General features: G+C 41.9%; 4 protein-coding genes, 3 long non-coding RNA genes and 1 pseudogene across 15 annotated transcripts; 4 read left to right on the forward strand and 4 right to left on the reverse strand.

Moving 5' to 3' along the window:
* Positions 1-5,842: 5,842 nt before the first annotated feature.
* LOC133363929 (uncharacterized) lies at positions 5,843-14,592 on the reverse strand. Its single transcript, XR_009757793.1, has 3 exons — positions 14,109-14,592; positions 7,136-7,206; positions 5,843-6,437 (listed from the first exon to the last, which is right to left on the reverse strand). It is a non-coding gene; the product is annotated as an uncharacterized LOC133363929 (long non-coding RNA).
* PACRGL (parkin coregulated like) lies at positions 14,113-23,969 on the forward strand. 2 transcript variants are annotated; one of them, XM_061583680.1, is made up of 9 exons: positions 14,113-14,379; positions 15,610-15,689; positions 15,814-15,971; positions 17,181-17,248; positions 18,966-19,056; positions 20,671-20,805; positions 21,657-21,764; positions 22,469-22,549; positions 23,167-23,969. In XM_061583680.1, the coding sequence occupies exons 2-9, from the start codon at positions 15,638-15,640 to the stop codon at positions 23,221-23,223; spliced, it is 750 nt and encodes a 249-aa protein (XP_061439664.1). In that variant the 5' UTR covers positions 14,113-14,379; positions 15,610-15,637; the 3' UTR covers positions 23,224-23,969. The 2 variants fall into 2 exon arrangements, with proteins under 2 accessions (XP_061439664.1, XP_061439665.1); XM_061583681.1 differs by lacking the exon at positions 14,113-14,379 and adding an exon at positions 14,386-14,546.
* A 14-nt stretch (positions 23,970-23,983) lies between these two features.
* Positions 23,984-699,997, reverse strand: KCNIP4 (potassium voltage-gated channel interacting protein 4). 4 transcript variants are annotated; one of them, XM_061583682.1, is made up of 8 exons: positions 699,770-699,997; positions 111,555-111,679; positions 68,510-68,579; positions 50,000-50,070; positions 30,904-31,011; positions 29,571-29,675; positions 29,318-29,380; positions 23,984-25,952 (listed from the first exon to the last, which is right to left on the reverse strand). In XM_061583682.1, the coding sequence occupies exons 1-8, from the start codon at positions 699,828-699,830 to the stop codon at positions 25,905-25,907; spliced, it is 651 nt and encodes a 216-aa protein (XP_061439666.1). In that variant the 5' UTR covers positions 699,831-699,997; the 3' UTR covers positions 23,984-25,904. The 4 variants fall into 4 exon arrangements, with proteins under 4 accessions (XP_061439666.1, XP_061439667.1, XP_061439668.1 ...); XM_061583683.1 differs by lacking the exon at positions 699,770-699,997 and adding an exon at positions 162,804-162,917; XM_061583684.1 differs by lacking the exon at positions 699,770-699,997 and adding an exon at positions 161,745-161,852.
* Positions 612,663-639,031, forward strand: LOC133364078 (uncharacterized). Of its 2 annotated transcripts, XR_009757827.1 has the most exons (4): positions 631,127-631,228; positions 634,239-634,293; positions 637,354-637,442; positions 638,623-639,031. It is a non-coding gene; the product is annotated as an uncharacterized LOC133364078 (long non-coding RNA). The 2 variants fall into 2 exon arrangements; XR_009757828.1 differs by lacking the exons at positions 631,127-631,228; positions 634,239-634,293 and adding an exon at positions 612,663-612,992.
* A 17,374-nt stretch (positions 699,998-717,371) lies between the features above and the next one.
* On the reverse strand, positions 717,372-728,673 carry LOC133364165 (uncharacterized). Its single transcript, XR_009757854.1, has 4 exons — positions 728,593-728,673; positions 719,649-719,784; positions 719,226-719,368; positions 717,372-717,805 (listed from the first exon to the last, which is right to left on the reverse strand). It is a non-coding gene; the product is annotated as an uncharacterized LOC133364165 (long non-coding RNA).
* LOC133364681 (5S ribosomal RNA) lies at positions 724,789-724,907 on the forward strand (annotated as a pseudogene).
* A 76,558-nt stretch (positions 728,674-805,231) lies between the features above and the next one.
* Positions 805,232-908,406, reverse strand: ADGRA3 (adhesion G protein-coupled receptor A3). 4 transcript variants are annotated; one of them, XM_061585417.1, is made up of 20 exons: positions 908,141-908,406; positions 906,885-906,981; positions 885,897-885,968; positions 875,885-875,956; positions 875,059-875,130; positions 873,676-873,747; positions 871,605-871,765; positions 869,888-870,101; positions 869,483-869,647; positions 854,484-854,685; positions 852,664-852,813; positions 850,171-850,332; positions 849,702-849,905; positions 847,899-848,112; positions 847,527-847,735; positions 845,600-845,715; positions 843,807-843,930; positions 840,833-840,978; positions 833,444-833,539; positions 831,749-833,327 (listed from the first exon to the last, which is right to left on the reverse strand). In XM_061585417.1, coding segments are annotated over exons 2-20 (3,699 nt in total). In that variant the 5' UTR covers positions 906,887-906,981; positions 908,141-908,406; the 3' UTR covers positions 831,749-832,081. The 4 variants fall into 4 exon arrangements, with proteins under 4 accessions (XP_061441403.1, XP_061441401.1, XP_061441400.1 ...); XM_061585418.1 differs by lacking the exons at positions 906,885-906,981; positions 908,141-908,406 and adding exons at positions 837,067-837,139; positions 899,243-899,736 and having other exon boundaries at positions 833,184-833,327; XM_061585416.1 differs by lacking the exons at positions 906,885-906,981; positions 908,141-908,406 and adding an exon at positions 899,243-899,735.
* A 75,663-nt stretch (positions 908,407-984,069) lies between these two features.
* LOC133364068 (cytosolic beta-glucosidase-like) lies at positions 984,070-1,056,685 on the forward strand. The gene is made up of 5 exons (XM_061584095.1): positions 984,070-984,199; positions 1,005,138-1,005,410; positions 1,016,753-1,017,558; positions 1,022,865-1,022,988; positions 1,056,362-1,056,685. Exons 1-5 carry the CDS (start codon positions 984,070-984,072, stop codon positions 1,056,565-1,056,567), a joined length of 1,539 nt encoding a protein of 512 aa, XP_061440079.1. The 3' UTR covers positions 1,056,568-1,056,685.
* The last annotated feature ends 96,748 nt before the right edge of the window (positions 1,056,686-1,153,433 follow it).

Here is a 1,153,433-nt window from a genome sequence, read left to right on the forward strand (position 1 = left end):
CTTAAAATACATTAAAAAATGTAAAAAAAAAATTAAGCTTTAAAAACATCTTTTAAAAAACGGTTAAAACATAATTTAAAAAAATATTAACAAGCAATTCTAACACAGATGCAGACTGGGATAGGTTTCAACTTAAAAGGCTTGTTGAAAGAGGAAAGTCTTCAAAAGGCACCAAAAAATAGCAGAGATGTAGACATATCTTGTAGATATGTGAAATTATACTGTTTAACACAATTATTTTGCCCAAATTGTCATAACACTTAGCATTAAAGTAGCACCCTTGAGTTGTCGAAGTTCTTCATGTATATTAACTCAGTAATCTTTACAACTACCTTGTAAACCTCTGCAGAGGGAAAAAGCACAATTTCAGCAAGTATATCCAATGCCAGCTGCTTTGCACTAATGGAGCAAGTCCCTTTGAAGGTACACTCCATTATTGAAAAGTGGTTTGTACTGAAATCACTTGCTAAAGCGAAGTGTTTTTTCTCTGTTTTAGCAAGTAGTTTCAGTGCAAATTGCCTTGTGCTAATGGAGCAAGGCTCTTTACAGGTGCGTTCCCACTACCAGTCAGCTGATTGGTGCTGGGAGCGTGCCTTCAAAGGAGGTCACTGTAACTGCTCATCAGCTGATCACCCATTATAGAGATCCCTTTTGAACATTGACAGTTGTCAATCATCCGATGTCATGCCCACCTGTCAAAGCTAGCCTGTGGAGGGTGCGGGACTGAAGGATCTAGCCCACCGGCCAGATCCATTTCCCCACCCTTGTTGTAAAGTTTGTCAGTATTGTTATTGTGGTTGAGTAATAGTAACGTCCCTAGTTCTTTCAAGCAGTGGCAACATTTGAATTGGAGACATCCTTCTGTAAAGCTTAGTTTCTTAGGTTATTATGCTAGAATACTTCTCTAAAACAACATGCACTAGAATGGTGATTTTGAAGCAGTTTGGAAAATAACCAGATTCCAGGCTTTCCCAGAGGTTCCATTTATCAGTTGCTGCTGCAGCATGGATGCTGCTTCCAAGTGGTTGAACCCCATGCACTTCTGATAGCACCTATAGGAAGTGATCATGTAGACTGGGTGACTGAGGTTACTTCCAAGGTGACATTAACAAGAGATGTAACCACATCAGTTGCCCAACCCATGCGACTGATTCCTACAGATGTTGCCTATGTTGGATCAAATCATGCAAATAGAGCTTCCATGATGCTGCAGTCATATATGAATAATTCCTGAATGTGCATCAGGGAATTAAAATGCAATTGAAATGGGTGTGTATGTAAAATTGAAATTGGTGTGTATTTAACCATTCTACATTAAAACACTAACATATTAAGGTCCTTGCCCACTTAAGCAATTCCACAAGAGCCATTTTATAACATGTTTGCTTAATGTAAAAGTTAAGTGGGGTATTTCCAAAGCACTCAGGGTGTTCCTACAATTAATTAATGTCTTATCTGCTTCTTATCTATTGTACTTTCTCACAATGTATCTGCAATATCTCTGACCTAGCATGACAGCAGTCTATATCAAAGGACTCAAGGAAAAAGGGATGGAGAGAGACCAGGGAACAAGTAAACCCAACTACCATTTCTTAATGTTGTATCAACTGAGATGGAAATAGCTGGACTGATGGAATAGCTGGACAGATGAGGAAGAAGAGCCAAAGGCAGCTGGTTTCTCAGCAGAGCTGATGGAATAGCCCTGCGCCTGATGAAATTGCTGCTGCTAAATTGACAGTCGAAGGAGAACAAAAGGCACCTGGCCTTTCAACAGCTGATGGAATAGCCCTGCTTTCCTTCTCTCTCAGCTTGCCTAACGAAATGGTATTTAACACTAGAGCATAAAACATCACCTTTCTTACAGGACCCTCAGCAGAAGGTGCTTTCCATATGAAGTTCTAGTAGCAAGCAAAAGAAAAAAATGAATGTGCGCTGTTGAGGTTCATGGTTATATGCATTTTACCCTCACTCCACTTTCATATTGCTTTTTGCTCTTCCCCCAGCTAATTTTCCAGCTCCTTTCTGTTGGAAGTGGGGCAAGAGCAACTCCTGTTTTGTTCTTTTGTTTATGTTTGTTTATTTTCTCTCCTGAAGAGACCCTCCCTGGACCCAGAAAATCTTAATAACTATAGGCCGTTAGCAAATGTTCCATTCCTGGGCAAGGTCCTGGAACGAGTGGTTGCAGGCCAGCTCCAGACACTCTTGCATGACACCGATTATCTGGATCCATTTCAGTCGGGTTTCAGGCCTGGTTTTGGCACAGAAACAGCCTTGGTTGCCCTGTATGATGACCTTTGTCGGGAGAGAGACAGGGGGAGTGTGGCTCTGCTGATTCTCCTTGATCTCTCAGCAGCTTTCGATACCATCGACCATGGTATCCTTCTGGGGAGACTGGATGAGTTGGAAGTGGGAGGTACTGCATGGCGGTGGTTCCGCTCCTACTTGGCAGGTCGCCTCCAGAAGATGGTGCTTGGGGAACATTGCTCAGCACCCTGGACTCTCCAGTATGGGGTTCCGCAGGGGTCAGTTCTGTCCCCCATGCTGTTCAACATCTACATGAAACGGTTGGGTGTGGTCATCCGGAGCATTGGAGTGCATTGCCATCAGCATGCTGATGACAAGCAGCTCTATTTCTCCTTTTCATCCTCTTCAGGTGAGGCTGTCAATGTGCTGAACTGGTGCCTGGCTACGACAATGGACTGGATGAGGGCTAATAAACTGAGGCTCAATCCAGACAAGACTGAGATGCTGTTAGTGGGTGGTTCTTCTGACCGGATGGTGGATGTCCAACCTGTCCTGGATGGGGTTGCACTCCCCCTGAAGGAGCAGGTTCGTAGTTTGGGGGTTCTCCTAGAATCATCTCTGTCACTTGAGGCTCAGGTAGCCTCAGTGGCACGGAGTGCCTTCTACCAACTTCGGTTGGTGGCCCAACTACATCCCTATCTGGACAGGGATAACCTGGCTTCAGTTGTCCATACTCTGGTAACCTCCAAATTAGATTACTGCAATGCACTCTACGTGGGGCTGCCTTTGAAGACGGTTCGGAAACTGCAGCTTGTGCAAAATGCAGCGGCCAGATTGGTAACAGGGACCAGACGGTCTGAACATATAAAACCGATTCTGGCCCGCTTGCATTGGCTGCCTGTATGTTTCCGAGGTTGATTCAAGGTGCTGGTTTTGACCTATAAAGCCTTACACGGCTTGGGACCACAATACCTGATGGAACACCTCTCCCGATACAAACCCACCCATACACTACGCTCAACATCTAAGGCCCTCCTCTGGGTGCCTACTCCAAGGGAAGCTGGGAGTCTGGCAACAAGGGAGAGGGCCTTCTCTGTGGTGGCCCCCAAATTATGGAATGATCTCCCTGACGTGGTGTGCCTGGTGCCAACACTGTTATCTTTTCGGCGCCAGGTCAAGACTTTCCTCTTCTCCCAGGCATTTTAGCATGTGTTTTATACTGTTTAAATTTTTAATTGTGTTTTAAATTGTTTTTATAAGATCTGTTTTAAATTGTATTTGTTTTAATGTTTTTAGTTACTGTAAATTGCCCAAAGAGCTTCGGCTATGGGGCGGTATACAAGTATAATAAAATAAATAAATAAATGTGTTCCAGAAGGGAGATAGAGTTAGGGTCCTCCAGATGGCTAGGCTTGACAACCTTTACCAGTGATGCTCTGACTGACTGACTTCCGTCATTAGACTGACATGCTTAGGGAAGCTTATCTGCCCCTCCTCCTTCCACCCTTTCCCTTCTCTTCTTCGACTGTCCAAGAGAGAGGAGACACCTTTGTTTCTGCTGTCTCCCTCCTGAGCCATGAGGGCAACTCCCAAACCTGGGTGTTGTGACTCCAACTTAGTTAGTTAGGTACGCCTTTCCTATCTACTATGTATTTCTATAAATAAAGTAGCTTTTCTTATTTTACTAAGTCTTAAGTCTCAGTGATCTCAATGTAGAGTAAAAGCCTGCTACTTAGGTAAATGCACACACTGGCACACACACATCTCAGACCGTTGCGATCTCTGCTAATATGTATACAAATTTACATAACACTTCCCTATGGTTGGTTTTCTTCCTCCACTCCTCCGCCTCCCTTCCTCTTCTCCCAATACCTCCATTTCATCTTCTCAACTTTTTTACCCCATTACCTATCCATAAACACGTGCCTTGTGTGCACAAAAATGGATAGTAAAATTTGCAAGGGAGGCTAAACTGAATATAGTTTGTGAAAATCCTACTGAAATAATGACAAGGTCAATCAACTTTCTGTTGTTTTAGTATACTAACTATGAAGAAATTAAAATGAATATTGGTTATCGAGTGTGGGGAGGAAAGAAATTCCTTAATTCATCTCCAGTATGGATGGGAAGATCTGTCAGTTTTGTTTCAATTTCTCATTTTTCTATCTTAAATTCATTTCTCCACATTTCTGAGCAATTTGTATTTTAAAAAATCATGAAAATTCTTCAGCATTTTTGGTGTGAATTTCTCCTACTAAACACATTTTTGAATGCGGACTTGACTTTGAGTGTCCTATTATAGGATAGAAGGGCGGGATAGAAATATTTTAAATAAATAATGTAGATATTTTTTGCAAGCAATTCCTCATAAAGCATGTTTATGTTGTTTTCACTAATATATTCATTTTATGCACATTTCCCCTTTGACACATACATTTGTAAACATTGTTAGGTGAGAGAACAGCATTGCAAAATTTGATTAAGTGTGAATTTCAAAGGATGGGTGTGTTTCGCTTCTGATACTGCTTCGTAAAGTGTGAATTTGATAAATTCTGCTTTGAATGCCAACTGAATCAAATTTCTCCCTTATCCCTAATCTCCACACAAAATGGAGGAATCCATGGCTATTTCAGTGTCCTTAACAGGGGCATCGCCTTCAAGTGTAGCCAATTCTACAGCAAGCTTTGGATTGTAGCTTTTGTCTCACAAGAGTGAAAGGCAGGCAGCTTGCAGGGGGAGGGGGTAGACTGAAATAGTATCAGGTAGCTTAGATGAAGGAGGGGGAGAATTGGAGAAAGGGGGATATGAGCATGTTTAGGCAAACATCCAAAATGGTAAAGGTTTCTGAATATCTTGGGATCCCATTCACTCTAAAGGCATTTGAACAAAAGAAGCATCACTGAATCTAGGAGTTCACACTTGACCTTTCTTTCAAAGTTGCGGGAGAGCTTGATTTTCATAAGGGCTCTTAAAAGCACCCCATGCATTGTCCTTCCTATCTCCCCCCCATGTATTCATTCTTGTTCATTAGACAAGGATGTGACAGTGCTTGAACCTGCCCATCGGATCAAGAGAAGACTACTGGAGCATATTTGCAGGTCTCCCAGTCCTCCCTTGAGACTTGCCAATATCCAATCTCTTAAAGGAACATTTTTGAAAGGAGTTGTATTTCCACCTTGTTTGAAATCCCCGGAGTGGCAATAATTAAAGACCTTGGCTGCTAATCAGAGTCCTTGGCTGCTTAGTTAACAAGAGTAGAAGTGTCACTTTTTTTTTTTAAGTAGTACATACACCAATTTTTTTCACTACATTTCCATTGAGGCAGATTAATGCAATACCAACTACACTGAACTCTCAACCACTTACAAAACTGTTTGTTGGTTAAGCACCTATTTTCATTTGAGTTAGTCAAGTGAGTATATTTAACTAGCTTTGAAAATTACCAAGCCTCCATATAGGTACATTTTTTGAAACATAAAGGAAATATATCATAGCTTACACTTTTTAATAAACACTACTGCTTGATCTTTAAAAAAAATCAACCTTTTTGGAAATTTTTAATTTTGTAATGTTTACATATTTTTTCTTTAATGGACCACAAAGAAGAACAAAATAAACAGCATAACACTGGAAGTGATAACAGAAGATAGAAAACAACTGCATTTTCATTCTATGTTACAGCTATAATTTAAAAGCAATATGGCATAAAGATTAATTAGGCTACAATGGGATACATCTTTATTCAACTTGCATTTGTACATATGGTTTATCATTCTCTCTCATTCTACAGTCCAGTGGTGAATCCTGACCAAAATAGAGATACTCAGGTCTCATCCATACTGTGGTTTAATGTAAATAGTAAGCTTCTTGTATTTTTATTAATTCTCTGTTGTCCATATGACGTTCTTTTCCAATCACTGCCTTCCCACACTTTTCCCTCCGTCATTTTTCTCATACCAGATAATATTCCAAAAAGAAGACAGAGAGGAATTACAACCCGTTGCTAAGGAGGGAGCCTGGTTGCTTTGCCCCACTGCTTCCTATGTGGATGGTTCTAAGTCCACCTCCTTCCATGCCTCCGATTTCTGTTGGGTTTCCATTGGTGTGCCTCATCCTGCCTCTCCCCCTTATCCCTCTGTTATCTGATCTGAGCCAAAACACGTGGAGATGAGCAGCAAGCAGTATCCCAGAGGCTGAAAAATAATAAGAAGGAGATGGGGGAGCAGCATCAGAAGAGGCAGATCCTCAGAAAGTGAATGGCATCAACCAAAATTATTAGTGAAAGGTTTCCAGAAGCTTTAAATGTGTGCTGTGGATCTGCTGATGTGGAGCTATCAGAGGCACAGCGGAGAGGGGAATGGGACTCCTCCTAGCTTCTCTCATCTCTTTTTTTTTCACAGATGTGTGTGATGGTGACCTCATTGCTGGGGGGGGGGGGGGAACGGCGTGTTTGAGAACAAGCCAACATACTTGAGGACTCACATATGCGCCCATGACATGGAAGGAGGGTTGGTGGGTGGAGAGGCAGGCAAACAGCAAAGGAGCAAAGTAAACAAAAAGGACAAGTATGGATGGGGGAAAAGTTTATTCCAAGTATGAAGGAAGTGCAAAGCAATTGGGTTTGGCCTACGAGGGGGTAATTCGAATAAGGTAAAATGTGGATTCTTAGCAATTTCACTTGACAGTATGGATGAGCCCTGAGATACAAGAGAGAAGCAGCATGCTCAGAAGAAACGTCAGGTTTGTAGAAGAACAAAACAGACATGGAGCAAAAATTTACACACACCCAAATGCCTAAAGATGGCTGACCATGCCCCATAGCCACAAAATGTTGAGTGACAGTTGGAAATGAAAAAAAAGAAAAGGGGAGGCGAAGGAGTGGAATACTTACCTTGAGCTATTTATAGTCTTCTGTCAAGGGGCGTGTCTGTCTTGCTGGAAGCCTGAGAAGTAGCACTCCTGCTAGAATGTAAAGATACACAACAACATTTTTGCTGTAGGTCTCACTTGTAAAGTCTGTTGCATATTTGTTTTCCCTGGAATGAGGAAGGCGAGGTCTGAACTTCTTGCTCCAACACAGTGCTTTTAAAGACAAGAGAGCCTGCCTACATTTCTCATCAGTTCCTGGTGTCCTCTGGGGGCACAGATGAGTGTCTAAGTTGCTTTGGGGGCTGGGTTCAACATTATTTAACAAGCTGTCCTTTGGGCTGTTTTGCCAGCCACCAGGATTTACCTGAATTAGTCTGTTCCCTTAACAATGAGAACTACACCTTGACATGAGAAAAGATTCTGCCACAAAGAAAGGGAATCCCAAAATGCTGAGAAAAAAAATATTTCTTGGGAAGGCCTAATGTGTTTCAGCCTCTAGCATATTGGGCCTTCGTCAGGGGATAAAATAGTCTGTAGAGATTTCTACTAGCAAAAATGCTTAAATTAAATGCTTTCTATGTGGTTCTTTGGAAGCTGACCACTTTTTGTCCCCAGTTCTCTGCAAATAGATTCTGGCTAGTTCAGTGAAGTGGATGGTGCTTACTCCATATTGTTGCAAGAGGCCACTACATAATGGCTTTTCATCATGCTGAAGCATGACCCAGGAACAGAACTAGGCTAAAGCTATGGAGGTGAAGGGACAAGGTTATCATGACTGAACATGTGATTCTCAGTGGCTGAAACCCGCTCCAGTGGTGTCCCTAAGTGCACCTCTTTACTTTCTCTAGTATCAGTGAATGGTTTTCATTCATTCCTATGTGCTGTGCTTGGGGACACACTGCAGGAAGGCAAAATGATATTGAATGTGGTAGTCACCACTGAAAAGGGATCACAACATAACATTCTTGAAATATACATGCCCTGTTTCTCTCACACACAACATCCATTATAATGAACATTTTATTTTGCTAGCAATAAAATAAAATATGCCACATGGCAGTGATGCAATAGTACTATAAGGTAAAGTACACCCTGTGTCTGTAATTAATGGATGCACAAATAAAATCTGAGGGAAAGCAACTGATTTGGGGAAAGATGTAGACTAATCGCCCCAGGTCAGCCTCTTCATATAAGTGAACTGACAGATCTCTAGGGTAACATAAAACCATTAAGTTGTTCTTTGATCTCACACCTCCTGTAGAACCTTTAAATCAATTAACCATGAAGCTACTCGGCTTCTCTTTACAGCACATAAAATTACTTTGGTGTGTCTGACACTTTTCTACATTATAGATCAAAGCTAGATGAATGCTGTAGATCCAAGCAAGGTATTTATGAGGTTTATTATTCCCCCGTCCACCACCCACAAACAAACTTGTTGCATACATTTGAATCCCAAGGGTGGACATTTTGATCCAGATTTAAATGAAAAGTTTGTGATATTTAATAGGAAACAAAATTGGTTTGTGGGAAACTGAAGGAGGCTACCATAATTGCATCAGGCTAAACAGTTTGAATATTAAGGATATTTTGTACAATATTACCCCACATATATGTGTTTTTTTTAAAAAAAAAACTAGATATTTCTGGATATAATCAGATCACTAAGTTCTTCTTCTTGTGGCTGCATATTGTGCAGAATTAGAAAAGCTTTGAGATTCAAGTCTATGGCGTTGGTGAGAGCCACATCACATTACATTTTCCTTCCATGTGAATGTACTCACACCAATAGGGACACAATAATTTCCCCATGAAACATGCATTCATAATTTTTGTGTTCAGCTTAGTTTGCTACTCTGTTAGGCCATCAATTTTTAAAAATATGACACAACACTTAATTTTAAAAAAATGTAGTTCAATACTTTCAGTTTACGTGCAAGAGAACAGAAATCATAGCTGCTATTTCAAATTTTAGTTGGGAAAGATTTAACAAGGTGCAAAGGGGTTTGGATAAGTTCTAGCTTAAATGTGCAAAACACTCATGCAATTTAATAGCAACTGTTCTGCTTATTTTCTGGCTATAAAATAACTTTCAATAGTCAACAGGACTTTATATGTCTTTGGTATGAATATCTTGTACTTGAGCCATTTATTTATTTAAAACAAATAGTTCAGCATGTAGGACTAGTGATCAGCAATACAGGTACCCCGATGATTCATTTGGATAGCACTACCTGCCTTTGCTTCTGTCTCATCAATTGTGTTTAAATAACATATATTACAAAAGGCATCTTTGAGGGTTCAGGATGTTCTCATCCAAAGATGACTTGGTAAAAGGCATCCCTCGAACTTCTTACTTGGGAAAGTGAGGGACATGAACAATACAAATTTATTTGGAGGAATATATAAGTTCTACCACTTTTTCCACACAAGGGACACACAGTTCTGTGCTATTTGCTGTTAATATTTTATGTGCTTTCTTTTTTTAGCTACGGCAGAATGTCCACCTGAGCTGCAATATTTTTTCCCCCATTGGGCAATTTATCTGTCATTTTCAATAAGTAAATAAATTTTTAAACTCCCTTTTCCTTTTGAAATTCACTAACCTGACAGTAGCAGTGGAACAATAATGATGGAGGAGGAGTGACACTGAACGGCATGGAGTAGGGAGAAGAAAATGTAAGGGAACAAGAGAGTGTATCAGCAACACCATCAAGTGGACAAAATATAAAACTGAATAAAAAACCCCTCTTATTCCCCTTATTTTTCTACTGTGTGTGCTAAACAGGTGGATCTAAGTGAATATGTTTGTGCACTGTTGGGGCTACACACCCAATTTTCCTCTAGATTTTTCTTTCACATTAACATCAGGTATATAATCACAGAAGGTATATAATCTAGAGAGAAGCACTAGATTCCATCGAGAGAGAAGCACTTTTCAAGTCCCTTTGTTTTAAATAACAGAGATTTAAACAAGTGTTATTAAAACAAGTGAGGCTTGAAAGTGCCTCTGTTTGGATGGATTCTACCCTTGACTCACAGTGTATTCCTGGAGGGAGGTTTCTGGTTTTGGGGTTCTTTAAAAAGTTGGTCCCCTCTATACAGAAAAGGCAGACTGCATGTCCTCAACAATGCTTTGCCCTTTTAACATCCTTTCTTTTTTGGGGGGGGGGATTGTTCTGGGATGATGATGTTACACAGTACATGCTCAAGCCACCAACCCTATGCAAGCTTCCCTACAGTGGTGGCTTGGGGGAGGGGAGATAAAATGGGCAACTGCCCGAAGCCCCACACTTGGGGGGGGGGGGAATCCTGTACAAAATGTAGCCTGGCTCTTTTATAGTCATTCTCAGTCAGCCTTGCCTTTTAACTCAGCAGCATTGCAGGTAAGGCAAGCAACTTCCTCCCTGTCAAAACACAGGCAGAGGGCCTTTCTCCCCTTAAGCCAAGCACACAAACATCAGTAGTACGCTTCTCCCTTGGCCAGGAGTTGTTCTTGCACCTTTTTCTCTGCACGTGCCCAGTTCAGTCAGGACATCAGGAGGAGACAGCAATCACTGTTTTAGTACAAGGGGGGGGAATGAAGAGATTCCCAGTTTTACAGGTATTGTTTACAATGAAAACTCAGCACAGTAGATAAAATGTTGTCCTTCAGCCTTTTCTGCTGGCTCTGAGGAGAAGGTGAGGAAGACGGGAGATGTGGCACTGGAGGAAGTTAAGTCAGTTGAACACACACACACACCCTGCCTCCCATGCAAACTTCCTTGCCCAAAGAACACTTCAAGCTGCAATCCTTATACACACTTGCCTGAGAGTGAATCCTATTGAACAGAGCAGGACTTCTGAGTAAATATTTAGAACGCACAGTTTTGCCTCTCTTTTCTTATGATTAGTGTGTGGAGCAGTGAGGTTTAGGGAAGGGCACGTAGCAAAATTTCTCTCCTACAATGTCTATTTACTGTTGTTGCAAGCACAGCACAGGTTGCCATAAGTTAACCCTCTTCTTTTTTCATCAAATCAAGAAGGCATCATGCCATTACCATTGTGGAGAAACAAAGATAAAACCAAGATGGCAGCAAAAGAATTAAATTAGGCAAGCAGTGAGGGGTTGCCTATCCTTTTGGATCAGTGTGCACATTTCAAATTTTGAAAGCTGTGGGTGCCAGCCACAAAATGGCTGCCATGGGAGTGTGGCATAACACAAAATTAAAGAGATTACAGTCATGTGGAAGCTTTTCCCATAATTGTATTATACAGCCACAAGATTGGCTGTATACTACAGCCAACATGGATTTTTCGCATTCCTCAATGTTAAATTGAAAACAACCCCATGCTATTCTGCTGCTTCCCATAAGCTAATTTCAAAATACAAAAGTTATAGTCCTGAACTCAGAAACGCTTGCTTAACAACCCTCTAAGTTTTCATGGCAATACACAAAACAGTCAGAGAGAATCGATAATTCAAAGTGTAAAACAAGAGAGAGAGAGAGAAACAGACCCCTTTTGGACTTTTTTCTTTAGTGTTCTCATAATTTGTTGAAATTAATTAAAAATCAGCCATGTTCACAGAGTACCTGTAATCCTATTACTGACCTTGCCCCGTATTCTGACCTTCATCTTCTACAGTTTAAAATTTTTAAAATTCATGGATGATTTTCATTAATTTAAGAAATTTAACATTGAAGTCTATTACAGATTTGGGCATGCTCAATAAGAACCGTCAGTGTACTAAAAGCCAGATTCACCGCTGTTTGGCTTGACTAATCAGGGGATCACATCCACACCAGACCTTTATTTCACTTTAGCCAGTCATGGCTTCCCCCAAAGAATCCTGGGAGTGTAGCTTGTGAAGGGTGCTTTGGGGAAAGCCATGACTGGCTAAAGTGAAATAAAGGTCTGGTGTGGATGTGGCCAGGAACAGCTTTGGTTTAAATTTGGGTGAGAGACTACATGTGCCTGCTGTAGAATAAAAAGGTGGGGAAACCCTGAAAAACAATGACATTGTTCACAATGTTTTCCTTGTGGAAAGAAAAGGGGCTTTCCCTCTGCCCAGTGCCTGCACACCCAATCTCCTCCCCTTCCTCTCTCTCTCTCCCCTCCACCTTTCTCCCTACCCCTACCCTTCTTCCCCTTCTCTTCCCCTCCCACTCCCTGCCCATCCCCCAGGTCAGTTTCACCTATCCTAAGCATAATTGTACAGGAGTAAATCTCACTGAACTCAAAAAGCATGCAAATGACCAAACCTCCCCTCCCTCCGATCCCCTCTCTTTTGCCCTTCCCTCCCCATCCCCTCTCCCCTCCTTCCCCATCCTCCTCCATAGTCAGTTTTACCTATTCTAAGCATGACTGCACAGGAGTACATCCCATTGAACTCAATAAGCATGCAAATTATCAGACCTGCCTTTCTCCTCCCCTCCCCTCTTGCCTCTCCTTCCTGTCCCCTCCTTCCCCTCTCCCCTCCCCTCATCCTTCCTCCCCTGCTCACTCCAATATCTCAGAGAGGAGGTCAGGTCTCCTGCTCCCATGGTTCATTCACTATAACTGCCCAATTTCCCTGCTTTTTAAATTTTGATAATAATATCTGTTAGCTCTAGGTATGTTCTTAAACCGCAAGGGCTTTTTTTGCCTATTAGATAATTTTCATACTAGAAAAGTCTTAACCTATTGAATTTCTGCTTGTCATACAGGTATTAAAACTGTTTTCCCCAATGCCAACCCTAAACCAAAGCTTAGGCTGCCATTCTGTACCCACCTATCTGGGAATAAACCCCATTAAACACAAACGCTTACTTCTGAGTAGACGTGCATGCCATCGTATTGCAAGAACATAAGAGCCTGCTGGATCAGGCCAACGGCCCCATCTAGCCCAGCGTCCTGTTCTCACAGTGAACCAGATGTCCATGGGAAGCCCGCAAGCAGGACCTGAGCACAAGAGCACCCTCCCCACCTGTGGTTTCCACGAACTGGTATGTGCCTGTATACTATCTCCTATTGTGGAGGAAGAGTGCAGCCTTCATTGCTAGAAGCCGTTGATAACCTTCGCAAAGATACTCTTTGCAATTTTTTTCAATTTTCCCTTTTGGGGGAGGGGGGATTCTTTAACATCCACCCACATTTATTATGCAGTAGTATTTGCAAAAAATAACTTCTAGGGACCACCTGCTAACAGACAAACCCAGTACAAGACAAAGGTATCTTTGCTGATGGGGTAAAAGGAAGGACAAACTATAGAAATTTCAAGGATGAGAAGACAAAACTGAAGCAGGAAAGTACACCAAACAGAAGGGGCAAAAACCTCACATCAATCACAGCTCTGACTTTACTCATTGATTAAAAACACTAACAGGCAAGAGTAGCCAGGGTGGTTCATTTAACAGAAATTGCTTAGAAGAGTATCTGCACACTCTGCATCATAAATTTTCATTCTAGAAGGTCTAGACTCAGGGCTTATCCAAACGGAGTAGGATAATCCACTGTTTCCTATTCCAGTTGTCAGCTGATAGTCCTCACTTTGCCTTCCCCCCCCCGTTTCCCATTGGAAAAAACACTTTTTTTGTGGCACAGCGAGATTCCCGATTTCAAACAGCAAATCCTGTTTTTGCCGGTATTGGAAGGAGCGGATTTAACCCGCGAAAATGCGTAACAGTGCGCGAAGTCATTTGGACTACCGAAAAATAATAAACACGCATAAAGCGCGCGTGTCACACATTTTGCGGTCCTCTGGATGAGCTCTCAGTCTAGACTAGTTCAGAGACAGGGGTGCCTGGGCAGCAATGAAGACATCTGCTGCTGATCCTGACATATTGTATGTTTTTGGGGGGTTATATGTGGTTGTTTTAGCTGTTTCTGTTTACATAAGAGCATCACATATGGAGGCAACAGCTTTTTATGACCCGTTGCTTCTTGTTTACGACTTATATCCACGTATTCACAGTAGACAGCCCTGCATTCAATCGCACTATGAAAACTATTAAAGAATTCGTCTTCTGCCTTACACAGCTATTATTATATAATAGAAAGTAAGGAAACAACGATACTGCGTGTTTGCACTCGAACCGGGAGGACAAGACAATTGCGAGCGTGCTCACGGCACACGCCTTCCTACGCCTTTTAGAAGAAGTTTGGCCTCGCCGCCGCCCGTAGCTTCCTTAGCAACAGACTGGACGCCGCGCCCTGCCGGGGAGCTCCGGCGTGCTCCTCCCCTCCTTCTGCGGAGACCAACCGGGAGGGTTTTGTTCGTGTTCGTCTCTTCCCGTGCAGGGATCGGTAAGGGAGGGCAGGGAAAGCGGTGGCGGGTCCCGGCGAGGAGCTTTTCAGCCTTAGCCGATCATAACCCTTCAGGCGCGGTGACCCTCCTCCGCCCAGGCGCAGGTTTTGCACGGACAAGCTGCGCTGGCATCAGCTTCCTCGTCACAAGACCCGCCCATCCTGGGGTAGCTTTGCGTGCTTTATTTCCCCCCCCACCCCTTTGTTAAAAATGCTTAGCTGTGCTGGAATTTGTCTATAGGGCACGTGAAAATAGACTGGGCCCCCATTCCCTGAGCATATGCAAAGTGTCTTTTCTCCCTCGCAGCTGCAGACCACCTTTTATCCTCTTTAAGATTAAAGGGGGAAAGAGGGCCGTATTTCCAAGCTGGGTTTAGCACTGGCAGTGCTTATGGGCACGCCAACCCAATCTCAAAATCTTTTGCTTGGTACCGAGCCCTGCTGAACTCAGTAAGGTTTATGTCCTTAAGAAGAGTTCCGCTGGATGAGACTAGGGTCCATATGCCCCAAGCATGCGATTTCCAACAGCGACCTGCCAGACGCTACAAGGAAACCCATAAGCAAGGTGCCAGCCTTATTCTTTCACCTTTGTATGGCCACCAGCAACTGGCATTCAGAGGTACACCTTTTAAAAAGAACCTCCATGTTTGGAGGTGGTCAGGTCCACCAATAGCAATTAACCATATGTTCCTTGAGTTTGCTTCACCCTTTTAAAAGGCATCTAAGCCTGTGGTCTTCTTTTGGCTGTCCTGAATCTCCTGGTCATCATTTTCATTGGGTGACCCTGAGTTAGTATAAGAAAAGAGGGAGACAAAAATATTTATTTCATGTAAATCAGAGCTTGGAATAGTTACTTTTTTGAACTACAACTCCCATCAGCCCCAGCCAGCATGGCCAATGGATTGGGCTGATGGGAGTTGTAGTTCAAAAAAGTAACTTTTCCAAGCTCTGATGTAAATATAAGTAGGACTGTAGCCCAGCAGTTAGACATGATGTACGGACGCTGCAAGAGCTGCCTTAGATCCTCTACTAATGATAGTTCCCTTTTGGTTAACCCCCTATGGATTCCTTCAAAAGTTCATAGATCCATGACACTCTAAAATACAGTGTAGCCCCATATGGTTTTCTTCTGTCTAATAACCCTTCTGTTCAAACACTCCCTTCAGAAGTTGTGCTACCGGGGTGGAAAAGCAGAGTGAAACCAGCCAGTATCTGTTTCCCTTTCCTCAGGTAACCGTACAGAGTGTCCCAAAAAGATATGCAGCAAACAAAGAAATGTGAAGAAACACATCTGAAAAATGGAGCAGGTGGTATGTGTCTTCACTGTTCCGTGATAGCTGAACTGTATTTTGTTTTATTCTTTTTCATTAAGTTACAATGCAAATGTTGTTGCTAATTTCATTTGTGGTGGCTTTTCTGGTTTTGGTATCCCAGGAAGTGGGGATAAAAGAATGTCTTCAGGCTCTCGAATAACTGAGAAGACTGTGTCACAGAAAAGAAAGCCATTATCCACTTCATCTGCTTCTCCAGATTCTGTAATTAAGCCACAGCCCAGGCCCAGTGACAGACTTAATCCCAAAACAATTGATCCGGTATGTACAGGTAGAACTTCTCGAGTCTGCATAACGGTGGGGTAGATCTTAGCCGATTTCTTCTACAGATTATGCATATGGTTTTTTGAAGTGCTGAGACAAAGGGAAAATCAGTTGATAAACACAATTTCTTTTTCACTGAAGTATTTAAGGGTATCAAGAATTTGGGGTGCAAATCTACAGCTATCTACTATCTAGAAAAGTGGTACCTGCAACAAAATGTTGTAGTGCGGCATGTTCCTGTTCAGGATTCCTGTCAGTGTCTTCTAGGATACTCCATTCCATTCCCATCCTTCAGCTTTCTGTTTACCTGCCCCCCCTCCCGCAACCATCAGTCACCCTTCTGTGTCCACTGAGCATGTTTACTCCTCATTGGCTAACTTGCCCATTGATTTCAGTGAGTCTGCTCTGACTCAGTCAAATATAACCCAAAGGCCTCTGAGTCTCCTGTGCATTCTTTTCCTAAGAAATTTTAGAAGTAGCTTTGCTGACAGATGTTTTGCGTAACTAAGTTTTGGAGTTCCTAGCAAAGTGCTCATTCTTGCACCTCTGAACTCCAGGGCATTCCAGAAAATATAGCCTTAATCTGGAACTCTGGCTTGGAATTCTCTTTTTTTGCACTCCCAAATTTTAATAGATTTTGCTACTAGTGGTAGTCATGATGGCATTTAGCTTACAGGATTGCCTTTAGTAAAATGTTACTTGTCTCACGTGACTAAGGTGAGTATTAAATGACAAGACTGGATAATGGCTATAGTTCCAAGTTCTGAGACTACACACTTGGTGGAAAAATGTTGAGAATTGTTTTGTTTAAAAATGAATGTAACGTACGCTCTTGGAAACACAGAAGAAGTATTAGATATGTCTTGTATTGCCTCATTCTTTACTTTTATCATTGTGCACTCAGAATGTTTAAAGTTGCCTTTTTACACTGTAATATATCTCATTGACTCCTTCTGTTCAAACTGTTGTAGGTATACTGTTGTGTAAAATATAACGTACAACAGTATGATCAAGTCATAGCAAAGTGTTTCAAGTCCCATTGATTTTGGTAGTAGGGATTTAAGAACATGCTAAATGAATGTTGAATTAAACAGAACTTGAAAGGCCTTATTTTTGACTGGGACATGCCCATGGTTTAAAAATAATTACATAACTGAACTAACCTGACACTCAACTGACTATTGTGCTTTTATCTTTTTACTCTAGTTTGGTGTTCAGTCAAGAGCGCCTTCTGCCTTTGCTGCCATTTACTCTAAAGGGGGCATTCCTTGCAGGTAACGGGGGTCAGAAGTGGGTGAGCAGAATGAATCTCATTAGGCAATAGGCTTTGCATCATTGTCAACATTCTGTAAGGACTTTTTTTGTTTACTCATGAAGTAAACAAATGTTCAGAAGGCCATATCAGATATTTTGCTTAAGACCACTAGTGGGACTCCATATACAAATGACACTAAGCTTGGTTTACACATGCATATCCATCACTGACAGCTGGACGTGTGACTGATCTTCATTCAAAAGCGTGGTTTGTGAGGTGAATGTTCTGCTTCTGCTCTTTGAATTGTGGCTGCTGATTTACACATCGATGCCAGCACTTGATGCTGTTGCCACTGCATGATGAAAATTCATGTGTGAACCTAACAGCCCTAGAGCATGAGCAGTTAACCTGTTGCCTTCCACGTTACTACAACTTTTATCATCGCTGACCATCAGCCACATGTCCGAGGCTAATGGGAGTAGGAATCAAGCAATATCTAGTGGGCCACAGGTTACCCACCCCTGCTGTAGAGGTCCTAACAGCTCTAGAGAGGCTCACTTGGCCTGCTTGCTATATGATAACGTAGACAAAGCATTTTCTTTATTTTTTTCTTTATACTTTAACCATGTTTGTTTATGCATTTTGGTTCTTTGAGAGTTTTTGCTGCTTTTTATTTCATTTTTGTTTTGCGTTTGTTATTGTCGGCCACCCTAGGAAAGACTGGAAATAGATATTTTTAAAAAATAAATATGTGCTACAAACCTCAAATTCCATTGCCAATAGCAGCAACATTTCTTTAAAGAGAGCTCTTTTATTCCTGGGCAAAGATGAATCTTGGATTATAGCTTCACCTGAGTGCTTCTAACCTACTAAGTGGATAAGAATCAAAGGGGAAAAAACAGGGGTGTCCAAAATAACAGAACTATAAGAACAGTTAAGTTTGACTAATTTATTTTTGTAGTGTTCTGCTATTTCATCTTTTTTTATTTATGGAAAAAACCCACAATTTTAAACTATTTATCACTGTAAGCATAATTCATATTACTTGGGATCCAGTCTGTGAAAGTCTTAACATTGTTTTAGTACATTGCTCCTATCCTGCTGTGGATCCCCCACCCCACCCCCAGTATAGGCAGCTAAGTCCAGTGCAAATTGGTCAGGCAGTTGTAGAACCACAACTAGTGCTTCATTGTTGCTACTTGGAAGTTTTTGTGATGTTGTGGATGAGAAAATTGAGTTGCTTAATTAGAGTTGTGTTAGGATTGGAATGGCAATGAATTTTCAAATGATCACACCTATTTTAATTCTTTGTCAATAAAGTAACAGTTTAATATGTAGGCAATAATTTATGATATTTTATATAGTAGTTCTTGTTTGCTAATAGATACTGTTAAAGATTAATGAATTTTGTAGCTCTCGGTCATAAAATGTCAGAACATGTCAAATTTATTGTTATTGACCTCTAATGGTTATTGGTAGAAACAGTAATCTCTCATAATTGTGTTAAAGTCTCTTTTTAAACAAATGTGGACAGATTAATTTTTTTAATAAGATAGCCTAAAAGTCTGTCCCAAATAGATAGTGCATTATACATACAAATATCATACAAAATGTACCTGAACTCATACAGGTTTCTTACTTTCGGAACAAACATTTTAGATATTTGGCATAAAATGGAAAGGGTAATTATCAATGCTATCTTGTCTTATTATTGATTCTTAACATTTTTGTTTCAGGTTAGTTCATGGCTCTGTAAAACACAAATTACAGTGGGACTGTCATCCGGAAACACTTCAGTTTGATCCTCTTCTTATAACTTTGGCTGAGGTGAACATTTTTCTCTCAAATGAGTAAAGCTGATACTACCATTTCATGTTACATGTTTTGATAATATGTGGTTTCTAAAGGTGTTGGTCATCCAGACACCAAATTCTCTGGCTGTTTTTATTCACAGTGGAATGGAAGGTTGGGACTAGCTAAAAAAGAAAGGAAGCACTTATGCTCTGCACAGATGCATATTGCATATCCCCCTTCCCTTATTTTGGTAGTGTCCCAAAAGAGCATTCTCCATCTTTGCTGCTGAGGATTGGATGTGCATATTGATCACACATTTTTCCTGTGAGGTTTACTCAATCCTGTTTTTAAATTGTACATGTTATCTTGATCAGATAATATTCTATTTGTAGTTCAAGTATTTGGATCTGCAATGCTGTATACTCCCCCAAAGAAACAGCCTGGTTAGTCAATGTTACGCAAAAATCTGAGTTTGCTTGTTGGTATCTGCTTTGTGCAGTAGCCCCTTCAAACTACATAACTAGCATGTTTGGTATATCTTTTGCACCTGCTAAGAGTGTTCCTGAAACAATAAGTGAATCTCATCAAGTATGAACGTTGAGCCTTGGCGGCGTGTCAGACTGAACATAACATTTTCACAGGCTTTCAGGCTTTCTATTTCTGATATGGGAGGAGAGGGAGCACTTTTGAACATTCTGAAATAATCCGATGTGCCACAACAGCAGGACACAGGAACTAGTTTCTGATTTGATGCAGTGGATAATTTGGCCCTTTGGTCTAGTTCTAGGAACTTCCTGAAGCTACAGGAACTGCTAAGCTGATGATTCTATTTCTCCAGGATATTGTGGGGCAAAATCTTTTTTTAGGGCTGGGGAGTGTAGGGAGCTTCTGGCAACCAGTTGTGCCCTTAACTCACAATGCCAGTGCAGGCTTGTGTATAAACAGAGCTCTGCCATGGAGTTCTCCCTGCCTAGTGGCAAGTAGGGTTGTGCTATTCTGTTTGTCACACAGGACACTGTTCTGTTTATTTATTTGTTGAAATATTTATAATCTGACTTTTATAAAATCTATCAAGCCAGTATACAACATACAAATCAAACATCAATACAACATCAGTAGATAACTGGCTAGTTAAAAAAGAAATTCCTATTGTGATGGCCTGTCTAAATAATACCATTTTCAGACGATACCTAAAAGAATGAAGGGAGGGCTCCTGCCAAACTTCTACTGGTAGAGAGTTCCACAGGGCAGGCCCACCACACTGAAGGCTCGGCCCCTGGTGGTCAAGCGAACCTCAGGAATGCAGGGAACCTCCAGTACCTGTTGCAGCACAAGCAGAATGCCTCGAAATGATACTCCTTATGTACTGTTCCTGAATAAATGTAGAAATGTATGTGTGGATAAAATGGAAGTCAAAAACTAAACACTGAGAAAATGAACTGTTTCCCTGGGTACCTTTGAATATGTAAGGCTTGCTTAAGAATGTTTTGTTTGATGGAGCCACAAGGTGGCACAAGTGTGTTTTGAATGCCTGTAATGAAACTGCTGAAGTATACTGTTGCTTGAGTGTTTTTTTTTTAATTATATTTTTCTTTGCATAGATGGGGGACAGCTACATATTAATACAATGTTGTACTCCTATGGCAGGGGTTAAGAGAGACAAGGCATCCATATACATTTGTATCCAAGGAGGGCTTTAAAGAATTGCTCTTGGTGGAAGGTGCAACTCAGAAAGCCATTCCAGTATTACCACGGCTAGTTCCAGTATTAAAAGCTGCTCTGGTATGTCTCTTCCGTTTATGAAACGTAAAATCATTGTATTGTATAATTTCAGGGATCAACAAATGTTAGGTTGCCTTGGTGGACCAAAATGTTGCTGTTTCCAGAACATTCCCCTACCCTGAGAGCAGGGTCTTGCCCCTGACCCTGTGCTGCATCTTGGAAACAGTGCAAGATTGGGGACAACCTCAGGTATCTCTGCTGTCATCCAGAACAAATCTAACATCTCCACTAGGGCTACTCCCTCCATTCTTTTCTTCCCGTATTGCTCAGAAAAGTCTGAAGGGTGCTTCTATGCACTATTAGCTTAGGAGCCTCCCCACAATCAGAAACCCTGCCTTCTCAAGTGAGATATAGGATCTACTTTTAATTGTGGACAAAAGACCCTGTAGAATCCTTCCCACTTGATGATTATTACTTTAATATTACAACTGTAATTACAAAGAGTGGTCTATTGATGGCTGTGATGGAATTCTTCAAAGTGATTGAAGATTGTAAACACTGAACGTTTGCGGTAGAAGTGTTTCTGCAGCCCAGCTGAATAGGTTTTAAGGTTAGGTGTTGGCTGCAATTCTAAAGTCATTACTGACGCTTAAGCCCAGTTGAACACAGTGGGACGTACTCCCCAGTGGGACTTACATAGGATTGTGATGGATATTTAAAAGTGTGTTTCACTGAATCCAGTAAATGCATATGCAACATTGATTTTAATATAACTTATTTCCACATAAAAAAGCAAGAGATTTCAAGTTAAACATTTTTCAATCTTAGCATGTTGGACCATAAAAATGAGCAGTGTGGTGCACACCAGGCTTGCTATTGGGTTAGTCAATTGCTTTCCCCCTTTTTAAAAGGCCCATTCAGATGGTGAAGTATTTGAAAGGGGACTGAATGCTTTGGTACAACTGAGTGCTGTTGTTGGCCCTTCGCTTAATGATCACCTGAAACATCTACTTTCAAGTGTGAGTACGATATTCATTAGCTGTGTTCTTGTGTTTCTTCTGGGTCCTCATAATCTGGATTACATGAGCCAATATATTAATAGCAGGTTGGCAGATGCACATTATTGAACACAACTTGTGGCTTACTGGTTAAAGATGGCTCTTTGGCCATCCTTTGTGGCCTGGGGGGTACGTGATAATTCCCTCCCCCCCCAATCACAGTTTTACAGGTCTGGGCAAGCAGCAAAAACATGTTTATCAAGCTATTGCTGGCAGGACTTGCATTCAGTTTCTTGAGTCACAAGTTTCAGAAGCCTGAACTTCAATAGATGTTACAGCCTCTCCAGTCCTCCAAATCTGTGAAATTAAGAATGCCGCTTATCAGGCAGTACAGTAAGGCCCCGTTAATATGGCGGGTTAGGGTCCAGGCCCCCGCCGTAAAGCGGAAATCGCCGTAAAGTGGAACCCGTTGACTATAATGGGCCGTGTCGCACAAAAATGTCGCAAAAGGCCGTAAAAGCGCAAAATCGGCTTTAAAATGGGGAATTTCCCTGAATTGAAAGCTGCGCATGAGCGGAACGCTGCAAAACGGAACGCCAGTAGGTGGGGCCCTACTGTATTATCAGGATGTATCATTCAGTCTGGTTGACAGTTCTGCACATAATTGACACTGCTGCTAAGATTTGAACAAGTAAACCCACACTTGTATTTTACTTTAACCTCAGCTTTCAAAGAGACAGATGATCAAAAAGTACAAAGAGCAAACTACAGATGCTTTACAAAAGCTGGAACAATATGGTGGGAAGGTAAGCTGAACTGAGCGGTCTGCTCCTGTAACAAACCTAGTTGTCAGTTTGTTTCTGCTGTTCGCACTGTCTAGTAGCATTAAGTGAAAGCCATCACATGCAGTCAAAATGGCAGATTTTGATGCTGCACATTCAAGTTATGATTTCATATTTCAATTCTCAATAGTTTGGGGAGCAACATGCTAAAATCATATGTATACTTAAAATCATGTTTAGCTTAGATGTGCTCTTGTTGCAGAGTAAACTTGGCAATATAAAAATGCCATCCTTGTTGATTGTTTGGTATTAATAACAGATAATATAGTCAAAAATGGGGGGTAGTCAACATGGTGTCCTCCAGATGTTGTGAACTAGAACTCTCATCACCTCCAGCCGGCACAGCCAATAGCCAGAGAAAGCAGTTTTAGTCCAAAACATCTGTGGGCCACCCCTGGTCTGAAGACTAGTTGATGAAGAAAAGAGAGAAAATAATTGTTTACATTCTAGAATATTTTGCATGATTTAATACTAGGTGTCCCTTGTCTTTTTTCTTTTGGAGGTAGGAAGGAGGAGGGATGCTTCCCATTACATGTTTATAGTTCTTGTTTACCATATTAAACTCTCATTTTTATCAACAGGAAAGCTTGACTGCCATAAAATCTAAAATACCAACTTATTGTTCAATTTCATCCTAAAGAGAGATGTGATGAAGAAACTCCTTGGAACTGTTCACTGTCACAACCTATGGAAAAGATAAGTGATCTCTCAGGGAAACAAGGGTCACTATTTTAAAATGAAGACACATGTTAACAGTGAGTGAATATGTGAAGTCGTGTAATTATGGAAAAGACCAAAAACAGCATTTGTTCCAGTACTTCCACCAGGAATTGGAAATAAGTTTTTCTAGTTTATTACATTACATAATGGGGTTACCCACTTTTGTAAAATATAACCTTAAAGGTAATATTAATACTTACTTGCTATGTTTTACATGTTTTTAAATTGAAGTATAGTTTGGTATGTTTAGCAGCTGTGATGAGTTAGACATTGAGGGCACAATCCAGCCATAAGTTAATCACCATTACAAGTTCTGCTGATTTTAGTGGGAGAGAGAGAGATGAGTATGGGCTAGAATCTCTCCCATCAAAATCAATACGATTTGAAGGTGCTTGGCTTGGATCGTGCCATGATTATTTATTTTTAAGCAAGAACTAACTCATAGGTAAGTCCATAGAGAAAATTATTTTTATACTGTCAGAGGAAAGCTTTCTTTGTCAAAGGCTTCTGGATAGGAAAATGTATAAAGTGACCTGTCTTCGTGCAAATTGTTAACATGCTACAATTGATTTCCATCTGCATTGATAACACAGAAATTTCAAGTATTAAAAGATAACTAAAATATTCTACATGTGCTTCAGGTATTAAACTTTTATTAAAGAAATGTGTTTTATGAATGTTGATTCCACATAAGGCCTTTTGAAAAACAGACAAGACATCCTGTACTTTTCATTTTATTATAAAAGTGCACATTTAATTTTCACAAACATACTACAGCAAATCTCAGGTGTACATGTATTGTACTACTCAGATTCCTACACTGGTGATAGCAGAGCAGCCTTCAACATGCCTCTCTTTTCCATCTCTACACCAGAATAGATGCCTGCTTTATTTTTGCAAGAGTTTGCAGCATTCTTGGTACTCCTGTAAGCTCTTCAGATCCTTTGTGCAGAAATGTCACAATTAAGGTTGGCCTATGTCTTGTACCAGTAACAGACATTTAAGAATAATTTGACTACGTTTGGGAAACAGAGTCTTTGTTGGCTACAGTCCATCAGTTATCTGTGTTTGGAAGATAAGGAGGAAAGTAGCAAGTGGGCCAGCTTATGCCTGTTGCTGCTCCATCCTGTTCATATCCAAAGGCTTATGGCTGGGGGTCAAAATTGTTCTTGCTGCTAAAGTGTGGCCTGCATGTTGGCTAAGCCACACATGACTGTCAGGTCCCTTAATCCCCACTTCCCATCCTTTTGTAAGCAGAGCTGTTCCTCTCTGGCCTTCATGCACAAAGGCAGTGGATCATGGCCATTAAAAAAAGGAAAAAAGCGGTTGCATCGCTTCTTCAAAAATCCACTATTATCATTGTTTTTAAAAACTGTTCTAATAAGCTTTATCCTGCTCCCCCACCCTCATACTTTGAGTATGCAACAGGGAAAAAATAATTGTTGAGAAAGCTGGTGCTAGACTGTCTAGCATTCAGCATGAAAACATACTGCTAGGTATCCTGGAGTGCTAGAAAGTAACAAGGGCATTCTCTCCTTTTTTCCTACTATTTTTTTGGCCAGACTTATACTTAGAAAGTAATATTTCAGTTCATTGTGGCACTTGCTTTATTTAAATAAAGAAGTCCTCATAGTAACCTCATTTATGTCCTTTATGTGGGGGCATAACAGTTTATGTAAAATTCTGTCTGAATTTTCAGTAAACTGGTAGTTTTGAGGATAGAAGATATTTGCCATAGGCAACTATTAAATCAATTGCTTCATTAACTTTTTACTATAAAAAGAACTTACTTTTATAAAATGAGTAGATCATGAATGGAAAAAAACTAGTTGTAGGTTCAAGATGCACAATCTTTCCCTTCATGGGCAGGTTCTCTATAAGACATAATATGGTGTGCATGTGCACACACATTTGACAAGTACCCAGTGTGTCAGACCATTATGGGGAACAGAGGACCTGTGTGTGGCTCTGTTATCCTTGCTCAGCCCCACTGTTCAGTCAAGTCAGGGTGGGCAGGCTTAATGTATGTGTTTCCCATTTCCAGTAATGATCTGGTTTGATGCCTGCATATGGGATGAGAGGAGAAACAAGACTCGGCAAAGCCCTGTAGAGATTCCACCCATGGAAGGACTGTGCCCAAACTGCACTGAGCTGTAATAACCTTTAATTGAGAATTGTGTATGATGGTGTTAATACACAAGGGAGTATAAAATGAAGTACTTTTAGATTTCATAATCTCATCTGATAGAAACAAGTAACAGAACTTGCCCTTTTCATCTCTCCTGGATCTCTTCTATGAAGGTTTGGATGCCAATAATTCAGTTTTCATACTATTGGTTTCTTTGGATTGTTCTCTGAATTAAATAAGGATTTTAAGAACAACTACAAGAGCATTGTTTGAGAGAACTATTTTACCTCAACTACTGGAAAAATACCATCTCGGTAGGAAGGCTTTAAGTAAATGAAACTTGTTTGCGTTATACACATCTGTGTAAAGCTGAGCAATCCTGTTTTAGGGTAAAAGTGACAACAGCTTTATGGATTTGTTGTTGCAGAATTGTTTAAATTGTCCATTAGTTGATGAAAGAACTGCATGGGGTTAAATCACATTTTCAAAGAGCTGCATGGAACGCATTATGTTTTCATCCTGTAAGAAAAATACATAATCTCATTATCTGAGAAAGAGACTGAAAATCTGAAAGTGAAAAGTCAGAAATATTTTTAAACAGTATTTCTCTCTTCAGGCTGAATAGTCACAACTTCTTTTATTTTTCTAAAGAATAGCCTAGAGTCATCAGTAACTAAAATTTAGTACTACAGGCTTGGTTCGAAAGAGTTATTTTAGGTATGCCTAAATCTGAGTGAGATTTTTGTGTTTTGCTAGTATATATCCCCATACTGTAATAGCAAATCTTGGAAGTCTGCTGATCACACAAGTCTGCTGTAAAGCCTAGCTTATATGTGATGCAAGCCACAGGCAAAGTTTTTATGCAACCACATGTTCTGTATATACCCCATATTAAAATGCTCTTACCATGTGCTTCAGCCCTGAAACCTGTATGGGCATTTAAATGCAATGGGGATGCCTTTCTACATGGGCAAAGGCTTTACATGTGGCCAAAGAAACTGAGCTGAAGGCTGCTGCTTATAAGCACTTTGGAGTAAGCCCTTTTGAAAACAATGGGGATTACTTTGGAGTAGACATGCATGGGGTTGTACAGTAAGTGACTTCGTATCTGTTACAAGAAACATGAGGCTAGGTTTTTAGGGTGAGCGATTGCCTACAGTCTTGGAAAAACTTAGCAGCTGGGACAGAAATGTTTTTAACATTGAGAAATCAAGAACAAGGACAAAAAAGCCTTACTACTAGTATTTTACAATACAAGCATTCTAATGTATTTTGGGGTAATAAATCTAATGATTGGTTTATTTCCAAACTGTATAACTTGCTTTTCAGCCAACTAGATTCCAAAGTAGCTCACCACAGGATATCTAGAAAGGGTCCCTACCCACCCAATACATAGGAAATAAATTTATATCACTGATTTACATTTTGGAAAAACAGAATATAGACATCCTTTGCAATAACACGTATGCAGTAAAGACATGCAACTTGATGAAAGGCACATACACTATATTAGGAAAGAGCAGCAGCAGAGTTATACAAAAGAGGCTTTTGTTTGCTCTTGCCTTATTTAAATTCCTCTTCCTTATTTTTGAGCATGTAGTAATAGATTAGTAGGGCTTAAATAAGGGTGTAACTACATAAGATGGCATCAAACGAGGTGTAGAGTGACATGTTTGAAGACACTGGCCTGCTAATAGTTCTAACAGTATCTGACGCTTACAGTCTATTGCAAATAATTTCTGGAGAAAGTTAAAGCTAACTTTGGCTATGCCATACAGTTCTAAAGCTATAAATAAAATATTTAACCCAATCACACTGTGTCTGCTTATCAAGGGCAGCTTACTGTATTTAGCAGAATCTGATATACATTCACTAAAGCAGCAACAGGTGCAGCAGTTCATAAGAACTGGCTTAGGAGTCTCAGCAGCTCAATCTTAGGATGGACGACAACTGTTCAGGCAGAAGAAACCAATGGGAAAACCATGGCCCTTGCTCCAAAGTGTGCAGGAAAAGGGGACGGGCAGGCAGGGCTACACCTTACTTTTAGCTTTCATTTTTAAAAGAAGCTTTTTCCTTCTGGAGATTGAGGGGAAATATGGAGGGAATATTCTGGCCAGTCAATCGGTTATAAGTATATCTGTTCTTACTTTACCGTGTTCTGTTCTCAGCCTATGAGTGCAAAGGTATTGGAGTGATTGACAAGCATGTGAGTCATACTTTTTCATTTTATTCCAAGTTAAATGTTCTTTTTTTTTTATTTTTTATTAAATTAGTTTAAATAAAAATATTGGCTAACTTGCATTTAGCTTTCTGCTGTTTTGCATTGACATGATTCCCATCCGAGTGCACCCCTAAAATGTCCCCCACCATGTATTTGGATGCGGAAGGGAAAGGAACAGTGTCCAAGTAACTGTTGGCCAAGCACTTTAGCATTATAGATCTGTGAGTCACTATTTGTTCCATTGCAACAAAGCTGAAGACTGACATGCTGGGCTTCAGAATCAGTTTATATAACCAGCGTACCGCTGATGAATGATGCAGGCATGTTTGTTCAAGGGTTTAAGAGCCAAACTATAGTTTACACACAGTTGTAACTTCCTTCTGCTTGTTTAAAATAAAAAAAACTCCCAGGGTTAAGCTACACTTAGGAACAGAGGATGGGCAAGTAGGGAGGTGCACAATCCTTTCACTACATGCTGTTTTTCTACACAAAATTACCTCCCCCAGACGGCACACCATCATGAAAATATACCTGAAAGGGAGGGATTTTGAGCAGTCAAACAGCTCTAGGGGAAAGTAACAAACCTTTCTCTGTGACTAGTGTTCTGCTCAAGACTACAGCTTGCCGTAGCTGCTTTTCATTTTAAAAAAAGCTATGAACAACTGCATATAACATGTACTGTGGCCCTTCAACGTACCTTATTTCCTCTGCAAAGTACTGCCTGGCCCCTGCATACATAGGAGAGTGCCTTCTATAGGTGTAACCCCCCCCCCTCCTCAACTGAGATCAAAGTATGCAGCCTTGTGCTGTGCTGTCTATATACTGATGAAATAAAAAGCAAAGAGGCAATTCTCAATGGTGGCCCCTGCTCTCTGGAAATCCTTAGAGAAGTCGCCTGGCAACCTTCTGCATATATTCCATTGATAGGTGAAGAGTTTTTTATATCAGAGGGCCTTCTCTGGGAACTGACTGTTCTTATTGAATATGCTGCTGCTCCAGTCTTTATATCATCTCCTTAAATTATATTGGTTTACTGGTTATTACTTTTATATGTTTTTACTATTTTCCCCTTACTTTCTTGGAAGGGAGCTTCACAGAAAAAGCAACTAATTAATTCTTGATGTTGAGTAACAATAGCCAATGTTGGTTTTCAAAACCTGCCGTTGTGTGATAGATAAACACTTACTGGATATTAGATTCTTATTGATTGTTACAGAGGGGAACTGGTTATGTTTAGCCAGGGGGAAGACAACACACGGGAGATATGACTGCATTCTTCAAATACCTGAAGGGCTGTAACATAGAATAGGATAAAGCTTTGTTACCTGCTGCCCCTAATGGGATTAAGTTACAGGAGGGTAGATATTTTGGTTGAACATAAGAAATTTCTTTACAGTAACAGGAATTCAACAATGGAACCAGTTACCTGGGGAGAGGGAGGGGGAGGGCTCTACTTCTGGATGGCCTGCTCTGGGCAGGGGATTGTTAGATAGTGTCCAAAGACCCCTCCAATTCTGTGATTCTGTGAACTAATGCGTGTTTTCTAAAATATAGGTGGAGTTGTGAAATGTACATGCAAAGTTTTAATACTGTAGCTTCATATAGCCTCGTGGTATGCAGTATCACTTAAGATCAATCGCAGTGAATGATGCCAGTTACTTACTTTTTGGCAGCTTTCAATGAATTCATCCATGGTAACTACACCATCCTTATTCTTGTCCATTTTCTGCCAAAGAAGAAATGCTTAAGTCATGTCAATCCTCTGTTAAGACTGCCTTTCATTTCTGTTTGAAACAAGGATTGTGGGTAGGTGGTAACAATGCCAACCAAAGAGTTACTCCTGTGCTTGCTGGCATTTTATATTTCTTTTAAAAATCACAGGTGTTTAGATTCAAATAATACTTGGTGAATGCTACCTGGAAAAATGTTTCCACATGTTGCCTTGGGGCATCCTCTTTGAGAACTGGGTAAGTGCATTTCCCCATCATATCATATATGGCTTTCATAATATCCAGCATTTCCTGTTGGTGGGGGGCAAGGATCAATGTTAAAGTGAGCAGGAAAATACATCCTGAAAGAGACACAACTAGGAAAAGATTTGCATTTACAAGACAGAAGCCCTGCTGACCTACCTAAAAGTGAAAAACCTCCAGAACTTAATGTGTAGATGTTTCTCCTATTATTAAAATATAACTTCTGAAGTTTGAATACATTCATTTTTAGTCATCAACATTTCATCAGCTACTGGATGTTTCTTCACTACCCCCCCCAGTGCTTTTTGCATTGGAAACAGAACCAATTTTCCTGTGGACATTTTGTCTCTGCATAAGGCTAATATTTACAGGTCTACAGAAGCATCTTACCTGTCCTATAACACACTTTTTTTCTCTCTCCCCATGTCTCACTTGTGTCTTTCAAAAGCAATATAGAAAATGGCCATCAGATGGAACCAGAACACTGATATAAACCTCACCCTGCCCCTCTTTCAAAAATCATGATAGCAAAACTTTCCCATTATTTGAGTGCTCAATTAATTGAGTTTAAAAGTAAAGAGAACAAGTCTTTTCACATAAAAGGGGTTTCTTAACATCAATTTGTGTTGGGGGGAAACACTACTAGAGAAAGTCAAGCAGATGGTAAGTACAAAAGCAATTAAAATTACATTTGGACAAATCAAGGGCATTTGCTCAGGTGTACATTATCATGTCTTCCCCTGTCATGATGGATTTTGTCTTCCCTATGTGGAGAGTTTTCTTTTTGAGGGAGCGTTCAAACCTGAAGCATGCACACTTAAATTCCACATGCAGACACAAGTGGAAGAACAACAGCACTTCTGCTGCTAGCATAAATCTGCTGGTATGTGCTTGTGTGTGTGAGAGAGAGAGAGAGAGAGAGGCAGGGGTTGGGAGTGACTGGCATGAATGGAGTGGATGGCTTGATTACAGAAGGAACCCATGCCGATTCTTGGAACAGCAGGATGTCAGAGTTGCCAGTGAAGTAGCATGAGATGGGAGAAGTGTACCACAAGATCTTTCACAATGGAATAGGGTGAGGGGGTGTTCCCAACATCCTGTATACAAGGGATCCTGGCATACATCATTTATTCAAACCATATGACAGAGCCACTTACAATAGCAAGAAGTCTTTAGTTAGTCCTGGAATTAATTTACAAAAGCTAATGCAACAGCCCTCTTACATGCCTTAATGACAAAACTTTTCAAATTACATTGAGTAAAATGATTTCCTTACGTCTTTAGTTATATAGCCATCCTTGTTTATATCATACAGATTAAAAGCCCAGTTGAGTTTTTCTTGCACCGTCCCACGGAGTAAAATTGAAAGGCCCATAATAAAATCCTGAAAGAAAGAATAATGATGATTTTTAAAAATATGTGCATGTGTGTGTGATCGATATATAAAATTTGATATCATAACCATACATACATACATATCTGGAGGAACAAAAAGAAAACAAGATTGTTCTCAAAACAGAATGGCAGTTTCTCTCCCCCCCCTTCCTTGCATGGTAGAGCCAAAACATGAAATGTTGATTGTCCAAAGTTAGGTATTTATGGCTAAACCCACCGACTTGCTTAATGGGACCAAAAGGTAGCTAACCATAGCAAGATCAAGATCATATTTAGTAAACCAAATGGAACTATAAAATACAACTTTGGTTGGATCATGTCCAAACCATTTTTTATATAAATAATTGACCTCCCATTTGTCACCGAACCAATAGAATTACTCCAGCCTAAGTGGATCAAGTATTTCAGCCACTGCAAACTAAAAAATGCCAAAGCAACTAAGGATGACACGCAGGACTGCCCTCTCTGACATTTAATGGGAAACTATTGTTTTTATGACACAGCATTCCTGTCTAAGCCAACATATTTTATAAATGTGTTCATGGCTGTGAGCCACCTAGAGATTATTTATATTGAAGGGTGGCCTAGAAGAGAATGGATAGAATAAATCTCTTGATTTTGTATCAGGCAGTAGTCTTATGCACTCGTGCATTAGCCTATGGGCAATAAACTCAATTAATTTAGTAATATAGACGTTTCATCCCAGGTGGGATAGAGAATTTAGAGCCTTATTACAGGGTTCAATTAAAGGGGGTGAACTGCTCTTTTGCAGAATAGGTAGGCATGTAAGAGCCTCCTTTGGTATTATCAGTGAGTACCCTTACAGTGATATAAAGATATACCCAGATTCATACTGTCCTCAAGAAGATTAGAGTTTAGAGAAAGGCCCACTGCTCTGGCCTGCACCATAGTTCAGTGGTAGAGCAATTGCTTTACATGCAGAAGGTCTTAGATTCAATCTTCAGCATCTCCAGGCAGGTCTGTGAATATTCCCTGATTGAAGCCCTGGAGAGTCACTGACAGCCGTGGTAGACAATACTGATACAAATAAACCAATGGTCTCTCAGTATAAGGCAGCTTCCTATGTTCACATGTTCACATGTAAGCCAATGGAAAGTTTGCATGGAGGGGGGATTTCCTGTTCTGACAACAATTAGAAAGAATCCCCTCCCCCAGTCCCCAGAATCTATCCCTGTCTATGACACATCACATAAGAGGGGTGAAACAATTTTTTTTTTTGGAAAAATGGAAACGTGCATTCAAAGGAACTCACCACAGATTCTACTTTGGGGCCAACTTGGGAGGGCAGCATAGCTCTTCCCCCTGCAAAATATCTACAAGACTGGCTCCTGGCTGATGCTCTAGGGGGAAGATGCTATCTGCAATAGTTCTGGAATGCCCTCCAAGAAACACGGAGCAGGAATTCATGGTAAGAAACTTCCTTTTTTGTCCTCTTGGATTCCTATTTTAGAGGAAATTTATATTCTAAATCACTGGCAAAACATAAGAACATAAGAATAGCCTGCTGAATCAGGCCAGTGGACCATCTAGTCCAGCATCCTGTTCTCACAGTGGCCAACCAGATGTCTGTGGGAAGTTTGCAAGCAGGACTTGAGTACAAGAGCACTCTGTATGGACAAATGAAATTCCAGAAGACACCAAGATGTACAACTGAGGAGGTTTAGTGTGACATGCCCCATTTCCCCATCCCATAATTCTTGTCTCATACCCCTGATTTATGGGGTGCTTACTGCTTTTGCAAGCTGCTTGCCTAGTACTGAATTCTGAAATGTTCTCTTTAAGAGCAGTACACACAAACTGCAGGCGGTCTGATGCTGTTTAGGAAGAAGCTTTTTCACTCTGCCTAACAACAAAGACTGAAAAAGGATGTTTAATTAGTCAAAACAAGCAGGAGAAAGAAGGCTTTCACACACTCGGAGACGGTGGGGGAAGGCTTCATTGCCGCATTCTCAGCTCTTGCGAGAATAACTCCAAGGTCACTGTGAGATAAACAAACATCAGAAGTGTGAGATTAAAGGTGCTTGCCCCTGGGAAAGATAACAATCTCACAGGTACAGGTGTCACCTGTGCCCCCTCCCAGAGGGTCTTTTTGGGTATAAATAAAGGACCCTTGATCTGGGCAGATCAACACCGGCTAGAAGCCTCGGCACCAGCCTACAGGGAACGAGCGGTGTGGTGTAAATCTAAACAGGACCATAAGGAATCTCTCTCTCTGCTGTCTTTGGGCTTCTGGCTGTGGAAAACAGAGAACGCAATATAAATTCTGTGCTCCTTAGTAGCTTTAAGTGCTAGCTTTTGCCTGCAAACCAACAGCTTTGCTTCAATAAAGGACTAAATTTTCTTTCTTCACAAGTGTGTTTCATGGTCATTCAGATCCTGAACTTTCTTGCCTCAGGGAAGGGAAGATCCTTTGGCAAAACACCCTCTCCCCTCCTGCAGCTTCCAGCAATCAGAAGCATGCTGCCTTTGGCTGTGGGGTCAGAGCATAGCCATCATGGCTAGTAGCCATTGAAATTCAAGAGTTTATCTCTGCATGCATGAAGAAGTACTTCATTTTGTATGTCCTGTATCTTCCATCATTCATTGGATGTTCACAAGTTCTAGTGTTATGAGAGAGGGAGAAAAAAATTTCCCCTTCTCTGCTTGCATTTTTAATAGTTCTTGGAGTGGGAGTGGGCCATGAATTTATTAAATGAAATGTACTAATAGGAACAAATACTAGTCTTAATCAAAGGAAGTATTGTTTTTCTTGGTAGTTCCCTACCATGCCACATAACAAACCACTTCAGAACAGAGGGGACTTTCAAAAGTTGTTTGTCAGCCTTGCTGTCATTTTAGATATGTCCCAAGCATCTTGACACCAAAGATCTCGACATTGCCTGGGAAAGTGCATGTGCGCACTCATGTCCTGCTTGTGTGCTTCCATAGGCTTCTGGTTGGCCACTGTGAGAACAAGAAACAGGACTAGATGGGTCTTTGGTCTGATCCAGCGGGGCTCTTCTTATGTAAAACAAAAGCTAAGGTAAACAAGGCAAGAAAGTTGTATTTTATGTTTGCTGACCTCACTATTAGTGAGAGATACTCTTGTGAGTAACATATATCAGCATGAGAACTCTGGAAAATGCCTTTCTCTTTGCCTGACCTCTAACCTAAACAAGTCAATTCAAGGCAAATCCTGATGTGACCTGCTAAAAGCCCTGACAGAGGAAGCTCCCTGCCAGAGGCATTGCCATCGCTGGTAGTCTCAGTAACACTCATTTGAATCAAGGATTAGAACCCTCTATCAGACATATGTCTACAAAATCTTCTTTTGCACACCACATTCCTTTGCATTCATCACCTATGGTATGCACACTTAGATTCTTCACTACTAGTCTAGATCCTTCTCACTCTTTGTTCTAGGTAACCCCTTCCCTCAGGTAAACAAGCCTATAACAGTTATTCAGTCTCTGTGCAATCTCTCCTACCCTAGATTGTTCCAATCCTAATCAGTTTGGCTCCTCTTCCCTTCCCTCTCTCCTTCCCCACAGTGGATAACAAGAGGCATCTTGTTATCAAACAGCCAAGATATTTGATCCACTATGAATTTGTAAGGAACCATCCGATAACCCCCAGAGTCCTGGGGTTGAGGACAGCCTCATGATTCTTACAACCCCGAGAAAAGCTTGAGCCTACTCCTTTAACCTTGGAATAGGTAATATTCATGCTCCCACTTTTCTGTTTTTCTCCCTCTCTCCCTTCAGCTGTTGTGCAGGTATCCGCACACACAATACTGATTCTCATCACATCAGAATAAGGAAACGATGATTACCAGGTTTGGAACAAGGCAGGGCCTTAAATCATGGTCTGAAGCTGTTTTAAGATTCTGGTTTGTTCCAAATCTGGTCACCATAATTTCTTAAAACAGGAAACTATGGTTAATTGAATCTGGTTCCTGAGGTAACAGGGCTAGAAACCTAGTAGTCTGGGAGTGTACAGAACCATAGCATTTGTTAATGCTAAGTGGGTGTGGATCTGCACATGCCTGAATGGGTGAACACTGAGTTCCAAGAAACCTGCTCTGCACTTAATAAAGAAAGAGTAGGCTAAAAATATTATACATGACCCATTCAATGTTACATACTCCTAACTCTCACCAATTTAACAGGAGAATTAGGAATGTGATTTAATCTCTCTCTCTGAAGGCAGTGGAGACAGTGGCCATCATTCTTGCTTGTGACTTGCCTATGCCCCTCCCAAATTACATACCAAGGTCCTGAACCAAGCCACACAAACTACATGTGTAGAGATGAAGAAACTGGCAGAATTATCATAATATTCCTTCTGTGGTCACTCAGTGCACCAAAACATTATCTTTAAATGCATGTATATATACTTTTTGCAGTTGACTCCCCTGCTCCTTTGTTGTAATTAATGACAATAATTTGTTGTGCATAGCCATTAACAACGATTTATGGACAAACAGATTGCAAAGGCCTCGTACATTCATACATGATATGTTATTCACCTATAGGCAAACAACCCTGCAGTTTAATAATGTACCTATAGCCAACAGATATTTCTATCACACTTTAAAAGGCAAGGAAATCGGGCAGCTACTCAGTGCCTCTGAGCATATGGTGAGCGGTGGCGACACTTGCAATCAGCCCGAATAACAGAAACCAGACATGTGCTGTGCTGATCTTGTTTTAGGAGGGAGGAAGCAACTATATTAAAACAGTTGATATCGTTCAGATAGTCACTTTAAATATGTTTGATTTACTTTGCAGTTTTAGTGAAGTTTCCTATAGTAAATCATTCTCTTTTGCTTCTGGTTCTGTGAATATGTGAAGTACAGCAACACTTTGCAACACTAAAAAAAAGCTCCAAAAACAATTGTGGAATAATGGCACTGACTGTTCTGCAGAATAGTTTCCAGTGGACATGAGGAGTGTCTCAGTTTGCACAAGATAAAACAGTGGGAGGTGAAATATATTCTAGCAAAATTCTAGGTGTGCTCTATGTTTTTAATTGACCATGCCCACCTTTCCTTAAGTGCAGTAGTTTAAGCATAGCAGGCTGAACACATGAATATTGGGCAGGCCAGATTTGTTTTTTTCCAACAGCTAGAGTCATTGCTTAAGTAGCAACATATTGTAAGCCATCTGATTTTGCATCAAACTGCAGTTTCAGATTCAACTATTAATGCATCCAAAATAGAAATAGAACATAACCTCCAATTTGAAACACAAAAGGCTGTCTTCACCACCATATGTCATTGACCGATAAAAAAGGCTTTCAAATTAATAAAAGTAAACATGACACAGATTTCTACAATGAATAATGAGAGAAATATACTTTTCTAGGTTAGATTCTCTGTAGAAACAGTAGTAACACAGAAAAGAAGCAAAGTAAGAAGAACACCAACAAACATATAAAAATATAATTCTCTGTCTTTGGAGATGGCAGGTGTTGCCACCTCTCACCATATCCTCAGAGGCACATGTTACCAAATTCTTCCAAGCTACACAGGAAGTGGATTGGACTGTGAAAGACCAGCCCAAATTGTGTTTGCATTTTGACAAACTTGTAGGGCAGTACAATATCCCAGAGAGGAGGTCAGGTCTCCTGCTCCCCTGATGCATTCACTATAGCTGCCCAATTTCCCTGCTTTTTCAAATTTGATAGAAATACCTGTGAACTATAGGTACATTCTTAAACCACAAGGTTTGTTGCCTATTAGTGAATTTCTCTGCTTTTTAAACCTAGAGGTAAGAAATGGGATCCTGTGCAAGTTTGCTGAGAATGGATTGATCATTTGCATGCTTATTGAGTTCAGTGGGATTTACTCTCCTGCAATCAACTTTAGGATAGGTGAAATTGCCCACTGGACGGGGAGGTGAGGAGGGGGATGGGAGTAAGAAGGAGGGGAAGGAGGAGGGCAGGTTTGATCATTTTCATGTTTATTGAGTTCAGTGGGATTTACTCCCATTTACTCATGCTTAGAATAGGTAAAACTGACCATGGGGAGGAAAGCCTGGAGTGGGCAGGGGAGGAGGAAGAAGGAAGGAGAGGAGGAAGGGAGAGGAGACGGGAAAGAGGGGAAAGGCAGGTCTGATCATTCACATGCTTATTGAGTTCAGTGGGATTTATTCCTGTGCAATCATGGCTAGGATATGTAAAACTGACCATGGGGGATGAGGAGGGGGAGGGGAGAGTAGAGGGAAGGAAGAAGGGGGGAAACGGGAGCAGGAGTGGGATGAGGGGATTGGAAGGGGAGGGGAAGGAGGGGGAAGGGGGGAAGGAGAGATGAAGAAGGAGGGAAGGCAAATGGGAGGTGATGGGAGGGAGGAGGAGGGGAGGGCAAGTTTGATCATTTGCATGCTTGTTGTGTTCAATTGGATTTACTCCCATGCAATCATGTCTGAAAATGAAATGGACTACTTTCAAGTCGATTCCGACTTCTGGCAACCCTATGAATAGGGTTTTCATGATAAACGGTATTCAGAGGTGGTTTACCATTGCCTTCCTCTGAGGCTGAGAGGCAGTGACTGGCCCAAGGTCACCCAGTGAGCTTCATGGCTGTGTGGGAATCTGAACCCTGGTCTCCTAGGTTATAGTCCTAGGATAGGTAAAACTGACCATGGGGGAGGGGGAGGGAGAGGGGAAAGGAGGGGATTGGAATCAGATGGGGAAGTGAAGGAAGGGGGAGGGAAGGGGCAAGAAGGAGGGGATAGGAGGAAAGAAGAGGGGAGGGCAGGTTTGATAATTTGCATGCTTTTCGAGTTCACCGGGATTTACTCCTGTGCAATCATGCTTAGGATAGGTGAAAGTGACCTGGGGGAGGCGTGGGGGGAGGAGGAGGACAGGAAGGGGAGGGGAGGAGATTGGATGGGTGGGCACTGGGCAGAGGGGAAGCCCCTTTCCAAAAGGAAAACATTGTGAACATTATCATTGCTTTTCAGCGTTTCCCCCACTTTATATTCTACAGCAGGCACATGTAGCCTCCCACCCAAATATAAACCAAAGCTGTCCCTGGCCACATCCATACCAGATTGTTATTTCACTTTAGCCAGTCATTGCTTCTCCCAAAGAATTCTGGGAAGTGTAGCTGGTGAAGGGTGCTGAGGGTTGCTAGGAAATGCCCTGTTCCCTTCACAGACCTTCAATCAGAGTGGCTGACTGTTAAACCACTCTGGCCACTGGAGCTGTGTCAGGGGAACAGGAGTCTCCCCTCAGTACACTTCACTAACTACCGTTCCCAGGATTCTTTGGGGGAAGCCATGACTGTCTCAAGTGAAATCAACATTTGGTGTGGGTGTGGCCCCCTGATTAGGCAAGCCCAGCAGCTGGGAGTATGGCTTTTAGAACACTGACAGTTGGTTCTTACTGAGCATGCCCAACATTATCATTGAGTTCAAGCCAAAATTCTTAAATGAATTAAATATCAGCCAAGTATTTTTTTTAACTTTTAAACTGCAGAAGATGAAGTTCAGAGTACGGGGCAAGGTCAGTAACAGGATTACAGATACTCTGTGAACATGGCTGATTTTTAATTAATTTCAACAGATTAGGAGAACTTTGACAGAAAAAAGTCCAGAAAGGATCTGGTTTTTCTCTCTCCCTTTCTACACTTTGAACTCTCGATTCTCTCTGACTGTCTTGTGTATCACCATGAAAATTTAGAGGGTTGTTAAGCAAGCATTTTTGTGTTCAGGACTATAAGATTTATAAGGTTTTGTTTTGAAATGAGCTTATGGGAAGCATCAGAATGGCATGGGGGTATTTTCAATTTAACATTGCGTAATGTGAAAAATCCATGCTGGCTTTAGTATACAGCCACCCTCATGGCTGCATAATAATGCAGCAACATCTTAAAGGAATCTACTCAGGACAATTTCACTGCTTTCATGTGGGTGTTCTGTTGTGATATGATGGGAAACAAAACATCTGAATCTGGTCATTCTCTGGCCTAGGTTGGCTCTCTAAAAAGGCTGCATCTGAAAATAGCTCTGCTGGTAAATATATTTGTTTTTCCTTCCTCCCTATCCAGATTCATACTCCATTCAGAAATCTCTTGCTCTTTATACAACATTGTTTACAAGCACCAAAATACCCTTTGAGCTATAAAAAAAGATGACAAACAACCCACTCCCTTAGATTTTGCTCCAGACATGAGAAGGGAAAGATATGCAAACTGGTACACAACAGATTAAGAGGATACGATGTGATGCACCAAAGGTACAAATGAAGGCTTCCTTCTCTCTGCTTGTCGGCAAGAAACAAAGCTTTCCTAAAGCTGTTTTGACATGAGAGTTGACAAACAAGCATCCAGGGATAGGACTGGGAACTGCCTGTAATCAAACAGGTCTTCCAGTAAAGACCTAACAATATTTTCCATAGAATTTTTATTATTATTATTATTATTATTATTGGCCAGTTGAAAAAATGTGCATGTGACACCTCAACACTGGAAAATGGAATAAAGTTAATCAAATAAATATCACTATTGTTTGCAATAGGGTTCACATAGTTTACTAGTTGTTCAGCACAATGGAATAGATTTACCCCTAGCAACACAGCAGATTTATGTCTGAACCTAAGAATCTTTATTTAGAGAAGGACAGTCCACTGATGTCAAAACAGCTTACATGTAGGTGACTGAACTTTGGATCACAACCTGAAAGGGTTTGTTGGCATATTGCCAGCAAAATGTTTACAATTCCAAGTCTAGTCATTTCTGGCAAAAAAAAATACTCCTGTCTTCAGGGGAGTAGGTAAATCAGAACTTGTAAAAAAGGTTGTATTTTCTTGGCTCGTGTTATACTATTACAATATTTTCATATTAAGTAAAATATTGATACAATTTAGAGTTTTTCCAGACATTTCAGTTTCTTTCTTGGAATAAGTGACAATGTTAAAACACACACATGCACACACACCTCTGTCACTGTAATATATTGAACTGTATTTAATATCAGCTTGCTATATTTTGTTTGTTACAATACAAGCCAATCTTGGATTCACATCAGCTGTGTCAGGTCAGTGAAAATCAATATGATTTCAATCGGTGCATTTAGGTTCTGTGGGAAACTGCTGCTACCTTGCTACAAGTGACCAAATGATATTATTTCTAAATGATGGGTCTGTCAACACATTCTCAGTTTATCAAAGATGTTCTATATAGCATGAGAGTGCACTAGCATGAAATTGTTTATAGTAATCTACTCAAGAGATTATCAGAGAATGAACAAGAGTGGTGGCAGAAAATATATGTGTTGAAGGTCCTAATAAATAATATTTAAATTAATAAATTCAATTTTAATAAATAATTTCTAGACTGTTTCCCAGCCAAGGATCCAGAAACAGTTTACAGAATATAATTCCAACATTCAAATGTTATAAAATCAAATATTAAAAGTTGCCAGGTGTCTGGTTTTCACCCGGAGACTTTGTTTTTTGGGGGGTCCTCTCTGGGTCTCCAGGTGAATCACCTTACTGTTTGGACTCTTAGCTTTCATTTAAAAACAAAAATTAAGTTTGTAGGTGGTCTTGTTTAAAAAAAATAGACCAAAATGCCGTCTGCCACCCCCACAATTTCTGTTAGTATTGGCTGCTGACCAAGAGAGGAGGAGGAGGAGCTCTGGTGAGGTAAGCAGCTCATCTGCATACTTTCTTTCCCACCAGGCTCGGTGGCGCTCTCTGCGAGGGAGAAGGGACTCGGGATTCCTGACCCTGTCGCTCATAGCCTTGGCTGAGAAGCTCTTGCCTGAGGATAGGGTGATGCTAATGGGCAACAGAAGGGCCCCTTGGGAGGGAAGGGGTCGTAACGGAGGCTCAGTGTCTGTAGCACCCCCCAACTCTCTAGCCTCTACGAGAGTTGGGATGTGAAGTTTTCCGGCGGCTGGGATCTTCCGGTTTTGGCTGCACAATTGCTGCCCTCCGGCGTCTTTCCCTCTCCTCCTCTGTCAATCACAGTCTAGCCCCCCCAATCTGCATGGGCTCCTCTCCCGAGACAGTAGGGATGCCAGGATTGGACACGGGGCAGCGGAGCAGCAACCTGACTCCATGAAGGCTCCATTCTTCGCTCCAACTTTCTTCCTTCTAAGCGGCTGTCTATCTGCAAACTCAGTTGAATCAAACCCCTCAGTGAGTAGGGGTGTGTGGAGCGCGCCAGTTCATCCAACACTTCTGGACTCAGTCCATTTCTGTAGAAGTACATCAAGGCTGGGTCATTGTACTCCGTCTCCTGAGACAAAACACAAAAAGCATTCGTGTATTGCCCTACAGACCCCCTTCCCTGTCTCAGGGTCCCTAACTGGCGGGCAACCATCTCCTTCCTCTGGGGGTCTCGGAACATGTCCCCCATCACATTGTTGAAGGCGTCAAACTGGTGCAATATCTGGTCATTGCGAATCAAATACGGGGTGGCCCATTTTGCCGCTTCCCCTTCCAATAAACTGATGATGAACGCCACCTTTGCGTCATCAGTTGGGAACTCAGCTCTGCGCACTTGAATGTACAACTCACATTGGGCTAAAAACGTGGCAAACTGTTCACTCTGGCCCCCGTATCACACGGGAAGCCCCACTGGAGACTTCACAGGGACTGCCGCCCTGGGAGGCACAGCCTGGACTTGAGCAGCCAAGGCATGGAGATTCTGGTTATCCACTTGCAAGGCTTGCGTTGCGGCTCTGAGGTTTTGATTCTCGGCTTGTAGGGCTTGCGTAGTCACTCGGAGGTTCTGGATCTCGGCATACAAAGCTTCCATGGTGATAGGTACTCCCCCTCTTGCTCCGTTCTGTCATGCGCCATGGGAACAGGTTCGAGTAGGGATGGTGGTTGAGTCAAACTGTCCCGTCCAGAGCTGAAAGAATGCGGCTGGAGTGTGTGTGCAAGTAAATCTCATTTTATTAGAGTAATGGATACATCAAAGGCATTGCGCTTCATAGGAAACCCTACGAGAACTCACTAGAGTCCCTAACTATACTCTAGACATGCTCTGCAGCGTGTGAAGGAAGTTGACTCAACGACCCCCCACTGGGAGCAGCAGGCTTATATAGGAAATGTTTTCGAACGTAATCTCTGACTCCTTCGTAATTTCTGCCTTTGCCCTGTCCGTTTCTCGCAGCCACGGGAACGAGGAGACAGGGGACGCGCATCCAACGGCTCATCTGAAGACACCTGCTCCCGAACAACGGGCTCGAGGTCAGGGGGCGGTGCCACACTGGAATCCTCCTGGGAACTGCTTGGTAAAGGAGGAGCTGGCACTGTCTCTGAAGCTTCCCCCCACAAGTCCTCTGCATCAACTGGGGGCGGTGTGCTTGGCTCCTCAGAAAGGGCGTTACTCGTGGGAACTGGCTGGAGAGCAGTCTGCCCCCCCGCACGATCCTGCTCAGACACAACAATCCCCAACTCTGCTTCTTCTGGCTGTGGAGGCGCCTGAAACTCATGCCTCCCCCCTTCCTGTCCCTTCTGAGTTGGCTGCAGCACAACATCTCTGTGCGGCTCTTACCCTCTGTGTCAAGTGTCATGCATCAAAATAAGACACACCTGATGGTCAAACACATGATAATGGCTGCCTCCATTAGAAATTGCTGCCAGAAGGAGCTGCATTGGTTTTATGGTAACACAAACCTGCCTTGTAGGGTTGTAATGTTTAATTTATTGATTGATTGATTGATTTATATTCTGCCCTTCCTCCCAGCAGGAGCCCAAGGTGGCAAATACTCTAGATCAGGATGGTTAGACTTCATGGTTAGACTAGATAAGGATCTAATACTCTAGATCAGGATGGTTAGACGTCAGGTTTTTGGTATTGATTTTTTAATTATTATTATTATTATTAAAAAAAAACACCCCAAATCCACCAACTAAAGCAAGCCACAAAATATATACACTTTGTTGTTGTTATGTGCCTCCAAGTTGACTACGACTTATGGCGACCCTATGAATCAGTGACCTCCAAGAGCATCTGTCATGAACCACCCTGTTCAGATCTTGTAAGGTCAGGTCTGTGGCTTCCTTTATGGAATCAATCCATCTCTTGTTTGGCCTTCCTCTTTTTCTACTTCCTTTTGTTTTTCCAAGCATTATTATCTTTCCTAATGAATCATGTCTTCTCATTATGTGTCCAAAGTATGATAACCACAGTTTCATCATTTTAGCTTCTAATGATAGTTCTGGTTTAATTTGTTCTAACACCTAATTATTTGTCTTTTTCACAGTCCGTGGTATCCACAAAGCTCTTCTCCAACACCACATTTTGAATGAGTTGATTTTTCTCTTATCAGCTTTTTTCACTGTCCAACTTTCACATACATACATAGAGAAAGGAAATACCATGGATTGAATGATCCTGACTTTAGTGTTCAGTGATACATCTTTGCATTTGAGGACCTTTTCTAGTTCTCTCACAGCTGCCCTACCCAGTCCTAGCCTTCTTCGGATTTCTTGACTATTGTCTCCATTTTGGTTAATGATTGTGCCAAGATATTGAGAATCCTTGACAAGTTCAATGTCCTCATTGTCAACTGTAAAGTTGCATAAATCTTCTGTTGTGATTACTTTAGTCTTTTTAACGTTCAGCTGTAGTCCTGCTTTTGTGCTTTCCTCTTTAACTTTCATCAGCATTCGTTTTAAATCATTACTGGTTTCTGCTAGTAGTATGGTATCGTCTGCATATCTTAAATTATTGATATTTCTCCCTCCAATTTTCACACCTCCTTCTTCTTGGTCCAATCCTGCTTTCCGTATGATATGTTCTGCGTATAGATTAAATAAAATACACCCCTGTCTCACACCCTTTCCGATGGGAATCGGTTTCTCCATATTCTGTCCTTACAGTAGCCTCTTGTGGAGAGTATAGGTTGCGCATCAGGACAATCAGATGCTGTGGCACCCCTATTTCTTTTAAAGCATTCCATAGTTTTTCATGATCTACACAGTCAAAGGCTTTGCTGTAGTCTATAAAGCACAGGATTATTTTCTTCTGAAATTCCTTGCTCCATTCCATTATCCAACGTATGTTTGCCATTTCCCTTTCTAAATCCAGCTTGGACGTCTGGCATTTCTCGCTCCATATATGGCAAGAGCATTTTATGTAGAATCTTGAGCATTACTTTACTTGCATCGGATATTAAGGCAATAGTTCGATAATTACTGCATTCCCTGGGATCCCCTTTCTTTGGAATTGGGATGTATATGGAACACTTCTAGTCTGTGGGCCATTGTTTAGTTTTCCATATTTCTTGACAGGTTTTTGTCAAAATTTGGACAGATTCAGTCTCAGTAGCTTGTAGCAACTCTATTGGTATCTCATTTGTTCCTGATTATTTGTTTCTTCCAAGTATTTTAAGAGCAGCTTTCACCTCGCATTCTAAAATTTCTGGTTCTTCATCATATGGTTCCTCTGTGAATGAACCTGTCATCCTGGCATCTCTTTTATAGAGTTCTTCAGTGTATTGCTTCCATCTTCCTTTTATTTCATCTCAGTCATTCAGTGTGTTCCCCTGTTGATTATTCAACATAATTCTTAGCCCAGGAATTTGTTTTGAGTTTCAAAATTGAACTGAGCTCACAGTATTTCCACACAAAAAACTACTCCTGATTACCCCCCATTTTCTTCTTTTCAGCAGTATAATGATGGGATGCTCATTTTCTTGTTTTCATTGTGAAATGGGAGTCTGAAATCCTCACTGATCATCTGTGAGTCATCCTGAGATACACCAATAAATTTTGATCTACTTTCTGCCCACCCTGCATTTAAAGTGCTATCCAAAAGCTAAACATTATGACACAGACCATAAAAAGATACTGATGATCACTTTTTGATACTGACCTACAAAAAATTCCACTGAAAAACCATAACAACCACAGCGCAGAGCTTTCCAAATACCAGGAAAGGCTTTCCAGGGGACAGAGTATGTTACAGTGGGAGCAGCAGGCTGGAAAGCCCAACTGATAAATAATTTCCCCCACATTTATACTTTGAGTGTAGTTTTGTGTATTAAAACGCATGATATCCTCAAGAAAGAATCAGGTGTATTATGCTGGAAGAATCGTTTCAGTTCATACTCTTTTAAGCAGCTTGTTTTTGTTGCAGCCCCCTTCTCAAAATATTTTCATATATAAATATTCAATATATTTAGGTCTGCACTTTCACAGATTTATCTACGAGTAAGTCCCTCTATAGAACTGTATAGACATGTATAGGATTGTTTCATGAAAGCCTACATCAAAAAACATACATACTCTAATAACAGGCAATGAAAAATACAATATTTTAATAGCTATAATTATGATAGTTACAGGCCGGTATTTTCTTTTAAATAGTTGGTGTTTTGATTTTAAAAACGTAAGAATCTGGGGGACTTCCGGGAAGGGTGACTTCGCTTGTGCCTGCTTTTGAGACGGGCTCCCGCCTCAAAAGAAGCTTATTCAGATATAAATCAGTCAGAACATTTTTTTTTTTGACTGATGAAATTTCTCCCGGGCAGGGAGAAACGTAGAGATCAACCTCAAAAGCCTGTTTTTGTTGGGAGGACTGGATTTCATTAATTTATGAGAAAAGGTCCAGCCAGCAATGCCGGACGGACTTCCGAACAAGCTCTATCTGATTAATGCGATACGTTTATCTTTTCTTCAAAGAGAAAACGGACTAACAGGCAAGCACCCTTCTTTCTATTATTTTTTTTACTTGGTTTAAATTGTTGCAGCAAAAAGAGATTTGTCAAATGAATCAGCTTTAAAGAACTTCTGGGTGAGCTATAACTCTTCTCTGTTATTCACGAAATTAACAGCTTATCTCTGTTTCTATTGCAAAAAGCTGTCCTGGAAGTGCATTCTAAAGATATAAACAGAAGAGGGATTTCTATTCCGAGGAACATTATATTGTCTGGGACTATTCTCTTTTTGGTCTATTTTATTTTGACGAATCTGCTTCTTCACGACGCCACTAACTGTTTTGATGCTGGGAACTAAATTTGTTTTGTGTTCTTGAACATAGAGAGATAAGGCAGGCTGCTCTGTTTATACTGTGATGTCATCAAGCCTGGAATATTAACCCAATTGTTGCTGAAATAAGAAGTGGTTCTTCTTTATTTTTGTTTTGTTTTGTTTTCGTGGTTTTAAAAATGGCAATCAAGAAAGTGGCTGAGAATCTGGAAGTAATTATGTTCCAGAAAATAATGGATGAGATTGAGATAATGAAACAAACCCTGCGACAGGGCAGTAAGGAGCTGAAAATTGAACTGAGCAAAATGACGCAGGAGCTTAAAGAAATAGGGGATCCTGTGAGAGAGGAGAATGAGATCAGAGATGAGAAAAGAAAAAATAAAGGGAAGATACAAGCCCTGGAGATTGGAACAAATGTGGAATTGGAGAAAGATCTGGAGTTTATGGATATTAGAAATAAAATCTACTGTTTGCAATTTAACGTTATCACTGAAGAAATTAATGAAGATATTAGAGATAAAGTTATCAATGGCTTGGATAATCTTCTGGACTGGAATGACGTGATGGAGCTTGATATAGAGAAAATCTATGGAATTAACTGCAGCCATGTGACAATGGAAAAACTCTCAAGAGATGAGCCAGTGCATTTTGTAAAAAAGAAGAACAGAGATATGACTTTACAACAATATTTCAGCAACTTATTCAGAATTGATGGCAAGAAAATATTTGGGATAGAGGAAATTCCCATCAGACTCTTATTATATGACTATGGCTATGACAGCAAGATTATTATGGAATACTGATAATGGAAGATTGGACACTGAAATTACTGGACTTAACAGGACTATTGAAGATGGAAGATGGAATTAATAGGGATAATGGAATAATGGCTATTGAAATTATTGGACCTAACAGATTTTGATGAGATGGATTAATCGATATGTTTATTTGGACTATGGTTATGACAATAAGATTATTATTATTATTAACGAGATGGATTAATCGACATGTTTATTAGGAGAAAAATTGATAGATATATTTCTTAAAGAATTGAAACCTCTCTTTGACTTTTTGTGGAAAGAATAAAGTAATGTTTATGAGATTTGATGATTAATTAAGATAACTACTGGAGGAAAGTGATTTTATAATATAATTTAAGAGACAGGATTGTTATATATTGTAGACCTATAACTGATTTGATCTGTGACAGATGGGAAGTCAACATTTTATTTTTTTTGTTTAATCATTTTTGTTTTGTTTTGTTTTTTGTCTTTGAATGTTTTATGATTTTATTTTGTATGTTTTATGAAAATTTGAATAAAAAATATTGTAAAAAAAAAAAACGTAAGAATCTGGAGGAAAAATGAAAAGAGTAAAACTACATTCCTGTTTCTGCCAAAACTCTTTCTATTAAATGTACCCCTTGACAGGAAACAGTTTCAGGAAGTGTAAGAGACCCAGCATGCCTTGCTTTGTTGCCAGTAAAAGGGAATTGCTTCAATGGCGCATTTAATAAGTGTCATTGAAGCCATTTTCTTTCCCTGGCAGCAAATGTGTATATAACGGAGATTGTACACTCGTTGAATGTTACATGTGAATAACTGTACGAGTGTACAGCCCAGCAACTTGTGTACCTAGGTACACAGACTGTACACTTGTTGAATGTTACATGTGAATAACTGTACGAGTGTACAGCCGAACTACTTCTGTACCCAAGTACATGGACTGTACACTTGATGAGTAACGTGTGAACAGGGGCATAGTAAGTGGTATTCAGCGGTGGTTTACCATTGCCTTTCTCTGAGGCTGACTGGCCCAAGGTCACCCAGTGAGCTTCATAGCTGTGTGGGGATTCAAACTGTGGTCTCCCAGGTCGTAGTCCAACACTAACCTGGGGGAGGAGCAGGGAGAGGAGGGGGAGGGGGAGGGGAGGAGATTGGGTGGGTTGGCACTGGGCAGAGGGGAAGTCCCTTTCCTTTTCAAAAGGAAAACACTGTGAACAGTGTCATTGCTTTTCAGGGTTTCCCCCACCTTTTTATTCTACAGCAGGCACATGTAGCCTCCCACCCAAATTTAAACCAAAGCTGTCCCTTGCCACATCCACACCAGGCCTTTATTTAGAAGATGAAGGTCAGAGTATGGGGCAAGGTCAGTAATAGGATTATAGGTACTCTGTGAATATGGTTGATTTTTAATGAATTTCAACAGATTATAAGAACTCAGAGAAAAAAGTCCAAAAGAGCTCTGGGGTTTTTTTCTCTCTTTTTAGACTTTGAACTCTCGATTCTCTCTGACTGTTTTGTGTATCACCATGAAAATTTACAGGGTTGTTAAGCAAGTGTTTCTGAGTTCAGGACTGTAAGTTTTGTAAGGTTTTATTTTGAAATGAGCTTATGGGAAGCATCAGAATTGCATGGGAGGTATTTTCAATTTAACATTGCGGAATGTAAAAAATCCAGGTTGGCTATAGTATGCAGCCACTCTCGTGGCTGTATAATGTATCTTCTTTGCTACCTGAAAGGCCAAAGAAAATCAGGAATTCCTGTGATTAAAAGAATCCTGAAATAAAGCAGAATTTTAATCCTAATTATTTCTACAAGTACTATTAAATCTAGCTTGCAGGTAAAGATATGATGCATTCCAGTTTAAGACATTTCTGATAATTTGTGTATCTATCTTTTTATAAATTTCACCTTATTAACTGTTATGGAAGCATCCTAACAATTTCAGTGTCCCTATGATCGATAAGTCAGTTAATGGCTGCTTTCAGAAGGAGCAGTAAACCATGGTTTAACACGATCTGAACAAATAAAGAGGGAATTACTCTGAACATGGGGTTCACATACTCCTCCCTCTGCTCCTCTTGCACTGTCAAGATAAGGACTTCAGCAGAGTTTTATTTCACTTTATACAAAATCTGGCTTGTTATGCACAAACCAGAGACCATAGGTTAAAATAAATTCTGGTTAATTTAACTAGACAGCTTCACAGCCAGTAGTTTGAAGTCATCTTGTTTAGAGACTGACCAGAGCTTATTTTACACCATGACCTCTGGTTTGTAAACCATGGTTTAGCAGTGAGGCACAAACACCTTTATACTAATTACAGCTTATATTTTGTAAATATAAATAGGTTCCCAGCTACCACACACACAGAAAAAGCCTCCCTCTTCAATTCTGACAGTTGTCAAAAGTCAGTGCAGGAGGAGCACCTACCAACACTCTTTCACTATGTCACAGGTATTGGTTTGCCCAAAGCATGCTATTGTGGCTACCACTTCAGATCTCCCTCCCACAATCCAAGGCTTACTGAATCATGTGAAGGAGTAATTCACACACTCTTGCATTCTGTTCCACACGTGGCTTCGATTTTTCTGTACTGGAAGTTGTAATGGAGATTTTGGATCATACATTTCCACCACTGTGCAGTAATATGTTCCATTTTCTTATTTTTCTAGTAATGAAGTATGTTGCATTATACACATGTTGATAATTTTCCTTCAGTTGTGAAACCATTTTGATACATCCACAAGTGAGAAGAATCAAATGTCTTTACAGAAGTATCTTTAGGCATTACCAATGTAATATTGCAAACACATGGAGAGGGGAGATTTGAAGCAGAGAACATGTGCAAGGACAGATCCTTTCTCAATCCCCTGCATCTCAACTCCAAATTGCCTCTTTTGAGCCACTTTTCCTTCATGTTTGCCATAGCTCTAAATTGCCTTGTCACAATGTAGGCAGTTGGTATACTAACAAATATGTAGTTAGTTGCTCATCTATAAAATGGGCATTATAAAATCATATTCACTGGCATCACGGTATTGTCGCATGGATTACTGAGATAATGTAATGAAAACTGAGGTATAGCCCTGTTGATTTTATTGAGAGAGTTCTGAATACATATTTAATGTTTTCATTGACATTAATGACACTTTAAACTTTGGCTGGATCAGGCTCTAACAAGCAAGTCATAGGTCTGGAACTTTGGGGACAAGAAGAGAAATACACATCAAGTCTTACCTCAAAACTCACACATCCGTTGTGATCTGTGTCAAATGCATTGAACAGAAAATGTGCATATGTTGTCGAATCTGCAATTTAAACAAGGTTGTTCCTTATTGACTGCTTTAATAAAGAAACTCATTTCAGCAATGTTTCATCAGTTTAATAAAGAAACTCATTTCACTCCCAACTAATTATTCTTTTCATTTTTGAAAATGAAGTAAATGCTATTGTTGTTGTTGTTGTTTATTACCCGCCCTTCACCCAAAGGTCCCAGGGAGGGTTACAACAATTTAAAAACATATAATTAAAAACAGTTAAAAAACACCCAAACAAAATCACAGAAAAAAGGGTGCATCCTAAAAATATACATCTCAGGTGTCGAACGCCAGGATAAAGAGGTGCATCTTCAGCATTCGCTGAAAGTTATACAGTGAAATTGCCAGACACGCTTCAGTGGGGGGGGGGAGTTCCACAGCTTAGAGGCTGCCACAGAGAATGCCCTCTCCTGGGCCGCCACCACCTCAAACTTCTGAAGGAGGTGGAAATACCAAAAGGGCCCCCTCTGCTGATCTCAATACCCATGAGGATCTGTAGGGAAGGAGGATGTCTTTCAGATATTTGGGACCTAAGTTGTTTAGGGCTTTAAACACTAACATGAGCACCTTGAACTGGGCCTGGAAACGAACTGGCAACCAATGCAGCTGTTTTAAAACAGGGGCTATATGTCCTAAAGGGAACTCCTGACACTAATCTGGCTGCTACAGTTTGGACCAGTTGAAGTTTCTGAATAGAGCGGCCCCATGTAGAGCGCATTGCAATAATCCAGTCTGGAAGCTACCAGAGCATGGAACACTGTGGCCAAGCCATCTCTGTCCAAAAGGGGCTGAAGCTGATGAACCAGACAGAGCTAGAAAAAGGCACTCCTAGCCAGTGAGGCCACCTGAACCTCCAGTCACAATGTTGGATCAAGGAGTGTCCCCAGGCTGTGGACCTGCTCCTTCAAGGAGAGAACAACCCTATCCAGAACAGGTCATCTTCCCACTTCCTGGACATAAGAACTCTGGATATATAATGCCCCTGGCTTTTCAGGATTCAGCCTTAATTTATTGGTCCATCACTGCCTCCAATCATTGGTTCAACACCTCAATTGCCTCTCCTGATTCACATGAAATAGAGAGTTAGAGCTGGGTGTCATCTGCATATTGCACCTCACTCCAAACCTTCTGATGACAACTCCCAGTGGCTTCATATAGATGTTAAATAGCATGGGGGACAAGATGGAACCCTGCAGAACAGCACAGGATAACTCCCATGGTGCCACACAGTAGCCTCCCCAAACTACATTTTGGAAGCAGCTCTGGAGGTATGAGCAGAACCACTGAAGCACAGTGTCCCCAACCCCAAACTCCTCAAGATGTTCCAGAAGGAGAACATGGTCAATAGTATCAAAAGCCACTGAGAGATCAAGGAGAATGAGCAGGGTCGCATTCCCCGTATTTCTCTCCTGACAAATATAATCAACCAGGGCGACCAAGGCAGTTTCAGTGCCATGGCCGGGCCAATGGAACGGATCCAAGCAATCAGTTTCTTCCAAGCATGCTTGAAGCTGGACTGCTACCACCTTCTCAACCAAAGTGGTGGACTGCCACCACCTTGCCCCAAAAGGGGATATTTGCCACTGGGTGATAGTTGTTTACACTTCTGGGTCCAGGGAAGTCTTTTTAAGGAGAGGATAGATCACTGCCTCTTTCAAGGCAGATGGCACCTCCCCCTCCTCCAGCGAAGCACTGATAACTCCCTGGACCTACCTAGCCAGGCCCCTACGGCTAGTTCTCAGCCACGTGATGGACCGCACTTCTTCAACCAGCTTGTCCACATCCTCAGGACACAATAATTGAAACTGATCCAATACAGGTGGAACAGACAGTGCTCTGGATGCCTCCATCAGACTTGCTCTAACTGTGGCATCCAACTCTGTCTGAATCTGATTGATTTTGTCCCTACAGTACCTTGCAAAGTTGTTACAGCAGGCCTCTGAGGGTATCAGAGCAATGCTCTCTTGGCCAGATGACAAAAGTCCATTCATCACTCAGAAAAGTTCTGCCAGCCAGCTACTGGCTGACACAATGATGGCAGAGAAGTAGGCTTTCTTCACAGCCACCACTGCCGCATGGTAGGCATAATAATACAGCCTTACCCATGTTCAGTCAGGTTAAGACCAAGATTTGTGTCACCTGTGCTCCAGCCGCCGAACCCTGTTTCATTGCAAGCAGACCACTGGAATACCAAGGTGACCTACATGCTCCACAGCAATGGCAGGGGCATTCAGGAGCTATTGTGTCGATGGCTCTACGCATCTCACCATTCCACAGTGAGACAAGAGCCTTGACAGGAGCAACAGCCATGCCAGTGACAATGGACTCACAGTGAATCCTCAGCCAACAAGGGTATGTTCAGCCAAATGTTTGGGGCCATTGATGTATTGGGACAGTCCCATGGTTGTCATGGAGGCCATGAAGTCCCAAGCTGGCCCATTTGAGACAGCCTCAGCATGGATATTGAAGTGTCTCAACACCACTGTGAAAAGATTCTCCAACACCACATCAGAGATTACCTCCGCCAGCTTGGTTAGGGAGGTTCTAGGGCAGCAGAGTGGATAGTACATTAACAACATCCCTGTTCTCTCTCTCTGGCACAACACCACAAACAGTCCCTCAATCCCAGACCCTGTGTGGATTGGTCTCCTGGTAAGGGAGATGGAATTTTTATGGATGATTAGAACTCCCCTCTCCGTGTCCCTCTGACCTGGAAAAGTACTGCACCAAGGACCCAGGTGGGCACAGCTGGGTTAGCACTGGACCACAGAGCTCTCCCATCCAACTCTCAGTTATCATGCCAAGTCTGCCCCCTCATCCACAATCAAACCATGAATGATAGATGTTTTATTTTGTGCAGACCTGGCATTTATCAACACCACCACAAGGCCAGGGAATCGGCTAGTCGTAATCAGAAAAATAGACCAAGTGGTATGAGGTGGACTTCAGCTATTCTTACTTAGATGAGCATTATTTCATATACGTTTCATATATGAGACCTAGGAAATGTTCTTCAACACAATGGGTGTTGTAGATTTAGAATACTACCCAGCAATTGTTTATGGAAAATTCTAATGTGTGCATGGTGTCCCCCTGCCTTACAAACACTTTTAATTCATTTGTTTCTATTTCCAAGGAAAAGACCCCATCTGCATGTGCAAAGAGGTGCATACACAGATCAAGTCCAACCACTGGAATGAATGGAACAGACCACACATGCAAAAATTCATGCATGCATTCAAGCACAGGTAAATCTCTAGACTGGGCTGTATGTCTACGGCTGTGGCATTAACTTTTTACGTATCAAGAAATGTGTATTCACAAGGGCACTACTTGTGAATTCAGTTTGGGAAGAAAGAGGTCAAGATTTAGGAATGCCCACCAGAGGCTTGCTTTTGGCTATGTTCAAGGTTAAAGTGCAATTAAGAAGTGTATTCCAAGAGAATTGATTGTGATTAGATAGCATATGTGTACAGTGAGCAATGTTATCAAGGCATACTTGTCACACTTCTTCCACTGTTCTTTAAAGATTCATTACATTTTATAACAACTGTAAAAGAACCACTGGTGATTTTAACCATCATCATCATAATCAACGGCGACAATCCAGTCAAAGTATAGCACTTTTAAGTCCCAATTATTTCAATAGATAATTTACTATAATTAACACTGAAACCAATGAGACTTTCAAAGTACTATGGTTCTGTTCGGTGGTTTCCCTAATAATAATATTAATAATACTGAATTGTAAGAGTTCAAAATGTTCAGAAATGCACTACATAAAAGAAATGATTCATTATGTTATGGAAGATATGACATGACAGGAAAGGAAAAGGGTTTAGAAGGGGGGAAAGATTCAACAAGGTCCAAATGTTCTACTTCCACACATCCAAAGTTAAACCACAACCCACCAACAGTTTATTTTAAGAACATATTTTTAATTCCTCATAAAACTATGCCTATGTCCTTAATACTGGTTTTTTTTCTCTTTTCTTTTCTGAGTTTACTATTTTATTTATTGTTGTTAGCTGCCTTGATGGTTCCATATTAGAAGAGAAACATTCACAATAAAATAAACTCATTCTGAATGAAAGGGTTTGTGACTTTACCTAGGACAGAAGCCCATTTCATTTTTACAATTCTCATTGAATACATGCTACTTGGCTAGAGTTATAGGTCCACCATGAGGAATAATTACATAAGTATTTTTAAGGCAAAGAATGACCTCTTCGCCTTCCCTTCCTAACACAGCAATCCAAGGAGAGAGAGGGGAGGAACACTATCTGAAGCAACCAAATCCCAAGTCTGCTGGACTCATGCCAACCAGGATGGAAGGTGGGGGCAGGCTGGCTGGAGGAAAAAGAAATATACTAGCTCCTGGGTGGGCATCATTTCCCTCCTCTCCTGGAGGCATTTGGGGTGAGTGGGAAGGCTTTGGATCTAGTGGGTCCAAACCTTCCCCTGATCCATCTGTGTAGCGCCCCTTTTTGCCATCTCCAATGGTGGAGCACCAGTGGCAGGGGGGCAATAGTGGTGGTCCCTTCCAAGGTGGCTGGGAGGGATTGGAGAGGGAGATCTGCAAGATCCTACAAATCAGGATCAGTATTAAGGGACAAATCCTATGGCTCCAAGGAGAATGTCCTAGGGAACAATGGATATTCTGTTTCCTGACTCCTAACTGAGCAGAGCAGAGCAGAGGGAGCTGTCTCAGCTGGTTCATAGGACAGGTGATATAAGCAAGCCAGCCTTCAGAGAGCGAGTGAACAGGGAGCGCAAATGGAAGTTTGACAAAGGAGTTCGACAGGAGGTCAAGGGGGAGGTCCCTAAATTTTTTTTAAAAAATAGTAATTCTTCTTGTGCGGCGCACTGCGTACCAGTGGGACTCTTAAGTTTACCCTGAGGTAGGACAGGACAAAGCACAGGCCACTCCAAAACTAGTACTTAGAAAGAAACAAAGGTAGAAGAGAGTATGAACGGGAAGGATACTCCAGTGGTTGTGACCTGCAAGGTGTGTGCCATGTTTGTTTTCTTGCCTGATAACAACATGGCATACATGTGCAAAAAGTGCAAGCTCGTGGCACTGTTGGAAGAAAAAGTGAGAGGCCTGGAATGGCAGGTGGCCACACTGAGGACTATAAGAGAAGATGAAGAGTCTTTAGACAGATCGCTGGAACAACAGCAGCAAAGAGAAGTGGAGGTGGAAGTAAAACAGCATGTGGTAGCAGAAGAGGAGACTGCTTTGGAGAGGAACAACGAAGTGGAGGAAACTCTGTGGGAAAGGGTGACAGGAGCAGAAGAGCTAGAAGACACCCATCACCAGTGGAACTATGGAACTGCTTTCAACCCCTTGGGGATGAGACTGGAGAACAGCCTGTGGTGGAAGAATTACAGGAGACCCTGTGCAACAATGAGCAAGAGGCTGAAGCTCAATCAAGCAGGGGCAATGAAACCACGTCCCACAACAAGAAGAGAACAGTACTAGTAGTGGGAGACTCCCTACTGCGTGGGATTGAAACCCAAGTATGCCGAGAAGATCCATGGATGTGCCAGGTATGCTGACTACCAGGAGGACGGATTAGATGTGATGGAAGGGTTGCCATCACTCATCAAGCACACCGACAGGAATCCCTTTCTCCTCATCCATGTCAGAACAAATGACACTGCCAAATGGAGCTATGAATAAATCACATCAGACTTTGAAGCTCTGGGAAGGAAACTCAAGGGCTTTGGGGCCCAGATAGTTTTTTCATCCATCCTTCCAGTACTTAGAAGGGGAGTAGAAAGGGAAAGAAAAATACTCCATGTGAATGAATGGCTATGAAGGTGGTGCCGACGTGAGAGATTTGGATTCTGGGACCACGGGCTATGCTTCCTAGAAGATGGGCTGCTAGCAAGTGATGGGTTGCATCTCACAAGGACTGGGAAGAATGTGTTTGGCCATGGCATGGAGTAGTTCATCAGGAGGGCTTTAAACTGAATCTTAAGGGGGAGGGAGATGTAAACTTGGTCCTAACGACTGATGAAGGCTTGTGCACAGTAATGGGAACAGAGAGATTGGCTCTAATAGGGCCCAGTAACAGGCCTCAGAAAAATGTAGTAAGGAAGCAAAGCCATAAATCACATGATCTTCAAGGTCTGTATATTAATGCACAGAACATAGGAAACAAGCAGGACAAACTTGAACTCTTAATACAGGAGGGTAATTACGACTTGATAGGTATAACTGAAACTTGGTGGGATGACTCCCATGACTGGAATACAGCAATTGAAGGATATAACTTGATCAAAAGGAACAGAAGGAATAAAAAGGGAGGTGGAGTTGTGCTATATGTTAAAAATATATATCCCTGCACAGAAATACAGGAAGATGAGCTTGGTAGCTCCACCGAGAGTATCTGGATTAAAATTAATGGGGCAATTAACAAAAGGAATGTGGTGCTTGGAGTCTACTACCGACCACCCAATCAAGGAGAAGATAAGAATGTAACTTTTGAAAAGCAAATTGCCAATGTTTCGAGAAGGCATGATGTAGTAGTAATAGGGGACTTCAGTTATCCCAATATCTCTTGGGAGACAAATTCTGCCAAACACAGCCCCTCCAAGAAATTTCTGACTTGTGTTGGAGATAACTTTCTCCTACAGAAAGTGGAGGAAGCAACCAGAGGATCAGCTATCCTGGACTTGATTCTAACCAACAGAGATGATTTGGTGGATGAAGTGGCAGTTACAGGAACTCTGGGGGAAAGTGACCACACCATACTTGAATTCTTGATTTTAACAGAAGCAAAAGCTGAGAGTAGCCATACGCGCACCCTGGACTTCAGGAAAGCTGATTTTAATAAACTCAGAACAATTGTAAGTACGGTTCCATGGCAAGCCACCCTAATGAGAAAAGGAGTCCAAGATGGGTGGGAGTTTCTAAAAAAGGAAATTCTAGAAGCTCAATGGCAAGCAATTCCAACAAGGAAAAAAGGGGGGAAACAGCAGAAGAAACCAATGTGGCTTCACAAAAAGCTTAAAGATGACCTGGAAACAAAAAAGGACACATACAGGAAGTGGAAAGAAGGCCAGGCCACAAAGGAAGAGTACAGGCAGGTATCACAGAATTGCAGGGATGGCGTCAGGAAAGCTAAAGCTCAGAATGAGCTGAGGTTAGCGAGAGATGCTAAAAGCAACAAAAAAAGCTTTCTTCAGGTACGTCCATAGTAAAAGACAGAGAACATAAATGGTGCCACAGCTACTCAATGAAGATGGCAAAATGATACCAGATGACAAAGAAAAGGCAGAAGTCCTCAATTCCTACTTTGGCTCCGTCTTCTCCCAAAAAAGGGTTTATGACCCTCCCGGGAAACATGAAGTGGAAGGGGCAGGATTGGAGCTTGAGACTGATAGACAAACAGTCAAGGAATACCTAATCACTTTGTATGAGTTCAAATCGGCAGGACCCGATAAACTGCATCCTAGAGTATTGAAGGAACTGGCTGAAGAACTCTCAGAACCGCTATCTATTATTTTTGCAAAATCATGGAGGACTGGTGAAGTGCCCGATGACTGGAGGAGAGCTAATGTTGTCCCTATCTTCAAAAAGGGCAAAAAGGAGGAACCCGGGAACTACAGATCAGTCAGCCTTACATCAAACCCTGGAAAAACTCTGGAACAAGCAATCAATCTGTAAGCACCTTGAAAACAATGCAGTGATTACTAGGAGCCAACATGGATTTATGAAGAACAAATCCTGCCAAACTAATCTTATCTCATTTTTTGATCGGGTAACCTCCCTTGTAGACAGTGGGAATGCTTTGGACATAATATATCTCAACTTCAACAAAGTTTTTGACAAAGTGCCCCATGTATTCTGATTAGCAAGCAACCAAGCTAAATGTGGACTGGATGGAACAACTATCAGGTGGATCAGTTGGCTCCAGAAGCGTACTCAAAGAGTGCTTATCAATGGTTCCTTCTCAAACTGGGGTACCACAGGGCTTGGCCCTGGGCCCAGTGCTCTTCAACATTTTTATTAACAACTTGGGTGAGGAGGTACAGAGCATGCTTATCAAATTTGCAGATGATACAAAATTGGGGGGCACAGCTAATACCGTGGAAGACAGAAACAATATTGTTTTTTGTGCTTTTTTCTTAAACAAAAACCTAATTGATTGATTTATTATCTTATGTTCATGTGAATTGTTCATCAGTACTGAGAACCCTAAATCCTGCAAGCGTCATAAGTTATTAAAAAGGTTGTGTGTTTTTTTCAAATGTAAAAAATAGGCTTTCATGTACATTGGCAAGCCAGAGACCTTGGCAGCAAAGTAGCTCCACATGTGAAGTATTTTAATATAAAATTAGTGTTTAACAGGCAACAGTAGAAATGGGAAGCTAAGATGTAAGGATAGTTTTAGATACACTTGTCATGTTTTCTTTTGGTGGGTACAACTTCCCATTGTCAGGTTGTGTTAGAGCTGGTGGTGGAATGGTCAGAAGCAAAAGCTGCCTCTTAGCATGGCAGCATTCTGGGCAGTGGCATTTGTGTTTTTTGGGTGCAAGTACCAGTTTTTAGGAATCAAAACAAAAACACTAGTTGCTAACCAAAAACTTTACTACTAAGTTGAATCTTTTTCAAATGATGCCATCTAAAATCTTTGGAGGGAATTGTTTGGGAGAGGGATTTCTTAACAGAAACATCACTACGAACCTGTCAGCTCACAGGCTGATTCCCTTTCCCTTTTTTTTTTTGCCTTCACTACCACCACCCATTTACTAAACTTGGAATGCTCCAATAGAATAGAGAAACAGAGCGGGGAATGGAATGAGGGAAGCAAGCAAATACAAATATCCCTTTGAATGTAGCAGGGTCTCATCAGAAGCCCCCCAGGGCTTCCAAAACATGTCCTCCACATTGTCTTTTTCTCTAACTGCCAATTCTATTTGTATCTGGAAGGGTTTTGCTTTCCACACCAATAAAATTAGTTGGACATGAGAATTTGTTGGATCCAGTCTGCCTCGTTCTTGGAGATGCCTCAGATTGCTGGACTGTACCCAGAAAATGGCTGCAGAAAATAGCTGCCATGTGGCTAAATGATATAGCTGACTTCCTACCGTAAAATCTAACGTGAAATGTTATTTTTGGTAAATAAAGAGACTGTGGTGTTATTGTAATATTATTAATATTATTTATTATTTTAATATTTTAATATTTCTATCTTTTAGTATTTTAGTATTTGTATTAATGTTGTAAAGATAGTTATATGTTTTATCTTTTCTGAATTTTTTTACTTTTGATTTGTATTCAATATGGGTTTTTATGTTAATTTTGTCTTTGTTGTATGTATAAACTGTTGTCTTGTTGATTAGGTGGTTTTAAAAATTGACTGTTTATATATTTATATTTGATGTACACCACCCAGAGAGCCTCGCTATGGGCGGTATAAAAATTAAATTAAATAAATAAATAAATAAATAATATTCATAGGGACCTTGATAGGCTGGAGCACTGGGCTGAAAACAACAGAATGAAATTCAACAGGGATAAATGCAAAGTTCTATACCTAGGAAAAAGAAACCAAATGCACAGTTATAAGATAGGGGAGACTTGGCTCAGCAATACGACATGTGAGAAGAATCTTGGAATTGTCATTGATCACAAACTGAACATGAGCCAACAGTGTGATGTGGGTGCAAAAAAGGCAAATGCTATATTAGGCTGCATTAACAGAAGTATAGCTTCCAAATCACGTGAAGTATTGGTTCCCCTCTATTCAGCACTGGTAAGGCCTCATCTTGAGTACTGCGTCCAGTTCTGGACACCACACTTTAAGAAGGATGCAGACAAACTGGAACAGGTTTAGAGAAGGGCAACGAGGATGATCAGGGGACTGGAAACAAAGCCCTATGAGGAGAGACTGAAAGAACCGGGCCTGGAGAAGAGAAGACTGAGGGGAGATATGATAGCACTCTTCAAGTACATGAAAAGTTGTCACATATTGGAGGGCTAGGATCTCTTCTTGATCGTCCCAGAGTGCAGGACATGGAATAATGGGCTCAAGTTGCAGGAAGCCAGATTTCAACTGGACATCAGGAAAAACTTCCTAACTGTTAGAGCCATACGACAATGGAACCAATTACCTAGAGAGGTAGTGGGTTCTCTGACACTGGAGACATTCAAGAGGCAGCTGGACAGCCATCTGTCGGGAATGCTTTGATTTGGATTCCTGTATTGAGCAGGGGGTTGGACTTGATGGCCTTATAGGCCCCTTCCAACTGTACTATTCTATGATTCTGTGATCCTCCTTGGAGTCATAGGATTGCTCCCTTAATGCTGATCCTGATTTGTAGGATCTTGTGTTTATTTCATTTTACTAGCAGGCTACTTGGCTTCATGTCTTGCATTTTCTTATTTATTGATATTTGGTGATTTCAAAATAAATACAAAAATTAGCAGTGTGTTGACTGCCACTGAAAAGAATAAAAAGTTTTAAACCACACTCTGCAAAAATCAATAAAGATTACCAGCTTTGCCACAGTTGACTTTTATAGTGACCTTTCATACATTTCAAGTAATTCTGTGGTTCCATAGCCTTTATTCAGTAGAACATCCAAGGCAGTCAAGGCAATTGTGATTAAACATTTTCAAGAAATTAGGTTTTCTCAGTTCAGAAAATGGCTCTTGTGCTCAGCCTTCTGGGTAAAGAGCTGACCTATGTGAAATACATTTCCCAAGTTTCTCTCATGAGTGGCTGTGAGAGATAATCCTTTCCACCTGTCTTATCTCTGGTAGGGCTGCACTTCAAGGTCATTATGGTGCCCTGCTAATTGGAATCACATACTTTAGTGGTGAGACTCGTATGTACACTCCAGGTCTGGAAAGTTCCAGCCAACTGTCCCTCTGGTCAAGGAATCTGCCTGCCTGTTGCCTTTTCTATAAAAAGTGGTTTGAGTTCTTTGTGTCCTGCCCCACATCTTGATTCCTGTCTTGGATGCTGACATCTGTGAAGATCCTATTGCTACTTGCTGGTAGGGGTCAAATGGTCTAAAATAGTAAGTTACCTTTGTTATTTTATTGTTCTCGTCTTCTAACTCCCCTTATATGCACTGTGGTATTTCTTAACATCTTTTTATCTGTATATTTTCACTGGTATGCGGGTTCTTATTTTATGCTGTCGTATTTTTAAAAAATTATTAATAAATCCACTTTTTATAATTTGGATTTATTGGATGAGAGTTTGGTCCGAAATCTAGTCTTACCTGTTTGGTTAAGTTCTGCTGAGTAACCCTAGAGGGTCTGAGGCTCAAGGGACAGAGAGTCTGCTTCTTAGCACGTTTTCCAGTGAATCTCAAAGGACATCTGGGTAACTGCTTGGGAATCTCCTAGCCCAAGATGGGGACACAAGGAATGGTACCAGCAGTACTACCTTGCAGGGTTGGCTTTATCCTGGGTATTTCTCACCAGCTACCCCAACAAGGACACTGACCCCTAGTCTGGGACCCATGGGCAAACATAAGTTGAAAGTTGAAGTCCTTACGCTTTTAATCAGAGCTACTTAACGTGATTTCCCTCCCACTTAGTCTGCAATGTGAGTACAGAGAGGGGTCAGTTGTTTTTTAACATGAAATAAGGCTTCTGTTTTGCACTCAGTGATCGTAACTATTATGACATATTAACATTCTGACAGGTGGCAGCAGGAAGGAATACAGAGCACTAACTTTGTAGAAACTTAGGTCACTCAGCTTCCAGGATTTGATTGCTTTATTTTCAGCTTAGTATTGGGATATTCCTAGTGGCTACACAATTAGCAGCCAGTCCAGCAGTTTCCATACAGAAGGCCTAATCAGATATTACTAGAAGAATGGGCATAGTTAACGTGAAGGAACTGGCCTTAGCTGTCCTGGACGATGCTTTTTAGGAAATGCTGTGTATAGCATGGGAATGAATGTTGATCGATTGACTGATTTTATTACGGTCAAAGACCAGTCCGTACAGAATTGTACAAGTGCAAAATAGAAAAAAAAAGTAAAATAATATAACTCTTGTACATAATAAAAGCAAGCGGACCACAATAAAATATTCCCCTGTAAAACATAAAAATATTAGAGAATGAAATTACAAAAACATTATTTAATCCTTACTCTCTGACACTCAATAGAAGCTGCAAGGAAGCTGGCCACTTTCATTGTGACCCGGGGGTTCTGGTCAGACAAGTACTCCAGATAGAATAAGTCAGATCTGCCGGGAGTTTTTGTTAGTATCAGAGTAATAAAAATAGCTCTAAAATTATGATAAAAAGAGCAATAGACTAACACATGGGCAATTGTCTCACCTCTCTTGAACCACAAGGGCACAAACGCTTTCAATATCTCTTATATCTGCCTTCCAGGAAAGCGGAAGGTAAAACATTGAACTTGGCTAACGTAAACACTTTCCTATATTTAGGGATAGTCAGTTTTATTAAATAATTTGAAGGTGCAAATGCTGCCATATTATCCCTAAAGTCTGGGTAAAGTATGGACAACCCTAAATGTTCTTGAAATTCAAAATCTCCAATGTGCTGCTTTATAACTGCTTTGGCTTTACTATATCCTAAAGCTAATATAGCATCGGGCGAAAAACCCAGCTTTTGTAATTTCAGTGTTAGTACCTTCCTCCATTTTGATTGGAAGATGTCAGTTAGCATAGTGGGGCTAAATCCACTGAACAAAACATCAACGTCAGCCAATAATTCATCTTGAGAATCCACACACGGGCCTCTGTAGAAATTTGCCCTGCCTCTAAACGGAGGATTGCATTAGGTACACAGCACGGGACTCCCAGGATAGCTCTCAGGAATTTAGTTTGAATTACTTCAAATGGAACAAATTTGCTATAAGCACATAACTGTGAGCCATATCACATCTGGGCTATGATTTTAGCTACAAACACCTGAATAGCTGAAGGTACATGTTGACCTCCTCTGGTAAAAAAGGAGAGGGATGCCTTTGCACTCCCCTGCGTATTCATAACTGCATTATTTATTTGAGCATTCCAGGAGCCTGATGAATGAAAGGTTACTCCCAAGTACCTATAGTATATAACCTGTTCAACTGAGTGTTCATTTATCTGCCATCTGTGCTTAATTCTCTTCTTGGTGAAAATCGGTACCTTGGTCTTAGTATGGTTGATAGGCAACAGTTTGTTTTTGCAATACGAGTCTAAGGCTCTTAAAAGATGCCTCAGCCCTACGCACGTCAAGGACAGAAGGACCGCATCATCTGCATAAAGCAGAATTGACATGGATTCAGATGCCAATTTAGGAGGATGAAGATTGGCATCTGTTACTTTTTTGACCAAGGAATTAATGTAGAAGTTAAACAGGGTAGGGGCCAAGATAATCCCTGTTTAACTCCACTGAAGGTTGGAATGGGATCAGACAGGTAGCCAACTAGGTCACATTTTACCTGCAGTTTTCATAGAGACTACGAATAGGTATTAGTAGTCACCTATCTATAGTGGAAGCCTCAAATTTTTTCCATAATCTATCCCTTGGGATCAAGTCAAAAGCCGACCTAAAATCTATAACGACTACATAAAAGTTTTCTCCAGGGGATGATGAATATTTTTCGTCCAAATGTTGAAGCGTGAGACCCTGGTCGACTGTAGAACACCCTGTCCTAAAGCCAGCCTGTTCATCTTCAAGCATGTTTTCCTGCACCATCCAATTTAGTAACCTCTCATGAAGATGACTGGCATAGAGCTTGCTGATGATACTCAGCAAACTGATTGGTCTATAGCTGGCAGGGTTTGATCTTTTCCCTTTATATATATATATATATATATTGGAATGATTATAGCCAGCCCCCAGTATTCTGGAATGTGTGCTAAAGGGCCAATACAAGTCAATAAAGTTCCTAACACTGGAGCCCAAACATTTGATTTCAACATTTCAGCAGAGATACAGTAGGGCCCCGCTTCCTGGCGCTCCGCTTCCCAGCATTCCGCTAATGCGGTGGCTTTCCTCCCCTCTTTTAAAGCGATTTTGCAGCTTTTGATGGCATTTTCGGATCATTTTCACGCAACGCGCCCCATTAAAGTCAATGGGGTTCCGCTTTACGGCGATTTCTGCTTTACGGCGGGGGTCCGGAACGGAACCCGCCGTATAAGCGGGGCCATACTGTATTATCAGCCTCTGAGGCTTTAATGCATGTCTGTACTTGTCTGTTTCGAAAGCCATAGGATTAATTGGCCCAAATCACCCGGTCTGGCTGATCACGTGACCTGGCTTGGGAGCAGTGTGTCTGCCATTGCCTTTGTGTGGAAAGTCGCATCCCAGTCTGGACAATTCATGACTTCCTGTGACCTGCTAGGGTGGGGCATATGATTGACATGGAGATATTTTATTAAAGAATAGCCATCCTGGAGTTTTGGAGCTGAAGGTGGGACACCTGAGATAACAAGCCTTTAGACCAAGGTGGACCTCAGTGTGATAAGGAAAAGCTTAGTGTAAACCTGGATAATAGGCAAAAACCAAGAGGAAAGGCTACTAGTAAGATTTCCTCAAGAGCCTGGCAAGTTTAGGGACTGCTTAGGCTAGGGCAACAAGTGGACTGTATTTCACCAGTTTTAATTTGTTTTTGCTCCAAAGAGATATTCTGGGTTTCCTGTAATTTTTTTCCGCATCACATGTAGTAGCTTTTTGGACATTGCAATTCTTTCTCTATAACTTTCACTTGGCTTAAACTCCACATTTTTTCTTTCTGTTTTAGTAAACTGTTTAATTGTTTTATAAACTTGGTGTGCTCTCTCTTTATTTTCACCACCCACACCTGAAGCCATTATGTCATGCTACCACCTGAGGCCTCAGAGAGAGCCCAGGGAAATTTTGAGGTTGTTTGAGAGGGGTGGTCTCCTTAAACTTTGTAATTTCTTATCCTAGTGGCGGTGAGAGCCTCAAACAGAGAGTGGGAGGGTGCAAAGAGAGGGGGAACATTAGGTACTGCTTCACTAGCACATTCTCTGTGGGAAACACACTGGTGAAGCAGACCCTTGCAGCAGGATTGAACCCTCTGCTCATTAGCGGGTGAGCAGAGTGATCAAATATGTTGGGTTCTGCTTTGCAAGTGCATTCCCTGTTAGGAACCTATCTTTCTTAAGTGGGAGTCCTCTGGAGCCTCAGTTGGATAACCATTCATAACAGTATCTTATGCATGTGTGAATTTAAGAGTTTATATGAGGTGGAGGACAGATTGTATGAAAATAATTGTAGCAGCGCTGAGGACAGGTTAATGGGTGGGCCCCATAGTGGAACCTTGTATGTGATTTTGGGAACATCATGCAACACCTGAAGGGATGCTCATAGCGGTTGTTATCTTATTTTCTAGTGAGACTCCTATGGCTTTCTGTAGAACAAGGAGCCCTCTCAGAAAAAAAGGAGTGGCACCTTAAACATTTACCTTGTTTCTAATGTTGGTGCGGGGTGGTTAAAGTGATTGTCCTGCTATAGCCAATGAGAAAAAAATAAATTTAGAACAAGAGTGTTATCATCTTACTCAGCTGACCTTAGCAGGATAGAAAACCTGAACCTGAAATCAAGAAGCTGTTTAACTACAGGTTTGATACTTTTTTTAAAAAAAAATCTCATTTTTGAATACTATTGCTGTGGGTTTAATCATGGAAGCTAACAAGCATAACTACTTTTTAACATTCAGCTAAAGTAAAAAATTAATCCGGAACCTTTGTTGTTGACAATTAAAGCTTTTAAAACAAGGAAGTCACACAAAATGACTTTAGTAGTTCTACAAACATCTGTTATTCTTTTTAGGAAGCTGCATTATATCAGTATTGTCAGCACTGACCAGCAGTGGCTCTGTGACTGGATTTCAGACATGGGACATTCCCAGAGTTACCTGGAGATGCTGGGGACTGAACCTGGAATCTTCAGTGTGGAAAGGAGATGCTCTACTACCACTGAGCTATGATCCTTCCTCCTTCTGCATTCTTCAGCATAAGAAACTAGCATTAATGGCACACTCAGTTGGGAAGTTCTGTTGAACAAGGCTGAAACTTAAGAGCACAAGATCTGAGAGGCTCCCATTCATTTCAACATGGCTTGCGAATGAGGAATTCCCACTGGATTGTTCTTAAACAATTATAAGTGAAAATATGATTATACCCTGGCCATGTAGCTCACAAAATATAAAAGGGAAAATAATGAGGTTGGTTGTAGCGAGAGAACAGAGGCGATGCTGTAAAAAAACTGTATGGAAAAAACTTTTGAGGAAAAAGAATAAGTTGGGTGATTACCCACACTATACTGAAATGTATAAGATCCAGAAATTACCACTGATAACCCCCCAGCTTTGTTGAAAGGGAAAAAAGCAACAGGCTTAGCAAAACAAAGGAAAACCCACAGAGATAATTGAGTAATCACAAATGTACATCATCTTTCAGCTCTGACCCACACAACAGCCTCTTACATTTCCCTCTGCACATGCTAATGTAAGGTCCTGTAGGAGGAAAATAACAGGGAACACATAAACCCATATAGAGCTTATCTACTGTGTTGCCAGTTCTCATGATCTGACTGCAAGTAGCAACAATTTTGCAGGGTTCCCCCACACCCCGCCCTTGAAGCTCATACTTGTATTCTCACAATTAATGAAAGAGTAATTCTTTATTTGTTAGAACACTTTGAACTGGCAAGATTAAGCTCTTCAGTGAGAGCCAAGGACTCTATTTCAGATTTCAGAGTTTAGGGTAGCAATGGGATTTCAGTAGAGGGAGCACAGCAAAGTTCTTAGGCCAACTCTTGGATGTATTCAAGATTAAACTGCAAGAATAAGAAGAAGAAAAAACTAAGAAAATTTTTTAAGAGCATTTGTAGTTAATTTCTTTTTCTACGCTCCATTGTATGTTTAGCAATGCTATCACTATACGTAAGTTATTCCTATATACACACACATGTGACAGATTCCAAGTGGCCTAGATGACTGCCCATCTCATATTTAGCCATTTAATAGGGAACCAAAATCTCCAGAAAGCCAGAGGGAAGCCATATAGGATTCAACAAGACCTAAGGGAACTCAGCTAAGGACATTTCTCATAGGCACTTCTGGGCTGAATAATGTTTTGACTCATTGGAAGCTGTATGACTAAATGTTGGAGTCTGGCTGTTCCACACTGTGGCCTCAGAAAGTGAACATTCAAATGCTGTAGATAAGAAACAGTTCCAATAAAGCGTTTTTCATTTGAGCCGACGGGGAGTGCTCGGCAGATCTGCCTGCCAGCCAGCTTTAATATTGCTAGATCGTCACCTTGCAGTGGTGAGTGGGCTTGCGTGTTCCAGTGAACCCTGTGAGCAATGTACTCCCAGCAGGGTCACCCATGGCGGTAAGGTCAAGGGAGAGGAACCAGGCAAAGAACGATCCAAGAAAGTCCTCAACGACAGAACAGGCAGAGGATAACAATGTGTACATTACAACAGCTGTGAAGGCGGATGAAGGCTGGAGCAGATAAAAGACGTCCAATCGTCGTGGTATCCATGCCATTGGATCAAAGCCTTTTTCTGTCAAGATTGTGTGTTGATCATCGTGCACTGATCTCCCCACATAAAACAAATTCACGCACAGCCGTCTTCCAACCAAATTATCTTGGAAGACAATCTTACTCGGTCACGAGTGATCACCAACCAATATTAAGATACTGCGACTTTGACAGAGAAATGAATGAATGAGTGATATAAGGACAGATTATTGATCACTTTTGAGTTTTTGATCCATCCTGCTTTCTTAATATCCAAGAAAAATGTATTTTATAATAAAAAGTTACAATAAGGAGATGGTCCTTCATTTAATTGTCTAAGGCAGGAGTGTGGAAATGGATTTGTCCCTGTCCACCTGTCAATCACCTGATATCACAATGACATCAGGTAACTTTTTGGTGCCACACTTGCAGAGTCCCTTTCAAGGCACTCAGCGAGAAAGCACTTTGAAAGGGGCCTAGCAAGATCTGACAATGAGCCCCTTTCAAAACAGGTTGCATAGGGCTTTGCAGGTGCCACCAATTAGCTGCTGCAAATTTACCAAAGCTTAAGCCTGAGTGCCCGACCAAACCATTGCAAGACCCTATTTGCTTGGGCTGGCTTTTGGGTCTCAAGTGAATTAGTAAACGGGGGGGGGGAATTCAGTGAATTTAATTATTGCTTTCGTTACGTGTCCAGAGCCTTTGGGTGGGGTGTCCTATAAATCTAAACAAATTGCAGATTGCGTGCTTTTATAAATACCTATTGCTAGTAGGTATATTCACTCTTTAATTAAAACCCTGAAGTACTTCTGTCCACCCATTAAGTAGTATAAAAGGCTTAATTAACAAGTACAACAACCTGTTTTGGCCAAATTTCAAAGGCAATTATGGCAATTGGTTGTGCATGCAAACAAAACTAATTATGTGCAGAGTACTCACCTCCCTGTGGGAAGAACTGAGAGTAAATCTCTTTGAAGTTCTCTTCATTAACAATCCCACTGGGACATTCCTAAGGAAAGTTGCAAAGAATGCATGTGAATGGCATGCCCATGTACAAACGGTATGAGACTGCAAAACCAAACAATGAGGCTGCCACCATTGCCAAATAGTGATTTAAAAAACTACATTTAAAAGTTCTTTCAAGCTACAGGGGCCAAAGCCTGTACAAACAGTATTTCTCCAGAAGACTGTGTACCAGGTCTCCCATCTCCTCCTAGGGTACCTCACTACAAGGTGAAACGTGAGCAATGTTTTAGTATGCCTGATTCTATGCGGCTTGCATTAGCAGAAGTACTAATGTCTGCAATGATCAGGGTGATTTTGATCTCCTGATTCAAAGGAGTACGGAAAGATAATTAGATGAGCAAAAGTGAGGCCGTTGGTATAACTACCCCAAATAATATCCTTCGTAACACTAACTGTCTTCACCTTTTGAGATCTCAGAGTGTAATTTGGCACTCACAGTCAGGACACCATTTTATGTTTCTAGTTTCAACCTTGATCGCTGCACCCATTTTCAAAGGGTGTACAGCATACTAAAATGTAATCTGTTCCTTAACAAGTGAGATTTTGGACCAAAGGTTGGTGAACATATTTAGGATGCAATTTTACATTTCAAGCTTGGAGTACAGCTTCACCACCACCACCACCACCACCACCTGTTTCCAAGGAGACCAAAAAATATGTAGAACACACTGTAAAGTAGTATCTCTTCCTTCGGCACTGAGTTTTGGAATATAATTTCCTATGAGGGTTCACAAAGCAATTACTTAACAATGAGTCTGAACATTTGCCATACCCATTTTCAAGGAGAGGTGGACACATTTGTATAGTATAATGAAAGGCCTCCAATACTTGTTCTAATTGCATTGTGTGTATAATTTATTTCAATCCAAGAGGATGAGCAAAGTGGTTTACTTAACATAGCAATATACAATCAAACCCATTTAAAACCCATTAAAAATCCACTTTAAATCAATCAACAACCAATAGGTAAATGCATGCCTTTTGCAAGGAGCAGCCAACATGGCACACCTCAGATATTGTGGGGTACCCACCCTATCATTAGGTAAACTGAGGCAATTACCTCAGGTGGCATATGTATGTGAATACAAATTGTCACCCCCCAGGATCCATCACTTGCCTCTGCTGGCCTGTCTAGCCCTGCCACTGCCTGGTGAGAGCCCCCCCCACTTCTTCCCTCCCTGCCTCACTTAGGACTCGTCCATACAACTGTATAATTTGCAGTGTTATTTCACTGTTGTCTATATGACATTGCAAACTAGTACGGATTTTCACATTCACAAACCCGCATTAGAAATACCACTGAAAAACCGATATGCTTTCCTGTATCAATAATCAATCACATTAACACCCATGCACTCAGATGCAATGCTGAAGACTTTCCTGCAATAGGCAGTCCATGGGCGTTCCTCCATCACATGCCAAGCCCCCTGTCTCCTTTCCATGCAATAGCACATCCACAAACCTGTCTGCGTGTGGGAATTAAAAAAAAAGATATACATTTTTCACTCTTCTAAAAAAAGCATGCAAAAAGCAAACAACTGTTATGGACTTAGGGGAGTGGCCAATGCTAAAGCAATTTAGACCAAAAAATGCTTGGATGCTTGATGGATGCTTGATAATCGGGTTTTCAAAATAATTTGACCACAGAGAAGGCATGTATGGATCCCGAGGCCACCAATCGAATACGCAAAATGCGGATTTTGCAGTTAGATATGGATGGGCCCTTAGAATGAAGGATTCTGGGTGGGTTAATTTTGGAAGCACCTAAAAATTACCGTATATTCCGGCGTATAAGACGACTTTTTAACCCAAAAAAATCCTCTCAAAAGTTGGGGGTCGTCTTATACGCCCAGTCGTCTTATACGCCGGAATATTTCTCCTGCTCGCAGCCTGGCCCGGCGTCCCCTCCCCTGAGGGGAATCCCCATTGCTCCTCCGTCCCCGCCATCTCCGCCTCCTCCAGCGCGGTGAAGGCGGCGCCCTGCGCGGCCTCCTCCACCTCCTCCTCCGTCGCAAAATGGCGGCCGGGGTGGGGAGCAGCAGCAGCAGCAGCCTCCCTGCGTCCTTCTCCTCTGTGGCGGCCTCGCCTGCGCCGCCTCCCGCCGCTGCTGCTGCTCCTCTGCCCGCGGCTGCTCAGGCAAGCGACAGGGCCGCGGCGGCTGCTCATCCTCGGGTGGCCAATGGCGGGCCCCTTTTGTTGCTCCTCCACTGACGCACAACCACCGGGCAGCGGCAGCAGCGGCAGCAGCAGCAGCAGCGGGAGGCGGCAGAGGCGGGAACCCGCTGCCGACAGCTGCCCCTGCGGCCTCCTCCTCGGTGCCCTCCGCCGCCGCCTCCGGCCCGCTGGCGCCGCGGGAGCCGGCCTGCAACTGGCAGGTGACAAAGCCGACGGTGCAGGAGCGCTTCGCCTTCCTCTTCAACAACGAGGTGCTCAGCGACGTCCACTTCTTGGTGGGCAAAGGCCGCGCCGGGGCGCAGCGCATCCACGCCCACAGGTCGGTGCGGGCTATGGGGTGAGGGGGCACTGGCCACGCAGGGAAGAAAGGGGAGAGGGACGCTGGCTTTTTAAACGGGGATCAGGGTCAAAAGTTGGGGGTCGTCTTATACGCCCAGTCGTCTTATACGCCGGAATATACGGTATGTTTAAAATTAGGGGGGAGTTTAAAGTTACAGAAACTTTATCCTCCCCCATTTTTAAAGACATTTTAACCACAGTAAACTGCAGTGGCAGCATGCATAGTTTCACAGCCACCCTGCCCAGAATTCTTCATTCTGAGGGAGGGCTTTGGTCCTTCCTAGAGCAAAGAAGGAGGGAGGAGATGGAAGAGAAGGGTCTCCCTGGTGCTGATGGCAGCAGCAGAGAAAGAAAGAAAGAAGGAAAGAAAGAAAGAAAGAAAGAAAGAAAGAAAGAAAGAAAGAAAGAAAGAAAGAAAGAAAGAAAGAAAGAAAGAAAGAAAGAAAGAAAGAAAAAGAAAGAAAGAAAGAAAGAAAGAAAGAAAGAAAGAAAGAAAGAAAGAAAGAAAGAAAGAAAGAAAATAAGCTGGGGATCAGGGGAGGCCTGCCATTGCCACAAAGATGAGGTGCGGTGGGGGAGGTGAAAGGGAGAGGGAGGGAATTAGCAGTCAGGTGAATTAGCAGTCAGGTGATGTAAACTCTTGCACCGGCCCTGCCCAGGCAGCATACTTAATGATCAGAGATGATGCCAGTTATAGTTAACATATATGGAGGGGATCATGTTGATTTCCCCTGCTTTATGAAATATCTGTTGTTTGCTTTTTAAATATTGCTTGGATTCAGAGTAGACTTTCCATTAATAGGCTGGTGATCCAGTGGAAGTTACTGCTCAAAGAAATAGAGAGGGAGGCAATTTTCACTGATTCTCTTCTCCCTGCAGCCTCCTGCATCATTTCCCGTGTAATTCCAGAGGATAGTTAAACTCTCCAGAACAGATTTCTCCCTTCCATGACAGCAGAATCTACCCACAGGGTCCAACCCCTATACAATATAAATGCATATTTTGTCATCCTTTTATCATTTCATTGTGTTGGTGCCATATGCATGGGGAAGCAGGATTAAAAGAATTTAGCAGGATCTAAAAATTTTAAAGCATGCGGGTAGTCAGAAAAGCAGACATTTGTACTCACATCATTGGAGCTCAATTCAGACATCAGACTTTTAGATCCTGCTAATTCTTCCAAGCTACATAGGAAGTGGATTGGACTGTGAAAGACCAACCCAAATTGTGCTTGCATTTTGACAAATTTGTAGGGCAGTACAATATCTCAGAGAGGAGGTCAGGTCTCCTGCTCCCCTGGTGCATTCACTATAGCTGCCCAATTTCCCTGCTTTTTAAAGTTTGATAGAAATATCTGTTGGCTATAGATACGTTCTTAAACTGCAAGGGTTTTTTTTGCCTGTTAGTGAATATATATTCATAATATCCCCTGCATGCGCAAGAATGTACATTATGTAAGATGAGGTAGGACCAATCATGATGGATTTTCTACAGTTTTCTCTATCTGTGCTTAATTCAATTACACTGCATGCCATATTGCAGTCCAATAAAAACCGTAAATTGATACAGTCAAAGAGAAGAGTATTTTAACCATAACATTACATATTTTATTCATTAAAAATTTATACCACACATCAACAACATCTCCATCTAGATTGATATTTCATTTATTTAGTCCCAGTGCTCTTCAACATTTTTATTAATCACTTGAATGAGAAGGTGAATGGAATGCTTATCAAATTTGCAAATGATTTGGAGGGATAGCTAATACCTTGGAACACAGAAACAAAATTAAAAGTGATCTTGAAAAGCTGGAGCATTGGGCTGAAAATAACAGAATGAAAGAGACTTAAAGAACTGGGCATGTTTAGAGAAGACTGGGGGAGATATGATAGCACTCTTCAAGTACTTGAAAGTTTGCCACACAGAGGGGGACCGGGATCTCTTCTCGATCATCCGAGAGTGCAGGACACAGAATAATGGGCTGAAGTTACAGAAAGCCAGATTTCAAATGAACATCAGTAAAAACTTCCTAACTGTTAGAGCAGTACGACAATGGAAGCAATGACCTCGGGAGGTGGTGGGCTCTCTAACCCTGAAGGCATTCAAGAGGCAGCTGGACAGCCAGCTGTCAGGCATGCTTTAAGTTGGATTCCTGCATTGAGCAGGGGGTTGGACTGGATGGCCTTATAGGTCCCTTCCAACTCTATAATTCTATGATTCTATTAGTCATCTAGCCCATTATCAAGGCCAGACCCGTTTAGTACTTCCACTGCCTTACCTGAATCTATTGTAAAGGAGAGGCGGAGGCTGGGGATCACAGCATTTTGGTGGCAAAACCAGCTCCAAAACCCTGGATAACCTCACTCTGTAGTTTCATGTAGGTATAAAAAGGCATGGAGGGGGGCAAAAGAGAACCCTGCAGAACAGCATAGCATAAATGCCAAGGAGCTGAGCAGTAGTCTCCCAACACCACCTTCTGGAATCAGCTGTCCAGATAAAAATGGGGCCACTTCACTGCAGTGCCTCAATCCTAGAAGTATACCACTGTCAATGACACTGAAAGCCGCTAAGAGGTCTAGGAGAACCAAGAGAATCATGCTCTCCCTCTCTTAGCACAGGTCATTCATCAGGGCAGTCTGTGTCACTCTTACTAGGGGAGTTTGTTGACCACCACACTTCCCACACTACCAAAAAATATGGCACCCTTGCCCTCATTACACAGCCCAAAGAGATTATTCCCTTTGGTGCCACGCCTTTGGGCTTGCTCCCACTAGAGCTGCTCCACTACAACCTGGACCTTAAGAACCCTGCTCCACAGAATACGGCTTTAAGGCTAAATGTCACTGCATGCAACAAGGTGAACCTCATTAGTTCTCTGAACCTCTGCTTTACACCACTGCTGATTAGTGGGCAAGCAGCATAGGAGAGGCTGAGAGAATACAAATGTTAAAAGAGTCTGTGCTCCCAGGTCTTGCAGATGCTTCTGTCACTTCTACTGTTGTTGCTGATAGGGAATGACTGCAGCAGTTGGTGCTTAGGGACGCAGTGCAAGCATTTTTCCTTGTGTGATTTAGCCAGACAACCTGGTACAAAAAAATATGAAGTCTGGCACCCGACACACCTCCCTGGGGAGGCATTTCTTATGTGGGTGTTACAACAGAGAAAGCCTAACCCTGGTTCTGGCTTCATAAAGTGTGTGTGCCCTAGCATTCTACAATCTTGAAACAATCAGAAAATGTGCATGATATCAGCATGGGATCCAGAGAATACTTTTTTTTCTTCTGAATCACACAGGCTACAGTAGGGCCCCACTCATATGGCAGGTTACGTTCCGGACCCCCGCTGAAAAGCAAAAACCGCTGAAAAGCGGTACATTGAATAGAATGGTGCACGACGCCCGAAAACCACCGAAAAAGCAGAACAAGTGCTGTATGAGTGGGGCTTTAATCTAATTGCATCTAATTGAGACCACCGCATTAGCAAAGCGCTGTAAAGCGAAGCGCCATAAAGCGGGACCCTACTGTAATTCTTTTTCAGATACCTGAAATTGGGCTAATTACGCTATCACTGCCCATGGAACACATATCCTCTGTCCCCCAGCTTTTAGTCAAACAGGTAGTTCAGGTTGTTTAGTACTTTAAAAACCTGCAAAACCTGTTCTGCAAGAGACCAGCAGGACAGAAAAAAATTAATGCATCACTGGCAGTAACAGGTTGCCGTCAAGGCTCTGGACGTTTTTGCTAAAGACTATCATTGTTCCATCAGACTTTCCATTACTCTGTTACCACCTCTGCAAGGCAAAAAAGGAATATAATGAATAGCACTTTCTGGAGTCTGACCAGTCTGCAAGATGGTCAGTACCTTTTCCCCTCCTCTGACTATTATTCAGCTGGGAAGGATTTCACAAAAGCATTGTCAAGCTGCAAGAGCCCTTGAAGCAATTCTCACGGCTCCATTTCACTCTCCTTTGTAATGCTCAATATTAAAGCTTTCATGTGTCTTAGATACGGATGCATCCTTTTCACATTTGAAAAATAGTTTGAGAATTTTCCTATTAAGGGTAGGCCAGAAACTCAAAGCAATATGTTTTCCTACCCATCAACAAACCAGACAACAGCATTTTCCAGTCTGACAGCTTACAGAGCGCAAGGGCTACAGAGGAAATCTGGCTCATGTCCATCCTACGCAACTTCACAAACTAAACAACACACCACAAATTCACTCCACAAAAACATTGCACTTCAGTGGAAGCTAGTGGCACCTAGACTTAGGTCAGGCAGGTGGAGCCTGTGAAGTCATCCTCCTCCTACCTTGCAAAAAAACACCTGTAAACACTTAAGCAGTACAGTTGTACAAATACATAGCAAAATGTATCTTACCTTGATACATCATTCATCAAGCATACATCGCTCACCAAGATAAAATTTATAGCAGCAACCCCAATGTCACACAATGAGTTTCATGGCTGAGTGGGGATTTGAATCCTGGTCTCTCAGGTCCCTAGTTCAACACTCTAACCATTACACTATGCTACACTAGCAAGTGACATGGTTGGGATTACATTAAATGGAACACTATAGGCTAGCAAGATGATCAAGGGCTGCAACTGGCTTAACCAGCTGATTCCCAATGCAAAACAAAGTTCCTAACAGTGAAGTTTAATCTTATGTATATCAATAATGAAAATAATGATCATTGTTATTGTTGCATGCACAGACCCTATGGCAGTGGTAGGCCTGGTCGAAGGGGAACTATTTCTGGGGTTGCCATTCCCCTACTGCTATGCTGGATCAAACCAAAGTCTAGCATTTTGTTTTCCGCAATGGAAATTAGATGAAGCCCACAAGCAGGGTTTGATGTCAATAATGCTTTTCTGTTGTTTGCCTCCTTCAGCATATTCAGAGGTAGACTGCCTCTAAACTGGTGAAGGAAAGGTATCTGCCAATTTATTGCTATATAGAACCTCCAGCTTCAGAGGCAGTTTACCTCTAAATATGATGAAGTTGGATGACATGGGGGGGCTGCTTGAAGGGTAAATTTTTCAACAACACCCCAACAATGCCAAGCAATGAACACACACACACACACACACACACACACACACACACACACACACACACACCCCTCTTTAAGCATCCTCCCCACTTGCATTTCAACAGACGCCTCCAGAATGCTCTCTTCTCCCCACCCAACAAAGCAATTGCCAATGAACAAACACACAGACCCCTACTCTCCCCCTCCTTCCCTTAGGGCCTCAACCCCCTGGCCTCAAGAAAGAGCCAAGAAGGAAAGAAGGCACTTCCGCAAATCAATACAAGCAAACAGCCTCTCCTCTCTCTCAAACCCCAACTTAGCCAAGGAGGAAAGATGTGGTGCTGCTACATAAATTCAGTAGCCACCATCTTCTCTCACCCACTACAATAAGAACACGGGATTACCTTCTCCTCATCCACGGAAAGCTGTCTCAAACAGTTCCTCTTTTTTCCTTATACACACAAAATAAGTAAAATCAATGGCTGCTGCCCCACCCAATATTTTTTAGCTTGGCTGCAAGTCTGTGTTGCATGCAGGTTCATAGCTTGGGGGTCCTTTTCGATCCATTCCTGTCTCTCGAGGCTCAGGTGGCCTCGGTGGCACGGAATGCGTTCTACCACCTTTGGTTGGTAGCCCAGCTACGTCTCTATCTGGAAAGCGACGACCTCGCTTCAGTTGTGCATGCTCTGGTAACCTCTAGATTGGATTACTGCAATGCACTCTACGTGGGGCTGCCTTTGAAGACAGTTTGGAAACTACAGCTAGTGCAAAACGCAGCAGCTAGACTGTTGACGAGGACCAGGCGGTCCGCGCATATTACACCTGTTCTGGCTCGTTGCTCGTTTCCGGGCCAAATTCAAAGTGCTAGTTTTGACTTATAAAGCCTTACACGGCGCGGGACCACAATACCTAGCGGAACACCTCTCCCGATATGAACCTACCCGGTCACTACGTTCAACATCAAAGGCCCTCCTCCGAGTTCCGACCCACAGAGAAGCTCGGAGGGTCGTTACAAGATCTAGGGCCTTTTCAGTGGTTGCCCCCGAATTATGGAACAGTCTCCCCAATGAGGTGCGCCTGGCGCCTACACTTTTATCCTTTCGGCGCCAGGTTAAAACCTTTTTATTCTCCCAGGCATTTTAATCTATCATTTTAATCTATTATTTTAATCTATTTTTAGCTTTTAATGTATACCAGCTTGTTTAATTTGCTTAATATGTATGCTTTTTCTGTTTCTTGTGATTCAATTGTATTTTATTCCCTGTTGTGCACCGCCCTGAGAGCCTTTTGGCTGTGGGCGGTATAGAAATCGAATAAAATAAAATAAATAAAATAAAAAGGAGTTATGCAGGGTGCAGACTGGGAAAGAACAGCCAACACCTAGAGGGAGAATGCATGGTCCTGAGTAGCGGGGGGGGGGACTTCAGAGGCCCGCCCGCATCACTTTTTATGTTGATATGGGAATGAGTCCATTAGCTACTAAGAGGAAAGAAGGAGGAGGGGGAATGAATTAGGGTTTTGTCTACCTCCCTGCCTAACTAGCCTTCTGTAACCATGCTTTTTTTAACAGTTTCTTCCAAGCTACACAGGAATTGGATTGACAGAGGGTAAGTGCATCTAAGCCTCTCAGTCAGTGGAATTGCGTTAATATTATTGTGTCAGAGAAAGGCTGGTCTATAGCTTTGGAGGTTTTGGGGGTTCAGAATCTGGGGAGGGCGCCACCCCACTTGCCCTGAGACCAGCCTACCTGTTCTACGTATGCCTGGTTAGGTCCTGGAGAGTGAAGACAGGTGAAATAGAAAAACAAGTGAAATTCAATGATGCTCTTCCACCTGCAGCACAGCTTTTGATCTATCAGTGGCATCTGCTAACATAAAAGAAGGGGAGGCTATTTTTGCTAATTCTCCCTTTCTATTGCAGCCTCTCCCCATGCCCCCATCTGTTACAAAGGGTTGGGGGACACTTCAGAATAATTTGAAAGGTGGCAGAGAGGGTAAGGGCTGCAGCAAGAAGGCAGAATTGGCAAAAAATAGCCTCTCCTGTTCTCCTGTGTTAGCAGGTATCCCCAGTAGATCAAAAACATTGGATTTCACCCAGAGTTCACACTGAATTCTTCAACCGGAAGGAGAATTCTGCTTCCTCCTGGCTTTGCAATTTAAATGATACTTACCAGAGAACTGAATGATGGCTCAGTCATGCAGTTGTACCCCTTCCCAATGCTTAAGGAGGGCTGTTTGCCTCCTTTTTGTTTTTTAAGGTGCTTTATGAATGTTCATGGCAATCTGTTCACCCACCACTTTAATTCTTGTTATTTTTTTAAAGTGTAATGGTGTTCGGGGGAGTGACATTGGGGTGGGTGCGGGTTGGACAGACAAATAAGTACAGTGCATAGCTGGCTTCTGCTTAAGAGACACAACACTCCATTTTTAAGAGCTGAAGCCTGGAAAGGAAAGGTGCCTTAGTTTGAATATAGCAAGGGTACTTTCAAAGGGGCATCAGTGTTCTAAAACCATTGTGTCTGTGTTCTCCTCCATGCACGTTCTTCAGAGTCAGACAAGTGACAGAACTTTTCTTTAAAAACTTCAGAAAACCTACATTTCTTAAGGAGCTAAATAGTGTGAATAACTTGTCAAAACATGTAATGTAAACAAGAAGCCCAAGTACATCACACTCTTTTGGGTGGATCTAGAGTTCTTGTTCTTTCAGTGCCTCCATCACTCCATCACTTCATCACTCCAGCAAGGGGTTCAATGATGCTCTTCTTAAGAACAGCAAGGGAGGCAGGAGCTGTAATTAAACTTAATGTGGCAGAACCAAGAGTTCCAACAGGGTTTACAAAATCTGCTGCTACAATCCCTTTGATAGTCACACAGAGCACACAAGGGTGTGGGGGAGAGAGAGAGAGATTGCACTTTCTGGTACTGCTTGATTCCGGAACGTTTCTTCACACTCACTCCCCATGCCAGAATTGTCTTCTTGTGCTTATTAGATAAATTACTTTTACTTTGGAAGCTTAATTGATGTTTCTCCTTTTCACCCAAGGTATCAGTGACTTATGTCCTTTAAAATGAATGGATAGATTCACAGCAAAGAGAGAACAGATGAGGTGTCCCTTTCAGAAACAGTTCCTATGCAGTTAACTAGGGGTGGATGTTTATGTTTTCTGTCTGTGTTCTGCAGTTTACAAGTTAAATTGTTTTTATAATGTGGATCGTTATGAATTCTCCATGTATAAAATACACTTACATATATTTCATAGTTATATGCATGCATTTATATGAACCTTGTGCCAGCAGCAGACAGTGTGGTTGGGGACCATGGCTCACCTGACCTGCAGTCTGCTGTGTCGCTGCTGCTTACTAGAAGGTAGAAGGGGAGAGACGAGATGGCAAGGAGATTTGCACAGTGTAAATGCACTGACAGGAGTGACGGATTGGCTCTGCTGGTTCATTTGCACTGTGCCAACCTCACTGGTGCCTGGCCTCTCTACCTCCCGGTAAGCAGCAGCTGCACAACCAATCTGAGGTCTGGTGAATGGTGGTGCCCCTCCATGCGGTCTGCTACTGTCTTGTGCTGTAACTAACATATTTTATACATACAAATATTCATCTTTTTTGCATCCTAGTCTCTTTATCTCACTTATTTTCCCCCTTCTACCTCCATTTTTGGCATAAATATTATCCTTTGAATAATTTTCTGTGCTTCCCACCTTTCCTTTTTCCTGGCCCACCAGTATGCTGGCTGGTATACCGTGGAGCTGAGAGTGATGAAGCAAGAGAGGAGGAGGCTTGAGTGCAGATGGAGACGAACTCCTGACGAATGCAATTATGCCTTGGTGAGTGCCTCTTCTAAGCAGTATATAGTAGCGGTGAGGGCAGCAAAAAAGAGATATTTTGCTGCCACAATTAAGGCATCTCTCTCCCGCCCAGCGGAGCTTTTTAAAATCGTACGAGGGCTTTTACATTCTGGCCCTCGGGACATTATAGATTCATCTGTAGCCCGCTGTGATGAGTTCACGAGGCACTTCCAGGATAAGATCGCATGCATTCGCCGGGACTTAGACTCCAATATTATGGCAGTGGAATCTAATGAAGCATCCAGAACACGGTCTTGTCCTTGTTTATTGGATGAGTTTCAGTCTGTACAGCTTGAGGATGTTGACAAGATCCTTGGACTGGTGCGGGCGACCACATCTGTTCTGGACCCTTGCCCCTCTTGGCTGATGAAAGCTGGCAGGACCGGAACCGCTGGCTGGGCCAAGGAGATAATAAACGCCTCTTTGAGAGAGGGAGTGGTCCCTGACTGCCTAAAAGAGGCGGTTGTGAGACCGCTCCTGAAGAAACCCTCTTTGGACCCAGATAACCTGAACAATTATAGACCTGTGGCGAATGTTCCGTTCCTGGGCAAGGTGCTGGAACAGGTGGTTGCCGGCCAGCTCCAGCGGCTCTTGGATGACACTGATTATCTTGATCCATTTCAATCCGGTTTTAGGCCCGGTTTTGGCACCGAAACAGCCTTGGTCGCCCTGTATGATGACCTTTGTCGGGAGAGGGACAGGGGGAGTGTGACTCTGTTGATTCTCCTTGATCTCTCAGCTGCTTTTGATACCATCGACCATGGTATCCTTCTGGGAAGACTCACGGAGTTGGGAGTTGGGGGTACTGCTTGGCAGTGGCTCTGCTCCTACTTGGTGGGTCGCCACCAGAAGGTAGTGCTTGGGGAACATTGCTCGATGCCCTGGACTCTCCAATGTGGAGTCCCGCAGGGATCGGTACTGTCCCCCATGCTTTTCAACATCTACATGAAGCCGCTGGGTGTGGTCATCAGGAGTTTTGGGGTGCATTGTCATCAGTACGCTGATGACACGCAGCTCTATTTCTCCTTTTCATCCTCTTCAGGTGAGGCTGTTAACGTGCTAAACCGTTGCCTGGCCGCGATAATGGACTGGATGGGAGCTAACAGACTGAAGCTCAATCCAGACAAGACCGAGACGCTGTTGGTGAGTGCCTTCTCTGCCCAGATGGAGGATGTTCATCCTGTTCTTGATGGGGTTACACTCCCCTTGAAGGAACAGGTGCGTAGCTTGGGGGTTCTTTTTGATCCTTCCTTGTCACTTGAGGCCCAGGTGGCCTCGGTGGCACGGAATGCTTTTTACCATCTTCGCTTGGTAGCCCAGCTACGTCCCTATCTGGACAGTGACGACCTCGCCTCAGTTGTTCATGCTCTGGTAACTTCTAGACTGGACTACTGCAATGCGCTCTACGTTGGGCTGCCCTTGAAGACTGTTCGGAAACTACAGCTAGTCCAGAATGCAGCGGCCAGACTGCTGACGTGGACCAGAAGGTCCGCTCATATAACACCTGTTCTGGCCCGTCTGCACTGGCTTCCTATTTGTTTCCGGGCTAGATTCAAAGTGCTGGTTTTGACCTATAAAGCCCTACACGGCATGGGACCGCAATACCTGGTGGAACGCCTCTCCCAATATGAACCTACCCGGACACTGCACTCAACATCTAAGGCCCTCCTCCGGGTGCCATCCCATCGAGAAGCTCGGAGGGTGGTGACTAGAACCAGGGCCTTTTCTGTGGTGGCCCCCGAACTGTGGAACAGCCTCCCTGATGAGGTGCGCCTGGCGCCGACGCTACTATCTTTTTGGCGCCAGGTGAAAACCTTTTTATACTCCCAGGCATTTTAAAGTGTGTTTTAATAGCATTTTCATCATTATTTGTATTTTGGATGTTGTTTGGTTCTTTTATTGTTTGTTTGTTTTGTTTTCTTGATTTATTGTATTTATTGTATTTATACACTGCTTGTTTTTTCTTTTTGTACACCGCCCAGAGAGCCTTCGGGCTTAGGGCGGTATATAAATTAAATTAAATAAATAAATAAAATAAATTTGTGTATGATTTTAACCAATCAATACCAGTACAACCAAAGAGCTGTAAATACACTTCCTTTGCATATCCACAACCAAGTATATTTTTGCTGTGCTAATTTGTTATGTTGTTTAACTGCAAAGATCAGAAGATTGCATCTTCTAATAGTAAGTAATCATGACGTTTTAAAACATTCTGTGCTTTGCAGATTTCTCAAGCTACACTTCACTTAGCTATGATTTAAAAGAATACATCAGAATATCTAAACCATGATCAATGAAGTGTCTTTAAAGCTGGATCTCAATCCATTCATTCATCCATGATTATACCCACTATCCATTCAAACAAACATGCATATACCGGTTCACCCATACATATACACATCCTTTCCCCTGCTCCTACTTGCTGCTCTTGCAAGCTCAAACAGAGCACCCATTTGCAGCATGGGCTGAGCAGCCCAAACTGCAGAGCAGACATTTATTTATTTTATTTATTTGGTTACATTTATATACCGCCCTTAGCAAATAGCTCTCAGGGCGGTAAACAGCATAGGCTAAAATACATACATGGCAATAATAAAATCACAAAAACATATATGACATAAAAACAAATACAGTTAAACAGAAAATAAAAATAAAGACTTAGTATACAAGATTAAAAAGCTAAAAAGATTAGAGGGATTAAAATGCCTGGGAGCATAAAAAGGTCTTTACCTGGCGCCGAAAAGATAATAGTGTAGGCGCCAGGCGTACCTCTTTGGGGAGGCTATTCCACAACTCGGGGGCCACCACAGAAAAGGCCCTAGATCTAGTAACCACCCTCTGGGCTTCACAATGAGTTGGTACCCGGAGGAGGGCCTTCGATGACGAACGAAGCGAACGGGTAGGTTCATAGTGGGAGAGGCGTTCCACCAGGTATTGCGGTCCCACACCATGTAAGGCTTTATAGTTATAACCAACACCTTGAATCTCGCCCGGAAGCAAATAGGTAGCCAGTGCAGGCGAGCCAGAACAGGAGTTATATGCGAAGACCGACTGGTCCTCGTCAATAATCTAGCTGCCGCATTCTGCACTAACTGAAGCTTCCGAACTGTCTTCAAGGGCAGCCCAATGTAGAGTGCATTACAGTAATCCAATCTCGAAGTTACCAGAGCATGGACAACTGAGGCGAGGTTGTCGCCGTCCAGATAGGGGCGTAGTTGGGCTACCAAACAGAGATGGTAAAACGCATTCCGTGCCACTGAGGCCACTTGAGCCTCAAGAGACAAGGAAGGGTCAAAAAGAACCCCCAGACTACGGACCTGTTCTTTCAGGGGGAGTGTAACCCCATCCAGAACAGGATGCACATCCACCATCTGAGCGGGGAAGGAGTTCACCAACAGCGTCTCAGTCTTGTCTGGATTGAGTCTCAGTTTATTAGCTCTCATCCTGTCCATTATCGCGGTCAGGCAACGGTTCAGCACATCAACAGACTCACCTGAAGAAGATGAAAAGGAGAAATAGAGTTGCGTGTCATCAGCATACTGATGACAACGCACTCCAAAACTCCTGATGACCGCACCCAGAGGCTGCATGTAAATGTTAAAAAGCATGGGGGACAAAACCGACCCCTGAGGGACTCCACAATGGAGAGTCCAGGGTGTTGAGTAATGTTCTCCAAGCACTACCTTCTGGCGACGATCCGCGAAGTAGGAGCGGAACCACTGCCAAGCAGTACCCCCAACTCCCAACTCCGCGAGTCTCCCCAGAAGGATACCATGGTCGATGGTATCAAACGCCGCTGAGAGATCAAGGAGAATCAACAAAGTCACACTCCCCCTGTCCCTCTCCCGACAAAGGTCATCATGCAGGGCGACCAAGGCTGTTTCAGTGCCAAAACCGGGCCTAAAACCAGATTGAAACGGATCCAGATAATCGGTTTCATCCAAGAGCACCTGGAGTTGGCTAGCAACCACCCGCTCCAAAACCTTGCCCAAAAAGGGGACATTCGCCACCGGTCTGTAGTTGTTCAAATTATCCAGGTCCAGGGAAGGTTTCTTTAATAGAGGTCTCACTATTGCCTCCTTGAGGCTACTTGGGACTACTCCCTCTCTCAAGGAGGCATTAACCACTTCCCTGGCCCAGCCGGTGGTTCCAGCCCTGCTAGCTTTCACTAGCCAAGATGGGCAAGGGTCCAGAACAGACGTGGTTGCCCGGACCATTCCAAGCACCTTGTCCACTTCCTCGAGCTGCACCAACTGAAACTCATCCAATAATAAAGAACAAGGCCGTGCTCCGGACAATTCACTGGATTCATCTGTCACAACATCAGAGTCTAAGTCCGTACGAATGCAAGCAATCTTGCTTTGAAAGTGCCCAGCAATTTCGTTGCAGTGGGCTTCAGATGTTTCTATAGTATCGGGCGGGCCAGAATGTAAAAGCCCCCCCACAACTTTAAAAAGCTCCGCTGGGCGGCATAAAGATGACCTAATAGAGGCAGTGAAGTAAAGTTTTTTTGCTGTCCTTACCGCTTTCATATACAACTTATTGGTGGCACTTACCAAAGCATGGTTACAATCGTTGGGAGTTCGCCTCCATCTGCACTTCAGCCTCCTCCTCTCTTGCTTCATCACTCTCAGCTCCGGGGTATACCACGGAGCTGTATGAGCTCTACATCGGAGGGGGCACGCAGGAGCGATCGTGTCAACAGCCCGAGTCATCTCCGTATTCCACAGTGCGACCAGGGCCTCGACAGGAGCACCAGTCTTATCAGCCGGAAAATCTCCCAGAGCCCTCTGAAAACCAAGAGGATCCATCAGACTGCGGGAGCGGACCAACCTAATAGGTCCTCCACCTTTGCAGAGGGGAAGAGCTACTGTAAGCCTAAATCTCAACAAGTGGTGATCTGTCCATGACAATGGGGTAGATGAAAAACATCCCACCTCCAGATCACCATCTCCGTGACCAGTGGTGAAGATCAAATCAAGAGTATGTCCCGACACATGCGTTGGGCCAGTAGAAAATTGAGACAGCCCCATTGTTGTCATGGAGGCAATGAAGTCCTGAGCTGCACCAGATAAGACAGCCTCGGCATGGACATTGAAATCCCCCAGTACCAAAAGTCTAGGGCATCTCAATAGTACCTCCGAGACCATCTCCGTCAGCTCAGCTAAGGAAGCTGTTGGGCAGCAAGGTGGATGGTACACCAACAGTATTCCTAGTCTGTCTCCCTGGCCCAATACAAGGTGGAGACACTCTAGACCAGTCGCCACCTGGACAGGATGCTTAGTGAGAGGAAAAGTACTCCTATAGACCACAGCAACTCCCCCTCCCCGGCCCTCAGATCTACCACAGTGCTGAACCGCATACCCAGGTGGGCAAAGCTGGGAAAGAGCAACTCCTCCCTGATCACCCACCCAGGTCTCGGTTATACACGCCAGGATGGCACCCTCGTCCAGAATTAAATCATGGACGAGGGAGGTTTTATTATATACCGACCTGGCATTCAAGAGCAGCACTTGGAGATCCGAGAGCTGGCTGATAGGACAACTGGCAATCCTGTGGGTAAGAGGAGAACCGGAACAAGGCACAGACACAACTTGTCTGGGACGAGTTCCCCTTACCTGGCCAGTTCTCCTCCTAACACCATACCTCCCATTACCTGTCACTACGTTAATTGGGGCCCCCGAAAGTCCCCCCATGAAGGATGTAATCCTTGCTCCCGGGCACATGACACACCACTGTTGCTGCCACCCAGCACAAAATGCAGTATGGGCACGTGAGTGGTCTTGTTGCTGTGGATTCTTGCTGGCCAGCTGGCTGAACCAAGAAGAGGCAAGTAGACAAGTGCACCATTGTCTTCACTGCATCTGTTGCTAGCACCACTACTGCCCCATGTAGACAGCACTGTCCCATGGATGGAACAGTATGCCTTTGTTCTTCTTTCTGTCCAGAGTCAAGCCCATGCCAGTGGTGGCAGGGGGCCCAGAAATCAGCAGCTGGCCCAAAGGTCTGCCAGTCTGGCCAAAGCATTCTGACCATAATCACCCAGATAATTACGGGCAACAGTAATAATCAAATCAAAATCCAAGAATCAAGAAATCAGATAATATATAAACATGTATGAACCATGTCTAAATTCTGTGCTTGTGGGAATAAAGCAAAAAGTGAGAAGTGAGGGAATTTACTGGGCCTTGTTTTTTAAAGCCCTCTCACCTCAAGGAAAATGACAGGAGTTGAGAAAATGAGTGTGTGGAAAAGAAGCCACAAGTATTTTTATTTTAGTTGCGTAATCAAGCCTCTAACACAGAACATTCTCAAAAGCCCTTCAGGGTGAGATCTTCTCATAATCTCCATCAAGAATAAACACCACACTATGCCATCATAGAGCAAGGCAACTTGTTTCATTTCTCATAATGTATGCCAGTCCTCAGGAGATCCCTGGAAGGCCAAATTTATTCACTTGTCAGCAAATGCCTAATAAGATCAGAACTTTGCAGCTACAATGAAGCTTTAGGCCTTCAGGCTGTTCTTCTGACCCAGACATAATTGCAGTCTTTGAGAGATGAACTATGAAAGCTGATCAATATTGTCTAAACCAGGCCTGAAAAGCTTGGTAACCCAGCAAGCTGAACCAAGCCTACCAGCCATGTATTGTGGCTTCTCATATGCTTCACAGTCCTGCCGCGAATCATGGGAGCAGAGGGCCCTCCCAGGGGCTCCTGTAGCCTCAGGGGCCCTCGGGCCAGTACCCCACCTGGCCGCCCCTTGGAACTGGCCCTGGGTGGAGCTACCAGAAAGAAGAGGGAATTACTGCCACTGACTGCCGTCTCCTCACACTACCACTGTTGATGACGCCCTTAGAACGAGAGGGCTTTTAGTGAAGCAAAAAGAAGCAAGGCTGCAAGGAAAGGCCGCTTTCCCCCTTCCTTCCTGGCAGCCAAGCTGCCTTTCTCGAGGGAGGACGTCACAAAAAATTGTGAGCTTATAAAGGGGGTCCCGTACTCATAAAGGTTGGGAACCACTGACATAGACGATAAAAATAGATACTGATAATCGCTTTTTGATACTGAGCGACAAACATTTGTACTGAAAAACCATAAAAACCACAGCCCAGAGCTTTCCTGTTTCCCAAATACCAGGAAAGGCTTTCCAGGGGACAGAGTATGTTACAGTGGGAGCAGTAGGCTGGAAAGCCCAATTGATAAATATTTTTCCCCACATTTATATTTTGAGTGTAGTTTTGTGTATTAAAACGCATGATATCCTCAAGAAAGAATCAGGTGTACCATGCTGGAAGAATAGTTTCAGTTCATACTCTTTTAAGCAGCTTGTTTTTGTTGCAGCCCCCTTCTCAAAATATTTTCATATATAAATATTCAATATATTTAGGTCTACACTTTCACAGATTTATCTATGAGTCCTATTGATCTCTATAGGACTGTATAGACATGCATAGGATTGTTCAATGAAAGCCTACATCAAAAACCATACATACTCTAATAACAGGCAATAAAAAATGCAATATTTTAATAACTATAATTATCATAGTTACAGGTTAGTATTTTCTTTTTAAAAGTTGGTGTTTTGATTTTAAAAACGTATGAATCTGGAGGAAAAATGAAAAGAGTAAAACTACATTCCTGTTTCTGCCAAAACTCTTTCTATTGAATGTACCCCTTGACAGGAAAGAGTTTCAGGAAGTATAACAGACCCAGCATGCCTTGCCTTGTTGCCAGTAAAAGGGAATTGCTTCAATGGCGCATTTAGTAAGTGTCATTGAAGCCATTTTCTTTCCCTGGCAGCAAATGTGTATATAACGGAGATTGTACACTCATTGCATGTTACATGTGAATAGCTGTATGAGTGTACAGCCCAGCTACTTGTGTACCCAGGTACACAGACTGTACACTCGTTGACTGTGACATGTGAACAGGGCCCTTTTTTCAGGGTACCGGTACATGTAGTGATTTTTCAAATCACCATGTGTAGACTTTTTCTCAAGAGCAGCTGTACCCAGGTACAGGGGGCTTCTACCTGGGTACAGAGTAACGTGTGAATACCCTCATTATTATGGATTAATGGCAAAGACTTAACCATCAGTGAGTCAAATGCTCGTAACCTCTGCCTCGACGATCTTCAGACCTCGGGTTCAATGATATTTTGGTTCACTCTAGGAATTGTTTGGACTGAGAAAGTGGGATGTGGCATATAATGTGTAAAGAGCTATATGGAGATTAACTGCAACCATTGTTCCTCCTATGATTCAGTGTGTGAGATTTATGTTTTGTGTATGTTTCAGACCTGTACTAGTTCTGTTTAAGAACTAGTTCTGTTTATAATCTATTTAATAAAGCAACCATTAAGCAGTTCTCTTGGAGTCTGCTGTGGTGCATGATGCACAGTAAACAGGAGGGTGTGCAACCACATGATTAATTAACATGACTAATTAAATCACATGACTAATTGTAACATTTTCTCATAGGGGAGTTGTTTCAGCCCCTTGATCATTTTGTTTGCCTTTTTTGGAACCATTTCTAGCTCCACAATATCTTTTTTGGAATGAGATGACCCGAGCTATACATCGTTTTCCTAGTATGGTTGTATCATAGATTATATAACAGCATTATGATATTGGCAATTTTATTTTCAATCCTTTTCATAATGATCCCTAATATGGAATTCACCTTGTCACAGCTGCTGCACATTGGCTCATCTTTTCTCCATTTTTCCCTAATAAATTTGTGAAAACAAACCTTACTTGTCATGATTTTGTTTTTGGTAAAAGATGTATGCTGTAAATAAACACTTAGAACAAAAATACAGTTTACATAGTCTTATTTTTGGTTTCTGCTACCTGAGCATGCCTAATTACTGTGCTAGTGTAACGAGTAAATTCAGGGAAGAAAACTCTTACGAATTTGGATTGTTTTAGCCCGGCGGGAATTTCTGGTGTTGGATTAAATGGGGGATTTTAAAAATAAATAAATACAATATTCATTTATTAATTAAAAACTTTGTATCCCACCTTTCAAGAATAATCCAGGAATAGTAGAGTAGTTCTACATGGAGGAAATGAAACAGAGCATTTAAATGAAAATTCCATCTTTTTCTGCTATTGTTCTTGTTGGTGACTGTGAAATTACCAAGCATATTCAGCAGTGAGGGAAATAGGGTGGAAGCGGGAGAGAGGAAAATCTTAACTCATTGAGGTTTAAACTTGTTTGGAATTTCCCTCACCAGGTAAAACTGAGTGTATACAACCCATTTTGCAAGATGTGTTATTACAACCAAAAGATTATGGCTACATCGGCTCAGTTTCTTGAGTATTCTGCTCTGCAAAGGTTTTGAGTTGTCTGCCACTAATTCAGTTGACCTTCATGCTGCGGCTTTGTACGCTACCTTGTAATGTGACTTGCACAGTCTGCCATGGATTCACTTGATCTATAGCCTGGGGTTTGGCCCAGTTCCTTGAGTGCTCTGCTTTTCCTGGGATTTTTGATCCCCTGGGTGCTCTTTGGACTAGAATCTACCGCCCATGGTATTACTGTTTCCCATCCGCAAAAGGAACAGTCCCAGAACATCTAATACATTTATTAATTCGTTCCAAATTTACCTGAGCGAGCAGAGGGAGCCAGCCAGCTCAGCACAGTGCAGCTTCTGCTTATGCCACTGCATTAGTTGCCTGCTATTCTTCTCTTTTGCCCTTGCAACCAAGCAGGTGAGGCACCCACTTGGGCTCACAGAACAGTGTGAAATGGGGAGGGGGGAGGCCCCCCAACTGGCATGTGGTGAAGCAGAGACGGCAAGTTTTAATTACTCCCATTGCCAGCACAATGTGTGTGCACAGTGCACTCCATTCCCCTGCCTGTTCCATGTACGTGTGTGTGTTCTACCTATATACATATTTTAAATAATAAAAGTAATGATGAAAAATTAAAATGGCTAGAAAAAATAGGTAGAGGAGATAACTGAGTGGGTGACAGAACTCTCAAAGCTGGCAGAGCCTGTTGTTTTCTGGATGGTTGGTTATCTTATCACTTAACCTTGCTAAAGGTTCCCTCGATACTGCAAGCCAATGTTGGACAATGTTTAAAACAAACAATGATGTTGCCCCCCCCATTTCATTATATGGAAGGGGGATATCTATCAGTGAAATAATGGCTGAACAAAGTAAGTTTTGTTTAATTATAGAAAATTGGAAATGGACTGTCTTCAAGTTGATTCTGACCTATAGTGACCCTGTGAATAGGGTTTTCATGGTAAGGGGTATTCAGAGGCGGTTTACCATTGCCTTCCTCAGAGGCTGAGAGGCAGTGATTGGCCCAAGGTCACCCAGTGAGCTTCATGGCTGTATGGGGATTCGAACCCTGGTCTCCCAGGTCATAGTCCAACACCTTAACCACTACACCACACTGGCTGTCTTTCATTATAGAGAAGCTCTCATACTAAAATGAGCCAATAAAAATCAGAATGATTTAATTCTCATATGGAATGCAGAAAGGGAAAACACATTAGCTTATCAGCAGTGGCTCCACTATGAAGCAGGGTGAGTTTGTCTGCCTAAAGTGACAGATTTTAGGGTACCATTAAAGGACTGCTGATTATTCAGTTTATAATTATATTTTTACCATGCGGAAGCATCATTTGGATTTTCTGCCTCAGTCACTAAATACCTTTGGTCTTTCTCTGGCAACAGTATAACTCTATATGTACTCCACAGTACATCTCTGAATTTACTCGTTATATAAAATTTACATATTTCCCCAGAGCAATTCCAAATGACAATATAAGATACTAGAATGTTCAAATTAAATATTTATTAGGGAGCAGAAGTTGTGGCATGCTGTTTTTATTTTATTGCATGTATATATTTAAAACTGGGTTCTTATATTTCTATTAATATATTAAAAATTCTTATTGGAAGTGTTCTCAAAATGATTTTCAAGTTCTTATTTATCGAAGTGTTAACTTACGATGCTGTGTATGTACCCACATGGTAAACTTGTCATCTGAATCATCATGCCAAGTATAAGGAGAATTTATTACTTTGTTGCTTCTGATTAGCAATAGAAAGATCCATTAATTTCAGTTCTTTCAGTTCCTCATTTTTCTAATCTTAAATTTTGTTCTCCACATTTCTGCAGCAATTTGCAATTTTTTTAAAAAAAATTGTCATGAAAATTCTTCAGCATTTTAGTGCAAATTCCCAGAGCTTGGAAAAGTTACTTTTTTGAACTACAGCTCCCATCAGCCAAATCCAGTGGCCATGCTGGCTGGGGCTGATGGGAGTTGTAGTTCAAAAAAGTAACTTTTCCAAGCTCTGCAAATTCCTCTTATTAAATACATTTTTGTATGCAGTCTTGACTAATGTGCACATTATATTTTCACATATTCATTTTTATGCACACTTCAGCCTAATATATGCATTTTTGTAAACATTGCTTGGTTGGAGAGCTGCATTGCAAAATTCAAAATAAGTGCAGATTTTGAAGGATGGCTGTGTTTCAGTTAGGGATGAGTGAGACTTTTGATCAGTTCACATTTCAAGCCAAATCTATCAAATTTGTACAAATTTCAACTAAAATGCAGTCATTCTTGGAAATTCGCACTTATTCAAATTTTGTGATAGTTTGCCAACCAAACATTGTTTACAAAAATGCATGCACTAGGGAAATGTGTGCATACAAATGAATATATGAGTGAAAACAACACAAAAATGCATTATATGACAAGAACTGGCTTGCAAAAATGTGTACATTAGTCAAAACTGTCTACAAAAATGTGTTTATTAGGAGAAATTCACGCTAAAATGCTGGGGGATTTTCATGAGGATTAAAAAAAATAAAATCACAAATTGCTGCAGAAGTGTGAACAACTGAATTTAAGATTGCGGAAAAAGGAGAGATCTGAAATCAACAGATCTTCCCACCCCTAGTTTCATTCTCATAGTGTTTCAGAAAGTGCAAATCTGATACATTCTGCTTTAAACGTGAATTGAATTTCTCCTCCATCCCTACTTCTGATCAAGTGCTGAATGTTATTATCATAACATAATATATTTCTATCATATAGGTATGAAAGAATATAAAAACTTTACCAAAAACGCGTTCTATGAGTTGTGACCAATATAATGCACAATAATAAGCAAATAATGTGGCTTCAAACGCTGCAATTTAGACATTACATAATATTGTCAAGTCAAATCAAATTTTATTACAGTCAACAGACCATTGAATCATCAGATAAAAATGGATAATATTATTACAACTTCATTTAAAAAAAATATAAATAGAATATATATAAATAAGTGAAATACTTTTTTTAAAAAATACAAAGGACCAAATAACATACAATCATTAATGGTCTAATACGAATAGCCAAGTTCAAGAATTTGCTCTGTAATTGACTTGTTAGTACCTTGAAGTAATATAATCATAAAAGAACTCATCCCAAAACCCAGGGACATGTTCTTGGGGGATTCAGCAGTTGCCAAAAGTCTAATCCTGCAAGGTTGTATGCTGGCACCACCCCTTATGTTCAACCAGCCTGGGCCCAGAGACTCCCAGATCTTAACTCAATGATCAAGGGGATGGAGCGACTCCCTTACGAGGAAAGGTTGCAGCATTTGGGGCTTTTTAGTTTAGAGAAAAGGCGGGTCAGAGGAGACATGATAGAAGTGTATAAAATTATGCATGGCATTGAGCAAGTGGATAGAGAAAAGTTCTTCTCCCTCTCTCATATTACTAGAACTCGTGGACATTCAAAGAAGCTGAATGTTGGAAGATTCAGGACAGACAAAAGGAAGTACTTCTTTACTCAGCACATAGTTAAACTATGGAATTTGCTCCCACAAGATGCAGTAATGGCCACCAGCTTGGATGGCTTTAAAAGAAGATTAGACCAATTCATGGAGGACAGGGCTATCAATGGCTACTAGCCGTGATGGCTGTGCTCTGCCACCCTAGTCAGAGGCAGCATGCTTCTGAAAACCAGTTGCCGGAAGCCTCAGGAGGGGAGAGTGTTCTTGCACTCGGGTCCTGCTTGCGGGCTTCCCCCAGGCACCTGGTTGGCCACTGTGAGAACAGGATGCTGGACTAGATGGGCCACTGGCCTGATCCAGCAGGCTCTTCTTATGTTCTTATGTCCCTAAGATTCTAGAGAAGCAAGAGCTAAAAACCAGAATCTCTACTTCCTGACCTGTAGGCTAGCAAAATTACTTAGTAGCAAGCAACTAAGCAGTCAGGAACTAAATTCAGTACCAAAACTTTACCCAAGAAGACACACTGAAGTAGATTTATTAAAAAATAATTTAAAATAGCGGCATAAAAGAGAACCAAACTTCAAATAAGAAATATATAATTAGAAAATACAGATAAGGAATACAGTTGGGAATTTCTTTTTATTTTATTTTATTTTTTTTTACAATAATTTTTATTCAAATTTTCATAAAACAAACAAAACAAAATCATAAAACATTCAAAAACAAAAAACAAAACAAAACAAAAATGATCTATCTGATTAATGCGATATGTTTATCTTTTCTTCAAAGAGAAAACGGACTAACAGGCAAGCACCCTTCTTTCTATTTTTTTTTTTACTTGGTTTAAATTGTTACAGCAAAAAGAGATTTGTCAAATGAATCAGCTTTAAAGAACTTCTGGGTGAGCTATAACTCTTCTCTGTTATTCACGAAATTAACAGCTTATCTCTGTTTCTATTGCAAAAAGCTGTCCTGGAAGTGCATTCTAAAGATATAAACAGAAGAGGGATTTCTATTCCGAGGAGAAAAAAATAAAAAATATGAACTTTGGAACATTATATTGTCTGGGACTATTCTCTTTTTGGTCTATTTTATTTTGACGAATCTGCTTCTTCACAACGCCACTAACTGTTTTGACGCTGGGAACTAAATTTGTTTTGTATTCTTGAACATAGAGAGATAAGGCAGGCTGCTCTGTTTATACTGTGATGTCATCAAGCCTGGAATATTAACCCAATTGTTGCTGAAATAAGAAGTGGTTCTTCTTTATTTTTGTTTTGTTTTGTTTTCGTGGTTTTAAAAATGGCAATCAAGAAAGTGGCTGAGAATCTGGAAGTAATTATGTTCCAGAAAATAATGGATGAGATTGAGATAACGAAACAAACCCTGCGACAGGGCAGTAAGGAGCTGAAAATGGAACTGAGCAAAATGACGCAGGAGCTTAAAGAAATAGGGGATCCTGTGAGAGAGGAGAATGAGATCAGAGATGAGAAAAGAAAAAATAAGATACAAGCCCTGGAGATTGGAACAAATGTGGAATTGGAAAAAGATCTGGAGTTTATGGATATTAGAAATAAAATCTACTGTTTGGAATTTAACGTTATCTTTGAAGAAATTAATGAAGATATTAGAGATAAGGTTATCAAATGGATTGGATAATTTTCTGGACTGGAATGACGTGATGGAGCTTGATATAGAGAAAATCTATGGAATTAACTGCAGCCATGTGACAATGGAAAAACTCTCAAGAGATGAGCCAGTGCATTTTGTAAAAAAGAAGAACAGAGATATGACTTTACAACAATATTTCAGCAACTTATTCAGAATTGATGGCAAGAAAATATTTGGGATAGAGGAAATTCCCATCAGACTCTTATTATATGACTATGGCTATGACAGCAAGATTATTATGGAATACTGATAATGGAAGATTGGACACTGAAATTACTGGACTTAACAGGACTATTGAAGATGGAAGATGGAATTAATATGGATAATGGAATAATGGCTATTGAAATTATTGGACCTAACAGATTTTGATGAGATGGATTAATCGATATGTTTATTTGGACTATGGTTATGACAATAAGATTATTATTATTATTATTAACGAGATGGATTAATCGACATGTTTATTTGGAGAAAAATTGATAGATATATTTCTTAAAGAATTGAAACCTCTCTTTGACTTTTTGTGGAAAGAATAAAGTAATGTTTATGAGATTTGATGATTAATTAAGATAACTACTGGAGGAAAGTGATTTTATAATATAATTTAAGAGACAGGATTGTTATATATTGTAGACCTATAACTGATCTGCGACAAATGAGAAGTCAACATTTTTGTTTGTTTGTTTAATCATTTTTACAGTTGGGAATTTCAAAGCAGAATAAAGTAACAAAGCTAACTTGTCCTAGCTCTAAATATACCATAAGAGCATTGACCCCATAAGACAAAGCAAACACCACAGCCAGCGGCGTCACTAGCTGGAGTGCGGGGTGTGTGTGTGGACCTCCCGCGCACGCCCTCCCAGGTGCATGGATGGGGTGGTTGGCCTTGCATGTGCACGTGTACGTGCACTCACCACGCTCCAGGCTGATGGTGGAAGGCCCGTCCCGGCTTCACCGCCAGCGAGCAGGTGCCTGCTTTCGGTCTCGCCTGCCTGCCTCCAAGGAGGAGTTGGCTGCTCCGACGCCGACCTGGAGCGCTTCTTGGCTCCTTTGCCAGGCAACGGCGCAGGGCGGGGCAGCTCTGGGTGTCACTCCCCTCATGGTGTCACCCGGGTGAGGTCTGCACCCTCCGCACCCCGGTAGTGATGCCCCTGACCACAGCAGAGATGTTCTGCAAAGTGTTGCAAAGATATCAAGACAAAAATGTGTGGGGCACCAATGCCCAGAAAGGGGCTAGCTTTATACTAAAAAGCATCACAATTATGGTGAATCTTACAAAACATTTGGAAGGCTCCTAGACCAGAAACTTCTGGTAACCTAGCGCACATGCATTCCCACAGCTGAAACACTTTCCCAATTGGCAGGCCTCATCTCTGACCTTGGAGCACAGCAAACAGAGATAACACAGGTATCTCTGCCATGAGATCGTTTCCCATTACTGAGAAACAGTGCCTTTTTTGTGATAGTACTCACCAGAATGGAGTACCATCATTTATTTATTTTTGCTGCCCATGGCAACCATTTTCTGCTGGCAGCCATGGTATTTTTATCAAGATATGAGTACCAACAGCTTTTTTTAAAAAAAAATATCCCTTTATCTTTTTTATTTTTTTATCCAAAATGCACTTCTGAGAAATAACTTTCATCCAAAATCTGAACAGGAAACAATTTGCTTGACAAATATCACACACGTATATTCTCAATTATCTAGGTGCTCTGACTAAATATATCTTTCAAACGCTAACTGTGACGCAACAGCAGAATACAAAGTATGGTTGCTCAAAACCTGAAATTCAAAAGATGAAGACTGTTCACAGCAGATGTATTTCAGAAATATGGCATGGGAATTTCAAGGGAAGTGAAAAATAACTTTTACATGATTAGTGAAAAGTCTCAGGTGGTTCACATATATTCCTATAGATATGATGAGTAGCCATGTTTATTGTCCACATATCATCCTCTTCATGTTTAATGCATGGGGATCAGTTTTTAACACATAAGTGTGGAACCCACGAAGCTTAATTCAACGCCTAGGCTGATGGGTGGTGGAGATGTAAGACAGAGGATGATTCAGGACCTCTCATCTGCATATCCAATGTTAAAATCAAACCCATCTTACACCTCTATGCTGCTTTATATGTAAAAAGGGCAAACACAAATGTGGTAGATACCCCTGCCTGAACTAACATTTTCCGGAACTTGAGACAACAGTGGTGACAAGAGAGGAGTGGAGAAATGTGCTCAGTTTGCATTTTAATATGAACCTACCTAATCTGCACTTCCCAAACCATAAGGGAACTAAAGCACAGCTGTGCTTCAAAATTTGCACTTCAACTAATTTTGTGATGCCCTTATTTAGTACAAAACTACATTATAGCAGGGGAAACTGATTGCAGTAATGTGTATATTAGGCAACTAAATATCCAATACTTATTTAGGGTTTTACAAACAATAAGGATGGCAAAGAGCTCCAAAAGGATCTCTCCAAACTGGATGAATAGGCAAATGAGATACAATATAAACAAGTGTAAAGTGATGCACATTAGGGCAAAAAACCCTAACTTCATATATACACTTATGGGATCTGAGCTGGCAGTGAGTGACTAGGAAAGGCATCAGGTTGTGGTGGTAACAACAACAACAAAAAAGAGTCTGGCAAAGAGATCAGGAAAGGGGAGCATGAGGAAATTTCACAGTGGGGATGGGCTGTCATGCTTACCATATTAACAAGACTTTTCTCCTACAACTCTTTTAACTCTGTGCACACTCAGAGTGGTGCAGGGCAATTTACACACACAGAATTACAGCTTGGAAACACTTCCTACCATTCACATATGGTCACATGCCATCACATGGTCACATAGGCATTCTAGGAATTGTTGCTGGGCTGTAAGGTGCCCCCTGCTATGAGAAATTTATCTGAGGTCCCACTCCTCCCTGAGAAAATTGCAGGTGGATTTTAGCACAACACTAACAGGAACAGACTGCTGGACTAAATGGGCCTTTGGTCTGAACCAACATAGTTTTTCTTATATTCTGATGTTGACATTATGCCTGATTTGGTCCTCAGTTTTGGGGCTAATAGAACAAATTAAAGAGAACAACTTCCGATAGTATGTTATCTGAGAAACAGATTAGCTGGGACTCTTAAAACGATTGTTATGACTGATTCTGGGGATGCACAATCTGTTCCTTTCCAGGCACATAGGTTTGCCTTGGGTGGTAAATTGTTCCAGTTAGAATTAAGAAAACCTTTTGAACATACAAAACTGGCTACAGCCAGTCACAGTATGCCACTGTTCACCCTTTGAATTATGAATATTTATGAGAAGCATTCCAAGTGTTCTTGTGACTGTAATTGTGCGAATGTTCTCAGTAGGCAGTGGTAGTTCTTGCACCTCTGCAATTGTAAAAAAATAAAATAAAAATAAATATTTGCAGAAGTGTGATCGGCTATCATTCTTTCAGCCTGAAAGAGTTGCACTGCCAACAAACCATAGATTTCCACTACACTTATAGTCTAAAACCCAACACAAAGTTATGCCTGCTTAAATCCAGTTAAATTGATAAGGCTAAAATAGACTTAACTCTCTGTTGGTTTGTGGCTACTGGCTACTTCTCCCAATTAGCATCATCATCATCATCGTCGTCATCATCATCATCATCATTATTATTATTAATAATAATAAGCATTTATTGCTCACCTTTCACCCAGAGGTCCCAGGGCAGGCTAAAACAACCTTAAAATACTGTGTTAAAAAAAGTTAAAAACAACCAGAATTACAAAATCATAAAATAGGGTGGGACCTAAAAATATACGCCTTAGGTGTCAAAGGCCAGGGTAAAGAGGTGCATCTTCAGCATTCGTCTGAAGCTGTACAGTGAGGTTGCCAGATGCACCTTGGTGGGAAGAGAGTTCCACAACTTAGAGGCTGCCACAGAGAATGTCCTTTCCCGACCCACCACCACCCCAAGCCTGTGAGAGCACTGGAACTACTGAAAAGGCCTCCTCTGCTGATCTCAATGCCCAAGAGAGTCTGTAGGGAAGGAGGTGGTCTTTCAGATAAATTGGCACACAAGCCATTTAGGGCTTTAAACACTAGTGTGAGCACTTTGAATTGAGCCCGGAAATGAACTCCTAGCCACTGAGGCCACCTGAGCCTCCAGTGACAATGTTGGATCCAGGAGTACCCCCAAGCTGTGGACCTGCTTCTTCTAAAGGAGTGCAACCCTGCCTAGAACAGTCCATCTCTCCACCTCCTAGACATGAGAACTCTGGACACATAACACATCTCTTTTCAGGATTTACCCTCAATTTATTGCCCTACATCCAAGTCCATCATCACCTCCAAACACTGGTCAAGCACCTCAACTGCTTCTCCTAATTCAGGTATAACAGAGAGACAGAGTCAGGTGTCATCTACACATTGATGACACCTCACTCCAAGTCTTCTGATGACTAATCCCAGCGGCTTCATATAGATGCTAAATAGTACGGGGCACAAGTTAAAACCCTGCAAAACCTCACAGGACAGCTCCCATGGTACTGAACAGTAGCATCCCATGCCAAACAGTAGCTTCCCATAACTACATTTTGGAAGCGGCCCTGGAGGTATAAGCAGAACCACTGAAGCACAGCATCCCCAATCCCTATGTCCTCCGCTCCAAAAGGATACTGTGGTCAACAGTATCAAAAGCTTCTGAGAGATGAAGGAGAACATACAGGGTCACACTCTCCGTATCTCTCTCCGGACAGATGTCATCAACCAGGGTGTCCAAGGCAGTTTCAGTGCCATGACCAGGACTAAAGCCAGACTGGTATGGATCCAAGTAATCATCATATTATTGAAAGATGGAATGAAATTATTAAAAAAGGCTGACAGAGCAATCCAAAAAGACTGAAAGAGAGTGAGCCATCTTTTGCTATGCCATCTTGGCGTTGATTTGTGGGGTATTTTCCCTTCTTTTGTTTCCTGTTTTGGCTTTTTTAAAAAAGGTTTCCCTCCTACTGGAATCAATAGCTGACATAATTTATCCCTTTTCCAGGGGTATGCCAGGGAAATGGGAGGTCTATGGATCCTGCAGACGCATAGTTTTTCCTGGCACATCCTTGATACACTCATACACCCACAATAATGTCTCCATTTTGTCCTGTCCAACATCACAGTTTCAGTACCAGAGGACCAGCAGCAGACCTTTCTGCAGCATCACAGAATAGACATAGGAGGCCAGATCTCTCTTTCCATTGGCAGGTCTCTCTTTCTGCTCGTAAAGAGGGAGAACTGATTATTTCTGTTGCCCTTGGGATGCCCTAGAATTGACGCCTTGGGTTGGGGAGCCTCTGGCCCATGGGCCAAACTTGGCCTGCAAGGCATGCTCCCAATAGCCCATCCCAATAGATGGGCAGTAGGGATGTGCCTTGCTCAAGGAGGGAGGGAACCATTTCTCCCTCCCCGCGCAGGTCCTTTTCATCTCTGACAGTGGAGGTGGAAAGGAGCAGCGCAGGAAGGCTTACAAAGCCAAGGGCTGGCAACACCCCATGCACTTTGGTTCCCAAGCTTGGGAAGACCATGCAAGGATTCTGACAAGTGGAATAACCCACCTGTCAATCATGTGATGTCCTAATGATATCATATGATTGTCAGATGGGTTGCCCCACCCACCTGACAAAGTTGGCTCATGGGGTAAGCCAAAAACGTTCACCACCCCTGACTTACAACTTTGCCTTCTGAAGTGTAGCCTGGCTGAAAATGCATGCCCTCAATCCAGCCATAGAGCTTAATATGCATTATTCATACTAGGAGATATTTATGTCAAAAGGTGCGAGGGCAAAGAAACATATTATTTCTTTATTAACTTTTAAACAATACTAATTTACTGTTGCTCATTCTGCCAGTGTCAACAGGTAAGATTTTTTCACTCTTAAACAGTGTAATATTTTTCCTTTCTTTTTTCTTAACATTGGATAAGATCTATCCAAACAACCTGATTTCATTAGTAAACAGTTAAAGCACATACTTGACTATCTTGCTGAAATCAATACATGAAACAGAGCTTACTCTGGCTGAATCACATCCAAATCAATTGTACTGTTACACACATTTCAAGAGCTCCAAAACACATATTGGTTTCTATTTCCTTGGAATGACGGTCACTGGAGACTGTGGTGTCTTTGTGTTAAATGGTTTTATTTACACACACACACACATACACACATGGCTGAGCATAAGATGGAAGGGTTCATAGCATGAACAGATCATGCTCCCCCATTAGTTTGTTGGGGGGGGTTCCCCCACAGTTATAGCTTTGATCAGGCCCAGTGCCAAAGGACAGCCAAGGGTTCCTGCAGCCCAGAGGAGCCCCTGAAGGGCCTGTCCTTAGGGTGGGAGAGTGATGCTCCTGTTCTGCGATCCATAGCAGCATCAGATCCTACAATCCTACACTGCAATGGATTGCAGAGAGGGAGTTCCCAGGCACCCCCATACAGGCAGCACAGGCTTCAATAAGCCTGCCTGCATGCCCCGCTTACCTCTCCTGTCAGGGTGAACACCATGCGCGCAGTATGCACATGCCTACCATCACCCAAGATGGAGGTGGGGGCCTCCCTAAGGGACGTACGTGGGGCACACAGGTGGGCTTATTAGCCCTGCACCGCCTATATCAGGAGGGGGTTGAGCTACAGTACTGCAGGCCTGGGGCAGGCTGGTGCCCAAGGGCCCAGTCATGCCTAGCGCCATCTCTGGCTTTGATTTCTGATCAGAGAACAAGTTGAGCCTCTCTCACTTCCCAGGTCTCAGCTCCAGAGGAGACTAGCTTAGACGAAGCCCTGGCCTATTGTTCTCCCCCTTCTTCTGGAGGCATCCCTAGCTAGTTGTTTCTATGGCAACATATCTGTACTTGACCAACTTTTTAGACAAGTAAAAGGATACTTAGCATGCTTAGAACAATCAACAAAAAGATGGATTTGACCATTTCAGCAGTTCCTTCCACTAGAGAATACCACCTTACAGATATAAGATTTTGTTTATATTTATATAAAGGACAGAGTTGATTCTGTTTATTGCTAGTGTGTTGCCAAAGTTTCTTGTGGCTGTTATGAGGATAGGGCTGTTTGTTGTTTTTTGTATGTTGAAAGAAATCTTAATTTTTATATGAATTTTCTTTTCTTTTCTTCCTATATTATGTTTTTAAACTTAAGTTGCTTGGAGACCTAAGAGGTCTCCAAGCAACTAATAAGATGATGGATGATTGCCATTGTTATTAAACTTTAATATAACAATAATAATTCCACAGGTTTCAAGGGGACCCAAAGACAGCATCCAAACCACCCCTTCAGTCCTATAACATACAGTTTCCCATTAAGAAGACTTAACAATACTCCATCTCCCAGTTAATATTTTTTGTTTTGTTAACCATCTAGTCTGTGGAGCAGTTCTGGAGAACATAAAAGCTTACACATTATTTTGTGACATTTTGGTTGGCCAAATAAAGGTATTTTCAAATGTGAGTTTTTGATTTTTTCTTGTGGGCCAATATGCCTGCTTTTGCTTTTTCCCCAGTTAAGTATTAGTTAGCAATTAGTTATTTTCACGATCAACTTTCCATTAGCTTTTATGAAATATGTTATAAAGGCAAAGCTACAAATTTATAACAGTTATGTACATAGATGAATCAACTACAAAATCTCCTAACTAGAAACAGGGAAACTCTAGTAGAAGTTCCAAAGCTGCCATATTTGACTTCTAGGTTTTCAGTGGGTTTGCCATAGCTCACTTACATTTTGAAATGGAATCTGCAAGAACATGTGTGTGTACCCACTGGCAAGAAGCCACATTATATTCCTCATGGAAAAGTAAATCTACTGGGAGTAGGGTTGCCAGGTCAGAAGCATCCCAAAACCTGAGATTTTAGGGGTGGGCCCAAGTGATGTCACGGGGCAGGCCGAGTGATGTCACGGGGCGGGCCAAATGATGTCATGGGGTGGGCCGAGTGATGTCACGGGGCGGGCTGAGTGATGTAATTAAGCATGATACATTAAGCATCAATCACAGTTGCTTGGAGCGTACAATTGGAATACAATATCTGATTGGAAATTAAGCTAGACATCTTAGCTAGAAGATGGAGCCTGGGTAGGGAACATTTAATCTAGCCTACTTGCTTTTGGCAAGAAGGGTTTAAGTGCCTTCAGGCCAGTCCAGTCACCAGAAGGTCACTGTAGGAAGAAAGGAGCTTAGTGTTGCGGAGATGTTAGATGGGAGCATTTGGGAGTAAAGATGGATGCCCTTGAAGGCTGTAATTCTAAACACACTTACTAAGGGACTAAGCCCCATAGAACTCAACAGGACTTACTTCTGAGTAGATATAGTTTGGATTGTGCTGTTGGTAAAGCTTGACTAAGGATCCTCTGCAAAGACATCCATCTCCAAGCAGGGTTGGCAACCCCCTGCCTGGAATGCCGTGCCCTTATCGTTTAATGTGGCTGCTCCAAAGTTCTTTACAGATTTGACCCTTCACTTCAGAAAGAGGTCTGAGAAATGAGTAAGAGTAAGAAGATTCTCTACCCTTTCTGTCTACATAGATGCCCTCATCCTTCCCCTGCGCCCAGCAGAAGCTCTGGGCCAGGCAGGACACAGTGGCATCTCATAGAGACACCCTCCCCTTTCATGGGGTGTATGATTTGTCCTGGCCCAGAGCAGATTTTGGGGTGGGCACCCCCAGGTACTTATTTTTTATGACATCATTATGTATTTATGATAATATCAGAAGCCTGATGATTTTGATTGCATAAATGTATTGTTGTTCTTGATGGGGAGAGTCCCCCGATCACAGTGATATATCATACAGGGTACCCCAACATATATTTTGGGGTTCAGAGACATGTTAAATTTGGTTTGAAGTTGCTGTAATTGTCAACTTTTCTTTTTTAGTGTTTTGAACTTTCAAGCAAATAAGGAACTGGGAACTAGGAACCAACTTCAGCGTTGTATCAGTTAAATAGATTAAACAGTTGCGGGGGGGGCGGCTGACGTTTAGGTGTATATCTCGGGAACCAGACCACCTAGAAACTTAATTTTTTTAAAATTGAAGCTGAGAGTCCGGAGATTAAGGGGTGCTAGCCGGAGAGGGCCCCCAAAAACCGGAGACTCCAGCTGAAAACCGGAGACCTGGTAACTCTAACTGGGAGTGTGCATTATGATTTGAAATTTAGCATCAGGAAGACAATGGATGGAATCATTTTCTACAGTTGCACTTTAGCTTGCACATCCAGTTGCTGCATTATTCACAGCTTTATAGTTCTGATGAAAAATGTGATAATAGTTCTGAACATATCTAGGATGTTTATGGATGAAAGCTGATAGTTTTCAATCTGCAAATCACAGATATTTACTGTATCCATAAGATAGGACAATGTGCTACAAAAAACTGGATCAAGGTTACAGTGAACATATTACTAAGAAAAGAATTGAGAGATTTAATTTGCTTGGAAGGGTCCTATTTAACAAGTTCTTAGGGAAGAGACTTGTGAGGAAATATAAATGCTGTTTTTTAAAGAAAAATTATCAATGGCCAAAAGAGAAAGAAAGGCTGCATGCCAAGTATATGCTTGATAGTCTGGGCAATTTACTGTGAAGTGCCACTTGTACAAGGCATGCCACAGAGCCATTGGTTTGAAAGGTTAATGACTGCAGCAATCACAGTTTCATTTTGTAGCAAATGGAGATGACAGGAAGCCAGCTACAAAATGGAGGTCTCCTACTGTGATGGCAGCTTGCCTATGATTTATCAGTAACGGTACTGAAGACTGGGAAGCTGGAAAATGCTGGAGGCAGCCTTGAAAGCATGGGGAGTTGAGGACCCTATTAAATCTATTTTCCAATTACAATGTTAAAACCTTTTTTAAATCCCCCAAATTACTCAAGCTTAACTCAAATCCAGTATCTCTCCTCTCAGTATCTATTTACTTATCAGGTACTTTGGCTCTCTTCAATTACTTTTTATTATTTTCCTTTTTAAAAAGTTTGTTCCTGCATTGTAAATTATAAGTTATTACCCTATACAAATCACACAGTCATTGCAACACGTCCATATCTCATCCACTACGTACACCTCAGTTCCATATTTTAAAATATGCATTTTTCTTTAAGCCCTCAATTGCTGATATCCAGAAATGGCTGTGGGTATGCTCAGATGAAAACCAAAGCATAGTTTGGCATATGTGAACAAGTCCTCTGCTTGCACCTTCCCTCCTCCCTATATGCTCTACTTTGACTTCTTCCCTGAGTTCTGCCAAAATTATACACGACAGGGGAGATCTGTGATTGAATTTGCCAGTGTCCTTTTATTTTCCTAAGAAAAGGGTGACTTGGATCATGGTTTCCCTTGTGCTGATTTCCTGATTAGGGATGGAGTCTGCTTGTTGGAACCAGTTGACCACATTCTGTTGAACTGGGAGGTGGTCCATTGTGTGTTCCTTTCATTTCTGCTATCTCTTGCTTTTACCATTTCATTAAAGCCAGTTTGGTTAGCAGAGCAAAGAGTATGCTGGTCAATTTCACACTAGCAAAGCAAAGAAACAAGCTAGTCAGTTTCATGTGAGCAAAGCAAAGAGCCTGCTTTGCTGCTTTCCTCCCACTCATCTTGGATAGAGGAAGCATGCTGGATCCGCTGTGAACCCAAGCACTCCATGGACCTTGGGCACACATTTCAGCAAAAGCCTGCAGAAAGCAGGTTCTTTCCCTCTTGCTTGGAGAGGCTTTGCCTGATGGATCTGCTGAGGATCCTCCCAATCACCTGTTGGGTGGGAGAGGCTTTGTCTGGTAGATTGGCTGCACCCTGAGGGATGTTTGTGTGATACGAGGAAGAGGAAGCCCGCTGGATCTGCAGCAGCTCCCACCCCCATCAGCTGTCAAACAGGAGAGGCTTTGCCTGCTGACTGGCTCACCACGGAGAAGCTCAGTGAGCAGACAATCCCTGCAGAAAGCAGTACAGCCTGCCCACTTGTCAAATTTGGCAATGCCCAGATGGCCTGCAATGGAGGGGAATGTGGCGTGAATAGGAAACAATGGATCACTGCTCAATGATTCCAATGATTCAATGATTCAATGATTCCAATGAAAATGCACATGTTTCTGGAACAAAGAAACAGTGGCTTTTAAGTGAGATAATGCTAACTTATTGCTTGACTATTTGATTTTTGTTTTGTAACAGTGACTTATGTAACCTTCTCCATGTTGTAAGCCACCTTGAGTATAGATTACTGTGGAAAGACGGCATATAAACCATGATGTTGGAGGTGATGGTGAGGAATGAGCCCAAAGAGGCAGGTTGCTCAGTTTCATGTTAGCAAAACAAAAACACAGGCTTGTCAATTTCACCTTAGCAAAGCAAAGAGGCAGGCTGCTCAGTTTTGTTAGTACAATTCTTGTGTTGGGAAAAGCAATGGAAGCTCACAGCATGCTGGATTTATCCGCAAAGATAGCAAATATGCAAAGTTCGGTTTTAGCAAAATTCTTTCCCTTCCCTATTCCTGCTATTCCTGATACAAAGTGATCCCCACTCCTGGAACTGTTATTAGTTACACAAAGGACACCACACAGACATCCACCGTTTGCAACCCTAGTTTGTGGGCTTGCCTGGTTTTGATGCAATGGAAAACTATAGTTTGCTGCTAAACTGGAAATGAGAATGGAAATCAGAGTGTATGTGGGGAGGGAGAGGACAGAATATATAAGCACAGGTATTTATTCACATGGTGCCAAATCACAGTGTGGTGTTACATCTGAACTAAGGCATTATACTGCACTAGACTGAAATTTGTCTCAAAACCGTGAACTTAGCTTCATAGCTAATAGGTAGCCAGTGCAATTCTTTCAGCAGCTGGGTGACATGTTGGCAATACCCTGCTCCAGTGATCAGTCTCGCTGCTGCATTTTGCACCAGCTGCATCTTCTGGACCAACCTCAAGGGTAACCTCACATACAGCGCATTACAGTAATCTAGCCTGGTGGTTACCAGGGTGGGGACTACAGTGGTCAGGCTATCCAGGTCCAGAAATGGCGGCAGCTGTCTTACCAGCCGAAGCTGGTAAAAGGTATTCCTAGCCAATGAGGTCACCTGGGCTTCTAGCAACAAACATGGATCCAGGAGCACCCCAGACTATGGACCTGCTCTTTCAGAAGGAGTACGACCCCATCCAAAGCAGGCAACTGACCAATTATCTGAACTTGGGAACCACCAACCCACAGCATCTCCGTCTTGCTAGGATTCAGACTCAGTTTACTGGCCTTCATCCAGCCCACCACTGAGTCCAGGCAGCGGTCCAGCACTTGCACGGCCTCTGCCGATTCAGATGTTACAGAGAAATAGAGCTGGGTATCATATGCATACTGCTGACACCTCGCCCCAAATCTCCTGACGACCACTCCCAAGGGCTTCATATATATGTTAAATAGCATGAGGAACAAGATGGTACCCTGCAGCACCCCACAGCACAACTGCCAGGGGGCCGAAAGACAAGCACCCAATGCTGTTCTCTGAAAATGACCCTGAAGATAGGATTGGAACCACTGTAAAACAGTGCCTCCAATACCCATCTCACCAAGTCGGCCCAGAAGGATACCATGGTCAACGGTATCAAAAGCCACTGAGAGATCAAGTAAGAATAACACGGTCATAGTCCCCCTGTCGTTCTCCCAATAAAGGTCATCCATCAGGGCAACCAAGACTGATTCAGTCCCATAACCAGGCCTGAAATTGAAGGACTTTTGTGTGTTTGTGGGGGGATTGTAGTTAGAACTGTACTTATTCATGTTCTTTTGAAGAAAATATTCCATGTTTCAGAACCTGGCATGTTTCCCTTCAGAGAAGGGGTTGAAAAGTGGAGAAATTGTGTGTGTGTGTGGGTATTGGACTCCAAGGGGAGACTGCTTAAAGGAATGTGAAGAGTGTGCTTTTGCTCTGTAAAATAGAAACTGTGGAGAGAGAGTGTGCTCGAAAGGAAATAACTGGGATTTTATTACAGAAGGTATGGGTGGGTGACTGAAAACAGAAAATGGGAATTCTGAGGGAAATATATAGGAATTTATGAAATGGAAAATGAGAAGTTTGGAGGGGATTTCTTGAGAGGAAGAGTGGGGATTTAAATGGGATTGGTGGTTCTCAGAGAAATAATGAGAAATCTCCAAGGGAAATATTATGTATTGTATTCTGGTTCTAAGTCACTTCAAGATTTCATTGTAAGAAGCAATTCATAAAATAAATACATACATAATGATAACCTTATGTTTACAGTTACTCAGAAGTAGGTTTCGCAGTGTTCAGTGGGGTGTATTTAGGATTGCAGCCTCAGTTACTTGCTCTGCTGTTCTTGTTTGTTTATGGGCTAGGCAGACACGGCTGGCTACAGTAATCTGACAGCATAAAGACTGGCTGCAGCTCATGGACAAGCAGGCCCTTTAGCAGCAAAAGCTGCTTCTCTGAGACATCCGGGCCCACACCCGGTAAAAAGCAGGGCTCTGCTGGCAACAGTTCACCACTTTATATGAATTAGTCATTATGCTCCTGTTGCTAACATCACCTCTCCTCTCCATCCTTGGCCAGTTGCTGTTACCAAGGTGGTCTGAAGTGTTCCAAAGCACAAGCAGAAAACCAATGACAGAAATGGGGTAGCACCACTAGTAGACCATACAAAAGAGGATGGGGAAAGAAAGTTCAAGCTAGAGTTTCTCAAGGGCACTTTTTAACAATACTTCTAACCAGGGTTTTTGTGTGTGTGTGACAGCATTTACACAGACGGCACCTCTTTTATGCTGCCCATGGTGGCCGTTTTGTGCTGTCACCCATGGAACTTTTATCAAGACATGAGTGCTTTTAGTAAAAAACACTGCTTCTAACACACCAGGGATACTGCAGTAACTCCTGACAGGGCCGGTTCTAAGGGGTGGCCAGGTTGGGCACTGGCCTGAGGGCCCTGCAGCTACAGAAGCCCCTGGGGGCCCCCTGAGGGGCCCTCAACTCCCCTTCTGTGATCCACGGCACGAGCCGTGCCACAGATCGCAAGACAAAACCTTCCAAGCCACCCACCATCCCCCCTGCTTCACCTACCTTACTCTGCTGTTCACCTACCTTTCTCTGCTGTATGCCATCAACCAAGATGGCGGCAGAGGCTTCAGTCCCTTACAGAAACCTCAGCCGCCATCTTGATTGATGGCAACCCTGCACGCGCAGTGCACGCAGCCGCAATGAACAGCAGAGAAAGGTAGGTGAAGCGGGGGGGATGGCGGGGGTGGCGGGTGGCTCGGATGGTCTTGTCTTGTGATCCATGGGATCGCAGAAGGGGAGTGGAGGGGCCCAGGGCAGGCTAGTGTCCAAGAGCCCCCGCATTCCTGGAGCTGGCCCTGACTCCTGAGGTGTCCCCTGCATGCACACATACTTTTTGCAGTTTACCGAACCTTGGGGCTTTCTGAAGTGCTTACAATGCTGCCCACATGCTTTGAAAATGGGATGACAAATGCCCCAGGCTGCATGCAGCCCCATTTTCAAAGGGTGCAGTAGGCAGGCTGCATTTTAAACAATTCAGAAAGCCCTGACTATGGATTTTATACTGCAAAAAAGAGGGCATGAAAAAAAAACTTGGAGCACGTCATTATTACCATGGGCAGAAGGGTACTAGATCATCATCATCATCATCATAATCAATAGCAATAACAATAATGTGGGATGTTGGGGTTCCCCTTCCCTTTTTTCCAAATGTCTGTGGTTGATGATATCACTGCCTAGTAGGCTGGTTAAAAAACGTTTTTTTTTTATAAGGCTGCATTAAACACATCTGCATTCCCTTAAATTCAGTGGAATATATTTTAAAAGGCACATAACATTCTCGTGATAAAAACTGAACTTAAAAGTGCTAAAATTTGATTGGCTCACACTTTTTGCTGGAATTTGATGATTTATACAGACGTTTTGCCATTTGTTCATCCTTATTCCTTCTGCAGAGTTGTGACATAGACTTGATATGAACTACAAGTAGAAAACATTTCCAAACATTCCAAGAGGCAAGTTTATTCCTGCTCAGATGTTTAATCATGTTTTTGGCAAAGATATAATTAGTGGTAGTTTTTTTTTCCTAAACTGACAAGATTAACTGCCATGGTATTTAAATAATTTTAATTGTCACAACTGCCTTTGCTGTAGTGAAATCATCATAAGATGACTGTTAGCTGTCATGTTCGGTGATAAGGTATTTTGGTGATGCCGCCACAATATTACAAAATCAAAACATGGATATTTTTTTTTGTGGGGAAGAGGGGAATCAATTCTCAGCATGTGGTAAGACTTGATCTTGTTGCATAGGGATGAAATCATAGATGCCCACAACACGGGAAACCCAGAGATCTACATCTCAAGATTCATCTCTAGGTTTCACAGGAAACCTAGAGATCTAAGTCTCATTTCAAATACAAAAATGAATCCGGCCTTCCTCACCTCTACAGCCCCTGGCCTTCTCTTCTCAGCCTCCTTCTGGATCACTCCTTCTTTTAAAGCCTCCTTTCCTACACCCCTTTGATCCCCTTGGCCTATTGCCTTCTCAGGCTTCCGCTTCCTCCATTTCTAGGCTTTCTTCTTCTTCTACCCCTCCTTTCCACAAGACATGAGCAGCTTAGCCAACAGCCATACCCTTTGCCCCCTCCCCCCTGGTCCATTGTGCCATTAGGGAAGCTCAGCCAATCAATGTGAGAGATTTCATCAGCACCGACACCATAAAATCACTAAGAATGTTACAATATTGATGAGGGGTTAAAGCAGCCTTTCCCAACCAGTGTGCCTCCAGATGTTGTTCGACCACAATTCCCATCTTTCCTGACCATTGGAAATGCTGGCTGAGGCTGATGGGAGTTGTGGTCCAACAACATCTGGAGGCACACTGGTAGGGAAAGGCTGGGTTAAAGGCATGTTGTGATTACTTTGCCATGAGATCTAGGGCTCGTTCACATGGCAATTTAATATGAGATCGAGGCTGGCTGCATTCCCTTTTAATTTGCAGTGATCACATAAAGTTTTTTGGAAAGGGAAGGCAAGCTGCTCAATTTCCCTTTAAATGTGAATCAAACCAATCCGCTGAAAATCTGAATAGTAAGGAAAAAAACGCCTCTGCTTCGCTGCGTCCCGCTCATGTAGTCCCTTATTCCGATGTTTCCTGCTGGGGATGGTGGTGGATCGTAACTTGCAGATACTCCCCTTTCTCCACCCACTAAACTCCCCATCAACTCAATTTCATTTCCGTCTGCTTAGCCAGCCACTTCCACCGCTCTAGCCTTCCTTTCTGCCCCTTCACTCCCCCCGTAACATTAACGCAGGTTTGTGAGTGTGCAAAAGGGCAACGTTAATGCCCTCCCCCCAAGTGCAAGCAAAATAAACGTCTGGGTTGTTTCAGGCTCGGAGCAAAAGGACACAACTTATAGTGCATGTGTGCATGCGCTCACACACACACACACACACACACAGAGACAGAGAGAGAGAGAGAGAGAGAGAGAGAGAGAGAGAGTAATGACTTCGGGAGAGCCCAGAGTGCATAACAACTAATAACTTTGACGGTCTATCTGTCAGGAGGAACCTCTCTATGGTTATCAGTGATCAGCTCACTGTTGAGGCTTACTTCTGAGTAAGTAAGGACCGGGTAGTCGCTTGAGGCTGCAGAAGGCACACACGGGCACACACGCTTCCACTAAAAATTGCATTTCATAAATACTTTGAAAAGGGGTGGTTCCCCCCACGCTCTTCCCACTTCAGTGTGCAATTGACAATGAAACCCCCCCCTCTCCTTCTCCATTGGCAATACTCCAGAGGGAGTAAACATGCAGATTTGGGGGCGGGGCCACAAGGAAACAGCGATACTGCCCTTTCCAGAGGAATGCCATGTGAATTGAAAAAAATGTATTGGAAGCTGGGGAGTGTAAACCTTGCAAAGCTATCTTGATGGCAAAAGGTGCGTATTTATTATGAAGTTAAGCTTCCGTGTGAACCAGCCCCTAGTGGCAGCAAGTTCATAAAAATTAGGAAATGGGCAAGATCTTCAAAGTGACTACTTCTGAAAAGATACAAAGTCCACAAAGACCACTTACATTTTTGAACCCTCTGTATAGAATTTGAAGCTCCTTCTTTGTGAATTTGCTCTGTGCTTCCAGCAGTTCAAGGGCTTCAGGTCGATGCCGCACAGTTGCCATTTCAATTTCATCTTCTACGCTGTCTGTGAGATCAAACAGAAAAAAAAGTCAGCAGAAAGCAACACATACATGGACATTGTACTCCAAAGCATAAAAAGGAAAAAATTAGGCAGGGGGGATTTGAGAGTTGACAAGGATCTCCTTGATGAGCTTGCTGTTTGTAAAGGTGATACTCAACAGTAAGCAGAGCTCCTTGTGACTATTTATCTGGGACACTGATAAAATGACATTCTACTGCTAGGAAGTATTGCAAAATACTATTGGTTATATAGCTACCCAATGTTTTTTCCATTCCTAATATTTATAATTCTTTAATCATTTTTTAAAATCCATTTCACAAAACCTAATCTTCTACAAATTCAGATGCATGGAACTTAGATTGTTTCATTCACAACTCTGGCATCCATCTCCCAAAGTGTAAATATAAACCTCATTGTCTGTTGTCCCTAGATTCAAGTTGAACAGATCCACCACATTTAATTATTCAATTAACCGTATTAATAAAAACCACTTTGATTTAAACTCATTTAATCATATTTGTGTTGGGCCTCCTCCAGACTGGTGTTTTTTGCAGGCATATTCAACAACGTGTTCTTGATACATTGATAGTGCACTAGTGGTGGATTTATCCTGCTTTATTAGTTGTTTTGTGATGCTTCCCCAATGCTACCACATTATTGTTGTCCAGAGGGGCTATTGTGCAACAAAAGAGGGGCAAAACGCTCCAGAATATGTGTGGTATGAAAAGTTATGGGATTTCAGCAGGAAGCTTCCGGATATGCACTGATAGGAAATGAAGCAGGACAACTGCCCCCCCCCCCAGCTTTTGCAGGCACTAATAGTATTGAAAGCAGGACCATATATGACTGCCGTGAAAGCTTCATGAGCATAAATAATCATGAATGTCCAATGAAAGGATGTCTGGAGGGGCCCCTAGTAAGAGTAACAGCCCTATATGTGTGTAGTCAGAAATCAGCCCTGCTGAGATCAGTGGAACTTAAAACTGTTACTAAACATGATGATGATGAACATTTATCATGTGCCTTTCACCCAAAGGCCCCAGGGTGGGTTAGAACAATTTTAAAATACAGCATTAAAACAATTAAAAACAACCTAAAATGACAAATGAGGGTGGATCCTAAAAATATGTGTCTCGGGTGTCAAAGGCCAGGGTACTAGGAATGAAATTCTGGATTCTAATGTTTACTAGACTCACTGGGATATGTGAGTTGACATGAATGGGACTGAGTTATAAATCAGCCAAAATCCTAGGAATGCCTCTCTCTCTCTCTCTCTCTCTCTCTCTCTCTCTCTCTCTCTCTCTCACACACACACACACACACACACACACACACACACATCACTTGATGACTGCAACATCAATAAATGTGCCACCACCAATGTATTACCACAATGACAACATTTATATCACATCACATCACTGCATGTGTGGACCAGCCCTAGCATACACCTCAGAGCTGAACTGAAAGCAATGTAAGAGAGTAGATGCAGAGTCATTCTGCAGTAAGGAAAACCTCATTAGAAAGCCTAATACCTCCGAGGATGAAAGAGACACAAAGGCAACTGGATCAAGCATGGCCAGCGCTTATGAACTCCTTAGAACTGGGCTTGGCATGTCACGAGCTTTACTGCGTATGGGAGAGTTGAAACCAGGGGTATAGTCGTCTGGGGTCTTGGGGGGTCTTAGATCTCTTACTTTTTTGGGAGCAGGGTCCCTCCAGCATCCTAGGAGCCAATCAGCATGAATGGGAGCATGTTAGCCACTGAGAAGAGTCTTCTAACATGCTTCTTCATCCTTTCCTGCTGATTGTAGCCAATCAAAATGAAAGGAGGTGAATCAGCTACTGAGAAGACTCTTTTTAGTAGCTAACACTCTCCCTATTCATGCTGATTGGCTCTTAGGAAGAAGGCATTAACAAGTATCTCATTCGCAACCCAGCAGCAAAAAGCAAAAGGGGAGTGGCTGTGACTATCATGAAGGGACCCTGCACTTCTAAATTTGCCACTACGCTACTGATTGAAACATCAGTACAGGCATTACTTTAGATCAGACTTTGCCAACCCATCACTTGAGGGCACCATGGCACCCATAAAGGCCTTTAGTGGTGGTCCCTGCAGAGTACCCAGAATCTGAGGGGTTTTTTTTCTTTTTTTAAAAAAAGTAAGTCTCTATCCCTCCTAGAAAGAAAGTTATGGAGCAAAATGTGCAGGTACTCTTCTAAGCAATTTCTGTAAAATGAGCCAACCTGGCTGCTCCAGCCTATCAGTGTTATTAGCCAATGAGTGAAGACAGAGCTGTGATCGATACATTTGTTGTTTGGACATTAGATAATAGGAATCCTGGAGTACTAAAGAGCTGCTGTTTCACCCTCCTTTTTAGTGCACTTTTCTTGCTTCTGTGTTTTCTTGCCTTGGAATCTCTGTAGTTTGCTCTTTTTTTCCCTCTAGCCACCACGATGCATTGTTACTGTGCTGGGTTCACCTGAGATCAGGTAGTGCCTAGAAATTATTTTCTGTAAATACTAGTACACAATAAGTGCAGGTGGATGTTAATTAATCCCCCTACCCCAAAAAAGGCAAGTGTGAAAACTTTGCAATGAGGTTTAGGCATGTAATCAGACACTCATTAAGAATACATTGTACAGTTAACTTACAGTACAATGGTATACATGTCTACTCAGAAGTATCTTTTTGTGAATGGCGCTTACTTCCAGGTAAGTGGTACAAGATGGAAACCTAGGTTTAGGGGTGACTTTGGGGGAAACAGGGTTCTTGTGCCTTTAACAGCTACATGGTAGGCAGAAATTCAACAAGACAAGCCTTTCCTGGTGTTGTTATATGCCCAAGTCGATTACGACTTATGGCGACCCTATGAATTAGCTACCTCCAGTAGCATCTGTTATAAACCACCCTGTTCAGATCTTGTAAGTTCAGGTCTGTGGCTTCCTTTATGGAATCAATCCATCTCTTGTTTGGCCTTCCTCTTTTTCTACTCCCTCCTGTTTTTCCCTGCATTATTGTCTTTCTAGTGAATCATGTCTTTTCATTATGTATCCAAAGTATGATAACCTCAGTTTCATCATTTTAGCTTCTAGAGATAGTTCTGGTTTAATCTGTTCTAACACCCAATTATTTGTCTTTTCTGCAGTCCGTGGTATGCGCAAAGCTGTCCTCCAACACCGCATTTCAAATTAGTTGATTTTTCTCTTATCCACTTTTTTCACTATCCAACTTTCACATCCATACATAGAGATCGGGAATACCATGGTCTGAATGATCCTGACTTTGGTGTTCAGTGATACATCTTTGCATTTGAGGACCTTTTCTAGTTCTCTCATAGCTGCCCTACCCAGTCCTAGCTTTCTTCTGATTTCTTGACTATTGTCTCCATTTTGGTTAATGACTGTGCCAAGGTATTTATAATCCTTGACAAGTTCAATGTCCTCACTGTCAAATTTAAAGTTACATAAATCTTCTGTCGTCATTACTTTAGTCTTCCTGACGTTCAGCTGTAGTCCTGTTTTTATGCTTTCTTTAACTTTCATCAGCATTCATTTCAAATCATTACTGGTTTCTGCTAGTAGTATGGTATTTTCTGCTTATCTTAAATTATTGGTATTTCTCCCTCTAATTTTCACACCTCCTTCATCTTGGTCCAGTCCTGCTTTCCGTATGATATGTTCTGCGTATAGATTAAATAAATAGGGTGATAAAATACACCTGTCTCACACCCTTTCCGACTGAGAACCCATTGGTTTCTCCATATTCTGTCCTTACAGTAGCCTCTTCTCCAGAGTATAGGTTGTGCATCAGGACAATGAGATACTGTGGCACCCCCATCTCTTTTAAAACATTCCATATTTTTTCATGATATACACAATCTAAGGCTTTGCTGCAATCTATAAAGCACAGGGTGATTTTCTTCTGAAATGTATTGGTCCGTTCCATTATCCAATGTATGTTTGTGATATGATCTTATTTATTTATTTATTTATTTTATTATTTGATTCATATCCCACCCTTCCTCCAAGCAGGAGCCCAGGGGTCCTGGTACCTCTTCCCTTTCTAAATCCAGCTTGGACATCTGGCACTTCTTGCTCCATATATGGTAAGAGCCTTGATGCAGAATCTTGAGCATTACTTTATTTGCATGGGATACTAAGGCAATAATTCAATAATTACTGCATTCTCTGGGATCCCCTTTCTTTGGAATTGGGATGTATATTGAATGCTTCCAGTCTGTGGGCCGTTGTTTTATTTTCCATATTTGTGGACAATTTTTTCAAAATTTGGACAGATTCAGTCTTAGTAGCTTGTAGCAACTCTATTGGTATGCCATCTGTTCCTGGTCATTTGTTTCTTCCAAGTATTTTAAGAGCAGCTTTCACCTCACATTCTAAAATTTCTGGTTCTTCAACATACGGTTCCCCCATGAATGTATTTGTCATCCTTGCATCGTTTCTATAGAGTTCTTCAGTGTATTGCTTCCATCTTCCTTTTATTTCATCTCAGTCAGTCAGTGTGCTCCCTGTTGATTATTCAGCATCCCTACTCTTGGTTTAAATTTCCCTTTAATTAATCCTAGGGCTCTTGTTCTATCTTTTTTGTTGTCCTCTTCTATTTCTATATAATAACTATTGTAATAGTTCTCTTTGTCTCTATGTACTAGTCACTATATTGTTGCATTTAGGGTTCTAACCATGTTTCTATCTTCTTTTGCTTTTGCTTTCCTTCTCTCTTTAACCATTTTAAGAGTATTGTCAATCATCCATTGAGGTCTTTCTCTTTTTTTAACTAGAGGTATTGCCTTTTTGCATTCTTCCCTGATCATGTCTGTGACTTCACTCCATAGTTCTTCTGGTTCTCTGTCAACTAAGTTTAAAGCCTCAAATTTGTTCTTTATTTGATCTTTATATTCTTCTGAGATGTTATTTTGGCATTATGATTGCTTTGTTCTTCTTCTTTAGCTTTACTCTGATTTTCAATTATTACCAGTTCATTATCTGTACTGCAGTCTGCTCCTGGTCTTGTTTTTGCAGAAAGTATGGAACTTCTCCATCTTCTCCTACCAATTATATATTTATTTATTTAATTTAATTTAATTTATATACCGCCCTAAGCCCGAAGGCTCTCTGGGCGGTGTACAAAAAGAAAAAACAAGCAGTGTATAAATACAATAAATACAATAAATCAAGAAAACAAAACAAACAAACAATAAAAGAACCAAACAACATCCAAAATACAAATAATGATGAAAATGCTATTAAAACACACTTTAAAATGCCTGGGAGTATAAAAAGGTTTTCACCTGGCGCCGAAAAGATAGTAGCGTCAGCGCCAGGCGCACCTCATCGAGCTAGCTGTTCCACAGTTCGGGGGCCACCACGGAAAAGGCCCTGGTTCTAGTCACCACCCTCCGAGCTTCTCGATGGGATGGCACTCGGAGGAGGGCCTTAGATGTTGAGCGCAGTGTCCGGGTAGGTTCATATTGGGAGAGGCGGTCCACCAGGTATTGCGGTCCCATGCCGTGTAGGGCTTTATAGGTCAAAACCAGCACTTTGAATCTAGCCCGGAAACAAACAGGAAGCCAGTGCAGACGGGCCAGAACAGGTGTTATATGAGCAGACCTACTGGTCCGCGTCAGCAATCTGGCCGCTGCATTCTGGACTAGTTGTAGTTTCTGAACAGTCTTCAAGGGCAGCCCAACGTAGAGCGCATTGCAGTAGTCCAGTCTAGAAGTTACCAGAGCATGAACGACTGAGGCGAGGTCGTCACTGTCCAGATAGGGACGTAGCTGGGCTACCAGGTGAAGATGGTAGAAAGCATTCCGTGCCACTGAGGCCACCTGGGCCTCAAGTGACAAGGAAGGATCAAAAAGAACCCCCAAGCTACGCACCTGTTCCTTCAAGGGGAGTGTAACCCCATCAAGAACAGGATGAACATCCTCCATCTGGGCAGAGAAGGCACTCACCAACAGCGTCTCGGTCTTGTCTGGATTGAGCCTCAGTCTGTTATAATCAATTTGATTCCTATATTGACCATTTGGTGATGTCCACGTGTACAGTCTTTTTGGTTGCTCAAAAAATGTGTTTGCCAGAAACAAACTATTGGCTTCACAGAATTCAATGTCTTTCTCCTGCTTCATTTTTATCTCCTAAGCCCCATTTTCCCACAATTCCTAGTTGACTCGATTATCAGCACATCTTGTTTTGGTGTGTGATCAATTTTCTCCTGTACTTCCGCATAAAATCTTTCCAATTCCTCTTCTTCTGCTTCTGCCATTGGAGCGTAGACTTGGATGATGGTTATGTTAATAGGTTTCCCATTAAATCTCATTGATATCACTTGCTCAGACCTGGCATTATAGCTCCTAATTGATTTTGCTACATTACTTCTCATTATTAAAGCAACCCTGTTTCTTCTTAATTTCTCATTACCTGCATAAAATGTTTTGTAGTTGCCTGATTGAAAATGTCCCATTCCCGTCCATTTCAATTCACTCACGCCAAGTATTATAATGTTGATACTTTCCATTTCCATTTCTTGCTTGACAATTTCTAACTTTCCCTGGTTCATGCTTCTCACATTCCATGTTCCTATTGTGTACGTCGTACAACTCCGGACTCTCCTTTTGCATCTGTGCACATCAGCCTCTGGGCTTCCTTTCGGCTGTGACCCAGCTGCGTCACAGCGCTACTTTGTCCTTTGTTCTTCCCCAGTAGCTGGGTGAGTGCCTTCTGACCTGGGGGTTTCATCATCCAGCACTATCTCGTATTGCATTTGGGATACTCTGTTCATAGGGTTTTCATGGTAAGAGGTATTCAGAGGTGGTTTACCATTGCCTTCCTCCAAGTCTGGATGCATCTTAGTCTTTAACAGGTGCATGGTAGGCAGAAATTCAACAAGTCAATCCTTTTCTAGTATGGAGATAATATTATAGGAAAAGCTTCACCCTGACTATTCTCTCTGTGTTATGCCATGCCCCCATGGCAGCCATTTTATGTTTGTCATGCCCCCCATGCCAGACATTTTGTGACTGGTGCTCCCAACACTCTCTCAAAATCTGAAATGTGCCCTCTGGTCCAAAAAGGTTGTAAGGTTTTCACCACTATTACTGAATCCTGTTTGTGCAATCTGAGCAGACAACCATAATGAACTGGCTCTGATCTAAAAAAAGACCATGATATAGCACAGGTGGAAGCAGCCAGGCAGGATCCCATGTTATTTGGGTTATTCAGTTGTATCCGATGTTAGTCATACTCAGAGTAGACTCATTGACATTAATGGCCATAGCTAAGATAGGTCCATTAATTTCAGTGGGTCTACTCAGAATCAATGCATCAAAAAGACGCAGGTCCGAGAAGGCTATGGGATATTGACTAGAGCTTTCTAGCTGATCTCCATTAGCAGGATCATGATGATAATATTTAGTGCCTACTGAACACTTTAAAAGAATCCATAAAAGCAAAAGGAACTGCATACAACTGCCTCTCTCCCACTGGAACCATCAGTACAGATAAAACATAAGTACTAAAGATCAACCATACCAAATACCTGGCTTTCATCCCGAACTGCAAGGTTAGGTTGATTTTTGGCCCTTAACCCCTGCAGGCCATCTACAGCCTAATTCTATGAACAATTAGTCAGAAGCCCCATTCAAGTATGCATGCACTCCTAAATATGCATAAAGTTGAGGGCAATGTTAAGAGTGTCCCTTGGAAGTAAAAAATAGTTGGAGAATCTATATGCTTTGGCAAAGTCCTTAAATGTGCTCCATACATTTTTTTCCACAGCTGCCTAACATGTAGATGCATGATTTTTCTCCTCCCCCCCCCCCGGCTTGCTTTTATCATGTAAAACAGGTGCAGAAGGCTTTATGTTCCACATGTTATTTCCTCTACCCCCCTCCCCTAGTCAAGCTGTTTCTCTCCCAACGAGGTAAAAGACAGACAAACCTGTACTTTTTATCTGTTCAGGGGAAAAAGAGTTTGGGGATATGCACAATTTTGAACTGATAAAGAGCTGGGTAAGAAAGGATTAAACAGAGCCTTTCTCTCCCTCCGAGCCAGTGTGGTGTAGTGGTTAGAGTATTGGACTATGACCTGGGAGACCAGGGTTTGAATCCCCACACAGCCATGAAGCTCACTGGGTGACCTTGGGCCAGTCACTGCCTCTCAGCCTCAGAGGAAGGCAATGGTAAACCCCCTCTGAATACCCTTACCATGAAAATCCTATTCATAGGGTCGCCATAAGTCGGAATCGACTTGAAGGCAGTCCATTTCGATTTTTTCTCTCCCTCCAGCTTGAAGCTGCTTTACATGATAAAAGAAAGTCCTGGGAAGAGGGAATCATAACATGGAATTCTGCCCTGAGCATGACATAAGGCAAGGAAACTGTCATATTTGTCAGGCACCAGGGCAGGTATGCCTTGAAGCCTTGTCTTGTCTGCTTGATCTGACATCTGACCTCCAATCCATCCATGACTACATCTTATGCCGTTGGCCACATAGATACAAACTGTGTCAGACTTGGAGCCTGCTGCATCCTGCAATAAATCTAAGCCCCAGACTAACAATGATGAACATTTTGGTGATTGTTTTAAAACTGATGAATTATCCTTGTATAGGTCAGAAATGATGTGCTCAAAGGCCTTCACATCACAAACATTGCCATCTTTTTTCTTTCTTTTCTTATGGTGTCTCTTTCTGATGCCAGTAATATATGTAAACACTACAAAAAAGCATTGATTCAGAGTACATTTTTAAAGAACTCAGGGACAAAAAAACCAATAAATATTTTACCTTATTTTAGGGTAAAAACGGATTCCTTTATAAAAAATGTAATTTGAGCCAAAACAGCAGCATAAAAACACAACGTAAACAAATTACTTGGTATCAAATGAAACAATAAGCCAGCATTTCAGTAGACTTTATGACTAGTTGTATCAAACCTATTCCCAATTAAAGTTGACATTGAATCAACTTACACTGTCAGTCCTGATCCAACTAAAGTCCCATTGAAAAAAACAGATATTAGTCATGAATAGCATATTACTCTTTCAATGATTTCAGTGGGATAAAGATCTAGTTCTCATAAACAGCTAATGAGATGGTAAACCGGTGTCAGGAGGACTCTTATCAATTCAGATTACTGGCTGGGGCTCATCCGGCAAAATATTAAGTGTCATTTGTTGCACACAGAAAACCGAGGCTGTTTTTAGTCTTTGTTATCAGTCTTTCTCCATAAGGTTAATAACAGCATGGGGGTAGGGTTTTCATGAAGATCACAGCCAGGGAGGGGACATTAACCCTTCCCTCCCCAGGTACGGTCCTGATGTAAACTCTGTGTGTGTGTGTGTGTGTGTGTGTGTGTGTGTCTGTCTGTCTGTCTGTCTGTCTGTCTGTCTGTCTATGAAGGGCTGAGGAGGAACCCTTGGCATGCTTTCTAAAAACACATTTAAAGCTTGCCGAGGGGGTCTGACTGAGTGGATCCAGGGTGTGATCAATGCATCATTGTAGGAGGGAGTGGTTCCAGCCTGTGATGTCCCTGTATATAGATATTACTGTAAATATGGTAAGTGCAGGGTTATTAAAGTATATATGGTAAGTGGACTGAGTGAGAGGGGGGAGTACATGGGATAGAATGCTGGAGAATGCTGTATGATGATTGGCTGAGCATTTGAGTGGCTGAAGGTATAAATGAGAGGATGACAGTTGAGAGAGGGTTGTTGTTTTGGGTTGTGAGGAGTTGAGGGAGTTGTGGGTTGGATTGCATTAGGCTGGTACTGAGGCAGATTATATATGACTAGAAACATAAAGAGTAACGCAATATATGAAACCATATGCTTGTTAAATATACCTTAAGTAATCTTGTTATATCCTGGTGTTTATATAAATAAATATTTTCTTGGTTTACCAAAAGCCTGATCCTTGGCTGGGGCCTTCACAAACCAGAAGGATGGGCAGGGTATTTACCAAGGTGGAGAAACTATCAAATGGTGGCAGCTGTGAAGAGATAGTGTTAACACAGCGTTACCCAACCTTTTTTGAGAGGGTTCTGGCGCAGCAATTGCAAGTATTCTTGGATGAAATAGATTATCTTGACCCATCCCAGTCTGGGTTCAGACCTGGTTATGGGACTGAATCAGCCTTGGTCACCCTGATGGATGACCTTTATTGGGAGAAGGACAGGGGGAGTGCGGCCCTGTTATTCTTACTTGATCTCTCCATGGTTTTTGATACCATTGACCATGGTATCCTTCTGGGCCAACTTGGTGAGATGGGTATTGGAGGCACTGTTTTACAGTGGTTCCGATCCTATCTCCAGAGAATTCTATTTCAGAGAATAGCATTGGGTGACTGTCTTTCGGCCCCCTGGCAATTGTGCTGTGGGGTGCCACTCCCCCATGCTGTTGGGAGCAGTCATCAGGAGCTTTGGGGCAAGGTGTCAGCAGTATGCTGATGATACCCAGCTCTATTTCTCCATAACATCTGAATCAGGAGAGGCCATGCAAACCCTGGACTGCTGCCTGGACTCGGTGGTGGGCTGGATGAGGGCCAATAAACTGAGTCTGAATCCTAGCAAGACGGAGATGCTGTGGGTTGGTGGTTCCCGAGTTCAGATAATTGGTCAGTTGCCTGCTTTGGATGGGGTCGTACTCCCTCTGAAAGAGCAGGTTCATAGTCTGGGGGTACTCCTGGATCCATCTTTGTCACTAGAGGCCCAGGTGACCTCCGTGGCTAGGAGTGCCTTTTACCAGCTTCGGCTGGTAAGACAGCTGCTGCCATTTCTGGACCAGGATAGCCTGACCACTGTAGTCCACACACTGTTAACCTCCAGGCTGGATTACTGTCATGCACTCTACGTGGGGCTGCCCTTGAGGTTGGTCTGGAAGTTGCAGCAAAATGCGGCGGCCATCTTATTTATTTATTTATTTGTTTGTTTATTCATTTATTTATTTATATACGGCCCCACAACGAAAGCTCTCTGGGTGGTTTACAGTTTATCAGGAGGTTTGTTCTGCACAATATAGGAAACGAACCTTTAGTGTGGTGGCACCTACCCTGTGGAATTCCCTCTCCTTTAATATTAGGCAGGCACCATCTCTGCTATCTTTTCGGAGCCTTTTGAAGACTTTCCTCTTTCAACAAGCCTTGTAAGTTGAGACCTATCCCAGTCTGTAAATGTGTTAGAATTGCTTTTTAATATGTTTTTAATATGTTTTAACCCTTTTTAAAAAGATGTTTTTAAAGCTTTTTAAAAAAAAATGTTTTTAATGTTTTGTTTTAATGTATTTTAAGGGCTGTTTTATGATGTTTTAAAGTGTTTTTAGCATTTCTGTTTGACTCCCTGGGCTCCTGCTGGGAGGAAGGGCGGGTTATAAATCAAATAATAAATAAATAAATAAATTTAACATCATGTGTACTATAGTTTGGCCCTACGTCTCTTAGTTCTGTGCCACATTTATGAAAATATCAACAATTCTACTATACTGTGACACACAAAACTCAAAATACTATGCTGAAGCTCTTTCTGTAGTCAGTAACTCCTGAAAGGCCACTTTTCTATGTGTGCTTTTATCCACTTTTATACTTGTTTCCCATTTTCACTGAAGATAAATTTATCTCAATCCAAAGTGATTGTTGAAGCTTGAAAAACAGGTGGGAGGTGAAAGACTTGTTTCTTGTGGCTACTTAAACACGGACAACTGAGGCTGCATTCTACAACTGATTTATTCCAGAACTAGCCTGCTAGTCTCGTGAACACTTAGGAGGCTACTTCATTACTGCTGTAGAAAAAAAGCGTTAGTCCTAATCAAATATATATGCATAAATAAGTCCCACACAAGTACATGGAACTTATTTCCAAAGAGAATGGCCACAATCAAGTTAGACAAGCTTAAGCCCACTGATTTCAGTGGCTGACAGCTGATCTACATATAAATAAAATGCACAATCACATAGTAAAAATGTTCCTGGGCTGTGCCATTTCAAATTGCAGGTGGGGGAATCAATGGTCTGAATATTGCCTCATATTTAAAATAAAATCTCTACTAGAGAGTGTGTCAGATAGAAGGTCCTAGCTTAGGAAACTAGCACATGGGGAAAATGGTTATGTACCAGGAGCTTATTGTATAGGAGAATCATCACTGACTTGTCACACAAAATGGTACACACCAGGAACAGGTTCACTACATGACATGTAGACTGGATCTAATTCTGTGCTGGATTGGGACTGAGGTCAAACTACACATAACATTTAATAGGTAGCCTGCAGCTATGCATGTGCTTTTTTTCTTACTCAAAAAGTAGGCACAGAAGGCACAATCTGGCCTGTGGTACATCTGGAAGACAAGTTTCATACTTCCCTTGTCAGTCAAGAGATACCCCCTTCCTAACCTCTCCCTACCTCATACAGTAGTCACTGCTTTTCTTAAAAGCCCCCACTAGTACCAATGGGACGTTTCTTACGATCACTGACTGCTATGTAGGGGGCATGTTTTGGGGCATGGCAGAACTAGGGAATGAAGGATTCAACCTATCCTCCCTATGAATTGTGTTACCAATTCAACCACTCCCCTGCAAGGTTACTTTTGAGTAAGAAAAGAACACATACAAAGATGCAGGCTGCATACTAAACATAATGTATAGGTTGAACCTAAGGAGTTAGGATTGGCATGTGAGTCATTTGTAGACAGCAATCTCAGAAAGCACATTAATATGCACTACTAAATTTAAATAATTATTGTGCACAGCACAGTGAATATTAAGATGTTTTAAATTAAAAATTAAAGGCTTTGTAGAATATGCACAATTCAAATATTTCTAATTTGCATTTGAAAATTAAATCTCCCTTTTCTTATTACAAAGAAAGGAGCAAGCACTGCTGTTCAATATTCAAGAGGTTCCTAAATTCTAATTGTCAAGTCATGATAAACAGCCTGTGAAAATTTCGTACAACCTGCCATGCAAGCTCAGTGTCACAGGTAATCCATTTTTTAACAGACAAGTTTATGCTCTACTAATTTGTAACTTAAAGTTAGTTGGAGAAGGAACTAATTCAAGAAAAAGGCTTCCAATCTGCATTCAGCAAAATGGCAACTGAGTCATGCAAATTCTGTTTCTCAGAAGAACTGAGTTCCAATTGATGCTGTACAAATCTAAGTTGCTCTCTTTCTTTTGAGGAACAGTTCCTAAAGTTTGAAGAAGCAGGATCAGTCTGTCTATAATGTTATTCTTCCAATGCTATAATAAAATGTGAACATTGTAGCCTATTTCTAACAGAATTACCATTTTAACAGCTATCCTCCTGAGAAAATGGGAGAAGAGCTAGGGTTGCCATATTCTAGTTCCACAAATCTGGGTAGGCTAATTTGCATATTATGCAATGATGTAAATTTATATTAATGGTTGCATTGTCCAGTTGTTTTGTTTTTGTGCCTAGTAATTATCACCAAAAACTGGGAATATGAGGAATCTTTTTTTTTTTAAACTTACATTTTCAGCCTTAAACGCCTAGACTTTAGTTTCCAGTACTATGGAATATTTATTTAATAAGACTATTTATATGCTGCCCTTCCACTGATAAAAACAAGAAAAATTCAGATAATAATTTTAGAAATACTGTAAGTTCTAGATCTAAATCCATTGTGCTATTGGTCCAACTTTGTAAATATTTCCCTGCTGATTTTGTTTTTTATAGTTATCTAATATCTGTTGTAGCTTACTAATTCTATATTGCAATACCGTGATGTTGGTCTGTACAGAAGACTAATATGAAATATCTCTCACTGACTTGTGAAACTTTACACTGAACATCTATGCTAAATGAGGCAGGCAGAATAGCCTTAATTGGGAACAATAACAGTATATTCCAGGACTATGGGAAATTCTGATCATATCCTCAGTATGAGGTATTGGAAAAAAATGAACAAAATCTATTTGAATTTCTCCATATTTAAAGTACATTTAAAAGTACATCTAAAGAGACAATCTGATCATATATTCCACTACAGTAATCAACACATTTATTCTGTTTCTCTAAAAAGATATATTTTGTCCCTCTACATTTAATATTTACTCCTCATCTTTTTGAAAATGGAAATGGACTGCCTTCAAGTCGATTCCGACTTATGGTGACCTTATGAATAGGATTTTCATGATAAGTGGTATTCAGAGGGGGTTTACCATTGCCTTCATCTGAGCCTGACAGGCAGTGACTGGCCCAAGGTCACCCAGTGAGCTTCATGGCTGTGTGGGGATTCGAACCCTGGTCTCCCAGGTCGTAGTCTAACACCATAACCACTATACCACACTGGCCCCCTCCTCATCTTTTTAGCTCTGTTTAAAAAAACCCTATAGGATAACACATGGGCAGAATGGCTATAATACGTGATCAGTGCAGTTCATAGCAGTGTATTACACAGGAGAACGTTATTATAAACTACGAATCAAAGTCTATGTAGAACATTGGTGTGATATTAGAGTTACCCAAGATAAAAGGTTTTAAATCTTTTACAGAAATTGTGAAAGGATTTTAGACTTGATATTGAAGACTAGACGAGAGATTAGCAGGACTGCCTCTATGACTTAAGTATGCTCTTACACTGGTCCATTGCATTGCCTGGGACTCAGGAGCCGCCATTCTCCCTCCCCCCCCGGGCCCGTGGCATGACTGCAGCTGCCCTTTGCTTGGTCAGGTTGCTATGGTGAGTCCAGGGTCTGGTGTTTCTTGTGGATGAGCCCAGTCATGCCACGGGCCCGGGGGGGGGGGAGACTGGCGGCTCCTGAGTTCCAGGCAATGCAAGGGACCAGTGTAAGAGCATACTTAAGTCACAGAGGCGGTCCACAAGAAACACCAGACCCTGGACTCACCATAGCAACCTGACCAAGCAAAGGGCAGCTGCGGCAACTACAAAAAATTACTCGCGGGCAGCTCGTGCGACCGCCAAAGCTCTAAAAGAAAAAGCAAGGGAGTAGGCTTATGAACTTTATGGATGGAGACTGATGTCACTCTAAAGCCCTGATCATCTCTATGGTGAAAACTCTAAATACTTTGCATTGAAAGTCTGGGGAAAACAGGCAGAAAACTGCCTCCGTGTTTTGCCTTCTATCTCTGGATCCACAAGGGCTAGAGACTAGCTTTTTAAAAAATGAAAGCTGGGCCAGCTAATGGACTAAGTGGGCACTGGGTGGCATGGATAGAATCCGGGTAAAACCTGGCTAACCGGGCAATATGCTAAGAAGAGCAAAACTGGATAATGGACAGCCCATTATTATTCATGTCTACTGCTGAAAATACCATTCTAACTGAACGCAAGAGAAGCCATTTGTCCCACATGCATGCTGTCTCTTTGGAGAGTTGTGAATGTAATTCTAAATTCTCTCTCCATCTTGTTTGCTTGTTAGAGGGACATATTGTAAAATGGATCTCCTAAAATCGACAGCTGAATCCATAATTTGAAAAAGGGCACTGTTATGAATTTAAAAAAATTAATCCCTCAGAACCCCATGGAATCCCCTCACTTCAGGCTTCACCTGGTGGGTTCCTATCACCTCAGGGAGATAAAAGCCCCTTTCATCACCAGGCTTCACCCACATTCCTTGCAGTGAGAGTGCTAACAAAGCAGAACCTGGGAGGATTGAACCCTAACCCCATCCATCAGCTGATGTCCCCTAGTGATGCCACCTGATGGACTGGTGGGAATGGTTTAAGAAAAATGGCCTCATGGGCCAACTTGGACCCCCCTGTTGCACTAAGATCAGCTCATAGGCCAGAGGTTTCCTACCCCTGGGTTACCAGTATGGCCCAGCTCTTTTTAACTCTTGTTCTGAAGCTTCTAGCCAAACCCTAATCCTTCCAAGTTTCTGTACCTTTTTCCATGTCCACCTCACACTTTCTCTCTCTTCCTGTCCTCTTCCTCTGTGTTCAAGCACACACAACAGCTGTAGTGCTCCAAGTTGATCCTTCCTCCCTTCCTCTATGATGCTTGCTGCCTGGCTTTTATGTTGCTGCGGTGCATCTAAGAGTGTCCCCCTGGTCTAGACTAGCTTTTGCCATGGCATTTTACTTCCAGCCCTCCTATCTCTGAATCCAAGCCATTAAATGAGGAGGCATAGCACCCATGAACAGGAGCATTCTATACTGCAACATTTTGTTGTAGACCCCACACGTTCTGCTCTAAAGTGGAATGGAAAAATGTGGAGCTGCCCTTGAAAGCCAACCCATCAATTTTAGTTTGTGCAGAATATCACTACTAAAATTCTGACCAAGCCCAAGTCCTGGGATCAGGAGACCTAATTATCATGACAGTGGGACTGGCTGCCAGTTGATTTCCACCGCCATGCAGTACCTCCCACTCCCAATTCAGCCAGTCTCCCCAGAAGGATACCATGGTCGATGGTATCGAGAGCTGCTGAGAGATCAAGGAGAATCAACAGAGTCACACTCCCCCTGTCTCTCTCCTGACTGAGGTCATCATACAGGGCGACCAAGGCTGTTTCTGTGCCAAAACCAGGCCTGAAACCCGACTGAAATGGATCCAGATAATCGGTCTCATCCAAGAGTGTCTGGAGCTGGTCTGCCACCACTCGTTCAAGGACCTTGCCCAGGAACATTTGCTACTGGCCTATAGTTATTAAGATTTTCTGGGTCCAGGGAGTGTCTCTTTAGGAGTTGTCTCACTACCGCCTCTTTCAGGCAGCCAGGGACCACCACCCTCTCCCAGAGCGGCATTAATCACTTCCCTGGCCCAGCCGGCTGTTCCGTCCCTGCTAGCTTTTATTAGCCAAGAATAGAGCTTGGAAAAGTTACTTTTTTGAACTACAACTCCTATCAGCCCCAGCTAGTATGGTCACTGGATTGGGCTGATGGAAGTTGTAGTTCAAAAAAGTAACTTTTCCAAGCTCTGGCCAAGAAGGGCAAGGATCCAGCACAGAAGTGGTTGCACGAACCTGTCCAAGCACCTTGTCGACGTCCTCAAGCTGCACCAACTGAAACTCATCCAAGAAATCGGGACAGGGCTGTGCTCTGGATACCCTGCTTGATTCACCTGCTATAACACTGGAGTCCAAGTCCTGGCGGATGTTAAAGATTTTATCCTGGAAGTGCCTCGAAGTTTTTGATTCTGTTGGTGTTTTAGTTATCATATGCTCTGCTCTGGCTTTCTCAATTCTTTTTCTTTCTTTTTTTGCTTTTGCTTTTGCATATGAATAGAAAATGATAATATATGTTTACTATCATTTTTGTTGGATTTCAATTGTTTTCAATATATTTTTATTGTTTCCATATATTTTGAGCTGCTTTGTGAAGGCCTGGGCCATGAAAAGTGGGACACAACTAGATGGAAAAATAATAATAAATGTCTCGACACTAGATGTCTATTTCTGTTCAAGCTCTCCATAGCAGCAGCACCCTCCCTCCAAAAAATAATACCAAATCTGGGAGCAGAGTAGATCATGCTCGCTGGGTCAGGTGGACAGAGATATTCCTTCTACAGTTCTTCCCACAGGCTTGTCTTGAAGATAAAGGATGAGAATTATGTTCTCATTACCTTGATCTCCTTGAAAGAAAGCCAGGATAAAAATGCTGTAAATAAAGGTGCTGGAGGCCCTAATTTGTAAAAAAGAAAAGAGGTCTCCACTCTATAAGGCTACTTGTTTTGAACAGCCTGAAATCATGAGACTGTTTAAAGAACATTCTGCGTAACAGAATATACCTTGAAATTAGATTCCCTGCCCTCCCCAATGCTCATATATTGCAACAATCCCTCTACATGACCGCATTGCAACCACTGAGACATTTAAACCTCCCACAGATCTATTGGGACTATGGTAACATGGCAGTTTCTTTTCCGCTTTACTTGTCAAGCCCTTCTATTTAATGTTTTGCGGCTTTACTCAAACAGTTTAGATTTTATTGCTGTAGTTGTCAAAAGGTACCAGTGTTGCTATACTTAACTGTGCCACTACAACCACACACATTATGGTGGCAACATTAATCGTCTGTGTTTAAGCAGTTGATCCCATAATGCTTAATTGGTGTGTCCCCAAACTAACAATCTTGAAGATTACTGTCCTAGAAGAACACAGCATGCAATACTCTCCTGTAGCTCTACTTTGCAGAGGAAGTTTGGTAGTGGGGTGCAGGCCTGGCACCAGCGGCTGCCCATGTTGGGCATTGGCTGAGGCCCTTGGTGCTGAGAAGGGCCCTTGCTGCTGGAGCTGGGTGGGTGTAGCTCCTGCTCTGCAATCCACACTAGCATGCGCCCCACAACCCAATTCTGATGTGGATCATGGAGCGGCAGCCACCTCACAAGCACCCCCACCCCTGCCACCAGCACAGGCTGGCCACGCAACATCCTGCAGTGCTGCATCAACACACTCTGAGTGCATGCTTGCCATCATCCAAGGTGGGGGGGCATCAACACCCCCAGCCATCTTGGGTGATGGTAGGCATGCATGCACAGTGCACTAATCCATGACGTGGCCAGGCCTATTTAAGCCCCCAGCGGCAATAGTGCCACTGCCAAGAGCCCCTGCAGTCTGTTGCCCGAAGACCCACTGCAGGCTGGTGCCAGCCTTGGTGGGGTGGGCAAGATGACTTTTGGGGAAGCTTATCCACCATTGCTGTTCTTCTAATTTGAGGAACCCTGACCAGTTTCCCAGGCTTCCCCAACACACAGCTTGAAAACCACTGCTCCAACAACCTGTCAGCTTCACAAAAAGTCATGGAGGCCCCTTACTGCAGCATCTTTCACGCTTATAAGAACATAGAGCACAGTGGTCCATCATTTCCAAATTTTGATATGGTATCTTCTCAAACACTCCAAGGTTGTAAAACAGAGATCCAACATGTGGCTACACCAGTACGATGTTGTCATTTTTAAATTGTTAGAAATTTCAGTTTTAAAATATACCTGGCAACACATGCAAACCTAAACCCGAAGTTTAGCAAATGGGAAAAGGAAAAAAAAAACTTGCTTTGAGTATCAGGAGATTTCGTTTTGGCAGATGAGCAGGGCAAGAGCTTCATAAGCCGCTCTTTAATGCTGTGTTTGGTACTGCTCTGAGTGTAGAGGAAACCTAGAAGATACATGATCAGGGCTGTTAAAATCTCTTAAGAACAAACGTGCATGCTGCACACCAAATATTTGCATATTGAGGGAGGGAGCACAGAGAGCAACCAGACAGACATTTCCAGCTGAGAAACATGGAGAAGGACAACAAAATATCTTCCTCTTTGCTTTTATTCCATACCCAGGAGGCATTTGTACAAATTCTCTCTTTTTAAAATGGTTCATCCCAGCACAATAAATAAGAAAATGCAAATACTGGCATTAACTCATCTCTGTGGAGAGCCAGATGTCTGGGCGTTTTTAAAAAAGATTAAGTGACAAAATATTGAGAGACACCTCTGTAATTGCTTTAATTGCCTTGTGATTCAAATATAAAACGAAAATCCACTTTGTTGTCCCCCATGATATTTTAAGCTCTGCTACTGAGTTCACATCAAACAATTTGCACATGTCATTCATGCAGGGACCGTGAATAACCAGCTGGTATTTTTGCCTTTCCTTGATATGCAACTATCCCGTTTTTTTCTGATTGTTTCATGATGACAATGATAATTCTGGATGATGGAGTTTTCATGTGCAGATTAGATTAAGTCTGAATATATATGTTTAGTTGTTAGAAAGATAAAATAACCATAATTGAAACATGAGAGATGAATAACATGAGAGAATGAGAAGGATGTTGGAATGGAGTGTTTGCGTGCATTTATGGGAGAAACCAGCTACTAGAGAAAGATACATGGGTTGCCAATGCAACAGCCACACCTGTGGATATACATATATCGGCAGTGGCCTTCCCTAATGCCCACAAAGTGCCTGTTCATCCTCCATCTTCTGAAATTAGGCTTGAAAAAAGCTTTCCAATGCAGTCAACATAATGTTTTTTTCAATGGCTATTGCAATGGGCCGTAGCTGGGGAGGGGAGAGTTAACTTCCACAATTAGCTTTGAAAAAAGCCTTCTATTGTAGCCAATGGAAGGCTTTCTTCAAGTGAAATGGTCAGGGGAGTGGTGCAGTGTGTGGAGTACCATCCTGTTGATTGCAGTGCCCAGGAAGATCACCAGGGATGGCGGTGCAGACTAATTGTTTGGGAGGGACAGTGAATGTGTGTGCATAAAGTAGAGATGCATGTTTGGGTGTGGTCATGTTGCATATGTGGTGCCTATGATGGTTTCTCCAGTTTGCAGATACGCCCAGAAAGCCCAAAAAGTTTGCAACATCTGCAGTATGATATGATAGCAGACAACTAAAATAACATTGTGTTTAACATAATGTTCACAAACTGTATTTTTTCATTTAATTTTCACCTCACAGTTTACATTTTTTTTCTTTACACATGTATGTACCTACCAACTGAGGATAACACTTCATGTGTCTGATGAAATGGACTCTAGTCCATGAAAACAATACACAGGGCACAAGATTGTTGTGTTAACTAAAAAATATACTCTCTTAGATGACTGTTCTAGGAATACCCTGGAAGCTTCCCTGTGTAGAAGTATAGACAGGTTCCCTGCATAGAAGTATATTTCTGAATTTATATCCTTTTGTTATATATTCAAATTTTATTTGATCTTGAAGGCCTGTGATCTCCTATTTTAGTATCATGAATATACTAGTCATACATTTATAATGGGTAGTGTGCCTGTCAAAAAAGGCTAACTGTATGCTCAGGGCCAGCCCCAGACATGCTGGAGGCCTTGGGCGCAAGCCTGCCCCAGGCCCCGGAGCTCCCCTTCTGTGATTCGTGGCAGGATTGCTGCAGCGGATCGCATGCCCCACCATTCCATTGCTTAACCTACCTTTCTCAGCTGTTCTGTGGTTGCACACACAGTGCCACTCTTAACAAAGATGGCGGTCAAGGTTTCCCTAAGGGGCTGAAGCCTCTGCCATCTTGGCTCATGGGAGGGATGCACACGCGCAGCACACATGCGTGCTATCAGCCAAGATGGCGGCAGAGGCTTCAGCCCTTTAGGGAAACCTCAGCCGCCATCTTTGTGAAGGCCAGCGCTGCGTGCACAACCGCAGAACAAGGTAGGTTAAGCAAGGGAATAGCAGAGTTCCGAAGCTCTCGCTGTGCGATCAGCGGCAGCGATCCTGCCGCGAATCACGGAAGGGGATCAGAGGGGCCCTGTAGCCCCAGGGGCCCTCGGCCAGTGCCCCACCTGGCCGCCCTTTGGAACCGGTCCTGTGTATGCTGAAGTTGAAGATTCTGTGAAACATGTAAGGACTGTTGCCCATGGAATAAACATTTATTTTATCTGAGGATACTGTGTGCTAAGAGATTACTGCAGCTGTTCTTGCAGAAGCTATTACACGAAGAAACCAAAAGTTTTCCTTACATCATGCACAACCAAAGGTTTACTTGGGAAAAGACAACACAAAACAGGACTATTCTCCTTAAACCAGCCTTTCAGATAGTGATGTTGCTAAAATCCATAATTACCTTCTTCAGAATACAAATCTGTCGTATCTTCTGGGATTAAGTTATCTGAACCAGCCAAGTTTATTTATGCCACCTGATAACTCCATCTGGATGCCTGCCTCTTGTGCCTGCCTTTTATAAGGCCCAGCCACTACATAATTGTAAGCTGCTCCAAGAGCCTTTTTGGATAAAGGGGTGGGTATAAATGCTTTAAATAAATCAAATAAAATGGGAATTGAGCATGTAATACACCCCAGAATCCCTTGCAAAATATAGGACTAGGCAGACAAGCTGGTGTAGAAAGGAATTCCTGAAGATAAATTCTGAAAACCAATAGTGTGTAACCAATTATTATAATTATATAACTGTTAAGGGCCTACTATGAAGGTACAATTAACATTGATGATATTATTTTTTGAAACTCTGATTACAAATGTGCATTTATATAATATGGGCAAGCCTATGCAGTGGATGATGCAGAAAGATTTATTATTTTGCAGTTTTTAATATTAATACTCTTTTTTTTTTAAAAAAAGCATTTATATGTAACCATTTTCTAGCCCTAGTTCAAAGAATTTGGCTGAGTAACAAAAACAAAAGAACCCCAGCAGAACAGAATAAAACCACATCATATTAAAAGTCTCTCACCCTCTGCTGACTTATTCCTAAATCTCAAATGTCAGTCCAAACAAGTAGCTCTTCAGGCTGAACTGCACATCACTTGTGATTAAATGTTGTCCTATCTTTTGTTACTGTTATTTATGAAAATACCAATAACTGGAAGGCTCAATCAGATTTGGGACGTATTTGGAAACAGCACGGGAAGAGGGGGCTTGATCCTTCCCTCCTGTGCCATGATCCTGATGAAAATCTCACCCAGAGATCTTCTTTTAAGTCACAAAAGGGAAATTCCCTCTGACATAAATGGAAGCTTCTCTCCCAGGTCTACTAGCAGCCTGATGCTCTGCTGCCTCAAAATGAGGTGAGGGTTCTCTGGATTTCACTGTACATATTATCCACCCTGATACCTCAGAGTGAAGTGAGGATCTTTCGAGTCCCCCTGCATACATCTTCTGCGGCACTGCTTTGAAATGAGGCTGTGTGCATGTGAGGTGAGCTAAAGCAGGACAGATGATGAAGACCCTGCAACTCTTTCCACAATCTACCTCCCCTGCCGCCTCAAAAGTGACAGTCCCTGTTACTGGGCAAGGCACACAAGCCTCCTCCCACTGCCCAGATCTTCCACCTTGCTGCCCCACGGTGCCAAGAGTGACTCTGCAGTCCTGCTGCCTCAGAGCAAAGAGGGCTCTCTCCTGTCTTCCAGCAAAGATCTTCTGCCCTGCTACCTCAGTGCAAGGTGAAATGTAAAGGTCTTCTGTCGTCCTATCTTGGAGTCAGGTGAGGGACTTTCTAGTCCTATGAATGACTGGTCAATTGGTCAGGCGTGGGGGAGACAACTGACATAGCCACTGTACTTTTTGCTACAATCCCTCTCTCCTACCTTTCATGCTGCCTCCAAAGAGACAGTGCTTGTTGTTGACCAGAAGCCAGAAGCCTCACCTGGACTGCACTGATCTGTCCTACAGCCCTGGAGCAAGGTGACAGGCTCTCTGATTCCATGGCTGGGTGGTGAGTAGTTGGTGAAGTCCCTGCCTCTTCAGCATCTCACCCATTTCACATTTTCTTATGTATTTCCCCCTCTCTTTATGCTCATTTGCCATTATATCCTTTTGAAGGGAATTAAATTGCACCCAGAGGAATTTTTCTTTTCTTTTTGCCACCAAGACCAAAGAAGACAAATGGTTTGTCTTTCTCTTGGCCTGGGTCTATTACTCACACATTGCACCGTCTATTAACACAGGGAAGTGCATCACTATCAAGTTCACTGGTCCTACAACAATTGGCTGGCAAATGTCAAGTTATCTTTGCAATTAGTTCACTCATCGGCATTTCTAACTGTGCTTAGGAAATGGATGGGGCCAACCCCCACATGCACAAATATATATGAAACAGACATAGAAAACTGTTGTAGCCTCTCTCACACACACAGTGCCAGCTCCATATGTGAAAAATATGGGGACAATAATTCTGATCTATCATACTGGGCTATTGTATTTGAAGAACTCTGAATACTCAAGATCCCAAATATTATTTTGGGTGGAACTAGACAGTTTTGAACAATGTGTGGCTTCTGCCCAAACTAGCATCCCTAGCTCTTCCTTTCTTCCTACAGTAATGTCTAGCAAACAAAATATGTGATGTGATCATATTCTGTCAAGAGTGTCTCATCCCTAAAACTGACAGCCAGCGAAATGGAGCAGGGGGAGGGAAGGGAAGGGATGCTTGCAATGCACTGATGTCACAGCATGGACTTTGTTTTACTAGATATTGCTAACCAAGAGGAGGAAACTGGTGGTTAGGGTGGCAGCCATGCATTCTCGTTTTTGTTTCATTCCAGCAGAAGCGAGACAGCAGAAAAGGGAGGGACTTTGGATGTTGGAGAGGGGACAAATTTAAAAGCAAGAGGAGTGCATTTAACTTGAGAGAATAATGAGTCAATCCAAGATCTTAGATATTCTATTTTCATACCTTCAGTTTAGAATAATTGTATAAACTGGTGGGCTTTTTTCATCTTTTAGTTTATTTCTATCAAGGATACTGTTGCATTCAAATCTTGAAGAGCAGAAGAAAAAGATGATGAATTATGAGACCATGAATTAATGAAGGTTGTAGTGGCTGGTTCTTTTATTCCAGGACAAAACTTATCTCTCTGTTACACACACAATTGGCTTCTTCTGCACCCTTTGTCCTCTCCCATTTCAGTTGTGCATGATTCATCCTTCCCATTTGTTTACTCAGTAAAAGAAACTGAGCAGACATCAGGCCCAATAATTTACAGTTCTTTTCTGTTTCTACGCTACTGCTTTGAATTATAGCACTTTCTAAAGTGCGTCTGCGGGAGAGTACCAGAAAAGTAGACAACTAATATTTCTTTGGAGATATTGTGCCTCCTATGAATCCATAAATATTATAAAATCTCTATTGATGATTGAAGCAGTGAGGGTGAAGATGAACTATTTTTTGATAGAAACATTTTTGTGTATGAAAATGGCCCAACACTTCACACATTATCAACGAGTTTCAAGTCTGAATTTTCTAGTTTGTAGAAGATTAGTTGATGTCTCTTTCTTCTACAGTGTTTTGAAATCTGAGAGCTTCCAAACTGTCACTATTTTGGGGTGGGATCCAATCACATACTGACAGACTGAGATAGGGCAATTATAGTCGATTGGAAGATCTTGCGCAACAAACCTGCTTCCCCAAAAGATTGGCCTTTGGGCGATAAGGAAAGTAAGGAGGAAATGCACTGCAAAGTGTGGGATAGCACTTGCTTTTACATGGCATTTAACCTACCTGCAAACCAGTGGAGGCTAGTCCATTTGGGCAACTGGGACACCATCCTACCAACCTCAGTCAGCATCCCTTCCTTGCCTTCTCACAAGTCCAGAGAGTGGCAATGGCTACCAACTTCCTCCTCAGTCTCGGTATTGCCCTTGTAGAACTCAGCAGGGCGGAGGAATATGGGGACAAAACTGGAATTAGTTGGCTCTGCCTATTGTTGACTCTGGCTCTACCTACTCTCTGCCTTCTGCCTCACCAGTTCCAATGGGTACCAGCCACAACTGCTGCAAGCAAATCAGGTTAAATGCTCAATAAACAGGTCGCCTGGAAGTGCCCTTAGCCTGAAAAGAGATTTTTGTCCAGCAAGAAAAAGGCAATATGAGAAGTCTTAATCCTGCCAGTGTATGAACTCGCCCCACTTTTGCCTGTGCTTAGGAGGTTTTCCAGTCTTTTGTAGTATTGCTTCCAAAACCTGCAAAGCCTGTTTGACTAGAGACAACAGTGAAACAAAAGTAATATGTGTGTACATCTTGAGAAGCAAAACCACTATTAAACCACATTTAACTCTATAAACTATTGCCAGCTCACATCTTTACTGTTTTAGTTGTATATGACAAGCATGCCCATAATCAGATAAATTGTCTTTCATTTGACTATTTGCAGTACAATAGTTATCAATCTTTTTTATAGATCAGGGACAGGCAGCTTTTTTTCTGTTGAGGGCTCCATTTCCGATGGTGGGTGAGGCTAAATTCAAAACGGGCAGGGCCAAAGGTGAATGGGGCTGCCCCCTTCCTCCACCTTTGTGCAATTCCTTTCTCCAGTTCCGCCCCCTTCCTTGTCACCCACTTGAAATTAGGCCAAAGGCTGCATGTTGCACAACCCTGCTGTAGATATTCATCGCTGCTTGCAGCAGAAGATTCTGCTGAGATTATTTACTTCAGATCCACTAAATGCCAACACAAATGGTCATCACTTCAGATCCACTAAATGCCAACATAAATCCTCAACACAAATATATTAATACCACAATACTAGGCACCTGAAAAATATCAGAGATACTACAGAGTACAGAGCAGAGAAATATACCAATGTCTTCAAGTTGTCAGTTCACAGAACACACACACAAAATTACCTAGCCTATCATGTAAATATGAAGATTAATTCAGATCTACAAGCTTTACTGAAAACTTGTTCAGTTGAAGACAAAGTTAAGAGACTGAGCAAACAGAGAACCTCAGAGTGGACCAAACTGCTACATATTCATCTTTTTCATACCGGTTACAATTTAGCCCTACTATCTTCTGTTTCAGCCGTGTCTCAGTCTTAGATATTTATTTATTGCATCTACATACCACCCCATAGCCGAAGCTCTCTGGGCGGTTTACAGTAACTAAAAACATTAAAACAAATATACAAATTTAAAAACACATATTTTAAAAACACAATTTAAAAATTTAAAACAATTTAAAACACATGTTAAAATGCCTGGGAGAAGAGGAAAGTCTTGACCTGGCACAGAAAAGATAACAGTGTTGGCGCTGGGTGCACCTCATCAGGGAGATCATTCCATAATTTGGGGGCCACCACTGAAAAGGCCCTCTCCCTTGTTGCCAGACTCCCAGCTTCCCTCGGAGGAGGCACCCGGAGGAGGGCCTTTGATCTTGAACGTAGTGTACGGGTGGGTTCGTATCGGGAGAGGCGTTCCATCAGGTATTGTGGTCCCAAGCCGTGTAAGGCTTTATAGGTCAAAACCAGCACCTTGAATCGAGCTCGGAAACATACAGGCAGCCAATGCAAGCGGGCCAGAATCGGTCTTATATGTTCGGACCGTCTGGTCCCTGTTACCAATCTGGCTGCTGCATTTTGCACAAGCTACAGTTTCCAAACCATCTTCAAAGGCAGCCCCATGTAAAGTGCATTGCAGTAATCTAATATAATTTGTTAAAGAGATTCATTTGAAACAGATTTTAATTTTTTTTTATGAGTAAATTATACTTTATTGCAAAATCTACAGACCATCGCAAACACACAGAATACAGGAATGGACACATAAGAAAAACAATTAGCAATTATAAATTAGCAATTATAAATACTCAGGAGCCCATCCCAGTCATGACCTTCCTAATCATCATGGCCTGATTTAAGTATTTAGCCACTGTCATGGTGATTGCTTCATCAGAGCCCTGAAGGAGAATTGTTAAAAGTGCGCTGGGAGTACGACCTGATATATTTGAAAGAAGAGGGATTAAAAGGTCATTTCTAACTCCCTCATAAAATTTACATTTAAAAAGAACGTGCAAAACCATTTCCACCTCATGTGTATCGCAGGGGCAGTACCTGAGCATTCTCGGGGTCTTATCGTACCTACCCTCCAATAATTTTGAGGGTAGGGCTGCAAAGCAAGCCAACGAGTAGGCCCGCCTATATTTGGGGACAGTAAGCCAGTGTAAGTATTGCGTCCCATCATTACTGGGGGATACGACCAGACCTACAGCCCGAGGAGAGCATGGACCTGAAGCTGCTATAGAAAGCTCTTGGTTGTCTATGTCCACTAGGCGACATTTCACCATTGTCTTGGCCACGCTAAGTTCCATTTTCAACAGTTCCGCTGGGGAAAGCCCTACCGAAACAATCTTTTCTAGGACCAGTTTCGGCCAGGAGGCATTAAAAGAGTCTTTCAGAGTCTGTTGCACATAGGTCTCTTGGGTGAGCACCGTAGCCAGTAATAGATGGTATGAAGCCAGGCTAGACAGTTTAAGGAGTTTAAACCAACTTCCAGCATAAGAGTAGCCTGAGAGACACATCTGGGGACGCCGAGGATAGATCTTAAAAAAGCATGTAGTGGTCCCTCTAAGTGTCCCTTAAAATATGGAATCCATATCGGAGGCCCGTACAACAACATAGGGATAATTTTGGCTTTCAGGATGCATATTGCTGCCTGAACAAAGTTCCCCCCTTTAAAAAAATAAAACCGAGTTAATGCTCCCAGGTTTTTTTCGGCCTTAGCTTTAATATAATTGGCTTAGGAGTTCCATTTGCCCGTCTCTTGGAACCAAATCCCCAGATATTTAAAAGAGTTCACCTGATCAATTTTGACGGAGCCAAGATGCCAGGGAACTCTGACTTTCCTTTTAGAAAACACGATGACTTTAGATTTTTTATGATTAATTGTTAAAAGGTTGTCTTTACAATACTCTGCAAAACCTGAAAGTAGTCTTTTTAGGCCCAGCTGGGTTTGGGATATGAGAACTGCATCGTCAGCATAAAGCAAAATATTGATTTTAGCGGTACCTAGTTTAGGTGGGTGCGATTGTATCCCTCGCAAGGCAGAGGGGAGGTCAGCCAAATATAAGTTGAATAGGGTGGGTGCTAAGACACACCCTTGCCTGACCCCTTGGGAGGAACATATATCTCGAGAGAGATGGCCACGATGATTACAGCGGACTTGACTCGTGGTGTTATAACAGAGAACTGATATCAAGAACAGAAGTCTCTTGTCAATAGATAAATGTTCTAGTTTGCTCCACAAGCGACCACGTGAAATAGAGTCAAAAGCTGACTTCAAATCTATAAAGGCAGCAAATAATTTGCCTCCACGGGGCATGGAGTATCTATACACCAGCTGAGCTAGGACCAAGCAGTGGTCAAGAGTAGAATGACCTGATTAAAATCCAATCTGCTCTTCACCAAGAATGTTATTGGAGCTAACCCACTGTTTCAGCTTGGAACCTAGATAGCTGGCATAGATCTTACCCACCACAGAGAGCAGACTGTTATAAACCTACAAAAACATCAACAAAGCAAACTTTGGTGGTGAGGAGGAAAGAGATACAGATTTGGGACTGATTCCACTTTCTATGCTCCCCCAGTCTGTGGAGGAAGAGGGCCAAACAGACATAAGCTGCAGTACTTCTCTTTAGTTAAATAACCAATTTAAATTGGGAACTTTGAAATCTTGTAACTTTATGAGGACATGATGATTCTTCATCATATCAGCAAATTCTTGTGCCTTTAACATAATAACATAACATTTTTTTAACATAATCAACCTGCCAAGAGGAGATATTTACAGTGCAAGCCTATGCACTATTACTCAGAGAAGTAAGCACCAGTGTATTCCATAGGATGTATTCCCAGGTAAGTGTGCACAGGATGGTAGCCCTCTCTTGGTAGCCTATACAATTTAGCCAGTCTTCATGGGAATTAGTTCTCCCTCTCACAGTATAGATTCTCCATGCTATTGGTAGGGGAAATTGTCTTGATTTTATGATGAATAGAATTTTTAGACTTCATAATAATAGAACACTGAAAATCCATTCACATTATATATAGATAATGCGTATGACTAGTGATTTCTGCAACACTCTTAGCTTTTCTTTTCTCTATTATCATCAGCGTAGCTATTGTGGGATTCATTCATTCATCATCTTCATTATCATTTTCATCAAAATTATGAATAAGAGCAAGCTGTTCTTCCTCCTCCTGACCAACCCAACTAGACTTTGAAAATTAGTTTTAACATTACAAAGATGTATCTGATGTAACAGCTGCATAACTCACCCAAATAACAAAGTAGTATCAGCTACCCTGAAGTTCTTCCTCTTCTGCCCACACCAAGAGTTCAGTCAAGGAAAAGAACTCCCCACCCCTCAGCAGATCCTCAGAAAATGAACATAATGGCCAAAGAAGCTATTTCTTTGGCTTCATGCTATCTAAGTAGCATGAGCCAACAGAATGTCCCATCCCCAAATTAACACCATTCAGGTAGACAGAATCCATCATATCAACTCCCCTACCACTGTATTGTAATTCCATGACTTTGATGTGGCATTGCTCCTGAGGGACACTATGGCAAGGATACTGAGGAGGGGCATCAGCTGCAGCATTATATTTGTGAAACAACTTACACCAAAGCCTCTAGGTGACTGACTATAGAAACTAATTTAAAACATCCAGTGTAAGCAAATACAAAGTGGGGAAAAAACACAACCCAACAGGCTAAAAACAAGTGAATCCCCTCAAATACAAGCACAATCGCCATCAAATTGGAAAGAAACTCAAACAGACAATGCAAAAAGAACTGGGGGCAGGATATAAATATTTCAAACAAATAAATAAATAAACAAATAAATAAATGGACTGGTGGTGAATTACCATAGAAGGCGAAGGGAAGGCTACCTGTACCTTATTTCTCGCTTCCACTCCTCTCATGGATTGGTTCCTCGTTGCTCATCTGCTGTGCCCACTGGCCTGTGTGTGTTGTTGTTACCAGATCGGTACATAAAAAGACCACTCTCATCCATGACTTGATTGTGGATGAACGTGCCACTTTGGTGTGTATTACCGAGACCTGGGTGGGTGAGCTTGGAGGAGTTGATCTAACCCAACTTTGCCCACCTGGATACTCGCTGCAGCACCAGCACAGGCTGCAGGGACGGAGGGGGGGGAGCAGCTGCTGTGGTCTACAGAACTTCCATCTCTGTCACCAGGAAACCATGCTGTCTTGGAGCTGGCTGTGAGGGCCTGCACCTGGTGTTGGGCCGAGGAGACAGCAAACTAGGGTTGCTGCTGGTGTACCGTCCACCCTGCTGCCCGGCAGCTTCTCTGACCGAGCTGGTGGAGGTCATCTCAGCTGTGGCGCTGGAGCAGCCCAGAACAATAGTGCTGGGTGATTTCAATGTCCATGCAGAGGCTGCTTCTAGTGTTCCGGCTCAGGACTTCATGGCCTCCATGACGACCGTGGGGCTCTCTCAAGTTGTTAGTGGCCCAACACAAAGGGCAGGGCACACCCTCGACTTGTTTTTTGCTCCAGATGAAGGAAGGGGTGGTCTGGAGATAGGGGGAGTGGATGTCACCCCATTGTCATGGTCAGATCACTTCCTGGTGAGGTTTAGACTTATGGCTGCAATCCTTCCCTGCAGGGGGGTGGACAGATTAAGATGGTCCGCCCCCGGAGACTAATGGAATCCACTGGATTCCTGAATGTCCTGAGGGAGTTCCCAGTAGATAGAGCAGGTGACCCTGTTGAAGCCCTTGTCACGCTGTGGAACAGCGAGGCAGGTCGACCTCTTGACACGGTTGCCCCTGAGCGCCCTCTCCGGCACTGTGGAGCCCGGCTTGCACCTTGGTACACCAGTGAGCTAAGGGCAATGAAACAGGCTGGATGATGGCTAGAGTGCAAGTGGCAAAAGACGTGCTGTGAGGCTGATCAGGCACGAGTAAAACATAATAACCATGCCTACTGTGTGGCGGTGAGGGTGGCGAAGAAGGCCCACCTCTCTGCCTCCATCGCATCCTCAAGTAGCCATCCGGTGGAGCTTTTCCGTATTGTCAGGGGTCTGTTGACATCAACTCCGGGAAATGGAGTCTTAGACCCTTCGGAGGCCCACTGTGAATTGTTTGCAAGGCACTTTGAGGGTAAAGTTGCTTGCCTCCATAGCAGTCTTGATGCCCCATCTACATATACTGTAGTTCCCAATGAGGTGTCCAGTACAACGTCTGCTGCAATTTCTTGGGAATGGTTTCAGTTGATGCGGCCTGATGACATGGACAAGGTGCTTGCGATGATGCAGCCAGCAATGCGTCTTCTCGACCCTTGCCCTTCTTGGCTTATTAAAGCTTGCTGAGGGGGTCTGACCGAGTGGATCCAGGGTTTGGTCAACGCATCATTGTGGGAGGGAGTGGTTCCAGCTGCCTTGAAAGAGGCAGTGATTTGACCGCTCCTGAAAAAGCCCACCCTGAACCCATTGGTTTGTGGCAACTACCGACCGGTTGCAAATACTCCCTTTTTAGGGAAGGTGATTGAGAGGGTTGTGGCGCAGCAACTGCAAGTACTCTTGGATGAAACAAATTATCCTGACCCAACCCAGTCTGGGTTCAGGCCTGGTTATGGGACTGATTCGGCCTTGGTCGCCCTGATGGATGACCTTTATTGGGAGAAGGACAGGGGGAGTTTTACCCTCTTATTCTTACTTGATCTCTCAGCGGCTTTTGATACCATTGACCATGATATCCTTCTGGGCCGACTTGGTGAGATGGGTACTGGAGGCACTGTTTTACAGTGGTTCCGATCCTATCTCCAGGATCGTTCTCAGAGAATAGCATTGGGTAACTGTCTTTCGGCCCCCTGGCAATTGTGCTGTGGGGTGCCGCAGGGTACCATCTTGTCCCCATGCTGTTTAACATCTATATGAAGCTTTTGGGAGCAGTCATCAGGAACTTTGGGGCGAGGTGTCAGCAGTATGCTGATGATACCCAGCTCTATTTCTCCATAACATCTGAATCAGGAGAGGCCGTTCAAGCCCTGGACTGCTGCCTGGACTCGGTGGTGGGCTGGATGAGGGCCAATGAACTGAGTCTGAATCCTAGCAAGATGGAGGCACTATGGGTTGGTGGTTCCCAAGTTCGGATAATTGGTCAGTTGCCTGCTTTGGACAGGGTCGTACTCCCTCTGAAAGAGCAGGTCCGTAGCCTGGGGGTGCTCCTGGATCCATCTCTGTCACTAGAGGCCCAGGTGACCTCATTGGCTAGGAGTGCCTTTTACCAACTTCGGCTGGTGAAATAGTTGCGGCTGCTTCTGGACTGGGATAGTCTGACCACTGTTGTCTACACACTAGTAACCTCCAGGCTGGATTACTGTAATGCGCTCTATGTGGGGCTGCCCTTGAGGTTGGTCTGAAAGCTGCAGCTGGTGCAAAATGCAGCGGCGAGATGGCTCACTGGAGTAGGTTATCGCCAGCATGTCACCCCGCTACTGAAAGAATTGCACTGGCTGCCCATTTGCTACCGGGCCAAGTTCAAGGTTCTAGTTTTGGTGTACAAAGCCCTATACAGCTCAGGACCAGGATACCTGAAAGACTATCTTATCCCTTACATACCCAGTCAATCACTGCACTCTGCAGGTGAGGGCCTCCTGCAGATACCATCTTATCAGGAGGTTCGTTCTGTACAATATAGGAAACAGACCTTTAGTGTGGCAGCACCTACCCTTTGGAATTCCCTCCCTTTGAATATTAGGCAGGCACCATCTCTGGTATCTTTCCGGCGCCTTTTGAAGACTTTTCTTTTTCAACAAGCCTTTTAAGTTGAGAGCTATCCCATTCTGTGTCTGAGTCAGAATTGCTTAATATGTTTTTTAATAATGTTTTTAACCCTTTTTGAAAAGTTTTTAAAATGTTTTTAATGCTGTTTTGTCTTAATGTATTTTAAGATTTGTTTTTATGATGTTTTAAAGTGTTTTTAGTGCCTTGTTTGCCACCCTGGGCTCCTGCTGGGAGAAAGGGCGGGATACAAATAAAATAAATAAATAAGTAAATAAATAATAAATAACTAAATAATTGAATACCTAGACCTGGGAGAAAAGAAAGGTTCTTGCGTAATGCCAAAATGATGTTAAAAGTGAATACCAGCCAAGCCTTTTCATGGAGACCATTCCATAAAGGCCCATCACTAAAAACAGCAACAACAAAACAAGGTTCTTGTTGATACCCTCTGTACTTAAACAGGAGGATGATCTCAAAGGATGATCTCCATGGATGACCTCAAGGCCTGTGTGGAGTCATATGAGAAGAGATGTTCCTACAAATACTGAGGCCTTAAACCACATGAGAGTTTATAGCATGGGTGGGGAACCTCTGGGCGTCCTGATGTTGCTGAAATACAACTTCCATCATCCCTGATCATTGACCATCTTCTTTGGGGTGATGGGAGTTGCCGTCCAAACTATGGTTGCCAATTCAGAAGCATCCCAAACCCTGAAATTTTAGGGGTGGGCCTGAGTGATGACATGGGGCGGGTCCAGGTGACATCATGGGGCAAATCCAAGTGATGTCATTAAGCATGATACATTAAGCATCAACCATAGTTGCTTGGTGCATACAATTCATGCAAAAACATTTATCAGATTGGAAATTAAGATAAAAATCTAAAAGATGGAGCCTGGGTAGGGAACATTTAGTCTAGCCAATTCACTTCTGGCAAAAAGGGTTCAAGTGCCCTCAGGCCAGGCCAGGCCAGTCACCAGGAGGCCACTGTAGGAAGAAAGGAGCCTAGTGTGGTGGAAATGTTAGATGGGAGCATTCAGGAGTCAAGATGGATGCCCCTGAAGAGCTGCAATTCTAAACACAGTTACTAAGGAACTAAGCCCCATAGAACTCAATAGGACTTACTTCTCAGTAGATATGGTTTGGATTGTTTTGTTGGTAAAGCTTGACTAGGGATCCTCTGCAAAGGTATCCATATCCAAGTAGGGTTGGCAACCCCCTGCCTGGAATGCCCTGCCCATCTTTTAACATCCAAATTTCTTTACAGATTTGACTCTTCACACGTCTGAGTAATGAGTAAGAAGATTCTCTACCCTTTTCTGTCTCCTCTGTGGGCTGCTATAAACTCACTTTATCAGCCAACCCAATTCCAGTGAATATAATTGACAGAGAGTAAGCACACTTGATTTGGTCTACCTTCATAGGCAGCAGCCTGGGAACAACAACAATTGCAGCCACGCTGCCCAGTATGTGAATTCTCTTTTACCACTATTGAACAAGAAACAAACATTTGTCAAAATGCAAACACAATTCAGGTTGGTCTTTCACAGTCGAAACCACTTCCTGTGTAGCCTGGAAGAATTTAGTAACATGTGCCTGTGAACATATGGTGAGTGGTGGCAACACCTGCAATCAGCCCAAATAATAGAAACAAGACATGTGCTGTGCTGATCTTGTTTTAGCAGGGCGGAAGCAACTTAAGACAGTTGATATAGTTCAGATTGTCACTTTAAGTATGTCTGATTTACTTTGCAATTTTGGTGAAATTTCCTGTAGGAAATCATTTTCTTTTGTTTCTGTGAATATGTGAAGTACAGCAACACTTCGCAAAATTTATACTAAATAATTGTGGAATAATTGCACTGACTATTCTGCAGAATAGTCTCCAGTGGACATCAGGAGTGTCTCAGTTTGCACAAGACCAAACAGTGGATAGTGAAATATATTCTAGCAAAATTCTAGGTGTGCTCTATGTTTTTAATTGACCATGTCCACCTTGCTTAAGTGGAGTGGTTTAAACATGGCAGGCTGAACACATGCATCTTGGGCAGGCTGAGTTTGTTTTTTTCCAACAGCTAGCGTCATTGCTTAAGTAGCAACATATTGTAATCAGTCTGATTTTACACCAAACTGCAGTTTCAGATTCAACTGTTAATGCACCCCAAATAGAAATAGAACATAACCTCCAATTTGAAACACAAAAGGCTGCCTTCATCATATAACATTGACCAATAAAAAGGAAAATAAATGAAAATAAATTTGACACAGGTTTCTAGGATGAATAATGAGGGAAATAAAATTTTCTATATTAGGTTCTTTGTAGCAACAATAGTAACACAGGAAAGAAGCAAAGTAAGAAGAACACCAACAAACATATAAAAATGTAATTCTTCATCTTTGGACATGGCAGGTGTTGCCACCACTCACCATATGCTCAGAGGCACATGTTACCAAATTCTTCCAAGCTACACAGGAAGTGGATTGGACTATGAAAGACAAACCCAAATTCTGTTTGAATTTTGACAAATTTGTAGGGCAGTACACTATGTCAGAGAGGAAGTCAGGTCTCCTGCTCCCCTGGTGCATTCACTATAGCTGCCCAGTTTCCCTGCTTTTAAAAGTTTGATAGAAATATACGTTGGCTATAGGTACGTTCTTAAACAGCAAGGTTTTTTGCTTATTAGTGAATAAGCTGTTTAGACTGTGAGTCTTTCATCACTTCCTTATTAGCCATCTGCCATAAAACAACAGATACAACGTCTTATGCAAGTCTTCTCAGTGGCTGAAAATGAAATCACTGTTCATGAAAAGCTTGAGCAAATAAAAAGGTCTTAAACTTGTTCCTGAAACTTAAAGAAGAAAGCACCAGGTAAACCTCTTTGGGGAAAGCATTCCATCAATGGAGCATCGATTCTGGAAAAACCTCTCCAGTCACTACCACTCATCTCAGATATTGATCATAATACCTGGGCAGATTAATATTCAAGAAGGTGATAAATTAGTAGTAGCAAGCATTCTGTAAAATATGTTTGCAGTCCAATATAAATAAAATGTAGTAAGTGATTTTGAAGTTCAACATTTCACGTACATACTGTCAGTAATCTTTACAACAGCCATACTCATAACTTTCACAGAGTTCTATTCCTATCATTTTTCCAAGTGGAGAAAAATGACACTGATTACTATTCCGAAATAGCAATTAAGCCTCCTTGTTTTAATATGTTAGAACATTATTTGCTTTGCTGAGCTTGAATTAATAAATTCCATGGATAAAGTAATCCACATTCTCTAATTAGAAAATGAGAGCCTGTTTGATTTGGAATGTTGTCCTGAGACGCTGCCACCATCAATCACAGTCAATGCAAAGTACATTCAATTTGGTTTCTGCTTGAAAGATCCTATGGGCAAAGGTATACAAATTGCTGCAAATGCATCTATCCAAACAGCTTCAAAGTGTCAATTGCAGTTTGTGTAGAATCAGCGTCAGTTCAGTTTTTTTATATATGATATGAAGAGTATTTTGTATCTCACTTTCACCTCTGATTTTTCATTATAATGGTAGAACGGAATCTGGGACTTGGATCCACCATTCTGCCACTGACAACTATCCAGCTCCAAGATAGTGGTGAAGCTGGAACTAGCCATAAGATAGGATATTATAACACATCCATATTTCCTAAATAACACATCTGTTAACAGTGTGGCTCTTCAGCGACAATTTCCTGGCATTTGGGAGCTTGAGTGAACATGGAAAGTCCTTAACACAACATGCAATACTGCAAGTTTTTTTGTTAATTGAATAATTACTATAGTTCTGGGATATAAACAAATTACCTTAGAAGGCACTGGGGCTTATTTCACTGATTGTAATTTAATCTTATTTATTAATTAAATTTATATCCCACCCTTCCAGAATACATCCAAGAGCAAACTTTCAGCCTTGCTGAGAATTTTGTTCCCTTCCACTTAAGTCTTTTTGCTTGCCCCTACTGAAATCTTGAAATGGCACTCCTGCATAAAAAACTAAATTTAAAAAGTGTTGACCCTTTCACCGTAACAGCAAGTTGAAAAATGAAGTATTTGGTGCAAAAGGTAGCAGCATCCTGACAGAGAAACTATAACAATAGGTCAAAGATCAAACCTGAAGTCATCCTTTTATCAACACCTCACCAAGAATTATTCACAGAGAGCAGTTGCTTCTATGAGGGCCACGGAATTAATTAGAAGTTATCATCCATAATGCAGTGGAAAGTTCCTGACTCAGGGACTTCAACAAATTGATTTCATATCACCCTGACTCCTGGCAGCTGTTTTCCATGACACATCCTTCTAAGAGGTTACATTAAGATGGCCTTAAATTACAGATGAGATTATGTGTAGTGGCAAAACAGACAGATCTATGGTGTCACATTTTATTACCTTGTCAGCTTTAATGAAAAGAACACTGTTCATTCACTTTTTGGAAACAAAAAAATATTCCAGATTAAAACAGGCATAGAAGACATCTCTCTGTTGAAATAAATACATAATTTAGTAGGCCTTGCAGGTAGACTAACAAATTCTCATGACTAAAGCTGTGCAGCTAAAGCCAATCTTAAATAGATTAAAGTAGAATGACAGAATCATAGATTTGAAGGGGACCTTGTAGCCCATCTAATTCAATCCCTTGCTTGATTCAAGAATCATTGATGAGCACTCAGTTTGACCCTGTTTCAGTAATAAACAATAACTGCAGGAACAGAATGCTGTGCTAGATAGGGCTTTAGAAAAGGATTGTGTTTTTACATTCTTAAAATCATCTCTTCGTAGGTGGAGGTGGGAGAAGGACACCTCTTCCCCTTCACCAGACACCTCTTTCCCCCCTCATCATATGATTGTTGCTGTCAAAACTATAAGTCCTAAACATGAAGTTTGGGCCAGCACAGAATATCCAGTCCCAAAGTAGAGTGCTCACAGGCAGCTGTTGTGTGCAAGATCTCTAAAATCTGATCTCAGTCTTCAAATACATAATACTGTCATGTCTCTCTGAACTGGCAAGAAAATACTGGCATTATGAGATCAGGAAAACATACCTTGTCAGAGCAGTAGATAGTAGTCCTTGAGGTGCAAAGCAGGACTTTGAAACAGATATTTCTGATCAATATTTCTCTCATCAGCCTTAGAACATTGTTTGAAAAAATACTTGGGTAAGGGAAAATGCAGACCTAATAGTGCAATCTTATACATCAGGAGTGGACAAGCTTTTTCAGTGTGAGGGCTGCATTCGTTTGTGGACAGGCTCTTGGGGGGCACATGCTGGTAGGGAGACACCAGAGGCAAAAAGTGGATGGAGCAATAGCTGTAGCCTGGGAAGAGGTGTGGCCTAGGCAAAGTCCCAAGGGCCAGATAGAGAGGCCTGGAGACCTACATTTGGCCCCCGGGCCTGAAGTTGCACACTCCTGCTATACATGTTTACTCTGACATAAATCTCACTGTGTTAAATGGGGCTACACCTTAGAAAATATGTTTAGTATTGCAACTTTGTTCATGCAAACAACAGGAGAAGGCTCTCCCCTCCATGCCTTTTTTGTGGGCTTCTCAGAAGCATCCGCCAAAAGGGTACCACTCTTACTATCAGCCCAACTGCACTTCCAGCTGAGCCGACTCTTTGCCAGCACTTTGTTGACCATCTTGGCTGACCCACTGGCCTTTAAGGGTGGTATTGTATAAACGTTGATGAAATAATTTACAAGAAGGGGAAAATGTGACTGAAATGAGATACAGTTCCAAGTTTTATGAAGATTAGGCATTATGAAGCATCACCCTGGAGTCATATGGCATTTGTATTTACAACCAAAATAATAAAAGAACAAGTGATTTCAAATGTCACAGCTGATATCTTTTGTGATGAATTAAAAGAGTAATATCAAAAGTTCACATTATATTTTACCTCACTCATAAAAATGTCACTGTTATGCTACTCCCAGTTGATTTGTTACTGCGGTCTTTTGGCATTCTCTGATCTTTTCTTACTAGTTGGCAGACATTGCAATAATCTGATGTAAACCATTAGCAATCTCTAGTTACCAATCACTATGAAATTGGCAAAGTGCTGTATGATTTTTAAATTCTTTATTTAAAAGTGGGTATAATTTTAATATTTATATCCTACTCTTATGCAGACAGGGATCAATTATGGATGGCAACCTGCTGAAGACTATGGTCCACAGGTGAAGGGTGCAATAACTTAGATGTGCAGGGCTGGTCCACCCATTAGCCACAATGAGACTATTGCCTCGGTTGGCAGAGTGGGAAGGGTAGCAAATCTGCACATCCTTTCCCAAGTCCCCCCCAACGTCTAATACACTAGGCAGGGCTGGTTCCAAAGGGCGGCCAGGTTGGGCACTGGCCCGAGGGCCCGCAGCTCTAGGAGCCCCTGGGGGGGCCCTGAGGGGCCCTCCGCTCCCCTTCCATGATCCCACGGATCGCAAGACAAGCTTCCGAGCCGCCCGCCATCCCCCGCTCTTCACCTACCTTTCTCTGCTGTTCGCGCAGGGTTGCCATCAATAAAAATAGCAGCCGAGGTTTCCGTAAGGAACTGAAGCCTCTTCCGCCATCTTGGTTGATGGCAGCAATGCGCACGCTGCATGCCATCAACCAAGATGGCAGCAAAGGCTTCAGTCTCTTACGGAAACCTTGGCCACCATTTTTATTGATGGCAACCCTGCGCAAACAGCAGAGAAAGGTAGGTGAAGCGCTGGGGATGGCGGGGGATGGCAGGCGGTTCAGAAGCTCATCTTGTGATCCGCGGGATCGCGGAAGGGAAGCAGAGGGGCCCAGGGCAGGCTGATGCCCAAGGGGCCCCGCATTCCTGGAGCCGGCCCTGACACTAGGGCCCCATCTACACTATACACTTAAAGCAGCTTGGCTTTCCCCAAAGTATCCTGGGAAATGTCATTTATTAAGGGTGCTGGAAGTTGTTAGGAGACCCCTATTTTCCTCATATGTTTTAACATAGAACTCCATTTTAACATAGAACATGTTGCTTCTTTATTCTTATTGCATTAATTTGCTATATTCTGTTATTTGCTATATTCTATTATACAACCATTCTTCCAGACTGAAGAGTGGGATATTAAATATTTCAAGCAAAATAAATATATCTAAACTGGAACAATGTTGTAATGTATTTTTAAAAAATAGTTTTATATTGTTTTAAATTTTTAAATTGTGTTTTAAATTGTTTTTAAAAATATGTGTTTTCAATTGTATTTGTTTAAATGTTTTTAGTTACTGTAAACTACCCAGAGAGCTTTGGCTATGGGGCGGTGTATAAGTACAATAAATAAATAAATAAATAAAATACAGCTACAGTTCTCAGAGCGGTTTAACAGTCAATCCTTCTGCCCAGGCAGCTGGGGCTGGTGGGTCTGTTAGTGGGGCAGTGAACCAGCTTTGGGTTTTAGTCCAATCTGTCTAAGGTGCTTTCAGCACCTTAGACAGTTACTTGGAAGTTTGGACTAAAACCTGGAGCACATTCACTGCCACACTGACATAAGACCCACCAGCCTCCACTGTTCCCAGAGAACCCTGAGAATTATAGCTCTGTGTAGCTTTTTCAGACAGCCCCCCTTCCCCCATTCCAGTTTGAGCTACTGAAGGCTAAAATGGGAGTGCAGGGACTGTCTGAAATCCATTTACAAACAGCAAAAGTGCTCTATGTAGCAACCATGTGCTTCTCCTGTAAATAAACATCAGCACAGGCAGGCCATGGAGGGGAGTGCAGAAACAGTCTCCTTTGTCCTGTCCTGCAACTGCCTACTTGCTTATTTAAAGGAGAAGCATGGTGCTGATACAAACTGCAAAGAGCACTTTTGCTGTTTGCAAAACTCAGGCAGCCTGCTTCTGTTGAGCCTCAGTCCAGAGGCTAAAACAGGAGTGCAGGGGCTGTCTGAAAGCCACTTACAAACAGCAAAATCACTCTTTGAAGAAGCCCCATGCTTCTCTTTCAAACAAACATCTGAGCAGGGCAGAGGCAGGTGCTCTTGCACTCAGTGCTCTTGCACTCGGGTCCTGCTTGCGGGCTTCCCCCAGGCACCTGGTTGGCCACTGTGAGAACAGGATGCTGGACTAGATGGGCCACTGGCCTGATCCAGCAGGCTCTTCTTATGTTCTTATGTGCTATTTAAGAAGAAGTGTAAGGCTGCTTCACACAGCACTTTTGCAAAGGTCTTTCAAACAGCACCCCCCATTTGAGCCTTCTGGAGGCTAAAACGGGGGTATGGGGGCTGTCTGAAAACCCTTTCCAAACAACAAAAGTGTTTTCAAGCCCTTGCAGGTTCCCAAGTGTCCAATAGCCAACTGGCTTATCTCATGCTTGAAATCCCATGTAAGGTATTTTGAGAGGTGGGCCACCTGTCAATCATGCCAAATGCCATGCCCACCTGTCAGATTTGACCTACAAGGCCAATCCTGATAAGGATCTGGCCTGTGAAATCAAAAGGTTCCTAACCCTGTTCTACAGTTCTGTACAGTAGCCTGTTTTAAAATAATTTTATCTAAATAAGTTACATTTCCCACGGTCTGTATACCCTCGGGACCTTCTCCTACCAAGGACTGAAGAGGGTGGCTCAGTGCCAAGCATCTTCACCAAAACTTTAACAAGCACTTCAAAAGCTTCTCAAACTTCAGAGGTAGACTCATATTCTGCCATTCATGCAGTGTGTAGAATGGGCTGGCCTGCTGAAGAATAAATGAGTATGGCAAAAAAACACAAAAGAGCTTTCATCAACCTCTTACAGGAGTGGGCATGGAGGGCTGCTCAAGCAGATATTTTTGGTGTGAGAATTAAGGTACTTTAAGTAGAGAAGAGTATCTCTGCTTTGATGATGATTTTGAATTATCACCCACCCTTCACAACAATTTGAAACCCAACATTTAAAGCCATTTAAAACCAACTACAATCACAAGAAGAAGGTGGGTTCTCAAAGTATACATTTCAAATGTCAAAGGTCAGGGTAAAGGGGTGCACTGTTAGAATATGATGAAAACTGTGTGATGGTGCCAGATGCATTCCTTTATGTGTGAAATGTTAGAGGAGGAGGAGGAGTAACAACAACAACAACAATTTATTAATTATTTCCGTAATATCCCAGACCACGATAAGGTCTCTGCTGAAAAGGGTTGTTGAAAGAGGAAGGTCTTCAGTAGGACCAAAAAATATAACAGAGATGGTGCCAGTCTAATATTTAAGGGGAAGGAATTTCAAAGGGGAGGTGCCACGACACCAAAGGTCCACTTCCTACATTGTGTGGAACAGACCTCCTGATAAGATAGTATCTGCAGGGGCCCCTCACTTGCAGAGCACAGTGATCAACTAGGTATATAAGGGGTAAGACTATATTTCAGATATCCTGGGCCAAGTTGTATTGACCTGTATACACCAAAACCAGCACAATGAATTTGGACTGCTGGCTAATGGGCAGTCAGTGCAATTATTTCAGCAGCAGGATACCATGTTGGCAATATTCTGCCTCAGTGAGCTGTCACGCTACCACATTTTGCACCAGCTGCACCTTGTGGACCAACTTCATGGGCAGCCCCACACACAGCACTTTATTGGTTTATTTATTATTTGATTTATATCCCACCCTTCCTCCCAGCAGGAGCCCAGGGCAGCATTACCATAATCCAGCCTGGAGGTTACCAGTGGATGAACAACAGTGGTCAGGTATCCCAGTCTAGAAATGGTCACCGCTGTCTTACCCGCCAAAGCTGGTAAAAGGCATTCCTAGTCACTGAGGTCACCTGGGCCTCTAGCGACAAAGATTTATTTATATTTTATTTATTTATTATTTGATTTATATCCTGCCCTTCCTCCCAGCAGGAGCCCAGGATCCAGAAGGATCCAGAAGCACCCTCAGACTATGAACCTGCTCTTTCAGAGGGAGTACGATTCCATACAAAACAGGCAATTGACCAATTATCTGGACTGGGGAACCACTTACCCACAGCACCTCCATCTTGCTAGGATTCAAAGTTAGTTTGTTGGCCCTCATCCAGCTCACCATCAAGTCCAGGCACTGGTCTAGCGCTTGCATGATCTCTCTTGATTCAGACGTTACAGAGAAACAGAGTCATGCATCATCAGTGTACTGCTGACATCTCACCCTAAATCTCCTGCTGACCACTCCCAATGACTTCATCTAGCTGTTAAACACCATGGGGGACAAGATGGTACCCTGTGGCACCCCACAGCCCAACTGCCAGGGGGCTGAAAGTCAGTCACCCAATGCTATTCTCTGAAACCGACCCCAGAGATAGGAATGCAACCACTGTAAAACAGTGCCTCTGACACCCATCTCACCAAGTCAGCTCAGAAGGATACCATGGTCAATGGTATCAAAAGCCACTGAGAGGGTCAAACTCCCCCTGTCCTTCTCCCGATAAAGGTCATCCATCAGGGCAACCAAGGCCAATACAGTCCTATAACCAGGCCTGAACCCAGATTGGAATTGGTCATGATAATCTGTGTCATCCAAAAGTACTTGCAATTGCTGCACTACGATCCTCTCTATCACCTTCCCTAAAAAAGGTGGTATTTGCGACCGGGCGAATTAGTTGTCACAAACCAATGGGTTCAGTATGTGCTTTTTCAGGAGTGGCTGGATCACCGCCTGTTTCAGGGTGGCTGAAACCATTCCCTCCCACAATGATGCATTGACCACATCCTGGATCCACTTGGTCATACCCCCTCAGCAAGCTTTACTAAGCCAATAGGGCACAAGGGTCAAGAGAACACTTTGCTGGCCGCATCGTCGCAAGCACCTTGTCCAAATCATCAGGCTGCATCAACTGAAACTGATCCCCAAAATTTGAAGCAGATGTTGCAGTGGACACCTTACTGAGGACTACAGTAGATGTGGGTTGCTATAGAGGTAAGCAACTTTACTCTTTAAGTGTCTTGCAAACAATTCACAGTGGGCTTCTAAAGAGTCTAAAGCTCCATTTCCTGGAGTTGATGTTAGCAGGCCCCAAACAATATGAAAAGCATCACTGGATGGCTACTCGAGGTTGTAATGGAGGCAGAGAAGTGGGACTTCTTCACCAGTCTTGCCACCACACAGTAGGCACCGTCATGTTGTTTCCTCGTGCCCAATCAGCCTCCCAACACATCTTTTGCCACTTGCACTGTAAGCCATTGTCCACTGTTTCATTGCCCTTAGCTCACTGGTGTACCAAGGTGCAGTCCAGGCTCCACAATGCCAAAGAGGTCACTCAGAAGCAACCGTATCAAAAGCCTGACACTTTTTATTGTTCCACAGAATGACAAGGTCTTCAACAGAGTCATCTGCTCTATCTACTGGAAACTCCCCCAGAGCATTCAGGAATCCAGTGGATTCCATTAGTCTCTGGGGGCGGACCTCCTTAATCTGTCTACCACCCCTGCAGAGGAGAATCAGAGCCAGAAGTCCAAACTTCACCAGGAAGTAGTCTGACCATGACCGTGGAGTAACATTCACCACCCCCTATCTCCAGACCACTCCTTCCTCCATCTGGACCAACAAAGCAAATAGAGGGTGTCCCTGCCCTATGTGTCGGACCACTGACAACTTGAGACAGCCACATGGTCATCATGGAGGCCATAAATCCCAAGCCGGAACACTAGAGGCAACCTCAGCATGGATACTGAATTCACGCAGAACTATCATTCTGAGCTCCTCCAACACCACAGCTGAGATGGCCACTGCCAGTTTGGTCAGAGAAACTGCTGGGCAGCTGTGTGGATAGTACACCAGCAGCAACTCTAGTTTACTATCTCCTTGGCCTGACACCAGGTGTAGGCCCTCACAGCCAGCTCCAAGACACAGTGGTTTCCTGGTGACAGAGATGGAAGTTCTGTGGACCACAACAACTCCTCCCCCCACACACATCCCTGAAGCCTGTACTGGTGTTGCAAAGAGTATCCAGGTGGGCAAAGCTGGGTCAGATCAACTCCTCCCAGCTCACCCACCCAGGTCTTGGTAATGCACACCAGATCGGCACCCTTATCCATGATCAAGTCATAGATGAGTATGGTGTTATTGTGTACCGATCTGGCATTAAACAACAGCACACACAGACCAGTGGACACAGCAGATGAGCAATCAGCAACCCATCCATGGGAGGAGTGGGAGCAAGGAACAAGGTGTAGATAGCCTTGCCCTCATCTTCCATAGTAGCCCATCACTTCCCCATGGGTATACCTCCGTCTACCCATGATCACTGAAATTGGGGCGGCATCTCTCATGTTCCCCCTTCTCAAGACTCCTTCTAAACACATTGTAATGAAAGTTCCCTTAATGATTAGTGAATATAACACCGCTAGAGTATTAATGTGAGATATGATTGACTCATAACTCTAGCTAGAACAAGGGTAGTGCAAGCTAACTTTGAGCTTTACTGACTGAAATAAGTCATTTGCCTTCCCATGACTATACCTCCCTCTAACCATGATAACTGAAATTGGGGTGGCATCACCCATGTCCCTTCTTCCCTCCTAAACGCATGATATAAACACCAACAAAACCTAACAGAACCAGTTATCCCTGTATGCCTGTGGCAGAATTGGGAACAGTATTACTAGGACTATGCCAGACCCTCCAAATATGTTTCACACAGGGCACATCTACTCCTGCCCCCCATCTCACATCCAGGAAGGGCCAGCCTTCTGCCAGTTGAACTCTGAAAGCATCTGGCAGCTTTCTCTCATCCAGTGCAGGAACACACATGCACCTTACACCCTCCCTACTACCAACTTCCTCCAGTTTTGTAAAAATAATAAAGAACAGAACGGATTAGCACCCTTGCACTTGGGATTCCCTAAGGGTCTCTCCAAGGAGCAATCCCCTTCTGTGGCAAACCCGTCGCAGCAGATCTGCCATCCATGGGCTGCCGGGCTTTTATGCCTCTTGACCCAGGCAGGATCTGATGCAAGAGACTGCAAGATTAAGTCAGAGCTTGGAAGTAACTAGTTACAAGTAACAAATTACTTGTAATTCATTACTTTTTTGAGTCACGAGTGGGTAATTCCTTTACATTTTGATTGTAATAGAACTAGGAGTGATTTTACTACTTTTGTGGAGTAATTGTAACGTTTCCAGAATTACTTTTGGGCATTACTTGGGGGGGAGCAGGGGAAGTCTTCTGCTCCTCTGATTTGTGGATGAAAATCATGTGCCTCAAACTGGGCTTCTGTACAGTGTCGCTCTTTCCTCATGCTCTGTGGATGGGTAGGAGGCGACGAAGGAGGAGGCAGAGAGTGAGACGGGGTGGAGTGGAGAAAACAAGTATTTTAAAAAACAGATAGTAGTGGTGAAGAATGGAGTGGAGGGAAAAAGGATCCAGAGGTCAAGAACATGGATAAAGGAGAAGGAGACAGCAGCCGAATGGAGATAAAGAACCGTGGAGGTGAAAGATGACAACATGTGTGTTTGTTTGTGTGTGTGTGTGTGTTTTGCACTTGGCACACAAAGTGGCCTCCACCACCGTCTCTGGCTACTGTGCTGCATTTGCAGTATTTTAACTTTTTTGCATCTCAGGGGATCCCTCCCCACCACCATTGCTATCGTATGAATTAAAATAATTATTCTACTACCTCTGTATGTGTTTGTTTATTTTTAATGTTGTTTTAGGCTACTCAGATGTGCAGCAGCCAAGGCCAGCACCTTGTAGGCGTTTTTTTCTAAGTAACTGGAATGTAATTGTAGTGATTACTTTGGAGGAAAAGTAAAGTAATCAGTTACTTTCAGAGCAATTGTAATTGTAACAGTAATTACTACTTTTTTGGGGCCATGTAACTGTAACTGTAATTTATTACTTTTTAAAAGTAATCTTCCAAGCTCTGGATTAAGTGCAGTCTCTCTCTGGATTCAGGGTCTGGCAAGGGGTCCCAGTCCTTTCAGCACTTACCAAGGTCATTTGTCTCAACAGACAGTGATAGACTGTGTAATGCTGGACAGCAACAGGGTTTTTGAAAATTTCCTCATCTGGGGAAAGGCCATAGCTCAGTGGCAGAAGGTCCCAGGTCCAATCCTCAACATTTCCAAGTAGGGCTGGGAATGCCCTGTCTGAAATCATGGAGAGCTGCTGCCAGTCAGTGTAGATAATGGTGAGCTAAAAGGAGCAGTGGCCTGACTCAGTATAAGGCAGCATCCTATGCAGGGGTATAGTTGTCCGGGGTCTCAGGGAGTCTTAGACACCTTACTTTTTTGGGAGCAGGGTCCCTATGTCTCTGTTGTCCTATCAGCAATCAGCATGAAAGGGGAACATGTTAGCCATTGAGAACAGTCTTATAACATGCTCCCTTGTCCTTTCCTGGTGATTGGAGCCAATCAGAGTGGAAGGAGGTGAGTCAGCCACTGAGAGGACTCTTTTCAGTAGCTAACACTCTCCCATTTTATGCTTATTGGCTCCTAGGGACATCTGTTGTTGTGGGAGAAGGCATTAAGAAGGATCTCATTCTCAACACAGCAGCAAAAAAGGGCTCCTGGCTTTGACTATCATGAAGGGACCCTGCACTTCTGAATTTGCCACTACACTACTGTTCCTATATTCCTAAACATGGCCTGACAATGGGACAATCCTATATCTTCACTTATGAGCAATTTTAAATAATGTCTGTGTCTAAGAAGCAGGATCATCACTCTCTCCATACCAGTGGACACTATGCTAAAGCATGTTTAGCATTATAATCCAGGCCTACTCTTTGCAAATAGGCACAAGATGAGGCAATGGAAAGCCAGATAATAGGTAAGCCATGGTTATTTGGCACGTTCTTCATTGCTCATTCTCCATTAAGATTGGATTGTATGAGGGGCTGCCATTGAAGTTAGTCTGGAAGCTGTAGCTAGAGCAGAATATCATCATCATCATGGTTTATTTGTATGCCACCTTTACATAGTAATTTATGCTCAAGGTGGCTCACAACAAGAAAGTTACATAATTCACTGTTACAAAACAAAATTCAAATAGTCAAACAATAAGTTTAAAAAATATTAAGAAACATACAATAAACTGAAACAATACCATTACAATTGATACTAAGGTCCAAATACAAAAATATAGTCCCCATAACAGCCAAATTATTGTCCCGCAGAATTAAACTTCGCCCCAAGCAGAAGTTCCTGAACAACACCCCACAGAATATTGTTCTTAGGCTGTTAGGTGGAACACCTAGATAGCATAATTCGACACTGACCCTCAGTTCTGCAGTGGAAGCCTGTGAGCCCAGTTCGAGGTAATGGTACTGATGTGCAAAACCTCCAATGGCTTAGGACCAAATACTTATATGAGCTCTTCCCCCCTCCCCCCAATGCCAGCCCATGCTCTGAAATTAGTAGAGGCTCTGCTTCTGATCCTGTCAACAGCTACAATCCATGGAGCAGTGGTTGGAGACAGGGCCTTCTTAGAGGTGGCACCCCCCAGGGAAGTCCCCCATACTGTTAACATTTAGGCACCAATTACAAACTTATTTGTTCACCTGGACATTTGCACCATAAACACCCTCTGGGATTCAACCATTCTGTTAGTGTGTGTATGTGTGAGTTAGGCATGGGTGAGAATTTCGATAGAGTTTGTATTTTAAGCAGAATTTATCAAATTCACACTTTCCAAATCAGTATGAGAATTGAAACACAGCCATCCTTAGAAATTCACATTTATTAGAATTTTGTGATGCAGTTTGCCAACTAAACAATATTTACAAAAACACATATATGAGGGGAAAGTGTGCCTAAAAATGAATATGAGTGAAAATAACATGCAAAAATGCATTAGAGATAATGATAAATCGCTTGCAAAAATGTGTTTATTAGGAAAAATTCACACTAACATGTTGGAGAATTTTGATGAGGATTTTTTTTAAAAAAAAATGCAAATTGCTGCAGAAATGGGGAGACCTGAATTTAAGATTGGAAAAATGAGAGACAGAGAACTGAAATTGACAGCTCTTTCCATCCCTAGGGTGTGTGAGTGTTGTAATGTTTAGATGTTTTAATTAATGATTGTGCAAATATGTTGTGCACCACCCTCGGCATCCTTAGAAGGAATAGTGATATACAAATGAAACAAATAATAATACAACAATTAAAGAAGAACTGAGGAACAAAAATATCCATTAAAATATGAATGAGACTATTGTGGTACAAATAGTAGGCAATCCTTCATTTTGTTGCACTAACAATAAAAAGAAAAAAAGATAAACTTTTAGCTCCAAATTGCTTTGTATTTCACTTAATGTCATACATGCTTATGTGAGCCAATATACACGTTTTCAGTTATTAATACTGTATTCCTTTGTGATTTAGAGAAAAATAAATACTTATTTCTTTGGATGTAGCAGATGAGAAAAGCAGTTCACTGGGATCACACTTGGACTTTTTCCATTTTATAATGTTTCTTCTCAGTGCTAAGAAAACCTAATTTCCTTACAGGATGTGTGTTATCATCCATCACGACCCTTTTGTGTTGGATGCTCACTAATGCTGTTCATAACAGCTTGCAGTGATAAGATTGCCATGTTGTGATGTCGCAATATTTAACAGATGGCTGGTGACTAATCAAACAATATCACGTGAGGAACAATATCACTGGTTTATTTTGGACTTTCAGTATCACCTACTTCGTTGTCCTATTCAGGATCCTAACGTATTCAGGATTTCAGCTCATTTCATTATATGACATCTCAGCAAATGACTCTGTTTAGGGCTGCGCTGTGGCTATAGTTGGTGGGCATTTATCTATCCCTAAACCTGTCCTGCCCCCTGCAGACCTGCCAAAGTCTGTCTTTCAGAAGTTTCAAAAGCCATTTTCTCTCGCTTTTGACAGTGATGGTTAAAATTCAGAAAGCTGGATTTTGAAATTGGATAGTATTCCAGAGTCCTGAATAGCTTTGTTTCTAATACCCCTTTCTCCCTCCGCCACCACCCCTTTCTCCCTCCGCCACCACCCCTTTCTCCCTCCGCCACCACCCCTTTCTCCCTCCGCCACCACCCCTTTCTCCCTCCGCCACCACCCCTTTCTCCCTCCGCCACCACCCCTTTCTCCCTCCGCCACCTTCCCCTTATTCACAAGTTACTCTGTACCCAGATAGAAGCCCCCTGTACCTGGGTTCAGCTGCTCTTGAGAAGGAGTCTATACATAGTGAGTTGAAAAATCACTGGTACCCTGAAGAAAGAGGTCTTTTGTTCACGTGGTGAATCACCCTGCATGCTGTCCAGGTGGAGCTAATCGTGAACAATTCCAAGCAGGAAAGAGGAATACGGCTAAAATGGATGCAAGGGCAAGAAAGAGGGAAAGGAGACCAGCCTAAAGCAGAGTTCTTGTGTGCAGGCAATGAATGAGCTTGAAGGAGAGGGGAAAAGCTCTGGAGGACTCACACCACATATTTTTTTAAAGTCTACTTAGAAGTAAGTCTTATTGAAATCAGTGGGGCTTATTCCTAGGTAAGTGGAGTTGAGTGCCTAAAAATGTAAGAGGTTCTGTCAGGGAAGCTAGAGTGAGGAATGGACTGTCTGAATTGTTAATTCTAAAAACAAAGTTTGTTTTGCAAACTTAAATGGAATTCAAGCCTCTTGTGATTTCAGGTAAGTGAAAATTGCTGTACTGAGAGAAGGCAAAAAGAGGCAGGGAAGCAGAAACCTAGTCAGGAGAGATAAGGGGGAAGGGGGGAGAGAGACAGCGTTTGAGGATTCACACTGTAATTCTAAAAAGTCTACTCAGAAGTAAGTCCTACTTCCTTCAATTGGGCTTACTCCCAGGTAAGGGGAGTTAGGATTGCCAAAAAAAGTGATCTCTGTCAGGGTAGCTAGAGATAGGCATGTCTAAATTGATAGTTGTTTTTTTAAAAAAAATCAAGCTTGGTTTCCATTTGCAGTGCAATCCTTACTATTCCTACTCCTGAATAAATCCCATTCAGTTCAGTGGGACTTACTCCCTGGTAAGAAGAATTAGGATTTCAGCTCCATAAAAAGAAACAGTTTGGAGGTGGTGGAGCAAGGGAGGGGAGAGAGTTTGTCTCTGGGTGCTTTCATACATGGGGCTAATACCGTTAAACGGATTAAAAAGGTAGCGCTTCATTCCGGATTTCAAAAATCCCTTTCACACTGCAGTACCTGTTATACCGGCATTTTGCACAACAGTCTTTCACACAGGCCTTCACCTACCGGTTTGAGGCCTGTTCTTTCGGTGCATGGGGGGGTTGAAGGAGGCGCAATTGTGATCAGCTGAGAGGCGGGCCAGCACAGCAGCAGAGGCTCTGGTTAAGCAGCAGCAGCATAGGCTGCTGTCCAGGAGCAGCTGGGATCGGCTGGGAGGCGCTGCGGTGGCAGTTGGTAAGGGCGGGAATGCACTGCATGCTGGGATGGCTGTCACGTGAGCAGCGGCAGCTAGCGCAAAACTCCCGCGATCTTCCGTGTCCCCGGCCTTGCTATCGGAATTTTTCAGGTATCATTTATTGCGGAATTTAGCGCTAAACTTCCACTACATTCCACTAGAATTCTGGAGCTACCCGTTATGTTGTGTGAAAGCTCAAATTTTATGCACAAATTAACAGGAAATAAATCGTCAGAATAACGGAATAAAGTGCAGTGTGAAAGCACCCACTGTTCCTGCTCACAGTACAACCCTAGTCATGTTTACTTAGAAGTCCCACTGAGCTCAATGGGACTTACTCCCAAGTAAGTGGGGCTGGGATAGGACGGCAGCATCACTTTGAGGGGAATGTAACTTTGGGTAATAGTTATCCCTTGTGTCTTAATAACATAATCCCAGGCAGGTTTACTCAAAAGTAACTTTCACTGTTCAATGGAGCGTACTCTCAAGTAACTGTGCGTAGGATTATAGCCTTAATTTTATTTAATGCCATATTTCCTTTACATCTCAACTTTCCTCCAAAGAGCTCAACGTGCATATGTAGTCCTGCACCTCCCCAATATATGCTCAGAATTCCCCTACAAGGTAGTTTAGGCTGAGAAGGTGACTAGCCCAAAAGTCACCTAGTGAGTTTCATGGCTGAATGAGGATTTGAACACAAGTCTCCCAGGCTCTAGCCCAGCAGTCTTATCACTACACCACACTGGCTTTTGCAAAACCTGGACACTGCAGTACTTCTAAAAATCACAATATAAATTACCCACTATACTTTTCTTCCTTGGTCTTTTAAAACCTATAGAAATCAATGGTAATGTAAATTCTTTTGTGTGCTTCATATTTCCTCCTAAAGGTCGAGAGAGAGAAATATAGCCAAGGACTCTTCCAATAGTTTGATGGCATATGTCACCAGTGACACATGAGGGGGGCAGAATGCACTGAGATGGCAAGGTTGGGGGTACTTCGGTGGAATGCAGCACTAGCCTGCAGGTGTGTGCCAACCTAGTGCAGGATGGTGGTGCCACTGGCCCTGAACTGGCAGGCACCTTGCCCCATCCCCATTCAGTGAGTGGCGGTGCTGCCATTACCAGGACAGCACTGCTGTTACAGAGTTGGGGATCTACCTTGTGTTTTACTAGAACCCCAAGAGCCACCAACTACAGCCAGCTCCAAAAGACTTGCATCTAGTATGAAAGAACATGGTGTCTCTGGTAAGTTGCTGAGCACAGGGTTATCAGAACTGAGATGAGCTGACAGTCTTTCCACACATAGGTCTATTCTTACTTCCCAGAAGTATTCTTAATTTCAGTTGTCAAATTTCCATATGGGTGTGTGTCCTTGTGTTACTATTGGTAAACTGGAAGCCAGAGGTGCTTGCCAATTGACTACAAATCTCCCAGGAATCTACCAATAGATTACAGTTTACCTTCTGGCCACCCCTGCACTAAATAATTTGTATGTGCACAGGCCTACCTTGCAGGGTTGTTGTAGCATGGTTCAAAGGACTGCTTGTAAGAATGAAACTACAACAACAGAGGTAAGACTCTTCAAAACACTGCCAAAGAAGACATTCTCAAAAAAGCAATGTAACCTTTCCACTGTGTACCCAGAAACAGAGAAGAAAAAATTGTGGATTTGCTCATCTCTGTGCAGCTCTCACCTTTTGCGTCAAGTATCATGCATCAAAATTAGACACACATCATGGTCAAACACATGATAATGGCTGCCTCCATTAGAAATTGCTGCCAGAAGTAGCTGCATCGGTTTTATGGTAACACAAACCTGCCTTGTAGAGTTGTAATACTCTAGATCAGGATGGTTAAATTTCAGGTTTTTGGTATTGATTTTTTTATAATTATTATTACAAAAACCCAAGATACACCAACCAGAGCAAGCCACAAAATATATACACTTAGAATTAAATTAGTTTTAGCCCAGGGATTTGTTTTGTGTTTCAGAACTGAATTGAGCTCACAGTATTTCCACACAAAAATCCACACCTGATTACCAACCCCTAGTTTTCTTCTTTTCAGCAGTATAATGGTGGGGTGGTCATTTTCTTGTTTTCATTGTGAAACAGGAGTCTGAAAAAATCCTCACTGATCTTCTGCGAGTCACCCTGAGATACACCAATACATTTTGATCTACTTTCTGCCCGCCCTGCATTTACAGTGCTATCCAAAAGCTAAAGATTATGACATAGATCATAAAGAGATACTGATGATCACTTTTTGATACTGAACTACAAACATTTCCACTGAAAAACCATAAAAACAACAGGTCAGAGCTTTCTTGTATCCCAAATTCCAGGGGACAGAGTATGTTACAGTGGGAGCAGCAGGCTGCAAATCCCGACTGATAAATAATTTTCCCCACATTTATATTTTGAGTGTAGTTCTGTGTATTAAAACACCTGATATCCTCAAAAAATAATAATGTGTACCGTGTTGGAAGAATCATTTCAGTTCACACTCTTTTAAGAAGCTTGTTTTTGTTGTAGCTCCTCCTCAAAATATTTCTATATATAAATATTCAATGTGTTTAGGTCCGCACTTACACAGATTTTATCTATGAGTAAGCCCTATTGATCTCTATAGGACATGTATAGGATTGTTCCATGAAAGCCTGCATCAAAAACCATAATACTGTTATGGGTTTTGGGGTTGAGATGGATAATTTCTATGATTCCCCTTCCAGCCTCTGATGTGGAATCCTATGCCTTGGGGTGAGAAACCCACTCTGCTGTTTAGATGAGTTTCTTTTGTTAATCTAATAGAGTGGCCAGGTGGGTTAATAGGCCTATCAGGTGCCTATCAGCTGGTGAATGGGCCAGAGAAATCCATCTGTCATTGAAACTCTTCAGGACAGCCCCCCTGTCCTGGAGCCGAGGAGAGGCTTATGTTTTGAGTTGTGTCGGAGAAAGGCTGAGAACTGGAGGCAGGCAGAGAGACTGGCTCTCTGCACCATGGCTTTGGGGTACCTCCTGTAACCCTGATGGAAAAGCTGGATATTGGACTGCTGATGCTTTGAACCCCTCCATCCTAAGCTCAGGTTGGAATGTGTAAATAAACAAACCATATTTCATAAAGACACCACAGTCTCCGCTGACCTTCTACCCAAGGAAACCAAACCCTGGGCAAGCGTAGGGCCCAATGGAAATCTCACCGCTCGGAGATAGGGGTGGTGCACAACAATACTTTAAGAATAACAGGCAATGAAAAATTCAATATTTTAATAGCTATAAGTATGATAGTTACAGAAGTTACTGTCTTCTTTTTAAAAGTTGGTGTTTTGGTTTTAAAAACTTAAGAATCTGCAGGAAAAATGAAAAGAGTACAACTACATTCCCATTTCTGCCAAAACTCTTTCTGTTGAATGTACATCTTGACAGGAAACCATTTCAGGAAGTATAACAGACCCAGCATGCCTTGCCTTGTTGCCAGTAAAAGGGAATTGCTTCAATGGCGCATTTAATAAGTGTTATTAAAATAGGGTTACCATCATTTTGTCATTTCAAAAAGAGTACATTTGGCTTCGATAAGTGAAAACTAAGAGTATGCTGTTGCACCATCTCAAAAAGAGTACATGTACTCTTCAAAGAGTACGGTTGGTAACCTTACATTGAAACCATTTTCTTTTCCTGGCAGTGAATGTGTATATGACAGAGATGTACTCTCATTGAATATTACATGTGAATAATTGTACAAGTGTAGAGCCCAACTACTTGTGTATCCAGGTACACAGACTGTATACTCGTTGAATGCAATGTGTGAGCAGGGCGCAGAGCTTGGAAAAGTTGCTTTTTTGAACTACAGCTCCCATCAGCCTAATCCAGTGGCCATGTTGCCTAGGGCTGATGGGAGTTGTAGTTCAAAAAAGTAACTTTTCCAAGCTCTGAGCAGGGCCCCTATCTCCTCTTACCTCCACATTCAGTCACTGCCTCCCTCCATGCTGATGCTCCTCCTCCACTCGCCCTCCGTCCTTCCCTTTCTGCATTTGTCCTTCTTTGTAGCAGCAGCATAGTCCAACCAAGCCTTGCTGATGCCATCATGACGGTATTTTCCACTACCTTTCAGGTAGGCAACCTGCAGCCCTCACTCTCATTGTGCAGTTCCCAGAATCTCCCCAATCCCCATCCCAATGAACATCACTGCCAGTGCTGGTCTGCTGATATGTGGGAAGAGTTGAGAGTGGGGGAACAGAGACTTGAGCTGCAAATAAAGTTAAACTTTATCTGAAGCCCCCCCCACTTCCCCCCACTGCTCAGTTGTTCTTGGTGACTGGTTGGTGTGTGTGTGACAGAGATGCTGTTGAAAGAGGAAGAGAGTGTTTTTCTTCCTTTGGCAGCTTATCCTTGAAATTTACCCTTCAAAAACAGCATAAGAAGAGCCTGCTGGATCAGGCCAACGACCCATCTAGTCCAGCATCTTGTTCTCACTGTGGCCAACCACATGCCTATGGGAAGTCTGCAAGCAGCACTCTGTCCTCCGGTGGTTTCCAGCAACTGGCATTCAGAAGCATGTTGCCTGCGACCATGGAGGCAGAGCATAGCTATCATGCCCAGTAGCCATTGATAGCCTTATCCTCCATGAATTTGTCTATTCCTCTATTAAAGCCATCCAGCTTGGTGGACATTTCTGCCTCCTGCGGGGGCAAATTCTTTAGGTTAACTATATGCTGTGTGAAGCAGTACTTTCTTTTGTCTGGTCTGAATTTTCCAACATCAACCAGCAACAGCTTTACTGGATGCCCATGAGTTCTTAAAAAACAGATCTCTTGCACATGCTCACTTCTCCAGTGCGGAAGGAGCTTTCAGCATCCACAGGTGACGGACAAAGCCTGAACTTTCACCTTCATGCTCAAATCTCTTTGCTTCCTTTTACAAATAGTGATTGCTGCAGCTGCCTTTTATATATAATATTTTGTTCCCGAGATTTTGTGATTGCCAGTCAGATTGATTAACTGTAGTTTATTCCTCCTATGTGCCCTAAGGCCAGAAACATCTAGAAGGCCAGTTTGGTGCTTCTCTGTATTTGCAAAGGAGTGAAACCATCTATCTTTTCAGACAGGGCAGCTTAAGAAATATCAATGAGTGCAGTTGTTTGCAGACAATAAAGAGAGAAGAGGGGGAGTAGAAAGGTGTTTTTTTTAAGTGGGGGAAGAGAACATTACAGTGATTACAAATTACATCAGTATATGCTATGTATAATTTAGCATTACTGTCAGCCACCTGGAAATTTCAGAATAAGCTAACTAAAAATTATAAAAATATAGCCTTTGACACAAATTTCTAAACCTAGAAACAGCAGTGAATGGATTTAATATTTTGTTGATGGACCACTCCTATTCTCCTCTTTTGCCACTGGCTTTCAGTGTCCCCTCAAAAGTAGCACCATATCAAAATGCCTCTGCAGATATGGACATCTTGGGCCCCCAATGTTAGTTTCTCAATTTTCTGTAACAAGTTTGTAGATGCAGAGGATGCACGCACATACTCGGTGAGAGTTTTTAATTCTTTAAGTATTTAGAGCTTCTTTTAAAAGTGAGACTCTCAAGAGTTCTGTGGCAGTATATGAACTAGCATAACTTGACTTTTTTTCAGAACGCCCTTAACTAGGGCATGTCATGCAAAAATGGTCTGACCATGGGGAAACGTGCCTATGCTGAATCATAATTCTCCAGAAGACCATGGGGCCATGGATGGGTATAATCCGCTGATGTCTGCATACCTGTGCCATTAATTAGCAAAATTATTAAGTATATGAATAAAATTATATCCCTAGAAAGGAGGCAAGTTCAGTTTTATAAAAGTTGGAGTTCAGGGGGAAGGCAAAGTAATTACACCACATCCTTTCCAAGGGACAAAATAATAACCTGACAACACCTTCAGCATACTCTGGACAATAGCATCCAGTTGGTAATTATCCAGAAGGCAAATAAATACAGACACTGCATATTTGTTAATTTGAATCACTGATGTTCAAAAACCCTGTCAACTTCATTGAATCTAATTGCTTATTAACATTTGTCTATTTACTTGTCAGATGTTCAAAGGGGGGAAAAGTCCACTAAAATAAGTTACATACTCTAAACTAGCAAATGTGTTGCCTGTCTTGTGTTCCAGGAAGAACAAAGTGTATGGCATTCAACAGATAATAATCTGCCAAGAGCTTTTCAGTCTTTTAAGTGGGTAACCAGTGTGTGAGAGAGAAAGTGGGGACAAACCCATTGGCTCTACCCAGTTTCCTCCTTGTTGTCAGCTTCATCCTCTACAGTGTGCTGGGAAGGTGAACTTCTGAAGCATGGTGCATTCTCTACTTGTGGGGGCTCTGCATACAGTTTAGAATCCTGGAAGATTAAGGTTCTAAATTGCACAAGAAGGCTCCCTGATGCAGAAGGTAGTCTTCCCAACATGTGAAAGGCAATAATGGGGATGTCATGGTGGGGCAGGACCAATGGCCTTATCCCCCACTCTCCCCTTCACACGACGGTAATCTGGGTGGTGATGGTGATGTTGGCGTTGCTTTAATGTGGCTTTTTTCATGCCTTGATGGAAACCTGTTCCCTACTCTATGGATCTCACCATGGGAGGAAGCTGTACCCTCAGTGGCACAGATGAATATAGGGGCACGCTTGTCACACCCCAATTTCGAAAGCAAGAGTGACTGCTTGGGCTCCCATCTCCGCCCCATTACTGAATGCTCTTCTTTTGCTAAGCGTTGTGTTCATGCACTCAGGAGCACTAGACCTGTCCTCCAGGGGGTGTTTATGTCATGGCCCCGTCAGAGGACTCCTCAGATGAGAACGACTCGGGAGTAACAGCAGCAGACCCAGGAGCAGCAGAAGACACGGAGGAGCCTCCTGAGAATCCAGCTCCTTCTGCCCCTCAGCTGCAGAGCACCCCAGGGACAGCAGAGGCCCTGCAGCCAGACACAGACAGTGAACAGGATACTCCCCCCTCACCTGTAGAACGTAGACAGCAGAAGGTCAGGCAGAAGAGAGGCAGGCCTGTCTGCTTAAGGCCCAAACACTGAGGGCTCACACCTGCTGTCCATCCTGCTCTTTATAAGGCACACCTTGGCTGCAGCTTGTTGCTGACTGCAACGTCAGGTGTGGCTTGTGTGTTCCTAGTTTCCTGGCACCCTCTTTCAGACTGACCCCTTGGCACTTGATCCCGGACCTCTACTGACCTCACTTCTGGACTCCTGACTCGGCAAGTACGCTTCGGACAAGCCTGGCCCTTATCAGCTCCCCTCCTCCTAGACCTGGCAGATTTATGACCAGACTGCCGGCTAAGGACTTTGCTTCCCTGCCAACCACCCAGGAATTTCCAGCCCCCCACCGGCCCTGCTGACGCAGTGTAGAGCTGACAGTTTATTCTTTTGGTTAGAATGAATGAATGATTTTTATTTCGGTCACAGACCAGCCATTATATCACTAAATCCAATACAAAGAATTGCATCGTACACAGAAGAGTGAAATACATACAGATTAGTATAAAAAACTGAATTTACAATTAAAAATATTTTAAAAAAACATATAGTGGCTAGAATAAAATATTTAACCAAGATCCATTACCATTTTCCTACACTTGATAGCTGCCGCACAAAATCTGGCTACATTGCTAGTGACCCATGGGATTTTATCCGCTAACATAAAGGAGGGATAATCAGATTCCGAAACCAGAGGGAATGCTTGTAAGATTGGGGTGATGAAAGCAAGGCGGATGTCCCTGTAAAAGGAACAATGTAAGAGGACATGTCCAATTGACTCCACCTCCCCGTTATCACATGGGCAGACTCGATCACCAAGGGGGATTGTGTTGTATCTTCCCTCCAGGAGAGCAGAAGGCAAGACATTGTGCCTGGCTAGGGTAAATGCCTTTCTATATTTTACAATAGTTAGATCTGCAAGTTAATTTGCCACTAGAAATACCCTTCGGGTCAGGCCTGGATTAGTGTATGCCGCCAGCAAACTCAGGTTAGTTTGAAGTTCAATGTCCTTTATCCGTTGGGAGATAAGCAGTTTGGCCTTAGTTAGCCCGAATTTAATAAGCGTCTCCAGAGACAAACCTAAGGCGTATATTTTCTTATACACCATCTGCTTCCATTTTGACTGGAAGGGATCTTCTAGTGTAAGAGGGGCTAGTCCCCCAGGGGTAAAGATCAGCTTTAGCCAATAATTGATACTGAGGGTCCACACCCGAGACTCTATCAGAGGAAGTCCGACCTCTAGACGGCAGGCCACATTAGGAATACAAGGGGGGAGCCCCAAAATGGCTCTAAGAAATTTGGCTTGTATAGCTTCCAGACACCCGGTTACTCTAGGCGCAAAATTGTGCTCCATATATCAGTTGTGCTATTATCTTGGCGCTGAATACCTGTAGCGCGGTGGGGATGTATTGTCCCCCTTTACTATAATAAAAGGAGAGCAATGCCTTTACACTCCTCTGTACATTCTCGGTAGCGTTGATACACTGAGGCTTCCAGGAACAAGAGGCATGGAAGACTACTCCCAAATATCTATACACTAGAGCCTGCTGGATTGGGTGATCATTTATTCGCCATTGATGTCTAACCTTTTTCTTTGTAAATATCACCACCTTCGTTTTATCATAGTTTATTTCCAGTCTTTCCTGGGTGCAGAAAGAGGCAAAGGCAGTTCAAACTGTGAGTGTGTGAAATGGCAGGGTGACAAGTTACATCCATACCCCATTCAGAGGTTTAACTTTAGGAGTGCCTGGAGAGGAAGCTAAACTCTGAAGATGGATAATTAGCAATTCATGCTAACAGCATTTTAACATGGCATTTCCCCAAGGCAAAAACATGAACAGTGATTTGCCAGAGACTATAACAGAAACTAAGGACTGCCACTGTAAATAGGCACTGTTGGAACATATGAGGAGGGATGACCTGATCTTTCCAGGGTCAGACCTTGAACAGTGAGCTGGTCAGTTTGAGGCATCTGACCAATCAAACTGTAGGTCAGAGAGGCACAGAATTTAAAATATTTTTTATCCTTTCAGCCTCAATTTCTTGGCCTAAGGAAATCTGTGCTTTCTCAGATAGATACACTTGTTCAGGGAACAGGTCTCCAGCTTCTAAAAAGTTTATAGTTCAAAGCTGATGGCTCTGGCATATTTCCTGGTTTGCCTTCTTCCAATCCCAATTACTAGGTTTAGCAGCTTTTCCCCATTAGAACTCAGATGCACAAACCAACCCATTTTCTCTCCTTTCCAGTAGTGTTAGGGCAGGACTTCAGGGCAGAAGTGTAGGGGCCCATCTTGCAAAATTAGCAGCAGGGACCCCAAACACTGCAGGGTTGGCTACCCAGCTCACAGAAGGAATATGATTTCCACCACCAACACCACACACAACTGTACTTTCAAGGAATTGCAGCCCTGATCCATGGGTTTGTGTCTCCTGGTGGTCAGGCAGCTGTTGCAACTGGGTACTCTGAGATTCGTTGATAAAAATGTTGTAGATCAACTAATGATTATGTTAAAGGTAGGTCACTTTCAATTATCAGAGGTTTCATAAATCATGGGTGATGCAGCCATGGATGAGTGCAATGACCTCATGCCTCACTCACCCCTCCTGTGATGTGCCAGTTGTGGTGCAGAGATCCTGGCTTGCATTAAGGCCAGAGTTCCATCACATCTGAACTGGGGAATCCTAGCTCAGCACTGATTAACAAACCAGGACAATAACCTAGGTTCCAGAGATACCCAGTTGGAATGTAACAAAGAACTCGAGGCTCTTTGAGGACAAAATCACCTGCCTCCATGTGAACATGCTGATACGGTGTCTGCTGAGATGTCTAATGCATCGTCCTCTCCAGTTTTGTGGAATCAGTTTGTTACTGATGCCTAAGAATGTGGAAGACTCTTGCAGCTGTACTACCTACTGCATGCTCTCTCATCCTATTCCCATCCTGGCTGGTACGTGGCCAGAGTGTGGTGAATGTTTTACTGCTTGATGGGGTGGTCTCTGTTGCCTTGAAGGAGACAGTTGACTTGCAGGGTGGCAGAGGGCAAGATTTTGTCCCCAATGCCATTTAATACCTATGTGAAACTACTGGGGGTGGTAATTAGGAGATTTGGGGCAAAGTGTCACCAATATGCTGATGATGCCTTGCTCTATTTCTCTGTAACATCTGAATCAGAAGAGGCCATGCATGTCCTAAACCAATACCAGGAGGCAGTCATGAGCTGGATGAAGGCTAATAAACTGTGACTGAAAAGACTGAAACCCTATGGATGGGTAGTTCCCAGATCTGGGAACTCGGTTGTGTACCAGCTCTGCATGGGGTTTCTCTCCCTCTGAAGGAGCAGGTTTGTAGTTGAGGGTGCTCCTAGATCCAGCACTGTCACTAGAGGCCCAGGTGACCTCTGTGGCTTGAAGCGCCCATTACCATCTTTGGTTGGTGCACCAACTACAATTGTTCCTGGCCAGGGACTGCCTTGCCACAGTTGTCTATACATTGCTAGCCTCACAATTAAATTACTGCAATGTGCTGTATATGAGGCTACCCTTGCACCTTTAATGCAAAATGCAGTTACTAGGATGCATAGTGCAACACAGCTTTACCCACCTTACATCAGTGTTAAAGCATCTGCACTGATTGGATTGGTACTGATGGCAACACAGAAGTGGATATTCTCAGTGATGGCACACACGCTCTGGAATGCCTTCCCTCAAGTAATCTGTGAAAACCTTATATGCTTACTCAGACTTCTTTGGATTCTGAGTGTTAATTATTTTGTTTTGTATATGGCTCACTTTTATTTGTGATATATAGTTTTGTTTTTATCTCATTTTTAGGAAATTGTGTTCCTAAAAATGTTCTTGCATTTTTTATGTAAACCACTTAGAGATTTTTATTACATTAAGTAGTATATTTTTTAAAAATAAATACAGTATTAATACAAGCCAAAGCCAGTCACAGTGTCAGAAGCGGCTGATAACTGCCTGAATGCTGTCAGCATATACCACCCTCTGTCTTTAGACAACTGCAGAGCATATCAATCTATAACGTATTTCTTTCTTTGTTTTCATCTCTTTCCATATAGGTTTTAGCATCTTACATACATTTGCTTTCTTCATGAGAAACTGCATGCTTGTGATTCTGAAATGTCTCCAGAGTTGTGGCATAACTAGATATTTTAGTTCTTAGATGACACTCCTTGCTCCGAGCATTCTTCTGTCAAAAATGCCATTGTCAATTAATATTATTTAAATTACTGAAAACAGAGAATGTAATCATTTCTGAAACTGAAAAATGCAAAAGCCCTGGACAAGTGGATTGGTCTAATGATATTCTGTCAGCTGGAGAGCAAACAATTGTTAACTTCTGCTGTTGCAAACTGAATGCACAAGGAGGAGCATACATTCCTACAAATACTTTACTTGCCAGAAAGTTGTGCCTTTAGGAAAGAACCAACAATTGTATCAGTTATCACTAACCTCCATACCAGCTTTCATATGCAACTGTTACCAAGGCTTGACTGATGGCTAAAGACCCCTGGGTGCTTTTTACTCGCATAGTAATTGTTTTAGAATTATTACAAAACACAGCTTGGAGGTGTTTGCTTTTTTTCTGAGGCATCCTTCCCAAGAGAGTGTTCAGTGAGCCCGTAGCTTTTCTTAGACACTGTCAATGTTATAAATGCATATTCTAAAACACAACTTCATTTAAAAGCACAATGCATTCACAATTCTGCTATTTGCTATTTCTCATGAGGCAAAACAAATACTTAATTTTAAAATACTGTGAACCCTGTACTAAGATGATCTTTTGTTCGTAAGTAATCCCAGGTTTGCCATCAAGTGTACAATTAATAAGGAATACAGCTATCCTGGCTCTGATTATTGTATCTATAGGATGCACGTATTTCCAAACATGCATGTCTCATTCACCCATTACACCTTTTAAATGTAAACAAATTTTAGCTGTACCCCTAAAATACCCAATATGTGAAGCAGCCCTGAGAACCATTTCATTCTTTGTAGTGTTAGGCACATTTGAAGAGTCTAGATTAGTGCTGTCAGTCAGTCAAGTCTTTATCTGCATTTAGCCATAGGCCACCACACATACAAAATAGACAATTAACCATAAAACTTAAAACATACAATCATGTCGAACTCATGGGCATTGTGGCTTTTACATAGTTTGCTCTTAGCTTTTTTGCGGCTAGTGCGAAATTTGCCACTGCAATTGTGACCTGATTATGGTTGTCAGCTAGGAGCGCAACCACCCAGTCACCACTAGGGAGCCCTCCTCTAGGGCTAATCAAGGGAGCTAAAAGTTTCTTTCTGGGGTTCCTACACAGGGGGCAGAAGAGCATGTAGTGAGCTAAGTCTTCTGGTACCTTACAGCCAAAGACACAGTGTCGCTCTTGTACTGGGATTCCTGCATATCTGCCTTCCAGAAAAGCTGTGGGCATTGTTTGAAATCTAAGTTCTGTGAACACTCTTTGCAAGGGGGCAGATGTCAGGGTGTCAAAGTAACATGGTTTGGCGTGGCTAAGTTTGAAAAGAGGAAACCAGGATGAGAAGGGAGCCGCAACAGTTGTTGCCCTGTCTTGGTTCGCATCATGATCGAAAACCTGGTTTCGAAGTTCAGTGGGGTTAAGGCCTGCAAGCTTGCTCAAAGTAAGGTTATAGATTTCTAGTGCTGGCTGGCCCCCTTGGGCCCATCCCCCACACCGCTGTTGTTCATGCCAGCAGAGCTTTGGGAGGGAGTTGTCATCCATCGCCAAGATCCTTCTCCAGTACCTTAGGTAAGCCAGATCTATTTTTGCTGCCAAGGATGGAAGGCCAAGTGGGCTGCTGGTGCACCTCACGGTAGCCCCAGAATCTGTCTCATAAATGTGTTTTGGAGGGCCTCAAGCCTAGGTTTAACTGGGCGGCCCCAGAGCTCTGATCCATATAGGATTTTTGGAAGAACTTTGGCCACAAAAAGTTTTAACATTGGATTAATCCAAATGCTGCCCCCCGCAGGTGAAAAAAAACCTCCTTAGTTGACCACATGCTCTGGCACCCAATAATTTAATCGCCTCCAGGTGTGATCTCCACGAGAGGTTATCGCTGAAGTTTAGGCCTAGATATTTAAAGGTTTGGACCTGTTCTAGTGGTTGTCCATTTAGACTCCAGTTTGATTTTGACTTCTTATACTTCCCACAAATCATTATTTTGGTTTTGGAATAATTTACACGCAAACACTGGTCTTTGCAGTATTCTTCCAAACGGCACAAAATCCTTTTTAAACCAATTTTATTTAAGGAGAGCAGGGTCAAATCGTCAGCATACAATGATGATGAAATTTTCCTGGTCCCCACTGATGGGGAAAAAAAGGTGGGAGGAATTGCAGGAATGATGTCATTTATATAAAAATTAAAAAGGAAGGGGGCCAGTATACACCCTTGTTTGACTCCTCTCTCAACTGGGATTGCTCGGGAGAGAGTTCCATTCCTCCCTAGTCGAACCCGCAAGAAGTTTGTCTGATGGAGAGACTGGATTAGCCACAATAACCTCTTATCGATACTAGATTGACCTAATTTATGCCACAGCAAGCCTCTGTCGATTAAGTCAAAGGCAGAAGTAAAGTCTACAAATGCCACGTAAAGGGACCTATTTGGCCCTGTTATGGTCTTATATATTAGATGATGAAGGACATAAGCGTGGTCTACAGTACTCCTGCCTTTCCTGAATCCGTCCTGTTCTTCAAAAATAATGGAGTGCTTGGAGTCCCATTCTAGCAATTTGTTTAGAAGGAAGTGCCCGTACATTTTAGATGTCACATCTAAAAGGCTGATAGGTCTGTAGTTGCGGGGGTCTGAGGGGTCGCCTTTCTTAAAGCTAGGCACCCCTATACTGGTATGCCAGCCTGTGGGGATGGCACCAGTAGAGTTTATTTGGGAAAAAAGTATAGCTAAGAGTGGACCCCACCAGGTGATTTCTGAAAGAAATAACTCTGGGGGCAGCATGTCCTCCCCTGGAGCTTTGCCAGCGCGGAGGGACATGATTAAGTTCCCAATATCTGCGGTGGTAACAGGGGGCCAGGATGGTAATAGGGACTCGTCCTCAAAAAGGGGTGACAATGATGGTGCTGTGCTCCCAAACATGGTGCAAAAATGCAAGACCCAGGTTTCTGTGAGAATGGAGGGGATTGGCACAAAATAATTCTGGGCAACCCCCCCCCGAATTAATCTCCAAAATTCAGGATCGTTTCCTTGGAGTAAAGCCAGACCCAAGGCCTACCAAGTTTTGGTGAAAAAAGCCTGCTTTTTCTCTTTAAGTAACTTTTTATATGCCCTTTTTAAAGAGAGCAGGTGGAGAATGGCTTCGTCAGAATTTGCTCGCCTTGAGATTCTGATTTGGGCATGTAGTTCTCTTTTCTTAATTCTACAGTCCCTATCAAACCATGAATTTGGGCCACTTGGGGCCATATCTGGGGCTGTTCAGGTCACTGACGATTTGAGGATATTAATGATGTCCTCATATATCCTGAGAATGGCCTCTGGGGTTTTGAAGGCCAACTGACGGAACTCTGACAATGGTCTCGACTCTAATAGCCTTTTTACTTCAAACCCGATTTCTGAGGACCACTTAAGACGCTTTGACCCATGCAAGCTGTCTAACATCAGGATAGTTGTGTGTAAATGGGAATGGTGACAGAAGCCCTGTAAAACAAGTCTCAAAGGAAGGTGATCGCTGTCTGATCTAGCTGCCACGGTAAGTTCTTTAACGAATGCAACTAGGGAGGGTGAGCCAAGGATATAATCTACTACACTAGCTCCCTTTCCGAAATAAAAGTATAATAACCTTTGGAAGAGTCCAAATAAGAGCCATTAAAGCAAGTTAGTTTCAATCTGACAATCAGGTGAAAAAAAGCATTTTTGTTTACAATCTTGACTCAGGAAACCCGCGGTAGGGTGACCATGGCGCTCGGTGGAGGCCAAAGATTATTTCCAATATGGGGGTAACTGGCACCCAGTCTGGCATTAAAATCACCACCGATAAACAAAAAATGGGAGGGGTAATCACATAGGAGCCTTTCCATATAGTTCTCAAAGTCCAACCAAATGGGCGTCGCCAGACTAGGATGAAGGGGAGGGAAATATACATTTACACATATAAAGTGGGGAAAGTCAGGGGGATGGATTATTAGAGCCATGCAAATATCAGGGGCCACGCCTGGTGGTTCGATGACGTGAACATCTAAGGTTGTGGCGATCAAAATTGCTAAGCCACCACTTCCCCGACCCTTGTTTGATATTCTCTTTGCTGGCTTCTCTCAGGCCTTGAAGCCCTGGAGCGAAAAGGAACTGTTGTCGAGAAGCCAGGTCTCTTGTAGACAAGCGATATCAATATATTGTAGAAAGGCAATAAGCTCTGGGTCAGCCAGCTTATTTTCCCAACCGGCTATATTCCATGAAAGAAAATTTGTATAGGGGCCCAGAGATTCGGAGCGTCTTCGGGAAATTTTTTTGGGGGGGCTAGGGGCGACTCGATGGGGTCAGCTGATTGAAAAGTTGTGTCCCTGGAATTATGACTCCGTCAGTTCGTGGGGTTTCCCAAGACCATGATTTGCTCTGTATCTGAATTCAAGATACTAACGTTTGAAAAAATTGGGCCTTCCTGGAGGACCAAGGTACAAAGTAAGGATATAGGCTTCCTGGGGGATCCCAGTTCCTCCGTGTCCAAGTAGCACATTTCTAGCCAAATGTGGCCTAAATGTCTGGCAGTAGCCAAGCTCCCCTCGCTTTGAGCTGCATTATAGGGAGGAGTAAAATGTATTTCAGCCATTACCTGGTGGGTAGTGCAACTTGGGAAAGGTAGGCTAGAGGGATTAGGCGGCATTTCAAGTTGTGGAAAGCGAGATCTACAGACTTGTTGGCAAGTGGCAGCCCTTCTTTGATGGGACAGGTATAATTCCCGGTTTACAAATTCCCCAGGAGCGTTTTAAGGCGGTCCAGTCTGGAAACGATTGCGCTTTGCTCATTCTTGGGTAAACCACAAAAGGATTCAATTAACTGGATTTCATCCGGTTCAAATGAATTGTCTAGGACAGCTGGTACTTGGGCTGGTGCATGAGTTTCACCTTCCAATGGACGAGTGGGGCAGGTGGTCGGGTCTGTGGGGAATGTATGGTATATCAAATTTCTAGAAGCAGAGGAGGCTGGGGCTCTCCTACGCATGGTTGGAACAGCGCCTAGGGGCCTAGGGATTGTGGTGGGGCCACATTCTTGAATAATCGTGTGATTGAAATCCTGATTCCCGCAGAAGCAGCCCTGTTGTCATAAACCACTCTGGTTTATGAACACTTGGGTTCTTGAAAGTGACGATAGCATGTGCGGTTCTATAATTATTAAAGAGGTAATCAATATGATTAATATGTGGTATGCGAATCTGGCCCGGGAGTATGGACTCCAGTAAATCCAAGAGATGAAATTTCTGATAATGTTGTGATTGCAGACCGGCCGGCTTTGGGTAGTTGATTAAGACCAGCTTGTTCTGGATCAAGACTAGGTTCCAGTGCACTTTGGTTGAGTGTCTCTGCACCTCCCCCTTGTGCGAATCGATGATGGAAGGGAAAGAATAGCCTTGAGGATGACGCAACACATGGTCTTGTGGCAAAGGAGGGCTGGATGCTTGTGGGAGTGGAATAAGGATGGTCACAGCCCTGGTCTCAATTGCTGCCTTTTTCTTTAGCGTCTCTTTAGAGGCCTCCACTTGTTGTGATTTGGAGGTCTGGCTGGAAAGGGAGTCAATTAATTTGAAAAGAGATTTGTAGTTCAATTTCTTATACCGGGGAAAACTTGGATTTTTGATGTTCTTGGTCTTTTTTGAAAATATCTTCCTTCGTCAGGAAGTGGTTTTGTGGTTAGATGGACCTTTCCGTGTCTGTGGGTACTGGAAGGACATTTTCACTGGAATGGGGTTCATGTTCTCTATGTTTAGGGTGGTGAGATCCACCTCCTTGCACCCGTTTCCTCTGGTTACCTTTCCCACAGCGTTCACCAGAGTGTTCAGCAGACTATTGGATTGGGTAAGGAAGGATTTAATTAATTCGAGTTCCTCGAGAAACAAGAAAATCCAGCCCACTAGCGCAGTATTATTTGCACTGGAGGAGGGGGAATCCAGAGTATTTTTGGGTGTTTCTTTATCCAAGTTGCTCCTTAAAGGTACAGAGTTTACTAATTCCAGGTCCTCTACATGTACACTCTCCTTGTGTTGTAAAGAGGCCAGATGAACTGCGGCCTCTAATTCTTTTGCTAAATAGATATCACTTTTGTGGTCTAAGGACCAATCGAGAGCAGGACCCAAGGGTGAGAGAGAGTCATGGAGCCCCTCGTGTGGTGGAACATCACTCGGCTTGGGCGGAAAGAATTGCGTGTTCTTTGCCTGACAGACGTTTAAAGGAGCCTCTTCTGTTTGAGGCGTTATGCCTAGTTCTTTATATCTCTTTCTTGTGAGGACCATGAGGATATTAAACTTGAAATCCTCTATTAAGGCTCAGTATGAAGTACAAACAGGAAAGGAGGAGTGAAACTATTTCAGGAACACAAAGTCTTTATCTTTAGTTGTCGGCCAGTTGCATTCCGGTCCGGTGGGATCGGTTTCAGCCTCTTCTTTCTGAGGAATCGGACAAGGTGCTCTCTACTGTGAAGCCAACCACCTGTCTGTTGGATCCTTGCCCTTCATGGCTCATTATGAGCTGTAAAGAAAGGCTGAGCGAAGGGATCAAGGCGGTGGTAAATGCATCCTTGGAAGGGGGTGCAATGCCATCAGCCCTCAAGGAAGCAGCAATAAAGCCCATCTTGAAAAAGTCTTCCTTGGATCCCCAAGAGTTAAATAACTTCCGCCCAGTCTCTAATTTACCATTCCTGAGCAAGGTGATTGAATGAGTGGTGGCCAAACAGTTACAGACACACTTGGATGAAACAGATTATCTAGATTGGGCTTCAGGACTGGACATGGAACTGAAACAGCCTTGGTCGCCCTGGTGGATGATATGAGGAGGGCATTGGATAGGGGAGAGTATACCTTCCTCGTCCTCCTAGATCTCTCAGAGGCTTTCGATACCGTCGACCACAGTATCCTTCTAGATCGCCTGGTGGGATTACGAATAGGGGGCACCGTTTTACGGTGGCTCCGTTCCTATCTCTCAGACAGGCACCAACGGGTGGCATTGGGGGATGAGGTTTCAGACCCTTGGCCTCTCAATTGTAGAGTGCCATAGGGTTCTATCCTCTCCCCCATGCTATTCAACATCTATGTAAAGCCGCTGGGGGCCATCATCAGGAGATTTGGGCTGCAGTGTCACCAATATGCGGATGACACTCAGCTCTATCTCTTATTTAAGTCCTCACCAGAGTTGGCTGTGAACACCATGTCCAAGTGCCTGGAATCCGTAAGTTAATGGATGGGAAGGAACAGGCTGAAACTAAACCCCGACAAGACAGAGGTGTTGCTTGTGGGAGACAGGAGAAAGTTGGGAAATATAGACCTGGTGCTTAATAGGGTAAGATTACCACTGAAAGACCAGGTCCGCAGCCTTGGGGTCATTCTTGACTCCCAACTGTCCATGGAGGCTCAGGTTTCGGCAGTGAGCCGGTCAGCGTGGTATCAACTACATCTGATATGGAGGCTGCAGCCCTACCTTCCTGTCCATCTGCTCCCACGGGTGATACATGCCCTGGTCTCATCCCGCTTAGACTACTGTAATGCGCTCTACGTGGGGTTGCCCTTGAAAACAGTCCGGAAATTACAGCTGATACAGAATGCGGCGGCACGTTTGATTAAGAACAGCCGTCACCGTGACCATATCACCCCAGTGTTAGTAGATCTACACTGGTTACCAGTTGTTTACCGGGCCCAATTCAAGGTGCTGGTGTTGACCTTTAAAGCCCTATACGGTTTCGGCCCAGTTTATCTGAAGGAGCGCCTCCAGCATCACCAATTATGCCGCCTGACAAGATCAGCCACACAAGACCTTCTCTCAATCCCACCAATTAAAACAGCTAGACTGGTGCGGACCAGAGAGAGGGCATTTTTGATTGTGGCCCCCACCCTCTGGAATTCCCTTCCTTTCGACCTTCGCCATGCCCCCTCCCTGATAAGTTTCCGCCGAGCCTTGAAGACCTGGCCTACGGGATCTCTGGGGTGGGTTAGTTTTTAATGTTGTTGATTAACTGGAAGAGTGGTGTTTAGTTTAATTATTGACTGTAGTTTTATTGGTTTTAGATTGTATTTTATTGTATCAATGTACGTCGCCTAGAGTAGCCGTTAATTTGCCCAGATAGGCGACTCATAAATTTTTTATTATTATTATTATTATCTTGGGCTGTGGGCGGTATATAAATAGAATAAAATAAATAAATAAATTATTACTGTATTAGAACTGTTTTTGAGATGTTTTGTTTTTAAGATGTTTTTAGTGTTTTGTCATATGTTGTTTGCTGCTCTGGACTCTGTCATGAACTTGCAATTTTGTTAACCTGGTTTTCTTGTAACATGGCTCAGATACAGGGAATTGTGGGAGTTACCTCTTGAGAGGAGACGGGCCTCTGTGAGAGGAAAAAATTAAGTTTCGTTTCCAGCTGCAAGTAATTGGGAGGCCTGAACAGAAACACCTGTTTATCTCTGCTATCTGCTGGCAGCCTGGCACTCAAGGCCATGTGGGCCTGAGAAGGTTGAGATCAGAGAGGGGGGCCTGCAAGGCACAAAAAAGTGAAGAAGCTTCGGGAATATGATTGCATCACAAAGCCCCCTGATTGGCTGATCCATCCTGAACTGTTGCTGGTTTTTTTCCTTAAGTATAGGGGATGAGACCCATAGCTTTTGGTTCCCCTGGGCGTTCTTTGGATGTTTCCTTGGATTCCATCTGGAAGGGTGGTTATCCATGTGGGGTTCCACTGCTTCTTACTATGCTGATGTCTCTCTGAGGACAGATGAGATTTACCAACAACTACCTCTTCAGTAAGTAGAACAGGCTAGTTAGTTTATTATTTTCTGTTGTGTTTTGAACTCTCTTATGTTATGTTGGGTGTGGTTTTGAGGAATTGTTTTGTTGCTATATATTAAATGTGCACTTATATTTTTTAATAAAGCTACTTCTTATTATCCTTGTGTATTCACTGAGTGAGACCAATTTGGTTCTGAATCCAGCACCTTGACCACTGACCATAACTACCAGAGAGAGAAAGAAGGGATTGTATTTTGGCTTTACCAGAGGCTTCTGGACAAGGAGTGCTTGTTTGGCTCTTGTCTTTAGGGATCCTTGGTTTACCTATATCTGGGCTCTGGGTTTCTCCTAACTCAAGAGTTGAACCAGTTGAAGGGATGGTGGCAGCCTATCTTCTACCTCGCAGGGTTGGTGTTGATTGCATAACCTTGGCAAGGGGGGTATTGGGTTCCAGATCAATTGCCCTAGGGTGGGGAATTGGGTCTGAAGCATGCACCTTGACAGCCTGAGGGGGCCAAGGGCATGACAGACTCCTTTTGACAGAAAGGATGGGATATAAATTTGATGATGATGATGACGATGATCACGTGCCTCCTGGTTCCACCTCCCAGCATTCATATGTTCCCTACGATGTCAGAAAGAGGAAGCCTACATGTATACAACTGCATGTAAATAGGCTATCCATGTTGTTGAAAATTCTGTGGAATTGAGATTCTCCCCCTGTGGAACATGCACAGTTACTCAAGGTCAGAAAAAGGGACAGCAGTCTGTCTGTCTATCTATCGTCTATCTATCTATCATCTATCAATCTAATCTAATCTAATCTAATCTAATCATTTGGATTTATATCCTGCCCTTCCTCCCTGTATGAGCCCAGGGTGGCAAACAAAAGCACTAAAAATACTCTCAAACATCATAAAAACAGGATTTAAAATATATTACAACAAAACATCCTTAAAAACAGATTACAACAAAACTTCTTTTAAAATATCTTAAAAAAAAAAAGCTTTAAAAACATCTTAGTTAAACCAATGATTTTTTTTCCTGGTACTACATTCTCTTTCCATTCCCCCATTTCAGTTCTATTTAAAATATTCTGATCATGTGTAAAAGCGTACAAAAGTTTATCTTGGTTACTGATTCAACCCCTTCTGTAAATTTGTTGTTATAAATTATGAGTTTGTTATATTTATAGCCTGTAGTCCTAATAAAAATTCAAATTTGTGTTTAGTTCACTGGATGTTGACTAAAAACAGGATTTTGTAAATGCTTCAGCAGGTAACAGGAGAAACTGGTAAATTATATTTTAGGAACTAATCATCTTGAGTATGTATAATGTTATATATTTTGCGGCTGATATCGAGGCTAGCTGACTGTTCACTCAATGAGAACTTTCAATATCAGTCCCAGTGATTGGCAGGCAGCATGAAGAGCCTTTGGGTTGGCCAGACCCGATATAAATGCTAGGAGCACCAAAGCAGTACTATTTACTGACAACACCTTGGGGTGCAGCCCAAACCCTTTCAGTTGCTTTGGAATCCTGGGCTGAAGAACCAACACTCCTGGGTTGTATTTGAGGTCCAAATGCCTATGGTTCCAGCCTAGCTTGACCCTGTTAGAATCAAGTTCACACACACACAATACACACACATGTAATGTATTCACCCGGAGCGGCCAGCCTTTTTTGCCCTGAGGAACACATTGGCCCTTGGTCAAAGAAAATTGTTTTATTTTATTGCCACTGCTGCCAACATTGGTGAGGTTTTCAGGGCCCAGCTCAGGGCCCCAAATGATGGTTAGCCACCCCTGGTATAATGGTGTAGTATATAAAATCATACACAAAATCTTTAATGTTCTCAGTTCACCAGATTTACTAAATGCTGTTGCTCCCACTTCTGAGCTCAAGCAAAGCCATTCCGGCCCCTGAGTTGATAATCAGCTTTGGTTCAGGCGAGAAGCAGGTCATCCCAACCAAATCCATTTTTAAGGAGTGAGTATTGCTCTTCTCCATATAGTTTAAACATTACACACAACTAAACAATTGCAACTGAGGGATGGATGAGGGCCAATAAACTGAAGCTGAATCCTGGTCAAATGGAGGCCCTGTGTGTGAATGGTTTGCTATTTGGGATATAGGTCAAGCAGATGCTATGGCACCCCATTTCTTACTTCATATTCAAATTCAGTGCTAAGCAGGATTGCCCCCTCTTTACATTGGCTGATGTGGATGCAGAGTGATCCTGCTTGGTCTGGGTGTGCTAGAAAGTTCTCTGCAGGGAGCTCTTTCACACACCTGAACTGAGCATTAAGCAGGATGATTATTATTATTATTATTTATTAAATTTATATACCGCCCGACTAGCAATAGCTCTCTGGGCGGTGAACATAAAATAGCATAAAAATACAATGAATAACAAAATAATACTAAAATACAATCAACAATCCAATACAATAAACATTTTTAAAAGTAAATCAGTGTAACTTAAAATGCTTCAGAGAATAGGAAGGTTTTGGCCTGGTGCCGGAAGGAGAGCAGAGTCGGCGCCAGGATCCAAGCAAGTGCTGTTTGAAGCAGTCTCTTCTCCCACCCTCCACCCCCGGGATCGATCTTTAAAGGGGTGGGGGAGACTGCTTCAATGAGTGCTGTAAAACAAGCACCTGTTTCTTCATTGCTTCATGATACATGTCTGGACGTAGGCAATGATTCTGGCAGAGACTACTCTGTCACACGGCAATTAAGAAAAAAACCAAATTTGCTTGCTTTGGAAAGCCCACCTTGTGCTGATCCTTTTTGGAGGTTGAAGGGATCAGGTGGGGTGGGCTTTCCAAACCTGCCTTGTATCACCCATTTCAGGATCTGATTGTGCAGCTTGTGAGGAGGGGCATGGGGCAGGTTTTGCAAGTGCAATAGATCTTGACAGATGGGGGCAACCCACCTGTTAATCATGTGGCATCATAGTGACATCATGTAATTGACAGGTGTATTATGGCACCCAGACATCAAGGTTGGCTTGTGGGGTAGGTTTCCCACCATTGCCATACAAAATATATGCAAACACTCAAGTATTTCGTCTTCATTTGAAAGTTGATTTATTTACTGAGCCAAATAGAAAGGTGTCTAGGCCTCAGTCAGCCTCATGTTCAGTCAACCATTTCAAAATTAAATGTCTTATACAGGCACAATTGATTTAAAACAGTTGTAACCCACCTTGGGACCTTAGGCTAAAGTGTGGGTTAACAATAACAATAATGATAGGAATAGCTATGGGTCCTTGTTGACCATGCACTTTGTAACAAGAACAGAGTTGCTGCTCTGTAATGTGTGAAATGGCCCTAAATTGTACCTCTCTGTTAAGGCCCTTTTAAAGATGTATCGACTTGTACAGGCAAACAGATGAGGGTACCCCCCCTCTTGAAACAAGACTTTTCTTGAGACAAAACTGGTTAAAGAGAGAAGGAAAGCAAAACGAGATAGAAACACAGTCAGAACCCTAAATGCAACAATACAGCGACTAGTACGGAGGGACAAAGAGAACTATTACAATACTTATTGTATAGAAATAGTTATTGTATAGAGTACAGCAAAGCCTTTGTCTGTACAGATCATGAAAAACTATGGAATGCTTTAAAAGAAATGGGGGTGCCACAGCATCTCATTGTCCTGATGTGCAACCTATACTCTGCACAAGAGGGTACTGTAAGGACAGAATATGGAGAAACCGACTGGTTCCCCATCGGAAAGGGTGTGAGACGGGGGTGTATTTTATTACCCTGTTTGTTTAATCTACACACAGAACATATCACACTGAAAGCAGGATTGGACTAAGATGAAGGAGGCGTGAAAATTGGAGGGAGAAATATCAATAATTTAAGATATGCAGACGATACCATACTCTTAGCAGAAACCAGTAATGATTTGAAATGAATGCTGATGAAAGTCAAAGAGGAAAGCACAAAAGCAGGACTACAGCTGAACGTCAAAAAGACTAAAGTAATGACAACAGATTTATGTAACTTTAAAGTTGACAATGAGGACATTGAACTTGTCAAGGATTATCAATACCTCGGCATAGTCATTAACCAAACTGGAGACAATAGTCAAGAAATCAGAAGAAGGCTAGGACTGGGGAGGGCAGCTGTGAGAGAACTAGAAAAGGTCCTCAAATGCAAAGATGTATCACTGAACACCAGGGCCGGATTATCCATTAGGTTTAGTAGGCTGAAGCCTAGGGGCCCGGAGCTCTTGGGGGCCCGAGCATAAGCTAAAAGAAATCATTGCGGGACAACAGCTTCCAAACCGCCCGTCATCCCCCCGCTTCACTTACCCTTTTCTCCACTGTTTTTAGCAGTTTGCCATAAATCAAGATGGCAGGTGAGGTTTCCTAAGGGGCTGAAGCCTCTGCCGCCATCTTGGTTGATGGCACGCATGCTTCAGCTCCTTAGGGAAACCTCGGCCGCCATCTTGGTTGATGGCAAACCTGCATGAAAAAAAAACAGAAAGGTAGGGAGAAGAGGGCCCCAAACACCAATCAGCCTAGGGGCCCTCCTCAGCTTAATCCGGCCCTGCTGAACACTAAAGTCAGGATCATTCAGACCATGGTATTCCTGATGTCTATGTAGGGATGTGAAAGTTGGACAGGAACTATTACTTATGCAGGAATAGTTGTATAATTTATGTAAAGTATCACTTTTACTTAAGTGAATTATCCAGTGTACAACTCATAGAATAATTGTACTGACTATTTAACAGCATTTAACATTCCTGAATTCATTCAAGTTGTTTTTTCTGTGCTGGAACGACCACTTATTAGTCAAATCTACATTATTTAAAATATGAAAATAAAGATTCCAGCAAAGTAGTACTTTCTGCCACAATACAATTGCTGATGGGATAAAAATAAGTTGTTTGTACAGCAGTTTTCCATACTTCACTCCTCCAAAAGGTGGGGAGATATGATTAGTCAGTTTTTGCAATTTAGTTAAAAGGGGAAAAAAGTGTTTATAAAGTGGACTCAGTTCAACAAACTTTCACAGCTAGATACAAGATCTTGGTAGATAACAAAAGATCCTTCGGATGTCCTTGAAACACAAATCCACCAATTTTGCTGCCAAAGTCCCCAGATTTAGCAGTCTGTGGAGAGGCGAGACACCTTGAAGTGTGACAACCATTGCTAATGTATGGAGCAATTAGTTCTGGGAGTCTGGAGATGGTGTGATTGAAAACATTTCAGAAATCTATACATTACGCTTAAGGCAGTGTGTATCACCCAACAGAGCAAGACAAAGCAAGCTGCAATTTGTCTTAACTCTATCCAAGTTCTTTTTATTTTAATCACAAAATTGCTAATTGACATTCAAGCTGTATTATGGCTTGAGAAAGAATATGCAGAAACACACTTGAAATTAGGGTTGCCAGGTCAGAAGCATCCCAAAACCTGAAATTTTAGGGGCAGGCCCGAGTGATATCACGGGGCAGGCCCAAGTGATGTCATTAAGCATGATACATTAAGCATCAATCACAGTTGCTTGGAGCGTACAATTAAAAAAATATCTGACTGGAAATTAAGCTAGATATCTTAGCTAAAAGATGGAGCCTGGGTAGGGAACGTTTAATCTAGCTTACTTGCTTTTGGCAAGAAGGGTTTAAGTGCCTTCAGGCCAGGCCAGTCACCGGAAGGCCACTGTAGGAAGAAAGGAGCCTAGTGTTGTGGAGATGTTAGATGGGAGCATTTGGGAGTAAAGATGGATGCCCCTGAAAGCTGCAATTCTAAACACACGTACTAAGGGACTAAGTCCCCATAAAACTCAACAGGACTTACTTCTCAGTAGATATAGTTTGGATTGTGCTGTTAGTAAAGCTTGACTAGGGATCCTCTGCAAAGACATCCATATCCAAGCAGGGTTGGCAACCCCCTGGCTGGAATGCCCTGCCCTTATCTTTTAATGTGGCTGCTCCAAACATCTTTACAGATTTGACCCTTCACTTCAGAAAGAGGTAAGAAGATTCTCTGCCCTTTCTGTCTGCATAGATGCCCTCATCCTTCCCCTGCGGCTAGCAGAAGCTCTGGGCCAGGTGGGACACAGTGGCATCTCATACAGGACACCCTCCCCTTTCATGGAGTTCTCAGTCACAGTGTTTGTGAGGCTTAATTGGGGTAGAGGAAATGCAACGGCAATCTAGCAAAACAGTTTTAACAGGGTAACCAACTACTTCCTCCAAGCTGTTTTGGTTTAGTAATAGCAATGTAAAATAAGCTGTTGGCATTTAAAGTGACAGTAATGTTAAAAAAGTGTATATCCATTTAAAGAGACCTATATTAAAGAAACCACACAAACTTATGCACAACATAAGCTTGTAATGAATCATTAATGAAATGGAAATGGACTGCCTTCAAGTTGATCCCGACTTATGGCTACCCTATGAATAGGGTTTTCATGGTAAGCGGTATCCAGAGGGGGTTTACCATTGCCTCCCTCTGAGCCTAGTCCTCCCCAGCTGGCTAGGGCCGGCTCAGGTTGCCACAGCTGCACAAGCCAGCCGCTTCCTGGTCTGCAACTGCCAGTTGGGGGGCAACTGGGCTCCTTGAGACTATGCAGCTTGCCCACGGCTGCACACGTGTCAGGGCAGGTAGCCCCTGAACACTCACTGTGGGGTATCTTTAGCTGGCCTTTTACATCCAGGAGACATGAGTGGGGATTTGAACTCACAGACTCTGGACTCCCAGCCAGGCTCTCCTCCCCACTGTGCTATACCAGCTGCCTTGAATCATTAATATATTTGCTAAATATGGTACCTATATCTGACTAGCTTTGTACCGTGCCTGTATCCCACAGTTACCAGGTTTATTGGTATGTTAGGGAGGATAAAGGGTATAAGTGATATTAAATAGTGGCAGTGGTACAGGTTTAGGAAAACCATTGGAATAGAAATTGGGATTTGTTAATAAAATAAGAAAATACCCCCCTTCCTCCACACACATATATAAAATTTTAAAAAGGGTTTAGTGATAAAGATCTAAATATAGAACTCCAGTGGTTAAGAATGCATGTTATCGGTATCCCAACTGATTTTTCTAGTTAAAAATAGCTTTCAGGTGAAATAGCTGCTCACAATAAAGGGAATAAGGCTCTTGGCATTCATTTAAAAATGTCAGGTATAATGGCTCAGTGCATATTAACTGAATTTAATATAATATTGCAGCAGAAGTTGTATGAGGGGGATTCTTAATCTACAGTTTGCTTTCAAAAGAGGAAATTTCCCAAATATGAGGAGATTGGTAAAAAGGAATTTGAAAGGCAAAGTCAAGAGGGTCAAATCAAAATGCTTGGGAGTTGTCTAAAAACACTGTATTAGAAGCTCAGCTGAAGTGTATACTGCAGATCAGGAAAGGTACTACCAGGGCCAAGAGGATGCCAGCGTGGTTAAGAAGCAGAGTAGCCAATCAGAATGAATTTACCTGATCCAGGCCCTTAAAGCAATTGTGTTTGTCTCCTCTCAGAACATGCACAAAGCAGGCTTGTAACAATGTAACAACACAAGGCCTCATGGCAATTATAGAGGACATATAGCATTTTTTTGAAAACACACACACATACATAGCATTTCTCCACACACCCAATTCTGACACTGATGGGAAGCATCACCTAAAAAGTAACTCTTTGAGAGTTACGTCATAGTAAGCAGTTGAAAATTAGGCTGTAAATCAGGTCTCCACAACTTTTGTTGCAGCAAACTAAAGCAGCCTACAAACATTCACCATATGCTTGATAATATATCCTGGGTGTGTGTGTGTAGCATTTGAGCATTCTGCAGCATGAAATATATGATTAGTGGGTTGGGTGTAGCTTGGTGGCTCACAAGCTGTGCAGGCCTGCTTTAAAACTTATTGTTCCAGTCATTGGTATTGTAGGCTTTCATTTAGTAGGCTATATTAAAACTAGGGACAGACAGATCCTCTTGAATTCTGTAGTCTGAACTTCTTTGGCAGATTCTAGAAGCAACTGGAATCTACCCAAATAATATGGAGTGGAATTTGGAGGTGCATTCTATCCCATCAATATATCAATTGGAGTAATAGGATTCTAGTATTCACCAAACTGGTTCCAGAGTCTGCCAAAAATCCAGATTTTATTCAGATTTCAGAATGGACTCTAGAGATATCTCAGTATGTGCAGAAAGTCCTGGAGATGGTCCCAGACTGTGATGAGCCTAATATTTTATGCTGTTTTCTGATTAGCAACAGAATAATCAGTTCCCAGATCTCATCAGAAGACCAGTGACCTGCACCTTCTGGAAACTGAATTTTGCCTGAGTTTGAGATTAGATGAAATTTTGCACCATTCCTAGCTGAAAGACGGATTTCACCTTTGAACAGTTTTGTCTTCCATCTGAAATTCTTCAAAGCCTATATAGTGGAACAAATTCCAAACCAATTACATTAGCAAAATGACCACACAACCATTTCACTTGGTTTTGTTCTACAGGGATATTGCTTCAAGGTGCTTAAAAGCCATGGATCTTAAATGATACAGCAAGTCAGAGAAAAAGCATATGATGTCACCTTATTTTTGTCCAATACCTAACAGAGAGTACAGACAAATATAATTCAGTAAGTATTGATAGACATTGTGCAAACTTTAACTTAGCTAATTAAGACACTTGGCCCTAGGGTTTAAGATTATATGAGGCATTTTAATAACAAATCCCACTAGCACTTTTTATTGATCTAAGACTCTCTGTAGTGTCTTTAGCTCTTCATTGTGCATTGCAAATAGCTACAGCATACTTTTCAAGGTTTTGTTTTGTGGCATAAGCATGGAGATAAAAAAGTTCCACAGCCACAAAAGAAGGATGCTCTGCACACATTTAGGTTTCAGCAAGGATAGCTAAGCAGGTCATGTAAAGCAAAGTCCAAGTAAAGGGCAGGTTCCAGTAAGGCACTCTCCAAGCAAATCAGGTAGCACCCTGGATAGTGTGAAGCTCAGACTGGAGTGGCACCTTGTTGTTGTTATGTGCCTTCAGGTCAACCACGACTTATGGTGACCCTATGAATAAGTGACCTCCAACAGCATCTGTCAGGAACCACCCTGTTCAGATCTTCTAAGTTCAGGTCTGTGGCTTAATTTATGGAATCAATCCATCTCTTCTTTGGCCGTCCTCTTTTTCTACTTCCTCCTATTTTTCCAAGCATTATTATCTTTTCTAATGAATCATGTCTTCTCATTATGTGTCCAAAGTATGATAACCTCAATTTCATCATTTTAGCTTCTAGTGATAGTTCTGGTTTAATTTGTTCTAATACCCAATTATTTGTCTTTTTCGCAGTCCATGGTATCCGCAAAGCTCTCCTCCAACACCACATTTCAAACGAATTGATTTTTCTCTTATCCGCTTTTTTCACTGTCCAGCTTTCACATCCATACATAGAGAAAGGAAATACCATGGTCTGAATGATCCTGACTTTAGTGTTCAGTGATACATCTTTGCATTTGAGGACCTTTTCTAGTTCTCTCACAGCTGCCCTCCGCAGTCCTAGCCTTCTTCTGATTTCTTGACTATTGTCTCCATTTTGGTTAATGACTGTGCCAAGGTATTGATAATCCTTCACAACTTCAATGTCCTCATTCTCAACTGTAAAGTTACATAAATCTTCTGTTGTCATTATTAGTCTATTTGCCGTTCAGCTGTAGTCCTGCTTTTGTGCTTTCCTCTTTAGCTTTCATCAGCATTCATTTCAAATCATTACTAGTTTCTGCTAGTAGTATGGTATCGTCTGCATATCTTACATTATTGATATTTCTCCCTCCAACTTTCACACCTACTTCATCTTGGTCCAATCCTGCTTTCTGTATGATATGTTCTGCATATAGATTAAATAAATAGGGTGTATTTCCAATGGGGAACCAATCGGTTTCTCCATATTCTGTGCTTACAGTAGCCTCTTGTCCAGAGTATTGGTTGCGCATCAGCACAATGAGATGCTGTGGCACCCCCATTGCTTTTAAAGCATTCCATAGTTTTTCATGATCTACACAGTCAAAGGCTTTGCTGTAATCTATAAAGCACAGGGTGATTTTCTTCTGAAATTCCTTGGTCCGTTCCATTATCCAACGTATGTTTGCAATATGATCTCAGGTGCCTCTTCCCTTTCTAAATTCAGCTTGGACGTCTGGCATTTCTCGCTCCATATATGGTAAGAGCCTTTGTTGTAGAATCTTGAGCATTACTTTACTTGCATGGGATATTAAGGCAATAGTTTGATAGTTACTGCATTCCCTGGGATCCCCTTTCTTTGGAATTGGGATGTATATAGAACACTTCCAGTCTGTGGGCCATTGTTTAGTTTTCCATATTTCTTGACAGATTTTAGTCAAAATTTGGACAGATTCAGTCTCAGTAGCTTGTAGCTACTCTACTGGTATGCCATCTATTCCTGGTGATTTGTTTCTTCCAAGTATTTTAAGAGCAGCTTTCACCTCACATTCTAAAATTTCTGGTTCTTCATCATACGGTTCCTCTGTGAATTAATCTGTCATCCTGGCATCTCTTTTATAGAGTTCTTCATTGTATTGCTTCCATCTTCCTTTTATTTCTTGTTGGTCAGTCAGTGTGTTCCCCTGTTGATTATTCAACATCCCTACTCTTGGTTTCCAGATGGAAGATGGTCACGATGAGGATTTGCTTGACGTGCCTTCCGCTTAGCTCATTTGTCCCTTTCGCCCTGTACTTGTGCTTCTTCAAAGTCCATAGCACCTTTGATAATGGCCGGCCTCCAGTTGGGACTATCATGGGCCAAGGCTTCCCAGTTCTTGATGCTGATGTTACATTTTGTTAGATTAGCTTTGAGAACATCTTTAAACGTCTTTTGCTGTCCACGGATATTCCGTTTTCCAGCCTTAAGTTGGGAGTAAAGTAGCTGCTTTGGAAAATGGTGATCAGGCATTCAAACAACATGGCTGGTCCAGTGAAGTTGATGTTGGAGGATCATTGTTTCAGCACTGGTGGTCAATACGCTGACATTAGTCCGCCTATCTTCCCAGGTAATTTGCAGAATTTTCTGGAGGCAGTGTTGGTGGAATCTTTCAAGAAGTTGGGAGTGGTGTTTATAGATGGTCTGTGTTTCACAGGCGTACAGTAAGGTCGGTAGTACAATGGCTTTGTAAATAAGCATTTTGGTCTCCCTGCGAATATTCCGATCCTCAAACACTCTACGCTTCATTCAGGAGAATGCGGCACTCGCAGAGCTCAGACAATGCTGAATTTCAGCGTTGATGTCAGCTTTTACAGAGAGATGGCTGCCAAGATAAGAAAAGTGATCGACATTCTCCAGCGTCGCACCATTAAGCTGGATTGATGGTGCTACAGAGGGATTGGTTCACACGTGTTGATGAAGTACTTTGGGTTTTTTGATGTTGAGCGAGAGGCCAAGCTTTTCATATGCTTCTGCAAAGACATTTAGGATAGTTTGAAGATCTTCCTCTGAATGTGCGGAGACTACATTATCATCGGCATATTGAAGTTCTATGACAGAGGTTGTAATTACCTTACTTTTTGCTTTCAGTCTACTGAGATTAAAAAGCTTTCCATCTGTTCAATATATGATTTCTAAACCAGTGGGAAGTTTCCCCTCAACAAGGTGTAGAATCATGGTGATGGAAATAGCAAATAAGGTCGGAGCAATGACACATCCCTGTTTGATGCTTGATCCCACTTTGAATGGATCACTTTGGGAGCCATTGTTATCCAAAATTGTTGCCGTCATGTTGTCATGGAGGAGTCGCAAAATATTCACAAATTTATCAGGACATCCAATCTTCAGAAGGATGGTCCAGAGAGCAGTTTGATTTACAGTATCAAAGGCCTTAGTCAGAACAATAAACGCCATATACAGAGGTCGGTTTTGCTCCCTGCATTTTTCTTGAAGCTGTTGTGCAGTGAAGATCATGTCCACTGTCCCCCTGGAAGGGCAGAAACCATTTTGGGATTCAGGGAGGATGTCTTCTGAGATAGGTAGGAGGCGATTTGTGAGGATCCTTGCAAGGATTTTACCTGCAGTAGCAAGAAGAGAGATGCCTCGGTAGTTCCCACAATCTGTTCTATCACCCTTCTTGAAAAGAGTGATAATTATGGCATCCCTAAAGTCTTCCGGGGTCTCCTCCCTCATCCAGATTTTTTCAATGAGCTTATGAAGTTGTTGTGTAAATTCAGGCCCACCTTCTTTAAAGACTTCAGCAGGAATCCCATCAGGTCCACTAGCTTTGTTATTCTTGATTTGATTAATGGCTTTACTGACTTCATATTGCAAGCTCATCTCTAATTTGTTGTTGTGGGATTTGCAAGAAGACCTCACCAGCCACATAAGAGTTACGATTAAGGAGGTCGTGGTAATACTCTTTCCAGTGCACTGTTTGTCCTTTAGAAGTTTGGTACCATCTATTGCACATAAGGGATTTGTACCATAGATGTTGGTCCATAGATGGCCTTTGTGGCATTGAAAAAGCCTGGTGCATCATGAGCATCTGCAAAATGCTGGATTTCTTGAGCTTTCTTTATCCAACAGGCGTTCTTAAGTTCTCTAGTTCTTCTTTGGACCTCAGCCTTTGCACTGGCTTAGATTTTTTTCTTTATTTCTCACACCACGTATTGTAATGTTGATACGTTCCATTTCTTGCTTGACAATTTCTAACTTTCTCTGGTTCATGCTTCTCACATTCCATGTTCCTATTGTGTGTGTCATACAACTCTGGACTCTCCTTTTGCATCTGTGTGCATCAGCCTCTGGGCTTCCATTCGGCTTTGACCCAGTGGTGTCATTAGTCACAGCGCTAGTCACACTTATCCTTTGTCCTTCCCCTGTAGCTGGGTGAGTGCCTTCTGACCTGAGGGTCTCATCTTCCAGCATGTTGTATTTTGGATACTCTGTTCATAGGGTTTTCGTGGTAAGAGGTATTCAGAGGTGGTTTACCATTGCCTTCCTCTGAGTCTGGATGCATCTTAGTCTGGTGTCTCAGCTTTGACAATTCCACCTTGGGTGCCCCTGCTAGGAGTCTAGCCTCTTGGTCTAGACTCTTGATGGCATTGCTCTCAGCTTCTTCAGTGCTCTCAAATCCCCTCACCACGTTAAGGTGTGCATCCTAGAGGGGGGGAGTGGCACCTGAGCAGGCTCAAATGTTGTATCATTGACAAGGAAACGCAGAGCCTTAAATGTAACTGCTGCCTAATCACTTAAAGGGGCTTGCCCTACTTCAATAGCAGTAGATTTGGATGGCACAGAGAAGATGATGGCTGTGCTAGGGCTTCTGGTCTAGATTATGAGGTTGGCCACACAATGTCCTGGGTTCCTCCTATGCTGGAGCTTCAGAAGAAGTGGGATATCTGGGGCCAGCTCCAAGGGCAAACCCCTCTCTTACTCCAATACTTACTCTGAATCCATGCCCTAGGGATGTTGGACCCCAGGCTATATAGAACACAGAACATAGTGTCCCTGTGGAAAAGTTCTTGAAGCAAAGTAGGCCTAATTAACAACATATTTGACATATTTTCAGCACACATTAGATTTCATTGCTCTTAACTTTTCCTAATCCCCAGACCCTCTACAGAAGACTTCCTTTGTAAAAACTGGCCTTCCTGAAGAGGTTTAGCAGCAAAGATGCAAGGTTTCCTCTCTCCTATTCTGCTGGAGCTTGCAGGGGAAGTGGTAGTGAACTCAGGGAAAGTCACATCAGTTAAAGTCTCTTCTGGAAGGTGACGTCAGATAAAGTCTCGGTAAGCAGGGTTGTGGCAGGCAAAAGAGAATGTAGTTGGCCTGGCAAGATATGTCCAGATTCAGCAGGCTTTATCAGGACCATGGAAACTTCCCACCCAATGAGCTCTGTTGGCTATTGCTCTTCCCCTACTGAATATAATTGAGGAATGACATCTCAGCAAAGAACTGAACCCTTACGAAGGCTGGCAAGACCTAGTCTGCAGGTGGCTCTGTCACTCTGGAGGAGCTGATGGTGCTGTTTAGAGGACCCTTGTCTGGTTCTGCAACCACTGGCCTCTATGAGGTAGAAGAGGAGAAGACCCTACTGAGGACTCATCCTTGGAGTCCAAGGAAGGTAGAAGGGTCAATGTTCCCAGGCTGGGAGAGCCTGCATCTTTCTCAGGGTGGCACAGGGGGCAAGGTTTGAGGATCATAATTCCTCTGCCCTGACTAGGGATGGGAGAGAAACTTGATTTGGTTTGCATTTCAAGCCAAATCCATCAAATTCACACTTTCTCAAACAATAGAAGAACCAAAACACAGCCAGCATTCGAAATTTGCACTTTTCCAATTTTGTGATGTCAATGAAAGAATGTTTTTAAAAATGCATATATTGGGGCAACGTGTGCCTAAAAATGATTAGTGAAAATATTTGTGAAAATAACATACAAAAATGAATTATATTAGGAGAAATTGCTTGCAAGCATGTGTACATTAGTCAAAACTGCATGCAAAAATGTGTGTGTGAGGAGAAATTTACACTAAAATGCTGGTGAATTTTCAGAGAATTTTAAAAAAACAAATCACAAAGTGCTGCAGAAATTCTGAGAACTGAATTGAAGATTGGGGAAAAAATGATAAACAGAGAGAACCGAAATCCTTTCATCCCTAGTCCTGACACTCACTTCTCTCCATGCTTGCATTTTGATGAGGTCAAGAGGCAAAACACCAGCAAAAGTTCTTGCCCCCTCCAATCAGTATTGTGTAAAAAGTATTGCCTAAACCTTTGTGTTAATCACTGGGGTAGAAAATGGTTGGAGAACCAATTCTTTCCTTTCTGCCTTCTCCACATGCCACTGTGGTTCCTCCTGACCTTGTTCCCTTCCTTTCCCTTTGATCTATCTTTCTTTTGTATTAAATTATATTTGTAAAAATTTGATAAACAAAGAATATACAGAATATAAAAGCCTAGTAAGATTCATAAAAAGAGAAGAGGAGGGCCATATTCATTCTTCTCTGTCTATTAGTGCCAAAGCCCTTGTGTTAGCAGATGGCAGAGTTTAAAGGTTGTACAACAAAGGAATCCAACATAATACTTGAGTTAGTGGAAGCTTGTTGTGCAACAGTTGATCCTTGTTGTATAACAGCTGATCCTTGCGCAATCTGTTGCACAACAATCTTTGGTAATGTACTTGTGATTTCCTTTGTACAACAACATTCCACCAATGCAACAAGTGACTTTAACTTAGCAGTACATTGGATACAACCCAGAGAATATACAGCAATCAGCTTAATGAAGAAAATGCACAGGTTATAAATATATTTATAATTGAAGAACATTTCAAATGTAGTCAATTTACAGAGAAACATAGGTTGCACTGTATGTCGTTCCCTGATCTACAAGGTATATATAATTGTTGTCATTACCACAATATCCTAAAAATCCACTCCAATACTGGTGTGAGAAATGGCATCTTCCAGGAATGAACAATCATATCTTAGCCACTGTCAAGTCAAATGGTTCATCACTACTTCAAAGGAATTTATGATAACTTGGTTGAGTCAGTTTAATAATAAATGAATTATGCCTAAAGGCATTTCATAGCCAATAATTCCATAGATGATAATATAAGGATAGCCTGCTGGATCAGGCCAATGGTTCATCTGCTCCAGCATCCTGTTATCACATTGGCCAACAAGTTTCCCATAGGAAACCCACAAGCAGTACCTGAGTGCAAAGAGCATGCTCCCCTCCTGCAGTTTCCAGCAACTTGTATTCAGAAGCACACTGCCCCTGCATATGGAGGCAGAACATAGCTATCATGGCTAGTAGCCACTGATAGCCTTATCCTCCATGAATTTGTCTAATTCTCTTTTAAATCTATTGAAGTTGGTGGCCATCATTGCCTCTTGTGGGAGCAAATTCCATAGTTTAACTATGCACAGTGTGAAGAAATACTTTCTTTTGTCTGCCCTGAATGTTCCAGCATTCAGCTTCATTGGATGTCCACAAGTTCTAGCGTTATGAGAGAGGGAGAAAAACTTTTATCACTTTGTCCATGTCATGCACCATTTTATGCACTTCTATCATGACACCTCTTACTCACCTCCTTTGCTAAACTAAAAAGCCCCAAATGCTGCAACATTTCCTAACAGGGGAGTCATTCCATCCCCTTGATCATTTTGGTTGCCCAATTCTGAAGCTTGCCCAACTCTAAAACATCCCTTTTTGAAATGAGGCAACCAGAACTGTACACAGTAATCCAAATGTGGCCACACCCTAGATTTATATATTACGATATCTGCAGTTTTATTTTCAGTATGTTTCATAATGATCCCTAGCATGGAATTTGTCTTTTTCACTGCTGCCACACACTGTTTGGTTTAGGTTTAAGTTTATTGCTCATGGCCCAAAGACCACCGCAAATACATATAAAAATACATCCAAACAATACAAATTCTGCCGAGTATATATAAAGTTAAAATTAGCTAAAACACAGATAAGTCATAAAGAAGAATACATACAAAATATAAACAATTTTAAACAGATAAAAGATGAGGCTATTTTAAAAGGTTTGCTCTTATTTTTGCCGCAGCAACAGCAAACTTAGCAACTTGACGCATAGTAAAAGTATCATTTCCCACTAATAAGAAACAAACTTGCTCAAGTAAGGGCCTATCCTTTATATAGTTGCTGATAGGGTATAAAAATTTAATCCGTGGCTCACTATAAAGGGGACAACTCAGTATATAATGGGAAATATCCTCCACTTCCCCTGAATTGCACAAGCAGCAACGGAGATGTAACGGAATGCATCTATATCTCCCATCCAGGAGCGCCGAAGGCATTGTCTGAAAACGCAGGGCGGTAAACGCAGTTCTTAGCCACGGCAGTTCTAGGGAAAAGAGGTAAGGCTCCAATAGAGAGTTAGTTTTATACATAGGAAACCAATATGAGAAAGAGGATTGGGAAGCAGCCACCAAGTCCCACCTTTTAGCGTGGGCAAATATTCTGTCTCTCAGTCGAGCCTTTGCACTAGCTGAGACATGAATTGGGGCTGATTCAATGCTAATCCCATAGAACGCTAAAATCCCTTTGGTCCTACTCAGCCAGTTATTTTCCCCTGAATTTCGAAGTTGTTCAAGAAAACATTTCTTTGGTAACCTAGAGTCATCCATAGCCACTAATCTTAACCAGTAAGAGGCAAGGGCCGCATGGGCCAATGCTTCTAAGGGCTGTAATCCAGTTTCCAGTCTCATAAAGACCGTCGGGGTCCCCTTTGGTAGGGCCAGGATCCTTCGCATAAAGGCGTTTTGAAGTTTCTCTAAAGATGGTTGTGATGCGTCCTTCCCTGGCTCTCCCTGTCAGGTTCCTACCTGCTCATGGTTACTGCCTGTCTCTAGGCACCACCAGGGACTCCACCAGTCCGGACCGCACTCTCTTATGGTTTACCTATCCGCTCTAGCACAGATCTCAACAGATCCCCCTGCTAGGCAACCACCAGTAACGTCCCAATACTAGTATTCCCAGAGACTCTGAATACTGGTATTGTTATTCTCTTCACCGCTGCCACCATTTGTTACAGTTCCCCTTCAGCCTTGGTCATTACCTTACCCTCCCTTCTGGTCTGTGAAACCCCAGCCAAGGATCAGGCCTTTGGTAAACCAAATTAAGTATTTATTAAAGATAACAAAGCTAACAAGATTAACAAGATTTCTTCTTAAGGCACATAAGCATATGGTTTTACTCAATACTAATCCGAACTCCACCTCCCTCCTGGCAAACAACTCTCTAAACCCCACCAAGCAATCCACTCAGTTCTCTTCTCCCCCCCGATTCCACTCTCACTCTTCCTTTTATACATTCAGCCATTTTAAACACTCAGCCAATCATCTCGCATTCTACTGCCCATTCACTCCCCCTCCTCTTTCACTCCACTTACCATGTATCTTCTAAAACAACAACACCATATATACATTAATATAGGAACATCACATTTCCCCCCCCTTAAACAACAGCAGAGTATTATTCCTGTTCCAGGATTTATACGTCGCGTTAACAATATAAGTCTCTATGGGGAAAATGTCTTTCTTTGTTCCTCTGTCTGGTCACGTCACTGCAGTCCCAGCCACTTGCCTGGAAAGTCCATCGGCCAGTACATTGTCCTTGCCTTTTATGAACTGGAAGTCCACTTGATAGTCCTGTAGGGCCCAGGACCACCTCTGCAGCATAGTGTTATGGTTTTTCATAGTCTGCAACCATAACAAGGCCCGATGATCCGTAGTCACTGTGAATCTTCGTCCCCACACGTATGGGTGCAACTTGTTCAGTCCCCACACGACCGCTAGGCACTCCTTCTGGACCGACGAATAGTTTTTCTCCCTCAGTGTCAGCTTGCGACTCAGGTACACCACTGGATGTCTGGTGCCTTCTCTCTCCTGTAGCAAGACAACTCCCAGCGCCAGGTCCGACGCATCTGTAGCCACGATGAATGGTTTCTTATAGTCTGGTGCTATTAATATGGGTCCTTGGCACAAGGCTTGCTTCAGTAGATCAAAAGCCTTCTGACATTCATCCGTCCATACCACACGCTCAGAACACTTCTTCTTTGTTAATTCATGCAAGGGGGTTGCTATTTCCCCAAAATTTCTCACAAACTTCCTATAAAATCCAGCCACACCCAGAAATGCCTTTCCTTGTTTTTTGGTTAAGGGGATCAGCCACGCTTGTATTGCCTCCACCTTGCTCCATAAGGGGGTGATTTTCCCACTCCCCACCTTATGTCCTAAATAGATTACTTCCTTTAGTCCAAACTGGCATTTCTTAGCTTTTATTGTGAGGCCTGCTTTTCTTAAGGCCTCCAATACTGTGGTCAGGTGCTGGACATGCTCAGGCACCGACTTGCTAAAATGGCCACGTCATCGATATAGGCCACTGCAAAATCTGACATGCCTCGCAACACAGTATTCATTAGCCTCTGAAATGAACTTGGTGAGTTCCTTAGTCCCATGGGTAAGGTCACAAACTCATATAACCCATCTGGTGTACTGAAGGCAGTTTTGGCTCTGGATTGCTTGTCTAGTTCCATTTGCCAAAATCCTTTACAGAGGTCTAACGTAGAGATAATGGTTGCTGCCCCCAATAACTGTAACATTGCATCTACCCTGGGCATAGGATACACATCTGGGACCGTGATTTTATTGATTAGCCGATAATCAATGCAAAACCTGGTCGTTCCATCTATTTTCGGAACCAGGACAATACTTGAGGCCCAGGGACTAATTCCAGCATCTCTTCCACCTCCTTTTTGATCTCACTCAGAACTTTCCCATTCACACGGTATGGCATAGATCTGATTGGGGCATGATCTCCAGTATCAATGGAATGTATACTGGTTCGGCCAGGTTTGTTGCTAAAGAGATTCCTATAGGTTTTCAAAACTCTCAGAATCTCTTCTTTTACTTCCTCCTTCACCTCCTCTGACCATTCCACTTGATCTACCCCTCCTTTGTCTTTGCTTTCCTGTACCAAATCTGGAAGTTCAGGCCCACTTCCCTCAGGGAATAAGGTAACTTGCAACACCTGTGCATCCCTGGTATGGTAAGGCTTCAACATATTTACATGAACCACTTTGCTTTTGTTTAATTGGTCTGTGGTAATTACATACATCACTGTGTCAAGCCTTTCTCTGATGGTATATGGTCCTTCCCAGTTAGCCTGTAATTTGTCATGTTTCCTGGGTATGAACGCCATAACCATATCTCCCACATCATACACACGTTCCCTGGCTGTTCTGTCATACCAGTAACGTTGCTTCTCCTGTGCTTGACTCAAATTCTTTTCCACCAACTCCATCATTGATGTTAATTTATTGCAGAATTCCAATACAAAATCTACTACAGATGTTTTGTACTCTCCCAGGGTTCCTTCCCATGAATTTTTTAATAGTTCCAAAGGTCCCCTCTCTTTTCTAGTGAACATGAGTTCAAAGGGTGAGAAGCCTGTTGACTCCTGAGGGACTTCTCTATATGCAAATAAGAAGCATCCCAAACGTTCATCCCAGTCTTGTGGGTTATCTTGAACATAGCTTCTGATCATGCCATTCAAAACTCCATTAAATCTGGTTCTGTATTTGCTAGGTACTATCAATTGCTTTACTGGTTCACATTCATCCTTTCTCTCAGCAGGCATCCACAGTCTATATAAAATCCCATTCTCACACACAACTTGATTCCTCAGTTTGTCAGTGAAAGGAATCTGTTGGGTCAGAGCTTGTTCCTTTATCTGCTTCAAACTTACATCTTTATGCAGCTCTTCCCAGAATTGCTCTGCTTCTTTCTTATCAGAGACCACTTGATACAGTTTGTCTCCTTCAGCAGGCCTGCTAGTGGTTGCTATGGTGACCTGAGGCTGGCTAACAGATTCCACCCTGTTTGTTTCAGCCCCCCTTAATATGGTTTCTTTTTCTCTGCCGATTTGCTGTCTGGTCACTACGTAGATCTTTCCTTGGGCGCCCATTACATCCCTTCCCAGTATTACTGGTTCTTGTTGCTGGGCATTAATGCCTACTTTATATCGGCCCTCTCGGCCTCTCCAAGTCATATCCACCAGGGCCACAAGCAAACTTTCTGGTTGACCCCTCACTCCTTGGATAGTCACAATTTCCTGAGGTAATATTACCTCAGATTTTATTAAATCTGGCCACAGTAATGTCTGAGCAGCACCAGTATCAAGCAATGCCCAATAATTTGCCCCTTGTACACTCACTTCCTCTCTCAGACTTGAATCAAGGTCTGTTACTTCTGTCCAGTTTATCTGGCAGAACTGAACCTTTTTCACTGTTTCTAAAGCCTTGGGCTCTGTTTTCACTGTCCTTGTCTGAGCAGGATTACTAATGGGGTTGGCAACCTCACATTGAGAACGTAGGTGCCCCGGTCTACCACATTTGTAGCATAATTTCTCCTCACTTTTAGGATACACAGATCCACTCTGGGGTGTCCTGTGCCCTTCAGATTTTACTGGAGGACTCACTCTCTGTGGTACCACATCCCTTCTGCCAGCATTATATGGTCTGGGTTTAAAATCTCTTGATGTTTTCCCCACCCAGCCAGTTCTGTTGGAGGCGAAGTGATCCGCCATCTCTGCGGCCTCCTGCACAGATGTAGGGGAATGGTCTTTGACCAGGAGCCTTATTTCTGGTGGTAACTGATGGTATAATTGATCCAATATCATGAGGTTTTTCACCTCCTCCACAGACTGAGCTTTGGCACTACTCATCCACTTTCTAAATATATCCATCAAGTTTGCTCCCAGTTCCACAAAAGACCTCCCTGTCTGTATCTGGCAGTTTCTGAAAAGCTTTCTAAAATGATCAGGCCCCAGTCTGAATCTTTTAAACACTGCTTCTTTGAATTCAGCATAGGTGACGGGCCTGTCTGAGGGGAAATATTGGTATACCTTAGCCAATTCCCCTTTAATCAGGTTTGATAAATACTGCATGTATTTATCTTCAGGTAGCCCCCACAACTGAGCTGCTTTTTCAAAGGTGCTGAGGTAAATTTGAGGATCTTGACCAGGCTCATAGACAGCAAAGTCCTTTGGAGTAATTTTTATTTTTGCTCCATCTCTGTCCTTTCTTGTTTCATCAGAATGAAACTTCTCTCTTTCAAATTTTAACTTTTCTACTTGTAATTCGGCATCCACTGCTCGTTGCTTCTCCCTCTCCTCAAACCCCATTCTCATTCTCTCAGTTTCCATCTTCAACTTCTCAGCTTCCATCCTCAATCTCTCAGCTTCCAACTCCCTCTGCTTGTCTTTTTCTTCCATTTCAAAGACCCTCTGCTTGTCTTTTTCCTCAGCCTCCCTCCTCAACTTCTCTCTCAAGTACTCTATATAAGCGGGATTGCTTAAATATCCTTCTGGGGTCTCTTCCCTGACAGGTTGTTTTTGCTGGGCAGTTGCAAATCCTATAAGTGCTACCCTCAATTCATCTACCCCTTTACCCTCGTGAGGTAAATTGAATGTTATGCACTTCTCCACCAGCTCCTCTCTTTTCATTTTTATGTATTCAGCCATGGTGTTTGAGTTCACTCACTCTTTGCCACACACTCTTTGCCAGTCACTCTCACAAGAAATCTTGTTTTGTTATTTCTGTTTGCCACACCACTGTTCTGGATTCTCTAGTATTCGTATCTGGATTCTCTGTCATTCGTATCCCACCGCTACTGACACCACATGTGATGCGTCCTTCCCTGGCTCTCCCTGTCAGTTTCCTACCTGCTCGTGGTTACTGCCTGTCTCTAGGCACCACCAGGGACTCCACCAGTCCGGACCGCACTCTCTTATGGTTTACCTATCCGCTCTAGCACAGATCTCAACAGATCCCCCTGCTAGGCAACCACCAGTAACGTCCCAATACTAGTATTCCCAGAGACTCTGAATACTGGTATTGTTATTCTCTTCACCGCTGCCACCATTTGTTACAGTTCCCCTTCAGCCTTGGTCATTACCTTACCCTCCCTTCTGGTCTGTGAAACCCCAGCCAAGGATCAGGCCTTTAGTAAACCAAATTAAGTATTTATTAAAGATAACAAAGCTAACAAGATTAACAAGATTTCTTCTTAAGGCACATAAGCATATGGTTTTACTCAATACTAATCCGAACTCCACCTCCCTCCTGGCAAACAACTCTCTAAACCCCACCAAGCAATCCACTCAGTTCTCTTCTCCCCCCCGATTCCACTCTCACTCTTCCTTTTATACATTCAGCCATTTTAAACACTCAGCCAATCATCTCGCATTCTACTGCCCATTCACTCCCCCTCCTCTTTCACTCCACTTACCATGTATCTTCTAAAACAACAACACTTACCATATATACATTAATATAGGAACATCACAATGGTATCTTCACGTAGCCCCAAATCTCAGCACCATAAAGTAACATAGGGATGAATTTCTTTTGGAAAACCTCAATCACGGGGGGAACTAACCTTCCGCCTTTAAATTGAAAAAAGCGGAAAAGTAGTTGCATGGAGTAAAGAGTCTTTAAGTTTGTTGCTGAAACATGGGGATTCTAGGAGAGGGAAGCGGTGAGGATAAGACCCAGATAACAGAATTGGCGTTGCTGTTGAATGGTCCTTCCGTTTAATTTCCAGGCATGTTGCTTGATCTTCTTACCAAAAACCACTACAACCGTTTTGGAGTAGTTGATGGAAAGCTGTTACTTCTGACAGAAGGAACCAAGGGTGCGCAGTAATCTCCTCATGACGACTAGGGTAGTAGAAATCAATGCTAAATCGCCGGCATAGAGGAGTACTGACAGCCTTACATCTAAGATTGAGGGCGGAAAAAAATCTGGTCCAGCCAGAACATCAACAATGCTATTTACATATAAATTAAAAAGCAATGGTGCCAAAAGACACCCCTGCCGTACACCTCTCCTTATAGGTACTGAATTGGAAAGGAACCCATGCACACCAACTCTAACTCTAAGGGACGTGTTATGATGGAATAACTGAAGCAAGCAAAGGAGACGGCGATCGATATTTGTAGAGGCCAGTTTTTGCCAGAGTCTCACCCTATCGATTAAATCGAATGCCGAAGAAAAGTCCACAAACATTACAAATAGCTGTCTTCTCTTATGGAGAGCATATTTCTGGACTAAATGAGCAAGAGTAAAACAATGGTCTAAAGTAGACTTGCCCTTCTCGAAACCCACTTGCTCCTCTGCAATGCTCTTGTTTTCACGGGCCCAATGCTGTAGTTTCCCTAGTAAATATCTAGCGTACAATTTTGCAGCGATATCAATAAGACTAATGGGTCTGTAGTTTTTGGGGTCAGCTTTGGTTCCCTTTTTACGAATCGGAATCACAATACTTTCCGTCCAGCCCTTAGGTATAGTGCCAAACTGATTTATAAAAGTAAATAGTTTAGTGAAAATAGGAGCCCACCAATCTGGGGCAGCTTTAAAAAGTTCGGCAGGGATCATATCCTGTCCCGGGGCTTTCTTAAGAGATAATGCATTAATCAACAAAGAGACTTCATGCGGACTCACAGGAGTCCATTCTTTACAAGCCCGCAAGGTCACTTCCACTGTCCTAAAAGGGGTTTCCAATAAAGGGGCCACTGCAAAAATATCCCTGAAATGTTGACACCACTGACACCATGGTTGTCTATTGTAGAATAGTCCCCTTTTAACCCTCGAGAAATCAGGGTCCAAAATTTAGTGGAGTTGTGATCAGCCAAAGAGTGGGTCAAATCCAACCATTGTTGGCGGGCAAAATTTGCTTTCTTTTTGCGCAACAGGTTTTTGTACGTCCTACGAAGAGAAATAAAACGACTAAAATTATCAGGAATCAACTTTTCTCAGGGATCTAATGGCACTAGCTAACAACCTTTTAAGTTGCGCACATTGACCATCAAACCAACCGTGCTCCTATCCAGCCTCCTATCCCAGCGTAACCTCCTGGGCCCAACTAGAGTGAGGTTTCCCGTATGGATGCCACTGGGAGTTTTCAAAGGGGTAGGGAGAGAAAGAAAAGTACATATGGGCATGTGGTCACTTTCAGATCTAGAGAGAACTGTGAAGTTCACAAAGGAACTACATAATGCTGGTGAAAGGAACGTAAAGTCAATAACACTCAGCCCTCTAGGGCCAAAAAAAGTATATGAATCAGCACCCATGTTTTTAGAAAAACCATTACAAATAAAAAAATGAAATTTAACAAGAAGAGCAAAAAGTGAACGTCCCAACGATGATATTACTGAATCACAGGAGAACCTTGGAGGGCAAAAAGACAGATCCTCTGAAGATAAGCCTAATTTCTCCCCAATAGCCAAATTATTTGCCCCCAATCGAGCATTGAAATCCCCGGTCATAAGTATATAGGGGTCACTCTCTATCTGAAAAATTTCACTAAGGATCGAGTCTAAATCTGACCAGAATGCCACAGCTTTTTGCTTGTTGTTTACAGGGGGGACATAGATGTTTATGAGGAATAGTTTAAAATTTGATGGCCATACCGTCTGAATAACCAAGATATTATTAATGGTTGAGGATGAAAACTGCGTAATAGATAAATTTAAATCAGAAGAGATCATTGTGACTAAGCCACCTAGTGGTCTGCCACCCTTAGGTGAGGGAGTTGCTGGACAGAAAAACGACTCATAACCTGGGAGGGAAGGACCTACATCAGTTGCCCAGGTTTCCTGGAGACATAATATCTGTGATTGAACACAGAAATCCCGAAAGGAAGCATCTGGCAACTTATTTGCCCAACCTGCAACATTCCATGAAGTAACAGTAACTGGGTGCGAGGTCGTTAGCAAACCAGAGCTAAGCTGTCAAGGGGAGACTTGATCTGTTGTGTCCTTCCAACTCAAAGAAAAATCATAGATTTCCGCGGGCTGTATAAGGAAATCGTCTTCACAGGATGGCTTACTAACATTTGAAATCGGGAATGAGGAGAGGGGAATCATTGGCATCGGGCAGCATTTCGAAGGAGAGGCTAGTTCTGAAGTTTCCAACCGTCTTAAATCAGTCCAGGAAGGATAAATGAGATTATCTAAGGGCTCACCCCTGGGTAGAGGTAAATTGCCTCGAATTGACTGATGGCTAGTTACGACATGGGAATCCTTAATAGGAGTCCTGATTCCAATAATTTGGTCGGAACACTCCTTATCAGAACTTATTTGATTTTCAAACGAGCAACCAAGCACCCTCTCAGAAATTGGACCTTGAAGTAAGGCCCCCGTGTCACATGTTAAGTTGGGAACCATCAGCGGAGGCGAGGGTGATACCGAAAGGGTCATCTAAGATATTAAACAGTCAGTAAGTAATTGTAATCTGGAGACAATCTCCTGTTGAGAAGAGAGGGAGAGAGATCCAAAACTTAGGAGAAGCTCCCTATCTTCATCTATAAAAAAGGAGTTATAATCCAACAGAGCGTTATCGCCATGACCATGCTGGGCCTTATCAATCTCTGGTGACTTAGACGGAGAAGTTGGAACAGGTTGAGATCGTTCTAATACGTTCCTTTGAGGAATGGAAATCACAGGTTGCATAGAAAACAAAGGAGGACTCTGGACTGCTGGAGCTAGCACCGACGATGAAGAAAACGTCTTAAGTTGCATCTTGGCCGAAGAAGAAGAAGAAACAGCTCTCAGAGCCATGTGAGATGAAATTACTGGAGATGGAGCTGAGTTGTTGTAAAAATGTCTTTGCAAGTAGATGCCCTTCGAGGCCAATAAGAATTTGTTAAAATTAAATATACGTACAACGTCCCGATCTTTTAAAGTAAGTAAAAGCCTTGAACACATGCATATCCGGAAGATGTTCAACATTTCAAATATCTGATTCCTTTAACTGACGAAGGGGTACCGCCTGAAGCAAAGAGTGGATTTGGTGCTTCCGATCGAGTAAAGAGCCTCTAATGTAAAAACCTGGACAGATCAGGAGGACAATTTTATTTCTGCTGTATTTTAGCTTCCAAGAATGGTTTTGCTTTTGTATAGTAACAATCGGAGTGGGTCCCCTAGGATGCGCCAATACTAGCTGGCACAATGTAGATGGAGGCTCTTTTGGATGGATAGAAACAGTAGGAGACCCCCCCGAGAGCAAATCCGTTTCTTGTTGTTTCGTTTGGTGATGGAGACAATCCTGTGGAAGGGGTTTTTTTCCTTGGGAACATGTCTCTTTTACTAGCAAATCCAGAGTTTTGAAAAGTTTAGAGATATTCATCTTCTGGCGCTTTGAGCGTTTATAGTTCTTGATGTTTTTAGGTTTCTTTCCTCTAAACACAGACTTCCGCTTGCAGGAACATTTACGAGATCTCGGCAAGAAGGGGAGGGACTTAATGGAAGTGGAAGAGGGAGAAATACGCCCTTCTTTCATTGGAACCCACAGTTCTTTAAATCCCTCCATCAGCGTGGTAAGCAGGCTGTTAGCCTCTTTTATAAAAACCTTAATACACGAGATTTCCTGCAGTGTAGATGACAGGAGGGACTCTAGCTGACTGCAGTTGCGACTACATTCTTCACCTCGGCAGCAGGACAAAGAGGACTGAGCAGCCTCCCTTTGCGAGGCATCAGCAAGCAGCAGCACTGTGAGTGAAGGTTCGTTTATAGTTAGAGTTTGAACCAAGCCACTAGAGGGCTCTCTGGGCTGAGGGAGGGCTTCTTCCAGTTCCTGGGCTAAAGACCTTAGGTCCTGTTGATCCAGTTCCCAGTCTAAGTTGCCTCTCAGATCTACAGACCAGTCCAAAGCCTCCTGCTCAGCTGGGAGGTAACTGTCTTCCCCAGTAGGATCATGCTCTTCCAGGTGAATTAAAGGGGACACAGCCTTTCTTTGATTCCTCCCTCCTCCATCCTTCCGAGAAAAAAAGGAGGTGATTTTAGGTTGGATAGAAGGAAGAGGATGGTTGTCTATATCTTTAGGTGGAGAAAGCCCTAGCTCCTTATACTTTCTCCTGGTAAGAACCATACTCAGCCGTTCATAGAGTTCATAAAGCTTATAAGTTGTTTGTAAAGAAAAACACTTACGAAATAGGGTATTTTCGTCGTCTCTTCTGTTGAAAAACTTTTCTCAGGGAGCCACAATTAAACAGTCAAAGGAGCTCCCTTTCATAATAAATTTGGCATTATCAGGTACAGAGAAAAGGGAGTAAGCCTTCCAAGGACAAACAAATGCCTTTACAAACTACAAACTCCAAGAGCTCCACGAACTCCAAAAAAAGAGGGAGCAGCAAAGGGCAGTCTTAAAAAACTAAATAGCAGCAATAAATTTAGATTAGAGGCTTAAACCAGCAAAATAAAAAGGAAGGGAAAAATAAAATGCTAAGCTCCCTGACTAAGCGTCCTTTGTCGGCGCCATCTTCCCTTCCTCTCCCCACACACTGTGTTGACATATTCAACCCCAGGTCTCATTCCTAATCAGTCACCACCAGTTCAGACCCCATGAGCATATATGTGAAATTAAGATATTTTGCTCCAATATGCGTAACTTTACACTTCTTTACACTGATTTGCATTTGCTATTTTACCGTCCATCCACTCAGTTTGGTGAGGTACTCTTTAACAACCCTGAACAATTTAGTATTGTCAAATCTACCACAAAACAATTTTCTAATTTTAAAAACCTTCCATAATAAATGTAAAAATTTCACAGTGAATTCCTCACATCCCCAAGAATTATAATTGCTCAAAGCATCAATCAACTTCACTTTAGAAGGGGTTCAGGAACAGTTACCAGGAGTGTGGTTCCATATGCATTTTACCATATGTAATAAGACAGAATTCTTCTCAATGACACCTAGGTTTTTATGAGTTTTTTTAATGCAGGTTTAAGTCATGTCACACATGCATGCACACATATTCATTTTGACAGGTCCATGAACAGTTTTACCACCACCTCCATAGTTTGTGTGAACTAGACCATAGTTTCCGAACCCCTGTTGCAAACAATTCCTTTTTTGTTCATTTATGCTGTTATAGAATAGTATATAAGCCAATAATTTTATCGACTATTCTTGTACTCTATAGCAGAATATATCATGCTAGAAATTCCTCATGCAAAAAAACACATACTGTATCTCCAACTTAGCTTGGTTCCTTACAAAGAAAAGAGAAAGCTGACACAACTGGCATGACACAATCCTCCCCCACTTTCTTCTGATTAGCAAGTATTAATTTTCAAGGAATTGTAAAACACTTGTGCTTTTCAAACCCACAAGGATTACAACCTTTGAAACAAATTCCGTAATTATGACATGCAATCATACATTTTCACCTCATGAATCCAGCTTCCCAACAAAGACACTTGATCAGCATCAGAACATGCAAAAATGACAGATACTAGTAGAAACATTGTCAGTGAAGTTCTTGTAGTTTTCTTTCCTACTATGATGTCTACAGCCCTGCTCATTAACTAAGAGGATTATCAACATGCTTTAACTTCTGTATAATCAGCCATACTGTAAACATGAAACATGTTTAATCACTGCTCCTTACAAACTTCTAGTATAAATCTAAAACAGAAATGGCCCTTTGAGACACTATTATAAATGTGAGATAATCTACATTTTAACAAAATGGCCTTTTCATCTTCAATATTTGCCTTTCTATTCTGTTTTACAATAACATACCAGAACCAAAGTAGCTTCAAAAAATAAAGTGTACCCCTTACTTTTCAGGTTTACGGGTTAAAACAGATTCCTACCATTTCATCAACTAACCCTTCGGCTACCAAACGGAGATAGCCTCACTGAGGAGGTAAACCTGAGTCACTTAAGACTTCCAGCAGTGCTTGCATGATTGATAGTTCCTTCACATAAAAGCACTCCCTTCCACACAGAAAACTAGATGTTATGTAGACAGTTTCTACGTTACTTATGTTGTCCCTGGAAGGCTAATTTTCAGTGTGCATTTAACCATGTGAGCCTCAATCTACAATCTATAACGACAGGACCAAGATAAACGGCTAAACCAATATGGCCAAATCAGAGGTTCGCCATCTCAATGGGAAACAAGTGGGACTCACACCACATGTCGCAGTGCATCCTCCCCCCTCATAGGAGTGTTCCCATCCAGAATTCGAGCCAGCCAGCCATGTCCTCTTCTAGGATACTATATTTGTAAGGGGCTCAAGCAGGGCAATTTATTCTCGCCCTCCTCTGGTTTTTCTTTTTCTTTTCCAACTGACACTCAGTCTTCCATGGCTCCTGTCCTGGATACCACTAAGCACATCAGTCCACACTAGTCTGGGTCCCCCCCCCTTTTTGTATTTATTCCTACCACAGAATTAATCCAAGCACGCTTATCTTTTTCTTTTGTTCTCAGTGACCCTTTTTGAGCTTCAATCATGTTGATACTCAACTACCTGGGTTCACTGTTAGAGGGGAGTGACAATGGCTAGGTCTAATCTACCAATTAAACCTTTGGTTTTTAAAAAGTTTTCTAGCTATAATTAATCTTTTCCAAACTGACTCATCTGCCATGAAGCCAGTGCATATTATAGTAGATTCTTGAGCATGTTCCAGATACATATTTGCTTTGACTGGAGTGCAGGTCAAGCCTATTTGGCTGCCTCACTGTCCTATTGAAAATGAACAGAGCAATCCTAAGCATGTCTGCTCAGACGTAAGTCCTACTGAAGTCAATGGGGCTTACTTCCAGGTAAGTGGGGTTGGGATTGCAGCCAAAGATCATATTCTAGAACAGCCTTTCCCAACCAGTGTGCCTCCAGATGTTGTTGGACCACAACTCCCATCAGCCTCAGCCAGCATTGCCAACGGTCAGGAAAGATGGGAGTTGTGGTCCAACAACATCTGGAGGCACACTGGTTGGGAAAGGCTGTTCTAGAACATACCAAACACTCCCCAGATACTGCACATTGCAGTAGAAGATCAGCAGCAGTGAGGAAGATGCCTTTCAGGGAAACTTGCTTATTCATTTATTAAAAAGCATTATATCTGACTCTTCTATTGTAAAAACAATTCTCAGTCTGTCTCACAACATTGCTAGTATTTTTGCTGAACTCTTCAGAAGCTTTCAAAAAACACCCAGAGTTCTCTCAAATGCAGTTTGAAAATCACTGAATTAAGAACACAACTACACAAGAAGCCCTGCTGGACCGGACCTAAGACCTATTCAGTCTAACATACTATTCAGATCGTGGCCAAGCAGATGCCTATGGGAAGCCTATACGGATATCAGTTCGGTAGCAATGTCATATACATGGACCCCAGTAGCTAGTATTCAGAAGCATACAGTCTCTCATACTGGAGGTTTAAAAAATATTAGGAATATCTTACAATAATGTGTGCTTGGAATCCAAGCTACTCTAGGTCTAGAAGTTAAACAAAACTTGCTTAACTGCTTGCACTACCAACAGGGATGGGGATCTGCAACCATATTTCATCTGGCCCTTTGGGTCTCTCCGGCACATCAGCTTTTCAATGGGAAGCAGCTGAGAGGGAAAAGGGCTTTGGTGTTGGGCAAAACATGTGACTGCAGCTCTTTCTTCTGCAAGAAAATCTGCTGCAAGAAGGTAAAAGCAGAGGGTAATCTCAGCTCAGCAGAGAGGTAGACTTGTAATCCTTGGAAACATGCAAAACGTTGTCCATGCATTTTGCAACTGCATGCATGTAATTTTTAAAAATGCATTTGCATTTTGAAATTTGAGGCTTTGAATAGCTGTAAGGCAGCGCTTGCCACACAGCTGTACATTGGGATTATTAACATTTTTCTGCTGGGGTTACTTTCTTTTTCTCTTTTTCACAGTTAGGACGGATAAAGGGTGTTGGAGAGCTTTTTTAAAAAAATACACTGTAAAAAGTATGTGGAAATTTTTTAACAAATGTAAGAATGAAATGTATACCACAATTTCCCAATGGGAAATAGTTTTGTGTGTGTGATTGTGTGTGGGATCTATCCTGCCCACTACTGGGATGTGACCCTGCCCCCTGGGGAAATACAGTTCTTGGCCCAAAAATGTTCCTCGCAACTATGCTACAATGTCCTCAACATCAACTATTCCACTGAACTACCATCTGGAAATCACTGATATGAATCTCCCTGGAAAACTTGAAAGCAGAGGAATTATTCTTTTCTAATGCAAACCACTGGAACTCTATCGACAAGGTAGCTGAAGGGAAGAGTACAGGATACAGTAATACATTTCATTCCCTGTCATCTTGAAATCCATTTATTAGTAGGCAACAGAGATTGATGCCCTAATTTATTAATTTAACTTTAACAGGGCAAAACCTGTGAAATTATCACGAGGCTCATTTTTCCATAGAAACTTACTATGGTGCAATATAGTGATATTTTTCTCAGATTAGTTTTCTGTCAAACACTCCAGCCTCCTGGTAACTATTCAATATGGAAAGGTTTGCTTTTAATGGGCTGTTGACTTGAGATGTATTCTTCCAGAACCCATATTATTTTAAAAAAAACTATTGATACTATTGAAGGGGTTTAGGACAGGTTCCTGACAACTTCAAAGGTTGTTGAAAGATCCCAAGAATCATATGAGTTGTCACTGGCCACCAATCCTTTTTTTTTTTTTTTAAGCCTGTTTTTAAGTGGAGAGTAGTTGTCATTTTTCTGGCACGGCACTTCTCCGTGGAGTTCAGATGGTGTCATAGTTATTCCATTTTCTCTTATGACTCTAAAAACTAGCTTGGGCTGAGTGATGTGCCTGGCCCAAGGTCACTCTATGAAGTCCATGGCTGAAGCCCATCCAGGCCCAAGTGCAACACTCCACTCAGTTCACCACACTACTACTCAACAATAAATAACTTTTATTAGCTAACCATGGGTTGTGACATCTGCCTCTTGGTGACATTTCCCCTCAAATTGTTCCAAAGCTTCACTATGGAAACTACATGGATTTGCTCCTTGAATGACATCATTAGAACTTAGGGTTTCCATCATTGGCTATTTGATTGCTGACTACAGTGTTAATTTGTAGTTGACACTGGAGTTTTCTCCATACTGTCTACATCATATTTCTATTTGCATGGTATATAGACAACTTGAATGATGACATTTTAATAAATAAACCACTACATGACAATTTTCACTGAATAAACTGTATTGAAAACACAGAAAGGACACAGAGCTTTTGCTTCTTAGACCCAGACAGCAGATGGATATAAGAATGGAGGTAGGAAAGGGTGTGTGGGTGTGTTTATGCATCCCCATGAGAGAAAATATGGCTGTGCACTGTGGTTAATATTTGTATTATTATGCATTTGGATGCATTATTTTACACAATAGATGTCAGGAGTTCACAGAAGCTCTAGTGATTTAATATGCTTATTGAGAATCCAACCCACTCTTATAAGAACTGTTCCTAAGCAGCTAATAAGCTGCTAAAAAAAACCCAAATCACACATCATATTGCTGTGTCCCAAACTATAATCTATAGTAAGTTTGTGCTTTATTTCCCCATTTTTGTAGACTATCCCAGAGTTTCCCCTTTTCTCTGTACTTGTATTTGTTCGGGGAGGGAGTGTTTGGTGGATTTATACCCCTTAATTCCATCCTCCACAGTGGCAGGCAGATCCTCCCATTGCATTCACTACTTAAGACACATAACCTGAGACACAGAGGCAATTGAGATAAAGGCTGCTTCTCCATACTGACTCAACCAGCAAGTGTATGGATAATGGGTTGATCAAGTGAGCATGTGCAGTTTTCTAAACTGCTGGATTTGTCATATGCAGCAGGCAGGTAGACTTGATTTTTGCAGGACAGCTGAGGTGTCCCTCATTGGCTAAGAACAATAGAAGGCAGAAACAGGTTGATTTCTCACAAAATGAGCAGGAAACTGACTCCACATTTTGCCTTGAATCTCTACATCCACAAGAAAAATATACTTGCTTTTTTTAAAAAAAAATGAAAGCTGGGAATCTGGGCCACCTAATGGGCTAAGTGGCCACTGGGCTAGAATCTAGGTAAAACCTGGCTAACTGGGCAATATGGCAACCCTAGCCATCACCCACAGGAAGTGGTACAGCCAACCCATGCTGGCAGTGGAGGGGGGGTTGCCTCTGACTGTGGCTCCCACTCCGTGATCCATACCAGCATTGGGTTGTGAGACACACACTCTGCAACCCAATGCTAATGTGGATCACAGAACAGGAGCTACATCCACCCAGACCCAGGGGCCCTTGGCCAGTGTCCAGACTGGCTGCCCACTGGCTCTGGGCATGGTGCTGAAGACTGCATAGCAGACATTTTCTCCCTGTGAAGTTGAAAGGTTGGTTAATGGCTTATGGTATTTACTCCCAAGTAAATCTGCATTAGAATACAGCCTTGCTCGGCCTGTTGCCTGGCACAGCCTCTATTCAGCCATTCAGAAAGGCTAAAAAGTATTTTTTGATGCATATCCTTCTTCAAATTGACTGGCAGGCATCTGCCCATCAAAGATCACTCTGCTTCATTTCTTCCCCAAGTGTATGTGTGTTTGTGTACACATATACACACACATGCACATATATACATACATGCACACAGACATGGGGGGTGCAACATTTCTCCCTCTTAAGACCAATAGGAATGGCTATTCCCCCTTAAGACCAATAAGAATGGAATAGCTGCCCTGTCTAATGATAGCACAGTTTGCCAGGTCTCTAGAATTCACTGCATTTTTATTTACTTATTTATTTTAAAAAAGAGGTGCCAGCATTCAAGTTTCCATCAAGTTCCAGCCTTTGTAATAGGAGGCTGTGTTTCCCCTCTCCCCAATGTGGTATGTGAGAATCAGTGTACTAAAGCCACTTCTCACATGATCAGACACTACTCTATTTAGATAAGATGATGGTCTAAATTCATAATATTGAAATCTTTTTTCTATCTGCGTTACAAGTTGTAGTGGTGTGTTCATTTCAAATTTTCTAATTGTTAGTACAGACAACCTCTAGGTCACAATATTTCTTTTAATTGATGCTTTGCAGGGTTCTATGTTATGTTTTATGCAGGATTTTTATACTGCTGCATTGAACATACAACAGAAACTGCATAATGAAGATACCACACATGCCTCAGTGGGGAGGGAATTCCAAAACTTGGGGCTACCACTGAGAATACTCTCTCCCGGGCTGCCACCCCCCACCCCCCACAACTTCTGCTCCAAAGACCTGTCCTGACAGCACCACTGTTTTCTTGCATTTAAAAAAGGTTTCATTATAGGAGCCCCCCCTTTCCTATGGATAGATTTTAATGTTACAGATCTGCTGTATTATTGTAACCCTAAATTTAACAGAAATAAGTATATTCACCAGAAAGGAAGCCATTCTCAAACCAATAATGATTAATATTTAGGTTAACTAGAATATGCATCTCTGCAACATTGTAAGAAAATTACATAGGATCAGATTTTTTTAGTTTCAATAAAACATAGACTAGCAACAAGATAATGCTCTTGTCACTGTTAGAAATTCACACTACTTGTAATTTACATATTGACTTAGCAAGTTTTTAAAAAAATGAAAGTAAGCCAGTTTCACTTCTGAACTGGTTATACACATTGCTATTAGTTAAAAAAAGCTACTATACAAAAGGAAATAAGGAAATAAGGACAGAACGATAATCAGAAACAATTCATTTCCTGTGCAATTTCTAATAAAATAAAATGCCAGGGAGAGAGTTTTAATTATTATAAAACAGATTTTTACAGTTTCCCATAGTACAGAGAAATAATAATAATAATTTTATTATTTCATTTATGAATTGCTTTTCGTGAGGCATCCTGATGTGACTTACAGCATATATTTATAACAATTACATATATAAAAACTAGAAATAAGTTAGAATTGTGTATACTTTAATTTTTAGGACCAAATTTAAAAAACAATTTACAGAGAAAATATTGTACATCATGAGTGCAAAAAGTAGCACCTAATAATTGATTAAAGAGTAATTAGAGCCTCCTACTGAATCCAATGGGAAGTTCCACTTAAAACACAATACCCCTTTAAACTGAAATCGTTTGAACATAATTGTAACCCAGTACAAATATATGCAAAGTATTATTTTTCACAGCAAAAATTCATATTGCGACCAATGCTTGGAAGTGGTTTACAATATTGATCTACACAGATTAATTCCTAAACCTGTAGTTCTCCTCCTGTGCTGAAATGAAAAAGCAGTAGAATGCATATAAAATGGTTTTTAGAAGCCAAGTGTTCACGAAGGAAAAGAATATTATCAGTACTGTGCAATCAGAAAAATGCCTACTTGAGAAAGAAATTATCTATATGCAGAGAGATATTTCCAGTTATGAACTTTTCTACTAGCTTTAAAGGCTTGTTGTGATTGATGGACATTGCTTTCAGGCTGATTCACTGCAACTGGCACACAGTAATATGTGTGCAAATGTAATAATGTAAAACCGCACCAATTAAATAGTGGATTTTTATTTTTTTAAAATACACCCACAGGTGAATAAATGGTAAGTTACTTAGCAAATGGTATTCACAGATTTTATACCCAAAACAGCTAATGTACTTACACAGTCTCTTTTAGAAGACCAGATACTCTCTACCTACAAATAGCACAAACCAGAGTAACCACTTTACCTTCTGAAAAATCAATCAGTCCGAGCAAATGCAGCAGCTTCAGAGACGCAAAAATAATTACAACAATACCCACTGTTTGCAGTCCCTCTGACTCCCATTCCAAAGTCAACATTCTTCGAGCAAGCAAATCATTCCAGTCAGCCACTGTGCAATCTGAAGGAAAAGTTAAGAGGATTTTACCAGTATTTTGCTCCACACATACACAAAGTTGCCCGTGTGGTGGGATAGGCTGAGGAAATTAAGTGACCACACAGCTGCAGGCAAAGGGTTAACTGAAGCCCCTCTTCTCATGCATCTTGATGCTTTTCGATTTCAGTGTTTCCTCTGATTTATATCCAGCAAGTGCTTTCACTTCAGAGCTGCTAGGAGGGCATTCATTTCAGAACTCAAGACTTTGTTGTGAAAAGCTCAAGGCTTTTCAGTTCAGAAAAAGCAACCCTCCCAGGGAAGTTGCACTAGAGGGCAGGCAGCAACCAGCACTGTTTGATCAAGTGCTGCCAACTCATGCTTTACAGTTCAGCACTAGCTGACAAGAACTCGGCTTTGGAGCTTCTCAAATGCCACATTAATCATAGCAATTCTTGTCTTTTTCATTAGCGGTTTATCAGAATAATTTGGCTGCTGGATTTTAGTACGTGTTAGCTGCAGGTGCATTGCTGCTTCTTCTTCCGACACAGTCCAAATTAGAATATATGATCTGATCATGCTCTTTTCTTACTGCAGAGAGGGCTGCTTCTTGACGGTCCCTTTCATACATCCTGCACATTACACCAGAGCAAACCTGTGCTTGCCCCCAGATCATCTACCATGGTGACCAAGGTGAAATCTGTCCCAAAATCATTCCAGATACCAGAATGGAAAGGATCTAAATAAATGGCAGCATTCAAGGAAATTTGAAACTGGTTCTTACCATGTGCTCATGTACATTTCTTTTAAAAAGGAAGATTAGAAACAAGGCAAAAGTTATTCAAATCAGAGAGTCAAGTGAAGATTCCCCTGCCCCCAGGAAGGATTTTACAGCAGTTTCCTTAAGAAATGTTGGACCCTTAGACGCTCTCCAAGAAGCGGTTACCACTTCTGACTTCAACTCAAACCCCCAATCCTGTTCTAGTAGATTTTATAAGCCTAGATGGACAGATAGTGAATCTCATATAGTGGATCTCACATCTCCAAGAATCTTATCCATATGCTCAAGTTGCACAAACTGAAAAATATTGCTACAGAATGATAGTGTCAACCAGTACTGGCTCTGAAATAACTATGGCATCCAATTCTGAGCAGATACAAATGATTTTATCTGCAAAGGGCTTTGCAAATTGCTCACAGTGGGCCTTTGAGAGGTTTAATCCATCCTCCCCATACCCAAAGATGTGACAAGCCTCTAACCTAGGGTTGCCAGATCAGAAGCATCCCAAACCTTGAGATTTCAGGGGCGGTACCTAGTGATGTCGCAGGGTGGGCCCTAGTCATGTCATTAAGCATGATATATTAAGTATCAACCACAGCTGCTTGGAGCATGCAACTAAAAATAACATTTCTCTAATTTGAAATTAAAATAGAAATCTTAGCTAAAAGATGATGTTCCCAGGTCCAGCTGAACTGATGGGATCATTCCTTCTGACTTGCTTAGGGAGCCTGGGTAGTGAACATTTAATCTAGATTACTTGGTTTAAGTGCCCTCAGGCCAGCCCAATCACCAGAAGGCCATTGTAGGAAGAAAGGAGCCTAGTGTTGTGGAAATGTTAGATAGGAGCACTCAGGAGTAAAGATGGATGCCCCTGAAGGCTGCAATTCTAAACACACTTACTAAGGGACTAAGCCCCATAGAACCCAATAGGACTTACTTCTGAATAGATATAGTTTGGATTGTGCTGTTGGTAAAGTTTGACTAGGAATCCTCTACAAAGATATTTATATCAAAGCAGGGTTGGCAACCCCCTGCCTAGAATGCCCTGTCTGCCTTTTAACATGGCTGCTCCAAACCTCTTTACAGATGTGACCCTTCACTCTATCCTTTTCTATCTACCTGTGGGCTGCTATAAACTCATTTTGACAGCCAACCCAATTCCAGTGAGTAATAATTGACAGAGAGACAACACACATGGTTTGGTCTACCTTCACAGGCAGCAGCTTGGGAACAACAGCAATTGTTGCACCCACACTTCCCAGTACGTGAATTCTCTTTTACCACTACTGGGCAAGAAACAAACCATCATGCAAACAACAAGGTGCATCATCAGTGGGTTTAAGAGGGTTGAGATGGGCGCATAGAACCACTGTTGTTGCTTCTATGGATGTAAGGGACAGGGAGTGAGGTTAAAGGTAAATGAAATGCAAACAGAAAAAGAAAAACAAAAGACAGTGATGATTTCCTAAATGCAATACCATACCAACCACAACAAGATTCCAATAAATAAGGCAGACAACTCAGTATCCTACCACCAGTCAGGATTCCTTACCAAAAGCCAAAACTAAAAAAATCCTGGCAACCAGTCAGCCAAGGTCACAAAAATCCCCATGCAGCACAACCTGACCCAAAGGCTGCAGTTAGTGCAGAATGCTGTGGCACGGTTGCTGACATGAGTCAGACCCTATCCGCACATAATATCTCTGCTCTGAAATCTGCACTGATTGCTGATTTGCTACCAGGCCAAGTCCAAGGTGTGCTTTCCATGTTACAGGTGCCACATAGTACTTGTTCTGCTGTTGTAAGAAATCAGTTCTTTAGTGTGGCAGCACCCATTCTTTGAAACTCCCTGCCTATTGACATTAGACAGATGCCTTCATTGTACTCTTTTTAGCACCCACTAATAACATTTTGGTTTAGGCAAACATACCCAGACATGTCGAAGCTATTATGTTTTTAATCTTTTTTTAACTCATTGTTGGTTTCATTATTTTGAATCCTTTTAAATACCTGTCTTTAACTTTTCTTGCCAATAATTTTATTGTTTTAATTGCTTCTGTAAACCACTTTGAGTGTTTTTACAATAAAGTAGTATATAAATGTTGTAAATAAAATACAGAAATAAATGTTGGCGTTACTGTGACCCTTTGGTCTTTTTCCATTTTTAGGAACAAAAGAATCTGCCTTACACCAACTCAGGCCATTTGGCACCATCTAGCTCAGCACTGATGACCTAGACTACAATGGCTCTCCAGGATTCCAGGCAATAGTCTTTTCCAGAGATTGAATTTTGGACCTTTTCATGCAAAGCATATGCCTTACCACTGAGCTATAGCCCTTCCCCTGTTTAAAAAAGTATCTTTTAAAATTGTTATTTTCAATTCACTAATAATGCACATCATACCTAGGGCAGACCCACACCATTAATTTAAAGCACATTCAACACACATTTGAACCACATGAAACCCACCACAGAATCATGGGAACTGTAGTTTGTTAATGATGCTGGGAAAGATAACTGTGAGGGGAAACTATACTTCCCACAATTCTTTAGGGGAAGTCATGCACTTTAAATGCAAGTTGGGTGCACTTTAAATGCATTGTGTGGATCTACTTCATAAACTTTGCCTGCATGTAAATTGTTTTAATTAATTATTTTTAAATGGAAATGAGCTACAAAGTTTACTGGTTGACTCATCATCTCTCAGCCTAATCTGCCCCCTCAGGATGAAAACAACAGAGGGGATCCATGACCATTCCAAGGAAGAAGAGCACACTTAAAATGTAGAGGAAATAATGTACAATCATAGTGTCAATCAGTTACTTATCGGGACGTAGTGTGAAAAAATATTTATATAAGCATGACTGTCAAAGACGTTTATTATTTACACAACCTGTAAAGATATTTATAGTACAATCCTATGCATGTTTACTCAGAAGCAAGTCCCAATGGCTTAATGGTTTAAATTTGTATATTTGTTTTTAATGTTCTTCATTGTTGTAAAGTGCCCAGAGAGCTTCAGCTATGGGGTGGTATATAAATGCAATAAATAAATACATAAATAAATAAATACATAAATAAATAAATAAATAAATAAATGTATTCAATGGGGCTAGCTCAAACAGGGAAGCATGCACAGAACTGCAACCTCAAGCGATAAGGAATTTCACTCACCCAACCCAAACTTCAGAATCATGCCACTTCAAGCTGTTTTGCAACTGCACTTTATACTTGTTTTATGGTTATTGGATTTTAAAGGGATTTATTTCTTCTTGTGAGCTGCCTTGGTTTCCAATCAGCAACCCCCACAGTGATATTGAAAAGACTCCATATACACACACACACTGGAGATGTAAAATACATACACCCCATATAATAGTTTATTGTTACAATCAATTGGTCATTGCAGAACATTTTTTAAAAAATCAGTATTAGTTTCCTACATAATAAAAGCAGTGACACCTAAGCAAACCTTGCCTAATTGCTTTAAAAAATAGGACTGGCAGGGGAAAGATTTACAACACAAACACAATCCTTTGCTATGTTCACTTAAAAGTCCAATTGATTTTCAGCACAATCCTAACCATGTCTACTCCTTCCATGTCATGCCCGTTCCATGATGAGTTTCCGCCAGGCCTTGAAGACCTGGCTCTTCAGGCAGGCTTTTGGGATTGGCTAGATTTTGTCTTCATTGTTTTTAGATTTTTAATGTCTAGGTATTGTATGCCTATTTTGAGTTGGCTGGACAGCCAGCCAGATGGGCGACTAATAAATTCAATAAATAAATAAATAAACAAACAAACAAATAAATACTCAAAAGTAAATCCTATTGAATTTAATTGGATTTACTCCCAGTATGTGGGATTAGCATTGGGGCTTTTCTCTCAGAAAAGCAAGCATAAGATTAAAGCTTTGTATTGGGATGATTTTCAACACACTGCCCTCCTCAACAGCTGCTTGGACAGGTGCTTGGACAGGTACATGCAACCACTTCTGTGTTAGATCCTTGCCCCTCTTGGCTAATAAAAGCTAGCAGGGATGGCACTGCCGGCTGGGCCAGGGAAGTGATCAATGCCTCACTAGGTGAGGGAGTGGTCCCGCACTGCCTTAAGGCGGTGGTGGTGAGACCACTTTTGAAGAAATCTTCCCTGGACCCAGATAATTTGAATAACTATAGGCAAATGTGCCATTCCTGGGCAGGGTTCTGGAGAGGGTGGTTGCATCCCAGCTCCAGGCACTCTTGGATGAGACCGATTATCTGGATCCATTTCAATTGGGTTTCAGGCCCGGTTTTGGTACGGAAACGGCCTTGGTCGCCCTGTATGATGACCTGTGTCGAGAGAAAGACAGAGGGAGTGTAACTCTGTTGATTCTCCTTGATCTCTCAGAGGCTTTTGATACCATCGACCATGGTATCCTTCTGGAAAGGCTTGTGGATTTGGGAGTTGGAGGTACTGCTTGGCAGTGGTTCCGCTCCTATCTGGCAGGTTGTCTCCAGAAAGTAGGGCTTGGGGAGCACTACTTGATACCCTGGGCGCTCCAATATGGAGCCCCGCAGGGATCAGTTCTGTCCCCCATGCTCTTTAACATCTATATGAAGCCACTGGGTACGGTCATCAGGAGTTTCGGAGTGCGTTCTCATCAGTATGCTGATGATACACAGCTCTACTTCTCCTTTTCATCTTCTTCAGGTGAGGCTGTCAAGGTCCTAAACCGATGCTTGGCCGCGATAATGGACTGGATGAGAGCGAACAAATTGAAGCTCAATCCAGACAAGACTGAGATGCTGTTAGTAAATGGATCCCCTGACCAGTTGGATGTTCGACCTGTTCTGGATGAGGTTACACTCCCCCTGAAGGAGCAGGTGCGCAGCTTGGGAGTCCTTTTGGACCCGTCCTTGTCACTTGAGGCGCAGGTGGCCTCGGTGGCATGGAGTGCTTTTTACCAACTTAGGCTGGTGGCCCAGCTGCGCCCGTATCTGGACAGGGAACATCTTGCTACAGTTGTCCATGCGCTGGTAACCTCGAGATTGGACTACTGCAACGCACTATACGTGGGGCTGCCCTTGAAGATGGTTTGGAAACTGCAGCTTGTGCAGAATGCAGCGGACAGATTAATAACTGGGACCAAGCGGTCGAAACATGTGACACCAATTCTGGCCGGCTTGCACCGGCTGCCTATACGTTTCCGGGCCCAATTCAAGGTGCTGGTTTTGACCTATAAAGCCTTACACGGCACGGGCCCACAATACCTGGTGGAACATCTCTCCCGATATGAACCTACCCGTGCACTACGCTCAACATCGAAGGCCCTCCTCCGGGTGCCTACTCAGAAAGACGCCTGGAAGGCGACTACAAGAAAGAGGGCCTTCTTGGTAGCGGCCCCCGAACTATGGAACACCCTTCCTGACAAGGTACGCCTGGCGCCTACTTTACTATCCTTTCGGCGCCAGGTGAAAACCTTCCTCTTTGCCCAGGCATTTTAATATTTTTAATATTTTTAACATTTTAGTATTTCAGTATTTGTATTTAATGTTGTATTTGTTAGTTATATGTTTTATTTGTTTGTTTAACTGTTGATTTGAGAATTAGATGGTTTTTAATATTGAAATGTAAAGACATATTTTTATTTTTTGTACACCGCCCTGACAGCTTTGCTATGGGCGGTATAAAAATTGAATTAAATAAGAATAAATAAATAAATAAATAGCCCAGGAAAATTTAAACTTGTTTAACGCCTCAAAATTAGAAAAGCATAACACTTTGTAATGACATTTAGATCTGCACACAAGAGAGAAAGAGACTTTTGCTACTGCTGAAAGCTATAAGCTTACTCATTTTATGAGATTTTCAGACAAGCAGAAAAAAACAACAGTTTTCTGGACTTGCAGTGGGTTTTAGCTATTGCCTGGAGGTCAACAAATCCCTTGTCAATCACAACCCTGACTTCACTTATTGGCTACAAACCTGAAAGGGCAGGCTTAGAGCAGCCAGCTATAAGCTAATTTAACAAAAGTTGTGTGGGTGGTAGCTGACATTTTGGTGTATATCTCGGGAGCCAGACCACCTTGAAACTTAATTTTTTTAAAAAAATGAAAGCTGAGAGTTCAGAGATTGACGTGACTCATCCAGAGAGGACCCCAAAAATCCAGAGTCTCTGGGCAAAAGCCAGAGACCTGGCAAACCTACTCTATCCACTCGGAACAGCCCTGGTGGACATCATTGAGCAGACACAATAGTGGCAGAAAAGTAAGACTTGTTTACTACTGTGGCCACCACAGATGAGGTCATAAACTGGACTGCAACCTATGTTTTATGTAACTGTGCTTTACTGTTATTCCAGTTACTTCATTGCTCTCACCACCACCCCTCAGTCAACAAAGGAAATGGATTGGCAATATGAGACAGGCAATGGCACCTAGAAGTGATGGTGTCAACAGCCCAGTCTATCTTGATATTCCAGAGATCCACCAGCAGTGGTGGATGGGGTTGCACTTCCCTTGAAGGAGCAGCTCCGCAGTTTGGGAGTCCTCCTGGATCCTGCCCTACTTCAGGTGGCTGCAGTAGCCAGGAGTGCTTTTGGCCAACTCAAACTGGTCTACCAGCTGCGTCCGTTCCCGGAGGCAGTTGACTTGGCCACAGTGACACATGCATTGGTGACATCGAGGCTTGATTACTGTAATGCACTCTATGTGGGGCTGCCTTTGAAAATGGTTTGGAAATTACAGTTGGTTCAAATGCAGCAGCCAGAATGTTAACTGGAGCACAGCACAGGGAACATATCACCCCTGTGCTTTATCAACTCCACTGGCTCCCAATTTGTTTCTGGGCCCAATTCAAAGTGCTGATTCTGACCTTTAAAGCCCTAAACGGCCTTGGACTAATGTATCTGAGGGACTGCTTATGTCCATATGTACCTGCCCGGGATTTAAAATCATCTGCCTCTGGTCTCCTCTGCATGCCTGGAGTGAAAGACATTAGACTGACAGGCACACTGGAGAGAGCTTTCTCAGCTATGGCCCCCAAGCTTTGGAACACCCTACCCCAAGAAGTCCACTGTGCTCCCTCTCTGATGGTGATATATATGTATATATGTATGTGTGTGTGTACGTGTGTGTATAGTATTTTATGTAATTTATGTATTTTAATTTATTTTAATGTTTTTGTGATTTTATTGTTTACAATTTTATTATGTACGTGTTTGATTTTATTTTTATAAGCCGCCCTGAGTGCCCTATTATAGGGTAGAACAGCAGGATAGAAATATTTTAAATAAATAAATAGTGCTAACTGTATTTTGCAGGAAAATCCAATAAACACATCAGGAAACTGTTTAGAAGTATAAGTCTCTGAGGCTTAGGACCCATTCTTAAAGGCTCTTCACCCCTCCTGAGATCAGAGGACTTTCCTAACCTAAACCTAACAACCATATTATGACTGTTTTGGTATAGATGTTTATTTATTCAAAATATGTTTATCCCTCCTTTCCATTAAAATGGTCAAGGTGGCTTTACAACATAAAAAAATGAGGCAGTGAATACGATTATTAACAAAGGACTTGTAATAAAACCTCATCTGCTCAGGCAGGTAGATTGTTCGGGAGAAAGATGGGTGATGTGCCAACAGAATCCCAGTTAGGCACAAATACTTAAAACTGTGTGACAGGGCATCTGGAAACGGAGATGGAATCCTGAGAGATGAGGGATACATCCCATTCCTTGTCCATTGAGCCTAGAGGGCTGCTGTATCAAGAAATTCATAGGTAAAGATAGCAGTGATTGACACTTGTACTTTCTGCCAACCAGATCTCAGTGATGCACATCAGATGAACTTTCGCGTCCAGAATCAAATCCTGGGTGAGTGATGCTCACCAATCTGGCATTCAACAGCAGTATTTCAAAACATGATGGATTCATGTCAACACAGCTCCCTAAGTTCCCAGGGCTGGGGTAAAGATCAGGAGAAACAGCACATAAATGTCTAAAATATGTACACCTATGACATTTAAAGTGCATATCTTAAAATGTAATGTATGAAGTTGCATCTTTAAGCACATCGTTATAATTCCTAAAATCTATCTCACAGAGAATTACAAAAATTGACACCCACACATTCACTAGCAAAATCTGACATGAACACAAATGATCTCATATTGTTGCAGTAATGTACATGTGGAATACTTTGAGTGTGGAACTTTTCTGTGCAAATTGGAGTGGGGAGAGGGAATAGGCTGCCCCTGGCTTTTCCATGTTTTTTGCACTTCTTTGGATTGTAGCCAAGATATGAAATTTGAAAAAGAAAAGTGTTCAGCAGAATGAATGTTAAGATTTTAGGGAGATATTTGTAAAGCAACATCTGCTTTGAATTCTCCCATTTCACCCAAGTCCACCAGTTCAATATTTATTATTATACATCTGTTCCTTGGTTTAAGATCTAAAAAACGTGGCAGATTGTTGCATTACTCATTAGTCTCAAGAGTAAGGAACGCACAGATCTGTTCATGTTTTCATATCTGTGTTCATTACAATGGATGATCTCAAGTCTATACCAGTCCAATTATGTCAAGTATATTATAGGAACATCTGGGTCCATTATCACTTTGCCCATGATAGAGCTCATGCAGAAATAAATGCTATCCAGATAAGACTCTCATGTTCCACTTCCTACAACATTTTAAGGTCCTCAATTGTCAAGATTAAAGGAGAATGAAGAATCGAGCACACATGGGAAATGTCCATTAGTGTTTGTGACTAAACTCCTTTGTCTACTGTGATATCGTGCTAAGGGAATTGCATATTGGGATTGGTAGTAAAATAAAGCTGGGAGATATAGAACAGGAAGTGGAGGAGTTTGAACGGGTGGAGCAGAACGTGGCTGGAATAAAGAGGATGAAGACTGATCTCTGGTGTCTCTCTTAAATTGTTTACAATACAACATCTACTTAACATTTTAATTTGTTTCAAGAGAATCCACAGAGATACTTTACTTACTCAGTGGAAGATCATATATTTTCCATATTAAGCTTCTATGCTCAGTCTGTGATTTCTTAGGTAGCAGGACCAAGAAAGGCCAGAGCCTTGGAGAATCAGTACTAATCAATCACTAATAACTGTTTTCTTGAACATAAGAAAAACAAAACTGAGCAAAAGACAGGCTCTTCACATAGTCTTTTGGTTTCATTTACATATAAATATGGCTTCAGTCTTCCTTTAAACTGCATAATCTTTCTCTTTGTTTATAATATCAGCAGGGGGTTTGCACAGAAACGTGTATTCAGTTTACATCCAAATGTAGAAATCATGGTTACAAGTGGGAATAATTTTCTTGATTTGTGAAGATTAAAACAAACATTTCCAAGAAGAATTAATGTTCTTGAATGCAACATATCTTGACTGCTCTTCTACTCCTTATAACATAGCATAGTGGCACCTGGTTGGCTACTGTGAGAACAGGATGCTGGACTAGATGGACTAGATGGGCCACTGGCCTGATCCAGCAGGCTCTTCTTATGTTCTTAAATGTCCAATATGTAAAATGATCACATTGATAACATTGTTCATCTCAACCAATTATTTTAGAGCAGAATAGTAGATAAAGGTATATATCCAAGAACCAAATAATTTATCAAAAAGTGCAGGTCTTTACCCCAGAGTTAAAATTTCAAATTTAAATAGACATTACCCCCGAGTCACATTACTCCTAACTAGATACTGAAGAGGGCAAGAGGACTGCAGAGCTTGTCCAAGGGCTCAGTTGACACACTAGCAATTTAAGAACATATATATAAAAAAGCCCTGCTAGTTCAAACCAAAGGATCTTCTAGTCCAGCATTATTTTCACACAATGGCCACCGAGATGTCTCTGGAAAACCCATAAGAAGGTTATGGGCACAACAACACTCTCCCATTCATGCTCTGACTGGTATTCAGAGGCATATATATAATACTGGAGGTAATTTTTAGGCATTATGACTTATAGCCATTGATAGCTATATCCTCCATAAATGTTTGGCTTCTTCTCTCCTTGAACTCTTTTTAATCCAGCTGGTCATTACAAGAACTCTAAGAACAAGTGTCCAAGTTTGCTTTTGCCTTCTTCCTCCCAATCCCTTTTTCTTTTTGTGTTGTGTCTCTTAGATTGTAAACTTAAGAGAAGAGGCTGTCTTATTATTGACATTGGTAAGCCACTCTTTTTTGTTTGTTTTGTTTTGCTGAAGAGTAAGGTAAAACACACTCTTTCAAATTGGTTTGTCCATTCAGGAGACATTTCATTTTTACAAATTTCATATCATATTATTGCAGGAATCTTTTTTTTAATGCTCAATAGTTGAATTTGCAATAATTCTGAACTGCATTCTGAATATTTAAAAACTACCATGAAGATAGGATGCACCTCCTTTCAGCTATTATTATTACTATTACTACTACTATTATTTTGTCTAAAGCACCAACAGGAGATCAATTCTGTCTGATTGTTAGGACTGAGGACAGTAGTAAGTCTTGAACTGCAGATCATGTGGCGATTTTGTCTGTGCTAAAAGGAAACTGCTGGCATACCAACCACAACAGAAAGAAAGTCAATTTACACCAATATGCCATTGTGGGTTGAATGGTTCTCCATGAGTCCTATAAATGTTCCCTGGTCAGGCTTTTTCGCCTGTATTCTACTCTCACTGCTCCTTTTTGCTAGAGATTGCTTTGCACCACCCCTGCCCTCATCTTAATAGAAATCAGATCTGACATGGACTTTAAATAATATATAAAAGGTCTATTAATATGTCTAGTAGAATGCAGCTAAAGTAAAGGACTCAATTTATCTCATTCTTGGAAACTAACATTCAGAACTATCACACACTCCAGCTAAAGACTTATTGGGCTCATCTGCACAGTGGTTTACTGTGTGTTTGGTGCTACTCACATCTCCTTTTAATTTGCATGGTTCACATGACATTACTGGCAAACAAAAGCATCTGTGGGGCCTGAATATGGGCTCGTGAAGGTAAGCCTCCTTGAGATCTATTGAAATGAGATATTCCCCTTGAGAATCTCTGAGAACCACAATCTGAGAGGCCAGTATGGCACTACCAACACAACTCCTATAAAATGATCACATGATAGTTGGCATATAGAGTTATTTAAAGGGCCTGTATATGATGGCCATAATTTATTTATTTACTTACTGATTTGATTTAATTTAATTTAATTTAAAAGCTTAGCAGCCCGAAAAGTGGAAATGATGTAAATGGGAGGAAAACTGAATGAAGCTAAAGCTATCACAATGTTTTCCCTCTGTAAATCTGTACTAACCCAATCCGCTGATAATAGGACAAGTTTAGAACAATATGGCTCCATTCCACTCTACACGTCTTTGCAGATAGTTTGCTTCAATGGTTTTTAGTGGGCGGGTGAATTGTCACTTTCAGCTACTCCCCTTTCTCCGCCCACTGACTCTCCCATGAATTCCATTTTGCTTCAGGTGGTTTATCAAGCAACTTCCGACTGCTCTGTCCTCCCACTTTCACAGTTTGCTGCAGCCCTCGCTTCTTTCCTCCCTTTCTCCCTGAGTAAACTTCCTTCACTTCTTGGAACTAGTGATGGGAATTATCATTGGATTTTATCATTCTTTCTCATATTCTCATATTTTGAAGTAACATCTCTCCATGCCTGGTTTCCGATTTCCCCCCTAAAAAAATCTAAAGTGGGTGTTTTTTTAAAAAAAGTCACTTCAAAAATATTAATTATTTTGAGTAAATATCAATACTGATATTTTATTTAAAATATTGCTATTATAGGGACTTCCGGGAAGGGTGACTTAGCCTGTGCCTGCTTTTGGGACGGGCTCCCGCCGCAAAAGAAGCTTATTCAGATATAAATCAGTCAAAACTTTTTTTTTTGACTGATGAAACTTCTCCCGGGCAGGGAGAAACGAAGAGATTAACCTCAAAGCCTATTTTTGCTGGGAGGACTAGATTTCATTGATTTATGAGACGAGGTCCAGCCGACAAAGGAGGACGGATTTTCAACAAGCTCTATCTGATAAAGCGATACGTTCATCTTTTCTTTAGAGAGAGAACGGACTAACAGGCAAGCACCCTTCTTTCTATATTTTTTTACTTGACTTAAACTGTTGCAGTAAAAGGAGATTTGCCAGATTGATCGGCTTTGGACATCTTTTCGGTGAGCTATAACTCTTCTCTGCTATGCACTAATTAACAGCTTATCTCTGTTTTTGTTGCAAAAAGCTGTCCTGGATTTGCATTCTAAAGATATACACAGAAGAGAGATTTCTATTCCTGATTTCTATTCTGAAGAATATTATATTGTCTGAGACTACTCTCTTTTTGGTTTATTTTATTTTGACGAATCTGTTTCCTGACGACGCCATTAATTGTTTCGATCCTGGGAACTACATTTTGTTTTCCTAAGCATAGTGAGATAAGGCTGGCTGCTCTGTTTATACTGTGATGTCATCAAGTTTGGAGTATTAACCCAATTGTTGCTGAAATAAGAAGTGGTTCTCTTATATTTTTCTTTTAAAATGGCAATCAAGAAAGTGGCTGAGAATCTGGAAGTAACTAGGTTTCAGAAAATAATGGATGAGATTGAGATAACGAAACGAACCCTGCGACAGGGTTGTAAGGAGCTGAAAATTGAATTGTGCAAAATGATCCAGGAGTTTAAAGAAATAGGGGTCCCTGTGAGAGAGGAGACCCTGGAGCCTGGAACAAACGTGGAACAGGAAAAAGATTTGGAATTTATGGATTTTAGAAATAAAATCTACTGTTTGGAATTCAATGTTATCTCTGAAGAAATTAATGAAGATATTAGAGATAATGTTATCAATGGCATGGACAATCTTCTGGACTGGAATGATGTGATGGAGTCTAATATAGAGAAAACTTATGGAATTAACTGCAGCCATGTGACAAGGGAAAAACTTTCAAGAGATGAGCCAGTACATTTTGTAAAAAAGAACAGAGATATGATTTTACTGCAGTATTCCAGCAACCTATTCAGAATGGATGGCAAGAAAATATTTGGGATAGAGGAAATTCCCATTAGACTCTTACTATATGACTATGGTTATGACAGCAAGATTATTACGGAATACTGATAATGGAAGATTGGACACTGAAATTACTGGAGTTAACAAGACTATTGAAGATGGAAGATGGAAGATGGAACTAATAGGGATAATAGAATAATGGCTATTGAAATTATTGAACCTAACAGATTCTGATGAGATGGATTAATCGAAATGTTTATTTTGACTATGGTTATGACAATAAGATTATTATAATTATTAATGAGATGGATTAATCGACATGCTTATCTGGAGAAAAATTGATAGATATATTTCTTAAAGAATTGAAACCTCTCTTTGACTTTTTGTGGAAAGAATAAAGTAATGTTTATGAGATTTGATGATTAAGTAAGATAACTACTGGAGGAAAGTGATTTTATAATATGATTTAAGAGACAGGATTGTTATACATTGTAGACCTATAACTGATTTGATCTGTGACAAATGGGAAGTTAATATTTCTATGGTTATGACAGCAAGATTATTACGGAATACTGATAATGGAAGATTGGACACTGAAATTACTGGACTTAACAAGACTATTGAAGATGGAAGATGGAAGATGGAACTAATAGGGATAATAGAATAATGGCTATTGAAATTATTGAACCTAACAGATTCTGATGAGATGGATTAATCGAAATGTTTATTTTGACTATGGTTATGACAATAAGATTATTATAATTATTAATGAGATGGATTAATCGACATGCTTTTCTGGAGAAAAATTGATAGATATATTTCTTAAAGAATTGAAACCTCTCTTTGACTTTTTGTGGAAAGAATAAAGTAATGTTTATGAGATTTGATGATTAAGTAAGATAACTACTGGAGGAAAGTGATTTTATAATATGATTTAAGAGACAGGATTGTTATACATTGTAGACCTATAACTGATTTGATCTGTGACAAATGGGAAGTCAATATTTTACTTTTTATTTTTTTTTTGTCTAACTATTTTTGATTTTGTTTTTTGTCTTTGAATGTTTTATGGTTTTGTTTTGTATGTTTTATGAAAATCTGAATAAAAATTATTGTAAAAAAAAAAAAAATATTGCTATTATATTTGTTTTTCCAGCGGGAAAAAAATAATTCAGAAAAAGCAAGGGGCAGTGGAGAAAGAAGGTACTCTTGCATCTTTTTTCCTTCAACCAATAAGCTGCAAAATCCACCTTTACTCAGCAGTGTGGCCACTAGTAGGAAAAAATGATAATATAGTGAAGGGAAAAGGAATTGGATTGTTAACAGCCATCAGGGGGCCACACTTATTGATAATGTAATCAGTACTTTTATCGATGTTTTTTCTATTACAGAGTTGAGAATAAGCATTGATACCAGTGGAGGATCATGAATAAATATATGCAATTCTCCACAAAGATAACAACAACAACAACAACAACAACATGATGATGATGATGATGATGATGGAAGACAACAGAAAATGATAAAATGATAATATAACAAAGGGAAAAGGGATGGTGGTGGTGGCAGTCGGTGATCCCATTTCTTATCAACTTCCAAAATACATTTGCTCCTCCTTAGTGCTACCTCTGCAGTCAAAGGCAGTATGACTCTGAATACCAGTTGCTGGGAATCACAAGTGGGTCAAATGCTGTTGCCCTCAGGTCCTGCTTTTGGGCTACCATAGGGATCTGGTTGGCCACTGTGAGAAGAGGATGCTGGACTAGTTGGGCCCTTGGCCTGATCCACTCCACTCCCACCCACTATTCTTTCCCCAAGCCCCCTGCTTCTCTAGGCTTCCTGCCTTCCTTCTTATCTTATCCTTTACTACCACAAAATCCCTTAGGGTAGGATACAGTATGTTTTGGCAACTAAGAAGTTTGAGTGCCTGAAATCACATGAAACATCTATGCCTACTTCTGTTTGAGATGACAGACTAGAGTCTGTGGAGAGCCACTTCAGATTGCAGCTAGGGATTCACATGATGCAATGTCCCTCCTTGTAGAAAACTAGATGTTAAGGAGAAAGTTTTAGCATGGATTTCTCCATGACATGCTAGTTTCTAAGTGCAAAGGTTTATGTATGTATGTATGTATTTACTTTGTATGGAGAACAATTCAATTATGTTATTCTCTACCAGCAGCCTAATGTGGTGCAGCCCATACACAGGTTCGCCATCTCAGTGAGAACTAGTCCTATATCACAGGAACATTCTAAGAGGGAAAAGAGTTATCACACCCTTCACCAAATAGATGGTATTTATCCATGTTATAGTGTCAGCCTCCAAGGCAAATCATGAACCCAGGGAGCCTTTTGGATAGCACATGGATAGAACATGCCCCCATAAAACTATTGCAAACTAGTAACATTTCATATTAAGTAAAGGCACCAGCAGATTAAGAAACTCACTTTGGTGAGTGCATATGCCTCTAACTAAGGATCAGGGCAGTTTTTTTCTACCTTCTTCAATATAATTTTAGAATTTGCAGGAGAAAAATACAGGGGAGGGCTTTAACAGAACAGTCAACAGACCTGATCAATTACTTAAAACTAAGAAAATAATAAAACCTCTGCCAAATAGTTCTCTGAATGAGACAGATATTTTACATCTAATACTCCAAGAGCCAATGCCAAAATATTTACCTCATAAGCTATAGCTAAAACGTCTATTTAAGACTAAAATCTTACACCCACTTACCTGGGAAGCAGCTCTACTGAACTCAGTTGAACTTACTTCTGAGTTGATATGTATAGGATTATGCTGTAAAATCTTACAAAAGTTGCAGAATCTCCAAAATTCCCATTCTTGTGAGGAACTGTGCGGGCATATAGGTGGTATGTGCCCCTAAATACTCCCTCTGAGATTGATGTAGCTGACAAACGTCTGACCCATTATGTAACTAAGGAATGAAAACAGAGTGTAATTTCTCCTATAATATCAGAAGAAACACATAAACTATCAAGAAACTTATTAAACAATTTGTGAATTTCTATAAAATTGTATCCAGTTTCATCCGATATTACAGGATTTTTTAAAAATGTAGGACTGTCTTTTCACCTTCGTGTAAGTGCCTGAATGCTACAATAAGAAAGGAAGATATACGGCAGCAGCATCAGCAGCATCAATAATTTAAGATGAATAAATTCCTGGGTCCAGATGGCTTCTTGGCAACATTTTATAGGTTATGTTTGGATTATCTAATATATCCTTGGTCTTGCCTTTTCAGTGAATATTTTTTTTAATAAAAAATGAAAGCCAGTTATATGGAATGAACCTGAAATTCTAATACACAAACCAAATAAAGACCATATATTGTGAAATTCACATAGATCCCTTCCTCTTTTAAATCAATTGTATAAAATATTCACAAAATTAAATAGAATGAAGAGTAAATATATCCACTGTGATCAACAGGATTAATTTAAAAAAGGCAACTAGTAAATACTGAAAGAAGGATTCTTTCAATATTAGTGAATGTAACTTACTAGATGATGATGTAGTCATGATATTCTTGGAGGCAGAAAAAGCATTTGACTATCTACAATGGGAATTATTTTTTATGATGCTGCTGTTGATTTTTTTTAAAGGAGTTATTATATGGTTTTATTTGCTGTCAACCTTTGTTTTAAATAATTCTTTTGATTTGATTTTACCTAATTTTAATTACTGTTATGAACTGCCTTGTGAAAAGCAGCCTAAAAGTACTATAATTGATAAATAAAATAAAACATAATATTTACATTGTATCAAAACAATATGGAAAAACTCTGTGGCAAAGCTGCAAATAAATTGGCTAAGCTCACAGATGTTTTGTCTCTATAGAGCAGCCTTCTCCAGGTTGGTGCCCTCCATATGTTTTGGATTACAACTCCCATCAGCCCTACCATATAGAGTCAATGGTCAGGCATTATCAGAGCTGGGCTGCAACCCTGTATCCACTAATCTAAGAATGAGCCCCACTGAACTCAAAAGGACTTAAATCTGAGTAGACCTGTATCAGAACTGTCAGACATGGAATATCAAGGAGGGAGGAGACTTTACAATATATATCCCAAGGTTTTTTTGCTATCCTGGATAAAATTTGTTAATATTTTTTTTAAAAAAAAACTTAATAAAGTTTATTCTTAATAAGCATCTTTATAAATATTGCCTGAGTGTGTGTTCACTCATAATACTAATCTGCCAGAGGTGATCCCTTTTCACCAGCTCTACTCAGCACAATACAAAACAAATACAATACTAGTATTTGAAAACATTGCAGTTACATTTAATTTTAACGTTATCATGGTTGTCCTGAAGGCGCTGAACAGGGATTTAATAATTTATTTGGTCATGTCAGGGGAGAATAACTGATAAAGATACTGGTAGATCCTCTGTCTGCACTCTCCACCTCCCAATATTTGAAATCCATTTTTTTACACTTTATTAATTGGTTCAAATATGTTCATTTTTTAAAAAAGAAAGTTACATTATACTTAATGTAAAAATACCATACAGTACAATCCCATGCATGTTTACTCAGATGTAAATCCCACTGTTTTAATCAACCATGCAAACTTTGGATGTATTCAGAAGTGCTCAGTTCACCAAGATCCCCAATTACTTAATAAACTATAATGAAAGGTTTAGATGTATTTTTAACTGAGGAACTCTATAATATTCTTAGAAGATCCTCCTCTGAGTTTGAAAGACTGACCACATGGGGAAGGGGCAACAGCAGGTTCATATATGTGATCCTGTCCCCCCCCCCCATTTAAAGGCTATTGTACTGTTGTACTTATTTTTTTAATGTAAACTAGAAATGAGAATATCTTACATATTTTGGGGAAGAGAATATTGTATGTAATTTGTCATCAAGCCCATCAGCAGCCTTTTGGTTAGACTATGGCTGCTTTCACAAATGGGGCTGATTGTGTTAGTTTAACAGATTAAAAAGGTAGTGCATCTGTCCCGATTTCTAAAATCCCTTTCACGTTGCAGTACCTGTTGCGTTAAGGAACAGCAGTTTTTTCAGCTGATATACCAGAATTTTGCGCAACTATCTTTCACACAGTTTGTTTTTGTCCCTCACCCATGCACACTGTTCCCCACTGTGTAGGAGGTGTAAGATCTCATCCCATTGCCATGCAAGCCTTTAGGATATGACTTTTAAAATTGTTTTAGTTGTATCAGGGGTGAGAATGGGAAATGCTGTTGCTATCTGTGCCAATGCTGGAATAACGGTACAATGTTCGTCAGGAAAAAAAACCCGCATGACTCAATGGCAGGAATGCACTGCATGCTGGGACGCCTGTCATGTGAGCGGCTGCAGTTAGCGAAAAACTCCTGGTTCGTAGCCTTGCTAATGGATTATTTCTGGTATCATTTATCACGGAAATTAGCGCTAAACTTCCACTACATTCCACTAGAATTCTGGAGCTAGCTTGTGCATCATGCCAAAGATCAACTATAATGTGCAAATTACCAGATAAGAAATTGTCAGAATAATGGAATAAAGTGTGGTGTGAAAGCAGCCTATATTGATAAAATCCAGTTCTGCTGGAAGAGTTGATTTGTACCTCACAGTGCACCTTTGTAAAAAAACAAATCCTTTGTACTCCTGTCTCACACACATTCCTATATTTGTGGGTCATGCTTGAGAAGAAAAGTTTTCTATTGTGCTGAGTAGAGCTGGAGAAAAGGGACCACCTCTGGCAAAGTTTGTTATGAAACAGGTAGAACAAATAAATATTGTATGTCTGATGTTCTCTCTCTCTTTCTCTCTCTAACAACAATCAAGGCTTTCAAACACAACTGTATGCAAAGGGGCTCTTCTTGGCATTTTCACTATAAACTTATTTATGTTTGTATTTCCATGAGTTGAAGCCTTGCATCCATGCTAGAAAATAGGGATACAAAATCCATTCTAGAACATGTTGAGTGTTGTATGGGGAGAATCATCAAGAGACCATTCAAAACAATGGACATAAAACAAGCATCTGCGTAGTTATGTGAAACAAAGCAATTCAATAAATACGTCCAAACTAAGGAGCAGGGCCAGCCTCAGGCATGCCAGGGCCTTTGGGCACCAGCCTGCCCTGGGCCCTGACACCCACACACATGCACGCCCCACCTACCTACCTAACTACCTACCAGGTGGGCAGAGGAGCAGGACATCAGGTGGGCGAGTGAATGGGGGGGGCAGGACGGCAGGCAAACAAGTGAGCGAGTGGGGGAGTGGATGAGCAAATGAGTGGGGGGAGAGGGTGAGTGAACAAACAGGTGGGGGAGGGTGAGTGGGTGGGGGGAGGGGGAGGGAGCAGGCAGGGGGGATGGCAGGTGGGCGAGCAAGCAAGTGGGGGTGGGGGGAGGGGAGCGAGTGGGGGGAGAAGGTGAGCAAGTGAGCAGGTGGGAGAGGGCAAGTGAGGGAGCAGGCGGGGCAGAGGGCGAGCAGGCAGGTGCAGGAGAGCAGGTGAGCAGGAGCAGGCAGGCCAGCAAGCGGGCGGACAGCTCCCTCCCTGCAATCCATGGCAGGGAGTCTGCCACAGAAGGGGAGTGCTACTCTCACACCATAACGAGGTGCCCTTCAGGGGGCCCTGTGGGCCACGGGGCCGTCGGCCAGTGTCCCACTTGGCCATTCTTTAGAGCCGGACCTGCTAAGGAGACTGTCCGAAGTCATAAGGTTATGTTGATAATCTTCCATGCATTTTGGTAAATGTTCAAAAGCATTTGTTCAGAAATCAATGAGTAAACCTGGACAACCACCTAGTAGTGCAACTCCATTATTTTGGACATTTGCAAATGTTCAGCATTCTCATGTAGATAGTGAACACATGTTGGACACTCACTATAACATGCATTTGATGGGATAAGATTCAGAAATGGCACTGACAGGTAAGTCTGAAGATTTTAAAAGGGTCAGAGAGAAATGTTTCTGATATCTATCAGTAAATCTCAAAATTATTTGAGTGCCTTCAGTGTCCAAATGCCATCCGCATTTCCATAATTTACCAGTAAAGGATTTTTTCCTCCCATTAATATAAATATCAAAAGCAAACCAAAAACCAACCAAACCTCATTTCATAAGTATTGCTGACATTTCCAACAGGACCTCTTAAAATCTTGGCACCCATTAACCATTCATTTCTTACACAAACAATTAACAGCAAACATTAATTCATTCATTCAAACATAACAGAAAAAGAAAAAAAAGAATACTTTCCTAATAGGTAAATTTAAGAGACGGTGAAATATAAAAGCTAGACTTGCAACTTTCAAGGCTTAAACTGAATCAAGGGTCACCAGAACTTACTCTCCAAATCCAGTCCCAGTCCCATGGTTAACTTTATGTGAATAAAATATTGAGTAGTTACTAACTTTGAGCATATGTGGAAGTGTTTTCCTTGTGCTGCAAGATGAGAGAAAAACTTCTTGCCCACAGTGTGTGATCTTCAGGCAGGTTTGAGCCTTGATGCCTGTCTACAAGGCAGGATATAACATTTTAAAATACAGTAAACTCTGTTATTATTCCGGAACCCATATCATTTTGCTTTTAATGTATCTGAAGTTACTTGCAACTGCATTAATTAGAGTGTCAAGTTGTTAATTGCAATTTTGGCTAAGAAAAGATTATTGTACTATGGTGAAGAGGGGTTTATGTTTGATACAGGTTTGCCAGGCTCAGGGCCTGAGAATGATTCTGTATCTTTAAGAGAAGAGAAAATTTAGCCAAGTGCAGGTTTTCTTGCAACAGTGTAATGGGAAAAACCGCAAGGTGAAATTCTCCCTCCCCGCTGCACAACTTTTAAAGATACAGAAGACCTCTTGGTTGCCAGGCCCGGCCTCCACGAGGTCTTCTGTATCTTTAAAAGTTGTGCAGGGGGAAGGGAGAATTTCACCTTGTGGTTTTTCCCATGACAGTGTTGCAAGAAAACCTGCACTTGACTGAATTTTCTCTTCTCTTCAAGTTACAGAATCATTCTCAGGCCCTGAGCCTGGCAACCCTAGTTTGATATGATGTTTCATTGTCAATTGTTGTTGTTATGACAACAAATGGGACCAGCAACAAAATGTTGCAGTGTATCCTCCTCGCCTCCTAGTAACAGTGTTCCTCTTTAGAGTGCCAGCCATCCAGCCAGGTTGTTCTCCAGGGTACTACCATAAGCTGTCACATGCTCAAGCTGGGCATTCCACTTCTTCTCCTCCCCAGTTTTCTATTTTCCATTCCACCATGATGTGGATCACACTCAGTCCTCATTGCACTTATTCTTGTTTTGTTTTGTTGCAGGAGGCTGTCTTCGCTTTTTTCATTTTAAAGAAAGGCTTTCTGTATTTCTGCAAACCTCCCAAACATGATGAATGTTGTAGCATGGTTTGAATCTGCCATGAACTAATTTGGTGGACTTTGGATCACTCTTTCTCAACATCAGTCTCGATATCTGCTATTTGGGGGATAAGACTTCTAACTTACCTCACACAATTGTTAAAAAATAGAACTACATAATGCATGCACAGTGCATAAGCACTGCAGCAATGTGAACTACTAGTACTGCTCTTGTTTCTCATTGGCTCCTTTTGTGTTGACACCATCTGAGTGTCCTATTAGGGAGAGTGATTTAAAGGGGGAAACAATATTGTCTAATGGATATTGCTGCAGATTAGGGCTAGACCAGCTGGTTCTTTTCCGAGTTCAGTTGATCACTGGGATTGCCAGGCCTAGACCTTAGAGCAGGGGTAGCAAACATCACAACAGCTTCAGTCAGCATCACCAGTGATCATTGACGATGGAGAGCACCATATTGGCTATCCCTGCATTAAAGGATTTGAGTATCTTTTATTTTATTTTAACACATTTTATTTCTTCTTTGCCATACAAATATCAGAACAGTATAAAACAATACATAACACAGAACAAAAGAAAGAAAGAAAGGAGCATTATTCACACGGTTGCATATAAAGAAGTAAAGCTTGTGTTAATTGCCCTTTTTTAGTAATTGTTCCCTTTTCCTTTGAGTTTTCCTATACAGACTTTTTAGAGTGGTCCATGTACACACACACACACACACACACACAACCCCATATGCAATAAAACTTAACCAAGATGCTCAAAATTTGTCTACTGCATTTCTTGAATTTTCTTTTTTTCTTTTTTAAAAATCAACTTATGTGTATAAATCAAAAACTTTGTAGCAATTTAAATGCCTGTCTGACATATAGCTTATACAATCAAAACATATAAACATAAACTAAAAAAGGGAGAATTGTTTTGAAAAAAGTTTCAAAATTATAATAATAAAAATAAGAAATCAATAAATAAAAAAGAGGTGGAGAAGAGAGTTACTGAGATTAATGTAAGCTTTAAAAAGCATAACATTTAATACATAGAACGCCATAGAGATCTAGAAATTTACTTTTGTTAGACAGATTTAGCACAATAAACTCCATAGACTACCAGAAGACATCCCTCCATAATGAGGCATGAGTTGACAGAAATCATGCTCTCCCACTGCTACATAGCTTATAAACATAAACCATTTAATATGAAAGTTGTCTTTTTTAGTTGGATCCCACCTCACCAATCTTTGTTGTGTTAACTTTTCCATTAAAAATTATGTTCCATAGCTGAGAGTACCATAACTCTATTAAATTGTAATCAATCTTTTTCCAATGTTGAGCAATTACAATTCTTGCTGCCACTAGTAAGGTTGCTATTAGATCCAGAGTGCAGTGATAGATTATCTGCATGGAAAATCGACAAAAGAGCCATAACAGGATCAGACTTGATGTTTTGTCCTGCAATCATCCCAATTTAATGGAACACTTTTTTCCCAAACTGCTTGAACAGTAGCACATTTCCACCACCTATGAACATAAATTCCAAGCTCTCCACAAATCCTCCAACACCTCTGTGTAGCAGTATTATTGATTCTATGCACAACTAATGGAGTTAAATACCACCTATGAATAATCTTATATGAGTTTTCTCAGTTTTGCTGATACTGAATGAAACAGAAATTTATCCCATATTTTTTTTCAATTTTTCAGAATCAATCTCCATACCAACATCTTCCTTCCATTGTTGTCGTAGGCTATCTAAAGTCCCAGTAGTTAGATCTAGAAATATTTTATATAAAGATGATAAAGAACCCTTATCAGTGAATGATGTTCCCACCAAATACTTCTCAAATGAAGTGAATGATTTCTGTCCCTGCTCTCCACAGAAGGTATTGTTATGAAGTGCTGAACCTGAAGAAACTGATACCAAGTACATTGATGTGGGTATAGTTTTTCCTGAATTTGTTTTATAGTAAGTGGAACTCAATTCATGAATAAGTCATGTAATGTGTAAAGCCCCTTTGCCTCCCAACAAGCAAAGTCTGAGAGCTTATTTTGATAATAAAATAATGGATGGTGAAGAAATGGAATAATAGGAGTCGGCTGAGTTATCAAATGCTTCCTCCACAACCTCCAGACAGACAACTCTGCTAATAAGAAGGGGTTACCTAGGAAATGAAGATATTTTTCCCTGTATGCCATAAAATGTAAACAGATTTTGATTCCCATCAGGCTGGACATTCCATAGACAACCATGAACAATTCATATCTTTCTGAATTACCGGCAGCAAATTTTTCAAGTGAGCAGCATCAGGATACAGTTTCAATTTCGTATTCCTACACCCCCCTGTGCTGCCCTCTTGTATGAAATAGATAAATGAAGTCTAGGCCTTTTCCCTTGATGAATGAACTTCAGTAACAAATTTTCCCAATTTCTTAATTTCTGGGTGGTGATGGCAATTGGGATTGTCCTAAAGAGAAACAATAGCTTTGGAAGAACCATCATTTCCACTGCTGCAACTCGCCCATCCATGAAAGAGGCAAGTGTTTCCAATCCAGCAACAATTTTCTTATCTACTTTATCAAAGGAGTGTAATTAAGCAATTCCGTTTTGCTTATTCTTTGAGGAATGAAAACCCCAAAACATTTGAGTGTAGAAACTCAAAGTTTTAATTGAGTTTTCTGTTGTAGAATTGCTTGTAATTTTGGAGACAAATTAAAACATAGCATTTCTGATTTATCAAAATTAATTTGTAAGCTAGCCAGAAATCCATATTCCTTTATAATTTCAATTAGCCTAGGAATAGCCTGCATAGGGTTTGTTACCAAAACTGCAACATCAGCTGTAAAGAGATTTAACAGATGCAATTTATCCTTTAAGCATAATCCCTTAATAACATTATTGGCCCTCAAAAATTGGGCTAATGGCTCCATTGCCAAAGCAAAGAGTAAAGGTGATAGTGGGCAACACTGTTTTGTACCTCTCCCAATTTCAAACATCTGAGAATCTGTTCCATTTACCTGAACACACCCTCTTGATTTGTGTATCTTTAAGAATTCAGTGGGACAGCAGAGTAGTCCATCCAACTGGATGTGCACCCCAGGAAAAAGATACCTTTGAATGTTAGGGTTTATTAGAACTTGTATGTGAAATTATCTTTATATACTAATCATTAGCCTGAAAATATTGCCCCCGCTGCCTCCCCCAGAAGACAGCAGCGACCGTGGGTCTTTTAATCTAAAGTAAGCTGAAGTCCTGTCAGATGTTTTGGCTCCAGCAAAGTTGTAAACCGATTTGGTTGGCCAAGATGAGGAACTACATTCCTCAGTTATCCTTGTCAAATACATGTAGGCAGTGATACAGGGACCCACTTTCAGCTCATCCCATTCAGCCTCTCCCCTGTCCACCCTTTAGCTGGAAATTTGCTAAATGACTTCTTCCTCACATGGCAACACTTGGCAAAACCAAAGAACTTCAGATCTACTGAGTCATTCCTGCTTCCCTAAAACTTTGTGGCATATCTCAATGCATGGATAGCCATGAGCTGGCTCCAACCCCCAAAGCAATATCATCTGGCAAAAATAAAAATATCTTTAGCTTACATGAAATAACAGTTTTTCACACTTTACATATCTCTTTTGGATTTTATATGTGATAGGTAAATGTGCATATTTTATATATTTATTTATTTATTACATTTATATACCGCCCCATAGCCGAAGCTCTCTGGGCGGTTTACAGCAATTAAAAACATTAAAAACAAATATACAAATTTTAGAACACAAAAACGATTTAAAAACACAATTTAATTTTTAAAAAAAACAATTTAAAAGCACATGCTTAAATGCCTAGGAGAAGAAGAAAGTCTTGACCTGGCGCTGAAAAGATAACAGTGTTGGCACCAGGCGCACCTCGTCTGGGAGATCATTCCATAATTTGGGGGCCACCATATATAATATAAATATATAACATATATTTTACACATATAGTCTTTTATGTATGTACACACAGACACTTATGCATGTTCAATATCTGAGAAGTCCTTCTTGCTAGATATTGCTGGAAAGCTACAATTCTCAAGGGATATTTGTGGCCTTGTATCCTGCAATGCAGCTTGCCAAGCAGAGGAAATGTGGGGACAGTGGGATGGGGAGGGGAGATGATGTTCGGTATTATAAAAAAAACACACACAGAAATAGGAACTAATTTGGTTGGTCCTATTTCTTAGCAGAGTTGTAAAAATACAAGCAGCGGAATGAGAATGTAAACCAGCCCCACCTTTCTCTATATAAATAACAACAGACACAATCCTTTAGGTAAAAGAAAAAGAATGTTTACTCACAACCTCATATGTTTAGAAGAACATAGGCTTTAGCTTGGAAGAAAGAAATGGTCTCAGTCCATCTTGGTGTTGGTAATGGATGCTCTTAGAGAGAGCATCATGCCATGCGGCCTATCTCAAAGGTAGGAAATCAGCAAGTAAGGGAGAATATCCAAAAATCCCCCAGGACAAAGGAGAAGGAAGTCAGGTAACTAAACCCCACCCATTAGGAAGTTACATCATGGTAAACAGGTACATGGGATATTCCCCAAATATCCCTTAAAGTAACCATGCAATATTAGCCTATTCCAACAGATGAGACATCCATCCATTCCCTTTTTCTGCAAGACCATCAGCTGCCAATAAGGTTGAAGAAGGAGCGAGGGGGTTTAGGGGATCAGTGGGGTGGGGAAGAGACTGGGTAGTTGGGTAGAAGAAGAGAGTTTGGAAACCCATGAGGGTGAAAGTGAATAGGTTCTGGAAGTAAGGTTTTTGGCTTATTTCTGAGACAGCCTGAGATAATATAGCCAGATACAAGCAAATGAAAACAGTTCCCTGATGAGAAAGAGCCACTTGACAGACTTTACAGCAGTTCCAGAGAATCCAGTTTAAAGAGGTCCACATGACTGGTGTTTCCACCTGCTGCAACTCATGCCACACCAAGCCATTGATGAAAAAAGGGGTTTTGTGAGGTGGATAAAATTCCTCAAGCCACATCATGAGCCACTGGACATAAATTGCTGACATGACAGTTGCCATACAGAGTGCTTTAAGGGGCCTGTATATGATAGTCATCATTTATTTACTTGTTAATTTAATTTAATTTAAAAACTTAGCAGCTGGAAAAGTGGAAATGATGGAAATGGGAAGAAAAGTGAATGAAGCTAATGCAATCAGTAAAGAAAAACACAAACAAGGAGAGGATCTCAGTAGGTGTTAGAAAACAGTTCATTTGAATGGGTCCACTTCATTTCAAGGGCAATTCTCCTCCCTTGGCCCCCAAAAAGTGTACTGTCTTCCAGGTTGACTAACTTGAAATATGGGCCCATTGAAGTGCTTTTTGGTGCTGTCTTCCATTTGTTTCCCTTGTCACTACTACAACCACGCCAGCCCACTTCTATTTTGTCCTGAATTACTACAACCCTGTAGGGAAGGACAGAACAAGAAATTGAATCGTCAAAGTTCACTAAAAGACCACCTTAAATGTGATATGCTTGCTTCTATGCCCTATATCATGATCACAGGTTTATCCTTTCTTCTCATCCTTGGCCCTAATGGGATTTGGTTGGTGTTATGACAATGAAAGGAAATGGAACTTAGAAAGACTGTATTTATATTGAGTAGCAAGTTTTGAGTTGCTGTACTTCTCAGTTTTAACCACAGCTTTGCCACTAACATCATCATCAGTTTATTGCAGGCAACCAAATACAGGTTTTAGCCAGATAAAACACTAATATATAGAGGCAGTATCTAAAACCTTTAACAGTGGTATCTAAAACTGTAACACAATTTATAACACACCATCCACTATATGTTACATTGTAAACTGCATGAGACATTAAGGAAGAAATACCTAGAGGAATTTCTAGCGGCAATTTCCTCCTCCTCTAGCGATATAGAGAAGATCAAATATTTGTTGACCAGCCCAGATAGATTTGTAACGGTCAGCACAGCCAAATTTTCAGTGAGAGCTGCTCAGATTAGACAAGCTTGCCTCGAGATCTGAGTTTTAGTTTTAAATGTTGTTATATGTGTTATAACGCTGGCTAAAACCTGTATTTGGTTGCCTGCAATAAACTGATGATGATGTCACTAATATATTTTCACAATTCTGAAACACTGCCAGGAAATTAAAAATGCTTTAGAAACATTTTGCCTCGAGAGCAGTTTATGTCTTTCCTGGAAGCTGCCGTCATGAACTTGACAATAAACATACATCTTTTCAAGGAAAGAGTGTGGAGACAATTCTGTATGGTCAGCACACTTCAAAATTCCCAATGAAACCTTCACCTACAAAGTGATTTCTGAATAGATGAAAAAGCAGCAGATCTGAGGGTGGTTCCAAATGTTATGAAAAGCACTGAGAAGAGAATGCATAACAACCTTATTGCATATCTGTCTCCTTGCTGATTTCAAGTAAAGCAGCTAGTATTTGGAAAAGGGAAAAATAATTCTTCTTATAATATGTTTTCATAATAAATGGGAAATTATTATTTATTTTAATCAACTGATTAGGCATCTATTAAATAAACTTATATGATTTATTATAATCTGTTACATTTATCGATCACTTTTCACAAAGTGTCTCAAACCAACTTACAAATCCATAAAATACAAAGGAGCTTGACAATAATTTAAAAACAAAATTCATAGAAAAAATACAATAGAACGCTATTCCTAAAAGTGCTCATCCAACAATAACTATAAAAAGGGTAAACCCTGTCCTGTCCCATTAAAAGATGATCATTAAAAAGCAGGCTAGAAATCATACCGCAGAGCAATCCAAAATGACCAAAGGCTGGGCAAACAGGTATGTCTTAGCCTGTGGCCTAAAAACTGTTCATGATGGTGCCGGGCATACTTCCCTGGGGACAGCATTCCACAAACAGGGAGCCACCATTGAAAATGACTCTTCTTGTGTTTTCACTCTCCACACCTCCCTTGGAGGTGGCACTCAGATAAGGCTTCTGAAGATAGTCACACAGTCTGGGTACGTTCATGTGGGGAGAGGCGGTTCATCTAGCTTTATAGGTCAAAACCAGAGATTTGAATTGAGCCTGGAAACTAATCATTAGCCAATGCAGTTGGGCAGAATTTACTTATTAATTACTTGTTTAAATCATTTTTACCCTACTCTTTAATCAAAAAGGCTCTTATAGCGGTTTACCAAAATTAGTAGTAGGACAGTCCCTGAACTTACAATCTAAAAAAAATGACAGACAAGAGAACGGATGGGGAGAGGTGAAGAAAAAGGCAAGCTCAGACACCAGTTCTCAGAGTTATATGTTTTAAAACAACCAACTGGGATGGAAACAATTCAGGTCACATGACAGAATGGCTGTGTGATGTCCCTGTATTTTAATATCTGTAAATATGGTAAGTGTGGGTTTATTAAGCGATATATGGTAAGTGACTGAGTGAGAGGGGGGAGTACATGGGCTAGAATGCTGAAGAATGCTGTATGATGATTGGCTGAGTGTTTGAATAGCTGATGGTATAAATGAGAGGATGACAGTGGAGTCGGGGAGAGTTGTTGAGGAGGTTGGTTGGTTGTGGAGTGTGGGTCGGTTGGTTGATGAGAGGGATTTTGGAGGAGTTGGTTGGCAGAGTTCTGAGGGAGGCTTGGATTGTATTTGGCTGATATTTAGGCAATATATATATGACCAGAAACATAAAGAGTGACACTATATGAAACCATACGCTTGTTAAACATACCTTACATAATCTTGTTATTTCCTGGTGTTTATAAATAAATATTCTATTGGTTTACCAAAAGCCTGATCCTTGGCTGGGGCTTTCACAGACCAGAAGGGTGGGCAGGGTATTTACCAAGGTGGAGAAACAGTATCAAATGGTGGCAGCGGTGAAGAGATAGTGTATCATCAAGTATCCAGGGCAACCCAGGGCTGTATGCTGTATTGGCACAAAGATACAGTGGGGTTATGGCCTGCAAGTGCACCCAGACACAAAGTAACAATAAGCCAGAAGGGAGACTAAGGCGAAGTCTCTAGCAGTCCAGGGAGTGACTGGTGGTGCTGCCTAGCAGTGGGATCTTGAGAGATCTGTGCTAGGGTGAGCTAAAGAAAAAACAAAAACTGTGTTTCTCCCTGGTGGGAGCCACGGGTGGGAGCCTGACAGGTGGTGCCAGGGGAGGAACATTACAGGCTGCTGCTAGGTGACAGCTGAGCGAAGGCCAAAGGTAGCTGGTCCCTTACCAGAGACAATGGAATAGCCTCTGTTTTGCAGCTTCATGGAATGCTGCCAACATTGTTAACATACCTCCAGCAGTAAGAATCAAAGAAGAACCAATCAGGGTGTGACAGCACCCTCCCAGTGACCTGTGGAGATCCAGTTACCACAGAGTGCACACCTCTGTCTGCCTACCCTCTTTCCTCTTAAGAACTTTCTACTGCCAAACAAGGATGGGGGGATTTTCCTGCTAGACGCCCTTTTTCAATCAACCTAAGAATCTTCCTTGGGTCTCCCTGAAGACTCTCAAGGCAGAGTAGTTTATGGCTTCTAGGCATGTTATGTTATGTTTTATTTTATTTATATGCCGCCTTTTGGTCCAAAAGACCCCCAAGGCGGCTCACAGAGAATACACACAAGTACAAAACACAAATAAGAACAATACCATTTTCAAAAATCTTGACAAAATCTTAATATTTCAAAACAACAACAAGAACTAAGAGCCAAATATGTTCATCTTCCTGGTAAAGAGCAGGAAGCCAGAAACAGCAGAGGTGAAGGGGCAAGGCAAGAGAAAAGTTTGCCTCTTGGTGGTCCCAGCATAGTCTCCCTCCTGCAACAGACTGCGGTCTAGGCTGGATTGCGACCAAAGTACAAGTCCCAGGCACTGCAATAAGGTAGCAGACATTGCTCCCAACCCTATATTCATATCTGGTGACCCAGCATGGTATACCTTTGTCTATGTGGTAGATGTAAGTCTCCTGACTCATCGCTGAGAGAAGATGCACCACATTTGTATAAATCCGGACTTTATCATCGCTAGGCTAGCTACCTGCAGATATAATATCTGTTTCCCTGCCTTCCCAATTACAGGCTCCACTCAGCAGGTTACAGGCACAAGAAAGTTTGTAGTTTTTAATTTTCCTTGGATGAGAAATGTGCCATCTCTCATATACACAATGGAGTTCTACTGCCTTCTCATCTGAGCTCCAGAGCAGGTCAAGTATAGCAAGTTAACCCTATAATCTCAAAACACACTGACACCAGCCTTAGTTGTCCTGCGGGATGACCCATCTCAAGAAAGTGATGGGGTAGTTTAACCCTGTTGATTCTGCTTGACCTCTTGATGGCTTTTGAGAGCTGCTGCTTGACTTGATATAGGCAAGTCTACTTTGTGGAGTTTCTACTCTTACCTGGGTGACAGTTACTAGAATGTGGTACTGGGAGATTTCTGCTCAACCTTATGGCACCTTCACTTTGGGTCCTGCAGGGTTACTTTTTATTCCCCATGTCATTCATCATCTACATGAAACTGCTGAGCAAGGTTACATGTGGGAGTGCATTGCAGAAGACATGCAATTCTATTTATATTTCTCTTTGAAGCCAGGTGAGGCTGTGGGGGTGCTAGACTAGTGCCAGACCTCAGTAACGGATTGTATGAGGGCTAACAAGCTGGAGCTCAAACCATCCAGACTGGTCCTGTAGTCCTGATTAATGAGCTTAAATATGTTCTGGAAGGGAGCTGCGCTCCCTCTGAAGGACCAAGTGTGTGGCTTGGGAGTGCTCTTAGAGCCATCATTGCCTTTAAAGGCTCAGGAGGCCTTGGTGGCAAAGAATGCCTTTTACAGCTTAGCCTGATTTCCCAGCTATGACCCATAATGGAGGTGGATAATGTGGCTGCAGTGATCTATGGTCTGATAACCTCCCATTTGGATTACTGAAATACATTGTATGTGAGTCTGCCTTTGAAGATGGTCCAAAAACTTCAACTGGTGCAAAATATGGTTGCAAGGGTATTAACTGAGACCAGGCATCCTAAATATATCACACCGGTCCTTTCTTGCCTGCACTGGCTTCCAATTTATTTTTGGGTCCAATTCAAGATGCTGCTCTTGACCTATAAAACCCTACACAGCTTGGGACCTCAGTAATGAATGGAATGTCTCCTCCCCTATGAACTGACCCATACCCTAAGGTCACCAGCAGAGGCCCTTCTACAAGTGCCTCCTCAATCAGAAGCTCAGAGAATGGCTATGAGGAAAAAGGCCTTTGTGGTGATGCCCCCCTCCTTCATATGTGAAATGCTCTCCCTAGATGGGCCTGCCTTTTGCCTACCCTAATGTCTTTTTTCGCACCACACAAAGACTCTTCTATTCTCCCAGGCCTTTTAATCTTCTTTTTACGTCTTTTACTACCCTTTTACATGTCAAGATGTTTAAAATGGTAAAAAGTTGCCAAAAGACACAGTCTCTGTCAAAGTGATGGTGGTGTAGTGCAAGGAAGACTTTTCCCCCTCTGATTTATTGTGTATTATTCATTTATAAGTATTATATATTGTAATTTAATATTGTTTTGTTGTAAGCCACCCAGGGAATAATTATTGATGGCCAGCTAATAAATGGAACAAAGTGGATAAAATATATCCACAATTATTTTGCAATCACTCGAACATATCGCAATGCTACCAGGCACATTGGATGTAAACAAGAGCCATCAGAATCCATGAGATTTGCCATCAAATTCAATGGGATCTGGCCTGCATGAGGAGGTGAAGAGGTTGTTTTTTTTTTTAACAGATTACTGCTTCAAGAAAAGGAATCCTGCCCCTGGCCTTTTTCATGAAAGGGGGATTGATTTCCATTTGGGTTTCCATAAGCTTACTTATTAGATCAAATTGAGAATTAATGCTATTCACCCACAGCCACCAGACAATTACACATGCTTTAATGTGTCACATCTTTCAGGTCTCAAAGCTGAATTGAATTAACAGGAGGATATTCAATTTGTTCCAGCACTGATACCATTGTTGTTCTATCATTTAAAAAGCCCCTCTCATGCCTGGGGCTGAGAAGGAATTAGCAAATCTGAGAAGGAATATTCTTAATTTATGTATACCAATATTATACCTAATGGGGTGGTAGAATAATTATTATTGAATTCTTTTGCATGCTGGTAATTCATCCCTAGTTGCTATCTCATTTAGAATTATTTACTTTGTGATACAAACATGAAATCGTAACATTTAAAAATAAATATGAATAAAAATCTATCAGTAGTTTGAGATCCAATAGTCTGGACTTCTGTAGTGCAACTACAATAAATATCACATAAGGCTACATGAGAGGACACCTGAAAATCTGCTCTCCATCTCCTCCTGTGCTGCTTTAGGTTTAGGAGAGGTACAAACTGAAAGCTTCAGAAGAGGGGAAGGAAGTAAACCACTGCGAGAACCTGCAAACTTTCCATTGAAGGAGAATCTCACCCAAATGACTCTTATGCTAGGAAGAAAGCACTGTTTATGGTTGCTTTAAGGAGACTCCAATTCCGTTTTTGACAGCAGTAATACTCCAGTCGGCACTCTCATCTCAGATAAATTTGTATGCCTAGCAAATGAAATAGCACAGTTCACACACTCAGGGGCAAAGACAGGCATGATTATTAGGTGTGGAAGCACATGGTCAACTAAGGAAATGGTGACTAACAACCAGCATAACCTTTTCTGGAAGAACTGTTGGAAGTGCTTGGAGGCAACTCAATTTGGATGGGTTTGCATTGGGATAAAGTAGATAGAGAGAGAAACCTGTGAACTCCCTAGACTGTCTTTCTGACCTAACCTGTGCTGACCTCCCTTCAGGTATAAACTGATATTCTTAGGGTTGCTGACCTCATTTTGCTGCTTCCTCCTCCTTTGGCTGACCTTGGGAGAGGAGACAACTTTCTTTTGTCTCTCTTTCCAGCAGCAGAGATCAAACAGCATCCATAGCTCTTTGCATCTCCAACTTTGTTAGCTAGAAGGGACCTTTGGTCGTATTGTGAAACAGCCTTCTACATGTTTGTAAAGATCTCAGGTGGGTAATGAGCTCTACTTAGTGCCTGAAGTCAGAAAGATGCTGATGAATTTTTCTAGGAGTCCCCTGGTCTTCCCTTGACTCTATTGCTAAGTTATCCAATGATAAGCTGAAAATCTCCTATGCTAATCAATATCCTGTAAAAAACAGTCTGCCATGTACTTTCTGCTAAGAACATAAATACATGCAAAGATTTATTTATTTATTTATTGAATTTATTAGTCGCCCATCTGGCTGGCTGTCCAGCCACTCTGGGCATTGTACAAAATAGGCATACAATACCTAGACATTAAAAATCTAAAAAACAATGAAGATAAAATCGAGCCAACCCCAAAAGCCTGCCTGAAGAGCCAGGTCTTCAAGGCCTGGCAGAAATTCATCATGGAAGGGGCATGGCGGAGATCATTTGGGAGGGAGTTCCACAGGGTGGGGGGCCACAACTGAAAAAGTCCTCTCTCTAGTCCTCACCAGTTTGGCTGTTTTGACTGATGGGATGGAGAGAAGGTCTTTTGAGGCTGATCTTGTTGGGCGGCATATCTGATGATGCTGGAGGCACTCCTTTAGATAGACTGGGCCGAAACCGTATAGGGATTTAAAGGTCAAAACCAACACCTTGAATTGGGCCCGGTAAGCAACTGGTAACCAGTGCAACTCTTTTAGCACTGGAGTGATATGACCTCGCAGGCGGCTGCCTTTAATCAGGTGCGCCACTGCATTCTGTATCATCATCAGACAACATGAGGGAGAGGCCCTGAGGTTATTTTTACATGCATGTAGAAGGCTGTTTCATGGTAAGACCAAACATTCCTTCTCCCATGCATGTAAAGCTGATATCATGTGGGACATAACCAAGCTGACCCACGTAATGTGGGAATCAAAGGCCAAATTGTCTGTCTCTGAGGAAGAACAAGTTGTAATACTCTTCTTCCAAACGCCACCTCAGCTGCGGCATACAAATCAAACTTGTAATGTTTAATGAATGTAGTTGGATTAGCCCATGTAGCCGCTCTGAATACTTCATTTGGAGGAGTGTTAAGTGCAAATGCAGCTGTGGTTGCAGTGGCCCTAGTGGAGTGAGCCATAATCTGTGCTGGTGGCAATACATTCAAATAAGTTTACTCCAATGCTGTTCATTCTTTAAACCATTGCACTAGAATGGAAGAGGAGACTCTTTTCCCCAGAGAGCCTGGATGGAAAGATACAAATAGTGAGTCTGATTTATGGAAGGACTTTGTCCTAGAAATATATACGTTCAGAGCCCTCCACACATCCAGGAAGTGCCATGCTTTTTCAGTAGGGTGAATTTGGGACAGACAAAAGGAGGGTAAAATAAATTCCTGCTGACAGTGAAATGAAGACAGAACCTTAGGTCAAAAAGAAGGCACAGTCTGCAGGACCACTCTGTCCTTATGAAACATACAGAAGTGCTTATCCACAGAGAGGGCACTGAGCTCAGATACCCTGCAGGATGAAATGATAGCCACCAGAAACAAAACTTTGAAAGATAGTAAGAGACATTTTAGGGGCTCAAAGGGAGGTTTCTGAAGAGCCTTTAGCACTTTGGTCAGGTCCCAGGGAGGGGACTGACGTTGAATTGAAGACGCTGTAACTGTGGCTCCTCGTAAAAAGTGCTTTAAAAATGGATGCAAACCTATTGTTTTGTCTGGAGAAGGTGACAGCACTATAGATAAAGCTGAAGCCTGTTGTCAGAGTGTATTAGGCCACAAACCCATAGATAAACCATCTTGTTAAAATGCCAAAACCTCTTGTATGCCTGCCCCCTTGGGGTGGATCTTTTTTGAGCATCATGCCAAGAAAAGTTTCTAGATACCCTCATACAGTCGGACTGTAGACAGGCGTCTAGATGCCATCATGGTATCAATGACTGCCACAGACAGACCTGACTTTATCAATCATCTCCATTCAATATCCAGGGTGAAGGTTCAGCCACTCCGGATCTGGATGATATAGATGGCCCTGAGACAGCAAGTCCTTCTTGCACAGGACACGCTAAGGTGGAGGTTAGAGTGCAGATCTCTGCGAACCACAGTTTGCGAGGCCAGTATGGCGCTACCAACAGAACTCTTGCTCCTTCTTCTCTGACCCTTCAAAGCACTCTGGGTAGAAGCAGGAATGGTGGGAAGTACGACAGACCTGGCGGCCATTGGGAAATAAGTGTGTCTGTAGCCTCCGCTATGGGCACCATGTACCTGAAGAAGAATTTGTCTACTGTTCATTTGAGTCACAAACATTTCTGAAGTGGGATACCAATCTTCTGAATATTTTGGATGTAGTCTCCATTCTCCATTGACCACCCACTCCTCACTCAGCCAATCTGCTTGTATGTTCTCCATGCCCCGTACATGTTCTGCCACCAGGGATTCTAGATGATCCTCAGCCTATTTCAAGAGGGGTGACACCTCCTCTTGGAGAGCTCTGGATCTTGTGCTCCCTTTCCAATTGACATTTGCCTTGGCAGTCACATTTTCAGTCCTTATCAGGACTGCCCTCAGTGGCATGATCATTATGAAGTGTTGCAATGCAAACAGATCCAGAAAGTTGATTGAGAGAGAGGTTTCCTCCCAAGACCACAATGCTTGTATCATATGACCCTTGCAAATTGCCCTCCAAATGGATAGGCTAGCATCTGTAGTTATTATTGTTTGAGGAGGATCCTGAAATGGGATCCCCACTGAAGATTGGGTTCTTGTATCTACCACAGTAGGGACCCGCAAACCTGTTGGCTCAGAAACACCCTCAGGAGGAGGCAGGAAGCAATGCTGGACTGGAAAGATAAAAGTGTCTACTGAAGTTGATGAGAATTATGTCTTGCCCACAAGGTTGTCTGTATTGTTGAAACGATAAGACCTAACACTGCTGCCAGGCGCATTAGATCTGCCAAAGTCTCCTTCAGAAGAGCAGCAGTTGCCTGTTGAATGTTGTTGGTCCACTTGCATGTAAGTGACAAGGTTCCCTGAACAGTGTCCAGCTCTGCTCCCAAGTGCTGCATCTATTTGCTTGGACAAAGGTGACTCTTTTCCCCAGTGTTAAACAGCTGCTCTGGTTGGCGATTTGTTTCCAGACACAACTGAAGGTGCTCAACACTTGTGTTTCAAGCCCTACATGACTTAGGTCACAAATATATGAAAGACCGCCTCCTTCCCTACAGATCCTCTTAGGTGATGAGAACAGCAAAGGGGACCCCGAGGGCCCTTTTGGTATTTCCACCATCCTTGGAAGCTCGGGGTGGTGGTGGCCCATGAGAGGGCAATACCTGTGGCAGCCCCTACATTGTGGAACTTCCTCCCTGCAGAGGGGCATCCAGCACTACCCACCCCTTCACCATAAGATCCCAGCGGTGGGTTACAACAGTTTAAAATTCAATATTAAAATCAATTTAGAAAAAATGCAGTCACGAGCATAGGATATGCCCTGAATATCTCTCTCCATATGGCAAAGGGTGGGCAATAAATTGAAAAGAAAAAATAATGCCTCTGAAACTGGAGGGTGGCCAATAACAGTTGACAAACCTTTCCTACATTAATTTGTCTAATCTCCTTTTAAAGCCACCTAAGCCTGTATCCATCAATGCATCTTGTCATTAAACATCTCTCTTCACAATAGACATTTCAATATCTCAGGCAAAATGACTGTAGATGGCTTTTGCCGGTATAACCACATCCTTCATTCTCTGTCTGCTCCATACTGGGAATGTGGTATAGCCCACCCACCTCTCCCTCCGGTGCTAGTGTCAATAGCAACAGGAATGTGTTATGCTTCTTCTTGAGATCAAGTACACAGTCTCCTCTACCTCCAGAGATATCTTGGGATCTCTGGATTTGCAGGTTGGAGTTTTGAACAATCAGCATTGGTATGTACACCCAATCAGGGCCAGAGCCAAAGGGTGGCCAGGTCAGGCCCAGGCCAAGGGCCCCTGCAGCCCTGAGGGGCCTCTGAAGTGCCCTTCCTTGGGTGGGAGGGTAGCACTTCTGTTCTATGATCCATGGCAGCATCGGCTCTCAACCCTGCTTTGGATTGCGGAGAGGGTGCTCCTAGGCATCCTCCAATACAATCAGCATGGGTTTCAATAAGCCCGCCCGCGCATCCCACTTACAGGCGGTGTGGAGCTAATAGACCCACCCATGCATCCCACCTACCCCTCCTGTCCCTGTGAATGATATGCACTCTGTCACGCTCCCACCACCAGCTTTGTTGATGGCAGGCATACACGCGCAGGGATGCAAGAGGTACGTGGGATGGGTGGGTGGGTTTATTAGCCCCACACCACCTTTGGGGAGGGTTGAGCTATGGAGCCATGGACCTGGGGCACGCTGGTTCCCAAGGGCACAGTCATGCCTGCCACCAGCCATGTACCCAATACAGATTAGATTAGGCACTGCCAGCATTTTTTAAATTATTACAAACCCAGGGTATCTGGTCATATGGCAATATAGGTAAAGAATTGTCCTACTTCTCTCCCAGAATCTGAACTGCTGATTATTCCTTCATTATATTCTGCATAGATAATCCATTTTCACTTGCAGAATTGAAGATGATGCACAATGTTTTTCAAACTTAAAAGGAGTTGAGGATTTTCACACAGAAAATGGACTTTATTGTCTATTTAATAAATGGCTTTATTCCCTTATTTACCAGTGGTTCACATCATGGTGCTCATATTTTGGAATACCCTCAAGTCAAAAACAGCTCTCAAATTTGAGATGATGCACGTATGCATTTCATGCTAATGAAAGAGAATATTTGAAATCTCCAAGAAAACTCTGAGGATGATGGGGACTTGGATCAAGTCATCTGCAAACAGCACAGTCCTCTCTCTGACCTTGTTATTGGCCATTAAAAATACTTCTGCCTGTGTGTAAGGAACAGAAGCTGTGATAATTGACACTCCTCACTCATGGACTTTAAATGGGGTTATGCACTTGCAAATAGCAAATACTATTGCAGATCTCCATTTTCTTACTATCAAAGTTCAGCAACATCTTGTCTGACATCAATATCCAAGACAACTTTTAAGCTAAATACAAAATGTAATAGTTTTTTGCACTTTCAGATGAAACAGAAGAGGAATTGCTTCATCCAGCGGCACAGTGGAGCTTCAGGGAAAACTCTCCATAGCCCATCCTATACTAAACACTTAATCTTTTCCGGAGATTAGATATGTGACAAGTGGGCTGAACGGTTTTAGTTCCACACCTTCTCTTAGGGATCTCTTGTTCTTCTGCTGCTCTGGCTACAGAGCAGGTGTTAGAGATCCTAGCCGCTTGCTTATTGGCACCCGATTGCTGAAAACCTTTCCAGGGGCACCCAAACAGTCTTGCCCAAACAAAATGATTGTGTTGCACTTGTACTCCCCACCCCCAAAATGGCAGTGGCCCTAACGTCCTGTTGACATGTGCACAATAAACAACGAATGCCAGTCAGCAAGCCAAATACCCCCCTGCTTGTCCCTGACAGGCAACAGTGACTTTGACTGAGGAAATGGGAAACACAGGATCCATATCATGGAACTAGTTCTGTGAGCCAGGTGGGTTACACCTGGGTAACTGGCTTACAGTTACTCTCAAGTAGCGTCTTCTCCCAATGCTACCTGGCAAGTTGCGAAGGGAAGTTTCAAAAGCAGTTGTAACTTGACATTTGAGGAGAGGAGAGGCAGTTTAGTCAGGTGTTTGAAGAAAATATCCACATCTGGATCCCAACCCCCAGCCAAGTCCCCCCAACGCCAAAAATGGCATCACTGGTTGTATATCCAGGTCCTTTGTGCTTCCATATATTCAACAGCAACCACCTATGCCAGACAGCAAACCAGTTTTGAAACTAAGGGGAATTTCTTAAGCAGTTTCCAATCGCGAGGGGGAGCAGTGTACTTCAAAGAAAGTCAAAACCCCACTGGGCATGTCCAAGCTCCTAGGAGAGCTAAAAGATTTGGAATACAGCCATTGTTGTCGTTTTTATAAATAATTATTACAACCGTTGTCTAAAGCAGAAGAGGCGACATTTTAATCGTGCAACTTTGAAAAATGTACACAACCCAGCTAACGAAGTGACTCATTCTTAAATCTGCATATACTGGGGGAGGGGAAATCAAATTAGTTGTAAATCACAAGTTGAGACAACAGATGCCTCTTTTTAAAAAAGAAAACTTACATTTTTCAATAGACTACTGCAATGCACTCTATGTGGGGCTGCCCTTGAAGACAGTTCGGAAACTACAGCTCGTGCAGAATGCAACGGCCAGACTGATAACTGGGACCTGGCGGTCCGAACATATAACACCGATTCTGGCCCGCTTGCACTGGTTGCCTATATGTTTCCGGGCTCGATTCGAGGTGCTGGTTTTAACCTATAAAGCCTTGCACGTCATGGGGCCGAATGTCTCTCCCGATACGAACCTACCCGTACACTCCGCTCCACATCGAAGGCCCTCCTCCAGGTGCCTACTCAGAGAGAAGCCCGGAAGGTGATAACAAGAAAAAGGGCCTTCTCAGTGGTGGCCCCCGAACTATGGAATATTCTTCCTGATGAGGTACGCCTGGCGCCAACATTACTATCTTTTCAGCGCCAGGTAAAAACCTTCCTCTTCTCCCAGGCATTTTAGTTTTAGTTTCAGTTTTTAGCTTTTTAGCATCTTAGTATTTTTAGTATTTCAGCTTTTTAATATTTAATATGCATTTGTATGTGTATACATACGTTTTTAATTTTTTTGATATTATTAATGTATGTTTAAATTGCTTGATATGTGGTTTTAATTGTATATCGGATGTTTTGCTTGTTGTGAACCGCCCAGAGAGCTTCGGCTATGGGGCGGTATATAAATTGAATAAATAAATAAATAATAAATAAATAGTTGATCAAGATCCATGATCCTTGAGACACGCTGGCATCACCTGGATGTCTTCCCGTGCTTTTGTCAGTGTGGGGGAACATATTTGTAGATTGTCAAGGTAAGGATAGACATGCATCCACTGAAGTCTGAGATGTGCCATCAAAGGCACCAATATTTTGCTGAAAGCTCTGGGGGCTGATGAGAGACTGAAGTGCATTGCTCTGTATTGGAAGTGATGGTTGTTGATTGCGAACTGCAGGAAGTGTCTGTAGGACCTGAATATGGGCACATGAAAGTAAGCCTCCTTGAGGTCTATTGAAGTGAGACATTCCTCTTGGTGAGGTGCCTCCTTGATGGAGATCAGTCTCCATCCTGAATTTGCAATACCTGATGTATTTGTTTAAGAATTTCAGATCCAATATCCTCCAGACTGAACCATCTTTCTTGGGGACAGTAAAGAAAATTGAACAGATGTCCTATAATCTCTCCTTGGGAGGAACAGGCTCTATTGCCACAGTGATGAAAAGATGATGAATGGCCTCCTGAACCCTGAGTTTCCTGTCTGGGGAATATGACAGTGGAGATGGAATAAAGCATGGAGGAGGAAAAGAAATGAGCTCCAGCCAGAGCCCCAGCCTCAGAGTTTGAAGGATCCAGAGACCTGATGTAATGAGTTGACATCTGTAGAAGGCATGTAGACATCCTCCCACTGCTGGTTGGAGAATGTCAGAATTGCTGTTTGCCTCCTCTTGAGGTGTTTAAGCCAAATCGACTAGAGAATTGCTGATGACCCCTATTGTTGATGTGCTGGTGGTACCAGAAGGGTTGTGACACTCAAGCCTCTCTACCCCTTAGGATCTGGAACCACAAAAGGACTGAGTGTGAAAATACAGATGAGGTGCTCTGCGAGAAAAGTGTTTCTCCTCCTTCTTCTTGGATGTGGGCATTTCCTTTTTCTTATCCCTGGACTCTATCAGCACATTGTCCAATGCTGCATCTCCAAAGAGTTTGCCCCCTACATAGGACTCTGACGCCAAATTATTACAGGCTATCCTCTCCGCTTCCCAATGCCAAAGCCATAGGGAATGCCTAGTAAAGACCCCTGCTGTAAGTGCTCTTGCCATGAACTGCATGGTGTCCATAGACGCATCAGCCATAAAGGTTACAGCCCTTGACACTTTGAGAAGAGATTTTCTAGTCTGAACTTGATCCTGTTGAGGAATATCTAACAGTTCATCCAACCACAGTAATGAAACTCGGGTGAATACCAACACAGTCGCTGTGGCCCTGACTGAGAAGGTACTGGCTTCATGGACTTGCCTAAGCCCAATGATAATCTTCCACCTGAGGAGATCTTTCAACTGGGCATCCACATCTTTCAAATTCAAAGATGGGTTCATGCACTAGAGGAAGTCAAACGTGATCCATCTACTGTTGTTCTAGAACATAGTGCTTGTTAGCTATAGCCACAGACTTATTTTGTAATGGAGTGTTGAATTTAGAGTTGAGAAGTTTAGGTAATAAGGGGTGGGCAGCTTCACTGGTCTAGATTTGGCCTGATGGTCTGGGCACAAGGTGGCAACCCAGGAGGAAGAAGTAGGTTGAGAGTTATCCTTGTCCTTCAGGCCCAGAGTTGCCAGTCTTACAAAGTAGTGTAAGGAAGTGTGAGTGTTGAAACAGTCGACTGGAGGCTGCTACTTCTGATTCGGAAGCCCTGCTCCATTGTCCTTCATCCAAGACCAGTAAATCTTGCTCTTGATTATCCTGTGTGTTCTGCTTGGTGTTTCTAGGTTGGACATTGTGTAGCCTTGTTGCCAGTCCTGGTGAGTATCATGAGGGCCCGGGGAGGGAGGCGTTGCTGCAGTTGCGACCCCTCCTACTGCCGCATTAGACTGGGATGATCTCCATCCATACTGGTGCAGCCTCTGTGAGGTTGGTGGAAACTGCTGAGGTACTACTAGCTGAGGAGTGGACTGTTGAGGTGCTATTAGGTTCACTCTAGAAGCCAGTTCCCTAGAGAAGTCTACCCAAAGCAACTCCTTTAGTTGTTGGAGCATCTGTGCAAACATTGGAGGAAGAGGTGTGGGCTGATATGAAGTGGAAGGAGTAGTTTCAGCTCTTTCTTTTTGTACACGTGCTAAAAGAAATCAAAACTCTTCTACTGTGGCTTGGATACTGTGGGATCACTATTTTTGAACTATGGTTAACCTGCCAGATTAAGAGAATTAGAAGTGTGTGTGTGTGTGTTTCAAGTTCACCACCATACCACAAGTGAAGGAGCAGGTACATGGTGTGGTGGAAGAGGACTAGCAGCCAGTCTAACATAGAAGGAGAGCCTAGTTGCTTTCTCTTAGTAAGCTGCCTAAATCAAGGGAGCGTACCAGATCTTGAAACCATAAACCATGTAGCAGCATGGAATTAATTCTTTGAGATCACCTGATTCCAAAGCAGGAGGATTCCGGTCTATGATGCCAGCATCCAGGCTTGAATTTTCTTTAAAAATGTCTTACATTTCCTTAGTTGCTGTGAACGGGTATCTTCACAGAGTCAGCCAAGATATTTGGCTGCCACGCAAAGAAGAAGAAAGTAGCCCCTGCAATTCCAAAATCCTGGCAGTTAAATCATCAAAGAGCAGCAGGCTAGTTTAGGCGACACAGGGCAGACTGTGCCATGCACAGCTCCTCCAACACTTGCTGCCACTGCCTTTCTCCATATCTGCCACCTGAGGAGGCTCCCTCACTCTGCCTAATGTTAGGGCTGATCCTATATTTTCAGCTGCTATTTTATTATTAGGTTCCACTATTTTACATTTTCCCAGGAGTTTAGGCTGAAGCGATTCTAACAGCAATTGTTGCATAGTTCACTGTCTATATCAAATTAGCTTTTTTTAAAAAAAAAACTGCGATGCAGTCTGTTGTGCCCAAGGCAGTAAACCAATTAAATCAAAATTCAAAGCTGACATGATTTATCATTTTTATGAAAACTCTCTCTTTCCCCTTGAGGAACTGTGGCACAAAGCCCAAAAAGTGTTTAGCCTTGTGCTGTGTTTGATGGGGTTAGAAAAGTATCCTCAGGTATTCTGAATGAGTTTAAAAAATGGATATTGGCTAAAATGAAATCCAAGATATCATAACAATCACAGGACATATTGATTCTATTTTAAAAATTTATTCTCTGTAGCATGGATCTATCTTCAGTATATATCTTTTGTGCAAATCTTGGTTTGGAGAGAAGTCTTGCGTCATCTCCCTATCTGCCCATTATTCCAACCTCTTCCTCTACTATTCATGCTCTGTTACAAAAAAAAAGCCCAAGTTTGTGTCATTGCATCTGTTCTCTCCTACCTCCAGACATATTATTTACATATATTTTAACAGAACTGAACAAAAGAGCAGGAGAGAATTGACCAATGAGAGGCCAGATATTATTCCATATGAGTGCTATACCACATGAGACCATTTTAGTTTTTTTCCAGTGCTGCAACTTACTCTTCCCTTCTAGATGTATAGTGCATATACAGTGCCTTGCAAAAGTAATCAGACCCCTGACCAATGCTCTCATATTACTGAATTACAAATGGTACATTGTAATTTTGTTCTGTATGATATTCTATTTTGAAACACTGAAACTCAAAATCAATTATTGTAAGGTAACATTGGTTAACCTGGCAGCCTTAGTTAGAAACAGTTCAAATGTCTCTTGGTTTTGGCAGGCATCAAATATGAAACTCACAACTGTCAAATATTAAATACCATTGCAAGTAATCTGACAAATGTCACCAGGCATCAAATACCATTCCATGTCAAATATTAAATACATTGTAAAACACTAGATGGAAACTGAAATGTTTTTCAGTGATCAAATGCCAATAGGTGGATATTTGATCGCTGAATGTCAACTAAATAGCTTAAACGCAAGTGGAGAAAAACTCCAGACGAATGCAATCGAACACTGGTGAGTGCTCATCGAGCCTACTCAGTGGCAGTAAAGGCATTAAAGAAGGTATAATTTGCTGTCTCCATTGTATCCTCATTGTGCTGTCCTAGCAGAGCTTTTCCAGGTTGTTCAGGGTCTTTTGCATTCTGGCCCAAAGGAGCTGGCAGAAGCAATGGTGACTTGCTGTGACCTGTTTGTGAAGCATTTTAAGCGTAAACTTGTTTGCATCTGCCAGGACCTTGAGTCCACAGTTATAGCAGATGAGTCTTGAGGGGCATCCAGAACACTTGTCTTGCCCTGTTGTGTTGGAAGAGTTTGTTAGTAAGCCTTGAGGACATGGACAAGCTGCTTGGTTCTGTCTCGGCAACTACATGTGCTGTTGTCCCTTGCCCCTCATGGCTGATAAAAATAGCAGAGAGGGGACAGCCAGCTGGGCCAGATTTTTAAAGCCTATTTAAAGGAGAGAGGGGTAAGACCACTCTTTAAGAAACCCTACCTGGATTCAGAAAATCTAAGTAATTATTCATGGGTTGCTAATCTCTCCTTTTTTGTCAAGGTTCTTGAGCATCAGATACAGGTTCTCTCGGAGGAAACTGATTTTCTAGATCCATTTCAGTCGTGGTTTAGACCTGGTTTCAATATGGAAATTGCCTAGGTCATCCTATATGATGACCTATGTCAGGAGAGAGACAGAGGGAGGGTGTCTCTGGTTAAAATTCTCCTTGATCGCAGTGGCTTTTGATACCATCAATTATGGTATTCTCCAGGAGCAACTGTCCAAGTTGGGGATGGGCGGTACTGCTTTGCAGTGATTCCAGTCCTATTTGGATGGTCGTCTTCAGACAGTAATGCTTGGGGAATGTTGTTTGGCCCAGTGTTCAGTGCAGGGTTCTGCAGGGTTTGATTTTGTCCTCCATGGTATTTAACTACAAGAAGCTACTGAGTGGTGTCATCCGGAGTTTTGGAGCAAGCGAACAGGGAGAGGAAACAGGAGTTTTACAAAGGAGCTGGAGCGAGGAAAAGAAAAAGGGCAAAAGGGCTGTGAAGCCATGTGCTCTAAGCCATGTGCTCTGAAGGACTCCAGAGCAGCTTGATTGGAAGGGGTGTGGCCTGATAGCTATTGGCTTAAGGGTGTGGCCGGAGAACTGCTAAGGGCAACAAGCAGCAGCTGTGTGTGCTGGGACTTTCATTCTGTTTCCTGACTCCTAACTGAGCAGAGCAGAGGGAGCTGTCTCAGCTGGTCCACAGGTGAGGAGATATAAGCAAGCCAGCTTTCAGAGAGTGAGTGAACACAGGACTTCTGGGAAGGATTGCTTCGCTTGTGCCTGCCTCTGAGACGAGCTCTCGTCTCAGAGGAAGCTTTTTCAGTTTTAAAACCAGCCGAAAGGTTTTTTTTGACTGGTAAAAACTTTCTCCCAGGCAAGGGAGAAACGAAGAGATCATCCACAAGCTTCGTTGTGTTTGTTGGGGGACTTGAATTCATTAGGATCGCCTATGAACGAAGGACCAGCCAGCAATGTCGGACGGAGCCAGGAATTTCAAGCAAGCTCAAACTGATTAAGCGAGACGTTTTTCTTTTCTTCAAAGAAAAACAGATTTAACAGGCAAGCATTCTATCTATCCTTATCATTTGGCTTAAATTGCTGCAGTAAAAGAGATTTGTTAAAAGAATCAGCAGTAAAGAATCCCTGGGTGAGTTATAACTTTTCTCTTTTATACACGGAATTAAGGCGGAAGGAAATCGAAATAGCTTATCTTTGTTTTTATTGCAAAAAGCTGGCCTGGAATTGAACATCATAAAGATACAAACGGATGAGAGATATCTAATCTGAGGAGAAAAATTTTGATTTATATGAACTTTTGAGTATTATATGTCTGGGACTATTTTTTCTGGTCTACTTCGTTTTGACGAATCTGCTTGTTCTTTATGCCACTAACTATTTGGATGCTGTGAACTAAATTTGTTTTGCATTCTTGGACACATAAGAGATAAGGCAGTTTGTGCTGTCTACATTATGATGTCATCAGGTTTGGAATATTAACTCCTTTGTTGCTGGAAAAAGAAATAAATTGCTCTTTGCTTGGGAATAGTGCTATATTGGAAATTGAAGGGTTTTTTTTCTTCTTGGTTTTAAAAATGACAATTAAGAAAGTGGCTGAGACCCTGGAAGTAAATATGTTTCAGAAAATAATGGATGAGATTGAGATAACGAAACAAAAACTGAGACATGGCAAACAAGAGATGAAAATTGAATTTGGCAAAATGAAGCAGGAGCTGAAAGAAATAGGGGGTTTTATGAGAGAGGAGGTTGATGAGATCAAACACATAATTAGACAAGCAATAGAAGAAGAAAGAAAAATTAAAGGGAAGATGCAAGTCCTGGAGATTGGAACAGATATATCAAATGTGGAACTGGAAAAAGATTTGGAGTTTATGGACCTTAGAGATAAAGATTACAGGAGTTTGACAAAGGAGTTTAACAGGGGAGGTCAAGGGGGAGGTCCCTAAAAAAATTACTAATTCTTCTTGTACAGCACACCACATGCCAGTGGGACTCTCAAGTTTACCCTGAAGTAGGCCACTCCAAAACAGAGGCCACTCCAAAACAGAGGCCACTCCAAAACAGAGGCCACTCCAAAACAGAGGCCACTCCAAAACAGAGGCCACTCCAAAACAGAGGCCACTCCAAAACAGAGGCCACTCCAAAACAGAGGCCACTCCAAAACAGAGGCCACTCCAAAACAAGTAGTTAGAAAGAAACAAAAGCTAGAAGAGAGTATAAACGGGAAGGATACTCCAGTGGTTGTGACCTGCAAGGTGTGTGCCATGTTTGTTTTCTTGCCTGAGAACAACATGTGCAAAAAGTGCAAGCTCGTGGCACTGTTGGAAGAAAAAGTGAGAGGCCTGGAACAGCGGGTGGCCACACTGTGGACTGTAAGAGAAGATGAAGAGTTCTTAGACAGAATGCTGGAACAACAGCAGCAAAGAGAAGTGGAGGTGGAAGAGCAACAGCATGTAGTAGCAGAAGAGGAGACTGCTTTGGAGAGGAACAACGAAGTGGAGGAAACTCCGTGGGAAAATGTGACAGTTAGGAGCAGAAGAGCTAGAAGACACCCTTCACCAGTGGAGCTATGGAACTGCTTTCAACCATGTGAGGATGAGACTGGAGGACAGCCTGTGGTGGAAGAATTACAGGAGACCCCATGCAACAACGAGCAAGAGGCTGAAGCTCAATCAAGCAGGGGCAATGAAATCTCACCCCACAACGAAAAGAGAAGAGTACTAGAATTGGGAGACTCTCTACTGCATGGGATCGAAACCCAAGTATGCAGAGAAGATCCGTGGACTCGCCAGGTATGCTGTCTACCAGGATGACGGATTAGAGATGTGACAGAAGGGTTGCCATCACTCATCAAGCCCACCAACAGGTATCCCTTTCTCCTAATCCACGTGGGAACAAATGATACTGCCCAATGCAGCTATGAAGAAATCACATCAGACTTTGAAGCTCTGGGGAGGAAACTCAAGAACTTTGGGGCCCAGATAGTTTTTTCATCCATCCTTGCAGTACTTAGAAGAGTAAAAAGGGAAAGAAAAATGCTCCATGTGAATGAATGGCCATTCATTACTACTTGATAGGTATAACTGAAACTTGGTGGGATGACTCCCATGACTGGAATACAGCAATTGAAGGATATAACTTGTTCAAAAAGAACAGAAGAAATAAAAAGGGAGGTGAGTCACACTATATGTTAAATATATATATCCCGGCACAGAAATACAGGAAGATGAGCTTGGTAGCTCCACCGAGAGTATCTGGATTAAAAATAATGGGGCAAGTAATAAAAGGAGTGTGGTGCTTGGAGTCTACTACCAACCACCCAATCAAGGAGAAGACGAGAATGTAACTTTTGAAAAGCAAATTGGCAATGTTTCAAGGAGGCATGATGTCGTAGTAATAGGGGACTTCAGTTATCCTGATATCTGTTGGGAGATAAATTCTGCCAAACATGGCCCCTCCAAAAAATTTCTGAATTGTGTTGGAGATAACTTTCTCCTACAGAAAGTGGAGGAAGCAACCAGAGGATCAGCTATCCTGGACTTGATTCTAACTAACAGAGATGATTTGGTGGATGAAGTGGCAGTTACGGGAACTCCTGGGGGAAAGTGACCACACCATACTTGAATTCTTGATTTTAACAGAAGCAAAAGCTGAGAGTAGCCATACACTCACCTTGGACTTCAGGAAAGCTGATTTTAATAAACTCAGAACAATTGTAAGTACGATTCCATGGTAAGTGACCCTAATGAGAAAAGGAGTCCAAGATAGGTGGGAGTTTCTAAAAAAGGAAATTCTAACCTGTTGCTTAAATTGGCCGGGACTGCTATTGATAAATGTATCTTGTTCTTGATTAAAGAACTCTATACTAACACATCTGCTACAGTAAGAGTTGGGTTTCCTGGTTCTTTAACTGAACATATTGCCAACACCAAAGGTGTAAAACAAGGGTGCCTTTTGGCCCCATCACTGTCTAATTTATATAGTCCCTAAGTTATCTTTTAGGCGCCAGGTTAAGACCTGGTTATACTCCGAGGCATTTTAACGTTCATGTTTTATATGCAATGTTTTTTACTCTACCTTGTTGTGACCTTGTATGTTTTATTGTAACTTTGTATTTTAACTCTGCTGTTCACCGCCCAGAGAGCTATTCGCTATGGGCGGTCTATAAATAAAATAAAATAAAATAAAATAAATAAATAAAGAATTCTTTCATTCTTCAATTGGGGCAAGAAAGATTTCCATTCTTTTGTATGCTGATGACATGATTTATTATCAATTACTCGAACAGGCATAAGAAGGTTGTTGTCTAAGCTTAGTAACTATTACATAAAAGAAAAGTTAAATATCAATTATGCCAAAACAAAAGTGATGGTATTATCAGGGTTGTGTATAGCTCCTTTCCAGGTCTGAAACAGAGTTTCTCCAAGGCCAGGAGACCCTCAGCCCTCCAAATGTTGGACAATAAATGAATTATTGCTTGTAACAGAAGCAAAAGCTGAGAGTAGCCATACACATACCCTGGACGTCAGGAAAGCTGATTTTAATGAACTCAGAACAATTGTAAGTACAGTTCCATGGCAAGCGAACCTAATGAGAAAAGGAGTCCAACATGGGTGGGAGTTTCTAAAAAAGGAAATTCTAAAAGCACAATGGCAAGCAATTCCAACAAGGAAAAAAGGAGTGAAACAGCAGAAGCAGCCAATATGACTTCACAAAAAGCTTAGAGATGACTTGAAAACAAAAAAGAATACATACAGGAAGTGGAAATAAAGCCAGGCCACAAAAGAAGAGGTATTACGGAACTGCAGGGATGGCATCAGGAAGGCTAAAGCTGAGAATGAGCTGAGGTTAGCAAGAGATGCTAAAAGCAACAAAAAAGCTTTCTTCAGCTACATCCATAGTAAAAGACAGAGAAAAGAAATGGTGGCACAGCTACCCAATGAGGATGGCAAAATGATAACAGATGACAAAGAAAAGGCGGAATTGCTCAATTTCTCCTTTGGCACGGTCTTCTCCCAAAAAAGGGTCTATGACCCTCCCGGGAAACATGAAATAGAAGGATTGGATTGGAGCTTGAGATTGATAGACAAACGGTCAAAGAATACCTAATCACTTTGAATGAGTTCAAATTGGCAGGGCCCGATAAACTGCATCCTAGAGTATTGAAGGAACTGGCTGAAGAACTCTCGGAACCACTGTCTATTATCTTTGTGAAATTATGGAGGACTGGTGAAGTGCCAGATGACTGGAGGAGAGCTAATGTTGTCCCTATCTTCAAAAAGGGCAAAAAGGAGGAACCAGGGAACTACAGACCAGTCAGCCGAACATCAATCCCTGGAAAAACTCTGGAGCAGATTATAAAGCAGTCAGTCTGTAAGCACCTTGAAAACAATGCAACACCGGATTTATGAAGAACAAATCCTGCCAAACTAATCTTATCTCATTTTTTGATCGGGTAACCTCCCTTGTAGACTGTGGGAATGCTTTGGATATAATATATCTCAACTTCAACAAAGCTTTTGACAAAGTGCCCCATGATATTCTGACTAGCAAGCAAGCAAGCTAAATGTGGGCTGGATGGAACAACTATCAGGTGGATGCACAGTTGGCTCCAGAATTGTACTCAATGGTTCCTTCTCAAACTGGGCAGAAGTAACAAGTGGGGTACCACAGGGTTTGGTCCTGGGTCCAGTGCTCTTCAACATTTTTATTAACAACTTGGATGAGGAGGTACAGAGCATGCTTATCAAATTTGCAGATGATACAAAATTGGGGGGCACAGCTAATACCGTGGAAGACAGAAACAATATTCTGTTCTAGATGGGGTCACACTCCCCTTGAAGGAACAGGTTCGTAGTCTGGGAATTCTTTTCGATCCTTCCTTGTCTCTTGAGGCGCAAGTGGCCTCGGTGGCAAGGAATGCGTTCTACCACCTTCGGTTGGTAGCCCAGCTACACCCCTATCTGGACAGGGATGACCTCGCCTCAGTTGTTCATGCTCTGGTAACTTCTAGGCTGGATTACTGTAATGCGCTCTACGTAGGGCTGCCCTTGAAGACCGTTCGGAAGCTTCAGCTAGAGCAAAACGCAGCAGCCAGACTGCTGACAAGGACCAGCCGGTCAGCACATATAACACCTGTTCTGGCCCGTTTGCACTGGCTACCTATTTGTTTCCGAGCCAGGTTCAAGGTGCTGGTTTTGACCTATAAAGGCTTACACGGCGTGGGACCGCAATATCTTGTGGAACGCCTCTCCCGCTATGAACCTACCCAGTCACTTCGCTCAGCATCTAAGGCCCTCCTCTGGGTACCAACGCATCGAGAAGCCCGGAGGAGAGTTACTCGATCTAGGGCCTTTTCTGTAGTGGCCCCCGAACTGTGGAACAGCCTCCCCGAAGAAGTACGCCTGGAGCCTACGCTTCTATCTTTTCGGCGCCAGGTTAAGACCTGGCTATGCTCCCAGGCATTTTAAGCGTTTATGTTATAATTTAAATTTTTTATTTTTTATTTTTTTCTTTAGTTGCTGCTTGTGTTTATTGTTTGTTGTCTGATTTTATTGTTGATATTTTGTATTTTAACCTTTTTGTACACCGCCCAGAGAGCCACTCGCTATGGGCGGTCTATAAATGAAACAAATAAATAAATAAATAAATAAATAAATAAATAAATAAGTAATATTCAAAGGGACCTTGATAGGCTGGAGCACTGGGCTGAAAACAACAGAATGCAATTCAACAGGGATAAATGTAAAGTTCTACACCTAGGAAAAAGAAACCAAATGCACAGTTATAAGATAGGCGAGACTTGGCTCAGCAATACGACATGTGAGAAGAATCTTGGAATTGTCATTGATCACAAACTGAACATGAGCCAACAGTGTGATGTGGGTGCAAAAAAGGCAAATGCTATATTAGGCTGCATTAACAGAAGTATAGCTTCCAAATCACGTGGAGTATTGGTTCCCCTCTATTCAGCACTGGTAAGGCCTCATCTTGAGTACTGCGTCCAGTTCTGGACACCACACTTTAAGAAGGATGCAGACAAACTGGAACAGGTTTAGAGAAGGGCAACGAGAATGATCAGGGGACTGGAAACAAGTCCTATGAGGAGAGACTGAAAGAACTGGGCCTGGAGACTGAGGGGAGATATGATAGCACTTTTCAAGTACATGAAAAGTTGTCACACAGAGGAGGGCTGGGATCTCCTCTCGATCATTCCAGAGTGCAGGACACAGAATAATGGGCTCAACTTGCAGGAAGTCAGATTTTCACTGGGCATCAGGAAAAACTTCCTAACTGTTAGAGCCATACGACAATGGAACCAATTACCTAGAGATGTAGTGGGCTCTCCAACACTGGAGGCATTCAAGAGGCAGCTGGACAGCCATCTGTCGGGCATGCTTTGATTTGGATTCCTGCATTGAGCAGAGGGTTGGACTTGATGGCCTTATAGGCCCCTTCCAACTGTACTATTCTATGGTCCTATGATTCTATGATTCTTCTGGATGCAATGGTATTGGAGAAGTAGGGTTCAGTCCCTGACATCACCACCACATGGTAGGTGGTGATTTATTATGACTTAACATTTCCAGGATTAGAAGCCACTTCATCAGATGGCTGAAGTGTTATCTGGCACTGGCATATATATATATATATATATGCAGCAATGACTAAAAGGGAGAATTTTTGGATTTATTATTTATTCAGCTTATATATTTACTCTCTGGACACATTGGCACCACATGGCCTGAACCTGGAGGACAGTACCACCACTACGTAGCTTCTGCAAATGAAGCCCCTCTGAGCATTCCATCCTCAAAGATCTATAACTGCCACCTTGGTAACAGCATTTGTATGTTGGCAGCTGATGAAGGCGGAAGCTGAAACGTTTTGTTAATACAATAAAAACCTCTGTTTTGTTAATCACAATTATGTTCATATATTTTTAGGTGATTAACGGAATCCTTATAGGGATCCAGAGCAAGTTTGAGTGAAGTTCTGTTTGTTGCTTTCAAAACTGTCTATATACCGATGAGTAGGAAAGGTGTAAACAGTAGATTTATAAAGCCATGAAAATCAAGGGACAAAAGTAGATTCATGACATATTCAGAGCTAATGCCACTCCTCTCTGCCCGGCACCAAAAAGGGTCCCAGCGGGAGCGCTTTTGCGTGAGGGGCAGGAAGAAGGGCATGAAGCCACTTCCTGCCTCTTTGGCACCAAATGTGCCAGCGTGGGGCGAGGAGCAGGGGAGGAGCGAGGTCTGGGTCAGCTGGGCCTTAGGTCTGGGACATTGGGACCTTAGGTACTACTTACCTTGAGGGAGGAGGGAGGTCTGGGACAGTGGGCCTTAGGTAGTTCATACCTACCTTGGGGGGGAAGAAGCTCTTCCCTAAAGGGAGATTGCCCAGGTTAAGGGGTTTGGGAGGTTGGCAGTTTTGCACGGTTATTTGGGGTGCCAGAGTTGATTTAGAAGTGATTCACATGGCACCAAAAAAGGGTATTGGTGGTAAAAAGGGTAAGGGCAAAGCCCAAAAGCACCCTGATAAGGTGTCCATTAGGCACAGGGCTCTCCTTCAGAGGAGGAGGATGGCCCGAATATTAGGAGTATTTTGGCAAGGTTGGAGGTGATGGAGAGGGCAGCAGGCAAAAGGCCTGCAAAGCTGAGGAAGACTTCTGCTAAGCAAATGTTGTTGGATGTCGCAGAATGCCTGGATGTGCTGGAAGCCTCAACGAGCAAAACTACTCCGTCAGCGGAAGGGCCACTTGAGGAAAACCAGCAGCAAGCGGAGAGAAGACCTCAGCAACTGCAGGCGGAGGGGAGACCTCAGGAGCCTCAGCCACCAGGAAACTCCTCTGTAGGTGAGGCCAATGCACCTACACAACCGTGGGGATGGCCGGCTTCAGGCCAGCCTACCCCATGGGTTGGCTGTATTGGGGGGCTACAGGGCCATCCTCATGTACAGCTGCAGGAAATGTGCCAGGGGAAGGACAGAGGCCATCGGGCGGGGGCATACAGCAACAGAAGAGCAGCTCATTACACCTGCAGCAATTAGCGCAGGTACACAGACAGGAGGAGAGGAAGAGCGAGGGGAGAAGGCCGACGTTGAAATTAAGGGTGCATATGCAGAGGTCAGAGATACAGACATCCCATATGGCAGGGCCTCCAGCTGGCTGGGGTGTCATCTTCTTCCAGCCACAAAGGAGAAGATATGGAAGGGAGAGTTTGTGGATGTTTTCTCACTCCTTTTTCGTGAACCAGAGCAAGTGGATAAAAACACAGGGCAACAAAGGGAGAAAGAAAGGTATAAAAGGAAGAAAGTGGATAGGAATTGGTCTACTTGGTTGGCAGGATTCCTGACTTACGCGGGGTGGGAAGTATTAGAAAAACAACCCAATAAAGGGATGGTGCTCATGAAATACATTGATATTGTATTTAGAGCATATAATGAATTCATAGGGGAGTCTGGTTGAGGCCTTTAGGATGCAGGTAGCTTTTGACTCAAGTTTGAGATGGGACAGGCAGGTGCCAGAATTATGGCTGCAATTCATGTCCGGAGCAAAGGCAGTATCTCGGGATAGGTCTGATAGTGGTCATCTGGTATCTAAGTTACAGGCCACCAGCACAGCCCGTGGAAGCACGGGACAGGTGGTTCAACCCCAGTAACTCTCCTCCCATGGACATTGCGCTAGGTACCCATGCCACTTCAGGCATGAATGCTCCATTTGTGGGGGGGATCACCCATTCACCAGTTGCCCCAGGGGCAGGAATTTCAGGCCAACAAGGGATAGCCAAGGGAGGAAACCAGGGGCAGCTGGCCCTGCTCAAAGTTAAGGGCCCCATCCCATAAAGTTATTTGTTTTGAATAGATTGTTAATTTCACTTCATTTCATTTATTTCATTTTTAAACCGCCCATAGCGAATAGCTCTCTGGGCGGTGAACAAAACAAGATTAAAATACAATATTACAATAAAATTACAATAAAATCAGCAACAAGTTAAACGGAAAAAAAAAATTAAATGAAACACATTGAACATTAAAATGCCTGGGAGTATAGCCAGGTCTTAACCTGGCGCCTAAAAGAAAGTACCGAAGGCGCCAGGCGTATCTCCACAGGTAGGCTGTTCCACAGTTCGGGGGCCACCACAGAAAAGGCCCTAGATCTAATAACAATCCTCCGGGCATCCTGATGAGTTGGTACCCGGAGGAGGGCCTTGGATATTGAACGAAGTGAACGGGTAGGTTCATAGCGGGAGAGGCGTTCCACAAGGTATTGCGGTCCCACACCGTGTAAGGCTTTATAGGTCAAAACCAGCACCTTGAATCTGGCTCGGAAACAAATAGGCAGCCAGTGCAGGCGGGCCAGGACAGGTGTTATATGCGCAGACCGATAGGTCCTCGTTAACAACCTGGCTGCCGCATTTTGCACTAGCTGAAGTTTCCGAACGGTCTTCAAGGGCAGCCCTACGTAGAGCGCATTACAGTAGTCCAGTCTAGAGGTTACCAGAGCGTGAACAACTGAGGCGAGATCGTCACTGTCCAGATAGGGGCGTAGTTGGGCTACTAAGCGAAGATGGTAAAATGCATTCCGTGCCACCGAGGCCACTTGAGCCTCAAGCGACAAGGAAGGGTCAAAAAGGACCCCCAAACTACAAACCTGTTCCTTCAAGGGGAGTGTAACCCCATCTAGAACAGGATAAGCATCCACCATCTGAGCAGGGAAAGAGCTCACCAACAGTGTCTCAGTCTTGTCTGGATTGAGTTTCAGTTTATTAGCTCTCATCCAGTCCATTATCGCGGTCAGGCAACGGTTCAGCACATCAACAGCCTCACCTGAAATGAACTATCCCAGGTTAGGGGATAGGCGTTATCTGTTGGAAGGTTTTAGGGACGGGTTTAGGATACCCTATCAGGGGCCAAGGTTTCTTGTTTTGATAAGAATTTGAAATCAGTTGAAGGAATGCAATGGGTTATTAGAGATAAGATAAATAAGGAAGTGCAAGCAGGTAGAGTACTGGGTCCGTTTTCTTCCCCACCTTTGCCAATGCTGCACACATCTCCTCTATTTGTGGTTCCAAAAAAGGAGCCAGGGCAATTTAGGTTGGTGCACCACCTGCCTCATCCAAAAGGCAATTCCGTAAATGACTACATTCCGGAAGAGTTATGTTCAGTTCGCTACACGTCTTTTGACAATGCAGTGAAGGTTGTGCGCAAGTGTGGGCACAGGGCACAGATGGGGAAGTGCGACATCAAGTCAGCCTTCCTCCTCCTTCCAGTTCATCCAAAGGATTTTGATTTATTGGGTTTTTATTATGAAGGGCAGTATTATGTGCATAGGGCCCTTCCCATGGGTTGCTCTATATCTTGTGTCACGATTGAGTGTTTTAGAGTGGGCTGTGAAGAGGCGGACTGGATCTGACAAGATAGTACACTATTTGGATGATTTTTTCTTTGTTGGGATTAAAGGGTCGGGTGCATGTGCGCGTTTGATGAAGGAATTTAGTGAGATTGCAAAGGAGTTGAGGGTGCCTTTGGCTCCAGAGAAGACAGAGGGGGCTAGTTTTAGGGATTGAATTAGATACAGTTATGCAGTGTTCCCAGTTGCCTCTGGATAAATTGTCATCACTGACGAATAGGATTCAACAGGTACAGTCATCTAAGAAAGTTAATTTGAGGGAATTACAGGTATTAGTAGGATCACTTAACTTTGCGTGTCGTGTGGTAGCTCCAGGCAGAGCGTTTATCAGATGCCTTTGTGATGCCATAAGGGGTTTGAGGGCACCACATCACAGATGGAGGGTAACAGCTGAGATCCGTTTGGATCTTGCTGTGTGGCAGGAATTCTTGGATCATTTCAATGGGGCTTCATTTTTGAGAGATGACATGCTGTTACAAGTGTCATCAGATGCAGCAGGGGCATGTGGTTTTGGAGTCATTTTAAGGGACAGGTGGTGTACTGCACAGTGGCCTGTAATCTGGCACCAGGAAGGGATGACTCGGGATTTAACTTTCCTAGAGTTCTTTCCCATTGTAGCGGCTGTATACTTGTGGCCAAAGGTCCTGGCAAATAAAGTGGAACACTTCTGGTGTGACAATCAGGCCACAGGCCACACAATCAATACACTAACATCCTGGAATTCCAGGGTTATGGCATTGGTTAGGGCCTTCACGCTGCAGTGCCTGTGGTTCAATATTCTTTTCAGGGCACGGCATGTGCCGGCTTTGGATAATGGCACACCCGATGCCTTGTCACGTGGTCAGATGGGCAGGTTTTGAAAGTTAGCTTTGCGGGCTCAGGAGCATCCGGACCTAATGCCAGCGGAGCTGTGGGAGATTGGAGGAGTGAAGTTGAGAGAGCCATGAGGTTAGTCATTGCACCCAGTACTCAAGCAGCCTATGACAGGGCAGGTAAGGTATTTGCAGAATTAAGAGTAGGCAAGAGGTGGCCGCAGGCATGGCCCATTGAAGTGGACCAGTTGATGGAGTACAGTGCATGCTTGTGGGCGCGAGGATTATCCATAGGTACAATAAGAGGCAAGTTGGCGGGTTTAGCTGTTATAGCTAAGATGAAAGGGGTACAAGATACTTCAGTAGTTTTCCACATTAAGAAAATGATGGAGGGGTGGTTGAGGGAGCGCTCCAGGACACAGGATCAGAGGATGCCCATCTCACCAAGTTTACTTAGGGGGATGAGGTAACAGTGGAACAAATTATGCACTAGTCCATATGAGGCTGCATTATTCCATGCGGCTGCACTGACGGCCTTTTATGGAGCATTTAGAATAGGGGAATTGGTAGCGGGTTCAAGAGCTGACCTGTCAGATTGGGCACTGCAGTCCAAGGATATTTCGTTCATAGGCTGGGGGGTGCAGCTTCGAGTTTGATGGTCCAGGACAGATCAGAAAAGGAGGGGATCTGTGGTGGTTTTGGGGCCATCTACAGAAGGAGATATATGCCCAGTAAAGGCACTGGAAGAATACGGGGCATACAGGGGAGATGCTCCAGGATATCTTTTTCACCATGAGGATGGCCGGCCGCTGACCAAGTATCAATTTTGGGCCGTGACTAAGAAGGCTCTGGTGGGCCTGGGTGTGAGTCCCACAAATTTTGGTACCCACTCATCTTGGATTGGGGCAGCGTCAACAGCTACACAGGCTGGTATACCAGTGCAGGTCATTCAAAGCATCGGCAGATGGAAGTCAGCAGCCTATAAGGCTTACATGCGGCCCATGGAGGGCAGGAAAGCACATAAGTAATAGGCCCAACACTGATGATTTTGTTTCTTCTCTTGCAGGTGGCTGGGATGGAGGTGAATGCCTTCGGATTCTCATCGCTGGCCACAGTATGATATTCTGGGCCAGTCGTAGGGCACAGTGCTCTAGACTGGGGACCCAGCTGGGATGCAGCCAGATGGCAGTGGTCCAATGGTTAGGCCAAAGAAGATTAACATGGGATAGGCTTCTGCCTGTTCTCTTTCACCAGGATGAGGTCAGACTAAGACCACAAATGCTAATCATACACGCTGGTGGCAATGGCCTCGGTCTGTTGAAAGGAAAGGCTCTCATTCTGCAGGCATTGACGGATCCGGAATTGATACGGCAAAGAGGGACTGCAGTGGTTATTTTATGGTCAAATATTTTGCCTCGGCGAGTTTGGAGGGGTGATGGGAATCCTAGGGCATTAGACAAGGTGGGCAGGAAAGTCAATAGAGAGCTCAGGTTGGCATTACTGAAAGTGGGTGATGGAACAATTCCTCATCCAGAGATCAAGCATTACAGAGAAGAGCTCTATAGAGATGATGGGGTTCACCTTTCCAACTCATAAAATTTTCAAGCCCTTAGTTCCCGGGTCCCCCCCACAAAAAACTTCACCAGTCCCCAATTTCAAGCTGAAAGTTTTCAGACAAAAATGTCCAGCTCAGTCATAACCAATACAGTAAACAGTCTGATAGTTAAGGCATCATCACAATTGTTACAAATGTAGTACTGTTGTACCATGTCTACATTTTAAATATCTGTGCAACCAAGAATGTAAATATCCCCACCCACTCAGGTAAGATTAAATATCTTTAACCTTAATCAGGCAGTGTTGTATTGCTACCACTAGGTTGATGCAGTTTTGAGGGTTACCATTTTCTTAAATGTTTACAGAAGTGGGGAACCTATGGTGCGGCCGCATTTGGAATACTGTGTACAGTTCTGGTCATCTCATCTCAAAAAGGATATTATAGAGTTGGAAAAGGTTCAGAAGAGGGCAACCAGAATGATCAAGGGGATGGAGCGACTCCCTTACGAGGAAAGGTTGCAGCATTTGGGGCTTTTTAGTTTAGAGAAAAGGCGGGTCAGAGGAGACATGATAGAAGTGTATAAAATTATGCATGGCATTGAGAAAGTGGATAGAGAAAAGTTCTTCTTCCTCTCTCATAATACTAGAACTCGTGGACATTCAAAGAAGCTGAATGTTGGAAGATTCAGGACAGACAAAAGGAAGTACTTCTTTACCCAGCACATAGTTAAACTATGGAATTTGCTCCCACAAGATGCAGTAATGGACACCAGCTTGGACGACTTTAAAAGAAGATTAGACAAATTCATGGAGGACAGGGCTATCAATGGCTACTAGCCGTGATGGCTGTGCTCTGCCACCCTAGTCAGAGGCAGCATGTTTCTGAAAACCAGTTGCCAGAAGCCTCAGGAGGGGAGAGTGTTCTTGCACTTGGGTCCTGCTTGCGGGCTTCCCCCAGGCACCTGGTTGGCCACTGTGAGAACAGGATGCTGGACTAGATGGGCCACTGGCCTGATCCAGCAGGCTCTTCTTATGTTCTTATGTTCTTAACCTCACATCTTTATTTTCACAAATATTTCTGGCCTTCCCATAGATAGATAGATAGATCTTACAGGGGGAAAGGGAGGAAGAACTCATTGCTCTAGAAGCAGATAGGTGCTGATAGGTGCACAGCATAAACAGTAGCAGATAGCGTGGTGAATCATCGCTGTTCACCTGAGCGCTGATCGGTTGCATCACTATTGTTTACTGGAAAGGAGAAGTGCAATAGTGAGGCTGGCATGGTGCAAATGCATTGGCAGGAGCACTAAATTGGCTCCACTTGTGTGTTTGCTCCATGCTGACCTCACCACCACCTTGTCCCTCCCCTTTTACCTCCTAGTAGGCAGCAGCAAACCAATTGACTGGAGTTCACCTGAGCAGCTACTGCTGCCCTGGTCACTCTTTTGGAGGAAGGACGGGATATAAATTTAATAAATAATAATGACAACAGCAACATAAATGCTATCTTATTCTACTATTTGACTGTATCAAAAGGAGCAGCCTAACTTAAATTTCACTAACTTAAGGTCCATTCTAAGTATGACTACGTCTGGATCCAAGGCTATAGTTTTACATTTTCTGTATAAACTGGGTTGATGGGCCACATATTCTGCTTATTAAAATCCCCAGATTTCCAGAGCCATCAAGGGAATGATCAGGTTTTGTCAGTTAAGCATTATTCATAGCTTAATTCATAGCATTTTTATATTTAAACAATGCTGAAAATGTTTATTGCCTGATCTGACTAACTGATCCCAAAAGTTCTCTTTTCATTATACTCAAAAGATACATTTTCAGTATGTGAAAATGCATTTACAGCATTTTAAAGAGCTTTTAACTACTTCATAAAGAACAAGTGTATTTTCCACATTAAGATTATGAAAGATTAATTTGATAACACATCACCAAGCATACACAAAATAGGCACATCTCCCCAAGGGTGCTACACAGATTTTGTTTCCTCTGAAGTACAGTGTCCTGAAACAGATAGGGCTAGAGCTTTCATTCCCAGAGATTGACACAAAAGATTAACAGTCAATGACCAATCAAACGTATGTCAGAAAACAAGCGCAACCTTGGTATAGCTTTCCCAGGTACAAAATCTGAAGTAAAAATTCCAGTGGAAATAGCACCTGAGCATCTTGCATAAAGGGAGGTATCATAAAACAAACCAGAGAATGTAAATTTCCACTTTAGATTCTACAGACAGAAATTAATTGCAGTCTTTAAAGAGATCTAATCTAATGATATGTGATGAGCGGATAGGAATGGATTCAAAGACTGATGCTTGGTGCAATATCGGCATCTGTGTTCCTACACCAGTAAGAGACACCAACCCACAGTGTAGTACTGCTGTGGCAGTATATGAATGTTCATATGATAGCATTAATCATAGAGGATGCCAGAGCAACTGCTGCTTGATTTCAGTTGCTGTAAACACGTCCCTTGATCATACATATTTGTTGCCCCCTTCCCTTTCTAGGTTTAATGGTGGACAATAGTGTCCCAATTAATGGCCGTTCATGACCAGCAGCTATTCAAAGCCACTGGGATTTTTGACACATTTTTGCTGTCTGCATGGGGTCTGAAGCAGCCTCTGACACTTGATTATGGGCAGAAGAAACACCAAAGTTCAGAGATTACAGGAAAAGATTGATAAGAACTTTTTGGCTGAAAAAAGCTGCTTCTAAGAAACTTGGAGGCTGGATTGATGTTGCTTCATGACTAGTACTCTTGTGTTTTTGATTCCCACAGTCTGTATATTTGTAAATTCAGAGGTGTTTTGGGTTTTTGTTTTTTTTACAGAGGACTCCTGCCAGTCTCCAACACTCCCTTCTCACAAGGAACCTGATCTTGGAAAAAAAGAATGTTCTGAAACTTCCTACTGTTTGGGGCAATAAGGAGCACAAAATACTATTTTAGAAGAAAATATTTAGTAATATAGTTACACTCTGATGGGCTGATTTGTGTGCCCTAGAACATGCCAAGAATCCTTTGAAAGTTATAGGGAGCCCATGACAGAGACAACAGTGATCCTAAGTAGAAAAATGAGTTTGAAAAGGATCCTCTGCATAATGAAAGTGGGGCATTTGTAAGTTACTGCAATGAGGAAGAGAGAGCATTTTAGTTCCAAACTCAAATTATTTATCATGTCAAACATGGGCATGAGATTTTGGTCTAGGAATGGTGGCTGGATGCAAGCATTTTTCAAACCCCAAATATCATTCTGAATAGAGAAAATAACTCTTGGTGGGGGTGGGGAAAAGAGGCTTTATATCTATAAAATCTGTTCCTTTTAGGACAAAAATGATTAGAAAATGATTAGAGGTTTTTCAAGAACTGCATTTTGTATCTGCTGCTTTAAATGTTTTATAGTCTTCTTTGGCATTATGGAGTGGCAATATTTTCCAATTTAGTTCATTGGTTTTTGCTATGCAGAACAATTTGCCTTACTCTGTAAGATACATCATTATATAAATTGGTTCTTTACATTTCATAGTTGTTGAGTGCTGTCTATGAGCATTGCTCTGAAATGTCAAAAGGAATCAGATTATGTTCACAATTATGATAATTTTATCCTCAGGTCACCATAACAAAATGAAACATTTAAAATTATCAGGGCTGGCTCCAGGAATGCCATGGCCCTTGGGCATCAGCTGGCCCTGGGCCCTGGCGTGTGCACGCATGCGCATTCGCATTCACGCTCTCTCTCGTGCGCGCAGCACACCCCACCCCACCTACCTGTCTGCTGTCTTTTACTATTGCCATTAACCAAGACGGCGGCCGCGGTTTCCCTAAGGGGATGAAGCCTCTGCCGCCATCTTTGTTGATGGCACACATGCATGCTATGCGCGCACATCTCTGCCATCAACTAAGATGGTGGCAGGGGCTTCAGTACCTTAGGGAAACTGCGGCCACCATATTTGTTAAGGGCAATGGTAAAAGACAGCAGACAGGTAAGTGGGGAGACGTGGGGGAATGTGGGGGAGCCGCAGATCATGGAAGGGGAACGGAGGGGCAGCTGAGGGGGCCCCTGTAGCTCCAGGGGCCATCGGGCCAATGCCCAACCTGGCCGCCCTTTAGAACCGGCCCTATCAATTTCTGATAAAATCCAGTACAAATTCCTGTTAACTGTGGGGAGTTCCATGGTAACTCATAGGATTGTCTTCTCGATTACAGCACCCCAGTTATGGAACTCCCTCCCATCAGAGATAGGTTTGCCCCTTTCTTTGGTGTCCTTGTTGATGTCTGTTAAAGATATCCCTGTTTCATCAGGCTTTTGGAGACTGAAGAGATAGTTGGCTGGTTCCTATTCACTGTGATTTCTGTACTGATGCTATATTGTAACTGAACTGTAATTTGGATAATTTTAGGATTTTATGCTGTATTTTATTATATTCATTGTACACCACCCTGAGAACTTTGGCTGAAGGGAGGTGTAAAAATACAGTTAATACTAAATAAATTATTTAAAAGGAAGAGTCTTAAAATGTAAAAAGACTTCATTTTAAAACAACAACAATGAACAGCTCTCAGGTGCAGAGTAGGCAGCTGATACTTAGCCAATACTTACAGAAAATCCCCGCTGAGGATGATGTGGAGTTGTCAGGAAATGCAGACACCCAGAAAAGCTGCCAAGTACAGACCACCAGAGAGATAATTTGTAGAAAGCAATAACCTTCACAACCCCCCCTTAGCCACTTGGAAAGTAAAGCAAGGACAACAAAAGCACTGCCCTCCACCACCCATGAGAATTTCATCAGAATTTTCTCCCCTTTCATAATTTTCAGGTGCAATTTCTTTCTCATAAACTGAAGGGAAATGGTAATAAAGAATGCAGGAAAAATGTTCAGCACAGCACTAGGTTTTGCAATAAAAATTATAGTTGCCAGCTGAAAGCAACAATGGGAGTAAAACTGCTCCCTCTTGCCTATGTTGCCACCTTGACAAAAAGGGGCAAATACTTATTGTCTCCCTTTTGCTCCCATCCCAAATTTTGGCCAATGCTGTCACTAGGGGATTTTGAGAGGGTTTAGCTTCCACCCAGAAATATGGATTGTTTTCTTGCTATTTATAACTCTTTGAGAACAAAAGTAAATAGATAATCTCACCTACATTTTTAATGGTTCTGTAAGTAAAAAAAAAAGATGCAATTTATTACTGCAACAGAGCCAAATTACATGTTCTTAACTGGAGCAAGGCCACTTATAAGAAAGCTGTATGTTAAATATTAGAGACATAAATATAGTCTAAATATAGTCTTTCTATATAAGCTAGACAGATGAATATAAAATCTGTTATAGGAAGCCTGCCACTCTACTAAACCTGCATAAGGTGCAATCCCTTGATTTTAGAAATAATTTAGGAGAGTTTCCAATAAGCAACCCATATCAAACTTCTGCATAAAAGGTCACAGAAACTGTACAACCCATTCCTTTTCTGAACAAACTGTCACAGATAATAACATCTGCAGTATACATTTATTCATGTGAGAGTCTGTGGTCTTATTGATAAATGAAGAGGAGCAACTTCTGTCTTTCTGTACGTCACCTTGTAAACAGCACTCTCGCTTCAACTATAAATTATTTCAGCTTCTGCAAATACCAGAAAACTTGCTTTTACAGAAAAGGTATGAAAAATAATATTCACAATTTTAATTCAGGCAACTATCTTTCTCCTCTGAAATTGTATGAAGTATGGAAGGAGGGAGATAGATAGTAGGAAATTATTGAATTATATAGGTAAATGCTATTTACAGCACTTAATATGGTATTGCTATTGTTATTTATCTGTCAGGTTTAAATAACCAGCTTTAGAAAACTGACAGCCATGTGAAAAGTTCATAGTTTAGTAGTAGCACACACACAAGAACTTAAAAAGAGCGCTGCTGGTTCAGAGCAAAGGTCCCTCTAGTCCAACATCCTGTTCTCAGAGTGGCCACCAAGATGCCAATAGGAAGCCCACAAGCAAGACCTGAGAGCAACAGTGCCCTTCTCACTTGTGATTCCCAGCAATTCGTATTCAGAGTCATCTGCCTCTGACAGTGGAGGCAGAACACAGCCACCATTTTGCGTTGCATGCAAAAGGTCCCAGGTTTAATCCCTGACATATCCAGGGTTTTAAAAAATCTGTTATTTTACAGCTATTGCACTGTAATGGGCTCTCTGTCTCTTACACTGCAACCAAGATAAGTGTTTTAGTACTAACATGATCAGTAAAAAAATAAATATATTAGAACCAACAAGATCAGTTTTTTTAAAAAAAATAGTGAATGTGTGCTGAGTGCAATAGCTGCACCCCTTGAAACCACACTCCTTGAAAAAGACAGAAGAGTAGCACTAATGCCATCTATATCTCTGAAGTTTGTGCTATTCCTCTGTTCTAAAAAAAGTTGGACTTTCTTCAGTCTGAGAAAAAAAGTCAGAAGAACTACAGAGAAAATTCAGGAGGTCAGTGATGGACATGGCAATTCCACAGTTAACACCTATGGAAACAAGCAGAATCACAGTTGTCATTCATTCTTCTTTTCTGATTGAAAACAACACTGTATAAGTTAAAGATGTGTTTCCTTCAGCATGCATGATTCAACTTTTCTCTAACAGCACTTTTCTCATATTAAATTCTACAGGAAGGGTTGTTAAGCTCTGCAGTTTCCCTGGGAATGTAGAGTTGAAAACAGCCCACTTTGGCCTCTGCCATCAACTAGGGGACTACGGGCCACTGGCAGGCAGCTTCCCGTGTCCCAAGAAGATCATCACGGCAAGAGGATGACCAACCTGGTCCTATGTATGAGCCAAAGAATGAGGGGTGCCAGGGAGCTTGCTCCCCCCCCCCACTAAAAAGACCACTAAGCTCCAACTACTGCCTATTGCCCTGGGACTGTGGAAGTGTGTGTGTGTAAGGGGGAGAAAGACACTCTGCCCACCCAACTTTGGCCAAAGGAACAAGAGCCACTAATCGCTTGTCAAGCAAGAACATTGGCAAGGGAAGAATCAGCCTGGCCCGAAATGGATATAAATACCTGCTTATGGTTCATCACTTTGTTCTAGCCTTGAAGAACTGATCTCCAATGTACCTCTTCACTCTCCTTTCCTTGTGCATCATGCTTTTTTAATTTGAAAGCCTGATGGCAGAGTCTCTCTCTCTCTCTTAAGTGTGCATCACATGTAAAACAATAATTGCTTGAAAAACAGATAAAAATATATATTTTGCCTGAGAGTAGAACTAGACATTATGCTTGACATGGGATTACCTGAAAATAGGGGCCCCTTGGCAAGTTCTCATACCTCTTGCCCAACAACTTGACCATGTGGTGATAACATGTGCTTCTGTACCCCCAATAGCCATTGTCATCACATGGCTAAGGGTGCCTAAATGATATGGAGGCAGGAAATGACTTGATACAGGGCTGCCATTTTTGTTGGCAACTCCATGTTCAGTGTAGCTCTGCTCTAATATAAAGCTTGTAATATAAAACTTGGGTATAAACAAGAAAAAAAAACCCAATTGTTAGATATACTAGAAATTGGGAACAAATTATCTTTGGTTCCAAGGCACATTAGTCAAAATCAAATAGTTAGATCAAATTACTCTTATGCTATATAATATTTCCCCCTATTTTCGAGGGTCTCTCTATTTACTATTAGGAATGCATGAACATTAACAATACTATAACGATGGTTTAGTTTGTTTTTTTTATGGTAGCAGAAATGGTATTTCTACTCAAATGAAGAGGGGAGAGATTTAGCATCATTACTATTGTCAGCAACATGTTCTTTGGCCTTAAGGAAGTAGCATGTGGTACCATTAGGATTTTTTCCTGAAATGATACACTATCATCTCCTAGATGAATTTTGCCTGCAGACCCATCAGATTTCAAATCAAGTGTACTAAAACGGTATGTTACACAAAACAGAAATAGAAAGTCATTACTTCATTTCATACAAGATTTCATAAACTTTCCTCAGTGATATGTACAGACTTCCACAGCTTTAAACTTAAACCACAAAACATTATTTGTTCATCACATTTATTATACAGCTACGAGAGTGGCTGTATACTATAGTCAGTATGGATTTTTTGCATTCCACAATGTTAAATCAAAAATACCCCCATGACTTTCTGATGCTTCCCATAAACTCATTTCAAAACAAAACCTTATAAAATGTATAGTCCTGTACTCAGAACCACTTGCTTAACAACCCTCCAAATTTTCATGGTGATACACAAAACAGAGAGAATAAAGAGTTCAAGTGTAAAAAGAGAGAAAGAAAATAGACCCCTTTTGGACTTTTTTCTGTCAGAGTACTCATAATCTGTTGAAATTTATTAAAAATCAGTCATGCTCACAGAGTATCTGTAATCCTGTTACTGACCTTGCCCCATACTCTGACCTTCACCTTCTGCAGTTTAAAAGTTAAAAAAAAATCTTGGCTGACTTTTAATTAATTTAATAAATTTTGGCTTGAACTCAATGATAATGTCGGGCATGCTCAGTAAGAACGAACTGTCAATGTTCTAAAAGCCAGACTCACAACTGTTTGGCTTGCCTAATTTATTTAATTATTTATTTAAAATATTTCTATCCTGCCCTTCTACCCCACAATGGGGCACTCAGGGTGCCATTACAATAAAATCACACACACATATAATAAAATTATACAGAATAAAAACACAAAACAAAACAGTAAGTTAAAATACATTAATTTATTATTTTTATTTATTTATTTAATTGCGCTTTTAAACCGCCCTATAGCAACAAGCTCTCAGGGCGGTGTACAGCAAAATAAAACCACATTTAAAAACAAACAAGTGTGGATTAAAACATACAATATAAAACATATTTAAAAACAAAATTAAAATACGAATAAAATAAAAATACAGTTACAGTTAAGTTTAAAATAAAATTAAATTTAAGTTTAAAATGCCTGGGTGAAGAGGTAGGTTTTTACCTGGCGCCGAAAAGATAACAAAGAAGGCGCCAGGCGTATCTCATCTGGGAGGGCATTCCATAATTCGGGGGCCACCACTGAAAAGGCCCTAGATCTAATTGTTGTTCTCCGGGCCTCCCTATGGGTTGGGACCCGGAGAAGGGCCTTAGATGTCGAGCGCAGTGAACGGGTAGGTATGTAGCGAGAGAGGCGTTCCATCAGATATTGCAGTCCGATGCCATTAAGGGCTTTATAGGTAAGAACCAACACTTTGAATCTGGCCCGGAAACATATAGGTAGCCAGTGCAGTTGGGCCAGAATAGGTGTTATATGGTCGAATTTCTTCGTCCCAGTAAGAACTCTGGCCGCAGCATTCTGCACTAGCTGAAGTTTCCGAATTGTCTTCAAAGGTAACCCTACGTAGAGTGCATTACAGTAGTCCAATCTAGAGGTTACCAGAGCGTGAATAACTGAGGCGAGGTTCTCCCTGTCCAGATAGGGTCGTAGTTGGGCTACCAGCCGAAGCTGGTAGAACGCATTCCGTGCCACCGAGGCTACCTGAGCCTCAAGTGACAGGAGCGGATCTAATAAGACCCCCAAACTACAGACCTGCTCCTTTAGGGGGAGTGTAACCCCATCCAGAGCAGGTCTGACATCAACCACCTGGGCAGAGTACCCCCCCACCAACAGCATCTCAGTCTTGTCAGGATTGAGTTTCAGTTTCTTAGCTCTCATCCAGTCCATTATCGCGGCCAGGCAGCGGTTCAGTACATTGACAGCCTCACCTGAAGAAGATGAAAAGAAGTAGAGCTGCGTATCATCAGCATATTGCTGAGAACGCACTCCAAAACTCCTGATGACCTCACCCAGCGGCTTCATATAGATATTAAAGAGCATGGGGGACAGAACTGAACCCTGCGGGACCCCATATTGGAGTACCCAGGGACTCGAGTAATGCTCCCCAAGCATCACCTTCTGGAGGCGATTCCCAAGATAGGAGTGCAGCCACTGCCAAGCAGTGCCTCCAATTCCCAAGTCCATGAGTCGCCCCAGAAGGATACCATGGTCGATGGTATCAAAAGCCGCCGAGAGATCAAGGAGAACCAACAGAGTTACACTCCCTCTGTCTTTCTCCCGACAGAGGTCATCATACAGGGCGACCAAGGCCGTTTCTGTACCAAACCCCGGCCCAAAGCCCAATTGAAATGGGTCCAGATAATCAGTTTCATCCAAGAGAGCCTGGAGTTGGTGAGCGACCACGCGCTCTAGAACCTTGCCCAGGAATGGAACATTTGCTACCGGTCTATAGTTGTTAAAATTATCAGGGTCCAAGGAGGGCTTTTTTAGGAGCGGTCTCACCACTGCCTGTTTCAGGCAGAGTGGGACCACTCCCTCTCGTAAACAATACTTTTAATCAGGGGGCCACACCTACACCAGACCTTTATTTAACTTTACACAGTCATGGCTTCCCCCCAAAGAATCCTGGGAAGTGTAGTTTGTGAAGGGTGCTGAGAGGAGACTCTGATTCTGCTGACAGAGCTCCAGGGGCCAGAGTGATTTAACAGTCAGCTGCTCTGATTGAAGCTCTATAATGGGAACAGGGCCTCTCCTAGCAACTCTCAGCACCCTTCCATAACTACACTTACCAGGATTCTTTGGGAGACACCATGACCATCTAAAGGGAAATAAAGGTCTGGTGTGGATGTGGCCAGGGACAGCTTTGGTTTAAATTTGGGTGGGAGGCTACATGTGCCTGCTGTAGAATAAAAAGATGGGGGAAACCCTGAAAAAGAATGATACTGTTCACAATGTTTTCCTTTTGCAAAGGAGCTTCCCCTCTGCCCAGTGCCCACCCATCCAATCTGCTCCCCTCCCCCTTTCTTCCCCTTCCTGCCCTCCTCCTCCCTTCCCCACCCCTTCCCAGGTCAGTTTTACCTATCCTAAGCATGATTGCACAGAATTAAATCCCACTGAACTCAATAAGCATGCAAATGATAAAATGTGTCCTCCCCTCCTACTCCCTCCTCTCCCCCCCACCTGCCCCTTCCTTCACCCCTCCCTTCCCCTCCTCCTCCTTCCCCTCCCCTCCGTGAATATGTGAACTACAGCAAAATTTTGCAACACTTAAAAAAAGCTCCAAAAAGAGTTGTGGAATAATAGCACTGACTATTCTGCAGAATAGTCTCCAGTGGACATCAGGAGTGTCTTAATTTGCACAAGATGAAACAGCAGGAAGTGAAATATATTCTAGCAAAATTCTAGGTGTGCTCTATGTTTTTAATTGACAATGCCCACCTTTCCTTAAGTGAAGTAGTTTAAGCATAGCAGGCTGAAAGCATGCATCTTGGGCAGGCCAAGTTTGTTTTTCCAACAGCTAGAGTCATTGTTTAAGTAACAACATATTGTAATCAGTCTGATTTTACATCAAACTGCAGTTCCAGATTCAACTGTTAATGCACCCAAAATAGAAATAGAACATAACCTCCAGTTTGAAACGCAGAAGGCTATCTTCATCATCATATGACACTGACCAATAAAAAGGTTTTGAAATTAATAAAAATAAATTTGACACAGATTTCTAGGATGAATAATGAGAAAAATATAATTTTCTAGGTTAGAATCTCTGTAGAAACAGTAGTAACACAGAAAAGAAGCAAAGTAAGAAGAACACCAACAAACATACAAAAATGTAATTCTCCATCTTTGGCGATTGCAGGTGTTGCCACCACTCACCACATGCTCAGAGGCACATGTTACCAAATTCATCCAAGCTATACAGGAAGTGGATTGGACTGTGAAAGACCAACTAAAATTGTGTTTGCATTTTGACAAATTTGTAGGGCAGTACAATATCTCAGAGAGGAGGTCAGGTCTCCTGTTTCCCTGGTGCATTCACGATAGCTGCCCAATTTCCCTGCTTTTTAAAGTTCGATATAAATATCTGTGGGCTATAGGTACGTTCTTAAACCGCAAGGTGTTTTGCCTATTAGTGAATACTATATTATTTGCAAAGCTAAAAGCACCTACTAAAAGTACTTTTAGTGTACTTACTATAGGAAAAGAGACTAACGGGGTATCACATTAAAGCACAGAGCACATAGATTTGCAAAATGTGAATGTTTTTGCCAATTTATTCCCCAAATTAGAAAACAACAAAGCAAAAGTGGCAGCCTTGGAAGCTACATAGCAATTGGCTGCAGCAGACGTGGCTCAAATACCTTGCAATTGGCCCATCTGCTGTGTTACGGAATGTTTATGACTATTCCAATGTCTGAGATTTTTTTAAAATGTCAGAACAGAAGGAAAAGGATATGATGTGGCCATTGTGCTATACTGGTTGGAATGAGTTTGACAGAGAAGGTGGGGAAGCACTATTGGAGTGCTGTGAATTGCTAGGCTACTGAAATGCTATTCAATGTGGCTGTTCTACTGAAGTGCTGTAAACTGTTGTATGTACGTGAATAGGGTACTGTGTGAAAGACTGCAGGGGGAAATGAACTATACATGCAGCCTGATTCTGTCCTGCCAACATCCAGCTTTAGAGCCTTGAAAAGACTACCGCAATGAGAGCAGGTGTAGGCAATTTTTTTTTCCCAGCAAGTGCTGAATTCCCTTGAAGGCAATGTGTCAGCAGGGGTGGATGGGTAAATGATACACCAAACTTTATTCTAAGATGTGTCCTGGGAACCTGCACAGAATAGAAACAAAACCATTTCCAGTCAGGTCACCCCCTCAGAGCCAGCTCTCTAGGATGTAGTCTCCTGAACAACAGCTGTCTCTCCCAAAGGGGCCATGTGCCAGGTATTTAATGGATAACGCATACATTACTCCTCTCATGTGACCTGAGGCTTCGTATTACCAAAGCAGTGCAGGGAGGCAATAAATGGCAACTACTCTCACACCATGAGCATAATCCATAAAAGGGGACACAGTGCCTGAGAATGATACATAGCAATGTTAGCTGTGGTGCATCAAGCCAAGAGTTTACATTGTATAGCATGCTGCTCTAAATACTGTGGATCCCAGCCAGATGTTTCCAGGAAGTCTACAAACAAGACATGAAGCACTCTCCAGCTTTTCATGAACTTTAAGACACATTCACAGAACTCTGGTTTTGGAGACGGCCTTTGTATCTGTATGTTCCAAATTATTTATTTTCTTGGAGCATCAGTGCAAAGTTTGTGATAATTTAGTCCAGTGACACTTCTAACATTTAACATCTAAAGTGAGAACAGATGGTTCACAGAGCTGTTGAGAAATCTTCACAACTGCTGAGAACTATGCTATTTTATAAAAACTGATGTTTTTATAAAACATTCTAATGAACAACATTCAACAAAAAGGGGGGAAAGGTAGCAGGAACTAGCAACAACTGAAAGTTATAGCAGGTTTTGATCCTTCTGTGATTAAGATAATTAACACTGGGAGAAACCTCTTTCCTATTTATTTTACTATCCTGTTTATACTAGCAAACCTACCACAGCTGAAAGGAAACAGCATTCAAAGGGCTAAATGACAGAGTTTTTGTTGTGACCTTTATTGTGCCTACTTTCAGGCAACTTTTTGACAAATGTTTTCCCTTTCTTTTATCTCTTCTCCAATATGCCTAAAACAAGAAAAGCATAGTTACAGGCAATCAGTCAAGCTAGGTCGAGGTCCACTCAGCCTTCCATCCATCCGTGGTCGGTAAAATGAGTACCCGGCATATGCTGGGGGGTAAAGAAAGGCTGGGGAAGGAACTGGCAATCCCACCCCGTATATACGGTCTGCCTAGTAAACGTCGCAAGACATCACCCTAAGAGTCAGAAATGACTCACACTACAAGTGCGAGGACACCTTTACCTTTAAGGACAGGAAAGTCATTGTATTTATTTAGAGCCTTTAGGCCCCGTCCAGCTATTGAGTTCTTTAGTGGGTCCTCCAAAATGTCTCTGTGAGATATTTTGGAGGACCTAATCCAGAAGTGGGGAACCTCAGCCCATGGGTCCTTTTATGCCTGCTCCCCACTTTCACATTGTTTCTTCAATTTTCCTTATCGCTACCTCTTAATTAAGCCATGTTGTTTTAATTTTGGTGTTAGCCTCATATCCAGGGGCTCTATCAATCAGAATTAAGTCTCAGTTTCAAGGGGTGGAGGGAGAGCTTGGTGCCTGTACAATTAGTGACCTGCCAAGCTGCCAGTTCATGCTTAATGGCTCATAAATAAATGTTCTTTTGTTCTGCCTACCTGGAATTATAGAAGCAAGGGGAGGGATGTTGAGTACCTGACAGAGCACAATAAATGGCTTGTGAGCTATATTAAAGTTGGTTGGTCACCAGTTTGTGTAGTTTAGAACAGCACTAGACAGGAGGAGGATAGGATGCTATGATGGGGAACTAGGGTTGCCAGGTCTTCGGTTTTCAGCTGGAGTCTCTAGTTTTTTTGGGTCCTCTCCAGGTTTCTGGGTGACTCACCTTAATCTCTGGACTCTTAGCTTTCATTAAAAAAAATTGTTTCAAAGTGGTCTGGTTCAAAAGTCAGTCGACCCCCTCTCCGCAACTTCTGTTATTACCGGCTTCTCTAATCCCTACCCTTTCATGTTTTAGCCAATAAGTGAAGTCAGGATTGACGAGATTTGTTGACCCCAGGCAATAGTTTTCTTTTCCTGTTTGTCTCACACCAGAAATTCAGTAAATATATAGCTTTCAGCAGCATAAAGAGTACTTTCTCTGTACAAGATTGGGACTTGCTTCTGAGTAAACATGTATAGGATTGCTCTATAACAGAAGATCACAGCAGGATCTTGGTAGGCATAAAAGTGAACATGCAGGATTATATTTAATTACTTACAAAATGGCATATTATACATTTTATCTTTCAAATAATTTTTGAACAGAAGTTTTAAAAAGTGTGCATGCTGCAGTGTTATACTTTTCTAATTAGGGAGTCCAACAAGTTTAAATTTTACTGGAAGAGGGCAGTTTATTTGTCTTATACATAACTGTTTTGAAAACCTTCCCAATATGAAGCTTTTTCTGGGAGTAAAGCTGCAGTGCTAATTCCACATACCTGAGAGCTAACCCCATTGAATTCACTGGGACTTACTTTCAAGTAGACATAGTTAGGAATATGTTGAAAATCAAAGGGCCTTTTGAGTGAACATAGAAAAGGACTGTGTTGTAAATCTTTCTCTTTCCCTCCGATCCTTTTCTTTTTAAGCAGTTAGGCAGGACTTACTTAGGTGTCACTGCTTTTATTTGGCAGGAAACTAATACTTATTTTTTTTAAAAAAAATGTTCTGCAATGGCCAACTGGTTTTGATGATAAACTATTATATGGGGTGTATGTATTTTTACATCTCCAGTGTGTGTGTATATGGAGTCTTTCCAACAACCCTGTGAGGTAGGATTGGAAACCAAGGCAGCTCACAACAAGAAATAAAGCCATATAAAATCAAATCACAATAAAACAAGTACAAAACAGTTGCAAAACAGCTTAACGTGTCATGATTCTGAATTTTGGATTGGGTGAGTGAAGTTCTTTATCACTGAATTGCAGTCCTGTGCATGCTTCCCTGTCTGAGTAAGCCCCATTGAATACATTGGGACTTGCTTCTGAGTAAACATTCATAGAATCGCACCATGGGGTGGTCATGGTCCCCCTCTGTTATTTTCACCCTAAGGGGCAGATTAGGCTGAGAGAAGGTGTGTAGCCCATGGTCACCCAGAAAACTTTGTATCTTATTTCCATTTTAAAATTTAATTAAAATATGTAGGCAACATTTATGAAGTAATGCAGATCCACATAATACATTTAAAGCACATCCAACCCACATATAAATTGCATGACTTCCCCCAAAGAATCCTGGGAAGTGTAATTTCCCCCTTACAGTTATGGTTCCCATCACCCTTAACAAATTACAATTCCCAGGATTATGTGGTGGGATTCATGTGCTTCAAGTGTATTGTGTGGATCTGCCCTAGTATGCTGTGTATTCATTAGTGAAATCAAAAGAACAATTTTAAAAGATACTTTTTTAAACAGGGCTATAGCTCAGTGTTAGGGCACACACTTTATAGAAGGAATTGAAATAACAAAATTATTGGCAAAAACAGTTAAAGGCAGGTATTTAAAAAATATTCAAAATAATATAACCAATGAGTTAAAAACAGAAAAAAATAGCTTCTACATGCCTGGGTAGGCTTGCCTAAACAAAAATGTTTTTAGCAGATGCCAAAAAGAGTACAGTAAAGGTGCCTGCCTAATGTAAATAGGCAGGGAGTTCCAAAGTGTAGGTACTGCCACACTAAAGGATCAATTTCTTACAAGAGCAGAACAAGTACTATGTGGCACCCATAACATCGAAAGCACACCTTGAACTTGGTCTGGTAGCAAATCAACAACCAGTGCAGATTTCAGAGCAGAGATATTATGTGCTGATAGGGTCTCATTCATGTCAGCAATTGTGCCACAGCATTTTGCACTAACTGCAGCCCCAGGGTCAGGTTGTGCTGCATGAGGATTCTCCTCGCTGGATCGTCACCTTGTAGTGGTGAGTGGGCTTGTGTGTTCCAATGAACCCTATGAGTTATGCCATCAGGAGTCATATACTCCCAGCAGGGTCACCCATGAAGGTAAGGTCAAGGGAGAGGAACCAGATAAAAAAAGATAGAAGAATGTCCTCAACAGTAGAACAGGCAGAAGATAATGTGTATGTTACAACAGCTGTGAAGGTGGATGAAAGCTGCAGCAGATAAAAGACTTCCAATTGTCGTGGTATCCCATGCCATTGGATCAAAGCCTTTTTCTGTCAAGATTGTGTGTTGATCGTTGTGCGCTGATCTCCCCACATAAAACAAATTCACACACAGGAGTCTTCCAACCAAACTAAAACAAAAGTCCCATGGTGATCGGCGAATGGCAACGGGGGCAGGACTGTGAAATCCGGAAGCCCCTGGTCATGGGTGGTAGATACAGACTCAGTCATCTTGACTCAAGGACCGAGGCAGTTGAGTAGTTCGGTAGCTCTATCCACGACTGAGCAGTCCTATTCAGGATCCACTCTGCTCACCCCATATGGGGAGGGGGCTAGAAAAGTTGTCCTAAACATAGTCTGCCTCATCTCTCTCCCTGACTGGATTATCGCATCCAGTGGGGTCACCACTTAGCGGTCGCAAAAGATATTGAATTTTGGAAAATTGAATATTTATTTTATTTATTTATACTATTTCTATACTGCTTGATATATTAAAAGATCTCTAAACGATGTACAGAAAAGTAAAACAAGTAAGTATTATAAAAAATGCACAATAAAACCATAATACAAAACATACACACATAATACAAATTATTAATAAATAAATACCGACACAAATTTCTTCACACTTCCCCACATATACGGACATTATGGACATTCCTGGACAATACACATACTGAACGTCCTGAACGCAGGACTGCCATCATCGTGAGGGAGTTGAGATGTTTTAATATTGACATAGCAGCACTCCAAGAAACTCAAAGAGCAGGAGAAGGACAATTCAAGGAAGAAAAAGGAGGTTACACCTTCTTCTGGAAAGGACTGCCTGAACAAGAACGATGAATACATGGAGTAGGCTTTGCTATTAAAAATAATCTTGTGAAGCTCTTGTCAGAAGTTCCTATTGGCATTAATGAATGACTCTCAACTCTCCAGTTAAAACTTGCCAAAAACCAGCAGGCAACTACTCTAAGTGCTTATGCACCAACATTAGATGCTGATGAAGACATCAAGGAATTTTTTTTATAACCGGTTGGGCACCATCTTATCAGAGATACCTAAGGAGAATAAAATTATCCTCTTGGGTGATTCCAATGCAAGAGTTGGGCGTGATTTTGATTTATGGCCAGAAACCATTGGGAAAGAAGGAGTTGGCAATAGCAACTGAATGGCATTCTACTTCTGACTAAATGTGTAAAGCATAATCTTGTTATTACAAACACACTCTTTCACCAGAAAAATAAATTTAAAACATCATGGAAGCACCCTCAGTCAAAACACTAGGATCTCCTGAATTACGTAATTGTCCGTGCCAGGGATCATCGTGATGTTCTCCTCACCAGGGCCATGACGAGTGCTGATGACTGGTGGACAGATCACAGATTAATTCGGTCCACTATGGCCATTAATATTGTTCCTCAACGTAGGCTCCAAGGAAGAAAACCAAGGCATAAAATGAACATCCATGCCCTTCAAGATCCTATTAAGCGAGCTTGCTTTCAAACAACTCTCAAGAAACATCTACCAATGGAACTCCCTGAAAATGTCGAGGAACACTGGATTAAACTGAAGACATCCATTATTGCAGCATGTGAACAAACTATTGGATTCCAAACTAAGAAACATCAGGATTGGCTTGATGAGAATGATAGGGAGATTGAACATATCATCGACAAGAAAAGAAAAGCCTTCCAGATATGGCAGAAAGACATTAACTGTGCTGCTAAGAAAAAAAAATGTATGCCAGTGCAAAGGCTGAGGTCCAAAGAAGAACTAGAGAACTTAAGAACGCCTGGTGGATAAAAAAAGCTCAAGAAATCCAGCACTTTGCAGATGCTCACGATGCACAGGGCTTTTTTAATGCCACAAAGGCCATCTATGGACCAACAAATTATGGTACAAATCCCTTATGTTCAATGGATGGTCCCAAACTTCTTAAGGATAAAGAGTCGATTGCACTGAGCTGGTTTCTTACCTAAAAGTGGTAAAAGAGAATTCACATACTGGGAAGTGTGGCTTCAATTGCTGTTGTTCCCAATGTACTGCCTGTGAAGGCAGACCAAACCATGTGTGTTTTCTCTCTGTCAGTTATTACTCACTGGAATTGGGTTGGCTGTCAAAGTGAGTTTATAGCAGCCCACAGTGTAGGCAGGAAAGAACAGAGAATCTTCTTAACTCTTACTCATTTCTCAAATCTCTCTCTGCAGTGAAGGGTCAAGTCTGTAAAGAAGTTTGGAGCAGCCATGTTAAAAGGCAGGACATTCCAGGCAGGGGGTTGCTAACCCTGCTTGGATATGGATATCGTTGCAGAGGATTCCTAGTCAAGAACACAATCCTAACAATATCTACACAGAAGTAAGTCCTGTTGAGTTCCATGGGGCTTAGTCCCTTAGTTAAGTGTGTTTAGAATTGCAGCCTTTGGAGGCATCTTTACCCCTGAGTGCTCCCATCTAACATCTCCACAACACTAGGCTTTCTTCCTACGTTGGCCTTCTGGTAACTGGCCAGGCCTGAGGGCACTTAAATCCTTCTTGCCAGAAGCAAATAGGCTAGATTAAATGTTCCTTATCCAGGATCTCTAAGCAGGTAAGAAGGAATGATCCCATCACTTCAGGTGGACCAGGAAACACCCTCATTTAGCTAAGATTTCTATGTTAATTTCCAATCAGAGATTTTTGTTTGTTTGAGTGGTGTGCTCCAAGCAAGTTGATGCTTAATATATCATGCTTAACAACATCACTAGGGCCTGGCCCTATGACATCACCAGGGCACACCCCCTATGACATCACTGTTGGAATAGGCAAATGTTCGGGGGCCCCAATTAGCGTAGTGACGGGTAATGGGAGGTACGGCGTTGTGAGGAGAACGTGCCAGATAAGGGGAACTCGTCCCAGACAAGTAGTGTCTGTGACTTGTTCCGGTTCTCCTCACATCCCCAGGACCGCTGGTTGTCCTATCAGTCAGCCTTCGGATCTCCATGTGCTGTTGTTAAACACCAGGTCGGTTCACCATAAGATCTCCCTTGTTCATGATTTAATTGTGGAGGAGGAGGCCGACCTGGCGTGCACAACTGAAACCTGGGTGGGCGATCAGGGAGGAGTTGCTCTTTCCCAGCTCTGCCCACCTGGGTATATGGTTCAGCATCATGGTAGAACCGAAGGACGGGGAGGTGGGGTTGCTGTGGTCTATAGTTCTTTCTCACTCACCAAGCACCCTGTCCAGGTGTCGATTGGTTTGGAGTGTCTCCACCTTGTGCTGGGCCAGAGAGACAGACTGGGAATTTTGTTGGTGTACCACCCACCCTGCTGCCCAACAAATTCCCTAACTGAGCTGACAGAGGTAGTCTCGGAGGTATTGCTGCAGTCCCCTAGACTATTGGTACTGGGGGACTTCAACATCCATGCCGAGACTGCTTTATCTGGGGCGGCTCAGGACTTCATGGCCTCCATGACAACCATGGGGCTGTCTCAGGTTGTTACTGGCCCAACGCATGTGTCGGGACATACTCTTGATTTGATCTTTGCCACTGGACATGGAGATGGTGATCTGGTGGTTGGGGTTTTTTCATCTACCCCATTGTCATGGACAGATCACCGCTTGCTGAAGTTTAGGCTCACAGTGACCCTTTCCCTCTGCAAGGGTGGGGGAACCTATTAAATTGGTCCGCCCCCGGAGACTAATGGATCCTGAGGGTTTCCAAAGGGCTCTGGGGGATTTCCCGACTGAGAAGACTGGCGCTCCTGTCGAAGCCCTGGTCAGATTGTGGAATACGGAGATGACCCGGGCAGTTGACACGATCGCTCCCATGCGCCCCCTCCTATGTAGAGCTCATACAGCTCCATGGTATACCCCGGAGCTGAGAGTGATGAAGCAAGAGAGGAGGAGTCTTGAGTGCAGATGGAGGCGAACTCCTGACGAATGCAATTATGCCTTGGTGAGTGCCTCTTCTAAGCGGTATATAGTAGCGGTGAGGGCAGCAAAAAAGAGATATTTTGCTGCCACAATTAAGGCATCTCTCTCCTGCCCGGCGGAGCTCTTTAAAATCGTACGAGGGCTTTTACATTCTGGCCCTCGGGACATCATAGATTCATCTGTAGCCCGCTGTGATGAGTTCGCGAGGCACTTCCAGGATAAGATCGCATGCATTCGCCAGGACTTAGACTCCAATATTATGGCAGTGGGATCTAATGAAGCATCCAGAACACGGTCTTGTCCTTGTTTATTGGATGAGTTTCAGTCTGTACAGCTTGAGGATGTTGACAAGATCCTTGGACTGGTGCAGGCGACCACATCTGCGCTGGACCCTTGCCCCTCTTGGCTGGTGAAAGCTGGCAGGACCGGAACCGCCGGCTGGGCCAAGGAGATAATAAACGCCTCTTTGAGAGAGGGAGTGGTCCCTGACTGCCTAAAAGAGGCGGTTGTGAGACCGCTCCTGAAGAAACCCTCTTTGGACCCAGATAACCTGAACAACTATAGACCTGTGGCGAATGTTCCGTTCCTGGGCAAGGTGCCAGAACGGGTGGTTGCCGGCCAGCTCCAGGGGCTCTTGGATGACACTGATTATCTTGATCCATTTCAATCCGGTTTCAGGCCCGGTTTTGGCACCGAAACAGCCTTGGTCGCCCTGTATGATGACCTTTGTCGGGAGAGGGACAGGGGGAGTGTGACTCTGTTGATTCTCCTTGATCTCTCAGCTGCTTTTGATACCATCGACCATGGTATCCTTCTGGGAAGACTCACGGAGTTGGGAGTTGGGGGTACTGCTTGGCAGTGGCTCCGCTCCTACTTGGTGGGTCGCCACCAGAAGGTAGTGCTTGGGGAACATTGCTCGATGCCCTGGACTCTCCATTGTGGAGTCCCGCAGGGATCAGTACTGTTCCCCATGCTTCTCAACATCTACATGAAGCCGCTGGGTGTGGTCATCAGGAGTTTTGGGGTGCGTTGCCATCAGTACGCTGATGACACGCAGCTCTATTTCTCCTTTTCATCCTCTTCACGTGAGGCTGTTAACGTGCTAAACTGCTGCCTGGCCGCGATAATGGACTGGATGGGAGCTAACAGACTGAAGCTCAATCCAGACAAGACCGAGATGCTGTTGGTGAGTGCCTTCTCTGCCCAGATGGAGGATGTTCATCCTGTTCTTGATGGGGTTACACTCCCCTTGAAGGAACAGGTGCGTAGCTTGGGGGTTCTTTCTGATCCTTCCTTGTCACTTGAGGCCCAGGTGGCCTCGGTGGCACGGAATGCTTTCTACCTTCTTCGCCTGGTAGCCCAGCTACGTCCCTATCTGGACAGTGATGACCTCGCCTCAGTTGTTCATGCTCTGGTAACTTCTAGACTGGACTACTGCAATGTGCTCTACGTTGGGCTGCCCTTGAAGACTGTTCGGAAACTACAACTAGTCCAGAATGCAGCGGCCAGATTGCTGACGCAGACCAGAAGGTCCGCTCATATAACACCTGTTCTGGCCCGTCTGCACTGGCTTTCTGTTTGTTTCCGGGCTAGATTCAAAGTGCTGGTTTTGACCTATAAAGCCCTACACGGCATGGGACCGCAATACCTGGTGGACCGCCTCTCCCAATATGAACCTACCCGGACACTACGCTCAACATCTAAGGCCCTCCTCCGAGTGCCATCCCATCGAGAAGCTCGGAGGGTGGTGACTAGAACCAGGGCCTTTTCCGTGGTGGCCCCCGAACTGTGGAACAGCCTCCCCGATGAGGTGCGCCTGGCACCGACGCTACTATCTTTTCGGCACCAGGTGAAAACCTTTTTATACTCCCAGGCATTTTAAAGTGTGTTTTAATAGCATTTTCATCATTATTTGTATTTTGGATGTTGTTTGGTTCTTTTATTGTTTGTTTGTTTTGTTTTCTTGATTTATTGTATTTATTGTATTTATACATTGCTTGTTTTTTATCTTTTTGTACACCGCCCAGAGAGCCTTCGGGCTTAGGGCGGTATATAAATTAAATTAAATAAATAAATAAAATAAATGTTGCATGTTCCATTTAAGGGATATTTGGGGAAATATCCCATGTACCTGTTTTACCATGATGTAACTTCCTAATGGGCGGAGTTACTTACCTGACTTCCTCCTCCTTTGTCCTGGGGGATTTTTTAAATATTCTCTATTGCTGATCTTCCTACCATTGAGAGAGGATGCATGGCATGATGCTCTCTGCTAAGAGCATCAATACAAACACCAAGATGGACTGAGACTTCTATATTTTCTTTCATCTAAGCTACAGCCTATGTTTCTAACATGTGAAGAGGTCGTGAGTAAATGTTTTATCTTTTACCTAAGAAGACTGTGTCTGTTGTTATTTTTATAGAGAAAGGTGGGCCTGGTTTACATTCTCATTCTGCTGTTTGTATTTTTATATCTCTGCTAAGAAATAGGACCAACCAAATTAGTTCCTATTTCTCTCGGGTATTTTTAGAATACCAAACAATCACTAGGATCCACCTCTGAAATCTCAGGGTTTGGGATGCTTCTGACCAGGCAACCCTACGGGGAACATTAAAGTTGTCAGTGTTAGGGTTGATCCCTCAGTATATGTAGAATGGTTTTATAAGTATCATCATGGCTGCTTGTAAGCATAACGGTTAACTAAATAAATTAAGTTCCTGCTAATATTGATCAAAACCATGCTGGGCTTATGGACCATGCCTGATTGCACATTCCTAACTGCTGTGAACCAGTGACTGTAGCTTTAACAGGAATATAAAATTATGTCACAATGCCTAGACTTTTTTCACAGTATAAAATTAATGAAATCAACTGAAAATGTTAATTACGACATGTGTCTGTTACTGTTTTGGCTTCAACTAGTTATGTTTTCATTCACAACTTACCCTCATGCCTGCTAAATAAAACCAATTTAGATTCACTTTTTAGATAAAAAGGTGAGAACAAACTGTAGTCATCAGCCTGCTTTAACTTTTATTGTTGAATCCATTAGAACTAAACTTTTCCCCCTCAGATTAAAAATGAAAAATTACCCTGAAGCATTTTTTCAAATGCTTATTGTTGCTTATTTGTTTCTGTGCCCTTTCCAAATTGAAACTAGTTTTGTGTCTTAATTATATAAATTCAGATCCACACTCAACAGTTCTATTTTCCAGGGTGCTTCAAAAACTTTTCAGAATTGTTTGCAACTTGTTGAAAGAGCCAGCCTTTGTGCTCAGAATTAAACATTTAAGATGTCTCAAATAGAGTAACAAAATTCACTCACAACTTATGAATATTTAGGTTAAGGATTTTTAAAAATCAGGCTAATTGTTTTATATCCTTAGCACAAAAACATAGGGCTTCTATAAAAATAACTGAGTCTGATCAAGCTATTTAATCATGTATTTCCCAATAGCTTTGATGAAGCTTACATTGTCTAAATTGCATAGACCACTTTAAAACACTTAACCTAGAAATATAAATTTAGCTACTGAGAGTTGAAAATCAGGGGTGGAACAGTTAACAGTATTTTGATTACAGCACTAAGCAATTTAAATAATACCATAAAAGGTTTTTAAAAAAAGATTTACTGAAAATGCATATGGAACACTGAACCGTCGAAAATAATATGGTTTGTATCCAGTGAAGTTGTTTCCATTAGTGCAAGGATTTTTGCCTGTGTAATAGGACTTCCTCTCCCTCTCCTCTCTCTGTGCACCATATTCTGTGTTTCCTCCCTGCCCTCTGAGGTAGATGGTGGGGCACAGGGGGCACACACGGAGAGGAGAAGGAGAGGAATTCTTGTTGCGCAGGTGCTGACCTTGTTGGATACAACCCTATGTAAATGATGGCAAATGGTTTCTAGTAAATGAACCAAAGTTATAATGACTATGTTCTAGAGTAGGGATGGGGATCCTGTGGCCCTCCAGATATTGGTGAACTCCAACTCCAGTCAGTCCCAGCCAACAAGGCCAATGGTCAGGGCTGATGAGTGTGATGTTACTGATATTTAAACATATGTTGTTTATGGTATGTAGTGTTTGGTTGAGTGAGTGAGCACGTCAGGGAGTATTTGCATTGGAATCGTGGTTGAGAGAGGGGAGGAGAGAGGAGGAGGGTAATATATATGTAAGTGTGTGTGCTTGAGGATTCAGACAGGGCTTGGAGAGTGATAGGATTTGACAGGAGATAGGTACAGATAGGGCTTAAGTGACAGAGACAGTGAGGGTCTGGTTTAGAGACTGATGGAGAGAGAGAGTGTGTGAGGGATTGGGTTCAGGTAGAAGTGTGGCTTCTTATTGTGTTATATTTATTGAATGTATTAATAAAGATCTTTCTGCTTTCAGCATCCCAAGCCTAATGCTCAGTTAATGAAGAGAGGGAGAGTAATACAGTATAATATTAAAGTTCTCACATATCCTCACATCTTGAAGTGTATATGAATTTGGATCTAAGGTAAAGGTCCTGGTGGCAGCAAAATACAGTGTGGGACAGAAACCAATGTCTGTTGGGGTAAAGCCTGGAAGGACAGGGTACTGCATGCTGAAGTGAACAGGAACACCACACTGAGAATCATAGTGCAACTACTGGAAGGTAACAGGTTTCCCATCTCTAGTCTAGAGGATGCACAAGACACATATTGTACATCATTGGGGGACCCAATCAGCAGGTTCCCTCACAGCAAAGACATTCTCAAATGCATTGCTTTATTATATATTAATTTATATGAAAGGAAGCAAAGGAATGTACTCAGCAACACCCAATGAAGTAAGAGCTAAAGTTATTTCCTTGTCATGGTGATCCTGATATCTTTGGTGTGTGCGTGGAGGTCAGCCCCCTCTCAACTGTGCACCAGATTGAATGTGTGGTACCTACTGTAGTGTAATAGAATGTTTTTATATATAAACTTGCAGCCCCAGTGTATAGCATTTATATAGTTTCTTTTAATAAAAAAAAAAATCTTAGAATTGGATTGCTAGTGATGAGCAACCAATCAGAGCTATTCAATATTCCAATCCTGAGCTGACAAGAAATCAGCTTTTTAATTACCTGAAATTAATACAATTCCCGGATTAAATATGTTATCTGTCATAATCTTAAATTTATTTCCATACAGTCATTTATGCCTGTTGCAAGTTGATATTATACCCATACAACGTCAAAAGGAACAAAACCCCACTAAGCTCCACTGTCACAGTTAAATGCTAGATGCTTTGAAACAGCAGTCACAGGATTCCATAAAATCATTTCAGAATGAAGGCAACTTTTTGGTAGGTGACTATGGTTTAATTATTTAGAGGAATTTGAAATGGTATTTTCTCGAGACACTTGCTTGACCCCTTTAATTTACTGGCCTTAAACAAGGACATCATTAACTCCAGCTACTCAATGTTTGGCCAGTATTTCCACATTTAGCACAGTATTTGCAAGTTAATTAAATGCTAATATAAAAGTATCACTCATTTCACCTACATATGAGAATGTGGGTGTTTCAATTACTTCAGAATTTACAGCTCATCAAGTTGTGAAGAGTGAATGGGAACTTTTATGGAATTTCTAAACAGTAATTAACACATAATTAATAACAGAGAAAGTTCTGAAAATGATGCATTTCATTAAAGTCTTACAAAAAGATAACTGCCCCACACACTCACACATCCAAAGCAATGTAACAATAAATGAATTTCATTTCTCAATAAAAGAGAGCAGTGCTGTTGGGCGTGTAAGAGACGCAGCCGAATTGGACCTTTGCAAATATATTTTCCTCATAACATGGAATATTTGCTATTAACCTCTGATTCTGAGAGCCTCACACAAGCAAACCATGGGACTTTCCCTCTTTCCCCTTCCAAAGCAGCAGACTGTCATTCTGCAACGTAACCCAGCTCTACTTCTGCGCTAAGCAGGGCTGGCCCTCCCTATCAGCTGGCAGGTGCATGGGGCTGTGTTGCTGACTGGCTTCCCAGTGCCATGCCTCACTGGTGATTACCAAGAAGGGGAGGGGCAAAGCACCGGGAACATCAGCATAGTGTGGGTGCAGTAGGGAATGCAATCTGACACAGCATACACACTGCACCAACCTCCCCACTGCCTTGCCCTCCCCCTCTCCCTCTGGATAACTGGCAACAATGCAACGCTGTTGAGAAGCCAGCTCAGCAACACTGTCCTGCCTGCAGCTACTGTTGCCCTTATAACAGGGATGGGGAACCTGTGGGCCTCCAGTTGTTGCTAGATTCCAACTTCAGCCAGCAGGGGCAATGATGGGAGCTGCAATCGAACAATATCTGAAAGGCCACAGTGCCCTCATCTCTGCCCTGTAAGGAGAGCCACATGGAAGCTGCCTGGAGCTTTTTGGAGGAAAAATGATGAAAAATAAGTATACTGTACACTGCCTTGTACAGGCAAGTGGAGAGAGTTTAGCACAAGCTTATTTATCAATATTTAAAATTAGTTTTTATTGTATATTTAAGGTTTTTTGAATCTATCTTGAATTTTCATTTTTATAAAGTGCCCAGGGGACTGAGTTTATTGACTGTGTAAATAATAATAATAATAATAATAATAATTTTACCCTCCACCTGCCTACTACAAACAGAATTCAACGTAATTCATGCCAGATCATAGGAGCAGCATCCAGTGTGGGGTGTGTGAGGGGGGCTGAACTGTTCCTGAATTGCACCACTTAACAGTGCATTTAGAAGATCATATGGTTGAATGCTTCCCCGGGGTGGGGGGGGAGAAGCATTTTCCCTGATTCTCAGCAATTAGGTTTTGTTGTTGTTTTGACATCAAATGCCAGCATTCAAACTGCACAAAAGCATGTATCAGCTGTTTCTTACTGCCAAAAACCTTGTTGCTTCAGGTGCTGTCTGCGGTTATTTCTTACAGTACTTGCCTAGAGCTCCACACCAGAGCGTGACTGACTGGGCTGTAACAGTCATTTCTTTGTGTTCCTTAAACAACAAAGCATTGTTCAAAAAGGAAACAGCTTTGGCCTTAAAATGATTTTCAATTAAAGGAAGAAAACACATTTAAGTGAGTTTCATTTGTGATAAATGTATCCACTACCTATGGGAGAAGATAGACTATAAATAAATTAATATCCCCTGTATAGATTAGACAATCTGTCATAGAAAACAGCTTAACCTCAAACAAATTACAAGCAGGATATTTTTTTATGCCGAAGAAGATCAGCTCTATCATACACGTGTCCCAAAATCACCTCCAGGAAATCCCTCCCTTCGGTTCATTTGCTACTGTCTATTACTCTTGAAATAATTAAGATAACTGCCATAAATAATTAAAAGAATTACAATGAATATTTATTTATTTATTTATTTATTTGATTTGTATCCCGCCCTTCCTCCCAGCAGGAGCCCAGGGCAGCAAACAAAGCACTAAAACATTTTAAAACATCATAAAACAGATCTTAAAATACATTAAAACAAAACAGCATTAAAAACATTTTAAAAAAAAACTTTAAAAAAAGGGTTAAAACAGTATTAAAAAACATATTAAACAATTCTGACACAGATACAGACTGTGATAGGTCTCAACTTAAAAGGCTTGTTGAAAGAGGAAAGTCTTCAAAAGACGCCAAAAAGATAGCAGAGATGGCGCCTGCCTAATATTCAAAGGGAGGGAATTCCACAGGGTAGGTGCCGCCACACTAAAGGTCTGTTTCCTATATTGTGCAGAATGAACCTCGTGATAAGATGTTACCTGCAGGAGGCCCTCGCCTGCAGAGCACAGTGATCGGCTGGGTATATAAGGCGTCAGACGGTCTTTCAGGTATCCTAGTCTCGAGATGTATAGGGCTTTGTACACCAAAACTAGAACCTTGAACTTGGCCCGGTAGCAAATGGGCAGCCATTGCAATTCTTTCAGCAGCGGGGTGATATGTTGGTGATACCCTGCTCCAGTGAGCAGCCTTGCTGCTACATTTTGCACCAGCTGCAGCTTCCAAACCAATCTCAAGGGCAGCCCCAGATAGAGTTCATTACAGTAATCCAGCCTAGAGGTTACCAGTTAGTGGACAACAGTGGTCAGGCTATCCCAGTCCAGAAATGGCCGCAGCTGTTTCACCAGCCGAAGCTGGTAAAAGGGACTCCTAGCCACGGAGGTCACCTGGGCCTCTAGAGACAAAGATGGATCTAGGAGCACCCCCAGGCTATGGACTTGCTCTTTCAGAGGGAGTACGACCCTGTCCAAAGCAGGCAACTGACCAATTATCCAAACTTGCTAGGATTCAGACTCAGTTTATTGGCCCTCATCCAGCCCACCACCGAGTCCAGGTAGCGGTCCAGGGCTTGCATGGCCTCTGCCGATTCAGATGTTACGGAGAAATGAAGCTGGGTATCATCAGCATACTGCTGACACCTCAGATTGGAATTAAAGCACACAGAAAGCAAATACTGCAAGAATAATTATTATTACAGGAATAATTAAACTTTATTTGTAATTAATGTTTGCAATTACTTGCAATCCTAGAATACTTTAATTTTTTATAGTAATTTTAAAAGTTGTGTACATTGTGTCAAACAGTTTAGTTATTCCAATTAAGTTACATAAAATATTGGTTTAAATTCAAAAGGGGTTTATGCGGAATCATTTATTATAAAATTATACTACCATTATAACCCAGAATATTTGTGTACGTATATAAAATGTCTTGATTTTATGTGGGAAAAGTTATAATGATGGCTCTGGTTTATACACCAACTATATTCTAAGGGTTTTATTAAGACATGTGGTATCTAAAACAAAATTAGTGTTCGTTTATTATTAATAGAATCTGACCTTCTTTTGGCCACACCACACTTTTAATTGTAAGGAATTCTAATTATTATTATACGTTGATGTGATCTTTCAGATCCCTTTGGGGTTCATTTCAGGAAAGCAAGTCAAACAAATGAAAAACCAATCATTCAAAGGGTGAAGTGGGTAGTTTCCCCCAGTAGGAAACACTTGGTATGTTATCAAGTAACCTTGGTCTTTTATTTATTTATATTTATTTATTTATTTATTAGATTTTTATACCGCCCGACTAGCAATAGCTCTCTGGGTGGTGTACAACAGATATTTTATGATACAGCTTAAAATAAAGTACCACAGGCAATGGCATATGTGGGGATACTTTGCCCAATTCACGAAAGCTATAAAAACCAAGCTGAAGAACTTTTTTTAAAAAAAGGAATAAAAAACATTATTCACAATAGAAGAATTATGAAAGGTCATAAAGCATGGGAAAGACAATCAATAGGACACAATCAATAGAAGCATTTCCTAGAAAATGTCCGGCTTTACTCCTGCACAAAGAATCAGGCAGGAAACTGGGGGTACAATTAGTCATGATATGGGGAACCAATTATCAGATCTCCTGCTCTCTAAAAAAGTTCAATAGGAGCCATGGGGTAGGGGATGAGTGGATCAGGACTGGAGGACTGGGGGAGATCGCAATAGTTCTGGTTACCATATGTTATTGTTGGCCAGATACTGATCCTTTTTTAAGCCAGCTGCTGGTCTATATTCCCAGCTTTTATTTAAGAGGGAAGTGAGGAGGAAATACTTTATTTTTGTAGATTCAGAAATATGATGCAAAACATGCAGGCAGTTTTCTGTTTACTTGTTCAGTGAGGTACCAGCACACTTCCACCTATCATCATTCCTAGCCACTAAGAAAAGTCACAGCTGCTATGATGATGATGAAGGAGCCCAGGGCGGCAAACTAAAGACAAACACTAAAAACGCCTACAAAACATATTAAAAACACATCATCTAAAAAAAATCATAAAAACAAAACATCTTAAAAAATCTTTTAAAAATACACTTAAAAAAAACATATTTAAAAAACTTCTTTAAAAACATCTTAAAAACAATTCCAACACAGATGTGGACTGGGATAAGGTCTCTACTTAATAGGCTTGTTGCAGAAGGCACCAAAAAGGCAACAGAGATGGTGCCTATTTAATATTTAAGGGAAAGGAATTTCTAAGGGTGGGTGCCACAACACTAAAAGCCTGGTTCCTCTGTTGTGTGGAATGGATCTCCTGATAACATCTGATAAGGTATCTGCAGGAGGCCCTTACCTACCAAGCACAGTGATCAACTGGGTATATAAGGGGTAAGATGATAGATGGACCAACCAAGATGTAAGATGGACAAGGGCATCCCCACATAGAGTTCATTACAGTAATCCAGCCTAGAGGTTACCCATGCATGGACAACAGTGGTCAGGCTATCCCGGTCCAGAAACAGCCACAGCTGTCTTACCAGCTGAAGCTGGTAAAATGCACTCCTAGCCACTGAAGTCACCTGGGCCTCTGGCAGCAAAGATGGATCGAGGAGCACCCCCAGACTACGAACCTGCTTTTTCAAAGGAAGTACAACCCCATCCAAAGCAGGCAACTGACTAATTATCTGAACTTGGGAACCACCAACCTACAGCACCTCCATCTTGCTAGGATTCAGAGTCAGTTTATTGGCCCTCATCCAGCCCACCACTGAATCCAGGCAGGGCTTGCATGGCCTCTCCTGATTCAGATGTTTACAGAGAAATAGTACTGCTGACACCTTGTCCCAAGTCTCCTAATGACTGCTCCCAAGGGCTTCATATAGATGCTAAACAGACTCCTGACAATATGAAAAAGCTCTACTGGATGACTACTTGAGGATGTGATGGAGGCAGAGAAGTGGGCCTTCTTCCACCAGGGCGACCAAGGCCAATTCAGTCCCACAACCAGGCCTGAACCCAGATTGGAATGGGTGAAGATAATGGGTCAGTAAAAGAAGCAGTAATATCTTGCCTGTACTCATAGAAATAGTTAAAGAGAAGGGAGACTATTCAACCCTCAAGTAAACTGGTCCCAAGCACTGATGTCTTTATATACCAATAATAAAACATTGTGCTTGGCCTCATAACAAATGGGAAGCCAGCACAGACTTTTGAGCTGGGAAGACCTCACTCCTGTCAGCAATTGTGCTGTAGCATTTTGCATTAACTGAAGTTTCCAGATCAACAAGTGAAGTCCCTCAACGATTGCATTGCAGTAATCCACTCTTGAAGTTATCAATGCCTGGACTACTACGGTCAAACTATCCTGGTCTAGAAATAACCACTGTCACACCAAACAAAGCTGATTTAAGACCTTCAATGACAAAGTTGGATCCAGGAGCACCCTCAGTCAATGTACCTGTTTCTCCAGAAGGAGCTCAACCCCATTCATGGCAAGCAATAGACCAAGGTCTCAGACACACTCATGCACTGAGCTTCTGTATTGTTCAGGTTCACGCTTAGTTTATTTTCCTTCATCCAGCCCACCAATACATTCAGGAACTGGTTCACAGCCTGCACAGCCTCTCCTGATTCAAATGTTGTACAGAAACAAATGTCAGCAAGTGATGGCACCTTGCCCAAAATCTCCTAATGAATAGTGCCATGAGATATCTCATAGCATAACTGTCAGGGGGCTGAAAAGTACTCTCCCAAAACTACTCTCTGGACTCAGTCAGCAAGTAGGACCAGAACCACTGTACCACAGCACCCTAGATACCCTTCCCATGGAGCCAGTCCAGGAGGGTACCATTGGCAATGGTATCAAAAGCCACAGAAAGATCAAGAAAGAGCAAGGTCACACTCCCCTTGTTCCTTTCTTGATAAAGGTCATTCATAGGGTGACCAAGCTGATTTGATCCCATGGCTAGGCCTGAATCGAGACTGGAATCGGTCTAGATAATTTGTAGCATCCAAGAATGCCTGCACTTGCCACGCCACAACCCTCTCCATAATTTTCCCTAAAAATGGGGGGGGGGTATTTGCCACTGGCAGGTTGTTAGTCCAAACCAACAGATCTATGTCTGGCTTATTTATGGGTGGCCATACCACTATCTCTTTTAAGGTGGCAGGGACCACTTCCTCAAGTACTGAAGCATCAACTAAGCTCTGGACCAACCAGTCAATCCTCCTCTGCTAGCTTTAATAAGCCAGAAGGGACAGGAATCAAGGAAGGACATGATCGCGCATAGAGCTACAAACACTTTGCCCACATCATCAAGCTCCATAAATATTAGCAGGCTGCATAAACTATGATCGCACAACACATCATAAGCTGTTGATTGGAAGTGCCCAAACTGTGGAATATAGGTTTCTCTGAAGTTAAGTGAGTTTCTTGTTAAAATGTGCAGCCACTTGATTACAGTGAGTACATCGCCCACAGTGCAAGTCAGCAACCTCTGGACTACCAGAAAAAGCTCCGCTGGCTAGCTACTTGAGAATGCAATACAGTCTACAAGGTGTGCCTTCATTGCCACCTGTACTGTAACAGTAGGCACATTTATGTAGCATGACACAAGTAGTATATCATGGGACCTTTGCCCCAGCCCAGATGGGCCTTGGAGAAACACCAAATGGCCACCTTTTCTATGTGCAGTATGGTTGCAAGGATTAGTATAGTTTTAGAAAATAGATGGAACTACTTAAGACATTATTTGAAAATTAATTTAGCTAGGCCTGAGAAACAAAAAGTGTATGGTTTCTAACAGCCACTAAATATTTTGAAACAATGACAGTTTTTGCTTGCTATCCATTTCCTTAAAAGTGTAGAAGTAAATCATCTCAACGAATCTTGTGATATATTCCAGAGATTTTCAAGGCAGCCACTTGAGAGGGTCTTAAAGGTTCAAAGCCTAAGATTACAGCCTATTTTAGGCATGGGACCTCCTTATTTCCATTGGGACCACAGCATTCAGGGAGCAAAGGTTTAACCCTTCCCTCCCCAGCCACACCTCTGACACAAAGTGCCTCCCACATTGAAATTAGCAATTCAAAAAAGCTCTCATTGGTGCTAATGGCAGCTGTTTGCCTACAGCCAATTTCAGCACATGTAGGGGTAATTTCTACTTAGCACAACAGTCAGGGAGAAAGGGATACGGCTCCCCTCGACATGTGTTGCAGTCCCGTGGAGGTTAGAGGTCTTCCACCTAGAATTACATTTTTTTAAACCACCTGAAGTGTCTGCAAGCCACACAATGAATGTAGTTAAATGCTGGAGTTAAAAAAGTGCCTTGGTTTAATGGGAAGAAAAAGCCAAAATATCTTTTAAGGAAAGCGTTACTGTTTTATCTGAAGTTCAAAATACATCGTTGCTGCTCTCTGCTGGACAAAAGAATAAAATCAAACTAATAATAATGTGTAATAGAACTGTTATATCTAACAATTCCTACTGTGCAATGTACAGTGGTTCAAAATATAAGACTGTGAAGTTATCTCAGGCTGCAATCCTGTATATGCTGACCTGGGAGTAAGTCCCATTGAGCCCAATGGGAATAACGTCTGAGTAGACATTATAGGATTGTGCCATCATATACACACTGCATTAATGCAATGAAAAATGGGGGAATCACTATCTCTGCAAACATCCTGATGAGTGAAAATTGCTGGCCTCAGGAATGCATGCAACTCCTTGAATGCTTATGATAAAATAAGAAGATAAAATAAAAAAGGAAAATGCATCCCCTCCCATTTTGGGGTCAGATTGATTTTCTGAAGCACAACGGGCTCCTACTGGGAGAAATGGTGGGTTATAAATCAAATAAATAAATAAAATGTACAGTAAGGCCTCGCTTATATGACGGGTTAGGGACCAGGCCCCGCTTATATGGCGGGTTAGGGACCAGGCCCCCGCCATAAAGCGGAAATCACCATAAAGCGGGGCCCGTAGACTATAATGGGGCCGTCGCGCGAAAATGTTGTAAAATGTCATAAAATCGCTAAATTGGCTTTAAAAAGGGGAATTTCCCACCGCCACATTAGCAGAACGTCGGAATGCGAAGCACCGGTAAGCGGGGCCCTACTGTATACATTTCTTTTGCAGTTTTCCAAGTGTCCAAGGGTAGTATATAAAGTATAAAAAAAATAAAATCCAAGTATAACCACGAAAAAGTGATTGAAATCAGAATAAAACTCCATTTAAAATAATCAGCAGCATACTGAAATATTAAACATCTTCAAAAGATTAATGGAAGAGGTAGATTTCTATCATTTCACTGAAACTGAATAAAGATGGAGGTGTTCTAAAGCAGTTGCATCACAAGAAAGAAGGCACTAACAACCCCCACACCTCCACATCCTGACTGTGCAATCTTTCTTAAGGTCTGATGTACACATGTAAGAGAATGAGGTGGCAAGGTCCTGAGAAGTCCAGTGGACTATCCCGCTGTAGACTTGGGAGGGGCACCATTTTTAAATGGAGTCCCTCCATTGGCTGCAACTCTTGTGTCCACTGGCCCCTTCCTCCAAGGTCAGCACTGCAAGCTGCCAGAAGGTTTACAAAGTACAATAAAGTCTGCTCTTGGGAGGGGAGGCTTATAGTATATCATGCAACATAGGAAGGCAACCAAAGATGGGGAGGGAAATGGAAGGAGTAGACATGGGAAGGGCATATAATTACTTTGGTCGTTCATGCTTAAGCTTAGTTAGTGCAGGGCAACTTTTCTCAGCCTGGTCACCTCCAGATGTTGTTGAACTCCAACTCCCATCATTCTTGACCATTGGCCATGCTGGCTGGGACCGATGGGAGTTGCAGTCCAATGATATCTGGGGAGCACCACCTCGGTTACCTTTGCCTGGGGATTTGGGAGCTGTATCAAAGGCTTACGGGAAAAGATGGGTTTTTAGGATGGGTACTTTTCCTATGCAAGAAAACAAACAAATGCTTCCTGAAAGTAAACAAATAAAAAAACAGCACCTCATCAGGTTCTTGCCCACCCCACTCCTTGCTGCAAATTTCCTGCTTGCAGGGGATAGTGTTATTAGGGAAGCATTAAAAATATGAGCCCCTCACCTTCATCTCTAAGGACTACAATCTATTCTACCACATTGTTCCCACTGCATCCTGCTACATGGATAGACCAAGCTTAAGAGAACTCACAGGGAGCAGCACTTCCCAAACAATCCCAGAAGCTGAGGGGATTCGTTATACTTTCTTCTGTCCTTGCAATGGTTTTTATATGAGGTGCCGTTTTTCATGATATATTGTACTTTAAAGAAATCCATACTGAATATTAATATACAACAGCAAACAGCTGGACAGATATACAAGACGATTGATCGCCTTACTGTTTAACTGCTATCAAGCGAGACTTAATTTCAAACTGACATAAATTCTTTAAGTTTAGAGTACAATGTTACTAGGTAGAGACATAGCTACCAAACTCAGTCTTTGTTCACATAAGGAATGGAAAGTTAGCATAAGCTGCCCTGATTGATTTTTCACAAGCCTCATCTCTTGCGGTCTCTAAGGTATTTTATTATATTGTTTTAAAATGTTGTTTAATGCTTATGAAACACCTAATGTTTTCTAAGTGATATACAGATATTGAAAGATATGTGGACAGGTATTGTTGGCTACAAAGAGACTGACACTCCATGAACTAACACCACTATTAATAAATACAAATTAATCTATCTAATCCCCTTTTAAAGCCCTCTGATTTGTTGTCAGTGAATTCCATACTTTAACTATGAATTGTGTAAAGATGTACTTCCTTTTGACCGTTCTGGATCTCCCACCATTCAGCTTCACTGGATATCTTCTGGTCTGAGTGCTGTAAGAGATGGGAAAGGCTTCTTTCTGGCCATTTTCTCCACACCATACATAATTTCTTGAGCCTGCATCATGTTCCTCCTTACCCCCTTGCTGTCTTTCCTTACAGATTTTCTCCAGCCTCCTAATCATTTTGGTTGCCATTTTCTGCACTTTTCTAGACTACACAGCACAATTTTATACATGTCTACTCAGAAGTATGTCCAGAAGCTACAGCTGGTGCAAAATGCGGTGGCGCAACTGCTCTCTGGGGCAGGGTATCGCAAACGTGTCACTCCACTGCTGAAAGAGTTTGATTCACTGCCCATTAGCTAGTGTGCCACATTCAAGGTTCTGGTTTTGGTGTACAAAGCCCTACACAGCTTAGGGCCAGGATACCTGAAAGATTGTCTTACCCCTTATATAGCCAGTCGATCATTGCGCTCTGTGGTTGAGGGCCTCATCTGATCAGGAGCTCTGTTCTGCACAACATAGGAAGAGGACCTTTAGTGTTGTGGCGCCTACCCTCCCTTAATTCCCTCCCCTTAAATATTAGACAGGCACCATCTCTGTTATCTTTTCAGTGCCTACTGAAGACCATCCTCTTTCAATGAGCTTTTAAGTACAGACCTTATCCCAATCTGTGTCTGTGTTGGAATTGCTTTTTAAGATGTTTTTAAAGCTTTTTAAAAAAAAAATTAAAGACGTTTTGTTTTAATGTTTTTTAAAATGTTTTGTTTTAATATTTTTAAAGTCTGTTTTTAAGATGTTTTTAGAGTTTTTGTTTGCCATTCTAGGCTCCTTCTGGGAGGAAGGGCAGGATGATGATGATGATGATGGTGGTGGTGTTGATGGTGGTGGTGGTGATGATAATAATATGAAGAAGAAGAAAGCCCCATTGAGTTTAATGGGTATTTACTCTCAGGTAAATAAATATAGGGTTGCAGCCACAATATTCCTTCAGAGATGTGGCAACCATCATTGTCCAGAGTATTCCAAGTGTGTATCTTGAGCAAGACCTCTGGATCACAGTTTTGTGGGTACTGTCCTACGGACAAGGCTTCTCAGTATAGAAGAAGTTATACAGCGACTTCCTTATAATCAAGTCATTAATTGCTTTATAGGTGGAAAAATATCACAGTTGGGTTGAAAGATGAAATATCTGTAATTAGTAATGTCAAGATTCATTAGAGTCACCGTTACAGTATTATCATTAAGGCACCTTCAGATTTTCCTCATTTAAAAGTTATAATAATGCTGTCACTGATAAACTGGAGAAGGGTGAAGGACATACACACCATACATTTAAAGCACATGACTTCCCTCAAAGAATCCTAGGAACTGTAGTTTGTTAAGGGTGCTGAGAATCATAGCTCTGTGAGGGGCAAACTATAGTTCCCAGGATTCTTTGGGGGAAGTTATGTGCTTTAAATGTATGGTGTGTGTACAGCCTCAGACAAATAAAATATGAGAGAAAATGAGAAAGAAATAATTTTATCATGAAGCATTATATAGCAGTCACTGTATAATATTGTTGCTTAAAGCTTCTCTAATAAAACTAACATGGAACATCACAGCATACATTCTGTTCAAATGAGACGCTGAGAAAAAACAGCCGCATCATATTTATTTGTTGTTTGAAAGAGAGGGGTTTCAATCCATCTTCACAAACATTTCATCCTGTGGCTACAGAAAAATATGGAGTGCCAGGAGAAGATTTAATGATGCATACAGGAAAACCACTATAATCTGTACACTTTTCAAGTTTTTTTAAAAAAAGGTTTTGGGGTTTCTGCTCAGAATGATGTCAAGGAAGATGTGGAGCAATACTTCTTTTCTATAAAGAAAAGTGCTGGGGCTCAGCCTGGCCTGGAGGGTCCTGCCACCTACACTGGATGGGAATCTGTCCTTAGGTGTATGGCAACAGGCTGCAGTTGTTCAGTGGTGAGGGAAAGAAACTCTAGATGTGCTCAGAGGCACTTTTATTTATTATACTTCATGTCTATTTCTTTAAAGATGGGGCTTGGCCAAAGATGAGAGGGGGTAGTGCTATGTAGCCTAAAGGAGGGGAGTGGGGTCGGAAGAAAAAGGCTGCAATCCTATGTGTGTTAGCTTCAGAGTAAGTTCTCCTCCAGCCTTTCCCAACCTTTGGGTCCCCAGATGTTGCTGGACTATGGTTCCCATAATTCCTGGCCATTGTCCATGCTGGCTGGGGCTTGGGATTTGTAGTCCAGCAACATCTGGGGACCCAAAAGTTGGGAAAGGCTGCTTTACTCCAATCTCTCCACTTGTAAACTGGGCTTGCACTGGATATGATAATGGCAGTGCATCTCTGCTCCTGGCATAATGTGACTATAGGATTGCTCTGTTAGATTTCACACATTAAACATGTTTGTCTCAACTATTCCTGTAGGAGGGATTTTGGACTCAGACTTGAAAAAAGTTGGACCTACTCAACCCATGCTCCAGAATGTAATAATTAAAGGTTTAGTCAAAACCTATTGCTAGCTGTCATTAATTTCATCTCATTTTCATTTATAATAAAATGCTCATGACAGCAAAAGGGTCACACTCAGTTTTCTTAAGCAAACAATGAAACATTATATATTTCCGCTAACTCACTTTAGCCATAATCCATTGCTTTCAAACACTCCCACTGATTTCAGTTCACCAGCACAGAAGGAACTAAAATGAAATTGACCTTGACAAATTTAATAGAATATAGTAATTACCTGCTTAGATGCGTACCCAACAAATACAGATTTGGTAGTTGATTTTAGTAGATCTCTGTAAAGAACAGCCCAGGTGAACTCCTCTGCCCCCGTATCCTGCAACCCAAAGATACAATATGCAGACACTTACGTTATGTGCTGCAAAAGCAAATGCAATAAAGTCAACAGCCTCTTCAGGTGTTCCAAATCCAGCTGTCACCGGGAGGGAGGGACTCTGGGGACTGAACACTCTTGCTCCTTGTTACTCCATTCCCCCCTCCATCACCGGTTCAGTCACCTTACAACTTGTAGCAGATCACTGTGTGAAGTTGGAAGCCTATTCTATATATGGAGGCTCTTTGTGCATTTTCAGACCCTGATTTTCCAAGGTTCTGAAATGCATAGGGAGGCTCTGAAAATAGAAACGCCCCCCCTTTCTGTGGAAGTTTGCTTCCATAAATTGGAAGATGACAAGAATAGCAACGGGGTGGGAGGCAGAGCTAGTGGGCTTGTCCCTTTTGCCCTCCTCACCTGTTTAATTAAGAGCATATGAACATGGGAGGGTATAGCTACCTGGGAAGGAAGATGGGCACTTAAGGTAGTAGCTCTGGACTGGACACCCACTGTTCTGGTCTGTTCTTCTGGTAAAAGGAGACTTTTACAGAGTTTTGAACAATCCCTAGAAAGCGACAAACTTTAGAAATACCACTGGTGCGAGAACAGGTTTTAACAGACTATTTCTCTCCTAAATTGGTCACTTCAAGAATGGAATGTGGGTCATGAAGTATGGCATCCGAGCCCACTAAAGCTGGGAAGAGGAATGGTGAAGATATTGCTGCACTTATTCATAGAAAATTTGTGGCTCAATTTTCACAGCAAAAGCGGGATTTAAAAGAGGAATGGGCATCAACATTGAAACCTATTGAAAATAAAATAAAATAATAAAAGTTGCCAGCTTGGGCTGCTGCTGGGAAAAAGGGGAGGATATAAATCAAATAATAAAAATAAATAAATAAATAAATAAATAAAATATGAACAAGGTAATGAAAACTCATGACTTTGGGCCAATGCTATAAAGCGTAAGCAGGCTAAAAGCTATTTAACTATATTGCAATAAGCTAAAGGCAAACAAGTATTTTATTTGGATGCTATAACATTGACATTTGTGGAATGAGTCCCTTTATGTTTCAGGCAACCCAGATCCTAACCAAATTGATACATTACTAGAGGAGGTAGCAATTCACCCCTTTTCTCAGGAGTTTCAGGAAATTTGAAATGAGAGCGTCATGATGCAGGAGATAGCTGTAAATATTTCTATGTTAAAACCTGGGAGGTCCCCTGGTCTGGATGGATTTTTGGGTGACTTATATAAATGCTTTAAGGAGGAGTTAATACCTCATCTAGTGGCCCTGTTTAATGGACTCCTGGATGGAGATGCCATTCCTGTGTCCTGGTTGGGAACCAGAATTGTGGTTATTCCAAAACCAGGGAAGGATCCTGAACAGATGGAATCTGACCACTCAATTTTGCTCCTCAACCAGGATCAGAAGTTGTTTACAGCATTCCTAGTGGCACATTTTAATGGGTGTACAACATCCTATATCCATCCAAACCAGGTAGGATTTATTCCAGATTGACAAAGAACAAACAAGAGATGGACTAATTCCATAAAGGAAGCCACAGACCTGAACTTACAAGATCTGAATAGGGTGGTTTATAGCAAATGCTATTGGAGATAGCTGATATTTGGCAGAGTGGCTGCTCTGAAGATAGGGTCCCTTCCTAAGTTATTATTTTTGTTTCAAATTCTCACAATTTTAATTTCAAACAAGGTTCTTCATAAATGGCAAGCATTGATCATTTTATTTTTCAGACCAGAAAACCTAGACTGTCATCTTCTCTTTTACATACTAAGTCCAGACTAGGTGGAAGGGGTTTATCGCATTTAGCCACTTATTTGTTGCATTCCAAATTCGCAATTTGGTACCTCTGTTGTCTTTGGATCAATTTTAAATATGGGCGACTATGGTGTCATGCCCCCCGGACCATCAAGGTACTGGGTTCATGCATCAGACTCAGACCCCCACCCTTGGGGAAATGAGACTGGAACCAAAAAGCTATTACTTACCCTTGCCAAGGCTGTGTACGCTCACAACAACCCTGCAAGGTAGAAGGTAGGCTGCCACCACCCCTGTATACTGGTCCACTCAGAGCCAGGGGATCTCTGAGCCCAGAAGATATATAAAACCAAGGTCCTAAAAGGCAAGAGTCACAGTTACACTCCTTGCCAGGCACCTCTGGTTTAACACTTAAAATCCAAGCCTTTAACTTCTTAACCCTCTTTGGTAGTTGACTGAGATTGGTCAAGGTACTGAATCCAGAACCACCCTTTCTCTCAATGAACACACCAGGTTAAATAGAAGTAGCTTTATTAAGATATATAAGTGCCCATAACATATAGCAGCAAGTAATCCTTTAAGACCATTCACCCAACAGGGGTTTAGGTGTTACAAGAGAATTCATACACACAACAAGAAAATAACAAACTAAACTCACCTAACTACTTACACACGAGGTAGGTGGTTGCGTGACACCTCTCCTAAGAGAGATGGATGTTCAACATAAAGCAATGGAACCAGACATAGGTTGCCTTCCCATAAGCAACCCCTGGAACCATAAGGCAGAAGGTTTGGAACTCTGGTGCCAAGTCAGCATAGGCAGAGAACAGAGAACAAAGGCTATGGGTCTCTAGCCCTATACTTAAAGGAAAAGGATCCTAACGGTCCAAGATTAATTGACCAATCAGGAATTGGCTGATGTAACTTTCTTCTCGATGTTTCTCACATTTTCGCGCCTTCAGGCCCCCCTCCCAACTGTGTTTTCCAACTGTACAGGCCAAGGATGACCTTGGGTACCAGGCACTTGCTAATCAGCAAAGATAAACAGGTGCAGCTTGTTAAGGCTTCTCTAACCATCTTCAGCTGAGAAGTGAAACTCAGATTTGCAAATTGGCAAAGGCTTGTCTTTTCCAACTGTAACCGTCTCCCAGAGTCCCTTACTGGAGCCAAAGTATTGCTATTAGATTTTTAATAACTCATGACCATTACAGGTTCATGACATATGGAGGCAGCAAAAATTTCTTTCCAGCTGCTAAATGTGTTAATCCTCTCACCGGCTCTACGCACCCAATGGCATACTAGGTGCACGTTGGAGGTTTGGAGTAGATGGCAGTGAAAATTAATATAACAACCATCTCCCTTGACTCCACTTCCATTTCTTTTCCTTTTTCAAGCCATTGACAAGGAAGCTCTTTCTGCATTGCTAAATGGGGCAGGTTTCTTTTGTTTATGTGATTTTTACTCTAATAATAATCCCTGGATTGAGATGCAATTGGCAGCCCATCTCTGAGGTTTTAATTTGACTTGGCTATGTATTAGACAAATTAGCCGTTTGATATTCTTACCAGATGTAAAGGCACGGGGCACCGGAGTATTGAAGCAGTTTGAGAAGTTTGTTTTAGAGTGGTAAGCTCACGGCCGGAGTTCGATTCCAACAGAAGGAGGAAGTCAAATCTCCGGTAAAAGGGGTTGAGGTCTAATCAGCCTTCCATCCATCCGTGGTCGGTAAAATGAGTACCCAGCATATGCTGGGGGGTAAAGAAAGGCCGGGGAAGGAACTGGCAATCCCACCCCATTTATACGGTCTGCCTAAGTAAACATCGCAAGACGTCACCCTAAGAGTCGGAAACGACTCGCGCTATAAGTGCGGGGACACCTTTACCTTTAGACAATTATAAAGGGGTGCCTTCCAGGTTATATTCATTATTATTGGATGTACAGTTTTACCCTTGTGGAAGTCTTCGGACAGGACGGGGAATTGATTGTGGAATGGAAATTGAATGGGCCTAATGGAATAAGATTTGGTCATTGCGCCACTTATGGTTGGCCTTGGCCAGCGTCCATGAGAACTCTTTGAAAGTAGTCCACTGGTGGCATTATACTCCGATTCGCATGTCTCATATGCTACGATTGGGTTCTCCATTCTGTTGGCAGGAGTGTTCAGAAAGGGGCACCTATTATCATATGATTTGGAACTATAAATATGTTCATGAGTTCTGGGATTTAGTTGTTAAGGAGATAAGTTTAATTATTGGTTGGGAGGTATTCTTGGACCCTAAGTTACATTTGTTTTCTATTTTTGATGATCAATACATGGGCATACCAGGGTTGGCAGGATGCCTCAACTGGATAACTGGTTTAGAAAGTCTTTTTTCATAGCTATTTCTGAAAAGATAACCAATCAGTTGCATGTGATGAGGGGGGAAATGGATTCAGTGGCGTTTTTGGAAGTGTGGTGGCCTTTTGCAACCTATATAACCAGGCAGGCATATGGATGGACAGTCCCCAGGAGATATGCTTATTTTGGCACTCCTGATTATGATGAATTTTGAATTTTTTTTTAGATTTCCCAATCTGTTATGAAAGTAATAATGAAATTGTGAAATGATAAACACACATTTCATTTTCATTGTCCAAACCGCCATTGTTGGTTTTTATTTGATTATTTAGAGGAAATTCTAACTGTTATTTGCAAAGTGGAAAATAATAAATGAATAATAATAACAGAAGAACATAAGAACATAAGAAGAGCCTGCTGGAGCAGGCCAGTGGCCCATCTAGTCTAGCATCCTGTTCTCACAGTGGCTAACCAGATGCCCTTGGGTAGCCCACAAACAGGATCTGAGCACAACAGCAAACACACCCTCCTTCGCTGTTTCCAGCAACCGGTTTTCAGAGGCACACTGCCTCTGACTGTGAAGACTTGACCACAATGCCTGAAAGGGCTTCTCTTCCATTCCACTCTTTTTATTTGTGTGTTAATTTAGTTAAATGTGTCTTATGTGATTAGGGCATCATTAAACTGGGGTTCTGAAAGGGTGGGAGGGGCATTTAAGGCCCACAGTTTTATGAGAAAGGGTTGGACGGCTTGAGGAAGGGAAGAGAAGAGTTGGATTTATTATGGACCGAATGTTTTGAAATACAAATTCCTTTACTGTACTGTTACATATTACATTTTTTAAAAACAACAACTGTGAATTAAAAATAGACAACAAACAGTGTTGTGGCATCTTAAAAATTAAACAAATTTATCATGGTATAACTTAGATGTCAGGGTCCAGTGCCCACTTCAGTCAGACTGTTGCTCTTCTTGCAGCAGACTAAAAATAGCTACCCCTCTAGTACAACAAAATAATTATTTAGGAGATGCTGATTGTCAATACTAGGGAGGGGGTTGCGAAGACTTTCTTCAGTTCTGATTCAACAAGAATTTAAAAGAGCAAGCAATGAAAGGATTTTATGACAGAACTGTATAAAAAGCTAGTATTAATTCAGCACTTTGCTGAGGCTGGGCTCACATGGATTAATTATTTAAAGGTAGGCTGGGAGGAAATCACATAGTGGTGTAAACTGTTTTTGCCAATAAAGAATTCTTTCAGCCCCTCCCATGGAGTTAGAAGGGAGCTGTTTGCCTTGTTAGCAATCCTATTATCATCAGATGTCATTCAAAAGAATGGCAGCTCATTCATTATGTAGCTGGGGGTTTGATTTGAAGCATATAGGGAGATGTGGGTCAGAAAGAACATTCATAGGGGGTGAAGAAATCAATTTAACTGTCTGGGATGAATTCTGCTAGAATCAAGATGCAAACAGAATTATTTGAAACAAGCTGCAATTGTGAGCAACATAAGTCTTGAATATTCAGCATCAGAAATAAAGAAAACTAGTAAAACCATAAGGTGTTAGAGTAGGGCATTTGCCAAGGTAGATGACCCACTAGGCATCTATAAGAACATGAGCAAAATCTGCCTTTGCTTTCCCCTTAGAAAGAAACTGATGCCAAGTTTATATACAAGGTTCCGAACAATATTGTATTAGATGTGTATGGCATGGATGTGTATTGCATCTAACAAAGGTGTGAGAAAAATACAAGAATTTATGGCAGACTCTTATATAGAATTATTGGTAACATGTATGACCTTGAAAGCAAGCCATGATTTGCATGCGTCATCACGGAAGAAGCTCTCTGTCTGCAAGCTCCTCTAACCCACTCCACCACTTGTTTGCTAAGGGAGCTCACTGATTATGTTTTGCTCATCTCTCCCCCCCCCTCCAAATCCTGCAGCCAGTACTTCTGGTCAGGAAAAGATACATTATTTTAAAGATTTTGTAAATTGCCAGGTTTGAAATGTGAGCAATTCCTGTCAAAGGATGGCATGCTACACATGTGATAAACCACAATTTACCAAAATGTTACAGTCTCCAGGGAGTCTAATTTATAACATTCTTGGAGACTGTTACAAAATGAGACACTTGCTTCAGACAGCAGACACCAGAGTGGTACTGTTTTCCCTTCCTCTGATTTCAATCACTCGCTACACATCAACTGAGATGTAATGACACATTACATGACTAGTCCACCAGTAGGCTGGTGGAGGCAGCCATCTCCCCTCCTCCTCCTCCAACAATGCCCGTGGGATAAATCTATGACATAACATGTCCCAATGGGAATGATGCTGTTCTATTGGAGAGAATACTTGAAGTGGCAGCAAAGTTCTTAGCTCTTAAACATAAGAGAAATTGGAGAAGACTTCCTTGCTTTTCTGTGTCCCCCCCATACAAACAATCATTTTTCTTTAGTCCCTTTCAGTCCCATTCCCACATCCCAAAACCACTGAAAAGGATTATGGCAAATGCTTTGGCCCATTCTACTAAGACAACGCATACACATATTGACAGAAAACCTCTAGCACTGGTAAAATTTTATATGCTAATCTAGATCTGAGTGTCAGAAGTTTCTGCTCTTTGTTTGTAGCACTCAGTCACCTACTATTTTATGGAAATGCAGCAAATAATATTATAGTTTGCCATAACATCAAGATGTCAAACCAGAGTTTGATCTTAGTTTGGGATCTTGGTTGGAAGCCATATTATTATTTGTACAAACCATAGTTTGCTCCATGCCAATGAAATTAGTGGGCTGGTTTGGATGTAATGCTAAACCATGGTTTAGTGCTATATGGATGAGCCTCAGTGAGCAGTTTTGTGAGAGAAGAGGGGAGGGGGAGCCTGTGAGCCTGAGCAAAGTGTCGCGCTTGCAGGAGGCAGAGAGGGAAAGATCTGTTAGTTTGCGTTCTCTCAGTTTCTCATTTTTCCAATCTTAAATTTGGTTCTCCACATATTTGCAACAATTTGCATTTTTTAAAAAACACCCCAAACTTCATTAAGATTCCCCAGCATTTTTGTGACAGTTTCTCCTACTAAACACATTCCTGTATGCAGTTTTGACTAAATGTCAAGTAATTTTTCTTAATGTAATGTAGTTTTGCATGTTATTTTCACTACTATATTCATTTTTATGCACACTTTCCCCTAATATATGCATTTTTGCTTAGTTGGAGAACTGCATTGCAACATTTGAATAAGTGTGAGTTTTGAAGGATGGCTATGTTTGAATTTCTCTCCCATACGTAGCAAGTGAGCTCAATACCTTGTCCTAGCTGGCATGCTCCCTCTCTGCTCCTCCTCAGCCAGAAGGACTTCTGCAGAGTTCAATTTCAAAGCATCTCAGGTTAGTGCTATGTGTGAATCAGAACTTCTGGCTTACAACAAATGGTAAATAAGCCAACTTCAGTCCATGAGTTGTGAAGCTGACTTGTTTAACTATTGTTTCTTTGCTAAGATTCTTTGAAACTATAAATATATTTGGGTATTTGGCAGAAGTTCTGTTCCTGACCACACGGGAGGAGGAGGAGGAGGGCACGCATGCAAGCCTGATGCTTCCCTTGGGCCCCCTGCAGCTCAACTGCATAGTGCTACACCATAGTTTAGCCACAGAGTAAAGGGCAAACCAGCCCTGTGTGTCATTAAAGATGAGCCATACAAATTGCCACTTCGACTTTTTGCTTTTGGTGCAAAAATTACCATGGCCTTACAGGGGGTTACACCATCATAGCTCACACAACTTCGGATGATGACATATTGAGATCACACATGTGTGTGTGTGTGCAGTGTTCAAGATGGTCACCTTCCTATTACTATGGATGGCGGGCAGGGTTGGAAAAGTGGTTCAACACAGAAAGCATCGGGAAGGCAATAAATATGCATGTGCACTAGGGTTGCCAGGTCAGAAGCATCCCAAACCCTGAGAGTTTGGGGGCGGGCCTGAGTGATGTCACAGGGTGGGTCCAAGTGATGTCATAGGGTGGGTCCAGGTGATGTCATTAAGCATGATACATTACGCATCAACCACAGTTGCTTGGAGCATACAATTCATACAAAAACATTTATCTGATTGAAATTAAGATAGAAATCTTAGCTAAAAGACGCAGCCTGGATAGGGAACATTTAATCGCTTCTGGCAAAAAGGATTCAAGTGCCCTCTGGCCAGGCCAGGCCAGTCACCAGAAGGCTACTGTAGGAACAAAGGAGCCTAGTGTTGTGGAGATGTTAGATGGGAGCACTCAGGAGTAAAGATGGATGCCCCCAAAGACTACAATTCTAAACCCACTTACTAAGGGACTACGCCTCATAGAACTCAATAGGATTTACTTCTCAGTAGATATGGTTTAGATTGTGTAGTTGGTAAAGCTTGATTATGGATCCTCTGCAAAGGTATCCATATCCAAGTAGGGTTGGCAACCCCCTGCCTGGAATGCCCTGCCCCTACCTTTTAACATCCAAATTTCTTTACAGATTTGACCCTTCACTTCAGAAAGAGCTCTGAGAAATGAGTAAGAGTAAGAAGATTCTCTACCCTTTTCTGTCTCCTCTGTGGGCTGCTATAAATTGACTTTGTCAACCAATCCAATTACAGTGAATATAATTGACAGAGAGAAGGCACACATGGTTTGGTCTACCTTCATAGGCAGCAGCTTGGGAACAACAACAATTGCAGCCATGCTGCCCAGTATGTGAATTCTTTTTTACCACTATTAGACAAGAAACAAACAACAAGGTGCATCATCAGTGGGTTTAAGAAGGTTGAGCGGAGTGCATGGAACCACTGTTGTTGCTTCTATGGATGAAAGGGAGTGAGGATAAAGGCAAATGAAATGCAAATAGAAAAAAAAGAACAAAAGATAGTGATGTTTTCTTAAATGCAGTACCATACCAACCACAACAAGATTCCTACAAGTAAGGCAGAAAACTAAGCATCTCACAACCAGTCAGGATTCCTAACCAAAAACCAAAAAATATGATAAATGAAGAAATATTTGTATAAGCATGACTCTCAAATATATTTATTATTCACACAATTTATAAAGATATTATAGTGCAATCCTACGTTTATTTATTCAGAAGCAAGTCCCAATGTATTCAGTCCCAATGTATTATCCCAACAAGTTCTCAGACCCACGCAGCAAGCTTTATAGCCAAGGCGGACACACGTGAGAAATAGCCTTGCAGGTGCACACTCTATCGGGGCACTTGCATTTATTCCCACCGGCCAAGGTGTTGCCTGACCCTGGGAGACAGCACCAGACCACCTCCGAAGCTGACCCACCTCATCCTCCGAATCCTGTTCAGCTACTCCAATGGGGTGTTCAGCGGCTGTGAGCTCTCCCCAGCCTCTGACAGCCCTCCCTCCCATATAGGGAGGGAAGAAGCAGCTGGCACTCCTGTTCAGCACTATCATCTGATAAAGGTGGGCTTTCCCCAGAGAGGCTTCACTCTGCTCTCTCATGCTCCCCCTTCCTCCTCATCTTCCTCCAGAGCCTGCCATCTCAGGTCTGCCCCTGAGGGCACTGAGCGACTCATGACACACTGGTCTGTCCTGCCCAGTTAAGAAAATGTTTAACTTAATTTTAACGCAAAATTCACTCTTAAAAATCAGTTGTTCAGTGAACCAGTAGTTTCCTCAACTAAGATGAGTTCTCCATAACGATAATTATTTTTTTAAAATCAGATTGATTTATATTTCCTTCTGACAAGAATATTCTGGGTTAGAGCTAGATCATAATTAAGGAGAAATGGCCTTAAATTACAAAGAAGGTACAAGTACTTCCTTTTGAAATTATAAAATTTGATGCTAAACTACGACTGTGTGTCAATTACAGATCACTTATACTAAAAATGAGAGAATTACACTCCAGGGAGGTATACATCTTCAGTCTTACTTTGTCTTGTCTTTTAAAAGACAATATATCTTCAGCACAAGCATTAAAAGTCTATTTTATTCAAGCTTACAACCAAAAAACCCAAATAAATGAAGGCATCTTGGCCATTAATAGGTCCGCTTAAAGATCAAATCCATGTAACTATACATTAAAATACATGTATTGAATGTAAAAATAGACTGTTCAGACCTAACACTGAATATGTTCATACTCCATTCCTGCATAATAATACATAACAATCAGAAATATGGATTTATTGCAATGGAATTGGGGTGGGGGTTGCTCTGAATGAAAGATCTAGGATTAGAAAGCTTGACTTTTTTTGGAGGATTAGTCTGAATCACACTGAGAGAGTATTATTATTATTATTATTTATTTATTTATTTGTAACATTTATATCACACCCTCCCAGAAGGAGCCCAGGCCTCAGAGCTGACTGCTGAAGATAGGGATACCATTGTACCTGACACTGTGGAGAAGAACACCAGGGCCTTTAGCACCAGAACCTGGACCCTGACAGGCATTTCCCCTAAGTCTGAAGAATCAGATACCTTCCACTCCAAAGGGCACAGGGAATGCACCAGGAAGGAGGCTATGGAATGGTGGAGGTGTGCCTGTCCTCAGGCCAGAGGGTTGCCTCTTTAAGTCTCTAAAATTCTCTCAAGGGGGTGGAACCAGGAGGAGACAGAGGCGCAAAAGGCTTTAGGCGGCTCCCAACCTTTGCTCGCAGGCCTCATTCGGAGCTGTCCTTCAATCAGCCTTACTGCTTTCTCCATGGGATATGGCATTGGGCTTGAACTTTATCTATAACTAAAAATGTAAATGTACTGCCTTCAAGTTGATTCCTACTTATGGCGACCCTATGGATAGGGTTTCCATGAGGCTGAGGGGCAGTGATTGGCCCAAGGTCACCCAGTGAGCTTCCTGGTTATGTGGGAATTCAAACCCTGGTCTCCCAGGTCGTAGTCCAACACCTTAACCACTACACCACACTGGCTCTCTTATTAGGGTCCCACAAATTAAATATTTAATAAAGCAACACAGCTGGAAATATCCTCACTTGGCTTCATTTGGGATAAGCAGAACATTTTGAGAAGTACAGCGTTCAGAGAATGCCACACTTTAGACAGAGGGGAACTTTTTACCACTTGGCAGAGAAGGAGACATACATTTGACCAATGTTTCAGTGTCCCAACAATATAGTCTTCACCACTCAAGCCATCTATGGCAATGCCCTTGTGCTCTCAGGTTTTCTGTTTGAGAATTGGAATGGTTTTAAATTCATTTTGGATGAGGCTCATTTGAAACGGAAGGGCAGGAATTCTGTCCTTGAGGCATAAGCCTACTGCAGTGTTCAAAGAAAACATTCTTAGAGCAAAGACTCAGTTTGATATTCTCACCAACTTTACTTAGAACTGAAACACATCATTAAACTGAAGTAACTGCATGATGGCAAGGGAAGAATTCTCATAAAACAAAAAATAAAACCAACAAGAAATACAAAAATGAAATGTGAAAGAAGAGAATGAACTAGTCCAAGTTCTCATTTATAATGGAAAAAAGAGGAAAGGAAATAACGTCTGAGGAGTAAGCAGCATTAATGATCATAGTTGTGGTTTTTCAATAGGCTTGACTGTACATGGAAAGTGATACTGTACCTACAAACTTTTCAACTCTTACAAGTCTGAAAAAGGAGGGAGCAAACACTAACTATATTGGCTTGTAAGCTGTGACAACAATGAGCTATATTTCAATATTTGGGACCCCATAACTCCTCATGCCCATATGTGGCTACAAGGTAGTTTGGCAAAGGATACTACAAAACCACATACAAAATGTGATACAAAATTCCATGTAGTCAGTCATACAAAACCAGATCCAAACTGAAGCCACACAAGGGATTGAGTATTGTCATTAGGCTCTCAGCATTACTTGTACTTCTCCCTCCTATTTGAGCAAAGAAACAGAGCAGTGGCAGAGAACTGGAATCGACGTTGGGCAGTTTTGGTAAGGAAGGGCATGCTCAGAAAACAGCCTTATGGAATGACTCAAATCATTCAGTAAAATCTAACCAAGATGAGTTGTAATTATTGGCAAAAGAGAACCATGAGTGTGTGGAAAGGGATTCTGCAGTTCTTCCCTACACTGTTCAAAAGAGGGAATAAGAATCTTCTGTCTCAATATCTTCCTTATTTTGTACACTTAGGGCCAGTTCACACAATATTCTTAGTTCAAATGAGTGTATGTGCAGCTGAGCCACAGTCACCAAGGATACACACACACACACTTAAGGTATGGAGTAATGGGTGATGTGGTGATACAGTGCCGCATGCATACATCTGATTTGCACGATCCTGTCCTCTCAGAAAACAAAAACAAGATAGCTAGTTATTCTATGATTTTTTGACATATTCATGCATGGATGTATATGTCATGAATCAGCTACACTGCACATCTCATAGGCGCAGTAAAGCATATAGGTATTCTATTTAGTAACTGAATGTTTCAGTCAGATTTGTTAAAATGTGTGAAGTGGCTCAAAGGTTCTGAATCCTCTGAGGATAATTATATACCTTTGTACAACTTTGACCATGATATGTGTGGAAAATAAAGGCTATGCATCTAAGTAAACACATGAGATCATGCTCTTAGTGGTGGATAGTTTAGGTGGCCTTCTGCTAAAGAGCTATTTCTTGATGCCTCAGAGGAGGTGCAAAATACCCCAGTGTCAGAATAATAAATCTGGGGCCCTAGATTCATATTTAAATACCTGTTACAAATGCATGAAGTGTATTCTATACAGGCATATACAGTAGTATGTGCCTGTATAGTGGTATATAACAGAGAGAGAGAGAGAGAAATACAAAAATTGATTAATCATGAACCTGTAATGGTCATGAGTTATTAAAAATCTAATAGCAATACTTTGGCTCCAGTAAGGGACTCTGGGAGACGGTTACAGTTGGAAAAGACAAGCCTTTGCCAATTTGCAAATCTGAGTTTCACTTCCCAGCTGAAGATGGTTAGAGAAGCCTTAACAAGCTGCACCTGTTTATCTTTGCTGATTAGCAAGTGCCTGGTACCCAAGGTCATCCTTGGCCTGTACAGTTGGAAAACACAGTTGGGAGGGGGGCCTGAAGGCGCGAAAATGTGAGAAACATCGAGAAGAAAGTTACATCAGCCAATTCCTGATTGGTCAATTAATCTTGGACCGTTAGGATCTTTTTCCCTTAAGTATAGGGCTAGAGACCCATAGCCTTTGTTCTCTGTTCTCTTCCTATGCTGACTGGCACCAGAGTTCCAAACCTTTCTGCCTTATGGTTCCAGGGGTTGCTTATGGGAAGGCAACCTATGTCTGGTTCCATTGCTTTATGTTGAACATCCATCTCTCTTAGGAGAGGTGCCACGCAACCAACTACCTCGTGTGTAAGTAGTTAGGTGAGTTAGTTTGTTATTTTCTTGTTGTGTGTATGAATTCTCTTGTAAGAACCTAAACCCCTGTTGGGTGAATGGTCTTAAAGGATTACTTGCTGCTATATGTTATGTGCACTTATATATCTTAATAAAGCTACTTCTATTTAACCTGGTGTGTTCAATTGAGAGAAGGGGTGGTTCTGGATTCAGTACCTTGACCAATCTCAGTCACTAACTATCAAAGAGGGTTAAGAAGTTAAAGGCTTGGATTTTAAGTGTTAAACCAGAGGTGCCTGGCAAGGAGTGTAACTGTGACTCTTGCCTTTTAGGACCTTGGTTTTATATATCTTCTGGGCTCAGAGATCCCCTGGCTCTGAGTGGACCAGTATACAGGGGTGGTGGCAGCCTACCTTCTACCTTGCAGGGTTGTTGTGAGCGTACACAGCCTTGGCAAGGGTGAAGTAATAGCTTTTTGGTTCCAGTCTCATTTCCCTAAGGGTGGGGGTCTGAGTCTGATGCATGAACCCAGTACCTTGAGGGTCTGGGGGTCATGACACTGATAGTTCCTCTTTCTTCTGGCATGTGCCTCTGAAGTTCAGCCCCCCCTTCCTCCTCCTGGGCTTGGCACTTGGGAGGAGTCTTGCACTGGGCTTCAAAGGTAAATTGACTGCCTCTGAAGGCCAAGGTGACCTCAAACAGAAGTGCCTGCCTCTCTGGGGCAGGATATCAATTAAGAAAAACACTAAATCTAGGACAAGGTTTGGCAGAGAGGAGCAGCTTGGAGAGAGGATTTAGCACACACAGAGACCTGTGGTGTTAATGAACATGACTAAAAGGAAGATGGAAGCAATACAATGAAGAACTCTATAAAAGAAATGCCAGGATGACAGATTCATTCAAGGAGGAACCATATGATGAAGAACCAGAAATTTTAGAATGCGAGGTGAAAGCTGCTCTTAAAATACTTGAGGGGTCTGTAAACAAGATTTACTTTTTGTCAGAGGAGGAATCCAGTACTGGGCAACTTTTATGTACACCGCCCAGACAGCCTTCGGGCTTAGGGCGGTATATAAATTAAATTAAATAATTAAATAATAAATAATACTTGGAAGAAACAAATCACCAGGAACAAATTATTTATTTACTTATTTAGCGGATTTATATCCCGCCCTAGTTCCAAAATTCGGAATTCAGAGCAGCGAACAAATAAACATAATCCAATTACCAAACAACATAGAATAAAAACAACTAAAAACAGATAAATAATGTTAACATTAAACGAGTATGTCACTATTTAGGTATTAAAAGCTTGCTGAAATAAAAATGTTTTAGTCTGGCATCGAAAGTCAATAAGAGAGGAGAGCCGTATCTGAGGTGGTAGATTATTCCATAACGTAGGGGCTACAATTGAAAAAGCCTTCTTCCTGGTAGTCATTTGACGGACAGTAAAAGTTGATGGAATAATGAGAGTATGCTCGTTTATTGATCTCACAGGCCGATATGGTTTATATTCTACAATTCGGTTTGACAAGTATGACGGCGCTAGTCCATGTAAGGTTTTGAAAGTTAAAACCAGAATTTTAAACTGGTGTCAGAGTTCAATAGGAAGCCAATGTAGTTGAAAAAGGAGAGGCGTAGTATGAGTTTGAGGACCAGTTCGCGTAATCATTCTGGCTGCTGCTCTTTGTACCAACTTAAGTGGCCGAAGGGATCTAACAGGGAGGCCAACATATAAGGAGTTACAACAGTCCAGCCACGAGGTTACTAAGGCCTGGGTCACTTTTTTTAAATCAGACATATTAAGGAAAGGTCGGAGCTGTTGGACAAGTCTTAATTTAGCAAAAGCCGCTTTGGAGATAGCTGCAATCTGAGGTTTTAGGGACAGGGTTGAATCCAGAATTATGCCAAGGCTGCGAACTTGGGTCTTAAGTGGAAGAAGAACTCCATCCAGTGAAGGTAAATTTACAACTTCTTGGGAGGGGTTTTTCCCAATTAGAATAACTTCTGTCTTTTCGGGATTGAACTTCAGTTTGTTTCTATTCATCCAGTTCTGGACTGCAGCGAGGCATTGATTAAGGGGGTCGATAGCCTCTTTAGTGTCCAGAGGAAAGGAACAGTAGAGCTGGGTATTGTCCGCTTACTGATGATAATACCAAATTCTCTGATGATCTTGCCTAAAGGTCTTACATAGATATTAAAAAACATCGGGGATAAAACAGAACCCTGCGGGACGCCATATTGTAGTGGCCAGGGCTCTGAGTGATAATCCCCGAGAGCGACCCTCTGAGATCTGCCTTCCAAGGAGCGAAGCCATTGTAAAGCCGAATCTCTGAGTCCCATTTCAAAAAGATGATCCAAAAGAATGGTATGGTCCATCGTGTCAAAAGCGGCCGATAGATCTAATAGGATTAGTAAAGACAAATTGCCCTTATCTAATTCAAGTCGAAGGTTGTCAATTAATGCAGTTAGAGCTGTTTCTGTCCCGTGGTATGGCCTAAAGCCTGATTGACAGGAATCATAGTAGTCGATGGTATCAATAAACATTTGTAGCTGCATAGCTACGACTCTTTCAATGACTTTGCGCAAAAAAGGCAGATTTGACACTGGACGAAAGTTGTTTAACAGAGAGGGATCCAGAGAGGGTTTTTTTAATAATGGAGAGACTATCGCTTCTTTCAGGCATTCACGTAAACAGCCTTGTTGAAGAGAAGAGTTAATAATTACACAAAGCCAACTGGCTAGTTCAGCTCTAGATGATTTTATGAGCCATGATGGACAAGGGTCAAGTGCGCAGGTCATAGGATTCATTCCATTTAATAACTGAGGAATGTCATCTGGTTGAACAGGGCAAAAGGTGGAATGTATAGTCAGGCATACAGATTCGGACGTATTGTCAGTAGAATGTGTCAGTTCATCTGCATCTAGGGTTAAACGAATCTGGGCAACCTTAGCCTCAAAGAATGAAGCTAATTCTTGGCAGCAAGCTTGGGAATGGACCGTATTTGAAATAGGTTGTGGTAGATGCAGAAGACCATTCACTACCCGGTAAAGCTCTTTTGATTGGTTTCCTGCTGAGGCAACTGTAGTCGAGTAAAAAGATTTTTGAGCTGCTAGTCTAGCCGTTCAAGACATCAATAAGAATGCTTCCTTTTTAAAAGTTCTTTTGAGAACCAGGGTGCTGTTTTAGATCTAGAGCTTTTCAATAGGCGGAGAGGGGCCATTGCATCTACTGTGTTTGTCAGCATATTGTTCCAAGTATTTGTCAAAATATGAATTGATTCTCCCATATGAGGAACTGGGTAATCATGGAGTCTAGATACAAATGTATCTGGATCTAGTAGTCTTCTGGGACGATATAATTTAGTGATGGACGAATTCTCAGAAGCAAGAGGCATTGTTAATAGCTTAAATTGTATCAAATGGTGGTCGGACCATAGTAACGGAGAAATGACTACATTATCTATTTTAAAGTTGTTGTTATCTGAGTCTGGCTGAAAGATGAGGTCTAAAGTATGGCCATGGATATGGGTAGGAGCCCGTACTAACTGTTGTAATCCTAAAGTGGACATCATACTTAGAAAATCCTGTGCTATTCGTAAAGATGGAGATTCTGTGTGAATATTGAAGTCTCCTAGCACTAAAAGCTTGGGAGACTCTAGTAATAATTCTGAAATTAGGTCGGATAACTCAGGCAAGGATTCCATTTGAGAATGAGGACAGTAGATCAGTAAAATAACGATGGGTTCACGGTGACCTAACTTTAAACAAAGGGCTTCATAACCAGGATGATGTTGACAAGGTAGTCTGGACAAAGGAATAGATTCACGATAAATGCAAGCTACCCCCCCTCCTCGGCTGCCAATATTTATTTTATTTATTTATTTTATTCGATTTATATACCGCCCACAGCCCAAGGGCTCTCAGGGCGGTGCACAACATGGATAAATACAATAAAATCACAAGAACAGCAAAGTATACATTATTAAACAAGTAAACAACCTGATATAGATTAAAAACACAAATAGATTAAAATGCCTGGGAGAATAAAAAGGTTTTAACCTGGCGCCAAAAAGATAAAAGTGTAGGCGCCAGGCGCACCTCATCGGGAAAACTATTCCATAAATCGGGGGCAACCACTGAAAAGGCCCTAGATCTTGTTACTACCCTCCGAGCTTCTCTGTGAGTCGGAGCTCGGAGGAGGGCCTTAGATTTTGAACGTAGTGAACGGGTAGGTTCGTATCGGGAGAGGCGTTCCGCTAGGTATTGTGGTCCCGCGCCGTGTAAGGCTTTATAAGTCAAAACTAGCACTTTGAATTTGTAGAGTTGCTACAAGCTACTGAGACTGAATCTGTCCAAATTTTGACTAAAATCTGTCAAGAAATATGGAAAACTAAACAATGGTCCACAGACTGGAAACGTTCAATAAATATCCCACTTCCAAAGGGGAATCCAGGGAATGCAGTAATTATCGAACTATTGCCTTAATATCCCATGCAAGTAAAGTAATGCTCAAGATTCTACAACAAAGGCTCTTACCATGTATGGAGCGAGAAATGCCAGACGGCCAATCTGAATTTAGAAAGGGAAGAGGCACCAGAGATCACATCGCAAACATACGTTGGATAATGGAACGGACCAAGGAATTTCAGAAGAAAATCACCCTGTGCTTTATAGATTTCAGCAAAGCCTTTGACTGTGTAGATCATGAAAAACTATGGAATGCTTTAAAAGCAATGGGGGTGCCACAGCATCTGATTGTCCTGATGCGCAACCTATACTCTGGACAAGAGGCTACTGTAAGGACGGAATATGGAGAAACCAATTGGTTCTCCATCGAAAAGGGTGTGATACAGGGGTGTATTTTATCACCCTATTTATTTAATCTATATGCAGAACATATCATACAGAGAGCAGGATTGGACCAAGATGAAGGAGGTGTGAAAAATGGAGGGAGAAATATCAATAATTTAAGATATGCAGATGATACCATACAACTAGCAGAAACCAGTAATGATTTGAAACAAATGCTGATGAAAGTTAAAGAGGAAAGCACAAAAGCAGGACTACAGCTGAACGTCAAAAAGACTAATAATGACAACGGAAGATTTATGTAACTTTACAGTTGACAATGAGGACACTGTCAACTGTCAAGGATTATCAATACCTTGGCACAGTCATTAACCAAAATGGAGACAATAGTCAAGAAATCAGAAGAAGGCTAGGACTGGGGACAGCAGCTGTGAGAGAACTAGAAAAGGTCCTCAAATGCAAAGATGTATCACTGAACACTAAAGTCAGGATCATTCAGACCATGGTATTTCCTTTCTCTATGTATGGATGTGAAGGTTGGACAGAGAAAAAAGCGGACAATCGAAAAATCCACTCATTTGAAATGTGGTGTTGGAGGAGAGCTTTGCGGATACAATGGACTGCAAAAAAAGACCAATGGTTGGGTGTTAGAACAAATTAAACCAGAACTGTCACTAGAAGCTAAAATGATGAAACTGAGGTTATCCTACTTTGGACACATCATGAGAAGACATGATTCACTAGAAAAGACAATAATGCTGGGAAAAACAGAAGGGAGTAGAAAAAGAGGAAGGCCAAACGAGAGATGGATTGATTCCATAAAGGAAGCCACAGACCTGAACTTACAAGATCTGAACAGAGTGGCTCATGACAGATGCTCCTGGAGGTCACTGATTCATAGGGTCGCCATAAGTCGCAGTCGACTTGGAGGCACATAATAACATCTTAGGGTTTTTTTTAAAGTTCAGTGGGTCTGCTCTGAGCAGGACAAGTATTAGATACAATTCCATACTTCTGTGTGAAATGAAGCTCAGCACTTTTGCAGTGGAAACAACACCTGCCCTCCACCCCAGGTACAGCTCCCCCTCCATCATTTGGCTAGTTAAAAAAATATTGTTATGCTAGTATGCGCTCCTGCAGTGTCAACAAAATATCCAAAATGAAAAATACAAAGACCCCAAAACACAAAGAGCCTAGGAGATTGGGGTGTGTGTGTTGGATTCCCAAAATAACATATGTTTGCATGACTTTGGGAACACAAAAGGGAACTGGCAAACACACTCCCCATCTATCAGTAGTGCTTCAGTAAGGCTTCCATCGTTTGGGAAGCTAGAGTTTTAGTATCCATATCTAAAGAGGCAATAGTCATTGTAATTATTACAGCTTAACTTTCAGATGATGGGTTCAACTCAATTAGTTTTGCTTAATGTGGCTCAGTTGCTTTTTCAACAAATCAACAGCCCAGTTTTAAATACTTTCCATGCTTTGAAGCATATGGTATCATATCAGCAGACAGTCTGCAACATTGTGCATTAGGTCAGTAACTTTTAAAGAGGAGATTTAAAGCTTATCCATGAAGCAAATCTCAACACAAGTTGTGAAAATGCTTGCAGATAGTGAATATTTTGAATTGCACCTCACCATTGCCATGGCTTGACAGCTGACAGATTGCTTTAGTCTTGCCAGTTTAGTTTGGCAACATCACCTGGACTGATATTCAAAATGTTCATAGCTTTCAGGATTGTTTTACATTATGCTGATGAGGTGGAAGTTAATTGAAATTCTTAATGCAGATGAAATGAAACAGTGCAAACTCGAGTGACCAAGCAGCATACTTTCAGGATGGAACCAGGGCCACATCATTTGATCTTTAGAAAACTAAAGAAATCTACTAAACACAAGAAGTCCTGTGGTTATATCCAATTGGATTCCACCATTCATACAATGGCTCTTGGGTGCAGTGGAGACTTCCTTGAAGAGGAGGGGGAAGGAAATGGTTTTTGCAAATTACTCCTTTCTTCTGGAGCCCCCAGTGCCACTTCCCATGCTGTTCCAAATGGTCCCCTAGCAGATTTTTTTGGAGGGTGCACAGGGGACAGCAGAAATCAGTAAAAAATCACCCCCACACCTTCCATTCACAAAGCATCTACTGCCATGGAAACCCTGAGCGCTGCAGAGGATTCTGGGGAAGATTATGGTGCATGCATTCAGTCGCCTTACAATCACTCTGAACAAGCTGAGACTATACCACAAAAAACATTCAATACTCCAATGCAGCTGTAGATTGCAGGTGAAGATCAGTAGTCTGGACTAGACAATATGTGAAATGCCTGATCTGATTTCATGTATCTGGGTTGCGTTTTGTTACATAGCAGCTATAGGGGAACCGCTGATCAGGCTCAGGCCCAGAGTGCAAATGGAAGAGGGTGTAAACAGTCCCTCCTCCTTGCAGTCCCAAAGTTGTAAAGAACAGTTTCTCTCCCACAGCTAATAGAAGCTTGGGAATGGGTGGTTAACTCCCATGGTCTCATTCCTGATCCATCCCCTCCCTCCATGCCTTGGTTATTTAATCCCGAAAGACCAAGAAACATAAATGAAATACACATTTCACATATCTGACAGTGTTTTCAGAAAAGGTTTTTCCATCATTGCTAGTCTTGCCAATCTTTTCATTACAAAACTCTTAATAAGCTCCTGAAGAACTCCAGGGTTCATGGAACAGAGTTTGTAAACCACTAGGAATCTAGGAGTGTAATTCTTGTCTTGTTTATGAGAGTTGTCAGGTCTAAATTGTAGAAATGCCAATTGAACTGCAGAGTTCAAGGGTAGTGCTTTTTGCACTTTTAGGGGAATTCCTGTTGCTCGGGGGTAAAGTTCATGTTTTGCATGCATAAGAGTTTGGGAACCACCCCCGGAATCTTCAGTAAAAAAGATCTCAGGCAACAGGGTTAGGGAAGATCACTTTTTGCCAGAGACTCTGGAGAGCTTCTGCTAAGCAGAGTACCTACTACTGGGCAGGACGGTCTGGCTCAGTTCAGCTTCATATGTTCAATAATTGCAAAAATGAACAAAATTAGGTCAAAGAATATTGGGAGAGATCCATGCTGAGTTTGAAAAGCAAACTATTCTTCATAATTTTCATTATGTTACACACAATTGATCATGTTCAGAGTCATACTCCTCATAGTAATTGCTGCATGAATTCTAATGATAATTAAGAACTAGAGACAGTATTATATTTTATTGGCTATCAAACTGGTTTCTTTCATGATATTCAGCCAGACACCTAACCACACCGAGTGGAACATAAATGTCCCTCTGGCTTTGAGCAACTGAGATGCAGAATTTTAAGTTCACCTCAACATTGACTGTGAATCTAAAAATAAACCTTTGATGCATCTCAAGACCCTCAATTCTGGTTTGTTTGAGCTGATTAACATACAATCAACCTTTGGCACAAAAGCTTAATTAAAATGCTTAGTCAGAAATAGATGAGGAGAGCTGGATGTTCATTTCAGAAAATTGCCAGCTTTCAGTCAGCCTCCCTCAGATTGGTGCCCTTCAGATTTGGACTACAATTCCCATCAGCCCCAGGCAACATGGCTAATGGTCAGGGAAGATCGGAGGTGGACTCCAAAACATCTGGAGGGCACCTGTTTAGAGAAGGCTGATCTGCTACCACACAAATAAGGAGGTTAAAGACAATTGTGCCCTCTTCAACTTGCAACTTTGAATAGCATCGTATTTAGAGTGTATGTGTGTGGTGGTGGTGGGATGGAGAAAAACTGCAAACTAGTGATTAAAGTTTTTTTTGTTTACATCAATGTTTCCTGCTTTGGATTAAATAGGACATACCAAGCTTCTCTCTTTTGTTTGGGGGAAGGAGGGACGGAGTAATTGCAAGTTTGGATTATTGCAATGTACTCTACATGGGGCTATCCTGGAAGTTGTCTCAGAAACTGCCACTGGCCCAACATGCAGCAGCCGGATTACTAGCTGGGGTTCCATTTAGTTCTCATATAACCCGTTTAAAAACAGCTGCACGGGTTGCCAGTTCGTTTCTGGGCCCTTTGGTAGTTCCACCACCTTGGAAGCTCAGGGGGGTGGGCCAAGAGAGAGTAGTCTCTGTGGTGGCCCCTAAATTGTAGAACTCTCTCGCCATTGAGGTGCGTTTGGCAACTTCATTGTACCATTTTAGGCAAATGCTGAAGACGCACCTCTTTCCTGCGGCCTTTGTCACTTGAGACATATATTTTTAGGACCCACCCTGCCTGGGCCCTTAGGGTGAAGGTTGGGTAATGATAATAATAATAACAACAACAACAACAATATGGATGCCCTTCATTATTATCCTCTATGGATTCTTCATTAATAGATCTATGCAGTAATTTGTACATTTGGAAAAAAACAGGCCTTGTAATCTGAAAAGTTACCCTCAGAAATGTGGAGGAGGATGAATATTTAGTAAGTGGCAGTGGAGAAGCACTTTGCATGTCCTTTAGAGGCACTTGACTTTACTTTGTGATATACAAATGCAAGGGAAGAATCCTGTCAATTTTTTTTTAAAAAAAACAGGTTTATGTATCCTTCAACCTTCATGTGTAGTGTAATGCTAAGAATGTTGGATAGACTGGAGGCTATTCAAAGGGGTACCCATGAGAAAACTGGGGGGGAGGAGCAAAAACCTATCCCTACAGGCAGGCCCTCCCTTAGCATGTGCGGGGCCCAGGGCAAAAGCATAGTTGAGGGCCCCCCATATTTGCTCATTGTCACCGTCTTGGTCTTGGCCGAGTCGCCGTAGGTGCACAGGCACCAGTTCCGGAACTGCCAGCCCAGCTCGCTGTCCCTGGGGTGGCCACCGCTCACTGACCACAGCAGGAGCGGTGGTGGTGGCGGCGGCTTCAGCATGGCGGGCGGGCAGGCAGGCAAGCGAGCCCCTGTCCCGGGCGGAGAGAAAAAGAGCGAGCGAGTGCTGTCCCCTGCCTGGCATGGCAAAGGCGAGCAGGCAGGCAGGCAGGCAGGAGCCAGCTGGTGAGCAGATCGCCAAGCACGGGGGAACCCCAAAGCAAGGGGCCTGGGGCAACTGCCCCGCTTCCCCGCTTCCCGGTGCCTAGAGGTGGCTTTGCCTGCAGGGATTCCTCTGTGAAAACCTTTCCCTTACATAAGGCAATGGAACAATGTATCCACTGCTTTGCCCAGGAGACTATTTAAAGGGTTGCCCCCAAAGTGCCTAAAAATTGCCTCCCATGGGGGGGGATCTTGGATCTTCCTAATCAATGGGGTCTTTTTTCCAAGCCTTGGAGTGGCTTGGGAAAAGATCCAACTTCTTGATGTTGGAAGTGAATAACTGAAAAAAAGTTAATCTTGGGGAGCAATGGTGTCCACGTTGGGGGGGGGCTGCTTGCCCCCCTGGAATACTAAATGTAACGGTGTGTGGAGTGGGTTGCCAATGACCGGGGTAACAATTCATAGACCTGCTCCCCCCCAAAAAGAATATTTCTGTGGGCACTCTGGCAGGGGAGAGCTCGTCTGCCTATCAAAAGTGCAGCAGGACTGATGGCATAAAAGAATAAGAAGGGAAGGACAGTGGAAACCTTTGAAGGTAAAGGTGAGAAGGTTGGGTTGGGTGAGGAAGAGAGCCCAGTGTAGGGATTTGAGCAAGGGCATCAAGGGTCTGAATAATGTGGAGTGATTATTTATGTTCCCAAAGCTTCATTATTTAGCCTTAACCCTATAACAGGGCATTTCCCTAAATTTTATACTAATGTATAGTAAGTACATGAGCCACGACATCAAAAATGGTGAATTGGTACAAGTGTGCCGAATAAGGTTGGAAGTGATTTTTTGCAAGATCTATACCTCACAAGTTGGAAAATAGTTGGTGACCTTGCAGTTACCACTATCTTATGTGTTTGTTATGAACCAGTTCCTAATTCCTTTTTCAACAAATTGCTAGGTGAATAGCTTAGATAGTTTATTTTGCACTATACCACAAAATATGAATCATGATGCCCAATATCACACACATCTCCATCACTGGGAAACTCTCCCCTTTGAGATGCATCATCACTGGAAGAAAAGGTGTTTTTGCAATGTGCAGTGGCTGCAGTCCACAGTTATGAATAAGGGGACTGTACCTGTGCACCCCAAAATAAGCATTGGACCACCCCAAATGACACTTACACCACCAGGGGAACGTCCCCTACAGCATGCCATAGAGTTGAATCCAGCCCACTGCTTTCTGTTTGCACAAGGCACTGTCAATTATAGCAACTTCACAAAAAACGCACCATTTCATATTTTAACTGAGGTTTTTGTTTAATTTCTGCTGGGCATTTATGGTCTAACTTGTTCACTGTAAAATTAGTCTTCATAATCATCATTCATCTCCTCCTCAAACTGATGTTCATTATCCTCTGTGTTCAAGTCATTGTTACCACAGTTGGGGAGTTTATTTCCTATACATTTTGGCTATTTTTGTTGCACATAGATGCTCTTGTCTGGGACACGAGCCACATGCACACCATACATGTATTCCACTATTATTCCACTTTAAATAGTCATGGTTTTCTCCGAAGAATCCTGGGAACGGTAGTTTGTGACAAGTAATGGGAGCTGTTAGGAGACCCCCTATTCCCCTCACAGGGCTACAATAGCCAGAGTGGTTTAACAGTCAGCCCCCTTTCCCCGAGAACTCTGAGAATTGTAGCTCTATAAGGGGAATAGATGGTTTCCTAAAATTTCTCAGCACCCTTCACAAACTACACCTCCAATTATTCTTTGGGGGAAGCCATAACTGTTTAAAGTGGAATAATAATGGAATACATGTATGATGTGAATGTGGCCATGCACATACAGAAAACTCAGGTCTGGGTGGCATCCAATGCCATCCTGCAGAGGGCCCTCTCCCAAATGGGTGGTTGTATGATTTGTGATGCCCCCAAAGGCACACCCAGTTCCTTATTTCTTTCTACATGTTTTGGCTGTTTTTGTTGTGCACAGATGCACTTATCTGTGCTATGCGCCCACAAGAAGCTCTGTGCCAAGTGGGATGCACCGGCATCTCAGAAAACACTCTCCCCTTTTCTTGGCTGTATGATTTCTCCTGGCCCATAGCAGATATTAGGGTGGGCCCCCCAGTTACATATTATTTTGTTTTGGCTATTTTGGTTGTGCATAGAAGCTTTTATACTGTATGTGCCATGCACCCACAAAAAGCTCTGTGTCAGGCAGGATGCAGTGGAGTTTATTTATTTATTTGATTTAGATTCTGCCCTTCCACCCAGTAGCAGACCAGAGTGGCAAGTAGGAGCAAGTTCCAGGTCAGGCAGGATGCAGTGGCATCTCGTAGAGGACACCCCTTTGCTATGGTGTAGGATTTACCCTGGTCCACAGCAGATTTTGGGGTGGGCACCCCCAGTTACTTATTATTTTTCAACATTTTAGCTATTCTGGTTGTGCATAGATGCCCATATCTGTGAGCTGCACCCACAAGAAGCTCTGGGTCAAGCAAAATACAGTGGCATCTGTAGAGGACAGCCTCCCCGATGAGGTTCTCTAGACTCAGGCAGGTTGGGATTCCTAGGAATCGATGAATTGTTAGTAGTATAATGGACATAAACCTGTGCATATACTTTGTCTAACTCAGGTGTACTAGTTACCTCTTCTCCGCCTTTTGGGCAGCTGCACTCTGCAAGGATGCTAACAGGCATCACAACCAACTAGTTCACTGATGTCAATGGAATTTAATCACGACTAACTTGCTGGATTGGAGCTAATTATAAGATCCTAGACTGATATTTATTCCCCAGGGTAAGGGAATTCCTCTCTATTTCACCACACTGAAACATTGCCACTTCCCTGGAAATGAATAATTATTCAATTTTGGCTTCCAAAACAAATAAAAATAGATAACTTGTAAAAAGACTTTTACGGAGCTACCATTTCTTTCCCTCTTTCTTTAAGGGTGGTCTTAAGGAAGTGTCTTTTTATTTTGTTGGTTGCATGAATTGAATCACATACACTTAAAGGGATACTTACATTCAGACACACATTCTCACTTTGCTTTTTCTTCTTGGTTTACAAAATATGCATAATTCTCAGTCAAATGTGAAGGGCTGACATATGCAAAATTAGGAACATGTTTCAACGTTCTTTGTTTTGTAGCAATTATTTGCAAGCATTCTTTTTTTAAAAAAAATCCATTACCAAAAACAACAAATGTAGATGAAAATACTGTAAAACATTTTCAATTTTTTCTGCCATTCTGCCTGGTTATACTGTTATGTAAGTTAACTGTTATTTGTCATTTTAGACAAAGTTTGCTTTGGAATGGAACAATTTTATTTATTGGAACCAAAGATACCATTCATTATCAGTTCAAAATGATATTTTGGATTTGTTATACTATTCTTTCTCTGTGTAACATGGAGGGAAAGTTTGTATTTTTCCCAGGTTCCGGGCCTGAGACTGATCCTGTATCTTTAGGAGAAGAGAAAGTCAGCCAAGTGCAGGTGTTCTTGCAACACTGTAAAGGGAAAAACCACAAATGAGATTTGAACAGGAATTTCCTCGCTTCCAGCACACTCTCAGCCATTACACTTCTCTAGTTCTTGTAACTCTGTTCCATTTCTCAGTCCAAATGCCTGTTCACTCACAGATAAAGCATCATTTAACACAGTTTCACCAAGCCAATACTTAGTTTTATCTTTTAGAGTATCACATTGAACAGGGTAAAATTAAATCCTTCAGTGAGAAGGCAAAGGGAGATGAGGACAAGCCCTTCTGCTAATCATATCAGACTTTACTGTAGGAGGTCAGAAACCTAACAAGAATACTTTATTTCAATAGAAACATGTGGTTACTACCATTTCCTAATAGGCTATGCTAATGAAACAAAGCAGAATTTCGGTTGAAAAACATCTACAGCTGTAGGAGGAAGCAATAAAATATTTCTGTAAAACATATAGGCATATGTGTGAAAGGTAGATGTGTTAGTCTATTCAGGGCCAGCCCCAGACATCCTGGGGCCTGGGGCAGGCTTTTGGGCAAAAGCAGGCCCCAGGCCCCAGCGCTCCCCTTCTGTGATTCGTGGCAGGATTGCTGCTGCGGATTGCACACCCCGCCATTCCCTTGCTTAACCTACCTTTCTCAGTTGTTCTGCGGTTGCACACACAGTGCTGCCCTTAACAAAGATGGCAGCCGAGGTTTCCCTAAGGGGCTGAAGCCTCTGCCGCCATCTTGGTACATGGCAGGGGTGCACGCGCGCAGCACGCATGTGTGCCATCAGCCAAAATGGCGGCAGAGGCTTCAGCCCCTTAGGGAAACCTCAGCCGCCATCTTTGTTAAGGGCAGCACTGTGTGCACAACCGCAGAACAAGGTAGGTTAAGCAAAGGAATGGTGGAGCTCCAAAGCTCTCACCGTGCGATCTGTGGCAGCAATCCTGCCACAAATCACAGAAGGGGAGCAGAGGGGCCCCACAGGGGCCACTGTAGCCCCAGGGGCCTTTGGGCCAGTGCCCCACCTGGCCACCCTTTAGAACCGGCCCTGAGTCTATTGAACAAGACTGGTAAGAAATACAAATTGTCACCCACAGGGGCATGTGTATGTGTGAATCACACCTGCTGGACCTGACTTTCATCTCACTGCATTGTGCTGACCTCATCCAGCGTTCTGTACCGCAGTGTTTGCATGATCTGTTGTCCAAATAGAGCGTACCGATTCCATGCACAGCTTATATGAACTAGTCTCTGAACAGAAATCTGGATGAATACACAGAGCTCAGGCAGGGCTCTAATATACCCTGTCTATCACACAGTCCTTTCCAGGCTGATCTTTGGAGTTTCTCCAGGTTATTCTACTTGAGGGTTTAGATGCGTAAAGTTGCAACATTTTTTTTTAATGTGGCTATTTCACCCAGACCATCTGTTGATACCATTTGCAGGTTCCTGTATTATACAGCCACAAGAGTGGCTGTATGTATTTTATGTATATTTTATTAGTAGTATTAATATGTAAACCTTTCCTATTTCTTATATATTCTACTTTCTTTGTACTTGTGGACAGTTGACTGTAACAACTAAGTCAGGCAGGGCAAGTGGGTGAATCATTCTCTTCCTCTGGGGAAAGGCTGCTGCTCAGTAACAGAAATTCAATCCCCAGCATTTTAAGTAGGTCTGGGAAAGATCCCTGTTTGAAAACCTGGAGGGCCGCCACCACTCAGGAGTCCAGACAAGCCAAAGCTAGAGTGATCAATGGTCTGCTTCAGTATAAGGTAGCTTCCTGTGTCCCACATAGATTCTCCTGTGTGTGCTGCCTGCCAGGAGCAGAAGGGATAAACCAGAAGAAAAGAGCTGTAGTTGTAGTGATTTAAATGACATATAAAAAGTGACAAACTGAACTCCAACAATTTTTGTTGGCTTTTAAGACTATCATAACAAATTGACATCTTTAGCTGTTTGAGAGACCTTTCCTCAGCTGGCCGGGTTTGTTTTCACAATACCGTAGCTGCTGAATTAGGATGCATTTCTCTTGTATTTGGATTCTTGCCTTTTTTTGGTACTGTTTTTATTTGATTTTAATTTTAGAACACTGTGTAGTTTGAGTAGATCCGTGTTTATTAACAGCAACAAAAACAATTCCCCTCAACAATAACCTTCAACCATACAAGGCCTCTACATCTAGAATTCATCTTCCTGACAGCCAAATGATGTCAAAGTTAGATGCAAAAGAATTCAAATGGAAGTTATGATTGGGAAATATATCTAGCTGCAGGAACAGAGTGATTAAACTATGCCAAGTTTAAGCTGTGGACACATTTCCATCTTAAGAGTTTGTATTAAAATCATTTTATAAAAGCAATCAGACATGAAAAACAATTATTATTACCACTTTCAGACATCAAATGCCTGGGTAAACAGGAATGTTTTTAGTAGTCTTCTGAAACTCAGTAATGAGGGACATATCACAAACAAAGGGTAACCAGTCAAATGAAAAGCATCTCAAAGAAATATATAAGAAATCAATTACAAAAATTCACAAATAAACCCCACTACATGGCAATGGTAGATGAGCACTTTACCCTCGTATAGTCAGGTAAGTAGTTTTAACCAGTTTCCAGTATTCAAAACCTCTACATCATCTTATGATCTTTGATGATTCATCCTATGGAAATTGAGGGATTTTCTAATCATGTAGCTGTTAAAATATGTATAATTAATTCAGAACTAATGGGACTTGCAATATATTGCAGTGTATCCTTATACCCTCTAGCAAACCAACGGAAGAAGGAAGTCGAATCTCCGGTAAAAGGGGTCGAGGTCCACTCAGCCTTCCATCCATCCGTGGTCGGTAAAATGAGTACCTGGCATATGCTGGGGGGTAAAGAAAGGCCGGGGAAGGAACTGGCAATCCCACCCCATATATACGGTCTGCCTAGTAAACGTCGCAAGACGCCACCCTAAGAGTCGGAAACGACTCGCACTATAAGTGCGGGGACACTTTTACCTTTAAGCATTGTTAAGGCCTCGAGTGGGGAGTTTTAGCAGTGGGGAAGTGATGAACTTGCTTCTCTCCCTTTCTCCCAAGGGCTCTGTCTGGCCTGCTCTGCTCTATTGTAGCATGTTTGGAAGGTCCACACCTGTATCATTTTATATCATATTTTATATTAAATCATTTTATATTATATTTTATATCATTCATATTGTGGCTGTTGATTAATCACCTTCCACATATATGTCCCAAGGCAATATATAAAATATAATAAAAACAGCTAAAACAGTTACAAGAAAGTTACAAGTTCAACAGAAGATAAGTTTAAAATAATACAAAATGAACACCTAAGACAGAGACCTATTTGTCCAGCTGTAAAAGCTTGCTAGAATAACAATGTCTTCAATTATTTCCAGAAAGTGCATATAGTGGGCACCTGCCATATCTCAACAGTGAGGCTGTTCGATAGAAAAGGAGCAGCCACAGTAAAAGCCCTGCTCCGAATTGCTATGGAGCGGGCTTCTGTTATTTTTGGAACTTGCAGAAGAAACTCTCCTGCAGAATAGAGTGACTTGTTAGCAAAGCTTGGAAGTAATTAGTTACAAAAAATGAATTACTATTAATGTATTACTTTATTGAGGGACAAATGGGTAATTTCTTTACATTTTGATTGCAATAGGAGTAATTTTATTATTTTTGAGTAAATTAATGTTTCCAGCATTACTTTTGGGAGTTATGGGGGGGGGGAAGCAGGGGAAGCCTTCTAGCCCTTTGATTGGTAGATGAAAATCATGTGCCTCAAACTGGGCTTCTGTGCAGCAGCGCTCTTCCCTCGTGCTCTGTGGGTGTTTAGGAGCTGACAAGGGAGGAGGTGGAGAGAGACAGTGGTGGTGTGGAGAAAACAATTATTAAAAAAATGGACGGTGGTGAAAAAGAATAGAATGGAGGAAAAAAGGAGCCGGAGGTCAAGGACGTGAATGAAGGAGGAGAAGGAGGAGAAGTTTGACAAGGTACCTCACCAAAGGCTTCTGAGGAAGCTTAGCAGTCATGGAATAGGAGGAGAGGTCCTCTTGTGGATAAGGAATTGGTTAAGAAGCAGAAAGCAGAGAGTAGGAATAAACGGACAGTTCTCCAAATGGAGGGCTGTAGAAAGTGGAGTCCCTCAAGGATCGGTATTGGGACCTGTACTTTTCAACTTGTTCATTAATGACCTAGAATTAGGAGTGAGCAGTCAAGTGGCCAAGTTTGCTGACGACACTAAATTGTTCAGGGTTGTTAAAACAAAAAGGGATTGCGAAGAGCTCCAAAAAGACCTCTCCAAACTGAGTGAATGGGCGGAAAAATGGGAAATGCAATTCAATATAAACAAGTGTAAAATTATGCATATTGGAGCAAAAAATCTGAATTTCACATATACGCTCATGGGGTCTGAACTGGCGGTGACCGACCAGGAGAGAGACCTCGGGGTTGTAGTGAACAGTACGATGAAAATGTCGACCCAGTGTGCGGCAGCTGTGAAAAAGGCAAATTCCATGCTAGCAATAATTAGGAAAGGTATTGAAAATAAAACAGCCGATATCATAATGCCGTTGTATTAATCTATGGTGTGGCCGCATTTGGAATACTGTGTACAGTTCTGGTCGCCTCATCTCAAAAAGGATATTCTAGAGTTGGAAAAGGTTCAGAAGAGGGCAACCAGAATGATCAAGGGGATGGAGCGACTCCCTTACGAGGAAAGGTTGCAGCATTTGGGGCTTTTTAGTTTAGAGAAAAGGCGGGTCAGAGGAGACATGATAGAAGTGTATAAAATTATGCATGGCCTTGAGTCTCCTCTCGCTTAGACTACTGCAATGCGCTCTACGTGGGGTTACCCTTGAAAACGGTCCGGAAATTACAGCTGGTACAGAACGCGGCGGCACGCTTGATTACGCATAGCCGTCGCTGGGATATCACCCCAGTATTATTAGATCTTCACTGGCTACCAGGTGTCTACCGGGCCCAATTCAAGGTGTTGGTGTTGACCTTTAAAACCCTATACAGTTTCGGCCCAGTATATCTGAAGGAACGCCTCCAGAATCACCGATTGTGCCGCCTGACGAGATCAGCCTCGCAAGACCTTCTCTCGGTCCCACCGGTGAGAACAGCGAGGCTGGTACGGACCAGAGAGAGGGCCTTCTCTGTTGTGGCCCCCACCCTCTGGAACTCTCTCCCTTTCGATCTCAGACATGCTCCCTCCTTGTCCAGCTATCGCCGAGCCTTGAAGACCTGGCTGTTCAGGCAGGCCTACAAGATTGGGACAGATTAACTTATGTTACAACTGAATTAATGAATGGTTTTTTAGCTTAAAATTTGATTATGTTGATGTATATGGATTGTTTTTATTCTTGTTGTTCGTCGCCTAGAGTGTCCGTAACCCGGACAGATAGGCGGCTGAAAAATAAAATTATTATTATTATTATTATTATACTTGGAGCTCCCAATGTAATTTTCAGCCAAAGTACTCCCCATTTGGACTGGGGCCATGGTTCATTGTGCTCCATTGAGGACCCTGTCCAGATTGTTACCCCACCCCACCCCAATCAGCTATGTGGCTACAGAGAGGGAAAGATGTGTCCTTGTGTTTGGAGATTTAGGAATTAGACATTGGGTGTATATATGATCCATCTCTATAATTTCAAAGAAGTTTGATTTCAGATGTAGAACTGGCCAAATTAACAGGAATCATGGGAACCCTCCCTTTTTTATTTATACTGTTATTTATTCATCACATAATTATCCTGTTCATTTGGCGACATATATCACTAAAGAGATTTTTAAAAATAACAGCTAATACCCTACAATTTTGCAACCTGAAATTTAATCTTAAATACATTTCTACTTTTATTCAGTGATATCAACAAATTCACTACAGAAAACTACAGGAAGTTTCCTAGCAAGCATTGCGTGCAATACTTACGAAATATTCATAAAACCAGGCCTCCTGTCATGGTCAATTGTACTATTCTAGGACTGCTGCTGACACAAACTTGCTCATACACCTTTCTGGTTTTAACTTTGTACAAAGATAGTCTTATCAATGGACCAGCCAAACAGTGGTCAAGTAATAATTGAGCATTTCAAGTAGGGATTTTTAGAGCAAAGAGCAATTTATGCTCATTTTAAACAAGCCCTATTGCCTTTTCCAGAATTTCCCAAAACTTTACAGAGCACCAGTTCCGACCATATGAAGATTCTTTGTTTTCCACACAGCAAGTGCAATTGACTCTGTGATCATTCTGACTTTGGCTCACCCCAATCAATGTGATGGTGGCTTGTGAAGGTTTGCATAACACTTCCTCTTGAACTTTGGGTTCCTATTTCAGATCTGAGCACCTGCAGTTGCAGCTTATGGCTAGTAGGAGAACATAGGTTATGGGAACAGAGAAGGCAAATGCTCTAGAGACAGTTGCACTTTACCTGTCCCTAAAAGAAAGAATATTGTTGTGTGCCACCCCAATCTCCAAGCAGTGTGAGACTTCCAGGGGTCCCTGTGCTTGCCTAGGGTTTGGTTTCCTTGGAAAGGTGAGTGGAGTCTATGGTGTCTTTATGAAATATGGTTTATTTACACACATTCACAGCCTGAGCATAAGATGGAGGGCTTCAAAGCATTAGCAGTCCAATAGATCTTGCTTTTCCATCAGGCTTATAGGAAGCATCCTGAAGTCATCTTGCAGGGAGCAGGCCTCTCTGTGTGTCTATCCACGGCTTCTTCTCCCACTAGCTAAAAGCACAAGCCTCTCTTTGGCTCCAGGAGGTGGGGCTCTCATTGAGAGTGTAAGTAACAATAGGATTTCCCTGTCCCATTTGCCAGTTAATGGGCACTTGACTGACCCATTAGCCCATCTGGCCCCTCTATTAGATTAACTAAGGAGACTCATCTGACCAGAAGAACAGGTTTCTCAGCTGCAGAACCCACCTCCATGTGCAGGGTTCCAAATCAGAGGCTGGAAGGGGACTCATAGAAATCAACTATCTGAAACCTTAAACCTGTAACAATATATATATGTATAAGCCTGACTCTGGGAGTGCTAGGGAGCAAGGGGCCCTCAGTTCTTCCATTGCATAATGCATTATAAAAAGGTATAAAGAAGATTCTTGTTATCTGACCAGCCGATTGATCAGAGTCCCAACCCCAGTGTCATAACATTGCTTTTCAACGCCAGAAGGTCTTATTAAGAAATACGACCTTGAGGATCTTCAGCTCAACAAATTGAAATCTGGATCAAATTATAGATGTGATCATCTCGTAGTATTTATTTTAAATAAAAAAACTAATACAAATTATGAAATTATCTCAAAGTAAACTTTATGAGACATTCAAAAGTTCTGTACATACAACATATGGACATATATGTATTGGTTGCATTGAATAGGCTTGATAAATTATCTTTTTTCCACACTCTACACAGAATAAATTTAACTTTTTTTATGTCTTGAAAGCTTTTAAAAAAAAATGTTTTTAAAGATGTTTTGTTTTAATTTTATTTATTTATTTATTTATTTTTATTTGTTAAATTTTTATACCGCCCCACTAGCATAGCTCTCTGGGCAGTGTACAACAGAAAGTGTATACAATAAAATCACATAAATCGGTACAAAAACATATATGTAAAAATCCACAAATCTAAAACCAATTTGAACATATTAAACTAAAATGCCTGAGCAAAGAGAAAGGTTTTAACTTGGCACCGAAAAGATAGCAATGTCGGCGCCAAGCGCACCTCAATGGGAAGACTATTCCACAATTCGGGGGCCACCACTGAGAAGGCCCTGGTACTTGTAACCATCCTCCAAGCCTCTCTATGAGTCGGAACTCGGAGGAGGGCCTTCGATGTTGAACGTAGTGTACGGGCAGGTTCATATCAGGAGAGGCGTTCCAGGAGGTATTGTGGTCCCGCGCCGTATAAGGCTTTATAGGTTAAAACCAACACTTTGAATCTGGCCCGGAAACATATAGGTAGCCAGTGCAAGCAGGCCAGAACAGGTGTTATATGTTCGGACCGCCTGGTCCTCGTTATCAGCCTGGCCACCGCATTTTGCACAAGCTGTAGTTTCCAAACCGTCTTCAAAGGCAGCCCTATGTAGAGCGCATTGCAGTAATCCAATCGAGAGGTTACCAGATCATGGACAACTGAGGTGAGGTCCTCCCTGTCAAGATAGGGGCGTAGCTGGGCTACCAACTGAAGTTGGTAGAACGCATTCCGTGCCACCGAGGCTACTTGAGCCTCGAGTGACAGGGAAGGATCTAAGAGTACTCCCAGACTACGAACCCGCTCCTTTAGGGGGAGTGTAACCCCGTCCAGAACAGGGCGCATATCCACCATTTGATCAGAGAAATCACCCACCAACAGCATCTCAGTCTTGTCTAGATTTAGCCTCAGTTTATTAGCTCTCATCCAGTCCATTACCGCAGCCAGGCAACGGTTCAGCACATTGACAGCCTCACCTGAAGAAGATGAAAAGGAGAAATAGAGCTGCGTGTCATCAGCGTACTGGTGGCAGCGCACTCCAAAACTCCTGATGACCGCACTCAGCGGCTTCATGTAGATGTTAAAAAGCATGGGGGACAGAACTGACCCCTGCGGGACTCCACATTGGAGAACCCACGGTGTCGAGCAATGTTCCCCAAGCACTACCTTCTGGAGACGACCCGCCAGGTAGGAGCAGAACCACTGCCAAGCAGTGCCCCCAACTCCCAACTCCACGAGCCTCTCCAGAAGGATACCATGGTTGATGGTATCAAACGCCGCTGAGAGATCAAGGAGAATCAACAGAGTTACACTCCCTCCGTCCCTCTCCCAACATAAGTCATCGTACAGGGCGACCAAGGCTGTCTCGGTGCTAAAACTGGGCCTAAAACCCGATTGAAATGGATCTAGATAATCGGTTTCATCCAATAGCACCTGGAGCTGGGCAGCAACCACTCATTCCAAGATCTTGCCCAGGATCTTAATGTATTTTAAAGTCAGTTTTTATGATGTTTTAAAGTGTTTTTAGTGCTTTTGTTTGCTGCCCTGGGCTCCTGCAGTGGAATATCCAAGTTTGAAAAAAGTAAATATAATAAAATTGACATTCTAGAGTACATTCTAGAAAATACATTCATCCGTCTTTACTTTATATCAATTTGAACAATTCTGCTACTAAACTGAATGCATATTGCACCTATGATACATTCAAACTGCGCCTTTACAGCTATCTTTCCTCTACCTCAGAATTTTACACGGATATGCTTTCAAAGCACCCCTTCTAAAGTTTTTCCTTCACTAAAAGTCTTGGAGAGACAGTACTGTTAAGAGAAGAGACAAAACATATCCAGAAATACTAGAGGCTAAAAAGAGCATTCACCTGAGCTACTTACAAATTTTGAGATCCTAAAGGAGTCTTCCAGTCAAAGTGCATGTGCTTTCTTGGTCTATCCCTTAACAACCTGAGCCTTACAACTCACTGATAAACAACAGCCAGCTTTTGAATTTGCCAACATATTGGACGAAGAGTTGTTCATGCCTAAACAGACCATGCAGAAACAGATGATTCTAAAATTTAAGTACAGTTATTTACAAATTTTGAATGTCTAACAATATATTTAAGTTTTAACATTGCATTTCTGAAAGAGATCAATGAGTTTGACATAGCAACCATGTCACTGAAATGAAGGCAGCAGGACCTATTAAATGTAAATGTACTGCCTTCAAGTCGATTCCGACTTATGGCGACCCTATAAATAGGGTTCTCATGAGGCTGAGAGGCAGTGACTGGCCCAAGGTCACCCAGTGAGCTTCATTGCTATGTGGGGATTCGAACCCTGTCCAACACCTTAACCACTACACCACACTGGCTCTAAATATATCCACAAAAGTAAACAGTTACTAATATTGAATCGAATGCATTCCTTCTAATGGATATATAAGTCTTCCCAAATAATCTTTATAGAAATGTGTTGCATATCACAACTGTAGAAGGCACCATAGCCTCTGAAGCTGCAGCTCATTAATGCTGCTTATAAGTGAATTTTCTAAACACAAAGCGCTGAAAAGGAAAACACAGCCTGCTATGAACTTTCTCTCATGTAGAAGAGATTACGTTTTTTTAAAGGGTTATATAAACAGGATTACTTTAAGCCATGCCAGAACAGCAAACTTACATCTTGCTGATTTTGTTTTTACTTGTTAGACTATAAAACCGTAATCTACTCACACCTGGTGTCATCTGCACATACAGTCTACAATGCAAGCTTATGGAATATGTTGAACGCATGCCGGGGCATTTCAGCTTGATGCCTTTAAAAACTAGAGAAAACACTATCACTGTGTTACCTCTAACGCAGAGAATCAGTTTTTGGGCTACACTAACTATGCAAATGATGAGGCTTAACAAAACAAAGAAGACAACTGTTTTAACAACTTGTGTTATGACAGGCAAAGCTTGACAGAAACGAAAAATCCCAAGTCATTCTATCAGTTATGTGTTCTATAGTTAAAATATACTGAGGCAGATGAGAAGGCACAGCCTACAATAAATCAAGCACTTGACAATGAAAGTGTGCAGTTACACAACTCTCCCCAGGCACTGATGAATTAACTTTCCTCAACCAAAGTTGAAACATTTTAAACGTTTACTGTGCAGTACATTACAAGCAAAGCAATTATGGTTATACAGTTCCCGCAACTTTCACACATTTTTTGGATCTGTCATAATACAATAAATTTTATATGGGATTGTTTTAAAATATTTTATTTTTTCTTTTGCCATCCTGTTAATACAAATGCTATTAAGCATGGATAATACAATTACCAGAAACATCAGCTAAAGTTTTCTTTCCACCACCCCCCCCCCTTTTCTCTAAAGCACTTGGGAATATTTGCAGTGACTGCCACAGTTCATCTGCAAGAAACGGAGCGTGAGGGGGGAGGGAAGCATCTCTTCAAGTTGCAACGTTTACCCTGAAATATTCCCATTGTGTGTGTTGCCCTGAGAGTGACTCAGGGAGCATCTTAAAAGTCTCATTAACAGGTGCCCTTCATAACACTGGTCAAGAATCACCATTTAGATAAAGAGAAAATAAGCAGAAGTCACTCTCTTACCTTCTAAGCCCGAGTCAATCAGCCCAAAATTTTCCAGCACCTTAACAAAGAGCACAATCATGATCAAGACGGCTATCATTTCAAGCCCTTCCAGGTTCATGGTGAGCTAGGCCACCGAAGAAAGAACTCGTCTGCCTAGCTTTCTTTGTAAAGCCATTAAACTACATTAAGAAATCTACAGCAAAGGAAGGAGGGGGGAAGAGAGGGAGAGGAGACTGAGGAACTGACTGACAGAGAGTGTGAATGTGTTCGATCTACACTAACAGAGGCCAGAAGTGGCAGCCGGATAAACTCTGGCCTGCCAGGATTATTCGTTTGCTTATTATCACTCTGACACACAACAATAGCCATGGGTGGAGAAAAGTACCGATTGCCCCAGGGCCAGAGTGGTCATCCAGCAAATGTCCCCGGTAGAATATGATGGGTCTTGAAGTGATAGCTGCATGCCTGGGAATGTTTTTTCTTCCTCTCTCTTACGCCAGCACTCCTAATACTGTAGCATTGTTGGGGATATTCAGTTGCCTGGGTAACCGAAACTAACTAATATGTGGACTTGCATTGGACACTGAGGGGCTGAAAGGCTTTGCATCAAAGTAGGAACACGCAAATAGTCAAGAGACTGATGATTAAATCTTAACTATTTTTTAAAAAAAATAAATAAATGTAAGCTACTCTACAAGCTATCTGTAAATATTCTGTAAGAACCAACCTAGGCAATAGGCTGACTTTGGGCAACTATTTGCCATGTGATAACTTACTGTGGTGTACATGTAACTCTTTGGGTGAGAGCATTTGACCACCCTTCTGGGTCTTCTGCACCCAATGAGAAATCTGGAATGCAAGGGAGTGGTTCCCACGGTTAGTGTAACAGTCTTATAGTCCCCAGTACAATTGGATTGCTGGGAGTTGAGGAACGGGGACATTGCCTCAAACTAGAACATCACTGTCCAGTATCTCAAAGCCATATAGGCATTACTAGTACTATCACAGGAAGTGTGCATCTGCATTATAAAATTTAAAAAATACAATCCTGATTTTTTTAGAATGTACTACTAAAATCACTAGGATTTCCTTTTAAGTAAACATTTTAATTTTTTTAATTATTGTAAAGTAATAAAAATCAGTAAACGTGTTTACTTGAGTGCTGAAGTCCAACTGCCATGGACTTGCATTCCCACAATAGATTTTGAGACTACAAGGCTCTGGGGGTCTTGAATTAGGGACATATATTTGCTACAGCTGGTATAGCACAGTGGGGAGGAGAGCCTGGCTGGGAGTCCACAGTCTGAGTTCAAATCCCTGCTCATGTCTCCTGGGTGTAAAGGGCCAGCTAAAGATACCCCACAGTGAGTGGTTCAGGGACTATGTGCCCTGTCACCTGTGCAGCCGTGGGCAAGCTGCATAGTCCCAAGGAGTTGCGGACAAGGAAGGGGCTGGCTTGTGCAGCTGTGGCAATCTGAGCAGGCCCTAGCCAGCTGGGGAGGACTAGCCTTAGAGGGAGGCAATGGGAAACCCCCTCTGAATACCGCTTACCATGAAAACCCTATTCATAGGGTAGGCATAAGTCGGAATGACTTGAAAGCAGTCCATTTCCATTTGCTCCCACTACCTTGGTAGTAGCTTGGTAGAAGACAGAAATGCTTGACCTACTTTTTGATGCATTTCAGTGTCAACACTACAGACGGGCAGAGAGTAGTATTACAACTATCAGCAGGAGTCAGGTGATGCAAGAAGCCAATAAAGTTCCACTTGGTCCTATAAGCCCTGACTTTAACCTGGCTTCTCAATCTGAGCTGCTCTCAGATCGCCTACATTTGCTTACCTGTCTACCTGCATCGTAACCCAATATCATGCTTGCCTCCAGACTGCTAAATCTGGCAAGATCTCATCTAGAAAATTCTCAGCACCTACACAGAACTATAATTGCCCAGGGTTCTTGGAGAAAAGCCATGGCACTTAAAACTAGTTTACAGTTTATTCACTTGAGGGATAATACATTTTCAAGGAGATTTGTCTTATGCAGTGATGTGAATAGGGCCAGTAAGCAAATTGTTAACAGACTGTCTGAGTCACTTTCAGGACAACAGTTGCTGATGTTACACACAAAAGCATTCAGTCCAACATTCACAGTCCAACATTCACATGAAGTTTCTTCTCCTCCCTCACAGCAAAATTGTAGAAGTAATTAATTGAAATGTTTCCAAGCATTGATACGAGGGGAAAAAAACCTCAAGCAAACATTTCTTATAAATTACATTAATAGCATATCAAGGATTTTGAAAGCATTGCTGCATATGTCAATGTGCTTTAATGTGGTAGATTAATCATATCATATATAGACCTAGCTGCAGCTACTAAATATTCAATTGCTTTGGTTTGACTTTCTGGGGAAATTAAGGCAATAACCAGGGCCATGTGTGGAAGATACATTTTAAAAATGGAGTTAAGGTTGCTCAAGTTCTCTATTAAAGAACACAGAATTTTGAATCTGTATTATGGATGTTTAGGGGCAGCCCCACCTTACTAAAGCCCCCAGTTGCAGGATCAGGGCCCAAGATGTGGGGACAGAAGAAAGCGGAGGGCTGAGAGAGGAGTCATAGGAAAGCAGGGACCCTCCCACAGAAGCAGCAGGGCACTGGCTTCTCCTGTTACCTAGTTCCCTTGAATTAGAGAGGCTTCACTAAGAACAACAGATTTCTCCCGGACAAACTCCTACTCATGAGCAAGGCAGGGGGGGGTTAGGAGATCCTAGATTTGTTCTGCCTTATTATATACTGTAAACCAAGGAACCATTTCTAAAGCAGATTATGCATCACTTTTGCAGCCAAGTGTCCTAAAATTACACAGCCCTAATATTTTGTTAAGAGATTTCAGGTCATTATTTATTGTTATCTTGTCAGCAGCAGACAACATGGTGTGGTGGCAACACTCACCTGACCTCTTGACAGCTGAGTTGCTGCTGTTTACCATGAAGAACAGTGGTTGGGGCGAGGGGAGGCTGATGCTGTACGAACACACTGGCAGGAGTGCCGTATTGGCTCTGCCTGTGTGTTTGCAATTGTGTTGGCGTCACCACCACCTTGCCCTTCCCGGTAAACAGCAGCAACTCAGCTGTCGGGCGGTCTGGTGAGCATCAGTGCCCTACCACAGCATCCGCCACTGTGTCATGTTTGTTTTTTTAATAAAGAGGAAAAGAGCAAGAGAGTCTTCAGTCATGACTAAGTGAGCAGATGTTCTGCTTCCTGGTTCCACGATGCATATTTTGCCAGCTAACCTTTTGCCATGCCTTTTCTGCAGCTGCATATTTCCTTCTAAAAATATTGAAAGACTGCCCCTTTATATAAAACATCAGGGCAGTGTACAACAAAATGTGCAAGCACAATAAAACATAAAATACCATAAAAATACAAAATAATCATAAAAAAGTCTCATCCTGAAAAAGTTTGAACAATTGAATAGGCATGTCAGCATAAAAAGACGGAACGTGCCTGTTTACTGTGTCAGCTACGGCACATTTATAAAGTTAGAATCATTTAATCCTATTTAGTTGCATAGCTACAATTGTGTGTTCTTTGTGTTTTATTAATAAATCTAATTTTTTAGTTAAGTAAGCTGATACATTGTCATCTGGGCTTTTTCTTACCCTATTTGTTCCTCTCAGCCAAAATGACTAAGAATGTGTTCCCTAACCCTCCCGGGTTGTTGGGTGGTTAGAAACTGGAAGCAGTGAAGAATTGTAACATGGTACCCCATTTAGATCTGCTCCCTTCCTTAATATGTACTATGTAAGAGTTATGTTTATTAATCTAATATATGGTAGTTGTCTATGGATGTTTGAGTCTATGGGTGTTTTAGAGTAGATTTGGCCTCAATTGGTAAAAATGGAGCAACTAAAAACCCGTCTCATCTGGTTTACATAGTCACCAGGATATTACAGTGCCAGGATGAGAAGAGGGATAAGGGCAGAGCCATCTTCAGGTCTGAAGTGCCCTCTGACATGACCCCTCTTATATTAATTGGCTCCTTAGACTTGCTTGGGCATGATAGCACTCCAAGGAAGGCTGGGAGCTGCCATTTTGTTTTCCCACGATGCCCTGGAATATCGGAAATCTGAAACTCATCAGTTTGGGGGTAAAACAGAGATGGATAAAGCATCTGCTTTCCATGCAGAAGGTCCTAGTATCGATCCCTGGCATTTCCAAGTAGGGTTGGGAAAGAACTCTGCCTGAAACTATGGAGAGCTGCAGGCAGCATTGAGCTAGATGGGCCTCAGTATAAGTCAGCTTCTACTGTTCCTAGGTTTTGTTTGGAGGGACATTGTAATCTGAAGTGATATAGCCAGATGCAGGTTTGCCACTCAGTAAGCAAGAGGTATTCCTCTGCCTTGGCTTCTTCCTGGAGGCTGCTTAGTTTAGTATTTCATTAAGTCACTGTAGTGAATGAAATTACCGTTTCTAGCATGATAGATCTACAGATCTGCTATTCAGCCATACCGCTAGATTTTATCAATCAGCACTTTTACATGGGCTGAAAGTGGATCTCATTTGAGCTAACATTTATTAGGTTAGCTTTAAACTATTTATGTAAGTTTGAAAATAGGTCATAGGTTCAAGAAATGGAGCTTAACATACATCATGTGAGGCAGAATTTCACGACTCTACAGAGGTAGCTCATTAATCTTATGTATTTGGATCTGATACACTCTATGTCAGGATATCTTTTAAAGACAATTTAGAAGCTGCATTTCTGTAAAACATGGTAGTTTGTTCCTTGATAAGGGGGGAATTACTGAAAACATGTCATTCTTGCTTCAGCTGCACTAGTTGCCTGGTAGCTTCCAGTGCCAACTGAAAGTGCTGTTAATAACCTCCTGGAGTTCTGAATGATCTGAGTTTTGGGAATCTAAAACCCTGACATCAGGTGTGGGGCAGGTAAGGTTGGGGCTCATCTGAAAGGATGTTTGTAGGCATCACTGATCAAACTGTTCAGTGGTGCCTCTAAAAGCCCCTTTCAAAACACAGGGCAAAGCCCTGTTTGAACAGGCGTTCTGAAGATCTGACAATCAGCCGATCGTAAGATCTTCAGAAGCTACAAAGGTCTCATTAGATCCCAACCAATTATCCCTGCTCCAGAAGCAGTCAAAACTCTAAATAAAAGGCCCAGGGTTCAAGGTTAGCTTATAGGAGGTACTACTCTACAGCATGTGACATCCCCCCTCAATGAATAGTATGTGGAGGTTTTAACACTAAACTTATACAAATCAACAATCTGAATCCTCCTGAAACAGAACATTCAGTAGTTGAAATATGCTACTAAAGCCACAAAATTTCCTGATTTGTTTATCCCACAACGAAGTTTTAAAATCTTGTGATGACTGAATGCATCACAGTATTTATAGCTTTACCATCATTATTCTTATACTTTGTAAATCTTGGAGAATTAAATGGAAAGGATTACAAAGAAGAATAAATAGTTGAAAAATCTGTGCTGGGTCGTGTTTTAATGTTTCTTTAATCCAGAAATGCAAAAGGATTTTGAATTTAAAACAGAAAATCTGTTTGTTGTGTGGGTAGCATATGTTTCCTTTTTCTTTTGTAAAAAAGAAGACAGATCTAAACATAAAGATGTTATCATATCAGGAACATGGATAGAATATTCAATGCAATCAGCTACCTAGTACATAATCTTTTAAGATTTCAGTTTATAATAATCACTGTGGTAGATAAGAAAAGATAATAAAAAATAAAATATGGAGTAAATTTGAGTGAAAGGGTTGAGGAAGAAATTTGCTTAGGTTTTAATGTAAACCTGCACAGTTTGCAATTTCCAAAACAATACCTGAACCAAATTCAAACCTCTTCAAATTCAAACCTCTATTTGTTTTGCAGTGCAATTCTCCAACCAAAAATGTGTCAAAGATGCATACATTAAGGGAAAATGTGAATAAACAAAAATGTGTATATTAGGCAAAATTACATACAAGAATGTGCATATTAGGAGAAATGCACAGAGGCACTATACATTTAAAGCACTATTATACCACTTTAAGCAGTCACACCTTCTCCCAAAGAATCCTGGGAACTGTAGTTTCTAAAGGGTGCTGAGAGTTTTTAGGAGACACCTCTACCCCTCACAGAGCAACAGTTCCCAGAGATCCTGGGAAGAGAGATTGATTGTTAAACCACTCTGAAAACTATAGCTCTGTGAGGGGTAGAGGGGTCTCCAGCAACTCTCAGCATCCTTAACAAACTACAGTTCCCAGGATTTTTTGGACAGGGGAAGTCATTAACTATTTAGAGGCGTATAATAGTGCTTTAAATGTATGGTGCAGATGGGGCCTAAAATGCTGACAAATTTTCAGATTCACAAACTGAAGTGGAAATGTGACATACAATTTAAGACTGGAAAAATGAGAGAGCAGCTGAAATTGACAGATCCATTCATCCCTATGACAAATTGAGGGAAGCAAAAACAGCTTTGATAAGATTAGTAAACTTGGATGGTGGGGGAGAGACTGCCACACATCAGCTGGGCTATCAGATTTCACCTAAACAGAACTGAGTGAACTGAAAAAAGTTTCACTTTACAGTTGCTTTATGCTTTGACTTGGATTCCTGCATTGAGCAGGAGGTTGGACTGGATGGTCTTATGGGCTTCTTCCAACTCTACTGTTCTATGATTCTATTGCAACAAACTTTTTTGGGGGGGGGGATGAATTCATGAAGAAACTATATCTTGTATTACAGCCATGTACAATGAAGACCTGAGGTTCCCTTCTTGCAAAGTGCTCTTGGGAGGGAACAATCCACACAGAGAAAAGAGGCGGGAAGAGAGTCACTAACCTTTGTTAACTGTTATCCTCCCCAAACTCCTCCTTCCCCCAGCTGCATTTACCCCTGTAAATTTGCAGAACCACCTTAGCCACAAAAATATGGATCCATACTTTTGTGTCTACATCCAGACACAAAAGTCACATGCTAATGAAAGTTAAAACATAGGAATGTTCACAGAATAATCACCATTTTATTATCTTCGCTGATCAGTTATCTAAAATAGGGGTAGGGTTAGTGAATAGACCGAAATATATTGTTAGCAGTAAACGTAAGATTTTCATCTCTGCATTTTCCAGTAATGTACAAAGCAGAGATTGCAGGGGCATTTGCAGGGGAGAAGCAGCAGGGGAGATGCCCAGTCCTCCTTTCCTGGATGGGGCTTTCCCTTTTCAAACTATGCAGAGAATGATAACATGTGAAGTTGTTATAAACTTATACATTTAGCTTCAATACTGTGCTGCAAACGATAGAAATGGAAACAACTGTATGTAAAAAAAGTTTTCCTTGGAAGTCAGCTTTAAGAAATATAATAGTATAGCTGCTGAAAGTCTGGATATTTTGAGACATGTCAGAGGTTTGAGATGAAAATAAGTCTATATACGTATCGGCAGCCTTGCTACTAAGCTTATGAAAGTCGCTAGTATGCAATAAAATTACTCAGCTATATTTTCCTCAGAAGAGTAGAGGTGGGGAACCTGTGGCCCTCCAGACATTGCTGCACTACAACTGCCCTGAACGTTGGAGCTTCTGGAGATCTGACAATCAGGTGACCATTGGCCATGCTGGCTGGGGGCTGATGGGAGCTGGAGTCTGCCCATTCTAACAGCAAAAGGTGCTGCTCTCTCTTTCTCTCATACACATATACTAGCCCTGTCCAGTTCACTAATGTTCACTAAACACATGGAGGAGGGAGCAGGATTGTGTCTGCTGGCCGTGCCTCCTGACTTCCATGTGTTCAGCTAATGACATCAAAAGGACTTCATGAATCAAATGAAGTACATTCATCAAAGTGTACAGCTGAACAAAATGTGACTGCTTCCACATGATTGGGAACCCTAACTGTGCAGGGCTCCTGATCATATAGACCCCCCCCACACACACACACACCCAAAGACCCTTTTCACATATTCAGCTGAAATCATGGAGGGTAGAGGAACGGCATGTTGGGGGAAGAACTTGTGGACTGGGCTTCTGAAAAGTATTTAGCTCTGCTCTTATGCCGTATGTAGCTTGTCCATTTGGGAAACATCCACAGCCATTAAAGAGACAATCACTTTCTGTGACAAACTGAGGCAAATACCAAACTGATAAACCAATTTGCAGTCATCAGACAACAAAATCATAACTACATAAAAGGCAAAAACTAATTTATCAGAATAGGAAGATATGGGCACAAAGAGAATTCCTTCACTCTTGCTTGCTCCCTTCTTAACTTTGCATTTAACATAGTGTTGCATGTCAACCCAATGTCCAAGCAGTGAGAGATCTCCAGGGGTCCCTGCGCTTACCCAGGGCTTGGTTTCCTTGGAAAGAAGGTCAGCAGAGACTGTGGTGTCTTTATGAAATATGGTTTATCTGTTTATCATATATATATTGCCTTTGCTGCTGGTCCTCCTGGCTTTGCTGCTGGAACATCAATTTTATCTGTTCCAGAAGGGTTGCTGTTTCTCCCTCCATTTTAACTCGGGCACACCTTGCTCCCAATGCTTCTTCCAGGTAACTCAATCCCACTTCTCACACGAGTGTTGCTCATCACGCCAGTCTCCGAATGGTGAGAGATTTCCAGGATCCCCTGTTCTTGCACAGGGTTTGGTTTCCTTAGAAAGAAGATCAGTGGAGACTGTGGTGTCTTTATGCAATATGGTTTATCTATTTACACACATTCCAACCTTAACTTAAGATGGAAGGATTCAAAGCCTCAGCAGTCCAGGAGATCTTGCTTTTTCATCAGGCTTACAGGAGGCACTCTAAAGCCATGGTGCAGAGAGCCAGTCTCTCTACGTGTCTCCAGCTCCCAGCCTTTCCTCAGACTCAACTCAAAACACAAGCCTCTCCTAGGCCACAGGAGGGGGGGGAGACTCTCCTGAAGAGTTTCAATAACAATACGATCTCCCTGGCTCACTCACCAGTTAATGGGTACTTGACAGACCCATTAACTCACCTGGCCACTCTAACAGGCTAACAAAAGAGACTCATCTGATCAGGGGAGCAGGCTTCTCCACTGCAGAGCCCATCTCCAGGTGCAGGGTCCCAAATCAGAGGCTGAAAAGGGACTCATAGAAATCATCCATCTCAGCTCCAAGCCCATAACACTATGTTGCTGTAACATTCAATTAATCCCCCCCACTGTTTCCCTAACCATTGAGTCTATACTTCCACATTAGGCATTGCCTGTATTCAGTTGGTTTATTTACATTTCAAAAGGGATAATCACTCTTAATCAGATTATTTATGTTAATCAGGACTGCCAAGCAGAGCATCTGAAGTCTTTTGAAAGCAGTCTTTATCACAGTTAGGAATCTTTATTTTGTACCTGAAAGATTAAATCTTTTTTTAAAAAATATAATCTGGCTGATCCTGGAACACATAAAGGGAACAAATGTGACCTTGAAATCACTCACAAGACAGATAAAGATGCAGCTGTTGACATTTGCTTGCCTCTCTTGCTCAAATGGCTCAAACCTATCTTTGTCAACCAGCAGATTGAAACAGTGCCAATCTTGTGGTTCAGCAGCATCTGTAAGTGCAAACCAATATAATTGCTTACCATAAAAGATTTTGAAAAAACAAGAAAAATAACCATTTTACTATGCAGTGTGAAATATGAAACGTCAGGTTTGGTTCATTAAAATGAAGAGACTCTAGTGTCTTTGTGATATACGGTCTTATTTCCACATATATAAAGGTTGGGCATAAGATGGGAAGACTCACAGCATTAGATACTGTCCCCCATTACGTTTCTAGGGGGGACTCCCCAAAGCCACAACACTGGATTGTCATGAAGAACAAATTTGGAGCTCTGCGTGCTCCCAGCTCCAGCTACAAGATGAAACTGATTGTTCTTCTTTCATGTTCACCCCCAGTCAGGAGAGATGGGTAAGCTGAGCATTGATTCTCAAATGGCTCTGTCCTTTCATCCATCCATTGAGAGACATGTCCTTAACCAAAAGTGGACCATTGACAACTCTGGCAGGACCATCAAAGTTCTGCTTCACAGGCGGCCTTACCATATAGGCCAGACAGGCAGCTTCCTAAGGGCCTTGTGCTTCTTCAACGGCTACTCTATGGAGAAACAAATACACACCTCTGGGAGGTTTGCAAACAGGTGGGGTGAGGGAATGAGGTTGGCTCCGTTAGCCAGCCAGCCAGCTGGCAGAAAATCAGAAAACCAAGGGTGGGGTGGGAGGCCAGACGATTATGACACTGATGCTGTTTCAGCAGAGGCTGAGGAGTAGGGAAGTGGCAGGACAGCAGGAGAGTTGGTGAGAAGGTGCCAAGGCCTGTCCTGACTGTTCCCATGTGGATTGCCTTGGCCTCCCTCCTCTGCTTCTCTCCTCCTTGCAAGAGAAGTTCTGGAGAGGGGGGGGAGAGAAGGGTTGACAGCAGACAAGGCGAGGCAGTCCAGCAAGTGGATGTCCATCTGGCAGGCAAGCAATCAAGTGGGTAGATGGGCGGACTGGGAGAGAGATGCTCTTGAGGAGAGAGAAAGGGAGAAAATAACATGTGGGGGGAAGAGATGTTCTTGGATGCAGAAAGGGAGAAAAGGATATGCGGTGGAAAAGGAAATGCTCTTGGGTGCAAAAGACATTAGGGGTGCAAACAAGAAGTGGGGGGCAACTGCAAAAAGTTAAAAAGATCAGCCCAGGGTGGGCTTTGCAAGTGTTCCTGTGCTCCTCCTTTCAACCTGGGATGCTGGAATTTTGACAGGTGAGCAGGGCAACACTCAGAGTACCTAGAGAGGAAGGGGCAGGGGTCTTCTGATGTTATACAAGGCATGGGGAACTCATTCTCCTTTGCTTCTGAAGTCAGTACGGCATCAGGTAGTCTTCAGGCACAGAAGGAGGGATGGGATTTGTGCTCTAAGCACAGAAAAAACCCCAACCCTTATTGCTGGCAAACTCATTAATATATAAATACGTTTGTTTCAGAACTATTTATTTTTTCCATAGGCATATTTGATCCATCAACTCATGCTACTGACTCATAGTGACAGCTCTCGTTCTGGTTAACCCTAATCTATAAATCCAGATTGGCAAGAACAAAAAAGCAGACTCTTTTGCATGCTTGCTGAGCAGCAAGCCCCACTGAAAAAAGGGAGGGAGGCAATTTCTGAGCAAAAGTATCTAGAAAAAATTACCCCTATATTAGGGATAATAGTCCTGTCAAGGGATTAGCAGATGCTACTTCCAAATACAATAGCCATTGCTCATTTGAATGTGTTACATTAAGGTTGCAATCATGTGCCACGCATGCTAGAGAGGACACACTTTTGAAAGCAGTGGGACTTGCTACTGAGTAATTGTATTTATACATTCAATAAATTGTTGTGTTCCTACTACGATGCTTTATTTCACTTTTAAAAATCTGCACTTTTCTCCTCACACCAAGAGGCCCCAAGTATGATGTTTCCCTAGCGCCTTGCTAACTCTAGAGTCACCTGTGTGCTTGTTCCATTCCTGCTCCTCACCAAATCTCATTTTCACAACCAAGAATCACAGTGCTCAGATAACATATAGAGTAACCTCCCAAACAACATCAATACTTTTTTTAAAAAGGGAGAGGGCATTGTTGTTTCATTGCCTCAGCAGCCATCAGTGCAAACTGAAATCAATTTTGCACCTAACAAATTCCAGTTAAGTCCACTAACAACTCCTGCACTCCATTTTAAGATTGTTACAAACTTTGAGCCTTTCAATAGTCCCTGTTTTCCCCCACTCTCTCCATCACCATTATACAGGGCCAAGTTCAAGGTTCTAATTTCGGCGTACAAAGCCCTATACAGCTTGGGACCAGGATACCTGAAAGACCGTCTTATTCCTTATATACACAGTCGATCACTGTACTCTGCAGGTGAGGCCCTCCTGCAGATACCATATTATCAGGAGGTCCATTCCGAACAACTTAGGAAATGGACCTTTAGTGTGGTGGCACCAACCCTGTGGAACTCCATCCCCTTAAATATTAGAAAGGTGCCATCTCTGTTATCTTTTTGGCGCCTATTGAAGACCTTCCTCTTTCAACAAGCCTTTTAAGTTGAGACCTATCCCAGTCTGCATCTGTGTTGGAATTGCTTTTTAATATGTTCTTAAACCTTCTTTTTAAAATGCTTTTAATCTTAGAAGATGTTTTGAAAGCTTTTTTTAATAAACGTTTTTAAAAATGTTTTGTTTTAATGTGTTTTAAAGTTTGCTTTTATGATGTTTTAAATTTTTTAGTGCTTTTGTTTGCCGCCCTGGGCTCCTGCTGGGAGGAAGGGCGGGATATACGTTAAATAATAAATTAATAAATAAATTTTACTTAACATCCAGGCTGAAGAAATATTCTGGAGAACTCAGAAGCTTGCTTTCAACTTTGCCACATTTGATTGATCCCAAAAAAGTATTAACCTCTAATGGCTTTTTGGATTCCTTCTCCTCACCTTCAACCCATAGGATTGCCAACCTTTCAGTTCTGGCCAGGAGTCCAGGAAATGGAGTTAGGAGACTGGTACAGGTGCAGAGACAGCCAGGAGTGACAAAGAGGAACAGGTGAGTATTCAAGAACAGTTCTCTCTATCACTCTGTAGCTAAGCGTGTTGCAGCTGCCTGCTGAGCCCAGAGAAAGCCACCCTGCACTATACTAGTCAGTCATATGATTTTTCTTTCTTAAAAACCACACACATTCAAATCAAGACAGGCAATGGTGGTGGTGAAGGGCTTTCACACAGTGGCACTGTAAAAAAGAGACAATGTTTGTGTAGTTTGAATGGTGAATGGTGCACGGAACATGCAATCAAAAACTGGCTTCACAAAGTCAAGAGTTACAGCAGAATGCATTCTATGCTGTCATGAGTTTTCAGTTAAGTATGAGGGAAGAAAAGCAGGGAGAAGCCATGCTAAATGCATAAAACACAAGGAATTAAAGGAACAACAGAAAACAATGTCACAAAGCTCATCATTTCTTACCAAGAGGCTCATTACCAAGAAAATCAGGTGACAAAAGCTGAAGTAGACAGGTTTACCACAGTTGTTGTTGTTGTTGTTATGTGCCTTCAAGTCGATCATGACTTATGGCAACCCCATGAATCAGCGACCTCCAATAGCATTGTTGCGCCCCAGGCACAAGGAGAGTTAGATCAGGGAGATGAGTCAGATGAGGATGAGGACCCTGGGGACGTTGTAGGAGGGGAGCTCTGTCAGCCCGCAGGCTCCCTTGCCCATCCCTCCTGTTGAGGCAGATTCCGCCCCATCGGCGAGTTCCCCTCCTGAGCTGTTGGGAAGCGACCCTGTGCGTGCGCCAACCCCACCACATGGGAATCCCCGCCTGGCACTTCAAACGATTCCCTGCCAACCAGCTCCCTGCTCCCTGAGGTCATGCTGTCACCTAGTGAAGCTCTGCTGTTGGATGGGTTGGCTGAGGCTCTCCCCACCTCACCCCGCGCGAGAAGGTGTGAGAAGAGAGACTCTCAGAGGGTGAGACTGCAGAGGAGCCAGCGGTTACGGGTGAAGACCTTCCCTACTTAAGCAGATGTCCACCCCGACTTAAGTGCAGAGTCAACTCTCCCCACACGCTGCAGAGACTGCTTAGTCAGGCTAGTTAGGGCAAGTAGTGAGTCAGAGTAGACAGATGCATGAAGCGCACTGCTTTGGATGTAACCATCACATTAATAAAATGAGAATTAAACCAAACCAAGCCTCGCCTCTGAATGACCCTGACTTTAGTGTTCAATGAGACATCTTTGCATTTGAGGACTTTTCTAGTTCTCTCATAGCTGCCCTCACCAGTCCTATCCTTCTTCTGATTTCTTGACTTTTGTCTATTGCTGAGGTATTGATAATCCTTGACAAGCTCAATGTCCTCGTTGTCAACTTTAAAGTTACATAAATCTTCTGTTGTCATTACTTTAGTATTTTTGATGTTCAGCTGTAGTCCTGCTTTTGCGCTTTCCTTTTTAACTTTCATAAGCACTCATTTCAAATCATTACTGGTTTCTGCTAGTTGTATGGTATCATCTGCATATCTTAAATTATTGATATTTCTCCCTCCAATTTTCACACCTCCTTCATCTTAGTCCAATCCTGCTTTCTGTATCATATGTTCTGCATATAGATTAAACAAATAGGGTGATAAAATACACCTGTCTCACACCCTTTCAAACTGGGAACCAATCAGTTTCACCATATTCTGTCCTTACAGTAGCCTCTTGTCCAGAGTATAGGTTGCGCATCAGGACAATCAGATGCTGTGGCACCCCCATTTCTTATAAAGCATTCCATAGTTTTTCATGATCTACACAATCAAAGGCATCTATAAAGCACAGGATGATTTTCTTCTGATATTCCTTGGTCCATCCTATTATCCAACTTATGTTTGCGATATGATCTCTGGTACCTCTTCCCTTTCTGAATCCAGCTTGGACATCTGACATTTCTCGCTCCATATATGGTAAGAGCCTTTGTTGTAGAATCTTGAGCATCACTTTACTTGCATGGGATATTAAGACAATAGTTCGATAATTACTGCATTCCCGGGGATCTCCTGTCTTTGGAATTGGGATGTATATAGAAGGCTTCCAGTCTGTGGGCCATTGTTTTGTTTTCCATATTTGTTCACAAATGTTTGTCAAAATTTGGACAATTCAGTCTCGGTAGCTTGTAGCAACTCTACTGGTATGCCATCTGTTCCTGGTGATTTGTTTCTTCCAAGTATTTTAAGAGCAGCTTTCACCTCACCTTCCAAAATTTCTGGTTCTTCATCTACAGTTCCTCCATGAATGAATCTGTCAGCCTTGCATCTCTTTTATACTCTTCAGTGCATTGCTTCCATCTTCCTTTTATTTCATCTTGGTCAGTCAGTGTGTTCCCCTATTGATTATTCAACATCCCTACCCTTAGTTCAAATTTCCCTTCAATTGCTGTAATCTTTTAGAATAGGGCTCTTGTTCTATCCTTTTTGTTGTCCTCTTCTATTTCTATACAATAAGTATTGTAATAGTTCTCTTTGTCCCTACATACTAGTCACTGTATTGTTGCATTTAGGGTTCTAACTGTTTCTAACTCCTTTTGCTTTTGCTTTCCTTCTCTCTTTAACCATTTGAAGAGTTTCTTCAGTCATCCATTGAGGTCTTTCTCTCTTTTTAACTAGAGGTATTGTCTTTTTGCATTCTTCCCTGATAACGTCTCTGACTTCATTCCATAGTTCTTCTGGTTCTCTGTCAACTAAGTTTAAAGCCTCAAACCTGTTCCTTATTTGATCTTTATATGCTTCTGGGATGTTATTTAAATTGTATTTTGGCATTATGATTGCTTTGTTGTTCTTCTTTAGCTTAACTCTGATTTTTCGTACGACCAGTTCATGATCTGTACCGCAGTCTACTCCTGGTCTTGTTTTTGCAGAAAGTATGGAACTTCTCCATCTTCTGCTACCAATTATATAATCAATTTGATTCCTATATTGACCATTTGATGATGTCCACGTGTACAGTCGTCTTTTCAGTTGCTCAAAAAATGTGTTTGCAAGAAACAAATTATTGGCTTTACAGAATTCAATAAGTCTTTCTCCTGCATCATTTCTGTCTCCTAAGCCCCATTTTGCCGCAATTTCTAGTTCTTCTCTGTTCCCTACTTTTGCATTCCAGTCCCCCATAATTATCAGCACATCTTGTTTTGGTGTGTGATCAATTTCCTCCTGTACTTCTGTGTAAAATTTCTCCAATTCCTCTTCTTCTGCATTTGCCGTTGGAACATAGACTTGGATGATGGTTATGTTGATAGGTTTCCCGTTAAATCTCATTGATATAATTCGCTCAGACCTTGCGTTATAGCTGTTAATTGTTTTTGCTATGTCACTTCTCGCTATTAAAGCAACCACAATATTTCCCACCATTTAAGTTACACAAGCCAAGGCTGTGTAAACAAAATGCTTCCAAGAATGTTGCCTGATTCTGAAATTGCAAAAAAAAAAAAAAAAAAATCTTGTGGGCGGACAAAAGCAACCAGCACAGCAGAAAATATTTGGGCACCAAAATCACTAGAACGTTTGCTTAAGGACTTGTATAATGAACAGAGTTTTTTCAGTTGGGTCTGATGACTCCAACAAAGGACACAGGAAATTCTTCTGGGAGTCCAGAGTCTGTCTCCTGGGTATAAAGGGCCAGCTAAAGATCACCCCACAGTGAGTGGCTCAGGGGTCACATGACTTGCCACCTGTGCAGCTGTGGACAAGCTGCATAGTCCCAAGGAGCCCAATTGCCCCCCCAGCTGGCAGTTACGGACAAGGAAGGGGCTGGCTTGTGCAGCTGTGGCAAGCTGAGCAGGCCCTAGCCAGCTGGGGAGGACTAGCCTCAGAGGGAGGCAATGTTAAACCCTCTCTGAATACCACTTACCATGAAATCCCTCTTCATAGGGTCGCCATAAGTCGGGATCAACTTGAAGGCAGTCCTTTTCCATTTTTTCAGGTGTATGTTACTTTTCTGTGACAGAGGGAATTAAGCATGGCTTGCTTGATTTTTACAATGACAATGGTGAGACAAATGAGGCAATTGCAACACGCATCTCCAGTATTCTACAGAAGAATGGTCTCAGCATTAACAGTGTGTCTTCTTATGTGGCTGACAATGCCTCTGTACATTTTGGAGAACACAAGACAGAGTATCAGAAATTAAAACAGTTTAATGATCACCTGATGTAAGTGGGATGCAAATGTCTCATAATCCACTATTGCCTGAAACATGAGGTGAAGGCTTGGAGTTCTGATGTAGAAACACTTTACCTTGAGGATAAAGTGGTATACAGTGAGTTTAGCTTCTCGGCAAATAACAAAATAACATGTAGAAAGAAAATAAAGTACACCGAGAGAAGAAAACACAAAAAAGAACAAAAATAATATTTAAAAAATCAGCAAAATAAAAAGGTGTGTGTGTGTATTCTCTGGCCTCTACAGGTCTGGTTTTCCAAGTCTGGGTTTAAACAGTAACGGGGAATTAAAGAGGTGAAATTGGGTCTGTGAATTTAGACAGGTAAACCAACATGTAGAAATTTGATCTCAGTTTGGGAAAAAAACACTCCAGGAATTTTCTCAGTCAGAGTTGTCAACCCTAATGGACCAACATGGCAACCTTTGATTTTCATATACAAGGTTGTTCTCAGTAACATTTCCCCATGCGCCTGTGGACAAGGAGATGGTCAAAATTGGGCCATAGCATTTAAGAGGAAGTGGCAGCATGAAGTGGCAAGATATTAAAAATAAAGAAAAGAAAGTACAAGAATTGTTTCCATCCATGAAACAACTGCTCCTATACAGCACCACACAAAGGATTCCTTCATTAGTTTTAATAAGGGTACTTTAGCATGATTTCAGTAAGGGAGTGTGTGCTCTCAGAAGGCTTGAAATCTGCTAGAAAGCAAGTTCATAAACTGTCATGTACTTGAAAGTATATCCAGTTTATACCAAATGGGAATACAAGAGGTTAAACTGCAGAGATAAAAAAAGGCACCCTTGGTGCAAATCCTGCAACTCTGAGATCAAAAGAATATATTGAGTACAAGGAAGAAGAAGTTATGAAAAAGTCATACATTTCTGTAAAGGCTCAGAATTGAAAAACTCTAAGTGTGCAGCCTCCTCCAGCACATATTTAATGCTGTATTGGTTTGAGAGGTTCTCCTTAACAAAGGCTTCCTTCCATTGATCCGAACAATGTTGTATGCTTGCAGATTCTAGCACATAATGCTGTCTAAATATCTTTATATAGTTTGTTCAATCTAGGTACCTAATAGTCTCTCTCTCTCTCTCTCTCTCTCTCTCTCTCTCTCTCTCTCTCTCTCTCTCCCTCTGTGTGTGTGTGTGTGTGTGTGTGTGTGAGTGTATGTATCACTGAACATGCCCTCCATTCCACTTCAAGGATCATATCTACCAAAACACAAATAACATTCCTATAATGCTGCTGTGTCCAAGTAAAATAATCTAGGGATGAGCCAAATGTCCTTTAAAGTAAAATTTGGGAAGAGAGGGGCAAAAGGCCCAAGCCAGTTACCCCGACTAACCACTATTTTGTTGCCACTGGCCTGACTTCTCTGTCTATGCAATTTGTCACTCATACATAGCCCAAGCTCATACCCCAGTGGCTTGTCCCTATGAATCTGCTTGACTGCCTACATTCTTTCTGGCTCTCCTCCAGCATGTTAGCCTTCATTCTGTGTTTCAGGACTAGATTATTACTCTGAGAGAAATAATAATCAAAAGTGATGATGAATTCACAAAAAGAATTCACCTTTATTTTTATCTAGCTTCAAAAAAAATCTGATGAAATACCTCATGGGGATCTTTAAATTTTCATAAATGGTAGAAACATGAAGGGCCCTTTCATATGATTTTGGAAGAAGATTGTCATGGTCTCCTGTTAGGACTCTCTTTACTTCTTCTTTGTTAATTAAAAAAAGAGAGAGGCTATTTGTCAGGCTACCAAATTCATATGAAAATACTTCGCAAATAGTTAATTCTGTTTTAGCCAAACTACAGTTATAGGGTGACATCCAATGTTAGTTGTATTCAGAATATCTCTACTAATTTCAACAGGTCTACTCTGAGTATGACTTAGTTGGTTATTACCCATAATTATTAACCCGAAAAGTAACAACAGCTTTGTATAAGGAGATATATTTCATTAACAAGAATGTTCATAGTTCTCTCTCCTGTAGAGAAATGATTACTATGCAAAATCATCTTGGAAACACATCAGTATTATAGCAATGCTATATGATCAGCACGTGGCACCAGAGTACAGTCTGTTTGATCCAGTTTTATGGATTTTCTATAGAATATTCTATTTGCCTTGAGCCAAAGGCACAGTATAAGAATAGACCGAAGAACATTTTTATGCATTCTGATGTGTCTTAAGTAAAATCCTGTCAAGGTTGCCCCATGAAATTATGTGACATTAAATTTCTACCTAAATATTTTTATTTATTTATAAAAGCATTTATAAACCACCAATTCATAAAATGGGAATGGCAGCATACAGCGGTATATACAATAAAATATACAAAATATAAAACACCATAAAAACAGTACAGAATGATTTCCATGATTAACTCCTTAAGAAAATTGTAAACAATTGCAAAGGCGTATCTACATGAAAAGGTTTTCAAGAGATGCCTGAAAATCAATAGCCAGGGTGAATATGAATTTTTGTTGTGGATCACTCCCAATTTCCAACAAGGAGAGCCCTGACTCTCATGGTTTCAGCTGATGCCTATTTCACCTTTGGACAATCACTACAAAAGTGTTACACATGACCCAAGCAACTGCATTTGTTCTGAAGGGATCGTGGAAGGTGTGTAGTATTACCATCATTGATATGTACACACCCACACACGCAAGTTTTGCTAGGTCTATGGTTTTTGCCCAGAGACTATGGATTTTTAGGGTCCTCTCTGGGTGAGTCACCTTAATCTCTGGGCTCTCAGCTTTCATTTTTTTAAAAAATTAAGATTTTAGGCGGTCTGGTTCATGAGGTATACACCAAAATGTCAGCCACCCCCCCCTACAACTTCTGTTAAAAGAGCTCCTAGCTGGCTGCTCTAACCCCGCCCTTCCAGGTTTGTAGCCAATCAGTGAAGTCAGGGTTGTGATTGGCTGACTTCCAGGCAGGACCTAGACCCATATGCAAGGCTAGAAAACTCTTGTGTTTTCCTGCTTATCTGAAAATCTCATAAATTGAGTAAGCATATAGCTTTTAGTCTTTTTCTCTTGTGTGCAGGTTTACTCAACCCCAAACCCATAGCACTACCCCCTTCCCTGACAAAGGTCTGTCCCAGACCTGCAAACAAACAACAGAACAACAGTTTTTCCTATAAAGAAAAATAGATACAGGTTAATAAGACATAGAAATATACACCATTAAAAGCATAGGCATAGTATAGCTACATTTCCATACAAATACAAAAAACAGTCCATTCCTTTACAGCAAGTTTTCAATTAACTGCTCTCTCTTTAGGCTTCCTCTTCTTTCTTGGAGCTCCCAGTAACAGTTGTGCATCCAAACTGCTTACCCAGTCCTCATACTTGGCAGTGCCCAAGATAGTGAGTTCCCGACATGTTTAAACCAGATTACAGCCTCAGTACTGGAGCTCCTTTTTCCTGCTTGGTGCCACTGCAGCACAGCAGCCCTCACACAATTTTTACCTTGCTCCCCCAACAGTTGCACACACACAAAAGCTAACAGACATAGTAAATCTTAAACATTAAAACCTTTCTGCAAAAACCTATCAGCATAATTCTTAAAAAAATCATTAAACAGTTTATATCCCCATCAACATGCAAAAAGCACAAATCAAAAGCATTCTAAAAGGCAATACTAAAACCATCTGGAAGAATTCCTACAGCAAATCAGTATGCAGTCCCATAAGCACAATCTGCACCCCCAAAACATGCAGTTCCCCACATGGCCCTTTGTCTTGAGGCTTCATGGAATTCCCAGTCCCAGTTGATTGCTGATGCCTGCAGGGTCTTGGGACACATCTCCAGGAAGTGATTTGTTTCCTCATCAGCACACAGCAGACTGTAGCCATTTTCCTCCTACTCTCTGCCCCGGGAAAAGTATTTAAGCCAGTCCACTTCATCTCTTGTCCCAAACTCCAAATCAAAGTCCTGCCACAAGTCCTTATCTGGGGGCATCTTCTTCTGGACTAGCTGGCCTATCCCACCCAGGTTGGCAGAAACAAATCTTCTCTGTTCTTCCTTGCCATCTCCAGTGTGAATCTTGAGCCCAAACAGAGGCAGGTAACCCTCCCATTGTCTCTTGCCCTCCAAACTCACAGGGTGCTAGGTGCCTCTCACTGCTGGAATTTGCTCAGGGACTGCACCCATCATGGGAGCTGGATCCCACCCTATAATATCATTATGGGGTACCCAAGGGGCAAAATCACTTGGGGATTTTATCTCACCCATCTCTCCAGGCGCTGGGAGCTCCTCTTGGGCTTGCACTGCCACCTCAGGCTTCTTCTCCTGCACTTTTTCTTGCACAGCCATGTCTCCAGCTCCTCTCGCACACACGCCTTCAACTTTTCCTCCTGCACTTTCTCTTCTACAGCTGGTACACATGGGGTGAAGTAATCTATCAACAGTGGCTCTTCTCCAGCCTGTAGTTCAGCTTTCTCCAAGGCCTTTTCTTACTCCGCATTACTTCTTTAACAGCAGGTACATATGGAGCAGAGAAATCTATCAGCAGCATCTCTTCTCCAGCATCTACCCCACTTTATTCTGAGGCATCTTCCTCCTCATTTTCCAACCTGTCCTCCTTCAACTCTTGGGGCTTTACTTCCAGCTTTCTGGTGTCTTCCCCCCTGGGATGCTCCTGGACAATCAAGGCCTCTTCTTCTTCCTCTGCCACAGACCGCAACTCTTCACAGTCCAAGCCCTCCAGCTGCCCATCCACTTTCTGGATCTCTTTAGCCACCCCAGTCTGGGTGTTCTGCAGCAGGACTCCTGGGTCACTCTTAACCCATAGAGGGCAGAACTCTCACCTCCTCACATGTGGGTCTCCTTTTTCTCTCCAAAGATGCTTTCAAATATATCCCCCATTGGTTGCCAGTGCTCCTGGCATTCTTGTTGCCTTTGCTGCTGGTCCTCCTGTCACTCTTGTTGCATTTGCTCCCGATTTTTCTCAACCTGTTCTTCTTGCTGCTGGAACATCAATTTTATCTGTTCCAGGAGGGTTGCTGTTTCTCCCTCCATTTTGACTCAGGCACACCTTGCTCCCAATACTTCTTCCAGAAAACCGAATGCCACTTCTCACACGAGTGTTGCCTGTCACCCCAGTTTCTGAATGGTGAGAGATTTCCAGGGTCCCCTGTGCTTATCCAGAGTTTGGTTTCTTTGGAAAGGTCAGTGGAGACTGTGGTGTCTTTATGCAATATGGTTTATCTATTTACACACATTCCAATCTGAGCTTAAGATGGAAGGATTCAAAGCCTCAGCAGTCCAGGAGATCTTGCTTTTTCATCAGACTTACAGGAGGCACCCTAAAGCCATGGTGCAGGGAACCAGCCTCTCTGTGTGTCTCCAGCTCCCAGCCTTTCCTCAGACTCAACTCAAAACTCAAGCCTCTCCTTGGCCTCAGGAAGGGTGGGGGCTCTCCTGAAGAGTTTCAATAAGAATAGGATCTCCCTGGCCCAGTTAATGGGCACTTGATAGGCCCATTAATTCACCTGGCCACTCTATTAGACTAACAAAGGGAACTCATCTGATCAGGAGAGCAGGTTTCTCCACTGCATAGCCCACTGCCAGGTACAGGGTTCCAAATCAGAGGCTGGAAAGGGACCCATATAAATCATCTATCTCAACCACCAAACCCATAACACTATTATATTAGGTGTATATATTTTTACTTCTCCAGTGTGTGTATGGAGTCTTTCCAATAACCTGTGAGGTACAGTTGCTGACTGAAAACTAAGGCAGCTCACAATCCAATAATCATAAAAACAAGTATAAACAGTTGCAAAACAGCTGAAAGTGGCATGATTTTGAATTTTGGGTTGGGTGAGTGAAGTTCCTTATCACTTGAGGTTGCAGTTCTGTGCATGCTTCCCTGTTTGAGTAAGCCCCATTGAATATATTGGGTAAACAAACATAGGATTGCACTACAAATATCTGTTCAGGTTGTGTAAATAATAAACATATCTGACAGTCATGTTTATATAAATATTTCTTCACGCTATGGCCTGATAAGTATTTGATTTCACACTATGGTTGCACATGATTATTTCCTCTACATTTTAAGTGTACCCTTCTTCCTTGAGGTGGTCATGGTTCCCTACTGTTGTTTTCTTCCTGAGGAGCAGACTAGGCTGGTCACCTAGTAAACTTTATAACTGCTACCCACTTAAAAAAAATAATTAAAACTATTTACTGAGCTAGATGGTATCAAACGGCCTGACTCAGTATAAAAGACGAAAGAGACCCAAGGACCACAGTGACTCCAAAATTTATTTATGTATTTTATCTACCATATTTATATACTTTATATTTATATACAAGAGCAGAACAAGTACTATGTGGCACCTGTAACATGGAAAACATACCTTGAACTTGGCCTGGTAGCAAATCGGCAACCCATGCAAATTTCAGAGCAGAGGTATTATGTGCTGATGGGGTCTCACTCATGTCAGCAATCATGCCACAGTATTCTGCACTAACAGCAGCCTCTGGGTCAGGTTGTGCTGCATGGGAATTTCTGCGACCTTTGGGGCACAGATAGGTAGGATGATGCAAAAAATTCTAAAGATAAATATTCAGTCAAAACCAGAATTTTTTTTATTGGGTTTTATGGATAAACAAATAGAAAATAAATATGGAAGAATAATATTATATATGATTACGGCAGCAAGATTATTATATGCACAAAAGTGGAAAATGGAATCAACACCAACAACGGAAGAATGGCTATTGAAATTAATGGACTTAGTAGAGATGGATAAATTGACATGTTTACTTAGAGAAAAATCAACAGACACATTTCTTAAGGAATGGAAGCCTCTCTTAGACTTTTTGTTGAAAGATCAAAATAAAATGATGATATTGGGATTTGACGATTAACTAAGATAGCCTATGGAGAAAAATGATCCTGTATGTATATATTAAGGGACAGGTTTGATATATATTATATACTTATAGCTGATCTGCGACAAATCGGAAGTCAACTATTTTATTTTTTTTCTTTTGTTGTATTGTTATGTTTTTGTTGTTTGACTTTGTTTTGTTTGTCTTTTGAAGAATTTGAATAAAAATTATTAAAAAAAAAAAAGGAATTTCTGCGACCTTAGCTGACTGCCAGGATTTTCTTGGGTTTGGTTAGGAACACTTACTAATTGTGGGATGCTGAGTTTTCTGCCTTACTCAGAGGAATATTGTTGTGGTTCATATGGTATTGCATTTAGGGAATCATCACTGTCTTTTTCTTTTTCTATTTGAGTTTCATATATATCTGAGTTACTCCCCTATATCCGTAGAAGTAACAACAGTGGTTCCATGTGTTCAGCTCAACCCTCTTAAACCCACTGATGATGCACCTTGTTATTTGCATGATGGTTTGTTTCTTGCGCAATAGCGGTAAATGAGAATTCACATACTGGGAAGTGTGGCTTCAACTGGTTTTTCCCTAGCTACTGCCTGTGAAGGTAACCAAACCATGTGTGTTTTCTCTCTATCACTTATTACTCACTGGAACTGAGTTGGCTGTCAAAGTGAATTTATAGCAGCCCATAGAATGGACAGAAAAGAATAGAGAATCTTCTTACTCTTACTCATTTTTCAGACCTCTTTCTGAAGTGAAGGGTCAAATCTGTAAAGAAGTTTGGAGCAGCCAAATATATTTGGATATATTTGCAGAAGATCCCTATTCAAGCTTTACCAACAGCACAATCCAAACTGTATCTACTCAGAAGTAAGTTCTATTGAGTTCTATGGGGCTTAGTCCCTTTGTAAGTGTGTTTAGTATTGCAGCCTTCAGGAGCATCCATCTTTACTCCTGAGTGCTCCCACCTAACATCTCCACAACACCAGGCTCCTTTCTTCCTATAATAGCCTTCTGGTGACTGGCCTGGCTTGAGGGCACGTAAAATCTTTTTTGCTAGAAGCAAGTTGTCTAGATTAAATATTCCCTTCCCAGGCTCCATGTTTTAACTAAGATTTCTATCTTAATTTCCAATCAAAGAAATGTTTTTGTTTGAATTATATGCTCCAAACAACTGTGGTTGATGCTTAATGTTTAATATTTAATGACATCACTCAGGCCTGACACCTTGACATCACGAGAGTCTGCCCCTGAAACCTCAGGGTTTGGGATGCTTCTGACCTGGCAGCCCTAATACACACACAGCTCTTCTTCGTATTCTAAGCCTGTGATTGTGCAGCATTCACCCAGAAAAAAAAAGACAACAGCAGACACACTCCTTCCCCAAATTCTAGTCCAAAACAATTTATAGAGAAAGATACACCTAAAATGTATTGTAATGGGTCTGTTGTAGGAAACGGAGGATAACAAATTTTTTAAATGGTATATATAGAAGCATCAGGCAAGGTGAATAGAATGAAACAGATATTTGCATCTGGATAGTTCCAAATGCAATGATCAGTAGTGGAAAGTGGTGGACAATTAATATGGTAATAGTGCAGGAGATGCAGCTGGGGCTAGGTTTATACTAATAATTAAAAAGGAAGTTATTTGAAAGGATATAATATTGATTTCCGGTTCTCTGCTCCATTTGTTTCCTTACTTTGCCTTTCACTCTTCATTTGCTGCTCCCAGAGCTATGCAAATGTATTCAGATTTATGCAAAGAATTGGGAATGCATTTACCCTTACATATCTCCCTTTCTGTTTTCAATTAGGAGGCTGCTGGCATGCACCTGCCTACTTTTATTGGCTATGCAAAGCTATTTAAAACCTGTCTGCCCCTTCAAATGATGTGGGCTAATAGGTTTCACACTGAGAAATACATTTTATCCATTGCAATTAGAGCACAGTGAGGAAATCAAGCAAGACAAAGGTGTTCCAAAGTAGACAGGCTTCCATGGTAACCCCAGCAACGACGATGGAACCGATCCCTTAACTCCCAACTCAGCTTCAGGTTTGTGCCAGCAAGCCATGAAAATGGTCCAGCATTTCACACTATTTATAGTTTCCTCAGCTGCTACAAAAGATTGATTGAGTGAGACACATTGAGGAAGCGTGTGCTATTAACAGTGATCACACAAATGGTCATTTCCTTTCAAGCAGAAAGCCTCAGTGTAAATTTACCAAGGTTTACTAATAGCCTGATTTCAGTGGAAGAGACCCATATGGTGGATGTCCAAGGAGCCTCCAGGTCTTATTAAGAACAAATTGTAGAGTGTTAGCCTTAACATTGTTAACAGAATTGACCTTGACCCATAAGCAGAAAGCTTATGCTAACAATAAAAAATGCTATACCATTTGCTATAAGTACCAATAAAACAAAAGGAATAGTACCTTTGCTAAGGCAAGGTCAAGGCTTTCATGCACTGTATACCTGTTAGACACATTTCCCCCTTTATTAATGGTGGAGCACACCAACCCCAGGATGTAAAGATCCTCAGATGCAGACATTCAACATTCCTTTCTCAACCATCTATAGTGGCATTTGTGCACTGTAACAGCCTTTCCCAAACTTTGGGTCTCCAGATGTTGCTGGACAACAATTCCCATCATTCCTGACCATTGGCCATGTTGTCTGGGGCTGATGGGAGTTGTAGTTCAACAACATCTGTTGACCCAAAGATTAAGAAAAGCTGCACTAGAACCAATGAGTGAAACGTGGATCAGAAGCCTCACTGATGGTTTTCAGTAGAAGTATCATGAAAGGGCAGAACCTGATGCGACTAAGAAGAACACAGAACTGAAAACCTATATTCACCCTCTTTCCCTCCATAACATGTAGTTAGGGAAAGGCAGGATGCAATGTTATGTTGTGTTTTCTCCTGCTCTGACTACACATTAGTTGCCACAGGGTAGGGGTGGGGGAAGAGAGAGAAGAGCAGCACTTAATGCCGTTGTGTTGTGTTCTGGTCCAATGCTGGATCCCATGGAGAAGGCAGCACAATATGGCTGGTCAGAAGTTGCAGGACTATGGATAGCTCTGAGTGAGCAACTTGCTCTATCTAAGGGTGGAAGCAGACTGAGGTCTTTTAAGCCTACATCTTCTGCGCTCCATCCCCTTGTGTGGAATTTCTGAGACCCCTTTGGCCTGAAGATGGGCTCTCCTCCTCTGTTCCATAGCCTCCTTTCTGGTGCATTATCTGTGCCACTGGACTGGTGAGGTGTAGCTGGAGGCATCTGGCTCCTCAGGCACAGGGAAAGGTACCCGTGAGTGTCTGGACTCTGGCCCTACGGACTCTGGTGGTCCAGGAGGTTCTCAGGCACAGTGGTCTCCTGATCTCCAGCAGCAGGGCCAGAGGCTTGAACTTGATCTAGCTCCTTAGCTGGTGCCTTTGCAGCCACCAGCTCTGTGTCTGGTTGCTGCTGGATTCAGGGATCATGACTCATCAAGTCTTATATTTCCATAACTATACTTGCCAGGAGGGGGAACCTGACATTTGCCATTTTTGACAAAAATGCTGTGTTCTTGATTAGGTCTAGTTCTACCTACAGAAGCAATCCTAAAGAGGCTTACCAGGAAGTATTATTATTATTATTTATTAAATTTATATACCGCCCGACTAGCAATAGCTCTCTGGGCGGTGAACATAAAACAACATAAAAATACAATAAATAACAAAACAATACTAAAATACAAGCAACAATCCAACACAGTAAACATTTTTAAAATTAAATCAGTATAACTTAAAATGCTTCAGAGAATAGGAAGGTTTTGACCTGGCGCCGGAAGGAGAGCAGAGTCGGCGCCAGGCGTACTTCCTCAGGGAGACTGTTCCATAGTTCGGGGGCCACCACTGAGAAGGCCCTAGATCTTGTCATCACCCTCCGGGCCTCCCTGTGAGTTGGAACCCGGAGGAGGGCCTTCGTAGCAGAACGTAGTGCACGGGCCGGTTCATATCGGAAGAGGCGTTCCGCAAGGTATCGTGGTCCCGCACCGTATAAGGCTTTATAGGTTAATACCAACACTTTGAATCTAGCCCGGAAACATATTGGCAACCAGTGCAAGCTGGCCAGAACAGGTGTTATATGCTCGGACCGCTTGGTCCTTGTCAGCAATCTGGCCGCCGCATTTTGCACTAGTTGTAGCTTCCGAACTGTCTTCAAAGGTAGCCCTACGTAAAGCGCATTACAGTAGTCCAAACGTGAGGTTACCAGAGCATGTACCACTGATGTAAGGTCCTCTTTACTCAAATAGGGACGTAGCTGGGCTACCAACCGAAGTTGGTAAAACGCATTCCTAACCACCGAGGCTACTTGAGCCTCAAGTGAGAGGGAAGAGTCTAAAAAGACTCCCAGACTACGAACCCGGTCCTTTAGGGGGAGTGTAACCCCGTCCAGGACAGGGTATATATCCACCATCTGATCAGAGAACCCGTCCACCAACAGCATCTCAGTCTTGTCTGGATTGAGCTTCAGTTTGTTAACTCTCATCCAGTCCATTGTCGAGGCCAGGCAACGGTTCAGCAAATCGACAGCCTCACCTGAAGAAGATGAAAAGGAGAAGTAGAGCTGCGTGTCATCAGCATACTGATGACAACGCACTCCAAAACTCCTGATGACCTCTCCCAACGGCTTCATGTAGATATTAAAAAGCAGGGGGGACAAAACTGACCCCTGCGGGACCCCATATTGGAGAGCCCGCGGTGTCGAGCAATGTTCCCCAAGCACTACCTTCTGGAGACGACCTGCCAAGTAGGAGCGGAACCACTGCCAAGCAGTACCTCCAACTCCCAACTCCGCGAGCCTCTCCAGAAGGATACCATGGTCGATGGTATCAAAAGCCGCTGAGAGATCAAGGAGAATCAACAGAGTTACACTCCCTCTGTCTCTTTCCCGACATAGGTCATCGTACAGGGCGACCAAGGCTGTCTCAGTGCCAAAACCGGGCCTAAAACCCGATTGAAATGGATCTAGATAATCGGTTTCATCCAATAGCGCCTGGAGCTGGCCAGCAACCACCCGTTCCAAGACCTTGCCCAGGAATGGAACATTCGCCACTGGCCTGTAGCTGTTAAAATTGTCTGGGTCCAAGGAAGGCTTTTTCAGGAGTGGTCTCACCACTGCCTCTTTCAGACAGCCCGGGACCACTCCCTCTCGTAAAGAGGCATTTATCACTTCCTTGGCCCAGCTACCTGTTCCATTCCTACTAGTTTTTATCAGCCAGGAGGGGCAAGGATCCAGTACCGAAGTGGTTGCACGTACCTGTCCAAGCACCTTGTCCACGTCCTCGAGTTGAACCAACTGAAGCTCATCCAACAAAACAGGACAAGACTGTGCTCCGGACATCTCACTAGGATCTACTGCTATAACTTGAGAATCTAGGTCCTGGCGGATACATGAGATCTTATTCTGGAAGTGATCGGCAAACTGATTACAGCGGGCCTCCGATGATTCCACTGTGTCCGGAGGGTTTGAATGGAGAAGCCCCCGGACAACTCGAAAGAGCTCCGCTGGGCGGCAAAGAGATGATTTAATAGTGGCAGCAAAATGATGTTTTTTAGCTGCCTTCACTGCTCCTACATAGAGCTTAGTCGAAGCACTAACCAGCGCATAATTGTATCCGTCGGGAGTTCGTCTCCATTTCCGCTCAAGCCTCCTCCTATCTTGCTTCATCGCTCTCAGCTCCGGAGTATACCAAGTAAGGGGATTACCAGGGGATTAACGTTGGAATGGCCATGTTTAGGATTGCACCGTAAGTCATCTAAATGGAAAACCAACAATAGCTAATTTCCTACAAAACCATTTGTACTCTACATATCATATGCACTAGATTAATCAGACTGCAGTAATTACCACAAACTGATTCTGCAATCACTACTGGAGGTTTCATATTCCTGTACTGAGTCTCTCTCTCTCTCTCTCTCTCTCTCTCTCTCTCTCTCTTTCAATCCTCCATTTGCTCTGCCTTTTTAACACAAGCAGCAGCAGCAGCAGCAGCTGTGGAGCTAATTTTCACTGGTGCTGCAGATACATACACACTGGTGTAAGACAGAAAGAGAGCTCACACACCAACCTTTGCTGAAGTGCCAAACAGAGAAAAAGCGGTCAACTCTGAACATGTAAAGCTTTAAATCAGATTAGAATCTCCAACCCACCAACAACTATGCATTCAAAATGGCAGAGAACTTTCCACCTTTTTATCAACTTTAATCACCCTGATTAATCATGACAACATGCCTCTAGTGTGTCAAGAGGTAACTGATCCATAATAAATGAGCTTGACCTCTAGTTTTCATGTGTAGTACTGGAGCCCACACCAGGGTTAGCAATTTTCTGATGTGAAGTAGTTTTGGTCTGATTTTTCACAGAGAAAAGTGGACAAAAAAACCTCTCGTATTCCCTGTAAGCACCCAGCACCCTAATCTAAAGCTGCTCAACCTTTACTAACATCACAGCAATTAAACCAAGGACAGCTACAAGCGCCATGATACATCTGCCTTCCTAGAACCACTATGATATCGGAACAGAGCAAAGAGCCAAAGGCATAAGCAGAGGTGTAGCCAGAAAGGAAGTCAAGGAGGGGACAACATCTGGATGAGGCCTGACAAAACTTTTAGCCTGTGACTAAGCATTGTATAGTATATATTACTATAATAACAACAACAACAATAATAATAATAATAAAACCACATTTATTCTTAAAACTTGACATAGCTCTTTCAACTAATTTTCCATTATTCATTCAAATTGAGTTTATCATGCTCAAAACTATCACGTGCTTCTACAGCACCAACTAAAACCAATCCCCAATTCATATTGCTTCTAGAGAGAAGTATTATAACAAAACTTTGTATTGTCTTACAAGATTCCTACACCTTAAGCTAGACTAGAACTGGTTCAATCCACATTATGTTCAGCGCAGCAAACGTCTATGTCAGTGCTGGCTATCCTGACAGTCAGATTTTGCATTCATTCTGGAGAAAAGAAATCCATATTATTTTGGCTGTCTGTTCCTTTTTCCACTCAAGCTGTCTTTTACATGTCATAGCACAGATCCCTTTAACAAGATACGGTGATGGTTTGGCAACATATAACACATGGTTCCTGGCATTACACAAAACAAAGCTGTTGTCAAGGGGTTTGTTTTTTAAAAAACAAAGAACTTGACTGACATTCTGGTACTAAACAGACAGCTAGAAGTAGCAATTTCTCAGTTTCAAAAACAGATTTTTTGGGGAGGGAAATCAGAATATAGAGAAAGTTTAGGCTGTCAGCAGTTAAGGAATTTTAATCAACTACCTTCAAAGCCAATAAAATAAAATGAGTCTGCTTATATCAGCTTTACTCCCTAAATCAGGGACTCGTATACTAAGAACTGCAGGAGAAACCTTTATTGCTGTCCTACTGATGGGCAAAGTCCACAGTGCAGTCACATGAGACAGATCCTTCTCTGTGATGGCACCTGTCTGCAGAACTCCCTGTTCTAGGAAAAACAGCTGGTGCTATGAAACACCAGCTGAAAACATACCTCTTCATCCAGATGTTTGAAAGAATTTGAGCCATCAATGCAAACAGTAAATTAATTGTTTGTCTGCTGTATTGTACTTTATTATGGTCTAATGACGATATTTAAAATAGTATGGATTTTTATTATTTTCAATGTGTAGATGTGTGTAAACTGTTCTGGGATAATATTTTGATGGAGGGTAGTTTAGAAATTAAATAAATAAATAACTAAGGATTATTACTGGAACCTCAATATAGATGCCTTCTTAAGATACTGAACGATGTACAAGAATGTCCAATTTAACAAAAACTACCAATTTTTATTAAAAAAATGTTTCATTCCCTATTACAGCAGTACCCCAGAATCAAAAATGGTCTCAGATACTATGTCTGTCCTTAACCTAGAAACCACCAATGAAAAGTTGTAATCGGCTATTGAAATTGGCTCCCTCTGAATAATCAACTGGAGGTTTTGTTGATTCATTGATTAATTAAACCTATTAAAAGTTACAGCCTCAGGTAAAATCAATATTGCCGCTGGTCCTGTGTTGGCCCCTTAAGCAGGCCCCAATCCACACTAGAAGGCAACACTGAGGCAATGACTGCTGAGGAGATTCATTTGGACACTGCCTGAAGACTCCACTTGTGGGAGAGAAAGGATGTGGCACTCTCACTCAGCTGCCTGATGGTGGAGAAGGAGCCCAGCCGTTGTGCCTTAAGCAGGAGGATGGGAGGGGAGTCAGGGTAGATATAAAAGGCCTTAGAAAGAGGGAAGAGGCTGGGCATCCCTGTGTGGAGTGATGGGGAAGTGGCTGGGCAAGCTGGATCTCTTCTGAGATGGGGGAAGAGATTGTTCTTACTTCCCTCACCAGCCTATTTCCTGAAGACCTATTTGGCAGAGCCAGAGCAGGGATACCTGCAGTCTACGCTCACCTACCCCTGCTCCCTGGGGAGGCGGAGGAACCTTGATTTAAGTTTGCCAAAGGTTTTGAGGCAGAAGAGTCCTGTCTGTCATGAGGAAGAACCTGCCCTGGAACATGGAAGCAGCCCTGAGAAGAAAAGGTCTGCCAAACCATGTGTAGCTGGAAGGAACTGAGGCTTTCACCAGAGAATGTGATGCAGCATTTCTTTAACACACCTGGAGCTTCAACTGAACAGCCATGAGTTGGTGCCTTTATTTTGACCTCCTTATCCAGTGAGCCTCATGGAAGATACGGAACAGGGCCCCTAGGATGTTCTCCTTCCCCAGCATTTCAAATACAAATACAATTCCAGTTTTTGCGCGGTTTTTGAAGACAATGGCAACGTCGGAGTCACTTGGCTGGTTTCCAGTTTTATTTGTAAGCCTGGTTATGCAACTGGGGAATAGGAGTTGCAGCTCCAGAAGGGAAATGTATGCAGAGATGTACCTCACTCTTCTCTTAAGAGTGTTTAACTTCAAATTGCATGTAGGGTCATGTCATGTATATTTATATTAAAAATTGACAAGAAGCACCCCCAGCGCTTCAGAAAACGCACACATGAAAATGCAAACAATAAAAGAAATCAAACTGTTGGTCTCTTCCTTTTTACCAACTTCCTTTCAAGTCACAGTTATGCCTCACACAGATTTGTTGACTGACTTCCTTATGCAAAGGATCGCTCACTAAGCACGTTATGGCTATGTTCATTGACCTCAGCAGTCTACAGTAGTGTTTTCTACATTCAAACAGGAATTTCTCAAGAGTATTAAGGCCTAGCCAGATGTCACACAAAAACACATTATGAAAACTTAATGGTTGGTTGATTTGGAGGAGGCAAATTGGAATGGAGAAACAGTGGGATGCTTAACCCTTTACCTCTCTGCCATTTTCCACCCCAAAATAGCCACTTAGCTACTCCCCCCCCCCAATTCAAAATACATATTTACTAGGGGTGTGCAACCACTCTGTTCAGGGGCCATATAACAAGGTGAATCAGGGTGATTCAGGGCAATTTTACCCCTCCCTGAAGTTAACCATAATGCCAGCAAAGTGCCCTGAGTCAGATCATGGACCCCACAAAGCTTTATGTCACTCTATTTTTTCTGTTCTGTCTACTTTGTTGTGCATCACATCGCTATGTTTACCTATGCCTGTGTTTCTCTACTCTTTGCAATAAGTGAGGCTGTCTAAATGCTGCCACACACACCCCTAGACTGGGGGGGGGCATTCTGCTCCATCAAGGAGCATATTGACGACAGTGCAACTGAACTCTTGTGATTTGCAGCCTGCGTACAATATAGTGCTATACAGACAATGTAAAATGTTATCTAATTATACATGGTTGGTTGCAAGCTGCTAATGGAATTGGATAGGTATACATCCCTAACTTATATAAAAATAGATGTGTTAATTTTAAGACAGCACATACATCAATCTCCTAAAAAACTGGACTACCATATGGGTGTATGGAAAATTATGTATACACCTATTTTGCTGCAAATAATTTCAGATTACATGTGCCACTGATTTTGTGTTTGAGAAAGAATAGCGTGGCTATACAACTTAAAGCAACCAGTTTTATTTACATTTTCCCCAGACGCAGTTCTGTCACTGCTATCTTTACTTTAGGAGTACACCCTTACTTATAAACTAGTCCCACTGATATTATTTATGGGATTAGTCATCAAACACCATTAATCCAAATGATGGAATCAAGATTTTGGCCAGGGTGGGCAGGGTAAGGGGGGACTCACTATATACAAGTTGATCAATGTCTCTTTTATGGAACCATCATTATGAGCTCACTATTTAGATAAATATACTCGAAGACAGATGGCTAGCAATGAACATCATTAACTTCTGAGATTGAAAGACAATAAAAACATCTTATAAGCCAAGACAGGGTATATTAACATTTGTGATACCATCCTCTTTGTAACATCACACGCACAAAAATTGCTGATTATACCTGAAGCGATGCAAAATGAGTCTAATAAATCAAAGGAAGGAACCTTGGATAATAATTAGATATATGTTTTAGACAAAACTGATTTTTGTATTAGCTCTGTCAGAAAAATATGCACTTACTAAAGCATTGGTACAGTTATATTTGAAATACCATAAAGAGTTCTGTGTGCCTCATCTCAAAACTTGGTATCATAGCACTGGCAAAGATACAGGAAAAAGCAATCAAAATTAGTTAGAGCACCTTACTCCACGGAAAGGCTAGATTTCATTTTTCTTATTAGTTTAGAGGAAGATGACTAAAAAGAAGATTATTAAAGTTATGAATACTATGGACATAAGAGATAATTTTTCTCCCTCTCTTAATATTGTAACTTGGGCTCATCAAATCCAATCAACTAGCAGTAGATTCAGGGCAGACAACAGAAAATGCTGGTTTGCATGTCACAGTAAGCCACAGTTTATGGCTTACTATGAATGAGCACCATGCTGGTGAATCTTTTCCATTTCCATTTCACTCCTGCTTTCTGGGAGCAACATACCATGAGACTTGGCTTAGTGTAACATGCAAACCAGGTTGTTTGTTTTCCTCTAAACAAACCATGAGCAAAAGCCAAGGTTCTTGGTTTACTTACTCATGATTTGTTTGGAGAGAAACAAATCACAAGTGCTTTCACATGTCACACTAAGCCAAGTCTCATGGTTTGTTGCTCCCAGAAAGCAGGAGTGAAATAGGAAGATTCACCAGCATCTACTCGCACGTTGCTCATTCATGGCAAACCATAAACTGTGGCATGCCATAACAAAGTGAACTATCCCAATGAATAATTAGCTTACGGAATTCACTACCACAAAAAGTAGTGCTGGAAATTAACTTAGATACCCTTATAAAATATTAGACAAATTCTTGGAGAATTTGTTTGTCAACAGCAATATGGCATCTCTAGGTTCAGAGGCAGTATATGTGACAATAGATAAAGGGCAAAAACATAAGAGAACAACTTTCCCACCCTTGCTTGTGGGCTTTCTAGAAGCATCTGTCTGGACACAGATGAAAACAGAAGCCTAGACTAGCTGATCCTTGGTCCAATCCAGCAGAGCTCTTACTTATATATCATTATGGTTGCAATCCTGAGCATGCTTACTAGGGAGTTAAGTCCCAATGATACGCATATAAGTACATATCCATAGGACTGCACTATTAGAAATTGACCTTCAAAGCTGGTTTATTAAGTACATTGAGGGTCAACTGAAGGGGGGAGAAAGAGAAGGCAATGTGAATAGGTTCAATATTATCACTGGCAGTGCCCAAAACTGAAAGAGTTGGATTACTTTCCGATACTGCCCAAACAGAGTAGATTTGGTTCAGTCTTATATTGGGTTCTTAGGTCCATCTTATCAGCATTTGACAAGTCTCCACGTATCAGGTTTCTCCAGGTCATCAGCCTACGGAGCATCAGTGCCATAGATTTCATGATTTAATAACAGGGCTGTTCTGGCTATTTACACCTTTGGCCTGATAGTTTGTTCATCCCCCCTCCTGAACTTGTTTTTTTAAAAAGCAGCCAAAGTGGTAAATTAAGGGATATACATAACACCAAAATGTGGGTCTCAAAAGGGAAATCTTTACAAGCCTCAACTAATGTAGTATATGGGGTGGTTTTAAAGATTGCTTTGACACACATCATTGGGCTATAGACCCACCAGCTTGCCAAATCTGATTGATCACTATTAAATTAGGTTTTACCTCCTCAGTTCTGTCCAGATTAAATACATTTATAGCCCAGCATGACTCAGTGAGAAACTTGGCTTTGCTTTTTAGCCCCAGAAACAATACTTTCTCATAGGAATGGACTGCTAGTACTCAGAGGGCAAGAAGTGATAGTAATCCCTGCTATAATGGGGTTCCAGATGTCAGCCTGGGCTTCTCCCTATCTCTTTCTCCACCTGAGCTGCTTCACAGGCATGGGCAAGAGAAGCACCTTCACAAACTTGGGGGACGCTGTGGGTAGTGAACGGGTAAGTCCTTTACTGGAAGGCAGACCTCTAAATGTCTCCCCCTCCCCTTATTGCAAGCGGTAAGGCCCAGGCTTTCTCAAAGCCGTGTTTGCTGTGACATCACCTACAACTTGATCAAGCTTTTCCCTCTCCTTTCTCATATATTTACATGTTTAAAAATGCCAAACTCACAATGGCAAACTGGGCCATGCTGTAAATTTACTTTCCCACTATTTGGCAGACATCTAACCAGTGCACATACATAACAGCTTTCAGAATACAGTTTGCTGACTAAGTACCATCTTTTGGAAGCCGTAGGAGGCGAGGGCATATTCAGTCAAGATGAATGAATCCCTTAGCACTGAAATAGTAATTCTGCAAATCACAACATTTAATTGATAGCAAATTGGAAGCTTATTTGTTATGTGGAAGGGAGACTGTTTACATCATTGAAATAACCAGAGTCATTTTATGTGACACTCTCTTGAGAAATATTAAATAAAGCATCCAATCATTGCTATTATTTCAGCTCTGCTGGGTAATATCCCAGTATATTAATAGGCATTCATGACTGACACTGATGGAAAAACATACACGTCTAGTTGATGAAGCTTTTACTTATTCTCATTCAGCCTCTCATTAACACACCTGCTATCTAAACAATAGCTCACTTTTTCTTTTTCCTCACTAATAACTTGACAGGTTTAGAGCAGTCTAGCTAAGGCTCATACCATTAACATCACAATACGCAAACAAGATGGATGATGTGGGAAAGATGGTACCTTTTTGAAAGATTTTAATCCAAGATACATGTAAACAATACCAGCAGAAGGAGCATTTAGAGAATTTCAAGTAGCCTGTGTAACAGAATTGTGCAAAGAGAACAAGAGTAAAATATCATTGCTTCTGGGAGGACTCACCAGATAGCTGCCTGGTACATGAAGATGTGTAAGCAGGGCCAGTTCCAAAGGGCAGCTGGGTGGGGCACTGGCCTGAGGGCCGCTGGGGCTAGAGAGGCCCCTGAGGGGCCCCTCTGCTCCCCTTCCACAATTGACGGCAGGATTGCTGCCGCGGATCGCACGGCGAGAGCTTCGGGGCTCCACTATTCCCTTACTTAACCTACCTTACTCTGCGGTTGCGCATGCAGCGGTGCCCTTAACAAAGATGGCAGCTGAGGTTTCCCTAAGGGGCTGAAGCCTCTGCCGCCATCTTGGCTAATGGCATGCATGCGTGCTGTGCATGCGCATCACTGCCATGAACCAAATTTGATCTAGAACAGTATTCCTCAACCTGATGCCCTCCAGATGTTTAGGACTGAAACTCCCTTCAGCACCATCCAGCATAGTCAATGGTGGTCAGGGATTATGGAAACTGTATCTGGAGGACATCATGGTCTGGCCTAGAAGGCTGGTCTAATGATATTTATATTAAACTAGTATTGCATGGCATCTCATTTTTGAAAGACAAAAACCCTACTATGTTCAATGTAGACAAAAATCTGGTCCAGAACTTGGAGCCAGCTCCAATATCTAGGACAGCCTTTCCCAACCAGTGTGCCTCCAGATGTTGTTGGACCACAACTCCCATCAGCCCATCTGGAGGCACACTGGTTGGGAAAGGCTGACCAATAACTGACAATTATATATACGAACTCTAGATGCTAGAAACCCAGTACAGCTCAGCATTGCGAGGTGGCCCAGCAACCTGTCCAGTCCTGTCGGTAGGGCTTACTTCTGAGTAACCTGCATAGGATTCTACTTTATAGCAGCTGTAGTTCCAACCTGCCACTCCTTTTTCCAAAAGCAGAGGGCTTACCTCACAGTAAGACTTGACTTAGTGCCTCCCCTTTTCCTTTCCTCCCTTTGTTCCATCAGATACAAAGTACCGTTTCTCACCTCTCTTGCTACATATAAGATTTTCTGTTTGATTTAAGGCAGTGTAGTCTGTATCAGCGTAATAACAGCATTTTTAGGTACATCTATTATTGCTGTTCTTACATTTGCTTTCTTTTGTTTTTATTACTACTTTGTAAGTCACTTAGAGACTTTTCTGTAAAAACCTACATAATGCTAGTGATGTTGCACAAAGTGGCATGGCAACAAAGCATGCAGAACCAGGCAGCAGCACAGCAAGCAGAGTTCCTTCCCTCCTGCCCCTTTTTCCACAAGGAAAGTTGGCGTAGAATAGTCCACAAGATTTTTTTAAAAAAAATCAAGATCCCCCCATTTACATAATCCTCCATGCCACAAGTTGGTGCTCAGGATCATTACAAGTAGTAGTTCTGACACAGTACTGTTAAAATAACCCTGAAATATTTATTTCCAGTTTATGGGATGATTCTGAAAAACCGACAAAACACAAACAAGTCATCATGAACTGTGCAAATATGTGCAACTGAGTAGATATGGACCTCTATGTTCAGAAAAGCTTTCTTCTGAGTAACCCTGCACAGGATTGCAGTATATATTTTTCTTTTTCCTCTCTACCTTCACTTCATCAATGATCTCACCATCTGGCAGACTGTAACCCTCAGCTCTCAAAATTGCCCCAGTAATTGCTCCTCCTGGGAGGAAGACTGGGATATAAATCAAATAATAAATAAATAAAATATTTGGCAGGTCCCTGCTACCATTCCCTCAGCAGGAGAACAGTGGGCATGCTTAACGTAAGTGACAAGCAGGACTGGGCCACTAAACACCCAATATTTTTTTTAAAAATCAACAACCTAAATGAAATTATATTTATTTATTACAACATTTATATACTTGACAGAAGATCTGATGATAGAAGACTTGTTGACCAAAAAAATCTAACATATTCATTACTTTAAAAAAAATAAAAAATAGACTATTTACAAATTGCAACTTATCCAACCATCCCCAGCTCTCTAGCCTCTCTCTCCTAACCCTTGTAGCAAACAATTTGGTACACAGTCATTGCCATGGCCCCCATTTCCAGCATCATCTTTACCTTGCAATTCACTAATTTCCCCTATGCCAGCAAATTCACTGCCCTCTTCTCCCCCAGGATCATCACCCAAACACACGCACACTCTTTCAGGATTACCCACCCTAAATCTTTCTCACTCTCTCTTGCAACTGGCCTCCTGGTCTTTCAGGATCAGCAAAAAAAAATCAAGATCCTTCTCCTAGATTTATAAAGCTTCTCATGCCACTACTTGGTGCTCAGGACTCTTACAAGTATTCTGGCATGAAAATAATACAACAGCCCTACAATAGCCTTACAGTATTTCCAGTTTATGGAGCGAGTCTGAAAAAAACAAAAACAAAACATAAACAAGTCATTATCTGTGTTGTTGTGGTGGATGCAGAGTTGGGGCGGTTGCACATGGTTGTGTGGGCTGTGGCTATGCAGTTATGGGGTGTGTGTGTGTGGTATGCACATCAATTTCATAAGTTTCCAAATATGCCCGCAGGTACCCAGAATCGACGAGCCCTCATCTTAACCTAGTGATGGGCTCCATTTCTGCAGTAATCGGATTTGCCATAGGATTATCCATTATTGCTGAAATTCTGTATCTTTGCGGAAAGGATTTAGAAATTGCAACTCTCCATGGCTGTATTCCGATTGATTTTTTTTTTAAAATCTGCATTGAAATCATCAATACTGTGAGTGTTAATGTTTATCGATCTTAATTTTCTATGTCATCTGTTGAAATCTGTATTCCCTTTCACTTATATCAAGTGTATGTGTATTGGGCAGGCAGAAGAGGCTATTGCAATCTGGTAAATGACATTTGTGAAGTCTGCAGTGAGACAGGCAGGGAGGGAGGGAGGAGGGAGGGAGGAAGACACCTCCAAAGATCTCAGTGTTGTTCCAGAGCGATGGGTCTAGAAGAGATCTGAAATCCGAGGCAGCCAGGTTCAAATAGGGAAAAAGGCCGGCTGCTGCTGCTCTCATAAGGAGATCACAAAGGGAAGGATCATCTGAGCCGAGCTGGCCTCACCCTGCCTGCCTGCCCGCCCTCCTCCCAACGCGCAAGAATGGTGCAGACCAGCTTTTGAACACCTGAATAGCTTGCCCATTCCCAGGCAGGCAGAGGATTGGCTCATGCTCACCCATTCATGTAACCTGCCCAACTGAAGGTGCTTTGCTCGCTTTTCTCCTTTCCCTCCCCGGCTTCTGTGTGTGCTAGTGATGAGCTCAGTTTCGACAGCAATTTAATTGTGGCGTTAAGGGTTTTTCAGTGAATATCCCAGGAAACTGACGGACAGACAGCGGGGGGGGGGGACTGATTTGTTGATGGGTAATTATCTGCCTAATTTGCACTTGAAAAGGAATTTAAGCAATCATTACAAAGTTCAGAATAAAGATCGATACCAGTAGAGACTCCATTCTCCACAAAGCAAATGATCAGAGCAGATTGTAAAAAGGATAATGAGGGAAAAGGGAATTGGATCGTTAATGACCACCAGGGGCCACATTAAAAATGAAAAGGAAAAAGGAGAGGATTCCATCCCTATCTTAACCACTGCACTACCCTGTTATATTCGATAACTAAAGGAAAAGGCATTGCACGTAACATCCACTAGGTGGCTCCCCTTTGGAAACATTGGGTTGTATCCAACTAAATTTTATTCAGAGTAGACCCACTGAAATTAATGGATCACCATTAGCCACAGGTATTAATTTTAATGGGTCTACTCTGAGTAGGACTAGCATTGGCGACAACTCATAGTTTTGGTAAAGTACTTGCTTCAAAATTTGATATGAACATATACTACCTTATTTTGGCAGTAGGAAAACCTAAAATAACTTTTGAACTGCTGCTCAGAACTTCACCAAGCCAATGAAGAATTGGCTTCCCCAACAAGTCACCAAAATTGGAAATATCTGATATGACTACCAATTTTCAGCATTTTTTAATTTGCTGTACCTTTAGCAATTGGATCAATTTTAAATTTGGCGCATTTGTACACCTCATCAGGTAGATAATATATGTCACATTTCAAGTTATTTGTTCAATAGGTGTAATCTTTATAAGCTATAGAACTTTGAGTCCTATAGCTCAATAATGGTGGGACCTTGTTTTGCTACTCACTTTAACTAAAGGAGCAGTCCTGTGCCTTTTAATTTCTGGGCTCTGATGTATATGTATGGCTAATTAGCAAGGCGATAGGGAATCAATTTTTTTGGTAAACTCTCTGTTATTATTTGCTATATTTGCAATTATTGCAGGAGTATGTCCTTCAAGCTGCAATTTATAAGTTTGCTATTTGCTACGCTTGTTCTGTTCTGGATGCTTCATCCAGAACTTTGGTGAATCAGAGGACTGTTTGGACTAGCTGACTATAAAGTTATGTTATGGTATAGTTTATTTCTATGTCACCTTTTGGCCGAAAAGGCCCCCAAGGTGGCTTACAAAAAATATGCACAAATACAAGATACAAATAAGAAAAAAATATACGGATTACAAAGATTTAAGGCAATGAAAACTTAACATTTTTAAAAAACACCCCACACCTAAAAGCCAAATACATTCATCTTCCTGACAAAGGACAGTCCCCAGAAAGACGTCAGAAAGAGCAGGGGTGACAGGGCAAGGCAGGTGGAAAGACTTGCCCCTTGATAGTCCCAGCACAGTGACACCCCTGCAGCCAGCAAGAATTATTTGTTTCTCTTTTTGATTAAGATGAACTTTTTGTTGTCTTGTGTTAATTGGAGTTCTGATGCATTGAGCTCTATTTAGGCAATTGCAGTATTGTCCTGTATATCTGTGCTTCTAATCTTTGCCATTTTTATTCCAACTAAGCTCTGTAGGGCTCATACACTGCATAGCTAAACTATGGGATTTACTACCACAGCATGTAGTGATGACTATCAACTTGGATGGCTTTAACAGGGATTTAGACAAATTCATGAAAGATAAGGCAGTATGTCTCTTGAATACCAGTTGCTGAGATGCAGAGAGGGGAAGTATTGTTGTGCTCAGATCCAACTTGTGAGCTTCCTCTCGGCATATGACTGGCCACAGATAGGTACAGATGTGGACCAGACGGTCCTCTGGCTTGAAGCTACACGGGTCTTCTTACGTTCATATACCTTCACAAGAAGTGGTCATATACAGAAACAACACATAAGCCAAGTAATAAAGCATGTGTGAGTGTTGAGCCTCAGCTCTCCCAGAAGGGACAGGAAGGGGGGAGGCATGAGTTTCAGGTTCCTCTGCTGCCAGAAGACGCAGAAGACTTGGGAGTTGTTGAGTCTGATTGGGACCTTGGGGGGGAAGCGAGCCTGAACTCCAGCCAGTTCCCACGGATGGCGCGATCTCCAAGGAGGAGAGTGCACCACTCCCAGTTGCTGCTGAGGACCTGTTGGGTGAGGCTCCAGCGAAAGTGCCAACTCCTCCCTTACCAAACAGTTCCCAGGATGCCACCAGTGTGATGCAGCCCCCTAACCTTGAGCCCGTTACTCAGGAGCAGGTGTCTTCCGATGAGCCGTTAGAGACATGCCCCCTGTCACCTTGCTCCCGCCGCCACAAGAAATGGACAGGGCAGAGACAGGACTTGCGAAGGAGTCAGAGATTACGATCAAAAACGTTCCCTACTTAAGCTTGCAACTCACAGTGCGGAGCTGCTGAGTCAACTTCCTTCATACGCCGCAGAACATGCCTAGAGGGTGGTTAGGGACTTTTAGTGAGTTAGTGCAGGTTTTTCTATGAAGCACAATGCCTTTGATGTATCCATTACTTTAATAAAACGAGATTTAATTGCACCCGCGTCTCAGTCTCGTGGTTCCGGCTCTGGAAGGGACAGTGAGAAACATTAGTGGCTAGGTGTTAAGGTCGCTTAGGGTTGGGGGAAGCAGAGACAACATCAGCCTCTAATGGAGACTCCACTTCCCTTGTTTTCCATATGTAGGACAAGCAGAAGTATTCCCATAATACTTATTCCTTAAGGAATAATTTTGTCTGAAAACAATATTTAACATTATGTGCAAAATAGTAGTCCAAAAACATAGTCATTTATATAAAAAAACACCACTTTTCTCAGTTAATGTCTAATTAGAAAGTCCTGTTCTGAAAAACCAATTATCTTTGAAAAATCTAAGTTGTGTTTGTCAACAGCTGTGCTGCGAGCACATCAGTTTGATTTCAAGCCACTCTTCTGGGTAGATGGCTAAACAAACTTCATCCCCTCCAGTATTTCACAGATGGATTCTGTTATGGGCATGTAGTATAAGATGGCAACCCAATGCATGCAGCCCAGAGCCACAAATAGAAAACAACATTACCTTATGCAAGATTGTTCCTGGATAAATCAAACAATTCATTAAACAGCTCAGACTGCACAGTTCAGTAAGTCAGCAAAAAAAACAATTCCACATTTTTCTAACATAGGTGAAAATGACTTCTTAAAGTGGCAATGGGCTATGCCCAAATTGCAAAGTATTTTTCCCCTACCAAGTACTTGGCACAGCCATAGTATATATATCAGCTATTGCCACAGGACAGCGGGGGGGGGGAGGAAATACACAATAAAGAACATTTCCTATACATCGTTAGGCAAATAATTCTTCCCAGAAACCCTACAGCAAAGAGGAAGACAGTTTGGTGAGAGGTGGATCAGTCTGTTCTTACTGTTCTTAAGGAAGATAGAGTTTGCACCCCTTTATATACAGGCATACCCCGCTTTAACGTTCGCAATGGGACCGGAGAGTATACTTTAAGTGAAAATCTACTTTAAATGAAGCAATTGTCTTCACTTGTACTGCACGCAATCACCACTAGATGGCAGTGGTGTCGTGCCAATAAAATGTACATTATTGCGAAGCGCGCGAACGTTAAGCGGAGTATGGGGACGTATGGAGCATGTGAAGCGACGTTAAGTGGGGTATGCCTGTATACATATAAATAAATTTGCTAGATTGAGAAGCTGATGCTGGCTCAGAAAACCAGGAAAGAAAGTTAGGGATGTGCTAGAATTCCATGGATTTGGTACCAAATTTTCCATTAATCCATTTATTCTGGATTGTTGCAGATCAGACTTTTATGTAATGATCTTCTGCAGCTATTTTCAAAAACAGACTATTTTTTTAAAAAACCACCTCCAAAATACCAATATTAAGAATAATTTGATATATATTTCCTTTTATTTATCAATAATTGATTTCAAAAAAGTTATCTATATTTAACGAACTATATTTCCTTTAAAATATTGATATTAATATCAATATTTTTTTGTGAGGGGGAAGAAACAGGTCGGTAAAAGCAGAGGCTAGCAGAAAAAGAAGAAACTTGTATTAATACCGGCCTGTTAGGTCAACAGAATGCTTTTGAAGCAGCACCAGCCAACAGATCCCAAACATGGGGAGGACTTAGCCGATGGTGCAGCCATGGACCCTGCATCTGGCCAGTCTCAAGTTGTGAGAAGAGGCAGCAGACATTCAAATAAGTCTCCAGTAATAGCCATGCAGGCGTCAGGTTGCACCAAAAGATGTTGGGTATATGTGAACCTACTGTGTGACTGAGCCCCCATCTTTGGAAATATAACATTTATCTATCACCTAGCTGTCTCCATCCATAGGTGAAACGTGTTCCTTGGTATGGGGAAAGCAGGAAAAAGACAAACAAGGCAGTTTTTCTATTAACAAAGTCAGAGGTTAATTTTAGATAGTGTGCTAAAGTCAGGCTTTTCCCTTCAGTATTTGTTGGATAAGGCCTTTCATTCTCTCCTCCAGCACAGATAGATAAAACAAACACACTCTCCACTTGAGTCAGTGAAGCAACTGAGTTTATGGCTCCTTCTCCTCAGTGACTGTTACTTGGGTTAGAACAAGATCTCCTATGACAGCAAGAGACTGCCAAACCCTATTTGGGCATTCCCCTTCAATTGATCACCAATTGTGTCAGGAGGAGACAGGGCCTGGCCCACTACTCTTCTAGGCCAGGGGGACTTGTCTGTAGAGTCAGCTTGCTCTACATGCGTAGCTTTCCCTGTACTATGAAACCCTACCACTCTCCCCCTTTACACAATTGTTAATTGCAGGAGGTAAAAGGTAAAGGTGTCCCCGCACTTATAGTGCGAGTCGTTTCTGACTCTTAGGGTAGGGTTGCCATATTGCCCGGTTAGCTGGGTTTTACCCGGATTCTATGCATGCCACCCGGTGCCCGGCTAGCCCCTTAGGTGGCCCGGATTCTCAGCTTTAATTTTTTTAAAAAATTAAGTTTCTAGGTGGTCCGGTTCTCAAGATAAGCATAAAAACATCAGCCGCCCCCGACTGTTAAATCTTTCTTTAAACAGTACTGTATACAGTACTATAGCACTTCGTAGCTTTAACCCCGCCAATTCAGGATTGCAGCCAATCAGGGATTGTGTTTCAGTTTCATTGACCTGAGGCAGTGGCTAGAAAACAAAATGGTGGTTTCACCCCCTGTTTATCTGAAAATCTCATAAATTGGGTAAGTATATACATTTCAGTTTTTTTTCCTCTTGTGTGCAGGAGTCAGATCTTGGGCAGTGTTTTGAAAACCTTCCCAATGCTTGCTTTTTGTAAAAGCAATGCTAATCCCATATGCCCAGGGTAAATCCCATTGACTTCAATAGGACTTACTTTTGAGTAGACATGGTTATGAATGTGCTCAAAATCAATGGGACTTTGGAGTGAATGTAAAAAAGAATTGTGTTTGTGTTCTAACACTTTCTGCCCCCTTCTCCAGTCCTATTTTAAAGCAAGTAGGCAGGGCTTACTTAGGTATTACAGTTTTTATTCTGTAGGAAACTAATACTGATTTTTCTGCAATGACCAACTGGTTTGACAATAAACTATTATATGGGCTGTATGTATTTATACATCTGCAGTGTGTGTGTGTGTGCATATGGAGTCTTTCCAACACCCCTGTGAGGTAGGGTTGGAAACCAAGGCAGCTCACAACAAGAAAGAAAGCCATTTAAAATCCAATAACCATAAAAACAAGTATAAACAGTTGCAAAACAGCGTAAAGTGGCATGATTCGGAATTTTGGGTTGTGTGAATGAAGTTGCTTATCACTTGAGGTTGCATTTCTGTCCCTGTTTGAGTAAGCCCCACTGAATACACTGGGACTTGCTTCTGAATAAATAAACCTAGGATGGCACTATAAATATCTTTACAGTTTGTGTAAATGATAAATATATTTGATAGTCATGCTTATATAAATATTTCTTCATTTATCATATTTTTGGTTTTTGGTTAGGAATCCTGACTGGTTGTGAGATGCTTAGTTTTTTGCCTTACTCATAGGAATCTTGTTGTGGTTGGTATGGTATTACATTTAGGAAAGTGTTACTGCCTTCTGTGTTTTTTTCCTATTTGCATTTCACTTATCTCTAACCTCACTCCGTTACAGCCATAGAAGCAACAGCAGCATATGCAAGATAATTAACTCCCATTAGTGATAAGAACAAGAATTTATAATTATTATCTCAATTAAAACAAGAGGCTTATCAATACTTTGAAGAGTACCAGATATTTATTTTGTTTCTGAGCCCAGGACTGGGTCTTTCATGATGCCCGGGGGGGGGAGCAGGAGAGTAGTCGATAAGACAGACATCCTGGCATTGATAATCTAATTAGCAAGGTATGTGTGGGGTTGTTGCACACTTCCAGGCCCAGTTTCATTTTGAGTATGGAGGTGGAACCTGTGTAGATGTGGTTGATCAAAGGGAGAAGAAATTTTGAGTTAAGCAAAGCTCTGCTTTTATAAAACCTAAGAAACATACAGATACTTTGAATGTCTGAGTGCCTGCACCAGTGGAATACTGGAGGAACTTGTAAAACTTGCTGCAACAGTATTTACAACTGAGCATGTGGTGTGAAAGACTCCTTTTCCTAACATTTTGGCTTCTTGTTTTTCTCCACCCACCACATCTTTGAAATATATTGTATATGGTTAACCGTACTGCTGCCCTGACTTACTTTATGTTTGTTGCTATTTCGTGTTTTTATATTGATTGTGTATTTTTATTGTTTTTATTATATTTGTAAGCTGTGCTGAGCTCTGTTTTTAACAGCAAAAGGGCAGGATATAAATTCTCTTAATCAATCAATAAATACTCCATAGTGTTGGAAACTAGAGTCTAGGCATTTAACGCTGAAAATGTTGCTTTTAAAAAAAAGATTTCTCACATCTTTCCCCAGCTTTTGGTGGTAATTCCTAGGCACAAAAACAAAACAACTGGACAATCCAAATATTAATATGCAGATATTTGCATAATATGCAAATAATATGCAGATATTTGCATAATATGCAAATACTTTACATAATATGCAAATTAACCTGCCCGGATTTGTAGAACAGGAATATGGCAACCCTATCTTATGGTGACATCTTGCGATGTTTACTAGGCAGACCGTATATATGGGGTGGGATTGCCAGTTCCTTCCCTGGGATTGCCGGGTGCTCATTTTACCGGCCACGGATGGATGGAAGGCTGAGTGGACCTCGACCCCTTTTACCGGAGGTTCGACTTCCTCCTTCCGTTGGAATCTAACTCTGGCCGTGAGCAGAGCTTCGGCTGCGTTACTGCTGCTTACCACTCTGCGCCACGGAGGGTCATTTTGCAGGAGGAGGAGCACCCAAAGAGGGCTTGTAGTCTCAAGTGAGGTGTGGAACCACATCTGCTGATTCAAGAGAGTATGTACAGTAAACTAGCTAGATTCTGATGAATATGTAGCAGGCAGGTTAAATCTGGGTTTTTTTTTCAAGTCAGCAAATCATTCATGCAGAAGACATGACAATCCAGGGTGAACCGGGGCAGTTGGAGGGTAAGGAATTTGAACCTCTCTCATCAGTATTTGAAATATTGCTTGTTTTAGAAGAAGAATCCTAATTTATGTGAATGCTTATGCTCACTCTGGCTCCCGTCTCTATGATTGGTGTCACGACCAAATTAAATACTACTGAGGAGATGGAATATGCCCCTAACTGTTGAAAAGTAGCCATGGGGGGCCATGAGTGGAAGAGAAGTAGTAGCTGAATAACTTTCCCTTCTGGTCAGATTTCTGTCTGAAAACCACTCCTTTTCAGGTTGCTTTTCCACCCACAGGTAAAGGGGTGGAACACTGCAGGTAGAAAGAGAACCCAGGGACATAGGTGGTTCTGAGCAGCTAAAGAACTCAGGAAGAATGGCTGAAGCACTCCCACCTTGATCGGTCTATACTTAAACGTGATGCTTTTAATTTGAAAAACAGTAGATTTTCATTTATCTGTCTTTGAGGTCTTCTGGAGACTGCTATATGCATCTGGTGTGTGAAGTTTGGCCTTTAGTTAGTGCTAAAGACAGGTCTGGGTTTTGGGAACATAGCAACATAGAAAGCTGCCTTCTACTGAGGCAGACCATTGGTCCATCTCACTTAGTATTGTCTAAACTGACTGGCAGCAGATCCCCAGGGTTTCAGGCAGAAGGCTCTCCCAGCCCTACCTGGAGATGCCAGGGCTTGAACCCCACTGAATCAATGCATCCCACATCATCTCTTTTGCAATTCTCTTTCTTTTGTACCTTAAATCCTCCCCATCAAATTCCTCTTCATCTGCTTGGTGTCAGTCAACAACAGTAGTGGCATAAATCAAGCCAGCCTAGTGCATGTTAGGTAATAATAATATGTAGCATTTATGCAGTGCATTTCAGGAACTCAAAGCATAGATAGAGATATTGTATGTGAAGGCCACAGAAAATGTCAGGTTTTTGCATATAAAACTTGGAGATACTAGATGCTTCCGTATATAAAGCATGTGCTCAACCACAGAGCTATGACTCTCGCTACTTACTCCTGAGTAAATGAGTAAAGTATTGCCACCTGATTATACTTACATTTACTTAGGAGTGGGCAAGTCCCATTATGTTCAACAGGACATGCTTCCAAGAGAAACCTTAAAGCCTTAGAGAGAGTGTACATTCTGTCAAAAACATTATCATGGATTATACAGCCATGAGACTGGCTGTATATTATAGCCAGCATGGATTTTTCGCATTCCGCAATGTTAAATTGAAAATAACCCCCAATGCCATTCTGATCCTTCCCATAAACTCATTTCAAAACAAAACTTTACAAAACGTATAGTCCTGAACTCAGACATGCTTGCTTAACAACCTGCTAAATTTTCTTGGTGATACACAAAACGGTCAGAGAGAATCAAGAGTTCAAAGTGTAAAAGGAGAGAGAAAAATCCAGACCCCTGCTGGACTTTTTTCTGTCATTGTTCTCATAATTTGTTGAAATTAATTAAAAATCAGCCATGTTCACAGAGTACCTGTAATCCCATTACTGACCTTGCCCCATACTCCAACCTTTATCTTCTGCAGTTTAAGTTAAAAAAATGCCTGGCTGATTTTTAAGTAATTTAAGTAATTTAGCATTGGAGTCAATGATAAGACTGGGCATGCTCAGTAAGAACCAGCTATCAGTGTTCTAAAAGCCAGACTCATAGCTGCTTGGCTAATCAGGGGGCCACATCCACACCAGACCTTTATTTCACTTTAGACAGTCATGGCTTCCCCCAAAGAATCCTGGGAAGTGTAGTTTGTGAAGGGTGCTGAGAGTTGTTAGGAGACTCTTATTCCCCTGACAGAGCTCCAATGGCCAGAGTGTTTTAACAGTCAGCTGCTCTGACTAAAGCTCTGTGAGGAGGACACAGTGTCTCCTAATGACTCCTAGCACCCTTCACTATCTACACTTCCAAGGATTCTTTGGGAGAAGCCATGACTGTCTAAAGTGAAATAGCGGTCTGATGTGGATGTGGCCAGGGACAGCTTTGGTTTAAATTTGGGTGGGAGACTACATGTGCCTGCTGTAGAATAAAAAGGTGGGGGAAACGCTGAAAAACAATGATACTATTCACTATGTTTTCATTTTGGAAAGGAAAGGGGCTTTCCCTCTGCTCAGCAATCAGCCCAAATAACAGAAACAAGACATGTGCTGTGTTGATCTTCTTTTAGCAGAGAGGAAGCAACAATATTAAGACAGTTGATATTGTTCAGATAATCTCTTTAAATATGTACGATTTATTTTGCAATTTTAGTAGAGTTTCCTATAGTAAATCATTTTCTTCTGCTTCTGCTTTTGTGAATATGTGAAGTACAGCAACACTTTGCATAGTTTACACTAAAAAAAACCTCCAAAAACAATTGTGGAATAATGGCACTGACTATTCTGCAAAATAGTCTCCAATGGACATGAGGATTTATCTCAGTTTGCACAAGATAAAACAGTAGGAGGTGAAATCTATTCTAGCAAAATTCTAGGTGTGCTCTATGTTTTTAATTGACCATGCCCATCTTTCCTTAAGTGGAGAGATTTAAGCATAGCAGGCTGACCACATGCATCTTGGGCAGGCCAAGTTTGTTTTTTCCAACAGCTAAAGCCATTGCTTAAATAGCAACATATTGTAATCAGTCTGATTTTACATCAAACTGCAGTTTCAGATTCAACTGTTAATGCACCCAAAATTGAAATTGAACATAACCTCTAGTTTGAAACACAAAAGGCTATCTTCACCATTATATGACATTGACCAATAAAAAGGCTTTGAAATTAATAAAAATGTATTTGACACAGATTTCTAGGATGAATAATGAGAGAAATATTATTTTCCATGTTAGATTTTCTTTAGAAACAGTAGTAACACAGGAAAGAAGCAAAGTAAGAAGAACACCAACAAACATACAAAAATTTAGTTCTCCATCTTTGGAGATGTCAGGTATTGCCACCACTCACCATGTGCTCAGAGTCACCTTACCAAATTCTTCCAAGCTACACAGGAAGTGGATTGGACTGTGAAAGACCAACCCAAATTGTGTTTGTATTTTGACAAATTTGTAGGGCAGTCCAATATCTCAGAGAGGAGGTCAGGTCTCCTGCTCCCCTGGTGCATTCGCTATAGCTGCCCAGTTTCCCTGCTTTTTAAAGTTTGATAGAAATATCTGTGGGCTATAGGTACATCTTAAACCGCAAGTTTTTTGGGTTTTTTTGCCTATTAGTGAATTATAGATATAGCATACACACCAATTATGTCATGATACTATTGCATTACTTTTAGATTTTGAGCTAAAATAGTGAGCAATGTCAAAGGCAAGCCAGGTAAGAAAAACACAGATTCATTCACTCTGGAGTCAGAAGAGGCATCATGAAACTCATACACAATTTTAGCAAACACCAGCAAGATTTCCACAGGCCTTAAATTGCCCAAGTCTGAATTAATATCATAAAGAGCCCCTGGGCCAGAAGTAGAACAGAAACATGCCTGTCATGCTCAGTTTCTAACTTGAAAGGCACCCTACAGGGTCCTTCTATAGCTTGTATTTCTACATTTTACAAATGTAGGGATGTGGTTTGTAGATTCTTTGCTGCCCTCTACAGCTTACCAGTGAAACAGACAAATAAAAAGTTAGCAAAGCTGTATGTTTGCACAAAGTAGCTGAAAGGAAGAAAATCCACCTGGAAATAGCTAAGAAACATTTTCTAAAATTATTTCTCTAATCTACTTCACAAGGAGACCTGAATACATGTTCTTAACAAAAAAAAAACCACTTCAAACTCAAAACTTTAAGATGCAACGTCATAAAGATGTTAGGTTTAGTTTTTAAATGAATTTCTTCTGTATCTTTCTCCTGTGCCTTTCTTACATTTATGTGACTTTTTAAAGATCCTCTTTCTTCTTGGGGTTTCTTCTGGAGTTAAATGGGTCCAAGACATTAAGGGCCTTCTTGGAGAGTTCTTTGCACAATGTGGTTGTTGGCTCATTTCTGCACTTTGAAGGCAATATCAGAAGGCCAAGGGTCATTTGGTGGGAAAAAAACCTGCAACACACCTTATTCCCATGCCAGCATCAACCATCCCAAAAACTGGAGTAATGTCGTGACTGAAAAGGGATGAATTGCTCTCATGTGGCCATGGGCTTCTAACCCTAACCACACAGCATGGGATGGAGTTGTTACTGAGGTGCCTGCAGTCTATTGTCTCTGGTCTTGAGAAGATATAGGGTCTAACAATGTGCTAGACAACATAAAAAAAATGAATGTTCAGATTTAGTGCTTCTAGAAAGACAGAGACATGGCAAAATTACATGTTACCTCCAAAGAATCTGTAGTTATTTGCAGAATTGTACTTATTGCCATTCAGATTCAATGATAACCATTTCTAATGAATGAGTGTAAAACTTCTTGCTATGCAGATGGCATGCCATAGATTTTATTAGAGTCTTAATATGAAAAGGGCTTTAGAAACCTTTACTAGATAATCTACTAAACTTTTCTTCTAGTGATAACCTGCTAAACCTTTCTGTTGATAATCAATGCCTAAAATAAACTAGGAAACAGAAATTGATCCTCTTGAAATGTTGGGTAAGGCAGAATCCAATACACACTTACCTGGTAGAAAGTCTCATTGAGCCCAATGGAGATTACATCTGAGCAGTTATGTGTTGGATTGCAGCCTACAGCAAATATTTTTACCATGTTCCAAGTTTATCCTCTGCCCCATTTTTGTCTTTCTCATGTGTTTTGTTTCTTAACAAAAATCACACCAAAAATTGTTTCTCTCTGCATACTGAAAACCTGAAATAGGTATCACAGCTGATAAACCACAAGAATGCTCAGTTTAAGTTCTCCTTTAGAGATTTACAGGATCTGCTCAGGAAATTCAGTAAAGCCAAAAAAACCCTATATGCATCAAGATCAATGTGTTAAGTAGTAAATAGATTATACAGAGGACCCTCCGTGGCGCAGAGTGGTAAGTGGCAGTAACGCAGCCGAAGAAGCTCTGTTCACGGCTGGAGTTCGATTCCAACGGAAGGAGGAAGTTGAATCTCCGGTAAAAGGGGTCGAGGTCCACTCAGCCTTCCATCCATCCGTGGTCGGTAAAATGAGCACCTGGCATATGCTGGGGGGTAAAGAAAGGCCGGGGAAGGAACTGGCAAGCCCACCCCATATATACGGTCTGCCTAGTAAACGTCGCAAGACGTCACCCTAAGAGTCGGAAACAACTCGCACTATAAGTGCGGGGACACTTTTACCTTTAGATTATACAGACTGAAGAATAAGGTGATGATATAGTGGGATTCTGCTGCTGCTGGAGAATATCTTGGCAGCAATGTGCAGGAACTAGTCCTGGGCTATTTCCTGCATGCTTCCCTCAACCAACACCACAGCAAGCTACTAGACAGGATGACCCTTTGGCAGTTAGGCCATCAACTTCCTCAAGTTACTCATGCTAACCCATTTCCAGCCCTGAAAAAGAGGAGGATTTTGGCTAAGATACCATACTGAAATGATGCGCTCTCTCTGAGTCCCATTTCACCCTCTTCATTGACAGCTTTAAGTTGTGAAGGCCTCCCCTTCACATGCTGGTTTTGACACACCGTCTGGATCTCTTTTAAACTCAGTTTCTGATTACATCCAAACCTGCAGACTGTGGTTTAATGTTAGTTTACTAAAAAGAATACGAAATCTGAGAATTGAAGCAGTATATGAACTGTACCGAAACCCAAGGAAATGATTAGGGCCAGGTTAGGCAACATTAGGCTTGCCAAGTCTCCAGTTTACACTCAGAAACTCTGGTCCTCTCTAGGTCCTCTCTGGGTTGGGGTGAGTCACCTTAATCTCCAGACTCTTAGTTTTCATTTTTTAAAAATTAAGTTCCTAGGTGGTCTGGTTCAAGAGATATACACCAAAAAGTCAGCTGTCCCCTCACAACTTCTGTTAGAAACTGACTGCTCCAATCTCCGCCCGTTCATATTTTGAGCCAATAAAATGACGTCAGGGTTGTGATTGACAAGAGATTTGCTGACCTCCAGGCAAGAGCTAGAACCCATTGCAAATCTTGAAAACAGTTTCCTTTTCCTGTTTGTCTGCACATCAGAAGTTGAGCGAGTGTATAGTAATACTTTTCTAATAATAAGGACTCAAACAAGTTTAAATTTTACTGGGCTACTGAAGAGGGCAGTTTATTTGTCTAATTCATAGCCTGATATGAAAACCTTCCCAATATGAAATTTTAATCAATTACCCACTTTTCTTGGAGTAAAACTGAAATGCTAATCCCACATACCTGGGAGTAAACCCCACTGAATTCAGTAGGGCTTTTGAGTAGATGTGGTTAGGATTGTGCTGTAAATCAGTGGGATTTTTTGAGTGAACATAGCAGAGGATTGTGTTGTAAATCTTTATGTCCCGCACCAATCCCTTTTTTTAAAGAGCCATAAGGCAGGACTTACTTAGGATTATTATTAGAATTAAAATGTATTACCCACCCTTCACCCAAAGATCCTTGCTTTTATTTGGTAGGAAACTAATACCAAAAAAGTTCCACAATGACCAACTCATTTTGACAATAAACTATTACATAGGGTGTATGTATTTTTACTTCTACAGTGTGTCTGTATGTGGACTCTACAACCATAAAACAAGTATAACACAGTTGCAAAACAGCTTAAAGTGGCATGATTCTGAATTTTGGGTTGGTTGAGTCAAGTTCCTTATCACTTGAGGCTGTAGTTCTCTGCACGCTTCCCAGTTTAGTAAGCCCCATTGAATACATTGGGATTTGCTTCTGAGTAAACATGCATAGGATTGCACTATAAATATTTTTCCAGGTTGTATAAATAATAAACATCTTCGACATGCATGCTTATATAATTATTTCTTCATACTATGTCTCAATATGTACCTGATTTCACACTATGGTTGTACATTATTATTTCCTCTACATTTTAAGTGTGCCCTTCTTGCTTGGGGTGGTCATGCCCCCCCTCCATTGTTTTCACCCTGACGGGCAGATTAGATTGAGAGATAGTGAGCAGCCCATGGTCACCTAGTAAACATTGTAGCTGATTTCCATTAAAAAAAAATTTATATGCAGGGAAAGTTTAGGAAGCAATGCGGATCCACATAATACATTCAAAGCACATCGAACTCACATTTAAAGCACATGACTTCCCCCAAAGAATCTTGGGAAGTGTAGTTTCCCTCTCACAGTTATAGTTCCCACCACCCTTAACAAACTACAGTTCCTGTGATTCTGCAGTGGATTCATGTGCTTCAAATATGTTTTGAATGTGCTTTAAATGAATGGTGTGGATCTACCCTAGGTATGTTGTGCATTCATTAGTGAACTGAAAAGGGCAATTTTAAAAGATACTTTTTTAAGCAGGGCTGTAGCTCAGTGGTAGGGCACATGCTTTGCATGCAAAGGTCCAAACTACAATCTCTGGAAAAGACTATTGCCTGGAATCCTGGATGGCCAATACTAGTCCATGTCATCAGTACTGAGCCAGATAATACCAAATGGCCTGAGTCAGTATAAGGCAGATTCCTTTGTTCCTAAAACAGGAAAGAGACCCAAGGGCCACAATGACTCTGAAATTTATTTAAATATTTAACTTACAACATTTATATACCACTTTATTGTAAAAAACCTCAAAGAGGTTTACAGAAGGAATTAAAAAAATAAAATTATTGGCAAAAACAGGTAAAAAACAGGTATTTAAAAACATTCAAAATAATAAAGCCAACAATGAGTTAAAAACAGATAAAAAGCATAATAGCTTCTACATGCCTAGGTAAGAAAAAATGTTTTTAGCAGGTGCTGAAAAGAGTATAATGATCAATTATAATGTCAATAGGCAGGGAATTCTGAAGTGTAGATGCTGCCACTCTAAAGGATCCATTTCTTATAAGAGCAGAACAAGTACTATGTGACACCCGTAACATGGAAAACACACCTTGAACTTGGCATGGAAGCAAATCGACAATGAGTGCAGATTGCAGAGCAGACATACTATATGCTGACAAGGCCTCACTCATGGTAGCAATTGTGCTGCAGCATTCTGCACTAACTGCAGCCCCCTGATCAGGTTGTGCTGCATGGGGATTTCTGTGACCTTGACTGATTGGCTGCCAGGTTTTTTTTAGCTTTGGATTTTAGTTAGGACCCCTGGCTGGTTGCCGGATGCTGAGTTTTCTGACTTACTCATAGGAATCTTGTTGTGGTTGGTATGGTATTGCATTTAGGAAATCATCACTGTCTTTTTTTCTTTTTCTATTTACATTTCATTTATCTCTGCCCTCACTCCCTTACATCCAATAAGGGAAAGCAATAACAGTGGTTCCATGTGCTCAGCAAAAACCCCTTAACCCCACTGATGATGCACCTTGTTGTTTGCATGATGGTTTGTTTCTTGCTGAATAGGGGTAAAAGAGAATTCACATACTGGGAAGTGAGGCTTCAGTTGATGTTGTTCCCAAGCTACTGCCTGTGAAGGTAGACCAAGCCATGTTTGTTTTCTCTCTGTCAATTATTACCCACTGGAATTGAGTTGGCTGTCAAAGTGAGTTTATAGCAGCCCACAGGATAGGCAGGAAAGGGTAGAGAATCTTCTTAACTCTTACTCATTTCTCATACCTCTCTCTGAAGTGAAGGGTCAAGACTGTAAAGAGGTTTGGAGCAGCCACATTAAAAGGCAGGCAGGGTATTCCAGGCAGGGGGTTCCCAGCCTGCTTTGATATTGGTATCTTTGCAAAGGATCCTTAGTTAAGCCTTACCAACAGCACAATCCTAACCATATCTACTTAGAAGGAAGTCCTGTTGAGGTGTATGGGGCTTAGTTCCTTAGTAAGTGTGTTTAGAATTACAGCCTTCAGGGCCATCCATAGTTACTCCTGAGTGCTCCCATCTAACATCTCCACAACATTAGGCTCCCTTCTTCGTACAATGGACTTCTGGTGGCTGGCATGGCCTGAGGGCTCTTATTCTTGCCAGAAGCAAGTAAGCTAGATTAAATGTCCCCTACCCAGGCTCCCTAAACAAGTGATGGTCCCGTCACTTCAGCTGGACCTGGGAACACCCTCATTTAACTAAGAAATCTATCTTAATTTCCAATCGGAGAATTTGTTTTGTTTGAGTAGTATGCTCCAAGCAACTTTAGTTGATGATGATGTGGATTTAGAAACAGTTTAGAATTATGTGTGTTCAGCATAAAAGTTGTGCTAATAGAAAAAGGAACAACTAGGCCTCAGAGTCCTTCAAGGTCCCTTTCTTAGAAACTGTTATCTGCACAGACATGCAGGGAGGAGGGAAACTGCCGGAGCTATGGGGGCAGTGAAAGGCGATAAGAATGGAGTGATGTTCTGTAACTTTCTGTAGCTTTCCACAAGAACAATGCCTTCTGTGCATGCTCTAGTCTAAGGCTTGCAAATGTGTATAAAAATGTGGGTTAACTAGTTCTTGGGGAATTCCTCAGTCCTATGATGGCCTGCTGGAATATCAACGCTTTGGTTAATAAAGGCTTATAACTGCTAAACTGAGTGGTTATTTTTCCATGACAAAGCTTAACATCTCATGCTTAATGACATCACTTGGGCCACACCTCATGACACTAGGAGCCACCCCTGAAATCTCAGGGTTTGGGATGCTTCTGACCTGGCAACCCTAGGCAACATCTTGTCAAAATCCTCCTCAATATCTTCCTCCCTTTGCTTGAAAACACTCTACTTGGGAAGGGGAACTTTTTTCATCTCCTCAAAATAGCTATAATGCAGTCCTAGCTGCCAATTAAGTATCAAGGGCATCATATCAAACCAGAGTCCTGCTCGTGCCAGTAAGTAACTGCATAAGAACATAAGAGCCGGCTGAATCAGGCCAATGGCCCATCTAGTCCAGCATCCTGTTCTCACAGTTGCCAACCAGTTGCCCATGGGAAGCCCTCAAGCAGAACTTGAGTGGAAGTGCACTCTCCCCTCCTGCAGTTTCCAGCAACTGCTATTCAGAAGTAAACCGCGTCTGACTATGGACGCAGATACCGGAACAAAATTTATCTATATAAGTTTGATTTTATTTCTGATATTATGGTTGTATTGCTATAGGAGATAAACTTCCCTATTTATTTACATTGTAACAAATTGCCCTGCCCTCCTCAACACCAGGTTACTTTTTGAGAGAGAAAAAATACTATCACAATCAGGGTTAAAACAGCATAATTAATGGTACGTTGCAGTTTTACATGTCTTAATTAAAAAGGAACATCTTTTACACAAATTCCATAATAATAAAGAAAAATAGGTTTTATCTACAGTGCCATTCAGAAAGTCTTAACTACTGTGGTTTTTTAAAAGCTTCACTGAATATGGATATGAAAGCCATGTTCCTTGCCGCCGGGTTTAATATCACTCATTTGATTGCTTTAATTAAAATGCAAATTTAGTTAAAGTGCAGATGTAGAGACAAAAGCTTGTGGAATACAGCATATTATATCTAAAGAACTATTAGCCCCCACATCATAACCGATGAGATTACTGCCACTGAATTGCAAAATTAACGTTCATTCCTTCGGAGCTCAGCAGAGATTATAAATTAAAGCGAAACCTCATTACCACCTAGAGTTTTAATTTCTACAAACTTCACTTTAAAACACTTAGAACTTACTGTGAATAGAGAAACTTCATCATCGTAGCATATTAGAGCTTCAGATCAAAGTAACATGCCCTCTAATGATTCATTTTCCTGAGGGGAGGAAAAACACCCCTCTGATGTGAGCCTGTGCAGCCTGCTATCCCAATTAAATGGAGTTTCATTCAAAGACTTATTGTTTGATAAATGAATCCCTCCTGAGGAAAGGGCTAACACTTAGCACATTGAGGCAAATGCACAAGTTGCTTGAAAAGGTGAACGTAGAAAAGGAACAAACTTAGTGTGCATACAGAATTCACTCCTGCACTTCCATCTTTGGGGGGCAGGCAGAAACTTGGAAGAAGGGCTCCCTGAAGAAAAACAGCTGTTCTATGACAGCAAGGATTAGTTTATCTGTCTGCCAATGGGAAGTGGTGCAGCTAGGACTAGACTTCAGACCTGAAGTCTAAGGACCCCGAATGACCACCAAGAGAGTGGCAGATGATGAAGGCAGCAGCAAACAGGCCTGATGTGAGCACAGGGACCAGCATGGGAATACCAGGGCACATGGGGGCTGGCACTGATCAGTGCAGCAATCTTTTTTATTTTAAAAATATTTTATAGTCAGAGGTGGCCAACTGGGCACGTACATGGGTACAGATACCCTCTTATTTTTTCCTCCTATATAGTAAAAATGTAAGCATCACACTGTTCACTTGGCCACAGACAGGAGGTGCTGCAAACTACAGCGTGATGATCTGCAGCATTCCATGGTGGTGCCCAGCCAGGTGCAACAGGAGGCTCACAAGGAGGATGAGCAAGGCACATGATTGAGGCGTATGGCTGATGTGCATGCAAGTGAGTGCACAAGTGGCCTAGCATCAAGCTACCAAGGCAATGGCTGCCTGGAGATTGCAAGTGAGCGAGTGCCTGAGGAGCGTGAATGAGTCAGCATCAAGTGTGAGTCAACAGCGGCTGCCGCATGCCAAAACCTGCAGGCACTGAAGGTGTTAGTGAGGGGGGTGCCTGGGGTTCCCATTCCTGGGTTAGGTGGTGGAGTTGGCATGCAAACCGTGCAGAGGCAGAAGCCCCTGGTACTTTAAAAATGTACTGTCCTTTTCTACAAAATGATTCTTCTTCCCAAGTAAATATGTTATATGCATCAGAGCAGCAGAAGCAAACCCAATTTTATTCCTGTAGTTGTGATAGTGCACGGGGCTTAGACGGCAAAGCACAGCAACACATCCTCAGAGTATTTTTTTTAAATCAGGTTTTCTGCTCCAACATGTCAGGTATGTAGAAGCAGCTGTGAAGCATGGAATGGCAGAGGGTGGAAAGAAGAGAAATATTAATTGGGTGCTTTGCCATCTAAGCCCATGCCCAATTAGGTCCAAAGCCTCACATTACCTAGGTGCATACTGCCAATGGGAAGCAGCAGAGGTCTCACCTTAGGTCAGAGTATTCAACCTAGAAGTTCTGCCCACACTTGGGGCATATCTACACAACAAACCTATATTAGTTTTAAAACAGTGCAAAATTGTACTTTGTAGATTTTCTGCATGGATCCCTTTTTACATTACCTATGTAGTGTGGAAGCAGGTGTAGTGGCATCCCAATAATGATGGAAAATGTAGTACGCATCACAGAACCCCAGGATATTTGGTTCATCTCTACAGATATTCTCAAGTGGCATGAGACCAGATCCTGGAAAATCACTTACATCATTCTTGAGGGTCAAACGACACTTGATGCAAAGTGTGTCTCCTGCTGGCTATTACAGCTGTGGACCCTCTTGATTGTTATCGAGACTGCAGTGCATGGAGAAGGGAGATTTATCTCTTCTTTCCCAAGCATGACCCCTGGAAAATTACACCCCCTGGCATGGCTACAAGGCTTAGCAGAGATATTCCCATTGGCACCAAAACCCATTGATAACAGCCCAGCTTTAGGTCTGTTGTTGTTATGTGCCTTCAAGTTGTCTACGACTTATGGCGACCCTATGAATCAGCGACCTCCAATAGCATCTGATGTGAACCACCCTGTTCAGATCTTGTAAGTTCAGGTCTGTGGCTTCCTTTATGGAATCAATCCATCTCTTGTTTGGCCTTCCTCTTTTTCTACTCCCTCCTGTTTTTCCCAGCATTATGGTCTTTTCTAGTGAATCATGTCTTCTCATTATGTGTCCAAAGTATGATAACCTCAGTTTCATCATTTTAGCTTCTAATGATAGTTCTGGTTTAATTTGTACTAACACCCAATTATTTGTCTTTTTCACAGTCCATGGTGTGCACAAAGCTCTCCTCCAACACCACATTTCAAATGAGTGGATTTTTCTCTTATCCACTTTTTTCACTATCCAGCTTTCACATCCATACATAGAGATCGGGAATACCATGGTCTGAATGATCCTGACTTTGGTGTTCAGTGATACATCTTTGCATTTGAAAACCTTTTCTAGTTCTCTCACAGCTGCCCTCCCCAGTCCTAGCCTTCTTCTGATTTCTTGACTATGGTCTCCATTTTGGTTAATGACTGTGCCAAGGTATTGATAATCCTTGACAAGTTCAATGTCCTCATTGTCAACTTTAAAGTTACATAAATCTTCTGTTGTCATTACTTTAGTCTTTTTGACGTTCAGCTGTAGTCCTGCTTTTGTGCTTTCCTCTTTAACTTTCATCAGCATTTGTTTTAAATCATTACTGGTTTCTGCTAGTTGTATGGTATCGTCTACGTTTCTTAAATTATTGATATTTCTCCCTCCAATTTTCACACCTTCATCTTGGTCCAATCCCGCTTTAAATATCATATGTTCTGTGTACAGATTAAATAAATAGGGTGAAAAAATACACCCCTGTCTCACACCCTTTCCAATGGGGAACCAATTGGTTTCTCCATATTCTGTCCTTACAGTAGCCTCTTGTCCAGAGTACAGGTTGTGCATCCCCATTTCTTTTAAAGTATTCCATAGTTTTTCTTGATCTACACAATCAAAGGCTTTGCTGTAATCTATAAAGCACAGGGTGATTTTCTTCTGAAATTCCTTGCTCTGTTCCATATGATCTCTGGTGCCTCTTCCCTTTCTAAATCCTGCTTCGACATCTGATATTTCTCGCTCCATATATGGTAAGAGCTTTTGTTGTAGAATCTTGAGCATTACTTTACTTGCATGGGATATTAAGGCAATAGTTCGATAATTACTGCATTCCCTGGGATCCCCTTTCTTTGGAATTGGGATGTATACAGAACGCTTCCAGTCTGTGGGCCATTGTTTTATTTTCCATATTTCTTGACAGATTTTAGTCAAAATTTGGACAGATTCAGTCTCCGTAGCTTGTAGCAACTATTGGTATGCCATCTGTTCCTGGTGATTTGTTTCTTCCAAGTATTTTAAGAGCAGCTTTCACCTCACATTATAGAATTTCTGGTTCTTCATCATACAGTTCCTCCATGAATGAGTATGTCATCCTGGCATCTCTTTTATAGAGACTGTATTGTTTCCATCTTCCTTTTATTTCATCTTGGTCAGTCAGTGTGTTCACCTGTTGATTATTCAACATCCCTACTCTTGGTTTAAATGTCCCTTTAATTTCTCTAATCTTTTGGAATAGGGCTCTTGTTCTATCCTTTTTGTTGTCCTCTTCTATTTCTATACAATAAGTATTGTAATAGTTCTCTTTGTCCCTACGTACTAGTTGCTGTATTATTGCATTTAGGGTTCTGACCATGTTTCTGTCTCCTTTTGCTTTCCTTCTATTTTTATCCATTTTAAGAGTTTCTTCAGTCATCCATTGAGGTCTTTCTCTCTTTTTAACTAGAGGTATTGTCTTTTTGCATTCTTCCCTGATAACGTCTCTGACTTCAATCCATAGTTCTTCCGGTTCTCTATCAAGTTTAAAGCCTCAAATCTGTTCCTTATTTGATCTTTATATTCTTCTGGGATGTTATTTAAATTGTGTTTTGGCATTATGATTGCTTTGTTGGTCTTCTTTAGCTTTACTCTGATTTTCGACATTATCAGTTCATGATCTGTACCACAGTCTGCTCCTGGTCTTGTTTTCACAGGAAGTATGAAACTTCTCCATCTTCTGCTTCCAATTATATAATCAATTTGATTCTTATATTGACCATTTGGTGATGTCCACGTGTACAGTCATCTTTTCGGTTGCTCAAAAAAATGTGTTTGCAAGAAACAAATTATTGGTTTCACAGAATTCAATAAATCTTTCTCCTGCTTCATTTCTTTCTCTTAAACCCCATTTCCCCACAATTTCTAGTTCTTCTCTGTTCCCTACTTTTGTATTCCAGTCCCCCATGATTATCAGCACATCTTGTTTTGGTGTGTATTCAATTTCTTCCTGTACTTCTGTGAAAATCTCTCCAATTCCTCTTCTTCTGCATTTGCCATTGAAGCATAGACTTGGATGATGGTTATAGGTAGAGGTCCACTACCAATTAAAAAAAAAACACCACAAATAGGTGAGACAAGTTGAAGAGGCACATGTACTGCATACAAGGCAATAACACCTCAAAACAACTGCTATACGTTGAAATTGCTGCTACTTTCTGAAACATACTTTTGTGTTACTAGGTACTACAATTCTCCTTCTTTTGCTCACAAAATAGGTAATTCTTACTGAGAAAAAAGGTTAAAACCATATGGGGTTTCATTTCTTTCCAATAAATAATATTTTCATTCTTGCTTTTGGAAAGCTGTCAGTGGATGATACATTGTTTTTACCATTTAATTAGGATTCCCATTCATTTTACTTTAACTCCAAGCCAATATTGTGGTTCTTTCAAGATAACTCAGTGTTTGATTTGAAAATGCTCTAGCCTAAATTTGTGTCTGGGTGGTTTGCAGAACTGTCAGTTTTTTTTATTTAAACTATATTTTCCAATGACATGTATAAATGTTGGAGCATAAATTTATCACAAGGGCAAATCTTTTGTTTGTTTCATGGAATTTTATTTTGCAGTTAAAAATACAGGCAACAAAAAGGTACAAAAAAGACCAATAAAACAAGATCACTAAAGGAAGTAACCGATTGCAATCTTTAGTATATCCCAGTTATGCTTGTGGGACTCTTTATTGTTTATTCAAATGTACATAATGCTTAGTCATAAGGAAAATATCAAAGTAGTAGACAAGAAAAGAAGATACAATGAAACAGAATGAAAGTTCACAAAACAAAACAAAACAGTAAACAATAAACTAAAGTAAAACTGCCTAAGGAGAAGCTCAGTAACTATTGAAAGGTTATACTGAGTACACATATAAGCATATTATACAGCCACAAGAGTGGCTGTATACTATACTCAGCATGGATTTTTCGCATTCCGCAATGTTAAATTGAAAATAACCCCCCAATACCATTCTGATCCTTCCCATAACCTCATTTCAAAACAAAACCTTACAAAACTTATAGCCCTGAACTCAGAAATGCTTGCTTAACAACCCACTGAATTTTCATGGTGGTACACAAACCAGGCAGAGAGAATCGAGAGTTCAAAGTGTAAAAAGAGAGAGAGAAAAACCAGACCTCTTTTGGACTTTTTTCTGTCTGAGTTCTCATAATCTGTTGAAATTAATTCAAAATCAGCCATGTTCACAGAGTACTTGTAATCCTATTACCTTGCCCCATACTCTGACTATCTTCTTCTGCAGTTTAAAAGTTAAAAAAGTACCTGGCTGATTTTTAATTCATTTAAGAAATTTTGCACTGAACTCCATGATGTCGGGCATGCTCAGTAAGAACCAACTGCCAGTGTTCTAAAAGCCAGACTCACAGCTGCTTGCCTTGCCTAATCAGGGGGCCACACCCACACCAGATCTTTATTTCACTTTAGGCAGCCATGGCTTCCCCCAAAGAATCCTGGGAAGTGTAGTTTGTGAAGGGTGCTGAGAGCAGACTCCTATTCCCCTGACAGAGCTCCAGGGGCCAGAGTGGTTGAACAGTCAGCAGCTCTGACTGAAGCTCTGTGAGTGGAACACATCATCTCCTAGCAACTCTCAGCACCCTTCACTAACTACACTTCCCAGGATTCTTTGGGAGAAGCCATGACTGCCTAAAGTGAAATAACAGTTTGGTGTGGCTGTGGCCAGGGACAGCTTTGGTTTAAATTTGGGTGGGAAGCTATATGTGCCTGCTATAGAATAAAAAGTTGGGGGAAACCCTGAAAAAGAATGATACTGTTCACAATGTTTTCCTTTTGGAAAGAAAAGGGGCTTCCCCTCTGCCCAGTGCCCACTGCCCAATCTCTTCCCCTGACCCTCCCCTCCCCTTACTGCCCTCCTCCTTCTCCCACACCTCCCCCAGGTCAGTTTCATCTATCCTAAGCATGATTGCAGGGGAGTAAATCCCACTAAACTCAATGATCAATCCATTCTCAGTAAACTTGCACCGGATCCCATTTCTTACCTCCCGGACTAAAAAGCAGGGAAATTCACTAATAGGCAAAAAAACCTTGAAGTTTAAGAATGTACCTATAGCCAACATTTCTATCACACTTTAAAAAGCAGGGAAATTGGGCAGCTATAGTGAATGCACCAGGGGAGCAGGAGACCTGACCTCCTCTCTGAGATATTGGACTGCCCTACAAATTTGTCAAAATGCAAACACAATTTCGGTTTGTCTTTCACAGTCCAATCCACTTCCTGTGTAGCTTGGAAGAATTTGGTAAGATGTGCCTCTGAGCTACTGTGCACGAGGCTAGCAGGAAACTCGCAGGAGGCGAGTCACACATTTGCTGACTCCTTTACTCGACTATAAGGGGGAGGTCAGGTAGGCTATATCTAGCTGCCTGTTACACAGAAACAGTAGGCACAGACATATAGAGAAGTTAGTGGTGGAGACTCCCAGAAGTGACCAGAGAGAAGGGAGAAACATCACCCTGCACAGCTAAATATCCATCCAGGCTGTGAATGAGATTGGCAACCAGTTGCCCCCACGGGATCTCCTGAACACTGCTGGCAGTCACTGTGGAACAGAAGTAGCAAGAAGCAAAACAAAATGCCTTTCTCCAGATTCACTTTGAATGCGCACAGTAACAAAGATGCTTTGTTAAGCATCAAGATACAAGAAATTCAACTACCTTATCTGTTAAGGTTTTTTAAAAGAAGTCTAGTAGCCCATTACCTCCTTAATGACTTCTCTTTCATAGCAAATTTAACACAAAAACCAAGAAATAATTTTTAATTACTTCTTAAGGACAATGAAAAACAATAAATAATTACAGGAACATTCAACAAACACTACACTTATTCTTTTGAAAGATGTTTATTACCATACTCTAGTTCAGAAAGATCCTCATGAAGATAAACCTTGACTCAGATCATTGGAGCAGGAAGAAAAGGAAGCACAGATGTAAACTCGCATTGACATAATCAGCGTTTAGGTTGGCTAACGTGATTTAATTTCATTGAGGGATACTTTGAAGTGAACGCATTGTGCACCTCAGCGGAATACATTATCATGCTGCTGTTCTCAAATGTTTCACTCTTATAATTAAATTCTCATCAGAGGATGCTATCAGTGTAGTTACTTTGCTATTTTAATCATGGCATCCCAGTGCATTGAACATTTACCCCTACGTTCCTTTCACATGTGACCTAAACAATTAATTCAATTACGCAGTCTCTTAAATCCTTTTTCTTGGTGCACTTAACCTCTGGGCCACTACTGTGCTGTTTGATATTCAAACATACCCAAAGCATTAAAGCTTCTCACCTATAAAAATAGAGTTTTGTAAAAAGCACAATAACTAATTTTTAATCCTGTTCAAATGTTGAATTTCTATGTCCAAGTCCAGTTAGTACTGGGCCCCCAAACACAAGTCTCCAGGTTTGAACAATATTCAGTGAAAGTTTAAGCAACAGTGAAAATAATACAAGCAAATATCACCATTTTGTTAAAAAACAAAAACATTTTGAAGACAACATACCCTATGCCAGTTACAATTACGCACAAATGGATAAAGAGTTACTCCCCTACCTCTGCTGAACTTCCTTTCCTTTGCATGTATGAAAAAGGTCACCAAGATAGTTCCCATCTTCACAAACTCCAGCCACAAACTTGCTGATGCTGCACTCTAGGACTTCTTTATCAAATACTGCATTTAAAAACAATAGACTGTGGCAAACGAAATACAGGAGAATTCTGCATCCAAGTAATAGAGTGTCAGACTCTTCAACTGCTTGCATCACATCTGTTGGCAATATACATATTTAAGAACTGTGCTCTCTAGCTTCCTAATTTTGATTCACAAGCTTTGGGGAGTTCAGAGACACGTTTTGCAAAGGGATAGGTGGAATGCAACATACTGCAGCCCCATTGTCTCTGCCATCTAGGTTAATTGAGCTTGCTGCTGCTTTAAGGGCTGCATCACTGCTTATTACAGTGCAATTCTCATACTTCCATATGCTTGAAGATTTTATACAATAAGCAGGCTGGCTACATTAGTGATTAACTGAGAGCTAAGGTAATATTATGGCTAAGAATGCGATCTAGGAAGTCTCTACCTCAAATTTCACATCAAGGGTGAATCTGACAGATGGCCTGTTTATTTATTTATTTTGTTAGTTGCTTTTCTACACAAATATGTGCACTCAAAGTGACTTACAGTTAATAAAAATGAAAAGTAAAAGGTATGTATAGTTTTTCAAAAGACAGTATATAGGGCGGTGCATCAGTTCAGTGTCTCTGATCACACACAAGCCTGCCTGTTATAATACCAATCTACTCTGCAGGGTTGTGGCAAAGTATGAAACACTTTGAACATGCAAAAGGTGTAAGAAGGCCACTTACAGATTGCCAGAAATGAGGACTATCCTCTATAAGGTAGGGCACATGACCACCCTAAAAATGTGATATATAAATGTTAAGTGTTTATATCGTACCATGAATGTGCACAGAGAGTATCATAAAAAAAAGACAGCTCCTGCCCTGAATAGTCCAGCGTCTCTTTACGGGATATTATTATTGTTGAAATTTTGTATAGTGTTTACATTTAAACAAATATTTAAGCAGTTTACAGATGAAGGCTTCTTAGAAAAATACAGAGAATTTCCACATTCTATCAGGCACAGTTAAAAACTAAACAAGGCACCTTCTTTAACATCAAAATAAACATTATACATAAAAATCAGCTACAAAAATACAAGGACAATTCCACATTGTAAAACAGCTAAAAAAAAATTCTCTAAACATCAGGAAATAGAAATTATTAGGAAATTAAAGTCAACTAAAAAGTATAAATTCCACATTTTAAATAACTAACAATTATTAGGCAAAAGAAAATCAGCTCACTCTTCCCAACTACCATACACCAAATCAGGTTCAGCCCGTTCCAATCCAATTAAACCCCCAGCCTCTCCATACAACAATAACCACAACTTAATTTAACTACAGCAAAAAATACATTCCATTCAGTTCCATTCAAGCACACATGATCAACACAATCAAATGCATAAACACTCTAAAATGAATATACTCAAATGTACTCTTCTAGCAAACCCTCAAACAACACTCTCCACACTGCAGTCACTCCCATAACTCAATCTTACCTCCCACAACCCACTTACATGTCTACTCCATGAGCTCCAGACAAACCTGGACAAATACTGACATACAAGCAAGCAACAATACACACAAAAAACTCCTGAATAAATCACTCATACCAAGTGTTCTCCCTTGGCTCTCACTGGGAGGGGGGCAATATATTCCCTATAGCAGGACTCTCACTCTGCAGGGTATAGAAACCACTTTCTCCAAGCATCTAATAGACGAGGCAATGACACTTCACTTATTTCTTCTCCTCCCTAAAAAGAAAAGGAGGGAGAAAAGACTATTGTTGTCTCTCTCCTGATGGACCAAAAGCCATCCCATTATCAGGCTCTCATCCTAGGAAGGGGCAGTCATCAGTATCTCCAATTCATATACAACCTGGCCATAGAACCTCACAAATATCTCTCCATGAAAAGAAGAGAAAGAGAGAGAAAAGCAATGGTGGGAGCCAGCAAAATTACAATATTGCCCTTTTGCTGACCTTGAGGCCAGTCCCTGGTTGCCCAGCTGATGATCATGAGTGAGGTAGTGAGGCTTTCAGTCACAGACTGTTGGTTTGCCTGCCTCTCTCCCGCACGTGTAAGACATAACAATGATTATTCCTGTAAGGCAGTAGGCAAAGTTCTTCAACGGCCCTTATGCTCCAGGTTGATCATCCTTCCTCAGGCACATTTCACACTCACTCACTCAGTTTTGCCCAGAATCTTGTTGACTTCTTGAGCATCCCCCTCCCAACCCACGGGACACTGGCAGTCATGCAGGGAACTCCCTGGATTTTACTGTTCTGCTGATGAAGTGCCTGGAGTTGGTGAGTGGCTGGATGGGAAGGAATAAGTTGAAGCTGAACCCTGACAAAACCGAGGTACTGTTCGTGGGAGACAAGAGAAGGTTGGGGGATGTTAACTTGGTGCTTAATGGGGTACAATTGCCCCTGAAAGACCAAGTCCGCAGCCTGGGGGTAATTCTTGACTCCCAGCTGTCCATGGAGGCTCAGATCTCGGCTGTGAGCCGGGCGGCGTATCAACTCCATCTGATACGGAGGCTGTGCCCCTACCTTCCCAATCATCTGCTCCCATTGGTGGTACATGCCCTGGTCTCCTCTCGCCTATACTACTGTAATGCGCTGTACGTGGGGTTACCCTTGAAAACAGTCCGGAAGCTGCAACTGGTACAGAATGCGGCGGCTCGCCTGATTAAGGGTAGCCACCGGCGAGACCACATCACTCCAGTGCTGAAGGAGTTGCACTGGTTACCAGTTGCTTTCCGGGCCCAATTCAAGGTGTTGGTTTTGACATTTAAAACCCTGCACGGTTTCGGCCCAGTCTATCTGGAATAGCACTTCCAGCATCATCAACGTTGCCGCCCAACAAGATCAGCCTCAAAAGACCTTCTCTCGGTCCCACCAGTTAAAACAGCTAGACTGGTGAGAACTAGGGAGAGGGCTTTTTCAATCGTGGCACCCACTCTGTGGAACTCCCTCCCAAATGACATCCGCCATGCCCCTTCCATGATGAGCTTCCGCCGGACCTTGAAAACCTGGCTCTTCAGGCAGGCTTTTGGGGCGGGTTAGGTTTTAGTGTTGTTGTTGGAATTTTAAGGTTTTAATGTGAATTATATGTTTTTATGTTGTACGTCACCCAGAGTGCTGGCAAACCAGCCAGATGGGCAACTAATAAATTTAATAAATAATAAAAATAATAATAATGAATGCAAGGTCAGTAGCTAATAAAACCACTTTGATCCAGGATTTAATCCTGGATGAGTGCGCTGACATTGTGTGTATTACTGAAACCTGGCTAAATGACCTGGGCAGAGTTGGACTTTCCCAGCTCTGCCCCCCAGGTTTTGTGGCATTCCAGCAGCCCAGATCCAGGGGACAAGGAGGTGGGGTTGCAATTGTCTGTAGGAAATCTATCTCCCCTGTCAGGTATCCTGTCCCTAACTCCTCTGGCTTTGAGTGTGTGTGCTTGGTGTTGGGTCAGCGTGACAGAGTTGGGACTCTGTTGGTGTACCATCCACCCCGCTGCCCAACAGTCTCCCTCCCTGAGCTGGTGGAGCTGGTCTCAGCATTGGTGTTGCGGTTTCCCAGGCTGATAGTCCTGGGTGATTTCAATATACATGTTAAGGTTAATCTCATAGGTCTAGCTCAGGACTTCTTGGCTGCCATGACAACCATAGGGCTGTCCTTAATATCTTTTGGACCAACTCATGTGGCAGAACACACTCTCGACCTTGTATTCTGTTCAGGACAGGAAGCCGGTGATCTGAGGGTGGAGGGGTTCTCGGTGACTCCGTTGTCATGGTCAGATCACCACCTGATTAGGTTTAGGTTTAGACTTTGTGTCCCTGATAACCCCCGCAGGAATGATGGGCCAATTAAGATGGTCCGCTCCCAGAGACTTATGGATCCTGATAATTTCCTGAGCGTTCTAGGGGATGTTCCCAGCATGGCTGGTGCTACTGCCGAAGCCTTGGTCAACCTATGGAATACAGAGGTGACCCAGGCAGTGGACACTATCACTCCAAAGCGCCCTCTCCCACCAGGGAAAGCCCGTAATACACCTTGGTTTACTCAAACCTTGGGCCTGATGAAACAGCAGGGACAATGGCTAGAACGACGATGGAGAAAAACTCAGTCTGTAGGACTTCCGGGAAGGGTGACTTAGCCTGTGCCTGCTTTTGAGACGGGCTCCTGCCTCAAAAGAAGCTTATTCAGATATATCAGTCAGATTTTTTTTTTTTTTGACTGATTAAACTTCTCCCGGGTAGGGAGAAACGAAGAGATTAACCTCAAAGCCTATTTTTGTTGGGACGACCAGATCTCATTAATTTATGGGACGAGGTCCAGCCGACGAAGGTGGGACGGATTTTCAACAACAAGCTCTATCTGATAAAGCGAACGTTCATCTTATCTTCTAAGAGAGAACGCACTAACAGGCAAGCACCCTTCTTTCTATATTTTTCTTTTACTTGACTTAAATTGTTGCTGTTTAAAAGAGATTTGCCAGATTGATCGGTTTTTGACATCTCACTGGGGAGCTATAACTTCTCTCTGCTACTCACTAATTAATAGCTTATCTCTGTTTTTGTTGCAAAAAGCTGTCCTGGATTTGCATTCTAAAGATATACACAGAAGAGGGATTTCTATTCCAGATTTTTATTTTGAAGAATATTATATTGTCTGAGACTACTCTCTTTTTGGTCTATTTTATTTTGACGAATCTGTTTCCTGACGACCGCCATTAATTGTTTCGATCCTGGGAACTGCATTTTGTTTACTTAAGCATGGAGAGATAAGGCTGTCTGCTCTGTTTATACTGTGATGTCACCAAGTTTGGAGTATTAACCCAATTGTTGCTGAAATAAGAAGTGGTTTTCCTATATTTTTCTTTTAAAATGGCAATTAAGAAAGTGGCTGAGAATCTGGAAATAACTATGTTTCAGAAAATAATGGATGAGATTGAGATAACGAAACAAAACCTGCGACAGGGTTGTAAGGAGCTGAAAATTGAATTGAGTAAAATGAAGCAGGAGATTAAAGATATAGGGGTCCCTGTGAGAGAGGTGACCCTGGAAGGGGTCCCTGTGAGAGAGGAGACCCCGGAGATTGGAACAAACGTGGAACAGGAAAAAGATTTGGAGTCTATGGACTTTAGAAACAAAATCTATTGTTTGGAGACACAGGAGATTAAAGACATAGGGGTCCTTGTGAGAGAGGAGACCCTGGAGACTGGAACAGGGGTCCCTGTGAGAAAGGAGACCCTGGAGACTGGAACAGGGGTCCCTGTGAGAGAGGAGATCCCGGAGATTGGAACAAACGTGGAACAGGAACAAGATTTGGAGTCTATGGACTTTAGAAATAAAATCTATTGTTTGGAACTCAATGTTATCTCTGAAGAAATTAATGAAGATTCTAGAGATAAAGTTATCAATGGCATGGATAATCTTCTGGACTGGAATGATGTGATGGAGCCCAATATAGAGAAAATCTATGGAATTAACTGCAGCCATGTGACAATGGAAAAACTTTCAAGAGATGACCCAGTGTATTTTGAAAAAAAGAACAGAGATATGATTTTACAGCAGTATTTCAGCAACCTATTCAGAATGGATGGCAAGAAAATATTTGGGATAGAGGTAATTCCCATCAGACTCTTACTATATGACTATGGCTTTGACAGCAAGATTATTATGGAATACTGATAATGGAAGATTGGATACTGAAATTACTGGACTTAACAAGACTACTGAAGATGGAAGATGGAAAATGGAACTAATAGGGATAATAGAACAATGGCTACTGAAATTACTGAACCTAACAGATTCTGATGTGATGGATTAATTGAAATGTTTATTTTGACTATGGTTATGACAATAAGATTATCATAATTAGTAATGAGATGGATTAATCGATATGCTTATCTGGAAAAAAAAATTGATAGATATATTTCTTAAAGAATTGAAACCTCTCTTTGACTTTTTGTGGAAAGAATAAAGTAATGTTTATGAGATTTGATGATTAAGTAAGATAACTACTGGAGGAAAGTGATTTTATAATATGACTTAAGAGACAGGATTGTTATATATTATAGACTTATAACTGATTTGATCTTTGACAAATGGGAAGTCAATATTTTACTCTTTATTTTTTATTTTTGTTTTTTTTTTTCTTTTTTTTTTTTTTGTTTAACTATTTTTGATTTTGTTTTTTGTCTTTGAATGTTTTATGATTTCGTCTTGTATGTTTTATGAAAATCTGAATAAAAATTATTGAAAAAAAAAAAAAGAGAAAAACTCAGTCTGTCTTTGACCAAACACTGGTTAGAGCTCATTTTCGAGCCTACCATGTGTTGGTGATGGTGGCGAAAAAAGCTTACTTCTCTGCCACCATTGCATCTGCCCAGTGCCATCCAGTGATGTTTTTTCAGGTGGTCTGGGGTCTTTTGGGATCTGGCCCAACAGCAGACTCTGAACCATCAGTTGCTCGCTGTGAAATGTTTGCAAGGCACTTCGCAGATAAAATTGCTAGCATTCGGATTGACCTGGACTCCTTGTTAATTACAGTTGTGCCAGATGTCCCAGTTGCTCCCTCTGGTCATTTTTCCATGGATACTTTTCAGCTTGTAAAGCCTGGGGATGTGGACAGGATTCTGGGAGAAATGAGGGCCACTACATGCTTGCTTGATCCTTGCCCATCCTGGCTAATTAAATCCGCCAGATTGAGCGTAGCTAGTTGGTTGACATATCTGGTTAACACCTCCCTAAGGGAAGGCACTATGCCAACATTGTTGAAGGAGGCTATTAGACCTTTGTTTTAAAAAGCCTTCATTATATCCTGCAGATCTTAACAACTTCCGGCCAGTCTCTCATCTCCCCTTTCTTGGCAAGGTGATTGAGAGGGTGGTGGCGGCTCAACTCCAAGTTTTCCTGGATGAATTGGATTATCTAGGCCCTTTTCAATCAGGCTTCAGGCCTGGTCATGGGACAGAGACTGCCTTGGTTGCCCTGCTTGATGACCTACGCTGGGCATTGGACAGGGGGAGTGCATCCCTGTTGGTGCTGCTGGACTTCTTGGCGACCTTTGATACCATTGATCATGGTATCCTTCTGAGCTGTCTTGCTGGGATGGGTCTAGGAGGCACAGTTCTACAGTGGCTCTGTTTCTACTTAATGGACAGGACCCAGAAAGTGGTGCTGGGAGACTACTGCTCGACCCCCTGGCTGTTGGCCTACAGGGTATCTTAGGGTTCCATTCTGTCCCCCATGCTCTTTAACATGTATATGAAACCACTGGGAGAAGTTATCCAGAGATTTGGAGTGCAATGTCATCAATATGCTGATGACACTCAACTCTGTCTCTCCCTTCCATCTGATGGCAAGGCGGGACTGCTCATCCTAAACTGGTGCCTGGAGGCTGTGAAGGGCTGGATGCGGGCAAACAAACTGAAACTTAATCCAAATTTAACAAGACGGAGGTGTTGCTGGCAAAGGGAAAAACTGCCCCAGGGATAGGATTACAACCTGTTCTGGATGGGGTTGCACTCCCCTTGAAAGAGCAGGTCCGCAGTCTGGGGGTTCTTCTGGATCCTGCCCTGCTGCTGGAATATCAGGTGGCTGCAGTAGCCCGGAGTGCTTTTGGCCATCTTAAAATGGTCTACCAGCTGCATCTGTTCCTGGAAGCAGCTGACTTGGCCACGGTGACACATGCATTGGTGACATCGAGGCTTGATTACTGTAACACACTCTACGTGGGGCTACCTTTGAAAATGATTCGGAAACTACAGTTGGTCCAAAATGCAGCAGCCAGAATGTTAACTGGAGCACGGTGCAGGGAGCAAATCACCCCTGTGCTTTATCAACTCTACTGGCTCCCAATTTGTTTCCAAGCCCAATTCAAAGTGCTGGTTTTGACTTTTAAAACCCTAAATGGCCTTGGACCAGTGTACCTAAGGGACCGCTTACGTCCATATGTTCCTAGCCTGCATCTAAGATCATCTACCTCTGGTCTCCTCTGCGTGCCTGGAATGAAAGTCAGATTGACAGGCATGCGGGAGAGAGCCTTTTCAATTGTGGCTCCCAGACTTTGGAATTCCCTGCCCCAAGAAGCCCGCTTTGCTCCCTCCCTGATGGTCTTCCGGAAACTTGTAAGAACTATTTTGTTCGGGAGAGCCTTTGGTTGGGACTGACAGGTCAGCCTGACACTGTTTTAAGTTTTTTATCTTTTATTTTTATCTTTTAAGTTCTTTTATTCACACTTCCTTATATGTGTATGCACTAGAGTTGCCAGGTTCAGGGCCTGATCCTGATCCTGTATCTTTAGGAGAAGAGAAAGTCAGCCAAGTGCAGGTGTCCTTGTGACACTGTAATGGGAAAAACCACAAGGTGAAATTCTCCTGTCCCCCTGCACAACTTTGAAAGATACAGAAGACCTCTTGGAGGCTGGGCCTGGCAACCAAGAGGCCTTCTGCATCTTTCAAAGTTGGGCAGGCAGAAGGGAGAATTCCACCTTGTGGTTTTTCCCATTACAGCATTGCAAGAACACCTGCACTTGGCTGACTTTCTCTTATCCTAAAGCTACAGGATCAGGATTAGGCCCTGAACCTGGCAACCCTAGTATGCACCTATGTACATGTATGTATGTTTGTATGTGCATGCATAATGCATTTTATGTATTTTAACAGTATTTTATGCATTTTAATTTACGGTAATGTTTTGTGTTTTTACTGTGTATTTTATTATATATGTGTGCGATTTTACTGTAGCCACCCTGAGTGCCCTATTGTAGGGTAGAAGGGTGGGATAGAAATATTTTAAATAAATAAATAGATAAATAAATAAATATTGATGTTAACTAGAACTGTCTGAAACCAGACACACTCACTATCCAGATGGTATATATTGTTGTTATGTTCCTTCAAGAGCAGGCTAAACACTGGGCTAAATCTGGCCTGTCAAGCTATGGGAAGTGGCCCATGAGCCCCTGCAGCTTTATCAGAGGGAAGTTTACAATATTCTTATTAAAACAGTATGTGGGGTGCTGCTACTAAGAAGGCCCTATCCTGTGTCACCACACAATAGGCCAAATCCATTGGTGGGACTGCAAGAGGGGCTTCCAGAACATCTTAGGGCCTGGGCAGGTTGGTGTAGTGAGAGGAGCTCCTTCAAATATTTGGGTCTCAAGTTGTTTAGGGCTTTATAGGTTAACATCAACATCTTAAATTGGGCCCATTAGCATAGAGACAACCAGCACAGCTCATGTATGGGTGATAATGGATACACAGTACTCCAGAGACTGCATCCTGCACTGGTTGCAGCTTCTGGACCATTTTCAAGGGTAGCCCCACGTACAGTTTTCCTCACTTCTTCCCACAATACAGCCTATTGCTGTTCATAGCCAGGATACTTTTTATTTTTCAAAATGGGGTTTTAATATTTTATGGATTACACCATTCTGAGTTATGTTTGTGAGTGCTGCTATAGAACAACACTTTCATACCGCTAAAGAAACTGAATGTTTATATATGTATTTTCTTCTTTAAGAGTTTCATGACTGCATTATGAAAGCCTCAAACACTGAATTTTACAGGTCCAAAACCACAGGTTCATTTAAAACCTTCAAGACTGTCAAACCCTTACAACCTTTCAAGATCTAAGCAGACTCAAAATGCGGCCATTTTGGCCCATTTGGCTTCCTCCCACCTTAAAACCCTTCTTACCAAACTTACACCGGTCAAGTGTTTGGTGAGGAGGCTTGCAGCAACTACAGGCATACCCTGCTTAACGTTGCCTCGCTATACATGCTCCATTCATCCCCATACCCCGCTTAACGTTCGTGCGCTTCGCAATGACGTACACTTTATTGGCATGACGCCGCTGCCATCTAGTGGTGATTGTGTGCACTACAAGTGAAGACAATTGCTTCACTTAACGTTTATTTTCATTTTAAGTATACTCTCCGGTCCCATTGCGAACGTTAAAGCGGGGTATGCCTGTATACACTTTAGGATTAAGGCATGGATGTTGTCACATTCAGCATTCACCATCCTCTGGTGGCAGGAATAACCTGAACTCTGAAGCTTGAACCAAGAACCTGGCTTTTTTGAGGACATTAGCTCTTGTAATAAACCCTGCTGAATGCACCTGCGTTTGAATACTGCCAGTCTGTAACCTCTGTCTGCCCGTTTCCATGAAAGTCAATCACATTCCCATTATTTTGACCCATCCTACCATATTACTTGCAAATCCTGCCTGTTCAATTTTATATGTCATACTTATTTTCAAATGAAATCATCTCAAATTGTAACTGTTAGCATCTCCCCCAAAGCAAGGCAACAGACTTAACGTAGTGCTTATGTGTAGTACATTTTCTCCCCACAGTGTGGCAGCAAAGCCTTTCAAACAAGAAAACAGTTTGACATAAAAGAAAACACCAGATAGATTGGCTGCAAAGAAGTTGCAAACTGGATGTTGTGGCTGATGTCAAAAGCAGCCACTCAAGCTGGAAGTTAATGTGCTGCAGGCAGAAGGTATTGCTCTCTTGATCAGGCAAGGACAAACAGCCAGGCTTGTGGTACCTGGCCTGTCCAAACCAGAGGCTTCATACCACCTGCCAAGTACAAGGGATGTGGTTTCACCGTACACCCCAATTCTCTGCTACGCCTGAAAGAGACCGAGTCGAGCGTACACAGTCGTATGAAGCTCACTAGACAGATTAGGCCCCCAGGCACAGGTGCCTGGTTCAAATTCCAGAGTTCTTATATTTATTAATGTATGTATATTTTGCCTTGTTTCTCACAAGGCGGCAAACAATAAAATTAAGTTAAACAAACATAACAGTAATATATAAAATATTTCAATAAAGCACAGAAAATGTGTTTTACACAAATTAAAAAATATTCATAGGAAAAATCCAAAACAGATAAGACAAGCAGCCAACCCAAGAGGACTAAGTTCTAGGCAAGCCCAACTGAAGAAAACAAACTCATCAATTATGTCCTCTTTCAAGAAAAACCCTGTAAAAAAAAAGATAATTCTTTAGAAGTTTCCAGAAAGCCTGCAGTGTTGCAGTCTGACAGACTCTGGCTGGCAATGAATACCACAGACCTGGGGCTGCTACAGAGACTGCCCTCTCCCTCATATCTGTCAGTTTCACTACTCCTGGCGGCTGCCCTGTTCTGATCAGGTCAGGACTCAGTTCTGGAGAAGTTGCAGTAAACCCCCCACAACCAGGTAAACGACAAACTGAGGTCAGAAACACAACAGCATCGACCAGGGACAAAGGGAATCCGAAAAGCAGAGTGTCGGTATAGCCAGGGTCTAAGCATAAAAAAGCAATCCAGAAGAAAGCACAGTCCAAGAGGCAGGGTCTTTAAGAGATCAGTAGCATGGAAGGTCAATTCAAGATAGGGCAGAATAGACACAATAGTTCACAAGCATCTAGGACATGGTGGGGAACTGGATTGGACTGGCAGGCTGGATCATTATCTCCTTCACCCTCTATAGACCACATATGACTAGGGGATGGAAGAGAATATCTACTAAATCGGACTTAGTACTGGATTTCAACTCAGTCTGACAGTCTACTGTCTTTTCAGACTGGCACTGATTTCTTGCAGTGGGTCACAACTGTCATTGGCACAGATAATTTTTGTTAAAAAAACAAACTCTGAATTTTACATTATTATCTTTGTAACTGGCTGTCCTCCAAGTTGATGCATTCTTAATGGCTGTCCAGGTGATAACGATCACCATTTACATCCATTAACCTCCCTCCAATTTTCTCTTTGTTTTGTTAATTCTCAGAAATAGCCATTAACATTCATGTTATTTTTTCCCTCTAATTCTTCTGTTCCTTAAATAATGTTTTGGTTAAGTAATCGTTTCGGCCATTATTCATTATCAAATGAAACCGTAGAAGAAAATGTAGTTTCCCCAATCTATCAAACGATGTTTCAATGCAATGCTATTTTTTTTTCATTTTTACCTGTGAAAGACATGTACATTTTTTCTTCTATGTGGCAACAACATCATGTATACTGCACACAGCACAGCACACGCTCTGTGTGAGTGTTCTGTGGAGGACCTTAAACAACGCTTTGTTGCAGAGTGTGCGGCTTGCACGGGTGAATGGAGGCAGATGGACATGGCATTAAGGGTGGAAATGAAGCAGCAACATTTTATTACCACAAACCCTCTGTCAACTGCAGAAGTTTCTCTCACACACTGACTTATTTAGATGCTATTTTACACATGAAAAAATTGACTGCTTCTCCGTAATTACTTACTATGACTATATGAACTGGTCATGTCTGTCCATTATGCCAATTACAAAAATAATTACGTTTCACTGCAATGCAGGGAAGGACACTACTTTGCGAATGCAATAGGAGGGCCTCACTTCATTCACTACTCAGTACTCAGCGTATTTGTTTGGCTTTCTCTTATGAGTTAAATAAATAAGCCCTTGAGTGCTGCTCCCAGAGGGGGGATGACAATGCTTATTTGGTGCATACATGGTGCATCTGCCATTTGCATTGCCCATCCCACTTCTATATGGCATAAGCGCTCCTACACTGTCATCATCACAGGCAATCCTCTAGGCTACCATTCCACCCTTCCTCCAGCCACCTTTTAATTGTTAAGCAAAACAGGCTGAGGCAAGAGACAGACTGAATGGGCGATTATCTGCCTAACTGATACGTAAACAGGAAAAAACCATGGAACATCATAAGCATTTTCCTAAGCATTTTAGTTAAAAATTACATTATTCCTTTCACTAAAAAAAATCAGCAGATCGGCAAGTGCGAAAGCAAACAGAAACAAAAACAGGAAGGAAAGACGGACTCTCAGAATCCAAGAGGATCGGAACTAGGCAGCGAATCCCATTCCTACATATGATAGAGTTGAAATGGAAAGCCACTGCAGTTTGCATGCCTGAAGAAGGCATCATTGTGCTGAATACCAGCTGTGGCAAGGAGGGGGGCAGCAGGGACTGCTGCTTCCTTAATGTGCCAACATGCGCTATCCAGGACTTCTGACTGGCCCCTGGAAACAGGATGCTAGATGATATGAGCACTTGGGATGAGCAGGGATGCAGCAAGCTTCTTCTGATGGTCTAGAGTAGGGATGGGGAACCTATGGCCCTTCAGATGTTGTTGGACTACAACTTCCACCAACTCTGACCATTGGACATGCTAGGTGGGGGTTGATGGGAGTTGAGCCCAACAATATCTGGAGGCCCACCTGTTCCTCACCCTACTCTGGAGGCCTTTTCTCTTCTGCACTCTGGTGTTCACTGCTGAAGAAGTGAAGTGAATGTATAAAATCCCTTACTCTAGGAAATATGTTCTTTTTTAAAGTGCTTCCGACGTTGGTGCTGTGATTGCTGGAGAAACTGCTGTGTGGGCCCACCTACAGACTGCTTTCCCCATGCATCTCAATACTAAATCTCAGACTATTAAAGGGCTCTGTGGCAGCTGTAGTGAATTAATCTGATTCAAAACTCGCAAAGAGAACACAACTCTTCCTGATGTCCGTTCAATATTAGGTTAGTACCACAAGATCATCCCTAATCAGCACTTAATTGTAGTGTATTATTATAAAGTGATATGAATCAATTTCATAAATCTTTAATGATTGCACTTTAAAGGATTGAGATTGCTGCCTCAAGCTATTGCATACCCCTGTGTTAAAGGTCCATTGTTACTTTCCCATCAATCAATTTACATTTCTAAATACCAAGATAACCATTTCCTATTTGAGGGTTACTATGTTTTGTTTAAGGCAAACAACTGCATTAAAGTTTTGGATTTCTAGACTCTTCCTTTGGCAGGACCTTTAGCCTTGCATGCTTAATTTTTCTATCTTAAATAGCAGGCGGGAGAAGGCACACTAAGATAGCAGCCAAGGTAATGGGGAAGGATTTTCATCAGGTTGTAAATGGCTTTAAAAGCCTCCCCCACCCCAACTCCATTCTGAGTGGCCTCCCAATGCTTGTTATTTAAGGTAGAACAATAAGCAGGTAGGGCCAAACTACACTTACTTATGGCTTATTCAGTGGACTGGCAAATACCCAAGTGGGTTCAGGCATAAAGACCAGGAGAACATCTTGGGCGTAGTGGATTGCAAAACCTTTATACAACATAGAAAGGCAATATTGGAGACCAGAGCCCAGAGGAAGCAAGCATGGTTAATTAGCAGAGTCAAGAAATCTATTAGCAGCAAGAAGGCTTCCTTTAGAAAATGGAAGTCTTGTCGGAATGACGAGAACAAAAAAGAACACAAACTTTGGCAAATGAAATACAAACAAATAATAAGGAATGCTAAAACAACATCACATGTTGCTAAAAACATAAAGACCACCACCAACAAATTCTTTAAATACATTAGTAACAGGAGACCAGCTAGGGACACGGTTGGATGACCAGTCAAAGGTGTGCTAAAGAAGCATGGGTTTGCAGAGAAACTGAACGAATTACTGGCACCTAGCTTCATAGCAGAAGATATAGGGGCAGATCCCTGTGCCTGGACTAACTTTCACAGGAAGGGAGTCTGAGGAAAATATGTAACTTTCCCCTAATATCAGCCTCCATACCTGAGGACAGGCAAGTGGCCAAGGTAACACCAATTTTTAAAAAGGGATCCATGGGGCATCCTGGAAATTACAGGCTGGTTAGCTGAACACATGTTCTGGGAAAATTGGTGGAAAATATTATTAAAAATAAAATAAGCAAGCCTTCCTGAAGCAGAATCAGCATGGCTTCTGCAAGGGTAAGTCCTGTCTCACTAACCTATTAGAGTTCTTTGAGAGTGTCAACAGTCAGCCTGTGATTTTTAACTTGTGATCTAGAGTTAGGGGTGAACAGTGAGGTGGCCAAGTTTGCTGATAATACCAAAATGTTCGGGGTGGTTAAAACAAAAAGGGATTGTGTAGAGCTCTAAAAGGATCTCTCCAAATTGGATGGGCAGATAAATATCAAATGTAATTCAGTGTGGTTACAGAGGGATGGTTACCACACACCAGGCAGCTTGGATTCCTAGGCCTTAGTCTGATGTGGCAAAATCTTCTTTCTAGGACATCAAACAGCAGCATGATGCACACTGGCTCACAAATGTTTAATTTCACATGTGCACTCGTAGAGTCTGAGCTGGCAGTGACTGACCAGGAACAAGACCCTGGGGTCATATAGATAGCTTGACGAAGATGTTAATCCAGTACAGCAACAGGGGGAAAGGAGAGTTCCGTGTTAAGGATCATTAGAAAAGAGACTGAAAATAAAAATGCCAATATCATGATGCCTTAATGACATAAATCACAAATCTATGGTGAGAAGACACTTGGACTACTGCGTACAGTTCTGGTCACCTCACCTCAAAAACAATATTGCAGAGCTAGAAAAGGCAACTAAGATGATCAACTCCCCAAGAGGAGAGGTTTAATTTGCAACGTATAAACTAGCAGACTGTTACTGTTTATAGTTAGAATCTTATATAAAAATAAATACTATTTTTATAATTGGGTTTAAAATGTACAGGGGGAGAAATGACAGTTCAATAATTGGTTTGGGAGAGAAATATCTTCCTACACCCAGGCTGTTGTTTGGCTTGCATCTTGGAATGCATAAAAGTTGAAATAGTGCATGATTTCATTCTAGCTAATGAAAACACACTTTATTTTTTATTCATACCTTAAATATACTATATGTAAACCAATAAATGAACTTTACATTTCAGTTATGTAATGGGAAGGGGAAATATTTGCTAAAGTCTCATCTTTCAGACTCTTTGGATCCCTCCTGGTTCTTACTTTTCTTATATGATGATTGCTTGATTTACACATCATGAGGCCATGAGTTAGGGTGCCTCCAGATCTAAACAATGGAAATTTGGTAGCCCAAGCTATACTGGTCACCTGAAAAGGCTTAAAATGGAACAAACACATGTGACGTTCTCAAAAACAGAAATGGAAAGTGTACTCCAATATAGTTAAGATATGTCCATACAAGTTAGAAAGTAGACATTTGGTGCACATTTACTTCTAGAAAAAGCCAGAAAGTTGGGTAGGTATACAGCTGAAGGTAAAAGGTGACCCACAAGAGATAACAAATCCATCAAGAAACTATATTGTATATTTATATTATATGGTATATTTTTGTATATTATATTATTGTAAGATGTTACACTATCATGCTGTCATGACGTCGCATAGCATAACATGTGGGCACAGTGGCAAAGCATCTAACAAAAAAAAGATGGCGATGGGGAGGAGGTGGTGGTGCAAGAACTGATTTTTGAGAGTGGCAGCAGGAGGAGGAGAGGACTGGTGCCAGGCTGCAGTGGCAGTGTTAGGCCACAGTGGTGTCAGCAGTGGGAAAAGCTTGATGGTAGGCGGCAGCAATAAGAGAGGCCCAGCACTAGGCTATGGTGCCAGGAGTGGGAGAGGCACGGCACTAGGCTGTAGCTTGGCGGCAGCACTGGTAGACGGAGAAGTGAGGTGCTAAGCTATGGCGGCAGGGATGGGAGAGGCCTGTTGCTAGGTTGTGGCAGCAGCAGCCCAGCACTTGGTGGCAGAGCTGGGATCTGGAGAGGCCTGGTGCTAAGCTGCAGCACCATGAGTGAGAGGCCTGGTGTTCAGCAGTGGCACTGGGAGTGGGAGAGGATCAGCGTGCAGCGGTGGCACCAGGAGCAGGGGAGGCACGGTGCTCAGCAGTGCTGCCAGGAACAGAACAGGCATGGAGCCTGGTGATCATGGCCTAGGTTTGGGCCTCAACAGATGGATGGGAGGCCAGTTTCGATTGTCTGTTGGGGTGAAAAGGGAGGGGAGATCTGGCAATACATGTGGGGAGAGAAGGGGGATGAGAGATCTGGAGACTCATGGGAGGGAGAAGGAAAGGGAAGTCTGGTGACCCATGGGAAGGGAGGGTGCTCTGATTACCTTTGGGGGAAGAGGGGAGAGCTGCGGCAAACTGTGTAGGGGCAGGAAGGGGGAAGGGGCTTTGGTGACTTGGGGGAAGGGTGGGAGAGCTTTGGCAAAACTTGGGGTGGGAAGGGGGCTTTGTTTATTTGAGGGGGAAATGGGGCTTTGGTAATGATAGGCAGGGTTGGCATGTGAAGCAAGCAGGGGCGGAACCCCTAGTAGAAGAATAAGGATCAAAAATAAGGATCAGTAGGAGCAGGAGGAAGGCACTGGATCAGGAGCCCTGAGAGGGAGACAGGGCCACCTTCCCCCCGACTCCTCCCTCTCCCCACACCATCATGCCTTTCTTAATGAGGAAAGCTTTGTTTTAAAGCCGCGCTGCTTGTCGGGCCGAGTTCGAACTGCCCACGTGGTGGGAGCGGCGGTGCAGGAGGTGGAGGAGGAGTTGCAGGATCCTCATTGCACTCACAGACCACAGCGCAAGTATGGCCGTGGCAGTGGGGAGAACTTCGGTGCGGTGCATGGCCGGCGTTTTGGTGACTGATGGCCAGAACCGGCTGCAACCTCGCCATGTAGAGGAGCCCCTGGAGAACAAAGACCTGATGGCTTACACCCATAATATATTGTGCTGCCAGATGGCCTCTTTTTCAAGGAGGTGGAGTATTGTGAAGTCGTCTTGGAGACTGAAACAGAACAGAGGTGGAAGGGTAGCCTCGTTGAATGTACTATGGTTTATGATAGGACTCTCTTCCAAGTTGTTGGAACAGAGCGGGGCAAGGGATAAGTGGGAAGTGTGATGGAATTTGCTGTGTTGGTATGTTTTATTTGTTAATAATTTGTATTAAGTATGAGTTTATTTGTATTATGGCTTCATTATGTACTTTTTAGAATACTTCTTGTGTTCTTTTTCTCTTGTACACCTCTTAGAGATATTTTTATATATTAAGCAGCATAGAAATAGTCTAAATAAATAAATAAAATACATAGTGTGATATAAATGCATTGAACAGTATTGTTACAGTATTGCAAAAGTATTGTTTCACACAATAGCATTAAGTGTTCAAGTACTGAAGAGCTCAAGTTCTGAAGGTAGCTGAAATATAGAACTGAATGAAGCATCTAAAGTCCACAAGAGTTCAATATGTTTAAGGCTGCATTAGACACTTTTGGCATTTCAGTTCAGTTCTGTACTTCTGCTACTTTCAAGCACGTGTGTGATGACTGCCTTCCTAGCTTTGTTTTACATTTGCTTATCTGAAACTCAAAACAGGAGTCATGAAGATAGTACTCCAAAATAGTTACTTCCCCTTTATCTAGGATGCTGACATGTATCATTTTAGGCACTTTTCATAAATTCATTATGATTATGTAGGCTAAGAAACATTATTAGAATGTTCATTAGAAACATCTAAAAGTATAACCATTTTAGATGAAATAGTTAGGCCACGGGTGGGCGAATGGTTGGTTTCCCAGGGCACTGAGCTGAGGGGGATGCTGGTTGAGCTCAGTGGCTGTGTGGCTTTGAATGTACTGTCTGCAGTGAGCTAGGGTGGAAAAAAGCAAGTGTCTGTAACCTTTCCCCCCCCCCAAGGTTCTACTGGTTGTTTGGTTACTAACATCAAAAATGATCTTCCTTCATTTAGCTTTAAAGTATGTTTTTCAATTTCCACTTTGATGCCATTTGTGCTAGGTAGAAATCAGTGGAGTGAGTGAATGCCATCTAAGATTTTCAGACAAAGTGCCACTGGAGAATAATTTTCTGTGGCAGTTTCCACAGGGAAAGGTGTAGGAGTGATGTGAGGCCAGGCTTTAAGGGAAGAACCCTTTCTGAGTCGGCAGTAGAGAATGCCAGCAGCAGGTCATAACCGGAACACCTTTTCATACTGAGCCCCAGGAAGCAGAAAAAAGCTCTGCCAGAAGGGGTTTGGAATTTGGAAGAGGTACTCAGGAAAAGCACAACCCAATCCCTATTCCTGTATCTCCATACAGGCGGGCCCCACTTATATGGCAGGTTCCGTTCTGGACCCCCGCCGTAAAGCGGAAATCGCCGTAAAGCGGAACCCCATTGATTATAATGGGGCGCATCGCGCAAAAATGCCACAAAATAGCAAAAATCAGCTTTAAAAGGGGGAATTAAAGCCGCCGCATTAGCGGAACGCTGGTAAGCGAAGCACCGGCAAGCGGGACCCTACTGTATAAGACAAAATGAAGCACATCTATCATTCTGCTTGATTGCAGGGCAAAAAAGAGCTGCAAGTGAGAATTCCCACATGTAGTTTGTGCATGCAGTAGTTCTTGCATATGGCCTCCCAAACTTTGTACACACGTCTGGGTCCTTGTAGGAGGAAGCAGCAGGGTCCCCAGCATCACACCTGCACCAGACCCTATAAACGATCTGGGTGGCCCTGCATTGCTGACCATGGGTGGGGGCACCCAGCCCTGACTCAGGCCATGACATTTACCTCATAATATAGGACACCACTTCAGCACCAGCAAAGCAAGCCACATAACTCAAAGGTAGCATGTTGGGCGACAGGAAGTTCATGGCCTTTTCACACTTGAATGAGCTTCATGGGAAATTTCCAAATAAATCTAGAAACATATACCTCAGATTGTGGAATGAAAGCTGGATTTACTAGCATTATACTGTCTCATTTGGGTGGGGGTCAGTTACCTGGCACCCATGCACACCATGATGCCTGTGAAAAGCTTTTCTCATCCACCAAGGCAACCAACCTGACTGGAAAAAACTTTACTGAAAAGATTGGGACCCTTTTGTATGGCTTCTTCTTGCTGTGCAGTGCAGTTGCTGGAGTCAGGACGGACTGCCCCATTCCACTTCGATTGTTTGGAAAGTCAACCCCTCTCCTTCTCTCTGGAGGGCAGCCTGAGTGTCCAGGAAGGTGGCCGCGAGAAGAGCAGGATGGTGGTCAATATTTATTGGGGGGGATACTTGGGGAGGAGAAGAGGGGATGGCTTCCCTGCTTGCCCTGTGGCGCATCCCGCTCACTTTGATGGAGCTGATGCCAGGCAGTTGCTTTGACTCTGAAGGGCCTTTTTGAACATCTCTGTGGGAGAGGGATGGCTACCATCCTTTCTTGTTCCTGCTGCCTGCATCTCAGCAGACTGTTCCCCAGGTGGGGGGGGGGGAGAGATACACTGCAGACAAACTATTTTTTTATACACTGCTTTATTTAAAAAAATATCCATATGATGGAATGATCTGTCAGTTTCGGTTCTGTTTCTCATTTTCCTAATCTTAAATCTGGTTCTTCACATTTCTTCAGCAATCTGCAATTTTTTAAAAAAAATCCTCACGAAAATTCTTCAGCATTTTAGCGCAAATTTCTCCTAATAAATGCTTTTTGCATGCAGTATTGACTAACATATACATTTTTGCAAGCAATTTATCCTAATATAATGCATTTTTGTATGTTATTTTCATCCATGTATTCATTTTGTGCAAACTTTCCCCTAATATATGGATTTTTGTAAATATTCCTTGGTTTGAGTACCACACTGCAAAATGTGGATAAGTATGAATTTCAACAGATGCCTGTGTTTCAGTTCTCATATTATTTCAGAAAGTGTGAATTAGATACATTTGGTTTTAATGCAAACTTAATCAAATTTCTCCCCCATTCCTAATAAATAAATAAATATCAGGTGATGTAGCAACATTCATAATGCCTAGTGGCAAAGACAGTACAGTATGGCCCTGCTTACCGGCGTTCCGTTTTGTGGCATTCCACTGATGCGGCGGCTTTCAATTAGGGGAAATTCCCCGTTTTAAAGCCAATTTTGCGATTTTATGGCATTTTGCGACATTTTCGCGCGACACAGCCCATTATAGTCAATGGGTTCCGCTTTACGGTGGGAGCCTGGTCCCTAACACGCCATATAAGCGGGGCCCTACTGTAGTGCCCTTTTGTTTTAGACCATTTGAATCAGGGGTCACTAAGTGTGTATAGGCGTGCGTGAATGAATGAGAATGACTGGGTCACAATCCCTGATGAAACCCATAGATGGGGAAATGTGGGTTTTAACTTTTCTTGCCCTGGACTGTCATTAATTTGACATGTTTTGTTTCCATGTAGTGGTGTGTTGATATTATTGGCTGAACTGACTTCTGATTTCTGTTGCATCCAAATCCTGTTTGGTGAGTGGTACAAGCACGTCATCCCTGTGAGGAAAATTGGGATGTTGTGGATGGGGTTGAATTGGTGGGTGACTGTATGTGTGTTTGTGTGTGACTGAGAGAGACAGAGAGGCAGAGGCAGAGAGATGGACTGATTGTGCCAGGATCCCAAATGGAATTATGGCTACATGTGGGGAAGAACTGGCCCAAACAGCAATCTGTCAGCTAGGTAAAGGTAGATCTGATATTTCATTCCTTCATTCCTTAATTCAGTTTATATCCCACCCTTCTTTTTGAAGGAACCCAGGGTGGGATATAAATTGATAGGTTACATAAATAAATATAAGAGGCTGCAAACCTCCAGACTAGGGCTGATGGCTTATAAGCGCTCATAGGAAAACAGAGAGGAAAGGAAAAGCCTGAGTAAGGCTAAATCAGTCTCTGGAAGGAGGGCACTTGAGGAATGCTAGGTGGGTTTGTTTCCCCCATGGTGATCAGGGCTTCTGTGGTCTGCCAAAAGGACTGAGAAGGAAGGATAATCTGTGCCTGAAAGGAGAGCAGCTGTATAAGCTCTGGGGATTGTGATGACTCAGCCAGGAGGGGGAATGAAGTGGACACCTTGGAGTTTACTCATTTTGGTGAGTGGTTGGTCAATACACAGGAGAACATGTTGTTAGTGCTGAGTCAGCAAACCTTTCATGAAGCCTAAGTATCAGTGGCCTTTAAAACACCAGTGGTTTATGGACCACTCAGCTTCCTCCAATTTCAGACTGACAAAGCAGTCTAAGGAGGATGATGCTGAGGCTTATTTGGGGACTTTCGAAAGAGTAACTGCGGTGGCTTGATGGCCCAAAGCTCAGTGGGCTTCTATGATTGCCCCATCTTGAGAGGAGCATCACAGACTTTTATTGTTCCGTATCAGCTGGGGATGCTTTGAACTATGAACTCAAGAATATGATATTAGACATGGAAAAAGTGGCAGAAGAAATTTTCACTCGATATATTACCACTGATCTCCCATGCCCTACCAGCCCCTCTTCTCTGTTAAAATCATGGAACATATCAACAACTGGGAAAATAAGAGGCTCTATAGATTCAAGGACTTTTATAACAAGTCATTGCCCCTTATTGCAGAACAACTCCTAGGTAAACTCAAAGGAGTTAAGGTGAATTGGCTACTCATGCATCAAATAATGGGTATAATTTTAAAAACCAGACCTCAAGTAACATGCTGTAAGATCTTTAACTGATCTGAGTTGTGTTAGACAAACAAGAAAATTCTACTTTCCCATATGTACACTATTTTACTGGAACACTCATTTAAACTCCTAGATGGCCTGAAGGCACTTTGGGAAACAGATATGGGTGAACCAATAAATCCAAGGAAATGGAACACAATATGGGATAAAAAGCCCTTATGCTCTGTCTCTGCAATGGTGTGGACAAACTCCCTCAAGAACTTCACAGGTGGTATTGCACCTTGGGAGAGGGATCTGGAGGAGGTAAGGTTTTAAGGGAACATACTTTCATTTATGGTGGTTGGTGGAAGTACCTTATGGCTCAAATGTACTGGATGTAATTGCTGAAATCGACCTGATAACTGGCTATCCAGTAATGTAATGTAATGTTTTATTTCTAGGCTGCCTTTTGGCCAAGTAGGCCCCCAAGGAGGCTTAGACACAAATAAAAATACAAATACAAAATACAAATAAAAACAATACAATTTACAAAAAAAAAATCAAACTAACAAAGTCCTAACATCTCTAACAAAACAGGAGCAGCAAACCAAAAGTATTCATCTTCCTGGTAAAGGGCAGTCCCCAGAAAAATGTCACTAAGAGCAGGGGTGGGGGGCAAGGCAGGTGGAAATGCTTGCCCCTTGATGGTCCCAGCACAGTCTCATCCCTGCAGCAACACCTCTCAGCCTGCAGCTCCTCCTGATAAGGCCCAGGCAGAGGGGTGGGGCAAGGCAGGTGGAAATGCTTGCCCCTTGATGGTCCCAGCACAGTCTCATCCCTGCAGACCCCCAACTCTACCCCCTTATGCTATTTTTTGGGAGAAAACAGGGATCCCCCTCTAATAATATGATACATACAGATGGCAGCACACCTTGTAATCACCCAACAATGCAAACAGTTTAGCTATTCAACTCTGGTATGAAAAGCTATGGAACCTTGTCATTATGGAGAAATTAATATGCTATTTAAGAACTTTAAGAGGCAATAAAGCTACAGACTCATTTCATAAAAATTGGCAAGACTTTATTTCCTTTATTGACAACAGTGATGCAGATCCACACGTGCCAGACTGATATGCCTGTTTTTGGAATTCACAAATATCTCTCCTAGGAGACAGTGGAGAAACCAGTCGCTAGCAATTCAACCAGGTCAAGCAGGGAAAACACTCAGCAGGAATAAAACTAAACAAGAGTTATTTTAGTCTAATACTTAAACTACCTCTTTGTGCCCCATAATATATCCATTCATCTATACCTTTTGTCATTACATGCAGATGGCTGTACTATTTTTTATCTTACTATTTTGTTCAATGGCTATGGTTGTAGATATATAATTTTTTATATAAAGGAATGTGGTATTTGACAGGTACCATATAACTGAAGAAACTGATAGACAAAAAAGTTCAGAGGGTAAGACCAAGACATCTACCGAAACAGCCTCAGCATTGGTGGTGGTGAGGGATTTGCCTGGAAATGGTTGAAGCCAACTTGCCCATATGAGGAAGCTGTAATGGGGAAGGCAGTTATATAGCAGTTCCTGCAAGTGATGCTCCCCAAGTATAGGGTTTGGGTTATACGACATTGTCCAGCCAAGCTAGGGGATGCCATCCAACTGGTGTAGAACTATCTAGATGCATGAACCCCATATCTAGTAATGGAGCAGCTCCTGGGAGAAAAGCCCTAAGATTCTAAGGTCCTCTTTGAACCTAAGAAAGCTTTGAAGGGGAAAAGAGCACAGAATTATGGAGAGCAAGAAAGCCTCATTCCAGGGGATGGAAATTGTGGGGGGACCTAAACCACACTCCTGCTTTATTTTTTTGCCTACCTAGAGAGGGAAAGCCTAAATCCCAAAGGGAAGTTGAGGGAGAAAGAAAGTAAAACTAAAGAGGCCCCCAAAATACATGACCACAGGAGAGGGAGTGCCAGCTTGTTTTTTTTTTTCAATTAATCTTTATTCAAGTTTCCAAAACCAAAACAATACAAAAAGACAAAACACAAATCAACAACTAATACAATAAAAAAAGGAAAAAAAAGAAAAAAAACATAAAAAATATTGACTTCCGATTTGTCTTAGTTCAGCTATAAATCTATAATATATAACAAGCCTGACTCTAAATATATTATAAAATCACCCTCCTCCAGCGGTTATCTTAATTGGTTTCAAATCTCATTAACATCATATCATTTTATTCTTCCACAAAAAGTCAAAGAGAAGTTTCCAATCCTTGAGATATATGTCCATCAATTTTTTTTCTAGATAAACATGTCAATTAATCCAACTCATCAAGTCTACTAAGTCCAGTAATTTCAAATCGCTCTTCTTCCATTATCCGTATTGATTCCATCTTCCATCTTTACGCACCCCATAATCTTGCTGTCATAGTCATATAATAAAAGTCTGATAGGAATTTCCTTTATCACAGATATTTTCTTGCCATCCATTCCGAACGTATCACTGAAGTATTGTTGCAAAGCCACATCTCTGTTCCTCTTTTTTACATGATACACTAGCACATCTCTTGAGGATTTTTCCATTGACACAAAACAGGGATTAATTCTGTTAACTTTCTCCATTTCAAGTTCCATCAAATCCTTCCAGTCCAGGAATTTTTTTGAACCGATAATATCTTTATCTCCAACCTCTTTAATTCCTTCAGGGACAGCGCTGAGTTCCAAACCATAATATTTGTCTCCAGGATCCATCACAGCCAGGAAATCCAAATCCCCTTCCATGTCCATATTTAATCCAATCTCCATAGCTTGAACCTTGCCTTTAATTTCTCTTTCATCCTTTTTTGGTTTTCCAGATCCATCTTTATTCTCCTTTCTCATAGAATCCTCAATTTCTTTCAGCTCCTGTCTCATTTCGTCAAATTCAATTCTCAACGCTTGACTATTATTTCTCAGTTCTTGTTTTATTGACTTAATCCCATTCATTATTTTCTGAAACATGTCTAAAGATAAAGTCCCTTCTTGTACATCCATAGTCTTCTTAATTGTCATTCTTAAAGCCAAAGGAACAAAACCCCTTCAATTTTCAATGTCCCAAGCAAAGAGCAGTTTATTTCTTTATCCAGTTACAAAGGAGTTAATCTTTCAAACCAACTGGCGTCACACTCTAAACAGCTCTTATCTCTTAAATGCCCAGAAGTGCAAAAACAGCTTTAGTTCACAGCGTACAAATAACTAGTAGCAGAAAGAGTGAGCAGATTCGTCAAAAAAAAAAGTAGATCAGAAAAAATAGTCCCAGACTTATGTTACACAAAAGTCTTATAAATCAAAAATCTCTTCCAATCAGAAATCCCTCATTCGTTGTAATCTTTATAATGCTATTTTCCATGTCAGCTTTTTGCAATAACAAAAAGATAGGCTATTTTTATTTTCTTCCCCCTTAATTCCGTGAGTAAAAGAGAAGGAGTTTTGACTCACCCAGGTTATCTTAATTGCTGTTCCTTTGACAAATCTCTTTAGCTGTATAGATAAGAAAGTGATAATCGTAGACAGGAGAATGCTTGCCTGTTAGTCTGTATTTTTTTAAAGAAAAAAAAAGGATCACTTGTTCAGCTGAGCTAGCTAAAAATCCTTGCTCCGTTCGAGCTGCTGGAAGACCTTCTTTCACAGACAATTCTGACGAATTCCAGTCTCCAACAATCACAACAGAGCTGTGTGGGAGATCTCACGTTTCTTCCTTATCTGGAAGAAATTATCCCCAGTTAAAAAAAAAACTTTTCTGACTGGATTTATAGCTGAAAAAGTTTCATCCAAGACGAGAGCCGTCTCAGAGGCTGCACAGGCGGAGGGATCCTCCTGGGAAGTCCTCAGCTTGTTAATGGCCGTGTGGCCCATGTTTTACTTGTGGACAGCTGGGCCACTTTCAGTGTGATGGCCCCACAACGGAGTGTGATTATTTATCTTGGTCATGTGGGCAGCGGCAGTGCTTCCTATGGTTGATGAGCCCATACAGGTGCAGGCCAGAATCTAGTAGACTCATGAGGTCCCCTCACCATAGGTACTACCTGCTGAAACACTAAGGATAGCTGCTCACCTCTTAAGTGCACGCACGGTACTTGAGACCTATGCCCATGGCGCTTGGAATGAGTGTTGGGATAGAATGAGTGTTTGTCCAGCTATGCCAGGGTACATATTCCTCAGCACATTTCTTGTCTAAGGTGGAGTTTGTTTTTTGACTATTGTGTCATGGTCTTCTGGTAATGTATTTGTTCAGCGCTTACAGCAGCCTTTCCAACCAGTGTGCCTCTAGATGTTGTTGGACCACAACTCCCATCAGCCTCAGCCAGCATTGCCAATGGTCAGGAAAGTTGGGAACTGTGGTCCAACAACATCTGGAGGCACACCGGTTGGGAAAGGCTGGCTTATAAAATGGAGTTTGGTATTTTTAACTAGAAGGGTTTAATAGAGATTCCTTGATAAGTCTGGCAATACTTGTGAGTAGACATGGGACTGAAATTCTGTTCTTTAATGCTATCTGAAGATTTAAAATGAGTGATTGGTCCAAAAAACAAAGGGACTCTCTTCTTCAACAAAAAAAAGGAGGAAAGATATTGCTTTGTGGACCATTAAAGGGAAAGCTGCTTGTTTCATCTGCTCTGTGATGGTTACCTTCTCCAAAAAGCACAATGACAAGAGACAACCCACAGCACTTTCTTACAGAACTTTCCTCTTGCTTCTGAGATGGAGAAAAAGGTCAGAAAGCTGAAAGCAAAACCTGTAACACAACAGTCTCCCTTCACAAGACTTACTGCTCGCGACAAGAGTGCTATGTTGACCTTGTTTAAAATATCACACAACATTTCCAGGAGGAAAAAACACTTTCAGGATGGAGAGACAGTGAAGGAGTACCTTTGACTGCTGGTGGGAACCTTTTTGACAATCTGCCTCTGCCTTATCAAAAGGATATAACTCTATTCATGTAAAAGTCATAGCTGTCTGGACACAGTTGCAAGCAGAGTGGAGGCCATTTCTGCTGACCTGAAATATCAGATGACAAGTGATGCAAATAGCTGTCTGTCTTTTGGACTTCAGCTTGATTAAAGCACTGACCTAAGTGACACCTTGCAAGTAGCAGTTATGGTACGCTTAGCACTCAGCATTTTTACAGCGAAAGGAGAATTCCTGAAACTACTGCTTATGAAAGGAAAAAACAAGAAGCGAGGATATATATTCTCACTTTCAAGAACTATACTAAAAACCAAACTAGTCTCTTCAGAAATTGATGTGAGCACCAACCATGGTGGTGACCATCATCAATATGTTCACTGCTGACAGCAAGAAAGACAATGCTTTTCCACAGTTCATGTTTTACCACTCTATCATCCACCAGGAAGTGCTGTGTGCTAAAGTTTGCACACGTCATGAATATAGTTACCAAGATAGTGATAGATAGATAGACGTTTATTGTGGTCACAGACCAAACATATCGATTAGACATTCCGACATAGAAATGGTTAAAAACAATTGTTTTACAGCAGTTCAATACAAGTTAAAATATTATCACATACAGGGTATCAATTTTCCCTACTCAGATTTACTTGGGAGAAAGAACTTCAACCAATCAGAGATAAAAGCCCATCAAACATGTCTGCAGGGTAAGTATAAATCTCCTTATGCATGAGCTCTAGTGCCTTTGCAATATTATCAAATCAGATATTAAAAGAATAAAATAAGATAAGTCATGACAAATCTCTAGACAGCCTAATTTCCCTAATTATAACGAAACCATTAGGGTTATAGTGGAGTCTTGGTCAGTCAGCTAAAACTATCAACAGACAGAAATACAGAAGTAACACATAAGAAAATAGTTCATTACAAGTTAAAACATTATCTCCATCAAGATATCGAGTTTTTCCTAGACTGAATAGCTGAGGCACAGTATTTAGCAGTTTTTTCAGTAATTTTAGAGAATTGATCAGATAATAGAAGTTCCACATAGTAACTGTCACTTTTTCCGGGAATCGAGTCCAAAATAGGGGTAATTATTTTGACTCTGAGAGTACTATAAAACGAACAATGTAACAGGACATGTGCAACTGTTTCTATTTCATCAGTGCCACATGGGCATTTCCTTTCAGCTAAGGGGATTTTTTTGTACTTGCCCTCCAACAATGCAGATGGTAGTATATTAAATCTAGCTAAAGTGAAGGCTCTACGCCATTTAGGTATCGTCAGGTTTGATAGATAAGTCATCGGTATTAAAGGTTTTATATTATATCTATGATGTCTTATCAGCATCAAGTGATGTTGATAATCTATATCTTTGATCCGTTGGATGATAATTGTTTTGGCCTTTTCGTAACCCAAATCTAGAATTATTTGAGTTGAAAAACCTAATGACGATATTTTACTTAATATCATCTGTGTCCAAGAAGATTGGGAATTATCACTTAATGTGTGTGGTGCCAGACCTACAGGATTAAATAGAAGTTTCAGCCAAAAAATAATTCTATAACTCCAAATACGGGATTCTACTGAAGGTAGTCTTACTTCTAGTCTTATAATAAAATTTGGGACACAACGGGAAACTGACAAAATCGATCTTAAGAAAGAATTTTGAACTGCCTCAAGTGATGCAAAGTTTTGACAGGTATTAGCTTGCATACCATATGTCAGCTGTGGAATTACTTTTGCCACAAATATTTTAATGGCAGCGGGTATAATTTGACCCCCTTTGTTATAAAAAAAGGATAGCAGAGCTATAAAAAAAGGATAGCAGAGTAATACTGAGCCCACCCATGTAGCCGGTCATACTCTTGGCCTTGTATTTGTCCCGGGGGGGAGGGTAGTGGGCTGAAGTTAGGGGCAAATTCTTTTACCCCTGTGTCATGGTCAGACCACTATCTGGTAAAGATGGATCTCTTGATGCCACACGCCCTCCGCAGGGGTAAAGGTCCTATTAGAATGGTCCGCCCCAGGCGCCTGATGGATCCAGACGGTTTCCTGACGGCGCTTGGGGAATTGGAACCTGCTGAAGGTCGCCCGGTCGAAGCCCTGGTGACGGAGTGGAATGAGAGGATCGCCGGGGCATTAGACCGAGTGGCTCCGAAACGTCCTCTCCCCCTGAACAGAACTCAAGTAGCACCATGGTACATACCATGGTTGCGTACTTTGAGACAGGAGGTGAGACGACTAGAGCGCCGGTGGCGAAAGTCGCGCTCCGAAGATACTCGGACACAGGTTAGAGCAGCAATAGCTGCCTACCAAGTGGCGGTAAGGGCAGCAAAGAGGGAATTCTTTGCTGCCTCTATTGCATCAGCTGAGTGCTGTCCCAGGAGGTTGTTCCAGGTGGTCTGAAGCCTGGTCGGTCCAGTTGCTCTGGAATCCTTGGAACAGTCTAAGGCCTCCTGTGACAAATTGGCAAAGCACTTTGCTGATAAAATCGAACACCTGAGGAGCTCGATTCCGTGCACCGTGGATACAGTGAGTGAGCTAGAGTTAACCAGTTGCAAACCGGTCAAATGGGATCGATTTCGGCCTCTTCCTGCTGAGGATGTGGACAAGGTGTTCTCATCTGTAAGGCCTACCACCCGTCTAAATGATCCTTGCCCATCGTGGCTCCATATGAGCTGCAAAGAGAGATTGGGTGAGGGGATCAAGGCAATGGTTAATGCATCCTTGCAAGAGGGTGTTATGCCACTAGCCCTCAAGGAGGCTATTATTAAACCCATCTTAAAGAAGTCCTCCTTGGATCCCCAGATCTTAAACAACTTCCGCCCAATTTCGAACTTACCATTCTTGGGCAAGGTCATTGAGAGAGTGGTGGCAAATCAGTTGCAGACACACTTGGATGAAACGGATTATCTAGATCCATACCAATCGGGTTTCAGGACTGGACATGGTACTGAAACAGCCTTTGTCACTCTGGTTGATGATATGAGGAGGGCACTGGATAGGGGAGAATTCACCTTCCTTGTCCTCCTGGATCTCTCAGCGGCTTTTGATACCGTCGACTACGGTATCCTTTTAGATCGCCTGGAGAGTTTGGGATTGCGAGGCACGGCTTTACGGTGGTTCCAATCCTTTCTCTCTGATAGGTGCCAACAGGTAGCATTGGGTGATGAGGTTTCAGACCCTTGGCCTCTCAATTGTGGTGTGCCACAGGGTTCTATCCTCTCTCCCATGCTATTTAACATCTATGTAAAGCCGCTGGGAGAGATCATCAGGAGATTTGGGCTGCAGTGTCACCAATATGCGGACTCTCATATAACTCTCATATAACTCTCATATAACTCTCATTTAAATCTTCACCGGAGAGGGCTGTGGAGACCATGTCCAAATGCCTGGAATCCGTGAGTGGATGGATGGGCAGGAACAGGCTGAAGTTGAACCCTGATAAGACCGAGGTACTACTTGTGGGAGACAAGGGAGGGTTAGGAGATGTTGACCTGGTGTTTGGTGGGGTGAAGTTGCCCCTACAGGACCAGGTCCGCAGCCTCGGGGTTGTTCTTGATTCCAAGCTGTCCATGGAGGCTCAGATTTCGGCTGTGAGCCGGGCAGCTTGGTATCAATTACACCTTATATGTAGGCTGCAACCCTACCTCCCTGTTCAACAGCTCCCGCTCGTGGTGCATGCCCTGGTGACCTCTCGATTGGACTACTGTAATGCGCTCTACGTGGGGTTACCCTTGAAAACGACCCGGAAATTACAACTTATACAGAATGCGGTGGCACGCTTACTTACCAACAGCCGCCGACGGGACCACATCACGCCAGTATTATCTGATCTACACTGGCTGCCGGTTGTTTTCCGGGCCCGATTCAAGGTGTTGGTTTTAACCTTTAAAACCCTGTACGGTTTCGGCCCAGCTTACCTGAAAGAGCGCCTCCACCGCCACCAATTATGCCGCCCAACTAGATCAGCCACACAAGGCCTTCTCTCAATCCCTCCAACCAAAACAGCTAGGTTGGTGGGTACTAGGGAGAAGGCCTTTTCTGTGGTGGCCCCCACTCTCTGGAACTCCCTCCCATATGATCTTCGACATGCCCCTTCCCTAGATGTATTCCGCAAGGCCCTGAAGATGTGGCTATTCCAACAAGCCTTTGAGGTCCTTGGGATGGGTAAATCGTCATGAGTCTGTCATCTATCGTATGTTGTTAATTTAATTGCTTTTATATGTATTGTTGACTGTCCAGTATTTCTATCTATTGTTTTAATGTGATTGCATCTGAAATTATTGTATTTTACCTTTTTTAATGTACGTCGCCTAGAGTGGCTAATTGCCAGATAGGCGACAAACAAATTAAATATTATTATTATTATTTGATGTTCTCATCGCATTTAGGATAATCATTTTTATATGTAATTTCCAAGATCTGGATGATTGTAAAGTTATACCTAAATATTTAAATGCAGATACTTGTTCTATTAGTCGACCATTTAATCGCCAAAGGTGTGTAGATGGTCTATTATTTTTCGTAAAGATCATGACTTTTGTTTTGTCATGATTGATTGTAAGATATTCCTTATCACAAAAATTTGCTACATTAGATAGTAATCGTTTTAAACCAATAGGGGTTTGGGATATTAGAACTAGATCATCTGCATATAATAGTATGAATCTGGGTGCTTCCGCTAATATTGGAGGATGAGAAGGAATTACTGCTGAAGAATTAACTATTGTATTTATATAAATGTTAAACAAAAGTGGAGCCAGTATGCATCCTTGTTTTACACCCTTATGGGTACGTATAGGATTTGTTAAATGACCTTTATTATTACACCTAACTCGAAGGTAAGTGTTTTCATAAAGGCCTCTCATCAATGATAGTAAACGCAAATCAATATTAGTGCCTTCTAATTTTTCCCATAGTTTGGCTCTAGATATCGAATCAAAAGCTGTCTTAAGATCAATAAATGCAGCATAAAGAGAGCCCTTTGTTCTTTTGGTGTATTTCTCCATTAGATGTTGTAAAACCAGGACATGATCTATAGTTGAATGACACGTCCTAAAACCTGCTTGCTCTTGAGCCAGAATATGTTCATTTTCAGTCCAATTTATTAATTTATTATATAAATGGGCAGCATACAGTTTGCTAATTACACTTAATAGACTTATCGGTCTAAAATTGGCTGGATCAGATGTGATACCTTTTTTATAGATTGGGACAATTATTGCCATACCCCAATCTTCAGGTATTTGCATAGTGTGGTCTATATAGAAAAAAGTGTTGCAAGCACTGGAGCCCACCCATTTGCATTATTTTTAAAGACTTCTGCAGGAATATTATCTGGCCCAGGAGCTTTATTTAATTTTAATTTGGATAGTAAATCTAGAATTTCGTTCACAGTAACAGGTTGCCATTCAGGTATATTATTATTAGTGACTTTTTGTGGGATTTGAAGATCTAAATCATTCTTATACAGATTTATAAAATAAGATTCCCATGTTTGTGAAGGAATATAGCATTCTAGGTTTGTAAAAGTTTTTTGCCAATTATTTGTTATTAATTTCCAAAATAATGAAGACTTTTTTAAATTGGCAGCATTATTTAAATTATTCCAAGTTTCTATTAGTCCTAATTTCTTTTTCTTATTTATATTGGCTTCTGGTTTTACAGTATATATTCAGCAGTTCTTGTGATCTTATAGACTTATATGCTTTAAAGGTGGCAATTAGATTTTTTTTTTCAACACACACTCATGATCAAACCATGGTTTGGAATTTAGCTTCCGATTCATTAAGTTATATTTTATATTTGGCTGAAAAATCTGTTGAAGATCCTTTAATATCTGTTGAACTCTATTATAAGGGTCAGACTGTTGATTGTTAAGAAGTATAAGATCTTTTTGGGCCAAATTGTCTACATGATTCAATCTATCTGAGATTTCTTTTTCTAGTTTTGGAATCCACTTGAGTCTGTTTGGACGAATTTCACAATCAATGATCGAGAATGATTGCAGGTCAGAATAAATTTGGGCCTCTTTACAATTTAGAGTTATATTGACAGGCGAATGATCACTCTCAGGTCTATCAATTATTATGAATCTCTCTATGGAATGGTAGAGTTCTTGAGATACTATACAAAGATCAATTGTGGATGCACCTCTAGATGATAAGTATGTAAATTCACCTTCTAGGTCTCCACTAGTACGACCATTTAAAATAATTAAATTCAATTGAAAAATCATTTGCATTAAAGAGAGGCCTGCATAATTAGATCTATTATCTTTTGCATGTCTGATAGGTATAGAGATTAAGTCATCCAGTGAGGGGACTATCCTTTTATATTTGCTAAACAAAGCTTCATCAGATGGACCCAATCTGGCATTAAAATTCCCAGCTATTAATAATAGGGCAGCTGGATAACGTAATGTTAATTTTGTTATATAACTTTCAAGCTGGGCAGTTTTAGTAGCGCTTGATTTTACCTCTTTGCTTGGTGGAGAATAAACATTAAATAATAACAACATCTGGTGCGATAATTTTATAAGTACTGCATTAGCTAGACCCAAAAGGGGTTCACAGATAATAACAGAAGCATTAATTTTAGTCGAAACAAATGTACATAAACCTCCTTTTGAACGTCCCCCCCTAAGGCTAGGTATAGCTTTTAGTTGGTAGGCTGAGTATCCATCAAAACTCAATAATATTGTTGCCCATGTTTCTTCCAAGAGCAAGATATCATATTGCTCCAGAAAGTTCTTAAAAGATGGATATTTGTCTTTATTAAACCAACCTGCAATGTTCCATGATAGTATCTTTAAGGAAGGGAGTTTTAGATTATTATTACGTCAATTGGTATTTAAATTTGACAGACGTCTGTCTCTTTCCAAAGCCTCTAATGGGATATGTTGGTATTCTTTCTCAATTTTATTTTCTTGGTTGGTCCTAGATAATTCTGAAGCCCCTTGGGTTATTTTTTCCGTTGCTACAGGGATGTTGATGTTGACTATTTCATGCTCACAATCCATTTCTTTTACTGTAGTTAGCAGATTTTCAAGTTTAAACCTGATTTCTGTCCTTGCTTCTGAAGATAGAGTAGTAAAGGTCTCCAGTGAAGATATTTCTTCAGGTAGAAATTTAATGGCCTCCATACTTTTTATTTCTGTTGTAGATTGATTAAGTGTATCTGACTCTCGTGCATCCACTTCATGTGGAGTTAGAATTCTATCAGAGATAAAATGACGGGTCATGAGACTTTTAGGAGGAACTAGGTTGTCAAAAATTCTGGCAGTATAAATATTTTGAGTTATCAATAGTTCTCTTTTGCGCTGGAAAAAGGATAATTTTTCTTCCGATACAAATGTAACTATAGCTCTGGCGCTAATATAGTTAGTTGTAAAATAAATATTTGATGTTTATGATGTCTTTTGTCTGGACCAGTCCTGGGGATACTTTGTTAACAATATTAATCAGATGTCTCTTTCTTTCATTTTGCGTTAAATATCCCACTGGTTTTGGATAATTTATTAGAGCCAATTGATTTTCGTTTAAGATTAAATTCCAATCTCTGTTATTTTGAATTGAATAGGGAGAAAATTCATTGACTGAGTTCGTTATTAATTGTTCCTTAGGAGCTTGTTTATGTAAATTAAAGTTAGAGTTCATCTGGTTACTTTCTAAGCTTGATAGTCTTTGTGTATTCTGTTCTAAGGTTAATTGCAAATTTTCTTCGCTATATGGCACTATGCTCTTTAATTCGGTGCTCTTTTTCTTCGCCTTCTTCTTTCGTTTTCTTTTCTTCTTTTTTTCCTTTGATGGAGCTTTTTCTGCGTCAAGTAATTTAAAAAGTTTTTCAAATTTCAAGTGGCATTTACGATGACTCCTAATAGATTTAATGTTTTTAGATTTTTTTGCAGTTTGCATTGTAGGTTTAGAGCTTATTTCTTTTTTCCTCAAAGAATGATGATCTGTCCTTTGGTCTAAATGGGAAGTCTGTGTAGCTACGTTTATATTTTTGGTGTCTGAGTCAGTTTGTGTTACACGTTTTGCTGTTAGCTCTGTTAATGTTGTTAAAAGTGAATTTGCTTCTGCCACAAATTTAGCAATTTGCAAGAGCGATTGAGACACCATTTGACACCAATCATCATTAATTGGAATTGTTTGTATTTTGATTTGTTCATGTTCATTTTCTTTTTCTGCAATCGAAATGAAGGATTGGGAGTTGATTCTAAAGTCCTCGTAGGAGCCTGAGGACTCCAATGGAGGCATTGAGTCCTCTTCGTCAGGTAATGATGTACCAAATTGGTTTATGCATGGTAATAAATCATGGGCGATACCGACATTTTCTGCCTCCTCCATTTCTTGAGCTAGATTTAAAATGCTGCTTTTTCCTTCATTGCTTGGCAGCCATGATGGTATTTTGTCTATATCCCATTCCATTAATAATTTTTCAAAGGATATGTTTCCTTTCAGATCTATTTTGTCATTTATCGTTATTGCATTTGTTTTCGGTTGGTAATAAGAAGTGATTTTAGTTTGTTTTTCCTTAGAGGTTTCTTGTATATCTTCTTCACTTAAAGCAATGCCTAGCTCTTTGCGTTTTCATCTAGTTAGAACCATGGTTATTCTGCCGGATACAGAGTCAGCACTTAAGGTGATTTAAAATAGTTTAAAAAGATAAAAATTATAAAATATTGATAAGGTGTTAGCTTTTTAGCTTATTAGTTCAGTTGCTGTTATATACTATTTCTTATTAGTTTTCTCTTCAATAATAGAGCACGCCTTATCTCATGTCTCATGTCTCTCTCAGCTTTTCATATGGTGATAAATCAGCAGAGTAAAATAATGAGCAAAGCAGTTAAGTAGAGTTGTCAAGATCAAGGTCAGAAGCTAGTAGGCAAACTCTTGTTATATTGCCTCTTCTTTAGTAGAGTATATTGTTTGTTGTTTTTTTATAAGCTACAAAGCTGAAGTTTTTACGAGCCGATTTTATTGTACTCACTCTCACGCGGCCATCTTGGCATCTCCACCAAGATAGTGAATTCTATCCATGCTACCCCCTTGCGACACAGACTTTTCAAGGTTCTTCTGAATGAAGTAGATCCAAAGTATGGTGATCTCATTTTGCACTCAGAAATGAGATGGGTGAGCAAAGAAAACGTTCTGGCGATTTTAAAAAACCTGCTAGAAGAAATCAAGGCAAAATAAATGATCATATTGCACAATCAGAAGACAACCTTCGGTTGCTAGACTGGGCCTGTCTTTCTGTCAGAAAGACTGAACTGTTTGAACCTTGAGCTTCAGATAACCAGGATGATCATTTCAGTCACTATTTTCAAAACTAATATTGTGTACACTTTTAGATGAAGACACTTCATTTCTATTAACTGAACGAAGACATTGGTGAGAATGTTTTCATTAACGCATCATTTGTGGGCCATCTTGATGAACCAGTGATCTCACTTGTTGGTAGGCCATGCATTGAAACGGATGTCTCAAAAACAGCAGCATCCAAGTGTGTTAGTAGCAAAAGAATCTAGAAGCAAAAGAACTGGAGATTTGGAAACTTTAGTGTGACGTAGCTTTAAAAACAAATGCAAAGGATGAATTTTTTTGAAATCCAGTTGATTCAAAAAGGTTTCCTTTGATGAAGAAGGTACAACAGTATTTTGGATCAACTTATCTATCAAGCCACTTCTCATCAAGGAACATGAGCAAAACTAAACAGAGAAAATGGCTGAGCGATGCTCATCTAGATGACTGTTTGTGAGCTATGATCTCCTTGTACACCACTAATTCTGGGAAGATTATAGATTATTCATCTTCAACATCACATTAGTCTGGGATAGTGCTGTTCTTTGGCGAGTTCTTTTTTATGTTTTCTTGTGTTTCTGATTTTTTGTGTGTGTGCTCTATTAAGATACTAAACAGCGGCATTACATCTTATTATTTGTGACAGTGCATGTGCATTGCTATTGTAATAACTGAGTCCAGGAATAATTTTGAATTATGTTTTGTTTTCTAGCTCTGCTTTAAAACACCTCACTAGCAACAGGCATCACAATAGCCAACAGTATCTGGAAAGGCAGAAAGTGTTTCCAGGTATTTTTTTATAAACAAACAAACAAACAAAAAGAATAAAGTTTTCCATATTTACACCACTTTGTTTCTGTCTGTTTCTCTGCTGTTTTAGATGTGGCAGCCATTTTATATTAGGCCACATCCCATGGCAACCATTTCTGTGACTGGCACCCATGACACGTTCTCAGAATTCCAAATGTGCCCATTGGCCCAAAAAGTTGGCAACCACTAACATATCTAAAGTTACCTTTCTATTCGTCTGTATGTGTGTGTTTTTCTGTATATGAAGATGAGATGACCAATTTACTCACTCATTCAGGTTGTAATTATTTATATAATTATTGTTAAAGTAGTTCCACATTATCTGGAAGCCTGATGTGGTGCATATGTAGCCCAAAACATCTTGATTATTAGAAAATCTGAAGGATGTAAAAATATATTTTGTTTTCCATAGCCTCTCTTGAAATTTGATTTTTTGAAGTATTATTCAGCATTAGTGAACTTTCTTTTTCAACTGGTGCCACAGTATTAATTTACTATGATATTATGGATCCAAGAAATGCATCTAGATAGCTATGAGCAAAACCCAAAATACTCATACACATTCATTTTTATATAAACAAATCATATAGAACATAACATAATTTTAATAACCTTCAGATAGGATGGGGGACTCTCAAGGTTATATGAGTGGGACATATCAAGGCTCCCCTCCTTTTATCCATTTCTTTGCTATCTAGAAATGCCTTGATTTCTGTGAACCTTTAACTCAACCTTTGCCAATCTGATGCCCTCCAGATGTTTTGGAATACAACTCCCATCAATCTCAACCAGCATGATCACTCTAATTCCACATGTTCTTTTTCCTACCTTGTATTTCACACCTATCTAGATACTTAAAGAGAGGGGTGAACTGGAGCACAGTTATCATCAGGGTGCCCTTTAGGGAAGGAAAGGAGTTGTTGTCCCCATCCTAAGGTTTGGATGGCATGTGAATCAAGGCCACATACATTTCTTGCCAATTCACTGAATGTAAGAATAAAAGAGCAGCCCTGCTAGATGAGTCTAAGGGTCTGTCTAGTATCATGTTTCCAACAGTGGCTGACCAGATGCATTGAAAGTTTACAAGCAGAGTATGAAGACAATGTCACTTTCCACTGTTTATCTCCCAGGAAACTCTCAGAACACGGAGTTTCTGCCTATCAAATGACTATTGCAATGGGTTTCTATCAGGTGTGGGAAACCTTTGGCCCTTCAGATGTTGCTGAACCATAACTCCCATCATCCTTGGCCATGCCTCCTGGGCTAATGAGAGTTGTAGGTCAGCAACAACTGGAGGGTCTGCACCTGTTTTACATGCCTGCCATACTGCTGGCTTAAAACAACAACAATGGGGTGGGCTGTTTGGTATGGATGACCTCACTGTAGTTCTTATTGTATAGCATTAGTAGTAGTAGTAGTAGTAACCACGACTAATATTCTTAAACTGTACTGCTTTTTGGGGCATTATTGTTGAATTTAACTAAAAGTTTACTCATCCCTACACTGAAATCTGAATTAGCCCTCCTGAATATTCTCTTGTCACCTGTTATATTCAGACAGGATATTATATTATAGTAAGGCACACCAATGGATTTAACCAGCAGTCTTTGGACTTTTCATTTCTGGGACTTGCTTTTAATCCCAACCTGAAATAGTTCTTTCTTTTGCATGGTGTCTGGTAAGGAAACACCGGGAAGATGGAATAAAGTGCCATATGAATGCAGTTTTAATCTCTAACATGCCACTGACGTGTCATTTAAAAAAGAAGAGGAAACTGAGCAGAGTAGTAGTGTGGGTGTGGATGGAAAGGATTCCTAATCTTGCTTGCCCTGTCCATTATCAACAAAACCTGCAGTAGAGTTGGCAATAGACAAGACAAAAAATACCTAATTTGGTCCTGCTTGATGTGCAGAAACTTCAGCAGGTAAAGTTTTCCATAGCATGGAGATAAACACTGCACCCTGCTATTGTTTGCAAATCAAGACACTGTTAAAAACACAAAAGTTGGCAATATGTTTGGTGGTGGCAATGGTGGGGTGGCAAACAGGCTTGTAAAGATCATATTTACCAATATTCAGATAGGACTGTCTTTTCCCATGCACCCTATTTATAGCTCGTGTGTAGCGTGTGACATTTCAAAATGAATTTTAAAAATATACTTCATCCAGAAATAAAAAAGCAGCATTAAGGGCATGTTGATGTAGCTAAAAGTAACCCACAAGCCATTTATAGGAATCTCTAGTTTTTCTTGCCTGTTTGGAAGTGCAAGAACAGGGGGTTGTCAACCACCTGACAGCCCATATAGATAACTGATGAGCTATACATGGTTTACTGACTCAAATAGTTTGCAGGCCTGAGCTAAAGCACTTTCTTAATTTTTTTTTTTAAAAAGCATTTTTGAAAGTTCTTATAGATACAACATTAAAAAGAACAAAATACTGTCAACTTGTGATACAAGAACGGAGTGGGATTAAAATTAATCAAGGTGTGATACCAGGGGGGTGGATATAAAGCAAATCAAGGGGAGATATAACATGAAATTTTTATGCTTGCTTAAAAGTATGCAGGAGAAAAAACCCCAGCACTGGCCTCAGTGACTTCCCCTTTCCATAGGCAGGCAGCTGGAAACAACAAGGGTGAAACACATTGCACAGACATTGCCTGACCATTATGAGTCAATAAGACCGCTCTGCTGTGTGGCAACAGGAAAAAGCAGCTGACACAGCAGGAGCGAGAACATCTTGTGATGCTTGTGATGCAAGGTCACCCAGGGTATGTGAAAAGCACCGAAGGCAAGGAGGGAGGGGTGCAAGTGGACAACATGTACACAGTTGGGAAGCAGCCAAAGGGCAGTGGCTCAATGCAATCCTATGGCAGAGAAATGGGAAGTACGTTCGATGGGAGGGGGGAGCAAGGAGTGTGTTAAGAAACCTATATAACCTATGCCTATGTAACCATGTGCCAGACTTGAACCTTCAGGCGTGAGTCGAGGGTCAGTCTCCTTTTGCAAAGCTGGTGATAATCAATAAAGGTGATTGGATCAGAGCTGGTCTCCCGTCTGGTGAATTATTGGGCATTCCCACCCGGTGAAAAACAAACCCCTTGTGTAACAAACTTGAAGCATTATTCTTTCATATTTTCCATTCTGAATACTTTTTTTATATATACTAGAATCTAGCAAGCTTTCTGCTGTTGAGATACAAGGAAACCTAGTTTTATCTGAATTATTAAACACTTATTTTAAGATCTGGGTAGGGTTCATAAAAATCTGACATTCTGACATGCCTCATTACTTTGATGTGTTATCAAAGGCTAAGCATCTTTGAAAAACCTGAAAACAATTTCTACAATCCAGGAGAGTAAAAATATGACAAAATCAACAAAGCTGGAGATTTTGAAATGATTAGTGGAAACCTTTGAAAAGTAAGTGTGTTTCTCTGGAATAATCAGTAGTGCTTAATTTGGAACGCATTGTGTATTTGAAGATAAATGTGAGTTATACTCCAAAAACACAGGCAGGCAACACAGCCCATGGCTACATCTGGCTTTCTCTACTTGGCAATACACCGTTACTGCTGTGTTTCAACTTGCCCATGAGCCACTTATTCTGAAAGAGGGAAGTGATTTGCTAAAATTTTGATTATATAAATACTTAGCATCAAAGTCCTGAATCTAGTCAAATCAAATTTCTACCTTGTTTGTTTTATATACTATTTTATAATTAATCAGATCAATTTATGTTCTATTTTATCTTACCTATTGTTAGATGCATTGGGCACCATTGTGTGGAGTGGTGGAATATACAGTACATTTAAATAAACAAACACATGGGGAAAAATGCCCTGATCCAGGCAAATCAAGACGAAAAGCTCACAAGACTGTGCTTAACAGCCATCCCGTCTCCAGCAAGAAGAGACGTAAATATAAGCCATGACAATGTCAGGAAGAGTTAGCTAAAAGAAAGATATAATTCCTAAGAAAATGTGGGTGGTGGCTTTCATATGTCAGCAATAGATGCTAGATTTCTCATCTCCTAGATTACTCAGTGCTTGATAAATGGCATGTAAATATGTGAATTACTCTCTTTTAAAGCATATTCTTTGAGATGGCACTGGGAGATATGACATATCTGTCACTAGACCTGTAAAGGCTCATTCACACATGCTGCTCAAAAGTTAGAAAACTGAAATACCACACTAATATGCGGCAGATGAAAAGCTACACAGTCAACAGAGCAACACTTCTCTGTCAGAAATATGAATACATATTGTACTCCCAAGATAAAAAAATGATTTATGGAAGATCATTCCATGTTATCATAGGGCTTCAAATTTGTATCCTTTATACTTACACAAGCTCAGTACCCAAAATATATTTTGCAATTATCATAACCATTCTTACATCTTCAGATATGTGGAATTGTAATTTCTCAGTAATGTAATCTTTGTTCCACCAGATACCCTGGTTTATTGTGGAGTATTTTACAGATACCTAGTAACATTCTAGTAGTTCAGTTCAGTTCTTTATTATACGATCATAGATCCGAAATAACATTCTAGTAACATTTATAATTAAAAATGGAATAATGTTGTACAAAGAGGGGGTGCATCTTGCTATAATACCGTTAAAGTGTAATGTCAACATATCACTATTTACTTTTTCATTAATATTGTAACTGTAGTAATTTGGAAAACAAGATGCAGGATCTCTGAGTGAATTATCACATCTGACCACAAAACTCTGAAGGTGACTTTCAGCATAGTATAAGCACATGTCAGCTCATGCAACAGGGTTTCTCCTCCCTGCATCCAAAATCTGCTTCAGCAAATTTGGGATCCTCTAGAACAGTTTTTTTGGGGGTCTGTGAGGAGCAGGGGGGCAACCAGAAAAAGAAAGTGTGGCATAAGCAGATTTCCATTGCACAAGTGGGCAGACATCATTTGATATTGCTCTGAGGAACTTTTTCAAATCTATTTTGGAGAGGACCATAAAGAGGCCACTGAGAGGGTTAGTTTAAGACATTTGCTAATCCATTAAAGTTTCATTCTGTGCAACCTCTCTTCCATAGTTATATGATCTGAACCTGAGGCAGGAATTTTAATTTATATGGGGGTGGTGATTCAGCGCCAACCTATGAGGGCAGCAGCTTTGGTGAAATACCTGGACATAATATTTAGGGTGCATACAGAATTCATGGGGTCAGCATGGCTGGCCTGTGATAAATCTTTTAGGATGAGAGCGGCAGTGGATATAAACCTACAGTGGGACAGAAAGGACCCTGGCTGTGGTTGCAGTTCATGATTGCAGCTCGACCCATGCAAGAGGATAGGGCAGATAGTAGGCATTTACTGGGTCAGTCTGCCACTGTGGTGCCTTCCTGAGGGTCCACGGTGCAGGGGATTCAACCCTGCCTGCTCTGTTGGGAGTTCAGTGTTAAGGGCTTTTGCAACAGGAACCTGTGTAAAGTTAGACATGAGTGTTCCATCTGAACTGGCTCCCATCCTTTTACCAGCTGCTCTAGAGCTGAGGGGTTTAAGGGTTTTCAGAAGGGGAAAAAGCTCAGATCTGGGGTCCCACCCTGATTAATATTTGTGGGTTTTGCCTTTGTTCTGTCAGCATCCTAGGCAGGCAGAAGTGCGGGAAAGTTTTTGGTTTGGTTTTAGGTTTTCATTTGTTGGGGAGCATAGCCCTTACATGTCAGGGAATTTTAAGTTAGTAGTTGGAATGGAGTTAGTGGTGGAGGAGAAAACAGATAAGGATAATTTTTTTAATTGTTTTAAATTTTTAATTTGAGTTTTAAATTGTTTTTAAAAGATGTATTTTAAATTTGTATATTTGTTTTTAATGTTTTTAGTTACTGTAAACAGCCCAGAGAGCTTTGGCGATGGGGCGGTATATAAATACAATAAATAAATAAATAGCCGAGGGAAGGGTACTCGGTCTATTTGACTACCCTACTATGTTTGCTCACAGCAGTGTTTTGACCTATGTCTGTATTTTGACTGGTGTCTGCTGAGCTAGGTGTGCCTTGGCCATGAGAAAAACAGAGGGTCCTTCACCTGTACTTTGGGGAATTGAACTTGACTCAGTGGTGCAAGCTTGCCGTTTACCAGCAGTGAAGTTAGGGGAGTTGAAGCGTAGCGTGGCCAGCATTAGATACAACAGGAATGTTGGAGCAATTTAATTGGGTTTCTTTTAGCGATGGAACTTATTATTGAGGCGGAGTGTAAATTCACTCTGTTGCCTCTGGGGCTTTAGGTTTGGGGTTTATTTTTCAGGATAACTGGTGTGCAAAGGCATAGCCAGTGGAATGGGCTGAGGCTGTTGGGCTTTCATGAGCTTTGGGTATCTTTATGTAGTTCTAGCTCTGAGGCAGTCTGATTTCATGCAGTGCTGTTATAGCGTGTTTTTGTTTGTTTGGGGTGGGGGGGGCTTTTGGATGGGAGAGTTGCTTCCCCCCCTTTTTTTTATAGAAATGATGGATCTGGTCGGGCTTTGGAGGAGGTGATGTTCTGGTAAGTGGCAGCTGTGTTTGGATTTAGTTGCGCGAGTCAGAGACTGACCAGAGGGGCTGAGGTTCGGTTATCACTTTGGCCTCTTCCATGTACACAAGCTGTGTGCAATCCGGGCTTTAGGTTCATTTTGCGGCTTAGAGGTAAGTCTAGAGGGTTGTTATTTTGTCGCCAGGATGGGCAGCCTTTGACAAAGTTTCAGTTTGGGTCCATTGTCAGACAGGCCTTGTCACTGTAATCTGACCAGTTTCTGAGACGGGATGAACAGAAATAGCCATCTTCGAGACTTGTATCAGGAGTAGCAAACACACCTGAGAAGTCAATGGGATGGACTTTGCACATGGTGCATTGCGTCCAAGACTGTTGTGGCCATGATTTATTAGGGATCATTTCATCACTTCTTTCCACATACCATATCTAATCCCAGCTGCTCTGATAATAAGGATGCAATTACCAAGTATGGACATTAGGGAAACCACTACTCACACTATAATAGAGTGCAGTGACCGCTATCTGCCTTTGAGGGGCTGACTGGAGCTTCTAATTACGGTCATGTTTGGGGTTGGATCCCAACCAGTTTGGTACACGCTCTTTCCAGATGGGTGTAGCTTCTATAGTAGCTACATTGGTCTGTGGGAGCACAGCCACGCAGGCAGTGGGGCACTGGCGGTAGGTCATTTAAGGGCCCTCCTTAACCATTGTGCTGCTGAGCATATTGATAATTGTTGTTTCTGTTTTAGCAGGTTGGAGGCTGCTGGAACGAGTCAAGGTACTCATGTGTGGCCACAGATGGAGTTCTGGGCCAAGAGGAGGGCATCGCAGACCTTGCACAGAACCCAGTTGGGGCTCAGACATTGCGCGTCAGTCCAGTGGCTGGGTAGATGTGGCATGCTGTGGGAACGCCTCCTGCCAATGCTGTTTGATGCTTCATTGATGCAGCACCCTCCAAAGGTTGTAGTGATACATTTGGGAGGCAATGACCTGGGAATGCTGATGGGGAAAGCTCGTGTCATTCAGGCTTGCCTGGACTTCGAGGCCATACACAGCAGGTGGCCTGGGACCATGATTGTTTGGTCCGATATTCTCCAGAGGAGAATTTGGAGAGGTGGGAATGATCCCAGAGGCCTGAATAAGGCTAGTCATAAAGTAAATAGGGAAGTCCAGCTCACCCTTGCTTATCAGCAGGGTGAGGTAATACATCATCCGGAGGTGAGGTGTGAGCGGGCTGATCTTTACCGGCCAGATGGTGTACATATGTCTGACCTAGGTAACAATCTGTTTGTTTCGGATCTGCACAGTGCCCTGCATGAAATAATTTGGCTCAGGTGGGGGAAGAGGGACTAAGCAGAGGCTTGTCCTCTTCTGTGGCGGACTGTGGTGGAATTTAACAAGGTAGGATTTGGTGACCACCCTTAGGCACCCTTTAAGGTGATTGGTGGGTTCTGAGGTCTGCCTTCCAGGTTGTGCGGCCGGTTGGCAGGACAAGGCTCACCTTTGGGGCTAACCTGTACCACCCACTCAGAGGTTGTGCGGCCCTGAGGGGGGGTGGATCAGGAAGGCCTCCCTAACCACCCTGTGGGGATGTGGCCCGGAAGAAGGGATTGGGCTTGGCTCACCCCCCTTTTCCCATGGCAGGGTGCCCTCACCCAATGGGGGTGAGATAAGCTCCATACTGGCTCTGCAGATCATTCTACCATGCAATCAAGCATGTAATTGGCTTTATTCAATAAATGTGGCCCTTGATTTACCCACACCTTATCTTGTCTTGCCTCTTCATTTCCCGGCTATGCGCTGCAATTGCTAATCCATTAAAGTTTCATTCTGTGCAACCTCTCTTCCATAGTTGGTGATCTGAACCTGAGGGTTATAAAAAATTGTAACAAAAACTTCCACTGCAATCCCCTAAATTGCTGTTAACCTAAAAATAAAGTAGAACCTTGCTATAACATGTCTCAATGTACCATGGAATCAGATATACCATGGGTATAATATAATCATGTCCCTTGAGTAAAATACTATATACCCTTCTTTGTCCTCTGTCACCCTTGTCGTTGTTGAGTCTTCCATCTGCTTCTCCTGGGTGTTTCTGCATCTTTTTTTCTTCTCAGAATTCTTTTTAAAAATCTATTTTCTGACATCCCCCTCCCTCCTGCCCATTTCCTTCTTGGGGTTTCCCCCCCTAAGGGATACTTATCTCTCAAGCCTTCTTCAAGTTCTTAGGTACTATTTGTGGAGTTTAATTTTTTGTTAACTGTTTTTCCCCGTTACCCTTCCTGCTTCTTCCTTCCCTCAGCTGCAGCAGTAGCGGGTTTTTTGGGGGTTTTTTGCCTGTCTAGGAATCAGTATTCCAGTACTCACTGGCTTTAACCCTTACAATGCAGCTTTTACTATGACGTGTTAGCCCTGTACTGGAGGTACACCATTTTTCTCTCCGTCCTCACAAGTATGATGAGGTTTTACTGTATATCATTTTGAGAAAGAAGCTAGTAGCCTATTAACCATGATATGATGATTAAATAGAATTTCTACATTCAGTGGTCATGAATACTAGAAGCTGAGGTCAAACAATGAGAAAAAGCTGTTGTCAAGACTGGGTGAAAATATCTCCCTCCCACATTTGCTGGCCTATTTGCACTCTATGACACACAATAGGACATCATCAAATTAAAAAGCCAGACCAATAATATTACCTAGTGGGTCGAGTGGTCACAACATTGAGCCGAAGCAGCAATACCTTTCCCCCACTTTGGGTGTTATGGGTACTCATTCAGCATGAAGACGTATTGACACTTCTTCAAGTTCTTGGTTGGTCAAAAAAACTTCTAATTTTACCAATTCTGTTCCTGAGTTTCAGTGGGATCCTTACAACGTCCTACTCCTTGATGATTTCTGCAGTCATTCCTCCCCACAAATATTCTGCTCAGCAGGTGAGGCATGAAACACTTGATTACATATCAGTCCCACTAAAGTCAGATTGCCCAGTGGTCCATCAACAAAGGTTTAGGAAACACAAGAAGCTGCCATATATTGAGGCAGAGCACTAGCTCAGTACTATCTACATTACACTGGCAGTGGCTCTCCAGCATTTCACGTAGGGGTTTCCCCCCAGCTCTACCTGGAGATGGTGGAGATTGAACCTGGGATTTTCTGCATGCAAAACAGATGCTCTACCACTCAGCTATGGCCCTTCCCCAACGTTTTCCCCTTCCTCTTACATAAAATAGCTGAATCCTTATGAACAAGTCATTAAAATATGGTGATGCAGCCTTGTTCTACCTCCTCCTGTTTAACATAGTGAAACTAATAGCATCATAAGGTATGGCCTTTCTTATGGTAGCCTCCACTTTAGGAATTGTCCTTCTCAGGGAGAACCATCAAGTAATGCTGTCGGCTTCTTTCCAACAGGTAAAAACACCTCTCTTCCTACAAGCATTTCTCATTATTGGCTGATGTGAATTATTAATCTCAGTGCTGTATTGACTTTGCCTCAAGAGAGCTCTTGGATCTGACAATAAGGATGAGGGAGAAATTCAGTTTGGATGTTAAAGGCAAACCTAACTGATTCACACTTCTCAAAACGATACATGAATGGAAATGGAGCTATCCTTTGAAATTTGCACTTAACTGAATTTTGTATGCAGATCTCCGACCAAACAAAATGCACACAACTGCATATATTAGGGCATAAAAAGGCAGACATTGGTAGAAAGAGTGTCTGGGAATTTTATACAGATATATTCAAGGTGTTTTTATTTAAGGCATGCATGCCACTCTTGTTTGCTGTGATAAACACTGATACAATGGTGTGCAAGCAGAAAACATGTTTGCTGCCTAAACAGTGAAACTTCTCTTAGACTCTGGTGTCTAGTTCATGACCCAGGCACATACACCCTCAATGCTGAAGTGTACAGAGAAAACAATTACATGAATCTAGGTGGCTTAGCTCATTGCAAGAATGTTATGCTGTGTAATGAAGAATGTTTAAGAAATTTGACCCTGGTAAACTCTCAGAGGAGTTATCAAATCTATGCCCTTTCTACCAATTTTTAAAAACAAAATTATGTGGTCCAGTCATTTTCATAGTTCTTTAAACACACAGTTATCATCTCTTTACACATGTAAAACTACATTTTTGCTGAGAGAGGGGGCATCTAGGAGCAACTGTGCCAATCCCCTGTGATAACTCCTTATTCCAATGAACAGTCAGACTTGTAAGAGGAAGAATAGCACAGCGAGTGGGATATGTCACATTAACTTCCATGTGTTCAAATGTTATTTTTCTATCAGTCATAATGTGGTCACCTTGAAATCCCCTGACTGAATTCGTATCAACGATCAATGAGAATTTAAGGCCAAAAAAAAAGGAAAAAAAGACATTGGCTAGTGGACCTGAACGTTGAAAATTCACCCTAAACAATACATTTTACTGCGTATTTATTTACAGCAGGAGAGGCTTGTTCTGTTTAAATGCAATTTGCTTCAAGATGTGCATCAATACATTCAATTTATAAACACACAAAGGCCTCCTGGCTCAGTATTTTCCACAAAAGCCATTCATTTCACATAAAAGACCTGAGGCAAATAATCAAATTCAATCTGCAGAATCCTAATGACAAAAAAATCTATGTGCTGGTTAAGCTTCATCTGCAAAGAATGAGTTATCTATAATGACAACAAAATCTGGAATTTTTGAGAAGGTCATAAGCATGTTTTGACAACAATAAATAGTTTGACATTATGTTGTTCATTATAAAGGATCGTTACTGAAAGCATTAACAAAAGAAGCAAATATGTGTTAAGCGCCAAATACACACTTTGCAGAACATTGCAGATTTATTATGCATATTTATAGCATTTATATCCCACCTTTCCTCCAAGTTGCTCAAGGCAGTATACATGGTTCTCAGTCCGCCCATTTTATCACAATAGCCCTGCAAAGCAGCTTAGACTGAGAACGAGGGACTGACCCAAGGACAGCCAGTGAGCTTTATGTGCAAAGATCCATAGCAATTGGAGCCAGTGTCTCCCCACTCCTAATCAGACACTCTAACCACTTTATCCTATTCCAGAATACCACATGAAAAAAGCAAAATTAAACATGGATTCTGCAAATAGATAGTTTTTCCGGGATGTATTGAGAGATGTTCCCTGCCCTACTCACTCTGATTCAAGGATGTGGGGGTAAAAAAAGAAAACCCACAGTCCAGTATTCTATTCCATATGCAACTTGGATTGCTTTGTGCTGGAATTCCAGTCTCTAATTTGAGCTAAATTTCATGCCTCAACGTTTTGTATGTTAAGATATAAAAATGTTCCATTTTCAGAGTCCTGTAGCAATCACTCTGTGTCCTAGGTGATCTGCATACTACATCTCAGTCTTCAGCACATGATAACGTTAGCATGATTAATTAAAGACAGTCCATTTTCTTATTTGATTTGATGGCAATCACTTTAGTTTTAATTTTGAGTGAAACTTGTCCAGAATGAAATTCTAAAATGTTTTGTCTAGTTCACAACCAGGATACAATGAAGACATAAATGCAGTAATTTATAAAAGAGTCATTTATTGTCATTTTTAAAATACTCATTTAGGTGGCCCTCAGTAATAGCGAAATTTAGTCTAACAAAGTAAGCAGTGTGTAAATACCAATTAAGCATCACCACTTCCATTTTCAATAGCACCATTTGACAAAGGCACATCATAAAACTCTTTAATGCAAAGTAAAAACTGAACAGCTCATGATTCATTTTAGTGGCACCATTTTTGTTAATTGAGTTATGTAATTTAAACTGTCATTATTATAAAGGAGGAAAAAGTGCCATTCAGGCTGATAAAGATTTGACCTCCAAACTTTCATATTGGGACAAAAGGGCAGTGAGGGTGCAATCTGGAGCCCACACAAATCCAATGTGGACCAGCGATGGTCCGTGGGCCAGGAGACGTTCCATCTATTCGGTCTTATTGAGCAAGGAAGGCACCACCTGTCTTAGGATCTTATTCATCTCTTGACCTCTAGTCCCCTCATGACCTTCAAGGGGCTCCTACTTCACAGTTTAAGAATTACTAACTTAGCATGTAGAACCTATGAGATGGCCAGAAATATAAGCGTTCCTGGGGAATAAATAATTATTATGGCTATTAATGGCTGTCCTGATTCAAATATCAAGGTACGTGGAGGGTCATTCTGGGTAATTTTATGAGCTATTTTATAGATATTTTTGTTTTTAAACTTGCAAAAGTAATCAGCCCCCTGACCAATGCTCTCATATTACTAAATTACAAATACAGGAGGGTCCCGCTTATACGGCAGGTTCCGTTCCGGACTGCCGCCGAAAAGTGGAAACCGCCGAAAAGCGGAACCCATTGAAAATAATGGTGCGTGTCGTGCGAAAATGGCGCGCGATGGAAAAAACCGCCATAAAAGCAGAACAAGCGCCTTAAAGTGGGGACTTTCCGGAATTGAAAGCCGCCGCATTAGCGCAATGCTGAAAGGCGAAACGCCGTAAAGTGGGGCCCGCCTGTAGTACACTGTAATTTCATTCTTTATGATATTTTACACTGAAACTCAAAATCAATTATTGTAAGGTGGAATTGTAATATTCCTTTTATGTTAGGAAATGTTTGTAAGAAACATAAAAAACTGAAACATGTTGCTTGCATAAGTATTCAACCCCTGTGCTGTGGAAGCTCCCAATTTACACACATGAAAGAAATTGTCCTATCAAGGACACAGTTACTTTACCATTGGCCTCCACTTGTGAACCATTCAAGTTGCTGTCACATTGTCAGGATAAAGACCCCACTGTTGAAGGATCATTGGTCAGGCTGTGGATCTGAAGGAAAATGAAGACCAAAGAGCATTCGACAGAAGTGAGAAATAATGTAATACAAATGCATAGATTAGGGAAAGGATACAAACTAATATTCAAGTGTTTGGATATCCCAGTGAGCACAATTGGATCAATAATCAGGAAGTGGAAGCTGTGTCACATCACCCAGGCACTGCCAAGAAAAAGCCATTCCTCAAAACTCAGCACTCGAACGAGGAGACTTGTGAGAGAAGCCACAGAGAGGCCAACAATAATTTTGAAGGAGCTACAGACTTCAGTGGCTGGGAGTGGAGTAATGGTGCACCAGTCAACCGTATCAAGAGCTCTGTATAACGATGGCCTGTGTGGGAGGGTGGCAAGAAAGAAGACATTACAAAGCATGAGAGTGCCCCAGCTGTGATGTGGGAAAAGGTTTTGTGGTCAGATGAGACCAAGACAGAGCTTTTGGGCCTAAACTCAAAGCACTTATGTGTGGCGCAAGCCTAACACTGCCCATGGTTGAAGACACACCATCCCTATAGTGAAGTATGGTGGTGGCATCATCATGCTGTGAGGATGCTTCTCATCAGCAGGGACTGGGCATCTTTTTAAAATTGACAGAAGAATGGATGAAGCAAAATACAGGGAAATACTGCAAGAGAACCTGCTTCAGTCCACTAAAAAACTGAAGCTTGAGAGGAAAGTCACTTTTCAGCAGGACAATGATCCCAAGCACAAGGCCAAAGCAACACTGGAGTGGCTCAAGAACAAAAAGGTGAATGTCCTACAATGGCCCAGTCATAGTCCTGATCTCAGTCCCATTGAGAATCTGTGGCACTCTTTGAAAATTGCGGTCCACAAGCGACGTCCAACAAACCTAAATGACCTGAAGCGAATCTGCCAAGAAGAATGGGCCAAAATCCCTCCGACACTGTGTGCAAAGCTGGTACATACCTACCCCAAAAGACTTAAAGCTGTTACTGCAGCGAAAGGTGGCTGTACCAAATATTAATGTGTGGGGGTTGAATACTTATGCAAGCATCATGTTTCAGTTTTTTATATTCCTTACAAACATTTCCCAACATAAAACCAATGTCACCTTACAATAATTGATTTTCAGTGTCTCAAAATAAAATATCATACAGAACGAAATTACAATGTACCATTGGTAATTCAGTAATATGACAGCATTGGTCAGGAGTCTGATTACCTTTTCAAGGCACTGTATGTTTCAAATAAAGCCTTCATGATAATGCAATTTATTTATACCAATTTAAATAAATCACAGGACACACTCCATGAGTTCCCACCAGTGGGAACCAAAAAATGCTCAACCACTGCTATGTGGAAATTCTGGGGGTTCAAAGAGACTTCAGAGTAGTATCTTCCTAGTATACATATGGGAGAGGCAGTAATCAACATTAAACAAGTTTGCTTTATGCATTTGAGTTGCAATATTCTTAAAACTTAATAAGGAAGGAGCAGAGTGTGTTTCTTCACTAATAAAAACTCCTTGACAGAAATAAAGGGCCATGGACATCATGTCCTAATTTTTCCAAGTTGAAATTCTAGATATTTGTGTACATACACACACATTTTAATGAAAAGCTGCATGCCAAACTTTCCACAATACTCTCAGTGTGATGTTATGCCCATTTATTTAAGCCTTTCACCTTTGTCAGAATGGAGCTGGATAATATGTTGGTTAATGAGGCAGGAGTTCTGCCTTGCAGTGAAATGACTAATGGCAACTGTGCTGCAAAAGCTGTGACCATTCAACAACTTCCTCTAGAGATGTCCTGCTGAAAGGAAAGGGTCCACACTGAGAAAAGTCTTTCAGGCTGCAATCTTAAGCACACTTTCCTGGGGGAAGCACCACTGAACACAATGTGTCTTTCATTTGAATAAACAAGCACAAGATTGCATTGTTGAAGTAACATGCATAGTTAGTACATTCAAAAACATATAAATTCACAATCCATACCACATTTTCACCTATCTGATTTTGCATGCTATGCTACAAGAGATAATTTTCAAAGTTGTGAAGCAACAAGCTGGTTTAACACCTTGAACAAATTATGAACATGCCTGGGAACAAAATTGCAAAGCCCCATAACAAAACAAGACAAGTATATATTTACATTGCATTTATAGACGTTTCTAATTTAAGGAGAGAGAACTGACATCTCTCTAAAATTACTTTAAGAACCGTTTGTAAAGGCGTCCTTGAAAATGAACATTTTTGAAGGTGCAAAGCAAATTCAGTTTTAATAGGACACACCTGCACTTGGACTTAAACAGATGTATTTTCTTATCAGTTTGGGGACCATAATAACTAATAGTACACTGCTTTTTCTATAAAAGATTTATGCATTAGTAGGAGTGAACCAAAATGGGGAACCCCTTTTTATGAAATATTCCCAACAAAAAAGAGGCACCTATTTTAACCATATTTTGAAGGCACAGGCAGAGGCACACATGGTCACCTCTAGCTGCACTAAGGGCCAAACCTTTCCTTTTCTTTGGCAAATGTATTGCCATGAGAGGGAGAGATTGTGAGGTCGCTAGGGTTTTGTTCCAAGGTTTTGTTATACTGTCAGTCTAGGTTTTCAACAGCTAAGCAAAACCTGTTCATTTCTAAGACCCAACTATTAATGCTTTATGAGGCAGAAAAACAGCTGGTTCTGTGAACTGCTGTGTGAGTAGAGCAGCTCATAAGATTAAAACATAGGATCCCTGCGGCAGAATGAGGGCATAATAATCAGTGACTCAAATTAGCCTATGGAATCAGCTCCAGATCCACAGCTGGTGAGGAATGTTTTTTTTCCTTTCCTTCCCCTCATGGAATCTCCACCCATGGCGAGAAGGAAATCTTTGGGTCTAACCCCGTGTATGCCAAGTTACACCTTCTTTGTGTGGTGCTATCCCAATGAAATGTTTCACAAGTCAACAGTCTGCTACTATTGCCCATTAGCTTCAGCATTCATTGGTTTGCTGTCTTCAAGGAAGGGATGGAGAATGATCGTGGAACATAATTGGTCACAATTATTATGATTCAAATCAATGGTTTAAAAAATGGGGGGAGGAAATTCTCTCTTCTGTAATGTTTAAACTGTTTGCTTTGATTTTAAATCGTATCTGGTTTTAATCTGTACTTTTATTGTTGGAAACTACTTTGGGATCTTTGGTGAAAAGTGTTCTAAAAATCTTACCAATCATTAAATAATAAATAATTAAAATATATCTCAGCTATTATCTGCTCAAGGAACTACCTGGTTTCCCATGTTGCTATTGCCTTTTGGGTGGTCTGCTCATGCTGGACCTTCCAGCAGCACATGGTTAGGGTAAGGGCAGGCCATATCTCACACAGTTGCCAAGAATCTGCATGCCATTGGTTACAGGGATGTCTCCAACACTAGAAAGACCTCTCATCCCCTAACCATACCATCTGAGGGCTTTAATCCCTCCTCACTGTTTTACGTTCGCTACAAAGTTCTGACAAGTATGTGCATCAGATTTAATCACACATTATTTAAGAAACAAAAGGTTATAAGGCAAAAACCAAACATGGTTATCCTCACCCAATGTGAACATCATGTGGAAAATCCTTCCTAGCCCTCAAAAGAGTGACCAACTATTACTTGGGGTAATCCTGATAAAGAGAGTAGGTGGGTTGTACTGCTGCCCTACCAGAATGAAACTGAGCCATATATTGACAAGGCCTTCCCCCAAATCTTGCACAAAAATATCATGAGAGCCAGAAATGGGGGGGGTTCATTGGTATCTTCATGTAACGTTTATGACAGAGCCATTCCTTGATCCAGACCAGAACTCCAGAATGGCATTGGCTTACCACAGACTAGCCCAGCCCAGGACACACAGTAGGCAGACCGGGAAAAAGGGAATTCTGGAAGGAAGAACACCAGTCTATATATATGTAAGCAAAGAAGGAAAATAAACCTGTTCATCTACAGCTCCCCTCAATATTAATATTAGTTTCAAAGGTGGGATTTTCCTCAGGATCACAACACAGGAGGAAAGGGCTAACTTCCCTCTCCATGACTGCTTTAATTCTATTTGCATTTTTTTAAAAAAAAAAAAATCAGCACCTCTTTTTTTGCAGTCCATGCCAGCCATTTTGTGCTGGCACCCATAGTACTTTTATCAAGATGTGAGTACTGGCACCTCATTTTTTTTTTACCAAAAAGCACTATCTATAGCCAATGTAAATTTTAAACAAGCACTTTAAAAGTAGTTGTATAATATTATTTGGTTCAAGTTAGATTGAAATCTAAATTAAGAAGGGAGGTGAAGTGATTTACCTCAGTATAGTAGGCTAAGACTTACTGGCGGCCTAGTGAGTTCATGGTGAGATGAAATCTGAACCAGTGACTTCCCAATTAAAAAACTTAGGGTGCTTCCAGAGACCTGTTTATTGGGTATTCATCCTGATTTGTTTGTAGGGAGATTACATGATGTTAGCTATTTAATGAGCATTCATTCAGATTTGTTTGCATGGATGCTAGATGGTGTTGCATCAAAGCAAGGGTCATCCCACACTTCCTTGTGCATTTTCCCATCACAAGAAGTCAGATCTTTTGGGGAAGGGGGTTTCTTGCTCAAGACCTCTCTCTCAACTATAATTGCACAACCTGAATTTGCCAGTATGTGACTGAATCCCACCCAAAAATTGTGACAGTCTGGAAGTGCCCTTCTCTCATCACTAGTATGATATACCAACACTTAAGCCCAAAGTCCCTTTGGGCACACAGAACTAGTTGTGTTGTATGCAATAACTCTTTGGAACCTGGCTGTTCTTGTTCCTAACACATTTTAATATGAACTTTTATTTTAATTCTTTGCACTGCTAAATATATTTTTATTGTCTATTCCTAATCACCAGAGCTATTTCCCTAAACTATTTCCTTTTCTTCCTGCAATCTCAGTACAATTTAAAAGCAAAATACCAATCGAGCATCACAGTTCTTCTAAATAAACACTCTGTGTAACGCAACATAAATACAAATGAATTTGGAGATTGTGCAGATTCCTTATGAACGTAAGAGCAGCAGCTCTACTGGATCTGACTAGGGATCCATCTAGTATTGCCAGCAATAGCCAACCAGATGGATCTGGGAAGTCCACAAGTAAGGTCAACAGGTCTCTCTTCTTTTCCATTACTGTTCTCTCTACCCTGTGTTCCTTTTCTCTTGTGCTGGACTTTAGAAGGAGAATGTCTAAACTAATTCCAGAACTGCAGCATGAATGGCTTTCAGTAAATCTCTGGAAATCTAAAACGCCAACATTCCAAAAGGAGAAATTTGAGCAAGGAGAATTTTGTAAGCATCTCTCCCCACAAGCAGGGAACAAAAAGAAATAGCCCTCCATCACTGAGGGGCCTCAGCAACTGGTATTCCAAGGCACACTGCCTCTGAACATTGAGGTTCAATTTAGCAGTCATGGTTAATACACCTTGACAAGTGGAATGTAAAACAAAATCTCCACCCCCTGGGAATACTCTAATATAGGGCTCCATCTAGACTGGATCAAGAACTGTGGAGTGCTGTTCAGTCCCCAGTCCTCTCAGCAGAGGGGACTAAGAAGGAGGCGAGGGAATTTTCCCCTCAACCCCTTTAAGTCTTCACCTACCGTGCTATATATTGCCAGGTTTGGGGCTGACTGGCAGTCCCAAGCCTGAGCGTCTTATTGCTAAGTAGCAGGGGTGGCACTGGCAGATTTTCAGAGTGGCAAAGGGAAAAGGTGTTCTTATTTCCCCCCTCTTCCTCTTGAAGAGTCTCCATACAGTACAGGGTTGTTGCTATTTTTAACCTCATGACATGCATCCCCTGCAACTCTAAGCCCTCCTCCAGAATACTCGCCATAAGCTGTTAGGAGCATGAGCAGGCCAGTTTTCCTCTCTCCTTCTGCTGTCCATTTTCCTTTCCCCACTCCTCTAGTAATGTCCTGGCAGATGGTGACTCAACTACAAATGCACACAATGTGCCAAAGGACATCTGGGCCCTTTGGATTTTATAAATTTTATTTTGTCCCCAGTGCAAAAGTGGGAGCTACCCATAGAAAACAATGGGGTACTTCAGGATTTTAGCATAGACAAACCACATTGTGCCAAAAGGAAGGAGCAAAGTGCCCGTGAACATCTCTGGCAGCCTGCATGTTCATGTGGTCCAAGTAAGCCATAATTGGCTTACAGTGATATGCAGTATGACTGAAAAAAATGGGAATATGTGAAAAATAACATCCCAAATGTGTACACAGAAAAATAAGATCTAACTGCCCTGTTTGCAGTATGAGGTCCTGTCAGGAAACACTCTTGGTATTACGGGAGATAAAGGAAAAAAATGCCCACTACCCATCTATTTCACATCATTCATCATTTTATAAACATCTATCACATCTTCTGTTAATCATCATTTTTTTTCTAAACTAGAAAGGCCCTAAATACTTTAGCCTTTCATCACAGAGAAGGTGCTGTAAATGGTTATTTCAGTTGCCCCTTTCTGCTCCTTTTACAGTTTGAGGATGGGGCAACCAGAACCGTGCAATGTTCTAAGGCCTAAAAGATTTTTCCTGAGAGGAATTATGACTAATCACTTAGAGTGTTTATCACATTTAAAAGGGTTTTGAAACTTAGGGGTCCCACTCTATCTAATAAACTGCACTAGTCATCATAGTGTTGCCTGCTATGGATTGATGCTTTGTCACTAATTATATTTCATATATAATCTCATAAGTATGTATGGCTGATATTTGTTTAGGCTCCTAATCAGTATGTTGTGTTTCTATAATTAAAATATCCTGTGCAATATGAGTGCCAAGGAAAATGACAAATTTTATTTTTAATTCTCGCTCTACTATCCATTGTCATAGCAACTGAAACTTTGTATATTCCAAATGTAGCCAACTGTGACTGAGCAAGACCAGTAGGGACTAAATGTTACTTCTTAGGGTCAATTTGCATGATTTGAATTACAGGGAAATGCTGCCACATGGTAAAAACATTTTGGAAATTAATCCAAGCTATTTGTTTTTATAAATCTGCCCCATCTGATAAAACAAAGGTGCAACCACAGAAACAGCTTTCATTATTTTGTTTTTATCTGACCACTGAAGAATTCCAGGGTCTCTTTACCTTGTGATGACATTTTCTCATAAAAATGTGGTATAAGCTTACTAATTCTAAGTGGCCATGAGTATTAAAACCTTGCCTTAAAAAAAAGAAGAATAAAATTAAGTTGGGATTCTCAGATATCTCACTAGAGTGCCTAGGAAGCCTGTAAATTGTCCATCTTTACTTTGTAAACATGGACAAGGAGACAATTCCAAAAGCAGGTCACAATAAAACATACAGAAGTATCAAGAAGTGAATCCATTTACATCTGAGAAAAATATTTAAATGTTACAATAAATAGTTTCCAGAAGAGAGGACATCAGCAACCTGCCTCTTTGCATTGCGGGAGGACAGGGAGGCACACAGTGAGGTTGGCCTGCTGGGAACAGCTTGAGTTTTGCGTTGGGACATCAATACAATATATAAATAAAAAGCATTCATCTCTGCAGGAGTGTTTTTAAAAACTCCATCAAATTCATGGATTTATTTTGTCTTTATTTACACTTGATATCCTCTCAATTTCTTTTTTCCACCTCCTTATGTGGACTAACCTTGCTATAATACTACCCAAAAGAAACTGAAAAATCGGCTGTCACAGTTGACTTTTGCTGAGAAAACTTTGAAACATTTTTGCACTGCCAAGTCTCATCATCACTACCCTCCCCTAAAAAACAAATCCCCAAGAATATTTAATTGTATATGATCCACTTCCATCCTAGTAAAGTAAAAATGGATTCACATAAATGGACCAATATCCTGTGTGCTGTTTGTCCATTTAAGCTCAAGTCGAAAGGTCTTCTCCAAAACAATGTTAGCAAACACAGGTTTCTAGAGTTGTGTTATATGTGTTAGGCTGTAATCCTAAACATATTACTTATGGATTAAGCCCTTCTGAATACTTACTTTGGAGTAAACATGGTTTGGATTGTGTAGTCCATCCCTGAGGCATCAAATCCCAATATGAGAAGACCTTAAGCATGTATGCCTCATATACTTGTGGAAACAGAGGTCGGTATATCTGGCTGTTCCTATTGTTAATCCTGTGCCTGTAATGTACTTTTATTTTAATTCAGTAGTGAACATCAGAAGAGCCCTGCTAGATCAGGCCAAAGACCCATGTAGTCCAACATCCTGTTCTTACAGTGGCCATGCAGATGCCTCTAGGAAGCCCACAAGCAGTACCTGAGCGCAACACGACTCGCTCCACTTGTGACTCCCAGAAACTGCTATTCAGAAGCATGCTGCCTCCAAACAATGGAGGCAGAACACACCCATCTTGGCTAACAGCTATAAATAGCCTTATCTTCTGGAACTTCTTTACTGCTCTTTTAAATCCATCCAAGTTGGCAGCCATCACTCCCTCTTTGCGGGAGTGGATTCCATACTTTAATTATGAACTGTGAAAAGAAGTACTCTCTCTCCAACATTCAGCTTCACTGGATGGCCCTAAGTTATGAGAGAGAGACAGAGACAGAGAATCTCCCTATCTACTTTGTCCACTCTAGACATAACCTTGCAAACCTCTATCATGCCCCCCCTTACTCACCTTTCTCCTAAACTAAAAATCAGTATGCTACTGAGTAGTGATTTGAGTCACCGTTGGAAGAGAAATGGGAAATTGGCTAGAGGTTTTAATCCCCACTCAGCCTTGAGCCAGTTGCTCTCTCTCACGGGTAAAGATTGGAGAGAAATTCAATTCAGTTGGCCAGCGCCAGCCCCAGACATGCCAGGGCCCTTGGGCACAAGCCTGCACTCAGCACTCCCTTTCCACAATTCACAGCAGGATCACTGCCACGGATCGCATGGCGAGAGCTTCAGAGCCCCCACCATTCCCTTGCTTAACCTACCTTTCTCGGCTGCTGTGCGGTTGCGTGCGCAGCACTGCCCTTAACCAAGATGGCGGCTGAGGTCTCCCTAAGTGGCTGAAGCCTCTGCCACCATCTTGGCTGATGGCACGCATGTGGAAGGGGAGCAGAGGGGTCCCTCAGGGGTCCCTGTAGCCCCAGAGGCCCTCGGCCAGGGCCCCACCTGGTCACCCTTTGGAGCCGACCCTGCAGTTTGCATTTAAATCTGAATCTATCAAATTCACACTTTCCAAAACAATATGAGAACCAAAACACAGCCATCATTTGAAATTTGCACTTATCCGAATTTTGCAATGTAGTTCTTTGACCAACCAATGTTTTTAAAAATGTATATATAAAGGGAGGGAGTATGAATATATTGGTGAAAATAACATATAAAATGCAGTAAGGAGAAACTGCTTGAACAAATGTGTAGATTAGTTCAAACTTGCGTACAAAAATGTGCTTATTAGGAGAAATTCAGGCTGAATAATTTTTATGAGGTTTTTTTTTAAAAAAAACAACCTCAGTTTGTTGCAAAAATGTGGAGAACTGACTTTAAGAAAAATGAGAAAACAGAGAGAACCGAAATTAAAAGATCTTTCCATCCCTACTCAAAGGGTTCTTGTGGGTATAAAATGGTGCACATGATTGCATCTGTGCATGTGTGTGAAAGAACCTCCACCTCCTTGTGGAAAGGGTAAGAAAAAGGTAATAAAAACAAAGCAATGAAATAAAACCCAACAATGGCATCTATTTGCTAATGAAAACTAATCCAAAAGGTTCATAAAGTCTATAGACTTGATTCAGAGGCAAGGATGATTTTGCCTTCTGCAGCAGGATTACAAAGATTAGCAAACATGCTGGAGCCCCATCCTATGCATGTCTACCCAGAAGCCAATCTGTTGTATTCAATGGAACTTACCCCAAGGTAAGTGGGTATAGAATTGTCATCTTGATCTCACTAATGCTGGATGTGACTTACCCTGGGAGCAAGTCCCATTGAACTTAAAGAGACTTATTCCTGAGTAGACATGCATAGACACCACCAAGACAGGACGACTGTGCCCTCCACAATCTGAAATACACAGCTAGCAATTAGACCCACAAATATGTAAATATCCTTGTAATATACTTCAAAGAACAAACAATAAAAATAGGACAATGAACAATAATTCTACAGAACAACTCGTAATAGATCTGTTTTGATCATTACATGTTTTCCAAATATCTCCCAATTACTCCTAAATCCTTGGGAAAGTTTCTCCAAACAGTGTTCTTTGGGGAATATGTCCCAATGAATAAGATGCATTATTTGGACATATTCTCCAAAGACTATTGTTTTGAGACACACATTGATCACCAACGTGGTTCCAATGGGCACTAGTACCTCCTATGGCACCCCAAAAAGTTATCAGTAAATATTCCCTCAACAATCCTCAGTGCATGAGAGACTTCTTTCTACTCAGTTCTTAACTGCGTTGGCCCAACCTCCCCTATACTGAACATGTTCCCTTAAAACATGCCCACATTTCATTAGATGCCAAGATTGGACACCCACACCTCCTTCCATTCCGAACAAAGGAGAGGTGCAATGAGCTTCTGTCTATTAGTGAGTGCAATGGTGGCTAATGTAGATGGCTTTCCCCCTATTATTTGGGGGGATGCTTGCACCATTTTGTGGTCCTTTCTCTTTTTCTGCTCTCTTAAATGTAGAAGACATTTTGTTTTATGCCACAACCCCACAGCAACCTTTTCTTTTTACTGGTGCCCACAGCACTTTGTCAAAATTCCAAATATTCCCACTAGCCCAAACAAGGTGCCAAACACAGCCCATGGAATATACTAGAATTTATTTCTGAGTAAACATGCATGTGATTGCACTGTTATTTAGTGAACTGCCTGAGTCAAGGTGATATTTAGAGGGTGTGTATGTCATCTTAACAAAAAGATGACCAAAGGTACAGTATAAAATGTTCGTATTTCCAAGACGTATTAACCTCAAGAAAGAAATGCGGATTTTCCACTGAAAATGAACACTTTTGTGTATCCTTGCAGTTAATGCTGCAAGGAACTATTTTTTGTGTTATTATGACCAAGAGGTGGTGGAAGGTACAAGCACATTCTAATGAGTGAGGCTGTCCCAGACTCTAGTACTGGTTTTAGTGCTTGCCCTTGTTAGAGCTGTAGGGAGTAACAGGCAGAGATGTTAGGAGAGAAAGGTTGGGGAAGATGACAGGAGTTTTAAAAGGAAACAAACCAGCTTAGAATATGTTTCTTTAGAAAAGTACAGTGATCTAAAAGAAAAAAGTAGACCAGGGGGATTTGACTCTACTGAAATATTCATTAGAGTTTACAGCTTTTTAAAAGAGATAAGTAATTTTATCTATTTATTTCAACAATTTATATACCACTTCTGTAGTTTTTAAACAGTGTATAATGAGGTTGTAAAAGGCAAAATCTCATTAAAATGAACCATAAAACCCAGAGATCATCTGTGATCTCTGCTGTTGTTGATTTTAGATGTTAATATTGTGTATTTATTATATTTTAAAAATGTATTTTGTTTTATTATTTTAAAATATTTTAAAATTGTTGCGCCATATCCCCCAGAAGGGTGGGCTGGAATTTAAAGAAAGAAAGAAAATGTTAATTATGCATCTGTTTCTTAAAAATGTTAGAAAGGCAATAAATTTTAAATTAAATTGGAATTGAAAGAAAATATAAAACGGAATTAATCCTAATAAAAACAGGGACAGTAAATTTTTGACAGATTAAGGACTTTTGAAAAAGTCCCCACATGAGAATTTAACCAAGCACAATTTAAACTGAAGCCTTAAGAAAAATACCAAGATGAAGATTTTAAAAAAAGACCTCAGAAAAATAAATCATACTTGACAACTGGAAAAGCCAAAACTAAAATGAAGTTATAAGTAGGAATGGGGGGGGGAATCACACACTGTTTACATTTCAAGCTAACTAGTTTTGAAAAGTAGCATGTGAAAGATTAGGTGGGTATATGAAGTCTGCTTCAAGCAGAATGATAAAGAGACTATGGGGAAGCCTTTGTCTTTCAAAGCACAATTTGAGAAGCCATTTCATAAAAGGAAAATCTTAAGGTTTTTGTTTTTGATACTACAGTTCCAAGGATTATTTGGCAGAAGCAATGTGCTTTAAATGTATAGTGTGGACCTGATGTATAAGCTCTTCCACTAATTTTTATTTCTTTAAAGACTGCAGTGACAGGATTTCCTTAAAGTATTTATATAAGTTAATAATGTAGCTGCCAGGGAGAGAGTAACAAGCCTCTTGAGCAGCTGGCTTAAAAGTGGTGGTATTTGGCATCTAGTTCTGCAGTTAAGGAAGAGGCATTCCAAGGGACCAGTGCAAACCGGTGAAGTCAGCAGAAAAATGAAGGCATGAAAAGCAAGATAACAACTGAGGAAGAAAATCTGGGAAAGATCTTGCCTTTAGGAGCATGTAGATCAAGAATCCAATTTATGGGAAATGAGTGAAGAACATCTGTGTGGTTGGTAATGTAATTGAAAGCCCTTTGCAGTCTTCTTAGCAACATAGCCTTTGCCAATCTGATACCCGTCAGAGGTTGTTGGACTCAAACTCCCATAATTCCAGACCATTTGGCTGTACTGGCTGGGGTCAATGGGAGTTGGAGTCGAACAACATCTGGAGAGCATCAGGTTGGCAAAGGCTGCAGTAATACTTGTTAATGTCTGTTTCTTAAGTGAGGTTGTGGGAGGGGGGAGATATTTCCTGGGTCTCTCTTTACAGGCGTACTTACTCATCTCCTGCTAGAAATGTCTGCAAAATCCTTGTGTGTGCTCCATCTCCTTGAGCTTTGAAATGCTCATCCACTCCACCCCACCAATCTCTGAGAATGGCATCTAACATCTGTAACCCTCCCCAGAATGGTCATCAATATCCTGGTGGCATAGAGTTGCTGCAGGAGGCGTCAGCAAAAGTGGCCACAAAGGTATGATACCTAATTGTAGTCATGGCGGGGGGGGGTGCATTTCTTCTTTGAGGAAGGTGGGCACCAGAACCATGTTGATTTTTTGTCCTGTCAGGTTTGAGTAGATCCAGAAGATTCCAAATGTTCCAGTGTTTTAGAAAGAGAGAAAAACCGCATTCACCCACACAACCAAAGGAGGCCTACTGAAGAGGACTTGCTGATTTCAGGGTGGGGAAAGCAAAGGAGACATTCTGAGGATAAACCTGAGGATGGCAGCCAAAATGAAGAGTTGGCCTGTCCTTGGCAGTTATGGTGGAGGAAGAGTTGGGGAGCTATTGCTCAGAGACAATTCCATGGATCCTGCATGTCATTGTGTGTTCTCTGTTCAGAATGTCCCTGAGAGTCTGCAAGGTTCAGTGGTTAGAGTGTCAAACTATGATCTGGTAGACCAGGGTTCAAATCCCCAGCTCAACAATGGACACAAGAAATGAAGCCTTGCAATCCCTCAACAAATTTAATGGGCAAGTTAATTTCACATTCTACCAGTCAGTGACCTTATTTTCAGTGTAGTGATTTTGTGGGGTCTCACTCTTTTCTGCTCACAGTTCTAAGAGCACTCAACACACCAAAAAAGCCAGCAGCCCTTCCTGGGGAGTCACAGAAGTCGTATTGGTAAGAACAGCTGTGATTAGAAGCCCTTTCTATGGGGTTAGTGGGAGGGGCCTGAGGACAAACATGCCTCTAGGTTGCTTTTCACAGACCAGTAGAAAGATCGGCCAGACACACAGAATTCACATGTCAAACAGGCAAGAGAAAAGGTGAATCATCTTTGCTCTTTCCACACCAAGCATAAAAGCCAGACATTCCCACCTCCCATCACAAAGTGTCACACAGAGATGCATGAATTTGTCCATTTCAGATTCCCCCAGTTTCTCATTTTTTTCCAATCTTAAATTGTTTTTCTCATTTCTTCACTAATTTGTGAATAAAAAACATTGTGAAAATTCATCAGCATTTTTGAGCAAACTTCTAATATATTTTATATGCAGTTTGACTAATACATACCTATTGCAAGTGCTTATCCATAATATAATACATATGATGTATGTTATGTTCACAGAAACATGAATCTTTATGCACACTTTCCCCTAACACATTAGTTTTTGTACACATCTAGTTCAGACCTGTTATGCTTAAGGACTATTGGGTCCACCTGCATTCATAATTGACCCTTATGCTCCAGAGCAGCCTTCGCCAATCAGGTGACACAAAGGTAATACATTCAAAATATCCGTTTCCAAACCTGATCCATCCGAAAGCTTGTTCTGCCTGCAACTTTTGACTTCAAAGGGAATATCACAACAATTCAAGTAAGGTAGCTATTGAAACTTGCCTGTTACATCTTGCTTCGAAGCTAACCTCTCAGCTGAAGCAAGGTCACTATCAAAAATTGCCTGTCACTTTTCACTTGGAAGCTAACATCACAAGTGAAGAAGGTAACTTAACATTTTATTTCTTTATAAGATTTCTTACTTACCCTTCTCCATAAGGTCTAAATTACTGCAATGTAATTTAGAGTTATAAAAGCAGCTAAAGCAGCTACAATTATAAAAAACAAGTAAAACCCTTTGAACCAGAACACAGCAGTATAAATTCAGCAAAAGGGGTGGGTCCCATAAAACAAAAGGGTTAGCATACGGAAGGGGAAAGATTTCCACATTGCAACTGGAGCAAGGTAACTATCAAAACTTGCCTATAATGTCTTGCTTTGAAGCTAATGTCTCACTGGAAGCAAGGTAACTATCAAAACTCATAGAATTATCAGAGATAGCGACAGGTACAAATTCCTAACAAGTAAAGTCTAAATTCCAGATCATACATTTAGTATGCATTCTGACAGAGCATCTAGGTGAGTATCTCCTGCTTGGCTAGACAGCAATTTTCCCTTGAGTTTCTTCTACAACTCATTGTGCTAAGACTGTTTTGTTCTAAGACTCTTTCAGATCTCAGTGTGTGAGTACAGCAGAGCCCTGCTTTCCAGCGTTTCGCTTTCCAGAGTTCCGCTGATGCAGCCGCTTTCAATCAGGGGAAATTCCCCATTTTAAAGTCGATTTTGCAGTTTTGCGGCATCTTGCGGCATTTTCGCGTGACGCGTCCCATTGAAGTCAATGGGTTCTGCTTTATGGCGATTTCCGCTTTACGGCAGGGGCCTGGTCCCTAACCCGCCATATAAGCAGGGCCCTACTGTAGTTGGAAATAGAATTTTCATGGAGCAGATTTTCTTCCTAATTCTTCAGGTTTTAAATTGTATGTATTCTGACTGATGGCATCAAGGTAAGCTTGGCTGAGGAACAAATTTTCAGCTGTGTCCCATACACAGTTTTTTTGTGCTAAGACTCTTTCAGGTCGCAGTGACTAAGTAGTCCGAAGGGGAAGCTGTTTGGAACAGGTTTCTCCATCACTCTTAAGGTTTTTCTTTTCCTGAGAAAACAATCTCTGTTTTCTCAGGTTTTGCTTTTCACCTTGTTGTACAGGCACAAAAACAAAAGCAAAAGACACTGGTGGTTGGCACTCTTGGTCTCCAGGATGGGGTTCAAGTCCCTACAGTGTCCTTGCTTGCTTGCTTCCAGTGCAACTGCTACACGTTTAGTCTCTTTCTATCCTTAACCATTTGATCCACTTTTCTTAAGCCAAAGGATTAGTGGGGGAGGTTTTTCTTTTTCATGGTAATTTTAGTGAATGAGCTTGGTCAGTGACGACTTGGCTCTGAACTCTGCCACTGCACATTAAGGTCCAGTTCATCGACTGCATTTCCTCAGCTTTAGTTAATAACAGGCTTATGCGCAACTCTTTTGTATTTTCTCTCTGCAAATGATACCTGCAACAACATCTTGTAGTCTAGAATGCTCATGTTCAAGGGTCCAGCCTGCCAACCAAGCCCTTTTCCAACCTACCCCTCCCTACCCTTAAGAACATAAGAAAAGCCTGCTGGATCAGGCCAATGGCCCATCTAGTCCAGCATCCTGTTCTGACAGTAGCAAACCAGTTGCCCATGGGAAGCCCACAAGTAGGACCTGAGTGCAAGAGCACTCTCTCCTCTTGTGGTTTCCAGGAGCTGGTATTCAGAAGCATACTGCCTCCAACTATGGAGGCAGAGCATAGCCATCATAGCTAGTAGCCACTGATAAGCTTATCCTCCGTGAATTTGTCTAATCCTTTTCTAAAGCCATGCAAGATGGTGGCCATCACTCCCTCTTGTGGGAGCAAATTCCATAGCTTAACTATGCGCTGTGTGAAGTACTTTCCTTTGTCTGTCCTGAATCTTTCAACATTTGGCTTCATTGGATGTCCATGAGTTCTAGTGTTATGACAGAGGAAGAAAAACTTTTCATTATCCACTATCTCCATGCCATGCATAATTTTATACACTTCTATCATGTCACCTCTTACTCGCCTTTTCTCTAAAAAGCTCCAAATGGTGCGATCTTTCCTCATAGTGAAAGAAGACTTGAGCAACTGATCCTCTGATAGCCAGGAAAATGAGTCTAACAGCCTAGTGATGCCTGGTGCCCATTGGCACTGGCAGGTTGCCCAAGAGGAGATGGAGCCAGAGCCAATGACAGGCAGATCCAACTCATTCTAGTTTTGTTCCTATCTTGCTCCCTACTGAATTTTACAAAGGCAACACCAGGACTATGTAAGAAGCAGCAGACTGGCAGTACCACTCCTAAACTGCTTGTAAGTAAAGAAATGGGGGTTGGCCGATGGCAGGTTAGTGGGGCAGTGCCCTAATGGATCAGCCTCCTCTGTAGTTGTGTGGGCAAAAGATAGTATCTTTGGGGCAAGATGAGCAACATCCACCTGGAGGAGCTTGACACATCTGATGCAACAGTCCTCCTCTGTCCTCCTCTTCCTCCTCATTTTGACCTCCTAGCTGGGTCATCTAGAAGTCAGAGCACCTATCCCTGGTAACTAACTCTACCCCTGTGGAATGTGTGGTAATGCGTACTGTATGAATGTGTTTTTGCTTTTAAAAAAAAGCATTTATATGCCACTTAATGCCAAGATGGCTTCTAGGCGGTTTACAAAAGGTAAAAATCAATTGCACAGGATTGTTAAAATGCACCACAATTAAAACACACAACAAATCAATTTCATTAAAACATTAATATAGAAAAGTATGCTCTTAAAATAAGCAATACAATAATCCCATTAAAACAGTGCAGCAATTAAGACAAGAGACTCAGGTCAGGAGCTCAAGAGCTTAAAGGAATGATGGGAGTCTGATGGACTGTAGACAGGGGTAGACCATGAAAACATGTGTGTTAAAGTTTGTGTGTGTGTGGACATTACAGTGTGTGTATCATAATGTAGTAGTTTAGATTGAGAGACTGTAAGTCAAGTCCATCCAGTGAGCTTGATGGCTGAATGGGGATTTGAACTCAGGTCACTCTGGTCAAGTTCAGTACTCTAACCAGTCACCCATACTGATTTTCAATTTCTTATTATACATTTTACAAACATATTTATGCCATTGTTCCTCAGAGGAGCTCAGGCTTGTATGCACAGTCCCTGCCATTTTATCCTCACAGCTCCGTGAGCTATGGTAGCCTGAGAGGCAGTGGCTGACACAAGTTTGTTTTGTGGCTCAATGGGGCTTTGATCTCAGGTTTTCCTGGTCCAAATGCAGTATTTTATCCAATACACCACACTGGCTGTTTAATTGTAGAATCAGTTCTTTAAAAGCTGCCAAATCAATTAACAGTACACACATTGTAAAATTAGTAAAAGGAGAGAGAGAAAAGTGAAATGCAACATAGTATTATTGCCTTTACTTATCAGAATACTATTTTACAGAGCTTTGTCTATCAGTTACTTCAATAATTCTCTTCTCTTCCAAATATATATCTTTCAATTGCTTTGACAGGCTTATCTATATAATAGATGATCAGGCTGTCTTATTTTACCCAGCACTGACAGAGAGCAGAAAACAATTGAATTAGTTTAAATTATATTAGTTTACATTACTGGAATCAGTAATGTGCTGTACTTTTTGGATTCAACTGACAAGGAACATCTCTTTATCAAAAAGCAGAGTGCACTGAAAGGTCAGAAGAAATAAACCTAATTTACCATTAAAGATTAATTAAGAGATAAAAGGAAAACTCAGATGAGGTTGGAACACATACAATTTTGTACATAAACATTTGGTTGGGCCTCTCTTTGAGAAAATGTGCAGGAAAGAATTTAGATGGAAGAATATTGTTATGGGATTAAAGACAGACTAAATTACTCACAGGTTCGCTCTAACCCTGTGATTCTATAGTTACAAAAGTGGGGTCTGGAGAAAAGGAAGACTGCTAAAATAGGCAAACCAGTTTCTTTTGTTAAGTAAATAGCTCTGGCCAGATCTGTTATCTTCTTTGTTATGTAAGCTAGGGGCAATGTGTTGCCACAGAAACTAAATAGCTGGAGATACTTCAAGAAACCAGTATAACAAAAGAGGACATATCCTCCTTCCCTGCCACCTGGCTAAGGGTGAGGTCACTGTGGTGGGGTCCTTGCATGTGAAAAAGAACAATAGTCTGGCAGGTATTGCAGAGAGTCAGAAGATCTGATGGGATTTAATGAATTTGGGACATCTGTCACAGTTAAGCTATGTCTCAGCCTATATACTATGTATAAATAAAACCATGTATCACAAAATTACCAAAAGTCTCCCATGACCTCATTCCAAGAAAAGAGAACCCGGAGTTCTCACTTGGAGAATTGGTGCAAGCATTACAATATTAAGATTAAGCTCTAGAAGTCTGTGGGCAAAGACACTTCTGTTTGAACATGGACATGGACTGCCTTCAAGTCGATTCCGACTTATGGCAACCCTATGAATAGGGTTTTCATGGTAAGCGGAATCAAGGCTGAGAGGCAGTGACTGGCCCAAGGTCACCCAGTGAGCTTCATGGCTGTGTGGGGATTCGAACCCTGGTCTCCCAGGTCCAGCACCTTAACCACTACACCACACTGGCTCTCTATACACTTCTGTTTAGCTGTTATTATTATCAACAACATCATCTGTTTATATAGTGCCATCAGATACACCTAGCACTGTACATAAAATAAAACAATAAGAAGTCCCTACCCAAAAAGGCATACAATCTAAATGTAACAAAATGAGGACAGCGAAGGAAGGGAGGGGAAACAAACAGAGGACAAAATGGGGACTTCAAATATACATATTCTAGGTATCAAATTTATAGGGGGGAGGAAGAAAACAAAACAAAAACCTAAGCTAAAATCCCAAAAGCTTTGGAAAAATGGAAGGTTTTTAAATAAAACTTAAAAGCTCAAATTGAGAGAGCAGTCTGCAAGTGCTCTGGGAGACAATTCCAGGAACACAGAGCAGCAAGAGAATATGGACGAAGTTGAGCTGAAGAGCAAATGACCCTGGGACAGGTAAGAAGCACAGAGTTTGAGGAGTGGAGATCCTGAGCAGGGCTATAATGAGAAATGAGAACTGAGAGATAAGGAGGAGCCAGATCATGTAAAGCTTTAAATGTTAAAACAAGAAACTTGTACTGAATCCAGAAATAACTAGGGAGCCAGTGAAGGGTCTTCAGAAGTGGAATAACATGGTGAAAATGACGGGCCAAATAAATGACCTTGGCAGTGGAGTGTTGAATGGAAACCAAGGCACAAAGCAACATGTGACATTCAATGTGAAAAACACACACTTTCCCCCCCTTTTGCCCTCGTTTGCAACTTTGGGTTTGCCAGTTCTCAGTACTGCAGTGACTGCTACAAACAGCAGAATTTCACTGGCAAGGTCTAACAACACTGTAACCCTTTGGCTCCTTGGCTCACAATACACAGCCAAACAACTGTCTCTTAGGCACTATCTGCATTATACATTTAAAGCAGCAACTAGAACTCTCAGAGCAGTTTAACAATCAAACCCACTTCCCAGGGAACTCTGGGAATTGTAGCTCCATGAGGGGAATAGGGGTTTCCTAACAACTCTCAGCACCCTTAACAAACTACAGTTCCGAACATGGGGAGCCATGACTGTTTAAAGTGGTATGATACTGCATTAAATGTATATTGCAGATGGAGCTTAATGGCCAACTACCTTTCTGCCAACCCTATGCAAATTTACTCCAACTTACATTTTTTGCCCTGGTTCTACCTTACCCTTGACTCCTCCTTTCTTCCACTGAATGTCTCCATCACCATTATTTCGCAGGTTCCTTCCTTGTGACACCACAGCATATTCGTCCCACAGTTACCAACTTTCCCAGCATCCCTCTTTCCCCACAGCATACAGTCCTTATCTTAAACACTGTGTTATTTCTTCAGATCCCTCTCTCCCATTAGCTTTCTCTGTCCTTCTCATCATGCCTCTTTCTTCACATAGCCTTCCCTCAGATTCTTCTTTCTTAGTTCATTGTCTGTCCTGAAGCAGCCTTGCAGCCTCCTGGACTCTTGTCATCTTAGTGTCCCTATATCCTAGAAACTTCCCCCCAGTTCTTACCTTGCCCTGTATGTGGTGGTAATGCCAGCCAAACTCATAACACTCTTCTCTTTCAGAGCTCGGACAGTCAAATGTTTAGTTCCTTGAGCAACTGAATATTCTGAACGATCAGGCCAACACCACCACTTGCACACCAGATCAGCCAATTGGTATCAGAGGTTTCACCAGAGCAGACATAATACAATACCTATTATTTCATTATTGGATAAGTCATTCTTCGATAATTTACACCTCCATCCCATGATCCACAACTCCTACTCCTAATTTCCCTTTGCTTTCTGCCTAGCCTTCCAAAGTAAAGAATAAGCAGTAGAAACAGATGCATTCCTATGCAACAAAAAATAGGAACTGACAAGTTAGTTTGCTGTCAGAAACAATTCAATTCACTTCCAAGCTTCCCCCCCCCACTGTACAGAACCATTGTCTAGTGAAGTCCATGAAAGTCTTTTACAAGATTCCTTAAAGAAGCACGGAAGTTGACCAGTTGTCTCTGGCATGAAAAGACTGCAGAAGATTATACCTGGGAGACCAGGGTTCGAATCCCCACACAGCCAGGAAGCTCACTGGGTGACCTTGGGCCAGTCACTGCCTCTCAGCCTCATGAAATAAGAGGAGAGGTCCTCTTGTGGATAAGGAATTGGTTAAGAAGCAGAAAGCAGAGAGTAGGAATAAACGGACAGTTCTCCCAATGGAGGGCTGTAGAAAGTGGAGTCCCTCAAGGATCGGTATTGGGACCTGTACTTTTCAACTTGTTCATTAATGACCTTGAATTAGGAGTGAGCAGTGAAGTGGCCAAGTTTGCTGACGACACTAAATTGTTCAGGGTTGTTAAAACAAAAAGGGATTGCGAAGAGCTCCAAAAAGACCTCTCCAAACTGAGTGAATGGGCGGAAAAATGGCAAATGCAATTCAATATAAACAAGTGTAAAATTATGCATATTGGAGCAAAAAATCTTAATTTCACATATACGCTCATGGGGTCTGAACTGGCGGTGACAGACCAGGAGAGAGACCTCGGGGTTGTAGTGGACAGCACGATGAAAATGTCGACCCAGTGTGCGGCAGCTGTGAAAAAGGCAAATTCCATGCTAGCAATAATTAGGAAAGGTATTGAAAATAAAACAGCCGATATCATAATGCCGTTGTATTAATCTATGGTGCGGCCGCATTTGGAATACTGTGTACAGTTCTGGTCGCCTCATCTCAAAAAGGATATTCTAGAGTTGGAAAAGGTTCAGAAGAGGGCAACCAGAATGATCAAGGGGATGGAGCGACTCCCTTACGAGGAAAGGTTGCAGCATTTGGGGCTTTTTAGTTTAGAGAAAAGGTGGGTCAGAGGAGACATGATAGAAGTGTATAAAATTATGCATGGCATTGAGAAAGTGGATAGAGAAAAGTTCTTCTCCCTCTCTCATAATACTAGAACTCGTGGACATTCAAAGAAGCTGAATGTTGGAAGATTCAGCACAGACAAAAGGAAGTACTTCTTTACTCAGCGCATAGTTAAACTATGGAATTTGCTCCCACAAGATGCAGTAATGGCCACCAGCTTGGATGGCTTTAAAAGAAGATTAGACAAATTCATGGAGGACAGGGCTATCAATGGCTACTAGCCATGATGGCTGTGCTCTGCCACCCTAGTCAGAGGCAGCATGCTTCTGAAAACCAGTTGCCGGAAGCCTCAGGAGGGGAGAGTGTTCTTGCACTTGGGTCCTGCTTGCGGGCTTCCCCCAGGCACCTGGTTGGCCACTGTGAGAACAGGATGCTGGACTAGATGGGCCACTGGCCTGATCCAGCAGGCTCTTCTTATGTTCTTATGTTCTTATGAAAACCCTGTTCATAGGGTCTCCATAAGTCGGAATCGACTTGAAGGCAGTACAGTACATACTATAGCCAGTGTGGATTTTTCACATTCCGCAATGTTAAATTGAAAATACCCACATGCCGTTCTGGTGCTTCCCATAAGCTCATTTCAAAACAAAACCTTACAAAATCTATAGTCCTGAACTCAGAAACGCTTGCTTAACAACTCTCTAAATTTTCATGGCAATCCACAAAACAGTCAGAGAGAATCGAGAGTTCAAAGTCTAAAAAGAGAGAAAAAAACCCTCACAGCCCTTTTGGACTTTTTTCTCTCAAAGTTCTCATAATCTGTTGAAATTAATTTAAAATTAGCTATTACTGACTTTGCCCCATACTCTGACCTTCATCTTCTGCAGTTTAAAAGTTAAAAAAAATGCCTAGCTGATTTTTAATTAATTTAAGAAATTTTGCACTGAACCGAGTGATAGTGTTGGGCATGCTCAGTAAGAACCAACTGTCAGTGTTCTAAAAGCCAGATTCACAGCTGCTTGGCTTGGCTGATCAGGGGGCCACACCAAACTTCGATTTCATGTGAGACAGTCATGCCTTGTGAAAGGTGCTGAGAGGAGACTTCTATTCCCCTGAGAGAGCTCCAGTGGCCACACTGGTTTAATAGTCAGCCACTCTGATTGAAGGTCTGTGAGGGAAACAGGGTGTCTCCTAGCAACTCTCAGCACCCTTCACTAACTACATTTCCCTGGATTCTTTGAGAGAAGCCATGACTGTCCAAAGTGAAATAAAGGCCCGTTGTGGATGTGGCCAGGGACAGCTTTGGTTTAATTTTGGGTGGGAGGCTACAAGTGCCTGCTGTACAATAAAAAGTTGGGAAAACACTGAAAAAGCAATGGTACGGTTTACAATGTTTTCCTTTTGGAAAGGAAAGGGGCTTCCCCTCTGCCCAGTGCCCACCCACCCAATCTCCTCTCCTCTCCCTCCTCCTCCCCTCCCAGCCCCTCCCCCAGGTCAGTTTCACCTATCCTAAGCATGATTGCACAGGAATAAATACTATTGAACTCTATAAGCATGCAAATGATCCAACCTGCCCTCCCCCTTCCTTTGCCCCCCTCCAACCCACTAATTCCCTTTCCCCCTCCCCCTCCCTGGGGTCAGTGTTATCTATCCTAACCACGATTGCATAGGAGTAAATCACATTGAACTCAATAAGCATGCAAATGGACAGACCTGCCTTTCCCCTCCTTTCCCTCTCCCTTCCTCCTCCCCTCCCCTCTTCCTTCTTCCTCCTCCCCTGCCCACTCCAGCCCTCCTTCCCTCCGTCCGGTCAGTTTTACCTATCCTAAGCATGATTCCATGGAAATAAATCCCACTGAACTCAATAAGCATGCAAATGATCAGACCTGCCTTTCCCCTACTTCCTCTCTCCTCTCCCTTTCTCCTCCCCTCCCCTCTTCCTTCTTCCTCCTCCCCTGCCCACTCCAGCCCTGCCTCCATATGCTCAGAGGCACATGTTACCAAATTCTTCCAAGCTACACAGCAAGTGGATTGGACTGTGAAAGACCAACTCAAATGGTGTTTGCATTTTTATAAATTTGAAGGGCAGTACAATATCTCAGAGAGGAGGTCAGGTCTCCTGCTCCCCTGGTGCATTCACTATAGCTGCCCAATTTCCCTGCTTTTTAAAGTTTGATGGAAATATCTGTGGGCTATAGGTACGTTCTTAAACTGCAACGTTTTTTGCCTATTAGTGAATAATCATTTGGTTGAATATATTTCTATATAAATAAAATGGAAGCCCTGAATCCGTCACATTGCAACCCAACAGACAGGTGCTGCTGCAAACTATATTGCAGCAGAGGAGGAGGGAAGAAGCAGTTAGGGAGCAGCTCAGTTGTCATCTAGGAACATTCCTGACAGGCCGGTTTAAAAGGGGAAGGGGGAAAGTGGGGTGGTTATCCAGCTCTAAAGAGGAGCCGGGGAGCTTAGCCACGTCTAATGGGGAAGGGGAAGCAGGGAGCTTAGTCACGTCTAATGGGGAAGGTGGAAGTGGAGGAGCTTAGCCAGCTCTAAAGCGGAAGGGGGGAAGCAGGGCACCCTTAGCCAGCTCTAAAGGGGAAGGGTGAAAGTGGGGAACTTAGCCAGCTCTAAAGGGGAGGGGAGAAAGTAGGGGGAAGGCTTAGCCCCACACACTGATACATTAGACCAGCTGTGGGAAAACCTTTTTGCTCCCACCCTGCGGGCTAACTTTCACAGGTGTCAATTAAGTGACATTACAGTTATGACACGTGGTTGACACTGGGGTTGCCCCACCCACTTGTTGGCCCACAGGGTTGGAACAAAATGTTCCCCACCCCTGGTTTAATGAGTTCATCGGGGGTTGGCAAAGTCTAAGGGCACAGGGATTGGTGAGGTGTTGGGGCGGGGATGTAGGCAGCATTGGCAAGCAACCTTAGCAGGAGCAGAGCCCCTAGTATATACATATTAGCAGAAGGTGATTTAATTAATTTCAATATTGAATTTCATTATAAAGTTGAATTTATCCTATGTCTGTTGAATTAGCTTTGTCTTGTTTTTAATTTATTGATGTGTTTTGTAATAAATTGAGGGTTTTCCCCCCAAAAGTTTTGCATTTTGATAATAATTTGATTGTATGTTGTGAGCCACTTTGGGCACAGTTCACTGTAGAAAAGAAGCAGATAAAATAAGGAAACCTCAAACCTGAACTTATTTCACCTGTAATTATTTTCTTAGTTTGGCTTTTTGGTACTTTGCAAAATTCTGCACTTTTCTTTGGGAGAATTTTGGAGCTGTAATAACCAGCATCCAGGTATTGTGGCAGTAGTCACATCTGCCTGGCTGTTAACATACAATGAAAAAGCAAAGGGTAATGGTAAATTATCTGCCGCTATTGTCAGGTAAAATAACGTGCCTGAACAAATAGAGCTGGCTAATGCAGAGGGAAGTTATCTGGGGAGGTTAAGCAGGCCAGTAGCATAGGCTCTTAAGGAAAAGTGACATTTAGAACAAAATAAAAAAGGGGGGGGCGAGTTAAAAAAAGCAGAAACAGAAGGCAGTCATAACATTTCAGTGTGCAAAAGGTGTGCTATGAGGGTTAAACTTAGGCAATTCCTGAATGGCAATTATTTTGAATTTACTATGAAGAGGTCTTGGCAGAAGTGATAGTAATATTGCCCAATTAGCAAGGGACTGCATGATAGGTTGGACCTTTTTTAGCTTGGAGCTTTCAGGACCCTCTGAACTGTACAATTTTGTTTTCTTACACACAGGGCCAGCTAGAAGTCCTTGGAAGGACTAGAAAATGTAGGGAAAGGGGCATTCAAGTAGAAAGATTTCCAATACAAGAATAACTATCAATATACACTGTACAATTGTCTAAATTTTTATTTTTAAATGCTTACTGAATCCCAAGTCTGAGTAATTCCCAGAAGGTTTGCTAAGCCCTGCTAAAGAATCCTGGGAGTTATAGTTTGCTAAAGGCACTGAAAGTTATTAGGAAACCCCTATTCCCCTCACAGAGCTATAATTTCCAGAGTTCCCTGGGAAGAGGGGTTGATAGTGAAACCACTCTGAGAACTATAGCTCTGTGAGGGGAATGGGATCTCCTAACAACTCTCAGCACCCTTAACAAACTACAGTGCTCAGGATTCTTTATACCCTTATATATATATTCACTAATAGGCAAAAAACCTTGCTGTTTAAGAACGTACCTATAGCCAACAGATATTTCTATCAAACTTTAAAAAGAAGGGAAATTGGGAAGCTATAGTGAATGCACCAGGGGAGCAGGAGACCGGGCCTTCTCTCTGAGATATTGGACTGCCCTACAAATCTGTCAAAATGCAAACACCATTTGGGTTGGTCTTTCACAGTCCAATCCACTTCCTGTGCAGCTTGGAAGAATTTGGTAACATGTGCCTCTGAGCACTGCCTAGATGAGTGATTTTTCTAAACATTGTTTGATTGGCGAACTACGTTGCAAAATTCAAATGTGCAAATTTCAAAGGACGGCTGTGTTGCAATTCTCATATTGTTTCGGAACGTGCATATTTGATAGATGCAGCTTGAAATGCTAACAATCTAATTTCCCACCTATCCCTAGTTGCAACACAAACTTGTGCTGTTGAATGCAGCCTCTTGCTTATGCTTTACAGTCGAAGCTGATGCTACATGTTGATTTTTCAAGGACATATCTTTGTCCCACTCATATTAAAAATCTGGCTCTTAGGTAATGTTGTCAACTAGAAACTTATTTATTAAATTTATATTCCACCCTTCCTCCCAGAAGGACCCCAGGGCAGCACAGAGTTGTTACCACGTTATATTGTACTTAATTATATTAAAAATATTTAAAATGAGCATCTGTAATTTAATGGTTAAAGTGTTGGAAAATCAGGGTTCAATTCTACATCAGTTTAAATGAACAGAGCGGGAGTTACTTCTAAGTAAAATGAATAGGATTATGTTAGTTATTACAACTTAATCATGCCGCCGCCTCTGTATAGTTAATGATTACATATGTGAGACTATATCACTTCTATGGAGAAAACAGCAAATATTTCTTTCAGGAATATTATGTTTTATTAAAGCTATGCCTGGCTTATTCCCTAGTATATAGAAAGATCCTCCCTGATCCGCAGCAGTATATTTAAGTATAATGGATAATGGTAATTAGCTAAAGATCTCCAAAGTTTCTTTTTAAATAATAAAACCAATCCTGTAAACTATAACTTTCTAGTGCCCAGAAAAAAAGATATGGAAGGTAGGGGAAAACAAGAAGTCAAAATGTTTGAAAAAGGAGTCTTTCACACCATATGATCAGTTCTAAATACTGTAGCAGCAAGTTCCTCAAGTTCTCCAGTACTTCACCGGTGCAGGAACTCAGACATTCACACAAAATATCTTTACATTTTTGGGGTTTTATAAAAGCAGGGGTCTACTTAATTTAAAATTCCCTCTCCTTTACATCAACCATATCTACACAGGTTCCACCTTCCCACTAAAAGTGAAATTGAAGCTGGAAGTGTGCAACAATGCCACACATACCCTGCTAATTGGATTATTAGTGCCAGGATGTCTGTGTTATCAACTACTCTCCTAACCTCTTCTCCCTCAGTCATGAAAACCACAGTCCTGGACTTAGAAAGAAAATAAATATCTGATCTTCTTCAAAGTACTGCTAAGCTTTTTGTTTTAATTAAAATAAGTTCTTGCCCTTATCCCTGATGGGAGTTAATTGTCTTGCATGAGCTCATACCATATTTTCAGATACTTTAAATATAAATTATTATGATTATTTTATTATTATTATTAGATATATCCCACACATCCTTCCATTAGGAGCCCAGGGTGGCAAACAAAAGCACTACAACATTGTAAAAACAGACTTTAAAATATATTACAACAAAACATCCTTAAAAATATATTAAAACAAAATATCTTTAAAAATATCTTTTTAAAAAAAAAAAGCTTTAAAAACATCTTATTTAAAAAAGCTTTAAAAACATATTAAAAAGCAATTCCAACACAGACGCAGACTGGGATAAGGTCTCTACTGAAAAGGCTTGTTGAAAGAGGAAGGTCTTCAGTAGGCACTGAAAAGATAACAGAGATAAATAAATAAATTAATTAAAAGGCCCAGACTAGCCCAGTCCATTCTTGGGACAGTTTGCCACCATTAATTTCCTCTCCCACCCTGACAACAAGAAAGGCCCAGTCTGGCCCAGCAAGAAGCCAGATTCTCCCGCCTCCTTTCCCATCCCTTCCCTACAATAAATAGGGCCCAGTCTGGCCTATGAAGAAACCAGATTCCACCACCCCCCATACCAGCCAAACATGCTTTTGGGGTAGTTTACCACCACTCCTCTCACTGAAATGTTTATATGTATGGCAGTGATAAACCCAGAAGTTGAACAATAAACTCACAGAAATATATTGCTGATTTGAGAACTGGTAGGCTTGCCAGCCACAGAAAAAAAAAATTATGCTTGCTGATGCTTTAAGCTGGTGCTTGCAAAAGGAGGGGAAAGTAACTCAGCTTCAAAGAAGAGCAACAAGCATCTTGTAAATACATGAATCTGATTGACTCAGATTGAAATGCATGCCTCTGAGCATTGGGGAAGCTCTTCATAGTCCTGCTGTAATGCTATGGAACTTCCAATGCATATCTGAGGGACTCCTCCTGATTCGTTAGAGCTTATTCTATGGGAAATAGAATCAAAATGGAGATGCAGAGGGGCCCCTGCTCTCCCTAAGCCACCCCTACTGGAGTTTATTAAAACATTTTTTTTACCTTTGGGATGGGTGGGGCCACAAAGATTGTTGTCATTGGCTGTGCTGTCCAGACATGATTGGTCAGCACAGGAAACGGAGAGGAGATCTTTTGGATCTGTCTTCTACAGTGGAGGCCCGCTTTTCGGCACCCTGCTTTTCAGTGTTCCACTAACATGGCGCCAGTGGGGCAATCAGCTGTAGTGCAGGGAGCTTCAGGGGCCAAGTGCTATCAGCTGTAGCGTGGGGAGCTACAGCCGCCGCGCTCCAGCTGATAGTGATCAGCTGTAGTGTGCGATCAGCTGTACTGTACAGCTGATCATGTGCTATGTCCCACTTTGCAGCGCTTCTCACTTTTTGGCAGGGGTCTGGTCCCTAACCCACCGTATGGGCCCTACTGTATTTCAAAATGTGTTTGCTGTTAATAAAGAATCTGCAGTTACATAAAACTAAAGTCTTTATTTACACAAAATAAACATGCTTTTCCCGCACACCCGCAAAGAAGACTCATGAGACCTAGCATTGATTTAAGTGTTATATTTATTAAATATAGTATATTTCGAATCAGAATTCAAACATATCCAATCAACGACTTGTAACACATGGGCAGGTGAGGAACTGAACTATTCTGGCAAGGATGGAATCTCCCCAGACCCCTGGGCATGGATAACAGCTGATAGCTGTGGCTCCTCAGGCAAGGATATGAGCTAAGATTCCCTCCTTGCTAAGTGAGCCTTGGGAGCGGATCCCCCATGTGCATCCTGGCCCCACTGCACACACATTCACCCAAATGCGCATGACAGTCCACACAGGCACCCCCCAGTTACCCAAAGACTGCAGGCCTGCAAGAGTCCTTACCCAAGAGTCCTTACCCAATAATGTCTCAGTATACCTACATCTTTCTCCCCCAAATTCCTCACCTGCCTGAACTCAATGCCAAAACATACTGCAACCATGCCACTCCCTGGCAGCCAAATGAATTAACCCAACAGTATAAAGTAGGCAAAACATGAAGGGCTCCAAAAAGCGGGGCCCAACTAAAAAAATCCCTACTTGGCCCCATCAGGTGATGGGCAATGTCCATACTGCATTACGGAGGGAGGGGAGGCACTTGAGAGCTTGTTGCTATAGGGTGGTTTAAAAATGTAATAAAATAAATAAATAAAATAATAAATAAATAAGGAGGAAGAATTAGGGGGTGGAGCAGTCTTAAATGCAGTCGCTCCACTCCCTCCCACTGAGGCATGACATCACCTCACCCCACTCCCTGACCCAATTGGGAGTAGCATTTCTGAGTCCTCCCTGCAAACCCGCCTCCACGTGAATGTGGGAACACCATTCTCCTGTTCTAACTCCTTGCACCTGTGTGTGTTCCTGGCTGAGAGTGTGTTCCCTCAATCTGTGTCTCCTCCTATCTGATTTTCTGTCTCTCCCACCTATTTCCAGTGTTACATCTTCTCTTAAGATTCAGGAAAAAGTATGCTTTGTTGCGTCTCCACCTTAGTTAGCCAGAATTAGGGATCTTTCCTATCAAACATGTGTTTCCTTTAATAAAAGTGAGCTTATTGTTTTCTTAAAGCCAGAGTCTCAGTGTGATTGTATTCAGGGTAAAATGTGCTCCTTCAACAGGGATCCTGTTACAGTTCGGTTTCTGCCAGCATTCAACTCAAATACTAACACATCCCTCTCACTTTGAGGCCTCTGAGAAGTGTGACACAGGCAGGGGTGTCACTACCGGGGTGCGGAGGGTGCAGACCGCACCCAGGTGCAGAGCTTGGAAAAGTTACTTTTTTGAACTACAACTCCCATCAGCCCAATCTAGTGGCCATGCTGGCTGGGGCTGATGGGAGTTGTAGTTCAAAAAAGTAACTTTTCCAAGCTCTGCCCAGGTGACACCCTGAGGGGGGTGACACCCAGAGCCTCCCCGCCCCATGCCGTTGCCCAGCAAAGGAGCCGAGAAGCGCTCTGGGTCAGTGTAGCCAACTCCTGCTCGGAGGCAGGCGGGCAAGATGGAAAGCAGGCACCCGCTTGCTGGCGGTGAAGCCAGGACGGGCCTTCCACCGCCAGCCTGGAGCGCGTGCACACGGAGGGGCGCATGCCGGAGGTCCGCACCCCCCTGCACTCCCTCTAGTGATGCCGCTGGACACAGGAAAGGAAAGCCCAAATCTACCACAGGATAAATGTGTGATGTGGGGGAAAGGTGGTGGCTATTCTGCTGAAAATTTACACTGGATAAATCTTTTGGGATATTACTGAGTGAGGAAATGGGGAAGGGGTGGAGTAGCAAATGTGAGTGGTTTATGTTTTATGCTGTTCATACTCTGCATGAAGTGGAATTCATGCATCACTCATATTAAGAAATTCATAGTTTCTATATAAAGAGCCAGCTTGCAGATATTTCCACATAAGGAGACTGCACAAATTCCACCACAGGAGTTACTAGGATGCATGGGGACCATGCATACACCGGTCACGTGCGCATCATATCCCCACCCTTCCTCCCTATAACATCCAAGGTCTCTGGCTCAGTACAACGTTTTAACTTTCCCCTCTGTTGTTTTAACATCCGAGTTTCATTTTACTAAACTTATTTCTTACACTGTGGGTACCTGTGCCGTGACAATCTTGTTGATTATAGCATTCATCCTCTGTAATATTATACTTTATCAGGGACGTTTGGTTAAAGGATTTTGCTTTGGATCAGGTTCTGAGAAAGATGGCTTCTTGCAGTCCTATACTTTTAGGATCTCTTTACATCAATGAGTGATATGGAGGAGGATATGATTCTGCTTATAACTTCCTACTTATTTCTATCCGAACTGTTTCCCTGGGAAAATGTAGCTGTACCCTTTTGCAAACTGTCAAGGAAACAAAAACTGTAAAATCTCAACATCCTTCTTGCAGCTTATTTTGTAGGAGGTTTTTAGATAGCTTTATATTATTTACGTTTTGTGCCCAACTGTGCCCTTTTTAAATGCAAAGGCAACTACCATACTTAATGCGTAAATGACATAGCATCTGGGCATTCTATGAGACAGAAATGGCTGACAGGTTGATGATTAGAGCTCAGCCGCTGGTTCAAGCAGCAGCAAACTTTTAAAAAGAAAAAAACTTTTTGAAAACTCTCTGCCACCTTACACAAGATAGGCAAGTCCCCCCCCCCTTTGAAAAGGAATTCACCTTCCTCAAAAAAGCCAGGATTTGTTTGTGTAATTTGCCACCACAATCACCCGCCAAAGTCACTGGGGAAATTCTGAGCCTAAGGCTACCATTATTAGTGCAATGGAGCCCTCTGGGCCCATGAGGTGTGGCCTACTGCAATCTGGTTGATACCAAGTGTGCTGTTGGCCTTGCTTCATGTGCAGAGTAAGTCACTGTGGCCACACTGCTTACTGGAGGCATTGCAGGTTGTCCTGCTGACTCCCATCGTCACCCCAGCCTTTGGGTAAGCAAATGAAGCTTCCTTGGCTACTTTCTGTCTCTGATTGATAATGGGATTTTGGCAATATCTCCCTTCTCATGCTGTGGCTGCAACAAATACAAAAAAGGACATCTCACTGAACTAAGTGTTAAGTGGATGTCCTTGTACATCTTGTAAGAATCTGTTTCACCTAAAAAGGGCAGAATTGTTGGAAGCTACACAGGATGACCTAGAAAGATATTTATTCTTCATACGCTCAAATGAAATATTATTTAGAGCATGATTCTTCTATACACACTCAGGTTATTGCAAAGAATAAAAAGAGAACTCACACAGAACAATATATTGGCTAATGTAGCATTTATTCCCTTTAGAAATTAGAAACTTGCTGGATTATATGTGGAGTGGGGAAAAAAAGTCCCACATGGCTGATTCCAATGATCTGAGAGAAAGGTTTTAGGTTTGTTCAGCAGCACTTTTTAAATGTTGCGGAAAATAACATACATTAGCTGCTGTGGAGAATCTCAGCCTTATTATTTGACGGATGACCTCTACAAATTCTGAAACTTACTTCTTAGGGAAAATTAAATTTAAATTATGGGACTGAAAAAGAGTTCGTGGGACGTTGAGTGACCCCATGTTTGACAAGGAAAAAAGGGCTTTTGCAATGAGAGTTATACCTGGAAATTGAGAGATACGTGCTTGGTGTTTTAGAATTTTAAATCACGATAACCTGAAGTCCTTTATAAGTGAAAATTATAACCTTTTGCTTCAATAGCTAAAACACACACACATCACAATAAAACAGACAGAGGTGTGACTATTACCCTTTACTCAGAAATTGCCCAAACATGATGACAACTGAATAACTGCAATGTTACATTTCTGTACACACAAAGGCTGTGTAATTTAATAACTCACTCCTCAATTTCCTGTAAGCAATACTTACAATTCAATTAGTTGTTCACAATAGACTACACTGATTATTTGACGAGCTCCAAGCCTTTTATCCAGTAATCCTTTTGCAGGAACAGAAATGCCCTTCAGTTCTTCATTCACATTTGCTGCTTCCTATTGAACAAAAGACCTAAAATACAGTGAATACCAAAACAGTCTCTTCATAAAAATACGGAAGGACTGTGCAACAACAGAAATAGTCCTATATAATTTAAAAACTTTTAAAACCCACTGTCAGCAACAGCAAACTCTTTCAGCAGCAGAATTCTGGCAAATATCCTTCCTTTCCAGGGTACCTCTGGGCAAGTATGCCTCCCTAAAGGCACCTCTACGAAGAAAGTTTGGTAGTGGGGGAAGTATTAAAAGCACGGCAGAGGTAAGGAGACCCCTGCCAGAATTCTAAGCCTCATTCCTTCTCCAGAAATCATTTTGAGATCCAAATCACACCCTCCAAAAGGGTCCTGACATGATCATTCTAGGTAACAGCATCCAACCTCTAGAATGCCCTCCCTCAGATAATTTGTGAGGTGGAGACAGTGATGACCTTTAAACAATTCCTAAAAACGTACATATTTACCCAAGTTTTTCTGGATTCTGGATCTTAAATTTTGATTTTGTTTTGTACACTGCTGAGAGTTATTTGTGATACCCAGTTGTGTTTCATTTTTATCTAGTTTTTAGTTTTTAGAATTCGTTAATTGAATATTGTTCTTTCTGTTTTTACTGTTTTTATGTAAACCACTTACGATTTTTATTATATTAAGTAGTATAACTTTAAATGAACGAATTAATGAATGAAATGGGGAGGCAAATTAGGAGATATCTGGGAGGGCTTTTCAGGGGTGACATTCAGAAGGGGGTATACTCCTCTTGGACATCATAAAGGCCCATGGGCAAGTTTACTTACATTAGCGGCTTTCGATACCATCAACCATGGTATCCTTCTGGGCCACCTTGCTGGGATGGGACTTGGGGGCACTGTTTTACAGTGGCTCCGTTCCTTCCTGGAGGGACGAACCCAGAAAGTGGTGCTGGGGGATTCCTGTTTGACTCCTTGGCCACTGGCCTGTGGGGTCCCTCAGGGCTCAGTTTTGTCCCCCATGCTATTTAACATCTACATGAAACCACTGGGAGAGGTTGTCCGGGGATTTGGGGTTCAGTGCCATCAGGATGACACCCAACTCTACTTCTCCTTTCCACCTAACTCCAAGGAAGCTGTCTTGGTTTTAAACCGGTGTCTGTCATCAGTGGTGGACTGGATGAGGGCAAACAAATTGAAGCTGAATCCAGACAAGACAGAGGTGCTCCTGGTCAGTCAAATGGCAAATCAGGGAATAGGGATTCAGCCTGTGCTGGATGGGGTTACACTCCCCCTGAAGACGCAGGTTTGGGTGTGCTCCTGGACTCAGCTTTAAATTTGGAGGCCCAGGTTTCTGCGGTGGCCAGGAGTGCTTTTGCACAATTAAGATTAGTGCGCCAACTGCGCCCGTTCCTTGAGCCATCTGATCTGGCCACAGTGACACATGCCTTAGTTACATCCCGTTTAGATTACTGTAATCTACGTGGGGCTGCCTCTGAAGACTGTTTGGAAACTTCAGTTGGTGCAACGTGCTGCAGCCAGAATGTTAACTGGGGCTGGTTACAGGGACCATACGACTCCCCTGTTACAAAATCTCCACTGGTTGCCACTCTGTTTCCGGACACAATTCAAAGTGCTGGTGATGACCTATAAAGCCCTATATGGCTTAGGTCCAGGCTATCTGTCAGACCGTATCTCCCTATATCAGCCTGCCCGGGCCCTGAGATCCTCAGGAGAGGCCCTTCTCTCAATACCCACGTCCTCACAAGCATGACTAGTGGGGACGTGAGATAGGGCCTTGTCGGTGGCTGCCCCGAGGCTTTGGAATTTCCCTCCTAGGGAGGCAACAATGGCCCCCTCCTTGCAGTCCTTCCGTCGGCAAGCAAAGACTTTTTTATTTCAACAAGCCTTTGGAACTGAAAGCTGTTAAGGACAGGTCTTGAAGGGTGCTGCATTGCTGTTGCCTAACTGTATTAATTTAAACGGAGTTTGAATTATTTTAACTGGATGTATGAATGGTTTTAATACTGTAAATTGTTTAATTCTATTTTAATCTAGATTTTTATATGTTTTTAATTATATGTGTTCTTTTATCTGGAAGCCGCTGTGAGTTCCAGTTTTGGGGAAAGGGCGGGGTAAAAATAATGATAATAGATAGATAGATAGATAGATAGATAGATAGATAGATAGATAGATAGATAGATAGATAGATAGATAGATAGATAGATAGATAGATAGATAGATAGATAGATAGATAGATAGATAGATAGATAGATAGATCAGAAAAACAAGGTAGAGCAGTTGGTGATTCTTGCTTACTTTAGCCTGGTGTATCAGAACCTCTATTAAAGCAGAACTTCTATGACTCTCACATTTGACCTCAATGCTCTTTCTAGTGCTCCAGTGGTCACTTCTGGTCACTAAGCTTTATCAATATTAAATATATATTCTTGAGGAATTAAAAATAAAGTGACTGCAGGAGCTGATGGTTGGTTACACTGAGCTCACAAATAACAAATAATTTGACGAGAGAAGACAACGGTGTAGGGAGTGCCCAGGGAATCGGTTTTACAGAAACTGTCCAGCTGGTTTGCATGGTGTACTGTACAGAAATTAAACTATATGGTTTATAGCAAGCAATACTATGTGATCGTTTCATCTAGAAGCTTCGCTTCTATTTTCTTTTAAAATTGAGTCTAGTTGTCACACGTGTGTGTGACAAGCAGCAAGTTACATTGATCTTTTGATATCAATCACTTTCTCATATTTAATCATTTGAGATCTTTTCAGATTATGTTTATATCTTGTAAGGCCCTGAGAAAATGACAGCCATATTTGTGTTGAGGCACATGTGTGGTGTATAGAAGGCTTTTTTCATGAGATTGGGGGGGCTGTTATGTAGCAAGAGGTTGTAAGCCAATCAAAATCAGATCTGTTTTACTTGGTTGAATAATGATGTTTTTCTTAAGATGTATTTAGAACATTACAGACACAGTGCATATACTAGCTTCTAGGGATTAGGGTTGCCAGGTCAGAAGCATCCCAAAACCTGAGATTTGAAGGGCAGGCCCTAGTGATGTCATGGAGATGGGCCCGAGTGATGTCATGGGGCGGGCTCGAGTGATGTAATTAAGCATGATACGTTGATCACAGTTGCTTGGAGCATACAATTAAAAAAAAAAATCTGATTGGAAATTAAAATAGAAATCTTAGCTAAAAGATGGAGCCCGGGTAGGGAACATTTAATCTAGCCTACTTGCTTTCAGCAAGAAGGGTTTAAGTGCCTTCAGGCCAGGCCAGTCACCAGAAGGCCACTGTAGGGACAAAGGAGCCTAGTGTTGTGGAGATGTTAGATGGAAGCATTGGGGAGTAAAGAGGGATGCTCCTGAAGGCTACAATTCTACACACTTACTAAGGGATTAAGCCCCATAGATCTCAACAGGACTGACTTCTGAGTAGATATAGTTTGGATTGTGCTGTTCGTAAACCTTGACTAGGGATCCTCTGCAAAGACATCCATCTCCAAGCAGGGTTGGCAACCCCCTGCCTGGAATGCCCTGACCTTATCTTTTAATGTGGCTGCTCCAAACATTTTTACAGATTTGACCCTTCACTTCAGCAAGAGGTCTGAGAAATGAGTAAGACTAAGAAGTATCTTTTAAAATTGTTCTTTTCAATTCACTCTTGAATGCACATCATACCTAGGGCAGATCCACACCATTCATTTAAAGCACGTTCAACACCCATTTGAAGCACCTGAATCCTACCACAGAATCATGGGAACTGCAGTTTGTTAAGAGTGGTGAGAACTATAACTGTGAGGGGGAAACAACACTTCCTAGGATTCTTTAGGGGAAGTCGTGCACTTTAAATGCAAGTGGGATGTGCTTTAAACTTATTGTGTAAATCCACTTAATAAATTTTGCCTGCATGTAAAATGTTTTAATTAATTTTTCAAAATGGAAATCAGCTATAAACTGTAGTGGGTGACCATGGGCTACTCACCATCTCTCAGCCTATCTGCCCCTCAGGATGAAAACAATGGAGAACCATGACCACCCCAAGGCATACTTAAAATGTAGAGGGAGTATTGTACAACCATAGTGTGAAATCGGATACTTATTGGGACACAGTATGACAAAATATTTATATAAGCATGACTATCAAATATGTTCATTATTTACACTACCTGTAAAGATATTTATAGTGCAATCCTATGTTTGTTTACTCAGAAGCAAGTCCCAATGTATTCAATGGGGCTTACTCAACCAGGGAAAACTGCACCCTCAAGTGATAAGGAACTTGTTCTTTTAACAAGCCTTTTAAGTTGAGACCTTATCCCAGTCTGTGTCTGAGTTGGAATTTTTAAAGTTTTTAAAGCTTTTAAAAATGTTTTCAAAGATATTTTGTTTTAATATATTTTAAAGTCTGTTTTTATGATTTTTAAAGTGTTTTTAGTGCTTTTGTTTGCCGCCCTGGGCTTCTGCTGGGAGGAAGGGTGGGATATAAATCAAATAATAAATAAATAAATAAAAATAATTAAACTTCATTCACCCAACCCAAAATTTGGAATCATGCCACTTTAAGCTGTTTTGCAACTGTTTATACTTGTTTTATGGTTATTGGTTTTAAAGGGATTTATTTCTTATTGTGAGCTGCCTTGGTTTCCAATCACCAACCCTACCTCACAGGGTTGTTGGAAAGGCTCCATACACACACACTTGCAGGTGTAAAAATACACCCCATATAATAGTTTAGTGTCAAAATAATAAATAATAATAATAATAAATTTAATTTCTTCGTCGCCTATCTGGCCGATGGCCACTCTAGGCGACTTACAAATTTGTTAGAATACAATTGATAAAATATAATAATACAATATAAAAACAATACATCTGCAGCAACAATATTAAAACTGGGCAGGAGGCATTACAGTTATAACAATTAACCCTCCCCGGATACCCCGAAGGCCTGCTGAAAGAGCCAGGTCTTTAAGGCTTTCCGAAACACATTTAGGGAAGAGGCGTGCCGGAGATCTTGTGGGAGGGAGTTCCAAAGAGTGGGGGCCGCCACTGAGAATGCCCTCTCTCTAGTACCCATCAATCTGGCTGTTTTTGTTGGCGGGATTGAGAGAAGGCCCTGTGTGGCCGATCTTGTCGGGCGGCATAATTGGTGGCGTTGAAGGTGCTCCATGAGATAAACTGGGCCGAAACCGTGTAGGGATTTAAAGGTCAATACCAACACCTTGAATTGGGCTCGGAAAACAACTGGTAGCCAGTGTAGGTCGAACAACACTGGTGTGATGTGATCTCGGCGGTGACTATTCGTAAGTAGTCGAGCCGCCGCATTTTGTATCAGTTGTAATTTCCGGACCGTTTTCAAGGGTAACCCCACGTAGAGCGCATTACAGTAGTCCAAATGAGAGGTGACCAGGGCGTGTACCACTAGTGGGAGCTGGTGAACAGGAAGGTAGGGTTGCAGCCTTCGTATGAGGTGTAGTTGGTACCAGGCTGCCCGGCTCACTGCCGAAATCTGAGCCTCCATGGACAGCCTGGAATCAAGCACAACCCCAAGGCTGCGGACCTGGTCCTTTAGGGGTAGACTCACCCCGTTGAACTTCAGGTCAATGTTGCCCAACCTTCTCTTGTCCCCCACAAGTAGTACCTCGGTCTTATCAGGGTTCAACTTCAGCTTGTTCCTTCCCATCCATCCACTCACGGATTCCAGGCACTTGGACAAGGTCTCCACAGCCAACTCTGGTGAAGATTTAAACGAGAGATAGAGCTGAGTGTCATCCGCATATTGATGACACTGCAGCCCAAATCTCCTGATGATGGCCCCCAGCGGCTTCATATAGATGTTAAATAGCATGGGAGAGAGGATAGAGCCCTGTGGCACACCACAATTGAGAGGCCAAGGGTCTGATACCTCCTCCCCCAATGCTACCTGTTGGTACCTGTCGGAGAGAAAGGAATGGAACCACTGTAATACAGTGCCTCCAATTCCCAATCCCTCCAGGCGAAGCAGAAGGATACTGTGGTCGACAGTATCAAAAGCCGCTGAGAGATCGAGGAGGACAAGAAAGGTGGATTCTCCCCTATCTAATGCCCTCCTCAAATCATCTACCAGAGCGACCAAGGCTGTTTCAGTTCCGTGACCAGTCCTGAAACCCGATGGGTATGGATCCAAATAATCCGTTTCATCCAAGTGTGCTGACAACTGGTTGGCCACCACTCGCTCAATGACCTTGCCCAGAAATGGTAGATTCGAAATTGGGCGGAAGTTATCGAATACTTGGGGGTCCAAGGAGGGCTTCTTTAAGATGGGCTTTACAATTGCCTCCTTGAAGGCTGATGGCATCACACCCTCTTTCAAGGATGCGTTTACCACCACTTTGATCCCCTCGCCCAATTTCTCTCTGCAGCTCACAAGGAGCCACGAAGGGCAAGGATCAGTAAGACAAGTGGTTGGCTTCACAGATGAAAGCACCTTGTCCACTTCCTCAGAAGGGAGAAGCCGAAACCGATCCCAATTTACCGGCATGCAACTGGCCAACTCTGGTTCATCCACTGTGTCCACGGCGCATGGGATCGAGCTCCGTAAGTGTTCGATTTTATCGGCGAAGTGTTTTGCTAATAAGTCACAGGAGGCCTTTGACTGTTCCAAGGGTTCCTGAGCAACTGGACCGACCAGGCTTCGGACCACCTGGAACAGCCTCCTGGGACAGCACTCCGCAGACGCAATAGAGGCAGCAAAGAAAGCCTTCTTTCCTACCTTTATTGCCACTTGGTAGGCAGCTACTGCTGCTCTAACCTGTGTCCGGACATCTTCAGAGCGGGATTTCCGCCACCAGCGCTCTAGTCGTCTCACCTCCTGTCTCAGACTACGCAACCGCGGTGTATACCATGGTGCTAGCTGAGTTCTATTCAGGGGGAGAGGACGTTTTGGAGCCACCAGGTCTAATGCCCTGATGATCCCCACGTTCCACTCCTTCACCAGGGTTTCGACCAGGCGACCTTCAGCAGGTTCCAATTCCCCAAGCACAGTCAGGAATCCATCCGGATCCATCAGGCGTCTGGGGCGGACCATTTTAATAGGTCCTTCACCCCTGCGGAGGTGAAGGTCAAACCTGTCGCTCATTGAGAAACATTTTTTTAAGAAATCAGTAGTTTCCTACATAATAAAAACTGTGATACCTAGGTAAACCCTGCCTAATTGCTTTAAAAAAAAGGATTGGAGGGGAAGAGAAAGATTTACAACACAAACACAAGTCTGTGCTATGTTTACTCAAAAGTCCCATTAATTTACAGCACAAACCTAACCATGTCTACTCAAAAGTATGTCCTAATGGAGTTCAATGGGGTTTACTCCAGGTACATGGAAAGCAAGTATTGGATTAAATACTTTCATATTTCATATCCCAGGGTCTGACTCTTGCACACAAGAGGAAAAAAAACTTTAAGCCATATTACTTACGCGAACTGCAAAATCTCAAAGCCACAATTTTCTGATGTTGAAATTAAGCCTAGGCATGCCTGGATCAACAAGTCACAACTCTGGCTTCATTTATTGGCTACAATCCTGAAAGGGCAGGGTTAGAGCCAGAGCTTGGAAAAGTTACTTTTTTAAACTACAACTCCCATCAGCCCCAGCCAGCATGGCCACTGAATTGGGCTGATGGGAGTTGTAGTTAGAGCTAGGAGCTGTTATAAAGATCTGTAAAACAGATTTAACAGTCGCACAGGGGGCGGTTGACATTTTGGTGTATATCTCAGGAACCAGACCACCTAGAAACATTTTTTTTAAATTGAAGCTGAGAGTCTGGAGATTAAGGAGTGCTAGCCAGAGAACCAGAAGGGACCTCCAAAAATCGGAGACTCCGGCCAAAAACCGGAGACCTAGTAATAGGGATGTTTGGATCTATCGTAAGACATGTCACTAATTTTACCAGAACTCTTTTGGGCTTCCCTAGAAACCCATAATTGTCTGAGAAGGAACTTCGAAATTTGCTTCAAAATCCAGAGACAACAAATCATGTGTGTCATAAATACATTTCATTTAAAAGGGCCTTAAACATCATGGCACATACACATGACTAAAAGTATCAATAAATGACAACAGTTCTGACATTTATTACTGCAATGGGTGTTTGAACAGTGGAATTGCCGCCCTGGATCCTACTGGGAGAAAGGGTGGGATATAAATATAATAAATAAATAAATTTAGAGTAAAATGCAATGTAGACTAATTAAGATGCTGCCATATAATTTAACACTATTGTTTTTGCAGCCTTTTCTTTTTTACTTTAGGACCGAGGGACATACTCTGACATTATTAAAAACTATAGGGTAATTCCAAGAAAATATCAACCTATGCAGGGCTGGCACCAAAGGGTGGCCAGGTCAGGCCCACAGGGGCCCTTGAAGGGCCCCTTGTTAGGCTGGGGGAGTAGTGCTCCCCTTCCGTGATCCACAGCAGGGTCCCTGCCGCAGATTGCAGGAGACCCGCCCATTCACTCACTCCACCTACCTGTCTCTCCTGTCTTCTGCTGCTGCACACACAGGTCTACCATTAACCAAGATGGCAGCAGAGGCTTCTTTAAGGGGCTGATGCACCTACCGCCATCTTGGTTGATGGCAGGCATGTGCATGCATGTGCGTGTACCACACTGTGCATGAGTGCCATCAACCAAGATGGTGGCAGGGGTATCAGCCCCTTAGAGAAGCCTTTGCTGCCACCTTGGTTGATGGTAGCCATACGCAGACAGCACGCGCAGCAGCAGGATGCAGGAGAGGTAGGTGGAACACACAGGAGCCACATGTCTGGGACAGGCACCCGAGGGCCCAGTCATGCCTGGCTGCATGCATGCATGCATGCATGTGTGCAGGTGCCCTGGGCAGGTGGGGGGCCAAGGGCCCCAGCATGCCTGGTGCCGGCCCTGAACCTACAGATCTATTTCCCATTTTCATGTATAGTTAATATGTTCTATATAATTTTAAATATAATTTCCCCAAGTTTTATTATCTAGCAATAGTTTCTTCAAAATGGCATTTTACACATGAGTAAACAACCAGATGCATGGATAGTTGGCCAATTGCCTACTTTGGATAGGGTTGTACTCCCACTGAAAGAGCAGGTTTGAAGTCTGGGGGTGCTCCTGATCCAACTTTGTCTCTAGAGGCCCAGGTGACCTCAGTGGCTTGGAGTGCCTTGTATCAGAATTTCTCTATTTTCCCCCTAATCTTCAGTTAAAGACCTCTCCAAGAAAATAGACAATAGGTTAATGACCCTTTATTTTATTGATAGTTTTGCTTTCTCATTCAGTAAAGCGAGAAGAAATTTTATGTTAGGAACAAAATCAAATGAGCTTAGGACAATAAAACTTATGTTGGTTGAGCACATTATGTTGGTCACAAAAACAGGAATTAATTAATTAATTAATTACATGTATATCCCACCCTTCCTCCCAGTAGACCCCCAGGGCAGTAAACAAAAACACTAAAAACACTCTAAAACATATTAAAACAAAACATCTTGAAAAAATATTCAAAACAAAACATCAGCTCTAAAAACATCTTAAACAGTAATTCCATCACAGACACAGACTGGGATAACGTCTCTACTTAAAAGGCTTGTTGAAAGAGGAAGGTCTTCAGTAGGCACCGAAAAGGTAACAGAGATGGCACCTGTCTAATATTGAAGGAGAGGGAATTCCAAAGGGTGGGTGCCACAATACTAAATATCCGCTATTTATGTTGTGCAGAACAGACCTTCTGATAAGATGGTATCTGCAGGAGGCCCTCATCGACAGAGCGCAATGATTGACTGGGTATATAAAGGGTAAGATGATCTTTCAGATACTGGTCACAAGCTGCATTGGGCTTTGTACACAGAAACCAACACCTTGAACTTGGCCCAGCAGCTAATGGGCAACCAGTGCAATTATTTCAGCAGTGACATTACATGTTGGTGATACCCTGCTCCAATCAGCAGCCACACTGCCACATTTTGCATCAGCTGCAGCTTCTGGACCAGCCTCAAGGGTAGTCCCACATAGAGCACATTTCAGTAATACAGAGTGAAGGTACCAGTGCATGGACAACAGTCATCAGTCTATTCAGGTCCAGAAAGAGCCGCAGCTGGTACAAGGCACTCCAAGCCACTGAGGTCACCTGGGCCTCTAGAGACAAAGTTGGATCAGGAGCACCCCCAGACTTCAAACCTGCTCTTTCAGTGGGAGTACAACCCTATCCAAAGTAGGCAATTGGCCAACTATCCAAATTCAGGAACCACCAACCCATAGCGTCTCCATGTTGCTAGGATCCAAACTCAGTTTATTGACCCTCATCCAGCTCACCACCGAGTCCAGGCACTTGTCTAGGGCCTGCACAACCCCTCCCAATTCAGATGTTACAGAGAAACAGAGCTGAGTATTATCAGCATACTGCTGACATCTTGCCCCTAATCTCCTGATGACTGCTCTCAAGGGTTTCATACAGATGTTAAACAGCATTGCAAACAAGATGGTACCCTGCCCACCCCACAGCACAACTGCCAGGGGGTAGAAAAACAACCACCCAAAGCTATTCTCTGAAAATGACCATGCAGATAGGATCAGAATGACTGTAAAACAGTGCCTCCAATACCCATCTCACCAAGAAGGATACCATGGTCAATGGTATCAAAACATCTGAGAAAATAAGTAACAGTGTTGCACTTTTACAATGGTTCCGATCCTACCTCCAGGGTCGTTTTCAAATAACAGCATTGAGTGACTTAGTGATTTAGTGCATTTAGTGCTTTTGTTTGCCGCCCTGGGCTCCTACTGGGAGGAAGGATGGGATAGAACTCATACAAATAATAATAAGCAATACATTTCCATTAAGACAGAAAAATCAAATAGCACTCTGCCATTATGAAGCCTGAACATTCTGGTCATGTAAAATCAAGATAATTAGTCCAACCACACTAAAATGTGATGCACAGAACCTTCATAATGTTTTTACTTGAAATGCAAAATTCCCGTGAAATGCAAAATTCTTCTCTTGTTACCAGTTTGGGGCACCCAGCACTCCTATTTTTCTTTTTGCCAGTTTAAATAGTCTTTAAAAAATAACAAGGAAGTTGCAGGGGTCTTGCCCTTACTAGTTTGGTTTTGTGTGTTTGTTTTTTTTAAAAAAAGCATTCAAAGTTCCAAATTAACCGCACAATTCTTGCCCACCTCCCATGCTGACAGAGATATGGCCAGTCTCCACCAATGGAGAACAGCAGAGGCTTCATCTTTTTCCTATCAGGGAAACGGAGCACTGCGGGATGGGGTGCGAGGCCCCCGAGATGCCCTCTGGAACCTCAACAAAATAAGAAAAAATACCTTTCTCGCCTTCTGCCCTAGCTTACACAAGTGGCAGCGCTTAAGGTGTGGTGGTCAATCCAACACTCCATTCTCCCTTTCTGCTCTCTGGATAGAGTTAGGGTTGCTCTGTCAAGTATGTTATACAGCTGCTGAAGCCAGTAGATTGGGGGAAGGGAAGAGCAGCATTATGTTAGAGAGCGACTGTGTGTGACTTACATGAAAACCTTGGTGTGTTTGTGTTAAGTTAGGGGTTCTCAAACTGTCTATCCCCAAAGTCCACATAAGACAGCTAAAAATCAATGAAGCCTACCAGTCACACCATGGTGGTGCAGTAGCAGAGACAGCAAAAAAATGGTGGCAGATACAGATGGAAACAGAGTTTGCCATAATTAGCTGATAATTAATGACACTACTTTCTACTGATATCTAATCCATCTATGGAAATACCTAAATTCTTTGCCACAGCATTCTCCTTGTGATGAGGAGTTCCATAGTTCATCTCTCCTCATGCTACGTAGACATTACTTCTGGATGCATTATGACTCAGCCTCCCCAGAGGATCTAAAATGGGGGTGACCAACCTGGCACCCACAAAGGTCTTCACTGGTGCCCCAGGTACTCTCCTTTTTTTCAAAAGTAAGTCTCTAGCCCCCCAAGAAAGAAAATTATGAAGCTAAATGTACAAGCACCCTGTTAAGAAATTTCTGTAAAATTAGCCAGCCTGGCTGCTCCTGCCTGTCATTGTTTTTAGCAAATGAGTGAAGTCAGAGCTGTGATTAGTAAAGGAGTTGTTTAGACACCAAGAAATAGGAATCTCTGGGGCCCTAAGCAGCTTCTTCTTTGCTCTCCCTTTTAGTGCACTTTTCCTGCTTCTATCTTACTTTCTAGTAGTCCTTGGAATCTCCATAGTGTGCCCTTCCTTTTTACCTGGCAACCAAGATGCATCTTTCCTGTGCCGGGTTCATCTAAGATCAGGTACTCCCTAGAAGTTACTCTCCACAACTACTACACAATAAGTGCAGGAGAATATTAAATAATCCCCTTCCCAAATGGCAAATGCAAAATGTGAGATCTGCAAAGAGGCTTAGGTATGTCTCCCGCTGGGCAGGAGCTGATGTCTAAGGACTCATTAAGAATTCATTGTATAATTAACTTCCAGTACAATGGTATACATGTTTACTTCAGAAGTAAGTCTTTGTTTAATGGGGCTTACTCCCAGGTAAGTGGGTGCAGGATGGCAGCCTAGGTTTGCTTGAGGATTGGCACTGGGGAAAACAGGGTTCTTTTGACTTTAATAGCTGTATCTCCACATGCACGACCAGCAGAGCATAGCTGACCTCTCATGGTAAACATGGGGAGGGGGGAGGACAGAAACAGAAACAGCAATGGCTGCACTCTCTGTAACTTTGAGGTATGCTATGCCCCACAGCAACCATTCTTTAACTGGTGCCCTCAGCACTTTCAAAATCTGAAATGTGCCTCCTTGTCCAAAAAGTTTTGTGAGCTCTGCTCTAAGTGGCCCAACCAAAATGGTGACGCATGGCTAAGGGGCAAGGCAGGCAAGTGAGACAAGACTGTGCAGGCTGTGGCACTGAGGCGCATCCAAAATTGGCTCAAGGCCCACTGTTTGAAAAACACTGTTAATTAATATGTTTGGGGTTTTTTTGTAGACAAGATTGTGAAGTACTTTGTATATTTGTGTTTATTTTAAGGGCTTATGTGCAGCAAAATTCTGTAAATGTTTAACAATTTTTTCTTTGGCTATTATAAATTCTAAACCATTAGTTCTGGCAACCAACCTCTTGCAAGCTATTATTTAAGCAACAGAGTGCACCCTTGTGCATGTTTAGCCATAAGTAAAACCAGCCAAGTAAGCCAGTGTGGTGTAGTGGTTAGAGTATTGGACTATGACCTGGGAGACCAGGGTTCGAATCCCCACACAGCCATGAAGCTCACTGGGTGACCCTGGGCCAGTCACTGCCTCTCAGCCTCAGAGGAAAGCAATGGTAAACCCCCTCTGAATACCGCTTGAAAACCCTATTCATAGGGTTGCCATAAGTCAGAATCGACTTGAAGCAGTCCATTTCCATTTTCAACTATTTAACTTATCAGAACTTATGCAGACTTGCTGTGTCCTGCTTGTAAATTCAAATTTAATTTTAATTAAAATTTAAGTATTTTAATTAAATTTCTAATTAATTCATGCCTATTACATTAAACAGAGCCAATTTGTTACCAGGGCTGTGGAGTTGGAGTCGTGGAGTCGGAGTCGGGAGCAATTTTGGGTGGAGTCGAAGTCAGTAGAAATGTTCCGACTCCGACTTCAAAATAAATTTTGATTGACAAATTTTTAAAAATATAAATTCACAATGTCAAAGAAGCTTCCCATGAAGTCAGCTGTAGTTGAGCATTTCACCATAACTCAAGATGGAAAACATTTTGTGTGTCAGTGTATGACACAGGACCCAGATGAAGACAAATGCTGTGATGCCAAGATCAGCACATATTCAGGCAGTGATAAAAATGCTCCTATGAGAGCTTCCAATTTAAAAAGATATTTACAGCCCTTTCCAGGGCTGTGGAGTCAGAAGCAATTTTGGGTGGAGTCAGAGTCGGACAGTAGAAAAGTAGAGGAGTCAGAGTCGAAGGTTTGGCGTACCGACTCCACAGCCCTGTTTGTTACAAAAGCCCATTCTATGCATGTTTAATCATAAAAGGGGGCCTTCAGTCTGGCACTTCCATCCAAGTGACTAGACCTTTCAGAGACTCATTCAAGGCAGCTTACAAACAGTATTTAAATAGTATAAAATACAATTAAAATAAATACAACACATACTGACTACAGAAAAACAGCAGCATAAAATCATCTTAATCATGATGTCCTTTACCCATCACTGTAGGGTTGCCAGGTCGGAACCATTTAAAAACCTGAGAAAATGGGGGCGGGCCCTAGTGACGTCACGGGGCGGGCCCTAGTGACGTCATTAAACGTGATACATTGTATCAACCACAGTTGCTTGGAGCATACCATTAAAAAAAAATTCTCTGGAGATTAAAATAGAAATCTTACCTAAAATAGGGTGTTCCTAGGTCCATCTGAAGTGACAAGGTCATTCTTTCCCACAAGCTTAGGGTGATGCAAATGGAAATGGACTGCCTTCAAGTTGATCCCAGATAGGGTCTTCATGGTAAGCAGTATTCAGACAGAGGTGGTTTACTATTGCCTTCCTCTGAGTCTGAGAGGCAGTGACTGGCCCAAGGTCACCCAGTGAGCTTCATGGCTGTGTGGAGATTCAAACCCTGGTCTGCCAGGTCACAGTTCAACGCCTTTAGGGAACATTTAATATAGCTTACTTGCTTCTGGCAAGAAGGGTTTACGTGCCCTCAGGCCAGGCCATTATTGGAAGAAAGGAGCTCAGTGTTGCAGAGATGTTAGATGGGAGCACAGATGGATGACCCTGAAGGCAGCAACTGTAAACATGCTTATTAAGGAACTAAGCCCCATAGAACTCAATAGGAGTTACTTCTGAGTAGATATGGTTGCAGTCATGTTAAGGACAAGGGAGGGGATTCTAGGCAAAACAGACAAATAATTGGGTGTCAGAACAAATTAAACCAGAACTATCACTAGAAGCTAAAATGATGAAACTGAGGTTATCATACTTTGGACACATCATGAGAAGACGTGATTCACTAGAAAAGACAATAATGCTGGGAAAAACAGAAGGGAGTAGAAAAAGAGGAAGGCCAAACAAGAGATGGATTAATTCCATAAAGGAAGCCACACACCTGAACTTGAAATATCTGAACAGGGTGGCTCATGACAGATGCTCTTGGAGGGCGCTGATTCATAGGGTCGCCATAAGTTGAAATCGACTTGAACATAACAACAACTGAGTGACTCACAGAATAAAGAATGAAATGCAAAAATTAAAAATATGGCAACACAATAGTTAAAAGTACAACAAACAATAAAAAGCACCATAAATTTTCCTTCCTAATAGAGGAAAACAAAAACTACTTGCAGCTCAGATGACAGAATATTATACAAACACATAACAAACAATGAGAGTTATTTAAAAAGCCTGGGTGGGCCTCTCTGGGGAGGCTATTCCAAAACAGGGGTGCCACCATTAAGAAGGCCACTCCCTGCCTCACGTCACTTGGCAGGGGCTCAAGGAGCAGGGACTCTGATGGAGAGGCAAACCTGTGGGAGCCCTCCAGATGTCACTGAACTACAACTGGAGCTGATGGCAGTTAATTTTGGGTAAGTATATGGTGTGGTGTACAGAGCCAGTGTGGTGTAGTGGTTAAGGTGTTGGGCTACAACCTGGGAGACCAGGGTTCAAATTCTCACACAGCCACAAAGCTCTCTGGGTGACCTTGGGCCAGTCACTGCCTCTCAGCCTCAGAGGGAGGCAGTGGTAAACCCCTATGAATGCCGCTTACCATGAACACCCAATTCATAGGTTAGCCATTAAGTCAGGAGCAACTTGAAGGTAGTCCATGTCCATTTCCATATGGTGTGGCAGCTGGCCCATGAGGCCAAAGGGGGCCCTCCTCCCTCAGCCTCCCTGCCTGCCCCCTTACTTACAACCAATCGGGAGACACCTCTGCCTGCCGGGGCTCTGGGTCCATCTACTGTTGATCTTCCTGCCTTCTCCCCTGACAAATCCAATGGGGGACAGCACTTTATTTCGATTGATATTATATCCCACTCTTCCTCCAAAAGGAGCCACCTTTAAACTGGGACACACACATGTCTTCCTTCTGTGCTGGCATGTGCCTCTGGTGTGGGGTGAGCTATCCAGGAAGATTTTGCAATGAAATGGAAGTGAATGAAGAAAACAGGAGAACTATTATGTGTTAGCTTTACAGTTCGGGGTGCAAAGCAGCTCTTGGTCACCCACCAGAAAGGGGCACAGGGCGGCACCTCAGCATGACAAGAGTCACTCACTCACTCTCTCACACAAAACAAACAAAAATCAATTTAATTCATACACACAGTGTTGTGCAAAAGGCTGAATGGGGTATACGGCGTGGGATTCGGGCTCCCTCCCTCCCCCCCATAGCAGAAAGGCTTCATTTAGCTGCAAACAAATATGTCTAAATTGTTAGAGTAACCAAGTCACAGGCACTCTTACTCAGAGCTCCCCATACTCTCTCTCTCTTTATCTGCCCAAATTCTGGCTCTGGGTTTAAGGAGCTGTCCTGGTGCCCAGTTTGTGGGCTTTGGAAGGGTGTGTGGTTTTTAGAAAGAAGAGAGTGGGTGGGTGGCAGTGAAGGATCACCTGCCCTTGCAACTTTCAAATGTGTCTTTTGGATCATAGGGAAATATCCTTCGTAAAACCAGTCTTTCAAAAAACCCTAGCCAGGACACCATCCAACCTCAGGCTCATGCATTTAGCTGGGCTTGCTATCAACCCCCCTTTTACCTAAAGTGCGACCCACTCTTTCTGGGCATTTCTTTCTTCCCATACTGGAAGGCTCCAGAAGGGGGGAGGGCGCTTGGCTCTCTCCAGCATCTGTCTTACTCTCTCTTTCTCCAGCATCTCTCTCTTTCTCCAGCATCTCTCTTTCTCTCTCTCTCTCCAGCATCTCTCTCTCCAGCATCTCTCTCTTTCTCCAGCCTCTCTCTCTCTCCAGCATCTCTCTCTTTCTCTCTCTCTCTCCAGCATCTCTCTCTTTCTCTCTCTCTCTCCAGCATCTCTCTCTCTCTCCAGCATCTCTCTCTCTCTCCAGCATCTCTCTTTCTCTCTCTCTCTCCAGCATCTCTCTTTCTCTCTCTCTCTCCAGCATCTCTATTTCTCTCTCTCTCTCCAGCATCTCTCTCTCTCTCTCCAGCATCTCTCTCTCTCTCTCTCCAGCATCTCTCTCTCTCTCCAGCATCTCTTTCTCTCTCCAGCATCTCTCTCTCTCTCTCTCTCTCTCTCTCTCTCTCTCTCTTTCTAGCCTCTCTCTCTTTCTAGCCTCTCTCTCCAGCCTGCCACCCACAGCAGCAGTGGACGCCGGACAGGGCCAGCTCCTTCTTAGCCCCGAGGACGCCCGGCCGCTTCACCCCTCGTGCTGTGGGCGCTGCTGGGCGGCAGCGGCCACGATAGCCCCCCCAAGCCAGAGACGCTGCAGCCGCCGCCACCACTGCCAAGCTCCATCGCAGCCACTCCCGCCCAGCGGCGCCCACAGCAGGAGGGAGAATGACAGCACCGCGCTCGCCCGACCAGCCTTTTAAGCAGTTCCTGCCTCATGCGCCCGGGGCCAGCCCCTCGTTGCCGCTCCTGCCCGCCCCTGTCCAAGACAGGCTGCACTTCTGGCCTCGGCCGCAGGGCATCTCTGGGCGCGTGCAGAGTGTCCTGGCCTCGCCGCCCGGGAAGACAGAGCCTGGCCCCGGCGGCACCAGCTCTCCCTGCCTCAATGACAAAGGGCAGGAAGGCGGCCAGCCACACCCGTCACGCATGTGTGTCAATCACGCATGCGTGGCTGAGGGGGCCAATGAAAAGCCAGAGATCATCCAGTTTAAACAAAGTATTGCCAGAGGCCGGAGACGGCCCCTTTTTGCTGGAGACTCCGGCAGAAAACCGGAGACCTGGCAACCCTACATCACTGCAAAGCCCATTTGCCAACCCCTAACCAAATACCAGGAGCCAGGCAGGTTCTCCAGAAATGGAGCTATCACAGAGAACACCTCCCTCTTAATTCTAAACATTTTTTCTCACTGAAGCCACAGTACAGCTTGGGCAGGAGGTGAAATTTAGATCCTGAAAATGGTGCAGGGGAAAAGGAGTTAACTAGCCTCCTCCAGTACAAGTCTGGTTTGGCGCTCCCTGCATCACATGTGCTTCTTTGGGAGATCTGATCATGGTTCTTCCACATCACATGAGTTTTGTCCCTGAAGGAGGTCCTTCTAAAGATCAGCAGTGCAAGTTGGTGGGGTGAGCAGGGGGTAGGCTGCATAGGGAGGAAATCATAATGGAGAAATTGATCAAATAAATTGTGTGGGAAATACTATCATAGTCAGAATGCAATTTTTAAAACTTCTGACAGAAGAAAAAAATTAAAATCCACTAAATGCATAACTGATTATGAAATATTTTCACAATTCTGTCAATATTCCCCACACTGTCAGTTGTTCATTTCTGCCATTACTGAATCAATCATTTTTACCTGCTGCCAGCCTGGGAAGCAGCTGCCTCTTGATAAATACACATTGAGACACATATTAAAGATGACCATGAAAATTCTTAGCTGCTGCAGACAGAATAAAACATTATTTTTCATCGTGTGTATGTGTGTGGGATTCCAATCACTTACTGAGGATAGTATTTTCATTCTATCTCTCAGAGATAGAAACACAGGAAATCATCTTTCCCTTTTGTTCATTAGCTAAAAAAAAAACAGAACAGAGCAATTACATGTAAAAACTGTAACTAATTAGTCCCAGAATTCAATTTTACATAACCTCTGTGTGAAGAAAAAGGATTTTTAACAAGAATGTTAACTACTGTTATTAAAGAGTGCTTTAAACCCTCATTTGGATTATGTAAAAGGTTTCCTTTAATTCATTTTTAATTTATGTGATACTCTTATTAACTCTGGGGGGCAAGGATTTAAGAGTAATGCTGCTAAAAAGGAGGCTACAGAAACATGGATAAGAGCTTCCCCAATGCCCCGTTCATGTGAGGTGGGGGAGCATCGCCACCCCCATTGGTTCCATCCTTCTCAGTGTCTTTGAGCTCAACAGGAAGTCTGAACAGGACTGCCAACACGTACAGTATGTGTGCATAGGCCCTCCTCATGATCGAAAACCTGCAGTGATATACGTACAAAGTAGTATGCTCATAGTAACCCCTTTACAGACATCCTCTAGATATCAGGGACTGGGTCAGCAGGGCACACCCAGGGGCATGGTCCCCCTTCATGCGCTTATTGTATGTATGGTGGGAATGACTGAAAGGGATTGTATAAGGAGGAAACAATCCACTGGGATATTCTCTTGCATTAATCTCTTGCATTGAAATGAATGGAAGCTGAGCACAGCACATATCTATTTCTTCATATGCAGCTTCTTCACTTGAACTGGACTTCTCCTATATAAGCCTTATTCCTATTTCTGGTCCAAAGTCTCATGATATATTCAGGCATCAATGATCATGTTGAGAGGTAATGAGAGTACAAAGGGGCTGTGCCTTTCACCCCCACCCCCTGTTGTCATGTAGTTCCTCCTGCTTTGAACGAAATGTCTGCAGGAGGGAGCCTCACGAGCATCTAGGCAGAATATAAATGTAAGTATACATTATCCTATACAGCAGTCATCACAAGAACAAAAGCCAGCAGAGCTCTGATTGACAAGGAGGAGGGTTCAGAAATTCTGCATTTTTTCTTTTTGTCAGTCTGTGCAACAGGGAAACAAGGAAAGCTAGGATTATTTAGAAGTGAGTCCGGTGGGCCCAGGTCACAGGTGGGACCAGAGTGTGGATACCAAAGCCAGCAGGTTCCTGTTGTGTGGACTACACTACCCTCCTCCACCCCTGGCTGCCCTGACAAGGTTTTGTATGACCACTCAAGCAGGTTGTCCCTGCTTTTATTATAAGAAAGAGGCCCCCACCAAGTCTCCCTAAAAACGATCACAAAAATAAAGGCAAGGGAATAAAAACAAAATCCTCAGTGAACATAATCTGAGGCCCTAGTCAGGGACCATTAGCTTCATCTCATCAGCCTGTAGCGGGGCTCAGACTTCTGTGCCTTCCCAAACACTGGCTCTCCCTAGCCCTGGGCTCTAGCTGCTGCCATCCTTGCAAGGGAAAATCAATTCCCTATTATTCTCTTCCAGATTCCAGTCAGCTCTGCCCTTTTCTTGTTGCTTTGCCTGTTACTACGAGTTCACCTCAGTGGTCTTGGAATACTGCAGGCCCAGCAGCAGCAGGTGGCCAGGTTAGACACTGGCCGAGGACCCCTAGGGCTGGGAGGGTAGACCTTCTGCTATGTGATCCACACCAGCATCGGGTTGTGAGGCATAATTGCAATTTGCGACTGGACGGTGGCATGGATTGCAGAGCAGGAGCTCCACTCTCCCAGGAGACACCACATACACACATGCAGAGACGGCACATGCTTAAATATGCCTAGTCATGCCATTACTTGTGTTGCCGCAACAGTGTGCTGCATGCACGTGCCTGCCAAGATGGCAGTGGGGGCGTCAACATGGCCCCATCCTATCTTGCATGATGGCAAGCATGCTGACGCAGCAAAGCAAGAGGGAGGCGTGGGCCTGCTGTGATCCGGTGCCGGCCCTGCAATACTGGGTAGTCTGGGTGGGTGGCATTGGCCCTGAGCATGCACTTCTCTGGAGCACCAGAATAGAGACAGTCAGATGCAAAGGTGCAACATGTTGGATTTGACCCAGCCACCTCATCTCCCTGGGGAGCCTCTGAAGACGGGGCTGTTAGCACAGAACTAGACATGTTAATCATGGCTGTGACTTTATTCACTAGATTAGAACAATGAAAGGTGGGAGTGGGCTTTTTTTCTCACTCAGTGATTAAGCAGAATAGTGCCTGCACAATGTATATCATGTATCTCAATTTACTAGGACCGGGTCCTTTTTTTCCCTTCCTTTAAAGGAAAGTGGGAATCTGGGCCAGCAAATCAGCACCAAGTGGCATGCCCAAATACTGGACATATGGCAACCTTAGATGAATGGCCTAACATCATCACAGGATGGTAGCAGCTGGAAGGCTGGTGGATCCTGGCAGAAACTGGTGCTTCATGAGCAGCACTGAACAAAATCTTTGAATAACATTTCTGACCCTAATATGATTTGCTGACAGAATATGGTTTTATTGCCAGGATCTGTCACTTTTTAAGCATTTCTAATTATATCCTACCATTCCTCCAAAGAGCTCAGGGTTGTACAACTGGTTTCCTACCTTTAAGACTCGCAACCAGCTTGTAAGGTATTCTAAGAGAGAGAGAGAGAGCAAGCCTACTTGTTGGAGGCTGGCTGGAGCAAAGCTGACAGAGGCAGAGCTTGTGGAAGGGGACCGCCACATTCAGCTCTGCTTGGATGCCTCTTGGAGGGGAAGAAGCTGGCTGCACCAGCAGGGCGCAGTGGAAGGAATCAAAAGACATGTTTCCTTCCCTGCCCCTTTTCCCGATATACCGGCTGATGCGATGGAGGGCCACGGAAGGGAGCTGAATGAGATCTGGATATCGTGTAAGTCCCCTCCCTCAGCCCCCCCCAACATGATCCTGTAACACCCCTTTTTTAGGCCTTCTGCTGGCTCCCCTTATGCCAGGCTGGGCTTCCCCAGCAGACCTCTGGCTCAGCCAGGGTGAGGGGCTTATACCAGTACAGCCAGCCAGCTCAGCTGGAGGTCCGCCATATCCAACTCCCCTCAGCCCGGCATAAATAGCAGTTGGATGGTGCCCTTAGTGGCCCAAGCTCACACAGTGAGCTTCCTAGCTAATTGTTGATTTGACGCTGGCTCTCCCCAATAAAAATCCAACATGGTGCCCTCCAGTTGTTTGACCGCAACTCTCATCAGCCCCAGACAGCATGGCCAATACTCAGGGAAGGGATGGATGGATCTGTCCATTTCAGTTCTCTCACTTCTCTCCACATTTCTCCACATTTCTGCAGCAATTTGCGATTTTGCTTTTAAAACAATCCTCATGCATTTTACTGTGAATTTCTCCTAATAAACACCGTTTTGTATGCAATTTTGACTAACATATATATTTTTGCAAGCAATTTCTTCTAATATAATGTATTTTTGTATGTTATTTTCAGTAACACTTTCAGATTTATGCACACTTTCCCCTAATATATGCATTATTGTAAACATTGGTTGGAGAGCTACATCGTAAAATTCAGATAAGTGCAAATTTTGAAGGATGGCTGTGTTTCAGGTTTTATATTGTTTTTGAAAGTGCAAATTTGATAGATTGGGGCTTTAAATATGAACTGGATCAAATTTCTCCCTCATCCTACTCAGGGATGATGAAAGCTATAATCTCACAACATCTAGAAAGCAGCTCAATGGCTACCCCTCTTCTAACCACTACAACACACCAGTATTCTGAGTTAGGCTAAAAACTTTAGGAAGTGCTGAAGTTTCACAAGGGTGCAGCTCCTCCACAACTTTAGTGCACAGAGGGAACAGGATTGGAATCTAACATTCGCAATTCAAGGAAACTGTCACCACAGGACTTAAATCAGAGAAAACGATGGGGGGTGGGAGCAGCAGCAAGAGGATGTATGGCTTAAGCTCATTTATGAAACTAGAGCAAATCTGCTCCTGCTTCCAATGAACCATATTTATTTATTTATTATTTATACCCCGCCCTTCCTTCCAGCAGGAGCCCAGGGCGGCAAACAGAAACACTAAAAACACTGGTAAAAGGCACTCCTAGCTACAGAGATCACCTGGGCCTCTAGCAACAAAGATGGATCCAGGAGCACCCCCAGACTACAAACCTGCTCTTTCAGAGGGAGTACAACCCCATCCAAAGCAAGCAACTGACCAATTATCCGAACTTGGGAACCACCAACCCACAGCGCCTCCTTCTTGCTAGGATTCAGACTCAGTTTATTGGCCCTCATCCAGAGCACCGGTCCAGGGCTTGCACGGCCTCTCCCGATTCAGATGTTATGGAGAAATAGAGCTGGGTATCATCAGCATACTGCTGACACCTCACCCCAAATCTCCTGATGACTGCTCCCAAGGGCTTCATATAGATGTTAAACAGCATGGGGGACAAGATGGTACCCTGCAGCACCCCACAGCACAACTGCCAGGGGGCCAAAAGACAGTCACCCAATGCTATTCTCTGACAACGACCTTGGAGATAGGATCGGAACCACTGTAAAACAGTTTCTCCAATACCCATCTCACCAAGTCGACCCAGAAGGATACCATGGTCAATGGTATCAAAAGCCGCGGAGAGATCAAGTAAGAATAACAGGGTCGCACTCCCACTGTCCTTCTCCCGATAAAGGTCATCCATCAGGGCAACCAAGGCCGAATCAGTCCCATAACCAGGCCTGAACCCAGAGTAGGATGGGTCAAGATAATCTGTTTCATCCAAGAGTACTTACAGTTGCTGCGCCACAACCCTCTCAATCACCTTCCCTAAAAAGGGGGCATTTGCAACCGGTCGGTAGTTGTCATAAACCAATGGGTCCAGGATGGGCTTTTTCAGGAGTGGTCGGATCACTGCCTCCTTTAAGGTGCCCGGAACGAGTCCCTCCTGCAATGATGTGTTGACCACACTCTGGATCCACTCGGTCAAAGCCCCTTGGCAAGCTTTAATAAGCCAAGAAGGGCAAGGGTCAAGAGGACACGTTGTTGGCCACATCATCACAAGCATCTTGTCCACGTCATCAGGCCGCATCAACTGAAACCATTCCCAAGAAGTTGCAACAGACATTGCACTGGACACCTCATTGGGGACTACAGTAGATGTGGAAGTGGCAACAAGACTGCTACAGAGGCTAACAACTTTACCTTCAAAGTGCCTTGCAAACAATTCATAGTGAGCCTCCGAAGGGTCTAAAAATCCATTTCCTGGAGTTGATGTCAACAGACTCCTGACAATATGGAAAAGCTCCACTGGATGGCTACTTGAGAATGCGATGGAGGCAGAGTAGTGGGCCCAATCAGCTTCACAGCATGTTTTTTGCCACTTGTGCTCTAGCCTTCGTCCAGCCTGTTTCATTGCCCTTAGCTCACTGGTATACCAAGTTGCAGACCGGGCTCCACAATGCCAGAGAGGGCGCTCGGGGGCAACCGTGTCAAGAGCCCGACACGCCTCACTGTTCCACAGTGTGACAAGGGCTTCAACAGGGTCACCTGCTCTATCTACTGGGAACTCCCCCAGGGCATTCAGGAATCCAGTGGATTCCATTAAAAGCACTAGTCACAATCCAGACACTTTTAAGTACCCAGTAGTTTCAGTAGGACAGTCAAAGCTCATGTTTCTTTCTTTCCCATTGAAATCAATGGGGGTTGAAATTTCCTAAATTCTGGCTGGAGTTTGCCCACTGTTTACATGTAGGGAGTTTAACGAACTGGCAGTACAACAAGCAGGGGGTGTGAATCCCTAGACTTCGGGCCTGGAGAGAATGGTAGGGGAGATGGTAGCCAGCCAGACAAGAAGTGGACTTTTGTCTAGGCACAGTGCAAGCTTGACTCAGATCAACGGAGACAAATGGGCTTCCTATGCGGATAGAGTCACCCTGAAGCCTGAAAAGACATCAAGGTCCTGGGAACTCTTCAGTCTGCATGTGTAAGTGACTCACCATAAGGGGCAGTAGAACATAGATCCAAAAGTTCTAAGTTGTAGCCCCAACTGAAATAGTTGTTGACAACTATTCCATTGTACTGCAGCCTAAATGAATATGATAAAATACGCATTTGAGAAACACCTGAAAGAATGTACATAAGCAAAGTACACTCCTGTTTGACTCACAGTGCCCTTAAAAATTAATAAATTCTACCAGCAAAGATGATGAGGATTTGACACGTTTGTAGTAAAAACACTCAATTGCAATAAATTCTGTAAAACAGTCAAAAACTATATAAAAATTGCCTACCAGAGACAGCTATATATTCTACATAGATATGTCAATATAAAGTAAAAAAAAATGTATACTGGAATTGGATTTGAATCCGTCCCATCCATGAGGTTCCAAGGAGAAAGATTTTCTATCAAAATAATGACACTTAAGCACAAACTAATTACAGTTTCACACATTGTGGTGCCTGTCATTAATACATACATGTGGATATGCAATTTTAATTATTAATAGCACACACACACCCTTCAATTTGCACACATATAAACACACCTCAAATTGATGCTTTTAACAAGAAATAAAATAAATAAATGATGTTTTAGAGTCACCTGGAATGCACCATAGCAATATATAAAGTAAGCTGTTTATCTTTGTCACTTCACAAGGGTGTAGAAATACCTTATCACATTCACACCAGAATAGAAAAAGTATTTTACAAAGAAAGACAGCTGGCCTCACCTCTGACACTCAGAATGTTTTTGAAAAATAAGAAAAATCTCCCACTTGGTCTCACACTGTCACCCACCTTAAAGTAGAGATTCATCAACACACACAAGCACACACACCCTACCCCTTTCAACATTTCAATTTCAAGGGCTCTGCTGTCAAGAGAGATATTCCAGAAATTTCACACATTTAAAATACCTTGAAAAGCAATCTTGTAAAAACTCTTTCTAATCAAATGTTAACATCACACTAACATCTAGATTTATATTTATATATAGATTTATATTTCAAGACACCTGCTTGCCAACTAAGACAACGTGAACATCCATTCACTCATTAAAGTCTGCCTTCATACATGAAACAGAGGGAAGCGTAATGTTCACCATTTCTCAATACATTCCACTCCAAACAAATATGCAAAAGCATAAGAATGTTTAAACGCACTCTTCTGATTTGAATGAAACTATAGACTTCAATGTAATTTAATAACAGTTACAGCTCCTGCATTCTTTGCATCCAACAACCTATAAATACATTTCTTACACCCTCCCCCATTTTACTAAATAAATATCACCACAAAATGGAGCAATAAACATTGTAAAAGAAGACAGTCGCAGTATTATCACTCCGCACATTTTCATGATAAAGAAAATAATAGTTGTTACCTGTATGGAGTGAACCTGTGATTAGCCTGAGAAGATACTGGGCAAATTTCAGTATTTCACGTTTACACCGTCTTTGACATCCACTCATCTTACGCAATAAGGTATTCCTCTGAGGTGAGCCAGAACACTTTTGCTAATATAAGCAAATAGTTTTTGACAGAAAACTTCTGTCCCAGTTTCTATCACTGCCTGCCTGTTCACAAGCTGCCTTATTATAGCTAGGCAAACTCCTTTGTATTTGTTTGAAAAAGAAGAATCCTTTAAAGGGCTAGAGGAGTTGAGAAAAAAAGGATGCAAGTAAAATAATGAACTGGCAGGGAGATGCTGAACAGGATGGTCACACTCAGGTCCTCCTATAACCACACAGACAAGCTGTCTGGTGTGGGGATCACTTGTAGCCCAACAGGATATAGGACACCAAGGGTACACTTTCCTCAGCAATCTTCTAAGCAGATACTGCTGCAACCTCACAGACCATTCAGTCAGAGGCGGAGCCTGCAAGCCCAACTCTACACACAGAAATTTGTCTTCATCAATGAATCAGCACGTAAGAAGGTAGGGAAGAGATGGCACAGCACTCGGTTTGAATTCTGTTCTGCAAGGGGTGGCATGGGGAACAGAAAACATGAGACAGAATTGCCAGGGGTGGGGGAGAGAATAGCTTTGCAATTACTATTATGCATAAGGAAAATACTGAAATATGCTGTTCAAGGTCAGGCTATCAGTCCCAATAAGACAATATACAACCTTCCATATAAAAATCTCATCTGTCAGAAATAAAAAACAATCAACGTGAAGGTAATTATTTTATTGTGACAGCGGCAGGGCTGATAAATCAGCCAGGCTTAACCCAGCAGGTTATTGCAAATGTTGTGAAAGATCCAAACCCCGCAGCCCACCATAAAGGAGTGAAAAGTTTTAGTACATTTCCATTATGTGTCTGTGTTGGAATTGCTTTTTAATGTTTTTTTTAAACTTTTTTTTTAAAAAGTTTGTTTTTAACCCTTTTTAAAAAGATGTCTTTAAAGCTTTTTAAAAAAATGTTTTTAAAGTTGTTTTGTTTTAATGTATTTTAAGGTCTGTTTTTATGATGTTTTAAAGTGTTTTTAGTGTTTTGTTTGCCTCCCTGGGCTCCTGCTGGGAGGAAGGGCAGGATATAAATCAAATAATAAATAAATAAAAATAAATTATTGTACCAGGCCACAGAGAGCTGTTGCACAAGCCATTGAATAAGCAAAGACGCACATTGCAGGAAAGTACATCTCATGCTTACTTCTGTTGAAAAGAGGATGCCAAACACTATTTGCAAGACTGGATTTAACAACAATATCATTTGAAAACATTGTTACCTATTTTTCTTTTACTTCTTGTATTTATTTATTAGATTTATATCCCCCCTCGTCCCAGTAGGAGCCCATTTATTTATATACAGCTGTAAATGTATTTGGCGATTTAGAGAAAAATAAACCCCTCCCAAAATGCCCTATTAAGCATGTATGAGGCTAATTTATAATCAAAATTCAACAGAGGGGGAAAAAAGAGTAAACAGAGGGAAGGGAAGAGACAAAGAGGTAAGCTGAACAGAGGATAAATATGTGCAGATGTAATTCCAGGTGCTTAGGCTTTCCTTCAACCAGCAATAAGGGGTTGTCAAAGGCTGTCACAGAAGAGAGAGATGAATCTGAGCTGAGGCTTGAAAATATATGATCCACATCACATGTGTGCTCTACGAGGGAACTCCAGGCAGAAGGAGAAACAGTAGTAGCAGGGTCATCTATGGGAGCAGGAGAACTTCAGGCAGGTGAGGATAGCAGAGTTGGGAGGGAGGCACATGTGTCACAGAAAGGAATATGTCAAGATATGAGGGCAGATGGCACACCCACACAGACCTTGAAGGTGAGGGGAAAGAGTCTGTACTGGATACAGGTTTTGCAAAGGATCATCACATGTTTGGATGACGAGAGAGGTGAATGATTTTCATAGATGTGGTCTTCTTAAAGACCACTTTGTCAAGACCAAGATATGACAATGGTAGATCAGAAAGTTAAACATGTGCAGTGGTGGAATGTTTGTAGTAATGGAGTAAGGTGGTGGCCAGAGAATAAACTTAAAGTCACATCCATACCATACATACAAAGCACATTTATGCTACTTTAATAGACATGGTTTCTCCCAAAGAATTCTGGGAACTGTATTTAGCCCTCACAGAGCTACAATTCCCAGCACCCTTAAGAAACTACAATTCGCAGGATTCTTGGGGGAGGAGGGAGCCATGATTGTTAAAGTAGTATAAGAATAGTTAAAATGTACGGTGTGGATATGAACATTTCAGCTGTTGAGAGGGGAACAGAGAGAGTTACTTTTTTCACTAATTATTTGAGTCTTCTTTCATAGTGAGTTCAGTTCTGAGGCTTTAATAAAGCATCACGGCAGTAGCTATATAAATATATGGCAGTAGATCCTCTCATTTTATTTATTTAACTAACAAGATTTCTAAATTATCCCTCTTCACACGCAATAATTTCATGACTGCGACCTGGGCTAGATAGTGATGCTTGGAGGGCCACATTTGGCCCCCAAGAGTGAGGTTCACCACCCTGCATTAAAATTTCAATAACAGAATAAAACAACCGCATATATAAGTCAGTTCAGACATAGAACTAATAAATTCAAACCAACTGTTATTAATTGCCAGTAATGGCCTGGGAAAATAAATTTATTTATTTATGTTATTAATTCATACGCCACCCTTCCATCCAAAGGAGCCCAGGGTGGCCAACACATCTGTGATTTAAACAATACCATTTAAAATAAAATAAACGTATTTCAAACATTTAAAAACTGTTTAAAATAATTAAATCTAAAATAATTAAATACAACTAAACATTTTAAAAGATGTAAGTAAAATTGGTTTATAGTAAATGGTCATTCCCACACTAGACGACTCCTCTTTTAGGGTGGATCTGGCCAAAGACGACTGGGAGTCCCCAGAAACTGGAGGCACTCAGGAACAGCTCAGAACAATGGCCGAGAAGGACTTGGGACCCTTGAGGGAAACTGATAGGGGTCCCTCCCTGCAGAAAGAGAACTCGACCTCTGAGGAAGAGGAAGAACAATCCCTGAGCCCCTAGAAGTCATGCTGCCACAGGGCATAGACAGAGACCCTCACAGTAAGGAGAATAAGTGTGAATAAGTGGTTACTCAGGAGTAGGGCCCTCCTTAAAAAGTACTTTCTACAGAAAGCACTAAGGGGTTTCTGACAGGCCCTCGGTGGGGTTCTGGCAACTTTAGCTTAAAATCGTCAATACAAGGCTGGGAGAACTGGTGGAACAATGTCTTTCCACCTGATACCTAGCCTGAATGACTGTGTGCCCAGACACTGGGCTGTTTCTTGCCCATGCCCTTGCCCATGTTTCCACCCTTGTTTGAACTGCCAGCTGTGTGCCCAGTCCTGGATTGCTCGTGGCTCTTGCTGTGGATCCCTGCCCACTTGGGCCTGACCTGAAACAGGACGCAGGTGCTGAAATGACATCAATATCGGCACCTGCCTTAGTTCGGAGTGGAGGCAATTACACAGAGAAGGTGCCCAAACAGATTGCTATGGGACAAATCTTTGCAGGAGGGCCTCTTAATGATCAGGCAGGCCAATATGAGAGAAGATGTTTTGTTGGATAACCCAATCCCAAGTTTTTCAGGGCATTACAAATTAAACCTAAAACCTTAAACCTGGCCTGCTGACATATTGTCAGCCTCTGCAGCTCTTTTAGAAATATAATGCCTCACTCAGCAATATAGCAATAGCTGTATTCTGCATTAGTTGCAGCTTCTGGCCCAGTCTTAAGGCCAGCCCCACAAAAGAGTCTTACAATAAAACAATCTTAAGGTTACCAATGCATGGATCATCGTTGCAAGGTAAATATCCTCTGAAATTTACAAAACTTGACATTGCTTATTAAGTTCTTTATCTCACATCTCCAGTTTCTCTAGGGACATTCATATTAACTGTAGTACTCTTCTTTAGATGCTTTACTTCCTCATTAAGCTTATTCACCTGCAGAGCAATCCAAATGACGGGGAGCCAACAGAAGGTGAGCCAGAGGAGGAGGAGCTGGTGGAAAGCCCCATGGCATCTTCCTCCTTCTTGGCAGCTGCCGGCTGAATACCTGCTCCATTGGGAGCCGTGTGCATGAGCAAGCCAGGTAGCCCCAGCTCTCACAAACAGCCTCCTGGGGAGTAAGCGCTCCCCATAGGTCACCATAAGAATGTGGACCCCCAGCAGTGCCACCAGGCTCCTGGTGGCACCACAGCAAAGAGCTGCTGCCAGCATCAGTAGCCTTCCAGCGCAGCCGGGGATCCACGGCATCCAACTTCCTCCAGCCCAGCAGAAAGGTGAGTTGGATTGCGCCCCTGCTCCTTAGATGCTTTTATCAATAAAGTCATATGGTTCATAGAACACTTGTTCAGAATGACATTCTATTTCTCTTTAAAATCCTTATCTGAAAGTTACCTCCTTTCTATTCTTAAAAGAAGAAGAACTCCTAAGAACATCTTCTGGCCTTCTAGAAACAATTTGATTCACCCAGAACGATCATGTATACTAAAAATGGCAAAGAGTTTTTCAAAGGGAAAAAGTAAATGATAAATGATAGTTCAGTTGATGGACAAGAATGAAATTAGCTCTTTTCATGTCCTCGTGCATTATTTAGAAGAAGGGATATAGGATGCCCAAGAATGCTAGATTGGAGAATGTTATAGGTACCTTAGAGAAGAAGATCAGTTATAACAAGGGACAGCAATTGTTGAATTGAAGAGAGTGAATAAATGTAACTGAACTTTGAGAAACGAAAGGCAATAAATAATGGAAATGAACAGTAACAAGCCTTACGTAAGGAAGTAGAATATGAAGGCAAGAAGGGTTGGTGAAAGTTAGATATAGATGTATTATGGCACAAGGCAGAAAAATCAATGCAGGTATAGATGTGCAAAGAAATGAAATATGCAGTTTTTCTCATGTGATGCAATAAGGAGGCTGCAGCTGCAAATGATAGTGAATTGCACATCCATAATTCTCTATCAACCTTGGTTTATTTATTTATTTAGAAAATTTATGAATTTAATTTATAAAAACAATTAAAACAATTTCATATATAAAATAATTTTAGTTCCAAAATAGGCACGGACTGGGAATTTGAACGGCTTCTTGAAAAAGGAAAGTCCTCAAAGGGCACTGAAAAGACAAAAGAGATAGCACCTGACTGATATGTAATAGGAGGGATAGGTGCCGCCACACTAAAGCCCAATTTCCTACACTGTATGGAATGGACTTTCTGATGAGATGGTGTCTGCAGGAGACACTATCCTAGAGAGAACAGTGATTGGTTGGGTATATAAGGGTGAGATGATTTTTTAGGCAAGAGGCATTTGTTTCAATGGCATAAACTGAAGCATACACCTGACTCTCCCATCAAAGTGAAAGGGGCTTAAACTGCTTGACTTTGGCTAGATCGCGTCCATTAGGTCCAGAAGCACCTCCAAGTACTTATGGTTTTAATGTATTGACTGATTTCAATGGGACTTTTGTAGTTGTATCTTTCTGCAGGATTATGGCCAGAAAAAGTCTGAACCTTAAATAAAGGGAGCTGATTGTCTTCATGTTTTATTTATAATGGGGCTAAAATTACTAGGTGCTGTACAATAAAACATTATTCTTTGCCTGCATGCTCTCAATTGAAAAATAACCAATAACAGATGAAGGGGAGAAGGAATGGATGCAAAAAGGAGTCGGCTTGAGCGGAGATGGAGACGAACTCCCGATGAATGCAATTATACGCTGGTTTGTGCTTTCACCAAGCAGTATGTAGGAGCGGTGAGGGCGGCAAAAAAATTATATTTCGCCGCTACTATTAAGGCATCTCTCTCCCACCCAGCGGAGCTGTTTAGAGTTGTCCAAGGGCTTCTTTTTCTTGGCCCTCAGGACACTGCAGATACTTCGGTGGCCCACTGCAATGAATTCGCTGAGCACTTCCAGCATAAGATCTTATGCATTCGTCGGGACCTAGACTCTCATTTTATAGCAGATAATCCTAGTGAGGTGTCTGGAGCACAGTCTTATCACGTTTTGTTGGATGAGTTTCAGTCGGTTCAGTTCGAGGACATGGACAAGGTGCTTGGACTGGTACGTGCAACCACTTCGGTACTGGATCCTTGCCCCTCCTGGCTTATAAAAACAGGTAAGGAGGGAACAGTTGGCTGGGCCAGGGAAGTGATAAATGCCTCCTTGTGAGAGGGAGTGGTCCCTGGCTGTCTGAAGGAGGCAGCAGTGAGACCACTCCTGAAAAAGTCTTCCCTGGACCCAGAGAATTTCAGCAGCTACAGACCAGTGGCAAATGTTCCATTTTTGGGCAAGATCTTGGAACGAGTGGTTGCTGACCAGCTCCAGGCGCTATTGGATGAAACCAATTATCTAGATCCATTTCAATCGGGTTTCAGGCCTGGTTTGGCACTGAGACAGCCTTGGTCGCCCTGTTTGATGACCTATGTCGGGAGAGAGACAGAGGGAGTGTAACTCTGTTGATTCTACTTGATCTCTCAGCGGCTTTTGATACCATCGACCATGGTATCCTTCTGGAGAGGCTTGCGGAGTTGGGAGTTGGAGGCACTGCGTGGCAGTGGTTCCACTCCTACCTGGCGGGCTGTCTCCAGAAGATAGTGCTTGGGGAACACTGCTCAACGCCGTGGGTACTCCAATGTGGGGTCCCGCAGGGCTCGGTTTTGTCTCCCATGCTTTTCAACATCTATATGAAGCCGTTGGGTGCGGTCATCCGGAGTTTTGGAGTGCGTTGTCACCAGTACGCTGATGACATGCAACTCTACTTCTCCTTTTCATCTTCTGCAGGTGAGGCGGTCGATGTGCTAAACCGTTGCCTGGATGCGACAATGGATTGGATGAGAACTAACAAACTGAGACTCAATCCTGATAAGACTGAGATGCTGTTGGTGGATGGATTTTCCAATCAGGTGGTGGATACATACCCTGTCCTGGATGGGGTTACACTCCCCCAGAAGGAACAGGTTCGTAGTCTGGGAGTCGTTCTAGACTCTTCCCTGTCACTCGAGGCTCATGCAGCCGCGGTGGCACGGAATGCGTTCTACCAACTTCGATTGGTAGCCCAGCTACGTCCCTATCTGAGTAGGGAGGACCTTACATCAGTAGTACATGCTCTGGTAACCTCACGTTTGGATTACTGTAATGCGCTCTACGTAGGGCTACCTCTGAAGACGGTTCGGAAGCTACAGCTGGTGCAAAATGCGGCGGCCAGACTGCTAACAAGAACGAAGCGGTCTGAACATATAACACCTGTCTTGGCCCGCTTGCACTGGCTCCCAATATGCTTCCGGGCCAAATTCAAAGTGTTGGTATTAACCTATAAAGCCTTATACGGCGCGGGACCTCGATATCTGTCGGAACGCCTCTCCCGCTATGAACCGGCTCGTACACTACGGTCTGCTACGAAGGCCCTCCTCCGGGTTCCGACTTATAGGGAGGCCCGGAGGGTGGTGACAAGATCAAGGGCCTTCTCAGTGGTGGCCCCCGAACTGTGGAATAGTCTCCCTGAGGAGGTCCGCCTGGCGCCGACATTGTCATCCTTTCGGCGCCAGGTTAAAACTTTCCTTTATTCCCAGGCATTTTAATTTTAATTTTTAATTTTAATTTTTGTTAATGTAGTGTAATGTCTGAAACTTGATTCTGAGCCTTTGCTGTTTTAGACTGTGATATTTGATTTTAGACTGTGATGTTTTTTTGTACTATACTGTATTTTATTGTATCTATGTTCACCGCCCAGAGAGCTATTGCTAGTCGGGTGGTATATAAGTTTTAAAAATAAATAAATAAATAATAAAAAAGGGGGAAGGAAGCACACAAAAAGGAATATCGAAATATCAGTTCTGAACTATTTACTTATTTATTACATTTATATACCACCCCATAGCCGAAGCTCTCTGGGCAGTTTACAGTGAGAACAGAACAGAAGCCTAGAACAGTTTAAGATTTTCTAGAAGAAAATGCAATGCAAAAAACATAATTTTTTTAAAAGAAACTTTTTTGAAAAGAACAGGAAAGAGATACAGTATATTAAGAGGTTCAAGCACAGGGAAAAACAAGAGCATCTTATTATTATTTGTTTTATTACCTGCCCTTCACCCTAATGTCCCAAAAAGAAGTTGAGACACTGCCAGTGATGGGCAATCCTCTCCCATGTGTGCCTCAGAAATAATTTCCCCAAGCCAGGAAATAGCTTGGCTCGCCACTAAGGCAAGCAGAATTCGGCTTATCCCTCCTATTCCTCCCTGCTACTTACTCAGTCCTTTTATTCACCTGCAACTCCTCCTCCCCTTCACCCTCAAGGGATGGCAGCACTCAAGGGATGGCAGCCAGTTGCACGGAGAGAGAAGGTGATCCCTCTCCTCATTGGCACCAGGCAGCTCTGACACTGTAGAAACTTTATTTCCCAGAGGCTACTTTGTAGTCTGGTGCTGGATGGGGAGGGGGCCTACCTTCCTTCTCTGATACAGAACTAAGATCTGTATTGATGGCTGGGAAAGATACTTAATTTGAATACGGAAACATTTTCCATGTCTAGGTTTGCCGCTGATCTTCCACCACCTCCTGCTACCTGCCAAGAATTCAGTGATGTTCTTGGGTGAATTTAGCTCTAGAGCCATGAAGGACTGCCTGGAATCTGCAAGTTTTGATAGGTTCCATAAGTACCCTCAGAGGTGATGGTAGGCATGCCTATAGGACTCTAAGCACTATGGTGCACTTATTATGTAATTGAGATATATTGGTAGCTTGAGTCATCTGGAGAATCTGCAGCCTGCATATCAGGTATTGGGCTCTTCTGCCCCCATGGAAAGGCAGGGAGAACTCAATCGAAGCCATGTAGGCCACTTTGTGCCCCAAACGATTTCATGCCCATGTAGTGTATCCAGCATCACAGCCTGTAGATGTTAAAGTGGGTTCTGCTGGAATTAATAAGTGGAACGCATCTGGATATTCCACAGAAGGCAAGGTATACATATTTAAATAAATAACTATTTTTTATTATTAGGAACATAAGAAGCTGCCGTATACTGAATCAGACCATTGGTCCATCTAGCTCAGTGCCATCTACACTGATTGGCAGCTGCTGTCCATGTTTTCAGGCATCTCTCTCAGGCCTACCTGGAGATGCCGGGGATTGAACTTGGTCCCTTCTGCATTAGTAGTAGTTAATGATTCCTTTTCAAATTCATGATCATGTATAGTATATAAGCTGTCATGGCAATTTGCAGGTAAAAAGTAGTACAAATATAGTACAAATACAAAACAAAAAACCAAGTGTACAGTTATAAAATGGAAAACAAATTTTAATGAGAATGGGAATCTGAGATCACTTTACAACGTATTTCTGATCTCAGGAAAAGTTGTCATATATTACCTAAGATCTCCACTCAGTTCTTAGTCTTAAGCCTAGAGCTACATGCACTCTTGTGCTTACAAAAATTAAATCTTCAGCAAGGCAAGTTACATTCTGTAACCTGTAGAAATTAAACACATTGACCTAATTTGTGTAAGTCTGTTTTAAGTTGCAAAATCGTTGGGCCAAGGAATGAACGCCCCGAGCTCCTAGATATAAAATGTAAAACAAAAGCTGAAATTCTCAGAAAGCAGATATCTGTGTCCAGTAACACATTATGTGCTTTTTCAGCATTCCCACAGAATTATGGGGTCAGTCTCTCCCTGCCCAAGCCTCATTGATTTCAGTGATATTTAAATATATGTAAGTGGCATATTATTACAATCCATACATATAATAAAGACAAAGATGCGGGAAATAGAAGACAACAGTAACTTGATTTAGTATTAGTGTAATTACCAAACAGCTGTCAAGGTTATCCTGTTTCATATAACTTTGAACTCTTCTAGCTGTTGCTTAGTGATTAAGCATTTTAAACTCTATTGATTTTTTTTTAAGTGCATCATCTTCCTATAGCACATTTTCTCTGCAGCCTCTTCTCAGAGGTTTAGATTTGATGGTGACTTTCAGCTCTCAAAGGAAGTGGACCAACAAAAATGCTCTAAATCTAATTTTCTGGACTGTCAGCATTTGTAGGTGTAACTAGACAAGACTCTATTTTGTTTCATTTCCTTTGGGCTCAAACTCCGTTACTGAAGTGAATGGACATTTGGGTATTCCTCTCTTCATTAATACCACTTCTTCCATTCTTCATAACGTCAGCTCGTGGGATGGACAAATCAGTCTGTGTCACGTTCATCTATGTTCCCCAGTAAGGCTCTTCCATTCCACTTCTATATTAATTTGTGGTTAAATCTATCAGTCAATCTGTACACACACATAACACTTAAATTTTAAAACATAATCATTCTAAAAATAGTATTTCTAAACATATGTCCTTGAAAATACACATTTTAAATGTATTTTGATACTTTTTTAAGGCCAAGAATGTGTAAGAAGATTCTGGAAGTGTGAAAGTCAGTGGACAGCTATCCTAATCTGCACACTGTCTGGGAGGTGCAGATGAGGACAGCTCATATCGGAAGTCACAAAGATCAAATTCCACAAGCATCCCTAGTGGCTGGCTCATGAGGTTTGACAACCTGAAGTGGAGGCAGAACACAGGAGTGGCCAGTAGGGAGGGGTGACACCAGTTGGAATGCAGCAACAACGCTTGTAGTTAGTTATCTGAACCAGTGGGAGATGCTAGCCAGAAAGAGTTATGTTTTGTGTTCCTCTCACTGACCACCTTGTAACTTTTTCTTTTGAGCACCTTCTTCCTGCTTCTTCTCAGACCACACATTCTTTTTTTGTTCTCCCTCCATTTTGTGAGGATGTGTCTCTCTGAGCTCTTCCTCAGAGAGGTGGCTATGTATGTTCTTAGGGCTGGTTCACACTGCAGCTGACTTCAGCTGAATTTTGGATTAAAGAGGAAGCTTTTGTCATCACGATAGGGTTTAAAGGTTCATACTGATTACCTTATGAGCCCTCAAACCACTTTTTTCTGTTCATACTAAAGGGAAAGGGTTAATCTCACAGCTTCCTAATGACTATGCCCTCTTAAGGTCAAAGTATCTCTTCCTCTGCAGTAGGCAGAAGGGGAGCCAGCAGGAAAAGGTAAACAAAGGAAGGAGGAGAGAGTGGACGGGGATTCACCAAAAGCATCGGAGCTAAGCGTCTACATGGCCTTAGAGATGCAAAGCACAGGTGGTTTTTCCTTCCCTTTTCGGATTTAAAGTGGATTGATTTGCTTCGGATTTAAAGGGGAAAGCAGTGGGATACCTCCCCTTTGCCTCCTACATCATGTGATTGCTGCAAATTTAACAGGTATGCAGGGAGGCTCGGTCTCAAATTAAGCTGCCGTGTGAACAAGCCCTCAATGAATAAACCTTAACTTTTCCTTTTCACCTTTACCAGTGGTCTTAACAGACTGATTTGTTGCAACTGCTGTGTTAACTCTGCTGACCCTCCTCCAATAACACCATGGACCTGGGTTCTCAGCGTCGGTGGCATTGTTGTGTACTGAGACAGTGAAGGGGAAGGGCAATGCCAAAGCACATGGGTGGTACTGGCATACCAGCAGAGTCAACCCGGCATTACCCACTGGCCACTCCTGGCAGAAAGGGAAAGCATCTCTGCATGAACTGAGATGTAGCCCCATGGACACTGTTCAAGACATCACAGAAAATTCTGGGACACACTCAGTGTTTAATAGAACAGGCAACTGCATGTACACTTTGTTTAAAACAAAAAAGCTATAACAGGCAAGCAAATGCAAATAAATACGGTGGCTACAATTGCCTGGGTTTCACCTTGAAAGCGTGCCAACATAACAGTAGAAATCTCAGTAGCTGGATTTCCATGCCTGTGGAGGGGGGTGGTGCTCTTTCACACATGCAGTACTTCCACCTGAATGCAGCCTGCTTCCATCCAAAGCTCTAGGATGAGTAAGGTGTGTGTACCTGTATGTACTAGAAGCGGGAGGAAAACAGCACCTCTCCCACACTAATTATCCTTAAAAGCAAGTTACCAGGTGCTGTTCTGTTTGTCTGTATTTCAGAACATCACAGTCTGCTCTCTTAGATTACAATAATGGAGTTTGAAATGTCTCTGTTTAAGATACTGCTTTATAATTGTCTTTTTGGCAGTCTGGCTCTCTAACATAAGCACACAATCCTATTTCAGCACAGAGCATCTGGCAACAACACTTGTTGTAAGCAATGTACAAATTCAAATTTAAGCCTAAAGGCCTACATACAACATTTTACAAAAATTACGGAAATGTCATGCTGGAAGCATATTATTATGCCAAAAGGCGCATTTTATTATTATTTATTAAAGGAATAATCCTGACAATCAAATTCTCCATTACTAGCTCATGTGCTGCAACTGACGGATCAAGTGGATTTTTTAAAAAACTCCTGTGTCCTTGGGAGTTCAGTCCAAGGATTCATTTTCATACTGTAGCCTAAGGAAGATTATACTGCAGACAGTCAGCCCCAACAGCTGATGTAAAGCCCTCAATGCCACCCTAACCTGCTTGATTAAATATTCACAAGAACATAGGAAAGACATGACATCAACACAAGTAACTCCAGGGTCTGCCCTTCCATAGTAGAGAGCTTGAGAATGATGTTGGGGAATAAGGAAGAGCAGCATGGAACAGCTGCAAGAGAAAAAGGGACAGAATGCAGTTTTCATGTTACACTCTTAAGTGCTGTGCATGCATTGTTAAATTCTCACTGCAGAAGCCACAGTATCCAGAGTTTCTTAATGAACCATATGAACCAAAGCTGTCAGGGCCAGCTAACAATAAAAAACTGACAGTACAGGCAATTATACCAATATTCATTGTGTGTAAAACTGGGAGACTGTTACTGCTGGACCAATGCCTGGTGAGACGTAGATTTAAGTAGTAAAATATAAAAAGTAGACTTTATTATACAGCCACGAGAGTGGCTGTATACTATAGTCAGCGGGGATTTTTCACATTCTGCAATGTTAAATGGAAAATATCCCTGCATGCCATTCTGAGGTTTCCCATAAGCTCCTTTCAAAACAAAACCTTACAAAACTTATAGTTCTGAACTCAGAAACGCTTGCTTAACAACCCTGTCAATTTTCATGGCGATACACAAAACAGTCAGAGAGAATAGACAGTTCAAAGTGTAAAAAGAGAGAGAAAAACCCCAAAGCCCTTTTGGACTTTTTTCTCTGAGAGTTCTCATAATCTGTTGAAATTCATTAAAAATCAGCCATGTTCACAGAGTACCTGTAATCCTAATACTGACCTTGCCCCATACTCTGATCTTCATCTACTACAGTTTAAAAGTTAAAAAAATAACTGGTTGCTTTTTAATTAATTTAAGAAATTTTGGCTGGAAGCCTATTATAACGCAGGGCATGCTCAGTAAGGACCAACTGTCAGTGTTCTAAAAGCCTCGCAGCTGCTGGGCTTGGCTAATCAGAGGGCCACACCCACACCAGACTTGATTTCACTTGAGACAGTCATGGCTTCCCTCAAAGAATCCTGGGAAGTGTAGTTTGTGAAGGGTGCTGAGAGGAGACTCCTATTCCCCTGAGAGAATGGTTAACAGTCAGCCACTCTGATTGAAGGTCTGTGAGAGGAACAGGGTGTCTCCTAGCAACTCTCAGCACCCTTCACTAACTACACTTCCCAGGATTCTTTGAGAGAAGCCATGACTGGCTTTGAGAGAAGCCATGATAAATTGTTTTAAATTGTTTTTAAAATATGTGTTTTTAAATTTGTATATTTGTTTTTAATGTTTTTAGTTATTGTAAACAGCTCAGAGAGCTTCGGCTATGGGGCGGTATATAAATACACTAAATAAATAGATAAATAAATAATGATTGTCCAAAGTGTAATAAGAGGCCTGGTGTGGATGTGGCCAGGGACAGCTTTGTTTTAAATTTGGGTGGGAGGTAGGGTTGCCAGGTTCAGGGCCTGAGACTGATCCTGTATCTTTAGGAGACGAGAAAGTCAGCCAAGTGCCGGTGTTCTTGCAACATTGTAATGGGAAAAACCACAAGGTAGAATTGTCCCTTCCCCCTGCCCAACTTTGAAAGATACAGAAGACGTCCTGGTTGGCAGGCCCAGCCTGGTCAGTTTTACCTATCCTAATCATGATTGCATAGGAGTATATCTGATTCAACTCAATAATCATACAAATGATCAGACCTGCCTTTTCCCTCCTTCCCCTTTCCTCTCCCTTTCTCCTCCCCTCTTCTTTCTTCTGCCTCTCCTGCCCACTCCAGCCCGCCGTCCCTCCCCCCCAGTCAGTTTTACATATCCTAAGCATGATTGCACGGGAGTAAATCCCAATGAACTCAATAAACATGCAAACGACCACATCTGTCCTTCTTCTCCCCTCCCCCTCCTGCCTGCTCCCATCCCAGTCCTCCCCTCTGCCTTTCCACCCCTCCCTCCTCCCCCTCCTCCCCCATCCCCTGTGGTCAGTTTCACCTATCCTAAGCATGATTGCCTGGTGTGTGTGTGTAAATCCCACTTAACTCAATAAGCATGCAAATGATCAATCCATTCTCAGCAAACTTGCACAGGATCCCATTTCTTACCTCCTGGATTAAAAAGCAGGGAATCAGCCCAAATAATAGAAAGAAGATATGTCCTGTGCTGATCTTGTTTTAGCCAGAAGGAAGCAACATTATTAAGACAGTTGATATAGTTCAGATGGTCACTTTAAATATGTCTGATTTACTTTGCAATTTTAGTGAAGTTTTCTACAGGAAATCCTTTTCTTTTGCTTTTGTTTCTATGAATATGTGAAGTACAGCATCACTTTGCAAAATTTATACTAAAAAAACTCCAAACGTAATTGTGGAATAATGGCACTGACTTCTGCAAAATAGTCTCCAGTGGACCTCAGAAGAGTCACGATTTGCACAAAATAAAACAGTGGGAGGGGAAATATATTCTAGCAAAATTCTAGATGTGCTTTATGTTTTCAATTGATCATGAACACCTTGCCTTAAATAAAGTGGTTTAAACATAGCAGGCTGAAAACATGCATCCTCTTTTTTCCAACAACTAGAGTCTTGCTAAAGTAGCAACATATTGTAATCAGTCTGATTTTTACATTAAACTGCAGTTTCAGGTCCAACTGTTAATGCACCCAAAATAGAAATAGACCATAACCTCCAGTTTGAAACAAAAAAGGCTATCTTCACCATCGTATGACATTGACCAATAAAAAGGCTTTGAAATTAATAAAAATACATTTGACACAGATTTCTAGGATGAATAATGAGGGAAATAAACTTTTCTAGTTTAGATTCTCTGTAGAAACATTAGTAACACAGGAAAGAAGCAAAGTAAGAAGAACACCAACAAACATACAAAAATATAATTCTCCATCTTTGGAATGGCAGGTGTTGCCACCACTCACCATATGCTCAGAGGCACATGTTACCAAATTCTTCCAAGCTACACAGGAAGTGGATTGGACTGTGAAAGACCAACCCAAATTGTGTTTGCATTTTGACAACTTTGTAGGGCAGTCCAATATCTCAGAGAGGAGTTCAGGTCTCCTGCTCCCCTGGTGCATTCACTATAGCTGCCCAATTTCCCTGCTTTTTAAAGTTTGGTAGAAATATCTATGGGCTATAGGTACATTCTTAAACCGCAAGGTTTTTTGCCTATTAGTGAATACATATCACTTGTTGAGCACACAAGTCTCCTCACACAGTTGCCTTAGTAATCCCTACATAGACTCGATAAGGTAGGTCAGCCGTATTACCCCTACATGGCAGATATAGACTTACCAATGTTATTCATACTCAGAGTAAACTGCTGAAATCAGCAAATGTAACTTAAGTCTATGGGTTTCAGTGGGTCTATTCTAATTGTGACTTAGGGCGCAACCATTTATGCTGAGCCAAGGGGAGTTGGAAGCAGCAGATCTCCAGCTGAGCTGGCTGGGTCCTAGCTCAGCTGCGTTACACTGGCGTAAGTCCCTCAGCCTGGCTCAGCTTAGACTGGCACAAGTGGAGCTGGAGTTAGCCAGCTGTTACCTGAAAAAGAGGTTGTAAGGGCAGGGCTGAGATGAGGGGGCTTAGGCCACATCCAACTCATGTTCAGAGCGCTCCTGCAGATCTCAATCTAGGCAAAGGTTACTCTGGGGAAAAGGTTGGTCTAAAAAAATAATAGCAATGGAAGTCAGTGGAGAGGGCTTACTCCCTGGTAGGGGTATTTGGGAGAGCAGACTTTTACCTTCTGGTCCCTGTGTGCAGCTCCTGGCTAAGCTACTGTTCAGTCAAGCCAGAGGCTCCCTAACGGCAACTGGATGTGCCGGAATTTTACACCAGCTTCTCTTACTCCAGTACAACTTACACCGATTTCCTTGGAGTTGGATTGCTCTGTTAGTTTAATATCATCTTCAAAGGCTTGCTGAAAGCCACCAAGAACATTGATGGCTCCCTGATTGACACCCTTTCCACTACAGTATACTACTTCAGATTGCCTTAAGATTTTTTTTAAAAGTCATTCTGGATAGTTATTTAGCTGACTTTTTTTTAGGATTGTGAAATTATTTATTTGCTCTTTTTTTACATTTCTATTCCACCTTTCTTTCATCAAGGAGCCCAAGGCGGCATACATCTGGTTCCCATGTGATTTCCCATCCAGCACTGACCAGATCCAGACCTGCTTGGCTTCAGCAAGGCGATGGCCTCATGTGCCTGGGACTGACTATGGCCGACTATCCTCAAATGAATATAACATTAAACATGTAACATGATTCTTTCTCATCTGACGCCTGTCTACAGAAACGTTCACTCCATACGTGGGGAGCCAAGATCAATGCCAGCATGAATTAGCACGTGAGGAAAATGTTGGTATCAGTGGTATGAACAGCTGTAAGCCCTGATTCAAATCCTGCTCAGCCTTGAACACACAACATTGTGTTGTGCACAATGCTAGTTTATTTATTTATAAACAAGGTTTCTTGCCTGCCCTTCACCATAAGCTCTCAAGGTGGGTTACAACAAAATAATATACAATTGTAAAAACAGATAAAACCAACCTCTATCTATAGTGTTTCTATAAAATGGTAGTATAGTAATGATATATAAAAGACAGGTACGGTAGGGCCCCACTCATACAGCGGGTTACGTTCCGGACCCCCGCTGTGAAGCGAAAACTGCTGTAAAGCGGATCCCATTGACTTACATTGACCAACATGGCACCCACCGGCAAAAAGCCACCGTAAAAGCGGAACAAGCACTGTAAAGTGGGGACTTTCTACAATTCACAACCGCTGTATTAGCGGAATGCTGTAAAGCGAAGAGCTGTAAAGCGGGGCCCTACTATACTGTCTTCTTCCCATCTACGATATTGAAAAGTGCCATGGCCATTTATTCAATCAATCAATCAATCAATCAATCAATGTTTATTACGGTCATAGACCAAAAACATATACAACAATAGCAATACAAAATACACTAAAATCAGTTAAAAAGAAAACAAATGGCTATTGACATTTAATATCTAAGCTATAATTGTCTCTATCCATTGGCTATCATAGACCTTCTATAATGGATAGCAGCAGAGCAAAAGCTAGCAACCTTGGTTGTTACCCGTGAGGAATGATCAGACAGAAGGTAATTTACATAAAAGGTTCCAGACCTGCCGGGGAAATTTTGTAAAATAGGAGTGATTTGATGTAATCTAAGATGTAATCGGTAAAATGGGCAAGAGAGTAATACATGTTCAACCGTTTCCACTTCTTCATTACCACATGGGCACAGTCTTTTTATATAAGGTATTTTTTTGTATCGACCTTCCAGTAGGGCCGAGGGTAAAATATTAAATCTAGCCCATGTAAAGGCTCTTCGATATTTAGGTATGGATAAGGTGTATAGATATGAGGCCATCGTAAACGGCCTCGGGTTATACCTACACTTTGTGACCAACATCAGATGACTCTGGAGATCAATATCTCGTATCCGTTGTGAGATGGATTCTTTTGCTTTTATATAGCCTAAATTAAGAATCATTGGTAAAGAAAATCCTAGATTTGATATTTTAACATTAATCATCTTCTTCCATTTGGAATGGAAGGCATCCGTGAGAGTGAGTGGAGCCAAGCCCACAGGTGCAAAGATCAGTTTCAACCAGGAATTAATTCTGTAAATCCAGACCCTGGATTCAATACTAGGAAGCCCAGCCTCCAGTCGTAAGATATGACTAGGGACACAACGGGGGGCAGCCAGCACAGACCTAAGGAAACTATTCTGCACAGATTCAAGTGGAGAGTAGTTCTCATAGGTACTGGCTTGGGCTCCATACAGTAGCTGTGGTATGATCTTCATGTTGGTTTGTGTGTGTTGTTGCGTGAAACAGCATACATTACGTTGGAGTTAAGTTGAGCAAGAAACTTCTTCAGAACATTAGAGCATGTTAAGAGTCTTTTATTAAGACATTATGGCTTAAGGCTTAAGAGTAAATACATGTAGAGTTTCTTCAGTCACCCCCCCCCCTCTGGGGGTAAACACAGAAGAGAACCTCTCAGTTCAGAGGCAATACACAGAAGACACAACTTACAGACTCTGTTAGAACTTTCCCAGTCTATCAGATGGTTACCATAGCAACAGCCTTGGCAGTCCATTCCCAGACTGGGCTAAGACATAACTCCCCCTAGTTACAGTTTTGCAGACTTGATGGAAAACAGACTCAGTGACAGTGCGGTTCAATGGTCAACACTTCATTACAAATACTTGTATAACTGTGGGAAAGAATTGTCCACCTCTGTTAAAGTAAAAAGAGAGGAGAGCTCTAATGGTTCTTTGGGCATTGGCTATAGCTGATTTTAAATGAGGACCCCAAGATCCCTTAGACTGAAATGCCACACCCAGATATCTAAAGGATTCCACTTGAGCAATTGAGTTCCTCTGAATCCGCCATATATGTTTAGTCCTTTTATTAGAAAAGACCAGAACTTTCGTTTTGTCATAATTGATTAGCAGAGACTCAGCACTGCAATAATTTGCAAGTGCTGACAATAGACATCTCATGCCAATACAAGAGCACGATATCAGAGCTATATCATCCGCGTACATAAGAATGGGTACGGGATTCTCTTTTAATCTGGGTGGATGTGATTGAACCTTATGCAGACTCCCCACTAACGAATTAATATAGAGGTTGAAAAGAAGGGGGGCTAATAAACATCCCTGTTTAACCCCCTTATAGGTGAAAATAGGTCTCGTTAAATGTCCTGCCTTATTGCATCTAACACGCAGGCAGGTATTAGCATATAGGCCACGTATTAAGCATAATAATCGTTTATCAATATTAGAGGCCTCTAGTTTCTCCCAAAGCCATTCCCTAGAAATAGAATCAAAGGCTGTCCTAAAATCAATAAAATACACATTTATTTATTTATTTATTTATTTATTTCAATTTATATACCGCCCTTAGCAGAATAGCTCTCAGGGCGGTGAACAAACAAGATAAAATACAATATATCATAATAAAAATCATAAAAACATATACAAACAAACAACAAAAAACACTACAAAAACACAATACGACAAAAATTAAAAAATATGGATTAAAAGATTAAAATGGTTAAGAAAATTAAAATGCCTGGGAGCATAAAAAGGTCTTTACCTGGCACCGAAAAGATAGAAGTGTAGGCGCCAGGTGTACCTCTTCGGGGAGGCTGTTCCACAACTCAGGGGCCACCACAGAAAAGGCCCTAGATCTAGTAACCACCCTCCGGGCTTCCCGATGGGTTGGTACCCGGAGGAGGGCCTTAGATTCTGAACTAAGTGAACGGGTAGGTTCGTATCGAGAGAGGCGTTCCACAAAGTATTGAGGTCCCACGCCGTGTACATATAACGTACCTCCTGCATATGCAGTATACTTATTAACTAGATGATGTAGGATGAAGATATGGTCTGTCGTAGAACGCCCCACTCTGAATGCAGCCTGTTCATCTGCTATATTATTATCTCGTTCGGCCCAATCTTTCAGTTTATCGTATAGGTGCATAGCATAAAGCTTGCTAATGATGGAAAGTAGACTGATCGGTCTGTAGTTAGACGGATTATCTCTAGGGCCTTTTTTATAAATGGGGACTATTATTGCAAGACCCCAATCCGGTGGAAATTGGGTAGACTGGTCTATCATAGTAAATAATACAGCTAATACCTGGGCCCACCATTCAGGGATTGCTTTGAAAACTTCTGCCAGTATATTATCTGCTCCTGGAGCTTTGTTAGGTTTTAATCTAGTTATAAGATGGATAATTTCCTTGGCAGATACCGGTGGCCATGCTGGCAGATCGGCCTTAGTCAATTTAGGTGCAAATTTGAAGTTCTGATCACACATATACATTTCAACAAAATAATTTTCCCAAGAAGTAACTGAAATGTGGCAATCTGCTTTAGAGCAGTCTCTTGGCCATCCTTGAGCAACCATCTTTCAGAACAGGTCAGAATCCTTCGATTTTGATGCTTTTATCAAAAGCTGCCAATTGTCCTTCAAAGCAAGTTTTTTTTTCCAGGCAATAAGTTTAAACTGTTTCTTTAATTCCAGATAATCTAGGAGCAAAGCATGTGAGTTACTGGTTTTATAGTTCTTAAATGTTGTTATTAAATGTTTTTTCAACTTTACACATTCGGAATCAAACCAGGGCTTTGATTTAGAGGTCATAATCGGTGTTTTGCTTCTATGGACAGGAAGCAATGTATTTTGAAGAACAGCAGTCAGCTGTTGGAAGGCCTGAAACACGGCTTTTACTGAGGTCGCCTCAAGTAGAAGTTTTTGGAGTAAATGACATTGGCTAGAATTTAATGTGTCTTTTAAAAAATTTTCAGTTCAGCGACTTCCGGGAAGGGTGACTTCACCTGTGCCTGCCTTTGAGACGAGCTCTCGTCTCAGAAGAAGCTTTTTCAGTTTTAAAATCAGTCAGAACGTTTTTTTTGACTGGTAAAGACTTTCTCCCGGGCAGGGAGAAGCGTAGAGATTATCCACAAAAGCCTGTGTTTGTTGGGAGGACTGGATTTCATTAGTTTATGAGAGAAGGTTCAGCCAGCAGTGCCGGATGGATTTTCAAACAAGCTCTAACTGATTAAGCGACACGTTTATCTTTTCTTTAAAGAAAAACCGATTTTAACAGGCAAGCATCCTTCTTTCTATTTTTATCATCTGGTTTAAATTGTTGCAGCAAAAAGAGATTTGTCAATGAATCAGCTATAAAGAATCCCTGGGTGAGTTATAACTCTTCTCTTTCATTCACGAAATTAAGGAGGAAAGAAATTGAAAAAGCTTATCTTTGTTTTTATTGCAAAAAGCTGGCCTGGAATTGTGCATTTTAAAGATACAAACGGATGAGGGATTTCTATTCCGAGGAGAAAAATAAATAAATCTGATTTATGAATTTTGGAGTATTATATGTCTGGGACTATTTTTTTTGGTCTATTCCATTTTGACGAATCTGCTTGTTCAAGATGCCACTAACTGTTTTGATGCTGTGAACTAAATTTGTTTTGCATTCCTGAACATATAAGAGATAAAGCAGGCTGTGCTGTCTACACTGTGATGTCATCAGGCTTGGAATATTAACCCAATTGTTGCTGGAATAAGAAGTGGGGTTTTTTTCCTTCCTGGTTTTAAGAATGGCAATCAAGAAAGTGGCTGAGACCCTGGAAGTAATTATGTTTCAGAAAATAATGGATGAGATTGAGATAATGAAACAAACCCTGAGACGGTAGACAGGAGATGAAAAATGAATTTGGCAAAATGAAGCAGGAGCTTAAAGAAATAGGGGATCTTGTGAGAGAGGAGGTTGATGAGATCAGACATACAACTGGACAAGCATTAGAAGATAAAAAAAGAAAAATTAAAGGGAAGATGCAAGCCCTGGAGATTGGAACAAATGTGGAACTGGAAAAAGACTTGGAGTTTATGGATATTAGAGATAAAGTTTACTGTTTGGAATTCAACGTTGTCTCTGAAGAAATTAATGAAGATATTAGAGATAAAGTTATCAATGTCTTGGATAAATTTCTGGACTGGAATGATGTGATGGAGCTTGACATAGAAAAAATCTATGGAATTAATTACAGATATGTGACAATGGAAAAACTCTCAAGAGATGTGCCAGTGCATTTCGTAAAAAAGAAGAACAGAGATATGACTTTACAACAATATTTCAGCAACACATTCAGAATTGATGGCAAGGAAATATTTGTGATAAAGGAAATTCCCATCAGACTCTTATTATATGACTATGGCTATGATAGCAAGATTATTATGGGACACTGATAATGGAAGAATGGCTACTGAAATTACTGGACTTAACAGGGTTATTATGGGTGCAAGGATGGAAGATGGAAGATGGAATTAATATTGATAATGGAAAAATGGCTATTGAAATTATTGGACCTAACAGATTTGATGAGATGGATTAATTGACATGTTTATTTGGAGAAAAATTGATAGATATATTTCTCAAGGAATTGAAACCTCTCTTTGACTTTTTGTGGAAAGAATAAAGTAATGTTTATGAGATTTGATGATTAATTAAGATAACTACTGGAGGAAAGTGATTTTGTAATATAATTTAAGAGACAGGTTTGTTATATATTGTAGACCTATAACTGATCTGCGACAAATCGGAAGTCAACATTTTATTTTATTGTTTAATTATTTTTGTTTTGTTTTGTTTTGTTTTTGAAAATTTGAATAAAAATTAATGATAAAAAAAAATTCAGTTCTGGGGAGCCACCTAATTCGTGATGGTTGAATTTCCAAATCTGCCTCAATAATTGGTTTTACATCCGTATAAATTTGTTGATTACCACATTTCAGCGAGAGAGCTATAGGGAAATTGTCACTTTCCAGGCATGTCACAACCGAGCATGATGACACCGCTCGAAACAGCTCCTGGGATACAATAAAAAAGTCAATTGTCGACCCTCCCCTACTCGCGTGATAAGTAAATTCTCCAATATAATCCCCTTTCACCCGCCCATTAACCAGTATTAGATTCCTGCTAGTGAAGAGTTGCATTAGGCAAAAACCAGTATAATTAATGCCCTTATCTCTTGATCTTCTATTTGGAACAAGTGAGGGCCTATCCCCTGTAGGCGGTACCATATGAAATCTGGAATAGAGGGCTACATCATTAGGGCCAACTCTTGCATTGAAATCCCCTGCTATGATCACCAGTGCTTCGGGATGACACACTGACAGACTTATTAAATATTTTTCCAGCTTATCAATGCTCGCCTTGCTGGATTTTTTTATTTGAGCCGGGGGAAAGTATACGTTCACCAGAAGTAGGGTCCCCCATGGAAATTTAATAATTGAGGAGATTGCAAGATCCTTAAGGGGATTTAGCTTGGTTATAGATGCATAAATTTTGGTGGATATAAACGTACATAGACCACCCTTAGAGCGGCCCCTCTTATTACTAGGTGCAGCCTCGAGACAATGAGCAGAAAAACCATTTAAGCCTGGCTCTCCTTTATACCAAGTCTCCTGTAGAAAAATGATGTAATTTTTGAGAAAGTTCAAAAATAATGGGTCAGATATTTTGTTTTTCCACCCTGCAATATTCCATGATAGAAACTGGAGATGCGAGCAAGTTTGCTTAGCTCCTTGTCAGGGGAGAGTGACTTGCTGTGATGGAAATTTCTGGCGCAATGCTGGTATATAAGGCAAATCGGAATCCTGCCAACAATCAATTTTATCTGTCCATGGATCGATTCTGCTAACATTTGAAATTATTAGATGTAGTTGTTTCAGTGAATGTCTGATATGGTTGACAGGTTTTGGGGGGGAGCCCTCTTCATTAGGTTCAAGCCATCTCCTAGCTGTCCACATAGCAGTTGTAAGTTTGGCAATCTCGGACTTAGGGACAATTGTGGATGGTTTCTTTACCGGTGATTTTGGTATCGTAGCTGGGGACAGCAGATTAATTTCTGCTTCAACTCGAATTGAGCCAGTATTGCTTGTAACATCATTTCCTCTTTGGGGTAGGTTCTCCGGAGAAGCGGACTGACCCGTTGCAAATGCCTTAGGGGGATTACACTCATTGGATTGTGTGTTATCAGTATCCCCCTTCTTGGGAATCGTTGATATTCTTTCTAGGGTAGCTGTTAGTTTGTAAAGTCTTGTGAAGATGTCCGCTTGTATCTCAGTAGATAGAGTGGCAAATTTGTCAAGTAAGTATCGTTCCTCTTCTATAAACTGCTCCTTTACCTCCCTTGCTTCCGCTGTTATGGGAAGTATCTCAAGGAGTTCTACAGATTCCAGAATCGCATGGCCATTTATTTATTTATTATATTTGTATTTCACCCTTCCTCCCAGAAGGAGCCCAAGGCAGCAAACAAAAGCACTAAAAGCACTTTAAAACATCATGTACATCAAATGTACATTGATAATTATATTGAGATATAGCATCTAAATATACACAGTACTTTAGAATATTATGATAATAATGGAATTCAGATTATAACTCACTTCATAAGCTGAAAATGCTGTAGGATTGATACACATTAACATCTGCATTTAAAAAAAAAATGTTACCAGAATTCTGAAATATTTTATGTTAAAGATTTAGCTCTCTCTGTTGGCCATTTTTAGGAGTCTGTTGCAACTAGAGGTAGCAATAGAGTCTGTATATTACCAGCATTCATTCTAGTTAATCTGATGTTCATCACAGTTAAGCAAAAAAAAATTCCTACTGTCACTTTCATCATTCCCCTAGACATCAGGTTTATTAATATTGAGTGTCCTTAAATTATGGATGAGAGACCTTGTGTATCAGAGATATACTGATAGTGCTGTATTATTAAAGAGAAAGTGAGTTCAGGAGAGAAAACTAAGAAAGGATTTGTACTTCTTAACCTCAAGAAAAAATCTTTGAATAGGAAATGAAATAATCGGTTTGTATTTCTATCAATAATCAAGAGTAATAAACTGTTGTGCAAACATATATGACACAACCCTTGCATCCTCAAGAAAACACATGAGCTATCTGATCTTCTGTTACACAACCATATACTGTGTTCAAAGACACAATTACAGGAAAGGGTCATAGCACCACAAAATGTGTGTGAAATAGGGTTGCCAGGTCAGAAGAATCCCAAACCCTGAGTGAATTTCAGGGGCAGGCTCTCACGATGTCATGGGGGCACGGGCCCTAGTGATGTCATGGGAGCGGGCCCTAGTGATGTCACGGGAGCAGGCCCTAGTGATGTCATTAAGCATGATACATTAAGCATCAACCACAGTTGCTTGAAGCATACCACACAAACAAAAGAAAATCTCTGACTGGAATTTAAGATAGAAATCTTAGCTATATGAGGGTGTTCCCAGGTCCATCTGAAATGATGGGATCATTCCTTCTTACCTGATTAGAGATCCTGGGTAGGGAATATTTAATCTAGCCTACTTGCTTCTGGCAAGAAGAGCTTAAGCGCCCTCAAGCCAGGCCAGTCACCAGAAGGCCATTGTAGGAAGAATGGGGCCTAGTCTTGTAGAGATGTTAGATGGGAACACTCATGAGTAAAGATGGATGCCCCCGAAGGCTGCAATTCTAAGCACATTTACGCCCCATAGAACTCAACAGGACTTATTTCTGAGAAGATATGGTTAGGATTGTGCTGCTGGTAAGGCTTGAGTAGGGATCCTCTGCAGAGATATCCATAGCAAAGCAGGGTTGGCAACCCCCTGCCCTGCCTGCCTTTTAACATAGCTGCTCCAAACTTCTTTACAGACTTGATCCTTCACTGCAGATAGAGTTTTCAGAAATGAGTAAGGGTTAAGAAGATTTTCTACCCTTTCCTGCCTACCCTGTGGGCTGCTATAAACTCACTTTGACAGCCAACCCAATTCCAGTGAGTAAAACTGACAGAGAGAAATCACACATAGTTTGGTCTACCTTCACAAGCAGTAGCTTGGGAACAACAGCAATTGCAGCCACACTTCTCAGTATGCACATTCTCTTTTACCACTATTGGGCAAGAAACAAACCATTGTGGCAACAACACGGTGCATCATCAGTGGGTTCAAGGGGGTTGAGCTGACCACATGGAACCACTATTGTTGCTTCTCTGGATGTAAGGGAGTGAGGTCAGAGGTAAATAAAATGCAAATAGAAAAACAAAGGACAGTGATGATTTCCTAAATGCAATACCATACCAACCACAAGAAATTTCCTATGAGTAAGACAGAAAACTCAGCATTCCACAACCAGCCAGTGTTCCTAACCAAAACTAAAAAAATCCTGGCATCCAGTCAGCCAAGGTCACAGAAATCCCCATGTAGCACAACTTGACCCAGAGGCTGCAGTTAGTGCAGAATGCTGTGGCACAACTGCTGACATGAGTGAGTCCCTGTCAGCACATAATACATGTCTTCTGTACTTGTTGTCAGTTTGCTACCAAGCCAAGTTCAAGGTGTGCTTTCCATGTTACAGGTGTCACATAGCACTCGTTCTGCTCTTATAAAAAATCAATCCTTTAGTGTGGCAGCGCCTATACCTTGGAAATCCCTGCCTATTGACATTAGGCAGGTGCCTTCATTGTACTCATTTTGGCACCTGCTAAAAATGGTTTTGTATAGGCAAGGCTACCCAGGTATGTAAAAGCTGTTATGTTTTTTATCTGTTTTTAACTGATTGTTGGTTTTATAATTTTGAATGTTTTTAAATACCTGTCTTTAACTGTTTTTGCCAATAATTTTATTCTTTTAATTCCTTCTGTAAACCTCTTTGAGGTTTTTTACAATAAAGCAGTATACAAATGTTGTAAATAAAATACATAAATAAATTTCAAAGTTACTGTGGTTCTTGGGTCTCTTTCCTCTTTTAGGAACAAAGGAATCTATCTTATACCAACACAGGGCATTTAGCTGTGGGCATCTAGCTCAGTACTGAATCTCTCCAGGATTGTGGGCAAAAGTCTTTTCCAGAGACTAGATTTTGGACCGTTGCATGCAAAGCATGTGCCCTACCACTGAGCCCTTCCCCTGTTTAAAAAAGTATATTTTAAAATTGTTCTTTTCAGTTCACTAATGAATGCACAGCACACCTAGGACAGATCCACACCATCCATTTAATGCACATTCATGGTGGGAAGCTCATGAATCCTACCACAGAATCATGAGAACTGTAGTTTGTTAAGGTGGTGGGAACTATAACTGTGAGGGGGAAACTACACTTCCCAGGATTCTTTGAGGGAAGTCATGTGATTTAAATGCGAGTTGGATGTGCTTTAAATGTATTGTGTGGATCTACTTAATAAACTTTGCCTTCATGGAAATCATTTTAATTATTTTTTTTTAAATGGAAATCAGCTACAAAGTTTACTGGGTGACAATGCACTACTCAACATCTCTTAGCCTAATCTGCCCTTCAGAGTGAAAACAACAGAGGGAGACCATGAGCCCCCCAAGGAAGAAGGGCACACTTAAAATGTAGAGGAAATAATAATGTACAACCATTGTGTGACATCAGATACTTACCAGGACATTGTATGAAGAAATATTTATATAAGCATAACTGTCAAATATGTTTATTATCTATACAACCTCTAAAGGTATTTATAGTGCAATCCTATGCATGTTTACTCAGAAACAAGTGCCAATGTATTCCATAGGGCTTACTCAAACAGGGTAGTGTGCACAAGGACTGGAACCCAAGTAACTTCACTTATCCAACCCCAAATTCAGAATCATGTCACTATAAGCTGTTTTGCAACTGTCTTTTATTGGCTTTTTAATGAATTTATTTATTGTTGTGAGCTGCCTTGGTTTCCAATAGGCAACCCTACCTCACAGGGTTATTGGACAGACTCCATATACACACACACTGAAGATGTAAAAATACATGCACCCCATATAATAGTTTATTGTCAATACCAAGTGATCATTGCAGAACATTTGTTTTAAAAAAATCAGTATTAGTTTTCTACAAAATAAAAGCAGTGCCACCTAGGTAAGACCTGCCTAATTGCTTTAAAAATAGGATTACTGAGGGAGAGAAAAATTTTCAACATAAACACAATCCTTTGCTATGTTCACTCAAAAGTCCCATTGATTTACAGCAGTATCCTAACCGTCTCTACTCAAAAGTAAGTATTATTGGATTCAGTGTGTTTACTCCTGGTATGTGGGATTAGCATTGCAGCTTTACTCCCAGAAAGGCTTCATACTAGGAAGGTTTTCAAAACAGGCTATGAATTAGACAAATAAACTGCCCTCTTCAACATCCCAGGAAAAGGTTTGCAAGTAATTTTAAAAACCCTGCATGTAGACTTTTAATACACTAATAACTGAAATTGTTTACAGTATACAATTGCCTACCAAGATCCTGCTGTGTTTTTTTCTACATCTTGTGCACACACAGAGAAAGGGATTTTTGCTAAAGCTATATACTTACTCAATTTATGAGATTTTCAGACAAGCAGAAAAAGGCAACAGTTTTCTGGCCTTGCAATGGGTTCTAGCCATTGTCTGGCAGTCAACAAATCCCTTGTCAATGACAACCCTGACTTCACTTACTGACTACAAACCTGAACGTGTGGGGGGTTAGAGCAGCCAGATACGAGCTCATTTAACAGAAGTTGGGGGGGCTGCCATTTTGTTGTGTATCTCTTGAACCAGACCACCTAGAAACTTTTTTTAAAAAATTAAAGCTGAGAGTCTGGAAATTGGGGTGACTCACCCGGAGATCTGGAGAGCACCCCAAAAATCCAGAGTCTCTGGGAGAAAACCGGAGACCTGGCAACCCTAGTGTAAAATATGTTTTTAAGAAGAGCCAGGTATTATTATGTAATTTATGAATTGCTTCCTGTGAAGTACCTTGAAATCATTTCACAATACAATAAAACATATAAATCAATTGCATACATAAAGACAATTTAAGTTAAAATTTTATTATTATTTAACTTAATTACTAAATTAAAATAATTACATATATAAAAATGATTTGAAATCCAATATTGCCTGGGATTTTAAAAAATCACTTGGAAGTATTGTTGAAAAACGAAAATCTTCAAAAGGCACCAAAAAGACAGCAGAGACTGTACCTGTCTGATATCTAATGGAAGAACTTCAGGGTAGGTGTTGCCACACTAAAGGCCCAAATCTGACATCGGGCAGCACAGTTCTGATAGGATGGTATCCGCAGCATGCCCTTTCCTGCAGAGTGCAGTGACAGGTTGGATATATAAGAGATGAGATGATATTTTAGGTATCCTGGTTACAGATTGTTTAGGTCTTTATACACCAGGACCAGCACATTAGTCCAGAAGCTACTTGGCAGCCAATGCAATTCTTTCAGATGCAGCATAATATGATGGTGATATTGTGTCCCTGTGAGCAGTTGAGCCACCACATTTTGCACTAGCTGCAGCTTCCAAATCAACCTCAAGGGCAGCCCCACATAGAGCACATTGCAGTAATCCAGTCTAGAGATGACCAGCGCATGAATGACAGTGGTCAACCTATCCTGGTCTAGAAATGGCCATAGCTATATTACCAGCTGAAGCTAGTAAAAGGCACTCCTAGCCACTGAGGTCATCTGGGCCTCTAGTGACAGAGATGGATCCAAGAGTACCCCCAGACTATGAATCTGTTCCTTCAGAGGAGCAAGACTCCATCTGAAGTAGGCAATTGACCAGTTATCCAGACTCTGGGACTGTTCACCCACAACACCTCTGTCTTGCCAGGATTCAGTTTTTAGGCCCTAATTCAGCCTGCCACGGTGTCCAGGCATCAGTTCAGAGCTTGAACAGCCTCACCTAATTCAGATGTTACAGAGAAATAGAGCTGGCTATCATCAGTGTACTGATGACACCTCATCCTAAATCTCCTAATAGCCACTCCCAATGGTTTTATGTAGATGTTAAATAGCCATTGGGGATAGGATTGTACCTGTGACACCACACCACAGAACTGCCAAACAGCAGAGACATAATCAACCAATACTGTTCACTGATATCAGAGATGGGACTGGAACCACTGTAAAACAGTGCCCCTAATGCTCATCTCACAGAGCCAGTTCATGGTCAATGGTATCAAAAGCCATATCTGTTGTCTTTTTGCACCTATTGAAGACCTCTTTCAACAAGCCTTTTAAGGAGAGACTTTATCCCAGTCTACATTTGTGTTGGAATTGTTTTTAGGTTTTTTAAAAAACAAGTTTTAAAGGTTTAGTTTTAAAGATGTTTTAAAGATGTTTTTAGAGTTTTGGAGCAGGATATAAATTTAATTAATTAATTAATAATAAATAAAAGCTACTGAGAGATCAAGTAAAAATAACAGGGTTTCATTTCCCTGTCCTTCTTCCAATTAAGGTCATCCATGAGGGTGACCAAGGCCTATTCAGTCCCATAACCAGGCCTGAACCCAGATTGAAATTGGTAAAGATAGCCTGTTTCATTGAAGAGTACTTGTAACAGTTGCACCACAACACTCTCAATCACTTTCCCCTAAAAGGGGGGATTCGCAACCAGTGGTATTTGTCATAATGGGTCTAGGATGGATTTTTTCAGGAGGGGTCAATCACTGCCTCTTTCAAGAGAAAACTGCAAAGCAGGAAAACCTCAACCAAATTAGATACATTATTCACTAAGAACAGTTTATATCATTTTGTAAGAATTGCTTTTCCCCCCAGTTCTAAGACACAAGGCAAGAGTATGATAATCACTAGCTACTAAAAGGGCAAATTTAAGAACAAAACAGAGCAGCATATATTCCTGATGATACAGGCATATGGTGGATAACTGCATTTTATTACATTTTAATGAACACAGATGTGCTCGCACCTGACCACCGTGGCCAGTCCAAGGAAATATGGCTATTACTTAACACAGTTTTATGTGTAGCAGAAGGAATATCATCATCTATAGAGCAATTCCAGGTGCTTTTCTATCTCATTAGTCTCGAATTCATACATTACTTTTGTGATTAGTAGCTGTGTTGCACTTTTTCATTTCATTCTCATTTCTGCAATGTAGATCAGCACACTGAATTCTTTCGGTGGTTAATGAGTTGAAATGATCAGCTAGAAAAACCTCATTTCAAATTTCACTGAAACGATGATCTCATTAACTAGCCTCTGGCAAACCACTATTCTCTCACCTATACCCTTCTATCTGCAATTATTCTTGATAATAATATTGCCCTACCTTACAGATCTGTTGTATCATTGAGATAAAGTATGCAAAGAACTTTAAACATTCAGTAAAAATGCTATATAAACACTATTATTATGTTTGGCTTTATTAAATTTGTACATTGCTTCCCACTAATAAAGTCCTGAAGCAATTTACAACCTACATTAAGTAAAAAAGAGTATTATTCAATGTTCTACATGTTAGCAGACCTGGCTGCCATTTGGTTGAAGGCAGGAAGGGATGTGGAGGTAAACACGACCCATAGGAGGAAGAGCAGAGTGCCCTGGATTGTCAGATCAACAAGCAAATCTGATTTGGGAAAGATCACCCAACACTCTGGGGACTACCCCTCGTTTCTTTGGGAGTGAATTAAGTGATAGTGAGACTTTCATATTTTACAGTGTGGACATCCAGCAGAATGCTTGTTCCTTTGTCTTATTTATGCCAATTAAATGGAACAAGTAGAGCAACCAGATTAAAAGTAAGGCTGGGAAAATGGAGAGTGGAGCTTGAATCCCTTGCAGTCACTGAGAGAACCGAAAGCATTTTCCTAACTGATGGGATTCCCGCTTCAGGCTAGCAGTTTAAATAGTAACACATCTGTATAAATATTGGTTTTTTGCATTTTTAATTAAAAGCTCAAGGTTGCCCTTCAGATACAGTACTTCAGTGGAACTTACTTCCATTTAATAAGCATAGGACTGCAGTCATGCCACATTCTTCCTTCACTTTTGAAATAAAAAAAATTAGATAGAAAATTAAAATAGGCATCTCACTAGCCAAAATCCACAGTAGAAATAAAGCCTGACAGTGCAATCCTACACATGTCTACTCACAGACTCCAGGTAAGCGTATATAGGATTTCAGCATGAGTTGTATAACTTCATCAGTTTCATCAGAGCATATCTGTGTTAACAAACTTATATAATATTGTTGTACTGGCATGGTGGGCTGAACTTCACAGCTGGCTAGTAGAAACTAATATTTTGTAGACTCCTGCTCCTGGGCATTGTGTCACTAGTTCAGTTTGCTCTCATTCCTGAACTTAATTTTGAGTAGAATTGAATAGCATTTATGCAACAACATCTTTTCCATTCTCACCTGCCTTTAAAAGAGAATAACTGCACTGTTTTCTTTAACATCTTTACAGTCAGACTGGTATGTCTATTGTTGAAAATGCTTACATTTCAGTACAATTTTCTGATATTCTTTGAAAGCAAAAAATAAGCAGAAGTAACATCATTGCAAAGATGACAGCTAAGATGCATCGGGCGCATTATATCAGAAGCATGAATGAGACTGTCTTCAAATATTACTTAATCATGAACAGGAAGGGTGGGTTGGCTGAAGTGGGGTGAGAAAGAAGCAGAGATGTCTCAGTCTTGACCTCCTTTTAACAAACCCCTTTATGAAAGGGAGAGTCAAGAGGGCTAAATCTCTTGAAGACCCTTGGAGGCTATTTTATACCACAATATTAGAGGCTGAACTAGAATATAAACCATCAGCAAACAAAGGCAAGGAGGTTATCAAGGGCAACAAGGCTTCCTTCACAAAATGGAAGTCTTGGCCATTGCCTGTATTCAGCCTTTAGTTGGGGAGGAAAAAAATGCATTTCTGCTAGGGTTGCCGGGTCAGAAGCATCTACTTGCTTCTGGCAAGAAGAGTTTAAGTGCCCTCAGGCCAGACCAGTCACCAGAACGCCATTGTAAGAACAAAGGCTAGTGTGGTGGAGATGTTAGATGGGAGCACTCCGGAATAAAGATGGATACCCCTGAAGGCTGCAATTCTAAACACCCTTACTAAGGGAGAAAGGCCCCATAGAACTCAACAGGACTTCTGTGTAGATATTGTTAGGATTGTGCTGTTGGTAAGGCTTGACTATGAATCCTCTGCAAAGATATCCATATCAAAGCAGGGTTCACAACCCCCTGCCCTGCCTGCCTTTTAACATAGCTGCTCCAAACTTCTTTACAGACTTGATCCTTCACTGCAGAGTTTTCAGAAATGAGTAAGAGTTAAGAAGATTCTCTGCCCTTTCCTGTCTACCTTGTGAGCTGCTATAAACTCAGTTTGACAGCCAACCCAATTCCAGTGAGCTATAATCGACAGAGAGAAAACAGACATGGTTTGGTCTACCTTCGCAGGCAGTAGATTGGGAACAACAGCATTGAAGCCACACTTTCCAGTACGTGAATTCTCTTTTACCACTATTGGGCAAGAAACAAACCATCATGCAAATAACAAGGTGGGTTCAAGGGGGTTGAGCTGACCACATGGAACCACTATTGTTGCTTCTCTGGATGTAAGGGAGTGAGGTCAGAGGTAAATGAAATGCAAACAGAAAAAGAAAAGACAGTGAAGATTTCCTAAATGTAATAACATACCAACCACAAGAAGATCCCTATGAGTAAGACAGAAAACTCAGCATCCCATAACCAATCAGGGTTCTGAACCAAAACTAAAAAAATCCTGACAGCCAGTCAGCCAAGGTCATAGAAATCCCCATGCAACACAACCTGACCCTGGATCTGCAGTTAGTGCAGAATGTTGTGGCACGATTGCTGACATGAGTGAGACCCTGTCAGCACATAATAACTCTGCTCTGAAATCTGCACAGGTTGCCAATTTGCTACCAGGCTAAGTTCAAGGTGTGTTTTCCATGCTACAGGTGTCACATAGTACTTGTTCTACTCTTGTAAGAAATCACTCCTTTAGTGTGGCAGTACCTATACTTTGGAACTCCTTGCCTATTGACATTAGGCAGGCGCCTGCATTGTACTCATTTTGGCACCAGCTAAAAACATTTTTGTTTAGGGAAGCCTACCCAGGATGTAGAAGCTATTGTTTTTTCCCCCTGTTTTTAACTCATTGTTGGTTTTATAATTTTGTATGTTTTTAAATACCTCTCTTTAACTGTTTTTGCCAATAATGTTATTATTTCAATTTCTTCTATAAACCACTTTGAGATTTTTTACAATAAAGCAGTATATAAAAGTAAATAAAACATATAAATAAATTTCAGAGGCGCTGTGGCCCTTGGGTCTCTTTCCTCTTTTATACTGAGTCAGCCTATTTGGTACCATCTAGTTCAGTACTGCTGACATGGATTCGCATTGGCTCTCCAGGATTCCAGACAATAGTCTCTTCCAGAGATTAAATTTTGGACCTTTGCATGCAAAGCATGTGCCCTACCATTGAGCTACAACCCTTCCCCTGTTTAAAAAAGTATCTTTTAAAATTGTTCTCTTCATTTCACTAATGAATGCACAGCGTACTAGGGCAGTTCCAGGTAATACTTATAAAGTACATGAATTCCACCACAGAATCCTGGGAACTGTAGTTTGTTAAGGGTGATGGGAGCTATAACTGCATGGGGGAAACTACACTTCCCAGGATTCTTTGGGAGAAGTAATGCACTTTATATGCGGGTTGGATGTGCTTTAAATGTATTATGTGGATCTGCATTACTTCATAAACTTTGCCTGCATATAGATCATTTCTATCATAGTCCTGGGCTCCTACTGGGAGGAAGGAAGGGATAGAAATCAAATAATTATATATATAAATAAATTTTAAAATGGAAATAAGATACAAAGTTTACTGGGTGACCATGGGCTATACACCATCTCTCAGCCTAATCTGCCCCTCAGGGTGAAAACAACAGAGGGGGACCATGACCACCCCAATGTATCTGACGGGGCTTACTCAGACAAGGAAGCATGCACAGGACTGCAATTCAGTGATAAGCAACTTCATTCACCCAATCCAAAATTCAGAATCATGCCACGTTAAGCTGTTTTGCAACTGTTTTATACTTGTTTTATGGTTATTGGATTTTAAATGGTTTTATTTCTTGTTGTGAGCCTTGGTTTCCAGCCCTACCTCACAGGGTTGTTGGGAAAACTCCATATACACACAGACAGTTGAGATGTAAAAATACATACACCTCATATAATTGTCAAAACTAGTTGGCCATTGCAGAACATTGGGGTGTTTTTTTTAAAAAAAGTATTAGTTTCCTGCCAAATAAAACCAGTGACACCTAAGTATGCCTGCCTAACTGCTTAAAAAAAGGATCAGAGGGGGAGAGAAAGATTTACAACACAATCCTTTTCTGTTGTCACTCAAACGTTCCACTGATTTTCGGCACAATCCTAACCACATCTACTCAAAAGTAAGTTCTACTGAATTCGCTTCCAGGTATGCGGAATTAGCATTGCAGCTTTACTCCCAGAAAAGCTTCATATTAGGAATGTTTTCAAAACAGGTTATGAATAAGACAAAAAAACTGCCCTCTTTCAGTAAAATTTAAACATGTTTGACTCCTTAATTAGAAAAGTATAACACTGCAGCATGTACACTTTTAAAATTTCTGTTCAAAAATTATTTGAAAGATAAAATGTATAATATGCCATTTTTGCAAGTAATTAAAAAACCCTGCATGTACACTTTTATGCCTGCCACGATCCTGCTGTGATCTTCTGTTGTAGTGCAATCCTATGCATGTTTGCTCAGCACGTCCCAAATCTGTACAGCGAAAGTTCTTTTTATGCTGCTGAAAGCAATGTATTTACTGAATTCCTGATGTGAGGCTAGCAGGAAAAGGAACCTATGACTTTAGATATTGCCTGGAGTCAACAAATCTTATCAGTCACAACCCTGACTTCACTTATTGGCTAAAAGCCTGAAAGGGCAGGGTTTGGAGCAGCCGGTAGTAACAGAAGTTGCGTGTGTGTGTGTGACATTTTGGTTTATATCTTTTCAACCAGACCACCTAGAAACTTAATTTTTAAAAAAATGAAAGCTAAGAATCCAGAGATTAAGGTGGGTCACCCAGAGACCTGGAGAGGACCTCCAGACTCTGCGGGCAAAAATCTGACACCTGGCAACCCTACTTTCTGCTGATGTACACTCAAGTAAATGGGATTGGGAAGAGGGGGTTGATTAAGCTAGACTTTTTCAAAATTTCTGCCTTCACGGAATACTTTCCACATTTACTCAGCTGCTAAGTACAAATATCTACAATGGACCCTCTGCATGGGGCAAAGGATTCTGACCCATTCTACAGTGCTCCCCTAGCTCTGGCTAGACCTTTTGGGCCTTAAGCTAATTCCATTATGGTCCCCAAGAGCATGACAAAACAGACCTTTGTGGCTGCACACTGTAGGGGATGTGTAGTAGCAATGGGAAAGTTATATTTCTAGAAAATTGGTTTCTGTTACTCATCATCTCATAGATTTATAAGCCTCTAAGGAAACTTGTTGTTCTCTACAACGGAGCTTGAAATCTACTGCTTTAATAGCGACACTTGAGGAATTTGGTCTTTGCAGATTCCTGTATGAAATTACCCAACCTATACTTTTCTGATTAACTTTCAGATTGGAATTTAGCTATCCACTGGATTTTGCATTTCTCTGACTATTTTGTCATAGTTCTCATGAGTTTAAAATATCAAGATAAAAATTTAAATACACATTTTGAGAGGAACGTTTATCTCTTTTTTTAATTAAAATACCATATCTAATTATGCCAGAAATACGGGTAAAAACATACAGAAATAACAAAAGTAGAAATAGGCAAAGCCCCCCATCCACAAGCTTTAAGCTCCAGACCTTATTTAAAATAATTTTCATTTTATGTGAGCACATATATGCCAGCAACTTCATTAATAACTCACAATGCAAGCAATGGCTTCCATGCCAAAGTGAGTTGTGAAAAAGGGCCCTAATTCCCAGTAGTGGCTGGTGCCCATTGGGACTAGCAGGGCAAAAGGCAGAGAGGGCAAAAGGAGGGGAGCCAGAGCCAATCACAGGCAGAGGCAACTGGTTCTAGTTTTGCTTCCATTCTCCTTCCTGATGAGTTTTACAGTGGCAACACAGACACTAAAGAGAAAGCTGACAGCCAGTGGGGACTGACTGTGGACAAACTGGGGTTAGTGAGGTGGGAGCCCATTTGCCCTAATGAGCCATCCTCCACTGCCAACTTCACTGTGTAGTGCACAGATTTTACCAGAAGTTCAGCCTTCTTGCGCTATAGAGCCACCAAAGATTTTGTACCAGCAGAGAATTACGCTGTAAATCTTTTTAATGCTTTCATGAATTAAGATGCTTTTGATTTCTTCCCGTACAATTATTTCCTTATTGCAATCAGCAATCTGTTGAAGTATCTGCAAGTATAATAGGGTTTTTTTTAAAAAAAATCCCTCAAATATACACCAAAATAAGCTGCATTACATGACACCTAAGCGAAGAGTTGACTGGGAACATCTCTGAAATTATTATTCTGTTCTTATATTTTGTGGTAATGGGATGGAATCTGTTCTATGCTCCTGGGTTGTAATGAAATCAACAATGGTATAACTAGAGCCACAGCCACAATTTAAACCTGCAGAGTAAGAATTAGGCAAGGCTTCCAGCCAGATCCACAGAAAGAGCAAGGGAAGATTCTTTCAATAGCTGGCAACAACCTGGCATTTACCTAAGTGCAAACCGTTCTGACAGTCACGGGATCAAGTGTACATTGGTTATTGCTCTGAAAATTTGGGGAAATCGCTGGCAACTTCCCCCACAATGTTGATATTTAGTTTGTAAGTTAACCAGGACAGGGACTGGTCTTTTTCTTTGCCCTCTTTTTTTACCTTGGTGATGCAATAAAATATGCTTTGCAATAGTAAATTAGGCCTATGTTATTATCACCATATTACTGACCAACACAGCTGGAATTGAGTTGTGGCCAATAGGCCTGGTTCATACCTGCACATAAATAATTAAATTTCTCTGCACATGTTCAATGTAGATTTGATGACTGGCAGCTGAAGCCCCATCAGATGTTCAGATGAACATGCTGCTGATGGGGTAGGGAGAAAGAATAAGAATGTAAGGAGTATGGGTGGGGAAGAATCTATCAATTTGGATTCCACAGTGAACTCAGCTGATTCGATCTGAGTGGATCGTGACCTGAACAAGATAATGAATGCACTTCCCTTCACAAAGCAGTCTGAGGGTTGCAATACTCTCTTCGTTCCTCTAAAAGAGACCAATGTCATTTAAATTTTGAAAAATGGGTAATCCAGTTGCTCACAACCCGGAGTGGCTCTCTGCCACTGAACACTTTAAATGCGATAGAGCAAGTCCCCCTTGGAGTGAGGGGACATGATAACATTCCATCACCTCAGGGGGAATTGTATGGGACAAACTTGACATGAGGTCAACCTTTTTCCCCCCATAAAATGTCCCCTGAGAATGGCAGAATGGCATCAAGTCCTGTTGCTCCAAGAGGGATTTGTTGTATTGCACTCAAAGCCCATCACAGGAAGGAGCCTCATCTGCTAGCTGCTCCAGACTATGGGTGGCTGGATTACCTATTTTAAGACGTTTAAAGGACATAAATCTCTTTTAGAGGAACAGAGACAGCACTGCAGCCCTTGGACTGCCTCATAGTGTTCTAAGTACTTTTTTTTAAAAAAAACTTTGGCGTTTCTACACCATTTTAAAGGATTTTCCCTTAAAAATCCACATCGAAATAGGACAGACTTAGTCCCCATGCAGAACCAGGACAAACCGGTCTGTAATGGATCCATCCCTAGGCAGGAGGATCTGACCCAAACTCATCCACATCCAAGATTGAAAGAGGGCAAGGCACCTGGTCCTGACAATATACCACCCGAAACATTTAAGCGAAATATTGAATGGTGGGCCCCCATCTTAGCCGCACTTTTTATGGTAATAGATCGTATGGCTAAAATTCCAGAAGATTGGGGTCTAGCCATTGTAATTCCAATCTATAAAAGAGGACTACGATCCGACCCCGCTAATTACCGGCCAATCAGCCTGCTGAACATAATCAGCAAACTTTACGCTTTACATCTTCTTCACAAACTACAGACTTGGTTGGCCCAGGAAAACATTCTGGTGGATGAACAAGTGGGGTTCAGAGGGGAACGCTCCACAATAGACCATTTACTAGTAATACAACATCTGGTGGAGAAATATTCAGCAAAAAAAGGGAGAGCTCTATATGCGGCTTTCATAGATTTTAAAAATGCTTTTGATCTCATACCCAGAAACAAATTATGGGAAAAGTTTGAGTCAACTAATATAGACAGGTGCCTTCTAACGCTGATACGCTTGCTCCATGAAAACACCAGACTCCAGGTTAGATGTGATAATATAGGCCATCTGACCAAATTAATTCCTACTTATGAGGGAGTCAAGCAGGGATGTGTTTTAGCCCCCTCCTTATTCAATTTTTACATAAACACCTTGGTTGGCTCCCTGGCACAGACTGCATCACAACCACCGACTCTCGCCAACAGAATGATATCAGTATTACTTTATGCAGATGATGCAGTTCTGTTATCGCTGACCTGCAGCGGACTACGTCACCTGCTGCGGGCATTGGCGGAATATTGTGCCAAAGACCACCTAATTATCAATCATGCTAAAACAAAAGTACTAGTGTTTACTAAAAGTAAGGTGAGACACAACTGGCAGCTGAATGGTCTGAAAATTGAACAGGTCTCATCCTTTCGATACCTGGGGGTGACTTTTCACGCCTCAGGTTCATGGCGTTTCCACGTAAAGAATACTATCTAGGTTGCTCGGAGGACCTCTAAAGCAGTGCTATCATTCTTTTACAACAAGGGTGGACAGCACACCTCTTCCATCCAAGTGTTTGTGGCGAAAGTCATATCACAAATGCTATATGGCTCGCAGATGCTAATTTTCCCAAAAACAGTTCTATTTGAACCCATACAGACAAAATTTCTGAGGGCCGTTTTCAGGATTCCATCATGTGTCTCAAACAACATTGTAAGATTGGAGGCTGGTCTTCCCTCTATTGAAGCACGAATTTGGAAACTTAAAATAAAGTTATGGTTAAAACTTCAATTTCTTCCTGTAGGCCTGGCCCCACTAGTACTTTCTGATACCTTTCAATCGTCTTGGCACAAATCATTGATGAAGAAAGTGGCATCCCTTGGCTTTTCGTCTCCTATTATCTCCAAGTTAGGTTACTCTAAAGCATGGACAGTCCTCTCCCAACGCATAATGGACATAGAATTGCAAACTCATTTAACTGTGCCACCTACCAAGTTTGACGTTATCACCACATTCAGGGGCTTTGACCCTGCTCAATATCTCAGCAACCTTTCTAGTCCCAGATATAGAAAAGTGTTTACCATGGCGAGATTCAACGTGATACCATCAGCCCTCCTTGAGGGTAGGTTTCGTGGAGTTCCATGCATAGAAAGGCTGTGTCTGTGTGGGATTGGAGAAATTGAGACAATAACTCATGTACTTTTATATTGCACCTTTTATCAAGAGATCCATACTTTTAGTATTATCCCTATTATCCAATCAATCCCTGGTCATGACTCTTTATTTTATACAAGATATGTATTTATTTATTTATTTATTTTTAAAACTTATATACCGCCCGACTAGCAATAGCTCTCTGGGCGGTGAACATAAATATTTATTGCAGGCTCCATTCACAAATCACATACATAGTTGCTAAATTTTGTGCCACGGCCATTATAATCCGCAGAACATTGTTAAGTCAAAAGTACACATAAAAGAACTCTGACAATGATTTTAACTTGTACAAAGAAACGGTTTTAAGTGTATGATTTTGCATTGGCCATTGGCTGTAATAAACATTGATTGATTGATCCACATCCATATGAAGATTAAAAGAAAATCCCTGCACACTGCTTTTCCAGGATTCCTGAGGACATGCAGGGTTTCACTTTAGAACTTCAAATGAGCATACCCAGGTTCAGGCTGGACCTTGTCACCAGGATCTGGATCCCCCTCATCTGCATTCATCAGAAAGCCTTGAATGTGTGAAACAACTCCACTGAAAATTCTTGGATATGAGGTGATACCTGATGGAACACCTCTCCCGACACGAACCCACCCGTACACTACGCTCAACATCAAAGGTCTTCCTCTGGGTGCCTACTCAGAGGGAAGCTCGGAGGATGGCAACAAGGGATAGGGCCTTCTCAGTGGTGGCCCCCAAATTATGGAATGATCTCTCTGACGAAGTGTGCCTGGTGCCAACACTGTTATCTTTTCGGCGTCAGGTCAAGACTTTCCTCTTCTCCCAGGCATTTTTTAACAGCATTTGAATAGCATATGTTTTTAACTTGCCTATCGTTTTTTGGGGGGGTTAATTTGGTATGGTTTAAATGTGTATACTTGTTTTTAATTGTTGTAAACTGCCCAGACAGCTTCGGCTATGAGGTAGTATATAAATAAATAAATAAATAAATAAATAAATGGATAGATTAGATAGATAGATTAGATAGATTAGATAGATAGATTAGATAGATAGATTAGATAGATTAGATAGATAGATAGATAGATAGATAGATAGATAGATAGATAGATAGATAGATAGATAGATAGATAGATAGATAGATAGATAGATAGATAGATAGATAGATATGGAAGCCTTGTCTATTGTGTTATATCAGTGGAGTTCCATTCACACCTGCAAGTCCTTAATTGATGTTGCAGGGCTGAACCTGTGCCATGCTGGGTTGCCTAAGGCCACCCAGTAACTACATGGATGAAATATGCACTAGGCAGCTTTATGATTAGCCTCCGTGTGTCCTTGTGGGAAATTACCTGGGAAATATGGCAGACTCTCAAAGAGATGCCCAATTTGTTTTGTATCCATCCACATCTGGTTAAGGAAATACAGTTACCAGCTGCAGTCTCATTTCTCCATATCATTCAGCAATGCAAACCCAGCAGGTAAACAATTTACATAAAGACCTGTAAGCACAAAAAAGCCTGCAGTCTGTCACTGTCAGAGTTAGTATTGTTTAAGGTATGACTCCGATGTCCTTCAGATCCTGCTATATACGCAAACCAGTAGTTCAAGGTGGGGGCGAGATCTTGGTTTGTGTCAACCTCACACACTTAACACTGTCTCCCATCTCCTGGCATTTCCCTGCTATAAATAAGCAGGAAATATTACATTATTAATAAAAAACATCTCTAGGCATATATGGAGTGGCCTTCCCTCACCCAAAGAGAATGATGCTGGATAGTAGAAGTAAACATGTAATGGCATGATTATGTTATTATTTACCTATGGAAAATTACGAATCATTATTTCATTCATTATTTCATTCATTTCATTCATTATGAATGAAATGTAATGTAATATGTTGGAGATTGTACAGATTTTTTTATCAGTCAATCCTGTATGAGTTAGGTAAAGGGTAAATTTAAAAAACCCACTCTGGTCATATCTATGTCACAGTTTTCACCTAGTTTTGCTGCTCCCAGAGAACCTGCACAACCACTGCAGATGCATGTCTAGGTTCAGAAATCATCTGTCTGCACTGCAATACACTGTATGCTGCTAAAAGTAATGCAAAATGGATAAATGACTTCCATGTTTAGACTGACCAGCTTCTTTGGATTGAGGGGACTGTGTCGAACTAATGAGTTGGAACCAAGATATAAAATAATTCCTCAAGAATAATTTGGCTTACAACATACCTTGGTCTCTTCCTCTGCCCGCCCAAAACAGGATGTTCAGACCAGCATCTAAAAACACTCAGGATCCATTGTTACTTTAACAAAACCATTTTTAGGCTACAATCCTGTGAATACTTACCCAAGAGTAAGCCCCACTAAGCATAGTGGGATTTGCTACTGGAAAAACATGCAAGATCAGGCTGTTGGTTTGTTATGTGTGCGCAAAGCAGATATTAAAGCTAATGGCTGGGGGAAAGAGCTGCAATCTGAAGTGTCAAAAGATCAGTTTTTAAATTGTAAAAATAGAAAATATCGCAGGCAAGATTTTTAAAGGGCTATTTTAAAACATTACAGCCAATGAAGAAAATTATACGTGTTTCAAAACTGTCAGGGTTATGGATTTTATGGTAAAACTAATGGTTTCGGACTCAGATTGTTTCATTTTCTCTTTACATTGAACTGACACCATTTAAAAGACTGTAATCATTACTGATACAAATATGCGCAGGCATCAAACCCAACACAATTGTGTCTTGCAGCAGACAAATCCGCCAGGCATTAGTGTCACTTCTCCACTTTGATCTCTGTAGTGGCAATGAGCTCTACTGCTCCTCCAGTGTGATTCTGCTACTATATCAGCCAGTGAAGAAATACATTTACCAGATAGCAATATATTTCTTGAGCATGTGGTTAAGGTGTTCCTACACTATACAAGAAAAAAAAGCAGCTAAATATGTATTGTGATAGAAAATCTTCCCAATAGTGGAAGGCCTGGTAATATGCCATCACTTGGGTGAGGAGCAGGGCTAGCGCCAGAGGGTGGTGAGGTTGGGTCCTGGCTGAGGGCCCCTGATGGGCCCCGCCTTAGGATGGGAGGGTGGTGCTCCCATTTCGTGATCCATGGCAGCGTCGGGTCCTACAACCCGACCCTGCCATGGATAGCAGAGAGGGAGCTCCCAGGCACCCCTCCAGTACAAACAGTGAAGGCTTCAAATAAAGCCCGCACACATGCCCCACCTACCTTGTCCATCAGTGTGAATGCTGTGTGTGCATGCCTGCCATCACCCAAGGTGGGGGGGCTTCCCTAAGGGGCTGGTGATCCTGCCACCATCTTGGTTGATGGCAGGCATGTGTGCTAGGCATGGAACAAGGCCGATGCACAGCTATGCACATTAATGTGTTCAGGCATATTTCTGGATCACTAAACACTTGATGATTCTCTGATAAATGCATACATTGTTTCCACTGAGGGGACCTCAGGCAATATAAAAGTCCTGTATGCGGTGTTTGGTCTATGACAGCTCATTTATGCTGGTGAGTCACTGCAGCCATCATCAACCGATTAGCTTTCATGCATGAAGCAACTCCAAGAAATTGCCTGAAAAGAGAGTTGTGACTTAATGCTGCCCCTTAACAAGAAATTAATAGAATCTTAAAGGAAAATACCAGTTGTTAAAATTCTATTTCACAACTTTAGATTATGATAATGATGCTGATGATATTGTATTTGAGGCAACATCGGATACTATTAAAGTTGTATCTGTGGTGATAGATCTTTCATGGCTCAGTAGGCATGGGGGAGAAATTTAGTTTTGTTTGCATTCTAATGAAACGGATTTGCACTTCCCAAACCAATACACAAACTATCATTCAAAATTCGCACTTCTCTGAATTTCATGAATCTCTAAACTTCCAATCAAACAATGTGTACAAAAATGCACATTAAAATGCATATATTAGGGAGATTAACATACAAAAGGCATTATATCAGGAGAAATTGCTTGCAAAAATGTATATATTAGTCAAAACTGCATACATATGTATGTATTAGAAGAAATTGCCACTAAATGCTGTGGATTTTTCTTGAGAACTTAAAAAAATAGCAAATTGCTGTGAACATGCAGGGAACTGAATTTAAGATTGAAAAAAGAGAAAATGAGAGTACTGAAATTGACAAATTTGTTCATCCCTATGGCTCAATAAAACATGCAAGTCATTAATTGCTTCTTGGGTGAACCACCTCACTCCCTTTCTCTCTGCAAAGTGTTTGATGAACTACTTGGGGTTTGGAACAGCACCTCAAATAGCATCATATTCAGATCTAATCAAAACTGAAATGACTAGCTGTATTTAATAATGTACAGTAAATTACGTGCCTCTTCAAGGCTGTGGAGCCTCCCCAATTGATTGCTCTAGTAAATGACGTGGAATTCTGTTCTGCACCAAGGCAATGTTAATACTACTTTTTCTGTAGTCTCAACGTTTCAAGAGTGCTATTTCCTTGTTCATTTCCAGAGCAATAAGGGATATAAAGTCTGCTAGAAGGCAGGGATGATAACCTCTGCTGCTTTTTGCAGTCTACTTTCTAGCTGATTTAATGACATCTCAGAGTAACAACTGAAGTGTGGATTGCCTCTCTCCCTTGACAAAAGAAAATGCCCTAAAATATTACTTTCCACATGCAAACACACATCAAGCTGGTTCATTTGAAAAGCAGTTGTTTGGCCTCACTAGTTCACATTTGCAATTTAGTTTTCTGTATTTCTGACGGTGTAATACAATATCGTACTTTCAGATTAGGAAATGTGTCCCATTTTGGGGAGTAAAATCTGTTAAATACTTATACCAAAATGCAGTATCAATGGCAGTGTAGTGCACTGCCTGCCATTTCACAGAGGCAGCATGGTGTAATAGTTAAAGTGTTAGACTAGGTCTGGAGATAGCCAGGTTCCAATCACTATTCAGCCATGCAGCCATGAGCCAGTCACTTTCTCTCAACCTTCACATGCGTGTTGTGATGATAAAATGTGAGGGGGGGAAACCATGTACCCTGCCCTGATTCCCTTAGAGGAAAGCAGTATATCTATATACATAAAAATGTAAAAAACTACAGGATGGCTGTCACCACCTGGCTAATTACACTATAGAGATGGTCCAGCAGAAGTAGCATGGGAAGGAGAAAGGAGCCAGAAGCGGTCGCCAGCCACAGGATCAGCCGTTTCAGCAGCTGCGGGTTACCAGGTCGCCTGTCTGCTGCTTCTCACCACCTTCCTCCATCCTGCACTGCTCCTCTGAACCAGACCTTCTCCTCATCCAAATTGGCCAGGCAGCAGCAAGGTGAACAGGATGCCATGAGAGCAAGTAAACAACTGCGGAGCACAAGTGAGCACAAGAGAGGCTGGCATCAGGTAAGTGAGGTGACAGCAGCTGTGCATCAATGCCTACAAGCACTAGAGGGTTTGACAAAGGGAGTGCAATTGACCTGGAGTTGCTTCTCCTGAGGTTTGGTGGTGGTGTTGGCATGCAAAGTGTGCAGGGACAGCAAAACCTTGTAAATGTAATAATAATGTAATGGGTTTCATCTTAAACAGCTACATTTGATAGAAAAAAACAACATAGGGCAGTTCTGTTTTCTAGTATATATTTAACCAGGAGAACATATTCTTTTTTGCTATGAAATCAAGAAACTAGCAGACCTAGGCTGCAGGGATGTGGTCATCTAGGGTCACAAGGGATCATAGAGCCTTACTGTTTTTGGAGCAGGGTCCCAGCCAGTCCCTGCGTATGAGCCAATCAGTGTGAAAAGTAAGTGTGTAGCTTCTGAAAAGAGTCCTTAGCCCTTTGTGCTGATTGGAGTCAATCAGAGTGAAAGGAAGTGAGTCAACCATTGGGAAGACTTTTCTCAGCAGCTAACACACAGCCTCATCTTTCATGCTGGTAGCCTCCTAGGGATATCTGTTGTGGTGAAGTATAAACTCAGAGATGACATAGAAAGGGAGATGAGGGAAAGTGGAGAGGGGCATGGCTTTGATGGGGCGTGGTGTGACTGTTCTGCAGGGACCCTGCACTTCTGAATGTGCCACTACATGATTGCTGTGCTGTAGCAACACATCTTCCTTCCATCATGGCTCCCCCCATAATTGCCTATCTAGGTATCTATGAATGTACCCGAATTGCAACTATTCTATAATAGGTACAATCGGATCAGTTTATTGGATATGTTAGGAAACTGTTGTGGTCAGGTTACTAACACATACTACTTCAGAAGGCAGTGTAGGACACTCAGACAGTGATTCTTGGTATGGAAATCAGAAGTGTTACAAGCACCCAAGAGTATCCCTGCTATTTTGAGCCTGGCCATCTGATTACTGTGAATGGGGCTACTGCTATGGTTTTGTCTGATGTGTGTCAGGGATTTAACAAAAGAGGCTTAATATCACTTCAGCGGCTGTCAATTTTCCTGAAAGGGCAATTTGTCTGCAGGGGCAGAGTCGAAGCCAGGGAAGGAGAGAGCCAGAAACAACAGTTGCAGTTGTGAAGTTGGTGAGGAGAGAGTGAAACATTTAGCTGGTTTTAAAAACAGGAAGCAGAAGGTAGGAGTAAACAGTTTTCACAGTGGAGGAACAAAAGAAGTGGGGTCTTTCAAGGATCTATATTGAGACTGGTGCTATTTAACCTCTTCCATAAATGATCTGAAGTTCAGGGTGAGCAGTGAAGTTTGAGGATAATGCCAAATCAGTCAACATAGTGAAAATACAAGTGGACTGTGAAGAACTCAAAGCGCATCTCTCCAGATGGAGTAAGTAAGCAACTGCCAGTGATTAACCAGGAAAGAGATCTTGAGCTCATGGTGGATGATACAATGAAAACACCAGCTGAATGCCTGGCAGCTAGGCAAAAGGTAAATTCTATGCCAGGTGTTGGTGATGAAAGAGCAGGCCTGGAGTTCATCATGAAACTCAATTGGGCCCTTTGAGCATTCCTGTCTAGGGATGGAATCCTCTCCTTTTTTATGTTTTTTTTTTAATTGTGGCCCCTTGGTGGTCATTAACGATCCAATTCCTTTTTCTTCTGATATCTTTTCATTTTTCTGATCTCCTCCGAATTATTGATATTGTAATCGCTTTATTCACAAGTCTCTACTGGTATCTTTAGTCTGAACTCTGTAATGATTGCCTGTTTACATTCCTTTTCAAGTGCACTGCAGACAGATTAGGCAGATAATCAACTCAGTGTCTTCCTCCCTGCTGCTTTCTGTCTGTCAGTCACAATCACCTCATTCACCCCTGCTGCTTTCTGTCTGTCAGTTACAACCAACACCTCACTGACATCAGTGAAAGTGAATACACATTTGAAAAGCTCACATATTGACATCAGTGAAAGGGAATACACATTTGAAGAGCTCACATATAAAGTAGATTGATGAAAGCATTACTCACTATAGGTGATTTCAAAGCTCCAAAGCTGGCAGCTCCATGTCAGTGGAGCAGTGGAATCCACTCCAGATTTTAGTCTGAACTTTCATGGAGCTGTCCAAGAATAGGTTTCAGCACTTTGGAGAGCTCCTTGAAAGTTTGTATTAAAAACCCAGACCAAATTCCACTGCCCCACTGACATGTTGTCACCAGCCGCCACTGCCTGCACAGATATGGCCCAGGGAAACAGCTGGAAGTAGGAATAGGAGAGAGATGTCTTTGTTTTTGTAACTTGTTGGGAAGCACAAACAGTGCAGTTTGCTTTTAAGGGAGCTGATGTGGTTTTACATATTAGTACTGTGAAATAGTAGTTCAAGGCAAATTTCAACTCTACAGAGTATTTGTAGTTGCGTGGGTCCCACACAATGTAAAAATAATGAGGAAAATAGAACAGACAAGATGACACCACTCACTGGATATATCCTTAAAAACACTAAAGCCTAAGAAGAACCTGAAGATTTAACATTAAGGAATTGGGCAGAGAGTCAACACATGATATTTACTGAGTTAATGGATGTAGAGGCAGCCTAGCCCATTGTAGGTCAACGGAAGTGAGGCAAAGACATGAGCGACAAATGATAAATGAATACACTTCACTTTCAAATGACAGCATATTTCCCATAAGGACAGGAAAGAGGCAAGCACCAGGACAGGGGAGACTCTGAAGAAGGCAAATGTAGGCCATAGATTAAAAAAAAAGGTGAAATCTAAAGCCTGTTCACTGAGCACACCTTATTATTTAGACTAGCTCTGCAGAGGAAAGGATGCATCATCATATCAGGATATAGACAGGGTTACTTATGTGAACAATATTTTCCCAAACCAATTCAGTGGAAAACTAGGATGAGAGTAATGTGGTTCTCAGCAAGAAGTTAATAGAAAAACAGAAATTCCTTTGCAAACCAGATGGAGGCATATCAGCAACCCAGGAAGCAACATTACGAGGAGGTGGTCCTGAACAAGAATGCCCGCAATGATTCTTAAAATGAGGGAAATATTCATTTTCACCAATGAAGTCTGCTGAATGTGTAGCAGAGGTACAAAACGAATAAAAGAAAATGGATTTTTTTAAAAATGAGATATCATTAAAACAGCTAGGAGAGAAGGTGTAGTACTGCCCTGTTTTCTGACTGGAAAACTAAGAAACGAGAGGGACAATACGATAAGCTTTAGTAGAAATACTTATGGTGGTTAATAGTTTAATAAATTTAAGCAGCACATGACAGCAGAGGAGAGATGAAGTAAACATTAGGCTGTGTGGAGACTGTTTCAGATGTTCTTGGTTCCCCATAGGTCACGTTTAATGGAGTGGCTTTGCAGAGCCATCCAGTTGCATGTTATCTATCCCAGGCCCTTAATGTACGCAGACTTGGAGGGGAGGGAAGCATTAATTATTTAGACTTTATCTGATATGAATTACATTCAAAAATCTACTGTACTTTGAAGGACATTCCTGGAGCCTTGGAGACTCATAATGAAATCAGGATTTTAGTCTACCTGCTACCAGAAGAATTCTCTTGCCTCTCAGCTAATAAGAACCAACATTGGAATTTGCTTTGATTTAAATCCAGTGTGTATTTTAAAAGATGAGAGACAAAAACACACACAATTCTATGGAAAACCTTGTGTTGACTGATCATATTACTACAGAAACAGTGGCTGACTTCCATATGGTCACATGATACAAGCGTCTAAGCACTTCATCCTGAATGGACAAAATTCCTTAAGGAAGTAGCCACCTACTATTCTGTGTTCTCATCTAATCTCTCCCCATTCCCAAATGTAGGGAAGAGAGAAGTGAGCCCAGTGTGGTTGCTAAGCAACCATAAGATGCTCTTAACAACCACCTCTCTCTCCCATGGGGTACATGGGAGAACTGGTGGCTGAGAAAGGAACAAAAAGGCAATACATTTGGCAGGGGAAGAAAGCAGACAAAACCAGCATCAACCATACCTACCTATGTGACCTCAAGATTAGATTATAGTCATATGCTCTTCCTGGGGCTGCCCATCAAAGTGTTTTGGAAACCACAACTGGGACAGTATGCCGCTGCACGTTTGGTACTGGATGGGTTGGTGAATTGACAAGATCATATTAGACTGCTATTTAATCAGCTACACTGCTTATCAGTATGTTTCTGGGCTCAATAACAGCCACTAGGTGGGACACATAAAGCCCTAAGTCAAGAGATGGGGAATCTGATGTCCTCCAGGTCTTGTTGGACTCCATTTGCCATCAGCCTCATCCAGCATGGCCAATGGTCAGGGATGTTGGGACTTGAAGTCCAACCACATCTGAAGTGCCACCATTTCCCCATCCCTGCCTTAAATGCTCTGGGTCCTGGACTTATCAGGGAATGCCTTCTCCCATGGAAATGTCACCATTATTTAAGAACAAGTGAGGATATTCTCCTTCTGGCTTCATTGCATTCAGTCATATTTTGATCCTCGAGAAGCAGGAACTTCTCAATTACATTCTGCAGAACTACAGAATGCCCTCCCATGGCTGTTCATTTGCCACCTTTTCTTCTGATGATCTACAAGCAGAATAAAACACTGTGGTATCAACATGCTTTCTGCTACTACTTTTTATTGTTTGCTGCTATTTCACAGCTAATTTGTGTTTTGTGTGGTTATTTTTCATTTCATTTGAACTAAAAGTATTTTATTGTTTATTTTGATATTTTTTTAAAAAGCCAAATGGAAATGCTTTTGAATGAAAGACAGCACATAAATTTAGCAAATTAACAATGAAAAGTGACTGTGTGCAAGGCAGGAGGGCAGGTAGAGCTTGGAAAGGAGGGTAATGGTGCGTGCAGAGGCCAGTGTGATTTTAGCAACAGCAGGAGAGAGAGAGGAAAATACCCTCAGAGACAATGTCATGTTGCAAATTCTAATTTTTTAACCTTTTTTAACCCAAAGGGCCACAATCCCTTCTTGATTACCTTCCAGTGGTCCATGCCAGTCGGGGCAGAACAATGAATGTAAATATTATCTTTGTACAGTAGCCTAGTTTCTACAGACACGCACACACCCCTCTCTAGCCTCCATCCAGGCACACAAGAGGCACCCATCGAAATTCAAGGAAGCATTCCAGCCAGGCAAAAATATTTATGGAGCATGCAGAGTGACAAATAATAATAATAATAATAATAATAATATTTAATTTGTTTGTCGCCTATCTGGCAATTAGCCACTCTAGGCGACGTACATTGAAAGAGATAAAATACAATAATAACAGATGTAATCACATTAATAACAATAGATAAAATACTGGACAGTCATCAATACATATAAAAGCAATTATAATAACAACATACGATAAATGACAGAATCATGGTGATTTACCCAATGACCTCAAAGGCTTGTTGGAATAGCCACATCTTCAGGGCCTTGCGGAATACATCTAGGGAAGGGGCATGTCGAAGATCATATGGGAGGGAGTTCCAGAGAGTGGGGGCCACCACAGAAAAGGCCTTCTCCCTAGTACCCACCAACCTAGCTGTTTTGGTTGGAGGGATTGAGAGAAATGGGACCAGTGATGGGTGTGACCAAGGGAGAGTCCCAACAGCCAGACTGGGAGTCCTAGAGAGCCGCATTTGTCCCCCCACCCCCTGGCCTGAGATACCCCACCCCTGTAATAGAGAGTGAGTTTGATTTTGAGGACCAGGGAGTTCTGAGTTCAAATTCCCATACAGCTGTGACTGTTACTGGGTGATTTAGGCCTAGTCTCTTACTCCTTCTGTCTAGCTTGCCCCCCCTCAAAAAATGCTTTTGAGAGGATAAAATGAGAATATTCCATGTGTATTACCTGAGTTCACCTAATATGTAAGATGGAACATAAATCTGATACAGATATGAATGCAGAAGAAGAATGCAGGAAGTTGCTGTAAATTCAAGCCATGAATTCCTGGTTACGGTCTTATGATTAGGTTCAAATACGTTTGGCTCTCGTGACTCCTGCTAGAAGCACAATGATAAGGAACCTGATTGCAAAGTCAGGCCAGATCCAACATGGTTCTCCATTGCAAACAGGCCATCTTGCAGAAGAGGTCTTGGGAAAAATAATAATGTAATGAAGTTATCCTAACAGTGGTGGAGGAGTTTTGATTTGATAAAATTCCCGTTGGCACTTTAAATTACAGTACCCATTAAAAATAGCACTTTAAATTCTGTCCTTTTCTTTATATAATACAGAACTAATCCATTTTTTATTTTACGCTTGAGCTGTTTGATTATGTTTCTGCTTTGCCAGCCTTTTGCAATTTACCTGAACTTCTAAATGAATAATCCATGCCTTTAAATATGTGTATTTAAAACCCATGATCACCTTTTTGAGATAACATTATTTAGTCTTAATAGACTTCTACAGGCTTTGAAAGTCTCTCATGTTTTTGCTGTATTTTTTTAAAAAATCTATATATTTTATGCAGGGTATTTCTTTGTTTTACCCATAGGAACAGCCCCTATTTGGGGTGTCATATCACCCCCACTTGTCCAGAAGTACATTTCTAGAATTTACTCTTTAGAAAATTAGAATATTTCCACTAGTAGGTGAAACATTTCCACTAGTGATGAGTGAATTTACCCAAATCAACCCAGAATTAATGGACAGAAACCAGAGAAATTTTCAAGATATCCTCTGGAATATCTAAAACACTGATGCCAGTGCAGGGTACCAGAGCCTAGGGTCTCAGTCCCAGAAGTACAGCAACTGCTACCATGCCAGGGCCCTAGAGTTATTAAAGGTGTCCAATACATAGGCTTCGATAAAACCACTTGCAAGGGAAATTATAATGGTAGCCCCTCCCGCCTTGAGAATGAAGCATTTGAGGGGGGGTTGTGACAAATTATCTCATATTCAAAAGGTGTGGAGATGGAGCAGGGGTGGGGAACCTCAAGCCTGAGAGCAAAAGGCAGCCCTCTGAGCCACTGTGCAGCCCTTGGGACACTGCCCAGGCCATGCCCCCTTTCCAGACCACACCTTCGCTGTCCGGACCACACCTACCACCAGTCCTGTCCCACTCTGTGCCCTCCTTGAATGCTTTTATCTGGCTAGAATGTGTTCTTGAACTGTGATAATGCCTTTTGCTTATTTGGACAGATGGACTGGGTGGATGGATGGTGCGTTTGTGCATGTTTGGGGTGTGTGAGTAGAAACTCCCATTTTCTTTATGGCTGGAGATGCAGTCTGCTGTACAAGGTTGGAGTCATATCCATTGCTCTGCCCACTTTTCCCTTTAGCTTTGCCCCCACCATGCCTTGCAGCCCCTGAAAGGTTGCCCCCCGAGGAAATGGGGCCCTTGATCTGAAAATGCTTCCCCAACCCTCAGACCGAGGAAGCCGGGCCTTTCCCTCTGTAGGATAATCCTTGTTATGCAATTCAACTGGAGCACATAACCAAGCCCAGATTGAAAAGAAGGCAAAGGGAATGGAGCATCATTCCATCCGCAACCCTCAGTCACTGAGAGAAGAGAAAGTTTTTTCCCTAACTGATGGGATTTCCACTTGAGGCTAGCGGTTCAAATGGTAACGCTTCTTTGTAAGATTGTTTCCATTTTTAATTAAAAGCTGCAGGTTGCACCTCAGCTGGCTGAAGAAGAGCTCAATGGGTTTTACAAGCAGAAAGCTGACTGTGCAGGAGACCACCTGTCAGGGGGTCAGACGTCCAGGTGCCAGGTTGGGGGTATGAGGATTCAGAAACGGAGGAGGAGGGGCCCAGTTCGTTAGAGCGGACTGGAGAAGGAGAGGAAATTCCAGAGATAGCGTTGCATAGCAACGGAGACCTTGACGGTCTCACAGAACTGGAGTCTTCCCTCGAAGTTCCCACGCTGCCTCCTGAGCCAGAGAAAAGCGGCGAGAGATTGCAAGACAGTTTGAAATTTGACCCCCCTCTTTCCCCCATACCAGAGTCAGAGACTTCAGAAGAGGAGGGGCCCGTGCTTCCCCCGTCGCCACGTACGCGAAGACAGTTGAAAAGACAGGAAAGGAAGGCGGGCAGGAGGGTGGTGACCGAGGGTCCGGTAAGGAGGAGCGAAAGGCTTCGTGCCCGTTTGCCCCCCTCTTAAGGGACAGGTGGGAAAGCGGTCCCTTGCTCTGTCAACTTTCTTCCACGTCGCAGGACCTGTAACTTTGTGTTGCTTCATGAGAAGGCGCAGTCTATGTTTGGATATTACCTTAATAAAAACTGAATTGCTTTCAACCACAAGCCTGGTTCCTGAGTCCCATCCTGGGCCTGACACCATCTTGCCTGCGAGTGCTGCAAGACCCTCTCCTTGCTTGCTGCCTTCTTTCCACCTGGCCTGGGAAGGTGGGGCCCCGACTGACTGCAGCAGCTATAAATGCTGCTACTATGCTAGAGACAATCTTGACTGTGGGGCGTTGTTTAGGAGCTTCTGTTTGGGCCAAAATTTAATTCTGCTGGTCAGTTATTTTTGCTGTTATTAGGGCTATGTTTTTGTATATTATTGTTGGACCTTATTATCAACTATAATGGTATTGTTTCAATTTATTGTATATTTCTTAAGATGTTTGCTTTAACTTACTGTTTAACTATTTGAATTTTGTTTCAAAGCAGTGAATAATGTAACATTTTTCATGCCGTGAGCTGCCTTGAGCACAGATTACTATGGAAAGGCAGCATACAAATGAAACATGGTGATGACTCAGGAGTGAGCACAGCTGGCTTCAGTGGTACTGAATAGCACAGGGTTCCTGCTGTCCCATGCACAAAAACAGTCTTTTAAAAAGCGACATCTTCCTTTTGGGTCGTAAAAATCCTTAGAAAATTTAGCATCTTACAAGCCAAAATGCACTTTTTTCAGGTTTGCATTAATATTTGAGCTTCTATAAAAACACTTCCTATATGGAAGGGAAAATAGTAATCCTAAAAATTTGAAAGCACGTTGGGAGAAGTGTTCACTTGTTAAAAGGAAAAAATAATTTGTATCCATCAACCTATATAAAGCCTGACTGCAATCCTACATGTATCTACTCAGAAATAAGCCCTGCAGAGCTACAGGGGGCTTGCTCCCATGTAAATATGTACAGGATTGCAGCCTGAGTTATAGAACTTCATCAGTTTTAATTAGGCAATATCTGTGTAAATAAATATATATAATATTCTTGTGTCATCATGGTGGGACTGACCTTCACAGAAACGAATGCTTGGCTACCAAGCCCAGCCATTATTTATAAAGTTGGATGCCACAATTAAAGCAAATCCAATGGAGGCATCCAGAGCACTGTCCATTCCATCTATACTGGATCATTTTTCATTATTGTGGGCTGAGGATGTGGACAAGCTGCTTGAAAAAGTGCAGTTGAAAAAAATGCCCCCTTGACCTTTGCCCATCTGGGCTTCTTATTGCTAGTCATAGGGGGTTGACTAGGGGAGGGAATTTCCAGGGAGTGATCAATGCTTCAGTGCAGGAGGGGGAAGTACTATCTGTCAAGGTGGCAGTAGTGTGTCCTCTCCTTAAGAAGACTCCCTGAACCCAAAAGTGTTAAACAACTATCGCCCAGTAGTGATTATCTCCTTTTGGGGCAGGATGCTTGAGAAGATGTTGGCGGTCCAGCTTCAGGCATGCTTGGAGGAGACTGAATATCTGAATCCATTTCAGTCTGGCTTTGGACCTACTCATTCATGGCACTGACCATGGTATCCTTCTGGAGTGGCCTAGGGAGGTGGAGTTTGAGGGCACTATACTTCTGTGGTTCTGCTCCTACCTCCTGGGCCATTTCCAGAAACTAGTTATGGGAAGCTACTGTTTGATGCCATGGAAGGTTTCCTGTAGTGTCCCACAGAGTTCAGTCTTGTTCCTCATGCTATTTAACATCTATACGAAGCTGCTGGGAGCTTGTTGGGAGTAAAGCATCAATGTTTGTAACAGTGGGGATGATAGATGGAAAGGCACCCTATTCTTTCCCTTGCTGATTCCTTCATTGTGAGTAACCACTTGTTTGTTTTTCTCAGGATTTACTGCTCTAGTTCCTTCCTTTCTTCCCTTCCTACTCTTTCTTTCTAGTCAGTCTGAGTTAGTGTCTGTGAGGGCTAGTTTCATGGCTCTGCAATGGTCACATATATGCCTGTACTCAGAATGGGCATATTTCCCAGTAGTAATAAACCTTCAGTTTCTTTATTCCTTCAATCAGTCTTACCAGACTATTTATTTCTGCACTCCACTGCAATATATATTAAACTCCAGTAATGCTGTCATCAGGAGTATTGGAGTGAAGTGTCACTGATACATGAGTGACACCCAGCTCTCTGTTACATCTGAATCAGGGGAGGTGACTGGGTTGCTAGACAGGTATTTCCAGTGATGGGCTGGATGTGGGCCAACAAACTGAAACTGAGTCCTAAAAAGACAGAGGTGTTATGTGTTCCAAGTTTTCAAATCCTGGAGGTGGGAAGATGGCCTGTTCTGGATGGGGTTGCACTCCCCTATTCCAAACTCCTTCAGCTTGATCATATGACCTAGCAACCCAGCAGAAGTTAGATTGGCAAAAAAAGAGTGGTGTTAATGAAACTCTATTTTAAAGGCTTGTTTTCCCTCTGTCAGGCTTGGGGGCTGGCTCAGCCAACAGTAGCCCTGCTCCTGAAAGGTGTCTAGAATAGAGGTAACTTACTTTGGCTTAATTTAGGCCTGCATAAATTGCTTTAGCTTCCTAGTTTCAGTTGCTCTTCCAGTGAGATCAACTGACACCATCCAGAGGACTTTAATTATAGGTGGCTTAGAAATGCCCTTAATAAAGAAACAAGTACACCAGTCCCATCTTTCTTCTACAGCTACTTGCATAATTCCATCAGCTGATTGAGGCAAGCATTCCCATGTTGCCAAATCAAAATGTTACCTAGCAACTGACAGAAACGTTTTCCATGTGCTGAGTGGGATTGTTCTCCAAGAGATTACAAGCAAACCTCCTGGTCTTCTCTGACACCTCACCTATGCGTTCCTGAAGCATTTATGGAACTACATGACCAACACATGTAGTGCCAACTGAGTGCCAACCAGTGTGCCAAAAGACAAGAGACAACCAAAAGGGAAATAAATTTTGCTCAGAGGGTTCTGGGCAGGAGGCAATTCTTGCTATGTACAACAATCATGGGAAACAAGGGGTCAAGGATGACAGCAGGGAGACCAACAAGAGGAAAACCCAACACAAGTGACATTCATACACTGAGAGACAGTGGGGAGATTGGGGAAGGGAATATGCCATTGGGAAGAGGGGCCTAGTTTATCAAGCAATGAGGAGAATTATTCTCATTGAAAAGTGCATGAACATAACAGCTGTAAGAATGGGCTGAGTACAGAGGCAGAAAAGAGCAGTTACAAGGCAAAGGGTCCAAAGGCAAAAATGGCTCAGAATATGGAAGGAAAGCGCGTTCATCTTTAGTCTACATTTTAAATAATGCTTCCATGTACATCCTATCATTTTGTCAGTGCCTTGCTAATGACTTGCACTAATCAATCCTGTGGGCATGAGGGAAGGCCTCTACAGGTACATGTGCACCTGTGGGCACCATATTGGAAACCCATGATTTGTATACTGGCAATTCCAATTAGTAACATGGCAGAAAAAAAATACTCTCTTGATTATTGCAATAACCTCATTCGCTAACTTGATCATTTAAAACCTTAACATGGCACTGGTACATTTCTGAACAAATGGAAAGCAAGACCTCCTGAAAGCTAATCTCAGACACCTGAATCTGTGAACCTCCAATTGTAGAACAGACCACATAAACTGAAAGTTATTTATTTTGCTCGTCAATGTGAGGATGCCTTGTTATTCAACATGGAGTGTGAAAATTAACTGTGCCAGCTTAACCTTTTCTGTGTGCAATTCGACTGCCATTTTGGAAAAGGAAGCAAAGATTGCATGCCCCAGGACACTTGTAGGATTAGAGCTCTGATCAAGTGATGCACGTAGACTCTAGAGAAAGGGGAACAGTTTTCTCAAAGTTAATACTTCTTCTGTAGAGAAAATGTGCTGTTCTTTTTCAGACAGGGATTTCTCCATGGTTCTTACGCCTTTTCAACAGTAGATATGTGTTCAACAGTAGATATGTGTTCAACAGTAACACATAAAAATCTGTAATCTGGAAAGCTTTTTTTGCAGCAGAGCATTACAACAGGCATGTTCAATACTGAGGCCAGAAATAAAATGTACCTGTGTGGTGTGGTCGATGCCATCCTTGGGATTGCTCCCACAGTGCTCTAATAACATATATATAATAAGAACAGCTCTACTGGATTACGTCATTCTAGTCCAGCATTATCCATCCTGAATCTACTAGACATCAATTTCAGTAGGTAGGTATTCTAGAACTATGGGAGATGGAGAAAACTTATTTCCACCCACTTCCTCCCTCCTATTAATAATTTTACAAACCTCTACCATGCCCTCCAAAATAATAAGTTTACTAAACTATACAGCCCCAAAAATGTACCCTTTTCTCATCTGGAAGACACTCCAACACCATTGGTATTTATTGATATTTAATATATTAATTTCATTTGTTCCGTTAAGATTCTAAGATGCTTTGCAACAATTGGTTAAGTAAAAAAACCCTCTATAAAACAAAAAATGAATATTAAAATTTAAAAAATTAAACAAAATGTAAGTACAGGAGCAATTTTCACAATTATCTTGAACTTTGAATTTATACAGCCTACTCTTCAGCCAAATGGCCTCCAGAATGGCTCACAATAAAATAAACACAATATAGCAAAGCAAAGCAAGTAATAAAATTAGCCCATCACTTCTTCAAATAGGCTAAATAGACAGATCCTAGAGCCAGTGTGGCATAGTGATTAGAGTGCTGGACTATGACCTGGAAGACCAGGGTTCGAATCCCCACACATCCATGAAGCTCACTGGGTGACCTTGGGCCAGTCACCGCCTCTCAGCCTCAGAGGAAGGCAATGGTAAACCCCCTCTGAATACCCTTACCATGAAAATCCTATTCATAGGGTCGCCATAAGTAGGAATTGACTTAAAGGCAGTCCATTTCCACTTTGAAAAAGCATTGGAGGACAAAAAAGTCATTGCCTAGTACCAAAAAAGATAACAGAGGAGGCACTGGGTGGTGAGCCTCCCTAGTGAGCAAGCTCTATAAAGCAAGCCTTCCCAGTCAGCAGCACCCACCTTACCTTTGATGGTGAGAGTGCTAGGAGGAAAGCCCCCACTGATGACCTCAGCATATAGACAGGTTGATATGGCCTCTCTTATTTTGTTGCCCTTTTCAGTCTTATTTAGCATGAAGCTATATCTTTTTCAATAAAATGACAAAGATTATGCATTTGATCACAAAGAATTTGTAATTAAGTGTTTAGCTCTGAAGATAACGCTAAGAAGCAGCACACTAAGGATATGGGAAATCCCAAAACATCCAAACCAGATGACTCCCAGCACACTGTTATGAAAGGAGAGAGAACACTTATAGAACCACAATGCCATGATTAAATCAGAAGCTGTCTTAGAGCATTTCCAGACTGCTGCTATTTTGCAGGTAGGATTCAACTGTATACTGGCAAATTCAGGCTGAGCAAATAAAGAGGATTTGGCACTCTTAGGGCTCATCCAAACGGAGAGGGATAATTCATGTTTTCCATATCCAGTTTGTCATCTGACAGTCCTCACTTTGCCTGTTTCTTCGCTCTTTCCCAATTAAAAAAAATGCTTTTTTTCGGCCTGCACACGCAGCGGGAAGACCCGTACATTCTTTTCACTCTTTCCCAGCCCCGCCTGTAAAACAACCCCCTATCAGCCAATTGGTCCAGAAAATATGACATTTGCTCCTCTCCCCCTTTGCAACAAAGCACATTAACGCACATGCGCTTGAACGTAAGAGCACTACGAATAATTTTGTGTGTGAAACAGACATTACAGCTGCTTACATTGCCATTGGCTTAAAACCCTGAATGGCTTGAACCTAAGAAGGCAGCTTTTCCCATATGAACCTGCCTGGTCTTTGAAATTAGCTCAAAGACTTAGTTCTCTTGTTCATCCCATATGAGAGCCAGATGGGATCAAAAAAGAGACAATGGATTGGATCCAATCTTGGCATTCTTAGAGTAGACCCACTGAAATTAATGGGACATGTTAGTCAAAGTCTCTTTGGTTTCAATGGGTCTGCTTGATGTCCATCCTCCCAAGGAATGCTTTAGTGCTGATGATTTGCTACTATTGTTTTCTTCTAAGGGTGTATTGTTTTATTACTGTTATATAATACTGTCTTTTTTATTGTAAGCAGCTTTGGCTGTTGGTTTAATAGAACAGCAGGACAGAAATAATAAACTAAACTTGGCCTCCTTTTTAAGTCTGGCTATCGCTCTGATTTCTGTCTTTCTCCAGCTACAAAAGCAGCAACTGCTGAAGGGGCCAGAGACCATCTACCTGTGTGAGTTTCTGCAAGACCTGCTCCCTGCATTTCTGGCTGATTTCCACCTGGCCTGGAAGGGCGGGGCCCTGTCTCTCTCCAGCTACAAAAGCAACAACTGCTGAAGGGGCCAGAGACCATCTACCTGTGTGAGTTTCTGCAAGACCTGCTCCCTGCATTTCTGGCTGATTTCCACCTGGCCTGGAAGGGCGGGGCCCTGTCTCTCTCCAGCTACAAAAGCAACAACTGCTGAAGGGGCCAGAGACCATCTACCTGTGTGAGTTTCTGCAAGACCTGCTCCCTGCATTTCTGGCTGATTTCCACCTGGCCTGGAAGGGCGGGGCCCTGTCTCTCTCCAGCTACAAAAGCAGCAACTGCTGAAGGGGCCAGAGACCATCTACCTGTGTGAGTTTCTGCAAGACCTGCTCCCTGCATTTCTGGCTGATTTCCACCTGGCCTGGAAGGGCGGGGCCCTGTCTCTCTCCAGCTACAAAAGCAGCAACTGCTGAAGGGGCCAGAGACCATCTACCTGTGTGAGTTTCTGCAAGACCTGCTCCCTGCATTTCTGGCTGATTTCCACCTGGCCTGGAAGGGCGGGGCCCTGTCTCTCTCCAGCTACAAAAGCAGCAACTGCTGAAGGGGCCAGAGACCATCTACCTGTGTGAGTTTCTGCAAGACCTGCTCCCTGCATTTCTGGCTGATTTCCACCTGGCCTGGAAGGGCGGGGCCCTGTCTCTCTCCAGCTACAAAAGCAGCAACTGCTGAAGGGGCCAGAGACCATCTACCTGTGTGAGTTTCTGCAAGACCTGCTCCCTGCATTTCTGGCTGATTTCCACCTGGCCTGGAAGGGCGGGGCCCTGTCTCTCTCCAGCTACAAAAGCAGCAACTGCTGAAGGGGCCAGAGACCATCTACCTGTGTGAGTTTCTGCAAGACCTGCTCCCTGCATTTCTGGCTGATTTCCACCTGGCCTGGAAGGGCGGGGCCCTGTCTCTCTCCAGCTACAAAAGCAGCAACTGCTGAAGGGGCCAGAGACCGTGTGTGTGTATGTGTGCGTGAACCTGCTGCTCGGGATGTCTATAGACTACTGGGGTTTTGTTTTGTATCATATGTTATATTTTCCTCTATGTTATATTTTAGTCTATGTACGCCGCCTAGAGTGGCCGTTAATTCGGCCAGATAGGCGGCCTAGAAATAAAATTTTATTATTATTATTATTTATTATTATTTCCTGAGCCCTGCCCTCTTTCCAAGCTTAGAATAGGGACAGTGGGAACAGAGCCTTTCCTGACATTGCACTGGGCTGCACAAGCAGTAGCTCCGAAGCTCAGTGTGACATCAGAAGACCCCACACTTCCCTGCGGGGAGGGGAAGATTTGATGGTAAGTATAAACTTTGCCTGGGCACAAAGGCAGTCAAGATTTCCTTCCCTCTTTTTTGATTATATTTAACAAAATATAAATTTCTAAAGCAGCCTTCCCCAACCAGACACCCTCTAGATGTTTTGGACTACAGCTCCTATCAGTCCCAGCCAGCAGAGCTGTGCACCAGGCTGCAGAAGGCTGTTCTAAAGGGTGGGAGGATCTACACAGTTCACACCTCCTTGGGGCCTAGCGAAAGCATTTAAAGCAAGGATGCTGCATAAGTTCTCTCCTCTCACAAGCAGTGAAGGATCTTTTCCTATAGTGAACAAAGCTTGTAGATTTTCTGCCAGAAAACTCTATCATCAAAGTTAATTTGGGGGGCGGGGAATTCCTGCTCAGAAGAAAAGTCTAAGACATTTTATTTATTTAAAACAGCTCTATCCTGCCCTTCTACCCTGTAATAGGGCACTCAGGGCGGCTTACAAAAATAAAATCAAACATGTACGTAATAAAATTGTAAAGTGTCAAGAAAGCTAACAGATCCTCAGGGGAGCGGTTCTGCACATTCCTCTTTTATATCTATGTATTTAGTTATTATATTTATTATTACACTTATATCCCATCTTTCCTCCAAGGATCTCAAGGCAGCATTCAAACATTTTCTCTTCTCTATTTTATCTGAGAGGTTGTTTAGTCTGAGAGACAGAGACTGGCCCAAGGTCATCCAGTGAACTTCATGGCTGAGCAGCGTTTTGAATGCTGGTCTCCCAGATCCAACACTCTAACTACTACACCATTGTTGCTCTATATTACAGTCTATTAATGAACTTTAATATTTAATTGAGTATCTTGGGACACTTTCTTGCATCAAATGTGGACCCTAAATTGTGTGGGGGTTTTTTTGTTTGTTTTGCTTCCCATTTGGGATCAAACAAATTATGATGTTGGGAGATCGAGAGGATGGACAATTTCATTGGGACCAATTTTCCTTTGGAGCTGCTTTTCGCCCTGTGCTAATCCATCTTTGTTGCTAGAGACCTAGGTGAGGAGTGCCTCTGCTGCAGCCATTTCTGGGCTGGGGTAGCCTGACCAGTTATCCATGCACTGGTAACCTCCAGGCTGCATTACTGTAATGTGCTCTATGTGGGGTTGTCCTTAATCCAGCAGCTGCAGCTGGTCCAAAATGCAGTGGCGCAACTGCTCACTGGGGCAGGGTATTGCCAACATGTCACCTCGCTGCTGAAAGAATTGCACTGGCTGCCCATTAGCTACCGGGCTAAGTTCAAGGTTCTGGTTTTGGTCTACAAAGCCCTGTACAGTTTGGGACCAAGATACCTGAAAGATCGTCTTACCCCTTATATACCCAGTTCAGCACTGCGCTCTGCAGGTGAGGGCCTCCTGCAGATACCATCTTATCAGGAGGTCTGTTCCACAAAACAAAGGAAGTGGACCTTTAGTGTTGTGGCACCTACCTTTTGTAATTCCCTCCCCTTAAATATTAGACAGGCGCTATCTCTGTTATCTTTTCTGCACCTACTGAAGACCTTCCTCTTTCAACAAGCCTTTCAAGTCTGTGTTGGAATTGCTTTCAAAGATCTTTTAAAAGACGTTTTGTTTTAATATGTTTTAAAAGACATTTTGTTTTAATATGTTTTAAAGTCGTTTTAGAGTGTTTTTGGTGTTTTTGTTTATTTAAAAATAAATAAACTATCTCTCCCCCACCCCCATAGGGCAAGCAGCAGCTTTTAATTTCACCACACACACACACTGGCTTCCTTTATTATTATTATTATTATTAATCATCATCATCATCATCATCATCAGAGTATAAGTATTAGTATTATGTGAAACGTCTGTTCATACAACACTTGACAGTATATCTAGCTGTCCCCTTGGATATTATCTTTAATTGTACTTTCCTCTAGACAATGCGGGAAGATACTAAAAATAGGGATGCATAGCTTCTCTATTTCACAGAATTCTATCGTATTGATTATGCTGTCTTAGCAAAATCCATGTATCTCTGTTGGGTGTGGGGCAGAAACAGGAACAATCCCAAGCAAGCACTGTACATTACTTCAACAAATGGGGTTGCATAGTAAAACGTTTTTAGGCAGTAACCTGTGATCAACCCAACAACAACGCTTAGCTGGAAGAGACAGAAGTTGATTTCTGCTTCAAGCGTTCAATTACATTCCCTGTCTTTGGGAAAGTGAAGACTTTGCAGGCACAAAGCGATTTATGAGATACTGGGAGTTAGATACTTGCTTACTGAGCCATAAAACCATAAAGAAATCAATACAAGAGACAGGCCATTTTGCTTTTAAGTGTTTTACTCATACTTTTCCATAATCTCTCTCTCTCTCACACACACTCACACACACACACACAGGGGGGGGTAACCAACAATGGCATGCTAGCTTAAGGAATCATTGTCTTTTCTTCAGGCTGATCCACATGCATAAATTGCTTGATGTCAGTAACCTGGCTCACAGCTGAATGTGTGAATCATGCCAGTGGAATCTGGATTTGAGATGATGTCAGGTGCCAGGAAGATCTGTCTCTGGCATCTGATCTGCAATGGATATTGATGCTGCAGTTTTAAAGCAAGAGGGCTTACCAATTGCTTGAGGGAAAGGGATGTCAAGGGCACCCCAGTTATCTACATCTTGACCATAGCAAATGGATTACTGTTTGCCCTCACAAGGTTCAGGGTTGGGGGGAAATGGCATGTAGGTGCCATGAGACAAAAGGAGTCATGAAGGCAATTGCCCATGACATAAGGTTGGGAAATCCTACAGGAGGAAGAAAGGAGAACACGGATGGAGTTGCCATCCCTTTCTCTCTAGTTGCAGGCTTTTGCTTTTTCAATCTGCAGTGCATCGTTGCCTCTGAGCAGCAAGCATCACGTGACGAGCAAGCATGCAAGTATCTTGCCACATACAACCAATTCATAACCTTGCATAAGAAATCTTCAAGTGCACCTGGCGCTATAAGGGAATTTGCCATAGTGTCAAGTCATACCTGTGAGCCCTTTCTTTAAAGCAGGTGCGACTAACCTTTATTAGCCAGAGGACCACATTCACCCATAGCCAACCGTCCGGGGAACACATACCAGCAGTAGGTGTGGCCACTAACTGATGTGCATAGGAGATAAACACAGACTCAGGCCCCCTCCTCAGCTGATCCTTGCCAATTAGCTAAGGAAGGGGGGTTATCATACCCCACCGCTAAAATGTCCGATTAAAGGACTGGGGATAAAGGCCAGGGTGATATGCATATCCATTAGGGTGCTGAGCTTCACCCATCCCAGAACTCTTGTCTACTTAAAGTTTATTTTATTTTGCCGCTTCCAGCAAAATCAGTGGGGTCTTGAAGGAGGTGGCAGAAAAATTTGCTGGAGGGGGTAGATCATGTCCCTGACCTCGGGGCTAGCCGCCTCTGCATTAAATATTGTACTTTCTTTTGGAAGACCTGTGGTCACTTAAAATTCATCCAAGGCTTCAGGCAAATTATGGGCCTTTTCTCTCTCTCCTCCACCCTTTTTCTCTCTTTGGTAATTTTCAAGAGCTCTTATCCTGCAATTACAACCCTCCGAAGGTGCTTCACCTTTTGATTGGTTTACTTATCCACAAAGATAATCCAGCGCTAAAGTAATCTAAAAGGAAGGCAGATACAGCCTAGGTCACAGGAGATGGTCGCTTTATTCCCGTTTCACCTCAGAACAGCTTCCTGCCTAGACAGTACCTCAAAAAAGGCAAACATCATGTAGGCCTTCACAGTAAGCACCAGAGCTTGGAAAAGTTACTTTTTTGAACTACAGCTCCCATCAGCCCAATCCAGTGGCCATGCTGGCTGGGGCTGATGGGAGTTGTAGTTTAAAAAAGTAACTTTTCCAAGCTCTGGCTAAGCACATATTTACCTGAGGCTGGTCCAGTGTGGGAGATGATTAACAGATTCAGAATATTCTTCATTCAACTGACCTGTTTAAACTGTTCATCTGCAGAATTAGAGAAAACCCAGGCATGGTTCTAAGTATTCTCAAGCCACTATATTTGCCAGCCTTCCTCTCCCCAATAAGCTTCAGTTGGTTAAACTGCTCACTATCACAGGTGCTTTGCCAGGTCTCTTCACAATCCAGGTGTGTCACAGTGAAAGTTACATGGTAAAATCTTTTCGGGTGAGATGTTGGTGTATTTTGATATTTGACTTTTACATTCTTCCTTTTCCATGCCCCTAATGGAAGTCAATGTGAGTGACAACCACAACACTGTCTCAGAACGCCACATGTGCCCACAGGCCCAAATAGGTCAAGGCCCTATCTTATAGTGCAATGGTGCAAAGCAGGGATGGGAAAGCCTGTGGCCAGCCCACATTGGCCAAGGTTGATGAGAGTCCAACAACATCTGGAGGTCACAAGTTCCGCATCTCTATTTTATATTATTTATACATGTAGAGAAAGCACAGAAAATAGAAATGTATCTCACTCAAACACACTTTAGGCTGTACACACATCATATATTTAAAGCACATACACCTCAAAAATCCTGGGAAATGTAGTTTCTCAGAGCTATAATTCCCAGATTACCCAATGAAATTGATCCGTAATAGGTTTGAGGCAGACAACAGAAAGTCTTTCTCCACACAACCTGTAATTAACTTGAGAAATTTGCTGCCCCAATTTATGGTGATGGCCTCTAGATTAGATTACTTTAAAAGATGATTGGACAAATTCAAAGAGGATAGGTCTAGTGATAGTTCAACAGACCAGACTCTCCAGGTTCAAAGGCAGTACGAAGCTGCCTTATACTGAGACAATGCACATACTTGTGGTTATCAGCACATCCATACCTCGGTTTTTTTAATCCAGGTGTACATGACATTAGCTGTGCTCCGCCCTTTTCTTCTCCAAAACCTTGGAATTTTGTGTTTGATGCAGTTTCCCTCCAAGTCAGCTTTACTCAGAGTTCAAAAGTGTTTCATCAATCAACCTGTTGAGACTGCTTGCTGTGGGTAGTCCTACATCTCTGACATCAGCAGGGGGGGCGTGCATTCCCACTTGGGTTGGGATAATTTCATTTCCAGTGCTACTCACCTGCACTCCTCACTTACTGCCCAGGGCAGCTGCTTAGTGACCCAGCAGCATGAAATTCTTAATGCTACAAGGTTGGATGGAATGGGATGCTCACCGCTAAAAACAACACAGGATTTGTGGACTCCTGTGAAATAATCTGGTGACCGAGTCTTGTCTTTATTTAACAAGATTTTTTATAGGACACAAATTAAATAAGTTTAGAATAGCATGATTCACTACAGGTTCACCGTCATCTGGGTTGCTTGTCATGGGGTGAGGGGAGCCAGACTGGGGAGAATAAGGTGGGAGGCGGGGGAGAGAGTTTATGTGTGCTGGCTCATAGTACAATTTCAACCATATCTACTGAGAAGTAATTGCTGATGCCAGTGAGGGGAACTGGTGTTTCTCATATACTGGAAGTCTAGTAAACACAAAGGTTAATAAAAAGGGAAGGAAAGCACGCACAGGTAAATAAACACATGTGGCACACACATGCAAACAGTGGAAACAGAGCGGAGGGTGGGTGGGGAAATTAGCCAGGTAATAAGCATTGCACAAGCCCTGAGTCAGACCATTGGTCCACCTAGACTGGTATTGTCTAACTCTGACTGGCTGTTGACAATGGACTTTCCCATCAACTGCTGCTTGATCCTTTCATCTGGGGATGCCAGAGACTGAGCTACGCAAGGCAAGTGCTCTACCACAGAGATATGGCTCCTCCTTAAATATTGGGTTCTGGGGACAATGGGGGATATTTCCTTCATGCTGTGGAGTCCTGGAGGCACCTGACTGGCCATTGTTGAAAGCAGGATGCTGAATTAGATGGACTTTCAGCCTAAGCCAGGAGGATTCTTCTTATGTTCTGATGAAGAACAGCCACATATAGGTCAATTCTTGGCAGTGTTCAAAAGACCTGTGAACTGTGGTTAACTTGAACTGCTGTTCACATTCACAAACACGTATATGATTCCTTAACTGATTAATCAGTCACTTCCCATATTGTCTAATGCCAGTTAAACATACTTTCCTATAAATGTCATTCTCCAATACTGAGCTATATTTGAAGATGTGTAGAAGTTTATTTATTTATTTATTTATTATTTGATTTATATCCTACCCTTCCTCTCAGCAGGAGCCCAGGGCAGCATCATGTGGCCACTGGGATGAATTAGGCACTTCCCACCAAGTATTGCACTTTCACTAGGGCAGGGATTGGTAACTTATGGCCCTCTAGATGCTGTTGGACTACAACTTCCATCATCCCTAACCATTGGCCATACTGGCTGGAGCTGATGGAGTTGGTGTTCAACAGCATCTGGAGGGCTACAGGTTCTCTCTCTAGGATATGCATGATTATGGATGGGAGGCATCTCTCACTGCTTTCTATATTTTTTTCAGCCAGTATTACTAATGCTTGGTGATCTAGTTCGAATGCCTCCAATATTTACATGATAACACTATAACTCCCACCCCCTTTTCAGCTCCTTCAAAACCCCAAACCACACATGTTAAATTGTCATCACTGTTTAACTGGCAAGCCCAGGTTATCATCAAGCAGCTATCCTTTCACAGTGTTTGTTGATGCTGCCATCTTGTGGCCACAAACATAACAGCTAGACTATGGCTGGTGGACTAAAGTTTTGACTTTTTAAGCTGTTAAATATGCATTCATAGCACCCAATCCAGTGATCAGAGTACGGTATAATCTCTTCACATGCACAGCTGTTTATCTAACTTTCTTTCTCTCTTTCTCTCTTTCTTTCTTTCTTTCTTTCTTTCTTTCATGCACAAGCCTGCATTTGTAGAACTGGTGGGGAAAGGCAACAGAAATCATACGGTGCTATCTTTTCTGGATTGTGCCATACATCAGTTTTGCAGATGGCAGTGTTGTTCTAATAATAAATAATAAAATTTTATTTCTGAGTCGCCTATCTGGCCAAAAAACGGTTCTATGATCAAATGCTCCCTCATGTTAAGAAGGAAAAGTAGGAAAACTATTCCTCAGTCCAACATGCCACACTTTTCTATACAATGGCAGGTTTGCTTTGTGGAAGAAGCATTCAGACCTGTGATCTGATACCCCAACCTGCAGCCGGATGTGGTACAATTTAGGGGGAAAAAACTTTTTATGTTTTTGCTGCATATGTAGAGTGGCTCTGAGTTGCATGCTTTCACTTGTACTGCTGACTCATCATTAAGGAGATATTCGTTAGCAGCATTTCATGTTAAGATTTAGTTTTGGCTACAATTATTTTCTCTTAAGAACATTCCCCACCCCCCATTGCCAGTACTAATCACTGCATCACTGTTCCATTACAGATCAAGAATGATACATTTTCCTTCTGAGAGTTAAATCGCCAACAGCTCAAAAGGGGGAAATGAATAGATAATAGAGATATAGTCTGGCAGACTTGAACTTCTTCACACAAGCAAATGAATTCATTACCTTTTCATTGACAATGCATGATGGCTTTGAAAACAGCTTGACTGGGTATATCTTAAGTAAATCCAACAATTTATACATAAAGCTACTGCTATACCTTTCAAAACATTACTTTTTAATGTTTTTAATTGTTGTAAACCGCCCAGAGAGCTTTGGCTATGGGGCGGTATACAAATGCAAGCAATAAATAAATAATAAATAAATAAAAGCTTCAGGAACATCTTCTGATGCATATGGACATATGGCTACGAGTAAGACAACCAATCAACTGGCAATACCATTGTCATATTATGCACACACATCCTTTGGAACCACAACCCACAGGTAGGACTTTTGGACCCCAAAAGATCCCATCTTATTTCAGACCACAACAAACTCATGAGTTATATTAAAAAAAAAAAAAAGTGCTGCCCAATGCAGAAAAGGGGAGAGTTAAAATTAACTTTATCTGTGAGTCCTGCAAGATCTGCCCTCTGCTTTGCTGGCTTATTTCCATCTAGCCTGAGAGGATAGATCCCTGACTGCCTCAGCTACAAAACCAACTGCTGTAGGAGTCAGTAAACATCTTTCCTGTGAGTCCTGTAAGACCGCAGACCTATTTCTACCTGGGTCTCAAGAGGATGGAGCCCAGACTGAACATAAAAACATAAGAAAAGCCTGGCCAATCTAGTCCAGCATCCTGTTCCATAAGACGGGAGTCACCACCAAAGGGCCCTCTCCCTGTTAAACCCCAGAGAAGGGCCTCCAAAGAAGATCTAATGATCTGGGTAGGTAAGTATGGCAGTGATGGCAAGGCCAAAGCCACAGGTAGGGATGGGATCTGTTGGCCAGCACCAGTTTGAAAGCATGTCATTGACCTAACAGGCTGGTATCGATTTGAGTTCGTTCTTTGTCTGCTAGTTGCTGCTTTTATAAATTGATTTTGTTTCCCTTGTGAAAATATTGATATTAATATTGGTATTTTGAAAGGAAACAGATACATGAAATAAAATATTGATAAAATTATCATTCCTAATATCAATATTTTAGAGGCAGATTCTTTTTTTAAAAATCCATTTTTGAAAACAGGTGTGGAAAATCACTACATAAAAATCCAATCCACAATGCTAGACAATAAGCGAATTAATGTAAAATTTGGTACCAAATCCAAGTTAGGAGGAATTCTAGTACATCCCTAGCCACAGGTCAGGATGCTTATTTATAATTCAGGAGTGAACCAGAAGGAAAAGGCTTCCAGTCCTGTCAGCTCCAAAGCCCAGCTCCCAAGATCTACACCCAACACAATAAACTGGTTAAAAATGCCTGAACATTTCTGAAGCAGCCTGGTATTTTGCCTTCATCCAAAGTGGATGCACAGCCTTAATAAATATCCTAAATAAATGAATGGATGATATGCCAGGCTACTGACTTTCACTGCTTGTGAATAAGAATGTCTGATGATAATGATCTGTGGCTGGGCTGCATGGTGTTCTTAAGACACCTAACGCAAGTGCTTCCCTCTGCACACCTGGCTTTCCCTTTTGTTTTCATCCTTTTCTTACACTTTGCATGAAGCCACTCCTATAGGTTCCCTTAGCATCTTTCCAGGGTGGTGGAATGCAGTCTGAAGGCAGGGCCCCGGAAGCCCTATTGCACACACAGAAGCCCCCCCCCCGAGACCACTGAATCTTGCCCTTGAGCTTCAAGCAAGGAAAAGTCATTCTTTCTTTGTAAAATTTCCCAATGGTGACAGGAAAAACACCACAAGATGAATTATATTAATTGAAGCCTGTTCTTGCTGCTGTGTTGACAGTGCTGGTTGACAAGAAGAAAATAAACAAAGGAAAGGCACAACAATAAAAATAGGTTGCATACACACCATACATTTTTGTTGTTGTTATGTGCCTTCAAGTCCATTACGACTTATGGCAACCCTATGAATCAGTGACCTCCAAGAGCATCTGTCGTGAAACGCAGTGTTCAGATCTTGTAAGTTCAGGTCTGTGGCTTCCTTTATGGAATCAATCCATCTCCTGTTTGGCCTTCCTCTTTTTTTACTCCCTTCTGTTTTTCCCAGCATTATTGTCTTTTCTATTGAATCCTGTCTTCTCATTATGTGTCCAAAGTATGATAACCTCAGTTTCATCATTTTAGCTTCTAATGATAGTTCTGGTTTAATTTGTTCTAACACCAAATTATTTGTCTTTTTTGCAGTCCATGGTATGAGCAACCTCCAACACCACATTTCAAAGGAGCTGATTTTTCTCTCCTCTGCGTTTTTCACTGTCCAACTTTCACATCCGTACACAGAGATCGGGCATACCATGGTCTGAATGATCCTGACTTTAGTGTTCAGTGATGCATCTTTGCATTTGAAGACCTTTTCTAGTTCTCTCATAGCTGCCCTCCCCAGTCTAGCCTTCTTCTGATTTCTTGACTATTGTCTCCATTTTGGTTAATGACTGTGCCAAGGTATTGATAGTCCTTGACAAGTTCAATGTCATGAATTCCCCCAAAGTATGCTGGGAAATTTAGCTTACTAGTCACAGACTTACAATTTCTAGCACTCTTAACAAACTACAGTTCCCAAGAATCTTTGGGGGAAGTCATGTGCTTTAGATATATGGTGAGCAGTTGGCATATAATTATTATATTAATCCTTACAACAATCTTGTAAAATAGATTGGCATTATAATCCTAATCAGGCTAATAACTGCTGGCTCACTCACCAAAGCAAAGGCAGCCTGTCTCTACTAATGAGATATTAATGTTTTTAATATTGTGGCTATGTATATTTGCCTATCAGCTATCTGTACGCAGGTCATTCACATTGCTGAACCCAGAACTCTAGTGATTAACAGCAGCTTCACTCCCAGAAGCTTCTTTGCAAACACACACACACCTCTCAGTATAATGTTACATGACAATCATGCACATCAGTTTGTGAACAGTCTCTTTACCCCCAAAATAATGTATATAATTTAAATTATACAGAGACCAACAGAGTACAAACACATATTATCCAACTCATCATCCATTTAAGTTACAACTGCAGGCTGATTCAGAAATTATAATTCCCATCTAGAGCAACACCTAGGCTCTTTTGGGAGGAAGGCAGGGATATAAATTCAATAAATAATAATTAAAAAGTAATACGGGAGCAAGGTTGCACCAACCAGCTCCTCCCAGTGGTGTCCATGCCTACAGTGAGAACATCTGCAGGGACAGAGCCTTCATGAGTTTCACACAACCTGGAACCCCAATTGCACAGGATTTCAAGTTGTGTAGAAGCCTTCCCCAATACCTTCAATTGGGAAAAAAGAGAAGTCTTTGTGCGGACAAATGTATGAGCAAAGGCTCCATCCATTGCAGCAGCCAGATTGGTAACAGGGACCAGACGGTCCGAACATATAAAACCGATTCTGGCCCGCTTACACTGGCTGCCTGTATGTTTCTGAGCTCGATTCAAGGTGCTGGCGCCTCTCCCGATACAAACCCACCCGTAAACTACGTTCAAGATCAATGGCCCTCCTCCAGGTGCCTACTCCAAGGGAAGCTCGGAGGATGACAACAAGGGAGAGGGCTTTCTCAGTGGTGGCCCCCAAATTATGGAATGACCTGCCTGATGAGGTGCGCCTGGCGCCAACACTGTTATCTTTTCGGTGCCAGGTCAAGACTTTCCTCTTCTCCCAGGCATTTTAGCATGTGTTTTATACTGTTTAAATTTTTTAATTGTGTTTTAAATTGTATTTGTTTTAATGTTTTTAGTTACTGTAAACCGCCCAGAGAGCTTCGGCTATGGGGTGGTACACAAGTATAATAAAATAAATAAATAAATAAATAAATAAAATCTCAACAGACATTCACACGGATGCCGAGGGGACGGGCAAGTCCACACACGACTTCAGGAGCAGAACTAGTTGGCACAGTCCCATTTTGATCTACACAGGACCTGTAACACCCAAATAAGCCTTGTGTCACTATTGATATGGTCATCTTATTTAACATACATAAAATGATTGTGAACAGTAATGCGTCCTTGATTACATTTGTGACACCTGGCTCTTCATTCCATGCTAACAGACTAACATTCTAACTATTGTTTTTTGCTTATCTGCCTTTCCCCAACCCTTTTATAGCAGGCTGTCTTACACGCATTCAGATTCTGCGCCATATTTTTTCCAGTCTTCTAACAATGGAAGGACTTGAGTTTTCTTCCCCAATTCTCAACCACTAAAATGCATGATGCTGTTAGCATATCACCTAACTTTTTTGGTAACTTGTTTAGCATTTGCTTCTGTAGTTCACCCAATAGTTTGTACTGTACCTCTTCAAAGACTTTTTTTTATTATTGAATAGTGGTTCTGTGGAACTGCCAGTTTTTGGGAGAGATTCAATCGCATACCAGCAAATTCAGATTTTGCAGTTATAGTTGATTGGGAGCTCTTGCGCAACAAACCCACTTCCCCAAACGATCAGACTTTTTTGCAATAAGGAAAGTGATGAGGAAATGCACTGGAAAATGTGGGATAACACTTGCTCTAATGTAACATCATCAAATCTTCCTGCAAACAAATCAGAATGAATGCTCAATAAATAAAAATTATCCTTAATGGACCTGAGCACACTATGCTGGAAGGCTAGCATGCACTATGGAGGAGAGGGAGCATTATTTAGTTATTTGCAGAAGGTATATTGCACTGTTTAAACATTGTGCTGCAAAAGCATCCTAGAATTAGACAATTATTGAAAAAAAATTTAAATACTGATTTTAATTTTCATTCGATAATTGCCTAATTCTAATAATGAAATATGAAAACAACAAAACCAAGCAAGAACAGCAGAAAGCCATGAACAGGAAGCAGAAGGTGAACTCTCACAGAATGGAAAAGAAGGGTTTGATTGAAAACAGGCACTAACTAGATTTTCACTGATTTGTGAAGAAGAAAGACACATGGCTACAAGACGAAAGAAAGAATACCCAACTCTCATTTCATCTGCTGATATCATAAGGAGATGCAAAGGGAGAAAGCCACTCATCTTACAACAGCTTAATTTTTCCCTGAGTTTTTGTCACTTTGAAGGTATAGCAGAAAACTGCAGGAAATCACAAATATCTTATTTCAAATTGACATTTCACAAGTTGCAAATTCAAGTTTTGTCTTGTATAAGAAATAACAAGCAGCCTCCCTCCAAAATAAACTACAGAACAATCCTAAATGCGTTTACTCAAAAGTGAAGTCCTGCTAAGTGAGACTCTCTATAGTAAGTGTGTTTATGATTGCAATCATAAAGTCTGTTGCTGAGCAATTTTTCTTTCAAGTTGCTTTTCTGCATTTGACCAATAAGATCATTCCTTCTCATCTGTTTAAGGAGCCTAGGTAGGGAACATTTAGGGAGCCTAGGTAGGGAACGTCTAGATTACTTGCTTCTGGAAAGAAGGGCTTAAGTGCCCTCAGGCCAGGCCAGTCACCAAAGGCCACTGTAGAAAGAAGGGCATTTAGCGTTGTGGAGATGTTAGATGGGAGCACTCAGGAGTAAAGATGGATGCCCCTGAAGGCTGCCATTCTAAACATACTTACTAAGGGACTAAGCCCCATGGAACTCAACAGGACTTACTTCTGAGTAGATACGGTTAGGATCATGCTACTGGTAAAGCTTGACTCTGCAAAGATATCCATATCAAAGCAGGGTTTGCAACCCTCTGCCTGGTATGCCCTGCCTCTGCCTAGCTGCTCCCAACATCTTTACAGACTTGACCCTTCACTGCAGACAGAAGTTTGAGAAATGAGTGAGTTAAGAAGATTCTCTACCCTTTCTTGCCTACCCTGTGGGCTGCTATAAACTCACTTTGACACTCAACCCAATTCCAGTGAGTAACAATTGCCAGAGAGAAAACACATGTTTGGCCTACCTTCACAGGCAGCAGCTTGGGAACAACAGCAATTGAAGTCACACTTCCCAGTATGTGAATTCTCTTTTACCACTATTGGGCAAGAAGCAAACCGTCATGCAACCAACAAGGTGCATCATCAGTGGGTTCAAGAGGGTTGAGCAGAATGCATGGAACCACCGTTATTGCTTCTATAAGGGAGTGAGGTCAAGGGTAAATGAAATGCAAATAGAGAAAGACAGTGATGATTTCCTAAATAAACACAAAATGATTCCTATGAGTAAGGCAGGAAACTCAGCACCCCACAACTAGTCAAGGTTTCCAACCAAACACCAAAACTGAAAGAATCCTGGCAGCCAGTTAGCCAAGCTCACAGAAATCCCCATGTAGCACAACCTGACCTAGAGGCTGCAGTTTATGCAGAATGCTGCAGCACGATTGCTGACATAAGAGAGACCCTGTTAGCACATACCTCTGCTTTGAAAACTGCACTGATTGTTGATTTGCAACCAGGCCAAGTTCAAGGTTTTTCCATGTTGCAGATGCCACACAGTACTTGTTCTGCTTTTGTAACAAATGGATCCTTTAGTGAGACAGCACCTATGCTTTGGAACTTCCAGCCTACTGACATTAGCCAGCCGACTTCATTGTACTTGTTTTGGCACCTGCTAAAAACATTGTTGTTTAGACAAGCCTACCCAGGCCAGTAGAAGATATTTTTTAAATCTGTTTTTAACTCATTGTTGGTTTATTTTGGATGTTTTTAAATACTTTTTAACTGTTTTTGCCAATATTTTTATTGTTTTATTTCCTTCTGTAAACCCCTTTGATGTTTGTTACAATAAAGCAGTATATAAATGTTGTAAATAAAATACATAAATAAATTTTGGAGTCACTGTGGCCCTTGGGTTTCTTTCCACTTTTAGGAACAAAGGAATCTGCCTTATACTGACTTGAGCTATTTGGTACCATCTAGCTCAATACTGATGACATAGACTAGCATTGGCTCTCCAGGATTCCAGGCAATAGTCTTTTCCAGATAATGACTTTTGAACCTTTGCATGCAAACCATGTGTCCTACCACTGAAGCTACAGCCCCTTCCAGCCCCTGTTAAAAATTTATCTTTTTAAATTGTTCTTTTCAATTTACTAATGAATGCACAGCATACCTAGGGCAGGTCCACAACATGCATTTAAAGCACATTCAACACACATTTAAAGCACATGAATCCCACTACAGAATCGTGGGAACTGTAGTTTAAGGGTGGTGGGAACTGTAATTGTGAGGGGGAAACTACACTTCCCAGGATTCTTTGGGAGATGTCTGCACTTAAAATGCAAGTTGGATGTGCTTTAAATATATTGTGTGGATCTGCATTACTTCATAATTTGGTCTGTATATAAATCATTTTCATTAATTTTTTAAAATGGAAATCAGCTACAAAATTTTCTGGATGACCACTGGCTACTCACCGTCTCTCAGCCTAATCTGCCCCCCAGGGTGAAAACAATGGATGGAAACCATGAGCCCCCCCAAAGAAGAAGGCACACTTAAAATGTAGAGGAAATAATAATGTACAACCATAGTGTGAAATCAGATATTTATCGAGACACAGTATGAAAAAATATTTACATAAGCATGACTGTCAAATATGTTTATTATTTATACAACCTGTAAAGATATTTATAGTGCAATCCTATCCATGTTTACTCAGAAGCAATCTCAATGTATTCAGTGGGGCTTACTCAAACAGGGAAGCGTGCACATGACTGCAACCTCAAGCGATAAGGAACGTCACTCACCCAACCCAAAATTCAGAATCATACCACTTTAAGCTGTTTTGCAACTGTTTTATACTTGTTTTTATGGTTATTGCATTTTAAATGGATTTATTTCTTTTGAGCTGCCTTGGTTTCCAATTGGCAACCCTACTTCACAGAGTTGTTGGAAAGACTCCACACACACACACACACACACACACACACACACACACACACACACACACACACACACACACACAGGAGATGTAAAAATACATACAACCCATGTAATAGTTTGTTATTGCAGAACATTTTTTTAAAAAGAAATCAGTATTAGTTGCCTACCAAATAAAAGCAGTGACACCTAAGTAAACCCTGCCTAATTGCTTAAAAGAGTAGGATTGGAGGGGGAGAGAAAACTTTATAACACAATCCTTTGCTGTGTTCACTCAAAAGTCCCACTGATTTACAGCACAATCCTAACCATGCTTACTCAAAAGTAAGTCCTATTGAATTCAATGGGTTTTACTCCCAGATATGTGGGATTACCATTGCAGCTTTTCTCCCAGAAAACTGAACATAGAATTAAAGCTTCATACTGGGGAAGTTTTCAAACCAAACTATGAATTAGACAAATACACTGCCCTCTTCAACAGCCCAAGAAAAGTTAAAGTTGTTTGACTCCTCATAATTAGAAAAGTATAGCAAATTGCAATGGTATCATAAGTTGCATGTACACTTTTTAAAATTTCTGTTCACAAATTATTTGAAAGATAAAATGTATAATATGCTATTTTTGCAAGTAATTTAAAAATCCTGCATGTACACTTCTATTATAATCATAACTGAAATTATTTACTGTGTATGCCTACCAAGATCCTGGTCTTATGTTCTAGATCTCCTGCTCGATTATTGTGCAGAGTGCACACAGACAGAAAGGCACTCTTGCTGCTGCTGCAAGCTGTAAATTTACACAACTCGTGATGTGCAGGAAAAGAAAGCTATTTTCGGAACTTGCAATGGGTTCTAGCTATTGCCTGGAGGTCAACAAATCCCTCATCAATCACAACCCTTACTTCACTTATTGGTTAAAAACCTGAAAGAGTTGGGATTAGAGGAGCCGGCTATTTGCTCATTTAACAGAGGATGTGAGGGTGCTGACATTTTGGTGCATATCTCTTGAACCAGACCACTCAGGAACTTTTTTTTAAAATGAAAGCTAAGAGTCTGGAGATTGGGGTGACTTACCTGGAGAGTACCCCCAAAAATCAGAATGTCCAGGTGAAAACTGGAGACCTGGTAACCCTAATAATGAGTGTCTTTTACCAGCTGTGGCTAGTATGTCCAGCACCTCTACTTCAGGGTAGCCAATGTTGTGCCCTCCAGATGTTGTTGGACTACAACCACCATCAGGGGTGGTGCCAGAGGGCAGCCAGGTTGGGCCCTGGCTGAGAGACACTGCAGTACCCCTCCCTGAGGTGGGAGTGTAGCACTCCCATTCCACAATCTGCAGCAGGGTCAGCTCCTGACTGCCACAGATCACATCAGGATCTGTGACAGAACACAGTCAGTGTGGGCTTCAATAAGCCTGCATGTATGCCCCACCTACCTCTCCTGTTCCTGTGAATTACTGCACAAGCATGCCTGCCATCAACCAAGACGGTGACAGGGGCTTTTCTTGGTTGATGGTAGGCATGTGCATGCAGGGCACATGTCATTCTCAGGTCAGGAGAGACAGGTGGGACATGCAGGAAGGCTTATTAGCCCCACACTGCCTGTATGGGTAAGTTGGGCTATGGCACCATGTGCCCAGGGCAGGCTGGTGCCCAAGGGCCCAGTCATGCCTGGTGCTGGCCCTGACCCCCATCAGCCTCAGCCAGCATGGCTAATGGTCAAGGATGATTGGAGTTGAAGTACAAAACTTCTGAAAGGCAGCACATTTGCTACCCCTACTCTACTGGATCTTATCTATTTAAAATGTGTAGGCCATCTTTCTGCCCAAAGGCACGCAAGGCATATTACAAAAAAAAAAAAAAGCCCACCTACAATCTACTACTGAAATGTAACAATGAAAAAAAAGAAGAAAAAGCAAAGAACCTGGTAAGTATGTAAAAGTCAAACTAAAGTAAAAGTAGCTACAGGCATTCTGAATTATACTAGGGCTATGCTGCTGGTGGAGGTGGGGCTTAGCCCGTTCCTGCTATCTTATTTTCTCAATGTGAATTAAGCCCCCTCCAAAGCCAAACACATAGGTGCCCCCTATAGCACCTGTATACTTCTTCCAAAGGGGCAAGTAACTGGGAGGACAGCAATTCAGAACTAGAAAACCTGCAATGTAAGAGAGTAATTAACATATGTAAGAATCAAACAAGCTTCATTTTCAACTGACATTTCACAGATACTACCAGGAGAGTAGTTTTTATTATAAACAATTGTGAAAATACCAAATGTGGAAATAGCTGTTAGGATGCAAAAAAAGCTTTTGACCATCTTTTTTTTTTTTTCCAATAATTTTTATTCAGATTTTCATAAAACATACAAGACAAAATCATGAAACATTCAAAGACAAAAAACAAAATCAAAAATAGTTAAACAAAAAGAAAAAAAGAAAAAAAAAACAAAAATAAAAAATAAAGAGTAAAATATTGACTTCCCATTTGTCAAAGATCAAATCAGTTATAAGTCTATAATATATAACAATCCTGTCTCTTAAGTCATATTATAAAATCACTTTCCTCCAGTAGTTATCTTACTTAATCATCAAATCTCATAAACATTAATTTATTCTTTCCACAAAAAGTCAAAGAGAGGTTTCAATTCTTTAAGAAATATATCTATCAATTTTTTTTTTCCAGATAAGCATATCGATTAATCCATCTCATTACTAATTATGATAATCTTATTGTCATAACCATAGTCAAAATAAACATTTCAATTAATCCATCACATCAGAATCTGTTAGGTTCAGTAATTTCAGTAGCCATTGTTCTATTATCCCTATTAGTTCCATTTTCCATCTTCCATCTTCAGTAGTCTTGTTAAGTCCAGTAATTTCAGTATCCAATCTTCCATTATCAGTATTCCATAATAATCTTGCTGTCAAAGCCATAGTCATATAGTAAGAGTCTAATGGGAATTACCTCTATCCCAAATATTTTCTTGCCATCCATTCTGAATAGGTTGCTGAAATACAGCTGTAAAATCATATCTCTGTTCTTTTTTTCAAAATACACTGGGTCATCTCTTGAAAGTTTTTCCATTGTCACATGGCTGCAGTTAATTCCATAGATTTTCTCTATATTGGGCTCCATCACATCATTCCAGTCCAGGAGATTATCCATGCCATTAATAACTTTATCTCTAGAATCTTCATTAATTTCTTTCTTTTGACCATCTTGAGTGGTGTTGTTTATTTATTTATTAAATTTACAACTTGTCCTTCCTCCCAAAAAAAGCTCCTTCTCTTTACAAAAAAAATATTATTGAAGGATCTTTAAAATGTATTAAAAGACTTTACACCATACCAGGAACAAGGATCCAAATAACTTCACAGAGGCACATAACAAGGCTGAGCTCTTCTTGCCCTTTGGCTTGCCTCAAAAGCCTTTCAACAGCAAGTATAAGAACAGAGGAAACTATCAAGAAGTATCAGATACTTTTAATGAATTTAAGATGTGTCTATTATGCAGTCATGTTAATTCTAAGAGAGCCTAAGAACAATTTATGTGGTGTATTAGGATTTTAGCAGAACTACAGAAATTCCACTAATAAAAAATTGCTTCTTGGGTGGGTCTGCTTGTTCCCTCATCTGGGTCAGCTGTGCCAATCCCCTGCTCCTCACCCTTCTCTGAGGACTAATCCAAGGGAGGCATGACAGCCACTCTCTCCCCAGCCACACATACACCAGCACTGGAGCACTCTGGATATAGTGGATCTCCCCAGCTAATCATCATGTGGCACTGGCAGGATAGAAATCTCACATGCATCAAACACATGACAGCTCTCATGGTACAAGGCGATGTCTCACATGATCCCTAGGTGGGGACTCCAAGTGCAACCAGGAGTGTTGGGACATCATGATGGAAGGCACTTAGCACTAAGGGGAATACTGAGCACAAATACTGGGCACTTTGTGGGAAAAAACCTTTGAGCTGAGGGGAAGGAACTCAGCTGTCACTAACACCTCTGTCAAGCTTCACTCCCAGACAGTCTCGGGCAGCAGCTCTCTGAACATCAAGGACCTCAAACTCTCTCACAAACAGCCACAGGTGAGCGTGGAGCCCACCCACAAGGTCAGTCCGGGAAAGGGACAGACCCACCCTGGGGAACTGTTGAGCCACTCTGCCTCTCCTCTCACAGAAGGCTGAGGAGAGTGGAAAACATCGCTCAACGTAATGTTGTTTTCAATTTGGCCTTGTGCTGAGGTGAGTTTGCAGGCTCTTTGCAAACATTTACAGATGTAATTGGGTCGGTATGATTATAGCTGTGGTGTGTGTGTGTGTGTGTGTGTGTGGTGATGCCAAAGTTTTGCCAGGTCACAAGGAAGACTAACTGGAAACAAAGTAAAAAAAAAAAACAATTAGGTTTATAAACGGTTTTGTACATCTGTGTGGTATGATTGACCCCTGAAACTGTTTGTTCCAAATATTGTATTTTATTCTACATGTTCCTTTCCCACAGACAATGGGCAGGGGGAGGTTCCTGGTATGTATGTATGTATGTATGTATGTATGTATGTATGTATGTATGTATGTATGTATGTATGTATGTATGTATGTATGTATGTATGTATGTATGTATGTATGTATGTATGTATGTATGTATGTATGTATGTATGTATGTATGTATCTATCTATCTATCTATCTATCTATCTATCTATCTATCTATCTATCTATCTATCTATCTATCTATCTATCTATCTATCTATCTATCTATGAATGAAGACTCTGATTTTCCTTACATTTAGGAAGTGAGAGTAATTATAATCTTGGTTCAGGAAGATCTGGGAGCATGGAGTTGTAGAAAACTGTCAAAAAAACTTAATGACTTTTTAAGCATTGTTGGGCTACATTTGACCCTAAATACTGTTTCTTATCTCCTAAATGGTGCTAAATTGGGCACAGCTAAAAATCGGATAAATGAATGGATAAGTAAAGAATGACAGTCAACACAGTTGGCTAAACTAAGTGAAACTGTAAGAGAGATAGAAGACAACAATGAATCACAAATCTTGGTTGCTGGTATCCGTTCACTGTTTGATGCAAAATTGAGATTAATATTTTTAGTAGTTTCTCTACGTCACACAGGCTAGAAACACTGAGGTTAAAGTCTTTAGCCAGAGGTGTAAAGGTTACAGTGTCAGACTAGGAACTGAGAAACTAGGGTTCAAGTCTCCTCTCAGCCACGGAGCTCACTAGGAGATCTTGAGCCAGTCACAGTCTCATAGCCTAGCCTACCTGACAGAGTTGATGTGAAGATGAAATGGGGAGACACATCTACACCACCTTCAGCTCTTTGGAGGAAAGGCAGGATAAAAATGTAATAAATAAATAAATAGCAAATGTAGTATTTTTGCATTATTTTTAATTTTATAACCTTTTACTGTATATTGTACTGATCTTGCACATGTATATTGTTACATTAGATGCATAATGAAACTGTTGGGTAATATCCAAGCAAGTCATACTTGATTACTTACTTAAGTCTACTGATATCAGTGGGCCTACTCTTGGGTATGACTAACATTGGCTATCACACATTGTAATTATTTTGCACCCAGTAAGCCAAACTATGGCTTCAAGGACTGCACAAATGTGCAGGCTCCTGAAGAGAAGCTCAAAGCGACTTTCCTCCTCCCCGGTTTTTAACTCCTATGTTGCACTGAGTTAAGCCAAGGTTTGGCTTGGCGTGTCATCTGAACTGGCTTGTTCTTACCAATAGCTTGTGCTTGGTACAGAGAGAACCATGATCCTAGGGATCGATGACCTGCTAGGCGAAACTTTGGTTTAGTTCAGCATAGCACAGGAGTAAGAGCTTGCCTACTCTCAGTAAACTGTAGCTTGGCTTACTGTATCATGCAAATGAAGCTATTGTGTGTGTACATGTATATATGTGTGTGTATGTGAGCACTGTGTCTCTGTGTGTCTGTGTGTAAATAATATTTGGAAAAAGAGAACAGTTACCATGACCTCAGTTGCAGGATATTTTAAAGGAGTTCAGTGAATACAGCAAGAAAGGCAAAAAAAAAAAATCCAGTTCAGTGAATAACCACCATGGCTAAAATATCATTAGTGTCCTCACTCCGCAGTATGTTTGTTTGTTTATTTATTTATATCCCACCCTTCCTCCCAGCAGGAGCCCTTTAAATCCATCTCTGAAAGGAAGAGCAGCTCTGCTTCAGATTGCTTTTCTCTTGTGATAAAGTGGCAATATAAAGCTAAGATGCTAAAGGTACATAGAGTTCACTTTTGCCAGACAGTCTTTAACTGTCATGATGCATATTCCAGTATCTCTAAATCCAGGTTTATCACATAATTCTAACCTTGTGTGGGTGCTCTTCCCAGAAACCACAAAGGACAACACATGCCTGTAGAAGCAACAAATGTCAGAAACAGAAACAGTAGGCCATGCAATTACCTCGACAGACAAATATTCACTGGAGACAGATGAAATTATAATAGGTTCTAACAAAAATATAGAATTTACCAGAAGGTACACAGAGCTATTGGCTTGTTGCCAGAAGGACGCTCATTTGTCAGATGCTGCCCTGAATTTTACATCCATTTTCAGAGCCAAGTACAGCTACTAGTCATATCTGGTAGAAGAAAATGCTCAGCTGCCAATATTTTTCAGTTTTAAATCTGTATCTTATGATAAACTATTCTGTAAAATAATGAATACATAACTAAAACATCTTGATTCTATCATGGGAAAAGTGTCTTGCTGGAGATCATTTTAAACAGGTACTTAAACAGGTACATAAAAACGGTGTAATTGGCATATGACATAGTAAGTATCATCTTGGGACCTGTGAATTCTGCCAGCTCCACCTCCCCAGCTGTGAAACAAGCAATTGCATTAATCTTCCCTCAGTAGCATTAAACAACATTTTGCTATGAATCATTTTATATCCTCAAATTTAGGACAATGCACAATCCCATCCAATCCTTGGCCATGCTCAACTGGTATTTGTGTAAGCAGGTACTACATGTATGTATATTATTATTATTTAAAACATTTGAAAAAATACCAAGATGGTTCACAAAAAAGCCAACAAAATAACAAGGAAAAATATATGAAAATACAATTACCAGTAAGTAAAATACATAGTAAAACTACTGTATTAAAACATCCCTAATTAAAATATATAAAAAATAAGCCCATTCAAACTGCATAATAATTAGAATAAAAGCAGGAAGTTCAAGTCAGGAGATCAGGGAAATGCTTGTCTAACAGGAGTTCACACACACACCGAGTTATGAGTTTGCCCATCTTGATCATGGATGTTAGCAAATGAACCGCACAGGTCCATAAAGACTGGCAGATGCTTTTCCTGAGGGCTGAAATCTGGCCTTCACCAGGGAACACCTCTCAGGATTAAAGGGAGTGGCACGGAAACAATTCTGAGCTGGATTTACAGTTTTGAGTCAGAGAGAGGGAAAACAAGGAGAGCACTGCTGGAGAAAGCTAAAACTGAAGTGCAGCCTTCTTGCAGAGCTACATAAATTGCTCTCTGAGAATAGCAGAAAATAATCTAATAATCTAGATACAAATCCAAAATGGTGGCAAGACAACATTGCACATTTGAGACCACTGCATGAGATTTAAAATATCTTCAGATGCAAATAATGGAATGTGTTAGATATGTATGCTCCTACAGTGGAAAAATGCAAGTTCACAGGATAAGGTAAACCCTTAAGAGAGTATGAATATAAAGCCTACCTTGATTACAAGTGCCCTGTCATACAATTTATATGTAAAAAGGGAGACAAATTTTGAAGTCCAACTCCAGCCTAAGGAAGTATATTCAAGCTGTTTTAATAAATTCTAATTCTTTATTTGTAATTGTCCTTTGAAGTCTTTTTGGAGTAACATTTGAACAACCCACACAATATCATCTTAAATCTCTCTGCTCAGATGCAGGTCTTGACTAGAATATAACCTAAGGATGCATACTCGCAAGGCACAACCCAAGCATATCACAGTTACTCAGAAGTAAATCCCACCAAGTTCAGTGGAACTCAGAGAGCAGATGTAGGGTAGCGTCTCAGAGACTGAGCAACAGGAAGCCTCTGACTTGACTCCCACCGCTGCCACAAATTCACTGCATGCCCCTATGCAAGCTTCTCTCTCTCTCTTTCAGCATCTACAGCCTGATCTGCATCATCGAGAGAAAAATACTGATCTACCTCACAAGGTTGCTGCATGGATTCCAACATAATGTACACAAAGTGCTTTGAACTCAAGCTGGGCTGAATACAGCTATGCCCCCCCCCAATTACATGGGACCATTCCTCCCCCACAAAAGATGAGAGGAATGTCAGTGGCTTTCATGGGCAGACGAAATGGAAGAACTTTAAATGTAAGCCCACCCTCACCCTGAAGTAGACTTGGTCAAGGCTTTTATTTTTCTTAATATGAAAAAAAGCTCATCCTCCTTGTCTTTAAAGGAATGCCCACTCCACTGAAAAAAGTCACACACTCATACCCCAAGAAGACTAATTCAATCTATCCAGGGACATTTTCACCACTACCAGCCAAATAAAACATTGAAAATCACTGGGCCAAATATTTTGCCCCTGCATTGCTCAGTAGTACTATATAAGTAAGTGCATGGCAAGTAAGCCGGTGGCATTGAACTTACTTGGAAATAAGGCTCCTTGAACTCAGACTTCCCAGTAAACATCACGATTGGGCTGCACAGTCAACCAAACTAAGTGGGACCTACTTCCACATTGACATGGTTAAGATTAGTCTGCAAGTAGAACATAAGAACATAAGAAGAGCCTGCTGGATCAGGCCAGCCAGGTGCCTGGGGGAAGCCCGCAAGCAGGACCCGAGTGCAAGAACACTCTCCCCTCCTGAGGCTTCCGGCAACTGGTTTTCAGAAGCATGCTGCCTCTGACTAGGGTGGCAGAGCACAGCCATCATGGCTAGTAGCCATTGATAGCCCTGTCCTCCATGAATTTGTCATTTAAAGCCATCCAAGCTGGTGGCCATTACTGAATCTTGTGGGAGCAAATTCCATAGTTTAACTATGCGCTGTGTAAAGAAGTACTTCCTTTTGTCTGTCCTGAAGCTTCCAACATTCAGTTTCTTTGAATGTCCACGAGTTCTAGTATTATGAGAGAGGGAGAAGAACTTTTCTCTATCCACTTTCTCAATGCCATGCATAATTTTATACGCTTCTATCATGTCTCCTCTGACCCGCCTTTTCTCTAAACTAAAAAGCCTCAAATGCTGTAACCTTTCCTCGTAAGGGAGTCCCTCCATCCCCTTGATCATTCTGGTTGCCCTCTTCTGAACCTTTTCCAACTGTATAATATCCTTTTTGAGATGAGATGACCAGAACTGTACACAGTATTCCAAATGCGGCCGCACCATAGATTTATACAACGGCATTATGATATCGGCTGTTTTATTTTCAATGCCTTTCCTAATTATCCCTAGCATGGAATTTGCCTTTTTCACAGCTGCCGCACACTGGGTTGACATCTTCATCGTGCTGTCCACTACAACCCTGAGGTCTCTCTCCTGGTCGGTCACCGCCAGTTCAGACCCCATGAGCGTATATGTGAAATTAAGATTTTTTGCTCCAATATGCATAATTTTACACTTGTTTATATTGAATTGCATTTCCCATTTTTCCGCCTATTCACTCAGTTTGGAAATATAGACACCAATAAAATGGTAACAAAAGTAAATCAGAAAAAAGAGCAACTTAAGTATTATGGAAATAAACCTCACACTGCCTTGGTTTATATGCTAACAGGATGCATTATCCCATCAGACCCACATGTGAGCCACAATATCCTTCACAAATGTAAATAAAAGGAAGATGTATTTTCGGCTGTGCACCACTAGGTGGTGATAATTCAACACAAACCAATGATTCCTCTTCTAAATAAATGCAAAGCAAAGCGACTGACTGTTGTGTACAAGAAGTTGAACTTCAAATATAAATTTGACGCTGCAGTCCTAAATGTGCCTAACAAAAAACAGTGGGTGTTTAATAGTTTGCAATTTATGAATGATTTTAACTCTGCTTCTTTTGATTCTATAAGTTTTTGTATTTTATTGCTTCTTTTATTTCTCATAGTCTATTGTATTGTATGACAATCTGAATTCTTTGGAATGCAAATTGTAATACTGTAAAATACAATGCAAGAAATAAAATAAGCTATACAAATTCAATTAAAAACCATACAGCATCTAGCACAGCATATTACATTACAATTGCTACAACAATCATTAAGTGGTCTTCCAAGACCATCGGCCATTTTCAAGTAGTCTGTTGGGAAAAAAGTTAGGGAACCATGGTGCTAAGACACTCCAATTATTAATTATTATTACTACTCCTACACTTCTTTCACAATCGACATAGATAGGGTTGGTCTTGAGTTATACAAACTTTAGATTGGGGTAACTATGCCTTTTTTGTCCCCAAGGGCTGATTCACCCTTGGCAACCTTGGAGGGCTGCATGCCAGTGGTGGGTCTGGCTAATTCCCCCTCCACACGTACACAGTTCAAAAGATCAAAGTAAGAGTTAACACAGAAGGATGGAACAAGAGCAGGAGCGTCTGAAAAGAACCGAATGGAAATGGGATTTAACTATCTTCTAAGTATCAATGGGAACTATAAATTGACAATGAAATAGCGCTTCCACTCATGGCTATTAGGTTTATTTTATTTTTTTTTACAATAATTTTTATTCAGATTTTCATAAAACATACAAAACAAAACCATAAAACATTCAAAGACAAAAAACAAAATCAAAAATAGTTAGACAAAAAAAAATAAAAAGTAAAATATTGACTTCCCATTTGTCACAGATCAAATCAGTTATAGGTCTACAATGTATAACAATCCTGTCTCTTAAATCATATTATAAAATCACTTTCCTCCAGTAGTTATCTTACTTAATCATCAAATCTCATAAACATTACTTTATTCTTTCCACAAAAAGTCAAAGAGAGGTTTCAATTCTTTAAGAAATATATCTATCAATTTTTCTCCAGAAAAGCATGTCGATTAATCCATCTCATTAATAATTATAATAATCTTATTGTCATAACCATAGTCAAAATAAACATTTCGATTAATCCATCTCATCAGAATCTGTTAGGTTCAATAATTTCAATAGCCATTATTCTATTATCCCTATTAGTTCCATCTTCCATCTTCCATCTTCAATAGTCTTGTTAAGTCCAGTAATTTCAGTGTCCAATCTTCCATTATCAGTATTCCGTAATAATCTTGCTGTCATAACCATAGAAATATTAACTTCCCATTTGTCACAGATCAAATCAGTTATAGGTCTACAATGTATAACAATCCTGTCTCTTAAATCATATTATAAAATCACTTTCCTCCAGTAGTTATCTTACTTAATCATCAAATCTCATAAACATTACTTTATTCTTTCCACAAAAAGTCAAAGAGAGGTTTCAATTCTTTAAGAAATATATCTATCAATTTTTCTCCAGATAAGCATGTCGATTAATCCATCTCATTAATAATTATAATAATCTTATTGTCATAACCATAGTCAAAATAAACATTTCGATTAATCCATCTCATCAGAGTCTATTAGGTTCAATAATTTCAATAGCCATTATTCTATTATCCCTATTAGTTCCATCTTCCATCTTCCATCTTCAATAGTCTTGTTAACTCCAGTAATTTCAGTGTCCAATCTTCCATTATCAGTATTCCGTAATAATCTTGCTGTCATAACCATAGTCATATAGTAAGAGTCTAATGGGAATTTCCTCTATCCCAAATATTTTCTTGCCATCCATTCTGGATAGGTTGCTGGAATACTGCAGTAAAAACATATCTCTGTTCTTTTTTACAAAATGTACTGGCTCATCTCTTGAAAGTTTTTCCCTTGTCACATGGCTGCAATTAATTCCATAGGTCTTCTCCATATTAGGCTCCATCACATCATTCCAGTCCAGAAGATTATCCATGCCATTGACAACCTTATCTCCAATATCTTCATTAATTTCTTCAGAGATAACATTGAATTCCAAACAGTAGATTTTATTTCTAAAATCCATAAATTCCAAATCTTTTTCCTGTTCCACGTTTGTTCCAGGCTCCAGGGTCTCCTCTCTCACAGGGACCCCTATTTCTTTAAACTCCTGGATCATTTTGCACAATTCAATTTTCAGCTCCTTACAACCCTGTCGCAGGGTTCGTTTCGTTATCTCAATCTCATCCATTATTTTCTGAAACCTAGTTACTTCCAGATTCTCAGCCACTTTCTTGATTGCCATTTTAAAAGAAAAATATAAGAGAACCACTTCTTATTTCAGCAACAATTGGGTTAATACTCCAAACTTGATGACATCACAGTATAAACAGAACAGCCAGCCTTATCTCACTATGCTTAGGAAAACAAAATGTAGTTCCCAGGATCGAAACAATTAATGGCGTCGTCAGGAAACAGATTCGTCAAAATAAAATAAACCAAAAAGAGAGTAATCTCAGACAATATAATATTCTTCAGAATAGAAATCAGGAATAGAAATCTCTCTTCTGTGTATATCTTTAGAATGCAAATCCAGGACAGCTTTTTGCAACAAAAACAGAGATAAGCTGTTAATTAGTGCATAGCAGAGAAGAGTTATAGCTCACCGAAAAGATGTCCAAAACCGATCCATCTGGCAAATCTCCTTTTACTGCAACAGTTTAAGTCAAGTAAAAAAATATAGAAAGAAGGGTGCTTGCCTGTTAGTCCGTTCTCTCTCTAAAGAAAAGATGAACGTGTCGCTTTATCAGATAGAGCTTGTTGAAAATCCGTCCTTCCTTGTTGGCTGGACCTCGTCTCATAAATCAATGAAATCTAGTCCTCCCAACAAAAATAGGCTTTGAGGTTAATCTCTTCGTTTCTCCCTGCCCGGGAGAAGTTTCATCAGTCAAAAAAAAAAAGTTTTGACTGATTTATATCTGAATAAGCTTCTTTTGCGGCGGGAGCCCGTCCCAAAAGCAGGCACAGGCTAAGTCACCCTTCCCGGAAGTCATGGCTATTAGGTTTAGATTAGCAGCGTCTGACCCAATATAACATGAGAGGTTATTGTGTGCGTGTCTTCAGGAAGCACGTAGGGCTACAAGGACAGAATACATAAATATGTTACCTGAAGTTTCATCATCAAGCGCAAAAACACCGAAATCCTGAGGCTACAAAACCTAGATAACAAAACTAATGTAAGCCAAGGTAAAATAAACATAACAATTTTGGAAACGATGAGGAATTATGTAATACTCAAAAGTCGCAAGATACAGTTTATGTCCACGCAACTTCTCAGACAACTACCCTCATAACTCCAACCTAATCTTAGAAGTAAGATGGCTCTCAGCGCAGATCTTTCAAACACGCTCCAGGCTCTGCCTTCAAACCTGAACCGTCAGATACACCAGCAAATGAAATGCTGGCTGAACCTTGCAACCAGACCCTTCCCCCTTCTGGCTTTCTTTGCTACCACCTCTTACAGGGAATGGCTAACAAAGCTTTTCTTCAACAGAAACAGCTGCAAGCTTAGAGGGTAGAAGACAGCAGTAGCAATAGGAAGACACGGAGCCAGTGTGGAAGGCAAGACTGCAGGCAGAGCTTCAGGTAGCATCTGAAGTGCACTTATGCCTGTTGAAGTCTCAAGCAGTGCTTCTGAAGAACAAGTTCTGGGGTCCCTTTTTCATCTTACATCATTCTTCCACCTTATTTACTCAGAAGTAAATCCCATTGAAATTACTTACTTCAAAGCAAGGAGGTTTAGGCTACAGCCTTAAGTGAGCATAAACAATAATGAACTACCTGTAGTAAAATTAAAACTACCTGAATGGTAAAATTACCTTGCAACATGCCTTTTATGCACTCATTACCACCTCAAACTAGAATCATAGAATAGTAGAGTTGGAAGGGGCCTACAAAGGCCATCGAGTCCAACCCCCTGCTCAATGCAGGAAATCCATTCATGCTTATGATTAGCTCTTGGGCCCCAACTGAGGGTGTTTGCTGGACCGTATATAAAAGTTTAAAATGAAGGCATCACATGAGCTTTGCTTCTGTTGTAGTTTTAACTTCTCTAATTAAAATACAAAATGAAAAGTATGTCGATTCTTTCAATAAAATATAACAATTGCTTATGTGATAAAATCAGGGGCATGTGCTCAATATTATATAACATATGTTAGCTGCACCATACTAAGCATCTGTTTGATATTGACCAGATAATAAAAGATGGATTATTTATTTTTTTCAATATGTAGCATATAATTTGCATTTATGAATGTGTAGTAGTTATTGTGGCCTAAAGCAGGAAATAAAGGTGTGATCTTGTGGTTAAAGCCCAAGTAAAAGGGGTGTGGGTGAAGAGGCAGAAAGCACAATTCCTACTCAGCAGCAGTATGGAAAATGGTGAAACTATCTTTTACGTTCACACCACAAAGAGCTGGAAGATGGATTTAAAAAACAAAAACTTTGGAAAATGGTTTAGTTTATGTAGGAAGTCTCAACAGAAGTCTCTAGAGGTGCTCTCTCAATTTGTGTGTTCCACTGCTTTCAGTCCTCACCGGTTAGGAGATCCACCGATAACTGCATTCCCCAGGACCAAGGGCCAGCTTCAGGTTTTGGCTCCCTACTCGGCATGAGATCATTAGTGGGTCCTCTTAACCCTTGGGGATACATTCCTCAAGTACTTGAATCACCATGTGCGCAAAGGGACAGTACATACCATGTAAACCGCTTCAAGCTTTTTTACAATCCAGCAGTACATAAAGAGGTATGGCTTCCCCCAAAGAATCCTGGGAACTGTAGTTTGTTATGGGTGCTGTTAAGAGGCCCCTATTCCCCTCTTACAGCTGCAATTCCCAGAGTTCCCTGGGAAGAGGGATTGTTAAAGGAATTGTAGCTCTGTGATTAAAAAAAGTTCTCTAGACTGCTCTGATGGCAGTTTTAATGACAGAGTTTAGATTTAGCTCTACTAAAAGACTGCTGTGGCTCTTATAGAATCAAGAGTGATTGGAGTCTTCTTATTTTCTTAAATAGTAATTTACATTAAAAATAATCACAATAAGCATTTACATGGCACTTTTTATAAGTACTCAAAGTATATCTCTCTCTCCTCCGCTCTCACAATTCTACAACCTGAAAGACACCAATTGGCAATGAGTGCAGAACAGACAAAAAAAAGAAGCATTTCAATGCTTAATTAACTTGTAGAATCACTGTGCCACAAGACAAAGTGAGGGTAATTGGCTTATTAGACAGCCTTCCGTTCACACCTCTGGAGTGCCTGCCATCTCCCGCTTCCAAGGCAAAAAAAAAGAGTGTTCCTCATGTGGATCACAGCACCCACCCATCCCCTTCTCGCTTTCCCCAGGGTAAAATACATGTTTGTGTGTGTGTGTGTGTGTGTGTGTGTGTGTGTGTGTGTGTGTGTGTGTGTGTGTGTGTGTGTGTGTGTGTGTGTGCCTTAGCAAAGGGCAGTCCGTGGGGACTTGTGAGTTCTTATCAAACAACTGTGTAAATCAGGGCATTGTCATCATACTGCTGTTTAGAAATAGTGATATAGGTAACAAAGTGGCTCAGCTAACACACTCACACTCATGGCTGAGGTGACTTTGAATTAGGACTTCTCAGCTCACACCTTGTTGCTCAATCTTTTTGTTGCACTACTTCTCAAAATTTATTTATTCCATTTTTTTTATCTTACTCTTCTGCCAGATAGCTCAGGGCCGCTTACATAGGGCTCCCATCCCAACATCTGCAACCATTTTCTGCTTCTGGTACTTTGCTTATGCTTATCCATGTTCCTTGAGGTGCATGTGAAATTCTTAATGTGATCAGTTATACATGGAACCAACTAAATGTGTAAATTGCAATAGCGAAAAACAATTCCTGACCTGTGGAAAATCTGTTCCTGAATGGAGCTTTTATTAGAATATTCAAATGATCGCCTCTTTCACATTTCAAATTTTGATGAATTTTTAAATAACAAAAAAACACACATGCACTGCTCAAGCATAAATGATGTTCCTCAGCAAACAAATTAAGCTTGGCCTTAATCAGATTGCATTCTAGAAAGCCAGTGTGATGTAGTGGTTAGAATGTTGGACAAGGACCTGGGAGACTAGAGTTCAAATCCTTACTCGGACATGAGGTTCATTGGGTGACCTTGGGCCAATCCCTGTCTCACAGCCTAAATTGTTTCATAGGGTTGCTGTGAGGATAAAATGGAGAGGGGGGAAAACAATGTTTTTATGCTGCCTTGAACTCCCTGGAAGAAAGGTGGGATATAAATGTACAAAGCAACATGCTACAGTCACAATCCATATTTCTGCAATCCATATTTCAAAGATAATATAAAAATAATCAACAGCTCAATGCAGCTTACACCCAGGTCAACAGGGACAGGACGGTAGTCTAAAACTGCTTTAAGATTCTCATATGAAAATTATATGCAACATAGCCAATGGCCATAATTTTTTGGTGGAGGAAATCATATATTTTTTAAAAAAGCAAATGGCTACTTTACCATTGTTCTTCATTGCCTGATTACACATTGTCATTACTATTGCTACTATTTACCTAGTCATACATCATGCAAATGGATTTGAGTCCATTCTTGTTAAAGCCAAACTAATTAGATCGCTTGAAATGGAGAAAGGCATTCACATGTCCACACGGACAAATGGCTTTGTGCCAACAAATTAGCCTTTGTCTGTTAAAGAGCTTTCTGCAACCTGTACCATCTGTGCTACCAGCTGGTATGGAGCGCCAAAAAGAGCTCTTCAATTACAGTATGCAATTAGATTTTAGTATAAAATAAATTGTTACTTAAGTGAATTATAAAAATTAAAAATCTATTTTCCTATTTAGTTGCCGTGATATGATCTTTACAGTCAAGATTGTGTTTGTTTATTTCATTACCCAGGGCTTCTTTCTGCAGGGGCATTCCCACAGACAGCCTCAGGGCTATCAAGGGCTATGTAACCGCACTACAATTGGGAAGGCTGAAGTTTGAAACTTGCCTCTGCCATGAACCTTAGCCAAGCCACTTTCTCTCAGCCCATCTGCAATATGGAGACAATAAGCTGAGTTTCTGAAAGGAAACAAGATAAGTTCAAATGCTTTGAACAAAAATACAAAGCATCATCATCATCAGTTCAGCCCAATGCTAATAAAGATCGTGGATTCCATGATCTTTTCATTCAAATTTGATGGCTGAATGAATAAAATTAATGCTTCAGATGAAGAAAATCCTGTAATAAAATAGTTTACATAATCATTTTATTTATTTAAAAGATTTATTTAAAGCCTTTCCTAACCAAGGTGGCTAACAACCATCAATGTTCAAAAGTACCAAATCAGAACCTTGGACAGAGAACACTTAAGGCTAAGTGTCTTGCCATGTGACTATGCCCTGTATTCAATATAAATGTTACATCAGTAACAACCCAGAAGAGAGGTCAAGCTAGCAAGCATCCTGCCCCTAAAGCAGCTGAAAACTGCTGTAGCCCAAACCCACTACTTTTATTTATTTATTTATTTATTTGTTAGATTTTTATACCGCCCCACTAGCATAGCTCTCTGGGCGGTGTACAACAAAGAGTACAAATATATACAATAAAATTCCATACTATAATACAACAGAAACATATAAAAGAATAAGAAATCTAAAATCAATTACAGCAGACTTAAAACAAATTTGAAGTTAGATTAAAATGCCATAGAAAAGAGGAAGGTTTTAACTTGGCGCCAAAAAGATAGCAATGTAGGTGCCAAGCACACCTCATTGGGAAGACTATTCCACAGTTCGGGGGCCACCACTGAGAAGGCCCTAGTTCTTGTTACCACCCTCTGAGCCTCTCTGTGAGTCGGAACTAATTAAAGCATTAATGAATCTGGTTTAGAAATGTACTTTTTAAGGAAATTTCTTTCAGTTCCTGCCCCAAAACTCTTAATGGTTAATTTTGAAAAGACCACGAAGCTCCAAACTAAAGGCTTTTGGTTTATACTATAATACCACATATTTTCCTCTGTAAATTGAACATGGGCAGAGGCTTTTTCACTATATTTCTCATCAATATTACATCAACATCTTCAATAATGTGGCAGAAAAGCAGGAATAGCTGGTGCTGTATACATCGGCGGGTATATGAAGGAAGATAGCTTCTGTCTGAATTTGTGAATCTGAACACCTGCTTGGTTGAAACATTGGTGCAAAGAACTTTAAAAACATTAACAGACCCAAAAGGCTTCCTCATCAGTATAATACAGACATAACTCTAGGGAAAGCAGAAAGCCCTCCCTGTAGAAAACAGTGATGGTACACAAAATGAAGTGTCAAATGAATTCACATTGTTTATTCAAGCTTTAACATGTTTATTTTGCTTACACAGAATCTCCAACAGATTTGGGGCTTTATGACCCTTTTCCAAGGATGAATACAGAAAGCCCTATTCAGTACTCATTCAAACTTCATCTCACCCATCACTAAAAATTTTGCAGTTCTCCGAAGGAAAAACCATGTATTACAGTGACAGCCAAGTTGGGTTAAATCAAAAGGCTGTCCTATGTAGAGGGGTGATTTAACATCGAAAGAGGCAAGGAGACTGGAACTCCTCCCTTTTAAGGCTGAATTTCTACCCACCCCCTTTCCCAGGATGGGAGAAAAGTACTTTCACTAATGGGACACAGAGAAGGGGGAAAGGTTCTCCTTCACTTGCCCATTTTGATCAGAACACACCAACTTCATTTTGCATGAAGTGGGCAGGAACTGGTCAGATTTTGTCAGTGAAGTGGAGAGTCCAACAATATTTATAGATGGTGACTTCTAGAGCAGGTAGTAAGTGCATTATGTTTGGGTTCAATATATGGAGCCAACAGTTAACAATGTAGTTTTATTAAGTAGTAGTTACAACAACAGTGTCTTTCTCCTGAAGCTCCTTCAGTCAGCCAGGCTCCATCCCCTCACCTCATTCTTCAGGGGTCATCTCTAAACTCTCATCCCAATGTTTCTTGTAAGGAAATGTCTCTAAATTACTGCAATCACTACATAAGGAGCAAGGGATAGGAGGAGGAGGAGGAGGAGAGGGAGGAGAGGGAGGAGAGGGAGGAGAGGGAGGAGAGGGAGGAGAGGGAGGAGAGGGAGGAGAGGGAGGGAGGGAGGGAGGAAGGGAGAGAGGAGGGAGGGAGAGAGGAGGGAGGGAGGGAGGGAGGAAGGGAGAGAGGGAGGAAGGGAGAGAGGAGGGAGGGAGGGAGGGAGGAAGGGAGAGAGGAGGGAGGGAGGGAGGGAGGAAGGGAGAGAGGAGGGAGGGAGGGAGGGAGGAAGGGAGAGAGGAGGGAGGGAGGGAGGGAGGAAGGGAGAGAGGAGGGAGGGAGGGAGGGAGGGAGGAGGGAGGGAGGGAGGGAGGGAGAGAGGAGGGAGGGAGGGAGAGGGGAGGGAGGGAGAGGGGAGGGAGAGAGGAGGGAGGGAGGGAGAGGGGAGGGAGGGAGGGAGGGAGAGGGGAGGGAGGGAGGGAGGGAGAGAGGAGGGAGGGAGGGAGGGAGAGGGGAGGGAGGGAGGGAGAGGGGAGGGAGGGAGGGAGAGGGGAGGGAGGGAGGGAGAGGGGAGGGAGGGAGGGAGAGGGGAGGGAGAGGGGAGGGAGGGAGAGGGGAGGGAGGGAGGGAGGAGGGAGGGAGGGAGGAGGGAGAGGGGAGGGAGGGAGGGGGGAGGGAGAGGGGAGGGAGGGAGGGGGGAGGGAGAGGGGAGGGAGGGGGGAGGGAGGGAGGAACACCTGTCTTCTTCACACCTTGCCAGCCCTGGGTATTATCCTGTTAGGGCAGAATTGTGGAGAAAGTAAGTGGTATCAGCTGTTGCTGATTATTGCCATCCAGCCAGAGAACTACAAAGCCAGCAGTGCTGAGACAAAGTAGCTTGGTCAGAATTGTGATGGAGCTGCCCTCCAAGGTAGAGAGAGAGAGTGTGTGTCTTGGGTGGGTTGAATTGTATGAGGGCACTCCTTGGTGAGAGGAAAGAGTACCAGGGATGGGTGGTGCAGTTCCACTCATAGAATCATAGAATCATAGAGTTGGAAGGGGCCTTGTAGGCCATCGAGTCCAACCCCCTGCTCACAGCAGGAAATCCACAGCTAGAGCATCTCCCGCAGATAGCTGTCCAGCCTCTGCTTGAAGACATCCAGCGAAGGGGATCCCACCACCTCCCTAGGCAGTCGGTTCCATTGCCGAACTGCCCTTACTGTCAAGAAGTTCCTTCTAATGTCCAATCTGAATTTACGCTCCTGCAACTTAAAACCATTAGACCTAGTCCTACCCTCTGGGGCAGCAGAGAACAAATCTGTACCCTCCTCTATGTGACAGCCCTTCAGGTACTTAAAGAGTGCAATCATGTCACCCCTCAGCCTTCTCTTCACCAGACTGAACATGCCAAGTTCCTTCAACCTTTCCTCATAAGACTTGTTCTCCATACCGGCTATCATCCTTGCCTCCTTGGGTGAGACAAAGATTGCTGTCAGAAACTGCACCTGTGTGATTGATGGGTAGCAATTTGTATTGTTAGTTATACAGTTCTGTCAGTGAATGGTTTCATTGTCTCCTTGGTGTTTTGCAGTACATTTTTGTTGAGTGGATGGACCAACTGGTGATAGCGGTTGGTGACTGAGTAGGAGATATTGGAATTATGTGTGTGAGGTGTAGGGAGTAAAATGGGATGACTGATACTGAATGAGTATTGTATGATTTGTGTAGATTTAAGGTAGAATTTGGGTGTGATATGTAGTATTTTGTGAGCCAGGATGAGCCCTGTAGCCATGAGGGGGAGGTGCTGCCCCCCCAATATGTGCCTGCCCCCCCAGATTTTTTTGGAAATTGTCTTTTTAATTTGTGACATGATAATGACAACCTCCATTTAAAGAATGATAGCTTGTTTTAAAAACAGAAGCAATTCAAGAATAGGACCCTCTGAAAAATTCAGTGAATAAGTGATCCATGAAGAGTTAAATATTAGAACCATGTATTATGGTCTAGCCTCCATCCCTTGGTCTTTCCTTAGCTCCTCTTTTCCATTTCAGTTGTGTTCTCTATAAAGAAGCATGCTTATTTGCCTACAGTAAGAAGTAAGAGTTTGTTTATTCTGCAGTTGTTACGATGTGTAGAGCCGAATTGGGTGCTTATTACTAAAAGGTGAAATAAAGAGATAAAGTGATCTGAAAAAATGGCTATCCTAATTTACTATCACTCTTTTAAAGCTCTCATTATACTCACAATCATAGTGGCTAATTTTTCTTCTTTTTGTTGAGTACTTGATGGCAAAGGATGAAAACAGCCCTAGAGGAATAGAAATATTACTCTGTACACGACAGGTAGCTAGCTGGCTGGCTACCTCAGCTGTAACTCAGGCCTAATTTCTGATTTTCCCAGTATGTGCGGCTCAATATGGGCACCTCAAAATGAGTGTCAGCCTTTGCCAGCTGCACCGAGGTGATTCATGGCACCATGAAACTATTAGCCAGCAGCTGACCAGGAAGAGACTGGGTTGCAGCTCAGTCATGGCTTGAGGATAAGCAAGGAAGGTCAAGGGTTCTGAGCTCAGTGTACCAGTTTGTCTTCCAAAAACAAGGTCTGTAACAAATCAAGGGTTTAATATTCCAATAAATCATTCCAGGTTTCTAGACTCAACAGGGTCTGGCATGCTGCCGTCCAACGTTGCTTCCAGCAGAGGGCCAAAGGCCTCTCACTGCCTTTTAAACTCCCCTCCCTGGTTCAGGTGACAGCAGTCAACCCTCTGACTCCCAGGGGCTTGCAGCCTTAAAGAGCCAGAAGGCCTGCATTGCGCTGCTACTCGCAGGCATCTTCGCTCTGCAGGGGGCAGAGGGGTCCCCTGTTCACTCTCTGAGTCTGACTGAGGGGCTCTAGCTGTGTCCTGAACATCATCCAGTGGTGTGAGGTTTGGAGCTGCATCTTAGGTGATTCTGCTTGTTCCCTCTCCTGGGTCTGCTGTGCCAATCCACTGCTCCTCATCTCCTCTGAGGACATTCGATGGAGGCATGATAATGATGCCTTTTCTGGGTTTCTGGACAAAAAAATCAACCCTGCAATCAGTAAAAAATAATCTAATTGCTTTCCACAATTAGTTTCTAATTGCTTAGCTAATCCTTTATTGAGCAGCCAGTTAAAATGTTTTCCCTAGATTGTCCAACAGGAAGGAAAATCTAAAGTCCACGAACAAGACTAGAAGGAGGGACTCTCAAGAAGGAATTAACACATCCTAAAGTATATATTTTATCTCTGCCTTTCTCTCTGGGCAAGTTTGTTTTCCAGGAAGAATCTAAAACTGAGATACCAAATGCAGCATCAAAGCCAAGCTTAGGCGCTCACTGTCTTTACCAAAGTAGTTCAGTTCATGAAGAATCAGAACACAGGAACAGACCACAGGTGAAAAAGGACTGTAGCTATAAGCAATGTCAAGCTTTTGACTCCAGTATTCCTGGGGATCTCTCAAAAAAGTGTGTGATAATTCAACACATTAAACGTCATTTATATAAGTTATTCTGGATGGAGGAGTGTGGGGGTGTCATTGCCTTTCCCTTCATTTGGACTGGCCCTCACATCCTCTCCATTAGAGGGGGGGATTAGCTGGTGCTATGCACCTCTGCCCCCCAAATGCCCCACCTAACAAGGAAGGCTGGCTACAGGGCTGGACGGGATGTGCCTTGGAAAGAGGGAGGCTGAAGATAGAGGGGATCCCTGAATGTTTCAAAATGTCCTGCTATGTTTCTGTTTTTTTTAGGATTTTATTGTTTTATTGCATTGCATTGCAGTTTTGTTTAATATTACATTGCATTATATTGTAGTTTCTCAATTCATTGTTATACGTATTGCATTTGTTATTTTATAAACAACTTAGAGAATGTATTATTAAGCAGCATATGAATATATTAAATAAATATTCATTGAGCAACTTTCACTGATGTCTCCCCGCTTGTGCAATTGAAACCTGCTTATGCACTAAGACTTCTGGTTTGTCTTCTCTCCCCTCCAGCCCCTGTGCTCCCTGAGAATCTGCTCTGGAGGGTAACCCAATGTTCTGGAGCAGATTTGGAGGGCACAAGGGACTGCAGATGGAGGAAAGGTGCAGAAGCCCCATTGGGTGAGCAGATGTCTACTCACACTATGTTGGATCTCATCCATTGCCCTGCTTCATACACCACTAACAGCCGTGCTCGATTACACATGGTGAAGAACGGGGGTACCCTTGCCCAAGCAGCTGATACACAATTTATAGAGGAAAAAGAGCTGGGGGAGAAATCATACAACTGAACTCTTTTGAACAATCAAATGCTGGCTCATGCTTTACATATCATTTGCCTGATGGGGCAGGAGGAAGGCAGGTGGCAGGTGGCAGGCTGCTGTACCACCACATGTTGATGTGTGGGGGAAACTGAGAAGTTAGAATACTCAAGAAGAACTACAAAGTACACAAAAGTACAAAAAATTCACAGACCTGAACTTACAAGATCTGAACAGGGTGGTTTATGCTATTGGAGGTCACTGATTCATAGGGTCGCCATAAGTCATAATTGACTGGAAGGCACATAACAAAATTTGGAAGGAAGGGTGGGATAGAAATTTAATATAATAATAGTAATAAATGATATAGAAATAAACAGCCTAACAGGCATTATAACTATGTGTGAATCACTTCATATAGAACACACGGCCGCTGATAGCCACTAAAACATGGATTACTTCATATACAGCCAAACATATTTCAACTATCTCCAGTCCTCCTCAGTGATATATAACAATGATCCCAATTCAGATTTAACAATATCTTGCCTTAAGCCTATTTAGCCAAACATAATAAAGCAACACTAATATATTCATGTTGCCAGCAGCAGAATATTGTCTTTTAAGTGGCAAGTTTACTTTGAGATACATAGTACATTTCTATAGCTCTTAATATTTTTCAGCAATTTATTTTTGCTTATGCTGCAGGTGAAACTATGAATACATCAGTTTCAGTCAAATCACAAACACAGCAGTACAACTGGTCAATTAAATCCTTTCTTAAACAGAAAGGTTCTGACCTGCTTCCTTAAAAACATATGAATTGTATTCCAATTCAACACACTTATAGGGATGGAGGAGAAATTCAATTCAGTTCGCATTAAAAGCTAAATATTTCAAATCTGCACTTTCTGAAACAACGTAAGAACTGAAACACAGCCATCCCCCGAAATTCAAACATCCAAATTTTGTGATGCAATTCTCCAACCAAACAATGTTTACAAAAATACATATATTTGGGGAAGTCTGCCTAAAATGAATGCATTGGTGAAAAGAACATACAAATATGCATTATATTAGGAGAAATTGCTTGTAAAATGTGTACATTAGTCAAACTGCACACAAATGTCTGTGCTAGGAGAAATTTGCATTAAAATACTTAAGAATTTTCATGAGGATTCTTTTTTAAAAATTGTAAACCACTGCAGAAAGGGGAAAACTGAATTTAAGACTGGAAAAATGAGAATCTGAGACAACCAAAATTAACAGATCCTCCATCCCTACTTACTATTGAAGTCCATTACATTTCTGAGCAAGCATGCAGAGGATTAGAATATTAGGAAGCTGATCATGCCAGCCTTTAAAGGCAGGAATTCCATAACCAAGATAGCCAATGTGATACCATCCAGATGTTATCAACTCCAATCCCAGCCAACATAGCCAATGATCAGGGATGGGAGTTGTAGCCCACAACATTTAGAGGGCACCACAGTGTCTATCCCTGCATTACCACATATCTGCCGCCCTGGGCTCCTGCTGGGAGGAAGGGCGGGATATAAATCAAATAATAAATAATAAATACAATTTTCCTCCCTCCTGTGAAAAAAGTTGCAGAGGTTAACCTGGTATTCACATACCAGCTTGACTTATATGAGGTCACATTATTTGAACATCTAGTTCAGGTGTGGGCAACCTTTGGCACTCCAGATATTGCTGAATGTCAACTCCCACCATCCCTGGCCATTGGCCATGTTTGCTGTGATTGATGGGAGTTGTAGTTCAGCAACAACTGGAGGGCCAAAGGTTCCCCCCACACCTGATCTAGTGCACTTCTGTCTTTTCTGACAGTAAGCTTCTCTACAGCATTTCAGGCAAAGGTCTTTCAAATCACTTGTACCTGAACCTTTAAAAAAAAAAAAAAACACCTGGAAATATCACAGTCTGAACCTGGGACTGTCCGCATGAAAGGAGTGCATTCTGCCACCAAACTCCCAAACTGAACTTTGAAAGATAGAATTGCGTCCTGCATTAGGGTACCAATTTTTAGTCCAATATCCCCATGTTCAGTAGAGAAACTGTATTACAAACCATGTGTATTACAAATCATGTGTGACTAGGCCAATTACTTAATTATTTCTTGTTTTTTTACTTTAAGAGGAACACTTAGCTGACATGACAGAGAAGATACTACAATTTAGTTCTACATTATTGTAAGTACAGCACGCCAAAAGATTTATTCTTATTCACTCACATACAAATCTTCAGGAAATGACAAATCAATTTTACCAAGTATCAAAGTTCAGCAGATGACAACCATACAAGAATAATTGTTAACCATAAAAAGATATCGACATAAACACCTCCAGCTGACAAGGCACTTGTGTCAATGTCTATTTAATTTGTTCTGAAGCTCATGAGTTCATGTTTTCAACCTCGGCCTAAAAATGATTGATTGTTTTCTCTTCTACATGAAAACTGATTTAGGCTGCGTCACACCATCTGGGCAGTGCTACGGCATACAGTTCTGTACTAACAGAGTCCCATTGTAAGGAGCACAGGACAGCATCAGTTTGGAGTCTGAACAGCAGGGATTTATTCCAGAGGAAAATAAAGGGAAAACACCACAGTCTGAGTCAGGTTAACATCAACCTCTTGTTCAGGACTCTCTTTGACTCTCACAGCACAAAGCAGTGCCTTACCTGAAGGTCCTTAGCTATGTGGAGCTGGAGTTGCGTCCACTCAGTTCAGCTAAGCTTCTCAATTTGGATAAAGTTGCAGCAGTCTGTTACTGCACTCATTGGCTCCACCCTTCGGCCCACATGGTGGCAGCATCTGCACTGCAGTGGAAGCAGAGCTTGGAAGATTACTTTTAAAAGGTAATAAATTACAGTTACAGTTACATGGCCCAAAACTTATTAATTACTGTAACAATTACAATGGCTCTGAAAGTAACTGATTACTTTTTCTCAAAAGTAATCACTACAATTACATTTCAGTTACTTTTTTAAAAAAACGCCTACAAAGTGCTGGCCTTGGCTGCTGCACATCTACGTAGCCTAAAACAACATTAAAAATAGACACACACACAGAGGTAGTAGAATAATTCTTTTTAGTCATAAGATAGCAGTGGTGGTCTCTCCACTGGTAAGGGTGGTGGGGAGGGAGGCAGAGGTCACTACTCAGATCTTTGCATGTCAAACCAAGTGCAACCCCCCCACTCAACCAGCAAGCATAATCTCTCTCACTTAACCACCTCTCAGACCCTGCCCTGCCACCAACTAAGGGACACTCACCCAACCAAACATTTTCCCCTGACATGCAAAAAGGTTAAAATACTGAAAATGCAGCATAGTAGCCAGAGCAGGTGGTGCAGGCCACTTTGTGTGCCAAGTGCAACACACACACACACACACACACACACACACACACACACCGGTCCGTTGTCATCTTTCACCTTCACAGTTCTTTATGTCAATTCTGCTGCTGCCTCCTTCTCCTCCTTTATCCATGTTCTTGCCCTCCGGCTCCTTTTCCCTTCCCCTCCATTCTTCAGCACCACCATCCATTTTTTAAAACAATTGTTTTCTCCACTCCACCCCGTCTCACTCTCCGCCTCCTCCCTTGTCGCCTCCTACCCATCCACAGAGCATGAGGAGTGACGCTGCACAGAAGCCCAGTTTGAGTCACATGATTTTCATCCACAAATCAGAGGAGCAGAAGACTTCCCCTGCTTTCCCTCCCAAGTAATGCCCAAAAGTAATGCTGGAAACATTACAATTACTCCACAAAAGTAATAAAATTACTCCTAGTTCTATTACAATCAAAACGTAAAGGAATTATCCACTCATTCCTCAAAAAAGTAACGAATTACAAGTAATTAGTTACTTGTAACAAATTACTTCCAAGCTCTGAGTGGAAGTCATGCCAGCCTTTGTATTCCTCTTCCCAGTTTTCCCCTTCCTGCTCCCTTTTGGTATTTTCCCTCTCTACTACTCCTTTCTCCTCCCTTTGTGCCATCTTGTCTGTTATAGGTTGCATCTGCCGGCTCCACCCCATCATCTTGGCTTCTCTCTGTGTTTAGTCTCTTCCTAACTCCTTCACTGGCTTGCACCTGTAGCCCACTATGATCCCATTCATCTTGCCTTGATTTATCCTGCTGTATCCTGTGTTGCTTCTGTGTTCCTCCTCTGCAGACTTTCTCACCTCACACTGAGAGCCAGAGTAGTGTAGTTATTAGAATGCCTGACTGGGAAAGGGAGATCAGGGGTCTAATCCCCACTTAGCCACAAAGCTCACAAGATGACCTTGGGCCAGCCACCATCTCTGGGCCTAACCTACCTTCAGATGTTGTGAAGGTAACATGGAGAGGGGAAGAGCTATGTATGTATGTATGCTACCTTGAACTCCTCAGAGAACGAATGGGATATTAATGTATTAATAAATAAATACATAAAAATAAAATTGTCCATAGACTCACATCACTATAAAGCAGCCTTTCCCAACCAGTGTGCCTCCAGATGTTGTTGGACCACAACTCCCATCAGCCTCAGCCAGCATTGCCAATGGTCAGGAAAGATGGGAGTTGTGGTCCAACAACATCTGGAGGCACACTGGTTGGGAAAGGCTGCTATAAAGCAAGAGTGGCAAACCTTTTTTTGTCAAGGGCCTCATACCTTCAAGGGTAATCTTTTGGGGCATATGGACTATGGCTGGGGCATGAGCAGCACAGGGGGGTCCCAGAGCCAAAAACTGATGGGCCATCCCTTTTCTCTCTCTCTTGCTACCACCCTCTTTCTCTTTCTCACTTTCCCCTGCCCTTGCCAGAGATCTGAAAGCTTGCAGAGCATCTTAAAGTAGGCCAAGGGCTGAAGGTAGTTCTATGTCTGCAGGTTGCCTATTCTCGAGGTATAAAAGCTAACACCACCAACCCCCTCCCCCTCTCCCACCCCAAAAGAGGTTACAAATCTTGCATTCAATGAAATGTTGCCCAGTGTCCCTTTGGTGTGATGTGTGCTTGAACTACTAGAGCTGAACATTCTCAATTCTTTATAAAACAAACAAGGCTTAAAAGTCCATAAGAAAAGCAAAAACAATCACTACAGAATGTGAGAGTCCTTCCAGTCTGCCTCATAAAGAACAACCATTTCAAGAGTAGCATGGAACTCCTTTCCATGTTTTTAAGGAAACAGATAAATAAAAATTGTGAGTCAGCAAGGAATATATTGAACACCCTACACTTTTTTTGTAATAAACTTATTTTTTTTTTACAGAAAAAGAAAGATCTACATTGACTCCAGAAAAATATACAGCAATCAGAACAATAAAAGAAAATAAATTTAACAGGATATATTGCTTACAGGTAATGGAGTATATTAAATCCTTTTACACTTATTGCTGTTGATAATCTGAGTCCTTCTCTACTCCTCCCATATATAAACAAGAAATTAAACAACTCAACTAATTAACTGACTAACTGAACCCTGCAAAGGAAGCCATAGGGGTAAGCATTCAAAGAGGTATTAAAGTTGGCAAATGCTGACTGGGACATAACATTTTCAAATTCCCTTCATTTCTTTACGTGTATCAGCACCAACCAAAGACTGATACCATAATAAAGTAAAGCTGATCAAGCATTCCATAGGCATACATATTGTGCTGGAGGAATTATATTATTAGCTTCATCATTAACAAAACAAATGAATCTATACCATTTTCCTATAAAATAGTCAGTTTTTACTTGCCCCCTCAATACTTTTAATTTAGCAGTGATTTTTGTCCGCCACAGCCAGTTGCCAGATTTTTTTATACCAATAATCAGCTGTGGCTCCGATAAGGTCCCTCCAGAACCTGGCTAGGGTTAATCGAGCAGCTGTCAACAGATGCCTGACTAATTCTTTGCATTTTAAGTCTGCATTATTTCCATCAAACAGATTACGTCATGCCAGTTGGGGGGTCATGTCCAATGGCCATTTAACTATAACTTTAATCTGGGTAAAAACCATTTTCCAAAATTCCATCGCCCTGGGGCATGACCACCACATATGATAATACATAGCTTTCATTTGACATCCTCTCCAACAAACTGGATAAGCAGATGCTATTACTCTAGACAGCAGAGTTGGAGTGGTGTACCACCAGTATGCTAATTTAAGTATTTGTTCTTTAACTTGTGTTGCAAGGGTATCCAAGGCTGGCCTATTCCACAATTCTATCCAATCCTCATCTTCTATAGTTATACCTATGTCATTTTCCCATTGCTGTTTAAGGCGTGTGAGATTGCCCATATCTTTATTAATAGCGTATAAATGTTAGAGATTTGACCTTTAGCTACAGATGTTGTGTTAACCACTATTATTTCAAAAGCTGACAGCTTTTTCAATGCTTGCATCTTTGTTTCTTCCTTTGCTAGAAAAGCTGTCAGTTGTTGCTGCCCTGGGCTCCTGCTGGGAGGAAGGGCGGGATATAAATCAAATAATAAATAAATAAAATAAACCATCCTAAAGGAACTTCATTTAAGATTACCATAATTTCTTCCTCAGATAACATCCTGCCATCTTTGTAAAAATCCCTTAGCCTATAAAGGCCTTTAGACTTCCAGTCTTGCCATGGAAATATTCTGTATTTATTAAAAAATTGTGGATGAAAGAACGAAGTCATCAATGAAGAGACCCATGAGGAAATTGATTTTACTCTGCAAGACCAACATCAATATAAGGCTTCTGTGAAGAGACTGTCCTGTATTTGAGCTATGGTTGTGTATAAAATAAAGAACTTAGAGTGTACCCTTTAAAAAGTCTGTTTTCCATTGATGTCCATCTCTTTTCCTCGTCTTCTCTCAAAAAAGAAATCAAGTGGTATAATCGATTAGCTTCATAATAAGAACAGATATGAGGTATCTCCCAGTCCCCCCCCCCCATCCCGTTTGCCTGTAACAATACTGTTGTCTGATCCGGGGGTTTATCTTTGAAAAAATAAAAGATTCTATTTCTCATTGCCAAATAGTCAATTGCTTGTCTGGGATCCATCCAGTCTGTGTGTGTCTTGGAATTGCTTTTAATATGTTTTTTTAAACCTTTTATTTTTTTAAAAAACTATGTTTTTTAACCCTGTTTTAAGATGTCTTTAAAGCTTTTCAAAAGTTGTTTTGTTTTAATGTATTTTAAGGTCTGTTTTTATGATGTTTTAAAGTGTTTTTAGTGCTTTTGTTTGCCGCCCTGGGCTTCTGCTGGAAAGAAGGGCGGGATATAAATCAAGTAATAAATAAATAAATAAAATATTGGTAAGGACTGAAATAAAAAGGTTAATTTAGGAAGCGCTGTCATTTTAATTGCAGCTATTCCAGTGGGGAAAAAAAAATTCCCCACACTTTTATTAAGGCAGTGATAGCCGACCAAACTGGTCTGTAATTGACTAAAAATATTTTTTTTAAATCCCTGGTTATTTGTACTCCTAGACACCTAATCCGTTTTCTGTGTAAGGAGATGCCCAGCGAGGAGGCCACCTTTCTCTGGACATCAGGGGAAACATGGTAGCAAAGCATTTCAGATTTTTTATAGATTGTTTGTAAACCTGATATTAAATAAAATGCGCCTAGTTCCTGGTATAAAACTGGGGCTGCTTGTTCAGGATTTTGCACCATCAGTGCCAAATCATTGGCATAGAGACTTAATTTATGCATTTGTCCTCCCATCTCCACCCCTTCTATGTTCTGGTTTTCTCTAAGACGGTCTTGCTAATGGTTCCATTATTATAAAAAAAGGAGTGGAGATAGGTGGCAACCTTGCTTCATTTCAACTGATAGTGATTGGTTGAGAGTCCGTTCCATTTACATTAATCACAGCCTGAGGAGTATACAATGCATTAATGACTTGGTGAAAAAGTCCACCCAAATTCATTGTTTTAATAATCAGTTTTTTAAAAATCCCAGGAGACACAATCAAATGCTTTATATATATCAAGGAAAATCAAAGCAAGAGGGGATGCTGATTTTTTACTAAAATGAATCACATTTAAAACTCTTCTGATTGGATCTGCAATTTGACAGTTGGGAATAAAACCACTTTGATCTGGATGTATCAACAGGGAGTAACAGATCTAATCTTTTTGCTGATAAAGTTGTAAATAATTTATAATCATGATTCAACAAAGATACTGGTTGATAAGAATCTGATTTGGTGCAGTTTTTAAAGGGTTTGGGCAGTATTGTTATTTTTGATTGCTCCCAAGTAGGAGGAATTGGGGCTCCATGAAGGATTTCATTAAAAAGTACTGTTAATGGAGGAATCAAAATGTTAAAGAATTTATAATATTCACTAACAAAACCATCTGGGCCAGGTGCCTTGTTAGTTTTCATAAATTTAAACTTCGTTCTCACCTCATCCTCTGTTAAAATTTTACGATGTTCTGCTGTAACTGTTGGCAAATTAATTTCTGATAGGTGTTGAGTCATTAATTCTCAATTAAAAGGAGGTTGTCTGTATAAACCTTCAAAGTGATGTGCAAATGCTTTGTTAATTTGTTCTATACTCCTTGCCAATGAGCCATTTTCAGTTTCTAAATAGCGGATTATTTTCTTTTGTTGTTTAAGTTTAATTTTATTGGCAAGCAATTTAGAGCTTTTACGACCAAATTCATAATATCTTTGGTTTATATATAATAATTTAGTGATTAAAAGATTGATTTCTGCAGAGACTGGGGCATGATCTGTAATATGAATGTCCCCCATAGAGGCTTTCTCCAATGTGGAGAAGTGGCTGTCTCACATTAATATATGATCTAAAGTTGAAAAGAAAAATGGAAATGGACTGCCTTCAAATCGATCCCGACTTATGGTGACCCTATGAATAGGGTTTTCATGGTAAGCGGTATTCAGAGGTGGTTTACTATTGCCTTCCTCTGAGGGTGAGAGGCAGTGACTGGCCCAAGGTCACCCAGTGAGCTTCATGGCTGTGTGGGGGTTCAAACCCTGGTCTCCCAGGTCATAATCCAACACTCTAACCCAGCCTTTCCCAACCAGTGTGCCTCCAGATGTTGTTGGACCACAACTCCCATCAGCCTCAGCCAGCATTGCCAATGGCTGAGGCTAATGGGAGTTGTGGTCCAACAACATCTGGAGGCACACTGGTTGGGAAAGGCTGCTCTAACAACTACACCACAGAATTATGTATTTTTGAGTGAAAAGTATGGCTATGATCAGGGCTGGTGTTTGCAAACGAGGGGGCCCAATTGGGAACCTGTGGGGCCCCTGCGCTCCCCTTCCACAATCCCTGCCATGGATAGCAGGGCAGGAGCTTCAGAGCTGACCCATTCCCCTGCTTCCCCTACCTTTCTCTCTGCTGTTTTTTGTGGCTGTGCACACAGGCTTGCCATCAATCAAGATGACGGACAAGGTTTCCCTAAGGGGCAGCAATACACGTATGTAGCACGCATGTGTGCCATCAGCCAAGATGGCAGCAGTGGCTTCAGCCCCTTAGGGAAACCTTGGCTGCCATCTTGATTGAAGGCAAACCTGTGCGTGCAGTGTGCGCAGCTGAAAAAACAGCACAGAGAAAGGTAAGTAGAGCAGGGGAATGGCGGGTGGCTTGGGACTTCCCGCCCTGCAATCCACAGTACCAATCCTGCTGCGAATCGCAGAAGGGGAGTGATGGGGCCCGGGGCAGGCTGTTGTCCAAGGGCCCTGACATGCCTGGAGCTGGCCCTGGCTCCTGCTAAGCCTTTAAGGTGCAATTCCCCCACGAGCACAGGGCCCCGGCTAAGCGCTGGGCCCAATCGGTCCAGTCGGTATTTTGCTGGCCCTGGCTATGATCCTTTGGGTGCAATTCACCCCATGCATCGCAAAAGTTATGCTTAGCCAGAATGTGATAAAATTTTAAGTTCTTTTCTCTTAAATCTTGCGTACTTTTCAAGATGCGTTGCTGGTGACAGCCTAACTGAACCATAGCTGGGTCTAAACCCCTAGTGTTCCATTTAAAGTCTCCTCCCATTATTACCTCTCCCTCACTAAATTGTTTATGTTTTTGAAATACTGTTTGCATAAATGCCAATTCTCCTGTATTTGGGGAGTACACAGAGCAAAGCACTATTAGATGTTTACCCTCCAATATCCCTTCAACCATTACATATCGATCACATGGATCAGCAACAACCTTCCGCCTTTCAAATGAAAAATCAGATTTGATCATAATTGCCGTGCCTCTTTGCCTTGGATGACCCTGAGATAATATATTGTTCTCCAAAATATCTATGTTTTAACACAGGTTCAGCCTTTTTATGTTTATATATTTCTTGTGGTAGCATATCTTTGATGTATTTAGTAATTCTATGCCTTTTAATGACATTTCCCAGCCCCTTAATATTTAGTGTAACCACCTTTAAGTTTTCAGCCATCAACAGTTATCAAATAACATAAAGGTATCTCTCCTAGTCCCTTAACACCTTTACCTCTCCCTATTATAACATCAGTGACCTTTTTAGCAAACCTTTGCAGTCTTGAACAAGCAATAACAACTCCCTTCCCCTCCTTCCCCAATTTAACCAATTCTAACCTCTTGTCAAATAACAACTTATGACAACATGAAGGCATACTCTGAAAACAAAAAAAAATAACAGAGTAATCCTTAACCATAGGTCTGTATAGGAGGCCCAGTTAAAAGCACATAGCCCACACGTCCCCGTAACCAAATGGGGCGGCACAAAATCAGACTAGGCATCATTACCTGATGCCTAACAGACAGGGTTGAAGGTGGCTGAAAAGGAATAAAATTAAGAAAATTAGGCAGCAACTCCGTCCTCCCCCACCCCAGGATCTAATATGAGTACATCCAGGACCATTATGGTCCTTCCTTAGCCATTACCTCCCAAACGTCCAGACCCATGAACCAATTAACATTGGCTCAGTTAATGTAATACAAAAACATATGTCTTGCCAATGAGAAAAATAAAGTTTCCCCTTTCCCCTTTCCCATTATTTGTTGTGGGCTCAGTCTTAGCGCAGCTGACAATCTAATGACACAGGTCTACAGTACGGACCCACTTCCTGGAGCCCCGCTTTTTGGCATTCCACTAATACGGCACCAGCAGGGCGATCAGCTGGGGGGGGCTACAGCTCCCCGCACTCCAGCTGATCGTGCCGGAGGAGAAGATCAGCTTCTCCTCAGGGGTGGTCAGACTCCCACACTCCAGCTGATCGCGATGGAGGAAGGAAAGATCAGCTGTAGCGTGCTATGGCTGATCTACTCTTCTGGCGCGTTCAGACTCCCACTCGAGCTGATTGCACCCGAGGAGGGGAAGAGCTGATCTTCTCCTCCTCTGGTGTGATCAACGGGTTAGGTTCCAGACCCCCGTGCTACAGCTGATCTGCTTTTCGGCAGTTTTTGCTTTCCGGCGGGGGTCTGGAACCTAACCTGCCATATGAGTGGGGCCCTACTGTACCATCTTTTCCATTAATGTCTCTTGTCTTATGAGATTTCTTAGTGTTGTCAGTGCATTGCCAGCCAGAGGTTGATGGTTGTCTTGTGCTTGTCTCATCATCCTCTCTCAATTCTGAAGATTGCAGTCCTTCAGGTGCTGCGATCTTATAGGTTTCCAGAATCTGTAATGCTTCTCTTAGTGTAGTTGCACTTAATAAGTGGGGACAAGTCAACAAAATGGGAAAGCCCAGCGGTATAATATCCCAGCTTTCTGAAGTGCCACAGTTACTGGGTGCAGTTCACACCTTCTTTGTAATGTTTCAGGAGCAAGATCCTGTAAAATCATAATGGATTTACCTTCATGGGTTAAACCTTTAGTTCCCCGAAGTAAAGCCAGCAGTTCTTCTTTTTGGTTATACCTTCCAAAACATACCACGATGTCTCGGGAGGGGGGCATTTTCGCATGGTCTGCTTCCAAGTGGTCTGTGTGCCATGTTGAGGTCTGCAGCAGTTATATTAAAGTCTGGAAAAGTCATTTTGAGCCAAGTTGCAATAAAAGCCTTCACTGATGTGGCATGTTCTTCCTTTCCTTCAATAAATCCTCTAAAATGTAAATTTCCTGTACGACATATGTTCTGCAGGTCTTCCAGCTTCATATTTATTGTTTTATTTTCCCTTGGCAAAAGCTGGATTTCCTCTGTATTAGCAAGGCCCAAATCCATGAACTCAGAGGCCATGGTCACTATATAGTTGAAGGGAGACTCCAGGCCTGCCAGTCTATCTTCTATGGGTTTCAAGCTGTTTTCCAATTTATTGGTAAGCTCTTCTTTTAGTTGTTGTAGCGTTATGTCCCCCATTTTGTGGTGTGTTGTGTGAGTTCTTCTGAGTGCCAGGTGCCATAATGCTGTCTGTGTTAGGCTGTGATATAGATTCAAGTGTTTTGTTTTCAGGTTCAAAACAAGAGGTCACTTCTTTTTCTTTCCTCCTCAGATGGGCTGAGTACATTTCCCAGAGACAGAACAGGATCTGGAGCGAGTTGAGTCAAATGGGTGCAGGATGGAGGTTGATTCTGTTCAGGGGGGAGAGGAGCAAGGGAATTAGGCAGCCATGTTGTAGCTCAGCCAGCCATGCCCCCAGCAGCCTACACTTTTAACGTAGGAAGTATGGGAAACAGGACAAAACTGGTATAGTGTTGAGTGAATTTTGCACACCACCATTTCATCCCTCTATTTCCCATCTGTATAGAAACCAGGGGCCCTTCTGCAGTTCTGCAAGGAGGACTTTTGTATGGTCCCAACGAGCTACGTGACTTTTAGGGACCAGGAATGCTGAAATGTGCCCCCAATATCCAGATCCTCCAGTAGGAAGGGTATAACATCTGAAAGGCTCTTAGTGTATTCCTTTCATGAGCACTTCTTGTCTAAATGCTATGTGGCTGCCAAACTAATTGTAGATTTACTGCAACCAGTTCAAAATGTCTAGGCTGCTCTTTCATAACCATTCATGGGAGAGACCGGTAGTACATCCTTCAGTGACAGTAGGATTCTGATGGTACATTAATTTCATACAAGTTTGTCAGATGCTTGGCTTCTCCTATTGCTCCATCTGTCCACTACATTTTATAGTAGCAGTTTTGAAGCGTCAGCTCTGTTTTAAATTTTGCGTTTGGGAAATCTCTTTTTCCAATTTGCTTCTTAATGTCCTGAAGATAACAATGCAATTGTATTAATAATGTTTTCTGGTTATTTGTGCTATTAACTATTCATTGTTATGCTGAGAAGCGAGATCATTAGGGTTGCACCGAAATGATTGCATGGCAGGAATAATAACATTGTCTTCAATGTCGTTCTGCTAATCTAAATGAGAAGCCTCTTTCGAAAAGGCTATTCTGCTTTGGAAATCACTTACCTGCTTAGTCTGTAGGAGACCAGTGTCCTGACCCTGGAGTCCTGGAGCTCAGCACAGAACAGTCCAGGTCACTGTGTTCAAGGCTGCAGCACTACTAGCCAAGGAGCCTGCTGCTAGAGATCAGGAAAGCATTGAGCCCAAGGGTGGCAGAGAGGAGACCATGAACAACCTCCCACAGCGCCAGTGCCTATAGGGCCAGAGCCAGGACCCTCATGAGTACCTTCCCCTGAGCCTGAGGAACCAGCCTCCCCGCAATACATCACTGATCCAGCAGTGGTAGGAGCACACCAGGTGGGAGGCCATGGAGCATGGAGATGCACTCATCTTTAGACCAGAGGGTTGGCCATTTGAGAAGCTAAGCTCTCCAGAAGGGGATAGCTCCTGGGAGAGGTGGTACGGAGGCAGAAGTGTTGGAATTGCCTCTCCTGAAATATTGTACAGGCACCTCTTATCTTTTCAGCACCTACTGCAGACCTTCTTCTTTCCACAAGCCTTTTAAGTAGAGACCTTATCCCAGTCCGCGTCTGTGCTGGAATTATTTTTTTAGATGTTTTTAAAGCTTTTTTTAAAACGATGTTTTTAAAGATGTTTTGTTTCTATATATGTTTAACATGTTTTGTTTTCATATGTTTTAAAGTTTTATTTTTAAGATGTTTTAGAATGTTTTTAGTGTTTTTGTTTGCCACCCCTGGGCTCTTTCTGGGAGCAAGGGCAGAACATAAATTTAATAAATAATTTCTTTAAAAGGCTCAGTTTGCTTTCAACCTTTGTCCGAGCAAGGTGTGCATCTGGAGCTATCTGCTGTACCCTGTGGGCTACTCTGCAGGAGAAGGTACTGCCTTATAAATGGCATGCTATACTTGTAACCATACATAAGTGGAAGCAAGCCCCCATGTATTCTGTAGGGCTTGCTTCTGAATAAATTTGTAGAATTAAGTGGTGTTCTGGATTTTGCTCTATTTCAGGATGCAAAGATCCGAGCCAAGCTGTTTAATACAATGATACTTGGCTTTAACTTCTGGTCAGGGCTATGACCACTGTTGCATATACTCTGAGTGGAAAAATACATAAATAAAATTCTGCGTAAATCTCTTTTTGCAAAATGTATTTACTAATTACAAATTTAAACATAATTTATTTCATCTTTGCTAGAAATGGGGAGGAGCAAGGAACTATGCAAGACACTGAACCATACCAACACCATGTTGTTGTTGTTGTTATGTGCCTTCAAGTCGATTATGACTTACAGTGACCCTATCAATCAGCGACCTCCAATAGCATCTGTTATAAACCACCCTGTTCAGATCTTGTAAGTTCAGGTCTGTGGCTTCCTCTATGGAATCAATTCATCTCTTATTTGGCCTTCCTCTTTTTCTACTCCCTTCTGTTTTTCCCAGCATTATTGTATTTTCTAGTGAATCATGTCTTCTCATTATGTGTCCAAAGTATGATAACCTTAGTTTCAACATTTTAGCTTCAAGTGATAGTTCTGGTTTAATTTGATCTAACACCCAATTATTTGTCTTTTTCGCAGTCCATGGTACACGCAAAGCTCTCCTCCAACACCACATTTCAAATGAGTTGATTTTTCTCTTATCTGCCTTTTTCACTGTCCAACTTTCACATCCATACATAGAGATCGGGAACACCATGGTCTGAATGATCCTGACTTTGGTGTTCAGTGATACATCTTTGCATTTGAGGATCTTTTCTAGTTCTCTCACAGCTGCCCTCCGCAGTCCTAGCCTTCTTCTGATTTCTTGACTATTGTCTCCATTTTGGTTAATGACTGTGCCAAGGTATTGATAATCCTTGACAAGTTCAATGTCGTCATTGTCAACTTTAAAGTTGCATAAATCTTCTGTTGTCATTACTTTAGTCTTTTTGACGTTCAGCTGTAGTCCGGCTTTTGTGCTTTCCTCTTTAACTTTCATCAGCATTCGTTTCAAATCATTACTGGTTTCTGCTAAGAGTATGGTATCGTCTGCATATCTTAAATTATTGATGTTTCTTCCTCCAATTTTCACACCTCCTTCATCTTGGTCCAATCCCGCTTTCCATATGATATGTTCTGTGTACAGATTAAACAAATGGGGTGATAAAATACACCCGTCTCACACCCTTTCCGATGGGGAACCAATTGGTTTCTCCATATTTTGTCCTTACAGTAGCCTCTTGTGCAGAGTATAGGTTGCGCATCAGGACAATCAGATGCTGTGGCACCCCCATTTCTTTCAAAGCATTCCATAGTTTTTCATGATCTACACAGTCAAAGGCTTTGCTGTAGTCTATAAAGCACAGGGTGATTTTCTTCTGAAATTCCTTGGTCCGTTCCATTATCCAACGTATGTTTGCAATATGATGTCTGGTGCCTCCTCCCTTTCTAAATCCAGCTTGGATGTCTGGCATTTCTCACTCCATATATGGTAAGAGCCTTTGTTGTAGAATCTTGAGCATTACTTTACTTGCATGGGATATTAAGGCAAAAGTTCAGTACTTACTGCATTCTCTGGGATCCCCTTTCTTTGGAAGTGGGATATATATTGAACGCTTCCAGTCTGTGGGCACCCACCACTGGAAATCTTATTCTGCCAGACCTCTGTATTATGAGAACTCAGCAGGCATTGCCAGACACTTTCAAGCATGCTTTTGCAATCATAGGGGATAGAAACCTGGATTTCATCCCCAAATGAAATCTGAGATTCTTAGGAACCTGAATTGTGTGTCTGTCCAATACCAGATTCTGCAGAATCCCAGCAGGCAAACAGCTCTAGTTATGATATTCGCAACCATATATTTTCACCAATATAGGTAAAAGCAGCTTGAAGGAGGTACATTTTGGCAGGAAGATGGTGAAGAGAAGAAATATTAAGAAGCCCTTCTCTCCCTGTACTAGTCTCTTCCTTTATATTGCAAACTGAGTAGCTGCATCGTGAAGTACAAAAAAGTCTGTAAAGTTTATCTCATTGTCTTCCTATTTCACATCCTTCATCCATTCTGTACAACTGGCGTAACTGCAATACCAGCTTTTCCTTTTTTAGCATATACTATATTAGGGATATTTCATTTCTACTCTTTCCTCAGAGCTGGTTAGCTCCCTGAAATAGTCAGTCACAGAATCACAGATCAATGTTCCTTTGGAAGAGCGGAGAGGGGCGGGCAGCCATAGGAAATCACTATAATGTAATGATCTGAAGAAGATGAAGGGACATACTCCATCAGTAAATTCTGTTGAACTGAACAGGAGCTGGGCAAGAGCACAGTATTTCAATGGGCCTCATAACTTGTTGGCACAATCCTGAATGTCAAAGACTTCCAGAACTTTGATTTTTGATTTATTTTTTATTTTTTAAAAAACAATGACAAAGCTTCAAAATATAAATCTATTATTTTTTAGATGCTACAAGATTCTTCCTTGTTTGTACTGCAAGAGGCTTCCATGGCTACTCTTCGGAAATCAGATTATATGTTTCAACTCTAAGGATTTGCAGATGGTATGGAAATATCTATTTAAACGTTAAAACGTAATTTTGAGACCATTAGAAAAAATCAACTAGCCCTTCCTATTAATAATCAAAATTGCAATCTGCTCCTTAAGATTTGGCTTGATTACTTTGTACACTCTGCGGCCTCCTTCTCTTGATTGAACTTAAACTCAAGAGGGTCCTGTGGAGGGGAGCCCTCTTTCCCCTGCTGCCATCCTTATCTATTCTACCATTCCTCAAAGTGATGAATCACCAAGGCCAGACAGTCCTAAGCTAACACAACCAGCGTAAGTGTTGTTGCCCTAAATGGATTTTAATTGGCAGAGTGCTGGAGGATGAGGCTAAGCATGGTTAATATCACAGGTTTCCTCATCACCACCAGCGTAATTACTGTTTTCCTCAATTGCTTCCAGGCAATAGTTTTTAAACCTCTCAACAGAAAGGGTTAAGAATTGAATAATGCCTTCCAGTATTCAGCCCACAGCTCTTTTTAAAATACATGTGATAGATGCTGGCAATACTTAACATAGCAGAGTCAATCCCAGAAGTCAGGTCATCTTAAAAGTTTTATTACAGACGTTAATGATTAACATAGCATGAACTGGAGGTTAAAAAATCTGAATTCTGCTAGGCAGATGTCCACATTGATTTTACCTATACGTATGGTGCAATCTTATATTTGTTGCTTGGAAGTAAGTTGCATGGCATTCAATGGGGTTTCCTCACAGGTAACTGTGCATAGAATTGCAGACAACTTTAAACACTCAATCAAGTTAAGAAAAATGTCAACCCCCCCCCCCCAAATGTGAATATAATTCCTGGAATTTGAGTTCTTTCTGAATTTCAGCTAAGTGAATTTGGAAGTTGATCTCCAGCTGAAACCACTGTAGTAATTTTGAGGGAATTCAGTGTGACTTTGCAGATCTCTGAACTGCTATCAAGGTTTGTCTAAAGAGATGACAAGGAGAATTTGAAGGGCTTTGGAAGAATAAAACAGAAGTGGGAACTTCAAGGAAATTGCCATTCTTGTTAAAGAATTTGAAATATTCTCAGAGATAATTTTGTCCAGCTTTGGAATTAGTGGGTGGGGGTGTTCAGGAATAGAATGAAAAATCAGCTTCAGGATCACTCAAAGAAGTCATGTTACCTCGGTGCAACCTAAGACTTGCATAGCACCCAACAGACCCTCAACTAAATACCTGCAACCTCCTCCCACATTCTATCTTGAGACTGTACCTGATGCAGATGCATGGCTTCCACCAGCTAATTTCTTTATGACATTTTGGTTGGCCTAATAGCTACATTGGATGTCCATGAGTTCTACTGTTATGAGAGAGGAAGAAAAATGTTTTATTATCCATGCCATGAATATTTTTTACACTTCTATCATGTCACCTCTTACTCACCTTTTGTCTAAACTAAAAAGCCGCAACTGCTGCAACCTTTCCTCATAGGGAAGTTGCTCCATCCCCTTCATCATTTTGGTTGCCTTTTTCTGAATCTTTTCCAACTCTATCATATCTTTTTTGAAGGCAGGCAACCAAAACTGTACACAGGACTCCGAATGTGGCCACATTACAAATATGTATAATGGCATTGTGATTTTGGCTATTTTATTTTCAATACCTTTCCTAATGGTCCCTAGCATGGAATTGGCCTTTTTTACAGCTGCCGCACACTGGGTTGGCATCTTCATCCAGCTATCCACTATGACCCCAGGGTCTCATTCCTGATCAGTCACTGCCAGTCCAGACCCCATGAGCGTATATGTGAAATTAAGATTTCCCCCCTCCAATATACATAACTTTACACTTATTTACATTGAATCACAGTTGCTATTTTACTGCCCATTCTCTCCATTTGGAGAGATCCTTTTGGAGCTTATCACAATCCATTTTTGTTTTAACAACCCTGAGTTAGTATCATCAGCAAGCATGGGCATCTCACTGCTCACCCCAACTCTAGATCATTTATGGACAAGTCTACAAAGCACAGACCCCCATACAGATCCTTTGGGGACTCCACTTTCTACATCCCTCCATGGGAAGAACTGTCTATTTATTCCTACTCTCTGCTTTCTGTTTCATAGCCAGTTCCTGATCCAAAAGAGCACCCGCTAAGCTTACTCTTATTCCATGACTTCTAAGATTACTCATTCTGCTGCATTTGTAGGTAACTGAGGTAGGGCACCATTATTATCTCTACATTGCCCATGCAGTGGGTGGCACCAGGTTGAAGGAATAGCAGCTTGCATAAAACTCTATCAAGTGCTGTGTTGAGGCAAGTTTTGAACCACGTATTTCCTTCCTTGCACTTTTAGCCTTGCTCTCACTCTTGTCAACCACACCATCTTGTTTCAGATTCAGCGCACTCTGCCTAATACTTATAAAGCCACAAAGATCCATTATCAGACACACCTACCACACCAATACTGCTTAGTTAGCATACAATGCCTTCACTGAAATAGACCCCCAGGGCTTCAATGTCTGCTATGTATATACAAAGCTTCAAAATACAGATAAAGTGAAGAACAATTATCTAAACTCCTTTTAAGAGAAATTACAGAAAAGTGTCTACATTAACCCTCAAACAAATCACAAAATGTGCACAGCTGAACTAAAGGTAATCACAGGACAGGTATAAACTAATACATTAACAAAGAATCCAATGTTAATATATTGGGGGGGAGTGTCAGGCCCCTTCCTTTCATCACCGCCTTGTCACGGTCCCACCTCAGGGTCCTGCTTTCAAAACAGTTCTCTCACTGGCTCTAGCAAAGTTTTCTCAAGATCCCCCTGCTAGGCAGCACCACCAGACACTCCCTGTAAACAATATTGCCTTGAGACTGTGCCTTCATCTCCTCCTGGCTTATTGCTCCTTTGTGTCTGGGTGCACTTACAGGCCTCAACCCCCCTGTATCTTTGTGCCTATAAAGATTACAGCCCTGGGTTGCTCTGGATACCTGATGATGTTATACTATCTCTTCACTGCTGCCACCATTGATACTGTTTCCCAACCTTGGTATATGCCCTGCCCACCTTTCCGGTCTGTGTAAACCCAGCCAAGGATCAGGCGTTTTGGTAAACCAATAAATATTTATTTATATACACAGGGAATAACAAGATTACTTAAAGGTTTAGTCAACAAGTGTGTAGTTTCATAAGTTGTGTTACTCTTTATGTTTCTAGTCATCAATAACCTGCCTCACTACCCACCTAATCCAATCCACTCTATCCAGAATCAACCCACAGAACCAACTGACCGACCCCCCTCTCAGCTGTCATCCTCTCATTTATACCTTCAGACACTCAAACGCTCAGCCAATCATTATACAACACTCTCCAACGTTCCAACCCATGTACTCCCCCCTCTCACTTAGTCTATTTACCACATATACTCTAATAAACCCGCAGTTACAGGACATCACAGGGAGATATTTCATTTGCTAAATAAACTTGCCAAGCATTTGGAATATTAAGAAATATAATACAATTTGATATAGGAAAGCAGTAAGCCAAACATGAATAATGCAATTATAAGCTGAGAAAAGGGGGGGGACTGTGATGCCTGCTGTATAAATAAATATATAATCTGGATCTCCCTGATTTTAAATCTAAACAGTTTAAACAATTCAATCTAAAATTTAGATAGGTGCTCACACAGACACATGAAGCTACCTTATATTTCCCTACATTTCATTCAAAACATATAAACCTTGGTACACCAGTGAACAAAGAGCAATGAAACAGGCTGGACAACAGCTAAAGCGCACATGGTGGAGGATGTGCTGTGAGGTTAATTGGGCACAAGTAAAGCATTTTAACCATGCCTACTGTGTGGCAGAGAAGGCGACAAAGAAGGCCCACTTCTCTGCCACCATCGCATCCTCAAGTAGTCATCCAATGGAGCTTTTCTGTATTATCAGGGGTCTGTTTGGCTCAAACTTTGGCTCAGACTTCTCCCAAAACAGGGTCTATGACCTCCCGGGAAACATGAAGTGGAAGGGGCAGGACTGGAGCTTGAGACTGATAGATAAACAGGTAAGGAATACCTAATTACTTTGAACGAGTTCAAATTGGCAGGGCCTGATAAACTGCATCCTAAAGTATTGAAGGAACTGGCCGAAGAACTCTCAGAACCGCTCTCTATTATCTTTGCGAAATCATGGAGGACTGGTGATCTGTCGGATGACTGGAGGAGAGCTAATGTTGTCTCTATCTTCAAAAAGGGCAAAATGGAGGAACCAGGGAACTACAGACCAGTCAGCCTTACATCAATCCCTGGAAAAACTCTGGAACAGATTATTAAGCAGTCAGTCTGTAAGCACCTTGAAAACAATGCAGTGGTTACTAGGAGCCAACATGGGTTTATCAAGAACAAATCCTGCCAAACTAACCTTATCTAATTTTTTGATCAGCTAACCTCCCTTGTAGACTGTGGGAATGCTGTGGACATAATGTATCTCGACTTCAACAAAGCTTTTGACAAAGTGCCCCATGATATTCTTAGTAGCAAGCTAGCTAAATGTGGGCTGGATGGAACAACTATTAGATGGATCCACAGTTGGCTCCAGAATCGTACTCAAAGAATGCTTATCAATGGTTCCTTCTGAAACTGGGCAGAAGTAACGAGTGGGGTACCACAGGGCTCGGTCCTGGGCCCAGTGCTCTTCAACATTTTTATTAAGAACTTGGAGGTACAGAGAATGCTTATCAAATTTGCAGATGATACAGAATTGGGGGCACAGCTAATACTGAGGAAGACAAACAAAATCCAAAGGGACCTTGATAGGCTGGAGCATTGGGCTGAAAACAAAAGAATGAAATTCAACAGGGATAAATGCAAAGTTCTACACTTAGGAAAAAGAAACCAAATGCACAGTTATAAGATGGGGGGGGTACTTGGCTCAGCAATATGACATGTGAGAAGGATCTTGGAATTGTCATTGATCACAAGCTGAATATGAGCCAACAGTGTGATGTGGGTGCAAGAAACGCAAATGCTATTTTAGGCTGCATTAACAGAAGTATAGTTTCCAAATCACGTGAAGTATTACTTCCCCTCTATTCAGCACTGGTTAGGCCTCATCTTGAGTACTGCATCCAGTTCTGGTCTCCGCACTTCAAGAAGGATGCAGACAAACTGGAACAGGTTCAGAGGAGGGCATCAAGGATGATCAGGGGACTGGGAACAAAGCCCTGTGAGGACAGATTGAAAGAACTGGGCATGTTTGGCCTGGAGAAGACTGAGGAGATATGATAGCACTCTTCAAATACATGAAAGGTTACCACACAGAGGAGGGCTGGGATCTCCCCTCAATGGTCTCAGAGTGCAGGACACGGAATTTATTTATTTATTTATTTATTTTCATTTCTAGACCGCCCATAGCTAATAGCTCTCTGGGCGGTGTACAAAACGAGATTAAAATACAATATAGAATAAAATCAGTAACAAAGGAACACATTAAACTAAAAACATTAAACATAAAGCATTAAACATTAAAATGCCTGGGAGTATAGCCAGGTCTTAACCTGGCGCCTAAAAGAAAGAACCGTAGGCGACAGGCGTATTTCCTCTGGTAAGCTGTTCCATAATTCGGGGGCCACCACAGAAAAGGCCCTAGATCTAGTAACAGTCCTCCGGGCATCCTGGTGAGTTGGTACCCGGAGGAGGGCCTTAGATACTGAACGAAGTGAACGGGTAGGTTCATAGCGGGAGAGGCGCTCCACAAGGTATTGCGGTCCCACACCGTGTAAGGCTTTATAGGTCAACACCAGCACCTTGAATCTAGCTCGGAAACAAATAGGTAGCCAGTGCAAGCGAGCCAGGACAGGTGTTATATGCGCAGACCGATTGGTCCTCGTCAACAGCCTGGCTGCTGCATTTTGCACTAGCTGAAGTTTCCGAACAGTCTTCAAGGGCAGCCCTACGTTGAGCGTGTTACAGTAATCCAGTCTAGAAGTTACCAGAGCGTGAACAACCGAGGCGAGATCATCACTGTCCAGATAGGGGCGTAGTTGGGCTACTAAGCGCAGGTGGTAAAACGCATTCCGTGCCACCGAGGCCACTTGAGCCTCGAGCGACAAGGAAGGGTCAAAAAGGACTCCCAAACTACAAACCTGTTCCTTCAAGGGGAGTGTAACCCCATCTAGAACAGGATAAGCATCCACCATCTGAGCAGGGAAAGAGCTCACCAACAGTGTCTCAGTCTTGTCTGGATTGAGTTTCAGTTTATTAGCTCTCATCCAGTCCATTATCGCGGTCAGGCAACGGTTCAGCACATCAACAGTCTCACCTGTGGAAGGTGAAAAGGAGAAGTAGAGCTGCGTGTCATCAGTGTACTGATGGCAACGCACTCCAAAACTCCTGATGACCGCACCCAGAGGCTGCACGTAGATGTTGAAAAGCATGGGGGACAAAACCGACCCCTGAGGGGCTCCACAATGGAGAGTCCAGGGTATCGAGCAATGTTCCCCAAGCACTACCTTCTGGCGACGATCCGCTAAGTAGGAGCAGAGCCACTGCCAAGCAGTGCCCCCAACTCCCAACTCCGCAAGCCTCCCCAGAAGGATACCATGGTCGATGGTATCAAACGCCGCTGAGAGATCAAGGAAAATCAACAGAGTCACACTCCCCCTGTCCCTCTCCCGACAAAGGTCATCATACAGGGCAACCAAGGCTGTTTCAGTGCCAAAACCGGACCTAAAACTGGATTGAAACGGATCCAGATAATCGGTTTCATCCAAGAGCGCCTGGAGCTGGCCGGCAACCACCCGCTCCAGAACCTTGCCCAAAAAAGGGACATTCGCCACCCGTCTGTAGTTGTTCAAAACATCTGGGTCCAGAGAAGGTTCCTTTAAAAGAGGTCTTATTATTGCCTCCTTGAGACTACCAGGGACTACTCCCTCTCTCAAGGAGGCATTTATTACCTCCCTGGCCCAGCCGGCGGTTACAGCCCTGCTAGTCTTCACTAGCCAAGATGGGCAAGGGTCCAGAGCAGGTGTGGTCGCCCGCACCATTCCAAGCACCTTGTCCACTTCCTCGAGCTGCACCAACTGAAATTCATCCAATAATAAAGGACAAGACCGCGCTCTGGACACTTCAATGGATTCATCTGTCATAACATCAGAGTCTAAGTCCCGACGGATGCATGCAATCTTATCCTGGAAGTGCTCCACAAGTTTGTTGCAGCGGGCTTCCGATGTTCCCTTAGTATCATGAGAGCCAGAATGTAGAAGCCCTCGTACCACCCTAAAAAGCTCCGCTGGGCGGCAAAGGGATGATCTAATGGTGGTAGCAAAATAAGACTTTTTTGCCGCCCTATATCTCTGTCAGCTCAGCTAGGGAAGCTGTTGGGCAGCAAGGTGGGCGGTACACCAACAGTATTCCCAGTCTGTCTCCTTGGCCCAGCACAAGTTGAAGACATTCCAGACCAGTCGCCGTCTGGACAGGGTGCTTGGTGAGGGAGAAAGAACTCCTATAGACCACAGCAACCCTACCTCCCCGGCCCTCAGATCTACCACAGTGCTGCACCGAGTACCCAGGTGGGCAAAGCTCAAGTTGCAGGAAGCCAGATTTCAACTGAACATCAGAAAAAACTTCCTAACTGTTAGAGCCATAAGACAATGCAACCAATTACCTAGAGAGGTAGTGGGCTCTCTGACACTGGAGGCATTCAAGAGGCAGCTGGACAGCCATCTGTCGGCAATGCTTTGATTTGGATTCTTGCATTGAACAATCATGTTGGACATGATGGCTTTATAGGCCCCTTCCAGCTCTACTGTTCTATGATTCTATGTTGACATGAACTCCAGGAAATGAAGTTTTAGACCCTTCAGAGGCCCACTGTGAATTCTTTGCAAGGCACTTTGAGGTTAAAGTTGCTCACCTCCATAGCAATCTTGAAGCCCCATCCACATCTAGTGTAGTCTCCAGTGTGGCGTCCAGTGCAACATCTGCTGCAAGTTCTTGGGAAAGGTTTCAGTTGATGCAGATGGATGACATGGACAAGGTGCTTGCAGCGATGTGGCCAGCAATGTATCCTCTCGATCCTTGCCCTTCTTGGCTTATTAAAGTTTGACAAGGGGGGTTGACTGAGTTGGTCCAGGGTGTGGTCAATCTGTCTTTGCAGGAGGAAGTGGTTCCAGTTGCCCTGAAAGAGGTGGTGATCCAACCGCAGGAGCCCAAGGTGGCAAACAAAGAGTTAAGAACACTTTAAAACATCATAAAAACAGATCTTAAAATACATTAAAACAGTGTTAAAAACATTTTTTTAAAAACAACCTTAAAAAGGGTTAAAAACATTATTAAAAAACATATTAAGCAATTCTAACACAGACGCAAACTGGGATAGGTGTCAACCTAAAAGGCTTACTGAAAGAGGAAAGTCTTCAAAAGGCACCGAAAAGATAGCAGAGATGGCACCTGCCTAATATTCAAAGGGAGGGAATTCCACAGAGTAGGTGCTGCCACACTAAAGGTTGAAAGATAATTGGCAACATACTTAAAGTTAGAAGCAAAACTTACGCCAAGTGTAACTCTTCAAAGTCAGCAAGATTTCTTCTGAAAGTCGAAGTAATACAACTAACACAGCAATAGATTCCTGACTAATGAGTGCTAGACAGTAACCATTTTCACTCTGGCCCATTCCTGGAGTATATAAGGAGACAGCTCAGACTAGGTATCAATTTTTGCACTGATGGTGCCATCATGGATGTGCAGGGGCATCCACAGCTGGATCTCAGGGCCCATTCTGCCCCAATGACTGCCCAGAGTGTGGAAGGTGATGGGGACTATGCAAACTGGCACTGTAGCATCAGAAGGAAGAGCTGAGGTAAGCTGGGAGCAGTCAAGTTGATCCCCAAAGTATTCTCATACAAGTTGTAGCACCATGACACTATCCATAATATGGTTATATCTTTCCAAAGGGGATTCCACATGGGTGGAAATAGGATACTAAGCGAGGTCCCCAGTATTCTATCTCCAAAACCACACATGCAGATCTTCAGATGTGCTAATGCATTCTTCATGTAGAATGTGGAATTTAGTCCAGCAATTTGCCTATCTGCTTATGAATGGAACATGCTGACAAACTGCAGTGTCGATAGTATTTTGCAGTATGATATCACAAAGACTGTGCATATCTAGTATACACAACACTGTACTATGTTATCACAAAGCCATTGGTACAACCCAGAAGATTCCTTCAGGCATGCCAAAAGACTTGTTACATATACATAGAAGGTTTTCTTTGAACAGCAGCAAGCTTAACATGCCATTTGGTAGAATAAATTTATAATGTGCCCAAGTTTCAAAATCATTTGCCACAGTGGTAGGGCAGTTCAAAAAACAAAACAAAAACTTTTAACACAGTTCTTGGGATTACAGCAATTCTTTCCTTGGGGAACTATCTCTTAATACTTTCAATTTTTTTAAAAAAAGTACATCGAACTTGAGCACTGCCAGACAATCAATTCGTATTATCAACCAACAATTTCTGCACATATTCATAAAAATGCGAGGTTTCTTCCAATGATGTTGAAAGTCTTCAGTCCTCCATTTTGTCTCAGGTGCCAAAAATGCCATCCTGAACAACTTAGGTTTTTAGGTTTTATTGAATAGAATGAATGATCAGATTTCTCAAAGTGCATCTTTAGTTATAAGGCTCAATGATCCATGTGAATGGATCCCTTTTTTATCTGCACCCTTTGGAATCAAAGTTCATACTTTACATATTAATTATAGTACAGAGCTCTTATGGTGGGGTTCCGAGCTTGAGTTGCCGCCGGCTCCTCTGTGGGGTAGCTGTAGTTGCACCTAACCGTGGTCTCTGGGCTCGGAGGCTCTGGTAGTGCTGTTATGAGCATTGCAGCCTGTGAAGGGGGAGCTTCCACCTCCTCAGACTCGTCTCATTGATGTCCATGGATCTCTCTGCCAATGGCTGGGCAGTGGAGCTGCTGGAAGAGGACGGTGGAAACTTGGAGCCCCAGAGGAGGCCTCTGGAGGTGGTGGTGGTGGTGGTGGTGGAGGAGAGTAGCAAGGCTCAGCAGTTCACCCTCTGCCTGGTCTCTGAAGCAGGGGAAGAGGTGAAAGAAGTAGAAGAATGTATAGAAGAGATGTTAATAAGATTGGATGAGTTCTGTGGTATGACCAATAGGATTGGAAGCAATATATCCCAACTCTTGGATGAGGCAATTCCGCTAATTAAAGCCAAGCTGGTAGAAATGAACCTCTATACCAAAGTGGATAAACTAGAGGCATTTGTGAAAGTGGCTGGACACCATGTTTCTTTCCTAGAAGAGGTGCTCCAAGCAGAGAAGGCTCACACTATCTTTCCCTACACTGTCCAGAAGCTGCTCGGACCAGTAACTATCCCTTCATTTAAGAAAAGGTATATTTAGCACCTTCACTGTTCCGTTTTTGGCAAATGCTAAAGACACATCTCTTTACCCTGAACTTCAACACCTGACATGTATGTTTTCAGAACTCACTCTACTCCTGTGAATGTAATATGTTTTAATGGTTTTAAATACTATATTTTAAATTTATGTAACCCGCCCTGGGACCTAATGTTGAAGGGCAGGCAATAAACAACAACAACAACAACAATAAAGTTACCCCATCCTCTGTACAGAAATCCAATCACACTACATATTTATAAGGAGACTGAATAATATTTTCATCCTTTTTACAGAACATTTACATTTCAGGATTATAAACAAATCTTTATTCCTTACCTTGATTGGTTGTTTAGGCAAATGAAAATGCAATTTAGTCTTATTATCCTTTCTGTTTTAGAGATAGGGGTATTCTGTTGTAGAGATTTTCCTTCTCTTAGATTTCTGTTCTAAATGAGTGTTGCATCCTTCTGGCTGGTTACTGAAAGACAGCTGTTCTGCCTGGGGGAGGATGAATAATACCACTAAGAATGCTTTAATTCCACTGTCACTCAAATGCCTAAAAGCGGTTGATGTTACTCATAACATAGTGATTTCTCACTTTCTCCTTACTGTTTTAGAAGTGTACTGTTTACCAGATGAAAAGATTACAAGTGCCTAAAAGGTCAGGTGTGAAAATCTAGTGTGAACTCTATCTGCTCTCTAAATCATATTTTATCTGCCATGCTAAAAGTGGCCACTTCTTCTATTGCATGCCACTCCCAGAGCTTGGAAGTAATTCGTTACAAATTACTTGTAATTCGTTACTTTTTGAGGAACGAGTGGGTAATTCTTTTACATTTTGATTGTAATAGAACTAGGAGTAATTTTATTACTTTTGTGGAGTAATTGTAATGTTTCCAGCATTACTTTTGGGCATTGCTTGGGGGGGGAGGAGAGCAGGGGAAGTCTTCTGCTCCTCTGATTTGTGGATGAAAATCATGTGCCTCAAACTGGCAGCGTCGCTCTTCCCTCATGCTCTGTGGGTAGGTAGGAGGTGATGAAGGAGGAGGTGGAGAGTGAGACGGGGTGGAATGGAGAAAACAATTGTTTAAAAAAATGGATGGTGGTGGTGAAGAATGGAGTGGAGGGAAAAAGGGGCCAGAGGGCAAGAACATGGATAAAGGAGGAGGAGGAAGCAGCATAATGGAGATAAAGTGTGTGTGCGTGTGTGTGTGCGTGAGAGAACACTGTGTTTGCACTTGGCACACAAAGTGGCCTCCACCACTCGCTCTGGCTCCTGCGCTGCATTTGCAGTATTTTAACTTTTTTGCATCTCAGGGGAAAATGTTTGCTTGAGTGAGTGTCCCTTAGTTGGTGGCAGGGCAGGGTCTGGCAGGTGGTTAAATGAGAAAGATTATGCTTGCTGGCTGAGGGGAGGGCTGCACTTGGTTTGATGTGCAAAGATCTGAGTAGTGGCCTCTGCCTCCCTCCCCATCTCTCTTACTAGCGGAGAGACCACCATTGCTATCTTATGGATAAAAAGAATTATTCTACTACCTCTGTATGTGTTTGTTTATTTTTAATGTTGTTTTAGGCTACTCAGATGTGCAGCAGCCAAGGCCAGCACCTTGTAGGCGTTTTTTTAAAAAAGTAACTGAAATGTAATTGTAGTGATTACTTTTGAGAAAAAGTAATCAGTTACTTTCAGAGCACTTGTAATTGTAAAGGAAATTACTACTTTTTGGATCATGTAATTGTAACTAATTTATTACTTTTAAAAAGTAATCTTCCAAGCTCTGGCCACTCCTCTTTGGCACCAGAGAAACACAGGCAGCAGACGCTACAACCTTCCAGCAAGGGAAGAAGTAGTTCATCAAGTTCTCCCACTCTGCTCATGTGTAGAACTTAAAAAAAAGAATTTATATATAGGATTATTTTAAAGAATTAGTATTTTTTCTGGTAATTTTGGTATTCAGGAACTAGTATCTACTTAAGGTACTAGTAGATGCCTTGAGACTCAGATCCTAAAATACAGGATGCGGAGTCTGAGCGCTGGTGGACCCTGGTGGGAGAATCAGTTGGCATCTGTTAAGGACAAGGGAGACTAGCAGCACTCAGCAACTTGGGGTGCCAAACCTGAGCACAGACATGGAGCAAATAGTAAAGCAATAGCAGAAAAACAGCCTGTCCCCTGAAATTTTTGTCCTTCCCTTTATTTCAAAGCTAGCCAACATTGTGCCTAGTCAAACGAATATATGAAAGAACTCTGCTTAATCAGCCCAAGGGTTCAACAGCATTCTGTTCCCACTAGCTCGAAGCTTCTGAGAAGCTCATAACAAGGCATGAAGATAAGAGTCCCCCTACCATCTGACCCCTAAGGACTGGTATGCAGTGACAAACCATTTCTGAACCTGCAAGTGATCACATGATGCTAACTTTGTCATCGTTTCAGCACCAGGCAAATATGTTTTTGTCTTCCTGGTCATTTGGGCAGCGCCAGTGATTGGATACTCCAATTATGTTTATGATATATCTGTGCATCTTCTGCTGTGCCATTGTCTTTTATTTTTATAAACCACTCCGAGACTGTCTGTTGTGGGAAGCAATTCATAAATTCAGTACATTAACAGTAACTATTGTGGCTAACACTTGTTTGTCATCCATAATTTTGTCTAGTCCCGTTTTAAAGCTATCAAAGTAGTAGCAACCACATGGGAGTACTTACTTTTGTCTGTCCTGACTCTCCTGTCAATCACGTTCATGTGATGCTAGTATTATGACCGAGAAATAAAATGTTTCTCTCACCACTCCTAAAATGGGTAATCTCAAATTCTGTTATATCAGGTTTTTTCCTATACAAAAAAAAAAAAAAAAATCCCCAAAACTACAGCTACCTGAATCTGCTGCCAGATTAATTGAATGACCCCAATTTAGTTTTAACAATATTCTCATTTTATTTCTTATATATTTATCCTGATGTTTAAAAAGCTGCTCGTAATACCATGTGCTCCCCACGTCATTAGTCTTAGAGATAGTCCAAAGTTTAGAGACACCCAGTGAGCTTCATGCCTTAGCACAGATTACAAATCTAATCTCCCCATACTAAATCCAACAGGGTGTAATATTTTTTAAGAGATTATGTTTTGAACTTTTATTTTGTTAATTTTAGGAATATCTTAATATTGCCTTGTTACCTGGAGTCATCTGGAGGCTTCAGGATGGGGCAGGCTACAAATACATCTAAAAAGACTGGGATCAACGCACATGATCAATGCACATTATCTTTTTAAAGGCTCATCTTCGCAAAGGAGCTCCTTGTGGTCATCAGAAAACCAAGCCTGAAGGCCTACCAGAGCTTGGAAAAGTTACTTTTTTGAACTACAACTCCTATCAGCCCCAGCCAGCATGGCCACTGGATTGGGCTGATGGGAGTTGTAGTTCAAAAAAGTAACTTTTCCAAGCTCTGCCTACGGCCCATGTAGCATCTCACAGCAGTGCAAGGACCTTCAGCCAGATGGGGAAATAAACACAAATTCTGTGCATGTTCAAAAGCATTTCAGACACATACAGAATTCTTTGGATCCCAGCTGACAGACACATACATTAAAAATAATAGAAACTGCCAACATTTTGAAGGGTTATAAAAAGAGTAATTGTGCTAATATAGATGACATATTCATATACTTGTGTTGGCATATACAAGGCTTTTATTTTGGAGCAATCATTGCTATCATTCCCAAACAGCTTCTTACTAAAAGCAGAAAATTTGCTTTTCCCCCTCAATAGAAATGATTTCCACCCTCAAAAGGAATGAACGGAAAGAAATCCTGCATATTTAAGCACGATCTTAAATGGACTTTGACATTAATCATGGATATACAAATCACGTTGTTCAAACTGAGTTGCGCTGCAGTGCAAACACCTCCCATCTCAGGCACGTGGCTACAGGGCTTCTCATTTGGCCAAGTGCCTGAAATGGAAGTCAAATGCACTGTAGCAACGGAGTGACCACAAAGGGGCAAGACTGCTAATCTAGTAGTATAGTTGCAAAGGCTGCGTTATTCTAGGGGGGTTCAGGGCCTTCCCTATGCACTGAAAGAATATGTGAGGGAGGGGTTGTGAGGCTGAAGGGATTTCCCCAGCTAGAGAAGGAGGAGGTAGCAAAAGCAGGCAAACAGGCAGTGCAGACTGGTGGCGCCAATGACAGCGGGCCAGTGAATCTGCTCTGGGTTTTAGCCTGAACTTTGAAAGAGCTGTTCAAGGCAGGGGTGGGGGGCTTTGAACCAGCCTTTTATTTGCTACTATGCTTTTCTGACAGATCCGTTGCATAGATTCATTTATTTTTTATTTATGAATATGTGTAAGCCCTTTGTTTATACAACATCTGTCTTCAGCCTAAGACTCAGCTTACTATTTTTACCCCAGCCACTGGATCAATAAATATCATACTGCTCTCCAGAAACAGCAAAAGGAATCAATCTGAAAGAATGCTTGATTTGGCAAGATATCAAAATTCATGATCAGGACAATCCCTTCTTATGGGATTTGAGAGGGGAGCAGAACGGGTCAATGCAATCCACTTCTTCCACTTTCCTTTTTTCATAAAATAGGTGCTGTCTACCTTCAGCCAATGGCTTCACTCATTACGAGTCTCTAGAATAACTCAACTGCTCTCAACACAGTTCCCAAAGCGCAGCAGCTTATTCTGCTGTAGTAAAGTATCTCACTGTCTACACAGTCAACTGAGTTAACAGCCCATTACTGTTTGAAAGTTTGCAAGGTGTCTTTTGAAAGTTGTTCATGGTCCTTAGACCAACCAGCCTCCCTCTGATATCACAGTGCTAAAGTCACTGGCATCCAGTGAAGCTGTAACATGTCAGCTTGCTCAGATGCACTGTGACATCAGAGCAGCTCAGCCATTCACTGTCAGACAACTGACAACATATCAGAACCTTCACAGGCTGCAAACCTGCTGCTTGTTAGAGTGTTAAGTTGTCCTCCTAAGACATATGATATGATTGTTTTCAGAAAAGCAAATGCAGGTTGTCCAGAAAGACAATATGATCAAAGCCCACATTTCCATCTTCAATGTGATGTTTTTTTCCTTTTTTAAAAAAAAGTAAATATCTTACTGACACCTTTGGGCAGTTCATGCCTCTCAATTGAAGATTTAGGCCCAAATCTATAAAACAACAGATCATGCGATAAAACCTGTTTTCAGACTCTACCACTTCAGACTATAGGCAGGGGAAATGTATTTTATTTCAACCACACAAATTTTTTTTAAAAGAAACCTGACAAATAGAAATGTAGAATGCTGAGGAGATAGGCTAGAATACTTTATGATAGCCGCCTGTAAATAAAAAAAACAGCTTGATATTTTAATATGAAGGAGGTTCAGTAATTTAACTCCCAACCTCCAATTTGAAGTAGAACAATCTGGGGAAAATTTCACTACAGTAGGGCCCCACTCAAACAGTGGGTTACAATCCAGACCCTCGCTGAAAAGCAAAAAACACCAGAAAGTGGGGCCCTACTGTATTATATAATACACACTCAGAAACGCACACCAGGTAATCCAGGTGTAGTGCAGGGAGCTCCAGCCACCGTGCTCCAGCTGACAGCGATCAGCTGGAGCAAGCAAGCTCCCCGCGCTACAGCTGACCGCGATCAGCTGGAGCGCGAGAGCTCCCCGCGCTGCAGCTGATCACGCGCTACATCGTCTAGTCTTTGTATGGACAGAGCTTTAGCCACAACAAAGCATTTCTATGGAACTTTTTGATATTGTCTTCACGACCAATAGGACTACAAGTCTTGTGGGCAGTTATTTTTGCACGTAATTTGCAGATTTGTTTTTCAGAAGACGGTTACTGGATGTGTCACAGGTTATGCAATCAAGACTCAAAGTATAAGACGCCAAACCTTCCCAAAGGATCATTTGTCCCTGCATTAAAAGATCAAATTGTTTAGTTTGCTGAATAATTGAAGCCATATTTAATGGAATAATCAGCAGTAAAAATGTTCCAATTGCCTATCATTCTTTTCATTACTTTGGGCAATATACTGGTTCCAATTAACTAAGTGCTTTTCATCACACAGCTGGTATTCTAGAATCCTCAGCTCTGTTTTGAACTTGTGATAAAGTAATCACAAATACTGCAATAATAATAATGGGACTGGATGATCCTAGCACCCTACAGATTGATGAGAAGCTTAGAGTTTTCTGCTACAAGCCATAAAAGCTTTCAATTTTTTAGCATCACTGATAAACAGAACATAGAGTTGAAAGGAACTAAATATTTGAAATAAACAAAATGCAGACAACCAACAGTTCAATGGGACTTACTCCCAGGAACGTTTGTATAGGATGTTAGCCTTAATAAGAAATCTTAGTTCAGTGTGATTTATGTACACTATTTAAAAAAATGTTTCATAAATTCTCTGCACAAAACTGCTATCCATTATATGGATTTCAGTGTTTGCATGTATGTCTCTTTATATCTGTCATTCTATTGTAGCAAAACCAGCAAAAGGTTCTGACACATTTCTTGGGATGCAGGCTTTTGCGGGCTAGATCCCACTTTGTCTGATGCATGAACTGGTCTTCATATCTGGTTTATATGCACATGGGTAAAGAGAAATAAGAAGTAGCAGCACCTTAGGCATCACTGACCGACTGGCTTGATCAAGAAATAGTGTGATATGGTATTTCCACACGAAAGACATTTGGTGTACTCGTGGTGAGAGACACCTAGAAAAGTAAAAAACAAACAAACTGCACCCTTATTTGCTTCTTTACTAAAACCCACAGCAAAGTCTATCTCACAATCGCAGACAGTAAGCTAAACCATCCTTCCCACAATGGAGTGAGGAAATTTCCAAAGGCAGGCAGCAGCAGCACACCATTCAGATTAGCCAGGGGGAGGAGGGTTCAGTAAACAAACAATATTCCCAGATTCTCCCCCTTTTTACATAGTACATTTTATTCATAGATTTCCATGTAAGTAAACCAGCAGCAATCACCCCATTTGATAAACTGAGGCAATAACTTCCATACTGACTTGAGATCACATCCCACTGAATTCAGTTTTACTTACTTTCATGTAAGCATGCATTGATTGATAAATTAAGACTAATTTAAGTAATTCCCTCCAAATGACGCTAAATATATAGTGTATCTGGGTAAATAAACAAGTATCTACCTATGGATGTTAAGTACCACTGCCCTGATTCATTCATAACACTAAGGCTGTGAGCACACTAGTCGCCTACAGCAAAGTGTTTCCATTGGCTACACCTGGATGGCAACAGATTGATCTACCAATCAGTTGCGAAATCTGTTTGAAGCTGAACTTAAAAAATGCACTCAAGCTGATCCCATCAGGTTTTACAGTAAAAAAGGGGTGGGGGTTGACTAGTGTCATGTGCCCCCATTTTCATAAAAGAGAGGTGGAGACTCACTGGAACCAGCAGAACAGTAGGTGTGTCTCTACTCCAAGCTAGTACAAATGAACAAGCATGTAAGCTCCCAGAGAGGGCATCATGCTGCTTTGTTCTTTTCTGGTCATTTTGCTGCTGCGCTGTGCTGAGGTAAGCCATGATTTAGCTTAGTGTGTCATCCAACCCAGGCTTGTTTTTTTTAACTCTCTCCAAACAAATCATGGGCTGTAACCAATGCTTTTCTATAGTTTACAGCTTATGGTTTGTCTGGAACAGCTAAATCACAAGCCTTCATTCAGACGACACAGTAAACCAAACCACGGCTTAGAAAGGTACGGCACAGCAGCAGAATGACCACTGAGGAGTAAAGCATCTGTGATCTCCCTTCCAGGAGCCCACATGCTTACTCATTCATACAAAACCATGGTTTGGCTTACTATTACATGCGAACCAGGCCAATATCTACCACTGAAGTATTGTTATATCTCATTAAATGAGACGTTTAGAATCTGAGGTAAAAGCTTCTCTTAAAATATTTGGAAGAAACAAGCCACCAGAAGCAGATGGAATACCAATAGAGTTGCTACAAGCTACTGAGACTGAATCTGTCCAAATTTTGACAAATATGGGTCAACAAATATGGAAGCGTTCCATATACATCCCAATTCCAAAGAAAAGGGATCCCAGGGAATGCAGTAATTATTGAACTATTGCCTTAATATCCCATGCAAGTAAAATAATGCTCAAGATTCTACAACAAAGGCTCTTACCATATATGGTGTGAGAAATGCCAGATGTCCAGACTGGATTTAGAAAGGGAAGAGGTACCAGAGATCATACTGCAAACATACATTGGATAATGGAACAGATCAAGGAATTTCCGAAGGAAATCACCCTGTGCTTTATAGATTACAGCAAAGCCTTTGACTGTGTAGATCATGAAAAACTATGGAATGCTAAAAGAAATGTGGGTGCCACATCATCTGATTGTCCTGATGCTCAACCTATACTCTGGACAAGAAGCTACTGTAAAGACAGAATATGGAGAAACCAATTGGTTCCCAATCGGAAAGGGTGTGAGACAGGGGTGTTTTTTATCACTCTATTTGTTTAATCTGTACACAGAACATATCATACAGAAAGTGGGATTGGACCAAGATGAAGGAGGTGTGGAAATTGGAGGAAGAAACATCAATAATTTAAGATATGCAGACGATACCATACTCTTAGCAGAAACCAGTAATGATTTGAAACGAATGCTGATGAGAGTTCAAGAGGAAAGCACAAAAGCAGAACTACAGCTGAACGTCAAAAAGACTAAAGTAATGACAACAGAAGATTTATGTAACTTTAAAGTTGACAACGAGGACATTGAACTTGTCAAGGATTATCAACACCTTGACACAGTCACTAACCAAGATGGAGACAATAGTCAAGAAATCAGAATAGGACTGGGGAAGGTAGCTATTAGAGAACTGGACAAGGTCCGCAAATGCAAAGATGTATCACTGAACACTAAAGTCAGGATCATTCAGACCATGGTATTCCCAATCTCTATGTATGGATCTGAAAGTTGGACAGTGAAAAGAGCAGATAAGAGAAAAATCAACTCATTTGAAATATGGTGTTGGAGGAGAGCTTGCATACCATGGACGGTGAAAAAGACAAATAATTGGGTGTTAGCACAAATTAAACCAGAACTATCATTAGAAGCTAAAATGTTGAAGCTAAGGTTATCATACTTTGGACACATAATGAGAAGGCATGATTCACTAGAAAAGACAATAATGCTGGGGAAAACAGAAAGGAGTAGAAAAAGGGGAAGACCAAACAAGAGATGGATTGATTCCATAAAGGAAGCCACAGACCTGAACTTACAAGATCTGAACAGTATGGTTTATAACAGATGCTATTGGAGGTCACTGATTCATAGGGTTGCCATAAGTCGTAATCAACATGAAGGCATATAACAACAACAAATATTCAAATACAATTTTATCTTATTTTGGATTCCGATTTGTTTACAGGGGATTAAATCAGATGCAAACTTGGAAGAGAGCCGCTGAATAATTAGGGTCTCTCACCTTGTCTTTTTCATCCGAAGATGGGTGACTAAGCATATAGTTTGGTCAATATTCCTGGTATATAGTGGTGGGTGTTGTTCCTAATACAGTGACTGTGAATAAACAAGTAAAATACCCTGAAATTTCCTGGCTATGTAAACAAGTTATTGCTGATTCAAGGTATAAACCTCCAGATAATTCAACCTTAGGGGATCCCAATTCCTGCAAATGAGACCAAATAGCTTTTAAAAGCAATTATTATGCAACATACTCACATGGATTCCAAGCTACTGGGATGAGGGGGAGGAAGAAACTCCAACTTGTCCTCATTTTGAGCATGAGAAAAGTTTTGAAGTAAGAACTTCAAGACAGGCCACAGGTCGCAAAATATCAGCATTGTGTAACTCTTCACCCTTGCTGAGGTACCAACTAGAAGTATATTCAGAGATTGCCACTGCACTGCAGAAGCTATCTTTGTTGTTAAATAACTGTTTTCATTGTACGCTAACAATAGAAAGAGCCCTGCTAACATGTTTCAGATGTTTGTTTATGGAGTCCTATAGAAGGCTCGTGGACTCATATGGTTAGCATACAATGAAACAGAGCCATTTTTTACCTCTATCCTGCATCTCACTAGGTGATCTAGACGGTGGCATAGTTATGTCTTTCATTAAGGCTGACAGCATTTGGTTAGAATTGTGCCTTATTTAAAGGTTCCTGGGAAGGATCATCCTTTGTTCTCAGTCTGTATACCTGCACCAAAAAGAACAAGTTATGGTTTATATTTCTCAACATTAATTGGTGACAGCTAGTTTGTTAAATCAAACATTACTTTATTGTGGCCATGAATTCTTTCACTTTCAATCCTCTATTTCACTTTAAAAGCAACACAGATTAAATGAGGATGAGACTGTGCTGGGACCATCAAGGGGCAAGCATTTCCACCTGCCTTGCCCCACCCCTCTGCCTGGGCCTTATCAGGAGGAGCTGCAGGCTGAGTCATGCTGCTGCAGGGATGAGACTGTGCTGGGACCTTCAAGGGGCAAGCATTTCCACCTGCCTTGCCCCCCACCCCTGCTCTTAGTGACATTTGTTTGGGGACTGTCCTTTACCAGGAAAATGAATGTTTTTGGTTTGCTGTTCCTGTTTTTTTAGCTTTTCCGTTATTGTTAGTTTTTATTGTTAGTCTCTTAATGTTTTGATGTTTGCATGTTCTGCTTTGTACGTCGCTTAGAGTGGCTGACAATTCAGCCAGATAAGCGACTAATAAGTCGAATAAATAAGTTGAATAAATAAATTCCTATAACCTTTCTGAACTGACAAAGCAATTATTTACCAACTGCAACCTTTTATCATATTTCTCCCAGTGCAAGATAAAGAGCCAACAGTCATTCTTGAGTTGCCACCTCTCTCCCCAAAACTGCTGTTGCTCTTTTATTGTAGTTTTATAATTTTGGAAGCTCGTTTTCGTTGTTTTATTGCTTTTAAACAGTTTTCTGAGGCCAATCAGGGCTACTTTGGTGGTTACATTTCCTTTAAAAAAATGTCTTAACCTGGCAGGAAAATAGCAGATGGGTAAAAGGTTAGCCTCCTCCTTCTGCACCATGGTGCCAAGTTGGGATACCCACTACCACCAGCAGTTATTTCTGAAAGAAAAACAAGTCTGAGATAGACAGTCACATGCCAAACACACCATATAGTATCAATCTTATAAAAAAGATGTAGAGAAGGGAGCACATCTTTGTGACGTATGAAGGATCGGTTATTGATCTGAAACAATGAACTTGCAAGCAGACTTAGAACCCCATTTCAAAACATCAAGAGGACTTCCTGGGCCTGACTTTTAAGATGACTATTAGCTACTTGGGGGGATTTTTCCAAGACAAAGAGGCAGGTGATAACTGTATCTATATCCAGTGGTTTTATGTGACAGTACTCACCAGTACAGAGTACCGACACCTTTTTTTTTTGCACCACAGAGCCTTTATCAAGATACAAGCAGTGTCACCTCATTTTTAACCAAAAAAGCACTATCTATTTCTATACCTATATCTACACACACACACACACACACACACACACCTGTAAATGTTCCCATACCATTATAGTAGGGTGGAGAACCTGTGGTTTACCAGGTGTTGTTGGACTACAGCTCCCATCATCCCTGACCATTAGGGATGCTGGTTGGGGCTGATAGGAGTTGGAGTCCAACAACCTCTGGAGGGCCATAGGCTCCCCATTCCTACACTAAAGGAACATCAAATATTTCACTCATATTAAATCACATGAGCACAGAGAAATTCTGTACCACCTGGCCCTCAGGAAGGAGGTTCACTTGTTTGAAACTCTAAACACACCAGCAAGAAAGCCATGGAGCTGTGCGTGAAGAATCACAGAGCAGGAAGCTACAGCAGCATTAGAGATTTGTGCAGACAGGTCCAAATGTTTCAGAGACTCTTATCTGTGACAGGCAGACCACATGCATAGGCTGTGTGCACACTTAGTAGTGGGAAAATGTAGTTTTTCTAAATACAGAATTGTTCATGCTCATCCTTAACATGCTACTTTCAATCTAGATTTATTGTAGAACTTGCCCTTCAGATGGCTGAGTGTGGTTACTTGATTTGTGTTTGAAAACCCTCCTCTTGACTGTATTATGCATTTGAAAACCCTCCCCATGCAATTTTTGCAATGTAGTAAGTTAAGGGTTCCATTCACACATCATGATTTTCCTCCTAAAAATAGAAAGTATTGTTCCTTCCCTCAAATCAATGTTGTCAGTCTACTATGCCCTCCCAACATTTCTCCCACAAATTAGAGCACACTTACAGGCAAAAGGGCACAATCCAGCCAACTTCTGAAATACAGTTTATTTCGGGGGCGGGGGGAAGGCTATAGTTCCATACTTCCTGCATGTAGCTGAGTGGTACATCATCCATTTTGCATGCAGAAGTTCCCAGGTTCAATCCTCAGCATCTCTGGGTAAGGCTGGGAAAGATTCCATGCCTGAAACCAATAGTGAGCTAGATGGACCAATGGTCTGACTCAGTATAAGGCAACTTCCTATGTTACTATCACATCTATAATCTATACAACAATGCTATCTCATGGAAAGCAGTGGGATTTACATGCTCAACTTTGAGCTGACGCTGCATCAGATTGCAGGTTTTCATTGAGACTTATACAAAGGCATATTTATGATATTGTGTTTACTGACCTACAGACATATTCCAAGAGACTCTTGGATAAAAAAATCCAAAATGGTCACATAGCAGCAAATAGCCATACAATTACCCCTACTGGAAATGCAATTGATTTTTCATTTCCGATGAGGAGGATTTTGGCTGCAATTCCTTCTAAGTAGGGGAGTCACATAGACAATAGTGAATAGAACTGCTGTAGCAGACTGATATCGCAGGAATGCATAAAGGAGAGTAGCTAGTATGGGGGCAGAGCATCACAGTAGTATAAATAATTGGATGAGACCGTTGCTATGGCTATGATGAATGCAGGGGTATATATATGTCTGTACCCAACTGCCATTTTTAATTGAGTTATGAACTTTGCTCCAGTAAAGCACTTTGCTGAATAAATAACCTTAAAACAGGCTTTGGCTTTGTTACTGAATCTCCTCCAAAAAGAACCTAGTAGTAAATTCCACAACATTTCCCGGTGTCAAAAGTGGGATGCGAGGATCTCCTGTCTAGGGGACCCCGAAGGGGGGAGGTTGGAGTGGCAGACTGTGTGCACCCCAAGAGGCAAGAGGACCTCATTTTGATCAAATCCTCCTGCTTAGCTCCCACCTCCAACCCCAGGACTTCTGGATGGGCAGTAAGAACTTCCCACAGTTTTTCAAAGCCCCTGCGTTAAGGTCTCCCTGGTTAGGGCAACACTCATGACGAAGGGTGAGTGGTCCCATTGTCACTGGTTTGGGTGTTAGGGTTGGTTCTGGAGGATGTCCTAATGAGCTGTGACTGAAACTGATACTGTGCCAACTTTTTCTCTCTGTCAGGGACGCCCGGCTTTCTAAACTGCTCTTTTCCACCACTTGATCAGTTTCAGCTCTGGACAAATCATGAGTGGGGGTGTGTCTTGTCCCGATGCAAGGACCCCTTTGGGTTACATGTGCCGAAATTACAGACCCATCTGGGTCCAAAAACTGGTCAAAAGCTGGTAAAGCTGGCCCATTGGTGGAATGGGTACACCTTTGACCGGCCGGATCTTCAATTTCTGGAAAGCAGCACCTTTGACATCGACAAGCTCACCTATTTATGGGGAATTTTGGAAACCACTAAGCCTGGGCAAATGGATTTCTGGTTCCTGTGGGATGAAGAGGCAGAATGCAGAACACAGAAATCTATAGTTGCAAGTCTTCAGGACTCTAACAAAAAGTTAAAAGCACAACTGGAGGGAAAGAAAAAAGAAACCAAGAAAGAAAAAGAGAAAAACGTATGCCAACGCACCTTGCAGCCTTTGTACCCCTGCTTGCCAGTCACCGCCACCCTGCCCCCCTATAACAAAAAGCGGAGGACATCTTGGACAGCCTCAAGCTCATGCAGCCGCCATTTTACATTCAGAGCAGGCACCGCATTTCCCTGCTTGATCAGGTGCCATTTTAAACTCTGAAATGCCTAAACACTCTATAGACAAGCCAACGGCAATGTTAGAAATGCCCCCCCAAACTAACTAAAGAAATATGGCCATTGTCTCCCGAATAATTAACTTTTATGGAACAGTTTTCCAAACTGTTGATGCAAGAATTACAAAAAGGGCTTACGCCAGAATTAAGAGAAAAGTTTGAAATTGTAGCTACTTCCACAGATAGCCGCTCCCTCCTCATTTGCCAAATAAAACTGAAAAAAGGTGGCGATGGAGGACTTACCTCTATCCACTTTATTCCAGAAAACTTCCCTGGGTGTTTTCCCCAAATTCAGCCGGCTGGCTTGTATCTGCTTTAGCAATATCCCCCAGAAACTGTGGGTGGGCAAACTACTTTTGTACATGTTCCCTGGACCACTGTAGACTTAATGAACTGGTCCAATACCTTTCCAAAACTCAAGGAGGCTCCCAGTGAATTTAAAGAAAAACTTGAACAAATGATTAACGTTTATAATAAATAAATAAAATAAACTACCAGAACTTGCTTTGCTTCAAGAGCTGCCCCAGAGCTTGAGAAAGACCTTTGGGTCCGCTTTGACTGTCACTTGCATCCTGATTCTGTCTGGAGGGATGTCTCAGGACATCTTGTAGCCCCACAGGTGCTTCTTTTCCCTCTTACTCAGGCGACTCATCACTCTTCTCACCTGAGCAAAGGGGGGATGCTATTGCAAATTTCAACTTTCTGGTTTGCCCCTAAATTCACACCTGTTTTGGCTCAGGTAGCATCCATTTGCTCAGTTTGCTTGCAACACAATGTTGGTAAACTAGAGCATCCTCTTACTGGCACCACACCTTGGGCCTATGGACCATTTCAACATGTCCAATTGGATTTCATTGAAATGCCAAAATACCAGAATTATAGTTATGTATTGGTCACTATCTGCCATCACGACATGCAGATGCCACAGCAGTTCTAAGGCACTGCTTAGACACATTATTCCTCTATTTGGTTTACTAGTCTAATTGGATTCTGATCAAGATACCCACTTTAGAGCTAAAGTGGTACAACACCTTTCTCAAGCCTTAGGCATTCAGCATAAATTACACACTCCTTATTATCCCCAGTCATCTGGTTTGGCCGAAAGCTGTAACCAGTCTCTGAAAACGAGATTAGCAAAGCTGTGTGCTGAAACTAATTTATCCTGGCCAGATGCACTCCCTCTAGTTCTTATGGGGATGTGAAATGCACCTAAGAGAAAACATGGATTGACACCACATGAAATTCTCTTTGGCCGCCCCATGCAAGTGCGGGTGGCTCCCAGACCAGCTCAGTTACAATCTCTATTGGAAGGCCAGGAAGAACTCCTGGTCTACTGCACTAATCTTACCAAAGTGTTGAGAACTCTTTCCTTCCAGGTGCAGGAAGCTGCTCCTGTTGATGTGCCTGTGCACCAGTTCCAACCCAGCAATTGGGTCTTGGTTCGTGAATTTCAGAGAAAAAATTGTCTTCAACCTCAATGGAATGGTCCTTACCAGACTCTCCTGACCACCTTCACTGCAGTGTGCACTGCTGAGAGGATAGCTTGGATATACGCGTCTCAATTTCGGAAGGCACAGCAACCTCAAGAGAGTGCAAGGGACCAACCGGATCCTGACTGAGCACCAGAAGAAAAAGAGAGAGGAAAAGGAGTCACTCCCTGAGGACTGCCATCACTACAATCTGAGGAAGGGCCCCTGCTCTGCCAGAGGACTTCGTGAGTGAGATCCCATCATCTTGGGAGAAGTTAAGACTATGAATCCGAAGGGTGCCTGAGAAGGCAAGACAAAAAATATATATCCCAGAGCCAATGAGGTGCAACCCCTTCGGCAGACCAGCTCCTCGGTTTGATTTCAAGCTTATCACAGTAGTGCATGGCCCATTGGACTCTTTTGGACCTCCCATACTGAGGTGGGGGGCAGTGACTTGTTTAGGTAGAGAAAAGTGGGGCTTTATTGCTGTTTGCCTGCTATTCCTTATTATCACTGCCATAATATGGGTCCTGCGGGACTTAGGTTTGTGCCCCTAGTATTGTGCAGCTGTTTTTGCATAGTGCACCAAGATTGGAGCTGGAACACATTCTTAAATTTAATGGTAGATCTTGCTAGAGGAATGAATAAGAGTACTTGCTGGGTTTGTATGCACACTCCAACTTACGAAAAAGAAGGTATCCCACTGATTGGGGTCCCTTTGAATTCAACTGGTCTCATCTCAGACACATGGCTTAGACGTGATGACTCCCTGAAAAGTCTTAACACTACTCAGTATGTGGCCCTGTCCAGATGGACCAAAGGGCAACTTTGCTTAAAGTTCATGGGAAACACATTTGTTGAAAGTAGTCAATGTGGTTGGGTCCTTCATCAAACCAAGGGTAAATGGAGTCATAGCAATTCCACAGGGCAGATCATGAAGGACAGGCGAAGGGTATGGGAGCCATGATATGCAGCACTCGGGCCCCAGGGCACTCTTATTATAATAAGATGTGTACCCAACATGAAGCTACTTTAGCCATGGTTTTGTATGGCAAGGAAGGGGCCAGGCAGGATGGACTTACCCACATCGTGTCTACCCTACTTGGAACAGCACATAGTTACTGGTGGATCTGTGGACAGAAGGCTTGGAAGAACTTACCTGTTAATTCAAAGGGAACTTGTTATATTGGACTTCTGGCCCCTGGAATCAGAATCATTGAAACCTTTCCTAAGGGACTGGTAAGAAATTACTGAAATGTAGACCCTAGCCATAAAATCCTGGAAGCTTATAAAGACCTTAAAGCTTCAGGTGAGTCTTGGCTGTGAGGTATCATACCTTTTTATGGGGCAGGAGCAAACCATATGGATATTTTAAGAATTTGTTTTTTACTTGAAAAATTTATGAATGAAACTGCAAGTGCCCTAGCTATGGTTAACACTGAACTGCAACAGATCCAACAATCCACCTTACAGAACCACATAGCTCTAGACTACCTCTTAGCATCACAGCGGGGAGTCTGTGGTCTTATTAGCCCTGAATGCTGCACCCACATTGTTGATGGTTCTGTGAACATCACTGGATCAATTGAGAATATTCATCTGTTAGCATCCAAGGTGCATAAGGTTAGGACATCTGAGTGGCAATGGAGTCCGGGTGACTGGTTCAGTGGATTAAATCAGTCCTTTTAGAACTACTGTTGGGTATATTGTTCTTCTTTGCCTTATACATCATGGTAAATTGTGTGTTTTGTTTGAAGAGCACTATGCAAAAGACCACCCAAATGTTAACACCTGCTGAGGTAAAGCAAATGTACTTGGAATTTGATAAACAACAGATGGAGGAGAAGGAGGAGGTGTTATCTATAATGCAAATAGGGATGGGACTTGAAAAGAGTCCCAAAGGAGGGAACGAGGAGGATTCTGGCCGCCATTCCTTCTAGGCAGGGGAGTCACGTAGACAATAGTGAATAGAATTGCTGTAGCAGACTGAACATGTGTCAAGGATACTGATATCGCAAGAATTCATAGAGGAGGGTAGCTAGTATGGGGGCAGAGCATCACAGTAGCATAGAATAATTGGATAAGACCGTTGCTATGGCTATGATGAATGTAGGGGTATATATATATGTCTGTACCCAACCACCATTTTTAGTCGAGTTTTGTACTTTGTTCCAGTAAAGCACTTTGCTGAATAAATAACCTTAAAACAAGCTTTGGCTTCGTCATTGAGTCTCCTCCAAAAAGAACCTAGTCGTAAATTCCATGACACCAATAATAAAGATCAGTACTGTGTACTGTACAAAGACTGCTACATAAAAGATACTCTCTTTTGCGTTTCCTTTCATTCCCATTCTTTCCCCATCGGAGTCTGTTTTTCCCAATTTTAAAGTAATATCATTACAAGTGGAAGCTTTATGATATCCACTGAAAGGATACAAAGGAGTTGACATTAAGCTCATTGATGGATATCACAGTTTGAGCTACAAAACTTATCTTTTCGGCCCCAGGTCAAGACTTTCCTCTTCTCCCAGGCATTTTAGCATGTGTTTTTAATTTTTTTTAAGTGTTTTTAAATTTGTATATTTGTTTTTAATGTTTTAATTGTTGTAAACCGCCCAGAGAGCTTCAGCTATGGGGCGGTATACAAATGTAATAATAATAACAACAACAACAACAACAATAACAATAATAATACAGAAGATCAACAGGCAACAGTTTGAAGGTCATTGAGGGGGTTGTTGTGGGTTTTTTTTAACATGATTGGTCAAATAATTTGCTTTGCTAATAATATTCATTGCCCTTTTTTAGTTGATTATCAGTGAATAAATTATTTCAAACTTCAATTACCTCTGAAGAAATTATAATAAATCTAATATTTAACTAATCAGACATTTTATCCCAGCGGTAGTAGCCTGAACACAGAATACATTGCTCTTTACTGACATGGATGAGAAAGGAAAATTAGAAATTATTATAATGGAAGACAGAAGAAAACATGTTGAGGCCATTATGGTATTGTTTTCTGCATTTCAAATAAATCTGCTTTATATAAAAGTTTGACTTTTTAAAAAAATTAAGATGCTCCTGTTTTAAAGTAAGGAAAAGCCATGTGTAGTCAAAATGAGTAACTTTGCCCAGCAGTTAACACTTCTTCGTCCTAGCAGTCCTATGTAGAGCTTAATCTAATTGTCTGTTATTTCCTCTCACGTTACATTTTAGGACCATGACTGATGAAGAGTTCTGGAGAACATTTTGGTTGGCCTAAAAAAAGTATTTTTTTCTCATGGACCATCACACCTATGTTTGGTTTTTGCGTGACCTGGAGGATACTGAACTTAGCCATTCAAGAGAGGGCTTCTAAACTGGAGGACAAGGTTTTTATAATCACCTGAAGATGGAGCTTTATTATCTGGGGCACATTCCTTCCAATTTGGCTTCTACTGGTTTTTATTTTAAACCAAATATACCACCTAAAATTAATCTCCACCTTTGTTAATATAAAAACTGCATAGTTTTTCTTTACTTCTGTTTTCCCACCTACCAAGGAACTTTTGTGTTTTGCCTAAGGATGGAGACAGATCTCAGTAACAGTTGGATTTCATATTTTCAAAAAAGGGGCTCACTTACTTGGAGGTTTCTTCATGCCATCAGTCACAGGGGCAGTCTCAGGTATAACCTGCAAAGCACCTAGTAGACCCTAATTTAATTTGTCTGCCACCTCTTCCCACATTCCCTCTTAAGACTCGTGACTAAATGTAGATTCCATGCTTCACTGTCAGCCAACCTCTTTCCTCTTCTGCTTTGTTTGACATCCATCCTAAAGAAGAATTCTAGAAAACTCAAAGCGTGCTCAATATTTTCTGACATTTTGGTTGGCCTAATAAGGGCATTGACCTACTATAGATTTTGGAATTTTTCTTATGAGCCAACAAAATTACTCTTTGTTTTAATGAAAATAATAAAAAAGCCCTTTATCTTATTAGAATGATGGACGAACTGGGGAGACACTGGTTCAGCTCCTCACTGATGGAGCTCACCAAGTGGTCTTAAGCAAAGCTGAACACAAATAACTAAATGCATGTAGAGGAATTACAGTAGGTATACTACTTATTATATATATTCTAACAGAGAAATGGGCCAGAATAGAGAAAGGGCCAGAATGAAATATGTGCAAAATGCAGAGCAATATCCAGGCCCACTACATCCAAAGCATTAACCGTTTACTTAATTTAAATCATACAGCATGAGAAAGCTAAATTCTGACTGCACTATGACTTGGTTCAGATATAACATTAAAGTAGTTTAACTTTACGCACACAGCCCTACTCCCTCTTCCCCATTTCTCCTTTGGCACAGCCACAAGAGGATGAAAAGCATCTTCTGTTTTCAACTGATCACAGTTTGTCAGTTTGTCTGAACTAAGAGCTGTGGTTAGTTTTAACAATGGTTTTCCAACAAACCAGGACAAGAAAGTATCATTTAAAGTTGGCTTGTTTGGACAAAGCATAGTGAAAACTTCTCAGAGTGTCACTATTCAGATGACACTGTGGTTAGCTGAAAACGAAAATGAATGCTTCATGATCACACCAGAGTAGAAGAGAAACAGGGTTGGTGTTACCATGTCCTTACATGGCATATTGATGCAGTGATTTTTTAAAATAATCCGAGATAGCTTTCTGTGGCCAGAATATTGGGAATCTGATCTTACAAATCTCTCGCTGCTATATATTAATTACTTATTTCATTTATGAATCACTTCCTATGAAACATCTTGAAATGATTTCACAATACAGTAAAACAACTGTATATACAAAACAGTTAAACAGTTACATATAAAAAACCGATTTCAAATACAATGCATGTACCAACTGATGTACAGATATAGCCATTAATCATAAAACCCAGAATTAACCAGTTTGTGGCCAAATGCATTTCATTATTTCTTAGACAAATTTCAGCTTTGTCCTCTTCATACAGCATTATGATAGATCTAGCTAACAATTCCAAGAACTTAAAGAGAGTATTAGTCTCTGCCCACTGCTTTTTCAATTCTTGGGTCAGCAAGAATGGCTGACCTGATTTTGTTCAACCTGCTACAGCTAATCAGTACCAGGGAGAGGCTAAACTTGCAAAATGTCATCTGATGAGTGCAAGCTGCATAAAAGCTGCAACAAAAATGGGAAAAGTTCAGATTATTTCCATTTAAATGTGTCTGTCTCAGCTGGATCAGCAGAGAGATATTTGATTACTGGCAGTTGGAAACAGAAGAGTCGTGGCAAGCTTTTAGAGTAATTACAATGGATAATTATTGGGGTCAGTGTTTCAATAAAGTAAACACTATGCGACACATGAGGAAGAAAGATTCCTTCTCTTTCACCCCAGTCAGGGTTCCACAAATGCAGTCACCAGTTTTGTTCAGGGTTTATATGACATAGTTGTATTCAGATTTGTGTATTTATTTTAAAATGTGTTAAAACTGCAACCAAATTTTAAAAAGGGGATGTTGTGATTTACCAGATTCAAATTTTTAAGTTTGTTCGCATTGTATATAGCTGTATTTGGGTCTGGGTCAGTTTCATGTATGTAAACTTGTGTTACTTCTATATATGTAGTTCCCATAGTTAAAACTCTTGCTTTGCCTAATAATTTGATACAAATAAACAAATCTGAATCAGTTGCAGGTTTGCCATCGGTGACCAGGAATTGCTTCTTGGCAATTGTATTTTTAGATGAGAAACCCTTCTCCAAGTTCTGCACACATTGCAGAAATCTCATGTGGGGGAAAGAGGCCTAATGGTTAGTGCCAGGAAATAAACGCAGAGTGCAAGGCACAAAGTGTGAACATCACTGCCCTTCTCCCAATTTGCAGAGGACTCAGGGGAGACATCTGAACTCATCCAGATTAATTTATAATGCCCCCTTATGTCCCCCAACGACAAAAGTTCTGGCTACTGGTCTGAATTTCATTCAGACTAAGCTGGATATCTAGTCATATACAACACAAAATTACTGTGCTTTTCTGTACAGCTTAGTTATAAAAACAGTATTTAACCCAGAGGTTAAGCAAAGAGTAGTCCAGGTTCATGAGGGCTGCAAGTCTCTTGAATCCATCAGTTTCTAGCAGTGAAATTATTAAATTAAGACATAAGGTTTACAGAGTGGATCCATTTAAAACAAAGCGATTTGAATTAGTATTTTAAACCAGTAAGAAAAAAGGCTGATTCAAAGCAAGTTTCCCATTGACACTTCTTCATATGCTTCCTAAACAAAAGTGCAAATCTGATGTCATGAGCCCAGCATCCAGCAGTGAACAATGAACTGAGCTGGAAGCTACAGTGTCACTGGCTAAGGAGCCATACTGGGTTCTTGGCTCTAAGCACAATGTTGGTGATCCGGGCACCAGTGAAACAGAGGCTGGCAGGAAGGAGCCCAAGGAACCAGATGCCTCAGCATCTAAGGGTCCATAGAACTGGAGCCAGGGCCATCCTGAGCATTTTCTCCTGGGTCTGAGGAACCAGATGCATCCCACCATGTGATAGTGCAAAGAGCACAGGTAGGAGGCCATGGAACAAAGGAAGGCCCTTCTTCAGGTCAGAGAGCTGGCTCTTCAAGAGACTTGTTCCCTAAAAGTCTAGGAGGCACAGGTTGAAAAGGAAGCTGACCACTTCCAATCCTTGACAGAGCAAGTTCCTCACTAGGAACTCTCCTTGGTGCTTCTACAACCAACCCACCTTGCTCTGCAGGCTCCTCTGCAGCACCAGAACAGGAGAGCCAACCACTAAAACATGTTAATTTACAATTAAGAGTATTGTAACCACGCTTCTACTCCAATATACAGTCCCCCTGAGCTAGATTTGTCCTTCAGACAATAGAGACTTTCATCATTATACATAAAAGTGCTCTTCCTTGAATGGGATGCTTATAAATAAATGAGCATTCATTTCCAGCTAAAGGTTGTATCAGTTCTTGAATCTGGACATCAGCTGGGATCCAAAATGCATGTGTGCCGGACTGAATGCCTCTGTTAGTTAGAATCAATGTCAGCAGGACTCTGTCAGAACAATCACTTTTAGACTGTGACCTTGCAGATTCACACAGGAATATTTGATATGCACTTAGCTCGCCATTTTCAAGATCAGTCAAGAACAAGCCATCCCTTAAATAAGGGCTATTGCTAAGCAAATTTCATTATGAACGTTTTTGGATGAACCATTTAAACAAGGTTCAGTGGGTACATGAAAAACAGCTAATAAAATGTTCTCTATAGAAAATTAAAAGTTATTTCATGACTGCCATTCATTAAACAAAAACTGTCCTTCTTTCATCAACTAAGAGTGCTGTGCAGTCTGGAGTTTTTCCACCTCCTCTTAATTTTGAGTAAAAGGCCCATTTCTATGGACAATGACACAAGCAACTTTTTTTTGAGTCAAGGGCTTAGTAATAGCCACTTCAGCTGAACTAGTATGTTATACTGGTGCAACAGCATGTGGCAGAGCTATGGATATTCCATCACTGACAACAGCCATCACTGCCCAAAGTGGAATCACAGGATCTCAACAGAGGAAGATACAGTAAAACAGCAAAAGAACTGTAGGTAAGCTTTAGAAAAGCCCTGTGAATCAGATGAAGTAAAGCATCCTGTTCCCAACAGTGATCAGTCAGATGCTTCTGGGAAGCCCACATATACCGCTTTTGATCATATATCCAGAAGTGCACACAGACGATAACCGTGAGTGAAACAGAAGTATACACACATGCATACACCATTACACATTTCCATTACTAAGGGACACTTTCTAAGGAAAAAACCCACAAAGACCACAGCCTGTCTCTCAATTTATGTACTTTGGATTAATAGTCTCCTTTCACAACTTGGGATAGGCACGTCCAAGCCTAAGGTGATCACGTAGCACCTTGGTGGGGAACCTTTTTCAGTCCAAGGGCCACATCCCCCTTCCTGGCAACCTCCTGGGGCCACATGTCAGGGGTTGGAGGCACCTGATCGTTTTCAGGAAGGTGGGCTTACCACTTCTGATGAGACAGTTGAGGTTTTCATCTTTATTTCTACAATTTAAAAAGTATATATCTGCTAAAGGGATGTGGTGGTGATAAAGGTTCTGACCAAGATTGGCTCACCTTCCCTACCATCATAAGAAGTAGAATGGTGTCGAGGTGCCAGCAGGTGACCTGCTCTGATTCTAGAGAGGGAAAATAGTATGTAAAAGGGCACAGGAAAGGGCAGTTACAAACAGTGGAAAGGAAAGGAGGAAGCGCAAGGATCTGATAAGACAACAGAGAACAGCTAGGGGAAGGGCTAAGAAGGAACAGTGACCAATGCGATGCAGAGAAATGAGAAACGCTAGCAAACCAGGAGAAAGAGTCTTAAAGGGGAAAGCAAACAAAGAGATTGCACAGTGAGAAAAAGTGGACATAGCCAAGGGAACCACAGAGGTGAGGAAGTTAGCATATTGATTTGAAACAAACCAGCCAGATCTTTGGCTGCTAGACAGGCCTCGATGTTTATCATAGGTTTCCTGTAATCCAAGAGCTATGAAATTGTCCTCAAAGTGAGTCTTCCTATGAAACTTGACCCAATGCTTCACAGGAGTCTATGCCAAATAGCATGACTATGCATTCTGTCCAGTCAAAATATGCACTGTGACCAACAGGGTTGGGGGAAGCAAGGGAACTTGTAGTGCACACACACCCCATAATGATCTGCACACTTCACACTAGGGCTTAAATGGTTCAATTAAAACGTTTCTGGGACTGAACTTCAGAGTCAATCTGCTGGCAAATCTAACAAGAACTTTTATGCTGCTTTGATGGAGAACATGTATATTTGCCCTGAGGTTTGTGGATCGCCCTCCCTCTTGTTTAATTTAATTCTTCTAGTAAAACTGATGGCAGCAGATGATTTATCGATTGTTGAAGATACAATTAATTCTTTCACTGCTGACGTCTAAAAATGGATCTGTGTGATCTGTCAACAAACAGGACAAGAAACTATCACTAGTAAAGTTCATAGCATTCTTCTAGGCAACGGCAGCTCTGTTTAATTTAAAAAATTGTTATAGAGGTATAGAGTTAAAGTTTTTAAATTACTGATAATGTGCTCACATGTATTTTATGAAACACTCAGTGCAGGGGTTTTCATCAAGCTTCAGGGAACTTTTTCCATGTTGGCCTGGTTCACACATCATGCTGAGCCAAATTTTGCCTTAGCATGAAAGTACAAGAGAGCAGTTCACAGAGGGGAGCCTCACAGCCACTTTGCTCCTCCCTAGTTCTTCTTGCTGCGGTGCCATACTGTGCTAAGCCAAGGTTTAGATTAGTGTGCCATCCAAACCAGGGCTCATGGTTAGGTTCTTTCCAGATGAACCACAAGCTGTAACCAAGGTTTGTTCAATGGTTTCCTTAATGATCCCTAACATGGAATCCTCCCTTTTCACAGCTGCCATAGAGATCACCAACCTTTGTGGACCAGAGGGCACACTTCAAATTTTGAGAGAGTGCTGGGGTCACCAATCACAAAATGAAAGCCATGGTGGTGTGGCATACACAAAATGGCTACCATGGGGGCATGTGGCATAACACAAAATTAGGAAGTAGTCATGGAGAAGCTTTTCCCATAATTGTTTTTCCATATTAGAAAAGGTCTGACCTGCTGAATTTCTGCCCATTTTCCCAGACTCACAATGTTTAGATTCCTGATACTAGAGGAAAACATAAAATTACTAACTTCTCAGACTCATTTATTTGCTTTAAAGTTGTTCAAGTGCCAAAATGCTTTTTTAAAAAAAGGTTTCATTTCCAAATGATAAATTGATGTTTTCAGAGAAAGTCCATGTCTGCTGCTAAACAGTGAAAACAGACAAATCTGTCTTGCACTGTGCTTATCAGCAGCCCTGGAACATCAACTGTTGTGTGAGAGCGCCAGAAGTTAGAGGCAGGCAAAGGCAGCATCAAAGACACGCTGCTACATTTGCACACGTACCAACACAGACACATGCCTGACTCAGCTGGTGAAAGGCACCTCATGCCACAGATACCATCTGTACAGCCAAGTCTCTGTCTTCCCTATTCTGCTAACCTATCCTCTCTACTTTCCAGAAGAACTAATCCTTCCCCATGTTTGGGGCAGATTTTTGTTGGAATTCAGTATTTAAAATAAAGGGTCCCCCCCCCCATTTTCTTCTCCAGGTCCATTTATGTGGTTTATTTTGATCATGAGCCCTTTAAGAAGAATGGATTTATATATACACAGTTCAATTGTTACCTACATTCCTGTAGGAAGATGGTGTATGAATCAAAATCTGTAAATTTATTAGCAGTTCCATAATCCTGTCTCTGGGGCGTAATTGATCTGAGAGTTCAGAAAGAGGACAATGAAGAAATTTACATTATATCCCTTAGCAGACAGGAGAACTAGGAAGATAGAGACTAAAGCCTTACACGGCGCGGGACCACAATACCTAGCGGAACACCTCTCCCGATACGAACCTACCCGTTCACTACGTTCAACATCTAAGGCCCTCCTCCGAGCTCCGACTCACAGAGAAGCTCGGAGGGTAGTAACAAGATCTAGGGCCTTTTCAGTGGTTGCCCCCAATTTATGGAATAGTCTCCCCGATGAGGTGCGCCTGGCGCCTACACTTTTATCTTTTCGGCGCCAGGTTAAAACCTTTTTATTCTCCCAGGCATTTTAATCTATTTGTGTTTTTAATCTATATCAGGTTGTTTACTTGTTTAATAATGTATACTTTGCTGTTCTTGTGATTTTATTGTATTTATCCATGTTGTGCACCGCCCTGAGAGCCCTTGGGCTGTGGGCGGTATATAAATCGAATAAAATAAAAAAATTAATAAAAATAATGTCTACTGAAATCCTACAGAAATAGTAAAATATAAAAACAGAAATTATGACAAGAATGTGGATTATGTCTGTTTGCATTGTGTTGTTTTAATGGAGAACAACATTTGCTTTGAGTTTGTCCTCATTATCTGTTACAGACTATGTGAGCCTTAATTGAAAATAGTGATATAGCATTAATTTAAAATAATTGCAAGCAGCGCTATTGAAATAAGTCCGTAACAATCATTCACAGAAATTCATTTAAAGCAAGCACAAGGGGTAAAAGAGGTTTTTAAGCAACTTTTAAATTAACATTTTGTTCACCTCAGTTGAACTCTTTTATTTAAAAAAACCCTCTCTCCTTTGGTGTCAAAGACCTCTTGCTTAGCCTTTAATCAGTCATGACTATCCTGAATTTGAGTTGTACCTTTTAAACATTGAGACTGGAGAGCGAACTACAAATATAAAGCAACAGTTGAGATTCCAGTCTGCTGTTTTATGCTTAGGCTGGATATAAAAAGACAGTTGCGGGAATGCTACAGAGGCCATTATAGTCTGTCAGTCTGGGAAAAATATGTTCAACCCATCCAACATCATATGTCCAAACTTTCATGCTATCAAGGGCTTTTTCAAGGATTTATAACCAAACTCCATTCTCCACAGTTCCACTTTGTGGAGACTGTAGAGTGACTTATCATGGGCATAACCCTGTTTATTCCCTACAAACCCCTAGACACAGCTCAAGAATTGGGCAAGAAACCCTCATGCAAAAAAGATCTTATGAAACCATGACTCTAGTTGCCAGCTTTTAAAAATAAGTAGGTTCTATGCTAGTGACTTGAATGGCACCATGTTAAGCAGAAACGCAACCGGTTAAAATCCCCCACCCCACCCTCATCATTTCATTTCAATTGCCAGGAACAATCTTGCCTAGTTTATTTCTGCCTGCTAGGCTGCTGCTAAAGGCCTCAAACCAGAATCAGTTTTTAAAAGTTAAAAATCCTAACCAGGTCCACAAAGGTGAATATTTAATCCTTATTAAGCAGCACAGCAGACACTTAGATTTTTCAGCAGCAAGTTTCAAACCTAAAGATAGTTAGATATGACCTACATGTCCAGAAAAAGTACTTGGTACAGTTAAGGTTGCCAACTGAACAGAAACACAGTCTGGTCTGTTCCTGTGCCCTAAAAGCCAATTACTTGCAGATTTCTGCAAAGCAAAGCTTCCCCCAGTGTTGGCACAAGCCCTCTCACTTGCTCATAGGTGTTGATAAAGCTGCTGTTAAAGGCACAGGAACAAGAGCCAACAGCACTAGATACAGTCCCCCTGAGGCTGTACCACTTGTCAATGCAGTGAGGAGTGTGACTGACTGAATGCTCCCATAAGCAAGGTGGGCATAGAAGGGTAGGAAACTCATGTCCACGCGGACAGCCTGGGGCTGGGCTCCCCACCCACCCACTTTCCACCCTTGGAAGCCCCCTTTTGCCCTCCCCCATAGCATCTAAAGGAGCCACTCTCTAAAGGAGAGGTTGGTAGAAAGAGACTGGAAGGTAAACACCAAGAGTGAGATGGGAGATGGGAAGATCAAGTTCAGGCATCCAGTATTTGGAGATGGGAGGCGTGGCACAATGCGGGAAAGGTGAGTATTCTCTTCCAGTTTGGATCAAGAGCCAGGCCAAGGGGAAATTTCAGGTCTTGCAAAGCCCACCTTGGTTGTGAGATCAGCTTTAAGAAGGCTGCATGCATGGATAAGAGCAGAAGAGTTGCTAGCCTGTTTGCTAAATAAACAAGATAACAGTCCCATATTTATTGAGTGCTCACCATTGCAAAAAAAAAATGACTGATGTGCTCAGTTCAGAGTGCCAAATGCAGTCACTGACAAATATCCAGCGTCTTGCCAACTTTACAAGCTGCCTGGTGCCAATTTTCTTTTGGTCTGAAATATTACACAGCAGCTTTTGCTAACTTAAAAATATTCAGAGTGCTCTGTGTGAAAGATATAGCACTACACAATGTGAAACTAACTTAGAACTTAGTCCACCTGAGAGCAATGGGCTTATTCTCAAATTAGCGTGCAAGAGTTGCAAATCATAATCTTTAATTAAAAAAAAGCAGATAATCTGAGATATGCTGTTCTTTTTATTTTTTTTATAAGAGGAAAAATTTGAGAGGGGAAATTAATTTCTATAGTAGGTATTCTTCGAACAGTATATTTCATTCCCCCAAATCACTTGAGTTTACAAAATGCAAAAATGAACAGTTATTTATATATAAATAATTCTAAAGCCCTCCTTAAGCATTCTACCTCAATGGCCTTTCCTCCTGCATCACATCACCATTGCTACTCCTGCAGCCTTCCACACATTAGAGGATAAACGTCTGCAGAGCAGGGGGCTATTTTAAAATGTAGGCTCCTGTGTGATTTCAAACTCTGATCTTCCAGAGTTCTAAATCACCCTGGGAGTCTATACAAGCTGAGCAGGTTCTTTGCTGCAGAAGTTCAGCCCACAGCACATGTAGGGCCACAGGAGCAGTAACAGTGATGTGATGGGGGGGTAGGGATCATGTTTCTGTGCTTCCCCCAGTGCAATAATGAATACCTGAATAGGACTTAACAGTCGGGGCCAGGCTGGAGGTGTGGGCAGCCATAACTAAATCTGGACCTAGAGAGTATATACACCAGCCGAGCAGTTCACAAGGCAGGCTTCAAGTACAAACAAGAAGTTCTGGACAGGCAGCTGTCCAGAACATTTGCACAGTGGTTTGGAAGAAAGGAATTCTCCCTAGATCAACAGCTCCAATTCTGAACTGTACACATCCTTATATCAACCTTGCCAATAAGTTCACAAACTTTTCTCAGTCATTGCTAGCCGATGTCATCCATTTGTGACACAAAAGCCTGAGGAAGGCAGGAGAGAGATTCTGCATTTCCCAGTTCCAGGAGTGTTTAGGGTTTTTGATTTTTTAAAACCACACTGTTGCTTAACCCACTGACAGCCTTGACCTGAAGAGGGAGTAGGAAGAAACAGCCATAAGCAAGTGCTTTTCTATTGCTAGAAAGAACCACTCATGGTCCGTGCTGATCATAAATTTGGCCTTGCCACTCCACCCATGCTGTACAGTGTACACAGTAATAATAGAAATCATGCTTAAAGACTGCACCATGCCATTTTAAGAGCAATGTATTTTATCACAATGCCTGGGTGGTGACGAGAACTAGGGCCTTCTCAGTGGTGGCCCCCGAACTCTGGAATAGTCTCCCCGTTGAGGTGCATACGGCACCAACGCTGCTGTCTTTTCGGTGCCAGCTTAAGACCTGCCTCTTTTCTATGGCGTTTTAATTTAATTTTAAAATATTATGTAATCTGAGTTTTTGCACTTTATACGTTTTTGTAATATTTATTATGCACTTTTTATGAGATGTATTTTGTATTTTCTGTTGTACACCGCCCAGAGAGCTTTTGCTAGTCGGGCAGTATAAAAATTTAATAAATAAATAAATATATATATAAAGGAGCAATGGCAGAGCAGATTAAAATGCATAGCGGAAGTATGTATGTACACATGTGTACATAATGACATTAAAATGAGATACTACTGAAGCCCTGCACAACCTGTTACACATGTTAATGAGCTACATATTATTTAAATCGAATTTTAAAATTTTCTTAAAACAATTAATAAAAAAGAGTCTAAGTCAAAGATACCATCATGAATACTCATTATACAACTTCTAATTGTATTCTATGAATATGTTAATAGCAGTTTATGGAGCTGGGAGACCACCTGATCAATTCTGTTCTGCAGATGGCATACATGCAATGCATCCACTCTCTCTCTCTCTCAAGGCCTTGCCTCTCTCCATGTACAAAGGTAGAGAAGCTCAATGAATAGAGAATTTGGGGAGATGGAGGAGATAACTGAAATGGAAATCTAACAGTCAACAGCGGTAGCCTCGTCTGCAGGTGTAGACAGAATTCCTTTGGACTAATTTATTCTAAATTGAAAATAAGTTGGGAACTGAAAAAACAGGAAAGCTTGCATTTATTTTTCAGCCAATGAACAAAGAAGACAAAGGTGGTGAACAAGAAGACTGAGTTAAGTGCACCAGCCAATATTTAGGTTTCTTGTGTTGACTTGATTGAAATTGCCTACATTTTATTTTTTAAAGAACGTTTAATTTATCTAAAAAAAACTGAAATAGTTAACAATTCAAAAATCTATGTGCATGTTTTGTTAATGTTGTTGTTTGTTGAAGATGAATAAATAATCTTATTAGTACAATATAAAAGCCTGTTTGGTGGTGGTGATTCTGGCACATCATGATAAAAATATCATGATTAATTGAACAGCTGGAACTGATCAATCTCCTGAATGACTTCACAAGTTCGTTTTAGTACTAAAATGACCAAATTATCATCCCATTTTTGATGAAAATTAATCTGAAAACAATTCAGAATAATTTCTAATGAAACCTACATCTCTGAATATGTATTAAGGATTTGTTAAACAATAATGGACTTCTACTAAAAATGATGGTTAAATAGAATCTTCCTCACTAGTGATATAAACTGTACTTATTTTTATCTGGAAGCCGCCTTGAGTTCCAGTTTGGAAAAAGGGCAGGGTATAAATAATAATAATAATAAACTGTGATTTCAATAATTAAAAATGAGTCCTTCAGAGAAGCAATTTAAATCAAATCAACCCTGAAAAGAAGATCAGTCAAAATCATGGTGGATAAGGCTATCAATGGCTACTAGCCATGATTGCTATGTTCTCCACCATTGGAGACAGTAAGCCTCTAAATACCAATTTCTGGGAATTACAAGTGGGGAGAGTGCTGTTTTGCTCAAGACCTATTTGCTGGCTTCCCAATGCCTGGTTGGTCACTGTGAGAACAGGATACTGGACTAGTTAGACTGACCATTGACCCGATCCAGCAGACTCTTCTTATGTGCTTATGAACTAGTTCAGATGCAACGCTAACTTAAGCACTATTCAATATCACAAGAAGGACCTATGTCAAGCCTTGAGCTTGCATCCTCCCACCTCCAGCATAGGTGTGAGGAGGAGTTTGGAGACTTTTGATTAACTGCAGTTTGTTGTGTCACCTGGACAAACTGTGGTTAACTTTTTAGTGGAAACAAGATACTTTCAACCCATAGTCTATAAAATTGTCATTTTCAACTTTGTTAAGATTAACCACTTAGGTTAATACATGTTTAATCGAAAACTGTAATCTAAAATGGAAATAAAAGCTTCCAATCTTCTTGCAGCCACGTCGGGGGGGGGGGCACATGAACCTTAGGTTCCCTAAAAATCATTTGTGTAATGCTAAACCATTCTTTACCTTTAGCTTTACATCTGAATGCAGCCATTGTCACATGCCAGAAACTGAACAATGGTTTCAGTATTCCCAAAAGGCAACTATCTATTGATTGATTGATTGATTGATTGATTGCACTTGTATACCGCCCCATAGCCGAAGCTCTCTGGGCGGTTTACAGCAATCAAAAACATTAAAACAAATACACAATCTAAAAACATATTTTAAAAACAATTTAAAACACAATTTTAAAATTCAAAACAATATAAAAACACATGCTAAAATACCTGGGAGAAGAGGAAAGTCTTGACCTGGAGCCGAAAAGATAGCAGTGTTGGCGCCAGGCACACCTAGGAGCATAAGAAGCTGCTTGAGTCAGACCTATTGGTCCATCTAGCTCAGTAGTGTCGACACTGACTGGCAGCGGCTCTCCAGGGTTTCAGGCAGAGGTCTCTCCCAGCCCCACCTGAAGATGCCGGAAATTCAACCAGGGACCTTCTGCATGCAAGATAGATGCTCTACCATTGAGCTACAGCTCTTTCTGATTTGGATAAAGGCAACGCTTTATTTTTCCATTGGGAAAAAAAAATCCATTTCATTAGTTAATTAGTAGCAATGAATGGATACCAACTAAAAGTGCCTAATATTTATTTTCAAAGTTTTTATTTATTTGTTTGCTTATTCTTTGATTTATATCCCGTCCTTCCACCCAGCAGGAGCCCTGGGCCTAGCAGAGCAAGTTTTTAGCTTTATTTACTAAATACAAGTAAAATAAGGAAGCTAAAGTAGATCACTCTAGGGCAGCGTTACCCAACCTTTTTCGACCCAACGCCCCTTGGCAAAATCTTTTTGTGCCCAACGCCCCCCTCAGATTAAGTATATGCCAATGCTTCCTATTCTTCCCTTAACTTCTCTTCACTGCCACAAACAGGGCACAATGATACAGACAGAATTACAACAGCCTGGGCAAATAACGCCTTGTCAGTCAGACACAGTCACGACTTCTTAGACTTAGTGCTACCAAGCCTGGGAGGAAGGCAGAGGGAGCTGCGCGAGTTGCAAGATTTGCAAGCATCTGCAGCGGCAAGAGGCTGCGTACCGCAAAAACGTCCTACTGCAAAGGCGCATGCCACTCCTGCAGGGTCTTGCCATCTGACTCAGACCCCCTCATATGTTGATGAGTTCACAGCTCTGTACTTCTAGCCTCCAGCTTACATGTCTTGAGAAGGCGAGACGTTTTAGAAACATCTGCAAAGCAGATAAATAAACATACTTCTCCTCCTCACCCCGACCCTCCAAAAGAAGACAGCTTTCTCAGCTTTGAAATGCCTTCTTATCCTGGCTTCTCATTCAATCCTCATAGAAGGAGTGAGGGTATGAGGATATTTAAATTAGGGCGAATCAGAACGTAGGAGAGAAAACTACCTCAAAGAACAGGGCAAAATCAACACCGTAAGGTAATAATAGAACCCCCTCATTTTTTCCACCCTGCCCAAAGAAATCTGTAGGTTACTTACCAGACCAAGCCTACAGTCTCCCTTCTTTTGTCTCTGGGGATATAAGCAGATCATGGGGCCTCTCCCCTGCAGCTCAAGAACTCCCACAGGCAACCCTTGCCTCTATTCCCCCAAACATATCTATAGCCACTGGCAAAATAACCCGCTTTACTCTGAAGTAGCATACATGTGACTTCAGGTACAGTTAAGTAAGCCTAGATTGGATTGGCTACATCCTCCTTATGTTTCAGTACTTTAGCTGTGGTAGGTTAGTGTGGGGCAAAGAATGATGCTGTGCTTCCACCCTTCTGTCTACTCTATCTGTGGACGGCAAACTTAAATGCTTCGACTTCAGACCACCAAATGTCAATGCCCCCCTAATGAACCCAAACGTCCCCCTAAAGTTTGTAGTGATGCCAACGCCCCCCTGAAAGGCTGTGACGCCCCCCAGGGGGGCGCTACCACCCACGTTGGGAATCGCTGCTCTAGGGCAAATGTGTGGCCCCTCCAGATGTTGCTGAACTACAACTCTCATCAGCCCCAGCAAGCATGGCCAATAATGGGATAATATGCAAAGGGATAATAATGACAGTTATAATTCAGCAACATCTGGTGGGCTAAATGTTTTCCACACCTGCTCTAGGGAATTGAAAATTTTCCAATGGAAACTGAAAAATTTCACATTACCCTAATATTTTCCAGAAAATTTTTCACAAAACCCATTTTTTTATATAAAAGCCACTTTCCAAAGTGATGCTATGAACACATTTTTCCCTTCTAACATGCTTTGGAATTTCATAATGTAGGATGTTAAGGATACACCCAAGACTTTATCTAACCCTCTGGAGTATTTGGTATGGCCAATAAGTATACCCAATAACTACAGAAAAATCTGTATCAGAGAGAAAGGTGCACACTAGTTTTTCTTGACATGCTTATTTTCTATATGCAGGGAGCTCCTTCTATGAAAAAGGGGAGGAAATCAATCATGGCAATTTCCCTTTTACAACCTCAAGGAATACCATCCAGGAATTTGCTGAATGCATAGACTGGTCCTATGGCATTATAATGCCATCTGTACAACAGCACAAATATTTAGAAGAGGAGTATCAAAATAGATAAAACAATAATAGGCACAGGGGTGAGGAACAGGGAAAAACCATGATTCCTGAACTCCAAACTCAAACATTTCTACCAATAAACCCTAACATATAGAAAATCAAATCCCATAAAAACTGGCGTCCTAACTATATCCTTAGAAGAAATGTTTGAGTCAGACTATATTTCAAAAGCTGAAAGTTCCTTCAATGAGCTTCAACAACTTTAAAATTAATTTGCGTTTCATCATTAAACTTGACCTGCCTTTGTAATGTCTGCAGTACATAAGATTAAAATATTCCGATGGCTGCACTTTTGTTGACAGCTGCATTTCCCCACTTGCATGTGCCTACTAAGAAATATGTTACCTTTCTCATGCCAGAATGGAAGACTTCAGTTCATTATCAATTATTCTGTGGTTGTTTTGTTCCAATGAAAAGTAGGAAACCTACAGAAACCTAATGAATCTAGATTTTATCATCTGAAGTGTTTTATTAAGCCTACCTGACAGATGAAGTTGGGAATGCTAAATCATCATATTGCAAAACACTTCCTTGCTAGCACTGCAAGTTAGAGGTACATTATTTGGATGGGTCGTAACATCTGCCATGCCAGCACACTGATAGCAATCAAAATGGCCTGAAATAGTCTAAAGGCACATTTATACTGTTACACTGTGATAAGCGCAACTCAACATAGTTAAGACCTGGAGGGAAGACTGCCCAGAGTTCCATGTAAAATGCTCCAGACTCCCTCGCAGGAGTGTAGAATATAAACATAAACCTTAAATAATAATGATTATATTCACTGGGTTTTGGTTAAAGTAGAAATGAGAGTCTATCTTGCAGAGGAATTCATAGCAGCATCAGCCTCATGTGACTGCAATTTCTTTTAAGGGAAAAAGCCAAAATTGCTGTGAAATGCGAGTTTCTTTTCCAATTTACATTTACTTACATTTACAATGAAGGGGCAATTGCAGAGAGCCCACCAGTGTCCTACATTTCCTGCAGGTATGGTACAGAGAGAGGCTGGTTGTATTAGCACACTTTGCCAGTAATATTGTCTGATAAATTTTGGCTTAGCTCTGGGAAACAGAACAAATAATTTACTAAATATCCAATGATAGAAAACTCCTAAAAATTTGATTCTTTGACCATTTGAATAGGTATAAAATAAAAGCATTATTTATCTATGATTCCGTGTAAGTTGTGTGACCCCCCTCATGCACGCTTTTATATGAGAGGGTTCATATGTCACCCCCTTCTGTTTACCTTCCAAAAAGGTATTTATACCTTTAGTAGTGGATATAGCTTTATCATACATGAAGGAAGGAACTCAGTGTTTCACTTTTGCATTTCAGCAATGTTTATTTATACAGCGAGTGCCACTGGAGAGGTATACTTGAATGATACATTGTTACAATACTGTCTGACTGTAACTGCTAATATATTTAAATAGGCTTAGTCTACTGCAATTCATTCAAAACTGGAAGCAAGCAAAGTGCTTGGTGAACAGCAATATCACTTTTTAGTATCATTTTAAAAATTAAAATTCCATGTTTAAAATCTTCAGTCAGCTGTTCAGGATGGCTGAAAACATTATTCACAATAAAACACTGTTAGTAGTAGTCTCTCTATATCGGAAGTGCCTCAATGACTGTTCCATATTAAAGGTCTATTAAATTTATCATTAAATGATTCCACAGTTTTGTGACTTTTAGGTGCGGGGTGAGGTAGAGAAATTGACAGGTTCCAAGAAACCAGAAATCTAGTTCTGCAAGGGGGTCCTTAGGATGCAATCCAGCTTACATATACACCAGGCTGAGGGGTGTTGGATGCGGCAGATCTCCAGCTGACCTGGCTGGGTCCTGGCTCAGCCGGACTACTCTGCCATAAATCCCTCAGCATAAGCTGGGTGAGGCCCCAAAAAGGGGTGTGTTCGGAAAAATCCAAGGTGAGGGCACTTAGGCCACAACCAACTCATTTTTGGAGTGCTCCTGCAGGTCCCAATCCAGGCAAAAGTTACACTGGGAAAAAGTCGGTCTAAGAAAATAATTGCCATAGAGGTCAACGGAGAGGGCTTACTCATGGTAGGGGTATTTGGGAGAGCAGACTTTTATTTTCTGGTCCCTGCGCGCAGCTCCTAGCTGAGACGGCATTCAACCAAGTCAGAGGCTCCTGAAAGGCAACTGGATGCGTTAGAACTTTATGCCAGCTTCTCTTGTTCCAGCACAACATACACCAGCTTCCTCTGAGTTGGGTTGCTCTGCCCAACTGTTTTCTCTCACACATAACAGCAGGCCTCCCCCACCATACTATAAACCGCCTTTGAATCTGAGGGAAGTTTCAAAAGCAATCTGGGATGGGGGGTCACATCTAGGCTGGCCCTACCATTAGGAAGAGTGAGAAGAAGATTTCTGTGTCATGAAAGGACTGGAAACGGTTGGTTATTTAATTCATCGTTATATTTTTGCTCCCAGGGAGGACTTGTGAGATTTCTGCCTTGGGTGCCAAATTATATTATGCACCTTGACTTGACTTGATTTGCTGTTCCATCTCAGGCAGATGGGCCAGTCCTTGTGACTTACATTGGGACAAGCAGAACACCTTTTACAAATCTGGGGACCAACAAGGAGAAAAGATGCATGTACAAAAATAGTTAAAACAAGCAAAAAAGAAAGTTAAAGCAGAAGTTGCCAAAGAAATAAAAGCATATCTTCCCTCTCACACAAATTCAAACTGGCCCTCCTCCTTTCCTTCTAAACACACAGCCATTAAGCTTTCCACGTGTGCTAGGATTTTGAAGACGCTTGAAGGCAGAAGTGAAGATGTAAACAGATAATTTTCTTAAGCCACCTGGCATCTTGGGTTCTCTGCACAGCAAGAACAGCAACCATTTTGATTTTCTTAGGGCCCTAGCAAATGTCTGTGTATTAAAAAAAGGTAAAGGTGTCCTCGCACTTGTAGTGCGAGTCGTTTCCGACTCTTAGGGTGACGTCTTGCAACGTTTACTAGGCAGACCGTATATATGGGGTGGGCTTGCCAGTTCCTTCCCCGGTCTTTCTTTACCCCCCAGCATATGCCAGGTACTCATTTTACCGACCACAGATGGATGGAAGGCTGAGTGGACCTCGACCCCTTTTACCAGAGATTCAACTTCCTCCTTCCATTGGAATCAAACTCCGGCTGTGAGCAGAGCTTCAGCTGCGTTACCACCGCTTACCACTCTGCGCCACGGAGGATCTTGTGTGTATTAAGCCATTGGTAAAAGGGACAAAAGCAGAGCTAGTTAAAAAAAACCATGGCAATTTCAATATGGATCCAAACTATGGATCTTAAAATAGTTAAAAAAAAATAATTAAAACAAAATTAATTAAGACTACACAACTAATAAACAAGTTCACCTTTATATTTAGGGTTGCCGGGTTTCTTCATGAGTCTTTTGAACTTGAAGACACACAATAAATTGCCATTGGCATGTCATATATCCTAAAAGGGCTGTTGGAAACAAAGACTAGCCTTTAAACAAACTGTAAAAATCTTCCTTGACATACGTCTAGCAATATCCAAGTTTGTTGTCAATTGACAGACAAACCACTTCCAGATTCCATGTACAGGTACCATTGAAGCAACAGAAAAGGATGAAAAGTGACCACTTTTATTTGTCCATTGCTGTTTCAAGAGCATGCAAGCACAGTCTGCAGTTCCGGTTCTTCAGGAATCTTCACTCAAGGCCAATGCAGCGCTCTACACCGGCACAACCTAGCTTGTTGCAAACTGTGTTACAGTTCCAAGGGCAGAGGAATAACATGTTTGCAGCTTCGCAAAGCTCCTTTTTGAAAGATGTATTTTATACTGGTTTTTATCCAAACCTGTTTGAGCAAATGGAAGCATTTTTGCTTTTGCATAGGGTAAGGTATTCCTAACCCCCCCTCCATATGCAGCCTCTCTTCTAACTTTCCTTCCTCCTTTAAGAAACATACTCAAATTTAGATCACATAGCTGCTTGTCACCCATTTATATTTTCATGGATTGCTCAATATTTGAGGATTTCCACCTACAACAAATAAAAATGAACTACATGTGCAGCTTTTTCATGTTTTTCAGTAGCATCGCACCTCTGCCTTCAACAGTATCCTGACACACAGAAATTTAGCAGGATAAGCTTTTCTGGCATAGAAATAGAGAGATGAAGAAAGCTTCTTCAGCTAATTTTCTGTGAGCTGACTACTGCCAAGGGCCCAGAAGCAGAGCCAATGGAAGTTAGCAACCACAATCTAAACAACTTTTGAACTGCCTTGTTATTTCAAAATTTGTTATTTCAAACAAACATGCTTGACAAAAGTGGCTTATGGTATATGAGAACAGGTGTACTTTCCAAAATCTTAACTAAGACAGGGTAGGATTTTTGGAGAAACAACATGCATAGTATGCTTTGCCATGCCAGTCTGAACACTTATGTGGTTGTGGCGTTAATAAGAGATTTAATTACCATGAGGCATCAGTGAATTGTTTTGAATTGTATAATTATATACGTATGATGATACTGTGACCATAACAAGCTCCTTGAGATTCTGCTCATTTCATTTGCAAACTCAGCATACATCATACGACATCTTGTTCAACTACAACATTCTGTTGGTGGCAACAAAGACCTGGACTCTAAGAAGAAAATGTCAGAAGGGAAAATTCCAGCTGGTGTGTCTTTTCATAAGACACCGTTATGGGAAACCATGCCTACAGAAATTCTGCCTTCTGTAACACTTTTAATGGCCCAAGAGTCACCCAAGGTCTGTACCAAGATCTCCTAATAGCAACCTCAAGACAAACACACTCCGGCTATTCCTTCTTTACCAACAGCCAAACAAAAAAAGCTTTCTTTTAAAATGCAAAACTCAATTGCAAAAATAAGGCTGTAGTTTAAGTGCATTATGAATGAAGTTCTATTGAAATCTATGGGTTTAGGGAGAATACAGGTTATCATTTGCAACCAGCTGGTAAGACTTGATAAATTCATCACTAATCCACTTCTGGTCAGCACGTTACAGAAACCTCTGAGAAACAGGCAGATTATCCCAGGCATGATTGTCTGTAATCATCAGACTGCCAAGCAGTATGGAGAATCAGGTGCTGATGTGTGCTACAATAGCTATACACTCAGTGCAATCCTAAACATGTTTACTCAGAAGTATGTCCCACTGAGCTCAACTGAAGTTTGTTTTAGACTGCAGATTAGGTGGCTCAGTGCAGACACTGATTAAGCTGCCGCTTGGTAAACTGTCTTCTGCATTCCCATTTAACTTCCAAGCAAACATGCTTAAGATCGGGCTGCAAATCAGAATTGCCAGCTTTAAACTCCTGAGCCTTTAATAGTGGCCTATCATGCAGAAAAACAGCGAAGGAAGCTCTTCCATCCCTTTATTCCAGGAAAACATCACTTACTGAATCTCTCTGCAGTGTACGTCAGCCAACAACTAGTGTTTAAAGGCAGAACAGCAAGGCTGACAAGAAGTTGGCAACTTCAGCTATAACGGTAACAAGACGAGGAAAGGCGAGATCTGAAAGCAAACAAACATCGCTCTAAGTAGCACTACTGTGAATGAAAGAACCAACCGCAAGACTGTCGCCTGGACCTTTACTTTGCACCCCAATTCTCTTTTGCACGTTTACTCAGAAGCAAGCCACACTGCTTTCAGTTGAGATGTACAACCTCCTCCCCTTCAGTAAACGAGTAGCCCAAGTTATTCATGACTAACACCAAGTGTGACTGATCAAGTTAATTAAACGTGAGTTAGCAACAGTGCTATAAAAGGAAACAGCTGCAGGTGCCTGTACGACATTTTGGCATGCACGTTTGCACCCCCCCCCCTTTTTTAAATTATTTGATTTCAAGGAAAAACAAAAAGTACCAGCAAGGTTCCCCCAGAAGACCACGCGTACACACAACCAGCCGGCAGGATTTGCGCGGAACGGAGCGACACGCGCGCGTTACATTTGCCTCCCCCTTTGTAAACCGCGCACCGCTTCACGTTCGCAACAAGCGCATGCAAAAGGCAAGCAAACCCCGCTAGTCCCAAACCAGCCTCGAAAGCCACCCTGCTGCTCTGGCAGCCCTACCGCCTGCGGAGCCGGCTTCCTCCAGCTGGGCAGAAATGCTGGCCACTCTCCTCGCGTCCATGGCGGCGGGTGTTGGAAGCGCCCGGCGCGGCACGGTCGGCAGCAGCAAAGAGCTCCCGCGTCGGCTAGAGCCGCTGTGTAAGGAGGGCCGCCGGCTGCGTCTCCACTTCAGTACCCCCGCCTCTTTTCTCCCGGGCGGGCGGCGGCAGAAAGAGCAAGGGGGCTTTCCCTGCGCACCTGACGGGGCGGGCAGCAGCAGGAGCAGCCAGCCACGGAGCCGCCGCACGTCGAGGCCAGCTCTGCGTGGGAACCTCCCACCGCTCCCTCTGCCCCAACCTGTTGCTGATTCATTTTCCAGAGAGAAAGCGGTGGGAGACCCCCCCCCCCCCGGCAAAAGTTACTAGCCAGAAGGGAGAGGAAGCCCCTCGCCAACTGGACGGCGACCAGCCCCGAGAATATATACAATAATAATAATTTATTGCGGTCACAGACCCATAGTATATACAGAATAAAAACGAAATTAAACTAAAATGCAATGCAAAACACAATATAATCAAATAGAGCAGAATAAAAAATAGTGGCAAGTTGAGTAGTACCCAATATCTGACTAACTAGTAGTAATAGCTCTACGTTTCTGTTAGACCACATATAAGAACTTTGCGACTTGGGTGGTAATCTCTTTATTTGAGCCAGATAAAAGATAAATTATCATGGATTCAGGAGACTTATGAGGGACACTTGCCATTAAGGGGTTTAGGAACTTACTGCGTGTCCAGGAATATTGTTGTTTTTTGGTTGTATTTAATTACTGCTGTTCGCCTGTTGGTTGCTGTGTGAATGAGATTGAGTGGATGTGTGTGAGTATTTGTGTTGTTTGTTATTTTTAGTGTTTGTCATAGTAGATTCATTTTAAGATGTGCCTGGGAGAACATACTCCGGCCCTAGTAAGGGGATTTTTGGGGGCCCCAATTAACGTAGTGACGGGTAATGGGAGGTATGGTGTTGGGAGGAGAACGTGCCAGATAAGGGGAACTCGTCCCAGACAAGTTGTGTCTGTGCCTTGTTCCGGTTCTCCTCATATCCACCGGATTGTTGGTTGTACTGTCAGCCAGCCATCAGATCTCCAGATGCTCCTCTTAAATGCTAGATCGGTTGCTAATAAAACCCCCCTTATCCACGATTTGATTGTGGAGAAAGGGGCCGATCTTGCGTGTATTACCGAAACCTGGGTGGGCGAGCAGGGAGGAGTTGCTCTCTCCCAGCTTTGCCCATCTGGGTACTCGGTGCAGCACTGTGGTAGATCTGAGGGCCGGGGAGGTGGGGTTGCTGTGGTCTATAGGAGTTCTTTCTCCCTCACCAAGCACCCTGTCCAGACGTCGACTGGTCTGGAATGTCTTCATCTTGTGCTGGGCCAAGGAGACAGACTGGGAATACTGTTGGTGTACCGCCCACCTTGCTGCCCAACAGCTTCCCTAGCTGAGCTGACAGAGATAGTCTTGGAGGTGTTGTTGGGGTCCCCCAGACTCGTGGTACTGGGGGATTTCAACATCCATGCCGAGGCTGTCTTGCTCGGGGCGGCTCAGGACTTCATGGCCTCCATGACAACCATGGGGCTGTCTCAAATTGTTACTGGCCCGACACATGTATCAGGACATACTCTTGATCTGATCTTCGCCACTGGTCATGGAGATGGTGATCTGAAGGTGGGGTATTTTTCATCTACTCCATTGTCATGGACAGATCATCGCTTGCTGAGTTTTAGACTCACGACAGCCTTTTCCCTCTGCAGAGGTGGGAGACCTATTAAGTTGGTCCGGTCCCGGAGGCTTATGGATCCTGAAGCTTTCCAGAGGGCTCTGGGAGTTTCTCCGGCTGATAGCACTGGTGCTCCTGTCGAGGCCATGGTTGATCTGTGGAATACGGAGATGACCCGGGCCATTGACATGATCGCTCCCGCGCGCCCCCTTCAGTGCCAAACTCATACAGCACCGTGGTATACCCCGGAGCTGAGAGTGATGAAGCAAGAGAGAAGGAGGCTAGAGTGCAAGTGGAGGCGAACTCCTGACGGATGTAATCATTCCTTGGTAAGTGCTTCCACTAAGTTGTACATAAAAGCGGTTAGGGCAGCAAAAAAGTCTTATTTTGCTACCACCATTAGATCATCCCTTTGCCGCCCAGCGGAGCTTTTTAGGGTGGTACGAGGGCTTCTACATTCTGGCTCTCATGATACTAAGGAAACATCGGAAGCCCGCTGCAACAAACTTGCGGAGCACTTCCAGGATAAGATTGCATGCATCCGTCGGGACTTGGACTCTGATGTTATGACAGATGAATCCATTGAAGTGTCCAGAGCGCGGCCTTGTCCTTTATTATTGGATGAATTTCAGTTGGTGCAGCTCGAGGAAGTGGACAAGGTGCTTGGAATGGTGCGGGCGACCACGTCTGCTCTGGACCCTTGCCCATCTTGGCTAGTGAAGACTAGCAGGGCTGTAACCGCCGGCTGGATCAGGGAGGTAATAAATGCCTCCTTGAGAGAGGGAGTAGTCCCTGGTAGTCTCAAGGAGGCAATAATAAGACCTCTTTTAAAGAAACCTTCTCTGGACCCAGATGTTTTGAACAACTACAGATGGGTGGCGAATGTCCCTTTTTTGGGCAAGGTTCTGGAGCGGGTGGTTGCCGGCCAGCTCCAGGCGCTCTTGGATGTAACCGATTATCTGGATCCATTTCAATCCGGTTTTAGGTCCGGTTTTGGCACTGAAACAGCCTTGGTTGCCCTGTATGATGACCTTTGTCGGGAGAGGGACAGGGGGAGTGTGACTCTGTTGATTCTCCTTGATCTCTCAGCGGCGTTTGATACCATTGACCATGGTATCCTTCTGGGGAGACTCGTGGAGTTGGGAGTTGGGGGCGCTGCTTGGCAGTGGCTCTGCTCCTACTTAGCGGATCGTCGCCAGAAGGTAGTGCTTGGGGAACATTGCTCGACACCCTGGACTCTCCATTGTGGAGTCCCTCAGGGGTCGGTTTTCTCCCCCATGCTTTTCAACATCTACATGCAGCCTCTGGGTGCGGTCATCAGGAGTTTTGGAGTGCGTTGCCATCAGTACGCTGATGACACGCAGCTCTACTTCTCCTTTTCACCTTCCACAGGTGAGACTGTTGATGTGCTGAACCGTTGCCTGACTGCGATAATGGACTGGATGAGAGCTAATAAACTGAAACTCAATCCAGACAAGACTGAGACACTGTTGGTGAGCTCTTTCCCTGCTCAGATGGTGGATGCTTATCCTGTTCTAGATGGGGTTACACTCCCCTTGAAGGAACAGGTTCGTAGTTTGGGGGTCCTTTTTGACCCTTCCTTGTCGCTCAAGGCTCAAGTGGCCTCGGTGGCACGGAATGCATTTTACCACCTGCGCTTAGTAGCCCAACTACGCCCCTATCTGGACAGTGATGATCTCGCCTCGGTTGTTCACGCTCTGGTAACTTCTAGACTGGATTACTGTAACACGCTCTACGTAGGGCTGCCCTTGAAGACTGTTCGGAAACTTCAGCTAGTGCAAAATGCGGCAGCCAGGCTGTTGACGAGGACCAATCGGTCTGCGCATATAACACCTGTCCTGGCTCGCTTGCACTGGCTACCTATTTGTTTCCGAGCTAGATTCAAGGTGCTGGTGTTGACCTATAAAGCCTTACACGGTGTGGGACCGCAATACCTTGTGGAACGCCTCTCCCGCTATGAACCTACCCATTCACTTCGTTCAGTATCTAAGGCCCTCCTCCGGGTACCAACTCACCAGGATGCCCGGAGGACTGTTACTAGATCTAGGGCCTTTTCTGTGGTGGCCCCTGAATTATGGAACAGCTTACCAGAGGAAATATGCCTGGCACCTACGGTTCGTTCTTTTAGGCGCCAGGTTAAGACCTGGCTATACTCCCAGGCATTTTAATGTTTAATGCTTTATGTTTAATGTTTTTAGTTTAATGTGTTCCTTTGTTACTGATTTTGTTCTATATTGTATTTTAATCTCGTTTTGTACACCGCCCAGAGAGCTATTAGCTATGGGCGGTCTAGAAATGAAAATAAATAAATAAATAAATAAATAAATAAATAAATAAATAAATAAAGGGCAGGAAAAAAGCATATGTTGGATAGTTTCAATATTACCCGCTCCGCAGGGACAGACACATTGTTCATAGGGAAGGCCCAAGAAACTCCCTTCCAGAACTGCAGAGTGTAGAGAATTAAACCTAGCCTTAGAAAAGGCTAAGCGAAATTTGGGGACTGTAAGAAAATCCAAATAAGGGGCAAACTTATCACATTCGAATCTTAAATTCAAATGAAGGGGAGAACATATTTTGGAAGCCATGGCAATTGAAGTTTGAAAATCAATGTCCCTAAGTCGGGACCGGATAATGGATTTAGCAGAAGCAGGAGAATGAGAAGATAAATATTCTCGAGAGAGGCCATTCCGTGCCAATTTCGTCTCCATCTTTCTGTTCCAAATAGAGAAAAAATTGTCGCTCCAAAGGAAGGATAAAAAACCAGAGGGGGGGGGTCAAACGATAATTTGGCCCAGTAGTTAGCAGACATCAGCCAAGCGTGACACTCAATCGAGGTAACCCCGCATTCTAATCTAAGGGCAGCGGAGGTAACACATCTTGGGACACCTAATAGTCGGCGTAAAAAGGTGGAAAGCACTGCTTCAACTGAAGAGTTGAATGCATGGATCCAAATTGGGACACCGTATAAAAGTTGGGGGATGATCTTGGTTTTAAAGATCTGAACAAGTGCTGGAATGAATTGCCCTCCTTTGTAAAAGAAGTAACGAAGCAGACCCTTTATGGTATTCCTGGCACTCAGCACCGCCGCCCTTATGTGGGTGGTCCAGTTCAGCGAGGAGTGAAAGGTAATACCAAGATATTTGTAATGGTCAACCTGTTTGATTTGGTGGCCATTAATAGTCCAAACAGGGGTGGTTATTCATTTAGAAAACACTAGGATTTTTGTTTTAGCATAGTTAATAGTTAACAGGTTCTCACTGCAATAGGCCATAAAAGCGCGGAGAGTTCGCTTAAGACCCACCTTCGAGAAAGAAAGAAGGGCAGCAGCATCTGCATATAATAATAGGGGACAGCTTAGTGCAGCGATTTTAGGAGAATGATGGTCGTGAGAAAGACAGCGAGCGTTCAGGTCATTTAAATACAGGTTGAATAACAGGGGAGCTAGAATACATCCCTGTCTCACCCCAGTGTCCGTAGAGATAGAATTAGTTAAACCGCCTTCGCGTCCGTAGCGAACCCTCAAGGATGTATGTTGATGCAAGTTGTAGATCAAAAAAAGAAGCCTTTTATCAATGGAAGTTTTAGCTAGTTTGGTCCAAAGTTTATCCCGGGGGATAGAATCAAAAGCAGCTTTTAGGTCAACAAAAGCAACATATAAGCCGTTACCCCTTTGACTTCTGTATTTTTCAGCAAGGTGGTTCAGGAGAAGACAATGGTCAAGGACGGAACTTCCTCTCCTGAACCCTGCTTGCTCCCTTCCGAGAATATCATGTTCCTCCATCCAGGTATGGAGTTTTACTTTCAGGTAAGAAGCATATAACTTACCTATTACAGATAATAAACTTATGGGCCTATAATTTGTGGGGTCCTCTCTATCCCCTTTTTTGAAAATGGGTATGATTATTGCTTCATGCCAAGCTGCAGGGAAATGACCAGTATCATTGAATCTAGTAAATAAGTTGGCCAATAGTGGAGCACACCAATCTTGAAAGTTTTTTAATAGCTCTGGAGGGATATTATCTGAGCCAGGTGCCTTACCCATTTGTAGCCCAATTATCAAATCCCTTATTTCATTCTGAGAAACGGGTAACCATACCAGAAGCGACAAAGAGTCCGGGGGGAGAAAACAAGATGGGGCATTGTGTCGAGTGTTCACATACATAGCTGTAAAGTGCCGTTCCCAACTTTGAGGGGGAATATTGCATGGAGCAGAATGCGAAAACCTAAAGGCTTTAGAAATAATGGACCAGAAATTTTTGGAGTTTTTGGACCTAGATGCTTGAATCAGGCTATTCCACTCCTCTTGGACTGCCAACCTCCTTTTGATGGCCAACGTTGATTTATATTTTCTTTTTATGGCATAGTAATCGGGAGGGAGATAGTTAAGATTTTGATGACGGTATTTTAGATAAACATTCCTTAACTGCCGTTTGAGGGACAAACATTCGCTGTCAAACCATCTTGGACTAGCACTCGTTATTGCTTTGGGACCAGAAAGCTTGGGAAGCAAAATAGTATTTAAATTCGAAATTAGGGAATCATAGTCACTAAATAGGGATTATAAAGAGGAGGAATTCATTAAATACGCTTGGTAAGACATGGCTTCGGGGGATGAGAGAAAAATTTCAATTCTGGAGGCTAGAAAGGGAGACCAAATAGACCGTTTATGGAAAAAGTAAGAGCGATTTACTGTGGTATTGTAATTAGAAGTTAAGCGCATCTTCTCTGATAGGTGACATAGGAAACTAAGGGGGAGATGATCACTATTTTGTCTATTGCCAATGGCGAATGCTGATGTTAATTTAAGTAACTTAGAGGATATTATCGCATAGTCGATTACACTGCTGCCATGATTGGATATGTACGTATATTCCGCACAGTCATCTATATGGACGAGGCCATTTAGGATGGTCAGATTGTGACAACCTACTAGCTGAGCCAGGCAGATTCCCCCATAGTTAACCCTAGCGTCCTTCGATTTCCTATTTGGGACGGAGGCAAAACGGTCGCAGTCTTCACCGCGCCATAGCTTTGAGGTGAACAAAGAGATGTTATTTGACCCAATCCTAGCATTAAAATCTCCCATAATTATCATTTGGGCTTTGGGGTAGGTGGACTCAAGATCTAGTAAATAGTTAACTAACTCTTCCCAAACCTGCTCTATAAGATTCTGCACAGATAAGGGAGGGATATATACATTAATACACAGTAAAGATGTTGCATTGAAATGCATAAGGACTGCCATCGCGGTGGATTTCAAGGGCTGAAGGGCTTTGAATTGGATAACCAAAGAGGTAGAGATCAATATTGCCAGACCCCCTTTTGGTCTGCCTTTCGTTGAGCCCGAAGGCATCGCTGGAAGATGTATTGAGGAGTATCCATTCAGAAGAGGTTTATAAGTGGTCCAAGTCTCTTGTAGGAAAATTATGTCATGGTTGTTAAGATAGAAGATCCACTCTTGATCATTTTGCTTGGCATTCCAGCCAGCAATATTCCACGAAAGAAAATGAAGAGGGAAGTTGGCCGGAAGAGAGGACCCAGCGTTGCACACAAACAGTGGAGAAGTATCAGAGTCAGCTCGAGAAGCAGAACTTTCCGCTGGCAGAAGTTGTCAGTTCAATTCTGCAATTTGATTTAGAGATCTGGAGACACTTGTAGGCGAGCCTAGTTCCTCAGGGTACAAAAATCTTACTTTATCCCAATCCTCACCTACCTGAATTGACCTATTTAGGGGGGAGGGACTGACACTCCTGGTACATCTGGAGGGAGTATTTGAAGAGCAATAAACGTCCCCCGCTGGTATTATTGTAGCAGGATTAACTAGTGGAGCTGTAACAGGTACCGAAGACCTAAGACGTTGGATCAATTGATGTAACTTGTTAATAAGAGCCGCTCGCTCGATGTCAGGCAAATGAGAATAGAGCTCTGTGAGCTGCTGCTCCTCAGGTTCCATTTCCTGAATGAGGACAGACATCGTTTGGGATTGGTCAGCCAGAGCAGAATGACTTTCTGACGCCCCAAAAGACTTCTGTGGGAGCTTCTGGCGGGTGTTATTGGTTGGAGTTGCTGCAGATAAAGAAGTACTAGGTCATGTGGTCTGTATAAGGGGGGCTTCCAGCGGAGTAGGAGGGGCCACATTAGTGTAGTATCTTTGTACTGACAAGCCTCTTTTTCCCAAGATGTCTCTCACTCAAAAAATTTGGTTGGCCACAATACGTGAGTGGCAGGTAACGATCAAGCGCCACTCATGTGTGTTAGAAGAGAGGATCCTCATGGACCTGATGTAGTTCATGCGCTGTGGTGCCTGCAGAGATTGACCGAAGCAAGTGTCCAAAACTGGGATACTCGGGAACGAGGGTCGCTGCCCATTGCCTTTACAGTTGTATGAAATTACCAACTTATCAGGTTGTAAAACTAGATTCCAATGAGGCAAGTAGTGACCTTTGATAACAGTCGAAGAGACTAGGAGCCCCCTGGGGGCAGAAACGTTCTCTTTGCCTCCTCACTAGAGAGGTTGGGATCCCAAAGGGTAGATTTGGAGTCATGAAGTAGTTCTGACTTTGAGGGAGAACAATTTCCCATTTTGGACAAGCGGCACTGCTTTGAAGAGTTGCATGCCCTTTGGGGCTCCAACAGTTTAAATAGTGGTTTAAAGTTCATTTTGTTTAAATGGTTGGTCTTAGGATTCTTGATATTTTTAGATTTCTTGGCCTTCTTTGTATTGGGTGATTTAACCCTATTTCTTTTCTTATTCTTACGATTACCAGATCCGCTAGCATGGCCACTCGAATACTCAGAGGAGGAGGATGGTGATGCTGCAGGTTCATGCACTCCATAAATTGCAGACGGAGTGGACCCGAACGTCTGCACCAACGTTGTAAGTAATTGGTTGGTTTCTGAAATATATGCTTTGACAAGCTTTAATTCGTCAAGCAGTAAAGACTGCCATACCTGATCAGAACCAACCGGAGAAGAATCATCCTGTTGTTTCCTCCTGTCAGGAGGGGGCGTTATCTGTCCCTTAGATAGTTGGTATGAGTCAATAGTTAGAAATGCTGACGGGGTGGCGTCGTTTATCGAGTTCAAAGAAAAATTAAAACCAGTGTCCTGGAGCTCCTCAGCAAGATTTTTCGAGGGTGGGAAGGTCTTATAGGATTTGGCAGAGAGAGGATGATCTAAAGTCCATTCGTGAGAGTTAATAGTCGGTGGATTCACTTGATGTATTAAAGGAGACTGCAGCTCCGAGTGGAGTGGCTCCCGTGAAGAAGGAAAGAATCTCGTGATTTTAGGTTGAGAAGTACTTGTCACTACATCGCCCTCAGTGGGAATTCCCAACTCCTGGTAATTTCTCCTAGTCATTACCATTAGGCACAGCACTCAAAGTGGTTGTATAAAAAGTGAAAACACTTTCAGAATCCGGTAGGTTGTCTAAAGTCTCAAGCTGTGACTGCTATATGCAGAAGAAAACATGTTAGCTCCTTTCTGGATTTAAATTATTAGGCAGTGATATGTGGCAGTGGCTGTCTCTGTAAATATTTGAGTTTGAAGCTTCTGGGCTTCTACAGCTGAACTTTTAAGGGCTATAACAATCACGGGTAATTTATGGCAGCGCCTCCCGCTTGTTGATAGCCAGAACGCCGAAGATAAAAGAGACCAGATGGTTTGAAGAAAGGGGTGTTATGAGATTAAATCAGGTTTCAATTTGGCATTCTTAACTCCTTGTCCGTAGTTCAACTGCTATAACAGCTCCAAATAAAGGAATTTTTAAGTTTTTTAAGCTAAAAGGTTGAGAGCATAGATAAGTACGTCTTACCAGAAATGAAGCTAACCGGAAGTCCCTCGCCCCGAGAATGTATGCATTTGCTGGGAAGTAAGTCTCACTGAGTTCTACAGGGGTTACTTCCAAATAATCCGGAGCAGGGTCCCGAGTCATTGCTGGAGAAAAAAACATAGGAGCGAGCAGTTGCCATCCTAAACCCGCGTTCTTGGAGGTAAAGCCCAGTCATTTTAGTGGAACTTACTTCCAAAGAAGCATCTATAGGGGATCGCGCTGCAAAGCCTTCAAAACGACAAGCAGAAAAAATAAGGCTCTCTTCCTACTTTTCTGTGTGCAAGTCCCGTAATTACATGCCACTTTCTCTTGCTGGGCTGCTGTGGCTTTAACAGGAGTATGTCAGGCAGACATCCAACTGGTCACCTGTCTCCCTGTGTAGCTTGCAGGGTGGAATGCTGCATCTGTTGAATTTCTCATTGCTATAACTGCTGAAGACATAAAGCTTCTATCATAAGGAAAGGGGACAGCTTCTTCCTCTCACTTCTAGCCTTTTTGGACCACGGAGCACATTTTGAATTTTGAGAGAGTGCCGAGGGTGCCAGTCATAAAATGGCTGCTATGGGGGAGAGGCATAATACAAAATTAGAGAGAGTACCGTCATTGCTCCTACTCCACTCGCCACAACCTCATGTGTACTAAAGGTAAATTTTCTCCTGGTCCCGATTATGGAGATACAGTTATTCAAAACACAAGAACTCTGTTTTCCCCAATGCCAATCCTAAACCAAAAACTAGGTTGCCATCCTGTACTAACCTATCTGGGAGTAAGTAGCATTAAACACAAAGAGACATGTATACCATTGTCCTGTAAGTAAACTATACAACAAATTCTTAATGAGTTCCTGAATGTGAGGCTGAGCTCTTGCATGGCAGGAGACATGCCTAAATCTCTTTGCGAAGTTTTCACATTTTGCATTTACTTTTTGGGGATGGGGTTCTTTAACATCCTCCCGCAGCACACTCTCAGAATTGAAAATGTGCCCAGTGGTCCAAAAAGGTTGGCAACCTCCTGTTCTAGGGAACTCCTGTTCTGATGTCAGACAAACCCACCACAGGAAACATGCAACTTAGTGGCTAGGAAAAAAAAGGAAAGACTAACTACAGAGATTCTAAGGACTGCTAGGAAACAAGACAGAAGCAGGGAGAGGAAAACAGCTCTTCAGGACTCCAAGGATTCCTATTGCCTGGTATACAAATAACTCCCTTATCAATCACAGTTCTGACTTCACCCATTGGCTTAAAAACACTGACAAGAAGGAGCAGCTAGGCTGGCTCTTTTCAGAGAAATTGCTTAGAACGGTGCCTGCACATTACACTTCATAACTTTCTTCCCAGGAGGACTAGAGACTACTTTAAAAAAAAAAAAAAAAAAGAAAGCTCAGAGTGCCACTTTCTGTGGGTAACAATGACTGTCTTCACAGATGCTGGTGACCCCTGCGCCAGTTTGTTGTAACAGTGGCATAATAGGCAGAGATTCAACTACTGAAGACCTTCCTCTTTCAACAAGCCTTTTAAGTAGATACTTTATCCCAGTCTGTATCTGTGGGCTCATACAAATGGAGCGGGATAATCCACGTTTTCCATATCCGGTTCGTCATCTGACAGTCCTCACTTTGCCTGTTTGTTCGCTCTTTCCCAATAAAAAAACCTGCTTTTTTTGCACCCACACACGCAGCGAGAGGACCCATACTTCTTCTCGCTCTTTCCCAGCTCCGCCCATAACACTCCCCCCTATCAGCCAATTGGTCCGCAAAAATATGACATATGCTCCTCTCCCCCTTTGCAACAAAGCACAACAAGGCACATGCGATTGAACATACGAGCGCAAAAGTTTGAATTTCCTGATGGTTTGGTAGTAGTGGCTGTAATGGAGTTCCTTGTCGCTCACCACTGTGGAGCAGCGCCGGCCGGGGGGGTGTCTCCAGGTGCCCCTGACCATCCAGGGGGATTGTGGGCAGTGCAAGGGATCAGTGCTTGTAATGGCCGGGCAAATCCCCCCGTAACCCTCGGGCTCATTCACTGCAGGGTTCAGCCCCGGACCGTTATGTGGCTCGGCAGCAGAAATGCTGCCCCTGAGGGAAGCAAACAGCCCCCCCCCACGGGTGGCCGCTCTTGGCTCAGGCAGGGAATGCGGGCAAACAGCCCTGCGTGCTGCTATGTCAATCTGCACTGAAGCGACCAGCACAGGCTTTGCGGTGTTCTCTCTGATAAAAGAAGCATGCAAACCACTTATATGCCTATAATTCCTGTATTTTTGTTTGTTTGTATTTGCAATATTTCACAAAACCGACTGTATGCTTTTCTACTTTTAATGTTTCTGGAGATACACGATTGCAATTCCACGTATTTCTCCAGAACAGCAAGTAATGATGTGTCATGTCTAGGAAGGTAGACCACCAGTCTCTATGGTTGCAGGTGGCTGAGATGCTCTAGCAAACCACTCATATGCTAATAATTCCTGTGGGTTTTTTTGCTTGTATTTGCATATTTTGCAAAAGCCACTGTATGCTTTTCAGCTCAGCTGGGCTGCGGAGAACCTGCAGGCTGTGGTTGAAATTGACAAGACTCAAAGAGAGTAGCCTTGCAGGCAGGAAAGCGAAATTGACTAAGGGTGAGTGAGTGTCTGTCTGTAATCCAAGAGGATTAACCCAACTGGTCCCAAGGGCCAGTGAGAGAGATCTGGAGGGCTGCTGCAGCTCCTCAGCCTAAGGTTCCTTACCCCGTGCTAAAGCTTCGATTAAGTAGCTGTAACGATACAGTTTTTTTCCTGAAGTTGCAAACAAGCCCATGCCTGTATGATTTTCTGAACTATTAATGTTACCATTAAAATAATCAAATAATAAATCAATAAAAAAGCTAAGCCATTAAAACAGTTTTCCCCAAATGTCTGAAGGCTGAGGCACACTTTCTGTCTGACCTAAAATTGAAGGCACAGCCAAAACAAAAGTTTCTTTAAAAGTAAAATCTACCAGACCTCAGAGGAGACCACCCTGTGTTTCCCTGCATGAATCCTTGTGCTGGATAGGTTCCTCCTTTGAGGGAAGTTAATGCTGTTTTGGCAGACTGGGGCTTTTCTTCCCTCTGCCCCATTCCTTCTCTCCTCACTATCTCTGCCTCCAGGTGCTGTTTTTGTTCCTCTGAGCCTTGATACCAGACGTGAACTCAACCAACAAAAAAGTGGAGGAAATTCAGCTTCTCCCCCCAAATATGATCCTTTTAGCCTAAAAAGTGGACCCCCCATATTCTGCTTAACATGAGAGTTAAACAAGTGTTTCTTATACTGTCATGTGACGTTTGACCAACAGTTGCAAACCATCAATCAAATATTAAATAATCAGCATTGTAGCAGTCCCCACCCCTCCTCCCAGAGCTGGAACTAAAAAGAAAAACCATGAATAAATGGGAAATAGCATTGCCAGATGAAAATTTCAAAGGTAAGCATCATGATAAGGGAGAACAGTATAACAAGTCATTCAGTCCTTTGAAAGATAGGATATTTGTGACAGAAACTGGAGATATGGTTGTCACCATTTTCCTGTTAAAGGATCTATGCTTTTAAATCTGCAGAAAGCAGATATTCAACAGGTGTAACAATCCCATTACTGCATCTCTGAACTGGAAAAGTTGGTACCAGTTTTTTTTAAAAAAATTAGATTTATATCCCGTCCTTCTTCCCAGTAGGAGCCCAGGGTGGCAAAAGCACTAAAAACACTCTAAAACCTCATAAAAACAAACTTTAAAATATAGTAAAACATGTTGAAAAAATCTTTTTAAAAAACAGCTTTAAAAATGTATTAAAAAGCAATTCAAACACAGTGCTCATCCAGATGACTGTAATATGTGTGACATGATCGCTTTGTGTTTTCATTATTTTTCGGTCGTCCATATGATGCCGCGCACTTTTGAGCATTTCCGCGTGGTTAAATCCGCTCCTGCAATACCACAAATCATGCGATTTGCTTTTTTAAACTGGGAATCATCCGCCATACCTTCAGGCGCTCAGATCCTTAACCCAACTGGTAAGAGAAATGGCAAAGTCTGTTGCTAATGAATTTGATAGATTGAACAGTTTGAAGGAAACTATGGATGATGGTGCAACACTTTCTTAGTGATGCTAGAGGCATTCATTACACTGAAGTGGTAATTCAAAGATGGTCTATGAACTCTGAAATCACTTAAACATGAGTAGTTATTAAGCCATTTATTGTCATGAGTAGGCTTGTTCTTAAATTGTTCCATTAATAAGCTTTCCTTCATATATTGTTGCATGTGTTTATAAAAAATGCATGCATTTAATGGTTTGGGTTTTTTTGCACCATATTGTCTTCTTGAGGAAGCACAGAAAATAAAAAGTATGAATGCTTCATGTCAGCTTCAGAGAATAGACTGTCCAATTACTAAGGAAAGAAAGGACTACAGGGAAATCACCCTCTATGGTTGTATAGAAAACAGCTCATTTTCCTACAGACCATACAGCTTAGAGCCATAGGAGCTGGTCCTAAGTCTGTGAAAAAATACTACAAAATACAGTGTAACGCATCAAAGATAACCTTCAATCCAGTCTCCCGTTTAGTCTGAGGGAACTACCACATTTAAAGTATGAGAGCCAGTGTGGTGTAGTGGTTAGATTGTTGGACTAGAACTGGAGAAACCCAGATTTGAATCTTCAGTTAACCATGAAGCTCACTGTGTGACCTTGGGCCAGTCATTGTCTCTCAGCCTAACTTATCTCACAGAGTTGCTGCTGGAAGAGCAAAATGTGAGGGGAGAAATGTGTATCACCTTGAGCTCCTTGGAGAAAGGGCAGGAACATTAAAAAATAAAGATATGACTCCAAAAGCTTTACATTAAAGAGTCACCATGGTCAAATTGTCCAATTTATGGAGAAAAGATTTAAAACAGGTACTGAATGTTGGGGGGGGGCGGAGATCAATAAAATGTTTTTCCAAGGAAGTATCTATACTATTATCCAGTGCTGAAGATAAATTCCCAGAATGAGCCCTGGCACAAATTAAGCTAAGACTTGTTTTGGAAACCATTTGTTTTATGTCACTAAAATTTATATTTCTATCCTGAATTGTTTTTCTCACATTTCTTTCATGCTATTTCTGATGAACTGCAGAGCTTCAAAGGACCCCGTAGATAAAGAATGATACAGCAGAAGCTGAGTTGGCTTTGGTATAAGAAGTGTAACCTTAGTAAAAAAATACTTTATTGCCACTATGTATACAAGAGGAGATTGCATTTACCACTCACTCCAAATCCTCTTTTTATTCTTAGAGCATCATTGAGTCTATGTGGCCTGTGGTTTGTTTTTTTTTAAACTATGTTGTTTCTCTCTGAATTTGAATAACTAAGTACTCTGTTGTCATGGAAATATCTTCCATAAAATCCTTGAAAACTACTTCTGAATCTGGCTTAGGAGAACTTCCACAGCATCTCTGCATAGGATCAGCTTAGATTTATGTGGGTTGTTTTGACTGCCGGTCAAGGTGCAGGCCTTGCTGGTGATCTGCATTGCATCGGGAGTAACATCCTTACCCTTGCACCTTTTGGAGGCTTGCCTAAAAAAAGCTAGAAGAGACCTGGGGATAATGAGTAATGGCCAATAGCTGCAGGCCCATAGCCAGCCTAAATGTTGTGGGGGAGAGAGCCAAAAAGTAGAGGGGAGAGGAAAAATGTAATCAATTGTGTATTATATCTCCCATCAGCTTCAGCCAGCATGTTCAATGATCAGGGGTGACTGGAGCCATAGGCTGTGGGCACACTAATAATTTCAAAAGCAGCCAGGATGGTATTTTGAAGCAACTCTGCCCTTTGCTGGCCACACCTCCCTTACCCACTGCTGACTTCAGCTCTTTCAGGACCACCCACAGCAAAGCGTTGGGCCAATCACTGTCTCTGCCTGAGCCTGCCGCAGAGTGTTTCCATGGGTCATACCTAGAAGATGAATGGGTTGATCTACCAATCAGTTGCAAAATCCACCTGCAGCTGAATAAAAAACAAAAAATGCACTCGAGCTGATCTAACCAGGATTTTAGAGTAAAAAGGGGCAGAATTTGACTAGCTTCGTGCACCTCCATTTTCAGAAAAGAGGTGGAGACACACTAGAACCAGCACAACAGTAAGTGTGTCTCTCTACCCATAGTCCAGCAACATGTGGAGGGCACTACCTTGATTACCTGTGCTAATGCCTCATGCTAGGTGTTTGGTTGGGGTCAGTGAGCAACTGTTCCAAAGGAGAGCGGCATCACCTAAGGTCCTAGGGCCTTTCTCCATTACCTTCCATCTATTTTAGGGGTATCAGCTGTTGAGGAAAATAATGTAGTTATTGGGACAATAACAACTATGCTCACAGGCCTATGTAGCTGTTTAAAATTTTTGTTGATTAGCTAGTCATTTTAATAATTACTTTGTTCTGTTTTTAGTTTTATATATATATATATATATTATTGTTTGCATACCGTTGTATACCACCTTGATATTTTATGAGAGAGGGGTATATAAATACTGTTGTTAATATGTAAACAACTCACTCCACACCAGTGGAACTTGGTCTGCAGCTTGTGCTGCTCCTTCAGACCAGCTCTGATCCTGAAAAACAAGAGGGGTCGTGAATTTGTCCAGCATAGAAATGGGTGATGTGCCTGGTGTTTTCCTAGAAAGATGGCTGTTTTCTACTTTGCCTTTACTAGTGCATGGTGGGACCTTAATTTGGTGTGAGGTCTTGTGGCCTGGCCAACAGGGCCCACCCCTTTCTGCACAGTGTGGGGACATTGCTGCTACTTGTTGGAGAAATCATTGTTTAGTCAAAACACATAATTGGCACATATTGCAGGGGGATACATTAGCAACTGTTAGACTGCTGGCGGTATGGAGTTTCCTTACCTTGCTGACCTGTACATTATGCATTGCCTTTGCATCCCTGGTGTCGAGCCCCAGGTTTTTCAAGGGAATCAAGGAAGGGGGGTGGAGGACCTTCAGCCCCCTCAGAATCAAGGAAGGGGGCTGGAGGAGCTTCAGCCCCCTCAGCTAGAGCAGCAAGGGGCAGAGCCTGAGACTTTCGAGGACACTGGGGGAGGGAGTGTACTTGACACTGTGCCAGTTCCCACGGACAGTCCTCCTGCTGAAGAAGACACACCAACAGAACCATTGGGGGAATCTCTGGTGCGCGTGGCAACTCCAACCCCCCTGGATCCCCCTCTTGACATTTCAAATGCTTCCCCGCCTCCTGACATCCAGCCTGCATCCAGTCGGTATTGTCAGATGAGCCGTCGGAGGCACACCCTCTTTCACCCGCGCCAGACATCACGAGAAGCACGCCGGTCAGAGGGAGGTTCCTCGAAGAAGTGAGAGATTAACAGCGAGGACCTTTCCTATTTAAGCTTGTGCCCCCCCCGACTGGGCTTGCAGTGAGTTAGTTAGTCGAGTTAATGAGGCGTGCTGCCTTTGATGTTTCAATTACCCTAATAAAACAAGAATTTCTTTCACCCTCGTCTCTGTCTTGTGCCTCACACTCTGGGCAGGACACCCGGTTGGAGATGTAGGGTTGAGATCTTTGTTGAGTGCTTACATCTAGGAACCTCAGGGTACCAGTTAGGCTTCAGAGAAGACAATTATCAGCAATATGTTCTTCCAATATTTACTATTAGGCCAGACTGTTTGTTGCTTGTGCAGAGTGCCCCCTTTTTGAGTAAAGTGTCTTTTCACCATAGATTTCATCACCGAAGTCCCAGCTGGTGTGCTCTCAGTTAAGACCAAAGGTGTGTAGCCCCATCGCATTGGCCTACTTGAAATATGGTTTATATACTACTGTTAGAATGTCATAATTGATAGCAGAAGTGGTCAGAATTTGATGTCCTAAAATGACTGTATAGGAAAAGAGTGAATGGAAATAGTTCCTCCCCTCCATTGGCTTCAGTGGAAGTGTTTTCACTTTATTATTAAAGTGAAGCAAAAAGTTATTTATTTAAAGTATTTATGTCTCACCTTTCATTAAAATAAATGCTCAAGGTTTTCTTACAGTCTAATCAACATATTAAAACAATAATACAAAATAGTACAAAATAATCAACAACAATAAGAGAGAAGAGGCAGCAGATAGCATACTGAATAAGATGTCAGGGAGAATGAAATGAAATGCTTCCTAACTAAGTTCAACATTGATATTTGTGGGAGACTCAGGAAAGTCTGACAGTCTCAAAAATTGTACAAAATCATATTGGAGAAGATGGTTCTTTAAATATCTGGGTCCCAAACTGTTTAGGCTGGAAAAGTCACATCCAGCAATTTGAAGTGGGCCCAGAAATTGACTGGAAGCTACAGATGGGGTTCGTTGCCTAGTTCCAATCCACTTGGATTCTGAGGGTTCATCTTTCCTCCCTGATCCGCTCTTTTTTCGTTACCATTTTCGTACTTGCCGATCTGATGTTTTTAGCAAAAAAATGTAATTTTTTTAACGAAAATGCTTATTTATTATTTATTTATTTATTTATTATTTGATTTATAGCCCACCCTTCCTCCCAGCAGGAGCCCAGGGCGGGAAACAGAAACACTAAAAACACTTTAAAACATCATAAAAAAACCCTTAACATACATTAAAACAAAACAACGTTAAAAACAGTTTTTAAAAAGGCTTTAAAACACCTTTTTTTAAAACGGGTTAAAACATATTATTAAAGAAAACATATCAAAAGCAATTCTGACACGGACACAGACTGGGATAGGTCTCAACTTAAAAGGCTTGTTGGAAGAGGAAGGTCTTCAATAGGTGTCAAAAAGATAGCAGAGATGGCGCCTGCCTAATATTTAAGGAGAGGGAATTCCACAGGATAGGTCCCGCCACACTAAAGGTCCGTTTCCTATATTGTGCAGAACGATCCTCCTGATAAGATGATAAGATTATGAAAATGCGTATGATGTTCCACATGCTTTCCCCTCTATTTGCATATCAATTAGGCAGATAAACTGTCTCTTGCCTCAGTGCTTCCCCCCTTTTGCTATTCTTGTTGTGTTGCATTTTTTACTGTTGAAAAGTTGACAACCACAGCTTATTTTAACTTATTTTTGCCTGCTAAATTTTAATTTCTTTTTAAAAAGTAAAAGGTTTTTTTACCCAGTGAATGTGAAGAACTAGGGATTAGTTTTTTCTTCTCCTGCCTGCTCGCTGCATTGATTTTTGCAACGATGACAATGTTGAAGCACCACTCGAAAGTGCGTGCACTCACACACACCTTAAGTCTGGGCCACTGTCCCTTCCTTTGACCTTATTTGGGCTAAGAGTCAAGCTCAAGCTGCAGCAATTTAGTCCTTTTTTAATTAATGTTTTAAAAATTGTGATGATAAAAAAGCACTGTGAGATGAGAGTCAAGCTGTTGCAGTTGATATGCAGAAACGTTGTGCATTATATTTCTAGCCAAATCTGGTCTACTTTCTGGCTCTGGACTCTGGAGTTCCTTCCTGCCCGCAGTAAGATGTTTTGAAATGTAATAAATTTTGAAGTTTTAACATGGGAGGGGTGGGCATTTTATTTTTAATTTTATTATTAGTACTTCTAGTGTGTTGGATGAGGTCAAGCTTAAGCTATCTCTCTCTCTCTCCAGTCCACTCTACCACCTCATTGAGGAAGCATCCTTTGTTTCATAACAAAACAGTTGACTTAATTGACACAGTCACACATACATGCACAAATCCCACCCAACCCCATTTCAATGAAAGTTGCCCAGTTTCCCTTTTTTTTAGTTTCAGCTGTGTGGTTGCGGTATGATCTCTCTCCTTTTTTTACTTTGCAGAGAAATTGACATAGTATTTTCAGACTCATTATCAATCAATCACATATCGTTACCTGGAGGCATGATGCCTGCCTGCATATGGCCAACGCATGGAAGTTGTAATTAGCAATGGATTTGAAGGAATACACTGGAGTACAAATAAGCATCATCATCATCTCCCCATTGGCAACGGCACTCAGGGGCTTATTTATAAAACCTACAAGAGAAATCCAAAGAAATATGCTGAGTAGTGAATGAAGTGAGTCCCTCCTATTGCATTCAGAAAGGAGTGTCCTTCACTGCAGTGCAGTGAAGCATAATTGTTTTTGTAATTGGCATAATGGGCAGACATGACCAATTCATGTAACAGTAGTGAGTAAATAAGGAGATGCATGTATGTGTAAAATAGAATCTAAGTGAGCCAGTGTGAGAGAGAAAATGCTGCAATTGACAGACGGTTTGTTTTAAAATAAAATGATACTGCTTTGCTTGCAAACCTTAATGTGATGTCCGTCCACTTCTGTCCACCAGTGCAATCCACACACTCCGGAACAAAGCGTTATTTAAGGTCCTCCACACAACGCCCACATAGTATCTGCTATGCTGTGTGCAGTATTCGTAATGTTGTTTCCCCTTAGAGGAAAAATGTACAGTCTTTCATAGATGAAAATGAAAAAAAATTGCATTGCATTGAAACATCATATGGTAGATTGAGAAAACTATATTTTCTTCTGCAATTTAATTTGATTATGAATAATGACAGAAATTATTACTCAGCCTAAACATTATTTAAGGAACAGAAGAATTAGAGAATAGACAGACTAAGAAAAAAAATAACATGAATGGCCATTTCTGAGAATATTGGAGGGAGGTTAATGGATGTAAATGGTGATTGTTATCACCTAGACAGCTGTTAAGAATGCATCAACTTAGAGGACAGCCAAATACAAATACAATAAAGTAAAATTTGGAGCAGATTTTTTTTTAAAAAAACTGTGCTGATTACTGCTGCAGCCCGCCTCAAGAAATCAGTGCCAGACTGAAAAGACAGCTGACTGTTGGATTGAGTTGAAATCCAGTACTAAGTCCGATTTAGCGGATATTGTCCTGCATCCCTACTGGAAGCTAATGAAACTGTAATAATGGAATCACATGGACCTATTAACCAGCTCCAGAAAACACCCTGGCTGCACAATTCTGGGCGAGCTGAAGTTTTTAGACACTTTTCAAAGGCAGAGTGAATTGCAGCAGTCCTTGTAAACATGATCAAATCTACTTTCTCTAGGAATGGACGCAGCCAGTCCAACAACCAAGTTGGGCAAAGGTACTCCTGGTCATGGCTGTCACCTGGACATTCAGGCTCAAAACCAGATCCAGGAAAACCCAGAATGCAAACCAGCATCTTTAAAGAGAATGCAACCACAGCCAAAAAGGAATGAATTATCCCCAGATCAGCAGTTCTACTGATCAGAAACACCTCTGTTTATTCTAGGGGCCCATCCATACCTAACCGCAAAATCCACGTTTTCCATATTTGGTTGGTGGCCTCGAGATCCATACATGTCCTGTTTGTGGTCGGATTATTGTGAAAACCTGCTTATCAGGCATCCATACATGTTGGCTTTTCTTTCTTTGTCTGAATTGCTTTAGCATTGGCCACTCCTCCAAGTCCACTCCTTTTCAGTGATTGGGCCATTAGGGTTGTTTCCTTTTTGCATGCTTTTTCAGAAGAGCACAGAAACTTTTTTTCATTCCCGTGCATGTGGAGGTTTGTGGATGTGCTATTGGATGGGAAGGAGACAGGGCTTGGCATATGACGGAGGAATGCCCATGGACCACCTATTGCAGGAAATTCCATGGCATTGCGTCTGAGCACACAGACATTAATACAACTGATTATCAATACAGGAAAGCATATCGGTTTTTCAGTGGTATTTCTAATATGGATTTGTGAATGCAAAAATCTGTACTAGCTTGCAATGTCATATGGATAACAGTGAATTAATGAGGACACAAAGTAATAAAATTGCAGACTATACAGTCGTATGGACGGGACCTCGGTTACGCTTTAGTTTGTTCATCCTGATCCAGTCCATTACTGATCTCAAGCATCAATTCAGAACCTGAATATTTCTCCCTGGAGTCTGATGCAAAGTAAAAACATGGTTGGGTGTCATCTGCATACTGATAACTCCAGATGCTTAGACAACCTTCTTCAGAAGTTCCATATAAACATTAAACAGCATGATGGGCAAGATGGGACCATCTGGGACATCACAAGCCCATGATCAAGACCTAGAGTTTGCTGTCCCAGCACCAACATCTGGAACTTCCTCTCCAAGAAGACCTAGTATGAACATAAAGCCATGCCCTCCGGTCTCATCCCAGCCATATAGTCCAGAAGGATACCATCATTGGTGGTATCAAGAGCAACAGGGATGTCTGTCCAACTCCCAGTACAGGTTATCCGCTAGCACAATCAAAGTTGCCTCCATTGCATTAACTGGGTCTGAAACCAGATTGAAGTGAATCAGTAATCTGTATCCATCCAGCTTTGGGAGTTTCTTCTCCAAAACTGTCCTCTGCCTTGGTTCCTGTATTGCTCTGAGGGTGCTGCAGCATGGCTGCTGACAGGAGTGAGAGTCAGCTAGTCTATTACACTTGTGCTCAAAGATCTGCACTGGCTGCCACTACCAGTTAACTATCTGGTCAAGTTAAACAAGTGTTTATTGGTATATAAAGCCCTTAACAGCTTGGGAGCAGTTAACCTAAGAGATTGACTTGCCCCACTCATGCCAATTCAGTCACTTTGATCTGCAGAACAATTGCCACACACTGTTCATTCTGTGTTTGTAAGGAATCACTCCTTGCCTATCGACATTAGCCAGGTGACTTCGCTATACTGTTTTAGACACCTACCGAAAACCTTTTTGTGTCAATGGACCTATTCAGACACAAGATTCGGTTACATCTGTTTTTAAATTTGTTTTAAATGTTTTGTTGTGTTTTATAGTTTTTAGACGTTTTAAAGTTTTTAATATTTTTTTATTTTTAATTGTATTTTTATCACAGATGCGTTTGCTACCCTGGACTCCTTTGGTAGAAAGCGTGGGATATAAATTACATAAATAACCAAAAAGCAGCATGTGGCAGCGGAAGGGGACTCAGCAGGAAATCTGGACTGGGAGTAAGATCAGGGCCCCACAACTGTTTTTTTCTCTCTTTCAAAATCAAGGCGGCCAAATTAAGCACGCTTTTGATTATCATATGTGGTTCAGCCCTAAATAATGTACTTTGGAAAACTGTTGGTGAGAGAGCAAAATGTCATCAACCTGATACTGAGTGGCCTGGCATCAAAGAGGAGGAACCTCATATGTGTGCACAATTAATAAAGCACATATTCAAAAACCTAAATGGTTTTCTGTAAGAAACAGCTTCTCACCATTCATCCCCTACTCAGCATTTTAAAAAAAAAAAGATTATTTAAAATATTTGGAACCACCAGCATGTTCCACTTTAATTTCTAGTCTCATCATTAACCAGTTTCCTTAGCTGATCCTCATAAGAATTGCCTCTTATAAAGCCTTTTTAGCCTCTCAGCAGCTTCTCAGACTCCTTAAAATTTTGTAGCTTGTAGGCGGCTCCCATAATTTGATAGCTTGTAGATCGCACTGGCAGCTGACAAAAGCTTAACGCACTTTGTTTTATTAGATATCCTTGACTACCTCAAATATGTTAGCCAAATTTATTTTGAAACCCCCATCCTGTGTGTGTATGAGTGTGTGTAAAACAGGAAGTGAGGAAGAAGATTTCTGTGTCTTCCCCTTCCTCTTAAGCTTTCCATGACAGCCCCAAAGATTCAGTGACTTCTATCACGCAGAGCTTGGAAAAGTTACTTTTTTAAACTACAACTCCCATCAGCCCCAGCCAGCTGGCCACTGGATTGGGCTGATGGGAGTTGTAGTTCAAAAAAGTAATTTTTCCGAGCTCTGCTTCTATGGTTACTTACCATAGTCAACTGCCACAGACTGATGGAGTAAAGCATTTGTTTTTAAGAAATAAGATATATAATAATGCCCCTCTTGCACGTATGCAATTCCTCTTCCTTGGCAAGCCTGAGGGCATGTAATTAATCACTACATTGGCCTGTCACACTGCATTTAGCCAACACTAAAGTAACAGCTAGTCTCAAGATGGCAACAATCATTTCTCACTGAATAGCTGACTCTAGGACTTCTGCGGAGCACAACCGTACAAAGTCTGTCGGCTTTGTGTCCGTGTGACAAGTGTGATGAAAAATACTGTTGTACATTACTTCTGAACTAACTGAAAACCACCATCGTGCACTTTACTTGTTTATTCCAAAAAACATACAACTGAAGTAAATGATTCAGAGGTTAAACTATAAATATTATTGTTTTTAAAAAGTTGATAGTACTCTGTGTTATGAAGATGGCAAATTCTTCAGTTCTAAAACTCACTGGGTATCAGACTTAGTGGTGTGTGTGTGTGTGTGTGTGTGTGTGTGTGTGTGTGGACATGCACAGGACTGCACTGTAATTTACCATGACAAGAAAGAAAGAACCAAAGTCAAGACAAACACAAGCTTAATGGCCCTCATATATGTTGTTTAATGAACTTTAAGAAGGGCATTCATATAATGTTTAGTGAAACTAATAATAAGCTAGTGACCTAAGGCTATGGGTGGCCATAACCAATCTAGCAATATCACTGAGATTTGTAATTGTAATTACTTGATTCAGGAAAAAAATATGTCTAGCTTGTAATGCTCAGTGCTATTACAAATCAAGCACCATTTCCCCAATTGCGTCTGCAGCTTAGAATGAGATTCCACACAAGTGTCATCAGCATTCAGCTGACCAGGCACCAAAAACCAGCTGCTTAAGAATCACCAGGAAATGTATGTATATACTGCAAGAACTCCATATCTGTTTTTAATAAAGGAAGTAAAAGGGACTCAGCTACATCATACACTTCAGCTATTGTATACCAAGATATGATTGAATGAAGCCATATTGGAACTGTAGTCATGAGTGTATCCAGATTAAAAAAACACAATCCAATTTTTCCATGCTATTGAAGACATTGCTGCCTCAGCAAACAGAAAGCTGCACCACAGAGTCAACCCACATATCAACTTATCAATTTAAACTGCAGTCCTCTGCAGATTTACCTTGGAGTAAGCACCATCAAATATGGGGGATCTGCTTCTGAATAAACACGAATAGGATTTCACGGCTCATATGCATTTACAGTGCAATCCTGTGCATGTCTACTCAGGCCTAAGCCTCAGTGAGTTCAGTGGGAGCTTACTTCCAGGTAAATGTGCATAGGACTGCTGCCCCCTCCCAACATCAGCACTCTGATGTTTGACAAACTTTATCAGTCAAACTCCATCCCTTCGTACTCAAAATCTGGGATTTTTGAGATTAAATGCATTTTCCCTTCAAGCCAGCTTCACACTGACTTCAAACTGTTTGGTCAATCAACTCATTGCAACTCTGACATCTGTCCAATGTAAATGTTTTGCTGTGGACGGTTCTAAAAAGTCTGATATTAGCAGTGGGATTGGGTGCATTCCAATCAAACAATAAAGATGTGTACAGCTGGATGCAGGCCTATGCCCATACTATCCTGAACACACCTGATCTTGTCTCATCTTGGAAGCTAAGCAGGGTCAAGCCTGGTTAGTATTTGGATGGGAGACTGCCTGGGAATAGCAGGTGCCATAGGCTTAGAGGAAGGTAATGGAAAACCACCTGTGAATATCTCTTACCATGAAAACCCTATGAATATATCCAAAAAAGATTCATAGGGTTGCCATAAGTCATAATTGACTTGAAGGCATATAACAACAACAACAGCTGGATGCAGATTCTTTTCAAACCACTCCCAAACAAAATGGTCTCACTGCTTTTTAAGAAACTAGTGCGCACGTAGCCATAATGCTTACCATGCACTGATTATATATATGGGGGCCAATGGATTGCAGTCCCCACACAGAGCATGGAAGCTGTTGATTGGATATAGCAGGGGCTGGTGGCTGTAAGTTCACCAGTTACTTGTTTCATATTTTATATGTTGCCAAACTTGCAATCTTGAGACAGGTACAAAATATTTTATAGAATTTTGACCAAGTAAGAAATGTGCACTCAGGTTATATAACTGTAACACTTTGATTTAATATAGATTCTCCATCCAGTGCTAAACATAATCAATTAACAGGGGGATTTCATTATCTGTACAATGTTTAGAAATAATTTACACCATCCCTCAGGCTGTGATTTTAATTATCATAGCAAACTCTTTTGGAATATAAATACTTCTGTGTTTGATTGATAAGGCAGAAGAAGACTTTTCATCAACATAACTTTTGAAAAGGAAACTTCCTCCGGAACATGATTGTCTTTCACCCTAGAAATTCCTACCTATGTAGCCTAGACCATGCAGTTCTTTTACATATATGAGAACAATAGTGCAAATAGGGTTACCAGATCTCCAGATTTTGGCCAGAGTCTCCGGTTTTTGGAGGTCCCCTCCAGTTCTCCGGCTAGCACCCCTTAATCTCCAGACTCTCAGCTTCAATTCAAAAAAAAAAATTCTAAGTGGTCTGGTTCCCAAGAGATACACCAAAACGTCAACCGTTCCTCCGCGCGACTGTTAAATCTGTTTTACAAATCTTTATAACAGCTCCTAGCTCTAACTACAACTCCCATCAGCCTAATCCAGTGGCCATGCTGGCTGCGGCTGATGGGAGTTATAGTTTAAAAAAGTAACTTTTCCAAGCTCTGGCTCTAACCCTGCCCTTTCAGGATTGTAGCCAATAAATGAAGCCAGGGTTGTGACTTGTTGATCCAGGCATGCCTAGGCTTAATTTCAATGTCAGAAAATGGTGGCTTTGAAATTTTGCAGTTTGCGTAGGTAATATGGGTTAAAGTTTTCTTTTCTCTTGTGTGCAAGAGTCAGACCCTGGGCTATGAAATATGAAAGTATTTAATCCAATACTTGCTTTTCTGGAAGTAAAGCAATGCTAATCCCATGTACCTGGAGTAAACCCCATTGAACTCCATTAGGACTTACTTTTGAGTAGACATGGTTAGGATTGTGCTGTAAATTAATGGAACTTAATTAGGAAACTAATACTGATTTTTTTAAAAAAATGTTCCTCATTGACCAACTGGTTTGACAATAAACTATTATATGGGGTGCATTTTTACACCTGCAAGTGTGTGTATGTGTGTATATGGAGCCTTTCCAACAACCCTGTGAGGTAGGGTTGGTGATTGGAAACCAAGGCAGCTCACAATAAGAAATAAATGCCTTTAAAAACCAATAACCATAAAACAAGTATAAACAGTTGCAAAACAGCTTAAAGTGGCATGATTCCAAATTTTGGGTTGGGTGAATGAAGTTTATTTATTTATTTCTATTTATTTATCTTTTCATTTATATCCCACCCTTCCTCCCAGCAGAAGCCCAGGGTGGCAAACAAAAGCACTAAAAACACTTTAAAAATCATAAAAACAGACTTTAAAATATATTAAAACAAAACATCTTTAAAAACATTTTTAAAAGCTTTAAAAACTTTAAAAATTCCAACTCAGACACAGACTGGGATAAGGTCTCAACTTAAAAGGCTTGTTAAAAGAACAAGTTCCTTATCACTTGAGGGTACAGTTTTCCCTGGTTGAGTAAGCCCCATTGAATACATTGGGACTTGCTTCTGAGTAAACAAACATAGGATTGCACTATAAATATCTTTACAGGTTGTGTAAATAATGAACATATTTGATAGTCATGCTTATATAAATATTTTGTCATACTGTGTCCCAATAAGTATCCGATTTCACACCATGGTTGTACAATACTTCCTCTACATTTTAAGTATGCCTTGGGGTGGTCATGGTTCTCCATTGTTTTCATCCTGAGGGGCAGATAGGCTGAGAGATGGTGAGTAGCCCATGGTCACCCACTACAGTCTATAGCTCATTTCCATTGTGAAAAATTAATTAAAACGATTTACATGCAGGGAAAATTTATTAAGTGGATTCACATAATACATTTAAAGCACATCCCACTCGCATTCAAAGCGCACGACTTCCCCTAAAGAATCCTGGGAAGTGTCCTTTCCCCCTCACAGTTATAGTTCTCACCACTCTTAACAAACTGCAGTTCCCATGATTCTGTGGTAGGATTCAGGTGCTTCAAATGGGTGTTGAACATGCTTTAAATGAATGGTGTGGATCTGCCCTAGGTATGATGTGCATTCAAGAGTGAATTGAAAAGAACAATTTTAAAAGATACTTCTTAGTCTTACTCATTTCTCAGACCTCTTTCTGAAGTGAAGGGTCAAATCTGTAAAAATGTTTGGAGTAGCCACATTAAAAGATAATGGCAGGGCATTCCAGGCAAGGGGTTGACAACCCTGCTTGGAGATGGATGTCTTTGCAGAGGATCCCTAGTCAAGGTTTACCAACAGCATAATCCAAACTATATCTCCTCAGAAGTCAGTCCTGTTGAGTTCTATGGGGCTTAATCCCTTAGTACGTGTGTTTAGAACTGCAGCCTTCAGGAGCATCCATCTTTACTCCCCAATGCTCCCATCTAACATCTCCACAACACTAGGCTCCTTTGTCCCTACAGGGGCCTTCTGGTGACTGGCCTGGCCTGGCGGGACTTAAACCCTTCTTCCTGAAAGCAAGTAGGCTAGATTAAATGTTCCCTACCCAGCCTCCATCTTTTAGCTAAGATTTCTATTTTAATTTCCAATCAGATATTTTTTTAATTGTATGCTCCAAGCAACTGTGATTGATGCTTAATGTATCATGCTTAATGACATCACTCAGGCCCGCCTCTGTGACATTGTAGTGAAAGTGGGGAGCTCTTCCCGTCTGCTCTCACTGTCCTAGGAGTCAATCCCCAGCCTTGGGCAATTGATCCCAGCAAATCCTGGTTTGCCAAGGTTATGCACATCAACACCAACCCTGCAAGGTAGTACTGCCACCACCCTTCAACTAGTTAGCTACTCTAGGGCAAAGGGAACCCCAGAGCCCACTTAAACACCTGAGCCTCTCAGGACCAGAGGCTAGATACCCTCCTGGCCCCTTCTGAAGTCTTAGGTAAAAACATTTCTCTGGTACACGGTAGTTGTGGTCAAATGGCAAGGACTGAATTTAGGAACTGACCCCTTTCTCTGGAATAAACACACATTGGTTTAAAGTAATTAAAGTTTATTTAAAAAAAATAAGAAAAACATAAAAAGGTTACAAAAAGCAAAAAGGTACACACAAATAATTTGTAGCAGCAAGTTGAATCCTAAAACCATACACCCAAATGGGTAAGGTGTTTAGTAACAAAGGTAAAGGAAAGTTTTTTGGCACAAATCAAAATAACAGAACTATCTACCTTAGCTATACTTACAAGAGCATGGGATCTTTCAATAGATAGCCTTCTTCCCCTCAGGGAGTTGCAAGTCAAGATGTAAATGGACCCACAACAGAACATCACCATAGGCAAGGTGGTGCTCCAAAGTGGGACACAAACCCAGCGTTCTGAGCCTCCTCTTATGGAGGAAAATTCCCTCCCAGCCAGAGACAATTAACCAATTAACATTTTCATCAAAGGGATGAAAAAACCATGTTCCCACAGCACCTGGCGCCTCCTCTTGGTTTCCCATAACAAAGCAAGGAGTTTTACGGCCTTGACGGAACCAGGCCCCCTTCCACTGATAAGAAGGTGCAAAATTACTGTAAGCTGGTACAGCTGTGTTATAAAAATTACCAAGTCACAGTGATGAAAGAACACCAAAGATTTAACTGCTTGCTAGCAAGCTAACAAGGAAGATGTCAAGGGGAAGAATCCCCCATAAGGCTTTGGGAGTTAGCCATTTTAACTGCAGGCCAGGGTAAGGCTGGTAAGCTGGCATGACAGACATCACGAGGGCTCATCCCTCAAATCTCAGGTTTTGGGATGCTTCTGCCTAGCAACCCTAAGGGCAAACCATGTGATCTTAACTGAAATTTCAAAGTATATATGCATTTTCTTTGTTTTTGGGTGCCTTGAGTGGCAGAAAAGCAGAGTATAAATGTATTTATTTATTATTCAGTTTAGTAGTCGCTTGCTACCTGAAGATCTCCAAGCAACTTACAACACATAATTAAAAGCCAAAATAATATATCATGCATAAAATTAAACAAAAATAAAATAAATCAATAACCACCTCCTTATAGCCACAGAAAACTTTGGCAGCACACTAATCCTGGCTGCTACAGGGGGAAAAATCCTCATCATCCTCCAGCAGATTAAAAATAAAAATAAATCACAAACACCGCCCTCCCCCACTCAGGTGTGTTATTTTGGGAATTGTCCACTCCTCCCCTTTGAGGAGTCTTGGCCTCAAAGCCAGCTGCTACAATCACTGGGGGGGGGGGTGGCTCTTTCTCCAGGGATTGGCTGATGGCTCTCCACCCCTAAGAGAGAGGGCAATAGTGAATGCAGACCAGCTGGAGTTGGCAAGAAAGTTGACCTGCTCTGTAGATATTCCAGTTGTTGCATCTTTCCTGTTGCTGCTGCAGGTTGTATACATTACAACAGGCTGAAGCACAGAAGGGATGCAGAGCCAGCTCTGTTAAGAAGCCAGGCTTCTTTCTCTCCCAGCTGTTGCCTGGCAGCAGCTGTTGCAGGCATCTCCTCTCCTTAAACATTTCTACCCCAGCTGATTATTTGAATGTATATATTGATGACACTCAACTCTACTTCCTTTTTCCAGCTACTTATCCCAGGAAAGCAGTTGAACTTCTGAATTGGTACTTTGAAGCAGTTTTGGGTTGGATGATGGGGAGCAAGGTGAAGATTAATCCAGATAAGACAGAGATAGTGGGTGAGGAAATGGACTCCAGATACAGGTTTACAGCAGGGTTATCCTTTCCCTAAATGTTCATGTTCATAGTCTGGGAGTGTATGTGGACTTGTTGATGCTAACTGGGTATGTTCAGGTAGCAGTTATGGCCTAGGGTGCTTTTTGTCTGCTTTGTCTGATTTGCCTAATTTATCTGTGCACTAGTGATATCCAGGCTGGACTACTGTAATGCACTCTACATGGGGCTGTCTTTAAAAATGGTTTGGAAACATTAGCCACTTGGCTGCAAGTTGGGGCTGGTTGGTTGGAACACATTACACTATTGTGCCAGTTATGCTGGTTACCAGTATGTTTCTGGGCCTAGTTTAAAGTGCTAGTGATGATCTTTAAAGCCCTGAATGGTTCGGGCCTGTGTTGTTTGAAGGACTGCCTGCACCTGTATAAGCCTGCCCATGTTTTCATGGATATTATAATCCATGGTTTGTGCCCTGAATTATAGTCTTCCTGTGTGAGGTTTTATATGGCGGTGCTGTGCTGTGATTGGCTGCTGAGTTCCATGTATTCTATGGGCAGTTGTGGCAATGTGAGCAGGGCAGTCACTAACATGTTGGGGACTGGCTATTTTAAAAATATTTTCTACCCCTTGAAGTCAGTGGGAAATTCTTTGTATCAGATCTGGTGTAAAACTATGCAGTATATGGGGCCATGGATGAAGGGATACAGGATATGGTATAAGTGTGCTTCTGTTCTGTCCAGCCCATGTCCCAAGCATGATTCCATTCCATTTTGGTCATTCCTCCAGTGAAGTGTTCACCAGCAAATATTTTATGCCAATTGCATAGCTCCAATTAAACCAGCATAGTGGGGCTTCTGCCAAGCCCTATAGACTCTCAGACAGTAAAACTCAAAGATAGGATTGTGCCTTTAAAATCCTAAAAAATACCATGATTTTAACTGTTGGTTGCTCAGGGGGAAAAAAATCTGCTTAGATGGTTATTCTTGAATGCTACAGTATTATTTTCAGCACTCTATGCAGGATGCAATCATATATTTTCCCCTCCATCTCTAATGTAGTCTTCCATCTCATAACCCCATTTCCGCCTCTTACCTAGTAACATGACAAGACTGCATGAGTCCAGAAATGAGAGGAAGCTTCTCGCATGACTCCAGAACTGAGAGACAACAGAGAGCCTTTTTAAAAAGGAAGCTCCAGTATAATACAGTCCCACTACAGTTAGCATTTATTTTTGTCTTGCTTTTAGCCATTCGGTAGAGACATCTCAAATAATGCTTGCACTTACCAGAGGATTGGTTTTTTCAGGGGATGCTCTAAGAAAAAGAAGCCACTTTGTATATATTTTCTATCAGTCACAGTTACTCCAGAGGCAGGCCTTGCTGCCTTTCCTAGGAATTGGTGCAGGGACTTGTAATGCTCCTGGTGCTGTTTTTGCTACTGTGGCTCTGCTGAACAGATGCTGGGGGGAAAGTCTGCTGCTTTCTAGGGTCTCCGCCAAGGGAGGAAATCGGATGCAGAAGTTTGCTTCCACATGTGCAACCCCCTTAATGCACCAGGGTGCATAGGTTTCCCTATTCACAATGAGCAAAGGAACCAAACTAAGAGCAAATCTGAAATGCTATGAACGGCATCCGTTGTGGAAGGAGAAGTATCACTCACATATTGGAACCAGTATTGGGATATAAAAGGTTAAATTATATGTTACACATATACCTGTGTGTTTCTTTGCCACTTTTTGTTTTTAATGGAAAACTAGCCATGGGAGGCTACAATGTTGAATAGAGCACCAGCCATGGTGGGAGGGGAGCTGCTTAACCTTCAAAATCACTTCCTCAGTTGATGTTTCTCTCCACACAAAAAGAACAATAAAGGTTTCTTTCTTTTGTTTTCTTCCATAGGTAGGGAAACAGTATGGGTGGGTTAAATTTGAATTCACAATTGAAGAGGGGAAGGGATTAAGCCCCTTTCCATCCCCACCAGCAACTTCTTAGGCTGATTTTCAGTTAAAACAAAAACAGGAGAAAATAAAAAGACAGCTGCATTTAATGTGTGGTTTGGTCATAGGACTGTTGTTGTCCACAAAGCATAATGTTCTGTGTATTATAGAACATAACAGAATTTAGAATGTGAATGTATACACACATATCCATGAATAATCAGACTCAGGCTGCAATCCAATACACACTTACCTGGGAGTAAGTCCCATTGAACCCAATGGAGGTTACTTTTGAGTAGACATGTACTGGATTGCAGCTTGAGGCTGCAATGTTTACTTCATTTAGCTAGGAGTAAGTCCCACTGAATTTATTAGGACTTACTTCTGAGCAGGTGTGGTTAGAAATGTGCTGTAACACATTAAAGAAGAGGTGGGGGTATGCCAGGTTGTTGTTTTTTAAAAAAAGAAATGTAAATGTGAGGTATTGCTTACTTGCAATTTAAATGCCAAGTGACTAAAAATATGTGCATTTTAATGTTTCTTAAGAAAAACACTATATTTTCTCAGCTATTATCTATTTTAGATATGCGCTCAGACAGTAGTACAAGGTAGACAATATTTCGCAAATGCAAAATATTTTAAACTGAGTATTTGTATAAGCCAGATTCTTCATCTCCACCCTCCTCATTTCAATGCTGTTTGAACATGAAAGGGTTTTTTAAAACTAACAAAATAATTCAGTCGTAACTGCTGACATACTATATATGTTAATGGTGATGATGTGGGTAGGACGGGAACTACGTGACAGATCAAAGTTTTAATCTTCTTGCCACTCTTTTCCTGGCCCACACCCCTTTATGTGCAACTTGAAAGGAAAACATGGAAAAGAAATAGAAAAGGGACCATAGTGGTACAGACTGCTTTTGAAAAGCAATAAAGAAGTGCTGCATATTTATCACATTGTTTGAATAATTAGAAAAGGTTTGATGTCTTTTTCCTGATATGAGCCAGGATTTTAAGGAATGTAGTGGCTGAGTCCTGGCATGTGGCATGGGTCCAATTTATACATCCAGAAGAATCAAGTGGTAAGTCCTCTTCAGGCTATATGTGGGGGTAGGGGTGGATTTCATAATGTAGTGGCAAATTCAGAAGTATAGGGCCCCTTCTTAATAGTCATGCCATACTCCCTCGCAGCCACACAACCCTTTTCCACTTTCTTTCATCTCCCCTGCTCCCCCTATCATCTCATGAGTCCACATTCCACTACAACAGATATCCCTAGGAGCCAATCAATGTGAAAGGGAAGGCTGTGTGTTAGTTAGAAGAGCCTTCTCAGTGGCTGACTCACTTCCCTTCACTCTGATTGGCTCCAATCAGCACAAAAAGACAAGGACTGTTCTCAGTAGCTAACATGCTCCCTTTTCATGCTAACTGGCTCATACATAGGGACCTGGCTGGGACCCTGCTTCCAACAATGTAACAGGACTACGCCCCCCTCCAACATTCCCAAACAACTACACCCCTGAGTGAATGTTGCATATTTTACTGCTGCCCTGTGAATAAAGCTCTAGTATATCAAGGAAAGGGCTCTACTTAACCATCTCCTAAGATACTAGTTTTCTATGCACAGGCAGTTTGTTTCATTCAGGGATCCAGGCCAGTGTGGGATTGCTATGATAGAAGTGTTGATTTTTTAAGTAGTTTCCTTAATGTTCCTGGTTTCCTTAGTGCTAAATGTCATGTTCAATGTTGGCTCCACTCAAGCTGATTCACATGCAGAACTGACTTTCAGAAGCTACAGTGTTGTGTGTGAGATAATACAGATGATCCATGAATCCAGAACATATCTTAAACAAGTGATGGTGGCCCTTCAAATGTAGCTGCACTACAACTCTTGCCATCTTTGACCAATGGCCATAGTGGCTGAAGCTGATGGAAGCTGGAGTCCAAGAACATGTTGTCAAAGGGTAGGCTCTGCCTGTCTGCTATGGAACTTGAAAAATATCTGATCAGAGGATGATAAGAGTAGGGTATTAGGACCCATTGGTTTCTAAGGTAAAGCCTGGAAGTACAACCAAGCTCACTTATGATAAGCCCCAGCTGGCCAGGAACCTCAACAGCTGTTTTGAGACCCTTTTCCAGACTCTATTGAGACATGTTGGTGGTGAAGGTAATAGCAGCAGATATACAGCAAACTCCTTTCCTTGTTCCTCCAGGGGTTTGAGCTGGTGACTGCTCAGGCTTGTTAGATTAACACAAGCAGTTATAAGGAGAGCAATAGCAGTTCCTACTCACTGAGTTAGCTGCAAGGGAGCAAAGAACAGGTGATGCTCCAGGTGGTGGGCCTCTCAGTAACTATACTATCCTCAACTTGAATGGGAAAGGCATGTTGCCAAGTGCCTGAATGTGGCACCAATGCACTATGGCAAGGAGAGGTAAAAGTAAGCACACCAGTATCAATCAAGAATGTTGCAGCAGCACTGAAGCTTACTCTTTGCACCAGAGCCATGTAAAACCACACATTTTGGTGTTCCAGAGTAATTGAAAACCTTGCTACCAAAACTCTCAGTCTTGGGATCAGGCTGTGCATGTTGGTCAGTGTCAGGGACCCTGATCCCCTTCAGCCTCACTTCACGTAACACAGGCTTTAAAAAAAATTTCTATGGCCACCAATTCACTCTGAATGCTGCTAAAACCAGCTAGTAGCATGTATTGTAGGCTTTAGGCACGAGATGGACACCAACACTGCGAGAGGCAGGATGAATCTTCAACTAAGTTTGTAGGTTTATCGAAGGGATACTATTGACATAAGGGAATGCTCGTACGTATATTGGCTCTTTAAAGGTGCTTGCTGACAGTTTCTAAATACCATTGCTGACACCAGCCTCAAAGCAGCTTTTACCTCAGGCCACTTTCCTTAAACCTCCACCCCAGCCAAATTCTTCCACAATCCGGTCCAGCTACTGCGGAAAATCTGCCTCTCTGCCCCATAGCTCCTCTGATTGTCTTCCTGGCTGCTTGAATAGTTAAGTCACTTGAGCCACATTGATAACAAGGACCAGATGGTTCAAACATATGAAACAGATTCTGGCCTGCTTGCATTGGCTGCCTATGTTTCTGAGCCAGAATCAAGGGGCTGGTTTTAACCTATAAAGCCTTACACGGCTTGGGACCACAATACCTGATGAAACACCTCTCCCAACACGAACCCACCCATACACTATGTTCAACATCAAAGGCCCTCCTCCAGTTGCCTACTCCGAGGGAAACTCAGAGGATGGCACAAGGGAGAGAGCCTTCTCAGTGGTGGCCCCCAAATTATGGAATGATCTCCCCAATGAAGTTCACCTGGCACCAACATTGTTATCTTTTTGGCACCAGATCAAGACTTTCCTTTTCTCCCAGACATTCTAACAGCATGTACTGAGCTCTGACCCCAGGCCTTTTACCTTGTTTATCTGTGCTTCATAGCTTTGAAGTTTGTATGGTTTTTAAAATTGTGTATTTGTTTTTAATGTTCCATGTTTTTAATTTTTGTAAACCGCACAGAGAGCTTTGGCTATGGGATGGTATAAAAATGTAATAAATAAATACATAAATCAAAACGGTTAAACCAACTTTTAAAAAACCTGCTTGTGTCACTTCCCTCTGGTAAGACCTTTTCACAGGGCAGTGTCCCAGACCAACAGTCACCAGTTCTCTTCTGATCTTCACCAGACAAGTACGATTGACACACTGGGTATTAATTTATGGACCACAGTTCTTCCCATGGCTATTCTCTGAACTTAATTCTCATACTGTCCTCATCAGCCATGTCCCTAGCTCCTCAGTTCCCAACTCTTAACTCTTGACTCCTAACTGACTCTCCTCAACCAACAGTTAACTCCCAACTGCCTGGAACCTCCAGCCAATTAGAGTCTGCTGTTCCCTAGACCAGTCAGAATGAATGTACCTGACCCAGGCCCCATCTAATAAAATCTCGAAGTGATCATGACTCGCTGTCCTCACAACCTGGCTCCCGGCACCCACCGCTAAGCAGGCTTATTCAAGGCCTACTGACAGTCACAGAGGTCACACACCATATTTTTGGTTCTAGCCACAAACATAAACACATATACAGCATTTCTCCACAGTAAGCTATAATCTTTAATTATAAACACCAACAACAAAAACTACTGATCTCTCTCTTTAATTGTCCTGTTGCTTAGTACTCATCACAAAAAGGGAATAAACCTTGCGTCCAAAATATAATTGTCTATGCTGCAGCATTATTTAATTTACCATGGTCTTACTCTGGTAATATTTTATGGATGTTGTCAAAGCCAATGTTGTTGTTCTTCTGAAGGCTTGGCAAAGAACTACTGTACCTTATCAATGCATTTCATGTTGCTTGAAGTATTATGGCATTCCATAAAATGTATCCTTCTAGCAGGTCCTATTCACACACAGCAGCGTTGTTTTGCCAGCTAACAGTAGTAGTGACAAGAAAGAATTTAATGGATACAATGAACTGCAAGATGTTTGCAAAACTGTTCAGCTCCATTAATTATATTTTTTGAAGGAAAAAATATCTGTCACAGCAGCTGGGTGGCTGATTTATGAATGCAGCTAAATTCCACAAATTGCTGCTTCTTTAGTCACGAGAACTCTGAAAGTGTTAAAGAAGATTTAAAAACCCATGTTTTTTCATGTTAGTTCCATTCTACATACATGGTGATTCAAAGACAACCTATGAAACAAGCCCTTTAAAAATATGTCTTAAAGGCAGAACATACTACAAGGAAAGCATATGCAGACTATCTGCATCATTCCTTCTTTATCCTTAAGCAGTCCCTTTTAGCACTCTTAATATAGCTGAGAACTAGGAAAAAAGCTTACTAAAGTGCTGCAGTTAGAACATACCCAAGAAGATTTAGAATAGGGGTTCCCAAACTCTGATATGGGGACTACCAATGGTCCACAAACTTCATTCAGGTGGTCCATGGCATGTTAAACATTCATATTGATTTTTCATTGTATTTTTATTGCTTCTTTTCTGTATTAGATTGTATTTTATTGTATTACAATCTGTGTTCTATGGAATGTAAATTGTAATATAATGAAATACAATAAAAAGAATAAAATAAACAACAAAAATGCAATTAAAAATCATACAGGTTCAAGCACAGTGCATTACAATTGCTACAACAGAAAAATAATTAAGTGGTCCACCAAGACTCTCAGCAATTTTCAAGTGGTCTGTGGGAATAAAGTTTGGGAACCACTGATTGAGAAGATGTAAGAAAAATTAATACAATCTAATCGTACTTTTACTTGCCTATTTTGCTACAGAAAAGTCCCACTCAAAGGTAGAACAAAAATGTACTTCTCTGAGGAAAAGAAAGAAGGGGGAGTCAAAACAGCAACTTTAATAGCAAACTCAGATTGAGTGTTAAGGATTAAAGCTGAAATGAGAGAGAAGGATGTAGAGAGAGCGGGTTTTCAATAAGATTTGCAGAGGTCAGTTCAGTGGCCCTACTACACACTATTGCTATAAATAAATGGTTCCATGGACTAGGAATGCATGTTAAAGGCACAAATCCTCTCCTTTTTAGAATAAAAGTTATTTCCTTTGTTGAAAATTTGCCTTTAAGTCGATTCCGACTTATGGCGACCCTATGAATAAGGTTTTCATGGTAAGCAGTATTCAGGGTGGTTAACCATTGCCTCCCTCTGAGGCTGAGAGGCAATGACTGGCCCAAGGTCACCCAGTGAGCTTCATGGCTGTGTGGGGATTCGAACCCTGGTCTCCCAGGTCATAGTCCAACACTCTAACCACTAAGCCACACTGACTCTATATTCAAAATATACAATGTTAAAAATATTCACTGGCCAGACTCCAAATAGTGGCAGAAGTAATTATGTGAGCCTTATAGAACTTGTACAAACTTGTACAGCCCCCAAAATAGCAACCCACTTTTGAAACTGAAAAATGAAGGGACTTTCAAATGCATTTAAAGCACCCAAGGCAAGACAGAGACCATCACCTTGAGATGCACATCAATTAGTATATATTACTGTATGAATTGGAATTATTATCTGGTCAAGTTGTACCACATAAAGAAAAGACTGACCTTCATATGCAGAAGAAAATAATTGGTAGGATAGAGTTTATATCAAAAAGATCCATTTGAGAATCAGCTGACACAACCTGTAATGAGTAGGTGCAGGAATTCAGAAGAAGAAGAATCAGCTTAAAACACCTCAGAGAAAAAATGTCAGCAAGATATCATTAAAATTATGAGCTAACGAGTATCCTTTTAGGAATTCAACAGAGTGGAGATGACAATTTCATATCTTTGCCTTAATAAACCTAACAATGAAGGCAACAACAATAAATGCTAATTGGGAGCTGAATGTGAGAAGATGTAGAGGAAACAATGAAGAAAGCTTTCATTAAATATGAAAATGTATGGCATAAGATGTGTCATCAGGAGAAAGGTCTGCATAATGGAAAAACTGGATAAGATCAGATAATTGTTTTGATCCTTCAGTTGTCCTGCTAAGCACCATCTAGTGTCTTCTATCCTATTAACTAACTCCTTTTTGTCTTATTCCAGTAAGTCCATGAGCCAGTGAGTATGAAGCCTGGAAAAGATCGATTTGTGGCACTGGCTGCCCATTTTCTACCGGGCCAAGTTCAAGGTTCTAGTTTTGGTGCACAAAGCCCTATACAGCTTGGTGCCAGGATACCTGAAAGACCATCTTATCCTTATATACCCAGTCGATCACTGCATTCTTTAGGTGAGGGCCTCCTGCAGATACCATCTTATCAGGAGGTCCATTCTGCACAACATAGGAGATGGACCTTTAGTATGGCGGCACCTACCCTGTGGAATTCCCTCCCCTTAAATATTAGGCAGGTGCAGAGCTTGGAAAAGTTACTTTTTTGAACTACAACTCCCATAAGCCCAATCCAGTGGCCATGCTGGCTGGGGCTGATGGGAGTTTTAGTTCAAAAAAGTAACTTTTCCAAGCTCAGGTGCCATCTCTGTTATCTTTTCGGTGCTTATTGAAGACTTTCCTCTTTCAACAAGCCTTTTAAGGTGAGATCTATCCCAGTCTGTGTCTGTGTTGGAATTGCTTTTAATATGTTTTTTAATTTTTTAAAAACAATATATTTTTAACCTTTTTTAAAAAAGATTCTTCAAAGCTTTTTGAAAAATGTTTTTAAATTGTTTTAATGAATTTTAAGGTCTGTTTTTATGACGTTTTAAAGTATTTTTAGTGCTTTTGTTTGCCGCCTTGGGCTCCTGCTGGGAGGAAGGGCAGGATATGAATCAAATAAATAAATAAATAAGAGACTGTGGCTGGTGCCTACAGGACCTGGTGGGGCTGCTGAGAGGTCATAGGGACATAGCCAAGTTCCATTTAATTGAGCATTATGCAACATCAGTGATTTTACAGTATGAGCTAAATGTAAATGTACTGCCTTCAAGTTGATCCCGACTTATGGCGACCCTATGAATAGGGTTTTCATGGTAAGCGGTATTCAGAGGGGGTTTACCACTGCCTCCCTCTGAGGCTGAGAGGCAGTGACTGGCCCAAGGTCACCCAGTGCGCTTCGTGGCTGTGTGTGGAATCGAACCCTGGCCTCCCAGGTCCAGCACCTTAACCTCTACACCACGCTGGTTATTGTTCATGATGTAAGCAACTTCCTTACTTCCCTTGCCATGTTTTCCTTCTTTTGGAAAGCATTGGGAAGGAAATAATAGCCCTCTATTACCATACTTTCCGATTACTATATTTGCTGGGAAGGCAGTGAACACTGAGTAAAATGCTGCTGTTTGTCTAATTTATATGTTTATTGCTTTTGTTTCTCAGTGTTTCCAAGGAGCTCAGGACAGTACAGATGGGGTTAATCTATTATTTTCTGCTGGATTCATGACAGGTGGAATTTATGAATTCAGTTTGTGGATGAACTAATTATCACACATTGATAGCTTCCTGGCTCAGTGACAGCTTTTTTTTCTAAACAAAGTTTAAACTTCTAACCAGTCTTTGTTTTTAATAAAGTTTGTGTTTTTCTATTGATTTTTTTCTTGCTCTTGTGTGATATTGTACTGTGTATTCTGGTTTGCATTTTATTCTCATAAGTTTCCTTCAATACTTTGCAGAAAATTGACTTGTTTGCAGAGCAGTCCTGCCTACCTGGAGAGAGAAAATCTGCAATGGAGCCACCAATCATTTCACAGCCCTGCCGGCTCATAGCAGCAAGGTTGGGTTTTGGGAAAGATGGCTATTTTTTTCATTTTGTTCTTCCCTTTCCCATTGCAGCCAGCTCCAGGGATGATGTAGTTTCAGGGCCTGGGACAAGATCAGGGAAATAAGGGGGCATAGGAGCATGCAGATACATAGCTTCCACCAACACATATATGACATGCTCTGTTCTGGGACCCACTGCTGCCTGAAACCACAATGTGGAACAGCGAAATGAGCTTTTGCCTCTGTATTAGGGAGACCTCTGGTAGCAGAGAAGGAGGTCTGCACAACATCCTGTGGCCCCTCAGCCACCTTCCAAGGGAGCATGGGATTGCTCCCTAATGGTCATGGCTGTATACAGTATACTAGGAATTTTTCACATTCCACCATGTTAAAACTGAAAACACCACCCCCTGTGTGCTATTCTGCTGCTTCCTATAATCACCTGTGAAAACAAAATATTGCAAAATACTGCCGGACTAAAAAATGCTTGCTTAATAACCCTTTTAGTTTTCATGGTGATACAAACAAAAAACACAGAGAATCTACAGGTTAAAGTCAAAAAGAGTTGAAAATTTAAGACACCTGGTGGTCTTTTTTCTGGAGGTGTTCTCATAATTTGTAGAAATTCATTAAAGTCAGACATACGCCTAGATTATCTGTACACCTATCAAGTGACCTTGCCACATACACTGACCTTCATCTTCTGGAGTTTAAAAGTTAAAAAAAGTTTATTTTACATAAATTTAAATAAATTAACATTGGAACCTGTAACAATGTACCACATGCACAGTAGGACACAATAGCCAGCATTCTTACAAGCTGACTAGCAGATGTTTGGCTTGGAGCCAATGTAGTTCATTTGCTAAGCAGTGTTTGCTTGGGTTTGCATTTGGATGGGCAACTGAGTGCTGTCTGCTGTAGAATATTTTATTGCCTCCTGTAATTTATCTTTCTGTGTTATCACCTTTTCCTCCTCCTCCTCCATCTTCATGGTCCTTCTCTTCTATAGAAAATTATTTTGAAAAGACTGAAAATTTCCCCCAGAATCATAATGCTTATAAAATTGGGAAAGGTGGAGGCAGGGAGGATAGCTTTTATTCTCCCCTTAGATGTCAGTGACACTATGAAGTTTCACATAATTTACAGACTACATCTCATTAAATGCTGGCAAAATGTATTCATTTCAAATGAAACAGAGTACAGAGTAACCTTTCTCTATTAAATACGTCACTTTTCCCCATTGTTTCTTAATATCCCTCACAGCTTCCATCAAAGATTAGCACTTTCTTTGCTGCTATAGTTTTACTAAGCAGAACCTTCAGATATCAGTGCAGAAAGGCCTTGATTACGGCAGGAAGTGAACTGTATAAACCGTTTTTCTTTAAAGGAAAAACTCTCCTTATAAAAAAGTGAGAAATCTCTATTAAATGCGCATTTATGTATTGAGGGGAATTTAGTCCGCTGTGATTGTCTTGTATTTTGTTTAAAATAATGCACAAAAACAATTGGACAATACTGTTTGGCAAATTCAGTAAAGCAAAAATGAGTGAAATGTCCCACAAAATAATTCCTACTCTAAAGTTTGCTGTGAACAGTGAACAGGCAGTGATCCATTTGCTAAGCAGGGTTTGCACTAGGATGGGAGACTGTGTGTGTCTGCTATAGAATATCCTCCCTTTTGCAGCCTTAGGTTAAATGTTTTGTTTTTACAGTTGTCTTCCCCTGCTAGTCTGTAAAATGCAATGACTTTTGAAATACTGGTAAACCAATATTTTTGTCAGGCTAAAAATGCAAAATTAACTTTTTCACTAAGGCTGCAATCCAATACATGTCTACTCAGATTTAAGCTCCATTGGGTTCAATGGGACTTATTCTCAGGTAATGTTGGATTGCAGCCTTAGAGATTTGTGTGTTCAGATAATTCCTTTTTATTTTGGCAGATGGATCTCTTTGCCAATGTGGAGATTATTAGTATTTAATGGTAAAGCAGATATCCCAATTTCTGCTTGGTTACATGTACCAAACATGTCAAACAGCATGATTTTTCTGTACAGGCTGCTAGAACTTCAGCAGATTTATTCATAGGACCTAGCTAATCCTAGCATTCTTCATTTGATGTCTTTGCTGTAGATTCTCATGGCTTAAACCAGTTGTTATGAAATATCTACAGAAACCATAATGAAGAGAAAATGTGGGATTTGAGAGGTAGAACATTGGCTGCAGTGAAGGTTGGTCCATTAGAGTGGATGGGGCATTGCCCCACCAAATTCAATCTGCCCTCAGCCAGCCCTCACCTGCCTGCCTTCAGGCTCCTATAGGAAGGCAAAGTTCCCCCACCCTCTCCTGAAGTATCAAATAAAGCCCCCTTCCCTATATTTACACTTCATGAGGCGGAGTGGGAAGGTGGCCACTCAGCAGGGCCCACTCATGTGTCAAAAATCACTGATGGTAGTGCTGATTACAGCCATAATCATGCTGCATCTATAGCTTGCATGGAATTTTGGCATACTGCAATACTAATTTGAAAATACCACACACACACACCCCACCACCACCATCCTGCCATTCTGGTGCTTCACATACCCACATTTGAAAACACAGCCTTCCAAACCTTATAGTGCTGCACCAAGAAACCCGTGCTTAATTTCAGTGAATTCTTGCGTCCATACGTTCCTCCTACCCTGGATTTAGGATCATCTGCCTCTGGTCTCCTCTGCATGCCTGGAATGAAAGAAATTAGATTGAGAGGCACACAGGAGACAGCCTTTTCGATTGTGGCTCCCAGACTTTGGAATTCCCTGCCCCAAGAAGCCCATTTTGCTCCCTCGACGGTTTTCCAGAAACTTGTAAAAACTGTTTTGTTCCAAAGAGCCTTTGGTTGGGACTGACGGGTCAGCCTGACACTGTTTTATCTTTTTTATCTTTTATTTTTATCTTTTACGTTCTTTTTTTCTCACTTCCTATGTGTATGCACATATATACATGTATGTATGTATGTTTGTGTGTGTATGCATAATGCATTTTATGTATTTTAATTGTATTCTATGCATTTTAATGTACTGTAACATTTATGTTTTATTGTGTATTTTATTATATATGTATGCAATTTTATTGTAGCCGCCCTGAGTACCCTATTGTAGGGTAGAAGGGTGGGATAGAAATATTTTAAATAAATAAACAAATAAAAGCATTCCCTCCCCCTCCCCCAGTTATTGAGTATTTCCTGGCATTTCTATTTCAGGAATATTTCCATGTTTGAGGAGGAAAATGTAAATTAATGCTGGGTGTACATTAAACAAATAACACTTCCAGTCTTCATTGTGCTATTCACAGAGCTTGGAAGATTACTTTAAAAAAGTAATAAATTACAGTTACAGTTACATGGCCCCCAAAAGTAGTAATTACTGTTACAATTACAATTGCTCTGAAAGTAACTGATTACTTTACTTTTCCTCCAAAGTAATCACTACAATTACATTCCAGTTACTTAGAAAAAAACGCCTACAAGGTGCTGGCCTTGGCTGCTGCACATCTGAGTAGCCTAAAACAACATTAAAAATAAACAAACACATACAGAGGTAGTAGAATAATTATTTTAATTCATAAGATAGCAATGGTGGTCTCTCCACTGGTAAGGGTGGTGGGGAGGGAGGCAGAGGCCACTACTCAGATCTTTGCACGTCAAACCAAGTGCAACCCTCCCCACCAGCAAGCATAATCTCTCTCACTTAACCACATCCTGGATCCTGCCCTGCCACCAACTAAGGGACACTCACCCAAGCAAACATTTTCCCCTGAGATGCAAAAAAGTTAAAATACTGCAAATGCAGCACAGTAGCCAGAGAGGGTGGTGGAGGCCACTGTGTGCCATGTGCAAACACAGTATTCTCTCTCTCTCTCTCTCTCTCTCTCTCTCTCTCTCTCTCTCTCTCTCACACACACACACACACACACACACACAGACACACACAGACACACACAGACACACACAGGCACACAGGCACACAGGCACACGCGCAGACGCACACAGACGCACACAGACGCACACAGATGCACACAGACGCACACGCACACAGACAGACAGAGAGTAATTTCACCTCTACAGTTCTTTATCTCCATTCTGCTGCTGCCTCCTTCTCCTCCTTTATCCATGTTCTTGACCTCTGGATCCTTTTCCCCTCCACTCCATTCTTCACCACCACTATCCGTTTTTTTAAATAATTGTTTTCTCCCCTCCACCCCGTCTCACTCTGCGCCTCCTCTCTCATCGCCTCCTACCCATCCACAGAGCATGAGGAAAGAGCAACACTGCACAGAAGCCCAGTTTGAGGCACATGATTTTCATCCACAAATCAGAGGAGCAGAAGACTTCCCTTGCTCCCCCCCCAAGTAATGCCCAAAAGTAATTCTGGAAATGTTACAATTACTCCACAAAAGTAGTAAAATTACTCCTAGTTCTATTACAATCAAAATGTAAAGGAATTACCCACTCGTTACTCAAAAAAGTAATGAATTACAAGTAATTAGTTACTTGTAACTGGTTACTTCCAAGCTCTGGCTATTCATATTTCTATTTGCAGCCTTCCCTTGCATTAGGGATTCAGGGTGGTTACAAAACCCTGTGAAGATTATGCTGAGAGATAGTGTTTGATCCAAGATTATTTCAGTGAGCTTCATTGCTGAGAAGGGATTTGAATTCAGTCCTCCCCCATTCAGATCCAATGTTCTCTCACTATGCCATACTAGCATTTTCCTCCATACTTCAACACCTTGGTTGTGGTTCACACAACCATGTATGTTGCTTGATTTCTTATCACTTGATCATTCAACTTAGGAACAGTCTCTCTCAAATTTGTAAGCAGACATTTAGTGGCATCAGGTGCTGAGAAAGAATTGGCAAGCAAATGAAAAGAAGATAAAATTCAAGAAGCATATGAACATGTGATGTTGTCTCTTGTACCAAATCAGACTACAGACCCATCTAGCCCATAATTGTCTATATGAGTGGAAGCAGCTCTCCAAGGTCTCAGACAGAGGATGGCTTGAACAGTCCAGCTACCCAATATTCTATGCTTTAAATGGAGCTGCTAGGAATGGAAACTTGAACCATTGGCATGAAAACCATATTACTACTGTGACCTATGGTCCTTCCCATAGTTCTAGCCTAGCTTCCTCTCTGAATATGATCATATCTGCACCATACATTTAAATCACTCATACCAGTCTAATAGTCATGGCTTCCCCCAAAGAATCCTGGGAACTGTACTTAAAGGTGCTGACCTCACAGACCTATAGTTCCCATGATGCCTAGCAAACTACAGTTCCCAGGATTCTCTATGACTGTTAAAGTGGTGTAAGAGTGTTTTAAATATATGTTATGGATGTGACCTATGTCTGAATTAAGGTTTCTTTCTGTGAGAAACATGGAGGATGCCTTTAGTTGGCTTCCTTTGTAGACTGTTCAGAGGGTGAAAATGTCTCCTGATTACAATTTGATATATTTTACCAATAAATTGCTCAGGACATACATTCTTTACATTATGCTCCTGTCCCTAAGTCCTTCTGTAGCTTGGTGCCCTCCAGATATTTTGAATTATAACTCCCATCAGACACAGCCAGCATGACAAGTGGTCAGGGATGATGGGAGTTGCAGTCTAAAACATCTGGAGGATATCAGGTTGAGGAAATCTGTTCCTACTGTAATCTCAGCCAAAGTTCCCCTGTTCACCTGACCACCCATGTGTCCATCCCATAAGCCAAAATTACACAGAGGAATATCTATCTACAGTGGCCATTCTACCCCAGTTGAGGAGCTCTCTTCTCCTAGTATTTTTCATAGGTGCTGTTGCATGTCCTCTCAGTTTTGACTGGCTTTTCAGCTTCCAGGATTAGGCTACTACTGAAGGATTTAAATAGCTTATGTTTTACGTTGGCAGATCTCTGTGGGTTTTGTCTTGCTGTTTATATACTCAAGGAAGTTTTCCTTTCCTTTTTCTTTAAAAACCTTGCAATATGGTGCATAAAAATGCAAATACTATACATAAAACAAAAATGCTCTACCCCAAAGAATCTGAGATGTTCCCTGCTTAATAATTATTATCTCAGGTATGTACCCAATTGATTTTGTTAATAAAGTCTACTTTAACATATCTATATCCTATATAGCCGGTGAATTTATGATTCTGTTTAACCTCATTTGGCTCTAAAAAGGGATAATAAATTTGCCATTAATCTTTGCCTGTAGTCCGTCTGCTCCCAAGGTGACTTCCATTGCTTCACCCTTTGATGTAGCTTTGCCTGCCAAAATACCATCTTCCCTCTATTTTTCCTTTAAATGGGGGAAAGCCAGCATATTGTTATTTAAAAAAACCTAGTTAACTGGAAACCATTTAACAAGCATGTCATTTCCTCATATCTTTTGTTCAATTTGTTTAAGTATTAATTCTTGTGATCTGGACATTGCACTTCTGTTAATGTGGCCTAGCCTAGGACTGTTTTAGCTTTTGTAGCAGTCACTTCATGCTGCTGGCTTGTGTCCAACCAAGACACCTTGATCCTTACCATATGTGGAGAACAGAATGCAGTGATAGCATCCAGGTGAAGACATTACTGGACCCGAGTGATAGGACAGGTAAGAACAGTATATAGTCTGATGTGTGGGTTTGTTTGGGTGCTCACTAGAAACCCTCTGGGTTGCGTCACACACACCCCAACCTTCTGTTAGTACCAGTTGAATTGTGTCACTTTTGTCAGTGTGTGATATGCTCATGTGTGTGTACACGTGTTTGCATCTAAGGTGCTCACCCATGGTGTTGTGTCTCTCTTTTGTACCAGACACACTCAAACACAGACAGGAGCCCCCTACATGGAAACACTGGCAGAAGTGTGCCTTTTGCAAACATGTACAGCAACATGGAGCAGCACATGGTAGATGTGCCCTCTCCCCACAATTTACAATATAGAAATAGCCTTGCTAGATCACAGCAAAAGGTTCACCTTGTTCAATTTCATAAACAGTAAATATGTTCATGGGAAGCTTTGTAGCTGGGCAAGAAAGCAACAACCTCTATACTGCCTCTAAATATGAAGATTCCTTGAACTATCATGATGACTAATCTCTACTGAGAAATTTATTCTCTGTGAATTCGTCTCATCCCTTCTTTAGAGCTATCTAAATCAAGGGTCTGTCACTGCATCTTGTGGCAGTGATTTCTCAAATTAATGGTGTGAGGAATGTTGAGTGAAGAAGTATTTTCTTTTGCCTGTTCTGCAGTGCCAAGTACTCATCCCAGTTTTCAGAGTTGAAATCTGAATTCTCAATATTTGGCCTATTTTAATATGCTCCACAAATCTGTTTTGGTTCTGGAATCTGGCTCTCTGTTTTTATGCAGCCAAACAGACCACATAACAACACACAATTATTCTTCATGTTAAATGGGCAAGATCCTTCCTTTTTTAAAAGTATATGAAAGAGGCATTTGCCTTTTTTGTTTCCAATGCAAACATTTATTCATTACTTAGCATTTAGGATAGCTTACATTTAAAAATTCATACAGATAATAAACCTGATAAAAATAGCAACAGGAAAAAAAATTCGGAATGTAACTTTAGAACACAAAGAATGAATACAGAGAATTAAAATGTTATTTAAATTTAGTAATTAGATAGCTTGCAAGAATAACCCTGGCAAAATAATCTGTCATGCTTTCCTGCCTTCAAGGCTATACTTGAAGGGGAGAGCATTAGCATATTCTGCTCCACAACAACTTAGGACAGATCCAAATGCTGGATTTGAAGAACTGTGTAGATAGCTGATATCTGTCCAGAGTATATAATACATAATGGAAGAGCTTGGAACTTGGATAGAGTTAGCATAAGTTCTTCGAACAAAAAGCAGGTACAATAGCTATAGAAGATGGAGGGTTGTAGCTTTAGGTTCAGAGGCATTTTATAAAAAGCAGGGAAACTAACTACTATAAATTCAAATGTTGCTGGAATACCACCAGCAAAAGGAGAACTGTGGAGCTTCTGTTCTGTTGTTCATTTGCCTCATTACCAAGTCTGGCTCATTGAGCAAGAGGTAGATGGTAACCTGAAGGAAACACAGTCTTGTGTGGAGGGATTGCAAATGCTGCATTTCCTGTGCTGGGATGTCTCTGTCATCTTCCATATTATCTCACCGCTGGTGCTACTGCTCAGATTCTAGTTCCAACCTTGACCTGTATCTCCAGATTTGATCTTCTACAGCAGCTTTTAAAAGCAAAATAGTCTCAATACACCAGCATAGTGTACTCAGGATTCTAATCACTCTCAGGGTAGAATCATACTCGCTGTTGTGCCAGTTCCAGTGCACCTCCACCTCTCTCTTCTGAAAACAGGGGCACATGATGCTCACCAAACCACGCTCCTTTTTACTGTAACACCTGGTGGGAGCTGCTTGAGTGCATGTTTTTTTAAAAAAATCAGCTTCAAGGAGATTTCGCAACTGATCAGCAGATCAACCCATTCCCCCTCCAGGTGTGGCTAATGGAAATGCTTTGATCTGGCGACTAGTGTGTGTACGGCTACAGCAGTCTCCCAACATCCCTTTCTTCCTCCCATGCTTCCACTGGTGCTTGGATACACACATATGGCTCAACTTTGCAGACCCAAGCCAGGTTTGACACATGGGAGAACTGATGTCGCTAAATCCTGTGATGCCCCAGTTTGGAATGTTAATTTGATGTACTTGTACCTCATGCCTATATACTGTACCAAACCTGTCCCACCCCCAGGATCCCCTTCCTCACACTCACTTAGCTGCCTAGCTCTGGCAACAACAATGGGACAAGGGGTCCTCCCCTGCTTCCCCCCCCATGGACCTATATATCCCAGGGTCTCTGAAGCAGCACACCAGAGAAAGTGGGCAATTTAGGAGATGTGATGCTGATCAGCCTCATACTATGTGGCTCAAAATTAGTGGGATGCAGCACAGGACAGAAAGAAAGGGAAAGTCTCCCAATTACAAAGGTGGTTGGGTGATTCTCCCTTTTCCCCACAACACAACAGAAGAAGAGAGGAAAGGGTTCCCTACATCAAGGAAGCAATTGGCATCTCTCTGTATTCCTGCACTGTGCTGTGGGGGGACTCAACTACTATAGGAGAAGTTCCTCAGGGGTCCAAAAGGAGAACTTTCCAGAGCAGTAAGGAAGAGTGCATACTAGAGTTCATGCACACCTGGAAAAAAAATTACACAGGCCATCTTTGAGGTATATTTGTACCACAATGAGATGTCCAATGCCCCAAAGACCATTTTTGTCTGTGTTGTCAGCACAAGTGTACTTGACAATACTAAAGCACCTTGAGCCAAAAACCACTTATTCAGAGAAGGTAGGCTTTTTCTAAGCAGTAAACACTGCCCCTTTCCCCATGAATATTGAGTAAACAACACAATTTGCTCCGAGGGCTTTTTTTGCTGGAGTATATTTGGACCCCAGGTGTTTTTTGTTTCCAGAAGGAAAACGGTAAGTGGTAACTGGCTGAAATTTGGAGGTTAACATTTGTGACAATTCCCTAAAGGACATCTTTGCAGGTCTACTTATATGTAAATTACATAATGAAAAGTATGGAGCCCAAATGTACCCCAGAAATCTGCATATAGAATTATTTGCCTTGCTAAATTGTGGAATCTCTTGATCAAGGACACCCAATCACATGATGGCAGTGCTGCAGATTCTATAGATCCGCAACCTGACAGAAAGACAGACAGAAGTAACAAGAGATGCCATGGCCTACTGAGAACAGCTAAAATGTGAGCAGATCTACATTTATTCATTCATGACATTCATACTCCCCCCTTTACCAAATTGTCCCAGGACCAAGATACATAACTTCATTAAAAACAGAATCCAATAAATACTACTTTTTAAACCATCATTAAAATAAACAGAATCAAATAAAAAACTGAAGCAGGCTATGAATAACATACATCTGGAAAACTTGTTACACTCCCTCAGCTCTTCCCAAAAGCCTTGCTAAAGAGGAGGATCTTTATTGCAGTCAGAACGTTAATAATGCCAGTGCCGGATGCACCTCAGAGGAGAGGGCATTCCTGAGGGGGGAGAGTAGGGATCTACCATAGAGAAGGTATTTTTGCATACCACCATCCTCAAATGTCACCTGGCAGAGGAAGCTTGGGCAGGGTGAGAATGGCAGCAGTGTCTAGTCTCCTGAGCTGTTTCTGTTTATAGCTTTCACTGAATGGCCCAATTGTAGGTGCAGATTGGAGACATTCCAGATAGCTTCAGGCTTAAAAAGAACAGATTAACACAGTGAAGAGGAGCAGATTAACATATTCGTCTGGTTTGCACATAATGTTAAGACATGGTTTGTTTAAATCATGGTTTGCTGATCAAACCATGAGTTAGCCACAAGTTTTCCAACAGATGATCAAACAAAAGTTTGTTTTGTTTTCTTAACCCTCTTGCCTTTGTAGTTTGGTGAGTGTCTGGGGTGGGATGGTCAAACAAACCACAGTTAAGGAAGGATGTTAGGTTAATGCATAATGCCAAAACCATAGTTAAAACAAACCAAGGTTCATAAGCCGATCATGGCTTCACATTGTGGTTTGTTGGCAATAAACAAGCTATAGTTAACCCGCTGGGTAAAGTTCACACATAACATTAGTGCTATATGTGAACTAGGCCACTGATTTATCTAATGGGAGACCAGGCAGATGACATCCTACATTCTTTCAAGCTGAATGAGGATTTAATAAATCTAATAATGTGATAAAGAGTTTTGAAAAGCATTTCATTATGAGATGCAACATAATTTATGAAAGAGCAAAGTTTAATTCACAGAAGAACAAATAAAATAACTGTCAGTTATTTATTATCGCTTTCTACTCCTTAGCTGAACATTGTAAAAATGGCACGCTTCATGATGAGATGGTCACTGACAAAATTGTGGTGGAGGTCATATGTAAAAGTTTCTGAAAAGCTGCAACTAGATGAGGAACTCACTGTGGAAAAAAGTAACCACTACTGTGCAGCAGAAGAATCTTATGAAGCAACAAGTAGGTCTTTGGAGCAGCATACCTCAGGTGAATAATGTTCCTGCCCAGATGCAATTTTTTTAAAGTAAAAAAAAATCATAGGACAATTGCAGTTTAATATTTTGTACAAGATGCATCATACAGATGAGTATTCTAATGGATATAATGGATTGTAGTTTGAATGCTCATAAAATCTGGGTTCCCTTCAAGCATGAACAAATTTCTTTGCTTCTGTCTTACCTACCTAACCACACAGATTGTTCATACATGGGAGTATAGCTGCTTATCAAGCTTACAGCACATCCTGAACCTGGGATCTGAGATATGTCAGAGTAGGATCCAGTTTGTGCACCATTGCCAAACTCTGGCCAAAGAAGGCAAGTCACATCAGCAAGGAAGCTTCTCAATAGTAATAACAGACCAGATCAGTTCAAGTGACTTCAGTAATGGTTTTCAGGACAGGCTTGCTCAGAGATTTGAGCAACTAGGAGATTCAGCTCTTGTTGGTTCTTCATGGTAACTCAAAACTACCTTTGCCTTCAGCTTGTCAGAAGACAGGTATAGAAGAATACAGTTGTCAGTGGACAGCTTGTCAGAAGATAGTTGGAAGAGTCAAATTATCTTCCCCTGCATGATGCTGGTCATTCCATCTTAAAAAAGGAAATTAGAGAGCTGGAAAAGATAAAGGGCAATGAAAATGATCAAGGGCCCACATTCTGTGGCAGGTGTGGGGAACCATTGGCCCTCCAGATATTGTTGCACTAGTACTCCCCTCAGCTCCAGCAAGCATGACCAACGGCCAGGGATGATGGGAAATATAGTTCAGCAACATCTGGAAGGCCAAAGGTTCCCCACTCCTCTTCTAGGGATTGGTGTACCTTCCCTACTAGGAAAGACTAAAATGACATTGTCGTGGGTTTTTTTTAGTTCAGTTTAGAATCTCTCACTCACACTAACTCACACACACACACACAAAATATACTAGAACTCAGGTTCACCAGCTGATTTGCAAGAAACTCTGGAGTGATTGATGATTTCATGCACAATTTATTTATGGAATTCATTGCCATAAGATGTGGTGGTGACTGCCATCTTAAATAGCTTTTAAAAAGAGGATTAGGGAAATGCATGAACAAATCCATTCCCGTTAGCTATGGCAACTAAACTGAACCTCTGTTTATGAGGGCAGCATACCTCTCAATGCCAGATGCTGATGGCAAACAACAGGGAAAGGTCTTCACCTTTATGGCCTACTTTTGAACATCAAGAGACATCTGGTTAGTCAATGCTGGAAACAGAATGCTGGGCTAGATACAGCTTGGTCTGAAAGCAATTCCTATTCTTATGCTGTTCCAGCCCATTCACAGCTGCTTCTGCTCACTTCAAGAGCAGAGAGGCCAACAGGAAAGCACACAGGGTTTTTACTTATGGTGGACATCTCAGGTTCACCAACATAGTCTTGAAGGGAACATATATTTGGAACTGCAATGAGACATGTCCTGGGCAGATGTATATGGGAGGGGAAGGTTGATTGTACCTATTGGCTCTGCCCCAGTCTCTACTAGGGCTGGAAGGATCTGTCAACTTCGCTTCTCTTGCTTCCTCATTTTTCCAATCTTAAATTCAGATTTCTACAGAATTCGCAATTTTTAAAAAAATCCCCATGAAAATTCTCCAGCATTTTAGTGCAAATTTCTCCTAATCAACTGTAGGCAGTTTTGACTGAGGTACACATTTTTGCAAGCAGTTTCTTGTGATTTATTTTGTTATTTTCACTCATATATTCATTTTTATGCACGCTTTCCCCTAACATATGCATTTTCGTAGACATTGTTTGGTTGGCTAATTGCATTGCAAAATTCAAATAAGTGTGAATTTCAGAGGATGGCTGTTTCAGTTCTCACATTGTTTCAGAAAGTGCAAATTTGACAGATTCAGCTTGAAATGCGAACTGGATCAAATTTCTGTGCCCATCCCTACTGTCCACACATTCAAGGTGAGATCTGCACAAGGACTTACGTACATGTACCCCAACGTCCATAGGCATCAAATGCACATCTGTACCCTGAAGAAACTTATTGCACACTCAGAGCCTACATTCATGCGGGAGCATGATGTGTCCACGTAAGTCTAAATGCAGATGTTTCCTCCAACATGTGCTGCTTGAGCTCAGAAGGGTGGTGGGGTTAACGGACACATTCCAAACCTTTTCCTGCCCTAGATGTACATCTCTAAACAAATCAAACAGATCTCTGCCTTCTGTCTGCCTTTATTATAAGGTTTGCTTTCCTTGCTCAGGACTTTATCTAAAATGGTAATTTCACCTTTTGACACCAATTCTGCACGTGGAACTTGCATTGAAGAAAAGGTGATGTACAAATCAATACTTTCTTTTTTTACTGTATTTTATTTTAATAGCTGCTTCACATGGATTCCCTCTCCCTCCCCCCAATGTGGTTCTTATGCAGATGTCCTCATTTCAGTGCCCTCTGCAGATGAAAGAACTCTCCTGTGTTAGCAACCATCTGAGCCACCCTTTCAACAGTAACTTTGCAAAACCTATTTTTAATCTCATTAAAAACTTTGGCTACAGTTTCAATGTGAACTATCAATAATATTGATTCAGAGTGCCTTTCCCCTCCCAGTGTTCTTCACTGGATAGCTTCAGTTCAGGACAGCTTGTGTAGCCATAATTGAAAGACGTGTCAAATACAAGATACAGAGAAGAGGGTTAGAAAAAAACACCCTGAAAATAAAAATCCCTGTTGAGGATGATTTCACACATGCATACAAATGTATTTATTTCTACAGTGCACTCCACAGTACATACATGCCAACTCCAAAATGTAGAGCCAGTCCTATAAGTCAGATTTATCAACAGCTGTTACTGAAGTAGAATGCCCTTCACAGATTAAATGAACTGTAATTGATTTAATTTATAATACTGCTGGAATTAAGAACCTGAAGGGTATAAGCAGGCCTGCACTAATTGTGGCCCATCAGGCCGAATGCCGTCCACCCTAGTCATAGGTGGCATAGCAGCCAACAAGGAACAGGAAAAATCTTGAACAGCAACGAAAAGGCGACAGAGGCAGGGCCCTGTGTCTCAGGCTTCTCTAGCAGGCCATAACACATGGCTGGTAACTTGCAAGTCACAAGTTAGGCACACCAGGAATGTGGTGATCGATTTCCCTCTGACACCTTTATTTTCAGTCAACAGGGGTTTTGGTCAAGGATGCCATTTCACATTGAGGAGAAGGGGCAGTTTTGGATACATTAAAGATTAAATTGTGTGTGTACACTTGTAGGCACTACTATTGCATAGAAGTCTGCCTCAAAGGAAATATAAGAGAGACATGGGGTTAGGGAGCGGAAAGCTGTCGCTTTAAGAGTTAGTTGTAATAATCTTTATTTTAGAAAACCTTTTTGGATGTTTGGAATGTGTTCCTAGAGGGGAGTCTGACTGAGAAAGGCCTAAATAACTTAACCATGAATAGGGAACAGTATGATGGGAAGGTTAGAGGGGCCCTATGTGGCTTCTTCCTGGTTGAAATCACAGAGCCAAAGATAGAAGCTAGAGGAATCATTAGGCTGAGAAGCAGATTGTGCTTCAAGAAAGATTCAGGCTGTGTATACACTGCTCAGGGCCGGCCCCAGGTTTCTGGGAGCCCTCGGGCACAGGATATCAGTGGGCCCTTGTCCCCTCCCTTTTCTCCTCAAACCACATTCCTCCTCCCTTGTGGCTCCACCCCTTTCAAAGAAAACAAATCTTTACCATTATTGCAACCCCCTCTTATAAAATAAAAAAATATACAATTTTGATTTATTTTAATTGGTTAGGGTAAATTTACCTACTTCTAGGCCTCCGCTTCTAAGAATTTATTCTGGTTTACCATATTAATGATAGGCAGATGATATGAATAGTATCAGAGCCTGGTATCTTCCACAAAATATACTGAGAAATAATTATCATTTTTCATTGTTTCTGTTGGCTTCTCTACTTTAATGTTTTCACAGACAAATGTGTGTGTGCATGGGGGGATTGAATCCATCCTTTCCCGTCATTTGCAAAGATCTTTGAAAAAAGCCCTTCAGATAAACATTTCAATTCTCCACTAGGATTTTCTATTCACATAGGAAGCTGCCTTATACTGAGTCAGATCATTGGTCCATCTAGCCCAGTACTGCCTACACTGACTGGCAGCAGCTCTCCAGAGTTTCAGGCAGGAGTCTCTCCCAGATGGTCCCTCAGATTCAGTCCCTGATGGCATCTCTCCTACCTGAAGGAGACCAGCCTGAAGCAGAGTTTCTGCATGCTGGCAATGAATGAGCTTGAGAGAGAGAGGAAAAAACTGGGGTGGGGGAAGCGTTGGAGATTTCACACTGCAATTTTTTTAAAAGTCTACTCAGAACCGCCCCAAGCCATGGAACCCCCCCGTGGCCAGCAGCAGCAGCAGCAACATCTCCTGCTCCTCCCCCAGTGATCCTCTCCACTGCCGTCACCTGGGAAGGGGCCTCCTGCTCAACAACAACAGCCACCGCATCCACCTCCTCCTCCAGGCAAGGCCTAGGCCCCCGAGCCTGAGGACATGGAGATGGAAGCAAGCCTATCTGGACACTGTGGGAAGACACTGCTACCAAGGAATCTGTTACAGCCTTCTTTGAAGGAGATGGACTTACAATGATGGGACTCTACTGTATATTTATTTATTTAATTTATTTAATTTAATTTATATACCGCCCTAAGCCCGAAGGCTCTCTGGGCGGTGTACAAAAAGATAAAAAAACAAGCAGTGTATAAATACAATAAATACAATAAATCAAGAAAACAAAACAAACAAACAATAAAAGAACCAAACAACATCCAAAATACAAATAATGATGAAAATGCTATTAAAACACACTTTAAAATGCCTGGGAGTATAAAAAGGTTTTCACCTGGCGCCGAAAAGATAGTAGCGTCGGCGCCAGGTGCACCTCATCGGAGAAGCTGTTCCACAGTTCGGGGGCCACCACAGAAAAGGCCCTGGTTCTAGTCACCACCCTCCGAGCTTCTCGATGGGATGGCACTCGGAGGAGAGCCTTAGATGTTGAGCGCAGTGTCCGGGTAGGTTCATATTGGGAGAGGCGCTCCACCAGGTATTGTGGTCCCATGCCGTGTAGGGCTTTATAGGTCAAAACCAGCACTTTGAATCTAGCCCGGAAACAAACAGGAAGCCAGTGCAGACGGGCCAGAACAGGTGTTATATGAGCGGACCTTCTGGTCCGCGTCAGCAATCTGGCCGCTGCATTCTGGACTAGTTGTAGTTTCCGAACAGTCTTCAAGGGCAGCCCAACGTAGAGCGCATTGCAGTAGTCCAGTCTAGAAGTTACCAGAGCATGAACAACTGAGGCGAGGTCGTCACTGTCCAGATAGGGACGTAGCTGGGCTACCAGGCGAAGATGGTAGAAAGCATTCCGTGCCACCGAGGCCACCTGGGCCTCAAGTGACAAGAAAGGATCAAAAAGAACCCCCAAGCTACGCACCTGTTCCTTCAAGGGGAGTGTAACCCCATCAAGAACAGGATGAACATCCTCCATCTGGGCAGAGAAGGCACTCACCAACAGCGTCTCGGTCTTGTCTGGATTGAGCTTCAGTCTGTTAGCTCCCATCCAGTCCATTATCGCGGCCAGACAGCGGTTTAGCACGTTAACAGCCTCACCTGAAGAGGATGAAAAGGAGAAATAGAGCTGCGTGTCATCAGCGTACTGATGGCAACGCACCCCAAAACTCCTGATGACCGCACCCAGCGGCTTCATGTAGATGTTGAAAAGCATGGGGGACAGTACCGATCCCTGCGGGACTCCACAATGGAGAGTCCAGGGCATCGAGCAATGTTCCCCAAGCACTACCTTCTGGTGGCGACCCACCAAGTAGGAGCGGAGCCACTGCCAAGCAGTACCCCCAACTCCCAACTCCGTGAGTCTTCCCAGAAGGATACCATGGTCGATGGTATCAAACGCCGCTGAGAGATCAAGGAGAATCAACAGAGTCACACTCCCCCTGTCCCTCTCCCGACAAAGGTCATCATACAGGGCGACCAAGGCTGTTTCGGTGCCAAAACCGGGCCTGAAACCGGATTGAAATGGATTGCACTCTCTCTCTCTCCCCCCCCATATCTATATTTGTTTTCTCTAGATTTTGCAGACTAGATTGATTTGAGATTTCAGCCTGTTTTATGATATTTTGTGGCATTGTTTATTTACTGTTGTAATTTATTATTATTATTATTATTAATGTTCTGAATTGTTTTTATCACATTATTTTGTTGTTGCTATGGAAGCCGCTTTGAGATCACCTGATGATGAAAAGCGGCATACAAATATACTAAATAAATATATAAATAATACCTGAAGATGCCATTTGGGACTGAACGTGAGGGACCTTCTGCATGCAAGGCAGATGCTGCAGTGGCCCTTTCCCTGAACTCACAACTTACTCAACTGTGCTGAGATATTAGGAGGCATTCTAGAATTAATCTTAGAACCCCTTATTGCCACATGGCACTGTTATATCAGAGCACCAGGGCAAAGCAAGGACAGTAGATGAAAGGCTGCCCTTTTAAACTAATACTATTTTTTAAAAGTTAAAATTCCTTAAAAAAAAGTAATTCACAATAATTCAGCTACAATTCACCTATATGTTAAGAAGTGTGCATAGTGTACAAAAGAGAGCCAGTGTGGTATAGCGGTTAAGGTGTTGGACTACGACCTGGGAGACCAGGGTTTGAATCCCCACACAGCCATGAAGATCACTGGGTGACCTTGGGCCAGTCACTGCCTCTCAGCCTCAGAGGAAGGCAATGGTAAACCCCCTCTGAATACCCTTACCATGAAAATCCTATTCATAGGGTCGCCATAAGTAGGAATTGACTTAAAGGCAGTACATATAGTGTACAAAAATGACACTAAAGAATACTTCCACAACACAAGGCTTACATGTAGAGAAACTTTCAAATACTGTAGACCCATATAAATGGAGATGCAACACAATATGCCAGCATTCCTCAGTCCATCAGAAACACTCATAAAAATGCCTGATAAGAGGAATCACCTTTGACGTGTAGTCCAGAATAAATACACAGCACTCATGGAGATTTAATGTATGAAGGATTGAAAAAGGCCTTTCTAAGAACAAACCATTAGTCTCTGAACATGCCGTGTTACCACCAGGCATTATAAATGTACACGTTTCCAAGTTAAGGAGACATATGATAGCTAGGACCTCCTGCCGGACCTGGTTTCAAATCCTGGCTCAGCCATGAAGCTCACTGAGTGACCTAGGGCTAGTAACTGTCTCTTAACTACCTCACAGAGGTGTTGGGAGGATAAAATGGGGAGGGGAAGAACAATCTTTGAGCTATCAATGAAAATAATAATAGCAGCTTCCCAGCTACAACTGAAGTGATGGGGAGGTGAAGGAGGGGGAAAGAGGGATTTCATATACAAAAGCCCCAGTACAGACCTGAACAAAGGAAGCTTGCCTGTAAAAGGAGAGGGAAGCTCTTCACTCACACTCACACACACACTATCGGATCAGTGGGACAAAAGGAACAAGGGGTTGGGGAGGCAATAATTATTATGTAATTAAGGTTGCAATCCAATGCACTTACCTGGGAGCAAATGCCATTGAACCCAATGGAACTTACTTCTGAGTAGATGCTATTGGATTGCAGCCTAAGAAAACCAGGAAAGCCTTCTTACCTTCCTTCCAAGCTCCACAGCCCACTCTTAGGCTGCAATTCTAACTACATTCACCTGGGAGGAAGCCCTTCTGAATTCAACAGGGCTTACTTCTGAGCAATTAGAATAGACACAGTTAGGCTCTTTTCCAGCGCCTTCCTCTCCTCAGCATTGCCTCGCTTCTGCTGCTACAGGCCAGGAAGCTCCGCCCCTCCTCCCATGCCTGAAACTCTGGACAGACAGGGCAGCTCCTTAGCAACTGTCCTGGCGCTTCTCTTCCCCGGCAGTGGCGCAGCTGAGCAGGACACACTCTGTTGCTGTGGAGCTGGTGGGGTTTGCCTGCGCTGCCGCCTGCTGATTCCCTCCTCTGCTGCTGGCATGCGCTTATCCCAGGAGGGCCCCCTGTGGCCCTGTGTGAGATTCTGGGCCCTCGGGCCAGTGCCCAAGCTAGCCGTGTGCTAGTACCGGGCCTACCACTACTGTTTACTCTGGCTCCAGTGTGCTCCCAACCCCTAATTCTGAATATGGGTACACACTATGTTACTCACACCCCATACTTATCTCATAGTGTTTTTTCTAATTGAATGGGGCTTACTCTCTGGTAAGTGGGTTAGGATTGCAATGTCATCCTTGTTCATTTCACCTGGAGTTGGGGATGAGTGGAGGGGTGGAAAAACCAAGCAGGCAATTTGCAACAGTGAAGATATCCCCTCCCTACCCTCTGGTGTGGACAGAACGATGTGCAGTATGGAAACACATAAAAGGGTGCTTATGTGTACAATGCTGTGCAAATTCAAACTGAAAACGCTGTGAAAGCCCCCCCTGCTGCATTTTAAGCCAGTAACGTGCACATAGCCTCACTGAGCTGAAAAGCAGTTTCAAAAGCTAGCAGCAGAAGTTGGATAAACTACTAACACAGAGAAGGACAACTCCAGTGGAACTGACTAAATGGCAGGAGAACTAGCTGAAAACCTGATCCTACTGTGATTTTAAACCTCATGGCATCTTCTGCATCTGACCAGGCAAGGACTTTGGTCAGCCTGCCTGGGAGTTAAGGCTCCCAACCTGTTCCCAGGAATGGTATAGAGTTGTTTTGCTTGCTAAGAGGAGAATTGGCGGGAGCAGGAAGAGGGTTGTCTAAAACTGCAGTCTATTTGGAAAACCCAAATTTAGAGACCCAAAATAAATTGCAATTACTTGGTGGAGATTTCACATTTATGTCTCCCCGTGCCCCAAGTTTGAGTGCTAGCTCCTTCCTCTCTCTCTCTCTCTCTCCGTGAGTGTGTGTGTGTAAATTTAAGTTATTTGGAGCCTAGGGTAAGATATAAATAAAACATAAATAAAATCCATAGTTTAATGTCTATAAAACGGGTATTTGGGACAATGACTGAGATTTCTAACTACATATTGTTTTGCTTTATTTCTTAAGCAAAGGGTTTCAAGATTTGCAGGGGACTCCTTTGAGAAATTAACCACATTTGCTCATTTCCTAACCCTGGATGTAATATTCTAGAGAAGACAATTAAATCCAGTGGCCTTAAAAATGGGTTATAAAGACATGCAAGTAAAAGATGAGAAATTGCTTGAAATGGCAAAAGTGAGCAAAGAGTATATTAGCTTTGATCATTATAAGGGAAATTAATAATGAATCATGTTGCTAAGATATTATCAGATAACAGAATTATGGTTAGTATCTGCATCAGGATAACTTACAGTTAAAAAATAGGGAGGGGGGGGGCTATAGTTTGCAGCCTGTGCCTCCTGAGTCTAATACTCATTTTCAGACTGTGCATGATTTCATGAGCTTTGTTGCATTGAGCCCAAATACTTCGCGGCATTTCTTTGATTTGACAGCTCAGATGAGTTTGCAGAGATAATCTGGGGCTGATCCTTAGAAGACCTTACTGATCCAGAAGGTTTATGCCCTGTTAATGCTCTGGGTGGTTTACATACAATGCAGTTATATAGGTGGTATACATATGTAATAAATTATTGCTATTACTCTACTGTCACTTAAAACATTCTCAAACCAACTTCCAACATTAAAACAAGGCATAAAAATAAGAATACAAATATCATAAAATACACACAAAATACACAAAAGTCCAATTCCTCTCCACCTGACTAAAAGCAAACCAAAAATTAAACCCCAAAAGCCTGAGTGAATAAAATGTTTTTACCTAGTGCCTAAAAACAGGCAATGATGGTGCTAGTTATGCCTCCGTAGGGAGAGCATTCCACAAATGGGGAGCCACCACAGAGAAGGCCTGTTCCCATGCTGCTACCCTTAGAGGGAGCACATGAAGAAGGGTCTCAGACAATGATCACAGGGTCTGGGTTGGTTCATATGGGGAGAGGTGGTCCTTGGGGTAGTGGGGTCCTGAGCCACAGAAGGCTTTATGGGTCAAAACTGGCACTTTAAATAAATGCATTCACATTCCTTGGATTGAATGCCTTATGCAAAGAAACAATATAATGCCTGTGATATATAGCATTTTAGAAACAAACTAATTCAGAAAGCAACATATAGATTATTTAATTTCTGCAGAATAATCTTTCAGCAGTTCCAGCGTTTCAACATGCTTAGTCGGGCATTAACACAGTATGCTCCATTTTAAGATAAATGTCCCTAGTGCCACTTAATCTTTGCTACTTGCTTGGTCTAGTCCTCTGTAAAGCCAGAGGTGTCAACTTCTCTGGGATGTTTCAAACCATGTATTATTCCAGAGGCTCACCATATCTCTGGTCAGCTCGGTGTTTTTACTCACTGAGTGATTACAATCAATCTTATTAACAACTAAATGGGCCTGTTTTTGACATGGGCCTATTTATGACTATTTATGCATCCATCCATATGCAGATTGGGCCATTTCAGACTGATGCCAGTCATGTGCCAGCCTACACATGCATCAGCAACCAGGAAAACCTTCAGCACCTTGGACAGCTCATTGAAAGTTTGGAGTAAAACATGATGCTGATTCCATTGGCCCACTGATAAGAAGCCACCACTGACAAAATGGTGCTATGGGCAGCAAAAAAAGAGGTGACAGTACTCTGAACCAGTGAGGATTGTCACACAAAAGCACTGTGTATGTGATTACGTTTGCATGTGTGTATTTCTGTCTTACAAAGTGTGGAGATGAGACATAACTAAGGATCAGGGATGTTCTTGTGGATGAATGGATGGCTGATATATTTTGAATCTTCTGGGAGGGGTGAGCTAATGGTTTTTTTGTTTATTTGTTTTTCATTTTTGCCATTGGATCAGCTAATGTGGCTGAGTGGCTTATGGTGTCGAGGCTGAAAGGTGCAGTTGGCATTTGTGAATTAGACAAACAGCTTTTTCTCCCCATCCCTGCCTCCAGTAATAATGAGTTACAAAGAGGTATTGTGGAAAAATATACCTGCTGCCTTCTGAAAAAATGGGATCTGTGTAACAAAATGCAATCAATTCCTGAAAATGTGCTTTTCCTGAGAATTATTAGCATGATACATGCTTCTTGACTTCTCTTGATACCCCTGCCTCATTGTGCTAAACTCTGAGATATGGGATCATATGTTTTTCTTTCATTTGTATTGTGTAAATTGTCAGCAAGTGCATAACAATGTATTAAAATAACTGTGACATTTTTTGCACCAGAAATTGATTTCAGCACTTTATTTATTTAGCACATTTCAATAATAAGAAAAGGGCGGGGAGAACCGATGCTTGGATTATTTTTAGGATAAATTTTTTGGGAGCTGTTTAACTTAAATATTTGCCCTTTCAATAAGTAGATGTAATAATGCACCAGAAAAGTAGGCAACTTACACCATATTCTGACCACCTTGAGCTGCCCCCCATCCAATTTTTAAGTCCCTGTACATACATAAAGCACAAATCTCTTCACTTTTCAAGGGGGGGAAGGGGAATTTGCATTAATCAATAATATTACTACAGTACATTACTAAGAGGTATACAAAAGAAAATGGCAACAAATGCACTTGAAATTCATTGGGGATTTTTCTTTTTAACAAGTTAATGTTTGGTGGTTCTTAAGTACTGGGAAAGACTGTTGCCTCTTGCTTCATTCCTCAGAGGGTCCCATTGCTCACCACCTCTCTCTGCAGAAACAAGCAGATTGTTTATGTTGCCCTTAGCAGAGAGGCAGTGGATGAAAACTGGGAAGGAATGGAACAGGAAACGAAGGCACCTGAAATCACAACTGCTGATCAGTCCAGTTAAAAGTATGGTTAGGTTGTCCAGGCTGCAAGGCAGCAAGCCTAAATACATATGTCTTCCTCTTTATTTTCACAATGTGTAGGGCTTGTAGGCAGAGCTTGGAAAAGTTACTTTTTTTTGAACTACAACTCCCATCAGCCCAATCCAGTGGCCATGCTGGCTGGGGCTGATGGGAGTTGTAGTTTAAAAAAGTAACTTTTCCAAGCTTTGCTTGTAGGACAAGAGCAGCACACCTTGCCTCCAAACAAACCAGGCAAAGGCACAAGCCAGAGTGCTTTTCAGTGGTGCAGAGGATTCTGGAATATACTTTATTTGGGTGGGGCTACTCATGCTGCATACTGGAGCAGCAAGTACAATCTTTGACTTTGTGGGGCTCCATGTCAACTGAGATGAATTCCAAGGGATTCTGGGATGATCTGTCACTTTGCCTGCAAACTGAGAATCCCACCCCCAGCCCACTGAAATGTTTGTGCTGCTTCCTACTAAAATCTGATATCCTACCCCTGGGAAAGCCATCATCCAATAATTTCACTATGCGCTGGATGGAATCTCACATGCTCAACTCGCTAATACTTTTGCACTGTGAAGTGGCCCTCAGTCATACACTCACCCAATGTCTCTTTCGTAAGCTAAAACCACAATTTATCAAGTCATAATGGCTTGGTTCAGATGTCACAAGTTACAACCAAGCCATAGTTCAGTCCTAGTGAACATGCTACAGGTTCATGTTTGCCCTCCTATTTTCACTTGCACAAATTCAGCCCTTGCCTTCTTGGTTCACTGTAATCATAGTTTACTACAATGCCAATACTGAGCAGTATTGTTAGCAGTAACTGCAGTTTGCCTCCAAATCAGAATCCAAGCACTGCTTTCCACTCTTCCAGTTGTGCAATAAAGCACCAATCAGCTAGGAAGGTTCAGGGCGTTGTGGACTGGTTAACGCTCTACATTGCTTGTTACAGTCAAATATGATTGCTGCTTTTTAGTAGGTATAACCTTGGATCAAATGAGTGTGACTTAAATTAACCTTTTACAATTTGAAGGGCAATTAAACTAGAATTGCTAAAGTAGCTGATACTTAAAAGCCAAATTTGAAATTTACAAAAAACTACTTAATATTGTGGCCACCAAAAACTGATGTCTTTAAAAGCAGATGAGGCAAAGATTTCTTAAAAATAAAAGTGCATAGATTGTCTCTCATACGCATACCAAGCAATGTGAAAAAGCATGCAAGACTTGACTGAACAACAGCCCGATCCTATGCATATTTTCTGTAAAGTCAGTCCTATTAAGTTAAGTAGAGCTTATTCCCAAGTAAGGATTATCCTATGTATACTTTTAAGAATATTAGTTAAAATGAAGACCTTATAAGGAATGGAAGATGATCACTGTTGATGAAGGTGTGCCTGCAACAGTCTTGTGAGCTAGGCTGGATGTACACACTTCTTTTTAGTAGTTTTCTGCCATTTCCTCTCCCTCTAACTCTGATCATGGAAGAAGGCGAGAGCTATGAGCCAGATATCTGTCTGGAAGAGGAAGCAACTCTTGTCTCCTATCACTGCAGGCAAGGGCAACTAGTTCTCTTATTTTCCCATAGGCAAAAGTATGTGGCATAACTCCAAACAGCTGATGAGTGGGTGGGTGCATGGGAGTGAAAAAAATTCCCTGGATTGGTCACAAACTCAGTCCAAATCCCAATTCAAAATTAAAGAGTAAGTAGTATTAAGAGTAGGATCTATGTCTATTATGGTATTTTTCACATTGGTGGTCATCCTCACTGAAGCATTTGGAAGTATGTGTGCCATTGGCAAGTTTGCTACTTTGATCTTAGAAATCATGACAACTATGTATGCAGCACCCAAGTGGCTTATTCACACAAACAGAAACTTCATGTGAACATGGTCGAGCCTCAAACCTAGCAGTGGTCCTATGCATTCACCAGCAAAGTAATCTGCAAGAGTGAACTAGCCAAGCTGGGCAGGAATCATGTCTCATGAGCCTGGCCTTTACATTGCAGGTTCAGAACTTGAACTGTCCTGTATCCTCTGTCTTTTTCAAAATGGCAGCCCTCAGAAAATGAAGCAGAAAGAGGTTGGTGACGGGCTTGTCAACAGATCCTGCCTACAATTCCTTGGCTGAACCTGTTTTCTGATTCTTGTGTTTGCTCAGTCCTGATTCTTCCTGAATCCTGCCCCGACTGTGTGAGTTTAGCTTTGTCCCAATCCAATTGTCATGGCATATCCTGGATGCCCCGGCACCTCCATATAAAATGTGCACACCTGCACAACTTGTGACCACTAAGTAATCAAACAAAGGCTATCAGACTTTTTTTTAGCAATCCACCAGGGCTGCCTGCCTGGGACTGCACACAAAAAGGGGGTTATCAAACTCTCTTCAGGCCATAATAATACATAGCTAATGGACTTCCTTTGGTTAGGCTGGACATGGGTTTTGCAGACCTTTTTCAATGCACGGATGCATGGATGAATATTTGTATACAGGGGCTTTCATTTTGTTTGGAAGAATACAGTACCACAAAATAAAGCTAATTGAGGACAGTCTTGCTAACACTGTGCATCAAACAGTCTGGAGATTAAGTGATTTAAGCTAATACATGCAAGGAAAACAAGAGTACAGAATAAAGGGCTTTATCTTTCATGAACAGATTAGAGACCTGCACATCCTGTCATCTTTATACAGTTAAAAAGAGAGCTTGCTTTGATTGACGGATAAATGTGAGACAAAAGAAATACGCTCCTCTTAGACTGAGCAAGCGGATGGCATCTACACAGGTGAAAAACAATAATGATTGTTTTTGCAGGAAATGATAGAAGTCTTCCTTATGGGGAAAAATGTAAGTGATAAAAGGAACTGTCAGATGAAACACATCCTGCTACTCTAAAAACAGCACATCCTGGCAGGCAAGCTAATCATGCCTCAAGGTTCAGCTTCGCATGTACGGCTGGTACACAATAGCATCAGTGGCATTATGCTACTATCAAGCACTCAGGAACTTCTGTGCTGATCTACCAAAGTATTTAAGTGGGCATGTAATTCTGCTACCCCCTGAGAAGATTAAGCAGTTGCCTAAAACAGAAGGTTGATGCAGGCAACAGTTTCTCCAGCTAAACTTTTTGCTGTAGAACCGCTGGCAGACCCCATATGCCAAATGACATGTGACAGAAGAAGGGAAACACGTGATGAACATATAACTGGGGAACTACTTTCTTGTATGTATTTTTAATTTCAGGCTTCAGCACCTTATCTATCACAATTCTCTGCTGCATGTTAGCTCAGTGGTAGAGCATTTGCTTTCTTGTATGCGGAAGGTCCCAGGCTCAGTCTGCAGCATCTCCAGGTAGGGCTGGGAGTGTCCCCTATCTGAAACCTCGGAGAGCTGCTGCCAGTTACTGCGACAATATTAAGTTAAATGGACTAAAAGTCTGACTTGATATAAGACAGCTTCCTGTGCCTCATATTAGCTGATCTGGATTGAATGTGATCACTACTAATATAGACTAGAACCCACATTGCATCTATGTTGAAAAAATAAATTCATCCCATTGCTTATGCTTAACCATCCAGATTATATTATTTATCCTACAAAGACGTGTTGAGAACCAATATAAAATGGTCAGCTGGCCCTTTGATTTAATGGACAGGGAGATGCAAGAAAGCTGTGAGGTTAAGTAGTAACATCACACCTGCCTGAACATACATGCTCTCAGGCAACAAGGCAAAACAATATAGGATAAGCTACAAAGAAACTGTGCTTGTGTCTCTCCGGGCATAGCTACACTACAAACATACTGATTTAATAGTTGTTCCCTGTTCCCAGGAATCCATTGGAACCATAGTTCTGTGTGAGAGAACTAGGGTTCTGAAACATTAGTATTTGCACTCTCATTAAATTAAAATCCCCATGGTTCTTTGGGGAAAACCATGTGGTCTCCCATTTTTTCATGAGAGGGGAGAACTTACTAGGAAAGCTACAGTATGACCTTTTAAAAAAACTTCTTAAACTTGCTTAATCCACTGCAACCAGCATCATTGGTAGTCAATAGGTTGCTACCATTTCCACCACCACCACTACACACTTGCAGCAATGGAGTAAGTAAAAAAAATACTTATTATTTTTATTTATTTATTGAATGTATTAGTCGCCCATCTGGCTGGTTATCCAGCCACACTGGGCGACGTACAAAATAGACATACAAATACATTAGACATTAAAAATCTGAAAACAATAATAAAATCTAGCCCACCCCAAAAGCCTGCCTGAAGAGCCAGGTCTTCAAGGCCCGGCGGAAACTCATCATAGAAGATGAGAAATGTCACTGCTGTTTTCCTAGTAAGACCCTCTCCTAAAAACTTGAGAATCTCTACTAATTCCTGAGAAAATTGCTAAAATTCCATACATGCACTTTTGCAGCCCAAGATTGCAGCCCAAGAAAGTAAAGAAGCACTTTTGGCTCATCTTTACTTAATTGTTCCAAAACTGTTGTGATTTCCCCCTTTCAGTTAACACTAGATGGATTTCACTTGAAACAAATTTTGAAATGAATTGTGTGGCTTCCTAGGTGAAACATCTGAGCAGTAATATAGAAATATAGGAAGCTGCCTTATATCTTCACTGTATTTGTTTAAATTTTGTTAAACAAAACGAATGAATGAATGAATGAATACCAATGGTCCATCTAGCTCAATATTGTCTCCACTGACTCTTGGGGGGGGGGTTCAGACAGAAGTATTTTCCAGCCCTACCTAGAGGTGTTGGGGATTGAACTTGTGGCTTTCAACATCCAAAACATACCATCAAGTTATAGCCCTTCTCAAGGGAAATCAAAGAGTTTCAATAAGTCTTGTAAAATTTCTCCATGGAGTTTCTTACATCCCCAGATTTCACCCAAAATGGAATTCAAAATGTGCAAGTTTTTTCTAAGATGAATTTCAAGGAAAACCAAAAGAACTGCAGGAAGACTGGTGCAATTGTTTGGGTTGGGAGTGGATTATATATCCCTAGAGAACATATATTGGAAATTATGCAAGATTCTGCTTTCACTACCAGTTTTCCACATCCCAATCAATATCTCACCTACAAAGCAATGCCGACTCTCCTTTGAGTTCTGCACAGTTTTGACTCTTCCTTTAAGCTCTGAAGCCAGGAACAGTATCTGTCCCAAAACATTTGATTCTATGAAAAATAAATAGAAAGGTACAAGTTATTTTAATGAGACAATAAAATATACTGGAAAGCCACAGAGGGCAGTGCAAACAAGAAGCATCATTTCTCTATATTTCCCTTTTAAAAATGACAGGACCCTGAATCACTGTGCTTTTTTTTTTCAACTGTCACATCCTTGTGAAGATTTGAGAATCTTTATTAGTCTTCTAGTCTGCTGTATTAAGAACACCAGGTTCAATATAAAATTCACCTGAGCCTTTCCAATTTTGTTGGTGCTTTTGATGTCCTGTTACTTACCTTTCTAAACCATTCTCACACAGTCTTCTTTCTTGGGCTAATTTTAATTTAATCAGTATTTAGTTTTTGTTTCTTTGTATTGCATTTTCTATGCACTCCGTGATGCAGAGTGGTAAGCAGTGGTAACGCAACCGAAGCTCTGCTCACGGCCAGAGTTCGATTCCAACGGAAGGAGGAAGTCGAATCTCCGGTAAAAGGGGTCGAGGTCCACTCAGCCTTCCATCCATCCGTGGTCAGTAAAATGAGCACCAGGCATATGCTGGGGGGTAAAGAAAGGCTGGGGAAGGAACTGGCAATCCCACCCCATATATACGGTCTGCCTAGTAAAAGTCGCAAGACATCATCCTAAGAGTCGGAAACGACTCGCACTACAAGTGCGGGGACACCTTTACCTTTTATTGCATTTTCATTAACGCCTTTTAACTGATTTTCTATTAAAATAACACTCCAAGTGATGTAATATATGAAGTTGTATGAAGTTACAAACTGTTACAAAACAGCTGCTTATCAATCAAAAATTACTTTTGAATTTGTAAACAGTAAAAATGGGATCTGAAACAAAATGTTGCAGTGTGGAGTGCTTCTCTTCAGGGTTATAGCCAGCCATGCCCTTTTCCAAAATATTCAATTCCCTTGGTTTTTCCTTAACACTGAACATGCTCAGTCCACAGTAGACTGGGTTCTTTTTTACCCCCTTCATTCCCCCCCCATAAGAACATAAGAAGAGCCTGCTGGATCAGGCCAGTGGCCCATCTAGTCCAGCATCCTGTTCTCACAGTGGCCAACCAGGTGCCTGGGGAAGCCCGCAAGTAGGACCCGAGTGCAAGAACACTCTCCCCTCCTGAGGCTTCCGGCAACTGGTTTTCAGAAGCATGCTGCCTCTGACTAGGGTGGCAGAGCACAGTCATCATGGCTAGTAGCCACTTATAGCCCTGTCCTCCATGAATTTGTCTAATCTTCTTTTAAAGCCATCCAAGCTGGTGGCCATTACTGCATCTTGTGGGAGCAAATTCCATAGTTTAACTATGCGGTGAGTAAAGAAGTACTTCCTTTTGTCTGTCCTGAATCTTCCAACAATTGTTTGCAATCCTTTTGCAAGCCTCAGGATCCCTCTAAATGTGCTAGTATGTCTCTCCTGTGGCACTCAGAAAATAAATTCACTAGTAAGCATATAGGATTATTTCTTTCAGTAATTTTTTATCAGGTAATATCACCAGAATTAGAGAGGGGTGTGTGGGGGTGTGGGTATGCGTGTGAGGGTGGGTGGATGGTATCCAATAAAACTTGGGAAAGGGGTAGTGCTCCAAAGCAAAGTCAGATCTGAACCTGGACTGACTGTATGCAAGTTGCTGTCCCATTTAGACTGGAAATTATCTTTAACAATTTACCCATTCAAGTCCCATAGAAGGGCATAAATCGCCCCAAGTAATGCTTTGATACTATCTGTGTTGTTTTACTTTAGCAACCCACATTCCATTTCCGTATTTTCTATGAGTGAAATATATTGAGTATCCTCTGAAAATACTGATAGAAGCCACTTTTTGGGGGCTCAGTTCCCTGAATGTTCTCTTGCACAACCCCCCTGAAATAAATGGGACATGTGCAGGTTAATTTCCTGGTAGATACAGCCCCTTGGCAGTTATTCCTTGATGACTGCTCTCTGATTCTAGATATTATTTGCAGATGTCCAAGATCTTGCCAAGGAGGCAATTTCACAGTGCTGAAGCAATCACTGAAAATGCCCTCATTACAAGGGCTTGGTATAAAGAAGGTATAAACCCTATTGACTTATTACTCTTCATGGTGGGGTGGTGGTGAGTGGTGACTTGCTTGTTGTTGGCCAAATTTCCAACAGTTGGTCTCTTCAGCCCTCTGTATGTTTGAGCTGAACTTCTGCAGCTGGGAGTCTTCTGTACTCCTGCAAGCTCCCTGCACAATTTAGAACCTTTAGTACTTCTTTAAAGGGCAAGTTCTTCCCTGCTTGAGTGCAACCTTGAGCAGGAGAACTCATATAGCACTTTAAAGCCTCACTGTTTCAGTAAGAAGTCTTGCCCCAACCATTTACTAAATTATTTTATCTCCAAACCTTAGATAGCTTTTTAAAACAGATGCGATAATTCATGGAAACTAGATAGAGATGCTGGAGGAATTTGGGGTGGTACATGTTCCAAAGTGAAATCACCCAATCCATAGCTCCCAATGTTATCTGTAGGTCAGAATGTGGTACATTCCAGAATCAGCACTCCTGCTAAATTGGAATAAGGTGTCTGAGGGCTCTCTTGATTCTGTCCTGCTTGTTAATGGCTGTCAGGGCTGGGCCATAGGCAGCAATCTAGAGTGAGCCAGGACCAAAGACCAATCAGAACCAGAGGGCAAACCAGAAAGTAGGACCAGAGGTCCAATCAGAAGTCAGAGCCAAACAGCAAGACTAGAAACACAAGATCCATCACAGAGTAAGTTGTCCTTACCATTCAAGCAAAGTCCTGCTAAGACAGGAAACCGTCTTCTTCCTGCCCGAAAGGAGACAATAGCCAGCCTGGGTGAAATCAGTCCAAATGGTTCTTCACTAAGAAACTGGTATGGCACAGTTCATCACATGGGACACTGGTCAGCAGTTTGGAATAGAAGCTTCTGTCAAGTTTTGTTCTTTCAGTTTCCCATTTTTCCAATTTTAAATTCTGTTCTCCAGATTTCTGCAAAAATTTACAGTAAAAAAAAATCCTTATGAAAATTCTTCAGCATTTTAGTGCAAATTCTGTATGCAGTTTTGACTAATGTACACATTTTTGCAAGCAATTTCTCTTAACATAATGCCTGTTTGTATGTTATTTTCACTGATATATTCAGTTTTGAGTTGCCAGGTCAGAAGCATCCCAAACACTGAGACTTCAGGGTCAGCCGCTAGTGATATCATAGTGATGGAGAATTTTCTCCTATGGGATCTTTTACTGGGGGTCCTTGAAGAAATTGGAGGACACAGGCTTGAAGCAAAAAGGTAGGCCTTTATTCTTCACAAGCATATGCAGGGTCAGCCTCCCAGAGACATCCAGGAGAGACTGCAATGAGGCACTGTGTGCAAGCTCTTTTATATAGTACTGATACAGCATGTGACATTAGTTCACCAATCCCACAAGTTCCTTCCCACATAACATTGTTGGCATGGAAAATATGAGTGCCTCAAGTAGCAACCCCACTGGATCTAAACCATCCCTTTGTAGGCTTATGTTTGTTGTAAAATGTATCTCTCCCTAGTCTTTCAGGCTTGTGCTAAGTGTATGTTAATTCTTTGTAAAGTACTGGCATTTAGAATTTGTTGAAATTGCTTTTCTGTATCTAGGGCAAAGGCAAAGAATATGTTCCCTGCAGAGACGCATTTAACCCTGAAAAGAACAAAACATGTTTGTTCTTTTCCAATACACTAGTCATGAAGGGTCTGTTCAAAGGAGGGTGATAACTTTAAGATAGGATCTGTCAGAAGAACAGGAAGACAGAAAGGATGAAAACACACCTTTTGTTCTTTTATTATGTCTGTTTACGACTTTGTTTATGACTCTGTCTTTCAACTGTTTACTGTTTACCGTGTCCTGGTGGTCTATAAAATGTTGGTGCTTCCTAAATAAACTTGTCCATCTGACCATTGCTGTCTCTCGGTTGGACTGAGGGCTGCTTTGTGCTGGTGGAACCTTTGGCCAAAGATCTACTGTGTGTAAATGTGTTTTCCTTCCTAGCCTGGTTCAGGGTCCAATCCAGCTCCGTGCCTTACCTGGGGAAGGAGTCACGGTGAGATCAATATCAGGATCTCGCTCAACAACGTAACAGTTCCTCCTCTCTGCAATCTTTCCAAACCAATCAGAAAGCATTAGGTAATTCTACTTCTCATTCCAATATGCTGTCTATCTTATTAATATCACCATTATTCTGCTGTCTCAACTTATTGATTGTTTTTGGGGGCAGTTGAAACCAGTTACTATTGTGAATGTGCCTTCAAGTAAACGCGGTATATCCATTGTTCCATTGTTCTTGATTGGCCAGGCTAACATGTTCCTTAATGATGCCAGGTTGGGTTTGGCTCTCTCAGCTTAGGGTGGCTGAAATTCCATGAGCACCATAGTTTTAATAGGGTTTCTTATTTCTTATATTTTCTTAGAAATCCCATTCCTAACTGTAAAAAATACTTAACTATAGAGGAAGGGTTATAATCAAGGTGCTGTACTGTGCCTGGAGACCATACATTTAAAACAAGGCACTGGGTAAATCTGAACCAGCTACTGTCTCTCAGTCTCAGAGGAATGGAAAAGGCAAACCACTCCACAATACCCTTTTTACCATTAATACCCACTTACAAAGTTGCATTCTACTTATTAAAATTACAATTTAACACACTGGGTTATTTTAGAAATCAATATTAAAGCTTAAAGTTTATCTCATTCCTGCTTTGCTAATGTTATAAACTTTCTCCAGTACTCGGAACTCTGGCTCTATAGAATACTAAAACAAAGAATGTAATTGCAAACTATTCCTTATAATATATCAATCACAGATTATATGACCATTGCTTTAAACAATACACTCATTAATATTTGTCAGTCATGCACCGGCCTGTTTCTGGCAAATGAAATGCAGGAGTTCACACTGAGTGTACTTTGACCATGGCTTGCTTCTCTAGGCCTACTCACAGGTCTTATTTTAATGCCTATGATTTTTAGGGTTCTCTGTGAGACTGGATCTTAGGGTCTCAACAGGCCTGCGGGCCTATGCTTAGTTCCTTGTGATTTTAAAACTTATACCTTATAATATCTACATCAATGTGTGGATATATAAAAATTCTCCATTATAGGGTGGGGCCTAGTGATGTCACTCCCCAAGTTACTTTCCAAACCCTCCCCCAATCACCATCATAGGCACTGTTCAAACCCACCACTACCACCTTCTTTCATTGGCACCCCACTTTGGGCACTTACAGGCTTTCCTCCCACTCAGACTTGGAGGCTTACTTGCTGGCATTGCCTTTTGCCCATCAGCATTGCCCCACTACCCCTGCCTCTCACCAGGCCTGGTGCCAGACCCTTGGCAGGAAGGCTGGAGCTCCCACTCTGCCATCCCTGCCAGCATCGTGACCAGACAGTGGCAGGGATTACAGATTGGGAGCTTCACCTTCCCAGGGAACATCTAGCAGCAGGCACAGCCTACCTACATCTGCATCATTATGCGAACATGCAATGCCTTCCATCACCCAAGATGGAGGTGGGGGCATCAACATGCCCCTGCCACCATCTTGGGTGATGGAAGGCATGCACACTAATACGCTGATGCAAGAAGTGGCATGACCAAATGTAGGTAAGGTGGAGTGCCTGGGTGTAGCATTGTCAGGTGAATCACTCTGCAGAACTGGAGATTAGGGGATATGGGGGTAACGTGGCTGGAAACCCAGAGAGGAATCCCCAAAAATGGAATCTCCAGGTAAAAACCAAATACCTGGCAACAGTAATTTGGTTTCATGCACACTTCCCCTAATATAAGCAGTTTGGTTGGAGAATTGCATTGCAAAATTCAGATAAGTGCAAATTTTTAAGGATGGCTATATTACGGTTCTCATATTGTTTCAGAAAGTGTGTGATTTGGCTTTAAAGGTGAACTGAACTGAATTTCTCCCCCATCCCTATCAGGAGGTCATGACAATGGCCATGATAGCTGGATGGAATCTTGTTTGCTGAGACATATACAACAAATTGAAGGAGTGCTGTTGCCTTCTTGCTCTACATGCAGGCTTCCTGGTAGTATCTTGCTGAACCTTTGTCCTTATCCAGTAGATCTCATATTCTTATACCAAGAAAACTAACCTGCTATTTTTTTGTGTGCTAAAGGCACAAAGGAGGAGAGGAGTGGCAACTCAACCTACAGTGCCTACACCAGGTAGGAAAAGAGGTGGATGTAGAAGAAGGCTCACTGGCCAGCACTGTGCTGAGAGCCACCCACCACCTCCACTCAGTTCCTGGAGCCGGCCCTTTCAGCCTGGCATTACATTTGTGCAGTAATGTAATGGCAAAGTCAGAAGTCCAGGGTCCCTTCATAATATGCACAGCCAATGCCCCTTCTAAGATTATATAACCTTCTAAGATTATAGAATAATCTGGTGAGGCTTGACTACTGCTTTCTGCTTCTCTGTCACTATCACAATTTGATTGTCCTTTCTCATTATTAGAGATATTGCTTGAATTACTGAGTTTGGAATCTATTTATCTCCTGCTGCTACCAACCTGCCTGATGATGTGGATGGGATGCTATCATCAGGAATCACTACAGGAACTTCTTTCACCCTGATTGGCTCCAATCAACAGGACACAACAAAGAAGCAAGTAGCTGACACACTCCCCTTTCATGTTGATTGGCTTCTAGGATGCTGGAGACATAGGGACCCAGCTCCCCAAAAAGTAAGAGGTCTAACATCCCCAGAGACCCTGGATGACAACATCCCCAGAGACCCTGGATGACTGCACCCCTGCATTTGTGTCCACATCACACTACCTAAAATGAGCAGGAACATAGCACTAAGGACAAAGCAACAATAATTTCAAAATTAAATTAAAAGAAGGGGAGAGGATGTTGTTTCTTGTCATACATCCACAGATAATAAACTATTAAGCTATAGCACAACTGTTTGGGACTCCCTCTGACTCAGTACCACACTGTGACTCAGAGAGAAAAAGCAGGTTTTCATTGTGAAAAGAACTTTGATCTTTATAAAATCTATACTCTGATTTTTTGAACTTGCAGAACTATTTGCTTCCAGCCTCCTGAAACTGGAACCTTTCCCAGTGCTAAGATTGTACACACCAGTCTGCCCTTTCCTGGTTTGTCCCTTTATAACAGTCATGTTAGCTTTTCCTTCAATCCCTGGATACCTCTCTGGTGGCTAATGAAGAATTAAAGTGGTCTCAGTCACTTAATTTGTCCCTAAGCACTTTTCAAACTTTGACATGGAGAGATTTACAGTCCTGGAACTTTCTCTCTTTTCAGATGCTCAGATTTCCAAAATTATGAAGTAAAATTAGTATGACTGCTTGACATGCGGTTTTTTTGGGGGGGGTATTCTTGACAAAGCGAAATGAACATGAAATACTATTGAAATAATACAATTTAATATTAAAAAGCTTGTCTTTGGCCATGATTATTTGTTTTCATTTTAAATAATGTAGTTTCCTTCTTTCAAGCTATTGATGCACAGGTTAATACTTTTACCTGTACTTTTTATGAGTACACAATTTTTATGAGTATACCTTTGATTTGCATTTGTCATGTTAGTGGGAATTCCCTTCACATTTAGGATTATCAGAAGCAAAGGAGGACAGAGACTTTATGACTTTAGTAGTAGTTGATTGTTGTTGTGTCATCAGTGTGCATTGTGCTTTACAGAGTATACCGGGACAGGTCTCTACCCTGAGGAGCTTACAATCTAAAATTTGAGGAAGGGGAAGAAAATGGAATGGGGGTAGACAGGGAAAGAATATTTAATTGCTTCAGTTCGGTGTATTTAGGCTTACTTACAGGCTCAATTACTAGGGCATGGAAGCTACTGGTTGAGCCCACTTTGTAGAGGTGTGATCAGTTTTGGAGGAACTGAGAAGTGGCATCCTGCAGATATTCTGGAAGATGGTTCTGAGCATATGGACCAACAACAGGAAAAGGGAGGGAGGTGCCAAGATCACAGGCAGAGATGTATCGGGCTATAAGAACAGAGATAGAAGAAGGCAAAGCCATGCGGTTCTTTGAAGTTAAGAACAAGAAGTTTCTGTTGGATCCAGGAGCCAAAAGAAAGCCAGTGCAGGGCTTTAAGGGGCCTCATGTTTGTCTGCAGTAGAGCAGGTTTCCTCCCCCCCCAAGAGCAATAATTCCCAAATTCCCAGCTTTCATTTTTTAAAAATATAATTGCCTAGCACCTATGGAACCTGAAATAGGAGGCAAATCAAGCATGTAGTTGTCTCTTCATCTGTTTTGTGAGAAAGCAGTCTGCACCCATCTTTCATTATTTTTAGTTAATGAATGAACACAGGAAGCTGCATTATACTGAGTCAGACTGTTGTTTCTCCTAGCTTGGTACCTCAGTTAACAAATCCTCCAGGAAAGGAGTTTCTTTGAACAAAGTCTTTTTTTGGGGGGGCACACCCTCTGACACAGAACGTGGCTCCTTGTCTACTGGATTGCGGCTGCTGCAGGCAGCTCCTTCATTTGTGGCTGGAATGGCGCTCCTTGCCTGGTGGCACAGGCACCTCCACAATAAAAAGTTCTTTGGGTGCCCTGGAAGCACTGTCTACTGTCAGATGTGTCTGCTGGAGTGTAGGGGAGGATGGCAGAGAGCGAGAGAGAGCAAGAGTGCGAGAGCGCGCGAGAGAGCGAGAGAGAGCGCGCGCGAGAGAGAGCGAGAGAGAGCGCGCGCGAGAGAGAGCGAGAGAGAGCGCGCGAGAGAGAGAGCGAGAGAGAGCGCGCGCGAGAGAGAGCGAGAGAGAGCGCGCGCGCGAGAGAGCGAGAGAGAGCGCGCGCGAGAGAGAGCGAGAGAGAGCGCACGCGAGAGAGAGCGAGAGAGCGCGCGCGCGAGAGAGAGCGCGAGAGAGAGAGAGAGCGAGAGAGAGAGAGAGAGAGAGAGCGCGAGAGAGTGCGAGCGCACGCACGAGAGAGAGAGAGAGAGAGCGCCTGCTCAGGAACTATGCTCAAAGTTTTAGGTTGCTATAGCAAGATGCTACATGATAAAAGAAAAAAGGCAAGGCAGGCATCTCTGGATGCATTTTGCAAGAAGCCTTGAAGTGGTCTGTATACAAGGCTTACCTGATCTGTTGTTTCATTTCAGATATGTGTACTATTAGTTTTGAATAAAAAGTTTGCTGAATTGTGTTTGAACTGCTCTTCTTTTTTGTGGTCTAGGAACCTATCCCAATTCTTTACACTTTATTCCCACCTTTTCTGTTAAAGAAGTAATGTCCAAGAATGCATGTACTTTGCTAACTGAGGTATAACTGTACTGTCTACAGGGTTTTAGACAGCCCTGCCTAGAGATGCCAGGGATTGAAACTGGGACCATCTACACGCAAAAGGGATGCTGAGCTATGACACTTACCCAAAAGGAAGAGAAAGCCACTAGAATGAAACACTTATTGGGTTGGAATCTGTGTACACACCATACATTTAAAACATTTAGAGCACATTATTTCCCCAAAGAATCCTGGGAACTGTAGTTTGTTAAAGATGCTGGGAATTGTAGATCTGTGAGGGATAAACTACAGTTCCCAGGATGTGTGTGTGTGGGGGGAATAATGTGCTTTAAATGCACTTTAATTATATGGTATATGTGCAGCCCAGCTGGGTTTCCCATTGTGGAGAAGTATTTGGTACGCCATAGAAAACAACTCAGGGACCCAGGATTTTAATGTAATTGTGATTGGGGAGTACTGGGGTCCACCAAAAAAACCCACCAAAAGATAGCAGCAACAATAAGAATTCATGATCTAGTTTGATGGTCCAATTTGTTATGGAAACGATACAGCCATGAGACCCACCCTCATAGCTGTATACTATAGTCAGCATGGATTTTTCGCATTCTGCAATGTTAAATTAAAAAAGCCCCATGCCACTCTGATGCTTCTCATAAGCTCATTTCAAAACAAAACCTTACAAAACATAGTCCTGAACTCAGAGACACTTACTTAACAACCCTCTACACTTTCATGGCAATGCACAAAACAGTCAGAGAGAATTGAGACTTTTTTCTGTCAGAGTTCTCATAATTTGTTGAAATTAATTAAAAATCACAGAGTACCTGTAATCCTATTACTGACCTTGCCCCATATTCTGATCTTCATCTTCTGCAATCTAAAAGTTAAAAAAAAGTGCCTGGCTGATTTTTAATTAATTTAAGAAATTTAGCATTGAACGCAATGATAAGGCTGGACATGCTCAGTAAGAAGCAACTGTCAGTGTTCTAAAAGCCAAACTCACAGCTGCTGGGCTTGCCTAATCAGGGGACCACACCCACACCAGACCTTGATTTCACTTGAGACAGTCATGGCTTCCCCCAAATAATTCTGGGAAGTGTAGTTTGTGAAGGGTACTGAGAGGAGACTCCTATTCCCCTGACAGAGCTCCAGTGGCCAGACTGGTTTAAAAATCAGCTACTCTGATTGAAGCTTTGTGAGGGAAACAGGGAATCTCCTAGCAACTCTCAGAACCCTTCACTAACTACACTTCCCAGGATTCTTTGGGAGAAGCCATAACTGTCTAAAGTGAAACAAAGGTCTGGTGTGGATGTCGCCAGGGACAGCTTTGGTTTAAATTTGGGTGGGAGATTACATGTGCCTGCTGTAGAATAAAAAGGTGGGGGAAACCCTGAAAAACAATAATACTGTTCACAAAGTTTTCCTTTTGGAAAGGAAAGGGGCTTCCCAGTGCCCACCCATCCAGTCTCCTCCCCTCCCAGCCCCTTCCTCCCCCCCTCTCATTCCTACACTCCTCCTTCCCTCCCCCTGGTCAGTTTCACCTATCCTAAGCATGATTGCACAGTAAATCCCACTGAACTCAAAATGCATGCAAATTATTGAACCTGCCCTCCCCTTCACCTCCCTCCCATTCCCTCCTTTTTGCCCCTTCCTTCTCCCTTCCTTCAACCTTCCCTTCCCCTCCCCCATTCCCTTCCAATCCCCTCCTTCCCCCTCCTCCTCCTTCCCCTCCCCTCCTCCTTCCCCGATGGTCAGTTTTACCTATCCTAAGCATGATTGCACAGGAGTAAATCCCATTGAACTCAATAAGCATGCAAATGATCAAACTGCTCTCCCCTCCTCCTCCCTCCCATCACTTCCCTTTTGCCCCTTTCCTCACCCTTCCTCTCCTTCCAATCCCTTTCACCCCTCCCTCTCCTTCTGCTCCCCTCTCCCCCCTTCCTCCTCCCCTCTACTCTTCCCTCCTCCTCTTCCCCCATGGTCAGTTTTACCTATCCTAGCCTTGATTGCACAGGAGTGAATCCCACTGAACTCAAAAAGCATGCAAATGATCAGACCTGCCCTCCCCTCATCCTCCTTCCTATCACCTCCCTTTTGCCCCTTTCCTCCGCCTTCCTTTGCCCGTCCCCCTGCAAATTTCATTCACTTCTGTTGAAAAGGGGGAATTATAGCTGTTTTTATATTTTCCCAATTGTGAAAGGGGAGATGAAGCAGACTCCAATGGCACCATTTAGCCTATAGAACACCTTAGACTAAGACAGGCAGTTTTCTAAAGCACTGAATCAGGATCTGAGTTGAATTTTTTAGTCAGGGCATGCCCATACGCTTCTAAAAACAGCAGCTGGGGTAAGCTAACAGTAGCCAACACAAAAGGTAAGAGGATGGCCTGCACCTTTGCGATTAAGAGGGAGGACTTCAAAGTTAAAAGACAAAAAAATTAAGCTGTGAATAAACATCTCACTTTTCAGCTAGTATTTAGGTAATATTTCAGTCATTTGTGTTATCAGCTTTGATCTATTTTTTAATCCTGTCTATTGTAACTAAGGGTTTGGTTTCATTATACCAAGAGCCCTTTCAACTTGTATTTGCATAGTAATTTTGGAGATTTCTTTGGCCACCCTCATGTCTTTAATATGGTATGTGTGTTTTGCCTGACACATCTGCTCTAGATTTGACCAAAGATGAAGGGAAGTTTGATTATCTCTGTTCTTATGTCCTGTTTTAATTATCACTGTGTCTGTTTGAAGACAGAACACATACTTTATATTTTTATTCAAATTTATATCCAGTTCTGGCCACAAGACTCTGATGGGCTTCCATAAACATTTAAAATTTATATTATTTTTCAAAAACCAGGTTGGGGAGAAACAGGACCCCTAAATACTGCAGGACTGTAGCATTCTCACCAACACCAAGTGACCAGTGCCATGTGGCAGTTTTTAATGCATGTTCTTGCTGGGAGGAGGAACATCTTCCCAGCAATTTTTGGTTATCACCAGCTGTAAATGGAGCCAGACAATCTTTTCCCTTTCCTGCAATTCAAATCCAACTGAAACTATGACAAATTTCTCACAGGGAGGCAGGACAAACTCCCACCAGCTGTTGGTCCTTTGGCTATGGTGGGATCAGGCTGATCTTCTCCTTACTAGATGACTCTATGCAATGAAAGAGAGAGCACATGCACATGCTCACAAGAGTGCTTTATAAATCAGGTCTGTGTAATGTGAGACCCATAAGGCTGAACTCAAAACAATTAGGCAGGCATGGGACTTCATAGACTCCTGTTCCTATTTTTACACCCAATAGGCAGCAAACACAAGCAATTTATTATGCTTCTGGTAGGTCATATTTGGCTTGGTGGGTCACAAGTTGCATAGACCTTACCTAAGCCTTTTATATAATGTTTTGACTCCTGTTGACAAATACCCCACAGTTGTTTTCTATCAGCATGGTCTATCTGCATTCTGGTCTCTTTCTTCCCGATATTTACTTTCTCTTTGAAATGGATTGCTCTGGAAAAAAAAAAATCACACCTTGATAAGTCATAGGTTTTGCTTTGCCAAGTAAATCAATTTTAATTAAACTTTATACACTGGGGCATCGAGCCTTTCATTTTTTAAGTCTGAGTACAGCATCTTTGTCAATACTGAAGAGAAGAAGTTGGAGAAACAGTGTGTTGTGATTTCTAATCATTGTTCATTATCATTTTCACTGCTGCATCTTTCATATTCCCAAGCATGCCTGGAACTCAGAGCTATATGATGAGATAAAGACAAGGTTGTTGACGCTTGCTCCCACTCTAAGGCCCCAGCCCTGTGTGCATTGACTTGGGAGTAAGACTCACTGAATCCAATGGGGTTTTCTTTACGCAAACATGCATAGGAACATTCAAATAAAAACACCCAGGAAAGACAATAATGGCAACGTTAAGGTTCCTGTTTAAAACATGATTGCATAAAGGATTTTATATATTCCAGATTTTATTTAAAGCACCTGCCAGTCATAGAATCGTGAGAGATAGGAGGAAAACACATGCGAATATTAAATATTTATTTATTTATTATATCCCATATTTCCTCCAAGGAGCTCAAGGTAGCGTACATGCTTCTGCCCCTCTCCATTTTTATCCCCACAACAACCCCAAAAGGTACATTGCACTGACAGATAGTGACTGGGCCAAGATCACCCAGTGGGCTTCATGCCTGGGTGAGGATTTGAACCCTAGACTCCCATGTCCTAGTCTGATACTAGTTCTGCTACACTGACATTTGTTTTTAACTACTCTGACTAATCCAGGGTGTGTAAATCTTTCAGGCTGCTAACCTATGAACATGTAGCTGGAAATAAGTCCCTTGAAACTCAGTGGGATTTCCTGCTGAGGACTGGACTGCAAAGGCCTACTATTTTAAAGGTACTACCTAGCCTAGTGATTTTCAAGCTTTCTACTTACAAGAGGAGCATTTTGTGCTCCAACGAACTGCCAAGCATCTGCCATGTGTTGTAAAGAATCCCAGGGCTAGAAGATAGGTCATTATTGAGCTGTTTGATAACTCCACACAAGCTAAGATTGCACCCTAAAATACCCTTAGCTCTCCCTAGATTCACAGAATAATAGAGTTGGAAGCAGCCTACAAGGCCATCGAGTCCAACCCCCTGCTCAATGCAGGAATCCAGCTTAAAGCATACTCAACAAGTGGCTGTCCAGCTGCCTCCTGAATGCCTCTAGGGTTGGAGATCCCACCACCTCCCTAGGTAATTGGTTCCTGTGGTTGTATTTTCCATGGGAAGATCAGTAGAGGTATGCAGTGTATCTTCAAGAGAGCTTATCTGCCAGTACTAACCTCATTTTGGAATTGCTGAAGAGTATCCAAGGATCTCCAGGGTTCCTCAGAATCTTTGAAAATCATCTATACCTTCTTTGACAACTCAATTGGCCTTCTTATTTAATTGTATATTCCTTAACATGTTAAGGACTTCTTAACTCCATGGGTGGAGGGCAGCTTGTAGCCAGCCTTCCTTGTTAGATGAGGCAGCCACATTTCTAGGTGGGGCATTTGGGGGGGAAGAGGCACACAATGCCAGTCAATCCCCTGCCCCCTCATACTCACTGGTGGAGAGGATGTGAGGCCAGGGGGAAAGAAAGGCAGTGACATTCTCTCTCACTCTTCTTCAATATAGACAGTGTGTTAACTTACATAATGGGCTATGTAAATGTCTAATTAACAGAAAAATTAGTATAAATTAGGATGCTAAGGATACAGTGGACAAGGAAATACCAAAAGATGTAAAGCAAACAAAATAGTTTATGCTCTCAGAAATTAAAAACCAGTGTGGAGCTTGTTTTCTCAAAAATTCAATTTTAATCTTGTATCATGACAACACCAATGATGATGATGATGATGATAATGATGATGATGATAAAGATTTAGAAACAGAATAAGAGCACATTACAATGCAACTATAGTCAAGCGTTAAGCATTAAGGGAAAGTAGTGCTAAGAACAATATGTATAATTTTCTTGTTGGAGTCAATGAGATTGAGTTCTTAACTTTGCAAAATATTATTTGCATTATTTGCCCAGCATCCAAGAGGTCTTCTGTATCTTTAAAAGTTGTGCAGGGGGAAGGGAGGATTTCACCTTGTGGTTTTTCCCATTACAGTGTTGCAAGAAAACCTGCTGAATTGTCTCTTCTCTTAAAGATACAGAATCATTCTCAGGCCCTGAGCCTGGCAACCCTAACCCTCAGTCAGCAAAAGTCTAGAGTGAGCAGACTTTTGGAGGCTCTTCCAGATGAAGCTCTTGTTGTGCACTCACTCTGCCTTATTTATTGAATTTTTCAGAGGGTCCTATTCTTAAATTGCTCCTGTTCTTAAAACAAGCTGTCATTCTCTGAATGGAGACTGTCATTGTCATATCACAAATTAAAAAGACAATTTCCCCTCCAAAACAGGGGGGGCACAGCTTTATGCTAGTATTGTCTCGACCTGCCACCCCCTGATTACAGAGCTGGTGGAGAGCCTGTTAAAACATTAAAACAGTCCACTGTTTTTGGAGTCACTGTGGTCCTTGGGTCTCTTTCCCCTTTTAGGAGCAAAGTAATCTGCTTATACTGACTCAGACCATTTGGTACTATCTAGCTCAGTACTGATGACATGGACTAGCATTAACTCTCCAGGATTCCAGGCAATAGTCTTTTCCAGAGTCTGAATTTTGGACCTTTGCATGCAAAGCATATGCCCTACCTAGAGTTACCAGGTGTCTGGTTTTCAGCTGGAGTTTCCAGTTTTTGGGGTTCCCCTCTGGGTCTCTGGGTAACTCACCTTAATCTCCGGACTCTCGGCTTCAATTTAAAAAAGAAATTAAGTTTCTAGTTGGTCTGGTTCCCAAGATATACACCAAAACGTCAGACGCCCCCCCACGACTGTTAAATCTGTTTAACAGATCTGTTATAGCAGCTAAGCCCGCCCTGTCAGGATTGTAGCCAATAAGTGAAGCCAGGGTTGTGATTTGTTGACCCAGGCAGTGCCTAGACTTCATTGCAACATCAGGAAATTATGGCTTTGAGATCTTCAGTTTGAGTAAGTAAGAATATGGCTTAAGGTTTTTTTTTCCTTGTGTGCAAGAGTCAGACCCAGGGCTGTTGGAGAGGGCAGTGCTTTGAAAACCTTGGCAATATGAAAGTATTTAATCCAATACTTGCTTTTCTGGGAGTAAAGCAAAGCCCTATACAGCTCAGGACCAGGATACCTGAAAGACCTTCTTACCCCTTATATACCCAGTCGATCACTGCGCTCTGCAGGTGAGCGCCTCCTGCAGATACCATCTTATCAGGAGGTTCGTTCTGCACAATATAGGAAATGGACCTTTAGTGGGGTGGCACCTACCCTGTGGAATTCCCTCCCTTTGAATATTAGGCAGGCTCCATCTCTGCTATTTCTTCTGCGCCTTTTGAAGACTTTCCTCTATCAACAATCCTTTTAGGTTGAGACCTATCCCAGTCTGCATCTGTGTTGGAAAAAGGAAATGGACTGCCTTGAAGTCAATCCCGACTTATGGCGACCCTATGAATAGGGTTTTCATGGTACACAGTATTCAGAGGAGGTTTACCATTGCCTCCTCTGAGGCTAGTCCTCCCCAGCTGGCTAGGGCCTGCTCAGCTTGCCACAGCTGCACAAGCCAGCCCCTTTCTTGTCCGCAACTGCCAGCTGGGGGCAACTGGGCTCCTTGGGACTATGCAGCTTGCCCACAGCTGCCCAGGTGGCAGGGCATGTAACCCTGAGCCACTCACTGTGGAGGTGATCTTTAGCTGGCCCTTTACACCCAGGAGACATGAGCAGAATTGCTTAATATGTTTTTAATGACATTTTTAACCCTTTTTAAAAGTTTTTTTTTTAAAAAAAATGTGAACACTGTTTTGTTTTAATGTATTTTAAGATTTGTTTTTATGGTGTTTTAAAGTGTTTTTAGCGCTTTGTTTGCCGCCCTGGGCTCCTGGTGGGAGGAAGCGCAGGATACAAATTAAATAATAAATAAATAAATAAAAACCCACATGGTCCCAGTAAGCCATGGTTTACTGTGATATGCAAATAGAACTATAGTGTCACCAGGTCTCCTGTGGCTCAAGGCAGAGGGTAATAACTAGGAGATCAAAGAATGGAACCTCATGGGATGGGGAAAGAAGAGTAGTGCCTAGAGAGAGGCAGAGAATTGCACCTGGATAGTCTGGAGAAGAGTCTGATGGTGCTCAGTGAAGCCTGGTCAGTGGCTACTAGGCTATACTCTGACTCCATGGTTGGAGGCTGTTATGAGGAATCAAATATTGGGAATTTTTAAACTTTGATTCATCTCAGTGAACCGGAGTTTGAAAAGGCCTGCAACAGCAAAGATTCCTGGGAAACAGTCCCTCTGTGACCTCTGAGTACATATCTTGCAATGCCTGAAGGTATAGACTTCTTGACTCCCTTGGAAATTTGGATTTGTCACCCAGTAAAAATAGGCGCTCCTTTCAAACAAAGAAAATGTTTATGATAATCTAGGCCATCAGGAGGAAACAGAATAGCTCCTTTCAAACTAGGAGGTGTTGTGCATTTCTAAGCCTTTGGAGAAGACAGGATAAACTCCTGTCAAAGAAAGAAACTGTTTTACACTAGGATTATGATAATCTTAACCTTGGGGAATCATCAGGAATCTACAGCAGGGAGATCACACCTATCATCTGGGAACTGATCAGAAAATGAGCGGGTTCACACCTTCCTGATCACATTTACATTGGGGTCAGTTTAGTTAGAAAAAGGTATAAAACATGAGGAGTGAGAAGGGGAGGGCAGTTCCTCTTCTGGAGGGCTCCAACAACGCACACTAGCATCTTTGGGATAATTTCAGAGCTATGGATTTGGGTGAGAACTTTCAAATCTGGTGCTGGTTACAAAGGGCGGAGCTTTTGCTCATTGGGCTAGATACGAAAGTCTCTCTCTCTCAGCTTCAGTCTTGCAGCAACTTTCCAGGGAAGGTATAATCAACTATCTGGGCCTTTTTCTTTCCTTTTTTTTCTTTCTGTGTGGGTGAACTTAATGTGAAAGTGTTCATAGGGTTAGTCTCTTTGCTTTAGTCTATCCAGTGTTGCTGAATGAATGAATCATAGTTAGAAAGCTACTCATTGTTAACTGCAATTGTAAACTGCAATATTTTTCCTTGTTTCTTCTCATAATAAAACCACTCTTTATTTTACTTTCACTGTATGTGCTATTGGGTTAAGGGTAAAATTATACATGCTCTGAGGGGGTGACGTGCGGGTAACTCCAGCCAAAGATCCTGCTGCTCTCAATAGGGGAACTTACATTTCTAGTGAGCTCTGCTCATGAGGAAGTTCAAGGTCCATTCGTAACGAGGCAGTATGGTTCTGAATACCAGTTGTTGGAAACTGCAGGAGAGGAGAGTGCTGTTGTGCTCATAGAATCATAGAATAGTAGAGTTGGAAGGGGCCTACAAGGCCATAAAGTCCAACCCCCTGCTCAATGCAGGAGTCCAAATCAAAGCATTCCTGACAGATGTAAGAATTGAGCACTTCTGCCTTTTCTTTGTCATCTGTTATCATTTTGCCATCCTCATTGAGTAGCTGTGCCACCATTTCTTTTCTCTGTCTTTTACTATGGACATATCTGAAGAAAGCTTTTTTGTTGCTTTTAGCATCCCTCGCTCATTCTCAGCTCATTCTCACCTTTAGCCTTCCTGACACCATCCCGGCAATTCAGTGATACCTTCCTGTACTCTTCCTTTGTGGCCTGGCCTTCTTTCCACTTCCTGTATGTGTCCTTTTTTGTTCTCAGGTCCTCTCTAAGCTTTTTGTGAAGCCACATTGGCTTCTTCTGCTGTTTCCCCCCTTTTTTCCTTGTTGGAATTGCTTGCCATTGCGCTTTTAGAATTTCCTTTTTCAGAAACTCCCACACATCTTGGACTCCTTTTCTCATTAGGGTGGCTTGCCATGGAACCATACTTACAATTGTTCTGAGTTTATTAAAATCAGGTTTCCTGAAGTCCAGGGTGCGAGTATGGCAAAATCAGCTTTTGCTTCTGTAAAAATCAAGAATTCAAGTATGGTGTGGTCACTTTCCCCCAGAGTTCCCGTAACTGCCACTTCATCCACCAAATCATCTCTATTGGTTAGAATCAAGTCCAGGATAGCTGATCCTCTGGCTGCTTCCTCCACTTTCTGTAGGAGGAAATTATCTGCAACACAACTCAGAAATTTCTTGGAGGGGCTGTGTTTGGCAGAATTTGTCTCCCAACAGATATCGGGATAATTGAAATCCCCCATTACTACTACATCATGCCTCCTCAAAACATTGGTAATTTGCTTTTCAAAAGTTACATTCTTATCTTCTCCTTAATTGGGTGGTCGGTAGTAGACTCCAAGCACCACATTCCTTTTGTTACTTGCCCCATTAATTTTAATCCAGATACTCCCGGTGGAGCTACCAAGCTCATCTTCCTGTATTTCTGTGCAGGGATATATATTTTTAACATATAGCGCAACTCCACCTCCCTTTTTATTCCTTCTGTTCTTCTTGAACAAGTTGTATCCTTCAATTGCTGTATTCCAGTCATGGGAGTCATCCCACCAAGTTTCAGTTATACCTATCAAGTCATAATTGCCCTCCTGTATTAAGAGTTCAAGTTCATCCTGCTTGTTTCCCATGCTCTGCACATTAGTATACTGACATCAAAGACCATGTGATTTATGGCTTGGCTTCCTTACTACATTTTTCTGAGGGCTGTTACTGGGCCCTATTAGAGCCGATCTCTTTGGTCCCGCTACTGTGCATTAGCCTTCATCAGCCGTTACCACCAAGTTTACATCTCCCTCCCCTTTAGGAATCAGTTTAAAGCCCTCCTGATGAACTTCTCCATGCTGTGGCCAAACACATTCTTCCTAGTCCTTGTGAGATGCAAGCCATCACTTGCCAGCAGTCCATCTTCCAGGAACCATAGCCCATGGTCCCAGAATCCAAATCTCTCATGTCTGCACCACCTTCGTAGCCATTCATTCACAATGAGTATTTTTCTTTCCTTTTCTACTCCTCTTCTAAGTACTGGAAGGATGGATGAAAAAACTATCTGGCCCCCAAAGTCCTTGAGTTTCCTTCCCAGAGCTTCAAAGTCTGATGTCATTTCTTCATAGCTCCGTTTGGCAGTGTCATTTCTTCCCACATGGATGAGGAGAAAGGGATACCTGTCAGTGGGCTTGATGAATGATGGCAACCATTGCGTCACATCTCTAATCCATGCTCCTGGTAGACAGCATACCTGATGAGTCCACGGATCTTCTTGGCATACTTGGGTTTCGATCCCATGCAGTAGGGAGTCTCCTACTACTACTCTTCTCTTCTTGTTGTGGGGCGTGGTTTCATTGTCCCTGCTTGATTGAGCTTCAGCCTCTTGCTTGTTGTCGCATGGGGTCTCCTGTAATACTTCCTCCACAGGCTGTCCTCCAGTCTCCTCCTCGAGTGGTTGAAAGCGGTTCCATAGGTCCACTGGTGAAAGGTGTCTTCTAGCTCTTCTGCTCCTAATTGTCACCCTTTCCCATGGAGTTTCCTCCACTTCGTTATTCCTTTCCAAAGCAGGCTCCTCTTCTGCTACCACATGCTCCTCCACCTCCACATCTCTTTGCTGCTGTTGTTCCAGCGTTCTGTCTAAGAACTCTTCATCTTCTCTTGTAGTCCTCAGTGTGGCCACCCGCCATTCCAGGCCTCTCACCTTTTCTTCCAACAGTGCCATGAACTTGCACTTGTTGCAGGTGTATGCCATGTTGTTCTCAGGCAAGAAAACAAACATGGCACACACCTTGTAGGTCACAACCACTGGAGAATCCTTCCCATTCATACTCTCTTCTACCTTTTGTTTCTTTCTAACTACTTGTTTTGGAGTGGCCTGTGCTTTCTCCTGTCCTACTTCAGGGTAAACTTGAGAGTCCCACTAGTATGCAGTGCACTATACAAGCAGACTTAGTAATTTGTTTGGGGGTTTTTTTATGGACCTCCCCCTTGAACTCTCCTGTGGAAGTCCTTTGTCAAACTCCTGTTTGCTCTGCCTGTTCGCTCTCTCTGTTCGCTCTCTCTCTGAAAGCTCTCTTGCTTATATGTCCTTACCTGTAGATCAACTGAGACAGCTCCCTCTGCTCTGCTCTGCTCCGTTAGGAGTCAGGAAGCAGAATGTCTTGGCCTATCAAGAAAAGTCAGTTGGGCATACTCTTTGATCTGGGGAAAGGAAGTTCCAATATTGTGAAGCACATACTGAGAGTATTTCTGCATCTATCCCTATAACATGGACTTGGTAAATGTTAACTTTTCAGGGGACATTCTATAGGTCATAATGTATTATAATGGAAAAGGGTTGAATACAACTTCCAGTCAGGATCTCTGGACCAAATGAAACATGATGGTGGCAACCACATCTGTTAGTCATTGGTCTTCTGCTCATGCATAAAGTAGTGGGGTGGAAGCAGGGCCATATTCACACTCGATGAATCGATGACCTACAAGGCCCCTTCCAACTCTATGATTCTATGATTTATTCCACTATTACTCCACTTTAAACAGTCACGGCTTCCCCCAAAGAATCCTGGGAAGTGTAGTTTGTCAAAAGTGCTGAGAGCTGTTAGGAGCACACTATTGTCCTCACAGAGATACAATTCCCCAAGTGGTTTAACAATCAAGAGAACTCTGGGAATTACAAGTTTGTGGGGGGAATAGGGCTGTCCTAACAACTCTCAGCACCCTTGATAACCACACTTCCCAGGATTCTTTGGGGGAATACATGACAGTTTAAAGAATAATAATAGTGGAATAAATGTACAGTGTAAATGTGACTCAGGGCTGGGTCAAGTTCAAGGGGGGCCCTGGCAAAGCACCATCTGATTCCCCCTGCCCCAATGGCTTTCCTAGTACAGCGGGTGGCGGCGGCGGTGGCGGCGGCGGCACTGCAGTCTGCAACAGGGGGCCAAAATTTACCTTCCATTTTAAATTTCCAACCATGCCCCAGGTGACATCACTCTGGGACATGGAGAAAAGTTTAAAAGGCAGGATGGGATGCACCCACCCACCATTAGGTAATTCAGCTGGGAGAAACAGGTGGGCCCAACCCATACCAGGCATCAGAGGTGTGTAGTTGAATGGAAGTGAATCCTCTCCCTGGTCCACCACCCACACTTCTTTTTCTCACAGTATTGGGATTGGATATAGGCAGGAAGTAAATCACGGCAGGTAAGTACAGCGGGGGGAAGGTTTAACTCCCCTCCCCATGCACCCGTTCAGGTATTCCCATCCCCACTTCTTTATAAGTGACAAAATACGATTCAACAAATGTGATTGTCTATACATGTCTTGTTTGGGGCTTGTGGTAATTCCTCAAATACCATGGAAATGAGAATATGTTGTACATTCATATATTTTCTAATGACTATTTCTGGGAAAAGCTGAACATATCACACATGAGACACAGTCCCATTAAAATCAATAGCAACAAAGTAGAATTATTGGAGGCTAGAAACATAAGAACACTTCACAACCCCATTGACCTAAAGAGGATAAGGCTGTGAATCCTACTTTAGTGAATTACATGGGGCTTAATCAATTAGTAACTTCTGTTGGATTGTGCCTGTGACTTTTGCACAGGTACTCGGACATTAGCGTCTTTAGTGGAAGCCCCTAACTAGAAGCCTTTTCACTTGAATGTGTATGTATTGAACTCCAGGCACATGTTCATGTATCAGGTATGGGAAACGTTTGGTCTTCCAGATGTTATGAACTACAACTCCCATCATCCCCGGCCTTTGGCCATATTTGTTGGGGCCAATGGGAGTTGTAGTAACATCTGGACAGCCAAGGGTTCCCCAGTTCTGATATATATGTTTGGTTAAGTCTACCAAGTGAGAGAGACACTTAATAGCCAGATCAATGCTTCATGTCAAGATGGATCTTTGTGATTGGTAATTAAAATGTTTATTTGGGGGCTATATTAACTTTTTCCATTGGGGAATAGTTTGGAAATGATTTACAGTGGGGTTCAGGAGGTCCTGATGTATCTTTTAAAGGAAACTGCACCCATTTTTACATTGTGAGTGCCCTTCACATATAATGTCCTGCTTGCATAATTTTGTCATTGGACAGCTGTAGCTGAGCACAAAATGAAACATAAGAAATGGCCCTTAGAAATTTCCAGTTATGGGAAGTAGGTTACACTAAACTTTTATTCAGGATTATGTTCTGTGACCAAACACCCAACTGTCATGCTTATGATTACTAAGGTTTAGCAGGCATGGAAAGAATGCCTAGGTGAATGCAAATATGACATTATGATGTCATTATGATGCAGGGTCCTGATCACGGGGAGAGTTCTAAGCACATTCAGCTGACCAGGGACATTAGGAACACGGGTAGCATATGCACCCCCATCCCCGTTTTGAACCTTCACACATGCCTTTTAAAGACCTGAGAGTAATATTAAAGTGATTCAAGCATCTGAAGATTCTGCACTAAATCGAAGTATCCTACAAAGTAGCAGTGTGCTCAGATGGTGAGCATACATTTTTAATGATGTCTTCCCTATGAATAATAATTGATTACAATCTCTCTTTATATACATATACTGGCCATCCATTACCTTTGACAGCAGACTGACACCCCAAAATTAAGCATCTAAAACTTTTCCCATCACTGTCTCTATGGCACAAAAAAGTCTCCTGCTAAATGTCTGCATGCCACACAGTCATTAAAGGCAACTGAGAATGGTCAGGAAAAAAAAGTTGCCAACAGTACCTGAGCTTCACAAGTAATAGTTGGCCCCATAAAAGAACAGATTGAAGGAGATGTGTTTTTGGAAAAAGCGTCACCAAACCTTTGCCATTTGAATAGCAAGGTAGCTGTCATGAACTCTATGGAATGGGCATGGGGAGGCGAGAACAAAATGGAGGAGTTGGACTTTGAGTGGAAAGGAGACACCAGTGACGTGTCTTCAGGCGCACAGGAGTCTGTGAGCTCCCACACTGTAGCCAGTGAAGGTTCCATCCCTATAAATCCAGTTACCAGCAAGGATGCCTGTCCCAGTAAAGAAGATGTTTCTCCACCTACCTTTCAACCCCCTCCTTTGTCTGCTCTGCTGTTGCCTCTGCGTAGCCCCCCTCCTCCTCTTGGGAAGGACCTCATTGAGGCAGTCCAGTTGCCCTCTCCCCAGACTCATAAGAGATGGCACTGGCAATCTCAATGGGCTCTCACTGTCCCTCTGAGAAGGAGCACTCAACTGCATGCAGGTTCTCCACAGTGACACTCAGTCCATGCAAGTAGGGTGCCCATCCATCCTTACATAAGGTCGGTAAGGAGGCATGTCTAGCTGCTGTGACAACCTCTTCAGGCAGTGTAGTCATGCCTAGTTTTTCCTAGTAATGAAGCTGATTCCTGTGTAATCTGTGTAATCTGTAAACTGATTCATGAAGCACTCTGAAATGAAACTTTCCATTAAACCTACTAAAGAAAACATACCTCTGTGTTCATGTCTGACTTTCCTTACCTGATAATTCCCACATTTTATTTTATCTTTCACAACATAAAAGCCACTTCTGGAAATCTAGTGGAATATCATGGAAGTTTAATACTCATTTCATTGTTCATTTCTGGAAGAAATGTTAATTGTTTCCAGGAAAAATCCATTTGCAACCCCATTAACCCAGAAAATTGGAGGAGTAAAGTGGCAAATATATGGGGTGGTATACCAGCACACAGTCCTTCCTGCCATTTTCATGAGGTAATCATGGGAGAACAGAAGTGTGCATGTGCAGAAAGGGTGGGGGAGTAGTGACATGTCCAATGACAGTCATTGTTATGTCACACCATGCCCACTGGTGTGAATTAAATTTAGCGCAACATAGTAGTATATCGGTGAAAAAGCCACAGTTCCATAAGGTGACAGGTACTACAGTGAGAAAGGAATGTTAGAAATTGGGGCAGAAGTGCTACCATTATCATCAGTAAAACTAAGACAATAATAAATCCCATGTCTGAATGCAGCCCAGGTCTAGGTCTGTGTCTGATCAGTGCCCGGATGAGTGACTGCCTGGGAACCATGTGTATGCTGCCTTGGGTTCCATGATGGAAGAAAGGTCGGATATAAATGTAAGAAAATAACAATGAAACAAATAATAACTTGACTTTCCTTCAGAAAATCTAGAGATTTTAAAAAGCTGTTTCATTTTCTCCTTTAGTTTGCTTAATAGCCCAAACCTAACAGGCCCAGTTTTCATTCTGCTCTCTTCCTCTTTCTGGCAAGCTTTACAAGATGAAGCCTTTGAGCAGTTGTATTGGATTACACTCATCACATTAAGGCAAGAATTTCACATCAAAATAACCTACTTAAAATGAATTTATTATTAACTTGGCACTGTACAATTTACCACTCTTTGCTGGTGCTGGAAAAGTACTGCTTCTAGAAAGAAAAAGAAAATTGCCAGCCTTCTTGGATGAGAGACAAAAGGCACATTTTGTCTTGCTGTGCAAGTCTCTCCATTCCAGCTTTAATTACAGAGTTTTTCACTTAATTTTTTCAGGATTATTTGAAACAAACATGGAGCCATTAATTGTTCTAAGCAACAATGAGTCAGCATGCTATAGGGGCGGAGTTGTGAATCAAGAAGTCACTGGTTCAAATATCCCCTGAGGTCAAACACGTAGGTCAACAGAGTCATCCCTAGACATTGTACAAGGACAAGACAGTGCCCTCCCTTCAAAGCTAGCCAGACTGGCATTTGAATCCTACTTCAACAATGGCAATGGGAGGATGTCCTCCACCACACCTGAAGGCAGCAGGCTTGCATAGGGGGCACAAGGCAGGCTCTATGGTATACACGGCTGTGCCCTCCAAAACCTGTCCATCACTCCACACCTCCCAACAACTGCTGCCCAAAGCAGCTACCTCACACTGCTTCAGGTCCCCACAGGCAAGCAACCCTCTCTCAGGAGGAAGACTGAGATAATAATACTGGCCTACCTTAGAGGGTTAATGTATCCATTACTGAGAATGTATGTGAAGTGCGTTGGATCCCAAGGCACTATATAAATACTAAACATTAATATTTTTATAAATGCAACACTATGTAACTAAATATTATTTTTTAAAGAGCAGGATAAAGGTTATAAACATGAGATAACTTCCCATATAAGACAATGCCAGGAATACAAATCTAAAAAGAAAAGTAAGCGTCAGGCTGCTTTAGAGGATAAAGTAGGCTCTGGCAGATGATGTCATGGCCCTTGCTATGAAAAAACAAAAGGTCCTGGAGTTGTGTTCCCCTGCATTTCCCCCTCCATTACACCACAGGTCACATCAAAATCTGAGAGTTAGAAGAAATCCCCACTATGGTGGCTACTTAAAGCCATGCCTGGATGGGATCCTCTTATTTTATGGACTGTGTCTTCTACCCTCCAACTGCAATCTAGGGTGTAAGTTTTGACGACCTTTCTGTCCAATGCTAGAAGAACACCTTCTCCTCACCACTAAAGTTTCAGGGATCCAACTGACCAGCTAGAGCTGTGCCCTCAGCATCTCTCTTCATTTTGTTGAAGGTTAAAAATGGGGGAGTGGTTCAGAACTTGCTTATGGTAAGAGTGGAATAGGAAAGAGGAGGTTAAAGGGGGAGACTGGAATTCAAAGTTTCATGATAATGCTCAGCCTTATGTGTTATTTTCACTTATGTGATTCTCCTTGTAAACTATGTGATGATCATCAGACTCTTTAGGATGCATAACTAGACACCTGTTTTGCCCTTCTTTCTCCTTTTCTTTTTCTTCTTTTTTCTATTATTTTTTCTTTTCTAATTAACAAAAGTAAGAGAATGGGACTTGCCTTCAAGTGATTGCACCCTAAGTATCGATGACGGCAAATTGCATATGGAAAGGGTCCAGGAACATGAAGTAAATTTAGACACCCCCAATTTTTAAAGTTGAGAACAACTATATAAAGCATTTCTTTCAGATAAATAAATAAGCTTTTTGAAGGAGTGCCAGGGAAACAAGTAGCCATCGTGTCCTGCAGATCTACAACCTTGTGAGCTGCCTTGAGGGCCTTTTGGCCAAAAGGCGGCATAGAAATAGAATTATAAATAAAATTATATATATATATATATGTACATATATACATATATATATATATATATATACATACATATATACATATATATACATATATATACATACATATATACATATATATACATATATATACATATATATATATGACATTTGTAGTGAAATGTTAGCTACATACGAAACATTTGCTTGTTTAAATTAGGACTGCTTCATTAGACAACATAGATCTTCACTAATGGTTTTGTTTCCAGATAGCCAACAGACCAACTCTATCTTACAGTTTCCCATTATCATCACTCTTTCACATTCTCCAGAGAGCCAGTGTGGTGTAGTGGTTAAGGTGTTGGGAAATCGGGTTCGAATCCCCACACAGTTATGAATCTCACTGGGTGACCTTGGGCCAGACACTGCCTCTCAGCCACAGAGGAAGGCAATGGGAAACCCCCTCTGAATACTGTTTACCGTGAAAACCCTATTCCTAGGATCGCCATAAGTCAGAATCGATTTGGAAGGCAGTCCATTTCCATTTTTTCACATTCTCCATCCCTGAAGTCTCCCTTGAATTCTACTGCTCCTGTAGTTTTGAAGGGAGCAGCACACATGATGTCAGGGGAAGCTCTTAAAATATATTCTATAGTTCAGCAGAGAGACACTTCTCACACTGGAGAAGCCTATAGATAATTAAAATGGTAATTTAAATAGCACATAAATGGTGCTTGCTTTACTGAGTTGTATAAGGAAAAGAAATCCCTGCCCCAAGAAGCTTTCAGTCTAAATTTGGATAGGGTGAGGTGGATGGAGGAGGCAATGTGGAGGGAGAAATCAGGATAAAAAGAGGATGAATGTGAGCAGAAGTATTTACATGCACATCAAGTTTGTTTCTGTTGGAGATTTGGACTATGGCCTTAAATGAAAGGTCCCATAGAAGAGTTAAATTAATCAGCTGTTTAATCTGACATTAAATTCCACAGAAATGTTTATGATAAATGGACTTTTATGTTATAGCGAACAATCCTATGAAATAAAGTACTTGAGGCAACCAGATGGAGTAGAGAGAAATCTTCAGATCAGGATATCAGTTCAAGGGTTTATCCTGAACATAAGCCATACCACACTGATTGAGTCTATTTGTAAAAATTGTAAAAACTGGCTCGCACTTGGGCATTAATACACACGCACGAAAATGCACCTTTCATTGGATCAGCTAGTGTTTAGGGATTGTTGTTCTTGTTTTTAATACTGGAAGCAAGCTTTCAAGTTATACTGAATATTCTTTTTAGGCTTAGGTTATGAGATCAAGCATCAAACTTGCTGGAGATTTAGGCTGATGGTTACCTGGTCACAGAGGTTTACTGACCACATTGTCATGGAGATAGCCTAGGATGAATGCAATAATGACATTCTGGTGTCATGTATGATGTCACAAGCAGGATAAGTATAATCCACTGGTGCATAATTCTATGCATGCTAAGTAAGAGAGCTGAAGCAGAAAGTAGCCACCAATATGGACAGTTACCTCAGAACAGTTAGAATGATGCTTGGCGATCTCTTTGTAAGGCCCTGAGAACAGGTTTGTGGTGAGGTTTTCCTTAAAAAATGTTAAATGAGTTATGAACTTTCCCCCAAACCGTAAGTTCCTTGTCTGTTTATGTGCCTTTCAGTTTCAGTTTCCTGAGTGCCAATCCCTTTGGCTATGTAGCTCAAGTGAATGAGAAAAGGGAATTTTTCCCCTGGCAGCAAAAAGATCAGGTTTCAGGAAGACATTTTGTGGTGTCAGGGGATAAAGGATGGTTCCACATTATAACGAAAACTGTGTTACTGTATACAGTATTACACTCAGGGACATCATCATTCACATGGTATGTTCAAAGACACAGTACAGTGAACTAGAGTTGCCAAGTCTCTGGTTTTCAGCCAGAGTTTCTGGTTTTTGAGGGTCCCTCCGGCTCTCCGGCTAGTACCCCTTAATCTCCAGACTCTCGGCTTCAATCTTTTTAAAAATTAAGTTTCTAGGTGGTCTGGTTCCTGAGATATACACCAAAACATCAGCTGTCCCCCGCGACAGTTTAATCTATTTAACTGATACGACGCTGAAGTTGGTTCCTAGTTCCCAATTCCTTATTTGCTTGAAAGTTCAAAACACTAAAACAGAAGAGTCGACAGCTACAGCAACTTCAAACCAAACTAAACATGCCTCTGAACCCCAAAATATATGTTAGGGTACCCTGTATGATATATCACTGTGATTGGGGGACTCTCCTCGTCAAGAATAACAATACATTTATGCAATCAAAATCATCAGGCTTCTGATATTATCATAAATACATAATGATGTCATAAAAACATAAAAAATAAGTAACTGGGGGTGCCCACCCCAAACTCTGCTCTGGGACAAGACAAATCATATACCCCAGGAAAGGGGAGGGTGTCCTCTACGAGATGCCACTGCGTCCTGCCTGGCCCAGAGCTTCTGCTGGGCACAGGGCACAGAGGAGGGCATCTATGCAAAATCAAAGCAGACCAAAACATACAGGAAGAATAAGTAACTGGGGGTGCCCACCCCAAAATCTGCTCTGGGCCAGGACAAATCGTATACCCCAGGAAAGGGGAGGGTGTCCTCTACGAGATGCCACTGCGTCCTGCCTGGCCCAGAGCTTCTGCTGGGCACAGGGCACAGAGGAGGGCATCTATGCAAAATCAAAGCAGACCAAAACATACAGGAAGAATAAGTAACTGGGGGTGCCCACCCCAAAATCTGCTCTGGGCCAGGACAAATCATATACCCCAGGAAAGGGGAGGGTGTCCTCTATGAGATGCCACTGCGTCCTGCCTGGCCCAGAGCTTCTGCTGGGCACAGGGCACAGAGGAGGGCATCTATGCAAAATCAAAGCAGACCAAAACATACAGGAAGAGTAAGTAATTGGGGGTGCCCACCCCAAAATCTTCTCTGGGCCAGGACAAATCATACACCCCATGAAAAGGGAGGGTGTCCTCTATGAGATGCCACTGTGTCCTTCCTGGCCCAGAGCTTCTGCTGGGTGCAGGGGAAGGAGGAGGGCATCTATGCAGACAGAAAGGGTAGAGAATCTTTTTACTCTTACTCATTTCTCAGACCTCTTTGTGAAGTGAAGGGTCAAATCTGTAAAGATGTTTGGAGCAGCCACATTAAAAGATAAGGGCAGGGCATTCCAGGCAGGGGGTTGCCAACCCTGCTTGGATATGGATGTCTTTGCAGAGGATCCCTAGTCAAGCTTTACCAACAGCACAATCCAAACTATATCTACTCAGAAGTAAGTCCTGTTGAGTTCTATTGGGCTTAGTCCCTTAGTACATGTGTTTAGAATTGCAGCCTTCAGGGGCATCCATCTTTACTCCCGAATACTCCCATCTAACATCTCCACAACACTAGGCTCCTTTCTTCCTACAGTGATCTTCTGGTGACTGGCCTGGCCTGAAGGCACTTAAACCCTTCTTGCCGAAAGCAAGCAGGCTAGATTAGGAATAGGAAAAACAGAGTGGGATCAAGATGGCGATTTAGGTTGGACGCTTAGCTTAAAGCTCTGCATTTTATCTCCTAATTGGTACTTTTTGAAGGCCAAACATCTATTCCACTTGGTTATTTATTCGCCCTTATCTCCCCTAGAGGCTTTTGAGATATTTTTTATTTATTTATAGACTTTTTTGAGACGCTGCTGATCTTAGGAGTGTAGGGGGTCAAAAGGAACTTAGCGGAAGAGAGAACTGCCGTTACTGACAACATATTTTGTGAGTAGGCAAATTATTCTCTAAGCGAAATTCTACTTTCAGACAGAGGGAGAAGTTATTTATTTTTGCAAGTTCATTATCTTAACCTTGCTGGAACTTTGCTGGAATCCTGGCCTTGAAAAGTAGATGAGAATGGCTGAGAGCTAGAAATTTAAAGTGACGGCACCAACTATATGGAGAACTGCAGCAATTTAATATTAAAATTAATAGTTAAAACTAAAGAAAGATGAATAAGACTATTTTCTAATTAAAATATAACAGCTGTCTTCCCTCTAACTGCGGTCTACCTACTTGACTAAAGGAGTTTCAAATATAACACTTAATGATGCTAACTAGAAAGAAGTGCAAAGAATTGGGCATAACACCATATGGAGGAGACGAGCCTCTTAGCTCACAACAAATGAAGATTACTCAGTTCTTCCCACCCAAGCAAGATGGTCTTTACACCTCAGAGATATCACAAGAGCCTGTAGTACATCCTGAATCTCCCCTGGACTGGTCATTGGATTATAAATCAGGAATATATCGCTTGTGTGAAATCCCTTATCCCAAAATTTAGCTAGGGAATTATAGAAGTGGATTTTCACACCCCATCATATCCAGTTGGGGATATACTACCACAAGCGATGGAGACCTTGGGGGAAATGCAAGTGCCAGAACCTTCACATCCTGAACACGGACTCTTTGCAGATAATCAGCCTATAAATGATGTGTCTAATTCCTCTTCTACCCCCGGAAATTATGTCCATCCCTTGGGCTGGACTCTTTTAATACTTGAAGAACTTGATTTGGTGAAAAAGTTTATCTCCGAATGCAATAATTTACTGCATACCTTGGTGAGCGCTGTCAATTCGATCATTCAGAGTAAGGAGGATAAAACTAGGGAGATGAGTCCCCCCTCCAGTGATGGGAGACAGTTGATTACATCGGTTCCCAAATGTAAAAGAAAGAAGGCTGTTAGAAGGATACAAGTAAAAAAATCTAAAAACTTCAAAAATCAAAAACCACTTCGATATAAAAAAATGAACTATAAACCACTTTTTAAAATTTTGGATACACTTGTCCGCCTGCAGACTGCTCCTTCGTCTACTGCGGGACCTTCTAAGATGATCCAAAGGGGCGGGTCGGAGTTGGAACTAGAACCTTCTTCAATGTTTTCCACCGTTCCATCATTGTGTGAGCCTGAATTAACTCCCTCAGCATCTGACCTTTCTCCAAGACAACTCCAAACTGACTGTCATTGTGATACTGGTGACTTCTCGGAAATACTAACACAGTGTCCCTATGAGACTGGTGGCCCAGCTGAAATACAATCACAGCCTCATCTGGTTGCACATAAGGAGAAGAGGACTTTTAAGAAGACATCTAATAAAGCCTCTAGTTTGCTTCCTATTGCTTTTGAGACACCTATAACACCTCTTATAGCTTTGCCTTCCATGGGTGCTAACAATCAGCTGGTTTCTCCCACCAGGACCTCCTTAAGAAAGGATGATGCGGAGTACTACTCCCTACGACTTAGTCGGAATAAGATAGTTCTATCCCATTTCCCATGCTATAATAACAGTGGTCAATATCTCAATTGGAAAATTTATATTTTCAAGGTTTTACGATCCCTGAATGTAGTCCCAATTAAATTTGAAGATATAGTTAAGGCAGTTATTCTTACCAAGAATTCTTTTGATATGGTGGTATTATTAACTTTTAGATCTTATGGAATGGTTAATACTTTTTTGGCAAATAGACCTTTTTTGTTGAGGTTTGGAATCCAAGTGCGAAGACATTTTGTTAATTTAGGAAGACCACGCCCTCTTTGTGTAAATTGGCATCGGCCTGACCTAATAGCCCAAACTCAATTATCAGTTATGGGGAAGTATCCTCAGGATAATTATACATCTATGGCATACCCCCATTTTAACCTCACCAGTAGCGACTTTGTTGTGCTGGATAGTTATAATGATTCCACCAGCTCCTTACTTATGAGTAGTCCAGTTCAATCTCTATTACAGTCACCCATTCAGGGAGACCATGAGGATAGACTGACTGCCTCCTTCTGTGATGGATCAGATGAGCTATTATCCAACTTTACTAGTTTCTCTGACAATGCCCAACAGGTTATTATTAATAACTTACAGAAACTTCTTCAAAACTTACTGAGCAAGAGATTATCCTCTAGATCCTGTAAGGATCTTGATTTGGATGCGCGCTATAAAGCTCAGACCTTAAAAATACCGTCAACTCTTGTTCTGCCAGTCTTACCAGAATTGGATGCTATGTGTGACACTTTACAAAGTATAGCCTTAGTCCCGCAAGAGGAATCAAAATTCCCTTGATGCCATACGACCCAGCCAACTAATCTATCTTTCTTACCTGCTACGATACCACTTAATGTTGAGGCGGGTACACTAAAGCCCTTAAAGGACCTTATTTTTGGAGAACCTATAACAACTCTATGTGGGGGGGGAGATATGATATGAAGAAATTCTCCTATCACATCAAAAGAAGTCGACCTCATCGTTGGTTATCAACTCCTATACAACGACCTTGGCCAAATAGACAGGTGTACTTGGATGACAATTCTCCCGGTTTACTAGTCATGCTTTTTAACGCCAGGTCGGTAAATCAGAAAACCACGATCATTCAGGACCTTATCCTGGATGAACATGCCGACTTGACGTGTATTACAGAAACCTGGTTGGATGAATTAGGCGGGGTTAACCTCGCTGGTCTTTGTCCTCCAGGTTTCTGTGTACATCAGCAGGCTAGACCGGGGGGACGGGGTGGGAGAGTCGCAGTGGTCTATCGTGATTCCATCTCTATGACCAGGTGCCCTCTACCGCAATTTGCTGGATTCGAGTGTCTTTACTTAAAACTCTGCGGGCGGGACAAAATAGCGATTCTGCTGGTGTATCGTCCTCCCTGCTGCCCAGCAGTCCCCTTATCCGGGCTCTCCAAGCTGATCTCCGGGCTGATGGTGGAGTCTCCCAGGCTGTTAGTTTTGGGTGACTTCAATATCCACGCGGAGTCCCCACTTCATGGAAATGCCCAAGACTTTATGGCAGCCATGACAACTATGGGGATGTCTCAACTAATAACAGGCCCTACTCATACAGCTGGTCACACCCTCGATCTTGCTTTCTATGCGGGACAGGATGATAATGATCCAGGAGTGGTAGATTTTTCTATATCTCCGTTGTCATGGACGGATCATTACCTGGTCAGCTTTAGACTAACTGCGACTCATACCCACCGCGGGGAGAAGGGACCCATTAGAATGGTCTGCCCCAGGAGACTGATGGATCTGGTTGGTTTCCTATCAGCTCTTGGGGAATTCCCTGTCTCCCAAGTAAGTGATTCTGTAAACACCCTGGTCAAATTCTGGAACAGTTCAATGACCAGGGCCGTTGACACAATCGCTCCTGAGCGTCCCCTTGTGCGTTCCAGAGCAAAACCGGCCCCATGGTTTTCCAACGAGCTGATGGCAATGAAACGCACTCATCGGGGTCTAGAGCGACGGTGGCAGAAAACTCGGAACGAATCTGACCGACTTGTTGTTAAAGAATTTTCGAAAACCTATTCGATTACAAGACGATCTATGCAAAAGGCCTTTTTTACGGCTTCTATTTCATCAACCGTTAATCAGCCGGCTGAACTATTCCGAGTGGTTAAAAATTTGCTTAACCCTATTCATCCTGAGGACAACGTGGATTTTTCTCCAACCCGTTGTCAAGAATTTGCCTTTTATTTTGCGAATAAGGTCGATCAGATCCGCTCCGACTTAGAAGCCAATTTTGATGCAGTCTCTAAGGATGTACCTTCACCCTCTGTCTGTCCAATTAAGATGGATTCCTTTCAACTTGCTCAACCTGGAGATATAGACAGCCTCCTTGGAGGAATGAGACCTACCACCTGTCCGCTTGATCCTTGTCCCTCCTGGATCATTAAACAAGCCAGAGGGGGCCTGGCTGAATGGGTCTGTGGAGTAGTCAATGCCTCTCTTCAACAAGGCTCCCTGCCGGGATGCCTGAAAGAGGCGTTTGTGAGACCATTACTGAAAAAACCCTCCTTAGACCCATTATGTTTGGGTAATTATCGACCAGTATCCAACTTACCTTTCTTAAGTAAAATAGTGGAGCGGGTGGTGACTAGTCAACTTCAACGGTTCCTAGTGGAAATGGATTATCTCGATCCATTCCAATCTGGTTTCAGACCTGGCCACGGGACCGAAACAGCTTTGCTCACCTTGGTGGATGACCTTTGAAGGGAATTAGACAGGGGGAGTGTGTCCCTGTTGGTTCTCCTGGATCTCTCAGCAGCCTTTGATACCATCGACCATGGTATCCTTCTGGATCGCCTATCCAGGATGGGGCTTCAGGGTACTGTTTTATGTTGGCTCTGCTCCTTCCTGGAGGGTCGAACCCAGAAGGTAATACTTGGAGACTCCTGCTCAGCCCCCTGGCCTTTGACCTGCGGGGTTCCACAGGGTTCTATTTTGTCTCCTTTGTTATTTAACATCTATATGAAGCCGCTGGGTGAGGTCATCCGGAGGTTTGGAGTTCGTTACCATCAATATGCAGATGACACCCAGCTTTACTTCTCCTTTCCTCCTGATGCCAAGGAAGCCGTTCGACCCCTGAACCAGTGCCTGTCCTCAGTGATGGATTGGATGAAGGTGAACAAGTTGAAATTAAATCCAGACAAGACAGAAATGCTCTTTGTCAGTCGTGGGGCCAAAGTAGAAACATGGAATGTACCTGTGTTAGATGGGGTTACACTCCCCCTGAAGACTCAAGTCCGCAGCTTGGGTGTGCTTCTAGACTCAGCTTTGAACCTGGAAGCTCAGGTTTCTGCTGTGTCCAGGAGCGCTTTTGCCCAGTTAAGACTGGTTCACCAGCTGCGCCCGTTTTTAGAGATGTCTGATCTGACGAAGGTAACTTACACCCTAGTTACATCCCGGCTTGACTACTGCAATGTGGGGCTGCCTTTGAAGACAGTTCAGAAGCTTAAATTGGTTCAACGTGCAGCAGTAAGAATGCTGACAGGGGCTGACATTCGTGCCCATACAACCCCCCTGTTTCAACAGCTCCACTGGTTGCCAATTTGCTTCCGGACTCAATTCAAGGTGCTGGTGTTGTCCTTTAAAGCCCTTCACGGCTTGGGCCCTGTCTATCTGTCCAATCGGTTGTCTTCTTATGAACCCCCCCGTTCTCTCAGGTCCTCCGATAATTCGCTCCTTAGGATACCCTCAACCTCACAAGTTCATCTTTCAGGAACCAGAGATAGGGCATTCTCTGTTATCGCCCCTAGACTCTGGAATTCCCTACCAATAGAGGTCCGGTCGGCCTCCTCGCTTCCGGCATTCCGTCGCCAGGTTAAGACGTTCCTTTTCCGTCTTGCATTTAACCTGGACTGAGGAATAGGAAATCTCTTGACCATGAGAGATTATGGAGTAATTATGTGTTTATTGTATTGTATACAGTTTTTACTATTTTAATCTTATCTTATAAGTTTGTATCTATGGTGTATGTCTTGCTTTTATAAGGTATTCTCGGTCTATGTTCTTTTATTATAGAGTTGTCGGCCGCTCTGAGCTTTCCAGGAAGATAGAACGGCATAGAAATGTTTTAAATAAATAAATAAATTAAATGTTTCCTACCCACGCTCCATCTTTTAGCTAAGATGTCTAGCTTAATTTCCAGTCAGATATTTTTTTAAATTGTACGCTCCAAGAAACTGTGATTGATGCTTAATGTATCATGCTTAATGACATCACTTGGGCCCGCCCCGTGACATCACTTGGGCCCAGCCCATGACATCACTCGGGCCTGCCCCGTGACATCACTCGGGCCTGCCCCGTGACATCACTCGGGCCCGCCCCTAAAATCTCAGGTTTTGGGATGCTTCTGACCTGGCAACCCTACAGTGAACCATGTTATTAACGACCTTCCACTGTGTGTGTGTAATCCCTTGCAGGTTCTTACGGGCCAAAAATGAAATGAATTTATAAAGATTCCATGAATAACTTGTGAACTTTTTTTTCATAAAGAAAACATAACATTAAATATAACAGTTTTATATGGTTCCCAGTTTCCAAATACGTAAAAGATCCTTGTCCATGTGTCCTTTCTCTTTTTTTGGCAAAATATCTTTGCAATCAACTGAAAAGTTCTTTTTCTTAATCTTCAGGAGATGAATAGCTTTATCCTGCTGCCCTGAATCACTGCAGCTTCAGCTAGGCCCGGAAAGTCCACAGATTCAGCAAGGTCCTATGATTAAAGAATACATATACAAATAACTACCATTCAAATATATATATACTCCTCATACCCTTCCCTACTTCTGTACAATACAGATATACATATGTACCTTAATCAAGGGGTTAAAGACCAACTAAATAATAGCTTCCCTAGCAGCCACACCCAGGACCAACTTTTCTGCTCCACACTTGCTTTCTTCTTCAAACAATTTTTTTCTGCTATGAAACCCCACCCACCAGACTGAACCAACTAAAACAAGATTGTGGGGGTTACATGTGCACGTGAGTGCGTGGTTGTTTTATTATGAGAATTTGATGTTATTTAACTCTGTATATGTCCTTTGCTGTGAATCCTTGCAGAGACCATTAATAAAGAACTTTGAATATATGTACTGTATAGAAGGATAGTAAAAATCTTCTAAAAGTAGTTACATAAGCTCTAAGTCTACCAAGTGAGAGAGACACTTAACAGCCAGATCAATGCTTCATGTCAAGATGGATCTTTGTGATCGGTAATTAAAACGTTTATTTGGGGGCTATATTAACTTTTTCCATTGGGGAATAGTTTGGAAATGATTTACAGTGGGGTTCAGGAGGTCCTGATGTATCTTTTAAAGGAAACTGCACCCATTTTTACATTGTGAGTGCCCTTCACATATAATGTCCTGCTTGCATAATTTTGTCATTGGACAGCTGTAGCTGAGCACAAAATGAAACATAAGAAATGGCCCTTAGAAATTTCCAGTTATGGGAAGTAGGTTACACTAAACTTTTATTCAGGATTATGTTCTGTGACCAAACACCCAACTGTCATGCTTATGATTACTAAGGTTTAGCAGGCATGGAAAGAATGCCTAGGTGAATGCAAATATGACATTATGATGTCATTATGATGTCACAAGCAGGATAAGCTCTAAGTCTTGACTAAGGCCAGCACTCCAGGAGCTGGAATACTTGGGAAGCTGGGGAAAAGGACTGCCTTCATTGTTCTCCCCAGCTCTTCCCTTTTGCTGCTGCCAGCCTTCCCTGGAGAAGAGATAAGGGAGGCAGCTGTGAACCATCTAACCTGGTGAGAAGGAAGACATACATACACACACTGTATTTAAGGCAGGCTGTTGTGGCACCTGGAAGTATAGCAAGACTAAAACTTTTAGCAGGGGTTGGCTTTATTTTTATGGTTTCCTAATTTTGATTTAGCTCTGTATTCATTATATTTAGGTTATTTAATTGGAATGAAGAATTAATCCTATGTTTATTGAATTGATGATTTTGTCATAATTGAATTTATTGCTTTTTTTGAACAAATTGTTTTCAAATGTAATTTTGATAATAAGCTTGATTATGAGCTGCTTTGCACACAGTTCACTTGGAAAAGAGGCATACAAATTAGCCTTAGAGTGAGAGGCAGTTAACAGTCAGACTGAAGCTTAATATTACCAAGGTTAATACTTGTGATGGGTAATTACAAGATTTATTTTGGGGCTCTATTAATTTTGGCTCAAGGAAAAAACTTAAAGAATAATTTGCAGAGGATGCTCACATGGTCTTTATCTGTGTATCTTTTAAAGCAGAGATTTGGCAAAGGTAAATTAGGATGTACTGGTAGACTTCAGAGGGATCTTCAGCAGATCAACTCCCACTGACAACAGGTGAAACGATTTTTGGGGGCCCTAAATTTGGTTGCTGAAGAAGAATGCTTAGAGGAAATGTAGAAGTTAAGTTTTGTGTGGAAAAATAACTTGGTCCTGGTACTAATCACAAATTCTTGGGCTGAGAATACACTCAGAGGTACATTGTTCCTTAATTCTTAATGCATTAATGTCTACCTTGTTGAGCCACTATTGCCTCTGACTCTGTTTGGTGGACCTGAGAATGAAAGTACTCAGAGTTCTGAAGTCTGCCCACATCTGTATAGAATTCTGCTAGGAAGTGAATATAATTCACTAACAGGCAAAAAACCTTGCAAGTTTAAGAATGTACCCATAGCCAACAAATATTTCTATCAAATTTTAAAAAGCAGGGAAATTGGGCAGCTATAGTGAATGCACCAGAGGAGTAGGAGACCTGACCTCCTCTCTGAGATATTGTACTGCCCTACAAATTTGTCAAAATGCAAACACAATTTGGGTCGGTCTTTCACAGTCCAATCCACTTCCTGTGTAGCTTGGAAGAATTTTGTAACATGTGCCTCTGACCATAAACATAAACCCATAACAACTGGCAGAAGAGATGTGGTACCACAGAGAGTAAACCCTCCAACAATATCTGAAGGTTACAGATCACCTCAAACTAGGTCTGTGTATCCTAAAATGGAGGGAAAGGTCTGTTTTGGATGTGGTAAACCAGGACATTTACAATTCTAGTGTGAAGCTAGCAACCCCACCAGAAATCCTGTTCATGTAAAGATAGTAAGGAATGAGCAGAGTGAGGGGTAAGCTAAGTAAATTCAATTTTGTCAAATAAGCTGGACAAATGTGCAGGATTTTCACACGAGCTTGAGGGAGGAAGTGTCTGCAAGGGGTGAATTACTGGGCTTTACTGGACACTGGCACTGCCCAGACCCTCTTGAGGCCAGATCTAGTGAAAGCTGATGAAATTTTATCTCATGGAAAAGTGGTAATACAAGGTGTGAGAGGTGTGCCAGAGAGCATTCTGGTGGCCTTGCTAAGTTGAACTGGAGAGGAAAAGAGGAGGCTTATAAAGTGGGTATCAATGCCCAACAGCATGAGCCTATAATTTTGGGCAGAGATGTGATGGGATCACAGGGGCAGATTATGTGGTGACAAGGCAACAGCTGAAGCTGCTGAAGCCATTTTGCCTGTTGCTGATGAGAACAGGGTGGAGCCTGTAACTGAGCCTGAGGTCACCATAGCAACCCCTAGTGTGCCTGAGGAGAATGAGACAATGTTACCAATTCTGAATTTGCTTGATTCTGGGGAGGTATGGGAGTTCAGAAATTAGTTGAAACAAGATTCTAGTTTGAAAGCTATAAAGGAACAACCCCAACCACAAGGAGTCCCTTTACAGAGAGCCTGAGGGATCAAACAGTGTGGGGAAATGGAGAGATGTATAGAAGGTGGCTGCCAAAAGAGAGAGAGATAAACTGTGAACCAGTCAGACAGTTAATAGTGCCCAGCAAGTACAGAACTAGGTTGCTAGAGATGGCACATAATATACCTTGTGCAGGTCACCTAGGAGTAAAAAAGACCAAAAAGAGACTATTGGCGCATTACTATTAGCCAAACATTGCCAAAGATATCAACCAATTCTGTTTATCCTGTCCAGTGTGCCAGAGAGTGGGGAAAAGTGGGGTGAAAACAAAGGCTGCACTGAAACCCCTTCCTATAATAGGGCAAGCTTTTTACAGAGTGGGGATTGACATAGTGGGTCCTTTCTCTAAACCCTCAAGGCATGGCTGGAGATACATCTTAGTGGTGGTGGACTATGCCACAAGGTACCCGGATGCTGAGGCATTGAGATCAGTAGAAGGTCCTGTAGCAGCAGCAGATTTACTGAAGATTTTTATGAGACTGGGTTTTCCCCATGAAGTATTGACTGATCAAGGCAGTTTATTTATGGGGGAAGTCATGCAGTGCCTGTGGGTTGAAGCATCTGAAAACAGCCACTTATCATCCAGCTACCAATGGTTTTACTGAAAGATTTAATGGGGTGCTGAAAGGGATGATAAAAAGCTATGTACAGGATCACCCACAGGATTGGGATGAACTCTTGGGGTATTTCTTGTTTGCCTACCAGGAGGTGCCGCAAGAATCGGCAGGGTTTTTTTTCACCTTTTGAACTAATGTATGGTAGGAAAGTTAGGAGTGCTTTAGAATTACTATGGAATTCTTGGGAAGGATCCTTGGTGGAATATAAAACATCTGTGGTAGATTATGTGACAGACCTCCGTAACAAATTAGAATCCATTATGAAAGTGGTACAAGAAAATATGAGCCAAGCTCAACAAAAATAGAGCTATTGGTATGACAGAACAGCAAGAGAGTGTACATATTAAGTGGGGGATATGGTCATGGTTTTATTCCCAGAAAACAGAACAAGTTACAAGCCAGCTGGGAGGGACTATTTATTATTAGAGAAAAATTAGACACCTTGACTTATGTTATAACATCAGACAAACTAGAAAAACACAAAGTGATACATGTGAACATGTGAAAGCCTTATCATGCTAGAGATGCAAGGGTTTTACAGGTCACCTTGTTTCCTGAAGGGAGTGGGCCTGACTTGCCAGATTTGGTGCAAGACAGAAAGACAGAGGGAAGTTTAGATCAGCTGGAGTGGTCAGAGGAGGTGAGTGATCAGGTCAAAGAGAAAATCATGAAAGTCTTGAGTAAATATGCAGAACTCTTTAGAAATAGACCTGGTAGAACTAGTGTTGTAAAACACTTGATAGACACCAGCAATCATCCTCCAATAAGGTCAACTCCCTATCATGTGAATGGAAGAGTGCTTGAAGAGATCAGGAAAGAAGTTAAGGAAATGTTAGAGTTGGGTGTGATACATGAATCAATTAGACCCTGGTCATCGAGAATCATGGTGGTTCCTAAAAAGAATGGAATGATCCGATTCTGCATTGACTTCAGGGCTATAAATAAAATTACAGTTCTGGATGCGTATCCATGCCAAAGGTAGACTCTATGGTGGAACTGTTGGGTGCAGCCAAAGTAATCTCCACCATAGAGCTGTGTAAAGGGTTTTGGCAAATAGATGAGAAGTCACATAGCAAAACTGCATTTAACACACTGGATGGGCTGTATGAATTCACAGTTCTCATGTTTGGATTTAAGAATTCAGCATCATCATTCCAGAGACTGATCAATACCATCCTGAGAGGCATGTCAGACTTTGCTTACATTGATGATGTGGCTATCTTTAGCAAATCAGTGCCGGAGCACTTACAAAACCTAACAGCAGTTTTAGAGGCATTTAAAAAGGCTGGAATGATCCTAAAAGTTTAAAAATGCCAGTTTGGGTTATCCGAGGTAACATACCTGGGACATAAGGTGGGAAGTGGAAAAATAATTCGCTTATGGAGCAAAGTGGAGGCTATATAGTCTTGGCCTGTTCCACTGAATAAAAAGCAAGTGAGAGCATTCCGGGGTATGTCAGGGTACTATAGGAGGTTTATCAAGGGGTTTGGGGAAATAGCTACCCCTCTGCATGAATGGACTAAAAAGAAACAGCCAGAGAGAGTGGAGTGGAGTGAAAGGTGCGAAAAAGCTTATGTCCAGTTAAAGCATGCACTATGTCAGAGTTCAGCGCTAATAGCTCTGGACTATGAGCAGCCTTTCATCGTGGCCACTGACGCTTCTGACCTGGGTCTTGGAGTTGTGCTGATGCAGGAAAGGGAAGGCACAAACCATCCTATTACTTTTCTGAGCAGGAAGCTGACCACAAGAGAGAGGAATTATTTGTTGGTGCAAAAGGAATGCTTGGTGGTTGTGTGGGCCCTGAATAAACTGTGTTCTTACGCATGGGGAAGATTTACCATCATCACTGATCATCGGGCACTGATGTGGCTGGACTCTATGAAGAATAGTAATACCATGCTCTAGAGATGGTCGTGGACGCTGCAGGAATATCTAGTGGACTTTGTACATATTAAAGGAAAGGACAATGTGCTGGCAGATGGACTTTCCAGACGTGTACCAGAGCCTTCAGTCATCTGACCGAGAAATTGGACAGTATGGACACTCTCCTCTTGAGTGAAATTAATTCTGTTTTAACGTATCATATTATTCTTGGACACAACATGTTAAAGGGGGGGAATTGTGATGCCCCTGTTATATTTGTACAGTATTTATGGTAAGTGCTGGTTTTGTAGTGTAAATATGGTAAGTAGAGAGAGTTGGGAGGGGGGAGTACATGCGATGGAATGCTGTGGAATGCTGTGTTGTGATTGGCTGAGCGTCTGGGTGGTTGAAGGTATATAGGTGAGAATGACGGTTGGTGAGAGAGTTCAGTTCTGGGGTTTGAGTTGAAGAGGGTGAGGGGTGGATGTGTATTAGGCGGGTAGTGAGGCAGGTTTTTAGGACTAAGGTATTTATATAAGAGAAATGATAACATGATGGAAACCATTTAAACGTAACCACACACCTATCTACTGAACCTAAAGTAATCTTGTTTTATTCCTTGTGTTAACTAATAAATTCCTTTGGTTTAACAACATGCCTGATCCTTGGCTGGATACATACAGAAGGGAAGGGTGGGCAGAGCAGAAACCAAAGCTGGAAATGGTATCTATGGTGAGAGCAGTGAATGGATAGTGTATCAGCACCAGGTATCCAAAGGCAACCCAGGGCTGTAGTCTTTAAAGTCAGAAAGATACAGGTGGTGGTCTGACAGTGGCCACTTGCCATTCCAGGCCTCTCACTTTTTCTTCCAACAGTGCAACCAGCTTGCACTTGTTGGGCATGTACACTGTGTTGTTCTCAGGCAAGAAAACAAACATTGCACACACCTTGCAAGTTGCCACCACTAGAATGTCCTTTCTCTCCATAGTCTCTATTAACGTTTGTTTCTATTTTTTTACTTGTACTGGAATAGCCTATGCTTTGTCCTGTCTTCCTTGAAGGTTAACAAGAGAGTCCCACTGGTATATGATGCATGCTACAAGAACAGTTTTTGTTAGGGACCTCACCCTTGACCTCCCCTGCCAAACTCTGCTGCCAAACTCCTGTTAGCTCTCCCTGTTTGCTTGTTCTGTTTGCTCACTCTCTGGGCCCATCCATACCTGTCTGCAAAACCCACATTTTTAAAATATCCTATTGGTGGCCTCGAGATCCATACATATTCTGTCTGTGGTCAGATGACTGTGAATACCCGATTATCAACCATCCATATGTATTGGCTTCTTTGGGTCTACATTCTTTAGCACTGGCCACTCCTTGAAGACCACCCCTTTACAGTGGTCCAAAACAGTAGTTTGCTTTTTGTGTGCTTTTTCAGAAGAGCGAGGAATTTTTTTTTTATTCCCATGCATAAAAGGAAATTGGCATATGACAGAGGAATGCCCATGGACTGCCTATTGCAGGAAAGTCCACTGCATTGTGAATGCAAAAATCTGTACTAGCTTGCAACGTCATATGGACGATGGTGAATTAATGAGGACACAAAGCTATAACAATGCAGATTATACAGTCGTATGGACGGGCCCTCTGACAGCTGGGTGTCAGGCCCAGGATGTGACTCAGGAACCAGACCAGCGGTTGTAGTTAATTCGTGTTTTATTAGGGTAATGTCCAAACAAAGACTGCGTTTTCTCATGAAGCAATACAGGGATACAGGTCCTGCGGCATTGGGAGAAAGTTGACAGAGCAAGGGACTTCTTCCCGCCTGTTCTTTAAGAAGGGGCCAAACGGGCACGCAATCTTTCGCTCCTCCTTAACTGCCCCTCAGGTACTGCCCGCCTTCCCCCCCTCTCTCCTGTCTTTTCAGCTGTCTGCGTGTGCGCAGTGAGGGGGGAAGCATCACCCCCTCCTCTTCTGAAGTTTCCGATTCCAGGATGGGGGATAGGGGAGGGGCTGATGGTAAACTGCCTCCCCGCTTTTCGGCTGTGAGCAGCCCTCCCTCTTCCCCCTCTTGCTCTGAGCCTGAAAGAGGGGGAGGCGTGAGAATGTCCAGGGAGGGCTCAGGCTCCCCGTTGCTAAGCGACCTTATCACTGGCAGTTCCTCTGTTTCATCTTCGCTCCAAAGGGGGGAAGTTCCTCCCCCTTCCCTCTGCCATCCATCCGAATACTCTTCTCCCAACTCTCCAGGATCCAGCTCCCCAGGATTGGGACCCCAGCTCTGCCTTCCGACACTGGGTCACTTTCATCACTTGCAGACTAGCTGAGGCAATTTCCTCTGCATTGGTAGTCAGGAAACAGAATTCATCTCCCAGCATACACAGCTTCTGATAGTTGCACTCAGCAGTTATCAGGCCATGCCCCTTCAATCAACAGTTATCAAGACACACCCCTTCCACTCAAGCTGTTTGGAGCCCTTCGGCCTTTCCACCTACCCAGCTGAGCACACGGTGACTCAGAACAGACAGCATCCAGGGGTTACTCCAGGTGGCTCTTCCTCACTACACTCCTGCTGCCAAACTCCTGTTAGTTCTCCCTATTTGCTCGCTCTCTGAGAGCTGGCTCATTTCTATCACTTACAGTCCAGCAGAAGCAGCTTCCTCTGCTCTGCTCAGTTAGGAATTGTGAAGGTCACTGGAAAGTGTTGGAAACTGGGCCTATGCTGTCTCATGTCTTGCTCTATTTTAGCCTTTCTCAAAGTGGTGCTCTCCAGCTGTCTTAAGACAACGCTCATTAGCCCCAGCCAACATGGCCAGTGGTCAGGAATCAAGAGAAATTGTAGTCCAAAACATCTGGAGAGGCTGACGTTAGGGAGGGCTGCTCCATTTGATTTTGTTGTTGTTGGTAAGAGTTTTCAACATTTTCAAGCAAAGTATACTTTCTTTGGAAGATATACTGTAATTCTGAAATCCTCAGATAACAGGCTGATAAAGATGTTGCCTGAGATTGATTCTATGGGTTGTATTCAGCCCATATGTACTCAGAGCACAGCCACTGAAATTAATAAACCTAAATTAGTCATGGCCATTAATGTCAGTGGGTCTGCTCAGAGTAGGATTAGCAATGGCTATAACCCTATGGATCCTTTCTTGGGTCAGGACAATAGTGAATGACAGACACCAAGTTAAATAAGAGTGCATGTAATTGCAAGACAGAGGCTGGTGGGACCTTTGCATTCATCCTCTCAGATTTGTATCTCGTAATGAGGAGTTTGCTCTCCATTCAACAGCAACTTCACATGCAGTTCACAGGATGCTACTGCTGTAATCCTGAGAAAGGTCAAATATTTTTTCTACCATAAGGGAAGCAGACATTTCGGGTCTATAAGAAAGCAAAAATGCAATGGAATGAAAAATAAACCATTTTGTACAGAAAGCTCCTGCCACTCCCGTCTCTCGTAGAAAGAATTATATCTTGTGAATAGCAGATGGAGGAATTGCATGAACTAAAAATGATATGAATTTTGAAGAATCTCAGTTGAGATGGATTTTTGCCCACCTTTCTTCAGGAAAGTAGGATGCTTAGGAGACCCTGGGGAAAGATAATAAAGGATACTGCAGAGAGCAAAAGTTGACTGCTAAGGGAGCCAATTAGCTAGCATCGGAGAGAGCGGAGTCCAGCATTTCTCTTGGTTTTGCCCAAAAGTATTATGTAACAAGTCAAAGGATATTGTTATTTTACAAAAGAACTATTTTGGGTGGTGGCTGCGGGGGGGGGGGCAGGAGACTTTCCACAGAAAGGTATATAGTGGCAGCTGATTGCATACTCAATTCACCAAGCTTATAATCATCTGAAATGGAAATGGACTGCCTTCAGGTCGATCCCGACTTATGCCTACCCTATGAAAAGGGTTTTCATGGTAAGCGGTATTCAGAGGGGGTTTACCATTGCCTCCCACTGAGACTAGTCCTCCCCAGCTGGCTAGGGCCTGCTCAGCTTGCCACAGCTGCACAAGCCAGCCCCTTTCTTGTCCGCAACTGCCAGCTGGGGGGCAACTGGGCTCCTTGGGACTATGCAGCTTGCCCACGGCTGCACAGGTGGCAGGGCACGTAACCCTGAGCCACTCACTGTGGGGGTGATCTTTAGCTGGCCCTTTATACCCAGGAGACATGAGCCGGGATTTAAACTCACAGACTCTGGACTCCCAGCCAGGCTCTCCTCCCCACTGTGCTATACCAGGCATAAAAATGAAATTGCGGAGATAAAATCACAGAGGGTTGGGTATGGGGAGCTGATTCTCATTTTCCAAAATATAAAAAGGCTCAACTGACAGAAACATTTCTCTCTTCCCCCCCCTCTTCCCCCCAGCCCTGTTTTTCTCTCTGCTTCCACACACAATTTCTGGAAAAATAAAACATCATATTGTATCTAATTAAATTTCACCCAAATGCCGAACCAATGTATCATTCTATGTTCACAAGCTGCATGTTCCAGTTTTTTGTTGTTATGTGCCTTCAAGTCGATTATGACTTATGGCAGTCCTATGAATCAGTGACCTCCAAGAGCATCTGTCATGACCCACCCTGTTCAGATCTTGTAAGTTCAGGGCTGTGGCTTCCTTTATGGAATCAATCCATCTCTTGTTTGGCCTTCCTCTTTTTCTACTCCCTTGTTTTTCCCAGCATTATTGTCTTTTCTAGTGAATCATGTTTTCTCGTGTCCAAAATATAACCTCAGTTTCATCATTTTAGCAGTAGAAGTTGCTAAAGACCAAGTAGCTCATTATAAGTCAGCTAATTTGGTTTGTTATAACATTTTTGAGTTAGCCTTTCTCATAAAAAGAGAACACTTACATGTTCAGTTTGGCTGAAATTCTCCCCAAATTTTCTTGGTTTCAAATTAGCTATTATTAGACACCATGCACCATAGACTACTCCAATGTCTGTGATGTGGGATTTCTCCCGATCGCATCATGGAAGGGTGCAAAGGCTTTGTCAGCCCCGTCTTCTGTTATATCTGGTGATTTTAAGGTCCCCTCCAAGCTGTCAGTATTTGGTGGGAGGGATTCAAGCACACATCTGAAATTTAGGTTTCCACAATTACAGTGGATTAAAGCATTCTGTTGCCACTTTTAAAAGAGAGGGGGGCTTTTTGCAGTTAAGAAAGTGACAGGGAGATCCACTGACAAATGTAGAATGAATGATTAACTGGAAGAAGTATAAAAACTCCATACAAAGAAATCCAGATGAATGCTCATTGCTGTATGAATAACTCCTTGCAAACAAATCAGAAGAACTGCTCAGTAAAGGCTAAACATAGTCTAATCTCCACATAAGCTTTGTGTAAGCAAATCAAGATGAATGCTCAATAAATAGGTTGTCTGGAGGAGGTCTAAGGTGGATAGAGTGGTCAAGGAAGGGTGAAGGAAAGCATGCATGAGTCTAAAACATACTCCTTTTTCATATGGGGCTCAAAAAGAAAATGTGACCACAGTCTTAGAAACGATTTTACCAACGAGGGCTGATGACCCTTGGGAAAAGCCAGCTGAGGGTCAGAGCAGCTGGCAGACAGTGCCACCCTCCCTCCCCCATCTTTCATCTCTTACATTGTCTGCACAATGAATGGATGGGAAAGTGGAAGGGTTGGAGCAGTAGGGTTTAAATGAATGTGTGAGAGGGAAATCTCTGCTTGAGAGGCACCTTTGTACAAAGGCACATGGACCTCTTCTACTCAGGTGGCCTCTTCCCCAGCTTTAGCTGGAGGTCAGGTGCTGAACATAGGCAGTGGCCTTGTAGAGAGTCAGACCACTGGTCCATCAGCAGCAGCTCTCCAGGGTTTCAAGCAGGGGTCTCTCCCAGCCTTACCTGGAGATGCTGGGGAGTGAATCTGAGGCCTTCTGCATGCAAGGCCAGTGCTCAGCCTGAGAGAGTGCTACCCAGCTACTGCCCTTCCCAATTCTTACATATGCTCCTAATGCAATTAAGAGGAATTGAAAGGAAGCTTCAGCTTGACTTCCAGTCATCATGGTATCCATGCCATTGGATCAAAGCCTTTTTCTGTCAAGATTGTGTGTTGATCGTTGTGCACCAATCTCCCCACATAAAACAAATTCACACACAGGCATCTTCCAATCAAACCAAGCCAAGCCAAAAGTCCCATGGCGATCGGCAAATGGCAACGGGGGCAGGACTGTGAAATCCGGAAGCCCCTAGTCATGGACCAGCACATGGGCGGTGGATACACACTCAGTCGTCCTAGCTCAAGGACTGAGGCAGTTTAGTTGTTCAGCAGCTCTATCCATGACTGAGCAGTCCTATTCAGGATCCACTCTGCTCACCCTGTATGGGGAAAGGGCTAGAAAAGGTGCCCTAAACATAGTCTGCCTCATCTCTCTCCCTGACTGGATCACCGCGTCCAGTTGGGTCACCATTTAGCGGTCGCAAAAGACAAATGAACTTTGGAACATGGAATATAAGGACATTCCTGGACAATACAGATAGTGAATGTCCTGAACACAGGACTGCCATCATTGCGAGGGAGTTGAGACATTTTGATATTGACATAGCAGCACTCCAAGAAACTTGAAGAGCAGGAGAGGGACAATTGAAGGAAGAAAAAGGAGGTTATACCTTCTCCTGGAAAGGACTGCCTGAAGAAGAAAGATGAATATATGGAGTAGACTTTGCTATTAATAATCTTGTGAAGCTCTTGACAGTAGTTCCTATTGGCATTAATGAACGACTCTCAACTCTCCGGTTAAAACTTGCCAAAAACCAGCAGGCAACTATTGTAAGTGCTTATGCACCAACATTAGATGCTGATGAAGACATCAAGGAAATTTTTTATACCCAGCTGGACACCACCTTATCAGAGATACCTAAGGAAGACAAAATTAACCTCCTGGGCGATTTCAATGCAAGAGTTGGGCGTGATTTTGATTTATGGCCAGAAACCATTGGGAAAGGAGGAGTTGACAATAGCAACCTTAATGGAATTCTACTTCTGACTAAATGTGCAGAGCATAATCTTGTTATCACAAACACACTCTTTCGCCAGAAAGATAAATTTAAAACATCATGGAAGCACTCTCGGTCGAAGCACTGGCATTTCCTGGATTATGTAATTGTCCGTGCCAGAGATCATTGTGATGTACTCCTCACCAGGGCCATGACGAGTGCCGATGACTGCTGGACAGATCACCAATTAATTCGATCCACTATGGCCATTAATACTGTTCCTCAACGTAGGCTCCAAGGAAGAAAACCAAGGCATAAAATAAACATCCACGCCCTTCAAGATCCTATTAAGCGAGCTTGCTTTCAAGCAACCCTCAAGAAACATCTACTGAGGGAACTCCCTGAAAACATTGAGGAACACTGGATTAAACTGAAGACTTCCATTATTGCAGCATGTGAACAAACTATTGGATACCAAACTAAGAAACATCAGGATTGGTTTGATGAGAATGATAGTGAGATTGAACATATCATTGACAAGAAAAGGAAAGCCTTCCAGATCTGGCAAAAAGACATTAACTGTGCTGCTAAGAAAAAAAACTATGCTAGTGCAAAGGCTGAGGTCCAAAGAAGAACTAAAGTGTCATGACCCCCCGACCCTCAAGGTACTGGGTTCATGCATCAGACTCAGACCCCCACCCTTAGGGAAATGAGACTGGAACCAAAAAGCTATTACTTCACCCTTGCCAAGGCTGTGTACGCTCACAGCAACCCTGCAAGGTAGAAGGTAGGCTGCCACCACCCCTGTATACTGGTCCACTCAGAGCCAGGGGATCTCTGAGCCCAGAAGATATATAAAACCAAGGTCCTAAAAGGCAAGAGTCACAGTTACACTCCTTGCCAGGCACCTCTGGTTTAACACTTAAAATCCAAGCCTTTAACTTCTTAACCCTCTTTGGTAGTTAGTGACTGAGATTGGTCAAGGTACTGAATCCAGAACCACCCCTTCTCTCAATTGAACACACCAGGTTAAATAGAAGTAGCTTTATTAAGATATATAAGTGCACATAACATATAGCAGCAAGTAATCCCTTAAGACCATTCACTCAACAGGGGTTTAGGTTCTTACAAGAGAATTCATACACACAACAAGAAAATAACAAACTAACTCACCTAACTACTTACACACGAGTTAGTTGGTTGCGTGGCACCTCTCCTAAGAGAGATGGATGTTCAACATAAAGCAATGGAACCAGACACAGGTTGCCTTCCCATAAGCAACCCCTGGAACCATAAGGCAGAAAGGTTTGGAACTCTGGTACCAGTCAGCATAGGCAGAGAACAGAGAACAAAAGCTATGGGTCTCTAGCCCTATACTTAAGGGAAAAGGATCCTAACGGTCCAAAATTAATTGACCAATCAGGAATTGGCTGATGTAACTTTCTTCTCAATGTTTCTCACATTTTCGCGCCTTCAGGCCCCCCTCCCAACTGTGTTTTCCAACTGTACAGGCCAAGGATGACCTTGAGTACCAGGCACTTGCTAATCAGCAAAGATAAACAGGTGCAGCTTGTTAAGGCTTCTCTAACCATCTTCAGCTGGGAAGTGAAACTCAGATTTGCAAATTGGCAAAGGCTTGTCTTTTCCAACTGTAACCGTCTCCCAGAGTCCCTTACTGGAGCCAAAGTATTGCTATTAGATTTTTAATAACTCATGACCCTTACAGGTTCATGACATAAAGAACTTAAGAACACCTGGTGGATAAAGAAAGCTCAAGAAATCCAGCATTTTGCAGATGCTCATGATGCACGGGGCTTTTTTAATGCCACAAAGGCCATCTATGGACCAACAAATTATGGTACAAATCCCTTACGTTCAATAGATGGTACCAAACTTCTAAAGGACAAAGAGTCTATTGCGCTGCATTGGAAAGAGCATTACCACGACCTCCTTAATTGTAACTCTATTGTGGCTGATGAGGTCTCGCAAATCCCACAACAACAAATTAGAGATGAGCTTGCAGTATCCCCTAATTTGGATGAAGTCAGTAAAGCCATTAACCAAATGAAGAATAACAAGGCTAGTGGACCTGATGGGATTTCTGCTGAAGTCTTTAAAGAAGGTGGGCCTGAACTTACACAACAACTTCATAAACTCATTGAAAAAATATGGATGAGGGAGGAGATCCCAGAAGTTTTTAGGGATGCCATAATTATCATAATTACTCTGAACTGTCATTGTTTATAGTTTTATAGTTTTATCGTTGTATTGTATTATTATGATGTATTTTATTGTAACAGAGTTGTACGTCACCTAGAGTGGCCATTGGCCAGATAGGTGACAGATAAATTAAATTATTATTATTATCACTCTTTTCAAGAAGGGTGATAGAACAGATTGTGGGAACTACCGAAGCATCTCTCTTCTTGCTACCACAGGTAAAATCCTTGCAAAGATCCTCACAAATCACCTCCTACCTATCTCAGAAGACATCCTCCCTGAATCCCAAAATGGTTTCTGCCCTTCCAGGGGGACAGTGGACATGATCTTCACTGCACGACAGCTTCAAGAAAAATGCAGGGAGCAAAACCGACCTCTGTATGTGGCGTTTATTGATCTGACTAAGGCCTTTGATACTGTAAATCGAACTGTTCTCTGGACCATCCTTCTGAAAATTGGATGCCCTGATAAATTTGTTAATATTTTGTGACTTCTCCATGACGGTGACAATGTCGGATAACAATGGCTCTCAAAGTGATCCATTCAAAGTGGGATCAGGCATCAAATAGGGATGTGTCATTGCTCTGACCTTATTTGCTATTTTTATTGCCATGATTCTATACCTTGTTGAGGGGAAACTTCCCACTGGCGTGGAAATCACATATCGAACAGATGGAAAGATTTTTAATCTCAGTAGGCTGAAAGCAAAAAGTAAGGTAATTACAACCTCTGTCATAGAACTTCAATATGCCGATGATAATGTAGTCCCCGCACATTCAGAGGAAGATCTTCAAACTATCCTAAATGTCTTTGCAGAAGCATATGAAAAGCTTGGCCTCTTGCTTAACATCAAAAAAAACCAAAGTGCTTCATCAGCGAGTGTGAACCAATTCCTCTGTAGCACCATAAATCCAACTTAATGCTGCGACGCTGGAGAATGTCGATCACTTTTCTTATCTTGGCAGCCATCTCTCTGTAAAAGCTGACATCAACGCTGAAATTCATCATTGTCTGAGCTCTGTGAGTGCCGCATTCTCCCGAATGAAGCATAGAGTGTTCGAGGATCGGGATATTCGCAGGGAAACCAAAATGCTTATTTACAAAGCCATTATACTACCGACCTTACTGTATGCCTGTGAAACATGGACCATCTATAAACGCCACTCCCAACTTCTTGAAAGATTCCACCAACGCTGCCTCCAGAAAATTCTGCAAATTACTTGGGAAGATAGGTGGACTAAGGTTAGCGTACTGGAAGAAGCAAAGACTACCAGTGTTGAAACAATGATCCTCCAACATCAACTTCGCTGGACCGGCCATGTTGTTTGAATGCCTGACCACCGTCTTCCAAAGCAGCTACTTTACTCCCAACTTAAGGACAGAAAACAGAATATCGGTGGACAGCAAAAGAGGTTTAAAGATGTTCTCAAAGCTAATCAAAAAAATGTAACATAAGCATCGAGAACTGGGAAGCTTTGGCCGATGAGCGTCCCAATTGGAGGTCAGCCATTATCAAAGGTGCTATGGACTTTGAAGAAGCACGAGTACAGGGCGAAAGGGACAAATGAGCTAAGCGGAAGGCACATCAAGCAAATCCTCATCGTAACCATCTTCCATCTGGAAACCTATGTCCTCACTGTGGAGGCTGTGTGGATCCAGAATTGGCCTCCACAGTCACTTACGGATCCACCGTTAAAGACTTTATCTTGGAAGACAATCTTACTCGGCCACGAGTGATCGCCAATGAATGAACGCTTTTAAAGATTTGTTTCAACTAGTGGTTTTTCTCCATTTCTTCACTCTGAACAAAAAGGTTCATTTTTAAACCTATGCTGACAGTCTTTCCAGTTGTGTTCCATTTTTACTGCGTTTATTGTCTGAAGCTAGCAATCTAAGCAAGTGCCTGTCTTGAATCCCTCTGTGTATTTGGAGTAGACAGGAACAGTCAGACAGAAGCATCTCGGTGCCACTGCTTTTAAAAATACTTTTAATTTGTTGGGAAAACTTTCAAGATACACAACAGCTGGAGGGGTTCCCCCCCCCATCCTGTTTCCTACCTTCATTGCACAAGCGCTGATGTTTATGAAGCCAAAATGCTACTAACCACGCATGAGGTTCGGCAAGTGCCTTCTGGTCTAACCTTTCAGTGCCTGCTGAAAACCTTTCTGTTGTGCTAGGCTTATGCTGACAGTTAAGAAGATGTTCTTCTGCAGCAGCTGACCTTTGGTTTTATTGTATTTTAAAAGTTGTTTTTTCTGTATGTTTTTTATTTGTTGTAAACCTCTTTGGTGTTTTTTGAAATGAAATAGCGGTATGCAAATATGTTTATAAATAAATAAGAGGGAAATATCAGCATGCTCAAGGAAAAGCAGGGGTTTACAGGAGTAAAAAAATATGAGGGTAACCTCAACAACAACAGAAAACTGAATGTATCTGCTCATGTAGCGAGAGGGGCTACAGAAGTATTTTTTTAAAGGGGGAAAATAAAAAGAAAACTGTGTGTGGCGCTCTTTGGATTTAGATTCAGCGCAACAGATGGGCTTACTTGTGAGTAAGAGAACAACCTTTATTAAAGCAGCGTATGATGCAGGTGCAGCAGCAAGCAAGAGCTAACTCAGTCCCACAGTTCCTACAATAGGATGGCAGTCAACTGAGCTAGGGGCAAGGCCAGGAGTCTAGAGTCCAAGATCAGGGAACAAAATTCAGAACTGTGCAACAGCAATGACCAGGGGTGTAGTCATCCAGGGTCTTTGGGGGGTCTTAGACCCCTTACTTTTTTTGGGAGCAGGGTCCCAATGTCTCCATCGTCCTATGAGCCAATCAGCATGAAAGGAACAGTATGTTAGCCAATGAGAAGAATCTCTCACTTACTTCCTTGTCCTGCTGTTTGAAGCAAATCAGAGTGAGAGGTGGTAAGAGAGCCACTGAGACAACTCTTCTCAGTAGCTAACACACTCGTTTCATGTGGATTGGCTTCTAGGGACATCTGTTGGCTCCTAGGGACATCTGAAAAGGAACATGCAGGAAGGACTGAGGAGTGTGGAGATGATGATGGAGAGCAAGCAAGCGAGGGGGTGTGGCTGTGACCATCAAGAAGGGACCCAGCACTTCTGGAGTTGCCACTATACTACTGGCAGTGACATTGCCCCAACAAGTTCTCATGCTCACCCGACAAGCTTTATAGCCGAGGTGGGGCACATTCCTTGCGAGAATTAGCCTTGCAAGACTGTCTAGCCTGCAGGTGTGCACTCATTGGGTGCTCACTGGACCCGCTGCCTCCTCTGAATCTTGTTCAGCCAGCTCTGAGCTCTCCCCGGCTTCTGACAGTGCTCCCTCCCATACAAGGAGGGAAGGAGCAGCAGGGACTCCCGTTCCAGCATTACCATCGGATAAGGGTGGGTTTTCCCTAGAAAACTTCACTCTGTTGCTTCAGCATTCCTTCTCAACTGCCTCTTTACCTTCCTCCAGATCCTGCCATCCTAGGTCAGCACCTGAAAGTACTGTGTGATTCATGGCAGCATATCCCCCAACTTCCTGCTGAAATCCTGTAACTTTTTATTCTATACAGTAGGGCCCCGCTTTACAGTGCTTTGCTTTACAGCGTTCCGCTAATACAGCGGTTGTGAATTGTAGAAAGGCCCCGCTTTACAGCATTCCACTAATACAGCGGTTGTGAATTGTAGAAAGGCCCCGCTTTACAGCGCTTGTTCCGCTTTTACGGCAGTTTTTTGCCGCCGGACGCCATTTTGGTCAATGTAAGTCAATGGGATCCGCTTTACAGTGGTTTTCGCTTTACAGCGGGGGTCCGGAACGTAACCCGCTGTATGAGCCTGGCCCTACTGTACATAGTCTGGTTTTTGTCCAGCTTTTGTTGCACTATAGCTTCTCTGGACAGCAATAATGTGGTAGCGTTGGGGCAGCACTGCAGAACAAACTGAAACAGAATAAACCCACCATTAATGCACTATTATTGGGTCAGGAACATGTTGCAGAATAAACCCGCAATAAAACACCAGTCTGGAAGGCTCCTCAAAGATATATTGGTACACAGTAGCTGTAGGCCCAAGACAAATAAGACTTGGTTAGGGGAAGAAATCAGAGAGAAATTCAGTTGTGGGTAGTGTTCTGTGTGTAACAACTGCCTTGTGGGAAAGTATATTGTGAACCTTGTTGACAACAGTATAGCCATAAACAGTGCTATAAATGCAACACTAAAGGGGTGATCTATACCATTTTGTGCCCTGTAGGAAGATTTATGTATGAATAACTAGAAGATCTATCAAAACCTGCATCTGTGAGCACAAACGTTGCATTAGGAATCAAAAGGTACAAGCCCCCATCATTCAGCATTTATTTATTTTACAATGTAGGAAGAACCAGGAAGAGTTAAAATTTTGCAGTCTGGAGAAGTTAAACACCAAAGGACAACAGCTACACTGGAATATCCTACAAAACAGCAGCATGTTGGATATATAAACTGAAAACAGTATCACCTTGTGTTCCAAATGAAGAACTAAATTGGACTGTTAGGTGAAGTGGTGTCTAAAATCTATGACTTTGTATGCAAGATTCTATATAACTCTGTATTTTATATATTTTTGATCACTGAAGTTTATGAAAAAATGGTTTTTCATTTTTTTGTAAATAGGGTTGCTAGGTTCATGGCCTGAGACTGATCCTGTATCTTTAGGAGAAGAGAAAGTCAGCCAAGTGCAGGTGTTCTTGCAACCCTGTAATGGGAAAAACCACAAGATGGAATTCTCCCTTCCCCCTGCACAACTTTGAAAGATCCAGAAGACCTCTTGGTTGCCAGGCCCGGACAATAGACAAAGTAGAAAGAACTTGCCTGGCTCATCCATAGAAAGAGGTTTAGCTCAGTGATAGAGCACATCCTTTGCATGCAAAAGGTCCTGGGGACAATCCTTGGGATCTCCAGGCAGATCTGGGAAGGATTCCCATTCAAAACCTTGGACAGCACAACATGACCACTGAAAGTTATGCATGTTTAACAAATTCCTTTAATGGGAGCATTAAGCAGATACTTAAAATTTTCCATCAAAACCTATGAGACTAACAAACGCTTAACTTTGGCTGGAGTGTGCTTGGAAGGAAATGGACAAAGTATTTCCCAAATCTGGAGTTGTATATTTTAAGTGCTTCCTTATGGCTCCATCTAGTGGATCTATTATTGTAAGAAATAAATTTCACTCCAAAATGTTTTTCTATGAACTGCGCCTTTAAAAAATGAAAGACAGGCCACAGAATATGCCAGTACAAACATATTGCTGCTCATATTCACTCGCAGTAAGAGAGAATGGCCTAGGAAAAGAATCCAGTTTTCTGATTTTGGTTTAAGACAGGGGTGAGTAACCTCCAGTCTGCAGGCCAAATTTGGCCCACCAGGCATCCCCATTTGGCCTACAAGACAGTTTTGGCCAAGCTATATCCACCTGCCCCTACACCTGACATCATAAAACTTTAAGCTCTGCACACATGAATGATCTTGATGTGGAAAAACTAATACTGTTTAAGTGCTATTCTATATGACCAAAGGTTTAGCAGGTGGTGTAGCATAAACAGGCAGAACCCACATTTCAGATTTTACTTTGTGCATTATTCAGTCTCAACTGCTTGCTAATCATGCTCTCTGTGGTAGGGTTGCCAGATTCAGGGCCTGAGACTGTTCCTGTATCTTTAGGAGAAGAGAAAGTCAGCCAAGTGCAGGTGTTCTTGCAACCCTGTAATGGGAAAAACCACAAGGTGGAATTCTCCCTTCCACCTGCACAACTTTTAAAGATACAGAAGACCTCTTGGAGGCCAGGCCTTGAAGAAAAAAGTATCATCACTGAGGTTTTTTAGCATAAGGCACAGCAAGGGATAAAAAGTAATTTAAGGGAGCATCAGACCCTCAAACAGTTGAAGATGGTGGAGCTGGAGAAGCAAATGTCACAAGGCATGGGCGTAGTGAGATAAATTATACTACAAGGGGTAATTCTTTAACAACCTGGTGATGTCAACAAAAAGGCAATTATAGATCAAGCAAAAAGGTGACTCAACTCAAGTGATTTTGAGAACCAACCAAAGCTTCCATATATTGAATACATTAACATAGCTTACTATCTCTTTAACAGTCTCTTTCCCACATTTTTTGTGTTTTAGGCTATCACAAGTAGAAAGTGGAGCGGGACTAAGCTGGTGGTCCTGCCCCCTTGATGTCCGCACATTTAGTGAGTGCCAGGAGTGAATGTCTGCCAAGTACACCTAGGCATAAGCAGCTGAACCAATGTAGGTGCTCCGTGTGATCAGCGACATCAGGTCAGCATTTAAGGGTCTCAACACCCTACCTCTATGGGTCAACCGAGCAAATATGCCTCTTCTCCAGTTGCTTGCACCAGCGGGCCATAGGAGTATTTAGGATTAGTTGCCAAGCTGAACTGAAGATGAACTGAAGATTGTGGAATTCCCTCCCTAGCGAGGTTCGGTTGGCTTCCTCGTTATCGTCCTTTCGCACCCAGGTGAAGACTGTTTTATTTAGGCGGGCTTGTAACTGAAAATGTTATAGTTTTAATCTATTTTGATTTAATCTATTTTTAATTGTTTTTAACATGCATATTGGTTGTTCTGATTGTTTATTATTTTAATTGTGAGCCGCCCTGAGTTCCTCGGAAGAAGGGCGGGGTATAAGTATTTTAAATAAATAAATAAATAAATAAATGGTATGTTATATCATTAATATCCAAAATAGATCTATATTATTTTGATTAAAATCAATCAAGGGGGGAAAAGCTCCTATAATTGATTGATGTGAATAAGAATGGCTAAACTGTGGCCTTTGGAATGTTGTTGGGACACCAGCCACAGCCAGCATGGGTAACAGTCAGGGGTGATGTGACTTGTAACGAGAAGTTAGCTACCCCTGATTCAAAGGAACCTTCCCGATTGTACTTTGGTTCATTCCTAAACAAAAGTGCATACTAATTATTTGAAAGAACCAATAAAACATTTCAAAGTAAAATCCTGTCTTTACTTACTGCATTTCATTCTATTTCCCTCTGGCCTTGCAGCCCCTTGTGAGCTAACCTTCCCTACACTTGATGTCAGATATGTCAGGTGACTGGCTGATACTGCAGCCTCCTTTGAACTTTGCCAGGAGTCCGTCTCCTGATGTCATTATGACACCAGGTGGTTGATATTGCTAGTTAAAGTCTATCTGCTATAAAGTTATTTGAGGCAAAGGAGCACGTTTCAACATGAAATGTGTGAAGTAAAATTAAAGCACTGTATGATTACAGCGTAACTGGATATTCACTGGAGAATTAAAAGCGCCTCCTGATTTGACAGGAGGACTATGCAACCATAGGGGTAACGAGGCTCTCCTGAAGGCAAAAAAGGCACTCAGAATCCAAGCCGCCGTCACATACAAAGACACAGAGAGGGAAAATTAATAAGGAAATTCATCACTACTTTGTCCTTGTGGGAGGCAGGTCACTTATGGAATTGATTTAAGTGGCAAAAAAAACATGAGTCCGAGTTAATGGATTTTTTTATTGGAATAAGTTGTAGAGAAAGTGTTCCATTTTCAAACCAAGACATAGAACCAGGTAAAGCTCTGTCATTAAAAATGAGGTTTTGACGGATGATTGGGTGGTGGACAAAGAGAAAGAATGCATTGTCTTCAATTAACTGAAGAACCGACTTCAATAGAAATGGATTACATCCATCAGAAGTCCATCAGCATGGCGCAGAATGATAGCTTTTATGTCTAGATTCATGAAAACAAGCCTCAGCACTGGAGCATTTTTTATTAAACCCAAGTTTTTGCTCTGGAAAATGGAAGCATCACCAATATGCATGGCAGGGTTACCAACAGAATGAATAAGTAGTATGGCAAAGCATCCGCCTTACTAAAATTATTTTACTGCTTTCAAAATTGTCCTCAGTGATCCCTCTGGAATTAACCTTACAGAAAATGAAACAAAACTGAAATCTAACTGGTCCTGGAGCTAAAGAACGATGGGACATAATATTATTATTGAATGTTGTATTTTGTATTGTGGCTCTACCTTTTTTTATGCTGGATTTTTTATTGTTGGCCCTTCTGGTCTCTCATGAAAGGGCAGTGCTTAAAAAATAAAACAATGTCAAACGATTTTGAGCTTGTGCTTCTGGAACAGCAGCCCCCTTGCATCTTAGTATCTTTTTAAACTGAAGGGTATTTTTAAAATCAATGTGCAAAGGAAAAATGTCAAAACACACTTAGGCATGTCCAAGTCTTCTGGCATGCCTAGAGCAGCTCTCTGGAACCCAGCCTGCGGTGGATTATTCCAACATGTAGAGTTTCAAATCAACTCACTCTTCAACATCTCCAGGACTAACTTTAGCAATAACTTAAAAGAAAAATCTAAGGAATTTAGTTGTTTGGACAGACTTAGCATTTTGGTATCTGTTTTTGTGACATGGAGATGGACAAGATCCTAGAAATGAATCATAGCAAACAAACCTGCTGTGGCTCACCCAGCTATGGATTCATAGCCAGTATTGAGATTCTAAGTCAAAAGCAACACTCTGCATACACAGCAACAAAACCTTTGAAGCAGAATGACTGTCAGATACAAATTATTGCTGTGTGTTTACCATACATTTAGAACGTATTGAGAAATAAGTGTTAAGAAAAACATGCACTCATTAATGCCACTTATTTTCAAATCTTTCATTTTCCTTTAATATTATACTTCCAAGTGTGCAAAAATGGTTTAAAAGGTAAATGTAACCATTTCACTGAATCAGCACAAAGACAGAGACTCTGTACTTCTCCGACATCTTAGTGAATTAAAACTTCTCTACCACTTCTCGTCCATGTCCATTTTATTCCTAGCACTTAACAGACCTGATCAATCACTATGGAATAAATTCTAGTTCCTTCTTTAGCATTACCTAATAAAGAGCTGTTTATTATGAGAACTCCTAGACTTGGTTTTATTGAAATTCCGCAGCCTAAGAAAAAAAAACACCCGTCAAACATTACACATCACACCCCCTAAACCAGCGGTTCTCAACCTTTTTTGCTCCATTCCCTCCTTTCACCATTGTTCAGAATATAATTACTCCCTTCCCAAGATAGTCTCTCATAGCGTGTTGACGTTTCGCGAGTGACGGTGGTGTTTCTCGTGAGAGAAAAATTTCTTAGTTTATATTATAACAGAATTTCTTGGAGCACTTTCTGGTCTTTAAATAATAATTTAATTTTGCAAATGAAAATAATGCTGCATGTTCAAGAATCGATTTTAATCTGTGACATTCAATAAACTTTATTGAATGTCGCAGATTAAATTAAAAACAAACTACAATTTTACAGATTGTACATAATCTACAGGACACCACACTTTGCTGAATAGTGGTCCCAATTCCCCCCCTGGAACCCTAGAATTCCCCCTTGTTGAGAACCCATGCCCTAAACCTAGCCAACCAAGGGGCATATGCCATCTGTGAAGTAGGGTAGGCAACCAGAACAGCTGTGATGGGTAGGGTTTGGAGAGAAGCACAGGAGAAATTTCAGTGTTAGGAAACAGATACCAGCAAAATGCAAAGTTTAGGAGCAGCAATGGCACAAAGGAAAGAAATGATACAGAAGCACCAAAGGGTTCCAAGTGCCATTCATATTACTGGTGCAGCAAAATGAGTCATAGTCTATCTGTGGAGGCTAAGCAGGAATTCCCAGGTATTTTTATTGCTGAAATGCTCTTTTTCTTTGGGTGTGTAGGTGTCTTGTTGTGAAAGATTTATAGGCAATGCTTCATGAGATGCCAGACCCAAAGCATCCCTTTCTGGTTTTTTTCTTTTTAAACAAGTTTAATTATTTGTACCCTGGTCTTTTAAGCATGGGGCCCTCAAGAGATTTTCCTCAAAGTTCACTAATAGTGCTTTTTTCTTTTTTTAAAAAAAGTAGGCTGCAAGCTTGATGACTCCTACTTCTGCATATCTTTGCTTTAAAAGTTTGCTAGTTGTTCAGTCCACAAGATCTGTGACCCAAACTACTAGTTAACAAAATTAGTTACAGCATCTTGTCAGACTTTGTAGGATCAATTTCAGCATGTGTGGACTTATGATGTAGGCTGCAAGTTTGCTAGTTGTTCAGTCCACAAGATCTGCCACCCAAACTACTAGTTAACAAAATTAGTTACAGCATCTTGTCAGACTTTGTAGGATCAATTTCAGCATGTGTGGACTTATGGTGTGGACAAGGTGCTCACAGGGATGTATCCAACTACGTGTCCTGCCGATCCCTGCCCATATTGGCAAGAGAATTCAAATGGGGGAGGGCGCTGACTGATGGGTCAAAGGTTTGATGAATAGTTCACTGCATTAGAGCATGGTGCTTGCTGCCCTAAAGGAGGCAGTTATGTTCCACTTCTGAATAAGCTGGCTCTCAAACCCCATAGATTGTAACAAGTATTGCCCAGTTGTAAATATCTCCCTTTGGGGGGAAGGTGATTGAGAGGGTTGATGCAAAATTGCAGACATTCCTGGATGAGACTATCTGTTCCAGTCTTGGTTCAGGCCTGCGTACGAGACCGAATCAGCCTTGATTACCTTACAGGTTTGCAGCTGGGGGCACTCTTTAATCCATCCTTTCTGGACCCAATTAACATCTGTGGCTAGGAGTGCCTTCTACCAGCTTTGGCTGGTACTCCAGCTGTGACCATTCCTGGGCCAGCGTAGCCCAACCATAGTGATCCATGCGTTGGTAATCTCAAGCCTTGATTCCTATAACACTTTATGTGGGGCTGCTCTTCTGTCTGGTCCAGAAGCTGCAACTACTGCAGAGCACAGCAGCCAGACTACTCATAGGAGCAGGTTACTGACAACATGTTACTCATGGGCTGAGAGAACTGCACTGGTTGCCAATTTGCTACCAAGCTGGTTCAAGGTTATTGTGCTAATACAACTTGGGTTCAAAGTACCACCTGATTCCTTTTGCTTCAACTTGATTACTGAGATCTTCTGATGGGGCTCTTTTGGTGGTCCCCTAAACACTTGAGGTTTGGTTGGCTTTTACCAGGGACAGAGCCTTTAGTATGGCAGGCCACTAGAACTCCCTGCCAACAGAAGTCTGGCAGGAATCACCCTTGCTTTCTTTTTAAAACTTTATTTTCGGATAGGCCTTTGGAATGTTGATGTTTTTTACCAGCTAGTTTTTACTGACACATTACTGATGTTGTTACCGATGATATTACTGATGTATTTAGTTTTTATATTGTACATCACCTTACTATGTCCTATGAAAGTGCAGTTTATACACATTTCAATAAATACACAGCACACTCCTGTTACACAGGAAGCACTGATGAAAACTTACTTTGCCGAGTATAAGGGCTGAATGATGAGCCTCGGCTGCCTTCTGCAAATGAGGTAGCCAGTTCAAATGTAACAACACACATTACTTTCTAAATAAAGAACCCCAACAGATGCTTGCAGATGTCTTCAGTTGCAGGGATCTTAAACTTTGCGTTAGAAATGTTTTGATGCATTTTTTCTTGTGCAACAAGGTCCTGGATATCAGCTGTAAGCAACAGCCTAGAACTTACCCAGTTTGGCAGGCAGTATGCATTGAGTCTCTTGCTGGCAACTGAACTGCCAGTTTTTCAGCATAAAAAGGTGCAGTAAGATGTAAATACAAAGTGCTAGCTGCATTTTCCCCTTTTTGAACCAATATGGCACATAAAAGGATTTTACAGAAAGTTATTTATTTTACACATTTAAATATAAAAGTGAAATGTGATGGACGTACCTAAGAGAGAGAATGTTACATGAAAAAAAAATTGTCCAATGTTGCATCTCAAAACAGAACCCCATAATGAAAGATTCACCAAGGAGTAACAGGTCTTTTGTCAAAATGTCACAGATACACTTTAAAAAAGTATAAAATACTTTCACATGGCACATCTCTCCTACCCAATACTCTCGCATCTCAAAAGTACCCATGTTTGTAAACTATGGAAAATTATTCATAGCATAAAAGAACTTTCTTTTAAATCCTTTCAAGGATGATGTCCAATAGAACTACACAGTAGTTTCATGTTTCCATAACCCAGTCCTGATATTGCCAGTACTGTCGGCAGTCAATAATGCCCCATCCTGAGCACTGGTTTTTAGTGGCCCATTCTGGACAGCCAAATTTAAGCCATAGGACTTCTGCTGCCCTTCCAGCTCTGCCACGATTGGCTTCGTAAGTACATTCTTTTTGAAGTTTGTTGGCACTGTCTTTTCAGTATTCCTGTGTCCTTTTTGAAGAGTGCTACAAGCATCACTGCTGTCTTGCTGGGACTGGTTATATTGCCGTTCTCTGTATGCCAAATAAGCTCTTCGACTCCTCGAATGCCCTTCGCTGATACTTTGACGAGGTTTGGGTAAGCCATTCTGGATGCTTCCTTCCACGCTGGTGGGAACATCATAAGCATACTCCCTCAAAACTGTAAGCCTGCTGGCACGATGTCCTTTACTCCTATTTTTGTGATGGCGACCTGGGTGCCCATTTGTCCGTAAAGGTACCTCTAAAGGGGCCACGTGCATTTTGACCTCATTGTCTACGGAGTGTTCAGTAAGACTATTATCAAGTGGAGGGCCTGTGTTCAGTGCCAAGGAGCCTGGAGGACACTGAGCTGCTGCAGCTTGTATATTGGTCAGTTTACTACCCGGAGAAGAATTTTTTAAGCTTGATGCACTTTTATTTGTACATGACGACTCTGCACTGCTATTGGTACACTTAGCAGGTTCTGCATTTGTCCCACTTGTACTGGAAGAGGGCTGAATGTTAACTTGTACCGAGTATGTGCTCCTTCCAGGGCAGCAGGTTGTTATCCAAGCATGTCTGACATCTTCCCGATTAATGCAATGATGTATTATTAGAAAACCACTAAGACTTAAACACACAACTCCAAAAAAACAGCTAAATACCAAATCCAAGGGGTAATATAAATAAACAGCAAAGGCCCCAAAAATCCATAGAGCCACGTATAGAAATAAAGCAAGGCTCACACCCAGAAGCTGAGCATGGAAACTATGCTCATTTTCCAAGGCTGAAGTGGACAGCAGTGACACAGACACTGAATCTTGATGGTTGAGGTCCCCATGTTCATTGGTTGCTAAACGCTGCTGCTCCTCAGCTGGCTCTTTAAGCTCAAATTTACGCTCAGGGTGTCTCTTCAGTTGTATAAATATGCTGAGAAAATACATGCAGTTTACAAAAATAATGAAACTAGCAGGTCCATAAAATGCTCCCAAACTTGGCTCCCATGCCATCCAGCAACTGCAATAAAAGAAGCAAAACCTGAGAAAGGCATCTATTTTCACGTTACTCTTAATAATGTAATAATTTCAGTAAAATGTATCTACCCAAATACGTATCAGTAAGACAATACTCACTATGCTGCATGAGGCCTGCTTCCATAATTCCTTATATTTGCAGCGGCTGTTATCCCACAGACTATGACAGGAATCCCACCACCAATTAAGTAAAACCTATGAAACAAAGCAGACACAAAGGAGTGGTTGCAACAATTAGAGACGCACTCCAACTCCATAGTACTATTGGAAAGCTAGCCCCAATTCATATGTTGAGATATCATACGGTAATCAGCATTCAAACAATTATTTAAATACATTAGTTGTGGGTAAATATTGATGTGCAGTTCTGGAAATGAAATTTGGGGAGGTGCTAGGTAGGAGGTTGAAAGCCAGGACCTTCAATTCTCTGAAATGCCATCAGATCTATGTGCAGGACCAGCTAGATAAGCACAGCTGTGTAGTCTCAATGCATGAATTAGTTAGTTGAGTTGGGAGAAGGAGTTTGGATTTCTTAGGCCTGCGGCTGGGGAACCTCAGGCTTGGTGGCCAAATGCAGCCCTCCAAGCCTATTTTGCCTTTTCTACTATAGTTGAAAAGCCACAACCCTCTCCCTCAAGGCCAAACAACTCACTGCCCCTGCTCTTTACCTTCCTTGAGTGTTTAGGCCTGGCTGGAATATGTCTTTGAACTCTGATACTCTTGCTTGCCTGGATGGAAGGTAGAGCGGGGTGTGCGAGTGTGTCTAAGGACCAGCCTACTGTACAAGGTAAAACTTACATCTGTTGCTGGCCCACTTTTGCCTCTGGTCCTGCTCACCACAGGGGTGAGGCCCCCAGAAGGCTGCCTATAAGGAAATGCTGCCCTCCTACCCAATGGTAGGTCCTGGGAAACATGCTGGGGCAAGGTGGGCCTGTACAAAAGGGACAGACTCCACTTGAATCAGGAATCAGACAGTTGGCACTAAAAATAAAAAAGGTGGTAGAGCAGATTTTAAACTAATTGTGGGGAGAAAGCCAACAACAGCTGAGGCATGTCCAGTTGAGAACAAATCATCCCCCATGGATGAGGACGAAAATGTTTATGAGTGGTCAAATTGGGAGAGGTAGAACTAGGCACTGCAAGCATAGAGGCACATCACAGCAATTCAGAGAGGCATAGGGTAAAATGCATATGCCAAAGCCATTTGGAAGGAGACACTGTATATAGATGTTTTTATATGCTAATTCTAGAAGCCTCTGAGCCAAGCTGGGCAAGTGCTGGATGTTAAAGGAGAGCACGGATATAGTGGACATAATGGAAACCTGGTGGAATGGAGAGAACCCATGGGACACTGTTATCTCAGGATACAAACTTTATAGGAAGGGCATACTGAAGGTGGAGTCACTCTGTCAAAAAGGACAGAGCAACAGCTAGAAATCACAAAAGGGGCAGACTCCCCTGTAGAAATTGCTGTGGGTGATAATGCTAGGCACCAAGAGTAATTTAGCACTTGGGATATACTATCGCCCCCCTGACCAAAATGCTCAGGGTGATCTTGAGATGGAGAATGAAATCAAGGAGGCATCCAAAAGAGGAAATGCTGTAGTAATAGCTGACTGCAATTATTCTCACGGACTGAGTAAATGTATGTTCCAGTCATGATAACAAAGATAAGATTTCTAGATATCCTAAATGACAGTGCCCTAAAACAGTTAGTCATGGAACCAACCAGAAGAGCAGTAGCCCTGGACTTAATCTTAAGTGGCACCCAGGATCTGATGCAAGATGTAGGCGTTGAACCACTTGGAAACAGTGATTGTATTGCTATTGAATTAAATATATATGTAAATTTGCAATTGCCAATTTTTTTTAACACGGACAAGTCTTGCCCAAATGAGGAGAACAAAAAGGAACACAAACTTTGGTAAAGCATACAATAGAGGATACTGGAAAAAGGATTCAAGCTCACATTGCTAAAAACAAAGGCCAAAAACAACTTTAAATACGTTAGTAATAGAAGACTGCCTAAGAACGGGATTGGACCTTTGGACGACAAGGAAGTCAAATGTGTGCTAAAAAAGAAAAAGGAAATTGCAGAGAAGCTGACTGCACTCACAGCACAAAAATGTAGTTTTCTCAATCCGGAATAGTTCATGCTCATCCTCAACATGCTGCTTTCAATCTAGATTGATTCTAGATCCTGCAAGGCTCACTCGATACACATTTGAAAACCCTCCCCTTGATTAGGTTATCCATGCCTTTTCCTGCCTTCACATGCCACTGGTGAATGAAAAAGGAAGTGGTGTACGCCTATCCATGATGTCATTGGGCAGACATGGATACTTGTGGGGACCTCCTACATCTGTTCTCAAATGACCACACTGCACAATAATACAGAGTCAATCTGCAATGAGCTTGTATTGTTGGTATGAAACCAGTTTCCCAAGAAATGCTTTTCAGGGTCAGAAAACGTACAATATACTGTGCGTGAACTATGTAGAAAAAACATGTACTCTGTCTCCATTGATTCTAAAATGAAATGTCATGTGTACTCAGCCACTGAATGAAATTGTTTTTGCATCTGTTTTCATAGCAGGAGATGTAGGGCAGATTCTCTGCCTGAACTAGCTTTCTCAGGAAGGGAGTCTAAGGAACTGAGGCAAATAGCGGTAACAAGAGATAACGTTCTAGCCCTTATTTACAAAAAACTGACAAATTTCTGGATCTGGATCGTATTCACTTGCGAGTTCTTAAAGAACTCAAATGTGAAATTGCTAATCTTCTTTCAAAATACAAAACTTGTCCTAAGATCAGCCTCTATACCTGAGGATTGTAAAGTGGCCAATGTAAGCACTATTTTTAAAATGGGTTCCACAGGGGATTCAGGTATTACAGGCTGGTTAACTTAACATCAGTTCTGGGAAAACTGGTAGAAAGCACTGTTAGAGATAGAATTACAAAGTTTATAGAAGAACAAGTCTTGCTGAAGCAGAACCAGGATGGCTTTCACAAGGGTCAAGTCCTGTTTTACTCACCTTTTACAGTTCTTTTGAGAGTGTCAAGAAGCATATTGATAGAGGCAATCCAACTGATGTTGTGTATTTAGACTTTTAAAAAGCTTTGGACACAGTAAGCATAACAGTTATGGAGTAAGAGGAAAGGCCCTCTTATGGATCAGTAACTGCTTAACAAACAAAAAGTTGACAGTGAGAATAAATGGACAGTTCTTCCACTGGAGGGATACAGAAAGTGGAGTCCTACAAGGATTGCTACTGAGTCCTGTGCTTTTTAACTTGTTCATTAGTGATTTAGAGTTAGGCTTGAGCAGTGAGTTAGCCACATTTGCTGCTATATGAAATCATACAAGGGGATTAAAACAAAAAGAACTCCAGAAGGATGTCTCGAAACTGGTAAATGGGCAGTAAAATGGCAAATGCAGTTCAGTGCAAGCAAGCGTAAAGTATGTATTGGGTCAAACAAATTCAAAATTTCACACATATATAAAGGGAGTCTAATCTGGTAATTCGCCAGCAACAGGACCTTGGGGTTGAGGTGGTTAACTTGATGTGCAGGAGCTGTGCAAAAGGTGAATGCCATGCTAAAAGAGCATTAGGAAAGGGACTGAAAATAAAACTAACAATACCATAATGCTGTTATTCAAATCTATGGTGACAGCATAGAATCAGAACTTGGAATTCTATACATCGTTCTGATCACCTCACCTTAAAAGGATACTGAGTTGGAAAAGGTTCAGAAAACGGCAACCAAAATGACCAAGGTGTTGGAGCAGCTTCCCTATGGGGGAAAAGTTACATCCTTTGGTGCTTTTTAATTTAGAGGAAAGGCAAAGAAGGAAGGACATGATGACACTGTATAAGTTTGTGCATGGTGTGGAAAAAGTGGACAGAGAGGTTTTGTCTCTCTTTCCAATACTAAAAGTCAAGGCCATTGAATGAAGCTGAATGTTGGAAGATGCAAGACAAAGAAAAGAAAGGCCCTGTGTGTACGCTTCCCATAGGCATCTGGTTGGCCACTATGAGAAAAGGATGATGGACTAGATAGGCTTTTAGCAGGGTTCTTATGGCGATAGCTCATGATGTTCAATAGATCAATATTCTGAACACTCATTTCAGAATCTGGAGAGCGTTGGCACCCATACCAACGTTTTTCATGACAACATTCTCTTTGTGCATTCAGTGAGAATCAGGTATAATTATACAGTGATTAGATGAAAGACCAAAATGAAAAGGGCACTGAAAGGGCTCAGAATGGTTGGGATCCAATCAGTTCCTAATGGCTTCTACTTGAAAAGAATAATGTTTAGCAAAGATTCATGCCCCAAAACTGAGAAAGAAGTAGTACAATTCTGTACTAACACATCAACTGGCTATTTGATGAAGTATGTGAAGTACAACAAAAAAAACACCCACCAGCAACATTTCCTGCACAATTCCTGCCAAAATAAATGGAAGGTCTATTCACAGGACATAGACGCTGCCTTACTTTAGGGCAGACTATTTGGACTGCCAATTTCAGGGATTCTCAGTGTGGTGCCTGCAGGTGCAAACGTTCCCACAGAGATAGTCCCTAGTGCCTGAAAGGTGACCTATCCCTGCAGAATTTAGCCTGGAAGAAGCATTCTACTGTAGCTATGCAAGCAATATTCTGGATTTTGCTTCTTTTGCTTTCATGTCGTTTTAGACAAGCAAAGAGAAAAATATTTTGTATGACCAGTGGGATTTATAAAGTTCAATTCACTTTTGGAAAAAGTTGATCAGTTTCTGCCACCTTGTGGACAAAACCAGCTTAACTTAATTTAATGGACAATGGATAGAACAGCTGTACGGAATAACACACATACATTCTGAACCCCTGGCAGAAGCAGTTTGGAACAAGAAAAACAAGCTGGGAAAGATTTAAATGTTTCCTCCCTCACTACGTTTCTGTCCTATACATCTTCTCTTGAAGCAGCTGTTTGTTTTTTCACAGGTATACAAAATGCAGGTAGCCCCTCATTAAGCACATGTGGCAAAAACACCAGCAACACATGCTGTACGTAGGTTTCCTACATATTGTGAGATCCAGGTAGGAAAATCATCTTGCAGGGACAGGTCCTAATTAATACAAATATGTCAGTGTTGTGGGAGCTGTTGTAAAGTTTGACTGAAGTGTTTATTTGGAAAAGATGCATACAATTACTACTTTGTCAGGGAAATAGTTCCCAAATTTTAAAAACTGTACTGGGGAAAAATATCAGTGGACCCTTGTAGCATTTTTAGCATGGCTAGGAAATATTTCTATATACATCATCAAATAAAGTGCCAAATAATTTCTTCTAATTAATTTTTAGTGTGATTTTCAATCCAACCAACAGAGGCTGTTTTGGGAACATTTTTTTGTATAAATTACACTTTGAACCATTTTGAAACCACCAAGAGTGCCAGTTAAGGCCGAGAGCAACCAAGTATTCATGCACATATACATACACCCCTTGTATCCTGGAAAAATAATTATTTTCCTGTCTGCCAGTAACCCCGCCTCATTTTCCAAACTAGTGTAAGAAGGGGAAGTCTCAGGCATATATGGCATATCCCAATTTCAGAAATATCTCTCTCTGACACTGGAAATTTTCTTTTCCCAGTTCTGAGACTGTCTGGAATTCCTTCAGCCCAACAGCTCTTCCCATCAGTACCTTTGCTTGCTCTGAACTAGAGCAGCGCTGGCCACTGTTTTAAGAGGCTGACCAGGTAACAAAGTTTCAAGAGAAAAATGTGTCATTAGAATGTGATACATTATGTGCGTTACCATACTTCTATCTGCTGGGACCTTGCCTCAGATCGTCCATGCACTAGTCAGACTGTGAGCAACTTTAAAAACGGTTCGGAAACTGTCGCTGACACAGACCAGTTACTCAAGTGCTGGTGGGTGGTAGGCGGTCAGGTCATGTGACACTGATTATCATACCAGATGTGCTAGTTGCTGGAGCATTTCCGAGCCCAGTGTAAAATCCTGGTTTTAATATTTAAAGTTGTAATGGTTTGGTTCCAAGGTATCTGAAGGATTGCCTCCATCCATACTAGCCTACCCATGCTCTGAGATCAGCAAGAGGTATCCTCTTTAGGTGATCACCTCCAGAACAATTAGGTTAACAAAACATGAGGAAAAGGGCCTTTTTTACAGTTGCCCCACATCTCTGGTATGCTTTAACAGCTGGGCTGCAATGGGTCCTATCACTTTCACATGTTTAGGAAAGCCCTGAAGACTCATGTTTTTGTTCTTCTGCTCTTTTTAGACATGTTCTTTTGATGGTTTTTGTTGTAGTTAGTACTGCACTTTACTATTTTGGGGGCTTGATGTTTGTTGGCTTATTTTTACTGGCTTTTATTGTTGCAGTTGCATTATATTGTATTTAAATTGTATGCTGCTTAAGAGGTTTTTCTTCTCTTAAGGGAAGCATAAAAATACCTTAAGTAAATAAAAGATCTGATCTTTACTCCAGTCAATTAGTTCCAAGGGTCTAGTCCAGGACCTAGACTTAATGCAGAGGACACATTGTGAGAGACAGAGCACAGGATGGAAAATGCCTTCTCCCAGAAGAGCTGTTTGAATCTTTCATAATCTGAGGCCCTCCTCTATCCCCCCCATCCGAAATTAGGTGGGTGGTGACTGTGGATAGCACCTTTTTGGTTATGGCATCTCAATGCCAGACAAAGGAGCGTTCCCGGGACGTTCAGAGTCCCTTCATCTCTGGCTGCAATTAGACTTCAAAGAAATTTAGTAGTTGGGGGAGAGGGTAATCTCTCTGGGGATGCAGCTGGGAAGGAAAGGTTAACATTTGTCTCCTTGGCTGCACTCTCTATGAAGATCACTCTCCCCCATTAGAGCTGAAAGAAGGTATAGAAAGTAATTGCTGGAGGAGAGGAAGAGTGAAACTGTGTAGTGCATGGTGGCAATGCATGCATGGTGCCCACAACCATTTCTCTGGTTTGCAAATGTGCTCCTGTCCCCAAAAGGTTGGCAACCCCAGTTTAGCATGTAACGGAAGTTGGCATGATTAGCTTTATCTGTTCTGCTTTCATTTTACAGCTTTACTTCAACTGCTGCTTTCACTGCCTTATACTTGTTGTGTATTATATCTTTCCTGTTTTTATTTATTTATTGTATGCTGGCCTGGAATAGAGATCTTCTAAATAAATAACAATAAACTCCATTCATTTCCGAATCATATACATGGCAAGGAAAAACTAAGCCTAAAATAGTTCCTTATGCTGCTTGAACTCACCTTCAACACCACCATTGGAAGCTCGAGCTATTTTTTAATAAGTTATATAAAACAAAACCTCCTTCCCTCATCAATTTGGCACCTATGGAGGTGCTCTAACCATGGTAGCAATTTTTATGTTTCTCAGTCTTCTACCAGTATTCACCTAGTACTTGTTGAATTCTATTCAAAGCAGGCACATTATAAAGCTGAACAATATTTCTTACCTAAGCATTGGCCTAGGAGGTGGGGGTGGTTCATCAGGATCTTGACACCTCTTTACCTTTCTAGTGACTTGCTTATAGATGTTTCTAGAAGTCACTCCCATCCACAGTAATGTGGCAAGTGTAGAATAGTGCAGGATTATCCCAACCTGGAAAGCAGGCATTAAGACAATAAGACATTCATCTAAGAGATGCAGGGTCTATTGTGCACTTCATATGCTTAACACACACAGTCACTTTGCTACTTATTTCACAACCTACTTACTTACTCAAGGCAGTATCTACTTGCTTAATTACTGTAAGTTCATTTTTAACTCACGATTGGGCAACTTTTTTTGGTAAAGAATAGGCAATAAACTAGTAACCAAGAAAGACAACTCCACAGCCTGCTTATTAAGAAAACAGTCTCTTCAAAATATAACATTTAAATCTCCAAGAAATGTACATTTGGCTGAAATGCTAGTTTCTGAGAGGCCCCCTAAACATTTAACTGTTAATGGATCATTTGGTATATGTTGCTGTTATGTGCTTTCAAGTCGATTATGACTTATGGCGACCCTATGAGTCAGCAACCTCCAAGAGCATCTGTCATGAACCACCCTGTTCAGATCTTGTAAGTTCAGGTCTGTGGCTTCCTTGATGGAATCAATCCATCTCTTGTTTGGGCTTCCTCTTTTTCTACTCCCTTCTGTTTTTCCCAGCATTATTGTCTTTTCTAGTGAATCATGTCTTCTCAGTAGGTGTCCAAAGTATGATAACCTCAGTTTCATCATTTTAGCTTCTAGTGATAGTTCTGGTTTAATTTGTTCTAACACTCAATTATTTGTCTTTTTCGCAGTTCATGGTATCCGCAAAGCTCTCCTCCAACACCACATTTCAAATGAGTGGATTTTTCTCTTTTCCTGATATATATCTGCTTCAAACTATGCCTTTATCTTTTTATAGGCATAAAGAGGCAGCCTCCCAAGTAGAAATGTGTTCCGCACTACAAGTATCAGAGTACAAGATACCTGTATGTCATGTCAATTGTAAAGGGTACATATTAAATAGTTAATTATATTTGTATATTGCTTCACACAAACAAGGGCCTGATTCTTTCCAGGATCCCGCTTTTTAATGATTTTGGGCCAAACTACATGGTACAACTAAGCGTATGTAACAGCAGAATGATTTTGGGGTGTGTACGTGTGCGAAAAAAACAGCTGTCAGAGGAAGCTACTGAAGCAAAGGGCTAAACCCTTTCCCCAACTCTCTTTTCTCTGTCCTAGATCACACAGCCTGGTGGTCTCACCACCAGAGTTCCAAATGCATCTACCCTTATCAAGCACGCAGTTCAAACTCCAAGGCTGGTGGAAAAGTGCTGGGGATAGGGGTTGTTTGGAGCAATGCAACAGCAGACAGGAAAAGTGTTTTTAAAAAACCCTCCACTGCCGTTTTTCTGTTCTCAATAAGACTCTCAGAAAGCAGCATTTCATCTACAGCACTATCCAGGCTACTATTACACATATTTGCATGTAATGTGTGGTTTTCTTGTTATGAGTAATCTCACAATGACATAATGCAAATGCCAAGTTACATAATCACTCTCCTCATCTTTCATGGTAAGAATCTTCCCCAGATATCCATGCAGGGGAGCTTTGCCAAAGTTGGTAATTGTATTATTTTAGGACATGCGAGACTTATATTGATATGGGTGGGCAAGTGGATTACTACCATCTGTGGATTAATTTACAAGATTGTGTTTGCATATCTGCACCAAAGTACAGATTACTGCATGAAGAATTCCTGAAGCCACTTACCTGGAATGCTAATGGGCATGCTTTCTGACTGGATTATACTCTACATAAGTGGCTTTCAATTAGTGATTTTTGTATGGATTAAACTCTAGATCAGTGGAATGGTGACCTGAAGGACCCAAGGGCTCTTTAATCTCAGAAATGACAAATAAAACACCTTGACAACGGCTTCCCCTACAATGTGCAGGAACAGAAAGTGCTGGGTGTACTCTTGTGAGGCGTTGACATGGCTGTGCACCCTTGAACATGTTACCAAAGTCTCTTTAGTGCTCTGGAATTCTTTGGCAGAGAAATCTATATTGAAACATGTTGTTACACTTGACCCAGAAACGGCAATTAGTGTAGAATGCTGCAGCCAGATTGCTGATGGGGGTGAATAACACCTCCGGTTAGAGATCTGCACTGGTTGCTAATCTGTTACCTGGCTAAGCTCAAGGTGTTACTATTAGCTTATAAAGCCCTTAACAGCTTGGGATCACTTTATTTGCAAGACTGCTTTATCCCATATGTGCCTACTTGAGCACTTCTCTCTGTGGAACAGACACTGATACAGGTGTCACATAATACTCGTTCTGCACTTGTAAGAAATTGCTCTTTTAGTGTGGCAGCATCTACTCTTTGGAACTTCCTATCTATTAACATCAAGGCAGTGCCCGCGCTGTATTCCTTTTGGGCACCCGCTTAAAACTTTTCTGTTTAGGCAAGCCTTTCCAGACACATAGATGTTGATCTTTTTAATCTTTTTAGTTAGTTACTGTTTTCATTATTTTACATGCTTTTAACTGTCTGATTGATAATTTTAATGTTTTTTGTAAACCGTTTGGAGGTCTTTACATTTAAGCGGCATATAAATTGTGTTAAATGAATGAATGCTTCTCTGAGGGAAGAAAACTGAAAAACCACTGGTCTGGATAATAGCATTACTCAATTAAGAAGTAAGACTTAAAATATACTCTGAACCATAAAATATACTCTGAACACAAAATTCCAGAAACGCACTTTTCTGGTTTTGTTTCTGGTTTAGCAGTTTCCTATATGATGACAATAGGTAATGGTCACAATTTAATATTTCTCCATGGGAAAGAGTCCACGAACCTTTGACAAAATCATGCCCCCCCCCAACCCTGAGCTCTTTTAATACCATTTCTTTTATTACAGATCTGAACACACTTTTCACTTACTGCTTGGCAGACGCTAGCATTCTTGCTCTGGGTGATACCTCCAACAAACATCACGCATGTCAGGAAAATATGAAAGCTGAGGTTAACTAACATATGCCAACTTTTAAGGCTGATCCTGATGACACTGTTAAAAAACAAAAGCATAGCAGTTCTTCATTCAAATGCCAAAATGTTGTTTAATAACATTGCATATATTTTTAACCAGAATCATGCAAGTCCCATCAATTAAAACAGAATTTAGCAACGCTAACTATTCAGTGCCAAACCATAGAATGACTTCTCAAGGATAGGAATCTGGGGGAAGGAAATGTAACTCCATGCTCTGGTAACTTCCAGACTGGATTATTGCAATGTGCTCTATGTGGGACTACTCTTGAAGATGACTCAGAAACTTCAGCTGCAACAGCTAGATTACTGGTTGGGGTTGCTTTTAGAACTCATATAACCCATTCCAAAACAGTTGCTTTGGTAGCCAGGCCCAATTCAAGGTGCTCATGTTAGCGTTTAAAACTCCTAATTACGTATAATCTAAATATTTGAGAGACCATCTCCTTCCCTACAGACCCTCTTAGGTGTTAAAATGAGCATAGGGGGCCTTCTTGGTAGTTCTGTAACCACCAGAGGTTCAGGTGGTGATGGCCTGGGAGAAGGCTTTCTCTGTGGCAGCCCCTAAGTTGTGGAATTCCCTCCCAACAGAGGTGTCTGGCACCTTCACTGTACGGTTTTTGGTGAATGCTAAAAACACACTCTTTACCCTGGCCTTTAGCGTATGAAATTATGTTTTTAGGACTCACCCTATTCCTGTGAATGTACTACTTGTTTTTAATAGTCAATTCTAAATTTCTGTAACCTGCCCTGGGACCTACTGGTGAAGGGTGGGCAATAAATGTAACAACCATAGCTGGAGATAATATTAATAGTCAAATCAGTATTTTTTAAATGCTTTTTCATTCATGGAATGCTTTCTACATCAGTCATTTCTATTCTGCCTTATCAACCAACGTGAATAAACAGCACCCTAAATGCAGCTAACACTACTTTACATCTGCACATAACAGCAGATTAGTAATAGCGGGCAAGTGTCTTTCAGGAAAGCTTGCTATCTCATCAAGATCTCTCGACGTTTCCAACGCCTCCCCCCCAAGCTATTCAGACATATTGGGCTAACATTATTAGAACTGTAGCAGATATCAGAGGATTTGCAATTCCTATGTAAACCTAGAAATTGTTTGCAACAGTAAACTGTTTTGCTTCAGTTCTGTTGAGACATACGGCAACAAGCTGTCCCACTAATATATACAATATTTAATGGTGGCCCAGATCTTAGTAGTTTTCTGTAAGTACATTATTTAAAGTAACAGATGGCCCATTTTGTTTTTCTTAGGGGATATGCACCAGCAATAGAAACAACTCATTTAAGTGTGGCTTGTAATAACAGGTAACCCAGGTAAACCCAGAAAGAGTGGTGTCCCTTAAGATTACTGAAGCTACACTTGAAGGGCTACAATATGCTCCAGATTAACAAGTTGAAATATATCACAGATAAGAATGAATCTGGACCAGATTCTACTGTTATAGATATGAACTTACGAAAAGGTGGTTGATAGGAATGTCATTCAGTGATCCAACTATTGATACCTTGAAGCCAAGTATGTGACATGACTTTACATGCTAATTTAAAATGAATATACATTTCCAGGGCAGAACTGCCACTATGTACGAATAGCAACCTAAATTTTACTAAATACTTGGTTTTATCCAACTAGTACAGTATACATTAAAAATTATGATACCTGTGGTAATATATGTAGCTAACTTTGATCATCAAGAGGCACATCAGCAGAATCACAGCAGAGGCATAGATAACTGGATGCAGGAGGTCAGCTGACTGGGCATATCCTGTCAAATCCTGACGGACAGACAATGCACATAATTAATCTAACCTATGCCTCCGTTTAGTGTGAGGATTATAATCAGATTGCTCATAACAGCTCCCAAAAATTACTTTAGAAGAACAGCAAAACATTTCGGCATAGTCAAAACAAAACTCTTCCCACTTGAGTTTTAGCTTTAATAAAGTGTGCTAGCTCCTCCTGCAGTTCTCAGTGCCAGCCCTTAGTCAGAAGTCCTTAAAAGGGGGAAATAGTTGTGGTAACTGAAGACTGGATCATAATGCAGATAGACAGGAGAATTATTAAGGCTGTATGAGCGACTTAGCACAATGGTGAAATTTATAATGCTAACAATGGAGGGATTGTGACACTCTCCTAAAATGAACTAGGTTAACATTCTTGCTAAACTCCATTCATATCAATGGATCCTTGTGTGAGAGAAGGTAGCATGTTTATTTTTGTTCCTCAAGGAGGCACAGTTATATATTTTTCTTGAAACTGATTCCCTCTTTAAATATAATCTGAACAGTAGATAATGATTCAGTTTTTTGCAAGTAGGTTATGCCTTTGTATTATATAGAAGGATCAGATGTAATTACAAGAATCAAAGAATAAGAATGTTCAGTTCTGGAATTATACTGATTAACTTTTAAAAATACCTAACACCACTATGTTTTATTTTATCTTTTCCCACATAAGGGCTTCACAGACAAAAATCTATTATCCATAAACTTTGAGACCCTCTGACAATGAATATCCAAAGGCACAATATATAGTTCATGATCATACTTTAATGAAATTGGATGCTTATAAACTACTTGAAATTAGGTTTTTTTTCAGTTGTTTGTTTACAATATTTTATCAGTGTCCAAGCAGTTTTACAGTTCTTCTCTTCTTTATTATCATAAATATTAAGACTGATGGCCACTTCGTAAATAATTTGCTGTAAGTAAATGGCCTTCAAATATTTTTAGTAACCCACCTGCCCACACATACTTATGTTAATTAATTGTAGCACAGATTGTCTGAAGGAGAAAGTGGCAGGGGAAACCTCTTCCAATTTACAAAGCCTGGGCCATGTTTTGCCCATGAACATCTCAAGGAATTTGAAGCTAGATCTCTCATACCCAAACCCAATACTCTGCTTACAGCACTACAGTGACCCCTTCCTTTAGCAAGAGCACAAACGTGTATTATATACAGAAATGATCAGAGAGAAAAGTAGCATCACTTAAGCATCCCTCTACCGTGCATGGATACAGCTCCAGCTGAGAATCCCCACGCTTTCCTGTAGCTACCAACTGCCATTGCTAATGCTATCAGAGGGAGAGGAAGCAGCCCCTTCATTGTGCTCAGATTCAGATCCTTGACTTGTTGAATTACTGCCTATCTACATACGTGAAGAACTTTGGAGATTAGAAAGTCAAGACAGTCTGACCATATCTGAAAGGGAATGCTATTCAAATTCCAAAATCTTTTCATCATTAAAACAAAAGTTTCAGATTGAAGCAGTAGCCCATCCAAAGCAGGTGGTGGACCCAGGGTGTGCGAAGGTATAACTGAGAACAAGTTTAGTGGATAGGCACAGCAGTGGATGGATAAAAGAAAGATCACTGGCATATGGGACTGGAAATACAACAAGCAGGTGGTACTGAAAATAATTGGGAAGCAAAATGTTTCTGCTACATATATGAAGCTAATTATCTTTTGTAAGCTGCCTTGGGAGGGCTGTTTTGAAAGGAGGCATATAACTACTTTAAACAAATAAAGGTTTGATATAAAAATATATTCATCACATAAATTTGGGTAAAATGATTGGCTCACATACCATCAAGACTGCATAGTTACTGAGTGAGTAGCACTGTATAGTAGTGACGTTTTCATCTGAAGACAGAATGTGGCATCCATCAGATTTCCATCCTCCTTGCCCATTCAGCAAATCAAAGTCCCACTGCACTGCAACAGCATCTGCTCCATGTGCAATGCGCCGCAATGTAACATTAATAGGAGTATGTTGATGGGGTAGTCTTAAGCCATCTTGTTTGGTTATAAAGAAATAGAGAAAAAGGAATCCTCTCTTTATATATGCTAATCAAAGTAATGATATTTTAAGAGTCAAAACACAGATATAGGAGATGCCACTTTCTAAGAAAGCAGCACTCGGCTGATCTTGCGGACGATGTAATTGCTAAGAACAAACCTATTTTGGTGAGGATAACAGGTGTGACCACAGTGAGGCGTTTTCTATCAGCGGCTAAAATTGTTGAATTTCCTGTTGCTGGGAAAAGTTTCCCATTGCGGAATGCAATCAGTTGAAGCTTGTAGACAGTGTCATCAGCTGGTCTGATTTCTCTTTTGTGCTTTTGTGCAAAAAGGGCAGGTGGCAGTTGTATAGAGGCCTCCACAATAGTGTTCTACAAAACAAACAAGCAGTGTTAATGCTGAAACAAAAGACAATGCTTCCTATGTGCCATTTCTGTTTTAATACGCTGCTTCCTCCCTCCATCAGTACTGAGTTTCCTTTCCTCAGCATTGGATCAGTGGTGACTGGCAAAACCCCTTACCCTCATGAGGAATGACTTCCATGAGGTTCGTTTGCCATGTACCAAGATCACATTCACACCATACATTTATTCCACTTTAAACAGTTATGGCTTCCCCCAAAGAATCATGGGAAGAGTGAAGGGTGCTGAGAGTTGTTAGGAGACCCCTAACCCCCTCATAGAGCTACAATCCGCAGAGTTTTTTGGGAAGAGGGACTGACTGTTAACAACTCTTGGTACCCTTCAGAACTTACCCTTCCCAGGATTCTTTGGGGGAAGCCGTGACTGTTTAAAGTGGAATAAATGTATGGTGTGAATGTGAATACGGCCTAAGTAAAAGCTACCAGTTTGACACTGAATCCTCCTGAGCACATGGAGATTTTTTTTTTCTTGAAAGAGTGGTCACAGCAGAAAGGACTTTGGTTGGGAGGAAATGGTTGGGAGGAAATGGTTAACAAAAAGGGCTAACAAGAATTCATGGGCAGTACCTAGGAAATGAGGGATACCTTAGGACTTTTTTTTTTTTTTTTGCTTCCGTGTGTCTGAATATCCAAGAATCAGAGCCTGGCATTTTCAACCAACTATGGTTAAAACAAATTATGGCTTATAATTATGTGACCAATATGTATAAGTACACCTATTTCCAAGAATCCAGCATAATACATAAATGCATACTTTCATAAATACTTCTTCATATATCACTTAATTTTTGGAATATGCTACCGCAGTGCAGAAAATGGCCATTAGCTTAGGTGACTTTAAAAAAAGGAATTCTAAAAGTTCATGGAAGATTGGTCTACCGGTGTTTATCATCCACAAGAGCAGTTCCATATGCAAAGGCAGTATATATCCAAATATTAAATACTGGAAATGCTCATCACCTGTTCATGTTCATGACCTGCCTGAGTAATTTCAGTCTGGCTGACTGCTGTTGGAAAATGAATGCTGGACATATTGGACACTGTCAATTAAGTTAAGACTTCTTGGCTTTTTAATTCTCCCTTAAAATATACTTTTTACATAATCTTAAAGTAGGGCTGAGAAAGACTTCTGCCTGAAACCCTCAAGAGTCACCGCTAGTCAATGTAGACGCAATACTGAGTCAGACAGACCAATAGCCTGACTTAGCAATATAGGAAGCTGCCAAATACCTTCATCTATACAAAACAATTTCTTTAACATTAGCTTTGCAAGTATCAAACACCCATTTTGTATATCCAGAAGAATTAAGTGATCAAGATACTCCTGTCCTGCACACTTCAACCTGCAGAGGGGAAAAACTTCCTCCATGAAGAAAATTAGCCTGTTAAGGGGAATGGGTTCAGCCTAGCCTCCTCCCAGACATAGTTAGTGTACTTTCTGTTGTTGCATGAAACAGTGTATTCTAAATAAAGCTTTTCTGCTGAATGTATAATACCTCAAACACACACACATACATTTGTGTATGTACACTCTCTCACCTTAAGTGCCAGGCTTGACAATGTATTTGAGACATTGCACTTAAAGCCCAGTTGCTTATCAAGGCTTCCATCCAGATCTCTTCGTCCATAATCAGGAAGTCCTGTGCGGTCTGTTGCAGCCACTTTTTGGAACACAGTGCAGGTCATCCCAGTGAAGCCAGATCCTTTTATTACATAAGCTTCCACGGCAATATTTGGAGAATACTGTAGAAATAAAACAAAAATGCTGTGCTACAGAAGCAAAAATTGGCCTTCAGACAATATATAAACATCTGAAAAGTGTGTTTAAAAATTGGTACAATGACTGGCTAAAACAATGCCTTTTCAAAATTCCAAATGTTCTGGCCCATCCTGGATGAACACCTCCCACTAAAAATGGAATTTGATGGATTTTTTAAAAAGAAAAGAAAAATGCCAGTATTAAAATAAAGCAAAGCGTCTCAATGAATAAAAAAATGTCAGTTCCTACCGTTGAGTAAACCTGAGCTCCATTAGCTAATCGGTACGTAGCAATCTTTTGCAAGCACTGTACAATTCTAGTACAAGCTTTAGCTTCCCTTTGTGCCATCCACAAAATACGTTCATCAGCTAGCATTATATTACTTGCAATATCAACCATCACGTCACCAAGCTAACAGAGGAAAGAGATCAGAAGGGTTGACATATGTGCTTATGTACCCTTTTCAAATAGTTTTTAAAAATACACATTTTGTTCTCCCTGCCCAGCAATACATTCCAAATCTTATTACATTTTTAATCCTACCCTTCCTTGAAGCAGCTCAGTACATGGTTCCTCCCTCCCCCAGAAACCTATTGATTTAGAAATGATTGTTAAGTAGCAGGGACAACTAATAACATTTATTTAAATTTATAAGTTACAGTGTAACAAGTCATCTTGGGGTTGAGAGTTTGTATCTTTGTTCTGTTTAAGATAGATTACATACATCTAAATGTCAATTTCTATGCCACACAAATTTCTATTTTTCATGGCTGTGTTTTATGTTTTCCCCTCTTTCATCAGAGACATTTTCACAGTATTCTTCCCCCACTTCCCCTCAATATATAAAAGTTCTTATGTGCACAGTTAGTTCTTCTCGTATGAAAGAACAGGCTTTTGCCCCCATGTATGTTTTTTCATATTACTTGTTTTTCACTGATAATTTGAACTAAGACAGCAACTTCCATTGTGTTCCTGTCTCACTTCTTAATAAAGACATGAAAGAACATTTGTGTTTTTAGAAATAGAACCAGGAATTTAAGACAGTCTGATGTATATGCTTATTTTGTTTGTTTAGTTTTTCTATTACATAGGCAAACGGTGAGAAAGAAACTTTTAAAATCAATTTTCTTCTTATATTGCAATCGAAATAAATTTAAAAACATATGGCCTGATCCTAGTGAAATATGAAAGCCTGAGGGGAGGAGTTGAACAGGATGCTAGAGTATCAAGTGGTAGGATTTCAATACTCCATATAGTTTCTTGATCCCCTCTCACGGGCTAATACAAGAGTAAATCATCAAAAATAAACTTCTGCCTATTTATTTTTTTTAAAATCCCACCTGCTAAAACTTTCATTCCCACTTCCAAAATCAAGTTTTCCCAGTACCCAGAAAATTTGGTTATGGTCAGGATGGAAAAACCACATGAAAACTCCTACTTGGATTCAGAGCATTATGAATGGAAAGGTGTTTACAAAAGGGGACTTTATCACCTACCCTCCACCCTCTGTGCAACTACCTATGCCCCTCCAGCAGAGGACTGGGGACTCCTTCTGAATAGTGTAAAATGAGGCTTGGGAAATGGCTAGGAGAGGTGGGCAATGGGCAAATATGGCACAGGGATCTTGCACAAGCCCAGACCTCTAGAAAGGATTTTTGCAGGCAGTTGTAAAGGGTGGAGGAAGGGATGAGAAAATTCCCTCTTGGGCTTCCTTCTGCTCATGGTATTCAAGAGTCAAATCCCTATAAATGCCACCCTGAACTTCCAGGAAGGCTAAAAAGTATAATGAATAAATCTAACATGTGCTTCCTAAAACACTCAAGACACACATATACAGAAATGTGCTGAGGAATTAGCATCTGCCCTTTGCATTTCACAATGTTTACTGCAATAAACACCTGTGTAGTCACAACAAATCTTGTCACAAAAAGTGAGCAATGGATAATGTTGCCATATAGTTTTAGGTTCCAATTTTACCTAGAAATACTCTATCAGAACTAGTGGATGCAGCAAGAGCAATTCATTAAACTTCATTTTCATTCCCAGTATAAAAGTTCAGTATATTAAACAGAAAGCTAGCATATTTTATTTTTTATGGCTGAGGAAAGCAAGATATAACTAAGCAGGATTTCACCAAGCAATGTTAAAAATGCATTGTCTATTACCACATTTACATTACCATGACAAACACTGCTCATGAATTTCTGTCTGGCACTTTTATAGCTTTTATTGCCTTCAAGCACTGGCAGGACAGTGTCAGATTGTGTCAATCTGGACCTCATACATCATTGCAGGAAAAACAACATCCTTATAAATTAAACGGTGTAATCCATAGCCTACACATATTTTAGGTCACATTAAATCAGTCACTTAATAAACTACTTGGATTGTTCCACAGAGTCTCTCACATTGTAATACTACAGAGCTCTTGCCAGTATAGTTTTAAACATTTATTCCTGGAGCTTTTAAATTTGATTTCTTGAGCTCGTTTTAATTTGATTGCAGACATTCAGTGCACTGTGGTCTCATCATTCCAATGCATCTAAATGCAAAGACCAATAAAGTTCAACAGTGAAACAGAAAGCTTCTTACCACAGGCACATATTTACCCTTAAAGGCTAGTCAATGAGTACTCTCTAATTTAGTTCGTATCTATAAGTAGAGGATTTCAAAGAAAATGGTTGGAAATTAACTTCAGCCAGGGCATTTTAAAAGGGGTAACTTGAACAAAAAAATAATTACCTCTTTGTACTTCTCAGCAAACCTTCCAAATTTTTCTATCATTTCGGCCACAAAAATAACATCCATTTTGTCAGAAAAGTTTGCTGCTTCGACTGTATAAGCTAACAATTGTCGAGCTGTTGCTACAGCGTTAGTAAGGTTCAGGGGCATCTGTATAGAGCACAATCATTGTGTCAATTACATAACCAAGAAAAATCAAAGCTGACAATTCATTCATGAATTTCAAAGTGTACTGACTTGCAAAAAGAGCAATCCTATTGTTTGGGGTGCACCTGTGGTGGGGGGAGAATCTATGGAAGAAAAGCTGCTGCATCCAAACTACCAGCTAGTTACAGCAGGGGTGATAGGCAGCTTTTCCTCTCTCCAGTCCTATTTCTGATAAAGCACATGCTTTACATGTAAAAGATTCTAAGTTCAATCCCTAACATCTCCAGGTGGGACAAAGAAAGACCACTGCCCAAAACTCTGGAGAGCCGAGGCCAGTCAAAGTAGGCATCGTGGAGCCAGATGGAACAAGAATCAGACGGTGTTTAAGGCAGCTTCCTGTGTTCCTATTACTGCAATGGGAGGAGATTAATGACACCAGCTCCAGGGTTGGCATGGTTTCAAAGTCTGTTTAGAGGTACATTGGGGAACAAGGTGCCTTAGGATCATGCAGCTCTATGGCCTCCCCAATAAGCCCCATTTTGACTCGCATCACTAATAGAACACTGCCAGTGGGACATCTATGCCCACAGAATTTTCTGGCAGAATCAGAGCTTGGAAAAGTTATTTTTTTGAACTACAACTCCCATCAGCCCAATCCAGTGGCCATGCTGTCCCATAGGTGAGCTTCCTTTTGGCCAACTGCAGGATTGCAGCCTAAGTCTACCTTAGGAAAAATATAAGTAAGCAAACAAAATTTGATTTCCTAAAATCTCAGAAAGAGGAAGGGTATCACCTCCCTTGCCACAGGGCCATCCAGCACTAATCCCCCTGTGGGAAAGATAATCGGATGTTAGCCGCTGCTTAAGTGGGTAGTCTTTTAAGTGTGAGGATCTTGGTGTATATTTTGTATATATTTACAAATATTGTGTGTCACTTTGAGGAATATAGTTTGAAAAATGAGACATAAAACCTAATAAACAAATTCAAAACTGATCCTAGAGAGTAAGATATAAGAAACAAAGAACCTGAATTTTAAAACCAACTTCTAATAGTTTATTGCACAAAGATACAATCTTATATGTTATGTTGAACTTCTCTCCAAGCAGCGGGGGTGACGGGACGGGACCCTTTTGCTACTTCATTCAGTTGTCTATAAGTAAACCTTTAATGTTCAATAAGAAAATATAATTAGAATAAGTATTTCCACCCTGTTATGATCTAATACTGGGCCAGGCTGGCTTAAGGGAAATGCAGTTCTGAACCTAAGAATTTAGTTACCGAGTCAACAAGTACTTAGCTATCCCAGGCATACTTACACATAAGGAAAGCCAAAAAAGCTGCACACTCAGTTTTTAGACCTATCTTTCCCACTGCAGCCACCTAATCTGAAAATCTGCTCTTGAAAATCAAATACCCTTAATGGGCAGAATTTGATCAAGGGACTGCACCCAGAAGAAGACATGAGCAGCCTATCCAATCACACACAGAATTTACTTAGGTGCACAACAGGGACAATTAGGATCCTAGCATAAAGCATAACCCTTTAAAGGATCAACATGTAATCTTCTCTGAAGGACAATTCTTCTTGGTGGAAGAACAAAGATAGCATGAAAAGTCTTCAAGATTTTATTTGTAAACAATTTCACATAAGATTGGGAGAAAGCATGAGTAACCTGATTAAACATATACAGGACTCGCGTGGCATCATTTGCATATTGGCAGCGAGAGTAATCCTCTTCAGCCCAGAATCCTCCCCTATCACATCTACGCCAAGCTCTCTTCTCATCCTGAGAGTTGCCTGTATATATTCCACTGCCAGCTGAGTAACGAGTGCACAGCAGGTATGAAGTAATACCTGCCAACGTTCGAGGCCACCTAAAGAATTGAAGGCAAAACATCAGACAAATTTTCATGGCTGCGTCAAAAAACACACACAAGTAAACATAAGAAATAAGGATTACACAACAAAACGAGAGACACTTCAAATCTACATATATGCAAAATACAGAAAAGATCAACTTGGCTAGCCCTTAGCGTTGTTATGCTCCATGAATGTTAATGTTGCAATCATTTTTAATCTCAACATCCTATTGTTTTAGTCTCTCTCACAATTGGGCAAATGGGGGGAGGGAATTATACACCAAATCACTAGAGAAGTTACATGCAACTTTCCCAAAAGAATTTGTTCAGTGTTATGGAAATACTGAGAAACTATGTCCACTGTGGAATACTTGGCAACATATCTATGTACTAGAAGTCAGCAACTGGACCAAAAGAACTCCCTGAGTGATCTTCTCTCTTCCCCCAATTGCCACACCAAAAGAAGGGAAGTGTGCATGGCAATGGGACTTGGTATGCCATTTTGAGGATTGGGGCACAAGGTCTTGGACCAAAGTAGTTCTTCAACAAGGTGAGCTGCCAGCTATAGGTATATACTTTTCTCATTCATGGGAAACATTTAAAACTTTTTTCAGATGGTCAGAACCAGTCCACAAAGAAGGATCAGAAAAACAAAAATGGGCCCTAAAGATCATCATTATTTGTATGCCGCCTTTCTATAGTAATCTATGCTCAAGGCAGCTCACAATATGAAGAAAAAGTTACATAATTCACTGTTACAAAACAAAATTCAAATAGGCAAAAAGTTAATGAAAACATCTTATTAAGAAATATACAATTATTAAAGATGGTACTTTAAATGTTCTAACTGATTCACAGGCCATTGGTCAGAGAGGCAACTCACTTGCTTGAAAAATCAAAGTGCTTTTTAAGCTTTGAAAGCATTTTAAGGAAGAGCACCCCATGTTTGTTAGGGAGACTTGCCTGCAGCCTCAAGAAGAGTGTGTGTATGTGACTATGCATGCATGGTGTTCTGAGTAGTGAAAATGGGCAGCCAGGTACCTTCATTTTGAGTTAAAAGTATTTATTAAAAATGTTTAAAAATGTTCATAGTACATTGCAACTTTCAATAAGAAAGAGCAAAAGGTTACATAAAGTTTTTATGGTTTCCTAGGATTAAGGAGAAGTTTAAAGTGACAAATTTACAGATCTAGTCTGGTGGGAAGGCACCACGGCAGGCTGGAGCTGAGGTCCACTACACTGGAGAACCACGGTCTCCATGGCCAATGTGGAGCCACCACTATCATCTGGGCCTGGAGAACTCTGATTCTGCAGAGCAGTTTGGACAGTAGAGGTAAAGGCGGGAAGGCATAGAGGAGTCCCTGAGGCCAGGGGGCTGACAGAGCGCCTATGTCTTGGGTCTGTGGATCCCAGTGTTGTGCCATGAACTGGTCCAACTGGGCATTCACCGATGAGATAAACAGGTCCATGCATGGAAGCCCCCACTTCCGAGTGATCTCTAGGAGCATGTCCCGGTGAAGGGCCCACTCTCCCTGATGGACTTGTTCCCAGCTCAGCCAATCGGCTTGTGTATTCAGGATCCCCTGCACATGTATGGCTGAAATGAATGCCAGGTACCTTTCTGCCCACTGGAAAAGCAGATTGGTCTCCTCCTGAGGACAGCCTGATTTCATGCCCCCTTGTCTGCAGACATGTGATTTGGCTGCACGTGTCTGATAAATAAAAGGTAAGAACACTTGCAGTGCTAGTCAGATTGCTCTTAGCTCCAACCAGCTGATTGACTTGCACCGCTCCTACGCTGACCACTTCCCCTGTGCGATGTTGGAGCAACAGGTTGCTCCCAAGCCATACATGCTAGCTTCTGTGATGACTATCAAAATTTTTGGGGCTCTGAAGGCAAGGCCTCTCTCCAGAAGAGGCAAATGTCCCCACCACTGGAGAGACTCCCCACATGCCTTGGGAGGGTGATGTGCTAGTTCTGGTGTGAGGCGATCTGGTCCCGATAAGGAAGTAGCAGCCACTCCAGGGCTCTTAAGTGGAAGCATGCCCATGGCACCAAGTCGAGTTCCATGAGAGGAGCCTGTCTGCCTTGCAGGCGTGTGTGCAGCTGGTGCAAAGGCTTGTCTGTGCATTTGGAGGACAGGAAGAGCTTGGTCTGAGCTGTGTCGATGACCACTCCCAGATGTTGAAGAAGCTGGGTAGGGATCAGATGGCTCTTGTCCCTGTTGATGATGAAGCCGTGGTCCTCCAGACACTGGATGGTCGTCTCGAGATCCCGTTGCGCCACTGTCACTGAGGAAGGCCTCACCAGGTCATCCAGGTAAGGGTATATGTGGACTCCCTGAATGCAAAGGTGTACCACTACTGCTACCATGATTTTGGTGAATGCCTGTGAGGCCGAAAGGCATGGGCCTGTGTTGGTACTGGTGGTGGACGTGCACAAAGTGGAGGAAGTGTCTGTGCTGCTGGAGAATGGGGACATGCAGGTACGCCTCTGTGAGATCTATAGATTCCAAGAAGTCCCCTGGTTGAATGGCTTCTGCAATAGACCTGAGCATCTCCATCTTGAACTTCTTTGTCTGCAGGAAGATGTTCAGGAACTTTACATTCAAGATGGCGTTGTAATTGCGATTGCAAATGGGGACTGTAAAGAATACAGAGAAGATTCTTGAGGACCATTGATGCTCTGGTACAGGTCCTATGGTGCCTATCTCAAGGAGGTGAGAAATGGCATCCAGGGTTCTCTGCAGCTTCTCCAGGTGATGCGACGGAGGAGCTGCCCTCCATCTGTCCTGTGGAATGGTGACAAACTCTGGGGAGTATCCGGACTGGATGGTGCTCGGTATCCATTTGTCTGAGGTGGAGGCCGCCCAGGAATGTGCGAAAAAATGGAAGCCTTCCCCCTACCTGGGCTTTTCTGGCACCATCCTTGGCTGTACTTGACATTGGGCTTGGGGTTTTGATTATGTTTGTTGCCTCCCCCACCCCACTGGAGGATGTGGAATGGGTGAACTGGCAGGAGGAATTCCAGGAAGAGTTCCAGGACCCACGGAACTGTTGAGTAGTCCTGTAGGTAGCTGGATAGCCCTTGGGGCAAAAGGAATGTGAAGTCTTCTTATGGGACTTGTCGTCCTTCCTGGGAGAGGAAGGAAGAGCCTTCTTATCCTTGATCTCCACCAGGTGGTGTTCTAGAGACTTGCCAAAAAGTTGACCACCCAAGTAAGGCAGAGCTGCAAGGTTGGCTTTGGAGTGATGGTCCACTTCCCACTGTTTCAGCCAGATATTGTATCTTATTACCATTCCATATCCAAGTACTCTTGCTGAGTACTGCAGGCTGTCCAAGGAGGAATCTGCTAGGAATTCAGCTGTTTTTGCCAATTTGTGCAGCCCCTCCCTGATGTGCCTGGCATCAGGAGGCAGTTCTATTAACAGCGCTTTAGCCCACTTTACCACAGCCTGTACCAGGAAAGAGTTGGCTGCCAAAGCTCTCAGGGCCAATGCGGATGCTTCGTGTGCACTGTGATGTTCCTATATTACTGTATATATGGTAAGTGTTGGTTGTTTAGAAAATACATGGTAAGTAGTGAAAGAGGAGGGGGAGTGAATGGGCAGTAGAATGCTAGATGATTGGCTGAATGTTTAAAATGGCTGAATGTATAAAAGGAAGAGTGTGAGTGGAATCGGGGGGGGGGAGAAGAGAACTGAGTGGGTTGCTTGGTGGGGTTTGAGAGAGTTGTTTTGCCAGGAGAGAGTGAAGAAGGAGGGAGGTGGAGTTCGGATTAGTATTGAGTAAAACCATATGCTTATGTGCCTTAAGAAGAAATCTTGTTAATCTTGTTAGCTTTGTTATCTTTAATAAATACTTAATTTGGTTTACCAAAGGCCTGATCCTTGACTGGGGTTTCACAGACCAGAAAGGAGGGTAAGGTAATGACCAAGGCTGAAGGGGAAGTGTAACAAATGGTGGCAGCGGTGAAGAGAATAACAATACAGTATTCAGAGTCTCTGGGAATACTAGTATTAGGACGTTACTGGTGGTTGCCTAGCAGGGGGATCTGTTGAGATCTGTGCTAGAGCGGGGAGAGAAAAAATAAAAAAGGACAGTCCGGACTGGTGGAGTCCCTGGTGGTGCCTAGTGACAGGCAGTAGCCACGCGCAGGTAGGAACCTGACAGGGAGAGCCAGGGAAGGGCCTCACACGTGGTGGCAGTAGCGGTGGGATACGAACACAGGAGAATACGTCACAGGTGTTGGCTGTAGCAGTGAGATACGAATACTGGAGAATCCCTAACAGTGGTGTGGCAAACAGAAATAAAAAAACAAGATTACTTGTGAGAGTGACTGGCAAAGAGTGTGTGGCAAAGAGTGAGTGACCATGGCTGAATACATAAAAATGGAAAGAGAGGAGCTGGTGGAGAAGTGCATAACATTCAATTTACCTCACGAGGGTAAAGGGGTAGATGAATTGAGGGTAGGACTTATAGGATTTGCAACTGCCCAGCAAAAACAACCTGTCAGGGAAGCGACCCCAGAAAGATACTCAAGCAATCCCGCTTATATAGAGTATTTGAGAGAAAAGTTAAGATGGGAACATGAGTTGGAAACAGATTGAGGAGGGAGGCTGAGGAAAAAGACAAGCAGAGGGAGTTGGAAGCTGAGAGATTGAGGATGGAAGCTGAGGAAAAAGACAAGCAGAGGGAGTTGGAAATTGAGAGATTGAGGATGGAAACTGAGAGAATGAGAGTGGATGCGGAATTACAGGAAGAAAAATTAAAATTGGATAGAGAGAAATTTCACTCTGAGGAGACAAGGAAAGACAGAGATGGAGCAAAAATAAAAATTACTCCAAAGGACTTTGCTGTGTATGGGCCTGGTCAAGATCCTCAAATTTATCTCACAACCTTTGAAAAGGCAGCTCAGTTGTGGGGGCTACCTGAAGATAAATACATGCAGTATTTATCAAATTTGATTAAAGGGGAATTGGCAGAGGTATATCAGTACTTCCCCTCAGACAGGCCAGTAACATATGCTGAATTCAAAGAAGCAGTGTTTAAAAGATTCAGACTGGGGCCTGATTATTTTAGAAAGCTTTTCAAAAACTGCCAGATACAGACAGGGAGGTCTTCATGGAGCTGGGGGCAAAACTGATGGACATATTTGGGAAATGGCTGACAAGTGCAAAAGCTCAGTCTGTGGAGGAGGTGAAAAACCTCATGATATTGGATCAGTTGTACCATCAATTGCCGCCCGAAATAAGGCTCCTGGTCAAAGACCGTTCCCCTACATCGGTACAGGAGGCCGCAGAGATAGCGGATCACTTCGCCTCCAACAGAACTGGCTGGGTGGGGAAAACATCAAGAGAGTTTAAACCCAGACCATATAATGGTGGCAGAAGGGATGTGGTACCACAGCAAGTGAGTCCTCCAGTAAAATCTGAAGGGCACAGGACACCCCAGAGTGGATCTGTGTACCCTAAAAGTGAGGAGAAATTATGCTACAAATGTGGTAGACCGGGACACCTACGTTTTCAATGTGAGGTTGCCAACCCCATTAGTAATCCTGCTCAGACAAGGGCAGTGAAAATAGAGCCTAAGGCTTTAGAAACAGCGAAAAAGGTTCAGTTCTGCCAGATAAACTGGACAGGAGTAACAGACCTTGATTCAAGTCTGAGAGAGGAAGTGAGTGTACAAGGGGCAAATTATTGGGCATTGCTTGATACTGGTGCCGCTCAGACATTACTGAGGCCAGATTTAATAAAATCTGAGGTAATATTACCTCAGGAAACAGTGACTATCCAAGGAGTGAGGGGTCAACCAGAAAGTTTGCCTGTGGCCCTGGTGGAAATGACTTGGAGAGGACGAGAGGGCCGATATAAAGTAGGCATTAATGCCCAGCAACAAGAACCAGTAATACTGGGAAGAGATGTAATGGGCGCCCAAGGAAAGATCTATGTAGTGACCAGACAGCAAATTGGCAGAGAAAAAAGCCATATTAAGGGGGGCTGAAACAAACAGGGTGGAATCTGTTAACCAGCCTCAGGTCACCATAGCAACCACTAGCAGGCCTGCTGAAGGAGACAAACTGTATCATGTGGTCGCTGATAAGAAAGAAGCAGATCAATTCAGGGAAGAGCTGCATAAAGATATAAGTTTGAAGCAGATAAAGGAACAAGCTCTGACCCAACAGATTCCTTTCACTGACAAACTGAGGAATCAAGTTGTGTGTGAGAATGGGATTTTATATAGACTGTGGATGCCTGCTGAGAGAAAGGATGAATGTGAACCAGTGAAGCAATTAATAGTACCTAGCAAATACAGAACCAGATTGCTAGAGGTAGCCCACGATGTCCCATGTGCAGGACATCTGGGAATAAAAAAGACCAAGAGGAGATTGGCTGCACACTATTATTGGCCAAACATCTCCAAAGATGTAAAACAACATTGTCTATCTTGTGGAATATGCCAAAAGGTGGGGAAAAGTGGAGTAAAGACTAAGGCACCCTTAAAGCCCCTTCCTAGAACTGGACAACCCTTTTATAGAGTGGGAATAGATTTGGTGGGCCCTTTTTCCAAACCCACAAGGCATGGCAAGATATATATAGGTGGTGGTGGATTTTGCCACCAGGTACCCAGACGCAGAAGCACTAAGATCCGTGGAAGCCCCTGTAGTGGCAGAGGCTTTATTAAAAATCTTTATGAGGCTGGGTTTCCCTCATGAAGTGCTGACGGATCAAGGCAGTGTATTCATGGGAGAAGTGATGCAATGTATGTGGAAATGTTGTGGTCTAAAACATCTAAAGACCACTACTTACCATCCCGCCACTAATGGGTTAACAGAGAGATTCAATGGCGTTTTGAAGGGCATGATAAGAAGCTATGTTCAAGATCACCCACAAGACTGGGATGAACGTTTGGGATGCTTCTTGTTTGCATACAGAGAAGTCCCTCAGGAGTCAACAGGCTTCTCACCCTTTGAACTCATGTTTACTAGAAAAGTGAGGGGACCTTTGGAACTATTAAAAAATTCATGGGAAGGAACCCTGGGAGAGTACAAAACATCTGTAGTAGATTTTGTATTGGAGTTCCGCAATAAATTAACATCAATGATGGAGGTGGTGAAAAAGAATTTGAGTCAAGCACAGGAGAAGCAACATTACTGGTATGACAGAACAGCCAGGGAACATGTGTATGATGTGGGAGATATGGTTATGGCGTTCATACCCAGGAAACATGACAAATTACAGGCTAACTGGGAAGGACCATATACCATCAGAGAAAGGCTTGACACAGTGACGTATGTAATCACCACAGGCCAATTAAACAAAAGCAAAGTGGTTCATGTAAATATGTTGAAGCCTTACCATACCAGGGATGCACAGGTGTTGCAAGTTACCTTATTCCCTGAGGGAAGTGGGCCTGAACTTCCAGATTTGGTACAGGAAAGCAAAGACAAAGGAGGGGTAGATCAAGTGGAATGGTCAGAGGAGGTGAAGGTGGAAGTAAAAGAAGAGATTCTGAGAGTTTTGAAAACCTATAGGAATCTCTTTAGCAACAAACCTGGCCGAACCAGTATAGTTATACATTCCATTGATACTGGAGATCATGCCCCAATCAGATCTGTTCCGTACTGTGTGAATGGGAAAGTTTTGAATGAGATCAAAAAGGAGGTGGAAGATATGCTGGAATTAGGAGTGATCAGGGAATCCATCAGTCCCTGGGCCTCAAGTATTGTCCTGGTTCCGGAAAAAGATGGAACAACAAGGTTTTGCATTGATTATCGGCTAATCAATAAAATTACGGTCCCAGATGCGTATCCTATGCCTAGGGTAGACGCAATGTTAGAGTTATTGGGGGCAGCAACCATTATCTCTACACTAGATCTCTGTAAAGGATTTTGGCAAATGGAACTAGACGAGCAATCCAGAGCCAAAACTGTCTTCAGTACACCAGATGGGTTATATGAGTTTGTGACCTTACCCATGGGACTAAGGAACTCACCAAGTTCATTTCAGAGGCTAATCAATACTGTGTTGTGAGGCATGTCAGATTTTGCAGTGGCCTATATCGATGACGTGGCCATTTTTAGCAAGTCGGTGCCTGAGCATGTCCAACACCTGACCACAGTATTGGAGGCCTTAAGAAAAGGAGGCCTCACAATAAAAGCTAAGAAATGCCAGTTTGGACTAAAGGAAGTAATCTATTTAGGACATAAGGTGGGGAGTGGGAAAATCACCCCCTTATGGAGCAAGGTGGAGGCAATTCAAGCATGGCCGATCCCCTTAACCAAAAAACAAGTTAGGGCATTTCTAGGTGTGGCTGGTTTTTATAGGAAGTTTGTGAGAAATTTTGGGGAAATAGCAACCCCCTTGCATGAATTAACAAAGAACAAGTGTTCTGAGCGTGTGGTATGGACGGATGAATGTCAGAAGGCTTTTGATCTACTGAAGCAAGCCTTGTGCCAAGGACCCATATTAATAGAACCAGACTATGAGAAACCATTCATCGTGGCTACAGATGCGTCGGACCTTGCGCTGGGAGTCGTCTTGCTACAGGAGAGAGAAGGCACCAGACATCCAGTGGCGTACCTGAGTCGCAAGCTGACGCCAAGGGAGAAAAACTATTCGTCGGTCCAGAAGGAGTGCCTAGCGGTCGTGTGGGGACTGAACAAGTTGCGCCCAAACGTGTGGGGACGAAGATTCACAGTGACTACGGATCATCGGGCCTTGTTATGGTTGCAGACTATGAAAAACCATAACACTATGCTGCAGAGGTGGTCCTGGGCCCTACAGGACTATCAAGTGGACTTCCAGTTCATAAAAGGCAAGGACAATGTACTGGCCGATGGACTTTCCAGGCAAATGGCTGGGACTGCAGTGACGTGACCAGACGGAGGAACAAAGAAAGACATTTTCCCCATAGAGACTTGTATTTGTTAACGCGACGTATAAATCCTGGAACAGGAATAATACTCTGCCGTTGTTTAAGGGGGGGAAATGTGATGTTCCTATATTACTGTATATATGGTAAGTGTTGGTTGTTTAGAAAATACATGGTAAGTAGTGAAAGAGGAGGGGGAGTGAATGGGCAGTAGAATGCTAGATGATTGGCTGAATGTTTAAAATGGCTGAATGTATAAAAGGAAGAGTGTGAGTGGAATCGGGGGGGAGAAGAGAACTGAGTGGGTTGCTTGGTGGGGTTTAGAGAGTTGTTTGACAGGAGAGAGTGGAGAAGGAGGGAGGTGGAGTTCGGATTAGTATTGAGTAAAACCATATGCTTATGTGCCTTAAGAAGAAATCTTGTTAATCTTGTTAGCTTTGTTATCTTTAATAAATACTTAATTTGGTTTACCAAAGGCCTGATCCTTGACTGGGGTTTCACAGACCAGAAAGGAGGGTAAGGTAATGACCAAGGCTGAAGGGGAACTGTAACAAATGGTGGCAGTGGTGAAGAGAACAACAATACAGTATTCAGAGTCTCTGGGAATACTAGTATTAGGACGTTACTGGTGGTTGCCTAGCAGGGGGATCTGTTGAGATCTGTGCTAGAGCGGGGAGAGAAAAAATAAAAAAGGACAGTCCGGACTGGTGGAGTCCCTGGTGGTGCCTAGTGACAGGCAGTAGCCACGCGCAGGTAGGAACCTGACAGGGAGAGCCAGGGAAGGGCGTCACATGCACATTTTAAGATAGCCTCATTGCACCTGTCACCCTCATCATGGCCTTGTTAAGCCAGGCCAGCATGGCTGATGAGGTAGAGGGCTTACCTAAATGGTGAGATTTGGCACGATTTTTTCCTGCATCCTCCGCTCCCACCAGTTGAGTAGGAGTCTAGCATGGTACCTGACACTGAGGCGAGGGTGGCTAGGGGATTGCTTAACCGAGAAGTGGATTCCCCCACCTGCTCAGGGACCCATCTTCCTCGGCTGAGCCATGAGACAGGCTGTCTCTCCCCCCAGGCATAGTTAAAATCCCAGCTGAAAAAAGGGGACAGGCTGGAGCTGGAGATGTCCCCCCCCCCAATAAGAAAAACTTCAGCTTTACCGGAAAACAAGGTGGCAAAGTGGCAAACTGCAAGTCGCAGAGGCCCGTTGCCCCAGGGGGTTTCCAAATCAACAAAAAGCCTTGGATAGTGAGGGACCAATCCCTGCTTATCCCAGGCTCTTAAGCGGCAATGCTCCTGAAAAGCTTCCCTCTCCTTAGGATGGCAGAAAAGCATTCTGATGAAGGACAGCAGGGGGAGGTACGAGACAGTTCCTGGCCTCCGCCGTGCCCTGGCGCTTCCTGCGCCTCTTCAAAAAAGAATCCCTCTCTTCCTCCCTCAAATCTACCTATTCACTTAGGGCGGTAAGTGAAAGAAGAGAGAGGCAGAAGTCTGTGTGCTGCAGCTGATGAAGATAAACTCTCTAAAAAGAGCAGAGAAAAATAAATAAACTGTTCCCAAATCCCTTATGGGGACTCAGGAGGAATAGGTTGACTCTGTTGCTCGCTGAAGGCAGAGTCCAGAACTGGAGAACGGGAGGTTTCCTCCTCCTCCTAGCCGGCCACCAACTGAACTTCTTTTATAGTGCTGACTCTGCCTCCAGGAGGAGTTAACCCATTCCTGTCTGCTCCACTCCTCCGCTGACTGAGAAAAAGCAATTCACAACAGATAATTAACTTCTGAAATTCCTCTGCCACACTAAAGCTATTAAAAATATTTGTATCTTGAACTGTCACTTAATGTGGCTTACACCACACAATCAATAACAATATTTGAAATATTAAAAGCACAACAAACAATTGGAGATAGGACATAATATAAAAAACAAATAGCAGGGACCCAAACTAAAACAAGTAAATAAACAGATCTAAGAAGCCAAACTTCCACAGGCCAGAGGTGTCCCAGAACAAGGAAGTTTTCCATTTTGTGCAGAGAAGCATTAGGGAGGCCACAAAAATCTCCCAGGACAGGAAGGCATCTCATAATCTAAGTATAGCAGAGAAGACCCAGGCCTAGACATTCCCATCAACAGACAGAGACTAAGACGTCTTTTTAAAAATGAATTAGTCAAATTCATGGAAAATAGGTCTATCAATGGATATTAGAAAAATGAAATCCTCATGTTCAGAGGCTGTGCATTGCTGAATACCAGCTACTAAAAACAACAACAGGAGAGAGCTCTTGCCTTCATGCCCTTTCAGTAGGCATCCCAAAAATATCCAGTGGGCCACTGCTAGAAACAAGATGCTAAACTAAATGAATCTTTCGCCTGATTCAGCAGAGCTCTTCTGTTCCTATTTTCAGAAAAATCCTGAAAGAAAGATGTGCTATAATAAACGTGAATGATTTTTTTCAGAATTGGTTTGCTATTTTACATTTTGCCATGGTGAGAAATAACTGGCTTCTGTTTGTGTATGATGCACAAAATAATATGCAGTTGTAGAAAAGTATATTGCTAAGTAAATACTGAGCTAGGTTTTTTTTTTCCAATTTCAAAGGACAATCAAACTAAAATGAATGAAGTATATCTAATGCATATCTTTGCCTGAATATACTGTTTTGTCCCCGGGGAAGAGATGCATTTTAGTTCTACTACTTCAATATGAAATGGCTTCTAAGCAGAAACAAAATAGACACTTCCAGCTCTGCTCTAGCCATCCAAACCAAGAACAATAAAGGTAAACGTTCCTAGGTGCATTTACAACCATCTGCTCAGAATAATTTGGTTTACAAGTCAATGCTGATTTCTGTATGGCCTCAAAAGGTGAAGTACAACTCTTTGTTATTGCTTTTTCTATACTACAGATAGGTTTTTGCAGTAAACCAACTCTAGCGAACCTCCTGATAAAATAAGTGTTTCTCGAAATTGTGTTTCCTTCCAGTGAATTCCAGAGGGGCAAAATCCTATTAAACTGAACAATAACTGAGCAGCACAGGTTAATTTAATAGAGAACGCTCGAAAATAAGCCTTTGCCATCTGTTTTTACGTCTAATTGCGAGTCCAAAAATGAACAATTTACAAATGTACTTAAAAAGTTATTTAAATTGCTCTGCATATTTTTCCATTAACACTGCCAGAAACATTCTTATATTCTTTATCTTTTCAGCTCAAGACAGCATTTCCTATAAATGGAAGAGACTACACCAGGGAAAGGACCAAAGTAAAAGAAGAAGCACAGATGGCTTGGATCCAAAGAACCACTTTAGGCATGAAAGGGCCTGGGCATGGCCAGTGGAATTTTGAACTTTCCCTCTTTGAATTGTTGACACCCCCCTTTCTCCAAATACCATATCATAAATTGCTTTTGAAACAACTCCCAATTTCAACAGAGATTTGTAATGCAATATTTGTGTAGTGGGGCTAGAGAAGCAAGAATATCAGTCTTCCTTGGGTACATATAACCAGACACAGAGTAGTTTGGATCCATCTGTGTGTGTGTATATATATATATATATAAATAATATATGAATGAGAGAGAGAGAGCGCATGTAAAAATATTTACATTAATCATTCCTAAGGATAACTATACACAACAGAGAGAGAGAGAGAGAGAGAGAGAGCATGTAAAAATCTTTACATTAATCATTCATAAGGATAACTACAGACTTTCAGCTACTATTCACCTCATCACCTCTGGCAAGCCAGAAATGTCTAGAGCAGCCTTTCCCAACGAGTGTGCTTCCAGATGTTGTTGGACCACAACTCCCATCAGCCTCAGCCAGCATTGCCAATGGCTGAGGCTGATGGGAGTTGTGGTCCAACAACATCTGGAGGCACACCAGTTGGGAAAGGCTGCTCTAGAGATAAAACAGACAGGAAGCTTTTGTACACCAGAAGGGTTCTTTCATTCCCTCTTTTGAGCTATCACTGGTCCGGTGTGTACGTCAGATTGGCCAGAATATAAGCACCAAAGACAGGTGAGGACTAAGCCAGGGAGGAAACAAGCCAGAGTCGGGTTTGTCATTACATGTGAAACGTAGGCTCATGGCTTATTTTCAGGAAAAAGCCATAAGTTACTGTAGTTAGTTACTGTAAATTGCCCAGAGAGCTTTGGCGATGGAGTGGTATATAAGTACAATAAATAAATAAATAAGGAGTAAGAACAAACCTTGGTTTCTGCTCAAGAAACAAACTATAAGCCGGGATCCACATACAACAACGGCTTCCTCCCTGGTGCAGCAGGAGCGAAGAGAATGAAGTGCAGACTTTTGAGCAGTATGCACCATCATGCTACTTGTTCATGTTAAACCGTAATTTATTTTAACTATGATTAAATGTGGCAGGCAAACTGGGTCAGTGTCTCACCAATGAGTAACATGGGGATAGCCACGCAAGCAGGCTAGTGAACAATTTGTGGGCTAGGAATTCCTGTGGCCTTATATGTGCAAGGTATCAAACCTTAATTTCAAATGAAGGAATTTTATTTATTTGACAAGGTTTATATATTACTTAAACAACAAAAACGTCTAAGCAGTTTACATAAACTGGATGGATGCAATCTATGTTTTTCATGTTTCATTGTACATGTGCATTTCATCTACATGGAAGCAACAACCACATAGGAAATCATCCTAATCAAAGTGATCCTGAATTGGAGATGGGGAGAGGGAATGAAAGTGAAAGGCTACTAACAAAAATCAATAAAATACAAATGGCTGTGCTGACTTACTTCACTTCACAGTACATATTACTGCTAGAAATTGCAACAGACAAAGTTAGAAAAGGAGTTACCTTACACAGAGAGAATCTAACTGTTATAGCTGGCACTTCCAGAGGCAATGTGCTGTTAAGAGTGACCAGCAGCACAGAGGTCAGAATGGAAAAAGTGAAGAAACAAGTACAAAATGAAGATGAGTGTGGTCCAGCAGTAAATAACATCTCCTAGATACAGACATATGGTTGTAAATCTATTGCACACACTGTATGAACTCAGTTTCTTCATCGCAATATGCATACTGGTTTTAAAATACTGAAAAATGGCCTGATCCAGCAGCTCCTTTGTTCTTAACAAATAAACCAAGCATGGAGAAACTTTTTCAGCCCAGCAGCTACATTTCCATCTGGGCAGTTTTCCAGAGGCCACATGCCAGTGGTGTGTGAGGCCAGAGGCAAAGCTGGGCGAAGCAGCAACTGCAACTTTTACCTTTGTACACACACCCCTCTCTATTCTCCATCCAGGCAACCAAGAAGCATAATCACATTCCAGCCAGGCAAAAATATTTAAGGAGGGTATGAAGGGTGGTAGGGACGTGCCCTGGGGAGGAGGAGTGTGGCTGAGGAGAGGCTATGGCTTGGGGAGAGTCCTGAGGGCCAGACAGAAAGGGCTGGAGGGCCACATTTGGCCCCTGGGACTGAGTTCTTATCCCTGAAATAGCTCTAAGCTAAGTGGTGTCTCTAGATTAAGCTTAAACATTCAGTCCGCACCAGTATTTCAATTTTTTTTTAAAAGTAAAATCAAGGCTTTTTCTACATTAAGGATACCACGTAAATTATAGATGATCTTCCAAATGATTGTTGTAAGTAGTTTTGGAGCTTTGTACTTTAACTCTGATCATTTTAACCTGAGGGAGTTGTGTCAGCTTTCTCCCAACAAGTAAGCCCAATAAGCCCAATAAGCCTAATAATAACAATAGTAATAATAATAATGAGCCTAATAATAATAAAATAACAATAACAATAGAAAGACACTGATTCTGCATTTTCTTATCTTAATGCAAATGAGAGCCACAATAACCCTTCCTTTATTATCATGAAGGAGAACAGAATCAGGTAACACTTGAACTCAAAAGCAATCTGTAACAGCCAACATATTCTCCATCAAAGCTGTCATCACCAACCTGAAGTCGCCTTTATTGTTGACAACCCTTTCCGGCGGGCAGTACTGTGCAGAACTGTTCAATACCACAATGTCAACAGTCCTTGAATTATTCCCACGTCTGGTATGCACATGACACCCCCAGTTTCCAGTAGATCCAGCTTGAATGTTTGAGATGGTCAGAGCACTAAGGTAAGAGGTAAGACCAGCATTCAAAAGCATATAAACATTTTCTTAATTTGCCAAAGGTATCTAAAACACTGATGACTAAGCTATGGTCCTCCAGATGTTGTTTGACTACAACTCTGATCAGCCCCAGCAAGCATGGCCAATGGCAAGGGATGATGGGAGATGGAGTGGAACAACATCTGGAGGGTCACAAGTTGGCCACCTCTGCTCTAGAAGGAACTACAGACAAATCCCTCACCTTGCAATGAGTGAGCAGTTATGAACCATGTTTTTCTCAACAAAAATGCCCTGGGATGCATCACTTTCAACTATCTTCCCATCCTGATACCATAGAACCTGCATGTCCTGATCAATATATGAAGCCATACACTGGAAAGGCAAACTGTCTCCTTCAAATACAACCTGGCGATGAGAGGGAGTCATGTAGAAAGATGGTAATTCCAGAGGGGGATCTGTGTTACATTGAAACAAAATACCATGTTTAGAAAGACATTGTGTATCACATATGATTTAATATTATTCACAAAATATTTTTTAAAAATATATTTTGTCATGTCATATAATCAGAAGCAGCATCAGGCTAAAGTTATATGCTACAGTAGGGTGACATCGGGGCTACTTTGCATGAGAAACTTCTACTCTGGCAACCTAAGTTCAAGATATATGTGCAGCATTATCAGTTATGGCCCTACATATAAGTTATGGTTTTCTTAGATAGCAGCATAGGGACAGTGATCTCGGCAGCTTCAGGACTGAGAAGCAGGAGAGACTCTTCAGGGCTTCACATGGCCTGCAGGTTGTCCACCTATGTTCTAGTGTTTCAAAAAGCCTACGGTGAATACAACTTTGTGCTGGATTATGGTCACACTGACACTTGCCATCTCATGTTGGGTCAACAAAAGGTCAATTCTGTATCTATCTGTTGCAGTGAATTAAGGACTCTCCTGACTAGCTCAACAGTTTCCATACTTTTGCGACCAATAGCTTTGCAATCCATCTTCTAACCAGAATTCCCTCCTCTTGACATATCTTTTCATTCTGCATTTTCCCCATTTTACTTATGTAGCTGGTAGACAGTTATCTGTGACTCACTGATAACATTGTAACTTTCAACATGGTACCAAAGAATTATTATACTAGCTCAGTTTAAAAAAAAAAAAAGCTCAATAGCAAGCAATAAAAATAAGAAACCCAATGTTTTATTTATTTTAAGAGTTCCATCAACATTTTAAGCCAATTTTAAAAAGGTGGATTTATAAAAAGATGAATTCATTAAGAAAGAACTAGAGATGAATGTCTTATAGAATATCTTATTGTCACCAGTTGCACTCTTGTATTAATATGCAGATAACAAACAGTAAACCTAAACAAACTGTTTAAAAGCAGATGAATTTACATAGACCTTTCACTATTCAAAAGCAAAAATATAGTTTTGTTGTTACTTCCTCTGAGGTACAGCACCTATAATCTTTAAGGAAAGGTGAAGATAGCTAGACATTATTAGATAGTACATGATACAATAATCAGATTCTCAAACTACTAGTAAACCTGATCTTAAAATGCAGTTAGTCATTTGGTATATCACATCACATTGATAGCCTCCAAAGCTCAATGCATAATGTATATTTTCATTGCTTTGTCAGGAAAGACAGAGGGGGAAAGTATGCTAAATGTTTTTCTCTCTCTTTTGTTTTTAAAGAACTGAGCTTCAATGAAGTTTACATTCTTAGCAAGAGGAAATTTAGGCCCTAGGATCAGTAAAAAGACAAATTTACCTTTTCAAGAAAACCCAGAGTGGCTCAGGAAAACAACAGAACTCGCTCCTTCAAATCCAGCCATGTTGGCTGAACAACAATATCATGAGAATCCGTGCAAAAGCACCAAATCAAGACGCAAGAAGAAAAAGGTGCACTTTTGGGAACAGAGCCAGCATCACTTTGTTGTAATGGTCTTACCACATGTAAGAAGTCCTTGCTTAACACTTAAAACTGGTTGAGCCTGCAGCAACTTGGGGTAAGCGCATCTGGTCTCACGAACAGTTATATTTCTTTCTTGCAACCACTGCTGTATCCACAACATATTGCAGTCACACAGCAGATAATCAGTCTGAAATTCTCTGGAACAATACAGAAGATATATTTTTGTTTTTCAAAGAGGCAAAATCCCACTGAAACCAGTATAACTCTTGGATGAAACAGATTATCTTGACCCATTCCAGTCTAGGTTCAGGCCTGGTTATAGGACTGAATTGGCTTTGGTCGCCCTGATGGATGACCTTTACCAGGAGAGGACGGGGGGAGTGTGACCCTGTTACTCTTACTTGATCCCTCAGCAGCTTTTGATGCCATTGACCATGGTATCCTTCTGGGCCGACTTGGTGAGATGGGTATTGGAGGCATTGTTTTACAGTGGTTCTGATCTTACCTCCAAGGTCAGTTTCAGAGAATAGCATAGGGTGATTGTCTTTCGGCCCCCTGGCACTTGTGCTGTGTGGTGCCGCAGGGTACCATCTTGTCCCCAATGCTGTTTAACATCTATATACAGCCCTTGGGAGCGGTTATCAGGAGATATGGGGCAAGGTGTCCACAGTACGCTGATGATACCCAGCTCTATCTCTCTGTAACATCTGAATCGGGAGAGGCCGTGCAAGCCCTGGACTGGTGTCTGGACTCGGTGGTGAGCTGGATGAGGGCCAATAAACTGAGTCTGAATCCTAGCAAGACGGAGGCACTGTGGGTTGGTGGTTCCAGAGTTCAAATAATTGGTCAGTTGCCTGCTTTGGATGGGGTTGTACTCCCTCTGAAACAGCAAGTTCATAGTTTGGTGGTGCTGGATTACTGTAATGCGCTCTATGTGGGGCTGCCCTTGAGGTTGGTCCAAAAGCTGCAGCTGGTGCAAAATGCGGTGATGACACTGCTCACTGGGGCAGGGTATTGCCAATATGTCACCCCGCTGCTGAAATAAGTGCACTGGCTGTCCATTTGCTACCGGGTCAAGTTCAAGGTTTAGTCTTGGTGTACAAAGCCCTATACAGCTTGGGACCAGGATACCTGAAAGACCATCTTATCCCTTTATACACCCAGTCGATCACTGCACTCTACATGTGAGGGTCTCCTGCAGATACCATCTTATGAGGTCTGTTCTGCACAACATAGGAAACAGACCTTTAGCGTGGCGGCACCTACCCTGTGGAATTCCCTTCCCTTAAATATGAGACAGGCACCACCTCTGCTACGTTTTCGGCATCTATTGAAGATCTTCCTCTTTCAACAAGCCTTTTAAGTTGAGACCTTATCCCAGTCTGCGTTGGAATTGCTTTTTAATGTTTTAAAACCTTTTTTTTAAAAAAGTTTCTAACCTTTTTTTAAAGATGTCTCGAAAGCTTTTAAAAAAAATGTTTTTACAGATGTTTTGTTTTAATGTATTTTAAAGTCTGTTTTTATGAGGTTTAAAGTGTTTTTAGTGCTTTTGTTTGCCGCCCTGGGCTCTTGCTGGGATGAAGGGCAGGATATAAATCAAATCAAATAACTAAATAAATAAATTCAGAGTATATAACTGAGCTGCTTCCAAATATTTGTAATCAAGAGTTAGCCCAGCTCTGCATTAGTGAAAATAACGAACTGGGTATTTCATCCATATAAATAAAAAGTACATAAACATTTTTACTAATTTATTTGCCCATGCACAACTTTTTTTAGTATTCGTAACATGACAGTGGCCTAAAAGAACAGCCAGCAACTCTCCTATCTGCCAAAAAAATCACACCTATCTGAAGTAATTCTTATATGCCACAGGTAACCAGTTAGGTGGCTGTTTATTTGCCTGAAGTTCATACATGCTTAGGTCAACATCTGCCATTTTTAGAAGACAACTTTTAAAACAGAAAAATCAGTATGCCTACTGAAATACTGCTGCTGAGGAAAATGAAATGAGATCTAATTTGGTTATGTTCTGTACTTAATTTTAGTATCAACAACTCCTAAAGCTTTCAACCTTACACAAAAAATCTCACATATTCATACTTACAGAGATCTCAGTGACGTAAGATGATCAAACGTTCCTTGTGCAAGTGACGAAAACAAATTTCCCGAAAGGTTTCTAGGATATTTAAAAAAATTAACATTAGATATGCTGGAGTGAAACCTGAAACAAAATATTACAGTGTGGGGTGCTCTTATTCAGGATTCCAGACACTCATTCATTCATTCCCCCTGCCCCTTAGTTTTCCATTCCATGCCTCCCAACCCACAAAAACTCAGCGTTCCATACCTTTCGAAAATGCTCAGTCTTTATCGGGCTTGTTTTGGGGAGTATATCTTACCCCTGGGTATTTTTGCTAAATACATTTTGTATTTATAGGACCGTCCTCTTTTAAGTAGAGACCTTATCCCAGTCTGTGTCTATGCTGGAATTGCTTTTTAATATGTTTTTAAAGCTTTTTTAAAATGTTTTTATCGGTGTTTTTTTAAAAAAGTTTTTAAAGATGTTGCGTTTTAATACGTTTTTGTTTTGTTTTTAATATATTTTAAAGTCTGTTTTTATGATGTTTAGAACTGTTTTTAGTGCTTTTGTTTGCCGCCCTGGGCTCCTACTGGGAGGAAGGGCGGGATATAAATCTAATAAATAAATAAATATTTGTTCAAACCTTGGAGCTCCCAGGCCTGCTGATACCTTCCTCTCAAGAATGGATGGTGCTGTTTTGGAGCAGCACTTGGGAGACTGAGATTGCTATTAGTACATAGCATGTGTTTGGATGGCTTCAGAGCAAGACTTTCATCCCTCTGAATCAATATGGGTAGACTACTCTCATTTCTTATTATAACTCATTACATAAAGCATTATTATGTGTTAAAAGAACATTACAAAGGCCTGCATCATGTTGGGGCCTCCCCCTTAAGCCAATACTGGTATCCACGTACTCCACCCCTGTGTCTAGTTCTCAGTCTAGCTAGGCACCCACAGAAGAAAGGTATTATGTTGTAACTGGCCAAATATGTGAAGGAAGGGAATATGAATATTTAGTAATCAAGGAATGCTATTCTTTACTTAGCCCATGAGCCAATCATTCCTTATTGTCCCCCAGATGGAAGTTTCTTATCCTCTTTACTAAGAATTCTACGCTTCCTTCCCAGTAGAACAGAAAATATTCTCAGTTTTGAAATATTACAACAACAAACATAATATCTTATGTGAATGATATGGAGTACCAGTTTATAACTGGGGAAATGTGTGTATATTTTCAGTTAAGAATCTTTGGTTTTAAATACAGAATTCTAGATTGTCAACGGTTTACATAATATTTTGCTATCTTTATCTGAAAATCAGGCTGCCAATATATAGATAATAAAGGAATTAAATAAAAGCTTAATTCAAATTTGTGCCAAAAATATTTAACAGAACGATACTTACAACCGAATGAGATTAGCAAGTCCTTTAAATATATCTGCATTCAGGCATCCTATTTGGTTGTTTGTTAAGTCTCTGTCAGAAGGGGAGAAAAAACCCCAAACTGCTTCATTTCACCATACAATATGTAACTGACAAAAACTTACAAATAGACAAAAACCTTATTTTGGTAAGATAATTTAATTAAAGTACAAAAAAAATCAAGATTCAAAACCAAAACTTAGACTACAATCCTAACCCTACTTACCTGGAAGTAAGCCCCACTGAATTCAATAGGACTTACTTCTGAATAGACATGTTTAGAATTGCTGTATAAGGCCCTAAATTTGAGAGTGCCCATTCTACAGCTACCTAAAATGAGAGAGATGTAAAAGTATTGGTCATTTAAGAAGTCAGATTGGCAGAGCAATCTTAATGTCTATGCAGAAGCAAGTCCCACTGAGTTCAATAGGTCTTATTCCCAGGTAGGTTTGTACAGGACTGTACACTTCATGTCTTAAAAACAGCGTTCTGAAGAAGAGGAAGGAAGGGAGCTTAATTTTTTTTAAAAAGTAGAATCAAATGAAAAGCCCAGTGCTTGAATCTTATCATAGGATAATGCTCCTTTTCTATACCTTCTACAGATCTATTCTTTTAAAAAAACAACGATAGGGCAACAAGAGCTGTATACAGTATTCTAGACAGAGAACAATATAGATTTAAACAACAATAAGACACTGCAAAGTAAGACTTTTTTAGAAGATCAAAGGAACTTTAGTTCAGGCTACACTTAAAATTGCTACCTCATGACATTTCACTTAATTCCAGGTTAACAAATGTAAATACTTACAATCTTTTCAGAGATGAAAGTCCCACAAAAGCTCCTGGATCTATAGCACTAATGAGATTGTTCTTAAGGTCCCTGTTTTTGTTTTGTTTTTTTGAAAAAAAAAACACAAAGTATAAGGATTATGATAGAAAAGTAATATTATGGCTGGATTTTCAAGCTTGATAACCTATGTTATAGTATACTGGAGGGGAAAAATAAAAAACTATTTCTTGACCTAAATCTTTTCTTCAGAAAAATGAGACAAACATGAAAACTTCCATTGATTTTCAGTCAAGGTCACCAATGTTGGTATCAGCCTTAGTTATTATGTTTATGGTGATAACATTTTCTCTATTGCCCTGACTCATTGCTAAAGCACCTGAACTTGAACTGAGTTAGAGGCACAGAACTTTAAAAAGCACCCCCCCAAGGATACAATCCTTCCTCATGTAGGTAAAATGCCTGTGTACAGAGGGATCTAGAAAAGCCCCATCATCTCCTCCTACAAGCATACCTGCATGTATTTCCACACCAGGCTTCCTTGACTAAAGGCTGGACAAGATCATGAGACACACACACACAGCCAATCCCCCATAATTCCTTGGTGCCCATACGCATTTGTGCAAGTACAAGGCAGAGGGTGGGGAAAGCAAATTTGTTCTTCACTATGGGGATTCCTCTGTGCATGAGTGCTCCAACAGTTTTGAAAGGAACTGCGCCCAGAGAGTTTACATCAAACGTAAAACAAAAAGTCTCTCCCAATGACACAATAAATTAAAAAGTAATAATGAAGTCATGATGACAAATAACTTTCTTGTCTGAAAACTGGCACAGTTCTTTTTGTTTGAGAGTACAAAAGTATATTGTGTCTGGTTATAAATAAATTACACCAGCGATTTGCCTCAAGAGATGAAGGCTTGGTTTTCATTACTTTGTTCAACTAACTCACTACTAAAGAATATAAGATATTCTCCTTCTCCCCAAATCTCCACACGGATGTATCTGTCCTGATTAATGTCACATGAGTGGTGCCAAACTGCAAAACAATGACCATGTTATAATGGTCAGACTAAGATTTCTATTTAAAGATAGTGAACCAACCCTTTTGGAATGGGTCAAAGGCTCCCTTATGACACCTGCAAACTTCACTCCTGCACCTCTGTTCCACCTACAACAAGACCTGTGGACAGGAAGCTTTTATGTTACACTGTGGTCAATTTCACTCCCAAGACAAAAAATAAACTGAGTGAAGTTGACCAGAGGGGGTAAAATAGGAAATATAAACCTTGGTAAAGCATAACAAAATGAGTTGCAAACAGCTATACAATAAAAACAGCAAAACACTCTTCAATGAAAACTCAGCTGAGGCTTCGGGAAGAATTAAAGTAGATTGGGATAAGTAATGGGAGGACTACCCAAGAATAGTCCTTTGTAGATGCTGATCCCATAGTTACCAACTGAGAGGCAAGAGGGCTCTGTGAAGCTGTGCCCACAGGACATGTCAGCAATCCGATTTGGGAGATAGTGGTAGAGCTCTGTCTCAACTCCTTCCACCCCCCCCCTTAAAAAGTAGCCCTCCAACGAAACTAAATGTTGACCAGGGTCATAGAGAATCAAAGAGAGCTCAAGCGTGCACTTAAATCAACACAGGCGTTCCCTAGCAGGCCAGCAAATTACATTGTTTTTTAAAGGTAGCATTTTGCACAAAAAACTTCTGTCAACACATACTATAAAGATGTGGCTACACTTTGCAAATTTACAGTCTTTCTCATTAACTGCTGCATTTCCTGAAATAGATAGCATTCACTTCCCACTTGAACAAACTACTAAGCGAAGCAACATGCATTCAGACAATCAATTAATGAAAGCTCTTGGATAGATGGTTAGCTCCTAAAGGGATCATTAGAACTGCCAACGTTTGTAAAATGCCACATTTATACTCATTGGCTGTGATTCAACACAACATTAGGCATGCCTAAGCTCATCGATTCTGAGGGACTTAAGTGCCTAACTCTGTCTTGAATTACGCTCATCACGTTGGAACCAAAAGGAGACTAGCATATTTTCTTGTTTATGTTCTACACTACTTTCTGGCTCTTAGGAAAATGTGGTATTTGGGGTGAACACAAAATGAAGAAATAGTTAAATTCTTTCTTTAGACACCTTTCAACTCCTGTTACATTGCATAAAGAAACTACGGAGCTGTGTTGTGTGTAAAAGTTTTCAGATTAAATCAGTGTAGACCAGCCTTTCCCAACCAGTGTGCCTCCAGATGTTGTTGGACCACAACTCCCATCTTCCTGACCATTGGCAATGCTGGCTGAGGCTGATGGGAGTTGTAGTCCAACAACATCTGGAGGCACACTGGTTGGGAAAGGCTGGTGTAGACAGTGCTGAGCTTGAAGGACCAGTCATCCAACTTGATATAAAGCGGCTTCCTAGAAAAGTAAGGCTGGTGTGTCTGTGTAAGACTAAGAAGCTCAAGGAACATGGAGGCAGGGCCTCAGAAGAGAGCATATGGGTGGTGCATACAACCTCCCATTCTGTGTACTGGGTACAAAGTGGCAGTGCATGCACAGTGAGAACTACTTGGTTGCCAGAAAGAAAAGAAAGTTTATTGTGCCCTAAGCTAACTCGTACCTCCACAGGATCGACCGTGCTCTGAATTTTGGCCATAACTGTGTCAATAGGTGGGGGTCAATTGCACCCTTAGAACATTGAAAAAATTCAGGTCTTCCAAAACTCCATGTTCCATGTAGTCCTCAACAATGATGGGCGTGACTTGCCATGTAGTGTTGAGGGCTCCCTCCTTAAGTTAGTGAGAAATCAATGTTTTTATTCTTACAGCTTTGGTGGTTAATTCTATCCCTCTTGGAATGAGAAAAAAACACGCACATAAAAAGGGGGCCAATGTGAAACTGCAAAATGCTGCTGAAAGTTATTAGTTTCTCATCATGTCTGTCCATTTCATGAGAGAAAGGAGTGCAGAGGGTAAAAAGCATAGCATTTTGTCTATTTTTATTTTCCTTATTACCACAAATAGCATCAGGAGTCAACAGTATCCCACAGGTTTACAAACCCCTTTTAAACCTTGAATTATTTGAACATTTTTTTTAGCGAGACCCTTCCTTGTAACCCAGGAAAACTGTTCCTACCCTCATCCTCCAATCAAAACTATAATTTATGTGAAACTTGCTAATGAAGACTTTTGGGGTAACTAAAGACCCCAACTGTATCTGCAAATGTTTGTAAGCAACCTGTACCCTCAGATCAGTAGATAACTAGACTTAATGGTAACTCTCTGTGTCAAGGACCATTACATGACCACTTTTCTCTGTTCATGCAGAGGCCTGTGCAAAATGTGTTGGTGAGGGCACAATGACAGTGGCCTCAGAATTTAGTATAGGCTTTAACACCAAGCTAGTAACGTGAAAGACAAACTTGCCCCTGCACAACCTATGGGGTATGTTCAATAACACTCTTCCATAATGCTATGCGTCATTTGAGAATGTAATGTCTTACCCAAATGATCCCTCAGCTTGACCCAAAGAAGAAGAGAAGCCATGATAATATGAGAGGCTAAGGTATCAAAAGCCCCCTGATTTTTCTCTGAACTGCTCAAATATTTCTACCTTTACATTCATAGATAAGCAATAATCTTTAATTTAGAAAATATCTTGGATCATCAGTCTTAAACAATGAACTGCCTGAAGTCCAGTTTTATCATCTAAATGTCAGCATTTCCTAAACAATTCGTTTCCACTAAGATTCAAAACAAAACACCTTTAGGTCAGGTTTGAGCTCTCTACTTGTTATCCTCCAATTCAACAGCTTTGTGTTGACGTGTGTGCGTTGTTGCGTGAAACAGCATACATTACGTTGGAGTTAAGTTGAGCAAGAAACTTCTTCAGAGCATTAGATCATGTTAAGAGTCTTTATTAAGACATTACGGCCAAAGGCTTAAGAGTAAATACATGTAGAGTTTCTTCAGTCACCCCCCTTCTGGTACATCTCTCTCCAAAGGTAAACACAGAAGACAACCTCTCAGTTCAGAGGAAATACACAGAAGACTCAGCTCAACACAGATAGCTGCTAGAACTTTTCCCAGTCTATCGCGATGGTTACCATAGCAACGGCCTTGGCTGTCCGTTCCCAGACTGGGCAAAGACATAACCCCCCCTAGCTACAGTTTTTCAGACTTGATGGAAAACAAACTCGGTGACAGTGCGGTTCAATGGTCAACAATCCCCCCTTTTTCCCATCATGTCTGTAATTCATTACAACAATAACAACAATACATTTCTCCAATACATCTTGCAATACAGCTTACATTTCAGTACAGTTCAGAACATCTCTGTACATTTAGCTAACACTTTATTCAATCAAACTTTGGTTGAACACATGTCATATATAACGTGTCAGGATCCATTTCAACCAGTTTGTGCATTCCAGGACTGGTCACTAATCCCACAGTGAATCTTTCTGGCGGTTTCAGGCACTAGGACTTTTGCTCTCTCTGCCCCCCCCCCCATTTGAGCTGGTACTTGGCACAGCCTGCGCAGGAGATTCCATTTTCTCAGCCTTGCGTTTCTTCGATCTACGTTTCCCACAAATGAGCTCATTTAACGCATCCCTGAGAGGAATATGTGTGCCCTCCACCTTTATGTCTGGATTTGGCTTAAATGTTTGTGATTGTGTGTCATCTGACCCTGTAAGAATGACTGTTTCCCTTTGATCCCAAGGTTTTTCTGAGACTTTAATGCTTCTGCTCAGAATTAACTGCTGTGTTTCTGACAACCAAACAAATTCTTGTTGTTCTCTGGGTGCAAGCTTGCCTCTTCTTTTTCTCTGTAGAATGTGTACCCGGCTGCTTTGCACTCTCTTAGGCATTAACCTGATTGCATTACATGAAGATTCCATGTGAGCAGTAAATACTGACTGTGTGCCTTTTACAGCTGTCTTTTTACAGCTCTGGCGGTCATTCCCTTTCCGCCCCATTAAACTCAAAGCATCAGCACACTTTACACCCATGGTCATTCTAAACTGCCCCTGTGTCATGAATCCCTGGCAGACAACTTTGCCTCTTCTCTGCACAAAACATTTTCCTCTATCAAATGTTACACAATACCCAGAATTCACCAGTTTTCTGACTGACAACATGTTATGATTCAGTTCTGGTACAAACAAACAATCTGACAGTATTCCCAACTTGTCAAATCTCACCAGACCTCGGGCTTCCACAATCTTTTGCGATCCATCAGCTAGTTGCACAAAATCCTGCACGTCTTCTGAAGTGTAAAACAAACTTCTGTCTTTGATTAATATATGGCTTGCCCTGCTGTCAACAATCCAGTCAACAGGTCCTAAATCTTGAGACTTCTGTTTACAAACAAAGTTCACACTTCCCTGCTTCAAGCCTCCATCCCTGGAGTTGCGCTTGACTGCACAGTCTCTTTGAAGATGCCCACGAGCCCCACAGGCATAACAAGCCTTCAGCCGTTGCTGTTCTTGCTTGTTTTCCTGTCTGCTGCTGCTTTCTTCTTTCAGCTTGGCTCTTTGCTTTTCCTCAGCACTTTTCGCCTCTTGTCTCCGCTGCCATTCCTGGGTCAGCTTTTCCTCAATAAACGCAACGTTCAGACCTCCGTCAGGCATGGCTTCGAAAGCCATGACCATATTATTCCAAGTCCCATCGAGTGAAGCCAGGATCAAATAGGTCTTCTGAAGTTCAGAGTGTTCGACGCCTCGGTCCGTCAGCTCAGCAAACAAATGTCTGAATTCCGTGAGATGCTCACTCATTTCGCACTCACCCGTGAAGCGCATCTGGTAAAGCTTCCGTGCCAAACACAATCTAGATCCTGTAGTCTGTTGCACATGTAGGGCCTCCAACACGTCCCACATCTGTTTGGCATTTGTAACATCTCTCACGTGTAGCAGTTGAGAGTCAGATAAAGCCAGAAGTATAAAAGCCTGCGCCTTCTGATCTCTACGTGTCCGGGCCGCGGTCAGTACCGCCGGGGGTGGTCCATCTATAATGTCCCATAAATCCTCTTTTATCAGCAAAGCCCACATCCTCGGCTTCCAGCTGCCATAATTCTTTTCCGTCAATCTTTCCATTGGCAAGCCTCCCCCAGACAGGTTTACAGCCATGTTGCTCACCTCTGTCTGGTACAATCAATCAAGCTGCCCTCTGGAACTCCGTCTGCCGTTCAGACCAGCAACTTACTCCCGTGTAATGCGCTGTGGATCTGGGCCCATAACCCTGTTGACGTGTGTGCGTTGTTGCGTGAAACAGCATACATTACGTTGGAGTTAAGTTGAGCAAGAAACTTCTTCAGAGCATTAGATCATGTTAAGAGTCTTTATTAAGACATTACGGCCAAAGGCTTAAGAGTAAATACATGTAGAGTTTCTTCAGTCACCCCCCTTCTGGTACATCTCTCTCCAAAGGTAAACACAGAAGACAACCTCTCAGTTCAGAGGCAATACACAGAAGACTCAGCTCAACACAGATAGCTGCTAGAACCTTTCCCAGTCTATCGCGATGGTTACCATAGCAACGGCCTTGGCTGTCCGTTCCCAGACTGGGCAAAGACATAACCCCCCCTAGCTACAGTTTTTCAGACTTGATGGAAAACAAACTCAGTGACAGTGCGGTTCAATGGTCAACACTTTGAAGCTCCAAAATATGTTCAGTTTGTCATGTTAGCAAGCAATATTAACAATACTAACTTTAAAAAGTTCTTTCCTCTTAAGGTCTTTTACTCTTCTGGAGACAGGAACACAACACATGAAAAGCAGATGAACAAATCATGACAAATTAGAAATCACTGAGCTAATAGGAAACAACTAGCTGAAGAGAACAGAGTGAAAAAGCAACCATGAGAAGTTACCTATATCAAGTTTAATATAAGAGTAAATATAACTAGTATTTTCATCTTCTGTAAGTATTTCTACAAGATCATAGGCAACAATCCAATCATGAAAACAAAGGTTACTAGGCAAGCTGTTTAGGCAGCAAGTTTATAAAGTTCATTTTAAACTAAGTGGAACAATGCATGAAGCCCTAGTCTAGAGACATCAGTGATCCCAATAAAACTAGTTTTGCGCAATATCATTGACAATTCAAATCCTCCTTCTGTTCTGTTTGAAGTAGTGACCATATCCTGAACTTTTACTGCTGACTGACAAGGGAGCTAGTTATATCATGATTGCCCTTTCTCTTGTTGACCTTTAGTCTGCCAGGTAGGAGAAGGTGCTTATAAAAACTGCACTGACCAAGGACGCTTCCACCCTAGGAGTTAATTCCAGAAGAGTCACTTATTATTCACTTGCTATTTAACAGGGCATCTACAGGACATAGTCATCCAATCATCGCCTGCCTATATTTTCCCCATGCTCCTTGTCTTTACTCAGACCACAAAAAATCCAACTGATATCTAAATTGCATTTTTAAATAAAAGAAACACAACACATAATATTAACACAAAAGAAGACATCAGGATCTTTCTGACAGGACAGTTGGTGGCAGAAAAGCCATGGTGGTGACAATGGTGGTGTCAGGGAAAGCAAGGGGAAGTCCAGCTGGAGCTGGCTCTGATGTGGTCTTCACTTGCGCCCCTCTCTCTTCTAGAATCCTTCCCACAGGACTGGTGATGGTAGAAAGGCCTCATGGGGGGGAGGGGATAGTTCCGCTGGCACAGGTCCCAAGGTGGTCTTTGTCTTGCCTCTCTCCCTCCAGCTAAAAAAGAATAGCAGTCTCCACATGTGCAGATCTCTTTAAGCACAACTGTTTTGTACGTGTGTGTTCTTTGATGTGTGCAGTGATGGACAGAGTGGTTGAGCCCTATCAATGGGCTCTCTGTAGGAGCTAGGAGACAGAGGGGCCAAGGCAGCAGAAAGCTCAATTTCCAACTTTTAAAATATATCACCCTAAAATACAGCTGGTGACAGAACTGAGTTTCCTTCACTACTACCCAACAGGATAAAAACTGCCTGCTCTATATAGGAATGAAAATAATTTGTTTAAAAGCACTAGAAGATTTCTATAAACTGGCAATAGTTTTGCGAGGGAGGGGCCTACTGGCACCCAGCCTTCTCTTCTTCTCTCCTCCCCTCAGTCAATATGAACAGGTGTCTGTCAGCAACCAGTGCAGCTGTAGCCTCATTTGTCCACCCTCGGTTTCTCTGCCTCTATATAATCAGCCCTGGGGAAGAGAAAGGCAGCCGCTGGGGCACAGCTGCAGAAAAATGCTCCGAGGAGGAAGGTTGGGTGGCTGCTTATGGAGAAGAACACTTAACAAAAGCAAGCCACAGAAAGAAGCCTCATGAGGCTGTGGGGATGAAAGGAGATGGTATCTGGAGGGGAAAGAGGTCTTGCTCTAAAGAACACAGCTCCCACCTGCCGTATAATTTCCATGCATGTTTGTGCTTAACCCCCCCCCCCCACATGTGATGAGAGACCATGTCTCTGTCTCCAAAGGGGAGAAGAAAGATGCAGCGTCTTGGCACAGATGTGTGCCTGACTTAATTTTTGTTTTAAGAAATCAACAGCAGCTTGTGCTGCCCCTCAACTACAGCTTTTGCACACTCCTGTGGGAGTAAGCCTCACTAAATGCAGTGGGACTTACTTCCAAGTAAATGTGTATAGAATACAGCTTTAAACAGGTTTATCCTGAATTGGAAATTGTTTTAGGACATGATTAAAGAGCAGTTTCTACAACGCTGCAGAAGAGCAGAAAACACTCTAAACCATGTCAATGGGGAAACTATTGCTAACAGACTAGAAGTTACTTTTGAACATACCTTATTTTTTGTATTGCCAATAGGAGGCAGTGAATGTTATAATAACCCTAGCTGCCTGCAAATAGTCCTTCAAATGCTCACCTAGCCCTCAATGAGTTTTGATAAATTCTTCCTTCACCTTCAGTTTCTTTTCCCCCACTCCCCCCCAATCAAAAGAGCAATTTCAAATAATTCTTTAAAAATTAGAAATATTACTGGATCATTTAAAGTTTTAAAAGTATAACTAACTTAATTGAATGAAGTATAAGAAGATAATTCTGGGTAAGCGGCGGTAATGAAGCCGAAGCTCTGCTCACGGCCGGAGTTCGATTCCAACGGAAAGAGGAAGTTGAATCTCCGGTAAAAGGGGTCGAGGCCCACTCAGCCTTCCATCCATCCGTGGTTGGTAAAATGAGTACCCAGCATATGCTGGGGGGTAAAGAAAGGCCGGGGAAGGAACTGGCAATCCCACCCCAAATATACGGTCTGCCTAGTAAACGTCGCAAGACATCACCCTAAGAGTCGGAAACGACTCGCACTACAAGTGCGGGGACACCTTTACCTTTACATCTTTTAAAAAGTTAGTACACTGAAAATGTTATTATGGAACAAATATATACATTATTGTAGTGATGAAGGCATCACCATCAATGGTATGGATCCAAAGAACTATGTGACTATTCTTTGCGCACCAAGGAAGATTTAAACGTATGCTTCTCACACTGCAGTTCTTCCCCCTTTTCCTGCCGCTCAACTACATTGCAAAATGCTTTTGAAAGTCTAGGGAGTTTTCTAGCAGGCTGTGGTTTTGCATGGAGTTCTGCCACTCAACAATCCAAAATTGAACTGAGCCTTGGGCCTTGGGCCACCTATCATAGCTCTTTGAATCCTTGTTATTATTTATCATTGCACATAAATGTTTTACAATGAGAAAAATTAGCAAATGTGATTAAAATGAAATCATACATATATTTACATAGGATACATTAAATTCACCTCCACTTATTTGTGAGTAAACATTGACAGGATAATATGCTAAATATTTGGAAGCACTGAAATATCTTCCTTATTTCTTATGTGAATTATTTTCTGAGGCAATTAGTTATGTATTTATTATATGTACAGCAAGAAAGTGATTCATTCATGTATACAAACTGCTGGAGTATCTTATTTTTCAAAACCATCAAATACAGCTAGAGGTGAAATGTTGTCTTTCCTATTACAATACTTAAAACAAAATTAAAGAGCTTACAATCGTTCAAGTAGGCTTAATCCAGTAAAGGAACCATTCTTCAATTCTGATATCTTATTGTTGCTCAGAATCCTATAAAACAAAATAATGAAAAAAAATTACAAGAAGATTCCTCTTTCAAAAAATTCCAATGGCACTGGAGTAAAAGTTGGTGGTTTCCGCTCTTATGTTGTTTAAAATGGTGCTTCACCAAGAAGTCAACTTATTTATTTGCACTAAACTATAAAGAATTGGCCCCAAACCTAAACTGCAACACTGGCAGCTCCTCCTCACCACTGCTTCATACTGTGTGGACTTAATTAGTTAGGATTTAGTGCAGTGAATCGCATACTAGTGAAGAATCGAAACCGTTTGGCTATTGTTAGTCGTGGTGACTTAAGACTATTACTATCCAAGTATACTCCAGATATTGTGAAGTTAGCCAAAACTCATCAAGCTCAAGGAGCACACTAGTATTTTATAATAAATCTCATTTTATTTACTTTTCTATAACTATGTATGTATATTACTAAATCATACTAAGAATTCAATGTGTAATCTAAGTGCAATAAAAAGGCATGATAAAAACGATCAGTAATAATAATTGAAAATACCTTTTGTGCATTACTCATTTTAAGGGAAGAACTGGAAGCACTGGCATATACTTAATCTGAGGGGGCGTTGGGCACAAAAAGATTTTGCAAAGGGGCGTTGGGTCGAAAAAGGTTGGGTAATGCTGTTCTATACAAATCTTCTGGTGCTCATCTCTGTATGTGGAATAAGTTCTGGTATGTTTAATCTTTACCCAGGCACTTGTTAATGATATCCTGTCTCTATTATAGCGTTGCTAATAGAACCTTCAGTTGAAACTGTTTGAGCCAACCTAGAATTAAAAGAGGTGAAATTCAAAAAGGAGAAAAGCAAGATCAGTCTATATGTAGATGACATAGTTGTCACATTGCAGGATCCAATGAGAACTTTGCAGAGTATGGTAAAACTACTTTCAGAATTTCATTTAATATCAGATTATAAAAACAATTTAAGTTACAATACTGCAGTGCAAAAGGTTTTAGGTTAACGCCTTTCAGGGGTGCACTTTTGCTTAGGAAATATCTGAAATATAAATGGAGAAATGTCTTAATGGATTATTTGAATGACTCCCTTTGGTGTGTTAAATCAGTCCATCCTGGAAGGAATGCAATATTAGATCTGTTACGTCTTCCTTGATAGATTGCATGACATGTTCTAAGGATTTCAACAATGATCACACAGCAAAAAAGTTTTTAAGTATGACTGCTTCCTGCTTTGGATAGCCCAAAGTAATATGCTACAACCCCAAATGTCTATAATTTCCCACCACTACCATCATCTGCATGAGGGGGAAAAGAAAGGGAGTGCAGGAAGATGAGGAGGGGAGTCATCACAATGGAGAGAGTGAGCTGAGTCATACTCAGAGCTTGGAAAAGTTACTTTTTTGAACTACAACTCCCATCAGCCCCAGCCAGCATGGCCACTGGATTGGGCTGATGGGAGTTGTAGTTCAAAAAAGTAACTTTTCCAAGCTCTGGTCATACTACTGCTTAACATATGGGCTCCCAGAGATTACAGCTGCTTTACTCATCCTCCAGTCTTCCTTCTGTGTGGCTATGAGCTAAGCCTCTCTTCCGAACTTGGGCTTGTGGTTTGTCTCAATCCAGACACACTATGAGCTGTAATCAAGGTTTGCGGCGTGTTTACCTGGAGGATACAATCTACAAGCCTAGTTTCACATGACATGTTAGGCCAAACCAATCTCCTCTCAGAAAAACATCAGTCTCATGCATTCATCCTAAACCATTATTTGGCTTTGCATTATGTGAAAATCAGCTCAGAGAAACGGAATACTCACAATTTGCCTACCTCCTTTTCTCTTTATTTCTTGCACTATTGCAGAAGGGCTTTCTTGGAATTCTCATTTTCACCCAAGAAACTCTGGTTGTCAATTCCTGGTATGTCAAATCCATGTATTTCAGGAGACTGAAAGTTTGACTGCTGGCAAACAACCTAGCCCTCTTGAGCTACCCCAGCCATATTCACAGAGAGAGAAAAAGCCTTAGGAGAGGCTGCATCAGGATTCAAGGGAAGTGAATTTGTGGCAAAGCTTTGGGTGTCACTCTCAAGAGTCACCAAATTTGCCTTTCCTTTCCAATATCAGCGTATTCATTTCTTCACTTTCCTGAATGTTACTTTGATGACTGATTTAGCCATAGAAGAAGCTGCAGTGGGATGTAGGATCAAGCTGTGAACCTGCTTCTTTTCAAATATTTTGGATTGGTTTGTGGATCCAAATGTTATAATTATACTAGGTATAATGTAGGCCCACCTATTTTCCATTTACCCATGTATCTAGTAATGACAACACAATGAGGGAGTGGGGGAAAGGGGATCAAATGTTGCTTCTTTACAAAGCTTTGCAAATCAAATCAGCAAAATAGAAAATGAGAAATTTAGGAATGAATGTCTTCAATTGTTATTTCATATGACAGGTTCCTAGTCAGACTTTTTTCAAAACCAGTAAAAAAAAGTGGCTAAGCAGTGGCTTTTCTGTAATCAAACGTAAAAAAAACCTCACAATTTTGCTATTCTTTATAATGCAGTTTCTATGGCTCGAGTTCCTAAGAAAATAACGACTGCATTTTTAAGTTTTAACAATAACAGTCAATTTTAACTCTGTAGTTCATGGTATTGTTCCAGCTTCATGCTTATCAGTCTCCATGAGAACCACATATCTAACTATAAGGTTAGATAAACCAAGTAATTATAAATGTGATGCTATATATGAAAATACCTCTCAGCCCTAAATCAGGGTTGGTGCTTAAGTTGATGACTGCTCAAAGCTACTACAAAAACTGAGGCTGGCAACTTTAAAATTTGATCTTTTGGGGTGGGTGGAGACGATTCTTTCATAAGAACCACCTAGCTAATGAAACCAAAGGTCCTTCTGTGTCCTACAGCAGCTAACCAGATACCTTTCAGAAGCTTACACAATATGATGGTGGGAACCATTTTGTTCCTTCAAACATATACTGCTCAAGGAATGCTGAATTTAATTTTAGATTCCATTTAGTCATCATGGCTGCTAGCCATTGATAGATCTAGTCTCTAAATTTGTCCAATCCCATTTTTAGAGCTTTAAGCTTAGGGTTTTCACCATATACTGTGGCAATGAATTCCCCAAGTTAATTACGTGTTATATGAAGTATTTGTTTCTGTTTTTTCTGTATCTACTGTCAACCAATTCCATCTGATGGATCTCTTTATAGTATTCAGAGAGAAAAACTAATTTGCATTCTACACCACTCCTTCTCTCCCAGTATGTTAAAAGCTCCAGCAGTCATATGAACACCCAAAAGCTGTGTCTTGTAAAGCATTGCTAAAATAGTCAGGAACACATGCCAGCATTAACAATGAAATCCATCTTCTAGACAACCCTATAAACAACTGGCAACCTTTCCCACCTCTGAACAAGTTACACATACTATATATATATTCCAAATGTACCTCTCACTCAGGAGGTGACTTTATTAGTAACAAACAAATATGGGCACAGTCTTAAACTCAGAGGCCTGGCAGTTCATAACATTTACTGCAGGACCATTTTTATTACAGTGCCCGTCTTCAGAAAGGAGGATTACATTTAGTACAAACATCCTCTCAACACAGATGACCAATATAGCATCTGTACAATTACTGAGTGCCCTGTTGCAGCCATATAAATAAGGTGAGCATTACCTTAAAGCTGCAGCACTGGGGGACTGCAGAAGACCAATCTTGCAGCCTCTTGCATCAGCTCCTGGCTGGGTCACGGGGCATAAAAGCATGGATGCCCTTGGGCAGTGGGTCTGCTGCCAGTGGGGTTGCCCCTTGGGTAGTCCCAAAGGTGAGGGTGCTGCCCCCTTCTTTTCCCCCACAAATCCAATCTAGAGGTAGTGGGGAGGGTCTATGGTGCATTTGTAGTTCTTGCACAGGGTGAGAGCCTGTGCAGCGAAGTGAATGATAGGAGAAAGTCACCAGGTGCCTTCAAAGTGAGAAGTCACCAGAGTGCAATTGGCAGAAGGCTGACCCTCCCTGGGTGTACGGGGGGGGAGTAGATGAATCCTGTATGAAAGATACTGAGTGGGTCTGATTGTTCCCAATTCTCTCAGAGGCCTACTGGGATAAGTAGTTCTGATAGGTTTTGTTGGTGGGCTCTTGTTGGGTCCATATCAGGCATTTAGGAGGAGTATTTGTAAGGAGGAACATGGGTGATGCCACCCCAGTTTCAGTTATCATGGGTAGAGGGAGGTATAGCCATGGGGAGGTGGTGAACTACCACAGAAGATGAGGGCAAGGCTATCTACGCCTTGTTCCTCGCTTCCACTCCTCTCATGGATGGGTTCCTTGTTGCTTATCTGCTGTGCCCACTGGCCTATGTGTGCTGTTGTTTATTGCCAGATTGTTACACAATAAGACCACATTCATCCATGACTTGATCATGGATGAAGGTGCTGATTTGGTGTGCATTACTGAAACCTGGGGGCAGGTGAGATGGGAGGAGTTCATCTGACCCAGCTTTGTCCACCTGGATACTTGCTGCAACACCAGCACAGGCTGGAGGAACAGGGGGCAGGAGTTGCTGTGATATACAGAACTTCCATCTCTGTCACCAGGAAACCACTCTGTCTTGGAGCTGGCTGTGATGGCCTGCACTTGGTTCCGAGCAAAGAAGACAGTAAACAGGTGTACCGTCCACCCTGCTGCCCGGCAGCTTCTTTGACTGAGCTGGCGGAGGCTGTTTCGGCTGTGGTATTGGAGGAGCCCAGAATGATTGGAGAAGCCCAAAGATTGCATGCATCCGTCGGGACTTAGACTCTGATGTTATGACAGATGATTCCATTGAAGTGTCCAGAACACGGTCTTGTCCTTCATTGTTGGATGAATTTCAGTTGGTGCAGCTCGAGGAAGTGGACAAGGTGCTTGGAATGGTGCGGGCGACCACGTCTGCCCTTGATCCTTGCCCATCTTGGCTGGTGAAGGCCAGCAGGGCTGTAACCACCGGCTGGGCCAAAGAGGTGATAAACGCCTCCTTGAGAGAGGGAGTAGTCCCTGGTAGTCTCAAGGAGGCAGTAGTGAGACCTCTTTTAAAGAAACCCTCTTTGGACCCAGATGTTTTGAACAACTGTAGACCGGTGGCTAATGTCCCTTTTTTGGGCAAGGTCTTGGAGCGGGTGGTCGCCGGCCAGCTCCAGGCGCTTTTGGATGAAACCGATTATCTGGATCCATTTCAATCCGGTTTTAGGTCCAGTTTTGGCACTGAAACAGCCTTGGTTGCCCTGTATGATGACCTTTGTCAGGAGAGGGACAGGGGGAGTGTGACCCTGTTGATTCTCCTTGATCTCTCAGCGGCGTTTGATACCATCGACCATGGTATCCTTCTGGGGAGGCTCGCGGAGTTGGGAGTTGTGGGCACTGCTTGGCAGTGGCTCTGCTCCTACTTGGCGGATCGTCGCCAGAAGGTAGTGCTTGGGGAACATTGCTCGACACCCTGGACTCTCCATTGTGGAGTCCCTCAGGGGTCGGTTCTGTCCCCCATGCTTTTTAACATCTACATGCAGCCTCTGGGTGCGGTCATCAGGAGTTTTGGAGTGCGTTGTCATCAGTACGCTGTTGACACGCAGCTCTACTTCTCCTTTTCACCTTCTTCAGGTGAGGCTGTTGATGTGCTGAACCGTTGCTTGACCGCGATAATGGACTGGATGAGAGCTAATAAACTGAAACTCAATCCAGACAAGACCGAGGCACTGTTGGTGAGCCCTTTACCTGCCCAGATGGTGGATGTTCATCCTGTTCTAGATGGGGTTACACTCCCCTTGAAGGAACAGGTTCGTAGTTTGGGGGTCCTTTTTGACCCTTCCTTGTCGCTTGAGGCTCAGGTGGCCTCGGTGGCACGGAATGCGTTTTACCCTCTTCGTCTAGTAGCCCAACTACGCCCCTATCTGGACAGTGACGATCTCGCCTCAGTTGTTCACGCTCTGGTAACTTCTAGATTGGACTACTGTAATGCGCTCTACGTAGGGCTGCCCTTGAAGACTGTTCGGAAACTCCAGCTAGTGCAAAATGCAGCAGCCAGGCTGTTGACGAGGACCCATTGGTCTGCGCATATAACACCTGTCCTGGCCCGCCTGCACTGGCTACCCATCTGTTTCCGCACGGAATGCGTTTTACCCTCTTCGTCTAGTAGCCCAACTACGCCCCTATCTGGACAGTGACGATCTCGCCTCAGTTGTTCACGCTCTGGTAACTTCTAGATTGGACTACTGTAATGTGCTCTACGTAGGGCTGCCCTTGAAGACTGTTCGGAAACTCCAGCTAGTGCAAAATGCGGCAGCCAGGCTGTTGACGAGGACCCATTGGTCTGCGCATATAACACCTGTCCTGGCCCGCCTGCACTGGCTACCCATCTGTTTCCGAGCTAGATTCAAGGTGCTGGTTTTGACCTATAAAGCCTTATATGGTGTGGGACTGCAATACCTTGTGGAACGCCTCTCCCGCTATGAACCTACCCATCCACTTCGTTCAGTATCTAAGGCCCTCCTCCGGGTACCAACTCATCAGGAAGCCCGGAGGATTGTTGTTAGATCTAGGACCTTTTCTGTGGTGGCCCCCGAACTCTGGAACAGCTTACCTGAGGAGATACGCCTGGCGCCTATGGTACTTTCTTTTAGGCGCCAGGTTAAGACCTGGCTATACTCCCAGGCATTTTAATGTTTAATGTTTAATGTTTTCATGTTTAACGTTGTTAGTTAATTTGCTGTTATGTGTTATTGATTTTATTATACTACTGTATTTTAATCCTGTTTGTACACCGCCCAGAGAGCTATTAGCTATGGGCGGTCTAAAAATGAAACGAAATAAATAAATAAAATAAAATAAATGATAGTCCTGGATAATTTCCATGTCCATGCTGAGGCTGCCTTTAGTGTTCTGGCTTGGGACTTCATGGCCTCCATGACAACCATGGGGCTGTCTCAAGTTGTCACCGGCCCAACACATGGCACAGGGCACGCCCTAGACTTGGTTTTTGCTCCAGATGGAGGAAGGGGTGGTCTTGAGATGGGGGGGTGGATGTTACCCCACTGTCATGGTCAGACCACTTTCTGTTGAAGTTTAACTTATGGCCTCGATCCTTCCCTGCAGGGGTGGTGGACCAATTAAGCTGGTCCGCCCCCAGAGACTAATAGAATCCACAGGATTCCTGAATGCCCTGGGGGAGTTCCCAGGTGACCCGGTTAAAGCCTTTGTCACGCTGTGGAACAGCGAGGTATGTCAGGCTCTTGACACGGTTGCCCGAGCACCCTCTCTGGCATTGTGGAGCCCGGTTCGCACCTTGGTACACCAGTGAGTTAATGGGAAGGAAACAGGCTAGTTGACGGCTAGAGCGTAAATGGTAAAAGATGTGCTATGAGGCTGATCGGGCACAAGCAAAACATCATAACCGTGCCTATTGTGTGGTGGTGAGGGCGGCAAAGAAGACCCACTTCTCTGCCGTCATTGCATACTCAAGTAGCTGTCCAGTGGAGTTTTTCCATATTGTCAGGGGTCTGTTGACATCAACTCCAGGAAATCAAGTTTTAGACCCTTTGGAGGTCCACTGTGTATTGTCTGCAAGGTACTTTGAGGATAAAGTTGCTCACCTCTGTAGCAATCTTGATGTCCCGTTTACATCTAGTGTAGTCCCTACTGAAGTGTCCAGAGCAATGTCTGCTGCTACTTCTTGGGATTGGTTTCAGTTGATTCAGCCTGATGATGTGGACAAGGTGCTTGTGACGATATGGCCAGGAACGTGTCCTCTTGACCCTTGCCCTTCTTGGCTTATAAAAACTTGCCAAGGGGGTTTGGCCGAGTGGATCCAGGGTGTGGTCAACACATCGTGGGAAGGAGTGGTTCCAGCAGCCCTGAAAGAGGGGCTGATCCGACTGCTCCTGAAAATGCCCACCCTAGACCCATTGGTTTGCGACAACCACTGCCTGGTCGCAAATACCCCCTTCTTAGGGAAGGTGATTGAGAGGGTTGTGGCGCAGCAACTGCAAGTACTCTTGGATGAAACAGATCATCTTGACCCATTCCACTCTGGGTTCAGGCCTGGTTATAGGACTGAATTGGCCTTGGTCACCATGGTGGATGACCTTTATCAGGAGAAGGACAGGGTGAGTTATTCTTACTTGATCTCTCAGTAGCTTTTGATACCATTGACCATGGTACCTTCTGGGCCGACTTGGTGAGATGGGTATCAGAGGCACTGTTTTACAGTGGTTCAGATCCTGTCTCCAGGGTTGTTTTCAGAGAATAGCATTGACAGATTATCTTTCAGCCTCCTGGCACTTGTGCTGTGGGGTGCCGCAGGGTACCATCTTGTCCCCATTGCTGTTTAACATCTACCTTGGGAGTGGTCATCAGGAGATTTGGGGTGAGGTGTCAGCAGTACGTTGATGATACCCCGCTCTATTTCTCCATAACATCTGAATCAGGAGAGGCCATGCAAGCCCTGGGCCGCTGCCTGGACTCAGTGGTGGGCTGCATGAGGGCCAATAAACTGACTCTGAATCCTAGCAAGATGGAGACACTGTGGGCTGGTTGTTCCTGAGTTCAGATAATTGGTCAGTTGCTTGCTTTGGATGGGGCTGTACTCCCTCTGAAAGGTCAGTAGTCTGGAGGTGCTCCTGGATCCATCTTTGTCGCTGGAGGCCCAGGTGACCTCAGTGGCTAGCAGTGCCTTTTACCAGCTTTGGCCTGTAAGACAACTGTGGCTGTTTCTAGACAGGGATAGTCTGACCACTGTTGTCCATGTACTAGTAACCTCCAGCCTGGATTACTATAATGCACTTTATGTGGGGCTGCCCTTGAGGTTGGTCCAAAAGCTGTAGCTGGTGCAAAATGCAGTGGCGACACTGCTCACTGGGGCAAGGTATCACCAACATGTCACCCCGGTGCTGAAAGAATTGCACTGGCTACCTATTGGCTACGTTAGCTAAGTTCAGGGTTCTAGTTTTGGTGTACAAAGCCCCATACAGCTTTGGACTAGGATACCTGAAAGACCATCTTATCCCTTATATATCCAGTCAATCACTGAGCCTCCTGCAAATACCATCTTACCAGGAGGTTTGTTACGCACAACATAGGAAACAGACCTTTAGTGTTGTGGCGCCTACCATTTGGAATTCCCTCCCCCTAAATATTAGACTGGCTCTATCTCTGTTATTTTTTTGGCACCTACTTGAAGACCTTCCTCTTTCAACAAGCCTTTTAAGTAGAGACCTTATCCCAGTGTGTGTCTGTGTTGGAACTGCTTTTTAATATGTTTTTAAACCTTTTTTAAAAAAAAAAATAGATGTTTTTAAAGCTGTTAAAAATCTTTTTAAAGATGTTTTGTTTTAATATGTTTTTAATGGTTGTTTTGTTTTAATATATTTTAAAGTCTGTTTTATGGTGTGTTTTTAGTGCTTTTGTTTGCCACCCTGGGTTCCTACTGGGAGAAATGGTGGGATATAAATCAAACAAACAAATAAATAAATGAAATTATATTTTTCTGTCACAAATATCTAGTAACAGACACCAAATGTTGCCATTACTACAAGTGTTAATATTTGGCCAAGTTTCAAATTGGCATGACATCACATTTCAGCTGTAACATACACAACTGTGTGATTTATCTGCATGATTTATGGGGATTTATGCCCAAGAGCTACATCACTATTATTTTTCTTCATCTGCCACCTGCCTATACCTTCCAAGACTACACACACACACTTTGAGTAAATTCAAAGCCAATATTCTATGGATTTTAAGTAACATTCTAGTCATTTCTCTAAGTAGCTGGTTGGTAAAGGTTAGCAGAGGGTTAAGATATTGCATGTATGCATTAACTATACCTTCAAACACTTTCAATGGCTCCTAACTTTTCTCTGGTTATGGAAGAATCTCCCAGACCTCCTGTTTGAAATGAACCTTGCAGTTAAAAAAATTAAATTAAATATTAGATGGTCTAATACAGCCTTTCCCAACCAGTGTGCCTCCAGATGTTGTTGGATCACAACTCCCATCAGCCTCAGCCAGCATTGCCAATGGTCAGGAAAGATGGGAATTGTGGTCCAACAACATCTGGAGGCCCACTAGTTGGGAAAGGCTGGTCTAATACAATCGATATGTTTAAAAATAATCTTGAATGTGATGTAACATTTTATTCATGTATATCCCCACTTTCCCCAAAACTGGGACTCAAGATGGATTACAAGAATTAAAGCAAATACAGATAAAAATGTAGGAAAAAATACAAAAAGTTATTGTTAAAATGTAATCTCTATAGAATTAAAACCATTTAAAACATGTCCATTAAAAAATCCAAAGATATAGGTAAGTAGAACAACACACTATTAAAGCCCTTGCAGTCAGTTCTCAAAAGCCTTTGAGAAGAGAAACATTTTCACCTGCCCGCAGAAGGAGCCAGTCTAACCTCCCTAAGAAGGGAATTCCAGAGCATTGGGGCAGCCACCAAGAAGGCCCTCTTCCATGTTCCCACCACATATAGCTGTGAGGGTGGCAGGACTGAGAGAAGGACCTTCCGCAAAGATCTTAGAGCTTGAACAAGCTCATATGGGAAGGTACTGTCCTTCAGATAGCACTTATATAGCATAAACAAAGCTCACAACATTGATAGAACCTGAACAAGCATTGTCATTTCCTTTCTTCTCCTAAAAACAAAAACCTATGTCCAATTGTTTTTAAAAATATATATCCAAAGCATTTGGTGTAACCACTCATATCTTAATTAAGGCAGTCAATACGCTCATAACCAACCAAACATTTCTGCACTTCCATCAACTGAGGATGCTTTAGGATTCTTTCATTTTTTCTAAGTATCATTTTAGCACTAACTACTTATAGTATCTAGTGCGAAAACAATACTTAGAAAAATCCTAAAGCATCCTCAATTGATAAGGTGCAAAAATGTTTGGTTGATTATGAGTATTGTGAATAACTGCATCGCTTTCCAAAAGTTTACAATTTAGATAGTCAAGTTTGCTTAACTCCCACTGATAACAGGGCTCAAGCACATCAGTCTTTTTGTGTATTGCCTCCTTTAAAGAAGGAGGCTAGATCAATACCAGATTCTCAGATTTAAAAACTCAAGAACTCAGTTTTCCCAGCACAAATAGACAACTGGTCTGTGTGAGATAGCCCTATTGATGTTTACAGCTGTTTTGTTTTAAATCAGAGAATGTGTGCACTTCAGTACAAGAGATATGGAGAATATACACATTCAGAACGAACTTAAATAAATGAAGGATACAAAAAGTTCTTGCAATAGTGGGGTACGGCAAGCCTACCTCCTCCTTCCACCACGTTTGCTTTATTTTTAAAGGGCTTCCTGCAGCTGGTATAGCACAGTGAGAAGAAGAGCCTGGCTGGGAGTCCAGAGTCTGTGAGTTCAAATCCCCGCTCGTGTCTCCTGGGTGTAAAGGGCCAGCTAAAGATCACCCCCACAGTGAGTGGCTCAGGGTTACGTGCCCTGCCACCTGGGCAGCCTTGGGCAAGCGGCATAGTCCCAAGGAGCCCAGTTGCCCCCCAGCTGGCAGTTGCGGACAAGAAAGGGGCTGGCTTGTGCAGCTGTGGCAAGCTGAGCAGGCCCTAGCCAGCTGGGGAGGACTAGCCTCAGAGGGAGGCAATGGTATACCCCCTCTGAATACCGCGTACCATGAAAACCCTATTCATAGGGTAGCCATAAGTCAGGATCGCCCTGAAGGCAGTCCATTTCCATTTCCTGCAATATACCTTCTATGCGATCAACTAATGCCGCCCTGGGCTCCTACTGGGAGGAAGGGCGGATACAGGCAGGACATATTACATCAAACAGAACATCACCTGCAGGTCCTGCAATATAATTTACATCATCGAATACAAAAGACCAGAATGTCATACCCAATACGTAGGAAAAACCACAACTGACCTATGCACATGCTTCAGAAACCACAAATCGGCAATCTTAACAAAAAAAGTGGAGCAACCAGTTGCAAAACATTTCAACATTGAGGGTCACAGCCTGTTGGACTTTTCTATATATATCTCCTCTCCTTTCCTAAGAATACTACTTCAGGTTCAAGAAATTAATTTTTTTAAACAACACTCAGAAAGCAGCTACAGAAAAGCAATAGGACACATGGCCCAATCTTGTGAATGGTTACTCTACACACAAATCCCACTGAATTTAATGACAAAAGGTGAGTGCCAAATAAGCATTCATTGCGGACTCTGGCATTACTTCCAAACAACCATGTATAGGATTGGTTTAGTAGCTCTTGAAAGGGAAACATCCAGGAACAAACCTCATCTCAAAACTTTTGGCCTTATGTTCATGCTAACTTATTACATGTATATTCCACCTTTCTTCCAAATTCAAGGCAGCTTGTCTCCCTCATTTTGCTTCACAACAACCCTGGGAGATAGTTAGGCATACTATAGTCATATGCTGCAATAGTTAAATAAGAATTCCATGTTCAGAGGCTGTATAGGTTTGAATTCTGGATACTGGTGACAAACCACAGGGGACGGCTAATCACCATCATGCTGTTTTTGTAAGCTTGCCACAGAATCATCTGGCCAGCCACTTTTGGAAACACACATTTGTCTTCAGCTGGCAGATTGGGGCCACATTCACACCAGACACTTCACAAACTACACTTCGTAGGATTCTTTACGGTAAGTCATGACACATTAAAGTGGGGTAACAGTGGAATAAATGTTTGGTGTGCATGTGGTCTGGGACTTACAAGCAGGTTCTAAAGTGAGTCACACCAGTGGCATCTCAGGTCTCCTCTTCCCCATGAAACTGAGAAGATGGTGAGAGGGGAGGGGAGGAGAAGGATGAAAAACAGACAGACAAATGCATATAGTAGAAAGAAAAATTAGGTGAAGACCTAAGGCTGAAAAATAACTACCGGACAGACCTTTGTTTTGGTCCAGCAGAGGCAGGGCTCTTAGGATGTTCATGGACCTGTGGATCCCATGTACATGTATGGAACCAGTTATTTCCTCAAACCACTGGGGTAAAATGGGGGAGGGGAGGATAGGGAAGAAACGTCTGTATTACTGCTGTTTATTTACAAAACACTTACCCGGTTGCGTATGTGAATAAGTACTCTACAATACACAAAAGATGAGAGATCGAGAGATCAGGTATCTCAGCAAACTTCTTACCCACCGAGCCCCAACCCTTCTAACCTGGGATGCCTCCGTGGCTGGGTGGCCTTGAATGAAAAGGGAAGGGGGGGGGCTGAGCGTGTGACGCTACTCACAGGGTGACCGTCCTGTTGGGCAGCGCGTCCGGAGGCAAGACGTGGGCCAGTTCCAGGCTACTGCAGACCACCTTTCCTCCTCCCGTTTCGGCTGGCGGTGAGGACTTGCTAGTCCTGGGATGCCCGTCGCTGCTGCCGCCGCCGTCTTGTTTACAGCCGGCGGGCAGCCGAGAGGAGCCCCCTCCGCTGCCGTCCATCAGCGCCAGGAGCAGCAGCAATAGCCCAGGCGGAGGGGGCCGGCATGGGGTCGCCATGGCTGACTTTTGAGAGGGTTTCAGCAGCTCCTTGTCTTCTCCCTCTCCCCAGTGAGGGCGCCTAGGGTGGCAGTGAGGACGCTGAGCACTGCAACCAGGCAGGCGGTAGTTGGTCAGTCGGCACTAGTGCGAGCGGAGTGACCGCCATGAAGGGACCGCGGGTGGGGGAGGAGAGGAGAGCCACTCTGAGACGCTGGTACAACCCCCTTCGCCCAACTCCTGCCTTGTGTAGTACAGAGCATGCGCAGCTCTGTCGATGGTAAGCATGCGCAGTACCACAGTCTGAAGCTCTCACGCTTGTCCTGGCTGCGTGGCGCGGTGGGAAGTAAATTAGAAATTTTGGGTTGTTAATAAAGAGTTTCTGCTCCATTTCTAGGCTATTTCAGAGTGGGATAGAGGCGATTTCTCAACTTTGTTTATAGAATTTTAAAGGGCTTTTTAAAAAAGTATTTATTTTCATGTATTATATGTATTTGGAATAAATGTAGTGGTTGAATTACATCCTTATTAAGACTACATCAAGTGCACATGAATGATAAAGTTTTATGCCGTATGGAAGTTGGGGAGAGCTCTGGAGAACAATCATATTGATAACAGGGTTGTAGTCATCCAGGGTAACAGGAAAATGCAGACCCCTTACTTTTTCGGGAGCAGGAGCACAGCCAGGTCTCCTCTTCCCCATGAAACTGAGAAGATGGTGAGAGGGAAGGGGAAGAGAAGGATGAAAAACTGACAGACAAATGCATATAGTAGAAAAAAAAATTAGGTGAAGACCTAAGGCTGAAAAATGACTACCGGACAGACCTTTGTTCTGGTCCAGCAGAGGCAGGGCTCTTAGGATGTTCATGGACCTGTGGATCCCGTGTACATGCATGGAACCAGTTATTTCTCAAAACCACTGGGGTAAAATGGGGGAGGGGGGAGAAGAAACATCTGTATTACTGCTGTTTACAAAGCACTTACCCGGTTGCGTATGTGAATAAGTACTCTACAATACAACCAAGAGGAGAGCGAGAGATCAAGTATCTCAGCAAACTTCTTACCCACCGAGCCCCAACCCTTCTAACCTGGGATGCCTCCGTGGCTGGGTGGCCTTGAATGAAAAGGGGAGGGGAGGCTGAGTGTGTGACGCTACTCACAGGGTGACCGTCCTGTTGGGCAGCGCGTCCGGAGGCAAGACGTGGGCCAGTTCCAGGCTACTGCAGACCACCTTTCCTCCTCCCGTTTCGGCTGGCGGTGAGGACTTGCTAGTCCTGGGACGGCCACCGCCGTCTTCTTTACAGCCGGCGGGAAACCCAGAGGAGCCCCCTCCGCTGCTGTCCATCAGCGCCAGGAGCAGCAGCAATAGCCCAGGCGGAGGGGGCCGGCATGGGGTCGCCATGGCTGACTTTTGAGAGGATTTCAACAGCTCCTTGTCTTCTCCCTCTTCCCAGTGAGGGCGCCTAGGGTGGCAATGAGGACGCTGAGCACTGCAACCAGGCAGGCGGTAGTTGGGCAGTCGGCACTAGTGCGAGCGGAGTGACCGCCATGAAGGGACCGCGGGTGGGGGAAGAGAGGAGAGCCACTCTGAGACGCTGGTACAACCCCCTTCGCCCAACTCCTGCCTTGTGTAGTACAGAGCATGCGCAGCTCTGTCGATGGTAAGCATGCGCAGTACCACAGTCTGAAGCTATCACGCTTGTCCTGGCTGTGTGGCGCGGTGGGAAGTAAATTAGAAGTTTTGGGTTGTTAATAAAGAGTTTCTGCTCCATTTCTAGGCTATTTCAGAGTGGGATAGAGGCGATTTCTAAATTTTGCTTATAGAATTTTAAAGGGCTTTTTAAAAAAGTATTTATTTTCATGTATTATATGTATTTGGAATAAATGTAGTGGTTGAATTACATCCTTATTAAGACTACATCCAGTGCGTATAAATGATAAAGTTTTATGCTGTATGGAAGTTGGGGAGAGCTCTGGACAACAATCATATTGATAACAGGGGTGTAGTCATCCAGGGTAACAGGAAAATGCAGACCCCTTACTTTTTGGGGAGCAGGGTCACAGCTAGGTCCCTATGAATGAGCCAATCACCATGAAAAAAAGAGCATGCCTGCGATTGTCCTTTTGTGCTGATTGGAGCCAATCAGCGTAAGAGGTAGTCAGCCACTGAGAAGACTCTTCTTAGTAGTAACACACAGCTTCCCCTTTCTTGCTGATTGAGAGGGATCTCTTGCAGTGGGCTTGGAAGATGACAGGGAGAGCATGAGAAACTAGGGAAAGTGGATAGAGAGTGTGGCTATGAGGGGGCATGGCCATGGTTGTCATGAAATCATGAAGGGACCCTGCACTTCTGAATTTGCTGCCACACTACTGATTAATAGTCTTCACCTCAAGCAGTATGAATGGTGGTTTTAGGTAAGATAACATTGTAAAGAATGTCTATAACCCCTCAATCAAGTTGTAAATAGTTGGGGCGGTGCCTGTCCTGGTTTTGATGTTCTAATTCCCCAAAACGGAGGCATGTTGGAACAGGCACTCATGTTGGTCCATTAAAAGAAAAAAAAAATGCAAACTGGAATAAGTACCACAATGCCTTTATTAACGTGATTAAAAATCACAAGCTATTGTAGTTTTTGAGCTTAACAGAACTCATCAAGGTTCAATGTTAAATACTAAAGTGGGAAAAGACAAATATGTTGCTATTTAAAATAGTGTAGGTTATGTTGTTAAACCATTCTGCTAGTCTTAAGAGATTGAGTGTGATCTAATTAGATTAGAGTTAGACTGTACCCAGTGCAAAAGATCATAGGTTACACCAAAGTATACAAGGACTGCCATCCTAATACGGTTACTAGTGAGTCCCATTGAACACCACTTCTGAATAAGCATGTTTACAATTGCAGCTCAGGATGGTCACAACTGGCTCATATTCAATGAAGTCCTACTCAAAGTAGACCAAAGTAGACAAGGACCTATTAAGATGGTCCGCCCCAGACGCCTGATGGATCCAAAAGGATTCCTGAATGCGCTGGGAGATTTGGAGCCAGCTGAAGGCCACCCGGTCGAAACCCTGGTGACAGAGTGGAATAGGGAGATCACTAGGGCAATAGACCAGGTGGCTTCGAAATGTCCTCTCCCCCTGAATAGAGCTCAGATAGCACCCTGGTATATACCACGCCTCTGGGGTCTGAGACAGGAGGTGAGACGACTAGAGCGTCGGTGGCGGAAATCTTGCTCTGAAGTTAGAGCAGCAATAGCTGCCTACCAGGTGGCAACAAAGGCAACAAAGAAGGAATTCTTTGCTGCCTCTATTGCGTCCGCAGAGTGCTGTCCCAGGATGTTGTTCCAAGTGGTCCCGAATCTGATCGGTCCAGTTGTTCAGGAACCCATGGAGCAGTCTAAAGCCTCCTGTGACACGTTTGCTAAACACTTTGCCGATAAAATCGAGTGCCTGAAGAGCTTGATTCCGTACGCCGTGGATACAGGAAGTGAGCCAGAGCCGGCCAGTTGCATTCCAGTCTGGTGGGATCGGTTTCAGCCTCTTCCCTCTGAGGAAGTGGACAAGGTGCTCTCTACTGTGAAGCCAACCACCTGTCTACTGGATCCTTGCCCCTCGTGGCTCATTATGAGCTGCAAAGAGAGACTGGGTGAAGGGATCAAGGCTATAGTAAATGCATCCTTGGAGGAGGGTGAACTACCATTAGCCCTCAAGGAGGCAGTTATAAAGCCCATCTTAAAAAAGTCCTCCTTGGATCCCCAAGAGTTAAATAACTTCCGCCCAGTCTCAAATTTACCATTTCTGGGCAAGGTGATTGAGCGAGTGGTGGCCAAACAGTTACAGACACACTTGGAGGAAACAGATTATCTGGATCCATTCCAATCGGGCTTCAGGACTGGACATGGAACTGAAACAGCCTTGGTCGCTCTGGTGGATGATATGAGGAGGGCGCTGGATAGGGGAGAATTCACCTTCCTCGTCCTCCTGGATCTCTCAGCGGCTTTTGATACCGTTGACCACGGTATTCTTTTAGAACGCCTGGAGGGACTAGGAATAGGGGGCACTGTTTTACCGTGGCTCCGTTCCTATTTCTCAGACAGGCATCAACAGGTGGCATTGGGGGGGGAGGTTTCAGACCCTTGGCCTCTCAATTGTGGAGTGCCACAGGGTTCTATCCTCTCCCCCATGTTATTCAACATCTATGTAAAGCTGCTGGGGGCCATCATCAGGAGATTTGGGCTGCGGTGCCACCAATATGCGGATGACACCCAGCTCTATCTCTCGTTTAAGTCCTCACCAGAGTTGGCTGTGGATACCATCTCCAAGTGCCTGGAATCCGTAAGTGGATGGATGGGAAGGAATAGGCTGAAACTAAATCCCAACAAGACCGAGGTGTTGCTTGTGGGAGACAGGGGCAGGCTGGGGGATATAGACCTGGTGTTCAATGGGGTAAGATTGACCCTAAAAGACCAGGTCCACAGCCTCAGGGTCATTCGTGACTCCCAGCTGTCCATGGAGGCTCAGGTCTCGGCAGTGAGCCGGGCAGCTTGGTATCAATTACATCTGATTAGGAGGTTGCAACCCTACCTGCCTGCCCATCTGCTCCCGGGGGTAATACAGGCCCTGGTCTTCTCTCGCCTAGACTACTGTAATGCGCTCTATGTGGGGTTACCCTTGAAAACGGTCCAGAAATTGCAACTGATACAGAATGCGGTGGCACGTTTGATTAAGAACAGCCGCCGCCGTGATCATATCACTCCAGTGTAGATAGATCTACACTGGCTACCAGTTGTTTACCGGGCCCAATTCAAGGTGTTGGTATTGACCTTTAAAGTTCTATACGGTTTCGGCCCAGTTTATCTGAAGGAGCGCCTCCAGCATCACCAATTATGCCACCTGACGAGATCAGCCGCGCAAGACCTTCTCTCGGTCCCACCAGTTAGGACAGTGAGGCTGGTGCGGACCAGAGAGAGGGCATTTTCGACTGTGGCCCCCATCCTCTGGAACTCCCTTCCTTTCGATCTTCGCCATACCCCCTCCCTGACAGGTTTCCGCCAGGCCTTGAAAACCTGGCTGTTCAGGCAGGCCTACGGGACCTCTGGGGTGGTTTAGTTTTAATACTGATATTATTAATTATTATGATTCTTGTGGTTTTATTGTATTTATTGATGAAATTGTACATCTCCTAGAGTGGCCGTTGATTCGGCCAGATAGGCGACTCAGAAATAAAATTTATTTATTTATTTATTTTATTTATTAACAAACCTAAATTAGTCATATTTTAACTTTAGTGGGTCTGTTTTGAATAGGGCTAGCATTGAATACCACCCAGTGCACGTTTACTCAGAAGTTAGTCCTGCTGTGTTCAGTAGAGTTTGTTCCCAAGTTAAGTGGGTATAAGGTAGGTTGCAATCATACTCAGTCTTGAATAAATAATTCTTAAGAGTTATATTACATGGCCGAACTCTTGTGCACTCTTACCTGGGAGTTATCTCCACTGAACACCTTTGGGCTGGCCTTCAGTGTAAACATGCACAGGATTGGTCTGCACTGGCCTTTTCATACATTTCATTGTTTCTGTGTACAGTACACCTAGGATTTTGTAAAGTGTATATCTAAAAATATAAATATGAGAATGTAGTGTCTGAAAATATGAGTGTCATGCAAGTACACAAATCAGAGAACTAATATAATTGTCTGAGGCTTCCAGGTGAATGTGCACTGCTGTGTTGTGTTTGAAATTGTCCCAACACTGCAAGAGTGATCAGAAGAGAAGCACAGAGGAGAGTGCAGTTCATAGCAGATTTCCTAATGGTCACCTGTCCTTCATTCCGGTTTATTAACTGTGGATTCTCTGGTATCTGTTTAACACATATCTGATTTAACTTGCAAAAACGGAGCCTTATGCAATAGGATGGTTTGTTTGTAGTGCATCTGTGTGGGATCATTTTCCAGGCTTATTATGGCAGCGTGGGGACCACAGACAATATAATTAATTCTCTGTTCATCAGAGAAATAGAGAATTATCCCCCCACTTTGTTAGAAATTATGAAGACTCTATATGCATCTGTAATGTTTGGATATGCAATGAATGAAATGAATGTTTAGCTTACTGCAATTACGATATTATAATGTCCGGTTGCCATAATGAAGTGCAATAAAAAAGAGACAAATTTCAAACTAATATTTTAACCAGCAGATTGAAAGTAGGTCACGCTTAGAGTAAAACAACAGAAATTAAGTTAAATAAAAAGATTTGACAGATGCAGTTTATCAAAACCAGTCCCCACAATGGAGGATGTGAGCTTCAAAGTTACACTGAGCTGTTCCTCTGGCTTAAGGTTGGCACCTTTTTACTGTGTCTGCTGCTGTCCTTTTTAAAAAGTATATATGTCTTATGAACAGTACAGAATTAAAAACCAATAACAAATAAAAGCAGTGTCCTTTTGATAGTATCCTTCCTGACACACTGAAAATTAGCAGGTAAAACTTTCATTTAAACTTTCATGGAAGAGTAGTAGGCAAATTTAAGTTTTGTGTGTCAGGCTGACTGTTAAAGGCTAGTATTTTTTAATTTTGTTCCAAATGTCATCCTTACTCGGGTAAACTGTTCTTAGCAATGGCTTTTTCTGGATGGATTATACTCTTGCAGGCAATCTAAGTGGTTGCTGATATGGAGTATTTGTAGGAGAAAATTATATGAGGAAGACTTAAATCCTATATACATTTACTAGGGACTAAGTCCCACTGAACTTAATGGGTGTTGCTTCTGAGTAAATATGCGGTCCATATTTAATATGGTGCTTTACTTAGACTGCAGTTCGGTACCCACTTTTCTGGGAGTAAGCCCTGTTGAACTCAGTGGGGCTTATTTCAGAGTAGATGTGTTTAGGATTACTCTGTAAATGTTTTACTAACACAATCTATGCAGATCTGCTAAGAATTAAGCCAAATTGATCTCACTGGGAATTGTTCCCAGGTAAATAAGTATAAAAATGCAGCCTAAATGTCTATTTAAATAACAATGTTATAACAATGTTAAGTTAACCTTAGGGTGGGTAGCTCTCCCGCGATCCAACCAAGATGGTGGCGGAGGCATCAGTCCCTTAGGGAAGCCTTGGCTGCCATCTAGGTTGATGGTAGGCATGAGTGTGCAGCGCAGCCAGCATTTACCACAGCAGGAGAGGTAGGTGTGGGTGGGCGCCATGGGCCCAGGACAGGCTGGTGTCCAAGGGCCCAGTCATCCCTGGCACCAGCCCTGGCTGGGGAGAAGGTGCCATTGAGATCAGTGGGGTTTACTTCCAAGTCCAAATGTACAGAATTGCACTCTGAATTGGCCTGTCTAGTGACTGTGGTCTTCCAGAAATTGTATAGATATAAAATTCCCATTGCTTTTTAGCATTTAGCTCACATTCAGTAGATCCAAAATATATGTGTGTGTTTGTAGAAAGAGATAGGATTTCATTTTTCCTTTTTTTTCTTCCTCAGCACCCTCCGTTGCTCATCAGCTGAAAGACAAAAAAATATATAGTTTATTTTTGAACAGAAGGTAGCCTGGCAACACTTCAAACCTTCATACACATCTTTAGGGCAGAGAGAGATAAACAGGAGCTCACTTATCTTCTCAGTAAATTTCTACCTGCTTTTCACTTATACTCATTTAAGTTTTGCCAACTTTCATTCACCAGTTCTGGTTTCCTTGCCTGTCTAGACATTGTCAGGCATCAACAATATTCTACTTCAAAGGCTGTGTTTTTTTGCTGCCCTTTAAGGAATTTTGAAGTTGTCTTTACACCCAGGAAAGAAGAAAACTCCTGTGGTGTAGTGGGTGCAGTGTTGGACTTGAACCAGCTACAAACAATGCATTCAGAATCAAATCCCATGTCACTGGGTGACCACAAGCAAGTCACTCAACCTAATCTACCTCACAGGATTGTTGTGAAGATAAAATGGGATAAACCCCAAACATGCCACCTTGGGTTTCTTAGAGGAAAGCTAAGATACACAGATAGAGTAGGGGTGGGCAACCATTTTCAAAATGAGAGCTACATTCCCTCAGGGATAATCTGTTGGGAACCACATGCCGCTGATGTGTGGAGACAGAATAAATGATGGGTGAGAATCAGTGACAAAAATTTCCTGGACTAAAATGAAATAAAGGCCACCCTGTTCCCATTTTTATCACAACTGCTTCAGATTAAGGGAGGAGAAAGATGGCGTCCGGCAGATAACAGCAAGTTTGGTCGCTCTCAACCCTGATATAAAACATCAAGCTAAACCAAACTAAACTAGGGGAATAATCTCTGCCCCACTCATTTTGTTGCTTTTTTCTATGGGATGTTTTTGTTGGCTGGGCGTTTAGATTCTGCAGGTCTGCCTCCCGTTATCTCCTTTGGTGTTTGTTTGCTTCCTATAACCGGCTGTCTGGGAGAAACAAAGATAGCTACTCTTTTAGAAAATAATGAGACTGTGAAAATAAAAATCTGGACTTAACCAACAGACAAACAGAAAAGGAAAATAAAGGAAATTCCCGGCTCTGAGAAGGTTTGGAGACACCAGAAAGTGAGTAGAAGTTAAACCTTTTTTAACTAGAATTGGCCAAAAACTCAGTTCTAGACTGGGGTGATACCCAAACACTCTAACATGGTATACACGAGAAGAGATTACCTGACTCAGGGGCTTGATATTCTGGAACTATCAACAGTAGAAAAAAAGCCCAAACAGTTGAAAATCACCCAGTATTTCTCTCCCAAAGAGCAGACAAATTTATCTGGTACGATGAAAGAAAAAGGCCAAGAGCTTACTTTGGAGGAAAAGGGCCCTGAGTCTGCTAAAACTTGGACTAATGTTGAAAGCAGCAATACAAGGAAAGAGACTGTAAAGGGCCTTCTCTTGGATACACCTATGGATTGGTCTCTGGATTTAAATGGAGCAATCCAACTGGAAAGTCCTGCTTTTTTAACTCCCTCTTTGGCCCAGGAGATTGCGCAAGCAGAAAATTCGGCAAGCTCCTTGATAACAAACAAATTACAGGTGGTAACTACAGACTTGAGGGATATGGAAAAGCGATCACCTGGGGCTGGCTCTGATAGCCTACACCTCATGGCACAATCTCTGATTATTACATCAAGTCCCACCAAACTATTGGAGGGGAAAAGTGTACTGAGTACAACCAGCTATTTACCCTTAGATTGTTGGCTCTTTACATTGACTAAGGACATTGAACACATCTAAAACTTTATTTGTGAGGCAAATAAGCTGTTAACCACACTTGTGGAGGCGTATAGTAAACTCCCCCTCCATTCTGACCCTTTATCTCGATCTAACATGGCTCAACCGCAACAAATGTCCCAAGCAAACGCTAAACAAAAGGACAAGGGAAAACAGGTGACCAATTTAAGAAGATGCCATGGTAAAATGGCCAGACCATCTAAATTGAGTAAAAACATCAAGCGCCCTAAATTCCGTCAATATGTTAAAATGAATTTCTCCAAACTCTTTAAAATTCTAGAGTCACTCACTGACTCCAAAAGAAAACAACATGTAAATCATCCAAAGCAGTCCATAACTAGTGACCAACTTAAAGGAACCGCTGAACCCGAGATTCTAATGGTGTCTGCTCATCTAAAGGATTCAAAATCTCCTAAATATAATCAGAATACTTTAAAACGAATGTGCCCTTATTCCAATACTAGGGAGGTCAAGATGCAGAGTCCCACCTCAAAATGGCAATTAAAACTTATCCGTAGGAAATTAGTACTGACAAACTACCCAAAACCGTCCGGATATCTAACTCAAAGGGAGCGCAGAATTCATCTGTTGCATCTACTCAACAGCGTTTTGCCCAACTGGTTCTCACCAGCAAATATATCTTCAGTGGAATATCTATACTACAATAGCTACATGGCGCGAGCAGTGGTGAAGTTTGACTCCTGGGAGCATGCGGATCTTCTGCTGCAACATAAATTCAGTCTATGGCACCATGGCATTGAAATAAAGAGATTTTTTATGAACGTAGCAGTGCCACAACCCCTTTGCCTAAAAATTCCAACTAAAAACCTGACAGAAAACTTTGACGTGAAGCATTTAGCAAAACACGCAGAGTTAAACTCGAGCCAGGATGTTTCCACACATCTGGACCAACAAGTTCATCTTAGCGTCTTTACAAATGAGCCTCAACGATCCGAATTGACTCAAATACCCGCGACGAGGAAGAAAGTGGCCCATATATCGAGGAGGAAGTAAGACTGTTGGAAGCTTATATAGATCTCTCAAGTGAGGCGCAATTTGACATAGTTCAAAGATTGCAAAACTTGACATCGCTACTTACTAACAAATCTTTAAACGACGTACATCCTAACCAACCCTTAGAAGGAAAGTCTCCATCAGAAACCTCCTTGTCGGGATCAGACAGACTAACGGAATCAGTTGAAGAAAGCTTAATGATGACACCAACAGCAACGTTACAGTCTTTGAAACCATGATGGAGTAGTACTCAACTCCCTACAAATCTTTCCCTCCTTTCCTGGAACATTGCAGGAGCAAAATCTAAAATTACTGATCCATCCCTTTTGATTTATCTTAAAAAGTTTGATGTGATTTTGTTACAAGAGACCTGGGCTATAGATCCAATAGATATTGATGGATTTATGACTTATACCATGCCAGCAACACATAGCGATAAAGGAGGTCGCCCTAAAAGCGGCCTCTGTATAATGGTTACCACCAAACTAAGACTACAATTGAAAAATCTACCATGTTTGCCAGGACTGGCCATGACTCTAGTTCTTAAAACGAAGGAGTCAAGTCTGTTACTGATAAATGTCTACTTTCCCCCCATTAGACAGAAGAAACAAATTGAATCTAGATACCAATTATTAGAGGAATACATACTTAAACTATTAGCATCTCATCCAGAGGCCATAATATTAATAGCCGCCGATTTTAACGCCAGAACTGGCCCTAGTGATGAGAAACTGTATAAGCATTTCTGTCAAATTCCCCCTATGTCATACGAGAATTACAAAGTTCCTTCCCGCTCCTCGAAAGATAAAGGGGTAAATTATGCAGGTTTTTCTCTTATACAGATGACTTATAGACTGAACTTTACCCTGGTAAATGGAACTGTTGAGGGTGATTGGTCTGGTGAATATACATATCTGTCAAATGCGGGATCATCCACTATCGACTACTTTATTATTCATAGGGACTGGTTCAATATGGTAGCTTCCTGTTCTGTTGATATCCGAACACAAAGTGACCATTTACCCCTTATATTGTCACTTATATGGGGATCACAAGAGATTTGCCCCGTAAATACCCCAACTTTAAACTGGGAACCTGTTGAGTCCATCTCTAGGGTACGTTGGACAATTAAAGTAGAAAAACACTTTAGAGAGATAATATACTCTCCATCCATGGTCCGGCTCAGAGAAACATTACTATCAGCAATACAGGGAGAGCCTACAATACAAGCTTATCAGAAGATGCTTTCTGAGGTCCAAACAAATCTGACCATGAAATCTACTCCCAGAGGGAATAAAGGTTCTAATTGTCATAAACAATGGTTTGACCAGGAGTGCCAGGCCCATAAGAATCTTCTGATCTGTAAATATAGAGAATATAGGTTTCAAAATCTGACAGAAATACCGGCGGAATATAGAGAATTAAAACAGAGTTATAAAAATCTAATTAAATGGAAAAAGTTAGAAATCCAGAAATCATACTGGCAAAAGCTGATCATGGCCTCTAGGATTAAGAACACTACACTATTCTGGAAGTTAGTTGCTAGAGGATGGCCAAATTCAATATCAAAATTGGACTCCCATATTTCAGTAAACCTATGGGAAAGTCACTTTCAAAAGATCTATGTAAGTGATCAGAATAAGACCAGTAATGTCGAAATACCGTTAAAAGATCTTCCTACCTGGCCCCCAGTGACTGAGAGTGAAGTGATCACACTAATTACTTCCCTGAAATTAGGAAAAGCCCCCGGTGCTGATAATATCACGGCTGAAATGATCAAAACTGATCCCAAGTGGTGAGCACCTATATTAGCTACACTCTTTACGAGTATAGATCAGACAACCATCATCCCTGAAGACTGGGGTTTAGCTATTATTGTTCCAATATTTAAGAGAGGAAATAGAGCTGATCCATCGAATTACAGACCCATAAGTCTGTTGAGTGTGATCAGCAAATTATATGCTAAACATCTGCTAGCAAAACTCCAATTCTGGCTTGAGCAGGAAAATATACTCGAAGATGAACAAGCTGGGTTTAGGGTAAATCGTTCTACACTTGACCACCTACTTGTTCTAAAACATCTAATAGACAAATACTCAAAGCGCCCGGGGGGGGATTATATGCAGCTTTCATAGATTTTAAATCTGCATTTGACCTTATCCCCAGAGACAAACTGTGGGCTAAATTAGAATCTGCAAATATTGATAAGAGACTGTTATTGCTTATACGTACCCTTTATTCAAATACTTACGTTCGCATCAGATATAATAGTGTTGGCAATTTAACAGGGCACATTCCAACGACAAATGGAGTAAAACAAGGCTGCATATTAGCTCCAACGCTATTCAATTTTTATGTGAATGCCTTAATTAAAAGCCTTGCAAAAATTCCTTCCCACCATCCTACGCTCTCAAATAGGCCAATTTCAACATTGTTATATGCTGATGACGCTGTGTTAGTTTCTCTTTCACCAGTCGGTCCTCGGCGTCTCCTTTCAGCTCTTAGTAATCACTGTAAGACTGAGGCATTGGTAATCAACTATGAAAAGACCAAGGTGATGGTTTTTACCAAAAAACACACAAAACACCGATGGAATCTGGAGGGTAATGCTATAGACCAAGTAACTATCTATAAATATCTTGGCATAGTATTACACTCATCAGGTACCTGGCAAGCTCAGGCCAAATGTGCGCGGATAACTGCCCAAAGAAGTGTAAATGCCCTTCTTTCTTTCTACTATACTAAGGGTGGCCAACATATTCCATCAGTCTTAAAAGTATTTACCTCCAAAATTGTCCCACAACTACTATATGGTACCCAGGCTAGCGCATGTACAAACTTTTCCTTATTAGAAATAGTACAAACAAAATTTCTTAGGTCCATTTTAGGAGTTCCATCCTGTGTATGAAATAACATCTTACGCCTGGAAGCTGGTCTTCCAACACTGGATTCACGTATATGGATCCTTAAATTAAAATTTTGGTTAAAATTAGTGTTTTTTCCGGTGGGATTGGCTCCTTTAGTACTTACTGACTCCTTCCATTCGGAGTGGAGAAATTCCCTTTAGGTCTATCCCCGCCCTTTCTCCTTTCTATGGGATTCCAACAAGCTAATTTATTAATTACCAAAAGAATTTTGGATACGGAAATACAAAATCAACGCTCTTTTAGACATATTAATACAATTGGGGAACCACGTAGCTCGCCCTATATACCTGCGAATCACTTGAGGATCTTAGTGGACTATAGAATAAGAAAAGCATTCACGAAGGCCAAATACAATGTTCTACCCTCTACCTTATTAAACGGTAGATATCAAAAAATACCACTCCTAGAGCGTGTCTGCCCATGTGGCAGTGGCTCTTTAGAAAACATCGACCATGTCCTGTTAAATTGTGAGTTTTACAATGAGTTAAGACAGCGATTTATTACTCCTCTTCTCCAACGAATCCCAGGCCGAGACTCTGCATTATATACAAAATACCTTTTAGCAGATGTGGACCCTTCTGTTACATTCCCAGTTGCAAAATATTGTGCTGCAGCAATAAAGCAACGCACCTTGCTGGTCCCACATGGTGTTTTATAATTTGATAGTTTTAAAATATCTTAAATCGAACAAAATTTTGTTCATTTTAGTTAAATGTATGTATTATTGGATATTGTTTTACTGCTGGTCTTTGACCGTATTAATAAAGATTTGGATTTGGATTCAGATTAAGATTATTTATTATTTATTTATTAGGTTTATATCCTGCCCTTCCTCCCAGCAGGAGCCCAGGGCAGCAAGATTCCCATTTATTTGCAAGTCTGTTCAGAAGTAAGTCCCACTGAGTTTGATAGAATTGTTCTCAAATAAGTATTCAGATATTTCATTAATTTAAACATATTTGAAGCTGTTCTAGGTGTTTTATTTGACTATTTTAATCTCTGCTGCTTGTAAATTTTTATCGTTTTTATAGTAGTTCATTGTTTTAGTTGACTGATGTTCTGAGGAAAAGCAGAATAAAAAAATGTGTTAAATAAATACTCCACAGGGATATTGTGAGATAAAGTAGGATACCCCAAATGTGCTCCTGTGAACTCAGTTGGGCTTACTTCTGAGTAGACTGCCATAGGGTTATATGTTGCAAAATACCAAGAGCCACCTTAGTGGAATTTCTTCATTCCATACATATTCTAAGCCTATGAAAATATGATATTAGGTGGCTTTCTAAAAAAGAGTGCTTTGAGAACAGTTAACACTGGGTATCACCCTAAATAAATATTCAGAGTCGACCCACTGAAATCAGTGGGTTGTATCCAATGCACGCATTCTGTTGGCAAAAGAATTTCTTGTGCAATAGAATTTTCCCTCCCTCTTTTCCCTCTGTATACCCCCAAATCTTCCCCCAACTGTGCAGAGCAGATGGGGGGAGGGTGTGTGTGCAAGAATAGGAGAGGGAAGGGACATTCCATTGTGCAAGCAGAAGTTTTTGCGCTAATGGGATGACTTTGTTGGATATATCCTAATGAACTTAAGACCATTAATTTCAATGGGTATATTCTGCATATGACAATTAATTGTAAATCACCTTTAGGAAATTGTGGACTACCCTTCATAAAATATTATCCCAAGTCAGTTTACAGTGCAATTCTTTAAGAAAGCTTGATTTTTTAAACCACTCCACCTACAATTTTACCGATATGCTATTGCAGATTCTGTCTATACAGAATTTTATATAAACAGTGCTAAGTGGTGTAATAAGTTCATAACTCAGTAACAATCAAATACTAAATCATTTCAAAACATAACAATCCAACAAATAACTCAGTTGGATTACAGGACCTTTATAATAATTAAAGTCATCATAATAAAAACTATCAATCAACTAAAACATATCAATTAATGACAGGCAATAAACATTCAAATATAAAAATACAAGAAAAGATTATGTCACCCTAGCTCAGATATTACAGCCTCTGCTAGTTGTTTTCGCTGCCAGGGAAAGGTTCACAGTGGCACGTCCTTTGATTCCTCTCCCAAAAGCCACCCATTGCCCTTAAAGTGCCACTAGTTCCCAGCAGGGCAGATGTTCTAGGAGTGAGGGAGGGGGAAGACAAGAAAACAGTCTGATGTTATAGCTTCTGCTAGCTGCTGTTGTTGCTGCCAAGACCAATATGTGGACCAATGGAAGGAAACTGAATCCAGGCTGGATGAAGTGCAAGGGTGAGGGCATTGCTCCCAAATGATAAATCTGCCCCCCACCATGAAATTTTCCTTCAGTCCCCAAATTTCTGACATTGCAGTAACTTAAAACTTCAGTTGAGCTTTTAGAAATACAGTTTAGGCTTCTACAGAGAGGGGCAGGGCACAGTTACCAAGGGAATGTGAACACAGTGTTGTATTTTGTTAATAAGTTTGAGTTTAATAAGTTTTTCTTGAGCAGGGCCCAACAGTTGAGGGGAGGAGCTGGGAGGAAATATTCTACCCGATCAAAGTGTGATGCGACCTAAGCACCACCAAAGGAGACATGATGCTCCTACTAGGAGGAAGGGTTGGATATAAATCTAATAAATAAATAAACTATAAGCCTCAGAAATAAATGGCCTGAGCATGCACAGAGTGTACTTGCCTCACCAGGGCGGAATTTCTGTTTGTATTTAATAAGGTGATTCCACAACGCATATAAACAGTACATAACCATCATAGGAACAGCCTGATGGATCAGACAAAGGCCCACCTAATCCATCAGTCCTGTTCTCTCTCTCTCTCTCTCTCTCTCTCTCTCTCTCACACACACACACACACACACTAAGCCCCATAGAACTAGGACTTCTGAGTAGATATGGTTAAGATTGTGCTGTTGGTAAGGCTTGACTAGGGATCCTCTGCAAAGATAATCCATATCAAAGCAGGGTTGGCAACCCCCTGCCTGGAACGCCCTGCCTGCCTTTTAACGTGGCTGCTCCAAACTTCTTTACAGACTTGACCCTTCACTTCAGAAAGAGGTCTGAGAAAATGAGTAAGAGTTAAGAAGATTCTCTACTCTTTCCTGCCCACTCTGTGGGCTGCTATATAAACTGACAGCCAAGCCTTATTCCAGTGAATAATAATTGACAGAGAGAAAACACACATAGTTTAGTCTACCTTCCCATGCAGTAGACTGGGAACAATAGCAATTGAAGCCACACTTCAATGTGAATTCTCTTTCACTACTATTGGGCAGGAAACAAACCATCATGCAAATAACAAAGTGCATCCTAAGTGGGTTCAAGGGGGTTGAGCTGAGCACATGGAACCACTGTTGTTGCTTCTATGGATGTAAGAGGGCAAGGTCCCGGGGCTGTAGGTAGTGCTGAAATGAGTGAGACCCTATCACAGCCTTTTTCAACCAGTGTGCCTCCAGAAGTTGTTGGACTACAACTCCCATCAGCCTCAGCCAGCATTGCCAATGGTCAGGAAAGATGGGAGATGTGGTCCAACAACATCTGGAGGCACACTGGTTGGAAAAGGCTGCCCTATCAGCACATAATACCTCTGCTCTGAAATCTGCACTGTTTGCTGATTTGCTACCATACCAAGTTCAAGGTGTGCTTTCCAAGTTACGGGTGCCACATAGTACTTGTTCTGCTCTTGTAAGAAATTGATCCTGTAGTGTGGCAGTACCTACGCTGTGTAACTCCCTGCCTATTTACATTAGGCAGGCACTTCATTGTACTCATTTTGGTACCTGCTAAAAACATTTTTATTTAGGCAAGCCTACCTGGGCATGTAGAAGCTATTATGTTTAACTCATTGTTGGTTTTATTATTTTGAATGTTTTTAAATACCTGTCTTTAATTGTTTTTGCCAATAATTTTTATTCTTTTAATTCCTTCTATAAACTGCTTTGAGGTTTTTTACAATAAAGCTGCATATAAATGGTGTAAATAAAATACATAAATAAATTTTGGAGTCACTGTAGCCCTTGCGTCTCTACCCTCTTTTAGGCACAAAGGAATCTACCTTATACCGAGTCAAACCAATTGATACTATCTAGCTCAGTACTAGCATTGGCTCTCCAGGATTCCAGGCAACAGCCTCTTCCAGAGTTTGAATTTTTTATTTTTGCGTGCAAAGCTTGTGCCCTACCACTGAGCTACAGCCCTGTTTAAAAATGTATTTTTTAAAATTGTTCTTTTCAATTCACTAATGAATGCACAGCATACTAGGGCAGATCCACATCGTGCATTTAAAACACATTCAGCATACATTTGAAACACATGAATCCCACCACAGAATCCTGGGAACTGTAGTGTGATAAGGGTGGTGGGAACTATAATTGTGAGGGGGAAACTACACTTCCTAGGATTCTTTGGGGGAAGTAATGTGCTTTAAATGCGAGTTGGATGTGCTTTAAATGTATTATGTGGAGCTGCATTACTTCATAAACTTTGCCTGCATATACATCATTTTAATTAAATTTTAAAATGGAAATAAGCTACAAAGTTTACTAAGTGTTCATGGGCTATGCACTATCTCTCAGTCTAATCTGCCCCTCAGGGAGAAGACAACAGAGGGGGACCATGACTACCCCAAGGAAGAAAGGCACACTTAAAATGTAGAGGAAATAATAACTTGTAAATAATAATTTATAACCATAGAATGAAATCAGATACATATCAAGACATAGTATGAAGAAAAATTTATATAAGCATGAATGTCAAAGATGTTTATTATTTACAAAACCTGAAAAGATATTTATAGTGCAATCCTATGCATGTTTACTCAGAAGCAAGTCCCAATGTTTTCAATTGGGCTTACTCAGACACAGAAGTTATGTGTACAGGACTGCAATTCAGTGATAAGGAACTTAATTTACCCAATCCAAAATTCAGAATCATGCCACTTTAAACTGTTTTGGAACTGTTTTATACTTGCTTTATGGTTATTAGATTTTAAATGGCTTTATTTCTTGTTGTGAGCTGCCTTGATTTCCAACCCTACCTCACAAGGATTTTGGAAATATTCCATGTACACACACTGGAGATGTGAAAATACATACACCCCATATAATAGTTTATTGTGAAAACCAGTTGGCCATTGCGGAAAATTTTTTTCCTGCCAAATAAAAGCAGTGACACTTAAGTAAGCCCTGCCTAACTGGTTTTTAAAAAAAGGATCGGGGGGGGGAGAGAAAGATTTACAACACAATCTTTTTGTATGTTCACTCAAAAGTCCCATTGATTTTCAACACAATCCTAACCATGTCTACTCAAAAGTAAGACCTACTGACTTCAGTGGGGTTAATTCCCAGGTATGTGGAATTAGCTTTGCAGCTTTACTCCCAGAAAAGCTTCATACTGGGTAGGTATTCAAAACAGGTTATGAATAAGACAAATAAAAATTGCCCTCTTCAACAGTCCAGTAAAATTTAAACTTGTTTGATTCCTTAATTAGAAAGTATAGCAGTGCAGCATGTACACTTTTTAAAACTTCTGTTCAAAAATTATTTGAAAGATAAAATGTATGCCATTTTGCAAATAATTAAAAAAAAACCTGCATGTACGCTTTTACTACAATTATAACTAAAATTGTTTACTGTGTATGCCCACCAAGATTCTGCTGTGATATTCTGTTGTAGTGCAATCCTATGCATGCTTACTGAGAAGCACGTCCCAATTCTCTGCAAAGAAAGTACTCTTTATGCTGCTGAAAGCTATATATTTACTGAACTCCTGATGTGAGACAAGCAGGAAAAGGAAACTGTTCTCAGAACTTGAAATGGGGTTTAGGTATTGCCTAGGGGGTCAACAAATCCTGTCAATCACAACCCTGTCTTCACTTATTGAAATTGAAATTTATTAATACAGTCGTAGACCAGCATAAAAATAATAATAAAAAATGTACAAGATAAAAAAACAGAAATGATGTAATACATCACAGCACACTTAGCATAAACTCACATTAAAATCAAATCCTCCCCCTCAAATTAGCTATCGGTTTAGCAGCCGCGCAGAAACTGGCAACCTTTGCTGTTATCTGTGGGATTTTGTTAGCTAAGAGATAATTAACACAGAAAGCTTCATTTCTGCCTGGAATGTTTTTTAAAATTGGAACAATTAGTACAGTTCGAAGATCTCGATAGAATGAGCAATATAGCAATATGTGACCCACCGATTCTATTGTCCCCTCATCACATGGGCATAACCTCTTACCATAGGGAATTTTTTAAAATCTGCCCTCTAAGAGAGCCGAAGGAAGGGTATTAAACCTGGCCAGCGTAAAAGCTATTCTGAATTTAGGAATGGTCAACGATGTTAAATAATGGGCGAGAATAAATGGCCTTGCATTACATCTGTCTTTCATTGCCCTCGACATGTGGTTCTGAAAATCAGTGTCCAGGATTCATTGGAGGATATAATCTTTTGCTTTTACATAGCCCATATTAAGAATCGTAGGGACAGAAAACCCTAAATTTAATAATTTGCTGTTTATCGTCACTTCCTATTTAGACTAGAAGGCGTCGGATAGGGTATAAGGCGCCAAACCCACGGGCGCAAATGTCATTTTTAACCATAATTTAATTCTAGCCATCCATATACAAGATTCTATGGAAGGAAGTCCAGCTTCTAATCGTAAGATGCAATTAGGCACACAGCTTGGAACAGCTAATATAGAACGTAAAAATTTAGTTTGAATTACTTCCAGAGGGGAAAAATTATCATAGGCACACACCTCTGCGCCATACAGTAGCTGAGGGATGACTTTTGTCACAAAGACACGGATAGCTGCTGGAGCATATTGTCCCCTTTAGTGAAGAAAAAAGAGAGCAGCGCCTTCGCACTTCTTTGCGCTTTAGCAGTGGCAATCCTTACTTGGGGTCGCCACGAACCCAAAGAGTGGAATGTCATCCTTAGATATCTAAAGAAGGCTACTTGTTCAATTTGGTGCTCATTTATCCGCCAACTATGCTTTGGCCTTTTGTTAGAAAAGACTAGAACTTTTGATTTATCATAGTTAATTATCAGGCCTTCTGTTCTGCAATAATCGGCAAGTGCCCTTAACAAATGCCTTAACCCGATACACAACAAAGATAAAAGAACTATGTCGTCAGCATATAAAAGTATTGACAGAGGCCTCTTAGATAATCTGGGCAGGTGTGGGCAACTCGGTAACAGACTATTAACTAAAGTATTGATGTAAAAATTGAACAATAAGGGGGCTAAAATACACCCCTGCTTAACCCCCTTAAAGGTGGGAATAGGATTAGATAAATGCCCCGCACTGTTACATCTTACACGCAAAAAGGTGTTATCATATAAGCAACGTATTAGTAATAAAAGGCGCTTATTGATGTTTGTCGCCTCGAGTTTCTCTCATAGTCTATCTCCAGATATCGAGTCAAGGGCTAGTTTGAGATCAATAAAAGCCGAGTAAAGAGCTCCGCCAGGATTGGCTGTATACTTTTCGACCAGGTGTTGCAGGACAAGGCCATGGTCCATGGTGGAACGTTAAGCTCTAAAACCAGCATGTTCGTCTGCTAGGATGTTTTCATGGTCCAGCCAGTCTTTCAGCTTCTTGTACAGATGGCTAGCATATAATTTACTAACAATACTTAAGAGGCTAATTGGTCTATAATTAGAAGGTTCAAATCTTGAGCCTTTTTTGAAGATTGGGATGATTATGGCGAGACCCCAATCTTCTGGGATTAAGATGGAATGATCTATACATGTGAAAAGGGCCGCTAGTATAGGAGCCCACCAGTCTACATTAGATTTAAATGACTCTGGGGGTATATTATCGGCCCCTGGGGGACTTCACTTATTGGCTAAAAACCTGAAAGGGCAGGGATTAGAGCAGCAGATATTAACAGAAGTTGCGGGGGGGGGGGAGAGGCTGACATTTTAGTTTGTATCTTTTGAACCAGACTGTTATAATAGGTAGCAGTTCCATCCAGCAAGGAGAACTGCAGGGAGACTGTCATGGAGATCTGGAGGCTGAACTCTAGGTTCTTGGGTGGGAGGAGCCTGAGCGAGCAGTATAGATCTTGTATTCATTCTCTCAATAAAGCTTTGGTCATAGCAAGCAGCTTTCTGTCTTCTCTGAGTTAGGAAGGCACTGTTGAAACATGGTGTCAGAGGTGAATCTACTTTTCAGATGGGGGAGGGCTTGGGCACCACCTCTCGCAGGGGCACCAAGGACACTGGTGGCAGAAGAAGGTACTTTGGCAATGGCAGCCGGCGTGATTCCAGTTCTAGGGCCCATGGACATGGCAGGTGATATTTTTAATAACTGGATGTTTTTCAAAGTGCAGTGGGAGAATTATGAAATAGCAACAGGACTGGATGACAAAGATAAAAAGAATAGGATTGCAACACTGCTATCAGTGATGGGGAAAGAATGTCATTTGCTCCATATTTAATGTGATATTACAGCAGCAGGCAGACAAGATCCCTCGAAATTGCTAGAAGCCCTTCAAAGGCGTTTTGAACCTACTAGAAATGTTATGTATGAATGCTATGTCTTTAACAAATGTGCACAAGACCCTGATAAAACTACAGATAAATATATTGCTAAATTACACAAAAAGGCAGATTCATGTGCATATAACACTTTGAAAGAAGAAATGATTAGAGACAGATTGGTTACAGGCATTAAGGACAAGGGAGCACAGATGAGAATGCTCCGAAAGGCTGCCTTGACTCTGCAGGAAGCCATAGACATATGCAAGGCTAGTGAACAAACCCTTGTGCAAATGAAAGAAATGCACCTTTCAGAAGCTGATAGCATGCATTATATCAGCAAAAATAAACATTCTAACATGCATATGTTATCATGCAAAAATAGTGCTGAGCCCAGACAATTTCAAAGTGAGAGTTGTGGCAACATTCACGATCCTGGCAAATGCAGAGATTATCTCAATATTATGCAAGATGCAAACCCACCACCAAGCAAAGCTATATGATGGCACAATTCTCACACCACTAGGTCAATGTGTGCTGCATGCCAAAAATCAAGGAAAAAGATATCAGCTAGAATTCCAGATTGTGAATTCCAGACAAAAGCCCCTCCTATCAGCAAGCACAAGTGAGCATATGAAACTGGTAACATTAAATACTTCACAAGACATCCATACACTCAGACCTGAAGCCAACAGTACCTTGGCTATGGGACAAGTACAAGGTGGGACAGCAAAAGCACAAATTATAAAAAATTACCATTATGTCTTTGAAGAACTTGGCTGTCTCCCAGGCACCTTACATTTCAAAGTGGATGACACTGTGCAGTCAGTGCAACACATAGAGTCACTGTAACAGTAAAAGAAAAAACACAGTAACTGCAATAAGACAAGTGGAAAACGATGGAATAATTGCCAAAGTGGCAGAACCTACCAAGTGGATAAGCAGCATGGTAGCCATAGAGAAACCTGGTAAACTTCACATCAGTATTGATCCAAGTAATTTAAACAAGGTGTTATTACGAACTCACTACCAGATGCCCACCATAGAAGAAATCTTACCAGACCTTGCCAAGGCAAAAATATTCTCTCTTAGATGCAAAAGATGGGTATTGGCAAGTCTTATTAGATGAAGAAAGCAGCCACCTTACTACATTTTGGACCCCGGAAGGTAATTATAGGTGGTTGAGAATGCCTTTTGGAATAAAACCAGCAACAGAAGAGTATCAGCACAGCCAACAGATGCACTGGCAGGTCTCAAAGGAATCAGTGCAATTGCAGATGACATTTTGGTGTATGGCTCTGGAGATTCAGTGGAGAATGCTATAGCTGATCATGATCACAACCTCATCTCTCTCCTGGAAAGGGTGAGAAAAGTCAATCTGAAACTCAATAAAAATAAGATGAGGCTATGACTGACAGCAGTACCCTATATGAGGCACCTCCTAACATCGCAAGGCTTACAACCAGGTCCAGAAAAGGTGAGAGCTATACAGCAGGTGCCTAAACTATCCAATACCAAAGCTCTTCATTATCTGACCAAATTTCTTCCTCGCCTTTCTGATGTTTGTGAGCCTCTCAGATGACTATTGGACACGGGTGCAAATTGGGTGTGGCTACCTCAACATGATGCAGCCCTCCAACAGATCAAGGACTTGGTTACTAGACATTCCGTGTTGAAGTATTCTGACATGAATTAAGATGACACCATCCTATGTGATGCCAGTGAAACTCCCTGGGCACTGTACTTTTGCAAAAAGGACAACCTGTTGTTTTTGCATCAAGGTCTTTATCACAGTCTGAACGGCATTATGCCCAAATTGAAAAAGAATGCTTAGCAATAGTATTTGCTTGTGAAAAATTTGACCAATATATACAAGGTCAGAAATGCATCAAGATTGACAGCGATCATAAGCCTCTAGAAGTTATTTTTAAGAAGCCATTGGTATCAGCTCCAAAATGCCTCCAAAGCATGCTTCTTAGGCTACAATGCTATCCCTTGAGGTACAATATAAAAAAGGAGCTGAGATGTCTTGCTATACTCTTGGATGGAGGTGCTGGTTCTTGAGTTCAAGTAGAGAGAGCCAATTCTGAACAAGATTGCGCTTTCCGGGAAGGAACAGATGTGTAGCTTGAGGCTACTTCTTGATCCATCTATGCCGCTTGAGGCCCAAGTGGTTTGCCAGTGATTGTCCATTCTGGTCTGGGATAACTTAGCCACAGTGATCCACATTTTGGTAACTTCCAAACTGGACTATTGCAGTGTACTCTACGAATGTGGAAGTGCTCTTTATGATGGCTCAGAACCTGAAAGTAGTGCAGAATTGCAGCAGCGAGGTGTTTCTGGTCGGACACACATTATGCCAGCCTTGAAAGATGTGCACTGGTCAGTCTGATACTGAGCCCAGTTTAAGATACTATTTTATTTATTTATTTAAGGTATTTATATACTGCTTAATCATTAACATTTTAAAGAGATGTACATAAAATTACAAAAATTAAAAATGAGCCATACAAAGATTAATACAAATTCCTCAGAAAACTGAAGACTACTAACATTGACAAATAAACAACAGGATCCCAAATATCTGAAGGAGTGCGTCTTCCCACATTGACCTGTCCAGGTGTGAAGATCAGTAGGGGAGGCCCTATTGGCATAAATATTATCATTATTTATTGGATTTATTAATCAATTATTACCTGTAGCTCTCCAAGCAACTTACAACATTGTTAAAAACCATACAAAATAATAAAACAACCACCACACCCATACAGCCTCAGAAAGCTTTGTTATCACACTAATACAAACATAGCTTCAGCTATGGGGCAGTATATAAATGTAATAAATAAATAACATCATCTCTGTCTATCAGATGCCTGGGGAAAAAAATAAGTCTTTCCCTGGTGCCAAGAAGATCTCAATGAAGACACCAGGCAGACTTCACTGGGGAGCCCATTCCACAGATGGGAGCCATAACTGAAAAGCCTCCCCTGTCACCATCCTCTGTACCGCCCTCAGAGCAAGGACCTGGAGAAGGGCCTCAGAAGAAGCTTGAAGGTTCTGGATAGGTTCATATTGGGAGTGGTGTTCCAGAAGATACTGGAATCCTGAGCTGTAAACAGCTGTATAGGTCAAAACCAGCACTTTGAATTGGACTCAGAAGTATACAGGCAGCCAGACTGGAACTGGAACAGAATTGGTGTTATTTGACCTGTTTGCCTTGAACCCATCAACAACTGGGCAGCCACATTCTGCAGTAATTGTAGCTTCTGAACCATTTTCAGAGGCAGCCCCGTGTAAAGTGCATTGCAATAATCCAACCTTGAGGCTACCAGAACATAGATTACTGTAGCCATGTTATCCCTGCTCAGATAGGGTTGCAGTTGGGCCACCAGCCTAAGCTGGTGGAAGCACTCCATGCCACTGAGGCCACCTGTGCTCCTTCAAAAGAAGCTTGACCCCATCTAGAGCAGGCTGCACAGCACTCAGCGGATCAGAGGAACCACCCACCAACAGCATCTCAGTCTTGTCTGGATTAAGCTTCAGTTTGTTGGCCCTCATCCAGTCCATTATTGCAACCAAGCACTGATTCACCATATCTGGTGAAGCACTACTTCCCTGAATTACAAGTGAGAACAATAGGAGACTGCTATTGCTTTCAGGTTCTGCTGGGGAGCTTCCCAGAGGCATCTGTTTGGTTGCTGTGTGAACAGAATGCTAAACTAGACAGGCCTTTGGTCTGATCTAGCAGGGCTCTGACTTTCAGCAACGGACATCCTGAAAAACCCCAAGTGGAGGTACATTTTGTTAAAGGGATAACTGCTGGGAAAGTGATACACAAGCCACTGATTATTGTCCTAATAAGAAGTTGGAAAGAGTTGGATATGTTGTTGGTTACAATCTCATGGAAGATCACAGTCTTGCTGTTACTTGGTGAGAGTATTCAATCCATAGGGACAAATATGGAATGACATGTTAGGACAATGCATGCTGTCTACTACTTTGATAACTGAAATATTTCCAGTGTATTTCTGGGGCAATGATCTGTATTGAGTTTGCATCATTTTCTCATTAAAAATGCTTACATATCCACCCGCTACTGCTGCCTTCTCCCAAAGAACAAAGCATCAGACCCAGTAATGTAGTGGCAAATTCAGAAGTGCAGGGTAACTTCATGATAGTCTCAGCCACACCCCTTTTCCCACTTTCCCTTGACTCCTTTGCTTTCTGTGTCATCTCTCGTCCACACTCTATTACAACAGATGTCACTAGGAGCCAATCAGCATGAAAGGGGAGGCTCTGTGTTAACTGCTCAGAAGAGTCTTCTCAGTGGCTGACTCACCACCTTTCACTTTGGCTGGCTCCAATCAGCACAAAAGGATAAGGACTCTTCTCAGTGCCTGGCACACTCCCTCTTCATGCTGATTTGCTTGTGCATAGGGCCCTACCTGGAACCCTGCTCCCAAAAAAGTAACGGGTCTACAAACCCTGCAACCCAGATGACTACACCCCTACCCTTCCTGAGCATTGTTCCTCCCAAATCAGGTTGGGATCTTTAGGCTGCTGCTCCCTGAAATGTAATATAAATAAAGTGGGAGTCCTCTTTTAGGGTGCATTTAACTTCCCTACTGATTGAACGTGTTGTTATGTGCCTCCAAGTCGATTAAGAGTTATGGCGACCCTATGAATCAGCAGCCTCCAAGAGCATCTGTCATGAACCACCCTGTTCAGATGTTGTAAGTTCAGGTCTGTAGCTTCCTTTATGGAATCAATACATCTCTTGTTGACTGAATGTAGGAACATTCAAAATTCTACTCCCCCCTCCTTTGCCAGCATGTTGCACACTCCTTTTTGGTATTTGATGCCTGCCAAGCTTGGGGGCATCCCACATCTTGAGACCCACTGAATTTCAACAAGAAAAATGGTAAAGCTGCAATACTCAACATATGGGAAGTATGTTAAGAATCCTTAACTCAGTACGACTGACTTTGGACTAAAAGTGTTTCCCAACCTCTTTTTATTTATTTTTTTTGTTGCTGGACTACAACTCCCATCAGCCCCAGCCAGCATGGCCAATGGTCAGGAATTATGGGAACTGTAGTCCAGCAACAAAAAAAATTAAAAAAGGTTGGGAAACACTGATTGGTCAGACAGTATTTCAAGCTCTCATAAAGGCCAGTTTCAGGCAAAGTTATGAGCGAGCTCTTAAGCCTATTGCTTGCAATCTGTTTGGGAACGCCGAATTCTGCATAGAATTGGGCGGATAGTTGACAAATAAACACAGGAGGACCGGGGAGAGGACAAAGTTACTAAAGTACGAATTATTGAAACCTGGGGCATTCTGGGAGTTGTAGTTTTGTGTACTTTTCTTCCCATCCTCTCTATGGATGAGTGGGGAGTGAAAGAACTACAGTTTGTACCTTGCTTGTTTTGTATTGTGTCGTCACAGATCTATGAAACTTTTCGCTCATTAGTCGCAGCTCCTGAACATCGGGAAGAGGGGGAGAGATGGGGGCGGGGCTTTGAAGGCTTCGTGCCGCATTTACCCGTTGCAGGCTTGCAGTGTAACCGGGGAAGAGCTGGCTGTTATGGTGGGGAGTTCTGAAGAGCAGCACCAGCCGCAGCACGTGGACTTCAGAGATTCAGCTGCTAGCAAGCCTGTGATGGCAGCAATCGAAAGCAACAGCATTTGAGCTGCGATTCGCACTCTGGCAGTTCCATCTGATTGCCTGACATGCAGAGTCGCTTTCTTACTTATTTGTAAAGCAAATTGCTGCCTTCTTAGTGTTGGGTACGGTTGTCAGAGCCTCTGTCTTCAACTAGTGGGTCAGGACCCCCTATTGGGATACAGATTGACCTAAGGTGGGTCACAACAGCAGTACAGCCACCATACAAAAAAATGGGGGGGGTTAAGACATGGGCCCCCAACTGCAAGTTTGGGCTCAGGATGCATCTGTGGTTTTAAAAAACCCTACCTGGGGATATTAGGGATTGAACCTGGGACCTTTTGCATGCAAACCATGTGCTCTGTGACTGAGCCACAACCCTTTCTCAAGTGGTCATTCTCCTGTTTGTATCACCCCCCAACACGCACCAGAACTTGCTTTTTTTTAATGCAGAATTCAAGACAACATGATCATAGTTCTAGAGTACTTAATATTCTTTCCTTCACAGGAATGTGCTAAAATAAATGACTACAACCAGGTACTAGTTATTAGGGAGTGGATCATTCGATGGGGGCATGAAGAATATAAATTACCACCTAACTATTCATGGCATAAACCAGACTAGAATACAGATTTTCAGATGTTGATAGGTGTGTCATTGCATCAAATTGATTTTTTATTATTATTGAACCGCTGGACAATTGAGAGTTTTTGCTACAGTGTAATGGAGGGGGGTGGGAGAAGAGGAGTTTCCACTGCAGAGAATGTGCTTGTCTCCATCTTAACACTGACTGCTCTGATGTTAAGAAAGGAGGAATGGATTCATTCCTTACTGTGAAGAGATTAATTTTTAAAAAGTGGTAGCTTGATCATTATGAGGAGCATTTTTTCATACTACCAGCTTGTACCTGATTGATTACTTAAACTTTTGAGATGAAGTCAGATGGCATGGGCCATGTTTCTTTGCCTGGCCGTGTTTGGATGTGTGCTTGCACATGCATGTGCATGGTCTGACCAGTTGTAAGCACAGGGTTGTGTATCTGTGATTCAGCAGAGACCCCAATAACCACAATTCTGACCCATTTTAGGAGCATTTTTCCTAAATGTTAGTGGTTTGTAGAATCATTATTATTTAAATGCGCTGTATGTAGGGCTGCCCTTGAGGTTTATCCGGAAGCTGTAGCTGGTGCAAAATGCAGCGGTGCGACTGCTCAGTGGGGCAGGGCATCACCAACATGTTCACCTCGCTGCTGAAAGAATTGCACTGGCTGCCCATTAGGTACCGGGCTAAGTTCAAGGTTCTGGTTTTTGTGTACAAAGCCCTGTACAGCTTGGGACCAGGATGCCTGAAAGATTGTCTTATCCCTTATATACCCAGTCAATCACTGCGCTCTGCAAGTGAGGGCCTTCTGCAGATACCATCTTATCAGGAGGTCAGCTCCACACAACGTAGGAAGTGGACCTTTAGTGTTGTGGCACCTACCCTTTGGAATTCCCTCTCCTTAAATATTAGACAGGTGCCATCTCTGGAGGCTCAGGTTTCAGCAGTGAGCCGGGCGGCTTGGTATCAATTACATCTGATACGGAGGCTGCAGCCCTACCTTCCTGTCCATCTGCTCCCACGGGTGATACATGCCCTGGTCTCCTCTCGCTTAGACTACTGTAATGCACTCTACGTGGGGTTACCCTTGAAGATGGTCTGGAAATTACAGCTGATACAGAATGCGGCGGCGCACTTGATTAAGAACAGCCGCCGCCGCGATCATATCACCCCGGTGTTAATAGATCTACACTGGTTACCAGTTGTTTACCGGGCCCAATTCAAGGTGTTGGTATTGACCTTTAAAGACCTATACGGTTCTGGCCCAGTTTATCTGAAGGAGCACCTCCAGCATCACCAACTATGCCACCTGACAAGATCAGCCACACAAGACCTTCTCTCGGTCCCACCAGTTAAAACAGCTAGGCTGGTACGGACCAGAGAGAGGGCATTTTCGATTGTGGCCCCCACCCTCTGGAACTCCCTTCCTTTCGATCTTCGCCATACCCCCTCCCTGACAGGTTTCCGCTGGGCCTTGAAGACCTGGCTATTCAGGCAGGCCTATGGGGTCTCCGGGGGCAAGTCAGTTTTTAATGTTGTTTAGTGTAATGCTGTTTTTTTAATTTTTGTAATTCGGATTTGATATTGTATTCTGTTGTGGCAATGTACGTCGCCTAGAGTGGCTGTTTGGTCGGCCAGATAGGCGACTCACAAATAAAATTTTATTATTATTATTATTATCTTTTGGGCGCCTATTGAAGACCTTCCTCTTTCAACAAGCCTCCTAAGTAGAGGCCTTATCCTAGTCTTCATCTGTGTTGAAATTACTTTTTAAGATGTTTTTAAAGCTTTTTAAAAAATGTTTTAAAGATGTTTTGTTTTAACATGTTTTTTAAAAATGTTTTTGTTTTAAAGTATTTTAAAGTCTGTTTTTATGGTGTTCTAGAGTGTTTTTAGTGTTTTTGTTTGCCGCCCTGGGCTCCTACTGGGAGGAAGGGTGGGATATAAATGTAATCATAAATAAATAAAAACTGACTATTTCAGGCTGAATTGGGGAGAGAGGTGTTACCAAGAGATTTTGGGTGGCAGGAGGGGAGGAGAAAAGTAGCACTGAAGATCCAAAGCAAGGCAACCAGTCAAGGGAGGAGCAGGGTAATTCCCAGCAGTCCTACCACTCAGAGCTTGGAATAGTTACTTTTTTTGAACTACAACTCCCATCAGCCCCAGCCAGCATGGCCACTGGATTGGGCTGATGGGAGTTGTCGTTCAAAAAAGTTACTTTGCCAAGCTCTGCTCCCACTACCAGTGATAGCTGTCAACTTTGAAATGTTTATAGCAAATGCTCCACACACATGTGCAAAAGGTTTGAAACAAGTTTCTATATGTGAAATTCACTATATATAGCCTGGGAGCATTATTGCATAATGTTCTGAACTTTGTAGAGTTTGTGTTTTTGCTTATTTTATATCATGCTAGAAGACATAATTACAGTAGGATTAAACAGATTGTACCCTAATATTTAAGTTATAAGCTGTGTGTGTAATTAAAACGCCTTTACTGAAGATGCAGTGGGACCAACAGTAAATCAGCAATTTTCTTGAACCTGATTGTAATGTTACTACTAATCAGTGGCTACCATCCTATTTATTTATTTATTGAATTTATTAGTTGCCCGTCTGGCTGGCTGTCCAGCCACTCTGGGCGACGTACAACATAGGCATATAATACCTAGACATTGAAAATCTAAAAACAATGAAGATAAAACCTAGCCCACCCCAAAAGCCTGCCTGAAGAGCCAGGTCTTCAAGGCCCAGCGGAAGTTCATCATAGAAGGGGCATGGCGGAGATCATTTGGGAGGGAGTTCCACAGGGTGGGGGCCACAATTGCCCTAGTTGTTTAGGCATTTAATAACTACTAATAATAGTTATGTATTCCCCACATTGCTGAGAAATGGGATATTTCAGGGGCAATACTATATGATTTAAGTTTCCTTTGGAGAAGAGAGTCATGGAGGCTTGGTAATATTGCTTTTATTTACAAATATACAAGGTGAGCATAGTAGAGTCAGTTATTGCTATTAAATGTATTTATTCGTTGCTTATGACATAAGATGTCTCAAAGCAACTTACAATTATAGAAGCATACAGAATACAGAGAATAAAATATTTATTTATTTATTAAATTTATATCCTGCCCTTCCTCCTAGAAAATAAAAGAACATTCTTGACTAAAAAGTGCTCCTCCCGCAATAAAATAAAAAGAACAAATTCTATCTCACCCTAGAAAAAGGTGAAAACCAATACAGGCTAGGGCAGGGGTCACCTGTCTATTGCCTACAGGCCCCATACAGCCCTCAAAGGCCTTCAGCGGTGCCCCCACCAGGTAGCCCAGAATCTGAGCTTCTTTTTTTTTTAAAGTAAGTCTCTACCCTCATAGAAATAAAGTTATAGAGCAAAATGTGCAGGTATCCTTCTAAGTGATTTCTCTGAAAAGAGCCAGCCCGGCTGCTCCTGCCTGTCAGTGTTATTAGCCAATGAGTGAAGTGAGAGCTGTGATTGATATGCGCGTTGTTTGAATACCAGGCAATAGGAATCCCTGAGGCCCTGAAGAACTACTGTTTTGCTCTTCCTTTTAGTGCACTTTTCCTGCTTCTGTCTTTTTTTTTCTAGTGCTTGGGATCTCCATAGTTTGCCTTTTCTTTTTCCCTAGCAACCAGGAAGCATCTTTCCTGTGTTGCATTTACTTGAGATGAGGTAGTACCTAAAATTATTTTCTGCAAATACTACTGCACAATAAGTATGGGTGAATGTTAAAGAATCCACCTCCCCACAAAAAGGCAAATGTAAACACTTTGCAAAGGGGCTTAGACATGTCTCCTGCTGTGCAGGGACTAAAGACCAGGGACTCATATTCACTGTTTAGGTAACTTACAGTACAATACTATACATTTCTACTAAGAAATAATTCTCTTTGTGTTGAATGCGGCTTGCTTCCAGGTAAGTGGGTACAGGATGGCAGCCTAGCTTCAGTTTAGGGTTGGCACTGGGGAAAAACGGTTCTTGTGCCTTTAACAGCTGTATGGCAGGCAGAAATTCAACAGGTCAAGCCTGTTTTAGTATGGAAATGCAATGATAGGAAAAGGTTCACCATAACTACTCTCTAATTTTCTGTTATGCCATGCACCCCATAGCAGCCATTTTGTGAGTGATGCCCCCAGCAGTCTCACAAAATTTGAAATGTGTCCTCTGGTCCAAAAAGGTTGGCGACCCCTGGGCTAGGGTATCCTACCATATGACCCCAGGAACTTCTTTCCCTGCGCATAAAAGTTGTTGATGATGGACCCAGTTACATCTCCCCTGCCTCTCTCCCTCTTCTTTAAGCAGACAGCAGAGCTGATAATCCTGCATTCAGCTTCCCAGAATTTCCGAGCTATCAGGATAACCTATTCTGTCATTACTGTTACGCATTAGCAGAAAATGTAACAAAGATGCAATGGAGTTAAGCCAAGAATGCTATGTGATTTAGCTGAGACTTTAGACTTTGTAAAATAAAAAAGCTACTTCATTTATAGAAATACATAGTTGATAGGAAAGACATAACTAGTTCTAACTATGTAAGGGCTCATCCACATGGTGGTTTAGTGTGTTTGTGGTGCTACTTGCATCCCCTTGTAATTTGCATGGTTCACATGACGTTGCAGGCAAGCAGAAGCTATCACACAGTTTCCCCCTTTAAATCCGTATTAATCCAATCCACTGATAATGAGAAAAGGAAAGGAAAAAGCGTCTCAGCTGCGCTGCACTCCTTCTTGTGGGTGCTTTGCTTTGATTTTTTTAAATGGGCAGGCTCTCTTATGCCCCGTCGCCTGATCCCTCTCTCTCTCTGCTGTCTGTAAAAGCTGCCACAGGCGCTGCCTACTTTTCCTTTCACTCACTCCCCCCCATCCGCCTTTCACTCAGACTTGGACAATGGAGAAGGGGGGGTTGTCAGTTTCATTTTTTCTTGTCAATTGCACACCGAGGCTCACTCCCAGCTTCAGCCTTGAACCGGAGGTGTAAACATGTAAAATTAGAGGGCCACAAGAAAACAGCGACACTAATCCTTCCCAGAGGAATGCCTACTTGTGTGAATGGAAAACAGCGGATTGGAAGCTACCATTGAGTAAGAAGTGTAGACCTTGAAAATCTATTACAATTGTAAAAACAGCGTCTTTCTTACGAAGTTAGGATCCCATGTGGATAAGCCCTAAGTTGGAGTGACGATGGCCAGGCTTGGTTATTTGCCCCATGCTAGAGGAGAGGAACAAAGACAAAATGTTTGTTCTTCCTTGGCTGGATGGAGACAGAGGACAAAAGAGTTTGAAAGTGAGGTCAGCTCCCTGATAGTATCAGATTAAAACAGAAGATGGGTAGAGGAACGTCAGGTAAAGATAGACAGCCTAGCTAGCTGGAGGACCTTCTCTCTATCTCCCCTCAGGCATGCAAAGAGAACCAAATAGTAGTTGTTCTTGCCACACTTCCAACAATTACTTCCATTGATGAAACATAATTTGATTATCCTGGACTATCAGCAAGCCATCAGCCTAACAAAAGATAGTCTCAGCAGCATCCTAACAATTTTTTTATAATTATTTGATTCAATAGAGATGGAATTAATATTCCTGTCTGAGTTTCTTTTCTTCCTCTCTGGTGTATGGCTGTATTCCTACCACCACCACATACAGACACACATGAATTTCTGTCTTTGGAGAACACAACAAAGTGCACGGGCCCTGTGTGAATGCAAATTTTACTAACTACAGATGTTTGCAAAACACCAATACAGCTTCTTGCTATAGTGATCTAAGATGCCCAAAAGGTTTAATTAACCTTTGGTGGAATGGGTCATGACAGGATTTACAACTGCTCCATTGTGGGCCTTTGAAATTGTATTAATAAATATTTGAGCCTCCAGTTATCTCAGATGTGATTCAGTGTTTTATTTTTATTGTATGGCCATTGAAATGCCTGACCTTGCACAGGCAGGGTGTGATCTACAGCCTGCATGGGTTAGGCCAGCTAGCCAGGACTAGGGGTTATGACCGTGTTTTGCCTCTCAATGCAATGCTGTCCCTGAGTGCAGTGGTTTACTTCCAGTGAATGACTTCCTTTTTCTCCTCTGGGGTAAAGTAGAAAGGTTCCTTCGGAGACATAATTGGGCACAGACTAAGCCTGCCTCTGGCAATGAGGAACAGGTTTTAGCAACCAGTTTATGTTGGATCTCAATGGTAGCCAATGAAAATTGAACCAGCTGTGTCTGCATAGCTCCACCCCTTCATCTGCATAGGCCTGCCCTGGGGTCCAGTTTTGTCGGTCATGTCAGCTGTCAACCACGAGAGAACTAGTTTTGATGAAGTAATAAAATGAGTTATAATTTGGAGATCTCATCAACAACTCCATGCTCAGCTTTCAACTTCATGGGGAAATTTTGTATTTTCAGTTCATTCAGGGGGTTTTTTTGCTACAATATGAGTCTATCTCACATGTGTCTTTTTGTATCATTGGTGTAAATTGTTTCATATGTGCTTTTATGTGTTATTGTTGCTCGATATTGTATTGCTATTTCTATAACAGCATCCACTTTTTAAAATTGTTCACGGGCCAGATTGACTTTGTCTGTGGTTTTTGTGTAGTTGGGACACTCCCCCTTTGTGCTTTTGCATATTTAGCTAGAGATGTAAGTTTATTATATCAAAATCATAAAAGCCTTTGAGTTTTTAAAGAGTTAAGGGCCTTACAAATTCACTCATGCATCAAAAACCATGGGAATTCTAAGGTAAGATGCTTTATTTATTTATTTATTTATTTATTATTTATATCCCACCCTTCCTCTCAGCAGGAGCCAGGGCGGCAAACAAAAGCACTAAAAACATTTCAAAACATCATAAAAACAGACTTTAAAATACATTAAAACAAAACATCTTTTAAAACATTTTTAAAAGCTTTCAAGAAATCTTTAAAAAAAGGTTAAAAACATTTTTTTTAAAAAAAAGATTTAAAAAACATATTAAAAAGCAATGCTTGCTGTAACTCCTGTGCTATGTTAAGTAGTAAGGAGTGGACATTCTACAGTCTTCCATGTTGTGCTTGCTTAGAACATAGCCTCCATGCCCTCATATTTAGCCTTTCAGGCTAAATCCTCATGTCTGCATCCAGGAGAAAAGCTGAAGCTCAGGTCACTAGGACTGTTTGAAGTGAATTACATCAAACCTTCAGAGTTTATAAGTGTAGCAAGTTTTCAAGTCTAATGTTTGAATAGTGAATTTGCTGGACTGTGTTGGTTGAACATGTACGAGATTGTACTCTGAACCTTAAGATAAGTTTAAGAGGATGCTTGTCAGAATTAAGACTTAAGAAGTTAAAAGCCATATATTTGTGCAGCAGCCTCTGGGCGTGACCCCTCGATTAGCTCTTCTTAATTTATTTGAGGGACATAATTCTGATTCAAAGTGCAAGGAAATGCTTAAACATTTACAGATGGTGGTGCGCCTAACTATAGCTAAATTTTGGAAGAATTTGCAGGAGGCCACAGTTTAGGCTTGGTATTGTAAAGTATGGCAATTGGCATTGGCTGCAAAAATTACTTATAAATTGAAGGTGATGAGAGGACAATTGACTACGTTATAGGGAAATGGTTTCCATTTATTACTTTTATAAATTCTGAAGATAATGACAGGACTCCTCCTACGCAATATGTGACTCTGGAACTCAAAGCACCTGCCAGTTTTTACTTCTGCTTGCAAATAGGAAAGGTATAGCTGTGATTATTTTCAACGGCATAAATCTTGTTTTTCAGTTTATATTGTTTCTGATCTACTTCTGTATGAGAAGGCCTTACAGTGTATTGCTGTCATTCATCTGTATTATTTGAAATACGTTTGTGCTGTGGTCATGTGTATGTTTGGGTGGTTTAGTTTTTTTCATGTTGTATTGTTTTGTATTCTTTCCGTATATTATTAAAGGTGAACATAACACCCACACAAGCGTCAGTGTTTCTCCAGTTTACAGAGGACGAGGACTGAAGATGAATGCTCCACCTTCTTCTAAAGAATTCTGCTTAGTTTCCAAAGACCAGTTGCTTGTTGCCAGTGTCACGGAGAGAGAGTGAGAGCTCTGAGCCTTAGTACAGTACAGGCTGGCTTGGTGGTCGGTGTGTTCTACTAGCAGGGGAAGTGCTGTATGGGGATTTCTGTGACCTTGGCTGGCTGCAAGGATTTTTTTAGATTTAGTTTTCGGTTATGAATCCTGACTGGTTGTGGAATGCTTAGTTGCCTGCCTTACTCATAGGAATCTTGTTGTGGTTGGTATGGTATTGCATTTAGGAAAGCATCACTGTCTTTTGTTTTTCTTTTTCTGTTTGCATTTCATTTACCTTTAACCTTACTCCCTTACATCCATAGAAGGAACAGCAGTGGTTCCAAGCGCTCAGCTTAACCCCCTAAAACCCACTTATGATGCACTTTGTTGGTTGCATGGCAGTTTGTTTCTTGCCTAATAGTGGTAAAAGAGAATTCACACATTTGGAAGTGTGGCTGCAATTGTTCCCAAGCTGCTGCCTATGAAGGTGGACCAAACCATGTGTGTTTTCTCTCTGTCAATTATTATTACTCACTGGAACTGGGTTGGCTGTCAAAGTGAGTTTATAGCAGCCCACAGGGTAGACAGAAAGGGTAGAGAATCTTCTTACTCTTACTCATTTCTCAGATTTCTTCCTGAAGTTAAGGTTCAAATCTTTAAAGAGGTTTGGAGCAGCCATGTTAAAAGATAGGGGTAGGGCATTCCAGGCAGGGGGTTGCCAACCCTGCTTGGAGATGGATGTCTTTGCAGAGGATCCCTAGTCAAGGTTTACCAACAGCACAATCCAAACTATATCTACTCAGAAGTCGGTCCTGTTGAGTTCTATGGGGCTTAATCCCTTAGTAAGTGTGTTTAGAATTGCAGCCTTCAGGAGCATCCATCTTTACTCCCCAGTGCTCCCATCTAACATCTCCACAACACTAGGCTCCTTTCTTCCTACAGTGGCCTTCCGGTGACTGGCCTGGCCTGAAGGCACTTAAACCTTTCTTGCCAAAAGCAAGTAAGCTAGATTAAATGTTCCCTACCCAGGCTCCATCTTTTAGCTAAGATTTCTAGCTTAATTTCCAATCAGATAATTTTTAAAAAATTGTATGCTCCAAGCAACTGGGACTGATGCCTAATGTATCATACTTAATGACATCACTTGGGCACACCCCGTGACTTCACTAGGACCCGCCCCGTGACATCACTCAGGCCTGCCCTTCTGACATCACTAGGGCCCGCCCCTAAAATCTCAGGTTTGGGGATGCTTCTGGCCTGGCAACCCTACTGTGGATCTACCTGATAGTTGTTCCATCCAGGCCTCATTTAGTTAGCTCGCTAACCAGAATATCATGGGGCACTTTCTCAGTTTTGCTGAAGTTGAGATATATTATGTCCACAGCATTCCCACTGTCTCTCAGGGACGTTATCCAATCAAAAAATTAGATAAGATTAATTTGGCAGGATTTGTTCTTGACAAATCCATGTTGGCTTCTAATAATCACTGCATTGTTTTCAATGTGCTTACAAACTGGCCGCTTTATCCGCTCCAGAATTTTCCTAGGGATTGATGTCAGGCTGACTGGTCTGTGGTTCCCAGGTTCGTCCCTTTTGCCCTTTTTGAAGATAGGGACACCATTAGTCCTCCTCCAGTCATCCAGCACTTTCCCTATCCTCCATGATTTTTCAAAGACAGTGGTTTCAAGAGTTCTTTAGCCAGTTCCTTAATTTTTTTAGGATGCAGGTCATTGGGCCCTGGAGATTTGAACTCTTTCAAAGTAATTAGGTATTCCTGCGCCTTCCACTTGTACTTCATGCTTGCCAGGAGGGTCGCAGATCCTTCTTTGGGAGAAGCCTGAGCCAAAGTAGGAATTGAGCACTTCTGCCTTTTTTGCCATCCTCACTGAGTAGCTGAACTACCATTTCCTTTCTCCATTTTTTACTCTGGAAGTACCCGAAGAATGCTTTTGTGTTCCTTTTCGCATCCCTTGCTAACCTCAGCTCATTCCTGTCTTTAGCCTTCCTGATGCCATTCCTGCAATTCCATGCTACCTGTCTGTACTGTTCCTTTGTGGCCTGGCCTTCCTTCCTCTTCCTATATGTGCCCTTTTTTATTTTCCAGTCATCTGTAAACTTTTTGTGAAGACACATTGGCTTCTTCTGCTGTCTTCCCTCTTTTTTCCCTTATTAGAATTGTTTGCAATTGTGCCTTTAGAATTTCCTTTTTTAGAAACTCCCATTCATCTTGGGCTCCTTTTCTCATTAGGGTTGCTTGCCATGGGACCTTACTTATCATTGTTCTGAGTTTATTATTATTTACCCTCCTGTATTAAGAGTTGAAGTTACTCTGGGCATTAGTATACAGACATCGAAGACCATGTGATTTATGGTCTGGCTTCCTTCCTACATTTTTATGAAGGTTGTCATTGGGCCCCATTAGAGCTGTTCTCTCAGTTCCTGTTGCTGTAAATAAACCTTTCATCAATTGTTACCTCCAAGTTTATATCTCCCTCCCCGAGATACAATGCAAACTATGGTTTCATCAAACTAGGAAGTAATTGATTAAGATGCACGTGAGATGGGGAGGAGAAAGCATATGGAGAACAGGGCAGCCATGTTCCCACTCCCCCCCCAGCAGTATTGGGGGGGTGTCACAGAAGGTAGGGCAGGAGGGTGTTTGCAAGTTTGAGAAACTCTCTGTTAGTCCCATACTGCAGACATATTTTGCCTTTGGCAAACTGAAAAGCAGAGAATTCTGAAGATCAGTTAGTGGAAAAATGTGAACTATACACATGCACACACACATAAATTGACTGCACAGGGAAAATGTAGTCTCTAATCCTAAATCATAATTAGTCTGTAACTGTCCTGAAAAATGACAGGAAGATGAGGAGAATTGTGCCTTATCTCTGCTTTCTTTTAAAAGGAAAGATATTTAGAAAGGAACCACCATTTTAAATTTTATTGGAATTGCTTAACTGCCTGCCTATCTGTACAAACTACAGAACAATACATTCAGTATGAAAAGAGATGCCTTTTATAGAATCTCTAAATTTACATTTGCTCAGATAAAATGTGAAGCAATTATAGTAAATGTATGTGTTTTATACACTGCAGCTGCCATTTTGAGCTGTTTTCCCTGAAAAATGCAAATTGGTCCATTTATCAGTGGGGTGAAGTAACTTGATATCTGTGTACTTATCTCCCTGTGTGAGGAAAGTAATAAACATAACTGTTAAATAAAATGGAAACAAAGTGCATTTTCTTTATTAGTCTTAACACAAACAGTAGCCACAATAAATGCTATTTTCTTACAGTCAATTTCATGAAGGAAAAAAACTCTTACCAGCTGCTAATATATCAAACTTTTTGCTTATCACTGAAGAATGAGAAAATTGTATTCACTCTGGTTGTTGATTAGGTTTTGCTAGATAGAGGAACATTTGCATCATGGATTGAAAAAGGCATTTGAAAGAGAATATTCTTATGGAGGCTAATGGTTCATGCACTCTGTATCCCCAATACAATAATACCTTTATTAAGGTCAAGAAAGGTCCACAATGCAAAGTTACATGGGGCCCATTTTTTGTCTGGAGGATTGGGAAGCTCCCCTTCCATGTTTGAAACCACAGGATGTTTTAACTCCGAGTACCTATATATCTAGTCAGATTATGAGTTACACCCAGCAACTGCCTCCTTTATTAACAATTAAATGGGCCCATGTGTTAGGTATGCATATCAAAGGCACAATACCCTTTACCATAAATGGGTCTACTCTGAGTATAACTAACATAGGATATCAATCACTGTTTGTCTTTGATAGTCTTCCTGTATTTAGAGATTTAAAAAATAGCATTATGGGAATGTTATCTCTCCCCTCTGATATTACATCCCTGCTTTGCAAAGCAATGATTTTCGTATCAACGACTCGGGACTGTAGTTATGATGCACACAACTCATGCTGCCTGTTATAAAAAAGTAAAACTTTGATGCTGCTTTAGCAACAGTCAACCTTACATTGGAGCAACAGTTCAGTCTCAGTTGTAAGCTCCTACTTTACTGAAAAATGCCTCTTCGAGTTAAAGGGATACAGCTTGCTTTAGCAGTCTTTTTGCTCTGACAGAGTGGAGGAAACTCTGTTTGTAGCGGAGCTTCTGTGATGAAGTCCTCTGTAAGAGGACATCAGTGTGACATCCTTGGGCTGGAGGGGCACTGGTAGAGGGGCTCCTCTTGTGGACTTGGTTCTGGGGCTGACCCTGTGTGCAGTCTTCTGTCTCAGAATTCTTTATCTCATTCCCTGAAGAAGAGGAATCTTGATCCCAGGGTCATGGCAACTATTTGATGTAAAGACCAAAAGGAGAGATGAAGACAATGGGACAGGGAAAAGCACTTACCATCACCTCTCTTCCATCGTGGATGCACCATTTAACTCCACTCCACCGCCCCCACTAGCAGTGGTTAAGAGGCTTCACCTCTTGAAACAGGGAAACAGGAAGATGTGTTTCTCATCTGACTCTTTTCTGTGATTGACTTGTGTTTCCCGCTGAGGATATGAAGAACATCTGCATGGCAGGGGGCATGTCACACACTGGCATAGTACTCCCAGAGGGGCTCACTCCACTTTGGTGTGAGGCTCTGCCCAGACAAAAGTTTGGTGTAATGGGTACAGCAGGGTCAGCCAATGTGGTGTCCTCTAGATGTTGTTGGACCCATCAGCCCTAGCCAGCTTGGCCAATGGTCAGGGATGATGGAAGTTGCAGTCAAATAACATCTGGAGGGCTGCAGGTTCCCATCACTGTTCTAGAATTTAATAAGTAAAATATCTATGATGTGACATCATCATATTTTGATATACCCCAATCCACTCCATCTATTTATTTATTTAACAAAATTTATATATTGCTCAATTGTAAAAAAAAAAAAAACACCTCTAAGCAGTTTGCAAAAAACATTTTAAAACTTCTCTTCACTGCCTGTTGTTTACAGGTATAGAAGTTTCAAACATTATCACATCTGTACTTGCTAGATATTACAGAGGAGAAAGAGATGCAGGACTGCAGGTTTTGGCAACAGCCAGGCATCTCTGGCGAAACTGAGTTCCACCCTTTCAAGTGGTCTTCATTCAAAATCAGCAGCATGGGGCTGATGGGTGAATTTTGAGAAGTAATGCTTCTTAACTTAATTCTTGTTTGCTATGAACAGCTTTCTTGTTTCATACTACAGAGACTTTACAAGTGCCGTTTTGCCCATCCTTCAGGAGTTTATTTTGAAAGGGCTCAAATATGGGCTTCCTCCTGGCAATGCACTGTTTATCTCCTGTACATGAACAACATGCTTTTTGTGTACTAGATATATGCTATCACTGTACCCTGGGGGACAGGACTGTATTTTCTTCTCTTTCATCAGCTGAAGCCTAGAGCTATTTTCATTTTGCCCTCTAACTCTCAAAAAGCTGATTTACTTTTTTGATGGACTAGAATGAAGTTCTTACTGCGTTTATAGCTCTGAAGGAAAGAAAATAGTTGCAATGTTATGCTGAGCCAAGCTTTAAAATACAACTTTGATTTGTGCAAGTTGTATTTGGATCTTCATTACAACTTTTCATTATAATTAATAACTTCTACATTTACACAGGGTTCTATCCAGCAACACATACTCAGAGTAGACCCATTGATTTAAATGGATGTACTCTGATAATGGCTTAGTTAGATAGAACTCATAGTGCAAAATTTCATGATTGTTTTAGGCAACTCTCTAGAGTTTTGCCTCACCTTGCACTGCCTCCATGAATAATTTAATGTGAAATATGATGTGATATCGAATGGATGATGGTATAGAATTATGCGTGCTCTGCCTTGCACTTTCTGTAGACCTTATCTGCTAGATGTTTGCAAGTTCAGTGTTTAATTTAGACTTAATAAAAAGTTATTGCATATTGATTAAATACCATTGTAAATTAGATAAATACCAACTGCACATTAAAACATATTTGCAGAGTATTAAAAGCCACAGCATAGGTTCATATCCATTTTCTAGTAACAGTTCTATTACAGTTTTTAATCATAAGAGGATGTTTAATAATCAGTATTCAAATAACATACGTTAACAATCCCATTAAATCAAGATTAATTGTGCTATGGGGAATACTAATTTGAAAGGTTACCTATTTTCCCAGCAGATCTGATCTTTCCATAACACCCTTTTTCATTAAAATTGGTGTTAAAGACTCTGTAAATTTGTTTCATGTGTCATTTAGGATGTAGTTACAACACATTCTGAATACCTGAGAAAAAATCATATTTTCCCAATGGTAATATTCTTGCCTATAGTCATTTGATATTATGTAATGTTATCTTTGGTAATAAACATATCACACAGTTCTTTGAAAAGGTTACTCATGTGTTGACATTCAGCTGCTCATTTATTTATTATTTATTTATTAGATTTATATCCCACCCTTTCTCCCAGTAGGAGCCCAGGGTGGTATTTGGATCTGTAAATGAAGCTCTGCTTTTGTACAGGGCCATCGCTCAGTGGTAGAGTGCATGATATGCATGCTGAAAATCCCAATTCAATCTTTAGCATCTCTAGATAGAGCTGGTTGAAACTCTGGAGAGCTGCTACTAGTCAGGGCAGACCATGGATGGGGAATCTGTGGTCCTCCAGATGCTGTTGGGCTAAAACTTCCATCATCCCTGACCATTGGTCATGCTGGCTGGGCTGATGCGAGTCTAGCAACAAATAGTATTCCAGTATTCCATCCCTGGCATAGAGAATACTGAATAAGATAGACAATTGGTCTTGATTCTGTATAAGCAGTAGTGGCTGGCGGGGTGGGATGGGGTAGTGTTGCTTACCTGACTTCCCAACATGGAGGTCGCTGCTGGTTACTGAGAGGGGCAAGACAGTGGGGAGGTTGGTGTGATCCGGGCGTAACAGTGGGGCCAATGCTGAGCCCACACTACACCAACCTTCTGTGCTGCCCCTCTCAGAAACCAGTAGCGACTCCAGCATTGGCAAGACAAATAAGCAGCACTGCCTTGCCCTGCTGACCTCTAGTATGTCTAAGGCAGCTTTCTGCATTCCCTGGGGCGCATGCTGAAGGTCCAAAAATGGCACACTTCTCAGGAAAAAAAAGGTCCATTAAAGAAGTTAGGCTTACCATAAAACAAATCTCCCTGCTACTTTTTCTTTTTGGAAAACAGAAAAATCACTGGTATTTGAGAGAACCTTATAGCAAACCACTGTTCTTCTGTTTTGGTACTTTCTTCTTTTTCTCTCACTCTAGGTGATTCTTCAGTTCTTCTCTTAAGTACAGAACATTGATTTTCCTCCCCTCCTCCCCTTGGTTACTCTCTCTCTTTTAAATCTACTGCAATTGCCTTCATACCCTGCTTGTGGTGATCCAGGATATCTAGTTGAACAAAATTATTGGACTGAATGGGCTTTGGTCTGATCTAGCGAGGCAATTCTTATATTCTTAAGAACTATCTGGAGTTGAGTATCACAAATACAGTCATGTAGTTGTCACAGGATCTCTCCTGCAGCGGGAGGCCTAGGTGCTGATCTTACACTGAGAATGCTTTTCCCTTCGAAGTCCTCTCTGTATCTGAATACTTCTTATTATTTTCCGCCTGACTCTAACGGGTTCATGCTTTCTTTCTGGACCACTGAAACAAAACATCATTTAACCCATTTAATGCCTTGTGAAATTGGAGGGGTTTTTTTTCCTTAAAGAGAAGTATAGAGTTGCAACATATTAAGGCTGCAATTCTATAAACCAGGGTTGGGCAGAAGATAGATTGGTATCTGCTAGTAGATTTCTGGGTTATTTGAAGTCGTTTGGCAAGGATTTCTGACTCCCAATTATTTAACAATACCCCTCTGCCCTTATACGTTGCCCAGAGTGGCTGGATAACCAGCCAGATGGGCGACTAAGAAATTCAATAAATAAATAAATAAAATATTGCTGGAATGAAGAAAGTGTGTGCATGTTAGATTTTTGTGAGGAAAGACTATGAGCTCAGATCATTTTTGGCACTTGAAACTAATTCTTGAGCTCAAAATTCTTTAATTCTAAGAGTGTGCCTTTTAGATCAGGCTCTTATTGGTGGATCTCAGGGTTCTAGTAAAAAACCAAAGTAGATCTTGTAATCTTGAAGTCTTCGTCTCCCTGCTATAGATAGGCACCTACTTTTGAGTAGCACTGTGTAATACTCATGCAAGGAAATACAGAAATAATTTGAAAGCATGAAAAGGTGGAGAACTTGTCAGGAGAGGAAAGAATTACAAGGCACTAAATATAATCTAGGTACTCACTAAATTACTTGAACAATTAGTAAAGCAGCAGTAGTCAATTTGTACACTGTGTGAAGAAAATGTGGCAATAAATAACGAAACACATTTGTAAAACAGGCATAAGTGGAGGGGGAGCCAGTCCCATTTAGCCCAGTGGGATTTCAGAGTAGCCATACATGCAGGATAAAGCTGTATGCCAGGGGTGCTATTTTAGGTTTATCTGGAATGGAGGGAAGATTTCCGGGGGGTGGGCAAGATTCTACGTAAAGTTTAAAGGCCAGTTCTTGCATACAGTCAAATAGAAAAAACAGCGTACATTAAGAGCATTTTATTGTTATACCTTGTAATAATTGCAGTGTTATCAGCACTAATAAATCATTTTCCCCCTCCCTTTTTTATTTTACAAAACATAAAGGATTTGTAATGTTGGCATGTGTAACCAGTACCCAGGCCCTTTCAATAATTACTTGGTGTGTATAGCCAGTGAGCTGACCAGGGATGTGGTCTGAAACTTGAGGTGATGTGGGGGAAAGATGCTTTCCTTCTATAAGTCCTTTATTTCTCTGATGGTTTCATAGGTACGTTGCACTAGGCAAAAATAGAAAGACATAATTTCTTGAGGGTCCTGAGGGTTTTAGTAAGGGTGTTTTGAGTATGAGACTGCCTGAATTAATATGGGTGGCCAGGGACCTTAACAAAAGACCTGTAATGTTCCTTGGTAGCTGAGAATCTCTCTCAGACTTGTGGAATGTTACACTTATCAGAGCTTGAAAGCGACTTCCACCAGCTACTGGGAGGGGAGCAAAGAAACAGTTTGTGGAGTCAATTTTGCATGGTTTGGAGAATTTGGAAAAAGGCCATTTCCTCGCAGACCCCTTTCTATGCTTGTACGCTCAGTTCCTGGTTCAGGCAAGACTTTTGCCATTACATTCAAACTGGCAAAAGATGGATTGTACTTCCTTTCAAACTGGGTTTTGCAAAGCACAGTTTGTACTTTTTATGGATTGGAAACATTACATATGAACTGACTCAATCCGTCTCTAGAGCACTCTCATCCAAAAGAAACCAAACCCTATGTGTGTCACTGGGACTTCTCACCACTTGCAGAAGTGGCAAATGCATAACAATTTGCTGGTACTATTAAAAATAATGCATTCATGGATAAAATAAATCAAATATTGACAATAAACTAACTTGTATGCTAGTTGGAAGAAAGTTGAGACAAATCTGGTGAATGTGCCACAGTCTAGGTTAGAGAACTTTATTTTAGCAGCAGTTAATGGGGGGGGCTAAATAAAGAAGCTCCATGTGTCAGCAAAACAGACCCCTTAACCTGGCACTAAGCCACTGGTAGAATAGCTTGCAGCACCTGCAGTGTATTGCAGTTCTACTGAGATTCATTTATAGCACTTGATAAATATAAAAATAGTATGACCTAGTCCTTGTGGAGGTGCATGCATGCGATTAGCATTTGTCCTGTGTGCATTTACTTCATTGGGAATGACTGGGCTAAGCAGGTTTGATATGGTTAAAAGAATTTGAGTCAGAGGCAGGGGCATGCCAATAGGCCAAGGTAATGTGCAGTGTGCAATCCTATGCATGCCTTTGCGGAAGTAAGTGGGACTTAGGGTAGCCAGTTATGCATTGCCAAAAAAGAGGATACAAATTTGCATAAAAGCTGCATATAGTAAATATGCAAATTTATAAATAATAATGTTGCACGCCTCCCCAATCTCCGAGCGGTGAGACTTCAGGGGTCCCTGCGCTCGTCCTGGGCTTGGTTTCCTTGGGAAGAAGGTCAGCGGAGACTGTGGTGTCTTTATGAAATATGGTTTGTTTATTTACACACATTCCAACCTGAGCTTAGGATGGAGGGGTTCAAGATATCAGCAATCCAATATCCAGCTTTTCCATCAGTCTTACAGGAGGCATCCTAAAGCCATGGTGCAGAGAGCCAGCCTCTCTGCCTGCCTCCAGTTTCCAGCCATTCTCCAACACACTCTAAACACACTCAAAGCACAAACCTCTGCTAGCTGCCAGGAGGCAGGGAAGGCTCTCCTGAAGAGTTTCAATGACAAAAGGGTCTTCCTGGCCCATTCACCAGTTGCTGGGCACCTGAAAGACCCATTAGCAAACTGGCCACTCTATTAGCTTAACCAAAGAAACTCATCTGGCCAGCAGAGCCAGCCCCTCACCCCAAGGCACAGGATTCCAAATCAGAGGCTGGAAAGGGACACACAGGAATCATCCATTCCAACCCCCAAACTCATAACAATAATTATAATATAAATAGAAATAAAATACATCTCCCCATAGTGGAGAAGACGCCAGGTGATGTGTGTTCCTTTTCAGTCTGCTGAACCAGGTTCTGCTAACTATTGATGGGCAACTTCAAAGTGGTGGTTGCTGCTCTCCTATCTTATGGTTCTTTATCTTTAAACCAGACTTGGACTGGACAGCCCTCACGTAGAGGACCATCCTCTGTAAAATAAAGCATATCGGCACCCTAATGGAACTTACTTCCAGGCAGGTTTGTGTGGGATTGTAGTCTTAGATAGTCCTGGTGGACAAAACCATGCCTCTCAAGCTCTTACTGCAACAAAATAAACTATTTTATTGTTTCCACCCAGTTAATGGGCCATCAACCTTTCCCTTAGGTCTAACAAAGACAGTGGCTCCATTCAGATGATCTTCCAAACCATGGAGAGGAGTGTGTATGGGTGCGTATGTATGGGTGAATCTGTAGCTTGGGGAACCTGTGGACCTCCATATATTGTCGACTTCAACTGCCATCAGCTCCAGCCAGCATGACCAATAGTCAGGGTTTATTATGGGAATTGTAATACAGTGGTCCTTGGTCTTGGCTTAGATTATCATAAATAGGCCACAGATGCTTGCACGCACGCACGCACACATTCACGCACGCACGCACGCACACCCCTTCATTTTTCTAAACCAGAGATTGCTGTGGTATCTAAACTATAGTTAACACTTGCCTTCCGCTTCAGGCTTTTGAAGGATTATTTTGAATTCATTTGTTGTTGTTGTTATGTGCCTTCAAGTCGATTACGACTTATGGCAATCCTATGAATCAGTGACCTCCAAGAGAATTCATTTTAGGTACACAAATATTGCCTTTCCTGCATTGGTTTCAATTTCAGGGTAACCGTGGCAAGTTAATGAATAGCTTGCTTTTGTGCAAAAAAAAAAAAAAAGTTTCAGTAAATTAAAGCTTGTACTCTTTTTCCATAATTAAATGAAGAAGAGATGTCAGGGGAGCTTTGCTCAATAGGTCAATATTCTATCTATTAATTAAGACTGTGGAAATGACCTGAAACATTAATCAAAACATTGGGCCAGTGGTCAAGAAAGAAGTGCACATACATTCTTGTTAGGCTGGAGAAAAGGTTTGGGAAGGCATTTCATAGGGCAAGATGCATATTATTAAATCCTATTCATTTGCATGGAAGAGATCATCATTCCCATTTTAAATCAATGGGGCTTTTTAAAACCTCCCCCTTTTAAAATGTTATTTCCCGTATCGGTTGGGCTGTGCCCATACATTATTATTATCATAATCATCGACATCACATCTGCTTCTGTTACAAAGGTAAAGGGCATGACCCATACCATTTTGAGCACACGGCTCTGCTCAGACAGGAGGGGATCATTTCCTAATACCCCCTCCCTCTTCTGCCAACTTTCAGTAGCTTTTTGAAGAGCCATTCATTGGCCTTGAGGACCGGGAAGGGAAGGGGACTGTTGGAATTGAGGGCCAGTGAGGTGGAAGGAAATGGTGGTAAAACCTGGTAGACTCAGTTTCCAGGGTTCTAAAACAGGAGGGGAGTCTTCTTAGACACAAAATACTTCCCCCTAAAGATGGTCACTGTGGGGGTTCACAGAGGCATGCAGCTAATGAACAGATAAGGCCAGACCATAAATCTGCCAGGGAGGAGGAACCAGGGGGTCAGCCAGTGTGCTTTATTGTTTGGAAAGCGCCGAAGGAGGAGGCAGAGAAGTCCTTAACGGAGTCCAAATGTCCAGAAGCCAAGAGATCCGATCAGGCAGGGCAGGGTTCAAAGCACGGGTTCAACAGGAGAGCTGGAGTAAGGTCTGCAGCAATGCTTGATGTTGACTCTAGCAAGGCGTCTCCCTTTCCTTCCAGCCTTTTGTACTCTGCATGCTGGCCCAGGTGCTTCCAATCAGCCTGTCTTCTTGCGAGCTCTCCTGCTCCTTAATCACACTGATTGCCTTTGTTGCTGCAACACCTGTTGGTGTCTTCTCTCTGCTGGGGAAGGGGCAGCCTCCTGGTCGCTTCCTGATTCTGGCAGGCAGGCTCCCTCAGGGGCTTGTCTCTGTCTGGTGAAGGGTCCTGGGCTGTCTCCCTGCTTGTCTCCTCTCCTGAGTCTGCGGTCTCCCATTCCTCTTCCTCCTTGAATGAGTCCTCTGAGGGGAGCATGACAGTCACCTTCCACAAGTTGGAAGGTGATGGCAAAGGAGGGGTCGGAGCTAGCACACACATTCCCGCCACCACCACCCTCACATGTAGTACTTTCTACTATTTGGACTACCTGAAGAGGATTACACAAAGCTGGTAAATCTAAGACTGAGCTGTGCCGCTTCACACTACAGATAGAGGCTCATGTGATAAAACACTTCTCTGTTTACAATAAAAAAGTCCTTGCACATAGAAGACTAGTATGTGAAAAAGAAAGCTAGAATTCTTCTTGACATGCTAGGTTTCTTTATACAGGAAAGCTTAATAAACAACAACAGCAAGAGCAACAATAATGGAATTTGATTCCTTTGTCTAATGTGGTTCAGCCTGGTGCCAGGCTTTTGTATATTTCTGTAATTTACCTTGAAAACTTGTGGCTCTCTAGGGGGGAAACGTTCCTCTAATGCCATTTCACCCTTTTGATTTATGCATTTGTCATCCTGAATATTAAATTGGATCTGGAGTCACATTTTTCAATTAGAAAATGCTCTGGCTCAAAAAGAAATCTACTGAGTCATACTTTAAGGCAAGAGGTACAGTCTACAAAGGACAAGATAAACTAAAGAGCAGAAAAAATGCTATGTTAGTGTTGCATGTCACAGGGCTGGCCCCAGCCATGCCCGGGCCCTTGGGAACCAGCCTGCCCTGGCCCCCGGCACTCCCCTTCTGCGATTCATGGCAGGATTGGTACCGTGGATCGCAGGGCGGAAGATCCCAAGCTGCCTGCCATTCACCTGCTCTACTTACCTTTCTCTGTACTGTTTTTCGGTGGCGCGCACTGCACGCACTGGTTTGCCATCAATCAAGATGGCAGCCGAGGATTCCCTAAGGGGCTGAAGCCTCTGCCACCATCTTGGTTAATGGCACACATGCTGGGATAAGGTCTCTACCTAAAAGGCTTGTTGAAAGAGGAAGGTCTTCAGTAGGCGCCAAACAGATAACACAGATAGTGCCTGTCTAAAATTTAAGGGGAGGGAATTCCAAAGGGTAGGTGCCACAACACTAAAGGTCCATTTCCTATGTTGTACGGAATGGACCCCCTGATAAAATGGTATCTCCAGGAGGCCCTCACATGCAGAGCATAGTGATTGACTGGGTATATAAGGGGTAAGATGATATTTCTTTTTTTTTTAATAATTTTTATTCAAATTTTTCAAAAAACAAACAAAACAAAATAAAAAAAACATAACAATACAACAAAAAATAAAAATAAAATGGTTGACTTCCGATTTATCGCAAATCAGCTATACGTATATAATATACATCAAACCTGTCCCTTAATATATACATACAGAATCCCTTTTCTCCATAGGCTGTCTTAATTAGTCGTCAAATCCCAGTATCATCATTTTATTTTGATCTTTCAACAAAAAGTCTAAGAGAGGCTTCCATTCCTTAAGAAATGTGTCTGTCGATTTTTCTCTAAGTAAACATGTCAATTTATCCATTTCTACTAAGTCCATTAATTTCAATAGCCATTCTTCCATTGTTGGTGTTGATTCCATTTTCCACTTTTGTGCATATAATAATCTTGCTGCCGTAATCATATATAATATTATTCTACCATATTTCTTTTCTATTTGTTTATCCATAAAACCCAATAAAAAAAATTCTGGTTTTGACTGAATATTTATCTTTAGAATTTTTTGCATCGTCCTACCTATCTGTGCCCAAAATGATTTTGCCTTTTTACACAGCCACCACATATGATAAAATGATCCTTCTTGTTGTTTACATTTCCAACAAACATTAGAAACATTACTATACATTTTTGACAACTTTTCTGGAGTCATGTACCAACGGTACATCATTTTATAAAAATTTTCTTTAAGATTATAGCATAGTGTAAATTTCAAGCCTTTTTTCCACATATTTTCCCATTGATCCATTTGTATGTTATATCCAAAATTTTTTGCCCACTTTACCATACACTCTTTTACTTGTTCTTCCTCCATATCCATTTTCAGTAAGAGTTTATACATTTTTGCAATTATATTTTCATCATTTGTACACAATCCTATTTCAAAATCAGATTTACTTGTTTCAAACCCATACATTTTCTTGTCCATTTTATATCTTTCTAACAATTGTAAATAGGCAAACCATTGAAAACTATATCCTTCCTTTATCAGTTTTTCTTTCTCTTTCATTAAATATTCTCCATGTACATTTTCTAATAGTTCTTGATAAGTTAACCATTTCTCTTTTCCAGCCATTTCTCTTCTGTAAAACGCTTCTTGACTTGAAACACATAATGGTATTTTCGAATAAAACCTTGGTTTATATCTATTCCATATTTTCAACAGAGGACGTCTTATAAAATGATTATTAAAGTCTACATTTACTTTTACTTTGTCATACCATAGATATCCATGCCATCCCCACTTCAAATTATGTCCCTCCAAATCCAATAGTCTTTTATTCCTCAATAAGATCCATTCCTTTATCCAGACTAGACAGCAGGCAGCAAAATAAAGTCTCAAATTTGGTAATCCCAGTCCTCCTCTTTCTTTGGTATCTTGTAGTAGTTTAAATTTAACTCTTGGTTTTTTTCCTTGCCATACAAATTTAGAGATATCTTTTTGCCATTGTTTAAAAGGTAAATCAGAGGATATTACAGGTATTGTTTGAAACAAAAACATCATTCTCGGTAGTACATTCATTTTTATCACAGATATTCTACCCATTAATGACAGTTGTAGTTTATCCCATCTTAGCAAATCTTTCTTAATCTCTGTCCATAATTTTTCATAATTATTATGAAACAACTTTGAGTTTTTATTTGTCATAATGATACCTAAATATTTCAACTTTTTCTCTATTGTAAAATCTGTCTTGTCCATTAACTCTTTCTGTTCCCTTAAAGTTAAATTTTTCACCAACATCTTTGTTTTTTGATTGTTGATCTTAAATCCTGCTAACGGTCCAAATTCTTTTAATTTATCCATCAATACATTAATTCCTTCCGAAGGATTTTCTAGTACAATTATCAAGTCATCAGCAAATGCTCTCAATTTATATTCTTCTTTTTTTATCTTTAATCCCGAAATTCTTTTATCTTGCCTTATATCTCTAAGCAGCACTTCTAAGACCAGAATAAATAAAAGGGGAGATAAAGGACATCCCTGTCTTGTACCCTTTTGTATTTCACATGAATCCGTTAAATCTCCGTTAACAATATCTGAGCCTTCTGAGATGTATAAATCGATCTAATCCATTTTATAAAATTGTCTCCAAAATCCATTTTTGGGTAAGATGATATTTCAAGTATCTTGGTCCCAAGCTGTATTGGGCTTTGTACAGCAAAACCAGTACCTTGAACTTAGCAGGTAGCTAATGGGCAGCCAGTACAATTCTTTCAGCAGCGGGGTGACATGCTGGCGATACCCTGCCCAGTGAGCAGTTGCATTGCTGCATTTTGCACCAGCTGCAGCTACCAGACCAACCTCAAGGACAGCTCCACATAGAGCAAATTACAGAAATCCAGCCTGGAGATTACCAGTGCATGGACAACAGTGGTCAGTCATTCCCGGTCCAGAAACAGCCAGGTCACCGGGATGGATTCAGGAGCATGCCCAGACTACAAACCTGCTCTTTCAGAGGGAGTACAACCCCATCCAAAGCAGGCAACTGAGCTGACCAATTATCCAAACTCAAGAACCACCAACTCACGGAACCTCTGTCTTGCTAGTATTCAGAGTAAGTTTATTGGCCCTCATGCAGCCCACCACTGAGTCCAGGCAGTGGTCCAGGGCTTGCACAATCTCTCGCTACTCAGATGTTACAGAGAAATAGCACTGGGTATCATCAGTGTACTGCTGACACCTCACCCCAAACCTCCTGATGACCACTTCCAAAGGCTTTATATAGATGTTAAACAGCATTGGGGACAAGATGATACCCTGCGGCACCCCACAGCACAAGTGCCAGGGGGCCGAAAGACAATCACCCAATATTATTCTCTGAAAACAACCCTGGAGGTAGGATTGGAACCACTGTAAAACAATGCCTCCAATACCCATTTCACTAAGTCAGCCCAGAAGGATACCATGATCAATAGTATTAAAAACCACCGAGAGATCAAGTAAGAATTACAGGGTTACACTCCCCCTGTCCTTCTCCCAATAAAGGTCATCCATCAGGGTGACCAAGGCCAATTCCCATAACCAGGCCTGAACCCAGATTGGAACAGGTCAAGATAATCTGTTTCATCTAAGAGTACTTGCAATTGCTGCTCCACAACTCTCTCAATCACCTTCCCTAAAAAAGCGGTATTTGCAACCGAACAGTAGTTGTCACAAACTAACGCGTGCAGGATGGGCTTTCTCAGGAGGGGTCAGATACCACCACTTTCAGAGTGGCTGGGACCACTCCCTCCTGCAATGACATGTTGACCACACCCTGGATCCACTTGGTCATACCTCCTTGGCAAGCTTTAATAAGCCAAGAAGGACAAGTGTCGAGAGTAAAGAGCTTTGAGATTCAGTTGGTGGTAAGGATTTCTAGGAGTGCAGTTTGCTGGAGGGAGCGTGTAATACCAATCTTGCCTCAGTTGCAACATTTTCTTCTTCCTTTTGCACCTAGTTTGAAGTCCTGACATTGTGTTGTGTTTTTCCCTGCCATGCAGGGCTGGATCTGGGTTTTTGCAGGCCCCTTTGGTACTGTCCCTTTCTTCTTGTTGGTCTAGATCCTGGACCAAAATGGAGAGCAAGTGTTAATTTCTATTGCTTTGCTGATTATGCTGTATTTGTGCCGATTGTGTTTATATCCTTCAAGATTCAATCACTGAACACCCTAAACACACTTACTATGGAGGAAGCTTCTCACACTGAACATGCAATAGGACACAATTCTGGGTAAACATACAAAGGGATTGCATGCCACAGTATAGTAGATATTCAGAAGAGAAAGGAATTCTTCACATAGCACATCATGGCCACATTCATACTTATTCACATTTATTCCACTTTAAATAGTCAGGGCTTTCCCCAAAGAATCTTTGAAAGTATAGGTTGTGAAGGATGCTGAGAGATGTTAGGAGACTCTTATTCAGAGCTACAATTTCCAGAGTGGTTTAACAGTCAGTCCCTTTTCCCAGAGAACTCTGGAAATGATAGCTCTGTGAGGGGAATGGGATCTCCTCTCAGCACCCTTCACAAAGTACACTTCCCAGGATTCTTCAGGGGAGGCCATGACTGTTTAAAATGGAATAATAGTGGAATAACTGTATGGTGTGAATGTGGCCCAGGTTGTGAGACCATAACCCTTTCCTGTTGTTAGCCTCCCTGACTTTAGCTTATTCAGAGATAGACTGCCTTTGAACCTGGAGGTTCCATAAAGCAATCTCACTAAATATCAATTGACAGACCTCTTTCCTTCTTGAGGTTCAGAGGCAGTTTTATGGGCTTACTGGTGCATCTGGTTCCCATTGTGGAAAGCAGGATGCTGGACTAGATGGACCTTTGGCTTCAGCTAGTCCAATTGCTCTATTATCCAAAGGGACTCTTCCCCTCCCCCCACACCTTAAAGAAAATACGATTTCTGGCGGCTTGAATCCATTTTATTTTTTTACTGACCTGTGAACACACATCAGTATTTCAAGAACCCGAGCAAACCCCACTTTCCTGAAGCAGCCGTTTTGTTTTGCAACGAAAAATTAAGCAGGGGAGAGATGCAAAACGCATCTCCCTCAAACAAATGCCTTGACAGTACCAGAGGCCTCTCAGGCGGTTTCCCCAATCAAATAAGCAGTTGATTTGACGTTGCTCAGAAGTGGGAAGACGCCCAAAGGGTACAGGCTGGTTTTGCCAAGCTCTCTTGGTGAGACAATTAGAAGTTAGAAACAAGAAGAGACTGCGGAAGAGACAGCTAGAGGAGGAGTTGAACTCCTGATGCCTGGACAAAACACGATCTCTTACCCAATGAAAAGGATCCGCAAACATGAATTGGAGGAAGGACATTCCCTCTCCTGCATGTAACACAGGCATGGTGCGGAAGGACGGCCTTTTATTCGAACCAAGTCTCCGATGGTTTCCAACAACTGGTATTCAGCAGCATACTGTCTCCCCCTATAGAGGCGGAGCACAGTAGCGATTGATAGCCTTATCCTCCAATAATTTGTCTAATCCTCTTTCAAAGCTGTTCAAGTTGTGGCCATCGCTGCCTCTTGCGGAAGCAAATCCCGTAGTTTAACTATGCGCTGCGTGAAGAAGTACTTTCTTTTGTCTGTCCTGCATCTTCAGCACTTCAGCCTCTCCCTCCTTCCCTCCCTCCCTCCCTCTCTCTCTCTCTCTCTCACACACACACACAGAGCAGTCACCCCGCCCGCCGTGCAAGAGACACCCAGTCACTACAAGGTTTGTGTTGTTTGCCTAAGGACAAACAAAAGGGCTTTTAAAAAAACAAACAGGGAAACATCAGGAGGCACTATAATACCATGGATAAGATTAAGAGAACGCCCCATCACCTTTTCTCGCTGACGGACTTTCCCCCAGTAAATAGTTAAAGAGCAACAGACCTCACTTCTGTCTGGATTAGGAGGGATCTACCCACAGGTTCCTGCTTTCCCTGCTAAGGGCAAGTACCGTCTGAGAGGCTTCCTAGGAAGTAAGAATGGTACAGACTTTCGGATTTAACATTCTTATATTGCAGTGGGGTGCAGAAATAACTGGTCTGTTAAGACTGGTAGTTAAAGAATAAAAGAAAGTCAGGCTTATTACTACACAGAGGTACAGTCATACATACTGAAGCAGCTATGTAGTCTGCACTCAAGAAGCCATTACTAACTAGCTGAGATCAAAGAGAAGGGAGAAAGCGGAGGAGCAAAGCCTGCAGAAGCAACAACCACTTTAGGGGAGGAATCAGCAAGAATAATTTGCCTTCCTGTCTGTTGCACACACACCCCCCCCCCCACTGGTTGAGGTCACTTATAACACACATTTGTGCTTTACTCCTAACAGAGAGGGCATGTGCACTGCTCAAAATTTTAAATGGCTTTGGGGGGGGAGAGCAAGGTCAGTTCCCGTGCGCTGTGGCCATTCACACCTGCTCTCAAATTATCCAACATGCAATGTACCAACTAGTCACCCAAAGTGCTATTGCTATACTGTCTCCATTTCCGGAGCATAGCAGGGAGGATGGCCAGGTGAGTGAGGGTCAGGATCAGGCTGCTGAGGGGCCCCTTTGAACCCCTGTGCCCTTGTGGCCTGTCTGCTGCAGCTGGGCCTGCTATCATCCCTGCCATGAATAATTAATGGATGAAGAAGTATATCATTGGACTATACTGGTTTGTCACTTTTGTAAGCTCTTTTGAACTTACACTTTGATGGGATCTTGTGATTAAGAAATAAACAAAAATCAGCACACTGGGGGAAAAGTCCTCTGCAATATGGGGAGAGGTGGGAAACTTGATGCAAAGTCGCCATATTTGATAGCAGCCGGAGTTGAGTATAAGGTGTAGCTCTACCCCAAGAAAGAGAAAGCTCCAGAGAGTATGCTAGCACAGTAGACAACATGGAAGCTGCAAAGAAGGAACACACGTTTCATTCCTGTTTGGCTTTCTTGATTAGTTGGCTGCCTCAGTTCTTACAATTAAGAACTCTGTTTATAATACTGCTATTAGTGTCTGGCTTTATCCACTTCACCCTTAGATTTCGTGTTAGAACGAAATCCTCTCCTGTGTGGTAACTCTTCATTTAGACAAAAACTCGGCATCTTAAAAGAATTCTGGATACTTGACCTCATGGTCTTGAGCTCAGAGAAGGGCATTTTCTAAGAGGACTATCTTTGTTGTTTAGGACTTTCCTTCCCATCTATCTTTTAAGGTTTTGGATTTCCCTAGTCTTTTTTCTGAGAGGTGAAAGGATATAATTTGTATAATTGGCCCCAGAAGTGAAGTTCAGGTTGATGCTTTTACTTTCCTATTGAGTTTTCAATAAGAGAATTATCTAACTGCAAAGAGCTGAAATGCTTACTTGACAGTTTTGAAATGGCACCTCTGAAGAATTCCTCCTTTTTCTTCATGCAAATGCTATTCACATCACTCCTTCAGCAATTAAAGAGCATTGGGTAGGCCCTCAGTTAAGATAAATTTACCTTTTAAAAGTGTATTCTATCATTATTTAAAATTAAAGCCCCAGAGCAAAATGCATATGCCATTGCCAGCAGCTTTAGTCCAAGCTAAAATTAGCCATGCTGATTAAATGGATTTTGCATAACCTTAACCATTAATCCCTGCTATTGGTTTTTTGCTTTGAAATTCCTACAGCACCAAGAACACAAGGTGGCTTAGGAAGTCACTTTGGAGTGCTATTTTGGTAAGAATAGAGCTGCTGCATAGCCATTAATATTGACAGAATCCTTACAACAACAGCAAAGCAAACGGCTTTCTGATATGTTTTTGGCAAAATAGAGTATAAATTACAGGGGGAAATGGCATTGTATGCAAAGCAGATAGAACTGAGGCCACTGTTAAAAGGATACTGATTTTTTAAAATAAGTTTAATGTTTTAGGTTGCAATTTTTAAACTGCTTAGGGCCCAACTACAGTCTAACTAGCCACTTCTCCAAAGCACAGCTGTCTTCCTACTGGGCAAATGAGATACCAATCTAGAATGGTGGTTGCCAGACTTTTTTGCTCATGGACCACTTGAAAATTGCTGAAGGTCTTGGCAGAGCACTTAATTATTTTTCTGCTTGTTGTAGCAATTGTAATGTGCTACACTAGATGCTGTATGGTTCTTGTATTACAATTTAAATCCCAAGAATTCAATGAAAATACAATGCAATGAAAATATTCCAATAAAGTACAATGAATAGAATGAAAGTATCTGAGCATGTGCAGAGTATCTTTCCTTAATCGCTGAAAAATAAATAAATGGACTTCCTTCAAGTCGATCCCAACTTATGGCGACCCTATGATAGGGTTTTCATGGTAAGCAGTATTCAGAGATGGGTTACCATTGCCTTCCTCTGAGGCTGAGAGGCAGTGACTGGCGCAAGGTCACCCAGTGAGCTTCGTGGCTGTGTGGGGATTCAAACCCTGGTCTCCCAGGTCATAGTCCAGCACTCAAACCACTACACCACACTGGCTCCACTGAACAGCTCCATTATATCACCTCCTTGCACACAGAGATGTGAAAGCTCGGGGGGGAAAATGGAAATTGCCTCCAAGTACTTTGCTTAGCCTAGGTTTTTCAGCAAAAGGACTGAACTAATTTCCCTCTATAAAAAATACATTCCTGGGTTTTTTCTCCTTCTCACCACCATTTCCCCTTATTCTAGCAAACCAATTCACAAAATAAAGATGCCCTTTTCTCTTTTAAACAATGTACCAGAATAAACATTTTTCTCTTTCTCTTGGTGTTGGCCTCCTAATCCTCTCTCCACCTCTGTTCGTCTTCCTCTTGTTGTCCTTCTGCCTCCTGATTCGCTCTCCATCCCTTTCAAGTAGACTTCCAGTCTGTGCCAGAGCAGCTACTGGCACCATTGTTCATCATCACTGTTTCTGTTCTTCAGAGACACCTGTGGACCACCTATGGTCTGTAGACAATAATTTGGGAACCCCAGGTCCAGGACACTGGCCTTGCTAGGAGCTGGGAGATGGATCTCTATACTGCCGTTTTTAGGCACAATACATTTCAGACCCAGTTCAATTTTTTCCTACTCCAGCCCCAACACATGGCATTAGAGTCAAAACCAAATCAGAAGCAGGAATTACTGTATTACTCTGCACTTTTTTTAGATGTGCCCCTAAAATGTTGTAACTGTAAATCTAAAAATATATTGTCTGAATTTCAAGTGTCTGAAAATGTGTGTCATACAAGTAACCCACCAGAGAGCTGGGATTGGCTGTCACTTCCTAGATGGCACATCTGGGTTTGTTGCTGTTATAATATGCAAAACAGCCCAAGGAAATTGTTCCCTGTGTTGCAGAGGCGTAACTGGCCTCAACTAGAAGTTGGCTAGTTAGCGTCACCTGTCTCATGCTGTGGAACACATTTCCAGCAGAGATTTGGCAGGCACTTTTGACTTTAATTTATTTTTGACTTTCAGGCATCTCTTAAATACCTTTTTATGCTGACAAACCTTTGCAACAATTTCACTTTTATTTTTAATTAGCATTCACGTGAATGATTTATTTTTTAAACAGTATTTTATGTTTAAACATTGTACATCGCTCTGATATTTTAGGATCTGGCAGCATAGAAATACTTTCATAAATATAAATAAATAGAGGAGATGACTGAGGATGCGTGCCTGTGCAAAAGCGCTCATGAGTAGCATGACACTTAGAAAAATATTATACAGTAAGATAAGACTGAGTGTGGTGGAGAGAGTGAATCTCATCCACACCCACACTTAATTTGGTGCTGGGCGCTGCCATAGATAGCTTTAAAACTGAATTGAACAAACTCATAGAAGGCAGGTCTAATTGTAGTTGTTACCATTAATTACTCTCTGGAACCTCTAGGTTTAGAGTTCTGAGAACCAGGAGCTGTTGATGCTCTCTGTCCAAATGAGGATAAAACTTGCTGACTTTGGGCACTAATGTTTTCTGTTATCTGGGCTTGATGCTCAGTTACACCCCTTCAGAGCAGGGATTGTATTCCTCTTTTGTGGCCACTGTGGACCTGCAAAGGCAATAACAGTAGCAAAGGCTGGGGTGAGAACTTCTTACATTGGTGGCTGCCCAACACTGGCAACAGCCTCCTCTACCAAGAGTTCTGAAAAATAAGAGCTGCCCGAGCAACTTCTCCAATGAGGTCTTCAAGAGTTAAGGAAGAAAACAGCTGAAACTGTAGTTGGAATTTTAGAATTAAGATATTTATAGAATGTTATGATTGTTGCTTTATTTTACTGTGCAAACTGCTTTGAATACATTTTGTTGAAAAACAATATAGAAATGTTTTAGATAAATAAAAAAGAGAGAGAGACATTATACCTCTGAATGCCTGTTACCAGGGGAGCGGGGACAGACTGTTGCCTTCATACATGCTTGTGGGCTTCCTGAAGCATCTGGCCGGAGGTTACTGGAAACAGGATGCTGGACCAGATGAACTTGAATCTGGTCTGGATTGGGTGGGAAAAGTGATAGTGCTGAGGAGAAAGAGTTTAAAGGAAGGTATTCTTAAAGCCAATACCTCAGTTAACAAAGTAGATGTGTTCCTGGACATTACTTCTTTAATAGAAACTTTGGTACCAGAGGTAGGAATAACATGGGGATAGGTTCCTATACCCACTCATAGATGTGGGGGCAGCTTTAACATCAGCTTCAAAGGGTACCCACCTGGTACCCTTCTTCCCACCTCCCTTCCTTCTCCTCCTCTGAATCGTATTGGATCCTTCCCTCCCCAACTCTTGGAGAAAGCAAGGGATCTCTTTAATGCAAAGGAAACACACAGGCTTGTCAGTTTCACCCTAGCAAAGCAAAGGCACAAGGTTATCAGTTTATTGATAGAAAAGCAAAGGCACATGTTGGTCAGTTTCACCTTAAAACAAAGCTTAAAAATGTATCCATAGCAAAGCATGTTGGTCAATTTCACATTTAAAAAAGCCTTTGTTAAAAGGAGCTTCTTTCCTTGAGGATTTGTTAACTGAGGTATTGCTGTATAAATGGTTTTATACTTAAATCCTGTTCTAAGTGCCCAGTTCCACAATAGCTTTATACAGGTCTTCCGAATAGTGTGTTCTTTTCTTGCGACTTTGCACTGAATGTATAACAAATAATCATGATAAATTCTTTTTAATTTACTTTTTTAAAGTTTGCTTTACATTTTTTTGAACCGTACATTAATGCCTCTTGCTTCCCTGGATGGTGGACTTCAATGTTTGTGTGTGAGAGTACATTTAAAAATTTAAAATATACATATTTATTTTTGTAAACCAAGGGTGGGAATATTTCTCAGCCTGAGGGCCACATTCCATCACGGGCAAGCTTCCAGGGGCCACATGCTACACATGGACACACTCTCACACACTTTGAAGTCCACTATCCAGGCAAGCAAGAGGCATTATCACAGTTATTATTTATTACTAATTATTTGGACAACTTCTGTACCACTTATATTTATACAAATCTCTAAGCAGTTTACAACATAAGTTAAAACATCTTAAATCAACAGCAAATACAACAAAAATCTGAAGAATATCTACATTCTGTAAAACACAAAGGCTAAACAGAACATGCTCTCTAGTGACAAAATAAACATGGCACATCAAAGCCATCTACAAAAATACAAGAAAGATTCATAATATACATAGTAACGAACTGAACACAAGATCAAAAAATAAAATTACTAATAAAAGCCAAGTAAAAAAATATAAATTCAACCTTTTAAAATAACATGATCGATGATTAAACAAAAGAAAATGAACTCACTTCCCAACCACTATATATTAATCTTATCATTAAAGAAAGCAAAGTGATTAAACTGCCAACCCCAATTATAGTAATAAACAGAACTTCGTCTAACTACAGCTGGAAATACCAGAGATACATTCCTGCCAGACAAAATCATTTGAGGTGTGTATGGAGTAGGTCCTGTAAACAGGCAGTCTAGGGTGAGGGTGCGTGTGTGTGGCTTAGGGAGAATCTTAGGAGCTCAGTAGAGAGGGCTGTAATTGGCCTCTGGGCTTGAGGTTCCCCACCCCTTCTCTAAACAATACAAACTTAGAGCCAAACTATATGTGACACTCAGTGGCTGCCGGTGACTCTAAGTCAGTGGGGCAGTGGAATTCCCTCCAGGTTTTAGTCCGAACATTCAAAGAACTGTCCAAAGTGCTTCAGCATTTGGACTAAAACCCGGAGCAGATTTCACTGCTTCACTGACATGAAGCCACCAGCTGCCACTGGTACCACTTAATGCATCTTAATGCATCACTTGTAGTTGCATGAATCTTTTAAAAAAAATGGTAAATAGCAGGGTGGATTTTTTTTAACCATTGCATCTCAAGTCTCAGCTAAAATTGCCCCTCTCTGAAGCTGCTAGGCAGCTCCCAGAAGGAAGCTCTCATTGGTGCATATGTAGTTTTCCTTTAAAGTACACAATTTAAGAAGAGGAAGAGAGGGAAAGGTGGACTATTTGGGCCAGAAGGAGGGAAACATATAAGACAGAGATGCCTCTGAGATTCTTAGCCCCCAAGCTCAGCTTGCAAAGTTCAGTTCCTAATGAATGCTTCATATACAAAGCAAGCAATATGAAGCTCAGTGTTCTTCTCTGGCTTGGATTTTAATCCCATCACTCCACCCATTTGGCTTGCTTACTTTGCTGTGGATGCTATTACAGTGGCAGAGAGAAGGAGGTCTCTCCTCTTTCCTCCTCCCAAAAAAATCTGATGCCTTGCTCTCTGCCATGTCAGTTCTGAGGGTGAGAGAGAAGAGCTTCTTCCCTTCCTCTCTCCTCTGGAGTTGTAAATCAAGTAGGCAAATGAATGGGTAGTAGGTGGTGGGTCAGAGGGTGTTTTGAAGCTCTTGGAAGGTTGGGGGAATCCACTGGGCCTCCAATTGGCTGCGATATTCAGTGTAACATAAATTGGCTTTGAATAAACCAAGGTATTTCCTAGCCTTTTGATAGCTCAGTTTATTCTAAGAATTTTGTTCTGTCCCTAATATAGGGCAAGTATGTTACAATTAAGGCAAGGGAAGGCAATGTAGAGCAAGAACTTCACGACAAAGGGAAATGGGGAAAGATTGGTGGTATGAGGGAGGCATACAAAATTAATGCTTGTAGTTTGTCTTCCAATTGCCTTTTCTGGTTTGAAAGTCCAGTTGGTTATCTCCATCAGAATTAATCAAAGCTGTCTGTTTTATGATATCTGTATACCAAAGTAAGTATATCTGTATACTATTAGCTGTTTAATAGCTCCTCTTCCCAGCTGTGGAGGTCTTATTTTATTTTATTTTTGCAACTAAGGCTCCACACACAAGTGTTTCTTGATACATCTCAAAGCTCATAGTGCAAAACATGCACCAATGGAGAATTTACTTACTGTATTACTGATCCTCCTCCCCTAAAATCTCTGGAATAATTGCAAATGGATTTCAGGGATTAACTGGTATTTCAGCTCCTTCCCTTCAGTTCCTTTTAGAAGAGTGTCAAATGCTAAGCTATTATGGAGAGACAATTATTATAGATCTCTACCACTTCAGTTTTGCCCTCCAGAATACTTGAAGAAATCAATTAGTAGGAAAATTATTAATTAATTGAGCACTTAATGTTCTGACTTTTTAAAATATCAATTAGTGCTTTTGTCCTCCATGTTCAGAGCATTACTTAATTGTTTTAGACATCACTTTATCAGTAATGAACCCGAATGAATTGACAGTTGTTCTCTCTCTCTCTCTCTCTCTCTGTATATATATATATTCAAAATTGATCTATACAACTTGCTTGAATCCTTCAACATCATTGATCATGTCATGTTCTGCTGAATAATTGGCTGGTAAAATTGGGTTTTTAGAAACCAATGATTCAGTGGTTCATGGGTCAATTCAGTAAGAAATTGAACTTTGTGTGAGCAGAGGTTTTTCTTGATTTTTCCACTGTCATTTCAAATGGTAGCATTGAGAATGTCACATTTCTGGATGACATATTTTTCCACTATACAACATTGTTACATATAGTATTTAAAGTGTACTGTACTGCTGAAATGTTGGAGTGTAGCAGTCTAAATTATATTGCATGACAGTGATTGGCTGACCTTCTCTAAAGTCAGAGAGATGCAGGTCAGACAGAAGGGTCACTGGCTTCCATTTGTCAATCTCTTTAAATCCTAGAGGGGATCAAGTTAGGCTTAAGGCCCAAGGGGAGGAAAAGAAGTAAGACCCTGAGGAGGCAGCAAGTGGAATGAACTAGAGTGAGAAAGGGTGGTTGGAAGAGAAAGTTCTCTGGAGGATTGAGGATGAAAGGAGAAGGCTAGAGAGAGGAGTCTGAAAGGCGGGTCACTAATCTGTCTCATCTTCTCCCTTCTGTCTCAATTAGGGGATTATAATTCTGACTTTGTCAGTATTTGCAGGTCTTTCCCGAGGAATATTGAAACATGAATGTGTACCACTTTGGATGTTTTAAATGTGTAAATGCTACTACTATCAACAGTTTCTCAGGAATCAAACCTTGGCATCAAATATCTTAGAAGGTGAGGTGCACTGCCAATAAATATCTTTCCACACATTTCTAAAATAGTTCTGCCCCAGTGAGTTTGAGCTGAGAAATCAGATTAGATAATCTGCTTGATGATTTGGTATGTACATGTAAACCTTGCGTTGGCACCCAGGGCTGGGTTCAGTGTTTAGGGGATATTCTTATATTACATTACAGCTCAAGCCCCTACCCAGGAAACCTGGCACTCCAGGTTGGATGTCTGAGTAGCAGTCTTCCCTCAACACACACATATCCTAATGTGCAAGCAATTATTTTTATTCAGCTAACAAACAACCATGAATCAACAACATATTAGCAATACAGGGAAAAGGACAAAAAATCTTTTAGTCCAACACATCCCACCTTTCTCCAAGGTCTAGCTATGCCAAAGGTAGTCTGTACCCTTAGGCCTTATTCACAGTCAGTTTGGGGACGCAGCCATTAAGTGGGTTCTTCTAGACACAGAATTTGACAGTTTTGCAATTACTACATTTATACCCCGCCTCTCCCTTCATACCAGAAACCCAAGGTGGCTTGCATATGGTTCCCAGGCAGTCTTCCCATCCAGGCTCTGACCAGACCTGACCCTGCTTAGCTTCAGGAGGGTGCTGGCCTCATGTGCCTTCAGGCCATAGCCTGGGACCATCTTGTTCCAGCAGGTGGCAGCAGAAGGCTGCAGCAGCAACTGGGGCGCTTTGCAATCAGGAACTCCAGCAGGTGGCAGCAGAGAAACTGTAACTGGGACACATTGCAGTCAGGAACTCCAGTAGGTAACAGCAGAGAGGCTTCTGCAACTCTATTGCTCTAAGAGAATAGAAATTGCTAAACCAGGTCCTGGGGTAGCTCTAAGCTTCCCCTCCTAGGTGCGATTTCAGAAATGTAGTGATTCAGCCAGTGAAGTTTAGCAATTCTCCAGTTCAACTCTTCAATTTTCTCTCTCCTTCACAAAGAGAAAAGTAGTTCCCCACTCTCCTTCACCAGATCTGTGACCCCTGCTCTCCAGAGGTCATTACTTTCAGGGAGAACCTGTATCCAACAGCACTGTTACCTGAGGGCAACTAGCTGACAAGAAGGCACAAATGGCCTAAGAACCCTTCTGTCTGTTAATTTATTCAGCAGTTGTTTTTGTTGTTATGTGCCTTCAAGTCGATGACGACTTATGACGACCCTATGAATCAGCAGCCTCCAATAGCATCTGTCATGAACCACCCTGTTCAGTTCTTGTAAGTTCAGGTCTGTGGCTTCCTTTATGGAATCAATCCATCTCTTGTTTGGCCTTCCTCTTTTTCTACTATTTTCCCCAGCATCATTGCTTTTTCTAGTAATGCTGGGAAAAACAGAAATGAGTAATTACAGTAAATATAAAGTGCAATTCTATCCAATATGCAAATGAGTGTGGTATGCTAGGTTTGGAACCTAAGTTTTCTCTGCACTTTCTGCTTCCACCACTTGGTGGAGCATGTTCTTTTCTCTACTGGTTTACATGTAAAACGAGAAAGTGATAAGGAGAGGGAGGATCGCATGGTCCAGCTGAAGATGAGGGCTTTTAAACCCTTAACCTTTGAGGTTTTGAACCTCATTTCTTCATATTTGAGTGGAAAAACATTCATTTAGTAGAGGGCACTATGATGAATCTTATGAATTGGGTGTATTCTAAAATGGTGTTTATGTTGTTGTTGTTATATACCTTCATGCTGATTATTACTTATGGCAACCCTTTGAATCAGCAACCTCCAATAGCATCTCTTATAAACCGCCCTGTTCAGATCTTGTAAGTTCAGGCCTGTGGCTTCCTTTATGGAATCAATCCATCTCTTGTTTGGCCTTCCTCTTTTTCTACTCCCTTCTGTTTTTCCCACCATTGTCATCTTTTCTAGTGAATCATGTCTTCTCAGTAGGTGTCCAAAGTATGATAACCTCAGTTTCATCATTTTCGCTTCTAGTGATAGTTCTGGTTTAATTTGTTCTAACACCCAATTATTTGTCTTTTTTGCAGTCCATGGTATACGCAATGCTCCCCTCCAACACCACATTTCAAATGAGTTGATTTTTCTCTTACCTGCTTTTTTCACTGTCCAACTTTCACATCCATACATAGAAATCGGGAATACCATGGTCTGAATGATCCTGACTTTGGTGTTCAGTGAGACATCTTTGAATCTGAGGATCTTTTCTAGTATTCTCATAGCTGCCCTCCCCATTCCTAGCCTTCTTCTGATTTCTTGACTATTGTCTCCATTTTGGTTAATGACTGTGCCAAGATATTGGTAATCCTTCATAACTTCAATGTCCTCATTGTCAACTTTAAAGTTATATAAATCTTCTGTTATTACTTTAATCTTCTTGACGTTCAGCTGTAGTCCTGCTTTTGTGCTTTCCTCTGTAACTTTCATCAGCATTCTTTTCAGATCATTACTGGTTTCTGATAGTAGTATGGTATCATCTGCATATCTTAAATTATTGATGTTTCTCCCTCCAGTTTTCACACCTCCTTCCTCTTGGTCCAATCCCTCTTTCCGTATGATATGTTCTATGTATAGATTAAACAAATAGGGTGATAAAATACACTCCTGTCTCACACCCTTTCCAATTGGGAACCAATTGGTTTCTCCATATTCTGTCCTTACAGTAGCCTCTTGTCCAGAGTATAGGTTGCACATCAGGACAATCAGATGCTGTGGCACCCTCATTTCTTTTAAAGCATTCAATAGTTTTTCATGATCTACACAGTCAAAGGCTTTTATGCACTCTTGTAATTTAGCCAATATTAAACTGGTTTCCCTCTTTCTTTGGTTCCAAAGTCTTTTAGGCATTTTGGATGCCAGACATCTCATAGATATCTGTGGATAATTGCTGGTGACAGAAAGTCTGCTCTCTTCTTGAAGATTTGAAGGTCAAATTCATACTTCCTGGAATGTACCACTTCAGACTGAAGCTATGTCTGTGTTGGGAATCACATGGTTGTTTCTCCATATAAATCTCCCTGCATGTAAAATACAAAGCTGGATGTTCACTAGACCTCTTTTTTCTTTATTTTTTGACATGTAGTTTTTTTGCCTGCCATGAGTTTTTATATGAAAGAGTGTCATGTCAGTTTCATAATCCTCCACCAACAATCTGTAGTGATACAAATCAGCAGCAGGTTTACCACCTCACTAGCAGTTTGAGTGAATTCCTTTAACAGGCAAAGAGGACGCAAACCTATGCTACCTCATTCAGAAAGTAACATGTGAATTCGCCCTGGTAAACTCTGGGGCTATGTAGAGCTGGTCTTCTGTTTAAGCTCTCTTTAGGGATTAGAAATTTGGGGAAGTTGCTACATAGGGGAGGAAGAAGGATGAACATACTTGTTCTACCTGCACCATTAGTTGCATTCCACGAGCTGTAAGGTGATTGAAACAGCATCAGAAGGTGTGGAGCTAGCTCACGCATCCACATTGCCCCTCCCAACATGACAACTTTTCTGGATTTCTGATACTTGAAGAGGGCTTTAGTCTCTTTATCAGGTGATGCAGGTTAAAAAAAAAAGCTTTTTCATCTTGCATTTTTCCATAAGAACTGAGAGCACGATGTCCAGTCCTGTGTCTGCCAGGAAACATTATTGGTAGTGCTGAAGAGATGCTTAATATTGAAATTTGATTTAAAGATCTGGGCGTGTATTAGGGTCTGAAACTAGGAGCTTCATGGGAAGAGACAGTTGGGTGTCGCCTAGTGAGCTTTGTATTTCTTCAGGCTTCAAAGCCCTATTCAGTCACTGAAGGAAACAGGTGAGCAACATCATCCTGGGCAATTGATAGGCAGTATGGAGCCTCAGGATTGGTTGAGTTTGGCCTTCTTTCCCTGCTTGATCAACAGAGTTTGTGTCTGCTGCATCTTCCAGCAATAGGCACTGACTTGGGCGTATAGATTGAAGAACATGCATATCAGAAAGACACCCAATACTGCCAGCAATTTACTACTGCCCAACAAGTGTTTGTACAGGTAACTGTCTTGAATAAAAAGTGTTGGACACTGGTTTATGTCAAACAGCCAAGTGGGAAAAAAAGATATAGATATCCTAGGGTAAACTCTAATATGATAATTTGTGTCCTAAACTGAGCCACTAATGAGCTTTGTAATATATACTTATTTGTTAATATTAATTAATTCAGTTGTACTATATACTCAAATTGGTATGCTTGTAGAAATTTTTAACAGTATTGAGATCTGTTTCACAAATTCTATAATTATTGCAACATAGAAAATGCAAGAGGGACATTTTTGTGTGTTAATTTGCAAGTATACATACAGTTATAGTCACAGTCAATTTATTTGTATACTGGATTTTTCACAAACATAATTTTGCTCAAAGTGATCCTCAGAAAATGAAACAGTCTGAAAACAAAAGCAGTACAACAACCATACTGCATAATAAAAAATATAACATCACTGCAGTGTATTGCTAAAAACTCAGCAATTAATTCATTTAAAACAAATTTAAAAATTATGTGAGCATAAATCTTACCAATAAGCCATTAACAATATTTAATACCTTCAGATCCCAAAGTAGCTGAAGAGCTGTTAGTGTTTAGTACTTAGCATGCCCCCTCCCATTTATACCTAGACTCAAAAGATCAGAAATCCACCTCAGAGTTTTCTGACAATAACTCCCTTACACAGGCTCCTGGAGCTGGAGGGCAGGGCAAGGCAAGTGAAAACAGAGTCTCTTTTTCTGTATTTGTGGGTATGCACTCATATGGAGAAGCAAGCCAATTGTGGATATGACTGGCAATATTTCAGTGATTGCAACTAACATTTTTCAAGCAGTTGTGATCAGATGAATCTCTGCTAGCCATGTTTGCAATCAACCAATTCAAAAAATATAGTCCTTTGTGCTAGCTCCAATTGCTTCTAAATAGGCACTGCTTGCATTAAGGAAGAAAATTTGTGTGAATAAGCCGTTTATGAATAATCTGATCTCCCCATCCCCCAAAAAACACACCCACATCTGGCTAACTAGCTTTAGGGAAGTTTGCTGGATATGTCTCTCACTATTCCCATGTTAGAAATATAAACATATTCTTGGCATTGTCCTACATATATCTCAAGAAAGGGTGTATGGGAAAGTAATATGAGAAGCAATTCTAAGCGCTAAAGGAAGGATCTGGCAGTTTAAAATTGTCGGTATCCGAGTTGCCAAAAGTAAAGATAATGATTTCAAGTTGTGACATTTAGTAGGAAATTGCTGAGGGCCAATTTGGATGTAGGAAATGTTTAACAGGCCTGTGGGTATAATAAACATGTACTCCTGTTGGAGATAAACATTTTTTTAGAAATGTAGCATACAGGCCAGTCATAACAATGTTTAGTCTGAGATAAGTCCCACTGCTTTCAGTGGGATTTACTGTTGGAGAATTTTGTATTTCCCCATTGGGATCTTTTGCTGGGGGTCCTTGAATAAAACTTTTGAAGACACAGGCTTGCAGCAAAAAGGTAGGCCTTTACTGGATGACAAGTGTACACGTGGTCAGTCTCCCTCCTAGTGAGTGGAGAACTGCAGTTTGGCACTGTTTGCCTGGGGTTTTTATACATTTCAGGACAAAGACTTTAGCATCTACCAATCAGGATTTAACACATCAGAATGACATAGATACGATAGTATTACACAGGCATTTTGCATAGGTACATTGTACTTTAACACATCAGAATGACATAGATACGATAGTATTACACAGGCATTTTGCATAGGTACATTGTACTTTAACACATCAGAATGACATAGATACGATAGTATTACACAGGCATTTTGCATAGGCATTGCATAGGTACTGTTCTAGTGAATTTGGTGTTCTAATGAATTTGGCAGTGTTCAGTACTTCACATGAAAGTACATTTTCACAGTGAGCTAAGTATCTTAGCTATTCTGCAATTTTTTCTACGTCTTAGAGGTACCAAGATATTCAGCACAGTGTTATCAATTGTTTTGAGTACAAGAAGTTCCAAACGGCCAGCATAGTCAGGGAGGCAGCTGCAAGAAGAAAAAGATCTGGCTTCCTACTAACCTATTAAAATGTAATGAACCTTTATAGCTTTATAAAAGAATATATTTTGCTTATTATTTATGTATACTGAATCCCCCATTAGCTATACATGTATGTATATATAAAATTCCCCGTCATTACCTCTTGGTAAGTATGCTTTGGACTATGAAGATGAAGATGATTTCTCCTCTATCATTCTGCTGGAATATTTAGGGCAACAGCTTCCAACAATAGAATGACATCAACAAATAAAGAAAAACTGAATAAAAATGATCACCTTAAAGCAGACCAAAAATAGCAACTGCAAGAGTGAATCTTGATTTCTAACCAGATTCTGAAAAAGTCTATTGAAATAATTTTGCAATTTCTGCCCCTCTAAAAGCAGGCATGATGGGGCCTCTTGGGGGGGCATATCAGATCTAGGATGCCATAGTCCAAAAGGCGCTGTCTTAGGTATCTGCCCACTGGACATCTGATGGTGGAGTGACCCGAAAGAAGGCATTTGCGACTGAATTCTCAGTCAGACTCATAGGAGAAATTTATACATCAGGTCCAGGCTTTAGGACTTTAAAGGTCAAAACCAGTACTTTGGTGGTGTGGGGGGTTGTTTTGTTTTTTTGAGGGGGGAAGAAACCATTTTGATTTTTAGCAAGGCCTTGTGATGAGAAAATTCTGAACCATGTACATGATTTTGCTGGATAATAAAGGCTTGGAGACAGATATACGATTTTAGAAAAAGACCTCAGGTTGTTTGGAGTGTTCCAAGCCTGCTTTGAAACTTGCAATGGGAGGTGTACCATCAACACAAATGCTGGGTTGAAGCCCTGCAATCTTGCTCTGCCCCACAGGTGCCTCTGCCCCTGCCTAACAAAGCTATCCAAGTGGCCTGCGGGTAAGTACCTGAGCTGTTCTCTAAGAGGAGGAGGAGGAGGCAGCAGCAATGGTAGTGAGCCACAGAGTGAGTGCATTAAGGCAAGACTGCAGGACTTTAGCCAGGATTCAAATTGCTAGTATGTCTGACAGTTCAGGTTTGAAGGAAAACGTGGAGTGCATCTGAAGAGGATGCTCTGAGCTTTCTTCTTATCTTACCTCTGTTTATCTGAAGAGAACAATGTAACAGTTGCAGGATTTATTACAGAACCATGCTGAGGAACATGTCTTGGGGCTGTTCTGGGCATTTGGCCAATGCTGATTGCCGTAGCTGGGGAGGGGCAAATGTATGGTTTGGTATTAGGAAATCACCCTGGGGCATTTTTAGTTCCCTTTTTAGATAGCCAATCTCAGGGTAGGGCTAGGAAAGTCCCCTGTCTGGAACCCTGGAAAGTTGCTTCCAGTCAGTGTGCACAGTACTGAGCTAGAGGAACTGAAGGTCTGATGATGTAAGGCAGTTTCCTATGTTTTTAAACATAATACATACCTTTTATATTTTTGTCCCATCTTAAAGATTACTATGCCATCCTTCAGTATATTCTCAGGACAGCTTACTCAATAAAAAAGAACAAATATATGTCTGGGGAAAACTGGTGCCAAGTGACCCTTACTGGGGAGATAATTCCATAAACAGGGTGCTACCACTGAGAAGGCCCTCTCTTTAGTCACCACCCATCTCAATTCTGATGGTGGGGACACCCAGAGGAGGGAATTGGATGATACTGAAAGACCACAGGTAGGCTGATTGGGAGGCAGGCATTTCTTTAAGTAACCTGATATTCCCAAATCATTCAAGCTTTTAAAGATAAGCACCAGCATCTTGAATTGTGCTCAGAAATGGGCCAGTAACCAAAAATATGTTTAATAATTGATGAGATACTTTGCCACCTATTGGCCCTGAGCAAAAACCTTACAGCTATATTCTGAGATAGCTGTAGTTTCTGAATAGACTTCAAAGGCAGCCAAGAATACACTGCAGAAGTCTAACCCGGAGGTTATCAGAGCATGGATGACTACTTCAGGGGGAGTGGAACCCCATCCAGAACTGTTTGAACTCCACCTCTCAGGCTTGATTCATCTAGTCCAGGAGTTCAAGAGAAGTATCGGCCATGCTGGATAAGAACTCCCCAAGAACTCTCAAGAATCCATCCTGTTTTGTTAGCCTTTTTCTCCGCTGTTTTTTGTGGTTTGCCATCAATCAAGATGGCGGCTGAGGTTTCCCTAAGGGGCTGAAGCCTCTGCCGCCATCTTGGTTGATGGCACGCATTGTAAGGGGTTTGAGAAAAATATTGCCTAAGAGGAGAAGGGCCCCCCAAACACCAATCAGCCTAGGGGCCCTCCTCAGCTTAATCCGGACCTGGGGAGAGATGTCCACTTTTCCAGGAAAGTTTAGGAAAGCTGCCTGTTTAACCATAAATTCTTTTTTTCTGTGGTGTTTTCAATTATCTTCATGAGGAAGAAAGAGGATGTATGTGTGGTTTCATCTTTACTGTTCAACTGTTCAAATTACTCTGCACTGAAGCTAAAAAAGAATGAGAGATCAAAAAAGCTGAAATTGAATGAGATACTGGATCTATCCCAGTGACTTTTTTTATTAAGCAGACAACCCCTAAGATAATAATATAAAAAATCAGCATTGTGCAATTCTAAGTATGTATCCTTTAATCTCTCTTTTATTTATGTGTTCAAATCAAGCAAGAGACAGCCAAATTAAAGAGAAGCTGCACTGATCTTTTCTTCCTCTTTCTGATTCTATTAGTTCAGCTTTGGGGCAGGTATGTGTTTTGTGATATTCTCAGAACAAGATAATCATCTCCAAGCATCGCTGCACATTTTTAATAATGCCTGGAACACCAAATAGTATAAAAGCATCAAGTCATTAAAAAAATAACCTGTATTTACTAGATTTCGAATAGGTGTTTAGATTACTATGTCAAATTAAACTACCGCTGTGCTACTTAACTTGCTTCGCAGGTGCTTGAAAAAGCAACCATTAATGTTTTGCAGGATAAAAACAGCATGCATAATAAACAGGTGTTTCTTAGGAAAGAAGAGGGCAAGTGGAAAAATACCATGTTATGGTATTGCAGAAATCTTTTGAAAAGTTACATTACTGAGCTTTTTACAGACTGCCGCAGCTGAACCATTGGTGGCTCCTATGTGTCATATTGAAAAGCAAGAGGGAATTTGTAGGGAAGTAGGAAACCTGTAACAATGATTGGTTAAGCAAGTCTAATGACCCAGAGGGGCATGGCAGGCAGGAGACCTAGGAGACGAGGAGGAGGAGGAGGAGGAGGAGGAGGAGGAGGGATGGAAGAAGTTTGAGAAAGGGGAAGGCAAAGGCTGGGACAAGGGGCCAGGAAAGACTTAGAATACAGACTGATCTACAGGAATGAAAGGAGCAGAAGAAAGGACAGCTGCACACATGCCGTTGCATGAAAACACTGGTATTCACATGCAAACACTCAAAATGTGGGCACCATGCGGGCGCACACATACACACACACAGCCCTGTGGAAATCCCAGTACATCAGGAAATTGGATAACAGCACTGGACTGCACTGGAGGGCTGTCATACACTACTCTCTCAGTGCCCCCCCCCAGCAATATAAGGATAACACTGGGCTACTTTGCAGGCGTGACATAACCCATCTCAGTCACACACGGAAACTGCATTGTGGATACAGTAACGAAGGGCTTTATTTGAATCAGCAATGTAACTTTTAAAATATTTACATACAGAGGGATTTCCCCCCAACATGAAAGCCTATGTTGGAGCAGCAATTCCTGTCTTTGATGCTATTGTTTGTTTTGGTAGACATGGTACTTGCCCAATCACCACTACACTGACAGCCTGGATTTCTCAATTGTTTTCTGTACTTCACCAGGGAAGAAGAAAGCTTCAAAATGAACTAACAAGTCCCATCTACAGTCAATAAGTGTATCACTTATACTACACTTATCTTTAGGACTAGCACGGCTCCTCTAAATGTTAATCATAGCCATGGCTTTGTTTATTGGCTAAAAATACTGAATGGTTGGTGTGGCCTCATTTCTCCCCGAAAGGGTTGATCAGAATAGCGCCTTTGCACTTTGCTTCAAAAAGGGCTGATCGTTTTTTAAGTGAAAGCTGGGTAGTTGAGGAAGATGTCGGTGCAAATGGGTCCTGGGTAGCATAGCTAGCATCCAAGGGAAACCATACTCAGCGACGACGTTTCCTGAAACAGTCATCATGTGTAGAGGGTTGCCAAGACAAGAAAGAAAATTAGGAGAGAGAAAGGACAGAAAAGAGAGGTGCAGGCGGTCAGGAGCTGCAGAGGTGAAGACGTTTGCCAGAGGAGCAGGAAGCGCCATTGCGGCTGTCTGACACTAAGCCCTGCAACTTGGCAGCTGCTTCTTGACATCTGAAAGTGGCACCTTCCTATATCTAGTCAGAACTTGGGGCAGAACAGCTGCTGGAGCAAACAAGGGATCTAACGGGTCTTGACTAAAAGAGTATGGGCAGCCCCTGAAGAGCTGGGTTGGTGTGGGGCACCAGCAGAAGCGCCCCTTGCTTCCTTTTCCTTTCTGGGAGCACAAGGGGAAAGGGTGCCCAGCCACTCCCCAAAGCCTCTCCTGCTTGGTTGAGTGTTCTAAAAGCTTTCGGCAGGAGCCCTTTCCTTTCCCCAGAATTTAAGCCAGCTGGATGGAACCACCCTTCGTGTTCTCTCAGCAGGACAACTGGGAACCAGAGATTAGTTCTGGCCAGGCATGCTGCACAACGCTCTATGTTGCCGAGCCTTCTTTGAGGAGGCGTAGTGACGGCAAATAGCTAGGGGGAACTGTAACTGCTTCGGCCCTCGATCACATAACCTGCTTTGCTTCTAACCTCCGCCTAGCTTCAATTGCTGTTGGACGTTATGGGGCTCAGGGGGAGTGCTGCGGTGGGTGGGTCAGCCACTGGTTTTGTATTTTCTCTGCTACTTGGACCACTGATCAGAGGAAGGAACTTTTGGCAGTTCAATCAGGGATGCCTGCATTACTGGTCAGACTCCACCTTATCCTGGGGGGACATGATCCTTGACTGACCATCCTGTGCCACTCCCTGCTGTAAACCTCCACGTTCTACTACACTCCCTCAGCCTGAGCAATTTGTTGTTGAGGGAAGCCACTCGGGGTTCTGGACTAACTGACCCACCTCCTATACTTTCAGTGTTGGTTCCAGGGTTTGGAGGGCTGTTGGGCAGAATAATCTGTACAGGCCCCCCTCCTTTAGTAAGTCCACTTCTTCATCCTCATTACTCCCAGCTGCTGCTCCTCTTCTTCCTCCTTGTTATCACCTGCTTGCTTGCCAGGCAAAGAGTCAGGGTGCAAGCAGGATGTGGGACCTGCTGCTCCTTCCTTTCACCACCACCACTGCCTGAGCCAGAATGACAGGTGGGTGAACAACCAAGATGTAATGGATAAGAGGAGGAATACGTCCAGGGGGCCTCTGCTGGGGTGTGGTCCCTTGACCGATTTCTGAGCACGCCAACCCTTGAAGCTGGCGCTGCACCCCTCTCTTCCATACTCTTGCTGTCTCTTAAAGTGTGGGAGGCTGAAGCTTGCCAAAACTTGGACCACGGAGCGCAGATCCAGCTGCGGGAGAGTGGCGGCGAGAGAGCACCGTGTAGGAGCAACTCCGTAGCGGTGAGAGCACCACGGAGGAGCCCCTGGTGGCGGCGAGAGTGGGAGTCGTGTTCCATCTTTGGCATCTTTGACCGCGGGCGCCACGGCTCCGAGCTGTTTCTAGATCCGGCACTGCTTTCCGGGTTGGCTCCATTCAGTGCATTCATTGTTTTTGGGCCCTTTACCGTCTTTGGGCCCTTGTTGTGACGACTACTGCTATTGTTGTTTGCCAACTATCGTCATTGTTGTTGTTTGGTGGTATGAGTGGTTGTATGAGTGTGGGTGTGATTGTATATAGATTATGACTTTTGTTGTTTATTTTATTTTTATTTTTATTATGTGCCTGGGCGGGAGGGTAGGGTATGGGGAGGGAGGACCAGAGGGGGCCCCTATTAGCGTAGTGATGGGCAATGGGAGGTATGGTGTTGTGAGGAGGACATGCCAGTTTAGGGGAACTCGGCCCAGACAATTGGTTGCTGTACCGTGTTCCGGTCCTCCCCGCACCCACAGGATTGCTGGTAGTTCTATCAGCCAACCCTCGGATCTCCAGTTGCTGCTTCTTAATGCCAGATCGGTAAATAATAAACCCCCCCTCATCCATGATTTAATTGTGGATGAGGTGGCCAATCTGGCGTTTATTACTGAAACCTGGGTGAGCGATCTGGGAGGCATTAATCTCTCCCAGCTATGCCCACCTGGGTATTCGGTTCAGCATCTGGGAAGGTCCGAGGGTCGGGGAGGGGGAATCGCTGTGGTCTATAGAAGTTCGATCCCTCTTGTTAGGCACCCTATCCAGGTGACTAATGGTCTGGAGTGCCTTCATATTGCGTTGGGTCAACGAGACAGACTGGGAATACTGTTGGTGTACCATCCACCCTGCTGCCCAACAGCCTCCCTAACTGAGCTGACGGAGGTGGTCGCGGGTTTGGTGTTGCGATCCCCCAAACTTTTGGTATTGGGGGATCTCAACATTCATGCTGAGACCACTTTGTCCGGGGCGGCTCAGGACTTCATGGCCTCCATGACAACCATGGGGCTGTCTCAATTTACTATTGGCCCTACGCATATTTCGGGGCATACTCTAGACTTGATTTTTGCCACTGGATTAGGGGATGGTGATCTGGGAGTGAGGGATTTTACATCTATTCCTTTGTCATGGTCAGACCACCGCCTATTGAGGTTTAGTCTCACAATGTGTTCTTCCCTCTGCAAGGGTGGAGGACCAATTAAGATGGTCCATCCCCGGAGACTAATGAATCCTGAGGGTTTTCAGAAGGCTCTAGGGAGTTTTCCGGCTGATAAAACTGACGCTCCTGTTGAAACCCTGGTCAATCTGTGGAATACGGAAATGACCCGGGCAGCTGACACGATTGCCCCAATGCACCCTCTCCTTTGCAGAGCTCAATTGGCTCCATGGTTTACCCCGGAGCTAAGAGTGATGAAGCAAGAAAGGAGACGGCTTGAGTGCAAATGGAGACGAACTCCCGACGGCTGTGGTCTTGTACTTGTGAAGGTCTCTACCAAGCTCTATGTGAAGGCAGTGAGGGCAGCAAAGAAGCAGTACTTTGCTGCCACCATTCAGTCATCTTCTAACCGCCCAGCGGAGCTTTATAAAGTTGTTCGGGGACTTTTACATTCTGGTCCCCAGAACGCAATAACATCATCAATAGCCCGCTGTAATGAGTTTGTGAGACACTTCCAAGATAAGATCACGAACATCCGCCGGGACCTTGACTCCAATATTGTAGCAGTTGATCCTAATGAGGTGTCCAGAGCACAGTCGTGTCCTGTTTTATTGGATGAGTTTCAGTTGGTACAGCTCGAGGATGTGGACAAGGTGCTTGGACAGGTGCGGACAACCACATCTGCCCTGGACCCTTGCCCCTCGTGGCTAATAAAAGCTGGCAGGAATGGAACAGCCGGATGGGCCAAGGAGGTGATTAATGCCTCTCTACGAGAGGGAGTGGTACCACTTAGTCTGAAACAGGCGGTGGTGAAACCACTCCTAAAAAAACCCTCCTTGGACCCTGAAAATTTTGACAACTATAGACCGGTAGCAAATATTCCATTCCTGGGCAAGGTTTTAGAGCGTGTGGTCGCTCGCCAGCTCCAGGCTCTCTTGGATGAAACTGATTATCTGGATCCATGTCAATCGGGCTTTCGGCCGGGGTTTGGTACAGAAACAGCCTTGGTCGCCCTGTATGATGACCTCTGTCGGGAGAAAGACAGAGGGAGTGTAACTCTGTTGGTTCTCCTTGATCTCTCAGTGGCTTTTGATACCATCGACCATGGTATCCTTCTGGGGCGACTTGCGGACTTGGGAGTTGGAGGCACTGCTTGGCAGTGGCTGTGCTCCTACCTCGAGAATCGTCTCCAGAAGGTGGTGCTTGGGGAGCATTACTCGAGTCCCTGGGTACTCCAATATGGGGTCCCGCAGGGTTCGGTTCTGTCCCCCATGCTTTTTAATATCTATATGAAGCCGCTGGGTGAGGTCATAAGGAGATTTGGAGTGCGTTTCCAGCAATATGCTGATGATACGCAGCTCTACTTCTCCTTTTCATCTTCTTCAGGTGAGGCTGTTGATGTACTAAATCACTGCCTGGCCGCGATAATGGACTGGATGAGAGCTAATAAATTGAGACTCAATCCTGACAAGACTGCGATGCTGTTGGTGGGGGAGCTCTCTGCCCAGATGGCTGATGTCCGACCTGCCCTAGATGGGGTTACACTCCCCCTAAAGGAGCAGGTCCATAGTTTGGGGGTCTTATTAGATCCGCTCCTGTCTCTGGAGGCTCAGGTAGCCTCGGTGGCACGGAACGCGTTCTACCAGCTTCGGCTGGTAGCCCAACTACGACCCTATCTGGACAGGGAGAACCTTGCCACAGTTATCCATGCTCTGGTAACCTCTAGATTGGACTACTGTAATGCACTCTACATAGGGTTACCTCTGAAGACGGTTTGGAAACTTCAGCTGGTGCAGAATGCTGCGGCCAGAGTTCTTACTGGGATTAAAAAATATGATCATATAACCCCTGTCCTGGCCCAGCTGCACTGGCTACCAATATGTTTCCGGGCCAGATTCAAAGTGTTGGTTCTTACCTATAAAGCCCTTAACAGCATTGGACCGCAATACCTGGTGGAATGCCTCTCCCGCTATATACCTGCCTGTTCACTACGTTTGACATCGAAGGCCCTTCTCCGGGTTCCAACGCATATGGAGGCCCAGAGAGTAATAACCAGAGCTAGGGCCTTCTCAGTGGTGGCCCCCGAGTTATGGAGTGCCCTCCCTGATGAGATATGCCTGGCGCCTTCTTTATTATCTTTTCGGCACCAGGTAAAGACCTACCTCTTTGCCCAGGCATTTTAATTTTATTTTATTTTAATTTGTCTTTGTCTTGATTTTGTTTCTATATTTTACAATGTATTGTTATCATGTTTACTGTATTTTAATCTGTTTTTACCTTTTGTACACCGCCCTGAGAGCTAGAAAGCTATAGGGCAGTTTAAAAATCTAATAAAATAAAAAAATAAAATAAATAAATAATTCTGATTCTGACCGGGATCTTAACTTAAACATGTTCCTGAAAGATTGCCATCTTGAGCGATCCAACGCAAGAATTTTCGGTAGACTGGAATGGCTACCTCTTGTCATATTTTTCTCCTGCCACTAAATCTCTGGTGTTTTCTGTCTCTTTCCCCACCCCCAATTTCCTACCGAGCTGTAGTTTGTCACTTTCCAAGGTGAATAGCATTGTTCAATTCTGTCCATGCTTCTAATGTCTCCACTCCTCCCACTCTTAATATCTGCAAATTTAATTAATCTGCCATTTCTTCCCTCTTCCAGAACATTAATGAATCAGAAGTCATACCATTTTCTCTGCAATGCATTAATGGCTTCACCCACCCACCCACCAAAAAGTTGTTTATCATCACCCTTCATTTCAGTGAGCAGGAGTGGTTATGTCCAGTTTAAGCGGATTTTTGTATTTGCTGTAATTGGTATATTCCTAAAATCTGGCTATATCGCAGCACTTTTTTTTAATGGTTTCCAATTCTCCATTTAGAATTTGTGTAAGAAAATGTAACAGATCAGTTCCAATGATTGTGCTAGAATATAGTATTAAGAGACTCACTTTTTATGTCCACATTAATCTTGACAGTAGTGGTTCATGTAAATTCTCAATGAGCATCATCTATCTCATATGCAGTAGTTCTGTCCATCCACCTAAATGTTCCTAGCTGAAGTTCCACATTTAAAAACAGTAAGGAAAACAGGAAAATGTACTTTCATCATTGGACACGAAAGCTATCTGAAGCAATTTCTGATTTTCAAGACTGATGTCCTCTCAGGTAGGCCAAGATGTTATAATGTCTAGTGCGTTGGATTTGCCCTAAAGATATTCAAATCCATGCTTAGCCATGATGCTCACAATGTGGTCACTTTTGCAGCCTAACCTAACTCACAGGGTTGTTGTGAAGGTAAAATGTGGAGAAAGTATTTATAAGTACCCGAGTTTGAAAGAAAAGAGGGATAGAAATGTAATAAACAGACCCTGCAGAGCTGGGTGAGATTTGTCTGCCACTGATCCAGTTGCTGTGCAATTTTTACAAAGATTCCTAAAGTTTTAATAGTTGCTTGCTTTAACTTTTTTAGAAATGGTTTTGCTAAAATAAAACACATGAACTTGAGCATTGAGGTTTGGTCAAAGCCGGATCCAGTGCCAACCCCAGTCATACACATCATACACGTTAATGATTTGGAATAGTAGATCAACACTGCTGGTTGAATGTCAAAGGATCCATGTAAAGGAAAGCAATATGGCACAAGTCTGGAATTCACTTAATAGAGTTTCACCTTTTTCTCCCTCCACCCACACTGCATTTTGCCTGTGGCCCAATAAACAGGAATAATGGCCTTGGCATAAATCAAAATGGGTGTGTGTTATTACTGTCAGAGGGAAAATAGTTTCTTACCATGTCTGAACAAGAAAGTTGCAATGGTGCCATCTAGTGTGATATTTTTAAAATATATCTTAGCTATTACAGACCTTTCAGTTTTGTCTTATATGACAAACATCTGTATTCTTGGGCTGGATGAAAGTAAGGGACCAACAATGCTTCATGATTTTCTTTTAAATGTATTTGTCTTTCCTTTTGATTTAGATGATTCAGATACTTAGCCTGAAGAAAGACGCAAGAAGCACAACACTGTCAAAATCTCTTTTGAACTGTCCTTTTTACCAAGACCTCCGGCACATTCTTATTACTCCTGTCTTACATGAGCTTTCTGTAAAGTCTGAAGCTGACTACCTCCATCTTTTGTTAGCGGATACTAGCCCAATGGTGACACTCAGGGTAGCTAAATTTTGCGCAGTGGCCACCACCTGCAGACAGAAGATCTTAGAGATGAATCAATTATTTTAATTATTGGTTCCTTTGATATATTTTAGTATTGCTAATTTTATACATTTTATGCCTTCTGTTGGTTTTATTGTAAGCTGTAAATCGTATATTGTGCAATTTGTGTAATTTGTGTATTGTGTTCATACTGTGTTGGCTTGTCCATGACCGAAATAAATTCATTCATTCATTCATTCTGTCAAAATCTCAACTTCACGCGCCAAAGTGGAGATGAGAAAACTGATCTGTTTTCCTGTTCTGCTAGGCCTGTGGCCAGTCCAGGTTAGGCTGATTCAGGTCACATCCATACCATACTTTTAAAGCACTCATATCACTGTAAGAGTCTCGGTTTCCCTCAAAGGATCCTGGGAGCTGTAATTTGTTAAGGCCATCCTAACAACTCTCAGCACCCTTAAACTACAGTTCCCAGGGTTCTTTGGGGGAAGCTATAACTCTTAAAGTGTATAAGAGTGCATTAAGTGCATGGTGTGGACATGACCTAGAATGGCTCATCAGCATATGTCCCAAGAGAGCTGCTGGAAGACATCCTTCAGAAAGGGTCTATGGGCCTGTGCCAAAATGGGCTATAGCCTACAGCATGAGAGGGAAGGAAGGCAAGAAAATCAGCCACACCAACTCCTCCTCCTGTTGATTGCACTGCTGTCACCAAGTGGATATCTTTATTTTACTCTGGCTGCCTCCATTAAACAGCGCCTTTAACCTTCTGGACTTTGACAACCCAACCTACACCTAATACTGGGTCGAATGGTGACTATTTAGCATCAGTGGGCCATTTTTTTGGAACATATTAACACTGCTAATTGGGTATGGCACATGGGCGTGGGTTGAATAACAAGGCTTCAGACCAAAATTTTCCAAAACAAATCATGCTTTTAATTACAGATATAGTACGGCAACAAGTTAAACTGAAATCATTTTAACTCACTCTTACAATTTTAGTTTGAGTCGTTTTCCATAAGAGCAAATCATAAACAGAGATAAATGCATCCAGCTATGTCTATTCTAGCCAGTTTCCCTAACTTATCAGTTTGCATCCCTTACTTCAAGTTCAGTGTCCCTTCATAGTCCTCTCCTTGTGCTCCCTTTCTAGTGTCCAGCTCTCTTAAAGTGTTTCAGATATTTTTCTCTCTTGCAGCTCTTCAACTCCAGCTGTTGAAGTTTCTATTTCCACAACCTTCCTGAACGTGCGGATATGGAGGCCGAGCCGGGCCGAGCCGTGTGCATCGTGACTGGCGCATCGCGGGGCTTGGGCCGGAGCCTGGCGCGCCTGATGGCCCTGCGACTGGCACCCGGCTCGGCCCTGCTGCTGGTGGTGCGCTCGGCCAGTGCCCTGGGCGAGCTGGAGGGCAAGCTGTGCACTGCCTGCCCGGTGCTGCGCGTGCAGGGCCTGCCTGCCGACCTGGCCTCAGACGAGGGGCTGCAGCATGTGCTCCAGGCCAGGCAGGCGCTCCGCAGCGGGGCTAGCCGGCTCCAGCGGCTCCTGGTCATCAACAACGCCAAAGGCCACAGTGGGTGGAGGAAGAGCAATCCATTCTTTTGCCCCTGCTTCAACCCGTCCCTTAACAGTTCCAAAGTGGGAGTGCAACCCAGAGATTGGTTCTGCTCCAGCAACTCTTCTTCCATGTTCAACAACAAACCTGGTGCAACGGCTCCATCTTTGGCATCCACAACTCCGTCGGGATCCTCTTCGTCTTGCTGCAGGAGGACATGGGGGGGGGCGAAAAAGACCCTGCACTCCAGTTCAAGACAGCTATTCCGGCGCTTGTCTCCTCTTGGGGGCTGCTTGCTTCTCATCCACGGATGCTGCTGTGGCCCAAGACGCAGGAAGGCCGTGGCGAGGAAAGGTCTCCAGCGGCTTCTTGCTCTCCCTCCCCCCCATCAGGCTCCACCTTTGGGACCCTCGCAAGGTGAACTGGCGGCTCCAGGGCCAGAACTTCCACCGGCTGAGAGGGCTGTGCCACTCCCAGAACTATGGGAATAGGACTATGACTGAGAGAGTGTGGCTAGCCTTGCAAAGTAGCCCAATGTCTATAACACCTATTTTGCCAAAGTGAGGGGAGAGGTAGTTTGTGTTAACTTTGAATTGTATTACAAATTGTATTGTTTTTATTGTTTATTGATGTATTATTGATGTTTTATTGATATATTATTAATGTTTTATTGGTGTATTTTTATATTTTTTGTAAGCCGCCTTGAGGGCCTTTTGGCCGGAAGGCGGGGTAGAAATATTAAAATCAATCAAAAATCAATCAATCAATCTTCTGATGAACTACTCTATTTTCAGCTTGACTTGTATACAATATTTTTGTTTTGCCTCCCAGCCTTTTAGCCATTCAGAAGGAGTGTAGATTCCTGGTTAAGTCTTTACTTCCCCTTAACTGCCAGGTTCCTAGGTTGATTCTTTGACTCTCCTATGCACAGTTTTCCCTTGAACAAAATGTCCTCTGAAGTTTTGATCCTCCTGTGCAGTAGAGCCTCCAAAGCAAAAGCAATCATTTTACAGCCAAAAGCCCAACACAAAATGGCTGGGAATCCTATTCCTTCCCATGTTCAGACTGTACTTGGCCTCTACTATGGTTATGAAGTCACTATGCTCTCACATAGCCTGGGCATCTCAGTCAAAGCAGGATCCATTTGTTAATAAACTAGGAGTGGGCAACAATGTTGTGGAAGCCTTTTTAAATTGGTCCAAGTGGTGACTATTTAGCATCAGTGGGCCACTTTTTTGGAACATGTTAACACTGCTAATTGGGTTACTTTGTCCACACCATTGCAAGCATCCAAAATGATCACCCCAACCTCTGGTGAGCTGGCTCCACCAAATTGGCTTTCTCTATGCTAAGATACCATGTGGAGCAAGTTAAAGGGACCTGCGTATGGTGGCTATGAATGTCTTTTATAGGGTTGCCAGCTGTTTATAATAGTTATGTTCACATTTGGGGATATGTTCATATTTTTATAATGAATAGAAGATATACTATGGGTGCAAATTGTCTATGTTTGAGGGCACAGTTGTGTATCTGACCTGGTTTAGCACGCAACACTAAGCCACTTATTTAATAAACCATGAGTTAGCCACAATTATCCCACACACAATCAAACAAATAATGGTTTGTTTTCTAGCGGCTCTTGCTTTAGGCCTTAATAGCTTGGAGAGCCAAACAAACCATGATTAAGGAAAGGTGCTGGGTTTACATGTAACTCTAACCCATAGTTAAAACAAACTGCTATGAAATGTTCTGCTTTATTTTTGGAATTCACTAGGGCTGCTTGTGTAGTATTTCTTATCTTGAAGTTGGGAGTGTTTGATATAAGCAACATCCTCTTGTATTTTTTTTTTTGGGGGGGGGAGAATAAAAAATTATTCCCTTAAAGCATGTTGGCCTACCCTAGAAGCCTGCACCTTTTTATGCAGGAGAATATTCTTAAGATGTTCCCTGAAGACAAAGTCCATGTAACTTGCTCAATCGCTTTTCTCCCTTTACAACAGTAGCAGAGGAGATAAAACACTGCCCTCTGAACCTTGCCTTAGGAATGAAGCAAGATTTATTCTGGAGAGCTGGAGTTGATGTGTCACTTTCCTGTCTGGTTGACACAAATGTGCTCTGGGCAAAAGTAGAAGGAGAATAGGAAGTACTTGTTGATTGACAAAGAGACACATCTTCCCAGCAACATGGCCTCAGCTCTCTCCACTGACTCTGCTGCCCTTGACTCTTGTGCTGACTGCAGCTGGAATCCAGAAGGTGCTTCCTTCCCAGAACAATTTGCATGGGGTGCAGCAACAGCAGCATACCAGGTTGAAGGTATCTTATTATTCTTTAAACTTATATCCTTTTCTTGCAGCTGGAGTTTGTGGTCGATAGATAAAATAGGGTGCTGAAAATGGATTGACGGTAATGATGACAAATCTGTTGTAAATAGGAAGAAGGTACCTTGAGTCAGAGTTTCATTATTGCTTATAGCTATGAAGTCTCATGTTGTTCTGGAAGATATTTCCTCATTACATTTCTCTTTCCTCTGGCAGCAGGAGAACACAAGAACCTACTTGAAACACACTTGATGGGAAAGAATAATGGGAATGGCTTCCTCTAAGTCCTGATTGCAAGCAAACATAGCACAAAATTTGAGGCAACTGTGATCCTTTGTAGTTGAAAGAGCACTTCACACATGATATTTTTAGGTGGACGTATAACATGTTTTTATTTATTTATTTAGACATTTATATCCTGTCTTTCTAAAAATAAAACTAAACGCAAGGTAGAAGATTACAGAGAAATAAATATCACCACAAAAAAAGTGTGTGTACTCAAAGAATGCTGTACCTTGGCTTGCCTCTATGAGTGAAATGGACCAAAGTATCTTCATGAGTGCTTTTTTGCCCTTCATGTTTATATTTAATTTTTAATTGAAACATTCATAGATTGCTAAATATTTAATAAAATCATAGCAGTGTGCAAAATTAAAACAAAATAGTATAAAACATGGAAAATAAAACTCTCATAAAATGCTATCAACAAATAGTGTCAGTGAATAAGCTAATCTCTGCAGAAGATGAGATAAGCCTGCAAGATTTTTATTTTTTAAAAAAGTATTTCATAGATTGACAAAAAGTGTTGTCTGATCTCTATGGGGAAGTGTTTTCCATAGGGCAGATGCAACTGTGCCAAAGGCCCTAGTCTGTACAGCCATGTAACAAACCTTTAATGCACCACAAGGAGAGCTCTACACCTTGAAATCAGTTTTGGGACACCCTAAGTCATTGATCCCAACTAACCGGAGACTGTGGCCTAGAGGTGCCCTAATATGTGTAAGTTTTGTTTTGTCTCAAAATACCCTCAAGTAGATTGCCCCCCATACCCTAGCAATAAAACTGATAAGATCTCCTATAACATAGGAACTAGGTTTTGCAGCCCAGAACAACTTTTGATACATCCCATATTATATATAATAAACCAGACTACCTATGCCTCCCAAATGTGCAGTGTTGAAGTGGTAGAACCAGTTTGGAAAAAGGGTTCTGGAGCAAGCACATTTCTATTGGATTGTGAATAGAACCTGAGAATTGACCCTAGGGATGTCCAGCTCCATTTAGCTCACTTCAGTGAAAGACCCAGCTCTTAGTTGAGCAGGTATTTCTCTGCTATTACATGGTCATGCAGCTTGACTTATACTTGTAAATAATTGCCAACTGATAGTCACTTCTTGGACACCTGACCATTTCCATGTGGTTGTTCCCACATCTTCCTAGTGAGGCTGTCCAACATCCAGCTAAGTGGTTCTCGAAATGTGCAGTTATTTACAGGTAGCAGAACCCCTAGCTTTATTGCTTTGTAGAGTCAACAGCATGCCTCCTGCATATACGATCATACTCCCTCATCTGTCTTCCTAGTTCTTATCTCTTGCTTCTCTCTTTGTTTTTTTTAACACATTCTAAAAAAAAAAAGAGAGCCAGTGTGGTGTAGTGGTGCTGCACTATGACCTGGGAGACCAGGGTTCAAATCCCCACACAGCCATGAAGCTCACCGGGCGACCTTGGGCCAGTCACTGCCTCTCAGCCTCAGAGATCTCAGCATCTGCTTGATCTCCTCCCAAGTCGATGGTTCTCTGGGTAGCGCCAACCTTGCGAGGTAGGACAGGCGTAGAGGTGGTACACCCTTGTTGGTTCGCGATGAGGAACTGGGAGCTTGTTCTGGCACCTGGTCTGGCTCTGCAGCATCTTCCAGTCCAGTCATCTCATCATTCTCATCTGCGTCTGTACCTCTCTCAGCCTCATCATCACTTTCTGCAATCTCTGCCTCTTCCTCTTGTTCAAGGCCTGGGTCAGGTTGTGCAGATATCTGTGATGTCAATGGTATTTCGTATGTGGGTACTGGCATATCTATAAGAAACTGGACGTGGTGTCCTTGCTCTTCTGAGAAATCTAGCACAGTCCCTCTTTTGTCAGCTCTGCTTCATTCATCGAAGTAGACAACGTGTCTTGTGCTGACTTCACCTGTCTTTTGGTTCATAACTCCGTTGCCTTTGCTACCAGGAGCATATCTTATCAAAATAGTCTGTTCTGTTCTGGCATCTAGCTTCTGCCTCTTTTGTTTTGCTATGTAGGCAAAAGCAATGCTTCCAAACACTCTGATATGTGCCAGGTTTGGAATCCTGCCATGCCACAATTGGAATGGGGTGTGTGTGGTGCCCTTGGATGGCAATCTGTTCTGGATATACGTTGCAGTCACGATCGTGTCACCCCACAGCCTTTTGGGTAGATCAGCGTCAGCAAGCATCAACAACAACCTTTATTTTACAGTCTTAGACCCAAAGAAAGAAAAAAAATAGGTGAGCATACATGCTACATTAGAAGTAGGAAGGTAAAACAATATTAAACCTTGTATACATATTTACATTATACTGATGAGAAAGTAATACGAATCTGCTGCACTGCGTGTATGAACTTAGCAACCTGTAAGGTAATTTGTTTATCTGACCCAGATAGTAGGTAAACTATAGCTGCTCCAGGAGACTTATTTTTTGTCAGAATCACATCCAAATATTTAGCACGAATCTGAGTGTACAAAGAGCAAACGAGAATACTATGGGGAAGGGTTCCAATGTCAGCACCACATGGGCAGATACGCTGTTCGTATGGGATCCCTTTAAATCTCCCTTCCATAACCGCCGAATGTAAAGAATTAAATCTCACTTTGGAGAACATTAAATGAAACTTTGGAATTGTAAGTAGATCTAAGTACATGCTGATCCTTTCAGGGGGAAGATGTATGTTCAAATACATTGGGGAGCATCTTTTAGATGCCTTAGACATAGTAATTTGGTAATCAATGTCTTTGATTCGTGAACGTATTATTGCTAGTGCGTCATTTGGCGTTTGAGACACTAGAAACTCCTTTGAAAGGCCCATTTGTTGAAGTTTCATTTCCAAATTAGAATTCCATTTAGAGGGCCAATTATCATTCCAAAATAGGAATTTTGGAATTCCTATTTTGGACTTTGGACTTTGGAATAAGTCCTGACTTATTGTCAGTGGAAATTTTGATCCAGTAGTTGACAGATGCCAACCAAGCCTGGCATTCCATGGACAGGAACCCGCACTCAAGTCTCAGCGCCGCCAATGGCGCGCATCTAGGAACACCTATCAGCCGACGAAGAAAGGAGGATAAAATTGATTCAACTAATTTCACCTGGGGATCCAAAGAATGAATCCAGATTGGGGCTCCGTATAAAATTTGGGGTATGATTTTATTTTTGAATATTTGTATGATCGCAGGGATGAATTGTCCCCCTTTATAATAGAAAAATCGGATCAAGTTATTTAAAGAACTTTTTGTTTTCCTAATCGTTGTTTTTAGATGGAACGACCAATTCATGGAAGACTGAAAATTGATGCAGAGGTATTTGTAGTGTGTTACTTGTTCGATAAGGTGGTTATTCACTTTCCAAAACGGGGTTCTTATTCGTTTTGAAAATACTAAAATTTTCGTTTTAGTAAAATTAATGCTTAAATGATTCGCTGTACAGTAGGTCATAAAGGCCCTTAGTATCCGTTTTAAACCAACCTTTGATAATGAAAGAATTACAGCATCATCAGCATAAAGAAGTAAAGGGCATCTTTCTTCTGCGATCTTTGGGATATGAAAGTCGTAAGAAAGGCAGCAGTCGTTCAGGTCATTTAAAAAAAGATTGAAAAGTAGTGGGGCGAGTATACAACCTTGTCTTACTCCGGTAGATGTTGGGATAGAATTTGTCAAACCACTCTCTGTTCCACATCGGATACGCAGGGAGGACTGTTGGTGCAACTGGTATATCAGGAACAAAAGCCTTTGGTCAATAGTAGTTTTAGCTAATTTTGACCATAAAATATTACGAGGGATTGAGTCAAATGCCTCCTTTAGATCTATAAAGGCGACATATAGACCATTTCCCTTCTGTTTGCTGTACTTTTCAGCAAGATGTTGTAGGATCAGGCAGTGATCCAGAGTCGACGAACCTTTTCTAAATCCTACCTGTTCTTTGCCAAGAATATTTTGTTCGTCCATCCATTTTTGAAGCTTTTCTTTCAGATAGGACGCATATAACTTAGCAATTACTGAAAGGAGACTAATAGGTCAGTAGTTAAAGGGATCCTCTCTATCCCCCTTTTTAAATATTGGAATCACAATTGCTTCTTTCCATGTACTTGGAAAAAGACCTGTGTCGTTAATTCTAGTAAAAGATTTTGCTAGAAGCGGGGCCCACCAATCTGGGAAAGTTTTTAAAAGTTCTGGAAAGATGTTGTCTGGGCCTGGAGCTTTACCCGTTTTTAGTTTAGTAATTAGGGTCTTAATTTCATCTGGATTCACAGGCAGCCAAGGTGTAGATAGCAGAAGGACCGGGGGTGTATAAGGGCTGGAGGGACTGGGGTAATCATTATTGAGTAAGTTCTTAAAGTGACATTCCCAAGAATTCGCAGAAATATTGCAGAATACAGGGCAAGAAGGTTTGAAAGCATTCAAGATTATTGTCCAGAACTTTTTAGTGTCTTTTGACCTTGACGCACTAACGAGGTTGTTCCACTCCTTTATTTTTGCTAAGTTCTTTTTGTTTGCTAAAGTAGCCTTGTATCTTCGTTTTATTTGATAGTAAATTGGGGGGAGATGATTTAGGTTTTGCTGACGATAGTTTAAGTAAACTTGTGCTAGTAGATCTAAGTCTCCTTTCAGAAATCCCATTCTGCTCTGGAGTATGACTGACAGTCCTCCTGTGCAAAATGCCTTGTTCCTCCAGGAAACTTTGTGTTTGGTGTGATATAAACTCACCACCGTTGTCACTTTGTAGAGTTTTCGGCTTCCTTTCAAATTTTGTGCTCACCATGGAGATGTATTTCTTCAGCATCTCATGCGTTTGACTCTTGTCCTTCAGTAAGTAAGTCTCACAGTACCTTGAAAAACCATCCACAAAAATTAGAACATATCTATTCTGCCCAAGTGAGGGTACATTAAATGGTCCACAGAGGTCACTGTGTATGAGATCTAGCACCTTGGTGCTTCTCTTTTCAGTCCTTGGTGGAAATGAGGGCCTAACACCCTTTTCTTCAATGCAATTTATGCACCTGCTTGCTTTATCATGGTTCTGTTGGTTTACCTTGATACCTGTGGCAAGGTTCTGCTTTTGTAGCTGTAGGATCACCTTTGGATCACGGTGTCCCAGTTGTCTGTGCCAAAGTTCTAGGCTGGTCTCTTCCTTGTCCACCATGGCTGTGTTTGCTTGTTCAGCTGTAAGACTCAGTTCATAAACACCACTATTTTCATAAGCTAGCGCAAGCAATTCATCATATTTGGTCACTGTACACTTTCCATCCTGGAAATGTATTGCAAATCCTTTCTTGTCTAAAGCTGAGATGCTCAGCATATTGCAATTTAAGTCTGGGACACATAAAACATGATCTGCCACATTTACTATGGTTTGATCGGATACCTTGCACCTTAGAGCAATGGATCCAGATCCATCCATGTTCATATATTGACCATTGGCAGTCTGGATTCTTCCTTCAGTATCACTGTTTATTTCATCAAATAAATCTTCATTATAACAACTGTGGTTTGTACATCCACTGTCTAAAATCCAATTGTTTCATTTTTGTTTGTAATTATTTGCCACAAGACCTTTGTGCGTTAAAGGGAAATTTCTTCCTTTGCTTTCTTTGGATTCCTCTCTGCAAGGTCCATGCTTGTGCTTTGAGAAAGCATGCTCCCTTTGTTCTCTTTGTTTAGAATTGGGAGAGCTGCCATTGGCTGTTGACCTTTTGGTTGCGTCACAGTCCCTAGCCAGGTGACCGCGCCTCCCACATGAAAAACAGCATTGTGATTGGCTCTTGGGAGGGGCTTTTCCCTTCCCTTTATCTCTGCTAGCCATGTAATTTGATCCATTATCATTTAAGTCTCTTTGGATCACACATTCTTCTCTCAATTTCACAAGAGCTTGTTCAAACAGGATCCCAGGACCATGGTTTAAAAGGGAAATAAAAGGATCAAATCTCTTTCCAAGAGATCCCAAAAGAAAACCCAATTTCTGTTGATGATTAAAATCAAGCCCAGCCAATTTCAATTTGTTACAAATAAGCAATAAGGAAGTGATATGTTTTTCACAATTTTCCTTTGTGTGCAATTTTAAATTCACTATCTCTTTAATCAACATGGTTTGGCATCTAAAGCTTTGAAATCCGATAGCTGTTTCAAGTTTCTGTAGCATCTCTTTGGCACTTTTACAGTCACTCAGATAAACAAGCTGATCATCCCTCAGAGAATCAAATATTATAGCTTTTGCAAGAGAATCTTTGTCCTGCCAAATGCTTATTTGTTCAGGATCTTCCTCTCCTGGTTTAGGATTTTCAATACAGCAAATAACTTTCTCTGCAGCTAAAATGATCATGATTCTATTCTTCCACTGGTCAAAATTATTAGCAGATAGTTCAGGCATTCTCCTTGAAAAGCCTCTGTTGCCTTGCTGATACATGCTTCCTGGTCTGAGAAGAGCTTTGTTATGCAAAAATAACTCAAGGAAGTAACAGCAGCAAAAATAGTCTCTTTTAAAGTTGGTGCCTGATACAGAGCAAAGGGGGAAACAAAACACGCAAAAATACTTAAAATAAAACCCGAAAAATCTGGTTTAATTCTTAACTATTTCTGGGCCCATAACCTGTTTGGTATTATAAAAATACACACAGAAATAGGAACTAATTTGGTTGGTCCTATTTCTTAGCAGAGTCGTAAAAATACAAGCAGCAGAATGAGAATGTAAACCAGGCCCACCTTTCTCTATATAAATAACAACAGACACAATCCTTTAGGTAAAAGAAAAGAATGTTTACTTACGACCTCATATGTTAGGAACATAGGCTCTAGCTTAGAAGAAAGAAAAATAGTCTCAGTCCATCTTAGTCTTTGGTATGGATGCTCTCAGAGAGAGCATCTGTGCCATGCGGCCTCTCTCAATGGTGGATAGATCAGCAATGGAGAATATTCAAAAATCCCCCAGGACAAAGGAGGAGGAAGTCAGGTAACTAAACCCCACCCATTAGGAAGTTACATCATGGTAAACAGGTACATGGGATATCCCAAATATCCCTTAAAGTGACCATGCAATATTTGTTTACTCCAACAAAAATGGAGATACCCCCTCTAAGGACTTGATAAGATACATGCTAGCAGCAGCACACCTTATAATCACGTAACACTGGAAAGATGCACCTAATTTAACCATCTAACTTTGGGATGAAAAGCTATGGAACCATAAGAACTTTAAGGGACCGTAAAGCCACAGGGTCATTTAATAAAACTTGGCAAGACTTTATTTCCTTTATTGACAACAAAGATACAAATCCACAAGTGTCAGATGGATATGCCCACTTTTGAGTTCATAAATATCCCTTGAAGGAGACAGTGTAGTAACCAGTCACTAGCAATTCAGCCAGGTCAAGCAGGGAAAACATTCATCAACAATAAAACAAAACAAGAGTTCTTTTAGTCTAATCCTTAAACTATGTCCTTGTACCTCATAATATACCAGTGTATCTGCTTAACTTTTTGTCATTGCATGCAAATAGTTGTATTATTTTTATCATATTGTTTAGTTTTATGTTTGTGTTGTTGATATATAATAAAAACTATATTTTAAAAAAAGATCAGGCCAGTGGCCCATCTAAAGCCAATATTCCGTTCCCACTGTGGCCAACTGGATGCCTGTGGAAAGTCCACAAGTAAGACTTGAGTGCAACGGTGTTCTCTCTTCCTGTGGTTACCAGCAACTGCTATTCAGAAGTATAGTATGTCTGATCATGAAGATAGAACATAGCCATCAGGTTACCTACCTACCTAGCTACCAGGCGGACGGAGGAGCAGGAGGTCAGGCGGGCGAGCGAGCAGGCGGGGGAGGGCAAGCAAGCGGGGGTAGAGGGTGAGCCAGCGAGCATGAGGGGGGAGGGAGAATGGGCAGGGGCAGAGGGAGAGTGAGTGAGCGGACACAGGTGAGCTGGCGAGCGGGCGGGCAGCTCCCTTCCCATGATCTGCAGCAGGAAGCCTGCCGCGGAAGGAGAGCGCTACTCCCCCACCATAACGAGAGGCACTTCAGGGGCCCCTCTGGGCTGTGGGGCCCTCAGCCAGGGCTCCACCTGGCCACCCTTTGGAGCCGGCCCTGATAACAAGGTTAGAAGCTTGCAGCCAAACTTATATCTACCAATTTCTAATCAATGTGTGATTTTTCATCTCTGTAGTTCCTGGTTCTGTGCTGTTCTACTCTTGGTCTATTTTCCTGGTTTTTATTTTCCCCTCATACTCTCCACCTTCCCCCTTCTCCCCCATTCCCCTCATTCCTCTGGACTACTCTCTTTGCCATGCCAAATTTCAACAGTCTCCCCCCACTTCTCTTGGGCTGCTGCCTTCTCAAGCCATTGGCTGATTCTTTAGCTAGGCTTGTCTCTAGGATCTGAGCAGCTCAACTGGTCGCAGAAACTCTTCTGTCTGCCTTGCCTCTTGCCCAGAGTCATCATCAGCATCACAAAATCCTTTAATGCTTTACAGTATATATTCTGACAGATGCATTGACAGCAAAATTGAAGTGATTTGTGGCATATTAAAAATCTGGGCATAGCATTTTAAAAATAGGAAAAGTATAGGAACCATCCTTATACTGAGTCAGACCATTAGTCCAGCTTGCTAAGTATTGTCTACACACTTCCCTTACCTGTTCCAAGCAATGCCAGGGATTGAATCTGGATTTTTTTGTACACAAAGCCTGTGCTCTACCATTGAACTACAGCCCTCCCAGTATTATAATATAGAGTTTGACAGGTGCATTAATGACAGAATGTAAAAGATTAATTGCATGTTCAGAATCTGGGCCTAGTATTTTAAAAATAATTCAGGCCACTGAAAAAAACACTTTAAAAAAAAAAAAAAAGAATTTTGTTTTTCCACAGAATAGCGAAAGTTTGAAGAGTTAAATCTTTCCATGGAAGGAAATTGAATATTTAATTGATGTCGAAGTTGATGTGTTGGAAAACTTTCAGTGCTCTGAGGAACTGACAAAAATACAATTGCCTTGAGTCATCGAACCACAGGAAAACGTGAACCTTGAGAGACACTCAAAACACTTTGATCTAATTATTGACCTACTTTGAAGGTTGTCCCACATTAAAGTTCAATTTGCCGAATAACCCTGCATAGATATATTGGGGCACTTGAGCTATGATAAAATTCTGTAAAGAACATGAGACATGACTGAAAGTCTATGAGGCGCCAAGTTGTGGAAGGGATATTACATATTATAGGAATGCTTTAAGTGCCTGCAATATGCTTAACCTTGCATTAAACTTAGATTTAATAAGACAGATGTGTATTAAAGTACTGAATATACTTCAGGGAACAATTTGGCATCAGCAAGGGGTGGACTGGATGACCTCCTAATAGGTCTTTTCCATCTTTAATTTCTATTATACTAATTGATTATTAAAACTCTTTTTATTGAGGGCTGGTGTATAACTGTTACATATATATTAATCTTGTAGACTAGCTGATATTTAATTTATAGACAATTCTAAGCCATAATGTCTGTTTAATTTTTGAGACAGGAAATTCTGAAAAATGTTACCTGTTATAAAGACTGGAGGATTTTAGCCCACTTTCATTTCTGTGATCAAAGCAGACTATGCATGCTGGAGGTCAGCAGAGTTTAAATACATCTGTGATCGAAAACAACATGCAATTTGCAGTCTTCTACCTGCTTACGCTGAAGTATTTCCACTGTTGTCAGTGACATTACTTCTGAAGCAGTTTGAGGACTTCTGCTTATCATTATTTAGGAACAATATATTCTCACTTTGTCATCTCACTAGCTATCAAAATTAAGCTTGTAAGCTCCTTGAGGCAAAGACCTGTCTTGTTAGCTATTCCTTGCCCCACAGAGTTTACTTTCTATTTTTTTTGTCAACCATATATATTTATTTTAAAATATACTTTTAATTAGATTTTTCATTCAATTCGCCCCACAATAACATTATACTCACAACTTGCAACAGAGCGTGGCAGGGGTTTGGAGTCTGAGCATCCATTAGTTTTTTCCAGGTCCATACTTCCTGCATTTGTTTTTTTGCTGTCAACATTCATACTTTAGTTCTGCCTAGGATGGCAATGTGTGTGGGAACGGAAACATTTGCAGTTGTGCTGGCTTCAGTGCGTGTCCACCTCTGTTTTCTGAAGTTGGAGACATACGACACTAGTCAAACTCTGTCCCTTTATACTCCCAAACCTGGGGAAATGCAGCTCCAGTGCATTTCTCTGTGAAATCAGCTCGAAGCCGAAATCAAAACTGTTTGGTAGATCAACTTGTTGCCACTCTGTGGTGTGTCCTATGAAAGCTCTTTCCTGTAGGTCGGGCAGAGACAGTGATTGGCCCAATGCTTTGCTGTGGGTGGTCCTAAAAAGTCTGAGATCAGCAGCAGGGAAGGATAAATATGTCCAGCCACTGGCAAACACATTTTAAATATATTTTAAACTGAAGCCAGAGAAAACAGTCTGTTTTTTTATTGTTGCCTGCAAAATGTTCCCTGTTCAAGTACAGCTGAGTTTGTTAGTCCTTCAGTTCACTCTGTGACTGGGGGGGGGGGGGAGGTTGTGCATTCTTTCCAGTGCTGTAATGTCAGTCTTTTTGCCATCAGGGTGCTTTGACACTGCTCCTTTGTCAGTTTTCAGATTATAGGGATAAAACGTAACCACACCTGAAAATTTCAAATATATATCTAGGACCGGGATAATGTGGGAAATGGCTTCAGTCCAAAATGAAGCTAATACACAGAGTGAAATTGTGTGTGATGTGCTCGATTCATTCGCTGAACGTTGCCAGCATTGGTCGGAGTTCATCAGCCCTTTTTGAGATGGCTACAGTGGTACAAGGATGGGATCCGTTGGCTGGCGTCACTTCGAAAGCATTCCGGCGACCTAACAGCCTGGTATTGATTTGAGTTCATTCTTTGTCTGCTAGACTCTGCTTTTACCAATCCATTTTTTCCCTTGGAAAATTATTGATATTAATATTGATATTTTTAAAGAAAATATCAATATTTTGAAAGGAAATGTTAATAAATTAAAGGAAATGATAAACTGAAGGAAATGTTGATAAAATATTAATATTCATATCAATATTTTAGATGCGGATTTTAAAAAAAAAACAGTTTCTGAAAATAGCAGCGGAAAATGGCTACATAAAAATCCAATCTGCAATAATAGCGAATAAGTAAATTAATAAAAAAATCAGTTCCAAATCCAAATTGGGCAGAATTGTGGCACACCCCTACTGTGGTGTCACTATTCTCACTTGAGTTCCTGCAAACTGAATTTAAACAGGGATCTTGAGACAATGGTGGTAGAGCCAGAGTGTGCAACGGTTGAAGCTGGAGCCAAAGTGGGTGGAGCCACCCCTTCTCTCTTTTCTGCAATCGTGTTTGTTGCTGTTTCCTTTGCGCCAATCTGGTGATTACCTCCCAAATAAAACCAGTTAAAGAAAGACACTTGCAGCAAGTCAGGGGCACCAAGGCCATGCCATCAACAGGGGCAAGGTGCAGTGAGCCCTGCAGTTCACATATCTCATTCTCTGCCAGGGTAGGCACATGATGCAGGCTTATGGGCTGAGGGTTGTCTAGGCCAGGGTAAGAAGAGTTTAATGTCAGTTGAATTGTATGTAAGCAGACAATAACTCTTTACATCAGGGATGGCTAACCTGTGACCCACCAGAGGGTGCTGGAAATAATATTAATCAAGCAAGCAAGCAAGGAAGGAAGGAAGGAAGCAAGCAAGCAAGCAATTGATTGGTTGGTTGGTTGGTTGGTTGGTTGGTTGGTTGGTTGGTTGGTTGGTTGGCAGAATGATCATTGGCCATGTTAATGGTTAGTCACTGGTTAGTCACCATGGTTTACATATTTTTCATTAACACACTGAGATGCCTTGTAGGATCTTGCCATGTGTTGATATTTGAATCAAGCCAAATAATAGCTGGATTTACACTAGCAACATTTAGCACAAGTCTGGAACTACCACCAGGATCTATAGCAGTGATTCTCAAACGGTGCGCCCAGGCATGCTGGTGCGCCCTAAGAGGTGGCTAGGTGTGCCTCAAATATTATGAAAGTATATTTTAAAAATGAGAAGAAACCCATTTGTATAGGGTAAGTAATAGTTTTCTAAGTTTATTTTTATTCATAGTTTAAAATATATTAATATATTTTTAATTTTGTACACTAAGTGCACCAGAAAATGTTTATATGTTTTACAGTGCGCCGCGAACCAAAGAAGTTTGAGAACCACTGATCTATAGGATTTATATTTTCCTGTGGGTGGCGAAATACAATTAGTTACTTTTATATGATCCTGCAGTGAATTTTAAAGTGGTACTAGCCCAGTTTAATTGGAAAGTGAATGTAAAGCCTACATTGGCCACATTGTTCATTTGCATTACAACTGCCTCCCTTCTGCTTTCTCTTCTGCAGTTATAATAGTCGAATATGCACATAACTTGTGTGACAGAGGCTCAAAGGCAATTTAAACCTCTACGATGAAAGTTCTCCAAGGGCATATCTATACAATGGACTTAATTGGTTCAATACTAATTTCTTCTCCTTAGGGAACCCTGGGAGCTGTAGTTCTGTGAAGGGGGACTAGGGATTTCTAGAATTCTTATACTGCAGGATTTCATGATTCTTTGGTGGGAATCGTCAGTTAAACTGGCATTAGAAATGATATAGTTTGTGATGGTTACAACAGGAGCAGCTGATATGGAGGGATGGCAATGTGAACCTGACCTCCAGGCACTGGTATCGTTGGGACCCTATACTGGGATGATGTGGGGGCAGGGGTGTGTGGGCCTGCTCCACAAGCAAAAGGGCAGCCCCAGCTGATGAAGCGTCTCAGCCCTGGTGGCAAAGCATCATGGTAACAAGAGAGTTAAGCAGCTGAGTGACTTTGGCAGCAAGTCGAGGAGGCAAGGGCAAACTACTCTGCCCCTCACCTTAGTAACCTAACAAATCCCAAGCTCTCAAGTAACACAATTCAAATGAAAAAACAGATATAAAGCCAGTTGTGGTGTGGAGATATCCAGAGTATTGCATGGAATGTTACATGTATAACTCTCTGCCTCCTGCACAGAAGTGGTGGCTGTGTGCTCGGTGCAATGAGCTCCCAGTTCTCAGGGAATGCGTAGACATGTTCATGGTGGATAAGGCTACAAATGGCAACAAGCCGTGATGGCTTTGTTCTACCTTCACTGTTGGATGCAGTATGCTTCTAAATATCAGTTGCTGGGTATCATAAGGGGGAAGAGTGCTATTGCTTGTGGGCTTCCCACAGTCATCTGGTTGGCCACTGTCAGTACAGGATGCTGGACTAGGTGGACCTTTGGCTTGATGCAGCCAGGCTCTTCTGATGTTCTTCATATGCAGCAGCGAAGCCACACCTGGGGGCCAGGTTCACAGCAACACCCTTCCCTGATGCTTTCTTCTGAGTTATAATGCCCTAAGAGTGTGAGCTAAAGACCAGTGCTTGGAGTCAGTAATAAGCTGAATGAGGACCAGCACATTGCTACAGTAACCCATGCTCTGGGAACTTCCCAGTTGGGTTACTGTAATGCATTGACAGTAGACAAGGGCAGGCTGGGTGCTAGTGGCTAGTCAATGTGGGCACTGGCTGAGGGTCCCAACATTTAGAAGGGCCTGGCTGCCATTCAGAGCAGCTGACTAGCTGTCCAGTTCTAGCTTCCACATCTCTGCATTATCTGGGTTCAGAGAAATGACCAATGGTGGCTTCAGAGCCAAGGCGTTCTGGACAAAGTGACCAGGAGAATGCTGCTGCCGCCGCCATCGTTTCCTTTGTAAACTTAGATCTGTTTAAAAGTCTTTTGAGCCACTGAAGCAGACTGTGGCGGCGGCACAGGCATTCTCTGGCCTATCTTGCCCAGAATGCCTAGCTCTGAAGAAAGATGCCTTTGGCCATTTCTCAGAGCCCAGGTGCTGGAGATCACAGAGAAGCCACCAATGCTGCTGTTGCTGCTATTTTTAAAAAAGTAAGAGAGTGGGGATGGCAGAGGGAGAGGGTAATGCCCCTGCGAAAAGAAAGATAAGGCAGGGAGGCATACGATGAACCTTACTGAGGGCCCTCCAGAGTCTGGCACTGGCCATGTATTTGGGGCTGCCCTTGACGACTATTCAGAAGTTTTAGTTAGTGGAGGATGCAGCTGCCAGACGGTTAATCATTCCAGCCAGATGTATTCATATTACACTGCTTCCGAAACACGCTTGGAGAATCCTGTATATTGGCTGCCTACTTGCTTCTGAGAGCAATTCAGGGTGTTGATACTTAATTTTTAAAAGCCTAAACAGCTTAGAAATGTGCTATATGAATGCTTGCTGTCATTATTAATTATTCAAAGGAAAATAAGGTAGATTCAACATGATGTGCAATGGATACTGCTGTGCATGTGGATTCTATAGAAGGGAAATAGATATCTTGAGCTACCATGAATAATAAAGAACACCATCATTTCTCTACGGCTTGCCTCACCCTCATCTTTCTGCTCTTATATGTAGATATATCCCTGCCTGTGACTTTAACTCATCCAGCTTTGCCTGTCTCAACAATTCAAATACTTCCTGCTGCTTTTTATGTTCGGAATTTCTTCCAGGATACCTGTGTGATGCCACCTCTCTTAACATCTTCAAATTCCTCCTCAAAACTCACCTTTTCCATAAAGCCCTTGGCACAATCCCCAGCCTGCGCATTTTTGAGCCTTTCATTTATTAGGGATTCAAAATCGTGGAAGCCTCTGTGAGTATAAGAGGCTTCCCTGCTGCAGACAGTCACTGGGGAACACATGGAAGGCAATGGGGATTATGGTGGGTGGAGCTAGGGCACTTGTGTCCACTCTCTCCTGCTCATATACTGACTGAAGCCCTGCTCAGGACTTAACTAGTGTAGTGAGTGAGTGTCTGTAACTGAAAGAAACACATCCTCACCCATTTTTGTTTTGTACACTCTGTAAAGTGCCATGCACAGAGATGGCACTATGTAAATAAATAAATAAATCAGGCCTTTGGCATTTTCAGAACCCTTCACCTACGTTGTGTCAGTAATTCTTGCAGTGGCCCAAAAGATCAGGCAGTATTGTTACTCCCACGTTGCAGGAAGAGCTGAGAATGAAGAATAGTGGCCTCTCTAAGGGCCACCTTGCGAGTTCACGGCTGAGGCGAGGTATGAACTAGGAACTGCTTGGTTCACAGCTCAGTTTCTTATGCTTCACTACCTCTGTGCTTGGAGAAACGTGGGCTTGTGATTTTTTTTGAGGTATGCATGATTGCAGCCTATAATGACATTTTAAATACTGACCTCTATCAAAGACTTTGAAATCACTAGGAAATATCTTTAAACTATCAGGACACAAAAATTTATGCAAAGGTTGCAAAAACCTAGTGTAAAATTTAATTTGGTAAAAACCTTTGCAATTCTCCCCCCCCCCCCCCCGGAGATGCTTGTCTAAGCGAAAGGCAGACATTTCGCAGAGGCGCTGTTACATTCATTCATCTTCGGCATGCCTAGGGCCATGGCTTATGATGGCATTTCCTTTCTTTCTAACAGACTGTCAGGACTTTCAAAGGACATCCCAGACAACCACAAGTGCCTGTTTGCTGGATAGATCTGTCTTGTCCTGAAGGCTCTCTTTGATACAGACTGATCTTTTACATTTAACCTTCCTGCACTTACTAATCTGATATTGGACTCGTGTAGACCCGCCCCCCCAATTAAGTCATAGGGGGTCTTTGTTTTAAAAAAAGCAGGAATGAAGTGCATTTGGCAAATATTTCAATTTAAGGAAATTGTATCAGGGATGATTCATAAATGAGGGGTACAATGATACAAGGATCATACCTGGGATTTGTAGTGATCCCTAATGTTTATTGCAATAGAGTCTCCTACTTTCCTTATGCGCTTTTCCCTCCAACTCAAAACAACGTGAAGTATTTATTGTTGTAGTTAGCAATAACAGCAACAAGAACAAAAGTACTGAATGATGAATGCTTCCTTATCTTAGGACAAAACTACATAATATAAGAAACATGGAGCTGCAACCACAAATTATAGCCCAATGTCAAATTCTTCTTTTCTGTAACAGGTACTACAACTTGCTCCATGTCCTGATGTCATTCTACTGTGCATTTACTTATCCTAGCTCCACATCATTGACTGATGGGAGCAGTTAAATAACCTATTGACCATTACACTGGCTAAGTTGTATCATATGTTACAGAGGAGGATAAGTCAGCATGATTGCAGCAGGAATATGCAGAAATATGCAGATTGCATATTTCTCACTATGTTTGGTTTGGCCTTAAGAGTCACATTAACTATTATCAAAACAGAGTTTCCCCTGTGCTGGTAACATTTATATGCCCCCATACTTTGGAAATGCTATTTACCTTTGCCTTCACTTTTAATTGGGTTCTAACTGATCTTAATTTAAGTAAAATGGTAAAGGTGTCCCCGCACTTATAGTGCGAGTCGTTTCTGACTCTTAAGGTGACATCTTGCGACGTTACTAGGCATCCTTCTGAGGATGTGGACAAGGTGCTCTTAACTGTGAAGCCGACCACTTGTTTACTTGATGCTTGCCCATCGTGGCTCATTATGAGCTGCAAAGAGAGGTTGAGCGAGGGAGTGAAGGCAGTGGTAAATGCATCCTTGGAAGAGGGTGTAATGCCATTAGCCCTCAAGGAGGCAATAATAAAACCCATCTTAAAAAAGTCCTCCTTGGACCCCCAAGATCTGAACAACTTTCGCCCAATCTCAAATTTACCATTTCTGGGCAAGGTGATTGAACGAGTGGTGGTCAATCAGCTACAGACACACTTGGATGAAGCGGATTATTTAGATCCATTCCAATCGGGCTTCAGGACTGGACATGGAACTGAAACAGCCTTGGTCGCTCTGGTGGATGATATGAGGAGGGCATTAGATAGGGGTGAATACACCTTCCTTGTCCTCCTGGACCTCTCGGCGGCTTTTGATACCGTTGACCATGGTATCCTGTTGGATCGTCTGGAGGGATTGGGTATAAAGGGCACCGTTTTACGGTGGTTCTGCTCCTTTCTCTCCAATAGACACCAACGGGTAGCATTGGGGGATGAGGTCTCTGACCCTTGGCCTCTCACTTGTGGAGTGCCACAGGGCTCTATCCTCTCCCCCATGCTATTCAATATCTATGTAAAGCCGCTGGGGGCCATCATCAGGAGATTTGGGCTGCAGTGTCACCAATATGCAGATGACACTCAGCTCTATCTCTCGTTCAAGTCCTCACCAGAGTTGGCTGTGAAGACCATGTCCAATTTCCTGGAATCCGTGAGTGGTTGGATGGGAAGAAACAGACTGAAGCTAAACCCTGACAAGACTGAGGTGCTACTGGTGGGAGACATGGCAAGGTTAGGTGATATAGACCTGGTATTCAATGGGGTAAGATTGCCCCTAAAAGACCAGGTTCGCAGCCTTGGGGTCATTCTTGACTCCCAGCTGTCCATGGAGGCTCAAATTTCTGTGGTGAGCCAGGCAGCTTGGTATCAATTACATCTTATACAAAGGCTGCGACCTTACCTTCCTGTTCATCTGCTCCCGCCGGTGGTACATGCCTTGGTCTCCTCTCGCTTGGATTACTGTAATGCGCTCTACGTGGGGTTACCCTTGAAAACGATCCGGAAACTGCAACTAATACAGAATGCGGCGGCACGTTTAATTAAGAACAGCCATCGCTATGATCACATCACCCCAGTGTTGGTAGATCTACACTGGCTGCCAGTTGCTTACCGGGCCCAACTCAAGGTGTTGGTGATGACCTTTAAATCCCTATATGGTCTCGGCCCAGCTTATCTGAAGGAGCGCCTCCAGTATCACCAATTATGCCGCCAAACAAGATCAGCCACACAGGGCCTTCTCTCAGTTCCATCAGCTAAATCAGCTTGGCTGGTGAGGACTAGAGAGAGGGCATTTTCGGTGGTGGCCCCCACTCTCTGGAACTCCCTCCCGTTCGATCTTCGTCATGCCCCTTCCCTGAATGTTTTCCGCTGGGCCTTAAAGACCTGGCTCTTCAGGGAGGCCTATGGGATTTCTGTGGCGAGTTAGTTTTGCTGCTGCTGTTAATTATAGTTCTTGGTTTTAACCTATTAATTATTGTGTTTAATTATTGTTATATTGTATTTTATTAATGGATTGTACGTCGCCTAGAGTGGCCGTTTTTTGGCCAGATAGGCGACTCAGAAATAAAATTTTATTATTATTATTATTATTATTATTATGGGGTGGGATTGCCAGTTCTGTCCCTGGCCTTTCTTTACCCCCCAGCATATGCCGGGTACTCATTTTACCAACCACGGATGGATGGAAGGCTGAGTGGACCTCGACCCCTTTTACCGGAGATTCGACTTCCTCTTTCCGTTGGAATCGAACTCCGGCCGTGAGTAGAGCTTAGGCTGCGTTACCGCCGCTTTCCACTCTGTGCCACGGAGGGTCTTGATTTAAGTAAAACCCTTAAATTAAAAAAAGTGCCATCACAATTGAAGTAGGGAAACTATCGATGGGAAAGCTCCCACATTTCCGTTTGGAATAAACAGTTTATTTTCCATAACATTCAAAAAATAAGTTATGCCACAGCAGTACTCCTGGGAAACATACCACCACTGCCACCAAGCACATTTCTAAGGGAAGGGGTTGGCTGTATTGGCAAAGAGAGATGGTGCTAAGTCAGTGTAGAACCCCATTACAAGTCACACCTGACCTTCAGAGTTAGTGTCCAACTCATTCTTAAGTGGGAGAGTTCATTTCTACACATCCTTTCTGAAATTTGTCACCATTATTAGTTGAAACATTGCAAAAAAAATCAACCTTCTTTACTGTCTGAGGGCATGTTTTACATATTTATTATATTCTGTTGGTGTTGATTGTGACACTAAGTGTGTAGAAGAGATATTTATTTATTTGAATTTATATCCAACCCCTCTTCCTGAAAGAGCCCAGGGTGACAAACACATCAACAAAATAATTTTGAAAAAATTCTAAAAACAATTTAAACATTCTAAAGAGAGTTACAGTTAAAATCATTCTAAACATAGTTAAGAGTTACAAATCTTCTTTCATCCAGTAATCTCCAGGTGCCCAGCAGGAACAGTCTCCTTCAAGCCATCAACTGTCTGGGTAAACAGGAATGTTTTAAACATCCTAAAAGTCAGTAATGAGGAAGACAGACACATCTCACCAGGGAGGGCATTACACAACAGGGAGCCACCATTTAAAAAGCCCTGTCACAGATCAAAGCCAGCTGGGCAGCACCCAGTGATGGCACCACCAACAATTGTAAGGTCTGAGATGGTTGATACTGGGGAAGGTGCTCTTTTAGGAACTTGGGCCCCAAGCCATTTAGGGCTTTATATTACTGCCCTGGGCTCCTACTGGGAGAAAGGATGGTATATAAATCGAATAAATAAATGAATAAATAGTGCTAACACCAAAATTGGGTCCAGCAACTGACTGGCAGCTACTGCAGCACTTTCGGAACTGGTGACATACTAGTTGCAGCCTCCGGACTGTCTCCAAGGGGACCCCCACTAGAAGTCACCAGAGCATGGACAACTGAGGCAAGGGTATCCCGATCCAGGAATGGCTGTAGCTGGCAAATCAGTCTAAGCTGGGCATAAAAACTCCTAACCATAAAAGCCACTTAGGACTCTAGTGACAAGTTGGAATACAGGGTTAGTCCCAGACTACAAACCTATTCCTACAAAAGGAGTGCAACGCCTCCCAGAACAGGTTGTACACCTAATTCCCAGACATAGGAACCACCCACCACAGCACTTCCATGTTATCAAGATTCAGCCTCAATTCATTGGCCCTCATCCAGTCCATCACTGCCTCCAGTCATCTGTCCAACACTTTTACATCTTCTACAGATTCTGATTGGAATATAGAGATAGAGCTGTGTGTCACGAGCAAACTGATGACACCAAGCTTCAGATCCCTGGATGACAGCTCCCAACAGTTTCTTATAGATGTTAAATAGCATAAGAGACAGAATACATCTTGTAGGACCCCACAGCCCAAAAGCCACGGAGCTGAGCAGCAATCTCCTAGTACTATTTTCTGGTAGTGGCCCTGCAGGTAGGAGCTGAACCTCCTCCTGTAGTGAGGCACTGACCTCTCCCTGGACCCATCCTACCAGCATCTTACCAACCATGATAGGTAGGGATCAAGAGGGCATGTAGACAGGTTCACCACTGCAGGCTGCAGTGGCTAAAACCAATCTCACAAGAGTTAAGGGTGTCAACTGCAAAAGTGGGGGAAATTGTTGTTGAAAGATGATCATATCTTCTACAAAGGTGCACAAACATTGGGTTTGGATAAAATTGCATGTCTGGCGCATAATCATCTTTGTGTGAAAGCTTTTTTTTTTTTAAATAGATCTTCAAGCAGTGAACAGCATCATGAATAAATGCATAACATAATGCCAATAATTCTATAGTTCAGGGAGCTACAGTTAAAATTGAAGATGCGAACTAAGTACCATATTATTTGCTCACAAGGCACCTGGATTCTCATTGTCCGATATATGTGATTGCATTACTTTTACATTCAGCTTGTGTCTTTTCCATGTCAAAAGTATAACACTTGTTTTGTTTTTAATCAGGAAGCTGGGATGCAGATGGAAAAGGCCCCAGCGTTTGGGACACGTTCACCCATCAGGGAGGAGATCGGGTTTTCAAGAACCAGACTGGTGATGTAGCTTGTGGCAGCTATACTCTGTGGGAGGAAGATTTGAAATGTATCAAACAGCTTGGATTGACTCATTATCGCTTCTCTCTTTCCTGGTCACGTCTGTTACCTGATGGGACGGCAGGTTTCATCAACCAGAAAGGCAATTGTTCCTTTAAAATAGAAAGTTGTGCAGCTTTAATTCAAGGTTATTGCTGCAGTCTGGCATAATTAATCCAGTGTGCTATTCTGCAGTGCAGTTTTGAAATTGCAACTTTGTTCAGAGTAATTATGGGATGATCTTGATTTTAAAAAATGAAAAAGGTTTGAAAACCTTGTCCTGATTCCAGAAGACTCCTGAAATTGTGATATTTTGAGATAAGTATTAGGCTGTGTGTGCTGTTGCTTATGTCTTATGCTTATGATATGCTAATATTGCATATCAATTATTCATAACTGTTTTTATTCAGCACTGTTAATGCACATGACACTTTGCAGAGATTCATTAGCAAAAAGGAAGAGAGGGGGGGGGGAAAGTCAGGCCCCTGCCTCAAGGAACTTACAGTGTGTGTTTGACAGTGGGAGGAGACAACAGAGGAAGGGAGATGCAAAGGTAATGAAATATCATACTGGGTTGCATCCAAGGAGCCAAGGATAGAACCAGAATAGACACTAGTGATGTTCCACAAACACTTTTGCAATCACAAGTGGAAACGTTTGCAGTATTATTTAAAGCAAATTCTGTAGCAATTCTGTGTCTGCTTGGACAAGAGCTTGCACAGCTCTTCCATAAGTGGAAGAACCTTCTTGGATTTAGTTTCACCTTTCTCATACAACACTCTTATACAAGCTGGAAAGCAACACTCCTGTAAGCAGAAGACCTTTTCACAATGTCAAAAGGTACCTTTGGATTAGGGTTGCCAGGCTCAGGGCCTGAGACTGATCCTGTATCTTTAGGAGAACAGAAGGTCAGCCAAGTGCAGGTGTTCTTGCAACATTGTAATGGGAAAAACCACAAGGTGGAATTCTCCCTTCTCCCTGCACAACTTCTAAAGATACAGAAGACCTCTTGGTTGCCAGGCCCGGCAACCTCTCTGAGATATCGTACTGCCCTACAAATTTGTCAAAATGAAAACACAATTTGAGTTGGTCTTTCTCAGTCCACTTCCTGTGTAGATAGGAATAATTTGATAACATGTGCCTCTGAGCAAGAAGAAGGAAGAGGGGAGGGGAGGAAGGAGGGAGGAGAAAGGGAGAGGAGAGGGGAAGGAGGGGAAGGGAAGGAGAGAGGGGGCAGGGGGAGGGGAAAGGCAGGTCTGACCATTTGCATGCTTATTGAGTTCAATGGGATTTACTAAGGAATCATACTTGAATAGGTAAAACTGACCATGGAGGAGGAGGGGGAGGGGACAGCAGAGGGAAGAGAGGAGGGGGAAGGAGGGGGAGGGATTGCAAGGGGAGGGGGAGGGATGAGCAAAGGAAGGTGGAGGGAAGGGGCAAAAGGGAGGGGATAGAAGGGAGGAGGAGGAGGGTAGGGCAGGTTTGATCATTTGCATGCTTTTTGAGTTCAGCAGGATTTACTCCTATACAGCCATGCTTAGGATAGGTAAAACTGACTTGGGGGAGGGGCAGGGATGGGGAGGAGGGGAAAGGGGGAGAGAAAGGAAGGAAGGGTAGGGGTAGGGAGGAAGGTAGAGGGTAGAGGGAGGGGGATGGAAGGAGATTGGGTGCGTGAGCGAGCACTAGGCAAAGGGAAAGCCACTTTCTTTTCCAAAGGAAAATGTTGTGAACAGTATCATTGCTTTTCAGGGTTTCCCTCACCTTTTAATTCTATCGCAGGCACATGTAATCTCCCACCAAAATTTAAACCAAAGCTGTCCCTGGCCACATCCACACCAGATCTTTATTTCACTTTAGACAGTCATGGCTTCCCCCAGAGAATCCTGGAAAGTGTAGTTTGTGAAGGGTGCTGAGAGTTGCTAGGAGAGGCCCTATTCCCCTCACAGAGCTACAATCCCCAGAAGAGGGGCTGACTGTTCACCACTCTGGCCACTGGAACTCAGTCAGGGGAATAGGAATCTCCTAACATTTGTTTTAATGTATTTTAAAGTCTATAATTTTAAAGTTTATGATGTTTTAAAGTGTTTTTAGTGCTTTTGTTTGCCACCCTGGGCTCCTGCTGAGAGGAAAGGTGAGATATAAATCAAATAATAAATAAATAACAGCTCTCAGCACCCTCCACAAACTACACTTCCCAGGATTCTTGGGGGGAAGCCATGACTGTTTAAAGTGGAATAAATGTCTGGTGTGGGTGCGGCCCCTGATTTACCAAGCTGTTAGTCTGGCTTTTAGAACACTGAAAGTTCTGACTGAGCATGCCCAATGCTATAATGGACTTCAATGTTAAATTTCTTTAATTAAAAATCAGCCATGTATTTTTTTTTTTACTTTTAAACTGCAGAAGATGAAGGCCAGAGTATGGGGCAAGTCCAGTAATGGGATTACAGGTACTCTGTGAACATGGCTGATTTTTAATTAATTTCAACAAATTATGAGAACAGAGAAAAAAGTCCGAAAGAGGTCTGGATTTTCTTTTTCTTGTTTTACACTTTGGATTCTATCTGAGTGTTTTGTGTATCGCCATGAAAACTTAAGAGGGTTATTAAGCAAGAGTTTCTGAGTTCAGGACTATAAATTATGTAAGGTTTTGTTTTGAAAGGAGCTTATGGGAAGCCTCAGAATGGCATGGGGGTATTTTCAATTTAACATTGCAGAATGTGAAAAATCCATGCTGGCTATAGTATACAGCCACTCTTGTGGCTGTATAATACGAATGCATCTCCATTGCTCCTCCCTTTGCGCGAGCTTGTAAACAAACCATGAAGTCTTCCATAACCTACTGTATAGTTTCTTGTTTCATCCAAACCATGAAATTATGGTTAATGCTTTTGGAAAAAGCCAGAACATTAAGACAACTTCAAACTGTGGCTTAATATCCTGTCTTTGTCCAAAACATTTAACCATAGTTTCCTTGTTCAAAGAAAATGGGGAACGATAGTTAATGGAAGACTTCTTGGCTCCTTTGATCATGTGAGCAAAGGGGCTGCCAAAAGGCTTGGTTGTATCTCAACTGATTAAGCTGGTTGTTTGAACACAGTAATTAAATTACATTCGAACTTTAGTGTCCGCCACACAGAGACTAGACAAAAGACAATCGTTGCCTGTCAACACCTTGTGTGTTTTAGTTACGTTGTACATACATATGTAGCTGTTACATGGAGGGAAGGCCAACCTGTATACAGATCAGTGCAATCCTGATTCCCTGTCATGTATTAATGAACGCCACTTTGCTTGATATCTGAATGCTTGGGCCAAAGGTGTGGGGGAAGCCAAACAGAAGAGATCTTTCTGCCTATAGGGAAGCACAGAAATATGGAAAAATATGTTTATGAGTATCCTCCATTCCCCACCTCTACCACGTAATGCACTACATCTAGCAGTGTCGTTTCAGCAGGGGCTGTTCAGACAGAGATCTTTTCCCAACCCCTCTTTTCTAATCTGGGCTTGCTTTAGATCAGCGTTACCCAACCTCTTTCGACCCAACGCCCCTTTGCAAAATCTTTTCGTGCCCAACGCCCCCCTCAGATTAAGTATATGCCAATGCTTCCTATTCTTCCCTTAAAATATGAGTAATGCATAAAAGGTATTTTCAATGATTATTACTGATAGTTTTTTACCATGCCTTTTTATTGCACTTAGATTACACATTGAATTCTTAGTATGATATATTAATATACATACATGGTTACACGCAAGAAACAAATTGCAGATATAGGAGTTGTTTCTTATTTCACAAATCCTAAAAACATAAGCAAAAACTAATTGTCCATACGGTATGAACCAATAGAATACACTGTGTTACTTAAAAAACAAACTCATTCAGTTTACCGGCATTGTTTCATTAAACAAGTTCATTTAAACATCACAGAAACAATGGGTAGCGAGTGTGCCCCATTCCTGAAGAAAACCAACGAATAACTGACTGTCTGCGTCACCCGTTTGCACACGGCACTCATCCATTGGAAGAATGCGCCCTCCACCAATACACCCAGCTTATCAAACACTCTCTCATGATTGGTTCCAACATCCCTCAAGACAGCATCGGAACATTACCTAGTGCCGGGGTGTGGCTAATATCCCCATTCCTTGATATGACACTGGCCGCTATTCAGAATTTCTTTACTAAAGAGCACACACTATTTACTAAAGAGCACACACTATACTTATTTCCATGAATTGAGACTATTAAATACATTCTAACTGGGGACAAAATAGTTTAAAAATTAATGATTTGTGTATTAAATAAAATTAAAATTAAATGCTTCAACTGTCGCATCAGACCACCAAATGTCAATGCCCCCTAATGACCCCAAATGCCCCCCTAAAGTTTGTAGTCATGCCAATGCCCCCCTGAAAGGCTGTAACGCCCCCCAGGGGGTGCTACCTCCCACATTGGGAATCGCTGCTTTAGATGAAGAAAGCTGGCATTCTTTGGAATGCCCCTACAGGACCAGCTATTCTGTTTTGGTCCCAGTGGAAGCAGTTTGCCAACTATTGCAAACAAAATCCCAAATACCTTATATCAAATCAAGTATTTTGCCCTCAAAATATGAAATGTAAAGCATTTGCCCTCTAAGAAGTTCTAGAAAGTGATGTTTCCCATTTTTCTAAGTATTTTTTTCTTCATTAAATGGCAGCTGTTTTTGAATAGAAAATCTTTGCTGGTTGACAGCACTGGGGTCCAGAATAGGTTATGTCATTTAGATGTTGGAGCGGAATGATTAGTTTAACAGACACTTGAGAGACAGCGTTAATCATCACGCCTACCAATTCAGTTGTAATTTTTTAGAAAAATTTCTCCCTACTTCTTATTATAAACACTTTTCTGATTAATATTATGAACTTTAAATTTAGCAAAAGGGCACTGGAAGCTCTCCTAGTTGGTTGGTTTTCATTAGGCAGGATCTCGCTTCTCCTGAGCAGTGATCTGTTGAAGCAATTGTAACTGCATAGCATGGAAAAGGCCACCATCCCCTGTATAAACATTTTTTTCCCAAAGAGCATGGAGAGAATTAGAAACTTCAAAGCAATGTCCTTTAAAAAAAAATCTTATGAACTGATTCACTGCCAGTTTCACACCTAAAATATGGGGCATCTGGGAAAACCTTTTGAAAAAATCATTTGTTTTCCAGCTTTGGGAGATTTTTTAAAATATATGTTTGTGTTAAAGTTATTTTATTTTAAAGCACAATATGATAGGCAAAGCTGCCCCTATCATTAAGAGCTCATCCAGACGACCACAAAATGTGTGACGTGTGCTATGTGTGTTTATTATTTTTCGGTCATCCGAATGATGTTGCGCGGTGTTATGCATTTTCGCAGGTTAAATCCGCTCCTTCCAATACCGGCAAAAATGCGATTTGCTGTTTGAAATCGGGAATCTCGCTGTGCCACAAAAAAAGCATTTTTTCCAATGGGAAACAGCAGGGAGGAAAGGCAAAGTGAGGACTATCAGCTGACAACCTGAATAGGAAACAGTGGATTATCCCACTCCATTTAGATAAGCCCTTAGTCAGGATGAATGTATCCGCCTCAGAAAGCAAATTTAAAGATATCGTTAAGGGTGGCAATTGTCTATTTTTAAAAAAATGATGATGATGATGATGATGATGATGATTAGTAGTAGTAGTAGTAGTAGTAGTAGTAGTAGTAGTAGTAGTAGGAGGAGGAGGAGGAGGAGGAGGAGGACCACCACCACCACGTGGTGGTTTTATATATTGTGTCTCAGATGTACAATAAAATATAAAATTAACTTATTAATACAATATAGTAATCATAATCATAATATTTATATTCTGGCTCTCCTTCCAAAGAGAGCCCAGGACAACAAATTTATAAAACAATACAAAGATCTTTCAAACAAAACACCTTAAAAACAATTCCACTACAGATGCAGACTGGGATAAAGGTCTCTACTTAAAAGGTTTGTTGGAAGAGGAAAGTCTTTAGCAGGGGCTGAAAAGACAACAGAGATAGTGCCCACCTAATATTTAAGGGGAGAAAATTCCAAAGAATCGGTGCCACAAAACTAAAGGTACCTGTATTGTGCAGAATAGACCTCCTGATGAGATGGTATCTACAGAGGGCAGTGGGCAGTGATCGACTGAGTATATGATGATCTTTCAGGTATCCCGGTCCCAAGCTATATAGAGCTTTAGACATCAAAAACACCTCGAACTTAGCCCGGTAGCTAATTGGCAGCCAGAGCAATTCTTTCAGCAGTGGGGTAACATGTTGGTGATATCCTGCCCCAGTGAGCAGTCAAGCCACTGTATTTTGCACCAGCTGCAGCTTCTGGGCCAACCTTATTAAAGATACATCATAATTATACCATAATGGGGTGCCATATCTGTTGATTGGTGCTTCACTCTTTTTTTAATGTTCAGAGTAAAACGTATCATAAAATGATTCTTGTTTTCAGGCTGGTTTTGTTATTTAAAATAATGTAATTTATTGGGTTTGATGTTCAGAGTATTCTACATATATTGTGTAGAATAATCATCACAACAGCCTTTAAGATAGATCAGAATTATTATCTCGCTACTGCAGCAGTGCTGAGGCTGAGAGAATAAAGGCCTCTCTAAAGCTACCTAGTGGCTCCATGGTAGAGGCAACATTTGAAGCAAGGCCTTCCTGATTGACAACTCTTTTACAAATGTTGTGTCAACTTTGAATGAATCTCACAGTTTTTTTGTGGGGGTGCTAAAAGTAGACTTTTTGCCAGTAAGTGTAGACAATACTGATCTTGCTGGACCAATTGTCTGACTCTGTACAAGGCAGTCTACCTATGTTTCATAGTGTGCTTTTTCTGTTGACCTTAATGGATTCCACTGCTATATAGGCAGGCAACCCCTTCAAATCTGGTTGCAAAAAAGGAAGCTATGTGTGTGAATGCTATGTTTATGCCAAGATCCATGAAAGTTCTGGTGATGTCTTGCTGCATCAGATGCTCGATTAAAAGCAGAATGGCTGCAATGTTTGAGATAAGACCAGCCATATGGTACAGCTGTGAAAGCAGAATCATTTTAATACACAACACTGTCCCTGTAAAGATAATGTAGAGCAAGACATCTGGACCTATTCTGTTTTTAATGAGAAAGGCAAAAAACCTAAAGAAATTGCATCTTGGTGCCCACCAACATAAGAGGTTTATTGGAAATACTGTATATAGACATCATAGGTTAGTTTAAGAAGCCCTATATAGCCATTAATTTGGAGACCAGCCTCATTTCTGCTATTACCTATTAGTGTTTTTAGGACTGTGGTTTACACATAGATGTTCATAACTCGATGACACAACAGAACGTATGAACCAAATTCACTGAAGAGCATTAGGGGCAGAGTCAATCATGAATCAATACCAGAAAAACTGTTCTCTGGCACAAGAGCTGGAGCCTGAAGAAGTGAAGCCAATGTAGGGCTGGCTTAATGTTGCATTCTATTCACTAATGGGCAAAAACCGCTTGCTGTTTAATGACGTGCCTATAGCCAACAGATATTTCTATCCAACTTTAAAAAGCAGGGAAATTAGGTAGCTATAGTCAATGCACCAGGGGTGCAGGAGACCTGACCTCCTCTCTGAGATATTGTACTGCCCTACAAATTAGTAAAAATGAAAACACATTTTGAGTTGGTCTTTCACAGTCCAATCCAAAACACAAAAGGCTGTCTTTACCTTCATGCGACATTGCCCAATAAAAAGACTTTGAATTTTATTTAAAAATTTTGACACAGATTTCTAGGAAGAAAGTGAAATGTAATTATCTAGGTTAGATTCTCTGTAGCAAAAGTAGTAACACAGGAAAGAAGCAAAGTAAAAATGACACCAACAAACATACCAAAAATGTAATTCTCCATCTTTGGAGATACAGTCCTGATGGCAGGTGTTGCCATCACTCACCATATGCTCAGAGGCATATGTCACCAAATTCTTCCAAGGTACACTGGAAGTGGATTGGACTGTGAAAGACCAACTCAAATTGTGTTTGCATTTTTACAAATTTATAGGGCAGTACAGAAAAAGAGGAATAACAAACAAGAGATGGATTGATTCCACAAAGAAAGCCACAGACCTGAACATACAAGATCTGAACAGGGTGGTTTATAACAGATGCTTTTAGAGGTTGCTGTTTCATAGGGTCACAATTTTTGTAATTGACTTGAAGGCACATAACAACAAACAATATCTCAGAGAGGAGGACAGTTTCCTGCTCCCCTGGTGCATTCACTATAGCCGCCCAATTTCCCTGCTTTTTAAAGTTTGATAGAAATATCTGTTGGCTATAGGTACATTCTTAAACTGCAAGGGTTTTTTTTTGCCTGTTAGTGAATTTATCTGCTTTTTAACCTGGAAGGTAAGAAATGTGATCCTGTGCGAGTTTGTTGAGAATAGATTGATCATTTGCATGCTTATTGAGTTCAACACTCCAGGCTGATGGTGGAAGGCCCGTCCAGGCTTCACCGCCAGCGAGCAGATGCCTGCTTTTGGCGTGCACCGGACTGGGTGCCAGGGGGCCCTTGGCGAGCCCCCAAATCTTGTGCTGAGCACACGCGTGCACGCAAGGCCAGCCACCCCAATCCATGCCCCTGGGATGGTGCGCGCTGGAGAAGCAGGCCTGGGAATGCCGGCATGCCTCCCTCGCCCTGCCGATGCTGCTCCCGGTCTCGCCCGCCCGCCTGCGTGCCTCCAAGGAGGAGTTGGCTGCTCCGACTGACCCAGAGCACTTCTCGGCTCCTTTGCTGGGCAACCGCACGGGGCGGCTCTGGGTGTCACCCGCCTCATGGTGTCACCCAGGTGCGATCCGCACCCCCCACACCCCAATAGTGACGTCCCTGCTTAGAATGATTTATTTTTTAAAAAACAGGTGAGAAGGTTGGAGCAACAGCAGAAGAAGCAACCAAAATGAATAAAACCAGTAACCAGGAACAGTAAGAGGAAACAGGAACTGATATAGGGTAGTGGAAGAAAAAAGAGGGGGGGAAACTATTGAAAAAGGCAAACTGCCACCACCGCAACTGAGGCAAAACCACTGTTGCTGCGGATGAGGGATGGAACGGGAGGGGAAGAAGCAGGAAGGGCAACATTAAGGGAAAAATAAGTTAACAAATTAAACTCCACAGACAGTAATGAAAGGGCTTGAGAATTAACCAAAACTGAGAAGAGTGATAAATGACCCCTAGAAAAATGCCTCCAGGAAGGAAAAAAAGGCAGGAAATAGGGTGGGAGGAAACATCAGGAGAAAAATGAAAAGAAATATGACAGGGGGAAAAACAGCTCAAAAGCACCCAGGGAAACAAATGTAAGGATTCGCCAGGGAAAGGGACTCTGAGAATGAAGAACAAGGTAGAACAAACAAAAAAATAAAGCAGAAAGCTTGCTGACAGAAAAGTGAATGAGAAACCTTCCCCAGTTGCGTTTCAGCTCAGGCTCACCTTTAAGGCTTAAAGCCAGCGAGTACAATACTGGTTCCTAGACAGGCACTGAAGTGAGGAAAGTTGCCTGGGATGTGAACCTACTGCATGTTTTGATCTTGTGAATTTAAAGATGTGTGAACTGCTATACGGTATATTTTACTTGGGGAATATGGTCATACCCAGAGCTACCCCTAGGCACTGGGAAGCGGGGCAGTTGCCCCGGGCCCTGTGCTTTGGGGGCTCCCGCGCTTTGCAATGAGAAGCCGGGCCGTGGCAGGGTTTTTTCTCTTCAGCCGTGCAGTCTCGCCAGCCACTTCCCGCTCTTGGGGAATCTCCCGCTCTTTGGCTGCATGCCTGAGCGGGGTTTCCCCCTCCGCTCATCAGCTCTGAAGCGGGTGTGCGTGCGGCGCTTAGCTAGCTAATTTTAGGCTTGAGGTTTGAATCCCCTGCCTGAGTGGCTTCCTTGTGCTGCCTGCTGCCCGCTCATCAGGTGTGCAGTGCGTTTACAGGCAGCGCTTGCCGGCTTGTTCTGGGCAGCAGGTTTGAAAGAGAGAAAGAATGTGTGGGGGGGGCAACTATGCTTTTGCCCTGGGGCCCGCACATGCTAAGGACAGGCCTGGTCATACCCATGGTATATCCGAATCTGTGGTACAGTGAGACACATTATAACGAGTCTTCACTGTATTTACATATCAAATACATGTGCCACTTAAAAAAGAAAAGGGCTTGATGCATAAGGAGAGGGGGAAGACCAAGTGATGATATATATGTGCATAATGCAAATTTCTAAGCTGGGCTTACACTGCAGGTGCAGAACCTACCATGACTGCTCCTAAAATCTATGTTTTGTATCCTACTACATTCTACTCAGAGTAGACCTATTAAAATTAATGGCTCTCAATTAGTCATGTCTAGTAAGTTCAGTGGATCTACTCTGAATAGAACTAACACTGATTGAATGCAACCCACAGTCTGCTTTCAACCTCAGGTGAGATGTTCCTTGTTCAAATTTTTATGCTTCTATTGTGATGCCTTTATACAAATCTATGGTGAAGCCATACTTGGAATACAGTTCTGGTCACCATTTCAAAAAGCATGTTGTAGAAGTGAGAAAAGTGCAGAAAAGGGTAGTCAAAATGAGTAGGGCCTGAAGCAACTCCCTTATGAAGAAAGGTTACATTTGGGGAAAAGACAAGCAGGGGGCACATGATTAGATGTATATAAAATGATGCATGATGTGGAAAAAGTGGATAGATAATTTTCTCCCTCATAATACTAGAATCAGTGGTCATTGAATAAAGCTGCATGGTGGGATATTCAGGAGAGACAAACGGAAGCACTTCTTTACATAGAACATAGTTGGAATTCGGTATCGCAAGATGTACTGACCACCAAATAGCTTTAAAAACAGATTACATAAACTCATGGATGATAAGACTATCAGTGGCTGCTAGTCATGATGGCTATATATTACCTCTGAATACCAGTTGCTTGGGAAGAACAGCAGCAGAGGGCTATTGCCTTCATGCCATGTTTATTGGTTTTTCATGGACATCTGATTGGCCGTTGAGGGAAACAGGATAGTTTGATCCAGCAGAGCTCTACTTATGTTCTTATCTGGTCTCAGCCATGAATTCATTGGGGACCATTAGGCGAGTGGTTGTCTCTCAGATTCAGCCCATCCTGTAATATGATAATGTCAGGTTACCTCGCAGGTTCATTGTATTAAGTATTTTATATATCTGTTAAGTAAATGTAAACTTCATTTCTAAGGAACAGTTTTCAAAATGCCTGTGGCTCAACTAAGCCATCTTCATCCAAATAAAGATGAAGATTTAATACAGATTGCTGGGAGAATTGACTGGAAGAAATCCACATGTGTTCCTTGGACAAATATCTTACAATGCAATGAACGATCAGAAGCTGATGAAAAACCAAATGCTGTAGAGTGACCTTTGTATGCTTGATTGAGCACAAATGCAAACCTTGTTGTCTTGCTTCTTTCTTGTCCTTTAGGAGTTGATTATTATAACAAAGTGATTGACAGTCTGCTAGCAAATGATGTGACACCTATGGTTACATTGTATCATTTTGACTTACCTCAACATTTAGAAGATCAAGGTGGCTGGAGATCAGATGCCACAGTGAAAGCCTTTGATACTTATGCTCAGTTTTGCTTCAGAATATTTGGGGACAGAGTGAAGCTATGGATCACCATCAACGAGCCATATATTATTGCTACACTTGGCTATGAAAAGGGTATTTTGGCTCCAGGTATCGCAGAGCCTGGTACAGGAGCATACCAGGCTGCTCATAACATGATCAAAGCTCATGCTGCAGCCTGGCACAGTTATGATAGACTATTTCGGAAACAGCAAGGTGGACTTGTGTCTATAGCGCTAATCTCAGGCTGGGCAGAACCCTTTAATCCGAATTCTCTTGCTGACCAAGAAGCTGCTAAGTGGCACATGGCATTTTGCCTTGACTGGTTTGCTACCCCGATCTTTCTTGATGGTGACTATCCAGCCATCATGAAATCCAAGATTTCCTCTACGTGTAAAAGGCAAGGATCTCCATTATCGAGGCTTCCAGAATTTACCGAAGAAGAAAAAGTAATGATCAAGGGCACTGCTGACTTCTTTTCTCTTAATTATTATACTACCCGCAAAGTTAAGTACCAAGTTAATACACATAGCCAAATAAGTATCTTTGCAGACAAAGAAGCAGAGGAAGTAACAGATCCATCATGGCCTGTTGCAACTGGCAGTTCTTGGCTGGCTGTTGTTCCGTGGGGCTTACGTCGCCTATTAAAATACATTAAGGTATGGTGCTTACAATACTTTTCCCTGTTTGTTTATCCAGTTACTTAATGAACTAACTGCTACTAAACAATGAGGTTTTAGTGTAGAGGTAGAAACAACAGCACACTTCTTGTTTTGGTGTGAATCCAGGTAACAGCATTGTCAGTGCATGGTGTGGCAGACCACAAGAGGGCTTTACATCTGCTCTCAGGGAAGGGCTAGTATTCAACATTTTCCTTCTAGGATACTGGGTTGCAGACCCATTGAAATGAATGGGTATTATTAAGGTTCATTAATTCAGTAGATCTATGTCAGGACCCTTCCTGTCAGGATCCCACCTCAGGCCACCACCTGCTAGGATCCCGCCTGTGGCTACCGCCTTGTCACAGTCCCACCTCAGGGTCCTGGTTTTTAAATGGTTCTCTCACCAGCTCTAGCAAAGATCTCTCAAGATCCCACTGCTAGGCAGCACCACCAGTCACTCCCAGTAATTCAATATTGCCTTGAAACTGTGCCTCAGTCTCCTCTTGGCTTATTGCTACTTTGTGTCTGGGTGCACTTGCAGGCCACACCCCCCCTGTATCTTTGTGCCTATAAAGAATACAGCCCTGGGTTGCTGTGGATACTTGATGATGTTACACTATCTCTTCACCGCTGCCACCATTGATACTGTTTCCCCACCTTGCTATATGCCCTGCCCACCCTTCTGGTCTGTGTAACCTAGCCAAGGATCAGACGTTAGGTAAACCAAGAAATATTTATTTATATATACAGGAATAACAAGATTACTTAAACGTATAGTTTAACAAACGTATGGTTTCATCAGATGCGTTACTCTTTATGTTTCTAGCCGTCAATAACCTGCCTCACTACCCATCTAATCCAATCCAACCCACAAAACCAACCGAACTCTCTCATCAACCAACCGCCTCATCCACCCCTCTCTCAACTGTCATCCTCTCATTTATACCTTCAGACACTCAAACGCTCAGCCAATCATACTACAACATTCTCCAGCATTCCAGCCCATGTACTCCCCCCTCTCACTCAGTCTACTTACTATATATACTCTAATAAAGCTGCACTTACCATATTTACAGTATTATAAATACAGGGGCATTACAGTCACCACAAAACGTCTTCCTGAAGCCTGGCCAGAGGGAAAAATCCTTTTTTTCATTCACCTCAGCTGCACAGCAGTCTTTTCAAAGGGATTGGCACTCAGGAAACAAACTTACAGACCTTAATAACATAAAGGAACATAAATAGACAAGGAATGTACAATGTTGGGAAAGTTCATAACTCATTTAAAAACTTTTAAGGTAAACCTCTTCTCAGAGCCTTACAGAGGAGGAGATCACCAAACATCATTCTAACTGCTCTAAGGTAACTATCCATAATGGCAGCTGCTTTCTGCTTCAGCTCTCTTACTTAGTATGTGCAGAATTATTAAAGTAATATATACCAGTGGGTTACACTTACTGTATCCTATTGTGACATCATACACGACATCAGAATGTCATCATTGCATTCATCCTAGGCTATCTCCATGTCAACAGCAGTGGCCAGTAAACCCCTGCGACTAGATAACCATCAGACTGGCTCTCCAGCAAGTTTGCTGCTTGATCTCATAATCTAAGCCTAAAGAATATTCAGTATAACCTGAAACCCTGCTTCCGGTATTAAAAACAAGAACAACAGCCCCCAAACACTAGTAGAACCAATGAAAGGTGCAACCGCACACCTGAGATTAATGCCCATGCGCGAGTCAGTTTTTCCAAAGAGGATCAACCTTGAATGCACATTCTGATCTGAAGATTTCTCTCTGTTCCATCTGGTTGTCTAAAGCTCTTTATTTTATGGTATTCCCCCCTATAACATGACATTCCATTGGTCATAAACATTATGAAATTTATTTTTGGATTAAACTGGAGAGTTTAATGTAACCTTCTGTGGAGCATATCACTTAAGTCCAAAGTCCAAATCCCCAATGGAAACAAACCTGATGTGCATGTAATTACTTTTGCCCACATTCATCCTCTTTTTATTCTGATTTCTCCCTTCACATTGCCTCCTCCACCCACCTCACCGTATCCAAATTTAGACTGAAAGCTCCTTGGGGCAGGGACCTGTCTTTTCTTTATACAAGTTGGTAAAGCAAACACCTTGTCCATTGATGGTGCTATATAAATTACCATCTTAATTATCTGTAGGCTTCTCCAGTGTCAGAAGTGTCCCTCTGCTGAACTATAGAATATATTTTAAGAGCTTCCCCTGACATCAGGTGGGTTGCTCCTTTCAAAACTACAGCAGAAGTCGAGGGAGAATTCAGGGACGGAGAATGTGAAAGAGTGATGATAATGGGAAATGGTGAGATAGAGTTGGTCAGTTGGCTATCTGGAAACAAAACCGTCAGTGAAGATCTGTGTTGTCTAATGAAGCAGTCTTGATTTAAATCAGCATGGAATTCTAGTGGGTTCTCATTGGATTGGTATTGTAGGCATGACATTTCAATAAAAATATAATGTAGTGGTTTAAAACTTTTTTTTAAAAAAATAAACAAACTTAGCTCCCCCTTCTAAACTTGAGAGCCAGTGTGGTGTAGTGGTTAAGGTGTTGGACTATGACCTGGGAGGCCAGGGTTCGAATCCCCACACAGCCATGAAGCTCACTGGGTGACCTTGGGCCAGTCACTGCCTCTCAGCCTCAGAGGGAGGCAATGGTAAACCCCCTCTGAATACCACTTATCATGAAAACCCTATTCATAGGGTCGCCATAAGTCGGAATCAACTTTAAAGCAGTCCATTTCCATTTTCAAAACTTGGTTCACATTCTGGGACCCCTTCTGTTTGCAGAATTTCATTTTGTCATCAGAAGACAACCCCTGGCAGCATTCTAAAACACCTCTTTTGGTGAAGATTTCCACAATGAGGAATAAGAGTTTATCTTCTAAGACAGCAGAATATTTGAAATTTCTTATTTCCTCACAGAGTTATCTAAATCTATGAGGTGATTCTTCTGTTTGCTTCCCATTTAGAGATAGGAGAAATGTATACTTTGACATTTTATTAGTTCCTTGGCAATGCTTTTAGTTCCTTGAGGTGCAATGCAAATATACCTTAAAGACAGCCCTCAGCATGACATTTTCCCTATGAGATGAGCTTGTTTACCCCTAGCTTTGCAACGGCCTTTACAAACATACTAACCAGAGCTTTGAACACTGATTCATTTGTCTTGTGCTTCACCCCATTCTTCAGACACTCTGTGCTGATGTAGCAGACTGGTTATGAGACTGAGTGATGAATCAGGACATGCCTCTAGTTCAGTCCTCACTTCTGGCATGAACTCACTAGGTGTCTTTGGGAAGCCACTCTTTTCTTGACCTCATTCTCCAGTATGGAGGATAATAATGCTTATGTACCTTACAGCATTGTGGTAAGGATTACAGCTAGAGAATGGGTGCACTGTTAGCACTTGAAAGCACCATATAAACACATCATCATCATCATCATCATTATATAATCAGTATATTTACATTTATCAGTTAAATGTACATTTGTCATTTTAAAAATGCATAGTCAATTTAAAAATAATTGAAAAACTAATTTTGTGAGCTGAGATGTACAAGTTCCAGCTAATTACAGAATGCATAGCTGCCTTCTGTTATGAACACACACAAATGTCTTTTAGCTCAGTTTTGGATCAAAGTTTGTACACTTGGGCAAACTGCTATGGGCACTTCCACAGCAGAACCAGTACTCTGATTATGTATTCTTGTGTGCACCCTCAGATAGCATTTGATACTGATGAGGTATTCAGATGCTTCTAAGCCAGAGGTAGGTAATGTAAGCTGCACAGAAATTAGTCTTCTCATTTCCCAGAACAACTGGTCCGTGGTTAGCCATATTTTGGTAGGTCATTCCATAGTAAGTAGGAAATATAGTAAGTTAGAAACTTGGACACTTTGTCCTTTTTTGTTTTTGAAGGCAGATAAACCTTTCTAAACAATCCCTCCCCCCATATGAGTTTTAGGGCTTCTTGAGGCAGCAAAATGCAGTAGGTACATTTTTAAAGAATTCTAACTAAAGGTTGTTTTTCAGAAATCTAGTTTGAATTCTGATTATAGTTGTGAAGCCTGATACAGATTGGCGAAACATATTCACATATTCCAACTGCTGGGGAAACAATGCTATCAGAATATTTGTAGTTCACCTTCTGGAAAGGAAAGGAAATTGGCTACAATTAAAATCTCACACAGGCTTTATGGACAGGAATACTTTTGTGGGGTGGACTGGGAAGAGATCCTAGGAGAGGCAACTTAAGGAAAAAAGCAAAGGAGACTGGAAACTGAAGTGAGAGGGAACTGAAGTAACCTGTCGCCACTTAGGGTCAGCAGGAAGACAAGGAAGAATGGCCTGGAGATAGACTGGCTATAAAAATATTGCAGTGCTCATCTGTCTTATAGAACTGGCCAGACAAAAAAAGACTTTTAGTGCAAATGGGAATGCAACTTCAATTCCGGTACTGCTGTTTGCAACAAGTTGTACATGACTAGAGTGGACTGGAGCCACTGGCAAGATGCCTATAGTTTACATTGTGGTCAGGCCCTTTGGCGTCCTACTTATCCCGGATGATTCACTGAAATAACAGATTGTCCATAATTTGTTGGGTTAAAAGGTGTCACCCCTAGTGAGTTGCAGTATATGCTTGTGGAGAGGGGAAACATTGGAATGCCAGCAAGGAACCCTCCCCTGCCAAGTCAGGAGTTCAGCTGCCTACCTTAATCTCTCAAGTCCAATGCGTATCTGCCTGGGTCTACTAATTTTTGGTAAGACTATACCTGAGGTAGGGTAATGACGACAGTTTGTTAAATATTTGTTTATGTGGACCTGTACTTTGTAATATGCAAAGATGCCCCCATCCTAACTCTGAATTGTTTAATCTCAGGAACAGCCTTTTTGATTCAATACCTGGATAGGTGTGCAGTATATTCAGATCATGTCTAACAACCGAATTTGTTATCACTTGCTAGTACTGAGGGGTTAAATAGCAGTGACAATAAAGCAGATGCTAATGCAGAAAAAGATATTTTAGTATTCTCATTAAAATAAGTAATTTCTCTATCTTCATGGATATTTGCACAGTTTTGCTTTTCCATTGTTAGTCATAAAAGGTCAGCTTGTGGAAAATTAAGTTAATAGGGTCAGTGCAATTTGATGAAAACTAGTTTTGGGTTGTAGCTTAAAGTAGATAGAGGGTAATGCACCTGATTTTATGGGCTTTTCTTAACATCTGTTCTGAATAAAACTTCTGCTCCCTTGTTCTAGGATACATATAATCACCCTATAATTTACATCACCGAGAATGGGTTTTCCCAAAGTGACCCTGCTGCACTCGATGACACTCAGCGCTGGGAGTATTTCAGGCTGACTTTACTGGAGATTTTAAAAGGTACAGTTTAAGGATGATGAAAGATCAATTGTGCAAACTTAATATAATTTTCCTATGTGCCTATTTGCATTTAGCAATGACTAGTGATTCTTGAAGCTAACGTACATCAGACAAAAACTTTGTGATTAGAGGGGGGAAATGTTTAGCAGATAGGAAAGAAAGTAGCTTTCATCCTCCTGTGCCATCTTGGAATGGAACGAAATGAGAAAATTGAAAGGAAATTGCATTTTTTGCAGTCTGGTGTTCATAATGCTAAAATGGTAGGCTATGCTAATTGATATATGACCTGACAGAACAAAATAGAGAACAATTGATTTAAGAAATACTGCCATCCTAGGAGGAGCAAGGAGGTAGAATCAGGACAAGTAGAGTCCTACTAGTTAGGGGTAGAGTTGGGAAAAGTCTGGCAGCTCAGGAGTTAAGTGAGGGCAAAAGTTGGAGTTCAGTGGGTATTTTAGAGCCCAGGTATGGTTACCTGACACAATATGGTTGTACCAGTCAGACAAGTACAATACTAGTTGGTTGACAATCCTATTATAAAATCATTGTGCTACTTTTTTAGAACATCACTACAGTGCACAGGTGTTCCAGTTTTGTTTTGCTCTTCTGAAAATAGCTTAGTCTTTAGATACAAACAAGATAGTTATGGGATGCACTTCTGCAAAAATATTCCCTGTTGATTATACAGTGTCAAAATATCCACACCATGGCAGACTTCGTTCCAACCCCAGCTCTTGCAATGGGATTTTTTAAAGTGATCTGTGTTGGCCTGTCATGGATGAGTAGGGAAATGCCCACAATGTCTTTCATTCAAAAAATGGAAATTTCTGCTGGTTCTGCCCCACCTCAGAGCTGTCTCCTCCATCCCCAAAACGGTCCAAAGAAAAAACATGATAATCAGTGTTTGTATAATGGTTAGAGTGTCAAACTGGGAATGAGGAATCCCCAATCAGTCATGAAGGTCACTGTCTTTCACCCTAACTTACCTCAAAGGAATGTTGTGAGGATAAAATGGGGCTACTGTGTACCCTTCCCCAAACTCCTTGTAGGAAGAGCTGGATAAAAATGTAATGAATAAGAATCCATCCATGCATGAGTCAGAACCATACACTAGTCTTGAGCTTTCTTTGATCATATATAATCAAGTGATAATTTAATCATTTTCCAGTAGACAACGCCAGCATCTGAATTCTTCCAAAGTATATTAGTTGAGTTGATGTTACATTGAGTGGGGAGTTGAGTCCTGGAGTTCTGATTAATAACAAAGTTGAGGAGTTCCTGGATGTGAAAGTGAGAAAATTGAGGTTTCTCATGGGATATTACATATTCTCTGAAGAGAGCTATTTCAGCAACAAAACCTACCATGTTTATGCTCAGAAGTAAACTGTAGCCAAGGGGGTGTGTGCGTGCGCAAGTGTACCTGTATGCAAAATTGTGCTCATTATACAGCCATGAGGGTGGCTGTATACTATAGCCAGTGTGGATTTTTCACATTCCGCAATGTTAAATTGAAAATACCCCCATGCCATTCTGATGCTTCCCATAAACTCATTTCAAAACAAAACCTTACAAAACCTATAGTCCTGAACTCAGAAATGCTTTCTTAATAATCTAGAGTTCAAAGTGTAAAAAGAGAGGAAAAAAACAGAATCCTTTTGGACTGTATTCTGTCAAAGTTCTCATAATTTGCTGAAATTAATTAAAAATCTGCCATGTTCACAGAGTACCTGTAATCCTATTACTGACCTTGCCCCAAACTCTGGTCTTCATCTTCTGCAGTTTAAAAGTTAAAAAAAATGCCTGCCCAATTTTTAATTAATTTAAGAAATTTAACATTGAAGTCAATGATAAACCCTGGGCATGTTCAGTAAGAACTAATCACCAGTGTTCTAAAAGCCAGACTCACAGCTGCTTGGCTTGCCTAATCAGGGGGCACACCCACACCAGACTTTGGTTTCACTTGAGACAGTCATGGCTTCCCTCAAGGAATCCTGGGAAGTGTAGTTTGTGAAGGCTGCTGAGAGGAGACTCCTATTCCCCTGACAGAGCTCCAGTGGCCAGAGTGGTTTACCAGTCAGCCACTCTGATTGAAGGTCTGTGAGGGAACAGGGCGTCTCCTAGCAACTCTTAGCACCCTTTACTAACTACACTTCCCAGGATTCTTTGAGAGAAGCCATGACTGTCTGAACTGAAATAAAGGTCTGGTGTGGATGTGGCCAGGGACAGCTTTGGTTTAAATATGGGTGGGAGACTAGATGAGCCTGCTGTAGAATAAAAAGGTGGGGGAAAACACTGCAAAATGATGCTGTTCACAATGTTTTCCTTTTGGAAAGGAAAGGGGCTTCCCCTCTGCCCAGTGCCCACTCATCCAATCTCCTCCCCTCCCCTCCCCTCCCTGTTCCTCCCCTTCCCCCTCCTCCCCTGCCTCTCCTTCTCCTCCCCTTCCCACCCCTCCCCCAGGTTAGTTTCACCTATCCTAAGCATGATTGCACAGGAGTAAATCCCACTGAACTCAAAAAACATGCAAATGATCAAACCTCCCATCCCCTCCTCCTCCCTCCTATCCCCTCCTCTTGCCACTTCCCTCTCCCTTCCTTTGCCCCTTTTCTCCCTTCCTTTGCCCTCCTCCCCCTCCTTCTCTCCCATGGTCAATTTTACCTACTCTAACCTCCTCCTCCCTCCATCACCTCCCTTTTGCCTCTTCCCTTCCCCTTTCTTCACCTCTCACCCTCCCCTTCCAATGCCCTCCTTCCCCCTCCCTCTCTTTCCACTCCCCTCTTCCCTCCCTTCCCCCTTCCTTCTCCTCTCGTCTCCCCCTCCCCCTCCCCCATGGTCAGTTTTACCTATCCTAACCATGATTGCACAGAAGTAAATACCATTGAACTCAATAAGCATGCATTCTCCTCCTTCCCCTCTCCCCCTCCCTTCTTCCTCCTCCCCTGCCCATTCCAGCCCTCCCTCCCTCTTCTCCTCCCCCCCATTGTCAGTTTTACCTATCCTAAGCATGATTGCATGGGAGTAAATCCCACTGAACTCAATAAACATGATCCAACCTGCCCTCCTTCTCCCCTCCCCTTCCTGCCTGCTCCCATTCCCCTCATCCCTGCTGCCCTTCCTCCCCTTCCCCTGCCATTCCTCCTCCTCCCCTCCTCATCCACTGTGGTCAGTTTCACCTATCCTAAGCATGACTGCAGGGGAGTAAATCCCACTGAACTCAATAAGCATGCAAATGGTCAATCTATTCTCAGTAAACTTGCACAGGATCCCATTTCTTACCTCCCGGATTAAAAAGCAGAGAAATTCAGTAATGTTGCTTCCCCTCTGCTAAAACAAGATCAGCACAGCCCATGTTTCTGTTATTTGGGCTGATTACAGGTGTTGCCACCACTAACCAAATGTTCAGAGGCACATGTTACCAAAATCTTCCAAGCTACACAGGAAGTGCATTAGACTGTGGAAGACCAACTCAAATTGTGTTTGCATTTTGACAAATTTGTAAGGCAGTACAATATCTCAGAGAGGAGGTCAGGTCTCCTTCTCTCCTGGTGCATTCACTATAGCTGTCCAATTTCCCTGTTTTCTAAAGTTTGATAGAAATATCTGTTCTCTATAGGTATGTTTTTAAAATGCAAGGTTTTCTTTTCCTATTAGTGAATTATATTTATCCTTCACATTTTAAAATTTCAGCATACATTTAAACATAAACTTGGATTGAAAAAGCCCCTTGCATAAGTTGGGGAAGTAGTTATTGAAGGGGTGCATGATCCCTGTTGTAATCCCGATGCTGCTCTTATTAATCAAATTCACACAATTGATGTTTCGGTCTTGTAGCTATAGTGATACACAACTAAATAAGGACCAGTGTGATAAACATGTATGCCAAATGCACAAATCCCTTGGTGTAAAGGTGGGGGCAATAACTATTACAACTATAACTATTTGATTTGTGCTGATAACACTATTATTGCTATTCAAAATAACCCTGACAATTCTCTTAAATAAACTGCTTTCTTGCAGTTGAATCTTGAATATCCAGTAGCAGGCCTTTGAAACCTAACTGTGAATCTTCCAACCCCAGTCTCCCCCTCACTGAATCTGAAATGCTGCCCCTGGAATGAATGGTCTCTTTTTTTTCCAGATGGCTGGTTTGGATGTGTAAAAGTTTCAACTATCAGATTTTCTATTACCATGTAGAAGTTAAGATGCTCAGGAGTAGTTTCTGTGGGGATAATATCAAAATCAAGCTGTATAAAGACAGAACCATTGATTTTTCTCCCCTCCAATGGGGGAGAATCAATTTAAGAGAGAAACAAATGACTTGCCTCCTCCCCTTTATGGCAAAGTTTGTGAGAGGTACATTCCGAGGTTTCAGTATATGTTTTTGTCAGTTTTTCTGTTAACAAAACCCAACTTTTTAGCTTAGAAACATGCCTCAGCTAGCACAGCAGTCTAGGACTGCTGAGAAGCTTTCTAATGGTCAGCTATAGGCTCCTGATGACAACTCACCCCTGGCAAGGTACCATCATAGTTATTGAAGACTTCATTGAAAATAGTTAAGGCAGATTCAGAGTATGAATGAATGAATGAATGAATGAATGAATGAATCTTTATTTTTACCCCGCCCTTTTTCCAAAACTGGAACTCACGGCGGCTTACAAATAAAAACAACACGTAGGTAAAAAAAACATACAAAAATATACAATGAAAATAGAATTAAACTATTCACGACATTAAAACCATGAAACATACACTTAAGATACTAAGACAATTTAAAACATTAAGAATAGGGCCATAGAACAATACAACAGACCTTATGAGGCCCTATCTTAAACATCTTCTAGTAACAATCTGATCTATGGTAACAGGTTGGTGGTATCTACTTTGTAATCTTCAGGGGTCCATCATTTGAAAGATTTGTTTTCTGTCAGTGCCAACATGGAAAAGAAATTGTTTTCCTCACTTCTGAACGAAAAACTTCTGTTTGAAGGGGTACTTTTGCTTAAAGAGGGATAAATTCTTAGATGGCAATTAGGCATGACAGTTAAGTTTATCCCCCATGTTCAGAGATACCAGTAAATCTGGATACCAGTTGCTGGTTGGACGGTGGGGTGGGGAGTGGAGGAAGTGCTGCTGTTTTCACACCCTGCTTCTGGATTTTCCAAAAGCATCTGGCAGGCCACTCTTCGAATCAGGATGCTGTACTAGATGAGTCCTTAGTCTGATCAAACCAGGGTATTTTTATGTGTTTACAACTGAGCTATAGCACCTCCCTAAAGGCCCCGGCAACCATTCCCCCTGGGCAGGGCTTGTCTGGGATATGAGTGAAATTTTAATCAGTTTTTTTGCTGGGAAGGGGAGAGTGGAAGTGCAAGTGAATAGTGTACTTTTTGGGGGAAATCCATGTTCTGAATTGGTTGTTTTGGCTGATAAATTGCTAGCCTTCTACAGTCATTCCTTTTCATTACAGTTTTGAGTTAAGGCAGTTTTGTCAGTTCCTGTAAGGGAATGTCTTGTCATTCAAATAGTCTCTAGATAATGAAAATGCAACTGTATGGAAAGAATATTACAATGTCAAAATGAAGCACTGGCATTGCACTTCTGTGTATTTGCCTTTACAATGTCAGGATAAAATGGAAAAAAATATTGATCAATAGAATGGAGCATTAGAAGTGACTGGATAAAATGCACACAATGCATTATGTGTTATGAAGTCCTATTAATATTAAATGCAAATAACTTTGCAGGGTTATGGTGGAGGATTTGCACTTGCAAGCATGAGAGTATTGTTAAGCCACAGCTATCAGAACCTGCACGCAATGATTACACATACATTATGTTGCATTGCCCAATTATGCAAAGCAGGGACTATTTTGATTGATGATTAACAACTTTTATAGGCTGTCTTTTGATAAAAACATCCAAGAAATCTTACAAGTTAAAAAGGTACAAAATTAAAATAGTATCTGTGGCAGCTCTTGTCTGGATCCTGTTAACTCACTGCCTGCCCACCTATTACCTTTAGGGATTGGCAAGAATTTAGGTCAATTTGAACTTGGCACTGGATTTTCTTGTAGTGCGCACATTCGCTATCTTTGCGAACCAAACTTGTATGCTATGATCTTCGCCTGCTGTTTCTTGACACTGGATTTTTAAAAAAAAATCTGTGTCATATATCACGATATTAAGAACGATATTGTTAATTATGTCACCTTGGATCAAAACTGTTGAAATGTGTATTCCCTTTAATTTCTTTCAATGAGATTCACATTCACATTCTTTTTCTTCTTCTTAAGCTGTCGTCCTTGTTTTTTTCTTTTTAAAGGCAGCACAGCAGTCATTTATATAGTTGCTTTCAGTCAGTGTGGCTCCCCTTGCAAAGGTCCTTTCTCTCTCCTGCCGCCTGCTTCACTCCTTCACACCCACCCAAACACCCTCTCCCATGCACACCTGGCTTTTTTCTTTCTCTCTCCCCTCCCCTCCACTTGTATCAAACACAATCCAAGCGGGGACGGAGCACACAGTCGAGAGGCACTGAACTCAGTGGGACTTACTTCTGAGCAAGCATAGGTAGAATTTCATCGTCAACCCAGAATCTGCTGTGATCCTTTATTATGATTATTTACATCCCACCTTTCTAAGCCCCATGCAAGTCAATTGCTTCTGAATAGGCATGTAGAGGGATTCCACTAGCTGCAGCGCAAGCATGCCTGCATCTGTTTACCCAGAAGTAAGTCTCAATGTAGTGAGGCTTATTCTGTAGTAAATGTTCTTATAGTTGCAGCTGCAACTATGCAGCATGAGTACCCTGAGGTAAATCTCTCTGTGGTTAATGGAGCTTACTCCCAGATAAATGTGTGTAGGATTGCAGCCTGAAAGGTGCTTAGTTTGGGGGCCAGCTTGTGCTCTTGATCTCCCCCTCTTAAAAAAAGAGGGTGAGCAGGAAGGATTTGAACCCTGCTCTCCCAGGTCCAAGACGTACACTCTAGCCAGTTTACTCTCTAACTCATCCAGTAGTAATTCACGTTTCAACTTTCAAAATTAAATCAGATGAGATGAAAATTAATTCAACTACACACGTCTCATTTAATTGTGTGTGTGGTGGGGTGTTATTTGACTGTCTTTGGACAGAGTCAGACAGTAAGCAAGAAGCAAGAGACAGACTTGATGGGCAATTGTCTGCTTTATTTACATTTGAACAGCAAAACAAACTGACCATCTGTATAAAGAATATTAAGAATGTTATTTTCCAGAAGAAAAAAATAGAAACAGTAAAAACAGGAGATAGTGAGGGGGGGGGAATAAATGGAACCGCCTGCCAGTTCGACAGAATGCAATCGAACTGGGACCAACAAGTGGATCCCATTCTGAGTTACCTTGATGATCTAGATGTGTTTACCCCATCAGTCATCAAAATGCTGTAAAGATACGTCTTTTTGTTTCTGCTAATTTCCACTTTTTTTAAAAAAAACCACAAACCTTTTGACTATTATATTTTTCCTACATTTTCTTTCTGCTGCCACCATAACTCAAAATCTTCAAATATTCCTATATCAATTAAGCTTTCATAGCTATGGATGCATGTGGGATGAAACAGTGCACTAGGTTTATTGAAGCATATTCTTATTATTAATAGGCTGTAATGTTTAAAGGATTACTTATAAGGCTTGTGGTTTCACTTAGTTACTGTTACTTTAAATAGTAATGCATAAGCAATAGGCTTACTGTCCCTTTAAGAAGATGGCTATGTGAGTTTACAGTTTCACTCTCCTTCACCACTTAACACACAACACATTGCGCTCACAGGATCATATGTGGTCTTCACTTCCTTCACTCTGGAGTCCTTCAGGCTTCTTTCAGGATTGCAGTCACAGTCTTCAGCCTGTCCAACAACAACTGTTGCCTCTGGTTCGCAATGATTAGCTGGCACTAGCTTTTTCTTGAAGGCTGTCACAGAGCTTCTCATCTTAGCAGCCTCCTTCAGCCCCAGTAATATCAATTCCTGGACTAGATCTTCTGTTCAGATGCCAGTCTCTGCCATTGCTCATGGCTCCCTTCAGGCTTCCCCAAGTCTGTCCTGAGCTTCTTCCTAAGTCCCTCACCATTCCACTCCAACCATTCCACTCCAAGGGAGAGGGACTTCTCAGTGGTGGCCCCCAAATTATGGAATGATCTCCCTGATAAGGTGCACCTGGCGCCAACACTGTTATCTTTTCGGCACCAGGTCAAGTCTTTCCTCTTCTCCCAGGCATTTTAGCATGTGTTTTTAAATTGTTTTTAAATTTTTTAAATTGTGTTTTTAAATTGTTTTTTTGTGTTTTAAAATGTGTATATTTGTTTTTAATGTTTTTAATTGCTGTAAACCGCCCAGAGAGCTTCAGCGATGGGGCGGTATATAAATGTAATAAATAAATAAATAAACTTCAGCTTCAACAGCTACTCTGTATGAACAATACTGAACCACACCTTTTATTTACGCCAGCCAGGACCCTCCACCCAGTCAAATACCATTTGGATGAAATTCTACTCTCTGATTAATCTATAGTTCTGAGCCAATAAGATGAGGTGCAGTGTCCACCAATTAAAACTACTTTTATGATGCTTTTGATTCTGAAAATAAAGCCAGAGACCTCCCCAACCATAGCCATCCCCTGACTGACTCTAGGCTACAGTGGCAGTTTAACTGACATTTGCTGTCTGCCTTCAATACAATGTTTCCCTCTAGCTCTCTACTGGAACACAAGTCCGTTTAGTTCACAGGTAACTCTTTACATACATCATCTTGTTTGAAATGATATAACAACTTTACCACATAAACAATATTATTTCTCTACAGTATCTAATATTCCCTGTGCTTTATAAATTACAGCAAAGCCTTTGACTGTGTAGATCACGAAAAACTATGGAATGCTTTAAAAGAAATGGGGGTGCCACAGCATCCGATTGTCCTGATGCGCAACCTATACTCTGCACAACAGGCTACTCTAAGGACAGAATATGGAGAAACCTATTGGTTCCTCATCGAAAAGGGTGTGATACAGGGGTGTGTTTTATCACCCTATTTATTTAATCTATACGCAGAACATATCATACGGAAAGCAGGATTGGACCAAGAAGAAGGAGGTGTGAAAATTGGAGGGAGAAATATCAATAATTTAAGATATGCAGATGATACCATACTACTAGCAGAAACCAGTAATGATTTGAAACGAATGCTGATGAAAGTTCAAGAGGAAAGCACAAAAGCAGGACTACAGCTGAATGTCAAAAAGACTAAAGTAATGACAACAGAAGATTTATGCAACTTTACAGTTGACAATGAGCACATTAAACTTGTCAAGGATTATCAATATCTTGGCACAATCATTAACCAAAATGGAGACCATAGTCAAGAAATCAGAAGAAGGCTAGGACTGGGGAGGGCAGCTGTGAAAGTACTAGAAAAGGTCCTCAAATGTAAAGGTGTATCACTGAACACTAAAATCAGGATCATTCAGACCATGGTATTTCCGATCTCTATGTATGGATGTGAAAGTTGGACAGTGAAAAAAGCTGATAAGAGAACAATCAACGCATTTGAAATGTGGTGTTGGAGAAGAGCTTTGCGGATACCATGGACTGCGAAAAAGACAAATAATTGGGTGTTAGAACAAATTAAACCAGAACTATCACTAGAAGCTAAAATGATGAAACTGAGGTTATCATACTTTGGACACATAATGGGAAGACATGATTCATTAGAAAAGATAATAATGCTTGGAAAAACAGAAGGAAGTAGAAAAAGAGGAAGGCCAAACAAGAGATGGATTGATTCCATAAAGGAAGCCACAGACCTGAACTTACAAGATCTGAACAGGGTGGTTCATGACAGATGCTCTTGGAGGTCACTGATTCATAGGGTTGCCATAAGTCGTAGTCGACTTGGAGGCACATAACAACAACAACAACAGTATCTAAAAGGAAATTCAAAGACAGAAACAGTTAAAAGCTGTGGGGGATTTCTAAAAATTCATTTGCTCTGGTGGTCTTTCTGATGAACCCCTGGATAGGCTTAAAACACAGTATGCTGCTGCACTGACAAACAGCTTAACCATTGTTAAGGCAGCAGGAGGAAATTTGCTTCACAAAGTGAAGAGGCTGTGAAGTGAAGTGAAGTGGCTGAAATTTGCTTCATGAAGTTAACTGTTAGTGTGAAATCAGACATAAGTATGGCCTGGCTTAAAATAGTACAGATTTTTGGTTGGTGAAAGTTCTGGAATATAACTATGTATTTTGAGCAGCAGGCATGTTTGTATTCCAGTTAGAGTCAGTACTTGTAGCCGAGTTCTCCAAAGAACTTATCTTTAAGAGAGAGAAATAGAAAAGCCTGTGGATTTTCAACCCAAAGAGTAATTTAATTCTTTGTATCTTCGCATGAAAAGTGTTCTTCCTCCTTCATACAATTTCTCAACAATGTTACAATTAAATATGGTTTCTTCTGATTCTCCCCTGCTGGGAGAAACTTTTTTTGTCATTGCACTATCTATTTTGTAAAAGTGAAGAGTTTAAGGTATTCTTATGGTGATTTTATGGTTGATTCCCAATCTATGCATCCCTGGTTGTTAGCTCATATACGGAAATTATAAAATTAGCTGTGAGCATCAAAGAACTAATGACAGCTTTCACATTGTGTGTTTTTATTTTGAGTGGGAAATACATTAAGACTGAGAATTTTAAAATTGGAGCTGATATGTATGAGATGTCAGGTTGAAGACAAGCTTGGAATGTTTTAGAAGGTCATAGACAATATATCCTCCATTCCTAACAGGAATGTCCCTGTTCAAAGTTTCATTCAACTTTTCTTCCTAGGGAGTCCCAAAAGTATATAGAAACTACTGCCTAATTTTTAAATGGCTCTGTTTTGTTTCCAAACTGATAGGCGCTTGACAACCTGAGCTCACTACAAGTGAGGATGATTATACATCTGGCTCTTAAGGGTGCTCTCTGGAGAAGAAGACAACCTGAGAGCCACTCTGTAAGGCAAGAGCCACTGGGTATGCAGTGTACCCTCTTACAGGAGGCTGGACCACCCAATGTCAGGAGTGGAGAGAAGGTGTTGCCCTCAGCACAATATTGGTCTCAGGTGCAACGTCTAATTTCCCCCCCTATAGAAGTGAGTGGCCACCAGTCACTCAAAAGTAGAAAATAAAGAGGTATACTTGATATATGTTTTTGGGGGGAGGTGTAATCCTTCCTCCTGCTGCTAGTGTCCTTTGTGACTATAATGAAGAACAGATTTTGCCCCTCTCCCAAACGTGGACTAGCTTTAACGTCATTCATTAGAACCTTGAGAATTGAACAAGCCCTATCTGCAGCATCCGAACTTGGTTTCAGAGAGTTTGTAAGTCATACTAATGTATGTAAATGAATGGAGGAGATAGGGTTTTTTATGTTAGTTTGAGAAATGTATCTATCAAGACTCTGGCCACAATCCAATGTAGAGTTAAGTACACCTAATTCTGCCTGGATCCATTTGCATAATCAAATCCCTGACTTAATAAGCAGGAAGCCACAGTTAATCATTAGCTTCCTGTTATTTGTGACCTGGGAACTATGGTGAATTGCTTCCCAACAAGCCAGAATTCAGAAGCTAGTCTTGGTTTGCTGCATGCAAAGGGATGAGCAACGTTAGAGCAAAATGGCTGTATGAAAGTCATACATATTCTGGCTAAGGCTTGTGCAAACCTGGTCAGTTAGTAGGATTGTGGCCTTTGGTTCTGAGTTCTGAAGATATCCTAAAAATTAGATTCCACACTTGTTTGAAACTACTTTTGGTAACACTTCAGTTTGAGGTATTGCAGAATAATGCTTCCAATGGATTTCAGAATGTAGCCTCCTGGTTCCTGTCCCTGCCATGCATTCTATGGCAAAAAGCCCCATACCGCAGCTGGCCACTCGTTCTATTCCCTCCCCAGCTGGCTTGATAGAGACAGCTGCAGGAACTGAGTAAGGCGGTTTGGGGGGATTTGGGGGGATCCATCACCCCTGCATTTTGGGAACCAATTGGAGGGAGAGAAAGGACATGCCTACGGTTGCCATATTGTCTGGTTTCAGTCAGATTCTGGGCTTGGCATTTAGTACCCTTTTGGGCAATTTGCTGGTCTACGTTGTCTTTGTCATTTTTTAAAAAGAAGTCTCTAGACATTTTAGAAGCAGAGATAGAAGGTAAAATGTGCAGGTACAATCATTTAGTGAGAAACAAGCCTGATCCTGCCTCCTATGGTTCTACCTAGGAATGAGAGAGAAATCCTGTTCAGTTCACATTTAAAGCTTAAAGCTAAATCTATCAAATTTGCACATTCTGAAACAATTTGAGAACTGAGACATATCCATCCTTCAAAATTCGCACTTATCCGAATTTTGTGATGCAGTTTTCCATCCAAAAGGTGTTTACAAAAATGCATATATTAGGAGAAAGGGTGCATAAAAATGAATGTATTAATGAAAATAACATACAAAAATGCATTATATTTGGAACATTGCATGCAAAATGTGGCTCATTAGTCACAACTGCATATAGAAATGCTATATGAGAAATTTGCACTAAAATGCTGAAGAATTTTCATGGTGATTTTTTTTTCTTTCAAAAACTAATTCACTGATTCCTGCAGCAAAGTGGAAAAATGAATTTCAGATTGGAAAAATGAGAGACTTAGAGAAACAAGTCTGACAGATCCTTCCATCCCTAGCTTTAACCGTGAAGCTGCTTTATTATTCACATGGAAGTTGTGATATCCATGGAGATAGAAAATGTCTAGCAGTAGTTCTTAAACTTTCTATGCCCAGGACCTACTTGAGACCACTGAAAATTGTTGAGGCATGCTAGTCACAAAATTGTGGCAGATGGAGGTGGAACTTGGCATAATCACTACTGACATTTTCTACTGAAAATTTCCGTTTTTGGAAATTGCTGAATTCTTTGCCCCAGCTTTTTCCTTGTTGCAAAGAGTTCCATAGCTATGCTTTCCATAAGCTAAGTATATACATTTCTCTGGAGGTATTTTGACTCAGAAAGTGGAAATGGACTGCCTTCAAGTCGATCTCAACTTATGGCTACCCTATGAATAGGGTTTTCATGGTAAGCGGTATTCAGAGGAGGTTTACCTTTGCCTCCCTCTGAGGCTAGTCCTCCCCAGCTGGCTAGGGCCTGCTCAACTTGCCACAGCTGCACATTGTCCACAACTGCCAGCTGGGGGGCAACTGGGCTCCTTGGGACTATGCAGCTTGCCCACGGCTGCACAGGTGGCAGGGCAAGTAGCCCCTGAGCCACTCACTGTGGGGGTGATCTTTAGCTGGCCCTTGACTCCCAGGAGACATGAGCGGGGATTTGAACTCACAGACTCTGGACTCCCAGCCAGGCTCTCCTCCCCACTGTGCTATACCAGCTGTTAGATTTTGACTCAGCCTCCCCATTTTAAGCAGAATTTGCTGACATTCTGAGAACATTTTTTAAAATATTTCTCTCTTCCCATCCCTCCATGCTTCCCAAAATATTTTTTACGTATCTCCCATAATTTCTTCTCCCATTGCCCTTTCACTTGTATTCAACTTGTATGCTACCCTCCACCCCAACTGCCAGTTTATTTCATCCATCCTCCTTCTCCATTTATATTCATTTCCTCCTCCTATGACAGCTTTCCTGTCTTATCCTCTTTCTTTCTATTCCCAGTTTGTGTATTCACTTATTATTTATTTTTATTAACTTTTTATCTCACTTTCTAGCTTGCTTCAACACATCTTCTGGCCCTTTCCCCTCAGAGGAGAGAAAAGTTATTCCAGAAGTTGGGTAGAGCCTGTCTAAGCATTGACAGTTTATGGTGGTATCCTGCATTTATTACTAAGGAGAAGTAAAATTAACAATTAAAGAAAGTTCTGCTTTTCCTTTTCTGAGAGGAGAAGCCACAATAGAATAGGTTGTATGGATTTGGATGGTCTATCTGCCTAGATTTTCTGCGTTCTAAAACTCACAGTGTGATGTATACATGTCTACTCAGAAGTAAGTCTCAGTGAGTTCAGGGGTACTTATTCCCAGGCAGGTGTGTAGGATTGCAGCTTCAATCATGTGAAGGACAGAGGGGGGTACCCATGCCCTCTTGTGAGTTCCCAAATTAGTCCAGTATTTCACGTTTCTAGGGTAAGTCTGTGGCTGCTGACTTTCCTCTTCCCTCCATGATCCTAACACCCAGCCCCACAATTTCCTCTTCCTCCAAGTCTTAGGTTTCCACACCCCAGTTCTAACCCTGAAACACAAAGTACAGTGTAAAGGGAAGAACAAATCTTTTATTTCATTAAAGGGTCTAGGGAAATGTGTACATAAAATACAGTTCACATTTATATAGTCTGTCCCATTATACTAAGCACAGTCCCTATTTTCTGTTTTAGAGATGCCTTGGTAAAATTGTGTTAGAGGGAATTGCAGTTATTCCTTGGGGTACCGCTATATTTTACCCTGCGGTAAAATGTCATAATCATTTCTAATCCAGATTGGAAAAAGTGTTGAAAGGGGATAATTAGGAGTAGAAAAGCAGTGAGGCAAGGTTGCTTAACGCTTCCCACAACAGACCATTTTATTTCAACAATTATCAAGCAATAGGAATATCATGCAAATTAGACTACCAAGGTTTGAGGGACTGGTTTGTTCTGACAGGCTTTGTCAGCTAGATGAATTGGTCTCTGCCATGGGTGTTAATTTTGTTTTGTTTAAATATAAGCAAAATGTGTGTTTTTAACTGCTGTTGTTGTTTTTGCTGTTTTCACTGTACATCTCCTTGAGACAATTGTGGAAGAAGAAGATGGTGATGAGGTAGCAACAATACACCAGCCATGACCAGCTTCTGGGATGAGGCCACTAGATGTACTAGCCATGTTGCCTCCCAATACCAAGGAAGAGACTGCTGTCTGAGAGGTTTGTCTCCCTTCCTTAAGGAGACTCTTGGGACTTGAGTGAGGAAACTTGGTGTCATAGTTTTCATTGTCTAATTTCTTGTGGCTTGTCCTTCCAGTTTTTCTTTTATGATCCGATTTGAGTACCTTTTGTGTAAGACGTGAATGGATGAGAAATCAGCAGAACTGACACATCCCAGGACTCTGCCCCAGAAGCCACACAAAGATCTTCACTGCCATGCATTCTCATAGGTCCCTAAAGTGCACACCAATACCTATGTGTTGCCTCTCTTGGGCATTGCCTGGCACTGCGGAATCTGCCCTGGCGGCCTGACCCCACACAGGAGTAAGGCAAAATTCCAGTATATTGGGAATCAGCTGTGCTTTTAATGATGAAACATGTCTCTCTAAATCAGCAAATATGGTCAAAAATGGAGGTACTCTTAGAAGAAATGGCTAAAAAGTATTCACTTTTCAATTTTTAGTTTGTCTAGGAATCACCATAAATTTCACTGTGGGAATTCAACTACTTGCCATTTTTGAGATTTCAATAAGATGGATAGGTAAAGACACAAGTCTGCTCTTGGGTTAATCAAGATTAAAGTGCAAAATAGCAGTATATTTGAAAAGCACTTGTGATTATATTGAACACCTCATAACAGGCTAAACAGTTATCTTTCACCCCCACTTTTTAAGCAAAAAGGTTTGTGCTTTTGGAATTCATAGTTCATGGGACCATTTCACAATTCATATCCATAGTAATTATATTTATTATTTATTTATTTATTATTTGATCTATATCCTGCTCTTTCTCCCAGCAGGAGCCCAGGGCGGCAAATATCACCCTGTTTGCACAGAATGCTAAAGCCATGGTTTAGCGTTATGAGGGTGAGCTGCAGCAAGCCTCAGGCTCACTCCCCTATCTCCTCTGACAAGGTGGCCACAATGTAGGGTAATCTAAACTCTGGATAACCTTATCTATAGCTAGTGAAAACAAGCCAGCTATCTGCTAAACTCTGGGCAATCTTAACTATTGCTATTAACTATTCGGTCATGGCAGCGTCGGAGGGAGAAGGTTGTGGCTGCATCTAACTGTCTTGCCCGAAGCCAGAAATTCCAGACACACTCAGTTCTGTGAGTTTTTCTCTTCTTATTAAAGTTGCAGCAACTTCAAAAGCCTTCTGACTCACCCAACTGCCTATGCTTTCTAAGAACTAAATTCCCTGACTAACTCTAACTATGCACATCTCTAAGCTACAGACATTGATGCAGCAAAGTAAGCCCCCTTGCACGCCTCCTTAAGAGGGCTTGACTTTTGCTGAAGTCTTTTGCTCTGCTTTAACCGTGACCATTCCTCTTTCTGCCTCTGAATTCTTTGAGAGCGAGGCAAGGGGAGTTGGACCTCTAGTTCCTCCTCTGGGTGGGGAGGGCTAGCAGGTCAGGGAAGCGTGGTAACCTGCTGGCACCCGGCTGGATCTCTTCAACCTGGCAAAGCGGTTTCTCTGGCACAGTCGAAGGGAGTGTGCCCATCGCACCAGTCTCTAACAGTTCACTCTGCAAGCTCTCGGGGGGGGGAGGAGACTGAGTGCATGGTTCGCTCTCCTCCCTCAAGTTTTTACCCCAGTCCTCCAAGTCTGAGTCTCCCTCTACTAAGTTCCCCCCCCCCTTATCCTGGGTCACAACACGACTCTTGGTTTAAATTTCCCTTTGATTTCTCTAATATTTAGGGATAGGGCTCTTGTCCTGCCTTTTTTATTATCCTCTTCCCTTTCTATACAGTAACTATTGTAATAGTTCTCTTTGTCCCTACGTACTAGTTGCTGTATTGTTGCATTTAGGGTTCTAACCATGTTTCTATCTCCTTTTGCTTTTGCTTTCCTTCTCACTTTAACCATTTTTTAAGAGTTTCTTCAGTCATCCATTGAGGTCTATCTCTCTTTTTAACTAGAGGTATTGTCTTTTTGCATTCTTCCCTGATAACGTCTCTGACTTCATTCCATAGTTCTTCTGGTTCTCTGTCAACTAAGTTTAAAGCCTCAAACCTGTTCCTTATTTGATCTTTATATGCTTCTGGGATGTTATTTAAATTGTATTTTGGCATTATGATTGCTTTGTTGTTCTTCTTTAGCTTAACTCTGATTTTTGATATTACCAGTTCATGATCTGTACCGTAGTCTGCTCCTGGTCTTGTTTTTGCAGAAAGTATGGAACTTCTCATCTTCTGCTACCAATTATATAATCAATTTGAATCCTATATTGACCATTTGGTGATGTCCACGTGTACAGTCGTCTTTTCAGTTGCTCAAAAAATGTATTTGCAAGAAACAAATTATTGGCTTCACAGAATTCAATAAGTCTTTCTCCTGCTTCGTTTCTATCTCCTAAGCCCCATTTTCCCGCAATTTCTAGTTCTTCTCTGTTCCCTACTTTTGCATTCCAGTCCCCCATGATTATCAGAACATCCTGTTTTGGTGTGTGATCAATTTCTTCCTGTAGTTCTGTGTAAAATCTCTCCAATTCCTCTTTTGTGTTTGCCGTTGGAGCATAGACTTGGATGATGGTTATGTTGATCCCATTTAATCTCATTGATATCACTTGCTCAGACCTTGTGTTATAGCTCCTAATTGCTTTTTTATTTATTTATTTATTTATTTATTTTCATTTCTAGACCGCCCATAGCTAATAGCTCTCTGGGCGGTGTACAAAACGAGATTAAAATACAATATAGAATAAAATCAGTAACAAAGGAACACATTAAACTAAAAACTTTAAACATAAAGCATTAAACATTAAAATGCCTGGGAGTATAGCCAGGTCTTAACCTGGCGCCTAAAAGAAAGAACCGTAGGCGCCAGGCGTATTTCCTCCGGTAAGCTGTTCCATAATTTTACTTCACTTCTTACTATTAAAGCAACCGCATTTCTTCTTAATTTCTCATTTCCTGCATAAAATACTTTGTAGTTGCTTGATTGAAAATGCCCCATTCCCGTCCATTTTAATTCACTCACACCAAGTATTGTAATGTTGATGCGTTCCATTTCTTGCTTGACAATTTCTAACTTTCCCTGGTTCATGCTTCTCACATTCCATTTTCCTATTGTGTTCGTCGTACAACTCCGCATCTGTGCGCATAAGCCTCTGGGCTTCCATTTGGCTTTGACCCAGTTGCGTCATTAGTCACAGCGCTACTCATACTTGTTTGTTGTTCTTCCCCAGTAGGTCACTGAGTGCCATTTGACCTGGGGGTCTCATCTTCCAGCACTATCTTATGTTGCATTTTGGATACTCTGTTCATAGGGTTTTCATGGTAAGAGGTATTCAGAGGTGGTTTACCATTGTCTTCCTCTGAGTCTGGATACAGCTTAGTCTGGTGTCTCAGCTTTGGCCATTCCACCTTGGGTGACCCTGCTAAGAGTCTAACCTTTTGGTCTAGAATGTTTCTTTGACACTCTCAAACCCCCTCACCACATTAAGGTGTGCATCCTAGAGGGATCCTAGGTGTGCATCCTCTACTTGTGCATCATAGAGGGAACTTTTCTTTACTATAACATTAAAGCATGGTTTAGTGTTAAATGATGCCCCGCTCGCCGCGCAGCTGACGAGTGGGCATGGTTGCAGATGGGGGCGAAGCTGCCGCCTCCATCTTTGTTTGGGGCAACGTCGCGCGTCGCACCTATTGTGTGCATGCAATGTGCAGTGTGGAGGGGCAGGGCTTATTTAAGTCCAGCCGCCCCTCCTACCTTCCTCTTTGCCAGCGTGACGCCCATCCCGCCCTCCCTCTTTTATGGTGTGCCTAGGGGTTGCTTTGGGGCCGAGTAGGAATTTTTATCCTGCCCACCCTTGTTGGTGGGCAGGTTTTTTGCCTGCTCCACACCATGGGAGTGGGACGGAATTGGGTTAGGGGGCGTTGTGTTTAATAGGTGGTTTTGGCTTATTTGGCTAACTTGAATGTATTAGACAGGTCAATGCCCTACCGGGCTATGCATCTTGCACTGGTGCGGGAAGGTGTGGGAAGGGAAATAGGTAAGGACAGCTAGGTGGCCCCCTTAGGCACCTTTGGAGGTGATTGGTGGTTCCGGAGGCCTGTCTGTCAGGGCTTTACGGCTCGAGGGCAGGATATGGGCTGCTTCTGGGGCCAACTTATCCTCATCTACCCAGGGGTTATACGGCCCCGGGTGGGGATGATGTGGGAAGGCCCCCCTACTCACCTACAAGGTGTGGCCGGGGTAAAGGGTAAGCAGATGGGCTTGCCCTTGCCCCAGCAGGGGCTGGTCGCCCAAGAGCTGTGTGGCAAGCTACTTGCTTATAGACAGTTCCTGCACCTAGGTTTCCCTCTGCAGGTCACTTTAAATTGGGTTTTGTTTGCTGTAATTTAATAAAGTGGCCCTTGTTCAACCCAAGCTGATGTCTCTGTGTCTTATTTTGCCCCTCGACTGCAAGTGCAGACGGTGTGTAGCATCAGTGAGCTGGCCAGGCATATAGAGGTTACTAACAAATAATTACATGTAGTTTAAAATATGTCTGAGCAGGCATGCCCCTTCCCAGGTCCTTCCTAAGTAGCACTCTTGTCTGAGTGCCATCCAGTAGTAACATGAGTAGTTTGACTGATTGCTAGAGATCAAATTAAGTATTTGTTCACTGTCAGTTGTTTACAAATAGTTAATATTATTTTAAGGATTATTTCAGGAGTTAGCATATAGAGAGGGTCGCCAGCCTTTTGAGGCTTATGGGCATATTTGCAAACTGTTGTGGGCATCACATACACCACAAGATATCCTATTGACTACAATAGAATGTTTCAATCCTAATTTCAGCAGGGGAGTTTGACATTGCTGTGGGTGCTAGAGGAGGTCTCTGCAGGCCTATTCCTATGTGTGTGCACCAGTGCCAGAGCTTGGAAAAGTTACTTTTTTGAACTACAGCTCCCATCAGCCTAATCCAGTGGCCATGTTGCCTAGGGCTGATGGGAGTTGTAGTTCAAAAAAGTAACTTTTCCAAGCTCTGTCCACACTGGTGATCCCTGGTATACACTATGGTGTCTGAAAGTACTCTCAGTCCTCACAGATGTCAAGTCGGGCAACTTTATCTTAAAAGCCTTGCAAAATTCAGCATCAGCATCTATATGTTACATTTCTATCCTACCCTTTCTCCAAAGAGCTCAGAGTGCCATATATGAAGTTTTCCCAATTGTATCCTCTCGACAACCCTGTAAAGTAGGTTAAGCTGGGAAAGAGAGTAATTTGCTCAAGGTTGTTCAGTGATCTTCATGACTGAGTAGGGATTGGAATCCTGTCTCCCTGGCCTCAGTACAACACTATGCACTACATTACATTTCAAGGGATTTCTTTAAATTCTTAAACTTAACTTGGAATTAACATAATTTTGGGGTTGTGGGCATTACGTGAAGCAGAGAAAATAGTCAATGAGTGATCAAAGAAGTTCCCTGGGACCTTGCTGGCTTTCAATTACCCTTAGAGACGCTGCCTGCCTCCAGAGTTCCCTTCTACTTTATGCGTATTCTTCATTTTTCAGTAGTGGAGAGGGTGTGTGTCTTATACAGACGGTGCATTCTCTGTAACTGGAGGTGGCAGTGTTTTGCTGTATCCATTTCATATTCTTTCTTAGAAAAAAATCTACTTTTAATTCTTTCATCTCTAATCTATTGATCTTAAATAAGCTCTGGATGTGCACCTGTTGCCTGCTTGTAATAGGAAAAGAAGATTAACATGATATGAAAAATGCCTTTTATTTAAACAAAAAGCTTTCCCAGAACACTTTTATTAATGTGTCCTGTATTTATAAATGTGTCGTTGTTTTTTATTAACCCCCACCCCACCCCCACCCCCCAAAAACTAGCTTGACATTGCAATTTTGCATGCAGCAAAGTCTGGCTTTAACTCATTCAAAAGAAATTCTTCTTCATCAGAAGATAGCAGATAAATAGGACTAGAATATGCAGTTGCTGGCTGTTTGTTTTTGTCACTGCATTTTAGTATCTGCAAATCCAAGTGCTTTTCAGAGAGAACACACTGCAATGTGGTTGCTGTTGCTGCATCACTAATAACCTTAGTTCCAGTCCCCAAAAGCCCTGTCTGTCCCTCCTGGGGTGTGGAAGTAGTTTACCATACTGGGTAGTGAACGGAGACTGCTAGTCTTGCAGAATTTGGCTAATCGTCTGATTTTTGCAGTGGCAGAAGATCAGTCCTAGCTGAGTTCAAAGAATAAATCTGTCTCATAATTCCGTTGTACTTTGTTAGATTAGCAAGGATGAAAATTTTTCATACAAGCTTAGTATTTTGGAAGTCAGGAATTCAAAACTGATTTGATAGAATACATACATCTGTTTTTAAAAGCTGATTTCTAGAGAGAACAAGGACAATTCTTATTATAAGGGCATAAGAAGAGCCCAGTTAATAAAGGCCAATCTAGTCCAGTATCCTGTTCTCACAATGGCCAACCAGATGCCTATGGGAAGCCCACAAGAGGGGCCTGAGCATAACAGTACTCTCCCCACTTGTGATTCCCAACAACTGGCATTCAGAGGCATTCTCCCTCTAATACTGAAGGTAATCACCATTCATAACCTTATCATTGATGGATTTGTCTAACCCCCTTTTATAAGATCATTAGGAAATGAACAAAAAATTAAACGTCCAAGATCGTAATACCTTTATACAAATCTATAATGTGACCATATGTGGAATACTGTGTACAGTTCTGATCTTGTTGCTGCATCTCAAAAGGATATTTTACAGCTGGAATATTTGCAGAAAAGGACAACAAAAATGATTAAGGGTTTAGAACAATTCCTCTATAAGATAAATCTACAACATTTGGGGCTTGTTAGTGTAGACAAAAAGATGAGTAAGGGGGACAAGATAGGAGTATATAAAATTAGGCATGATGTGTGGAGAAAGTGGATAAATACTACAGCTGGTGTGGGGAACCTTTGGCATTTCAGATGTTGCTGAACTGCAACTCCCATCATCCCTTTCCATTGATTATGTTTGCTGGGGTTGATGGAAGTTGTAGTTCAGCAACCAAAAAGATTCCCACAACCTGGGTTCATCCACTGAAGCTGAAGGGTGAAAGATTTAGGACTGACAAAAAGTTTCTTCTCATAATGCGTAGTTAAAATATGGAATTTGCTACCACATGGTGTAGTGATGGCTGTCAACTTGGACAGCTTTAAAAGTTGATTAGACAGAAGATAAGGCTGTCAGTGGCTTCTAGTCATGATGACTATGTATGAGCTCCAGAAGCAGTATGGCTCTGAATGCCATCTGCTGGGGAACACGAGTAGGGCTATTGCACTCATGTCCTGCTTGTGGGCTTATGATAGGCAGTGAGTCAGCCATTATGGGAATAGAATGCTGGACCAGATGAAATTCTGGGCTAATCCAGTAGACCTTCTCTTTTGTTTTATGTTGGGGCGCTTCTCCCCTCAGGTCTTTAGGTGTTTTTGTTAGTTTGTTTTGTTAAAGAATACAGATACACTCAACATTGTAAACCCTGTTTGAAAACATCTACATACAGGAAAACTCATCAAAGAGCCAAGTTTACCGTGTTGCCTATACACTCTGTGGCACATCAAGTTTGGAGCCACACAGTATGTTGCAATGGCCTAGCCCCATCCTATATAAAAATCGTTAGTGGCACTGGCAAACCCAGGTTTAGAAGGCTTTAAAGATATATTAGATGTCATAGAAAAGAGCAGAATAGAACATTCTAAAACTCTGAATATTAGTGACAACAGCATCCCTATCCTAAGACAATTGGTTTTGGACTTGCTGTGAAAATTCAGCAGGAGGGGAAAAAAGTCTTATCCTCTAACTATTCAGAATAAACTACATAGAATTATTTTCTATACTTTTGTCTTTCCAGCTTGGCAGAGGAAGTAATCCTTCTTGTGTTTCTAATGTGTTTATCGTCAAATCTATGCATTGGGAATGCATGCAATGAGAAATTTAGAGGTCACAGAAACCTTATACTCGTGTTCAGTTCAGAGGTCTTAGGATAGTGGAACTGAAATATTGATAGCATTTGATGATGTTTTCAAATCCTATACATATCCTGGGGGCTGCAAAACTTCCCGTACAGGACTCCTGATAAGAGCCCTGCATCTTACTTAGAAAAGGATGGAAGCTGCTGCTTAGAGCCTTTTTCATTAGAAAGGTAAGATCGGTAGCGGGAAGGAGCAGGGCCTTTTTATGGTGACCCATAGGCTGCGGAATCAGCTCCCTGAGGCAGTGCATCAAAACAGTTCTTTGTGGGAGGAAAAGGAATTGGAAAGCACACTTTAAAGCCAGGGTGTATTGGGGCTAATATGCTGCTTTTGTGCTGTGGTAGGTTTTGTTTTGTTTTTAGGTCTGTAATTTTTGTTGGAGGACTTAGTCCATGAGTCACTGAGAATCAGAACTCAAAGGGTTGTTGAGATGGGATGGCATACTGGGGAAACCACTCTCGTTCCTTCCTGTCTCTCTAGACATATCTCCCTGCTCTACTTCCTTCTCTTCCTTCTAAGCATCGTGCTGGCAGGCATACTCGCTACTGAGAGCTCTTTCCTCTACATTGTAAATATGGCTTACTTCTAGTAAACACTAATTTGTAACCCAGTGATCAAGTCTCTTGTCTGATCCGTCGCTACTCATGGGGGGGGGTGATTCAGACTTCATTTTTATTGTACTGTAATTGTGGCTGCAGTAGTTTGCCTTCATAATGCGGGTTAATGGTGGGTTATACATTTTTAAATAAGTAAAAATGCAAAATGTAAATGTATGGAAGGGCCATAGCTCAGTGGTAGAGCACTGCTTTGGATGCAGAAGGTCCCATGTTTAATTCCTGGCATCTCCAAGTAGAGTTGGAAAACACACCATGTATTGAAACCTGGGGAGCCACTGACAGCCCGTGTAGGCAATACTGAGCTAGATGGACCACTGTTCTGATTCAGTATACAGCAATTTCCAATGTTGTTATGCCGATCCTTTGTGAATTGGCTCTTATGGCTTATTATGCTTCATTATTAGTGCTGTTTTTCATTCTTTTGATTAACAAGCATCTATTTAAATCAATATATATCATTTACCAGTATTCTTGATTTTTTTAGTCTCATACAGTTTGATTATTTTCCCCCTCTTGGCAGCAAGAGAGATTCTGTATGCAATAATGCTTTAGTCCCAAAACTTCTGAAAGCGAAGACATATTTCATAATTTTCAATTCACAGTACACAAGGAGTCTTGTTTTCTGAATAAGTATTGATCTGCAGTTTGCAGAATATGGCAAGCCTGAGAGCATTTCTTTTAATTAAAAGGCATAGGCTTGAATGTTGTTGGTAGACAGCAAGAGTGGTTTTGGTGCTTTCAGTTTGACAGATATTTTAGTTTGCTAGACTGGAATTAGACAAATGACAAATTTTTCACTTGAGATACATGCATGACAAACTATCTCACAGAGTGGCATCCAGAGAGTGGAAACTAACCATGGAATATGTTTTCTTTGTGTGGTCAGGAGAGAGATCTTTGTAGTTAATAGTGATGAGGCAGAATTCCACCCCAACCAGGATTGGTTCTGTGACCAGAATGGATCCAGACTCAATTTTCTCCAACTGTGCTATGCCCACCTTGCATCTTTCACCAATGGAGCAGTGATGTCACCAGCCTGTCGACATGCTCGAGGGCTTGGAGCATAGGATAGGAAGGCCCTGCCTTGAATTTCCAGGAGCCTTTGACATGGCAACCTCACCATCCACTTGATTGTGGATTGCTTTAACTGTATTGGCTAGAACTTCCTCCATCATATCTGACAGTTCTGAATGTCATGTGTTGTTGAAGAGTGTTGGCCTTGGACATATGGTTTAGCCAATGCACAAAAGGGGTGTAGACTGAACATGTACAGGGGCAGCAGGATCAGTCTGTGTGCCTCAAGCCCTAACTTCACCTCCACATGTGGAGGAGACATGCATCCCAAGCAGGTACATCGATTGCCACTCATATAAATTGAAAACAGTATGATCCTTTTTTCTTGAAATTGGAAAAGAGGGGAGTTTTGCTGCATACCATTCATGTAGACGTTCTACCTGTAAATGGAGGTGAGGCAGAATTAGAGGCACTGTGAAGAGGCATAACACTGTTATCCTGCCTTTCATTTGGGTAGCACACAGTTTTGGAATGTGTGAATAAGGTCATTATTATAGCTATGGCAAATGATGGGGGGGACCTATAATTTTAGTTGACAACTCCTCATGTGCCCATGTTGAGTCTCTAAATTTTCGGAGTCCAAAATCAAGAGACGCCTTATGCAAACAGGCAGTGCTTATGTCCTTCAGGTAATTATACTTCAGTGAACAATGGCCCAGAGAAGCCTTAGTGTGAATCAGATGTTTGCAATGTTTCACTTTACTGTGACTATTGTGTCTTGAAAAACTACAGCCAATGGAAACAGCCATGATGCCCCACTGTAAAACTGTCAGTTCAGTCTACAATTTATTTTCACAGTTGTGTATTTGAGACAGTACATGATCGCTTGGAGAAAACGTAAGACAAATTTCTACATGCAAGTTTTTTTAAAAGAAATACTAAATGTTAAATTGGTGTAACCTGCTGTGGGACCTGCTGGGCAGGTAATAAATAAATGAAACAACAACAGCAACTTGAAGGGAAGAAAGTTAATGTGAATTGGGCACTTGTGAAACACCCATGCCCCCTGTTAATGATATGTGGGTGGTGGGGGAGGCAGTATACACCTGATCCTCCATCAAAGAAAGCAGATAATCTGCCAGGGAAACATGTGAACCTAAAATGTCCACAATTCCAGCAGCAAGCAAGGATGTCTACAGCATTTTAATTTATTACCAGTTAAACTCTTGAGTGGATGAAAGGAAGAGAAGTCTAATAAACACATATGTTGAATTGCAACTCATGTTTTTCCCTTTCCTAGTTTCCTTATTAAATATGCTGATTTCTTCATTGAAAATTGCTGTTTCCATGCTCACCATCCTGTTTCTTTCTTCCTATTCAGTAGGCACTCTAAAGGTGTCAGTTTGTGAACAATGCTTACAAGATGCTACTCATAAGAAATCCCTTGTATTTTCCCTTAATCCTCTTTATTGATACTCATATTTTTAGTTTCTGTGTTCTACTATAGCTAGATTACCAGCTGCAGAAAAACTCTTGACATTTTGAATCTATAGCAGTTTCAGACAACATACAATTTGTTTTAGTTTGCAATCTCTAAATGGCAAGACAGCCCCTATTCCAAATACTATAGCAATGGGTTCAGTTCAGGCGCTCAGCAAGCATTACCCACATCATACCTATATAAATGTGTTAAGGCTGTTGGATGGCTCATAAATGGTGGGAAGTGCATAGAGGTGAAGATTGTCCAAATCAGTGTCTTCTCATGGAGCGTATTCATGAAATTGATGTGATTTATGCAAGTGTTTCAGCTTTTTGTGCTATTATCACAAAACTGCAGTGGCCACTTGTACAGTGATCACGTGGTGACCTCTGAGTGTATAAACAGGACCATAAATGCACTGGCCACCAGGATTCCACTGCCTCAACCTCCCTAAACCCCCATGTTGTTGCTGTAAACGTGTCATTTTGGATCTAGCTTCTGAAGAGCAAAAGAAAGGAAGGAAACATGGTTTGTTTGTTTTGCTTGTGTGGGTTTTAAATTATTCAGAAAAAATTGTAAATGAAAGGAAAAGAAAGTCAGCAGAGCACAAGTGTTTTTTATTGTCTAGGATAAATGGATTATGTTGCAATGGATTATGTTAGTTTGTTTTAATCGCATTTTAAGGTGGCATTTTTTTCCTTTTTTGGTATTGTATAAATGGCAATAACCTTCAATTGAGCAGTTAAAAATTGTGTTTGGGTCAGACTAAACATCCACTTAGTCCATTATTTTGTTTCCAACCATGACCAGATAGAAGCTCTGGAAAGCTTACAAGAGGGTATGAAGGCCACAGTCCTCCCCTCCCATTTGTCCCTAACAACTGCTGGGGTATACTGGGGTATACTGCTCTAAACATGGAGGGTCCATGTTGATCTTTGCTTTTATTGTATTTTTAATGTTTTTATTGCACGGTTGTTTTTTTAACTTGTAAACCACTTTGATATTTTTAATGAAATAGAAGTATACAAATATATTGATAAATAAGAAAGAAAAAGAAGTTAATGGCAAACCTTAACAATGCCACTGGTCAGTGGGAGAGAAGAAGCTATTTCAATAAAAGGAGCTGTCAGTGTGAAGTGAAGCACCAGCAAATTGATGTCATAACACTCCAAGAATGAAAAGACCTTGTGGAGAGTGAGTGTCCCATGGTATCAAAGCTAATAAAGAGATCAAGGAAAGAAAAGTAGGCAGAAGAGACCCTACAAGAAAGAGATGGGTGCCGTATAAGACAAGATAAATGATATACTCAGCCATACACCTGAAATGGTTCTTTCAGCTGTTGTGACCACCCATGGCGGTTAATTAATTAGACGACCTTCCTGATACAGTGATTAATGACATAATGGGTGTAAATAGATCTATGCTAATTAATAATGTGGCTGTCACCAAAGTACTTGGGCACTGTAGTAACTGTGAAAAAGGCCTACTTCATATGCAACTATTCTCCTTTTGCGGCTATACTATCACATGGTGCATGCACAGTTGTCCATATATGGAAACAGACAACTGTTGCTTGTAATGCAGCCTTTGACTCTTCCTTTCCAATTCATATATATGATAAATCTAGGGCTGTATTTCCTCCAGCAGTTTTCATGTAATCTGCTTTTCATACTTGCATGAAGAGAACATGGCTTAAAGTAAAGGTGTCCCCGCACTTATAGTGCGAGTCGTTTCCGACTCTTAGGGTGACGTCTTGTGACGTTTACTAGGCAGACCGTATATATGGGGTGGGTTTGCCAGTTCCTTCCCCAGCCTTTCTTTACCCCCCAGCATATGCCGGGACACGGATGGATGGAAGTCTATACTGAGGTGTCCTCAAAGATGATTTGAAAACCATTGTTAGTACAGAATGCAGTTGTTGGCATTCTAACTGGTACTAGTTGTTGGGAAGCCATCACACTGATGTTGAAAGCGCTTCACTGGTTTTCTTTCTATGTCTAAGCTCAATTCAAGGTCCTGGTGCTTACCTATAAAGTGCTATACCCGAGATTGAAAGTATATGCAGGAACATCTGCTCCCACCTCAACCTGTTCATATGCTGAAGTCGTCTGCTGATGCTCTCCTCTGAGCAGAAGTGAGCCAAGCGGCGAACAGTGGGAGGGCATTTTTATTTGTGCCACCTTGTTTGTGAAACACTTCTATCTGATGCGTTTGCTACTACCTTTTTTTTAATGCCAGGCAAATAACTTTTTATTCACCCTTTAAAACATTTTCAGTTTAACCATTTTAGGGTGTAACTCTACAGACATCTACATTGAACTTAACAGGATTTACTTCTGAGTAGCCATGCATGGAATTGCTCTGCACATTGGTTGAGCAGTAGGATTTGCTGCTTTAAAAAACTTCTGCCTCAGTATTATTTTGGACTGAGCTATTATGTTGTCGTTTATGTTTCTTTTAATATTGTAGGTCATTCTGGAATCTTATAAAGAGCAGTCTAGAAATTAACAACAACAAGAAACAGTCTGCACCACATCCTGTGACCTGTTCCTGTCTGTACCCTAGTTTTCATGAACTTTATCAAAGAGGTGCAAGTCTGTTGTGCAATGGGTGCCAAATGAATAGTACCTCTTCCTGCCCATTGTTCTGCCCCTTCTCAAGTCATGCATACATACCCCAACTCTGAGGTGTGCGCGTGTGAATTACCACAATCCCCTCACCATTATATGCTAACAAAAACTGAACTTGGGTTCCAGAATTACTCTAGAAAATGGTCATCCTCTCCTGCCCCACCCCCAAATTCCTTTCCCAGCCTTCCTTTTTTCTTCTTTTCTTACTGCATATATTCTTGGAGGTATTAATAAAAAATATGAAATAAACTCAAATCATGCAATACTGAGAGGCAGAAACATGTGTGTTTGGGAAATGCATGAAGATTATTTTTGGCCAACGAGGGACAAAAAATGAAATGAAATGTGACAAGGTTATTTGAGCAGCTTCAGCCTAGGAATCCAACCTTGTCTGCTCATCCAATTTAACAGTTGTTTACTTTCGTGTCTGTGGTGTTCACACTGAATTGAGTTAAAGGAAGGAGAATGGACTCTGAGTTAAAGAGGAACACACACTCTTACTATTTTGGTTTGTTCTTATGAATATTACCGGAGTACAGTTACCACTCCACCTTTTCAAGAGCACCTCTTCCCCACTCGTCTGTTCTAGAAACCAGAATGGAGGAGAAATCTAGCTTATTCTTGTGTGCATTTACTCAACGAGATCCTATTTGCACTGTCTTTTTCCTAAAGCATATCTAAACCACACAGAAGCAAGGACCTTTCTCTTACATAACCCCTATATGAGTACCAGAAGCCATCTGACTTTGCGTGTACCACCTTCACCAGAAGATCATCTGGACAAAATGACACAGATGTGCATTGTGCTCCATAAGCAGGGTGCGGTTTGAACTAGACCCATTCTCCAGCGATAAAGAGGCTTTTATATTTTTAAATTAGATAGTCTGCTTTCAGGGGAAAATTTAGTTAAAAGTCTTCCTCTTGCCCCCAAAAGAATGGGAGAAAATGAGTTGAATAGCTGGTGCAGCATGCCAGCAGTGTGCAATTTAACTAAGAATTCTGGGAAATCATGCCCACGGCTTGGAAATAATAAGCTCCTGACGTGTTTTCTAATCAAAGTATCGGCATGGAGTCACCATGTTTAGCAAACGTCCTATCGTCAAGGAAGCAGTACATCAAAAGTTCACTGCAGATATTATTTTTGAGTCTCACCTTTATATTATATTTGCCTTCCTTAGCACCCCTTCCTTTTTGTAATAGTTTAAAGCACAACAGTAGATGTGTGTGAACAGCGGCTCTTATCGCATTTGTTCCAGCTTCAGCGGACCAAAAGCCATCCCTGTCGTCCTCAGTTATCTTTGTACGCAGCACTGTTTTGAACAGAGGTTTAATACACAAAAGATTGTTTCCCCCAAGATTTAGGTACCTCATAAATCAAGCTGACAAGTCACATGGCAAGGTTTCCTCTTCTGTTTTGTCTATGGTATGCAGACAGATTATACAGTAGAGTCCTCAATGGCTTATTGTCTAATAATGTCAGAGAGCTGCATTCTTCACATGCTATATTAGACTGTACCAAGGCAATTCTTTACCTAAATATTGTGTGAGGGCACATGTGACAAATAGCAGAGACACATTTCTTCTCCCTTTTTTTGCCGTATTTAAGTTAGCTGTGAAATCAGCAGAGGTTTCGTACCATCACATTTGGGGGGCTTTCCGTTTTAGGAATATGAGGAAATCATTGTTCACACAGTGTTTGGTTTGCTCCATTTTAGCATGTGTGTGGAATTAACAACATGCACAATTATGTTTCCAACAGTATGGAAAAGTAGATTATTTTTAAAAACTATCATGCAAGCCCAATCTGGACAAACTATCACAAATGTGGTAAGAGCAAGCAGGTTACTGGTTAACACTTGTATAGTGTCTGCCTGCATAAAACTACAATGTATGGAGGCCTGACTCAAATTATTGATAACCTACATAAAATCTAGGAAACTAGCATATTGTTCAGGCCTGTGTGCATTGGACATTTCATGCCTGAGCTATCCAACTGTTATGTCCAGTGCGCCTAGAGACGTAACAGGCAGGATGTCTAGTGGACATAGTAGGCAGACTTAATCCTGCTCTCCTACCAAATTCATCCAAATAGGGCTCCAGTTAAGGCAATCTAGATCTGCTTATCCTAAATATTTGCAAGATTGTAAACATGCAGATTATATGTCATAAATTTTTGGTCTTTTTCTTCTTCTTGTTTTGGAGGTGGTAAAACAGAAAAGTTCTCAATTTTGTTTAAGCTTTCTTCAGTGTATACGTATTGCTGGAAACCTGCATTTGTCAAACAAGTGGAGAACTATCAAGAAAAGTGACTTGATGGCTGATAGCTCTGTTGGTCCAAAATTGTGAATGAGGCAAATTTTGGCGAGGTGAATTAGGCCTGATCTGAAATATCACCCCATTTTCAAGTGGCCAAATGGGGGTGGTTGTTCCTGTATCCAGTTCTGAGGATGCTGATTTACTTCCTGGAGAGGGGGGCAAGGGCTTACTATGGCATTGGTTTGCTCCCTGCCCCCCCTTTAAAAACAGGTTAAGGCATTGGCAGCGTGGTAGTAGGAGCAGAGCTCTGGCTTCTGCCACAATCTTCATTTCCCCCTTTCCCACAAAACAGGGCACAGCAATTTGTACTACCTACCCTTGTTTTGTGGTTTAACCCAGCCCTCAGCTTTTTGGTTGTACCAGTGCCCTCCAGATGTCTTGAACTACAGCTCCCAATATCCTTAGCTATTGGTCATGCTGGCTAGGGGTGATGGGTATTCCACATCATCTCGAGGGCACATTGTTGGCTGCCTCGAGTTATACCTTTATTTTTTCATTTCTGTTCCTGTGTAACTCTTTCACAGGGGTTAAGAGATTAACAGTGCAATCCTAAAAATGTTTATTCAAAAGTAAATTCTGTTAGGACTGCAACCCAAGTCTAACCATGGACTGATTGTTTCTATATTCATTTAATAATTTATGTCCTATTTTTTCTTGTCTAAACACAAACACACAGGCTCATAAGTTAAAATTAATAAAATCATCATACAAGAAACACACATTGCAAAAAGACTGGAAGTTCTTAGCATAAGGTGTTGGAATATGTGGTTCAACTCTGACTTGTGGGTTGAGGCTGCATGGGGTTAAAAAGGGTAGCTAGAGAGGAGACCTCCTGATTGCTAGGCTATACCTATCCTTTGACCTCCTGCTGACTCTCCCTTCCTGCTAGACTGATATGCATAGGATGTTGACCACATCTTCTGCATCTCCTTCCTTCTTTCTTCTTTCTCTTGAGAGGAAGAGCAGACATCTTCTCTTTGTCTCTCCTCTCCTCCAAGCATGAGGGCAAACACTAGGCTTAGTGTTTGCATCTCCAACTTAGCTAGTTAGCTAGATGTAGAACTCTTTCCTATCTAGTATGTACTTCCAAAATAAAGTAGTTACTTCTTATTGTAAAGCTCAAAGTCTGACTAATTTGCAGGGAAGGTGTAATCTTTAGCAAAGATTCAAACACATAAAGGCTCACTCAGTCTCTCCATTCCCAATTTTGCCACTCTGCGACGTAAGGAAACATGAAAACAACTATATTTAAAACTAGTGAGATATAGTGATGATTTAAAAATAGTGAATGCTCACCAAATGGTAGGTATGTGTATGATAAGATAGCCATAACGATTGGCAGTAACTGAATGAGGTCTTGGAGGACTCTTTCCTATCTGAAAGATCACACACATATTTTATAAAGGGGAAAATCTGATCATTTCTGTAATTGCACTAGTTGCTGCTTTTTAGGGATGGAATTTTCTGAAAATCTTGATGTCAAGGTCATCTACATGGATTTTTTTTATAATTCCCATCTTGCTTCTTGATCTCAACAAGAAGTGAGGGTTTTTTTTACCATTTCCACTATAAATAGGAACAATTCTCACACATGATATAAATTATTATGCACATTATTATACTTAATATATTATATGAATATACACTCCAGGTTTCCTAAAGTAACCAGTACATAAACAGATACATACAATATGTAGCAGAAATATAATACTGCATGTGGCTTGACTCTTTTGCATGCATAGTGTGTATAATATATATATTTTTGTGCATAATTTTACACATAATTAGTTGGGCTTTTTTAAAAAAAACCAACAACCCAGCAATGCATGAGCGGCTCAGACATAAGCATGGGCTGGATGCAAGCGGTGGTCCAGTGCAGGCAGAATTCAGAGGGGCTGGAACAAATTCTGTGTATAAATCCATTTAAAACAGATTTTACCTCCATCCCTACTAGTCTTTGCATCATTCTTGAACATGGATGATTCAAACTTGTCACAGTATTTCACATGTAACAACCGTATCATTTCTACCCTATCCCACAGGAACCATGCTTCTGCAATACTTCTCAGAATTAAATGTGAACATCTGTGTCTCAATGTTATCAGATTTTGTGGAATCATCAGTGGTTTTCTCTCCTATTGGGTGCCAGATTGTAGTTAATGTATTTCTGCCACATTGAATGACAGTGACAGATACCCGAATGACCAGTTTTTCCATCTGAAGAGACATAATGCAGCAACCTTACTGAAGATAAGCAGATCTGGGTCTGGTCAGTGCCTGGATGGTAGATATCCTGGGAACCATTTGCATGTATGGTCCCTTGAGTTCCATGGAAGAAAGTATGGATTTGAATGAAATAAATACAATAGCTTCTTCCCTTGTTTCATTTCAGCAATTTACATAGATGGTGTCCAGCTGAAAGGATACTTTGTGTGGTCTCTTCTGGACAACTTTGAATGGACTTGTGGATACAGCTCTCGCTTTGGACTCTTTCATGTGGACTTTGAAAATTCAGCTCTCCCTCGAGTTCCTTACAAATCGGCCATTGAATATGCCAACGTTATCACCAACAATGGACTGATTAAATCACATGAGTAACAAATCTCTGTTAGTACCATCAATGTACTATTTACAAGAGAGGCACAAGTGCTAAAAATCTTTCCAAGCCAGAATTTTGATTTTTTAAAAATGAATATTTCTCAAAAATACCAACAATAGAAGCAAAAATCAGAGGAATAACTACAAAAATGGTATGTTTTTTTTTAAAAAAAACACAAATGCTATGTTAATATTTTCTACAATGTTTAAAATATCTTTGACTTATAGATTCAGAGAGTGATTTCATATATCGCACAGCTCTAAAATTTGGTTTGCTTCCAAGCAGGCACATGGTTGGGAAAGGAGTGGTTTGAAAGAGTGGCCCCCCAAAGAGCAGCCCCCTCCTAACTGCTGCTTAGCTCTTTCCCAATCAACAGGTGCCGGAGAGGTTGCAGGGAGGGAAATTTAACCTTCCCTCCCAGCAGTCTCCCCCACTCTGTCTCTCTAATTGGGAAGTAGCTGAGCAGCAGTGAAGAGGGGCTGTATATGTGTGTGCTAAGGTTGCCAGGTCTCCGTTTTTTGCCTGGAGAATCTGGATTTTGGGGTGCTCTCCTGGTGAGTCACCTTAATCTCCGGACTCACAGCTTTCATTTTTTTTAAAAAAATTAAGTTTCTAGGTGGTTGGTTCAAGAGATCAAAATGTCAGCTGCCCCCAAACTTCTGTAAAATGAGTTTGTAGCTGGCTGCTCTAACTCCTCCCTTTCACGTTTGTAGCCAATAAATTATTTACATGCAAAGTTTATTAAATAGATCCACACAACAGATTTAAAGCACATCCAATTCGCATTTATAGCACATGACATCCCCTAAGGAATCCTGGGAAGTATAGTTTCCCCCTCACAGTTATAGTTCCCACCACCCTTAAGAAACTACAGTTCCCTTGACTATGTGGTGGGATTCATGTGCTTCAAATATGTGTTGAATGTGCTTTAAATGAATGGTATGGATCTGCCCTAGGCATGCTGTGCATTCATTAGTAAATTGAAAAGAACAATCTTAAAATATACTTTTTTTAAATTGGAAGGGGTTGTAGCTCAGTGGCAGGGCATATGCTTTGCATGCAAAGGTCCAAAATACAATTTCTGTAAAAGACTATTGCCTGGAATTCTGGAGAGCCAGTGCTAGTCCATGTCATAATTACTGAGCTACATGGTACCAAATGGCCTGAGTCAGTATAAAGCAGATTCCTTTGTTCCTAAAAGTGGGAAGAGACGCAAGGGCCACAGTGACTCCAAAATTTATTTATGTATTTTATTTATAACATTTATATACCACTTTATTGTAAAAAAATCTCAAAGTGGTTTACAGAAGAAATTAAAACAATAAAACTATTGGCAAAAACAATTAAAGACAGGTATTTAAAAACATTCAAAATATAACCAACAATGAGTTAAAAACAGATAAAAAGCACAATAGCTACTACATGGCTGGGTAGGCTAAACAAACATGGCTTTAGCAGGTTTTAGTAGGTACAATGAAGGCATCTGCCTAATGTCAATAGGCAGGGAGTTTCAAAGCGTAGGTGCCGCCACACTAAAGGACTGATTTCTTACAAGAGCAGAACCAGTACTATGTGGTACCTGTAACATGGAAACCACATCTTCAACTTGGCCTGGTAGCCAATCAGCAACCAGTGCAGATTTCAGAGCAGAGGTATTATGTGCTGATTGGGTCTCACTCATGTCAGCAATTGGGCCATAGCGTTCTGCACTAACTGCAGCCCCCAGGTCAGGTTGTGCTGCATGGGGATTTCTGTGACCTTGGCTGACTGACTGCCAGGATTTGTTTTAGTTTTGGTTTTTGGTAAGGGATACTGACTGGTTGTGGGATGCTAATTTTTCTGCCTTACTCAGAGGAATCTTACTGTGTTTGGTATGGTATTGTATTTAGGAAATCATCACTGTGTTTTGTTTTTCTTTTTCTATTTGCATTTCACTTACCTTTAACCTCACTCCCTTACATCCATAGAAGCAACAACAGTGGTTCCATGTGCTCTGCTCAAGCCCCTTAAAACCACTGATGATGCACCTTGTTGTTTGCATGACAATTTGTTTCTTGCCCAATAGTGGTAAAAGAGAATTCACATACTGGGCAGCGTGGCTGAAATTGTTACTGTTCCCAAGCTGCTGCCTGTGAAGGTAGACCAAACCATGTGTGTTTTCTCTCTTGACAATTATTACTCACTGGAATTGGGTTGGCTGTCAAAGTGAGTTTATATCACAAGGTAGACAGAAAAGGGTAGAGAGTCTTCTCACTCTTACTCATTTCTCAGACCTCTTTCTGAAGTGAAGGGTCAAATCTGTAAAGAAATTTGGAGCAGGCACGTTAAAAGGTAGGGGCAGGGCATTCCAGGCAGGAGGTTGCCAACCCTGCTTTGATATGGATATCTTTGTAGAGGATCCGTAGTCAATCTTTACCAACATCACAATCCAAACTATATCTACTCAGAAGTAAGTCCTATAGAGTTCTATGAGGCTTAGTCTCTTAGTAAGTGTGTTTAGAATTGCAGCCTTCAGGGGTATCCATCTTTACTCCTGAGTGCTCTCATGAGACATCTCCACAATACTAGGCTCTTTTCTTCCTACATTGGCTTTCTGGTGACTGGCCTGGCCTGAGGGCACTTAAATCCTTCTTGCCAGAAGCAAGTTGGCTAGATTAAATTGTTCCTACCCAGGCTCCATCTGTTAGCTAAGATTTCTATCTTAATTTCCAATCAGATAAATGTTTTTGTTTGAATTGTATGCACCAAGCAAATTTGGTTGATGCTTAATATATTATGCTTGGAGAGCCAGTGTGGTGTTGTGGTTAAGGTGTTGGACTGTGACCTGGGAGACCAGGGTTCAAATCCCCACATAGCCATGAAGCTCACTGGGTGATCTTGGGCCAGTCAGTCCCTCTCAGCCTCATGAAAATCCTATTCATAGGGTCACCATAAGTCAGAATCGACTTGAAGGCAGTACATTTACATTTTTTATATTATGCTTACTGACATCACTTGGGCTCATCCCATGACATCACTTGGCCCCGCCCCATGACATCATTAGGTCCTGCCCCTGAAATCTCAGGGCTTGAGATGCTTCTGATCTGGCAACCCTAGTGTGCTATACTACATGGGTGTATGCTGAATGCATATACTTCTGAGATTTCAACTGGCATTGCCCTACACACTTTAAAGCATGTATTCCCAGCCATAAGGGCTAGAAACTTGCTGAGGTTTCAAAAAAAGTAACAATCAAAGCTGAGATTCTCAGGAAACTGAATTTTGCACTGCGCTCCTGCAAGAAGATAGAATATACACATCCCTGGCCATACTGCCTTAAATAGTTAAGAGTTGGAAGCTGCAAGAAGCATATGTTTGCCTCTAAGGAATAAGGTAGAGAAAAGGAACAAACTGGGCCTCAGAGGTGTACCTCCTAAGGCCTTGCCTGTACAAATTGCCAGCAAATGAGTTCTGTTCAGAGCTAATGCTTTTGTTAAGTGCCTCATTGCAAGGGAGCAACAAGGAGAGCGTGAATATACTGCCTAGGAGCTATTTAAGTTGCTCTCTAGCAAATGTCATTTTGATCAGAACTTGGTTCACAGCAATTGCAGAATAACTGCAGGGCCACATCACCATGTCAGTTGTTAGCCTAGAAAAATAAGGCTTTTCTCTGTGAGCAGATTGGTAAGATTAGTACAGAAAAGGCCAGAGACTTGCTTCCTAGGATAGGGCAGACACTATGCTCAGGGCTGTGCCTAGAGGGACATGGCTAGCCCTACTAACGGAAAGTCTTGTACACTGAAAAATGACCTTCCCTCACTCCATCTCTCCCACCTGCTCACAGAGGCAAAGTCAAAGAGAAACCTCTTGCTACAACAAGAGATCCTGTATACAATCCCACCTTCCCACTTTAACAATGGAAGAAAAATCATTTTTAAAACTCTGTATACAAAGGAAGCTTTTACAATAGGCAAAGGAATCTTAAAAGTGTTAAATCTTTCCTAGATAAAAAAAAATACACAGTGCTTATTACTTTGATTAAAATGCTTTTTAAAAATGTACAGTGCTTGCAGTTTGCAGATGTTCACAAAACGCGAGAAGTCTAAAGCGTATAAGATTGCTTGGCTTTGTTCCTGTGTTTTGTGTAAACCCCACATCCCTGTGCAAATGGTACATCAAGGTGCTCTGCTGGGATTAAGTTTTTCTTTCGCTTCCTTTGACATGTTGCATTGGTGGAGGAATTAAGAAAGAAAGTGCTCTTGGTTTGTTCTAAGAGTGTGGTGTGTTTATGTATAACTTCCATTATTTCTCAAAGAACAATATTCTTGTTTTACGGATGAGGCTACTGATTGCTTAACAACAAACTTATGTTAAGAAGAGCCTGCTGGATCAGGCCAGTGGCCCATCTAGTCCAGCATCCTGTTCTCACAGTGGCCAACCAGGTGCCTGGGGGAAGCCCGCAAGCAGGACCCGAGTGCAAGAACACTCTCCCCTCCTGAGGCTTCTGGCAACTGGTTTTCAGAAGTTCTTCCATTACCTAGCACCTCACCACCCCTGTACATGTATGTCAGTTGCAAACTTTGCATCATATTTTTCCAGTACTCTGACACTCTTTTGAGTGACAAAGAGACAGAAGCCAGGATGGGGCTATGGAGACAGGAGCAGGCTTGATACTTAGTGGCTGGGATCAACATTAGAAAAGAACAGGTTAGCCACCTCCTTCATGGTGTTCCTGAGTGCATTCTTTAGTATCCAATGCAAAAGCGAACACCTGCCATTCATTCCTATAGAAAAGTCAAACACAACACCTGAGGGAGGGAGAGAGAGCATGAGAGGCATTGCGAAGGGGGAAGAGGGCTGAGAATATGTTGGCAGTAGTGGCTGAGGTTACTTGTTTTGTGGTGGAACGTGTGGAACTGCATGCTCTTCCTTACCTTATATATAAGGCATTATGTGATCATGTATAAGGCAGTCATATGAAGGCCTGGTATACAGAGACTTCATTCATGCTGTCTGTCTCCACATGAATTGGGCTGTATGCACAGTGTCCCAGAAAGGAGTGTGCCTGCTCTGTCTACAATGGAATGATGATCTATAGCCACAGGAGTGTGTGAGCTGGCCTTTTAATGGTAACAATCACACATACAAAAGTCATTGCTCCCCGTTTCAGTCATCAGATGGACATGCATGCCTGAGCCAGGCTCCACTAATGTATGTGCTAATTAGAAACATCTTCAGTCTAGTGAAGGAGCACACAGAGAACATGATAACTCTCAGATCCAAGCTTAATATATCCCTGGCTTATATATTTCAGAGAAAAAATATCCAGATTTCATGTTTGTATAAACCATAGTATAATCATTATGCACTTTATCTTCTTATATCAAAGGCACCTTGATTTCTGGATGCCTTTCATGTTTGTGTGCAGATAATTTTTGTCAATGAAAAGACTATCAGTTTCTCCGGAGTGAAGGATAAAACAGCTGAGTTGTAGCCTACTGATACTGAAGAAAAATGAATTAAGGCAAAAATATATGTAGGATTATAAATTTTATTTTGTGTTCTCTTTGCTAATTGTTAATACCTAATTGCACAATAAAAAGCTTAAATTGCATAACTTTAAAATTAATTTATGTTTGTAGTTTATATCATTTGTATTTTTAGCTGTCCTGCTGCCTCAGATTTTACAGTGCGTATTTATAATTCACTTTATCATCTTATATTGTCATTCAAGATAGAAGAGTTTTCTTTCCTTTAATTAGGACACTGGATAGAATATTATTTATCCTAGCGGGCATATTTATATGTTTTACTCTGCAACAAATGGGCTATACATTTTCTCAGCAAAGCAGTATTAATTTTCTCATTGTAAATAATATACTCCAGCACATTTGGCCTATCAGGTGAAATAAATTTTCTAAATCCTGGCATACAAATCCACTAAAAGTGCAGTGACCATCTGTACTTCTCTGTTGGGCTTTAAAGGACACCTCTCTTTCCCAAAGTTTTATAATACAAAGGGCAATTCACTAATTAGCACTGTAAATTAGTGTTGCCATGAGGTTAAATTGGGGGAAAACCCACCCAGCCCCTGTAGTAATTCAATTAATGTTATTTTTAATTGCTTGTATTAGCATTTGAGAACAAGATTGATTAGCTTTTTACCATCAAAGAAACAGAACTTGAAGCTGTTAAATACTGAATTGGAAGCTGTTAATTATATTTAAAATCCATAAATACAGTACATATCAATCTAGAAGGTCATCAGAGTACAGCAGAATATGTGTTTGAACCTCTATTTAAAACTGAGGAACACATATATCTGTTCTCGTATCTCAACTGATAATGGAAATTAGCACCTCAGCAATGTTCCTGTTTAGTAAATTGTTTCTTAGTAAAAGTTTAAGGGATTTGCTTATCTTCCATTTGTGTTTAAAACAACAAGTACCACAACTGTAACCAAAGCCTAGATCATAAAGCAGGCCATGGCATCAGTAGAAGCCTCTCTGTGATAGTAGCAGGTAGTTGTTCTGACAGATGCTAAGTAAACGTACTAACTTGTCCACTTATCAGCTGGCAGCACTTACACGCTTCTTGCAGCAGCAGATGAACAAGGATGCTTCTGCAACCGTGGGATTTCTTTGCTCTTTTCAACTGCTGTGAAAAGAATCCAGGTGCTTCCAGAGGGTAAGCATGTAGGCAGATGGTGGCACACTGGGAAAAGGATTGAATTGGGCTATCCAGCTGATATTTGTTAAATCCAATAGATGGAGACTTCTGACCATGTGTAGGGTCTGTTTAGGCCTGCTGACTGAATAGGGCCTAAGGCTATCAGTATTTGGACTTTTGAAGGGCATCCAAATCTTTGCTCCGGTAAGCATTACGCACAAGTTTAATTGCATCCTTGATTACAGACATGGGCCCACTGTAGTATGACTTTGGAACATTGGAGACACCTTAGGAATTGCACTACTGTCTTTGGGATCTGTTGAAACACAGTATTACACAACACACAAAATTTATCTCAGAGAAATGACATGTGTAAGGAAGAACTTCAGAAGCATCTCTAGTCCAGAGGTCATAGATCTTCTGTCCACATTAAGCTCCTATGTTACGAGTTCAATCTGTCCTTACAGAAGGGGTATTCACACATTACTCTGTACCCAGGTATAAGCCCTCTGTACCTGGGTTCAGCTTCTCTTGAGAAAGAGTCTACACTTGGTGATTTGAAAAATCACCATGTATAGTTCCCTGGAGAAAGAGGTCTCTTTTGTTCATTTGTTGACTCTCCTTACATGCTGTCCATGTGGAGTTGATCGTGAGCACTTAGTTTTCCTCCCCAGGAGAGCCTGAGACTTAGTTCTAGCAGCGGCAGCTACTGCTGCTGCTGCTGCTGCTGCCGCTGCCACTGCCGCCAATCAGAAATGAGCTCAAGGAAGCATCAATTGCTGGAGTCATAGAGCGGGAAAGAGGAAAAAGGCTAAAATGGAGGCAAGGGAAAGAATACCAGCCTGAAACAGAGCTGGCAATTAATGAGCTTGAGGAAAGGAAGGAGGCAAAAATGGGGTGGGGCCTTTGGCAGACTTACACTGCAATTTTTAAAAAAATGTCTACTCAGAAGTAAGCTCCACTGAGTTCAGTGGGGCTTACTCCCAGGTAAGTGAAGTTAGGAGTGGCTAAAAATGTGAGAGACTGTCAGGGAAGCTAGAGCTAGGAATGGACTGTCTAAATTGTTAATTCTAAAAAAATAAGTTTGTTTAACAAATTTAAATGGCGTTCAAGTCTCTTGTGGTCTCAGACAAAGGAAAAGTACTGTCCTGCGAGAAGGCAAAAGGAGGCAGGGAAGCAGAAACCTAGTGAGGGGAGATGGGAGGGAGACAGCTTCTAAGGGCTCACACTGTAATTCTAAAAAATATCTACTCAGAAGTAAGTCCCACTTGCTTCAATGGGGCTTACTCACAGGTAAGGGGAGTTAGGATTGCCTAAAAAAAGAGTGATCCCTGTCAGGGAAGCTAGAATTAGTCATGTGCTAAATTGCTGAGTTTTTTTTAAAGTTTGGTTTACATTCACAATGAAGTCCTAACCATGCCTACTCTTAAGTAAATTGGATTCCGTTCAATGGGACATACTCCCAGTAAGAAGGGTTAGGATTCCAGCCTAATAAAAGAAATAGTGGAGGAGGCAGAGAAAGGGAGGGCAGAGAGTTTGTCTCTGTCTCACAGTACAATCCTGGCCATGTTTACTCAGGAGTAAGTCCCACTGAGCTCAGTGGGACTTACTCCCAGGTAAGTGGGGTTGGGATAGGATTGCAGCATCACTTTGAGGGGAATGTAGAAAGAAGTGAAAGGACATCAAAGAGGTAATGAAGAGAGAAAAGGTGGAGGGAACCCTAAGTCTCTGAAGCAGAACTTGTGTGGCCCCTGTGGGCTCAGACAAGTGAAAATTGCTGTCTTCAGAGAAGATGGAAGGATGTACCAGTGATGTAATAAAGGGGTATAACACTTCAGGTTGTTTTGGGTTACCAGAGATGAGATGCAGACAAGAGGTTTGCTTACAAAGAGTTAAAATTTATTGAGTAAACTTACAGCATTTAGCCAAGTATTCCCAATAAAAGTGGATCAGTCCCACCGCTCTGCAGTAGCGGACGTCAGAGACTGAACACCCATACCGGGCACAGGTCATGTTTATATAGCATAAATCTTGGCACATATCATTGGCATACACATGAAGTTACATATATGATTAATGATATTACACACTTTGAAGTAATACATAATGACATCTGTTACATATAATTGGCGGTTCTGACCTTTTCTTCAAAGCAGACTAATTGCTAGAAAACTATAATATCTTTACTGGAGCACCTTGACATCTTCCCTTGGCAAACTGGATAGCGACCATCTTTATCTCCATCTTTGCTAACAAGCAACTTGCTATACTATCTTCTTCTTGACTGTTCCTTGACTCTGCACTAACAAGCAACTGCTGCAGTATCTCAGCATTGACCGTCCTTCGACCCATCCACCTGTATGCTAAACAACAAGCTTACCCTTGAATCTATGCCTATCAGAGCTCCTTTCATGTCTTAAGTTTAACAAGGTACTTTCCAGCATCATACTGGGCAAGCCATCATATCCTCATTAAAACACCTAGATTAGACTGCAGGTGGTTATGAGGTGATCTAACATTCCCAAAGATGCTGGGGCCTGAAAGGGGAATACAAGCCTTCAGGCAAATCACAACTATATTCTGACTATATTGATCAGCCTAAGGCTATTATAGCTTGCTAATACAATATGCTGGCACAAGATATACAAGGGGGTGGGGAGAAAGACTAGGAATCTGAAGTCATAGTACAATCCTAATCATGTCTACTCAGAAGTAAGTTCCACTGAGTTTAATGGAAGTGCATGTGAACATAGAATTGCAATTTTTAACATCTAAATTCAATTATTTCCTTTAAATACTAGGTGATTTATCAATAAATATTAGAACATTTTAATAAGTCTTTTAAATGTTCAATGTGTCATCATGCAACTCTTGTTGTTGCTTGCTACGGAGTAGTACAGCTACTCTTTAGGATTGTGCCACAAATCGATTCCAAAAGGTCTGCTTTAAACTTGCTCCCTGTTCATTCATTGGCGATCACTTGTGGCCGAGTAAGATTGTCTTCCAGGGTAGGTCTTTAACAGTGGGTCCATAAGTGACCGTGGAGGCCAATTATGGATCCACACACCCTCCCACAGTGAGGACATAGGTTTCCAGAGGGAAAATGGTCGCAATAAGGATTTGCTTGACTTGCCTTCCATTTATCTCCTTTGTCCCTTTCACCCTGTACTCGTGCTTCTTCAAAGTCCATAGCACCTTTGATAATGGCTGACCTCCAATTGGGACGCTCATGGGCCAAAGCTTCCCAGTTCTTGATGCTCATGTTACATTTTGTTAATTAGTTTTAAGAACATCTTTAAACCTCTTTTGCTGTCCACCAATATTCCATTTTCCATCCTTAAGTTGGGAGTAAAGTAGCTGCTTTGGAAGACGGTGATCAGGTGCTCGAACAACATGGCTGGTCCGGCGAAGTTGATGTTGGAGGATCATTGTTTCAACACTGGTAGTCTTTGCTTCTTCCAATACGCTAACATTAGTCTGCCTATCTTCCCAAGTAATTTGCAGAATTTTCTGGAGGCAGCGTTGGTGGAATCTTTCAAGAAGTTGGGAGTGGTGTTTATAGATGGTCCATGTTTCACAGGCGTACAGTAAGGTCGGTAGTACAATGGTTTTGTAAATAAGCATTTTGGTCTCCCTGCGAATATCCCGATCCTCAAACACTCTATGCTTCATTTGGGAGAATGCGGCACTCACAGAGCTCATATGATGCTGAATTTCAGCGCTGATGTCAGCTTTTACAGAGAGATGGCTGCCAAGATAAGAAAAGTGATCAACTTTCTCCAGCGTTGCACCATTAAGCTGGATTGATGGTGCTACAGAGGGATTGGTTTGCACCTGCTGCTGAAGCACTTTGGTTTTTTTGATGTTAAGTGAGAGGCCAAGCTTTTCATATGCTTCTGCGAAGAAATTTAGGATAGTTTGAAGATCTTCCTCTGAATGTGCAGGGACTACATTACCATCAGCATATTGAAGTTCTACAACAGAGGTTGACATTACCTTACTTTTTGCTTTCAGCCTACTGAGATTAAAAAGCTTTCCATCTATTCGGTATGTGATTTCCACACCAGTGGGAAGTTTCCCCTCAACAAGGTGTAGAATCATGGCGATGAAAATAGCAAATAAGGTCGGAGCTATGACACATCCCTGTTTGATGCCTGATCCCACTTTGAATGGATCACTTTGAGAGTCATCATTGTCCAAAATTGTGGGCGTCATGTTGTCATGGAGGAGTCACAAAATATTCACAAATTTATCAGGGCATCCAATTTTCAGAAGGAGATTGGTGCTTCTTGCATCCCTGTTTAATTTGTATGGATCACATGACTTTGCAGGCAAGCCGACGCTTTTTCCCTTTAAATCTGGATTAATCCAATCCACTGATAATGCAAAAAGTGAAGGAAAAACAATCTTCACTTCACTGCGTTACTCCAAGTAGGGGTTTTGCTCAGATGTTTTTTGCTGGGCTGGTGGATCATCACTTTCAGATACTCCCCATTCTCTGCCCACGAAACTCTTCATAAATTTCATTTTTTCCCCCTCTGGCTTAACCAGCCACTTCCGACTCGCTCTGTCTCTTTCCCCCCATGGTTAAGTTCCATCCCTCGCTCCTTGAAACTGACAGAAAAAAAGAGGGGTGAATAATTGGCCATTATCTGCTGAATCTGCCAAGCAGGAAAGCATTTATTTTTTTAAGGCAAGGGGGAAAAGTCTGAGAAGTCTGTCTGCTGCAGAGAAAGGGGGGAGACAACCCCAATTATTTTCACCCGACTGCCACATTTGCTGCCTTTGCCTTTCACTGACTCCCCCCCAATCAGTTTCTTGTCAATTCTACCCCCAAACTCTCGGGCTTCATGCAGTTGACAAGAAACAAACTGACAAAAAACCCTCCTGTTCTCCATTAGCAATATCCATACTCCGGAGGGAGTAAACATGTAAAATTGGGGCAGGGCCACAAAACAGCAACACCAATCCTTCCCAGAGGAACGCCGACTAGTGTGAATGAAAAACAGCAGATCTGAAGGTAGGAAGTGTGAATCTTGCAAATCTAACATGATGGCAAACACTGCATCTTTACTACGAAGTGCAGCTCCTGTGTGAATGATCCCAGAGTCTCTCACTTCTTAGGCATTCTTAGCTCCACTTACCTGGGAGTAAGCCTCACTGAATTCAATGGGACTTACTTCTGAGTAGACTTTTAAAACATTGCCGTGTGAGTCCTCCAAAGCTCCCCATTTTTTGTCTCCTTTGTTCAAGCTCAGTTATTTCCAGCACACAGAAGCTCTGCTTCGGGCTGGTCCCCTTTCCCTCTTTCTTGCTCTTGCCTCCATTTTAGCCTTAGTTATCTTTCCCGCTCTGTGGCTCCAGCAATTGACATCTCCTTCAGCAGATTTCTGGTTGGCAGCAGCTGCTGTTGCTAGAACAAAGCCTCAGACTCTCTCTGGGGAGGAAACTAATTGTTCACGATCAGGTCCACTGGACATCATGTAGGGAGATTCAACACGTGAACAAAGGATCTCTTTCTCCAGGGTACTGGTGATTTTTCAAATCACCACGTCTAGACTCTTTCTCAAGAGCAGCTAAACCCAGGTACCTGGGGTTTCTACCTGGGTACAGAGTAACATGTGAATACCCCCATAGTTTGATCATTTATCTGCCCAATTTGTCATCTACTATTCACTAATAGGCAAAAAACCTTGCTGTTTAAGAACATACCTATAGCCCACAGCTATTCTATCAAACTTTAAAAAGCAGGGAAATTGGGCAGCTATAGTGAATGCACCAGGGGAGCAGGAGACCTGACCTCCTCTCTGAGATATTGTACTGCCCTACAAAGCTGTCAAAATGCAAACACCATTTGTGGTGGTCTTTCACAGTCCAATCCACTTCCTGTGTAGCTTGGAAGAATTTGGGTGGGCACTGGGCAGAAGGGAAGCCCCTTTCCTTTCCAAAAGGAAAACATTGTAAACAGAATCATTCTTTTTCAGGCTTTCCCCCACCTTTTTATTCTACAGCAGACACATGTAGCCTCCCACCCAAATTTAAACCAAAGCTGTCCCTGGCCACATCCACACCAGGCCTTTATTTCACTTTGGACAGTCATGGCTTCTCTCAAAGAATCCTGGGAAGTGTAGTTAGTGAAGGGTGCTGAGAGTTGCTAGGAGACGCCCTGTTCCTCTCACAGACCTTCAATCAGAGTGGCTGACTGTTAAACCATTCTCTCAGGGGAATAGGAGTCTCTTAGCACCCTTCACAAACTACACTTCCCAGGATTCTTTGGGGGAAGCCATGACTGTCTCACATGAAATCAAAGTCTGGTGTGGGTGTGGCCCTCTGATTAGCCAAGCCCAGCAGCTGTGAGGCTTTTAGAACTCTGACAGTTGGTTCTTACTGAGCATGCTCCGCGCTATCATTGGGTCCCAGCCAAAATTTATTAAATTAATTAAAAATCAGCCAGGCATTTTTTAAACTTTTAAACTGCAGCAGATGAAGGTCAGGGTATGGGGCAACATCAGTATTAGGATTACAGGTACTCTGTGAACATAGCTGATTTTTAATGAATTTCAACAGATTATGAGAACAGAGAAAAAAGTCCGAAAGGGTTCTGAGGTTTGTCTCTCTCTTTTTACACTTTGAACAGTCTAGTCTCTCTGACTGTTTTGTGTATCGCCATGAAAATTGACAGGGTTGTTAAGCAAGCGTTTCTGAGTTCAGGACTATAAGTTATGTAAGGTTTTGTTTTGAAAGGAGCTTATGGGAAGCCTCAGAATGGCATGGGGGTATTTTCAATTTAACATTGCGGAATGTGAAAAATCCCTGCTGGCTATAGTATACAGCCACTCTTGTGGCTGTATAATAAACCCATTCTCATATATATCTTCTGTAATCTTGTCCATTTCTGACACCTCAGGGCATTTTATCAACCATTCATGGATAATAAGAGGCTTATGGTCCCTCCAAAGACTAGCTCAAAGAATTTTTGCTACTACCAATGTATTCATAGTCAATAATTTCCCCAAATTTGGGACGTATGTGTAACATTAAATAAGGCTGCTAGAGGATTCTTCCAGAACAAATACACAGTCCACAATCTGTGATATAATTTCCAATATTTGTAATACTTATGTGCAAAGTGACTGTTCTACCAAGTGTGAAAAATATCTGCCCTGGAGATATTATTTTTCCAACATTTAAAAATTGTTACAAATATTTTGAGCTATTGTCAAGTAACACTGAAGTGTTGTTTTATATTGCATCTCTCCAATAGTTAAGCTTAGGGAGAATAACTTAACTGAACAGCATACAAGCCTCTGCAGCAATTGAAATTCCAAGTTCTTTTGCATTGACTCTGGAATTTATTCCTCTTTTTTATTGAGGCAGCATATTAACGTATAAACGTTTGCTAATAAACATTAGGCTCCTCACAAAGAATGTTTCTGCTGTTCCAAAGTGTACAAGATAAACCTAATCCATTTAAATTCATATTTTTAGATATGTTGAAGTTACAATGGTTATTATACTGCATTCTTTTTGGTGTGATGATTTTTTAAAAATATACTCTTTGATCTTTTCTCAAAGTTCCTCAAACGCTTTGCCCAAGTGAGAACTTTCACATTCACCTCAAATTTTCCTTTGAGGAAATATGGTGGTGATGTTGAGTTAAATACAAGCTTGTTCAATTGATATAAAATCAATTCATACTTTACTTTTTGAAGTGGCAAGTTTGTATGCTCTGACTATTTTATTTGGATACACTCATGCCATGTTTACTGCACTAAGCCAAACCAGTAAACACTAGGGTTTGTCCTGGCACAGAAAACACATCTTGTGATATGTAGACTTAGCCAAACAACATGTTTATCTGAACATTTACTACCTTCCTCTTTCAACAAGCCTTTTAAGTTGAGACCTTATCCCAGTCTGCGTCTGTGTTGGAATTAGGGTTGCCAGGTCCATGGCCTGAGACTGATCCTGTATCTTTAGGAGTAGAGAAGGTCAGCCAAGTGTAGGTGTTCTTGCAACTCTGTAATGGGAAAAACCACAAAGTGGAATTCTCCCTCCTCCATCCACAACTTTTAAAGATACAGAAGACCTCTTGGAGGCTGGGCCTGGCAACCAAGAGGTCTTCTGTATCTTTAAAAGTTGTGCAGGGGGAAAGGAGAATTCCACTTTGTGGTTTTTCCCATTACAGTGTTGCAAGAACACTTCATTTATCCTAAAGATACAGGATCAGTCTCAGGCCAAGAACCTGGCAACCCTAGTTGGAATTGCTTTTTAATCTGTTTTTTAAACCTTTTTTTTAAACAATATGTTTTTATCCTTTTTTCTTTGTTAAGTTGTCTTCAAAGCTTTTTAAAGATGTTTGTTTTAATGTATTTTTAAGTCTGTTTTATGATGTTTTAAATGGTTTTTAGTGCTTTTGTTTGCCGCCCTGGGCTCCTGCTGGGAGGAAGGGCGGGATATAAATCAAATAATAAATAAATAAATAAAAAGGAACCAGCACTTTGGTTCCAATTCAACTGAGCAAATGCATATTGCAATTCATTTTCTTTAGTTGCTTCAGTATCATTTCTGGTTCATTAGACTAGTTCACTTGTGAAGCTCACAACATCAGAGTAGCCTTTCTATCTAGACTTACACCATGTGAATAAGCTAAATTAGATTGGCATACACTTCACTGCAGTTCAGCTATTCTGTTCAGCTGTAATTGCAGTCCTGTTTAACTTAAGAGCAAATTAAGATCAAGGCCCAGGCCCACCGCTCTCTGCCAGAGTGCCTCACAAGTATATGGGAAATGTGGAGTCTATTTTTTAGTTTAGAATTCAAATGTTCTACCTTATTGGCAAAGAAATCAGAGCCTAATTTTTAAAACAAGTAGCGCTGGATAATCCTATACTCACTTACCTGAGAGTAAGTTCCATTGAACTCAATGAGGCTGTCTTCTGCGTAAAAGAAGTAGGTTCTATGGCTCATGATTAGAAGATGGCTCAACAGACTGATTTGAAACCTGGCAGTGTAGGAGAGGCAAGTTTGAGTATCATCCATGCCAAATCTGGGATGAAAAGGATAAGAAAATGTCCTGTGTTGATTGAGTTAAGCATTTAATGAGAAAGACTGGCATATTGAGAAATGGTGTGCTTTGACTTTGTTGAGGTAGATTTCCTGAAAGATTCCCGTGTTTGTACTGTGTTTTTTGGGAAACTGTTGTGTTAGGGGAATGCCTAGTATGTGCTTTTGTCTAATTGTAGTGTAACATGTCTGTAGCTTTTTAAACAAATTAAAATGCATTTTTGTGGCCAATGTTAGTCAGTGGAGTTGCTTATTCTGCTGCTGCTTGGAAACAGTTTTCCAGACAATTTTAGCTTCTGAAAGTATAGAAGCTTGTTGTCGCTAGACAAGACTCTCACAGACCAGGCCTCAACCTTGAAGAGTTTACAGTTCAGGTAGGCCAAGATGTTAGAATTTACGAGTGAAAGGAAACGGTGAGAAGAAATCACAGGAAATGAGTTAAAATAGTTTGAGACATGGGGGGGATATATCTGAGGCACAGCTGCTGGATTTCTGACAGCTGTTGAAGGCACAGGAGAACCTTCAGGGGGGAAAAGAGAAGGAGATTTTGGGGGAACTGTGTGGCGGTGTGTGCTTTATCTGCTGAATTTCCCAGCTAGCCAGTTCCTACATCTTTAACTACAGCATGCACAGATCAGCTGGGATGATTGTAGGGCATGGAACCAACATGACACCCTACTAATATCACCCATTGAATAGGCTATTATAGGAAAACAAGCAGTGGCAGCCAGTAAAAGTTGGCAACCCGATTAAATACATAGAAGCATGGTTAGGAGAAAAGTTGGCAATCTTTATTTCAAACCTTATTTCATTTAATATATTTGTCACTTAGGGCTCATCCAAATGGAGTGGGATAATCCTGGTTTTCTGTATCCGCTCTGTCATCCAAGGGCTCATCCAGACGACTGTATAATGTGTGACATGACCGCTTTGTGTTCTCATAATTTTTCAGTCATCCTGATGATGTCATGAGCAAAAGCGTGTTTTCGCGCGGTTAAACCCGCTTTGGCAGAACCACGGAAAATGCAATTATCTTTTTTAAAGCGTGAATCATCCGCTGTGCCTTCAGTCGCTCGGATGCAAGTGAGGACTCTCGGATGACAGAGCGGATATGGAAAACCTGGATTATCCCGCTCCGTTTGGATGAGCCCTGAGAGTCCTCACTTGTCCCTTTTCCTGCTCCTTTCCCACTCTTTCCTGATATGCAAAGCACACTTTTTTCCAGCTGCACACGCAGCCAGAAGATGAGGCATTCTTCTCGCTTTTTTCTGAGCCCCGCCCCTGACACAACCCACTATCATCCAATTGGTTGGATTGGTTACTTTTTCCCAGGCTTTTCCCACAGGCATTTGTGCCCATGCGCAAACGTGAAAACACAGGATTGGCTGGAAAAGAGGAAGGGGAATGGGGAACCACCCAAGGACTGCCCATGCACTAGTGTCATCTCTAAAATCCATGGTATTGCATCTGAGTGGCTGAAGGCACAGCAGATGATTCACGCTTTAAAAAAGATAATCGCATTTTCCGCGGTTCTGCCAAAGTGGATTTAACTGCACGAAAATGCGCTTTTGCGCGCAACATCATCAGGATGACCAAAAAATAATGAGAACACAAAGTGGTCATGTCACACATTATACAGTCATCTGGATGAGCCCTTAATAAGCATAAGGTGCATGTGAATTTTTGCCCTTCTAAATGGTATGTGATTTCTTATTAATGATGATATATCTTCCTTTCTTTCTCCTTTGATTTTTTCATTTTCAAATTCAATTTGCCTGATGAGAGAGTTGTTGGCATAACCTTCTGAAAATGTAATCAAATGCAAACCTTTTTGTTTAACATGTTGTGTTCACTCAAGCTCCAAAATGCTGGGAAATTATATCTGTAAAAGGAACATACCTATAACACATGCATTATTTAGGAAATGTAGATATTGTATGGTATCTTATCCTGTGGTTAGTTCTAGCTTCACCACAGTCTTGGAGCTAGATGGCTGTCAGCATGGTGGACCTAAGTCCCAGATTTATCTGTTCAGTAGAATACAGATATAGGTTCTATGCAGTTAGAGATGCCATTCTCCAAATTCAAGTAACCAACTGACAACAAATTCCATACAAATAGAACGACAGAGTTGGAATCTAGGTATACCACACGGGAGGTGAGGGGAATAGGATGAGTTGCACCTGCTTTTTCTCATACTCTCCCATTAGGCAAAGTGAGGTGACTGCCTAAGGTGGCAGATACTGAGGATAGCAGCAGCAGCAGCCCCCTGACTCTTTCTCCTAACCTGACCATTCCCCTCTGTGTATGCAACATGGCTGGTCCTGTTCCCCTTCTGGTTAGCTTCTGTACATGGAACTGAGAGATCCCCCAACTCTGTCTTTTTTCTCAGACAGCAAAATGCGTAGGGTTGGCCCTGCATAATGTTAGACATGACTATATGTAACATGATGTTGTTTGGTAACATATCATGTGGCCCTTGCAGGTGATTGCCATGTTGTAAGTTGTTGCTTCTAAATGTTACAGGAAGACATTCACAGGAGGCCATTTTGGCAATATCTTTTTGGCAACCGTTTTCTTATCTTTAGCCATGATGACAAATATTAAAGTTCCAAGTTATTTTAGCTGGTGAAATCTAGTGTTACATTTTCTATGGCTCTGTTTAATTTCACTACCGGGGGAGGAAACATATCCATGTAACCACAGAAAAACATTCAGGGGGAAAATAATGTCATGGAAACATTTCCCTATAAAAAGATATGTTATACATTCCTTTACCAATAATCTTCTTTTGGAATAGGCATTGTGGTCATACATGGTCTGTTCACTTTGTAAAGTATATGCATTTAAAAGTATGTTGAAATAAATAAATAAATTTTAAATAGAAATATATGAACAGAGCCAAAACCTTTCTAGAAATGATTTGTGAGGTTTACAAGCTGCCCTAAGAGGAACCTATGTAATTTTCACAGGGGTTATAAATGTGAAACATGTTGGCAATCCCAAAAAAATGCTCTTTTTTTGAAGTAGGTTAGCGGTTTAACTTATTTTTCTCACTCTCAAGTAGCAGCAACATTGTGTGTGCATAATTAATCCATTCTTCACACTAATTTTTGACATATTGGTCAGTAAATATATTGAAAACCTGTTTTCCAAAAGCTGTTGCTTAAAGTCATATATTAAAAACACAAGGCAAACAGAAATCTGTGCTTCATTACCAGAGGCACAGATGATAAATCTAACAAAACAGAATTAATGGTCTCTAATTATCAACTATATACTTCACCTGGAGTACCAGATTCAGTCACAATTGCCAATACATTAGCATGTAATTGCCCTTAGAGTGCTATAATTCATATCGCAAACTGAAAACTTCATAGGAAAAGAGTGTAAAAAAATAATAAAGACAAAATTTTATTTCAAAAGCTTAATGTACGTGATAATTTTGGAGGAGTTCAAATGAAGCTTTTGAGTGAAACTTTAGTAAATAAAATGCTAATACTTTATGCTGGTTATTAACATACTACAATAAAATGAAACAGATTCTATCAGAAGAGATGGGGGGAAACAATCCGGGAAACATTTTGAATTTCCCACATGAGATGTGGTATTTTCACAAAATTAGCTTAGGGAGTACGTTGGAAAATGGAGCTCTTGCTATCTTCTGCTGCACAATACTTTTTTCAGCATGTAATTATGTTTTGTCAGATGGAGGGCAAAATATACGGGAAATTTACTGAGAGGGTTAGAAAGGAAGCCCTTTCTCATATACAGCAGTGTGATGGGTTTACACATCCCACCTGCTCCACACTACTTTGACAAACACCGTATTACCAAAGTTACCCCAAACAGAAACATGAAATTTGCCATAGTCAGAAGGACCTAGAAAAAACTATTACTTTCATCAGCCAATATACAAATATAATAAATAAATAAATGGAAAATTCAGTTTAAAATGAGGGTGCTTCAGTGGGAATTGAAAAAAAATTGTAGCCCCCGCCCCAGTAAGTGTAGGTCAGGAATGGCTAACTGGCAGCCAATGAGCCAAATGCAATCCCAAAGGAATCCTTTCTGGCCTGGTAGCTCTACTAACTTGTAATCAAGTTGATGTGAAACGTTTGTCTGTAAAATTTCATAACAACAGACAAAAATAAAAATAGTGCACTTTAACATATCACCTTTCTTTGTGTACCTGCAATGCCTTGGATGTGTGGCCTTCACTGTTAGATGGTACAGATTTTAATGTATAGAGCCTGAGCACCCATGAGATTAGTTTGTGTAGCAAACGAACATTTCTGGCCCAAATTACTGTTTGGAAAATAGAAAGGCCCCTGGAAACATGGAAGTTGGCCAGCTCTGGCATACATTATGTCTTGTAGAAAGGGCGTCATGGATCCCCTTCCCATGTTTCTTTCATTATTTAACGGCACAGCATTGTATATTTGCCAGTCTGGTTGCATAGATGGAAAAAGAAATCCACCACAGTCACAGTCCTGGAAAGGAAGACATCGCTTTTGAAAACAAGTTGTGTGTGAGAGAGAATAGTTCACCATCTCTTTAAGAACTGGAGAGCAAATAATGTTAGTCAGAACTAGCTGAAACTGATCTGCAGATCTTGGTGGAAGAGAAGGAAACAAGTCCTAAGTTTGTAGTCTCATGCCTAGTAGCGTTCTATCTTGACTTAAAAAATGTTTTGTATGGAATCAGTAAGCTGGTGTCACACTACAGGGGATACCCTCAGGGGCTAGGGTCTCAGTTACACAAGATACAGAAGATTGGTCTTCATCCAAAATACTTACCAATGCAGGGAGGGGATCCTTAACCTTGGATGCAGCAGTCCCTGCCTGCTCCTTAAAATCCTTGACCTGTGTGGTATCTGATTTATCCCTTGAGGACTCCATGTATGTTACTAGGTCAGGGCTAGGCATGACATCCAGCCATCTTAAATAAAATAAAGTAACATGCTGTATTTATTGGATCTGAATTTGTATGTATTGCTGCACCCTACAGAGCTGGCAGCCAGTGAACCTTATCCTCTGTTACTCTAGAGCAGGGGTTCTCAAACTGCGCTCCATGGGCCATCAGTGGTTCATGAGCTCCATTCAGGTGGCCCTTGGCATGACCACATTAAATATTCCTACTGATTTTTAATTGTATTTTTATTGCTTCTGTTATTTCTTATTACTGTTTGAATTCTATGGAATACATATTGGATTACTATAAAATACAATAGAAGAAATAAAAGTAGCAATAAAAATACAATTAAAAATCATGCACCATCTAGCACAGTGCATTACAATGGCTACAATAGGCAGAAAAATCCTTAAGTGGTGTGCCAAGACCCTCAGCAATTTTCAAGTGGTCCGTGGTGAAAAACGTTTGGGAACTACTGGTCCTGAGTATAGTTAGGCAAGATGAGGACCTTGGGTACAGTCAGTTCACACCTCTGGCAAGAGCAAACTGTCCCTCCTCTGTCAGCCTATTGAGAGAGAGGGAGAGAAAGGGGTTGCCACCACTTTTTCCTGTAGCCTCACTCACGGCTGACTTCGGCCTGCTCACCGCCTACATGTGGCACACCTCTGTTCTGGAGCGCCGGCAGCCTTTTTGTCAAACTAACAAGTCACATGCAGAATATCATATAGGCATTGTCACGTTAGCATGCCCTGCAGTATATACGTGGCCTCTACATTGTATCTCTCTAATATTCTGTTTATTGCCACAGCTACACAAACACAACGTTCATACAATGCTTCACTGTGGCCCTGCTTTCTGATTCTCCATTTACCAAATACATCTCTTGTCAACTGTTTCCAATCACTTCAGTGAAACTTACATGGGAGCAGCACATGGGCCACAGTTTGTTGCAGAGATAGACTTAAAACATAGACTGCAATCCCATGCATATTTACATTACATAATCCTATTAACTCAGTGGAATATACTTGCAAATAAACATGGAAAGGATTATGTTGCATTTTTTTCTCCAAACGTGACCAATCATATATTTCTGGAAGTTCATCAGAGGAGTATGTTGTAATAACCTGCAGTTGTCCTGCAGTTTGCCATCAAAGTTAACAGTTATGGAGGCTCTACTTGGCTTGCATGGCTAAAATCCACTGACAGGTCTATTTTCCATGAATCTTTCTAATCCTTTTATTGTTATTAACTATTGAGATTATACATTACCAAGCAAATGTTATTGCAATTGCCAACTATTATAGTATATAATCTAGTATATAATATGAGGTTCACATTTCTGTAAAAATTCATTCCCATGCCAATCTCATAGATGTAAATCCAGTTTATTTTTCAATTTTAGCTGCATAAAAAGATTTACTGAGCCAGTCTATAGTACGCAATGGGTCATTAGATTTCCAATTTTTAGCTGCCACAATCTTCACTACCACAAACAGATTTTCAATAAATGGTATGTTTATATACATCAGAATTTTTGTCAAAGATTCAGTACAACTACAACATTGCATTTCAATCGCATGAGTAATAATTTGTAACACTCCCTCCTTCCAATTTTTTCACCATTGGTCTACACAGCTGCGTATGTATAAAGATGAAATCGCTCATGGTATTTCCAGCATCTAAGCTCAGATGTTTTATAGATCCTATTCTTTGTGGAATTAAGTACCAGATATACATAATTATATATTGCACCTCCCTTAAATCCAATGTCAAATAAAAGAACCTAAAAACTTTTTCCAATTATTGTCTGCTTTTGGAGAAACAAGCTGTAATGCTCATTTCATATGCATCTATCTTTAATATAAAATGTAGATGTTCTTAGAAATAATTATAATCATCTTAGATGACAGCCCACTCAATAATGTGTTCCATTTTTTTGTTAATTTCTCCCCATTGAGAAGGCCCATGAAGTTTTTGTGCTTAAAAATACCCCTAATCCTGAAATAGATATAAAGGAGGGATGTTGCTACTAAATTTTTCATTCAAAACAGAATATGAAATAATATTCTTACCCACAATTAATATTTTATAAATCCCCATAGTTTCCCAAAGAATAATGTTTCCCAGAATTTATTTAAAGACATTTCTTGAATAAGCAGTGCTTAGAGAGATATGACAAGAAAGTTTCTGTATCAATTTGTACAAATTGAATGTATATCAGAGTTTTCTACTTATTGCCTCAAGTTATTTTGTTGTTAGTTAGTCATAACAAAGCTTTCATGATCTTGTTCTAATTCATACTGAAGTTCAGCATTCTCTTAGTGGAACTATGCATTAGCAAACAAATTCAGGCAGCCTCGTAATATATTTTTACATTGAGTATTACTGGCCCTTTTTCAATCCAGCTTTTAAAAGGAGTATTTTATAATAGTGTGTGTTCACTAGGCAAAAGCAGAAGGTATGTCTCCTAATATTTATTAGGGGTGTGCACTGACCATAAGATTCAGTTTGGACCCCAATTTGGCACTTTAGAAGACAGCCCTATTCAGTCCAAAATGATTCAGAGATTTCCTGATGTTGCCCAGGGTCCAAAACTGAATTCCAGTTCAGAAAGATGAGGTTTTATGTCTCTCCCCCCACCCCATTCACTATTGTGAGGAATATTTTTTCCATTTTTGACAGAATTGGATGAAATCTGCAGGCATAGCAGTTCCTACTGAGTAGCTGAAACCTGCTAAAGTAAATACAAATCAGTTGAGAGCTTTCTATGCTGGTCATCTTGCCTGCCCCTCAAGGAACAGTTTTAGTTTTTTTATTTGTGGCAGAATGGATGGAATTTGCACACATGGTAATCCCTTCTGGGGGGAAAAATACTGCCAAATTTCAGAAGGATAGTAGCAGTGGTTTTCTTGCAAGAGAAGCCTTTATAGTTGTGACATAATTTTTAAAAGTTCATGATCTCCTCTATGTTTTATAAGCAATTTGTATGAAAATAGCATATGCCATAGAGGTATCCCTATGTAATGCACTTGCCAAATTACATACAAAAAGGTCCAGGAGTTTTTGTGTTATGTACCTTTAAATTATCTGTGTGGGGATTTGCTTCCCTCTCTGTGGTTTTGTGGGCAACTATTTTATCATGCATGAAAATGGCATACGTCATAGAGGTGCCTCTAGGAAAATAATCTCCAAAATTTCAGAAGGATGGGTGCAGGGGCTAGGGAGTTATGAAGAATGAAAAAACAGCTTCAGGCTTACATTCTGCTCACTTGACACCAAAAGTCAGAAACTAAGTGCAAAGCGATTTGACAGGAGTGGATGAATGGAAGGATTTGAATGCCCAGCATTCAAGCAGAATTCAGGCTAGTAGCAGCACTATTAGCAGTAGTAGAAAAGAGCACAGAATAGTCAATAACAAAGTGATGCATTACTTAAACATCTCTTTCCCAAAGCACTGTGATTGGAATTTCCTGGTATAATCATTCCCTCTGATTAGAAGTGAAACCTATCAGTCACAAAAGAGCTCGCCTCCCATCCCACCATGGCATTTTCCTTACATGGCATGGCTGGGGAGAAATAGTTCAATTGGTTGTATTCTACTCAAAGTGGACTCATTGAAATTAATGGATCTATGTTAGTCATATCTATTAATTTCAGTGGGATTGCTTTGAGTATGACTAACAATGCAGATACGTTTTCACAGGTTGAATATCTGAATCACAAATCAGTTCAGAGTGTTTTGGAGGGATCCTGCATCAGTTTGGACAAACCTCAAATCTGTACAAAGCAGCCCACTATGGTTCAGAATTTGTACAAATTCAATGCATGTCCCTCATACTAGCCATGGCCATTCCAGAGTTCCCATACTGCCTGCCAATTACAGGTGCTGATGTTGTACACCTTTCTACACCAGAAGAGAATTCTTGAGGCCTGTGCATTTATAGTTCCATGTAGCCCATTATCTCTGACAGATAACTGACTTTTAAAAGTGCAGATATAAGCATGCAAACATCATTGGTTCTGTTATAGTTGCAATGGGAGCCCAATTGCTCTTGTAGAAGCATTTTTCTAATGTCTTTATCCAACAATGTCCAAACAACATGGTGAACTGCTCAGAAGCTGCTACTTCTCTATTGTTTGCCTCACTGATGGGAAGGAAGCTTTTTTAAAAGATGACCTTTTCATGGTGGAGAGAGAGAGAGCGCCATATGCTGAATGTTATAGCTAGCAAGATTTAGTTGGATCCAGCCTAAAGCCTTTTCATGCAAATGGTTTTGCATGCTTTTCTGTATTAAAGCCAGATTGTCAGGCAGAACTAAGTGTGTTTTATATTTTTCTCTAGCAGCAATAAGAATTATGATGGCAACTTTACCTCACAGTCTTTGCTTTTCATGTAAATGTATATTTACTCATAAAATAGAATATTGGGTTCTTATTACTTTAACGGACTGTGAACTGATTTGCTTGCACTGTCAAGAGTTCAGAGAGGGTGGCTCTGATATAATATTTTTTCTTGAGATTACATTCTTTAAAAAAACAATAGAATGGGCTTTTGACAATAGCTTTACAACAGCACCACACTGTTGTAGAGTTGCTGGCTAGTGTCATGTACTGGACAGTACTGTTGGGGGGGGGAGTCAATTCCATCAATGGGAGGTGTGGGAGTGTTTGGGTCTGGATGAGATGGCAAAATGAGAATCGTAGTTCAAGAGGCAAGCCACGGTTATAATTCAGTTACAGCAGCCAGGTCTGGTGCGTGTGCAGAAAATGGGTAGTGGGTTTGACTAGTTAGATTTGGGAAGCTGAGGAGAGTCTTACAAGGCCAAGAAGAAGAGCGGAAAATGAGAAAGGATGAACAGGGTAAGCTGCACAGCTTTAAAGCGGCTGCCCTATCCCATCTGGCTTAGATCCACAAGGGAAGCTGACCATAGCAAAGTCACTGACTGGTAGTACAGGATTGCATTAGAACCCTGCAGGATCGTTGTGGAGGATACTGCTTGGAGCATGCTCATTCACTCACAGCAAAGTATTGCCTCAAAAAGGTGCTAAGGCTTTCTGAAGGCTGGGCCTGCCCCCTCTGAGGAGCTGTTGCTGCTCTTAAATGGCCCTTGCCTGATTTTGAAGCCATTTGTTCCTATAGCATGTGGGGCAGTGTTTCTCAAACGGTGCGCTGGGGCACACTGGTGCGCCACAAGAGGTGGCTAGGTGTGCCACGAATATTATGAAAGTATATTATTATTAAGTTATTTTTATTCATAGTTTAAAATATATTAATGTATTTTTAATTTTGTACACGAAGTGCGCCAGAAATTTTTTATATATTTGACAGTGCGCCGCGAACCAAAAAAGTTTGAGAACCACTGATGTGGGGTATGGGGACTTCATTGAGAGTGTGTCTTCTGAGTATGAGAAGACCAGGAAAGCAACATCTTGTAGCCTGGAAAGTCTTGGAGTGGAGAGGGGCATTGTGTCTTTCTCTGAGCTGGAGAGGGGATTGAAGCTGGAGAACATGACTTTTTTTTTGCACAGATAAAGAATCTACAGGAAGGGGAAGATGATATGGGGACAGGAATCAGTCATGATGAGATGGGCAGATGGGTGAAATGAGGAGAAATGGTGGCACAGATATTTGAGTTCAGAAGATTAACCTAGACAATATTGGATGAAACATGTTCTGTCTGATAACCTGTCCTGTGTTGGAAAAGCTGCTAGTTAGGATTTTGCTACCCTCTGTCCATGACCTAGATTCATCCCTAAACCTGAGGCACCAAATTTCTATTGGCTCTGTGGCTCTGTCATTCTGGAAAGGAAAAGTGGTGGGTAGTGCTAGAGAAAGTTAAACAAAAGGAGGTGGAAGACCTCCTTCACCAGAATTTTAAGTCTCTCTTCCCCCAAATTATTTTGGGACCCTCACTCTGAATTATTATACCCCCATCATTTTTGTTTTGCTTTAGGGGTTCAGCAAAAATACTGTCTCCCAGATTCACCCCAAACCCTAAAGCAAAAGGAGACCAGTCTTAGCTGTGTTTGTGACCCACCAGGTTCTCTCTTAGCACCACCTCTTAATTTCACATGGGAGGAGAAAGCCAATGTTTTTGTGGGAATCCTCAACTATATAGAGCTTCACCTGAGAGCTCTACTCACAATGTTTAGCTCGACTTTAGCAGTACCTTAGAAGAAGAAAGAACATAAGAAGAGCCCTGTTGGTTCAGGCCAGTGGCTCATCTGGTCCATCATCCTGTTCTCACAGTGGCCAACCAGATGCCTATGGGAAGTACACCAGCAGTAGCTGCGTTTCAGAGGTTCAAGCCTTACTATGTGCTCTGGATTGAGTAAAGGGTGGTTTAAAGATGGGGGTATGGATGTCACCCCACAGTCATGGTTGGACCACTTCCTGCTGAAATTTGGACTTATGGTTCCAGTCCTATCCTGCAGGGGTGGGGGACAGATTTGAATAAGCTGCCCACAGAGACTAATGGAGTTCAATAGATTCCTGAATGCCTTGTGTGTTTTCCCCCCCAGTGGATAGGGCAGTGGATAGGGCAGACCCTTGTCTCCCTGTGGCATAGTGAAACACATTGGGCTTTTGACATGGTTGCCCCCGAGCACCTTCTCTGCTGCTGCAGAACCAGTTTTGTATCTTGGTGTACCAGGGAACTAAGTTGATGAAAGAGGCCCTATGACAGCTAGAGTATAAGTAGTAAAAGATGTGCTGTGAAGCTGACCACAAATGAAACATCATAATCATGCCTACTATAATAATAATAATATAATAAAATTTTATTTCTAGGCCGCCTATCTGGCCGAATTAACGGCCACTCTAGGTGGCGTACATAGACTAAAATATAACATAGAGTAAAATATAACATATAATACAAAACAACAATAAGTATACTCAATCCAAACCTACCCCCATCATACAAAAATTTAAACTAAATTAGACAGAGGTCTCGAATGCCTGCCTAAAAAACCATGTTTTCAGTTCTCGGCGGAAGCCTGTCAGGGAGGGGGCATGGCGGAGATCATAAGGCAGAGAGTTCCAGAGGGCGGGGGCCACAATTGAAAATGCCCTCTCTCTGGTCCGCACCAGCTTAGGTGTTTTGACTGGTGGGACCGAGAGAAGGTCTTGGGAGGCTGATCTCGTTTGGCGGCCTATCTGGTGATGCTGAAGGCGTTCCTTCAGATAAACTGGACCAAAACCGTGTAGGGCTTTAAAGGTTAAAACCCTGAATTGGGTCCGGTAAACAACTGGTAGCCAGTGCAGATTGTGATGATCCTGTATTAGTGTAAATATGGTAAGTGCTGTTTGTATAGGAGATACATGGTAAGTGGAATGAAGGAGGAGGGGGGAGTGAATGGGCAGTAGAATGCTGGATGATTGGCTGAGTGTTTAGAATGGCTGAGAGTATAAATGGAAGGATGACAGTTGAATCTGGGTGGACGGTGATCGTGAGTGGGTTGTTTTGGTGGGTTTTTGAGAGGAGATTGGGTGGAGAGTTGGTGGATGTGAGGAGAGTGTGGAGTTCGGATTAATACTAAGACCAGTACCTCAGGAATAGATGAAACCTTATGCTTAAGTGCCTTTATAAAGAAATCTTGTTATCTCTGTTATTTAATAAATATATTTGGTTTACCAAAGGCCTGATCCTTGGCTGGGGTTTCACAGACCAGAAGGGAGGGTAAGGTAAATACCAAGACTGAAGGGAAACAAATGGTGGCAGCGGTGAAGGGGAGAATATAACACCACAAGTATTCAGAGCAAACCAGAATTATCTGCATTGATACAAAGGGAGTGGGACAGCTTAAGCACTCAGTCACAGAGGTAACCTGATAGAGAGACTCAGGCAGAGTCTCTGGGAATGCTGGTTATAGGACGTGACTGGTGGTGCTGCCTAGCAGGGGGATCTGTTGAGATCTGTGCTAGAGCGGGGAGAGAAACCATAAAAAAGGACAGTCCGGACTGGTGGAGTCCCTGGTGGTGCCTAGTGACAGGCAGTAACCACGAGCAGGTAGGAACCTGACAGGGAGAGCCAGGGAAGGGCGTCACACAGATCTTTAAGTACTGGAGTGATATGGTCTCGGCGACGGCTGTTCTTGATCAGACGTGCCGCCGCGTTCTGTACCAGCTGTAATTTCCGGACCATCTTCAAGGGTAGCCCCACGTAGAGCGCATTACAATAGTCTAAGCGAGAGGAGACCAGGGCATGTACCACCCGTGGGAGCAGATGGACAGGGAGGTAGGGTCGCAGCCTTTGTATCAAATGTAATTGATACCAAGCTGCCCGGCTCACCGCCACGACCTGAGCCTCCATGGACAGCTGGGAATCAAGAACAACACCGAGGCTGCAAACCTGGTCCTTCAGGGGCAATCTTACCCCATTCAACACCAGGTGAAAATCACCCAACTTCCTCCAATCTCCCACAAGCAGTACCTTGGTCTTGTCGGGGTTCAGCTTCAGCCTGTTTCCTCCCATCCATTCACTTACGGCCTCCAGGCACTTGGAAATGGTAACCACAGCCATCTCTGGTGAGGACTTAAATGAGAGATAGAGCTGAGTGTCATCCGCATATTGGTGGCACTGCAGCCCAGATCTCCTGATGATGCCCCCCAGTGGCTTTATATAGATGTTGAATAGCATGGGAGAGAGGATAGAACCCTGTGGCACACCACAATTGAGAGGCCAAGGGTCTGAAGCCTCATCTCCCAATGCCACCCGCTGGTGCCTATCAGAGAGATAGGAATGGAACCACTGTAAAACAGTGCCTCCTATTCCCATTCCCCTCAGGCGATCCAGGAGGATACCGTGGTCAACGGTATCAAAAGCCGCTGAGAGGTCCAGGAGGACAAGGAATGTGTGTTCACCTCTGTCCAACGCCCTCCTCAAATCATCCACCAGAGAGATCAAGGCTGTTTCAGTTCCATGTCCAGTCCTGAAGCCCGACTGGAATGGATCCAAATAATCCGCTTCATCCAAGTGTGTCTGTAACTGAGTAGCCACCACTCGCTCGATCACCTTGCCCAAGAATGGTAAATTGGAAATTGGGCGAAAGTTGTTCAACTCTTGGGGATCCAAGGAGGACTTTTTCAGAATGGGCTTTATTATTGCCTCCTTGAGGGCTAATGGCATTGCACCCTCTTCCAAGGAAGCATTCACCACTGCCTTGATCCCTTCGCTCAATTTCTCTTTACAGCTCACAATGAGCCATGTAGGGCAAGGGTCAAGCAAGCACGTGGTTGGCCTCACATTAGAGAGCACCTTGTCCACTTCGTCAGAGGGAAGGGGCTGAAACCGATCCCACCGGACCGGAATGCAATTGGCCAGCTCTGGCCCACTACCTGTGTCCACGGCGTACGGAATCGTGCTCTTCAGGCGCTCGATTTTATCAGCAAAGTGCTTGGCAAATTTGTCACAGGAGGCTTTAGAATGTTCCAAGGGTTCCTGTGCAACCGGACCGACCAGATTTCGGACCACTTGGAACAACCTCCTGGGACAACACTCTGCAGACGCAATGGAGGTAGCAAAGAACTCTCTCTTCGTTGCCTTCGTTGCCACTTGATAGGCAGCTATTGCTGCTCTAACAAGTGTCCGATCGCCGTCAGAACGAGATTTCTGCCACCGGCGCTCTAGTCGTCTCACCTCCTGCCTCAGGCCCCGTAAGCGTGGTGTATACCAGGGTGCAATCTGAGTTTTATTCAGTGGGAGAGGACGTTTTGGAGCCACCCAGTCTATTGCCCTGGTGATCTCCCTATTTCACTCCGTCACCAGGGTTTCGACTAGGTGACTTTCTGGTGGCTCCACATCTCCCAGCGCATTCAGGAATCCTTTTGGCTCCATCAGACGTCTGGGGTGGACCATCTTAATGGGTCCCTTACCCCTGCAGAGGGTATGTGGCAGTGAGAAGTCCATGTTCACTAGATAGTGATCTGACCATGACACGGGGTTCAAAGAAACAGCCCCCATTTTCAGAGCACTTCCTTCCCCTCCTGAGACAAACACAAGGTCGAGAGCATGACCGGCTACATGGGTGGGTCCAAAATTACAAAGGTGCAGTTCCCAGGAAGTCATGGTTTCCATGAAATCCCGAGGAGCTCCTATGAGAGCAGCCTCGGCATGCAGGTTAAAATCCCCCAAGACTAAGAGGTCAGGGGAGAGAACCCTCACGCTCGAGACAACCTCGAGCACCTTGGTCAGGGAGTCATTTGTGTAGTGGGGTGGGCGGTACACAAGAAGAATCCCTAAACTGCCCTTAGGGCCCAACCTCCAGTACATGCAGTCAACAAACTTGGTCTCGTGGAGAGGGAGTCTGGCAAAACTCAAGGACTCCCGATAAATGACTGCCATTCCCCCTCCCCGCCTACCAATCCTTGGCTGCTGTGCATATCGGAAACCCGCTGGACACATGGCCTCAAGCACAGGCGCTGCCGCTGCATCCAGCCTGGTCTCCGTAATGCACACCAGGTCTGCATGCTCATCCATGATCATGTCATGGATGAGCGATGTTTTTTGCACCACAGACCTGGCGTTACACAACAGCAGTCGAAGATTGGGTGGAGTCGTACATCTCCCAGTTGTCTTCTGGTGGTGCGCAGGCCCGGAACAGGGGATGGATATTATGCATCTATCCCTTGTTCCCCTAAGCTGGCATGGCCTGCGCCTCGTACCCCTCCAGCATCTGCCGCCTAGCCTCTCGATAACATGGCCATCTGCCCTCCCCACAAGAACCTTCTCTGCCAAGCACATGCCTCCCTCCTGCCAGGACTCAAGTAAAGTCCCCCCACTTCCAGACAGGACCACCTAAAGTGCCAAAATATCCCGTTATCCCCCCACCCAGCCACTGTGAGAACCAGCAATGGAGAATGCCAGCAGCCACCGGAGGCGTGGGTCTGAGCACCCACCAGGCCAGTACTCCCCAACCCCCCCGACCATCCAAGCTGTGTCCAAGTTACTCGCCGAGGCGAGGGGGGAGATCATATCCAGTCTCTGGCTGCCTTCTATGATGCTCCCCAGTCGTTTCGAACCGCGCCCACACTCCAGCTATTCCACTGCGGCGTTCTCTCACTGCCGCCGGACCAACGCTCTTCACGGCCCTCCACACCTGTGGTGGTGGTGGTGAGGTCAATGAAGAAGGCCTATTCTCTGTCTCCATCGATCACTTCCTCAAGCAGTCATCCAGTAGAACTTTCTTGCACTTTCTGTTAATATCTACTCCAGGGAATGGAGTTTTAGATCCTTGGGAAGCCTATTATGACTTGTTTGCAAGTTTATTTATTTATTTATTTAATATATTTATAACCCACTCTATTTCAGAAGAATTCAGAGTGGCAAACAGAAACTACCATTATACATACAAATTAAAATAACATAATAAAAACATAGTTATATAATTAGTACGACGACAAATTAAATTTTCTAAAACAATCTATACATTACAATTAAAAGCTTGACGAAATAAAAACGTTTTGACCTGGCGGCGAAAAACTGCAAGAGAGGAGGAGAAATGTACCTCCATCGGTAGGGCATTCCAAAGTGTAGGGGCAACCACTGAAAAAGCTTTGTTTCTAGTACCCATCTGGTGGATTTGGGAGAATGGAGGGATCATAAGACCAGGGTCCGTAGAGGACCTCAGGAGCCGAGAGGGTTCATAAAAGGAAATACGATTCGACAGATAGAGAGGGCCCAAGCCGTGTAAGGCTTTAAAAGTTAAAACTAGCACCTTGAAGTGAGCCCGGTAGCAGATTGGTAGCCAGTGTAGCTGTTGTAAGAGTGGGGTTGTATGGGCTCGTAGGTCAGCTCCTGTTAGCATTCTGGCAGCTGCCCTTTGAACCAATTTAAGCTGCCGGGCTGTTCTCAAGGGAAGTCCTGTATAGAGCGCGTTGCAATAATCCAACCGGGATGTAACCAAGGCATGCGTTACTTTCGTTAGGTCAGAAATCTCCAGAAACGGGTGAAGTTGGCGGACCAGTTTTAGCTGGGCAAAAGCACTTCTGGATACCGCCAAAACCTGGGCTTCCAGAAGTACACCCAAACTGCGAACCTGGGTCTTCAGGGGGAGTGTAACCCCATCCAACACTGGTAAGTTCCCTATTTCCAGATCAGTCTTTCGACTAACTAGGAGCACTTCTGTTTTGTCTGGATTTAGTTTGAGCGTATTCAGCCTCATCCAGTTCATCACTGCAGTCAGGCACTGGTTTAGGGGCCGGACAGCTTCTTTATTTATTTATTTATTTATTTAATTAAGCTTATATACCGCCCGACTAGCAACAGCTCTCTGGGCGGTGAACATTAAAAATACAATAAAAATAACACAAAACTGTACACAAAACTGTACAGTCTAAAATCAAAATATAATAATTTACAATTAACAGGAATTAAAATGCCTCAGAGAAGAGAAAGGTTTTAACCTGGCGCCGAAAAGATGATAGTGTCGGCGCCAGGCGCACCTCCTCGGGGAGACCATTCCATAGTTCGGGGGCCACCACTGAGAAGGCCCTAGATCTTTAGCATCTGGAGGAAAGGAGAAATAAAGCTGAGTATCATCAGCATATTGATGGTATTGAACTCCAAACCTCTGGATGACCTCTCCCAGCGCCTTCATATAGATGTTAAATAACATCGGAGATAACACTGAACCCTGTGGGACTCCGCATAGTAGCGGCCACGGGTCTGAACAGAAGTCGCCGAGTGAAACTCTCTGTGTTCTACCCTCCAGGAAGGAGCGGAGCCACTGCAAAACAGTACCTCGTAGTCCCATCCCGGAGAGGCAGTCCAAGAGAATACTATGATCAATGGTGTCAAAGGCCGCTGAGAGATCAAGAAGGACCAACAGGGACACACTCCCCCTGTCTAGTTCCCTATGAAGGTCATCCACTAAAGCAACCAAAGCCATTTCAGTCCCATGACCAGGCCTGAAACCAGACTGGAAAGGATCGTAATAGTCTCTTTCCTCCAGAAAACGCTGGAGTTGGGTGGCAACTACTCGTTCAATGATTTTACTTAAAAATGGCAAATTGGAAACTGGACGAAAGCTATCTAAACAGGAAGGGTTCAAAGAGGGTTTTTTCAATAAAGGTCTTACAATGGCCTCTTTTAAACATCTGGGGAGATGGCCTTGTTGGAGAGAGGTGTTAATCACCCTGCAGGCCCAATTGGCCAGTCCTCTTCTGGACTGTTTTATGATCCAGGAGGGACAAGGGTCAAGTGAACAGGTAGTAGGTCTCATCCCACCGAGAAGCTTATCAATATCATCAGGGTGAACAAGCTGAAAAGAATCCAGTTCAATAGGACAAACAGAGTCTGAGAGTACATCCGTAGAAATTACAACCATGTTGGCATCCAAGTCGGAGCGAATTTGAGCAACCTTGTTGTTAAAGTAAAAAGCAAATTCCTGGCAGCGAATGAGTGAGTGGTCAGCATTGGCCTCATGATGGTCAGGATTGAGCAAGCCTTTGATCACCCGATACAGTTCTTTTGGTTGGTTGTCAGCTAAAGAGATGGCAACCGAAAAGAAAGTTCTTTGCGCCGCATGCCTAGATGCCACATAAATCTTTGAAAATCTTTTAACACAAAGTTGGTCAGATAAGCTCCGAGTCTTCTGCCAGCGGCGCTCTAAACCTCTATAAGTGCGCTTCATGGTTAACAGCTCACTAGAGAACCATGGGGCTGATCTAGCCCGAAGACGCACAAGAGGGCATAGGGGAGCAATAGAATCCACTGCTTTAGTCATTGCATTGTTCCATAAATTGACTAGGACTTCGACTGAGTCATTCACTCCGGGATCAGGAAATTCTTCGAGTGCTGACAAGAAAGTGATAGAATCCATTCATCTCTTAGGGCGGATCATTTTAATGGGTCTCTTTTCTCTGGAAGAGGTATGTATTGCTGATAGTTTAAATTTAATCAAATAGTGATCCATCCAAGACAACGGGACAGTTGATAAGCCCTCCACTCCCAAATCATTTTCATCTAATCCAGCATAAAAAACAAGGTCCAGAGTATGTCCCGCAATATGTGTAGGGTCAGAAATTAGTTGAAGCAACCCCAAGGTTGTCATAGTGGTTATAAAATCCTGAGCCGCTCCATAAAGAGAAGATTCGGCATGGATGTTGAAGTCACCCAGCACTAACAGTCTGAGAGACTCCAACATCAACCCCGAAATTAGACTGGAGAGCTCAGGTAGGGAAGTTGTTGGACAATAAGGAGAGCGGTATACTAATAGAATCACTATGTTGTCACGAGTACCAAGCTTTAGACAAAGACATTTGAACCCAGCGTTTTGCTGGAGAGGGAGCCTAGTTAGGGAGATAGTTTCACAGTATATTATTGCAACTCCACCTCCCCGACTACCAAGTCTAGCCTGTTTTTGGACAGAGAACCCGGGTGGACAAAGACTGGTGAGATTAACTCCACCAAGTTCATCCAGCCAGGTCTCAGTGATACATGCCAGGTCGGCATGTTCATCCAGGATAAGATCCTGGATGATCCCAGTCTTATCATTTACCGACCTGGCATTAAAAAGCAGGACCAAAAAACCAGGGGACTTATCTTCTGAGTATATCTGTCCATTTTGCTGGGGTAATCGAACAGGAGTTAATAAGCAGCAGTGCGCTACATTCTTCTTGGAATGGTAAGATGGATTTTTCCAATTATATCTCCCCCTTTCAGACATGGTTATTAAGGGCTTTATTTCTAAAGCCCTCAATGAGTCAGAACAAGATTTCCTGGGCACTAAAGATGGGAGGGAAAGTGCCAAATCTGATTGGGTTGTATGAGGTCAAGGTAAGTGGAAATCTAATTGATGAACTAGACTTTCTGATGGTAACATATGTCTGGAGGTGTTCATATTTGATTGTTTTGATAAAGAAGAGGATGATGCCATTTCAATAGGATGGATTTTACTTGAAGAACCTAGTTCAGTCTCTTCACATGGATGGGGAGGGAATTTCTTGGTCTGCAAAATTCTAAGGAGTTTTTGCAGATCATCAATAATGTCCTGCTGAGCGCGATCCGAAAAACTAGAAAAAATAATCAATAATTCTTCGGCCTTATCACCAGAAAATATAAGCGGTTGACCTTCTGGCTCTTCTTGACTAGAATTTACTGATAGTGATTAAGATGGAACGATCTTTAACAAGGAATTAGCAGGGACACTGTAACTGTCTGAAACAGTAAGATTATGACTAGGAACATCACTTAAGCCTTTAGGCGTAGCTGAATAAATGGGGGTTATAGGTAAGGTATAATCCCGAGGTAATTCTCCTATGGTTGATAATTGATCATGGGTTCTTAAACAAACCCAGGGCCGCTTGACAGTTAAAGGATAAGGATTCGCTAAATTAAAAAAATGCCTATGTACATGAATACCCGATCTGCAAAGAAAGGATCTCTTAGTTAAGAGTATATTCACCGGTCCACAAGATTTAAAAATTAACAATAGTGTCATACCAGTAAGAGTTTTAGACAAAACTTCAATTTTGGATAGATCACCAAATTTAAGTTGCTGTGAGGATGAAGTTCCTTAGCTCTGAAGCAATCTTGACACCACATCTATGTTCAGTGCAGTCTCCAGTGAGGTGTCCAGTGCAATGTCTGATGTCACATCATGGGATCAGTTTCAGTAGATGTGGTCTGATGATGTGGACAAGATGCTTGCAATGATGCACCCAGCTATGTGCTTCCTTACTCCTCCTGGCTCATGAAAGCCCTGGGGAGTAGTGCTGACTGTCTTGAAAGATGTAGTAATTGACCATTCCTGAAACAGTCCACCTTGAACCCATTCGTTTGTGACCACAACTCTTAGTCACAAATACCCCCTTTGGGAGGAGGAGGTAATAGAGAGTGTCATGGCAGGATAGTTGCAGGCACTCTTCCATGAAATTGACCCATCTTGACCCATCTCAGTCTGGGTTCAGGCTTGGTTATGGTACTGAATCAGCCTTGGTTACCCTGATGGACGATCTCTATTGGGAGAAGGAAGAAAAAAGTGTGACCCTGTTGTTCTTATTTGATCTCTTGGTGGCTTTTGATTCTATTGACCATGGTATCCTCCTGAACCAACTAGGTAAGATGGGTATTGGAAGCACTGTTTTCCTTTGGTTCCGGTCTTATCTCCGGTGTCATTGTCAAATAATAGCTTTGGATGATCTCTTGACCCCTTGTCAGTTGTGCTTTGGAATGCTGCAAATACCATCTTGTCCCAATATTTATTTATTTATTTAAAATATTTCTATCCCGCCCTTCTACCCTACAATAGGCACTCAGGGCGGCTACAATAAAAACGCATACATACATAATAAAATACACAATGTACACCGCCCTGAGAGCTTGTTGCTATAGGGCGGTCTAAAAATGTAATAAAATAAATAAATAAATAAATAAATAAACAATAAAAACACAAATACATACAATACATCTATATGAAGCCATTGGGAATGGTCATTAGAAGATTTCAGGCTAGGTGTCACCAGTATGCTGATGATACTTAGCTGTATTTCTCTGTAACATTTGAATCAGAATAGTTTGTGCAAGCCCTGGACTAGTGCCTGGACTCTATGGTGGACTGGGTCTGAATCCTAGCAAGATGATGGCACTATGGGTGGGCAGTTCAAGCTTGAATAATTGGTCAATTACTTGCTTTGGATGGGGTTGTACTACCCCTGAAGGAGCAGGTTCATAGTCTGGGGGTGCTCCTGGACCCATCACTGACATTAGAGGATCAGGTGACCTCAATAGCTAGGAGTGCCTTTTACCAGCTGCAGTTGGTAAGACAGCTACAGACTTTTCTCAAGGGAATAGCCCATACACTATTGTCGATGCACTGCTACCCTCCAGATTGGATTGCTGCAATGTGCTCTATGTGGGACTGCCCTTGAGGTTGGCCTGGAAGCTGCAGTTGGGGCAAAATGCAGCAGCTTGACTGATTATGGGGTAGACTCCACTACCCATCTCCATGTTATGCTGCTACTGAAACAACCACACTAGCTGCCTATTAGCTACCAAGTTAACTTCAAGATGTTTGTTCTGTTGCACAAAGCCCTATATTGCTTGGGGGCAGGACACCGAAAAGGTTGTCCCATCCCTTGTATACCCAATCAGTCATTGCACTCTGCTGTGGAGAGTCTGCTGCAGATACCATCTTATCAGAAGGTGTATTCCATATAATATCGGAATCAGGCCTTTGGTGTGGTGGCATCTATACTTTGGAGTTCCCTCTTGTTGCACATTAAAGACCTTTCTTTTTCAACAAGCCTTTTAAATAGAGAATTTTATTCGACTTTGTGGTATCTGATTTGGATTTGAAATGGTTTTTATACATGGAATTGTTTTTACTGTGAAATAACTTAGAGATATTTTATGGTACGTGATTCATAAAAGTAAACAAACACTGTAATCTACTAGGGCTATGTTTAAAATAAGAAATAACTCATGATAACTCAAAATGTGGATAAATTCCAGGCATACAAAATCTTATTATGGCCACTGCTTCCAAAATATGAATAATGCAGAAATATTGACAGAAAAACCAAAAGGCATGAGCACAAGCTTCCAGCTTTAAAAGTGTAGTTTGCTAAGATCGGGAGAATTACTAAAATAGCAGAAATGACCACATATGTAAAAAGCACAAAGACTTCTACCAAGGACCATGGTGACCTTCTGACTTTATGATTACAATATATAATCTGGCTTTAAACTCTAGTGAGATATTTTTTTCATGCATGCTTACTGATTATAGTTATATTTATTATAAATCTTTAAGAATTTATAATAAAAATGAATAATGCATGGAAATTATGAATGGGCGATAACCCAACTGCATCTCTACAATGATGTTCTAGATGTTTGTGAATATGTGAGTGCAGGAGCAGATCTGTCCACATCTTCCTCCTTAATTGGCTTATGAGTTATAAAAGGAAAGCTAGGCCATGCTGCAGGCCTCAAACATTCCACCATTTTGTTATTATCAGGTAATGTGTGATGTGCCCAGCAAGCTACAGGCCAGTCTTCTCAGAAACTGGTTCTATTTTATTAATGGAGACATCTTGCAGGAGGGAAAATTTCATTGCTCAAGCCAGCTCTCAAATTAAACAATATGGCTGAAGGAAAAATAGCTATGAAGAGTAGAATGCATAATCATAGTCTTCTCACATTGGGCATCTAGAGATCCAGAGATCCAGGAACCTTTTATTACAGTTTACAGGCCCTGCTTTCCTAAGCTATTGCTTTAGCAGTAAATTCTGGTTTGGATACTAATCTGATGCATTTGAAAACCATGCCAAGGCACACGTTTTGTTCCTGTCATAGAAATATGGAGAAGAAAGTCTACATATCATTCCTGTGGCATGTTGACATCTTCCAAGATTTATGCTCTTTGAAAACCCCTATTCTTGCTAAATGTACTGCATATGTAAGTTCCCTGTAATTTACTCAGAACTTTGCTATCACAAATAATGTTAATATGACTGTTTTGATACGGCACATAAAATTTATTTAATCGGCTACCTCATTTTGAAATATATTCATTAGAAGAGCTGAATCAAACTGAGGTAGTGGGGGGGGGAACTCATGTCACAGCACAAAACTGTGTTCATCTTGAGGGGGATGGCATTTGTAAGTCACAAGGAACAAACCAGTTGAATAGATTTTGGTCAAATATCATGGTATTATTCGGATGGTAGGATCTTCTTATTGATTGGACACTGGTTGAAAATTTAAAGCTTACGCTACATTTCACTAACACCGTGACAATGAAAAGCATGAGCAATGGTCTGTCAAATGTGAGAAAATTGCACTCTCCAAGTAAATAAAGGCACTGTTCATAACTCTATAAAAAAGTGACGGCAACATTTATTCTGGAATTAAGCAGTAATGAAACAGAGACCATCTTCTGTGCTCTGAAAGAATGTGTTAGGATTACAGTGTGAAAGCACCATGTTCATTAGCAGCATAATACCAGATAACATGATTAAAATCCACACAAGAAAGGATTGTATGCCATAGGAAGTCCAGATATCTTGTACTTCTCCCATCTTCTCTTCTGTTGTTCTCTGTCTATTGCATGCAGCATCCATGATAAAAGGTAAAGGTGTCCCCTCACTTATAGTGCAAGTCGTTTCCAACTCTTAGGGTGACGTCTTGCGATGTTTGCTGGGCAGACCATATATGGGGTGGGTTTGCCAGTTCCTTCCCCGGCCTTTTTTTACCCCCCCAGCATATGCCGGGTACTCATTTTACCGACCACGGATGGATGGAAGGCTGAATGGACCTCGACCCCTTTTACCGGAGGTTCAACTTCCTCCTTCCGTTGGAATCGAACTCCAGCCGTGAGCAGAGCTTCAGCTGTGTTACCACCGCTTACCACTCTGCACATATTAGAAATTCACTAATAGGCAAAAAAAAAACCTTGTGGTTTAAGAATATACCTATAGCTAAACATATATTTCTATTAAACTTTAAAAAGCAGGGAAATTGGGCAGCTATAGTAAATGCACCAGGGGAGCAGGAGACCTGACTTCCTCTCTGAGATATTGTGCTGCCCCACAAATATGTAAATTTACAAATATGTAAAAGTGCAAGTGTAATTTGGGTTGGTCTTTCACAGTCCACTTCCTGTATAGCTTGGATGAATTTGGTAACATGCCTCTGAGCATATGGTGAGTGCTGGCAACACCTGCAATCAGCCCAAATAGCAGAAACAAGACATGTGCTGCACTGATCTTGTTTTAGCAGGGACAAAGCAACAATTTAAAGACAGTTGATATAGTTCAGATAGTCACTTTAAATATGAACTTACTGAACTCAATAAAAGAGGAAATGATCAAACCTGCCTTTCCTCTCCCTCTCCCCCTCCTACTCCCCCTCACTCCTCCCCATCTCCTCTCCCTCCCTCCTTCCTTCCACACTCCAGCTCTCCCTCCTCCCCCTATGGTCAGTTTCACCTATCCTATCCTATGATTGTATGAGAGTAAATCCCATTGAACTTGATAAGCATGCAAATGATCAAAACTGCCCTCCTCCTCCCCTCCCCCCAGACACAGATTTCTAAGATGAACAATGAGAAAAATATACTTTTTAAGGTTAGATTCTCTGTAGAAACAGTAACACAAGAAAGAAACAAAGTAAGAATACCAATAAACATACACAAAATGTAATTCTCCATCTTTGGAAATATAGTCCTGATTGCATGTGTTGCCTCCACTCAACATATGCTCAGAGGCACATGTTACCAAATTCTTCAAAGTTATACAGGAAGTGCATTAGACTGTGGAAGACCAACTCAAATTGTGTTTGCATTTTTACAAATTTGTAGGGCAGTACAATATCTCAGAGAGGAGGTCAGGTCTCCTGTTCCCCTGGTGCATTCTCTATAGCTGCCCAATTTCCCTGCTTTTTAAAGTTTGATAGAAATATCTGTTGCTTATAGGTATGTTCTTAAACCAACAACAACAACAAATGTTCTTAAACCACAAGGGGATTTTGCCTGTTAGTGAATTTCACTGCTTTTTAATCCGGGAGGTAAAAAAGGGATGCTGTGCAAGTTTTCTGAGAATAGATTGATTATTTGCATGCTTATTGAGTTCAGTGGGATTTACTGCCCTGCAATCATGCTTGGGATAAGTGAAACTGACCATGGGGGAGGAGGAGGGGGAGGGGAAGGGATGGAGGAAGGCTGGAGTGGACCGGGGAGGAGGAAGAAGGAAGGGGGAGGAGTAGAAGAAGGGAGGAGGAGGGGAGACAAAAAGGGGAGAGGGAGAGGAATGGCAGGTCCGATGATTTGCATGCTTATTGAGTTCAGTAGGATTTACTTCTGTACAATCATGCTTAGGATAGGTGAAAATGACCGGGGGGAGGAAGGGGAGGAAGGGGAGGGGAAGGAAGGGAGTGGGAAGGGGGGAGGAGGGGGAGGGAGAGGAAAGATTGGGTGGGTGGGCACTGGGCAGAAGGAAAGCCCCTTTCCTTTCCAAAAGGAAATAATTGTGAACAGTATCATTGTTTTTCAGGGTTTCCCCTTTTTATTCTACAGTAGGCACATCTAGTCTCCCACCCAAATTTAAAGCAAATCTGTCCATGGCCACACCCACACCAGACATTATTTCACTTTAGACAGTCATATCTTCCCCCAAAGAATCCTGGGAAGTGTAGTTTGTGAAGGGTGCTAAGAGTTGCTAGGAGACGCCCTGAGGAAATGCCCTGTTTCCCTCACAGAGCTACAATCCGCAGAATTCACTGGGAAGAGGGGCTCACTGTTCAAGTAATTTGGCCACTGGAACTCTGTCAGGGGACTAGGAGTCTTTTAACAGCTCTCAGCATCCTTCACAAACTACACTTCCCAGGATTCTTTGGGGGAAACCATGACTTGTTAAAGTGGAATATGTGCCTGGCATGGGTGTGGCCACCTGATTAGCCAAACCAGAAACCTGTGAGTCTGGCTTTTAGAACAGTGACAGCTGGTTCTTATTGAGCATGCCTGCTCCAATGTTAAATTTCTTAAATTAATTAAAAATCAGCCATGCATTTTTTTTTAATTTTTAAACTGCAGAAGATGAAGGTCAGAGTATGGGGCAATGTCAGTAATAGAATTACAGGTACTCTGTGAACACGGCTGATATTTAATTAATTTCAACAAATTATGAGGCCACTGATAGAAAAAAGTACAACAGGGCTCTGGATTTCCCCCCTCTTGTTTTACATTTTGAACTCTAGATTCTCTCTGACTGTTGTGTGTATTGACATGAAAACTTAGAGAGTTGTTAAGCAAGTGTTCCTGAATTCATTTTGTAAGATTTTGTTTTGAAATGAACTTATGAGAAGCAGCAGAATGGCATGGGAGTATTTTCAAGTTAACATGGCGGAATGTGAAAAATCCATGCTGGCTATATTATGCAGCCACTCTTGTGGCTGTATAATGAGGTAAGGTCATTTATTTGTGTAAGGAAAGCCACAACAGTTTGCTTGGCATTAAGATGCTACAGCAATTTATGCTTTTGTGTCAAAATACATCTGATATAGCCAGCAAATCACAGAATCCATACATTAATTTACTCAGTTGAACTACTTAAGCATGTCCGCTGATAATTTCACTTTATTACTACGTTTGTGATGCAGTATGCCTTCCAGTTAGTGACCCTATTCAGCCATTTGCCTTCTGGATAAATCCAACCTATGACGATGGAACACAGTAGCCCTTCCCCCCATTATCCTCTATGAACTGGAGAACGGCTGTCTGCAGCAGGCAGGTTGTTCTAGCGCCGTATATATTCTTATCACTCTGGAGCAAGAAGAGAAGGGACAGATACAGAAAAACGAATGCATATACTCTTCATTACACAAAGGGATGTAAGCGATGTACTAAGTGCAGGGGGGATTGCATAAAGAAATCCCTTAATCCTATGTGTATAACTTATGGTGCTGTACCTCCTTCCTAGATGATAAAATGTTGTATAAACTAAACAGCTATGGCTCTTCAAGTTATATGGCCTACATTTGGAGCTTATGGAAAAAACAAATAAGCAATTTAAGTCAATTAGGTATGTACTACAAGTTATTCCGCTGGGTGTTTTGAGACATTTCCACTTTCTGGACACAGCCTATATATTTCTTCAGCGTCATTTAGACTTTTCTTTCCTAAAACAGCTGAATAAGATCTGTTATATTTTTTCTTCCTAAAACAAGTCAAATAGGAATTTCCCTGTCTCTGGCAAGTAGAAAGTCTTTACCACTGCCAATTACCCACAGAGCTCCATCATTTGCCTGTGGCATATCACCCATGGTGTGCAATAGCTCCATAACAAATAGCGGGTTCTTAGCCTAAGCCCAAAATGTTTAGGCTGCATACACCCTAGAGTCACATCGGTGGAATGTGCTGGGGAAAACAGCAGAGCATGATATCTCCTCAGTGGGGTATCAAAGAATCCTTTATTCTGCTATTACGGCTTGTAGGTCTTATCACTTTCAGGTGGTGACGGAAAATCATTAAAAACTCAAGTCTCTGCTGTCCAGTGATGACAAAGAAGACATCACAGCATATCAATTATTGCCTGGGAATTGACATGGAACCCCAGCAGCAGGCAAACTGGCTCTCTTGCAGTTATGAAGTGTTCGTGCTTTTGTTAGGAAAGGCGGTTAGTTGCCCAGGAGATTAAAGGCATTTCAAGGCTTGATAAAATAAAAATAGCAATGGGGTGGGAAATGCTAGACAATTCCAGCTAAACCTGAAATGTTATACAAAGTTTAAAATATGACAGAACTAACAAAAAGGAAACATTTGTGAGAAATAGAAACTAGTTGGAAATAACATTGAAAGTAAATGGATGATCCAATGTGTATTCTGCAGGCACAGAGATGCATGCATAGTGCTCTGAACCAGCTGTTCCCAACCTGGTGCCCTCCAGATGCTTCCGGAGTACAGCTCACACCATCCCATTGACAACTGACTGTAGCTGATGGGAGTTGTTGTCCAAAACATCTGGAGAGCACCATGTTGAGGAAGGCTGCTTTTTCCTTTTGGGATAGGTGCCCGCAGGAGTGAATCTCCATATCCATGAGAGTGCATGGGATGGTGAAGGAAGGGTGCAAAATTTGTAAAAATGCAAACACAATTTGAGCTGGTCATTCACAGTCCAATCCACTTCTTGTGAAGCTTGGAAGAATTTGGTGCCTCTGAGCATATGCTGAGTGGTGCCAACACCTTCCATCTCCAAAGATGGAGAATTACATTTTTGTATGCTTTTCTTCTTACTTAGCTTCTTTGCTGTGTTGGTACTGTTTCTACAGAGAATCTAACCTAGAAAATTGTATAATTCTCATTATTCATCCTAGAAATCTGTGTCAAATTTATTTTTATTAATTTCAAAGCCTTTTTATTGGTCAGTGTCATATGATGGTGAAGACAGCCTTTTGTGTTTCAAACTGGAGATTATGTTCTATTTCCATTTGGGGTGCATTAACAGTTGAATCTGAAACTGCAGTTTGATGTAAAATCAGACTGATTACAATATGTTGCTACTTAAGCAATGAATCTAGCAGCTGGAAAAAATAAACTTGGCCTGCCCAAGATGCATGTTTTCAGCCTGCTATGCTTAAACTACTCCATTTAAGGAAAAGTGGGCATGGTCAATGAAAAATACAGAGCACACCTAGAAGTTTACTGGAATATATTTCACCTTCCACTGTTTTATCTTGTGGAAACTGAAACACTTCTCATGTCCCTTGGAAACTATTCTGCAGAATAGTCAGTGCCATTATTCTACCATTGTTTTTGGAGGCTTTTTTTAGTGTTGCAAAGTTTTTTAGTGTTGCTGTGCTTCACATATACACAGAAACAGAAGCAAAAGAAAATTATTTCCTATAGGAAACTTCACTAAAATTGCAAAATAAATCAAACATATTTAAAGTGACTATCTGACCTATATCAGCTGTATCTTAATATTGTTGCTTCCCCTCTGCTAAAACAAGATCAGCACAGCACATGTCTTGCTTCTGTTATTTGGGCTGATTGCAGGTGTTGTCACCACTCACCATATGCTCAGAGGCACATTTTACCATATTCTTCTAAGCTGCACAGGAAGTGGATTGGACTGTGAAAGACCAACCCAAATTGTTTTTGCATTTTTACAAATTTGTAGGGCAGTACAATATCTCACAGCGGAGGTCAGGTGTCCTACTCCCCTGGTGCATTCAGTGTAGCTGCCCAATTTCCCTGATTTGTAAAGTTTGCTAAAAATATCTGTGGGCTATAGATACATTCTTAAACCACAAGGTTTTTTTTTGCCTATTAGTGAATTTCTCTGCTTTTTAATCTAGGAGGTAAGAAATGGGATCCTGTGCAAGTTTTCTGAGAATGGAGTGATCATTTGCATGCTTATTGAGTTCAGTGGGATTTACTCCCCGGCAATCATGCTTAGGGTAGGTGAAACTGACCACAGTGGATGGGGAGAAGAGGAGGAGGAAGGGCAGGGATAGGGGGGAGGCATGGGGGAAGAGGAGGGGAGGGCAGGTTCGATAATTTGCATATTGAGGATTGGGTGGGTGGGCACTGGGCAGAGGGGAAGCCCCTTTCCTTTCCAAAAGGAAAACATTGTGAACAGTATCATTGCTTTGCAGGGTTTCCCCCACCTTTTTATTCTACAGCAGGCACATGTAGCCTCCCACCCAAATTTAAACCAAAGCTGTCACTGGCCAAATCCATACCAGACCTTTATTTCACTTTAGACAGTCATGGCTTCTCCCAGAGAATCCTGGGAAGTGTAGTTAGTGAAGGGCTCTGAGAGTTGCTAGGAGATGCCCTGTTCTGCTCACAGAACTTCAATCAGAGTGGCTGACTGTTAAACCACTCTGGCCACTTGAGCTCTGTCAGTGGAACAGGAGTCTTCTGTCAGCACCCTGTGCTGTCTAAAGTGAATTAATGACTGGTGTGGGTGTGGCCCCCTGATTAGCCAAGCCCAGAAGCTGTGAGCCTGGCTTTTAGAACATTGACAGCTGGTTCTTACTCCTGGGCTTAGGGCATTCACTCCAATGCTAAAATTCTTAAATTAATTAAAAATCAGCCAGGCATTTTTTTAACTTTTAAAATGCAGAAGCTGAAGGTCAGAGTATTGGGCAATGTCAGTAACAGGAATTACAGGTACTTGTGAACATGTCTGATATTTAATTAATTTCAACAAATTATGAGAACTCTGAGAGAAAAAAGTCCAACAGGGGTCTGGATGTTTTCCCTTCTTGTTTTACACTTTGAGCTCTAGATTCTCTCTGCCTGCTGTGTGTATTGACATGAAAAGTTAGAGAGTTGTTAAGCAAGTGTTTCTGAATTGAGTACTATAAGTTTTGTAAGATTTTGTTTTGAAATGAACTTATGAGAAGCAGCAGAATGGCATGGGAGGTATTTTCAAAGTAACACGGCGGAATGTGAAAAATCCATGCTGGCTATATTATGCAGCCACTCTTATGGCTGTATAATGAGGTAGGGTCATTTATTTGGGTAAGGCTATAGTATAGATCCACTCTCATGGCTGTATAATTAGTTTCTGGAATAGGTATTACTTCTATGTTACTCTGCAAATGGTGATATAAAAGTATTGGTAAGGTGGAAAGTTATCAGTTATGTTGTGTGATTTGTGGGTGTTCTACTTTGCTCTTGTTTACATGTTTGTTTTTAGAATCCTTATCATCCCATCAATATCTGTTATGTTTACATACTACTAATATTTTAACAGTCAAGGTATTATCCACCTGCATTCCTGAATATGCATGCAGATACTGTGTTGAAATAATGACACATTTGATTTTTATGGGAATATTCACCTAGTCCTAATGTAATAATTCCAGCAATCAGCAGTGGCCAAGTGGAAATTAGCTTTACCTTCATCCTGATTTCTGCCCCTACTTTCCTTATGTTCCACCAACCTTCTGTCAAAGGCTCCCCACTAGGGCTTTTTGCCCCAGACCCTGACTCAAAAATCTCTGTTTCTTGTTGCTTTCTTATTTGCCCAAAGTGTCTCCCCATTCCAAACCCCATATCTCCTCTCCTCTTTCTTTAGATGCTGCTTCATTTTTGCTTATTTACTAATTTATTTATTCAGTTTCTGTCCTGCCCTTCCTCTTGATTGAGGCCATCCTCATAATCTCTGTTCCCCCAAACTGCTTACTCTGTGAACGTGATGGGAATGTCTCCCAACAATTCTTCTCTCTCCTGCTTCTCTCAGATTGCCTCTTGTGGATTCCTCCACAAGCTTGCCCCTCCCCCTCAGCATTTATGCTTTCTCTCAGCATGCTGAGAGAAGAGGCATGACCTCCAACCTGGCCTGATTTATTGCTGGTGCAGCATTGCTACTTCCTCTTCACACCTGCTATGAAAACTATACAAAGGAGCCAATCTGATTTATCAGGGACGGAGTTCCATAGGAAAGTTACCACAACAGAGCCATACTCAGAGGATTTAACTGCAGACTTTCCCAAACTTTGGGTCCCCAGATGTTGCTGGACTACACCTCCCATCAGCCCCAGCCAGCATAGCCAAAGGTCAGGAATTATGGGAACTATAGTCCAGCAATATCTGGGGACCCAAAGGCTGGGAAAGGCTGAACTATAGTATGCAGTGGAATGCAGAGGAAAGCTTCTCCAGATGGTCTTAATGAGCAAGGAGACGCATATGGGGAAAGGACCGCTGAAATGTTTGCAGGAACCAGGCTTATTTAGAGTTTTTCAAGAAATGGGTCCCTGTTTCCAAGTTACTTAGTGTCAGATTGACAGTGGGAAGGACAGCAGAGGGAGGGAGGAGAGACAAGGGTAGCAAAGGATGAATTGGAGCAGTTAGTTATATAAATTTAATTTGGGTTACCGCTGGAGATGAAGATTAAGGGATTAAGCCAAAAGCCTCATGGAAAGGTAGGGTTTGAGGCAGTATTGAAGGCAAAGAGTGAAGGACTGGTGCCACCTACATAAATAGGAAAGTAATTTAATACATAGGAGAAGCAGGGGATACGGGAGAAAGAACAGAGTTGTGGCAGAGCAAGGGTAGGGAGTCTGGGGTTCTCCAGATATTGCTGGACTACATCTCCCACCATCCTTGACTGTTGGCCACACTGGATTAGCCTGATGGGAATTGGAGTTGAACAACATCCAGAGAGAGAGAGGTTCTCCGCCTCCGTGTCAGAGAGTAAGAGACAGCTTAGGGTGGTAGAGTTTGAGGAGTAAAGACTGAGAAAGTACATAAGTGAGAAACAAGGACTGAAAGATGGTGCAGGAGATGCAAAGCTAAGGACAAGTAATTTGTGCTACACAAAGAAGGAGTTGGGTAGCCAGTGAAGAGGTCTGAGGAGTGGTGTCATATGACTTGAACAACTTCAGAGGATGGCCAGAGTTAACTACAGTATGGTTTTATAAACATACTTCTTCTGTTTTATTTTTTTAATGGTCCTTGTAGTTGGATGCCCTGGTTGTAATGAATTTATCACCTCCTCCTGCCCCCTCCTGACCAATCATAGATCAAGGTGGCTGAACATTTCATTCAGGCATGCTTTTATTCCTGTTGCTTTATGGTGTTTTCACTGATGCTTTAGTACAGCTTCATCGTGATGTTGGGCAGAGCAATCCTATCCTAATCCTGATCGTGACCAGGAGACAATTGGAGTGGCAGAGCCACCACCAAAGCCACTGCTGCATCTTGAGCCCCAGCACCTCCTACTGATCAGGGCAGAAGGTGAAAGGGGATGGTAGATTGGGGGGGCATTTTTTTTTTTGCTGTGTCACCTCCAGGCTTGTACAGCAGAGATGCCCAAGTCAGGCTTTTCACCTGGCAATGGGCCAGCAGAACCATTGCCTGTCCCATTCTGCTCCTGCCCAATAACAGCCTGATTGGGGGGCTTATTCTGACTACTGCTGCTGGAGTGCTGCTGGCAGTAGCTTCACAATTGCTTGTACGTCTGGTGGGCTGAGTGGGGACCTCCACAGCAGTGAAGCCCCCCACACACACACACTGCAGAGCTGGGCAGTGGTACACCTTCACTTAAACTACTCTAGGAATGCAGATCGGGGGTTAGGATTCCTCAGTTATTATTTTTTAAAATCATTGTACATTTTGATTTGTTATATTGTATTTTTTCTTTAATGCAACTGGCTTTGGTTATTATTTTAATAGAAGAACGAGGCACAAATATTATGTAAACTAAAACTGATTTTCAGGGGTCATGGACTGAATAACTGGAATTGTTGGATGTCTCAGCATTCTGTTGCTGAGGAACAGATAAAAAGCAGGATATGATAAGCTGATCTGTGTTGATGCAGGAGGGAATACTCCTTTCTTATTATAAAAGTTTTCACAGCCTGTTTTAAAATGACAGAGAAAAAAAGGGAAATGCACTGGATTTTTTTTTTTTAAATCAGCATTATCAAAGCTTAGCATTCAGTTTTGATTCATTTCTTTTTTCCTCCCTTTCTCCAATGAAATGTTTCATGTTATAATGTAATAGAATTAATAAAATCTGATATGCTGACTTTTAATGGAATTTCATTTTTTAAAAATAGGCACATTAAAATGCCCTCCTAATAAAGTTAATTAGAGAAAATAGAAGATTCTATTATTTCATCATTAATATAAAGAAATGGATAATTAGGGTTGTATGATATGCACAGTGAGTGAAATTTACCCCTTCCTATGTAAAGTGGATTTTAGATGACAAGCCTTTGGTGGGAATTCTGGGAAAATATGATAAAGGACTTCCAAGAGCAATGCAGCATGACCTTAAACTTTAAAACCTATTGCTCTACTCTGGGGTTTGTCTATACAAACAGCATCCCACTTAGTAAAATTCTTCCTAGCCTGTATCACAGTGATTCACCATTGATGGGGGATCCTATGATTGAATGCTCCCCCATCCCCCCAACCCTCTTTTCATATAGAAAACTAGATGTCTGAGAAAAGGTGCTAGCCTAGCAATCTGCCTAGTATGCTGCTTTTCTATATGTAAAGATGTTTTCACTATTAAAGCATTCAAATAAGGGGCTCCTTACAGACCCACACTGTCAAAAGTGGTAGAATCAAGGGATAGTTTTATCACATGATTTGCTGTTTGTGAAGAACACCCTCCAATCCAGCTAAGCTTTCAAGCATCTGCATCCAATTTAGCACAGATGTTTAGATCTTTGTTAGAATCTAAAAAGAGCCCTACTGGATGTGGCCAAAAGTCAATCTGGCTTCCCATGGTGGCCAATCAGCTGCTTTCATGAAGTCCACAAGCAGGGCATGAAGGCAACAGTCCTCTCCCATGTCATTGGCCAGAAACTGGAGTTCAGCGTAGGATGCACAAACATCTTACTATTCACCCTGAAAGAAGATGAACCCTTACATGCAGTCCAAGCAAACACTTGCAGAGGCTTGAGTTTTTTGTGAGCATTTGATGCAAACACCTACAGAAAGCTCAAGTGTCTTCTGCTGCTACTGCCACTTACCCCTGTCTCAAGGGCACAGAAACATACCTTGCTGCAGTGGAGGTCAGCAGTAGAGATTATAGGTGCGCCCCGTGCCCTGGCCGTGCCCTTTTCCCAAAAGGGATCTGGGGTTACTTGTGCTAGAAACTCTGGTGTAAGACCGACACTCCTCACATCATCTCCACTAGGAAGAAGGCCAACCAAGGGCTTTGGTGGGTCTTATACGCAATAGGTGTGTTTATTTTTAGTTCATGAACCACTTTTGAAATTGATAGGAATTAATAATAAATAAATAAAAGTTGTTTCTCCAGTGTAAGTATTTCAATAGCGTTCTGTTTCATCTTATCTTTGAAAATTATTTTCAGAGGCTCATAATTCAATATACTCCATTCCCTCACTTACAATATAACCAGACTAGCAAGCTAACCATTCGTCATCCCTTCTATAATTATTTTATTTAACCTTGATTGGAACGTCTAGTGCCTCCCATTTATGTCAAAATGTATACATCCCATAGATTAGAAATGCAAATGATGGAATGGTATATACAGGTCTAAAATAAACAAATAAATGTAAAAAATGTCAGTTTTCATCCCTGGCCTTGAACCAGGAGCCGCCTTCTTTGTTTATTGTACCCTTGCCTGTCTGCCGCTTCCCTGCATCTTTCTCTAGACTGAGGACCAAACAGGTTTGGTATTCATGCATCTGACCTAGTCATGCATCAGGTGGAGGCTGAAAGGATCTAATTTAATATGAAAAGGGGCATGTGGATAAAATGTCGCCCAGGCCTGATGTCAGTACACATGCCATGAGCTGGGAAATCAGCCGATTGTGCCTAATGTCAGGGCTAAGAGGCATGCCAGGGAATTGAATATGGTGGCAGCTTCTCAGCACCAGGCTCAGGGTGTACTGGGTAAATGGACCTGTTCTACTGCTAGGGATGGGGTTCGCTGCCTAGTTCCGATCCACTTGTGTTCTGATAGTCCATTGTTCCATCCCGATCCACCCTTTTTTTGTTCCTGCTTGTTTTGGCGCTTGCCGATTCGATCTGGGGCGGGGGGTTGTTTGTGGAAAAGTGCGTAATTTTTAACGTAAATGCCTATGTAAATGATCACAGTGGTTTATTTTTTCCCATTTATCACACCTGCACACTGTTATGAATGTATCAACTTAGGTGAAATTATGAAGATAATTACATAAAATGGGGGGGGTATTAAAAAAAATATCTGTGCTGATTACAGCTGCAGCATGCCGCAAAAAATCCATGCCGATTACAGAGAGTCTGACACAAGAAATCAGTGCTGGTCTGAAAAGATAGCAGACTGGCGAATTCAGTTGGAATCCGGTACTAACTCCAATTTAGCGGATATTCTCCTACATCCCTAGCTACTGCTCTCTTCAACGCAGCTGGTTGTCTCAACATTGCCCACCTCTCTGCTCCTGGTATGCTCACTTTGGGGAGACTGCATCAGAGTGAGGCTGGAGAAGAGAGTGAAGGTGCCCTGTCCCAAACACTCTCAAACCTGGCACCAACCATGCCCTTCCCACACCTAACTTACCTGCTGGTCTTCACCAAAACTCTTTCTCCCACCCCAGTCCAGTACCAATACCAAAAGTGAGCAAGGCTGGGAGAAAAGTGGCAGGCATGACAGATTTCAAGGAGATAAGGTGAGGGAGAGTTCAGCTCCCTGCACCTGCATTCCTCTTTGGTTTCAGCCAATGAGCAAAACAGTCTTAACTTGAGTTAGTCTCAGTCTTTGCAGTGACACTGGCTCCGATCCTGCCGATACTAGAACCCAGCTCTGCCTTGGCTTGGTATGGCCCAGCACAGAGAACCTGCATATCTGCCTCTGCTGTTCAATATTCTCCTGTAAATTTCTTAGTTTTTCTTAACTGCAATAATTTTTGTGGCATCAATCTTCTTTGCATTTTTTTGGTACTGACATGCTTTTAAAATATTTTTCATTGAATGTTATTGTCAAGGCCTTTTCTTTCTGTTTTATCATTCCCAGCTATGGCAGATGAAATACGGTTCATGTCAAGGGGTGTGGGGGCTTTCCAGTGTTTTGCACCGCCTGCAGCATGTACGACTATCTGCCTGTTGGACAGCAGTCGTGGGTGTGCTCTCGGTGCAATGAGCTCCTGGCTCTCCGGGAACGACTTCATTTCCTTGAGGCCAAGGTGGCGGACCTGGAAAAGCTGAGAGAGGCAGAGAGGTGTGTGGAGGAGGCCTTCAGGGACGTTATAGCTGTGTCCCACTCCAACGATGATAGCTCTCCTGCTGTCATGGACAACGATGGTCTCGGGGAAGGAGAGCATCCAGCTGAGGAAGAGGGAAACGATCCCTTAGAAGGGACCCATTCCTTGGGGGATGAGCAGCTATCCTCTCGTGCCGAGGATATATCTCCAGGGGGTGGAGGGATCCTTGTAGTGGGTGATTCGATCATTAGGAACATAGACAGTGGGGTGTGTAATGGGCGTGTAGAGCGCAAGGTGTTTTGCCTGCCTGGTGCGAAGGTTGCGGATATCGCCCGTCGTTTAGATAGTTTGGTAGACAGTGCTGGGAAGGAGTCAGTGGTCGTGGTGCACGTTGGCACCAACGACATGGGGAAATGCAGCCGTGAGGTCCTGGAAGCAAAATTTAGGTTGCTAGGTAGGATGCTGAAAGCCAGGACCTCCAAGGTGGCTTTCTCTGAAATGCTACCAGTTCCACGCGCAGGACCAGCCAGACAGGCCCAGCTTCGCAGTCTCAATGCATGGATGAGACGATGGTGTCGGGTGGAAGGGTTCGGATTTGTTAGGCACTGGGGAACATTCTGGGACAAGCCGGGCCTTTACAAAAGGGACGGGCTCCACTTGAACCAGAATGGAACCAGACTGCTGGCACTTAAAATTAAAAAGGTAGCAGAGCAGCTTTTAAACTGACTGAGGGGGGAAACCCGACAGGAGCTGAGAAAGGTCCGGTTCGGAATAAACCTCCCTCCTGGGATAAAAACCAAAGAAATGATGAAATTTTAAAAGGGGTAGGCCTAGAAGTAGGCATTGTGAGAGCATAACGGAGACCTGGTGGAATGGAGAAAACCAGTGGGATACGGTTATCCCTGGATATAAACTATATCGGAAGGACAGGGAAGGACGTATTGGTGGCGGAGTCGCTCTATACGTGAAAGAAGGCATTGAATCCAGCAAGCTCGAAACCCGAAAAGAGGCAGACTCCTCCACAGAATCGTTGTGGGTGGTGATACCGTGCCCCAGGAGGGACTTAATACTGGGAACGATCTATCGTCCCCCTGATCAAAATGCTCAGGGAGACCTTGAGATGAGATATGAAATTGAGGAAGCATCCAAACTAGGAAATGTGGTAGTAATGGGTGACTTCAACTACCCGGACATAGACTGGCTGCATATGTGTTCCAGTCATTACAAAGAAGCAAAGTTTCTAGATATTCTAAATGACTATTCCCTAGACCAGTTGGTCATGGAACCGACCAGAGGGACGGCAACCCTGGACTTAATCCTCAGTGGGGACCGGGACCTGGTGCGAGATGTAAGTGTTGTTGAACCGATTGGGAGCAGTGACCACAGTGCTATTAAATTAAACATACATGTAACTGGCCAATTGCCAAGAAAATCCAACATGGTCACATTTGACTTCAAAAGAGGAAACTTCACAAAAATGAGGGGATTGGTAAAAAGAAAGCTGAAAAACAAAGTCCAGAGGGTCACATCACTCGAAAATGCTTGGAAGTTGTTTAAAAACACTATATTAGAAGCTCAACTGGAGTGCATACCGCAGATCAGAAAAGGTACCGCCAGGGCCAAGAAGATGCCAGCATGGTTAATGAGCAAAGTCAAGGAAGCTCTTAGAGGCAAAAAGTCTTCCTTCAGAAAATGGAAGTCTTGTCCGAATGAAGAAAATAAAAAAGAACACAAACTCTGGCAAAAGAAATGCAAGAAGACAATAAGGGATGCTAAAAAAGAATTTGAGGAGCACATTGCTAAGAACATAAAAACCAACAACAAAAAATTCTATAAATACATTCAAAGCAGGAGACCATCTAGGGAGACAATTGGACCCTTGGATGATAAGGGAGTCAAAGGTGTCCTAAAGAACGATAAGGAGATTGCAGAGAAGCTAAATGAATTCTTTGCATCTGTCTTCACAGTGGAAGATATAGGGCAGATCCCTGAACCTGAACTAACATTTGCAGGAAGGGATTCTGAGGAACTAAGACAAATAGTGGTAACGAGAGAGGAAGTTCTAAGCTTAATGGACAATATAAAAACTGACAAATCACCGGGCCCGGATGGCATCCACCCGAGAGTTCTCAAAGAACTCAAAGGTGAAATTGCTGATCTGCTAACTAAAATATGTAACTTGTCCCTCGGGTCCTCCTCCGTGCCTGAGGACTGGACAGTGGCAAATGTAACGCCAATCTTCAAAAAGGGATCCAGAGGGGATCCCGGAAATTACAGGCCAGTTAGCTTAACTTCTGTCCCTGGAAAACTGGTAGAAAGTGTTATTAAAGCTAGATTAACTAAGCACATAGAAGAACAAGCCTTGCTGAAGCAGAGCCAGCATGGCTTCTGCAAGGGAAAGTCCTGTCTCAGTAACCTATTAGAATTCTTTGAGAGTGTCAACAAGCATATAGATAGAGGTGATCCAGTGGACATAGTGTACTTAGACTTTCAAAAAGCGTTTGACAAGGTACCTCACCAAAGGCTTCTGAGGAAGCTTCGCAGTCATGGAATAAGAGGAGAGGTCCTCTTGTGGATAAGGAATTGGTTAAGAAGCAGAAAGCAGAGAGTAGGAATCAACGGACAGTTCTCCCAATGGAGGGCTGTAGAAAGTGGAGTCCCTCAAGGATCGGTATTGGGACCTGTACTTTTCAACTTGTTCATTAATGACCTAGAATTAGGAGTGAGCAGTGAAGTGGCCAAGTTTGCTGACGACACTAAATTGTTCAGGGTTGTTAAAACAAAAAGGGATTGCGAAGAGCTCCAAAAAGACCTCTCCAAACTGAGTGAATGGGCGGAAAAATGGCAAATGCAATTCAATATAAACAAGTGTAAAATTATGCATATTGGAGCAAAAAATCTTAATTTCACATATACGCTCATGGGGTCTGAACTGGCGGTGACCGACCAGGAGAGAGACCTCGGGGTTGTAGTGGACAGCACGATGAAAATGTCGACCCAGTGTGCGGCAGCTGTGAAAAAAGCAAATTCCATGCTAGCAATAATTAGGAAAGGTATTGAAAATAAAACAGCCGATATCATAATGCCGTTGTATAAATCTATGGTGCGGCCGCATTTGGAATACTGTGTACAGTTCTGGTCGCCTCATCTCAAAAAGGATATTCTAGAGTTGGAAAAGGTTCAGAAGAGGGCAACCAGAATGATCAAGGGGATGGAGCGACTCCCTTACGAGGAAAGGTTGCAGCATTTGGGGCTTTTTAGTTTAGAGAAAAGGCGGGTCAGAGGAGACATGATAGAAGTGTATAAAATTATGCATGGCATTGAGAAAGTGGATAGAGAAAAGTTCTTCTCCCTCTCTCATAATACTAGAACTCGTGGACATTCAAAGAAGCTGAATGTTGGAAGATTCAGGACAGACAAAAGGAAGTACTTCTTTACTCAGCGCATAGTTAAACTATGGAATTTGCTCCCACAAGATGCAGTAATGGCCACCAGCTTGGATGGCTTTAAAAGAAGATTAGACAAATTCATGGAGGACAGGGCTATCAATGGCTACTAGCCATGATGGCTGTGCTCTGCCACCCTAGTCAGAGGCAGCATGCTTCTGAAAACCAGTTGCCGGAAGCCTCAGGAGGGGAGAGTGTTCTTGCAGTCGGGTCCTGCTTGCGGGCTTCCCCCAGGCACCTGGTTGGCCACTGTGAGAACACGATGCTGGACTAGATGGGCCACTGGCCTGATCCAGCAGGCTCTTCTTATGTTCTTATGTTCTTAATTTCTTGACTGACTAACAGTTTTTACTGATTCAAAAAAAATCATAAAAAAGGAACTTGCTTGTCAATCTGCAGCTAGTTTGTTCATGAATAATACTGTAAACTGTATTATATTAAGTTTCACATTTATGAATGAGCTAGTATCTGAAGCACAGAACAAAATAATTTTCTGATACAATCAAAATGAAAGGTAAGTCTCTCCTCCCCCCCCAACAGTGAGATTCAGAAATGAATGAGGTGGGTGAAATCAGCAAGCTACCAGTGTCAACGCTGTGCTGATGACAACCGAGGTCACATGAATTGATATATGAGTTCCAGCTCCCACCTGGAGGGAGATCAGAGCCTGGTGAGGCTCTGGCTATCCCTACTGCAAACATCCCTCAGTGCCATGTTCACCCTTGAGCCTATCTGCCTGTAGTGAAGCCTCACGCCTAGCCATATGCTTAAGATGAGAGCTGCCCAAGTCAACTGGTCCATCCCTGCCCCACCATTCCACATGGCTGCCAATTACAGATGCCTCCCCAGCACCAGGAGAGTCCCCTCCCAGTCCCTGTGTTAAAGTTTTTGAGACTGCAACGTAACTTCACCATCTATGGGCCTTATTTCCCCAAACTTTCTGTCCCACCTGCTAAGCTGCTACAGTTGTCAATCTAAGGAAACTTCAAAGACCCTAATCCAGTGGTCCCCGACCTGTGGGCCATGGACCACTGGGGAGCTGTGAAATTATCCTAAGGTGTCCACAAAGCTTTGCAAGTAATCCTTATGTGAGCCAGGAGAAAGAATTTCTCTGTCTCCTGCATTCACGTTGTCCAGGATGCACGACTGACGTAAAATAATTTCCAGCTGCAAGCGAGTTAAATTTTGCACAGATGGTTGCCTGCTTTCTCTCAAGTAGCTTTAGCAGCCAGGGCAAGGAACACAGAGATCAATCCACCCGAGTAGCTTTAGCGGTGAGCAGCTGAAGAGAGAGGGAGATGAAGGCAAGCCAGCCCACAGGCTCAATTGGGTAGCTCCTCATGCAGGTGTCTAAGCCACCGCAGCCAAGCAGTCTGCAGACAGGCGAGAGTGTTTCTAGCTACTGTTTCTTCCCTCTGCTCCATACTACCCTCGTCTCTGCCTCCCACCCTGTAACCGTCCTGGATCACCCAGCCATCCCCAGCCAGGCAGGGGTTTAAAGCCATGCCTGTACGTTGAAAGGGGAGATCTGGCTGCTGCCACCGCTGCCTTTTGTTCAGTGGAAGGTTTCTAACTGCCCCTCTCTTCTTTAGAGACTTCCAAAGCTCCACTTCTGTCCACAACCACCCCTGACTGGTACTGTACTGCCTGTTGTGGGCTCATCATTTTTAAGGGGAGCACGATTTGCAGTCACCTTTGAGTTCCATTCCATCCCCGGCAGCCAATCGGGCCTCACTGTTAGCTGTCGCTCAAACCCTGTGCCATCCTACCTTCCACCCCAGGGTTGGAGCATGAGGGGTCCTAATTGGGCCCCAGAGTATGTAGGATGACAGTGAGCTGGTCCCATTTTTAGGAAGTAGTTTGAAATACTAAGCATTCAGGCACACAAAATATATTTATATTGCTATTGTATTTTCTCTCTGAAGGCCATTTTACATATTATAAAAAGCATAAGAGGCAGTACCATGCCATGAAGGTGTTAGTGCCAAACCTGTATGTAGATAATTATGTCTCATCTTATGTATAAAGTCTGTTCTCTCCCCCCGCCAAACTGATATTGATCAATTATGGCTTCTCATTTGCATCTACTGTGTGTGTAAGATCATCAGACATGGCCACCTACATGCAGTTTTCATGTTAGGAAGGCTTACTCCCAGAAAATGATAAATGGCCAATCAAGATGGTATGGGGGGAAAAAATCTTCCTAGCCTCCAAAAGAGAAACCAGCAGTGGGTTGAGCTGCTTAGCTGGCTGAAGGTCCTATATAGGCCTTCCTCCAAATTAAGTTGGTCACATCTCACGATTGGCCAGAAATCCTGACCCTTGCATGATTCCTCATCCTCCCGTAGCCCCTCAAGATGCTGGCCCAGAGAGGAACAATAGGAGGGTGGTGCCTCTCCCGGTCACTATACCCTATTCTCCTTCCCGATGCTTCAGGACATCTTTTTGTTTTTTCTTTCATGATGGTAGGATTTTTGCCCACTAGGACTTGGCTGTGAACACAAACTCTGTGTGGATAGGCCATGGAACATCTAGCAGGAATAGCCATAAAAATATTAGAGAGGTGATTAATATATTGTTTTAATATAAGCGCTTCAAACATGCCTAATTCACAAAGTGCATTTAATATGTGTCATGTTGAATTTATGTATTTATTTTAAGTGAAAAAAGAAGTTTCAAAGATACTGGTTTTTGAAGTATAGGCTGTGGGAATATGAAAGGGAAGAAATGTTGTGTGTTTTGTACAATAAATAGGTGATATAGTTATTTCCACCATTGTTTTAAAATGTTATGCCCAGAAGACATTGTTGTAATATTAAACAGATGGGTCTTTTTTGCTCCATTCACTAATGTTTTACTAGTAACTAATTAACAGGTTTACAGCCAAAAGTAGCAATAAAAAGTGTTCAGGAGCTTAGACCAAAGCTGTCTTTTTACAATTACAACCAGACAAAACAATTTGCATGATGGTTTGAGGCTAAATATTTTTCAGATCAAAGCTTCTCCTGCTGTTTTCAAATAAAAGTTGACAAATAGGAGACCAAACCCTGCAGATTACTTCAGTTGTTTCATACCTTAAAACTTCAGCCTTAATTAATATTAATTACTGGTAACAAAATGAATTCTACATTTGTGAGCCTTGGATATTTTCATGTATATGGTTGGATCTGTATTTAATTTCTGCAATTTATAATGGTTCTCACCAATCAAGGAACTAAGACATAGTGTGGAATACAAAGGTAAAAATATTAAAATAATAAATAATATGTTTTGGTTCTTTTCTAGATAACCAAAACTGATCCTCTAGACTGGAATTAAACAGTTCCCCCCTTCCCCACATCACACATACACATCTATTTTTTTCTAGTTATCTATATGTGTGAAAGGACTCTGTTGCTTAGCTGGTAAATCTTCAAGCAGCTATATACCATTGCCGAGGGTGTGTGTGTGTGTGTGAGGAAAATAAAGAGTTGCTTGCAACCTAAATAAATCAGAATATTTGAGACTGCATGTTCAGTGGTACTGAAACAAGTTGGACAGTCAAGGTGCACAAAAAGGGGTTGCAGAGTTATTTATTAGAGTTATTTATTATTAATTTATTACATTTCTGTCTCACCCTTCTGCCAAGGAACTCAAGATGGTGTACATAGTTCTCCTCCACTATTCTTTCCCCACAACCACCATGTGAGGTAGGTTGAGCTGAGAGATCGTAACTGGCCCTAAGAGATCCCAAAAGTTTAATGTAGAGTTGGGATCTGAACCTGCATCTTCCTGGTCCTAGCTGACACCATAGCAGCAACTAGACCACACTGATTGTGCACACCGCACGGCTCTCCAGTTACCTACCTGTTTGCATTTTCAGGTGATATTTGCAATATTGTGACCACAGATCATGGTGGAGGCTACCTTATTGTGCTAATGGCGAGTGACAACTACTTAGCCAGTTCCCCATTTTTTCAACTAAGGGCCTTTTACTTTTGACTTTTTGAACTAGGAATGGAACTGGGAGAACAGAGGCATTAACACATCGGAGTGAGCTACAAGGTTTAAGGCAGAAGCACAAATAATGCTGGCCTGACTGAAATTCACAAGTGGAAAAAAAGCTGGGTTTTTTTGTTTCTTTTTATTGGAGAAAATTAACTGGACTGGGATCAATTGCAAATGATTTGGAGGGCCAGGAGTCATTTAGTTGGCGAGGATTTTTTTTCGGGTGGTGGTGGGAAGAGGATCTAGGAGGGAAGTGAATCAGGAAAAATAAAATATGTTTTGTGAGGGAATCACTTGAAAGGGATTTGGTGGGATCTGCCTTGAAAATGAATGGCGAGTGAACTTGAGAACTTATTTTCAGCGCATGTCAGGCAGAGGAGCGATCATTCAGTTTTGCAGAATGAGGCAATGGCTTGTCAAAGACCTCTGGAAACTCACCAGCAAGAAATGAGAGGATGCCCTCTCAACATGTACCTTCCATTCAGCTACCTTAGATAATATCTGTTGATAGATGACTATCCTCCATAACTTGTCTCACAACCTTCTATTCTGTTTCCGAACTTCAGGAGAGAGTGGTCTCCATTATGTAGCCAAAACCACTGCAGCCACGCATAAGAGAGAGGTGCTGCTGGCCAACTTGGGAGAATCCCAAGGTTTACAAAAGTTAAAAAAGAAAACTTTAGGGGGGGGGACCCCAAGGGGAGAACACCTCCCAAAAAAAGCCTTATAAGAACTCAGTATCATGGAATGTTGAGAGACTGAGGGTGGGGGAGGATCTGACAACCAGGTTGGGGGGTGAGGTGAGAGCAAAGTGGCTGGAACAAGAGGAGAAAGATACATAGACATAGAGTAGAAAGTACTGCTCTCGGGATAAGTCTCTTCCTGGTTCAAATTGAGAAAGTATTTTAAAATGTCCCCAGGGATGGAAGTGATAGCTGCCAATAAAGATCAGTAAACATGTAGCTGGGAAGTGTGTCCACTCCCTCCCAATCCCCCCTCCCCAAAGGTAGCAGAAAAGGGTCTCATTCATTCTAACTCAGCTCTTATTTAGTGTGAAACATTTTTTAAAAATATCCTCATGCAAACTCCAAAGCCAATGTAGTTCATTGTCCCAGTACGGCAAGTTGGAAGGGGCTGTGACTGGAAGAGAGTGGCTTATGACAGCCCTGCAGTTAGTTCCCACGGAATACTGCAGGTCAAACTCTTGAGTTGGTCTGAAGCTGAGAGTACAAAACTCTGCAGTGTCATCTATTGCTTTCATCAACACACTGCAGGTTGGGCTGAGACAATAGTTTAAAACATTCCTTTAGCATAGCTTCCTCTTATATTCCTATTTATTTTAAACATTTTTATCTTGCTCTTCAACCAGAAAAGGCTCCTAGGGAGGCTTACAAATATCAATTAAAAGATACTACCTGCTTGCAACACAAAAGGAAAATAGTTTGGGAAGGAGGAGGAACTAACGGAGGGAAAATTACTTGGATTCATGCTGAACTTGATGCTACAATTTGTTGGAGATCCTAGAGCACTGTCAAATTATAGCATATGCGATCAGCTTCAGTTGTTGCAGCCTGAGGATGTGGGCAGAACGCTTGGGGCAGTAAGGCTAACTATGTGCCCTCTTGATCCCTGCCCATTATGGTTGGTAAAATCTAGCAGGAGGGGATCGACTGGATGGGTCCAGGGACTGGTCAATGCCTCACTATGGGAGGGAGTTATGTCTACCACCTTGAAGGTGGTGGTGGTGTGACCCCTCTTGAGGAGGTCTTGCATGGATCCAGAGATTTTAGAAAACCACCATGCAGTCTTTAATATTCCCTTCCTGGGCAAGGTGACTGAGAGGATGGTGGCTGGCTAATTGCAGGCATGCCTGGAGGAAGCCGATTATCTCGATCCATTCCAGCCCAATTTCGGCACAGAAACAAGCCTGGTGGTCCTAACTGATGACCTCTATCAAGAGAGAGACAGTGGCAAAGTGACCCTGTTGGTTCTCTCTGATCTCTCAGCAGCTTTTGACACCACTGACCATGCTGTCCTCCTGGAGTGGCCATAGGAGGCGTGAGTTGGAGGTACTGTATTGCAGTGGTTTGGCTCCTACCTGCAAATCCACTACCAGAAAGATTGTTGCTCAGCACCATGGCTTTTGGGCTGTGGGGACCCACAAGGGTCTATTCTGTCTCCTATGCTATTTAACATCTATAGGAAACCATTGGGCGCTGTCACCTGCGGATATGGAGCACAGTGTCATCAGCATCCTGATGACATGCAGCTCTATCTCTGCATTCAGTCTGAATCAGGAAGGCTATAAAGGTGTCTGGAGGCATTGATGGGCTGTATGAGGGCCTACAAACTGAGGCTGAATCCTGATAAGACCGAAGTGCTGTGGGTGTGGTTCCCGAGTGCAGGAATTAGGTGTATGACCTGTTATAGGAGGGGTTGTACTCCCCCTGAAGGAACAGGTTCATAGTCTGCAAGTACTCCTGGATTCCAACTTATCACTAGAGTCCCAAGGGACTTCCGTGGCTAGGAGTGCTTATGCCCAGTTGGGGCTGATTCTCCAGCACAGCCATTCCTGGTTCAGGTTAGCCTCAGTTGTCCATGCTCTGGTGACTTCCCATCTGACTCTGGACTATTGTAATGTGCTGTATGTGAGGCTGTCCTTGAAGATGACCTGTAGGCTGCAGTTAGCGTAGAATGTGGTTGCTAGGCTGGTAAATGGGACAGCCCAATGGGACCATGTGTCACTAGTCCTGAAAGCACTGCACTGGTTGCCACTGAGCTACCAAGCCCAATTCAAGGTGTTAGTACCAGCATATAAAGCCCTAAATGTCTTGGGACCCAAGTTTCCAAAAAAGCACCTTCCCCAGTATCAACCATTTAGGACTGTACGATCTACGATCTGCAGACAAGGCCTTGTTGGCATTGTCCCATGACGGGGCCTTTTCAGTGCTGGCTCCCTGTTCGTAAAATGCCCTCCCCAGTGTGGTGTGTCTGTCTCCTTTACTATTAACTTTCAGGAGGAATTTCAAAACATTCCTGTTTACGAGAGCATTGGAAGGCTGAGGAGAACTGTTCCTGGCAACTTGAAGATCACTGGTGAAATAATGTTTTAAGTTGTGTTTTGGAATGTTTTTAACTGTGTTTTAGAAGGTTTTTAATTGAAATTGTTGTTTTGGAGATGTGTGCTGATCTCTCATCTGCACTGGAGGAGTAGTCCTGCATCCCCATCCTTTTCTCTCCCCTATTACAGGGTGATATAATGGCTGATGCCTGGTGACAGTTGATGGCTTCTCAGCAGAAGTGTCCATCTCTTCTTCCCTCCTCTATTGCAGGTTAGATGATTGTGCGGAGAGAGAGTACTTTACAGGAGCCCTGCAGCTTAGCCAATTTATTAACATTGCAGGTCACACATGGGGCTCTACTCCTCCCTAAACCTATTTAGGATTGATTGGTGAATGTGTTAACTCTTGCTAGAGCATTATATAGTAAAAACAGGGCTACTGATGTCCAATCAAAAGCCAAGGCAATGCTATCTCATAACCACCATTTGGTACTAGGATGTTGTGATTCCAGAAATATGTGAATAGACACTTAAATACAACAAAGCTAGTGGGCATCACTTTAAGACAATTTATTTTATACTTGTTAACAAGGTCAGTGATCCATGAAGAGGATTCTTTTGGGGGTTTTGGGGTTTCAGAGTTTAAATTAATGGTTTGGGAGCAAGACTGTATTACTGTGTGCTGAATAGCTAGCAATTGTTTAAATTCATCAAAAACTACATCGAGAGGTCAGGGCTCTCATGGCGGCCAGTTACAGCTGTGACTGGCAACCAATCATTCCACCCCCTCATTTGTGTTAGAATGTGTCACTGGAAACAGAAGTTTGTAGGATGTTGCTGCTGTTTATCATATGCTTGAGATTCACTCCCCTAGCCAACGCTCCCTTCCCCCACCAATATAATGCTGTGATATACTATCTGTGCACATATGATATAAACACATACATTAGGATTCAGTCTAGCTGACCTTTAAAGACTAAGAAAGGAGAAAAAGACATCAGTTTGTCGCATCCAAATCTTTAGGGACAGTTGATGCTATCCAACACCTCTGAGGACTACACAGCAATATAGTGTTTTTCAAGAATAATACAGATACTATGTCAGTGACATAGAAATCACAGATTGATGATCTCAGGATCAGCAAGAAAGTAAAGTTTTGACCTTGATGGGAGTTTAAGAATTCCTTACCAACAGTTGTCTGGAACATAATTAAAGGCTTTTTACCATCATAAGCCTGATAGAATGCAAACCATCATTCCGTACGTTGAAGAGACAGAGATATTGCTTTTATAGCTGCGGAGCTTATGGTCCGAGAGTGATATGAAATATTAGAAATGTGACAGTTTTATAATAATTTTATACTTATTGGAATAATTTTCATTGGTTTTTTTCCCCCTCTGACTATCTAGAATAGCTTTTAAGGATTTCTTGCTGTTCAGTGTTAGAAGCTTGCTGTGTTTTTCGATTTTAGGGTAATAGTTAGTGGACCACTTGTGAGAAAGAAGTTAATGATGTTAATAATATAGAATGCTCACCCTCACTGAAAACAGAAAACAAGGACCCATACAGATTTTTTGCTATAATTTAATGCAAGGTTCTTATATTATGAATTCTACATTATAATATAAAACATGCCAATTTCTATATATTCAGCTGGATTGTTAACTAGCCAACTTTTGTACAGTAGGGCCCAGCTTATACGGCGGGTTAGGGACCAGGCCCCCACCGTAAAGTGGAAATCGCCGTAAAGCAGAACCCATTGACTATAATGGGTCGCGTCACACGAAAATGACGCGGAAATGCCGCAAAATGCCACAAAAGCGCAAAATTGGCTTTAAAACGGGGAATTTCCCCTAATTGAAAGCCGCCGCATCAGCAGAACGCCAGAAAATGGAATGCTGTAAAGCGGGGCCCTACTGTAGATGTTTGAACTGTTCCACTTCTCATTTAAGTATGCAGATGGGAAACTAGTGAAGAATACTACTTGGCTTGTTTTGGCTTCCTCTGTGGAAATGCTGACAAACATCTCCATTTTACAATGATTTTTCTGTACTCTGGGCCCATCCATACCTAACAGCAAAATATGCATTTTCCATATTCCATTGGTAGCCTCGAGATCCGTACATGTCCTGTTTGTGGTCAGATTGTTGTGAAAAACCCAATTATCAAGCATCCACACATGTAGGCTTTTTTGGGGGGTGGTCTAAACTGCTTTAGCATTGGCCACTCTCCTTGTTTGGTATTTTAAAAATGAAATAGGAACAGTTTTGTGGTCCTATTTCTTAGCAGAGATATAAACGCAAGCAGTAGAGTGAGAATCAACCAGCCAACCTTTTGCCTCAGATACAAATAACAGCAGACACAATCTTCTTAGACAAAAAGATAAATAATGTTTACTCACGACCTTTCATATGTTCAGGAAACACAGGCTCTAGCTTAGATGGAAAGATTAGGAGTCCATTAGTCTTTGGTAATGATGCTGTCAGGAAAGAGCATCTTCCATGCTGCCTCTCCCAGGGGTAAAAAGTAGTAGCAATGGTGGATATGCAGGAATCTGCTAATATCCAGGACAAAGGAGGAGGAAGCCAGGTAACTAACCCCACCCATTCAGAAATTACATCATGGTAAATAGGTACATAGGGATATTCCCCAAAATATCCCTTAAAGGGAACATCACCCTTTTACAAGGGAACATGCAAGTTTGCTTATTCTAACTCTCCTAAGTCCACCTGTTTTCAGTGATTGGTCCATAACAAGTTGTTTGTTTTTGCGCACTTTATTGGAAGAGCGCTGAAACGTGTATCTTTTCTTTTAATTCCCACACATGCGCAGGTTTGTGGATATATGATAAACCACAAGATGTTGTCTTAGGAGCTGTTTAAGTACAGGAGGGTGCAATTTTTCTTTTCTTTCTTTACCTTTTTCGCAGTTCAGTGGCTCTTTTACTTTACTTCTTTAGTGAATTTATTAAGGCTAACAGAAAAGAATACCCTTTTAACATTCTTTCCTTATATTCACTAATAGGCAAAAAACCTTGCAGTTTAACAACATGCCTATAGCCAACAGATATTTCTACCAAACTTTAAAAAGCAGGGAAATTGTGCAGCTATATGAATGCACCAAGGTAGCAGGAGACCTGACCTCCTCTCTGAGATATTGGACTGCCCTACAAATTCATCAAAATGCAAACACAATTTGCTTTGGTCTTTCACAGTCCAATCCACTTCCTGCGTAGCTTGGAAGAATTTGGTAACATGTGCCTCTGAGTATATGGTCAGTGGTGGCAACACCTGCAATCAGCCCAAAGATGGAGAATTATATTTGCTGAGAATGGATTGATCATTAATAATCATGGTTATTGCATTCAATGGGATTTGCTCCTATGCAATCATGGTTAGGATAGGTAAAACTGACCATGCGGGAGGAAGAGGGGGAGGGGGAAAGGGAAGGAGCAGATTGGAGGGGGGCAAAGGAAGGGGGATGGGAGGGGAGGGGAGGTTTGATCTGAGAATGGATTGATCATTTGCATGCTTATAGAGTTCAATTGTATTTACTCCCATGCAATCATGCTTAAGATAGGTAAAACTGATCATGGGGAGGAGGAAGGGGGGAGGAAGGGGAAGGAGAGGCAAAGGAAGGTGGAGGGAAGGGGCAAGAGGATAGGAATAGGAGAGAGGAGAAGGGAGGGTGGGTTTGATCATTTGCATACTTTTTGAGTTCAGTGGGATTTATTTCTGTGCAGTCATGTTTGAAAATGGAAATGGACTGTCTTCAAGTTGATCCCAACTTATGGCGACCCTATCAATAGGTTTTTCATGGTAAATGGTATCGAGGTGGTTTTACCATTGCCTTCCTCTGAGACTGAGAGACAGTGACTAGCCCAAGGTCACCCAGTAAGCTTCATGGCTGTGTGTGGATTCGAACCCTGGCCTCCCAGGTCATAGTCCAACACTGACCCGAGGGAGGGCCAGGGAGGGTAGGAGGAGGGGGAGAGGATTGGGTGGGTGGGTGGGCACTGGGCAGAGGGGAAGCCCCTTTCACTTCCAAAAGGAAAACATTGTGAACAGTATCATTGCTTTCCAGCATTTCCCACACCTTTTTATTCTACAGCAGGCAAATGTAGCCTCTCACCCAAATTTAAACCAAAGCTGTCCCTGGCCACATCCACACCAGGCCCTTATTTCACTTTGGACAGTCATGGCTTCTCCCAAAGAATCCTGGGAAGTGTCGTAAGTGAAGGGTGCTGAGAATTGCTAGGAGATGCCCTGTTCCCCTCACAGACCTTCAATCAGAGCAGGTGACTGTTAAACCACTCTGGCCACTGGAGCTCTCTCAGTGGAATAGGAGTCTCCACTCAGCACCCTTCACAAACTACACTTCCCAGGATTCTTTGGGGGAAGCCATGACTGTGTCATGTGAAATCAAAGTCTGGTGTGGGTATGGCCCCCTGTTTAGGCAAGTCCAGCAGCTGTGAATATGGCATTTAGAACACTGACAGTTGGTTCTTACTGAGCATGCACGACACTATCATTCAGTTCAATGCAAAGGTTCTTAAATTAATTAAAAATCAGCCAGGCATTTCTTTTAACGTTTAAACTGCAGAAGATGAAGGTCAGGGTATGGGGCAAGGTCAGTAATAGGCTTACAGGTACTCTGTGAACATGGCTGATTTTTTAAAATGAATTTCAACCCATTCTGGTCATTGACTGTAACAATAAAGATAAAGATAAAGAATGAATTTCAACAGATTGTGAGAACTCTGACAGAAAAAACTCCAAAAGTGCTCTGGGTTTTTTTTCTCTCTTTTTAGACTTTGAACTCTCTATTCTCTCTGACTGTTTTGTGGATTGCCATGAAAATTTAGAGAGTTTTTAAGCAAGCGTTTCTGAGTTCAGGACTGTAAGTTTTCTAAGGTTTTGTTTTGAAATGAGCTTATGGGAAGCATCAGAATGGCATGGGGGTATTTTCAATTTAACATTGTGGAATGTGAAAAATCCACACTGGTTATTGTATACAGCCACTCTTGTGGCTGTATAATTATCCTGCTGTACCTTGATACCGAACTTGTTTGATTAAGAAATCTTGTTAAGGTGAACTATACATTTATGCCGACTGTATTGCTACCTATGATTGTATTAAAACAAAATATAAAATTTAAAAATAACAAGTAAATTCAACCTGTGGTAATGGGGGAGAGGGGATCATTCACACATGAGAGTCTCTGCTTGCTCCTGCAGACATCAGTTAATGAACATGCATATATGAACTGGGCCAAGTCCAAGGAGAAGGTAGGTGTTGCCAGCAGAGTGTGTAGTATTAGAGGAGGCCTGGGAGTGAGGTCTCCAAGGTAGGGTTGTCAGGTTTCCAATTGTCACCTGGAGACTCCAGTTGTTGGGGCCCACTCTGGGTCTCCCGGTGAGCCACCTTAATCTTCAGACTCTCAGCTTTCATTTTTTAAAAATTAAGTTTCTAGATGGTCTGGTTCATGAGATATACACCAAAATGTCAGCCCCCCCCCAACTTCAGCTAAAGAAGCTCATAGGTGGCTGCTCTAACCCTGCACTTGCAGATTTGTAGCTAATAACTGAAGTCAGTGTTATGATTGACAAGGGATTTGTTGACCTTCAAGCAGTACCTAGACCCCATCGCTAGGTCAGATAACTGTTGTTTTTTCCTGCTTATCTGAAAAGCTCATAAATTAAGTAAGTATATACTGTAGCTTTTAGTCTTTTTCCTTCTTGTGTGCAGGAGTCAAACAAGTTTAAATTTTCTTGGGCTGTTGAAGAGGGCAGTGCTTTGAAAAGCTTCCCAATATGAAGTGTTAATCCAGTACTCGCTTTTCTAGTGGTAAAGCTGCAATGCTAATCTCATATATCCAGAGTAAAGCCCATTGAATTCAATAGGAATTACTTTTGAGTAGACATGGTTAGGATTGTGCAGTAAATTAATGGGACTTTTGAATGAACATAGAACAGAATCGTGTTTGAGTTGCAAATCATTTTCTCCCCCTCCAATCTTATTTTATAAAGTAATTAAGGCAAGGCTTACTTAGGTATCACTGCTTTTATTAAATGAACTAATACTGAATTATTAAACGAACTAATACTGATTTTATTTATGTAAAAAATATTCTGCAATGACCAACTGGTTTTGACAATAAACTATTATATGGAGTGTATGTATTTTTACATCTCCAGTGTGTGAGTGTATATATGCAATCTTTCCCAGAGCTTGGAAAAGTTACTTTTTTGAACTACAACTCCCATCAACCCAATCCAGTGGCCATGCTGGCTGGGGCTGATGGGAGTTGTAGTTGAAAAAAGTAACTTTTCCAAGCTCTGATCTTTCCAACAACCTTGTTTGGTAGGGTTGTCAATTGGAAACCAAGGCAGGTCACAATAAGAAATAAATCGCTTTAAAATCCAATAACCATAAAAACAAGAATAAACAGTTGCAAAACAGCTTAAAGTGGCATGATTTTGAATTTTAGGTAGAGTGAGTGAAGTTCTTTATCACTTAAGGTTGCAGTTCTGTGCACACTTTCCTGTTTGAGTAAGCTCCATTGAATACATTGGAATTTGCTTCTGAGTAAACAAACATGAGATTATGTAAATAATAAAGATCTTTGACAGCTTATATTTTTTCATACTATGACATGATAAGTATTTGATTTCACATTATGGTTGTATATTATTATTATTTCCTCTACATTTTAAGTGTGCCTTTCTTCCTTGCGGTGTGTGCCTTTCTTCCTTGTGGTGGTCATGGTTCCCCACTATTGTTTTCATCCTGAGGGGCAGATTAGGCTGAGAGATGTTGAGTAGCCCATGGTCACCCAGTAAATTTCATAGCTCGTTTCCATTTTAAAAATTAATTAAAACAACTTACATGCAGGCAAAGTTTATTAAGTAGATCCACACAATACATTTAAATCAAATCCAACTCACATTTAAAGCACATGACATCCCCTAAAGAATCCTGGGAAGTATAGTTTCCCCCTTACAGTTATAGTTCCCACCACCCTTAACAAACTACAGTTCCCATGATTCTGTGGTGTGATTAATGTGCTTCAAATGTGTGTTGAATGTGCTTTAAATGAATGGTGTGGATCTGCCCTAGATATGATGTGTATTCATCAGTGAATTGAAAAGAACAATTTCAAAAGATACTTTTTTAAACAGGGGAAGGGTTATAGTTCAGTGGTAGGGCATATGCTTTGCTTGTAAAGGTTCAAAATTCAATTTCTGTAAAAGAGTATCGCCTGGAATCCTGGTATAAGGTATAAGGCAGATTCCTTTGTTTCTAAAAGTGGAAAGAGATAGAAATTTATATATATTATGTATTTTATTTACATTTATATACCACTTTATTGTAAAAAATCTCAGCAGTTTACAGAAGGAATTAAAACAATACAATATTGGCAAAAATGGTTAAAGACAGGTATTTGTGTTTATGTTGTTTAAGTGTTTTGCTGTATTAGATTTATTTTAAGATGTGCCTGGGAGAACATGCCTTGGGCCTCGCAGGGAGATTTTCGGGGGCCCCAATTAACGTTGTGACGGGTAATGGGAGGTATGGCGTTGGGAGGAGAATGTGCCAGGTAAGGGGAACTCGTCCCAGACAAGTTGTGTCTCTGCCTTGTTCCGGTTCTCCTCCTATCCACAGGACTGTTGGTTGTACTGTCAGCCAGCTCTCGGATCTCCAGGTGCTGCTTTTAAATGCTAGGTCGGTCGTTAATAAAAAACCCCTTATCCACGATTTGATTGTGGAGAAGGGTGCCGACCTTGTGTGTATTACCGAAACCTGGGTGGGTGAGCAGGGAGGAGTTGCTCTTTCCCAGCTTTGCCCACCTGGGTATTCGGTGCAGCACTGTGGTAGATCTGAGGGCCGGGGAGGCAGGGTTGCTGTGGTCTATCGGAGTTCTTTCTCTCTCACTAAGCACCCTGTCCAGACGGAGACTGGTTTGGAGTGTCTTCATCTTGTGCTGGGCCAAGGAGACAGATTGGGAATACTATTGGTGTACCGCCCACCTTGCTGCCCAATGGCTTCCCTAGCTGAGCTGACGGAGATAGTCTCGGAGGTATTGTTGAGATCCCCCAGACTTGTGGTACTGGGGGATGTCAACATTCATGCTGAGGCTGTCTTGTTCGGGGCAGCTCAGGACTTCATGGCCTCCATGACAACCATGGGGCTGTCTCAAGTTGCTACTGGCCCAACGCACATATCAGGACATACTCTTGATTTGATCTTTGCCACTGGTCATGGAGATGGTGATCTGAGGGTGGGGTATTTTTCATCTACTCCATTGTCATGGACAGATCACCGCTTGCTGAGCTTTAGACTCACGGCAACCCTTTCCCTCTGCAGAGGTGGGGGACCTATTAAGTTGGTCCACTCCCGGAGGCTTATGGATCCTGTTGCTTTCCAGAGCGCTCTGGGAGTTTTTCCGGCTGATAGCACTGGTGCTCCTGTCGAGGCCATGGTCGATCTGTGGAATGCGGAGATGACCCGGGCCATTGACATGATCGCTCCCGCGCGCCCCCTTTGGTGCAGAACTCAAACAGCACCGTGGTATACCCCGGAGCTGAGAGTGATGAAGCAAGAGAGAAGGAGGCTAGAGTGCAGGTGGAGGTGAACTCCTGACGGATATAGTCATTCTTTGGTGAGTGCTTCCACTAAGTTGTATGTAAAAGCGGTTAGGGCAGCAAAAAAGTCATATTTTGCTGCCACCATTAGATCATCTCTTTGCCGCCCAGCGGAGCTTTTTAGGGTGGTATGAGGGCTTTTACATTCTGGCCCTCCTGATACTAAGGAAACATCGGAAGCTCGCTGCAACGAATTTGCGGAGCACTTCCAGGATAATATTGCTTGCATCCGTCGGGACTTAGACTCTGATGTTATGACAGATGACTCCATTGAAGTGTCCAGAGCGCGGTCTTGTCCTTCATTGTTGGATGAGTTTCAGTTGGTGCAGCTCGAGGAAGTGGACAAGGTGCTTGGAATGGTGCGGGCGACCACGTCTGCCCTTGATCCTTGCCCATCTTGGCTGGTGAAGGCCAGCAGGGCTGTAACCACCGGCTGGGCCAAAGAGGTGATAAACGCCTCCTTGAGAGAGGGAGTAGTCCCTGGTAGTCTCAAGGAGGCAGTAGTGAGACCTCTTCTAAAGAAACCTTCTTTGGACCCAGATATTTTGAACAACTATAGACAGGTGGCGAATGTCCCTTTTTTGGGCAAGGTCCTGGAGTGGGTGGTCGCCGGCCAGCTCCAGGCGCTCTTGGATGAAACCGATTATCTGGATCCATTTCAATCCGGTTTTAGGCCTGGTTTTGGCACTGAAACAGCCTTGGTCGCCCTGTATGATGACCTTTGTCGGGAGAGGGACAGGGGGAGTGTGACCCTGTTGATTCTCCTTGATCTCTCAGCGGCGTTTGATACCATCGACCATGGTATCCTTCTGGGGAGGCTCGCGGAGTTGGGAGTTGGGGGCACTGCTTGGCAGTGGCTCTGCTCCTACTTAGCGGATCGTCGCCAGATGGTAGTGCTTGGGGAACATTGCTCGACACCCTGGACTATCCATTGTGGAGTCCCTCAGGGGTCGGTCTTGTCCCCCATGCTTTTTAACATCTACATGCAGCCTCTGGGTGCGGTCATCAGGAGTTTTGGAGTGCGTTGCCATCAGTACGCTGATGACACGCAACTCTACTTCTCCTTTTCACCTTCTTCAGGTGAGGCTGTTGATGTGCTGAACCGTTGCCTGACCGCGATAATGGACTGGATGAGAGCTAATAAACTGAAACTTAATCCAGACAAGACTGAGACACTGTTGGTGAGCTCTTTACCTGCCCAGATGGTGGATGTTCATCCTGTTCCAGATGGGGTTACACTCCCCTTGAAGGAACAGGTTCGTAGCTTGGGGGTCCTTTTTGACCCTTCCTTGTCGCTTGAGGCTCAAGTGGCCTCGGTGGCACGGAATGCGTTTTACCATCTTCGCTTAGTAGCCCAACTACGCCCCTATCTGGACAGTGACGATCTCGCCTCAGTTGTTCACGCTCTGGTAACCTCTAGACTGGACTACTGTAATGCGCTCTACGTAGGGCTGCCCTTGAAGACCGTTCGGAAACTTCAGCTAGTGCAAAATGCGGCAGCCAGGTTGTTAACGAGGACCCGCTGGTCTGCGCATATAACACCTGTCCTGGCCCGCCTGCACTGGCTGCCTATTTGTTTCCGAGCCAGATTCAAGGTGCTGGTTTTGACCTATAAAGCCTTACACGGTGTGGGACCACAATACCTTGTGGAACGCCTCTCTCGCTATGAACCTACCCGTTCATTTCGTTCAATATCCAAGGCCCTCCTCCGGGTACCAACTCATCAGGATGCCCGGAGGATTGTTATTAGATCTAGGGCCTTTTCTGTGGTGGCCCCCGAACTGTGGAACAGCCTACCTGTGGAGATACGCCTGGCGCCTTCGGTACTTTCTTTTAGGCGCCAGGTTAAGACCTGGCTATACTCCCAGGCATTTTAATGTTCAATGTGTTTCATTTAATTTTTTTTCGTTTAACTTGTTGCTGATTTTATTGTAATTTTATTGTAATATTGTATTTTAATCTTGTTTTGTTCACCGCCCAGAGAGCTATTCGCTATGGGCGGTTTAAAAATGAAATAAATAAATAAATAAATAAAAATAAATAATAAATATTTAAAAACATTCAAAATAATAAAACCAATAATGAGTTAAAAACAGAAAACAAAAAAAATAACAGCTTCTACATGCTTGGATAGGCTTCCCTAAACAAAACTGTTTTTAGCAGGTGCTGAAAAGAGTACAATGAAGGTGTCTGCCTAATATCAATAGGCAGAGAATTCCAAAGAGTAGCTACTGCCACACTAAAGGACTGATTTCTTACAAGAGCAGAACAAGTACTATGTGGCACCCGTAACATGGAAAGCACACTCTGGACTTGGCCTGGTAGCAAATCAGCAACCAGTGCAGATTTCAGAGCGGAGATATTTTGTGCTGGTATGGTCTCACTCATGTCACCAATCATGCCACAGCATTCTGCACTAACTGCAGCCCCTGGATCAGGTTGTGCTGCATGGGAATTTCTGTGACCTCAGCTGACTGGCTGCCAGGATATTTTTAGTTTTGGTTGGGAACCCTGATTGGTTGTGGGATGCTGAGTTTTCTGTCTTACTCGCAGGAATCTTGTTGTGGTTGGTATGGTATTGCATTTAGGGATTCATCACTGTCTTTTCTTTTTCTATTTCCATTTCATTTACCTTTAACCTCACTCCCTTACATCCATAGAAGCAACAACAGTGGTTCCATGCATTCAGCTCAACCCCCTTAAACACACTGATGATGCACCTTGTTATTTGCATGATGGTTTGTTTCTTGCCCAGTAGTGATAAAATATAATTCATATTCTGGGAAGTGTGGCTGCAATTGTTCTCAAGCTGCTTCCTGTGAAGGTAGACCAAACTATATGTGTTTTCTCTCTGTCAGTTATTACTCACTGGAATTGGGTTGGCTGTCAAAGTGAGTTTATAGCAGCCCACAAGATAGGCAGAAAAGAGTAGAGAATCTTCTTACTCTTACTAATTTCTCAGAACTCTTCGTGAAGTGAAGGGTCAAATCTGTAAAGAAATCTGGAGCAGCCATGTTAAATGGTAGGGGCCGGTCATTCCAGGCAGTGGGTTGTCAACCCTGCTGTGATATGGATATCTTTGCAGAGATTCCTTAGTCAAGTTTTACCAACAACACAAACCAAACTCATACATATAGTCCCTTATTAAGTGTGTTCAGAATTTCAGTCTTCAGGGGCATCCATCTTTACTCCTGAGTTCTCCCATCTAACATTTCCACAACACTAGACTCCTTTCTTCCTACATTGGCCTTCTGGTGATTGGCCTGGCCTTATGGCACTTAAACCCTTTTTGCCAGAAGCACATAGGCTAGATTAAATGTCCCCTACCCAGGCTCCATCATTTAGCTAAGATTTCTATCTTAATTTCCAATCAGAGAAATGTTTTTGTTTGAGTGATATGCTCCAAGCAACTGTGGTTGATGCTTAATGTATCATGCTTAATGACATCACTCAGGCCCACCACTGTGACATCACTAGGGCCCACCCCCGTGACATCACTAGGGCCTGCCCCTGAAATCTTAGGGTTTGGGCTTCTGACCTGGCCACCCTACTCCAAGGATGGTTGTAGTGGCTGTCAGAACCATCTAACTATTACAGTCGCCCAGAGGCTTTTCAGCACAAGGGGCGTCCTTCACAAGCTAGTTCATGAACTCAGTTTCTTTACTGAGGACCTCCCCTGATTAAATTTGAATTTGTTGGGTTCTCCTGATGCTTCTCTGGGTTCCTTACAACTAACAAAACTTCAGTTTGGTCTGTATTTCCTAATCTATATCCACAAGTAAAATGGATCAATTTTTTGAAACTCAGTGCTTTAAGACATCTGTTGGCCACTAGCTTAGATGGCTTTAAAAAGGGATTAGATTAATTCATGGAGTATAAGTCTACCAAAGGCTACTGTTTATTAGCTGCCCTGGGTTCTCATGAGAGGAAGGTTGGTACACAAGTAAAACAATCATAGTTCAAAAACAACACTTAAAACAACATTAAATAACCATTTAAAATCACAAATACACATAAAATATAACAGAAAAATTAAGGAAGTAAAAAAACTCCCACTACATTCTAAAGACCTGCAGAAATAAGTTTAAGCTGATGTCTGAATGAAATCTGTGTGGAGAACAACCACATCTGTATAGTGAGGGAGTTCCATCACTTGGGCACCACCACCAGGAAGGCCCTGCTCTGTATGGTAGGCCCATGGCCACATCCACCAGGGATACCACAAAGTAGAGCCTCTTCCTTCGATCTTAGAGCCCAGGTTGGCTAGTACATGGGAAGATATTCCTTCAGGTATTTGAGACCTGAACCTTTGGGGCTTAGCATCAGTATAGAAACCCCTTGAATTGGGCCTTGTAGGTCACTGGCAGCCAGTGTCATGCTTTCCATATTGATTTAATGCTAATGATGATAGCTATGTGCTACCTCCAGGCTTTGAGGTAATATGATTCTGATGCCAGTTGCTGGGTAGCAACAATGGGAGGGGACTATTGCTTTCCCAGAACTAAGGCTTCTGGTTGGCCACTATGGGGAACAGGATGTAGGACTCAATAGACTGCTGTTCTGATCCACCAGAGCTCTTCTTACGTTCTTAACTGACCTGAAGAGGTGGTTGTTTGCTAAAATCCCTCGTTCCATTTTGAAGAGGCTGCAGAGACTTGCATGGCAATAAACTGCAACAAATGTAACAACTCTAGTCCTTCCTGCAAGACTCTGAGGATTATTTCCTTCAATAAGTTACTTTCATTGTTCTCTGCTGATAAGACCCTCTACCCTCAGGGTATGTCTCTTCTGTTTAATAGATAATGAAGAGAGCTATTTTTATCACTAAACAATATTTAGTTCTCCGTGTAAAGGATCTTTTACTTCTTGTCATGGTTGTAACGCTTTGAGTTTTGTGCCTGGGAGATGCCCAGAAGAAAGTTGTAGTTTGTCAATTTAGCCATTCAGGTCTCACTGTGGACTTTGTGATTTCTTTTCTCTGTTTAACTGGAAATCTCTCCCTTTCTATTTTGTACCAATCACATTTTAAGTAGATCTCTTTTAATCTCAGCACTGATATGCAATGCTAATATTTCAAAGCTGCATAGCATATATTAAGAGAGCCAATGTGGCACAATGTCTGGCATGCTGACTTTGGACTAGAAGGAAGACCTTGGCTCAAAGCTATTATGCTGCCAAGAAACTCAGTGGGTAGCTTTGGAGAAGTCACACTCTCTCATCCTGTAAAAGTAATGCTGAGTCCAGGGCAGACCCTATACAATTTTAAACCTGCAAAGCATGTTCTCTAGGTTCCCTGAAGTCAGTGACATGAGCTGCAAGCTAGAGCCTGAACTGCAGGAAACAGAAGGTACTGCTCTGGTGGCCAGCTAGAAGAATACTGGGCTCCTAGCATTTATGCCAGACTTGGCCTTCATGTTGCTTGCTATTTACAGCTTATCATTAATTCATTCCTGACTTTATTTATTTGTTAAATCATTTTTATCCCACTCATAAGCCAAAAAGGCTCTCAGAGCAGTTTACAGATCATTTTTTAAAAAACCTGAACAGCCCCTACACAAAGGAAAAAGTGATGGGGAGGGAAAAGGAAAAAAAGCAAATATGGGTACCAGTCCTTAAAGTTATAATTCTTATAGCAACCGATAGAGATGAAAACTAGTTGACTTTGTCTCTCTCTAAATTGTCACCTAGCAATGGTCAATCCATCACACAGTCTGAACTGTTTCTACCCCTGCATGTCATATTCTGAATACTGACACAGCCTCACAATTTTGTTGTGGGGATTAAAAGGGCAGGATACAGATATGATTGGTTTTTTTAAAAAAATACCCATGATTTTAAATCAACATTAAGATCAACTTACTGGTGTTGATCCTGCTTAAGAATTGGCATAATATGCATACATTTTAAGTAGACCTGTATCAGATATGACAAGGGAGATTTGTACCCAGAAAAAGGTTTGCTTCCATGCAGCTGATGTCCATGTGGATCCATCTACATCTCATCTACATGTCATGCATCTTTTGATGGGGATAGCATGCTTTCCTATCTTGGGCTACTAGTTGTGATTAGGGTCATAAAGGTTACATATAAAAGGCAGATATGAGTGCACCATTTGTTTTCAAAATGTTGCTTTGATTAAAGGACAGTACTAATCCGAGCGACAGCAGCACTGTTCACGCACAGCAGCAGGCAGGAAGCTCATAGGACAGCTCCACCAAAGTGTAAAGGGAAGAAAGCTCCTGTTGTGCAGCAGACAGGCAAAGGTGGATGTCCTATAACACAGATTGATTCAGATGTCAGGACTCAGTGTAACTACATGTGTGCTGTTTGAGAGGCTTGCCAAGCAAAAGAGCCTTTCACAAGTTGGCCAGGATAGGGGATGTTGTTGACAAGCACTCACTGCATAGGTGGCAGGGGGAACTGGTCTCCCAGTTAGTGGTGGTTCTCTCAGCTTTTGGGGAAGCCACTGAGACTGAATTTTGTGGCACTGCCTAGGCACAGAAGGAAATGTGGGTTCTCTTCAGGCATTGCTGCTAGACAACACAGTCAATTAACAAAGTGGGGAAATATTTATTTGGACAATTTATTTTATTTATCACCAACAGTTTCTGATCTGTTCCTTCTATGCCCTTCCCAAAATTAAAAAAAAGAGTGGAAGTAAAAAGGAGATTCCTGGTAAAGTCATTCCCTGATTGGAAGCCAGATTTGTCAATCACAGAACTTCTTTATGGAGAGTTGAATGAGGTTACAAAAATGCATTCAACTGGCATAGAAAGTGAAAGATTAACTATTGGAAACCCTTCTGAGGCAATTCCAAAGCCTTGGAGCTACCCTGCTTTGCCTTAGACCAGCCTTTCTCAACCTTTGGGTCCCCAGATGTTGCTGGACTACAGTTCCCATGATTCCTGACCATTGGGCATGCTGGCTGGGGCCAATGGGAGTTGTAGTCTAGCAACATCTGGGGACCCAAAGGTTGGGAAAGGCTGCCTTAGACTGTATTGGGTTTGAGTCACATCAGATTCCAAAGAGGTCTGCGGTTCATGCACAATCCAAATATAGCGAAAGCCATTACAAGCTCCTGATGCCTCCTCTTCCAAGCTCTGGGTCTGAATATCTCCAAGGCAAGGATATTCACCTTGTATTCCTGCCTCATCTGAGGCCAATGCACAGCTCTGCTAGCCATTTCATCATACTGGATTTATTACTATGTGCAACGTATCTTTAAAAAGCACTCTGGGAATTATAGTTCTCTGAGAGTCCCAAGTTCCTTTAACGAAAAGTTTCAGTGTCCGTTAAAACACTACAACTCTCAACTTATTTGGGAGGAAACTATGACAGCTAAATCAGTGTGGGAAACAGTTGACTTTTGTAGTACAGATATACCCTTAGTTTTTAATATTTTGAAGCAAAACAACTTGATGGTGTTATTTCATAAAATTAGCTACCAGCTAAATTTAAATTATCTTTCTTTGAAAAAATAATAGGGTCAGATTTTCTCTTGACACTTGGTAAAATGATCAAGTAATTATCAACTGAAGTCTATTTAAAAGTTGCATGAACTGTTCCAAAGCATTTGACACAGCTAGAGAAATATCACTCTTGTCTGCATACGGCTGCTTACATAAGCAGAACACAATTTTTCAGGTCAATATCTGGGAGGTATGGTTTCTTTTTCAAATGTTCCAGACAAAGATCAATCAATGAGTTCAACTGCTTTTACCCCATTTGTCTTTGAAGTCCCCATTATCTGGAAGAAAGAAGATGGCATGTATAGGGTGAACCAAATCTCTGTATTGCTGTTCTCAGAAAAAATATTTGCAGTAAATTGCTTTGATGTTCTTGCTCCTGAAGCTGTCAAGTCTTCTTAAAGCAGGGAAGTGGAGACAAGTCCATACTATATCATGTACTTTAGTTTGTTCTAATTAAGCAAGCATCCTGTACCCTGGTAGTGATCTGGCAAGACCATCAACAAGCCCATGCAAACAGCCTGGCAGCAGAGACTGGCCTAGGTATGGGAGAGAAATTCAATTCAGTTCCCATTTAAAGCCAAATTTATCAAAAACACACACTTTTCAAAACAATATGAGAACTGAAACAAAGCCTTCCTTCAACATTTGCACCTATCTGGATTTTGCAATGCAGGTCTCCACCCAATGAACAAAAAATTGCATATAGTAGGGGAAAGTGTGAATAAAAAATAATATATTCGTGGAAAATATACATGAAAGCATTCGATTAGGAGGAATTGTTTACAGAAATGTGTACATTAGTCAAAACTGCACATAACAAGGTGTGTTTATTTGGAGAAATATAAACTAAAAGCTGGAGAATTTTCATGGGGATTTAAAAAAAAAAATCAAAGATATGGAGATTGAATTTAAGATTGGAAAAATGAGTTACTGAGAGAACCGAAACTGACAGGTCCTTCCATCTCTTCCATCTCTGGCCTCTGCCACCAGCCAGAGAAACAGTGGCTGCTGGTTCAGTCACAGCAATTTTATGCAAGCAAGACCGCAAGCAAGGGACTCAGTTGGTGATAAATGAATGTATGCAGCTTGCCACAATGTTCTGGGATTGTCAGACTGATCTCCCTCCTCTAACTTTTCTCTCTTTCTCCCTTCTGTGGTGGTGGAGTAATTTTATAGTCTGAATGGTCACCCCCTCTTTAGATGGTAATAAAATGTATTTCTTCACTCACTTCAATTCACTAATAGGCAAAAAAAACCCTTGCAGTTTAAGAATGTACCTATAGCCAACAGATATTTCGATCAGACTTTAAAAAGCAGGGAAATTGGGCAGCTATAGTGAATGCACCAGGGGAGCAGGAGACCTGACCTCCTCTCTGAGATATTGTACTGCCCTACAAATTTGTCAAAATGCAAACACAATTTTAGTTGGTCTTTCACAGGCCAATCCACTTCCTGTGTAGCTTGGAAGAATTTGGTAACATGTGTCTCTGAGCATATGGTGAGTGGTGGCAATACCTGCCATCTCCAAAGATGGAGAATTACATTTTTGTATGTTTGTTGGTGTTCTTACTTTGCTTCATTCCTGGGTTACTATTGTTCCTACAGAGAATTATTTATTTATTTATTTATTATTTTATTTATATCTCACCCTTCCTCCCAGCAGGAGCTCAGGGCGACAATCTATTTATTTAATCTATATCCAGAACACATCATACGGAAAGCAGGATTGGACCAAGAAGAAGGAGGTGTGAAAACTGGAGGGAGAAATATCAATAATTTAAGATATGCAGACAATACCATACTACTTGCAGAAACCAGTAATGATTTGAAACGAATGCTGATGAAAGTTCAAGAGGAAAGCACAAAAGCAGGACTACAGCTGAACGTCAAAAAGACTAAAGTAATGACAACAGAAGATTTATGAAACTTTACAGTTGACAATGAGGACACTGGACTTGTCAAGGATTATCAATACCTTGGCACAATCATTAACCAAAATGGAGACAATAATCAAGAAATCAGAAGAAGGCTAGGACTGGGGAGGGCAGCTGTGAGAGAACTAGAAAAGGTCCTCAGATGCAAAGATATATCACTGAACACTAAAGTCAGGATCATTCAGACCACAGTATTTCCGATCTCTATGTATGGATGTGAAAGTTGGACAGTGAAAAAAGTGGATAAGAGAAATATCAACTCCTTTGAAATGTGGTGTTGGAGGAGAGCTTTGTGGATACCATGGACTGTGAAAAAGACAAATAACTGGGTGTTAGAACAAATCAAACCAGAATGATCTAAAATGATGAAACTGAGGTTATCATACTTTGGACACATCATGAGAAGACATGATTCATTAGAAAAGGTAATAATGCTGGGAAAAACAGAAGAGAGTAGAAAAAGAGGAAGGCCAAACAAGAGATGGATTGATTCCATAAAGGAAGCCACAGACCTGAAATTACAAGATCTGAACAGGGTGGTTCATGACAGATGCTCTTGGAGGTCGCTGATTCATAGGGTCGCCTTAAGTCGTAGTCGACTTGGAGGCACATAACAACAACATTCATCCTAGAAACCTGTGTCAAATTTATTTTTATTTATTTCAAAGCCTTTTTATTGGTCAGTGTCATATGATGGTGAAGACAGCCTTTTGTGTTTCAAATTGGAGGTTATGTTCTGTTTCTATTTTGGGTGTATTCAGTTGAATCTGAAACTGCAGTTTGATGTAAAATCAGACTGATTACAATATGTTGCTACTTCAGGAATGAGTCTAGCTGTTGGAAAAAACAAACTTAGCCTGCCCAAGATCCATGTTTTCCGCCTGCTATGCGTAAACCACTTCATCTAAGGCAAGGTGGTCAATTGAAAACATAGAGCACACCTAGAATTTTGATAGAATATGTTTCACCTCCCACTGTTTTATCTTGTTTAAACTGAGACACTCCTGATGTCCGCTGGAGACTATTCTGCAGAATAGTTAGTGCCATTATTCCACAATTATTTTTGGAGTTTTTTTAGTATAAATTTTGCAAAGTGTTGCTGTAGTTCATATATTCACAGAAACAGAAGCAACAGAAAATGATTTCCTATAGGAAACCTCACTAAAATTGCAAACGAAATCATACATATTTAAAGTGACTATCTGAACTATGTCAACTGTGTTAATAATGTTGCTTCCTCCCTACTAAAACAAGATCAGCACAGCACATGTCTTCTTTCTATTCTTTGGGCTGATTGCAGCTGTTGCCACCACTCACTGCAAGGTTTTTTTTTTTGCCTGTTAGTGAATTTTTCTGCTTTTTAATCTGGGCAGTAAGAAATGGGATCTTGCAGAAGCTTGCTGAGAACGGATTGATCATTTGCATGCTGATTGAGTTCACTCAATTTACTCCCCTGCAATCATGCTGACGATAAACTGACCACAGGGAATGTGGAGGGGAGGAAGGGCAGAGTGGAAGAGGGGGATGGGAGCAGGCAGGACAGGAAGGGCAGGAGAAGGACAGGTTTGATGATTTGCATGTTTATTGAGTTCAGTGGGATTTACTTCCATGCAATCATGCTTAGGATAGGTAAAACTGACTGGGGGGGAGGGAGGGACAGCTGGAGTGGGCAGGGAAGGAGGAAGAAGGAAGAGGGGAGGGGAGGGGAGGAGAAAGGGAGAGGAGAGGGGAAAGCCAGGTCTGATCATTTGCATGCTTATTGAGTTCAATGGGATTTACTGTTATACAATAGGGCCTCGCTTTACAGCACTTCACTTTACAGCGTTCCTCCAATGCAGCAGTTGTTAATTGCAGAAAGGCCTCGCTCTTACAGCGCTTGTTCTGCTTTTACAGCATTTTTTTCCCATCAGGCACCATTTTGCTCAATGCTAGTCAATGGGTTCCGCTTTGCAGCGTTTTTCGCTTTACAGCGGGGGTCCGGAATGTGACCTCTGTATGAGTGGGGCCCTACTGTATAATAATGGTTAGGATAGGTAAAACTGACCTTGGGGAAGGAGCAGGGAGAGGGGAGAGGGGAGAGGGGAGGGGAGGACGAAGGAAGGGGAGAGTGAAGTGGAAGGAGGTGGAGAAGGAAGGAGGAGATTGGAGGGGCAAAGGAAAGGGCAGGGGAGGGCAGGTTTTATCATTTGCATGCTTATTGAGTTCAGTGGTATTTACTCTCATGCAATCATGCTTAAGATAGGTAAAACTGACCTAGGAGGGGAGGGGGAAGGAGGGGATTGGAGGGGGAAAGCGAAGGGGCAAGAGGGAGGGGATAGGAGAGAGGAGAAGGGAGGGTGGGTTTGATCAGTTCCATATTTTTTGAGTTCAATGGGATTTGTTTCTGTTTAATCATGTTTGGAAACAGAAATGGACTGCCTCCAAGTCGATCCCGACTTGTGGCGACCCTATGAATAGGTTTTTCATGGTAAACAGTATTCAGACATGGTTTTACCACTGCCTTCCTCTGACTGGCCCAAGGTCACCCAGCGAGCTTCATGGCTGTGTGGGGATTCGAACCCTGGTCTCCCAGGTTGTAGTCCAACACTGACCTTGGGGAGGGGCAGGGAGGGGAGGAGGAGGAGATTAGATGCATGGGCACTGGGCAGAGGGGAAGACCCCTTCCTTTCCAAAAGGTAAACATTGTGAACGGTATCATTGCTTTGCAGGGTTTCCCTCATCATTTTATTCTACACCAGGCACATGTAGCCTCCCACCCAAATTTAAATCAAAGCTGTCCCTGGCCACATCCACACCAGGCCCTTATTTCACATTAGCCAGTCATGGCTTCTCCCAAAGAATCCTGGGAAGTGTAGTTAGTGAAGGGTACTGAGAGTTGCTAGGAGATGCCCTGTTCCCCTCACAGACCTTCAATCAGAGTGGCTGACTGTTAAACCACTCTGGCCACTGGACTTCTGTCAGGAGAATAGCAGTCTCCTTTCAGCACCCTTCACAAACTACACTTCTCAGGATCCTCTTAGGGAAGCCATTACTGTCTCACCTGAAATCAAAGTTTGGTGTGGGTGTGGCTCCCTGATTAGGCAAGCCCAGCAGCTGTGAGTCTGGCTTTTAGAACACTGACAGTTGGTTATTACTGAGCATGCCCGACAATATCATTCAGTTTAATGCAAAAATTATGAAATCAATTAAAAATCAGCCAGGCATTTTTTAACTTTTCAACTGCAGAAGATGATGGTCAGAGTATGGGGCAAGGTCAGTAACAGGATTACAGGTCCTCTGTGAACATGGCTGATTTTTAATTAATTTCAACAGATTATGAGAACTCACAGAGAAAAAAGTCCAAAAGGGGTCTCAGGTTTCTCTCTCTCTCTCTTTAGACTTTGAACTCTCAATTCTTTCTGACTGTTTTGTTTATTGCCAAGAAAATTGAGAGGGTTGTTAAGCAAGCGTTTCTGAGTTCAGGACTGTAAGTTTTGTAAGGTTTTGTTTTGAAATGAGCTTATGGGAAGCATCAGAATGGCATGGGGGATATTTTCCATTTAACATTGCGGAATGTGAAAAATCCATGCTGGCTATAGTATACAGCCACTCTTGTGGCTGTATAATATGTGGTCAGCCAGGCCTTTGAGTAGGCCCTGCAGCCTGATGGCACCCCTGCTCCTCTTCCCTTGTGTATCTTGTTTTTTTAGTTTGTATGCCTGAGGAAAAGGCTTGGTCTCACAAATGAGTCATTTGGGGAGACACTATTTTGCCTAGAAAAGAATATGCAAGGCATATCTTGACACCACAGCTCCAGTCCACATGATTGTATGTCTCCCCTTCCCTTCTGTCCTCCTGTTTCTTGCTTGCTCATGAGGCACACAACTCATGCATCAACCAATAGTTATTCCCACTATATCTGTTCCTTTACTCAAGGATTTTCCAGATTGGTTTTATGACATCTTTTAAAAAATGTGTTGTTCATGCAATGTGGATCTTGAAGTTAACCCGCCCTGTGCTATTATTGGTCAGAGTGGTTTTGATTCTACAGAAGCAGTTTGGTTCCCTTCTCCACCCCATCCCATCTTGCCTTTTTAACCTAGGATGGGTGGGGGTGATTCTGGGGGAAGGAAATTTTATCCTCTATTTTACTCTATGTTATTCTCAATCACTGGACAGATCAACCATTATTTTTCGACACTACTCAGTGCCCACCTGTGCAACTGTGCTTAGTTTGAAAATCCTTTACCTTAAAGCTTAACTTTTCACAGGGAGGAGAGGAATGTTTGTGGTTGTGCTCCGTTTTCTTACTCTCTCTATGTGCGTGTTGCATGTTTGCATGTTCCTTTCCAATGCTCTGCACAGTTCTCTGGAGTTAGAAATCACAAATGGAAAATGCTGCCAATGCTGCAGATTCCTAAAAAGCCCTGATCTTATGTTATGTTAACATAAGACCCAGGGCCACCATCTTGTGAACTTGCTTCAAATATTACAAATAGGCAGAGAGGATGGTTCCCATCCATATCTTCCAAGTGGGCCTTTGGGGGATACACTCTGGGATGCCTCTTGGCTTTTGCCCTCACTTCTTCCCAATAGACCAAGGGTAGCCAATATGGTAGCCTCCAGATGTTTCATCGCCCTTGAACATTGGTCATTCTGTCTGCAGCTGATGCAAGTTGTAGGCCACATCCACATGAAACATTTATTCCACTTTAAACAGTCATGGCTTCCTCCAAAGAATCCTGGGAAGTGTAGTCTATGAAGGGTGCTGAGAATTGTTAAGAGACCATTATTCCCCTAACAGAGCTTCAGTTCCCAGAATTCTGTGGAAAAGGGGTCTCACTCTAGCCATTGGAGCTCTGTTGGGAGAATAGGACTCTCCTAATAGCACCCTTCATAAACTACGCTTTCCAGGATTCTTTGGGGGAAAGCCATGACGTTGTTGATGTTATATGCCTTCAAGTCGATTATGATTTTTGGTTACCCTATGAATCAGCGACCTCCAAGAGCATCTGTCATGAACCACCCTGTTCAGATCTTGTAAGTTCAGGTCTGTGGCTTCCTTTATGGAAACAATCCATCTCCTGTTTGGTCTTCCTCTTTTTCTACTTCCTTCTGTTTTTCCCAGCATTATTGTCTTTTCTAGGGAATCGTGTGTTCTTGTTTTGTGTTCAAAGTATGATAACCTCAGTTTCATCATTTTAGCTTCTAGTGATGGTTCTGGTTTAATTTCTAACACCCAATTATTTGTCTTTTTTGCAGTCCATGGTATGTGCAAAGCTCTCCTCCAACACTACATTTCAAAGGAGTTGATTTTTCTCTTATCCACTTTTTTCACTGTCCAACTTTCACATCCATACATAGAGATTGGGAATAGTGTTCAGTGATATTTCTTTGCATTTGAAGACCTTCTCTAGTTCTCTCACAGCTGCCCTCCCCAGTCCTGGCCTTCTTCTGATTTCTTGATTATTGTCTCCCTTTTGGTTAATGACTGTGCCAAGGTATTGATAATCCTTGACAAGTTCAATGTCCTCATTGTCAACTTTAAAGTTACATAAATTTTCTGTTGTCATTACTTTAGTCTTCTTGACATTCAGCTGTAGTCCTGCTTTTGTGCTTTCCTTTTTACTTTCATCGGCATGCGTTTCAAACTATTACTGTTTTCTGCTAGTAGTATGATATTGTAGAGTAGAATAAATGTCTGGTGTGCATGTGGCCACAATCCACGCCATCTGGAGATCACCACGTACAATAAACAGAGGCAATTGGCTCTCACCCAGCCTTCTGGACCTTAGCAGTCTGTATGAGTGCAAGGAGCAGGAAAATGGAGCAAGGAGAAATTGGGGAGGGGGGAATAACAAATTAGATTGTAATGCTCTTCATTCAGTTGAACAGTACTTGGTACACTCTTCTTATACAAATGACAATACATGATTGAACTGAAACAGATTACCTAACCAAATTATAACAACAGTTATTTGATAACCGGTTGTAGACTCACTTCAATTGATGCTTGCAAATAGTTTCATGTTGCCTGTCTAGTTTTTTCCAAAAGCGATTTAGCTGGCATCTGTCTTGAACTCCATAGATCATTGTAACCATTTTCTTCCCAGATTTACTGCTGCTTCAGGAGGACTGCTCTCTCTCTTTCTCTCTCTTAGCTGAAAATGTATTCCCTGCATGAATATCTGACATTGCTGAAGGGAACCTGATTATTGCTAGAGAATTAGGGACATCCTTCCCATTGTGCTTTATATCCAAGAACTGAGAACGATCAAGTTTATTTTGGATGCAAATGTTGATTACATTTTTAAAAAATCAGCTGCAATCCTGTCTAGTTATGCATGCTGCTCTTAAACATCCTATTTAAGGTCTCTGAGTGCTGCTATTTGTTATCTGCAGACATTAGGGACTCCATACAAGTTAGCTGATCAATTTCATCTTAATTGCTCCCTTATTATGGAATGAAAAAGATGCATAAGAATCAACCTCACAGGATCCATTAATGACATTATAGCTGTTTCATGCTCCAACAGTACTTCTCATGTGGAAAGCAGAATCTTCATGCTCAGCATTATTAAGCAACAAGACGTCCAGTAAATGATGGGGTTATACATGGAACTGTAGCCATAAAGACAGGCTGTAGCTGTGAGACACTAGATGTTACGAGAACTATAATAAACAGATTACACCATTGAAAATAGCAACTACATCTCTGTAATATTTAGTAGAACTTATGCATGTCATTCATTTCACTGACCTTCCTCCCTTGCAGTGGCTGCCACTGGCAGAGAGAAAGGATCCATGGAATTTGTGATGCCAGGAGAACACATGTAAATTTGCTTGAAGTTACAAAGGGGAGAACTACACAGGTCAGAGGCAGTGTGCTGCTGACTACCATTTCCTGGAATCTGCAGGAGGGGAGAATGCACTCAGATGCTGCTTCCTGGCTTCTCACAGACATCTGGTTGTCCACTGTGTGAACAGGATGCTGGACTAGATGGTCCATTGGCCTGATCCAGCAGGCTCTTCTTATGTTCTTATGACCACTATCTGTGGCACTGCTGCACATTTAGCATTTTGCCTAGTTTGGTCCTGAGTGGTTAAGTGTCAGGACAACATTTCCTCAGTTTATTTATACAGTATATACTAAGATTTCTATGCCACCTTTCAGCTTCACAGTCCCACCACAAAGCAACTCACAAGAAAAAATATATTTAAAAAATAATGTGAAACATCCAATTGAAAATTAACCAACATTACTAAAAAGTAGGGTTGCCAGGTCAGAAGCATCTCAAACCCTGAGATTTCAGGGGCGGGCCCTAGTGATGTCAAGGGGGTGAACCTGAGTGATGTCACAGGGGCGGGCATGATATATTAAGCATAAACCACAGTTGCTTGGTGCATACCACTCAAACAAAAACATTTATCTGATTGGAAATTAAGATAGAAATCTTAGCTAAAAGATGGAGCCTGGGTAGGGAACATTTAATCTAGCCCATTTGCTTTCAGCAAGAAGGGTTTAAGTGCCCCCAGGCCAGGCCAATCACCAGAAGGCCATTGTAGGAAGAAAGGAGCCTAGTGTTCTGGAGATGTTAGATGGGAGCACTCAGGAGTAAAAATTGATGCCCCTAAAGGCTGAAATTCTGAACACACTTACAAAGGGACTATATGTAAGAGTTTGCTTTATGCTGTTGGTAAAGCTTGATTAGGGATCCTCTGCAAAAAATATCCATATCCAAGTAGAGTTGGCAACTCCCTGCCTGGTATGCCTTGCTCATACTTTCTAACATGACTGCTGCAAATGTCTGTACACATTTGACCCTTCACTTTGGAGGTCTGAGAAATCAGTAAGAGTAAGAAGATGCTCCACCCTTTTCTGTCTACCTTGTGGGCTGCTATAAACTCACTGACAGCCAACCCAATTCCAGTGAGTAATCATTGACAGAGAAAAACCACACATGGTTTGGTCTATCTTAACAGGCAGCAGCTTGGGAACAACAACAGTTGCGGCCACACTTCCCAGAATGTGAATTCTCTTTTATTCTCTTTTTTGGGCAAGAAACAAACCATCATGCAACCAACAAGGTGCATCATCAGTGGGTTTAAGGGGGCTGAGCTGAATGCATGGAACCACTGTTGTTGCTTCTATGGATGAAAGGAATGTAAGGGAGTTAGGTTAAAGGTAAATAAAATGCAAATAGAAAAACAAAAACAAAAGATACTGATGAATCGCTAAATACAATATCATACCAATCACAATAAGATTCCTGCGAGTAAGACAGAAAACTCAGCATCCCACAATCAGTCAGGGGTCCTAACCAAAACTAAAAAAATCCTGGCAGCCAGTCAGCCAAGGTCACAGAAATCCCCATGCAGCACAACCTAACCTGGGTTCTGCAGTTAATGCAGAATGCTGCAGCATGATTACTGACATGAGTGAGATCCTACCAGCACATAATACCTCTGCTCTGAAATCTGCACTGATTGCTGATTTGCTACCAGTCAAAGTTCAAGGTGTGCTTTCCATGTTATGGGTGCCACATAGTACTTGTTCTGCTCTTGTAAGAAATCAGTCCTTTAGTGTGGCAGCACCTACTCTTAGGAACACATTTGAAGCACATGAATCACACCACAGGATCATGGGAACTGTAGTTTCTTAAAGGTGGTGGGAACTATAACTGTGAGGGGGAAACTACACTTCCCAGAATTCTTTAGGGGATACCATGCACTTTAACTGTGAGTTGAATGTACTGTAAATGTATTGTGTGGATCTATTTAACAAACTTTGCCTGCATGCAAATCATTTTAATTAATTCTATAAAATGGAAATCAGCTACAAAGTTTACTGGGTTACCATGGGCTACTTACCATCTCTTAGCCTAATCTGCCCCTCAGGATGAAAACAACAGAGGAGAACCATAACCACCGCAAGGAGGAAGGGTACACTTAAAATGTAGAGGAAATAATTACTTACAACCATAGGGTGAAATCAGATACTTATTGGGACATATTATGAAGAAGTATTTATATAAGCATGATTGTCAAAGTATTTATTATTTACACAACTTGTAAAGCTATTTATAGTGCAATCCTATGCATGTTTACACAGAAGCAAGTGCCAATATATTCAATGGAGCTTACTCGAACAGGCAAGCACTTCACTCACCCAACCCAAAATTCAGAATCATGCTACTTTAAGCAACTGTTTTTCAACTGTTTATACTTGTTTTTATGGTTATTGAATTTTAAAGGGGTTTATTTCTTATTGTGAGCTGCCTTGGTTTCCAGTTGGCAACCCTACCTAACAGGGTTGTCGGAAAGACTCCATATACATGCATACACTAGAGACGTAAAAATACATTCACCCCATATAATAGTTTATTGTCAAAACCAGTTAGTCATTGCAAATATTTTTTAAAAAAATAAAATCAGTATTAGTTTCCAGCATAATAAAACCAGTGATACCTAAGTAAGCCCTGCCTAATTGCTTTAAAAATAGGATTGGAGGGGGAGAGAAAGATTTACTACACAAACACAATTCTTTGCCATGTTCACTCCAAAGTCCCATTAATTTACAGTACAATCCTAACCATGTCTACTCAAAAGTAAGTCCTATTAAATTCAATGGGTTTTACTCTGGGTATGTGGGATTAGCATGGCAGCTTTACTCCCAGAAAAGCGAGTATAGGATTAAAGCTTCATATTGGGAAGGTTTTCAGAACATGCCCTCTTCAACAGCCCAGAAAAGTTTGAACTTGTTTGACTCCTGCACACGAGAGAGAAAAGGACTGAAAGTTATAAACTTACTCAATTTATAAGATTTTCAGAGAAGCAGGAAAAAAACAGTTTTATGGCCTTGTAATGAGCTCTAACTACTGCCTGGAGGTGAACAAATAACAACCCTGACTTCCCTTATTGGCTACAAACCTGAAAGGGCAGGGTTAGAACAGCCTGCCAGGAACTCATTTAACAGAAGTTGCGGGGAGGGGGCGGCTGACTTTTTGATGTATATCTCTTGAACCAGACCACCTAGAAACTTTTTTTAAAAAATGAAAGCTGAGAGTCAGAGATTAAGGTGACTCACCTGGAGACCCAGAGAGGAGCTAAAAAATCCAGAGTCTCCAGGTGAAAACCAGAGACCAGGACTGGCCCCAGGCATGCCGGGGCCCTTGGGCACCAGCCTGCCCCGGGCCCCCGCACTCCCCTTCTGCGATTCATGGCAGGATTGTTACTGTGGATCGCAGGGCGGGAGATCCCAAGCTGCCCACCATTCCCCCACTCTACTTACCTTTCTCTCTGCTGTTTTTTCAGCTGCGCGCACTGCACGCGCAGGTTTGCCATCAATCAAGTTGGCAGCTGAGGTTTCCCTAAGGGGCTGAAGCCTCTGCCGCCATCTTGGTTGATGGCACACATGTGTGCTACACTCGTGCATTGCTGCCATCAACCAAGATGGCAGCAGAGGCTTCAGCCCCTTAGGGAAACCTTGGCTGCCATCTTGATTGATGGCAAACCTGCGCACGGAGTGCACGCAGCCACAAAAAACAGCACAGAGAAAGATAGGTGAAGCGGGGGAATGGAGGGCAGCTCTGAAGCTCCTGCCCTTCCTGTGGAAGGGGAGTGCAGAGGTCCCACAGGGGCCCCTGTAGCCCCAGGGACCCTCAGCCAGTGCCCCACCTGCCCGCCCTTTAGAACCAGCCCTGCCGGAGACCTGGCAACTCTACTAAAAAGCCAAATCAGAGAACAAGCAACTCTGGGATAGGAAGAATCAGACAGTCTTAAAAGCACAACTAAAAAAAAAGGTCTTTAAAACTTTGTGAGGTTGTGAAGGAAGAGGCCAGACTTTAGTCTCATTGAGCACAAGTCACTGTGAAGGTGTCCCACACAAACTGCTCAAACTTTCTTCATAAGCACAGGTTATTCACATTAGGAGTTGCTTCATGTGCAGGCCTAAGTCCTGGATGTGGGAAAGAATCACATCTGATAGGCACCGTATTGAGGAAATATTTTAATAGATTACACTACTTCAGCCTACGTGTGTGTGTATTGTTTGAATGCCCACCCCTCTAAGAAACTGTATTTACATAGGCAACTAATGTCTCAGGGAAGCTAGACAGAACCCTTCCCTCAGTAACACTTTTTTTAAAAATGTAGAGGAAGATTTATCTGTGTGACAATTTCCAACTTGTGCTGGTCAAAACATTTTTGAGAACTTCTGAGTGAAATGGAAAGGAGTGTTGAATCAAAATGGTGTGTATGTGTGTGAGAAACTGCCTTTGTTCTTTCACATTTTGGGGGCAAGCTATAAATTTCAGGAGCAGGAGCAAAACTTGTTGGTACTCCTTTACACACTTCTAATGTTTGCAGTTTACATTTTTGTTTTCCCAAAAAAACCAGAGTGATACTATACCATGATGTAGAGTCATTCTAAATGTTCAGAGGAAACAAACATTTTACTGCTAGATACTGAGGAGGGATCAGTAGCTTGTAATGGCTTTCACTATATTTGGATTGTGCATTAACCGCATCTCTCCTGGAGGGCGCTGACCTAGCCTCAGTTATCCATGCCATAGTAACATCTAGGCTAGTAATATTCAGGGGGAACTTTGGCCCACCGATATTTATTCATTTATTTAATTCAAAAAGCATTGATAAACCACTTAATATTTAAAAAATCTCTAAGCATTGTACAATATAAAATCTGTTATAGTTATGTGCTTTTAACTTTTTATTTTGTTTAAGGTTTTATGCTGGTTTTAATTTTTGTATTAAATGGAAGCTGCTTTGGGTTCACTTTTGTGAAGAAAAGTGGCTAAAGATAGATGATAGATAGATAGATAGATAGATAGATAGATAGATAGATAGATAGATAGATAGATAGATAGATAGATAGATAGATAGATAGATAGATAGATAGATAGATTCTTGTAAAGACTGATAGTTGTTGCTTTCCACAATACAGGGACAATAGACAAAAATCTGTTTTTGAGTCACCGCCCTATGGTATCTGCAGGGTGTGGTGCCATGAGTAGAAATTCCTCAGATGATCTGTGTGATCTTGTATGTCTATACAGGGGGAGTAACCTGGTCCCAGATTGAAAGTAACCTTTCAAGTAACCTGGTCCCAGATTGTTCCGGGCTTTATATGTTAAACAAAACCTTGAACATTGCCAGGTAACTAATCGGCAGCCAATGCAGCTCCCTCAGCACATGTGTAATATCTCTGCATCCAGTGCTCCGCTCAACAACCTGGCTGTAGCATTGTGCAGCAGCTGTAGCTCCTGGACCAGTGCCAAGGGATGCCCCATATACAGCATGTAACAAATGTCCAGTCAGTACCCTGAACATTGCTAAAAAAAACCCCCTATTCCAGGCAGTCCGGAGCACTGACGGGAGCTCTCCTGTAATATTGTGGGGATAACGGCATCATTTTATTAGAGGCTCCATTTGTAATTTATTTTAATTGCAGAACTTGGTGTTTGTAGTTAAAGAATGTGTCACTTTTAATGAAGAATTCCCATGAAGAGTGAATTCAGATAAGTCATGCTCTGTATTTGTTTATACAGTTTTGGATATCATAGTAAGATGGAGCATGGTTATTTCAACTGAAAGAACTGTGATGACAGTACAAAATATTTTTTATACACAAAAGGAAATGCTTTATAGAGACGTGGTCTGACAGCTTTTCTGTGTTGTATGTTCTCCAGCTGTCAGCATCCCAGTAGTGTAATTTTGTATAATCTGCTTAGATATTCATGGAAAAATTCAACATTCACATTCCATGCTCTTGTCACATTTATTTATATTGCATGAGTTGGGTCATCTGAGCATTTAAACACTAAGTGACTGCATTCTTTTTTACTGGCCCATGTATTGCCATTTGGCTTGGAGGAAAAAGTCTGTGTGCTTATTCTTGAAGTAAGATATAATAAAGTTTCCAAAGGAACTGAAATAATGTTTTCTGTGATCTGGAGGCATAGTCGATGGACCTGCCAAAATGTTAGATTGAATTCTTGTATCTTGTCTCGCATTACAGGATGCATTCTGGGACATTTGAGAATTTATGAACACAAATTAGGTTCTGGATGCAGCCACTTATCAGGACTGAGTTGTGGGGTCATGCAACTGACATTTGGCAAGGGAAGGGGAGGACTACCACCAGATCTCATGAGAGAGCCTTCACAGATCTCACAGCTGGGCAGCACCATAGCCTTTAAAGGCCAGCAGCATGGGCAGAAAAAGGATTCATCAGGGACCAAACGTTCCTTGAGTTTTTTCCTACCTGCTGGCACTGTTCATTTGGAGGCAATATTTTACAAACAGGAGGGTGTGTTTTTGGTGCAACAACCAGGTCAGTGTAAGAGTGATCAACAAGCAATTTTCACACTCTGAGCATGGGAGAAAGTCATGGTGCTGGTAAGGGAATTTGTACTGCTATGCTTGGAGACTAACATCTCCTTGTCAGTGTGTCATGTTTCAGGGATAGACAACAACTTCACTGACGTACTGTGTTGCTTTCAGGAGGACAGATTCTTTGCATTGGCATGGCAGGTGGCCAGTGACCCGAAACCATTCCCAGAGGCTGTGTGAGATCTTGGGGCAAAGACATCATGCTGTGAGTATTAAATTCAATTGTACCGTCCACTTTTCTGTCTCATACAACTACTGGTGAGGCTTTTTGGGAGTTTTCCAAACCCAACATTTTCCTGGAGCTTGGATAACTTCAGAGGCTTTAGTCCTTTGTTACTTGGCCCATGTACGGAGACAGAACATGGGTCCCAAAATGCTGACTCTGCATTGGATGCCTATAGCCTTTAAAAAAAAAAAAAAAAAAAGCTCAAGGTTTCCCAGACCCATGCAACTCATTCAGGACCTACCTGATGTTGGAAGATTGGAGGCATCAGGCCAGGCCACAGCAGGATATGAGAAGGTCCATCACATACCCCATCCTCCTGGTTATCATAGCTGATCAAACCAATACAGTGTGCTGGTCCAAATCTGAAACCTGCCTTTTTAAGGCAGCCTTTTCACTTGTCTTCTATGGAGTCTTGAGAGTTGGGGGATTTATAGCTACATCTAAACAGGACAAGTCAGACAGGGCTTGGCACCCGCGGGACATATAATTTGGCTCCAATTGAGCTAAAGCTCTGTCGCTCAAAAACAGACCAGAGAGCAAGAGGGATGACCCTGTCACTTTGGGCACCCCCTGCTAGTGTCCCTGCCCTATCCAGAATTATATGAAGAATCTGCAAAATTACATGAAGGAACACCCTCGCACAGAGAGCCAGTTCTTCATACACAAGGATTCCTCACTTCTTTTCCTCCAAAGAACTCAAGGTGGTGTACATGGTTCTCCCCCTCCTTGTTTAATCCCCACAACCACCCTGTGCGGTAGGTTAGGCTGAGAGACTGTAACTGGCCCATGGCCACCCAATTTGCTGGTGCCATGAGGGCCTGCTTAATGTGGCTGGGTTTGACCCCAAGGGAATATAGCACCCATTCTTTCTGAACAGGAGCAGCAGCACCGGCAGCGGAATGGGGATTGCAGGACCAATGCATTAGGGCCATCGGGCACTGGTGATCTGGGGCTTTCAAAGGGGCAGATTCAACACAGCATGACTAATATTCAATATTTACATTTTATTTCCTAGGCCTTACGAATTGTGTGGATTTGTGGGTTGAGCATATCATCGTGCAAGGCATGATGTGGGGCATGCACATTGATTCTTGTGAGCTAGATGGCCAGATGGGGCATGAGATGGCACAAGCAGACTCCTGCTGTAATGGAGCAAGCCAGATGCTGTGGTCCTCCTGACCTACTGATCCTGCACTTGGGAAAGAATGGTTTCTGCTCCAGGGAGGGATGAAAAGATGTGTCAGTTTCAGTTCTCTCCGTTTCTCATTTTTCTAGTCTTAAATTCTCCTGATTTCTGCAGCAATTTGTGGATTACATTTTTAAAACTCCTCGTGAACATTCTCCAGCATTTTAGTGCGAATTTCTCCTAATAAACACATTTTTTGTAGGCAGCTTTGACTAGTGTACACATTTTTGCAAGCCATTTCTTGTCAAATAATGCATTTTTGCATGTTATTTTCACTCATATATTCATTTTATGCACCCTTTCTGTAATGTATGCATTTTTTGTAAACATTGATTGGAGAACTGCATCACAAAATTCAGATATGTGTGAAGTGTGAAGGCTGTGTTTTAGTTCTCATATTGTTTCAGAAATTGCAAATTTAATAGATTCAGCTTGAAATGCGAATTGAAATTCTCACCTAACCCTAATTGCAGGATGGGCCCCAATTTGCTGGTAGCAGCAAAGGCCAACTTGGCCTGTTTGGGGGAAGTGGTCCCAAGTTTGACCATTGGATGGTTGGGGTGGCTCCAGAGGCAATCCTGGTGTGGTGCTAGGAACCCTGACAGAGTAGATAACACCTGTTGATAAGTCAGCAAAACATTTGCACAGTTTATGAAGGACAGAGGGGGACTCGTAATCTGTCATCCATCCATAAGGCCCAGTCGGGTGGACCTCTTCTGCCCAGATGGTGTCCATCAATCTGAGACTGGCAATGACATTTGGATAGAAAATCTG

Source organism: Rhineura floridana, chromosome 9, assembly GCF_030035675.1.
Source record: "Rhineura floridana isolate rRhiFlo1 chromosome 9, rRhiFlo1.hap2, whole genome shotgun sequence".
Classification (NCBI taxonomy): Eukaryota; Metazoa; Chordata; class Lepidosauria; order Squamata; family Rhineuridae; genus Rhineura; species Rhineura floridana.

What these genes read in the sequence shown, in the direction of transcription:
- PACRGL (XM_061583680.1), top strand. Translation starts at nt 15,638, where the DNA reads ATGCAGCAAACAAAGAAATGTGAAGAAACACATCTGAAAAATGGAGCA. An exon ending in TCTGAAAAATGGAGCAGGTG is followed by an intron (nt 15,690 to 15,813) that starts GTATGTGTCTTC and finishes TTGGTATCCCAG; the next exon opens with GAAGTGGGGATAAAAGAATG. An exon ending in CAGTATTAAAAGCTGCTCTG is followed by an intron (nt 20,806 to 21,656) that starts GTATGTCTCTTC and finishes CCTTTTTAAAAG; the next exon opens with GCCCATTCAGATGGTGAAGT.
- KCNIP4 (XM_061583682.1), bottom strand. Translation starts at nt 699,830, where the DNA reads ATGGACGCGAGGAGAGTGGCCAGCATTTCTGCCCAGCTGGAGGAAGCC. An exon ending in ATGTGGAAACATTTTTCCAG is followed by an intron (nt 29,381 to 29,570) that starts GTAGCATTCACC and finishes CTTCTTTGGCAG; the next exon opens with AAAATGGACAAGAATAAGGA. An exon ending in TCATTGAAAGCTGCCAAAAA is followed by an intron (nt 25,953 to 29,317) that starts GTAAGTAACTGG and finishes TTTTTCTTACAG; the next exon opens with GATGAAAACATAATGCGTTC.
- ADGRA3 (XM_061585416.1), bottom strand. Translation starts at nt 899,496, where the DNA reads ATGGCGACCCCATGCCGGCCCCCTCCGCCTGGGCTATTGCTGCTGCTC. An exon ending in AACAATAAAGGCGACTTCAG is followed by an intron (nt 854,686 to 869,482) that starts GTTGGTGATGAC and finishes TCAATTCTTTAG; the next exon opens with GTGGCCTCGAACGTTGGCAG. An exon ending in GAGCTCAGGTTTACTCAACG is followed by an intron (nt 849,906 to 850,170) that starts GTAGGAACTGAC and finishes TTATTTCTACAG; the next exon opens with TATTCTCCAAATATTGCCGT.
- LOC133364068 (XM_061584095.1), top strand. Translation starts at nt 984,070, where the DNA reads ATGGCCTCAGCTCTCTCCACTGACTCTGCTGCCCTTGACTCTTGTGCT. An exon ending in AGCAGCATACCAGGTTGAAG is followed by an intron (nt 984,200 to 1,005,137) that starts GTATCTTATTAT and finishes GTTTTTAATCAG; the next exon opens with GAAGCTGGGATGCAGATGGA. An exon ending in TTTACTGGAGATTTTAAAAG is followed by an intron (nt 1,022,989 to 1,056,361) that starts GTACAGTTTAAG and finishes GTTTCATTTCAG; the next exon opens with CAATTTACATAGATGGTGTC.